This window comes from Homo sapiens, chromosome 10, assembly GCF_000001405.40.
Source record: "Homo sapiens chromosome 10, GRCh38.p14 Primary Assembly".
Taxonomy (NCBI): Eukaryota; Metazoa; Chordata; class Mammalia; order Primates; family Hominidae; genus Homo; species Homo sapiens.
The window spans coordinates 96,091,429-97,234,985 of NC_000010.11; the positions used below are offsets into that span (position 1 = coordinate 96,091,429).

Consider the following 1,143,557-nt stretch of genomic DNA (forward strand, 5'->3'; position numbering starts at 1 on the left):
TTCGATATTTTGTTTTGGTTCTATAATCCTCACAGGAAAAGTAAAAAAGCAAATTGATGTTTTTCACACACTTTCGTATGAGAGTATGCTACCACCAAAAGTCTTCCCTAAAACAAAGTTGCAGGGGTCAAGTCATGTGGGGCGTTTGGATACTTGAAATGGTGGAGAACAAATATAAAAAGCTATTTTTATTCTGGCTGCTTTGGGGTACAGTTTTAAGCAATTTATTTCAGACTGCCAAAGAAAGCTTCATTCTTTATTCACATACTCTACTTCCCACTATTGCTTATTAGTGACTTCTAAAGCAGTGACAAAACAAGTAAAAGAAGATAGAAAGGAAAAATGAGAAGGGATCACGGGAAGAAGAAAATGTGGAGGAACAAAGACAGATGGTGATATTGGGGTTACTTTGGAACTCCAGGGTAGCATGTAACAGCCTTCTTATCCAAGTCCTGGCACAGGCCTGGTTGCCTACTAAAAGGTAAATTAGCATCTATGATGTTCCTGCTCACATACTCAGCACCCACAGTGATAAGTCTTACTAAAAATTCATCTTGATGCGCATTCAAATTAGACATATATTTTAACAAAAATGGAGGGGTTGAACAACAAGAAATGTAAAGTAAAATCCCATCATTTTTCCTGTTTTTTTATCTTACCATGTCATTCATTCATCCTGTGGTTAGTAGTATAACTATAAACTGGAAGTTTTGCCTGCAGCATTATAAAGCAACAACTATGAAACGCCAAAGTGAGGTGCTGACAAGATGCATGTTTTCCAAAGAAATGTCTTTACATTAGTCTGGCTCTGATGAGAAGTTGTTATGATGGGATTAAATGTGCAACAATTTTATTAGAGGAAACACCTGTGAGAGAGAATGGGCGGGAGCCAAGCAAGACTGGGAGAGGCTGCAAGTCTGAAATTGAGTAAAGCAGAGAGAGAGGGAAGGGTGGTGGAAGTTTCCTGGACTGCCAAACAGTCTAAGCAAGATTTAGAAAGGCTATTGGAAATCCTCAAGCCAAAATCACCTGTCAGAGGAGTCCTTCTTTCAGGAGCCAGCCTGCCTTATTATCTGTGCTGCTCTCAGTCACCGGCTGGAGCAGCCCATGGGTGAAAATGTGGCCAGGGAATTCAGAGTGCAGCAAGCATCTAGAGCCCTTGATCAGTTTTGCTCCCTGTATTGGCAGCCACAGTCCAAGAACTGGTTTTGCCGCTATTGGAACCTTTCACCAGTTTCATGGGTTAAAAGAAGATGTTGAAAGAGATGAGTTTATGAGGAGAAGTTTTGGGGAGAGCCATTGTTATATGCTTCCCCAGTCACCTTCAAGTCTAGTGAAGGGGGCTTCAATAGCAATACTCAGAGAACTTGACATGCATTTCCTGGGTTTTGAGAGGTACAGTAGTATCGTGACTCACATCTGGGAAATCCCAGGGGTAGGAGAGATGGGCCAGTGAGAATTTTGGCATAGGAGTGAAGGAAAGTTGCTATGTTGGGATCTGTAGTCACTGCCGTAGTTTGTCAAGGCAAATGATGCCTGAGTGTTTCTCGTGCAGCAGATGTGGGCCACGTGAAAAAAAGAGAAAGTTGGCCTGAGACCTTTTTGACTCTTGTGTATGGAGAGAATCTGTATGGTATGGATTGTTAGAGAAGCCATAGCTGTAGATGGAGCAATAGCTGGAGGAACAGAATGTATTGCCTATCTAGAGTGACCAACTTGTCCAGTGCCCTTGGACTTTCCCTGCTTTAGTACCAAAAGTCCCAAGTCCCAGGAATCCATGTTTGATCATTCTGTGTGTCATAGGAGTTGCAGCATCCAACGAACCTAAAAATCACCCGTGAGAGTGAGCCAAGTTTAAGTTTCAAGCAGGTCTAGAGTGTAAAACCAGCTTATGACCATGCCGGGATTAAAGTAGATTTTAGCAGAGGACAATTTGAAAATGACGCTGAAACAAAAATTTCTACACACTCTTTTTTTGGAGTGTGTATTAGTCTGTTGACACAGCCAAAATACCATAGACTGAGTGGCTTACACACAGAGATTTATTTTCTCACTGTCCTGGAAGCTCAAAGTTCAAAACCAGGGTTTTGACCAATTTGCTTTCTGGTGAGGGGCATTCTTCCTGGGTTGCAGCTGGCTGCCTTCTCACAATATCCTCATATGGCCTTTCCTCGGTACATACTCGAGATGAAGAGGCGTGGAAGAGAAAGAGAGAGAACTTTCTGGTGTATCTTCTTATAAGACACTAATTCTGTCAGATCAGGGACCCACCCTTATGACCTCATTTCATCTTAATTACTTCCTTAGAGGCCCCATCTCCAGATATAGCCACAGCGGGGGTTAGGGCTTTACCATATGAATTTGACGGGCACACAAACGTTCAATCCATCACAGAGTGTGACTCTGCAACACAGAGATACCTTTTTTGGGTAGGGGCGGTCATGAGAACATTAGGTCTGTGTTTATGTCTCACACTCTTAAGGAGAAGTTATGCTATGGTGACTTTGCAGCCCTGTATCTTTATGAACAAATGTAAATATGATGTCTATAGATCGTTTGTGACACTTTTAGAGCTCTTTAGACATTACTTTAATCTTGTCAAGGAAAGTTGGATACCCAGAGGACCCTGTTATTTTTGTGTTCTGCAGAGCAGAGGATGTCACACGCTAATGTTCACACTACTGAACTCATGAGGAAACCCACAACAGACTCTGTGTACATAGTGATCAGGACTTGGGCTAAGCCCTGGGGCTTGTACTTAGCTACAGGGACTTAGTAAACAGTGGAACTATTCTGATAAGGGATATGTTACTGCTTCTATTTATGAAATTTGATTTTTTTTAAAGTTAACACAGGATTGGCTAATCAGAGAATATATCCTCTTACATCTTTTTTACAAATATGAACTCAAGTAGTTGTAAGACTCCAGCTTAAAAGGCCAGTATATTAAGAATGAATTGCTGTTAAACAAAACAAAACAAAAAAAAGACAGACATAGATTTGAGCTTCCTTTAGCATCCACTTGATCCTTCCAGGAGGTATAGCTGTTTTTTTAATTCCTTAAGGGGTATAATAGTTGGAATTATGTTCAGCTATGAGGAAGTAATAGAAATTTTCAAAATAAGTTTATTTAAACATGACATAAATTAATTTTTTTTTCTTTTAAGACATCTAGATGAAATCAATTTAGAGTTCGTACAGTTATTCATGGGGTGAGGATTCCAGGCTCCTCCTATCTTGTTGCTCCACTATCTGTGGTGTCCATTTTCCAAGGTAATTTCATGATCTAAGATGGCTGTTAGAGCTGTAGCCATTCCAGTGAACAGGAAAGACTAGGGGATTCAAAGAAAAGCACAATTGTTTCATTTCAGGATAGTTCCCAAATGTTACACACAATCCTCTGCAAGACATGTGGAAAAGGTGGTATTTTATTTTCTGGTAAGCCAGTGCCCAGCTAAAAAATTAGTTTTTATTACTCTATAACAAGGGTCAGAAAATGATGGCCAATTGGTGAGTTGCCTGTTTTTATAAATAAAATGTTATTGGAACACAGCCATGCTCATTTTACCTGTCGTCCATGTCTACATGTTCTTTTAAATGATTTTATTGACATAATTCACATTATACAATTTGCCCACTTAAAGTGTAAAATTCAGTGGCTATTAGCATTCACAGAATTATGCATCTATCACCACAATCAAGTCTAAAACATTTCCATTGTCCTGAAAAACCCCACGACCTTTAGGTATCTCTCCAATCCCCCATATCTGCTACCCATAATCTTTCTGTCTGTATAGATTTGCCTACTTTGGACTTTTCATGTAAGTGGAATCATACAATAATTTGGGTCTTTTGGGTCTAGCTTCTTTCACTTAGCATAATGTTTTCAAGATTCATCCATACTGTAGCATGTATCAGTACTCCATTTCTTTCTGTGGCCAGATATTCCATTAATGGATATACCACCGGGTGTTTATTCATTCATCAGTTGATGGACATTTGGGTTGTTTCTTCCTTTTAGCTATTGTGAATAATGCTTCTATAAATATTCATGTACACATTTTTTTGTGGACATATGTTTTCATTTCTCTTGGGTATATTCCTAGGAGTAAAATTACTGGGTCTTGTGGTAAAGGTATGTTTAACCGTTTCAGAAACTACTAGACTATTTTCCAATGTGACTGCACCAATTTCCCACCTTCAGAAACATGTTTGTATCTGAATGCATATCTCCTATATTTTAAATAAATAAATATATGCAGGGAAAAAATAATAGATCAGAAAGAGAGAGAATCCCATTGTTATTCTGGTTGTCCCTAAGATTTGCTCTATCCCTCTCCTATCTGAGGTTTGATTATTATGTGAGCGAATAAGTCCTCTTTTTTTTTTTTTTTTTTTTGGGACAGAGTCTCACTCTGTCACCCAGGCTGGAGTGCAGTGGCATGATCTTGGCTCCCTGCAACCTCCTCCTCCCAGGTTCAAGTGATTCTCCTGCCTTAGCCTCCTGAGTAGCTGGGATTATAGGCACGTGCCACCATGCCCAGCTAATTTTTGTATTTTTAATAGAGACAGGGTTTTGCCATGTTGGCCAGGCTGGTCTTGAACTCCTGACCTCAGGTGATCTGCCCACCTTGGCCTCTCAAAGTGCTGGGATTACAGGCGTGAGCCACCACTCCGGCCAATCCTCCTTTTTATTTGAGCTATTTTGCATTAGGTCTCTGATACTTGCAAACAAAGGCAACTTGCAACTAATACAGAATGTGAACCTGCTAAAACAGTTGTACAGCCATGACATTATTCATGCTAAAAGGAGGTGGCTATTAGAAATAAACACTTGAAAAATACAACTTTCTATCAACTGTGATAGAAATCAGTAGTGACAACCAATATCAGTTTCCTCCTGTTATTTTTGGGCACGCAGCTAGACTATGTTTCCCAGATCCCCTTGTACTTAGATAAGATTATATGACTAGATGTCACCAGTGGAATGTGAGAAGTGATGGGTGTCATGATTGTAGTGGTTAAATATGGATATTGACTTATTTTTCTACTTTCCTTTTCTGAAGGCCAGGTGTGGAGAATTCAGAGGACTCTGCTTCTTGGGGAAGGTGGAGCTACTAGATATTAAAAACTTAGGTCCCTGAATGACTGCATGGAGTAGAACCCTTTCATTATGTCTGTTAACCCATATTGGACCGGGACATGAAAAAGCAATAATCCTTTATTCTGTTAAAATACGAAAGTAAAACAAAAACAAAAATAGCAGGTAGCCTACTTTAATACATCTACAGCCTTAAAATACTTCCTTATGGATTTTGATGGTTCTGGCTAATTTGGGCAAAAAATATGGCATAAAATATCAATCATCTGAATAAATGTGATTAAGATTTAACCAAGGTCATCATGAGAAATACTATAGTAGTATAGCTATTGGTGGTACCTATTCAAAGGATCACATACTAGTTTCCATATCCAGTTTGTGGAAGTCTTCGAAGCAATGTTTAAAGATGAGTTACCTAGAGATTGTGTGAACATAAAAATGTGGATGATCTAGAGGACAGAAGCAATTACCCTGATGAAGATGTAAAAGTTGTCACTGTAAATATCTATCACTGAAATCTCACATCATTTGTATTATTCAAATGTGTGTCCAGTGAGGCAAAAGAACTCATGGTATTAATTTGAATGCCACATATTGGTTCTTTAGAAATCATTTCCCTCCTCCTTTAGAAATCACTTCCTCCTTCACCTAGGACAAACCACAGATAACTGCACAGGCTCTGTAAATGGTTTTAAGAAGTCTTCAACGATGCCCCTAAGAACATATTTGGTTCCCTTCTGGTAGATTAAATGCTACCTAGCCTGAGGAAGACCCCCTGTGTACTAGTATTTTTCTCCTACCATGAGTGACATATTGTAAAAGCATTAGGCATCCAGATGTTCTACTTCTCATTGCTTTTCTAAATGTTTTATTGAGATATACCTTCTACTATAAGATGACTCATTGTTAGGCAGTATTTATCAAGCAGCTATGCCAGTTATCAACTGATTGCCTCTCAGCCCCAAATTTACCTTTTTGCCTGATCAGTAAACATGGACCTGGGTCCTTGAAATATTTTTCCTTAGCCAGTGGGCATGATGTTAATCTTCTTAAGAAGTGGGAGCTGGAGAGACATTGCAGGAGGAGGAAGTTTTCCTTCCTGGTCCTGGTGGCTTTTATTCTCTATTGCTTGGCCTCTATTCTCTATTGCTTTTATTTTCTATAGCTTGGCCTGTGTAGTTTTCTCCGGTATGAGGTACCTAAAGGAGGCAGATTTCTCTAGTGGCCACTGTGTCAATTTCTAGACTTGGGTGGCAGAGGCATAGCCAGGAGAATGGCATGAATTTGTGCCTTCCCAGGTCACTGCTCTCTTCGCCCATTCTTCAGACCCACAATGTGTACATGCCTGGAGCCCTGCAAGCTGGCTGTGAGGAGCCCTGCAAGCAACGCTACCCTGGCTCTAGTGAGCCAGCCACCCAAGCTTTGCCTGTGCAGCTGCCCAGAGCTGCCCTTGTCCAAGCCACACACAGAAGCACTAGTTTCCTGTAGCTCCCAGTTCCAGCAGCATCCACAGTGGTGCTCTATCTTGTTCTGTGCACTTGACTTCCTGCCTAACACCCACCTACCAGTGTGAGCTTGCCTGTACCCTCCTGCTTACCCAACAACTAGGCATAAATACATCTTTACAACTTTGCGTCTTCCAATTCATGAATATTGTATATTTCTCCTTTTATTTCGTTGTTCTTTAGTGTCTTTTACTGAAGTATTATAGTTTTATCTACAAATATTTTACATACTGTTTAAACATCTATTCCTAGTATTTCATATTTTAATGATATAATAAATGGCATCATCTTTAAGTTTTTAATTTTTAACTATTTGATTGGAGTGCAACACATTTTTATATGTTGATTTTGTATATCCAGCAACTTTGCTAAACTTTCATATTACTTTTAATCATCTATATATAGGTTCTGTTTAATTTTCTATATCCCAAATTGTGTCATCTGTGAATTCTTCTTTTCTAATCTTTATGGTTTTATTTATTTTTCTTGCTTTATGTACCAGTGAAGACACAAAATATAATGTTGAATAGAAATGGTGTTAATGTCTGCCTGGCATGGTGGCTCACGCCTATAATCCCAGCACTTTGGGAGGCCGAGGCGGGCGGATCCCGAGGTCAGGAGTTTGAGACCAGCCTGGCCAACATAGTGAAACCCCGTCTCTACTAAAAATACAAAAAAAAATTTAGCCAGGTGTGGTGGCACATGCCTGTAGTCCCAGCTACTCGGGAGGCTGAAGCAAGAGAATTGCTTGAATCCTTCTCTTTTCTCTTTCTTTTCTTTTCTTTCTTTTTTTCAGATAGGGTCTTACTTTGTCACCCAGGCTGAAGTGCAGTGGTGCAATTGCTGCAGCCTCAAACTCTCAGACTCAGATGATTCTCCCATCTCAGCTTCCTGAGTAGCTGGGACTACAGGTTGCATCACCACACTCAGCTAATTTTTTTGTATTTTTTGTAGAGATGGGGTTTTGCCATGTTGCCCAGGCTGGCCTCAAACTCCTGGACTCAAGCAATCTGCCCACCTCAGCCTCCCAAAGTGCTGGGGTTATAGGCTTAAGCCATGGTGCCCAGCCAAAAGTTTGGGATTTTTCAATCTGGGCCTGGAAAAGACAGATTAGTCTTTCTCAACTGGTAGAGAAATGAGGGTAGATGAGATCACATGGAAGACTTAGAAACAATAACATTCTTTACTATCAGGACAAAAAATTTTTTGCAGTGAGATAAAGCTGACATGTAAAGAGAAGCTGAGATAGGAGATTGATGGGAAGAAATCTGAAAATTTTTATATCACTGTTTCTGGGATCTCCTGAGACCCAGTGTTACGTGTACCCTTTCAGTAACTGTGTATTCAACCCTTCATTTCATTATGAAGAATATCATACCTTGATATTTTTTCAGTAAATTTATATTTTCAGCCTAGTTTGTTTGCAACCATAAGGAAGTTTCAATGCATACATGATTGTTGCAAAAAAAAATACAAAAAATTATCAAGCAAAAAGCAGGATTTTCTCCTCTCCTTCTACCTTACTGTTCTCATTATAGTATTAACTTCTCACCACAGTGTTCTTAATATCTTTCCGTGTTCTTTCTATGTATATTACACATGTGAAATTATATATTTATAAACTACTTTCATCACTGTTTCACTCAGCGTTATATTGCAGAATTCTGTGTCAAGATACAGAAAATACACTTTTACCTTTTTAGTAGATGTGTTGTATGGTTGTACCCCTATCTGTATAACTAATTTCCTATTGATAGATATTCAAAAGATGTTCCCAATTTAGTGGTATTACAAAACAAAGATATAAAATTCTTTGCTTCTTTGTTAATTCAATAGAAATATATTGCCCATATTACGTGCCAGACAATTTTCTTGGCAAGTAATTTTTCAAGCTTCTGTTGGTAGAAAGGGGAAGAAATAAACAAGAAAACAAATACATGTGAACTAAATAATTTCATCTAGTGATAAGTTCTGTGAAGACAAATAAAACAGGGAGATTTCATACAAAGGGAAAGATGTGGGTGTAGAACTTCTTCAGAAGGGGACCTGGGGAGGTAAGCAGTGGCTCACACCAATGGAGTCCCAGTGCTTGAGGAGCTAAGCGGGGAGGATCACTTGAGTGCAGGAGTTTGAGAACAACCTGGACAACATAGCAAGACTCTGTCTCTCCAAAATTTAAAAATAAAAAAATTAGCTGGGCATGATGGCATGCTCCTCTAGTCCCAGATATTCAGGAGTTCAGGAGGCTGAGGTGGGAGAATTGTTTGAGGCCCGGCCCAGGAGATGGAGACTATAGCGAACCATGATCGTGCCACCCCAGCCTGAGCTACAGAAGGAAACCCTGTCTCTTTAAAAAAAAAAAAAAAAAAACCGGGAGGCGAAGCTTGCAGTGAGCTGAGATCGCGCCACTGCACTCCAGCCTGGGCGACAGAGCGAGACTCCGTCTTAAAAAAAAATAATAATAATAAAAAGAAAAAAAAAAGGAGGAGGATCTGGGTCGTTTCTGCTGCAAGGTGGGTGATATTTGGCCTAAATCCTGAATGATACAAAGAAATGGGCCCTGTGTGATCAAGGCAGACGAACATGGAAAGCAAAGATCCTAAGGCGGTAACAACTTGGCAGTTTGGAGGAAAAGAGAGGTGGCCAGTGTATGTGTTAGACTTCTTGCAATCAGTGGAAACCAATATAACAGTTTAAGCAGGAAGATAATTTATTGAAAGACACTTGGCAGCTCACAGAATCTCCGGGATGGCAAAGAACCATCTTGGATACTGGCCTACCAAGACAAATTCCCAAAAATCACACTGTGGAACTGGTCTAGAGGTGGCCAGTGTATCAGTTAGACTTCTCCTTGCAATCAATGGAAACCAATATAACAGTTTAAGCAGGAAGAGAATTTATTGAAAGATGCTTAGCAACTCACAGAATCTCTGGGATGGCAAAGAACCATCTTGGAGACTGGCCTACCAAGGCAAATTCCCAAAATCACACTGTGGAACTGGTCTAGTGGGAACATCACTACTGTGCTTGCTGGTATATATGCTATTGCTTGCACCAATAATGATACTGCTACTGCTGACTCTTCAATTTCCATGTATCTGCCACCTTACCCTCCACCCTTATTTATGACACTAGTTTCCAATTTAAAGTCTGCAGAAGTGACTCCCTCATGTAGATCCTATATGTGTTTGCACATTTGTACTGGTATTTTTAGACTAAATTCCAGAGGAACAGTTGAGTTTAAGGAGAAGCACATTTACATATTTTTTTAAGACAGGGTCTCACTCTTGTTGCCCAGGCTAGAGTGCAGTGGTACAATCATGGCTCACTAGAGCTTCTACCTCCCAGGCTCAAGTGATCCTCCCACCTCAGCCTCCTGAGTAATTGGAACTACAGGCACGCACCACCGTGCCCCGCTAATTTTTAATTTTTTGTAAAGGCGAGATCTCCCTGTGTTGCCCAGGCTAGTCTTGAACTCCTGGGCTCAAGTGATCCTCCTGACTTAGTCTGCCAAAGTGTTGGGGTTACCCAACACTTGTTATTACTTATTAACTCTAGATTTATGTTTCAGGGTAGGATTGCAGAGCTGCATATATTTGGACTTCATCCTGGCTCTGTGGCAGTAATTATGCATCATTGGGCAAATTAGTCTACTTCTCTGGGCTTCATTTACCTTGTGTATATAATATGGAAATGACTACCATGTTTCTTGAGACTGCCAGTTGTCCCCCAGTATCCTCTTTCCCCTTCTATGCGCACAGAGCCCCAAATTTTATCTAGATCCATACCTATGCAGAATCAATACTAATTTACTCTTTTCCCTTAGTCATAGCCAGCATTAAAATCTGTTGAGCCAGTGTCAGCAATTTGTAAGAAAATCCCAGAGGTTAATAATGAAGCACTTTTTAAAAATGCTGCATCACAAACTTTCTTTATGGTACATGGGATGATACTGGATAGAAAAACAGATATTTGTGCCACTGAGTTAAAGTGACTGAACACAAATGTAAATGTGAAGAAATTTTAGAAATACCTTAAATGATTTGTTTTGCTTACATATTTCTTTTTGTATGTACAAAAATTATACATAGTTGAGTACATGTCTAAATAAATCAAAAAGGTATATTTCAGTAAGCACACAATAAAAATCTTGATAAAAGGGCATGTCACAATTTAATTGAAACCATTTAAAAAATTTTTTAGATTCAATTAAAAATAGTAAATGTGGTACATGTACACTATAGAATACTATGCAGCCATAAGAAAGAATGAAATTATGTTCTTTGCAGTAACATGGATGCAGTTGGAGACCATTATCCTAAGGAAATTAATGTAGAAACCGAAAACCAAATACCACGTTTTCACTTATATATGGAAGCTAAACATTGGGTACGTACCCTGTTTTACTCAACATTTTGGGAAGTAACTGCCTCTGACTTCAACTCAAGAAAACACTTTTTTTGTTGCTAATGTAATCAGTTTGTGTAATGGCGTCAGCAAATAAAAGTATGCTTATTTAAAAAAAATAAGATTAGACATAAAGATGGGAACAGTTGACACTGGGGACTACAGGAGTGGGAAGGGAAGGAGAGAGAAAAGGTTGAAAAACTACCTGTTGGTTACTATGCTCACTATCTGAATGACGGCTTCAATCATACCCCAAACCTCAGCATCACACAACCATGAAACAAACCTGCAGGAGGATCACTTGAGGCCAGGAGTTCAAGGCCAGCCTGGGCAACATAGAGAGACCCCCATCTCTTAAAAAAAAAAAAAAAAGTAAGAAATTGGCAGGGCATGGTAACACATGACTGTTATCCCAGCTACCCAGGAGGTTAAGGCAGGAGGATTGCTTGATCCTAGGAGTTCAAGGCTGCAGCGAGCTGTGATCATGCCACTGTACTTCAGCCCGGGTGACAGAGTGAGAATCCGTCTCTATTTTTTTTAAAGCTGATATTACAGGAACAATGTTCTCTGACAAACGTGAAATAAAATTAAAAATAAATGCAAATAGTTAAAAATTAGTTGTGAAAACAAAACCTTACTTCCAAACAACTCAAGGTCCAACTAAGAAATCAAAAGATAGTGAAATCACTCCAGATAAACAACAGGTGCAGTGCAGCTAAAATGGAACTTAGAGGGAACTTGATAGGCTTTACATTTTAGAATACAATAAATAAAAAACAATAAATAAACCAAGCACTTAATTCATGAAGTTAAAAATAAGATAGAATGAACTCAGATAATATAGAAGAAAATAAACATGAGAGTAGAATTTAATTATTTAGAAAACAAAATAACAGAAAAAGAGATAATACCTCCAAAAGTTTTTTTTATTTTAGAATAATAATAAACAGACCAATATAAAGATAGAGACAAAAAGAAGGAAAACATAAAGGATTAAAACAAGAAAAACAGCTATAGTAGAGACTTTAAAAGCCTTAGAAAGATAATTTGAATAGCCATATTCAATAAATTTGTAAAACCTAGATGAAATAGATTATTTTCTATGAAAATATAAGTCACCAATAAAGCTTAGAAAATCTGAGCAAATAAATAATCATTCAAAAATAATAATATTAAAATGTCTACCTTCTACTATAAAGATGTTATCTGTATATAGATTTATAGGCAGTCTTAACAAATGTTCAAGAAACAACTAAACCCCATCTTACACAAACTGCTAAAAGGTTATTAAAAAAAAATTTCTTTTAAAAGGAAACATAGCCAGGCATGGTGGCTCACACTTGTAATCCCAGCACTTTGGTAGGCCAAGGCAGCCAGATCACTTGAGACCAGGAGTTTGAGACCAGCCTGGCCAACATGGTGAAATGCCATCTCTACTAAAAATACAAAAATTAGCCGGGCGTGGTGGTGGGTGTCTGTAATCCTGGCTACTCAGGAGGCTGAGGCAAGAGCATCACTTGAACCTGGGAGGTGGAGGTTCCAGTGAGCCAAGATCGTGCCACTGCACTCCCAGTCCAACCTGGGCAACACAGCAAGACTCTGTCTCAAAAAAAAGAAAAAAAAAAAGAGGAAACACGACCTATTAATTTTTTGAGACCATAGAAGAACAAGGAAAAAAAAATTATAGCCACATTTCACTTATGAACATGGATGTAAACACAGTAAATATATCAACAAGTTGAATCAAACAACATATTAAAAAATAGACTGTGACAACTTTACATCAGAAATACAACAGTGGTTCAACAACTAAAATTATATCATTGTAACTCATATTCCATATTAAGGAATCAAATTTTAAAATGTGGCCATTTTAATGGTCAGTGGATAAGGAAAATCTGTTTGATGATATTTAAAATCTATTCATGATTCTTAAAAAACAACAAACAAAAACTTCTTGGCAAAAGAGGAAAAGAAAGACACCTCTTAATGTCATGATTGACATCAATGCAAAACCCATAAACACATATTAATGGTTACATTTAGAAGCATTTTTATAAAAGTTAGGATGTTATATAGATGCATGGATATTTTCTATTACCATTACTACTCAAGATTACATTGGAGACCTTAGACATGTTCAGATTGGCTTCTTATTTTAGTTTATTTTATTTTTTTGGCTGGAGCACGGTGGCGTGATCTCGGCTCACTGCAACCTCCGCCTCCTGAGTTAAAGCAATTTTCCTGCCTCAGCCTCCCTAGTAGCTGAGACTACAGGCGTGTGCCGCCATGCGCGGCCAATTTTTTGTATTTTAGTAGAGATGGGGTTTCACCATGTTCCCCAGGTTGGTCTCGAACTCCTGAATTCAGGCAATCCACCCACCTCAGCCTCTCAAAGTGCTAGGTTTACAGGCGTGAGGCACCTCGCCCAGCCCAGATTGGCTTCTTTTATCAAGCAATATGTACTTAAGTTTGTTCCAGGTCTTGTGGCTTGATAGCTCATTTCCTTTAATGGCTAAATACTAAATAATATTTCACCGCATGGATAGATATACTACAATTTGTTTATCCATTCACCTTTTGGAAGGACTTCTTGGTGCTTCCAGTCTTTGGCAATTATGAACAAAGCTGTAATAAACATTCCTAGCAGATTTTATGTGAACGTAAATTTTCAACTCATTTGGGCAAATACCTACGAGTGCAATTCCTGAGCTCTATGGTAAGACTATATTTAACTTTGTAAGAAACTGCCAAACAGTATTCTAAAGTGGCTATACCACTGTGCATTTCCACCAGTAATAAATAAGAGTTTGCATTGCTCCACATTCTCCCCAGTATTTGGTATTGTCAGTTTTTGGATTTGAGCCATTCTAATAGGCGTGTGGTGGTATCTTGTTTTAATTCGCATTTCCCTAATGACATAAGGTGTTATTATGTCATTAGGTATATGGTGTATGGTGTATGTGGTCTCATATGTTTATTTGCCATCTGTGTATTTCCTCTGAGGAGGTGTTTTTCAGATCTTTAGCTTATTTTTTAAATCGAGTTCTTAGTTTTCTTATTATTGAGTTTCAAGACTTCTTTGTATATTTGAATACAAGTTCTTTGTTAGATATGTATTCTGCAAATATTTTTCTCCCAGTCTGTGGCTTGTCTTTTAATGTTTTTAACAGTGTATTTCACAGAGCAAAAGTTTTAACTTTAAGTGAAGTCCAGATTACCAATTTTTTCTTTCGTGAATTGTGCTTTTGGTGTAGTATCTAAAAAGTTATCACCAAACACAAGGTCACCTAGATTTTCTCTTATGTTATCTTCTAGAAGTTTTAGTTTTGCACTTTACATTTAGGTATATAATCTGTTTTGAATTATGAGTTGTGAAATGTGTGAAGTCAGTGTCTATATATATTGTTTTAACATGTGGATGGCCAGTTGTTCCAGGAGCAATTGTTGAGAAGACTAGCCTTTCTCCGTTGAATCTCCTTTGCTCCTTTGTCAAAGATCAGGTGAGTATATTTCTATAATCTATTTCTGGGCTCCCTATTATGTTCCATTGATCAATTTGTCTATTCTTTTACCAATACTACACTTTCTTGATTACTATACGTTTATGCTAAGCCTTGAAGTCAAGTAGTGTTAATTCTTCCAGTTTTTTCTGCCTTATCAGTATTGTGTTGGCTATTTTGGGTCTCTTGGCTGTCCATATAAATTTGAATTTGTTGATATCCACAAAATAGCTTGCTGGGCTTTTTATTTGAATTACATTGAATATATAAAGTTGGGAAAACCAAACATCTTCTGTAAATAGCTAGCCAGTTATCCCAGCACCATTTATTGAATAGAGAGTTCTTTCCCCATTGCTTATTTTTGTCAACTTTGTCAAAGATCAGATGATTGTGGGGGTGCAGCATTATTTCTGGGTTCTCTGTTCTGTTCCATTGGCCTATGTGTCTGTTTTTGTACCAGTACCATGCTGTTTTGGTTGCTGTAGCCTTGTAGTATTGTTTGAAGTTGGGTAGCATGATGCCTCCAGCTTTGTTTGTTTGTTTGTTTGTTTGTTTTTTGTTTTCTGTTTTTTTTTTTTGTTTTTTTTTTTTTTTTTGCCTAGGATTGCTTTGGCTATTTGGGCTCATTTTTGGTTCCATATGGATTTTAAAATAGTTTGTGCTAATTCTGTGAAGAATGTCATTGGTAGATTGACAAGGATAGCATTGAATCTGTAAATTGCTTTGGGCAGTATGGCCATTTTAACAATATATTGATTCTTCTTATCCATGAGCATGGAATGTTTTTCCATTTGTTTGTGTCATTTCTGATTTATTTGAGCAGCATTTTGAAATTCTCCTTGTAGAGATCTTTCACCTCTCAGCTGTATTCCTAGGTATTTTATTCTTTTTTGTTGCTATTGTGAATGGGATTACATTACTGATTTGGTTCTTAGCTTGAATATTTTTGGTGTATAAGAATGCTACTGATTATTGTACATTGATTTTGTATCCTGAAACTTTGAAGTTGTTTATTAGCTTACGGAGCTTTTGGGCAGAGACTATGGGATTTTTTAGGTATAGAATCATGTTGTCTGCAAACAGGAATAGTTTGATTTCCTCTTTTCCTAGCTGGATGCCTTTTATTTCTTTATCTTGCATGATTACTCTGGCCAGGACTTCCAGTACTATGTTGAATAGGAGTGGTGAGAGAGGGCATCCTTGTCTTGTTCTGGTTTGCAAGGGGAATGCTTCCAGCTTTTGCCCATTCAGTGTGATGTTGGCTGTGGGTTTGTAATAGATGGCTCTTATTCTTTTGAAGTATGTTCCTTCAATGCCTAGTTTGTTGAGGGTTTTTAACATGAAAATGTTAGCAGAAAGGGGTCCTGATCCAGACTCCAAGAGATGGTTCTTGGATTTCATGCAAGAAAGAATTCCGGGCAAGTCCATAGAGTAAAGTGAAACAAGTTTATTAAGAAAGTAAAGAAACAAAGAATGGCTACTCCACAGGCAGAGCAGTGCTTGAGCTGCTCAACTAAGGATACTTATTGTTACTTCTTGATTATATGCTAAACAAGGGGTGGATTATTTATGAGTTTTCTGGGAAAGGGGTGGGCAATTCCAGGAACTGAGGATTCCTTTCCTTTTTAGACAATCTAGAGTAACTTCCTGATGTTGCCATTGCATTTGTAAACTGTCATTGCACTAGTGGGAGTGTCTGTTAGCACGCTAATGCATTATAATTAGCATATAATGAGCGGTGAGGACTTCCAGAGGTCACTCTCATCACTATCTTTGTTTTGGTGGGTTTTAGCTAGCTTCTTTACTGCAACTGTTTTATCAGCAAGGACTTAATGACCTTTATGTTGTGTCGACCTCCTATCTCTTCCTGTGACTTAGAATGCCTAACCTCCTGGGAATGCAACCCAGTAGGTTTCAGCCTTATTTTACCCAGCCCCTATTCAAGATGGAGTCAATCTGGTTTGAATGCCTCTGACAAAGGGATGTTGAATTTTATCAAAAGCCTATTCTGCATCTATTGAGATAATCATGTGGATTTTGCTTTTAGTTCTATTTATTTGATGAATCATATTTATTGATTTGCATGTGTTGTACCAATCTTGGATCACAGTGATAAAGCTGGTGGATTAGCTTTTGATGCACTGCTGGTTTTGGTTTGCTAGTATTTTGTTGAGGATTTTTGCGTCTATGTTCATCAAGGATATTGGCCTGAAGTTTTCTTTTTTTTGTTGTGTCTCTGCTAGGTTTTAGTATCAGGATGATGCTGGCATCATAGAATGAGTTAGGGAGGAGTTCCTCTTCAATTTTTGGGAATAGTTTCAATAGGAATGGTACCAGATCTTCTTTATACATCTGCTAGAATCCAGCTATGAATCCATCTGGTCCTAGACATTTTTTTTGGTTGGCAGGCTTTTTATATTGATTCAATTTTGGAACTCATTATTGGTCTGTTCAGGGATTCAGTTTCTTCCTAGTTCTGCCTTGGGAGGTTGTATGCATCCACGAATTTATCAGTTTCTTCTAGGTTTTCTAGTTTGTGTGCATAGAGTTGTTCGTCGGCATCTCTGAAGGTTTTTGTATTTCTGTGGGGTCAGTGGTAATGTCCCCTTCATCATTTCCGATTGTGTTTATTTGGATCTTCTCTCTTTTCTCTTTATTAGTCTAGATAGCAGTCTAACTATCTTATTATTTTTTTCAAAAAGCCAACTCCTGAATTTGTTGATCTTTTGTATGGTTTTTCGCATCTCAGTTTCCTTCAGTTCAGCTCTGATTTTGGTTGTTTCTTGTCTTCTGCTAGCTTTGGGGTTTGTTTGCTCTTGTTTCTCTAGTTCTTCTAATTTTGATGTTAGGTAGTTAATTTGAGCTCTTTCTAACTTTTTGATGTGGGTGGTTAGTGCTATAAACTTCCCTCTTAACACTGCCTTAGCTGTGTCTCAGAGATTCTTGTATGTTGTATCTTTGTTCTTATTTGTTTCAAAGAATTTCTTTATTTCTGCTTTAATTTCATTACTTGTCCCAAAGTCATTCAGGAGCAGATTGTTTAATTTCTTCTCTTTTTCTTTCTTTCCTTTTTTTTTTTCTTTTTTTAGCAAGAGGTTTCAGTTTTTACTTGTTTAAAGAGTGTAGGTGGTAGTTTTAACAAAAGACTTTTGGTAAAAGCAGCTAGCAATAAGATCATGGCTATCAAAGCAGTTTCTTTCAGAGAAAATGGCCATTCCTTTAAGTGTGACATGTTTTTGGAAGTTTCTTAGAACAGTCTTAAGGTTGTTTAATTTCTATGTAACTGTGTGGTTTTGAGTGATTATTTCAGTATTGATTTCTATTTTTATTGTGCTGTGGTCCAAGAGTGTGGTTGGTATAAGTTAGTATTGTGTTATTAATTTCACATTTCAATTGTTCACTGCTGGTATATAGGAAAGCAATTGACTTTTGTAAATTAACATTGTATCCTGTAACCTTGCTCTAATCACTTATTAGTTCTAGCATTTTTTGGTCAATTATTTGAGATTTTATACATAGATAAATACGTTATCTGTAAGCAAAGAAAACTTCATTAGTTCCTTCTCAATCTGTATATTTTTTTCTTTTCTTTCTTTGACCTACTGAATTACCTAGGATTTTCAATATAATATTGAACAGAAGTGGTGAGAGGGAACAATTTTGCTTCATTCCTAATTTTAGTGAAAAGCATCTACTTTACCATCATTAAGTATGATGTCAGCTATGGTATTTGTAGATGTTCTTTATCAAGTTGAGAAGTTCCCTTCTATCCTAGTTTGCTGAGAGTTTTTATCATGAATAGGTATTGGATTTTGTCAGATGTTTTTTCTGCATCTATTGATAGGACTATATAATTTTTCTTTTTTAGCCTGTTGATTTGATGGATATAACAGTAATTGATTTTCAAATACTGAATCAGCCTTGCATAGTTTGTATAAATCCCACTTGGTCACGGTACCTTTTAATCAATTATAGCGATTTTTAGTGGTTATTTCTTCAAATACTGCCTCTCCGGCATTTTTTTTTCCTACTAGAACTCTGATTAGACACGTGTTGAAATTCCCAGTCTTTCTTCTATGTATTTTACATCCTTTTCATTATTCTCATCCCTTCGACTTTCAATGCTGCACTCAGGAAATGTTTCCAGATCTATCTTTCACTTACTTTTTCATGTGTTTTTAATACTTAGTTTAGTCCAGTTCCTGAGTTTTAATTTTCAATTACTATGTTTTTGTTTTTTGGAAATTCTACCTGGTACTTTGTTAACTTCTCTGGCCAGTTTTGATAGACTCTTGGAATTTTACCTGAGGGAAATTTGCAATTTTTAACATAGATGATTAGACAAGATAGATTCAAACAAAAAGCACTAGTGCCACTGGGCTGAGGAGACAAACAAATAGAAATTGAGAGACAAAATATCAGAGCAGAGAAAATCAAGGCAAGTATATCCAAAACTTGCATGTCATCTTCCCTCAAGACATTTGCCAGTTGCTAAGCTTTACATGCACAAGATGAAAGTTCAAGAAATCCAGATAAAGAAGCATCTTTGAGGCTAAAGAGCTGAACAGGGATTTCAGTAGCTTTGGGGTGGTAGGGACACAGAGGTTCAAGTTAAAAAGATTGGCAAAGGTGGAAAAACTATATAAATACCACAGACTTTTAGAAGATACCACAGAAAGCCATATCCTAGGAGTAAGGGCAAAAAACAAACAAAACAAAAAACTGAATCATCTTTTACAAAGCCTAAAACCAGGCCTATATAGAATTAAGATAATCTGTCCCATCTGTCAGAAGAAAACTGACTTAGGAAGGAGAAAACATTATTTAAACCTTTTACAGTTTTAATACACAAGGTCTGGCATTCAGTAAAAATTATGAGGCATGCTATAAGAAGGACCACATAACGAAAAAACAAATTTAAAACAGATGGTAGAAATATCCTCACAGTGATTCAGATATTGAAGTTAGCAGACAGAGACTTTAAAATAATAATGATCCATGTTTAATTGCTGATCAAAAAGAAAAAAGAGAAAAAATGTTTCTAAAAACAATGATTAAGATAGTCAGTAGAACAAAGGGAAAGACGGAATTTCAGCTGACACTTGGAATCTACTTAAAAGGTCAAATGGAAGTTTTAGAATTGAAAATAACCTATAACTAAAATTAAGAAATAAGTTGATGTGTTTAATAGCAGATTTGACATATCAAAACAGGATATTTTTACTGGAAGACATATGACCAGAAATTATCAAGATTAAAGCACAGAGAAAAAAGGATGGAAAATACATAACAAAGTTAAGAATATATAGAACATGGTGACATCTTCTGACTTGTGTATAAATCACAGAATAGGAGGAGAGAGAATAGAATAGTAGCAGTATTTCAGAATATGTTGGCTGAGAACATTTTTGAAATATATCAAACCACAGATTTGAAAATCTCTCTAAGAACCATAGGTAAGATAAATACAATCACACTTGGGATCGGCATAGTCAAAGACAAGCAAATTATAAAAGCAACCTGAGAAAAATGAGATGTTTCTTTCAAATGGGCAGTTGAGTGAGGGAAGCCAGATAAATGACTTTTCAATAGGATCAACGGAAGTCAGAAAACAATAGAGCAATGTCTTTAAGTTGTTGGAACAAACTATCCATAAAGCTAGAATTCTACAACTGGCAAAAATTTCTTCACAATTAAAAAAATTAAAAAGCAAAATAACGATATTTTCAGGCAAAGAAGTTGAAAGAATATATTGCCAGCAGATTTTCACTAAGGGAAATATTAAAGGGAGTTGTTCAAAGAGAAAAGAAATGGTCCCAGGTGGAAGTACAGAATAGAAAAAGAAATAAAGAGTGCTGTGAAGAGTAAATATGTAGGTATATTAGAGTGAATATTGACTTTATCAAATGACAAAAATAATGCCTTGGGCTTAAAATATTTATAAAATGAAATCTATGACAACAGTAGTACAAACTGGGGGGGTAAATGGATTTAAAATTTGTAAAGCTCTTTCATTGTTTGTGAAGAGATAAAATTACTAATTTCATAGGGGCTCTAACAAGTCAAGAATATATAATGTAAATACTAGGACTGCATAATAAACTAATAAGGGGAAATAAAATAAAAATACTTGAGTCATCCAAAAGAAGAAAATAATTAGTAAATTAACTAGTAAACTTTAAGATATGTCAGAGAAAAACATCAGAAGAATAAGATACCAAGAGAAAAAAGAAAATATTTAGAAAAGTTTAAGAGGCTAGGGAATAAAATGAGAAGGCATTGCATATTGTATAACATGTTTGTATTGGAGTCCCAGAAAAGGAGGAGCAAGAGAATGGTACAGAAATAATGTTTGAAGACATAATGGCTGAGATTTTCCCAAAACTGAAAAGTGATCTCCAGGCTCAGAGATTTCCACAGTGATTTTTGCCTCCTGGTATTCTCTCCTCCTATATAGTTTTCTCCCACATTGCAGAGGGCTAATCTGTATAACCAATAAAAGAGTGCAGAAAGGATGGAGTGTGCTTTCCAAGGCCAGGCATAAAGGATATTTCACTCTCCATCTTGCTCTCTCAGATCACTTTCTCAGAGAAGCTAACTTTCATGTCATGAAGACATTCAGGTAGCCCAGTGGAGAGATCCATGTGGCAGGAATTGAGGCCTATTGCCAAAAAACAGTACTAACTTGGCAGCCAATTGAGTAAGCTATGTTGGAAGCAGATCTTCCAGGCCCAGTCAAACTTTCAGATAACTGCATTCTTAGCTGTCTTCTGGTATTCAACCTTAAGAGAGACCCTGAGTCACGCTCGCTTTGGCAGCACATATCCTAAAACTTGGAACGATACAGAGATTAGCATGGCCCCTGTGCAAGGATGACACGCAAATTCGTGAAGCGTTCCATATTTTTTGTATGTGCTATTCAGTTGTGAACTGGTGGGCCGTGTGTAACAGCTGACCAACATGTGAAGATATTGGTACTTGATAGCCTCTTAAGGAAAATTTGCTTCCAAATTTTAAGCTGGAAAGTCACTGGAATAACTTTTAAAAAGAATTACAATACATGCATGGCTTTTTAAAATTTCATTACATATGTTAAGAATTGTGTACAAATTGAAATGTCTGTACTGATTCTCAACCAATAAAATCTCAATTATGAAAATAAAAAAAAAAAGAGAGACCCTGAGTCACAGCCATAATCATTAAGCCACTCCCAGGTTTTTCACCCTAAAAAAACTGTAGGAGATAGTAACTGTTGATTGTCTTATGCCACTAAGTCCGGGCTAATTTGCATGCAGTGACAAATAACAAATACAGATTTTTGAGGCCTGGAGTTGGAGTGCTGCTGTAACAGAAACCTAAAATGTAATGGCTTTGGAACTAGGCAATATATGGAACATAAAATGGTGAAAACCTTGAAGAGCCTTTAGGTGTTTGTTACTAGAAACCTGATGGCATTTTAGGAAACTGCAGGTGAGGACTTAAAATGAAAGGGAGGTAAATTTTGCTGAATATTGGAGGAAAGGAAATCTTCCTTATGTAAAAACAAAGTTTAGCAAAACTAGTACCTGCAGTAACATGGAAAGTAGCAAACATACCAGATGAGCTACGTGATCTAGCTAAAAAGAATTTTCAGGCAAAGTATTGTGTGCCTCCTTGATTCTTCATTTTGCTTATAGTAAAATGTGAAAGGCGAGAATAAGCAAAAAATAGAACTGTTTTTAAAAAGTTGAGTGAGAGAAGCCAGAAATCACTGGATTTGAACATTCTCAGCCTCTCCAAATGACACAGAATGCTGAAATTAACAAATGGCTTCCAGACAAAAGTCAAATTTAAGGCACTTTGAGAAAAACCTGGTCTAACAGATGAAGCTGAGAGTGTGCCTGTAAAATCCTTTTAAAGATCTCAGAAGGATCCAAGGTGATACTTTAGATACTTTTAATCAGAGAATAAAGGTTATGTGACTCTTAGGTGTGCTGTCCCCAGCAGCATCAGTGGAAGCCCAGTGTAGAAAAGGGATCACTTCAATGAGATTTGTGGGTGTGGCTTTTGCTTAGTAGAGTAAATCCAAGAACTTTCACAGAATACCCACAAAGTTTTAAAGATACTTATATTGGTGGAAACACCACTAGCTTGGACTTAATGGGTCAGAAATAGCAAAAAGGAAAATAAGTCCTTGGATTTGGAAACATTTATAGGCATGAAATAGGCCAAGAAAATCATGCAACCAAAACCAATGATAGTGTTTCATGAAAAAGGAAGAATAACTCAAAGAAAAGAATCAAGAGCCCAGATGGTAGAGCCAAGAGATATGGAGAATTGTTCCTGTGCAGGATTAGCAGTGAATTCCGATCAAGGACTTTAAAAATTTGTCCAGGTGAATTTCAGATTTGCTGTGGACTTCCCCCATCCTTTTAAACAGGAGCATCTATAGCAGTTATCCTTTGCCTGTGCCACCATACTGTTTGACATGGGAGACACTAATAACTTGTCACTTTAGTTCATATGACTTCAGATTGAAAGGAACCATACTTGAGCTTTTATGAAAGAACTACACCCAAGAAGACTTACCCATATCTGGACCCAATATAAAGTTTTGTACTTTGAGCTCGTGCTGTAATGGATTAAAACTTTTGAGGGTGACTATTTTTTCATATGAGAGGGACATGAATAATTGGGTTAGAGAAGGTGGAATGTGGTAGCTACCCACCAAGATGACCTCCAGTGATTTTTGTTTCTTGGTATTAAACTCTTGGGTAGTCCCCTCTCATTCTGAATACAGCTGGCCTCTGTAACTCATACTTCTGAGACAATATAATAAAGGACAATGTGGCTTCCATCTTGTGTTCTTTTAGATCACTTGCTTTGGTAGAAATCAACTGCCATGCTAGGAGTATACTCAACCAGCCCAACGGAGAAGTCCATGTGACATTGCATTGAGACCACCTGCTAATAGTCAGCACTGAATCAGACACCCTAGAAGTGGATCTTCAACCTTAGTCAAGCCTTTAAATGACTGCAGTCTTAGCAAGCATCTTGACTGCTATCTCATGTGAGACTCTGTGTCAGAAACACCTAGCTAAGCTGCTTCTAGGTCCCTCCAACATAAATGCTATGAGATAATAAATGTATTTTTATTTTTTTAAGAGACGGAGTATATGTTGCCCAGGCTGGCCTTGAACTCCTAGGCTCAGCGATCTTCCTGCCCCAGCCTTCTGAGCAGCTGGGACTACAGGCATACATCACAGTGCCCAGCTTGATAATAAATGTTTATTGGTTTTACCTGCTAAGCTTTGAAGGTAATTTTTAAATGCAGCTATAAATAGCTAATAACATAATTTTTTTCCAAAACCGAGGGGGTTTTTCTCTGAAAAACAACATGAAGGATAAATATATGAAATGACATAAGAACCAAACTGCTAAAATCAAAGACAGGGAAATTTTTAAAAGCAAAATTCTGTTCATATAAAGATAAAAAACACATATTATCTTCAACAGAACAAAAATTGAATAGATAGCTGTGACTCCTCAAGAGAAACAATGAAAGTCAGAGGCACCATAAAGTTATCTTCAATGTGGTACAAGAGAATAACTGCCAACCTAGAATTCCATAACAAACGAAACTATCTTTCAGTAATGAAGGTGAAATAAGTACATTTCAAGAAAACACAAACAAAAAGCTTTATCACCAGCAAACCTACACTAAAAGATCAAGTGTTTCCCCCCTCACCCCCGCAAGCAGAAGAGAAAGGATCCCAGATGGAAGCTTGGAGTTGCAAGATATTAGGAAAGCATGTAGAAGTAAATCTGAATCAATTATGCAATTATGTCTATGTAAAGCAGTAATAACAATGTCTATTGGGGCTTATGATAGAGAGAAAATTAAAATTTGTGAACAATAGCACATAAAGTATGAAAGATGGGATTAAACTGAGTTAAAATGTTCTCTTCATTGACAAGAAAAAAGAAAAAGTACTGATGTACATTAGATATTAATAAGCCATGGGTAAATAATATAAACTATAATAAAGCACTTAAAGACAAGTAAAGAAGAGATTACTACAAAACTGATAAAAGGAATAATAAAACATCTAATCAATCCAAAAGAAGAAAAGAAAAGGAGAAAAATGATCGTGGAAGAGGTAGAAAAAACAAAAAAATAGATAGTAGATTTAAGTTCACATATATCCCTACCTAATTATATTAAGTATAAATGATCTGTATTGTCCAGCTAGGAGCAAACCGTTTTCTTAGGAAGAGAAACTATGATCTGCTGTTTGTAAGAGACAAACTGTAATGAAAGAAAAGCTTAAAGATAAAAGGTCATGTCATGTAAACACTAACTTAAAGAGACCTGGTATAGATATATATCACTCTCAGATAAAGTAAAATTCAAGAAAAAAATGTCTGACTAGAAATACAGCCCTATTTCATTAAGATAAAACTAATTTATCAGGAAGATATAATAATTTTAAAATTATATGTGCATAAATAACATTGTCTCAAAACACATAAAGCAAAATAACAGAACAACAAGGAAAAAGAGACACATCAACAATCATACTGGGAGTTTTAAAGATACTTCTCTCAGTAAGTGAAAAAATAAACAGACAAAAAATTTTTGAAAATCAATGAAGATATAGGAGTAAAAACAATGATTTAAATGCACCTAAGAGACATGCACAGAACACTATACCCATTACCATGGAATACACATTCTTTTCAAGAGCACGTGAAATATTTATAAATATTGACCATATCCAAGGCTATAAAACAAATCTCAATACAGTTCAAAGAATTGAAATTGTGGAATACATGTTTCCTGATCACAAGGGAACTGAGTTTGAGATCAATACAAAAACAACACACAGAAGTAAACAGTAGAAGAGGAAAAGGAAAGAAACACCATGTGTTTAGAAATTAAACCATACATATCAAAGTAGCCCATGTTAAAAAGAAATCACGATGGAAATTTAAAAATAGTTTGAATTCAATGTTAATTAAAATACTGCAAATCAAAAACTGTAGGATATAGCTAAAGTAGTGTTGGAGGGAAATTTATAACTTTGCATGTGTAAGAAAGGAGAATGACTGAAATCAGTTAGAGATTCCTGTCAAGAAACTAGGTACCAAGTAACAAATTAAACCAAAGGATATACAAAGAAGAAATAATATAAATAGCAGAAGTGAATAAAATAGAAAACAAATATTAAATATAGAAGATCAACTTACCCAAAAGCTTGGTTATTTAAAATGACTTAAAGAAAAAAAAAGAAAAAGAAATATCTCTGGGATAATGATTTTGAAAGACAGAGAAATCACAAATAATATCAGCAATGTATAAGGGGATATCAAAATATATCCTACAGATGGGAAAATGATTAAATTGTATTGTCAGTAAATTTGCCATTTAAGAAAAACTGGACAAAATCTAGGAAAATATAACAATAAAATAGACACAAGAAGAAATAGCTGGTCCTAGGATACGAGGGTTTTTTTAAAAAAAAAAAAAAAGAGAGAAGAAACAGCCAGAATAAATGTACACAAAATGTATTTGCAACTCAAGGATGTTACCGTTGACACACCATTGACACACACTTTGTTTTGAAGATTGCATTTTTTAAAAATCATCAAATATTACTTCATTTTTTACCTTTCATTTTAAATAAACTTTTATCCATTTTGGGGTAGTGCTTCAGTATTTTTAATGTGTTATTTTTAGTTATTGCTTTAAAAATTTTATTTGAGTGATAGGCATGTTTAAAAATGTGTTTTGCAGGCCGGGCGCGGTGGCTCACGCCTGTAATCCCAGCACTTTGGGAGGCCGAGGCGGGCGGATCACGAGGTCAGGAGATCGAGACCATCCCGGCTAAAACGGTGAAACCCCGTCTCTACTAAAAATACAAAAAATTAGCCGGGCGTAGTGGCGGGCGCCTGTAGTCCCAGCTACTTGGGAGGCTGAGGCAGGAGAATGGCGTGAACCCGGGAGGCGGAGCTTGCAGTGAGCCGAGATCGCGCCACTGCACTCCAGCCTGGGCGACAGAGCGAGACTCCGTCTCAAAAAAAAAAAAAAAAAAAAAAAAATGTGTTTTGCAATGCTGTTTTATATGTTTTCAAGTTATGTTTGAAATGTGCTTAATATTTAGCTTTTCTATTTTAAAACTTTTATTAATCTTGGAAATTTTAAAGAAAACACCCATCGTCACTAATATTTCAATACTATATGAAATAAGACACAACTCTTTCTATATTGTTATTTTGTCCTAGTTTTACAATCTCTAGTTTGCATGGTGTTGATTCTAGGAAAGGTGTTGAAAAAAAGTGTTCAAGTTTTGTAAATATTCCATTTATCTATTGTCAGCTTAAGTGCAGGAGTATATAAATTAGTTTAAGCTTACTGATTTTGTTGTTGAAATCTTCTATATCCTCACAAATTTTTTAATCTGCTTGCCCTATCAGTTTCTAAAAAAGGTGTATTAAAATCTTCCTCTATGATTGTAGATGTCTCAATTTTTTTCTTTTGTTAGATTTTACTTTATAAATTCCAATCTTATATTGTTAATTATAAGTTGAGGATTATGATACCTTATTCATTAATAGCTCCTTTTATTATTACTATGCAGTGACTATTTTCAATCCTTATTAAAGCTTTTGTCTTTAAATGATATTTTGGACTCATACTAGTATTTTTAACCTATTGTAACTGAACCAGACCAATTGGGTTCAACTTTTATGTAACGAGGTTGTGAATTGCTTTTCAGTTGCTATGGACCTCCCAGGTTCAAAGTCATGTAACCTGAGCATGCGCAGATGAACCAAGTGTGCAACCACTGGTGGAACCTAAATGCTCAGACCAAGGAACAGGGACTAAATTAAGAAGCAGACACCACTGACATCATGACCCCCAGCAGCAACTCATTGCAAGATCCAATCGGATCACCTCTCATTATCCTATACTTAAAAAAACCCGACCCAGGCTGGGCGCTGGGGACTCATGCCTGTAATCTCAGCACTTTGGGAAGCCGCGGTGGGTGCATCGCTGGAACCCTGGAGTTCTAGACCAGCCTGGACAATGTGGCGAAACCCGGCTCTACAAAAAAATACAAAAATTAGCGGGGCGTGGTGGCATGCTCCTGTAATCCCAGCTACTTGGGAGTGTCACTTCAGCCTGGGCGACAGAGCGAGACCCCGTCTGAAAAACAACAACAAAACAAAAAACAAAACAAAACAAAACAAAAACCTGGCCCAACCCCCAGCTTGGGGAAACAGGTTTGAGTGTTTCCTCCTCCCGTCTACTTGCCAGTCCAGTCACAATAACCCTTTCACGTTGCAAAAACCTGGTGCTTCCGTGTTTGGCTTTGTGTTGCACAGGCAAACTAGCCCGGTTTGGTTTGGTAACGCCGTTTTCCATTAGTTTAATATTTTCTTGGTGTATCTATCTAACTTTTACTTTCAAACTTTATAGTTTTTTTATTTTCTCTTGTAAGCAACACAGTGATGGAATTTGTTTTTGAGATATATTCTGAGGATCTATCTGTCTCAATAGGTAAGCTTACTGTGTTAAAATGATTGATGAACTTATGTTTATCATAATATTTACATTTACATTTTCTGTTTACCATCTTTTATCACTGTGTCTTTATTTTTTCCTTCCTTAGATTGGATTGAGAAACAAAATGTATTGCCTTTTGATTCCTCTCTTGGCTTAGAAGCTATAGAATACATTTCTGTTCTTTTAACAGGAACCCTTAATATTTGATGTACATAACTACATATAAATTTTTCTAACAATGTCTGTAATTACTCAATTTTTATTTTATTATTTTATTTTTTTTTTTGAGAGTGTCTCGCTCTGTTGCCCAGGCTGGAATACAGTGGCTTGATCTCGGCTCACTGCAACCTCTGCCTCCTGGGTTCAAGTGATTCTACCGCCTCAGCTTCCCAAGTAGCTGGGATTACAGGTGTGTGCCACCACGCCTGGCTAATTTTTGTATTTTCAGTAGAGACGGGGTTTCACCACATGGGCCAGGATGGTTGAACTCCTAACCTCAAGTAATCCACCCGCCTCGGCCTCCCTAAGTGCTGGGATTACAGGTGTGAGCCAACATGTGATTACCCAATATTTCTATCTTTCTTCTGAATACCACATGACTTTTATCCACTGAGCATCAAGACCAACTCTAAACCTTGTAATTGTTGCATAGCATTTTAGCTTCAACTTTTCTCGAAGATTAGAAAATGTTTTCTTGAAGAATCCATTAATTGTCTCACATATTTTGTAAGTTTCAGAACTCAACATTTCTGCTATATTTTATACTTTTCCTCTTGATTTACTTACCTTCTGGCTGAAGTTCATTATTTAATATTCCTTTGCAGAGAATATTTGGAGGTAAATTTACTTACTCTTTAAATGTGATGGCAAATATCTTTAAAATTGCCCTTATAACAATAGTTCAGCTAGCTTTGATATCCTATATACAGTCATCTTCTCTCACCACTTAAAAAAATTATGATGTTGTCTTATAATATTTATGAGGTATTGAAAAATTCTGTTTTTAGTCTAATTCTTTTGTATTTAATCTGTCTTTTCTTGCTGGTGACTTAAAAAAGAATTCTCTTTACTTTTTTTATTTTGGTAATTTTACTATGGTGTATCCAGGTATGTTTTTATTTATCCTACCCAGTGCTTGTAGCACATTTTCAAATGGGGATTCTTTTCTTTTTATGTTTTTTGTTACAATTTATTCTTTTTTTAATTTTTAATTTTTGTGGGAACATAGTACATGTATATATTTTGATACAGGCATGCAATTCATAATTACATCATGGAAATTGGGGTGTCCATCTCCTCAAGCATTTTCCTTTGTGTTACAACCAATCCAATTATACTCTTTTAGTTATTTTAAAATGTACAGTTAAGTTATTATTGACTATAGTCCTCCTGTTGTGCTATCAAATACTAGGTCTTGTTCATTCTTTCTCACAATTTTTTTTGTACCCATTAACTATCCCCACCTCCCTGCCATCCCTGCCGCCCACCCCAGAGGAATCTTGTGTTTTCTCCAATTCAGAAACATGTTTAGCCTTTATCTGTTCCAATACTGCTTTTCTTCCATTAACACACTTGCATGCACTCCTATAACAGGTGTATGTTGAAAACACTCAATCTATTCTCCATGTCTATTAAAAGCTCTTTCATGTGTTTCAATGTGTTTGTTTCTCCTTACTGCATTTCCTCAGGGCTATTTTCACATTGATTCTCTTTATTATAACCACTGTAGGCTTTATTCCATCTGTTAACTTATAATATTTCAATGGCTATATTTTTTTATTTCCAAGATTTCTAATTATAATTCTAATACATTCTGTTAAAATATCACTCTACTTGTGCTTCATTTCTGCCTGCTTATTAATTCATTGCTTGCTGTTTTTAATAACACCATTTTTTCGTTTACCTTTTTGTAAGACAGTTTAGTTTCTTCTGGAGTGAACTTACATTCTGAAGTTTGATTTATTGGCTACTTTCATAGCATTAGATTACTTTATGGGGTTTGGAGTTAAATTTGCAGAGTCAATTTGAGTAGGAAGTTTATCCTTTCTTCCTTCCTTCCTTCCTTCCTGTCTCTCTCTCTCTTCCTCTCTTTCTCTTTCTTTCTTCTTTTCTTTCTTTCTTTTTTTTTTTTTGTGACAGAGTCTCACTCTGTTGCCCAGGTTGGAGTGCAGTGACGCCATCTCGGTTCACTGCAACCTCCGCCTCCAGGGTTCAAGCAATTCTCCGTCTCAGCCTCCTGAGTAGCTGGGATTACAGGCGCCCGCCACCACGCCCGGCTAATTTTTTTGTATTTTTAGTAGAGACGAGGTTTCACCATCTTGGCTAGGCTTGTCTTGAACTCCTGACCTTGTGATCCGCCTGCCTCGGCCTCCCAAAGTGCTGGGATTACAGGCGTGAGCCACCCCGCCCGGGCATTCTTTCTTTCTCTCTCTCACTCTTGCTCTTGCTCTCTGCTCACTCTTCCTCATTTAATTATTTTTAAGTTGTCTTTCTTAGCCTACCCCAGTCCCTCAGGGTGAAACAAGATTTTATATTACAGATGACAGGCCTCTGTTCTAGAGTAAATTGAGGCTAACACAGTTCCCTGAAGAGCCAGTGGATAATTTTGTTTTGTTCCTGGTACTTCCTTTTTCTATTATTCTGAGATTTTCTTACACTTTCTCCTGACTTACACTTCCTATTATCTGATTTCTGAGTTTTACTCTTTCTTGATTTACTCCCTGAATTTTAGTGAAGCATTACCTTTTTGGGAAAAAGTGCAAGAAAGCTGTTTTAGAGCATTTCCCTTCCTAAAAATGTCTTGATTCTACTCTTATGTTTAATTGTTTAATTTGCCTTAGAATTTAAAGGTATTACTCCATTGTTGTCTAGTTATTTGTGTAATTGTTGAGAAATCTGATTTTATTTTTATTTACAATCTTTTGCATGTGACCTCTCTTTTCTCTCTGTAAGATTTTAGGCTCTTTATATCCTGATGTTCTAAAATCTATAGTGATGTATCTTAGCGTTGTCATTTTGGTGACATTCAGTGTGAAATTCAGTATGGAAAGTGATATCCTCCAGTTCTAGGGCATTTTATTGTATTTGTTTAATAATTTCTTCTCATTTCTCTTCATGGAAAAGAGGGGCTCCTATTACCTGGATGTTAGGTTTTACTTTTTTATGTTTTCTATTAGTTATAGTGAATAATGCTGCTATGAACACAGTATACAAATATCTCCTCAGGATTCTGTTGTTAATTCTTTTAGGTATATACTCAGAAGTGAAATTGCTAGATCATATGGTAATTCTATTTTTACTATTTGCATGAAATGTATTTTTCCATCTTTTCACATTCAACCTATTTGTGTCTTTGAATCTAAAGTGAGTCTCTTGTGGACAGCATTCAGTTGGATCATGTATTTTTATCTATTCTTCCAATTTCTGTCTTTTAATTAGAGAGTTTAATTTATTTATATTTAAAGTAATTACTGATAAGGAGGGACTTGTTATGTCATTTTGCTTTGTTTTCTATATGACTCATAACTTTCTTGTCTCTCATTTCCTGCCTTACAGTTTTCTTTTATCTTTAGTTGACTTTTTATAGTGAAATGTTTTAATTCCCTTCTCATTTCTTTTTGTGTATATTCTATAATTATTTTTGTGGTTACCATGGGGATTATATTTAACATCTTAAAGTTATAACACTCTAATGTGAATTTATACCAGATTAACTTCCAATAGCATACAAAAAGTCTGCTCCTTTACAGCTCCATGTCCACCTCTTTTTATTATTGATGTCATAAAATTACATCTTTATATATTGTGCATCCGAAAAGATAAACTAGTCACTGGTTTTTAAAATTCAGTAGTCTCTTACATTATGTAGAAAATGAAATATGGATTTACAAACCAAAGTTATAAGAATACTAGCTTTTAGACCAATAATTGTTTTTTAATTTATTAGTCTCTTAAATCACATAGAAAACAAAAAGTGGAGTTACGCTGGGCGCGGTGACTCACACCTATAATCCCAGCACTCTGGAGGCTGAGGCGGGCGGATCACAAGGTCAAGAGTTCGAGACCAGCCTGGCCAATATGGTGAAACTCCTTCTCTACTAAAAATACAAAAATTAGCCAGGTATGGTGGTGGGCACCTGTACTCCCAGCTACTTGGGAGGCTGAGGCAGGAGAATCGCTTGAAGCCGGGAGGCAGAGGTTGCAGTGAGCAGAGATCATGCCACTGTACTCCAGCCTGTGCGACAGAGCGAGACACGGTCTTTAAAAAAAAAAAAAAAGTCGAATTGCAAGTCACTGTTGGCCTGGCGTGGTGGCTCATGGCTGTAATCCCAGTACTTTAGGAGGCTGAGGCGGGCAGGTAGCTTGAGCCCAGGAATTTGGGACCGGCCTGGGCAACATGGCGAAACTCCATCTCTACAAAAAATACAAAAAATTAGCCAGGCATGGTGGCACATGCCTGCGGTCCCAGCTACTCTGGAGACTGAGGTGGGAGGATCACCTGAGCCTGAGGTCAAGGTTGCAGTGAGCTGAGATCATGCCACTGCACTCCAGCCTGGGCCACAGAGCGAGACCCTGGTCTTAAAAAACAAACCAACAAAAAACCAAGTTATTGTTACCATAAAACTAGCTTTAATAATTGCCCATATATTTATCTTCATTAAGAGCTTTATGTTTTCATATAACTTTGAGTTACTGTCTAGTGTCCTTTTATGTCAAACTGCAGGAACTCTCTTTAGCATTTCTTGCAGAGCAATTTTTGTTTTGTTTATTTCTTCCCTGTGATTGTGTCATACTTTCCTATATCTTTGTATGCCTTGTGATTTCTTTGTTGAAAGTTGGCCACTGGAATCTAATAATGTGGCAGCTGCTAGTCAAAGTCCTCCACATTCCCACAGGGTTTGCTGTTTTTTGTTGTTTGAGTTTTGGTTGTTGTAGGCTGTACTCATGCCAAGCCAAGGATCAACCTAAGGTGTAAACCTAGGGTCTCCTCAGGTGTTTTCTGAGCCTGTGTCTTTTCCTGGGCATGTGTGGTGACTTTCTTATTTCCCCTGGATATGCAGTTGCCTTTGAATGTCCTAGTCTTTAATGTTTGGCTTCCAAAAGGGCAAAACGGAAAATGGAGAGGAAAAAGGCGCTGGCCCTTTAAGTCTCCTGGCAGTTGCTTCAGCCTGAGGGGGAGGGACTTGCCTGCCACCTTGGAGGAGGGGTTGGGTGGTGGTGGTGCAACAATGGCTGTCCACCTCTGTGCGGACACTCCTAGGATCAGAAGTAGCAATCAGCAGTCAGAACACAGATCCCCAGTATTTGGAGGATGAGTACTTGCTCCTTATTGCCACCCAAGCCCAGCAAACTGCAAGCAAGGGACTCCAGGAAGAAGTGCACAGCTGCCTGGCTGGAGGCTACAGGGTGGGGGATGGTAGCTATTGCGAAGCTAAGAGCTGAAATTGACAGAAACTGCAATTTACCTTGCAAGCCTTCTACAGATGTCAGAGTTCCAAAATAGTTACATCAGACATATCCTGCCAGTACCACTTGTTGATAGATTCCTGCTGCTTCCTATGTTGCCATCTTCCCAGAATCCTCTCCTAAAAACTTTTCTTCTTAATTCTTTTTGGTTTGGTTTTGTTTTTTGGAGGGGAAGAAATTTTATTTATCTGTACCCCATGAGTTTTATTAGTGATTTTTATTATTATTTTTTAAATTAATCTTTCTGTGTCAATAATTGTATAGGCCCAGTCCTCTTAACTCCCTTTCCTGTTTATCTAGCAACTGTTTGAATTATTGTGTCAGACTTTAAGCTAGGAGCTGGATGTTGATAGTTTCTATTTTTCAGTTACTCAGCTGCCTGAGGAGGTTGGGGAGATGGGAAAAAAAAGGGAGTGAGGTAATTTCTGTCTACGTAGGGGCATTTTTCATTTAAATTTGTTGAATCTCTGCATTTTGTCCAGAGGGTCAGTTCCTTTTGCCATATCTCTGCTTTCTTGTCTTTAAAGAACATCGGTCATCTTGGTGACAGGATCAGTTAAAGTGAAGACCTATAACTTGTGGACATACATGAAATGTGGTCTTCTATTTCATCTGTAAATATTTCAGCATGTATCTTTAAATGATAAACTTTGAAGACATAACAGCAAATATATTACATCTAAAAATTAACAAAACAACTTAATATAATCAAATATCCTGTTTTCAAATTTCCAGTTGTCTCATACATGTCATAAATGTGTTTTTGTCTATTTGCTTGAATCAGAATCCAAGTAACTTCCACACATGATGATTGATTGATACACAATTTAAGTCTCTTTTAATCTATAGGTTTTCTCTTTCATCTCTTTTTTCTGTCCAATTTTTTGTTTGGTTGAAAAAACAGGTCATTTGTCTTATACAGTTTCACAAAGTTGATTGTGCTCATTGTGTAGTTTAGTATGTTCCACTGACCTCTGTAATTCCTGTGAATTGGTAATACTATAGGCACTCTTGTTTTCCCATAATGACTGGTTTTCTCCCATTTTTTTGTGATATTGACAGATGTCAAACATTTTTATATGCCAACCAAAAGTTATTCATCCTTCCTCCATGCTAGTCAGAACTACTATTTTGCTCAGTTGTCAATTTGCCGAGTCCCAGGGTATAAATCATGATTGGTTTGAGTCAATTACAACAATGCTGTTTTTCTTTACCATCAATTTGTTCTAGAGATGAGTATGTGATTCCATGTTGGCAAATGAAATATAAGAAGTTCATTAGAAAAGGTTGTTCTCTCCAGTAAAATTTGAAAGAGTGTGAGAAGATCTTTTTTTTTTTTTTTTTTGCTTTTTCTCACTTCTTCCTGCTTAATATACTGCTGAGGGAGGATACAATGCCTGGTGCTGTGATAGCTACATGATCTCAATCTGATTCTTGTTCTGTATAAGTGATCTTTTTATCTCTGGAAACTTTTAGAAGTTCCGCTTTGTCTTTGATATTCTTCAATTTCATTATAATGTATCAGGGTTGAGTTTTTTTTTTTTTTTCATTATATCTGTTGCTGGACACCCCATGAACCATCAAACTTTTATTAAAAGTTTGCCTTAAGATGTAATGAGCCATAATAATCTACTTTTACAAGTTCTCAAGTATAATTTATTGGTATTAACATAGTCCATATGGCATTGATCTCACAGAAATCAAATTTATCTTTTAAACTACTTTAGACAAAAAAAACAAATTAATCTGCACTAACAAAAAAGAAAAGAAAAACCCTATACATTTTTATTCTTTTAAAACTTTAAATAATGAAATGTTCTATGCATATACAAGAGAAATAAAGGAGTATATATAACATATATGTGTACCAGGTTTGTTCTTAAATGTAATTAACAAGTATTCCACTTAATTCTTTTTTCTTTTTCTAAGGACTTGAATTAACTGTGCTATCTATTACATTACGCTCAGGATGCAGACAGTCTTAGGAAGAATTTGATGTGATTAGGGGTGGGGAGAGGTACCCTAAAATACTTAGGTAAGACCAATATAGTTTATACAGTTCATTTTAATGTTCTTTCTGTTTGAATATAGTATCCATGAAAAGAACTAAGAAAGAGGGACTATATCTTTCATTAAAACTTAATAAAAATGTCTTGGTCATCTAAGAAGTGTGAATTGAGAGGGAACTGTCAGGGATGCCAACCTAAAGAAAAATCTTTCTCATCCTGTGTTACAGTGTCTGAAATCTCATCTTTAGAATTGCTTTGTTGGATCATAAAATCTTTCAAATATTCAAGAAAATTCCATTGAACTGATGGCCCTCCATGAGGAATCATGTCTTATTTATTGCTAGCAGTTTCTGGCACATAATAGGTATTCAAGAAAATGTCTGCTGAATAAATATTAAACAACAAAATTGAAAAGAACATTGAGAAGAATAATACTTAAAGATCAACTAACACTTGTATGATAGATTGCCACAAGTAATTAAGCCGTATCTTTGACCAGGATGTGTAACCACTTTATGCTGTATCACCCAGGCTCTTCATATCTCTTTTTTTTTTTTTTTTTCCCAATTCTGATTGCACTTGATTATATTGTTGGGGGTAGAGAACCTGGGCTTGAGTTCATAGATCAGCAAAAAGAAGAGAGACATTTTTAGAGACTCTTACTATCCAAATTAATATCATTTAATCTTTTATTATCATAGTGCTTATGATGTACCAACTTATCTGTGTCTTAAAAGTATGTTTACATTGTTGTAAGAACAAATATAAGTTTGATTTAAGTATGATTTACAGGTGAGAATCCTTAGAGAGAAATGAATTTCCATTTATATATTATTTTTAGGAGAAAATTTCACTGTCTTAAAGTGAGCTGCTTTATGACACAGAGTCCATGAATCGTACGCATATTTTTTTTAATCCTTCCACCTCAGCCTCCTGAATCGCTGGGATTATAGGCACAAGCCACTGCACCTGGCATCAGTTGTATATTGAAAAGCAGAAAGAGGTTTGCAATCAAGATGGAAACTTCATTACTATCACCACCATCATCACTTTTATCATTTCCATTACACTCTTGGTGCAATGGCGTTGAGTACTCTCTTCAGTCTATCAAACAATATATAACGTGTTAGTTATATGTTGCACAGCTCTGAGAAGCTCAGAGGTTAAATGCTGTCAGCTAGTAAGCAGTAGTAAGGTCTTCAGAGGGATCAACTATTTAAAGCATTAATCTAGATGTCCTATCCCCATAACTATCCTTCTCAAGTAAAAAAGTATTCCAGAATCCTTTCCTAAGCTATGATTTAGCCTTCTCCCCTTTGTATCTTTTTCTCCCTTTTAATCATCTTCCCTTCCTTCTTGATTCACTCTCCTCTCTCCTCTCCTCCCTCACCACCCCACTTCCACTTTTTTTTTTCTTGCTAACCAATATGTTCAAAACCTGAAAGGAGATCAAGAGAAACCTTTCAGGTTTTGAACATAGAGGTTAGCAAGAAAAAAAAGGTGATATGAATGGTGGAAGAGGTGATATGAATGGTGGAAGAGAAAGGGGAAGAGATAAGGTAAGTCTGACTAATATTTTAATTTATTTTAACTTTCTCCAATTCTTCTATAACATAAATGCAGGTTTGCAAGGTTTTGTAGGTGAATGTATATGTAGAAGTAAAAATAAAGTTATAATGTGAATACTGTGGGGGGGGATGCAATATCTTAATCGAAAAAACAAAAACTACATCAAAACACAGAACAAAAAACTCTGTCCATTTTTCCAAACTAACATCGTTTTTTGTTATTAAAAGAAAAATCTCGTTCTCTCTCTTTCTGCTGTGATGTGTGTGCATGTCTGGCTTGCACAGAAATGAGGACCTGAAGAGAGATGGGTGATGTACGATGCGGAATAAAATCCACTTTGTAAACATGTTCTTCATTCCATAATGGCATCCCCTTTGGTATTTACAGAAGATTTCTCCTTGTGTGTTTTACACAAGCATAAATATGACTAATGTGAATTTCCGCTCATTCGCCTTTTCTAGGTGGAATTGTGTAGCCCAGTAAACACAATAATAAAGAAGGCTTCCTAAAGACAAAGTGAGGATTTCTCAGTGTGCTTTTTATTAAAGGATGGAGAAAATCTTGCATTTGGCTACAGGCTGACATTTTCAAAAGCCTGCCCTAAGACAATGAAAAATATGTATCATACACATATTTTAAAAAATTTTTAAAAATTATAAATGTCATACATGCTACTTAAGAAAACACGGAACATTAAAAAATGAAAAATCTGATCATAGTTTCACTTTCAATTTATTGGTATATCCTTCTGCGCCAAGGTTTTTTGTTGTTGCTTAAACGTTTGCCGCCACTTATTCCCTCCCCACATTTTAAAAGGAAGATAATTTATGTAGAATTATGTAGAAAGTGAGGTATCAATTAGTAGGTTGGATTTATAAAGAACAGAAGAGGAGCCACACTGGCCTTTGGGGTAAAGCCAACCATATTAACTGTCCAGCCCTGTTGTCAGGTAGAGGAAGTATTCGTTTGAGGGAGATGTGAGCCTCCCTCATTGTGAAGATAGTTTTTGATCAATTATTCAATATATACAGGTTTGGAGTTCAGTATGTCTTCTAGAACTACTGGCGGCAGCTTCTTTCGTTGACGTGGGCTACAATGGTTGCTAAAACCTGCGTGCCAGAAGCCAGAGGTGGGGAGGCGCCATTTGCTAAACCGGAACTGGTTAAAATCTCAGGGTGGAGACCATTCCCAGTCAGCAAGGGCTTGGGAAGTGCATACAGTTCCTGCTCCTGGTGTCTACTCTGAAGAGCACAGAGTAGACGTTTGTCTGCCATTTCACCGGCAGTAAGATCAGCAGCTGCTGGTGAGCAAAGAGGTAGTAGTGGGTCACTGGACTGGTGGGCGCCGGGGCCGCGCGCTAGATGGAGAGGTCAGCGGCGAACCCAGCTCCATGGCCTAGTCTCGTCAGACCGAGCGCGGACCCTGCCGGCCTCCGTTCTCTTCCGCTTGTCTCAGGTAAAGCGCAGATCCCTCCGCCGCAGCGTGCGCTCCCGGTAGCGCTGCGATCAGCTTTTCGGCAATACCCGGATGGAAGTGTAATGGCCGCCATCAGGGACTCGCAGGCAATGGGTACTACGACAGGTATTCCCCGTCAGCGGGACTGCCCAGACCTTTTAGGATGTCAGAACTTCTAGAGGGCCACCCAGCAGGCAAACGGCGAGTTTGTGGACCGTCAGGGTCCCCCAAACAGGTCCAGGGATCCGCCTCTTGTGAGAGGAAGCGCGAGTTAAATAGTCCCGGCCATTCAGCGCTTCCGCTTAACTTGCCGCAAAGTTTTTCTGGAGAAGTCGGGGTTTTTTTGCCGAGCGCTTTTGCCGACTGCTAGAGCTTACCCTTACTTTCTTAACCTGGGGTTGTTTTACTTCCGGGCTTTTTGAACTCTACACTCTCCTACATTCTAGGAGCTGGGTGGGAGTAGGAGACGGTGTGCCTCCGCGCTCCCCGCGGGGCAGCCGAACCCCGGAGGAAGGGGCGGATCGGGCGCGGTGTTTGGGGCGAAGCTGGGCGCGCGGCGCTCGAAGCACTCACTCGGCGGGTTTCGTGGTTGGTGGAGACAGCAAGGGCGCCCCGCAGACCGCACCCCTCGAGCTATAGGTTCGCAGGCCCGACTCGACGGCGTCCCTATTGCTGGCCCAGCGTATGGTCATTGGGGGCCATTTCTTGCAGAGATGCCCTGCTCCCTGACGCGCTCGCTCTTCTCCAGAGTTGGCCAAAGGTGCTCTTCCCCGCAGACCCTAACCACACCCAGTGGCAGTTGGATTTCTTTGTAACTGGCTTTCTCACATGTAGGGTTCATTTTGACTCTATTCGTTACATGGTGTCCTCTTTGTCAAGTAGACAGTCTCTTCCTAGGTGGCTGTGGTAATTGAAAAGTACATAGAGCGAAATGTATATAAGGAAAAATGTTTTAACTCTTAAGTGGACCGATCAAACAGATGTAGCTTTAAAGTTCAGAATACAACAGTTAAGACTCAGTTTTCTTTTTAGGTTTAAATTTGAGAGCAAGTAGTGTATGTGAGCTGTTTTAGTGCAAACATTGTTGAGTATGTTGTCAAACGTCTAAAAAACCCTAGAAAAATAAAATAAGTCAATGTTCAAGGAATTCATAAGAATGTTGGAATTTGTACAGTTGTCGCAGTGATAAAACATGAAGACACCAAACTGTCAGGATAGGAATTCTATTAACTTGAAAGTGTGCATGTTAGATCTAGTTACTGGTAATTGTTGAATTGCTTTTTCTGCAGCAAGGGGTCTGATTTGAGTGTACTCTAAGGTTGATATCCTCAGGTTTAATTTAAAACATTTAAATTGATTCAGTGAAATTTCCTAACATTTTTTGAGTTTAACTGCAAATTTATAGAAATGCATTCACTATCTTTCAGCAAAATTGTCTTTTCTGAAATTTATAAAGAGACATTGCGTTCTGTTAACACTTTGAGGGTGTTGGGATTTCCTGGGGAAGGTAAGCATAGTAAACGATGTTGATTTTTGCCATAGAAACTGTAAATTAGATCATCCCTAGATACAGAAAATTGCCAACAAAAGGGGAGAATAAAATGTAGGTATGTTACACAACCAAATGTTTCCTGTTTGTTGCGTGAAAATAAGTATAATTACCAAATAAAACGTTTTATATCTGGTTTTATGGAAGGACAAAAGACAGTAACCACAATGAACACCCACTGTGTGCATTGATAATGTATGAACTTTTAAATGCTTCAATTTTTTGCCATGGTCACACTTCGGATTCTGTTCTAGTCTCTCTGGTAATAGTATGCTGTAATCCCAGAAGTTTCTATATTTTGAAATATTACAGAGGGACTATACTTTAGCCTAGATCTATAATTTGACTTCAGGATATGCTTTAAATGCCCTTTAAGTGTATTTTTGTTGTTTACTTTTCTGTTTATAGTTGTTTAGAATTGTTCTCATTGAGGCATTGTGACATTGCATACTTTAGAGCACTTAATACTACTTTTTTTTTTTTTCTTTAAATGATAGGAGACTTGAATCTTGCCCACATTCCTTCAGGTATGCTACTGAAGGTTTTGTGGCAAAGTGCTATTAGCAGAACAAAAAGGTTTTAACACCGTCTTGAAATTTTTATTTATTATCTGGTCCCAGGTGTGTAGGCTGTGAGTATTTCAGTTCTATATGGGGTATTGGCTTCTCATGGTGAGCAGTTTTCATGGCATATTAGATACCAGAAATGAGTATTAAGGGTTAGTATTGTGGTGGTAGGATAACTGAATTGGAACCGGATCCAGATATTATTTCTAGTTTTGTGACTTTGGGCAAGGCTCATTTTCTTTTTCTTGTAATAAATGAAGATACTGAGTTAGATTGATTCTAAGCTTTAGGTTGTGACTTTTGCAAATTTGTGACATGTTATCACTGGTCATCAATGATGTATGCTTAAGTGTATAGAAGTTTTTTCTTAGTTTTTTTTTTTTTTTTTTACATTTCTTTATACACCTAAGTTGAATGTGAAGTGTAATTGAACAGTTTTTGTCGTCAAAAGTTTTAAAATCTTGGTCTTCATTTCCAGATATCATCTCTTCTTTTGATCACTGTTCCTGATTGTGACATTGTGCAAGTGTTAAATTGTGTGCCTTTTGTTCCTGAAGAAAGAGGTATGGTAAAGATTGAAATACTGGAGTATATAGTCTATTAAGTAGTAAGTTGGTATGTTTTAATATTGGACTAAATAAAGTAAAATATAGGTTAAGTATCCCAAATCCAAAAATCCAGAATGCAAAATTTTTTGAGTGCTGACATGATGGTCAAAGGAAATGCTCTTTGGAACATTTTGGATTTTGAATTTTTGGATTTGAGATGCTCAACTGGTATAATGCAAATACTCTAAAATCCTAAAAAAGAAAAAGAAAAAAAGAATGAAACCCTTCTGTTCCCAAGCATTTCAAATAAGAGACACTCAACCTGTAGTTTTACATATACATGAGTTTTCATAAGTTATATAAGTTATAGTTTTATTTTATTTTTTGGCTAAAATAAAATACTTAAACATGAGTTTTCATTTTAATCTAAGCAAAAAAAGTAATTTTTGGTTTCATAGTTTATTACTTAACATTTTATTAGAAATCCAAATATAACTTTAACTATCATCCTTCTGAATAGAAAAGTGGCATTAAAGTCTTCTGGGTAATGAACAGTGGAGATAAAGGTGGTAGATAGATGTTTCAAAGCTATATGAATGGCCAGAAGATTGTGGTTTTGGTCTAGTAAGTGCAAAGCAATGTACCTAAAGAAAAATTATCTGATATGTGTTTATATTATGACTAATAGCATCTTCATTATGAATCAGGAAAGGGACTTGGGAATCACTATAGTGTTATGATTGGTTTCTTGAAGACAGTCATGTGAATGTCTGGGTGTAGACAAAAAAGGAGGAAAAATATGCCAACAAATCTATGGTATTATAAGGAAAGCTTTGGAAATGTAGTGGAAAATATTGTACCCATGTAAAAAAACATGTTTTTTCTACCCTCAAAACACAGATGTCTCCTACTCTTTGTGTTGGATAGGTCCTGGGATCTTTGAAATGCTAAGATTCTTGGATACCACAGTATCATAAAATTCCTCTAAATGCAGTAAGTATACACATAAGTATGACCGTAAATTAGGAATAAGATTATTTATGTAACTGCTGAAATAGCTGACATAGACTATACCACCTTACAGTATTGCTTTAATTATCATAATAACCGTGTTCTTCCCTGAACTTCACCAGCAAATGGATTTCTGTTCAGGGCCATTTTTTTACAAAGGCATGAATTTTTATTTTGTCAGAAAATAATGTACATTGAGTAGAGAGCAGTAGAGCTGAGTTGAGGTACCACGTTATCGTTTATGTCATTAAGTAACTTTTTCCTATATAATATTTGTTTGACTTCCTACCACGAGATTCACATGGGTACTGTGTTATTCCTGAAGAGATAAAGTAATTCTGAATGCTAAGAATTTTCCTAAAGGTTGAGCATCCCAAATCTAAAAGCCTGAAATCTAAAATACTCCAAAATCTGAAACTTTTTGAGTGCTGACATGAAGCTCAAAGGCAATCATCACTGGAACATTTTGGATTTTGGATATTCAGCCAGTAAGTAATGCAAATATTCCAAAATCCACAAAAATCTGAAATCTGAAACACTTCTGGTTCCAAGCTTTTTTGTTTTGTTTTGTTTTGTTTTTTTGAGACGGAGTCTCACTCTGCCACCCAGGCTGGAGTGCAGTGGCGCGATCTCGGCTCACTACAACCTCTGCCTCCCAGGTGCAAGCAATTCTTCTGCCTCAGCCTCCCGAGTAGCTGGGACTATAGGCGCATGCCACCATGGCTGGCTAATTTTTTTTTTATTTTTAGTGGAGACGAGGCTTCGCCATGTTGGCCAGGCTGGTCTAGAACTCCTGACCTTGAGTGATCTGTCTGCTTTGGCCTCCCAAAGTGCTGGGATTACAGGGGTGAGCCACTGCTCCCGGCCTACTTCCAAGCATTTTGGTTAAGGAATATTCAGTTTGTACTATTTGACCCAGACTACTCAGAAAAAGTAATGTAATGAAGAATGAAAGCTGTAGTTGTAGTGAAGTAAATAGGAGACTGCTGTGTGATGACTGACCAAAACGATTTGTATTAATTTATCTTGAAAACTTGTGAGCAAAGTCTGACTAAAAATTTAAAGTTGTGACTGGTATGGCTGCATGAAACAAGTGTCAGAATATTAGAATGAAGGTACATGATGTGAAGTTTCAGAAAATTAAGTGGGCTTCACATAGGTCTCATTTCATGAGGAAAGTCAGATAATTTCAAAATGTAGTAAGCTTATCGTCAATTCCTGATTAATATTGGTTTGTTGAAGGTTGTGGCTGGTAAAAGACATGTCATATATTGTTTTTGTCAACTCAGTATCTCTTCATTAGAGAACCACCCCTCCCCTATTCTGAGTGGTTGGTGGGCTGTCCGTCAGTCTTACTGTCTTATAACCTGAGCTTGGTCATCCCTATTGCAACAGTGATTGCTGTTACTCATGCAGAGCCAGTCAGAATCCTTTTTTTGAAATTTATGGTTGAATGCTAGGACAAAGATACTACCTTTTCTCTGAAATTGTTAATCTGGGAAGGTGCTGGTGGCATTCTTTACCACGTGTATGAAAAGCGCATCTGTGTAGTGGGAGAAAGTGAAGCCATAAGGAGATGGGAGATGGATGGTGGTAGTGCCAGTTTCAATCTCAGGGAACATGGTAAGTGGTACCTACTTTTCTTTTGATTTTGTGAACTATCCTGGTGTCCTTCTCAGTCCTTGTGCCAAAATTTTTTGTGTAAATTGGTTTGAATTGGATTGCAGCAGAAAGTGTTCTGATGAATATATGGCCCTTATGAATTTAAGGTCTAAAGTTTCAGATTGATCATTCACATCCTTCTGTAGTTCCCCACTTTCCTATACCTTATAAAGAGTTCCCTTTATTTATTCATCATTTGTGCATGCATTCAATCTACTTTCACTCAACCTACAAACATTTTTTTGAGTGTCCACTATGTACAAGTATGTGCAACTGCCTGGATAGGCAAGATTATATGTACTAGACTGAGTGGATGGTGGATATATAGCATATTTTTATTTATTTCTGGTGCACAGATTAATAAGCGTGTGTTGAGAATAATGACTGTGGTGCTTGGCATCTAAGTAATAATGTAAGAACAAGAAGAATTCCTTGTCTTGGAAGTGCTTCTAGTTAGGAATTCATATTAATATACAGCAAACACAACAGAAAAAACAGATAAATGAATGCACAGTTGTATTTTAAGTGAATTTTGATGGGAAGGAAGTGAGCAGGTTGGCCCATTTAGGAAGATTTCCTGAAGAATATACAACTTTAAATGTATTTCTGCTTATGAATGTGGCTTTGATAGGCACAGAGAATAACTGAAAAAAGGATGGAGTTAAAAATGATTATAGGCTGATCCAGGTTGGAGTGGAGATTGGTTTCACTGTAACAGTATGTGTTCTTTGGAAATGAGGTAGTGGAAAATAAGGTGACTGTTTTAGGTAAATCTATGTATGAGGCATTTGGAAAGCCAAGCAGAAATTTTGGCCCTTTCTACTAAGATGGAGATTTCTTTGAAAAAATGTGTATATTTCTTTTCATATAATTTCATTTTTGTATGCTAAAATGTGAATTAAATGTGATGAAATACTGTAAAATTACTCATTTTGGCAAAAACCTTTGTTTTATTCATCTGTCTTGAAGATTTTTTAAAAATAGCAATTAACTTGGAATGCCGATTTATAAATATGTATATATAACCTTTCTCAAAAAGGGAAAGGTAAGAAGAAATGTTATATATATTTATTTATTTCTTCTTACCTTTCCCTTTTTGAGAGATCTCTTAGTAATAGTCAAAGCCATACCCTATTCCTTAGTGAGAAAGCCAGTTTGAAACGAATGTAGCAATAGATGTAAAAACATTTAAAGGCGTTTTAATGTGGCTTTTTAATGAGCTGGCTTATGCCTGTAGTCCCAGCACATTGAGCAGCTGAGCTGGGAGGATCGCTTGAGCCCAGGAGTTCAAGACTAGCCAGGGCAACATAGTGAGACCCCATCTCTATTTAAAAAAAAATGTTTTTAAAGATAAGGAACAGACTTAAAGTGATGATTGATTGCTCATAGAACGTTCATTTTGGGCTCCAGAACTAGGAATGATGTAGAATTTATTGTTGTGTCATTGTCTCATTAAATGCTGTAGTTTCCTATGTCCTTGCCTACCTTCTTTCCTCAGAGCCTCGCATCTGACCCTCAGAGAGTAGCAGTTGGATTATTCCATTATACCAAGGTTGGCAAGCTTTTGCTGTAAATGGCCAGATAGTAAATATTTTAGGCTTTGTGGGCCATATGGTTTCTGGTGCAACTATTGTAACACAAAAGAAGCCATAGGCAATATGTAAATGAGTGAGTGTGGCTGTATTCCAGTGAAACTTAATTTACAAAAACAGGCAGCAGGCCAGATTTGGCCTGCAGGCCGTCATTTCATTCCACAAACTCTCTCAGTCACATCTGCGCACCTGCTAGCATCTTTATTTATCCTCCCCTCTAGTTACTATAGATGGATCATGTTTGCTCCTTTCTAAGTTCACCTCTTCAGCTCGTTCACTAGATTCCGTCCGTTCTAACCTGAAGGACTTCACTGCTGCATTTCTTTCCTATCCTTTATCATCAATTTTTTTATTTTTACTAGATCATTTTAATAAGCGTGCAGTCATACTGTAATTCCTCCCACCTTTAAAAAACAAAAAATAAATTGAAACAAAACAAAACAACTCCTTTATCTTAAAACTCCTTGAAAGAGTTGTCTGCACTGCATCACTACTTCCTCTCTTCCCATTTTGCCTTACATCCAAGCTTGTCAGCCTTTCTCCTCTAAAACTCCACTGAAACTGTTCTAATCCATGGTACCAGTGATCTTCACATTAAGTCTAGTTAGTCATCTTCTTACTTGACAGAGTTGTTCAATCCCTTATCCAGTAAACATTTTCTTCATTTTGCTTTGAGGATACCACATTCTTGATTTACCTTAACTCTTATTGGTCATTTCTTTTCTGTCTCACTTGCTGGTTCTTTTTAATCTCTTTCTGTTGGATGTGTTATAGAATCTTGAGGCTCAGGCCTTGGACTGCTCTTTTTGTTTATTCCCCCTGGTGATTTCATCCTGCTCCAAGTACTTGAAAGTACATATGTACATATACACACACCGATAACTCCCCAAATTTCATCATCCACCTAGCCCTCTGTATTCTATATCCAGCCACACAGTCCACATTTCCTCTTGGATGTCAAATAGACATCTCAGATATTACATGCCTAAAATGGAACTTTTGATAAACTTTCCTATTACTTTAACAATCTTTTATATCTCGGTGAATAGCAACTCAGTTCTTTCCAATGCTGTCAGAACTTCTAGAGTTATCCTTGACATGTCTCTTTCTTTCAGAGAAAGCATATCAGGATATCTTGTAGGTGCTAGCTTCAAAATATATTCAATCTGACCATGCCTCATTGTCTCAGCCAAACCACCATCAACTCTTACTTGGATAATTGTACTGTGTAGTCTTTGTCTTTACTCTTAATCCCTCCTGAATACTCTGTTCTTAGCATAGCAGCCCAAGTGATAGAAGTAATTCGACTCATGGTAATTCTCTGCCCACAATGCTCCAGTAGCTTCCTCTCTGATTCAGAATAAAACCAAAGCCTTTACAGTTTCTATCAGGGCCTGTTTCTGTCCCCTTGTTACTTCTCTGACCTCATCTTCTAGCTTTCCCTCTAATGCTTTCTGTTGTGGTCATACTGATTTTCTTGCTGTTCCCCAAATGTGTTAGGCACATTGCACACTCAGGGTCATGTCACTAACTTTTGTTTTCTTGGATTGTTGGCTTCCTCAGCTCTTTAAGATACTGACTCCAATAAGACCTTTTCAAGTCGAGGGCTCCCTGACTTAATATGTAAAATTACAACACTCTGATTCTGCCTTTCTGTCTTTGCTTTATTTTTCTCTGTAGCAATTGTTGCCTTTGAATATACTTTATAATTTACTTACTTTGTTTATTACCTAAATAATCAGTAAAATGTTACCTCCGTGAGGGGAGGGATTTTTGTCTGTTTGGTTTACTGCCATATTCCCAATGCTTAGAACGTAGATGTGGTGCTAGCTACAAGTCTGGCAGCATCCCACATGCTGGTGATGTAGTAAAGGACATTACAGATGTAGTTCTCACCCTTACGCAACTTATATTCCGGTGGTAGAGACAGATAGAAAATAAATGGGCAAATAAATAAAATATTGCCAGAGATATTAAGTGTTACAAAAAAAGAAATAGAAAAGGATAAAGTGGCGAATTTTTTTTTTTTTTTTTTTTTTGAGGAAGGGATGGTTTATAGGGAAGGGCCCTTCTGAGGTGGTGGCATTTGAGCTGAGACCTAAAAGATGAGAAGGATGTAGCCTTTTGAAGAATGGAAGAAAGCACATTTCAAGTAGGGAACAGCAGGTGCAAAGGCCTGAGATAGGATGGATAGGAAGAATATTTGAGGAGCTGAGAATCTGTGGCAGCTTGTTGGAGTATATGTACAATGGGGAGAGTGGTGTGAGATGAAGTTGAAGAAAAAGACCCAAGACCAGATACCGCTGTTTCTTGCAGGCCTTTGTAAAGAGATTAAATTTTATTTTAAGTGCCTTGTTGCTATAGGCTGAATGTTTATGTCCCCCTTCCCCATACTCAAATTGATACATTGAAACCTATTCTCCAGTGTGATGGCATTTGGAAGTGGGGCCTTTTTAAGAGGTGATTAGGTCATAAGGGCAGAGTCCTTATGAATGGAATTAGTACCCTTATAAAAGAGACCCCAGAGGGCTCTATTTTGTCATGTGAGGACACAGTGAGAAGATGGCCACCTGTGAACCAGGAAGTAGGCCCTCCCCAGACACCAAATCGCCAGTGCCTTGATCTTAGACTTCCTAGGCTTCAGAATTGTGAGAAATAAGTCTATGGTACTCTGTTACAGCAGCCAGAACAGAGTAGGACACTTGGGAAACCACCAAGGAGCTTTAAGCAGGGGAGCTTTGTGATATGTTTTATTTTAAGAAGAACATTTGCTCCTGTGTGGAGGATGGACTCAGAGGAGGGTGGTGGACAAGGTGGAAGCATGGATGCCAGTTAGGAGGATGTTTTCATTCATGTTAGAAATGATGGTGGCCTGGACTAAGATGATGACAGTGGATAGGAAGAGAGGAAGGGAAATACAAGATCTGTTGGTTTTGTTTTTGTTTTTATTTTTTCGAGACGGAGTTTTGCTTTTGTTGCCCAGGCTGGAGTGCAATGGTGTGATCTCGGCTGACTGCAACCTCCACCTCCCGGGTTCAAGTGATTCTCCTGCCTCAGCCTCCTGAGTAGCCGGGATTACAGGCATGCACCACCATATCTGGCTAATTTTGTGTTTTTAGTAGTGGCGGGGTTTCTCTATGTTGGTCAGGCTGGTCTCAAACTCCCGACCTCAGGTGATCCACCTGCCTCAGCCTCGCAGAGTGCTAGGATTACAGGTGTGAGCCACCTCGCCCGGCCCAAGATCTGGTTTTGAGATGGAATTGACCAGGCTTGCTTATGGATTAATGTGGGGAGTAAGGGATGGAGGAATCAAGGATGAGTCTTGATTTCTGGGTTGTGGAACTGTATGAATTTTAGTGCCATATAGTAAGATGGGGACATCCAGGGAGTGTAACTTCTAATCATGGAGGCAGGTGCTGTGTAGACCTAGAGAAAAATTAAACCATTTATATTATTTTCTGAAGCTGAGTAAGAATGGATCACATGATAACATGTTCTCCCAGCAAATAGCAGTACATCTTTTGATTTTCTTCCCTCCCCTCATGTATTCCAAATCAAAATCTGCCTATTCTAAATCACTGTCGCAGCAAAATGACAAACAGAAAAAGAAAAGAGCAAAAGATGAAAATAATTCCTTTTCTATACTGAATTCAATGGCTCTTATGTCACTTTGGACAAATTAGTTCAGATTTTTCTCCCAATTCCTACCTATTAAAAAGGTGATTTCTGCCAGGGTGTGGTGGCTTATGTCTGTAGTCTCAGCACTTTGGGAGGCTGAGGTAGGCAAATTGCTTGAGACCAGGAGGTCAAGACCAACCTGGGCAACATGGTGAAACCCCATCTCTTAAAAAAAAAAAAAGAATTGGAAAAATTAGCTGGGCATGGTGGTGCATACCTATAGTCCCAGCTACTTGGGAAATTGAGGTGGGAGAATCAATTGAGCCCAGAAGGGCGAGGCTGTAATGAGCCGTAATTGTGCCATTGCAGCACTTCAGCCTGGGAGACAGAGTAAGACCCTGTCTCAAAAAAAAAGATGGGGGGTTGTGGGAGTGATTTCTGACTCTGTGTTTTAAACCAAGTTCCAAATTATTGCAGCAAAAAAGTTTACATGCTCTTTGAAGTTTGCTAGAAAGTGATTTAATCTAAAATCATAGTCATATATTTGATTTGAAAATGAGAGAATGAATAGCTTAAAAATATATGGGTTAGGCACTTGTGTACCCAGCCTTCTGGTTTTTGTGAGGGAAAAATGAGAAATAGTAAGTAAAACTTGCATTTAGGAAGCTTATAAATTATCTGGGGAGGTAAAAAATAATGAAATTATGTAATAGTATAAAGCAATTTGTAATAAATGGTGAGCACTGGCTATTCTTTAAGTGGATACTCAGAGAAAGGAGAGATTTAGTGTGTATTGTAAAAGGTTACATGTCCCTATAAGAAGCAGAATTTGAAAGGAAGTTTGAATAGTGTTGAATTTAGATAGAAGGAAGGAGATGCCATGCCTGGTGACCGAAAACTATATGAACAGAACAAAGGTAAATAAAGGTGTATGTGTGGGTAAGCATCTTTTATATTGGGCACAGTGAGAAGTCATAGTTTCAGGGAGTAATAAAGAATAAGGTTTACCTGAACCAAGAACTGCTTCTGTATTTTAATTTTTAATTTTAAACTCCTTTATAATTGTATACCAATATCAATTGCATACCAGAATGGTATGTGACTCACAGATACACTAGAATTTTGAACATTTCTAGATCTGTATTTAATTACTTTTGCATATTTAATTACTTTTGCATATTTAACCCTACATTTCTTTTTTTCTTCTTCATTTTTTTTTTTTTTTTTGAGACAGGGTCTAGCTCTGTTGGTCTGGAGTGCAGTGGTGCTTGGCTTGCTGCAACCTCTGCCACCCAGGTTTAAGGGATCCTCCCACCTCAGCCTCCTGAGTGCCTGAGAATACAGGCACATGCCACCACACTTGCCTAATTTTTAAAATACTTTTGTAGAGATGAGGTCTCACTATATTACTCAGGCTGGTCTTGAACTCCTGGACTCAAGCAGTTCTCCTGCCTCTGCCTCCCAAAGTGCTGGGATTATAGGCCTGAGCCACCATGCCCAGCCTACATTTCTTTTTCTATGCTTAAGTTGTTCATTAGACCACAGTGATTTGGAAGGAGCTGGCTTTGGTTACATATGTAAACTGTATACAACCATTTCTTGCACTCTTAAAATGTGATAGGCTTTAGTCTCTCAGGTAAACTTTTTGAAAACTTAAAACAGCTGCAAAAAAAAGTAAGCCCAAAATGTTTGTTTCAAGTCATGAATAGATAATAGTTATTTTGAGGGCACTAAAATAGATTCTGCTTTGAAAGTAATATTCTTAGGGTGTGTGTGTGTGTGTGTGTGTGTGTGTGTGTGTGTGTGTGTGTGTGTGTTTCTAGATTCCTTTTAGCAGAACCTTATATTTTTCAGTAAGCTTTTACTGTTACATGCTGCTTTGGTTTGATCACCACTCATATATTCATTCATATGACTGTTTTGCCTGTATCTGCAGAAGAAGGATTGAATGACTTAAGGAATGCAGTAGTTTTTTATGTGATGAGACAACTTAGAGAGCTACATGCTGAGTCATGAATATAGCTAAGCTAAAACTAGAGTTTTTAGTTTTTTTTTGGTGTTTAAGCAACTTGAATATAGTTAAGTAGCAGATAGATTCTTCCTTTTTAGACTCTGTAGAATGCCTTTGACTTTTAATTATTTTAGAAAGCAAATATAACTGTCTAGGAATGTTGCCTTTTGATGAACTCTTCAAATCTTCCTTATCTTTGGCATTTTACTTTGGGAATTATCTTTTAAAAATCTTTCCGGACCCAATGTGTGATTTCTTTTTTTTTTTTTTTATTGCGACAGAGTCTCGCTGTGTCGCCCAAGCTGAAGTACAGTGGCGTGATCCCGGCTCACTGCCAACCTCTGCCACCCGGGTTCAAGTGATTCTCATGTCTCAGCCTCCTGAGTAGCTGGGATTACAGGCACCCGCAACCATGCCCGGCTAACTTTTTGTATTTTTAGTACAGATGGGGTTTCGCCATGTTGGCCAGGCTGTTCTTGAACTCCTAACCTCAGGTGATCCGCCCGCTTTGGCCTCGCAAAGTGTTGGGATTACAAGCATGAGCCACCGCTCCCAGCCGTGATTTCTGACCTATGTATGTTAACATTACCAGTTCCTTGGCTCCTCACTTTTTATTTGGATTGTCACTCTAGTTGCTTAATTTCCTCATTTCTATTTTTACTCTTTCTCCAGTTTATCTTGCTGTCTAGTACCCTTCTAATATTTCTAATGTACTGCTTTTATAACTTTTTTCTGTTCTTAAATTAACAATTGCTTCTGTTTACCTTTCATTTCCAGTTCAGATCTGTCCTCTATAGTCTGTTCTCACTTAACCTCCCCATCATGCATTCTCTTTTTCATCTAGACCCTGTGGTACCTTAGGAGAAAAATACTTTTCTTCCATTGTTTCTTTATTCTGTTCTTGTGGTTTAGATTGCCTTTGCTTCTTTCTTACATGTTTTAAGTCCTGCTACTCTTTAAAGGGTCCTCACAAAACCTACCTTTCTGTGAAGTAAACACAGTCATCGTTGATTTGTCAACTTTCTGTAGTATGTAAGAAGCCTTTGATTACAAGCAGTAGAAACCAATGTGAGCTAGCTTATGTTGAAAGGGGGGATTATTTTAAGGATACAGGATTTCCTGGAATTCAAGAGTAGGAATATATAGGCAGACCTCATAAAGGCTTGTGGTGGTGACATTGCCCTCTTGGTTTCAGTCAGGGTTCTTAGGAGAGCTGATGATTTTTCTCCTATTGATTTGGTTTTCTGGTTTGTTTTTTGCTATACCATGCTGTCATTTCTTTTAAAAAAATTAAACTATTGTCAGTAGTTTGGAGGATATCCTTCTGCAGATCTGTGCTTATACGCACATATGCTTATAAGATCTTTCCTCTTAGCATGAAAACAAGGATCATTTCTCCTAATTTAAAAATGTATTCTGTGCCTCAGTCTGCAGCTTCCTTTGTTGTTGTTTTTTTAGACAGGTCTCGCTGTGTCACCTAGGCTGGAGTGCAGTAGCATGATCACGGCTCACTGCAGCCTTGACCTCCCAAGCTCAAGCAATGCTTCCATCTCAGCCTCCCGAGTAGCTGGGACTACAGGTGCATGCCACCATGCTCAGCTAATTTTTGTATTTTTTGTAGAAATGGGGTTTCGCCATGTTTTCTAGGCTGGTCTTGAACTCCTCAGCTCAAGCCATCCACCCACCTTGGCTTCCCAAAGTGCTAGGATTATAGGCATGAGTCACCATGCCCAGCCTACAACTTCCTTTTTAAAAATTAAAAAAAAAATTGCTTGGAATAAATACTGTTCCAAGTCAATTCAGTACACATACTTCTTTCTGTATAATTTCATGTGGATGTTCCGTAATTTTATAATTTTCCTATTCTGGGCATTTAAGTGATACTGATATATCCATATTTATATGTTATGCTTTTTTGGTTGAGGGGGAGGATATTCTTAAAAGTGAGGTTTTTGTGAGTAAACAAAATTGAGTATTTTCAAGGAAAATATAAATTACCAAAGTGACTCAAGCAGTAGAAAATCTAAAGAGCCCAGAAATCATAGAAGAACTTGCAAAGGTTGTAAGGTCTAAAAATCTGAAGTGTTACTAGGTCCATATGGTGTTCTTGGTGCAGTCTGTATAATTTTAAGGAAAGAACAAAAATTAAACTGTTGTCAGTAGTTTGGTTAGTGAACTATTTCAGAGCAGATGAAATAGTGGTAAGTACTCCAATCCATTTTACAAATCCTCTGTAATACCACTACCAAAACTGTTACAGATAGCAAAAAAAAAAAATTCTAAATAACACTTTGTCAGATGAAATTCAGCACTTTATTAAAGAATAATATGCTGCATATTGCAAAAATTGTTCAACATTATAGTTGCTATTCATTTCTTTGTATAGCATATAGAAATAAATATATAGGCAAAATTAGGTTGGTGTTACAATTTTTAGTATTTCTTTTAACAGTATCAAGATCAGGAAACATATTAGTTGAATACCATTTGTTTTCGTATAAAATACATGTATGTTTTGTTGTTGTTGTTGTTGTTGTTAAGATGGAGTCTCGCTCTGTCGCCCAGGCTGGAGTGCAGTGGCGTAATCTCAGCTTACTGCAACCTCCACCTCCTGGGTTCAAGCGATTTTCCTGCCTCAGCCTCCCGAGTAGCTGGGATTACAGACATGCGCTACCACACCCGGCTGATTTTTGTATTTTTAGTAGAGATGGGGTTTCACCATGTTGGTCAGGCTGGTCTTGAACTCCTGACCTCAGGTGATCCTCCCACCTTGGCCTCCCAAAGTGTTGGGATTAAAGGCGTGAGCCACCGCTCCTGGTCGCATCTTTTTATTTATGTAACAACACTGCATACATAACTGCTATTCTGGTTGTATTAATTCCCATTACTTTTTAGGTAGCCTCATTCCTCACAAATTAATTGTTAAATAAACCGACTAAAAACACTTCTCTTATAGCATGAATTTATATAGCATGAATGAAATTCAGTAACATAATTCATCATTCTCTTGAGTGTTTACCATTAACTTTGACGCTTGTGTTAAAGTGTTCTCTGCAGTGGTATGACTGGGTACGTGTGTGTTGATATGGAGAACACAGAATTGAATGATACCTGTATTGTTTTGATCTCTTCTTCACCTTTAGTGTCAACATTGATCTGTTTTATACTGGCAGCAAGTATATTATTTTGAGTTTAAGAAAAACTCAGTTGGTTTACCACAGAAATCACTTGCTTTGTTTGAGAATTTGCATCATGCCACTTTTTCATAAAGTTTCATAAAATTGCAGTCTAGAGACAAAAAGATTGCTGTTCTCACAAAGTCCAAATGTAAGGTGTTTGCTTGTGCTATCATAAGGTAGTATGCCAGTGTGGAGGCCATGGTGATCTAAGACAGCATTTTATGAAACACTGACCTAAGAGTAACCAGTGATCACTAGGAACATTTTTGTATGTGTATTCTTCTTGACTTTTAACTTTTGACGCATTTGTTTATCCATTTTCTATCCATCTATCAGTATTTGAACAAATTAAACTCTATATGTCTACTGTTTATTTTTTTTTCACTTAAGGTATGTTAGATATCATTGTGTTAATAAATGTGAGTTTACAGTATTGGTTTTTAAATTGCATAATATTCCCTTACAATACTGTAATTGATTTAATCATCATTTATTGGTGGACACTTATTTTTAATTTTGTGATTTTATAAACGATGGCACAAATAATATTTCTGATTATTAGCTTTAGGATGCATTTCTAGAAGTGAATCAGAAGTTGTATGCCTTTTCTCCAGACTCTTTATGTATGTATTGCAAACTGTTCTTTATAAAGGTCATGCCAGCTTTTATCTCCATCATTAGTATATTACTGTGCCTTTTTTTCCTCACTGACCAACACTAGGTATTAGAAATATGTAACATCTTTTGCAATCTGATTAGCAGAAGTTTTCTTGTTTTTATTTGTTTTGAATTCTAGTGAAGTTGGGCATGTTTTCACTTATATTCCTCTGTGACTTTCTTCTTTGGGTCTTTTGCCTAGTTTGTAACTTGTTTTTATTTTTATTATGAAATGTGTTTATGGACAAAATGCACACTATGTATGTGGTTTAAAGATAAAACAAATATCTGCATACCAACTATTTAAGAAACAGAAGCTCCTTTCCTCTACCCTCATTGTGTTCTCTCTGGTCATATCCTCCTCTCTGCTCCTAACAAATATGAAACTACCATTCTGACTTTTGGTATTTTGGTGACTATAAACACCAAATTGTTTAGTTTTGAAAATTTGGTAGCAAGCCTAAATCTGGCTATACAGTGAAAAGGTAACAGTGCCACTAGTAGATGAAGGCTCCCAGGAGAAGTTAAGGTAACAGCATACCTGGATCATAGTCTGGTTTTAGCTTCTCTGGAGTTTATCAGAGCCACTTTTGGGGAAGTCTAGGTAAATCATGAGTGAATCCTAGCAACCTTAGGGCCCACTGTAAGCAGAGAATCTGGCAGGCTCAGAGTATAGACCAGATAGTGGATGTCTGAGAGAGGCTACTCTGTAATTTTGGTTTCTAAGCTCACCATGCAGTTGATCTGGATATAAAGGTATGGAGGGAAAAGCAGGAACATCATGAGTTTATGTCAATACAAGCCAAATACAGATGAGAATCTGGGCCAGGCTTACCTGGGGATTCTGTCCAATGGTTGAAAAGACGGTACAGTGTCAGTGACGTTTTTGGTGATGGAAGTCCTCAGTGTGTCTTTTGATGTCAAAGATGTCTTGTCTTTGGACTGACAGGAGCATGTGATCTGTGGTCCAACTGTTTGTTATCCTGGTATTTCCCTTTACTGTCATCTTGGGGATATTATTTACTTCTCTCTCCTCCATTTGATCTCCCAATGCATATTATGTCATGTCTTTCTCTCTCTCTGTTTATTCTTTCATTTTGCTGGAGTATATCTTATAGTAACAACTTGGGGAAGGATGTCTGGCAGGTAAATTTTGAGATTTTGCATGTCTTCATTTTACCCTTATACCTAGACCCTTGGCAAAATGTAGAATTCTCGGTTGAAAGCTTTATGCCAGAATTCGAAGGTATTGCCCCTTTGTCTTTGTCCATCTGTTACTGTTGCTGAGAAATCTAAAGTCATTTGATTTCTAATCCTTTGTTTTCTGACCTTTTTTGTTTCTATTTAGAAACTGGATTTTGTCTCTACTGTTAGGAATCTTTGCAATGATATGCCTGCGTACCTTACACTGAGCACTTGGTGGACATTATCATCCTGGAAACTGATTTCCTACAGCTCAGTACTTTAAAAAGTTATTTTATTGATGATTTCCTTCCCCTTTGTACTCTCTTCCTGCCCTCCTGTTAGTCAAATGTTAGACCTCCTAGATTGCTCTTCTTTCTTACCTTGTTTCTCCTATTTTTCATCTCTGTGTTTTGTTTTTTTCTGAGAGGTTATTTCACCTTTACCTTATAGCCCTTCTGTTGCCCCTTTTTGGTTATGTTTTCTTATTTCTTAGAGTTCTTTTTGTTCTTTTGATGTTCCCTTTTTGTGGCATCCTGTTCTTATTTCTTATATCCCTAGAAATCAATGAGTTTTAAATGTTTTGTCTTGGCCGGGCGCGGTGGCTCACGCCTGTAATCCCAGCACTTTGGGAGGCCGAGGTGGGTGGATCACCTGAGGTTGGGAGTTCGATAACCAGCCTGACCAACACGGAGAAACCATGTCTCTACTAAAAATACAAAATTAGCCTGGTGTGGTGGCACATGCCTATAATCCCAGCTACTAGGGAGGCTGAGGCAGGAGAATCGCTTGAACCTGGGAGGTGGAGGTTGTGGTGAGCTGAGATCGTGCCATTGCACTCCAGCCTGGGCAACAAGAGTGGAACTCTGTCTCAAAAAAAAAAATGTTTTGTCTTAGTACATAGTCTCAGTTTCTAACAAATTACTTTTTTTGATTTAATTGGTCTGGATCTTGAACTAATATTAGAGGGTTTTCTCAGACTGTCCAGTAATCCTCTGGCCTGTCTGCTTGTGTCTCAGAAGCTCATGGAAAGCCCCTGTCTGAACCCACAGAAGGGCTTGTAACACAAGGTTTTGACTCCCACTGTGGGGAGCTCTTTGGGCTGGGCCAGGCACCAGAATCTGGCCCAGTGCTTCTCCAACTAGTGAAGCTCCAGAATTTTTTTTGAGACGGAGTCTCGCCCTGTCGCCCAGGCTGGAGTGCAGTGGCATGGTCTCGGCTCACTGCAAGCTCTGCCTCCCAGGTTCACACCATTCTCCTGCCTCAGCCTCCCGAGTAGCTGGGACTACAGGCGCCCACCACCACACCCGGCTAATTTTTTGTATTTTTAGTAAAGACGGGGTTTCACCATGTTAGCCAGGATGGTCTTGATCTCCTGACCTGGTGATCTGCCCGCCTCGGCCTCCCAGAGTGCTGGGATTACAGGCGTGAGCCACCGTGCCTGGCCTGATTTTTTTTTTCTTTTACCTCAATCTGTTACAGCTGATAATTTTAAAGCATAATAAAAATAAATTGCCAGAATAATGAAATTTTAAAAATGAAGACATACAAAACATAAGTACATGTTTTTATTATTAGATTCAACAGATAAGTCTAACTCTGAAAAGTTTATAAATGTTTATTTTCGGTTTTGGTACTTACCTTGTCATGGACTGGTGATAGATGGCTTATGGGCCATCAGCAGACCATAGTTTAAGGAGCATTGCTGTCGCCTAGGAGCCAACTTAGAAGCAGAAAAAAAGGGGATATGAGGTGAGGGTTTGTGTCTCATGTATATGGTCGTTTAATCCTCTTGGTTTTGGCATAGTGCCTACTCTCTCCCCTGTGCCTGGTCTCCCCTAAAACAAAGATTCGTTTTACCCACTGTAGAGAGTAAGCCTCTAGACTTCTGTAGTGGGGAAACAACAGTAACCAATAGCATGATAGAGTGGGGAAGAGAATCTTAGCATCCAACTATAAGTCAACCAACTTTCTCCAAATTTCTTTCTGTTTTAGCTTCCCCCTTCCTCCTTCCTCCCACAAGCTGGCAGTTCTTAGGCCTCGTAAAGATTCAGAATGTAAAATGTGTTAGTTCCTAGCTTTCCCAGCTGTCTGCAAGGTCATTTATCTGTTTTTCAGTATCCAAAATTTTGTTGCTATTGCTCCCTCTTCTGTTTTCCATTGTGAATTCTGCTGTAAGGGATTCTAAATATTTGATGTCACAGGTGTTCTTTTTCTCCATCCAGTCTTTTCTGCTTTTTTAACTATATTAATAACAATGTTTATATTCAATGTATATATTTTCCTCAAAGAGTACATATGTAGTATATTTTCTGAATCTTTGCATATCTAAAATTGTGCTTTTCCCTCACATATGGGAGCTTTTCTGGATGTGAAATTAATCTTGGGTTACCTCAGAACTCTATATAAATGTTACTCCATTGTCTTCTCGTGTTTAGAGTTGTGAATAAAATGTCTGATTAATATTGGTGTCTGGGCCGGGCGTGGTGGCTCACGGCTGTAATCTGAGCACTTTGGGAGGCTGAGACGGGCAGATCACGAGGTCAGGAGATCGAGACCATCCTGGCTAACACAGTGAAACCCCGTCTCTACTAAAAATACAAAAAAAAAAAAAAAATTAACCAGGCGTGGTGGTGGGCTCCTGTAGTCCCAGCTATTCGGGAGGCTGAGGCAGGAGAATGGTGTGAACCTGGGAGGCGGAGCTTGCAGTGAGCTGAGATTGCACCACTGCACTCCAGCCTGGGTGACAGAGTGAGACTCCATTTCGGAAAAAAAAAAAAAAAAATTGATGTCTGATTAAAGGTGGTGTTCTGATGAAAAATCCCTTTTTTTAGGTAACTATTACCCACCTTTTTGGATAGCATTTCATTTTTATCTTTTAAGCTAGAAATTTTTACAAGAATAAGTTGTAGATACTGAGCTTCTAATCTTGCCTGGTATTTGGAGAGCGTTTGATTTTAAAAATTCAGATCTTTTTGGAAAAAAAAAAAACTTAGGTACAATTTTTTCTCATTTTCAAAATCATTATTCCTCCCGCATCTACTTTGTTCTCTCTTTTATGACAGTCAGTATGCTCTTTTTTTCAATATGCTAGATCTTACTGAGGTTGCTAGTTATTACTTGATTTTTTTTTAAGTTTTCTTTTTTTTTTTATTGCAGCAACTTTCTTTCTTTCCTTTTTTTTTTTTTTTTTTTTGGAGACAGAGTCTCACTCTGTCACTCAGCCTGGAGTGCAGTGGCGTGATCTCGGCTCACTGCAGTCTCCACCTCCACATCCCAGGTTCAAACAATTCTTGAGCCTCAGCCTCCTGAAGAGCTGGGATTGCAGGCACCCACCACCATGCCTGACTAATTTTTGTATTTTTAGTAGAGACGGGGTTTCACCATGTTGGTCAGGCTGGTCTCAAACTCCTGACCTCAGGTGATCCGCCCCCCTCGGCCTCCCAAAGTGCTGGGATTACAGGTGTGAGCCAGCACTCCCAGCCTTACTGCAGTAACTTTCATTATGGTCACTGCTGGATGGGAGAACAGGGGAGAGGTTTCTCTGAGGGTTCAGATTATTTTCTCTTTTTAGAGCTGCTGCATCCAGTGATGTTTCTGCCTACTTATCTTTTTTGTTGGCATTGTTGGGTGGGATGAATTCCTAAAGAATACACCAAGATTTTCTCAGTGTTTTTGTTAGGAGAAGGGGAAGTTGAGAGTTAACCTCATTTATTTTTCTTACAGTGTAGAGATAATTCAGTTATGTAGCGAAAGGACAGGGCTCTTAAACAGAGGAAGATAGCCATGGGTGTAGGAAGATTCGTCTTTGTTCAGAAATAATGTCCTCTTTGCATCTCTCCTAACAGTTGGTGCTAGCAATCCCCTACTCTGTCTGGCCTCTGGATCTAGCTTGAAGTTCTGGATTCATTTCCTTCTTCCTTGTACCTCAGCCTGAGCCTTCTGTCACCCAAAGGGCTCCAGCTGGTTTTTCACTCAGGCCTCACTTTATCTTCCAAGGTATGTTTAGGGGAAGTTGTAGGCAGAATTATGTCTCTCACTTCCTTACTTGGGCATAATGGGCAGATCCTCATTAAATATTGATTGGATGAATGTTCCTAGTGAACTCCCTTTTTAAAAATGGTGTTTGGCAGTGGGTCGGCATTTGTTTTTACTCCCCTCTCACCAGACTGTTTGCTGTCAGACACCTTGCCATATGTATATGGAATGTTTTTCTAGTTCCTAGCCATTTTGTAGGAGTTTTTAAATTATATTTTTTGGTTGTTTCAATGGGCAGTTAGGAGAAGGAGGAAGTCAGATGTTTTCAGTTGCCATGTTCATATAGGAAACTACAGATTATTTTAATACTTTTACAAAATTGTATTATTTCAAGACTTATTGAGATGTTGGTCAAGTCTTATGCTGTAATAATACATATATAGAAGGCAGTAGTTTAAATAGCACATTTAAAACCAGTAATCTGGGCTGGACGTTGTGGCACACACCTATAATCTCAACACTTTGGGAGGCCAAGGCGAGTGGATCGCTTGAGCTCAGAAGTTCAACACCAGCCTGGGCGACATGGCAAAACCTCATCTATGCAGAAAAATACAAAAATTAGCGGACTGTGATGGTGTATACCTGTAGTCCCTGTTACTTGGGAGGCTGACGTGGGAGGATTACTTGAGCCCAGGAGGTTGAGGCTGCAGTGAGCTGAGATCACGCCACTGCACTCCAGCCTGGGCGACAGCGAGACCCTGTCTCAAAATAAATAAGTAAAACCAGCAATCTTTGTTGGTGGGTAGAGATTGGACTGTAGTAAAAAGAGCATTAGCTCATAGGTTGGAGGATTACAATTGTAATAAAATTTTTCTTTTTTTATGTTGAGACGTTCACAACATGCCAACATTTTTTGTCCATACGTGGCAACCTTAGTATAAATTGCTGTCAGATATCATGTTTGTGTATTAGTCAAGAGTTCTCCAGAGATGCAGAACCAGAAAGATACATACACAGTCATACCTTGTTTAACGATGGGAATACGTTCTGAGAAATGAGTCATGAGGTTATTTTGTCATTGTGTGAACATCAGAGTGTACTTACACAAACCTAGATGGTAAACCTGTTACACACTTTGACTATATGGTATAGCCTGTTGCTTCTAGGCTACCTGTATAGCGTATTACTGTACTGAATAGTGTATGCAAATGTAACACAGTGATGAGTATTTGTGTATCTAAATGTAGAAAAGATGCAGCAAAATTACAGTATTAAAATCTCATGGGACCACATTTGTTTATTAGGTTCATTGTTGGCCAAAACATAATTATGCAGCATGTGACTATATATAGATTGATTGATAGATACATAAATACATGAGAGGGGATTTATTAGGGGAATTGACTGATGTGATTATGGGGGCTGAGAAATCCTGTAAGAGGTTGTCTGCAAACTAGAGACCCTGGGATGCTGGTAGTATGATTCAGTCCAAGTCCAAACGCCTCAGAACCAGAGAACCCAATGGTCCAATTCTCAGTCTGAGGTTAAAGGCCTGGCTAAAGCAGGGCTGCTGGGCTAAGTCCTGGAGTCCTAAGGCTAGAGAGCCTGGAGTTCTGATGCCCAAGGGCAGGAGGAAGAGAGTATCCTTGCTCCAAGAGAGAGGCAGGGGAAATCCTTTTCTCTCCTTTTTTGTTCTGTCAAGGCCCCTGGCCGGTTGGATGGTGCCCACCCACACTGAGGCAAATCTGCCCCACTCAGTCTACTGACTCACATCCTGGTCTCTGGAAACACCCTCACAGACAAACCCAGAAGTAATGTTTTACTGGTTTTCTAGGTATTCCTTAATCCAGTCAAGTTGATACCTAAAATTAACCATCACAGATTGCTTCCCCATGCAACAAGTTGAACATAATTGAAGACATAGTAGACTCTCTAGAGAAACTTAAAATTTGAGGGCAAATAACAAACCCCAAACTACCTAAAATACAAACTCCTCTAATGTCATATTGTATATGCCATACATTAAATACAAAAAAGATTGACATTCAGCTTTATTTAAGTTACCAAGCTTAAGTAAGGGCTAAGTGGATTTCTTAATAAGATGGTCTCTTTTATCCTTACTGTTATGCCATTTTTTTGACTTACAAAAATGTTCCCAATGAAGCTTTTGAACCCCTTGTATTTGAAGTTGAAACTAGTGAAAACACATGAAAACTCGAGTAGCACAGAAGAGGTGTCAAATGTGAAATAGGACATAAGCAGTGGAAATACTGAGTTTCCATCTCCTAGGCACCTAAAATCTTCTGATACCCACAAACAGAAAAAGTATGTATTACATTTTAATAATCCTATTCTCAAGGTCTAAGTGAGGCATTATTAGAGAAGGAAAAGCTGTCTGTTATGTTTTCACAACCATTTTGACTCCTGAGTCACATATTAGAGTATCTTACGAGATTAGACAGTTTGATTTCCTACCTCTTCATATATTCCATTTCCCCACTCTTGCCCTAGTCCCTGAAGGAGAACTGAACACATGATTTAGTAATACTATTTTCTTTTTAATCAACTCATATAATTCTTTCTACACCCAGCCTGGGCAACATGGCGAAACCTCATCTCTACAAAAAATACAGAACATTAGTTGGGTATGGTGGCGCATGCCTGTAGTCCCTGCTGCTCTCAGGAGGCTGAGGTGGGAGGATCACCTGAGCCTGGGGAGGTCAAGCCTGCAGTGAGCCGTGATGGTGCCACTGCACTGCAGCCTGAGCGACAGAGTGAGACCCTGTCATCAATCTTTTCTTTCTTTCTCTTTCTCTGTTTCTTTCTTCCTTTCTTCCTTTCCTTCCTTCTTTCGTTTCTTTCTCCTCCCTCCCTCCCTCCTTCTTTTCTTTTTTTTCCTTCCTTCCTGCCTTCTTTTCTTTTTTTTCTTTTCTTTTCTCTTAACAAAGCAGTGAGTTAAAACCTGACTGTTGGATTGTAGAGCCTTCAATTAGTGTCTAGTTCATTCTCCTAGAAAGACAAGTGCTCTGCTTGGCTAGTCATTCTGAAATCATCTGTAAGCCCCATCTTAGTTTAAGAATAGCCATCAGATAATTCTTCTCAGCCTTTTCTCCTGGTTTCCTGACAGTTCCAGTTACTTTTTCAGCTTTTCTTCTTTTAGGGCCCTAAAAACCCTTCATGAGGCCTTCATCTTGTGTTACCTTTTCTTTGTAATACTAAAGTTTTATGACAAACATCCCATTCTGGATTCACATTTTACTGTATTAGTCATGGCATGTAAAACAATTCAATAATTGGTACCCTTCTGATTAATTTATTATAGATCTCTTAATATGTAATTCAACTTTTAATGATTCCCTCAGTAAAGGATTTCTAAAACAGTAAAGTTTGTAGGTATTTAGATTAATTGAAGTTTAAAGCTGAGACCTTTGGATAGACATTATGGATGAGGAGCTTAATGTGATTTATACTATGTTTTGTTTAGCTTATCTGATTTTGTCTATTCATACATATATATATATATAAAGCACAAAATTAAAAACATGTAATTTTTCTAATAATACAGTTTGATATATTAATGACTGAACCTTCAGTATTCAGATTCCTGTCTCAACAATATATTGTTATGTCCCATACGTGGTAATCACATAGAGTAATAGTGGTAGCTGTGATTTATATGGCACTTTAAAGGATATTTTTACATATATTTTCTCATTTTATCTTCACAACAACCTTGTGAAAGACATAGGGGAAGTACTAATTTTTCCCCCCATTTTACAGATGAAGGAACTGAGACACAGAGGTTGAGACTTGTCTAAAGTAACATGACCAGTAAGTGCTTGAATTAATGCAGGTAGGTAGTGATGGGTATGTTCTAATCTGCCAAGGGCTTTTCCTTGCTGTCATCTGGCTTGAGTTCTGAGGATATAAATTCATATAGCCAAAATGGTAGGGAACCAGAAAGGTAATGAGTAGATGGACTTTAGGACTACACTAGGGAAATGGTGCTGCTGTTCTTTTTAATTTCTTCCTTTTTGTTCTTTTTGTTTGGTTTCTAACTTGTTAGTAATGATAAGCAGATACCGTCTTTGGTTGTTTCCGTTAGATGAATGAAGCTTTTGTTTTAATTGTAGATTATCCCTGAGGAACTAAGGAAATAGAAAATCTGGAGAGAAGTCTGTTGGGATTCTCACAGGGAATAGCTATTAGATCAACTAAGCAAATGAAAAAGTTAATAGTATATGGATAAACCACATGTGTGTAATTGGAACTTCTTAGGATTCTAAGATTTTTAAAATCTTGTTTAAAAACTGTATTATCACCTTAATATAAAAATCTTAGCGCTTGAGCGTACTTACCCAACTGTGGTTTTCTTTAGATGAGGAAACTGAGGTCCAGAGAAGTTGAAGTTTTCCCAAGGTCACACAGCAGAGCTGGAACTAGAGCTTGCATTTCCTGACTTCCAGATTAGTGTTATTTTTACTTCAAACTATTACTTCTTGGTAAGCTGTTCTTAAAATACTTAAAAAGTCTTTTGTATATTTAATTTATGTTTTTGATTAACATTCCTACTTTGTGCCAAAATGAACTTACAGATACGAATTTACTATTATTTTTGTGATGAGAATTTCAATTCTTTGTTTAATTTTAGGTGAGTTATTGTGGGAAAAATCCTGTATATTGAAGATGTCTCTACACAGTATCGTTTCCTGTTTAAATTACAGATAACTTCAAGAGTTTTCAGAAAAAAAGAAATTGGGACTTTTTTGGTTAAATCATGCCATCTGAACAGAAACAGTTATTTTGTGATGAAAAACAAACTACTTTAAAAAAAGATTATGATGTGAAAAATGAGATAGTTGATAGGTCGGCACCTAAACCAAAAATTTCAGGAAGTATTCATTATGCACTAAAAAATGTGAAAATTGATTTGCCAAAAATAAATATTCCAAATGAAGTCCTATTGAAACATGAAGTTGACAAATACAGAAAATTATTTCAGAGTAAACAGCAGACTGCAAGAAAATCTATCAGTATAAAGACTGTAAGCTGTGTAGAGGAGTGTACATTGCTTCATAAGTCTGAGAGAGCTGAAGAAGAGGGTGTAAAAATGTCTGCAAAAATACTCAATTTCAGCTGTTTAAAATGCCGAGACAACACTCGATATAGCCCAAATGATTTGCAGAAACACTTTCAAATGTGGCACCATGGCGAATTACCTTCATATCCTTGTGAAATGTGCAACTTTTCAGCAAATGACTTTCAGGTATTTAAACAACACAGACGAACCCATAGAAGCACTTTAGTAAAATGTGACATTTGTAACAATGAGAGTGTATATACTTTACTGAACTTGACAAAGCATTTCACATCCACACATTGTGTTAATGGTAATTTTCAATGTGAAAAGTGTAAGTTCTCCACCCAGGATGTTGGCACATTTGTTCAGCACATTCATAGACATAATGAAATTCATTATAAGTGTGGTAAATGTCATCATGTATGTTTTACCAAAGGAGAGCTTCAGAAGCACCTTCATATTCATTCTGGTACTTTTCCCTTCACTTGTCAATATTGTAGCTATGGTGCCACCAGGAGAGAACACCTTGTAAGACATGTTATAACTTTGCACAAAGAACATTTATATGCAAAAGAAAAACTGGAAAAAGACAAATATGAAAAAAGAATGGCAAAGACTTCTGCAGGACTTAAGCTAATACTGAAAAGATATAAAATAGGTGCATCAAGGAAGACGTTCTGGAAACGTAAGAAAATTAACAGTGGAAGTGACAGAAGTATAGAAAAGAACACTCAAGTGCTTAAGAAAATGAACAAAACACAGACTAAATCTGAAGACCAGAGCCATGTTGTTCAAGAGCATTTAAGTGAAGAAAAGGATGAAAGACTACACTGTGAGAATAATGATAAAGCCCCTGAATCAGAGTCAGAGAAGCCAACTCCTCTGTCCACTGGGCAAGGTAATAGAGCTGAAGAGGGACCAAACGCTAGTTCAGGTTTCATGAAGACTGCTGTACTAGGACCTACACTGAAAAATGTAATGATGAAAAATAATAAACTAGCAGTTTCCCCTAACTATAATGCTACGTTTATGGGCTTCAAGATGATGGATGGAAAACAGCATATTGTATTAAAATTGGTGCCTATCAAACAAAATGTATGTTCACCAGGCTCACAGTCAGGTGCTGCAAAGGACGGTACTGCTAATTTGCAGCCCCAGACTTTGGACACTAATGGATTTTTAACAGGAGTAACAACTGAGTTAAATGACACAGTTTATATGAAAGCAGCTACTCCATTTTCATGTTCATCTTCTATACTTTCAGGGAAAGCAAGTTCAGAAAAAGAAATGACTTTGATATCTCAAAGGAATAATATGCTTCAAACAATGGATTATGAGAAAAGTGTATCTTCTTTGTCAGCAACATCAGAATTGGTTACAGCATCAGTGAATTTGACCACAAAATTTGAAACAAGAGATAATGTTGACTTCTGGGGAAATCATCTCACTCAGAGTCACCCCGAGGTATTAGGTACCACCATTAAAAGTCCAGATAAAGTCAACTGTGTTGCCAAACCAAATGCATACAACAGTGGAGATATGCATAATTATTGCATTAATTATGGCAACTGTGAGTTACCTGTTGAATCCTCCAACCAAGGATCATTACCTTTTCATAATTACTCAAAAGTGAATAATTCTAATAAACGTCGTAGGTTTTCAGGAACAGCAGTGTATGAAAACCCTCAAAGAGAATCTTCATCCAGCAAAACAGTTGTCCAACAACCAATTAGTGAATCATTTTTATCACTAGTGAGGCAGGAGAGCTCAAAACCAGATAGCCTATTAGCATCTATTAGCCTTTTAAATGATAAAGATGGAACTTTAAAAGCAAAATCTGAAATTGAAGAACAGTATGTTTTAGAAAAAGGACAAAACATTGATGGACAAAACCTGTACAGTAATGAAAATCAAAATTTAGAGTGTGCGACTGAAAAATCTAAATGGGAAGACTTTTCTAATGTCGATTCACCTATGATGCCTAGAATCACATCTGTTTTCTCTCTCCAGAGCCAACAGGCATCAGAATTTCTGCCACCTGAAGTAAACCAATTGCTTCAGGATGTATTGAAAATAAAACCTGATGTAAAACAAGACTCTAGTAACACTCCAAATAAAGGCTTGCCACTTCATTGTGACCAGTCATTTCAAAAACACGAGAGAGAAGGCAAAATTGTTGAATCTTCGAAAGATTTCAAAGTGCAAGGCATCTTCCCAGTTCCACCTGGCAGTGTGGGTATTAATGTGCCTACAAATGATTTGAATTTGAAATTTGGAAAAGAAAAACAAGTGTCATCAATACCACAAGATGTGAGAGATTCAGAGAAGATGCCTAGAATTTCAGGTTTTGGCACATTACTTAAGACTCAGTCAGATGCGATAATAACACAGCAGCTTGTAAAAGACAAACTACGAGCCACCACACAAAATTTAGGTTCTTTTTATATGCAGAGTCCACTTTTAAATTCAGAACAAAAAAAAACTATAATTGTTCAGACTTCAAAAGGATTCTTAATACCATTGAACATTACTAACAAGCCTGGGCTACCAGTTATTCCTGGAAATGCACTTCCATTGGTTAATTCACAAGGTATCCCTGCTTCTCTTTTTGTAAACAAGAAACCTGGGATGGTTTTAACACTTAATAATGGGAAACTTGAAGGTGTTTCCGCTGTCAAAACCGAGGGTGCCCCAGCTCGTGGAACTGTGACTAAGGAGCCTTGCAAAACACCTATTTTGAAGGTAGAACCAAACAATAATTGTCTTACACCTGGACTTTGTTCCAGCATTGGCAGTTGTTTGAGCATGAAAAGTAGCTCAGAAAATACTTTGCCATTAAAAGGCCCTTACATTTTGAAACCAACGAGTTCTGTGAAAGCTGTTCTTATTCCTAACATGCTATCTGAGCAACAGAGCACTAAGTTGAATATCTCCGATTCAGTAAAACAGCAGAATGAGATTTTTCCAAAACCACCTCTTTATACCTTCTTGCCTGATGGCAAACAAGCTGTTTTTTTAAAGTGTGTGATGCCAAATAAAACTGAGCTGCTTAAGCCCAAATTAGTCCAAAATAGTACTTATCAAAATATACAGCCAAAGAAACCTGAAGGAACACCACAAAGAATATTGCTGAAAATTTTTAACCCTGTTTTAAATGTGACTGCTGCTAATAATCTGTCAGTAAGCAACTCTGCATCCTCATTGCAAAAAGACAACGTACCATCTAATCAGATTATAGGAGGAGAGCAGAAAGAGCCAGAATCTAGAGATGCCTTACCCTTCTTACTAGATGACTTAATGCCAGCAAATGAAATTGTGATAACTTCTACTGCAACATGCCCAGAATCTTCTGAGGAACCAATATGTGTCAGTGACTGTTCAGAGTCCAGGGTATTAAGGTGTAAAACAAATTGTAGAATTGAGAGGAACTTCAATAGAAAAAAGACTTCCAAAAAAATTTTTTCAAAAACAAAAACTCATGGAAGTAAAGACTCTGAAACTGCCTTTGTATCTAGAAACAGAAACTGTAAACGAAAGTGTAGGGATAGTTACCAAGAACCTCCAAGAAGAAAAGCAACATTGCATAGAAAGTGTAAAGAAAAGGCAAAACCTGAAGATGTCCGTGAAACATTTGGATTTAGCAGACCTAGGCTTTCAAAAGATTCCATCAGAACTTTGCGGCTTTTCCCTTTTAGTTCTAAACAGCTTGTGAAATGTCCTAGGAGAAACCAACCAGTTGTAGTTTTGAATCATCCTGACGCAGATGCACCAGAAGTAGTAAGTGTAATGAAAACTATTGCTAAATTTAATGGACATGTACTTAAGGTTTCATTGTCAAAAAGAACTATAAATGCTTTACTGAAACCAGTTTGTTATAACCCTCCTAAAACAACTTATGATGATTTTTCCAAGAGGCACAAAACATTTAAACCTGTTAGTTCTGTGAAAGAAAGATTTGTGCTAAAATTAACACTCAAAAAGACAAGCAAAAACAATTACCAGATTGTGAAGACTACCTCTGAAAATATTTTGAAGGCTAAATTTAACTGTTGGTTTTGTGGTAGAGTATTTGACAATCAGGATACTTGGGCTGGTCATGGGCAGAGACATTTAATGGAAGCTACTCGGGATTGGAACATGTTAGAATAGTTTACCATAATTACCAAGGAAAAGAAAAGTAAAATTACCTTAGAAGAAAACAACGGGTTCAGTTACCATAATGCAGACATTTTCTACTTCAGTATAGTACCTGAAATCGAACATTTTAAAAGTTGATTGTATTTCTGTGGAAGAGTAAAAGTTGTATGTATGATATTTGAAAATGCTATCCCTGCACTCAAAAGTTTTGAAAGAAACTAATCACAGCACAGAAGTACCTTGATTTAATTTTTTAAACGTGTTCTCGGGAAGTTAGGGCTAAAGAAAATTTTGATAAAACAATTTTCCCACTTTAGTTCTTTAGTGACTCTTAGTAGAGGGTAATGGCTGACACCCCCATTCCCTCTCTTCTTCCACCAGCCTTATGCATCTAAGTGTAGCTCCTCTGGAGATGGAGAGCTCTTTCATCGTAGAACTGAAGGAGTTTCTCACATTTGTGAAGATACTTTGAGAGAACCTGGGTAAAGAAGTCACTCTATATCTGCTAAATATAGTTATTTTGAAGGATATTAGGCTCCTTGAAAGTACATTTAACTCACTACAGTTACACCTCATACAATGCTTGAAGAGTTTTTGGCAAGTAAATTTTTTTTCCAGTTGAACTCTGTCACTTGTTAGAGATTGGGAACACTCTCCCAAGGTGATTTTCTTTTTCTAAGTGACTGTGTCAAATGTTGCAGTAGATGGGCAGCTTCAAGAGAAGAATTTAAACTCTTTGTCTCATTGAAAGTTTGGTTAAAGAACTTGAACATATTTCTAAATTTGATTATATTCTCTGATGATCCCTTTGCACAGAACTATGCTTATCTCATGTTTGTCCTCCATAAACAAATGGCCATTTTTTTCTTCTTGGTTCCCATCCCTTTAAAAAGAGTGGAACATAGGAGCACTTCCAAGGGAGTGGCTTTTCTTGAAAATTAAAATTGTTTACCAAAACAGTATTTTGAAGCAAGATCATATTTTTGTCTGTATTCACTTTATTATTTGAACATGTCCAAATTAGGACAAAGCATTTCTGTTAGCTGCTTCTCAGTGTGACTGACAACCCAAAACATATATACAGATTGTTGGCATTTGCAAAAGGAAGCATCAATAGTGGACCCAGAGGCAGTGCATAAAACCTTAGGATAGATTCCTAAGGGACATGCCCAACAGAGTTTTAAAATGGATGTTTTCATGATGACAACAGAATCATAGATTTAGATTTTTCACCTTGTAAGTTTGGATCAAATTTTGCTGGTTCTTTGGATAATGGAGTTCTTGTGTTAACAAATTACGTGCTATATGATTTTTTGTTACATTGTTACAAGTGTTAATGACATTTTCATTAATGGATGAAAACTTCAGGGCTTCTTTTCTGTATATAACAAATTAAGTCTGTACATATTTTTGTACCTTTTATGTAAATTTTGCACAGAAATTTTTGGCATAAGTTTATTTTCTTTCAGTTTAGTTCAGTGCATGCACTAATAAAACTGGTTGTTTAATTTAAAAGGAATATATAAGACTTTACCCATGTTATTTTCTTGGTTTTTATTTCAGATGTAGATTTTGTTTTTGAGGTAAATTCGTTCTTCAGGGATTGAACACTATTGTTAGCAAGTGCCTAAAAAAGATGTGAAACAGTTTACATATGTCAACTGTAACAGTAGGTCCCAAATGGGCCCATTCCCCTAATAGTTTTATTTTTAAAGAAAGCCATACATAGAATGCTTCAAGCTATCTTGCTATGCACATTATACTTGTACTGTTTTGTGCAGTTTGTCTACTTTCTTAGTGAAGTATTTTTTGTATAAAATGTTACAATTGTGTTTCTTAAATTGAGCCTAAGAATGGAGTTAATTGGAAATATACAGTATATATTAATAATGTACATGGTGTTTAAAGAATGGTAAGCATTGTTAATTTCTGTAATGAACATTTTCAATTAAATTTATCTTGTTTGTGTTTACACAATAATTTTTTTACTGTGCTAAAATCTGATGGAAATTTTGTTCTCTAGGAAATACAGATTTTAAAGTGTATGTGTTTTTTCAATGCTAGTTAACTCTACAAGATAGATAAAAGTGTGGGATTTTTTTTCTTCCCAAAATCATAGATGATATATTGTTTAAGAAAGGTAACATATACCATAATTTTACTATGGTTATGCTGGCAAGGTGAGCCATAGAGAGGCTTATAGTCTTCAGTACCCTAACAGCAATAAAATTAAAATGCTCTGTTTGTTACATATAGATCTGTTATGAGACATCACCTGCTGTAAATAGCAAGGAGAGAGAAGGAACTTTCCTGCTAATATTCGCAGCACTATAACATTACATTTCAGAATAGCCATATCAGGAAAATAATGTCGAGATATGTACTTCTTGCCTTTAAGTTTTAACAGCCATTTAAAGTAAGCTTTGTGCTCCAGATATTCTAGTTGGAACTTTTTCTGATTTTGTTAACTTAAGTTATTCTGAGGGAGGCAGACCTGCTTAGAGTTTCATTATTGCCATTGCAGAAAATCCAAAACAAAAGCCTGTATCCTTTATTTTTTGTGTGTGGCTTTCCAAAGAGGGCTTTCCAAAATATGATTTTCAGTAGTTCGAGGTTCTTATTACAATTGAAGAGTTAGTTTTAGTTTTGCAGTTGAATTTCTGTGTGAGGAATTTGTTTTATTTTTTCTAGTTTGTCCATCTCCACTGAAATGGGTTTCTTACTATTTGGCAAGTACTTAAAAAACATAATTCAGTTTTCAAAGAATTTATCTTGCTAAGTATTCAGTAACACAAATTGAAATGTAATAGTTTTTTTAATGGAAAATATTTTCATTGGGGGGTTAGCAAATTTTTTCAATAAAGGGTCAGATAAATAAGCTTCGTAGGCCTTCTAGTTTCTGTCCTAACTACTCAATTCTCATAATGCAGAAAAAAACCATAGACAATATGTAAATGAATTAGTGTGGCTATGTTTTAATAAAACAATTTATAAAAACAGGAAGTGGGCTGAATTTGGCCCACCAGACATAGTTTACTGACTGTTGCTTGAATTCCCTAGAGTCTGCTTTCAGAATGGGATTTTTATTTAAAAAAACAAGCTTGATAAGTTTCGTGATGTACCTCACCTGTGTAAAAGAGCTACAAAGTACGAACTAAAATATGTATATAAAGTTTCTAGTATAGATGTATTTGTATAACAGTGAAGAGACTGTAAATGTAATGAAAATGGTTAGTGGGTAAAATAGGTCATTTGTGTGCTAAGAGTAGTGCAACTTATGAAGGGATTAAAAATGAGATAGAGCAGAAATGCTGTGAGAATTTATGTCCAGGTTAGATGGGAAAAGGACTTAGATATTCTTTCAGTGATTTGAAATAGCTGTTAAGAAAAAGTAATAGAAGTTCTTGGGGTGGGAGAAAATGGAGGTGAATTAAAAACAGAATATTATATACTAATTCCATACAGCTTATCTTGATTTTTTAAAAATAAGATTCCTTTTCACCATTGACATCTACTTCCTTCCTTAACTTTCTTAACAGAGCCATTTGGGGCGTTGGCTCTGTTCTTTGCCTTAGCAACTTGTTAGGATCCTTGCTCTCAGCATACTACCTTGACCCATTGGGGATCTCATCTAGCAAAACTTACTGGGGGGATTTTTCAGGGTGGTATTTGTTGCTAGTTAGCAGAGTATGGCATTAGTGGAAACTTTTTCCTGTAATGGAGAGTTGAAATGGTTGAGTTTGATGTTTATTAATTTATGTATGCCTCTCTTAATAACTGGAGAATTGAGAAGTAATTAGTATCTTGGAGGAAGTATTTCATGAAGTCATCTTTGAGGTGCTTTTTGACTAGTTTAACAAAGCTTCTGTTAATGCCTCCAAATTTAGGAATCTTTTTAAAACGAGAATAATTGTTACAAGAGTGGAAACTTTCAAGTAAATAGTGTGGAAAAAATATAATGTACATCAATTTTAGAAGTCATGAATTTAGGAGATGCCAAGAATGTGCTTAATTTAAATACTTTTTCCTAGTAAAGACATTTCTAATGTGTTAAAATAAGAATTTTTCCATATACTTCAAAGTGCTTAAACCAAAAGTAAGGGTTATGTTTATGTGGCAACTCATGAAATACATCTTTCAATTAAGGAGTGAAATGTTGCCTGCGATCATCAATTACATCATAAGCTATTGCTAATGTCAAAGAATAGGAAAGCAAAATGAAAGTTAAATTTGGGAGAGAGACCAAAATACTCTTGTAGATGACTTGCTTTTAATATCTTGGAAGTTTAAAGGAGTACACTGAAAATTAGTTACTTTCCTGAACAATTAACAGTAATCAACTGGGGAACAATAAAAGAAGACCCATTTATTTATTTTTCGAGATGGAGTCTCACTCTGTTCCCCAGGCTGGAGTGCAGTGGCACAGTCTTGGCTCACTGCAGCCTCTGCCTCCCGGGTTCAAGTACCGCTCCTGTAGTGGGATTACAGGTGCCCACCACGATACCCAGCTAATTTTCATATTTTTAGTAGCGATGGGGTTTCACCATGTTGGCTAGGCTGGTCTTAAACTCCTGACCTCAAGTGATTCACCTGCCTTGGCCTCCCAAAGTCTGGGATTATAGGCATGAGCCACCATGCCCAGCCAGTAAGACCCGTCTATAATAAGAGGCACAAAATAATACAAGCCTGCCAAAAAACAACAACAACCAAAAAAAAAAAAAAAAAAACAGACACCAAACCAAACCTGTAAGATATAACTGGGAGATACATAGTATTTCTGAGTGGAAGACTAAATATACCTGCTTAGCAGATTACATTTTTAGAACTTTGTCCCCCACCCCTACCCCCATTACCCTCTTCCTCTAACAGAGCTGCTTTACAGGGAGGATTGTGGTTTGGGCATTCACTGAAGAGCTGATTTACCATTCTTTCTATCCTCCAGCTGTTCCATAGCATAAAGGTACAGAGGTTCTGTTCAGTGGAGGGTTGGAGTAAGCTTCAAAAACTGACAACACATTATTACAAGAGGCCTGAATTAGGGTTTTTCAGAGATACAGAACCAATATGAGGGCATGTCTTGAGGGAATTAGGTTATGTAATTATGGAGGCTAGGAAGTCCCACACTAGGCTGTCTGCAAGCTAGAGACGTAGTGATGGTGGTAGCATGACTCAGTCGAAGTCCAGAAGCCTCAGAACCAGGAAAACTGGTGGTGTAACTCTCAGACTGAGATAGAAGGCCTGAGAACCAAGGGGCCACGGGTGTAAGTCCTCGAATCCAAAGGCCTGAAACCCTGGAGTTCTGATGTCCAAGGGCATGAAAATAAAGCTGTCTCAGCTCCTGGGGTATGGCGTTAGGCGTGGGGGGAGGAAGTTAGTGGAGAGAGAATTAGCTTTTTCTCTTTTCCTTCTGTCCAGGCTCCTAGCTGTTTGGATTGTGCGTCAATCACATTGTGGGCAAATCTTCCCCATTCAGTGTAATGGCTCACATACCAGTCTCTGAAAACACCCTCACAGACACATTCAGAAATAATGTTTTACCAGTTGTCTAGGTATTCCTTAATGCATTCAAGTTGACACTGAAAATTAACTGTCACAGGGCCTGACTTTATTTGTAACAGACTTCAGAGTATTGTAGAAAACAGTAGAGCAATCAGTAACAGTGGAGGTTCAACAGTTGCCAGGTCATTCCAATAGATAACCAGAAGCTTAAAGAAAGGATCAGGGAGGCCAGGCACGGTGGCTCAGTCTGTAATCCCAGCACTCTGGGAGGCCGAGACGGGCGGATCACAAGGTCAGGAGATCGAGACCATCCTGGCTAACACGGTGAAACTGCGTCCCTCCTAAAAATACAAAAAAATAGCCAGGCATGGCAGCGTGCACCTGTAGTCCCACTACTCGAGAGTCTGAGGCAAGAGGATGGTGTGAACCCGGGAGGCGGAACTTGCAGTGAGCCGAGATCGCACCGCTGCACTCCAGCCTAGGCGACAGAGCGAGACTCTGTCTCAAAAAGAAAGAAAGGATCAGGGAAAGAGACAACCTAGATAAAACTACAGACATCCCTTGTGATCAGGAAGACTGTGCATGCTGAAGGCTGCCATCTCAGAGGACTGACCAGAGAGAACTTCTAAACTACAAGTTCCTGGCCAAATGAAGGGCAAACTTGTAAACTCCTTAAGTAGTGAAAGCAGTCTTCAAGCCATACATTAATTAGTCAAGCCAAGTCACTAAAGGAAGATGATCAGTATGCAGAGATCTGTGTTACCTAAAATGTCCAGTTTCAACACAAAAATTGAGATATGCAAAGAAACAGAAAAGTATGTGTCCTATATGACAGAGAAATGTAGGAAATATAAAGTTTTGAGGGATACCAAATTTAGGATAAATGCTAAGCAGCTGTTACAAATGTATGTTCAAAAGGCTGAGTGCAGTGGTTCATGCCTGTAATGCCAGCAGTTTGGGAGGCTGAGGTGGGTGGATCACTTGAGGCCAGGAGTTTGAGACCAGCCTGGCCAAAATGGTGAAACCCCGTCTCTACTAAAAATAAATTGGCCAAGCGTGGTGGGCGCCTGTAGTCCCAGCTACTCAGGAGGCTGAGGCAGGAGAATCGCTTGAACTCAGGAGGCAGAGGTTGCAGTGAGCCGAGATTGCGCCATTGCTGTCCAGCCTGGGAGGCAGCGAGACTCCACCTCAAAATAAATAAGTAAACCCAAAGAACTAAAGGAAGCCAGATGTGAAGAATTAAGGAAAGTATTCTAATGTCTCACCAAGTAGAGAACATAGAGATAGAAATTTTTTTTAAAGAACTAAATGAAAATTCTGGAGTTGAAAAGTACAATAACTACAATTTTAAAAGTTACTAGAAAGGCTCAATACTAGATTTGAGATGGCAGAAGAAAGAATCAGCAAACCTGCAGATTGATAGAGGATATGCAATCTGAAACAAAAAGTTTGAAGAAAAAGTGTTCTTCACACTATGTACACAAAAATTAACTCAAAATGGATCATAGACCTAAATACAAGCAAAAACTGTAAAACTTACAAAAAATGTAAGTATTTGTGATAATTCTCTAGGCAAAGCTTTCATAGCTGTGACACCAAAAACAAAAAAGTGCAATAGATAATTTGTTTTAAAAGACAGCGTTTTTATTACAGGAGGTTGTAAAACAAGTCTGTTTTATCTGTTTCAGATTAATCTCAACTTAATTTCAGTAATGAAAAATTTGCTCTATATGCCTTCATTCTGCCCATGCTGTTATTGTCACAAACTACATCTTTATAATAATTATATGTCCATCAACATAGTTTTATAATTACGCAGTTTTAAAAATCAGGAGGGAAGAACAAGAGTTACGAACAGATATACATTGTCTTGCTGCTCCAAAATCTGCAATGTAAAAGGCCCCATGCACAAGGGCAATGTGCTAATTCTGTTGGAGTCATGAGTGAGAGGCCCAGAGGTTGCACCTCACTTGGCTGCTCACTGGGTCTTGGATGCAGGGTTCAACCACTTGGCCAGTGGGAATGGTGTGCTACGATCTGCTCCTTTATTTTATTTTTTGCTCACCACACGGGAATTGTGATGCACCCTTAAATAAAGCATTTGTGTTCCAAATTAAAAAAAAAATACATTGTCTTATGTTTATTTGTGCTGGTGAATATATTTACCTTTCCAGTGTTTTTTTTTTTTCATTCATGTGAGTTCGAGTTACTGTCTAGAGTTCTTTCATTTTAGCTTTATACTCCCTTTAGCTTTTTTTTTCTTGTAGAGCAATTCTGCTAGCAACAAACTCAGCTTTTGTCTATCTATGAATATCTTAATTTTTCTGTTTAAAAGAATAGCTTTGCTGGATATAGAATTTTTGGTTGACAGTTTTGTTTTCTTTTTAATTTTCCATTCAACACTTCTAATATGTCATCCCATTGCCATCTGGCCTCCGTGATTTCTGATGAGAAATCAGCTGTTAATTCTCCTGAGGACCTTTGGATGTGATGACTCACTTCTTTCTGTCTTGCTGCTTTCAAGATTCTCTTTTTGTCCTTGTCTTTCAACAGTTTGACTATGATGTGCCAGTATGCATATTTTTGAGTTTATGTTACTTGGAGATTCTGGAGCTTTGTAGAATGGTAGATTAATTTTTGTTAAATCTCATTTTTATTTCATTAAATTTGAGAGGTTTTCAGTTATTCAAATATTCTCCCTGATGAATTCTCTTTTTTTCTCTCTTTCTGAGACTCATCCTATGGGTATGCTGGTATTATTACTAACTTATCTATTTATTTTAGAGAGGCTGGTTCTTGCTCTGTTGCCCAGGCTGGAGTGCAGTGGTGCAGTCATAGCTCACTGCAGCATTGAACTCCTAGACTCAAGCATTCCTTCCACCACAACCTCCCAAATAGCCCAGCTAACTTTTAAAAAAATTTTTGTAGAGTTAGAATCTTACTGTGTTGCCCAGTCTGGTCTTGAACTCTTGGCCTCAAGGAATCCTCCTTCCTTGGCCTCCCAAAACACTGTGATTACAGGTGTGAGCCACTGTGTTTGGCCATATGCTGATATTCTTCATGGTATCATACACGTCTTTCAGGCTCTGTTCGTTTTTTGGTTTTCTTTCTGTTTCTCAGACTGTATGTCAACTGATCAATCTTAGAGTTCACAGATTCTTTGTTTTGCTAGCTTACATCTGCTGTTGAGCCCCTTTATTGAATTTTTATTTCAGTTACTGTGCTTTTCAACTGTAGAATTTCAATTTGGTTCTTTTAATAATTTCTATCCCTTTATTGATGTTCTCTATTTGGTTAAGCTGTAATTCTCTTTAGTTCTTTAAACATGGTTTCTTTTAGTTCTTTGAACATATTTAAGATAGCTGAGTTGAAGTCTTTGTTCAAAATGTACAGTGCCTTAGGGATAATTTCTACTGAATGCTTTTTTCTCTATGTATGGGTCATACTTTGCTCTGCATGTCTCATTTTTTTTGTTGTTGAAGAATTTAAAAGTATGAATTTTGTAATGTGACAACTGAAAATCAGATTCTCCCCTCCAACCTCTCAGGTTTGTTATTCTTACCGTGTTTTGTACTTGTTGTCTAGTGACTTTTCTGAACTGATTTTGTAATGCTTGTATTCTTTGCCATTTGTGGCCATGAAAGTCTTTGTTCTGTGAGTTTAATGGTCAGCTAATAAGTAGACAGAGATAAACACCTGGAATGAATAAATCTTCCAGTGTTTGCTAAGGGACTTGTGTGTTTTTGTGACACATCAACATTCAGCCAGGTGGCTTACAACTCTGCCTTCACCTTCAGCCTCCAGGTTGGCCATTGTGAGAGTTTAGTGCCTTCTCACATCTTTTCTAAGCACACGTACAGCCCTGGGCATGAGTGTGACCTTCTAGATTCTCAGGAGTATGTTAAAGCTTTACAAAGTCCCTATGGACATCTCATTTCCCAGGCTTTTCTTCCAAGCTTTTTGGTTAGTCTGTTGCCTGCCCCAGTTGTTATCTGTCACCCCAGGCAGCAGCAAATAAAGCATTTGGCTGCTAATATTTTAAACATTACCCCTAGTTAGCAACTTTAGCTCTGGACCAACTCCAAGTTAGGCAAAATAAAGACAGGCCTTCTGAGCTGGACTTCCAGGGAGCCACCAGACAGGTCAGTATAAATAGTTAAGGTATTTTGTGATTGAAGACTGTTCTTCCTCTAGTACTGGGAATGAGGGCTGTTATTTACAGTGCTGTTGCTGAGGTGAGGAGTGGAGAATGAGACTAGAGTAACTTAAAATACCACAAAGCTGTTGTTCTGAGATTCAGCCATTTTTCTTGGGTAAGCACTTCCTGGGATGCTAAAAGCTTTTGATTAGTTTAAAAAGTTCCAAAAAAGTTGATTGTGACAGTTTGTTTGCCAGACTTTTAATTGCTTTTATGTTAGGGCAGAATTTCAAAGTCTTTGCTATTTTCACTGACACCACATTATAGATAAATTTAACTTCATCGAAATTTGAAAAATATTGCTTCAATGGATATCATCAAGAAAGTGAAAAGACAACCCACAGATTGGGAAGAAATGTTGTATATCATACATCTGATTATGCATTTTAATTTAGAATAATGAACCCTTACAACTTAGGAGACGTAACCCAATTTAAAGTGGGCAAAAGATCTGAATAGCATTTCTCTAAAGAAGATATACAAATGGCCAAAAAGCACATGAAAAGATGCGCAACATCATTAGTCATTAGGGAAATGAAAACCAAAACCATGTGAGATACCACTAAAAAAAAAAAAACCCAGATGATGAGGCCAGGAAGAGTTTGGAACCCTCATACACTGTTGGTGGGAATGCAAAATGGTACAGCCATCTTGGAAAACAGTATGGGACTTCCTCAATAGGTTACATGTAATGTTACCCTGTGGCCCAGAGCTGCTTCTCCTAAGTATATACCCCAAATAATTTAAAACAGGTGTTCACACAAAAATTTATACAAGGATGTTAATAGCAGTATTATTCATAGTGGCCTTAAAAGTGGAAACAACCCAAAGTCCATCAACTGATGAATGCATAAATAAATGTGTATATCTATACAATTGAATATTATTCAATCATAAAAATAAATGAGATAGTAATTTATGCTACAACTTGGATGAATGTTGGAAGCATTAGGTTAAGTGAAAGAAGCCAGTAACAAAACCATGAGTCCATTCATATGAAATGTCAAGAATAGGCACATTTACAAAGAATGAAAGTAGATTAGTAGTGGTTGCTTAAAGCTAAAGGTGTTTAAAGGAAATACAGAGGGGACTGCTAAAGGACAAGGAGTGATAAAAATGTTCTAAAATTGTGATTGTTGTGTAATTCTGGGAATTCACTAAGAAACCATTGAAGTGTACATTTTATATGTGTGAATTATATGGTATGCAAATGATAGTAAGCACACATAGACACATGTATAATGTGGGACACCATTAAGGGCAACATATGTGTAATGAAAAATTTTTTAAGTAGTCAAAGAAATAATGACTAGAAACTTCCCAAGTTTGGTGAAAAACATATTTTCAGAAGCTCAACATACTCCAAGTAGGATAAATGCAAAGAGATTCAAAAGTAGACATGTTATTGTCAGAATGTTGAAAGACAAAAAAAAAATCTTGAAATTATCATAAGAAAAATGATGCATGGAACCCCCAATAAGATTAATAGCTGACTTCTCCCCAAAACCAAGAAGGCTAAAGGGAAGTGGATAACATATTCAAAGTTTTGAAATAGAAACAAAACTGTCTTTCAAAATTGAAGGCAAAATGGATATTTCAAATAAGCAAAATGAGAATTCATTTGTTGCAAACCTACCTTTCAGTAAATACTAAAAGTTCTTAAGACTGAAAGCAAATGATGTCGAGAATAATTTGAATTCACAGGAAAAAAGAAAGACATTACATGAAAGTAAGTAAGTATAAAAGAGAATATAATTGCATCTTTATTTTCCTTTCTCTTAAAAGGCAATCAAATAAAACATTATGCATATAATTGTATTTTGGGGCCAATAGCAGAAATGTTATAACAACACAAGGAAAGTAGATGGGAATAAAGCTATTTTGCAGTAAGGAAATGACACCAGAGAGTATCTCAAATCCACGGGAAGAAGTGAAAAGAACCATAATAGTAAATAAGAAGGCTCATATGAAAAACTCTATAAATATATACTTGTTCTTTTTAAATTACCTTTAAAAGACACAAAATTATTAATAAGTATAACAGTTTATTCTTGGGTTTGTAACATGTAAACCTATTGTGTGTAACAATAAGGTGGGGGAGGGAACAGAGCCATATAGTAGTAAAGTTTTGATATTTCACTGGAATTAAGTTTGTATTTATCTGAAATAGATTCTGATAAAGATGTATATTGTAAGCCCTAGAGCAACCACTAAGAAAATTCCTCAAAAATAAAACATCATTAAAGGGATTAAAATTTATTTTAAAATAGCCAAAGAAAACAGTAAAGGAGAAACAAATTAACAAAAAAGGAATGAAACCTATAAAAAACAAAAGCACACTGGTAGACATAAATCCAACTATATTAATATAACATTAAATGTGAATGGATTAAACAGTCCAATCAAAAGGCAGAAATTTTCAGACTGGATAAATAAGATTCATGTGCAGTAAACTCTCCATATCTGTGCGTTCTACATCTGCAGATTCAATCAATCATGGATCAAAAATGTAGTTAGGCTTATGATGATTGTGTCTGAGCATGTACAGACTTTTTTTCTTATTCCCTAAACAATACAGTATAACAACTATTTAGATAGCATTTGCATTGTATTAGGTATTATAAGTAATCTGGAGATTAAAATATACAGGAGGATATTTGTAGGTTATGTGTGAATACTATGCCATTTTACATAAGGGATTTGAACATCCATAATTTTAGTTTCCACAAGAGCTTCTAGAACCAGTCCCCCATGGAGGCTAAGAGACAACTGTTTATATTATGGAAATTGGCAACAGGTACAAACCAGGGCTTTTTACAACCCCTGACCAAGAGAGCTGATTTCACCAGCACCCTCTGTGGAGATCACAGTTCTAGTTTTTGTCCCATGAATCTGAACAAATCATTCTGTCTACAGGAGCTACACTTTAGACTCAAAGATATTAGTAGGTTGAAATTTTAAAAATGGAAAAACATGTTGTCTCAGTCATTTTGGGCTGCCATAACAAAATACCATAGACTGAGGGGATGAAACAACAAGAATTTATTTTCAAAAAACATTATTAACTATAAAGAGGGAAATTTTATAACAGTAAAAGTGTCAACTCATCAGGAAGCTATAACAATTTTAAACATATATGCACCTAATAACAGAACCACAAAATCCATGAAGCAAAAACTGACAGAATTGAAGGGAGAAGTAGACAAGTAAAGAATGATAGTTGGACACTTTGATACTCCACTTTGCATAAATGAATAAAATAACAACAAAAGATTGGCAAGGAAATAGAAAACTTGAACAGCACTACAAACTAGATCTACTACATCTATGAAATCCACTCCAAAACAGGAGAATAGATATGCTTTTCCAAAGAACATGGAACATTCTCCAGGATATACCATATAAAACAAGTCTCAGTGAATTTGAGAGGATGGGAATGATACAAAGTGTGTTCTCCAACCACAATAGAATTAAATTAGAACTTAAAAACAAAGGAAATTTTGAAAATTCATAAATATATGGCAATTGAACAATACTCATAAATAATCAATGAATCAAGTAACAAACTTTCTTGAGGTTAATAAAAGAAAAAACATAACCCACCAAATCTTGTGAGATGTGACTAAAGCAGTGCTTAGAGGGAAATTTATATCTGTGAGTATATTTAAAAAATAAAAAAACTTACTGCAACAGAACTGTACACTTAAAAATGACTAAAATGGTAACTTTTATGTATACTTACCACAATAAACAAGAAGAAAGATTTCAAATTAATAGCATAACTTTATACTTTAAGGAACAAGAAAAAAAAGAGCAAAGTAAACCCAAAGCAAGTCAAAGGAAGAAAATCATAAAAATGAGATGGAAGGAAATTGCATTGAGAATAGAAAGACAATAGAGAACATAAAGGAAACCAAAATTTGGTTCTTATCAAAGGTCAACAAAATTGACAAGCTTTAGCTAGACTGGCCAAGAAAATAAGACTCAAATTACTAAAAACAGAATGAAAGAGTGGACAATACTACTGCTCTTACAAAATGAAAATGAATGTAAGGGAATACTATGAACAACTGAATGCCCAGTAGTTATATGACCTAGATGAAATTGACAAATTCCTAGAAAGATACAAAAACTATTTTAAAAAATGGCTTAAGAGGAAATATAAAATCAGAAGAAACCTATGACGAGTAAGGTATTGAAATGATACCACAAAAATTGTAAGAAAAACCCAGGTTTAGATGGCTTCAGAATACATTAGTAAAGTCTACCAAAAAAATTACAGATAGATAGATAGATAGATAGATAGCAATTCTTTACAAGCTTACAAAACATGGAATAGGTGTTATATATTGAATGTTTGAGTCCCCCACTCCCCCAAATGCATATGTTGGTGCTTTAACCTCCAATTAGGATGTGGGGCCTTAGGGAGATACTTAAGTTTAGATGAGGTCGTGAAGATAGAGCCCTCACAATGGAATTATTGCCCTTAAGAGTAAGGGACAGCATAATTTTTTTTCTCTGCCATGAGGATACAACAGGAAGTCCCCATTTGTAAGGCAGGAATTGGGGCCTCACTAGAACCCATCTATCCTGGCCGCCTGGTCTCAAACTTCCCAGCTTCCATAACTGTGGGAAATAAATGCCTGTTGTCTGAGCCACTCAGTCTATGATATTTTTGTTATAGCACCCAGAGCTGATTAAGAAATGTACACTTCCCAGCTCATTCTATGAGGCCAAAGACATCTAAAGAAAATTTCCTTATGAATATAGATGCAATAAAGACTAGTAAATCAAGCCTGGGGACATATAAAAATAAGTCACTGCAAGACATTAGTATCTGGGCCACCACTTTGTACTTGGGGCAATTCATGCCTTACATACCCACAGGATGGGTCCTGATTGCCAGCTGGGTGATGAGTAATCTGGTCCCAAAACCTCATCTTTACTTCCTGCTTTCTTGGACTACTTTAGGTACTAACTCTGTCAGTTGGGTCTTCTGGATAAGATGCTGACGTGGAGTTTGGAATGCAAGAAGTTTATTGGGCAGTAATGCTTGGGAAAATTTAAAGGAGAGGAAGGAGGATTGAGTTTAAGAAAAGCCAGCAAACCATAAGGCAGGTCTGATAACTGGAGAAAGAAAGGGGTTGGTGAGTGGAAGCCACATTGGTTATAGAGAGTCTCAGATTGTCATGCATCTCATATACAGTCAGCCAACCCAATGGGTATTTCAGGTCAAAGTCTGTCTTTTAGAAGAGTTCCATGTTGGGCAAAAATGTAGACTGAAGGGTGCTCAGGAAGACCATATATTTGTCTTGAATCCTGAGACAGATGCTGAAAGCCCTAATAGCTAGTGGCTGTCAACCTAATTGCACTCCTTGCAGCTGAATTACAAGTATTCCCTCCCTGCCTCCCTCCCTCCCTTCCTTCCTTCCTTCCTTCCTTCCTTCCTTCCTTCCTTCCTTCCTTCCTTCCTTCCTTTCTTTCCTCCTTCCTTTCTTTTGTTTTTTAGAGATAGGTCTTACTCTATCTCTCAGGCTGGAGTGCAGTGCAATCATTGTAACCTCAAATTCCTGGGCTCAAGCAATCCTGCCTCCTGAGTAGCTAGGACTTCAGGTGCATGGCACCCTGCCTGGTTATTATTATTTTTTAAGTTTTTGTAGAGACAGGGTCTATGTTGCCCAGGCTGGTCTCAGACTCCTGGCCTCAAGTGATCCTCCTGCCTTGGCTTCCCAAAGCAATGTTATAGATGTGAGCCACTACACTCAGCCTATAAATTTTTTCTTGAAGGGAGATCCAAGCTGTACACTTCCATGAATGCCACACTATAGGGCAATATTGAGTAGTAAAACATTTATGTAACTGGAGTCCCAGAAAAGGAGGAGAAAAGGGAGAAAAAAATATTTGAAGCAATAATAACTGAAAATTTTCCTTAAATTTTATGAAAATGATAAACCTAAAGGTCCAAGAAGCTACATGAAGCCCAAGCGGGAAAAGCATGAAGAAAACCATCCCAAACACATCATAATCACATTTCTGGCTGAGTGCCTATAATCCCAGCATTTTGGGAGGCTGAGATGGGAGGATCACTTGAGCCAGGAGTTTCAGACTACCCTGGGAAACATAGTGAGACCTTGTTTCTACAAAAAAACAAAACAAGGGTGGGCACAGTGGCTCATGCCTGTAATCCCAACACTGGGAAGCCAAGGCAGGAAGATCACCTGAGGTCAGGAGTTTGAGACCAGCCTGACCAACATGGTGAAACTCCATCTCTACTAAAAATACAAAAATTAGCTGGGCGTGGTGGCAGACACCTGTCATCCCAGCTACTCAGGAGGGCTGACGCAGGAGAATCACTTGAACCCAGGAGGCAGAGGTTGCAGTGAGCTGAGATCGTGCCACTGCATTCCAGCCTGGGTGACAGAGCGAGACTCTGTCTCAAAACAAACAAACAAAAAGCAATAAAAACAACTTAGCTAGGTGTAGTTGTGCATGCCTGTAGTCCCAGCTACTTCAGTGGCTGCAGTGGGAGGATACTTGAGCCCATGAGGTTGAGGCTGCAGTGAGCCATGATCATGCCACACTGCACTCCAGCCAGGGCAACAGAGTGAGTCTCTGTCTCAAAAAAAAAAAAAAAAAAATCACATTTCTGAAAGCAAGTTATAAAAAATTTAACAGAAGCCAGAGGAAGAAAGTACACATATGTGTTGAGAAACAAAGATAAGAGTTACTGCAGACTTACATCAGAAACTATGCAATCCAGAAGATAGTGGAATGATATTTTTAAAATATTGAAGGGAAAAATAAGTCATCCTAGAATTCTATGTCTAGTGAAATCATCTTTCAAGAATGAAGACAAAACAAATACAGTTTAACATAAGAGAAATCCAAGATAATTCAGCACAACTGCGCTACCTTAAATATTAAGAGAAATTTTTTAGATAGAAGAAAAATGGTATCTTATCTACACAAAGGAATTAAGAGCACTGGACTTTTCCCTCATTGTTTAATTTCTTTTAAAGAAAATCATTGAAAGCAAAAATAATAACATATTATAGGATTTATTACATGTAGGAGTAAAATGTATGACAACAGTAGCACAAAGGCAGGGAAGGGGAAATGGAGGAGTACTGTTGTATTTGAAGATAGACTGTGATAAGTCACATATGTGTATTGTATAGCCTAGAGGAACCATTGTAAAAAACATGTAATTACTAAGAGAATATTGAAGATAAAATAGATTTTAAAACCTCAAGCCAACAGAAGGCACAAAATGGAAAACAAAAACTGGTGGGAAAATATAGAAAACAGAGATGGCAGCTTTAAACCCAATTATATCAATGTTATAAACACTCCAATTAAAAGGCAGAAATTTGTCAGGATGAAAAAATGTAGACCAGAAAAAAATGATACTAGGGATAAAAAGAAATACCTCAATGATAAAGAGTTCCATTCATTAAGAAGACATAACTATCCTAAAAGTCTATGCATATAGTACCAAAGCTTCTAAATACATGAAGTAAAAGCGACAGAACTATAGAGAGAAATTGACAAATCTACAATTATAGTTAGCTATTCCAATACTCCTCTCTCAGTAATTGATAGAACAACTAGGCAAAAAGAAATCAGTAATGACATAGAAGACTAGAGCCATATTATCAGTCAACTTGAACTAAATGATTTTACAGAACATTCCATCTGAAATTAGCAGACTATGCCTTCTTCACAAGTCCATGTAGAACATCCACTAAATTTACAAGTTTCAATAAATTTAAAAGGATTGAATTCATGCAGAGTATGTTATATCCTTAACAGAATTCAATTAGAAATCAATCTCAGAACAATCCTTGGAAAATTCCTGAATACATGGAAATTAAACAGCCCTTTTATGATTAACCCATGAGTTAAAGAAGAAGTCACAGGGGAAATTTAGAAATATTTTTAAGCGAATGAAATTGAGAAATCTATATTACAATTCATTGAATGTTACTAAACCAGTGTTTGGAGGGACATTTTAAACTTCAGATACTTGTATTAGAAAACAATAAAGGTTTACAGTCAATTATGTAAGCTTCCATCTTAAGAAAGTATGGAAAGAAGAGCAAATTAAACCTAAAATGAGCAGAAGAAAGGAAATAATAACATTATTTATGGTAATCAATGAGTAGAAAACAGACAAACAATAGGGAAAATTAATGAAATGAAAACTTGGTTCTTTGCAAAGGTCAATAAAATTGATAAACCTTTAGCTAGATGAATCGAGAAAAATGTTAAAGAGGGGACATTACTACAGATCTGACATATCTTAAAAGCATTATATTAGAATATATATTAGACTATGTTATACAAATAAATTTGGTATCCTAGTTGAAATGGACAAATTCCTTGAGAGACAAATTAACAAAACAAAAATAGAAAATCACAATAGCCTATATCTATTAAAAAATTGAAATCATAATTGAAAACCTTCACACGAAGAAAGCTCCAGCCCAGATGGCTTCATTGGTGAACTCTATCAAATGTATTAGGAATAAATAATATCAATGCTGCACAAATTCTTTCAAAAAATAGGGGAATATTTTTATGTCATTTTATGAGTCCAGCACTATCCTGATACTAAAATTTGATGAAGACATTGTAAGTAAAGAAAACTACAGACCAGTGTTCCCTATGGATGTCTATGTTAAAATCCTTAATGTATTAGCATTAAAAACCCAGCAATATATAAAATGGATACTGTATGTTAAATAGGGTTTACTGCAGGCAAGAAAAATAAAATATTCACAATACATATGTCTGTCAAGGGACTTATGTCTAGAAAATATAACATTTTTACCATTTAATAAAAAACCTAATTTTTAAAATAGACAAAGGAACAGATTCCTCAAAAAAGAGGATATATGGGCACATGAAAAGATACTCAGTATCATTAATCATCAAAAAATTGCTAATTAAAGCCACAATAAGATACTACTACACAGCTAGTAGAATGGCTAAAATTAAAACTGACAGTATCAAGTACTGATTAGGGTGTGAAGCAACTGAACTCTCATACATTGCTGATGTCCCCATAGAGTTTATCCAAAGTACACCCACTTTATAAACATTTTGGCAGTTTCTTATAAACATGTATTTTCTATGTGACCCAGGATTATACTCCTAGATATTTTTTCTAAGAGGAATGAAAACACAGAAACTTCCACACAAAACCCTAACATACATACTGACAGACATACAGCAGGCTCAATAAATGTTCACTGGTTGAATGAAAAAATAACACTTTTGAATCTTTTACAATTCTTCTTCTTCTTCTTCTTCTTCCTTTTCTTCTTCCTCCTCCTCCTCCTCCTCTCCTCCTTCTCTTTCTCCTTCTCCTCCTCCTCATCCTTCTTCTTTTCTTCTTTTTTTCTTCTTCTTTCTTTCTTTCATTTTTTTTTTTTGACATGGAGTCTCGCTCTCTAGCTCAGGCTGGAGTGCAGTGGCACAACCTCGGCTCACTGCAACCTCTGCCTCCTGGGTTCAAGCGATTCTCCTTATTTGGCCTCCTGAGTACCTGGGATTACAGGCAACTGCCATCACGCCTGGCTGATTTTTGGTATTTTTAGTAGAGAGAGGGTTTCACCCTGTTGGCCAGGTTGATCTCAAACTCCTGACCTCAGGTGATCTGCCTGTCTTGGCCTCCCAAAATGCTGGGGTTACAGGCATGAACCACAGCTCCAGCCTCTTTTTTTTTTTTTTTTTTTTTTTTAATAGAGATGAAGTGTTGCTATGTTGCTAAGCCTGGTCTCAAATTCCTGAATTCAAGTGATCCTCTGCCTTAGCCTCCCAAAGTGCTATAATTACAGGTGTGAGCCACTGTACCCAGCCTTGAGCTTTCACAATTTTTTCATCTTTTTTTTTTATATATACTTTAAGTTCTAGGGTACATGTGCACAACGTGCAGGTTTGTTACATATGTATACATGTGCCATGTTGGTTTGCTGCACCCATTAACTCGTAATTTACATTAGGTATTTCTCCTAATGCTATCCCTCCCTCCTCCCCCCACCCCACAATAGGCCCCAGTGTGTGATGTTCCCTGCCTGTGTCCAAGTGTTCTCATTGTTCACTTCCCACCTATGAGTGAGAACATGCGGTGTTAGGTTTTCTGTCCTTGCGATAGTTTGCTCAGAATGATGGTTTCCATCTTCATCCATGTCCCTACAAAGGACATGAACTCATCCTTTTTTATGGCTGCATAGTATTCCATGGTGTATATGTGCCACATTTTCTTAATCCAGTCTATCACTGATGGACATTTGGGTTGGTTCCATGTCTTTGCTATTGTGAATAGTGCCGCAATAAACGTACATGTGCATGTGTCTTTATAGCAGCATGATTTATAATTCTTTGGGTATATACCCAGTAATGTGATGGCTGGGACAAATGGTATTTCTAGTTCTAGATCCTTGAGGAATTGCCACACTGTCTTCCACAATGGTTGAACTAGTTTACACTCCCACCAACAGTGTAAAAGTGTTCCTATTTCTCCACATCCTCTCCAGCACCTGTTGTTTCCTGACTTTTTAATGATTGCCATTCTAACTGGTGTAAGATGGTATCTCATTGTGGTTTTGATTTGCATTTCTCTGATGGCCAGTGATGATGAGCACTTTTTCATGTGTCTGTTGGCTGCATAAAAGTCTTCTTTTGAAAAGTGTCTATTCATGTCCTTCACCCACTTTTTGATGGGGTTGTTTGATTTTTTCTTGTAAATTTGTTTAAGTTCTTTGTAGACTCTGGATATTAGCCCTTTGTCAGATGGATAGATTGCAAAAGTTTTCTCCCATTCTGTAGGTTGCCTGTTCACTCTGATGGTAGTTTCTTTTGCTGTGCAGAAGCTCTTTAGTTTAATTAGATCCCATTTGTCAATTTTGGCTTTTGTTGCCATTGCTTTTGGTGTTTTAGTCATGAAGTCCTTGCCCATGCCTATGTCCTGAATGGTATTGCCTAGGTTTTCTTCTAGGGTTTTTATGGTTTTAGGTCTAACATGTAAGTCTTTAATCCATCTTGAATTAATTTTTGTCTAAGGTGTAAGGAAGGGATCCAGTTTCAGCTTTCTATATATGGCTCGCCAGTTTTCCCAGCACCATTAATTAGGGAATCCTTTCCCCATTTCTTGTTTTTGTCAGGTGTGTCAAAGATCACATGGTTGTAGATGTGTGGTGTTATTTCTGAGGCCTCTGTTCTGTTCCATTGGTCTATCTGTTTTGGTACCAGTACCATTCTGTTTTGGTTACTGTAGCCTTGTAGTATAGTTTGAAGTCAGGTAGCGTGATGCCTCCAGCTTTGTTCTTTTTGATTAGGATTGTCTTGGCAATGCGGGCTCTTTTTTGGTTCCATATGAACTCTAAAATAATTTTTCCAGTTCTGTGAAGAAAGTCATTGGTAGCTTGATGGGGATGGCATTGAATCTATAAATTACCTTGGGTAGTATGGCCATTTTCATGATATTGATTCTTCCTCTCTGTGAGCATGGAATGTTCTTCCATTTGTTTGTGTCCTCTTTTATTTCATTGAGCAGTGGTTTGTAGTTCTCCTTGAAGAGGTCCTTCACATCCCTTGTAAGTTGGATTCCTAGGTATTTTCTTCTCTTTGAAGCAATTGTGAATGGGAGTTCACTCATGATTTGCCTGTCTGTTATTGGTGTATAGGAATGCTTGTGATTTTTGCACATTGATTTTGTATCCTGAGACATTGCTGAAGTTGCTTCTCAGCTTAAGGAGATTTGGGGCTGATACAACGGGGTTTTCTAGATATACAATAATGTCATCTGCAAACAGGGACAGTTAGACTTCCTCATTTCCTAATTGAATACCCTTTATTTCTTTGCCTTGCCTGATTGCCCTGGCCAGAACTTCCAACACTATGTTGAATAGGAGTGGTGAGAAAGAGGGCATCCCTGTCTTGTGCCAGTTTTCAAAGGGAATGCTTCCAGTTTTTGCCCATTCAGTATGATGGTGGCTGTGGGTTTGTCATAAATAGCTCTTATTATTTTGAGATATGTTCCATCAATACCTAGTTTATTGAGAGTTTTTAGCATGAAGGCTGTTGAATTTTGTTGCAGGCCTTTTCTGCATCTATTGAGGTAATCGTGTGATTTTTGTCTTCTGTTTATGTGATGGATTATGTTTGCTGATTTGCATATGTTGAACCAGCCTTGCATCCCACGTATGAAGCCAACTTGATCATGGTGGATAAGCTTTTTGATGTGCTGCTGGATTCGGTTTGCCAGTATTTTATTGAGGATTTTTGCATCGATATTCATCAAGGCTATTGCTCTAAAATTGTTTTTGTTGTGTCTCTGCCAGGCTTTGGTATCAGGATGATGCTGGCCTTATAAAAAGTGTTAGGGAGGATTCCCTCTTTTTCTATTGATTGTAATAGTTTCAGAAGGAATGGTACCACCTCCTCTTTGTACCTCTAGTAGAATTTGGCTGTGAATCTGTCTGGTCCTGGACTTCTTTTGGTTGGTAGGCTATTAATTATTGCCTCAATTTCAGAGCCTGTTATTTGTCTATTCAGGGATTCACTTCTTCCTGGTTTAGTCTTGGGAGGGTATATGTGTCCAGGAATTTATCCATTTCTTCTAGATTTTCTAGTTTATTTGTGTAGAGGTGTTTATAGTATTCTCTGATGGTACTTTGTGTTTCTGTGGGATCGGTGGTGATATCCCCTTTATCATTTTTTATTGCATCTGTTTGATTCTTCTCTGTTCTTTATTAGTCTTGCTAGTGTTCTATCAATTTTGTTGATCTTTTCAAAAAAACAGCTGGATTCATTGATTCTTTGAAGGTTTTTTTGTGTCTTTAACTCCTTCAGTTCTGCTCTGATCTTAGTTATTTCTTGCCTTCTGCTAGCTTTTGAATGTGTTTGCCCTTGCTTCTCTAGCTCTTTTAATTGTGATGTTAGGGTGTCAATTTTAGATCTTTCCTGCTTTCTCTTGTGGGCATTTAGTGCTATAAATTTCCCTCTACGCACTGCTTTAAATGTGTCACAGAGATTCTGGTACTTTGTGTCTTTGTTCTCATTCATTTCAAAGAACATCTTTATTTCTGCCTTCATTTTGTTATTTACCCAGTGGTCATTCAGGAGCAGGTTGTTCAGTTTCCATGTAGTTGAGCGGTTTTGAGTGAGTTTCTTAATCCTGAGTTCTAATTTGATTGCACTGTGGTCTGAGAGACAGTTTGTTGTGATTTCTGTTCTTCTGCATTTGCTGAGGAGTGCTTTACTTCCAACTATGTGGTCAATTTTGGAATAAGTGCAATGTGGTGATGAGAATAATGTATATTCTGTTGATTTGGGGTGGAGAGTTCTGTAGATGTCTATTAGGTCTGCTTGGTGCAGAGCTGAGTTCAAGTCCTGGATATCATTGTTAACCTTCTGTCTCGTTGATCTGTCTAATATTGACAATGGGGTGTTAAATTCTCCCATTATTATTGTTGGGTATCTAAATCTCTTTGTAGGTCTTTAAGGACTTGCTTTATGAATCTGGGTGCTCCCGTATTGGGTGCATATAGATTTAGGATAGTTAGCTCTTCTTGTTGAATTCGTCCCTTTACCATTATTTAATGGCCTTTTTTGTCTCTTTTGATCTTTGTTGGTTTAAAGTCTGTTTTATCAGACTAGGATTGCATTTTTTGCTTTCCATTTGCTTGGTAGGTCTTCCTCCATCCCTTTATTTTGAGCCTATGTGTGTCTCTGCACGTGAGATGGGTCTCCTGAATACAGCACACTCATGGGTCTTGACTCTTTATCCAATTTGCCAGTCTGTGTCTTTTAATTGGGGCATTTAGCCCATTTACATTTAAGGTTAATATTGTTACATGTGAATTTGATCCTGTCATTATGATGTTAGCTGGTTATTTTGCCCGTTAATTGATGCAGTTTCTTCCTAGCATCTATGGTCTTTACAATTTAGCATGTTTTTGCAGTGGCTGGTATTGGTTGTTCCTTTCCATGTTTAGTGCTTCCTTCAGGAGCTCTTGTAAGGCAGGGCTGGTGGTGACAAAATCTCTCAGCATTTGCTTGTCTGTAAAGGATTTTATTTCTCCTTCACTTATGAAGCTTAGTTTGGCTGGATATGAAATTCTGGGTTGAAAATTCTTTTCTTTAAGAATGTTGAATATCGACCCCCACTCTCTTCTGGCTTGTAGAGTTTCTGCTGAGAGATCTGCTGTTAGTCTGATGGGCATCCCTTTGTGGGTAACCCGACCTTTCTCTCTGGCTGCCCTTAACATTTTTTCCTTCATTTCAACCTTGGTGAATCTGACAATTATGTGTCTTGGGGTTGCTCTTCTTGAGGAGTATCTTTGTGGCATTCTGTGTATTTCCTGAATTTGAATGTTGGCCTGCCTTGCTAGGTTGGGGAAGTTCTCCTGGATAATATCCTGAAGAGTGTCTTCCAGCTAGGTTCCATTCTCCCTGTCACTTTCAGGTACACCAATCAAACGTAGATTTGGTCTTTTCACATAGTCCCATATTTCTTAGAGGCTTTGTTCATTTCTTTTTACTCTTTTTTCTCTAAACTTCTCTTCACACTTCGTTTCATTAATTTCATCTTCAATCACTGATACCCTTTCTTCCCTTGATCGAATCAGCTGCTGAAGGCTGTTCATGCATCACGTAGTTCTCGTGCCATGGTTTTCAGCTCCATCAGGTCATTTAAGGTCTTCTCTACACTGTTTATTCTAGTTAGCCATTCGTCTAATCTTTTTTCAAGGTTTTTAGCTTCCTTGTGATGGGTTTGAACATCCTCCTTTAGCTCGGAGAAGTTTTTATTACTGACCTTCTGAAGCCTACTTCTGTCAGTTCATCAAAGTCATTCTCCGTCCAGCTTTGTTCCGTTGCTGGCGAGGAGAGGAGCTGCAATCCTTTGGAGGAGAAGAGGCACTCTGGCTTTCAAAATTTTCAGCTTTTCTGCTCTGGTTTCTCCCCATCTTTGTGGTTTTACCTACCTTTGCTCTTTGATGATGGTGACCTACAGATGGGGTTTTGGTGTGGATGTTCTTTTTGTTGATGCTGATGCTATTCCTTTCTGTTTGTTATTTTCCTTGAACAGTCAGTCCCCTCAGCTGCTGGTCTGCTGGAGTTTGCTGGAGGTCCACTCCAGACCCTCTTTGCCTGGGTATCACCAGCAGAGGCTGCAGAACAGCAAATATTGCTGCCTGATCCTTCCTCTGGAAGCTTCGTCTCAGATGGGCACCCGGCTGTATGAGGTGTCAGTCGGCCCCTACTGGGAGGTGTCTCCCAGTTAGGCTACACAGGGGAGGACATTTAAGTCTGCAGAAGTTTCTGCTGCCTTTTGTTCAGCTATGCCCTGCCCCCAGGGGTGGAGTCTACAGAGGCAGGCAGGCCTCCTTGAGCTGCAGTGGGCTCCACCCAGTTCGAGCTTCCAGGCTGCTTCATTTACCTATTCAAGCCTCAGCAATGGCAGACGCCTCTCCCCCAGCCAGGCTGCTGCCTTGCAGTTCAATCTCAGACTGCTGCACTAGCAGTGAGCAAGGCTTCGTGGGCGTGGGACCTGCTGAGCCAGGCGCCGGATATAATCTCCTGGTGTTCCATTTGCTAAGACCATTGGAAAAGTGCACTATTTGGATGGCAGTGTCCCGATTTTCCTGGTACAGTCTGTCACAGCTTCCCTTGGCTAGGAAAGGGAAATCCCCTGACCCCTTGTACTTCCTGGGTGAGGCAATGCCCCACCCTGCTTTGGCTCGCCCTCCATGGGCTGCACTCCAACCAGTCGCAGTGAGATGAACCAGGTACCTCAATTGGAAATGCAGAAATCACCTGTCTTCTGCATCGATCACACTGGGAGCTGCAGACCGGAGCTGTTACTATTCAGCCATCTTGGAATGAACCAGCTTTTACAATTTTTAATATGCTCATGGAACAATAACATAAAGTAGGTTGCTTTTTTTTTTGACGGAGTCTCTCTCTGTCATCAGACTGGAGTGCAGTGGCACGATCTTGGCTCACTGCAACCTTCGCCTCCTGGGTTCAACTGATTCTTCTGCCTCAGCCTCCTGAGTAGCTGGGACTACAGGTATGTACCACCATGCCCAGCTAATTTTTGTATTTGTAGTAGAGACGGGGTTTCACCATGTTGGCCAAGATGGTCTTGATCTCTTGACCTCATGATTCGCCTGCCTTGGCCTCCCAAAGTGCTGGGATTACAGGTGTGAGCCACTGCGCCTGGCCTAGGTTGCATTATTATCTTCATTTTACAAATAGAGAAACCAAAACAAATAACTTTCCCAAGTTCACACAATCTGTTATTGGTAAAGCTGGGATTAGAATTATTGCAACTTACACCAAATAACTTGCGCTAAACCATAGCAATATCCTTCTCGTCTAATGGAGGAGTTACTTTTAGGGTCATTCACATATTTAGTAGAATAATATGTCCATCTTGATGCATCAAAGGTTAAGAAAAATGTTGAGTCCTTAGTCTTGGATGTTTGGCTATTTTGTCCATGGATAGGCCACAGAGGCCCAGGAATCTCATGATATTTGATGTGAGTTTCTGTGTATATACATAAATGAATTTTTCCTCAGGCCAAAGACCCACAGTTCTCATCAGATTCTCAAAGAATTTTGTAACTACTAAAAGATTAAGAACCACAGATGTAGAGAAAATATTTGAGATTTTCCTAATACACAATTATAATTACTAAGTGTTCTAAAATATTTATAGATGGGTTCATTTAAAGAGTTATCCACAGATCACTTTTTATGTCTGCAAAGAAGATTTTGGTTAGGGGACTAGGAGGTAATGTTTATCAGGCACCACTAGCTTACTTTAGCTCTTGAATCATTACTGGAAAAATATTGTTTACCCTTACCTAGAAATAGAGGCTGAGTTATATGGTGTCTTAAGACCATTTTGAAGGAGAGGAATTCAGTCCTTTTTTAAGAACATGTCTCAGGTAGTGCTGGTTTTGCCTCACATCGCTGAATTCTGTTCTCTGGGACTTTCTTTTAGGCAAGACTATCCCAGCTACTACAGTAAGAGTAGTTTAGCTCCCAGAGTGCAAGGTCTCCAAACCATTGCCCTGGCTAACTTATGATAACACACAATCAGGCTTGTGCTGGACACAGGCGTAGCTTTTTCATGTCTATTGTCCTTTTGAACAAACTTGAAAATCTTTCCTACTACCATAGCTGCAATCTACTTTTCAACAGAAGACAAGAACTGGGGTGTGGTTTTTTTCCTTCTTCAGCTGCTACACATGTACTTCTTGACTAGTGTCTCCTATTCCACCACCTAGCTTGCCTGAAAATTTCTTTATGCAAAACCATTTGTTTGTCAGCCATTGAGACATTGAGATCACAGACAGGTGTTTGAAATTTCTTATTTGTTTATTTTGAGACAGAGTCTCACTCTGTGGCCCAGGCCAGAGTGCAGTGGCATGATCTTGGCTCACTACAACCTCCGCCTCCCAGGTTCAAGTGATTCTCATGCCTCAGCCTCCTGAGTAGTAGCTGAAATTACAGGCGAGTGCCACCATGCCCAGTTAATTTTTTCTAGTTTTAGTAGAGATGGGGTTTCCCTGTGTTGACCAGGTTGGTCTTGAACTCCTGGCCTCAAGTGATCCACCTGCTTCGGCCTGCCAAACTACTGTGATTATAGGTGTAAGCCACCATGCCCAGCCTCTTAAAGACTTTTCTAATCTCATCAAGAATACCACTTGCAGAGGTGGGCTTTAGAGAAGCAGGTGGGATCACCCTCAGTGGACTCTTCTGCAAGATGAGGGAAAAGACTGGCATGTTGGATTGGGTAGTTCTCCCAGCTTTGGGGAGGAGTAGAGCCCTTAGCAGAGAATGGCCTATCTCTCAGAAATTCTCCCAGCCTCTGCTCCAAGAAATCCACCACGCAGTACTGTATGTCAACCAACTGAGGATTAGTATAATCTTAACAGCTATGCTATTACCTAGCTGGAGTAGGACACTTGGAGGAGGAGAGGAAGAATGAGGCATAAGAGGTTGTTATAGAGCCAGGGTTGCTGTGGTAGCAGTGGGAATTAATGAGGATTTACTTAAATAGAAAATAATTCCGTGTAACACTGAGGAAAACTGAAGCTAGAGAGCTGATGCCACATACTACAAACAGATGCTTTGCTTTACCAAAAAATTACCCCAGTTTCCCAGTTTAAATTGTGAGTCATCCTTTCTAGTACATTCAAAATGATTCAATGGTTTTCCTAAAAGGAGAAAAAAAACCTTTCCATACAAAATTTCCCAAACCCCTATATACCTGAATGTAAAAAATGCATATAAATTTTATTAGGTTTCTATGGCCGCCATAATAAACTGGGTGGCTTAAAAAGCCAGAAATTTATTGTCTTCAAGTACTGGACACTCAAAGTCCAAAATCAAGGTGCCACCAGGGCCATGCTCCCTCTAAAACCCGGAGGGAAGTCTGTTCTTGCCTCTTCCTAGCTTCTGATGGTTTGCAGGCAATCTTTGGTGCTCCCAGGCCTACAGATGCATCACTCCAGTCCCTCATCTTCATGTCGTAATCTTTTTTTTCAATAGAAACCATGCTACTTTATTAAAATGCCAAGTTTTAGTTCACATGTATATTTTTGTCTCCCCACCATTTCCATGTTCTGACCACTGCTACTACTATGTCCTATCATAACATTCCATACATATTTAAAACCAAGCAAAGGGTGAAGTTCCATCTTTAATAATGAAACAGGCATTTTGGACAACACATTCTTGGCAATGGAACCTGGACAACATTTATTAAACACAGTAGGGAAAGTTCTCACTCTGCATTATAGAAAGGACAGCCAGATATTGACTGTTAGAGAAATGAAATAAGATGGAAAAATGTTAACAAATTGTTTAAACTATTTTCTAAAGAGACTTCCTCCACTGCCAGGATCTTGAATAGTCTCCTGGTCAGTTGTCCGGAAGCAATTCTTCACATAATTGATGAACTTGGCTTCCACTTTGGGAAGAGAACCACCTTTTTCTATACTTGCTTGCATTTTTGATTTAATGTCTTCTACAGAACTAGGCCCTTTTGGTGTTTTACGAGTTTTTTCCTGTTTTTTGAAGGATTCTTGTCCTTTTAATCTTGGTGTTGATGATGGGTTTGAGTGTTTTCTATTCTGATTTGACTTTTGTGCATTTTTGGCTGGAGTATGTAGATTTCTTCAATGGTGCTTTTTCTTCAGTTTCCTCATCATCAAAATCATCATCATCATCATCATCATCATCATCATCATCTTCATCAGCAGCAAGTTTTACTTTTATTCTCTGGAATCTTGCTACCACCTCCAGGGACAGATCACTTTCCAGATATCCTTAAGAGTTTCACATCCTCCTCCTCTTCATCTTCTGACTCTGCATCTTCCTCCACAGCTACTAAATGCTGTCCACTAATATGCACTGGCCCTGAACCACACTTCAACCATAAAAGCACTGGTGGTGTTATTTCAAAGACCCCAAGGGAAACTGTTGGCTGTACAGACATTTTCAAAGGTGCCAGTGTTATTTAATTGGACTGCCTTCATAATTCATTGCCTCTGCTTCAACAATGTGCAGTTCATCCTTTGCACCAGCCCCTAAACTGACCGTTCTTAAGGATAACTGGTGCTCATTTTCATCATTATCCACCTTAAAGTGATCATCTTTGTCGGCCTTTAGTTCACAACTGAAAAGATAGTTCTGGGCCTCAGGGGGCTCACGTCCATGTCCATCGAATCTTCCATCAGGTGGCGGCACACACTTAGGTGGGAGAGAAAGCAGACGGAGATAAACGACCACTGCTCAAGAGAACAGCCATACAGGATGGAATCACGCCAGTAGTATTGTTCCTGTGTGTCTCTTCATATAGTCTTCTCTCTGTGCCTGCATCCAAATTTCCTAATTTTATAAGGACACCAGCCATTGTATTAAGGCCCACCCTACTGACCTCATCTTACCTTGACTATATCTGTAAAGACCTCATTCCCAAATAAGGTCACATTCTGAGATATGTGGCCTTATGGATTAGGACTTCAACATATCTTTTTGAGGGGACCACAGTTCAATCTGTAACATAGGTGGCAATTATGAAAGTTTATGACATTTAAATATACAATTATCTTTAGAAGTGAGTCATGAGTTACCCTGAAATTATTACCTTCTGGCCTTTCAACATACTTTCATAGATTGCTATCTTATGCAGTGGCCAAGTGTGTTCCCCATTTAATTATTAGACTTAATTAGCTGCTTTATCACTTCACTGCTGTCTGAAGTACACAGTAGAAATATATGACAAAGTATGATACATTTCTGGGATGATCTAAGACCTTGGACCTGATTCTCCACGATGGTATCTCTTTTATTCCTTGGTGTTCACCAATGTCTGCTTTTCTGCTCTTGTTTTGTGGGATATTTCTCTAGGAACTGGCTTTTAGTCTAGCTTTGCTGTCATTCCACTTTGAAACTTGATATGGTTTGGCTGTGTCCTCACCCAAATCTCATCTTGAATTGTAGCTCCCATAATCCCCACGTGCCATGGGAGGGACCTGGTGGGAGGTAACTGAATCACGCGGGCAGGTTTTCCCATGTTGTTGTGATAGTGAGTAAGTCTCATGAGATCTGATGGTTTTATAAAGGGCAGTTCCCCTGCACATGCTCTCTTGCCTGCCACCATGTAAAACATGCCTTTGCTTCTTCTTTGCCTTCTGCCATGATTGTGAGGCCTCCCCAACCATGTGGAACTGTGAGTCCATTAAACCTCTTTTTTTTTTTTTTTTTTTATGTAAATCACCCAGTCTTGAGTATGTCTTTATTAGCAGCGTGATAATGGACTAATACAAACCTCATATCAAGTTTAGGTTCTATTTGATAGACATGTAGATCAAAGAGGGTATAATTATCTTTAGTAAGCAAAACTAACAGCATAATCCTAGACAAGAACTTATAGAAAGTTCATATCCATATATATATATATCCCATGGTTGAGAGTGCTCACAAAAAGGAACCATTACATCCTTCTTGCCTATACTTACAGATATCATACATTACCTTTAATACCTTATTTTCTACAAATTAAAATTTTAACCAAGACTTAATTGTCAAGCATTGGCAGTGGAGAGCCCAGCTACATTAGTGTACCAATGATCATTGTGGAGGTTTAAATTTCCAGCCACTTTGTTTTATGCAAGAGCATTATTTTCTTATTTTGATAATATACTTTACACTTATTTTTAAAAATAAAAATATTTATTTGGAAAATATTAGTAGCATGATAACTCAACCTCACCAGATATTAACAGTTCATCAGGTCAGGCAATAGAACAAGTCCACATGAGCTTCTTAAAAAGAAATGGATGACCACTTCAATAGCTGACTCCATCTTCCATTTTATTACTGGATGATTCATAATCCAAAATATGAAGTTTTGGGACTTTTTCTCAAAAGGAGAAACTTTGGGAAAGTGTCTGAAGCAATGGTATTGATCTTTTTTTTCCCCCTTTATGAAACTTTAACTGCATACTTCAGTCTGGTGGAATCTTTTGTGTTATTCTGACTGTCAATAAGAACCAAAGGACTATGTTGATGATTCCTGATGATTTCAGCAACACTTCCAAAGTACTAGAGGAAGAAAACATAGATGAATTATACTTTGGCATTTGTGTTAAATTTGAGCTCCACTCCTCCCATCTTCTCTCATTCTCAAGTTAGTAAAAGTTATTACACCCCAGCTGACATTCTGCACAAAAAAATCTAGTTTAACAAAGGCTGTAACCTTCAAGGTGGCAGACCTTGGACTTTGCTGTATTAAGTACGAAGAAAAACACACTGACAGCCTCAATTAGCATAGCTACTTAGAGAGATTACTTCACTGAGTTATGATAAAATATTATAGTATATTGCTTTTTATTTACCGTTAAATGTAAAACTATCATACAACGCATTTTTCTACATTCTTTACAAAACATAGATCATCTCTTACTTTGCACAAGTCTCAGATACAAGAATTGATGTAATAAATTAACCTTAGAAATTTAGTACAAGGAAATAGTCATCTCCTAAACAAAATTATGTTTTGTTTTCTTTTTTAAACAAATAAAGAAAGCTTTATAAACCTTCATATTTCCATTTTTACTTGGTTCCTGGTAAGCTTAGAGTTAACTTAGTGCCTAATTAATAATGAAATTTCATGCTAGGCTCTCTCCATACATACTTATTTTTCCAAATTTTGATCCTTGTTGTCTATGGGTTTTAATTTAAAATTATCACAAATTTTGTTCTGAAAAATAATTAAAGTTTTGAAGGAAAGATAAAAACAAATGTAACACAGATCATGAAATTAAATTCATTGAGTATACAAAAGTGCTACAAGTTCACACTCATTAAATGTATTTAGAATCACTTTTTAAAAGTGGTGATTGTTTTACAACAGTGCCATGAGTTTAGCAGTTACTATCAATTGATTTTATTTTCTCGATTTTTTAGATAAAGACAAACATCCACAGTAAAATTTTTAAGTGTTTATTAATTGTTTGGATGACTTCCAAGTAGCTACATATTGAATAAAGTAAAATATTCAGAATATTGGCCAACATTTCCAAATGAAATACCAGTTGTCTTTTAGATAATTGGCTAGCTGAATATTCAGTCAGGGAGAGAGGTAAGAGACAGGGACTTTCAAATACCTTTAGTCTTTATTCTTTACTTCCTATTCAATCATTCAGCCATCTTGCAATTGCCAAAGAAATTCTTTCATTATAAATCCCATTAAACATTCATTCTGCTTGTTTGGCATAATATGTTGCTAAACCAAATGCAGTTGAAAGTTAAAGTTATGGACTCAAGGGCCAGAAAACGAAATAGCACAATCTCTTTGAAGTGGATTACAAGGGAAAAAGTGTGTCCTGAACCTAGGAAGCATAGGAGAGGATTGCTGTACTTATACAAACAAATATCTCATTCCGTCCCTCTAGTCCCTGAATATTTGTGAGTATTGCCTTGTTGTGGTGTTCGGGGATTGAAGTGTGTGCAGTAGGGAGTTGAGCTGAGTTGAAACATTTGAAGTAGGGAATGAAGTTGAAGAATATTTGTGATTTAATTTAAAAAAGAATTGGGCATAACATAGTTACAGCTTCCCCTCACTCTCCTTTTTTTCTGTTTTTATTAATTCAGTGTATTTGAGACAGATACATTCAGTGTATTTGTGGACAGAAAAACAACGTATTGGCCACTAAGATAAAGCAGACAGTTGTCAAAACTGTAAAATTACTCAATGTTGTATCACACAGTGCCAAAATAGCTGCATAAACAGTTAAATAGTTAATGAATTGGTTACTTTTTCTAGCCATGTACACACAAATACACACAGACTTTCAGAAAAACTCCACATGATTGACATCATGTAACCAACACTTTAATTTTCCATTCAGATGTTCAGTGTATAGGGGACATAATCTTTTTATTATAGATACTTTAAGTAAGAGTTTTAATTGACTGTCAGTACCTCCAGATGCTATTATAGTAATATATTACTTATTTTGGAATCCATAGGCTGAATATGTTGGAAGTGAGGTGAAGCTCTAGTCTATTCATTCTAAAGTGGAGATGAAGATTCATCAGGCCAAGAGGAATTCCTGTTTACCAGAGTTTCCTAGCAGGACAACGAAATCCAGAGCCCCTCAGGGAGTTCAAAATTTGTGAGAGAATTTCAGGACCTCGAAATAGGACAGCTTCTTCACCCACCCTTAAGCCTCTTATAGAAAAGCTAGACTGCTGGAGAAGCTTTAGGATGTTAAATGATAATGCGGTCTACATTTTAAAACCAAAGATTGGTCTTGATTAGTGCCCTTAGATTCAAGAGTTTTGCATTTTAAAATTATCTGAGACTTTGTTAAAAGCAAAATAAAATTCCCCAATATAAAAATTCTAGAAGAAAATGTAGGGGGGAAACACCATGACACTGGATTTGGCAATGATTTTTTGGATATGACATTAAAAGCATAGGCAAAAAAAGCAAAAATAGAGAAGACAATATCAAGCTTAAAAGCTTTTGCTCAGCAAATAACACAATCAACAGAGTGGAAAGGTAACCTATGGAGTGGGAAAAATATTTGCAAATCATTTATCTGATAAGGGGTTAATATCCAGAAACATAAAGAACTCCTAAAACTCAGCAACAACAAAAATCAAATAACCTGATTATAAAATGGAATAGACATTTCTCTGAAAATGACTTACAAGTAGCCAAAAAAGCATATGAAAAATGTTCAACATCACTAATCATCAGAGAAATGCAAATTTTTTTTTTTTTTTTTTTTGAGACGGAGTCTCGCTCTGTCGCCCAGGCTGGAGTGCAGTGGCGCGATCTCGACTCACTGCAAGCTCCGCCTCCCGGGTTCACGCCATTCTCCTGCCTCAGCCTCCTGTGTAGCTGGGACTACAGGCACGCGCCACCATGCCCGGCTAATTTTTGTATTTTTAGTAGAGACGGGGTTTCACCGTGTTAGCCAGGATGGTCTCGATCTCCTGACCTCGTGATCCGCCCGTCTCGGCCTCCCAAAGTGCTGGGATTACAGGCGTGAGCCACCGCGCCCGGCCAGAGAAATGCAAATTAAAACCACAATGAGCTGTCTATCACCTTACACCCATTTGGACGGCTACTATAAAACAACAACACAATTCAGAATATAACAAGTGCTGGTGGGGATGTGAAGAAGTTAAACCCTCGTGTGCTGTTGGTGGAACTGTAAAATGGTGCAACTGCTATGGAAAAAAGTATGGGAGGTTCTCAAAAAATTAAAAATAGAATACCCATATCATCCAGCAATCCCACTTCTGGGTATATACCCCCAAATAATTGAAAGCAGTGTCCTGGAGAGATTTGCACACCCGTGTTTATAGCAGCACTATTCACAATAGCCAAGAGGTAGAAGCAACACAAATGTCCACTGATGGATGTTAGACACACAAAATGTGGTATATAGATACAATGAGATACTATGCAGCCTTAAAAAGGAAGGAAATCCTAACACATGCTACAACATGGATGAGTCTCAAGGACATCATGCTAAGTTAAATAAGCTGGTCCTAAAGGACAAATACTGTGTGATTCCACTTGTATGAGGTATCTAAAATATTCAAATTCATAAAAATAGAACGTGGTTGCTAGGGGCTGAAGGGAGGGGGAAAAGGGAAACTGTTGTTCAGTGGGTATAGGGTTTTAGTTCTATAAGATGAACAAGTTCTGGAGATCTGTTTCACAACAATGTAAATATACTTATTACTGAGCTGTACACTTAAAATGATTAAGATGGTAAATTTTATATGTGGTTTTTTAACCACAGTTGTCTAAAAGGCAAAATAAAGAATACACATGACTTTTTCAGTTTGTTTTGCAAATGCTATTCTCCTGCCTGTAATCACTCAACCAAATCAATTCAGTTGCTTAATAATTATTTATCAAGTGTACACTGAAGCCAGTTACTGTGCTCTGATTCTGGAAATACAGAGATGAAAAGACATTGTCCTTGGCTTCATGTAGTGGGGAAGACAGACACTTCAGCAATCATGACATTTTCCAACAATTCAAATATTTTCTAGCAGGTGCTGGGTTTGGAATGGTGTACCTTTTTCTGAAGGAATCTTGAAAGTAAATATTTCTTACCTTGAATTTTGTTTATGCTATTTTCTCTGCATAGATTGTTCTTCCCATTTTTCTCCTTCTCCATCCCTCCAACTTACATTCTACCCATTTAAATTCAACCCGTAATTCAAAACCAGAATAAGTATCACTGCATTTCTAGACCATTCATGGGTTACTCCAGCTCATATTTCAGGGTTCATTTATAGGAGCAGGCTGGCTAAACTGAGATATGGTAAGCACTGAGTTTGGTCCAGATTAAAGAGGCATTAAAGTTAATGTTTGATTAATATTTAAGACCCATGTGATTTTTTTTTCTTGCTCCAGGCCCATAAGCTCATTCTGGTACAAGGGCTATAGTCTAATGTTTTAACTCAAGTTTCTGCATCTCTTCTGGATCCTTCCCTGGTAACCTACCTTGGTACTTGAGTTGAGATTTTAGGTCTTGACTTTGGAGGTCTGGAACTTGACCCTAATTCTTACAACCTTAATTCAACTTGACATTTCAACCTTGATTTATATTTGCCCCTGGACTAAAATCTTGGGTCAGACTGACCTCATTAAATAACTGAATGAAAGGACTAGCATGTACATCACATGACTTTTTCCTTTTCTGTGTTCTTATAGGATATACTGCCTAAATATAGTATTTTATCTTGTTCTCTATGACATTTATGCAAGCATTAGAACAAGTACTTTTGTATCCTTTCTCCTCATCTCTAGCATCTAATACAGTATTTGATGTCATTATACTCAATGCATAGTTATAGAATTGAATTTAAAAAGAAATCACTGACCTCTTCACCATTTTTCTTTCTGCCCAAGGCATATTGTTTTGTTGCTTCAATAAATCGCACAGGAATATTATATACTCGCTTATTAAAGAATACAACTAGTGTATATGGTTGTTTGGAATCATGGCCAGAGCTTTTCCGAATAAGAAATGATCCATCCTGTTTAATTTTTTTTAAAAAACATAATTATGGTTAGTATTACTTATATTTCTACAGGTTCAAAAAATCATTTTGTGAAGAACACCTATATTACATTCCAAAGGTAAATTATTTAGCTACATTATTTTTATTATTGATTAGCGCTTGTCTTCTTATTTTCTAAGAAAATAGTCCAGGAAAATATATACTCATAGAAAATCCTGAGTGAGATCAATGCTTGCCTTTTTTGAAAAAAAGGTAATAATTAATTAATTATTTTTAGAAACAGTCTCACTTTGTTGCCCAGGCTGGTGTGCAGTGGTGCAATCACAGTCCACTACAGCCTGGAACTCCTGAGTTCAAGCGATCCTCCCACCTCAGCCTCCTGAGTACCTGGGACTACTGGCATGCACCACCATGCCCAGCTAAATGCTAGCTTTTTAATGTGCTAAATAAGGTTTTATGTTTATAAAATTTAGAAATATGTGAAGGGACACATTAAGATCAAATCTAGAGGACTCTCTTGAACTGGGAACCATAGCCACCAGTTGTCTATGAAAAAAAATGTATCAAACAAATTCCATTCATAAGTACTATAAGAAGAAAACAGAGGTTGGGAATCAAAACTTTCATTTTATATTTGCCCCTGGACTAAAATCTTGGGTCAGACTGACCTCATTATGAAAATTCTCTCCTCAAAGAACTTTTATAAGAAAAAAAATCCCTAGCCGGGCATAGTGGCGGGCACCTGTAGTCCCAGCTACTCGGGAGGCTGAGGCAGAAGAATGGCGTGAACCCAGGAGACGGAGTTTGCAGTGAGCCAAGATCGTGCCACTGCACTCCAGCCTGGGTGACAGAGCGAGACAACATCAAAAAAAAAAAGAAAGAAAAAGAAAAAGAAAAAAAAATCCCCAAACTGTAAGACAGTAATTCAAATTTTATTAAATTTTTTAATAAAAATATTTAGAATCATAAAATAAAAAATTACGAACAAAAGATGGACAAAAAGCAGAATGAAATGCAACAAGAGTTGATCAAACTCAGGAAACAAACTGAAGAAAAAGACAAGCCTATCTCAACAAAGAACAAATTATAAGATGTCCAAGGGACGAGAGCTTCAAATGAAGATTTAAGAAATGACACTTGAAGGAAGGTGTGGAAACAACCAGGAGAGAAAATGGGATTTAATAAAATAAGTACCATAGAATCAAAGACAGTGATGGGAGAAAAAATGACAAAAAAGATCCAAAACGCATGTAAATTGAGTGCTTGCAGAAGAAAAACAAATAAGGGAACAGAACAACCCTTTAAGACTATGATCTAAGAAAACTTATTGGATATAAGAGAAAACTTAAATCTACGTATTGAAAGGGCTTCTGTCTACTTGAGAAAATTGATTTGGAATTATCAACTCAGAGATATATTCTGGTAAAATGATTAGACTTTAAAAACAAAAAGTCTGCAGAGCCACCAGACTAAAGTATCAAATTACATAGAAGGGCAAGAAAGTCACATTGGTATCAGACTTCTCAAGAGCTTCATACAGAACAACACAATCTAGTGGAGCAACACTTTTCAAACTCAAATTAAGGATTTTATAGCCAGCCAAGATTTCTTCCAACTACTAGGATATGAAAAAACAGTTTTTTAACTCTCTTTCTCTTTTTATTCCCCCACAGCAGTCTCACTCTTGTTGCCCAGGCTGGAGAGCAGTGGCATGATCTCGGCTCACTGCAACTTCCGCCTCCTAGGCCCAACCGATTCTCCTGCTTCAGCCTCCGGAGGAGCTGGGATTATAGGCGCCCGCCATCACGCCTGGCTAATTTTTTTATTTTCAGTAGAGATGAGGTTTTGCCATCTTGGCCAGGCTGGTCTCAAACTCCTGACCTCAAGTGATCCACTCACCTCGGCCCCCCAAAGTGCTAGGATTACAGGCATAAGCCACTGCGCCTGGCTGAGAAAATAGTTTTGAATATAAAGGAACTCAGGGAATAATGTAAACACGATTTTTCCTCAGAATCTACTACAGGTACACTTCATCAAAGGAAAGAGACAATGGTGGAAGTCCACCAAAGGACTGACGGAACACACTAATATATTTACTTGTAGAGCTAGGACTAAAACAAGGGTGAGGAAGAACAGTATGTAAATGCTATATATTCTGACAAAGTGGAGTGCAAGAAAACAAAGAAAAAGAAAATGGGAGGAGAAGAGAGAAAGAAAAAGTGTCACTTTAATCTTGAATTGTCCAAGCTGTCCCTGGTGTTCCTACATGATTGAAGTTGGGCTCTCCAAACATTTACTTCCAGGTATTTTTTGTTTGTTTGTTTGTTTGCCATCTTGACTCAAATTTTTAATCCTGCACATTGATCCAAAATAGCCTGTCACTGTTCACTCCTCAGTGGAGCTCATGCAGCACCAAGCCTTCCATAGACCTCCCCTGGAGCTTTCTCGTCTCCCACTGTTTGGAGGGCAGTGGAGGCTGTGGGTCCTTGAGGAGATGAAAGGACAAGTAGAAATGAGATGGAGGAACTTGAAAGAGAGGAGGGGATAGCAGTTTCTCTTGAGTAAGTAAAGGAAAAAGATCCTTGTATCTACACTTGTTGCAATTATTTAATTAGCATATCATAAGGACGACAACTGTGTCTATTACAGGCTGAGGGCAAAACGTGTGATTTAAAAATGATCAGACCTTGGCCGGGCGCGGTGGCTCACGTCTGTAATCCCAGCACTTTGGGAGGCCAAGGCCGCCAGGCAGATCAACTGAGGTCAGGAGTTCGAGAGCAGCCTGGCCAACATGGTAAAACCCCGTCTCTACTAAAAATACAAAAATTAGCCGGGCTTGGGGGCACACACATGTAATCCCAGCTGCTTGGGAGGCTGAGGCATGAGAATCACTTGAACTTGGGAGGCAGGCAGAGGTTGCAGTGAGCTGAGATCGAGCCACTGCACTCCAGTGAAACTGCATCATCTCAAAACAAATAAATAAAATAAAATAAAATAAAAATAATAAATAATAAAAATGATCAGACCTTGTTTGATCTGTGCAATGCCTCTTCAGCAGACTTTCGATCACAGGCTCCAGCATACCATGGCTTGCAGAGAACGCCAGCTTCCTGTGAAATGGAGGGCACTGGTCAGCATGGGATGGTCCCTACTTAACTCTAATTTCTGTGTACTAGAAACAAAGACCCATTTGCATTATCAAGACAGGCCTCTACATTTACACCAATAATTTTAAGATGAGTTTTATTTTTCCTTTGATCAAACACAAGGATTATACCGTTAACTTGTTTTTTGTATTTTTTTTTCATTTGGCCTTAGCTAGGTTCCTGAATTATTTCTTTCTTTCTCCTAAATAAGTAATAATCCCCCTTTCCATTGTGCTCTTATTGCTCTTACTTTGTGGAGTGCTTTACAATTTCCAAAGCATTTTTACAAATATTATTTTATTTGATTCTTGCAAGAAAGGATATATGCCTTCTTTGAAGGCAAGAAGGACACATGCTATTATCCGTATTTTACATTTTTACATATATTTGTATGGAAACTTAGAAAGACTTGCCCAAGGGCACACAGAGTCCTTTCTCTGTCCCTTTATAAACTGTGCTGTCTTATATGTGATTTAATATCATCAGCCTCTACAGATCTATTTGGAGGAAATTACAAAGTTTAAATAAAATCTATGTGAGAGGAAGAATAATGAAAACACATTTCCTTGCTAGTTTTGAGGAAACATTAACTGGAGCAATGTCTTAGTCATTGAAAAAAAACAACAACTGGGTATTCTGTCCCTATTACCAAATGACAGTTCACATAATGATGTAAAATACAGTCTCTGTTCTCAAGGTTCACTCCAAATGTCTTCTTCTCAGAAGACATGCTCTTTCCTGCAGTTTCCTGGTAACAATTTAGTGACATCAAGAGTTCATTTCATACCTGTTCTGAAATAGTGGAATTAGATGAAAAGCTGGGTAGGGGCCCATCCACAGTTGGGTTTCCCCCTTCTGTAAATCCTGAAAGGGATCAGAAAAGTCCTTCAATTAATCTTCATATTTCTTGAACTCTTTCTATGCCTATCCCCTAACACTGTACTAGGTGCTGCCAGGGACACATCCACCAAAAAAAATCCTTAAGGCAATGGTTCCAAAAGTGTGGTCCAAGGACCCCTGGAAATCTCGAAAATCCTTTCAGGTGGTTCAAGAGGTCTTTTCTTTTTGAATTACCTATCACTATGAAACCCAATTTTCCTCATGTAGTTCCACCAGAAAAACATTGCAACAGATGAAATGTAGAAACAGAGATGAGAATCCAGCAGTCTCTGTTATGTTGCAGTAACATACATTAAAGAGATTTACAAAATGTAAACTAATGCCACTCTTTTCCCTAAATTGTTTTTGTTTGGAAAATATAGTTATTTTTCATAAAAATATTATTTATGTTAACATGTAATGAGTTTAATATTATTTTTAAATGGATTAATAAATGTTTTAAATGTCTCAGTTTTAATTCTTAAAATACTAGGTATCAATAGAAACATGTAAACCAAAGCTCTTTGGGTCTACAATTATTTTAAGAGTGTTAAAGTGGTTCTGAGACCAAAATGTCTGAGAATTGCTGACTTCAGGCATCAACTCCCTCAAAGAGTTTACAGTCTAAATGTGGAAACATGTGAAATACGAAAAAGACTTATCTGCATTCATTCATTCATTCATTCATTCATTCATTCTTGTTTCTCTGCCATGGATCAAAGGCATTGGGGATATACAGCAGTTAACAAAACAGCAAAATGCCCTGCTCTCCTGGAACTTAAATTTTAATGGATTGAGATGGGCAATAAAGACATAAGTAAAAAATATATATATAATGTTAGAGGGTCATAAATGCTATGAAGAAAAATAAATCAGGAAAGGAAGAATATGTGGGTGAGATCTGCAGGTGGAGAGGGAGGAGGCACTGGACATCCCAGGAAAGAATGTCCCGGGTAGAGGGAGCTGTGAAGGCAAGGCCTGGCATATCTAAGGAATAGCAAGGGTGCCACTGTGCCTGGAGTACAGTAAGAAAAGGGGAGAAGAGTAAGAGATACAGTCAGACAGGAGGCAATGAAGGGACCAGATTTATAGGACTTGGTGGACCCTTAACATGACTCAAGAGCTGTAATGAACATGATAAGGGAAGCTTTTGGAGGGTTTTGAACAGGGGGGTAACATGATCTGCCTATGTTTTAACAGGGTCATTCCAGCTGCTGGGCTGGAAACAGAGGGTGGCAACAGCAGAGTGGGGGAGGCCAGTTCGGTGTTCTTGCAGGAGATGACAGTGACTTGGACAGATCACAGCAGTGGAAGCAGTGAGAGTGGTTGGATTCTGGATCTATTTTGAAGGAATAGCTGGAAGGTGTGTGAAGAAAGCAAGTGAGAAGTCAAGGGTGACTCTAAGGTTTTTGACAACAGCAACCAGAGTTGTCCTTTATTAAGATGGGGAAATCTGCAGGAGAAAGAATTCTGGATAAACTAAGTGCTTCAGATAATAGTGCCCTGGATGTTTAGAGAAGGCAGCCACCATTGTAAGAGGAGGGGGCAGTGAGGGCTTGGCAGGCCCAACAAAGATGGGCCAAAAGGAAGGATGTATTCTAATAGGAGGGGAACAGCACTCCCAGGTGAGAGCAGCAAAGGTGAGTGAGTGAACAGACTTTCCCTAGGTGCACAGTGCAGGGCAGTTTGTGGTTTCTGCAGTTCTGGCAGTTGGAAGAGTACCCATGGCTAATATTTTCTGACACCCGAATGTGCTAGGCCTATTCTGTTTTCAACATGCGTGCATCTCGTCCTTTCACCAGCTCTTTGTGGAATGAGCTATTATGCCCATTTTATAGAACAGGCCTTCTCAGACCATCCTGTCTACAGCAGCAGCCCTCCCTGCCTCCGTTACTCTCTGCCACCCACCCCTGCTGCTGCGCTGTATTTTTCTTTATAGCACTTCAGCATTTACCTGATATGATATTATTTGTGCGTTTATTTTTACTCTCTGTCTCCTTCAGTAGAATATAAGTTTCATGAGGACAGGGTCTTTATTTGTTTCGTTCATCCTTGTATCTCCTGTGCCTAGAACAATGCCTGGCACACGGCATATGGTCACTAACAACTGAATGAATGACTTGGTTTGAAAAACGGTAAAAGGTATAATAAACCTTTTTAAATAATGAAAAATAAATTTCTGTAGCCAAATCATTTTCACTTTGTGTTGTCAGAATTTTTTTTAAAAACTAGTAAAAGTTTCATTTATTTAAGATGAATATTATTAAAAATTTAAAAAGCCAATTTATGTTTAGTAAAAAAAATGCATAAAAATTTTGCATGTGGACAATTACTGTTTATTTAAATGGATTTAAGCTTTATTATTTTGGAATATATCCCAAATTATCTATGTAAAGCAGAGTTTTTTTCTTCCTTTTTTTCCCACATTGAGTTGCAGGCAAATTAAGGTTTGGGCAGTTACGTTCTGTGAGCCTGACTTATCCGATTCATATATTTTTAGGGTGATGTTTGCCTTGGAAAAATTATCCAGATATTTGCCGTATCTTCTTTTTAAGGTACCTTTTGTAGACATATTTTGTGATCTTTAAAATATATTTTGACTTAATTTAAATCGGTATTATTTGTTTAGAACCAAACACTATAGCTGGTGCTTCCCATATGTTGTTTTACTTGATCTTATTATTTTGAAAACAGCTGTATTGTTTTTGTAAAAAAAAAAAAAGTTAAAAAAGGATGCATGATCAGTAAAATATTAAATCGCTACTAAAAAAAGTAAAAATTGCCTCAAATATATTTACTTTTCAAAACAACTCTGTGAAATAAACATTCTTGGCCCCATTTTACAGGTAAGGAAACAAGTGGGAGAAGATGCCAGGATAACGCAGCTGGAAGCGACAGTGCTGTGTTAGAACCCAGGCCTATCAGACTCTAGGATCCAGCCTCGACCACTCCCTGATACACTACATGGCTTCGTTGTACTTACTTGGCAGAGGTATGGGTTTTTGGTGGATTTGTCTGCAAGAAAGAATTTCAGATAATTAAAGGACAAAGCACAATATGAGTAAGTTTGACTTTTTGTTTACACTGATGATGCTGTGAACAGGCACATCACAAATAAATCAATACAAATGGCCAATAAAATGTATCTAAAGATAAAAGAGCCACCAAAACCTTAAAGATAAGTAAGACTCTTCCTTTTAGTTTTGAAAAAGGAGGAAATCTTGACTAAAGTATTGTATTTTAGTCAAGTTCAATAATTAACCCAATTAGTAGGTCTCTGCAACTCTACACAGTTATTTTAAAGTTGCTCAACACCTTTTAACACGTAACTGCAAAACAATGAAATGTTGGATTTTTACCTAGCACTGCAAGTCAGTGTCACTGTGCAGTGAAACAATGCACATGTTAATTCCTGCAGCAACAAGAGGAAACTGATCTTTAAAGGAAAGGATTCTTACTTCTGGGCAGGAGGAAACACTGGTGACTGCACAGCTTCTTGTCTGTGACTTGACCCTCGGTGGCGTTCAGCAGGTATAGGTTTTTCTGGATCAGGAAAATTATCATATTAGGATTAGAGTGAAATGTCTGTCCTCATCCCAAAACCCAGCAACATCAGCTGAGAAGAACCAAATTTGATCAGAAGTCTTCCCGGGAACATGTCTTAGTTACTGAGATGTCATGGATCTGTGCACTTGCCAGTCTGTTGATGTGGTTGTGCTATGAGGACCAGGACTCCCTCCCAGCAGTGTTACAGGTACATCCTACCACCTCTGCATTCATCCACTGGCAATGTACATAGAGACTGAACCCACGGGCCCTGAAACTTTAAGTGTGTGAGTATAGGTGGAAGCCAGAAGATGAGAACATTTTAGCCACCCTCTAAACAACTCACCCTCTACTTGCCATGTGGCCTCCACACAGGTGGAGACAACACCCTGGTGGGTCTTGATTAGTCATAAGACGTGGTATAAGCAGTGTGTTACTGATAAGAGGCACACTACTGAGTTCATAAATGATCTCTTTTTGCAAAATTAATTGGATCAAATTCAAGGTTATCCCTATAATAATGTAAATCTCACTTGCATTTCAGTGTTTTCCTGAGCAGAAGAGGAAAGGGTGGGAAATGAGCATAAACCTGAAGTGTAAGAAATTTATGTTGAAGCCCATAGTGAACTCTACTGCTGAACCATTAATAAATGTGATCACACATTATTTTAATACTTTACTCTCCCTCAAATTTGTCGTTGGGGGGTGGGGTGTGTTAAAATCTTGGTATGTTCATGTGTGAGTCTGCATGGAAGAAAGGCTGAGAACTACAGAAACCCCAAAGAAATAAAAGTAGTAAGAACTCAAAGATTCAAATAAATGGTAAGATAGACGTCAGGGTTTCTTACCATTCAGTGGTGCACTAAAGCTTGGAAACCTTGAACCTCTGAAGATTGTATTTTGAATTTGTGGCAAGCTACTTCAAACCTCTATGTTAGATGTTTTGCTCATGACATTAAAACTTGGTAATTTCAGAAGGAGAAACAATGAACACCTTAGGTCTTGCCAGCCTATAAGCTTTGACTACACCTGCTCTGCCTCCGCCATCCTGATTCCTTCCTAGGCTAGTAGAGGCCACTCACTCACTTTGCATTTGGATGGTAATTGCCTATGCTCTTGAAATAAATAACAAAGGAGGGGGCATGCCTGGCAGGCTCCTGTACTGGGAACCCTTTGAGAATGAGGACACCTAAGCAGCAGTGGACATGCCTTGGGCCCTGCTTCTTTCCTGGATTTTGGAGGCTCTTGTAGCCATGAAGTCTGCACAGGTTGTACTTACTTCCTACAGATGCTCAGAGCTCCTGAAGTCACTATCACTCCACAACCTGGACTCAGCAGGTCTGAGAGGCTGCAAGGAATGGAAGTACAGAAAAGACAAAAGCCTCAAAGGGAAGGCAGAAGAAAGCAATACAGCAGAAAAGGGGTGATGCCTCAGAAATAGCCTAGGGAAGCAAGATATGGGAGACAGGATGAAAAAACCTAATGGCGTCATTAAAGCAGAGAGGTGAGTTGTAGTGCATGCTCAGAAAAGATCCACTGTCCATCATCAGAGAAAGGAGAGTGCTTTATGTAGATATACGCACATCAACTCAGGGAAGAGGGAGAATACTCACTACATTTTTAACCCTGGGTATCTTCAAGTATGGAATTAAATGGGTACAGGGCATGAACTTCTATATAATGTTTTAAGTGCTGATATTATAGATGATTCTTCTATTTTTTTCCGGTAATTTCCAAACACAATTTTTTTTAACATGAGCAGTTTCTAAAAATATATATAAGATTTTTGAGTGATGATAAAGGAAGAAATTCTAAATTACTCAGGAGGCTGAGGCAGAAAGACAACTTGAGCCCAGGAATTTGAAGCTGCAGTGAGCTATAATTATGCACCACTGCACTCCAGTCTGGGCTACAAAGTGAGACCCTAACTCAAAAAAAAAAAAAAAAAGGAAGAAAAGCAATTGAAGATGTACTAAGAAGACAGACAATTGAACTTTGAAAACATTATCTTGAAAACTTAGCAAAAGAACTTGTTCAAATAAACAGATTTTTAAAGTTTTCATTACTTTAAGTAAGCTATTAGTTCTAAAACATGTGAATGGCTCTACGTTAGTTTTCACATTTATGTAAGGTCCTAGCACTATTGCCTGGCAAGTCATATCTGTCTGCCAAAAGGCAGGTTTTTGCATGCATTCTGTAGCCTACTCTAAACATGCTGAGGTTCTGAGCTAGTTTTGCTGTTCATTGCTCATTGCAAAAACTATTTTGTTTAGAAAATTGAGTTTCATGTTTACAATTGCCCCAAAAATAATGTAATAAATGTGTACATACAAATCCTTAATAAAATAACTTTTAGAGGACATGCTCATCCTTCAAAATAATAGATTTTACCTTCACAAACACTTGAAGCATTCTGTTGAGAGGCAACTGGAGTCTATGTAAAAGAAAAAAAGGCAAGGTTATTCAATATAGCAGAATGTGGAAATAAATGTCAGAGCAATATTATTAAAATAAATATTTTGGCAGCACTTTTCTTTGATGCATTGCTATTCTTTCAATCACAACAACAATTACAAACCCACAGTCCCTAGCCCAACCTTTGCATTAAGCAACAAACAGCCAGAAGTGTCCTATGAAGGAGCAATGTCACTGTGGTGGAGAAACCTCCCTGCCTTGTCAACAGGGTTGATGGAAATCATGACCCCCCCAGCAGCTGCCACATAGTAACCCATGTACAGCAGGCATCTGGCATCTGCTTTGGTCTCATGACCCCCCCCTTCTGTGTGTTTGCTAAATGATTGTAAATGTCAGGCTTCACAGTAGGGACTAGGTCCAGGTGGGCTCCCTTATGTAGTGTTGTGGCCCAGGTTCACCATGTTCTGGCCAGAATCTGAGTTTAGTGAGGCCTATGTGTGCCTGATACACAATGGTCTACCATTAGCTGTGGTGGGGAGTGGACACAGACGCTTCCTGTGGAGAGGGCAGGGAACCTGGCTGCCCCTCTGATCTGCTGCGCACACTCAGTGAAGCTGCTGGGATCAAGTGAGGATGAGCTCCTTCTATGCTCCAGGGAGGAGCATCCTCCCTGGCTACCTGAGGATTTGAAGCTTCTCTTGGACTGCTTGGGCAGCAACTTCAGTTGCTAAGATTGCTGTGTTCACCATAGCTGGAAGCATTTTCAACTTTAAATAAATGGATAAGAATAAACACTGCAGGAAATATGAAGCACTTTTAAATGCAAAATTAACTTACTGTCTTCAGTGGTGTCGTTGGTTTTTTCCTGGGGAATAAAAAGAGATGAGCTTTGTTAAAACACAACGAAGACAAAATGGAGCTATTTACCATTATTTTAGTCTCAAATTTAAGCTAGAATTATGAAAGCGATACAAGTGTGTAGAAGACTATCCTTGCAGGGTGGAGAGGGATGGAAGTGGGATTTAGTTATGATCCTCCTAGGCTCAGATGGAGTCTGCTGACAGATGGGGAAGGGGTCAACTGGGGATAAAGTAGGGCACCAGTCCGGCAGAACTGGACTCTTGCACCAGTTGCACTAATTACTTGGCGGGTGACCTTGGGCCTCTTTGTCTTGAGTGTGAGGTTAGATTCCTCACCTGTCAATTGAGGACCAGGATCAGTATTTTCAGTGTTTCTGTGGAGCCCCCTCTTCCCCAACAGCTCCCTGTGGGGGTTACTGTCCAGGACAGAGGGTAGAGGTAAGAGGGTGGTCCAGCAGGTGAGGTTGCAGCTGCACTTGCCCACTCCAGCTTCCTCCCTGTCTCTAGGGACTATTCTCCACTGTCTTCTGTGCAGGCTTTCTTTCAGAGAGATCCGAAACCAAAACAAGTTTGAAAACCACTGATGTGTGGTCCTGAAGGTACTTGCCTGCACTAACATTCTAGTTTGCAAAATGATTCAGGTGCTGGAGCTTCTGAAAGTCGGGGTGTCTTGTGGAACACTGTAAGTCAATGAACTCAAGATTCCAATAGAGACTGGAGTCTAATATTGGTAAGGTTGTATGCTCCTTTTCTGTGTGTTAAATTTCTTAATTTAAAAACCCTCACCATATCTCTCTCTCGCTTTGTTTTCGGCTGAGAGCTGAAGTGTGGGGGAAGAACACTAAGAATTCCTGAGCACCTGTAAGATGCCTGGCACTGGGTTAGGCTCCTCAGGTGCTATTTAAACCTTACAGTGACATTTTAAGGTGAGGAAACTGAGGCTCAGAGAGACGAAGTAGTTTGCCCAAAGTGATACAGCTGAACTAAGAGAGACGTATGCAGAGTTTTGGTTAATAAACCTTCAACATGGAGGCTTTCTTTGGTTTACACAGAGACAGAAATAAGATTAGAGCCATTCAGGCCAGCTTTAGACATATTTAAATTTGCTTTCCAAATAACCTGTTGAGCCAACATAATTTTACGGGGTGACGTTTGTAATATTAACACATTACAATCGTCACCTGACTGTTTACAAAGCCCTTCTAAATTCAATAAGAAAGAATGACTGTCACTTTCGAGAGGAACTTCAGTCGTATGGCTTTGAGGGAGTGCCCTGGTATGACCAGCACATAGTATATATCTACACACTTATTTACAGACCATAAAACTGAGCAGCAGTAAGTAAAGACAAAACCTGCTAGAGGCTCTGAAAATGATTCAGGTGCTGGAGCTTCTGAAAGTCAGGGTGTCTTGTGGAACACTGTAAGTTAGTGAACTCAAGACTTAACTAAAACTTCACAGGAGGAAATACTTCTAGATTTATTTATTTATTTATTTATTTATTCATTTATTTATTTATTTGAGATGGAGTCTTGCTCTGTTGCCCAGGCTGGAGTGCAGTGCTGTGATCTCAGCTCACTGCAACCTGCAGAGGTTCAAGTGATCCTCCTGCCTCAGCCTCCCAAGTAGCTGGGATTACAGGTGTGTGCCACCACGCCTGGCTAATTTTTGTATTTTTAGTAGAGACGGGGTTTCGCCATGTTGGCCAGGCTGGTCTTGAACTCCTGGCTTCAAGTGAGCTGCCCGCCTTGGCCTCCCAAAGTGCTGGGATGACAGGCCTGAGCCACCATGCCTGGCTCATTTGATGTTAGCAGGGCTCCTTACTCTTGGTCCAAGTTGCAGCCTGCCATGGGGAGAACTTCTAATGAAGTCAACAGGGCAGTGGGGTATCACCATCCTCACTCCCCAGATCTCAAAAGCTGCTTCCTGCAACAGGTACTTACCCGGCCCGTGGCAACGGGGATGGTGCAGCTGGTGGAGGTGACTTGGTTTCCCAGGCCCCACTGTTTCGACCTGCACAAACATATACACTACTCAGTCCCCAAGTCCTGAGCCGGGGGCTGATGCTCACACTGAGGCTGGCCTCTCTGGCAGGCTCAGAAATATTTGCACATACTGTGTTGCTTTCAGTTAAGCACATATAGGTAGTTATATTGAAGCTATTAAGGAAAACTTGTGGGCAAAGGTGATGACACATTTTAAAAGTGTCAGTGTATAAGCTCAGAGCTGGGATGGGGGTTAGGGACTCCACCTTAACATTTCTAAAGGACCTTCTCCTTACCCGCCCCCTGCCCCATGGGGCAAGTCCTGAGCCCACTGATTCTGAGGACTCAGTGAGGACCCCCACAGAGGTCCTTCAGGAAGGGAGCCAACAGCTCACACCTACATCTGTGCACACTGCACAAATGTGCACGGCAGAGGTGCCCAGAGACAGAGGCTCCAACCCACCACTCCTGACACAGACCTCAGACAGTGCTCCTTTATAAGCACACTTAAATACGGTAAATGCCTCTAACTTCACATTCAGAGGATATTTACTCACTCATCTCTGAGTTTTCAAGGGCTTTCGCCGACAGGTTTTCCTTAATGGACAAATTGAGACAAGTGCAGGCTGCTGCCCAAATCTCATCTTCTCAAGTCATAGAAGGGACCCGAAGGGTCTTGTCCCCTGCACCCAACCTCCCTTCCTGTACCTGAAGATAGATGCCAGACAATCGTTATGAGGGAGGAAGTGAAAGAGAAGCAGGATGGATCTTCACTGTGGGACAGAGGGCAGGCCAGGAGGGGAGAGGCCAGAGCTGAGCCAGCCCCCTCAGCATCCCCTAGCTGCCTCAGACATGATGCTCACCTGCTTGGACACCATTGCTCAGTGAGACCAAGGGGTCTCTTCATGAGGCTCTTCATTAACTTAACTGAACTGAATAAATGTTTTCTTAAGAACTTACTACACATACAAGTCCACAATTCCGTTTTTTTTTTTTTTTTTTTTTTTGAGACAGGGTCTTGTTCTGTCACCCAGGCTGGAGTGCAGTGGGGAGATCACAGCTTACTGGAGGCTTCAAACTCCTGGACTCAAGTGATCCTCCCCACTAAGTAGCTCCTGAGTAGCTGGGACTACAGGCATGCACCACCACACCTGGCTAATTTTTTGTCCAGATGAGATTTTGCCATGTTGCCCAGGCTGGCCTTGAACTCCTGGACTCAATCCATCCACCTGCCTTGGTCTCCCAAAGTGCTGGGATTACAGGAATGAGCCACGGTGCCTGGCCTATAATTCCTAATGGATTTATAGGGCATACTCTGTAAGTACAGGCTGGACCTGCTGCCCTCAGTCTGTACTTTCTTAGTTTATGAGATAGAGCACAGATAAGCACACATTGAAATAATAATCCATTACCAAGGATTATTGAGGACTTGGTACATGTAAAGCACATGAAGGCACTGTGTTAGGGGCCGAGGAAGAGGTGAAGAAGCAGACATAGGCCTCTGCCCTCTCAGAATTTATAACAGGGAAGATACATGCACCCTCCATATCATCTCATCCAAACACAGACAAGAAAAAGAAAAGGCCTCAAAAAGTATTGAAATAGAGTTCAGGAAGTTCCTTCCCATGTATGTCACTGGAGAGAGGCTCCCAGGCTTCTACTCAGAGCCCACTGACTCTTTTCCTAAACCCTCAAGGATGGGAGCAACAGCAAAGAGTGGGTGGTGTGGATTGTACCTGGAAGCCTTCCCCAGCACCCTGGGAAGCAATGCCCCCTCCATGACAGCTGTCTTCCACGGTACCTGAACTGGGTCTGATTTTTTGAAACATTTTGGAAAAGAGATTGCGTTTGGAATGTTTACATTTCATGTGACAACATGAAAACAATAAACTGAAATGTCACCTGAATGTGTAGTAGGAGTCTCCCTGTGTTTAAGTAACTGGTGTATCAAATTGAATACTTAAGACTGACACTGTTAAAGTACCCTTGACTGCAATAGAATTTGATGGAAGATCTCAGGGAAGTGGAACAAAATCTTGTATGAAAAATAAGGAAGTAGAAAGAAGGTCTAAGTCTGAATTTCATCCCAGGGGTTTTCCCTCTTCTGAAATGTTAAGGGCTCCTTTGGCCACTATATTATCTTTGTCAGACCTTCCTCCTGGCTTTTCTACTATGCTTCCTTTTCTTGCATATCTCAGAATAGTCTGCCAAAACCTTCCTTTTCCTTTCCTTCCCTATAAATAACTTCTGACAATCAGAGGACAGCATGATTGTCATGGTGGAACACTGTCACGGAGGACACTGGTGGAAAGCCTATGGTCTTGCCTCAGGAAGACAGAGTTCTAGGGAAGGATGGAGCATGACTCTTCATGGGTCACTGGCCCATGAAACAATATTGTTCCCTGATAATATCTGCCAGAATGGTCATGGATCAAGGCAGGTTGAACAAGGGATTCTGAATAATAACAATAATAATAACAAAGCACTAGCATTTTATGAGTGCAAGTCATCTATATTGAGTCACTTAATTCTCATGGTATCTACTCATGATACCCCTAGGCATAGGTGCCATTTTTTCAGAGGAAGAAACTAAGAAACAGAGATGACTTCACTTGTTCAAAGTCCGGCACCTAGCAAATGTCAGAGCCAGGACCTAAACCTCTGGCTTTGGAGTCGGCTAAATCCATTCTACTGGCTTCTCAAGCACAGCGGGGACGGCAGGGGCTGTCACTGCACCAGATTTACTATATCACCCTCGGCAGGCACCTTATTGGCTATCAAAGGACCAAGAGCAATATTGACCAGAGGAAACTGATGTGGTGTGGTGCTTTGACAGAAACACCAACTAGGCACCTGATGGACACTTTTGTGATGCCCACTGGGGGACTATCTGAAGCCTTTAAAGGGGAATGGATGGTTATTCAAAGACACAGGCTAGTAGTCTGATCATTTCTTTTGTAAAAATAATCTCTGAAGGTTCCACTGTTTGCACACTCGGAAACCCACTCGGACTGTTTAGGCTTGTCCCTTCAAAATTATTTCACTTCTTCCCCCTTCCTGTAGGTACTCCCACCTGTATGTGATAATCACATAACCAGGACATTATTTTCTTGTTTAGATTTGCTTTCTTCATCTGATGACCCTAGTATTAAAATACAGCTATACCAGGTTAATAGCAAACTTATGAGTAATAAATCCAGCTGGCTAAAGCCCTGTTGGTGATTCTTTAAATATTTAATACAACCAGTGTTTGAGGACTCATTCACCCTCTCAACCAACTGACCCCTCCACAGTCTCGGCACCTCCCCTGAGCCAGATCCTGGGGTAGGCCCTGGAAACAGCTGTGAGCAAATAAAGACAGAAATCTCAGGGCATGTGCAGGGCACTAGAGGGATCTGTCCCAGCTTGGGGCCAGGTAAAGCCTCCTGAGCAATGACATTGAAGGCAAGGTCTCCAAGGAGCTTGCAATGTACTTAGGAAGCGATTAGACTGAGACACAAAGTAATTAGGGAATAAGTACGGGCTAAGTGTAAGGGGGAAGAGACTTCCTGCAAAGGAGAGCTCTCTGAGGGCTACAGAAACCAGAGGAGTCTTCCTGGAGGTGGAGGCCTCAAGCTGGGCCTTGAAGGATGAGTAGGATTAGGTGTCCTAAAAGTGAGAACACAAAGACCAAGAAGCAAGACCCGTGACATACAGGCTGATTGGAGTACTGGGTGTGTTTTAGGAAGAGGAGGTGCTTGTAAGGCAGTGTGTTTTAGGAAGAGGAGGTCCTTGTAAGGCAAGTAGAGCTTTGTAAGAGGTAAACACCAGATATTAGTAATCTATTTCTCTAAAGGAGGGTTGAGGTCTTCATTTATTTATTTGTTAAAGGTTTTCTATTCCAGTAACAACAGCCCTCATCCTGAGTTATCGGGAGTTAGGAGTCTCCATTTCTGCTGGGGCCTAAGCAACCTGGTCACGATGTTTTAGATTGGCATGTTTGACCTTTGTCTCTCCAGAGGGTAAGATGAGCTGGCTAAGATGGCTCTGAGCTCCACTCCCCACTTATAAAGCGCTTGTGGGTTCTGAGGAGAGGTTAAGTAAAACCAGAACTTGTGAAGAAAGTGAATAATTTCACAAGAAATGAGTCCAGGAAAAGATTTTTAAAATACTCGACTGTTCTTTCATTTTCTGTGAAGGAGCCTGTCTCTGGAAGCAGAGCTCAGCCTCTCAATGACTTGTGTTCAGCTCTGTGAGAGAAGAGAGTGTGTGTGTATGAATGTGTGTGTGTGTGTGCACACGCGCATATGTGTGCCTAGGGGAGAGGGACAAGGGGAGAGAGGGAGAGGAAATGCCTGTGAGAATGCTGGAGAGCAGGCTCCTACACCTCTCTGTGCTGTTAATGGGGGTCATGGGCACCCCTCAGTGTCTTGGGCTCAGCCTTGGGGGTTGCCAAAACCTATAGGAGCAACCAGGAACATTCATGGTTTGGGGGTAGGGGTGACATGGCAAAGACTAGCTTTGTGGTGAGATGAAACTGGTAACATCTGGAGGAGTTCAGCGGCTCAGTCCTTGTCGCTGAGGAGAGAGCCAAGAGGCAGGGGTATGGCTGCTGGACAAGAAGGTGCAAGGTGGCTGAGTAAAGAAAGCCCAGACTAGGGTGGTCACAGCTAAAATGGAACAGCAAATTCAGGAGAAAAAAAAGCAGGATTTGGAGCATGTGGCCTGGAGGCTCTACGCATTGAGAAACAGGGGTGCCCGCAGGGGAGGGAGGAGTGAGTTTAGAGTCCTGTGTGGGAGCATCAAGGTGTTCAGAAGGGAAGTCAGGTTGGGGTTGGATGCCAGGGAGTTACCAGTGTAGACTTGAGACATGAATCCAGATTAATCGATGAACGCTACAGAAGTGAAAAATCATTCTCTCTCCTCAGCACTTAGTGTGTACCAGGCACTCATTAAGAGTTTCGCATTCACATTTGCAGAATTCTCCTGTCACAGAGTAGGGGCTATGAGCACCATTTACAGAAAAGAAAATCTGATGCTTGGAGAGGTGAAGTACAAGCCCAAGGTGGCATAGCTGGTAACGGGGCACACTGGGGTTCCAACCGAGGTCTGTCTGGCTCAAAACCAAGCTTGTAACCATCATGATGTTCTGAAAGAACTGTGGGTTGAGGGCTGAGGGCTAAATTCCGGGACCCCCTCAGTCAAGGAAGGGGACACAGAGAAGCCAGCAAGGTGCCCAGGAAGGTAGGGTGAAAACCAGAACTTGTCTAGCAGATGCCAAAAGGCCTGGGGAAATGGCCACTTCCACACACGTGCCACCAGACAGTGCATGAGGATGAGGACTGGCCTTCTGTTCCCAATATTAAGACATTTGGAAATACAAGTGATTACTCTTCATAGTTGATCTGTTTTTCTTATTTGAAATAGACGTAAAACCAAACCAAATCACACATACACTTTACCTGAAGCTGTTCCTGGAGGAGAGGCGGGCGTTGAGGAATTTGGCTTGGTTGATCTATTCACCATGGGAGCTTAAACACAGAAATGTGTGTGTATATATATATATATATATACATAAAACCATTACAGATACATGCCATTGAGGAAAATTCACACTCAGGGAAAAATGATGACCAGACCAGAGAATTTGCAAAGAATGGGAGACACCCTTATTAGACACACAAACCAATAAAAGAAGTCTTCTTAGAAGAAACATCTTTAGAATGGGAATATCAATGACAGATTCATAATTTGATATATTATTATTTGATTATTTGATGATAGAGATCTTGTTAAAGTGAATAATGGCTTTGAATTTCATTTGCCAAGTGGGAGGTCTAAGAGATAAAGGAGTTTTATTGTTTTTGTTTTTCATCAAGAGTGTATTGAACCCCTTACTGGAGGGGCCCAATTAATAGCTCCACCTCCCCTACCAGATGCAATACACACCATTGCTCTGGGATTTCATGGGTTTTTTTCTGTTCTTTTTTGTTTTTTTAAAGAGGGGTTGGTAAGGAGGGAATGTGTATTTGTTCTTTTGTGGTAATGGGTGGCTTGGGAATTCAGGTGGGTCTTGAAGCTGTTGGTGATAGGTACGGAGTACGGGAGAGGGTTGCTACATGATGGCGGACTGAAACCTGAATATGGCTACCATGGAGTTGAGAGTAGTAGATGAGTAATGTTACCTGAAGAGGTATCACTTGTACTGGATCATATTCTCCATAGTGACTATATTCAGAGTAAACATACCCTGTTTCCATGCCTAATCTTATGTAGCACTGGCTTTTTAAGGTAATTCATTGGTCATAGCATTTGTTGTTCTGTGAAGGGTTTACGGATGAAATGTTTCATAGGCTTATCATACTACTAAATTTAAAGAACCAGGACTCAGGGCATATTTCACTCTTTCATTTTTTCACTCCTCTGCAGAAACTGTTCTTGGTGCAATGTTTACAAGGCCAACATGGTGGCTTGTGACATTGTATTAGGTTTTATGAGAAATCCATTTGAAGCGAGGGCAGCTGAAGAGAACTACCCAGGTGCTTTCATAATGTGAGATGGGAAGATTAAAGCATGGAAGAGGAAGGGGAAGGCAGGGAAGGGCTATGATACACAGAGATGGGTTGTCACTGATGCTGTCTGCCCAACCAGCCAAAGAAGCACACACTGTGGCCCAGGGGAGAAAGTCCTGGGCACTGTCATTTCTGAGCCTCTTAGTGCTTACTACCAAATACTCTTATACATCCTGATCAACTGCTAAAAATTTTCAGGTGCTTAAGGCGACAAACTCTTACCTTTTTCAGGTGGAGGTGAACTGCTTTCTGTGGGATGAATATAGTTTTCATCATTATCTTCCACGGGGACCACATAATCAGCCTAACAGAAATACAAAACTGAATGAGAAGAATGCTGTACATTCATAGTTGACTGTATGGGAGGGAGTGATTTTTTTAAAAAGCATTATTGAGACGCAATTCACATATCATAAAATTCTACTATGTAAATTGTACAATTTGGTGACTTTTAGTATATTCACAGACATATACAACCATCACCACAATCTAATTTTAGGACATTTTTATGCAAAAAGAAACCTTGCACCCATTAGTCACTCCCCATCCACCGCTTCCTTGACCTAGTCGACCACAAATCTACTTTCTTTCTCTATAGATTTTGCCCATTCTGGACATTGAATATGCACGGAATCACACAATCTGTAGTCTTTTGAGACTTCTTTCACTTAGTATAATGTTTTCAAGGTTTTCCTGTGGTATAGTATGTATCACAACTCCCGTCTTTTTATGGCCAAATAATAGTCTATTTTATGAGTATGCCACATTTGTTTATCCATTCATCAGCTGATGGACATTTGAGTTTTTTTCCACTTTTTGGCTGTAATGAATAATGGTGTCATGACTATTCATGTACAAGTTTTTGTGTAGACATGCATTTCTCTTGGGAATATCCTAGAAGTGAAATTGTTGAGTCATATGGTAGCTCTAAGTTTAACAGTCGGAGAAACTGCCAAACTGTTTTCCAAAGAGGCTGCACCATTTTTCATTCCTGCCAGCAATGTATGAGGGCTCCAGTTTTTTCATATCCTCACCAACACTTGTTATCATCCTTTTTATTACAGCCATCCTTGTGTGTGCAAAATGATATCTCATTATAGTTTTGATTTGCATTTCCCTGAAGACTAATGATGTTGAGTATCTTTTTATATACTTATTGTCAATTTTTGTATATTCTTTGGAGACATGTCTATTCAAATCTTTGCCCATTTTTAATTGGGTTGTTTATCTTTTTATTGAGTTATAAGAGTTATCTATATATTCTAGTTATAAGTTCTTCATCAGATATACAATTTACAAAACTTTTCTTCCATTCTGTAGGTTACTTTTTTACTTTCTTATTGGTATCATTGGTGGCACAAAACGTTTAAATTTTGAAGTCTGTTTTATTTATTCTTTTATTGCTTGTACTTTTGATGTCATATCCAAGAAACCATTGCCTAACCCAAAGCCATAAAGACTCATATCTGTGTTTTCCTCTAAGAGTTTTACAGTTTTAGCTCTTACAGTTAGGTCTATGCTACATTTTCAGTTAATTTTTGTGTATGGTGCGAGATTAGAAGTCCAGTTTCATTCTTTTGCCTGTGGATACATCTAGCACCATTTACCTAGCACTATTTGTTTTAAAAAAGTATTTCTCTATTGAATCGTCTTAGCACTTTTGTCAATAATTAAATGACGATAAATGCAGGGAGGGAGAGATTTTATATTGACAAGACACAAATGAGGTAACCAGATCTCAAAACTGGTTTTTACCACCTGCCCTGGTGGGCAGCCAAGAAGGGTACTAGGAGAAACAAAAACAAAAATTTATTGCCAGGTGTTCTTCTAAGTACTTTACATGTTTTTTTTCTCATTTAATCCTCTAACAACACAATAAGAGAGATATCACCATTGGCTCCATTTCCAGATGAAGAAACTGAGGCACAGAAAAATTAAGTAGTTTGCTCAAGTTGTCAAGTTTAAAAGTGGTAGACCCAGAAGGGCACAGTGGCTCGTGCCTGTAATCCCAGAACTTTGGGAGGCTGAGGCAGGTGGATAGATAAGAGTCCAGGAGTTCAAAACCAGCCTGGGCAACATGGTGAAACCCTGTCTCTACAAAAAATATAGAAAAATTAGCCAAACATATTGGTATGCACCTGTAGTCCCAGCTACTCCAGAGGCTGAGGTGGGAAGGTTGCTTGAGCCCAGGAAGCTGAGGCTGCAGTGAGTTGTGATTGCGCTTGGCAACAGAATGAGACCTTGTCTCCAAAAAAAAAAAAAAAAAGTGGTAGATCCAGGATTTGAACTCAAGCAGTTCAATAATTTAGCACCCATACTTTTATCCACCACATTCTAGTACCTTCCATCCTCCCCCTCCTCTTTCTGTCTTATCTATCCTCTCTTTATTTAATTGCTATTTCTTATCTCTTTCTTCACCTCTGAAGCTGGCCGAGAGGCACCAGAGAGTTCTACTCACACATCTCAATCTGCAGTTATATTTAGAGATGATCTGGCTGAGGGAGATGAGGCTTTGGAATCATACAGACCTGGGAGGAAATCTGTGCTTGGGTCTTTTCTAGATGTATGACCTGTGGGGGAGTTAATTGCTGAATCATCGGAAGTTCTCCTGGATTCTGCCATTCAGAGGTGGGCACTTGCTCCTCTGTGGCACAGGGAACCTGGTCCTCATCTCTGCTTCGTCTCTGGCCCCACAGTGTCAAACTATGAACTCCCGAAGGGCAGGGCCTTCTCCTTCTCTGTGTTTGTGTTTCCAGTACCTGGCCAGTCGAATGCCTCACTGAATTGAATTGAAATTGCCTAACCCAATAGCCAAGGCTGGGATGGGCTGACTTAGCAGCTTTGAATAATGGGATGTTGAGTGGCTGCGGATCCCTGCAGGACCTTTTTGGTTCTATGGGTTCACCTTTTCGGATTCATTAGTAGCCAGAGTGACATGCTTTATAAGAACCCAACTTCTCTTCTAGGCGTTAGTTCCTATAAAAGGAGAGGCTGAGCCCCCAGGAGGCATGCCACCCTCTTAAACCCTGTAGTCAACAAAATCCTTCAATATCTTATGTCTGAACACAGAATATTGGTATTGACACTTGGCAATGATGCCTGAATGGATATAGGGAAGTTGGAAGCTCCAGGCCCTAACCCAGTCCTACTTGACCACTTCAAAATGTATTCTTTCCTCTGTATTCTTAATTTTGTACTTGTTTTGTTCTGCAGTGCTTGATTACAGAAAATGTTTTTATCTGCAGTGTTTAGAATCTGAGCTGTTTAGAGTCATGATGATATAGGAGTTAAGAAAAAATTACTTAGGCAGATAGTGAGGGTAAGATGTCCTTGGTAAGGTTTTCCTTTTAATAAAAAGCAGCCCCAAAATCATTTTCTTTTCTAACAAAGAGTAGCCTGTAAAATCAAGCTGCTGATATAGACAAGCAAGCTGGAAGCTTGCATGGGTGAATGCTGGCAGTTGTGCCAATAGGAAAACGCTACCTGTGACTAGGCATGATCAAAATGGTGGCTCTGTCTTCCCCTCTCTTTGCCAGCCACCTGTACAGTAAGGAGCAGACAAGATGGCACTGGCCAAGTAGAAAACCCATTTGTATAATAAGATTAGGGTGGGGCGACCAGCCTCTTCTGCACCATGTAAATGTCACTCCTGATCAAACCAATCTGTGGACCCTGTATAAATCAGATATCACCTCCTGAAGCCTGCCTCTAAAATCTGCTGTGGTCCACCTCAGGCTTGGTTTTCCCTTCAGATTCCACTGTCTTGCAAGAGAGAGAGAGATGCTCTCCTCTCTCCTTTCTTCTGTCTATTAAACTTTCTGCTCCTTAACCCACCCACACGTGTCCATGTCATTAATCTTGTCAGTGCGAGACGACGAACCCCAGGTATTTACCCCAGACAACGATGCCACTTCAATGATATTTCTGGAATGGAGACATTTGTATTCCCAAAGAAGACTGATAGGAAAAAAGACTCGATCCAGTCTCAACAAATTCTGTTTGTAGTGTCTGCCCAACTTTCTCATCTTTATAGGGTTTTAGGAGAAGGAATGTAAAATGTATATTCCCAGCATTGCAATTCAATGCTTTAACGTTGTTATTGCTGAAATAAGTAAATGACCAAGAACCATCACATTTTATGTCCTTTATTAGGACATAATGTGGTCTTATTGACCACTTTGACATTGCTGCAGTGTTTTAATACCAACCCCCTTCTTTCATGAACAAAACACAAAAACTTGACTTCAGTGAATCAGTGATTGGTCTTTTGAAGCCAGGTAGATTATTATACTACCATGACCTACAGGTATTAGAAATCCTTCTTCAATTATTACAATGACATGATTCAAAATTAAAAATAGATTAAAAATCATCTTAGATCAACTCCAATGTTTAGATGTTTCAGTATTAATAAGACACTTGTCATAATTGTTTACATGTTTGCCTCCCCCTAGGACTACAGATTTGAAAAATAGGAGTAGCGTGAATTTATCTTATTTTCACTTTCCCATCGGCTCATACCCTATTACTTAGCCGGAGTCATTTTGATTAGCTATTAAATGCCCACATGGGCTGCATCCTCATTACCACTCATATAAGCATTTAAAAGCTTTCCATACATTATTTTATTGAATTCTTATAAAAATACCCTCTAAATATATTCCCTCTGTGACCTTGGGTAAGTTTCTTAGCCCCTTTACACCTTTGTTTCCTCATCTGTAAAGTGGGGCTGATGATAGACTTCATAGGGTTAGTGTGAGGATTTAATGAGATAATGCATACAAAGTGCTCAGAACACCAGTGGATACACAACATTCTCCAAGTGTTAGCCTCTCTCATTATAGCACAGATGCTCCTTCCTCCTAAATGTCTTTGCCCCACCTCCAGCTCTCTGTTTAGCCTGTATCTCTGTATTTTGCCTATAACCTGCAGAGCAGGGTTAAACACTTTTATTTATGCTTGTACTTGACTTCTTCTTTTCCCAACTAATGGTTCAGCCATATCTTAATGTTGGCTTCTGTTTGTTTGTTTATTTGTTTTTACACCTCTTTCTTATATTGGCTCTCTATCTGCCCATTCCAGAACGCCCCCGCCTTCATACTTCTCTTTTTCCCACTGGTGCAGACTTGCCTGAGCCACCTCCACAAGGCTGCTATTAGCAAACCTCTGCCCTGACTCCCTGGGGTCCATTCTCAGTTATTTACAGAAATGAAGAGCCTTACATAACCCACAGTATTCATCTGCATTCTATATCTGAATTTGTGTCTTCATGTGGAATTGCCAAATGCTGAAATAATTTACAGTGAGATCCTAACAGCTGGTCTCCCCATCCTGTCCCCTCCCCTGCTCAGCTTCTCTTTGCCACCCTATTCCCACCCTTGAAAGGACAACATCGCCTCTCAGATGGGTAGGTAATAGTAAGAAGGAGTGTGTGCAGGGTGAGGGTGTGTACATGCACTGTATGCATTGTGGGAGCTATGACAAATCAAAAAAGAGACCAGGATTCACAGCTGAGAGAGAGGGGGATGCCCTGGGGCCCAGTTGCTTTGAGGCCATGGCTGGCCTGGTGTTGCTAGATCTTCAGTTTTCAGAAGAAACTAGAAAACTGGATTTTGTCAAGGCTCTAGAATATGGTAGAAAGGAATCCGACATATATTAAACCCCTCTGTGTGTGAGGCACTGTATTTAGTGCTGTACATATGTTCTTTTATTAAATTCTCAAAATAACAGAGATGAAAAACAGACTCATAGAAGTTGTCTAGCTTGCCCCAAATCATACACCTAGAAGGGCCAAAGCAGGAATTTGGGCCTAGATGCTGCATCTATTTTTATTTAAAAGTCCATCTTTTCCATCTCCTGCTGGGCTGCAAATTTTATAAAGGCGGAATGAAGGTCATTTCACAACATGTGTGTAAGCCATAAGTTTTATCCTCTACAGGCAAGTTATTTCTTAGAGAAGCTGCAGGCTGGTCTCTGTCCTTATTTAAAATGCAGGGACCTCTGGGAGCCATAACACATTAGGCTTTATCAGTTACTACGACAGCTTGGATGAGTTTACCTATTCATTTTCAAATAGGAGCTATTTCATAGGGAAAACAACACAAAGGGCTAGGTGCTGAGACAGGGAAGATTGAGGAGGTAAACCCAGAGTTGGATGCTGGGCCATCTGAAAAGGTGGGTCTCTGGACACCTGCTGGGGCAGGGCAGCTGTGGGGAGGGAGGAAGTGAGAAGCAAGAGCTGTCAAAGGGAAGTGAGGGATTAGCTCCTCCACAGGTTGTGCGGGGTACCTTACAGACTAGCTATCTCCATTGTACATCCTGGCCCATGTCACCCTCTGCATCTGAGAAGAGGGAAGTGGAGGAGCAGAGAGAAAAGAAGGTGGAGGAAAGAAAGCAAGGTGGCGACAGTGTTACAGTGGGTATAATAGCTAGTCAGGCATGAGCAGGGCAGGAGAGGGCTCCCCTGCCCCAGGAATGTCAGGAGACCATCAGGTGATTGTCAGGTGGCTGTTAATTGTCTCTCTAAAATAATAATTGGTTACAGCCAGCGCCAGGGAAAAGCAGTCTCCCAATAGATAGAAAAAACCTGAAACTGGTGATGAGCAGTTTCCGATAAGATCTCAGGAGTTGGGCAAGTGGGCTCAAGCATGCGCATTAAGAGGCAAAATGGCAGCGTTTAACTGGTACTTGACCTTCTAGAAACATTCAGCTGGTAAGGCAAGAATGCTTCAAGGGATCGTGCGTACAACTCCGGTAAGCACACTGCGCATGCTCACCTCCCAAATGCTAGCAGGGCACTGCACAAGCGGACAGCCCACACAAAGGAAGAATCAGGGGAGAAGGGACAAAAGACCCCGGAAGTGTGCTAGTGTATAAAACCCCAACTCAAAGGTCAAACAGCGCACTGGATCTCTCAAGTCGTCCGCTTGGCCCTCTTCTAAGTGTACTTGACTTCTTTTCATTCCTGCTCTGAAACTTGCCTTGGTCTCTCCTTCTGCCTTACGCCCAGGAGGCAAGAATTGAGGTTGCTGCAGACCCATATGGATTTGCTGTCAGTAACAACAGGACAGAGAAGCAAAGGAGAATAAAGAGAGAGGAAGAACATCTTAGGAAGGAAAGAAGAGATTCACAGGAAACCCCAGGGAAGAAGGAGGGGATAATATGAGGGGCACAGACTCAGTATTGATATTTTACCATACACCTCTAGTAAACTGACATATTTACAATAAGCCATTTTGGAGAAAACCAAGTCCCTTTGGTATAATAGTGGAGAGTTAGAGGGGGCAGTCAATAGCAGGTTGTAAAGAAGGAGGACAGCCAGCGGGCAGGCTGTCCTGGTCGCTTGCCCCACCCCCCTCTGTGTCCTGGGAAGCCTTTGGCACAGATTTACTTTACCTCATCCTCAAGGAGGCCTTTGGGTTTGGGTGGGACTTGAGGTTTCTGCAAAGCAGTCAGGGCCGGCAGGGTGGAGGTGAGCCTTGCTTTCTCTGAAGGCCAGCTGGGCTTACTGGGAAGTGTCTTGCTGAAGGGTGGGGAATGCCTCTGGCTTGATCGATTGTCTTGAAAGGAACAAACAAAAAACATAACATAAAAGAGGCTCTGGATCATTTCCTGGGTGGAAGCCATTGAGATCCAGAAAGTATAAAACCACGGGTGTCTATGTAGCCACAAATGATCCACGGGGCATTCCTTGAAAGAGTAAAGTGAAATGTTAGGCCCAAAATTTCAACTGCTTATTGACTTAAACGACAAAAACTGGAAGAACGTCCTCATTAAAAACATCCTTCCGGGGCAGTGATGGACACCCAGAGGTTCAGGAGAACCAACAACCCAACACTTGGCCACACAGAGGGGATGGAAGCAGCACTGGAGGGCACAGGGTGGGGGTGAGGTGCTCCTGGCTTTTAAAAATGCCAAGGCCTAGGCTCCACCCCAGCCTGGCAACGTTTGAACTCCTCGGGAGGAGCCTGGCATTACAGGTTGGAAAAGTTCCCCAGGTTATGCTAAAGTGTATCCAGGTGGTGATTACTCACGTGGATCAACTTCCATGCTCCTTCCCTCAGTGATTTCGCTCCATTCACAGGGAATCTGTGGGATCCCTTTGGTCCAGGACTGTCCTTCTCATCAGGTATCAGAAAAGGAGTCAGGCTCTAAGGCCAACTGGATCTGAGTTCTGTCCCTTGCTCTGCCACTCACTAGCTGTGCTCTTTGGGGCTGGTTATTCAACCTCTCTGGGACTCACATTCTTCATTGTTATTTTTAATTTTTTAATTTTTTATTTTTTTGAGACAAAGTCTTGCTCTGTTGCCCAGGCTGGAGTGCAGTGGCATGATCTCTGGTTACTGCAACCTCCGCCTCCCAGGTTCAAGTGATTCTCCTGCCTCAGCCTCTGAAGTAGCTGGGATTACAGGCACCCACCACCATGCCTGGCTAATTTTTGTATTTTTAGTAGAGATGGGGTTTTACCATGTTGGCCAGGCTGGTTTTGAACTCCTGACCCCAAGTGATTCACCCACCTCAGCCTCCTGAAGTGTTAGGATTACAGGCATGAGCCACCACGCCTGGCCAACATTCTTCATTTTTAAAATGAGGATCGTAATATCGACCTTAGAGATCTTGAGGGGATTAGGAAGATTGCAGTGAAGGCAGTAGGTACAGTGTGTCTGCCTAATAAGTAGAACTTATATCACCTGTGCCATGTGAGAGAGGCGTTAGGCGGCCTCAAGTCTACCCAGTGATTCAGTGAGCTGAGCATAGATTCAGACTGATGTGTTTTAGGAAAATCTTGGCATAGGAATAACCTGGCATGTTCTTCATACTGGGAACAGCACAGGTGCTAGCACTGGCCTCTGGATTGCATCACTGGCCTCTTGCTGCTGCTTCCTGTGACAGCCCCACCTCGCCCGGTGCAGCTGTCCTTGCCTGTTAGGCCCTCGCCTCTATGCTCCTGGTGCCTGCCCCTGCCCTCAGCCCTCACTCCTTGTTGAAGGTATGTGGTTAACTTCACCTCCGCTGCCTCCTCAGAAGCCTCTTTCTGGTGGTGTGGCTGTACTCAGGCATGAGGGCATCCTTCCTTCTGTGCCTATAACTCTTGTCAGTTTTATTTGCAGCTCCTGGAGTTTACTCAGATTTCTGAGTAAACAAATATTTAATGTAATATTTAAGCCCATCAGAAGTAGCAAAACACAGGAGACAGGCTTTGAAGAGTGTGATTTTTTTTTTTTTTTTTGAGACAGAGTTTCACTCTTGTTGCCCAGGCTGGAGTGCAGTGGTGCGATCTTGGCTCACTGCAACCTCCGCCTCCCGGGTTCAAGTGATTCTACTGCCTCAGCCTCCCTAGTAGCTGGGATTACTGGCATGCACCACCATGCCCGGCTAATTTTTTTGTATTTTTAATAGAGACGGGGTTCTGCCATGTTGGCCAGGCTGGTCTTGAACTCCTGACGTCAGGTGATCCATCCACTGTGGCCTCCCAAAGTGCTGGGATTACAGGTGTGAGCCACCGCGCTTGGCCAAGAGTGTGTTCTTGAGTGAGCCACTTAACCACCCTGAATTGCAGTAGCCCTTTCCTCCCCAGGGTTGCTGTGATGATTGAAAAAGATCATTCACCAAGTATGGTGGGTGGTGCACAGAGCCGAGTTGTGATGAGCTGGGCTTCGGAAGCTGAGAGCCCTGGCTTGTATCCCAGCTCCATCACTTAGAGGATCTTGGCCCAGTCAGTTCACTCCTCTGACCTCTTTCAGGATTATCGAGGAGGTTAAGTAGACCCCCAGGGGAAAGCACTAAACTGTAAATTAGAAGATCTCTGGGAGTATGTGCATCTTGAGTGCAGCTGAATGCTCAGTGCTTAGCATAGTTCTGGTGCATGGCAGGTGCTCAAAAGATCAACTGTGGCAACCCAGTAAGCCCAGCTGGCCTTCACTTTACTTTCATTCAGTGAAGCAAGGAGCAGTGCCTGGTACACTGTAAGGAGGGGGTTAATGGCAGTGAGATATTACATGTAGAGCCGGTCCATACAAATGCTGGCATCGCCATGACCATCACAGACATACTTGCTCTCTGAACCTTTGGGGAACTTAGTCACCTGCCAAGACTGGAACAAAGATGGGCATTAAAATGCATACTTGGGGCCAGGCGCAGTGGCTTATGCCTGTAATCCCAGCACTTTGGGAGGCCGAGGCGGTTGTATCACTTGAGGTCAGGAGTTTGAGACCAGCCTGGCCAACATGAGGAAATCCTGTCTCTACTAAAAATACAAAAGTTAGCCAGGCGTGGTGGTGGGTGCCTGTGGACCCAGCTACTCGGGAGGCTGAGGCAGGAGGCTGGACCCAGGAGGCAGAGGTTGCAGTGAAGCGAGTTCATGCCACTGCACTCCAGCCTGGGTGACAGAGTGAGACTCTGTCGCAAAAAAACAAAACAAAACAAAAAAAAAAACAGACCCAAGCTGTGTCCATTTAACCCATGAGGCTTATTCCAGGCTTGGGGCTCCTGAGCACCTGTATCCCCTGGTAAAACCGCATAGTCTGGACTAGGCATGGGAGGAAGGTGAGGCAGACACTGGGATCCTCGAAGGTCATTGTTTTGTACAGACTTCTTAAGAGAAATCCCAGAACCTTGAGCACACGAAGCCCTAAAAGTGGGACTAATCTCAGGGTTGCTTTCCCTTGGAGTGTTGGGAGGGAGCACAACCATCAGGGTATGCTGGGTTTGTTGTTTGTTTGTTTGTTTGTTTGTTTGTTTATGCCTGCTTTCAATGTTCCCAATCTAGGAAAGACGCCTCTTCCCCTGGAATGGGAAAGCCCTACAGCTTGGGATCCTTTACCTCGGAGCCCAGATCCCCTGCTTGGAGGTGGCGGGAGCGGGCGGCTGGCAGAGGCCCTCAAGCAGCAGCCAGGTTTGTCCCCACCCCGCAATCTTGGACACCCCCACCTCCCCATGGGCCTGGAAGGCCGAGTGCCCAGGTCTGCGGGGGACCTCACCTATATACTCGCCTCTGGCGAAGGGCAGGGCTGGGTGAACCGGCCTGGTTTCCTGCTCTACTGGAGGCGGCTCGTAGCTGTCATCAGCGTTCTCCTCGGCGGGCATCACGTACATCTCTGAGTCCGAGTGCTCATCTGGATTTTCATAGTCGCTGTCCTGCAAGTGCAGATGCAGACACTGTGCTCAGCATCCCCGTCTGTGCTGCCTGGCCGTCAGGACCATTCCTGCCTTGGGAGGCCAGAGCAGTGACAGGAGACAAGGCTTGGAGAGGTTGACTTCAAAAGGCTAGGCAGCCGATAAGAGGCAAAGCTGGGGTTTGAAGCAGGCCTTTCTGCCTCCAAAGTTTATCGTCTCCACCACTGCACTGTCCTTGGGGGACACAGGAACTACTTAACGCTAATGGGAGCTGACACTCTGTAGATCCACAACAAATAACAAGAGGAGATAATAAAACATATTTTTAAAAGATAGGAAAATGGCCCAATAAAATAGAATAACCAATGGGTTTTATCTATTATGAATGCTGATCACTGAAGAGAAAATAGGTTTAATACGAAGAGGGTGAGGAGACACACAGGGCCAGCTAGATATCTTTCAGATGAGATTTTTTAAAAATTTCAAGCAGAATTGGTAAGCTGCAGGGTCAAGGCTTCAAATGGACTCAGGGTTTGCTCTCTTTTTTTTCTTTTTTTTTTTTTCCTGTTTTTGAGATGGAGTCTCACTCTGTTGCCCAGACTGGAGTGCAGTGGCGCAATCTCAGCTCACTGCAGCCTCTGCCTCCTGGGTTCCAGCGATTCTCCTGCCCTAGTCTCCCAAGTAGCTGGGATTACAGGCATGCACCACCGTGCCTGGCTAATTTTTTTTTGAAACCGAGTCTTGCTTTGTCGCCCAGGCTAGAGTGCAGTGGCAGGATCTCAGCTCACTGCAACCTCTACTTCCTGGGTTCAAGTTATTCTCCTGTCTCAGTCTCTGGAGTAGCTGGGATTACAAATTGCACCACCACGCCCAGCTAATTTTTGTATTTTTAGTAAAGCTGGGGTTTCACCATGTTGGCCAGGCTGGTCTCAAACTCCTGACCTCAGGTGATCTGCCAGCCTCGGCCTCCCAAAGCGCTGAGATTACAGGCATGAGCCACTGCGCCTGGCCTGTTTTTTTAAAATCCACATTTCATTTAAGTCCACACTGAAAATACATTGTCACGGTCTGAAGTCCAAATGGCTTAGAAGGATATAAAGTGCAGTCTCCTTCTCAGCCTCTCTGCTTCTCACCGCAGAGGCAGAAAGAGTCACTAGGTTTCTTGTGCATGTTTTTCAGAGGTAGTTTATGTATATACCGTTTGTACATATATTCATGTGGAGGAAATATTTGACTCAGGACATAAGAGGTCCTCTGGCCTCTGTGTCCACCGCCCTCACACTCTGCCTATCACATTGCATGATCTGTACATGACTTTCCACTTGCTCTTTGGCCTGTCGCCTTTCATAAGCAATTTTATATAGCAGGATTTTTTTTCCTGTTGGTCTTTAAAAAAAAAGAATTGTAGGGGTACATAGTAGGTATATATATATATGGGGTATATGAGATATTTTGAAACAGGCATACAACGTGTAGTAATAACATCTGGGTAAATGGGGTATCCATCACTCAAGCATTCATTTTTTGTGTGTGTTATAAACATTCCAATTATATTCTTTTAGTTATTTTTAAATGCACAATAAATTATTGTTGACTGTAGTTACCCTGTTGTCAAACACTAGGTCTTATTCATCCTAACTATATTTTTGCACCCATTAACTGTCCCTGTTTCCCTCCCCCCACCTGCTGCCCCCTCGACCACCCTTCCCAGCCTCTGGTAAACATCATTCTACTGTCCGTCTTTATGAGTTCAAGTGTTTTAATTTTTAGCTCCTACAAATGAATGAGAACATATAGCAGGATTTTTGTTTAAAATCAAGAAATTCTGGAGGCTTTATTAACAAGCCTGGATTTCATTCTGCGTGCAGTGGGGATCCATCTACTGAAGTCAAAAGAGCTGTGAGTGAATGCTTACTCAGTCTTTAGTACAGCTGGTATCTTCATTTTGGTTGTCTGATTTTGGGGCAAGTAATTCCTTCCTCTCCAGGCTGATTTTATTTTGTGCTTTCTAAGTTCCCTTGTGTGCTCTTTTTCATCCAGCCAGCTTGCTCAGTTTTCTTCTCTTACCTCTGCATGTGGACCAAGCAATTTCTTTGCTTTACATGTGGCTGTGTGTGTGTGTGTGTGTGTGTGTGTGTGTGTTCGTGTGTGCACGCGCGTGCGCAGCCAGCAGGGGGCGCAGCTGCAGTGCATCTCAGGGAGCTGCGGCTGCTGGGCCCCAGGAGGAGCTCCATGACCAAGAGATGGGCAGAAAAGTCACCCCTTCCCCTCATTTTTCTTTTCTTTTTCTGCAGTTGAAGAAGGAGGAACTCCTGTCTTCTGAGACTCTGTATAAACTCCAGGTAGTGTGCACAGCCCAGGGCTGGGCACAGGACTGGAGGTCTGAGTCCTGGGTTCTCATTCCACTGAACTGGGTGATTTTCATTCTCTTGGCCTCAGTTTTCTTATCTGTGAAATGGGTATGTGGTTGTATGGAAGGCTTCTTGGATCCCTTCCAGATCTAAAACTCACAGGTTGGAGCAGGCTAACATTCTGGATGAATTTGATATAAGTGAGGAATAATTATTGTGAAGAAAAGTTTTTAGGATGTCAGGCCTTGCACATTTCAGAGCTACCTCAAAGAGATAATTCTGATACAACATCCCCAGTGTCATCATGGCCAGGTCCCTCTCTCTGTGGCTCCGGAGCTCTGCTAATGTTCTCTTGATCACAGCAAGCACCTTGGTGGCAAAGAGCCTGGTCCTGAGATCTGAGGGCCTGGGTCTGAATTGTGGAACTGCAAGTGACTGAAACTTTCTAGACCTTGGTCCTGGAGGCCCCCTGATGTGCCAGACACTTATTCTTTAGTTGTTGGTTCGTTTAGGGCTCCTGGGCAGGGGTCAGGCAGTGATGGGCACTGGGGAGTTTAGGGCAGAGGCATTTGCTAACTGATATGGAAACATTTAAACATTTTTACACCTGTTTTGGATGTGCTGGTGAGTACTCTGAACACCAGCACTGAAGTTGGGCATAAGAACACCTACCTCAAAGGTTTAAATGAGGTTATGTGTGGAAAGCTCTTAGCCAGGCGCACACTGAGTGCCAGTCAAGTCAGCTGGTATGCAGTATGCCTTGCCTGTAGGTGACCTTTCCAAGTCTTCCCTCTTGGGACGTGCGGCTGACCACCAGCATGTAATTCAGAAATAAGATCTTCAAAAGGCCTCCCATGGGACCCTGATGCCCTCCTGGTCCCAGGAGCAAATACTTACAAAGTCATCGGACCACTGCTCCTCTTCGTCAGCAGGGCTCTCTGCAACAGCAGGGGAGAAGCAGAAGGCACAAGTGTGAGCCTCAGCTGGCCAGCCCCAGCCCATCCACACACATTTCGCACCTGCCTTCCCTTCCCTTTGGGCTTTCTGGTGCCATATACTTGACCTTGGGTTAGTTACTACAATCATATGTTCACTTGCTTTTGACTTTTTAAAAAATATTAATTCTCAAAGCATAGAGAGAAGTCCCACTGGGCAGAGCAATGTGCGTCTGATCCATGTGTGGGCTTTGTTAAGGGACATTTCTGGGTCCCCCAGTAGAGACCTACAATTCATACTATGTGGCTTCTAAGGACTTCAGAGGATGGCGTAGTAGGAACAGCACAGGACAGGGAATCAGACAGACCTAAGTTCTTATCCAGGCTCTGTTCCGAATGCGTTGGAGTGTGGGCAAGACCTCTAACATCTCTGAGCCTCGGTTTCCAGATCTATACAATGAGGGGATCATTTCTGTGATCATCTCTGGCTCTAACTTTGACTTTTCTTGTTAAAAAAAAATTATCCAATGTCTTAGTATGTGCCAGGCAATATTATCAGAGCTTTGCCGTCTTTTAGCCCTCTCAAAGACGCTGTGAGGGGCTGGGCGTTGGGGCTTATGCCTGTAATCCCAGCACTGTAGTCCCAGCACTTTGAGAGGCCAAGGCAGGAGGGTTGCTTGAGCCCAGGAGTTCAAGACCAGTCTGGACAACATGGCAAGGCCCCATCTCTACAAAAAATAAAATAATTAGCTGGGTGTGGTGGTCCATATCTGTAGTTCCAGCTACTTAGCAGGCTGAGATGGGAGGATTGCTTGAGCCCAGGGGGTCGAGGCTGCAGTGAGCTGTGATTGTGCCATTGCACTCTAGCTGGGATGACAGAGTAAGACCCTGTCTCAAAAAAAAAAAAAAAAAAAAAAATCACCTAAACCTTGTGAGGAAACTGAGGCCTAGAGCAGATAAGTCACATGCCCAAGGTCAGATAGTGTAATAAATGGCAGAGCCAGGAGTTGAACCCTACAGGTTGCCTTCCACGGGCATGCGCTGAGCCCCCACATGGTGCTGCCTCGCTCCAGGGGCAGGAGGTGCCGTCCTGGGCTCTGCATGGGCATAGAAAAATGGATATGACAGGTTGTGGCCCTTAAGTAGTTTATGAGCTTGTAGAATAAAATAAGTCTGAATTATGACAGCCCAGGCGAATATTTGACCCCTTTCCCTCCAAAACACATTTAGAGTATGAGAAACTTAGCATCTAGCCTATCACATAAACTGACCTTAGAGGTTAAATGGGATTCACTCTGCTGTGTAGGAATCAAGCAGACACAGGCCCATGTGGCAGAGTGGCTCCATGACAGCACCACAGAGGGTCCCAGCTCCCTCCTGCCCCGCTGAGCAGCCACTGCCACAGAGGATCCAGTGGATGTTCCTAAATTTCCCAGAACCTCAACAGAACCTTTTCTAGTTTTATTTTTATGTTTTTGCTATTCCCCGCTGAGTAGCCACTGCCACAGAGGACCCAGTGGATGTTCCTAAATTTCCCAGAACCTCAACAGAACATTTTCTAGTTTTATTTTTATGTTTTTGCTATTTCTACCCCTGCCACAGCAGACCACCGGACTCCAGAGAGTCAAACATTTGGGGTCTCCAGAGGCACCAGCAAGGAATTGCAGAGGTGAAATGGGGTCAGGAAGGATACTGTGGGATCGGAGTGGCCACATTTTAAGCAATGGCGGCAGCAGCACCCTCTTTTGGGAAAAACATGATAGGTGCTAAGAAAGAGCCTCACTCTACAAGCCAAACATGGGTCACACTTTGACGTGAACAGAAAAGAATTCTTACATTATTCTTTGGGTTGACTAATGCTGAATTAGAGTGTACTGCAATCACTGGGGTTGGCCAAGAAACTCTAGAAGATTGGGTGAATAAATCCTCTTCCCAATATGATTACCTGGCACAATGGGGGAGTATGTTTCTTTTTCTTTTCTAGTCTTTTTTTTTTTTTTTGAGACAGAGTCTCACTGTGTTGCCCAGGTGGGAGTGCAGTGGCACAATCATGGCTTACTGCAGCCTCAACCTCCTTGGTGCAAGCGATCCTGCTACCTCAGCCTCCTGAGTAACTGGCACGTGCCACCATGCCCAGCTAACTTTTGTATTTTTTGTAGAGATGGGGTTTTGCCATGTTGCCCAGGCTGGTCTTGAACTCCTGGGTTCAAATGACTCACCTGCCTCTGCCTTCAAAAGTGCTGGGATTACAGGCATAAGCCACTGCATCTGGTCAATGTGTTTCTAATACCTTAAGTCTGGGGATCACTGAAGATCAACACTTAAGATGGCAAGAGTTTTTGTAACAACCATTTAAATAGAAACCCTTATAAAATGCCTTTATGAAACCCACTTCCCTGCCTGGATAACTGCATTTGCTCCACCCTTTCTCAGTGAGTGGGGGCCTATTTTATGATCAGTCACTGGTGAAAGTAGTGCATTAGCCATCTAACTAGTGTCCCTGTCTCCATTATCTTTCTTCTCCAATCCATCCATCCTACCGTTTGTAGTTATTTTATTAAAATAAAGTTTGGATTATGCTGTTCCTTTCCTTAAGAGTCATCAGTGACTCCCTATGGAATCAAGTAGAGGTTCTGTGGCAACACATTCCAATGCCTCTGCCTTCTGTCCCACCACCGACTTCTTGCGGCAGGCTCCCACGCTCACTAACAGTAACACCAGACAGCTTCCTCCTCCCGTTGTGCACTTTGCTGATTCTCTGCTCTGCTCGTGCCGTTCCTGCAGCCCATCTTCTTTCTTCCATGGAAATCCCTATCACTCCTCCTCCACAAAGTCTACCACAGTCTCTTGTCATAATCAATCACTTCTTTTTCTGGGCCCTCTTGGAAGCTGGTGGCACCGTGATGTCACATGTACTTCGTTCTGTCCTGTGCTGTGATTAAGTTGTTCATGTCTCTCTGTACTGAAAATAAGGCCTATCTAATTTATCTTTGCATCTGGACAGAATTTTGCATTTGTAATTAATGTATTAATAAATGTGTGAACTAATAAATGACTCAAACAAAGGAACATTAGGATAGCAACAATAGATTCCATTTACTGAACACTTCCTATGTGCTGGGTGCCAGGCTAAGTGTTATAAAAGTGTATTCTTATAACAGCACTATGTGGTAGGTGTTATTTTTATCTCTATTTTACAGTGGAGAAACTTGGTTTTGAAAGAGGTTGTAAAACCTGCCTGAGGCTACTTGGCTAGTGAGTTTGGGAGCTGGGTTGGAAGCCAGGCTGTGTTGGCTCCTGCAGCTGAAATCTCATCTGAGCCACTTAGCCCTCTGCTGAGCACTTAGATAAAACCTTGGTGAAACGAGAATGACCCAATCCAGACATCTTGGCACATGGAGACAGAAAAGAGAGAAAAGCATCATACAGTATGGGATAGAGGTTGTTTGTTGGTGCCCCATCGATTCCTAGCTAGACTATCTACTTCAGGTCCCAAGTGCAACTCACAGCATCATATTCATAAAGTTACAGTCTTGCAGGCAATTGCCAAGACTAAAAAGCATGGGAGTCCGAGGTATTAGGTCCAAAACAGTAGTCAGTTTTCCAGTATCTCAGGGAGCTTCCCAAAGTGCACAGGTGGTAGTTTAGAGCCAGGCTTTCTAGGTTCAAATCCTGGCTCTGACCTTTACAAGCTGCTTGGTCTTGGACCAATAATTTAATATTGTTTAAAGCTTCATTTCCTCACCCGTAAAGCAAGGATAAGAACAGTGCCTGTATCATATTTTTGTGAGAATCAAATAATAAAATACATCTGAAGCTCTTAGCAAAGCCTGGCACACAGTAATGCTTTAGTAATGTTACCGTCATCTTGAGCATTGCAAAGAATGCCTCAATTAACACTCAAAACACCACTGATTCTAATTTACTCCCACGTCAATCACACACTATGGCTACCACAAAGGCATGGATCCAAGAAAGCCTCTATTGTAGTGAGTAAAATTTGGGGGAGAAGTTCAAGCTTCATGTGGGCCAGGTGGATTGATTTTGTTTGTGTGATTCCATGGTCTCTGCCAGGAAGCTGAGATCCTGGGCGGGCCCTCTTGTCAGTTAAAGCCTTTCCTATGGTGTGGTTTACCTGGTTTGGGGCTTATGCTCCATTTACCATGTCATAATCCCATGCCACACAATAGAGGGACTCCTCCCTTTGCCTGACCCAGGTTTTAAGATTCATGTAGCCCTCCCCAGCCTGTGGGCACAGCACCAGACACAAGGAGATGTGAGAATGGCCACAGCGGCCCACATTTGGGCTTAAGCTCTGGGGTCAGACTGCCTAACTTAGAATCCTTATTCTGCCATTTTCTAGGAGTGAGATCTTAGCTGAATTGCTTCACCTCTGGGCCTCAGCTTCCCCTTTGCTAAAATGGACATTATTAATCGTGCTTAGAAGAGTATCTGACATAGAGTAAAGGGCTCAATGAATGTTAGCTATTACAATGAATTTACAGTCTCTGCAATTCTCAGAACAATCTAAAGGATAGGTATTCTTATCCCCAGGTCAGAAATTGGAGGCTCACTCAAATTACAAAACTGTTCCAAGTTCACACAGTGCTTAGGGAGCAAAGCCAGGATTCCAACCCAGGCCTAAAGGACCTCAGAGTCCAAGGTCTTCTCACCAAGCCACACTTCATAATACAAATAAAGACTAAGGGCCAGAAGAATGACCACATGAGACTGGGAAAACTCAGGGCCATGTAGTTTTCTGAGAAATGTCCCCACACCTGGAATCATTGCCAGGAGCGGGGAAAGTTCAGAGAAAGGTGTGCCCAGTGACAGCCAAAAACTTGCATGAGGCCATGTGCCCGAGGTGGGGCCGAATGGGGCCTTGAAGGATGAGCAGGATTTGGGTGAGAGAATAAGGATGAAGGAGTGTGTCTTCCTCCATCATCTGAGAGAGGGGCTTATGTGTCAGCCCCAGAAGCAGGGCTTAGAGGCAGATGTGTGCAGAATGAATGCGCTGGGCTGGAGAGGGACAGGAGATTCTGCTGAGCGCTCACACAAATCTGATGTGCTGCCGGCCAGTGGGGGCTCCAGCCATAGTGGACACCGCAGGCTCCAGTGACAAGCTGAGATGGGGAGCTGATGAGGTTGGTGTTTAGGAACTCAGGCATGGAAAGACGAAAGCTGATCCAGACCAGGGGGTCTGGGAATGGGAAGGGATGGCTGGAAGGACAGTACAGGACTCTGTGGTGGTGGCTGGGGCAAAGGGAGTATGAATCCAGCCTCTCAGTTCTGAGTCAATAGGAGCACCAGAGCCCCTGGGGCAGATGCTGGTGGCATCACAGCATGTCTGACATTCTGCCTCAGCTGCAGCCCTGATCCTGCTCTGGAGGCTACCCGGCCGCCAGACCCTGCCCATCTCTCCCCCAACAGAGCAGGTGGTGGCATGCAGGGAGCCAGTGGGAAGACCGCAGCAGGACACAGAAGGAAGGAAAGAGGGAGGGTGGGCCAGTTGTGGTGGTGGGGACAGACACCGAAAAGGAACAGAAAGCAGAACTACAGAGGCTGCAGGGGAGGCGGTGGGTGGCCAGTCCCACCAGTGCCGCCCTAAGAGGAGAAAGGGACATGATTTAATGTGGGGAACTGAGGACAAGACCCAGATTCAGGCTGGCTGAGAGAGGTGTTCTGAGTCTAAATACTTAACATCTTAGGCCAGGCATGGTGGGCTCACACCTGTAATCCCAGCACTTTGGGAGGCCAGGGCAGGAGGATCACTGGAGGCCGGGAATTTGAGAACACCCTGGACAACATAGTGAGACATTGTCTCTACAAAAAAGATTTTAGAAAATTAGCCAGGCATGGTGGCACATGCCTGTGGTCCCAGCTACTCAGGAGGCTGAAGCAGGAGGATCACTTGAGCCCAGGAGGTTGAGGCTGCAGTGAGCCATGATTGTACCCCTGGACCCCAGCCTGGGTGACAGGGCGAGACCCCGTCTCAAAAAAAGAAAAAAGAAATACTTATCATCGTAGAAACTCCCTTTGTCTGTATGTCTACTCATCCCTTCACAGGATCATTAACAGAGGGGTGGGGGTACAGCAATGGGGGACATAGTCCTGGCTCAGCCATCACCTCACTGCATGACCTCAGGAGTCACTTTGCCTCTCTGGTCTCCAGTTATTCCTAAAATGAGAAGCTTGGGTTGGGCAATCCTTCAGGAATTTCTAAGCTTTAAAATACCTTTGAGCCCAAGTGTCATTCCTCTATTCTTAGTTCCCTATGGCAGGACTGATGTTGGATATAGCTCTCCCATGTCAGCGTAAGACCAGTACCTCCAGGGGAATATGGACAGGGAGACAGAAAACCAGGTAAATGCTGGCTCCACTAGGAGCACCAGGCCCATGACAAAAGCAATGTTAAATCTCACTTCTTTAGTGGACAAAGGATTGTTATGCATACCCCATACTTCTGTGTGGGCATTTACCCAAGAATCCCTGTCCAAGTGCCTTCTTTGCTCTGGATTTTTATTTTTTTCCATGTAAGTGAGTTTGCCACCCCTCCACCCTATATTTGCTCTGATCTCCTCCCTGCATGATAGCAGAGCCAGAGGAGTCACACGTGGACCTCCCAGGGATGCCACCCCATCAGAGCCCTGGACATCAGAGCCCAAGAGTGCAAGAGAGGGGCTCTGTTCAGTTCTGACTCCTCAAGGACTTGTGGGGTAACCAATGGGGCATCTGCAGTGATCCCAGCAGACTCTCGGGCACCATGACTGGTCTCTCCCTGACCTCCATCCCCAGCCAGACCTCAGACTTCAAAGATACCGAAGGCTGTTCAACTGTGAAAGCTCAGGAACTGGGAAGCGAGTTCTTGCATTAATGTCAGGAGCTCTAGTGCCTTCAGAATAAGAAAAAAGTTCCCCCAAAAGCATGAACACTTGAGCTTGGGTCAAAGCAAGGAGCTGCAAAATGGGAGTCTGGGATGGGTTTTCCTCTTAGTGGCTGCAGTCACCTTGGACAGGATACTTAATGTCCTTGAGACACATTTTCCTCATCTGCAAAACCGAGATCGTAATTTCTATATAACGGTGCTAATGAGAAGATTAAATGAGATATGTCTGTGAAGAGCTTAGCTTAATGCCCAGAACAGAGTCAATACTCAACAGATTTTGGATATCTTCCCTTCCCACAGCAATGCCAGCTGCTTGGGGCAATGCATTCTGCCCAGTGGGCCAGCAGTTCCTTAGGGGCGATGTTTCCTCCTCAGGGAAAGACTGAACTGGGATTGCTGGGTCTGAACTGAAGGCAGCAGGCTCCACACTGGCCTGACCTGCATCCCTGGAGGAGACCCAGCTCTCCATTCTTTGTGTAATTCAAGCTTTGTCCTTCTGTACTCTAACTAGGGAAGAGGGTATGGTGACTCTTTTACTGACCTCCTGTGGGGCAGTTGCTGGTCCTTTCTATCCTCTGCTCTCTGAAGGTCAGCATCACCAAGGTCAACACACTCTTGGCTTAGAGGGTTTTGGGAAGCCATTTGTTTCCAGAACTGGAAAGAGGACATAAATCCAATGTGTGGGGGGAAAATGGCTGGAGCATTTCAGGAGCCTTTGGTGGATCAAGTGCTCCACAGGGCACGTGATTGGCCTCCCAGGCTCAGGAGGTCTGGTGGGCTCTGGCCTCCACACACTACAGTTTCCAAGATCCTAAAGACTCCCCAGGTTCAGGAGGAGCTCTCAGGGCTGATTTCTGAGGCCCTGGACGTGCAGCTGTGCAGAAACCTCAAGGCTCAGGGGAAGCAGCTGGAAATGCTCCTGGGATGTGAACTGGGGTGGGGGAGAGAACGGCAAGGGAGGATGCTAACTGCAGGTGGTGATGGTGGTTTTGGACCATTTCCGGGGATTGAGTGTAAGAGCAGGGGAAACTGGGCAAGGCCCCAGTCATCTGGCAAAGCAATAAGATGCATTTCCGAGACCCTGGAACATCAATGGATTTGCAGGGGTCAGGGATTGAGGGAATAAAATCTACGTGTCTTTCAGTTCAGGAAAGGCAATAGGGACAGAGATGGTGGTTTATAGCAGGGTTTCTTAAATATGATTTACATTCAGATCCCCTGGAGATCTTGCTAAAATGTAAATTCTGATCCAGTAGTTCTAGGGTGGGGCCAAGATTCTGCATTTCTAACAAGCTCCAGATGAGGTTGATGCTATCTTGCTGGGAATCAAACTTTGTGTTGCAAAGGCTTAGAAGATCCTGTTGGGCCACACTTCTGCATTCCAGGAGAGATTAAATGTTCTGACATCAAGACTATTTGGAAGGGTTCCAGGAAAGGGAGCAGGTGTCTGAGGACAAAAAAGAGAACACTTCAGAGCATCAGGGATATTGGAAGATGTGAATGCCTAAAGCCAGGGAATGTTAGGAGAGGCTCACTTTATCACTGGGCCCTGAGCCCCAGAGATCTGTGTTTCTGCAGGAGTGCAGAATAATTAGTATTAGAGGGGACCTGACAGATCTTCTAGTTCAGGCCTGCATAATATAGATGAGGAAAGGAGCATGAGATGCCCAAGATTACACAGCCAGTTAGTGGCTAAGCTGAAAGACCTTGTATGTGGGCTCAGTGGTTTGCAGTTCCTCTTGTTAGCAATGTAGAGCCATGAAAAGATTTAAAGAGAATTTTATTTCAGAACAATTTTCTGGTGGAAGTTGAGAGGACCACATGCAATCAGGAATTAAGCAGATTACTTAGAGCCTTCTACCCTAGGACAAGCAAGAGATGATGAAGGCCTTAGCTGTAGCAATGGGAATAGAGAGGGAAAAAATATTTAAGAGGCATTTAAGAGCAAATCAATGAGATTTGGAGATTAATTTTTGTAGAAGGTGAGGGAAAAGGAGGCATCAAGGTTGATCCCAAGTGTGTGGGTTAGGCAAAAGGATGAATAATAGATGGATGCTACCTCCCTTTTCCCCACGCAGAAATAGAGGGAAAGGAGAGGGCCTGGGTGGGTGGATCAGCAGGCAGACAGGTGAGTGTGAGGGGACAATCAGGAGGGAGGTCCACCCTGAAATCAGATATGTCAGTCCACTTAGGTTTCCAACAATTGACTCTGAACTCCTGGAATCTGTGTCCAGCATCTCTGATGCTGTTGGTTCATCTAAAAGTGGCAAATATTCCTGCACATTTGTCCCCGAATCCTCAAATTAAATGTCACCTTCTCAGACAGATCTTCCCACACCACCTAAGCTCTTCTCCTACCCCACACTGATTCCCCACCATTGCACTCTTCCATCTTCCCTCACAGCAGGTACCATGTTTGCTAATTTATATTTACCTGTTTGCTTTCTTGTTTCTTATCTGACTCCCCACTAGTCATTCAGCACTGTAAGGTCAGGGGTTGTATGTTGTTCCCCACTCCAGATCTAGCACAGTGACAGTCACACAGGACACACTCATGAAACACGTGTTGAATGAATCAGAAAATGTGCGAAACAGCTGAAGCACCTGGAGATGTTTATCCCAGAGAAGAAACCACTCAGATGGCCTAACTTCTTAATTCTCTCCTTTGAAGTTGCACAGGACAACTCTATTTTTATTTTTCTTAATATTTTTTTCTTATATTTTAAGAGATGGGATCTCGCTATATTGACCAAGCTGGTCTTAAACTCCTGGCCTCAAGCAATCCTCCCATCTTGGCCTCCCAAAGTGCTGGGATAACAGGTGTGAGCCCCTGTGCCTGGCTCTACTTTTCTTCATATTTAAAGGCTTGAACTGTGTGGCCATCAGGATAGACATAGGAAGTCACAAGGAAATTGATTGTATCTATATCCAGCCAGGGCTGCCTGTCCCTTGCTAGACCATGGGAAACCATCACAGAAAGTGTCCAAGCAGAAGCTGGGCCTTGTGTGTGGAGGTGAATGGTGGTGGGATAGGGGTTAAGCCCTGGATCAGATATTGGTCTACACGACCTCTGGGGTTCCTTTTAAACCCAAGACTCCATGATTTTATAATTTGTCCATCAAACTTATTTAGTTCTTTAACAGGTTGAGTCTGCTTTGGTTTCTTTTCTTTATTTAGAACTTGGAAGGAAGAATGTGTTTGTTCTCATATAACTAGGAAGCTTCCTTGACTTATTGATTAGGTAGATATTAAAGCCCAGAACAGGGTCCCTCTTTTAGTGCCAGACTGTACTGGCATCCCCTGACCAACTGTCTAAACTTGCTGACTGATTGGCAGGGTGATGCCAATAACTACTCTGTGAATTAGTGAGTGGTCCAACAGGCCTGTAACCAGACTTGGGCAGGTTGGTCAGCATTTCTCAGTGTGATAAGATTCCCTTAGGAGGAACTGCACTATCTGACTTATTGCTATCTTGATCAGTGGCCGAAAAAATAAAATAAAATAGTAAGCATCATTTAAGGTTATGGTTTGGTTTTAGGCTGTTGCCCTGTTGAGAATCATCAATGATGTCTGTAGCTCTGTGGTTTTCACTGAGGGATATTCAGGAAATCTTTATAATTAATGCTATAGAAAGAGATTTTAAAACTATCTTCCAACGTATTTGTTCTAATAAAGAAATGTGTATTGAATATTTCACTTGGCTCACCACTGCCAGAAACACTACAAATCTCAAAACTAACCCTTCTTTCCTGCCAAAGTTGATCCTAGTTGGAATGAGGTTGCAGGCTAAACTTGGAGAGGACTGAGAGTCAGCAATGTGCCAGCAATAATTTATTACCCCCACCCCTTCAACAATCCTCAAATATCAATTTAAACAGCTTTTGATGGAGGAAGTAGTCTCTTCCCCACTTACCCCACACTCCCAGCCACAGATTAGATTCATTAGTGCTGCTGTGGAATTCCACCCAACTTTGTGCTTCCCCTATCACTGAATTGTAATTACTTTTCTTTTCTTTCTTTTTTTTTTTTTTGAGACAGGGTCTCACTCTGTTGCCCTGGCTGGATTGCAGTAGCATGATCACATCTCACTGCAGCCTTGACCTCAGTGATCCTCCCACCTCAGCCTCCTGAGTAGCTGGGACTACAGGTGCATGCCACCACACCTGGATAATTTGCATTTTTTGTAGAGACAGGGTTTTGCCATGTTGCCCAGGCTGATCTCAAACTCCTGGGCTCAAGCAATCTGCCTTCCTCAGCCTCCCAAAATGCTAGGATTGCAGGTGTGAGCCACTGCACCTGGGCCTATAATTACTTTTAACATAATTGATATGGTTTTTCTGTGTACCCCCCCAAATCTCATCTTGCATTGTAGCTCCCATAATTCCCACATGCTGTGGGAGGGACCTTGTAGGAGATAATTGAATCATGAGTGCAGTTTCCCCCGTACCGTTCTGGTGGCAGTGAATAAGTCTCACAAAATCTGATGATTTTATCCAGGGTTTCCCCTTTCTCTTGGCTCGCATTCTACCTTGCCTGCCGCCATGTAAGACATGCCTTTTGCCTTCCACTATGATTGTGAGGTCCCCCCAGCCATGTGGAACTGTGAGTCCATTAAACCTCTTTTTCTTTATAAATTACCCAGTCTCAGGTATATCTTTATCAGCAGTGTGAAAACAGACTAATACAATAATCTATCTTCCCTTCTGGACTATAAATTCCTCAAATGTATAGTCTATCTTTAACTTTTAGCACTGTATTCCTGCCTCAGATCTGTGTGTGCCTGGCACATGGAAGATGTTTAATAAGTGACCAATAAATAGGTGGGTGGATGGATGGATAAAAAAACTACATCTCCACTGTAGTCAAAATGCCTAATAGATTTAGTCATTCTTGAAATTAGAAAAGATACCTTTTGTTTTCAAATGAGGATAGCGTATTTCCCTTTCCATAAGCCTAAATGTAAATATGAACATTAAATTAGTCAAGAGTCAGTTAAAGTATCTGAGAAATACCTTACCTGAAGCGTAGTCCCTTCGAGGAACACTTGGAGGTGCTTTGACTTTTAGCCTGGAAATAACAACCATGAGACAAAAGGTCAGTGAGCAGAACAATGATGGTCAAAGCCGATGCTAGAAGCTGATATAGACAGAATAGATAGACAACTAATAGCATAATGGCTTCTCTTGGACCAATCAATGGACAGATTTGATGTATTGTAAATGTAGTGAAGCCATTAGTCAGGGGTTTTCCACCTCTCCCCATCTCCCCAGTGCATGCACAATGTGGCTATGACTTGGCAAAGGTGAAGTCAGGTGGAGAAGGGCTCAGAGAGGTCAGAATATGATAGTAATAAGCACTGAGTTCAGAGGTTCAAGGAAGATAAATGTTGATTGGTTGGTAAGGTAAGTGTTGATAAGAAGGTAAGATAAGATGGACTATATTTTAATGACTTACAAATGTTTAACAGGAAAAAATCAGCTACAATAAGCGTTTTGGTTGTAGGTTGGGCTAAAATTATGTTTGCACCATTTTAAAAACGCAAATAAGCCAGACACACTGGCTCATTTCTGTAATCCCAGCACTTTGGGAGGCCAAGGCAGGAGGATCACTTGTGCCTAGGAGTTCAAAACCAGCCTGGGTAACATAGTGAGACTCCATCTCTACAAAAAAATAAACAAAATGAGCCAGCCATGGTGGCATGCACCTGTGGTCCCAGCTACTTGAGGGGCTAAGGTGGGAGGATCACTTGGGCCCCAGAGGTCAAAGCTGCAGTGAGCCATGATCACGCCCCTGTACTCCAGCTTGGGCGACAGAGCGAGACACTGTCTTTAAAAAGGAAAAAAAGCCGAACAAGTGAACAGTGAGTGTCTCAGGATTGGAGATTATGAGACTTAGCATATTTAGTATTCAACTTGTTTTAAGCACTCTCAAAACTTTACTAAAGTAAAGGTGCTTTAGTACCTTTATGCACATATGAAATGTGCTAGTCACAATCCTTCTTCATTCAATAAAAGAAGAAAATTGAAATTACATTTTAGAAAACTATTCCAAGTTTTGTAAGTTCTGATACCTCCCTTTCCACTACTTGAAATGAGTAAGGTTTATAGTCAATTATTTTTAATAATTATTACCCATTTTAACTAAGAATTATTTGCTTAATGAAATTTAAAATATACATAAATAAAACTTATATCCAGTAGCCTTTATTTACTAAAATATCATATCCTTCTATAGAAGCAGTATAACTGCTATTATATACAAACTTTCATGTTTTGAAAAAAAAAGCATAGAAATTTGTGTTTGATTAAAAAATGCACACAAAAACAATTTACAAACCAAAATTGTAATTTGCAAAAATAACAATATGTATATTTACATAGAAATTCTGGTTTTCTTTTTCTCATAGGCTCTCAATATCTATTATTTCATTCAATTCTCCTCACAAGCCAGCAGGGTGGGCTGGGAAGATACTATCATTAGTCCCATGATGAGGTATAGAGACAGAGATCATCCAAGGTGTTGCAAGGAAGAAAAACAAAAACAAAACTGGGTCTGGTGCCCAGGTTGGTTCAAGGAATAGTAAAATTTCCAAAAGCACAAACCACCTGTTATCCATTATTACTATCATTTCATAAAAGAAAAGGAAGGGTATTTTACTACCCCCAAATAATCTCAGAATAAAGGAAAAACTCACTAAAGGACTGTTGGCCACTCAACACTAGGAATAAAAGGCGTAGTTGAACTTTGCTCTGTAGCTGGCTGCTGTGCACAACCCCCAACACTTCATGCTCCTTATTTTCTCATGCGGCCATAGACCAGTGAAAACTCTGTCACAGTCTTGTGTTAGGGAACCAGCGTGTTCAAGCGTGCTTCCTCCGTTCAGGGTAGCACCTGTGGCCTGGCTTCAAGTAAAAGTGTAACTGCAAGTCACTTTGAGCTAAAGGGCCCCTGACGTCACCCGGGGTAATGACTATGGTGGCCATAATTTCCAGGCTGAGAAGAAACATGGTTTGTCATGTAAAAGTGCTTTGGTCATCCAATGGGCAGAATGTATGAAACAGAGGCTGTTATAAAAAACTTGAGCTCCACAGCTGCTGTAAATATGACTGGCTATGGAATAGAGAGACATTTTATGCAGAGGCTTCATGTTATTGAGAACTGGTGTATTGTAAAACTGGCAACTGGGGGCCATGGAATAGAGAAACATTTTATGCAGAGGCTTCATGTTATTGAGAACTGGTGAACTGTAAAACTGGCAATTAGAATTGCTAGTGATTGTAACAAGGACTGTCTCATAAAGAATGAGATTCTATCTGTAGCAGAAATAATAAGCAAAAATCATCACACACCTCTCCCACTCATCAGACAGAACATGAAGCCAAATTCTCCTCCTCTGTAAGATGACCACCACCTCACAAGCAGAAGGCCATTTATGTTTGATGATGATCACTTATGCATAGAGACTCATTTACATTTCATAGTCTGGAAATACCACCAAAAGTGATTTCTTATTTTTAATTTTAGCATAGATTAAAACGAATAAGGATGCTCTTTTGAATGCATAGAGAAATGAACTTCTATAAACTATTTTTTGGTCCAAAATTTGGGGAGAAAAATTTGGTAATAGCAATTAAAACTTTAAGGGCACAACTTCTTCCATTTGGAAATTTCATTTTAGGAATTTAGCCTACTGGTATATTCAAGGTCTGCAATGAACATTTATTAAAGTATTATTCATGACATTTAAATTGGAAGAAACAACCAGAGAATTTTGATTGCTATTATCAAATTGCTATCCAAAAATGTTGTACCGGTTTAAATTCAAATCCCCCCTTAAAGATGGCCACCAATATATAGCTAGTTAATTGAATTATAATATATTTAAGGTAGACTATTAAATCATCTGTTCAGAAAAGAATATGGTTAATTTTTACTTACTAACAAATAAAGATGTCCATGAAATAGCTTAAGTAAAACCAACAAAGCAAGTTGGTAGAATGGCGCATGCACTATGATACCATTTATGACGAAAATGTATGTGTATAGTATGTACAATGTCAGTGTATGTATGTATGTGTTTAAGCACACACATACATACATATATACATACTTATACACACATACATACATATATATACACACATTGAACTTACCATGACAATGTCCCTTTCTGGGGAGTGGGTTAAGATGGAGATATAAGGAAATGGGAGATTTTGACATCATACAATTCTGGCCTCTTTGATTTTTTTTCCCTGGTGAATCTGTATTAGTTTTATTTAAAAAATTTAAAGACTTAACAGAATACCATTTCCCATTTTCTCTTGAAAGAGACTTACCTACTAAGGTATATAAGACCTACTAAGGTACGTCTACCTTAGATTTTGAGTGGCAAATGCAGATATGTACAATTTTTATTCTCTTTAAAAAAAAAAGCTTAAGAGTTTTTGATGTACAAGGAGTTTTGAGATGCTAGGCTTTCCCTCTCCAAGTGCCAATTGAAAAGTTCATTTTCAGGTAATAATTCGAAAAGCAGAAATCAAAATATGGAAAACTGGCTGAGCGCAGTGGCTCTTGTCTGTAATCCCAGCACTTTGGGAGGCTGAGGCGGGCGGATCACCTGAGGTCAGGAGTTCAAGACCAGCCTGACCAACATGAAGAAACCCTGTCTCTACTAAAAATACAAAATTAGCCAGGTATGCTGGCACGTGCCTGTAATCCCAGCTATTCGCTGGGCCGAGGCAGGAGAATCGCTTGAACCCAGGAGGCAGAGGTTGCGGTGAGCTGATATTGTGCCATTGCACTCCAGCCTGGGCAACAAGAGCGAAACTCCATCTCAAAAAAACAAAAAAACAAAATCAAAAACAAAACCCCAAAAAAAGGAAAACTCACATGGCATCTTGAAGAAGCTAGGGCTGTGTTTTGTAACTTTTCATTTGGATTTCTCCATACATGTTTTCATAGCCCTTAGCTAAATGGTTATAGAAATGATTTTCCTGCTTTGACATTTGTTAGGCACCTTGAATGGGCATAGCTCACCTTCCCTGCAGTGAGAAGGAAAATCAAAGTCCACTGAGTACAACTGCACTCACTTGTCCTGTTCCAGAATGTAGACCTGGCCACCATGGATTCCAGCCAATAGTAAAGAAGGGTTACGTGCTAAAGAGGTAGAAACTTCTCATCCAGGTAACAGAGAAATTTGTTTTCTTCCATGTAGCACATGTTGACTTATTTTATATAATTAAGTATTTAAATAGAGGCGAACTTACTTTTTGATTTTATTCATTATTCCACCTTCATTGTTTTTAATATCATGGACCATCTTTTGAAGCTGCCTGTAAAAAACAAAATTAAACATAAGATATTAATAACCAGTCTGACTTTTTAAAAAAAGTCTCCTACTCTTCTCGAATACAAAAAAGGGGAAAAAACTCTACCAAAACAACCTCCAAATAGGATGAATTATATTGTATTTAATTAAATTGACCATCTGCTACTTTAGCGAAGGAGAAGCATGACTGATTCTATAAGGAATATGGTCACTGGGCTGTGTCCCCTTCCGTTGGGATGTCTGGACCAGTCTCAGGCTGTGAAGAAAGATATTCTGATTCCTTGCTCATTGTCTTAGAGCATCTACGTTACGAAGATAGATGCTACTCTGTGGACATAGCAGAGGCTTCAATCAGGCCCAAGGTTCTTTTTTATTAAATGGTAGTAGGTAGCATCTATTAAAACTTCCATTTAAAAGTTACTCCTACCTAGGAGTCATAAAGAAAATGACTATTAAATCTGGCTGATATTTGAAACTTCTGTAGAACAAAAAGTAATATTGAGGCAGGAGAATAGGGTCTGGAGTCAGGGAACCTAAGGCCAATTTGCACTGACTTCCTAGAACTGAATCAAATGGAAAACCCCACCTCTCCATGCACAAGTAACAAAAGGATCAGAGGCTACTACCTTTGCACTGCGTTATAGATGAGAAATGGAAAGTGCCTCTGATTGATCCCCTCCTGTAACCAATCAGACTGGTCCCAGGCCAAGTCTTCCTGTGTAACTTTGTACCTTAACTTCAGCGTCTGATTGATCACCTTCTGCAACCAATCAGACTGGTCGTGGGCCACTCCTTCATTTACATAGGATGTAACCAAGTAACCAATGGGAAACCCCTAGAAGGAAAATTCTGTAACCAGTGCTCTTGAGCCACTTGGTCAAGCCCATTCCTACTCTGTGGAGTGTACTTTCATTTCAGTAAATCTATGCTTTCATTGTTTCATTCTTCTGTTACTTTGTGCATTTTGTCCAATTCTGTGTTCAAAAGGCCAAGAACCTGGAAGACTCATAGTCAAGACCCTCCACTGGTAACAATATGTATCAAGACCCTCCACTGGTAAGAATATGTACAAAATCAAAAGATAAATGACATGCTGAAAGAAATATTTGCAACATATAGTAATAATAATAAGAACTACATATTAGTTTGCTGCAAAAGTAATCACGGTTTTTGCCACTGGAAGTAATGGCAAAAACTACGATTATTTTTGCACCAGCCTTTCTCGATTTACAAAGAAATCTTACAACTCAGTAAGAAAAAGAGAAATAGTTCAATAGAAAAATGAGCAAAAGATATGAACACACAGCTAACAGAAAACAAATACAAGTGGTCAATAGACCAATGAAAAGATATTGAACATCACTTATATTTAAACAAATCTAAATCTAAACAACAGTGAGATGTCTTTTCGCCTATCAGACTGGCAAAACATAACAAGTGTGATAATATCCAGTGTTGAGAAAGTAAATTGTTACAATCAAATCTGTCAAGATTTAAAACGTCCATGACTTTTGACCCAGCAATTGGACTGCTAAGAATTTGTCTTATGAAAATGGTCACAAAATGATATCAGTATATACATATAAGCATGTTTATTGCAGCGTGATGTGTAAGAACTCTCTAATCTTCTCCCTGCTTCTTCTGCCCTCCCCACAACCATAACTCTGAAAACAACCCAATGCTCATTAATCATTAAAAGGGAACTAGTTAAATAAATTATGATAGATCCATGCAATGGAATGCCACAGACCCCTAAAAAAAAGAGGAATATACATCTATATTGTTGCCTGAAACTTCTACTTTCTAAAAAGGGGATTATTACTTTATGATGTTTTAAAATATTTGAATTTTTATAGCATGTGTAGATATCATTTGTATTATCTGTGTTATACACAAATATGGAGAAAAATATTATAATGGGAGGATAGGGCCATGTTATGTTTTCCTCATAATAATTTTCTGACTTAAAAAATGTATAATAAAATTTCACGTGGTTCTTCCCTGAAAGAGTAGGACGTTTTAATTCACCTTTCAGGTAAATGCTTCCTTTGTTCTGAGAAAACTATTTGACTGGACCCTTTAGATAATGAACTGTACACAGCTATTGTTCTTGTAGGAAATGGTGATTTCCCCACAATCCTGAAAGCAGATTTCTCTGACTCTGGGAGCTAGGCCTTGGGTTAGGTAATAGAAATAGTTTAGCATAGGTCTAGGAAACTGTTGGTTGAGGACATCTGGGAGAAATACTCCTTGGCCCTTTGTGAATTTAGAATGCCCGTGCGGTGGAAGGGTTACTTTTTGGTGCAGCAGTGGAGCAGTTTAGAGGGTAAGAGGACAGCTTCTCAGAAGAACTCTGCCTGGGCAGGCCTGTGGGTGTCCTCTACCAAGTGTTAATTTAAAGCTAAACAATGCAGCCATGCTGGTGCTCTGCTGGGTCTGCTCTATTGAGGGCAGGCCCTCTAGCCCTTAGGGAGTGGAGTGAAATTTACAGGATAGGGAATTGGGAAAAGGGAGATTGCTCAAACGTAAAATGGGAACTTAGGCTGCAGATTTTGGGGAGATCTCTCTCCTTCTAGGGCTAATGGCTGTTAGGCGCTAGAGTGCTGAAGAGCGCAGACAAACCTGAGGGATTTTCAGTGGTGGGGGTTTGGGCGATGGCAGGGGGTGGTAGCCCTGAATCTGAGGCTGGGTCTGGGCCTCTGCTCTGAGAAAAGCCATAGCCAGAGCCATCGCTAGCTATTTTCAACCACATAATCCCTCTCTGCTGTCCCTGAATCTTCAGTAAGATCTTGTAGTAGCTGCAGCCCGGCCTCAGCTGGGCCTTGGGGAAGAGAGTGTTCCACTGGCATGGAAGGGTGGAGGGAGGACAGGCTGGAGTGTGAAGTAGAAGGATAGGAGAAACTTCTTTTGGGACAGCCGTATGGCTGCATTTTGGAGAATTATCTACGTAAGTGAGGTACCCACTGAGGGACCCACGTTCAAATGTATGTGTCAGGGGTCTGGTGCCAAGTCATTGTAATTTGGGTAACAAAGGAAATGAGACCATATTTTATACTCCCTAGCTAGGGAGGCCGGGCACACTGATGATACAAGTGTAAGAGCTCAGGAAAGAGCCAGGCACATATTATGGGCTCAGTAGCAAAGAGAAAAGGATGGTTGAGAGACACACAGAGGGTCCCTCAGATGGGCCCTTGAGTTGCCTCAGAACTCTACAGTTTTCTAGAATTTGTTCACATATACTCTATGCCAAACCCTTTTCTCCTTTTCCTGAGGAACTATAGAGAATCTTCGAGATAGAGGAAAGAAGAAAATGAAAATAAGGGGTCTGGCAGTGGGGAGAGAGATTGAGAGACAGACAGAGAGAGAGGGGGAGAGAGAGAGAGAGAGAGAGGAAGAGAGAAAGAGAGAGAGAGAGAGAGGTTGAAGTGGATTGATTGCAAGGAAATTCAATAATTTCATATGGAGGGCAGAGGGCAGCTCGTTGTAAGCTGACTGTAACTGAATGGAGTATCTTTAGGCTAAGTTAATGCTTAACCAGGTTGAGGAGCAAAATGAGGCAGCAGTGAAGAATCCTATCAGAAATGTGTCAAAAATGGGACACAGGCAGAGTAATAGGGAACCAGGGGCCAATTTGCATAAGTGATTTTGCTGTGGATGTAAATAAACAGATGCAAAATGTTGCAAAAGAATTGGATGCAATTTTGTCATTTGCTCAATTTGGCATTTGGTGCTTCTTGGCATTTCCTAATTACTTTTTATTGTGTATTATTATAACAATAACAATTATACTATGTAACTATATAATTACAGTAAGTTACTGAAGTGTTGCATAAACTATACTTTTTAAAGTTGATGCATAATAGCAGTAGATATTTATGGATGCATGTGATATTTTGATACATGCAAACAATGTGTAATGATCAAATAAGGGTAATTGGGAAACCCATCACCTCACCTCAAACATTTATCATTTCTTTGTGCTGAACACATTCCAAATCTTTTCGTCTAGCTATTTTGAAATATACAATAAATTATAGTTAACTATAGTCACCCTAGATAAATTACACTTTTTATATTTTAAAGTTTTCTTCTCTCTCTGTATCTCGTTCACACAAATTCTGATGTCTATAGACTGCTTTGTTACAACTGCCAAACTTCTGTGATCTGGGAAGACATAGTGACCCAAAACCAAGATTTGCTGTGATGCTGTTAGCTCATTATGTCAACTGTCCACGCATCTGGTGATGCACAGCTCTGCTGCTCTCTAGTATTGGCCATTTCATTTTGAAGTGCTTTTTGCTCCTTATTACAACTTATAGCACATGCCATAGCAAAAGAATGCACAACTGGTCTGTTCCAGGAGGGGTTGTTCTGGATTCAAACAGCAATCCTTTTACTGAGATGAGTTGTGTGTAGGTAAAGATAGGTAAGGCATAAAACAGCTTCACTTTGATTATCTCATTCAGAGATATCCTTCCATGGTGGGGAGATGGATAATAAGGTCACAATGTCCTAATCTTCTAAAGTCATAGAGAGAGAGCCATGCTCATGTAACAAAATAAAATGAAGAACAAAGCTTATCTAATACATGTTTTAAAATATATAAGTATTGTAATTTTAAGCAGTATGGCATTTTGGTATTTAAAAATGGTGAGCAGGTCATATAAATAATTATAATACTTGTGTAAACCAAATCAAATTTTATATTCTCTCTTTTGTTTTTAATTTTCAAGCTTTTGAATTAAGACACGTAACTTAGTCACACTGTAGTAGTGTGACCCTGGGTAAGTCTGAATCTCGAGAGATTTAAATTCCAGGAAGCACTGAGAGTAGAAAAGTCACCATTTGAAAGTTACAGCAGTTTCTTCCCTTTAAAGTGCCTTACTTTAGAATCCGATAGATCTCAAGAGGGCTATTGGACCACAACTGGCTGGGCCTCACCCCTGGAGATTCTCATTGGGTTGTCTGTGGTGCGTCAGAAAATCTGCATTTATGTTTTTATTTTTATTATTATTATTATTTTGAGACGGAGTCTCACTCTTGTTGCCCAGGCTGGGGTGCAATGGCGTGATCTCGGCTCACTGCAACCTCTGCCTCCCAGATTCAAGCGATTCTCCTGCCTCAGCCTCCCGAGTAGCTGAGAATACAGGCACCTGCCACCATGCCGGGCTAATTTTTTGTATTTTTAGTAGAGACAGGGTTTCATTATGTTGGCCAGGCTGGTCTTGAACTCCTGACCTCGTGATCTGCCTGCCCCGGGCTCCCAAAGTGCTGGGATTACAGGCATGAGCCACCATGCCCAGCTCCTGCATTTCTAACAAATTCCCAGGTGGTGCTGATGCTACCAGTTGGGAGACCATCCTTTGTGCATGTCTATGATAGATCATGCCTTTTTCTATTGTGGGCCTTTTAGTTGTGCCCAAGTAAAGCAAATACCTGTTTGGGGGAAAAACTAAGTTCTCATTAACTCAAGTGCAAAGTTTCAGACAAATAAATTGGGTGGTCAATTGGAAGCATAATTTGGGTGTGCGCTTTTCAGTCTGTAGCTTCTTTGCAGGACTGTTGACTTTTCTCTGTATGAATTCAGACTAACCTCTGCTTATATATTTTAATTTATTTTATAGTCATGTACTTTCTTCTTGAGCCACAGTTTGCAAAACTGTAGAATGGAGATGAAGTGACTGCAGGCAGAACATGCCCCTCTCCTTGCGTGACAATGGAAAAGGGACTGGCCCTTCTTGGAGCAGAGTGCCATGGTCGGGACCATTTTGCCATTGCTATTATAATATGGTGCTCTAAGTGACTAACAGAATGCAGTGGCGGTGGCACTAAGACTCGACCTCATCCCTGTTGGTGGGGGATAGGCTGTCTTTGCTGTCACTCATCCTGCAAAGACTCCAACCTAGAAAAAGGATGTAAGAAAATGAGGATGTGGCAGGCAGGCCTCAGGCTTGGTACTGTGATGTTTCCTGTCTTCCCGGGGCCTCCTGGTTGTTGGTCCCTGTGCTGCAGGTTGAATAGAGGAATCTTCTAGAAGGATTCCCATTGAATAGCCTTCCAATTTTTACTACCCATGCATAAGATGTACAGATTTTACACAACTAAGATCACTCTTGACATTTTGAAATCTGTGTGTTCCACTTACTATATTGTGAATATTTTCATAAGTGAGCACCATCCTTAGGCTTTATCTGCATCTTTCTTTCCTCTGCTATCTGAGGGGCTTTTAAATAGCTGAAACTCTGATCCAAGTAGGCGTGACAAGAAGCAGTGAATCAGGACCCCTCAGCTTGAGGGAGCAGAGAGATGACCAGACCACATGGCAATCTGAGACCAGGAGAAGCAAAGGCTGTGTGAGAATAAGTGCCGAATGCCTTGCTTCTGGGAGCCTGGGATCAAGAGGCTTGGACCTCAGGGGCAGAGAGGGAGGGGACAATCTCAGGTTCCCTCTTGTTTCTTCAAACCCAGCCTCTCTTCCAGATCACCCTCTGAAACAGTGTTTTCTAGAGTAAGGTCTAAAGATTGCCTGTATTTATTTATTAGAAATTCAGATCACTGGACCCTAAACCATATCAATAGAATAAAAATTCCAGATAGAGCCCAGCAATCTGCTTTTTAACAAATTTTCTAGGCCTGGTGACTCTTATGCACACAGAAGGTTGACAGCCATTTTTAAAGGATTAGGCCAGGCTGGGTGCGATGGCTCACGCCTGTAATCCCAGCACTTTGGGAGGCCAAGGCGGGCCGATCATGAGGTCAGGAGATCGAGACCATCTTGGCTAACACGGTGAAACCCCATCTCTACTAAAAATACAAAAAAAAAAAATTAGCCGGGCATGGTGGCGGGCGCCTGTAGTCCCAGCTACTCGGGAGGCTGAGACAGGAGAATGGCATGGACCCAGGAGGTGGAGCTTGCAGTGAGCCGAGATCGTGCCACTGCACTCCAGCCTGGGCGACAGAGCAAGACTCTGTCTCAAAAAAAATAAAAAAAATTAAAAAAATAAAAAAAAGGAAAAAAAAAAGGATTAGGCCAGGTTTATCCCCTTCTAGGCTAAGTTTAAATGGAAAGAGCAAAAGAGACGACTTCCCAACCTCCAGAGTATCTTCCCCCATCCACCATAGCCTGGAATAGCTTTAACAGCAAATCTTACTATTTTCTCCATAATGAGTGGCCAAAGGCTTACCCAGGCATTCTCCCCAGGAAAGGAAAGACACTGGCAATGGAATTTTAGTCAATGGTATGATGTCTGCTTTCAACAAGGGGAAGACAGCAGAAGGAATCGGCTGTGGTTGCCAATGGCCAGGCATTCACCTTTACCTGGACTCAGATTAATACAAGTCGGGCACAGTGATGCTTCCAGCCTGCCTGCCTTCTCTTCCCAGGCAGCCTGGTGTCAGAGCAGGGACTCTAACCCGAGGAGCTGACTGTGTACAGCTCAGCCTTCTTCAATGAGTTTTTTTTTTGTTTTGTTTTGTTTTTTTGAGATGAAGTCTCGCTCTTGTCCCCCAGGCTGGAGTGCAATAGCACGATCTCAGCTCACTGCAACCTCCGCCTCCCAGGTTCAAGTGATTCTCCTACCTCAGCCTCCCGAGTAGCTGGGATTACAGGCGCCTGCCACCACGCCTGGCTAACTTTTGTATTTTTAGTAGAGACGGGGTTTCACCATGTTGGCCAGGCTGGTCTCGAACTTCTGACCTCAGGTAATCCGCCCACCTCGGCCTCCCAAATTGCTGGGATTACAGGCATGAGCCACCACACCTGGCCCTTCAATGAGTCTTTTATGAATTGAAGTTTAGACCTTACATCAATTGGCAGTCTTTCTACATCTCCTTCTTGGATGAAAAGGTAGGTTAAAGAAATCGTCTTGACTTTGGCTGCACATTAGAATCACTTAGGGGACTTTTAATAATCTTGACACCCAGGCCTTGCCCCCGACCATTTAAACCAGAGTCATTGACTCTCAGGGGATCCAATGTGCAGCCAAGGTTAAGAACCACTGACAGTGTTCTCAGGATAGGAGAACTTTGTACATACCCCAGGGAAGTTCGTCTGGCCAAGAGAGCACAAGGAGAGGAATCCATAGTGAGAATCCACAGAAGGGTATCTGCAGACTGAGAACAGCCCCAGGCACATAGAAGGATAAACAAGTTCAGGAAGGATGGAGTTTAAGGACAGCGAGCTCTTCCAGGGCCAAGAGGGCACGGGGAGGGCAGCTGCATGCAGATATTTCGGCCAGATCACCAGAGGTGTCCAAGAAATTACATATTTGACAAAAACACTTTTCCAATAATTTTTATTAAATACAGGAGATGATTTAACAGATGATATTATCTGTAAGAAGTACTTTTTTAAAAAGTTTAGTAGAAATAAGATCATAAAACATCTTGTTTTCCTTGTAGCTCTTTAGTGCTGTCACAGAGGACAATGATAGGCAGGTTTCAGGATTTTTTTTTTTTCATTTGTCTTTCAGAAAGGGTGGAATGCAAAGTATTGCTAATCAGAGAAAATCCCTGTTTAATCTGCATGTAGGAATGGATTAAAGAGTGTCTCAGGTGAAAGTGACTCTTTGTAAACAAACAGAATAAATAAATCCTTCCTTCTTCATCCCCCGCATCTTAACCTCAGGTCCAGTTCTTGAGTTTCATCCTTTCAGTGTTCATAGGCTGGTCCTCCTCTCTGAGCCAAGATCTAAGCCTACACTTTCCCCTTTACAACAGGAAAATGCAGCAGCTGGCAGCAGGGCCCTCCCATCCATGCTGTGAGGGCTTGTTAGGGCCTCTTTCAGCAAATGTTTCTAAAACCTGGATTTCAACGATCACTCCTTCCTCAAGAGTGCAGCAGCTCCCCGGTATCTACTGAATCAAGCCTGAGCTTTTTGTCATGGCTCAGTCACTCAGTCTCACCCTGAGCTCCATGCCCATATAGAAATTTTATTTTTGTTACTAAATTTTAAAACAGCTCGATGATAGAAAATTGAACACTGCCAATAAGAAAAAGGAAAAGGGCCAGGCGTGGTGGTTCATGCCTGTAATCCCAGCACTTTGGGAGGCTGAGGAGGGTGGATCACTTGAGGTCAGGAGTTCAAGTACTGCAAGAACCCCTGGGGGCTGCTGGCTCAGCCCTTTGCTTTATCCACGTATACTTGGGTATCCTTAGAACATCTGTGCTGGTGCAATTGACCTGGTATCTCCAATTTATATGTTTCTAAAATCAATTTGGAGTAGAAATCTCTGTAATGTTTTCCTTGGCATATATAGAAACAAAAATGCATCCATGAATACTTTTTACTATGAATGGATTTTTAAAAACACTTTTTTAAACTTAAAATTTAAATACATTTAAATGCATTTAATTTAAAAATAAAAAAATTAATGTTCATCATTAGGTCTGCTGATTCTCTAGTTGACTTCCTCCTTTTTTAGGTGTTTAATGTAATTGACTCTGGGTTTCTTTTTAAGATGCTACTAATATAGTATATTTTATTTTTGTTACTAAATTTTAAAACAGCTATATGATAGAAAATTGAAAACTGACAATAAGAAAAAGAAAAAGGGCCGGGTATGGTGGCTCATGCCTGTAATCCCAGCACTTTGGGAAGCCAAGGAGGGTGGATCACTTGAGGTCAGGAGTTCAAGACCAGCCTGGCCAACATGGTGAAACCTTTGCTCTACTAAAAATAGAAAAATCGGCTGGCAGTGGTGGCGTGTGCCTGTAATCCCAGCTACTTGGGAGGCTGAGGCCTGAGAATCACTTGAACCCGGGAGGCAGAGGTTGCAGTGAGACAAGATTGCACCACTGCACTCCAGCCTGGGCGACAGAGTGAGACTCCATCTCAAAAAAAAAAAAAAAAAAAGCAGCAGAAGAAGAAGCAAATGGAATTTATAAGCTGGCATCCTTGGATCTTCAGGCTTGAAACTTCTGAATGTTCTTTAACCCTTTCTCTCTCTCTTTGACTCTTCATCTCACATCTCTAGTCACATCAAAAGGGTGAGGAACAGCAGCCAGGTATCAGGAACAGCAGCCAGGTATCAGGAACAGCAAGTGCAAAGGCTCAGAGGTGAAACTGTCTGAGATGTTTCGGGTCCAGTGAGCAGCTGAGAGTGTCAGGAAAGTAGGTGTTGAGAGGATGTTTACAAGACAAGGATGAGACCGCTGGGAGCAGAGACAGATAGTCAAGGGACCTGTTAGGCCAAGGAGATGGGGGGTTACAGGCTTCCTGCTGGAAGCCCTTGGAGACCTTTCCTCGGGGTGTGTCATGATGAGGGTGGAAGAATGGAGGAGGATCTCGGCCTGGGACAGTGGTGGCTGGGACACCAGTATGGAGGCAACTGTGCCAGGCCCAAGCCTCGAGCTCGTGACAGCGTGGTACCAAAGGCAATGGAATAACACTAGGAGTGCCCTGTGGGCCTCAGCTGTGCGAAAGGACCAACAACTCTCAAAGAGGACATTACTGAGACAAAGTGCCATGTTGGCCATACTGGGGCCTGAGACAAAGTAAATCAGCAGGACTGATTCTGTCTTCATCTAAAATTCCAGTAGTTTCTTCATCATGGATTTCTGGGCATTCATTTTGATTTTTAAAATATTATATTAAATACTATTTGTATCAATTTATTAATGAGGGTTACCCCTTAAAATTTAATGTCATGCTTTGCTGTTTTATACATGACTCGTTTTGTTTTATTCCACAAATATTCAGTGTGTGCACACTGGGCATGGCACATGCAGGCCACAGAGCTAACCTGAACACAAACCCGACCCTCTTGTAATGCAGGAAAGGGGCTCCTTTCACCACCTTATCACATGACAGAAACCTTCTGGCCTATGTGAAGCCAGGGGACAGATATAGGCAGACCGGAGAATTCTCTGATTCACACAAAACATCCTCCTCTCAGGTCACTCCTGTCTTAAAGCTGAAGTTTTCAGCCACCAACCCATCGTTTTGAAGCAGCATGATACTTTTTAGTGACTATCCTGTTACTTGCATGCTGCAGGACTCCTATGACAACTTCTCCCCCTCCACTCTTTCTAAAGCCTTGTCATTTCTGGCACCGGCTTCCTAATGCTCACTTCCTCCAGCCTGGCCTTGCTATGAAATAACAGGAATTATATTTAGATTTGCGAATTCAGCACTGCAGGCTGCTTCCTTCTGGGGAGTGAGCTCATGGTGGAGCTGGCAGAGTTTTGACAGCTTTGGCAGTCCCTTCCATGGTGTGATAATGTGAACAAGCCCCTCAAGGTCGAGTTAGTGGCCTTCTCCTCCATTTCACAGATGCAGATACTGAAGCCCAAAGAGATCAGAGATCATGAGTGTCTCAGACTATACAGCTGACTCCGAATTTTGCCTACAATTAAGGTAGTCACAGAAATTTGGAAGTGAGAGAGACTTTGGGAATATCCTGGGTCAACCTCCTCTTATGCCAAGGGAGGAAATTAAATTCCAGGGAAATTTTGTGATTGCCCTGAGATTAATTTAGTTGAGGACTCCTCCAACTCTTTTAGTCATACCTGTTCCTTCCCCTTCCACATAAGGCTTGAGCCCCCTGCTAGAGAAGGTGGGGGGTACCTCCATGGCCAGAGGTAACCCCCACCTTCTTATGCCATAGTTCAGAGCTGTGATTATAGTACAAGCCCAGTAAGCCATTGCTGAGAGAAGCATCATGCATGCCAGTGATCAGACTTGGAAAATCAATAACGGTAAAAGCCAGCATTTATTGAGCATGTACTACGTGCTAGGTACTTTGTGTGCATTATCTCATTAACCCTCACAACTACCCTGTGAGGGAGGTCCTATTATCCCCATGTTTATATTATGATAAAAAACACATAACAAAAAATTTACCATCTTAACCATTTTTAAGTATCCAGTTCAATAGCATTAATATATTCACATAGTTGTAGTTATCCCTGTTTTTATAGATGAGAAAATTTGACTCAGAGAGGTTAAATAATTTGCCCAGATCCTACAGCAAATAAGTGATAGAGCTGGAATTCAAAATCAGGTCTGATTCCGGAGCCTATGCTCTCAACCCACTCTGGATGATACAGGCTAACTTGTTTCAACTTGGCCCCTCACCAGGGCAGGCGACTGGCTTCAGCACCTACGTTGCCTCTTTGGATACCTTCCTCTCTGTCCCTGGAGACAGCACCCATTCCCTCTACCAACCCAGTAATCTTTACTGTGACACATGTGCCCCCACCCCTGCCTTGCTATTGGTCCCCAAGGTTAGACATTTTGCTAGAGGGGAGCGTCAGCTCTTAAGGGCCTGTTTCAGACTTTGGGAGGAAGAGGGAGAGTAAAAAGAGGAAAGGACAGATGGCAGGGGAAATGGGAAGGAGAGGGGGTAAGGCACATGGGAGGCAGGAGGGAATGCGGTAGCGGCCCTCTGGGGTCTGGAATATGCTCAGAAGTAGGGTGGCTGAACAGAGCAGCTGGAAGGACGCCACCATAATCCATGCATCCTTTCTCAACACCCGAGGCAGAAAGGCCCCCTGAGGGTCCTGGAGTGGAGGGGCTGTGTTCCCTTACACACAAGCATCTTGCTGCCAGGGCTGTTTCTTACTATCCACTTATTAACCGTATAAAGTAATTTATAAGTTTCTCCAAACAGTTCACACCCTACCTTTTTTTTTTTTTTTTTTTTTTTGCTTGTTTCTTTTTTTTCCTACTGAGATCTGCAAATATTTTGTGGTAGTCTTTGGCATGTCTGAACGGCTGAGCTTGGTTATAAGCAGTCAGAAATTGGGCTGACTTGGCACAAGCAGGAGTAGGGATGATTCTACTAATACCCTGTGTCCTTCAAAAACCCTGGTAGGACTTACCCTATCAGAGGCAGTTATGCATCAGGCACACCACCCTGAGACTGATGAGATGGCAAGGAAATGATGCTATACCTGCCTTAAGAAGTTCTTAGAAGTTTTGTCACTTGATTTGACAGCTGAAATTGGCATGGCCCTTCCCCTCTCTGACTTTAGGGGCCAGTGGTCCTTGGGGCCTCCAGGAATACAACACTTCTCTTTCCTTTAGCACATTGGAATGCTTGCTGGACTCTGCTCTCACCACCCACCTGGCAGAGGTCTTGAATAAAGGAAAACTTCCTCACAAAACTACATAAAAGCAGATTGCAAAAACCAAAAAAGTTAAGGGAGACTCCTGTGTTCATAGATGACACAGACTCTTGGGTTTGGAAGAACACTAAGAGGTCATGTCATTTAGTCCCTTCACTGTGTCTGACTCTGATGTGCTCATTGTTCTGATGAGGTGCTGACAGCTGCACCGTGCATGTGTTCACTGTCTGTCCTCTACCAGCATAAAAATGCAAAACTGACGTCTCTTAAATCGAACCAGCTGCCAATAGGTTTGTAAAACCAAGCGACTGAGAAGTAGTTCTAGTCATGTTTCTGAAAATGCAATTCTACATAATTCCAGAAAATAAAAGTGTCTTAAGAATTTGAATATGTTCTTTTAAAAATTAACTTAATGGGGGAAAAAGGAACTTTGGCTATATCTACATGGCATGATATATATATAGTATTGTCATCTACTTGTCCTGGCATCCATTTCTGCAGGTAAAAGCAAAGATATTTTCAGGAAGTAAAGAGTGATTTTGAGGGATGGCATTCAAGAACTCATATATTGAAAAAGTTTGACCCAGTTAAATTCTTCTTAGCTCTGAGAAAACAAAGATATTGGGAATGTCTTGTATGTAGGGGTAGGGGTGAAAGGAAGCATTGTAATTCATTAAAAGCATCTACAAATGTTTGTCAATAATACATTTAAATAAAAATTTTGAAGCAATATCTTTTTTTTTTTTTGAGACAGGGTCTCACTCTGTCACCCAGGCTGGGGTATAGTGGCGTTATCTCGGCTCACTAAAGCCTCAACCTCCCTGGCTCAAGTGATCCTCCCACCTCAGCCTCCTGAGTAGCTGGAACTACAGGCATGTGCCATCATGCCCAGCTAATTTTTTGTATTTTTTGTAGAGACAGGGTTTCGCCATGTTGCCCAGACTGGTCTCAAACTCCTGAGCTCAAGGGCTTTGTCCACGTCGGCCTCCCAAAGTACTGGGATTACAGGTATGAGCTACTGTGCCTGGCCAACAATATCTAGTGGGTCAAAAAAATATATAATCGTGGGTCCCCAAAATACACTCATTTATGGTAAATATAGGAAATTGTTTAATTATCAATTTTTAAATTGTGGTAAAACATACATAATGTAAAATTCACCATTTCACCCATTTCAAATTGTACAACTCAGTGGCATTTAGTAAATTCACAATATTGTGCAATCACCACCACTGCCTAGTTCCAGAATATTTTCATCACCCCTAAATAAAACCCCAGACCCATGAAGCAGTCATTGGCAATTTTAAAGCAGATTTTCAAAATAATTTACTTTTGAGGTATTTTCATGAATAGCTTTTGTTTTCATCATGCTAAGAGGTTGTTAATAGAATTTACCCTAATAGGTAGCATCGGGTATATTAAGCCCAATCATCTAAGATCGGTTTGGCAACTGTGATGATCTTCGAGTATGAAGATGATGTGAAATCTGAAGTCCTGCCATGGTAAAAAAGAGAACTCTGACCTTGAACAGGCTGTAAAGATCATCTAAAAGCCAAAACAATCATATATATGTACAGAGTTCATTTTTTTCAATGATTTTATATTACATTTGCCATTTTCTTTTTTGAAATTATAGTTCTCATGTTTGTATGTGATTCTCATAGTTATTTGCAGTGCAATGAAATACTCTTCCTAGTATGTTCAATATTGAGTAGGGACATTAATACACTTTTTATGCTTAAAAAATTATTTTTCATAATGAAGTTTTTATACTTTGAACCAAGTAAGATTGTAAAATGAAGGGGTAAAAAATGGAATGGGGCTGGGGGTCATTTCACTCTAGGTACGAGCTCAGACTTTCTTGTCTTCTACTCCAAGCACCCTTGGTCATAGCCTCCCTCTGGGGAACTCCCGTTTACTTAGGTGTGGTCTCCCACCTCTGGCCTTTCCCTCCTTATCACCATGTTCCTGAACAATGATCCATTTATCCAGCTAGGCTGTTGATTGAACCACCTCTGTGAGTGGGTAGGAGAGCTCTCTGCCCCCTTGGTCTGAGTTGGTTATCAGATAAATGAGTCCTGCGTGGGTGCTAGTGACAGATGACTCAGTGCCTGAACCTATTACACTTAATGATGTTTAATTTTGAACCAGAACATTGAGACACTGCCATATCCCAAGTAGATGCCTCTCTAACAACACAATCCAGGGCACCAGGGAAGCACAGACCAGGAGGAAGGGGGCATTCATTGAGCTCTTACTCTCCGGTATACAGAGGTACTGTTCTAATACCCCTGCTTTATGTTATATATTATTGAGATATTATTATTCCCATTTTTCAGATGAAAAACCTGAGGCTAAAAGGGATTAAGTGATCTTCTCAAAGACCACAAGCTGGTAAGTGCAGAGCAAATGTTCAAATCCACATCTGCCTGATTCTTTCTTTTCAGTAAGACAAAAACACCTTCCAAGGGCACCTCTTAAAATACCACGTTGGTGCTGTGTGCTTGGTCTGTATATAAGACCAGCTCTGCTCTTCATAATTATAACTCACTCTCAGATTACATGAACGATTGTGGGAGCATTCTTTGCAAAATATATAGCAGTAGGATACCAGACACACCTGAGTCAGTGTGGAATTCAAGTTTGGGCCTGGAACACACAATTGTCTGAAATACTGACAGCAGGAATCCTCAGAAGGCTTTCTGACTAGTAAGTGACTGCTTTTTTAATTTTAAAACAAACGTCTATGAAAAGTGAAGAACAAAGCCTGAATGTTACATTGGCCAGTAAATTACACAGGCAGACATGGAGGGGTCGTCTAGAGCTTGAACAGGTGACCTGGCCTCTCTGGGCCTCACCTTTCTCACCTGTGGAATAAAGGGGCTGGAGAGGTGTCCTTTCAGTCCTCGCAAGGCGAATCTCTGTGCTTCTCCATGGAAGCCTGTGTCTCTGCACATTGTAGAAGCAGGCAAGGCCCGAGTCCTCATGGAACCCCCGACCAGCACTGGCTGCATAATTTCTGGGGCCCAATGTAAAATGAAAATGCAGGGCCCCTTGGTCGAAATTGTTAAGAATTTCAGGACTGCAACAGCAGAGCATTAAACCAGGCACAAGCTCCGAGCACAGGACCCTGTGCGACTGTATGGCCACACGCCCAGGAAGCTAGGGACCTGTGCTGCGTGTTCCCTACAATGTGTGAAGGAAGGGAATCTGGAGTAGGTCTGGGGCCCCCAGCCAGCATGGGAGGCAGGGATGCTCCTGGGGTAATGAGAGCCTTCCTTAGGAAACTGGCCAACAGAGAAGTGTGGCTCAGCAAACAGTCACCACATGTCCCTCAAGCTGGCTTCTTTGTCTTGCTTTTGAAATAAGCATTGAAATAGCCATGCTGGGCTGAGGGAAATGGTCTGTTTGGAGGCCTAGACCACAGTGCTGCAAAAGGGTTGTGAAAACATTAGGTTAAAAAATAAGGCTTCAGGTGTAGCTTCTGGTGGACTCCCTTTCAGAAGGGAGGTGAAGGCAGGACAGGTAGGAAAAGGTGGTGAAATAAGGAGGAGGAGGGGCTTGTGGGGAGGGCTCTTTTCTTTTTGGAACAAAGCACAGGGAGGAAGGAGGTGAAGTCAGACTTTCTTGCTCATTGCTGGATGGAGACAAATACGCCAGTAATGAGGAGGCTTAACACACAGTGAAGAGGAGCAACCTCCTGAGAGAGGGTTTCCACCGCAGCAGCCAACCCCAGTGTCCAGTGTCAGCCCAACACAAAAGCTGCTTCCCTACAGCTGTGCTGGGGAACCCCGAGGTCATGTGGGACCTAGAGGACGGCAGCCAGCATCACACTTCAGGGTTCTCTGCTCCCTTGATCTGGAGCAGGGACTTGGGTAGGGGCTGGAATTCCACCCCATCAGCAGGTGAGGCCCATTTCTGGAGCAACAGGTGAAACATACTCTAAATTCCTAATAATGTGCATGGTTCCTAGGGGCCTAGGAAACCCAGCATAAACGTGGAATGAAAAAACTAAGGCTGCCTTTGAGCGCTTAAACCTCAACATCTGACAGAGCAAACACAGAGAAGCAAGGTCACCCTCAAGAAGCAGAATGGCCCCAAGTCTGTGAGATTTAAGGGGGACCTGATGGAATGTAATCACCAATCCAGAGACACAGGGTGTCCAATGGGAGGCAGTAGCGGTACCTCTCTGACCTCCAATCTGCAGAGACGGAGTCTTGGTTAGGTGGACTTAAAAGGCCTCCTTAGTGAGGCTCTGTCTACAGTGGGCAAGAGCACCACAGCCCTGCAAGCCTGGGGGCAGGATTACCCAAGAGCCTTGAGCATCTGACATTACAAGAGACAGCGCTCTTCTGAGCACAGGACCCTGGGTCCTTCACATAGACCTCCTCTCATCATTCCTAATATGCAGAACAATCACACAAAGCGTTTCCTGAGATCCAGATTCAATCGAAACCAATTTAAAGAGTTATTTTGGAGGGGGGCGGGGAGACATAGAAATGCTTAATAGAGCTGGAAAAAAGTCTTTAATGAAAAAGATTGAACCCTTAAAGCCTACCCATCGGTTTCAAAAAAATATATACACACTGGCCACAGGGAGACCAGACAAGACAGGGTGAATCCTGCTCCAGAAACTCTCCCAGCTCATGGAAGGATTATTCCAAATACATGCCTCTTGGACACTGCCACAGAATTTTCATATATAACCAAGAAGATTAAAGGATGGACAAGCAAACGCATTTCATCTCTCCTCCACCAGCTGCTTTGTCTTTTATCCAATGTCCTTAGGCAACATATTCTGCTCTAGGATAAGCACAGTGTGTGCACCTCTGTCCAGAATTTGGCCTTATTATTATTATTATTTTTGAGACATGGTCTCATTCTTTCACCAGGCTGGAGTGCAGTGGCATGATCTTGGCTCGTTGCAGCCTCAACCTCCTGGGCGATCCTCCCATTTCAGCCTCCTAAGTAGCTGGGACTGCAGACGCATGCCACCACACCAGACTTATTTATTTATTTATTTATTTATTTATTTATTTATTTATTTTTGTAGAGATGGGTGTCTCATTATGTTGACCCGGCTGGTCTTGAACTTCTGGCTCCAAACAATCCTCCTGCCTCAGCCTCCCAAAGTGCTGGGATTGCAGGAATGACTCTCTACACCCAGCCAGAATTTGGCCATTGGATCAGACTCACAAGCCCTTGAACTTCTTAATGGCTGTGTTATGACATAATATGCTTTTTACCTCAACATTAAGAATTTCCACTCAAGATTTGCTCAGTCTACTTGAAGAAGTAGAAACAGACTATTTATTACAAGATGACCTTATGTCTGGAAATCTTTTCCTGCTCTCACTTTTCTACCCAGGAGAGAGCAACTTATAGCTCAATGGTGCATATAGTTCATGGGATCTAGTTTTGTTTGACACAACTTTTAAAAAGGAACATCAAATTGAAATGCAGGCCTAAGGATTTATTGCCCCTCCTCTAGGCAATCCCTCATCCAAACCATCCCAGACCGGAAACCCAGTGTGATCTGAGCAAAGACCACAACAATGGCAAAGATATGTATTGCCTATTCTGAACTTTAAATACACGTTGTCACTATAAGCAAATAGAAATGAATATTTGCTTATTGTTCTGAAGAGAACATGTCACTTAGTCTGAATCAGGGTTTCTCAACAGTGGCAATAGGGACATTTTGGGCCAGATGATTCTTTGTTGTGGAGACTGCCCTGTACAATGTAGGATGTTTAGCAGCATCCTTGGGGACTAACTACTAGTGTCTGTAACACTCCCCAGTTGTGACAACCAAATGTTCCCTTGGGGACAAAATTGCCCCTGATGGAGAACCATTGATTGAAATGATCCAGCTATGTCTTGCGGGAGGCTGGGGAAGGATGTTTCTGTGGAATCTATTAAGAAGCCAAAGAAAGCGAAGTGTTTTAATTTCCCTAGAACAAGCTATCCTTTAATTTTTCTCTCCCTTTTTTTCTTGCTCATGTAAGACCTTCTTTGAAAATGAACCAAGCTGATAAATTCTCCCAAGAACAGATGGGGTTAAATCACCTGTAGGGAGAAAACAAGAGATCGTCTGTAAATACATGCCTGAAGAGTTTGGCACCAGCCCAGTTCTTTTCAATCCAGTAATCTAGGAGGCAGGGCTGGAAAATAACTGTGATTTGGTCCTTGGAAACCTAATCAATTGTATCATAGTCCATTTGGAAACATGTTGTGTGAAGAGGAAGGTGTTGTTCAGCCATGGTACACAATCACTGGGTCCAGAAGAGAGGTTCCTCGGACATGTGGACTCTGGTTTAGGGTTTTCCTAGCACAGCCATGCCCAGAGTGGGTGAGGAAGTTGCCTTGAGTTTTCTTGGCTGATGACTCTGAAGTCCACTCGCACTAAGCCAGTTTCTGATAACGTGGCTCCCATGTGACTTGCCCACAGGGAGAAAGAACCCTTCTCAGCTGCTCTGGGTAGTCCATCCATTGGTGTGCCGCAAGATGGTCCAGTTAAGTGGCTTCTCATCCAGTGGGATGCAGGTAGGCAGTGTGAGGGGATGGGAAACCAGACGGTCCAGGAAGTGGATCTAATCTCCACCACTAGATGCTGTGCCTCCTGCCTGCAGCTCCCCTGAAGTTTGCCACCCCAGTTAAAAGGAGTTGGAACCACAAATATGAAGAGCAAGAGAGACAGCAAATGCCACTCAGCTTGGGTGGTTTGAGGTACTGGTGGTTGTGTTTGCTTTTTATTGACTTGGTATACTGACTAAGTGGCAAATACTCTTCTGGGAACTTCAGTCCATGTTGTCTCACTTGGTCTTCACACAAGCCTGTGAGGAAGGCATCTCTAGCTTCGTTTGGCAGCTGGGAAAACTGAGGTGTAGAGAAACTGAATGGCTTCAGCTAGTAACTGGCCATTAGAATCAGCCCTGTTGGGCCCCAATGGCATGGTCCTTCTAAATATATCAAGAAATATTTCCTGAGAGTCCTGAGATAAAATGGTAGCCTTTGAGAATGTAACATATGTCAAATGTGGTCTCTGTGCTTAAAGGATCACAGCATCAGAGCTGAGAGGGACTTTGGGAAATGTTCTCATTTTGTAGTTTGAACCAAACAAACATAGGGGACATGGGGGAGCTAATAACCTATCCGGGATGTTGTGGAAGAAAAGGAAAGAAAAGCCATATATGGAAGAGAAGAGCCATAAAGAAAACCTGCAGGGTGTGGTAGGTGAGTGGGTGTCAGCTGAGGTGAAGAGGGAAAGGTGAGTCAGTGTGAGGGCTGACGAGGATACCATCGACCAAAACAGGGAGGATCTGAGAGACAGCTAGTTGTGGAAAGGTGAAAAGAAGGTGAATTTGTTTCTGAAGAACTGAACCAGAAAAATCAAGGAAGTAAAAACTCCAGTTGAAAACTCCAAACCCTGAGAAGAGAAGGCATGTCTCAGAATCCATTAGAAAAGGTCTCAGTGAGACCCCTACCAGGAAGACCCAGACACCCACAGCAGGGTTCTGTCATGCTTAACATTATTAGTCACTTAGATGAACGCAGAGAAGGAATGTTTGTCACATCTGCAGTCCATGCAAAGCCAAGTGTCACAGATGTCAGAATCAATAGACAAAATAGTCAAAATAGTCAGAAAGAAGAAAAGGAACCAACATGAAACTTATCAGGGATCAATGGAAAGTCCCTGTTTATTTTCAGAAAATCAATTACACAACTATAGAATTAGAATAACAACAGTAATGATATTAATAGCTACTATTTTGAAAGTCCTATAATCACTATGTGCCAGTTGCTTCACAGAAAAATTTATTTAAACCTTACAATAGCCCTACAACATTGGTACTGTTATTATTATCTTTATCTTACAGGTGAGGAAACCAAGGAGATTAGGCAATCTTGCCTAAAATCACACAAATCTTGATTTTTCTAATGGAAAAATGCCATACTCTTTAATCAATAAGATAACTGGGGAGACCCGATTTGACCACACTTGTGTCAAAGACCTTTTCTAGTTGTAAAAATGAGCAGGTATGTGTTTGTTTATGCTACAAAGAAAAATACACAAGCACAGATGATGAATCAATTGGGAGGTTATTAAAAACTAAACATTTCATTTTCAAGTTAGTTTTACTAATTTGAAAAGGGATATTTGCAAAGTGATTCAGGATTGTAAATTTTGAAATGTTCCCCTAGAAAGGTGAAATTTTTATGATCATAGGAATGTTTACTGTGGAACGATTGAAACCCAGCTCTAGCCAGGTTTCTGATCATAACTTTACCTTATACAATTAAGGGAAAATCATGGCTAGGAATCAACTAAAAGACCCTAAGTGTCTATGGACTCCTACTGACAGAGAAGCCTACTTTAGCAGGCCTCGGTGGGAGCAAAGACATGAGAATCTGTGCTCACACCTCTCTGTGGTCACAAGCAACTTAGCCATCTCACCTATCTCTATTCTTATACAGCAGAAACTCTCAAGGTGATGACCCATCCCCACTGGGTTCATCCAGAACATTCCCTTTCTTCTTCATTTTGAGAATTCCTTGTCTCCTTCCAATCCTGCATGCCCTCCTTTCCTTGGATGACTCTGCTTCCCCTCTCCTCCTAGTAATTCCTTCTGCTCCACTCTCTTTTCAGTCCTGGGAATATACTCCCTGGATCAAGGTCATTCCTTTCAGTCCTTTGGATGGACACTCACTGTCCTTCTATTTTTGTGGCTAAGAATTTGAGCAAATTCTCACCTAAGCCTAAGAGTATAAACATAACTGTCCACTTTTATGGTCATCTGGTGCCAAATAATTACATGGTTAATCAACCTTCAGAATTGATGTCAACCAGTCAGGACAGAGGACACAAATCACAGGAGGCAAGTATTTCATCTATTGACTCCTCACCATCCTATCTATCTAATTATGGAAAAGAGTTAAGATGGTGCTTCGAGCCCATTGAGTTTACAATTTCATTTCTTTGAAAAGTTCCACGTCAACAGTACATTTTACCACAACAGGATGATTCTATAAAGACAACTGAGTAATCAAGTGGAAAAAAAGTTACTTTTATGTAAGCAGATGAGTGTAGTGTATGATTATCCATGGTATAATTTTGGTTTTCTATCCCATAATCTATGGTTGTATATTGCCCATCAACTACTCTGTGATCAAGCTGGACTTTGTCCCAAAGGGAGGAATCATAAAATGATTTAAGTTCTAGCACCTTTACTTAAATTCCCACCTGGATTCCCTGAAAGAGAATGCATTTCTGTATAGTTCTACATTATGGAATATGTCTGAAAACAAAAAAAAAAAAACATTTGGAATCCTCCTGTTCATTCAGAGGAAGGTGCCTAGTTAGTTTCTTTGCCATGTCTTTCTGCCCTCTCTTTCCCTCTTCCTTCTCACTGCCATGTCCCAAGTCCAGGCCTACAACCCTGGATGCTTGGGTTACTTAAGCGCTCCTCCCTCCCACCAGATCCCTGCCTCCAGTGTCCCTCCCACTCCAACGCATCCTACCAGGCTCCTTTAAGCCTACTGTCATGACATTGCTAACAGCTAACAGCATAACCTGTTCTCCAACTCCCTATGGTCAGGGCACTCACCATCCTTTGCAACCTGGACCCACCTTATTTGTCCAATCATACCAGGACCTTCAGGTCCCACATTCCCTACTCTTTAGTTTCTGCTGGACAGAAAACTCTCCTCACTATCCCACAAATGGACCGTACTTGTGTTAAGCTTTGAGTGACAGCCTCTGTATTTCCTCCCTCCCAGCACATAACATGTTTCCTCCAATTCTCCAGTATTTTATAATTTTACCCACCTCTCAAAGCCTACCTCTTAAAAGTATCTTCTCTATGAAACCTCCTCCTGCTACTCTAAGTCTCTTCTTACATTCCTTCTGTCGCTTACAGCTTCCATTGTATCACCCCCGCCCCTCATGAGGGTGTAGCTATTTGAGACCAAGGGCAAGAATGAGGTGCCTTCTTGTCCCGTCAGTGCTGATCACACAGCAGCACTCAACAGCATGTTCTTGAAATGGTTGAACACAGCTGATGTTGCCTACTGATCCCAGATCATTGATGCATTTCACATTACCTTTTACCAAGCACCTCCTAGGCATAAGACCTGTATTCTACTGTGAAGGGTTGTCCCTCTGCCAATCCAGACTTTCTCTTAAATATTGTCTCAAAAGCTTCAATTCTCTGGCTCATTGTTATCTGTGATTACTTGTCTGCTACATGTGTCACATCACCCCCTGAACATTTGGCTAAGTTCTAATATGTAGTCAGAATAGAAAACACTCCCTGAACAGAGGGGAACATCACACACCGGGGCCTGTCAAGGTGGGGGACTAGGGGAGGGAGAGAATTAGGAGAAATACCTAATGTAGATGACAGGTCGATGGGTGCAGCAAACCACCATGGGATGTGTATACCTATGTAACAAACCTGCACCTTCTGCACATGTACCCCAGAACTTAAAAGTATAATAAAAAAAAAAAACTGTTAAAAAATGTGAAAAAAAAACTGCACTCCCAGAACTTTAAAAGTTCCAGTCTCTGAAAGCCATGATGCCATTACAATGAGACAAAAAGAAGACCTTCAAAAGCAAAATTTGGGGAAGTTGTCTTTTCCATAGCTCCTTGACTCACGCCCATGGGGCCGCTTCTGGTTTATTCTTTTTGAGAGGCTTGTTATGGATATTGTTACATTGACATGAGGGCATTGGAAAGACAGATCTAATCCCCCCAAACACACTTGTCATATACACCCACAAAATAAATGAGACAATAAAACAATGAATAACAAATGATTACAGCTATCCTTAAAATTAAATAGTAACCTGCAATAAAATGGGTGAGGACTCAGTTTAGAGAAACCCTTCCTTAGAAAAGTTGGTTGCATTCAGATTCTAAAAGTTGACCTTCAGTAGAATCTAAGCCCTTGGCATTTGTTTTATTATCTTTCCAGAGCTTTACACTTTATTGTAAGAGGCAGCTAAAGCAAGTCTCTCTTGTTCCTACACATTTCTTTAAGAACTCAGTTCACTTCCCTATAGCAAGTGCCACCCAATGCTTTCCCTAAAAGCTCAGTCCACTTCCCTATAGTAAGTGCCACCCACTGGAAACTAGCAAAGCATTCCAGGATTTCAGTATTTCTGAGATGCCATAAGAGCACTGGGGGGAAAAAAAGGAGATGAAGAAGGGTATTGGGTGGGGAAAATCTTACCTCAACTTCTGACTGGCGGGGACGGTTATTTTATTAAGCTTGTCCATTCTGTTTGGTAATTGTAAGAGACACGAATAACTGTCCAGTGGTCACGTCAGCAGTTCCTGGCCCTCCTAGGGAGCAGCATGGTAAGCCTCTGGTCTCAAGGGTTCCGGCCACTCAAGTCTGATTTCTGAGAGTGCAGGCTGCTGGCAAACACCCCTGCTCTAGGGAGAAGTAAAACTTGCCCGAGCACATAGTCAAGTTTCATGTTTCTACATAATCATGTGATCTGGATAGCCAGCCAGCTTGGTGATTACTCCACTTTGTGTAAACTTTAATAATGAAACCTATTGGGCAGGCAAATTTCTTTCCAGCTGCTTTCTTTTACAATCAGATTTGTAACCAGGTTAGGACAAGTTTCTGGCTGGTCACTACTTCCTGTTTGTCCCAAACACATATAGTCTGTTTCCAGCAGGTGCATGCTATAACTGGGAACTTCCTGGGCTCAAGGAAAAGCAGAGTAATCAAGTCCATCTGAACCTCTCTTGGAGACTTTCTGCTTATTTGCATAAAGTTATGGATAAGCTTTTTCTACTTATAGAACCATTATATAAAAATGGCATTTTTGTGCTTTTTCCTACCCCCCGATGCGGGCAATACGTTTAAAAATAAATATCAGGTTGTCAGTGGCATGGTGGTAACAGTTTACTCAGAGAATTAGAGTATCTCTTTTTCTGGAGCTCTATTTAAAATGGGATGGGCAATTCTCTGTTCATCTGGGGGTAGGGATGGATGACTCAGGAAAGGGGAGATGAACTCTATCGTCAGATGTGCAGCCTCCTTATTGCCTGATAGAGTCAGGAGTTACCTCGCCGATAGCCAGATGCTTTCAAACAAACCAGGATGTACCCAAAAGTCAGATGAGAACAAATCTAACAGTTTCACAACAATGCAATTCCTACATCAGGCCATTCTGAAGTCCTAAAAGCAGAATGCCATTCCCCTCCTTGCATTTGCCTCTTTCTGTCCTGTCCACCACTTGCTCATCACACCCAGTGACACGCCAGACACGAGGCCATCTCAAGGTCAGACAGGTGGGGTGAGGCTGGGAGGAGGGAGCCATACCTGTAGGGGCTGAACCTATTCAGAGAACTCTACTTCCCTCCTGGAAGACTTTATATTTCCTTCTGCCTAATCTGAAAAATGCTGATTTACCTGTTGTTTAAAGAGCAGCCCGCAGTCCAGGGTCAAGGAGGAAGAAAATGGGAGGGAAGTGACCTTTTGTACCTGGACACACTTTTCTGCAGCCATTGAGAATGCCCTGCTCACCCTTGTGGAATAAAGTACACGTTTCCAACATTTATCAAGGGAACCAGTCTTCTCCTGGGTCAGAATACACAGCAGGACAAAGTAAAGAGCTCTCAGTTACCTCTCCTGTTGCAGACCCAAGATCTGGCTGAAGACAGTGGGGAAAGAGGAGAAGACAGAAGAGGAGAAGGAGGTGGAGGAAGAGGAGGAGGAGGAGGAGGAAGAAGCGGAGGAGGAGGAGGAAGAAGAAGCGGAGGAGGAGGAGACAGAGGAGGAGGGGGAGAAGGAACAGCGGCAGTGGTAGAGGTGGAAACCGTGGATGGATTTCTTCCCTCCTGTGCCTCTTCTTTGCACAAATGGATGTTCTGTCTTTTTCCAGGTAACCTTGATTATTCACATTCATCACTGCCTATGAATTTCTGGTTTGACCAGATGTTTAGGAGCAGAATCTTCAGAGCTGTTGAAGGGTGGGGCCCTTCTGCTTGGCCAGGACACTGACTTGGCCAGGCCAGCAAGAGAGCAGACAATGTTGCATGAGAAAAATGCAAGTGCTTGTCTCCTGCCATCATTCATTTTCCCCAATCTGGCTGCTCAATTTTCTTGCAGTGCATCCTGAAGGAGCTCTAGACCCTGCCTCCTCCTCTCCCATAGTTCCTAACTGAAAGAAACAAGTAGACTAGGATGGTAAAGGCACATACAATGTCATCAAAGATCAGGAAATTCAGGCTTCACTGAATGAAATGATAATAGTCAGCTCGTTCTTTCTGAATTATTGTAAAATGCACCCCATAAGTCACTTGACTTTTCTCTCCACCAACAACTTTGCTCAACACCTGGCTGACAACTTCATATTTCCCCAGAGAAAAAGACCAGAGGCAAAGGTTACACTTCTGCTTTTTCTTTTTACAGCCACTGGTCTTTCTTCTTTTTACTGTATTTAGTCTAACATGATGAAAATGAGAGACTGTGTTTCCAGACTGGACATTTTACCCCATGTGAAATACAGTGTGACAGCCTAATGTTCCAGGCCTGCCACAACTGCTTTGGCTTCTAAGTTGCTCCATGACTAAATGAAAATTTTAAATTATTTGACTCTAATTTTGAAGTGGGGAAAACCTGTTTTTTTTTTTTTTTTTTTTTTTTTTTTTTGAGACGGAGTCTTGCTGTCACCCAGGCTGGAGTGCAGTGGCACGATCTTGACTCACTGCAAGCTCCGCCTCCTGAGTTCACACCATTCTCCTGCCTCAGCTTCCTGAGTAGCTGGGACTACAGGCACCCGCCACCATGCCTGGCTAATTTTTTGTATTTTTTAGTAGAGACAAGGTTTCACCGTGTTAGCCAGGATGGTCTCGATCTCCTGACCTCGTGATCCGCCCGCCTCGGCCTCCCAAAGTGCTGGGATTACAGATGTGAGCCACCACACCTGGCCGGGGAAAACCTTTTTAAGCAAAACACAAAAAGGAAAAACAGTGGTAAATCTAGATACATATAAATTTAAACTTTTATGTGACAAATGCACCATAAATGAAAGTCAAAATACAAATGACAGGCCCCATAACTGGATTACCAAAAAGGTTAATGCAAAGATGGAAACTGATGATACCAAGCCTTAGTTGGTAACTTATAAAAGGAATGAAACCACACAACGTGGTTCCACAGCGCACACAGAACGATATACCATGATAAGCCTTTAAGGTCGGTCTACATAGCACAGTGGACATGGAAATTAATGAATCACTAGATTCACAGATGAGAAATTGACAATCCCAACCTTAAAGAAAATTTGGAGTGCCTATACACTGTTGCTAAAAGTATAAGGTGCAATGGTTTGGAAACAGTTTGGTATTTTCCAATAAATTTGATGGCATGCATACCTATGACCCAGCATGGATCACAGATATTGCGGAGCACTCCTAACTCTGTATATCAAAGCATGTGCTAGAATTTTCACTGAAGCACCATTTCTTTTCTTTTCTTCTTCTTCTTTTTTTTTTTTAAGATGGAGTCGCACTCTGTTGCTCAGGCTGGAGTGCAATGGTGCGATCTTGGCTCACTGCAACCTCCGCCTCCCAGGTTCAAGCAATTCTCCTGTCTCAGCCCCCCTGTAGCTGGGAATAGAGTTGCATGCCACCATGTCTGGCTAAGTTTTGTATTTTTAGTAGAAACGGGGTTTCACCATATTGGTCAGGCTGGTCTCGAACTCCTGACCTCAGGTGATCCACCCACCTCAGCCTCCCAAAGTGCTGGGATTATAGGCATGAGCCACCACGTCCGACCTAGCCACCAAGCCCAGCCACCATTTCTAATAGGGGAAAAAAATGGCCCTGGAAATAACCCAGTTGTCCATCAACTGGAGAACAACTAAATTAATTGTGACATATTTTCATAATGGAGTACTATTCAACAGTGAAAATGAGTGAACCCCAGTTGCATCAGTATGGATAAATAACAAAAATAATTTGAGCAATAAAGGCAAGCTAAAGAAGTGTATGATCCCTTTTATATTAAGGTTAAAGACATGTAAAACTAAGTAATATGTTATTTAGGATAAGTACATCTATGGTAAAACCAAGCAAGGGAATGAAAAATGAATAAGTCACCAGGGAGCAGGATTGGAGCGAAGGGACATGCAGGGCTTCCAAGCAATTGTAGTATATTTCTTAAGTTGAATGGTGGGTATAAGTGTTCATTTTATTGTTATTCTTTATATCTTATACATATTGTAGGTATTATATATTTAACACAAATTTTAAAAGATCTGATCTATCTTTGAACTTGTGTTGTAATAACAACAAAAAAAAAAAAAAAAAAAAAAGAAAGAAAAAATATCTGGTCTAGAATTATGGGGCAAAGTCAAGATAGCATGCCTAAACCTAAGTCAGATGGTGGTGATCCACCATCTCTGTGAGATGATGAGACTTGAGAACAAGAAGACGGATTGTACTGCTTCTTGGGGTTGAGACCCCACCAGCCCTGGTTTCTCTTGGGCTCTTTGCCTTGCATCTGTGGATGACAACTACAACACCATGTTTACTGAATGCTTTCTGTGTTTCCTTTACTATGATGACATTCATTTTACATGTGAAAAAATTGATTCTGAGAGAGGCTAAGTAAACCGGTCTAAAGTTACACCACTCATCAATGGAAAAGCTGGGACTCAAACCCCAGTCTGTTTCCATAGTCTAAGCTACTAATCATAGACTCTGCCACTGCAAGAGAGATTTTCTGTGATTCAGCAGACAGGCCTGCTCTGGCATCAGGCACCAACTTAACCATGACCTTGGGCAAGTCTTTTAGTCTCCCTCACCTCAACTTCTTACCTCTAGAGCAAGGGATTCAAAGGGGCTGGGGCTCCATCTGACTTGGAATCTGGACATTGCCAATGTGCACAGAAACCGGTTAGTGCCAGTGGAAACATTCTCAGAGCTTTTAGAAGAGAAGTCTTGAATTCTCTTTACTAGACTGCTTCCCAAAGAAGTGCTCAGTGGCTGTGGCAGTTTACAGTGCCTTGGAGGGAGTCCAAGTCCTCACTGGGACTGGAAAGTCAGGCACAGTTCACTCTCTTCTCTGCTACCCACACACTGATGGCTTTTCCCTTGCCAGGGCCAGTTTAGGCAAACTGCCACAGGAAGTTGGCAAGGTGTGATGTTGGTGCTATGCAGTCTGGTTCTATGCAGAACTATAACCTGTTTCCAAGAGGCTCAGCTTCACAACAACTCCATGGGGGCAAAGGGTACTATGGTCATTCCCATTTTATGATGTGAAGTCTGATCCTCAGAAGGGTGACAAAACTTACTCAAGGCCACCCATCTTCTTGACATCAGAGCTAGGGCCTTTAGCCCCCAAACCATTCACCCTCCTTTCCTTTCTTGTGCTGGCCCCCTTTCTCAGGGTTGGGACAGGGATGCATCCTGCAGCAATCACAGACCCAGTAGCTTTCCCACGCATGCGGGCCAAAGTGGCAGGAGCTTGCGGATGGACAGGCCCGTGCCTGGTTTTCTCAGCCAGTGCCAGTGAAGAGCCAGAGGGAAAAAGGCTGGGAGGAAGCTAAGGAGCCTGGGTAAACCAGTGGAGGAAAACAGCGGAAGAGACTAGGGAAAGGCAAAGACAGACAAGGAAGCGTGGCAGATGCTGGCAGTGGTTTTTCTGTTCTTTTTTGTGGAGACAAGGAAGAAAGAAGGAAGAAGAAAAGACATCTGAGACTTGAGCAAATGGGCAAAGGCCCTTTTAGGCTCAAGGCTTTATTTCTGTGAGACAAATTGGTTCCCTATTTTATCTGTTCAGTAAACTCAACATTCTATACATCAGATTGGCATGGAGTGGGCATCTGTTTTATCAGGAGAATGACTCAGATGAAAACATCGTTTACTCATTGCATCCAGCCCAGCCTCTATTGGCAAGAACATTACAATAGCCTAATATTGGGATGGACAACTCCTGGCCTATGTGTCATCTTTACCTCCTCCCTTGCCTTCTGTCCTCAGAGCCAATCTGCCAAGATTCTCCTTGGAAATATTTCCACATTTACCCTGCTGTCACTATAGCCCAGGCCCCCACTTGGTTCACTGATCAGCCTCTTGCTACTTCTCAGTAGTGAGATCCACCCCCAATCTCATCCCCATGCCTCCAGCTACTGACCTTTCTTAAGGACCTCAGAGGAATTTCCTTTCTTCTAGAACCAAGTACCAATGTCATTCATGCCTCACTGTGACTGAGTCTCCTTGATGGTCCATCTTATTCCTCACTAATTCCCAGCAGGTGACCATCCCTTTAGCCAGACGGGTCATCAAACACTCTTTTCTCCTCATCAGTCACATGGCCCAGCCGCTAGTCAGAACCACCACCCAGAAGTGAAGAAGCAGATACACAAGGCCTTAGGAAATCAGGAGTCCAGGTAATTTCCATCAGTCAGGGCCATTATGGAGCCAAAGAGCAGGCAAGGGTGGAGAGGCAGTTTTCGGTCCAAGGAATGGGTGTATCAGAGATGTGGAAAGCTGAGATAACACTCATGGCCTCCAAGAGGTGAGGGTCTATGATATGGTTTGTTTGTGTCTCCACCAAAATCTCAACTTGAATTATATCTCTCAGAATTCCCATGTGTTGTGGGTGAGACCCAGGGGAAAGTAACTGAATCATGGGAGCTAGTCTTTCCCGTGCTATTCTTGCGGTAGGGAATAAGTCTCACTAGATTTGATGGGTTTATCAGGGGTTTCCACTTTGGCTTCTTCCTCATTCTCTCTTGCTGCTGCCATGTAAGAAGTGCCTTTCACCCTCTGCCATTATTATGAGACCTCCCCAGCCATGTGGAATTATAAGTTAAATTAAACCTCCTTTTCTTCCCAGTCTCAGGTATGTCTTTTCAGCAGTGTAAAAATGGACTAATACACTCTGTCTGCCCTATGTCCTCAGTAGCAAATGCTGTGGCTGTTGATTGTCATTTTCTGTTACCTTTTATCTGATGAAGCTTGACTAGTCTCCCAGTCTTTCTACTTAGGCAGTCCATCTGGATTCAAAGGGTCCCCAAACAAAAGCAGAGCAGACTTGAGCAAATATTTTATGTTCTTAAATATTCCATTGTCTCCAATTCAATATATATTTGTGATCCCAATCCCATCATAAAGATATCATAAAGATTTCCCTTATCTCCAATTCAATGTATAAATTTAATGTGATCCCAATAAAAATACCAAGAGGATCCTCTCCCTCCTCCCAAGCCAGATCTAGACAACTTGGTTCTAATGCTTCTTTATAAAAATAAACAAGCAAGAATAGCCAAGAAACCCTTGAAAAAGAAAAACAAGGAATGGGAAGGGACTAGCCTTCCTAGACATTAAAGTACAGTATGAAGCCTCTCTAATAAAAACAGCGTGGTATTGCTGCATGACCAATGGAAGTAATGAGAAAATATGTAGATAAATAGAAGATTATAAGCAAATTAAGTATATTATGAATGTGGCATATCTAATGGGGAAAAATAGGCTTTTCAATAAACAGTACAATTGCACAGCCATTGGGAAAAGTACAAAACTTAGATTCATACCTCAAATCATTTGCAAGAGTGAACTCCCAATGGATCAAAAATCTAAATGTAAAACATGAAGCCATAATATACCTGAAGAAAACACAGTTAAATTTCTTTATAAACTTATCTATGATTTAAAATCTAGAACTAATAAAAGAAAATCTTAATAAATTTAACCTGAGAAACATAAAAATTTTTTCATAGCAAAAAACACCATAAGCAGTATCAAAAGATAAAAGATAAATTGGGAGTCAAGAGTTGCATCATATATCACAGAACCAAAGGCTAATATCTCCTTAATAGGTAGAGATCCTAAACTTTGAGATAAAAAAAAAAAAAAACCAACTAGACAAAAAGTGGGCAAAACCATGAACATGAAAGGCAGGAGGCCTTTAAATGGATGAAAAGTATGCTTAACCACACTCCTATTAAGAGAAAGATTATTATAATCATGCTGAAGAAATATTTCAGATAAGCAAAAATCTAAAAGTCTGATGATGCTGTTGTTAAGGCTGTGAGGAAAAGACACCCTTTGCTTGCAAAATGTTGTACTCCCCTAGGAGGGGATTTGGCAATGAGGTAGGAGGTGGGGCTTGGACACCAGACCAAATTGAGGACTGTATAAAACAAGTCAGGCTGGAAGCACCTCCCATGTCAGTTTACCATTGCCATGGCAACACCCAGAAGTTACCACCCTTTTCTCTGGCAATGACCTGACAACCTGGAAGTTACCACCCTTTTCCTAGAAATTTCTGCATTAAACTACCCCTTAATTTGCATCTAATTAAAAGTGGATATAAATATGAGTGTAGCTCTGCCTCTCAGCCGCTACTCTGTGCACACCGTCTATAAGTAGTCCTGCTCTGCAAGGAGCAGTGCTTCTGCTGCTGCTGTAGGCTGCCGCTTCAATACAAGTTGCTGTTTAACACTATTGCTGGCCCTTGAATTCTTTCCTGGACAAAGCCAAGGACCCTCTGGAGCTAAGCCCCGATTTTGGGCTTGTCTGTCCTACATCAGCAATACCTAATAAAATTACTTGAATTTACCTTATGACCCAAGCAACCTCAATTCTAGGAACCTATCCTGAAGATACACCTACATATGCAACATCTGCACACATTTATTGCAGTTTTATTGGCAATAGCAAAAGATCAGAAACACCTAAATGTCTAGCAATGGGAGACTGGTTGAATACATTTTGTGTATTCACACACACACATACACAGGCACTTGTTATTGCAACAATAAACACCGGAAGGGTAAATCAGAAGCTAATGAAAGTAGTCACTCATGGGAGGCAGAAGGGAGCTGGAAATAGTGGGGACGTGATAGGGATTAGATAGATTCTCTGGATCTATCTTTTTTTTTTTTTTTTTGAGACAGAGTCTCATTTGTCACTCTGGCTGGAGTGCATCAGGCTCACAGCAGCCTCAACCTCCTGGGTTCAAGTGATCTTCCTACCTCAGTGCCCGAGTAGCTGGGACCACAGGCAGACACCACCATGCCCAGCTACTAGTTTGTGATTTTTGTAGAGATTGGGTCTCACCACACTGCCCAGGCTGGTCTCAAATTCCTGGGCTCAAGTGATCTGCCCGCCTTGGCCTCCCAAAGGTGTGATTACAGGCATGAGCCACCGTGCCCTGCCTGGATCTATCTTTTTATTAAGTTTTGTCTTTTAAACTAGGTAACCGTTTGACATAAACAAAAAAAAAAAAATTAAGGCAAAGAAAAAAAGGCAAATCTTAAAGACAAAAATGAATTTAGATGGTAACATATCACAGAGGAGAGAATTATTTCAAGTGACTCTTGAACACAGTCCTCTGAGCATTCTCTGTGAAACTTATTCTAAGAATAAAAATAACTGCAAAGAAATCTTGAACTTTACTCAGTATTTTTATTTTTAGTAGTAAAACTATGGGTTTTGCTGTTTGAAGTGAAATTTTGTATATGGTATGAAAAATTAGTAGGAATGAAGATTTTTGGTATAGGAGAAAAAAGTAAAAATATAAAATCAAAGAAAAAATGTGGTAATTTCAAATTTAATGGAAAATATCAATCTGAACTTATGATTTTTCTAGCACTAGACACTGAAAAGTCATAGAAGTAATGACGGTCCAAATTTTACATACATCAAATATGTTCAATTACAAATATAGTAAGAAAAGGATTCTCCACTAAAAGGAACCAGGTTCTCATTGAAGAAAGGGTTGATTTCAGGGAAAATAGAAGGAGAACCTGGACTACCTTGTGCCATAAAAGTAGTCACCCATGGGAGGGAAAAGGAGTTGGAAATAGTGGAGAAGTGATAGGAATTAGATAGATTCCCTGGATTTTTTTTTAAGACAAGTTCTCACTTGTCACTCTGGCTGGAGTGCAGTGGCGCCATCATGACTCACTGCAGCCTCAGTCTCAATCTCCTGGGCTCAAGCAATCCTCCCACCTCAGCACCTGAGTAGCTGGGACCACAGGCACGCACCACCATGCCCAGCTAATGTGGTGCAGATCTTTGAAAGAGGCACATAGGAGCAGATCCTTGAAAGAGGGTCCAGTAGACAATTTTGGGACAATTTGAGCATTTATAAAAAATGACTGTAATTTATTTTAAAACATGGAAAAAATAAAAATCCACCAGTCCATAAAAACATAACCAAAAAACAAAGTCATTTGCCAACACTGAAGGTAACTATTCCGTCAGCTTTTTAATTGAAAATGTAAAAAATTAAATCAGCTGGAAATTAAAGAATAATAAAGCAATTTTCCTGATGTTTTTAGGAGAAATTAAAAATCCTCAATTTTCACAGAATGCTAGCTAATAAATGTAGAATGAATGATAGAATTAGAAAACTACCATTTTGCAACCCCAAATGAAGAATTTATTTAGGCAAGGATCATCAATTAATGCTAAAACCAGTAGGTAAAATGTTGTTGGGGAGCATCATATCCTTATGACATCACAAGGTATCAAAGTCCCATGCCCGAGGCTGCTGGCTGATTGCAAAGCTGACCTTTACAGAGTTGACAGCTGACTGGTACTCACGTAATCAAATTCAGCATTATCCATATTGCTTCCTGATGCAAAATGAAGTACATCTCACCTATGAAATATCTCAATTTAATCAACTTTTAAATCTAGCTTCCAGCTTATACAGAATGAACATATAATGAATCATCCAAAGTAGGGCATCTCTGGGAGTGAAAGAAGACTCAACCAACAATTATAGCAGGACTGCAGGTGTAAACAGAGAGGACATTCCTAGGCAAACTGGAATGTGAGATCCTGCTAGGTTTATAGGAAATAAAGGGGATACAGGAACACGTTGAACAGCATTAAGAGAAAACAGTTATAATAATTTAAAAATCCAGATGTAGAAATTCTACAAGACTACCACTTGGTCTTCTTAATGTTAGAAGACCAAGAATGCTAGATGGTATTAGGGAATTGTTAATGTTCTTAGGTATGGTAATGGTACCATGGTAATGTAGAGGAAGATCCTTATTCGGATACTTTTGGGAGGTGCACACTGATGAATGTAAGGTTTAAGTGTCATGATGTCTACAACTAATTTTCAAATGGTTCAAAAAAATGTTAGCAATGATCAAAGTTGGGTGATGAGTGTATGGGTATTCATTGTACCAGTCTTTCAACTTTGCTACATATTTGAAATTTTCATGTAAGAGTTTTAAAAATGGCAGGACTTGAAATGTCTCTAACCTTCAACCCTTTCCAGAGAGCCATCTGGGATATTGGAACTGCCTGGTGCCCCAGGCCTCCTCATCAGTGCTCTTTCCATCAAGGAAGAATCCTGGCTGGGGCCCTCCTGTCATAGTCATCTCATCTCCCAAATATTGTGCCAATCTTGACCATTTTCTTATTTCTCGTGGCCTGTCCAAATCTCACTCACCATCAAGGCCCACTTTCTTTTGGAAGCTATTCCTATTTCCTTCTAGTCCACTTGGGCCTCTACTCTGATCTCCTCTATCTCCCTGTCTTTTGAGCATAGTTTTGACTTATTTTTCATAAGTATATATCCTGTTACCATGATAAAATTATAAACATCCCCGCGAAACGACTATATTCTATTTCTTTGGTCTTTCTCTGTGGCAAGCACAAAACTAGACCATTCTTTGTATAGAATAAATATGTTCTGAATTAAATGTGGAAGTTATTAAAAGACATCAACAAAAAAATACTTGTGAGATGCAACTACTTTTCAAACTCAGGAACTGAATTGATGTTGAAAATCATTGAAATTCTAATAGTTTACCTATGCCGAATGGGGAACTACATGGCCATGGAAGCCCTGCTTTCCAATCACAGTATTTCTTTCAACTGAGCCTGGTCATAAACTAAGAGTCCTTTTCAAAACGTGTTCAGGAAGTCACTGCTAAGTACTCAGAGCGGACAGTCCAGCAGAAATGTATTTGTCAGACTGTCCAAAGAGAAGAGTAAGGAATCAAACTTCCATCTCCTAGAACTCACCATCTGTCATTAACGCCAGTACTACGGTCTCTTTCATATTGTCTTTCTGACTCCACTTGCACGTCTTACCTACCTCCAAACTCTACTTCTAGTCCCCTAACTTTCCAAACGGATCCCTGGACTCTCCAGGCTTCATCAGCATTTCCTTTACTATCATCCCTGGAACAGTCTCCATTGGACGATGGTATCCCCTGCAGTATGGGACCCAGATTCCCTCGGCTTCAAAGTGCTGTGATATTGGACTACATTATGCTCAGCATTCAGTCATAATTTGACAGATCTGGAATAGGCCTTCAAGAGAAAGCTGCCAGATTTAGCAAATAAGAATACAGGATGCCTAGTTACACTTTAGATAAACAATGCTTTTTCAGTAAAAGCACATCCCAAATATTGCATAATGTCCTGTCCTTCATCTGGGAAATCCACGAGGAGAAAACCAAGGCCCAGAGAGTGAACTGACTTGCAAAAGTCCATTTTAGAGAAAAACCCCAAGCCAGAAAAAAACAGGAGCAGAAAGAACTAAGATCTCCTTACTCCTGACCCATGTATAATGTTTTTTGTGTGTGTATGTGTAAAAACAACAATGTCTGTGGTCAAGATATGTTGAATCAGTACAAGGAAGCAAATTTCTCATGAAAAAAAATTTTGTACATGTTTTCTATTAATTATTTAGCCAAATAATTTGGGCCTCTAGGATGAAATGGCGTAAGGAAATTCTCAGATCTCCAACCTGAGATTATCTGAGTGGAATAATTCAAATTCCTTCTTAAGAAATGGCAAACCAAAGACTGGACAGACTGGAAATATCAAAGAATGTATGTGGAGCTGGAGCGAGGGAATTGAATGCGTCACTACCATCCTTCCAGACCACGACTGCCAATCTGTGTGATTTCAACGTTCTGCTTTTTTACAAATGAGAAGACCCGGTATATAAAGTGTAACAAATATTTATAGAAAGCCACTTTTTATGAAGAAATCTTTTTAGATATTCTATAACATTACTGTCTTTCAAATCAATAAGTAACTGGCTAATATTCCAATAGAAAAATGAGCAAAGAACACAAAAGGTTAATTCACAAGAGAAGAGATCCAGATGGCTGATAAAAATATAAACTAGCTCACAATCCCACTAAACCAAAGAAACACAAATTAAACCAAGTATAAAATACCACTGATTTTTTAACCTACCAAAGTAAGCTTTTAAAAAGTTATAAAATTCAGGTTTGGCAAAGGCATTGTTAAATGGGTGCTCTTGCCACTGACAGGACAACAAATTGATAGAAACTTCCTAGAAGGCAGTTTGGTTCTAGGTATCAGGATTCTTAAAATGTTCATATGCTTAAAAGAAAAATATAAAATTTTATTAATTTTTCCTAAGTGTAGAATTATTTATACCAGTATAGAATTAGAAACGATGTAAACATTCAACAATAATATAATAACTTCATAAATTATGATATAGCCGTAAGTGGAATGCTCTGCAGCCATTAAAAACAGTGTTTTCAAATAATCTATAACCATATAGGAAAATCTTTACAATGGACCAAAAAAAAAAAAAAAAAAAAGGGCAGGGCCTGAAACTGTCCATATAGTTTGATTCAGGTTTTATAATCTCGCACACAAACACAAAGGAAAACACACTGATACATTAAGTCTAAGTGTGATTCTCTCTGGGTGATTATCATATCCACTTAAAAAATGTTCCTAAATTTAAAGAATCTTAAAATCTTAAGATCTTTGGATTTATTTTTAAATTACAGTAAAAATTGGAAACATACTTTGTGTACAGGTAAAATATAACTGCTTTGTATAAGTTCCTTACAGCTGCCATAACAAATGACCACAGATATGGTGACTTAAAAAAACAGAAATTTATTGTCTCACAGTTCTGGAGACCAGAAGTCTGAAATCAAGGTGTCAGTAGGGCCATGCTTCCTCCAAAGGCTCTGGAGAAGAATCCTTCTTTGTCTCTTCCAGCTCCTTGTGGCTCCAGCCACTCCTTGGCTTGTGGCTGTATACCTCAAATCCCTGCCTCTGTCTTCACATGGTCTTCTCACTTCTCTCCAAGTCTCTCCTCTGTGTTGCTTATCAGGACACTTGTTACTGAATTTAGGGCCCACCCACTTAATCCAGGATAATCTCAAATTGGCATCCTTAATATAATCAAATCTGCAAATACTCGCTTTCCAAAAAATGTCACATTCACAGGTTCTAAGTGTTAGGCAGTAGACTTATCTTTTGGAGGACTATCATTCAACCTGGGGTAGGAAGTGGGACTGGACTCTGGAGGCGGTGCTCTGACACCAGACCAAATTGAGGGACTAGCTAAAACAGGTGCGTGGCAGAAGCACCTCCCGCTAAGGCACGCCCAACAGTGTGCTGTGTCAGTTTACAGTTGCCATGGCAACACTCAAAGGTTACTGCCCCTTTCCATGGCAATGACCCGACAACCTGGAAGTTACCATCCTCATCCTAGAAATTTCTGCATAAACCACGCCTAAAAGTGGGCATAAATATGAATGCTGCACTATCTCTGAGCTGATGCTCTGGGCACACTGCCTATGGCGTAGAACCTCTGCTGCTGCTGTACACCGCTGCTTCAATAAAAGTTGCAGTTTAACACCACTGGCTCACCCTTGAATTCTTTCCTAGGTGACGCCAAGAAGGCTCCCAGGCTAAGCCCCAATTTGAGGGCTTGCCTGTCCTGCATCAAACCTGCTATATACTGTAAGATGGTAGTTTTACTTACAAATGTCAAACATATAAAAAATATTTGTGTTTCATTTAGGACTCTTTTAACTGCAAGTAACAGCCCAACTCAGGCTGGATTTAAAAAAAGGAAATTGTTGGTATATCCAAATGTGCTGCATCTGAGCAGGCTGCAGAGTTTAGGAACCAAACACTATGGCTAGGACCATTTTTTTTCACTCTGTGTGAGTCGTAGCTAATTTATTCCTTAAAGGTGGCCAGCTGGCTCTGGCTCAGTGTGCTGCTGGATCTAGCTCATATCAACTATTCAGAGAAAATTGTTAAATTTTCAGAAAGTTTGTGAATCTATTGTTAACACAGCCATTATTTGAAAAAAATAAATTATATAAGATTATAATTCAATAAATTATATTTTTAAAATGTTATAAATACTCAAAATTCATGTCTTCCTATTTTACATTTTATATTTTCTATGCTCTTGAGGTGAGTTTCATCTATTGTACTTACGTCTACAATGGAAATACTATGATGGTCAGCAACATTATGTTAGAGCTTGAAATCAGCATGACGGAAGTGTTTCCACCACACGAATTGGCAAATGCTACAAATCAGAGTTGTTTTTCGAGAGCCAGTTGTTAAATATTCACCACCACCATTCCAGCTGCCCCGGACTCACAGCCCCTCAGGTTCAAGTACAGCAGGATAAAGATGGCACCCTCAAAAGTAATGAGATTCACCCTGATTGGATATTTTGTCTGTCTTTCCATCTCTGAGCCAAACACCAAAGCCAGAGGGAAAGTAATACCCTATCCTCCATCCTAGAGCTAGGTTAGTACACACCCAAGCCTATATATATAGGGTGATCACTCCATGACTATCAGGAGATGTCACTGGAAGAAGGGAAAAATGGCTGCTGGGGAAACGTCAAAGTATATCCACCATAGTTGTCAAGCAGTAGCTTACACATGGTCTCAAGGGCTCCTTCTTTCATTCCTCATTGATAAGAGGCATGTGGTTCTGGACCAATGAAGCTCTGGTAAATGGGGTGAGATGGGCAGGTTCTGGTGCAGATCTCTTCCCCATAACCCCCAACCTCTCTTTTTGGTGGGATGATGTCCCCGCTGTCTTCTCCCTCAGGCCTGTTTTTTTTTAATGCTCACAGCTTGGCTCCAACTTAGATGAATGGAGCATGCATTTATAGGTTGTGTAGGTTCCTGAGATTTTTTAAAAAATGAATTTATTTCTTCCTTTTGAGGGGTTCCTAGTCAAATGGAGGAGACATATACAAATAAATAATAACCAAATGATGTAAAGTGTGCTTTCACAGACATATGGAAAAGCTGCACTGGGGAAGTTCAGAAAATTAGGGACAGACTCCCAGAGAAGAGGACATACGTGAGCTGGACCTTTACATCCAAATAGGTTTCCTGTGTGGCTAGAGGAGCACAGAGAAGATGTTCCATTCCAAAGGAACACAGAGAGCTAAGGTACCACAAGGTCACCTGGGTTCCTTTACTCCACCCTTTTTCCAACACCCTAGACACCCTAGAAAGATTTCCCTTCCTCTCTCACTCTCTTTACCATTCTGAGCCAAAATAGAACCCAAACATGGGAGCGACACAAAAGCACTGCTGAATGCAGACTGGTGTGGAGGATGAAGAACATGCCCAGGCTTTAAACTGAACACGCAAAGAGCCTGGGCCATTGGAAGGACCCACAGGCACCTTGGAAATCCCCAGCTGCCTCCACCACAACATCAGGTGAAATCCATTCCTCTTCCAGTATAAGCATTCAAGGCCAACCATTCCTTGCTTTGTTAGCTTTTCTTTTTGGCTCAATTACTGTATCAGCACAGAATCATTTTCTATTTTCATCTCCAGGGCAGACGTTTCTCCAACAGTCTTTTGAGCCTGGGGACCAAAACACCATTTATAGCTTTGCTTCTATGGGAAAAAGTGCTTTTAAGTACCAAACAACTGACTTACAAATAAATGATTAAACTCAACTGCCCTTAAGCAATGAGCTTCCTGTAATGTTTTGCACAGTTCAGTGCCAAAGGCTAATGTGTGTGTGTATGTATGTGTGTGTGTTTTAACATTTCTAAATATGGGCGCCAGGTGTTGCATTTTCAGACTGACCGAGTGTAACTTTTTTCTTCTTAAAGCAACAGAGTCGTTTTTTTTTAGTGAACATGTATCTGTTTAAAAGAAAAGGTGAAAGAAATGGCAGGGGCCACAAAAGAAAAGCAACACTGAAACTTTAGTGGAGAAAGATATATTTGCACCATATAAGAAAAGAGGTTAACTTATTTTTAAAACTTTATTATTACAGATTAAGGCAAGCCTGCAACCATAGGGAAAGTTCAAAGATCAAAACCTCCTGCACAGCTTGGTTTTACTTTGAGTCCAGCGACCCAAAGAGATCTCCACGATGAGGTTTCTAGTCTCTTTCAAAGCAAGCCCAGATGAACAAAAATTTTAAAAGCATGCTGTGAAGATAGTACATAAACTGTGTCCCCGATAAATCAGTATCAGGGTGACCCCATCAGAAGGAGTGACCATGCAAATTGCTTTTTTGCATCAAAAGAAGACGACAGGGCTTAGTGCTTGATTCATTTCAATCTCCCACTCCTTGATTCCTCTCTGTTTCTTTTCTATACCCTTGACTGATCTTCTGTTCTCAGTCTTTTCGTTTCTCTCTCACTTCCTCTAACAGCAGGATATGATATAGTGAGAATTAATACTCCCAAACAAAAAAAATTAACTATAGTTTTTTTTATCCTTTCAAAACAAAACCATTTCTTTACTGCTGTTCTTTCAAGATTCATGATGTTTGTGTATACTGGCATGATGAAGCATTTTTCCCTGTATGCATTGGTATATGATTTTTCTATATCCCTGAATGGTAGGTATTTTAATAATACTGATAACTATCAAATTTTTTAAAACTTGCTTGTGGCCAGGCATGGTGGCTCACGCCTGTAATCCCAGCACTTTGGGAGGCCGAGGTGGGTGGATCACCTGAGGTTGGGAGTTCGAGACCAGCCTGGCCAACATGATGAAACCACATCTTTACTAAAAATACAAAAAATAAGCCGGGCCTGGTGGCAGGCGCCTGTAATCCCAGCTACTCGGGAGGCTGAGGCAGGAGAATCACTTGAACCCAGGAGGCAGAGGTTGCAGTGAGCCGAGATCAGGCCACTGCACTCCACAGCGAAACTTCATCTCTAAATAAATTAATTAATTAAATTAAATTAAAACATAAAAACTTGCTTGTGTTTTTGAACAAAGTCCAATATTTCATGGAGAGCAGGACTGGCTATGTATGTTGTGAGATCCAGTGCAAAATGAAGATGTGAGTCCCCTTCTTCAAATTGTGAGACAAGGTGAGAGTCTTCTGAATGTAGGGCCCTCTGTGACTGCACAGGTCCAGGTCCATGGAGCGGGCTCTGTGGGTGGGTTTTTATTCATGAGAGCACACACACACGGACACACGTACAATTCTCTAGACTAGTATAGAATTAACCAAAATTCACCATGAAAATTAAATCACGTGACCCCCATCAAAAAGGCCAAAGTATCCTGTGCTGGTTTCCAGTATACTTCTTGAGAATTCACTTACCATCATTGACAGAGAGAAAATATTGTTGTAATTCGTTACAGCACCAGGACCAACTGATGAGTGGGATGTTTTGGGTAACTTGTTTCCAAATTTTTAAAACTTAATAAGCATACGCAAAATGTGCTCGACAGAAAAGGAATTTTAGAGCCACCTTTCCCTCAGGGCTGGGAGCATTTGTAATACTGCGTGTGGAGGGCTCCAGCGCAGGGAACCATGATTGACAGCAGCCACCATGTGATGGATGGATGACCAGATTGATGTATTGATAAGGCCAGGCTTGCAGAAGAGAACTCTGAAGAGCAGGTTTTTCTGGTTCCAACAAATTAAATCACAGTCACATTTTTCTTCAATTAGTGACCCATATCTGTTTTCACTTTCTCCCAATCCTTCTGCTGGTCCCATGGATGCCCCCTCCCCCTTAAGCCCCCACTCATTGTCCCCACCCCTTGTCACCTGGACATTTTTCCTTCCCCTGTGATAATGGAGTCATCATCCCATGTCCTTTCTTGCAAACTTGACAGGGTATTAGAGGCATCTTCTTCCTCCTAGGCTTCTGTTGCCTTTGAAGTGAGGTAGAGCATTTGTCTATGGGATGGGGAAGAGTGAGTGTCCAGATTCCAGTTGCACCTCTCGATTGCAGACAATTTCTACTGCATCTCCCAAGGGCAAACACAAGTCACCATCATGAATTTACACTTTGTTCTCAATTGCCCACTCCAACCTCCTATCTAGAGTCACATAAGCATGAGAAATGAATGTTGTCTCATTCAATCTTTATAATCCCTTGGGCACAGATGAGAAAAAGGCTTTGGAGAGGTTAAATAACTATTAATAAGAAGAGGGATTGTGATTCGATCACTGCATTAACTGACTCTCACCATTCTTCTGTACTGTCCACAAAACTTTGCTATAAATTATAAAACAAAAGTTTAACTAGATAATCATTATATATACAAGATTCTAAATAAGCTAATTCACTCTCCCTATGGTTTCCTATTTTCTACCTCCTTCCAGATCATTCTTCCAGGTGCGGCCTCAGCTCCCTCTCCCTCGAAACCCAGTGGATGATTCTAACTTCCCGGTCACCTCTTCCTTTCCTACCAACCCCCCACTGCCACTCAGAAGCTGTCAGAAAACACATTTAAGCAAACTAAAAATAGCAAACCCAGAATACTCCCCAGCAAGGAGAAAGAAGCTAATCATCTTCAAAGAAGCTGAAAGGATTTCAAGAATGGTGAAACATTCACAAATATAGAATTGTGTTGTATAAGTTAACTGGCAATGCTGTACCACCTTGTAAAAATTCAGATAACAGCTCATGTGCCTGTAGTCCTGTACAGTTTATAAAGCACCAATGCACTTTAACTGCACAGCATATTATGGCATAGATGCCATTATTAGGTCCATTTTTACAGAGGCGAAAGCTGAGGCACACAGCAGTTGCATGACTTCCCCACAATTAGTCAATATGAGAAGTGAAGTCAGGTTTTCTAACTTAAGAGCCTGTGTTGTTTCCACTCTCCCACACAGCTATTTGTTGAATTAAATTTTCAGATCAATGCACTTTTATTTCTTCTTTTTCCAAATAACAACAGATACAATTCAGAAAGAGCTAAGAGCCTCATCTAACATTCTGCAGCTTAGACCTCCTCCTGCTGCCAAATTTAGAAGTCATGGACCTTCGTGTATTCTTTCAAAAGTTAACTAGGTTTTAAATAAGTGGAGAAAATATGGATTATTTAATAAAAGAATCTAGGACAAGTAGGAAGCTACTTGGGGGAAGAGAAACTTGGATCCAATACCTCACTTGTTACACAAAAATAAATTCCAGTGGATTAAAGATTTAAATGTGAAAATAAATCCCTAAAAAACCTAGAAGAGAACATCATTCCCATCCCTCACCATCCCACTCCACCCCATCCCACCCGCTGCTGCTTAGGGTTTAGAATCTCTGAGTGGGAAAGGGCTAAGTATGACACAAACAGAGAAGCCATAAAGAATAAGATTGATATATTTGACTACATTTAAAAGATCTGCATGTTTAAAAGTCACCACCATTAACCAAGTCAGAAGTCAGAAAACAAATCGGGGGAAGTATTTGAAACCTATACTCAGGAAGAAGACTAATTTTGTCATATATAAGCAAATCACACAAATAAATAAGGAAACACACACACCCAATAAAACATAAGCAAAAGATAGAAAGGATGGTTTATAGAAATACTCGTAGCCCTTAAATAGATGAAAAGATGCACAACCTCACTCATATTGAAGAAAAAGCAAATGAAAACTCCACTGGGATAGCTTCTTCTACATTTCATATTTGCAAGCAACCCAAAGTTTGAGAGTACACCATGTGTGATGAGCGTGAGACAACGGGCCCATCACCTCTCCGGTGTGTAATCTGAGTGTAAACTGGTACATTGTCAATGGAGAGCAATTTGCAGATTGGCAATAGCTATACAAATTTAAATGCACATATAGAGGATTTAAGCAAATTATCTGTCATCAAAATGCCATCAAGTGTAAATGATAGAACTTGGATTTGACTCCAAACCCCATGCTATTGGCACAGTCCAGAGCTGGAAGACTACACAACCAGAGCAGCCTCTATCTACACATTAAACAGCTATTTAATATGTACCTATGAATGCAAGTAACATTTTCCATTTTTAATATTTAAATTTTCCTATAGATTTAGGGGGTGTAAGTGTTGTTTTGTTACATGGATATAATAGTTATAAAAAGTCCAGGCTTTTAGTGTAGCCATTACCTGAATAGTATATATTGTACTCATTCAGTAATTTTATAATATCTCCCCCTCTGTCCCACACCCTTCCAAGTATCCAATGTCTATTATTCCACTCTTTAGGTCCATGTGTACACAAGATTTAGCTCCCACTTGTAAGTGAGAACATGCAGTATCTGACTTTCTGTGTCTGAGTTATTCACTTAAGATAGTGGCTTCCAGTTCCATCCATGTTGCTGCAAGAGACATAATTTCATTCTTTTTTTCGTGGCTGAGTAGTACTCCATTGTATATTTCATATATATCACATTTTCTTTAACCAATCATCCATTGATGAACACTTAGGTTGATTTCATATCTTTCCTGTTGTGAATAGTTCTGCAACAAACATACCATTGTAACACATTCAATTTTTAAAAACAGACTTATTTTTTAGAGCAGTTTTAGGTTCACAGCAAAATTGAGCAGAAGGTAAAGAGATATCTCACACACCTTGTGCCCTTACAAATGCATAGCCTCCCCCATTCCCAGCGTCCCCCACCAGAGTGGTACATTTGTTAGAATCGGTGAGCCTACGCTGATACATCATTGCCACCCAAATTCTGTAGTTTACACAGGAGGGTTCGCTTTTGGGTTTGGGTAAACGTATAATGACCATTATAAGTGTCATACAGAGTAGCTTCACTGCCCTAAACATCCCCTGTGCTCTGCCTAGGCATCCCTCAACTTCTTTAATTTTCATGATAAAATTGGAAGAAAAGTGTTTATTATGTATGTTTTATGTATGAAGAGACTGCAGCTCAGAGAGGTTAAGTTTATTGCCCACAGCCACATAGCTGCTAAGTGGCAAAACCAGGCTCAAAGCCAGGGCTAGCTTTTCTTTCTACAGAACTGCTGCCTCCAACACCTGCCTCTGCCCTGAGCATGTTGCCCTCTAGAATCCGAAAAGCTCTGTAGGTGGAGGGACTTGTGTTACAAGATGCTGGTCCTCAAGATTTGTTGGTCAAATGAATGAATGGTGTAATTCTGATGTTTGCCTTTGCAGATAAAGAGAATGCTGCCTTTTTTCTGCACAAAGAAAAACAATTACAAAGCAGAAAACAAAGCAGTGAAGGCTAAAAGGAATATTAAAATTTTCTGAAATAAAGTTAGTTATTCACAGTAAAATACTCCAGACTTTCTCCAACAGGGCCTTTGCTTTATAACCCAGAGGACTTTTAGGATAGAAAATACTGACACCAAATGGTGACAAGTAGAACTCCCATGTCTGGGACAATAGAAACATCTGAAATGAACTCTGCTCTGTCTGGCCGGCTCACTGAATGACTGCACTAGTTCCCAGAAAAATTGTCTTGTCAACAGCGCTCAACAAGTTTCATTTTGCCGCATTTCCCACACTTGTATGTCAGGATTTGCTCCCAAGAAGCCGGTATTCCTTCTCTGCCACCAGAATCCCAGAACACGCCAGGTGCAGCCCACTGTTGGCTGCACTCTTAAGTCCTAGTTTTCTCTGCCTTGGTCTACAGTGCGTGAATGTGCATATCCACATATGCACATGCAAATGGATGTATGCATGTGTATATTCATAAACTCATGTTTCAGGGTCCAAAATCCCTCACCTTTCCTTATGTATACAGAGAAAATGTGAGCTTTGTTATTTTGTCTATAGAAGAGCTGATTTACTTTCTTCTTGCTGGGATGTGGGAAAAGAACTAAAGCTTAGTTCCATCTTGCCATTTCAGTCCAATCCAATAGTTTTAACTGTCCCATCAGATAATTCAGTTTTCTCTGCTTTGATAACTTCAGGAAATGTAATATCTTTCAAAGTTCTGTCCCTTCCCTTCAAGGTGGTATCCGGGTACATGGGAGACGCATGTGGCTATTTGTCTTTGTGGCATTGTAGAACACTGTCTCATGGGTTGGCTGGTGAAGTGGAGCTGGTACTCAACAGGGAGGAAATACCTTCCAATGCCCTGCTTTCTGCCATCTGGCAAGGGCTTGGTGGTGCAAGTTTGAGTTGTCCAGACTATAAAGGAAAATGCCTCACCAATTAAAAGTAGTTGTTTAATTTAACAAACCCAAATATCAATAGAGAGTAGGGAAGGAGTCTATGCCTCTCTATCTTTTTAGCTTTACATGAAGGAGGACAACTGGAGTTATCCATCTCAGCCGTGCTCAACAAATATTCTAAACCAGTGGTTTTTCAAGGTCGGTGGCACAGGAGGATAACTATGGAGTTTGTAAAAAACATGAATACTCACCCCCACCCCCACCCTTTGGGATTCAGATTCTATTAGTGTGCAATGGAGCCTGTTCACTGATATTTTAAAAACTCAGGTAGTTTATTGTGTAGCCAGGGTTGTGAACCAAAGTTCTACACAGAGAACAAATATTTATGTAACAATGTATTCATGTAACAGGCAAACTGGGTTTTTGTTTGTTTGTTTTTGCTTTGTATCCATTGCTCTGGGCTGAATGTTTGTTTCATCCACAAATTCACATGTTTTTGCCTTAATCCCCCATTTGAGATTAGGTGTATTTGGAGTTATACCTTTGGGAGTAATTAGGACATGAGTGTGGAGCCCTCCTGAACGGGATTAGTGCCCTTAAAGGAGGAAACACGAGAGAGATGATCTCGTTCCCCACCATGTGAGGATACAGCAAGAAGGTGGCCATCTGCAAACCAGAGCTAGTGCCCTCACCAGGAAACTTTTCAGCTGGCACCTTGATGTTGGATTTCCCAGACTCTAGAATGGAGAGAAATAAACTTCTCTGGTAATTTTGTTACAGCATCCTGAAGTGACTAAGACACCCTGGTGATCTGGGAGACTCCAATGTGTGGAATTTACCTAGTTTTCCTCTAAGAGCTGCCAGCCTCCTCTTGGATTTTCCTGGCACTCTTCCCCTTCTCTCCCTGTGCCCTCCTCCTAAGTTATCTAAGGCAAACCTCTTCCTCCAGTAGAAGTTCTTTCTGTTGGACACTCTTCTGCCCTTTCTAATAGAGCTGAGATTTACTAGTAGTACATAGGTTTACTTCCGCTGAGAATAAGTAATCTGCTCTCTCAGAAGCTTTGGAAAGGAGCTAGGCCCTTTTTCACCAAGTTAAAACATTTCAGTTAAATATAATCACACCATTTAGCACCTAATTATAAACTATTACCTCCACAATTTAAAAATATTGAATATGAGATTTTGTTATTTTTAAAAAGTAAACAATTACTCACAGAGCTTTATAAAAAAAGATTACTATGTTGAAAGTGAGTCCCTACTTCCCCCTACCCCCATCAAATTATTCTCTCTGAGAAACACACGTTTAAAATAAATCTCAAATTCGTTGCATTGAGAGCTGAGTTTGGTACCAAATTCACGATGTGACATTGTTTCTGCTGGGCCGTTGAACCCCTTTTTCCTCCCAGGTGGTGATGAAAGACTTTCACTTCCTGGCAAAGAATAAGAGAGGGTTTTGGCTGCATCCCCAGCAAAACCAGCTTTAGATAAATGGTTTGGCACAAACACTTGTGGGCCTGAGCTCTCCCCTTCTATGCATTAGGGGTGTGTCACTGACAGAATTCTCACTGGTCTCTCTGGATGGAAGAGGAATGGTGTTCACAGCCTATACTTTGGGCTGTCATCTATGTACAAAGACATGTGCTAAGCCCTCTAAGACATACAAAGAAGGTTACACTCTAAATGGGAAGACGAGCCATACTTGTCTACATAAAGGAAGGTGGTCAGGGGCAGAAGGTAATTGAAACAGGGTAAGTATCAACAATGTGTTATTAAGGTGAGTTCCCAGGAAGCCAGCCCTGAGATGGGAATTTGTGTGCAGAAGTCTATTGGGGATGCCCTTGGGATCATCATCTATGGGAGCATGAAGGAGGAGATTGGGCAGAGAAAGAGTTGAACCACTATTTGATTGTAGTACAGATCTCAGCCAATCTAATAGGATGCTCTAGAGTTAGGCTGGCCCTTCAGAGTTGTCACCCCTTGAAATGAGATGACCTGACCTTTGTAACCTTCCCCCGATCATTGACCAATAAGTGGAGGGGTCTGTCCTTAGGCAAGTGTCTCTCTTTGTCAGTGAGCCATCAGCTCTGCCATTGTCAGTAGCAAAAGGAATGGTGACTCCATCCTGAAGGGGTCTCTGGGCAGCTCACCACAGCATCCACTACAGAGGGAGATCTGTGACCTTGAAGATAAATGTGTTTTTGGTTGTTGCTGTTTTGCTTTTTTTTCTTTGAGATGGAGTCTTGCTCTGTTGCTCAGGCTGGAGTACAGCAGTGTGATCTCGGCTCAGTGCAAGGTCTGCCTCCCAGGTTCAAGTGATTCTCCTGCCTCAGCCTCCTGAGTAGCTGAGATTACAGGTGTGTGCCACTATGCTCAGCTAATTTTTGTATTTTTAGTAGAGACAGGGTTTCACCATGTAGGTCAGGCTGGTCTCAAACTCCTGACCTCAGTTGATCCTCCTGCCTCGGCCTCCCAAAGTGCTGGGATTACAGGTGTGAGCCACTGTGCCTGGGCCAAGGATAAATGTTTATAGCACGAGGGAAAAAGGTACATTAGTAAGGCACTGGGAGTAACTGGGGAATCTGAAGCGTATTGTTATGATCAGTCTCTACTTGCTATTCATTTCACTCTGATAAGACCATCTCAATCCCCTAGTGTTATAAACACTACAAATACTACTATAGCATAAAATGTCCTCCATAAGATCCAGTAAAGAATAGCTGAAATATTTAGCTGACTCTTTTCAAACCATAAAGGTCAAACACATTTCAAGTTTAGTTTAATTCTATTTTACAGTTTTGGTTTTATAACCCAAAACTATTGTTTTCCAATTCACTGTCTAAATAATTGTGAGATTCTGTCTGTCTCTCTCTTTATTTATTTATTTATGAAATCAGATCTGGCTCTGTTGCCCAGGCTGGAGTGCAATGGCACAGTCATGGCTCATTATAGCCTCAACCTTCTGGGTTCAAGCAATCCTCCTGCTTCAGCCTTCTGAGTAGCTGCGAAGACAGGCGTGCACCACCACACTCAACTAATTTTTTTACTTTTATTTTTGTAGAGATGGAGTCCTGTTTTGTTGCCCAGGCTGGTCTCAAACTCCTGGTCTCAAATGATCCTCCTACCTCAGCCTCTCAAAATGCTGGGATTATAGGCATGAGCCTGGCCTCAATTTTTTTTTAAGGTAGTCTTTTTTTTTTCCAGTAGTTTTTGGGGAACAAGTGGTGTTTGGTTACATGGATAAGTTGTTTAGGTGTGATTTCTGAGACTTTGATGTACCCATCCTCTCTCCTTTTACAATGATTTCTTTATGATGTGCCTCCTTGGTCTGGCACATTTATGCCTGTTTCCATCGCTACCATCATTAGTTTCTTTCAGATCTTTGCTAAAATGTCACCTCCTCAATAAAGCCTAATTGGATAATCTTAGACTGCCATCCCAACCCTGGCATACGCTGTCCCCTTTATTTCTCTCTACAGCATTTATCACCATCTGGCCTGCTTGAGATTCTTGAATAATTTTATTTATTGTCTGTTTCCTTCTAGTAACAGACAAGTATGTAAATCCCATGAGGCAGGGGTTGTTTTATTCACTCTGTATTATTAATGCCTAGAAGTGCCTGGCACATAGTAGGCACACAGTCAATATGCATTGAATGAATGAATGGTCCCAGCTGAGGCTTCCACGGTTCTCTTCTGGCCATTTGCAATAGTGACCCAGCTGGAGTAGCAGCTTCAGCTCTCTGCACCTTCCAGGAATCCCGTTTTGGACCACGGGATATACACATCACTGCAGGGCTGCCTTCTGTGGCCCTGCCTCGGGCCTGCCACTGTCCTGCTCAGAAGCTCCCATGACTTCTTAGTGCCAACTCAGGCTCTGGGTGGTCTCTGAGGTCTGCTCCAAACCTAACTTCTCTCCTTTTCTCCCATCTGCTCAAATCCTTCCAGCCCTCCTGGCCCCCGACAGGCTCCCTCTCATGTGAATGCCCTTCCTGCCACCCTTTCCTGCCCTCCTCTGAATTCCTCCAGCAGATGAGTGTAAGGGGGCAAGTTAAACATCTTCCAGGGCCTTCTGAAGAATGTGAGGATAAATGGTAAAGCATTTCACAAAGCCTAACATCTTTAGAGATGACTATTATTGCCAGTATGTCATGATAGTATTATTGTATCATAAACTTCTCAATTCAGTAATAGATGTCTGGAAGGTTGAAGCTAAAGCATCAAGCCACATTCTCCAGTTTACCAGTAATAAAGCTGATCTTGTGACTCTGGTCACAGTGGTGTGCTGGAGTCAGCTGCTGCCAGCTCACAAGAACCCATGGCTAAATGTTCTGGAACTCTGCGAGCCGACTGCTAAACATTCACATGCACCCCACTGCCAACTGACCCATGCTTGTTTTGCAGTCAGTTCATAAGCTGCAGGAGAGAAAGATGTGTTTAACTGCTTACCTTAGAGACGTTATCAGTCAAGAAAAAGAATTAAAAGGATCTGGTGACAGAAGTGAAGGAACAGTTTGGGGAGTGATGATGAGTAGTTCTGTTTCAGGCATTTTGAATAATATTTTTCAGTGGAATGTAAACGGGCCTGGTGCTGAAGAGAGAGAAATGGGCTAGAGATAAAGATTTGGAAGTTATGGGATATTGGCAGGACTGGAGGATTTTACCCCCGGATACCCAGGAGCCATGGCCCCAACCACTGATCCACAGCACAACGTCTATCATCTCACTCAGGCTCTGTTCTCATTCTCTCCAGTGGCCCCAAGTCATATCTTATTATAATTGTCTCCTGATTCCTTCCCTTCTTTCTCCCTCCTCAATTCACCCCATTCATTATTGCCTGATTAATTTCCCTAAGGCACCATTTTGATCACCTTCTGTGTTTGCTTAAACACCTTCAGCAGCTCCTAACTCTTTGCAAATAAAATCCCAACTGTCCTATTCAAATTTGTCCTTGAGGCAAATCCCTGTACTTTCTCCCCTCCATGCCTGATATTCATGCTGTCACCCATAATTTTGTATACAGTTAAGTTTAATAAACATTTTGGAATAAAGACTAGAAGTCACAAATAAGCTGCTGTTGTCCATCAGTTCCATTGTTCTAACTATCACTTCTCATGTTGTAGATGAAGGTGAACCCCTGTTATAACTAAAATATAGAAATTTCTTGTACTTGTTAGGCACCCAACATATATAGCTACCAAATGCTTCTTAATGGCAAGAAACAAATTTTCCAAGGTTTATTTTTCATTCAAGACACTCTACACATGCTCCTGGCAAGGCAGTTCTAAGCTCCAGAAGACACTTGCTGCCAAGAACCAAACACAGCTGTTCAGGCAACAGAGGAAGCTGGTGCTCGGTGAAAAACCAAACCAAAACAAAACCCTGCCCGCACATTTGAGGATGGCACAGGTCCCAGATCTACACCTTGAAACGAATAGAAGATACAAGATATTTGATATAAAAGAAAATGAAAGTGCCGGAAACAGAAGTTTTCTCTCTCAAACTGACTTCCTCCAACGTGCACAGAGAATAACAACAGGACTCCTAAGGATAAAAATAGTGTTTGCTGATGGGAAGAGGGCTACTTCTCCACTGAACCATGGAAAACCTAAAATCCTCCCCATTGTTTCCTGCCCCATACACTTGTACTCAATAAAGATCTCTAAGAATGATCATGTGGAGACTAAATATTACCCAAAATGGAAAAAATTTAAAAACAATCCCGAACTAAGGGGAGAAGTGGCTGCCTGGGAGCATCAGCATGGAAACCAGTGAGCAGCTGTGTTCTTTGTTTCCTCATAGCCATCATCACCTGAACAGGCAGGAGCATTGGTCACATCTGCCAGCATCATGGGAGTGGCAGCATGAAAGGGAGGACAGAACAGTGGCCCAGCTCCCATGTGGACCAGGCAGGCAGTTGTCATGCTATCTTATTCATCACTTACAATGTGAAGAAGTTGGCACTATGACTGCTATTTTACATGTTGGAAACTGCGAACCCCCCATGGGGTAAGGGAATGGCCCAAGCTCATACATCTGGTAAGTAGCAGGTGGTTCAGGCTTGTGTAGCTCCTGAGGCACCAATACTTCCAGTTGCATTCAAAAGGGTGCTGTAGGTGTTCTACAAAACAAACAAAGAAAAGGTAAGCATGTTGAGAATACAGTGGGCGAACACAGTTTATTACAAACCTTTAATGTTCTAACACACATTGTATAGAGTTTCTCTGGTTTCCCTACACTTAATTCACTGCAGAATTTTTGTTTTGCCTGGAACACTTCATGGGACCAGTGTTCCCATAAATCATTGCAGGACACCCCTCTGGTCTCATTAGAGTCTTAGGTCTGTTTTATTTTTTTGTCTTGTTTTGTTTTCTTTTTTGAGACAGGGTCTCACTCTGTTACCCAGGCTGGAGAGCAGTGGCATGGACAGGGCTCTTTGCAGCCCCGATCTACTGGGCTCAAGTGATCCTCCTGTGTCAGCTCTTCCTAAGCGGGCTGGCACCACTTTTGGAAGAGTCTAGGGAAAGCAAAAGACCATTGGGAAGGATTGTGACAGGATTACCTACAAAGTATATGGGAACACAGGGAAGGGAAGGGGGAACAAGGAGAAACCTGCACTATTACAATAGCAATGGACAGTTCTTGGAACTTGCATGCCAGTGGTCTTTGAAGTGCTTTAGTCCTCATAGCCACCTGTAAGATAGAAATCATTCTAACCCCCATTGCAGAGATAAGGGAAATAAAGCAAAGAAAGGTTAGGTTTTGAATTCAGGTAGTCTGGCTCCTAACACCTGTATTCTATTTGTTCATATTGAAGAGTCTTAAATGGAGCAGAATTCTCCACCAAGTAGCATAAACAAATAAACTTTTGTTAAGACACTGAGATTTGGAGATTATTGACCAATCTAGTAGATCAAGGAGAGTGCTCAACATCTGATGCAAAGAGCTTCAGAAAATCATAGTATAGTAAGAAGAAATCAATTCCTGCTATTGGCAGCAATGCCAAAGAGCATAAGAGAACTCTGTATAGTGTTTTATTATTTTCAAGGCACTTCATGAGCACGATTTAATTTAGTTCCTGAGAAGGCGATGAGACATCTGTGCTCTCAGACCTTATTTCACACCTCCCTTCACCACAGGGGATTGGTTTAACAGACATTAATTGCTGAAAAAGCAAAAAGAGGACATTGAGGTAACTCAGAGAAAGAAACTGCAAGAAGCACACTACACCACTGGGCTGGAGCAACAAAGGGATGGAGCTGGGATTGTTGAAAACTGGAAGTTTGGAGCAGGGCTCCCATGGAGCTGGAACACAGATCTTTAATAAGGAAGTGCTGCCTGTCGTCCCTGGTGCCATAGAATTTCATAGGGAAACCTCTGCAGAGCTGGGGCTCAGACTTTTGAGGAGATGTCACCTAAGTGGTATTGATACCTCTGAAGGGTACAGTAAGACTGGGTCTGGTTGTGCAGAAAAGAAAAAAAGAAAAAGAAAAAAGCTAAAGACTAGAACCAATCACTGCTGTCTGAGTAGAGAACCATTACTGCGAAGACCCTGACCTTTGTAGCAGCAAGCAAACAAAAAAGGTCACCTCTTTCCTCTTATCTAGACTTTCAGTCTCCCTCTGGTATCACCATTGGCAGAGCCTGACATAAAGTCAGCTGGCAAATGAGAAAGAGAATTTGCTCAGTCCCAGCCTCAACCTCATGGAATCCATCAGAAAAAAGGTAGATTTGCAGCTGAGAGATGATAGCCTGATAACCAGACAGGCATCAGTACATTTGAAATTTTTGTTGGTAATGTTTTCAATACCAGTGACTCAAAGCAAATTAAAATGTGACATTGTTTAATATGATATTTTGATGATTTAGTAGTTTCACAAAACATATATATCCGATTTCAGATTGAACTGGAATGTCTCTAAAAACAAAACATAAATTACTACGAACTGACATTTATTGAAAGTGCTACCTTTGTGTCAAGCACTCTGCCCAGCAGGTTATGTGGGCTATCTCAGTCCTCATTTTACAGATGGGGTAAAGCTGAGGCTTAAAGAAGTTAAGCAACTTGCTTTGAAGCTTCAGAGCAATAGAGACAGAATTTTTATGGGCAGCCTGACGAAGCCTGAGCTGTTAGCCACATCTCAGTACTACCTCCCCATTCCCTTTACTGCTTAGGTGGTGCACCTTTACTATTAGGTGGCTATACCTTGGGAACGAACACAACAATCCCAGACTCTTGCTAGAATCATTTACTTAACTCCCTGCTGCAGCACCATTTGGTAGCTAAGACTGCATTCTAACATGAAGCATTCAGCTCTTCAGTAACCAAACACATAATAGTGAGGGTCAAAATAGACTCTCATCTTCCAGTTGATCTCTAGCAAACAGTCATAGCATCCGGGAATTTCAGGGCTGCATTATAGGCCCTTACCAGATGTCTGAATTCCCTTCTGTTACAGCTCAATAAACAGTTATCCAGCATCTGTTTGAATACTTTTCATGACTTGTAACACACAACTGTATAAAGCTGCTCTCTGTATATTTTTAGACAGCTGAGTTACTAAACAGGTCTTACTTGCGGAGAACTGGAATCTATTACTCTACAATTTCCACCTGAAGATTTCTGATTTTGCTTTCTTGAGCAACACAGAGTGCTTTACCCATGCCTTAAGGCAGCTGTCACATGACTCTTCCCCTAATACGGTTGTGAGGTGCTCACGTGTTTTGGAGATAGCAAAAGTCTCAAATAATATGGCACAGACGGCCAGCCATGGTGGCTCACACCTGTAATCCCAGCACTCTGAGAGGCCGAGGTGGGCCGATCACCTGAGGTCAGGAGTTCAAGACCAGCCTGACCAACATGGTGAAACCCCATCTCTACTAAAAATACAAAAATTAGCCAGGCGTGGTGGCGTGCGCCTGTAATCCCAGCTATTCAGGAGGCTGAGGTAGCAGGATCGCTTGAACCCAGGAGGTGGAGGTTGCAGTGAGCTGAGATTGTGTCACTGCACTCTAGCCTGGGCAATAAGAGCGAAACTCCATCTCCAAAAAAAAAAAAAAGGACAAAGGGTGAGCAGAGCTCAGATTGGTTATTGGAGAAGACAATACAGAGGAAGGCTCCTTGGTGGTTAAGAGTAGTCTTTTAAAATCAGACAGATCTGAGTCCAAATCCTAGCTCAATCATTTCTCAGTTGTGAAAATTCAGTAGCTCTGTGACCTTGGGCAAATTGTTTAGCCAAATGAGAAAGGTAGGACCACCTGACAGTGGTATTGTGAGGATCCTGTCAGCTAAGGCTGGTAGGTGCTTGCCTTGGCCGTGTAGTAGCTGCTCAGGAAATGAGATCTATAGAGTGTATTGGTGAAAGACAAATTTAATTTTGCACATAAAGTTATGAAAATGTCTCCTTATGGCAGTGGTTATCATCTAAAAGTCATACCATCCCACTGAAGAAGACCTATTTTAGGGTTTATAACAGACTACTCTCTGGACAACCTTAATCCACTTAAAAAACTAATATATGCATACAGCATTTGGAATCCAAAGAACTGAATTCAAGATATGGCTTGGCCCCTTATTCTGTGATCTTGAATAACTGAGCCTTGGTTCTCTTGCTTATAAAATGTACCTATGTAAGTGAACAGGTGGTAATACCCACCATGAAATACTATGGAGCAGTTAGAAGCAACAGAGCAATTAGAATACGGATCTGGAAAACATAGTTCCAAGTGAAATAAAAAGGTGATTGGCAAAATGAGAAATGTAACAATGCCATTTATGTAAAGTCAAAACAACCACAAGCAGAATATAACACCCATGCAAATAACAGACATCCAGTACAGTGTAATGATTGTCTACAAAAGGAGGAGAATGCAAGTGAGTTGGGAGGTTTAAAGGGGATCAATAAATAAAGACCACAGAAGGGCCTCAGTACATTTAGAAATAAATAACATGCAAACAATGATGCTTCCCTACCTTCCTCACGAGGTTACTCTGAGGAGCTAATGAGATTGTGCGTATGAAAACAAAAGTTAATTGACTGTCTTCATTATGATCTCCATATTGGACAAATGAACTGAACAGAGATAAAAATTCCCCATCACACTTTGGCAGGAAGCTGTTGCCAGGGCAGCACCTGTGAAGCCCTGGCCTGGCTTCAGAGTCTGCTGGTGAGATGACATCAAAACCCTTCGTGTAGGAGGGTGGCAGTCTCCCTCCCTTCTGGAGACACCACCAGATGGGCCAGCCAGAGGCAGCAGCAGCCTCTTCCCATGGATCCACCACGAGCGTCCCACTTGAGCCCTCGGAAGAAGAGACCCCGGCAGACGGGTGCCTTGATGGCCTCCTCTCCTCAAGACATCAAATTTCAAGATTTGGTCGTCTTCATTTTGGAGAAGAAAATGGGAACCACCCGCAGAGCGTTCCTCATGGAGCTGGCCCGCAGGAAAGGGTTCAGGGTTGAAAATGAGCTCAGGTAGGACAGCATCGATCTTGCTTTGTAAATAAGCAGAGGCTTTGTGAACAGCTTCTTGGGAACCCAAGGAACCTGTGTTTTCTTCCACATGTGGAAGAGGTGATCTTCCCACTGGGAGAACAGCAGATTTGAAATCAAAGAACAACTAGTTAAGGAAAACGAGATAAGTGGGGACTGAATACAATTATATTGAAACTAGTTGACACCAAAAGATGAGATAAATTTTTTGTTTTTTGCTTTTCACTCCTATGAGATGTGTTATTTAGGGATGATAAGCAGAACACTAATTGGAAAATTTAATGCTGAACCACTCAATTCTATTCTTGACCAATTTGAACAAAGTATCACTGGGTTCAACAAAAAAGTTTTGGCTACTTTGATGCAGAAAGATGATTTGGTTGCTTGGTTCTTACCTATACATCTGGGCGTGCTAAGGCAGCTAGCATCTGTGGTGGGCGAGGATGACTAGCCAGCTTACCACAGGCACCCAGATGTGGCCTTGACCACATTTTTCCAAAGAGTGGTCCTAGTGGGGTTCTTAGAAAGAGAGATGCTAGGTAAAGATGTATTCACTGTTAAGACAGCTCTGTCCAGGGATGACAGACATCACACTGAGTGAGATGTAATCAGAGCCCAGGCAAGGAGGCGATAGAAGCATTTGGACCACCTAGATTGGTTCACTCACTAATCCACTCACCTTGAACAGCAATTATTCTTGTTGTTTTTCTAACTTCTGTGTAAGCTCTTCACTGATCTCAAATAGATGAAGAGAAAACAAGCAAAATCCAGAAACAAATGGTATTAGAACCTTGACATAAGTGATGGTTCTGGATTAAACTGTTAAGGGGCTTGCAATGAAGGAGTAATGATTTATGCAGTTGACCGCTTTGACTGTGCAAGAAATAAATTGACCACAAATTTTCAGGCAAAACTATAAAAATTTTATGTGAAAGGACATTTTGATTGTATAAATAGTCTTTGATATTTGAAAATAAAACTGACAAGCATGTCATGCAGAAGAAATGTCAGCTTCCAAGTGTTGAGGAGACATATTTCAAAAGTCAATTTTCAGATATGTTAATGTTCGCAACACCCTGATTCATATGACATTGACTTTTCATTCATTTTTTGCTAAAATGCCCCATTCAGAAATTCCTGAATTTCCTATGGCCCTTCTTCCACCTGATTTCTCTTTGCAAGGTCTCCTTTTCTCTCTTGCTGCCTCTCTGTAACCTCCTACAGCCACTCTGAATCTCATTTTCTAACATCCTTTCCAAGAAAATCCTAGATTTCATCTAACTGTTAAGCCTGCCTGATATTACAGACTTACATAGAAGGCTAGAGTTGGAGAAGACAGGAAGATTATATAGGTAAAGAAGCCAAAAAAATAGATTTTTTTTTTTTTTTTTTTGAGACAGAGTCTTGCTCTGTTGCCCGGGTTGGAGTGCAGTGGCACAATCTCGGCTCACTGCAACCTCCGCCTCCCAGGTGCAAGTGATTCTCCTGCCTCAGCCTCCCAAGTAGCTGGGACTACGGACACGCGCCACCACAATCAGCTAATTTTTGTGTTTTTAGTAGAGACGGGGTTTCACTATGTTGACCAGGATGGTCTCTATCTCCTGACTTTGTAATCCGCCTGCCTTGGCCTCCCAAAGTGCTGGGATTACAGGCATGAGCCACCACGTCTGGCCAAAAATAGATTTTTTGGAAAAGAAATTAAAAGCCTTAGCAAATATGGAACTGCTTTTCATGGTAAAGAAATTTGACAAGGGTTAGGCAGGAAGGAAAGAACCAGAAGCACCACTTACTGGAAAGCTCTCCATTGAAACGTCCAAGCTTCCAGCAAGGACCCGCTGATTTATTATAGACACAGCAATGAATACATACAAGGCGGCTGAGGCAGGCACTCAGGGAGATGATGGGAGGTAAGTTTCTTCTGTTGGCAGGACAGCTGAAGAGGCAGCTACATGCCCCAGATGCCTGCTGCCAGGGACCAAGCCCAGCTGCTCAGGCGGCGGAGGAAGCTCACTGGTGCATGGTGAGCAAACTGCCGCTGTGCATGTGATGATGGCAAAGTTCCCAGGCTGGTAGCTCAGAAGACACATTAAATACAAATGTGCTCTATGGCGCAAAAATAAACCACAGGAAGTAGAAGTCCTAGGTCTCAAACGGAATTTCTGTGCATAGATATATAGACTTTAATTGGATAGAGAAATAAAAATTATTGTAGGGGACAAATCTCTAGATACGAAATTTAGAAACCTCAAATCCTGGCTCTGAGCCTCCCCAGCCATGGGGTATGGGACAAGGTCCCCTCTCTCCCGACTGATTTTAATATCCTGATAAATGGCCTATCTGATGTGATCACCAAATGAGATAATGCATGTCAATGTGCTTTGATAAATTAAAACAGTTAGACAAATGTAAAGTGTAATTATTTTCTTGTGAATTGCTGGATCCATTGACCTTTACAGCAAAACCCTAAGGAATGGGCTCTCCCTCCACAATATGAACAAGGTCAAATGATATCAACAAATAGAACAAAGACAGGAAAGAAACCCGTCAACATGTTATAACTGGTTTTTTGGGAGTGGGGGTTGGTAGGGAGAGATTATGGCTGTTTTTATTTTCTGGGTTTTCCAGTTTTTTTTTTTTTTTTTTTTTTTTTTTTTTTGAGACGGAGTCTCGCTCTGTCCCAGGCTGGAGTGCAGTGGCACGATCTCGGCTCACTGCAACCTCCACCTCCCAGGTTCAAGCGATACTCCTGCCTAAGCCTCCTGAACAGCTGGGACTACAGGCACGCGTCAGCACGCCCAGATAATCTTTTTTATTTTTAATAGAGTTGGGGTTTCACGATGTTGGCCAGGATGGTCTCGATCTCTTGACCTCGTGATCCGCCCGCCTTGGCCTCCCAAAATGCTGGGATTACAAGCGTGAGCACCGTGCCTGGCCTCCAATATATTTTTTACAATAAGCATATATATATGTATGTGTGTGTGTGTGTGTATATATATATATATATATATATATATAAGCATATATATGTGTGTGTGTGTGCATATATATATATATATATATTTTTTTTTTTTGAGGCAGGGTCTTGTTCTGTCACGCAGGCTGGAGTGCAGTGGTGCCATCTCGGCTCACTGCAACCTCCGTCTCCCAGACTCAACGGATCCTCTCACCTCAGCCTCCCAAGTAGCTGGGACTACAGATGCGGGCCATGCCCGGCTAATTTTTGTAGAGATGGGGTTCCGCCATGTTGCCCAGGCTGGTTTTGGACTCCTAGCTCCTGCCTTCACCTCCCAAAGGATTACAGGTGTGAGCCACCGTGCCCAGGCTACAATAAGCATGTACTTTAAAAATAAAAATAACAAAGAAAGCTGTTTTTTCAGCTGATAGGCAACAGTTTTCATTGTTCCTAACACATTCTTTGGCTGTCAGAAGGATTAAATTAGAGAAGAAACCTGATTCCTGCTTTACTTGGGCCTGAACACACAAATTAGAAATGGTGTACCTCAAAGTGTTGCACTGTCTGGAGCTATTTCATTCTGCAACATGCATGCAACATAATTGGGTGGAGCTTTGCTAACATTTATGCTATATTGCAAAATACGTGCCATTCAATGTGCCATAGGAAGCTGGTCTTAAAACGTAGATAAGGGAAAGTATTAAAACCCTTGAGGCATTTTTGCATATTTATGAAAAGAATACTGAATTTTATTCCATGGCTAACTTCCTAAATTTTAGAGCAATTTGCCACCCGGGTCAAGCTGGAGAAGGATCAGAACCTACTGCTTGTCACTTTCTTATTTCATCCTGAGTTCCAATACGTGGAGCTATTTTAAAATTTCATTCTGTTATCAACCCTCCTCCATAAACACATTAGTGTCACTCGAGTCCATGTGAAGAGACCACCAAACAGGCATTGTGTGAGCAACAAGGCTGTTTATTTCACCTGGGTGCAAGCGAGCTGAGTCTGAAAAGAGAGTCAGCAAAGGGTGGTGGGATTATCATTAGTTCTTACAGGTTTTGGGATAGGCGGTGGAGTTAGGAGCAATGTTTTGTGGGCAGGGGGCGGATCTCAACAAAGTACATTCTTAAAGGTGGGGAGAATTACAAAGAACCTTCTTAAGGGTGGGGGAGATTACAAAATACATTCGTTAGGGTGAGGCAGAAACAAATCACAATGGTGGAATGTCATCAGTTAAGGCTATTTTCACTTCTTTTGTGTATCTTCAGTTGCTTCAGGCCATCTGGATGTATACGTGCAGGTCACAGGGGATATGATGGCCTGGCCTGGGCTCAGAGGCCTGACAATTAGTTAAGCTTACTCTCTGTGTCTTGACCCAAATCATTGATGCTGAGGAAGAAAATGCACGACCAGGAAGGTTGGCTCTCCACCTTTGCATCTACCTAGCCGTTTAACACTTGCCAAGTTCCATTGTTCAAGCAGCTTGACACCCACCAGAGGATACTGTCATCCTTCCTAGACTTCCATAGTTTATCTACAAGGATGCCACTGGAAGGCATTGTCTTCAGTGAAAGCAAGATGCAGCATCATGTCATCACCAATAAAGGGCTTTGTTAGTACCTACTCTGTGCAGTATTTGTCAGGTTGTGGAGACACAAAATAGTGGAAGACATGAGTCCTGCAAACAAGGAGTTTACAGTCAGACAGGAAAGTCAGGAATTGTACCTTTGTCATCACCTGGAATTAAAAAAGTAGCATAGCATATATTCCAAGTTTGAACAAGTTTTCTTTAAAAAAAAAAAAAAGTTAGCATTTGCCTGCTCATTTTTTACTTTTAGTCTTCTAGTATTATTTTGGTCTAGTTTTATCTAAACTGGCTGCTTGCCCTTTCCATTCAGTCATTATATAATGTTTGACATGTGGATTCTGTCTCACTCATTATCCCAAAACCATCGCCTCCAAAAGTCCCTGGCAATCTCATGGTAGTAAAATGCATTATTTTTTTCCACCTGAATGTTGGTAAAGACTCTCTCCTTGACTAAACTGTAGCATGGCTTCTAGCAGTTAAGGCCATGTCCCTAGGATGGCCCCCTTTAAAATGCCTGCCTGAGAAAGTTCATCACTGCCAGGAGAATGTCCTGTTTATTCTAGCCAAAGGCAGGCAACAGGGAGCTGGCCCGTGAACCCTCTCTTAAAGCAGTTACTTTAGAAAGTTGCAATGATAAATCCTTTCTCTGTCCCTTTGAGATGTAAATCTTCTAACCATCCAGAACTGTCTTCCAAGGATCTGAAAAAAGCAACCCTTCAAAGAGGTAACTCCGACTTTCAGATTCTGTGGGAGGGAGGGCCTAACTTCAGAGGACCTTCCTCTAATTTACACCACAAAAGTTTGCTTCTCCTCCAGGAAAGCTCCAATTAACAAACCCAGATGGCCTAGTCACAGGGACCAACCCCCCTACTACCCCTCAGGGGCACACCCTTCCCCTAGCAGCACATCCCAGTTTTTTAAAAGTCTCATGCCTTTTGTTCCCATAAACACTGGGGCCTCTTTCCTATTGCCATCATTATGACTGAATATAACCATCCTTCCCACTTTAACTAGTGTCCAGCTTTGTTAATCTTTGGCAATGTTCTATTCTACACTTCAAATTTATGGTGTCTGAAATCAAAATATTCAAAGTCATTGTTTGCAAAATAAACAGAACATCAGTCGAAGGAGGTCAGTTTCCTGCTCTAGAAAATAAAAGTTGAACTGGCCACTCTCCAGGCCAGGCCCAGAATCCAAACACAGATTCCCTGGTTTTCTTTACAGTTTTTCTTGCTCTTTCCCTACCACCTTGAGTGCCTTCTCCCTTTACCTCTCTGCTTCCCAGACCTTAGACTCCTGAAAGCCCCCAGAGAGAAGCTTTCCTCCCTAGAATGCTGGTGGGAGTCACTGCCTAGGGTGGGCTCCCAGCTTTTCCTTTTGATGAGCAAAGGCTCTTAATCTCATCCAATTACCCCTCTCTGACTCCACAAGCCACGTGTAGACCTCAGCTACAGACTTAGACAATTTTCTTTCACATAGGAGGCCTCAAGAAATATTTGCTCAGAGAATGATTTATCTGGTGAATATAAAACCAGCCCAAGGAACTTGTGTTTACCAAGAGTAATTTTTGTAATGAATTTTTTTTCTGCAATGCATGAGTATTAATTTTGTAATCAGCAACATAATAAATATTTTATTTTTATAAATTCAAGAGCATGAGCATGAGATATAAGCTTTTTTCTTGCTCTGATCCAAATTACTTTGTATTTCAAAATTTGCGGCTTTAAATTAACAAAAAATTTCTTAATCCCATTTAAGGTGGGCCAAAAAAAATCGAGGCAAGATCGTCTCAGTCATAAGTACAGCAGGGCTGGAGACAGAAACCTGTCCTTAGTGGTGCTAGGTGCTAGTAAGAGTTTGCAATAAAACCAAACAAAACTGCATGATCTTTCTGTTCCAAGGATACTGAAACAGATCAGTTGCTAAGTGAAATTGGTAGAAGGGTTTTTAAACTGTAAACAGGTCAGTTTAACTGTAAATGACTATTTAAGTCACTGTTTACAAAATAAGTCCTATATCAGATGGGAAGAATCAGGAATGACCTCTCCCTGGGAAGAAGACAGCAGGTGACCATCCATGAGGATCCAGAAAGTCAGACAGAGGGTGGGAAGGAGTCTATACCCAGGCAAATAAAAATAGCTGCCACTTTCCTCCTGGAGGGTTTTTCTAATTATACTTCATGAGAGGCAGGATCAACTAGGAAAAGAAAGACAGGAAGAACAGGGAAATTATTGCCTGAGGGAAAAAATGCAGAACTGAAGTCTGTGAGTTAATTCCATAACCCAGGGCTTTTCAGACATCTGAGTGCCACAGTCACGATTCTTGTAATATCTTTTACCACATCTTTTATTATAATATATACGTAATCTGTTTATTTTGTTTGTTTATTTGTTTGGGGGGAGACAGGGCCTTGCTCTATCACCCAGGCTGGAGTGCAGTGGCACGATCTCAGCTCACTACAATCTCCACCTCCTGGGTTCAAGCGATTCTCGTGCCTCAGCCTCCCGAGTGGCTGGGATTACAGGCACGTGCCACCACACCCAGCTAATTTTTGTATTTTTAGTAGAGACGGGGTTTCACCATGTTAGCCAGGCTGATCTTGAACTCTTGACCTCAAGTGATTCGCCCACCTGGGCCTCCCAGAGTGCTGGGATTATAGGCATAAGCCACCACACCTGGCCAGTGTGTTTCTTTTAATTGTCCCTAAACTGACTCATTTAAAATAAAATTAGCCTTGTTCTAAGGAATAATATCCATAAAACCTATGATCTGAGATGCATAATTTAAAATACAGATATAAATAAACACATAAGCCTTTTAAATGTTCAATTGTGTACCTCCTAAAATTATGTCACGTACCTGCAGAGAAACGAGTACCATGTTGGAAAACACAGCTGTCATTGAGGCCAAAGGCTCGAGTGGGAGTCAAATCTAGGCTGGGGCAGTTCAATAGAAAAGATCTTTCTCTACAGTGGTGTTTCTCAAAGTGGAGTTCTTGGGCTGTGGGGTGGTTTTAAAACATAGGTCCTCCTGTGGAGAGGGAGGGGCAATTTCCCCGTCCTTTGCATCTGAGAGTGCTGGTGACTGATTCAACCAGTAAGGTACAGTGGAAATGAGACTGTGTGACTTTCCCTGGGACACAATCTCTGGGACCCCAGAGCCTCATGTAAGACATTGGCGCCTCCTCTTAGACCACATAAAGTTGCTTGGGTCCCCAGTCCCTAGTTGCACTGAGCCCAGCTTTCCAGCCATCCTCACCAAGGTGGCAGAATGTAGAACCACGGGGAACATCAGCACCTCAGCAGAAGAATACAGGGCAGAGAGATCACCCAGCCAAGCCTGCCTGAAGTGCTGACCCACGAAATTGTGAGATATAATAAAATAGTTGCCTTTTTAAGTCATTACATTTTGGGATCACTGGTTATGCAACAGTAGATAACGAAAACAGACTGACTATATCAGAATCACCAATGGAGCTTGTCAAAATGCATATTCCTGGGCCTCAGGTGCAATTCTCCAGGAATTCTGAAGTCTCATAATGGGACCCAGTAATCTGAATTTTAACCTAGCTTCCTGGATGTCTCTGGTAGACACTAGAGTTTGAGAGACATTCCTTTAGAGCTATTCATTCATTCATTCATCTATCCAGTCTACCGTCATCTTTTTACCATTACTATAAATCTGGCCATGTGCTGGGCTCCAGGCATAACCCAGAGACCATGCCACTGTCCCTGCTCTCAGGGACACCAAGGACCAAGCTGGGCACCTGACAGTCAAGCACTAGTTGAAGGAGGAGACCCTGAATCTTCTTCCCTGTAGGAGACTGAGGTACCAATGCCAGTTCTCTCAGAATTGCTATAATTTGTTCAAGACCTCCCAAACTTAGTCCAAAGCACTAACAATCGGTCATGGCCAAGAAATTAGGAGAAGATTGAATTCACTGATATTTTGGAAATAGCCATCTCAGCAGAACCTTGGGATCTCTGAGGTTGAGGTTGGCTGCCGGAGGGTTTCTGTCACCTTTTATTATAAGAAGGAAGCCAAGGTCTCTGTGGGCAAGGCAGAAACAACTTCAGCCTCAATCACAGATTCATTTGCCCTTGAAAATGACATTCATGTATATTTTCCCCCAAGTAGAAAAGTGACCATAGATAGTTCATTACAGAAAATGAGAAAATAAAGAAAAACATTTCAAACACACAAACAAAGCTCCCCTCAGGCATCTAACCACAGTCTAGCAGAACGTTAAGAGGTTGCTTGAGTCAGGCACACCTGGGTTTGAACCTCGGCTTCATGTAAGCTCCCCCAGGCTTGGTTTTCTCCTCTGTGATTACATTGCCTACTGTGCTAGGCTGTTGTGAGGATTAAGTAAGAATATGTGCACATGTGTGTATGTCATTATCATTATCTTTGCTAATAGTCACAAGTATTTCTTTCTAGTCTGATTCCCTTTATATGCCAGTATTTATTGTTGGTTACTTAATAGTGCCTTGAGCCCCATCCCATCTGTACTCCCCAGCATTCTAATGTCCCCATCAGAGGCAGGGCTGTGTCCAGAGGAATCCTAGGTGGAGAGATGGTGGCGATGGAGCAGCAGGGTAGGAGTGGATGGTGACAGGCCAGAATTTGGACGATGAGTCCAGGGCTCCCCCTTGACACGTCCATCTCCCTCAGAGGTTTAGGGAAAACCCAGAGCCCAGAGAGCCTGACAGCCTCCCTGTGGCTGCTCCGTCTTGATGTGTGGCTATGGCAACTGTTCTTTCAAGTTTTCTGGGGCAGTTCTACATGTCCTGTAGTCTAGTTTAGTCCATATAATATTGTACATAAAATAGCAAAACACAAATTCTATGTGGCAGCAGCAAGGCAATACGTTTACTGCTGTTATATAGGAGGTGCTATTCCATCTGTATTTCTGCCCTTGGGAGGAAATCGATTTTCTTATTATTATGATACCCATCCAGATGTTACTCCCTCTGCAACAAGAGGAAGTGAGCAGCTCCCTCCTTTTCCAAAGAACACAAAGTCATGGATGGCCAAGCACATAGACTTTGATGAGAACAGCCATAGGATCAAATCCCTGCTCCACCTACTAATTATTCGCTGGGTGAAATTTTTAACATTTCCAAGGCTATCTCTTCCCTTTTTTTTTTTTTTTTTTTTTTTTTTTTGAGATGGAGTTTCGCTCTGTCGCCCAGGCTGGAGTGTAGTGGCACAATCTCAACTCACTGCAACCTCCGCCTCCCAGGTTCAAGTGATTCTTCTGCCTCAGCCTCCCGAGTAGCTGGGACTACAGGCGCGTTCCACCACGCCCAGCTAATTTTTTGTATTTTTAGTAGAGACAGGGTTTCACCGTGTTAGCCAGGATGGTCTTGATCTCCTGACCTCATGATCTGCCCCCCTCAGCCTCCCAAAGTGCTGGGATTACAGGCATGAGCCACCGCGCCCAGCCTCTCTTCCCATTTTTAGATGGGGATGATCATATCTATCTCATGGCATTATTGATAATTAAATGAAGTGATGTATAAAGTGTGCCTACCAGAGTGTCTAGCATATAGTAATATTCTAATATTGTTAACATTTCCAGTATTGGAGTGTTCAGAGCAGAGAGAAAACCACTGTACCAGCAAATAGACAAACAGCTGCCACAAGATAGTGATAAGAAAGTATCAGCAGAGCACACTAGAGGCCATGGGTCTCCTTAGTAATACTGCTCGGTAAGGGCTCGGAGCTGAAAGTGAACAACACACAGAGACTGTGAATTGCCTGTGAGGGGCTGATGGCAACCCCGACACGAGGAAGCACATCACAGCCCAGATCTAGCTGGCCACATGCAGAGGATCAGCCGAACTCAGGCAACACAAGACGATGGGAAATACAGTCTGGGCCACAACAGAGATTCTCTCAACAAAATTTCTTAAATTATTTGTGGCAAAGGACCAGTTTTCAAAAAATGTGTTGAAGACCAATGCTTCTTTTTTTTTTTTTTTAAGCCACAATAAAACTATTTTGGTGATGTCAAATTACAATTAAAGTTTCTAAATGCTGACTTACAATTTCTGAACTTACCTTGTTGGGAACTAGTGGCAACCAATACTGAGCTCTGAGTAGCATTGGCTTAAGAGGTTTTGTTTGACTTTTTGGTTTTTGTGTGTGCTTAAGATTATTATTGCTCTTTTGTTTTGTTTGCTAGTTGCTTATTGAACAGGAAGTGGGAGTTTAAATCAGAGCCTTCCTTCATATGACGTACAGCCTGTCATCCACAAATTTGTTTGTATTAATTAAGAAATGCATATGGTTCTCACCCAACAATGTGAGCGCAGACATTCTCACACTGTCTCAGAGAATCCCAGGAGAAGAGGCAGTAGGGGGAGTGGTAAGAGTGTAGGTGGTTAGGGGTCCCAGGGTTCCTCTTTAACATACCCTTCTCCCTCTCAGGGTTAGGTAAAACTCTATTTATTGTAATAATATTATAATAAATAATAATGTATCATAAGTATAATAATATAATAATAATTTTTCCCTCCAAAAGGCAGAAATATAGATGGAAAATATAGATGGAATAACACTTCCTATTAATCCTTGATCCAAAGAATCCTTCAGGAATTTTATTATAAATAAATTTTGAAATAATATGGATCTACAATAGGGAAGTGGTTATCCATCTTCCTTTAATTCTTGTAGAATGTTGCTTTGCCATGACTTATTTCTGTTTAGGCACATCCTGCCATCCAGATGGTCTCAGCTCTGACCCCAGCCCACACCTCTCTCTGAGCACCAACCTCAGATCCCAACTGTCAACCAGATATTTTAATTTGGATCTCCTGCTGTCCTTCAAATGCGGCATGCCTGAAATAAACTTCAGTTCCACCGCTCCACCCCTTCCCCCAAAGAGACGCAACTTCCTAAATCTGATTTCTACCAAAAGTGCCATTACTTTACTGTGATTAATATGCTGGAGTAATATTTGACTCCCTCCCTGAATTCATCTTTCATAGGTGAGCTGATGCAGATGTCTACCATATTTCTCCTCTGCTTTTCTGTGCCAGACTGGGTTAAAATCATCTCACACTTACACAATCATTTCATCTTCCTAAGTAGTTCCGCAACCCTCCCTACCCCATTACGCTCCCCTCCAAATCACTGTATGTACCAGACTCGTCTTTTAAAATAACACTGTAGTGCTATCAATGTTCTGCTCACAAAAGCCTTCACTGGCTCCACAACCCCAGAAAATAAGATCAAACCTCCTCAACAGGCTTCTAAGACCTTCTAGAATGTAGTTGTCCCTACGAATTCAGCCACATCTACAATTACTTCCCAATATAAACTCTCCACTCCAACCCAGGCCATTCTCCTCCCTGTCCTTCTGGCCCCTGACCCTTTTCTTCCAGGAGAACCCTAAGTTCTGCCTTTTAGGTGTGTCATTCAGGACTAGACACAGTCCCAGCTCTGCCACCAACCAGCTGCCTCTCCCAGCTTACACCATGTTTTTTTCCTTCTCTGAACATGGCAGATCTTCATGCCTCATGTCTTGTCATAATTCACATCATAAGCCATCTGTTTCATGTAACATACTAGTGTCTAGTAACTTCCTTTTTCTTCTTTGGTACCCAACCTCCTCCTACTACCATCACCGCCACCACTATCACAAGGAATCTAGGGTTGTGCATATAATAGCAAATTTAAAAATACCTCATGAATCAGATTCTATCAAAAAAAGAAGATGGAGAAAGAGGAAATCAAGGAAACAAAATAGGAGGAGAAAGAGAAAATATTGCTATGTTTTCTCTTCGATGCTTGGGTATGCTGTGTGCTCATGCTATTGCTCAGATTTATAGACTATTTGAACTGAAAGGATCTTAAAAATCACTGGGTCCAATAATATAATGCTGAATGTGAAGACTTATTAAAAACTAGAAATAACATATCTGGCCCAGAAAAAACAATAAAAGAAAGATGAGTATCATTTACCAGCTGTGTGACTTTTAGAATGTCACTTGACCTCTCTGTTCCTCAGTTTCCTCATTTTTGAAGTGTGAATGATGTAACACTTATTGAGGAGCTAAATGAGATGATGTAGGTAAAGCACATGGCCAATGCCTTAAACATGGTAAGTGCTTAGTACCTGTTAAGAAAAAGATCCCTGTCCATGCTTCGAAAACATGTAAATCAAAATTTCTTGAAGGCTGGTTATAAATAATTAATTTATTGTTAATAATAAACTGTGAGATCATTTAATGGGGTGTTTCTATGGTCTGAATATTTGTGTCACCCCAAAATTCATAAATTGAAACCTAATCCCCAAAGCGATGATATTAGAAGGTGGGGCCTTTGGGAGGTGAGTAGGTTATGAGGGCTCCACCTAGTGAATGAGAAATTAATGTCCTTAAAAAAGAGGCCCGAGAGAGCTGCCTTCCCCTTCTGCTATGTGAGGACACACAGTGGGTGCCATCTATGAAGAATGGGCCTTCACTGGACACCATATCTGCCGACCCCTTGATCATGGACTTTCCAGCCTCCAGAACTGTGAGCAATAAGTTTCTGTTGTTTATAAATTACTCAGTCTAAGGTATTTTGTTATAGCAGCCTAAATGGATTAAGACAGTTGCTTAAACCATGTAAGCATAGCTACATCTGTACCTATTTCTATGTCTACTTTGGATCATAATATAAAACGTATTTCTAACTGTGGGTCACTGTCAAACAAGTTTGAAGGCCATTGGATTATTAAAGTCCTCCACTAGTAAAAATGGAGCAGCATGCCAAAACCTCATGTGGAATGCTAGGTGCTACTTTAAGAGCAGTTTTACCTTCCATCTTTTCTGGACCTTGGTTTTCCATCAACGCCTCAGTCCTGCTAATGTTGTCTTTATTGTTCGTGCATCTGACATGTAACCCGGACCACTGTTGCCATACTAATTAATGTAGAGAGAATTCCCTTGCATGGAGGCCTAAATTCTCCACACCTATGGTTAGGTCTAGCATGTGTCTTTCTCCATCAGATGGAATGCTCAGAAACCTTGAGGAAAGAGGAGAGCTTCTGATTTTGAAAGATGTTTCAGCTGGTAACTCTGTCTTGCATTTTGCAGTGATTCTGTCACCCACATCGTAGCAGAGAACAACTCGGGTTCGGATGTTCTGGAGTGGCTTCAAGCACAGAAAGTACAAGTCAGCTCACAACCAGAGCTCCTCGATGTCTCCTGGCTGATCGAATGCATAAGAGCAGGGAAACCGGTGGAAATGACAGGAAAACACCAGCTTGTTGTAAGTGTCATGGGTGTGATTTTCACTGTTCTTTGCTTGATGGTTAAGAACATAGGCTTAGGATCAACGGAGCTGGGGTAAACCCTAAATTCTCTGCTTACTACCTGTGTGACCTTGGGCAAGTCACTTAGCTTTACTGAGCTTCAGTCTCTTCCTTTATAATATGACATAACGATAATGCCAGCCTCACAAAATGGTCATGAAGATTAGAACAACACACATGTAAAGCGCTGAACACAATGTGTTGACTATAGCAGGCATCTAACGAGTGGTCGCTATTTTCCCGAACACATTTATACACAAATCTTTCAAAATATTTAAGCCTTGATATTCTAGCAGCCAGAAAAGCAGGAGATTCCTTTTTTTCTCTCACTGTGATCATTCAGAAAACAAAACAAAACAAAACAAACAAAACAAAAAGTTAAGCTCTCAATTCCAAATATTTGAGCAATTGTGCTAAAATCTTTGGGAAGAGGGCTTGGACCATAACTACAGAAGTTCATAGAAAACGAAGATGATATTTAATTGATAGGTCTTTTCATTTTTTTTTCTGATTTCAAAAATAATACGTGTTGATAATAGCAAGTTCAAATATTAGAGATGTATATAACATAAATTTTGAGTCTCCTATAATTTTATCCTCCAACTACAGACAACTACTTCCAAATTTTTTCCGTACATATCTGTTATTACTATTAATTTTTATTGAAAATGGATGCTTATGCATTTGTTTAGGTGAGAAGAGACTATTCAGATAGCACCAACCCAGGCCCCCCGAAGACTCCACCAATTGCTGTACAAAAGATCTCCCAGTATGCGTGTCAGAGAAGAACCACTTTAAACAACTGTAACCAGATATTCACGGTAACGGGACTTTACATCAACACCCAGGGCAAACGAAGGGCTTGCAGCTTCTTTCTGTGGACCGCAAATTAAATTATAAATTTTTCTGAAAACCTGGGAAAGTTTTCCTCCCACCTACCTGCAGCCCTAGCCTGATCTCTGATCCTTCTATCCTTCTTCTTTCTATCGAGACTGGGTCTCCTTCCTTCCTGGAAATAGACAAATACATTTAGGTTATATTCTTTAGAGACAGCGGATTACTATTTACAGATAGTTGTCATTAATGGGCGCAACACTTGTCAAAAGCAAATATTCTGAAAAAACAAATACTGGAATTAGTCCAAAACATAGTAAGAGCAAATTACATAGAAATGGTAACAATACATCAACAGCTTTTGCTGGGAAACCAAAAAATTGAGCAAACCTAGATTCCAGCCTTTCTGATATTCACTAGTTTGGGCAAGTCAATTTCTCTCTCTGAGCCTGTCTCCTCATCTATTCAAAAAGAAATTGGATGGATCATATCTAAAGCTCCACTCAGCCCTCAGATTGGTAATTGTGTTTTGAATGGCCCTAAAACCCACAACTGCTTGTCTGCTAGCCTAGAGTCAGTGGTTAGCTGGATGAAACATGTAGTAGTAGATCAATACAGAGCTTCTCATTTCTAGACTTCCAGCTCCATGTCTGTGTTGGAAAGACTAGGAAATTGTAGCTACTGGATATGCTGAGCATGAGATCACACAGCTACAGCTGCTTCCTCCCCTGCTAGAAATACAAACGTGCCCTACCTTAAATAATCCTGGCTCTGGGTCTGTGTGACCTACGACTACACTCATTCATTCAACAAGCCTGTGTTAAGTGCTGTGTTTCATGGGGCTGCTCAGTGATCAAGGCAGAATTCTAGCCACAGGCTAGTGGGAAGATAGTACAGAAGGAGGGATTATGCTGAGTCATGACTAGCAAGATGCTGTGAGCACCAAAGCATTTTTTAGTTAAATCATCTGTGAATGTTTAATAGCAGTGTACTCCAAGTTTCCGCATAATGCACTCTGGTACCTGTCTTTTCAATTCAACTCTACTCCATGACACCAGAGAGGCATACAAGGGTATGGGAGACCCCATCCTGACCTAGAAGGAAACACGCAAGTGGTATTCCAATATTTAAAGGAGAGCAAGAGGCGTTTGTGAGTGACCACTGGCTCAGGGGCTTGGAAGCAAATCTCCTGCTTATCTGGTTTTATCCTGCAGGATGCCTTTGATATACTGGCTGAAAACTGTGAGTTTAGAGAAAATGAAGACTCCTGTGTGACATTTATGAGAGCAGCTTCTGTATTGAAATCTCTGCCATTCACAATCATCAGTATGAAGGACACAGAAGGAATTCCCTGCCTGGGGTCCAAGGTGAAGGGTATCATAGAGGTAAGGGTGAAATGGGATTTGTCCCACTTCCCAATAGGTAGGTGGGAACGGGGGAGAGAGGGATGTAGCTAACAGATTTTCCTGTCAACTATGTAGATGTGGTGTACATCACAAATTTTCCTTTATACATATTCCTCTCTCTCTCCTCTGTCTCTCTCTCTCTCTCTCTCTCTCTCTCTCTGTTTATTTTTATACACATACACACACACATACACATATATATATGTTAGGGGTTGTGAATATCCTAGTCACATGGCACCAAAATACGTTAGTGGTGGCAGGTGTCAGAGTTACCGATAGTGAATCCGTTCGGGTCTGCAGCAACCCCAATTATTGCTTCCGCAGAAGAAAGAATTCGACTGGGGGGCATAAGGCAGAAAAAGAGACTGAGGCAAGTTTCAGAGCAGGAGTGGAAGTTTATTAAAAAGCTTTAGAGCAGGAAAGAAAGGAAAGTACACTTGGAAGAGACCCAAGTGGGCAACTTGGAGGACAAGTGCAGCGTTTGACCTTTTGACTTGGGGTATATGTTGGCATACTTCTGGGGTCCTGCGTCACTTTTCCCATGATTCTTCCCTTAGGGTGAGCCACCCGCATGCACAGTGCCCTCCTTGTGCTTGGGAGGGGAGCATGTGCAGTGTGTCTACTGGAGTTGTATGCATGCTCACCTGAGGCATTCTTCCCTTTTCCGGTGGAATGCTCCGGAAAGTCATAATCTGCCATTTTGTCTCTTAATGTGCATGCTCATGCCCACTCGCCCAATTCCTGAGATTTTAATGGAAGCTGCTGATTACCAATTTCAAGTGTTTTTATCTATTGGGAAATTGCCTCTCCCTGGCGCCAGTTGTGACTAATCATTTTATAGGGTGACAACTGCCAGACCATCACGGAATTGCCTCTCTCTAGCACTGGCTGCAACCAATTATCATTTTAGAGAGACAGTGTGATAACTCCTGGACCATCACCTGATGGTCGCCTGACATTCCTGGTTTGGAGGGGGGAGCCCTCTCCTGCCCTGCTCATGCCTGACTAGCTACCTACTCTAACATATAAATAGATACAGACGTGTTATTTATAATCCATACCCTAATATTATCACAGCTGGAGCTACATGGAACCAGCTAGTAGAAGCAGAACTCTCCCATACTGTTATTAATCACAGTGAAAGACTCAAGTGGCCTAAATCTTGACAGCAGGGAAATGGTCTGATTTCCCTCAGTTCCACCTGGGGGCGCCACCTTAGAGCAGTGGTGCGTTTGACATGAAGTGGAGGTGGTTCTACACCTCTCCAGGGAGAGCGCCAGAGGTTGTGCTTATTTACTGAACGGTGTTTAGGGATTCCCCAGCAAAGCAAGTTGGTCATCTGGTAGTAAGTTTCTGTATAGTCAAGTGCAAGGTATATTATTCAAGGACAATTATCCCAACTCTACTCAGAGGAAGGGGGCTCTGAGCTAGACATCACAAGGGCTTGAATGTAGATTGGCTTTTTGGTGGGTCCAAAATTAACCTTGTCAATGGAAAAGTCTTCTTATTTCAGTAAGGTCATATTCATTGAAGAGAAAATTATCACCAATATTTGGACATACATTTTTCAGTGAATATTTTGGTTTGGGATTCTGTAGATCTGGATCCTAACCATTTGTATCTTTGTTCCTAAGGATCGTAAAGGGGTCCTTGGATATATGATGAGCTAGCATTTTCAAGATTGTAGGGAAATGTCTTGTTTTCTCCAGATCAATTAGGGAAATACCCCTGCATGTGATGCATGCACATTTCATGAGAAACCAAACTACTAGGTCCATGAATTTGAGAGTCTTAGACAGTAATTGTCCAACATCACTAATTTAAAATATTTTTCAACTGTCCATTAGGAGATTATTGAAGATGGAGAAAGTTCTGAAGTTAAAGCTGTGTTAAATGATGAACGATATCAATCCTTCAAAGTAAGTGATTTTACATATATTTATTGAAAATTGTTTTTCAGTTAATCTTATTACTTATTCTGGCTGGTTGTATTAGTCAGCTTGGGCTGCAATAACAAAATACAGAGATGGCGTGGCTTAAACAACAGAAATTTATTTTCTCACCATTCTGGATCAAGATGTCAGCAGGGTCAGTTTCTGGTGAGGGTTCTCTTTCTGGCTTCTTCCTGTGTCCTCACATGCTCCCCTGCTCACATGGTGAGAGAGAGACAGAGAGAACAAGCAATCTTTCTGGTGTCACAAAGACACTAATCCTGGGCCGGGCACCATAGCTCATGCCTGTAATCCAAGCACTTTGGGAGGCCAAGGCGGGTGCACTTGAAGCCAGGAATTCGACCAGCTTGGCCAACATGGTGAAACCCCATCATTTTACAAAAATACAAAAATTAGGTGTGGTGAGGCATGCCTGTAATTCCAGCTACTTGGGAGATTGAGACATGAGAATCACTTGAGTCTGGGAGGCAGAGGTTGCAGTGAGCTGAGATCATGCCACTGTACTCCAGCCTGGGTGATAGAGTGAGACTGTCTCAAAAACAAGACAAACAAAAAGACACTAATCCCATCATGAGAGCCCCACTCTCATGACCTCAAAGGCCCTGTCTTAAATACGGTCATACTGGGGATTAGGACTTCAACATACAAATGGGTTGGGAGGGGGAATTCCGTCCATAGCTTTGGTCTAGGAAGAAAATGCCTAAATAAATTCAGGTGCCCAGATTATTGCCATGCTGTCGTGATGTACAAATTGCCTTACCCTCCAAGAGTCTGTCACTCATGGGTACAAACATCATGGGACATGAGGACCATGGGGGGGTTGGTGGGGACAGGACGGAACTGCTCTTAAAGAGCAGATTTGTGTCTGAAAATCTCCTTACTGCATCTTCATTTACTTGGAAGCAGGGTTTATTACCTCCCAATTTTCCCTACCTTAGAGTTGCAGGTGGAAGGGACTTCCACCAGTTCCTTCAAAGCAAAAGTGATGTACAGGCCTAAAATATGGCCATGAGCAGGAGCACAGGCTTGGAGTGTAAACAGACCAGGGTTTAAGTTTGGGCTGTGCCACTTCCCACCTGTATGATGGTGGAGAAACTATATAACCTACATGAGCATCTCTTTTCAAAATGTGAGGGTACCTATGCAGAGCATGAGTGTCGGTGAGAGACCCAGCAAAAGGGAGAGCCCTATAGAGCTAGCGTATCACTCATGGACAGCACAGGCAGGCCGTCAATTAGACTATACCTTAGCCCTGCACAGGTGCCAGAACCTGCTTGTTACTTCTGTTTCATTTTGTAATGCCACATGTCAAGAAAGGACTCACCTGAAATAAAAAATGCCCTTAAAAATAACCATCACCCACCTGCTCGTTATATTCAGGAGAAACTAGGTCAAAGATTTGCTTATACTTTTTCTTCATTGCCTGAGACCTAGAAAGGGTCATGACTCGGATGTTATAATGATTATCTTAGAGACTGATGGCATGCCTTTCCCTCCATTTTAGCTCTTTACTTCTGTATTTGGAGTGGGGCTGAAGACTTCTGAGAAGTGGTTCAGGATGGGTTTCAGAACTCTGAGTAAAGTAAGGTCGGACAAAAGCCTGAAATTTACACGAATGCAGAAAGCAGGTAAATTGTCTCTCCTAAAAGTCATTGTTGCTATGGGCTGGTCGGGTCGTGGTGGAGCTCTAAGTCAGTTACACTGCAACTCCAATCTGGGAGAGCTGGGACACTTCTTTGATGTCCATTGATGCTTGGATCTAAATCCTAGCTCCAGCAGTTTCCAGCTGTGTGATCTTGAGCAAGTTGGTTAAAACCTTTGAACCTTAGTTACCTAATCTATGAAAGAGAGATAACATTGATACTTAGCTGAGAAGTCAATCAGATAATGCAGGCAATGCCTCAGCACTGTGTCTGACACAGAGCAAAGGCGCCCTCCACTGTGGCTGTTTGTGGTCCTTCACCCAAATGTCAAGCCAGGTTGTGCTGCTGATCTGGTCCTTACTGACTCTTCCGGACATTGGGTCCTGGCTGTCTCCCTGGGTAAGAGTTGTGGGTGAAGAGTCAAAGACAGAAGGGTTGGCTGCTAAGAATACTTGAACAGAGTTGTTGCCTGGCACAAATGTGAAGATGCCCTAGAAACTGTAAAACACCAGGAAAATAGAAGGGAACTGGTGGAAATCTAGGCACAGGGTTGATATACCCAACCAGGACTCTTTCGCCTAAGACAAGACCGTGGTGGGACATGAGTGCTGTCATCACCCACCTGAAAGCCTGGCAGGGCCTCTCAGAGGTTGAAGGTAGCCTGGTCACTTCCATTTATGAGGCTCCCAGTAAGTTTTTTAAAAATGAAGGAATGGCAATACAGTGTGAAAAAAACTGTGTGTTTAAAAAAATGTTTACTTTTAACAAGCAATAAAAATACAATACAGTTGTGATTCAAAAAGGAGTCACAGCCATAGTCCCTACTCATTTTTTGTAAAGTTGCTAATCTTTGAAAGATTGCTAATAATACAATGCCACATAGGAAATAAAAGAGTCTAAGAAAAAAAGATCCAGTATTTATATTCCAGGACCCTGAAAGCACACGTTTAATAAGGATGATTTACACCAGTTCTCAAGATGCCATTCAAAAGAAATTTAAATAAGTATTAAACATAAGTAGCAAGTAAATGGTTTGGAATGATGAGTAAAGACTCTCAATGCTTAGAGAGAAATTGGGAGGCAATATAGTGTTTCATTTGGATGAAACCCTTATCAAATGACGTCCAGTGCTCTCAGGATCTAAGGGCTTCCAATTCCCTAGCTTTGTAAACTGGATTTTTGTTCTTCCTGTTGAGCTTTTCCAACCCTTTGAATGAAACAGCTTTATTCATTTAGTCAATCAGTGATTTCCATCTAACTGTTTAATGCTACCAGTTCTATGCAGAAATCAAGGAATGCCCTCCCATTATACTTATACCCCCACAAGTAGTTATAGGCACCCCTTGGAGCAGCACTACAATGAATGGAATTGCCAATGGGAATAGCTTAGAATACTGTGAAGGGTAAGCTAATTGAACATATTGAAAGGACAGTTCATGGTCAGATGGATAACCTGATCCAGTTTTACTCATATTTGCACTTGATTGCAGTTCCCTGAGGCTTGAGCGTGCACATGCCACGTTTGCCTTGAAAAGTCAGTTTATGAACTATAGCAGCACATATTTAACCTTATACTGTGTGATAAGTTTCCTGTAATAAGTTAGTCGCCTTGCCATACCAAAAAGGAAAGCCAATTAAATTACTTTCATGGATGTCAACAAATCATCATAGTCTTACATGTTCATTCCTGATAGCTGCACATCTTCTTAAAGAAATAGTTGTGAATCCTGACTTTTGGATCGTGTATATCACTGCATAAGCACAGGTGTTTGTGGTTACCCAGTGAGTTGTACTTTGAATATTAGTCATGATGACAGTTTCTGTATTACAGCCTAATAGAGCATTGCTTCTTAGATCAAACTCCTCATGCTCACAAAAATGGCCATGTTGCAATAATTTTTAGAAATGTGGCTTTTTAATAAAAATAAAAAATAAGTATCATATTGAAATAAAGAAAGTAGTGTTCCACAAGTGGCGTGGTTTGGTATTGGACACAGTTTATAGGTGTATTCATATGAATACCATTTTCTCTTGGTCTTGCCAGCATGTTTCCGTGACTGTCCCCATTAGAGATAACATGGGAAATTTGGCAGGGTGTGCAAGCCAAATGGCCACCCTGCTGCCTCCCTTCCACAATCCCAGGGTGAGAAACAAGGACCAATAGATTTACTCTTGTCATTTCAGAGGGCCAGTGGCAGGTGAAATCGCAAAGAAGTAGACTTAGGCTTTTCAAAAGAAAGAACTGGCACAACAGAGTTTACAATTAGGAAACAGGCTCCTCTGGAGGTATCAGAGTTCCCCATTATTAGAGTCAAGCAAAGTTTGAATGGCCCCCTCTTGGAGACCCTAGATAGGAGAGCAGCGATGCTGAAGCATGATTTGATGTCCCTCAGGCTCTATGGATCTAATCACCAGGCTCATCTCCTCACCAATACTTCACCCCAATCCTTGGAGATAAGCCTCCCTTCTCCTTTCCTCTTTCTTTCCAAATCTCCCTCCACACTGCTCTGTGGGAACCACCAAGTTAGCTTTTCATCATAACAACTCTGAACTTTCATTAATTCATGCTGGTCAGGCAAAGAAGCAACAAGCTAAACCACCTAAGATATTTCCTGCCTTGCTTCAGACACACATCTACTCTGCTCCTATTCTTGACTTTAATTTTTTAATGGATCCATCACCTTCCAACTCTAAATCTCCTCATCCCAAATCTTTATGCGTTACCTTTTAAAAAACAGTAGGACACAGCCTATTGATCAAGAAGGCTGGTTCTTCAGTAGGAAGTCAGATCTGAACAGTTTGGATTCCAGAGGGATGTGAAATATTGTCTCCTTCTCAGGAAATTGTAAGCCTCTAGGTTAGAAAGCAAAGAACCACTGTTACCCTGAAAAATTCACAACCAGGAGAACCACATGGACTATTCTGTCTCTGTGGGAATGGAGTTTGGTGTTGATGCCTGTAGTCATGTTAGCTCTATCGTGGGGACAGAATCCCCTTCTACTGAGGGCTGGTTGTTTCACACACGTGTCACTCTCTCCATTGACCTGTCAAATGGCCTCTCAGGATTTCTGTATTATGAAGACCTTGTCAGCTGTGTGACCAGGGCAGAAGCAGAGGCCGTCAGTGTGCTGGTTAAAGAGGCTGTCTGGGCATTTCTTCCGGATGCTTTCGTCACCATGACAGGAGGGTTCCGGAGGTAAATAACTTGGGTGGCTTTGCCTCCTCTGCCCGAATACTTCAGTGGCTCCCTGACTTGGACAGGCATCTGAAACGGCACAAAAGGCTGTGATCTGGTGCCAGCTTCTTTCTACAGCTTTATCTCCTGCCTCTCACATTTCATTTCAGCAACCCCAAATGGCTTGTCATCCCCTGCACATTCAGAGCTGTTTCTTGCCTGTTGCTTTGCTTACTCAGAATTTTCTGCTTTGACTGCCATTCCTCAAATTGTCGCTTGGCTGACTTCCCCTCATTCTTTAACACTCAATTTAGATGGCACCTTCTCCAGAAAGCCTTCCTTGACTCCCTCTTTCTCCATGCTGGATTAGTGCCCCTCTTCCATGCTCCCTGAGTACCTGCAAAGCCCTTGATCCACATAGTTACAGTGATTTGTTCCTGTGTGTGGTTTCTCCACTAAGTTTGTAGAGCTTAGTTCTCAGCAAGACTAGTTCATGATGCCTAGCACAAAGTAGGTGCTCAAGAAATCTTGGTTGAGTCAATAAATGACTGACTGAATGAATTCATGAATGAGTGAACGCTTCACAAGGATGTATGTTGTTGTTGGATATTGAGGCCTGCATTTCAGAAAGGGATTTCTTTCCTCCCACAGCCTCCTCTACCTCTTTCTCCAGCCCTCTCACCTGGTGGCTTTTGGCCATCCTAACAAAATAGGTTTGGGGCAAGGAAGAAAGTAAGAGAAGATCAAATCTAAGATAATGCCTTTACTCCATGTCATAATTCCAAGAGCGCTACCTTGTATTATGTGAATACAATTCTTAGTTTGCTTGTTGTCATGCTTGTCTCCATGTGTGTATGTGTGGGTGCATGTAGGTTTGTGTGAGTGTGTAGAATAAATAATTTTTTTGTTATTTTTTGCCTTGATATACATAATCAGATACATGCTATGTATGACTTTTTCTGTGTCATAAATTTATTTTGTAAGGAACAGCGATGTGTAACCAAGGATATTTTGTTTCTTAAAAAAAAGTCAAGAACCTTCTATGTTGCAAATCTTAAGCATAGGGCATAGAAACAAAGGTGATTTTTTAAAAATGAAGACTAATATCTAATTGATTTCCATTTTATACTGCTTTTGAAAATTAGGGGTAAGAAGATGGGGCATGATGTAGATTTTTTAATTACCAGCCCAGGATCAACAGAGGATGAAGAGCAACTTTTACAGAAAGTGATGAACTTATGGGAAAAGAAGGTGAGAAGAAAGATGAAAAATACATGCACACGCAAACATTATGTTAACACTTGAATTTTGCACATTACTTGCCTTATAATTGTGTAATGACCATCTAATCAATTCTCAATTATTTGTGGCAGCTTATACAAAGCCATATGACCTACAATAAGACTTTCCTGTTTTGGGTCCTAGAGTACATGTTATGAATATGTCCTGTATCTTGTTTATTATACTTACCCTATTGCCAACAGGGCCAAGGGTGGCTATGCATTTGTGTTTGACATGCAGAGGCATTAAAGCACCCAATCAAAGTGAAAAGTATGCACTATGAAGACCTGGGAAATGTAAGCTGGAAAGCTGCAAGCTTGGGTGAGGGGGCAGGACTGCAAAGACTGGGATAAAATCAGTCTAAGAGGTGTTGATAGTGCCTCGATAGATTCGAGGCACTTCGTGCTGAGATGGAATGAAGGAAACTAATGAGGGCAAGCTGAGCCCTGCAGAGGTCATGGCTCAGAAGCCCCCATACATTGCAGAGATCAGACTTGTGACAGGCCTATTGCCTGGTGGAGGAAACCAAAGTAAGCTAAGCTAACCCTGCAGCCAGAGCCACATGCAAGCCCTGACTCCTGTCCAACTCTAGTGAGAGCCTCACTTCCTAGAGAGACCAGAGGGTCCTACCCTTGGGACCTGTAGATAGGTCTGGCTGGGCTGGTGTTTCTCCTCACAGCTTCCTCCTTCCTGAGTAGTTTGCATCTGTTTGGTGTGGACCAAGCTTACTGATATCCCAGAAAAGGAAAACCTCAGATAAAGTGAAAATAAAAGCTAGAAACACAACCCTAGGGCCAGGGGCACTGGAAGTGAAGACTCAACTTTAGAACCAGATCCAAACTGACACGAGTTTGAATACTGGGCGTCGAGTCTTCCCAGAAGGAGTTGGAGGGAATTAGAAGCGAAGGGCAGGGAAGGGATCCTGGCTAGAGAGCCTCACACTCAGCCTTGCAACCCTCCTCAGAAGGCACCTGAGACTAAATTTGGACGGAGCCTTCCTGTGGGAGGTCAAGCTGAGTGCATCTCCCTCCTGCCCCACAGCTCTCTTCCTGAGAACTGGCCGCTCTGTACCCTGGGGAGGATGGGAAGGATGGAGAGGTGGGGAAATGCCTCCTCCTAGTCAGGAGTTTCTCAGTGTCCAGTAGGAAAAATAAAAGAACATGCTGATGTCAATATTCAGTCAACCAGTGGGTATTGATGGGGAAGCCAGAGCCCAGAGGGCTGCCCTGTAGATAGCCGGGGCTGGAGATCTAGAGGTGGCATCAGGGGTTGTGTGCATGTTTGACAACTGTGGCCTGCTGCAGACAACCTTCTGAATATGCAGACAGGAGCATTACGTTCAAGGATGCATTCTCAAACACCTTGCAAAATTCAAGACAAAACCCAATAAAGAATGGCCCATTTCTCTCTTACCCACCAAGTGACAGTTTACTGTTAGGAATCCAGCTTTGTGGGCTTTTTTTTTTTTTTTTTAAGGGAAGGTGTGTTATTACAAATTTGGCTTTCATGTGAGACTTGTTCATATGTTTTATATCTCCTTTTTCAAATTTACATAATTGAAATTTACACAAAAGGCTGCTATTCTGTACTAGTTTCAGCAAGTTTCCTTAAAAAGTGGAATTGTATTTTCCGGAGCTGGTGATTCGAGGTTAACTACGGCAACATCTACCACCTCCTCCAGAGGTTCTTCCTAACATTAGTGCTTCCCCCTTCAAATGGTGTTTTTTCTTCAAGGCGTTGAAGGGTGAAGAGTTCCCTCTATTGAGGTCAACAAAATAAAAAGTATCTTTTTGAATTGAGATAATGTCTTGTGCAGGTTTGTAGAAGAAAGACAAAGCATGATTCCTAACAATAATCAATTTACCAATGATGCTCAAAGTGTGGTCCCTGGTCCGGGAACACCAGCATTGCCTGGGAACCTGTCAGAAATGCCCTCCCTGCCCCTCCTGCATCACTCTGGGGACAGAGCCCTGCAAACTGAGCTTTAGCAAACCTTCCAATTGCTTCTGATGATAGCGCTTTTAAACATCTAACCTAAAGAGTACATGGTAACAAATCACACATCCCAGTAGCTTGATGACATTATTTGAGGGTTACTTGCTGTTTTTGTTGCCAGATTTAGTGGTTGCTAGCATGTTTCTCTCTCCTGTCCCCACATCTGCCCTGTGCCATCAGGAACTCCCACCAAGAATGGCAACTCGATTGGGCACATCTTAGAATCACTTGTCCACTTTCTGGATAGGCAACTTTAAGTGAAACATGTGTCATTAACTTTATCCCACTTTCTCCAAGGCAGGTGGACTAACACTCTCATGAGAAAGAGTCTCCCAAGTGCTACCTAGAAATAGCAAGTCATCTTGCCCCAAAGTTAGACTCAGCCTCCAGCCACAACGCTTTTGGCTGGTTAAACCTGGTCATCAGTATAATATGAAGGGACACTGTCTTTGTCCATTTACCTTGCTATAAAGGAACACCTGAGGCTGGGTAATTTATAAAGAAAAGACGTTTACTTGGCCCATGGTTCTGCAGGATGTATAAGAAGCACGACACCAAGCATCTGCTTCTGGTGCGGCCTCAGGGGGCTTACACTCATGGCAGAAGGCAAGGAAGAGCTGGCAGGTGCCGAGGTCACAGGGTGAGAGAGAAAGCAAGACAGAGTGGGGAGGGGCCAGGCTCTTTGTAACCCCCAGCTTTCACGGGAGCTAACAAAGTGAGAACTCACTCATTACCATGAGGATGAGGACGGCACAAGTCATTCATGAGAGATCTTCCCCTATGACCCAAAGACCTCCCATTAGGCCCCACCTCCAACATTGGGGATCAAATTTCTACGTGAGATTTAGGGGGACAAACATCCAAACTATAGCAGACACTAACTCAAAGCTGCTCCCCAGAAACAATATGATTTTTTAAGTTTTATTATTTATTTATTTCTGAGACAGGGTCTTGCTCTGTCTCCCAGGCTAGTGTGCACTGGTGTGATTACAGCTTACTGAAGCCTCAACCTCCCAGGCTCCAGGGATCCTTCCACCTCAGCCTCCTGAGTAGCTGGGACTATAGACACGTGCCATCATACCTGGCTAATTTTAAAATTTTATGTAGAAATGAGGTCTTATTATGTCACCCAGGCTGGTCTCAAATTCCTGCAGCGTGGCTTTTTGTTTATGGTTGGTTTGTTTTTAAAGGACTGAGGAGAGCCCAGAGCACTAGCTGAGGTTCAGAAGTGGAGAGGGAGATTTTCTTGCAGTTTTGCCATTAAGTGGCTTTGCTTCAGCCTCTCTCATCGCTAAATTCCTTTTCCGTAAAGGGAAGATAATGCAACCACTTTCTTAGTGTTTTCTCCTAGTGTTTGCAGGTGGGCCTTTAATGCAAGGCCAAACACATGTCCATGTTCTGCTCGAATCTGAAAAGATTTCATTAAGAATCCAGTGTTAAATCATAGATCTTCTTCATCAGGGCCTTTTCCTGATGCCATTCTGTTTCTTTTCAGGGATTACTTTTATATTATGACCTTGTGGAGTCAACATTTGAAAAGCTCAGGTTGCCTAGCAGGAAGGTTGATGCTTTGGATCATTTTCAAAAGTGCTTTCTGATTTTCAAATTGCCTCGTCAAAGAGTGGACAGTGACCAGTCCAGCTGGCAGGAAGGAAAGACCTGGAAGGCCATCCGTGTGGATTTAGTTCTGTGCCCCTACGAGCGTCGTGCCTTTGCCCTGTTGGGATGGACTGGCTCCCGGGTAAGTGCTACATGGACCCATGGGATGATGTTAGCTTTCTGAAAGACGTAGGCCGAGTCTACCTGGGCCCAGGGGAGAGATGACGGCAACAGGGGCTGGGTGACAGGGGAGGGGCCAGTACCCAGAAACCTCTAACTCAAGGCATCCTGTCCACACATGGCCAAGTATGACAGATTAATTTAGAACAGTTATTCCCAGTGTGTGGTCCCCAACACCAGCAGCAGCAACCTTACCCAGGAACAGGTTAGACATGGAAATTCTTCACCCCACTCCAAACCTATGGAATCAAATCAGCATCTCTGGGGATTTCAGCCCGGAAATTTGTTTGGAAAAGGCTTCTAGGTGTTTCTGATGCAGCTCAAGTAGGAGAACCACTGAAGTACAGAAACCAGCAAGGGGATTGAAATAGGAAACAATTAATAAAGTGGAGAGGCAACTCACAGATTGGGAAAAAATATCTGCACATCATACATCACATAAGGGCCATTATCCAGCATATACAAGGAAACCAAAAGACTCAATAACAAGAAAACAAATAATCCTATTTAAAAATGGGCAAAGGACTTGAATAGATATTTCTCAAAAGAAGACATATAAATGGCAAGCAGATATTGCCATCTTGCTTAACATCTCTAATCATCAGAGAAATGCAAATTAAAACCACAATAAGATGTTATCTCACATCCGTCAGATTGGCTATTATCAAAAACATGAAAGACAGCAGGTGTTAGTGAGGCTGTGGAGAAAAGGGAACCCTCTTGTATTGTTGGTGGTGTTGTAAATTACACATTTTGGAAAATAGTATGGAAGTTCCTCAAAAAACTAAAAACAGGGCTACCATATGATCCAGCAATCTTACTTCTGGGTATATAGCCAAAGGAAATGAACTCAGTATGTCAAAGAGAGGTCTGCACTCCCGTGTTCATTGCAGCATGATACACCATAGCCAAGATATTATATAAAAACAACCTAAGCATCCACAGCAGATGAATGGATTTTTAAAATGTAGTATATGCACAGTGGAGTATGACACAGCCTTTCGAAAACAGGACATTCTGTCATTTGAGACAACATGGTTGAACCTAGAGGACATTATGTTAAGTGGAATAAGTCAGGCACAGAGAGACAAATACTGTATGATCTCGTTTCTGTATATGTAGAATCTAAAACAGTCAAACTCGTAGAAGTACAGAATAGAATGTAGAATGGTGGTTAGCAGAGGCTGGGGGATGAGGACAGAAAATGGACAGGGAAAAGGGTCAACAAGTACAAAGTTCCAGTCAGACAGGTGGAATAAACTCTGTTCTATTGCACAGTATGGTGACTATAGTTAATAAAAGTGTATATTTCAAAGTAGCTAAAAGAGAGGATTTTTAATGTTCTTACCACAAAGAAATGGTAGAAGTTTGAGGTGATGGACATGCTAATTAGTCTGATTTTATCATTCTGCAATGTATATAGATGTATCAAAATATCATATTATAACCCACAAATGCATACAATTATTATATGTTAATTAAAAATAAAATCAAGCTATAAAATTTTTCTGAAAGAGCACAAGTTGAGTTCATCCCAGACCTGGTTGCAAGCTCCTGCACTGCTTCTTACTGTTGGGTGATCTTGGACAAGTTCTCTATATCCTGTAAAACTCAATTTTCCCGTCAGGAAAATGAGGACGATGACCTTAGCTACTTCCCTGAGTTGCAGAGACATTAGGTGACATGATGTTCTCAAAGCCTCAGCACCAAGCCAGCACGTGGCCAGTACTGGATAAGTAGTAGCTTCCATATCCTGTCACTCACAGGAGAGGACACCTGTGATTTGAGTCCCATTCGCATGTGTTCCACCCTCCCAACTAAACACCTCACCCTGTTTCTCCTGTTTTCCCAGGTAGCTGGTTGTTGCTTTGAGTGAAATGGGTTCGTAGAGGGTTTTTTATACAGATGAATGACACAACACAAATTAATTGTTCTCAGCCGTGGGTTAAATGTCAGGTGTCTTTGCTTTGGACTGGAATTAATTCAGCACAGCATCTTAGCACTGGGATTTCTTACTCTAATCACAAATGTTGACTGACAACTAAATGCTTTTTTCATTCCTAAAAAAAGGGGAAGAAAAGAAAAAATATATCATAAATGCAACTTGTCTGATAGACATAAATCTTTGGGAACACATAGTTGATTGAGAAAGGGGAACGTTCCAGAAAGAAGTCCTTGGTTATGCAATGTCATGCCAGTTAAGCATCACTGGCTGAAGTGGTTGACATTTGCCCATTTTATTTTTAAGATGGACATGTTTTCAACACATTCTAGTCTGTTTCCTCAGAGTACTCAGAAATTGTTGCTGTTGGTTCTGCAAGGCACTGGCAGAGCACTAAGCTCTTTTGCTTTTTAGCTGGGTGACTTTAAACAAATAAAGGACTTCTGATTGCAAAGTCCATCTCCTCAACCATCCCGGGTGAGCTTTCCTAAAATAGCAAATTGTTCCTTACCACTAGAGGGCACCAGTATCCCAGGCTTGCTCCCTACTCCCACATGAAGAGGACAAAATTTCTAGATTGTGTTTCTCTCAGGAAAACTAGTCTCCATGACAATTCGTTGCCCTCCTTTCCCAAGGTGTTCCTGTCCTCTGTCTTAGGCTTCATGTATTGCTCCCTTCAGTCTCAGAGCCCATTCCTGACTGTGGGAGATGTCATCCAGGAGCAGTTGACTTAGACGATCAGTTTCATGGCATCTCAGTGTGAAAGGATGTTAAAGCCAGAGGGAGTCTTAATCATGTCCTTCCTCCATCCTTTCATTCACTCAACCAAGACTCAGGGAGTCTGGATGACTTGACAGGAGATGCACAGCCAGGTAGGGACAAAGTCCAGGCTGGAACGGGTTCCCTGACTCCTCCATCCTCTTTTACAATAACAATATTCCAAATCATGTAACACCCACCAAACTAGTATTTATCCAGCATTTACTCTGGACCAGGCATTATCCTGGTAGAACGCTCACGCTATTCATTTATTCATTCAATAAAACATTTGCTATACATCTTCTACATGCGAGGCACTATTTGAGGGAATACAGTTGTGGACAGAACAAACCAGGTTCCTGCTCTCACAGAGCTTACATTCTAGTGTGTTCATGGGAGCACGGACTTCTGTCACCAGAGAATTTGGCCCTGGGGGAGGAAAATCACTTTGAGAATGTTTAGTGGAGTTACATATTTCACTAGAGGGATGTAGCCACCTAATACTGAAGACATTCTAGACGTGTTAATAATTTATTTTAACTATCTCCTATCCAGCAGTTTGAGAGAGACCTCCGGCGCTATGCCACACATGAGCGGAAGATGATTCTGGATAACCATGCTTTATATGACAAGACCAAGGTACAGTTCTCTTCCTAAAAGGGGCTACTTTGATCCTCATCCCCAAGGCTGGCCCCCGAGCTTTTTTCATGGACTGATTTTAGTATCCAGGTATGGTTTCCTTTGTCATGCGTGTTCTATTTCCAGTTCATCATAGTTGAGGGCAGCAAGAAAGATTTCCACAGACTCGCAGTTTCCACCCGGCCCAGAATGCAATTCGAGAGATTTTGGCTGAAACATGATGAGCTAATTGGGCTTCCAGAACAAGTCCAGCAGTGAACATTAACTGGGTTTGGTATATCCTTGGTGTTGGCAATGAGTAACTCCAAAGTAAACCAGGGATCCCCAGAAATCACAAATACTACTTGTGTACCCCTCAAATGCAGGGGGCAGTGGCATTTTGAGTGGCCATGTAGGCCATTAACAACAGTCTCCTGCAAGAAAGAGAGCAACAGAGCTGCCCTGAGACATAAATGAGCATCCAGCTAGTCTCATTGACTACCCATGTCACTCATTTGGTGTGCTAGTCTTACTGTGGTCATGATCCAATTCATCCCTCAGCAAAACGATAGATGCCTGTAGAAGTTAGAAGAGTTAAATATCCAACTGTTAAATCCACAGTTCTAAGGGCTACTCTTCTTACAGATATCAAGGACACCAAAATAGGCTCCATGGGGAAGAAAACTCAAAATAACTAGAAGTAATGGTAGTGGCCAGGCGCAGTGGCTCACGTCTGTAATCCCAGCACTTTGGGAGGCCGAGGCGGGTGGATCACTTGAGGTCAGGAGTTCAAGATCAGCCAACATGGTGAAACCCCATCTCTACTAAAAATACAAAAAATAACCAGGTGTGGCGGCTCGCACACACCCAGCTACTTGGGAGGCTGAGGCAGGAGAATCACTTGAACCCGGGAGGCAGAGGCTGCAGTGAGCCGAGATCACACCACTGCACTCCAGCCTGGGCAACAGAGTGAGACTCTGTGTCAGGAAAAAAAAAAAAAAAAAAGTAATGATCATTTCCCTCTAGGAGCTTGTAGTCTAAATGAGATGTATTCAGTTAGAGTTGTCTCAGTTACAAATGTTAGAAATCAAATCTAAAGTGGCATAAACAAAAAAGGGAACTTGGGTTATATACTGCAATGTCGAAGCGTTCAGGGGCAGCCGAATATGGGTGCTCAGGCAGGCTTCCCTCAGTATTGCCTTTATTCTCAGGCAGGTTTCCCCATAAGTCCCACTCTTCCAGCTACTTCAACAGAGAAGAGCCTGTTTCCTAATAGTTCCCCCAAGAATCCTACCTGATGCTCATTGGCCAGGCCTGGGTCATGTGCCTATCCCTGAACCCATTACTGTGGCTCTGATTGGCCAGACTTGGGTCATGTGCTGCTTCTTGGAATTGGGAGCAGCTGCACCTAACCCTCCTGGACTGAGAGTCAAGAGGAGTGGTTTCCCATAGAAAAATCCAGGTGCTGCTCACAGAAGAGGGGGCTGTGGATGCTGGCAGGAAAGCCTCGGATGCTAAGCATGTGGGTGAAGGCAGATTCACATAGTACAATGAAGGAACACTTACAAATTAATACATTCTAAATAGTTCAATGTAAGCAAGTACCTTCTATGTGCCTAGCACCGTGCTATGTACAAGAAGGGATGGAGGAGAAGAGCTGCTTGGTCTTAAAGAGATCACAGAGTGGGATCCTGCTGGGGTTAGAGGCAAGCATGGAAAGCTAAGGAAAACCCAACACATACAAGTATCCTATAATTACCAGCAGTACAAAATTATAACTGCATGTTAGAATTACCCAGTGCGTTCAGATAGATTGATTATAAGATCTCTCCTGAGCTTCTGATTTCACTGGACTGGGGTATGGCTCAAGCTTCAATGTTTATTTTTTAAACTCCATCAGGTTGTTCTAATAAACAGCTGTGGTTCAGAACTACAGCCCGTAGGAAAAATATCCAAATGGCTTTTGCTGAATATGTTAAAGCTGTTATGATTTTACTTTAATTCATTTAGTACCATGTTTTGGAAAGTCAGTTAAAATGACTTTTTATACTCAGAAGCAGGGAATTATGTTTGGGCTGTAATTCATTCTGACAAGGCAATTTTATAAGTAACACTTTCACTGTGTCCACACCATGGTGCTTATGAAAAATATCTGAATGCACATATTTCTTGTTATGTTTTCAGAGGATATTCCTCAAAGCAGAAAGTGAAGAAGAAATTTTTGCGCATCTGGGATTGGATTATATTGAACCGTGGGAAAGAAATGCCTAGGAAAGTGTTGTCAACATTTTTTTCCTATTCTTTTCAAGTTAAATAAATTATGCTTCATATTAGTAAAAGATGCCATAGGAGAGTTTGGGGTTATTTAGGTCTTATTGAAATGCAGATTGCTACTAGAAATAAATAACTTTGGAAACATGGGAAGGTGCCACTGGTAATGGGTAAGGTTCTAATAGGCCATGTTTATGACTGTTGCATAGAATTCACAATGCATTTTTCAAGAGAAATGATGTTGTCACTGGTGGCTCATTCAGGGAAGCTCATCAAAGCCCACTTTGTTCGCAGTGTAGCTGAAATACTGTCTATCTCTAATAAAAACAGGAGGAAACAAGATGATGGAATCTGTTTTTCTTCACTCAAATATTATAAACTATTTTAAAACACAAGTGTAACCAAGTGGAAGAATAAAGAGCTTACAGTTTGTCTTAAGGGGACAAACAGGTTTAATTAGAAGATGCAGAGATTCCAGAGGGGATTTGGGTCCGTTCTGGAGCTTGTGGAGGAGGGGTGCTGCCTCTGGACTGGCTCAGCTCGGCTCAGTGCCTGCTCCTTCCCGGCCATCATACAGCTGGTTCCCTAAGCATCCCAGCACAGGACCACATAAAGGATGTATTCTCCCTGCCATCGTGCTGAAGGAAAGACAATGTCCTAAACCATCAAAGAAATATCTCCCTCTTTTTTCCATCTTGGAGCTTCTGTCTACACCTTATGGCTCAGTCTCTCTCAGGAAGTCAGTCTCTCTTGGCTTCTTATCTGAGGGCACCCAAGGGAAGGGAGGGAGCCCTGGCTGAGGGAAATTTTGGAACTCCCAGGCTCCAGACCCATTCTTTCCTCCTGCCTCCTCCAGGAGGCATAGACCCTTTGCCTTGAAGGGAGTTAACAGGTCATCTGTTCCAGCTGCTTCCGTGTCTTCAGCCTGCTAAAGAGCTGGGAGGCCCATGACGACCGTTTTCCCTTCCTTCCAGTCCCTCTGGGAAGAGGATATTGGGAGATACAATACCTTTTGGCTATTGTGACTAATGCTGCTGTGAACATTGGCCTACAAGTATCTGTTTGAGTCCCTGCTTTCAATCCTTTTGGTAGGGACCTAGTAATAAAATTGCTAGATTCAATGGCTATTCTATACTATGTTTAACTCTTTGTGGAACCACTGTACTGTTTTCCATAACAACTGCACCGTATTACATTCTTAACCAACAGTGCGCAAGCGTTCCAATTTCTCCACATCCTCAACACTTGTTATCTTCTGCATTATCTGTTTTATAATAGCTGTCTTAATGGGTGTGAAGTGGCGGGTGAAAACTTTTGCCCATCCTGGAACCCAAAGACAGTCCAGGCTGAAACTAACACACTGAAAGGGCCTCAGATGGTGTGTGTGCCTGTCACATCTTGAGTTGATGGCTAAAAAAAGCTGGGGACAACAAGAGGGTGGACAGCAGCCACCCCCACTGGCCTCAAATCCCAAAATCCACAAAGTATTCTAGTCTTTTCTGCTGCCCAGTGTTTCCCAGTTATGACATTCAAGATTATTCTAGGTAGTAAGTAGATGAATATTTTCATACTGATATAATCAATAAATATTTATTGGGTGCTTACCATGTCAGTCATTTTTCTAGGCACAGGGCATAGAAAAGATAACAAAACTGTCAAAAATCTCTGCCTGTATGATTATAAGCATAAAGCTTATGTTCTAGAAAGGTGTTTATTTGTGTTCGAAAGGTGTTAAGAAAATGGTTCCTTATTGATGGTAGTGATATAAAGCTTCCTTTTTGGAATAGGTTTATTTATATAAGAAAAGCGACTCAAGGTCAGGGAAATCATTTAGGAAATATTACCAGTGAAATGGGGGAGTGGCAAGAATGAGGAGAGAGGGACGCAGGTGGCTGACATTTGGGAAATGTGCAGGTGGCCTTGTCGCCTTCACTGAGCAACTCCCCAGCCCTGTTCTCTGGAGGTCCCCACCACACAATAGCCCCAGGAGGTCCATGCCAGAGGAGTTTCCCCATCAGAGAACCTCACAGATTCTAAATGCTACTTTCCTTATTTGAAAAGGCCTGTTGGAGATTCCACAAATGCCATGTCTTTTTTTTCTTTTTTGCTGTAAGCCAGAATTTTTATCAGTTCTGGACATGTTTTTTTTTTTTTTTTTTTTTTTTTTTTGCCGTAGGCCAGAATTTTTTTCAATTATTGTGGTGACTAGTTACCAGAACTCAGCCTTCGCCTGTGCCTCCTACTTTGGCAGCAGAGCGCCCTCTGATGGCTGACAGAAGAATCCTTGGAGGCAAGCACAGTATGATATAGCAGATCAAGTAGGAAGCAGATTATCTGTTAAAAACATTGGAACTATATGTAAGAAGCCATGGATCACCGATGCTCTATTTGTTCACTTTTTTCCCAGCCTTTTAAATCTGTGTTTTATTTGGGGTAGTTTTTATTGCTGTATCTTCAAGTTTACTAATCTTTTCTTCTGCAATGTCTAGTTTCATTAAACCTCTCCAGTATTTTATCTCACACATTATAGTTTTCATCTTTAGATGTATGATTTAGTTTTTAAAAACTATCTTCCATGCTTCTATTTAACATATTCAATTTTTCCTCTAGCTTATTAAATACATGGAATATAGTGTAACTGTTTCAATGTCCTTGTCTACTAATGATATCATCTGTGTCAATTTTGAGTCAGTTTCTATTAACTGAGTATTCTCCTCATTATGGGTCACATTTTCCTCCCTCTTTGCAAGCTTGGTAATTTTATATTGGATTCTAGACATTGTGAACATTGTGAATTTTTTCCTGGATATTTTTGTATTCCTGTTAATATTCTTAAACTTTGTTCCAGGATGTGGTTAATTTACTTGGAAACAGTTTGATGTGTCCTCATCTTGCTTTTGAGCTTTGTTAGGCAGGACTCATCTTACTTTTGAGCTTTGTTAGGCAGCACTAACGTAGTCTAATCCAGGGTTAATATTCTTCCCCACTACTGAGGCAATACTTTTCTCAGTGTTCTGCCTGATGCCTGGTGAATTATGGTGTTTTCTACTCTGGCTGTTTGGGAACAGGCACGGTTTGTGGCCTCCCACTGAGAGGCCTGGCCCATTAGAGCTTAGGGTATTGTTCCCTCTAATCCCTTTGTGTGGTTCTTTCTCCAGCCTTGGGTAGTTTTCTCACATGCATATGCTGATCAATGGAATAATCAAGAGGTCTCCTCTGTCTCTGTGCAACTCTTTCTCCAGTACTCTGCCCTGCAAATTCTATTCACCTTGGCCTCCATGGACTTCCAGCTCTATCTCACTAACAGCATGTGCAAAAGCCATGTGGTGCAAGGACCATGGTGTCAGAGAAAAGGCCCACGTGGCAGGAGGGCCATGGCATAAAATGAGCAGAGAGAAAGCTCTTGCAGCTGGAGGTTCCCACGTGTCTGAGTTGCAGAGAGAAAGCCTATGTTTGTGGACAGACCATGGCATCTGAAGGGCAGAGAGGAGGCCTAAGTGGTTGGGGAATAGAAACTAGAAGAGGTGGGACACAAGACTAGGCTTTCCCCAGCTCTCAAAACAAAGACCCATATCCTTACCTTGGCTTTCATAAGTGGGTAATCCCTGGCCAGGTGAGTCAACAGTAATCAGTGTTTGACTCTTCATGACAAAATCAGTCACATTTATGGTAGAATTTTGTCAACATGGTTTGTTCTCGCTCACAATCAAATCTTTCAAATCATTTTAGCCTGGAAATGAAAGTCTATGATAAACTGATTCTCTTTCATTATAAATCAGATTTTAAGCCCCAGGTTACACTCACCCTGTCCTCCAGAGGCCCCCTTCAGTTTTAGAAATAGTTCTACAGCCTATTGGACAAACTCGGCCAACTTCCAAAATGTTCCCCAGTCTCACCTGTCCAGTTTTAGTATTTTTCACCCCTTAACTTATTGGAGTTCAGGTAGCCTCTCTATAGGATGGAGGAGAGAGGTTTTTTTCTGAGTTTTACTTGGAGGTACAGCACTTTAATGTATGCCCTGACATAACCAGACATTTCAGCCATTTGGAATTCTCAGAGGATTGAAGTGCTATGCCCATTTCTCCTTCTCCTCTAACTTCAGGTAAAGGAAAAAGAAGAGTATAGATTCTTATCTTATTTGAGCCCAAGAGAGATAGTTTTATGTCTTTGAGCTTAGAGGCAAAGCACCTGTATAAAAGCTTTCCTGATATTATTTCCTTGGATGGAGATTCACATTCAATTGGGTAGAGAAACGTTTCCACAAACACCCAGTTTAGCATTTTCATTATGCCCCCAACATTGTCTTAGGACCTGGCAGATTGTCTGACATTGGAAGGAAGCCAGTGCACATTTGTTAAATCAATTCACGCATTAAGCAATAATTCTCATCAAGATGGTGGGAGGGCAAAGGTTATATGACTTCACAATCTTTCAAAAATTAGTTATCACTTTTTGGTCTTCAATTAACATCGCAATGTTGCAGGGAAAAACGCCTTAAGCAAAACTAATAATTGTTATTTCTTGGCAAAATAAAGAAGAAGTGAGTATCTGTCTCCACCAGCAAAGTCAGGAACTGAGAAGAATCATAGAGGGTATAGAAGGCTGTGCTGATGGGAGTGAGGAACAGGCAGGCAGAAGGAGTGCTTTGCAGGGTTTGGGGAAAATCAAAGTAGAATGTTTGGACTGGATGGATGTAACTTTATAGATAAACCAATTCAAACACCAGATGATACAGGAGGAAATGAGACCCACACACATCGTGCAACCTGACTAAGGTCACTTAACTTACCAGCAGCCCTGGGTTAGGGAAGCAGAGCTTCTGACTTTGGGTCTCATCATTTTGCTTACCACACAGAGCTGCCCTCCATGAAAGACTGAATGTCTTCTAGCCTGGCAGAGAAAGTGCCAATATCGGGAATATCCCTGGGATAATCTTGGTTCCAGGGACAGAGCCAATGTTCTCTAATATAGGCAAAGAAAAGCCACAAACATTTTGTAGGTTCATAAGAATGGCCATTTTACTTTTCACTTCATTCCAACATAAGTTCTTGTGTATCATAGCAGAAGTAAATGACAGAAATGCTGAACCTTTCTAGTTTAATAGAAACAATGTTTAAATATTCTAAGCCGTGGATTATAAGTAGAATTAAAATAAGTGATCCAAAACACAAGTCATCCCTCACTTTATAGCTACATGGCTTAGTCACATGCATATTTCAATCCAGCCTTACAACCACCCCATGGGCTAAAAGGATGGAGGATGAGAACTGCTGTCTCCACTTTACAAGTACAGAACTGAGGCTCTGGATGATCAACAATCGGCCCAAGGGCTGACACCTATAAGTATCAAAGCCAAGGCCACGGCTGAGTTCTCAGTAAATCCAAGGTCCTTCATGACATGTAGGAGAAGTACAAGCACCAGGATGACTGGGAATGTCTGTTTAAAAATGGCTAAATCTGCTTGTTTAAGGTAATTAGATCCAGAGGACTTGGCACAAAACTGAGTTTCAAAAGGGGCTTTGAAGAGCAGGTATTGACATGTGGCAGAGATTGGGTTCATAGAACATGTTCTTGGTTATTCAGGGAAGAGGGGCATGTTTCTGAGTAATCAGAAGCCCTGTGTGAGAAAGGAATATTTTCTAGGATATCTGTGTGGCTCATGGAGCTGCTGGATGAACTTAAGATGCCCTGGACCCAGGCCTTCCCACTGGGAGGCCTGGCCTGCTAGAGGGCAATGGCTATACATGGGGGAACCAGGCTGCCTGGAAGCCTCCTCATGGGAGTGAAAGTGAAAGCCTGTCCCAAGCTGGCTGAATGGCAGGCACGTTGCTCCTTGGCCCATTCCTGTGGTCCTGTCTCCATCCCCTTGGGTCCTCTTGATTTTTCTTTCTGCCAAACAGCTTTCCCCTAGATATCCAAGGACTTGGTTCTTTTCTCCAAGTAGACTTGGTTCTACTCCACAGAGTAGATACAGCCCTCATTTCTAATAATCTTTTGGAAAAACTCTTGCCTTCCCCGCGGCCCCCCATCTTTACTTTCAACACACACACAGTCCGTCGCAGAACTGCCCTCCTTAAATACTCTCTGATTACAGACACAAGTAGGAGCAATGAATGATGTGTCTCCTAGGCCAGGTGTGTGGTAGGGTAGCTGACACATGTTAGAAGGAAGTCTGCCCAAAGACACAGAGGAAATGAAACTCATATTGAAGGCAAAAGAAGAGTACAGAAGAAAAAAAAAAAAGGCTGGGGATGGATTGGAAAATGGGAAGAGGAGTTACTGGGATAAGAGAAAGCTGGAGGGTGGCCTCTCCTGGAGTAATCCACCCAAAATAAGGCAACCTGGTTATAGTTTGCCCAATAGGCTCAATGGGCCAACACCACTTGAAGTAGCCTCTCCTTTTCCATTTGGCCTCCTTGGAGACAGTCCTCAGCAAGCTGAAGCGGCAATGCTATGCGTGGGCTTAAGGGCTCTTGTTTAATCTGAAGCCTTTAAAAAATAAAATAAAAGAAGTTGTAACTTTAACAACTATCCCTAAAGCACAAAAGTTAAAGTTATTTGAGGAACTGCCATCAGAGGTATCATAATGTCTTACTTTAAAAATTAAGCAAAATGTTTCATTGTAAAGACAAAGTGTTGTTTTAATATGAAACATGAATTTCCATCAACATTAACATCTTTAAGGTTAAATGTAACACCACCAGTCTCTGTATTTGGAATTCGGAACTTGTAAGAAACTGCCTTTTCCTGATTCATATGAGGACACGATCACACCTAGATTGGAAGATTCACATACTACCAGCAACACCTAGAATCATCTTTAGATAACAATTTGGATCATAGGCCATGGAGAAAGTTTGTCCTAAATGTTCCCTTGTGTGGCCCTGTGACTATGGGGAACAAATGCTGGTGATTAGCTGTTTTATCAGGCAAGCAATATGGGAAGAGGTAGGAAGAAGGTGGTAGAGAGAGAGAACTAACATTTTGACTGGCAACTAAGTAGCAGACACTTCCCTTTATTTCTTATTTAATCTTTTCAATTATGACATGAGGCAAATATTTCCCCTCCTTTAAAAAAGCAAAAACTGAGGCTTGAAAATGTTAAACAACTTCTCCAAAGTCGTACAGCTGCTCAGTGGTAGGTGTGACTTAAGAGTCCGTATTCTTTCCACTGCTGTGTGACATGATTGAGCCAGGTGCTTCCCTGTGGTCAGGGAATGTGTGGCTCCACATGGTTCCTACCCTGAGATATTCAGAAACAATTAACTGCTTCCTCTCACACATCCTGCATAAGTTTCATTTGTATCCCAACTTGCACCAGGCTGACCTCAGCAACACTTCCATGAAAGTCAGATCTGATGGCTTTTTTGAGAAAAAGGATATGAAAAAAAAAGATGAGAAGGCAAGACACTCAGAAACCAAGCCCCTTTCCCAAAATGACAAAGAAAAGCAAATTCCCACTGGGAGCAGGAATAGGATCTAAGGACCCCATCTGGTGAGTCACATGTACTAACTAAAGCACAAGATCTGAGAGTTGGAATTAACCATGTTGGGGATGTCCCCTAAAGAGACAAATCAGCCCCAAAGTGTTCCAGAGCTGTAAATGAAATTTGGATTGATTAAGAAGCAGCTTGGCATCTTTCCTCTCCAAGTACAAAACCCTGGGTTTTCAACCCTGTTCCAGTGCCAGGTCTGCTGCTCCTTGACTGAGCTGCATCATTCCAGGCTCAGTCTGGGCACAAGCCACCACAATCCCCTCCTTCTTTCCATTTCTATAGTAGGACGGTAACGGTCATGCACAGGTTCCTCGCTTCCTGCTACAGTCTTCACATATATGTGGGCCTCTTGTGCTCCCATCGTATTCTTCTCATGTGTGGGTGATCTCCTAGGATTCTTAAGGAAACAAATAGGTTTTTTAAAAACTACAGCAGAGAATTCTTTCATACAAGATGGACTAACAGCAACCACATTGACCCTCCCACCTGAAATAACCAAAATCAGACACAACATTTGAAGCAATAGTTTTCAAGACACTAGACAACAGGCAAGGAGGGACAATGGTCCTGGAGAGACAGAAAACAAATGAGGAGAGACCCACAATTACCTGATCTTACTGCTTTGGGAGAGCTTTCAGGCCACTCAACTATCTTTTGTTTATTGTTAACAAAGTTTCTCATTTTTTGTCTTTTAACTGTTAATCTATTTGTGTATTTATATTTAAAGTGAGTTTTGTAGGCATCATATGATTGGACCTTGTTTTTATAGCCAATGTGAAATCTCTTCCTGTTAATTCGGGTATCTAGACCATTTACATTTAATGTGATCATTGATATGGTTGGGTTTAAATCTACCATCTTGCTATTTGTTTTCTGTTTGTTCTACCTGTTTGTTGTGTCTTTTTAACTCTTTTTCTACTTTATTTCATATAGATTTTAGAAGAACCTCATTAAGTTCCATGAAAAAAATTGATTGGGATTTATATTGAAATTACATCTGTTATATAGATCAACATTGTTTGACATCGTTATGTTATTAACACTTTCTATCCAGGAGCATAGTATGCAACCCCCATTATTTAGGTATTATTTAATGGGTTTTTTAACCAAAGTTTTATTATTTTCCATAAAGGTATTACATATTTTTGTTAGATTTATTCCATAGCATTCTACATATTTTAATACCAATTACCATCACAAATGGTAATTTTTAAAATCACTTTTTCTAATTGTTGTTGATGTTGAAAGTATAAATTACTTTTATATATTGATTTTTGTATCCAGTAAACTTGTTAAAATTTCTTGTTAATTCAAGTAATTTTTCTGTAGATTTAGCTTTTCTTTTCTTTCTTTCTTTCTTCCTTTCTTTCTTTTTTTTTTCTTTTTTTAAGATGAAGTCTCACTCTTGTCCCCCAGGCTGGAGTGTGATGGTGTGATCTCAGCTCACTGCAACCTCTGCCTCCCAGGTTCAAGTGATTCTCCTGCTTCAGCCCCCCACGAAGTAGCTGGGATTACAGGCACCTGCCACCACACCTGGCTAACTTTTGTGTTTTTAGTAGAGATGGGGTTCACCATGTTGGCCAGGCTGGTCTAGAACTCCTGACCTCAGGTGATCCACCTGCCTTGGCCTCCCAAAGTGCTGAGATTACAGGCGTGAGCCACCGCACCCAGCCAGATTTAGCTTTTCTATGTCGACAATCATACCATCTGCAAATAATGACAATTTTGTTTCTTCCTTTTCAGTGTTACACTTTCTAATTTTTTTTTTTGAGATGGAGTCTTGCTCTTGTCACCCGGCTGGAGTGCAGTGGTGCGATCTCAGCTCACTGCAACCTCCACCTACCAGGTTCAAGCGATTCTCTTCCCTCAGCCTCCCGAGTAGCTGGGATTACAGACGACCGCCACCACACCCAGCTAATTTTTTGTATTTTTAGTAGACACAGGGTTTCACCATGTTGGCCAGGCTGGTCTCAAACTCCTGACCTCAGATGATTCACCCGCCTCAGCCTCCCAAAATGCTGGGATTACAGGCGTGAGCCACTGCACCGGACCTATACTTTCTAATTTTTAAAAATCCTACTTCATTGACTAGGATCTAAAGTATAATATTGAATAGAAGTGGTGTTAGTGAAGATCCTTGTTTTATTTCTGATCTAAAGAGAATGCTTTCAACATTTTACTGTTAGGTATGATGTTAGCTGTAATTTTTTGAAAAAGACATCTTTCAAGTCAAGGAAGTTCCCATTCTATTTTTAATTTGCTGAGAGTTCATATCACTGTTAAGTTTTTTTGAACTTTCTTCCCCTATTGAGATGGTCACATGAGTTTTCCATTTTAGTTTGTCAGTAAAATAAATTATATTAAATTGATTGTCTAATATTAAAGGGAGCTTGAATTTCTGTTCAGCCAATAAAAATGCACTGAGAACCTCCTTTGTGCTTGAGCTTCCTCTTGGTCATCTCTTTTCTACATGTGCTCATACTGTGCTTCTTTTGGTGAAAGGCTTTCAAACACTTAGCTTGTTTACTGTGTGAATGGTATATAGAGAGTATAACCAAGAGTTCTTACCTCAGATATCTTGGGATTGTCATCAATTTCTGAAATTTCACATGGTCTGTCACTTTCCTAAATTGGAAAAAATATAATAATAAAAGAAAGAAAGAAGAAGAAGTGAAGGGTTATAGCATTTGACCGTAACTATGATTAAAATCAGTGCTTTTTAAATCTGAGTGTACATTAAAACAAACAAAACAAGCACAGAGGCATCTAATAACATCACCCCTCAAACCAAACCAAACCCATACCTAAGCCAAGAAATATCATTGTGAGTTATCAAAAATAATCCAGGGTGAGAGTAGAGATGAAACAATATTGGCCATGGGTTAATAATTGGGTTCATTATACTATCCTCTCTACTTTAGTATATGTTTGAAATTATAATTAAAAAATTGTTTTTGTTTTTTCAAGATCAGTGCCACAGCTTTGTCATCCAGAAATTCTGATTTAATTGGCTTTGGTGATTGGAAATTTTGAGCTTCCTAAATAATTTTAAAGTGCACTGGAGGTTGAGAAACTATTACTTAAACAATACCACCACTAACCACAATACTTCTTGATGTGTTTAAAATTTACAGCTTGTCAACACATCTTTACATGTAAAAATGTTCATCATCCATTATCTCATTTCATCCTTATAACTTTCCCTACCTCTTAAAATAGGGAGGGTAGTTTCTATGACTCCTATTTTGGAGTTGAACTAACCAAGACATATTAAATGTTAAGTCACTTGTCCAGGATCATATAAATCATAAAGTGGCAGAGTCAGGTTTAGAACCTCAATTTTCAATCTCTTAATTAATGTTTACCCATATGATAACAACCTTGAATGTCAATAAATAGAGAATAGAATTAGAACCCAGAGTCCACATGACACAGTTGTGTCACAACCATGGAACCTTGTTGGATATGAGTCTAGGTGGCTTTTGATTTCTAAGCATAGTCCCCAGAACAGTCTGGCATTGGAGGGGTGGATTGGATGGGGAGGATATAGATTCCCTTGTGATTCTATCATGGTGTCTATCATGGACACCTCAGCCCCTCTTCATCTCCTATCTTTCTTAACGTTATCTCCATCCTTTCTTTGTGAAGCTTGTGCGCTTTTGTTTCTCAACTTTAGAAAGCACACCCACTGTACAGACATGTGTTTGCCATGGCAACAGACATCCTTCTCCACTGCTACTTTTTGTTACCCCAAATACCATCTTTGTCAGGAATTCCTCAACTGACCTGAAGGTTTTATGACAAATCAGCTCTGTCTGGTGCCTAATGTCATGTCTGCAGTGGAAATTATGGCCCAGAAACTTCCAGCATCTTGTCCTCAGGAAATAGACATGGGCCCTGAATTCTGACACCCTTAGTCCAAAAGCCAGTTCACTGAAATACTGGTGGCTGCCTATACATCTGGACCCAAAGAAGCTAGTAATCACCTCCATGGCCTCAATGCTGCTTCTTCTTCGGTGAATCAAAGTAAATAGTAAAGCCACCAGCAGGGCTGTGGCCACCAGCAATGGTATGCCCGCCGCTAATCCAAGAGAGGGCCCACAGTCCTGGCACAGAATGAAAAACACAGGGTCAGAGGAAGCCCAGAGTCTTCAATAATAAAGGAAAAATTCAATAGAATAAAAATAAAACAAAAAATCTGCATGGATCATAAACGTCATATACAAAATCAAAAGGGTAATGAAATACTGTGCAAAAATGTTTGTAACACACATGACAAATGACTTACTTTCATAGGACTTAATTTACACAGTTTAAATCTGTTGGAAAGAGTAATGATCAAGTAGAAAAATGGGCAAAGGATATGAACAGGTATTCTTTAGAACAGAAATACAAATGTCTCTTCAATGTAGGAAAAGCTGAGATACAATTCAGAGCAACAATTAGATGTCATTTTCACCTGTTTGGCTAAAAATAAAAGCTTTTATTATACACCACACTTTTTTTTTTGTTTGAGATGGAGTCTTGCTCTGTTGCCCAGGCTGGAGTGCAATGGCACAGTCTTGGCTCACTGCAACCTCCGCCTCCTGGATTCAAACGATTCTTCTGCCTCAGCCTCCTGAGTAGCTGGGACTACAGGTGCATGCCACCACACCCAGCTAATTTTTGTATTTTTAGTAGAGATGGGGTTTCACTATGTTGGCCAGGCTGGTCTCTAACTCCTGACCTCATGATCTGCCTGCCTTGGCCTCCCAAAGTGCTGGGATTACAGGTTTGAGCCACCATGCCCAGCCATACCACACTATTTTAATATGAATTAAAAAAATTTATTTGCACTTAATGTAAATGACGAGTTAATGGGTGCAGCACACCAACGTGGCACATGTATACATATGTAACAAACCTGCACGTTGTGCACATGTACCCTAGAACTTAAAGTATAATAAAAATAAATAAATAAAAAAGTGACATTTAGCCTTTCAAAAAAAATTTATTTGCAATAAATGCATTAACCTATTAATTTTCAAATTCCCATTTTGCTTTGATCGGAGTGGAAATAGTCATGCTTTTAGTTACATAAGTTTTCAGATTTGCAGACTATCTGGAAATATTGAAGATAATCTGCAGAAACCCTATAAAAGTGCAACTGTTATTTAATAATGGATTCACCTTCACTTCACTTTAGGGGGAAATTGATTTTATTGAAGAATAATAAAGTATATGAATCACAAATATATAAGTGGATGACTTTTCACATGAGGAATACACCCATAAGACCAACACCCAGATCAAGAAACAGAACATTAGCAGTATCTCAGGATCCCCCTCAAATCTCTTCCAGCCTCCTTGTGCGTGACCACTATTCTGAAATCTATTGCCATAGAGTAGTTTTGTCTGTTTTTCAGCATAATATAGATGCAAATATAAGATATGCACTCTTTGTGTCTGGCTTCTTTTGCTCAACCCTTTGTGAAATCCATCTGTGATTTTGCATGTTCTCCCTCACTTTTGAGCGGAGCTGGTCAAGAATAATTCTTGAGCCAGATTCTGTGCTTAGTGACAGTTCACCTATCAAACTTTAAAGCTCAAAACAAATGCTCAAGATGGATGGAGCATTATTATTATCCCCATTTTATAAATTTAAGTGATATAGTTACCGTTTCTTTCCCACCTGTGACAGGAGAGGACGTCTGTATGGAAAAAGAACATATATTGTAAAAGAACAAAAAGTCTATAGAATATACATTATACAAGACAATCTGCCAAAGTTTAGGCTATAAAGCCTAAAGTTTATCCCTTTGCTAAACTTTCTGTTAACAACTACCAAACAGAACCTAACTTGATTGCTTCCCAGGTAAGAATTGGAATAAAATTTGGCTACAAGGAGAAAAGAATTAGGAAATTCAGGCAATGTCTTCATTATTCACCCTGTGGATGTACCGTGACACATTTTACAACTCAAAAGGGCTTCCTCCTGTCCCTAGTCAGCACACCTGGCACACTTTGGGCCTACTTGTCCCCATTGCTAGAAGGGAAACACATATAAATACTGGTGGAAGCAAGGCTCTTTAAGGAAGCCTTGCTTGTTTTCAAGTATGTGATGAAACAAATGGCAGAAGTTGTCAAATATCCATGCTCCTGGGGATAATTCTACATGAAATGAATGCATTACATGTTTCTGGTCCACTGAGTTATTGGTCCAATGAGTTATTGGATTTCACTCATTTATAAGATATTTCAGGCAAGAGTTTACCTTGATTAGGAAATCTAAAGGAATAAAGTTCTGCATGAGAAACTATGTAAACTACACTAAGTGGTATGCTGTGGGATTAAGAGCACAGGTCCTGGGCTCACACTGCCTGCCATAGAACAGCCATTTCTCAATTTACAAGCTAAGGGGTTGCATGTCTCTATCTACACAATATCTACAGGGATAGTAGTAGCTGCCTCTAGGGTTATTAGGAGGATTGAATGAGGAGCAGAACTATGAACTCTTGTCAGCCCTTTACACTTTGCAAAGCTCTGTCCAGATCTGTTATTTATTTAATACTCTCAGCAATCTCATCAAGTATACTGGAGTCCTGGGGCTTGGACTTTTGACAATTATTAACTCCATTTTACAAAAAAAAAATGTAATAGATCTCAGAGAAGTTATGGGGCTTGTCCAAGGTTTCACAGATAATCATAACTCTAATCTGAACTTGGATGTTTGACTTCCAAGCCCAGACCTCTTTCCCAGAGAGCTCCCATCAAAAGAAGGTTTTGATGACCAGGCACTGAAACTTGGTACTTAAATGGTTGTCCTTTGACCTAATCACAATCTCCCCAACCCCTACCCCCACACTACTTTAATCCTGCATTTCCCTAAGGTGCTCTAAGGGTAGTAGGAAGAATCAGCCATTGTTTCAGGTAAGGCTTCCTGTCTTCAGAGTACAGAAATACACTTAGGGTGGCTTTCACTAAAAAAAAAAAAAAAAAAAGGAAGGTGTTAACTCTAAGAATATGGGAGTGTCCCATGGAGCCCAAGGACAGGTGGGAAGCTGGTTTCTCCAGGGAGTGGACCTTGGAACGGGGAACTTGTGTGAACCGAAGGCACCCTCCTTTCTCCTTCGCTCCAGAGCAGCACGGCCTTCTGCCTGTACTGTTCTCTGATGTTTGCTTCTCTCTTTCTCTCCAGATGGACTTTTCTGCCCTCATAAACTCCTGCTAATTGTACCAGCTAATGCCATGGAGCACTTAGGATGTGCCAGGCTGTTCAAGAATTTTTCCCATATTGACTTATTTATTCTATACAACTGCCAGTGAATAGTAATGGGACTATGATGATCTCATTTTACAGATGAGAGGAGCAAGGCACAGAGAAGTGAAGTAACTTGTGTAAGGTCACACAGCCCTAGGTGACACCCCCCCGGGCAGTCTGGCTCTGGGATCCATGCTCTTAACCACTGTGCTACATGGCCTCCATGGCCTAATGCAGTGTCTTAGTCCCATTTTTCATACTTGACAGTTCAGTATGGACTGAACTGACAAATAGACTGAACCTGGCATTTCAGTCCTCAGCAGGGACTGGCCAGCAGGGAGCCCTGTTCCAAACTTCCCGCAGAGAGGGATCCAGGTGCCCACCTCTGTCCCACTTCCCAGGGCACTGGCATTCCCAGGCTACCCAGCTGCACTGAAGTGGAAGGGTTATGCAGTAGAAATGTGACTTCCAGGCAGGATGACCTACCATCCGCATTGTCCAGAGAGCTGCCCAGGACTTTCAGTGCTAAAAACAGACAACACCAGGCAAAGCAAAATGGTTGGTTGCTCTACACGGGATCAAAGGGGTGAAGAGACAGTTCTCAGAGAAATGAGCTGTTAACCAAGAGAGTACTCCAAAGGGTGATGACTGGCCACATAAGGGCTCTCTTCCACCCCATTCACCCCCACTCCCCAAGAAATGGCTTCTTGCTTCTCTGCATTCTCTTGATGTGATGGGCCAAGATAACACAGAACCTGGAGTGTCTATGGACCTGCTGGGTTCCAACAGCCAGGGGAAAGTTCCAGCAGTGATTGAAGGAAAAGGTTTTGACAGGAAAAAGAGGAAGAATTAGGGAATTTGCCTGAAACCAACAGGCAGAAGCTGAAGCAGGGAAGCAGAGCAAGTTGGGGAGGTTCAGAAGTGCCCCCCACCAGAGGCTGGAGCAGGTGCCAATGTATTCAGTTCACAGAGGTCTGGGCAGACAGTGGTGGGCACCACAGGTCCAGCAATAAGTCACAATGTTCTAACTTTATGCTACTCTCTAGAACTATGCCCCCATGTTTCAGTAAAATGAGCACTGGCTTAGGAGTCCTCTTACGAGTAAGATTCAGTTTATTCTCTTTGAATAACCAGACAACTTATCAGAAAAATGTGGCACAGCCAAGCCCACTAAAAAACTGGGCCAGAAAAATGCCTTGCTCAACCATAGTAGTGCTACTGATCAGATAACAACCTTGGCTCTTAGTGTTATCTATATGCAATGTGCAAACAGAAGACGGAGGATCAGCTGTGGATTGAAACTCTAACATCGACAATTGAAAACCTCAATTTTGACTTGCAACTAAATGCCATAATCAAGAGCCATAAAATGTTCATTCTTGTTGACCCAATCATTCCCATTTTAGAATACATACAAGGAAATTATCTTAAATGCAGATAAGGATTCTCTAAAATGCCATGTATCACAAAGTTATTCCTAATGATAGTTAATCAACTGAAGAAATAATTAACTTGAAAAAATATTATGCGATCATAATATGATCACATGATTATGTGATTAACCATATAACAGTTATGGTTATAAAGACTAGTGGAAAACATTTAGATATAAAATTATATGTAGAGTAAGAAAACAATAGTACAAAGGCAACAAAAGTCAAAATTTATGTAACGCCAAACAGGACAGGAAGGGTTACACCAGTTTTCTGCTGATGAGAGTTTAGGTGTTTTATTGTTGTTGTTGTTTTCCTATTTTCCTTTTCAAAATGTGTATTTATAAGTTTTATAATGGAAATAAATTCTCTCAGCATCTCTCAACTATTCCTCAGTGCGTTTTGAAAGTTTATGTAAATGGCCGGGCACGGTGGCTCACACCTATAATCCCAGCACTTTGGGAGGCTGAGGTGGGCGGATCACCTGAGGTCAGGAGTTTGAGACCAGCCTGGCCAACATGGCAAAACCCTGTCTCTACTAAAAAGTGCAAAAATTAGCCGGATATGGTGGTGCACACCTGTAATCCCAGCTACTCAGGAGGCTGAGGCAGGAGAATCGCTTGAACCCAGGAGGTGGAAGTTGCAGTGAGTCGAGATCATGCCACTGCACTCCAGCCTGGGTGACAGAGCAAGACCTTGTCTCAAAAAAAAAAAAAAAAAAAAAAAAAAAAAAAAAAAAAAAAGAAAGTCTGTGTAACTTATCACCGTGTGTGAGGGGTTTATGTGAGTTCTGGAGACCTACTGTAAATTCTGCACTGGTCTTCTCTGCGTTGCCTGGTGAATGGGGGCTGCTGTACTTACTGTGTTCGCCGGCAGGGTGAAGTTCAGTGAAAAACTCTGCAAGATAGAAGTAAACATTAAAGCTCCCAGGGATGGTCAGCAAGCTCCTTCCTCACTTCCTCAAACTCACTGACCCTGGTGGATTCCGAGAGGTCATTGATCCTATAGACTCAGCCAGCCCCCATCGTCCTGCACAGTCTTGGCCCCAAAAGAAGGAAGGGGAGGCAAGGAGCCTGTCATGAGTTCCTCCCTCAGCATCAAGTCAGTCTTGCCACCGCCCCCAACCAGGTCCTCGACCAGGATCAGATGAAGAGGCAGCCTGCAAGGCTATTGTCTGAGGGGTCCCATTCACAAGGGCAGCAAACACATGACTAGAAATTCAGCAAAAGGCTAAAATTATGTTTATTCCCTCTAGAACTCCTTTGAGACAGAAAACTGTTGAATTTAGAAGTATTTTGTGTTTTCTCCTTGGAGTAGAAGGTAAGACCCCCAAAGGGCATGGTCTAACAAGAACACCTGATCCTTACCCGGGGAAGGCAAGGCTTCTGTTTTTGCTACAACTGAGGCAGAGGTTCTAGGTTGCTGGAGCTGAAGTGGCCAGGAGGACAGGGGAACAGCAAACCCTTCTCTTTCCTCCCCTCACTTAGTAGATGGTCTCACCTCTCCCGCAAATATGGAGTCCAAATTTAAAGATCGTGGGCTCAGTGGAGCACCAAGTAGCCTGCCCAGGGCCTCAGGTGGCTCCTTTCTCCTCCCTGTCCCTAGCCCCTGTTACTCTAGCCTTTCCAGGCTGCTCCTTACCAAGTCCTTTCCCTACCTAGATTGGAATGATGGGTGGACCTGTTCTGACTCAGCCAGTGAAACTATTTTCCCCTCTTTCCCTGGGTGGAAGTGGTCTTGTTCCCACTTTCTGGACTCTCAGCCCCTTGGGTCCAGCCACCCTGGATTAATACCTCCTGGCTGGGCCCTCCTTCAGCCTCGGTCTCCCTGACCCCCAGATATTTCCCTGGGCTTGGTCTACACCACAGCTTCCCGTCTTTCCAGCATCCCAAGACCAGATTCTGTCATTGTAGAAACAATGCATTCATTAAGTTTTAAAATTAAATGTTATCCAACAATAGGAAAGTTGTGAAACATTAAAGAATCCAAAAGAATCATGTTTCACACCTGAATTACCTGAAAGATCATCTCTCTCAAAACCCTCATTTTCCAGCAGAGGAAACTGAAACCCAGGGACTTATCAGAAATCACCTCATGGACAAATGAGAACAGTTGGAGCCACATAGACCAGCCAATGGGCCGCAGTCTATGTGACTCAACCCCAACCCGAAAGATGGTAACAGAGGATCTCATCCCAACAGAAGCAAACTGACAAAACACCTATTTCAGCTGACTTACTGATGGATTGGAATTCAGATGGGTTAATGAACAAGAAAATCTTTTGTGAACCAGAAGTGTTTTAAGCACCTAGAATGTGTAAGTCCCCCTAGCTTTTGCCCCAAATATTATGTCCTTCAATCAACGTGGCCCTGCTCAACTAGCACGCTTCAGTGGTGCCTCTGCTCACTTCTCCCCCTCTTGGCAATAGGACACCCGCATTTTATAGAGAATAACCAAGCCTCAAGAATTTGAACAGGTTTCCCAAGTCCAAACAACTACTTAGCTGTCACCAGAACCTGAGTGTCCCGGTGACAACCTCTTTCCACCACTCTGCAAGGCTTCCAAGCAACTCCAGTAGTCTCTGTGGATGAATCAGAGCACCCAGGCTGACAGCACTGTGCACCTCTGCTTCTGGGATGACGGTGGAACACAGGGACGTCTGGGCCTCTTAGGTCAGGGTCCTCTTGCTCAAGGGACCTAACCACTGCTCTTCACGCTAGCACCAGACCAACACGTGCTGCAAGGACACTGGATGGTCGCTGCACTGAATGCAGCTGCCCAGAGCTTTATCTCATCAGTGGGCACTGAGGACTGATGTCAGCAGCCCTAAGACAAAGCTTCCTTTGGGAGGACAGTAGAAGAGGGGGTGCAGCAACAAGTGGGCCATTGCATGTGTTGTTTATCAACATTCGGATGACGGAGATTTTGGCCAATTTCAGAAAGACACTCATATTTTGTAGAAACACAGTACAGTGCTCTCATGGAGAGAAAAACATCGCACAAATTAGGGTGGAGAAGAATCTGATGCAGTGCCCTTCAGAGACACAGCTGAGTGGGATGATGCAACCCTGAGCTTGGAGCCACCTGATCTAAATTCGAGCCCACACTTAGCCACTTAGGAGCTGTGTAGTCTTGGATAAGTCACTCAAACCCTCTGGTCTCCATTTTCTCACAACAAATCTATTCTCCAAGGCTCAGTTTTCCCATTCTCAAAATGGGATACTATTAACTTGCCTTGCCCACTTCACAAGGGAATACCGTAATGTCATCTGTGGCAGCTCCTTTCTCCCAAACTGTAAAACACCCTCTGTGTTTTAGGGATCACGTGGTAGCATATTCTTTATGGCCTGGCCAGCACAGAGCTAAGGATAGGAAAGTTCTTGTGGAATGGAATTGCAAGCATGAGTTAGTGATAGTCAAAGTACTAGAATTGGATACAATGCAATTATTGCTTACTGCTAGTCTGAGCACTATGCAGTATCTACACAATGATTCTGAAGGCATTTTGGGATCTCAGTGGCTGAACGTCCTTCATTATAAGTTTGCAGTTTGTGAGAGGAAGGAGGAAGAGACAGGATAAAAACTTACTGCTGTTGAAGGTGTGCTGGGTATAAGACCCCATACTCACAACCTCCCCATGAAGGGAGCACTATTATTCCTATATTATACCTGTGGAAACTGAGACCAAGATAGGTTTTTGCTCACCAGCTTTTAAGTGGTAGAGATCAGGTTAGATCACAGATCTCCCTAACTCCACAGACTGAGCTCTACTCCTTTTAACAATGCTTTTTGTAAAAAAAAAAAAAAAAAAAAAAAAAAAAAATTCCACAAGAAAGTGAGATTACACAATATTCTTCTTTTTGTGTCTGGCTTATTTCACTTAGCATAATGTTCTCCAGGTCCAAATAGGACAAACATGGCAAATGGCAGGGTCTCCTCCTATTCTAAAGCTAATATTCAGTTGTATATATACATATAAACCACAGTCCCTTTATCCATTCATCCACTGATGGACACCTAGGCTGTTTCCATAATTCTTTAGTAAATCACAGAACCCTCTTGTTTTCTCTTCTAACTTAGCAAACTTCATTTGATTGAGTCACAACAAAATATTTATCACAAGTAAACAAGAAAGATGGAAAATTTCTGATCAATGATGACCATCCATGTTGCTGATGATGGAACAAAAAGCCAGATTAAACAAGTAAGACAGATAAAATCGTTGATTAGATCCATTGCTTCAACTAGAAAGGGAACATAGGTGAAACATCTACTCTGTACTCTTGTATGTGGGGTTTTAAAAACAAACCTTAATACCAAAATGAAAGACAAGATCAGCAAATATTAGGTGAGAAGTTTAAAAAATTATTGGTATTTTGCATATAGGAAAATAATTTAAAATAAAGTCCCTTTACTTCATTGTACATTTAATTGAATTTGGAGGTTTTTTATAGTAAGAAATGAAAGTTCGATTGAGAAGAGATGCCAGCTTTCACTCACCATTTCTGACAGTCTCCCAGGAACCTTCTTCGTACACTGCCTTTGGTAAGCTCCTTTCTCACTGGCTTTATTGGCTTGTGTCTTTCATTTGTAGGAACAGTTAACTGACAAAGCTGCAGAGGCAGGCTGAGAGGTGGCTCCAAGAGAACCCTGGCCAAGCCATTTATGGTCAGGGGAGTAGCCAAGCCCTCAGTCCATCCCTCGGGAAAGATGGGCTGCTGCTGCATGGCCGACGTGTATGGCCTGGTTCACCCACCCTCTTTGCCTTGATTTTCTGTCCTTACTTTTCAGGCTGCTTTCTTGGCTATACCTCCATCTCAGCAAAGAAGCCACAGCTGGCCTGAGAGCTTGGGGGCTTCTGCAGCCTGCAGCCCTTTGGAAACAATGGGTTACATGAGGCTGAGGCTGGCCACTCCATCCCCAGCTGACGGGAGTCCACATTAACCATGTTACTGATAATGATGGAGTCATTGTGTTACATGGACAACAGCATGGACATTCGGGATGTCTGGAGGAGGGGTGGGGGCCCATTCTGTTGCAGGAGTCACACTGCTGGGGGCTCCAGCTGCTGCAAGGTGCTGCACTCAGTGGCCAATGAGCTGCCTGGTGTGAGTTCAGCCTCACCCCCTCTCTGTTTTTGTATTTTGGGTGGGAAGCTCTCTAGACCTGGAGGAAGCCATGGACTTGGGCTGCTTTATAACTTACAATTTCCCTGTTAGGGATTTGCCTCTTTAAAATGGTGAATGAGTTGCTAATAAAACAACAGAATTAAACCAATAATTTGGCCATTGAAATGAAAACCACTGTGAGAGGAGCAGATAGGAGTGTAAGGAGAGAGCGACTCAAGTGACAGAGGAGGCCGTTGTTTAGATGACTCTGGGAGATGGCACTGAAGCTGTGCGTGAAAGATGAGAAGAGGGCAGACATGTGAAGGGTTGAGGGAGGAGAGTCCCAGGCAGAAGCCACAGCAAATGCTAAGCCCTGTAAGCTTGGTGCACTCCCAGAGCAGGCAGGAGGCCGGTTGGCTGGAACAACATAAACCAGGGAGTCACCCGGGAAGGGGCTAAGGACGGAGTGAGTTTGAGCCCTTTTGATGTGACATGGGAGGGCATGGTAAGATTTTCATCCTTAGATGAAACCTTTTCCAAGGGTTTTTCAGTGGGAGAGATGCATGATGTAATTGCTGGTGACGAGGATTGCTAGGGCTTCTCTGTGGAGCCAAGATTACAGGGGAAGAGAGTGGAAGCAGGTGGCTGGCTAGTGGAGTCCAGGTGAGCGATGAAGGTGGCTGCTGTAGGAAGACAGCAGTGAATGATTGTGCTCTCTACTGTGGAGGTGGAGCCACTGGGATTAAATGATGAAAAAAATATGGGGCGGGGAAGGGCGAGGTGAGGGAAAGAGAAGAATAAAGCCAACTCCTGGGTTTGAGGCTTGACTAACAAAAATGGAGATGCTATTAGCTTAGGCAGGTAATACTGGAGAAACAGATTGCCCTTACACCTGAGTAGCCTAGGGGCTGTCCAAGTGTGGGTGCCAAGTAGGCGACTGGATAAAGGGGATCTGGGGCTGAAGACATCCGTTTGGGAGTGGCCGGCCTGTGGATGGTTTTAAAGCCCCCGGTGTGCATGAGCAGGTAGACAGGGCAGAGGGCCAGGACAGCTGCCAGGGGTTCACAGACATTTAGCAGCCTGGAAGAGGGGGTGTCACTAGCAAGGAGAGTTGAGTGAGGCAGGAAAATCAGATAAGTTCGGGGGTCACAGGAAAGAAATTTGATTCAAGAAGGGGAGTAGATGTTGGTTAATTGTATCAACTGCTGCTGAGAGGTAGCCTCCGAAGAGGTCAGAAGAGCCTTCTGATTCCCAGTATCGGGGTTGCTGGTGGCCTTGACAAGAGCAGTTTAGTGGCACAGTGGAGACCAGATTGCCTTTAATCAGGTGGTTTTTCCATCCTGGTTGCATACCTGAATTACCTAGGGAGTGGTAGGGGGCTGGTTATAAAAACTCTTGATGCCTAGAACCTGCCCCCAGAGACTCTGACTTGATTGATCAGAGTGAGGCAGGGGCATCCCCAGGGGACGCTAACGAGCAGTCAGGGGTGACAGCTGCTGTTCTAATCAGTTCTTAGACTGTGGTAATCAGCCACCTGCAACATGGCCGACACTGATGCTATCCTAAACAAGACCAATGAGGCCTCTGCCTTGTGGGCTTCCAGTTTCCAAGACTCCACAGTGACAGCCTAAACTGAACCTACTGGTGACAACATGGTCTAGAGAGACCTCTGTTTAGAGCCACAGCTGCCCTACTGGAAGCTGCATGGTCTTAGGCAAGTGAAATAACTTCTTCCAGTCTGAGTCTTTTAATCTACAAAGCAGGGATGATACAATTTATGCAATTAGACTACTTGAATCAGCACAGCTCGTACAAATGATGCTTTTAATTTTCCTTGACTGGCGTAGAATCAACCTGGACCATAGAATTCCAGTTTATGGCCCCAGCACTCTCTGGCAAGGCTGTTTGTGGATGGGGAGGGCCACTGAGGTCCTTTTTGGCACTTTTGTTTGCTGTGCATCCACTGATCCATAACTCTGCCTTCTGATGGACACATTATCTCTTTAGAAGAATTGTTGACATCTTCAGGCAATTGGTACCCCTGCCTAAGTGTCCATCAGTCATGACTGCCCAGTCACAAGCATCAAAACCAGACTCTGCTTAATTTTTTGAAAAGGAAAATTTGGCCGGGCACAGTGGCTCACGCCTGTAATCCCAACACTTTGAGAGGCCTAGGCGGGTGGATCACCTGAGGTCAGGAGTTCGAGAACAGCCTGGCCAACATGGCGAAACCCCATCTCTACTAAAAATACAAAAATTATCTGGGCATGGTGGCACATGCCTGTAATCCCAGCTACTCGGGAGGCTGAGGCAGGAGAATCGCTTGAACCTGGGAGGCGGAGGTTGCAGTGAGCCAAGATCATGCCATTGCACTCCAGCCTGGGCGACAGAGCAAGACTCCATCTCAAAATACAATACAATACAATACAATACAATACAATACAATACAGTACAGTACAGTACAGTACAGTACAGTACAATACAATACAATACAATACAATACAATACAATACAATACAATACAATACAATACAGAAAAGGAGAACTTACTGACTGAGTATAGTGGAGCTCTCAGAAAGGACAGAGGGCTAGAGAACCAGGCTCTGGAAGGACAGAGTGAGGTTGCTCCCAAACCTTCAGCAGCAGCAACTCCCAGACGGTCTTTCAGAGGTGTCCTTCCAGGGAAACTGAGCTCCAAAATATCTCAGCCCTTTTGCCTCTCTGATCAGGACTCCAGTCCCAGGAAGAGGATTTGGTTGGTCTGGCTTGGTTCATATGGCCAAGGATGATGTACCACCTGGCTAACAGTCCCCCCAGTGAGGGTCCCTCCAATGGAAGAAGAGGTGGTTCTGCAAAATGAATTTGGCATTGTTACCTAAAGGAGAAGGAATGGATGAAGTGAGTAAGCTCTCCTTCTTTGGAAGTCGGGCCTGAGAATCATCTCCTTAGAAACCATAGATGGAATGCCCTTAGTGGGTGAAAGATTGGGGCCACCAACTCTGAGAATCTCGGATCATTTATATTTTGTCACCATTTAAATTTGTACAAGCCCAATCACATGGATGGTCTTCCCTGTAACAACCGGTCAGCTTAAAAAACTGGACCATTCTAAATGACAGGTGGCTGTCTTAGTCCATTTGGGACGCTAAAACAGAGCACCACAGACTGAGTGGCTTATAAGCAACAGAAAGTTATTTATCACAGTTCTGGGGGCTGGGAAGTCCAAGATCAAGGTGCCAGGAGATTCAGTGTCTGGTGAGGGCCTGCTTCCTGGTTCCTAGGCAGCTGTCCTCTCTCTGTGTCCTCACGTGGAGGCTGAGGGATCTCTCTGGAGCCTCATAACCTAATTACGTCCCAAAGCCCCCGCCTCTCAATACTATTACATGAGGGGCTGGGATTTCAATACATGAATTTTGTGGGTATACAAACATTGTTGCAGTGGCCTTGTTCTAATTTTTAGAAATCTTTATCTAAAATGTTAATAATAAGGTAGGGATAAAGTGAAATTTTAGAACAAACAGAAGAATTATAGTCATTTTCCTATCTACAAATGTCACATGTGAGAGTCATTACTGCTGCCCACCAATGTTGCTAGTTTGCCTTGTTCTTGTCATGAAGTTAAGGACATCCATGTGACTTGCTGTGATCAATGAAATGAGTAGAAGTAATATATCATTTCCAGGTAGTTTTAAGAGCCAGTGTGTCATGTGCCACCCTTTCTTTCCCTGTATTATAAAACCCAGCAATGTTCTGATGCTGCTGCTTCATCAGCCTGGTCCTGACTGAGGATGATATGGAAGAGTTTCCAGATGACCAGAAATGAATGTGTAGTGTGGACAAGAAATAAATCTTATATAAAGCCCCTGAGATTTGGGGGATAGTTGTTGCAGCATAAGCTAGCCCATGCTGACTGATATACCAGCATTCATGCCCTTGCACCACTGGGACTCACCGTTAGCTATAGAAGATAAACCTTGCTGAAGATCTATAGCCTGCTTTCTTTCTTTCTGTCTGTCTTTCTTTCTGTCTTTCTTCTCTTTCTTTCCTTTCTTTCTTTCTTCCTTTCTTTCTCCTTTTTTGTTCTTTCTTCTTTCATTCTTTCTTTTTCTTTGTCTCTTTTTCTCTTTCTTTCTTTTTCTCTCTTTTTCTATCATCTATCTATCTACCTATCTACCTATATCATCTATTTATCATCTATCAATTATTTATCTATCAACTCTATGTAATTGGTGACTGCAAATGGGCAGAAAAGTCAAAATCTTGAGACTATGTATAGCACAAAACAACTGCATGTGTTAAAGGATTTTGCACTGAGAGCAATCTGAGTGCTTCTAAAAACACAGTTGTATAATTACCGTTCTGTAATATAACCCACAAAACTCCAAACATACCCCAAAGCCTCTTCATCTAATCAACCTGAAGAGGGTGTCCCTTATCAGATGGAGTCCCTGTCTTTGTGTTAGAAATAACCCTGTATCAGTCAGGTTCCCTGCAGGAGACAAGTAATGTACACTCATTACTACATTTGAAAAGTGTTTATTAAAATGACTACCTATAAAGGTTTCCCTTGAGGGAAGTGCAGTACCCCAAGGTTAGACAAGCAGGGTGTCATTACCACCCCTAAGCCTGAAGTGGAAAGTGGAAGGAGGAACTTCCAGGGCCCCCAGTGGGGAGGCCTGGAACACTCCCAGTAGTGTTCACCTACTGGGAGCCATAACCTTCAGTCTCGGGTGTCAGATGTAGTCCTCAGACAAATGTCCAGATAGAGGAGGGTGGCGATGGGAGCTGAGGGGCAAATGGAAGATGTCTACCACATCTGGATGGTTTCGGCAGCAGACATCTTCACAATTAGGTTGTAAGATTTTCAGCTTGTTTTGGTGTAAGAAAGGGAACAAATTTGAAAGCCATCTTTAGCTTTGCTCATGACTTTCTGGGTCCATTAGTGAACTCTGTTCTGGAGTACTTGGATACTAACCAGAGAGTGGAAGGCTGTAGAGAAGGGCCCCCTTTTAGTACTCTCTCCCAAGCTCTTGTGATATTGGAGAAAATTAGCACTAAAAGGACCCATCTGGTCTGAATTAGCAATACAAACCCAAGACACATCAATAAATCCACATTCTTTAATGAAACCATCCGTTCTAGGTAGAGACATATGTTAGGTCCTCTCCACTTTCTCTTTGAAACTGACATCATTTCATGAAATGTAAAATTACACAAAATAAAAAATACCCATATGTTTACATATAATACTTTAAACAATTTTCCTTTTTAAAAATAAAATTTTAGGCATTTGGTATTACTCTTCAGAAGTTCGGTCTACAAAAGAAACTTTAAAAACATCTGCTAAAGCCAAGGGAACATTTGTTCACAAATGGAACGCTAACAATACCAATCTGAAAGCTATCAAAGGGACCCAATCAATAGAAAATCTCAATGTGAATTTGCTAGTTAGCAGGATTTTACAAATTATTTAAATCAGCTGAGCAATTCATGAGTGATATGAAACTTTACAGCAGGGGTGTCCCATCTTTTGGCTTCCCTGGGCCACATTGGAAGAAGAATTATCTTGGGCCACACATAAAATACACTAACGATAGCTGACGAGAAAAAAAAAAATCACAGAAAGAATCTTACAATGTTTTTTAAAAAGTTTACGAATTTGTGTCGGGCCATATTCAAAGCCGTCCTGGGCCAAGGGTTGGACAAGCTTGCTTTAGAGAGAAATTGTAAAGTAGAAATAAAAAGGAAACTTCACCTTACAGGTAAATACCTCTAAATATTTACCTTAGAGGAAAATAGAGGGAATAGTGGATCAATGAACAGCCTCTCTTTCTCTGTTTGAAGAAATTCCACTGGCTAAAGTTAATTCCAGATTTTTTCCTGCCCTGCAATCCAGGCTTAGCTTTTGCTAGACCGGGTTACACCAGAACGGAGCCAGGCTAAAAACCCAGACCCCAAATCCTTCATTAGCCTGTTGTCCTAAGACAATTCTCTGAACTAAAACTATTCTTGCAACTCACTGTCATCCCCAAAGCTTGGTACCCAATTAAAGCACAAAGCAGGCTGCAGTGATATCTTCTACCTCTGCTGTTTGCTTCTGGGGATGCTTGCAGGCAGGTCACTGATAATTGGAAGCACCAAGGCAGAGGCCTGGGACTTTCTGCTGAATGGACTCTCTCTAGTGAAGCCAGCCTCTAGTTTCTTTGCAAGAACCTGTGTCATGCCTAAGTCCCCACAAGTGTGGGCTTCCAGAGGAGCGGCCCAGCTAGCCCCAGCTGAATCAGAGCTTCTCTTTTCTGTGGATACGTCACACAGAAGGCCTAAATAAAGGTTTTTCATAAGAGTCCCATTGTTGCAAATTGGCCATATGGTGACAATTGTTGAAGCTGTGTGTTTTTGAAAATGTTCATACTAAAGAGATAAAAAGAAGTATCATTGTTTCACCGTCCTGCTGAGCAGCACCAACTCTGTTTCTGACTCCCTCCCACTTTTCTATGAAATTTGTTAATCTTGCTTAGACTTCTAAAGGTTAAAACTGCAGAATTTTTATTTCCTTGGAGAAAGAACCATAACACCCATCTTAGGTTTCCCAGTTCCAGTTTCAACTCTCATAGACAAGATGAGACCAAATAAAACCTCAGAAAATACAAAAATCAGATAAATGGAATCTACCCTAACAGGCAGGTGGGATTGGAGCCATGAGGTCAGCTGCTCCATTTGCTGTATCAAAGCGCACGCTGGGCAGGGTCTGCCATATGCACAATATGAGCGTGTAGGCTGAGCCTCAGTCCAGGGCCGAGAAAGGCCAAAACAGAGCTTGGTGAAAGGAGAGGCAGGAAATGGAGAGCCAGTCCTGCAGGGCCCACAGTAAAGCGAGGACCAGGGGTTGGCATTTTCCACACTGCATTGATTAAGGCTTTGACAGCTGATCTTTTACATACATACATATATACAGACATATATTATTAATAATACTTTAATTTTTTTCTGTTTTAAGGAAAAAATATTCCCATGCATTTCTCTGACCTTTCTTTGTATCATTCTAGTTTTTGCTCCCAGCAATCACTTTAATGAGACACAGTCCTCTGGTGCCACATTCTGATCTGTAAAAAATATAACCTTTCACCTTTTACATATACTTTGTTTAAAATGATGCTGATTCATCCCAAAGGAATTCCGGTGCATGGGAGCTATCTTGGCTCTAACCAAAAACACTCATGTGCCGCCCTGCGTCCAACAACAACCAAACAGGACTTACAGTTATGTAAACATTATTTAAAAATTATTCCAACATAAATACTCTTTTAAAGCTAACATACCACAGCTTTTAGCTCATAATGCCCATAGATGCCTTAATGAAATGCCATTCAAAACTACCTCACTGTTTAAATTATACCTTGAGGTGCTAAAATTATGTAAACATCATCCTCTACACTTCTCTAGAACAAGTGCCAAGTGTTATGAATTCTGTTTGCAAGTTGGTGATTGAATACTAGTTAATCAGAGCAAAGTTACCAACGCACTCTTTAACCTGATTGGCTACAGGAAGCTAGTCACTGATTGACTTGTTCCACAAGGCGATGATTCTTACATAACTTATAATTAACCAGTCTTCAACAGTGTTCACCCCATAAGGGACCTGAATTGGTCCCTCATAAGAGGTCTTTGCACATTTTGCAAATGCAGTTTGAATTGGATGTCAAGGAGTCCAGGTGTGCCACGGCAAGTGCCTCCAAAGCTAAAAGAAGAAATGTTCTTTGAAGCCCATGGAATTCCAAGCACAGGTGGAGTCTTCTCAAAGTCAATGAATGAAAAAAATATCAGGACGAGCCACAATATTGTCTTCTCAGCAGACAGGACTCTCGCCAGCAAATGTTCTGCTGTATTCATAATGGATGCCTTAGCCCCCACTGCAATTAGGGAGGGGGGGAAACCAAAGGGACAAGGAGAGTGAATGACTCTGAGAAATGGCTTTGTGGTCTCCTAACTTCATGACAATGATTCTTATACTCGAAACTCCCTCTGTGCTCACTGCTCACTGTGATGCCTTTTTTTAGTCCTGACATCCATCCATATTTTCAGGTTTCTTGGTTGACATGTCCCTGGCAGAGAGAAAGAAAATGATTCCAGCCAAAGCTGTGGGCCACACATTAGTCTCGGCCAAGTTTTCATCCCTTATGCCCAACATGGACAGAAGACAGCCTGGCACCTTTGCAAGCAAGTCCAGATTAGAGGAACGGCCAACCCCAAGGCTGACCTTTTGCCACATAGGAGCAAGGGACAAGGAGAATGGTATGAAGAAGCATAGCCGGAATGGTCAGTGACTTCAATCCTAATCTTTAACACTTTAACAGTTCATGAATGATAACATTGCAGACAGAAGCAAAAGAACATTTTTCTCTCCACCTTGTTGGCCAAACTTACAAGACTTTCATTCAAATATATACCTCTAAGGCTGGATTCTGAGTTTTTGTTTGAGAAAAATACTGTACACTGTTTTAGGGCAGATTTTCAAGGTGCTATTGTTGTTAAAAACAAAACAAAACAAAAAAAATTCTCAGTTTCTGTCTTTCAAGAACATCAGCACTATTTCTTCATGTGCAGGGCATCCTGGAACTTGGTGCTGGTGTATCGGGCATGAAAGCCTTTCTTGTTGATGGTGTCATCTGTGCGGAATCGAATCATCAGGGAATCACCTGCAGAGTAGATTTCTTCTAATGGCTGAGGAAAGGAGAAAGGGAAACGAGAAGGACTTTAGCTGTGATTGGAGTTGAAAATGAGGAGGATGGGACAGGATCTTATGCAAGGACACAGGATGTGTCTCTGGTACCAGAGACTCTGAAGGGCATCCAAACAAGCTCCTTTTCAAAAGAAAACATTGCAAATTCTGCTCCAGGGAGCTTTGCAGGCCCTGCTCTTCCAAAGATGATCCTAGGTGCATAGCTCATATAGAATCTATTATTTATTAAGTATGCAGGTGGGTCAGGTGCTGCACTAGGCAATTCCAGATCTTATGTAAACTTTACAGCAACCTTATAAGGCAGGTACTATCCCCATTTTTCACTTCAGGAAACTGAGACTCAAGTTCTCGCAGGTAGGCGGGACCCAAGCTTAGGTCCTTCTGACAGTAAAGGATGCACCATGAATCACCGAGCTCCAGGGTCACCATTATGATGTGTCTCCCAGGAGACCTGAAACAAAGACCATGGTTCAGGCCTCTGTCTCATCCAAGGACAAAAAAATGGGATGGAGCCACTATATTGGTCAGAAAGGTTTTGCCAGGTGGTCTGTGAATGGGAGCCACGTTCCAAGGCTGTTGCCTGCGAGGTTCTAGTGGAGCCAAAGTGGGCTTCCCCCACAGTTAACTGCTCAGTTAACCCCTCCAAGGGGTTCCTTTCCACAGACCTCATAGTTTGAAAGATTTTATCAAAGGCAGTGCATTGGTTAAGTGCCACTTTGTCATTCTTCCTTTTTTAGAGGGTGAAAGAAGATGAAGGGAATTATTCAAAGAAATATAAATGCCAATTTGAGTTTCCGTTTAGCACAAGGACCACTGGTGACTCAAAAATGATGTGCTATAAGTCCAGCCAATAGCAAAGAAGCTTGAGCGACCGGGCCTCCAGGCAACAGAAAGGAGGGGGCTGGTGCCCAGTATGGGCAGTGTCCAGTGCGGTGCAGCCAGGGGAGTGACTGGGACACTGTACTGGCCAATGCGCAAACTCCCACCAAGCACCAACTATATGCCAAGCCCAGTGTCAGGTGCTGGAGAAACAGCAAACACAATAGGCCCACTAAAGAAATCAATAATGAGAACATTGATAATGACCTTGAGCACAACTATTGTGTGTATAGTAAGTGACTTGTAATTTTCAGAGCATTTGGTTTTGCTTGAGGAGAGAAATGTGAATATAAGAAATATATAAAAGCATAATTAAATATTTTTAAAGCCTGAAGGCCAAATAAAAATGGAGGAGAGTGGCTGCGCATGGTGGCTCACGCCTGTAGTCCCAGCACTTTGGAAGGACGAGGCAGGTGGATCACTTGAGGTCAGGAGTTCAAGACCAGCCTGACCAACATGGTGAAACCCCGTCTCTACTGAAAATACAAAAATTAGGTGGGTGTGGTGGCGCATGTCTGTAATCCCAGCTACTTGGGAGGCTGAGGCAGGAGAATCGCATGAACTCAGGAGGCAGAGGTTGCAGTGAGCCGAGATCCAGCCTGGGCGACAGAGCAAGACTCCGTCTCGGGGGAAAAAAAAGAAAAAAAAAAAAAAGGAGGGGAGAGGGAAAGCCTTTGCAAAAATAGGTGAAAGTCCCAAAAGGAAAAGTGCTCTTCCATGGCTGGCCTCAGTAAGGGGCCTTCAAGGACTGGTCCCTGGCTGCCTCCCAACCTCCTCTCCTGACGGTTCTCCTGCTTCCCACTCCGCTTCTGCAGAACGTGCCTCCTCGCCGTTGCTCCTAAGTGGAGTAGGTGGCCGGGACTGAAAGCCGGGCGTGTCTGACTCCACAACTCCTGCTGTGAATCATCACACTCTGCCCCGGCCCCAGCGTCTCCGGGACTTACCCCAGAGCCACAGAAGCGGCCGAGCCTGGGCGCTGAGCTGTCGTAGCCGTCGTAGGCTTCCATGTAGTCGTAGCCGCAGTCGGCCTCCTCCTCAACCTCAAAGGTCCGGAATGTCAGCTCCACGCCGTAGCCGTCCTCTGCCACGATCACCCAGTCACAGCGGGCCTCGCTCGGGTAGTTGTTGTCCCCAAACTGGGCGTGGGAATAGAGCTCTTTGGTCTGCACTTCAGCCTTCAGCCTGCCCCCGCACTCTGGAGCAGAGAGAAGTGAGATGTCCCCTCAGCACAAGACACCCTCGTGCCTCCCGCCTGCGTCTGCTCGGCTTTCTCTACAGAGCCTGGTGCGTGCCTGGCAGGAGAGGCCAGGTAGTCTCGTCACCCCATTTGATGGAGGAGTACACAGAGGCCCCTGGCTCCCAGGTCAGGGCTCCCTCGGGGGTGCAAAGTGGCCCTCACAAGCCAAGGTCCCCTGTTCCCAGCTTGAGAATACGTGAGCATGCCATTGAAAAGAGTTGGCTGCTTTTTGTTTTTTCCGGTTATGGAGACATGGAGCCAATGGACGGTTCGCCTCACTGGTCGCTGGGATATGGGTGGATCTATTTGCCACTTTATTCCCTGGAAGTGTTGGATGCATCTGAGAAGGGCTCCCACTCGCCCCACCGACTGACTGCAATTTGTCATTTCTGCCGACAGAGGGCGATAAAAGCACATCGGAATCGCGGGTAAGCTCTCAACCCTGGAAACCTCAGACCCTAAATGACTGGTTTTTGCATTTGAGGGCATTGACTATAGGCCAACTTTGAGGTCCCTGTGGGTGTCACAGGTGAGCTGCACCTCAGGCTCTGGGCTGGTATTCTGTAGCCTTTGTTTCTGGGTTTTTTCATTATACAAGGACAGTAACTCTGGTTGGCCCTGGTCCCATATATAGTACCTTGTGTCTTGGACACTTAAGCCCACATAAAATAAAATGGATATTGGCCGGGCGCAGTGGCTCATGCCTGTAATCCCAACATTTTGGGAGGCCGAGACGGGTGGATCACTTGAGGTCAGGAGTTTGCGACCAGCCTGGCCAACATGGTGAAACCCTGTCTCTACTGAAAATACAAAATTAGCTAGGTGTGGTGGTGGGCGCCTGTAATCCTAGCTACTCGGGAGGCTGAGGCAGGAGCATCTCTTGAACCTGGGAGGCGGAGGTTGCAGTGAACTGAGATTGTGCCACGGCACTCCAGCCTGGGCCACAGAGCAAAACTCCGTATCAAAAAAAAAAAAAAAGTAAATAAATAAATAAAATAGATAGATAAGACTGGTCTAGATTAGCAAGCACCAGAAATTCTGGAAGCAAATTCTTGCACAGCCCCTCCCCAGTGTGCTCCATGCCCCCCGAGGGGCCCAGGCAAACGCTGTTGTAGATTCTGGGCCACCTGGCTCCTAACACTCCTAGGCCCCGCTGGAGCTCCACGCCCTGCCTGGCCCCGGTCCTGTCTGACTGACCATTCTGAGTCCTGTGTTGGCTCTGGCTTAGAATGTCTTACAGGTCTAACCTGTCTTTGGGAAATTTCAAATTCCTGAGAGCTGGGTGGTCATGAAATGAGCACAGAGCAGGGTGGGACGCCTCCCCTCCATCCGGCCGGACGCCCCCACCCTCCCCACCTGCCTGGGCCCCGTGAGACAGACCCCTGGCCTACATCGATGACCCCGTGCCTTCTGCTGCAGGTTCAGCCATGGGGAGCACCAGCAGATCAGAGGGAGGGAGGCGAGAGAAGCCAGGGTATTTAGTCCCCTGATTGCCACAGCTTTTCTTCCACTTAGGTCACAGCTGCAGCCAGAGGGTCTCTGCATGCAGTCCTCTCTGTCTCCAGCTTCCAGGAACTGCTCCCTCCTCTCATCCTCTGGGCCTGGAGTTGCAGTTCCTAGCTCTGGTGGCTTCATTGTCCTACAGTGTCCCATACTCTCCCACCCCTTTGTAACTTGTCCCTTTATTAACTTCTCTCAAATAATGACTCTGAATGTGCCCCCACTTCCTGCCGGGACCCTGAAGCACCTGTGTTCCTGCTGGTCTCTATCTGCAGGGACAAGAGGGCTTTTAAACTTCCCTGTAGGGAGCTAGAACTCCTCAGGGAGTTTGACAGGGTTCCACAAACCATGCAGCGTTTTCTGCTGTGCAAGAGGAGGCTGAACTGCCTCAGGATGCTGGTCGCCATTTTGTTTGACCTAATTTATATTTTCCGGTACTGAAAAAAAACTGGAGGTAGAGGCTGTTAAAAGGATCACAGGGTCCCATGATCGTGAGCTCAGACTCAGCATTACAGAAGCAGAGTGGGCTTTGGGTGGTCACCAGCTCTGACAAAGGACACAATTGTACATCAGGATCAAAGGGTCAGATTTGCTTCTGTGGGCACTAGTCCCAGGTGGCAACATTTTAATGGCTAAAGAGCAGAGCCAAATTTCTTCCTGACATTCTTCTACTTAACGAAGTAGATAATATAAGTTATAAGCACGTACATTTCCCACCAAAGGACCTAATAGTGCTATTTACATTTTGAATGGAAGAAAAAATCACGGGGAACAGAAACATTTTTCACTTTCCAGAACTGGTCCTTACAGGGATAAAAGGGCTGTTTTCACCACTCAGTTACCCAACTTCTGGACTTCATAGACCAGCAAAATACCTGGGCCGGAGTGCAGTGGCGTGATCAGAGCTCACTGAAGCTTTGAACTCCTGGGCTCCAGCAATTCTCCTGCTTCGGCCTCCAGGGTAGCTGGGACCACCACGCCTCGCTATGTTTTCTAGTTTTTATTTTGTAGAGATCGGGGGGTGGTCTCACCATCTTGCCCTGGCAGGTCTTGAACTCCTGGGCTCAAGCAATCCTCCCCACTCAGCCTCCCAAAGTTCTGGGATTACAGGTGTGAGCCACCGTGCCCGGCCAAAATATATTTTTAAAAGAGAGGAAGAAAGGAAGGAAAGAAGGAGGGAGGAAAAAATGGGGCACTAACAAAGGGTTGTCCATTTCAAATTGCGTCAATTAAGGACATTGAAAGAAGACGGCCCTTTTCCCTTTGGTTGCTGATGCTTCATTTTATTTTTTTTATTTTTTTAGAGACAAAGTCTCACTCTATCGTCCAGGCTAGAGTGCAATGGCACGATCTTGGCTCACTGCAATCTCTGCCTCCAGGTTCAAGCAATTCTCCTGCCTCAGCCTCCTGAGTAGCTGGAATTACAGGCACCAACCACCATGCCCAGCTAATTTTGTATTTTTAGTAGAGACGGGGTTTCACCATGTTGCCCAGGCTGGTCTCGAACTCCTGACCTCAGATGATCCGCCTGCCTCGGCCTCCCAAAGTGCTGGGATTACAGGCATGAGCCACCACGCCCAGCTTGATGCTTCATTTTAATAGGACATTTTATCACGCACCTTCCTCCCCTCGCCCTCCCCCAGTCAGAATAAAAGGCAGTCCTTGTCGTGCCTTCACCATTTCTCTGTCTCCTGTCCAAGTGCTCATCAGGTGGAAGCCAGTGTCCCACCCCAGGTACCTGTGCTGTGCACTGCCTGGAAGCCTTTCCTCTGCACTGAGGCATCCGAATAAAACCTGAGAAACATACTGCTGCCGGAAGCCACCGTGGGGTCTGGTTTCTTGCTGCCGCAGAAACGGCCCAGAATGGGGGCCAGGCTGTCCGGCCCGTCATACATTTCCAGGTGGTCATAGGCACATTCCTGGTGCTGCTCGATCTCAAACTCATTAAAGGTCTGGGGACAGAAGAGCAGAAAGTAAGGCAAGGGCCTGGCGTTCAGCTGGGGTGGGGGCCTCCTTTCCAGTTCTGGGACAGGAAGGGGCGAGGCAGTGCAGGGAGACGTCCAGCTGGCTGTGCAGGGGGTGTGTGGCCGTGATGATGCTTGAGGACATCTGTAGAGAGGGTCTCAACCTCCGCCTTGCTTTTGGTCCAGCAAGTGGCCCTATGAAGTAGTTACATGAGCTATTGCTACAATGACCACACTGCAGATGAGAGAGCAGGGGTTCAGAGATTAAATGCTTGACATTTTGACAGCTATTAAGCGACAGAGCCAGGCTTTACACAGCCCAAATCTGTCTTCCTTCCATCCCATCACACAGCTTCTCTCTCACTTAGGGCTAAGAGCCAGCAAGGGCTGAGTGCCCACTCTGTCGGCAGCTGTTTTAAATGCTTTACAAGTATCGCCTCATTTAATCTTTACACCCCTGTGATGTGTCTAATCCCCGCTTTACAGGTGAGGAAAATGAGGCTCATCGCTGTCAGATGACTTGCCCAAGGTCACATACTGAGAGTTGGGCCATGATCTGGTGCTCTGGCATCAGAGACCCTGCTGTTGACCTGTGCACTCTGCTGCACGACCCTTTAGTACAAATGACGCTGGTGAGGTTGTATGAGGTGCACGCTGCTCCAGGCAGCACCCTCATGGTGGCTGACTCTCGCCGAGTGTTTATTCCATGCCAAGCATTTATGCGCATTTTCTCTCTTACTTCTGGTGATGCTGTGAAGGAAGAGCTGTTATTATTTCCAACATGCAGATGGGGAAAATGAGTTTTAGAGAAGCTGGCTGGCCTGCCCCAGCTCACACAGCTGGAGACAGATGAAGCTGAACTTGACCCCAGCTAGCCTTCTCCAACCCCCACTGCTATCAGTCATCAGGTTATGCTGCCTCACCTCTCCCTGTTCCCCCTAAGGACTGTCCCCTAACGCTCGCCAGGGGCGCCGCACCATTCCAGGCTTTTCAGCCCTGAATGCAGGCTTCTCAGATGCTGGGTAGGTGGCCGACTGATGGGAGCCCCAGCGTCAAGGGAGATGGGATAAGGTGAGCGGGGACGGTGTTAGATGAAGACTTGGACCAAATGACAGAGCAGGGAGACAGGACATTAGTTGCGGGGGGGGGGGGGGGGTGTCAATTCAAAAGAGCGGGGCTGGCCTGGCAGCGCAGAGATGGAGGTTGGGAGGGGGAAGGGACCAGCACGGCAATGCAGGCTTTCAGAAGAATGACTCCCACACACTAACGTACTTGGGCAAAGCTCTCCCGCCAGTGACATAGGGAGCACTGGGCCAAGGTGGTGGGTAGAGACACGGGACAGGGGAGCAGTGGCACCGGGACGGCCATGCAGTGGAAGGGAGCCTTAGGCTCAGCAGGCAGGGAGCTCCCAGGAGGTCCATGGGGCGCCCTGTCGCCACCCACATGCAGTGAACACCACCAGCTTCCTTGAGAAGTATTCAACTCACATTCTATGGTAGCGAAAAGCGCGCAATCAATATAGCCACCATCCGTTTCCCAAGGGAACGCCTTTTGGAAACTACCACGTGAGTCTGTGAGCCTCGGGCAAACGCTTCCCGTTGTGCGTTTGCGCGCTCCCAACGCCAGAAGGCGCCTCCCCCGAGGTCCTCGGGGCTCTATGTTGCCATTGCGAACATTTCCCAGCAGATGGCGGTCTTGGAGAAGCAGTGCCTTTCCCTAAGGCTCTCTTCAGTTCATCCTCACCCAGATTCAAGGCTGACCCGGGATACCAGCTCTTAGCAGAGCAGCAGTTTCCCCACGGGCAGCCCAGCATGTGAACTGCCCGCTGGGAGCACCCTGTGGTCAGAGGCCCTGTCTTCACCCCTCGACGCCCTGGGGGCCCATTCGCCTCTTCTGCTCCTCACTCATGGCTCTCACCAATAAACAACCTGCAAGTCCCTGCGCCATAGTCCATTGATCATGGACTTTTCCCTCTCTGTTCTCTTCCATTCTCCCTGAGTTATCGTCCACAGTTCATAGGGTCAATCCTACTTACCTCTACAGTCAGAAAAACCCATTTAAAAAATGTCCATCTGCCTGAAGTACAATACATTCTCCAGCTGGCAAAAGGGGTTCTTTATTCTCCAAAGTGTGGGAGTCCCTGGGGGTTGAGAAATGAGACTCCTAGGAGATTCAACTCTCCTTTGAAATAACTGTGCAAACCACACATCATATACGTGAAAAAGACTTCAAATAAAGGCTTGGGGAAAATTTTTAATTCAAGAGGGAATTTGCATAAAGAACTTAGTCTCCTATTACTAATGGGAAAAAAAAGTAAGTTGTAGAAAAAATACGAATGGGATTTTATTAGAGGAATTTGAGTAACAAAAACATATATATTTCCCTGTGCACTGACAGTCATGATTGTGCACAGAAAATTTCTAGAAGGATCCATAAGAATGTGTTTAGAGTGGTCATTTCTAGAGTGGAAATGGGGGCTCTGGGGTCTTTTGATTTCTATTTCCAACCTCCTGTACTGATTCATCTCATTTTTAATCATGAGACTGTATTGTCTTGTAAAAAATTAAAACTGGAAACAAGTGAATCTCAAACAGCACTGCAGATGTGGGTGGTGGATGCCGCCTCCTGCGGGTCCCACTGTGCCCAGGTGTGACCTATAGAGCTTTTGTGCGTTGTCTCTTTTAATCTGCACAACAGCCCGATGAAGTAGGCTTCATTAGTATCCATGTTTTCCAGATAATGAAACTGAGACCTGGAAATGTTGAGTAACTTCCAAGTTACAGAGCTGGGAAGTGGCAGAGCAGAGACTCAAACGCACATCTGCCTGATACTCAAGTCCACATTCTCAATAAACTACAAAAATGACTCACGAGTTTCACTCTGTGGCCTGCAGTCGAAGAGATGTTCCAGGTACACTCCCTCCGGCTGGGGTATTTGTCAGGCCAGTTGGGGCTCGCCAGGGTCCCCTCCACACTGCTGATCTTGTGTGCACAGCCAGCTGGGGGTGGCAGGGGGACACATACAAAGAGAGAAGTCATTCACTGTGGGCAGCACAAGAAGGATTCTAGGGGGGTCTCCTCCCCTCTCTCCTAATTGTCTCAGGGTCTTTATCAAATATGGGGGTGGGGTATCCTGAATCAGGTATCTCCTGGCTCAGGGATGTGCTGGTTTACTTGCACTGGCTTTTCTGCCTTCCTGACTGTGGCTCGGGGGCCAGGCTATCTTTCTATTCCTATCCACATTGCAGTTATCCTTGCAAATATGTTAAAAGCACTGGCAGTGGGGTCAGGTGGGCCTCGGCCCATGTCCTGGTTCTGCCACCTACAATCTGTGGGACTTGGGGCTCTTATGTAAGCTTCGGTGTCCTTATTTGTAAAAGGGTGCCACTCTAGTCAGGGTGATATGTGATCGAATGAGATAATGCATGGGAAAGGCTTAGGGCATGCCAGCCCATGGTAAGTGCTCAGTGCATCTTGGCTAACAGAGGCCTCCTTCATCATCCATCCATAAGCTTCTTTTAGTTTTTCAAAGTGGCTTTATTTGGAGTCTACCAAGTTTGTCCTGGTTACAGTGCTATTTGCCAAGAGTGGTCCCACAACTTGTTCAATGCCTGGCATCTTGGCCAATAGCTGCCATTTCTCTTCTGTGGTGGGCACTGTGGTCAGCATTTTCCATGCATCCTCTCTTTTAGTCCTTCTCACTTCCCAAATAAGAAAATAGGTTTGGAGAGGGTCAGTGCCTTGCTGATAGGGGGCAGAGCTGGGACTCGAACTTGGCCTGCCTGGCTTTGAGGCCAGTCTACCACTGCTTAGAAAGCACGGTGGACTGTATCACAAACACGGAGGCTCCACACTGAAGAAGCTGGAGAGGCAGGTGAGGAGGGCCGGGGGCAGGAAGGGGAGGAAACAGCTTCGAGGATGTTCCAAAGAGATTTGCCTCTGCTCAGTGCTACATCTGCTCTGCAGCCAACGCAGAGAACAGGTGCTCAAAGGGGCAGTGGCTCAGCTCCTGGGACATTTGCTCAGCTCCTGAGATGTTGCTCTGACACCCCCTGCTGTTGGGGTCAACCCACATGAATGCAGCCACTATTCAGGGGTGGGATCTTGGGAGAGTTGACGTCACTCCTGTCCTCTCCCACACTGCAGGAGGCAAGCCTGGTCCTGGCCCGGGCCCATCTCACAGGGGCTTGACTGTTCCTTCCCAGCTCAGTTCTTCCAGCAGCCTCCCACCCAGCCCCTCCGCCACCTGTGACCATGCCCTAGGGCTGGGCTTGGAGGGTGGCCACCTCCTCCTGAAGATGTGTCAGCGCCTCCTTTAACATTCTAGGCAGATCCTGACCAGACTCTGCGGCACCCAGCCAAATCTCCTAAATCCAGACTGTTTATTCCAGAGATCAGGGTGTGTGTCTTCCACATCTTCCTCCACCCTTGACTTCCTTTGCAGGGTTTCGTGGCTGGAGCCAAGGCCTGGAAGCCTGTGTGTTTGTCATAAATGTTCGAAATCCCTTCACTGGGCAGGGTAAGAACAGAAGGAAGGCTTTTTCCAGGATGACTGGACAGTAAAAGCCACCTGGCCCTGAAGAATTCCCCACAGTGTAATGGAGAATGGAGCAAAGCTTTCCCCAAATCCTATTTTCCAATGGGACCTGCATATGGTAATTAATATATGACAAAGACATAAATGGCTGATCTTTATTGACATTTGAGGACATAACATGTGTCAGAGAGTCTGAAATACTTTCTAGGCATTCTTTTAATCCTCACAAAAACTTTAAGAAGGAGGTATGTTTAGACCCTTTTAACTAAAGAAAAAACTGAGGCTCAGAGAGGTTAAATAGCTTGCCCAAGGTCACACAGCTAGGGAACGGCAGAGCCAGGATTTAGACCTAGGTAATTGGATTCCAGAGCCTGCAGGCTTAATCACTTACAAAAATAACAGCCTAGAGCACCTGAGGCCCCCAGGTGCCTCCTGAAGGAGCGAGATGCCCTGGGGAAAACTCTCCCGCAAGGACAGCAGTTGCTGGGCCTCAGCTCAGAAGGTGGAAGAGGTCCTCGCCGCACCTCCTTACTCATGCACATGCACACAGGGGCATGGGGTGCGGCGAAGGGCAGCCCGCCCCCCCAACAACTGGAGGTCCAGCCTCACCCTCTTTGCAGTCATGCCCATTCTCGTGGAGCCAGTAGCCGTTTCTGCACCTGCACAGGTAGCTCCCGAAGGTGTTGACGCACTCATGCTGACACCCGCCGTTGTCCTTGGCACACTCGTCCTTATCTGGGGAGATCAATGAACTCTTCTAAGAGGAACCGCCAACTTGCAAATGTCCCTCAGGGCTCAGAATCCCACTTAAAAGTGGCCTCCTCTGGGAAGCCTCTCTGATTGCTCCCCTTCCCCCTCTGATTGTTCCCTCACTGGAGGAGTGAAGTGGGAAGCATCTTCACCTCAGGTTTCTTGGGTATGTACTTGGCCCTGGTATGTGTTGAATTCTCCAAGTACTTTATGTATGTTCTCTGCCCCTGCTCCCTGCTCAAAACAAGGAGCTCCCTAAAGGACAGGCTTGTATTAATCACAATAGTAACAATAATAACAGTAATTCCCACTTACTGAGTGTTTACTATGCAACAGGCACTGCCCCAAACACTGTATGCATTATCTAAGTTAATTCTCATCCAACCTTAGCAGGGAGCTGTCTATCTGTCAGTCTTTACAAGTAAGGAAACTGGCCAGGCATGGTGGCTCATGCCTGTAATCCCAGCACTTTGGGAGGCCGAGGTGGGTGGATCACCTGAGGTTGGGAGTTCGAGACCAGCCTGGCCAAAATGGAGAAACCCTGCCTCTACTAAAAATACAAAAATTAGCCAGGCGTGGTGGTGCATGCCTGTAATCCCAGCTACGCGGGAGGCTGAGGCAGGAGAATTGCTTGAACCTGGGAGGCAGAGGTTGCAGTGAGCAGAGATCGCGCCAGTGCACTCCAGCCTGGGCAACAAGAGTGAAACTCCATCTCAAAAACAAAACAAAACAAAAACAAGTAAGGAAACTGACGCTGAGAATGGCTAATGTGATCAAGGTCACTCAGTGAGCAAGCATCCTCTGTGGCCTGGGCTCAAGTGCCGCGACTCCACCCCGCCCTCTGCACGTGGAGCAGCTGAGTGTTGGGGACACACAGCAGAGGGCCAGCCCTACCGCACCACTTCCAGCCCTTGTGGCCATGGGCAGTTCCTGCCCTCTGTGCCTCAGTTGCCTCACTTGTAAAATGGAGACAGTAATGGTATCCTCATTTCACAGGTTGTTGGGAGGGGTAAATTAATTAGAGCAGCATCCAGCCCACAGTGTTAGCTGTATAATTATTATGTGAGAACTCAAGTGCTGGCCCTTGTTAAACTTGTGGTCCTTGTATGCAGCCCTATCCTAAGCCAACTTGTTCCTGCATTTACCAAAGATCAGCCTCCCTCCCCTGCTTCCCTGCCATCACCAGAATGACTTTAGGGGTCAGCCCTGTCTTCCTCCCCTCTCTATATGCTCTTGTTCACCATTGTTAATGTCTCCTTGAACAATGTATTTCACCTGCTTATGTTATCAGGACAACTAAGAGCCCTTGTAAGAAAGACCCTTTGCTTTGGGAGGCCAAGGCAGGCGGATCACGAGATCAGGAGATTGAGACCATCCTGGCTAACACGGTGAAACCCTGTCTCTACTAAAAATACAAAAAATAATAATAATAATAATTAGCCGGGCGTGGTGGCGGGCGCCTGTAGTCCCAGCTACTCGGGAGGCTGAGGCAGGAGAATGGCATGAACCCAGGAGGCGGAGCTTGCAGTGAGCGGAGATTGCACCACTGCACTCCAGCCTGGGCGACAGAGCGAGACTCTATCTCAAAAAAAAAAAAAAAAAAAAAAAAAAAAAAAGAATGCAGAAGAGAGGCCAGGCGTGGTGGCTCATGTCTGTAATCCCAGCACTTTGGGAGGCCGAGGCGGGTGGATCACCTGAGGTCCGGAGTTCGAGACACAAATTAGCCAGGCATGGTGGCAAGCACCTGTAATCCCAGCTCCTCAGGAGGCTGAGGCAGGAGAATCGCTTGAAGCCAGGAGGCGGAGATTGCGGTGAGCGGAGATTGCGCCATTGCACTCCAGCCTGGGCAACAAGAGCGACACTCTGTCTCCAAAAAAAAAAAAAAAGAATGCAGAAGAGATGAAGCCGCCCAACACCCAGCACTGACCCACCTCTCTCCCTTCCTTCCTCCAAGTCCTTCTGCAGATGACTCACAGGTCCTCACCCCTGCTCTGATCCTCTTCCCTGTGCTCTAGTTTCCTATTGCAAATGTGGAGCTGCCCTGCCTGTGAGGCTCTGCTACATCCTCCTCTGAGGTGGCTCCTGCCCCCTGCCCTGCTGCCCTGGTCCTCCAGCCGCCTGGCCCTCCCAGCTCTACACTGCCTGGCATGGCTTGGTCAGATGACAAGTTTAGGCTTCCCCTGCTCAAGAACCTGCAAACAGTCCCCCTTCCTGTTTCATCGGGTCCCTACTCTTCAGCCCAGCGTTTAAGGTCCCTCATGACCTGGCCTTCTCCAACTTGGCCCATCTCGTGCCCTTGGCTTCCCAGCATGGGTCAGGGCTCCATGCAGGCCCATCTCATCTCTGTCTCTGTGCTCTGTTGAGAACTTAACCTGTGCTCACACTGCCTCCCCTACTGGGGACCCTGATTACTTTCTCTCTAATCATCCTATCTCCACCTCCATGTCTTCCATCCTTTAAAACCTGGCTTAGACCACCCCAAATCCTGCAAAAAGTCTTCACCCACTGCTCCAGGCAACCATGGGCTTCTCTTCTTCAAACATTAGCCCTTGTTGCACCAGCCCACCCCACAGTGCTCCAGGCTGGGACTTAGCAGGGTGTGTATTCCTGGCTCCCTAGCTGGCATGTAAGCTTGTCCAGGGTTGGGGTCATTTCCCTGGCAGCAGCTCTGAGCCTAGTAGTGTACTGTGCCCACAGCAGACACTCAAAACAAAAAACATGACTTGCTCAGTGAGAGACTGCCAAAAAAAAAATGCATGGAGATGGAACTCTGGGTATCTATAAAATCAACAAATAATTGGGTCATTTCTATGCCAAGCATTAAGACTATAAAGATAACCAAAGTACAGTTCCTGCTTGTAAACAGTTCACCCTCTAATATGACGTGACATGCAGGACCTGCTACACAGTTTGCAAGGCTCAGTGCAAGATTTGCACTTTGTTGAAACACTATTATGAATTTCTTTCTTTTTTTTTTTGAGACGGCATCTTGCTCTGTCACCCAACCTCTGCCTCCCTGGCTCAAGCGATTCTCCTGCCTCAGCCTCCCGAGTAGCTGGGACTACACATGCGCCAGCGCGCCCAGCTTATTTTTTGCATTTTTAGTAGAGACGGGGTTTCACCACGTTGGGCAGGATGGTCTCGATCTCTTGACCTCGTGATCCACCCGCCTTGGCCTCCCAAAGTGCTGGAATTACAGGCATGAGCCACCATGCCCGGCCATGAATTTCAAGATGATGACAACAGAACCTTAAATTAGTGTGGGCCCTTCCGAGAACAGGCTCTGTGCTATTGCACAGGCCACAGGCCCATGGAGCTGGCCCCTGGTGACAAGAGCCCTAATGGAAGGGAAGGAGAGAGTGCTATGGGAACACTGGTAAAAGAACAATCAATGTGCTAAGAGGGTGCTACGGTTTGAATGGGTCCCCCAAAGTTCATGTGTTATAAACTTAATCCCCAATGCAACAGTGTTGAGAGATGAGGCCCTTAAATGTGATTAGGTCATGAGAGCTCATTATTGCAGGAGTGGCGTCCTGACAAAGGATGAGTTTGACCCCCTTGCCGCTCTTTCTCACCCATGTGGTGCCTTTCACCTTGTTATGACACAGCAAGAAGGCATTTGCCAGATGTTCCCCCTTGATTTTGGACTTCCCAGCCTCCAGATTCATAAGCCAAATACATTTCTGTTCACTATAAATTACCTAGTCTGTGGTACTCTGTCATAGCAGCACAAAATGGACTAAGATAGAGGAATAAGACGAAGCCAGACAAAATGGACTAAGATAGAGGAATAAGACGAAGCCAGAGAATGTTACAGAAAGTGGCATTGTGGGTCTTCAGGTTGAAGTAGGAGTTTCCTAAGGAGGGAGGGAAGAAGGATATTCCAGGGAGAGGGAACGCCACAGGCAGAGGGTATGAAGACAGAATGGGATGGGGGTTTAGGAGTAGAAGGTGATGGTGTGGGGGAACAGTGGGGGGATTATTCGTGATCAGAGCACAGGGCACCTGCAGAGGGAATGTGGCTGGCAGAACAGGTGGGCCAAGGCAGTGTCCAGCACCACATGCCACGCTAAGGAGAATGGGCTTTTTCTACAGCTGCTGTACTGGCCCTGAGGGTTCATGGCCTTCAGTTTGAGAAGTAGGGTCCAATGTGCTGCTGTAGTGGGTTTAGTAGTGTCTTCCCAAAATTCCTGTTCATGTGTGATATGGTTTGGCAGTGTCCCTACCCAAATCTCATCTTGAATTGTAGCTCCCATAATTCCCACGTGTTGTGGGAGGAACCCGGTGGGAGAGAATTGAATCATGGAGGCGGTTTCCCCCATACTGTTCTTGTGGTGGTGAATAAGTCTCACGAGATCTGATGATTTTATAAGGGGTTTCCCCCTTCACTTGGCTCTCATTCTGTATTGTCTGCAGCCATGTAAGACATGCCTTTGCCTTCTGCCATGATTGTGAGGCCTCCCCAGCCATGTGAAACTGTAAGTCCATTAAACCTCTTTTTCTTCATTTTTTATTTTTTATTTTTTGCCCCGAGATGGAGTCTTGCTCTGTCACCCAGGCTGGAATGCCATGGCACCATCTTGGCTCACTGCAACCTCCACCTCCTGTGTTCAAGCGATTCTCCTGCTTCAGCCTCACGAGTAGCTGGGATTACAGGCACACACCACCACGCCCGGCTAATTTTTTTTTTTTTTTTTGTATTTTTAGTAGAGACGGCGTTTCACCATGTTGGCCAGGCTGGTCTAGAACTCCTGACCTAGTGATCTGCCCGCCTCGGCCTCCCAAAGTGCTGGGATTACAGGCATGAGCCACCACGCCCGGCCTAAACCTCTTTTTCTTTATCAATTACTCAGTCTCAGGTATGTTGTGAAAACAGACTAATACAATGTGGAACCTTAGAATGTGATCTTACTTGGAAATAGTGTCTCTGCAGAACTATTAGTTAAGAATCTTGAGATGAAATCATCTTGGATTTAGGATCAACCCTAAATCCAATGACTGGAGTCCTTCTAGGAAAAGGAGGGGACACAGAGACCCAGAGAAGAAGGAAGGGCATGTGAAGATGGAGACAGAGATCAGGATGATGCAGCTACAAGGCAAGGAATGCCAAGGACTGCTGGGAGCCACCACAGGCTAGGAAGAGGCAGGGAGGGATTCTACCCTAGAACTTTCCGAGGCAGCATGGCCCTGCGAACACCTGGATTTTGGAATTCTGGCCCCCAGAACTGTAAGAATAAGATTCTGTTGTGTTAAACCAACCAGTTTGTGGTAATTTGTTATGGCAGCCCTAGGAAACTAACACAGCCACCAATAGATATATAAAAGCCCTGGATCTGGCACGCCCCCTCCAAGGCAGCCATACCTGGAGGGATGCAGGAGCAAGCAAAGAGAGAGAGGAGGGGGCCAGGGACCCCAGAGCCTGGAGTCTGCAAAGCCGCCTCACTCGCGCTGCATCAGCCTCACCTCTGAACCCGCATACCTGAGAAGAAGTGGGCCCTGAAGCCGCGCTTGGAGACGGTGTTGTCGGACTTGAACTCCACGCGCATGTTGTTGCTCTGCGAGGTGATGACCTCCGGCGTCTCAGAGCCGCAGAACCTGCCGTGCAGCTTGGCGTCGGGGGACAGGCCGCTGCGCACCTCTACAAAGTCGTACTTACAGACCTGCAAGGGAGCATGATGGGGAGCTTCCCAGAGTCCCTGTCCCCACCCCAGACCCCCAGCACACTGCTGCACCTGCTTCCTGAGCGCCTCACCCTACCGTGTGTGGCGGGGGAGGGTCCCTTGACTCTTGCTACGCCGGTTATTTGAATGAGCTCCAGAGGGCACAGGGGGACCCCTGGCTCTCCCACTGAGGCTCTGTGGGGGTGCCATCGCCTGGCACAAGAGCACAGGGCTCCCAAACCTGCATCCCCGTAATTGTAGCCTTGCTTTAATTTATTTTATATATTAGGCTTCCACATGAAATTTTACTTGAAGAAAGGGCCCCACTGCTAGAAGGAGAAGAAAAATAAGGAGAAGAGGATGAGGGAGAAGCAAGAGGAAGAGGAGGAGGAAAATCCTGCAAACCACCGACAGAATCTGACTCCATTTTCAGGCAGGGAAACAAGCTCAGAGGGGGAAAGACATTTGTCTGAAGTCACATAGCTCAGCAGTGGTGGAGCTAGGACTAGAATTCATGTTCCTTGCTGTAGCAATGATTTTTCTCAAAAAGAACTTCACTGCTAAGGGGTCTTATCAATTGCTTTCAAGGATTATTTTTTTCTGCACAATATTCACTTTGGGGTGACACCCTCATGGGCGCCATGGCCTCCATGCATTGGGGTCATCAGCATTGAGGTCTCCTTCCAGTACCCCAAAGGCCTGATCAGGTGAGAGCTACACCAGTACTATTCTCAAGGTGAGACCCCCAGCTCAGCTGGGGTGGGGAGGGGAGTCTCAGGAATGGCTTGTGTGCCCCAGGGTGTCCTTCCAGCCTAAGGTGCAGACGTAGGCATGCCTGACTAGCACTCCAGCTGTAGGGTGCTGCCTGGACCTCAACTGACTTGATCATCCATGATCACTGCCCGAAAGAGGAAACAGGCTGTCTGTAGCATCCTTGTCCCTAGCTGATTCTCACCCCCTTTATTCGCCTCAGCTGCACACCAGCTCCCCAGACTCACAGCCCAGTCCTGACACCTCCCACCCCCAATATCTGCCTCTTCCACTCTTGTCCTGATTCTCCTTGGATGTATCAGCGACAAGAGGGCCGGAGGTGCTCTATCTGCAGAGGGCGTGCGGCTGAAACTGCTGGAGAAAACATTCCCCCAGATTCTGCTAGCGCAGGTCCTAAGACTGTCCAAAGCTTCAGTCAACACAAGCCATCTCCCTGCCCTCCCAGCCCCTCACTGGTTTCCAGCTCTGAGTCACCCCTCAATACAGTCCCCAATCAATTAGAGCATGGAGACATACGTCATTGCCTTCCAGTTCAAACACTTCAAACTGAAGGGAGATCCGGTACTGAGCGGGGGCCACCACCTGCCAGACACAGTTTTTGTTTGTGGGATACTCCTTCGGCCACCCAGGGCTGGTGATGGTTCCATTCAGCTTGGTAATGAAACCGCCACAGGCCACTGCACGGGGGAAACAGAAACAGGATTCATTTGGCTTTGGCTCCAGGTGACTGTGATTTCCCACCAGGAGCAATAGAGCCTTGCTGTTCTGTAATAATTTTAAAATGTTAGACAATTTGAACTGATTAATTCAGTGTCCTTTGTTCAAAACTAATGGTTTCAACTGAATATTTGAAGGAACAAAATTGGGGATAAATCTTTACTGCTTTTAAAAACAATGAATGCATTTGTGCTTTCCTTTCACCCAGTGGCAGAGCTGGGGGCTCCCTATGGCTTGGGCCAAAGGAGAATTAGAAATGTTTGCAGCAAGCTACTCACCATACCAAGCTTGCATGAACAAGCGGATTCATGCACGTGGACAAGGAAGATGGAACACAAGCCAGGTAGAAATAGGATGGATGAAAAGTGCTATCGGTTGAGTCACTGGAGTGCTCACAGTTTTTCTTTGCTTTTGTTTCCTACTTTAATAATCATGTCAATTTCACACAATCATAGAAGAAAAACCATGGCCTTGATTTCAGTCTCTAGGGCAGAGTCTATGTAATTTGGGCAGTTTTCTGACATTTGTGACAGCTGTCAGGCTGTTTCTCCTTCTAGGAAGTAGGTGGGTCTTCCACCATGTCTGCCCATTGCCCATCGTTCCTACACAGCCAGCTGGTTGCCCCATCTCTGCCCCACTTCCCCAAAGACTTGTCCCATATACCCTCTCATTCTAGCTTGGCAGGTCCCACACCAACCTTCACACATCTTCTTATCGGCGGCCAGCTCGTAGCCAGGGTCACAGGCACACTTGTAGCTGCCCAGCGTGTTCACACAGCGATGCTCGCACCCGCCGTGATCTGGCCAGGAACACTCATCCACCTCTGGTGGGGAAGGAAGGTGACCCCGGTTACATTGTCAGGAAGCCTCCTGGCTGTTCCCAACCCTTGCATATCCCAGTGTCACCAGCAAGTGTCCTCTAATAAACAGGAGCCACTCCTGGTGACCACCTCCCAAAGAGTGCCATGTCCACCTCTGAAAACCAGGCAGCAGCTACAGTGAAGGCAGGACACTGACAACACGAGCAGGAACACCTTGTTAGCTGGGGTAGGCTCTGCCAAGAGAAGGCCAGGCCTGGAGAAGTGAATTCTTTGAGGTGTTTGGTCATCGGTCATTTGAGACTTCAAAAAATCTCAAAACATTCCATACCAAAGACTTCATCCATTTTAAAACCATGGAATTGAGGACTTCCCCTGCCCCCATAAATATGCAACTTCTCAGAGATATTAAATAAAGGGTGAAGACAAAGAAAACATTGCTAGATGAAGATGTGTCAGTATTCTCTAGACATTAGAGACAGAATCTGTTATTTAGGAGTTTTAGAAATACTCTTAAGAGAGGTATGCACAGGGAGATATTCAAGGTTACAGAAAACACGGGCTCTTAGGTTAGCAAATGCTCCCAGGAAAACCTGCAGGAAGAGGCCATAATGAGGCTGAGTTAGCAGGGGCGTTGGATGGGATTCAGCACCAAGGGCCTAGTGATGCGTTTGGGGCGACTAAATAACAGCACATAGCATGCCATCGGTGCTGCTCAGAGGAAGAACCTGGAAGTCATTAGAGACACTCCCCAGACACATTAACCCAAGCGCCACTGAAAAAAAGAAAAACCAAAACACATGTTAGAAATAAAAGGAAAAATATGATTATCTGTTGCCAGCCATAGTACATCTAGCCCTGAAAGAGAGCATGTGGGATGTGGCCTACCAGAGCGAGAAAGGAGTCTAGTGAAGGGACAACTGAACACTGAGACATCTTTTTCAAAAAAGTTGAACCTAGGAAGAAGAAAGGATATGGGGAGAAGCGGGAAGGAGAGTTCAGGTCCACAGCACCACGGAAGGTAGGAACACAGTAAGTATAAAGTTGTTGGCCAGGCACGGTGGCTCACGCCTGTAATCACAGCACTTTGGGAGGCTGAGGCGGGTGGATCACAAGGTCACAAGTTTGAGACCAGCCTGGGCAACATGGTGAAACCCCGTCTCTACTAAAAATACAAAATTAGCCGGGAGTGGTGGTGCATGCCTGTAATCCCAGCTACTCGGGAAGCTGAGGCAGGAGAATCGCTTGCACCTGGGAGGTGGAGGTTGCAGTGAGCTGAGATTGCGCCACTGCACTCCAGCCTGGGCAACGGAGCAAGACTCTGTCTCAACAACAACAAAAAAAGTTGTTCACCAAATCTTGAAATAACTCTTTACACACAAACTAAAAGAAATTAAGAACATCTATGAGTTGGTAAAGACCTGGAAAGTTACCCAGTCATGCCCTCTCAGGCAGGAATCCTTTCAGTAACGTTCTGGAGAGATGGCTCTTCAGACCCTACTTGAAAACTCCCAGAGACAGGACTCTCACTACTTTTCAAAGGTATTTATTGGGTCAAAAGTCTGACTCCTTACAACTTCCAGTCCACTGGTCCTCAGAAAACACAAACCCTCCAATCATCCAGCTTCCCTCTACCCTGCCCTTTTCCAACTCAAATATACCCCTTTCCTTCCAGTCGTCCTTGTCTGTGATGCACAGACTCCTCATCAACCTGGTTGCATTTCACTCGGTAAAGGAGGGTTTGTAAATATCCCATCATTTCACATAGGGGACAGTGAACTTGGGTAACTCTAATGGTGATGTACTCTTGGGCTCAATAAAAACTTATATAAATTAATTGCTTATTAGGGGAGATTGCGTTTAGAGAGACAATCCAGGCAGGGAGCTGAAGTTGCCCATCGCCTCAAATAAATGTAAGTAATAAGTATGCTAAAATAGTAACAAGTGTGCAGTTACTTTTTTTATCACCTTACCAAATTGAAAGTATTTTCTTAGACATTTGCTAAAAAGCATAGAAAGAAGAAAATAGTTGATAAAAAGTAGCGGAAAGAGTCCAGGCTTTAAAGTGAGTCAGACCTGGGGTGGATCCTCCAGCCGATCTTCCTCCAATAAATTGGGTGACTGCTTGTGATTTAGCCTCACTGAGCCTCCCTCCTGCTTTAAAGTGAGAATGATAATATTTACTTTTAGGGTTGTGACGACTGAAAACGATGCATGTGAAGTACCCGGCATACAGACCATCGGCACACAGAAGCCATCATGATAGACAGCAGCAGAGTTGCTTTCAAATTTCCAGTGAGTAGAGAGGCACAATGATGGGGCAGTGAAAAGATAAGGTTCCCTGGGCATACCTGGACCAGGTGGGAGTGGAGCAGTGCAGGCCTGAGGAGGGAAGGGAGACAAGGCAAGAACAGAAAGAAGGAAAATGCTTCAAGGATGGGCCAGTGGAGGAAGATGGACGGGCAGGAGGGCAGCACAGCAGAAGAACTCAAGACACTGGCTGGGGGACCTAGGGAAGAGGCAGAAGGAAACCAAGGAAAGAGCCCATTGGGAGAGACAGATAGACAAAGGACCAAGGCTGGGGTCTGCAGGAGACTCTGATACCAGAAGATGCTGTGGCTGTAGGCAGGACACACAGGCAAGAAAGAGGTGCACAGAGGAGCAAGTCTCTTGGCACCATCTTAGCCAGGTGAAGGGAGAGAGCCCGGTGGATGGACCTAGGGCAAAAGCAAAGAAAATATAATTCCTCCAGAGACTAGAAGGTAAGGTGCTCGGCCTTGGGAGGTAGATGAAAGGCATGCTTTTACACCTGAGCTCTCTCTAGCAAGAGCCGTGAGATGTTTGGCCAGTTACAGCCCTGCTTCAGCTTGGCTAGATGGCACAGAGGTGCATGGGGCCTCCCACTGTGGTAAAGCAGCACCTGCTCCAAGCCCACTGGCTCGTGCTTGCTCTGGGCTGCAGAGGCCAAGGCCAAGGCCAAGCCTCCCAGAAAAATCTGGGAGAGCGTGGCAGTAGAAGAGACTGGAAGCAGCATTCAGCTTAGCATAGCAGGAGCTCTGGAGTCTTCTCATGGTCCAGGTGGAATTAGCGAAAGAAGGAAGTAGTTAGATGATGAGACGGCTCAGGCAGGATCCCAAAAATTGTTCAGAGAAAGTTAAGGAAAGGGAAGGCAGGGCATATTCTTAGGCTTTTGAAGAAATCCCTTGAGGGAAGCCAGTCCCCCTACCAAGCCCTTCATGGTGACCTATCAGCACTGGGATAGGGGGATGGAGGGATCAAGGTGGGAAATCTTTAATTCTTTATGTGGGGGGCATAGGACCAAAATGGCCCTGCCAGCCCTTGAGTGCTGCTGCCTTCTCCCAAAGTAACCAGAATTGTTAAGGTTCTCTGCTTGCTGCCAGCCAGTATGCTCTGAGAAGGCTGCCATCTGGCACCAGAATCAGGTACAGAGGCCAACTGGCACCCTGGCCAGGATCAGGCGCCAGCTGGGCCCTGGGCAGAGCACCTGCCAATTGGCACCAAGGCAAGAGCTTCTTTGGCTTGCTCCAGCTCTTCTGCTGGGCCTTTGAGCTCCTCTTCCAGCTTCTTTCACTGGAGAAGTTCTGACACACGTGCTAGGTACGTTGTGTTCACAGAGCATCTGAATGATGGCCTTGTTGGGAAAAGGCTGGGCTGGGGAAGCTGGCTGGGTACAGTCTCCTGACCTGCGCTGTCTGATACGGCAGCCCCCAGCCACATGTGGCTACTGAGCACCTGAAACGCAGTTGGTCCAAGTGGCGATGTGCCATGAGTATAAAACACATGCTGGATTTCCAAGACTTAGTGTGAAAAACATAAGATCTCTCACTAATATTGTGTATATTGATTACATATTAAAATGATATTATTTTGTACAATAAATAAAAATATCATTGAAATCAATGTCACTGGTTTCTCCTTTTTTGTAAGGCAGCTGCCAGCAAATTCAAGGTCACCTATGTGGCTTCTGGTTGTGCCTCACATCCCATTTCTGTTGGACAGTGTTGCACGAGGCTGTGGTCGCTCACCCACTCTTCTTCCAGAGAGTCTTGCAAGGGAGGCAGAGCAGGCAGCAGGATGCCCACTCCACCAGCAGGGAAACTGAGCCCCATTCATTCATTGATCTATCCATTCTTTCATTGCTCACTAGGTATTTACTGAGCCTACTGTGTGCCAAGCACTGGGACCACAGTGAGGAGCAAAGCAGGTATGGGCCGGTCGTAGGAAGGAAAGCTGATCTGCAAGAGAGCGAATAGCTAGTAGGGAACATGGGACCAGCACCTCAAACTCCACTTGCCACGTCCAGAGCCCTTTTGCCTATACCTCTGTGGTATCGGGAAGGTAGAAAGGTGACCAGTGTCAGAATCAAATCACAAACACTAAGGAAAAATTCCACCCCCTTCACGTTCCTTCCCTGTGGCTTTCAGGTCTCCTTAGTGGAAACAGAGCGGATTGTGGAATCCTACAGATCCAGGTTCTAGTTCCAGCCCAGCCATGTTAGGAATTCAGCTTCCTCAACTGGAAAACGGGGGCAATAATAATTCCTACCAGGGGATTGTAATGAAGAAAAGTGAGATAACCTAGATCCTGGCACGTGGCCAGCATTCAGTAGATGTCCTTTCCCTGATTTAATAGGTCTAGATGAGGTTTCTGTTAATCCTGATTCCTACTTTAAGATTCATGGTCAAGGTCAATGTTGTATATTTCTTCTTTTCTAAATGTTGTTCTCTGCAGTTGTTTTAACCATAAAAAAGTCAAGCTGGGTCTGTGCACTAAGTTACTTTGGGTGGGCCTTAGTCCACACTTTGACAGGCATCTGAAAAGATGTTTGCAAATTGAAATGCCCTCCAAGTAGGACACTGGGTAACCTGGGCCCCGTCGCAGACTGAGTCTCACAGCCTCCACCAAGGTCCACACCCACACAGCAATGTCATCGCGCATTTGCTGCTAATCTCCTTCACCACCATGAGCACTTGAGGACAATCATTGTGTGCTTTCCTCGGCGTCTCCAGCCCCAGCACCAACACATAGACTGATGAATGTTGAATGCACGCTAGATGGGGAGGAGGGAGAAGGTGGCGTCTTCTAACCAGCAAATGGAGCCAGCTATCATGGTTACTTGAGCAGGTCCAGGCACTTCCTCGGTCTCTTACAAACCAGTTTAGCATCAGAGAAATACCTTCCATTGTCCTGACTGGCATCTCCAGTAAGTTTTCCATAAAAAAATCAGGAGGTCCAGTTAAATTTGACTTTCAGATAAACCATCAAACACTTCTCAGCACAGTATGTGATATTTGGGACACATACTAAAAAAAAATCATTCTGTATCTAAAGTTCAAATGTAACTAGGCATCCTGTTTTTTTTTTTTTAATTTCCTAAACCTGACAAGCCTAATCTCCAGCTTTAGCTGGTACTCTCAAAATTGTGCATTGCTGATCACCAGCAGCACCAGCAGTAAGGTGTGGATGGTCAGTGGTTACCAGTTATCCCCCTGGAATGGAGCCCCAGCACCCAGCTTACAGAACCTGGGGTGGAAGTCAGGGGAGGAGAAGGCCAAGGGGACTGGAATAAACAGAATTAGAATGACAACCTCATAATCATTCATGACATGTGGTAGGCAGAATAAGGCCTTCCAAAGCTGTCTACAGCTTGGCCTCTACAATCTGTGAATCTGTTACCTTAATGTAAGATTCTGCAAGTGTGGTTAAATTAAGGATCTTAATTAGGTGAAAGAAGGACTCTGCAGGTGTGGTTAAATGAAGGATCTTGGAGATGAGGAGATTCTCCTGGATTATCTGGGTGGGCTCAATGTCAACACCAGGTCCGTGTAAGGCAAAGAGGTGGAAGGAAGTTAGGGTCAGAAGGAGGAGATGTGCTGACCGGAGCAGAGGTCTGTGATGCAGCAGAGAGAATGTGGCATGAGAATGACACACTGGCCATTACTGGCTTTGACCATGGAAGGGGACCATGAGCCAAGGAATTCAGGCAGCTCCTAGAAGCTGGAAAAGGCAAAGAAATAGATTCTCCCTTAGAACCTCAAGAAGGAATGCAGCCCTGCCATCCCCTTGATTTTATCCCAGTGAGACCCATGTTAGACTTCTGACCTCCACAACTGTAGGATAATAAGTGTGCATTGTTTTAAGCCACCAAGCCTGTGGTAAATTGCTACAGCAGGAATAGGAAACCAGTCCATCACAATAGCCAGAAGAAATTGTCGCATCGGTTTTTCCAGAAAGAATAACCACTTCAAAGATTCCTTCCCTAGCAAAGACAATGAACGGGACTAAACACTACACTCGGTGTATTGACTTGCACTATTCCATTTTCTCCTGATGACAGCCTTGCAATCACCTGGCAGCATTGTCTCTCCAGGTAGAGAGACTGGAGCTTGTGCAACAGAAGCTGTGCAACTGGAGAAATCATGCAACTTGCTTGAGGCCACCCAGCCGGTGTCACTGCTGCCAAGTCAGACAGGGGCCACCCCAGGCTGGGAGACACCAGGCATGTGCAGGCTGGGCCAGGGTGGGATTGGGGCTGTGAATTTCCAGGCATCTCAACTAAGGCTGTCATATCTTCCCTGTGCAATCAGAAGCTGACCTGCTTTCAAAATACAAGTGCTATGGCCTGGCTTTTTTTTTCTTTTTTTTCTTTTTTTTTTTGGCTTGAGAAAGAAGCAACTCAGTTTTGTCTCCAATCCTTCAGCGCCATCATGATTCTCCTCTGCTGCTGTTTGGGTTTTGCTCTTCCCCGATACCTCAAAATAGGAAAAAATAACAGCCCCACCCCTTGTTTGTCACCTGCCAGCTTTTAAGTGCCTCCACAGCCGTCCTTTCTTTGGGGCTTCACAACAATTGCTTAGGTACAATGGGCAGATGTCCTTCTTCCTATTTTACAGAGAGGAAAACTGAAGCTTCAGTAAGGACGAATGGCTGCCTGCTCTGGGTGACAGTGCAGAAGTGGGTTCTTTTGACACCCAGGCTGTTCACGTAGAACCTGGGAGAAGGTCTAAGATGGGGCAGAAGAGGAGAATGGAAGCAAGGGAGGGACTGGGATTTCTGTGCTGGCTCAGCCAGGAGTCCTAGGAGAGGAGGGAAGAGGAGAAAGCAGGCTCTGGGCAAGCACAAGTTGTAGGGGGGCTGGGGAAGTGGGGTCACTGATTAAGGGGCCACAGCAGCAGAGGACTGAATGTCTCTACTCAAGGGCTGCTGCTGTGCTCCTGGGCGCCCAGGCCCAATGCAGTGGGGAGCAGCCATGCTTCCCTCTTAGGGTGTGGTCTTCAGGGCTTTCAGGGGCCTGACAGCAGAGAAGGAGGACCTGCCCGTTCAAAGGAGGGTTGGAAGCTGGCTCTTCTGGGGCCAGGAAAGCTCGGTCTGCCCATGCCATTCTGGGCCTGGTTCCATCAGGACCCTACAGAGCAGCAGGTCCCCAGGGCAACACGGAAATTTGTTCCCAGAGTGCCACCCCTTATTCTCCTCCCAACCCCGATCATGTGGGGGTAAGCATGTAGTCTAGGGGCACTGATGTTCCAGGAGCTGAACACCTGGGTTGCCTCTCTGGCCCACATCAAGGAATAGTAGCAATGTTGTAGAAAGAGTTTGAGCTTAGGAATTAGGCCGACTGAATTAGATCCCCGATCTGCCACTTAACTACCTGCATGATCCTGAGAAGCCCTGCCCAGCCCTGATCCAAATCTAACTCACAGGGTTATTTGGGGAATTAAATGACATTATGTAAGTCAAGTACCTTACACAGTTCTTGGTACACAGTAGGTGATCAATTAATGATAGCTGCTATCCAAATATTTGCTGTTATTCCATGCTCAGTTTCACTACCGTGTAGTTTGCCCTTGTAAACTTATTAGATCTAATTTCCAAGTACAGAACTTTCTATCGTGTGGAAGCCAAGGCTGAGCCTGCTCCTGATCAGTTGGGAACTCTGCTGGGGGCTCACACCCAGCTCTGAAATGCATCGCTGCCTTTTCTCTGCAGGGAGCCTTGTTTGGTGGTAAGCTTCCATATGGTTTTGTGTGTCTTAGGCCAGGGGGAGCAATATTTCTTCTTGTGCCTAAAAGTGGAAACAAACTGCTAATTCATACCCTTGAAAAAATTGGCTGCAAAGCCCGCTTTATTGATAGAGCCATCGGACACAAACTTCATCCACAGTCTGTTGGAGCTCGATTTCACATCCTCCGGCTTCTCATAGCCACAAAAGTGGCCGATCAGGGCACTCTCTTCCGTGGGGCCATCCCGGACTTCCAGGTAGTCATATGCACAGCTGTCGTGCCTTTCAATCTAAAGGAAGAAACAGAGGCAAGGTGGATGGCAGATGGTTCTGCTTTAAGGTTTTTGATTTAAGAAGAGAACCCAAATATCACTCTCAAAATCTAACCAAGAGGCCAAAGGACCCAAGTGTGTCCCAGGTCTCTCCATGCTGCTTCCTAGTTCACTCCTTACTTGCAGAAGTCAAGGGTGAATCAAACTGAGAAGAGTCTAAGAGGATAAATAGAGAAGAACAATTCTACCAAACTTCCCTGGATCCCATCCTGAATTTTCACTTTGATTATTATTCTCAACCTCTCTTACTGCCCTCAGAAAGGTGTCAAACCCCATTTCAAAGCCTGCATAGATGTTGATGTCAGATGTCCGGGCACAATTCACTATGGGCTTGAGAATAGCCTCTTAGGTTCCTGTTTTTAGCCAAAAATGAAAACCCATCTTTACAGAGTGGAGGATGTCTAGCAAAAGTTGCCGTTTCCTTGGGAAGCCGGTCTGAGCAGCACTCACCTCAAAAGCTTGGAAGGTAAGTCCCACGTGAAACCCCTCTGAAACCGTAATCCTCCAGACACATTCCTTGGAAGGTCTGTAGTCATCCGGATAGTTGGGAGATTGAATCTGACCGGCATCTTTGTTCATGTCTCCCCCGCAGGTAGCTTTAGAAAGAGACATCAGGAGAGGAAGACGGGGGCCCTGGTCAGATCTTACTTAGGAAGGAAGGTTGGGGAGGCGGGGGGAACAGCGCTTGCCACCACTAGGTGGCTCCGCTCACCAACATTTTCATCTCCAGCCCACAAACACCGCGCCTCCAGAAAGGCACGATTGCATTTGTCTTTAACTCTGAATTTTTTTCATATAAAGAAAAAACCACATAAAGCAGTGGTTCTCTAACTTCGCTGTGCATCAAAATCGCCTGAGGGAGTTTGCAAACTGTGGAAGCTGGGGCCACACTCCCCAGAGGTTCTGATTCCAGTGGGTGTTGGGGAGCGCTGCGTAGCCGTGAAGTTCCCCAGGTGATTCAAGGTAGAGAGTACAGGACCGCTGGTAGGAAAGGACCCGTGCGCGCACACGTGCACACATGCGCACACATGCACATTACTTATTTTACAAAGACAAAACTTTGGCCTCTCTAAAATTGTAATAATTTAAGGCCGAAGGACCCTTGGTAATGTAAGGCCAAAGGACCCTTGGTAATTTTCTGGTAGTTTTCCCCTTTCTTTTTTTTTTTTTTTTTTTGGTAGAGGGTACGGTGGGGTGGGGAATGAGCCAGAGAAGCTCAAGACATAGAAGAAATAGAAGCACCATCACCTGGTGGCAGCTGCCTAGAGCCCAGACCTATTGGTTCCCTCTACTCAGCCACCAGGGTAGCCTCAGAGGCCCTTCTAAGAAACGCAGTTGGAAATTCCTTGATGTTGCCCAAAGTCTTCTTTTCACAAAGGAAACAAACAGAGGCCTAGAGAGGTCAGATTCTTTGCTTAGGCTCACACAGCAATTCAGAGGCTGCTATCATTTCCACAGGGTTCTAGATCCCCCCAATACCGTCCTGTATGGGGGAAGCCGACTCCTCAGCTGGCCTGGAATGAGGGTTGAGTGGGATGGCGTCAGAAGGATGGCACTACTTCTGAAGTGGGCACAGCTGGCCTCTGCTTCCAGAATGTTGCAGGAGGGGCTGTGGAATCCTCAGCTTGCCCCCTGTGGTGGCTGCCCCCACCCCTGTGGCTCTGGCCTGGAGTGTCTGGGCTGGGAGAGGGACAGTGGGCTGCCTGGGAAGGACAGAGCTTATGAGGGGCCACCGAGCAGCTGCTTTCACCTCGCACAAACCTTCGTACGCTGCAAAGAAGCCCTTGCCCAAGATGTTGCTGCTGCTGCGGAACTCCACCCAGAGCCGGCTGTCCGTGGAGACGAGGGGCTCCGGGATCTTATCGCCACAAAACCTGCCTGGAAAGTGGAAAAAGAAGCAGTTAGGAGCCCTGGGGACAGCAAGAAGGCACTGGCTTCAGGCTAGGAGGAAGCTGAGGTTCTTCACACGTGGTTTGAAGTGAGCAATAACCCTGGCTGGGACAACTTATCCTGTAGCACACACAGGATCAAAAGATGGGATTGGAAGAGTCACACAATAATGTGTGACTTAATTCTTTTTCAGGCTGACTTCAGGAGAATTCCAAATTCCCATCAAAGTATCCAGAGAAGAGCCCAGGCAGCCTCTCCCCTGCCGAGGGGTGTTGCTGAGGCTCTGAAGGTGAGGCAGGGGAAGAATGGTGAGAGAATAGAGCAGATTTCCTTTCCTGGTGTTTCCTGTTGCATGTATACCCTTCCCTTTTGGGGGCATTAGACATCTGCTTTCCTTGACTTGGGAAGGGATGCCAGGGAAAACACAGCAAAGAAATAAAACCATCTTGGCGTTTACATTTCACAAGCCTAGTTGCAATAGCAAAGATTTGGAAGGATGCACCATATTTTCCCCATCCTGGTAGCCGTAGGAGGGTTCCTAGGATGGAGGAGTGACAGGACTAGCGGGAGAGCAGCAGGGAGCCCCTAAAAGGACCCATTCCCCATCTCACCTTGAGAAAGAGATCCCAGGTAGGTTTAAGAATCTAAGAGAAGCAGAAAACTGTGTCCTCAGTCCTTGGGCAGAGTCCAGAGTGGCAGCAAGACCCTGGATTCCCCTGTTGTGCCCACCCGCCAAGGTCAGCATAGAAGTGTCTATGTGATTGTCCAGACATTTGGCCCTGAGACAGGCATGCAGAGCTCTTCAGGCAAAGTGTGGCAGGATGGCAGCAACATGATTCCAGGCCCAAGAGGGGGATGGAAGTGACTTTCCCACAGCTGAGAGGATTAGGGGAGCCATAGAATGTCTCCCAAGCTTCTAGGGGAATGTAGACCTGCACCATTCTGAACTGGCCTAGGGTTGATAAAAGGAGGAAGCCCAGTAGCCTGTATCTGGATAGAGGACTCATTGGTTAGGGATGAGAACATCCCAGCAATGCCAGTCAGGGTGGCAGGATAGATGCCCCCCGCCACCACCATGCCTTGGCATAAACTATGCCCCCAACCAGGACATACAAATTGACCAAAACTGAAAACACAAATTGACCAAAATCAAGTCCCTACTACCTGATGGAAAGGGGGATCATCATAGACAAACTTTTGTTATCGAGAAAAAAAATTAATACATTTGTATTTTCTTAGACACTTGGGTGCATGGTCTGAAATCTGGAGCCTCCACAGAGGCCTGGTCTTCCCAGTACCTGGTCATTCTTGGCCATCTAATCCCTACTGCCACGTCAGGATGGCAGCCCAGGGCGAGGTGGGAGATGGGTTCATCTTTACTGAATGGTTCAGAACACAGGCCAGCCACGGTCTATTTGGACTGGAAGACCATGGTTCTACCAAGCACCTATTGCATGAGTCACTTGGAGAATGTATTTAGCTTTGGGGGGCAATGGGGAATGGGAAGTGGCTGCTAATGAATATGGGTCTTCTTTTGGAGTGATGAAAATATTCTTTTTTTTTTTTTTTTTTTTTGAGACAGAGTCTTGCTCTGTCACCCAGGCTGGAACACAATGGCGTGATCTCAGCTCACTGCAGCCTCTGCCTCCCAGGTTCAAGGGATTCTCCTGCCTCACCCTCCCAAGTAGCTGGGACTACAGGCACGTGCCACCATGCCCAGCTAATTTTTTATATTTTTAGTAGAGATGGGGTTTCACCGTGTTAGCCAGGATGGTCTCAATCTCCTGACCTCATGATCTGCCCGCCTCAGCTTCCCAAAGTGCTGGGTTTACAGGCATGAGCCACCGCGCCTGGCTGTGATGAAAATATTCTAAAATTGATTGTGGTGACACAACTCTGAGCATGCTAAAAACCATTGACTGGTATACTTTAAATGGTGAATTGTATGGTCCAGAAATTATATCTGAATATTTTTTTAAAGTCCAATTCACAGATATGTCACGGGTACTCTTACTGCCAGTGCTATGTTAGGCAGTGGACAAACCACGTGAGGCTATGAGCAGGTGAGGTTAGGGGAGGAGTAAAGGCCACTGTAGGCATCTCCTAAGGGCCAGCTGTGTTGTACATGGTTTGGGGAAACATGGGGGTAAAGGCTGTTAATCTCCTCTGCTTCCTTCCAATTCTGACCACCTGTAGCCTTTTGGAATTGGGGAGATTAATATTAAGTGAGATGAGATGAAACTCCTGCCAAGAATTTGGCAAGAAAAAATCCACCAGAAGCCTTTAAATTTTCAGTAATGGTTTCTCTGGCACGGCCAATTAGTGTCAAGTGATTTTTGGAAAATGACAGGCAAGCCTGGGGAAGTACTGCTTACCAATGAGGACACGGAGCAATTAGACAGTGCCGGTTCACAAAAGGAATTCCTTCTTAGCCTAGCCCAAGTTTCAAATCCAAGTTTCTCCTTTTAAAACCCAGCTGTCACAGCCACTGAGGCTTGTTTCCAAAAGAGAGGGAGACTTTCACTGCCTCGTCTCCTAAGGACCTAAGCAGATGAGATGAACCACGCACCACCCAAGGGCCATTAGACAGCCTGTCTCTGCTGAGTACTCGGCAGGAGGCAGGAATTGCAGCCTGAGGTATATTTTACTGCCTTGGCAAAACTAGACTTCGTAGAACAAATTACAAATTATTCCTAAGCACTCTCCCCAAATCACTTTGTCACTCTTAACTAGAATCCTCTACTTTGTCCCTTAACTGATGTCTCAGTGTTCTCATCTTCACCATAATGGTTCTAATAAAAGCCCCTTTTTTATTGACTATGTCTATGCCAGACACTGTCCTAAGCACTTTACATGGATTATCTCATTTCATCCCAATACTCTCTGAATTAGGTACTATTATTAATCCCACTTCACAGACGAGAAAACTGAGAGTCAGAGAATTTAACTCTCAAAGCTGTAAGTAAGAGCAGGATTTGAACCAGAGCAGTCTGAGACCTTCATCATCAGTATCACTTTCTTCATCATCACCACTACTACCATCAAAAAAAAAAAAAAAAAAAAAAACAAAACCTTCACTGACTGAGGCACAGTTCTGAACATTGTACAATTTTGGATAGATAGACATCAAATCTACTCTCTAGTAATGTAGATGTCATCCCCATTTCCCAGTTTGGAAACAGACAAGTAGGAATGAAGATCAAAGCCTCAAACCATAAAGCAATTCTGTGGAAATGCCAGTCTTGGCTGTTTGACTCACTGCATCATTTCTGCTCATTTGGGAGGCTGCCCCTGGCTAGGGAGCCTGAGTAGCCGGGCCACACGACACTGATCGGCCAGCCTGGCCTTTCTGAACTTCCCTCTCCCTATTTCAGGGAAAGAGGGAAAAAGGGCTTTTGTGTGCATTGTGGTGATACAGAATGCCCAAAGACAGTTCTGCATACAAAAGTGCATTGTTAGAGTAATTCCTCTAACAGAAATAAGGGAGGGAATCCAATTTACAGGACAGAATTTAAGATCACTGGATGAGCTCTCTCTGCAGCCAACTTCCTCCCCTCTTTAGGTGCAATATCATAAGTGACCCCCAAAACTGACAAACCAATTTGATATCTTTAACCAGCCATGAAATGTTCTCAATTGACTTTTCCCTTTAATCACTAGGTGAAAACCTGGGTGTCGAAAAATAGCCTCCTTCCAAGGAGACTAAGCAGGCTGGAGAGAAACTGGACTAGAGAAAAGGTGTCAGATTCCTGCACTGAAATCCGGTTCCTGGATTTAGAGGAGGAGTTTAATAAGGATATCAAGAAGAGGAAATGCAGATGAGGACACTACAAGTGGGCTCCATGGGGAGTCATAAAGGGTTCATTCATAAAAAGTTATGCGTCCATTATGCCTGGATTTTCACACACTGCCCTGGGAAAAAATGCGATGCACAGTTTTCAGAGCAAGATGCGTACTTTCACAATCCACCCTAATCCGCTCTCCCTCCTGCCAAAGGGGCATTGACCTGCCTCCTCCCAGCAGATTTCATGGCACTGACCCCTCCCAGGGACCAGCTCGGCCGACACAATGCACTTGTTCCAAACACAAAAGTTCACTAACAACTGCATTTGGAAACATCAGAGCAGGCCAAATAGTTGGCAAAGGAGAACTGCAAATGAAGAATGACGGTTACAGGCGCTGGCACTCTACACACACACACACACACACACGCACACACACAGTTAAAGTGGGTAAAATATGAGCCAAAAAAAAAAAACCTCAAAACAAAAAACAAAACAAAACAAAAACCATCACCACCACCAACAAATGGCAAAAGTCCCAATTCATTAATGAAATGTAGCCACAAATACCAGGATCTATAATGAGAAAATCTTGTTTCAAATTCAAGAAAAAGGAACTCCTGGAAATCTCTCTGCCTGTGCCCATTCTCAGGAACGTGCCTTGGCCCTCTCTGGGGAACTTCAGTAACAGACAGCTTCCTCCTCTTAAGCCTTTAAATCTATCCCATTCCTGGGAGGTGGGGGTAGAGAGTTGCCAGATTTAGCAAACAAAACTCAAGGAAGCCCAGTACATTTGAATTTCGGATAAACAACAAATAATGTATTTTATCTGGCACCCCTTGGGTTCAGCAGTCACCTCTCCCCTTCACCAGGACATCAGAATTCTGGTCTGATCTCAGCCACTAACTGTGTGGACTTTGAGTTAGTCCACACTTGGGGAGCTTGGTTTTCTCATAAAAGTGTGGGATTAAGTGACTGTAATGTCTCTGCCAGGTTGCAGGGTCTGTGATCCGATGTTCTCACGAAACTCCTCCCACATAGCTCTTTTTATTATTTCATTATAGAATGATACCTGAATGTGTTCTTACAAAAGATTCAAACAATGGAGAAGTATACAAAACAAAATTTGAAGCTGCCCACCACCTCCGCGCTTCCTTCCTCAGAGGTAATCACCTTCAGCAGTTAGATGGGCATATTTGTGGTCCTTTCTACATTTGTGGTACTAGATTTGGGCACATGCCCTTTTATATAAAGGTAAATAGGATCATTCTCTGACCCAATTTGTGGGGATTCCAATTCACGGTCTCCCAGGAATCTGTATTCATAGAAATCTTCCCAGGAGGTTCTGATGTCCAGCCAGGTTTGGGAACCTCTGCTACTGGGAATCCAGCCCTCTGTCTTTTGCCACAAGCAAACAGTGCTACCTGTAAAGCCAGACCCTCCTTCTGGCTGCTAGAGAGCGCCATGCCTGCTCATAGTAGGCAGGAAACAGAAATCCAGGCAGGCATCCTCCGCCCTGCCACTGTGGGGCGGACTCCACTGGTCCTGCAGTAGACGTGCTCCTGTCCGTACTTGGCCTGGGGATCACTTTCTTCGCTTGTCTACCTGGACAGCTGACTACCTGACTGACTTCTTCTAATGCCGGCAGCCTGGGACCCCTCAGTCATACGAAAGATTAATGTCTGCCAGGCTACCTTGAGTCCAGCCAACCCCTCTGTCCAGCCTCTTCTGACCTACCTCAGCCTTGGCTCCCCAGAATCTGGCATGAAGTCAGGGCTCGGTCTAGCAGTGACACCCCACAGTTTAGCCCTCTCCCTTCTTTCCTATCTCCATCTTGGCCAACCACCCGATACCAGCTCACTCTCAGGCTCGTCAGTTGCAGCATAACAAGTTGGGCTTTCTGCTCACATGAATATGTGCCAAGGACAAAGTCCTCACTGAGCGCTTAGACTTGTCCAAGCCAGAGCCCACCCTACAGACCCCTCTACGAGTGAGGACAATACACTCTCAGCTGAGACCCTCCCATCTGGCTCCTGGTCACTTCTGCCTGTCTCACCAGCTCCACCACGGCTGCCATTCCTGGGCTGAATGAGTCCTAGTGTCTACTCCCGAGACACTGCAGCCACTGGTCCTCTAGGCAAGGCTAACCTCCCCTGTCATCCACGAGAGATGTAGGGAAAAGAAAGAGAGATCAGACTGTTACTGTGTCTATGTAGAAAGGGAAGACATAAGAGACTCCATTTTGGAAAAGACCTGTACTTTAAACAATTGCTTTGCTGAGATGTTGTTAATTTGTAGCTTTGCCCCAGACACTTTGCCCCAGCTACTTTGACCCAACCTGGAGCTCACAAAAACATGTGTTGTATGAAATCGAGGTTTAAGGGATCTAGGGCTGCGCAGGACATGCCTTGTTAACAAAATGTTTACAAGCAGTATACTTGGTAAAAGTCATCGCCATTCTCTAGTCTCAATAAACCAAGGGCACAGTGCACCTCTGCCCTTGAAAGCGGGGTATTGTCTCCCCATGTGATAGTCTGAAATATGGCCTCGTGGGATGAGAAAGACCTGACCGTCCCCCAGCCCGACACCCGTAAAGGGTCTGTGCTGAGGTGGATTAGTAAAAGAGGAAAGCCTCTTGCAGTTGAGATAGAGGAAGACCACTGTCCCCTGCCTGCCCCTGGGAACTGAATGTCTCGGTATAAAACCCGATTGTACATTTGTTCAATTCTGAGATAGGAGAAAAACTGCCCTGTGGTGGGAGGCAAGATATGTTTGCAGCAATGCTGCCTTGTTATTCTTTACTCCACTGAGATATTTGGGTGGAGAGAAACATAAATCTGGCCTACGTGCACATCCAGGCATAGTACCTTCCCTTGAACTTAATTATGACATAGATTCTTTTGCTCACATGTTTGTTGCTGACCTTCTCCTTATTATCACCCTGCTCTCCTACTACATTCCTTTTTGCTGAAATAATGAAAATAATAATCAATAAAAACTGAGTGAACTCAGAGACCGGTGCCGATGCAGGTCCTTGGTGTGCTGAGTGCCGGTCCCCTGGGCCCACTGTTGTTTCTCTATACTTTGTCTCTGTGTCTTATTTCTTTTCTCAGTCTCTCATCCCACCTGACTAGAAATACCCACAGGTGTGGAGGGGCAGGCCACCCCTTCATCTCTGGGGTGAACTAAGCTTTCTTGTTACACCACCTGCCCACTGTGTCTCACTCAAAGCTCTAAGCTAACTTTCCATGGGTGAGTTCATGCCCTGTTCATCTCACCAAAACAATACACGCTCATCATAGAAAAACTGGAAAATATAGCTAAACCAAGAACAACAGAATACATTTAAAAAATACTCTATCACCCTGAAATAACCAGTGTGTTATTTATGTATATTTATAATTTTACTTGAGATTTATATTGCAGATCACAAAGTGGTGTCTTCTAGTTAATTCAGCCTGTACACATGTTTTAAGTCATTTTGGTTTGAATAATTTTGGACACGATATTTGGTGTTCAGTTCACCACACTCCCCCCACCACTCCTTATTTTATTACACAAATCCCATCTCCTTCATTTACATGTTATCCTTGAAGCCATCTACATTTGCAATGCCTGCATTATATATATATATATAAAATGCATAAATGTATTTTTTAATCAAAATGGAATCCTACTGCTTATTCTATTTTTGTCACATACTTTTTTGTGTGTAACAGTGTACCATGAACACCTTTCCATATCAGTAGTCAACTACAACTTCATTTTTAATGGCTGGGAAGTTTTCCATTAAAAAGATGGATCATAATTTATTCAGCCAAACCCTACTGTTGAACATTTAAATTGCTTGCAATTTTTCCTGCTTCAGTGAACATCCCTGTAGCTAGAGCTTTGCACACTTCCTTAATTAGTTCCCTAGGATGAATTCCAAAAAGTGGAATTGCTGGGTCAAAGGGTATTCGCAGTTTTAAAAGCTTTTAACATGTGTGGCCAAATGGAGTGCTCAGAGTTTTACAATGACAGAGGCCCTTGAGAGTTTCCTGTGACCGCTGTCAAGGTGGACCTTCCAGACATTAACAGCATCCCGGGGAACATCCCATCACTCCTCTCTTAACGGTGTCTAAAGTCAACTTACCCAAAAGGGGGGCTTTTCTCCAGTAACCATCCCGGACCTCCACGTAATCATACCAGCACAGTCGGCTTTTAAACAAATCCATGGATGTGAAGTTTAATACGATCTGTAAAGAATTACCATAAAGTGAGTTTTGGCAGCAAAGCCTGAGGAGTTTGGGAAGATATATCTTGCATACTGGTGTTCTCACGTTACCCTTTAGCATGCAGAACTTTCAGACCACGGTAGGAGTGTTGTCTCAAAAGCATGCTCACAGGAAACCTAAGGACATTAAATAATAAACCTTAAGCAGGATGGGGAGTAAACAGAAGGAGATGGGTCCTTCGGTTCTGTCTGGGGAATCACTTGAGCTTTTGAAGTCACTAGGTGGTTTACAGAAAGCGAGATGCATTAAAAAGACTGGCCAGGGCGCATGGAGACGGAGGATTTGGAAGGAGGTAAGGGGTCAGCGAAGTTCAGAGATACAAGAAGATCTTATAACATCATCAATCATTCCAAAGGGTCTGGGGTTAGCCCGAGTGCATCTGAACATCTCTGCGATCAACCTCCCCTCAGCCATGACCTCACTCTCCTGAGGTGTGGTGTGTCTAATGACCTTCCTACAGTTAGTCCATTCTTTCATTCACTCCACCATTGTTTGTTGACCACCTTCTGAGTGTCAGCCTGTGCTGGCCAATTGAGATAGAAAGATCAGTAAGACAGGGTCCTTTGCCCTTGGGGAGCCCAGAGAAGGGGGGAAAGGCAGATGGGCCAAGCCAATGAGAACACTATGGTATAAACACTGAAAAGAGAGGGATTGTCATGAGGAGCATCTTGGCAGCCCTGTCTGGACATCCCTGAGGTCAGGTAGTGGATGCTCCCATGGCCAAATAGGTGACTACTTAGTAGGGGGAAGGGGAGGGCTGGGTGGTCCCAGGGGCTGGGCCTCAGCACACAGGTGCTGTACCTGTGAACTGGCTCTGGTCCCCCTGCAGCCCACCAGCTCGGGGCTCCCCTGGCAGATGGCCCAGAGCAGAGTTCAGATTTCCCCTGGCCTTTCACCCCCACGCAAGTTCCACTAAACCAGGTGCCTGTGGCTCCTCCCACTGTCCTGAGGTGCAGTGGCTTGTCTGGCCCAGGCTCACCTTTCCTCATGCCCCACACACCTGCTCCATCACGTCTCCACTCTTCCTCATCTCCAGCCCTGACCCAGCCCCTGCACCCCTGACTCTATTCGTTTTCCAACCCCGGAGGACTTTGCTCTCAGCAGTTCCTCTCTCTCCAGCATCTCCACTCACTGCCCCTCCACTAGCCACTTCTTTATATTCAAACAGCCCCAGGGGCCCTCTAGCTCTAAGTAAACCCTTAGGCTGGAAGGCTTCCTCAAAGGTTCCCATTCCCTCCCCACCAAATCTAAAGGACTGTTATTTGGCCTTGTGCCCCATGACCCCTCTGCCCAGAGCTTATCCTTTCTGGTTTTCACCACACTGGCCTATCTTCTCCCCACTGCTCTTGCTCCTCTGCCCTTCCCGCTCCCTACTAGGTGAGAGCACCTCCAAACAAAGCATTTCCTTTCCAGCCTCCTCCACTGTAGGAGATGCCATTGCCCCGATGGTCAAGGAGCCAAGCTTTGGTATTATCTTTCCTTCATCCTTACTGTTGATCCCCCATATCTGTTCAGCATCCATGCTGCAGCTCTTTTTAAGATATCCGCATCCCTCCCCTCTAACCCCATCTCGCTCCTCCTGCCTCACCCCCTCCTGGATTGCTCCCACACGATTCCTGGACTCCTCCCTGCTGTGGCCCCATTTTTTCTACACACTGGGGCTTCTAGATCAATATTCCACTCATATCTCATGTTTACCAGACCCCTCCCAATCTTCCACCCATATATCATGTTGACCAAACCCCTCAGGAAACCTCAGTGGCTCTCTGTGCCCCCATCTCATGAATTAAATTCTGCTTACTTTCCACACCCCCAGAGCCTGTCCTGTGCAACCTGTTTCCCAGTGTTCCCTGACAGTCCCATGTCAGAGAAACCCTTCCCAGGCCTGCTCAAGTGTCCCCCTCCTCGAGCCTGTGTCTGATTGCCCTGATGAACACGATTGATCTTTGCCTCTTTGGAACGCCCCACCCTCTGTCTTATAATGATTCTAGAGCCGGTGTCTTTAGATCTACCTAGATCTGGATTTGCTTCTCAGCTCCATCTACTAGCTCTGGAGTCTTGGGGAAATACTTGCCCTCTAGTTTCCTCATCTGTAACACAATACACACATCACTGTGCTATTGAGGGGACTGTGCGAGAAACCATATATAGAGTGTATATTGCTATGCCTGGCACACCATAGGCACTCGATAAATAGCAACTTAAAATACCAGGTAGTCCACATTGAGTGTACACTTAGCATACCACAACTAACACTAACCACACCTCGCAAGCTGCCCATCTTGATTAGTGTTGAGTGCCCATCCCTTCCCTTGGGCCCATCCCACCCAATGTTTCGTCTCAGGACAAATCACATCTTCCACAAAGCCCTGCGATCTCCTAGGAAACGAAGTCAGTGCCAGGAAAAAACAGGTCAGCTCACCTTCTGTCATTGAGTGTGTGTGCGCGCACGCGTGGGTGCATGCATGTGTGAGCATGTGCATGCATGTGTGTGCGCACACGTGTGTGCGTGTGTGTGCATGTGTGTGCGCACGCTGTCACTCCTCTTTCAAACTAGACTGTGTTTTTCGACCCTACTTGCACATTAAAATCAACTTTGAAGCTTTGAAAAAGCTCATACCAAGCAAACACCCTTCCTTCCATTAAATCAGATTCCCTGGGAGTGGGGGGAGGGGGACCCAAAATAAACAGTCTTAAGACAGGGGTGTGCCTTAGATTTCTGTCCTATCCCACACCGTGCTCATATTCAGGTGGTAGAGCTTAGTAACACCTGTAAGCTGGTTGCACAATAATTCTTTAGCCTTTGCTTTTTTAAAATTACAGAAAGGAAATGTTAGTACAACTTCCTTGGTAACACATTCATGATCTGAATGAATGGGATAATTATTCAGGCTAATTATTTTAAGTACATTAGTGAACCATAAAGACCATAGGGGAAAGAGGTGGTGAACAAGAGGTGATACTCGAATCAATCAAGTTTGCTAATTACTTGCAGCTCTGGGGAAAGCTGGGTGAAGCAGAAATGGAAATAATTGGTGCAGAAATTTCAATGATGTATATTCTCTCTGTCCCCAGTTAGCACTAATAATTAAGGCTTGATGAAGTTTACACAGTTCAAACATATCACACACCCTCTGCTGTGCAGAGCAATTCAATAATTTAGAAATTACCAGACCTCTTCCTCTTCCCCCTTTCTGCCTCCCTCCTGTTAGCCTCCAGCAGGCACATGGATTTCACATCTACCCAAGGCAGACAGGTCTGGGATCTCAGATACAAGATGACAGCCATACTTAATGTCTTAAATGCTTAGAGCCAAAGGAAGGATGTATACATGTGTGCCCACACATGTGCATTCATGTATGTATATAAATGCACGTTAAAATGTCTATCTACTAGCCTGGCCCCTTTGTGTAATAATATAAGATGACAGTCAAGCATTCAGGCTGTCAGAGTCCAATTGCCTGGGTTCAAATCCCAACTCTGCAACAAACTTAGAAGCCTTGGGCAAGTCCAATTCCTTACCTGTAAATAAGTATGGCAACAGCACCTATTTCACAAAGTTGATGAGAGGACTAAATTAGATGATCCACATGATATGCTAAGGATAGTATCCAGTCTACAGAAAATGCTCACAATGGTTCCTAGTCATTTGTCTCTAGTTAGCACACTATGCTTAACTTGACATTTAGATGGACATTTTAAAAAGTTATAAATTAGAAATACCTGAAGGTTGGCTACAGGTGCCTGAAAAATTCCATCACACCCCACTGCCACCCCTAGCTGCAGGTTTTTCACTCAGCCCCTCATCCATCCACATATCCATTCAACAAATACTTGTCAGGTGACCATTCTGTGCCACAGACTGTGTGGAGTGCTGGGGCCCTGGGGCTGAATGATCTCCAACCTTAATGAGCTTAAGATTTAGAAGGGGGTCAAATAAACCAGTAGTGACTATACCGTGAGACATGCTATAACAGGTATAATTATAGAGAGCTCTGGGGACACTGGGGGTATCCCCTAACCTAGACCTAGGGAACAGGGTTTCTCTAAGATAGTTGCATCTAGTCTGAGGCAACTTGAAGAACACTCAGATTTGTAGAGACATGTAGCAAAAAGATAAGCTTTGGAGAGCAAAACCTCAGTTCTCAGTTTCTAGTTCTATATCTTACCTTGACTTTTGGCACTTTCCTTAATGTTCAAGCCTCAAATTCCTTATCCAGATAATGGATATAACAGTACGTGCCCTGCAGTAGGGTTGAAAACATACCACCCTTGGACCAGAGTGAAAGAGATCCTTGCCCTGGGCTCAGCTCTAGGGGGTCACGGAATCTTCAAGACTAAAGGGATGTGTCCACCCAGAGCTTGCCCAGGTCCTACGCCACACTCCAGGAATCCAGGAATTCCCTGTCCACACAGCTCTGAGCCCATTGCCAGGACATGCAAGGGCCTCTGCCCTGGATCCATCTTCTTGAGTATAGACTGCATGCCTGGCCAGTCCATCCCGCTGGAGGGGCAGCCAAGGAGTGGCTGTTTGCAAAAGAGGAGTGTAAGATGCTTAGGGAAGTGGGCTGGGGTGTCAACAGGGATGTTCTTTAAGCCCCAAATGCTGAGACGGAGGCTGGGGGGAAGAATAGCCAGCTGTGGGCTGGCTCCCCGTGTCACCATCTTCCAGAGCAGCAATCCGAGGTGTCACAGAATTCTAAATTCTAGGATATTATAATAGTGTATTTGTTAAGGTTGGAAGGAACTGTGAGCTTGATTTATAACTCAGCAGATATTTAGTACATGCCAGCCTTCATTTGTGTGGGTGAGACTGGTTGAGAAGTCCAGAAATAATGAACGTACAGCAAACAGCACCATGCCTGGCATACAGTGGGTGCTTATAACCGAACAGCTGTTATTTTTACTATTAACAATAAGAACTCCTCCCACCTCACCCAACTCAAGGAGTGCCGTCCCATTTGCCAAGGGGGCTTCCCACCTACCTTTTCCCCTGGGGTGACCGAGATCCTCCAGACGCAGTGGGAGTAAGATGGGTACCCATTTGGGAAACCAGGTGCAGAAAAGTTTCCCGTTGTGTCCTGCAGGGTCTCCCCACACGCTGCACAAGCAAAATCACAACTGTGATGTGGCATATGCACCTCTCCCCGCCCAAGCAGCTCCCGCACGGGGCAGCGGAGCAAACATACCCCTTTGCCAGCCAAAGCCCTCGGAACAGGTTGGTGAGAAGTGTAGCAAGCAGATTGATGTTTTCTGGCTAACAAAAGCACAAGTAGGACCTAGGAGTCAAAAAGGAACGCCCAGGAATTTCTTCTGAGGCTCTCAGGACTGAGCATGGCCTAGAGGTCATGAATCTTAGCTCTCTGGCCAGCTGTGTGGCTTGGGCAAGTTTCCTAGACTTGCTGGACCTTAGTTTTCTTATCTGTAAGATGGGCAGGACCTACCTGAGAGGGTTAGTGAAATCGTGTGCATTACATGAAATGGATCAGCTCAGTGCTTGGCACGTAGTGAGTGCTTCATATATAATGCCATTATTATTGCTAATAATAATATCGGTGGCAGAGAGAACATGAAAATGCAAGTAGAGGCCAGGCGTGGTGGCTCACGCCTGTAATCTCAGCACTTTGGGAGGCCAAGGCGGGTGGGTCATTTGAGGTCAGGAGTTCGAGACCAGCCTGGCCAACATGGGGAAACCCCATCTCTACTAAAAATACAAAAATTAGCTGGGTGGTAGTGGCGTGCACCTGTAATCCCAGCTACTTGGGAGGCTGAGGCAGAAGAATCGCTTGAGCCTGGGAGGCTGGGAGGTGGAGAGTGCAGTGAGCCAAGATTGCACTACTGCACTCCAGTCTCCAGTCTGGGTGACAGAGTGAGACTCTGTCTCAAAAAAAAAAAAAAAAAAAAAAAAAAAAAAAAAAAAAGTGGAAGTAGGTAAGACAAAAAGAAAAAAATGCTTTGAAACTTATTTCAGCTGTTAGTTTAAATCTTTCCTCTTCCTTTTCTGCTACTCACTTCTGAAAGAACTATAAAGCAGTCAAGAAAACAAAAAAATGCAGAGGCACAGGGAGCTGGAATCTTCTATAGCAGGCTATTCTGCCCTTGAATGTTTGAGGGTTGGTTATGAGTCTAGAACCTAGTCTTTATGTATGTGAAAAGTATTTCCCCTAATTTGTCCTCACAAATGAAGGGTACCTGTATGAATCCTTGGAAACTACAGGTTTTGTATTTCTCTAATGCCTGGGGATTCAGACTCCAAAGACAAAGACACTGGTTTGCTGAGAGCCCCTCCTCTTATGTGGCCAACCCTAACATGTGGAGATCCAGCATCCTTAGGCATCTTTTCCTTACATGCAGTTCAACCTCTGCATGGCGACTGACTGAGCTTTCAGTTACTGCTCGGAACTACTGGAAGCTCCACATTTTTTGGAGCTGCAGGAAGGGATATGTGGAGAACTGCCCATTATCGGCCTCAGGAAATCCTGGATGTCGGGGCTTCAATATCACATTACTGAACAACTGCCAGGCATCATGAGGATTATGCCTGGCAGTCAACACCCCCAAGGGTTCCATGGAAATTATTTTAGAATAATCATCAACATTCTGCAAGAACAGATACATTACTATGTGGCTCCACAGTATTTTGCTTTGAATCCTTTTGGGAAGTGAGCAGCATAAATGTTATAACTGAATAAATATGATGGCATTTCCCAGGGTATGCTATAAGGTTTCCCGTTCAATTCAGCAAGGTTATATGATATGTGTGTCCTGTATTTCAGCCCTAACACGCCCCCAGATGACTAATAGCTGGACGGACATATTTTCTAAAGTTTCTTGAGGAAGCAAGCCCCACGCAGCCCTTTGCATCCCTCGGGTCCTGCTTAGTAAGGTAATGTGACAGCCCAGATTTTCTAAGACGGTCCTCACTTCAAATACTTCATCCCATGATCAAACTCTGTGTCTGGTTTGGAAGTCTGGGAAAGGCTATTGGTAATGGAACTTCCTTCTATCCTCCTAAAACCACTGAAATGGATTCTGATCCATCAGTACTAAAAACTCAGCTGCCCTAACCAGTGCTTTACATTGAGGCTCAAGAGCTGAAAGGGGTCTAGAAGAGCTCAGACGGTGTGTGTATGATGATGATGCTGAAGCCAAGGGGATGGAAGACAAACGGGACAAATCCAAGGGGAAGGAACACTTCCAAACGGGCCAGGGAACAGGCATTTGCTCCAATCCCAGTATTGTCCCATCTTCAATGGCAGACTCCTGGCCACTGACCAGCACCTAGGATGGCCAGGAAAGCCCCAAGACCAAAGCAACAAGCTCATTAATAGCACTGAGACTCCCTCCACCTTGTAGCATTTGGGAAACTGACTTCCATCCTCCCAAAAGCATTCTCCCTCACTCTTTGTCTTCCTGCAAAATCCAGCTTGGTTCTTGTTTTCCCAAACCCACATCCCCTAGTCCCAGAGAAAGGAGAGGTGCTCTTACTGTTATGGGGCACACACTGCATTACACCCCTATTTACTGTTGTTCTGTTATGCCTTCTTCCCCTTCTGGACACAAAGGCTTTGCCAGAGAAGTCTGAAGCCTCTCATGAAATTGCCAATGGACTCTAAGACCTATTATTCTCTTCACTGCCTGCCACCATGTCACCATTTCACCTTTCTATACTGCCTAGCACCTCCTACCAGAAGGACACCAGAAATTAAAGCTGCCAAGGAATAGTCCCTTTAGGTCCCCCAAGTTGTTTTCCCAGCATAGGGACTGTGCTTTGGAGATGCTAGGGAGGTGCTGGCAGTCCCCACGGCTCATAGTTACCTGGGCATTTGTACAGCTTCCGGGCTTGAGCTATGTCTCCCTGACTGAGCCGCACGCGCTGGCCAATGGTTGGCCTGACGCCATTGTCATCTTGACGGGGAAGGATGGTGTCTAAGAAAACTCCTCTACAGGAAGGAAAAAAGACAGAAAAAGAAAAGTCAAGGCCATCAGGCTGTCTGTGCTGGGATTTCTAGGCTTCATTCCCTTGCCCATAACCCCATCAACATTCCTGCCCCCTGGCCAGCCTCTCCCAGGCTGGCATGACTGAAGAGGTTTCCTTCGCTCATGCTAGCATTTTCACATTCCATCTCATCAGCTGCCTACTCGCTTTCCAGTGGGAAGATGACTCTGCCAAGTGTAAAAATATGCCCTAGTGCGGTAGCCCAGGGGCTTCCTTAGGGATGTGTCCTGAGCATTTTCATGAAGCCCTGACAGGTCCAGACCCCGGAGAGACCACGGTGTGAATGGCGCCCCCTGCAGCTGTGCATTGGGAAGTACTGTGTGTAGTTAAGTCCTGGAGCCACCCCAGGGAGAGCTTGGGAACTGGTCCAATGTGAGACTCTCAGGGGCTGGTCAGCAAGTGCAGGTTGATGAATTGGTGGTCCCAGTTTGGAGGCCCTGCTGGTAAGAGGGAAATCAGATGGAAAATGAGATAAATGCAGAGAACAAGAAGTAGTGAAAAAAGCCCTGGACTAGAGATTTCTACACTAGGCCTGTGTGTGCTTGGACAAGACCCTTCCCCTCTCTGAGCCTCTCTAAGTCTCAGTTTACCCCACTAAACAATAAGAAATTTGTTGAGATGGTCATGGCAGCCCCTTCTATCTCTAACATCTTATTCTACTCCTATTTGACTGAAATCTAAAATGACAGCTTCATTTCTAAACTAGACAAGTGGAAATCAGGTTGCCAGCTGAGCGCTGGCCCTGTTGTGGGCATGGTTTACATCCCGCCTGCTGCCTTGTCTGCTGCCAGCTCTGAGCCTCCTCTTCTGCTTCCAGACCCTCTATCTGGGGCCTCTCCTGGATGTTAGGCCTCTCCTTGAATCAGCATCTCCTCCAGTCACCACCTTGTTTTTTTCCTTCCCTTCTTAACCAAGTTTCTATAAAGTATTGTCTCCATTCCCCAACTGCTCACCTCTGATTCACTTCTCAATCCACCTGTGATCTGACCCCATCAGCAACGGTCACCACTCATCTGCCAGTAGACAGCTTCCAATCTCCGTCTGCCCTCTCTCCAGCACTGACCTCCGATGCCCTCCTCCCTCCTCACTGTCTTCTCCCTGGGTCCAGGCCATGGCTCTCTCTGAGCAGTGAGACAAGAACCACTTCTGCTTCCCCTTCAGTGATGCCCCTTGGGTTTCTGCCCTCTCCCTCTGTCCTCTCTCTCCATATTCCATCTGCTCCTACGGCTTTTAACCATCATCTGCAGCCTCACAGCTAATCCTCTGTTTCCAGCCCAGGATCCTCTGCTGAGCCCCAGATGCCTCGTAACACCTCCCCTGGGCTGTCCTATGGGCCTCTTATATCCAACGTGCTCAAAACCAAATTTATCACAATTCCATCCTTCTCCTGCTCACTCCATGATCCTTGTCTCCTGAGCCTGAATCTGAGGGCATTCTCAGCTCCTCCCTCTCCCTCATACTCTCCTACCAAACCAGGAGCCAGGTCCTGTCCACTCTACCTTTTTTGCACCCCTTGAACCCATACCCTCCTCCTTGTTCCCAGACCATTGCCATAGCTCAAGTGATCAACACCCCATTCTTGAACTCTTTCCAGTAGCTTCTTAACTGGCCTCCCTCCCTGTAGACTCAGCCACTTCTACTCTACTGCTCCCCTTGGCCACAATGCTGCAATGGAATCATCCCAGAATGCAAGGGGAGGCACGTGCCTTTTTTGCTTAGAACGCTTCACCAACTTCCAGTCACCACTTGGATCTCTAGGCTGTTTGCTCACTGACTTCTGCCTTCCTCTCCAGCCTGACTCTTTAATCCCATAACCAAAAGAATACTTAACAAGAATAAAGCATATGTCATTATTTTAAGCAACACTGAGCTCCTTGTAGGCCTCAAATATGCCCTTGCACATGCTATCCGCTCCCTAGGCTGCCCATGCCCTCTGTTTTTTTGTCTGTTTGCAAACTCCTATTCATTCTCCAAAACCCCATCAGATGTCTTTCTCTATTAAAAGTCTTCCCCAAGCCTTTTCTACTCCTCCCATCTGGAGTTTATCATTCCCTGCTCTGGGTCTTAATCATTTGTGTAGTCTCTTCTTATCATACTGTATTGTTTTTCTTAAGGAGTGATGGTATTTGTCTTCTTTGCTAAAAGTAAGTTCCTCAAGCAGGGAGACTGGGTGTTTTATCTCTGTCCTTAGAAACTACAGCACAGCAGACCTCAAAAAATGCTTCTTGAATTAAATATGCAATCAGGATAAAGCACTGTCTTTTAAAAACTTTGCAAAATAGTTATTTACATCCAAAATGGAAGTGAAAATGTACATATGTCACCTAGCTATTAGCTGTGCATGCTCTCTCTCTCTGTCTCTCTCTGTCTCTCTCTCTCTCTCTCTCTCTCTCTGTCTCTCTCAAGCACTGTTTCTATTTCCCTAAATTCTGCACTACATTAGAAAATACCTATTACCCCTGGTTCTTCCTGGTTACATCACTTTGTTATCTTTTTGTTTTTGTGCAGACTTTTTTTTTCTAAATCAGATTTCAAGCTCACTTTCCAACCTTAGCCTGTGGGAGTATAGATCATCTGCTGATTTCCTGTTCAGCATCTCTGTACCCAACATGTAACCCTTGACCTGTCTTTCTCTAGCTCCCATAGCCTCATTTTTGAGTCTGGACTCCTGCAGAGAAACTTTAGTGGAATCCTTGGCCTCCCTCACTGACTTTACCACATTTTAAACCACAAGTGATGACTCTGCAGAAAATCCTAAATTCAATCATTAGCTACTCCAAAAACAGGCACTTCTGCCCTAACGAAAGGTGTGTCCTTTTGTAATTATTTTCTTGGTTCCCTTGCAGAAAGGAATTCTGCAGCACAAGCATAAGGATCACACAGTCTATAAGCACCCCACGCTACCTGGCCACATCACGTAGATGACTTTGCCAGCGGGCCTGGGGCATAGAGGCCATGTTCTTGCACTTACTCATCATTCATAGGACTTTCCGATGTGCCAGGCCCTGCACTGGGCACTTTCCTTGCACCAACTCATTTCATCTTCATAACACCCTAGGAGTCAGGTGCCATTATCACAAGAGCTCTCACTCTACAGGGGAGAAGACTGAGCCTGCAGAGCTTAAGTGACTTTCCCAGGGCACAGAGGTAGTCATGGAGAGGCAGGCCAGGAGCTCACCTCTGGGAATCCTCCTCCTTCCAGCCAGTGTTTCCTGCTGCCCAAGGAACAGTAGGCCTTATGATACATTAAATTATAGAGCTAAGAACATTGCAGACTTCAAAAACCAAAACATCAGGAACAACATTGGCTCACACTCAGACCGCTCTTTGGTGCTGGACGTCCTCCCTTGCGTATCCTAAGCTGCCAGCAAGAGCTTCCAGCTGTTTACTACAAGAGCCGTCCCCTGTGTAAACCACAGCGGTGACGTTCCTTCCCTCTTTCATGTAGGACAACTCTTAGCATTGACATTCTGCTAAACTAAGACAGAGTTCAGCAGATGCCTCAGGGAATAAAACTGTCAGTTCTGAGTTCTGAAACAAAGAGGCCCCTGTACAAGAGAACTGTCTCCTCATCTCCTGGATCTTTGCCCAGCAAAACCTCCAAAGAGACCGCTCCCCACAGCCTGGGTCCAACCAAGGGGGAGGGGAGAAGAACTGCAATAAACTAGAGAGAATGAAGTTGGAAGGAGACAGCTCAATCGTAAAGAGACACAAGGATTGAGTTTCCCATCAGCAGGGTATAGCATTTGCCCACCTCCCCAGATCAGCATATGTTCCATGGGCTCTATTCTGCCCTTTTACAGAATCCAACATGAGGTACAGGCCAGCTTTAGGGTCTTTGTGACCAGAAGTAATGACATGGAGTTGGGAGCGGGGAAACTATTGACAAAATGCTCATAGAAAAGCTCCCAGTAAAAACCCAGTGAACAAAATTGTTTTCCGAAAATCCAGGTAAAAAGTTGGCAGAAAGGACAATGCAGTCATCCACCTGCAACAAAACAGATTTGCTGAAACCATTCTGAACTCTGGGGCAGAGGTGACAAGGCAGCAGTGGCAGATTGTTAAAATAAAAAGTCACTCCTCCTAATAGCCAAATCCTACTGCAATGTGAAGCTTCCATACCTCCCAGTAAGAGGTGGAGTCTATTTCTCCACTTGCTTGAGTTTGGGGCTGGCCTTGTGGCTTGCTTTGACCAACAGAATGTGGCAGAAGTGATGTCATGCAAGTTCCAGAGCTGGGGCCTTAAGAGGCTTGCAGCTTCCCCGCTTGCTCTCTTGGAACTGTGAGTCCCCATGCAGTGTAAAGCCTGGTCTAGCCTACTGGAGGATGAGACGCCACATGAAGGAGAACCAAGGGGCTCCCAGAGAGAACAGAGGGGCATGAACAGGCAGCACCAAGTGCCAGGCGTGTGACTGGTCATTCTGGACTCCCCAGCCCAATCAATCTGTCAGATGACTGTTGCTGTGAGTGATCCCAGGAAAGACCAGAGAAGAACAAGCCTGACTAACTAACCCACAGTATCATCAAAAATAATAAGCTGCTGTTTTAAGTCACTAAGCTTGGGGGTCAATTGCTCTGCAGCAGTAGCTAATGTAACACTAGCAGGAGGGGCTGCCTGCCCTCGGCGAGCTGCTCTGCTCCTAGCTGCCCATCCTCCTGTGTGCTGCCCCTGCTGATCTCCCTCCTAGAGATTCTGGGGAATTTTGATGAGGAATTTTTATTTCATGGGTTTGGCCCATGGATTTCCACTGGTCTGGGCTGATGGTTCACATTGACAATAGCATTAGAAATGGTTATCCCCTGAGGGACAAAAGGCATGGTATTATGAGCTAGCAATCCTAGAAAAAAAAATACATATATATATTTCAAAAAGAAAGACAAGAAGAAACGCTGGTGCTGGAAGATCCTCTGCCTGCATCCTGTCCTGGCCTCTGGCTCCAGAGCTTGTGCAGTGCCTGGCACGGAGCAGGCGGTGAGAAGGCAGTGCAGTCCCTACAGCACACAAATGCCCTACATGGTACAGACTTACAGATTCACCTTACTAAAGTAGCCATCGCATTGGTGAGCACATGGAAAGAACTGTAATGAGCATAATGGAAATTTCTACCCTCACCTATTCCCCAACATTGCAGGTCCTCCTGGCCCCTTTGAACTCATTCATTAATTTATTCATTTAGCAAATGTCTATTGAATACCTACTAGGTGCCAGGCACTATGTTGGGTGCTGGGGACTAGAAGAGAATGAGATAGTCTCTGTCCTCAAGGATCTCAGTCTACTGCCAGAGAAGGGAATACAACAGATACATATGAATGTATATGAATATATATATGAATATATATGTATATATAAATATATAAATTAATATATGAATTTATAAAATAATAATTATTAATAGCTAAATTAAATGAATATTGATTTCATTTGAATATATAAATTATATGAATATATAAATTGAATATATAAATTAATATGAATATATAAATTAATAATTATTAATAGATAAATTAAAAAGCAATATGAAGAGTTATGGCAGCTACAGAAACAAGACCCAAGGAAAAAGCTTCTCCCTTGGGCCAACTTGACATAGATTCCCTGACAAAATTGATACTTGGTCTCTAGTAGCAGCCTGTAACTCCTGGATGATGGGGTGGGCCTTTGGCTATTCCCTGCACCATTTCCCAAACAGGTGAATCAGCCCACCCCAAGACCCAAGCATTGCCTCCCCCTTGGATATTTGCACACTGCACTGGCGTCCTGAGATTCCCTGCACACAGCCTCAGGGTGGATCCCTCAATGTCTCAGTTTCCTAATCTGGAAGAGGAGGCCCTTCCAGCTTCAGATTTCCTGTATGGCAGTGAATGAGATCATAATCTGTCAACCCCTCACCCATCTGCATCGGATTGAGAAATTGCAACTTGAAAGGTTAGAGCTGGAAGGGGCTCAGAGAACATCTAGTCCAACCCTCTCACAAGGAAACCAAGGCCTGTGGAGGTGGAGATTTAACCATCACACAGCTGCCCCTAATTACTGTCTGCCTCCCTCAAAGGCAAGGGGTCACAGGAGAACTATGACTAGAACCCGGCTTCTGCCTCTCAGTTCAGTGGTCTCTTCATCACACCATGTTTCTTTTACTATCTTTGGAAAAGAGCCAGGAGAAGGTCAAAGAGGCCAGGAAGGCTCAATTTCACGCTACTCCCAAGTGCTGTCGAAGATGCCAGCTTTAACACAACTCCACCCATGATAGCTCATGTCTAGGTGCAGGATAGAGATCATGACTTAAGCAGCTGTGTGGCCAGAGGAGCAGTACCCCCTGAGAACTTGGGATGCTGAGATTTAGAGGATTTCTCCCATAGTCCTATCAACAAACTCATCAACAGGATGCTTTTGGCAGCCTTACCCAAGAACCAAGGAGCCCCTGGCAAACAGTGTCCCTTTCACTCCCAAGAGCCATATGTTTTCTGAGCAAATGAATTCCTTTCATCTTTATGGACATGGAGACTCATGGAATGGATTATTTCCCTCTTTGCTGTGACTGCTAGGAAGCACAGGGCAGGATTTGCTGCCAACTCTAACCAAGTGTACATGACCTCACAGCATATAACTCTGAGCACTAAACTTATTCTGGGCCTCAACTTAGCTTTCTAGCCATATTTTTCCTTCTCCTTTCCCCCAGTTTTCTCACCTATTATTTATCATTTTTATCTCATGTGTATATTGGAAGTCACCACAGATCCTTTTGGGGGAAGACTAAATAAATAAACAAGCAAACAGCTGGTTTTAACAGGAGACTGAAGAGAAAGTACCAAGAGAGAAAATATTTGTTCTCTGTGACTCCTTTAACTCAACGCTAGAAAGAACTACAAAACTGGGACAAGTAGGGAAAAACTTCTGCACACAAAGCACTTACAGGGTCTAGAAGCAGGGAAAATACTGAAAATCTTTAATGTCTGCTAGGCGCAGCACATCAGAACAGCTCATCAGAACAGACCCTGCCCATGCCAGCCATAAATAAACGGCCCAGCCCTACTTGAATACAGCGGCTTCCATCATCTGTGACCTGCAGGTGGGAACCTGGATCCTTGCTCTCACTCCAGTCCTCAGCTACCTGTCCATCTGAGAGCTGGCTGGAGCCTCATTGTCTTCACCTCTAAAATGAATCGATGATTTACAGCCCTCCCAGCCTTGACACAGCCTAGTTTCCAATAAACCAAACCTCTGCTAGGAGAATTGGTGAGCACCACCATGCTTCTACAAAAGACTCCCCCCACCCACTGGAAATTTGACACAGAGCCTCTAAGTTATTATCCCAGCCAACCTCTCGATAATTTCCCTTTTCCAGTTTGCTGCTTGTGACATTAGGGCATGATGGAATGCTAGCTTCACAATGGGATTCAATCTTATTAACGGGAACCTGATTAGATTATATTTCACTGCAGCGCAGAGGCCACTGTATTTCAAGGACAGACAGGCCAGCCGTGCTAGAAGCATGCAGAGACCCACTCTCCGCAGACCTCCAGGAATCCAACCCAAGCCTGCCGCAGGCACAGTAAAACACAGACGAGGCATAAGCATAGATTCCGACCTTGAGAAGGTGTTCCGGGCGTAGTGCATGATGCTGTCAAAGTCGTATGTCTCTCCCAGAGAGCTCACTTCCCCAGCTTCCATTTTTAAGAAATTATACTCCTGACCTGTGACACAACACTGTGTTAAGCCCTTTGAAAACCAAGTCAGGCACCTGAAAGGAGGCAGAGGAAGGAGAAGGAGGGCCCATAACAACTTCCCAGGGCTCTCTTGGCCCAATCAGTCAAATAACAGGGCTTGTAGTGGTTCTTGTTGTTTTTAATAATTAGAAATTTGAAACCTCCAGCAAGCCCTGTGTTCTCCCAACCCCACCACCCAAGACCTATCCCCAAATGCCACTCAAACCTCTTAAAGTAAGTTTGCAGACAGATTAGTTATCAACTTGCTTGCCCCCGCAAAAAATAAAAAATAAAAATAAAAAACTCTGGGCCAGGTGCCATGGCTCACACCTGTAATTCCAGCACTTTGGGAGGCCAAGGCGGGTGGATCGCCTGAGGTCAGGAGTTCGAGACCAGCCTGGCCAACATGGCGAAACACCGTCTCTACTAAAAATACAAAAATTAGCCGGGCATGGTGGCGGGTGCCTGTAGTCCCTGCTACTTGGGAGGCTGAGGCAGGAGAATGGTGTGAACCCGGGAGACGGAGCTTGCAGTGAGCCAAGATCGCACCACTGCACTCCAGCCTGGGTGACAGAGCAAGACTCTGTCTCAAAAAAAAAAAAAAAGTACAAAAATTAGCTGGGCGTGGTGGTGGGTGCCTGTAATCCCAGCTACTTAGGAGGCTGAGGCAGGAGAATCCCTTGAACCCAGGAGGCGGAGGTTGCAGTGAGCCAAGATCACGCCACTGCACTCCAGCCTGGGCAGCAAGAGTGAGACTCTGTCTCAAAAAACAAACAAAAAAAACAAAACAAACAAACAAAAACCTGATCTTGCAATTTGAAGAAACAAAAGAAAATGAATCAGAGAGTTAAGTTCAATCCTAAATAGCTCACAATTCAGATTCTCTAAAGCATTTGTAAGGCAATCATATTCTTCAACTAGCTACTTTTCATGCTCAATATTAACTTCCATATAAAATTATTTGACATAAGAGAGTATTTTTTTTTAATCTAGACACTTTATCTGCCTTGGGGCAGAATGTTTCTAGGCAGAAACACTGTTTTTACATGTGTTCATGTCCTAATTGTATTTCAGTTTCAGAAAATATGTTGCCTAAGTCAGCAAAAATAACTCATAAAAGCAGCCAGGAGAACTCTTTTTTTTTTTTTTTTGGCTTATCAGCTCTGATGCTGTAACAGTGTTCTGGTCGACTGTGTTCCTTTCAGGAAATGGAGTTAGATTTCAATGTCCTTTAAAACATGGAAAATCATTTTGCTTCTGCTCCAACCTACAAGCTATGGCAGATGACCTCCCAGGAAGCCACAGATGGACAGTGGTCAGACTGGTGAGACGGGCCTGTACAACAGAGTCATTGCTCCATATTCAGCAGTTAGCATTGCTCAGCTCCCAGCAAGTCCCCTCCTTCCCTCCCTCCTGTCCCTGAGGTTGCCACCTTCTCGACCGGTGCCTTCCAGACTCCACACAGGCCTCCTTACCTGGCTGGATGTTTTCCCTGATGATGGTGACATGTTGGTCTCTGTCTGGCCGGGTGTGTTCATGCCAAAACCCAACCACATGGCCCAGCTCGTGAGCCACAATGCCAAACTTGTCACAGTTCTTCCCAATGGATATGGCCTGTGGGCCTCCTCCTCGGCGCCCAACATAGGAGCAACAGCTGGACAATTGCAGGAATACCCAGGTCAGCAGGTCAGAAGACATTCAGAGCAAGAGGCAAGTCCCCCCTCCCACTCTGTATGTGTGTGCGTGTGTGCATGTAAAAGAACAGAATTTCAGGCCGGGTGCAGTGGCTTACGCCTGTAATCCCAGAACTTTGGGAGGCCGAGGTGGGCGGATCACCTGAGGTCAGGAGTTTGAGACCTGCCTGGCCAACATGGTGAAACCCTGTCTCTACTGAAAATATAAAAATTAGCCAGATGTGATGGTGTGTGCCTGTAATCCCAGCTACTTGGGAGGTTGAGGCAGGAGAACTGCTTGAACCCCGGAGGCAGAGGTTGCAGTGAGCCAAGATCACGCCACTGCACTCCAGCCTAGATAACAAGAGTGAAACACCGTCTCAAAAAAAAAAAAAAAAAAGAAAAGAAACAGAATTTCAGAAGTGAAAGTGCTCTCATTGTCCAACTTCCCACCCAATGACCCAATGCAGAAATTCCCTCCAAAAATGGTTCTTGAGCTTTTTGTGGTTATGAATCTTCTTGAAAAGCCAACAAAAGATACGGTCTCTCTCTGACATAAAGTCCATACCATACTCTACCCCTCCACCTGCAAGGTGCTGGAGTCCCTGCTGGGCCATTTTTAATGAAAAGGAGAAGAGTCACGGGAAGGAGGCAGATGAGTGTCTATAATGCATGCAACTTGGTGTCATTATCAGAGGAGCCTTAGAGATGACTCCCTTCTGGGCACAATCATTTTTTTCAAATAATACTTATATACATTTTTGTAATACTAAAATTTATTTCATCAGTCTTCTATTAATGTACATCTCGGCTGTAACTCCAGTTTTTGCTATTTTAACAAGGCCTCGGGGGAGAGGATGACAAGCAAAACAAATAAAAACAACAGCAAATGAAACAAAGAAATGGTAGTGTAAATTTCTACCAATGGGATTCATGGGTAAAAGGATATGTGCATTTGAAATTTTGATAGATACTGTCAAATTGCACTCCCAAAATGTTGTCTGTTTATATACTCACTAGTAAGATATTAAAAGCCCCTTTCTCTTTACCTGAAAGAAAGGAAGTCAGTCTATTGAAGAGATATCCACACTCTCATGTTTGTTGCAGCACTGTTCATGATAGCTAAGATTTGGAAGCAACCTAAGTGTCCATCAGCAGTTGAATGGATAAAGAAAATGTGTACACACAGAAAATATGTACAAGTACACAATGAAGTACTATTCAGCCTAAAAAAGAATGAGATCCTGTCATTTGCAACAACAGGAATGGAACTGGAGATCATTATGTTAAGTGAAATACGCCAGGCACAGAAAGACAAACATCATATGTTCTCACTTATTTGTGGTAGCTAAAAATTAAAACAATTGAACTCATGCAGATAGAGACTAGAAGGATGGTTACTGGAGGCTGGAAGGGTAGTGGGGGACTGGTGGGGAAGGTGGAGATGGTTAATGGGTAAAGAAAAAAAAATGAAAGCATGAATAAGATATACTATTTGACCAAAAAAACAGAGTGACTATAGTCAATAATAAGTCAATTGTACATTTAAAAACAACTAAAAGAGTGTAACTGGATTGTTTGTAAGACAAAGGATAAATGCTTGAGGGGAGGGATACCCCATTCTCCATGATGTGATTATTTCACGTTGCATGCCTGTATCAAAACATCTCGGGTACCCAACAAATATATACACCTACTGTTTACTCACAGAAGCTTAAACAAATGTTTAAGTCCTATTTCCCTCATCCTGGCCAACACTGGTTTTATCAAACTATTTTGCCAATTGGATAGGTAAAAAATGGGATTTCACTGCATTGAGGCTGGATAGTTTTTCACATATTTTAAGCGACATTTTTTTTTCTGTGAATTATGTGATCACCTCTTTTCCCTGTTTTCTTTTGGGTTGTCCATTTTTTTATGATTGATATTTAAGAACCCTTTGTAAATTAGGGAAACTAGTCAAGAGTGTTGCAAGTATTTTGCTCACTTTGTTAGTTCTCATTTGACTTTGTTTTTATGTATTGTTTTGTTTTTTTTGCATTATAAAAGTTTTTAATGTTAGTATTACAAAATGTATTCATTTTCTTATGTGCTGCTTAGAAAGGTCATCCATATTTCAAGATTATAAATAAAATCTACTCTTGTTTCCTTCCTATACTCTTCGATTTTTTCTTTCTTTCTTCCATTTTTTTCTTTAATACTTACATCTTTGATCTAGCTAGAATAGTTATCGGTATAAGAAGTGAGGTAGGAGTCCAGCTTTTTTTTTTTTCACAGAGAGTTATCTAAATTATCCCAATATTCAAATATCCCAATTGACTAATTGATCTTTCTCCCACTCATTTAAAATGTTACCCAAATTTGTGTATAGGTATATTCATTTTGGACCCTTTTTTGTATATATCTATTTTTCCCTTAAGTTCCAAACTGTTTTGTTATTATCTTCCTTTTGCATTTTAATATTCTGCATGTTTGGTTAGACCATTAGATAGCTACCTCTGTCATTACTGTTTTCTCTCTCTCTCTCTCTCTCTCTCTCTCTCTCTCATTATTTCTACATGGTTGTTCCTCCAGATAAACTCTAGTATCATTTGTTCAAGTTCTAAAAATATGTATGCATACATACACATGTACGTATATATCTATAAATGTTGGTGTTTAAATCAGAAAGGCATGAATGTACAGCTTATTTTAGGGAGTTCTGACATCTTTACTATGTTGAGTATCCCTACATCAGGAAGCAATATGCTTTCTATTTTTACTTTTTTTTTTTAGGTTCCTTGGAGTTTTAGCATTTTCTTCCTATAGGTCTGGCACATTTATGTTTAGTCTTAGATATAGTATCTATTATGTTTCTATTAAAGTTGTGATTTTTTCCCATCATAAAAGTGTATCAAACTATTTCATGTATAAAGAAAAGCAGTCACCTATTCTTGTTAATTAATTAATTTTGTGGTCACTTAATAGAGTCTCCTTGTGTTTCTAACAGCTTTTCAATTGATATTCTGGGGTTTCTAGGCACACAGTCACTTTACCTCCCATCAGTGCAAACATTGCCTTGTTCCTGCCAATATTCACAGTTTTTCTTTCTTTCTCTTGTCTAATTTATATTAATTAGCAATTCCAAAACAATGCTAAATAATTGTGGTAACCCTAAACATCTTAAACTTGTTCATGATTTTAACTAAAATTAAATGCTTCTAGAAGTATCATCGATAAACATGATATTGGCTTTTGGTTGGAAGTTATTTATATAAATGTATATTTATACTTACATATATATAATGCAAGAATCTATCCTTGACATCTATTTCTGTGCTACCTTGGTTACTTTTTTAAAACAAAAACTGCATGTTGTATTGTACAGGTGCCTTTTAGCATCTATTGAGATATGAATATAGCTTCTCTTCTTTGACCAATCAATCTTGAGAATAGATTTCCTAATGTTGAACTAATCTTGTATTCCCTAGATAAATGTATTTGGCAGTCTCCTCTTCTTTTCTTCTGCTGCCGAATTCTATGTGCTAACATTTTATTTAGGATTTTGCATGGCTATTCACATGTGAGATGAGTCTATAATTTTTTCTTTCTTATCTTTTTTATCATGTTTTCCTTTCTTTCTCTATTTATTTGGTGCCATCCTTTTCATTTCAAGGTAGCAATGCCATAACAGTTCCTCAAAAGTAATTTGAAAGCGTTCATCTTTCTCTATGCTCTAAAAAGTTTAAGTATACCAGAATAATCTGTTTTTGAAGTTTTGAAAGAATTCACCTGTGAAACTCTGGGTCTGGTGCTTTGTGGGAGATGGCTTTTTCCCTCCGTTCTTCAATTTCATTCAAAGTTCTTGGTCTGTACCAGTACTTTATTTTTACCTTGAAGACTTTCACATTATCCACATTTTCACACTTCTTGCCCTAGAGTTTTGCAAACTACTCCTTTGTGATTCTGCTGAATCTGTGGCTATTTCTCCCATTTTCATTTCTAATCTTATGTATTTCTATGTAATCATATTTTGTCTCAATTAAACTAACAAGTGGTTTATCTGTTGTTTTCTGTTTGTTTGTTTATTCAAATAATTTACTCTTGAATTTGTTAGCTCTGTAATGTTTCACCTTGTCTGTTTCCTTGTGCTCTCCTTAGGTTTATTTTGTTGTGGTGATGGTGGTGGGTTGTAAGTATTTATTTTTACTAGCTTCTTTGAATTGAATATTTCATTGTCACTATTGTCAACGGGTGATGTGGATACTTAAGTCTGTGGGCTTTTGTCCAGACATAGCTTTAGCTATATCTCTTTTATTTTGAACCATAGGGCTTTCATTACCTAGACATTCTGCAATTTTAATCTTGCTGTTTTTATGACCTAAGAGCCATAAAAATGGAAGCATGGGGGGACTTTTAACTTACCAGCTAATGTTTATTCTATTTTTGTTATTATGTTATGTCCAGTTTCACTGCTTTGCAATCAGAAAATATCTTAATGCTATTTCTGCCTTTAAGAATTTGTTAAGATGTTCTTAATGCTTAATAGATGGGCCATTTAAAAAAATGTGTTATGAGGTTATAGAATCTGATAGACCTATAGAATCAACTCTATTAACTGTATTTTTCAAATCCTCTGTGAATCTCTACTTATTTTTTGGTCAACGTGACACTGACTTACTTGGGCTGACAGAAATGAATTAAGTCTCGTGCTACTGAGCATTTCTGTCAATTTCCCCTTGAATTCCCTGGGGCTTGTTTTATGACTCTTGATGCTATGCTATTTGGTGCATGAAGACTTATGACAGTTATATTCTCACTGTCCCTTATACCCTTTCTCATTATAAAGTGTCTCAGCTTTTAACATTTTCTGACTTTAAAAACAAAAACAACAAAACAATGAAAACCTAGTCAATGACTAAAATTGTGATCCCAGCTTTCTTTTTGTTAGCATTTACCTGTATGGCTTCTTTCCTTTTACTTTTAAACCTCTCTAGGTTGTTTTATTCAGTAATCATCTTATGTATAGACCATGTAGTTGGGTTTGGTTTTTTTTGTTGTTGTTGTTTTGTTTTGTTTTCTTTCTGAGATGCAGTTTTGCTCTTGTTGCCCAGGCTGGAGTGCAATGGCGGGATCTCGGCTCACTGCAATCTCTGCCTCCCAGCTCCAAGCGATTCTCCTGTCTCAGCCTCCCAGGTAGCTGGGATTACAGGCATGTGCCACCACACCTGGCTAATTTTGTATTTTTAGTAGAGATGGGGTTTCACCATTGTTGGTCAGGCTGGTCTGGAACTCCCGACCTAAGGTGATCTGCCCACCTCAGCCTCCCAAACTGCTGGGATTACAGGCGTGACTCACCGCTCCTGGCCGGGTTTGGGTTTTTGATCCAACATGAGAAGCTTTTCAGTAGGAAAGTATATCATACATATTTATTGACATAACAGATAACTTTAGTCATAAGCCAGTCATTTTATTACATATTATGTTTTCTGAAGGAAGTTTGTAAACCTGTAGAATCCCTCAAATTAAATGCAAAATTTTACATACATATTCATCTATTCTTGAAGAAGGAAAGCCCACCGCTTCATCAGATTCTAAATGGGGACACAAACCCCAAGAGGTTAAGAACCACTGCCTTAAGTCTTCACATGACACACCACCAGTTCCTTCTGTTGCTCTTCTAGTGCCAGTACCCCTGGTCTTCATGGAGTCTCCTGGAATCTTCCTCTTGGCCCATCAGCTTTGCCACTGGATTGTAATTTCACCAAGGGCAGAAAGTTTCTAGCAAACCCTGGACTCCTCTAAATAACAGCTCATTGGAAATACTTAGGTTTACAGAGAAAATTCAACACTCATGAGCCATCCGACTGATTCTGCAGAGGTGGCCTCGCTTTCGTTTACTTACCCACAGGTTCTGTAACTGAATACAATAAAGCTTTCCTCATCCGTCCTTTCTATGAAGGTCACACAGGTGTGCTTCTCCCAGTGTCTCATGGCCTGCTTAAAAATGGCCCTCTGGCTCCCTGAAACAACAGGGCAAGCACTCGACTTCAATGATGGGTCCATATTTTCTTTAGATGCTTTTTTTTTTCTTTCAAGACGGAGTTTTGCCTTTGTTGCCCAGGCTGGAGTGCAATAGTGCGATCTCGGCTCACTGCAACTTCTGCCTCCTGGGTTCAAGCGATTCTCCTGCCTCAGCCTCCCCAGTAGCTGAAATTATAGGCATGTGCCACCACGCCCGGCTAATTTTGTATTTTTAGTAGAGATGGGGTTTCTCCATGTTGGTCAGGCTAGTCTTGACTCCTGACCTCAGGTGATCCGCCAGCCTCAGCCTCCCAAAGTGCTGGGATTACATGCATGAGCCACGGCACCCAGCCTCCTTAGATGCTTTAAAGCATGCTGAGTTAAGACAAAGGATGTTCCAACAATTAAAAAAAAAGATTGTTAATAATACTGTATTGTTTACTTGAAATTTGATAAAAGAACAGATTTTGTGTCCTCACCAGCCCCCAATGTAAGCATGGGTGGTGATGGATGTGCTAATTAATTTGATTATGGTGATCGAGACATAATATATCAAATCTTCATGTTGTATACCTTGAATATATACAATTTTTATTTGTCAATTAAATATTTTCAAAAAAAAAAAAAGCTTGTTCAGAATAGAAATACTCCAGGAATTTTCAGGAATCAGGATTTCCCTTGCTAAAAACACAACGTAACTTTTCTGAGCTGCCAAAACCTAGAGAGTAGGAGTTTGTGGATTGGAAGGGAGGGTAAAAATAGATTTTCAAAATATCCTGGGCTTCCCAAATTTTCCTTTGTATTGAAAGTATTTTCCAAACTTTTACAAAACCTTATCCAGGTTTTTCGATTTGGAAACTGCAGGCTTTTGAAGTAGGGGGGAGTCAACTCCAGCTCACCAGCACTGCACTTCGCCCCCTCATTTTCTTTTAGACCTGTAGGGGGGTGCTCCCATGCACTTTAAAATTTCTATTTGCATGTACATCTGTGTACTTTTGCACGGGGTTTCAGTGTCTTGTGGGGAATCCTTGAGCCTAATTTTTCTTCCAGGCCTTTGAAAATAGGTGAACTTCATACTTTCTCTGAACCTGTCTTGGTATTTCCTTGAGTGGAAATTTGCTGAATAATAAAACTCCAGGCTGACAGTTACGTATAGTCAGTCAGTTCTTTTCAAAATCTAGAAGGAAGACTGTTTAAATTTTCCTAGAAGCAATGAGAAGGATCTAGGAAAAAATAGTTGTCTGGGAAGTATGAAGGATGGTGGGAGTTGGAGGTCTGAGTTCTACAGGGCCCTCATTGCAAAACAAAAACAAAAATTACAAGCAAAACAAAACAGCTGACATCACTTGGATGTTTGTCCCCTTCAGATCTCGTTTTGAAACATAATCCCAGTGTTGGAGGTGGGCCTGGTGGGAGGTGTTTGGGTCATGGGGATGGGTCCCTCAAGAAGGGCTTAGTGCCATCCCCTTGGTGAATGAGCTCTCGCTCTGAGTTCATGAGAGATTTGGTTGTTTAAAAGTGTGTGGTACCTACCCCACCTCTCTCTTGCTCCCTCCCACCATGTGATGTTCTGGCTTCCTGTTGCCTTCCGCCATGATTGCAAGCTTCCTGAGGCCTCACCAGGAGCAGATATGCTGCCACCATGCTTCTCAGACAGCCTACAGAGCCGTGAGCCAAAACAAACTTCTTTTCCTTAGAAACTACCCAGCCTCAGGTATTCCTTTAGAGCAACACAAATGGACTAGCACAACAGCACTGGGGGAGGCTCCCATCATTGTCTGCAGGATGTGGGGATGGTATCATATTGTTGTCCCCAAAAACATTCATATAGAATAAAGAATAACAGCTGGGCATGGTGATTCATGTCTGTAATCCCAGCACTTTGGAAGGCCAAGGCAGGTGGATCCCTTAAGCTCAGGAGTTTGAGACCAGCCTGGGCAACATGGTGAAACCCTGTCTCTACAAACACTTAAGAAGAAAAAATTAGCTGGGCTTGGTGGCACACGCCTGTAGTCTCAGCTACTCAGGAGGCTGAAGTGGGAGGATCGCTTGAGCCTGGAAGGTTGAGGCTGCAGTGAGACGTGATCATGCCACTGCACTGCAGCCTGGGCAACAGAGTAAGACCCTGTCTCAAAAAAATAAAAGAAAGAAAGAAGAAACAAACAACAACAACAAAAAATAGAATAACTTAACTGTCCATTTTTTTTCTGACATCTTGACATTTTTTGTTCAAATTGTTTATAGCTCAATCGCTCACCAAAAATAGCAACCCTACTAATTATCTAATAACATGAAATACTTGTGTCAACAAAATTCCTATATATAAAATTAGTTAACTTTGATGAAAGTAATATAAATCTTTGGTCAGAAAAGCACACCAGATCTGAAAGAACACAGTTAGGATACCAAGGAACAAAAGTCTGTAGTGGTTTATAATTTCTATTTTTTTTCTTTAGGCACTCACCTTTCTCTGCTGTGAGAACAGACCTCCTTGAAGGCAGGATGAAATCTTAGTCATCTTTTTTACCACCAATCCCTAATTAAGCACCTGGCACTAGGAAGCCGTGGGTTAATGCTGCGGGAGCGAAAGGGAACTGCAGGAATTCCGCTGCCCTGCTGCTGAGGTCTTCACCGTTCCCTAACTTACTCATCAGCGATTCTCAGTGGCTTTGGCAAATCCTCAGGGAATCTGCCTTCATCAGCCACCTCTCAGAGTAGAGGTCACAGAGCCACAGGGAGGGGAAGGACTTATAAGTTGCACTGAGAGCCCAGGAAAGTCTCTCGGTATGGCTTGTCACTCAGGCTTTCCATTGACATTGGCCGCAGGTACGCAGTGGGCATATTTGCTACCTGCCTAGGATGTGCCGCGCCCTGCTCTAGGTGTTGGAGATACGGAAGCAGAAATGAGACAGAAAAAAGACTGCTGCTCCCACAGAGCTTAGACAGAGACAAAAATAAATGAAACAGAAATAGAAGTAAAGAGTTCAGGTCACGGTAAGTGCTGCCAATGTTATAAAGCAGGGTCTGGGGACAGGGAGGCGCTGGTGGGGGGAGGGCAGAAGGCCTTCCTGTGATGTGTCCCTTGACATAAGACTCAAATGATAAGAAGAAGACAGCCATGCAAAGACCTGGGGAAAGGGCCTCCAAGGGAGACAGAAGGCAAGTTCAAGTGTGAGTGCTCAGGGGCCTATGAGGGGGGCACGTCTTGGGATGGGCACATGGCTGGTGAGGCCAGAGCTTAGGGATGAAGGATGGGAGAAGGGTAGAGAGGGTCAAAGGCCAGGCAGGAGAGGGACAGTGGGGTACTTGAGGGAGGGCATTACAGGCCCATGGTCAGGAATTTCATTCTAGTGGCAATGGGAAGCTGGGGATGATTCACATATTTTAAAGATAATATTAATATCAGATACATACTAATTACTGTGTGCCAGGCACCACTCTAAGCGCTTTATCTATAGTAACCCATTTGATTCTCAAAACAACCAGATGGGGTAGAAGATATTATCATCCCCATTTACAGAAGAGGGAACTGAGGCACAGAGAGGCTAATTTCCCCAGGGCATTTTGCTGGCAAGTGCTGGAGCTGAGATTTGGACCCAGGGAGTCGAGCCATGTCCACTGGTCCCTTTGGTCACTGAGTGGAACACTGCTTGTAGGTGGTGGCAGGGGACCTCTGAGTCCAGGACGCTCATCCAGGCAGAGGACAGGGAAGCCAACCATGTGCAGTTGCTCAGGGACTTTCTTCTATGCGGAGGGCTTGTCCTCAAACAGTCATCATGCAAACCCCACTTATCCGTCAAGGTCCTTCCAGGTCACTCCCCACATGAAGCATCGGGGAGCAAGGTAACCAACTTTGAGGACATAGCTCCAACAGAGACTGCAATTTCCCCAGGACTGGTGGGCCAGGACTTGCCGGCAAGAGGGGGGCATCATCTGTAGGCCTGCTGTGGTCCCTAACATCTGCTCCATCCCACCCGGGTCCTTCCTAGAAGGACTCTCTCAACCCAGGGAGACAAAGCACCCTGACCCAAAGCAGACCTTGTCTGTGGCTACTGACCAGTGAAGTTCCCTCCAATGACGTAGGGGATGACTCCTCCAGGCCATATCCTCTCTGTCCTTGAGGTTGTGGCTCTTCGGACCCGGGGAGAGAAGGTCTTGGCTGCGGCATGCAAGGTCCCAGGGCTGTGCAGGAGTGTGGTATTCTCCCGGCCATCTGCAACACAGTCAGGTTAATATTGATTTTGCCCTTTGGTTCCTCCTGTGAATTATGGCTGAGGTTGTATTATCCACAATTCCAAAAAGGGGGTGTTAAAACATGTTCCAAAGGGGCTATTTCATCAGTTCAGGGTTTGGAAGCCCTGGGTGGCAGTTTTCCAGATGGGGTAAGAGTACATGTAGTAAATGTACCGGGCTATGATGGGAGTGGGTTTGGCTTGTCTGAGGCCTTGAGAGAGGTCACATGGGGCCACAGAATCAAATGGGCAGGGATACCTCACAGCTCTTTGGGTGGGGCTGAGGTTGGGGTGCACTTTCTGCTCAGAGTCACAAGCATTTGGGGAACAAACTGGGTCAATCTCTTGCCTTGATCCAATATGGTCAGTGTTGCATATTTTGAAATAATTTGGCCAGTACAACAAGGAGAGTGAACCTGTCTGTGAAACTGGAAAAATTATTTATAAGAAAAACCGTGGGAAAAGCAGACCCTCATAAAACCCCCAACTCTTGGCATCTGTACCCTTAAGACAGGAGTGTGGCAAACACAAGGAGGTTCGATGGAAGGTTCTGAGTCCACGCGTTGGGCCTCCCACAATGGCAGAGGTAGGTAGGTGGAATAGAACGCTGAAATCCATGGACACCAGTCACTGAATCCGCATGCATTTCATTCACCAGTCAGATAATTTAAAATTTTGTTTTCAGTTGGCTTGCTTAGAATCCCTCATTATTCTAACTTGGAGCATTTTCACTCTAGTTTTTATACTTTTTCCCCTAAAAATCAGGTTTTGTTTTTGCAGACTCTTTTCTTTGTTTTTGTTTGTTTGTTTGTTTATTGAGACAGAGTCTCACTCTATCACCCAGGTTGCAGTGGCGCAATCTCGGCTCACTGCAACTTCCACCTCCCGGGTTCAAGCGATTCTCCTGCTTCAGCCTCCCGAGTAGTTGGTATAACAGGCGGAAGCCATCATGCCTGGCTAATTTTTGTATTTTACTAGAGATGGGGTTTCATCATGTTGACCAGGCTGGTCTCGAACTCCTGACCTCAAGTGATCCACCCGCCTAGGCCTCCCAAAGTGCTGGGATTACAGGTGTAAGCCACCGTGCCTGGCCAATTCTTTTCACTTTTCTTTATTACATTAATGTTATTTACTTTATTACTTCCTTCTATTTTCACTTGTTTTATCCTGACATTTCCTTCCTAGCTTCTTTTCTCTCTTATTTAAAAAAATTGAGATAGAATTCACACACCCTATTTAGCCTTTTAAAGTATACCATTCAGTGGCTTTTAGTATTTTCACAAAGTTGTGAAACCATCACCATTATCTAATTCTACAGTATTTTCATCATTCCAAAGAGAAACTTTGTACTCATTAACAGTCACTCCCCATCTCTCCCTTTCCCGAGACCTTGGCAACCAGTAATCAACTTTGTTTCTATGAATTTGCCTATTCTGGACATTTCCTAGAGATGGAATCACACCACATGTGGCCTTTTGTGTCTGGCTTCTTTCACTTGGCATGTTTTCAAGGATCACTCATGTTGTAGTATGAATCAGTTCTTCATTTTATGGCTGAGTAGTATTCCATTGTATGCACATACCACATTTTGTTTATCTGTTCTTCAGTGGGTGGACATTTAGGTTATTTCCACTTTTTGGCTGTTAGGAATAACGCTTCTATGAACATTCATATACACATTTTTGTGGACATAGTTTTTTCATTTCTCTTGGGTACATGCCTGGGGTGGAATTGCTGGGTCATATGGTAACTCTATGTTGAACCTTTTGAGAAACTACCAGACTGTTTTTCAAAACAGTGGCACCATTTTACATTCTCACCAGAAATACACCAGGGTTCCAATGTCTCCACATCCTCGTCAACACTTGTGATTGTCAATCTTTTTTATTATAGTCATCCTAATGGTGTGAAGCGGAATCTCATTTTGGTTTTGATTTTCATTTCCCCAATGACTAATGATGTTGAACATCTCTTCCACGTACTTGGTGGTCATTTGTGTATCTTCTTCAGAGAAATATCTATTCAAATTATTTATTCATTTCCTTTTTTTTTTCTTTTTTTTTTTTTTGAGACGGAGTCTTGCTCTGTTGCCCAGGCTGGAGTACAGTGGCACGATCTCGGCTCACTGCAACCTCTGCCTCCCGGGTTCATGCCATTCTCCTGCCTCAGCCTCCTGAGTAGCTGGGACTACAGGTGCCCACCACCACACCCAGCTAATTTTTTGTATTTTTAGTAGAGATGGGGTTTCACCATGTTAGCCAGGATGGTCTCGATCTCCTGACCTCGTGATCTGCCCGCCTCGGCCTCCCAAAGTGCTGGGATTACAGGCATGAGGCTCTTTTATTGTTGTGTTATAATTAGTCTTTATATATTCTAAATACCAGGCTCTTGTCAGATATATAATTTCCAAATCTTTCTTCCATTCTGTAGGTTGTCTTTTCACTTTTATAATAGTGTCCTTTGAAGCACAAATGTTTTTAATGAAGTCCAATTTATCTATGATCTTCTTTTGTTGCTTGTGCTTTTGGTGTCATATCTAAGAAACCATAGCCTAATTCAAGATCACAAAGATTTATACGTATGTTTTATTCTGACAGTTTTATAGTTTTAGCTCTTATATCTAGGTCTTTGATCCATTTTTAGTTAATTTTTGTATATGGTGTGAGGTAGGGCTCCAACTTCACTCTTTAGTATGTAAACATCTAACTGTCCTAGGACCATTTGTAGAAAAGACTAGTTTTTCTCCATGGAATTGTCTTGGTGCTCTTGTCCAAAATCAACTGGCCATCCTTTCCTAGCTTCTCGAGTTGAATACTTGGTGCATTAATTTTACATCTTTCTTATAAATATTAACATTTTCAAGGCTAAATTTCTCTCTGACGTCTTGTTTTCCTGTGTCTCACATTTTGAAATGTACATTTTCAATGTTAGATATTGATACATTCTTTAAGTTCCATTTAGACTTTCTTCTTTGACCTCTGAATTATTTCAAAGTATGGGTTTTAATTTCTAAACATTTGTTTCTCTGTGTGTGTTATTGATTTCTAACACTGCACTGTGTTCTAATAACCTATTCTTCATGGTAGGGGTTAGCAATTTTTCCATAAAAGGCCATATAGTAAATATTTTAAGCTTTATGTGTCATATATTCTTTGTTACAACTACTCAACTCTGCCATTGTACTGTGAAAGCAGCCACAGATAATATGTCAATAAATGGACATGGCTGTGTGCCAATAAAACTTTATTTGCAAAAACAGCAGGTTGGATTTGGCCTACTGATATCATTGATGGCTAGCCCTTGCTCTAAAGTATCAATTCTTTGATATTTAGGCCTTCCTTGGTAAGCTAATACAAGACTGATTTTTATAAATGTTCCATGTTTTCTTATAATAATGTGTGATGTCTAATTGATGGGTTTCATATGTTGTTCAAATATTCCACTTACAAAAATTTTTGGCTTCTTAATGTATCAGTTACTAAGAAAAGTGCTTTAAGGAAAACCTCCAGAACTAAGACTATGAATTGTCATTTTCTCTATCCTTAATTTTTGCTCTAGATTGTTCAAGGCCATGTTGGTTAAGTAAGACAAGTTTAGAATTGTTAAACATTCCAGATAAATTTTTCTTTTATCATTAATAATCCTTTTTATAATAATAACATGCATTCATAATAATGATTGTTTTGTCTGATATAAATATTGCTATACCTTTTTTTTTTTCTGAGTCAGGGTCTGGCTCTGTCACCCAGGCTGGAGTGCAGTGGCATGATCTCAGCTCACTGCAACCTCTGCCTCCTGGGTTCAAGCCATCCTCCCCCCTCACCCTCCCAAGTAGCTGGGACCACAGGCATATGCCACCACCCCCGGCTAATTTTTATACTTTTTGTAGAGAGTTGGTTTCATCATGTTGCCCAGACTGGTCTCAAACTCCTGAGCTAAAGCGATCTGCCCACCTTGACCTCCCAGAAAGCTGGGATTACAGGCATGCACCACCGCACCTGGCCTGCTATACATTTTTTAATTTTGGTTAGTGTTTGCCTCATATAGCTTTTTTCTATCCATTTTCAATATTTTTCTATAATTATTTTTGTTAAAGTGAGTCATTGAATGGGTGTTATTCTCTGAGTTAATTGCATTTCCCACAACAAACAATACATCAAGCTTTGCAATTATCATAATATTGAGGTTCAATATTATATTTTCTGGTATATAAAGTAGCTTTTTATAAATTGAAATTTTTATTTAGATAATTGTAGATTCACATGAAGTTGTAATAAATAATACAGAGATTTCATGTACCTTCCTTTCAGATATTTCATTTCCTCTAATGGTAACATTTTGCAAAACTACAGTACAATAACACAACTAGGATATGGGCATTGATACAAGCCACTGATTTCACTCAGATATCTCCAGCATTACTTGTACTCATTTGTGTGTGTATGTGTGTAAGACAATTTTATCACACTTACAGTTTTGTGTATCTACCACCACATTCATGATACTGAACAGTTTCAACACCATAAGTATCCCCCATGTTGTTATTTTATAACAATATCTACCCCTCTTTCCCCTTTCCTCCATCCATTCCAAAATTCTGGCAACCACCAGTCTGTTTCCATTTCTAAAATTCTGTCATTTGATGAATATCATATAAATAGAATCATACAGCATATAATAGGGATAATAATTATGCTCTTCTCACTCAGCATAATTCCCTGGAGATTCATCTAAGTTGTTGCCTGTATGAATAGTTTATTTTTATTGCTGAGTAGTAGTCCATGGTATGGATGAACCACAGTTTGTTTACCCATTCACCTGTTGAAGGATATCTGGATTGTTTCCTGCTATTACAAATAAAGCCATTATGAACATTCATGTACGGATTTTTGTGTAAAGGTAAGTTTTCATTTCTCTGGGACACATATCAAAGAGGGAATTACTGGCTCATATAGTAATTGGGTCTATTTCTGGGTTCTCTATTCCATTGGTCTACATGTTTATCACTCTGCCAATGCCATACCATCTTGATTACTGTAGCTACAGAGTAAGCCTTATATGGGGTAGAGTGATTACACCCCTTCAGTCTTCTTTTTCATAATTGTTTTAGTTGTCTTTCCATATAAATTTTAGAATAAGCTTGTCTATGCCTGCAAAAAATGAAAATAAAAAACCATGTTGAGATAGAAATTGCATTAAACCTATAGAACAATCTGGAGAGAACTTGGCACCTCTACTCTATGCATCTTCCAAACCAGGGATGCAGCATATCTCTCCACTGATTTAGGTCTGTCTTGATTTTTTTCAGCAGCATTGTTTAATTTTCATCACACAAATCCTGTACGAATTTTGTTAACTGTATATCCAAGTATTTCATCTTCTTTGGAGTGATTGCGTATATGGCATTGTATTTTTAATTTTGGTTTCTGTATGTTCATTGTTAGAATATAGAAATGTGAGCCATTATAGAATTTTATATTTCCAATATAGAAATGTGCTGGCCTTGTATTTCTGAAATTTTGTTGAACTCATTGATTGGTTCTAGGAGGTTTTTGGGCTTTTCTTTTTCCTTAATAGATTTCTTAGGATCTTCTATGTAGACAAACATGTCATTTACAAACAGGGACAGTTTTATTTTTTCCTTTCCAACTTGTTTGCCTTTTCTTTGTTTTTCGTGCTTTACTGCAGTGTCTGGAACTTCCAGAACTATGCTGAATGACAGTACGAAAGCAGACATCCTTGCCTTGTTCTTGGTCTTGGGAAAAGGTGTTTGGTCTTTCGACCATTGAGTATAATGTAAGCTGTAGGTTTTTTTCTAGACACTCTGTATCAAGTTAAGATAATTCCTCTCTATTCCTAATTTGTTGAGTTTTTATCGTGAATAGGTGTTAGATTTTGTTAAATGTGTTTTCTTCATCAATTGCTGTGATAATAGGATTCTTCTTTACTAGCTTGTTGATTTAGCGGGTTCTATAGACTGATTTTCAAATGTTGAATCAGCCTTGCATACCTGGAATAAATCCCACTGGGTTATGCTGTATAATTCTTTTTTGTACATTGTTGGATTTCATTTGCTAATTTTTTTAAGGATTTCTGCATGTAAGTTTAATTCGGTTTTAGGGTTGTCTCTTTTTTTTGAGACGGAGTCTCACTCTGTTGCCCAGGCTGGAGTGCAGTGGTGCGATCTCGGCTCACTGCAAGCTCCACCTCCCAAGTTCAAGAGATTCTCCTGCCTCAGCCTCCCAAGTAGCTGGGGCTACAGACATGTGCACCCATGCCTAGCTGATTTTTGTGTTTTTAGTAGAGATAGGGTTTCACTATGTTGGCCAGGCTGGTTTTGAACTCCTGGCCTCAAGTGATCCACCCTATTTGGCCTCCCAAAGTGCTGGGATTACAGGTGTCTAAAACTTTTCAATAAACTTTCACTCCTGCTCTAAAACTTGCCTGGGTCTCTCTCTCTCTCTGCCTTATGCCCCTTGGCTGAATTCTTTCCTCCGAGGAGGCAAGAATCAAATTGCTGCAGACCTGTATGGATTTGCTGCTGCTAACATCACCAACATCTGAGGCTTCCTTCTGTGAGTTATGTTCCTTATTCGCTTCTGATCATGGCCATTCACCTTTCTTTCCTTTGAACTCAACTCTGTATTTTTCACTTGGGGTGGTGAAAAGGTAATATTTTTTTCAGTGTTCCTCTACTTGTATAACGGGTTCCTACTCATCTAGTTGGTCATATTTCCAGACCCAGAAAGTTGGTATGTAATACACTGTTAAACCTGAAAATAATTATCTTACCACCAGAATTTCTAGAACAGAAGTCATACACTTGCAGTGCTGGGATAAACCCAACCCGCAGATGTGTTTCTGTTTGGCCTGGACACTTTTGGCCCACACTATGTTTTTTTAAAAATCTCCCTGTACGAGCCAACTTTTAAAAATCAAGGGATTTCACATAAGAATCCAGATTTTCTAGTTTTTCTTTAAAAACTGAAAGATTTGGCAACAGCAGGCCCATCTTCCATCATAGTACAACCAGCTGGAGTTTAGAAGCACCTGCTCTCCATAGTCAGAGCACATGTTCTGTTTGCTAGAATCTCTCTCCCCCTTCACATTGTCCTATTCAGCTTACTTCACCTTTTAGATGACCTACCTGCCCTCTACGGAAGATATTCTAATTTGCTATTCCAGCCCTAAACTACAAATTGCATCAAGATGTCAAATGTGAATTTTTCTGGTAGACTGGAAGCTCCATGAGGGCAAGAAATGTTGCCAGCTTGTTCTCCACTTTATTCTCCACACCCTGCATGGTGCCTGACTGGTGGTGAGCATTCAATATTTTTATATTTTGAATGTATGAATTAAAGAAGGGATGAGCTATTCTAAAAATAAACAGCCCAACAGTCCAAACAACTCTGTGTTGGAAACCTCTCCAAAATGTTGGCAACACTGAAGCCCTTAATGTTTACATCCTGAGAATTATCCAGTCTTAAGTAATCACAGGCAGCAATGTAGCAAGTGGAAGTTTGTTACTCATTTCCCATATGGTTTTCAACAAGTCTCTTAATTTTCCTCTGTCGCCAACTCTCCTTTGGAGAATGGGCAAAAATACTTCTCTATTCAAAGAAATAACACTAAGATACTCCGTGTTTCTCTGACAAGCTGTGCTGCATATACATGTGACCTGGTATTATAAGGGTCTGTTTTATGCAGCCAAGTCAGCATGGGAAAATCTTAAGTGCACCTGGAAAGAAGCTAGGGTGTAATTTCCAGAAATGGGTTATTGAATGACAGCTTCCCCTTTGGTCCAGTGAGAAATTTAATTTGCTAAGGACTCAACACAGGAAGCATTTGCCGATTAAAAATATGTCTAAACAGATGTTCTGCTTAGCCTGGAAGAAGGATCTTAATGCAACTGTCATTATTGGATTTTCTTGGATTACTACTATCTGGAATCGGAGTCCAAATAGAAGGATGTAATTATTTATTATGGCCAAGAGTCCTGCATTTGAAGAGGAGCTCAGGGCGTCTGACAGGATTTAACACGCTGGGGGTAGGGTTGAGGGGGGATAAAGCCCATTTAAATTCTCTGGCTCTGGGAGCGAGCCCTGTCCTCTCTGAAAGAGCAAAGCGGTTGTTGCTTTTCAATCTTCTATTTCCAGCTGAAGGCACAGCCATGTCATAAACAGAACCAGGCCTGAGGCAGCCTTCTCCAGTGAGGAAGTGCAATTTTTAGATTAGGCAATTGGTCATTCCCACACGGGAAGTAAACACGCTGACAGCCCAGCCATCTGCATAACCCTCACCCCAAAGGTGATGGGTGAATTTGCACCTCACCTGCAGCAATCTCGAAAGGCTGAAGGCCGCTAAGTAAAGGGGAGACTAGACCATTCTGCACAGTGGTTCTCAAACCTGGCTGCACATTAGATTCAACTGGGGAGCTTTTAAAAAATTCTGGTGTCTGCCTCCCTGCTCTGAGACTGAGAATCAATTGGCCTTAGAGTGGAGTCAAGGCACCTGCAGTTTCTAAAGCTCCCCAGGTGATTACAAAGCTCAGTGAAGTTTGGGAACCACTGATACAGCCCAAAGGTTAAGATCAAGGGGTTTGGGGTCAGGGGGACTTAAGCTCAAGATAAATGCTGCCATTTGCTACCTACATGGCTTTGGACAAATCACTTCCCCTTCGGAGCCTCACTTCCTGCTGCAGGGCGGTGGTGACCCAGGTAATGAATGTCAAATGCCTGCGGTGAGTAAGGGCTCAGTGTGAGCTGCCACAATGGCTACGAAAGTCTGCATTTGAGACAGGCTAAAAAGGAAGGCCTGAAGTTCGTGGGGCTCAGTTGTTACACCCAAGTAAACTGACGTAAGTGATGTTAGGAATTCCAGCGTCGAGTGCTGTTTTGCACCCAAGTTTGTGGGATGCCTGTCCTCTGGTTCAACCAGATTCCATTATTATTTGCTTTCACACAAAGCCCCTAGGAAATGTTACTGAAAGTGAAAGGTCCATTCTCTTTCATGAATATGGTTCTGGAAATCAGGCTCTATCAAAACAGTCACAGCTTCATTCATGGAGCAGTTGCACACTCCATTTCATTAATCCCATTATCAGCCCTGAAATGCATGCTGAGCTCTCATCTCCAGAGGAGGGAGAGCCTTCTGACCAAAGGGTCTGCCGGAGGGGATGTTGAGTGAGCATTTCAGCCCTTTCCCCCTCCCCAAAGCTGGAGGCACAAATCCCCACCGTCAGGGCTGAGGGGAGCCACATAATGCCAGGAAATAAACCTGCTGCCGAAACTGGGCGCTTCCCTCAGATCCTTTCTCCTGCCTGGGCGGTCTCTTTTCCTGGGGGTGGTGGAAGGGGGGCAAGTTGTGATTAAAGGGAACCTGAGATTGACACAACGTGTCTTATCTTTCATTCAAATAAAAGCAAGAGGCATCCAGCGCTGGCGCCGACAGCATCCTGAGGGTTGGGATGGGAAGGATGGAGGGACTGGTTAGAACGGCCTGCCCTCACCTCACTTCGAGATTTCCTTCCTCTTCAGGACTGCCCTGGATGCTTAAAGACATGCTTGTCTGCTGCTGTAATGCAGAGTGAAGGGACTGGCCTAGCCTGCACATTCCTTATCCGCTTCGAACAAACCAGGGCCATTTGGGGGAACTGCAGACTAGGGCACTGCTATCATCACCCTCCCTGAAAAGCCCAAGATTTTTTGTTGCAGTGTGGGTGCTGTGCACAACCCCACCAGAGGCAGAATTTTAATGGGCCACAGCCGCCGTCTTCCTTCCTGTCCTCTGTAATTGTGTTTCTATGCAGCTGTTGCACAGCTGTGGAATCCCAGTCCAGAGGTAGATGATGCACTTTCAATGCTGGATAATATAATTCCTGGAGGTGGAGGTGGAAGAGCTACATTCCTTGAGCCTCTTTTAAGTTCCAGACACCTGGCTATGTGCTTTACATAAATATTATTTCTAATTCCCTCTAAACCTCATACAAGCAGTTAAATAACTTATCCAAAGTCATAGCTACTAAGTGGGTGAGCTGGGATTCAAACCCAAGTGTGTCTGACTGTCCAAGTTTATAGTTGGGTCATTTTACACCCAACGAACTAGTAAATATCAAAAACTCTGACAATATCTATTGCTGGGGAGCAGAGGCAAGGGGGGAAGGTGGTAGATAGTCTCCAAATATGGCCGCCAAGTCCCCTTATCCCTGTGAGGTCATGCCACTTCTCTCGTGAAGGAGTAGAATCTATTTCTCTCTCCTTGAATCTGGTCTGGTCGTTTGGCTTATTTTGTTAACAGAACGTAGCAGAAGTAGCATTCTTGAAGTTTTGAGTCCAGGCCTTAAATGGACTGGCAACTTCTGTTCCTTCCCTCTGGGAAGCCAATCACCATGCTATGAAAAGTTTCTGATTAGACAACTGAATGGTGACAGTCTGCATGGAGAGCAGGGCCACAAGGAGGCACACTGGGGCACTGGAGGTGTAGCTAAAGTTTTTTTGGACCTTCCAGCCCAGTCCACCTGCTAGATAAATTCAGTCAAGTGAGTGACCCCAGATGGCATCAGCCAAAGAACCACCCTACTGAACCCAGTCAACCCCCAGAATCATGAAAATAACAAACTATTGTTTGAAGTCACTAAGTTTGGGTGTGGTCTTTATGCAACAATAAATCACATAAATAAGGAAGAAAAATGAGTGTGGCATCTTTGTCACTGCAGTGTGATGACAAACTCTGCTGGATTCATTCACACATGCTCCATTTTTACCACTAAGTGCTGATCATTTGTGGCAAAGTGAAGGACCATTGAGTACCAGATGTCTGGGGAGCCCAAAAACTTATAAGTCAAAATATCCTTAAATAAGCAAAGCAGAAAAACGCGGATCTGAAAGCAAGCCCTGCACATAGCCCAAACAACAAGCTGTATAGCTAAGAAACAAATGCAGATTAGTTACATGGGTGACTAAAGGATCTGCCTCTCTCTAAAAGAAGTCAGATTGAAGAGGAAGATCAGCAACCCAATAGGAAAATGGGCACAGGACAGGAAGAGGCGATTCCCACTGACAAACATAGGAAAAAATGTTCAACGGCACCAGCAGTCAGAGGAGTACAAATTAAATATCAATAAGCCACAGCTTACTTGTTAAAAACACTGATAATGAGTTCTCCCTACTGCTAGTAAGAATATGGGAAAGGAGTACACTTATAAGTTGCTATGGAAATGTGAATTGTTACACCTTTTGAAACACAACCTAGCAACATCTATTACAAGCACACTAAATATGTACGGATATATGTTCAGTAACGTTTACTGCAGTCATTATTCATCACGGCAAAAGCTTGAAGTGAACTGAATGCTAATTGATAAGGAAAACACTGAATAAATTATGATCCATCCATATCAGTAATATCTACTCAAAAGAATACATTTAAGTTATAACTAGTGCCTTGGAGGGGTTGTGCCCATGAGGTATTGATGACGAAAGCATGATGCAGAAAAAATGTGTATCAAATATGATTCTATGTTTTAAAACAATGACAAAGCCTGTATCTGTATTTATGTTTAGATGTATGCTTATATACATATATCTCTGTATATATATCAATGTATGTGCATGGAGAAAAATATGAAGGCTGTATACAAAGTCACTAGCATGCATAACCTGGGAAAGCGTAGAGGGTTGATATGTGGAAAAAAGAACCTGAAAGGAGGTGGCCACATTAAAGAGAAAAGAAAAAGAAGATAACACTTTTAAAAGTATGATGATATTATCACATTTATGCATTTGTGTAAAATTACATATATGCAAGTATATATGTAAAAATGTAAAATAGCATGAAAGCTGAAACACAAAATAAATAATGATTTCTATTTCATTCCTACATAGGCGTCCGTGAGACATAAGATTCTGGCATTTAAAAATTATTCCTTGGCCAGGTGCGGTGGCTCACGCCTGTAATCCCAGCACTTTGGGAGGCCGAGGCGGGCAGATCACGAGGTCAGCAGACCGAGACCATCCTGGCTAACACGGTGAAACCCCGTCTCTACTAAAAATACAAAACATTAGCCGGGCACGGTGGCGGGCGCCTGTAGTCCCAGCTACTCGGGAGGCTGAGGCAGGAGAATGGCGTGAACCCAGGAGGCGGAGCTTGCAGTGAGCTGAGATCGCACCACTGCACTCCAGCCTGGGCGACAGAGCGAGACTCCACCTCAAAAAAAAAAATTTTTCTTTTGCTTTGCTGTGAAGTTTGTGTAGAAGAAATACCACTGCTGACTGTGAATCATGATTCCTGCAGGATGCAGGCCAGACGGGAAGTCCAGCAGCCCCTCTCCTCCAGCACTGCTTCTGAACAGGAGAAGCTTCTCCACAATAGATGTGTCCAGTGATCTCCGAGCTAGAAACTCTTAAACAACCAGCAGACCACACTTAGGTCTGAGCATCTGCATATAGACAGGCAGTGGCAGTGCTTCTGGGCAGGCTCCTGGCTACCTGCCCACAGCCAACCAGCACCTCACCTGCTTCCCACTTAGTAGACCATGGAGTCTCTAGTCTACACCTCCCCCACAATCCCCACTCCAGTTTTATTTTTCTTCTTTGCCTCCCTCACCCATTCATTCTCTCAGACACTCAGTTCTCAAAGCCACATTATTTGCCCCTCCCAGGTCTTCAGGGGCTTCAACTCACGATCCATGCACAAGGCAGAAAAGTCCAGCCAAGAGAGCAGAGTTTATCTGAGAGCTATGCTGTTCCTGACCACCAAATGCCGCCCTTCCATCCCTTTCGCCAGCAGCACGCCAGCCCCGCTCACGTCCACAGACTTCAGTGCTTCTAGTCCATCTCAGCCAGTGAGATAGGAAAAGATTCCATAAGAGCTATCCAAGGCCATGGACTAGGGAAGGGAGAATGGGAGTGACTGCTTCATGAGTACAGAGTCTGCTTTGAGGGTGATGAAAAAGTTCTGGAACTCAATAGGGGTAATGGTTACATAGCATTGTGAATGTACTTAATGCCACTAAAGGGTATGCTTTAAAATGGTAAGTCTTATGTCACGTGTATTTTTCCACAACTGAAAGAAAACAAGGTACCCAAAGACCTGGTGAGGGCTCACATTACCCTTTCCAGCTTCCTTGGTGCCAGTGTCCATGGCTGTGGTGTCTGGGCTGCTCTCAGATGCCTGCTCTTCAAGCCCACCTAGAGGAATGGAGAAGAAAGAGGCATGAGGACACATCAGCCTTCTCTGCATCAGCACCAAGGGATGAGGGAGCAAACCTGGTCACCTGGGGAGGATCAGAATCACCACGGATTCGTAAGCTTCGTTCCACAAATCAACTGAGCCCTTACCACATGGCCCCACACTATTCTAGATGTGAGGGCAAAAACGAACCTGCTTTGTTTAATAACCACACACATCAGTCGCAAATTAATATAAAGTATAACTCTCCTGGATCATTTCAAGAGCACCCAGAATCAAATTTACAAAGTTACCAGGCAACCCCAAAATCAGCTTCCTCACGCGCCCCCCACCTCCATAAGAAAGGCCAAATGCAAATAGGATCCTCTCTGGGCCTGGAGTCCGCTTGGTGCAGAACACAGGGAGATGTGCCCAGTGCTGCCGAATACTCAATGCGTCCTGTGACTGCTGCCTTTGTTACCCTGTGCACTCTCTTAGTATTCGGGTTTCCTCTGTGGGGTAAGCCTCCGTGTAGGAACCTACTGTGTTGACCTTATAAATTAGACTCCATAGACACTCTGTTTACGAAGGACAGTGATGCTTGTACGTGTTTGCTAGTAGCCATCATTTATAAACTGTGTTAACATTTGTCTCTACCAGGAATGTGGCCAATCACCAAATATCTGTTTGACCTACTATGGGCCAGGTGCAATTCCAGGCACCATGGATCCAGCAGTGAACGAGGCAGGTGAGTTCCTGCTCTCAAGAGGTGTCCATTCTAATTGGAAAGCTGGACCATAAACCGCAGGTAAGTAAATTCATGAATGAGATCATTGCAGGTTTGGAAAATGCTCTGAAGAAGATCAAAACCAATGTGTGATAGAACGTGATGGGAGGAGCTGCTTATCTGGTGGTTGGAGAGGGGCCTCAGGTAGGTGGGATGGCAGTGAGATCTGAAAGGCAGGAATGATCTGGCCATGTGGAGATCTGGCCAGAGGATCCTCCGCAGGGGAAGGATCCAGAAGGAGCCTAGACGGGGACTGGGCTTGTCATGAGAGGGACAGCCGCAGTGGGCAAGTGGGAACAGGGCCAGAGAGGGAGGCAGGCCCACACGGCCTTGCCAACCAGGCTGTGTTTTGTGACTTTATTCTCTTTGTTACAGGAACCCTGCAGAGGGTTTAAAGCATGAGAGGAATGTGTTTTTATCTGTGTTTTACCAAGATTGCCCTGGGACACAGGCAGACAAAAGCAGAAGCGGGGTGAACAGTTAGGAGCCTTGCAAGTGTCCGAGTGAGACAGGGTGGTGGTGTGGACCAGACACTGCAGTGGAGGTGCTGGGACCTGTCGTGTTAGGGAACAGTCATAGGCAGAGCTCGCAGGTAGGGCTAGTGGATTCGATCTGAGGAAAGACAGGGGCCACCAATGCCACCTGCCCTTGGAATTTGAATAACTGGGTGGGTAGTGACACCAGGGAGCAGATTTGAGGACAAAGACTATGTCCAGGAGAGACTATTACACACACGAAACCACATCAAAGCAACCAAAGGACAATCTATTTTTAAACAAAAATATTATTTCTTGCATTTATTTAGAAACTTACAGCTTACAAGTCAGTTTCCCAGTCTCCCCTTTAACCCTTATCAGAACACTTTATGTGTAATCCCATTTTCCAGAGGAGAGAACTGAGGCACAAAATGTTTAACCCAGGGTTGCCCAGCCCATCAGGGAAGCTAAGGGCTCGGGACACAGTCTCCTGGTCAGACACCCGGTGGTCTTCCCTGGCCCCACAGATAAAGGCTTCCCACGCTGCTCAACCAAGGCTCACATGGCACCACGAACCCAACCCCTAGGCCTGTATGACCCTGGAGACAGCCACGTGGTCCCGCTCCCAACTCCTCACATGCAGGCCATCACTTTCCCTCTCTGTGACCATGACCTGGGCAGTGGCTGCAGCTGCCAGGTCTCCTGTAGAGAAGGTCCCACTACAGCCAGGCGGAGATGGGAGGCTCCGCGCCTGCATCCTGCTCGTTCCGCTGCCTCCTGGCCAACCCGGAATCCACTCACACACTCCCTGCAGCTGCCGGGTGTTCGCTGCCAGCTCCTGGCCCTCTGGGTATTCATCCAGTTGCAGCAATATCATTTCCTCTCGGGCTAAAGGTCAGGGGAATTCCTGATGGTATGAAATCTCTCAGCAGCAGACAAATGTACCACCTGTGGTGTGGAGGCGAGCTGGAGCCGACGCTCTGGGTCTAGCTCAGCCTCACTCAGCTGTGCAACTGTGGTGGGGAACTCGGGTGTTAGTATTTTTTCATCTGTCAAATGGACTATTGCAAGGACCAAATGAGGTAATGGGTTTGTTTGGGCATTCGTTCATTCAACAAGTATCTATCCAACACCTGCTACAGGCCAGACGCTGTGTCTGCTGCTTGGGATATGATGCAGAAGAAACTGTACCTTGACTTCATGGAAATTATATTCTGATGAAGGGTAGGGGAAAAAATGACAAACAAATAGCGAACCAGATATTTAGGTCTGGAGGATGTAGGTGGATATCTGGAGAGAAGCATTTCAAACTATGGGAACAGCAAGTGCAAAGGCCCTGGGGTGGGAGTGTGCTTGGCCGGGGGGAGGTGGGTACGACTGGAATGGAATGAGTGAGGAAGAGACAAGGAGATGATGAGGTCAGCAGGCAGTGGAGGGTCTGGAGAATCTGCTCATATGGGGCCTTGCAGGCCATTCAGGATTTTGGCTTTTATTCTGAGTGAACTAGATGGGATCCAGAGGACAGGAAAGGGCTTTGTAACTGCACTGGTTTTGTATATGACAGGGATAATATGTAGTGAATAGGAGTGGGGAGACCAAGTGCCCCCCAGTGATGGAGGGGGGAAAGAATTAGTGTTTACTAAGTCCCAATTATAGTGCAAACCATGTGCTAAGAACAGTGCCAAGTGCTTTTCCTCACCTTCAGTTTTATATGTGCAGTCTCATGAAGACCCAATAACAAACGGACCATGAACAGATTAGGAAACAAAGCTCCAAGAGGTGAAATGACTTGCTTGTCTTGAGGAAGCAGAGAGAGTTAGTAAAGGTGATGGCTGGAGGTGGGTCCTGTCTGACCCCCAAGCCTGTACTCCTTCTCTTCAGCCTCAGTCACAGAAAGAACGAAGAGAACAAGGGAGGTGCCTGGTAGAGGCTGCTTATTCCCAGGGGATACAAGGCATTGCCCATCCAGGAGGTCTGTAAGAAGACATATGAAGTCATGGGTCTAGCTCAGCTTGAGATAAGGCTGGAGCCATGGCAGTTAAGAATATAGAGCCCTCCCCTGTCCTTATCAACAAGAGATGGAAGGTTCTGTCTTTTATCTCAGAAAGGAAGCAAATCTCATGCTTCCAGCACTGTCTACCGGGGACCTACCTGGAGTTAATGTGGCTTGGCCACATTTCATCTCCTGATGAAAACCCTTCCATGGCTCCCCCCTGCCCTTGGGATAGATTCCACCTCCTAACACCACTGATGAGACCCTTAGTGATATGGCCCTGCCAGCCTGCTCCACAAGGTACCTCAAGCCTCCTCTCCTACTCCCTCCACTGCCACTCTGTGCTCAGCTGCAATAAGTGACTTAGAGTGCCTTGGCTTTCTATTTTCCTCTTATTGCACACTTTCCTCAACCACACCCACCTCTTCATCTGGCCAAACCCTACTGGTCCTTCAAGTCTCCATGTAGACACCACTTCCTCTGAGTATCCGCCCCCCTGCTCCTCTTGGGGTAAAAGTCATTCTCTCTGTTCCCACAGCCCCTGGCCTTATTCACCACCCTCTCCACAAGGTACTGGGATCCATTTACTCAGCTGAATCCCCCATGATTTAGCTTTTCACATCTTGAAGGAAGGGATTTTGTTATGTCTAACAATGAATACCCAGCACCAGACCTGGCACATGGCAGGTACTGAGTAAAATACAGAACGGATGGATGAAGGGATGGATGGATGGGTAGGTGGGTGAATGAATGCATGGATGGATGGATGGATGGATGGATGGATGGATGGATGGATGGACATACGAGTCACGTAGGCAGTGTTTAAAAAGAGAAATCAATCATTTCTAACTCAACTGTTGGAAAAAAATTGTCCTTATCAGCTTTTATGGAGAGAAGGAGGCAACTATTCTTCAAACAATGGCTCTCAACTTTGGCTGCGATTTGAATCACCTGGGAAGCCTTTAAAAAAATACTGGCGTCTGGGTCCCACCCCCGCCGGAGGTTCTTATTTAATTGGTCTGGGGCATGGCCTGGGAATGGGGAGTTTAAAGAGTTCCCCAGGTGATTCTATGGTACAGCCAAGGTTTAGATTTGCCACTCAGAGCACCCTGTAAGAGGAAGCCTCACCTTGTACTATTTTCTTACTCCCAACCTCTCTCCTCCTGAGCTCACCAGGAACGGAAGACATGGACTTGGAGACAGACACTTTGAACACTAGCAAAAGCCATGTCTCACATCGAAATCGATGAAAAGCGTTTCTCCGTTTCAATAAAAACTGGCAAATGAGTACGACAGGTGTGGCTCTGGCTATAACTGCAGCTGCAGGCACCATAGAACAAGGAAGAGAGAAACAGCCTGATGCAGACAAAGACTGAGGGCTGGGAGGGGAGAGTTTTCAGGGTATGGGGATGTATTTTTCCTTGGGTGTGATTGCAAGACAAAAAAAAAGTTTGAAAAAAATACATATATATCCCCATATTTGATCTTTGCTTAATTACCTCTTCGGTGAGAGGATATGCAAAGACCTTGTAGATTTCATTAGTCACAGAGGTTTATTCAGACGTCTCCTTTGCATAAGAAACCCAGGCTTACAGCTGGTCTCTGGGAAAGAATGCCCTCCAGGCCTTGAAAAGAGAGCTCCCGGCCTGTTCAAGCTCTCACTGAAACACAGCAGAGGTCAGCGGCCCGTGATGCATGGGCCCGGCTGAAATGTTTCTATCCAGCATTTGCAATTCAATCCCACAGTTTCCTTTATGGAACAATTCACTAAATTCAGAGCTGTTCTTTTTTCTAATTCACCATATAATTCACCTCCCAAGTTCAATTAAGAAGCAATCTGTTAGCAACTTTGGGAGCAAGCTGCTTTTCTTTGGGAAAGCCCAATTTTCTTCCGCTCTCAACAAAAAGTGCCTTAATTAGATGCATCATATGAGACATTGATGTACACACAACGCCCCTCCACCATAATTAATGAAATATTAACTGTATACACCCAAAGACATCTAGGCAGAAAGAGATGGGCTTTTCCAAAGCCCTAGGGGTAAAGCCTTGTGCCATAGATTAATATTGCCCATCTGAACAACAGTGACTATGAATTCATATTCATTAATATCATTCATAAACAAAACTCTATATTAATTATTCCTTTCATCTCTTATTCTTAAAGACTAACATTACTTGGTCCTTGGTTCTCTTGAACATGAGAATACCTACCATTTTTTAACTGCCAGCATTTAACTTTAAATGCCAATTGTTTGCAGGTACTTCACATATGTTCTCTATTTAATCCCCAAGCCAATTTTCTAAGGTGGGTATTATTCCCATTTTATATGCAGGGTAACTGAGGCTTAGAGCAGTTAAGACATCACTAGGGACACACCGCCATTGGGTGGAGAATTTGAGATTCTCTCCATATCGGTCTGATATCAAAGCCCTTCATAGACATTACATACTAAAGAAACCTTGCAGGACGGCAGCCTTAGCTCTCATGTTTACTCATTTTTTAATACTGTATTTACAGCTTTGACCCACGAGAGCTAAATCTATCATAAAACTGCAGTGCTTTACTTTAAGAAAAAGAAAAAAATATATATCCAGCACAAGATCCTAAAAATCACCTTATTCCTACTCCATTCATTCAGTACGCCTTGGTGGAGCACCTGCTTTGGGCAGCACTGTGCTGGATTCCTGCAGGCAGTGCCTGCCCTCTTGGTGCCTGCATTCTGATGGAGGGGATGGAAATTAACAATAAATAATGAGATCATTTCGTGGGATTAAGCACTTTGAGGAAATTAAAACAGAGTTGTATGTCAGAGCAGTGGGGGATGGGAGTCCTAGGAGGGTCTCTCAGAGTCGGTGACATTTGAGCTAAGTGATGAGAGATGGATATCCATCTGGGGACAGTATTCTAGCAAAAAACAAACAAACAAAAACTGCAAGGAAAAAAGTCCTGAGGAGGGGAAGTAAGAGTCCAACGTGGCTGGAGCTGGGGCTGGCGAGCAAGATAGGAACTGTCACCTGCGAGGGACACAGGTCCAGCTCACGGCCAGCTAGAGCAAGGCCCTTGACTCTTACCTTTCTGACCATGTCTTAGGCCTTCTTAATTTGCTGGGCCTTTAGGTCACATGTAATCTGCACAGCAATCCCGTAAATAAGTACTGTTATTCCTCTTTTAAGGAGGAGAAAACTGAGGCTCATGAATAAGTTGTTCAAGGTCACCCAGCTAGTCAATGATTGAATGTGCATTTCAAAGAGGGCCCGTCTGACTCCAGAATCCATGCTCACAAAGCCTGCCCTCTACCCTAGACGGGTACAGGTGTGGCCTGAGCAAGCATCCCGGGGAAGGGCAATGAATGAATGAATGAAACATCTGCACAACTTTGTTGGAAAATTACCTGCAAGACACATCAATCAGGTGAAGTATTCATTATTCATTAGAAAAAAATTAAAAGGCAAAGCCCTTTTAAAAGGTTGATTCAGGAATGAACAAGGCAATCGCTACAGCACTAAAGCAATCAATGTGTAATCTTAAGTGATTCAATGCCAAGTAACTTTTATATCCGTGCCAAATTTCATATGCTACAGAAGAGAACGGGAAAATGAGTTAAAAGACCATTGCCAGATTTTGTTTGTGAAATGATTTAATATTGGCAAGTGTATAATAAAATGGGAATGCTTATACACTCCTGGTGAAGGAGGACTATAAATTGGTAACACTTCATGAGGTAATTTCACAGGACTAATCAAAATCTTTTAAAACAGGCAATAAGGCTGGGTGCAGTGGCCCACACCTGTAATCCCAGCACTTCGGGAGGCAGAGGCGGGCGGATCACGTGAGGTCAGGAGTTCAAGACCAACCTGCTCAACATGGCGAAACCCCGTCTCTACTAAGAATACAAAAATTAGCCAGGCGTGGTGGCGCGCACCTGTAATTACAGCTACTTAGGAGGCTGAGGCAGGAGAAACATTTGAGCCCAGGAGGTGGAGGTGGCAGTGAGCTGAGATCACACCACTGCACTCCAGCCTGGATGATGAAATGAGACTCTGTCTCAAAAAAATAAAATAAAAATAAATAAAACAGGCAATAATATGACTTCTAGATACCTGTATTAAGGAATTAATTGGCAATGAAGTCAAAGGATGTTCATCTCAACATTTTGTATAATAAAAAAGGCTATAGCAACTACATCCCCAACAGGGGTGGTGAAATAAATTATGACATAATAGAACACTACGTAACCTTTTAAACTGTTTTAGAAGGAAGTTTACTAGGTGAGAAAGTGCTCGGATTATAAGTCAAAAAACAGGTTAGGAAATATAATTCAATATAAATTCAGTATAAATTCAATAGAATCCAGTATGATTCCATCTTTTCTTTAAAAAAATAGGCAAAAAACATGCCGAAAAAATGCTGGATGGAAATCACCACACTGTCCATTGTGATTATCTCTGGTGGTGACTCTGGGGTGAATTTTATTTTCTTATATACTTTTGTAATTTCCAAATTTTGTTCAACATATTACTTTATAATCAGGAAACAGAGGCTTATTTTTTAAAAGAACTAGATTACATCATACACTATGCCTGCATTTTGTAGTGTGCGCCTGCACACACACACACACACACACACACATATACACACAGTTGTCAGGGAAACCTTTTTCTGATGAGAAAGAAACATAGTTGTGTTTATGCAGATGGAAAAGTTGTAATCCAATCTTTTTTTTTCTGCTTTTCTGCTCTGATCACAGAAAGAAAAAATTCCGAGTCCTCACCTTGGCAAGATGGAGGAAAGAAAAGCTTTTGAGGGGGAATGAGATGGGACCTGCCAGTGCTTTCTCTCAGACAGTGCTGGGAGGGCTCTTCTGAGATCCCATCTCCCATTCTCTAGTCAAGATCACTGGCTCCTGCCTGGGTCCTGGCACTGGCTGATGAAGTCTCAGAATTTGCTCCTGCCCCCAGGCAGAGGCCCTCATGCAAATTTGAGCTGTTTCCAGTGCCTTCAGCCAGAAGTCCATTTTGCTTGGTGTTGGACCCTCCTCTCCTCCTGCATGCCTGCGTCTGCATTCTCCCTGTTCTCTGGTTGTTGGATGAGTGACTGCCAGACCTTCCCCTTAGGCATGCTCTTAGAGTACCTCTGTTGTTCACCTGGCATCAAACCTCCAGTTCTCCCCTGGCCCCTGGACTCCAGGTATCCTTGTCTACCTGGTCCATATCTATTAAATCTCTTATGGCCTTGGCTTCTTGGCTGTACCCATTATTTATTGTTGTATATCAAACCATCCCTCCTCATAGGGTTGTTATGAAGATTGAGAGAGCGAATACATGCAAGGCAGAAAACAATGCCTGGCCTGTAATCAGCACTCATTGAGTTAGTGATCATAGCTATTATTATTATCCTTATTGACTCTAACTGTTCTGAAGTCTGAAGGAGCAGAATAGATTGAAACAATAAGCCATATTTTATACCTGAAGCACCACAAGCTGAGGAAGAAGTTCAAGTTCTCCTCAAAGCAGATTTAACAAAACCAAGTTCAGTCTGAGAACCCATGGACAGTCATTGACAGTGAAAGGAAGGCATCCCACTGTTCCCCAGGCATGGTATTTCTTTAAACCTTTCCCCATATGGTGCTTGCCCATAACAATGTGAGATATCAAATAGCAGTAAAAAAATTAACTAAAGATAAATTAGCCAGGCATGGTGGCGGGTGCCTATAGTCCCAGCTACTTGGGAGGCTGGCGTGAACCTGGGAGGCAGAGCTTGCAGTGAGCCATGATCGCACCACTGCATTCCAGCCTGGGTGACAGAGTGAGACTCCGCCTCAAAAAAAATAAAATTAAATAAATAAATAATTTATTAAAGATATAATCTAAGAAAGGACTCAAGTGACTAGGTTATATGGAGTCATCCTGTTATCCCTGGGACAGTGGAGCTGATTGGCCAAGATACACTGGGTAATTGTCAGAGGCGTTTGAATCAGAGCAACTCCATCTCAAATAGGGGATGGGTAAAATAAGGCTGAGGCCTACTGGGCTGCATTCCCAGAAGGTTAAGGTGTTCTTAGTCACAGGATGAGATAGGAGGTCAGCACAAGATACAGGTCATAAAGACCTTGCTGATAAAACAGGTTGTGGGAAAGAAGCCGGCCCAAACCTACCAAAACCAAGATGGCCACAAGAGTGACCTCTGGTCGTCCTCACTGCTACACTCCCACCAGCACCGTGATAATTTACAAATGCCATGGCAACATCATGAAGTTACCCTATATGATCTAAAACGGGGAGGCATGAATAATCCACCCCTTGTTTAGCATATTATCAAGAAATAATCATAAGAATGGGCAACCAGCAGCCCTTTTGGGCTTCTCTGCCTATGGAGTAGCCATTCTTTCATTCCTTTACTTTCCTAATAAACTTGGTTTCACTTTATGGATTCACCTCAAATTCTTTCTTGTGCAAGATCCAAGAACCCTCTCTTGGGGTCTGGATCGGCACCCCTTTCCAGTAACATAATGGCTTCCAAATTGCAGGCTAGAGCTTCACTGAGGAAACTGACCGTGTTTATTGGTTATTTTGTATGTGCCAAGGACTGTGCTTGCTACCTTATGAGCATTTCCTCATTTAGTTCTTAGCACAGTCCTGTGAGGTAGAGTCTATCACTAGCTTTAGTTACAAATGAGAGAAGTGAGGATTAGGTAGTAAGAAGGTAGTAAGAGGCAAAACCCAGATTCAATCCCAGACCCATCTGACTCTACCGATAGCCTTTATAATACAAGGCTAGGTATTCCAGCCTCAATCCTCGATAGCAAATATCCCAGTAGGAAAGGTCAGGAAAATCCTAGCTCCTTGCTCCCTGGGCAAGACAAAAGGTCACCTTCACAAGGAGATCTTTCAGAGTGCATATCTCAGGGACGATTCTGAAGGCTCACAGACACATGTGTGTATTCTGAGGTGTGAAGTTCCCAGGAGACAGGGGCAGGGCCTCTGAGGAAGAGGAGAAGAGAGGAGCTGGCAAGGAGAAGAAGACAGATGACACATGAGGCCTGAGTCCACAGAGAAGCTGTCCCTGGTAACCCGCTCTCTGCCTCCCCAGGGTAACTCCATTCCACCAGGGAGCTGCCCTAAGGGCACTGACAGTCAGACCTCTCAGCCGCCAAACCAGGAATCAGACCAGAAGTCCTTGAAGACTGAGCAGGTCCTTCCTCAGGAATAGAAAATTGTCCCCTCCAGACATAAAGGAGGGCCCCTTCAATTCGGGCTGAGCTCAGAACCACTGGATGCCCTCGGAGCCATCCAAGGTGCAGACCTCTGGCCAGGGCTTACCACCTGCCTCAAATCAAATCAGATCCACAATGTGCCAGGGTATGTGGGAGACACAGCTGTGACCCAGGCACTGCCCACCTGCAGGAGACACAAGGCACAAAGAACAGTGCAAGCAACCTGGTGAAGGAACTCGTACTCCCAGCCTGGTCCCCAGGGGAGCTTGCTGGAGGCAGCATTAAGGACAAGAAGGTTTTCAACAAACGGGGATGGGAGGGAGTCAGTTAGGATAGAACATAGGAGGGAAACAACACGTCCAATTTGGTAGCACAGCTTTTCTGACCCCAGTGGTTTTGGAAAGATACCTAATTTCTCTGAGCCTCAATTTTCTCATCCATACAAATGGGAATAATAGGTGCTAACTTTTCAGGTTGTGAGCAGCACCTAATGCTATGTCTGGCACATTGTAGGGACCCAGACATAGCCTTACTGATGATTATTTTTGGGTCCCCTTGGAAGGCCTCAACCTCCTGTATCTTGGTGACCACACTGCAGCCTAGGCTGTGGCCAGGACCACAGCTGAACCAGCCTCCCTGCCTCCTCAGGGAAAGCTCTTCCCAGGCCCCAGCCTGCTGCACCCCAGCCTCCCTCTATATAGGACTGCCCGGAACTCACCTGGCTGAATGACAGCTTGTCTCTGTCCTACCCCATGGTCCAGACTTCAGCAGGGTGTTCAGAGCACATTCTGGTTTCATTTAGTCGGAGGAAAGGGAGAGAGGGAAGGGAAGGCAGATAGGAAGGAAGTAGCTGCTCCTTCCTTCACAGAAACAACTGTCAGCCGAACAGCCACTGGGGCCTGGCTCTTTTTGGTTCAGTGAAATTGTAGAGGGAAACTCCTTTTCCTCAAGGGCTCTCAGGGGATTCTTAAGGGGCCTCTCGTTCATGCAGACTTCCAGAAGTTTCTAAGCGGGGTGCTTTCTGAAGCAGGAAGGAGTCGGGTATAGTGGCTATGGAGCCACAGAAATGCTTGGGGGGTAGGATGGGGAGATCAGACCACAGCCTCCATGGCTGAGGGTGAAGAGGAAGGGACAGCAGGGATCTGGGTGCACAGCGGGACACCAGTTAAATTCTTCCCAGAGATGCTGAAGGCCAAAAATTGGACTGGAGGCTAAAAGCCTAAGAGGAAGATTCTAGAATAAACTTCTCAGCCTCCATTTGTTTCCTTCATGCCCACTAAACATCATCGGCAATGATCTCATTTATTCGCTTATGTTTTTATTGTCTGTCTCCCCAACACCTTCTAAAATGCAAGCTCCATCTCCTTTGCTGATGTCTCCCCAGCTCTGGGACGGTGCCTGGCCTATAAGAGGTGGTGGCTGCAGGAGGTGGGGTGGGAGGATTGGTGGGGAGGGGAATAGGGAAAAGGGAGGCTGTAGGATGTAAGGCCAGCAGGACATGGATGCTGCTCGCCAGGCAGGAAACCATGATGTTCTGAGGTGTGGAGACGGGGAGGAGAGCTGCTTAGGTGATGAGACAACCACTACCCTGCTGGATGGGAGGAGATGAAGGGAAAGCCTTCCTCTACTCTCAGAGACCTGACAAAGGCACCCACTTGGCCATTCTTCACATTAAAATTTGTCCGCCAGGTACAGTGGCTCACGCCTATAATCCCAGCACTTTGGGAAGCCGAGGCAGGCAGATCACCTGAGGTCACGAGTTCGAGACCAGCCTACCCAACATGGAGAAACGCTGTCTCTGCTAAAAATACAAAAATTCGCCAGGCTTGGTGGTGGGCGCCTGTAATCCCAGCTACTCGGGAGGCTGAGGCAGGAGAATCGCTTGAACCTGGGAGGAGGAGGTTGCAGTGAGCCGAGATTGCGCCATTGCACTCCAGCCTGGGGGACAAGAGCGAGACTTCGTCTCAAAAAAAAAAAAAAAAAAAAAAAAAAAAAAAAAATCAGCCAGTCGTGGTGGCTCACACCTGTAGTCCCAGCTACTAGGGAGTCTGAGGTGGGAGAATTGCTTGAACCCAGGAGGCAGAGGTTGCAGTAAGCCGAAATCGTGCCACTGCACTCCAGCCTGGGCAACAGAGCAAGACTCTGTCAAAAAAGAAAGAAAAAAGAAATCTGTCAATAGAAAGGAAAATTTGGCCAGGAGCAGTGGCTCACACCTATAATTCCAGCACTTTGGGAGGTCAAGGTGGGAGGATTACTTGAGGCCAAGAGTTCAACACCAGCCTGGGCAACATTACAAGACCCTTGTCTCTACAAAAAAATTTAAAAACAAAGAAAAAACAAGGAAAAAAGAGAGCCCAATCAGAGTGATCAACATGAGACTTGGAATAACTTTAATAGGAAATGTGTATAACTGCAAGAGGAGAATTATGCATTTTTATCGCAATTTATGAAAATAATAAATAAGTAACAGAGAGAGATTCCATGTTCCTCAATGGAAGGGGTAAATGCTATGAATGTGTCATTTTCCCCAAACGAAGTTATGGGTTTAATGCAATCATGACCTAAATTCTAAGAGGATTTTGCTGGAATCCTCTCATGTTTTTGTAGAAAATGTTCCTCAAATTCATCAAGAAGAATAAATGAGTGAAACTCTTCAAGAAGTTTCAAAAAATCAAGAGCAAGGGCAATGAAGAAGGATGTACCCACCAAATATTAAAACATATAAGGCCGGATGCAGTTGCTCACACCTGTAATCCCAGAACTTAGGGAGGTTGAGGCAGGCAGATCACGCTCACACCTGTAATCCCAGAACTTTGGGAGGTTGAGGCAGGCAGATCACTTGAGATCAGGAGTTTGAGACCAGTCTGGCCAACATGGTGAAACCCCGTCTCCACTGAAAATACAAAAATCAGCCGGCACCCCTGTAATCCCAGCTACTCGGGAGGCTGAGGCAAAGAAGAATCACGTGAATCTGTGAGGCGGAGGTTGCAGTCAACCAAAATTGTGCCACTGCACTCCAGCCTGAGTGACAGAGCAAGATCCTGTTTCAAAAAAAAAAAAAAAAAAAAAAAAAAAAAAAAAAAAATATATATATATATATATATATATATAGCAGCTAAAATGAAAAGACACATGGATTGCTGGATATAAATGCTAACTCTATATATAAAAACACACTCTCTGATAGAGGAGACATCACAGACACAGGGAAAATATGAAATAGATGGTACTGAGATTATTATTTAGAACTGGGGGGTATCAGTCCTACCCCAAAATAAAACCCAAATGGATTGAAAGAAAGTATAAGAAAGAAATTTCAAGTACAAATAAACCATATGGAAAAACTCTACCAAAAAATAAATTATTTCCCAAAGCTTCAGTAAGAATAATTTTTTTTAAGTTTAGAAGTTTAAGAAAATTTGGTTTGACATATTTAACTTCAAAAGCCTTAAAAGTTTGTATAAAATTTCAAAACCTTTGTATGTGTTGAGTAATTCCCCAAAATGAAAACAAACCACTCATATAAGGGAAAATACCTGCATTGAAGATAATAAATGATTACTATCCATATTATATAATTTGCCCATGCAAATCAATGAGAAAAACTTTGTATCCAATAGACGTATGGAGAGGGGAAATTGGCAAACACTTCACAGAAGAAATTCTAATTTAGTAGATGCTATATATAGACTGAATGTTTTTGTGCCCCCTCAAAATTCATATGTTGAAATTGTAACCCTCCAATGTGATGGTATCTGGAGGTGGGACCTTTGAGAGGTCATGAGGGATCAGTCCTCATGAATGGGCTCATGCCTGATATGGTTTGGCTTTGTGTCCCTTCCCAAATCTCATGTCAAATTGTAATGTCCGGTGTTGGAGGAGGGGCCTGGTGGGGTGTGATTGGATCATGGGGGCAGACTTCCCCCTTGCTGTTCTCATGATAGTGAGTGAGTTCTCACAAGATCTGATTGTTTAAAAGTGTGTAGCATTTCCCCCTTCTTTCGCTCTCTCCTGCCACCATGTGAAGATGTGCCTGTTTTCTCTTCGCCTTCCTTGTAAGTTTCCTGAGGACTCCCCAGCCACACTTCCTGTACAGCCTGTGGAACTATGAGTCAATTAAACCTCTTTTCTTCATAAATCGCCCAGTCTCAGGTAGTTCCTTATAGCAATGTGAGAACAGACTAATACAATGCCCTTATAAAAGAGACCCCAGAGAACTCTCTCATCCCTTCTGCCATGTGAAAACACCACAAGAAGATACCATCTATGAACCAGGAAGCAGGCGCTACCCAGAAACTGAACCTGCCAGCACCTTGATCTTGGACTTCCCAGCCTCCAGAACTGTGAGAAATCAATTTCTGTCATTTATCAGCCACCTAGTCTATGACATTCTGTTACCGCAGCCCAAACCAACTAAGAGAGTAGATAATCATATAGAAGACGTTTAGCCTTGAGAAATGAAGATAAAAGCAAAAACAAGATACCACTTTCCAGCTATTAAATTAGCAAAATAAAAAATTTAATGGTATGGCTCAATCATGAAGAGTCTGGTGGAAGTGGACTTTTCATTGTGTGAGCAGTTTATTCAGCAAGTTTATTATGCATCTAAAATGTGCCCATCACAGGACTAGGCACTGGGAATGCACCAATACATAAGAATTCACATACCTCAGGCAGAGTCCATGGTCCAGTGTGGGAGAAAGAGGAAGCAATGTGGGCATCCGGAGGCTGCCCAGAGAAGGGTTGACTGATCTGGATGGAAAGGCAGGAGGGGAGTGGCAAAGATCTTCCACACATGGAGGTGCGGATGAGGGCAGCCTACAGAGGGGAGGCACAAGGCCTCAGCCCAAGCTCTGCCTGAATCTGATCCCAGCACGCCTTTCCAACTTCTCTCCCCAACTCCCAGGACTCACCCTCCTGCCAACCACCCTGGACTCTACACTTCCTGTGCTGCTCAGTTCTCACTGCCAAATTCTCACCTCCATGCCTTTGTTTAGCCTCTGCCTTCCACCTGCAATGACTCCCCTGCACTGCAACCCTGATGAAAATCCTTCAAGGCCCACCTCAATCTCTTCCATGAAGCCATCTCTGTCCTCTGTGCTTCTTTTACATCTCTTCCAAGGCCTTGTGCTCATGCATTAATTCCCTCATTTGACAAGCTTCCATAGGGCACCTCTCTGTGCCAGGCACCATCCCAGGTGCCAGAGAGACAAAAGCGAATCAGATACAGTCACCACCCCCAAGGAGCTCCTGACACTCACCATATCAGTCCCATAGTATAATTCTGTGTGACCCCATCTATCACCCCTATAAGACGCTCTACTCCTTAAGAACTGGAGCAACATCCTCTGCATCTCCACCCACACGGTGTTCACAGCAGACGCTTACAAAATATGTCCAGGTGAAGTGGACTGAATTGGATTGGCCAGTACTTGCATATATTATCTCAGTTAATTCTCACTGCATCTGTGTGGGCCATTATTATTGTGAGGTATTATTATCTGTAAGTTATTATTATTGTTATCCCCATTTTACAGATGAGGAGACTGAGGCTCAATGAGGTAAAGTCCTTGGCCTGTGGTCACTGTGGTGTTTAGCACAGCTGAGAGGGTCTGCCTCCCTGCCCAGCCCTTTGCCTCATTGTTCCTTCCCCTAGTGTTCTAACAGGAGCAGAGATGGAGGATGAAAACCTCCAGACAGTGCAGAATATTCAGTGAGGTACTTTTGTCCTGCAGAAATAAGACACTGTCAATTCTCATTACTTGAAGTAGTTATGTTCTCTAAAGTTGTTGTGAGTAAATATCAGTGGCTGATAAATGACAGAAATTGATTTCTTATAGTTCTGGAGGCTGGGAAGTCCAAGTTCACTAAACTAGTGAACACCTAACCATTGCTCCCAGGAGATCAATATACACTCTAGTATAAAGTACAGTACTGTCTACTATATACTGCACAACATGTAGTGCTCTATACTATACTGGTCACAACATTTTCATCAACCGATAGATACATAACCTTGTTTTATGTGTGTTTCTGTTTAAAGACACCTAATTTAATATCTATCATTAGGTCATTAACATTGGATTCCCAGCCAACAGCACTATATTTATAACTCATGCCTGAATGAAATTTATCTAACAGAGGGACTTTCTCCATAAGGCACATCACAGCCGTCTTGCAATTAGGAACACCGCTAGTCAGCACTTCAGCACTATACTTGGGGGCCATGTTAAATAGCAAAATCACCAACAAAAAGCACAAAAATGCTTAAAATATGGCACTAAATATAGCACAAGAAGGACACTTGTTTACAGTATGTGAGTTGAAACAAGAAGGCAGATCATCCGGCCTCAGCTGGGAACATGCAAATTGGGAGACTCAAATTTTTCGTTGCTTTGCACATGTCTGTGAATAACCAAAAAAGTGCCATGAATATTGATTTTTAGGGTTACAAATAAATGTTTGCAAGTAGGCAAATTCACGAATATAAAATCTGTGAGGATCAACTGTACCTCACTAAAGAAAACAGAAGGGAGAGGTGTTCGATTTGATGGGCCCAAGGACCCCCATGTGGTTCCCGAAGCCAGCACTGATGGGCTTCTTACGGTCATGTCTTCCGAGGCATTGAGCCTGCAGCTTCCCACTGCGTCACAGCAGGAAAGCAAACGAACGCAGCAAACGAAGCCAGCTCTCAAGACCCAACGTTCATTTCAGAGTAATAAAGGAGAGCCCCTGAGAAAGGGGCCGGTCCTGGCCCATCAGCAGCAGGTAGTCAGGTATCGGGAAGGACCTGAAGCTGGGGCTCATGACCTGTGTTCTCCCAGCATGATGGACCAGACTTCGGGACCTCAGGCAAACCAGGGACTCCTCTGGGTCTCCATGTCCTCTGCTGTGAAAGGGCAGAAGGATCCTGTTCGGTTCCACAACTGACACAAATTAGAGTTGTGAGGGGGCTTCAAGCACCACCCAAATGCAAAATGCCTTTGCCAGGCTCCCAGGCAGGGGGAGGGGGACACTGGGGGTGATCCTCAGTGGCTGTGACAAGGGCATGCTGGGCCACCAGTGCACCCAGCTCCAGCTCCCTTGGGACCTTCGTCTACACATACAGGATGCCATCTAGCAGGGCAGACGCAGCTCACGGCCCCACATGGGAAGTGAACCTGTCACCTGGCCTCATTAGTTTTTCAGTTTGACCAAATGAGTAAAAACTAATAAATGGAAAACAGTCATCTACTAATAAGTGGACCAGCCAGGGCAGCAGAGCTGAGTCCTGTCAGGGCTGAACTGGGGCAGTGAAGTGGAGATCAGGACCCAGAGCCAACCAGGAATTCAAAGAAAGAAACGAAGAGAGGAACAAAACACCCAAGCCCTCTCTCACGGCACTGGAGGAGCATAGAGCTTTGAGGCAGGAGCCGAGAGCCTGCTGAATGGAGACCTTTTCTGTAGAAGCTGCCAGAACAGGCCAGGTACGGTGGCTGACACCTGTAATCCCAACACTTTGGGAGGCTGAGGCAGGAGGACTGCTTGAGTCAGGAGTAGGATTACTTGAGTCAGGAGTTCAAGACCAGTCTGGCCAACATGGTGAAACCCCATCTCTACTGAAAATACAAAAATTAGCCAGGTGTGGTGGTGTGCACCTGTAATCCCAGCTACTTGGGAAGCTGGGGCAAGAGAATCACGTGATCCCAGGAGGTGGAGGTTGCAGTGAGCCGAGATTGTGCCACTGCACTCCAGTCTGGGTGGCAGAGCCAGATTCCATCTCAAAAATAAATAAATTAATTAATTAAACATTAAAAAAAGAAGAAGAAACTGCCAGAACATGGAAAGATTCAATCTGTGAGCAGTCACAACTCTGGCTCCCCTACACCCTAGAATGTTGGCCTTGTGAGCGGCAGCAGTACAGACAGGGATGGATTACTCACTTAGCACGTGCCAGCCCGGGGCAGGAAGCAGAGTGCCCAGATGGCAATTAATCCAACAACTGTAAGCTCCCTGGAGGCAGAAATGGTATATTCCACCAAGGGTCTTGCACAGTGCTTAACATGATACTGCTTCTGTATCAATAGTGTCTACACCACCTGCTTTCAAACAAGCTTGCAATTCCTTTTAAGAGAAGACATATCCATAATACATGTTTTCAAATAGAAATAAAAATTCTTAAATGTAAACAGAAATGCAAATAAATATACCCCAAAATAAAGTTATACAGTTTGAGGACTGAACACTGAATTTAAATCTGAGCTCTGAAAAGCAGAAAGGGTTGCCTACACTCAGGGATTAAGTCTTTCTCACTACCTGATTTGTCCTTACAAAAAAATCTTAGGATTTTATCACATGGTCTTTGCATAAATGCAATAGATCCAATGAAGATTTACAGATGTCTCAGAAGGCAAGCCAGACTCATTAGGTCATAGAAAGAGTAGCAAGGAACTCAGGAGATCAAAGAAAGGAAGAGACCAACTCCAGTCCTCTCTCAGGGAACTGGAGGAGAGAGGCAGAAAGAGTAGCAAGGAACTCCACCCCCTGTCCTTGACCTTTGCGGGACAGATGTCAGCTCTGTTCAAGAAGAACTGCAGAGCAGTGACCTTAACTTTAAGAGACAATGTCGGTAAATAGAGGTTAAGGTAACCAGTGCTTTCCTGGGGGCTGGCATTTGTCAGTAAAATGCAATGGCCCGTTTGTTTTAGAGAAGTTAATATCTACTAATGTGGTCCCACCTCACTGATTGACTGGAGCAGGAAGAATCTGTCTGATGCTAGCACATGTGCAGGGCCATAAACCATCCCATGCAAAACACTGAGTGTGTCCTCTGTTTGCCTTTTCTGTGTCCCATCCTACCCCAGTCCCATCCAGTGCCCAGGACATGAGCATCTATATTACAACAGGTGATAGAGACTGAACCCTCAAGAAAAGGAAGAAAAGAGGCACCAGAAGAAGGATCTTCTTCCAGACTACCCAGCAATAGCTGAAGCTCTAGGATCCTCCTCCTTTAATGAGGAAGGGGAAAAACAGCCTTGACCAATGTCAGGGGACCTGAATTAGGACCCAAGGTGGTGCCTCTTACCCACTGGCCCCGTATGCATGCTCAAATACCTAGAGTTGGCAGGGGGACAGGCAGGCAGGGAGCACTGAAGTGAACGGGGTTGGGTGTGAAGATGAATAGGGAGTGGTGGGGACTGCGGCTCACCATGGAGTGCAACCTGTTGTTACGCAACTCTGTTGATCGTTGCCATGTGGGATTACTGGACCGGTGTGGCCAAATCTTCCAGCTTTTCAAGAGAAGCCAGAGTTCTGGATTTTTATGAGAAATCTGATTTTTAAATGTTGGCAGTAAATTAAAAAGATGTAAGCACTACAAAACAAACAAAACACATCTGCAGACAAGATTTGGCTGGCTGGTTGACCACACAGGACCTCTCGCTTGAAGGGGAATGGGAAAGTCATGCCTATAGGTGATGACAATGTCAGAGAAGAGAGGGATTCCTTGGACAATGGCAGCTAAGGTCCAGGGATGAAAGAAGAGACAGAGAACCTGGGGAGCAGAAAGCAAGTAGTAGCGGGAGCTAGAGGTGGGTGGGACCAAGTCCACCAGCTCAGTGCCAAGGCCAGCTGGGCCTTTCCTCAGTGTTTGTGGGCAAACAAGGCTCCTTAAAGAGGACCAAAGAGAAATAGGATGACCAGAACATGGAAGAAGATTCCAATGGCAACTCCACTACCATCATCACCTTCTCTCTCTGGATCTCCTTGGAAACCACAGAAATAACAACCTACAGACCTTGGTATAAACAGCTCCGGCAGAAATGCAGCTTTGTCTGGGCCATCATGCACTGGGTACCAGGATGGGGAGCCTCATCCCACTCACATCAGCAGCGTCCCACTGAGGCTCTTCAGGTTGTGTCCTCAGCCCTTATGGCCAGGCCTACTTGTCGGGTGCTCAGTTTCACACCCTTCATGCAGCCTGGGCTTTCTTCACCTCCTCTCTCCAGCCCACTGCTGTCTGTTGTTTTCTAAGAAGGGATAAAGGAAGCTCACAGCCACATCACTGTCAACACCTCTGGGAGCCCACTAGTGGGTCTCTGCAAGGTTCCTGGCTAGATATGATCTAAGCAGACTATTCTGAAGTTCCACGAGGCATCAAAGGAAGGAGAACCCAGACGTTGTGGTTATCTAATCAGTAATGTATGCAGCAGACACCATGTATCCAGTCCCCATTACACTCAGGGAATTTGGCAAAAGAACCAAAGGACTCATTCTTGGACCTCAGGAAGCTTAGAGTCCAGCACTCCATTTTATAGATGAGGAAACCGAGGTCCCCCAAGGTGAAGTAACATCTTCAAGGTCTGTCATGTCATAGGTAGCCCTAAGAATGGTGGCACTGGTTTTATAAAAAATTAGTTTAGTTCATTATCATGCCCAGTAAGAACATGTTTGAGCAGCAAATGCATTTGCAACAAAGGTCAGTTTCCAGCTGTAACAAAGTAGACCCATCTAAAAAGAGGTTAGGAAATACAAGAGCAAATATATATAGCTTTACAAAAACTAAGATGCTAAGTTTAAAAATTTAGGGATTTGGGGGAGGTATTTTTTTAGAAACAGCATCTTGCTTTGTCACCCAGGCTGCAGAGCAGTGGCTCACCGCAGCCTGGAAATCCCAGGCTCAAGCACAATCATAGCTCACCATACAGCCTGGAAATCCCGGGCTCAAGCACTCCTCCCACCTCAGCCTCCCAAGTAGCTGGGATTACAGATATATGCCACCACACCTGGCTATTTACTTTTACTTTTTATTTTTGTCAAGACAGAGTCTTGCTATGTTCCCCAGGCTGGTCTCAAACTCCTGGCCTCACGTGATCCTTCTGCCTCAGCCTCCCAAAGTGCTGGGATTACAGCTGTGAGCCACCATGCCTGGCCATAAAAGATCTTTTATTTTGTCAACAAGAATTCACCACAGTGTTCTTATAAGTCATGGTAAGAAACATTTTTTCTATATATGACACTATACTGCGAAAATGTATTGGAGGCTACATAAGTAAAAAGCCTTTAGTAGGGTTTATTTCATTTCATTCTGCTTTAGATATCAACTACTATTTAAGAACAAGAAACATAGAACTCCATTCAATAAATACAAACAAAAATACATACACAGTTTAAAAAAGGAAGAGTGGAATCAGATTAAGAAAAACCAAAAGGGGGATGCTTGAGAGGCTGAGACACAGTCTTTCTGTTGGTCAAAGCTGAGAGGCCAAAGACTGAATCCTCAACTGATACATATGATACACGTGATCCCCAGCACTCATGAGACTGTGTCCCCAAGTTCCATGTATTAAGATGGCTGGTGAGAACTCAAAGTATTTTCCCATGACAACAGCATTATAAATGGCCATGTGGGGGTGGTACTCCCAGGCTTGGTCCTTAAAGCCAGGTGAACTCAAAAGGAAGCTGGGCTACCCCGGGGGTCAGTTCACTCGCCCATCACCTCCCCAAACCAGAAGCTTCTCCCTCATTCATTCATTCTCTTGCGCCACAGACGTGGACCTACCATCTGCTCCCATTATTACTTCATTTCCACGTCCTCCCTCCCCAGCACGCCTTGTCAGCCTTCTGCTTCGCTCATTTTATAACCCCCTCCCTTAGAGATCTCTTCCATTCTCAGAACTCCCACAGTGCCTTACATAGGTAGCTGCCGGAGGCATTCAGTAGGGGACACTGCAGCCAAGGGATCATGACAGAGGCTCCAGCAGGCTGGCCATGAGGGGCAGGTGCAAGAAGAGGAGACAAAACAAAAATGAGAGGTACTTCGTGGCCCCTGAGAAGAGAGATCAGCCTTGCTCCTTTCTCTCCAATTCCTAGTCCAGTCCCCAAGAGGCCAGTTCTACTCTGCCTCTGTTCTTATAGGGCCACGAGAATATACTCTTAAAAGACGCTCCTCTATTTGAGCTATCTTGAGTGGGATTCTGTATCTCACAACTAAAGAGCCTTGGCTAGAACGTCAGGTACTAAACTCTTGTTTGTCCCAATTTCTTAAGCTCATCTCCCAATTTTGATTCAGGCTCTCAGGTTCATGGTTCATGAGGATACCCACTCCCTGGATGGACACTCAAGAGGAGGCACCACCCTTGCCCCACCTGGCCCTGCACCCCACCGTGGCCCCAGGTGGAGTCCCAGCCCAGCTTCTCCAAATCCTGACAAACACGCTCGTAATGAAAATTAACTTAAAGGTGAATTTGCTTTTCCCAACACTTCAAGTTCTCAGTGAACTCTGGCTTCAATCCAAGGTATAAGTCAGCCCCTGAATGAGGCCCTGGAGGATGAGATGATCAACTCCTTATGCTGCATTCTTTTTCCTTCCCAAAGAGCAGATGTGCACGTTATCAGATGCCTCCTTATCATCTCAAATCATCTCACTAAATTCAAAACTTCATGGGTGGAATAACTGCCAGGCTGCGCCTGGTTCCTGTGCTGACATCCCCCTCCTTTCCAGCTAGCACCTGCTGATTGCTTTCTGCGGGCTGAGCCCAGCCCTGGCTCTGGGGCCAGCCCTGTCCTCTGACAGAGGGATTTCAGGGGTTTGGACTCAACACACGAGAGTCTCAGCAGCACACTACCCTTCCCTCCGGTCTGACTCTGACCTGGGCTCCGATATTGACTTGTGGATTTCTGTATTATTTCTGACTCTTGCAGCCATCTTATTCTCTCAGGCCAGCTCTCTGCTTTCCTCCCTAATCCTTACTTCCTACAAGAACCAGTCGCTCTTGCCTTGTTCTTTTGAGCTCCCAGCATGGAAGAAGAAGCCTGCTTACAGCCTTTCTGATGGGATTTGCCTGGGTCTCTGGCCCACACACCCCAGCCTCCCTGTGTCTGTGCCTCTGCTCTGCCTCTGGTGGGGCCCTGTGCACCCAGGCTGGACCCCCACCACCAGCCTCCCGCCTGGGTGACAGCTGTCACCTGGGGCCTTCCCCGTAGGTGTGGGGGAAGCCTGCCATGAGAGGGCAGTGGCTCCCCCAACCCAGTGGGGGCTTTGATCCCAGATCCCACCCTCCAATCTGACCCATTCCTCCAGTGCTCCCAGAGCACGACAATCATCACTCCCATCTTAAAAACACAATCTCCTTAATGGTGGGAGAAAAAGTGGTTACTGCTGTATCCTTGGTGCTGAGCACAGAAGAGGTCCTCAATTAGCATATTTTACATAAGGAAGGAGAGATAGAGAGAAAGCAATTCTAATCATGAATTTGGCATCAGAGAGGCAGCAGAGCTGTGGGGTCGATCCCAGGGAAGAGTGTGGGGAATGACAGGCTAGGAGGGCACCATGTGAAGATCAAGTTCTGACCGGTGGGAGCCAAGAACTCTTGTGGGCGGGGCAGGGTGATGATGAGGGCCAGCTGGACACCCCCAAAGGTCTGAGAAAGAAAGACTGAAAGTCCACAGAGACCCCAGCAAGCTCTCCCCGGCTTGCAGACCTAAGGACCACATTTTCCATCTGAGAATCTGTACAAAGGGCCCTGTAAAGAGAAGCTAATGACCACATGGCTAAAGGGTCTCCTTTCCAGACACTCTCTGCAAGGTGATGTGGGCCTGCCCAGCTCCATCCCTGAGCCTGAGAATTTCTCTTGCTGCTGGTACCCATCCCCAGCCGGGGGTCAGAGGCATCACACATTCAAACAATCCATCCTACCCCTGACAGCCTCATGGGGGAGCAGGAGAGCAGGCAAGGCCATCAGGCAGTCTTGAGCCTCCTGGCTCCATCCACAGTTCACACGTGTTTGTCTGACACCACTGATGTGCCCAGCCTGATGCTGGAATAAAAGAAGAAAGGCCAGACTGTCACTGCTGTTGACAGACTGGTTGATGGGTCGGGCAGATGCTGAATAAATAATAGCAGGCAGGATGAGGTTTAGCACCCATAAGCCTGCAAAACACATCCTGTGCACCCCCAGCACCTCTCTAGGGGAGTGATGGAGAGCCTAAGTCGTCAGCAGCTCAAGGGAACAGGGTTAGAAGTGATGCCAGTGTCTGTTTCTAGAAGCAATGGAGTGTAGGAGCTAAACACAGGGCCTCTGACACTTCAAAGACTAGAGTCCTAATCTTGGCTCTGCCAATGATTAGCTGTATGCTCACCAACAGCTTACTTACCTCTCTGAAAATTCATTTCCACACCTACACGTACTAATAGTACCTACCACATAGAACTGTTGTGTGAAGATTAAATAAAATCATGTCTATAAAGCATTTAGCCCATAATTGACATAACAAATGGTACTTGTTCTCATTCTTTCACTGTTACTACTAAAGAGGAACCAGCATTGAATCCATTCTCAGATCCCTCTCTGGCCAACTTTGTGATGACCCCAGAGTGTGGCTCAGGACAACTTGGGAAGTCTTTTTTTTTGAGGGGGGAGACAAAGTTTTGCTCTGTTGCCCAGGCTGGAGTGCAAGTTGTGCGATCTCAGCTCACTGCAGCCTCTGCCTGCCAGGTTCTAGTGATTCTCCTGCCTCAGCCCCCTGAGTAGCTGGGATTACAGGTGTTTGCCACCACACTTGGCTAATTTTTTTTTGTATTTTCAGTAGAGATGGGGTTTCACTATGTTGATCAGGCTGGTCTGGAACTCCTGACCTCAAGCAATCCACCTGCCTTGGCCTCCTAAAGTGCTGGGATTACAGGCGTGAGCCACCGCACCCGGCCACTTGGGAAGTCTTTATGTTGGAGATTGATTCAGAGATTTCCCATGTGCTGGTTGGAATCCAAATCCAAGCATCTGATAGAGCACACTGATACAGGCCCTGCTCCAGAGTCCCCTGCAGGTTCCGGAAGAGTACTAAAATGAAGAATTCCAAGAGACTTGGACACTTAGGAAGCATGGGATTTGGGACACAGAAGTTGGGGGTCGCATAGAGAAGAGAAGACAAGAGAGCCAGCAAAGGGCCAACCCTGCGGGTATTACTGTTATTATTTTTGGTGTCAGACGCTGGAATAAGTGTTTTACGTGTCACACTTATTTAATCCTCGCTGTGAGGCAGGTACTATTATTCCATCTTACAAATAAGGAATGAGTTGCCCTGAGTCCCACAGAGAATCAGTACAGAGCCAGAGACGCAAACTCAGGCCTGCTGGGCTCCGACACCCACGTCTTCCCACACTGCAGCCCTCCAAGGTCCTGATGCCCATGGTCGCAGCTCCAACAGTGGGGAGGCACACCAAAGACAGGACTGGGGTCAGAATTTCGTAACTTGAGATCCATGGATCTCAATCTGAAAACTGCAAGCACGATTGTGTGTGTGTCTGTGTGCGTGCGTGTGTGTGTGTACCTACGAGAAGGTTCATAATGTTCGTCAGATTCTCAAAGGAGTCTGTGAATCTCAAAATGTCACGCACAACATACTTAGAGAAAAGAGGCCACCAGGACCTTCTTCTCTGGACCCCCTCCTCACCTAGCTTTGGAGGAGACAGAGGAAAGACAGGGATGTGTAAGAGAGCTCCCTGATGGGCCCCTGTGACTCTTCAGATTTCCAAACCTGTGGCCCTGGCAGCAGAGGCCCTGAGATTTCTCAGAGATGGCACTTGGCAATGCATGACGTGAGAGAAGACAGACTTGAATCCAATGAACTGGCCCAGCAAGAGTCCAGCCTGACGTTCATTCACAAAATCGAGACATCGTCCCTTCTGTAGGATATCATAGGGAGCCCCCCACTGACCCATTCTCATTTGGACACTTGGCAGTCAGTAGCACTCCTACCCCAACAAATAAAACTAGTGAAATGAGGAAGCCATGTCTACAAAGCTTGGGGAATGTCTGCACAGGGGCAGAGGCTGAAAAATCACAGCCCCATCTATAAGCTCTCTCAAGAGCCTCAAAGTTGGGCTGAGTGCAGTGGCTCGCACTTATAATCCCAATACTTTGGGAGGCTGAGGCAGGAGGATTGCTTGAGCCCAGGAGTTCAAGACCAGCCTGGGAAACAACATGACATCTCGTCTCCACAAAAAATACAAAAATTAGCCAGGCACGGTGACATGTGCCTGTGGTTCCAGCTACTCAGGAGGCTGAGGTGAGAGGATGGCTTGAACCCAGGAGGTTGAGGCTGCAGTGCACCACTGCACTCCAGCCTGAGTGACACAGCAAAATCCTGTCTCAAAAAAAAGAAAAAAAGAAAAAAAAGCTTCAAAGTTAAAAATATGCTGGGAACAGAAACATGTTGGATCTCTTTTTAGAGCCTCAAACCTTGGAAAGCAGAGCCCAGAAACCCTAAATCCAAGTTCTCTGATTCTGGACATTGGGTATCTCTTGGGTATGCACTGGTGTTCAATGCCTACCTTTAGCCCTGTAATGCCTGATAGCCTTTGGTTCCCCTCTTTTCTTTAGCCTGAAACACCAGCACTCAAATCCAGAGCTCAAACTGGCTTGAAGGAAGTTAGAATGTGGTTCCATCAGCCCCCCCCAATCAGATGGGAACACTGAGACCAGGTGAGAGTAATGTGTGCCACTCAAAGTCATGGACAGAGTACAGATAGGAACTCTAGGAACCAAAGGGTCTGTGGGTAAAGAAAGAATCCAAGCCTGGGCGTGTTGGCTAATCCCTGTAATCCCAGAACTTTGGGAGGCTGAGGCAGGTGAATCACTTGAGATCAGGAGTTCGAGACCAGCCTGGCCAACGTGGTGAAACCCTGTCTCTACTAAAAGTACAAAAATTAGCTGGGCATGGTGATGGGCGCCTGAAATCCCAGCTACTCAAGAGGCTGAGGCAGGAGAATTGCTTGAACCAGAGATCATGCCACTGCATTCCAGCCTGGGCAACAGAGAGAGACTCTGTCTCAAAAAATAAAATAAATACAATGAAAAAAGAAAGCGTCCCCATGATTCAGAGACAGGGCCCAGAGAGGGGACATGTCTCAGAGTCTCTCCTGCTAATGTATTATTTTAAACCCAATACCTAAACTGTTGGGGTTATGCAGACATCCTACACAGATGGCAGGAGTTTAGGAAGTGAGGATTTAGAGCAAGGTTGATTTCTTAAATAGAGATGGACATGGCCCCGTGGCTCAGAATAGATGAGGCGGGAAACATCAACTTCCATCCGAGCCAATAAGTAATTAAAACCATTTCCCCTTTTAAAGTCCTCATTACAAACATCAAGAAATCAGATCCAGATTTCCTTTTCAGGTACATTTACAAAGATGGATGTGCCCAACGCAGACTTCCTGGACTCTTTGGGGAACAAACAAACAAACAGAAAGTTCAAAGCATCAGCCACACAGGCTTCTCCTCCACATCTCCTGTGGCTAACAGGAGAGGTGTCTAAGAACTCAGGAATGGGGCTGTCAGGTTCAGCCACTCTCGTATCGAAAAGGGTGCAAGAGGGTCGGAAAGTGTATGCGCGCCTGTGTGTGTGTCTGTGTGTGTCTCCCACTAAGTACTTCCTTCACTACACAGCTAATCCGATTAGCAGCTTTAGGAAACTCTGTAATGTTAATTCAAGGGCCCCATTCATAGAACAGCGTGGCCAATGCCTGCCCAGGACTCCCATTCTTCTCACTGCAAATAAAATGCACACAGAAGACTTTCTTTCCCTGAAGAATCCTTTCTTGCCGCCTTGCCCCCACACACATCCAAAATGCGGCTGCCACATCCTCCAGCAGCCCCATGACAAGGGAATGGGCCCATCGGAGAATGGGGGAGAAATAGCAGTTCTCTCCATCCCAAGCACAAAATGTGGCCAATTTTAATAGCACCATCTACCCAGGCCATCTCCCCAAGCTGGGAGGCATGCAGAGCAAAGAGGCATCACAAATGCAGCTGGGTAGAGATGGATAAAGAGGCTTGAATGGGTCATCCAACCTTTCTGGGGGTCTTCATTTCCTTATGTGTAGAATGGGGACTTTGAGCAGAGGGAGCAGCTAGAACAGAGGCTGTAAGGAAGGAAACTGGGGGCCTGCACAGGCACATCATTGCATTTGGCTAGAGGACCAGGAGTGGGAAGAGAGGCTGGATACACAGGTTGTGGACATAGCATGAAGGGCCTTAAGAGTCCGACCAAGGAATGTTTCTAATAAGCAAGGGGGAGCTATTGAAGGCTCTAAACAGCACAGCAGTATTCGTTTCCTAGGACTGCCATGCAATCTACAACTGAGTGGCTTACAACAGAACTCTATTCTCTCACAATCCTGGAGGCTAGAAGTCTGAAGGCCAGGTGTTGGCAGCATTCTCCCCAAATGCTCTAGGGGAGAATCCACCTTTGTCTCTGCTTAGCTTGCGGTGGCTCCTGGCAACCCTGGTGTTCTTGGCTTGTGGCTGCATCACTTCAATCTCTGCCTCTGTCTTCACATGGCCTTCTCTGTCTGTCCTCTTCTTTTCCTATAAGCATGTCAGTCAATAGATTTAGGATCCACCCTAAATCCAGGAGGATCTCATCTCAAGATCCTTAACTAATTAGATCTGCAAAGATTCTATTTGCAAATAAGATTACATTCTGAGGTTCCAGGTAGACATGGGTTTTGGGAGGACCCACTACAGTGGTCACAAGGTTGCCAGAAAGATAAGCTAGAAGCAGAACGGAGTAAGAGAGACTAGAGGCAGGAAGACAAATTGGCATGAAATCAACACAGCTCGTGGCCCCAAGTGAACAGAAGACATGCTCCCTGCTGTGAATCCTAAAGCTGTCAGTGGCTTTTTGTGGACACTGCAGTGCACTAAGTGGGCTCTTAAGCCAACCCAGGCATAAGGTCTTGCCTCACCATTGGCACAGAAAGACTCCAGCCTACTTTACAAGTGACAACAAAGGAATAACCACCTGCACTCTTGTTCTCAGCTCCTCTAGCTGGCAATATGATGGGCAGGTTGGTAAAGTAGAAGACACAGCAACCCTGGAGTTGACAAACTTGGGTTCTAGTCCTGATTCTGCTACTGAATAAATTTGGGCACATCTAGCAAATGAGGCTGACTGGGTCACCTCTAGGGCAACTGACATGGTTTCCTTCTGCAGCCAAAAAAGCAGTGCCAAGATCACAGGATAAACAGGCAAAGGAGGCCTCTGGGGTTGCACTGCAGGGTTCTGGGCCCTTCCCCCCATGTCTCCCTCCAGGGACCTCAGACCTCTCCCCTTGAGCCCTCTCCCTACCCTCCAACAAAAGAAACAGGATGGCTCTGTGTCCCCACCCAAATCTCATCTTACAGCTCCCGTAATTCCAAGTGTTGTGGGAGGGACCCAAAGGGAGATGATTGAATTATGGGACGGGTCTTTCCCATGCTGTTCTCATGATAGTAAGTGGGTCTCACGAGATCTGACGGGTTTAAAAATGGGAGTTTCCCTGCACAAGCTCTCCTTGCCTGCCGCCATCCACACAAGATGTGACTTGCTCCTCCTTGCCTTCCACCATGATTGTGAGGACTCCCCAGCCACGTGGAACAGTGAGTCCAATTAACCCTCTCTCTTTTGTAAATTGCCCAGTCTCGGGTACACCTTTATCAGCAGAGTAAAAATAGACTAATACACAGAGGCACTTACCAAAGCTTGGAAATGAGATTAACTTGCATCTAAGAATACATCTTCCCACACATTTGGAAGTAGGAAAAGAGGATAAAGGTGTGGTTCCTTTTTAATTTTATATGTATATATATATATATATATTTTATTTTTGTTGTTGTTGTTGTTGTTGAGACGGAGTCTCACTCTGTCACTCAGATGTAGTGCAGTGGTACGATCTTGGCTAGTGAAATCGTACTAGCAACCTCCACCTCCCGGGTTCCAGCAATTCTCCTGCCTCAGCCTCCAAAGTAGCTGGGACTATAGGCACCCACCACCATGCCCGGCTAATTTTTGTATTTTTTAGTAGAGACAGGGTTTCACCATGTTGGCCAGGCTGGTCTTGAACTCCTGACCTCAAGTGATCCGCCTGCCTCGGCCTCCCAAAGTGCTCGGATTACAGGTGTGAGTCACCGCACCTGGCCTGTGATTTTTAAAATTAAAACAAATGTTTAAAGATACATGCAGAAAGTTATTTATAGAAACATTGCTTCTAAGAGGAAAAAAAAATACAGAAAAAAAATGGGAAACAATCTTCACATTTATCTATAATGGCTTAGTTAGGTAAATCATGGCAGAGTTGCACATTGAATCACTACTGCCGTTAAAATAAGAGAGACCACAACGTGCTGCATGACAAGATGTCCATGATAAAGTGTTAAGTAAAAAATTCAGACAACACCAAAGCACATTGAGTAAAATCCCTAATCCCTTTTATGTTACACACACACACACACACACACACACACACACACACACACGCAAACATGCACACACACAGCCTGAGCACATTAAGTCTGGAAAGAATCCAGCAAACTGGTAATGCCAGGGATCTTTGGGGCTGGGATAACAGGGGATTTTCATCTTCCACTTTATACAATTATGAGCTACTGGACTTTTTTTTTTTTTTTTTTTTTTACAACAAGCAGCATTAGTTTAATCAACAAAAACAATAAAAAATATTCCCATTCTGACGATAAAATAACTATTCATACTATTCTAGGTAGACGCAAAGTACTATTGGACCTCAGAGAAAAATGATCAGGATAAAAATCACTTTGCCATAAAAACACACTAGAAAAAAAAATATCAAGCTTGGGAAGGAAGAAACACCAAGTATGATATATATTTCAAAGGCCTCATTCCTAAGGCCCCACATTCCCTATGTACACAGCAAATTTCCCTCATTCTCCACTTGTTTTAATTTTAATTTTAATTTTTTTTTTTTTTTGAGACAGAGTCTTGCTCTGTCGCCCAGGCTGGAGTGCAGTGGCGTGATCTTGCTCACTGCAGCCTCGATCTCCCAGGCTCAAGCGATCCTCCCACCTCAGCCTCTCAAGTAGCTGGGACCACAGGGGTGAATGCCCAGCTCCCCACTCTCCACTTTAATCGTAAACCCTCCCAGGTCAGTCTTCTCTCTGCAAATATTAATAATAATGAGGAGGAAGCAGATGAAATGTATTAAGCATTTGTTATGTGCCAGGCACTGTGCTAAGCACTTTGCACATATTCTTTCTTTTCATCCTCGCAGCATTACTCTGAGGTAAGGATTATTGCTATTTGCATTTGACAGATGAAGAAACTGAGGCCCAGCTTAAGGATGCAAGTCCAGGCAGTCTGACCCAAAGCCTGTGACCACGGTCAGCACTCTCACCACCCTTCTGGGAGCAAAGCCCTGCTGAGGCTCTGGATCTCTAAGGCCCTGGGAGACGGCTCCAGGGTCTGCCATCTTCATCTGCCTCCATCTCCTCTCTGCTGATGTTGGCCAGCACCTTCTGGGTACAAGGTCCTGGCCCAGACTCTGGGGGATCTAAATCCAGGCAGGATGTAGGCTCTGTGCTCTATCAGCTCTATCAGCTCACTGGAGAGAAGGGAGAAGACAGGCCTCCAAATTCTTAGGTCATGTCCACCTTGAGCAAGTGGCATGAGGGAGAAGGCAGGGCTGCTGGGCTTCCTCCACCACAGCATCCTCAGGCAGCCTTCCCTCAACACAACCCTCTAGCAGCCGGGTATGCAGCTGGCGTGGTGGCTGGCCACTGCCCTGCCTCTCTTTGGGGTCTCTCACTCCCATCTGCCAACCTTGGGCCCCCAAGGACAGCAGGACAGCTGAGAAAGGCAACCCTGAGCATTCTTGATGGTGGGCCGGCGTCAAGCCAGTGAGACCCAAACCGGGGAGACCAAGACTCAAAGCCTTACTGGATCCTGCACAGACACCACTCCTGTCTTCTAAATGAGTATGCACCCACTTAGAGCGTAAAGTGGTACAACCACTTTGGAGAACTCTACGACAGTACCTACTAACGCTGAACTGTGTGTGCCCTATGACCCAGCACCCCCACTCCTGGGCACAGGCCCAGTGGAAATGAGTGCTCGTGTTCACCAAAACACTACGTCCAAGAATGACTGCAGCAGCTTTATTTATCGTAGCCCAAACCACAAACTGCCCACATGTCTGTCAACTGAAGAACAAATAAACCAGAGTCCGTTCATACAATAGAATACTGCATAACAATGAAAAAGAGCAACACGGCAATGTGAGTGAATTTCAGTCACAGGCTGCACAAAAGAAACCAGACACAGTAATACAGACTGTACGACTCCATGCAGGTAAAAGGAGTCTGGGGTGATAGAGGTCAGACCAGTGGCTACTTTGGGACACGTATTAACTGGGAGGGATGTGAGGAGTCTCTGGGGTCTGGAATGTTCCTTATCTTGGTGTGGGTGGTGGTCCCATGGGCGTGTACATATGTAAAAGTTCATCATGCTGTATGTTTGAGATACATGAAGTTCACTATTTTTAAGTAACACCATCAAAAAAGTTTTAAAACTATTTTAACTACACATACAAGATTACAGTCAGGTCAGCTTCTCCAGGCCTCCAGGTAAGAGCTGGGGAGAAAAGTGTGATTAGATGGAGTGGTAGAATTATGCAAAGATGCTTCCTTTAGTAAGAGCTTAAGTAAAGTTCTGAATATATTGGTATTAAAAATAATTGAAAACTCCATTTAAAATGTGAATAGAATTTCAAACCTTATACGAGACCTCAAAAATCCTAAGAAATGACACTCATGAAACAAGACACCAAAAAGAAATCCTAAAGTACATAATTGCCCCACCTTCCTCCCAGCCACTGGCGATGAGGTCCCCGTGACCTCCTGGCAATGTCAGCCCTCATCCACCAACCCCTGCAGGGAGCTTTGAAGGCAGGTCCCTGTAGCTGCTCTGGTTCCTCATGAACCGTGGGAGGTGCCCCTGCCCTGGGCACATGCCCACACATTTCCCTCCAGGTTCCAGAGATCTTCCTGGATGTCACCACATACATGAGCAGCCTGGAAGAGGGGTTGCCTGATACAACCCTCCCCCCAGCACCATCCCCACTGCAATCAGCATAGTGAAGCTGCCCAAGCAGGCAGCCAGGAACCCAGCACCCCAAGGGCACCTGGTGGGCTGCAGAGAGCAGTGGGAGAGGAGACTCCATCAAGGCACCCCTGATTTCAAGATGAGCAAGTCATGCTCCTGTTCACCAGAACCCCTACAGCCCAGTGGGCAAAGCCCAAGCTCATGAGTTCAACAGGCAAGCCCTTCACTGTCTACCCCAGCTAACTTCTCCAGACACATCTCCTGCCACAGCCCACCCCAAAGGGCTGCCCTCCAGTGACTTGTACCTTACCTCTGTTCCTCAAATAAGGAGAGTCCCCCCATACTTTCTGCCTTTGCAAAAGACTCTCCTTCCACCTGAAGAGCCCTTTTTTCCTACTCAGGACTCCTACTCACCCTTCAAGACACCACACACAAGTGCCCATTCACATGACACCAGGCAGGCTTCTCCACTCACTCTCTGTCTTCCCACTGCTCTTGGTTTCTCACACACTTGCTATGAGGTGTTATGGTTTTCTGTTTACATTTCACTTGACTCTCCAATCTGGAAAGTGCTGAACCCCGAGGCCAGAGTCCTAAGAACAAATGCCGAGCTCCAGCCTGAACCCTCTGATAAAGAGGCAAATGGAGATTTTCTTAGATGAATCAGCAAACTTGGAAGCCCCAGCTCCACTGGCTCCAGTGGAGAAGGAGAAGTGACCCCTCTGATTTTCCACAAATAGGGGGGCATTAGACTAGCAAGTCAAACACCGATGACTCGTGGACCACATCTCCCCCTGCTGAAGTCCCTCATCCCTCCCATCTGGGCAGGAGAAGGGAGGAAGCAGTACCTACCTGTGCTGTGTCCTGTTGCCCCCACTGTCTGCTTGGTCCAGTCTCTGGCTTTGTCAATGTGAAACAGCTTCAAGTCATCTTCATCTAAGGCAATGTCTCCCCAAAAGACAGCTGGGAAGGAAACACATAAGTGGGTGAATTTATGCTAGAAGTCAAGAAAAATGGATTCACTAATGCCCCAAAGGGCATTGGGTGTTGGGTGGTAAACTTTGGAAAAGACAGCCCATCCAGTAAAATTTCTCCTTGAGCCTAAGAGATAGGGCTGGTGGAGGCAGAGGAACAGCAGGTATTAGTTCTGTGCAGCCTGGGGCTGTGCCAACCACCATGAAAATCCAAATCCTAAGTCTGTAAGGTATTTTGAAAGGTCACCTGTCTTGTCCTCGCTCTAGGCAGCTCTGAGCAAAACTACCACAAAAAGACAGCTGCTTCTTTCTTCTTTATGGTCCCCAAGATGTAGAAGAAAACGAATAATGTGATAAATTATACTGTTGCTCATAATTTTTGTTGCCCTTCCCTGGGGAAAGATTATAGCTCACTGCCCCATTGGTGTCAGGATTGGCCACACAGCCTGCTCTAATTCAGTGTGAGCAGAAGCTTTAAGAGCTAGTGCATGATTCACTGCATCCTCTTTGCCCTGTCCCAGAAGACAAGCAATGTTCCAGATGGGGTTCATCTGGGTTCATGGGGATCACCCTAGGTTCTGGAATAAAGATGATGTATAGCACAGTGTGGCTTATCAGGATGGATATGCAGCATGGATTAAAAAATGAAAACACTGTTTTTTTTGTTGGGGGATGGATTTTTTTTTTTTTAAGAGAGACAGAGTCTTGCTCTGTAGCCCAGTCTGGAGTGCAGTGTCACGATCATAGCTTACTGCAACCTTGAAAGCCTGGGCTCAAGCAATCCTCCCACCTCAGCTGCCCAAGTAGCTAGGACTCCAGGCATGTGACACCACGCCTGGCTAATTTTATAATTTTTTTTGTACAGACAGGGTCTCGCTATGTTGTGCAGTCTCAAATAATTCTCCTGCCTCGGCCTCTCAAAACACTGGGATTACAGGTGTGATGTTGTTTTCATAATCTTCTGAGATTCATGGGCATTCATTACTGGAGCACAGTCTCTTTATCCTCACTAATACAGAAATTGCTATCAGAAATAGTATGTTCTGTAACAAAAATCCATTGCCTTTGGGCCAGGTGTCAAGGAAACTGTTACTAGAGGCTGAAAGGAAGTCATCTCTATGTTATGCAGTGACGGTGACGAAGTATTTAGTCAAAGTGTTGCCTGCCTTCACTCGGAAGGCAGATGATGAACTGAATGCGCTATGGTTTCAAATGAAGACATGGACTAAGAATGCTGATAGCATGCCTTGGTTGTTATTAACTATGTTTGACAAGGTTCTACAAGAAAGAAACAGGCTCGAAAATGACAATTTTTATAAGAATGACAAAGAATAGAGAGTCCAAAACTTCAGGGTCTTAGAAAGTTGGAAGAGCTAACCTATCCTCATAACTACAGAAAAAAAGAAAGCTGAGAACTTCGAGTAACAGAGGTTGATGAAAATTCAGCATTGTAGTGTCAAGAACAGCCTTTATGGAAAACTGGAAGGTTCTCTAAAAAGTAACTTAGCCAGGTGCGGTGGCTCACGCCTGTAATCCCAGCACTTTGGGAGGCTGAGGCAGGCGGATCACGAGGTCAGGAGATCGAGACCATCCTGGCTAACACGGTGAAACTCTGTCTCTATTAAAAATAGAAAAAAATTAGCTGGGCATGGTGGCGGGCGCCTGTAGTCCCAGCTACTCCAGAGGCTGAGGCAGGAGAATGGCGTGAACCCGGGCGGCGGAGCTTGCAGTGAGCCGAGATCGCGCCACTGCACTCCAGCCTGGGCGACAGAGCGAGACTACGTCTCAAAAAAAAAAAAAACGAAAAAACCTGAAAACTTAAATTTATCGTGAGACCCAGCAATTCAACTCCTAGGGATCTTTCCAAAAGAAATGAAAACACATGTTCATACAAAGACATGCTCAAAGGTTTATGGCAGCCTTCTTTCTAATAGCCCTAATCTTGAAACAACTTACATGTCCATCAGCTGTTGAATGGATGAACACAACGTGGCATATCTATACAACAGAACTATGTAGCAATTAAAAGGAACAAACTATAGACACAGGCTCCAACGTGTATGAATCTCAAAAACATCATACGAAATGAAATAACTGTTGCCAAACACTACATATTATATGATTCAATTGATATGAAATGTCTACAAAAGGCTAATTTATAGAAGTAGAAATATTTGTAATTGTTTAGGACTGGGGGCAGAAACAAGGATCGACTGTAAATGAACATGCAGAAATTTGGGGGTTGCTGGAAATGCTCTAGAACTGGATTGTAGTTATGGTTACACAATTATAAATTTACTAAAATCGCATGTACACTTACAATAAGTGAATTACACAGCATGTAAATTATACTCAAGATGTCTGTTAAAGAAAAAAAATTCAACCTTGTAGCAAGAACCAACCAAGATGGTACCTGGTAAATCCTTTCAGTTGAGAAAGAATTGTTCAGATAAAGAAAACTAAGAATGTGTTTCTCTCGCAGAAGCTTCATAAGTGCAAGGTAGCAATAATTAAGTCTGGAGAGAGATAGACATGTTTAGAAAATAACTGTATGTGGCTATGGCACACACAGCTGAACCAAACAGATAAGAAGATGATTAATGTTGTAGAAAAGCGTAGGACCAAAAAAAGTCATTAGCATGGCCTATAAGAGGCTGCTAATGTTTGACACTTAAAATGACACAAAATGACCCTTGGGCCTCCATCCTTGTATGGGAAAGAAACAGGCTGAAAAAGCTGCCCCCATGAAGGGCATATTCTCTGATGCCCTCTCCAGATGTGGCTAAGAATAAGGGAAAAGGAAGGGCAGGACCTCCCAGAGTGTGGAGCTCAAAGCCACACAGGGAAAATGAATGGAGAGCTACTGGCAGGAGGTGGCATCAGGGCCTCATGAAGGAACGTTCCCCATCCTAGGCGCCTCTTGCAACATGTGTCCAGCCTGATTTCAGAACTGTTATGGATCAGTGACTGTTGTGCCTCCCAGTCTTCCTCTTTCCAAATGGAAGTGTTTGTTATGGTTATCCTGTCCCTTATCTATCATGGTATATTGAGTATGTATTTTGGTGGTGGGGTGGGGAAGTATATGATTGTTTTAAAGTTCACTAGTCTTTGGATGAAGAGGAGTCACATCCTGACTTAGTATAGAGATGATCACAAGATCTTGGACTTGGAGCCTGGTACCATGACTGGACAGGACTTTGGGGAAAGGTAAGTATGTTGTATATACGGGAGGAGAAGGAAAGCAAGTATTTGTTACAAGAGGGGAGGAGGCCTGTGACAGAGTCTATTATTGTTCATCATTTTTGCTGCTTCTCCTGGGTACAAATTATACTTCCCCCTCTCTCAGATGTCAGGCTTCACCATGTGATTTATTTTATTTATTTATTCTTTGAGATGGAGTCTCTCTCTGTTGCCCAGGCTGGAGTGCAGTGGCACGATCTCAGCTCACTGTAATCTCTGCCTCCCAGATTCAAGCGATTCTCGTTCCTCTACCTCCCATGTAGCTGGGATTACAGGCATGCGCCACCATGCTGGCTAATATTTTTGTATTTTTAGTAGAGATGGGGTTTCACCATGTTGGCCAGGCTGGTCTGTAACTCCTGACCTCAAGTCATCCTCCTGCCTCGGCCTCCCAAAGTGCTGGGATTATAGGCATGAGCCACTTCGCCTGGCCCACCATGATTTTTTTCTGGCTAATGAAAGTGAGGGGAAGTGACATGTGTCACTTCCAAGCAGAACCTGTAAGACCCAGCACATGGTTTGCCATGTTCTCTTTTCCCAAAGCCATAAGACAAAGGATATTCCGGAAACAGCCCGCTCTATCAGGCTGAGACATAGAGTGAAGATGATATGATCCAGGCTGAACATGTAACATGAGACAAAAACTTCTGTGGTTATAAAGCATGGATACTTAAGGATTATTTATTCCTGTATCATAATCTAGATTATAATGATTGACACATACAGCCTTTGCAAAATGATCTGTATTCATATTCTGGCTTTGGCAACCTCGCACATATTACTCAACCTCACTGAGCCACAAATGATTCATCTATAGAGATAATATTGCCTATTCTGGAAACCTGTTGAGAAAATTAAATGAGATCATGTACACATAAGTACACACACACACACACACACACACACACACACACACACACCATGGCTTTCTTTTTTTTCTTCAATAGATATAATCTTTCTTCAGTAGATGCAATCTATTGAAGGAAGAAAAATAAAATTTATGGAGCAATGAAGAACCAAGCCCTGTACTCGACACATAGATGCTTTCCCTGCAGAGATCAAATATAATTTGAAATTTGAAACCCAAGTAATCCATCCAAGCTGTCCATATTACAAAATCTATAAACTGCCTCATGCTTCTCCCTGTTCTTGGCACATAGTAGGCGATTTCCCCACAGAGGTCAAATATAGCTTTCGAAACTTTGAAACCCATGTCATCCATCCACGCTGTCCATATTGTGAAATCTATGAATTGAGACTCATGCTCCTCACAGCATTCATTTTTATATTTCTAGGTCGGAGTTTCCCAGATCTCCATCTCCCTTTTTTATTTAGCCACAAGCCACCAGAGGCTTTTAAAAGAAACAAATGTGCAAAAGAATAAAGTTGAATTCCTACTTCAAGCCATATACAAAATTTAACTCCAAGTGAATCAATGACCTAAATGTAGGAGCTAAAACCAAAAAACTATTAGGAGGAAACATCAGCATAAATCTTCATTATCTTGATTTGGCAATGGCGTAGATATAACATCAAAAGCATGAGCAACAAAAGAAAAAATAAATAAATTAGATTTAATCAAATTTATAAATTTTTGTGCATTGTGACATTATCAGAAAAGGAGGACATTATCAAGAAAGTGAAAAGACAAATTACAGAATGGGAGAAAATTTGTGCAAGTCATATATCTTATAAGAGCCTAGAATCCAGAATATAAAATGAACTCTTACAATTCAACAACAAAAAGGCAACCCAATTAAAACTAAGCAAAGGATTTGAAAAAACACATCTGTAAGGAAAAGATATAAATGGCCAACACATGAAAAGATGCTCAAAAGCATCAGTCATTAGGGAAATGCAAATCAAAACCACAATGAAGTACCACTTCACAGCCATTTGGATGGCTAGAATAAAAAATTAGAAAATAAAAAGTGTTGACTGAATACAATAACTGTCTCTCAATTTAAAGCTTTTCTTGGGGACCCAAACTTTGTACAAGGAAGTCTATCTGACAATTCCTTGAAATCTGACTGTCATCTAGAACTCCCTTGAAATGTGTGACAAGGTTGGTTTGGTCAAAGATGGTTTCCGGCTGCCTGCGCTGAGCCCTTCGGTTTCCCACTTCCCTGAAGATTTGGCACAAGACAGTCCACGGTGCAGCGCCATTTTTCCCCCAAAGAAAAAGTGTCCGATGTCAATTATGGCAATGGCAATGGCAGGCAATCAGGAATACTTCTCAAACATTCTAAGAGAAGAAAGAGAGAAGCAGGGGGTGGGAGAAGGGAACAGATGAACGGGCACTGGGAAAACCACCCAAGCCAAGGAAGTTACATAGTGGTCTTCCAACTTCTGTGCTCACATGTTCCTGAATCATTTTGAAAAGCTACATATCCCTTTGTTAGCCTGACACTTCAGATTTTTCACGATAAGTTTAAATACTTATTTTGCTCATGAAAAGAAAATAATAAGTATTTTATAAGACGAGGATTGACTATACGTGGAATAAATGTTTCATGATATGGTTTGGTAAAATAGGTTTAACTACCTTTTGGAATAGCATGCTGAAACCAAAAGAAAACAAGAAAAATGTTCATCCTGGGTTTTATCCATATAGTTTGAAAAATTTAGAGGTCCAGGGAGCATTCTAGTTATACTTAAGAGAATCACTATCATTAACTACCCTACTTCAGTTGTTCTGAAATCAAAATATTCCTCCCTGCCCCAAGCATTTCCCTTAATAGAAATTCCTATAGATGAGAAGAGACAGAAGAGCTGCAGGTCTAAGACACTCTGGCTCCTCATCGAAGAAGGCTGCTCTATAACCAACCATTTCTCATTTTTCCTTTGACACTCGGGGGTTTTGTACACAGTGGGATTCCAGATGGGTGACAGGTAAGCCTCTCTCCCATGAAGTGCAGGAAGGGCCACGTGCCCAGCATCCTCCTGCTGTCTTAGTATAGAATCCCAGATGCATGCTTCAGAACCTGGAAGTTCACTCCCTTGAACCATCTGTAGAGAGCACCCCTGGGAAGTCCAATGCCCCTGCACACCACAGTTTGAAGGCGGAGCATGGCAGAGGGGCCAAGCAGGGCAGAGCAGCGGGGGCCGCTCTGCAGCAGCCCCTTCCCAAAGTCACAGGGCTGCTGGGAAACTCCTCCCACACTGTCCCCTGGGCCTGCTCAGCTGGCTTCGTCTCCATCTCCTCATGTCCAGTGCTCAGGCGTCCTCCTGACACCAAAGGGTGGGAGCCCCAGGCTGATTCCCTTGCAGGGAAATCCTTTACGAAGGCACTTTCTGCCTGCAGTCTTCGTATTGTTCACCTGGGGAGGCAGGCTCATTAAAAGCATGTACTTTTAAGCCAGAAAGACCTGGGTTCCAATCCCAGTGCCATCACTGAAGAGCTGTGTGACCTCGGGTAACTCACTTGGTCTCTCTGAGCCATGGTTTCCTCATCTGGAAATAGAGGTGCCTACCTGGTAGAAGTGTGTGAGAATTAAACAACATGAGGTCTGTTAAGCAGCCAGTGCCAGGCCTGGCCTGTGGCAAGCATGCAGTGAAGAGTGGTACCTCTCCAACCTCCACTTTGCTCCTCCTGGTTCCTGTCTCTCTCCCTCCCCCACCTGTCCTCATCCAGAAGACCCCACCCTGCAAAACTCAACTCAGCTTCCATCACCACTATTTGCCCTCCCACCCCGACACACTCTTTCCTTTCTCTGTATTCCTTTAGGACAAATGGTCTCAACCAGACAATATTAACCAGACAGCGGGGGCTAAATCATGCTGCTATACTCATCTAACACTTACTGAGGCAGCACACGCCAGGCATTGGCAGGGGTAGGGGTGGGGGTTGAAGTAGGTGGAGTTGGGGGAGGGAGAGGAGATCATGTTCTCTGTAATGCTTTACAGTTAACACTGGATTGTACACAGGCATCGCTTCTTTTAGTTTTTGCATCAACGCATATTGGTCTCGTTCCACTTTTACCGATTAAGAACCTGAGACTCAGAAAAGAGAATGACTCGCCTGGGGTCACAGGGCCAGCAAGCAGCAGAGCCAGAACCCCCAAGCCAGGGTTCTTCCCAGTCCCGCAGCGGCTTCCTAAGCTCTTAGCATCTACTCAACTTCCCAGATTGTGCCAGAGTCTAAACGCCATGACAACAGGCTCCCATGTACATTTCACTTGTGAAATCCCATTTTATACTCGCCAAGGAAAGTCATCACACGGTGCAGTATGGGCCCAGTGGCTGACGGTGAAGGAACCGAATCAGATAGCCCCCAGCTCACGTCCTGCCTGGGAAGCCTTGGACAAATAACTTTACCTCTCTAAGCCTCAGTTTCTTCATCTTCCAAGTGTGAATAAAGAGTCATAATATCTTCCACATGGGGTTGTTGCGAGCATCAGCTGAGATAATGCGGATCCATGCTCAGCACAGAACTGGCACCAGGCCCCACTCAGCAAATATGAGATGGAGGAGCTGCACCCTGCAGGCACTGAGGTCACCGGCCATGGCCCACATCAGTGTGATGTGTAGTGAGCTAAGAGACGTTTTTACAGGTTTGATCCCTTTGGGAGGCACTGACTTAGCGCTTGCGTGCCCAGCCCAGGGCAGCCCTTACCGACAACAGCTGCAAGAGGGCATGGCCTGGCCCTTCCGCAGCACCTGCGGGAAGCCCCCATGGTGTGGGACTGGATCCTAGCCCACCTCAAGGCCCAGAGAGCCCCTTCCCACGCCAGCCCGGGCTCCCACACTGCGGTCCTGCAGACTCTTCCCTTGTGTTCTACAGATCTTGCCCCAGGATCCCATGGACAGTTCCTGTGGATCAAAGACAGTCCAAGAAGGCCACGTGCCCTTCACTCAGAGGGGACACAGCCCATAGCATGAGTCAGCGCTGCCCCTTAGGCTCACAGATACAGCCTTCAAGCAAGAGTGGCTGCACCCCAGAACACAGGTCCAGAATGTCAGCTGGAGTCTCCAAGCCACCACCGCCTTCCATAGACAGCAGCATGTTCTGCAGGGGGTCTGAGTGATTCATTCAAGGTCACATAGTGAGTCATTTGGCAGAGTGAAGACTCAAGTCCAGGACCACTCATAACAATGGTGTCTGAACCAGCAGGGCCCACATGTATCTGGGAGCCAAGGATGGAAACCCCTGCGTGGAAGGAAGAAGAAACTGCCCTTGATACTCTAAATAAACCAAAGGCTGCTGTGGGAACCTAGACTCCTGACACAATGCGTTCTTCATAGCAGAGGTCCTTCCATTACATGAAATGTGTGTCTTCAGAGAGAAGAGCAGGGCACTAAGGGGTAAGTTCAAAACCAACATAGCCCAGGAACAGCAAAGAGCGCTGTGACTAATTGTGATGTGTGCCATGGGCATGAGTGCATAGGGCAACCCTCATGGCACACATTTGCCATCCTTGCCTTCCTCATTAAGAAGGAAATCAGGGTAATGCTGCTGCAGGAGAGAAACCAGGAGTTTGGTATCAAAGCAGCTGCTCTCCTAGATAACCTAAAAGAATAAACTGAAGTGATCCCAAGCCAGGTGCAGTGGCTCACCTGTAATCCCAGCACTTTGGGAGGCCAAGGTGGGAACATCACCTGAGCACGGGAGTTTGAGACCAGCCTGGGCAACAACGTGAGACCCCTGTCTCTACCAAAAAATCAAAACATTAGCTGGGCATGGTGGCACACACCAGTGGCCCCAGGTACATGGGAGGCTGAGGCAGGAGGATCACTTGAATCCGGGAGGTTGAGGCTGCAGTGAGCCATGATGGTGTCAGTCCACTCCAGCCTGGGCAACAGAGCAAAACCTTGTCGAAAGAAAGAAGAAAGAGAGAGAGAGAGAAAGAAAGAAAGCGATCCCATCAACATGGTACCCGCTAACCACATGTGGTTATTGGGCACTGAAATGTGATTATATGATTGAGGAACTGAATTTTACATTTTATTTCCTTTTAATTAATTTAAGTTTAAATTGCCACATGTGGCTAGCTATATATAAGCATAACATAAATAATACAAATTGTAAATGATACAATACAAACAACTATATGTTACTTATAAAATAAAATAATGTAAAAATTCTATTCAAAATAACATATCTCAGCCGGGTGCAGTGGCTCACGCCTGTAATCCTAGCACTTTGGGAGGCCAAGGCAGGTGGATTACGTGAGGTCAGGAGTTCGAGACCAGCCTGGCCAACATGGTGACACCTGTCTCTACTAAAAATACAAAAATTAGCCAGGCGTGGTTGTGCGCGCCTGTAGTCCCAGCTACTTGGGAGGCTGAGGCAGGAGAATCACTTGAACCCAGGAGGTGGAGGTTACAGTGACCTGAGATTTGCACCACTGCACTCCAGCCTGGGTGACAGAGTGAGACTCTGTCTCAAAAAAAAATAAAAACAATTGGAAAAAAATTAAAATAATATAGCTAGGAACAACCTTGATGACAAAAATGTGTTACTAAGTCAGGAAATGTAAAATTCTACTAAAAGCTATAAAAAGTGACTGACGAGACATGTTTCTGGTAAGAAAGACTATAGTAAAGAACCGTTAACTCTTTCCAAATGAATGTGTGCGTTTAATACACTTCAATCAAAATCCCAATTTTTTTTATTACTGGCAAGATGATATTAATGTTAATCTGCACAATCAGGTGAGAACAGCGGAGAAAAAGAGTACCAAAGGAGGACTGGCTTCATTAGACAGCCTGCAATGTAGAATCGTTTGAAAGCAGCCCTTAGGTTTTATCTAAGAAAACTTACATAGGATAAAACAGGTCTTGCACATTTGTGAAAAGTAGGGAACTAAGCAATGAATGACGTTGAAGCAAATGGGTTAGCTATTTGAGGAAAAGTCAGTTGGCTTTGAACCTTATACTATACACCAAAATTAATTTCAAATAAATAAAAAATTAAATCAACAAGTGGACTGAACTATACTTAGAAGCAAATGAGTTATGTCTATGGATTCGACACACAAAGCTATTGAATTCTTACTGAAAGGCAAAGAGAAGACTTTCAAAGTATTCCCATCACCTCTTCCACTACCAATCCCAGCTATTCAAGGTGTAATCCATAGACCAGCAGCATCAACATTATCTTGGAGCTCAACAGAAATACAGAATTTCAGAGCCCACCTCAGACCTGCTCAGTCAAAATCTGCATGTTAACAACATCCCTCAAGGAAATCGGGTGCACCCTGGAGTTTGAGAAGCACTGACCGAAGGCACCAGGGACTCTGTTTCCAACTATGACCCTGGGGTCATGGGCTCCCCTCCACCTCTCTGTGTTCGACATGGCTGTAGTGAAGAGGGTAGGCAGGGCAATTCCTCACAGAGATGTAGAGCTTGAACATATGGGCCGCAGGAAGCATTTAAAATGCACATCCGGCTGGGCGCGGTGGCTTTCGCCTATAATCCTAGAACTTTGGGAGGCTGGGGCAGGCGGATCGCCTGAGGTTAGGAGTTCAAGACCAGCCTGGCCAAAACGGTGAAACCCCATCTCTACTAAAAATACAAAAAATTAGCTGGGCGTGGTGGCGGGCATCTGTAATCCTGGCTACTCGGGAGGCTGAGGCAGGAAAATCGCTTGAATCCAGGAGGCGGAGGTTGCAGTGAGCTGAGATTGCACCATTGCACTCTAGCCTGAGCAACAAGAGCAAAACTCTGTCTCAAAAAAAAAAAAAAAAGAAAAGAAAAGAAAAGAAAAAAAGCACATCCACGAAAATGCCCTCAGCTCCAGTCTTGACTGACCCCACTAGACCTTCAACCTGCAACTGAGGGACTCATCACCAGGTGGTAGTGTTTCCTTATGAAGCTCTGGCTAGTAAATGTTTCAGGAATAGATTATGAAGTGCAATAGGAAAAATGTTTTTTGGAAATCAAAAATTGAAATCTTTATAAATTAGTCAAATACAGTTTTAAAGCTGTTATGTAATAAATTTGGAAATGTAAAAGGTCTAGCTTTAAAGACACGCTTTCTAATGATATCTAATCCGTCAGTGGTGTGCTGCTATTTAACAATTGGCTGGGGTAGGGGAGAGCCTTGGTTTGTGGTGTTTGCTGATTTCCCTGTGTAAATGCTCCCACTGTGGCTGATTTCAGGTCACTGAACATGGAGTTGGGAAAAGATGTGCACAGTTGGGCGTCGCAAGGAGGTAACAGCCAGCTCCGGGCCACTGCAGTAATGACAGTAAGTACCTGTAAAGTACCTCACAGTTTCTGAAGTTCTGTTATGTTCCCCATCTGATGCCATGTGTGTGCCTGATTTTGGGGGCTGCAAAAGATAACCATGATCTGAGCCTTGCAGGGCAAGGCTCATCTCTGCAGCTCCCACCCAGGATTTGCACAGCACAGATCTTGCCCTGGCTATCTTTTCTCCATTGACAGCAGAAGCAAGCAGCACTCACTGTGTCCCTGGGACCAGGCCGAATGCCCTCTACATATTACCACAATCCGTCCTCTCACCAGTTTCAAGAGGAGGCCATTTTGTCCCCTTTCTATAGAAGGGAGAGGAAAAAAAAAAAAAAGGCCATGAGGGAGGTAGGAATTGGCCAAGGTCATGCAGGCAGGAAGAAGCTGCACAGGTTTTCTGAGTCAATACAAGTCTCTCTAATTCCAAAATCAGATCCCTGCTAGGCGCCGTGGCTCACGCCTCTAATCCCAGCACTTTGGGAGGCCGAGGTGGGTGGGTCACCTGAGGTCAGGGGTTTGAGACCAGCCTGACCAACATGGTGAAAACCCGTCTCTACTAAAAATACTAAAATTAGCTGGGCATGGTGGCGGGCACCTGTAATCCCAGCTATTCGGGAGGCTGAGGCAGTAAAATTGCTTGAACCCAGGAGGCAGAGGTTGCAGTGAGCCAAGATCGCTCCAATGCACTCCAGCCTGGGCAACAAGAGCAAAACTCCGTCTTAAACAAACAAACAAAAATCAGATCTCTTATCCAATTCTCCCCAAAGTTCCACATTCTAAAAGTTACTAAGAAATGCTGTTAAACCACCTTCTTTACCGCAGGACTTCCCAGACCCTTTACAATTCTAACAAATATCACGGCTCTCCAAGAGAAAGACTGGGAATGCGGCATTTCCCAACATAGTTGCTTCTGAGATCTCCTTTCACTGGGTCTCCTGACCTAAGGAACACATTTTGGAGACTGTTGCACTGCTCCACAGTCCTCCAGGAATGACAAACTTCTAGGACTTGAAGGGGCCATACAGGTCACTGGGTCCAACACTCTATCCAGAGACAGGGAGCTCACGCCCTTCCATCACGTCCCCATTGATCTTTGAACACCAATCTCTATTTCTTCCAAATCTGGTGTTTTAGATCTCCTCTCAGGACCAGTGCACTGAAGAGAAAGGGACTGATGGTTCTGCAGCACCCACACCGTGCAGGCTCCTCTCGCTCCTCTAGCCCTCAGGACAGCAAACCCGTGCAATGTGCATCATCATACCCAGTGTCAGGTGAGGACTGTAGGCACAGAGAGATTTAGGCAACTTCCTCCAGGCCCCCTCTCAATTCTAACTCTTAACTGCCATGCGTCTTTGGCTCCCTTTGTAAGATGGAAGCATGGAGAGGAGGAATGACTAACTTACAGCCTTGGAAATGTAGAATCAGGAAAGCCTCACAAAGGGGATGAGTGGGAGGATGATGAGTGAGCTGCAGTTTGGCAGGTGGATAACAAGAGGAAAGGGCATGCTGGCTAAAGGGACAGCATGTGCAAAGGCCCTGGGGTGAGAAAGAGCAAGGCACTGTCAGGGCAGGAGCAGGAGGGGTGCAGTGAGGGCAAGCCAGCTGGAGTGGGGGGCCCAGCCATGCGGACTGCTGTAGACAGTGAGGGTAAGGCAGGACAGGAGGCCAGGGGATCTGAGAGGCTCAGCATGGGCAAAAAGGGAGGCTGAGAATTGGGGAACGGGATCCTGAGGCTGTTAGAGCACCCAGGGTGGAGAGGGTAATCAGGAGTCCCTCATTCTGGTATAGCACTTTACAGTATGCTACCCCTTCCATGCACACATCCTCCTCTCCTGCAAACACCCCCCACACCCAAAACACCAGCATCCAGCGCAGGGCCTGGCACTGACCTTCAGAACATTCTCATCCCCGAATCCGTGAGTGAACAAATACCTCCTTGCAGAAGGCCTAGAAGAAGGCAGGAAGGCCACCAGCCCAATCTTATGGGGGAAAGTGAGACTTCAGAAAGTTAACGACTAGCCCAAGTTGACAATCCGTAAGAAGGGGACAGGGCTTGAACTCAGACCTTTTGGCTCCAAGACTCAGAGCTCGGTTCACTGCCCTGCACAGGATGCTGGTCCCAGCATTGGGATTCAAGGTGAGGACTGACCTCAGGGTCAGCAGGAAGTGCTCTGCCAACAGAGGAGCCACCAGCCTGGCCAGCCGGGGACAGCCCGGGCGGCTGCTTTCAAGGGACAGAGTGCAGGAGGGGTTGGGCCTGGAGGAGTCCTCACACCCCTCCGCACTGAAGATTCCAAGAGTCTGGTGGGGGGATTTTAGGGGTGGTGAACGGCCCCTGAGTTGGGGTCTGCAGAGCTGGGGAGACTTCGAGCCAGGCAGCAGCCAGCCAGTCAGAGGGAGACCCCTCCACTCCGCTGCCACCTCCTATCACCAACTGCACTATCCCCAAGACTCTGTTCCCTGGCTCTCAGAGAATGGCAGGCCCAGGGCAGCCCCCTGACCTTCCTGGTCCATCCTGGCCATATGCCCTGCCCTGCCCCAGGGCTTGCTCCAAACCAACAAACACCCGGGTTTTATCCGAGGAGAGTGGCCTGCAGGCCCACCTTACCTCATCTCACCTTCATCAACCAGGACACTTCCTGATTTTCATTTCTACACTTAGACCTCAGGGCTACACTAAGGCATGGTTTATTGTTCAGTCAGCTTCCTACCCGTGGACCTAATCACAAATATTCTGCAGTGGCTCTGTATCTTGGGACATGAAGCATGGTCTACACGGGGGAAGAGACGAGGTCTGCATCTCCACAGTCTGTACTGGAAGCTGTGTGCTTCCCCTTTGAAGCGTTTTCTTCTCTCACACAATGAGACAGCTGAACCAGCTCAGTGTTTCTGGAGGCATGGCCCACAAACCACTTACATCAGAAGTGTCAAAGGAGAGTGTTGACATGCGGATCCCCAGGCCCCAACCCAGATCTATGAAATCAGAATCTCTGAAGTCAGCACCCAGGAATACGCACTTTAATTCATGCCCTGCCCCACCCACTCAGGTGACTCACATGGACACTGCAGTTTGGAAACCAATGGAGTCCATGGTCACTGACCTTACGTTTGATTTCACTACATTTTCTTTTAGAGAAACATAGGGTATTTGCTTGGGGCCTGCTGTTTGTCCACTCCAATAACAAGCCACTCCAATAACTTCCTCACTCAGGAAGTGAGGAAGACTTCATAGATGTTCCATAAGATAGTCACCTAGAGATAAGCCCAGGTTATTGGAGGAACTAAATATGTAGAATTCAAACCATTGGAATTCCTCTCAGGAAACAGGCTGAGGTGGGGTGGAGGGGCCAGAGGCGGGGAGCGTTACAGGGAAATCCTACCCACAGATGCATTTAGTTCATTGCAAGTTTCCAGCGGAGGGATTTAACAGGTTTAAAGCAGTTTTCTGTGAATCTTTGTCAAGGGAGTGTATGTACAAACAAACAGGGAGGGTTTTTTTAGTAAAAAGTTAATCGGCTTAAAGTGTGCAACTAAATAAGCAAAGCTTACATTAAAGTGACCCACAGAGAAAGGACCCCTAGAAAGAAAGTTCTAGGAAATACAATATGGCCTCTATGTTCTTTTGTAGTTCCACGCTATAAATATTCATGGGATGGTGTTAATGGGGTCTACAGCTCTATGCAACCACAATAGTTTTTTTGTTTATTCTCAGGACCATGAACTTTGAAACCATGACCCTAAATTTCAGGACTCTGCATTCAGGCGCGTTTGCAGAACAGGAGGGGAGAGGTTCGGGCTCTTGGAGGAGAGGAAACAGGCGAGATGTGAATCACGCCTCCTGGATCTTTTGGTTGAGATTAAAGGGTAGGGTCTGTTTAGTATGAGAAGCCTCCTGTCTCCAGGGTCCCCAGCTGCTCCTGCCTGGGGAGATGGCCTTCTCCAGGAATAGATGGCTCAGTTGCTCAAGCATACGGCAGAGAGGAGTGGAGAGATGTAAATGTTTTAATGGGATCAAACAGATTTGGTGCAAGTTTTACATTGAAGACTTGGAAAACTTTAAAACTGAAGAATTTCTAAGACAGAGAATTTGAAAGTCATCTAAGCAATGTCCTTGTTTTCCATATGAGGAAACTGGGGTCCAAGAAGGTCAAATGACTTGCTTAAAATATTGCATCTAGAAGCCATGTCTGGGACTCCCAACCATGGGCTTTTCCTACACCAGAAAAGGCAAATAAGAGACAAGCATGTGCCTCCCCTTACCCACTCTTGCTCAGGATAGATATTCCTAATTGATCACAGCTCTCCTGTCCATTGAGCCTGGACACAGTCTCTGAATCCATCTCAACACAGTGTTACAGAGGGTCAACAGAAATGGACAGAAATGGTGCATGAGTTGAGACCTATTTGCCACCTATGCCCTACAGCATGCTGGTAACATTCATAATCCATTACCCATTTGTTCCAGCTAAGGGTTTTCCATTTTCTAACTCTCCATGTTAAAGGTCAGTCAGGACCTAGGAGAGCGCCCTACACAGCTAGGTCCTCCACAGCCGCTCTGAAAGCTGACTGCTTCTCAAGAGAACACACAGCCCTGCCCTCTGCCTTGGCTGGCATCATCCTACTTGACAGATGAGCCAAGGGGGTCTGGCTGGTACCTGGGCTGGCGACCACCTTGCTTAAAGCAGATACAGTCTCCTGCCTCGCCTCCTCATCTATATCATAATATGGTTGCATCAATACATTACAGAAATGTCACAGCTTGGCTTTCCCAGCAGGGCTCAGTTGAATCAACAAACACACCTGCTCAGCTAATTTCCAAAAAAGAAAAATTAGCCACAAGATTGGTTTGGGCAGGCCGGCCATATCTGCAAGGCTGTTTAAGTTTTACAGCTCCAAATAGGTTTCATCTCACATGCCACCCCACTCAATGGGTGGTGCTTCTTTGAGCACTGTAAGGTGACTTCTTGGACCCATAGGAAAGAGAGCCACGATCAATTAGTAATATCTGCCATTAGCAGGAGGTGTGGAGTGGGGAGGGGGTTGCCTGTGCCACACATTTGCCATTCACATATTACATTGTAAGGATACTAAAAATGGCCGGGTGCAGTGGCTCATGCCTGTAATCCCAGCACTTTGGGAGGCCAAGGCCAGTGGATCACTTGAGATCAGGAGTTTAAAACTAGCCTGGGAAACATAGCGAAACCCTGTCTCTGCTAAAAAAAAAAAAAATACAAAAATTAGCCCAGCGTTGTGGTGCACGCCTGTAATCCCAGCTACTCGGGAAGCTGAGGCAGGAGAATTGCTTGAACCTGTGAGGCAGAGGTTGCAGTAAGCTAAGATCGCACTCCAGTCTGGGCAACAGAATGAGACTCTGTCTCAAAAAACAAAAACAAAACAAAACAACAGCAACAACAAAAAAATACAGATACTAAAAATATTTCAGTCCAGGTAATAGCTGGGGCAAGGCCTGAACTACGACTAACGTTATACTTTGTACACTTATTCTTCACCCTCTCCACTCTGCTCTGTGTCCAGGAAGCGTGCTTCTGTGGACGGCATCCTCCAGTTTCCCCTCGGGTTTCCTCCAGCTTCTGGTTGCTTTCAACCAGGAAGAGATCTTGGCAGACCCTAGGGAAGAGGAGAGAGGCTGTGCATTTCTTCCCTGCTAGATGCTACAGGTCTAGCCATAGACACATCCCTCCGCAACTTCCCCTCCTACCCAGTTCCAGCTCCAGTAGCACTGCTCCCTCCCCTGCCCCTCACCACAGGGATAATGGGCTCATCTCTGTGTGTCTCACCTCTCCTGTTTGTTCCCTTAACCCTGCATCTCTAATTGGCCCCTTCGTGAAGGTCTCTTCATCTGAAACATCTGGGATAAATTTTGTTTCCTGCTGGGACTCTGACTTATAGAGCTTTGCTAAGAAAATCTTTCCATTATTTCCATAGCCAAATAGGAAGATGGGATTCTGGCTGGTAATAGGGATGACTACTTTGGCCTATGCCAACACCTTTCACTGCTTAATTGGGCAGAATATGACTTACTGCTATCTCATGCCTGCTGCGTTCCCACAGCATGAGCTCACACGGGCTCCATTAGGTAATGGAGAGAGGATGCAGTTTAGGTCCTAATAACCCAAAGCTTCTTGGGCTCTAATTTTACATCTTATGTGCTTGATTTGAGGACCAGGCACATCTCATAAGCCCTAATAGCTTCACTGTGAAATGATCTTTTGCAGAGCCATAAGTTGCAATTTAATTATGCAGGACTCATTCTGAAGACAATGGCCATGGGAGACCCTAAGTCGCAGAGGATGGAAAGACACGCTAGGCGGAGAGGGAAGGAGGACTGGGATCCACCTACGGCCATGCCAAGAGCTATTCAGATGGCCTTGGACAAGTTACTGCCCCTCCCAGGCCTTCAGGGTTCTCACGGGAAATATTAAAAGCTTAGAATAAATAATCCTTAAGATTCCTTCCAGCTTTAACATTCTAGAAGATTTGACTCAAAGATCTTGCTTGGTGTAGCTGGATAACTTTCAGTCATGGTAGTGGGCCTGTTGCCATTTTGACTACATTTTCCTCATAAAGGTCCAGCCAGTTTAGCTTATTGTGGCAGAGATTGCTCATTGTCCACCAATACTTCTCTCCCTTCTTCCATTTTAAGAGAACCCCTGATTTTTAGCTCCAGGTCCTCCAAAATAAAGCTTTTCCAGACTCCCAAATAGCTGTCTGTGGCCAAGTGACTAAGTTCTGTCCAATGAGATGAAGCACAAGTGACAAATGGCAGCTCCCAAGAAGCTGGTTCTCACACATTCTTTGTCTCTTTTACTTTTCCACCCCTTCCATATCCAAACCATGCCCGTGATGATTTGAGCTCTGCATACCGTCTTGACCATGAGGACAAGGACCTCAACTGAGGGAGAGTGGAGTGGCAGACTGGAAGGAGCTTGGATCTTAGATCTTGAAGGACTTTCTGAAGCAGAACTGCCATATCAGCCCAGAATGGAGACCTCCAGATTTTGATGTGAGAAAAAAATAGACTTCTAGCTTGTTTAAGCCAATGTCTGAGATACCAATATATTGCCTCTTGGCTCCAAATCTATCCTTCTTTGTCTTGCTTTGTGACACTGGAACTGGACCCTGTAAACATTGCTCCTTCACCACTTGACACCATGTTAGGCTTTATCAGTAAAAGACATTGGAAGGATACCGCAAATAGAAGAGGGGATTGCTCTTCCTGGTTCCAGTGGTCTCACCTTGCACCCATGGGAAGGGCTGCCAGCAGTGTTCAGGAAAACCACTGGCACCAACCCTCCAGAGTTTTGCCAATTTCCACTGGGTAATTCCCTGCTGGTCAGTATCTCAGTGAACTCCCCAGTTCCAGTGGGCCATAGCCACTCTCTCTTAAGAAGTCAGAATTTCAGCCCGGGATGGGTGGAGGTGGGGGTGGCTTCCTCCTTCCCTAGTAGTTGCTCCTTGCATCTGCTATTTTTGTTTTCTTTAGTGTTCCCTTTACCTCTTTTGGTAGTCAACCCCCTTTTCCTAGTTGATAATTATATTACATTTTCTAATTACTGTTCAAATTACTGGTGTGGTTTCAGTCTCCTAACTGGACCCTGATGGACACAGCAAATTAACTTGGGTCTGTTACTAGCAGTTTAACTTAATCTGAACTGATACAACCATACAAACATCTCTATGGGAAAGTCAATGATATGGTGCAGAATGAGCCCTCTGCTTTTTAAAAATCCTCTCTCCAAAAATTTGTTTGTGGCAAATATGACAGAAAAATAATGAAAGTCCTTAATTTAGTAGGAAAAGGGTTCCCACTAAATGTTTTTAACAATTCTCTAATTAGAAAAATGAGCAGGAACAGAAGAAAAGGTGCATGAATAGGAATCTCAATTAGCAGAAGAAATACAAACAATCAAAAACGTATTTTAAAAGGGTCAAAATTACTGAAAAAAATACAAATTACAATACAAGTGCAAGTTGAAGAAATAGAAAAATACTTTTCTCCAACCAGCAACGGTTTTTTAAAACTAGAATATAAACTATTAATCCTAATGGGAGTGTAAAGGTATAAAAATCTTTTAGCTGGGTACGATGCCTCACACCTGTAATCCCAGCACTTTGGGAGGCTGAAGTAGGTAAGTCACTTGAGCCCAGGAGTTTGAGACCAGCCTGGCCAACATGATTTAAAAAAAAAAAAAAAAAGAAAAAGAAAAAAAAATCTCTACCAAAAAAAAAAAAAAAATACAAAAATTAGCCCGGTGTTGTGGTGCACACCTATAGTCCCAGCTACTCAGTAGGCCAAGGTGGGAGGATCACTTGAGCCCTAGAGTTCAAGGCTGCAGTGAGCTGTGATTGCGCCACTGCACTTTAGCCTGGGTGACAGTGAGACCCTGTCTCAAAACACAAAAACAAAAAACAAACAAAAAAAACTTTTGAAGGGTTGTTTGAAAAGGAGAATCAGAAGGCCTAAACGCATTGGTACTTTTGACCCAGCAATTCTACTTCTAGAAATTTATTCTAAAGAGATAACTCACGATGTATATAAACATCTAGCTACAGAGATGATTCCAGCATCATTGTTTATAAAAGCAAAACAAAAAGATTGAGGTTCATGCCTGTAATCCCAGCACATTGGGAGGCCAAGGCGGGTGGATCACCTGAGGTCAGGAGCTCGGGACCAGCCTAGGCAAAATGGCGAAACCCTGTCTCTACGACACATACAAAAATTAGGTGGTGCATGTGCCTATAGTCCCAGGTACTCAGGAGGTTAAGTGGGAGGATCACCTGAGCCCGGGAGGCGGAGGCTGCAGTGAGTAGTAGTTGTGCCATTGCACTCCAGTCTGGGTGACAAAGCAAGATAAGGAAGGAAGGAAGGGAGGGAGGGACGGAGGGAGGGAGGGAGGGGAGAGATTGAGAAAAAAATCTGTATGTCCAACAATAGGAGATTGCTTAAATAAATTATGGTGCATCTATACAACAGTGTATAAAGCAACTTAAATTGGTTTTGTATAAGAATGTTTATTACATAAGCATCTTTATTGTCATAGAGAGAGGTTCATGGTACTAAGTGAAATTCAAACAGAAGCAGGTTCAAGCCAGTAGGTACAGCATTTTCAGGAGAAGAAAAATGTTGCAAACATGCCTAGAAAAGGTGTGGGAATATCATACAACAGAATGTTCACAACAATTACTTCTAGGCAATGGGATTACTGGACATTTTTACTTCTACTTGCTGTATGCATTTTCTAAATGTTTTCCAGTGGATGGGAATTAGCTGTGTAGTTAAGGAAAACATTTCATGTTAAACCATTATCTCCCTTTCCACCACCTCAAGGGCACCCCAGTGCCTGCTGAATATGTTTGAGTGAACTCATACATGTTTCAACCACGACCTTGGGGTACATCTCAGCTCCGGACCCCTCCCACCCACAGAGCCACTATCTCTTCCCACTTTCCCTCCCTTCCCATTCTCAAGGCCATAGCCTGCATCCTCATGCTCCAGGACTCGAACTCTGAGAGGTCCTCCTGCTTCCTGCTTCTACAGATCCTAAGCATCACAGGTCTTCACTGTAACAGTCCTCTGCTGAGAAACTATCAATAGCTCCCCATTTCCTTAGGGATATGTTTCAAATGTTTCAGCTTGACTTCCACTGTTCCAAGCTTATTTCAATCCTGTCATTACCATTCTGCAAAGTAAACCAGAGTAAATCTCCAACTCCAGACACATCACAAACATTCCTCACCTTTGCTGACACTGTTCATTCTACCTGAAATACCTTCTCTTGCATCCCAGCATCTGCAAATCCAAGGCATCCTTCCAGACCCGCCTCAGAGCTTACCAACTCCCTCACCAGGAAGTCTTCCTTGAGTTGACTGCTACCCTTTCTGAATCCCTCTGGTATCTCATTGACTGAGTTTTCCATTTGACAAATACCGGTTGGGCACCCACCATGTGCTGGCACTATGCTCCTGACTGTGAAGCAAAATCAGTCTCGTTTATACTCCTTGGAGCTCATTGTCCAATGCAGAGACAGTCATTGAACAATAATACTCACATCAGTAATAGACCCAGTTACAGATTGTAAAGAGTGCTTTTCAGAAAAACAAAGGCGATGAGAAACTTGAAAGGGGACCTGATTGAGACTGGGGACTGGGAAGGCCTCATGGGGGAAATGACATGTAAGCTGAGTCCTGGAGGATGAGTCAGAGTTGACCACACATAGAGTCCAGAGACATTTCCAGGCAGGAAGAAGAACCGATGTGAGCTGGAACCTGGCAGGTAAGGGGAGGGAGGCTGAGTCATAGGGACAAGCAATGACCAGAGCACCCCGGGGCCTGCTGATTGCTCTTATCCCAAGTGCAATGGGGTGACATTAAAGGATCCTAAGCAGGTCTGATCTTGCAAACGTGATCACACATGAGTTTGAGAAAGATCACTCTGCAATGTGGAAAACAGATTTTGGGAGGCAAGAGTAGCGTCAAGGAGGCCAGTTCAGCCACTACTGCAGCAGCCCAGGTGTGAGCTTGGACCAGTGGCAGTGGGGATGGAGAGAAGTGGACGGGCTCAATTTGGAAACAGAATTGACAGCACTTGTGTTGGGCGGGGTGAGAAGAAGAGGGAAGTCAGGTGTCCAGGTAGCAACTGGGTTTCTGGTTTAGGGACCTGGGTGGACTCTGGTACCAGTGTGGTATCTGCACCCATGAGGCCCAGTCCTTAGTGAGCCAAGGAGGACAGGACAGGAAACCAGCCCTGACTCCACAGGGAGGAGAGGCGACCCTGCGACCTGAAAAAGAGTTAAGAAGGAAGGTAGCTTGAGGCTGTTGCTGTGGGAAGCCAGCTTACAGGACTCACATCGACTCCAGGCCAGTAACCTGGGTGGGAGGCAGGGAAAGAGGCTGGGTGCAAATTGCAGGATGAGACAGAAGATAAGTGGCCCAGCTGGCAGAGCAGGCAAAGACTCAGGGCTGAACATCTCCACTCAAGTGCTCATGCGGGCGAGCTTGAGAATATTTATTGGTAATTGGCAGAAGTGGTTAGAGGTGGCGTGATCACAGATAGGTCTGTAACCAATCAGCAGGAAAGCTCTGTTCCTGTTGCTATGTTTGCATCCAGGCAGAACCGTATTATGAGCAGGCTGAGAGGGTACCATGAGAAACCTGCTTCTACACATTTGGTTTATGTGTCATCCTCTCCCTGCTTCATGGGTGAGAGCAAGTGAGCTGTGGAGCAATAAATTATCACTTGCCACATGCTATGTATCCCAGGAGAACTCTTAGCAGCCCTGAGAGGGAGAGATTAGCATTCACAGGCCAGTGAGGTTGTTACTTATAAGGAAATTCTAAAATAGGGAATAATACTATGAGTAATAATAATAATAGCAAGCAGAAGAGCCAGCAGTTAATGACTGCTTGCTAAACACTTCGTGTTCACTGCCTCATTTAATCCTCAAACAAGATTATATGATGGGTTTCAATATCGTTATTTTCCAAATGAGGAAACTGAGGCTCAAAGAGATTAAGAGACTTGGTCAAAACTACACAGGAAATAAGGGGGGCAGAGGCAGGTTTAAAGCCATGGGCTGCGTGATACCAAAAAGAATCTCTACAACAGGATGCTCACTGCTTCTGCTCTTTATCAGCCAAGCCTCCTTGGGAAAGATTGGCCATCGAAGTCTTCTCCCTGTGGAGGTGAGGAGAGTGGTTGGACCCATCACCCTCAACTGACCTGATACCCATGCACTGACCCTGGGCCTTCTGGAAGAGGGGTAGAGGAACAGAGACGGGGACAGGTGCATTTTGACACCTGGTATTATTCATTTATTCTTCCCTATGCTTTAGGACAGAGTACTTGGAAAGCCAGAATTCTCTCGTCCTTGTCAGATTCCTAGACAAGGATAAAGAAAAAGATAGGGAGACGGTCATGGGCTTTGGTGCTCAGGGAACATATACACAAATGTGACCTTCAGACTGGGCAGCATGGAGAAGCTCGTTCACTGGGGGTGGAGGCAGCCAGGCAAAGCTGGAGGCCCCAGGGTTGAAGAGGTCACATGGCGTAGAGGGGAAAACAGGGATTAGAGGTCTCAATGTCGTGTGCAGGTCTTAGCCCAGGCTCTCCCCTATGCAAGCAACCTGACCATGGCCTGTAATGCCCCTGAGATCATGTGAGCCCAGGCCATCTCCTGCGAGTGCTCCCATCAACTCCTAGGGGTTGGGAGAAGCCACCAGCTGAATGGAGGCTCAGGCCCAAAGCCACTTATATGTCTCCAAATAGCCAGGGGCTGGTTTCTTCGGTAGGGCTCAGACATCTGGTTGGCTTGCAGGGAACCAAATGCCTTAGCCTAATGCCATCCTCAGTGAGGCCACTGAGATTCATGGAAGATTTAAGTTTTAGGTCAAAGTCTCTGGGTATAGCTGGGCATGGTAGCTCAGGCCTGTAATCACAGCACTTTGGGTGGCTGAGGTGGGCAGATCACTTGAGGCCAGGAGTTCAAAACCAGCCTGGCTGATATGGCGAAACTCCATCTCTACTAAAAATACAAAAATTACCCTGATGTGGTGGTGCCTGCCTATAATCCCAGCTACTCAGGAGGCTGAGGCACAGGAATCACTTGAACCCAGGAGGCAGAGGTTGCAGTGAGCTGGGATCCCACCACTGCACACACACAAAAAGTCTCTGAGTATAGATGAGCTATCAGAATTGGCACCATTAGAAAACACAAATCCCTTAAAATCCCATAAATCCCTTAAAAATCACCAGGCTTTGAGTATTAGTCCATTCTCACACTACTGTAAAGATACTGCCTGAGGGCCAGGAGCAGTGGCTCACACCTGTAATCCCAGCACTTTGGGAGGCCGAAGTGAGCAGATCACGAGGTCAGGAGATTGAGACCATCCTGGCTAACACGTTTCACCGTGTCATCTCTACTAAAAATACAAAAAATTAGCCAGGCGTGGTGGCGGGCGCCTGTAGCGCCAGCTACTCGGGAGGCTGAGGCAGGAGAATGGCGTGAACCTGGGAGGCAGAGCGTTCAGTGAGCCGAGATCGCACCGCTGCACTCCAGCCTGGGCGACAGAGCGAGACTCCGTCTCAAAAAAATAAAAAATAAATAAATAAATAAATAAATAAATAAAAGATACTACCTGCGACTGGGTAATTTATAAGCAAAAGAGGCTTAATTGACTCGCAGTTCTGCATGGAGTCTGATGGAGAAGCCTCAGGAAACTTACAATCATGGTGGAAGGTAAAGGGGAAGCAGGCACATCCTACATGGGAACAGGAGAGAGAGAATGCACAGAGGAAACAGCCACTTTTAAACCATCAGGTCTTGTGAGAACTCGCTCACCATCACGAGAACAGCATGAAGGAAACCACCCCCATGATCCAATCACCTCCCACCAGGTCTCTCCCTTGACACGTGGGGATTACAATTCCAGATGAGGTTTAGGTGGGGACACAAAGCCAGATCACTTTGGTTGTTCAGATATTTAGTTTCCTGCCACTTGGAAACCTTGCTGGATTTCTGTGGGATGACAATAATTTTAAAAATAGTATTTACTGGATGCTTACCATGTTCAGACATGATTCTAAGTGCTTTCTCTGTATTAATCACTAAATCCTCATAATAACCCTATGTGGGTAGATATTAGTAACCACATTCATAGATAAGGACAGTGTCCCAGCAAGCCTAGGCAGGTTTGCCTACAGCCGTGGAGTGGTAGAGCCAGTATTTGAACCCAGGAAATTTGCCTCTAGCACCTGCTGCTTTGCCCACAGGCTGTCTCAGAAGTATGGAAAGCAGTGCTGTTCATACAATTCAGTTCACTCCACACACTTGTTGGGGCATAACAAGTTCTTCAAGGGCCACATAACTCTAGCACTGTATATTTCATATTTATTGAGTGCTTCTGTTTTCTAGGCATGGTACCAAGTGCCTTCATATACAAGCCTGTTAATCAGAGTTTCTATTAACGGCATGATACACAAACGGACACTGAGGCTTTGAAGGCTGAGGGACTTGCTCCAGGTCTCACCGTTAGAAAGTGACAGAGCTGAGGCTGGGCGCGGTGGCTTGTGCCTGTAATCCTAACACTTTGGGAGGCTGAGGCGGGTGGATCATGAAGTCAGGAGTTTGAGACCAGCCTAGCCAACCTGGGGAAACCCTGTCTCTACTAAAAATACAAAAATTAGCCAGGCATGGTGGCGGGCGTCTGTAATCCCAGCTACTCAGGAGGCTGAGGCAGGACAATCAATTGAATCCGGGAAGTGGAGGTTGTAGCGAGCTGAGATCGTGCCACTGCACTCAGGCCTGGATGACAGAGCGAGACCCCATCTCAAAAAAAAAAAAAAGAAAAAAAAAAAAGAAAAAAGGAAAGTGACAAAGCTGAGAAGAAAAACCTAAGTCAGCCCAATTCCAAAGCATGGGTACAGAACCACAACATGTCAGCAAGGTCTTTGTTCTCCACAGTCTGGGGAGGGGCCAGGTGCTCAAATAACCATAGTCCAGGCTGGGGAGTGCCCTGAGAATGGCTGGAGAACCAGTGGTCAGCTGGATGGCCAGAGCTGAGGTGCTGCTGCATGAGATGCCCTGCTGACCTGTCTATAATCAGCTTCCATCTAGGAGCCTCTTCTGCTGAGCAGGCTGAGCCTAGCACTGGGTAGGAGGCTCCCCAAGGGCAGGGTTGAGTCTAACCAGCACTTAGACCCTCAGCACCCATGCCAGGCCCACATGCCAGGTGCACTGCATATCTGGGGCTGTGTGGATGGCTCGGTGGCATCATGCCTGTCCCCACTCCTCTCCTCTCGCTGTGTGGGACAGCAGAGGAAAGGATGCTCTCCCAACACACATGCCACCCTGAGGGAAGGGTGTGCTGCACTGATCACTACACTACTGGGCGGGAGAGAAAAGGAAAAAACAAGTTCCACTGATGTAAGACTTGGAGACCTACCTTTGATTATGTTGTTGTGGACTTTTCTGTCTACCAAATATGGGCTCTGTCCACAGAGGCATCAAAGGATGAGCAAGGTCAGGGAGAAAATCTAGGCCTGAAGCTCAGTTTCCTCATATACAAAATGGCAGCCATTGCAGCTGCTTGTCTGCTCTGGGGGCTGTGCTGAGGGTCAGTGGGTGGTGTTCTTGCTGTCATTCAGCTCCCAGAGCAGCCCCCTCCAAGAGGGGCCTGATACGTCTTCCTTCCTGGTCCCCCCTTTCCCAGACTCTGGCACCCCAGTGTGAGACCTGGCCACTATTGAGAACTCTAGGCTCTGCTTGGCATTGGATGGCCACACACTCCACACCTGCTTGGCTGAGCTGAATTCTCAGCTCGAGCAGCTGTGCCAGCCAGCCAACTGTTCCTCAGGGGCTAAGGCCATGAGCTGCCTCCCCCCAGCTCTGCCCCTGGCCCTGCCCTCATCTGCATTTACTTAAAATCTTTATTGAGATATAACTCACATGCCATAAAATTCACCCTTCACTACTTTTGAGACTCTGTTTAACCACAATGATCAGGTCTGAAATTAAGAATCTCTAACCCTAACTATACTAGATGAAATAAATTACTCATTTATTGCAAAAATTCAATTTCCTCTACAGCATTTCAACAAAAGAGTTCAAGAAGTGCTGTGAGCACCTGCTCTGTACTCTGATAATGTATATATCATTATATACTTGCCTTGTGCCAGATACTGTGCTCAGCACTTGACAAACATTGTATTATTTAATCCTTATAGCAATCCTGAAAAGTGGATATTACTAGTTCTTTTTTTCCCTGAGGCTCAGGGAAGTTGAGTAACATACTCAAGGTCACACAGGCTTGCCTAGGTGGCAGATTTGGAATCTAGGTCTGGCCTGCATCAGAGCCTGTGCTCTTAACTGGCTCACACCCTGCCCCATTGCATGCTGGTGTGTGAAATTGTGTAGAGAAGGTGGACTAGATTCTGCACCTGTATCATCTGGAGAAACAAAAAAGACAAACATTTAACTCCAATATTGCCCTGAAATATTTTAATTCCATCAAATCAGCACCTGCCCATCAGCAAGGACATCATAACAAGTTAGAATGGAAATAAAGATGTAAAAATATCAGCCACCCTTACCTAGGTGTGGCCCATGGTGTGGGAGTCTGATGGGCAGGTGGAGTACCAGAGAGATGGCAGCTCACATTCTGGGGATGGGTCATGCCAGGGAGACAAGCTTCCAGGAGGCACCATGTGAGCCTCATCTCTGCTTAAAAACCAGGATGCCCGCCCTGCCATGAAGGTTGGCGACTCCAGAGGAGCACTGCCCAGGTCTCTACAATCTTCCCAATGCCACTCTGGGCACTTTTAGGAGTCCCTGGCACACTGGCCCAGAGCTGCTTCAGTTTCTAGGCTGACAGTAACATGAGGGCTGCTGGCAACAGCTGCCCCAGAGAGGGCTCTTGGTGAGCCCCAAAATGAAACCTGATTGGTAGGATGTCTTGGAGAGAATGGCAGAGTGAGGTGAAACACCAAATTCCAGGCAGAAGTAAAGTCTGAAGTGTGGGCTTACCCTCACTACTGGTTCCTGAGCCATAAGACAAGAGGGACCACCAGCTATATTTATCCTATCCTAACATGGGACCCACAGCTGTGAAGAAGGCCCTGGTATTTACCAAGCCATCCACTGAAAAGTGAAGCTGGCTATCAGGCAGTTCCCTTAGATTTAATAAACCCAAAATGCTATACAGCATTTTCATATCATTTGAGCCTCATGTAGACAATTTTTGAGTCACATACCCTCAGCTCACCTCTGGGCAGTTCCATGCCTCTGCCACATGTCTCCCCACCTTTCTGCTTGAGAACTTTTTCTAAATCTGTAGAGCCCTCTATTCCTGGATATTCAGGGAAGTTAATGCCTCGGGGAATGTGGCAAGTCATCTTTTCCAAAACTGGCCGCAATGACATCTCTCATTTCATGTGCCCTTTTAACAACATGATATTGACATGCCTCCCACTGGAGAGGTGGGTCTGTGCTCTCCCACCTTGAATCTGGGAGGGCTTGTGGCCGTGATGGAAGTGATAATGTGTGACTCTGAGGCAAAGCCATCAAAGGTCACACAGTTTCCATTTGGTTCTCTTGGGATGCTTGCACTTAGAATCCAGCTGCCATGCTTCGAGGACACCCACATAGAGAGACCACATGGAGAAGCCACCTATAAGTGTTCTGGCCAACAGGTCCCAGGCAACAGACAGCCTCAACAGCCAGACACATGAGCGAATGAGCCTTCAGATAACTTCAGAACCCACTTGTTGAGTCACCCCAGCCTGTAAGTCTTCCTAGCTGAGGCTTAGCCATCATGGAACAAAGACAAGCCTCCCCTGCTGTGTCTTTTCTACATTCCTAATCAACAGAATCATGAACATAATAAAACAGAGGTTGTTCTACCCCACTGGTCTGGAATGCTTTCTTACAGAGGAATAGAAACTAGAGCAAGGAGCAGACAGTGAAGGGCAGCAGGCTTTGGATAAATGCTGCAGCCTCCTATTCTCTGGGCAGATAATTTGGGAGGCATTCTGTAAGCTCCTCAAAGGCGCTCCCAGTGGGGTCAGGGGCCCATTGCCTAAAGCAGCTACCTTGATTCCACTCCCTTCATTGGATTTCCTTCCTCCCTGTCTCATTCCTCCTGCTCCCTTAACCCTGCTTCCTGGGATCACCTTCCACATGAACTATCTACACCAAAGTCCTTGTGTAAGGCTCTTCTTTCTGAAGAATCCAACTAAAACTGGCCTTGGCCGGGCACGGTGGCTCACGCCTGTAATCCCAGCACTTTGGGAGGCCGAGGCGGGCAGATCACGAGGTCAGGAGATTGAGATCATCCAGGATAACACGGTGAAACCCCGTCTCTACTAAAAATACAAAAAAATAGCTGGGCATAGTGGCAGGCGCCTGTAGTCCCAGCTACTCGGGAGGCTGAGGCAGGAGAATGGCGTGAACCCGGGAGGCGGAGCTTGCAGTGAGCCGAGATCAGGCCACTGCACTCCAGCCTGGGCGACAGAGCGAGACTCCGTCTCAAAAAAGTAAATAAATAAATAAATAAATAAGTAAATAAAACTGGCCTTTTGTCTACCCTGCAAGGCAAGCATTTTTGCTCCCACTCCCATTTTGTAGATGAGCAGACTGAGACATGGAAAGGTAAAATGACTTGCTCAAGGCCACACGGTGAGTAAGGCGGGGCAGGGTCAAGATAAGAACCTAGGCCTTCTGACTTGAAATCAGCTTAAAACTTGTGGGTGAGGATAGGCAGGCAGGCAGGAACAGTCCTCCCAAGCTTTGCTGTCAGAGGCATGGTGGTTGGAAGAATGCCTTGTGATTTACTGCCAGTTGAACCCTTAGCTGTATTGACAGCATCAGAAGAAAAACAACTGGCAGAGCTATGGATGACCAGACAGAGAACACCCCCCAGAAGCCCCATGCCCCTCACCAGCCCCAGGCCAGGAGGGCTTCACAGACTAACTTCCACTCCCCCGTCACTTGATTTAAAAGTCATCCCTTTTTACAGCATCAAATAGATTGTCTATTAGCAAATTTAAATTTTCCAGCTTAAAACCTGCTTTAAGGTCAGCATGAAGATATTCTTTCCATCAGTTTCTAGAAAATCCATTTATAAAAAGTATCTAACTATATTTCAAGCACTGTTCTAAGTACTTTATCAGGAATCATCCCCATTTACAAATGAGGAAGCTAATGCCCAGAGAAATCAAGTGATTTGCCCAAGGATACACAGCTTGTAAGTGGCAGAGTAAATGGTAAAAATGGTATTAAAAATTGCAAAAGTAGTGAAATGGTAAAATTAGAAATGGTAAAATTACCAGTTTGTTCAGCTTCTAAGAGGTTGGGCTAGAACCAAAGATCATAGACTCATAGAACACTGGATAGGAAGCAGCCAGGGGGCTCACACTGAAGTGCTTGCAAGGTATGAAGTAGGCCCAGGGCAAGACGGTTGATGAGGACCAAGAGCACAAGCTCTCTGGACATGTCACTTTGTAATTCTAACAAGGCAGACATTTTCATTCTGCAGGTAAGGAACTGAGGCCCAGAGAGGAGGGGAGTCGTCCCGGTAACACAGATCCTGAAAAGCCAGGAACAGATTCAAGACCCTCCCCTCTGCATTCTGAGTCCACAGTAGGAATGGAGACCCACACCAAGAAGGGACAGTGGGAGGTGTTTTAGCTTTGCAGCCCTGAGGCAGGTCCTAAAAGGAGAGCTTCTGGCCAGAAGAGTCAGGGAGTTAGGATTTCACTGAGATAGAATGGGAGGCTGCCCCTAAAGGTTTGCCTTAAATATGCAACCAGGAAATGCAGTGTCCCGCTAGCCAAGAGGCAAGTCCTTTCTCTGAGACTTCAGTACACTGATGAACTGCTTGCTGGCCTTCCAGACAGCTGTTCTCCAGGTCAGGCAATTTCCAAGAGGATGGGCGGACTGAGATGTTACCTTTTCCCCCAGGTTGTCCTTATCATCGCCCTCTTCTGGCCACTCTTAGCATCAGTGTAGCCCAGGGAGAGGCCAATGAGTTGGGAGAATTCAAGGAGTCTGAGGAGGGTGCCTGCAGCTGGCTGAAGCCACACTGGCCATATCCTCTGCCTTCCAGCCCTGCCTGTGCATCCCATTCTGTCTGTGAAGAATCACAGAATATGCGTGCCCCTGATTATCTTGCATTTTCTCTAAAATTACTGGGGAAAATGAGGCTGTAACAGGCAAGCCTGCCTCAGGGTTATCCTCCAAGGCTGAGACGGGGAGCTGGCATGCCTCTTTCACATCTGGATTCACAAGTGCCCAGACCAGCACCCAGCATACTGGAGATGCACAATACATTCCTGAGCAAATCAATCACTTCCCCACTCCGGGCCTCAGCGGCCCACACTGCCTCCCAGAGTCCCCAGGTCACACCCAGCAGGGTCTAGGATCTGACAAGTGGGGGAGGTGGTCCAGCCACTCCCTTTATCCCACACCTATTTTCCCAGCTTCAGTGGCCCTCTTTTCAGGGCCAGGCTGCCATTCCAATAGTGCTCTGGAGCCTCTTCTCCCTGGCCTTGAATTAGGTCCCATAAGGAACTCATGGTACCTGGGCCAGGCATGCTACCTGCTGAGGTTTTCTCCAGTTGTCCAGGAACCAACTCCTCTGCCCACCTTCCTAACTCAGAAGCCCCAAGAGATACAGCAGTAGGTAGATATTCTGCAGGAAACTTCCCTTACTAAGACCAGGCCCCTCAAGACTAGTTTGATCTCAAACCTTCACAAGATTCTCAAGTCTCACAAACTCCTCCTGCCTCCTAGTAACCTGGTCTTCCCCAGACTTTACCCAGTTCTGACCCTCCCAACCCCCAGCCTAGACCCGAGCCACTGCAGTGATAGAAACAATAAAAAATAACGACAATGCCATCATTTCACTTGCAGAGAATTTTCCCACAAATCACCTGAGTCCTCCTATAATTACTGCCACCAATTTAGAGATGAGTAACCTGGAACTGATAGAGGTTTCCAGGGCGTGAAGGGGCAACCACTGGCCCACAGGCCCCGCAGAGACCTGGCCGGCCACAGCCCCGGGAAGGAGCACCTGCCTCGCCGAGGGTGGAGGTCGCGCTCTTCCCTCCCCATTCTTCTCTGCCGACCGCCAAGTGAAACGGGGCCCCACAAAGCCGGAGATAAACACCACTACTCGCGGGACACTGGCCATGGGCCAGGAGCGTCTGTGCGAGCCTCTGAGCCCAGCATCTCCCTGGGAGCGTGAGCGTGAGCACCCCTCTGTCCGTGCTGGAACTGCCCCACACTCATCAGCTTGCTGGAACATGCGCTTGGCCCTTCGGAGGCTAACGCTTCAACGACTCCAGCTCGGAAGCCGCTCCCCTCAGGACTCACGAGCCGATCAGTGGCCCCGAGGAAGCGGGAGCTGCAGCGCCCGGGCGGCGATTGCGCCCGAAAGGCCCGTACGTCCTGGGGCGCCGCTTCCTGGAGGGATTAGAGCACCTGCCGGCTTCCATCTCCGCCCGCCCAGAGCGACCCTCAGGCCGGTACCGCTACAGGGAAGTTTCCGGCTATTCGAGTCTTGCTCATTCTCCCTCGGCGACCCCTTTCCTTTTGCCCGCTGTGACGCTTTTCTTTTTAAAATCTCCCAAGAGTAACCACAGATCTTGGGAAACTTTGCGCGAAACTTAAAAATGCTGTGAAATCGGAGCCAGGAACTCCATCTGAGCCTCGGAGCGCCGCGCCCAGTCCAGCTCTTCTGCTCCGGCCCGGAGCGTCTGGCGGTGGCCAGTGCTGCCCACTCGCTGTCAGGCGGCCCTGGCACCCACCCCGGCCCCTGGGCGCCCTCTCGGCCTCTGGCACCCGCTCTGATTCGCTTTGGGAACGCGCCAGCTGTCGCCCCCCGGTGCGCACCGCAAACCTGGGGCCGGGACATCCCAGCCTCGGAGTGGTTTTTAAGCAATTCCTCGGAGGCATTGTCTTCCGGGGGAGCCGGGGATCTCAGGGGAGGGGAGGGGAGACCCGCCCCATAGACGGTAGTGCAGGCTTGCCCACCACCTCATTTGCATTTCAAAGGCAAACTTCTGCGGGACTTCCCCAGCGGCGGCACCTACCGGCTTTGCAAGGGTCGTGGTAATGCTCCAGCTGCTGCTCCGTGCCCTCCTCGCCGTCCAGCTCTGAGTAGTCTGCGGTGGCGTCCGGGCGCTCCCCGAGTCCCCCGGCGCCGCGAGGCAGCGGCAGCAGCAGCAGCAGTGACACCAGGGCCCCAAGTGCAGTCGCCCGGGGCATGGTGGCGCGGGGCCGGCTGGGGCAGAGGGAGTTGCGTGCACGAAAGCTCAGCTCGGCCGAAAGACGGCGCACACTGGGTCGGTCGGCTCCGGCCGGGACTCGGTGGTTACACAGGGCTGCTGGGCATGGCTCAGGCGCGGAGCAAGCGGAGCGCGGCGCCCCCTGTCTTCGTCGAGGCAACCGGGAAGCAGCCGCTCGGAGCTACTTGCCCGGCGGCCGAGGCTGCGGCGGCTGCGAGTGTGGCGGTGGCGGCGGTGGTTGGAGCAGTGGCCGCTCCGCCCCTCTCCACCAGGGCTGGACCACACAGCCTTCGCCCGGGGCCCTAAGCAGCCAATCACTCGGGCGCCCGAGGCGAGGCCCCTCCTCTTCCCGGCACCTTCGCAACTTCGGAGGCAGGCGAGCGAGGTGAAGATGCTGGAGCCAAAGGCCGGGGCCAGCTCCGCACCCACCCAGCCTAAGGCGCCTGCCCGGGGCGCCACCTCGGCCTCTGGCTCCCGAGAATGCTGCTCCTGAAGATCGGGACTGGGCTTCTCGCCTTGTTTTATTTCCATAACTCACTTTACAACTCCCCGATGCACACGTGGCCAGAGTGGTTAGAACTCGGAGCGCTGGACCAGGAGCCCTGTGTACGGATTCATGTCACTACCAACTGGCTATGTGCATTCGGGCAGCTGCTTCTTTGCAGGGATGAGTGAATGTCTCTCAGGTCCCTCTCAGCAAAGAAAAAAAAATCGAGGATTTCGATTCTCTCAGCTCTCTCCACATTCCCTAGTCGAGCCATGAAGGGCGCTTGCTGGCGGCAACTAACCTAACCTAGTGGCCGGCGATAGGTAATGAAAAAAGATTTAAGTCCACAGATTTCCCCTCTCGGTGACCCTATCTTTCAGTAAAACCGTCTAAGATGCTTCACACAGTCAAAAAGACACAAATGAACAGCTGTACGTGCTACTTGTGTTAAATTACAGACATGTTTTTATTAAATAAGCCACTCACCGTTAACTTGATGGAATAAAAATGACCAATTTCTGAAGTCTGTTTTTTTTTTGCCAATTAAAAACATATGCCCAAATAATGACACTAATCAAGAGCTATTTGAAACCCACTTCTATTTTGTACCTAAAATGTAAAAATTCTCAGAACTGAGCCATTTTGATTTAGAGATATAAAAAGTATTATTACTGTGAGGCTTTTCAAAGATCTTTTTATGCAAGTAAAATGGCCCTGTCAACTATAACACACAAATGTGTATGTGTAGAAATGTTTTGCATCATGCCCAGTAGAATCTTTTTTCAATTTAAACTGCAAGCAGAAAAATGGACAACTTTCCTTTTGGATTTCCACATGGTTTCACATACATCAATGACAAAATAGTCAACAGGGAGCCCAGAGCTGGGCTTCACATCAAACTCTGAATTTCTTGCACTTATGGTCATCTGTCTTCTCATCTATCAACTGGGATAACAAGTCCTTCACACAAGTAAAGGGCTAAAAGTTAACTATTGGAAGGATGCTACTCATATTTTGTCCTCGTTCTTAGAAAGAAATGCAATGTTGACCCTGCCTCATGCTGTTTTCATCAAATGGGCACATAACATACAGAATGGAGCCAGACAGGGCAAGATCTGGTTAGAAACTGGCAGGTGGAAGGAAGGAATTTGAAGAGGATAAATGCCACCAAATGGCAGGAAGGCCAAGTGGCCAGCGCATAGGCAAAGGAGTGGGAGGGGGTTGAATGGCATGCATTTCTGCCTGAAAGCCAGGAGTCAAACCCAACGCCATAGCTCTCTGCATTCACCCCCATGAAGGTCATCACCTCTCAGTAGACGAGTCCAAAGAGTCAACATCTAAAAGGCCTAACAAACTTCTGTGACACTTCCAGGTCTCCAGATGGCACTAGGCAAACCACCAACTGGCTTCCTTATTAGAAGGGAATTCCTCTGGAAAATAGACATGAGAGGCCACCTCTTGTGCAAGCAATGAGGTTGTGAGCTTTTATGACCTCTAATGCCCAGCTGGTGAGTAGTGGCCAGGTCTTCTCACCAACACCCTTTGTCCAAATATTTTGAAGACAGTGGTGTTGAAGAATGAACAAGCTGCACAGTTTTATGTTATTAAAGTAGAAGGCCAGTTTAGTTGCTACTTTGGCTATCAACCAATAAATGGCAACAAAATATTTGGTTCACTAGAAAGATCAGAAAAGAATAATTGAAAAGGGACACCATAAGATAGAACTATAAAAGCTAAACTCTAATCTGGGTTTAGATGATTTTTATAATGTATTTTTCTTTAATTTAAAAACCATGAAAAAACTGGAGGTAGAGTAACAGGCTTTATGACATAAAACTGCTCAACTTAGCTCCATTATTACATTAATAATTACTTCAGGGTTTCCTCTGCCATATCTCTGGGTCCTCTGTGAACCTGAACAAGTGTTTTTCTCCTCTTAGATGTCCATCTCCCACCCAGAGTAACTGGGTTCTCTTGCCCCTTCAAGTCTACTGAGTTTTATCCACCTGGGCCACTTTCTCATTTTGCCTTTCCAAGCGACTATACATGATAATTTGTTCCAGGCCAGCTCATTCCTTCATTTACATTGCTCACCACTGAGAAGATACTCAGTTTTCTGGAGAATGTAATTAAAGATACTACAATTTTTAGCAGCTGCTTAAAACCCTTCCTGGCTCTCCAAAACCTTTATTCAAGTTCTTCAGGGTGGCATAACAGGTCCTCCGTCCATCATCAAGCCTTCCTTTCACCTTTCCAGTCTTGGCTCCTTACAACTCCCACATTCCAGTCTTCTGGCATTAAAACACCCTGCAGTCATCCTAACAAGGCTGCTTCACACCCTCCATGTCTCTGCCTGGGACACACTGATAATCGCATATCCCACATCCTCATGCCAGCATTGCAGCTACCCTATCTGTGACACTTACCTATCCAGGACTGCCCTTTCTGGTCTATAACTGCAGCAGACCTCTCTGACCAACCCCAACTTAGAATCACCTTCCATGTCTCACTTTCTAGACTCTCCCTTTTCTTCACTGACCTTCAATATTAAGTCTTGCAATCCTAGTGGCTTAGACTGAGACACTAAGAATAACCATAACATTGGCCAGCCCCACTTATATCAATTTTCCCCTGCAACCATCTCCCACATTTTTTTCCTTTGAAATCGCTGTCAAGCAAAGTAATCGTGCAAACTTTGAAAATCATTTCAAATAATCAAGTAATTTAAAATACATTTGTAAACTACACTGATTCCACATGTCCCAATTAGGCTTATTCCCCCCTTTTCTAATGTTATATTGCAGAGTAACAGTTCCACAAAAATAGTTCACTTGAAATCAAGAAGCTGGCTGCATACGAGTCCCTTCTGTCCTTAGTTTTCCAACCAGACAAAAAGTGTTCATTAAAGAAATAAAAAGTAATCCAAATTTGTACCAATGATGTGGCTAACGGGAATTGCCAAGTACAGGTGTTGACTGAGGCACCTAATAAAACTAGGGGAAAAGAACCAAGGAGGTTGGTCAGGATTTTTAAAAACTAGTCAGAAACGGAAAAACAAAACATACAAATAGACATGGAGAAATTAACCACTGATTTCAATGTGGCACAATAAAAATAATCTCTTCCATTCGTATAGAACACTAATTTTCAATGTGACTTCTACATATATTACCTGCCTCCCAGGCTAGAGAGGGTGACACCCCCATTTTACAGTTACAATAGTCAAGACAACAGGGCCCTGAATCTTGATGACTTCTGGGCTAAACATAAGAGCACCTTTAGCTGTGGTTTCTTATCCATAAAACACAGCTATCTACTCTACCAGCTTCACAGGATGGTTGTGAAGGAACAAGTGAAACTGCTTTGAAAAAGTAGTAAATGCTAAACAAATGCAAAGAATCATCAATCAGAGGATGGCAGGCAAATAGATGGTAAAGTCTGAGTGTAAGAGTCAGAATAGGTATACAAAAAAGTCAAAAGAATGGCAATAAAAGAAAAATCATTCTTAAGAAAGACCAATCTTATTCACTGGACCATTCTCTCAACTTTACTGTATATTACAGTTCACTTTTGAAATACAAATTTAAACCTTAAATTTTAAATACATCATTCCAGGGGTTAGCGGACTATGGCCTGTGGGCCATTTTTGTGAAGTTATACTGGAACATAGCCATGCTCATTAGTTTATGTAGTCTACTATGGCTGCTTTGGTGCTACAACGATAGTTTCAACAGAGACTGCATAGCCCTCAAAGCTGAAAGTATTTACTATCTAGACCTTCACAGAAAAAGTCTGCAGACCCCTGCTTTAATTGTGGAAAACTATTACTAAGTTATTCATTTGCCTGTCAATAATGGGTTATCCCTTATGCTTGGTTCATGTTTCAAAAAGGAAAGAAATAAGGAATCCAAAGGAAGTACATTTAACTTTTTATTACTTTTTAAAAATCCAAATTCAGATAAATTAACACACTAGGTTAGAACCTCAATTGTATTTGATACATTATATACTGGATTTCTATTACTAAAAAGCCAGTTGGAATATGGCCTATACGAACCAAAGAGTGTATACAAAATGGAAGTGGTCATCAGGCAATAATTGTTTCCTTGGAACTCTGCACCGACTGTCCATGCTCTGTGGGGACTTACACATTCAAGTTTGACAGTTGAAAAACCAACTGGAGCTGCTTTTCCAAGAATGTTCTGTTGTCCTTCAAATAGAATTCCATGTTATTTCTTTCTTGCCTTAAGCTCTTATATCTTTCAAATGACCTAAGCTGATGAACTGGAGTAAACACAAACTGCTGCAGTTATCAATTAGCAAGCCTAGTTCACCAATACTTCAAAATAAACAGACTTCACAAGTTTATTTCCATTCCTAACAGTGGAATAATAACTTAATTTTGTTTACTTTTGTCTTTGTAGATTTCTGTCTGCAGCTCCAGTAAGAATGCCAAATCAGATGGCTTTTAGGAAATGCTCATAGGAGAGAACTAGAGTTATTCCTCACACTGAATTTAAGTCTTACCAGATTTCTGCAGGTTCATATGTTAACGTTCTGATCTAGCCTACCTGTAAGTCTAGTTTATTTCTGTACACACTTCCAAATACTCTTCATAAATTTTCACTTCTGACTGAAATATAACACCTTGATTGATAGTTTCATAACTATAGAATTTTAGTGAAGATATAAAACATTAATGAATACTTGTGTTTTAATACATCACTACTCCTATTTATTACATGTTCCAATAAACCAATAGAATGAAGCACTAAGACACGGTGAAATCTAAACTTAAAACCCAGATGGAACTGCCATATAGATTACAAATGGGTCTCCCCACCACAGAATTCATATACAAAAGCCCTTCGGTATGTAGCTTTTCCTGAACAAATACATTAATACACTTTTTGTTTTTTACATTTGTAAAAATTCAAGGTTTTAATAACATTTCTTTGCAAGACATTTGGTATAAGGTGGTTAATAAATATTAGGAAACAAACACTGTACCAAAATGGATATGACTTGTGAATAAACCCTAAATAAAGTGGCTTTTGGAAGAACTGGATTTTGCAGCAACCAACTTTATAAAGAGGTCCATCCACTCTCAATGGAAAACACCCAAGCATACCATTCACTAGGTTCGGATATCACCATAATATAATGAATTCTAAGAGTATGGGGTTTGATTTATGGGCAACCCCAGTACAATCTAGGAGCCCAACATGATGAAAAATACTAAAAGAATGCTTCACCATCCCTCAGGCCATTACATTTCCACCTTATCCTACTCTTGTATTAGGATATATGTATACAAATGTCAACTACTAATGTAGTTAAATTTCAGGAGAAGCATGCTTAAAGATACACAAGGAATGTTTAGCCTTAGTTTTTGATAGTATTATCCAAAGTGTGAGTTGAAAGAAATTAAGCAAATAATGTTAACAAACGAAAGACAGATACACAGCATTAGTGGGGGTATAAAAACCTCACCTTTCAATTAACTTGAATAATGTTCTATTTTCTATTCTACAACTGAGCGCTAGGGAGCTAAACTATTTGTGAATTACATCTTCTTTAAGAAGACACACACACACGCACACACATACATACACTTATTCAACCCCTCTATGCAGCCAAAAACCAATACAAGTCCTTTTCTAAAAGACTTTAAAGGTGATTAATATTCATTTAATGCTCTTAATGTATTTGGAAATCAGAAAATTATTTTTCACCACAGATTCCAAAGAACTTCAAATAGAGCTCAATTTAGTAGAAAGAATTGGTGTACCTGAAAGCATTTAACCCACACATTTTCAATAAACCCTACATCTTACCTGCAAGATTCATATCATGAGAAACAAATTTCATTTTATTAAGACAAAACCTTACTGTCCAATTTATACTCCCATCAGACAGACTATGTATTGGTATGTTAAAAGTACTTTTGAATAAAAGTGGTGAGAAAGAAACCAAAAAAGTACTTTATATATAGTTAAAAGGTTACATAATATAGGCAACTAAATATTAACTTTTAGTTTCTTTTTTATAAGATCTTAAAGGCAAGTAAGAAGGAAGAGAAAATGGAAGTACCAATAAATTATATTTAATATACCATTTTGGCTTCAGAAGAGGATTTACCTACAGCTTCTGATCAAATTTGTTGGATCATATCAATCATACTTAAGTGGTAAGAAATCATACTTTTCACCTTTTAAAGGACTTACATGTCACAATATAGGATGTAGAGTCCATCAATAGATAGGTACATATTTTGTAATGAAAACATCTTGTGTAACTATTAATTGCATGATTTTCATATTAAGGTTTAAATACAGGTGTTTTGAGTCTTTCTAAAAATAACAATATAAAGTATTGTTTTAGGTGGTCATTTGCATAGCAAACTATTAAACTAGAAACTCAGTGGTTCTAGGAAAACTTCATATTATGAATAGTTCCAGAAAAATGTATTCAAATCACTTCTCTTACAAAACTGTAACCTTTATTTGTTGATCCAACAGTACGTTAACCACTTTTACCCCATCCCCACTTTACACGGTACACCAACCTGAACAGATTTTGTGCCACAATTTCATTCAAAGGGTTTGTCATTCACTTTATGATTGTGCTGGATAATCTAGATGTAAGCAAGTCTGGAGATTTTAAAATACGGGTCCCCTGTATGAGAGTAGCATAGTTTATAGCATACTTTTAAAAATGGCATTCGGTAATTTTGCCTTCTGGACAGAAAGATATCTTCAAATTGCAAACACATCTATTTCCACAAAACAATTTGGTCAGGAAATTTTATTTGAACATTCTAAAGCAATAATGCTTTAGATGTTACTTAAGTGTCCCAGACAGGATTAACAAAATTAAGTGTCTCTAAATTACAAATTTGGCTCCTGTAGGAGTCTCAGAAAATAAACAGAAGAAAACAACCCCCCTCCCAAAAGAAGTATGACACACACATTTTGAAGAAACCCCAATGTTTCATGCAATGGTAGGCAAGATGTAAAAGCCCACCCAAATCACACATTTCTACACCAATCATCATAAGAAAAAAGTACTCTGTAGTCGATCTGTACATCCAAATGCATTTGGGAATCTACACCTACGTTACATTATTTAATGTTATATACATTTATTACCCACCCCCCTTGTTTTTAATAATTTCTTATGTAAAACCTTCATTCAAACCCAAAAGATTTAAGACTAACTTGGGGGGAAAAAAGATAATCACTTTAGACATTCAGTTAAAATGTAGTTTATCTAAATCTCAAAATGTTTAATAAAAACAAGTATCTTCTCCATTTAACACTTTGCTTTCTAACTGTACAGTAAATTGCATTGTAGAGAGTACACTTCTGTCTTCAAACTGTATCTTCTTTGGATGGAATTAAGATGTAACTGTATAGTTTTAAGATAAATAAATGGGAAGTTGGTCCAACTAAGATGACAGCAGATATATTACATGCAGGATTTAATATTTTCTAATTCTCTCTTTTAAAAAAAAGGATGCTGTTGGATTGGGAAAAAAAAAAAGTCAAAAAAGAACCCAGATTCAATATATAAAAATGTCCCACAATAGGTCGACAATGGCAGTAAAAATAAGAGGAAAAAAGTAATCTTTCTGGAACATCATTTTTCAATAACATAGAAACACTAAGTGCCAGGAAGATTCCTATTCATGTAATTTTAGCATCCAAGTTTCCCTCTATTTATTTTATTGGAACAAATGCTTTAAATAAACTATTTGTCCTCTTCACTGAAGAGAGCTGGTCTATTTCATCTTTAATGAGCTAGTTTTTGGGAAGATTAGCCATGTACTGTAGTAATGCCTACTGCATAAAATCCAAGCATTTGCTGTGAACAGTTGGAGAAAGCAGTCAGGAAGAACCTAGGATCAATGGAAATAGATGTTACTTTAAGCCACCGACGAAAGAGAGACCCACAAAGTACCCAGTGTGTTAAAGCCCAAATCTCTTCTTGCGTTTGTTTGTTTTTGCTGTGCAAGTTCCACCCCTATGAAAAAGAAATTGATCCAAAGTTCCAGGTTTTCTTGGGTCTCTAGTCAATTTTCACATTAGTATAGATTTTTCGGACAAAGGCACTTGTTCCCATGTAACCAATCGCTCCTGCAAAGATAAAATAAGATGTTTTGAAACAAATACATACAGAGCAGTATCCATCATTTAAAAACACTAAATACTCTATGCTCTGGAAAGTTATTCTTTTTTAAAGAAAATATCCTTATGTTAGTATTCTCTCTGAACTTACTAAAACTGTATCATTTGCTTTGCAAATCACCTGATACCATAATACACTGAGTCTGACCATCATACGCCAAGTCTAATCAAGTAGCAATTATTTCTTGTATAATCAGTAACTACAGAATTAAAATACATCTCTTATAAAGCAAGAATAATTTGATAATGGCAAAAGGTTGTTAAATCAAAAAACATGCCTTCTTTGATTTGAAGATATACTATTCTAGGTCATTAAAGTAAAAATCAATATATCTTCCCAAAATCCAATAGATAAATAGTTAGAAGTGACTGAAAATTCTCTTAAGGAAGGACAGGGAACCATGTCCCAATAGCAGTTGAAGCTCTAGAGAAGAGGCATTTTCTGACAGCTTCTTTTTTATTTTTAAGTTGTAGAAGCTGTGTAGTTGGTAGTAGGGATGACATATTTGCGGGAATAGACAGGACAGAGAGGTAAGTGGGTCAGAAGTTTTGAAATGTTGTTTTTTAACAATTAGCCTCAACCAGAGCTTAAAACACCAGAAATCAGGGATGTTTGTTTTGTTAAGTAAAATATTTATCTCCTGTGTCTAAAAGAGTGCCTGGCATATAAGATACTTGGTAAATATTTGTTGAATGAATGAATGAACTAGATGGTTCTTTATTGCAAATATAGGTTGGTGCAAAAGTATTTGCAGCTTTACAATTACTTTTGTACCAACCTACTAAGGGCTCTTTAGGACAATGCAGTTGGTTATTGAACTGTCAGAGAAGAAATCTCCATTGGCCTCAGGAATTTATGATGTAGCCCAATATTATTGAAAGCTTAAAAGAAAACCTTCCATTAATTAGTAATATTAAGTGCACACACAAATGCCTAGTCATCCTTGAACGAATCTTTTAGTGAATCTTTTATTCACTAAACTGGTGAATGAAAGGCAAGAATCAAGCATCTCTCCTGTTTCTCCTATGTATGAACTATACCCCAAGGCTACCAACTGGTTGATGAAAGGAAGGTTATCCTTATGGAAGTATTCCAGCTAACAAATATAAAAGGAACAACAGAATTAGAATATTATAACCACTAATGAATTATTTGAGCTAGGCAATAACTATCAATGGCTGCTAACTTCACAAAGAAATAGAACCAGAAATTATGTGCTTTCCTGATAAAAGCTTACAAACCACCTGTTAAACATTCTTGGACAAGTATTCTTGAGTATGATCAAGCCTACAGATCTAACTACCACTTGAAGAAACTTTAAATGACACTTCAGCAATATAATCAGCAAAATCCAGAGTCTGGAAAATTCTACAGAAATTGTTTAAGTTTTAAAAATAAACTGCAAGTGAGAGAGAGAATATCTATAGACTAAAAGAGCCTTAAGAGACATTTCAGCCAAGCAATTCATGAATCTTAATTGATCTCAAAGCAAACAAACTATATTTAAAAAGAAGTCATTGCAAGTGTGGTAAATCTGAACATTAACTGAATTATTCCATCATATTAAGAAATTACATTTATCTTTCAGGGAGAGACATATACTGAAATATTTACACTTGAAATGACATAAGGTCTAAGATTCATGTCAGAATAAAAGGGGGGGATACAAAGTGAGAATATAAATAAAACAAGATAGGCCATGAGTTGATAATTACTGACACTGGGTGTTAGTACATGGGGACTCACTATATATAGTATTGTCCCTATTTTTGTATGTATTTCAAAGTTTCCCTTTATTAAATATTAAAATACAAAAAACCAAAGTGACAAAGCAACACTATTTCCACTTATTTTTGCAATGACATTTCTTTTATAATAGGAAATAACAATATTACATTTTAAAATATTGATAATGCATTTTAGAATAGTTACAATACAATTCTTTACAGGATAAGAGAAAAATCATTCAATTTTGTGAAAATATACCTGAATCCTTACGACACGAAAAGATGTATAAAATTTTAATTAGCATCAAAAATTTTAATGGTATAATACTAGTCCAATAACCAAATCCAATTTTCCAGACGTACAAAACATTGTTCCCCTTTGAGCAGAAATATGCTTAAAATCAAAACAGTTTCAACCTAGAGAATCATTTTTCCTAATCTTATGAGTACCTCAAGAATAAACTTACAAGGGCATGACTTTATAAAAAGAGAATACTGAATATGCCCTCTAGAAAAGTAAATATCTTAGGAATAATAGAGGTGCACTTTTAAACTTAATTCCTCAAAACAAAAATGCTATGCTCATAATATCCCACCTTAATGTAGTCATTTTTTCCTACATTAAAAAAAATCAACAAATATTTTTGTTTTAATTACTGACAAGCATTTTAGCAACATAAATTGATGGATATATATAATTTTTGTATTATGATGACATTCTAATGACTTCCAGTCTAAACAGTTTCTCCCCACCTGCCCCTGAAAAATGAAGTACTGAAGGCATATAAACCCATTAAAGAATAAATGCTGGGACATTGCCAGAACAGCAGGGAACTGTAAATGTGCCAAGGTTTTCAGGCAGCAAGATGAAATTTCAGCAGGAAAAGCACTCAAAAAATTTAGCTAGATTCATTCCATTTTCTTTGTAAATGTCAAGATGTTACCTCTCTGGGTCTTCCTAAGATCACATATAGAAAAAGTCAAGTCAAGAAAAATTTTTTTAACTCTCTGCATAATCGATTCTATACCTCACTGAATGCTGGTGATAATCAAGAAAAATCTCAGATAAAATAAAGAGGAGTCCAGTGAACAATACTCTGAAGAAAGGATGGCAAATAATAAGGAACCTTCTGACTGTCCAAGAATAGGGATGTTTCCACCTGACACAATGTAGTTTTAACCTTCAGTCCCTCTCATCTTTCTCTCAAAGTTGGTTACTAATTATCACAGGGAATGGCTATCACAGCAGCTATAAATAAAACATGTGACTATAACATAGAGAATGATCTTTCCTTGTGGAATGTTTCATTCACTACTTTACGGACAATCTCATTTGTGTGTGCGCACACACATGATCACATACATAGTGTATATGAACTGAACAGGCTCTTTTGATGGAGAAACAAAGCAATCTTGGTACCCCAAAGGTGTCCATAAATGTCATACCAAGACTTAGCTTTTAATAAGATTACCATATCTTATATATATCTTATATAGCCAAAGGTGGAATTATCAAATACACACATACATACATAAATAGCCAATGGCAAGTAACAGAAAAAGGAGGAAAATTATCCACTCTCTGGAAATGTTTCCACCATGATTAGTCCCGCAGCCTTACATCATTCCTACAAAGTAACCAAGGGATCAGTCTCATTTATCAAGTAAAACACATCATTCCTACAAAGTAATTAAGGGACCAGTCTCATTTATCAAGTAAAACACTGAGCCCAAAAAAAAGTGAGTTACTTGTATGAGTTTCCCTTAAGTTACCTCTGCCAGAACTTAGAGTCATAAAGTTGTTCTGAGATGAAAACACAAGGTGTAGAATCCCACAGAGACTGTGCAGAAACACAGACACAATTCCAGAGCAGAAGGAAGCCCAAGGACTTTCAGCCTTCATCAATAGCAGCAGCAGCTACCCCTCACTGAGCATCTACCAGCCACGTGATGTTTATCCACATTTAATCACTGAATCCTCTTTATAGCCCTATGAGGTAGGTATTATTTCTATTTTGCAAATGAGTAAAGTTGAGGAAGAAAGGTTAAATAATTTGGCCAGAGTAACATGGCTATTAAGTGGGGAGTTCACACCCAGAACAGACTGACCCCAAAAGGCCAGCTCTTTCCATATCTCACCATGTAAATGGCTATCGTTACTACCTAATAACAGTCCCAACACTACACTTGGTGCTTTACACACATGACACTATTCCTCACAACCACTCTGAAAGATATGCCCATTTTACAGATAAAAATGAGACTTAGAAAGGTTAATGTGACCTCCATGGCCATAAAAAAAGCTGAGCAACAGCATGGACATTTATTCCAGTGCTTTCAGGCTCTCATGCTTATGCCTTTCCCATTTATCATACTGTTTCCAAAAGTTCTTTATTTTCTAGCTATTTCACACATTCTAGAGATTCTATCACATGGTGAAAACTATTACCTCTTCCTTTTAATAGATGATTATGATAGATCCATAAATAGTGGTTTTATCCCCACTTTACAGAAGCTTAGAGAGCTTGGGGAACTAGATCAAGGTGGAAAGCATACATATGGTACAGCTAGAACTTAAGTCCAGTCTGTAGATACCCAAGTATGCAATCATAACAAGTAAACTGTGCTGTCTCCTAGGTGTCTCCTGGTTTCTCCAAGAATACTCTGAGAAGTTTCCAAACAGGAATCATTCAGGCAACACCTTAACATGCCTACATCATGATCTTCCATTGAACCTAAGCTTTAAAAAATGCCAATTCTCAAGCCAGGCACAGTGGCATGTGCCTGTAGTCCCAGCTAGTTAAGAAGCTGAGTCTCTAAAAACAATAAATAAAATGAAAAAGCCAATTCTCAACATGAATGAAAAACTGTGATATGAAATTCTGTGCTATACAGAATTACTAGAATTTCTATAAAAATAGAAATTAATAAGGTAATAAATTATGTTGTGGGGAAGAGTCAAAAGGACTGAAATCAGACTCGGGTTTATTTTGGTGTTTCTGATCAAACAACAGATAAAATTTCTTAATTTCCAATTACTGTATTTTTCGGATTTAGAGAAACTCAGATTTACTCATGATGTTCAAAGAATTTCAAAACTTACCACACATTATCCCCAAGGCTGTGCTAAATACCGCCATATATCCAAAGTAAAATGATGTTTGAAATAAGCCATACATCCTGAAATAAAACAAAATATATATAGGATATCCAGTTTTACTTTCAACTTAAGGCCTTAAATATTAGTATTTAAAGGACAAATTTAGTTTCCTAAATAAAAGGTAAAAAAATGTCTCCACTTACTTTGTTTTGAAAAAATAGTAGTAAAAGGAATACATGTAAACATAGATTGCAGTTGATGCAGCAGAGAGAAAACTTGTCCATTGCCTGGTGGGGGGAGGGGGAAAGAAGATAAATCTCTTTTGAATGAATGGCACTAAAACAAAGATTTTAAAGCAAAGAATTTAATAAAACATCCTTTAAAGTCCTTTAAAACTTATTTAAAAAACAAATGCATAGACATGGTATTCAAATTTATCAACAAGGAAAACATCTAAGAATTAGAAAGCTCAATCTTGAATTTTGTCAGATTCCCTATTACCAGTGACCATAAATACACCATTTCCTTTTTCATATCTAAGTTTCCTTGTGTTTAGAATGGAGCAATGCTTCTCATAAAACTCTTTTCATATCAAGCACTTTGTAAAAAATATTTCTAACACAGTACTCCATTAATACATTAAAAATTTGATATTTTTTCTCTAAAATATGTATCATTTTTATAACTGGAAAAAAATCCCTATGCTATTTTAAGTAACAACATTTCTATACAGCTCTTTACTCCACTTGATAGATTTCAAAGGAAATCTTATTTTAAAATATTATGGTTCCCCAAATTTCTATCCACAAATAGGTACTTACCACCGGTAATCTTCTGCATTTAGTAGAAAATATGTGCACACAATAGTCACACAGACAGTCACAATGCACAGGATAACCAGCACCAGCATCATGAAGCCATAGACATAATAGATCTTATATGCCCAGAAAGACGTGAAGATGAAATACCTAAGTAAATGCAATAAAGACACAGGTTTCCAGTCTTTATTCTTAAAGCTCACTCTGCTCTTCGTGAGTCTCACATTTTAGTTCTCATTTTTTTCTCACTTAATGACTTTCTTTCAAGTATCTTCCAACAGCTTCTCTTACCATGTCTTCATCAATTAAATCCACTAGAATTCTCTCAAAAAATATTTTCTTGGATAATCTTTGAAAAACAGATTCTTCAGTAGGGCATTCACCTCTACACAAACTGAATAAAACAGAAGCTTCAAGAAGTATAATGTAGAAAAGAACAAATGAAAATAGCTAAAAAATCCGTATTTGTATCCATATTGTTTTGTAGATACAACACAATTCAAGCAATGTAGTTTGTATTTTATTAAATAGAAAATAAAATAATAAGTAGAAAAATAAGTTAGAGCAATAATGTATAAAATTAGGAAAAGCAGGCCTGAAGAAGATTCACACTGTCTTCAGAGGACAGCAAGGGAAAAGGCTTTAAGATTTTTAATTAAGAAAAAGATCTTTCACTCTAATCCATTATCAAGTCATCACTAAATTACAACAGAGCCTTTCACCCTCTTTTTCTTAGTCACTATGGCTAATACTTTAAATGAAGGGGAAAGAACTAAGAAATGAAGTTGGAGAAGTGAACAGGGCCAGTTCTTACGTTATAAAGACCCTTAATGGCCATGTTATGGTGTTGGGACCTCACCTCAATTAAAATAAGAAGTGTTAAGTAAAGAAATGACATGACACCTTAAAAAGACCACTTTGGCTACCAAATGGGTAGGAGAATGGGTTTGAAGGTGGACAAAACAGAAGATAAGTTGAAGAAACAGCAGAGAAGTTATCTAGTGGAACACAGTGCCTGGAGAAGCACAAAGACATGTGGTTCAGAAGTACTGGGGACAGGGGTAGAAGGGAAAAAGAAGTCACAGGTCAAGTCTGAATAAAGGCACAAAGCATTGTCAGACTGGAACTAAAGAAGTTCCTGAACTGACTTTAATAAACCACGAGTTACAGAGACACACACTCCAACTCCTAAGGTACTAATGCCCATAGCATATGCAGAGCTGGTAAGTGACAACCAAGAGTTGGTCCATATCTATTTATGTCAGTTGTACCTGTTAGTACCATTAGACTAAACTGACTAAATTAAATGTTACATAAACCAATAAACATCAGAGTAAAAAGGATGTGTGGTTACTATAAAAATTATGTTGAATGCTTTGGAAAGATTCAATAAGGTGAGTCCCTTTTAAAAAGTTATAAAATTCGATGTGATTGAGACGGCTATAGACTGGGGGACAAATGTACAAATCTAGAAGGATTCTGCACTTAGAATGCTTCAGATAGGACTTTATGTTCTTGCTTCACTTTAAAAAGGCTGGAAAACACAGGATCTGTATTACCAATGTCAAAGGAAAAAAATGAAAAAATTTCAATGAAAAAAAAGACCATGGCTCTATATTTAAAAAAAAAAAAATCAGTGGACGTACATTTACTTGTCTTAAAATATTATGTATGTATCTTTTAAAATAATTATCTTACATGAGCCAACTTTTTCAATTAACCAACTACCAAATCCAATTACGTCCGTTAAGGAGACTCCTACCATACAGGAGACAATCAGCAGTGGGGCATCTGGAAACATGTAAGGCTATTTTAAGTTGTCACAATGACTGGTATTTAGTGGACAGGAGCCAAGGGTGTACAGCTGCAATACCTGAGAAAGTCCCATACGGTGAACTTTCTTGCCTAAAATAACCAGAGTATTCCCATCAGGGGGCACGGGGACATAGACTAAGAAAAGAAAGTCTTTTTTATTTTGCAATGGTGACAAAGGATGCAGATGTAAAGCACAGTAAGTGGCACAAGGTGGCATACCTCTTATCTCTAAATACATACACACTTCCTAGCACTCCTGCAGGCCTCTATGGAAGGAACCTAGGAAATGACTATGCATCAAAAGATGTCAGGGCCTAGACGGACTAGTAGGTATTGGTTTACCTAGTTCCCTAGATCCTCAGAAATATTTTTAAAATACAATAAAAACCAGGAATTCCTTAAATCATGCATATGATCAAAGGCTGGTCTACCATTCTTTAACACATAGTTTTGATTTCTAAGATTTCCTCTTAGGTGAGGGAGGTCTAGAATACAATACAAAAAGGTATAAACATCACTTGAATATTTAAGAACACAGCCAACAGCTACCTTTATATAGCCTATTCCCTTTCTGGAATCATGGAATTAACAGATTATTAGATGTTCTCCCAACTGATAACTTTACATGTTCCCTAACTCCTAAATTGTCTTACTATAATCAAATCCCTCAAAACATAAATACATTATCAAAACTTACATTTCAATAAAGATTGAACCAAAAGGTAAAATTCCACCCAGGCAAACAATAACCGCAGGCTCCATGAACCTGGAAAATATTAAAATTAATAGTAAACTTCTAGTATGATTTCCATGTTATATAAACACTGATAACAGAAAGCAGGTACTTGACACTTAAAAAATCATCTCTAAAGGATAGAAACAAACCAGTAAAATGAAAAGCCAAAACCCAAAGAGGCACAATACATAGGTGGGACTTCAAATTAGCCATAGGTTACAATCAATATTCTTTCTGCATTAAAGACTGAGACAAGTATATGAAGAACACAAATTACTGACACTGGCAGAACTTCAAAAAGTCTCTAAGTGTTCCCTCTGGTTCTACTAGACTCCCATAACTTCTTAGAACTCTACAGGCATTTATTCACAAAAAGCCAAAGGGAAAGAAACGAAGAGTCTAGAGACCTCCATTTGAAATAATGTTTCCCAAATTGTGGCCTTGCCATCTCTTTGCTCACTCTCTCCTTGGTTCTATAATTCCTTTTCCTACAAATTATACAATTAAGGTATTATGAGTTCTTATTTATAATGGCACCAAAGAAATAAAAAATAAAATTGAAACTTCATTCATTCATTCCACAAACATTTACTGACTGTAATTGGTAATTCCCCACCTGGATGCCTTCTCTTGTCTCGTATTTCTCTCCTGAAAGCATTGGCTCAAATATTCTCCCTTTAAAACCTTTGCTGAGTCTCCCAGGAAGAGGTGGGTCCTTCTCCCATTCTTCCACTGCCTCTTGAAAATACCTCCACCACAGTACTTACCACGCTATACTGTAACTGTCCAATTCCAAATACATGTGTGTACATATATATAAAAAACCTCACTAGATTATAAACCCTGGCAGGCAGAAGCTATTCATCTAGGTATTTCCAGTGCCTAGCACAATACCTGGCACAAAAAAGATCCTAAACTAATAACTATGAAATTAACAAACTAAAAAACTGAGAAGAAAATGGTAAAATTTGAGAGCTGAAAAAAAAACTTAAAAATCATTTAATGTAGTCTTCTTTCCTTACTTTACAGGAAGCCAAGACACAGAGGTTAAAAGTGATCTGCCCAAGGTGACACAGTCAATGAGAGGCAGATCTAGTATTCAGATTTAGGTTCCCAGGATTATACTCCCCAAAACAGAGGCACACACAAGCCTTCCTATACCTAATTGCAATGCATCTCTGGTGAGGAAGCTCTCACCAGACCTCTCCTTCACTGGCCCTAGTGACTTAGAGGAACTTTTGTGACTTCTGACTATGCTTTTCCTTTAAACTTACCCTTCCCAGTAAGGATATTGATGGGTCCTAACATACTGATTTACAAAAAAAAAATTACTTTAAAAAATAAACTACAGGCTGGGCGTGGTGGCTTACGCCTGTAATCCCAGCACTTTGGGAGACCGAGGTGGGCAGATCACGAGGTTAGTAGATCGAGACCATCCTGGCTAACACGGTGAAACCCCATCTCTACTAAAAATACAAAAAATTAGCCAGGCGTGGTGGCGGGCACCTGTAGTCCCAGTTACTCGGGAGGCTGAGGCGGAAGAATGGCATGAATCCAGGAAGTGGAGCTTGCAGTGAGCCGAGATCACACCACTGCACTCCAGCCTGGGCCACAGAGTGAGACCTCATCTCAAAAATAATAATAATAATAAAATAAATAAATAAATAAAATAATAAACTACAAAAGTTCTAACTAAAGTCTCTCATAAGCACCAATCTAAGGAAAGAAAAGAATATGGCCAATTCAAACTATAGGGGCTATTTTATTCATCCTCCATTTCTATAAATGTCTACATGCCTCCATGTCTAGAAGGGACAGAGCAAAATTATCACCTATTTGTATAAGCACCTGAATATGCTGTATTTATAATCTGGTAAAATATCTAGGGACAGAGACTTTATATATATATATCTCCGTTATCATAAAAATGCAGTCTACTTACTATACAACTATTCCTATAAATAGGGAATGTAATAAATGTACACTAAATTGTACAGTACTAAAATATCTGGAAAGATAGTAAATATTTCAGGTTCTGCATGTGATAGTATCTCTGACATTACTGATCTGCCAGCTCTGATGCTGTACTATAAAAGCAGCCACAGAGAATATGTAAACAAATGGGCATGGCTGAGTTCCAACAAAACTTTATAGATAAAAACAGGGAGCAGGCCAGATTTGGCCTGCAGATTAGTAAAACTGCAGCTTTAGTTCACACCCACTTCTACACCATAGAAAAGCATTTGACTTAACTCTAAATGGCACGATATTCAGAAAGTGGAATAAGGGTATAATTTATTATTACTCTTAACAATGTAGGTTAAAGGAAATAGTAAAATGAACTTCTTAGGCTCAAACTTAAGATTGTCATTATCATAAATACATACCAATTCTAAAGTTACATGTACACAACAGCCTTAAGAACTTATATATTGTGTGAAACAATCGCATAAGATTTAGCATTCTCTTTACCATTTTTTCTCCGGTATAGGACGAGGCACAGCATTGACACGACAAGGAAAGTTGGGCTGACCTGACAGATTTCGGCCAAGTATTGTACCAACAAGATTTAGAGGAAGAATAACAAAAAAACAGATGCAACAAACGGCCACCTGTAAATTAAATAAAAATGTGTGATTACTCAGAGAACAATAACATTAATATAAACAAATAAAAGAGACACAATTTAAACACAATTTGACCACAAAAGAAAATGTTTAAGTTCAATATGAGCTAAAATTGTGCAAGAAGTACACTAATGAAAACAAAAAGGTGTGCTTTAAAGTATTAGAACTAAACTGAATACAAGTTGAACTAGTTCTTATCCAATTTGGTTTTCCATTCTTTCCTATTCTTCCAGACTATCTCTGCCACAATCCCTTTTTCTCCTCTTTCACTCTCAGCTGTCATGCTTTTTTAATATATTTATCCATTGTCTTTCATTATTATAACCAACTTACTTATCTGGCTATGCTTTTTGAGCTCATAAAATGCACTAAGAGCTTTATATGTGTTATTTTCTTATTTTGCAAATGAAGGAAAGGAGACTCAGAGAAGGATAAGTAACTTCCCATAATTGCATAGCTAGTGGAGAGCCAGACCAAAATTTCAACTCAGATCTGCCAGCCTCAAAGCCCACACTCTTTTCTATCCTACACTACCTTGGAATCCTAATAGAAGGAGATCGCTATCTATGTGTCACTAGTAAAATAGTACAAATATTTTCCTGCCCATTAGTAGTGCAAAGTCTAAAATTACAGAGAAGACCATACGGAGATTTTAGAACCAAAGTGGCCAATTAGAAACATTTATTTTTGTGACTTTTTTTCTTTATAAAATCAGCTCTTTTCCGGCCAACCATCTAATTAAGATCATTTCACTCTGAACTTCTGTAAAATGGAGTAGAATTGAATCACCTCTAAGATGTCTTTAAATTATACACTTTAGGTTATAATAAATAGAAAGTAAAAGTGAGAGAAAAACTGAATGAAACATGTGAAGACACTGATTGAGAGAAATGAAGAGGTATGGGGTAGGAAATCCACAGTGATTGCACAAGAAGGAAAGATCTCTTTGAACCAATATTAGTAAAAATTCTTCATTAGATCCTTTTGTGTGTGTATATGTGTTTTTAAACAAGCCAAAGGGTACTGTCATCTCCTTTTCAGATCAAATATAAATATGTGAGAATTACAGAGCTCCATAATACCATTTTAAACATCAGACTCAGGAACTCAATTTATCTGCGTTTCAGTTTAGGCCTAGGCCTATGAATAATATGAATTTATGCTCATATTAAAATACGTGAAATGTGAAAAATAAGCAGGTGTTTTTAAGATAGTTTAAGCATTATGTTATGAACTATACATATGTCGTAAATATGGGGAGTGATAAATTCCATCTCAATTTTTGCTTTTACTTTCTTAATAACTACAAGACTCATAAACCTTAACACATTGTAATAAAGACCTATATATTTTTCCCTTAGTTTACCAGAACTCTAATTTCAAATAAGAATTACAGAGAAAATGAAGAAAACATTCCTATGTTGAATTACATGGTCTAGAAGAATGGTTTTCAAACTGTTCCAAAGAACTCTCAGGTCCTACTGAAGAGCTTCTGGGATTCCACAAGCATTTGATTTGAGTATCCTTTTGAAAATAGTTTCTTTTTAAAACACTTTCAACTGTAATAAGATATATATAGCTCAAAGGAGTTCTATACCAAATATCAGTATACTGGAGATATCACAGCCAGGTTAACTCATTTTCATGCAAATCTCAGAATAAAGTTTCTCCTGCTTATCTCTGTGTATATACTGAACTGAATGAATTTTGTCATTGATTAGGAAGGCTTGTAATGCTATATTGGTCTTTTATTCTATCTCCTTCACCTCATCCCAATTAAGGCCTGCACATATTTGTTCACTAAAAATTGTATAAGCAAAAGTACTACTACAGCACAATGTGTGTGACAGGCAATTGAGTGGCAGCTGAAGTGAGGGCACATCTTGCCTTCTGTGCACATAACAGTCAATAAAGGAATCTACAGTCTCAAAAAGACATTATCAATTGCTTAGCATTTGTCAATATTTTCCCTTTTGTTGTCCAACTTTTTAATATATGATAAAAAATGTGAGCAGTTTGTTAGAAATAGTGATTAAGCTGTGAAACCAGTTCCCTACTCCTTTATGTTCAAGTTCTGGATGAAGTTACTTGAAAAATACTCTAAGATTGCAAGGCAAGCTGTTAAAAAAAAATTCACATGGAATGAACTCATTTGTGAAGAATTTTTCTCAATACTGATAACTAAATAAATTGGGTGCTGAAGATAAGTAATAGCTTACTTTATTCAAACCCCTTGATATTAGATTTGTATTCATCACAACTTTATTGCTCTTATTAAATTCAGTGTTAAAAATACTTAATTTGCAAAATATACTAATAAAATCATCCTTGTATCTGTTTTCTATCTGGGCTTCCACATTATTTTGGAATGAAATTTAGCAGCTAAGAGGGTCTAATATATTGGTGAAAACCCTGGAACTCAAATTAATATGGGGCTCTCCTCTATTCCTCTAGTCACTGTTCAGAGGAGAATGAAAGCAGGCAGTGGGGAGAAGAAAGATTTACTCCATGTTGAGGGCCTCCCTTATCTACAACAATAACAAGTTAGAATCAAGTACTGCCTATTGGTGCTTAATACCCCAAAGATCTACATACTGATCACATCTTCTCAATCTCAGACATAAACCAAGAATTTGGCTATTACTTATTCTATCTTTGCTTCCAGACTGGCCTACAGGCCAATATCTCTCATAAACTTAGATGTAAAAACAAATTTTAGCAAATGTAATCCAACCATATATAAAACAAATAATATATCATGACAAAGTGAAGTTCATCAAATGAATGCAAGACTGATTAAAGATTAGAAAATTAATACTTTCACCATATTTTCAGAATTAAAAAAGAAAAATCACAGATCTCAAAAGATACAGAAAATGCTGTTCTAAGATCGAACACCCATTCAAAATTAAAAGAAAAAAAACTTGCAGCGAACTACAAATAGAAGGGAACTTTAACAAGCTGATGAAGGGCATCTACAAATAAAATAGCTATTATTTTAATTAATGGCATAAAACTAAATGCCTTCCTGCCAAGATTGGGAACAAAGAAAGGATGTCTGCTCTTGACACTTCTATTCAACATTATACTGCAGGTTTTAGCCAGTGCAATCAGACAACAAAAAGAAATAACAGACATACAGATCAAAAAAGAGAAGTGAAACTGTTTAAATAATTTGATAATCTATTTTTTTAAATAACACTATGTACCCACAAAAATTAAAAATAAAAAAACTTTTGATCTATGTAAAAAACTAAAGTTTTTACTTTATTGTAAGAATAAAGTAACCCTAGCTCACTTATTGTAGAACTAATAAGTGAATTTGGCAGGGTTGTAGGATACAAAGCCAATATCCTAAAAAACTGTTTTCCTACATATAGTCAACACTCAAAAATAGGGTGTAAACTGTTCAAGTCCACTTACAAGTGGATTTTCTTCTGCCTCTGCCACCCCTGAGACAGCATCCCTGAGACACCCCTCCTTCTTCTTCCTCAGCCTACTCGATGTGATGATGAAAATGAAAATCTTTATTATGATCCACGTCTACTTAAAGAATAGCAAATACATTTTTCTCTTCCTTATGATTTTCTCTTTTGAAGAGACAGGGTCTCACTATATTATCCAGGCTGAAATGCAGTGGCTATTCACAGGCACGATCATAGAGCACTACAGCCTCAACTCCTGGGCTTAAGTGATCCTTCTGCCTCAGCCTCCTGAATAACTGGGACTACAGGCACAAACCGCACACCCAGCTAACCTTACGATTTTCTTAATAACATTTTCTTTTCCCTAGCTTACTTTATTGTAAGAATGCAGTATATAATACATATACAAAATATGTGATCATCAGTGAGGCTTCCAGTCAACAGCAGGCTTATTCGTAGTTAAGGTTTTGGGGAGATTTTCAGTTGTACGGGCAGGGGGTAGGGGTCAGCACCCCAAACCTCATATTGTTCAAAAGTCAACTGTACTCTCATGTGCCACATAACAATTTTTTTTTGGTCAATGATGGACCACGTATCTGACGTTGGTCCCATAAGATTATAAGACTGTATTTTTACTATACCTTTTCTATGTTTACATACACAAACACCACTGTGTTACAATTGCCTACAGTATTCAGTACAATAATATGCTGTACAGGTCTGTAGCCTTGTAAGATTAGGCTATAACATATAGCCTAGGTTTGTAGGAGGCTATACCATCTAGGTTTGTGTAAGTACACTCTGAGATGTTCACACAATGAAAAAATTGTGTAACAACTCATTTCACAGAACATATCCCTGGCATTAAATGATGCATGACTGTAACAGCAATAAACGATCAGAATTTGAAATTTAAAAATGGCCGGGCATGGTGGCTCATGCCTGTAATCCCAGCACTTTGGGAGGCCAAGGCAGGCGGATCACCTAAGGTCAGGAGTTCGAGGCAAGCCTGGCCAACATGGTGAAAGCCTATCTCTATAAAAATACAAAAATTAGCTGGGCGTGGTGACGTGCACCTGTAATCCTAGCTACTGGGGAGGCTGAGGTAGGAGAATCGCTTGAACCCGGGAGATGGAGGAACAGAAATTTAAAAAATATCATTCACCAACAGAATAATATGAAATACTGGAGAATAAATTCAACAGAAGATAACAAAACCTGAACACTAAAATCTATGAAACGTTGCTGAGAAAAATTAAAGGTATCTAAATAAGTTGAGAGATATACTCTGCTCATTAATCAAAAGACTCAATAATGTTAAGATGTCAATTTTTCCCAAATTGTGCTATAGATTCAATGTAATCACAATCAAAACCCCAGAAGACTTTTTATAGAAACTGACAAGCTGCTTCTAAACTTTATATGGAAATGCAAAGAATATTAGAAAAGCCAAAACAACTTTGAAAAAGAATTGATTTCAGGACTTATAAAGCTATAGTAATCAAGACAATGTGGTATTAGCATTAAAAACAAGACAAATTGAAATAGAACAAATCAAAATGAAACAAGAGAAAATCCAGCAATAAAAATCCACACATACATGGTAAACTGGTTATCAACAAAGGTGCTAAGGCAACTCAACAGAGAAAGGATAATCTTTTCAACAAATGGTGCTGGAACAACTGAACAGTCATATATAAAACAAAACAAAACCCCTCTGGCCCTTAACTCATACTATATATAAAATTGGCCAAAAATGGATCCTAGACCTAAATTTAAGAGCTAAAACTATAAAATTTCTAGAAGACAACATATAAGGAAAGCTTAGTGATGTCTGGTTTGGCAAAAGACTTCTTAAATGGAACAGAAAAAGCACAAAGCATAAAAGAAAAAATATACCAGTAAATTAGACTTTAAAATTAGTAATTTTGCCCTTCAAAAAATACTCTTTAGATTATGAAAAGACAACCCACAAAATAGGAGTATATACTTACAAAATACATATAAGACAAAAGACTTGTATTTACAATATATAAGAACTCTTATCACTCAATAAGAAGACAATCTATTAAAATAGGCAAAAGATCTGAACATTCATTAAAGAAAATATACAGATGGCAAAAAAGCAAATAAAAAGATCTTCAACATGATTAGTCATTAGGAAGTGCTAATTAAAACCGAAAGACAGCACTATATACTCACTAGAATAGCTAAAATTAAAAAGACTTACTATATCAAGTGCTGGCAGTGATGTGGAACAATTGGAATTTTCACAGAATGCTGATAGAAATGTAAAATGTCAAAACTATTTTGGAAAAGTTTAGCAGTTTCTTGAAAACTTAAACTACCATATGACCCAGCCATTCCACTCCTAGTTATTTATCCAAGAGAAATGAAAACATAAGTCCATAGAAAGACTTGCACATAAATACAGTAACTTGATTTACAATAGCAAAAAACTAGTAAATTACTGGGCAAATGGATAAATTATGGTATAACCATGCAATTGAATACTATTGGGCAATACAAAGAACAAACTATTCATAAATGCAACATCAGGCCGGGTGTGGTGGCTCGTACCTGTAATCGCAGCACTTTGGGAGGCCAAGATGGGTGGATCACCTGAGGTCAGGAATTCAAGACCTGCCTGGCCAACATGGTGAAACTGTTTGAGCCGAGACTGCATCACTGTACTCCAGCCTGGGCTACAGAGCAAGACCCAGTCTCAAAAAAAAAATTTTTTTAATGCAACATCAATGAATCTCAAAATAATTTTCATGAGTGAAACAAAAAAGAATATATACTGTATGAGCTACCATTTAAAGGAAATTCGGTAATGAAAATTACACTATGATAAGAGAGAGCAGGCTGGTGGTTACCTAAGAATAGGGGAGAGACAAAAGAAGAAAAGAAAGGATGAATTATAAAGGTATACAACAAAACTTCTGGATGTGACAAACATCTTTATCTTGAATGCGGTAATGGTTTCACAAGTGTGTGTGTGTCTATGGGTGTATGTATATCAAAATTCATCAAATTGTACACTTTAAATTTATGCAACTTATCATATGTTAATTTTACCTCAGTACATCTGTAAAAACACACAAACAAAAAAGGGCAAAAACCATAACCACTGCTCTCAGAATTAGGCTAGGATTCCTTTTGACAGAAAGGAAAAGAAAAATGTCCAAAAAAAAAGAACAAAAACCTATCATCACCACCACCAGCACAGCAACAAAGAAAACTAACTACGGGAGAGTCTTGGTTTTCTGTTCTGTAAAATAGGAATAACCACACCACTAGCTCTGCCTATCTCTTTGCGTTCTTCTGAAAACCAGACAAGATAATGCGTGTGAAAATGCTTTGTAAACTACAAAGTGCTACACAAATGTATTATTATTGATCCTTATTATAATTCATCTTCTTAGATTTGGCACATCATTTCAGTCAGGTGAGATCTTTTTAGATGCTGCCTTCATTATTTCATATTACTAGTTCATTATTTTATATTACTAGTTTCTTCCCTAGTCTCACATCCCTTTTCAATTGAATCAGCAGACCACCATGTCTCTAAGTTATTAATCATCTTTTGAATAGGTCAGAATCAAGAATATCTGTCACCTTCTACTAAAGGATAGCATGTACATACTATGGCTAATACTTCGATACTCTTATAAGGTAGAACCCACTTTCTTCCTTTCCCTCCTGGAAAAGTAAATTTGCCCATCCAGTTTTACAGCACCTCTGCTCTCACACAGTTATTCAAACATTACTTAATGTGATCTCTCGGTATCTCTAAAAGATCATTTTTATGAGCAACAAGACTTTCAAGCTAAGGCAGCTGGGTACTCCTGTACAATCAACTGCCTTGCGTATCTTAGGCTTCACTTCCCTCTTACCAGGGAATCTTTCCTCTTACTTTTTTTTGTTTATGGGTTATATTTTATTTGATGAAAAATAAAGAGGAAGAATGGGATAGAGCCATTCTTTTTTTTTTTTTACTTTGTTACATCACTGATCCCACACAATGAGTCTTTGATCTTGATATCTTTATAAAATCCTTTTGCTTGCTTTAGCGTTTGTGAACAGCTCACCTTAGATGATGAAGCTTTTCTAACATTGGTTTTATATTACCTTTCTTTTTTTTTTTTTTTTTTTTTTTTTGAGATGGAGTCTCACTCTTGTTGCCCAGGCTGGAGTGCAGTGGCACGATCTCAGCTCACTGCAACCTCTGCCTCCCGGGTTCAAGCGATTCTCCTGCCTCAGCCTCCCGAGTAGCTGGAATTACAAGTGCCCACCACCACACCTGGCTAATTTTTGTATTTTTAGTAGAGACGGGGTTTCACCACATTGGCCATGGTGATCTCAGGTGATCCACCCACCTCAGCCTCCCGAAGTGCTGGGATTACAGGCAGGAGCCACTGCGCCCGGCCAGTTTTACAAATCTTTCAAGAAAAGAAAGGTGATTAGTTCCCATGCTAACCTGCCTCTGTGAGTTTTAAAACTCTGTAATTTGGTTCTTTGTCCTTTGGAATCCTACAATAAGATGAAAACTTAGGATCTGAGATTTACAGCCCACGAAAGAAAAGACTTTGTGTCTAAAACCCTTTTCCAGAACATCTTGGCGAATCCTTTCTCATTCCCAAGGAACTCTTACAGGACCAAAACCTTTGGGTAGAGCATCTAAATCATTCTTGGATAAATTCCCAAAATAAAAAGTTTTTAGCTTTCCAGAATCAATCTAATTTTTTTTTTCTTTTTTTGAGACAGAGTCTCACTCTGCCACCCAGGCTGGAGTGCAATGGCGTGATCTCAGCTCACTGCAACCTCCGCCTCCTGGGTTCAAGTGATCAAGCGATTCTCCTGCCTCAGCCTCCCGAGTAGCTGGGATTACAGGCCTGCACTACCATGCCCAGCTAATTTTTGCTTTTTCAGTAGAGATAGGGTTTCACCATGTTGGCCATGCTGATCTCAAACTCCTGACCTCAAGTGATCCGCCCACCTCAGCCTCCCATGCTGGAATTACAGGCGTGAGCCATCATGCCCAGCCAGATGTGGAAACTTTCATAGAACAGAGAACTAGAGTGAAGATCACCCAGAAAAAGGCCTCAATAGCCAAGAGATCAAAGGAATGGGGGACAGAAAGAGATAAGACCTGGGGAAGAGCACTTAGGAGGATCTGAAGACTCTGATTCTCAAATTAAGGTATTCAGTTAGTAGTGGTACCTGGCTTCTCAGACACATGGCACCTATGGTCTGGGAGCCTTTCGGCTCACAGATCCATCCCCAGATCCCAGGAACTGGAATCAGGTAAACACTACAGATTGGGTTTAAAGCAGGACAGACTAATTAGCTTGAAAGAAAGCCCTGAGCATTAAAATTTTTTAAATCCCCAAGTGATTCTAATGTGTGCCCAGGGTTGAGAATCACTGAGTTTATGAGACTATGTAACCATTTCCTTCAGAATGTCAAGAAGTCAAACAACTAAAACCACAAACTTAAGTAGTTCAAGTACTTAATGAAGAGCTGGGTGAAACATTCACTTCAAGTTCTTCAAGTTCATGTTCTAAACAAGTTTTCATACTCTTAAACGGAGAAAAGGAGACGGTAAAGTACACACCTAATTAAAACATGAGGCCAGGGGAATACCCTTCCCCCAGTATTCCTTCATTAGACTAATGCAAATTAAGAACATAATATTGTAGGAGCCTGCCAAGTACCAACAGTTAGTCTTTTACTCACTAAAGAACAATTTTATAAACCTTCTCTGGCTCAGCACAGACTTTAAATATTATATTCTAATAATTTGTAATTATTAAATTATCTAAAGGCAAATTACACTGAATATTAACATTTAAAACTCCATTTACAAATTGGTAAAAATTTACAATTTTAGCGAGACAAAGCAACTTTGAAATACCATTTTTACCAATATCAAATTCAAAACTTTCTGAGAAAAATTTTAACAGAATCAAAATTTTAATTTTTAAAGCACTATGAAAATAATCAATTCAGCAGATGTTCTTTGAGAAGTAACCTGACTCACTCTATGTACTTTCTGATGGCCTGGAACTATTACAAAGCAAATTATTTCCCTGTCTGGTGTAATTAGTTACCTTTCCCTTTTCTAAGCATTATCACTTACTTTGGCTTGAAAAAAAAAAATTTCCATTCTGAAACAAGTTTCAAAATATTCCTAACTAAAAGGTATTAAATATTTAATAAAAATGTATAATATTCAATGTGTCTTTGAAAAAAATTGGACTATAAAACAAAGTCACCTGGAATTTTTGGGAAACTATTTGTTAACTCCCATATAATAGAAAGAAAACCCAAACAAGATTAAAACAGATATTGTGGGCTCTAATGGCAGTTCTACCATTAACTGCCTGTACGATTGTGACTAAGTTATTGAGGCTCTGTTAAAAGCAGTAACCACCCTGCAACTTGCATTGGCATATATACGTATGAACATGTATGCACAAGCGTACATTAAGCCTTCACTCTAGTCTAGGCCTAAAATTCTGTTTCTAGTAAAAAGGTAATACCAAGAAGAATTGGGAGACCGTGGGTTAACTCATTTTATGTGTTCTAGTTTTAATATATTTAAATAATTCAAAGCATTTCCAAGACTGTGATTACAGGTAAGATATGCAAACACATTTTAACATCTATAGCAACGTATATTATTTACAAAAATGCTTAGTGAGATTCTTTTTTTTGAGATGGAGTCTGGCTCTGTCGCCCAGGCTGGAGTGCAGTGGCGTGATCTCGGCTCACTGCAACCTCCACCTCCCAGGTTCATGCCATTCTCCTGCCTCAGCCTCCTGAATAGCTGGGACCACAGGCGCCCACCACCACACCTGGCTAATTTTTTTTTTTTATTTTTAGTAGAGACAGGGTTTCACCGTGTTAGCCAGGATGGTCTCAATCTCCTGACCTCGTGATCCACCCACCTCAGCCTCCCAAAGTGCTGGGATTAAAGGTGTGAGCCACCGCGCCTGGCCAATGCTTAGTGACTTTCTAAGAAAAGTATGTTAATACAAAAAAATGTGTCATGGAAAAGCTTTACTTTCTACCACTGCACTCACCTATCATCTTAAAACACCCATGTTTTGTGATTGTCATGATTCTTTCTCTAAAATATATTCACCAGTTCTTCCCATCTCTGATAAAAAGCTATAGTGCTCTCTTTTAAAGTCAGCCTTTCACTTTACTGGCTTACAGAATCAAGAAAAAATAAAAAGCCAACTATAGGTTTAAACTTAACCAAAATTTTATGGAGGCTAACAACAGTAGTATTCTCCTCATCTAACTTTCCAGGACTGAGTATGAACTGACTGAAACCATCAAAACATCTAATAAGAAGTATTTTGGAGGGTGAGTAGGTCTCAGTTAGAATGTGTATACTTTTTCAGTTTAAAAGTAAGATTCAAGCAACTCACCATTGTTCCAAAAGGAATGGCTCTTGAAGCATGGTAATAAATGGCTATGAAATTGATGAAGAAGGCAGTGCCACACACCATAGCTGGGATAAGGAATGCCCCAATAAACATCTGCTTTATCCATCTCCTTCCTGAAAAGAAAGGAAACTATGAAAGTTTAATATAATTATTTAGTACGAAATTATTTGTTTGAAATTTTAATATAAAGATCATGAAATTTAACATCTTAATAATTTCTTCAAAATAATAGCTAACAAATACCAAAGATTTCCAAGTACGTATAGTGAAATCACAGCTTCTGAAGTGGGTGCACTGGAAAAGAGCAATGACCTGTAATAAAATATTCTGACATTTTGTCTTGACTCTGCCACTGAACTGCTGTGAACTTTCATAAGCCACTCTCTCTCTCTAGGCTACAAGTTGGCCTAGAAAGGGGTTTTTATTACTGGTTTAAATTAACTGATCAAAAAAAAGAGAAAGGGGTTTTAAAACTATTCCTTGGAGTTCTGGAGCTTCTTGGCATGCCCATGAAGTCACTGGTGAAGAAAAATCCCAGGTGCCCTTACCCCTGCTTCAACCAGAACAATTACATTTTCAACAGTTACACATTGGAGTTTCATGTAAGTTTTCATTTGAAAAGCAGGTTATACTACTTTAAAAAGAAGAAAAAAGTCTAAAAACCAGTGAGTTTTTAAAAAAAGAACCTCGCAAGAAACCCACTTGTGATTTTTCAGCACCCTAAGACAGGGCAAAAAAAAAATTAAACGTGAAATAATAAAAAACAAAAAACCCTGAGTTAGACAGCCTCTAAGTTTGTCCTTAGCTCTAAAATTATAATTATAAATATGTATTTAAGAGCATTTCTACGTTTGAAAAGAAAAAAAACCAATGTGTTTCATAAGCTCTCTCTCAGCAATCAGAACTACAGATTTATAAGTTTTACTATTTCTCTGTACCTCTGTGTATTGCCAAAATTCTATACATTGAGCTTCTATTATTCAAATAATCAAGGGAACAAATTTTTTAACTATGTAATAAAAAAATCTTCAATTTTGCTCATACAGACCAGAAGAGCAACAGAGAGCTGTCTTTCTAATACAGCAGAGGGTAAAGCTGGCAGAAAATATCTTCAAACAGCTTAGAAACACTGAATCACTATCAAAATTCAATTCCACAATCATAAGCAACAGGGACCCAAACAGAAAGTACCATAGAAAAATAAGCAATACTCTAATTTTTGCTTTCTGCTATATAAAGTTCTTTTAAAACATCTGTTACAGAATTATTACCTAAAATCATAACGTTCCTCCAGAAAAACTCCTTAATCCTGAGTTTTCTCTCCTGTTTCATTTCTTTTCCAGCTAAGTTTCAAGAACCTCTCCTTTCTAACTGATAGCCAGCATTGGAACAATACAAAAAGGTGGTGATTAATTAAAGTATTACTTCTATTTAATTCCAACACCTTTCTAGCATTTTCTTTTCCTGCATTTTCCACTATCTTCTCAGATTCAGACATGTATCAACAAAACTGTGGCCGGGCGTGGTGGCTCATGCCTGTAATCCCAGCACTTTGGGAAGCTGAGGCGAGCAGATCACCTGAAGTCAGGAGTTCAAGACCAGCCTGGCCAACGTGGTGAAACTCCATCTCTACTAAAAATAAAAAATTAGCCGGGCATGGTGACACGCGCCTGTAATCCTAGCTATTGAGCAGGCTGAGGTAGGAGAATCGCTTGAACCCAGGAGGTGGAGGTTGCAGTAAGCTGAGATCGTGCCATTGCACTCCAGCCTGGGAGACAAGAGCGAAACTCCATCTCAAAATCAATCAATCAATCAATCAATCAATCAATCTCCTTATCCAACTCTCTATTTCTCCCTTTCCTTCTAACAGTCAAAAAGAATCCTGTACACATTCCACTGGGTACAACCAGTAACCCAAGTATCTGCATTGCTGTGTTTTCTACTGCTCTTCAAACCCTTGAAGTCTCTGGCTAAGGTCCTGGATACCACTGGCTTCAAACTAGATCTACAGCATTATAGTGCACTGAGGACAGTGTGAAGACCTTGAGCTTCACTGTAGTTCAAATCCTGAGATAAGTCTGAAAAATTATTGATCCCCTGGGTTGACTTCTACATTAACCTGGTTTTTGAGGCTTGATCGGACAAAATATCAGGACACTATCAGATCTCCTCAGGACACTACCAATCAGAACATAATCTTTACATTACATTTTGTAAGACTTGATATTCCTAGACCTGAGCCTGAACTCTGTCAGCTTTCAAGAATAAGTGTAGTAAAGGAAAGTTGGGCTGGGTGTTCTTAACTTGCAGTCAGACTAAAAACAAATTTATGTCCAACTTTAAATAAATTTCCTGTTTTAAATAAATCTGTTTCTGCTGTGGAGACTATTTTGAGAGTCATAAACTAAAATTTTAGCCTAATTAATTTCCAGGTCAAATTCAAAGTAGAAGTTGCCTCATGTGTCCTTATTTCCTTAGGATGTAGTCCTATATGATAGGACTAATTTCCCACACCTGCGAGTCGAATTTAGAGACTGAACATCTACCTAAAATAGTCAGGAACCCATAGTGACACTCCCTCAGTCAATCCAAATAATTATCTATACTGAAGGTACAGGTCACATTAAGTCTAGGAAGATTAATAAAAAAGCAATGGTAAACCAAGATATAATCCTACGCTCCGATTTCCTATAACCTATAAGTGTGCCCAGTCTACTAAAAGAAGGCAGGATCCCCTAATGCTGACACTGCTTAAGATGGGCTGTGGAAAATCACAACTCCATCCTTGGAAATATAATTTTAAGGTATTTCAACAACACTTCATTCATAAACTAAAATGCAAATCTACCAATTTTTGTACTTTTCTGACCTCAGACTACTGCAGGGAATACAAGGCATTTCTGAATGCCACTGCAGAAAAAAACACCAAGGAGCAGTATCCTTGTATTATCGTGTTATTAGTTCCATCAATTTCAGGTAATAGTAGTAAAGGAGCAACAGGATATTTAAGACAAAGTGCTCTTAGCAAGAGACTGTGACAGTGACAAAGAATAGCAGAAATCTTTGCGAAGGGTCCTTTGATAAAACTAACAGTCAACAGAAATACATAACTTTCCTTCCTATTCTCTTTCCATTGTCCAGAAACTTTACCCACAGACCATTACACATGCCTTTATATTCATCTATAAAGCTTTTTTTCTGTGTGGATGCATCACATGGAGCACATCTAGAGCCAGGCACCTCAAAGCAAATAGTATCAATAACTTAAATGCACTCTCCTACATGTTCCTCAGGGCAAATTACATGGTGCACAAAGGAGATTATCTACTAATTATTCATAATTTTAGGAAATAAAACGCGAGAATTCCACAAAAGCAAGACAGAACACACAATAGGTTTGGTAGAAATTATGTGAAATGAGATAACAAAGAATTTTACAATGGCTGTTCTGCACATTTTAAATTCCAAATATCTCACAGTAGGCCAGACACTTTGGGAGGCCGAATCACTTGAGGTCAGGAGTTCACAGCAGCCTGGCTAACATGGTGAAATCTCATCTCTACTAAAAACACAAAATTAGCTGGGCATGGTGGCACACACCTGTAATTCCAAGCTACTCAGGAGGCTGAGGCACGAGAATCGCTTGAACCCAGGAGGTGGAGACTGCAGTGAGCAGAGATTGCACCACTGCACTCCAGCCTGGGTGATGGAGTGAGACTCTCTCAAAACAAACAAAAAAAATCTCATAGTAAAATATTAGCATCTATAATTAACAACATGAAGTGAGAATTCGTAAGTTACCTCCTTGTCTAGCATACAGACTTCCTCCAAAATAACCATTCACTGGAGACGTAGCAGCATAGACAAATATGGCTGTACTGAGCATTGATCCCCTCCTAAAAAGGCAAAAAAGAAAAAAAAAATTAAAACCAACAATTTAAAGAAAACATCATAGTCTATTATATTAGCATTAGTTTAATTTCAAAGATAACTTTAACAGAAATACAAAAATATCACAACCTGGACTACAAATAAAACTCAAAAGATTCTCTATAGTGAATGAATTTGTAGTTAAAACTGCATTTACATGATACCTGGCTGATCCTAATTTTTTTATCCTGCAGTTAAATGTTATGATATATTCTAAGCAAGTATTTCATATTTATTTGGCAAAAATACTAGAAGCTGACACTAAAACTGTTTTGTGACCCTGTAAACCAATCCCATAATATGGAACAAGATGTTCATCTGTTAAGAAAAATGACTGGAATAGTCTGTTTCATAACTTGATTCAACTGCTTATGAATCTTGCCTGCAAACAGAAATAAAACAGTAGTATAATCTATATTAAATACTATTATTTTAGATGGAATAACACTGAGGCTTTCCCTGTTTCCCTCATGCTGCTGAAAATGATTTTTAGGCCGCGCACAGTGGCTCACACCTGTAATCCGAGCACTTTGGAAAGCCAAGGTGGGCAGATCACGTGAGGTCAGGAGTTTGAAACCAGCCTGGCCAACATGGCAAAACCCCGCCTCTACTAAAAATACAAAAATTAGCCATGTGTGATGGCAGGTGCCTATAATTCCAATTACTCGAGAGGCTGAGGCAGGAGAACTACTTGAACCTGGGAGGCAGAGGTGGCAGTGAGCCAAGAACGCGTCACTGCACTCCAGCCTGGATGTCAAAGCAAGACTCCATCTCAAAAAAAAAAAAAAAAAAAAAAGTAAAAATGTAAAAATTAAAATCAGACATACGATTTTAAAAAAGTCTATAGGTCCTTCACTTCTTTGTTCACAAATATTCTATGGGCATTCCCTCCCCATGTCCCTCAAGTAAACCATTTTTATCTACATTGAAAAATCTGCTGAGGGAGGCAACAGTCCTCCTTATTCATCTCTCCAAGATGGGATGTGGGGAACATCTGAAGAGGTATTTAGCCTACACCTGCCACAGCCTTACCACTCTCCAGTGAAAACTTTCAGAGTAGCAGCAGCAGCACTAACAAGCTTACTCCTCACCTTCTCAAACTCTATGCCTTCTCAATATCACACTATAACAGGCACCCACACTGATACTGATCCTCTACCTTATACCCTCAAAATACTTTTCCTCTGATTGCTATAGTGACCACAGAGGCAAAGTAATTTTTACTTTACATTATCTGCTCTTTATCCTTTAGAATCATTCCTATTCAAGTGACTTATCCCAATTTTGTGTGCAAATTTTTCATTTTCTCACCACTTTGTATTATTATTTTCTCTATTTTCATTTCCGTAACATAGCAAATTAAGAAAAGAGTTCTGGAATAAGATTGCCTAGGTTCCAATCCCAGCTCACTAACACTCTTTACTAGTAAAGGGTGCTCATTGATCTCAGTCAGATTATTTCTCTGAGCTTTAGTGTCCTGGTCTGTAGAATGGAAATAGAATATTTCCTTCATAGGGTTGATGTGAAGATTAAGGGATCAAATGTGCATGAAACACCTAAAGTGAAATCTCAATAAGTTGGCCACTTTTATATAATAATAAATCCTTAATGCTTTAGTACTTACATAAGTAATGAATTACATTCACTTCAAATAAACACAACACAGAAAAACCACTTACAGTAATTATAGGCTAAAATAACAATGCATGACTTGCCTGCTAATATTATACATTAGTGAGTGGTTTCTTATTTATAAAAGTTGAAGGTCTTTAAGTAGAAGAGCTTCTGCATTTTAAAAAAAAAAAAAAAAAAAGAGCTGCCGAATTGTAACACTAACATTTTGAAAAGGAAGCAGCAAAAACTTGGATTCTAGAAGAGATTATCTTCTAGTGGCTCTTAAGACTGTGACAGTACAGCTAGTGTCAATTCGATAGTGATTAACTTAATCCAGTGTTTAATGTAAAGCACAACTTCTTGGTAGATGTGAAATGTTTTCTTATATTTAGGGTCCAGCTTATCTGAAATACATTATGCCCGAAAATATGAACTACTCGCCAGAACTCTGAAGTTTAGATTTGGGTTATTTTAAAGCTCATGCGGTAAATGAATTAGAAAGGTTATATTAAAGAAATACAACCAATGCTACAGAGAAATAGCTTTGTTGGTTAATACATATTCACTTCAGTTCAACAAGCATTGACTGAATACCTTCCACATGCAAAGCTCCTTATGTAGGTACTTTGAGAATTCAAAGGTAAGTTATGACCTGATCCTTACTCTCAAGGAACTTACTATCTAGCAGAGGAAACAAATATTTAGTATACAGTTAAATATTTAATATGCAACTAAAGAGCCATTCTTTCAGCAAGGATGTATTGCTTGCCCATCAAACGCCAGGCATATAGAGGAAAGAGTGCATTATGAACTAAAACAGAGGCATGAAATATAACTAGAGAAAAGTGTCATTCTGAAGGAGGACTTCATATGGCCGCACCTGAAATGCCTGAATTATAATCGCTACCACCCAGGCACCAGAGTGTGTTTGCTTCACAGAGGTTGTGGCTTTCTTGAGCACTGAATAGGGACCTGAGATCTTCTGTGAATGTGTAACTTTTTCACATAATTCAAAGACCTCAAATTAAGAATTTCTTACAAATGGTTTTGTTTGCAAAGAAAGAATTACAAAACTTGTGTCAAGATAGGATGCATACTGACCTAGGAGTTTTTTTTTCAAAGAAGTCATCAATTATTTTTCTAACCTTATGTGACTATTTCATCACTCTTTTTACTATTATTTACAATGTTTTCTTCTACTCTGATGTTTTCCAGATCTGAAGGTAAATATGAAGTAACTTAGTAACTGAAATTCTTGAACTTCTGATGAAGCTCTAATTGGATCTTCAACTTTAGGAAAAAAAAGGCTATTTACTTTGTCAAACAGCTCTGGATTGAAAGTAACCTCTGTTCATATCTTTAATGGAACATATAACCTTTATAACTAACCACAATGTTCAGTAATGCTACTAAGTTTTGGCATGTAACAGAAAAATACAGATTACTGTTCATTATTTAATTTGTCTGTCTGCATTTATGATATTTATCATAAACTGTAAGATAAAGGAAATAAGTAACGATTTAATTATGATTGACTTAAAAGATTCCAGTGATTAAAACTATTTAAGAACAATAAAGACATAATACAGTTAAGTGTAGGCACTTACTCAGTATATAAATCTTCTATCATTGCAACAATAATAACGATGAGAGACACAGCAAATATCTGACATCCAGAACCAATCAGAGAGGAAAATATCAGTGGGTGACTTGATGGTCTAAATACATCTCCATGCACCTGTTTCCATCCATATTCATCTCCTAGGTCTCTATCCTATATACAAATATATATATAGAGAGAGAAAAGCAAATCATTCAGAATCAAACTAAAACATAGTATGTAAAAATTACAGTTGTAAGTTTCCTCCCTCCAAATTTATAGCTAAAGAAATACAAAATATTGAGAAAGTATATTCCAAACTTAGAATGATCACTGCCTTAATAACAATGTTAAAATGCTGAGGTTCAGGAAGTTGACTTCTGGTTGTGCTCAGAGAATCTCAAATAACGGAAAAAGAAAAGGTTTAGTAACAAAAAGAAATGGTCAAATTGGGAGAACAGTGCACTGACTCTCTTAATGCCACTTTCAGACACTATTCTTGCTATTCACATCATAGCTGTAGCTCATATACAATCAGGGGCTAGGTGGAGAAATGAAAGAGAAGAGTATCAAAACCAGTACTAGATCCCCTAAGAATGCAGAAATGTCCTTTAGCGCCTAGAATCTAAGAAAACATATGGGGGAAATATTCAATATGAATGTTTTTATTTAACAGTCTATATGCATTTTTTTAAAAAGAATTCAATTTTTACTTTGCAACCTTAGTAAGCAAGTGCTCCTTAAACAGTTTCTAACACAGCTTGTTTCTAAAACAATATTTCCTAAGGAATAGAAGTCCCTCAAGGTAATCTGTTTTGGTGGGGAGAATCCTAATCAGATACAGTTAAGAGGTACCAAATGCTTTATCCACCCTCTGATACTTCACAATATACCCTAGTATATTAAAATTTAAAATTTGAAACTATTTCCCAAGCCAGGCACGGTGGCTCACACCTATAATAACAGCACTTTGGGAGGCCAAGGCAGGAAGATCGTTTGAGGCCAGGAGCTCAAGACCAGCCTGGGCAGCATAGTGAAATTATCTCTACAATAAATAAAAAAATAGCCAGGGGTGGGGGCTTGTTCCTGTATTCCTAGCTACTCAGGAGGCTGAGGTGGCACGATCACTTGAGCTCTTGAGTTTGAAGTTACAGTGAGCTATGATCGCACCACTACACTCCAGCCTGTCTCTTAAAACAAATTTCCTAAATTTATTTAATGATACAGTATACCTATACCGAATATCCATTAGCTAGCACTCTATGTAACACACTTTTTGTTCTCTAACTTAGTAAAAGAACTTAGAAAACAAATCTTTCCTCTGAACCCACTAAACTGAACATAAATTAATCCTTCTACCCATTCCCTGAATTTTAAGCAGTATTTAACAGTATTAGACATATTCTTACTTGGTGGCAAAACTTGGCTTGAACTAACAAGAGGTTACACTATTTATTTATCCCACTTCGGGTGAATGTTCTTATGTTTTCCTGAAAAAAAATTAATATTATTTGATTACAGGGCATGGTTACAGACCACACTGGGCATTTTACATCTTTCTTAACTCTAAAAATCCTGAATTGTGGAAACTCAAAGACTTCCGGTAAGAAATTATGACCTACCTCCCAACATTTAAAACTTAACACTCAGTTAAAATGTTTCTACAAATATAATGTAAATGTTTACTCACCATATCATCCATTTCTTCCTCTTTACTGTACCGAGCATAATCTTTTCTTAATGTTCTCATTAAAATCATTGAAACTAAGCCCACCAAGAAGATCACCATCATGAAGGAGTTGAAAATTGAAAACCAATGAATCTAAAATAACAGAAAATAAAATGTTACCAACCTGCAATATCAGCCACAAAATTCATAGGTTCCATGAGGACAACCGGATGTTAATGCAAAGAAAAAAAAAAGTCTTTAATTAAATCCTTTAGACAAAAATCCAAATTTCAGACACTTTGAGGATGAGTATTCATTATGCCAAGGGGATTGGCTTTCTTTACAATAAGCACCCATATGTTGAAAACATGCTATCATTTATATAAATTTTCAAAATCAAATTTATTGTTAAAAACAAAAAGTACAATTTGGCCATATAACCTATGCTATTCAGCATTACATGGAAAAAACATGGGCTCTGGAGTCAAACATTGCCAGTTTCTGACTATGTGACCGCGGTTTTCTCATCTGGAAAATGGAGGAGCTAATACTTATCTTGTAAGTGATTTGTAGGGCTTAATAATGTATATATAAAGTATGGCACCTTAGATACTCAGTAAATGTTAGTTCCCTTCCCCCTAATTGAACAATCTGAAAACCTCCTTAAAATACTAAGACTAAACTATTATAGCTGGCTGCCATGGACTTAGGTCACCATCCTGAATGATTTGCTTCACTTGCTCCAGATTAGTTCATCCTCACCCTGTCACCATCATAATTCAGCCCTTTCCAAATCCATTTTCCATAGCATATTGAGGTATCCTTTAGTTCCTCAATGTTCTTGAAGCTCTTGGCTTTGATTTTATCCACATATTTGTTTCAATATTACATCTAGATTCTGATTCATAATCACAAGGTACTACTCAAAATGTAGCATATCTGATTTGAACTAGGTCTGTGGCACTGCCCAGTTATTTCTTTATTTACATTTTAATTCCCAAAAGATCTTTAGGGATAGTCCCCAAATTTCTCTCCTCTCTTCAAGGCCCCAATGCCATCCTTTCTGCTGCCTTCCCTTGAAGCAAATCCTGTCTTCTATGACACAACCTTTCCACATCCAGTTTTGAGGTGTTTTTTCTCCTCTCATTTTGCATCCCAACCCCTCCACCTTTCACCAGCCATCAGCAATCTCCAAAGGTCCTTATCTACAATGATGTCTACTCCCTGGGGTTGTCATAGAGTTTAAACAATAAAGGTAAAGCAAATAGTATAGTGCCTGGCACATCATAAACACTAAATAAAACCTAAAAGTTATTGTTATTGCTATTATTCTCTTTTGAAGTGTTTGCTTCATCTTTTGTCCCTCATTCTTTTCATCTTCTCACCTCCCGATCCTTTCAATGTCAATACTTTTCAAAGAAGACATGTTCCAGTTCTTCCCTCACTTCCTCCAAAACACAATACAATCTCACTTTTGCCCCACAAAATTTCTCTCAAAGGCCTGCAATGAACTTCTAAACCGATTCAGCAGCCAATTATCTGCCTCACTCTCCTTGATCTCTCTGCCACATCTGACCTTTCCTGACACTACAGCATCCTACTTCACTGACCGCTGCTTCTCCTCTTTCATCTTCCATGCTGGCTCCTCCCATCCTTTGTGAACTTCTCCAAAAGCTCCAGTCTTAGTACTCTGCTGTGACTTCTTTAGGCTCTCAGAACTTTTAACCAGCATTCCAATGATGATGATAACACCCTCGCCCCCACCTCCCATCCCACCCCAAATTGCTAGTCTTCTTTCTCACTCATGTTTCAGGCTTTTGCTAACTACAATAATTTCCACTTGAATGTTTCTGGAATTGCAGACTCAGACTGCCCTAAAGTACACTCATAATCTTCCACCTCATATATAACACTTGTTTCTGATTCTCTAACTTCTGCTAATGGTACTAACATGTGGCTTTGAAATTTTACAATTATCTCTGGCTCTTCCTTCTCCTTAATTCTTCATAGGTAATATTAAGCATGTATTTTTCTTCAAAATGACTTGTATCTATCCATTCTGCTTCATTCCCATGCCATCACCTCATACCTTGATAGCACTAATGGCCTCCTGGTTGGCCTTTTTTTTTTTTGGTCTCTCCCCTTCCTTTCAATTTATCCTGTAAAAAGCTATCAAGGAAATCTTTCCAAAGCAGGTTCATATATCACTCCTCTATTCTAAAATTTACAGTTGTACACCCTATTTCTCTCATATCAAATCTAAACTATTTTCTCCAATATTCTATACTTCCTGTAATATGGCCATCTCACCTTATCTAGTCAACTTTTCTTTCCATTATATTCTATATTCCAATAAGCCTTATCCCTCTTCAAGAATCCACAAGCACAGCATACTCACTTCCACCTCTGTATTTTTCTTATAATTTCTTCTCACATAGATCTACTTCTACTCCCCTTAGCAAATTCTACCCAGTCTTCATATTCCAACACAAGTACCTTCCCCTCCATGAAACCTCTTATCTACATATTCCGGTTCTTCATAGATATCCTCCTGCTCTAAAATTCTACAGGTACATACATATGCATTGCTGTGTATGATTAGGACATATGTTAACTTGGGCTAACGTGCTGAATATGTGCATGAAACTGAAGGGCAGTCCAGGCTCTGTTATCCACCCTGAGGTTTCAGGAACGAGATAAACTCTATGGATCTTCTTGAAAAACAGGAGACAGCCTCTTCAGAAGACTATTCCTTACTTCATTCAACAATTTATTTATTGAGCATCCAGTAAAATTATAAAGGAACCAAGAAATGCATTGTTTTTTGAAATGTTTGCTCAAAAAAGGTTATATAAATCTGAGTTTATTGTAAAAGTATCATTTAAGGTTCATAAAAGCAGTCTATGATTTTCCAAAGATTTGATTTTGTTCCCACCCTGAGATGTTAACCCAGAAAAGCTCAAGAGGGAAAGAAAAATGACACATACCATCTTTTAGTCAATTTATCAAATTTTTTAAAATAAAAGAAGTTTTATATAGTTACTAGTAACTATACTAATTAGACACACATAAAATGTTGTAATTTCTAACAAGGCTCTGCTATTTTCTAATCTAAGATATACACTATTATAATGTAGTAATAACCTGAAATTTTGTAATATTCCTTTATTCTAAAAATTATGAGATGTTGTATAATTGTGAAATTATTATACCAGGGAAAATACTTCTTAAAAATAAAGAAACCTGGTGTCACAAAGGGGTTTACTAACCCTACTAATGCTGCATGCCAGCACCCTCTAGTGTCACTAATCCTGAAGCTGCACCCTCAATTTGTCATAAATTTAGAATGCAACTGGAGATAAATAACTATACCAACAATACTGCCTCTTACCTGCTATGTGCCAAACACTGAACTAGGTGCTTTATATCAACGTGAAATTCCCCAACAGCTCTGCAAGGTACTATAATCCTTGCTTCACTATTAAGGGAACAGAAGCTGAAGAACTGAATCATTTAACCAAGGTCATAGTAAGCGGCAAAGCATCAGTTTGAATTCAGCTTTAGCTCCTTTGCCTGTGCTATTAGTCACTGTATTAGAAGCAATTCTTATACTTGTACAGTACATCATATCCCTTCCTTCTACTTAAGGAAAACGATGCAGTATTTCTCTCCTTTTTCTCCTGCATTGCCAGTTTTGCAATCTCCACTGAACCCCATCAGCATATAAAGTTAATGTTTTTCTTACATTTAAAAAAAAAAGAAAGAAAAATCTCCTAATTCCATTTTCCACACTGGCTACTGCACCATTTCTTTGCTCCCTTTAGCAGCCAAGCTCCTCACAAGTCCATAATTGCCGTCTCCAATTCCTCTTTTCCCATTCTCTCTTACAGCAGCTCTGTTCAGGTTCTGAATGCCCCACCATTATACCAAAATCGTTGTCAAGTTCACCAATGACTTCAGGTTAATCCAATAGTCACTTTTCAGTGCTCATCTTACTTGACCCATCAGCAAAAATTCAGAGCTAATCTCTCTATCCTCCATGATACACTTTCTTCTCTTGGCATTCAGAACACCATACTTTCCCCTCCCCCGCAAAGCCCTTAACTGAACTCCCCTGTTCTTCCTAAACTCTTACTACTGCACCCAGGGCTTAGTCCTTGGTCCTCTTCTCTCTCTACATCTCCCTTCCTTAGCAATTATTACATCCAGTCTCATAGCCACAAATATGATCTATATGCCAATTGCTGCAAAATTTGTATCTCTAGCCCAGACCTCTCTCCTGAACTCCAGAACTGATATATCCAATTTGCCGGTCAATATCTCCATTTGGATATCGTACAGACACACCAAAACGAACATGTCCCAAACTGTACCCTAATCTTCCCCTCTAAATCTCCTCCAAATACAGCCCCAGTGATGTCAGCTCCACTCAGACTGAAAACCCTAGAGTTTGTCTCAACCCTTCTTCACCTTCCTATCAATCACGAAATGCCGCCAGCTTTAACTTCAAAATATACTCACAATCTAACATCTTTTCATCACCTACCCTGCTACCACCCTTGACTTCCTGAACCCACATAATAATTTGATCCTTTAAAAACAAAAGTCAGATTTGTTACCCCCCTGCTGAAAACACTACAGTGCTCCCCTGCCCCCTTTGCATTTAAGAGTAAAATCTGCAGTCCTTAAAATGACCATGGATAATCTGGCTCCTGCTACCTCTCTGACTTCATCTTCTTGCTAGTCCTCAAACCACAGTAAGCATATCCTCACTTTAATAGGCTTTTCAATGGTGTTGCCTCCACCTGGAATACTCTTTCCCCTAAATATCCACATTCTTTATTTCCTTCAACTCCTTCAAGCTTTTGCTCAACAATCCATTTCAGAGGCTTACCTTGACTACATAATATAAAACTGCAACTTACCCGACCCCTGGTACTCTTGTTCTGCTGTCTACTTTTTCTTTTTTGACACACTTCTCTTTGAATAAAGTGTGTTTTACTTATTGTGTTTATTTCACGTCTCCTTGACTAGAACGTAAGTTCCTAGAGGGTATAGATCTTTGCCTTTATTTTCTAATGTATCCTACTTACCTAATACAGTGCTTGGCAGATAGCAGGTGCTCAATTAATATGTGTTGAAGTAATAAATACAGTATACCATTCCATAGTGAAAATACTAAAAGGCAGTCTTTCCCCTAAGTTGTCAATGTCCAGTGGGGCTAGAATCAAGGCAGACCTAAGAGTTCCAGTAGTGAGTGCCAGTTAAGAGCCTTCATATTCTCAAATGTTATCTAAATCTTGAAATTATCTGTGTCCATACCCTATTGAAGATTGCCTGAGCATTATACTCGAGGAGAACACACAGCAGGTGGGGTTGAGGTGGGGATTGAGGTAGGGGAAAAATTTTAGCTCCAAGAGTAGTATGCTAAATCCTTCAGTAAAGACAATCCAGGCAGGGCGCGGTGGCTCACGCCTGTAATCTCAGCACTTTGGGAGGCTAAGGGCAGGTGGATCACTTGAGGTCAGGAGCTCAAGACCAGCCTGACCAACATGGTGAAACCCCACCCCTACTAAAAAAAATACAAAAATTAGCCGGGCATGATGGTGTGTGCCTGTAATCCCAGCTACTCGGGAGGCTGAGGCAGGAGAATCGCTTGAACCAAGGAGGCGGAGGTTGCAGTGAGCCAAGATCATGCCACTGCACTCCAGCCCAGGGGACAGAGCAAGGCTCTGTCTCAAAAAAAAAAAAAAAGACTAAATTCCAAATAGCTTAATTGTTAAAATCTCTGACCCCTGAGTAAGATCAGAAGTAGTGATAGGTTCCGGTAGAGTCTAAGAATGGAACCTAACAGTAATATGTAAATCTGAGACAACAAAAACTTACGGGCCATCTCAAAAATAGGTGATTAATAAACTTTAAAATTCTAGTCCAAAAGATTAGATCAAAAGAAAGAAGCAACAATTCAGGAAGAAATTCAGAAGAAGGGATACCCTTATGCCTTGTCTTTTTATCTCCATCCTTGAGGAGGAAACCACCAAAACAAAGTGTGATTTTTGCTATAAAGAATCAAAACTACCTGTACAAAACCAACACTAATGCTACCGGCTTTATGAACTAAAATTCAGCAAGTATCTGTCGGTGGGGGCTGGGGAACTGGGAGGCCATTTCTTCCCATTCTTGATGTTTCTTTCTACATGGAAGGATTTCCACAAGCAGAAATTCCTGATCTCAATCCGTTCTCTCATTACCTCCTTCTGATGCATACATTCTGTTCTTTCTCACACCGTAAGTTGTATAAGGGCAAGTGCCCATGTAGGGAAGCCTATAATATACTCTCTGAGTGTGTTAAGTCTAATTCTGAGTTTCAGTAGTAAGAAGCCCACTTGATCACAGATAGATATAAGCCACATTCTCCAATATTCACCTCATTAGAAGGCCAATGCGCTATTCATTGTGCAACGCAGCCATCTAATATTCACCTTATTAGTGATATTTTGGCTTCCCGTATGTTATATTCTTCGTTTATCTCTTAATTGGTTTAAACCACAAGCACAAAGAAGGAAGTTTTTGATTGCTCCTCTAAAACTCCCCATCACCCTTATGATTTCAAGCTCATACTTTAAATCACCATTAGCTAAATCTTTTAATCCACAGTCCTCAACACAGTGCCCTGCAAATGACAGATACTCAATGTTTGTTGAACGAATTGGTGCACATAATCAATGTCTTAAAATACACTATTTACCTACCCGATGTTGAAAAAAGGACGGATCAAGATATTTGTCAAATCGATCTTCAAATTTCACATCTGACTTTTTCCATTTTACCTAAAAAAAATTTTTTCATTTGAAAATAAAGGCCAGTAAACAAATTAATAATCTGATGACAAAACTCTGAGCAAAATATAGATTTACACACACTTAGAATTAAAATTCACTAGAGAAATGGAGGAAAGTTACTTACAACATGAGAAGTGGAAACGATTATGATAAAACTAATCAACTTTTCTGTTTATTGACAAAACTTAACAACTTTCCTCAGAGGGGTGATTTCAGTTCTCAAGGACTGTTTACTTTTGTTGACTTACATATTATGACCTGATAAATGTGATATGAACTGAATTAGTATAAGCTCATATCACAAGTGTCTAAATCAATTAAAATAAGAATCTGTACATCTGCCTGGTGTAATTCTGTCCTGCGTGGCTGTTCTCTTGAGCAGAAGTCATTTATCTCCGTCTGCCTTCTTTCCCACCTAAATGCGTGCTGCCACCCCATGGAAGATTCGATGGACATGGACATGAGCCCCCTGAGGCCCCAGAACTATCTTTTCAGTTGTGAACTAAAGGCCAACAAAGATGATCACTTTAAGGTGGATAATGATGAAAATGAGCACCAATTATCTTTAAGAACGGTCAGTTTAGGGGCTGGTGCAAAGGATGAATTGCATATTGTTGAAGCAGAGGCAATGAATTATGAAGGCAGTCCAATTAAATAACACTGGCACCTTTGAAAATGTCTGCACAGCCAACGGTTTCCCTTGGGGGCTTTGAAATCACACCACCAGTGCTTTTATGGTTGAAGTGTGGTTCAGGGCCAGTGTATATTAGTGGACAGCATTTAGTAGCTGTGGAGGAAGATGCAGAATCAGAAGATGAACAGGAGGAGGCGAAATTCTTAAGGATATCTGGAAAGTGATCTGTCCCTGGAGGTGGTAGCAAGGTTCCACAGAAAAAAGTAAAACTTGCTGCTGATGAAGATGATGATGATGATGATGACGATTTTGATGAGGAAACTAAAGAAAAACCACCAGTGAAGAAATCTACATGAGATAATCCAGCCAAAAATGCACAAAAGTCAAATCAGAATGGAAAAGACTCAAAACTATCAACACTAAGATCAAAAGGACAAAAATCCTTCAAAAACAGGAAAAAAAATTCCTAAAACACCAAAAGGACCTAGTTCTGTAGAAAACATTAAAGCAAAAATGCAAGCAAGTATACAAAAAGTGCATTGAACAGTTCAGGGCACTACTGGTAAATTAAGCCCAAAGATGGGGAGAAAAGAAAAGGAGAGACAAATATAGTCCATACTGAGTATCATCAACAATCCAGACTGAAGTCTTCTATTTTAATCTCAATCTCCTTTTCTGATCTGCCATGGATGCCTCTTTAGGCTGGAAACAATCTCACTCTTGGTTCCCTAAAGCAGTTTCTTCTGATTGCTGTGATTCAGTGAACCTTGCCCTTTGCTTTCTATTACTTGCACATTCGCCTCTCCTCTGACCATGTTCTGAATCACCTTCGTATCTCCTTAGCTGCTCAATAAATATTTGAATGAATAATAAAAAAAAATCTGTAAATCTTTATTTTTAGACTGCATTACTTTTATTACAACTATAAAATTTTTTCATTAAGTTTAGTTATATAAGGATTATTTGCATCAGGTACATATGCACAAGGCTTGAAAAACTTTCAAAATTGACTACTAGCAATGGACTCATTCCAGCTATGAGGCAATAACTGGCAGAGGCTACCTACACTGAATTTCTCTCTCATTTTTACTATTTTTAAGCCTAAGACAACAGAAATAGCTTGACAGTTGCTAAAAGGCTCTGACAAGCTCTCACTGTGCAGGAGTATATTATTCCAACTGACAGAGCAATCCATGATAAACTACATCTATCCAGCAACTTTCAATACAGCATCACTTCTATCTGCAACATTAAAAAGGAAAGGGAAACAACATGAAGTACTGCAATCTAAAAATGTAACCATAAAAATACATGACTGGGTTAGTCTAATTACCCAGCTACAACAGTAAACTTGGCTGTACCAAATGGTTTAGCTCCTGCAAAGGCATAACTGGTATCTAATACTACAGACCTGAAGCAAATCCTCTCTTTGCTTTCAGGAGGCTTACTTACGTACACTGAGAAAATATAGTTTTAATAATATTCTGTTGCATCCCATTTCAAGCTACATTTTCATTTACTAAAGTTCAAAGCCACAAATTGTTGACATCGGGTCACAAACACTACTTCCTACATTAAACTATTTGAATACTTACTGAATATGACATCTGGATTTTAGTATTTGGAACCAGTTTCACCTTTCCTTCACTAGTTAGATTAACATCAACAATTCGATTTCCATTAAAACCTATTTCAAGTTTTTTATAGGTCCAAAGATAGTAATCTTCTCCATTTTCATCAGCCTCACCAACAATACCTACAAAAGAAAAAACACTTTATACAAGGTAAAACCACTTAATATTTAAAATATCCTACAAGCTAAATGCTCATTAAGTTTTTTTTTTTTTTTTTTTTACCTCCGCCCTCTCTCCCTCCCTGGCCACTCTTGACTCTCCCTTCACCTTCTGCCATGATTGTAAGTTTCCTGAGGTCTCCCCAGAAGCCAAGCAGATGCCGCTATGCTTCCAATATAGCCTGCAGAACCGTGAGCCAATTAAACCTCTTTTCTTTTTAAATTACATAGTCTTAGGTACTTCTTTATAGTGGTGTTAGAATGGACTAATACCACTCCCTAACATCTCAAAATTTCAGAGAAGTGCTTACATCACCATCTGCCAAGGTTACCCAGCTATTAGTGGTCAAACCAAAATTAAAATCAAGGTTTCCAGATCCCTAGTCTAGTACTTTCTCTAATAACCTATGATCTACCCATTCCCAGTAAGATGTACACATGTATATATGGGCACCAAAACTTAACATGTCTCCTTTTTATACCTCAACTGCTGGATCTGTCCCTGGGAAATCAGCAAAATAAAAGGAGTGGTGAAGATAAATGGTAATAAGGATACAGTTTAAAATTATCACTTCAATCATAATTTGGGATATTGGAAAAAAAAGATCCACAATGTTAGGGAAATATTATAGGTGGTAGCTGAGGATACATCTCTCATGCCCTCAGACTGCCAGCTATTTGTCCAATGTTCCCCACCCAAGCCTAAACAGTTCCCAATAGCTTTATGCTCTGTAAGTTACTCCTTAGGGCCTTCCCCCTACGCTTTAGTAAGTATTAGGGAAAAATATAATCATATTTATAAAATATTATTTATTAACCAAAGTGATTCTAATTGGTACAAATTCAAGGAGTATAGTTTTGTTTTGCTTGGGATTGTAGGGGATAATGAAATCCTTCTTTTATCTTTATTTGTTATTGAAACAAGGTCTCACACTCTGTCACCCAGGCTGGAGTGTAGTGACACAATCATAGCTCACTGCAGTCTCAAACTCCTGGGCTCAAACAATCCTCCTACCTCAGCCTCTAGAGTAGTTAGGACTACAGGCAAGTGCCACCACGCCTGGGTAAATGTTTTATTTTTTTGTAGAGATGAATCTCGTTATGTTGCCCAGTCTGTTCTCAAACTCCTGGCCTTAGCTTCTCAAAGTGCTGTATTACAGGCGTGAGCCACCACACTAGCATGAAATCCTTCTAATAATTAATTTTTTTTTTTTTGAGACAGAGTCTCGCTCTGTTGCTCAGGCTGGATAGAGTGCAAAGGTGCAGTCTTGGCTCACTGCAACCTCCACCCGCTGGGTTCAAGCAATTCTTATGCCTCAGCCTCCCAAGTAGCTGGGACTATAGGTGTGCACCACCATGCACAGCTAAATTTTTTGTATTTTTAGTAGAGACAGGGTTTCGCCATGCTGGCCATGGTGGTCTCGAACTCCTGGCCCCAAGTGATCCGCCCACCTTGGCCACCCAAAGTGCTGGGATTACAGGCGTGAGCCACCGCGCCCAGCCAATAATTAATTTCATTAAGGTTTATTTACCTATCTACTCTGAAAACCAGACTTTGGGGGTAAAGACATAATTATATCAAGTAAGAAGCTACTCTCTAAAAGGCGTTAAAAGACTCTGAAACCTTTACCCCACGAAAAGTCAGGTACAAAGTTGTTTTTTTTTTTTTTCTGACAAGGATTCTCCATGGTTCAGACATTCAAGGACATCCAAAAGTATTTCCCCAAACAGGGCATATTCTAAAATCCCAGGGCTATAATAAATTTAACACAGGAAAGCACAGTTGCCACTGTTGCTAACGAGCCCACAGCTGTGAATGAAAAAACCTAAAGCATGATGGCTTATCCCTATATAATCCCAGAAATTTGGGAGGCTGAGGCAAGAGGATTGCTTGAAGCCAGAAGTTTGAGATTAGTTTAAATAAAGCAAGACATCTTGTCTCTACAAACACACCAAAAAAAAAAAAAAAGAGCCAGGCATGGTGGGGTGCACCGGTAGTCCCAGCTGCTCAGGAGACCAAGGGAGAAGGATCACTTAAGCCCAGGAGTCTGAGGCTACAATGAGCTATCATGGCATCACTGCACAAACCTGTAAGCAAGGGAAAACAATAGGGAAGAAACCTGTTCTCTCAAATATGAAGGAGGCCCAAACCAATGGGTTTCCCTGAACTACAGGCTCAGAAAAATCTTCAGTGAATATTCAGCACATCTTCCTACCACTGTCAGAGCGGATCAGAGAAATGTCTGTGTTACCATAATGGTAACTGCAGTCATTTATATGATATACTAACTACATATACCTAATTAACATGCAACACAGTAATGATGATGCATATAATTATCTCTTGATATTAACTTTCTAAATTTCATCTTAGTATGATATTAAATGCTGATCTGATATGTTCAGACTTTGATAGTTTACTGCTCATGATGACAGTAATCTGCTAACAATTTTAAGCATTAGAAGAAACATTCATTATACATAACAGCAGATTTCCAGAGACAAAAGAAAGAAACAATTAGAGAAAAATGTGATCAAACATATTGGCCATGACAGCTGGCTGTGCTTTGCATTATAAATAATTTAATCAAGTCCAACATAAATGATTTTGGATTATTCATAAATTGGCATTAACTATTCCATAGCTCTTCTCCATTAATATGGATAAATAAGGGCAAAAACATAAACATTTTTTAGCAAAATAAGCCATTCAAGAAACTATCATACCAAGAAACCATACTACCACAGTACCAACATGAGAAAAAGACAGAATGAAACTTCAAAATCCTATTAGTCCCTTTAACTGTATTTAAAAGAACAAATTAAGATATGAAAAAAAATGGAAGCAGAAGAAATTTTTAGATTGTTCTAAGCACCTTCTCATTCTTGAATCTGAAAAGTTATACTATAAAAAAGTTATATTTTAGGCAAGTTTCATGTAAGGCATGGCAATGTCAAAAATTCTTCAAGCAACAGGTGACCATAAAACTGGTATTAAAATCATTCTGTAAAAAACAGTGAAAACACATTTACACCATGATCCAGTACACAATCACCTTAACAGAGTCATTTTATAAATTCTGATTATGCAAATTTTCCCAAATCTTAAATACAACATACAATACTTACCCCATATTGGTAAATCATCTATGTACATCTGGTACCAGTAATGATTTTTTATGGCATATACAAATGCATCTCTCTTTTCTTTATCTAAATCAATTTCACAGTAAGTGGCTGGCATCACATCATCTGCACAAAATAAAAATTGCAAATTAGCCCACTAGTTTGCAAAATAGTTACATTAAAAAAAAAAAAGACAAGAAAAAAGCCAACATTTCCTACAGTTAAAATTTCTATTCACAATAGCTGAATCTGAGTGATAAATAAGTGTGGGTTCAGTGTACTATTCCTCCCTTTTTTTGTGTATCTTTAAGACTTTTTATAATGAAAAAATTTTAATCATCTTTATTTTCAAACATTACCTAAGTGAAATCATCCCTTATACAAAGCAAATTATACAAGAAAATTTATAAAGTAACTTCAAAATAAATTGATTTTAAAAACAAAAAAAGCTTAAACACATAACAAAGTTTTTATTTAATATATACAAAAGCTCAAGAATATGGTCATAAACAGAGATAACCATTTGTAGCTATAAGATCTCTCTGAGATAAACACTGATTTTAACATTCTTGGAAAGACAAGTTACTGGAAGCCACAGATTCTATGAAAACACCCAGTGACTATTCATAAGCAGGAAGATTAAAAGGCAAACCTCTATTCAGCAAACATCACTGTTTATAAATTGCCTTAAAGTCCCCTCAAGATGAGTCATTTTCCACCCCGACTGCTTTCAAAGATACTGCTACTATAATTCTATTCAGATGGTTTCTAACTTAATAAACCTAGTATTTCAAAAATGTACCTGTTTCTAATAAAACAAAAGAAAATCCAAAAAACCTACAAATACTAAACATGTCAATCAAAAGAAGTTGTTTTGGTATATTAAGCAATTAGAAAAAAATTAAGAAATCATTCTGAACAAGAACAAAAAAGCAAGCACAAGTTTGTTTTTAAGTTCTATACTATATTTGTACTATAATATTGGTTATTTGAAACATGAAATGCAATTTCTCTAAAGATACATTATTAAACTTTTTATTGATCAAAAGTTCTTAAACATAAATTGTAGCTACATCATTTAGTGGCTCAAAGAAATAGCAATCTAATTTATAACTCAAGATACCCAGCAGTATGTCTCCCCAATCCTTAAGAGAGAGAGTAGCTTCCCATATTATAGACCAACCTAAAGTGGGTACCCCAAAACTACAACACCAAAGATGGCAGTAAACATTAAAGTCCCATGGAAGAATGTCAGGGAAATACCTTCTTACCCTCAAAGTATGGGAAGAAAATTAATTTGTCTCCAACAGCGACTCCCACATAGATTTTCTTTCTGCCCAAGCCCTCCTAGGCAGTAAGGAATTTAGGATTTTCATGATGGCAAAAACAAACAAACAAACAACAACAAAAAAAACCCTGAGGCTGAGCAGTGAAGCAACGGAGGGTTAAAAAATGAGATTGCTCCAAAGGGTTTCTACAGCAGGAGCTAGAAAAACTGACAGCAAGAGATCCCCAAATGGGGTCTCCAAGGAGTGTGATAATGAACAAAAGGTAGCAGGCAACTGCAGCTACGGAAGGGATATTCAGAACCAAAGGAAGGTCCAGGCTTAAGGGACAACAAATGGCCACAGTGGCAGTAGGGTACCTCACAGCTACCTCTGCAAAGCCATTGAATTCCTTGCCGTTAGAAACAAATATTCATTGATAATGGTCATTAACAATATGGTAGATTTAAGTAGGAAGCTCTAAGATATATACAGTATGGCATTTATCTGTATAAAGCCTTTTTTTTTTTTTTTTTGAGACGGAGTTTCACTCTTGTTGTCCAAGCTGGAGTGCAATGGTGAGATCTCGGCTCACTGCAACTTCCACCTCCCAGGTTCAAGCGATTCTCCTGCCTCAGCCTCCCGAGTAGCTGGGATTACAAGCATATGCCACCAGGCCCGACTAATTTTTTGTATTTTTAGTAGAAACAGGGTTTCACCATGTTAGCAGGCTGGTCTTGAACTCCTGATCTCAGGTGAACCGCCCGCCTCAGCCTCCCAAAGTGCTGGGATTACAGGCGTGAGCCACCGCACCCGGCCAATCTGTATAAAGCTTTTAAAAGATTCCTCAGAGTCTGGATTTTAGTCCAACTCTTTGTTTCCCAACTGATATATCTGCCTCTACGCTCAAGCCAAACTCAATTCCCACACACCCTGTGCTCTCTTGGCCTCTGAACTTTTTTGCTCATGCTGTTAACTCTACCTAAAATGTCCAGTCTAAAATCCTCACCATCCCCCAGCCCTTTCCTCCACAAAGGAATCCCTGACTCCCCACTCCCCACACTTCTTATACCCACTCCCATACCTCCCTTATGGCATGTAGGCCTGTACCATTTTCTACCTCATACCAGTATCTTGCTCCTCAAAAACACCATTAGGTCTTGAGCGCTTTGTCCATAACTGATTATATCCTTTTTATCTCCAGCCATGCCTGCTTCAGTACCCTGCACAGACTAGGCACTAAACAAATAAACAAAAAATTTTAAGAGCATAATTTTCTTATTTGGCAAAGGAAATCACTACACATATTAGGGTATGTACCTATACATGCATCTGTGTATGAATAGTGTGTATGTTTGTACAGAAGGAGAAAATGCCAATTTATAAACAAATGAAATTTTTGAACAGTGTCTCTCAGAAGGATTGACAAAGAGGTCTTGAAGAATAACTTTAACTCATGTAAAGTCTAGAAACGAAGCATGTTAAAAGGGAAAATCTATTATTATGACAGGCTATATAAAAAGGGTGTTGGTTGGTCATATCTTAATGAAATTCATCTTCCAGGCAGGTAGACAAATACAAACATCACAAATAACTGAAGAGTCTCTGGCTGCCCAACTGAAACAGCATTTCCCTCAGGAGGGAGCCAATTTGAAAATAACTAATGCAATGTGTATGAATATGCCAAATCATTATTCAGCACTCTATATATCTGGAAAACAATCTGAAAAATCTACCAGCATAAATCAGTGCTTTAAAATTATAATAGGCTATATCTTTCGAAGGTGAAACACACATCCATGAATTCTGAAAAAGATGCAATTAAGATTTTACTAATGTAAATAGTTCTTACGAGGGAAAAAAACAAAGTAGTAAAGTGGCAAATGTTAACCTTATTTTTCAAACAGAAAGCAAGGTTAGGTAGATTCTGGACACTATGCACCCCAATAATCTACCATCAGTTCCCAATAAAACTCCAGGCTAACAATTGAATAGGCAGTGAAAGCACTGAGAAAAGAAAGTGGTAATTATTCATGAGTTCTCTAAGAACACAGTATGCCATACTTTGTTTACTTTCTCTTTTGATAACATTACATTTGGAAAATGAGAAACAGTCTACCTCTAATTCAGCAGCACTTGGCAAAGTCTCTCTTCAAAGAAATCAATATATAAAAAGTTATAGAGAAATGGGCAGAAAGGTGAGGTTTATTCTGAGCTCTAGTATCTAGTAGCTATGTGAATAAAAAGCAAGTTATTTAACTTCCATGAACCTCTCAGTTCCCTTAACAGAGACAGCATCTATGCTATCTCCTTCCCAGAGTTAAGAATTAAAAGCATCAGGCCAAGCGTGCTGGCTCACACCTGGAATCTCAGCACTTTAGGAGGCCCAAGGCAGACTGATCCCCTGAGCCCAGGAGTTCGAGACCAGCCTGAGCAACATGTCAAAACCTCATCTTTACAAAAACCAGAAAAATTAGCCAGGCATGGTGGTGTGTGCCTATAGTTCCAGCTACTCAGAAGGCTGAGGCCGGGGAGGTCGAGGCTGCAGTAAGCTGTGATGGGACCACTGCACTCCAGCCTGGGTGACAGTAAGACCCTGTCTCCAAAAAAAGAAAAAAAGGATTGAAAGTGCCAATATATTCACAGAAAGTGTTCTTAAGTTTCCTTGGGCCTCACACCCCTTTGAGAATCCAATGAAAGTGATCTTTCCCTTGCCCACCCCCTGAAAATGCACATTCACATAAAATTAACGTAGAATTTCAGAGGGCCTGAAGACCCCAGAAGCCAGAGCTCTTGGTTGAACTATGCATACCCAGAGCCTACCATCGTGCTGGAATGCAGTAAGATACTCAATAACTGCTGAATTAACTAGAGGAAAACAAGAACTGGAAAAACTGATATATTCACAGTTAATTAAATAACTATATAAAGAGTACTGATTAACTGACCAACCTGACTAGCAGTATAAACAGTGTAATTTTTTCTAAACGACAATTTGGCAACATGTGTCAACAACTGCCTTAAATATGTTTATACCCTTTGATTCAGTAATTCTACTTCCAAGAATTCATCCTAATAACAGATTCAGAGATGTACTGAAATACTTATGTGCAATAGCAGAAAAAGAAAACCAAAGAAGGATGGAAGGAAGGATCAAAATATCAAACAACTAGAAAATGGGAGAAAGGCCGGGCGCAATGGCTCACACCTGTAATCCCAGCATTTTGGGAGGCCGAGGCAGGCAGATCACGAGGTCAGGAGATCAAGACCATCCTGGCCAACATGGTGAAACCCCGTCTCTACTAAAAATACAAAAATCAGCTTGGCGTGGTGGCGTGTGCCCGTAATCCCAGCTACCTGGGAGGCTGAGGCAGGAGAATCGCGTGAGGTTGCAGTGAGCCAAGATCACACCACTGCACCGCAATCCAGCCTAGCAACAGAGCGAGACTCCGTCTCAAAAAAAAGAAAGAAAATGGGGGAAAAAAACCACAGTATCCAAGTTACAGAATAGTATGTTGCCACATTTAAAAGAGTAATTAACAGTATGGGGACAAGCTCATAAAATGTCAAGAGAACAAAAGCAGAACAAAAACTATATATAACTTACTAAATGTGTTAGAATGTGCTTAAAACAGTGTCCGGCACATAATATGCACTATATAAGGATTTGTTAAATAAACTTTAATAAATATATGTAGAATGAACTCAACTTTCACATATTTAAAACAATGTGGATAAACACAAACACAGAAGGACTGAAGAAAATACAACAAAATGTTAATGGTAATTATATCCAGGTTTATATTTTCCTGTAGTTACTAAATTGTGTATTTGAACTTCTATCACTGTTACAATCAGAAAAATATATATGCATATATATTCCTTTAAAAAACAAAAAAGAGATGCCCATATTTATCAAATCTGCTGTTAGTACAAGGTATAAGAAATCGGTAATAAGAATTGACAAATTTCAGATTCAAATTATTTGGTCTGGCTAAAACACTTTGGTTGAAACCAACAGGACAACATATTGTACCAAGTTCCCAGACTTCCACTTACAAACAAGGCAGATTTAACCACAAGTATATTTCTTCTCTCTCTTAAAACCCATTAAAATGTCAGTGAAGGAATAAAAAGTATGTTAAGTCCACAGAGACAAAGAGAAGAGACAACGGTGGGAAAAAAACAAAAAAAATTGAGATGGAGTTTTGCTCTTGTCACGCAGGCTGGAGTGCAGTGGTACAATCTTGGCTCACTGCAACCTCTGCCTCCTGGATTCAAGCAATTCTCCTGCCTCGGCTTCCCGGGTAGCTGGGATTATTACAGGTCCCCGGCTAATTTTTGTATTTTTTTGGTAGAGACAGGGTTTCACCATGTTGGCCAAGCTGGTCTCGAACTCCTGACCTCAAGTGATCCACCCGCCTCGGCTTCCCAAAGTGCTGGGATTACAGGCCATGAGCCACCACCCCCGGCCATGGGAAAAAGATTTTAACAAATTTTTAGGAAATGGAAAACGGTTGTAAGATGACAAACTACTAATAAAGCAGGAGAAAACATAACAGGAGAGTGATGCCTGTAAGGGAGGGAACTGGTGTCACAGAACCCAAGAGACACTCAGGACTTGGAGGCACTACAGACCTCAAAAGCTAGGGGGACAGATGTAGGACTAAACACAAAGGGAACTGTATTAAAATATTAAATATGTACATAAATGGGTTAGATGGCCAGGTCCCCTCCTCTACCCTTCATACAGCTAGACACATACTGTACCCTCAACTTATCCCTGTAGTAGACCAGTGGCACCTTCCTCTAGAGAACTTAAACCAGAGGGGCTCCAGAATCAGGGACAGCAGGAATAGCAGAAGCTAGGGACTGAAAACAGCATGGGGGATTACCTGAAGTAAACATCTTCCGGCTGAATAAGTAAACCTACCATCCCCCCAGTCCCTTTTCCTCACCTTTTGGCAATCAGGCCTATATTCCCCAGGCAGATATCTGGAGGGAAATACCGCATGGTGAAGATAAGAACAGCCAAGATTGAGAATCACTAAACTAAAAATATATAAGGCTCTAAACAGCCCTTGGCATCTCTTCCTACCTGCAGTACTCTCAACTTAACAATTAACTCTAAAGAAAAAAATACTTGTAAAATAATTTCAGCCCTCTGTTAAGTTGCGAAATTCAAGGAAGAAAAAAATTCAAGGGAAGATCGATAAAATAAACAGAAGGAAGGAGTCCTGTAGAAGTCACTGATTTTTCCACAATTAACACACTTCATTATACTGCAAGAATTCTCAAATGGGGGAAGGGGAAGGACGGATGGGTGGTGATCTCTTCTGGTTAAGAATTACTATTCCAGATCATCTAATGTCCATAATGAACCAATTATCGTAACAACAAGTAGGCACAAACCGTCTGGATGCTAGACAATTTATTAAAAGCATACTATGTCTTAACAGCTAAGGGTGCAATGGTGAATAAGAGTGCTACTATAACAGGCTAGTACAGCAGCTTGGGGATAAATCAAAGTCTGTAATCAATAAACTAACATTTCATAATCGTAAATACAAAATCAAGGTGGAGCTACAGACCCATGCTATGTGCTATTAGTATTCCTAATTACCACTTTTCGAATATAAACTATATACCAGGAACTTTGATAAATGCTCTACATGCATTCTCATTTAAACCTGACACTTCGATCAAATAAATATTATTTCCCACACTTCACAGATAAGCAATACGAGATCAAAGAGGTTGAACAATTTGCCCATGACCACACAGGTAAGCAGAGGCAAAGCTGGATGCATCAAGTCTCTCTGACCCTAAAGCACATCTTCTATTCCACACTATGATGGCAAGGTTCGAAGAGGTACCCTCTAAAACTGGAGGGTACTGAATTCAAACCAGGCTCAAGGATGCCTAATCTAAGTCAGCCCTTCTATATTTAACGCATTTTCTTTTTTTTTTTTTTTTTTTAAGACAGAGTCTTGCTCTGTCGCCCAGGCTGGAGTGCAATGGCGCAATCTCAGCTCACTGCAAGCTCCGCCTCCTGGGTTCACGCCATTCTCCTGCCTCAGCCTCCCGAGTAGCTGGGACCACAAGCGCCCACCACCGTGCCCGGCGAATTTTTTTTGTATTTTTAGTAGAGATGGGGTTTCACCGTGGTCTCGACCCCCTGACCTCGTGATCCACCCGCCTCAGCCTCCCAAAGTGCTGGGATTACAGGGGTGAGCCACCGCGCCTGGCCCATTTTCTTAAAATGGTCTCAATTTAGCATTTTTGTCTAGTGCTAGAATATAAGATTATTAGCAAGAAAAAGTTGTGTATAAAATCTTGAGAGGCATCCTGTATTAGAGTTAGACTATCATTAGTTCCTTTAAATAGTCTCTTTAGTAATCATCATTTTACAAAACGATACCAATCCATGGAGCCTGACACAGTCTAATAGGTTAAAAAAAGATGTGTGTGTATGCATATGTAAACATGTATGTATGTGTACGTATAGTTTTCTCTGGTTTCACATTTCCAAAATTTTATTTGAATATGCCTTCAGAAGAATCTTTAAAAGTCAAATATTCAAGAGATGAAAGATTAAGAACACACGGTAAATATTCCTATAGTTCACAAGAGACATAATGTTCCAGTTTCTATTATTAGTATGCTACGATACACCATGGATAAATCACTTTATCTCTGGGCTTCTGGGAGAGGGAATTGGATGACACAATCTCTAAGGTGCATCCTATTTTTTTAATGTTTGGCTAAGTGACAACCTACAACACTTTTCAAAGCATGATCGACTTTATCTTTGAACACAGCAAGCAAAGAGCTACAGTAGAGGGCGAAGATAAATCTAATCAGCATCTACTATTTCATCTGGACCACTTAATTTAGCAGCTTCTTTAGCAGCATATCCATGCTGGAGGTGGAAACTTGGTAAGACCCCTAGGAATCAGCAACTCTCAGGGAATAACACTTGGCTAGCTCTTCTTTTTTTAATCTGAAAGTGCTTAGCTTAGTCTGAAAAGAAAATAAATCCCACTTCTTTACCCATGAAAACCATATTCCTCTATTTAAATAATCTCTCCATCTCAGCCTCTAGGAACTAATAAAAGGGGGTTTAAGATTGCCAAATAAGGTACTGGTACCAAAACAGATATATAGACCAACAGAACAGAACAGAGCCCTCAGAAATAACACCACACATCTACAACCATGTGATCTTTGACAAACCTGACAAAAACAAGCAATGACAAAAGGATTCCCTATTTAATAGGTGGTGTTGGGAAAACTGGCTAGCCATATGCAGAAAACTGAAGCTGGACCCCTTCCTTACACCTTAAGCAAAAATTAACTCGAGATGGATTAAAGACTTAAACGTAAGACCTAAAACCATAAAAATCCTAGAAGAAAACCTAGGCAATACCATTAAGGACATAGGCATGGGCAGACTTCATGTCTAAAACACCAAAAGCAATGGCAATAAAAGCCAAAATAGACAAACAGGATCTAATTAAACTAAAGAGCTTCTGCATAGCAAAAGAAACTACCATCAAAGTGAACAGGCAACCTACAGAATGGGAGAAAATTTTTGCAATCAATCCATCTGACAAAGGGCTAATATCCAGAATCTACAAAGAACTTAAACAAATTTACAAGAAAAAACCAAACAACCCCATCAAAAAGTGGGCAAAGAATATGAACAGACGCTTCTCAAAAGAAGACATTTATGCAGCCAACGAACATACAAAAAAAAGCTCATCATCACCGGTCACTAGAGAAATGCGAATCAAAACTACAATGAGCTACTACCTTATACCAGTTAGAATGGCGATCATTAAAAAATCAGGAAACAACAGATGCTGGAGAGGATGGGAGAAACAGGAATGCTTTTACACTGTTGGTGGGAGTGTAAATTAGTTCAACCATTGTGGAAGACAGTGTGGCAATTCCTCAAGGATCTAGAACTAGAAATACCATTTGACCCAGCAATCCCATTACTGGGCATATACCCCAAAAATTATAAATCATTCTACTATAAAGATACATACACATGTATGTTTACTGTGGCACTATTCACAACAGCAAAGACTTGGAACCAACCCAAATGTCCATCAATGATAGAATGGATAAAGAAAATGTGGCACATATATACCATGGAATACTATGCAGCCACAGAAAAGGATGAGTTAACATTCTTTGCAGGGACATGGATGAAGCTGGAAACCATCATTCTCAGCAAACTAACACAAGAACAGAAAACCAAACACCTCATGTTCTCACTCGTAAGTGGGAATTGAACAATGAGAACACATGGACACAGGGAAGGGAACATCACACACCCGGCCCTGTCAGGGGGTGGGGGGCTAGGGAAGGGATAGCATTAGGAGAAATACCAAACGTAGGTGACGGGTTGATGGGTGCAGCAAACCACCATGGCATGTGTATTCCTATGTATCAAAACTGCACGTTCTGCACAAGTACCCCAGATCTTAAAGTATTAAAAAAAAAAAAGATTGCTGAATTAAGTACTCTTCTTTAGTAAATATGGGTGAGGATCTCAAAAACTAATGAAATCTGTACACAGTAGCAAAGTAGGACTCAGGAGTTCTGCCTATTCTCTCTTGTTGGTTCCTCTTTAATAAACTAGAAATGCACACCAAATACGGAAAAAGAGAAAGCAGACGATTACATATAGTACCAAATCTCAAAGATCACATTTTCTAGTTTAAGTTTTCTTGTTATTTGTGACTAAATACTTAAATTACCTAATTAAATTAAAACACAAGCCTCAAAGGTATGTTTACAGTGATTCATAAAATTACAGGCCATGCCACTGTGGTTTAAATTTACAACTTAATTTTATAATTAAGCCCCAAAGACTATAAACGGGGGGATGGGGAGGGGGGAGAATGTAAATAGATACGGTATACCTATTTTCAACAATAACTGAGCAATTTTAAAAACAAGAATAAAATTTAACAAATCGAAATTAAAGTAACATTATCTTTAAAATCTCACTGACATTCTTCTCCTCAAAGTACTAAATAATAACATCTTTAGTACTAAAAATACCAGAAGTCAGTTACTATTCATCTTACACATGGAGACAATGAAGTCAAAACTGCAGTAAACAATTTTACTAAAATGAATACAGTACCAAAAAAAAAAAAAAGGAGGATTAAAATCCAAAGCTCCTGTTTACAGGATCCATGATGTATTCAAAAACCAAGACACCTAATCAAAGATCCTGCAAAAATTCAATTACTCAAGCTTCTGTTCACCATGCTAAAAATGCCTGTGCAGGAAATACACTCTCTGACAAACTTCACAGAGAAAAATGAAAAGTATAAACACACTCAAAGGACCTGATAAATGGATACCTGCATAATAACTAGATACGATGAAGTATTTTCCCCAAATTTAACAAGTCTTTGACTTAAAATTTAAATATCCTATAGGTATTAACAGGATAAATTAATACAACACTGATAAATAATACATGTTAAGCCTATGGTACAAGTTTGAATTTGAGGCGTCACACAAGAATTTTAAGTATCCACGCATCCCATTACAGCCTCAGACCTCCAGAAATTACTTTGTTAAATATCCATGAAGGTCTTCCCGGGCCACATGTGTCTAATCAATAGGGGGTTTACTAGACAACACTTTTCAGAAGGAAATATGTTAAGGAAATACAATTTTATTAACAATTATCTATTTTATTATCTTATAAATATTCAAAGGAAATCTTTGTTAATTACTAATATACTTTCCTAAATGCAATACACCTCATTTACAGACTAAAACACATTTTAGAGTCTAAAGTAGTGGTTCTCAACTGACAGCAATTAGCAATGTCTGGTGACTTTTTTGGTTTTCACAACTGGAAGGTGCTACTGGCATCTGGGGGGTACAGGCCAGGGACTCTGCTAGACATCCTAACATGTACATAACAGCTCCATACAACAAAGAATTATCCAACACCAGTGTCAATAGTGCCAAAATATGAAACCCTTGTCTACAATCCAAATTGCATTGTAAGGACTATTAAGGTTTACTTACCTTTAAATTTAATATCCAGACCACTAAATTCCAATTCAACCCCTTGAAGTGCTTCTCCCAGAGTTTCATGGTAATGACTGATACTTTTTTTTGACCCCACACAGAATGGAAGTGAAAAGTACTTATATGTTTCTTGACGATTATGGTAGGGCCCAACAGTATTCATCCATAAGACAACTTCCTCTTTATCTTGATACTGAAACAAGAAAAGCAAACAAGAATTAAAAAAAAAAAACACACTAATTCAAATTAAGGGAATATTTGTTGTGTGTTCTAAACAAAAGTGCATCATCTCTGTTCAGGAAGCTATAAAATAAATACTGGAAGCTTAATCTGATGATGAATGTCCACATCTTAAAAATGAAACTTTGTGAATTTTAAAATTATATCCTCTGATTGTAGTCTCAGGCAGATACACCTTTTCCAAACTTGTTTTATAGAAGACAGTGTTTGAACTAAGCCCAATAGCTCATAAGAGTGTGTCTATTATTTACATTTACACTATCAAATAGTGGCAAACCTGCAACCAGCATGATTCACCATGCTAACATGGACAAGGAAGGAGGAAACAAAATCAAGTTTATCCAGAACCTCATGTTAATCAATTAAAAAAAAAAAAAAACCTAATGTTGCCAGCAAGCATAAATAAAATTTCATCTCCTTGCGAGACTTTCACACAGCCACTGGTCAAAGTACTACAGAGGACAAGGAAGAAGACTGCTATAGAACCTCCACAAGTCCATTCAAGCCAACATTCTATCTTGTTAGCAGCCTGAAAGACATGCACTATATGCATATTTCTTTGAATAAGTAATTATGGAACTACATATCAGTGAATATTATACATGGCTAAATCTGAAGTGTGGTCAGTAATGACTTTGAGTAGTTCCAAGGTACAAGTGGGAGGCCTGTCAAAGATTTCTAAGATCTCGACAAGTTTAAAGTTCCAATGATTCTATGGAAACTGATTACCATGGTAATTTTAAAACTAATAATTCTAAGTAGCAGTATAAATTAAAGACAACATTGGATGCATTTAAATCAACTAATAGTGCAGACATTAATTCACTGAACAATTATTTACTAAGTGCTTAGCATGTGAAACAACTGTGTTTATAACTGAGGATACAGCTTTGAACAAGATGTGTTCCCTGTCCTACTGGGGGAAGGATGGGCATTAAACAAGCAATAATAATAAGGTAGGTTGCTATGGGGCACATAATAGAAGAAGTGATCCAACTGGCCCACTATGAAATCCTTATCTCCAGTCCTCCATCTAAAACTAGTTAATAAATAAATATTTTCAATCAAAACCTAACATCTCCAAAACCAAACTCATCTACCCAAATCCACTTCCCCCAGCTTCATTTTTCTAATGGTACTACCATTCTCTCAGCCATGGAGACTCAAACCCCAAATCTCTCTGCACTCTAGGGAACCCAAAAACATTAACTTGTATGTTCTTACCAAAAACATCTGCCTTTTTCTTTTGATTCACACGATTATCACCCTAAGACTTAGACCCAGTCATTTCATTTTCAAACATAAATGCCTCACTGTTCATATAAGACAACAGCCAGGTCATTAAGGAAATAACAAATGATCTCACCTTTTGAACACATGTGACAGGTACCAAGTATCGCGTTAGGTATTAAGAATATAAAAGTAAGTAAAATACTGTCGTTTCCTTAAGAAGTTCATAATCCACAGTGGAATCAGACAAGTAAATGATTAACAAAGAAAAAATAAGTATTATAATTAAGGTAATAAAGGGCTATTGTAGCAACAATAAAGGAATGATTAAATTCACTTTGGCAGAGAAGGTCAGGACGAATAACAATTTGGAAAATCATAAGCTGTTTCAAGGGAGTTCAGAAAAACAACTGTAGATAATCTTCACATAGGAAGTAATGAATCAAAGGTCTAAATGTTAATGTAGCAGTATATCCCCATTCATTACTATTCTTTTTATTTGGGGAGACTGACAAATATATGTATGCCCCCACTCTTCCATCCAATGCTCATGGGCCACACAATACTAATCAACCAAGTTACTCCTTTCTGCTGAACATAGATATTGCCTCAGAGTTCTCAAAACAGTGCTCTAAACCAATCATTACCAACTGATGAGAGTTGGTATTAGAATTAAAACTTGTTCATGGCCGGGTACGGTGACTCACACCTGTAATCCCAAGACCTTGGGACGCCAAAGCAGGCGGATCACTTAAGGTTAGGAGTTTGAAATCAGCCTGGCCAACATGGTGAAACCCTGTCTCTACTTAAAATACAAATATTAGCAGGGTGTCGTGGCACACACCTTGTAATCCCAGCTACTTGGGAGGCTGAGGCAAGAGAATCACTTGAACCTGGGAGGTGGAGGTTGCAGTGAGCCTGAGATTGCGCCACTGCACTCCAGTCTGGGTAACAGGGCGAGACTCAGTCTCACAAGAAGAACCTATTCACCAAGGCAAATAGATATTTAATAAATATGATGGGAAAACACTGAAGAAATGCTGAAATGTAAAGTTCATTGGCAACTTGGTAAAAGAAGTTTGAAGTATGTGAAATGACTGCTATGTACCCTGACTGTAAGAGTACCTTTTCAGAAAAATAAGGGGAGGTAACATAATTCATCTATTTAAGAGCAGAATGTTGAATGAGACGACCTATTAAAGAGCACCTTGCCATTAACCCTGCTGAGTCTGCAGAAATGTTATAAATGTAACTTGTGAAAATAAGCACAAAAATACTTTTTCTATAAATTCCAATACTTTTCCTTTAAAAATAGACAACATTTTTGAAAATAAATACCTTTAAAAATAGGGCATCCATTTATTTTATACAAATTAAAACATAAGGACTAAAATAATTTAAGGGTCCCAGTCGATGTTAAACCACATATTCCGAAGTTACTCATTTTAAACATTCAGGAATCCTTAACAGAGTGGTAGAGTTGTGATGTGATGCCCGTACTGTAATAAAATTTATATCATTTTGTAGTCTAAGATTCTTTCTGGGAAGAGGACTGAAACAGTAATTAGAAATACACATACTGAGAGTTTAGGGTGAATAGCAAGGCAAAAATAATGCTTTTTTCTTTTGTTTTGCTCCTTACTATGCAGACTGTGGTTTAATACAATTAACTTAAAATGTTTACTTTTCATTGCAGACCTTGATTGTCCCTGAGAATAAGTGCTTCCAAGACAAGATCAAGAGTTCTCTCTCAAAAGAAAATGTTTTAAAATATTTTGAAATTAAAAAATACCAAAAGACTTCACACAACTTCTGAAGGAGAAAACAAAACAAACAAAAATCTTTCCTTTCCCTAAAGCTTTGATAAAGCCCCTGAGCTCCACAGTCTGTGGGAAGAGAGTGCTAGGCCCAGAAGAAGGTGGGGTGGAGTCACAGAAGCACAGCAGTGTATCAGGGGATCCCTAAGCACGATAATAATCCCTTTCATCTGAGGCTTCCCTGGGAAACGGCCAAGTGAGAGGAGGCCAATTCAGGCTACCGGCATTCTTCACCTACTTATTTTCCAGCTCTCAGAAGAATCTCACTGCTACACTTACGTCATCCACGCTGGCCAAAACGGTTTATGATATTGTCTTCCTCCCCTTTTCTGCTTCATCTTTGTGTGTGTGTGTGTGTGTGAGACGGAGTCTTGCTCTGTCGCCCAGGCTGCAGTGCAGTGGTGCAATCTCGGCTCACTGAAAGCTCCGCCTCCCAGGTTCACGCCATTCTCCCGCCTCAGCCTCCTGAGTAACTAGGACTACAGGCGCCCACCACCACACCCGGCTAATTTTTTGTATTTTTTAGTAGAGACGGGGTTTCACCATGTTAGCCAGGACGGTCTCGATCTCCTGACCTCGTGATCCACCCGCCTCGGCCTCCCAAAGTGCTGGGATTACAGGCGTGAGCCACTGCGCCTGGCCCCACTTCATCTTCTTTCGTCATTCCACCAAATTTAGAATGCCCTCCTTTTCTCCACTTAGCCAAACTCTAATAATCCTTCCGAAATGCTCAAATCCTCCTTTTTCAAATCCTCAAGTAAAGCCTTAACTCACCAAACCCTAACATGACATGATCTCACCATTTTTGTAATAATAACATCAGTAGCTAACAATAAATACATACTATGAGCTAGGTATAGTTCTAAGGTCTTTATATGAACACTTAAATAATCATCTCAAAATTCTATAAAATAGGTCCTATTACTTCCCCATTTTACAGACTAAAAACAAAAACAAAACTAAAGAACAGAGATGTTAAGTAATTTGTCCAAATCAATCAGCATCAAGTTTAAAAGGTTAGTATTTTTGCTAATCCCTAGTCAGCTTCATTCATTAAAGAGCAAAAAACTAAATCAAGGAAATATGAAAACAGTGCCAGGTGTACAAAGCAACTAAAGACAGTCCTGAACACTGAATAACTTTTCTATGTGAGCCTTTAATCTGCCTGAAAGAAAAAAAACCTTCTAAGAAGCTATTTGCACTCTAATCTCAAAAGGAATGACCTTTATTCTCAAGAAGTCACCAATGTTGGGCCCCTCTTATTTAAATACTGTTTATGTGTTGGGGGGGTACCAAAGTTTTCCTCCTTGACAGAGGTAATGAATTAATTATTATCAGGAGAAACGCTTTAGAAGATAATATGCTGACGTGGTCATGTGAAATCTGAATAAGAAATCACAATTTACATAGATGAGCAAAGGACTGAGGGTTCAGAACAAGCACCCAAATGCTATCCTTCATTTTCATACAAAGGGGGAAAAATATATGTGTTTACTTCAAAATAATGTTCCAGAAATCATAATTTCAAAACCTTTAAATTATTAAAACACACATCAGAATTCTAATACAAATAAATTAGAAATGTAATTTTGAATAGTCTCTTGAGATAACTACTCTCTCTCAAAAATAGCTTTGTACCTAAATAAACTTTCAGTCTATCATTGAGTAGAGCTGAAAATAGGACAACGAATTACGGCATTTAACAATCTACATTAGATAACTCACAAATTCACTTATAGTAAACAGCTTATACTCTTTATAAGTTTTCAGTAAGTTTTAAGAGTTCCTATACTCCCAACAGAGACAAAGACAAAAGGTTTCCATTTGCCAAAGTAAATCAAACAAAACATTTCTGAAATCACTCCGTGATATAATACAAATTATTTATGAGGCAGAGGCTGAGTAAACGATTCTAGTAGGCATCCAGTCTGTCCAACATTAGAAGTCTCAAGATTACCAGAAGTACACTGGGCCACAGAGAAATAGGGAATTTTAGCCTAGGTAGGACCCCCAAATCAAAACAGAAGACTATGCATCTTAAAGGAATAACGGCCTCAGTTTGTTCATTGTGCTTCCACACTGCATATCCTTGTCACTAGTAGCTCCCTAATTATTCAAGTCATTCAACAAGCACTCATCAAGTACTATTTGTGCCAAGCACAGTGCTTGCGTATATAACAGACCAAAAAAAAAAAAATCTGACTTTGTGATCTTGTTAAGGAAACAGAACCCATAAAAATTCAAGGCTACAGTGCAAACTATAAAATGCTCTAAGATTCCTGTGCCCCTAAGTACTGGGTTTTTGCTGCTAACATCTTTACATATTATAACTATGGAATTACATGTAAAAGACAGGTAGAAAAGACAAGACTGGCGATCAGGAAGCTCTGATTCTTTCTGTGGCCTTGAGCAAGTCTCTGAACCTGTACAGGCCATTAGGAAAATGAAGAGTTTTGGATTAAATTATTGAGTCTTTCTAGTTCTAAAATTCTATGATTCTCAATCTGAAATTGTTTTTAATGGAGTCCTTCGGAATCTTAGGAGACATAGTAATCTAACTCTAGATGCTTCCAAGTGCTTTGAGTTTTAGAAAACCAAATAAGCATAAACATACCTTTCACTGACTATAAAGAAGCCTATGTCCCTTCAATCAGTTATTAAAAGCCTGTCTTCCACAAAAGTGTTAATTTTCATTTCAAACAACATGTCTGTAATGCATATGATTCAACTTTTAAAAATTAAAAGGAACACATTTTTACATATTCTAGATATGTACATACAGTCAATAGCACATTTCCTTTTCAACACTCTTCAGAGAATATTAAAATAACTTTGGACAAATAAGCACATAAAATATATACATATATACCATAGGGTCAGGCGCAGTGGCTCACACCTATAATCCCAGCACTTTGGGAGGCCGAGGCAGGCGGATCACCTGATATCAGGAGTTCAAGACCAGCTGACCAACATGGAGAAACCCTGTCTCAACTAAAAAAATACAAAATTAGTCAGGCACGGTAGCACATGCCTGTAATCCCAGCTACTCAGGAGGCTGAGACAGGAGAATCGTTTGAACCCGGGAGGCGGAAGTTGCAGTGAGCCGAGATCACGCCATTGCACTCCAGCCTGGGCAACAAGAGTGAAACATAGTCTCAAAAAAAAAAAAAGAAAAAAAAGAAAGAAAGAAAGAAAAAGAAAAAAAAATACCATATGGGTCAGATGGCCACCTGAATCCTAATTCAGTAGGTACAGTAAGAGATATCAGGGGCTTTGGGGAATGGGCATAAGGTATTGTCCCTTCTTAGGACAAGCTATATAATTTGTGCGACCCAGTACAGAAAAATACAGAGCCCCTTGTTAAAAAATTTAAAACTTCAAGATGTTACAGGATAGCATGAAAACAAGCTCTCACACAGTCTTTTGTGACTATTCAGGGCACGTGCCCATGAAGTCAACACTATTGCTCCTTAATGCTAACCCAAAGATCTCAGAAACAACTCATCATGGAGCCACACTCATTCGAGCATTTAAGCATTTAAGCACTTAAAAATCAATATAGAGAACCACTCAATACCTAGTGCTTTACTGTCTTATTTTTAGGATAAAGGGGAATAGAGCATATGGCGGCTCACAGTGCAGAAGACTATCAACTCAGAATGCCTAAGTTCAAATCCCACCTCTACCCCTACCAGATGTGTGTTATCTGCAGGTGACCTCACCTCTCTAGATTCACTTTCCTCATCTACAAAATGGGCATATTACTCACCTCGTAGGTTATTAATAGATGAGTTAATAAGTGTAAAATACTTAGAACAGTGCATAGCCAGCAGGGCATGGTGGCTCACACCTGTAATCCCAGCACTTTGGGAGGCCGAGGCAGGCAGATCACCTGAGGTCAGGAGTTCAAGACCAGCCTGGCCAACATGGTGAAACCTCGTCTCTACTAAAAATACACAAATTAGCCAGGCATGGTGGCAAGCACCTGTAATCACAGCTACTAGGGAGGCTGAGGCAGGAGAATTGCTTGAACCCAGGAGGCAGAGATTGCAGTGAGTGGACATTGTGCCACTGTACTCCAGCCTGGGTGACAAGAGCAAAACTATGCCTCAAAAAAACAAAACAAAACAAACAAAAAAAAACAGTGCATAGCCCATTTTACTACAAAAGACATACTAGGTATTATCTGGAAACAATCTTCACAGGCAATTAACCTAAAAGGCCAGCTTCAGCTTCTAAAAGTTATTGTTTGATAATTCAATTCTACATGTATTTACTAAACACCTACTCAGCAACTTCCCCACACCAATGTCTCCTCTTCCTTTAGTATTATTCTCTCTTTACTAGCTACTTCTGCTTCTTTGACAGAAAAAAATAAATAAAACTCACTTGACATTAGCCTTTTCGGTACTACTATCTGGCTAAGAGGAATAGGAATGCCTAGTTTTTGAGAAATATTTTCAAGAAATTTAGAAAAAGCAAAAGATTTTGGCTAACAGTGAAAAAATAATATAAATGACATTTGAATTTTATGCTTATTTTTAGATGCTATTCTTCCCATAACTGTTTTTGTTTTTGTTTTGCTTTTTACAATACATATTCGGCCAGGCGTGGTGGCTCATGCCTGTAATCCCAGCACTTTGTGGGGCCAAGGCAGGCAGATCACTTGAGGCCAGTCGTTTTGAGTTCAAGACCAGCCGGGCCAACATGGCGAAATCCCCTTTCTACTAAAAATACAAAAATTAGCTAAGTGTGGTGGCGCACACCTGTAATCCCAGCTACTTGGCTAAGGCACGAGAATCGCTTGAGCCCGCAAGGCTGAGGTTGCAGTGATGTGAGACAGCACCACTGCACTCCAGCCTGGGCAACAGAGTGGGACTCTGTCTCAAAAATAAATAAATAAATAATAGGTATTTAATAATGGGTAACCAAGTAAGAGCAGTTCAATATAGACATGAAGTAATATGGATTCTAAATTTTTTGTCTAGCAACCATCTCATATATACCATATTATCTTTCGTGGCAGTCAACAAAAACCTTTTATCAAATATCTTATATGCAATTACTAGAATAAAAAACTGAAATAGTCCTAGCAATAAAACTGCATTGAAATTACACTTTTAATTTGTAAATTATTCTAAAGCCTTTATATACACCCAATTTGTAAAATTTTAATGGTTTCCCTAATCACAGCAGTGTAAGTCACAAGATTACAAGATTAAAAAGTAGAATACAGTACACTTTTGAGCTTATATGCCTGTATCACGGAACTACACATTGAGAGTTCTGAGTTTCATATGGTAACTTTTCCTAAGTGTTTTTTTAATTGGAAATATATTAGTAATAATATCATTAAACAGAAGGATGGATGCCCACTGAAAATTTAAAAATACTCAAAGACCCAAATCTATACATGGTCCCTGTATACTATGTGAAACAATAGCAGTTCTTAAACTTTGAGACAGCTTATCTGATGAAAGAACACAAAAGGAAATCGTTTTAAGCTGTTTAACCTCCCAACAAAATTATCTTAGGTGAAACACCACAAGTACAGTACAAAAACATGTCACCAATTCGAGATTTGTGTCTCTAAAGAAATACATACCTACACAGGTAAGAAGTTTCTGGCTGTGACCGAAGGTAGAACAGTCAAAAGTTTAGAGCTTTTATTAGCTAAAATAAGATCCCAGCTAGCCAAGGATCCAGCGAAAAGTTTTGTTGATTACAAATAAAATCGGATCCATTAAATAGGTAAGGACGACTGCTTCATTTCCTCACTTACCAGAAATGACATAAGACTCCCTCAGATCGTTCTGATTTAGTACAAACACAGTCTCTCATAGAAACTCCTATCATTAATGGTAAAGGTATAAAAAACAATTACTCGTCAAGCAAACTCTCAATTTACCTGACCTTCCTGCCTTGCTCAAGTCTACCACTCTGAAAACCACAGTTACAGCCCTAAGTGAAAGCCATTTGAAGAGTCGTTCACATGCACGTTTTGATGTGAGAATACCAATTAAACAAACTGCCAATCACCTTTAGGCCAAATGCAAAAGGGACTGTTTCTGGCCCTGACCTGAAGACTGGGAAACGTCAAGACCCTTTACTGTCAGAAGCTGCCTTAGTTAGAGACTATCGGGATGGGGGTCTCACTTAGGGGCTGGAAGGTGAGGAGAAAGTTACAAGAAAGGCCTAGGAATTGAACGCGTGTAGGTTGGGTGCACTTACAAGTAAGTATAAACTGCTCTTCAATTCAAGTTTATTAATGCTGCCCCACCCCAGGGTTTTAATCCGGTCTGGGCAGAAGCGGGCGATAAAAGCCAAAGGAGACCATAAAGTGTAGGATATTTCCTGGTTAGTGGCTGCCGGGTAATCACGATGCATCCATCTTCCTCGGCGTCGCAGCCCTCAGTAGCCAGAAGGCAGTCTCCTTCCCTGGGGGGCAAAAGCCCCGAGCCCAGCCTGCCCGTTGCCCCGCTCCCGCGGTGGATGAACCTCAACCCTTCCCAGGCTCCTTCCTGGCCCCAGGGTCCCAGGAACCCCGAGACCCTGGGGTGCGGCGCCACTGAGGCCCAGACCGGGGGAAGGAGACCCTGTCACTCGGGAGCGGAGCCCTGTCCCGGGAGCGCACGGAAATGCCTCCTCCACGCTCCCAAGGTTCCTGCTCCGCCAGGCCCAACCGGAAGGAGTCCTCGGGCCGCAGTGGGGCACCACCGGGCCGCCGGGCACTCCAGGCTGCGTGGGGCCTGCCTCAGTGGGCAACTGGGGAGCTAGCCCGGGGCGGCCGCGCCGGCCGGGGCGCCTCACCGTGTGTTCGTGCTCGTCCGCCCGGGTCCGGGGCAGCAGCAGCAGCAGCAGCCACAGCGCGGCGGCCGCCGCCACGCCAAGAGCGCCAGGCAGCGGCCTCATCCTCCGCGCCCCTCCGGCCCGGAGCCGGCTCACCGACTCCTCCTCCCGCCGCCGCCTCCTCCGCCGCCGCCGCCTCCGCCGCGGCCGATTCGCATCCACGGGGCGCGGACAGACGCACGGGGCCCGGCCCAGCCGCTGCCTCCTCTGCCGCCGCCGTCGCCGTCACCGCCCGCTCCTGAGCCTCCCCCGCCCCCCGCGCCTCCTCAGCCTCTTCCTCTGACTCAGCCACGTCATCCGGCCACCCCGGCACGCGCCGGAAGTGCCTCGCGACGCGGGGCCGCCACCGCCGCCGGGCCGAGGGAGGGCCCGGCAACCGCCGCCTGCGCGCCGGCTGCCCCTCGGCTCCTGGGAGCCGCGGCGCTACGGGCCTGCCGAGCACTCGGGCGGGCGCCGAGCAGGCTGGGCCCCGGCGCAGTGGCCTAGCCTGGACCGCAAGGCCGAAGCCGCCTCCGGGCCGCGTCCCGGTGTTTCGGGTTGTGTAACCTTGGCCAAAATGCTTAAGCTTTTTTCCTGGCTGCCAAATGGGGCCGATCGTCTGACCTGCTGCCTCCGGAACTTGAGGGATCAGATCAAATAACCCTTTCCTGGCGCTCGTCTGCCGCTGTGAATGAATCACGGGCTCCTGTAATCACCGTTAGGAGAGATTGTTAAACTCGTACAGGGTTGGATGTTTTAAAGTTACTGAATATTTACTGGACCCCTACTGTTCAATCAAGACATGCTAAGTTAGCTTGCCATTCTTGTTCATTTATGTGTTTACTTAACTATTTCTGGGTCTCCTCTTCCCAGTCATAAATATCTCTTGGAGTGTAAGCTCCTCGGAGCAGAGATCCTGTTTCCGTATTTCCTGTACCTAGAACAGTGCCAGATCCGTAGTAGACACTGAAACAAAAAATCTTTAAAAAAAAAAAAATATACGAATGTGGCACCACCATTTACACAGGCCACTAAGCCAAAAATCTCGAACTTGTCAGATTGTCTCTTCTCAGCCATCAGCAGTCAACAAGTTCTAGCATTTGGTCTCTTAAAAGTGGTTCAAGAGTTTATTTTTCCTCTCCTTCCTCTGCCAGTACCAACCAGTCTTCCGTATCACTATGTATTGCAAGAGTCTCACAAGAAGATATCCATCACTGACTGATCTTCCTCCCGTTTAACATCCCCAACAGGTGCCAGGGTGATGTTTTTTTTATTCTAAAAAGAAACCAGATTATATCGCTCACTCCCTTGCTTAAAACAGTTCTTCAATGTTAGGTAAATAAATCATGGAGTCACCACGAGGGCGTTCATCTGCCAGGCACTATTCTGAACGATATTGGCTCATTAAATTCTCACAGAAACCCTATGCAGCAGGTACGGTGAAAATGTTCCTGTTACAGATGAGGTAACTGAAGCACAGAGAGCTTGAGTGGCTTGCTGAAACACCAGACCCACTCAGTCTGGCTCCATAATAGGTCTTTTTGCTGGTAATGATTTACCAACTATACAGCCACTTTAAAAAAAGGAAATAGGTAAGTACTGGCATGGAATGATAACCAAGAGGTTCTGTTAAATTTTCAAGTTGAAGAAAATAAGAGTTTAACTTCATTTTATATGGCAATATGTTAGTCTGCCCATAGAAAACAATCTGAAAGATTATAACAAACTACTATCAGTGGTTAACTTTCTACTTTGTACATGCCTATAAATGTTTGGTTATTTTTTACAGTGAGCATGTGCTAACTATGTAATCAGAAAAAAAGTTCCCTGCTAAAGGATAAAGTCCAAATTTTTGCCTATTTTATCCCTAATTTATTTCCCTAACTTTACCTTCCACCAATTTCTATGCTCTGCATTCACCCGTATATATTTTTACACCTCTGTGCCTTTGCTCTTTATACTCCCTTTATCTGGCATGCTCTGCTTCACCTTGTGCCTTAGATATTATCCTTTCAGACCTAGCTGATGATCACCTCCTCAGTGAAACCTTGCATGATCCCTTGAGAAATGGAGCATTCCTTCTTTGGGATTTCAATAGCATTTGGCGTGTTGTGTTGTAATTATCTATTCACATTTCCTCTTCTACACTGCATTCGGACCTTTTTGATTGCAGGGACTATGATTTGTTTGTCTTTATATCTGTCCCAGCTGCTGAGATAGTGCTTGTCACATCATAGGTATTCAACTCTTTGCTGAATGAATGAAGACATTAACAAGTGAAAAGTCAAATAGCATAGCAAGATTTGAAGAATGCTTTCTAGATAGTGTAAGAAACATCACAAAGCAGTACATGATTAATTGCTGAATGAATCATACACCAGTAATTGCTGTAGAAATCAGAGGAGGCATCTTATACATCTTTGTATATCCTCCCGAGCACCTAGCAGGGTGACTTGCTCATAGTGAAAGCTCAGTCAATTCTGTGAATGAATAATCACTGCTCTTGAATGAAGTGATGATGTGCAATTGAAGAACAAGCCGTGTAAGTGCTACATTAAGATGGATGTGTAGTTTCTTAAGTATCCATCACCACCCTCCACAGATTTGAGGTAGTATGCATGTGGCAGGTGTTTTGGGGAGGACTGGGTTGGCAAATGCTTGGAGGTAGGGAGGACACAAGAAAAAGTATATTCATTTAGGGAGGATAGATTAAAACCAGGAAACTACACACACAACAAAGAACAGGCATGACAGTGTACTTTTAAAAAGGAACACAAAAGCTGGCCAACTGTGCAAATGGTCAACAGGCAGTAAAAGCAATGGGCAATGAGAGAAGTGGAAAGAAACCCTATTTCAGAGGAGTATTTGGGAAAATTTAATGGATGGAAGAGCAGGTAGAGCCATTAATTCAACGATTATTTATTAAGCCTCTACTATGTACCAGGCACTCTGGTAGGTACTAGGGGAATTATGCTGATAAATGGCATTAGGTGATACAAGTCTGACAGCAGTAGGTGTGGAAAGAAGGAAAGGGAGATAAAGTAACTGATTAGAGTAAAAGAAGTGTGGCTTCAAAGATCCTAGGTGCCTGATGACCTCAACAGGACAAAACAGGGCTCAGGTCACCATCAAAATTAGGGTTGTTTCACTAAACTGGGGAGTGAAAAACATTAACATACCTTATTTCACCACTTATTTCATCTGGGTGAATGACCTCATTCCCTGACACCAAAAAGGATGGCAGCGGTGGGGAGAAAATGCCGGTGAAAGGCATTTCCCACCTCCCCCAGTGGCTATACAGCCTCTTTTCTATGGTAGCTCTAATAAGACTCCATTTTGGTTAAAGAGCTTATGACCAGCAAGCAATCCAGAAAACCAAAATGTCAGTCTTTTATTTTCATTCTGGGTAAACATGATCATCAAAACTATTAGGTATGGGGGCTAGGCACAGTGGCTCACCCCTGTAATCCCAGTACTTTGGGAGGCCGAGGTGGGCAGACTGCTTGAGCTCAGGAGTTCAAGACCAACCTGGACAACAGAGTGACACCTCTGTCTCTTCAAAAAATACAAAAAAAAAAAAGTATCTGGGCATGCTGGCACGTGCCTGTGGTCCCAGCTCCTCAGGAGGCTGAGGTAGGAAGATGGCTTGAACCTGGGAGGTGGAGGTTGCAGTGAGCTGATTGTGCCACTGCACTCCAGCCTGGGTGACAGAGCCAGACCCTGTCTCAAAAAAAAAAAAAAAAAAAAAGTATTAGGGTATGGATTGACCACATATCTTCTGATTTCTATCATCAGCTACTTTTTCTTTGAAATTCTATTTCTTCCTTCTACTTTGTTATGTTTGTCTTGCCAGTTATGTACTTCAGCAGGGTGGGCGACAGTTCGTCTATTGCTATTTGCCATTTTCCACCTCCACCGTTTCTGTTCTGGCTGTAATGTTCTAGACACAGATCTTCATGATTGCTCTGAGTTCTTTCTTTAGGAAGCCATTACTGAGAACATTTAGTTCTTGGACTGAAGAGCAACTAAGGCCATTAGTTTCTTTGTGTGGTTCCTCTTTCACTGTCTCTCAGTTTTTTAACTGATATAACAGTGAGACAGAGCAAGGAACAGCAGGTGCCACATAATAAAAAGAGCCTTGCCAATTAGGTGGTGATGCCACTAAGGCTGTCTCCCTGCTTCTTCCGACAAAGCGATTCCACACCCTCTTTCTGAGACTTAGACTTAACAGAGTTGAAGAGACCTAGACTGTTACCAAAGACACAACTCTCCACTTCGTAGGTGATGAAACATAGAACAAGGTAGTCAAGTTATGTGAACTCGTCAAGTAAGTAGCACACCAAAATAAAAGACCAGGTTTCCTGGCTTCCGAAACAATCTCTTCCCTATACCATGCTAACTCTTACTGCAGAGATAGCAAAGACATTTTATCCTAAATGGGCTTTGGCGACTAGCCTAAATATTAAATTTGAACTCAATTGAACATGGACACAAACGATGGTCACCAAGTCCCAGAACGGATTGTGTGAGCTCTTTGAGGCGTTCATCCAGCGTTGTTTCGGAGAAATCTCTATTTCAATCTATTCCTATACATTAGTTATTGAAAAACAATAGACAACCGCAAAAACAAGTTGACCTTTTTGTGTTCCTTGATCCTGGTCACAAAGGGCCCTTGTGACTGGACCTCATGCCAAACAACTCGTTACAAAAAGAGCTAGGGTTCCAGACTGCGCCGAAGCTTCATGAGACCTCTCCTTGTCTGCATGGACGAGTGGCCAACTCTGGAGCCCAGGCTGTTGCTTCCCAGTCTGGTGGTGAATCCTCCATAGTCTGGTGAGTGTAAATACATATATATATCTTTTCCCTTCTCCCTTCCCATTGCAATTTGCTTATTATATCATTTGCTTATATCTGCACTGCCATTTGGGATAAAGCTTGTTTACCCTTAAAGGTATTGTGTGTGTGTCTCCTCCCGCGCGCATTTCCCACACAGAACACCTAAGAACCTATTTTTTATGATTTTTACGAGAAGTGAATTCCAAGTTGTGCCTCAGAATTCAGAATATATCTTTCAACCTCCTACTCATCCCCTCACCACCCTGGTGAACACAGTGTCTGGCCAGCAGGAATGAATGAAGAAGACTATTTTATGTTCTTAATAACTTGCTTGGAAATGAACAGAGCACAATTTATCAAACCAAAGCAAATATTTATACAGGCAGATCCCTTAAAATTGAGGATTAATGCTTAGGAAGAATTTTTTAGAATTTTCCAAATTAACCACTTGTCTTTCTCAGAAATAAATCTGTTACTGATGCTTCCTCCACCAACCAGCTGCAAAACCACACACTATTCTTTGAAGGAGGAACACAGAAAACCAACTTACTTCCTGGGGCATTTGGGAGAGGAATCTAAAAATCCTAGTGATATGGCAATGACTAGAACCTTTTTTTTTTTTGTAACAACAAAGCTAAAAGGGGATGTGTAACTTAGCTTGACTTGTAAAAATATTCGTAGAAGTCATCTATATTTTACCACTTTGTGTAACTAAGGCAGAGCATTAGAGATTATTCACATCATTAAATATGTCCAGTTAAATTATTAGATTACAACACCAACCTCTTGTTCATAGTCTCTCAGTCTTCAGCTGGGCACGGGGGCTCACGCCTGTAATGCCACCACTTTGGGATGCCGAGACGGGCGGATCACTTGAGGTCAGGAGTTTGAGACCAACCTGGGCAACATGGTGAAACCCCGTCTCTACTAAAAATACAAAAATTAGCTAGGCGTGGTGGCAGGTGCCTATAATCCCAGCCACTCGGGAGGCTGAGGCGGGAGAATCACTGGAACCCAAGAGGTGGAAATTGCAGTAAGCCAAGATGGCACCACTGCACTCCAGCCTGGGTGACAAGAGCAAAACTCTTGTCTCAAAAAAAAAAAAAAAAAAATAGTCTCTCAGTCTTCATACTTTGTTGCTTAGTTGGATTATCTGCTCCTAGGTTTTAATATAAGATGAAATAAAAGTGCTGGCCTAGGAATTGGAGGCCAATTTACCTTAGGGGCAAAGGCAATGGTGGTGAATATACCCAACAGCTTCACTTTCTATGGAGCCAGCTTGTAAAATCTTGGGCAAGGATGGTGGCAGCAGAGCTGTCTGCCTAAGCATCATGTAGAAAATTTTTTAATGGTTTCTTTGGACCCTAGCTTGCAGTGTCATTTCTGCTTCTCATTGTATTGGAAATCCATGGTTTTGTTACATAATGTACTCCTAAAAATGTATACACATGTGTTGAGTATGTGGAAGTTGAATATATTTATGTTATAAATGAGCAGTTCTGTTTCTGGAAAATGAAAATTTTCACCTCATCACTACAGACATTCTTTGATAACACAGTCCCAGTGTTTCATCCAGATTATTTCATTTTCTTCTTTTACATATAACCAACCATTTTGGATGTTAAAGGAACAACCAGTGAGGGCTTAAGATCTGCTGCTTTTGACTTGGCACTCCTGATCAGTTCCATCCGTGTCTCAAGTGTATCACATTCACGAGACAAGGCTTCTCATCAGCAATTTCAATTTTATGTTTTCTACTTATTTTTATATAAGAATACAATGCAACAAAATATTCATATATTGCACAAACAGTGATGTGCATACAAAGATGCTAACAACATTGGCTGGTAATAGGCTTTACCATGTTACGATCTAAATGCTTGTTCATCAGAGAATGTACAAAATTCTAAGTTTGGCATCCAAAAGGGGGCTTACAGTTATTGAATATTTTTCCCAGCCCTATTTTAAATCAAATTCAAGTTTGCCTATGACAAAGACTGTCTATAAGTAACAGGGCAAGCATACCAACATCAAAATTATTCTTCTTCTTATCTCACGTGCCCCTATTTCTCCCAAATAAGTGACAAGGAGAGTAAAAGGATCACTGAGGGAACATTTGAAGAATGCTACTAAGTGCCAGGTCCTGTACAAGGTAATTAATTACTACAAACACTCTCGTGATGGACATGGCCAATAGTGTATTTTGTCAAAAAACAAAAACAAAACCCAAGATTCCAGAAGCTGTTTCTGACAAGAAGTCCTTGTTTCAGTACTCTTCAGTATGAGTCCTTACTTGCAGGACTGAGGAATGAAATTGAGAAAGAACCTTTAATCATTAGAAAAGGACCCAATAAAACTATACTTAAATGGATCATTAATGTGGATTTTTTTACATTCGTGTGGGATAGAGAATAATCCCATGGGAAACAAACACATTTTGAATATTTTTTAAAGAAGTATTTCTGATTCTAATTTTACTGTATGTTTAGGCATCATTAAGGACCTCTGATTTGAAGGTAGATTTATGTGCCAGGGACTCCAAATTCATGACATGTTTTAAGGCTCCATATTCCATGCAAAAATGGACTTACTGAGCATGGTGGTAATAATAAGTATGTAAAAAATAGATAACTACAGTCGTACTTTGGTATCCATGGGGGATTGGTTCCAGGATCCCCCAGTATCAAAATCCACAAATGCTCAAGTCCCATATATAAAATAGCATAGTATTTGCATATAACCTATGCACATCCTCCTGTATGCTTTAAATCATTTCTAGATTTCTTATAATATCTAATACAATGCCTACACATCACTTCATTTACATGAATTCAACATACTTCTTGGCATGCAGCAAATTCAAGTTTTGCTTTTTGAAACTTTGTAGATTTTTTTTCAAATATTTTTGATCCAAGGTTGGTTGAATCCACGGACACAGAACCCATGGATTTGAAAGGCTGACTGTATTTCTATTTTAGGTTTGTTTTTCCTCCTCAGAAGCCTCAACGAAGAAAAAGTCAAAGGTCCTTCTCTCTCTATGACCAGAAATAAAACCTATAAAGGAAATAGAGCACTAAGTGGGGTCCCTGGAATCCCCAGCTTCTGGTTTCCAGCCACTTCTAGATGTTCTCTGGAAACATAACTGCGTTGAAACCATACTGAAGTATAAATTCCCAAATTGGAAAGAAAACAAACAAACTTGGTAGTCTCATGCCTGGGAGATACGGAAGATGGAAAATTCTGGAAGACCAATAGGCACTGATGAATTTCTACATCTGGGCATTTCTTGAGGGAGAGAGGGCCTGGCTATTTGGAGATGGAAAATGTGGTGACCTAGAATGAGCAGGCCCAGTCTAGACTAACCTCTTTATTTAACCAACTGAATAGTCTTGGTTCCAGACTTCTGTGGAACCTCAGATTTGCCTTCTGTATAAGAGGAGTTTGTACTAATCCCTCTAGTCTTTTTCAGTTGGTTGTGTGTGACCAGCCCTAGCACTTAAATACCCTGCTGAATATACAGAAAAGTAGAAGAATTATTTTAAAATTAGGTCACTTATCTTACTTGAATACTACAAGTCTCACACTATAACCTCTTCTAGAAATCAGGCTGAACTAGCAAATACATAAAGACTAATATAAGTGCATTTCAGTAAAATCACTGGTGAAGTACATTTATGATCATTCTTTTTAGGCTTCTGATATGGCAAATTAGAGGTAAGTATTTCGATTAAGTCTTCATCCTTTTGGCAAACAAGTATATGGTTCGATATACTTGGTGATGGTGAATGAAGCCCTTAGTTTTTCACTTCTTCGTGCCTTAATAAAATCTTCGAGGCAAGCCCAAACCAGCAGGGCTGCAGCATTATCAGCAATGAGAATGGATCTTAAGGTCAACAGTCATGCTATAAAACTCAACATGAAGACATCATTAACAGGCTGAAGACTGTGAGTCTTAAAGTCCTGAAGTAGGCAGGTTTTAGGAGGTGGAATCAGCGTCCTCTGGGTGGAACAGGTGGAGGAGGATGGAAGGTCTCCCTGGTCGGAGGCCTAAAATGAAAGATAAGGCAACTCTATTTAAAAACTAATTTGATTAAACAGTTCTTAGGAATGCACAATTTGTTGCAAACTTGGTATACTATGCAAAGGACACAATCCTCAATGAGACAGGACACACATATGAATGTATGAGTGACACGCATGCTAGCTGTGGCTTGCAATCCTGGCGGCACATTAGAAACACCAGTGGAGCTTTTAAAAATACCAATTCCAAGGATCCATCCCAGACCCATCGCATTCTAAGCTCTAGAGGATAGGACTCAAGCCACAAAGCTTTTGAATAGTTTCCCTCCCCAAACAGCTGTCCTCACCAATCCTTTCATTATCTGATGTTTTGCCATCTTGGGGCCTTGCTGACCCTGGAGAGACTGCCCCTCCCAGGGTAAGCTAAAATTCCTAGAAACAGCAAACAAGCTACTTGCCTTCCAGTGCTAAATATACCTTTCGTATGCAAACCAACCAGTCCAGATGCATGCCCCAACCACCTCCTCTATGGGGCTTTCACACTCCACTTTATGGGGCCACCATCCACTTGCCCTTATCACCCTAGGGCCAGGTACCAGACGACTAGAGTCAGCCCTTATGCCTCAGAGCCAATGAAATTATTCAAACTAGCCAATTCTAAATCTTACCCAGGCTCACCTGTTTTGTCCCATGGAAACCACAATAAAAGCTCTTGTCCACATTTTCCCCTGCTCCTCTGCCTCCTCACTGGCCCTGATGCTTCCCCATGTAGCCCCCTATGGGTTGATGTACCCCTGTTTTGGGATCTGTGAGTATAACAAACTATCTTTTCAGTGGCAGTTGTCTCCTGAGCTGTTGACTTTGCCATACCTACATAATAATAAAACCTAGGTTTTAAAACACCAGCAATTCTAATAGCCACTTGGGAGACACACTGTAGTAGGGAGATTTGTTGAGAGAGGAATTGGAATTTCCAAAGCCTGCTTCTCATGACTGCTTCCTCATGAGATAACTGTTATCTCAACTGTTATCCCAACTCTGCATCTGCCTTCCTAGAAACTTCCCTCCATGTTATTCTGTATGGTTTTTGAACAGTCTTAAATGACATTCCAGTTAGACTAGGGTGAGTCTATTTACAGACAGGTTCAAGGATTACAGATGGCATTTCCACGTGTGTACTGTAAAACCAATATTTAATTCCCTTGGAAGCAAGTCAATAAGTCAAGAAAAAGAGCTTTGTTAGGTGCTATAATTGAACTGTGCCACCCTGGAGTTGCATACTTGAGGATTGATTGAATCAAAGAGTAAATATGTACTAAATGTCTCTTGAATGCAAGGTTTGTATAGGTCAAGGAAATGACAACTGAGTTGGGAAAAGAGGGGCTGCCTCAGGAGCAAGAGAGGGAGGCAGGAGCAGAAAATAAGAATCACAGACAACCTTGGGAGGTCCTGCCCTAGTCCCAGGATTAGATGGTTTTGTATGGTTGTCACTGAGTGACTGAGCTTTATACCATGAAAAAAAAAAGGATGGCCTCCTTCTATCTCTTCAGCCTGCCCTGTGAGTTTGGGGTTATAGGAGAAAGCCAAAGGGCATGATACCACTTTTACCTGAGCAAATTTAGCCTGCCCACCTCTCTGCCTTCTTTTTTTCTTTCTTTCTTTCTTTCCTTCCTTCCTTCCTTCCTTCCTTCCTTCCTTCCTTCCTTCCTTCCTTCCTTCCTTCTTTCCTTCCCTCCCTCCCTCCCTCCCTCTCTCTCTCTCTCTCTCTCTTTCTTTCTTTCTTTCTTTCAACAAACACTAATTTACTTTATATCCACTCCTGGGTATGGGATATAACAGCAAGTAAAGTGGTCATGGATTAGGCCCTCAAGATGATGCAAGTGTGTGGATGAGACGGACAATAGGCAAAAAATCAGTAAACTCTACAGAGCAATTTGGTAAGGGAGGTTCAGAACCTATAGGAACATATAGCATAGACATTTATGCATATATCTCTGTGTGTGCAAGTTCAACGCCTCTGCAATTGTTTTCTCATCTGCCAAACAGAGGTACTGATCCCTACGTTGGAGTACCATGTGAGGCTTGGAGATGACAGTAGGAAAGTAGGTAGCAGTTTCTGGCTTGGAGTAGGCACACAACAAGTAAAGCTAATAATGAGATAATGACGATTAAAGATCTATTCTGAAATCTGTTCCCCAGGTATGCCCCATGAGCCTTACATTTTATCTTCTATCACAAAGACAACCATGATTTCCTCCCAGCCCCTCTTCCGCTTTCTGCTGCCACACTGTGCAGTTGGGGTGGGCCTATGGGCATACCCTCTCTAGGTTTCATTCTGAGGAACAACTCCAGCTAAAGATTGGAAGCTACATCTCAAGGAAACTTATTTATAATTGCAGACCTATAATTATAGTGGGTTTTTTTTGTTTTTTTGTTGTTTTTTTTTTTTTTTTTGAGACATGGACTCACTCTGTCATCCAGGCTGGAATGCAATGGCGCAATCACAGCTTACTACAGCCTCAAACTCCCAGGCTCAAGCAATTTGCCCACCTCAGCCTCTCGAGTACCTGAGACTACAGGCACACACCACCACACCTGGCTAATTTTTTTTGTTTGTTTGTTTTGTAGAGATGGGATTTTGCCAAGTTGCCCAGGCTGGTCTCAAACTCCTGAGCTCAAGGAATCCCTCCCTCCCTGCCTCAGCCTCCTAAAGTGCTGGGATTACAGGCATGAGCCACTGTGCCTGGCCAAGAGTGTGAAGTTTCTTTCACTCATCTATAACCCCCCTGCATACGGTGGTAGATGACTTGATGGCTACTTTTTTTAAGAGCTCCGGAAGTCCAACCCAAACAGTACCAATCTATCCTTCCATCCATTCACTTAACACAGTGAGTACCTTTTAAGTTCCTAGTATGTGCCACTTACTCTGCCAGGCACTAGGGATAGGAGAAAAAAAATTAAAAGTCAAAAATGGTGTCTCACAGGTTCGCCATTCATTGAGGAGACACATCTACACAAGGGTCGCAACACAGAGTGTATTATTAGAGTATAGAATATAATAGAAGTGCTTGGGAAACCAAAAGAAGATTCACTCGCATGGGAACATTAGGGAGGGCTTCACAGAGGAGGTGATGTTTGAACTGAGTCCTAAAGGATGTATAGGAATTTTCTAAGCAAGAGTAGAAGGGAGTAGGAAGACAGCATTCCAGGCAAAAGGAACAGATTGGGCAAAGAAACAGTACAGAGTGGCAGAGCTCACTGGGAATGCTGAAGTGGCAGATCATCGGTGAATACAGGAGAGGGGCAGGACTTGAGCTAGGCAGAGCCAAAGAATGCTGAAATACACAGAATTAAACGTGAAGGCTTTTATGCCAGGCAATGGCATCATCAGCTATTCCTGTTCTAGAAAGGGCACTCTGGCTGCAATGTGGAGGAGGGAGTGACTGGAGGAAGGGAGGTAAGTGTGGGCCTTCAAGAATGAACTTAGGCACTAGCAGATGGAAAGGAGGGCGGATCTGACAGCTGAAAGAGCAGCAGAACGGACAGAGCATGAAGACACACTGGATATGAGAGCTGTGAGGGGGGCAGGGATCAAGGATGACTCCCAGGTTTGGGGCTTGGGGAAGGGAGAGAATGGTCCCACTATCTCAGGCTGGGAACTCATGAGAAGAAGGCAGTTTGGGGTAGAGAATGGTAGGTGGGCTGATGAGTTCAGTTTTGCACAGGCTATGTTTGAGATATTGGTGGGGTCCCTGAATGAAGATCCCCAGTCAACTGCAGGAAAGAGAAGGCTGAGATGGAGATGGAGACTTGGGGTCTTTGTCTGCTGGTGGCAATTCAAGCTCTGGGATAGCATGTAGAGTGAGCAGAGGCAAGGACCAGAACCGGGATGGAGTGGGATGGAGGCTGTACTACCAGTGCTGTTTGGTTTGGGCCAGGGGTTAGCAGGGAGGTTAGAACACGGGCAGAGAAGAGATGCTGATGCCCAGATCTGACAGTGGAGTCTAGGACACCAAGGCCAGCCTTCAATCCTGTCTATAAGCAGGTCAAACATTGAAGTCATTCTGGAGAGAGTCCCATTTTATTATCTGCTCAAATATCCCCGTATTTTATTGTGAACATTGCATACTCACACATCTTTTTTCACACCAAAAATGCACCCAAACCCCAAGTTCTATCAATTACAAACTGCTTCGTAAACATTGTTTCTTTAGCAAAAAATGTTTTCCTCCTTTTCTCTCCCCATCTCTATCACAACTTGCTTCCAGACTCCCCAAACAACTCAACCACCATCTCTTTTTACACATTTACATGCTTCCTAGTTTCTATCCTTTAATTTTTGGAACCTGTTTCCCCGGTTGTCTTCTCTTTCTCTTCTGTTAACAAAATCCCACCGAAACCTTGTAGCTAAAGTTTTAAACTTGACAACTCTTTTATCTTGGTACAATTAGACAACTGCTTCCAAAGTCCTCACCTTCAGGAATAAAAGGCCTTGGATCTTGAACCTCCTCCCCTAATACTGAGACTTTCTTGGAGAGGTATAAAACAATGCCTATGAGATGAAGTCTGGCAGGTTTGCCACACACAGCAAGTCTCAGCCCAATCTCAAGCCCCAGTTTCTACATCTGCAAAATGGGATAACACTAAATACCTACGTCTTAGGATTGTGGAGAGAATTAAACAGGATAATGCATTTAGTATGTTTAACGGAATACCTGCCACATAGTAAGTCTCAATAAATAACAGCATTTATCACCATCACTGCTCTTGGTAAGCCCTCCAATCACCAACTATGTGATAATTTTCAAGCAACAGAGCACAGTGCAAATTCAGGGGATGGGACTAGATTACTGCTAAGCTTCCTTCCAGGACTAATATTCTAATCCGTGCCTTCCAGTCTACACCAGGAAAGCATGCCCGGTGGGTGTGGCACAGCCTGGGCCTGGGCGATGTTTGAGTAGCAAGTGCCAACACACAAATGTTGCTGGGAGCGCATGAGAAAGTGATAAATAGCAAAGGGAGAAATGGAAAGATCCTTAGCACAGAGCCAGCCTCTCTTTCCAGAACACCAGAAGAAAGACCTCCTTGTTGCACTTTCTCAACAAATTCCACTGATGAGCTTCATCTAAAAGTTTCAAAATGCAAAAATCAAAACAAAACCCTGGTTGAAGAAAAGCTTCCTCCTTCCTTATGCCCCATTAACACATGAACATTTTATTTTAAACATCGAAGAGTTAACTCCTCAGACAAGCCTTGGCTTTTATTCCCAAGGGCTCCTTTCTGCATCTGTGGACACACAGCTAGCTGTGACCACTTTTTCCGTTACTCCACAAGACTGAACCATAAAAAGGTTCCTACCAGAGGCCCAAGTATCATATAAACAAAGGCATACATCAAAATCTAGTAAATTAGTCAAATTCTTTAGTCTAATGCTCATCTCCAAATCTCTAGATATTAACTCCTCTCCTGTATAAAAAAAAAGATCACTTATATTGCTGAGTTCTCACTATAGGCCAAGAACTCAATGCTTATGATTCTGCAGAAAGTTCTGTTATTATCCTCATTTTATAGACAAGGAAATTGAGGCTGGGCATGGTGGCTCATGTCTGTAATCCCAGCACTTTGGGAGGCTGAGGCGAGCAGATTACCTGAAGTCAGGAGTTCGAGGCCAGCCTAGTCAAAATGGCGAAACCCTGTCTCTACTAAAAACACAAAAATTAGCCAGGCGTGGTGGCAGGTACCTGTAATCCCAGCTACTCGGAAGGCTGAGGCAGGAGAATCACTTGAACCCAGGAGGCGGAGGTTGCAGTGAGCCGAGATCACACCACTGCACTCCAGCCTGGGTAACAGAACAAGAATCTATCTCAAAAAAAAAAAAAAAAAAAAGGAAATTGAAATACATGAAAGTTAAATAGTTCTTGCAAGTTTGCAAATAGCTGCTGGAGACTTGACCCCAGGTAGGGGGGCTCTAGAGTCAGGCTTCCCACCACCATACGATGTAGCCTGTCACCTGCATTTTCATTTCCAATTCCTTCATATTTTCTGTTCCCCAAAAGGCACTGTCCCTACAGTCCAGCCAAGGGAATTAGTTATTGGAGAGTTGAATTCTAGCCAAACTGATAAAAACAATTTTAAAAGTTGACATTTTTCAATGTATTTCATTTATGAAACATTGCATTTGCTATTTAAAGTATTTGCAACTAAATAATGCATCACTTAAATTAATGAAGGGTCCACATTGAAATGTGTCCAATGGAGTAGGCATTTCAATTAGCTCTGTACTTATTCTTTTTTTTGAGACAGTTTCTCTCTGTCACCCAGGCTAGAGTGCAGTGGCATGATCTCGGCTCACTGCAACCTCTGCCTCCCGGGTTCAAGCAATTCTCCTGCCTAAGCCTTCTGAGTGGCTGGGACTACAGGCGTGTGCCATCATGCTCGGCTAATTTTTTGTATTTTTAGTAGAGATGGGGTATCACCATGTTAGCCAGGATGGTCTTGATCTCTGGACCCTGTGATCCGCCCGCCTTGGCCTCCCAAAGTGCTGGGATTACAGGCATGAGCCACTGCGCCCAGCTCTGCGCTTATTCTTTAGTCATCTTAGGTGTTTCCAAGTCCTATTCTCCCCTAGGATTCAGAGATAAGGGAAAAATTTCATATCAGTTTTGATGTTACCTCTGTGAGGCAGCTCTCGGAGGCACCCTGGGGGGTCTCTCGAGGGACATGGTGGGTGTCCCATCCACTTGTGGGGGGCCTGGACTGCGACTTCTGGTAACCTCAGGGACTTCATTATCCTACAGCAAAGAAGATGAGAAAGAAAGGCGAAAACTACATTCAGCAACCAGCATAGCTGGACAACCGTAACTCAAAAGCCCCTTGGTCCTCCTTAGGCTGGGGCTGAAGGTTGTTTGCAAATTGATAATCAACCCAGCCATACCTGGCAGCTTTCCATTTCTTCCTGAAGTCACTGAGGCACTGAGGAAGACAATCTGGCCCCAATGATCATTAATTGCCTGAATTCTAATTCCTTGCTACTCAAAGTGTGCTCTGTGGCCGGTCAGCATCAGCATCAGGTGGAAGCTTATTAGAAATGCCCACCCAAGGACTCTTCTCAGAAGGCTTCAGAGTTGGCAGTGACCCATGTGGCCCCTCCTGCTTGTCCCAGCCACTGGTCCCTGGATCAAGCTAGACACATGTCCCAAATTGGGCCAACTTGGAATGGGGCCTCAACCTAAAGCAGCAACTTACTCCCTGCTCGGAGGCCTAGTGGACTCAGGGGACTGTGGAGAAGCAGAAGGCAGAGGTGTGAGGGGAAAGAAAGCGGATGTGCACAGAGAAGCAGAGACCAAAGAGCTTTTGGGCCTGGGATACACAGAACAGTGACCCCGGCTCCCTCTGGCAGGTCCTGCAGCTCCTAATCCAGACCCAGAGCACGGCCCCTAACCCTGGATCCCCTGAGACTCACCTGCTCCTTCCCACAGATGCCCCTTAAGGTTTCACTAGTAAGAGTGGATTTCCAGCTGTCTATTTCCTTCCTTCCTTTCTTTCCTTCTTTTCTATTTATTGAGGTGAAGTTAACATAAACTTAACCATTTTAAAGTGGACAATTCAGTGGCATTGAGTGTATTTACAATGTTGTGCAGCCTCTATCTAGTCTTAAAACGTTTTCATCACCCCAAAAAGAAACCCTGTGTGATGGTGAATACTGACTATCAACTTGATTGGATTGAAGGATGCAAAGTATTGATCCTGGGTGTGTCTGTGAGGGTGTTGCCAAAGGAGATTAACATTTGAGTCAGTGGGCTGGGGAAGGCAGACCCACCCTTAATCTGCGTGGGCACCATCTAGTCAGCTGCCAGCCAATATAAAGCAGGAAGAAAAACGTGAAAAGCAGAGACTGGCTTAGCCTCCCAGCCTACATCTTTCTCCCATGCTGCATGCTTCCTGCCCTCAAACACTGGACTCCAAGTTCTCCAGTTTTGGGGACTCAGACTGGCTTCCTTGCTCCTCAGCTTGCAGGTGGCCTCTTGTGGGACTCTGTGATTGTGTGAGTTAATACTACTTAATACACACACACACACACACACACACACACACACACACACACCACATATATATATATGTTCTGTCCCTCTAGAGAACCCTAATACACCTGTCCCCATTAAGCAGTTTCTTCCCATTCCTCCTCCCTCCAGCCGCTGGCAACCACCAATCTTCAAACTGTCTCTGTGGATTTGCCCACTCTGGCATTTCATATAAATGGAATCCTATAATATATGACCTTTTGTGCCTGGCTCCTTTCACCTGGGTTTCTATCTCTTGCGATGAAACGACCCCTAGGACAGGATAGGTGGGGTGGAGTCCCAGCTCTCACCTCGTTGTCCCCTTCCATCCCGCTGCTCACACTGAGGAGGCTCCGGGTGCTGGAGCGGTTACTTGTGCTACCTAAAGGGTAGAAAGAAAATCAGCCGGATTGAGGATTCTTTCAGGCTAAAATAAAATAGAGAACTCTAGAACTTATTTAGTTTTATTGATATAAATAATACATAAGCTGTAAGTATGGGGTTCTTCAAACTTTGGCCATCTTATACTTTTTGTTTTCTTAGAGACAAGGTCTTGCTGGAGTGCAGTGGCATGATCACAGCTCATGGTAGCCTCAAACTCCTGGACACAAAAGATCCTCCTGCCTTAGCCCCCTAAGTAGCTGGGACTACAGGTGTGTGCCACCACACCTAGCCAATTTTTTTTTTTTTTTTTTTTTTTTTTTTTTTTTTGTAGCAACAGGATCTCACTCTGTTGCACAGGCTGGTCTTCAACTCTTGGGCTCAAGCGATCCTCCTGCCTCAGCCTCTCAAAGTGCTAGAATTACAAGTGTGAACCACTATGTCCAGCCTTCTACCATTTTATTAGAGTTCAGTTTTTCTTTCAGCATGAAACAAAATTATTCACTTTTTGATGACTAACTTTGGCATTACTGCTACCATTGACTGAGGGCTTTGAAAATGTGATTGCCATTTAACCCCTATGAAAATCCTGTTTGATATTAGTGCTCCAATTTGAAGGACAAGACAGCAAAGGTATTCTGATTCTCAGCTCTTCAGTGGTATTTCTAAAATCTGCAAACTAACTTTGTTGCTGCAGTTTTTTGCTTAGGAATTCTAGCAAACAGGTATGTATCACCCATGCAGACACGCCTTGTAATAAGGGGCCGGACCCTTTGACACAAAACAAAATGCAAAGTACACACTCAAAAGTATAATTTTTTTTTTCCCCGAGACTGAGTTTTGCTTTGTTACCCAGGCTGGAGTGCAGTGGCACGATCTCGGCTCAGTGCAACCTCCACCTCCCAGGTTCAATGGATTCTCCTGCCTCAGCCTCCCAAGTAGCTGGGACTACAGGCACGTGCCACCACGCCTGGCTAATTTTTGTATTTTTAGTAGAGACAGCATTTCATCATGTTGGCCAGGCTGGTCTCAAACTCCTGACCTCATGATCCGTCCACCTCGGCCTCCCAAAGAGCTGGGATTACAGGTGTGAGCTACCATGCCGGGCCCTCAGAAGTATAATTTATGTTCATGGTCAGAATTGTGACTGTGAGTTTAGGCACTCAAGGCTTTTCAGTTGGGAATTTATCACCTGTATCATTAGATTAGCATCATCCAATAGAACTTTCAGGGCATCTTTTACTGTGTGTTATCCAATATGGTAGCAAGTGGGAAACATGGCTAGTGCAACCAAGGAAATGAATTTTAAATTTTATTTAGTTGTAATTAACTTAAAAATGTAAATAACCACGTGTGGCCAGTGGCTACCATAACTGGACAGCACAGCATTAGAAGAAAGCCCAGGACATGGTGATCTAGCAGAGAAGAAGAAAAAATAAGAGTTAATCAACAAAAATAAGGAGATCTTAACTTTAATTTTCCAATATTCTCACTAACAACATAGTCAAGATCTTAGGTTTGCTGAATTTCCACTTCAAATAGCTCCTGGTCATGTAAGTTTATAGGTAGTCAAAAAATAGTTTTGACTGCATTCTGGTATCAACTTTGACCGAATTAATTTAGATGTTAGCTTGAATAGAGCAGGTTAAGATTCTAATTTTGAATTCTTTTTTGGGGACAGATTTTTAAATAAAATAATACGTCAAAATGTTTCTATAATCCAGGGGATGCAGAAATTGTTTATTAAGGAACATGAGCCGGGTGCGGTGGCTCACGCCTGTAATCCCTACACTTTGGGAGGCTGAGGCGGGTGGATCACGAGGTCAGCAGTTTAAGACCAGCCTGGCCAAGATGGTGAAACCCCGTATCTACTAAAAATACAAAAATTAGCTGGGCGTGGTCGCGGGTGCCTGTAATTCCAGCTACTTGGGACACTGAGGCAGAGAACTGCTTGAACCCGGGAGGCAGAGATTGCAGTGAGCCGATATCATGCCACTGCACTTCAGCCTGGGCGACAGAGTGAGACTCCGTCTCAAAAACAAAAACAAAAACAAAAAGGAACATGTGATCCTGTCTCTTTCTACTCGTTACCCATACACAACACTGTTCAAGGACCAGGCTGTCTTTTTCTCCCTACTCTTCCCAGCCCACTCCTGTCCACAAGTCTAAAACCTCCTCAGTCTCCAAGGCTCAGGACAAATGCTATCAAAACCTCCCCACATTCCCCCAACTAAAAGTAGCCCCTCGGGCCCACGGGCCCCCATCCCTCTGTGGCTAAGCCTCCCCATGCCATTCCTCATTGTTCATCACATTCCCTTACGATGAGCCATAATCCTTTTGAAGGTTATCTACTAGCAAGAAGTCATAAAGCTGCCACAGGCACCAGCTCCATGACTCCGGAAACTCATACCAATCAGTTCCCACTGTCCCTTCTGCTGGCATTCTTAAATCTTCAACCCCAATGTTTGGCTCTGAACCTTGGCCCTGGCCCTCCTCCTCTCCAAGCTGATGACTTACTTGCCCAATCCCCTCTAGGCTACACAGTTGTTAGGAGACTCTGGCCCTAGCTCCCATCATCTTCACACTTGCCAGGGGGAAGGGGGGCAGTGCCCACCCCTTGGTAGGCTTCTACCATCAGGGGAGAAGTATCGGACAAGCATCTAACGCCATGCTACTCTTGTACTTTCTCTCCTCCGTTACAAGGCTCCTAAAGACAGGCTCTGGTTCTTTTTCATCTTTGGTTCTCTAGCATACAGTCTAGCTCAGTATACAAAGAGCTATCCTCAGTATTTGGTGGATCAAGGAGTGAGAGAAAAAAATGACCATATAAAAGTATAATACGATTCTTAAGAAACTTGGTTACACTTGAAACTAGCGTCTGTTTTAAAAAAGAAAGAAAGAAAAAAGAAACTTGGGCCAGACAACCTAGGAGGTCAACAGCCTTTCTGTTTTGAAATTTTTGTTCTCTTAAACATAACACTAATATCTGGCGCTTGAATTTTTAGTTATAACCAGATTTAACCTGCAACTGTTTTTCTGTGGTTCCCAAGAGATGACAGCTGCACCATAATAAAAACAGTGTTTTTTTTAGGGTGTGATTCAGGGGGTTAAGGGGCAGTTGGTGGATAAGCTGGGCCATCCTCACTCTCCCTCTCTGCCATGGGAATTATTTCTATTTGGAAGGCAGTACACCCCCACAGCTGAAAGCACAGGAAGACATAGATGTGAATTCCAGACCCCCTGCTTGCTTGCCAAGAGACTTGGGGCAAGTTGCCTACCCTTTCTGCTCCATTTTCTTATCTAGAAACTCACAGCACTGTTGTATAAAATGAACCCGAAAATATGGTGACATGCTTGGCACAGGGCATGCAAAGAGAAAGCATTTGATTAATGGAAGCAGCTATCTATACTATTATCCATTTCAAGATGGTAGACTAACCACCAGTGACCCCCTAGTCAACCTCCCGCCCAGGATCCACACCTTTGTATGCTCCTGCCCCCTGCCACACTCTAGCTTAGCCATGTGACCTGCTTTGGCCAATATGGCATTAGCAAGTGTGATGCAAGCCAAAGCTTGACAGGCACTAGCAAACTGGAGCTTTTCCTTTTGGCCTATTCCCTCTCCAGATCTTGTTGCCATATAAAAGGCTATGAATTAAAGGCCACGTGTAGAGAGGCCCCGGAGGATGAGAGGTTTCCTTGGATGTTCCAGCCCAAGCAGGGCTTACTGCTGAATGCTGGCTCATGAATGACCCCAGCCGATGCCACAGAGGAAAGATGAACCACCGTCCCCCACTGAGTCCTGTTTAAGTTGTAGGATAAGGTATAAATGAAGGGTTGTTTTAAGCCACTACATTTTGGCATGGTTTATTGCATGGCAAGAGATAACAGAAACTGTATAACAGGGGCCGGGTGCAGACTACAGCCACAAAGTAGAGTAAAATCCATTGGTCTGTCATTTAGTAACATTTTCTAACCAGATGAGCCAGCCAACCCTGGGCACTAAACCACTGCACAAGGGGAAAAGCACAGTTTATTCTTCCCATCTTCTCCTCACCCCAGGCTATCCCCCAAAAAACATATACACAAAATCTATTCAATTACTCTGAACCTGAAATTAGTGCATTTCTCTTGTTAAATTTCCAGCTGTCACTCTCCTTCCCCACCCTGGGATGCACTGTTCTCACCCTGAGAGGGTTCTACCACTTTCCTCCTCCACAGGTCTGAGAGACAGAGATAGCCACCTGTCCCTTGCTCCTTCTGCCACCTGTGATCCCTGAGGACATCTCTCCCATTCCTGAACTTGTCAGAATTCTCAAATTGCCCCCAGTGGGCTTTGCATACAAATGATCACCCCCATTATGTAAGAGGAAGTTTTCTCCTCTGTCCAGACTAGACTTCCCAGGCAGTCACGTGATAGGCTGTGGGTCTGTTTTGACAGGTAATGAGGGCAGAGAAAGGAGCTAGGATCTACTCGCACCTTTGCCATTCACTGGCTATGTAACCTTGGGCAAAATTCTCTCTCTTTCCGGGTCACAAATACCCCATCTATAAAGGATGAAGGAAAACTAGCTCAGAGGTTCTTGACCTAAGTCCATGGGTGGGCAAAATTGTGTGTGTGTGCCCACAGACACATGCATACACCTGTGCATGTATCTGGGGGACACAGCCAAAGTATGTATCAGATTCTCAAGGGGCTTTGTGATGCAGAAAAGATTAAGAACCCCCAGAGTTAGATAACCTTCCTGCTCCAACATGCGTTATGGGGTTCTCTGCCCGACATTTAAGGAGATATGAGTCCTGAAATTCAGCTGCTCTCTGGCTCTTTTATTGCTTTCCTAGCTGTTTTATTAGCACTGAAATGTATGAAAGAAGAGAAACTCAATCTATGTGGCTTGTGAAGCCAATGTGTCTGGAGTCAGCTAACACTGCCCTGGATACGGGAACAAAGCCCTCGGCTCCTGCCTGATGCATCAGGCTGTATTGTCTGTGCAATCAGACGACTATTGAAGCTTTCCAGCCAAAAGGAAGGCATTTCCTAATTAGATCCTCAACCTGCCTGTAAAGTTGGAATGTTCAAATTTGAGTTCATTATTTTCTTTTTCTCTTCTTTCTTTTTATTTTACTTGAGTACATTGTTTTCTGATATTTCTGACTCTGTGCCCTTTCCTTTGCTTTATCATAGTTGAGGAAGCAGCAAAGAATGGTGGCTAAGAGCCTTGGCTCTGTATCCAGAATGAGTTCAAATTCCGGCTATTCCACATTAGCTATTTAACCTAGGCCAGAGCACTAAGCCTCTTGCTTCCTCCTCAGTAAACAAAGATGACAGTCCCTATTCCATAGAGCTTCAGTGAGAATTAAATTAGATAATCTATAAAGAGGCTTAGAATATAGTAAATGCTCAATAAATGTTACCTATTAGTATTAGGTTTTGATATTTAGAAAAGGGCCAGAGTAATAATTATCACGTAACTAGGTTTCATGGGATACAAAGCAAACCTCATAGTCAAACAGTAACTCGGCCCCACCTTTTATACCTCTCAAACCCAAACCAGGCCCCACTGGAGATCTCCTGGGCTCTTAAGAGGATGTTTCCTAAGGTCCAAGGGTGCCAGCTGGAGCCCAGTCAAGAAGACCCCACCCCCGCACCCCCAGCTGCTCACTTGCTGTGCTGGAGGTGCTGTCTGTTTTCCAGTCTCCTCGTCTCAGCTCCGTCCTAGGGGGAATGACACTTTTCCTGGGGCCACTCTCATAGACTCCAAACTCCACTTTTGCAGGCAGGTGCTGTGAGTGCCGAATTGGGACCGTGATCTCCAAGTCTGGAATTGGAGGAAAGAGGGATAAGCTGTCAAGATACCAGACTGTCACCTGCCAAGCTGCTCAGCAGCTTCCCTCCACCTGCCTCTCTCACAGGAGCCTGCATGGGAAGGGGAAGGGGAAGGGAAAAGACGATGGGAGAGGGAGGGGCCCTGGGTTGGTGGCCCCCTCCCCTTCAGCACTGAAACTACTGAATCCTGTGTGGCTGTCACTGAGAGACTGAAGAGAGGAATAGAATAATGTGAGAAAGGGACAGAGAAGCGCTTCTGCATCAGGGAGTGGAAAGAACAAACCATAAGAGAAAGGTTTGGGCTCTCAGCCCTGCCACTTAGCATCTGTGGAACTCCAGCAAGACAGTTCTCCTCTCTGAATCACTCCCCTTATCTGAGGAGGGGTATCTCCATCCTTGACTGTAATAACAGGCTGCCCTATGCACCAAGCAGAGTTCTGAGAGCTATGGTATTTTTCATTCATTTAACCCCCACAACACCCAAGAAATAAATATTATTATCATCAATGCCAGCAGAAACTAAGGTACAAAGAAGTGATGTAGCATGTCCTGTCGAACAGTTGGTAAGTGGCAGAGCTGGGATTTGAACCCAGGCTCCGGAGTCCAGGCTCTTAACCACTGCTTGTACAGCCTCTTGCTCTCTGCACAAGGAACGGATGGTGGGTGGGTGGGTGTGGGCTGGGTGGCCCACACACACAGTAATGACCCCGAAAGCTAATGAAAGGAGGTCCTTCAGGCCTATGAAAGATTTTGTGACTTGCAAGGCCCCTGGGGTAAAGAGAGCTGATGCCTTTGTCGAGCAAAGCACTGACCTGACCTCCTTACTGGCTTAACCCTACCCAGAGGTTGTCTCTGTTCCTCCCTACATTTCCAATGCTGGGTTCTAGGAGCAGAAAACAGTAACTCTGATGAGTAGAAAAAAAGTCTGGGGGCAGCAGCACCAACTTCCTCCTGAAGGCAAGATGTGCTCCTGCCTCAAGACTCCCCCGGCTGCCTGGGACCTTCTCAAGCCCAGGGGCAGGGTTTATACAGCGGTGGCTATACAAACTTGGGTAGAAGAGGTGTTAGCTTTGGGGACGAGTGCTTTTATCTTCTGGTACCACTTCCTCCTCCACCTCTACCCTTCTAGGGGACAGGCGTGGCAGGAAGTTCAGAGAGTCCAGGGGCAGAGGTGGCTCCACCTACCAAAGCCAGAAATCTGGCAGGGTGAATGGATAAACTGGAACAGGATGAAGGAGCAGCGAGAGGACAGGGCACACCAAGTCCCCCAGAACATTCTGCGCAGAGAATGATCAGAGTGGATTGTTGGCTTGCACAGGCACCAGCCTTCCTCATCTGGAGACTCCGGCTCCAGGTGTAGTGTATGGTCCAAGTGTCCAACCAGCTTCCTAGGGTTTTGTGTAATCCAGGTCTTTTTCACATGCTGGGGCTCTCTTGGCTACAACCATGCCATGGAAGCACCTACCCCAGCTTGGAGCTACTTGGGCAAAAATAGCCAGGGGCACTCACTCTCATATGGGTAGCCCCCACAGTATCTTAGAGACCAAACGAGTGTCAGTCTTTTTTTTTTTCTTCCTGCTCTGACTTAGATTTTTAAAAATCATTGTTTGTTTGAGAAGGAATCTCGCTCTGTCGCCAGGCTGGAGTGCAGTGGCGCCATCTTGGCTCACTTCAACCTCTGCCTCCTGGGTTCAAGCAATTCTCCTGCCTCAGCCTCCCGAGTAGCTGGGACTACAGGCACGCGCCACCATGCCCAGCTCATTTTTGCATTTTTAGTAGAGACGGGGTTTCACCATGTTGGCCAGGATGGTCTCAATCTCTTGACCTCATGATCCACCCATCTCAGCCTCCCAAAGTGCTGGGATTAGGTGTGAGCCACTGCACCCAGCCAAAAATCACTTTTTTAAAAGGGAGATTCCGGTCTGCTTAATTAACTTCGAGGAGGCAATTTTTTAACCTCAACTAGTTCTATAAAGAAGGAAAGTAAAATACACAGGAAAAAATAGGGAGTCAAAAGTTCAAAAAATCAGGTAGAACCAGTCCGAATGTTTATAAAATCCTGATATTCTTTGAATAAAGGTACAATGCTAGGAATAGTTATCATGATTATATTGCATAGTGCTTTCCCAAAGTGCATTTATATGCATTATTATACCTCCTTTAAACTTCATGACTTCTCCATTAAGTAGATAAGTCAGGTTATAGCCCCCAGTGAGGAAACTGAGGCACAGAGTGGTTAAAGGAATTGGATCATAAAGTGATTCAGTGACAAAGCAGGAATCAGAACCCAAGTTTCCTGGGACCCGGTTAGCTCCTCTACGTCCTGCTCCACAGGACACACCCAGAACACAAATATTGATTATCTTCTCTGTGAGGCCATGGCTCTCACCAGCCCTTCTCTAATTTCCTACGCCATCAACGCTCTGTACCAGCCCAGTAAGAGCAAACAAACCCCTGGGGTTGGAGAAAAATGGGCAAGTTATTAAGAACAGTCTTAATTTTTAATTCTCTTTGGCATTCTAACCCAAATTAAAGATTACTATTTTTTCCCTAAGGCAAACGAAGTTCTCAAATGAATAGTCAGTCATTGTGTTTAGAATGGGTTACATTCTTAGAAAAGATCCTTTAAGCACAAACATTATTCATCAACCCTAATTTTCCTATAATGTTATCGTGTGTCAATAATATGTCATATTTACTCAACCATAAATGATGCCTTCTCTTTGGCAAATGCTGCCCTTCAACCTCAGCATGCAGTACAGGGTCCAACTTCTAATTGCCTGAGGCTGTTTCTCGTAGCAGAATGATGAGTGCCCCTCCCCAAGCAGGCCTCCATCAAAGGCTGATGGGGGCTGGTGTATAAATGTCCCAGCTGTCTCGTTGCTTAGGTGGGTGTTCTCCACTGATTCCTCCCTGTCTCACTTCTCCATCCCCTACCACTTTCCCTGGGATCACCTCCCACACCAGCTATTTGCTCTCAAATCCTTATCAGGGGAGAAAAGTTCTAGAAATGCAAGTGGTAGTGCTGGCACAACACTGTGAATGTACTTTATGCCACTGAATTGTGTGTGTGTGTATATATATATATATATATATATATATATATATTTTTTTTTTTTTTTTTTTTTTTTTTTTTTTTTTGAGACAGAGTCTCGCACTGTCGCCCACGCTGGAGTGCAGTGGTGCGATCTTGGCTCACTGCAGCCTCCGCCTCCCAGGTTCAAGCGATTCTCCTGCCTCAGCCTCCTGAGTAGCTGGGACTAGAGGCGCATGCCACCACACCCAGCTAATTTTTGTATTTTTGGTAGAGACAAGGTTTTGCCATGTTGGCCAGGCTGCTCTCGAACTCCTGGCCTCAAGTGATCCTCCCACTTCAGCCTCCCAAAGTGCCGGGATTACAGGTGTGAGCCACTGCACCCAGCCTGAATTATGCACTTAAAAATGGTTCAAATGGTAAATTTTATGTTAGGCATATTTTATTACAATAAGTACCACAAACAAGGAGGCCCTTGGGGCTGTCAGGCAGAACGTTCTCCCATATAGATTGCTTGCCGTCCCCGGTCATTCTTGTTTTGTATCAAATTATATACAGTTTAATCTCTCAATAGTTATGACATTGATTAAAGCCCCTGATATAAGAAGTACAAATACTTAACACCCCTCTCCCGAAAATATCCTTGTCAGAGGGTCTGCTTCTTGGAGAGTCGGGGATGGGGGCTGGAGATGGGCAAACTAAGCCATGCTCTTTTGGAAAAATGTAGACACTGACCATTCTAATTTAGACTGTCGCTACTGGTGGGTATAAATCACTTGTTCAGAGCCTGAACAGCCTTGGGTGAACCTTGCATAATGTTTCAGAACTTGTGATTCATTCTGGATGGCCCTGCCTGAGAGGACCTCAGCTGGTGTGTGGGCCTCTGTGTAATCATGGGTGTGGACACTTTTAGGAATACTCCCAGGTGCCAGGCACTGTGCTAAGCACTGGTTATACCCCAACTCATTCAATGCTCCCTAATGGGGTGGGCACTTTCACTTTTACCATTTTGCAAAGCAGGACTGAGGCTCAGGGAGGTGACATATCTCGCCCACAGCTCCCAGCTAGTGAGGGGTGAGCAGTGAGCAGGAATTTGACCCCAACCTCGCTGGCCCCAGAGTCCATCCCTGTACCCCTCTACTCCTCTGCATGTGCGTCTGTCCTGCTTCAGTATCTCCAGTGGCACCAGGTGGGGAGCCCAGATGAGTGGTCAGGATGTGATGAGACCCAGAAGGCTCAGGTCTTGAGCCCAGACGGCTGAGCACATGTGACTCCAACACTAGGACTCCTGGGCCTTCAAACACTGGGTGCAACGCCAAATCACAGGTTTCTTGATGCTGTCTGTATTTAAAAACCTGAAATGTCTCATTCCATCAAGGCTTCTATCTTTGGGCGCATGGACTCTAGTTTTAAAAAGCATCTCATCTCTTTTATCACTGAGACCCCTATTATCTGACCCTAGGATGACTGTGCAGATCTCGAAACAGCTTTTCTGCCTTCTCTCCTTTCTCTTCCTCTCAACCAGGAGGACAGACAAGTGTGAACTCAGCCACCGGCAGCATAAATTTAAAATCCAGACACCCAAGCAGAAGACATAGGATGACCTCTCTGACCTTCTGCGATGGTTAAAACCTCTTAACCCCTCTTCTCCCAAAATCATTAACATTCACTAGGTTAGTACTATCTTCAAAACACTGTGTTAGGCATGGTGGAACAGACCCTAGTAGGGAAAGCCAGACCTGTGTGAATACAAAGATAACTGACTCATTAGCTACCAGATGGTGAAGCTAGTGTCTCATAGGTCTCTGTATTTGGCAGGGTGCCTGGTGCTTGTTAAGTGTGGAATGAATGAGTGGTGTCACCAAATAGTTTCCTGAAACTGACCATTCCAACAAAGCCTTCTAGAACTCCATCACTGTACTGTTCTGCACACTGGGGACTCCACGGAGCACACAGCAGACAAGTTTTTGCCCATGTGGAGCTTCTAGTGGAAGGGAGATGGGGTGTTGGACCATAACCTTGAGAACAGAAACCAAAGATGATTCCAGTCTGTGATATGTAAAAAGAGAGGATGCCAGGGAACAGAAAGTGAGTCGTGGAGGGCTACTCTGGAGAGAATGGCAGAGAAGGCCTCTGATGAGGAGATGCTACACTGAACTCTGAAGGATGAAAAGGGCCTGAAGGTGAAGATGTGGGGAAAGGCAGGGGAATGGCAAGTGCACAGGCCCTGAGGGAGAAATGCTCTTGGCTTGTTAGAGCAATAAATAGGAGTCCAGGGACTGCAGCACAGGGTTTGGGGGAGAATGGAGGATGAGCTCAGGGGTCAGATCACAAAGGGCCTTGTAGGCTGTGAGCAGGAATGTGTGATTTTACCCTGAGTGGGACAGGAGCCCCTGGAAGGCTTTGATCAAGGGCGTGGCATTATCTGACTTTTAAATTTTTTAAACATCATTGGCTACAATGGGTTAACTATAGAGGGGCAAGAGTGAACATGGGGAGATGACTGAGTGACTACTCCCTTAGTCTAGGCAAGAGATGATGTGGCTTGGCTGCAGCAGTGCCATAGGAGATGGTTAGAAATGACCAGATTTAGGATACGCTTTGGAGGCAGAACATCTGTGGACTGCTGATGGCTTGGATGAAGGAATGAGGTGATAGCAACCAGAGACAGAAAAAGAGAAGTGCCAGATGAATGGAAGGGGTGGGAGGTCCCACATATACTTGAATGAGGAAGGAATACCATGGCCTAGAGTGGTCCAGGAAGGTGTTACTGAGAAGGGGCTGCCAGGGCTGGGTCTTGCAGCCCAGTAGTTTTCATACAGGTGAGAAAGAAGAGGCATGGCATGAGCAAGGGGTCCACGGCAGGAGAGAATGTCCCATTTGGACACCAGGGTGTTACCAGCCCAACTAGGTTCATGGGAAGTCAGGCAGCTGATGGCAGCTGGAGAGAGACCGTGGAAGCTGTGCACAAACAGGGCTAGATTTTAACTTGGTTCTTCATGTAATAGGGCTCCATTCAAGATCTGAGTGCCTCTGAAAGCCTTCTCCTGCATGCTCCTCTTGCTATAAGGCTGGCCTCGGTTAATCACAGAGGCCCACTATGCCAGAGGCTCTCTGTGGGAAGATGCATTGTGGGTAAACGCCAACTTCTTGCTCAAGGGTGGTGATGCCACATGGCTGGCACAGGGGTAGGCTTAAGGGGAGCGGGGGCCCAGTCCATAGTGTGCACCACTGGAATTTGTGGCCCTGCTATTGCACCATGGAAGCCCTGCTACACCTGGGGCATGGGCTTCTGAAGCACTGTATGGTGTGGATGCAGATGACGCCATTGCTCACCAGAATCAGAAATAGACACTGGGTAAATGGGATTTTCTCCTTTCTCTGCTTAAAAAACATAAGTCCTCCTAATTGCCAAGGGGAGAGTCAGATGTCTGCAGAGGAAGTATCACCATCCTATTTGAGTGAAAAGGTGGAAGCATGCAGAGTTGAATCCACTTATTCACTTCCGGGCATGTCTTATGTACCAGGTACCAGATTGTTTACAGAATAAATAAGATATAACCATTGTCCAAAAGGCCTTTACAGTCTAGTGGGGGACCCAGATCTGTAAACAGTATGACGAGTGCTGGGCAAGTGGTCTGCCCACTCAGGCCACAGCCAAAAGGAGAGTCAAGGACAACAGATGACAGCAATGTCCCACACAATGCAGCACCCTAGGAAGCCACATACCTGTCTGCTTTCCTGATTTTTGCTTCTCTCTCTGTCTTCGGGTGATGCTGTCTCTTAGCCGTTTAAGATTTTCCTGGAAAAAAATTTGGTTTATTTTTTAAGTGTACAACAGGATGATACCCTCTGGACATGAGAGTTTCTTTCAGATTGTATGCTGTTTGCAGGGTATATCACATTGCAGTCACATTTACAACATGCAAATGAGGCTCAGCGCATTCACAGTCAGCCCCCAGAGAAATCCAAATACTCACAGAATCTGTGCCTGAAGAGAAGACATCTCTTCCACAAGAAAGTGTCTTTCCTCCCCTCTGGTTCTCAGCTCTGTTCTATATGACCCCTCTCATGTATGCCTCTTAGCCCAGCTCACAAATACTCCACAGGTATTCCTGTCTCTGAGACTGTGTTCTCACATCACTCCCCTGACCTTCATGGATGTTGGTTCTTCTCCATGAGTCTGGATCAAGGCCCACTTTCTCCCTGAAGCCTCCCCAGATATGCCAACCATCCAGCACTTGGGCTATGCTGCTCCATCATGTGTGCACACTCTTGTGCCTTGCCTCTTTGAGATACTGTGAGCTCTTCAAGGTCAAGAGACCACGTCGTGTACCTTTCCATAATCCTGCCATCTGGCCCATTGTAGTCATTCAATAAATGTTGAATAGACATGTAAGGGTCAAGATTGTTGCTATTTTAGTCAATTAACAATAACGCCGAAGTTAAGTGCCTGAGCATTCTAGGGAAAATGTCCAGACAATCTGGCTGGAGCAGAAGGTTCATGTTGGGGAGTCACAGGAGGCCAAACTGGAAAGGGGGGTTGGTCTGCAGCTGCAGGCTGAAGAGACTCACCTGTGTCCAGGAGACAGCAGGGAAACACTGAACACTGTGAGCTTGTCATGGATTTAAGGTTCTAGTGAACTAGAGAAGAAGGAACAGAGGCCAGCAGACCTTCCTGGAGACTATGGAGTATGCCAGATGCAGGCAACAGAAGCTGACATGGGGATGTGGCTGGGGGAATGGAGAGACAGGAGCAGATGCAAGAGGACAAATGCCGCAGAGCAGGACCAAGCAGGACACACCGCTGACTGGGTGAGCGGAAGCACGGGAGAAGGCCAAAGAGACTCTGAGGTCTGATCTCCCTCTCCTCTGTGATGAGCACAGAGAGGCTGTTGGGAAAGGAAAGCGGCCTTGAGGGATGGTTTGTTGTTAGACATGCTGTGAGCCTGGGGCACTCAGGGGGACAAAGCCAACTGGGGCTGGAAACATGGAACTGGAGACACAGACTGCACAGAGAAGGAGCTGAAGGAAAGCTTCAATGTCCATTGTGAGAGGGTGACGTGAAGGAGACAGAGGAGTGGACAGAGAGGCAGAGGAAAAGGAAGATGAGGCCTCCACCCAGGAATGTCTCCACACCACCAGCCCCTGAAGGGGAGATGCTCAGGAAGTGGCTAGAGGCTCTCAGGGAACCAAACAATGTGAGCCCCCATGAGCTGGGATTCTGCCGTATTAAATATAAACCCGTCGTCTGCTATGCCCAAGAGTTCTGGACCAGCTCATGGGAAGGGAAGAGGTCTCTTGGATAGAAACACAGAAAGACATGGCACATGTATACCTATGTAAAAAACCTGCACGTTGTGCACATGTACCCTAGAACTTAAAGTATAACAACAACAACGATAACAAAAAAACCATACTTGGAAAGGATTTACCTTTCTGCAACAATGGACTGGTACATACAGGATGATGGTAATGATAAGACACGTAAATTATGTTCCCACTGGAAACCTGCCCTGTCCACCCCTTCTCATTTCCCTTAACCTTATCCTCAAACTACTTTAGCTGAGAAGCTTTCCAGCAGACTGAGTTAGTGGTGGCTTATACCTATTTATATTTGTATTAATTGCTTACAGATTATACCTCATATTAGCAATTACCTTACACTACAAGAAAATGTAAAAAAAAAAAAAAAGAAAAAAAGAAAGAGAGCTAACATTTATTATGTATTTACTACGTACCAGTTATGCTGCTTACAGTAGCTTATATCACCTAGTCCTCCCCTTTCATATGAGGCACAGCAAGGTCAAGGTCATCAAATAGCAGAATAAAGATGTAAATTCAGGCTGCCAGCTCTAGAGCCCTGGCTGTTCTTAACTACTGTGCCACGTGGTTGCACAACTTGGCAAGGAGCAAAAAAACATTGTTTAGCCAGGGCCAGCCTTTTCTCAGCAGGACTGCAGCCTCCCAGGGGCTCCTGAGTGAAAAGCACCCGTGATTCCTGCATTCAGCTCTCCAGAGTGCCCTCCCACCCTTCAGGCCCCAAAAGGGAGGGAGGCAGCTGGCAGAGCAGGTGCCCCTGTCTTAAGGAGCACTAAAAAGGCAGAAGGCATAGTGAAGGGAGCACAGGCTCTGGGGTGAGAAAGGGGAGGTTTGAACCTTGACTGCCTCTTCGCCTCTCTGAGCCTCAGTTTTCTGTAGAACAGGAGGAGTAATACTTATTTCATATGCGTGTATGAGGAGTGAAAGAGATCAGGTCTATTTAACGCTGAGCACAATGCCTAACATAGCACTGTCGGAGGTCAGCAAATGCGGCCTGATGACATGCTTCCCCACTCTTCACCACTAATCCTGTCCCAGAAGACAGGCTCCTATCTCAGCCCTGGACGGGTGCTGCTTACTCCCCGCCTTGACAGCTGGTATGTCAGATAGCGTAAGAACAGAGATTAGAATACACACCACCAGGGTCTATAGCCATAACACCCTGAACGCGCCCAATCCCATCTGATCTCTGAGGGTAAGCAGGGTCGGGCCTGGCTAGTACTTTGAAGGAAGCAGCCTGGGGAGGTGGAGAGAGAAAGCAATAGTTCCAGTCCTGACTCGGCCCCTCACTAGGAAAGATGCCTTGGACGTGTCCCTTAACCTCCTGAGCCCCATTTCCTCCTTTTTAATACAAAGGCATTGGTGGACTAAGAATGAGCTTCCTAAGGTTAAGTTTGAGTTCTTTTTTTGTTTTTAATTATACATCATGTACACTTATGATACAGGTATGGAGTTATATATTCTCATAAAAGCTTCAAACTATACAGGTAGAGCAAGAGTCTCCTCTGACACCCCAGTCCTCCAATCCCAGTCTTCTCCTGAGAGGTGGCCCCTGGAATGGGCCCGAAGTGGCCGTTTCCAGATCTTTGTCCTTGCATTTATATACATGTCCATAGAAATACAGAGTTTGTGTGTGGACGTGTCTGAGTTGTTTTAATTTGGGTGGTTTTGTATCTGCAACTTGTTTTGTTCATTTAATCATATTTCTTGGGAGTTTTCCAAGTTCTCTTTGAGTCATAAAGTGTGATAGTTATGAGGGTATTTGGCAGTAGGAATAGAGAGAGAGAGACTCTGAAAAGAAAAAAGCTGGAAAGCAGAAGCAGGGAGCCAAATGCAGAGAGACACAGCAGCAGAGTTAGTGTTTGTAGTTGAGTCTTTGTTCCTGATCTCAAGCCTCATGGTACCTGGAAAAGCTACCCAGCTCTCAGCCAGGGAGCCATGTGGTTACAGACCGAGGTGACACTCATACACACTCACTGGTTCACAATGAAACTCAAACATTCGCAGGCACAGCCACAGGTGTCCAGGTACAGCAATACACAAGACAGCCATGGCCCAGCCCTCCTCTACTGTCAAGTGGGGAAATAGACATGAAACAAATTCCATACGAAGCTAGTTACCTGCTGGAAACGAAAGGACTCCGATCGTTTCTTCTGGTTGAGCTGCCACTCTTTGAAGTGGAGCACAGCCTCATCCACGTTGACAATGCCCAGCTTCACCTGCTCCTGGAGGGTGATAAGCTGCCGCTGGCCTGGCGTTTTCATTCCCGCAAAAGGGTCATATATACTCGACTGGGGCCTGTCCCTCCATGGTCTGACGGGCGGCCCTGGAAAGGATGGCAAAACTCAGCTTGACAGCTCCCCCACTGGGGACCACTCACCAGAAGTGTACGGTTAATGAGGCTGGTCACAGGCTCAAGAGGACTCTTCTCAAAAGAACAATTACATGTGGCCAAGAAGGGGGAGATACAACATAAAATCAGGGGAGAAGAATGCAGCTAATAATTCCAAGGCCTATCACACTGAAGTAGACAAGGCTGCAACATTTAAGGGAGGCGTGAAATCTGCTGACTCTCCCAAGTCTTAACTATTATTATTATTTTTAACAGGCTTCATTCATTTCATTTTTCTGGTAAGAAAACCGTACGTTGTAGCCACAGCTGGAACCTGCGTCTTCTGCTTAGAGACTCTGGTGTGGGTCTTGAGAGATGGTCAGTGAATTCCTGGTAGGGAAACTTGGTGAATACAGTCTCTTTCCAGAGGTCAGGGATCCAGTTGCTAGCAGTCTTAGAGATGGCATCAAAGGTGGCCCAGGGTGGCAGTGCGGTCCCTGGCCAAGGCGTAGCAGCCATCAGCAGCAGCTTCTTGGGCACAGAGGCCAAGATGATGCTTAGTGCCCCTGGGGGCAGGGATGAGGCACACACACCAGCACAGAGCCAGTGGCCTGTCACGTTGCAAAGGCTGGTGTGGGGCTTGCTGATCTTGTTCCCCCTGTAGCCTCTCTGTGCGGGTCCAATGGAGAGCTTGGCTGGGATGATGGCCCGTTGGATGGTAGTGGCTACCCCCTTGGAGTGCTTAATACCCAGACAACATGGCCATTGTAGTCCTCAAAGGCAACAAACACCTTGAACCTGGTGAAATGGCCAGCATGGGTCAACTTCTGTGCCAGCATAATCTTCAGAACCCCATTCTTGAGAGACGACTCCAGGAAAAGGTCAATGATCTCAGACACCTTGATGGGCAGAGAGAAGACAGCTCTCCCAGGACTTGATCTTCACATCTTTGGCCAGATGGTTTAACTTAGTGATAGGCGTCGACTCCTTGTTCTCAGACTTACCTCTATGAGCTCCAGAGCCTTGGCCCCAGCCACAGCCACAACCTTGGCCTGATGTCACTGCCAAAGCCTCCAGGGAGGCCATCGCAGCCTGCCATTCCAGGACCCCCAGGCCCTCCCACTGCATCAGCATCATCCACCATTTGGTGTTTTCTTGAAGAAGCAGCCAAGCCTTAATTATTGAGACGCCTTTAGACAAGTATTTCTCAACCTTGGCACTATTGACATTTTGGGCCAGGTAATTCCTTACTGTGTGGGTGTGTCCTGTGTATTGTAGGATGTTCAGCAGCATCCCTGGCTTCTACCCATTAAATGCTAGCAGCACCCCCTTCTTGAGTTGTGACAACCAAAATTCCCTTATATTGCCAAATGTTCTTTAGGGAGGGGGTACAAAATCACTTCCAATTGAGAACCACTGCTTTAGACTTAAATCCATACCCAGAAGAGAATACACTGGAAGAGTTTAGCCAGGATGCTTCTCTTAGCCCCACTCTCATCCCTCACTGTCTCTAAGCAGCATGAGGCACAGTGATTGTGGACCCATGGGCATGAAATGCCCCAGGAGACTGGAACATCAGTGGAATCCTGACACAGGCCCAACAGCATCAGGTATAAAGTAGGTGCTGGCTTCCAGCTGGCTACCCTTGGGTTGTTCCTGTGCCAACCTCTCTTCTACATTACAAATTCACAGTTCTCTGCTTTGGAGCTTCTGGAGAAATATGAAGCCAACCCTCATCTCTCTACAGGCTGTGACTTCAGTTCTGTGGGGAATGAGCTACTCGCAGCGACCATGGGGCCACTGAGGCAACTTGACGTTTCACTCAATTCATACAAGGCTATTTGGATCTAAATTTCTCCAGCAGGACTCCATTTGGGCATTGTGACTCAGGGACATAACATGAAGAAAAAAGAGAAATGGCTGCACCGGTGAGTACTGAAAAAGCCTCAGAGACGTTTATCTATCATTCTGCCCAACCATTCACTTATCTGTCCGCACACACCCACACATCCTTCTCCCAGGTCTGCCCTTGTCAAGGCTCTCTTTAATGGTATTGGGAGACACAGTGGAGGAAAAAACAAAATGCACAAGCCAACCAGTTCCAGTTTCCTACTACCAGAGCCCTTTGGGGGATGCCTTCAAATGCTTAGATGGTGTCATGGCTACTTTTCAAAAGAATCCTCAATGGGATAATACTGAGTGTTTCTGTTTAGCACAAGGAAATTAATCAAGAGAAAAGAGCACTTAGCTCCTCAAACTTCCTTTAAAACTGTTTAGAAAAATAAGACTTCCAAGTTGTTCCCCAATGGCAAGCAAAATACCTTTTAAATAAAAGTTGAATCAAAGTATAGTTTAGCTAGTATAGATAAGGTAAGTAAATAGCCCAGAAAGGCTGTTATCATTAGGTAAAGACTGAGTGCTGGGCCACCTACTTTCATCCTGTTGGCATCAACCTCCATTTTTAGATTGTACTTTTATGTGCTTTATGGACACTTTCCACTAATTAAGGTCCTTTGTACGACCAATTTGCACAGCATTGTAGGGGACCCTGATCTCTTTCCCTCCCCCTTTACCATCAGTACAAGACTCTCAGACAGTGCCACACTAAAGTATCCTTGGATCTCTCTAATTAATTAAATAATTTATTTAATTTTTATCTAATTAATTAATTTATTTAATTTTAGAGACAGGGTCTCACTATGTTGCCCAGGTTGGTCTCAAACTCCTGGCCTCGAGTGATTCACCCCCCTTAGCCTCCCAAAGTGCTGGGACTACAGGCGTGAGCCATGATGCCTGGCCTAGATCCCTCTATTTTTCAATGTCAAGGAGCTATTGTTACACTTGGAAATCACTGACCTATGAACACTTCAACCACACAAAAGTTCAGTTCATATAACACATGGCTTACCTTTCCTGATGCTCTCTGAGGAAACGTAGAAATTCCCAGGCCGCTCTTGACTTTTTTCTGCAAAAACTATGAGATAAAGAATATTCTGATTACTGAAAAAGTATCAAAATCCAGTACAAAATAATAATAATAATGAATCCATACCTAGGACCACCGTATGTGGTTCTGTAAATCAAAATTGTAGAAAGAGGCAATTAATGAGAAGGACTAGGAATTGTCAAGTAATGGCAGACTAAACAGACACAATCTCAAACTAGAAAACCAAAGCTAGCCAGAGGACATGATCAGCATTTACAAGCTCATTGAAGAAAACGGTAATGGGAAAGGACATGTGCCTGGACCCCTGAGAACCTGAAGCTAGCCATGGAAAATGTGAGCCTTAAAATTAGAGAATAAAAGGAAGTACCACTTAAAATGCCAGCTAGTGCCATAAGACAGAACTCTAAGCAGTAGAACAGCAAAATGTGTGCACAGCTCCAAAGAGATTAAGGTGAAGTCACTTACGAGGGACAGATTCATGAAGGTTAGGAGAGAAAACTGGGACATGACAAAATCTCACTTAGTGGTAAGATGACATGGTGATTATGGCTCCCTGGGCTCTGAAAGAGGCTCTCTGAGTCCAAATACTAGCTCTGTGGCTTGTGAACCATATGATCTTGGACAAGTGGCTTGACCTCTTCCTGTCCCTATTTCTTATCTGTAGAATGAGGATGATAATAGTTCTTTCACTGGTTGTGATGAAGATTAAATGAGTTAATACATGGAAAGTGCTTAGAACAGTGTGTGGCCCATGTAAACACTCAGTGTTAGCTTTTATTATAATTATTCATATCTAAACTTTGAGACTGTTGCCAATAGTCAGCAATACCTTGGCATGCTAGTTAACCCAAGGGATGGCTCTACAATGCCTTACAGTTTGTAAAGTACTTCCTTCTGTATTATTTCATCTGACCTTCGCAATAAGGCTATGGCAGAGTATTAGTATGTATTATTAGGACATGTATTAATCTATACGTGTATTATTACAATATCCATTTTATAGATGAGGAAACTAAAGCTAAAAAGGGTGAAATGGTCCAGACATGGTGGCTCATGCCCATAATCCCAGCATTTTGGGAGGCCGAGGCAGGAGGATTGCTTGAGCACAGGAGTTCAAGACCAGCCTGGGCAACACAGCAAGACCCTGTCTCAAAAAAAAAAAAAAGAAAGGTGAAATGACTTACCCAATATCCTATGCTGAACAGCTGGAAAATGCAAGAGCTGAGAGATGAACCCAGGTGTTCTGGCATCCAAGCCATTGCCCCTTTTGTCATCTCCTGCCTCTCTCCTTTCCTTCGCTTCTCCACAGTTTCCTAGCAAGTCCATCAGGGCTCTTGAGGAATCACCTGTGCCCCTGTCCAAACACCTCCCTACAATGAGCCATGCCATCAGTACGGTTCCCTACTCCCTCTGCTATTTAGGAATTACCAGCATATATTTGCATGCTTCTTAGATTGAGTTCCCTCAGAAGCAGAACCCGAGACAAGGATTCAAGTGCAAGTTGTCTATTTGAGAGGTGATGGAGGTGAGACGGGGAAGCGGATGGTGCAATGAATGGTGGGCTATCAAGCAAGTTACACTGCGGGCAACCTAGGAATGACTAGAACACAATGTAGAATGCGCAACTAAGAATTCTCCCACCGGAGGATGCAAGTAAGCTGGGGCACTCATCCATACCTCCTGTCAGGCACTGGTTGAGGGCAGCAACTCCGTGTGTTAATTCCCCAGTGCTTTCAACCTGTCCTATAAGAGGGCAGAGAAGGTGCCAGGTGCCAGAGGAAGCCCTCAGGCTGCAAGACACAGATGCTGACAGGTAGGGTCCAGCCAATGAGCACAGAAATGCAAAGGGCTAGAGGGACATGGGCAAGAAAACAACAGTGTCTGCTGCTCATGCCAAGGAGATAATACCCAAGGAGACTGCAGGCCACAAGCACTGACAGCACCTGGCAGTACATAATATCTCACAACTGTATTCCTACCCAGTTCAGGGTTGCTGGATTTCACAAAACAAAAATGTGTGTACTATTTGGGACATACACTAAAAACTCATTTGCCATTTATTTGAAATTCAAAGTCAACTGGGCATCCTGCATTTTATCTGGTAACCCCAACCCAACTACCTAGGGCTCTGGGTGAATGCTACCTTCCCCAATTTATAATTCCCTTTTGCCACACCTCCAACAACATGATGATACCATTGAAAAATAGAATATAGTTCCAGAGCACAGATCTGGCAATTCTTATTTATTCTTTTTTCAGACAGAGTCTTGCTCTGTCGCCCAAGCTGGAATGCAGTGGCTCAATCTCGGCTCACTGTAACCTACACCTCCCAGGCTCAAGCAATCCTTCCACCTCAGCCTCCTGAGTAGCTGGGACTCAGTGCGGGCCATCACACCTGGATAATTTTTTGTATTTTTTGTAGAGACGGAGTTTTGCCATGCTGCTCAGGCCAGTCTCAAACTCCTGGGATCAAGCAATCTGCCTGCCTCAGCCTCCCAAAGTACTGGGATTACAGGTATGAGCCACCCCTCCTCCTATTTCTAATACTCTTATAGTACTTGTAACCATATTATTGCAATCGAGTCGAAAAAATAGTGAAACTAACAATGCTATCAGTATCTAACTAATGTCCCAGGGATGATTAAGAAGTCAAAACCTTAATTTTTAATAACATGGGTAGATGGACAGCCTAGCATAATGGCTAAAAGCCAGGGCTGTGAAATCAGACTCCCTGATTTTGGCTTTGCTATGCAATGGTTGAATGACCTCTGTAAAACCTCTATTTCCTCATCTGTAAAATGAGATAATAATGGTCCTTACCTAATAGGTTATTGTAAAGATTAAATGGCGTGTTCCAGATAGAGCATTCTTGATAGATTTCAATAAATGTTAGCAATTCAAATTTCATAATAATATCAAGAAGGGTTTCAGGAGATAAAAATATATCAGGGGTCTTGTTTACCTGCCTTTGCAACTGTGCGTAAATACTTCCAGGAAGGCCAGCACTGACTCTGGTCATTACTCCTATTCTAGCTCCAGAATCTGTCCCAAGATATGACCCTGTCTCGTAGGGCTGGTTGAAGACCATTTAGAAGGGGATAGTCTCTGAGCAATGGTTCAAAAAGCCAGGTCATCCAGGAAATCCCTGTTGAGAAGCTCCAAAGACCCAGTTGGACATCATTCCCTGCCATACTTGCCTTTAAAAATGTATGGTTCGTTGTCAGGCAGCTGGTGAGCACCAGGAGCAGTGGTCTCTGGTCTGGGCACTGGGACAGGGGGCCTGCTGGCCAGGTCCACAGAAAAGGCCTCATCGTCATCCACCGTGTGATAAACATCTTCTTCCTGACCAAGATGGCACTGATCTCTCTCCAGATTGGTCATTCCCATGCTGTTGCCTAGAAACGCAGAGAAAGGTGACTGAAAGCAGTGGCCAAACAAACTGGGTGATCATCAGTCATAAAGCAGAGTGAGGGACCTTACTTTGTTTCCTCAGTGCTGCCCCCTGGCAAAGGACTTTCCCCAATATCACTTCCTGTATCGTCTGCTCAGAACACCACACAAAGCAACTGAGAAAACACTCATGTCACCTCCATTGACACCCAGCGATGCAGTGAAAGGACATGAGCACAAGGCTTTATCATCTCTGTTTTACTGCTGGGATTCAGTTATTCATCCCATTAGAACTAGGGAAAGTCCTAGATGGGACTAACTGTCAAAGCCCTAGTTAAGAAAGGTGGGGCGTTCACTGCCAACTGTCCAATAAAAGTGGTACTTCTTATCTAGGGCTTGAAACAGACTGCCCAAGACTCCCCTCTCAGGGAAACTTTTCATTCTAGAGTTGGGGTCAGCACACATTTTTTTAAAGATCCAAATAGTAAATATTTCAAGTTTTGCAGGCCATAAAGTCTGTTGCAGGTACTCAACTGCTCTTGTGACATGAAAGCAGCCATATATAATACTAAATAAACGGTCCTGTTGTGTTCCAATAAAACTTTATTTATAAGACAGGCAGATGGCCAGGCTGTGGTTTGTCTACCACTGCTTTAGAGTTTTTTCCTTCCTCTTCACTGTGAAAATGACTTTTGTCCCCTTCTGAGTCCCATCCTCTTAGCACTCTGCTTTCTATATCTACTTGATCAACAGACCCCACCATACATTGCAAATGATTGGACAGGGTTAAAGAATTACCCACGCAATTTAACATCCTCCACCTTTGAAACCTTCAGTAATAATAACAACAATAATAAATCTTCATTAACTGCTTGTTATGTGCATGGTGGTGCTCTGAGACCTAATGCATAATAACTCATTTAATTATCACAACATTTATCTCATTTTACAACGGAGGAAACTGAGTCCCAGAGGACTTGAATAACTTGCCTAAGGTTTTCCAGCTAACTGGATGGGAAAATTGAGAATAGATCAGAGTTAATCTTCCTAACCACTATACAACACAGCCTCAACTTAGTATCTTTGTTTATATTTGCCTCCTTCACCAGCAAGTAAAGTCTCCTGAGGGCATTGATCATATCTTATTTTCCTTTGTATCTCCAGCCCCAACATCCAGAACAGTGATTTGCACATAGTAAGTACTCAATAAATTTTGGCCAAATAAAAACAACAGATGCATTTAAAAAAAACTAGAGGCAACTTGTTTACCCAAACAAGTGGCTCCACTGGTTGGAACTCCTGGCCCACCTCTAAAGGGCTGACGGGGGAGCTCAGGGTAGAGGGGTCGGGGGAGGCAGAGTGCCTTTATTCACATCACATGCCATGTATGCAGCAGCCCATTCCTTGAGGGGAGCAACCCTCATAGAGAACCAGACAATGTCTTGCATTTGTTTCTCTTTTGCTCTTTTGGCTTCCCTGCTCATGGCTATGACTTACCTTCTAAAAACTTGCGGATCATAGAGTCCTTAGTGGCCCGAGAGAAACCATCTCCAGGGATTGGGTTAGATGTACTGGCCTGAAGCATTTCAACATCTAGAAGGAAAAGGAGACTAAGAGTTATATATTGGTCTCCTCCACAGGCAAGGAGATTTTTACAGATGGAACTATGAGGTTTGGCAACTCTCTTAAGAGATTCAAGCATTCATCAATCTATCCATCCCTCCATCCATCCACCTACTCAAGGACACCCAGTAAGTGTGAGGCATAAAAGAGAGCAACGTGCCCAACCCTCAGGCTCTTCCTTGCACCACAGGTCTCAAAGGGTAAAGATATGCTTATTTGCATTTGAAAGAATGGGTTCAATTTTGACATACTACATCATCCCATTGTTTATTACAGAAAAAAATGGAAGCAGGAATACATTGTGTTTTATATATACATATAAACATATATATACACACACACATATATACACATATATATATATACATATATATATATATATATGTGTATATATATATATATATATGGCAAGGTCTCAGGCTGGAGTGCAGTGGCTATTCACAGGCACAACTACAGCACACTCCAGCCTCGAACTCCTGGCCTCAAGCCATCCTCCCGCCTCAGCCTCCCAAGTAGCTAGGATTACAGAAATGCACCACCATGCCTGGTTTACAAATTGTGGTCTATTCAAACAATGGAACATTATGTAACAATTAAAAACAATGTACTGAAGCTATTTCTATCAACATAGTTACTTTTCAAAAACATAATGTTGAGTGAAAAAGTTACAGACAGGTGTCATGGTATGATATTGTTTATATAAGGTTCTAAGGCCTACAAAAATATAGTACAAATTGTTTATGAATTCATAAATATGCAGTAAACACACAAATATGCTGGGAATGATAAATAATGAATTTCTGGAAGTGGTTTACCTATGGAGAGGGAGAGAGGATAACTGGATTCCGGAGGGGGTTAATAGAGGACTATAACTGGAACCATATTATTTAATTTTAAAAAAATCTGACATAAAGGAATAAAAAGGAAATACATATTCTTGAAGATTCTGATGAATCTGAAGATTCAGAATCTTCAAAAAATACAATATACTAGATAATTAATATGCTACCCAAAGGGGGCAAAATTAGATTCTATTTTCATATTTGCTTATATACATAAAAAAGAAACTCTGGGCCAGGCATGGTGGCTCACAACTTTAATCCCAACACTTTGGGAGGCCAAGGCAGAAGGATCACTTGAGCCTAGGAGTTCGAGTCCAGCCTACGCAACACAGTGAGACCCCATCTCTACAAAAAAAAAAAAAAAAAAAGACAGAAAAAATTAGCAAGGTATAGCGGCACCTGACTGTGGTCCCAGCCACTTGGGATGCAGAACTGGGAGGATTGCTTGGGCCAAGGAGGTCAAGGCAGCAATGAACTGTGATCATGCCACTGCACTCCAGCCGGGGCGATAGAGCAAGACCCTGTCTCAATAACAACAACAACCAAAAAAAAAAAAAAAAAAAAAAAGAAGAAGAAGAAGAAGAAGAAGAAGAAAGGAAAAAAGAAAAGAAAAGAAACCCTGGAAGGAGATATAAGAAATTAATATCAGTGGTTTTCTGGGAACTGAAAAGATGGGGATAAGTAATACAGAAAGATATTCCACTGTTCATCTTCTTATATTTTAGCTTTTCAGCCTATTCGAAAAAATAAAGAAATGCAGTATTCTGACATGTTTTTGTTACCTTATTATCCAAAAAACACACAAACAAAAAACAACCTCCTTATTTCTACTTCTTCAGTTTATGTCTCCTGGCATAGTGGACGCGTTACATAAATATAATGTACCTTGATGTCCTCCAGTTCAGGGCACTACGATTCCAAATGAGGAACCAGTAAATGAATCCCGCCCGCCTGTTCTTGTCACCACTGAATTCCATAACAGACTAGAAAGTTTAGGGTAATTGTACTAATCCTGAAGCATACCTAGAGATGCATTCATTATTTTAAACATATTCTGATAAGAACTCACGCCTAATTCATTCTTTAAAAATTCAAGACCAGAAAAATTCTACTTATATGAGACTTTCAGTTTAATTTGCTTAATTGTGTTTCACGGAACATTTTCCTCATGGAGTTAGAAAACTGGAGGCCGGGCACAGGGTATCACACCTGTAATCCCAGCACTTTGGAAGGCTGAGGCAGGAAGATCGCTTGAGCCCAGAAGTTCAAGACCAGCCTGGACAACACACAGAAACCCTGTCTCTATTAAAAAAAAAAAGAAAAAAAAATTGGCTGGGCATGGTGGTGCAGGCCTATAGCCCCATCTATTCAGGAGGCTGGGGTGGGAGAATTGCTTGAGCCCAAGAGATCTGGCTGCAGTGAGTTAGGATCACGCCACCGCACTGCAGCCTGGGTGACACAGTGAAACCCTGTCTCAAAAAAAGAAAAGAAAGATGGGAAGGAACACATATTCTACAGGTGTGTGCCCTGCTAAGAGCAGGACCCTCTTCTACCTGACCAAGACTCTGTACTGCCTTCCTTCTTCCCAATTCTTACCCCAATCTCCACTCCCACCTGCCTGACCTTGGGCCCAGTTAATTTTTGAAACTTCAGTTTGAAACTCATCATTAACCCAACAATGAAGCACCAAGGAACTTACCCCCAAGGGAAGACATGCTCGGGTCAGACACCCCTAAAGATGAGGGGAGGGAGAAACTCCACAGCCCTGTGGTCCAGCTTTATACTGCCCAGTGCTGAACCCTCTAGAAAACCATACCTGTCTCAGGCCCCAGCATCTCCAAGAACCTTCTCCAGGGCATAGCAACCTCAGGACCATTTTAATCACTAATCACCAAATGTCCCAGGCTGATAATATCAGAGTGCAAACCTCACACAATCTGTCAACCCTGTTGACAGAGTGGTAAAAGCCTCATGCAATGGTCCAGCTATTTTCACTAACAACGTTCAATTTGAGAGAGTTGATTTGCATGTCGGAGAGGTAGGTGCAAAACTGAAGGAGCTATAAAGAGAATTTAGGGAAATAAAATGTGGAGGAAAATAGTAGAAGGAAGAGCAGTCCTGGCTGGGCCTGGCATGCTCATATATATGGATGCAGACTTCCACTTTGGGTACTATAACCCCTTTCCTAATGTGCTCATTTGGGGAGGAGTTAAAGAAAGAACTTAAAAAGAGAAAAGAACAAGCCAGGTGCAGTGGCTCATGCCTGTAATCCCAGCAATTTGGGAGGCCAAGGCGGGTGGATTGCTTGAGGTCAGGAGTTTTGAGACCAGCCTCATGGCAAAACCCCATCTCTACTAAAATACAAAAATTAGCTGGGCATGGTGGAGCGCACCTGTACTCCCAGCTACTCAGGAGGCTGAGGCAGGAGAACAGCTTGAACCCAGGAGGCGGAGGCTGCAGTGAGCTGGGATTAACACTACTACACTCCAGCCTGGGTGACAGAGCAAGACTCTGTCTCAAAAAACAAAACAAAACAAAAATAAAACAAAATAAAATAAAACAGAAAAGAATGAGCACCAGTAATGAGACTTAAGAACATCATGACTCCTTCCACCAAGAAGGGCATCATTTCTATGGCATTCTTGACAAAAATTCATAACCTCAGCCCAATTATAGAAAACATCAGACAAACTCAAACTGAAGAGCATTCTACAAAATAACTGATCAGTGCTCTTCAAAAGTATCGAGACAAGGAAAGACTGAGGAACTGCTGCAAACCGAAGGAGACTGAGAAGAAATAACTAAATGCATTGTAAGATCCTAGAAAGGAGCACGGAACAGAAAAAGAGTATCAGTGGCACAACTAGAGAAATTTGAACAAGGTCTATAATTTAGTTAGAAGTATTGTGCCAGTGTAATTCCCTGCCTTTGGTAATTGTACTATGGTTATGTAAGATGTTAATACTACGGGAGCCTGAGTGAAAGGTATGTAAGAACTCTGATGTTTTTGCAACTTTTCTCTCTAAAAGTATTTCAAAATAATTTTTTTTTTTTTTTTACAAAAAGGAGAGGAGGAACCACTATAGCAAAACTAAATAATCATAGCTCCTGAGGATGACCCCATGATCCTCCTTTCTGTCTGCCTACACTATCAAGCTAAGTACCTTCCACAGACACTGTGGAGCACATGTGTGTGGATGCAATGATCGAGATGGTGCTAAATGAACCACTTGTGAAAAACAAATATTTTTACTTTACAGTCACACCTTAACTGGTGGTTAAGAGCAAGATTTTGGAAGCAACAATGTAGGTGGCTAAATATCAGCTCTGTGACTTGGTAGAGTTCTTTGGCCTCCTTGAGCCTCCCTGAGAGTGTCTCACAGGATGATTAGAAGCGTGGGCATTAGGATCGCAATGCATAGGTTCCAATTGTGTTTTTCCCACTTCTGGCTGTATTGACTACACATCCACCAGTCCAACACCAACCAGTATTTTTAGGTTCAATCGAACATTCAGACTCACAAGATGACCCTGGGACATGCTTGGCACCAGTCCACTCACAAAGATAAAGGACACAAGCTAGCAGGGCAGTGAAGAGAGCTGGTCTTCCTTTGAGCCAGTCCTTGCATCTGATCAGCAACTCAGATGCAAAGAGACAAGATCCATAGCAGGCCACGCTGGTGAAAAACCTCATGTCCTACAAGAGCAATTTCTCTCATAGCAACTCCAGAGGCGGAGCTTCCAGGGTCACCATGAGAGGTATGCCAGAGTCAATGCCCTCAGGAAAGCCCAAAGAATGCTGTCCCTTTCAAGTATTTCTAGTTCCTGTACAGATCCTCCCAGTTCCAGATGCAATTTACCAATCAGGAGCCATTTTTATTGTAGGCAATGTTGCCTGGAAACATAGTTGACATTTGGCTCTTACCAGGTTACCGGGGTAACAGAGCTAGGAAGTCAACTGAAGGTCAAAATCTTATGCAGAAAGGGAAATTATAGCTATTATATTTTCTCTTTGCCCATAATTATCTTGGGCCAAGTTTTTAAAATCCTCTCAGCTTCTCTCTCTTCTTGTCTGTAAAATGGTGATAGTAATAGTACGTATCTCCCAGGTTTGTCATGAGTATTAAATTAGGAGGTTGCCAAGTGCTTAGCACAGTATCTAGCACATAGGAAGTGCTGAAGGAATGCTAGCTACTATTATTACTATTATTATTATTTTTATTGTTAAATTCTATACCCAGGCTAATGTCCTAAACAGAGAACAATTCAAAAAAGAGGATTCAATTTACACTTCTTTAAACAGGACCTTTATTTGTCTGAACCCAAGTTTTCTGCCTTCAAAGTAATGAATGCTTATGAGTTCATTGTAATATTTGAATTTCTACACATATTCTCAAATACTTCATTATTATATTTAGCCTAGTAAAAACTATGCCTACTCAATATATTTATATTTGAATATACCTAAAGTAAGGGAGGAATCTTCAGACAACAAACATCAATTCTTTACAATAGAGTTATTTATGGAAATCTGACTCACAGACAAGGCTAGCCAGGTGCATTTTCTTTATCATGGCTTCTGGACACTAAGTACTGGCTTGATAGAGCCAGCAGGCTTCTTCCCTCCTTGGTGAAGGGTCTGCCACTGTGGTCCAGACCAGACTTGGAGCTCCCATGCCCATTTGCCTTACACTTCCCTGACACCTATCACACTCTTTATTGGTGGCCCAAAAGTGAACACCAAGGGGCAATTCCAACAGCTCTTTCACCCCTGCTGGCACCACTCCGTGCCACCAGGACCATAGCGAGAGGCCAACCTTCAGGACAGAGCCTAAAGCCAGACGATCCGAGGCACGGCTGGAAGAACATGATGGGGGCAAAGGTGCAGGGAGGAGAGAGGGGGTGGTCTCCAGACACAGGGGAAGACCCGAAGTCAGGAGTAAAGGTACGGACAAGGGCTAGAGTCAATTGAACAGACTGCATGCAGGGAACAAACTTAAGTCAGAGAAAGGCAGCAGCTGAAACCAGGCAATTAATAGAGACCCAGGTGATGGCCACTGAGCAACCAGTGCAGGTCGGCATCACGATCAGAAGCATGGACTTTGATATCTTGGAGACCTGGGTCCGAGCCCTGGCTCTGACTCTTACTAGCTCTGTGTCCTTGGGCAAGTCACTTGACATCACTAAGTTTCTATATCTCCATCTGTAAAGTGAGGATAAGTAACAGTACCTACCTCATATGATGATCATTGGGGCCACAGGAGACAATGCTTACAAAATGCTTACTAACAGTGCCAGGCACTACATTTTCATGGGTATCATTATTATTATATTGAGGCAACTTAGTTGGTATATTAGTTTTCTGTGGCTGCTATGACAAATTACCATTTAAAACAACTTAAATTTGTTATCTTAGAGTTCTGTGGCTCAGAAGTCTGAAATAGGTCTCACTGGGTCAAAGTCAAGGTTTTGTCAGGGCTGCATTCCTTTCTGGAAGCTATAGAGGAGGATCTGTCTCCTTGTCCTTTCCAGACTCTAGAGGCCACCTGCACTCCTTAGCACTAGGCCGTCTTCTGCCATCTTCAAGCCTAGCAATATTGGGCAGAAAGCTTAGCTGAACTGAGTCCTCCCACTGATGCCGTCTCTCTGGTCTGTTTTCTGACGCCCTCTTCCACTTTTAAGGACCTTTTTGATTATATTGGGCTCACCAAGGTGATCCAGGATTTTCTCCATATCTTGAAGTCAGCTGATTAGCAACCTTGATTCCATCTGTAATCTTAATTCTCCTTTGCCATGTAACCTAGCATACATACAGATTCAGGGGCATTATTCTGCCTCCCAAGAGGGACCCAAGCATCAGGCACAGTCAGCTTGCCATGAATTTCCTTCCCATACTGGGCCAGTGAAGGAAAGAGAGGACAGAAATTAGGGCACACTCAAGTGAGTCCATCATGTTTACACACAAACTGGGTAGCCTTGTTCTGATATAGACATTATTGAGTCTCTAGATGTGCACTGCCTTAAAAGAAGTTACCCAAAAATGATTTTTCCATTTATATTATAAAGAAAATGATTTTTAAAAATCTTTAGTTGAACATAAATATCTTTGTAGACCAGGAACAGCAGATGCCATACATGGGCCTCCGTGCCCCTATTCCATTTTCGTGGCAAACATCACTACCAATCATAGCATTCTTTCTGTCCTTTTCAACACAGCACCCAGGCACTCAATACTGGCCAACTGGGGCCAGTATTTATTACAGGTGCGCTGACTCATGTCTGTAATCCCAGCACTTTGGGAGGCCAAGACAGGAGGATCACCTGACGTCAGGAGTTCAAGACTAGCCTGGCCAACATGGCAAAACCCCATTTCTACTAAAAATACAAAAATTAGCTGGGTGTGGTGGTGGGCGCCTGTGGTCCCAGCCACTTGGGAGGCTGAGGCAGGAGAATTGCTTGAACCCAGGAGACAGAGGTTGCAGTGAGCTGAGATTGCACGACGGCACTCCAGCCTGGGCAACAGAGCGAGACTCCATCTCAAAAAAAGAAAAAGAAAACTAGGCCGGGCACGGTGGCTCACGCCTGTAATCCCAGCACTTTGGGAGGCCGAGGGGGGTGGATCATGAGGTCAGGAGTTTGAGACCAGCCTGGCCAACATGGTAAAACCCCGTCTCTACTAAAAACAAACAACAACAACAACAAAATTAGCCAGGCGTGGTGGCGTGCACCAGTAATCTCAGCTAAAGAGAGGATAGGCAGGAAAACTGCTTGAACCCGGGAGGCAGAGGTTGCAGTGAGCCAAGATTGTGCCACTGCACTCTAGTCTGGGTGACAGAGCAAGACTCCGTCTCAGAAAAAATAAATAAATAAATAAAATAATACAAAAATTAAAAAAAATTATAAAAGAAAAAAATACTGGCCAACTGGCCTTGGCATGTGAAATTATTTTTAAAATGCTCTTTTCCATACCTAATTAGGCACTAAGTCCTGGTAGTAGCACATATTATCTTTGTAATAACACTTTTTTAAAAGGTACCTGGTTACCTGGAGTTAATGAGTGATAAAACCCTCTCAGGCTCTAAATATGACAACCCCACATGTACACATAACCCGGGCATACAGTGAACTACACAGAAAACTCTGTTAAGTGAAGGGAGTCTGTTTCTAGACAAAGAGCATTTTGGGAGGGAAATCAGAACAAATCCCTGCATTCCTGGATGCTCAGGGCTTGTACTTCAGATCCCAAGCACTTAAACTTCATGACTTGCAAATTAAAAATAAACCAACATGTACTGAAACCTGCCGGTCTGAGGAGAAAGTGCAAAGTTCTTTCATTTCAGCAAAGAAAAACAACAACAATGATAAGGAGACTCTGGGGCCACAGCCTCCTTCTGGAAAAGCCAGCTATAGAGTCACACTGCACTGTACTTGAGGAGTCAGCCAGAAAGAACCCACTCCTGGAATGCAAGAAGCTTGAACAGTGAGAGAACACCCAGGCAGGCACTTAATTAAAGAATGAATCAACAGCAATAGTGAATTCTCAAAGACACCCATATGATACTCCTCCTGGGACACAGACCACTTAGCTGCAGTGGAAACTCCATCCAGATTATATGCTGTTAATTTAATAGAAAACCAAGTGAGTATATAACACAGTGAAATGTCAGCTACTGAAAGACTATTCTTCTAGAAAGGCTTTCAAACCCTGAAAGTAGGCCAAAAGAATTTTTTTCTCCAGCAAGAATCTTTTGTGGCCAAAAAGAGAGCCTTAGAGCAAGGAGCATCGTAGCCAAACATTTGAAGAGAACCTGGAACACAATGGGTCAGTTTGCCTCCAGGTAGAATGGTTTGACTGACCATGTCAGTAAGAAAGTCTAGCTTTTCTGTACCCTAAAGAATTAATGGGATGGAAGAAAGAGGGAGAGGAAGATGTGGGAGAGATATACAATCACACACACACACACACACACACACACACACACACACACACACTCTGTGATAGTTATTTTATTTTTTGATTCAGGGTCCCACTCTGTCACCCAGGCTGGAGTGCAGTGGTGCAATCACGGCCCACTGCAGCCTTGATTTCCCAGGCGATCCTCCCACCTGAGCCTCCTTAACTACAGGCATGCACCACCATGCCTGGCTAATTTAAAAAAAATTTTTTAGAAGTGGGTTTTCGCCATGTTGCCCAGGCTGATCTTGAACTACTATACTCAAGCGATCTGCCCACTTTGGCCTCCCAAAGTGCTGAGATTACAGGCATGAGCCACCATGCGTGGCCTATGATGGTCAATTTTGGGTGCCAAATTGACTATATTAGGAAATACCTAGAGTGAGGGTGTTTCCAGAAAAGGAGCATGCGAGTAGAAAAGATCCACCCTCAAGGTAGGCAGGCATCATCTAATCAGCTGAGGGCCCTAATAGAGCAAAAACAGACAAAAGGCAAACTGGTCTCTCCCCAGGGGCTGGCATACACTGCCATACACTCTTCTACTCCTGGTTGGACATCAAACTCCAGGCTCTCCACCCTTTGGACTACAGGACATACACTAGCTGCTCTCCCCTTGGGTTCTCAGGCTTTCGAGCTCAGACTGAGAGTTACACAATCAGCTTCCTGGTTCTGAGGCCTTTGGGCTACGTACTTTGGACTTCTGAGTTGATGCTGGAACGAGTTAAGAGTTTTGGGGCAACTGGAATGGAATGAATGTATTTTGCATGTGAGAAGGACACAAATTTTGGAGGCTAGGAGCAGAGTGCCATGATTTGAATGTGTGCCCCAAAATTTCATGTGTTGGAAACTTAATCCCTCCATCCTCATGAATGGATTAATGTTGCTATCGTGAGAGTGGGTTTGTTATCACAGGAGTAGCTTTGTTGTAATAGCAAGACCTCTCTGGCTCTCCTGCTCTTGCCCTTTTGCCATGTGAATACTTTCCACAATGTTATGATGCACAAGATGCCAGCACCATGCTCTTGGACTTCCCAGCCTCCAGAATTGTGAGCTAAATAAACTTATTTTCTTTACAAATTACCCAGTCCATGGTGTTCTGTTATGGCAACAGAAAACGGACTAAGACACACACACAGACACACACACACACAGACACACACACACACACACACACACACGAATAGCAGTGTAAAATTAGAGGGCTAATGAGTGATGGCTGGCATTGGCAATGAAGAAGGGGCTGCGGATAAATAGTTTAGGAGAAGCTGCAAACAAGTTCTGTGGTTTTCTTATGCAGACAAATGCCTCAGTACAGTACCCCTGGCAAGCACAAAGACCCTCTGCCATGCAGGAGTGAGTCTATGGGATGCATTTGTGGTGCTGTGCAGTGAGTCGCACGCGGTAGCCCACCTGAACACAGTCCCACCTGCATTCTCAAAGCAGTGTCTTTTTCCTCCACAGCACTGTCACAGTTTGTGGTTATATATTCAGTTATGTGGTGTTTTTGTTTAATATTCAGCTCTCTCACTAGAATGTAAGCTTTGAAAGGCAAGTTTCATGCCAGCTTGTTTACTGACTCATCATCACCTGGCACAGCGTGATTTAAACACATGAGAGGTTTGAAAAATATTTTTGAATGAATGAATGAACGAACTAATAAAGGAAAAACAAATGAACACATGAATATGAAGGCATTTGGGCTTTGTGAAGGAATCTGGGCATTTCTCAAGCCGAGAAAAGAGAAAGGCAATTTAGGCAGAAGGAAGAGTCAAATGCAAGGGAACATGAAAGAAAAGGCAGCTTGTAGTGACCAATGGAGTTACTGCCACCCTGAGATGTCTCACACTCGGGGACACCTAACAGATGTCTCAGTACCACCTATCAGGTGGGTGAGGTCTTTACACTGGAATACTGACACACTATTCCACCCACAAAGTCGAGAATTACATCTTATTTTCTGGTAGCTCAAATTCAAGAAATCGCTGAACACCTATTGTGTACAGCACTGGGATAGGCACTGTGGATGATACAAAGCTGTAAGACATGCTTCCTATCGAGGCCAGGAGAGGGTAACCAGAGAAGCACGTATATAACTAGAGCCCAAGGGGATGTGTGTGCAGTGTCCCAAGGTAAGCGTGACCTGCAAGCTGTGCAGGTTCAGAGGGGAGCAAGGTTGCTGCTGTCGATGGGGATTTTATCTTTAAATGTTAAAACATTCAATCCAGTGTGCTTTCACTAAGTCCCTATGTCCCCAACATAGTTCTTGTATTTATGGAGGAGCAAAAAGCAACAGGAAGTCAAGAGGTACACTGAGCTCATCTCCCTGCTCCCCAGTGGGTTCTGTCCTTGCAGGTAAGAACTCATGCTGTGCACCCAGGCCCACGGGCCTTGAAGCATCTCTTGGCTCTACTCGCCAGAATCTTGCCAAAAGGGATGGCAGGAGGATGACAGAGCCTCAGCAGTCACAGGGAGGGAGGCTCCTGAGAGAAAAGGATGCAGATAGGAGAGACAGTATGTTTCATAAGCAAACCAGTAATGTAGTCATTTTGCATACAAATTGTCCTTCAGTTGGTTTCAGACCTACAGGGCTGGGCTGTGAGGTCCTTTACAGTCCCCAAGTGTGCCCCCAGCTCAGATGGAACCCAGCTTGCAGAGAGGGGCTGTAATCAGAGAGCTCAGGTAAAGAAAACACTGCTGGAAATGATCTGTTACAAAGATGCCAGTTACCAGGGAGGTTGCTAAGGGAAGCTGGCAAGTTAGCTAGAGCTAAGTCAGCTCTCCACTACATAAACACTTGAGCTACAGAACCATGAGGTAGGGATCAGGGGTTCAGAAGAAAAGTTCAATGTAGGGGTAACATGAAGCAGAACAGTCCTCTGGGATTGATTAGTGAGTCTGCAGTTTCTAACGGCAAGATGATAATGCCTTTCTCTTTTCGCTCCTTTCGCTTTATGGAAGAAAAATGAGGCTCTCGGGTATTGAAGCAAAGCTACAACCCACAAAGCAGATTACCCTGGAAACAGACTGGACAAGGGCCTCCCAGAACTGCCCCCCCAAGGCCATTCTACCCAGAGCCTCAGAGAAGTGACCAGTCACTGGGCAAGCTTTCAACACAAAATTAATTACCTAGGTCCAGGGACCACCAGGACTACCATATCATTCTCCAAGGTAAGGGCAGGGGACAAAGAACTAAGTGAGAAAAAGATGAGGAGATAGTGAAAACACCCACGGACATTTGCCTTGAGTTTTATTTAATGTTTGCATAAGCTTGTCCTTAATAAAGACATTTTATCTCTTACATAATAAGGTGTGAAGGTTGATGCTTTAAATATGTGGGGTCTTTTTTTTTTAATTTTTGAGACAGGGTCCCATTTTGTTACCAGGCTGGAATGCAGTGGTGCAGTCATGGCTCACTGCAGCCTTGAACGCCCAGGCTCAAGCGATTCTCCCACCAGAGCCTCCTGAGTAGCTGGGACCACAGGCATGTGCCACCACGCCCTGCTAATTTAAAAAAAAAAATTTTTGTAGAAACGAGATCTTGCTATGCTGCCCAGGCTGGTCTCGAACTCCTGGGTTCAAGCAATCCTCCCGCCTCAGCCTCCCTAAATGCTGGGATTACGGGCATGAGCCACCATGCCCGGCTGATCTGTGGGGCCTTGATCAAAAAATTCTTAAGAGAATTGGGAGCAAAGCTGAAGGTTTGATAACAAGACACGTAGTTACCACCTGGTGGCAGCATATCTAAACTAAAGACTTGTGAGTGTGCCGTGTGTGTGTGTGTGTGTGTGTGTGTGTGTGTGTGTGTGCGTGTGCATGTATACACCCACGCAAGCAAGTTCAGGGGAAGAAGAGATTGGAGCAGAATTGTACAATCTCAGGGTCAGAACCCAACACCTCTCTCCAGCCCCATTTCAATTAACACTGGGAGCTTCCCCTATAAGCTTCCAACTCAGGTGGTTGCCTTGGATTCTCTTTGGAGAAGCAACCTCATTACCACCCCTTTCCCAAACTCAAGTCAGAAAGATTTGTCCCAACAACAGTTAGGTGATCTCCAAAGCAGTGATCTGAAAGTGGCCTAAAGCCTGCCACCCTAAAGCCTGTTTGTCCTGTGAGCGAATCAGTGAGTGAGCAAGTGAGTGAATGAACACAGCCTAATTTCCTTAATATGGTTATTTTCAGCCTCCAGGGTTACCACAGTCAATGGTGGGGCACTGATAAACGTGGCAATCTAGACATTTAGAAATAGCTCCTGTGTAAGTGTCCCTCTCAGGGCTGACAAATGCAGACCCTAGAAGGGCAGGCCAGGAGAGCCCTACATTCCAGTGGGACAGCAGACAGATTTGCCTCCTGGGAATTCGAAGACACAGATTCCTGATCCAGTCCTCCCTTGATGGGACTTAAGTAAGTTACTAAATCTTGGAGCCTTAGTTTTCTTTCCTGTGAAATGGAGATCATCCTATTCACTAAACCCTGGGATGGTCAGATGAGATCACGGGGATACAGGCAGTCCATGGACTTTTAAAGGGCTGCCAGATGTTCCAAGTTATTATTCTGCTGGGCGGTGCTGCAAATACGCATTTTAGATTTAGCAGTTTGTCCTTTATCCTACTTCTTTATGAATTAAGCTGCCTTGTCACCTACAGAGCCACTGTTAGTAAAATAAATTATTCCTCCCCAGGTCCAAGTTGCTGCTGCTTCTGAGCCAGGAGGTAAGCGATCATTCTCAAGGTTAAACTTGACGCCACAGAGACAGAAACACAAACCAAACCATGTCTAGAGTTAGAAAATTCAGAGTTCACATAACTGGGGAAATGAAAAATGTGGGCCGGGCATGGTGCCTCACGCCTGTAATCCCGGCACTTTGGGAGGCCAAAGCAGACGGATTGCTTGAGCTCACAAGTTCAAGACCAGCCTGGGTAACATCACAAAATCCCATCTATATGAAAAATACAAAAAATTAACTGGGCATGGTGGTTCACACCTGTAGTCCCAGTAACTCGGGAGGCTTAGGTAGGAGGATGGCTTGAGCTGGGGAGGCAGTGGTTACAGGGAGCTGAGATTGTGCCACTGCACTCCAGCCTGAGCAATAGAGCCAGATGTTGTCTCAAAAAAAAAAAAAAAAAACAGAAAGAAAGAAAGAAAAAAAGAGAAAGAAAGAAAGAAAGAAAGGTAGAAAGAAAGAAAAAAAGGAAGGAAAAGAAAAGAAAAAGAAAAGAAAGAAAAATGTGGTGGGTTTCCTTTTCCCATGCAAAAAGTAGCCAAATTTGACAGGCTGCCTCCCCGCTGGTAGCCTCCTTCCAGCTACACGGCATCCAGAAGCCCCCTGGCCCGGGTGACTTCACAAGTTGCCAGTTGGCTACAAACCAGGCTAGCTCCAGAGCACACTGCTGCCTTGGGAAGCCCTGGTAAACCTCACTGATCCTGCTGTGAGGGGCCCAGCAGACCAGGAATAATGGAAGAGACACCTGTGGCATTCCCTGCAGGTTTCCAGTGCTGTGGTGGGAGCATGGCATGTGTTAGAACATCCAGGGGGACAGCAAGTGTAAGGCTCTGTCAACACTAAACTGCCAATAAAGTAGGGCATTCTTTAATTGTCCAGTAGTTTCATAGCAAAGACACAGGGCAGAAAGGATGATGCAGTCTCCAGATTCAAGTGGGTACTGGTGGTTCTCCAAGTGTTCTTTTGTGAGTGAGTCCCTATTCCACAATGGAAAGGACTGGGTCCTACCCACTTCCCCGCCTGTATCTCCAACACCCAGAAGACATCAGTAACCGAAATGTACTAGATGCTCCAGACATGCTTATTAGGTATATGGATAGGATGATGGGCAAGGCTAGGGGGCGCCAGAGGCTGCTTTGTTATCCAATATCTGGAGCTGCAGATAGGGGAAGAAAGGCTATAGAGGCTAGATGGTTTTTCCAAAAGGAACCACGACTAAAATGCATGGTGTTGGATAACAATTTCTGCAGAATATGGTCCTAATGACAGAGAAATCTGGATTCAAATCTGGGCTCTATCACTGATTGGCTGTGACACTTTGGGAATGTTCAGCCCCTCTGTGCCTCTGTTTCCCCATTTGTAAAGTGCAGGTAAGAAAAGCATCTTAGTGGGGTAGCTTTCGGACTTCAGGTCCGAAATCAAGGGTGTGGATGGTAGCGATGGTGCTTTCTCTCCCCACATCCATGCCAAGGCACAGCTCATTCTGGAAGAGCTTCCACCAGCACTTCTAAGCCTCCCAGTTAGGTGACGGAGAGGAGCTTTTATTGCTCTTTCCCCTAAAGGAGCACCCAATCTGAATGGCAAACACCTAACAACCTCTGGACCACATCTTGCAGGTTCTGGGGTCAGTGTCAAAGGCCTGCTGGCATCAGAGACTGCCTCTGGCCCTCTGACCAACCTATGCCTTCTCTCCAAGGCATCCTGTTGGTGCCTGCTCTTCCATGAGTTCATGGATGGGAAAGTCAGGCCCGCCTCCCTGTGGGCCCAGGGCCCTACTGTCTTCTTTTCAGGCTGAAGGCTTGTAACACTCAATATAGCCCATTCCAGAAATTCCCCCATCCATAATGCTGATACCTTGGTTGATACTTCTCTTCCTTGAATCTATTAATGAAAACCAGAGGGAAGGAGGGCTAAGTCTCCGGTGGTGCCTCCGCATGCTTAGCATTTGGTAGCGAATGATGGTAACACATGAATAAGCCTCTTAGAGGGCCTGCTGTGTGGGTCTCCTGCTTCAACTCCAGTACGTGCGTGGAGATCAGATCCACTGTTACCCAGATCAGCGGTTCTCAAGGGTGGTGGCACTGCCCCCTGGGGGCGTTTGGAAAATCTATGAGGGTATTTTGGGTGGTCACCAAGGAGATGGCATTTAGGAAAAGGGGGAAGGACCCTAGACATCCTGCTATGTGTGGGACAGCCCTGCCCAATGAAGAGATGTTTCATGTCCCTCGTGACTTTCAAATATTTCCCTAGACATACACATAAGTTTTAAAAAGTACGTATGATACATATTTATACCTATGTGTATATTTCTACATATCTGTGTATATGTACAAGTATGTCTGTATTTTTAAATTTAATGTCAGCAGATATAAGCAAAAATATAGACAAATATACCTCATTTTATTACTAATTATTACCAATGCCATATTGGCTGGGAGTCACAAGTCACAGAACTTCTCTCAACTCAGTTAAAGATTCCTATTTTGTTTTGAGTTTAGGTGTTGGAGGGGAACTTCTACTGCTCATTCACTTTTGTCAAAAGGCATTACTTTTGCATTGGAAAAAACAAGATAATAAAAAGTGGGCAAAGTTTGTTAGACAGTTTATAAGAAAAATCATGATCCTGAAGAATGATATTTTGAAAATAAGCTTACTATATATTAATGCAATAAAATCAAATTACCCCTCGCCCCCCAAAAAATCTGCTTATTATTTTCTGAGCCTAGAACCTAAACTGTTTCACATATAAACACATCTTATTTTTGCAAACACTTAATTTTTTAGAAATTCAATTTCTATGAAAATGGAAAGGAAATCATAAAGAGTTGTTCACCATCTAGGAAAATCCAGGTGCCAATGCCAACATTATTCCCATCATTTGAGCCACCAAGACTGCAAACGTGTCAGTCAATGTTTGAAGCCGTTGACCGTGATTCTGAGTGTGTCTGCATCTGACTCTTTTGTCATGACTTCTGGTGCAGGCATGTTTGAGTATGTCCTCTTCTTTAATTTCTCTTTCCTATTTCAATTAGGGCAGTATATTTGATTTCTGAGAATTTTATATGTAGGTAGGTTATATAATACATAAACCTCATGTCAGAGTAGGAAAATGTTTGTTATAAAAAGGACCCCTGGAGACTGAGGGCTGAGAGCCACTGATTTGGCCTCTCAGATCACGAGGCAATGAGTTCATCAATTCTGACTTCCAGATATTTGCTTAAACTCTCCCAGCAGTCATAACAGAGGAAGTTTGGAGAAGAATTCTGCTTGTCACAGCACATGACTCCAGCCCTAGCTTTGTGTAAAACAGGACCTTCATCTCTCTGGGGTGAAGTGAGGGTACATAGGGACTGCCCCGCGCCATCTTCATCCGGAATGAAAAAAGCTGTTTCTCAGCAGAAAGGTGGAAGCAGAACTGGGTTGTGCTACTTACAGAGGTCTTCAGTGGCAGCTGGGACAAAGGCAGCCATGGACTCATAGAGATCCTCGTCACAGCCGGGGTTGAGCGAGCATTTCATAAGCAGGTCTGTGGAAAGGTGGGCCATGGACTCGTACACAGCATCAGCCTCCTCCCCGTGCATCAGTTCCTCTTTAATGTGACTCTTGAGCATGTCCACCGTTTCCTGAAAGAGAAGATGAGGCCCACGGCGCCCTGAGGCAGCCTGACTTTCCGGGTGGAACTTGGCCCCCGAAGGCACTTGTGGCCAGCAAAGTAAAGGCTCCCATGAGTCAGGATTACAACTGGTTGTGTGTATTTGTATTTTCCCACCTGACTGAACGCTCCTTGAGGCCAGGCTTCCCACCTTTTTTAGTTTATTTCACGTTTTTGTTTTAATCTTCGTATCTTCCTACAACACTAAGCACAGAGTTAGGCACTCAGGAAATACTCGTTAAATGTCCACTGACCAGAGGATACAAATTAAAAATTACTTTCCCATGGCCTGATGTGGTGGCTCACACCTGTAATCCCAGGACTTTAGGAGGCCAAGGCAAGTGGATCACCTGAGGTCAGGAGTTCGAGACCAGCCTGGCCAAAATGGCAAAACCTCATCTCTACTAAAAATACAAAAATTAGCCGGGCATGGTGGAGCACGCTTGGAATCCCAGCTACTCGGGAGGCCGAGGCATGAGAATTGCTTGAATCCAGGAGGTGGAGGTTGCAGTGAGCCAAGATCGCACCAGTGCACTACAGCCTGGGCAACAGAGCAAGACTCTGTCTAAAAAAAAAAAAAATACTTTCCCGTGAGCACCTTTTAAATGTCAGGTACAATGCTAGGTATTTGCCTATACCCTATCTCCTGTAATCCATTCCACTACTGCTTGAGAAAGGTATAATATTCTCTAGTTTACAGATGAGAAAAACAAAGCTCACAAAAATCTAGTATCTTACTCAAGGGCTTGCAATCCTGATTTCTGATACTTCTTCTACACCCTAGTGGTTCCTCCAAAGGGAAAAAAATGACACAAGAAGGTGTGACCTTTACTGACTAGCCACGCAGAAATTCAAATGAGCTGAACAGGAATGCAGCTAAGGTGTTCTCGCCCTGTGTGTAGTCAGAGGTCACTCCGCAGCTTGGCACACTAGCCCCTGTTCCTTCAGCAGTCTCCTCCAAACTGTCAGGAACCCTGACAGTTTCCAGGGGTTCCAGCCTCGATTTTATGTCCTATGTGCCCAAAAGGAGAGATGATCTTGGATAAAGTGTCCTGACATCAGAAAGGTTCTCCCCTGCCTCCCACTGCCATCCTGCCTCCATGTGATTGTGAAGCCAGAGAGGTGACTTCCCTGAAACCTCTGCACAACTTTTCCTGGTAAGAAACTTTGGTGTTTCACAATCCTTATTTCAGCATCAACCCACAAAAATCCTCATTTTCACCACCACTACCCTAAGATAGCTAATCTTTTATTGACACTTCGTTAGTTTCCTCACGAGACCCAATAAAACAGATGACAGCTGTGAAATGTTGGAGATTCCAGATCTCACCTTTGGTTTTGATGTGGTGAAAAAAGGAAATGGGACAGTTCTAAGAGGCCATAAGCAACACAAAGGGACAGTCTTTTGGTCACAATGCTGAAGCTGCATCGGTTGAAGGTGACCACAGGGAGAAAGCAAAGATGGTATGACCTAGATTGACTTCGGCACAAAATGAAAGTGCATCTTTAAACATCCCAGTTAAATACAACAGGATAACAAGCCCGGGCTTCAGTATCAAACTAGGTGCAAATCCTGTCTCTGCCCTGAATAGTCTGTGGCCCTAAGCACAGTGACTTTGCCTTTCTAAGCCGTTTTCCTCTTTTGTAAAGTAAGGCTTGCAATACTGTCAACTTCAAAGGATTGTGGTGGGGATTAAATGAGATAATACATTTTCAAATCAAATACATTCAATAAATACTAGTTACTACTATGAACACAGTAGGTTATTAATAAAAACTATTGGCATGGAAATGAAATGCTACATTTGGTACATTTGTGACTTTAAGAAAAAACTGAGTAAATACACCCAGACTGAGAGCACCTTTTAGACTTATTTGTGTCAGTGACGCCCAAAAAAAAGGACTCACACCATTTTATTCAAAACACTTATACACCTGTAAACACTGGGAAGTCCCCTCTGTGCCTCCGTGAATCACTGTCTTGTAGATTTTCCAACACAGAGCAGAGAGTTAAGTTTCTGGGGAGATATCAGGCTCTGTCCTGTCTGGAGGTCGAGAGCAAGACCGGGCTGTGTTTATTGCTCCCTGTGAGGTCACAGCCCCATGCGAGAGGCTGAGCTATTCTCAGGTACCCTCTGGGAGTCTGTGAAGAAGGAGGAAAACCACGAGGGACTGGGATCAGGAAGAGCAGCTGCTTCCTAGGCATCAGAGGCAATATTGGGGCATGGAATAAGATGTAGACGTGGGGTGCGATCAGCCTCAAAGAAGGACCCAGAAGTCAATGTTTGAGGAGGAGCTGAGGGCCCCAAACCAGATGATCAGATAAACTGGGCATACCTGCCTGTCTTAACATGGGACCCAGGCAGGGGGTTAGAAAGAGAGAGCGAGGCTGTCAGCAGGAGGTGGGCCTTAGAGTTGCTGCCCTGATGCCTTTCCAGGTGCACAGCTTTATTGAGGTTTCTGCTGAAGAAGAAACCAAGCCTAATACAGTTCACCGGGGCCTGAAGGCGGGTGAGGCAGCTAGGAGCATCCCACCATGGTGCCCTGGAGGCAGGTGAGGAGGTGGGGGGAGATGATCAGCCTCTACCTTCAGCAGATTCACTCTATAAAGGTTTCTGTAAATTCTGTGAGGGTGAACCTCAGTGCTTAATAGAAATGATTTCCTTTTACCTTCAAAAGAACTCTATGACTCAAACTATGATTATCTTCCTTCTGCATATTAGGAAACTGAGAGAGGATACGTGACTTACCCAACGTCACAAGGCTAACAAGTGTTGGTACAGGAATTTGGACCCAGGTCCATGTGACTCCAGACCTCATTTCTTAAGCCCACACATACTGCCCATGGCCAGAAGAGGTACATGAGGACATGCTAGAGATAAAATCTGTTCGTATTTTGGGTGAAAGGGCAGCCATACTACCACAGAGTGCATTTCCAATCCTGGGCCCCTCCTGCCTTGACCTTACCACATACTCGTCGATGAACTGCCGCAGGTCCCTGAAGCCGTGTTTCTCAGCGATGGTGTTGGGGTAGTGGCCATGCTTGTTGGCCACGCTGTACGCCTGCAGGGCTCCTGGGCAGGTGAGCAACAAGGCAGTGAGGTTCTTCAGTCCATACTTCGCAGCAAAATGCAACAGGGTGGGCAGCTCTTCATCCCTCTGATCTGAAAATTATCAAGGAAAACTTAATAGGCAGATAAAAATAAAGGCACAGGGTGCCCTTGTTCATGGAGATGAAGCTGCCAAGACTAGCATGGCAACAGAAAGCACTCAGCCATTACTTATTGATTGACTGACCTAACATCTAACAGCTTCCTTCAGGACACCACTGAAGATCATGTCCTCAGATGCAGAGGACATAATTTTTTTTGTTGAGATGGAGTCTCACTCTGTCACCCAGGCTGGAGTGCAGTGGCGCGATCTTGGCTCACTGCAACCTCTGCCTCCCAGTTTCAAGTGATTCTCTCGCCTCAGCCTCTCAAATAGCTAGGATTACAGCTGTGCATCACGCCCAGCTAATTTTTGTATTTTGAGTAGAGATGGGGCTTCACCATGTTATCCAGGCTGGTCTCATACTCCTGACCTCAAGTGATCCACCTGCCTCGGCCTCCCAAAGTGCTGGGATTACAGGCATGAGCCACCATACCCGGCCATAACATTTTAATTAATTAGCAAATCTAATAATGAATACCCTACCATCTTCTCTAACAGGACTGGAGAATCCTGAGAAAAAGTACCAGTTCAAAATGTGCCGGGTTTGTTTAAAGGCTTAACTAGCAGCCACACAGTACAATAGGAATCATGTTTTGAACTTCTCTGCAAAGTTCAGAGCATGTATTTCTTAAAGCTATTGTTTCGTGCTGATTAAAAGAAAGCAGTTCATCCTCTTAGCCCTTATTCCTAATTTCATGATAAGTACACCAAGTAATCCTGGGTATGTTCCTTAGACTTTCCGCTGCCTTTAGTTCTCAACCAGAAAATACTTCCAGACTATCTCAAAAGGACCTGGGAGGATAAGTAAGATAGTATTCAGCAGGGTTCCTATTTAGGAGAGATTTTGAATGTTGGTCTTAATGCACACAAGCCCCACCAGGACGTCAGTTCACTCTCTAATTGGTGAAAAGCAAAGTACTCCAGAGAGGTGCTGGGTCCCCACGGACCCCCTCCACCTACTGACATCTGAATACAGCAAGTTAAACTCAACCAAGAAAATGGACATGTTTGTGTTTGCGGAGCTGGGGACAAATCTCTTTTTTCATAAACGTTTATTTTTAAGCCCAACAACTTTATAGACATACATTTATATACAAATGTATATTTTTTAACATGACAAACCCAGCCTTCTATTCCAAATATGACCTTGGAATGAAGGGTCTGAAAATATTCCCAGGATCTCAAATTGTCAGGCTATGAAATACTTTCTTCTAAGCCCCAAACTTAATAGAGAATAGTCACATCTACAAAAGTGCTGCAAGAACATTCCATAGTAGGAAAATGGGGAGAGGCAATACGAAAGAGAGTCCCCCAGGAGAAGGCCTCGAAAGTCATGTAAACTCACCCTTATGGTTCTCTTAGACTACAGAAGGATGGAACGTAGGCAGAAGGTAACCAGAGACTTGGGTCCCATTTGTGTAGTGCAACCATGGCATGAAGGAACGGTGGTGTCCACAGAAACACTACAATAGGCATCCTGTCCAGAACACCAAGCATCATCCCCGTGCAAGGGGTGTGACTCTCTCAGCTCCCAGCATGTCACATGTGCACAAGAGGCTGCTCCTCCCTCATTAAACAACTACTTGTTTAGAGCCTACAAAGAGCCAGCCACCCAGGAGCAGTTCCAGCCCTCACTGAGCGGACAGCCTAGCAAAGAAGACAGACACAGCTGAGGAGTGCTAGGTCAATGGCACCCAACATGCTGGTGGTCGGGGGGTGCCAAAGCAGGTGAATGGAACCTACTGGAGGTTTGGAGAAGGTCTTCTAGGGAAGTGCTACCTAAGCTGCTACAGGGAAGTGAGAGAAGTTAGCCAGGTAAACAGCAACCAAGGCAGGAAGGAAGGACTATCTTTCCATGAGTCTAAGTGGCAAGAGACAGGTGAAAAAAGCTCATACCTCCTGCAGATCAAAGCATAGAAAAGACAAGAGGGAGTGTGGAGAGAGATGAGGGCTTGTTCACAGGTTAAGCAGTTTGGATTTTATCTAGAAGGCAACTGGGAACCTCCCCTGACAGTACTTAGCTTACCTGTTCCTCATGCTATCCCTATGAGGAATAATCATAACAAGCTCCATTGGCTTACGCCAAACCAATTTAAAATCACTCATTTCCTGCTCCTCCGTAAGCCACCACATGTGTTTTGAGAAGGGGGTAAAGTATTCAGATTTGCAATTGAGAAGAATGAGGCTAACCAGTCAAGAATGAGTCCTTATCACAGGATAGGTTATAGAGAAGGGACCCAGAAGAGTTACAGCAGAAGGTAAACGCGTATGTTGATGGGATGCTGAAACCAGCAGGCTAGAATCAGCCCACGTTGGTTTCCTGAGGTTTGACTGTCAACTTACTTGTCATCATATCTTCTTCTTCCAGCTGGTTGATTCCAAAGAGGTGCAGTCCGCTTGCAGGGATATTGTTCTTCAGGGATTCGGTTAGCAGTTTATCAAGGGTCTCTGTGTTGTAGGGCACAATTTTAAAGGCCTGAAAACAAAAGTGAAGATGGTCAGATCTGAAATCCAGCTCTCTTCCATCCCGCAGATTCAAGACTGATAAGCCATGAGCAGAAATTACATGCCCAGAAATCTCAGGTTTCCTTGTAATATCCTTACCTGACACATGAATTCCACAGGATTCGCGGCATTGGACAATAAATTCCCAATTTCTTCCATGTCAGTATAATAGCTGATAACGGTTTCACACACCACTAAGTCTCCAGAATATATCTTCAGAGAAACGTTCCCAGATGAAAGGTCTGAACAGAAGAAAAGACACTATCAAAATTCCCAGGAAAAACAAGCATCCAGGGAAAAGTGGCTGTGGATATACACACTCCATCTGAGTGGTGAGGACACTAATTGGGGGCTGGAAGAAAGATCTTGGAGGTGAGCTGGGGCGGGAGTGAGGGAAAGGGTGGAGGTAGCAGGTGAGCAAACCAGCACATGGCAGGGCTCTGGGCCACAGCAATTTATCCTCATTGGGTTTGCAACTTAATTTTCAAAAAATTTTCATCTTTTTACTCACTACTGTAGGCCCAGTGCCTCAATGAACAGGAAGAAAATTCGGGTTTAAGGCACTTTACACAAAGGCCAGTGGTCACAGAAGGAGGGAAAAATCATGGGAGGTGAAACTGTGTTTCTGCCACATTGGGGCAGCTGAACTGGCTCACTGCAAGTCATGAGCTGCTGTCATGACTACGCACTCTCCCTGGGGCGGGATGCTATACCACAGGAAGGGGTTTTGAGGGGGCAAGAGAAAATTAAAAATAACACCAACCACAGAGATTCACAAAAGAGGAAATGCGACAACAGAGACCATGGAAAAATATTCACCCACACTAGTAATCAAAGAAATGCATATGAAAACAATGGACTACTCTTTAACAAATATCAAAGTAGCTGGGTGCCGTGGCTCACGCCTGTAATCCAGCATTTTGGGAGGCCGAGGCGGGTGGATCATGAGGTCAGGAGATTGAGACCATCCTGGCTAACATGGTGAAACTCCGTCTCTACTAAAAATACAAAAAATTAGTCAGGTGTGGTGGTGGGTGCCTGTAGTCCCAGCTACTTGGGAGGCTGAGGCAGGAGAATGGCGTGAACCTGGGAGGTGGAGCTTGCAGTGAGCTGAGATCATGCCACTGCACTCCAGCCTGGGAGACAGAGCGAGACTCTGTCTCAAAAAAAAAAAATCAAAGTAGCAAACATATTTAAGATGATAATACCTGGCATTGGTGGCATTGGTGACAGCATAGCAAATAAGCAATGAAGCCCTATGTCATCACATTCACAGGGGACTACTTACTGGGAGCCTTCACTGAAATGGTGTACTCATTCTCCACCTTGGCTTCCATCCTTACAGAGGGAGAATCCTCAGGAGAAAACTCTGCTTCTGTCGCCACCCTGTCATCCAGCTTACATCTCACAATAACATAGACAGTGGTTTCTGCCTGAAACGGGAAGCCGGTCATTGTCCCCTCTCCCTCTCAGATCCCCGTAGGGTGTTGGGCCCAAGGGTCTCCCCAGCTCTCTTGCCCTAGCTCTACCTAGTGAGAATCTCTGGGGACAGGGTGGACTCAGTGGTCCAGTGCTGGGCAGTGAACTGTTTGCTACCAGTCCCAACGAGACAAGTCACAAAAACCAAGAGTAAATATTTATAGCAATTGGATGGAGTCATTTTATGTCTGTTGAAGCTGATAATAATAATAACAATAATAATAATAATAAAACTTAGCTGGGCGCGGTGGCTCACGCCTGTAATCTCAACGCTTTGGGAGGCCGAGGTGGGTGGATCACAAGGTAAGGAGTTTGAGACCAGCCTGGCCAACATGGTGAAACCCCGCCTCTACTAAAAATACAAAAATTAGCCAGGAGTGGTGGTGGGTGCCTGTAGTTCCAGTTACTCAAGAGGCTGAGGCAGGAGAATCACTTGAACCCAGGAGGCAGAGGTTGCAGTGAACCAAGATCACACCACTGCACTCCAGCCTGGGCAACAGAGGCAAGGCTCTGTCTCAAAAAAAAAAAAAAACACACACACACACAAAACAAAACAAACAAAAAAAACCTTAAGGCCGATACTTTATACACTTTTTTTTTTTTTTTTTTTTTTTTTGAGACAGAGCTTCACTCTGTCACCCAGGCTGCAGTGCAGTGGTATGACCTCAGCTCACTGCAACCTCCACCTTCCCAGGTTCAAGCGATTCTCATGCCTCAGCCTCCCTAGTAGCTGAGATTACAGACACCTGCCACCACACCCGGCAAATTTTTCTCTGTTTAGTAGAGACAGGGTTTCACCATATTGGCCAGGCTGGTCTCGAACTCCTGACCTCAGGTGATCTGTCTGCCTTGGCCTCCCAAAGTGCTGGGATTACAGGCGTGAACCACCGCGCCTGGCCATTTATATGTCTTTTGATTTCATTTTGCATAGCATTTCTGTTGCATTGTTTTTAATGAAATCATTGGTCCATTTCAGAATTGGACATCTTTTTAGAAGTCCTTCGCCACAGATAGCTTGAGAAGCCCTGCTCTGGACCAGTCCTGCTACTCAAGGCGGAGCCAAGGGAGCAGCAGCATCAGCATCCCCCAGAAGCTTGTTAGAAATGCAGAGTCTCAGGCCCCTCCTGGCCCCACTGAGCCAGAGTCTGCATCATAACAAGATGCCCAGGTGACACCCGTGCACTTTGCAGCCTGAGAGAAGCCCTCCTGGGCTCTGCTCTTCATGCAGTCCTGGATTTTACCACTGGGCAAAAAGAACTTCTCGGGGGATTAATTTTCCCAAACCATCGAGCGCCTCGAATAGCTCTTTTAGCTTGCTTTAAGATCTCACACTAAGCCTGCCAAATGGACTGACTCTGCTGTGCTGGTTACGTGGGGGGAATGAGCCTCTCAGTCTGAACTGGTGAGGGCAGGCTCTCCAAAAAACATGGGGAAAGGAGAGATTCCTGGCCATAGCGAATCCCCAGATATTCCTCCTAAGACTCTGCTATAAAGTCCTCAGATTAGCCCTTCATGACAAGGGCCATGAGAGGGTGTGGCAAGCTTGGACTTTATGACACGTGATGTGGGGGGTGATCCTGGCTCCTGGGGCTGCTGAGGCTGCACACACATGTGCTGTGGTGGTCGTCCCTCCTGCTGCAGGCCCAGCCTTGTCCCACCTACACCTTCTGCCAGGGAGCATGAGGAGCCAATGAGAATGTGTGTCTCCTCTACTGACAGTCAGGACCAAACCCCGGCCTGCCCCTTCCCCTCTCCCCAGGATCCAGAAGCCTGAAATCGGCAACAAGAATCCTGGGATAACAGGCAGTCAAGATAGGAGAAGGAATGAGAGCCTGGAAAAATCACAGAGGAGAGTGAAGGAGATAATGCTTTGGTGGCAACCCCCTTTACCCATGGGCACCCAACAGCCTGACCAGAGGGGCATGGGGAAAGCAGAAAGTGGCATGGGAAGATTTAAAATGGAAATGTCCACAAAGGCATGGCCAGTAAGGCAAAGGAGTGAGATAGGCCTTGTATAAAGAACAGGGACTGTGGGGACCCGCCAACTGGGGGATGCATGGCCCATGTACAGGGTTGCTTGGCCCCCGCCAGTCATCTCAGGCCTAATATGACCAGATTCTGATTCAAAGGAAGCTGGAAACACAGATTTTTATGCCTAACTTTTTAAAATAAAATAGAAAAATAAAGATGGGAGTCTCACCATGTTGCCCAGGCTGGTCTCAAACTCCTGAGCTCAAGGGATCCACCCGCCTCGGCCTCCCAAAGTCTTGGGATTACAGGTGTAAGCCATTGTGCCCAGCCAATGCCTAACTTTTAAAATACTATGCAGTCTAGACCAGGCATGGTGACACATGTCTGTAATCCCATCATTTTGTGGGGCTGAGGTGAATGGATCACTTGAGGCCAGGAGTTTGAGGCCAACCTGGCCAACATGGAGAAACCTCGTCTCTACTAAAAATACAAAAAAAATTAGCCAGGCATGGTGGTGTGTGCCTGTAATCCCAGCTACTTGGGAGGCTGAGGCACAAGAATTGCTTGAATCTGGGAGGCAGAGGTTGCAGCGAGCTGAGATCTCACCACTACACTCCAGCCTGGATGAGAGAGACAGACTCTGTCTCAAAAAATAAATAAATAAACACTGTGCAGTCCAAACCAAACATGTCTGATATGGTTTGGCTATGTCCCCACCCAAATCTCATCTTGAATTGTAACTCCCACAATTCCCAGTGAGAGGAACCTGGTGGGAGGTGATTGAATTATGGGGGGGCGGGTCTTTCCTGTGCTGTTCTCATGATAGTGAATAAGTTTCATGAGCTCTGATGGTTTTAAAAAGAGGAGTTCCCCTGCACAAGTTATCTCTCTCTTTGCCTGCTGCCATCCATGTAAGACATGCCTTTCCTCCTCCTTGCCTTCTGCTATGATTGTGAGGCCCCCTTAGCCATGTAGAACAGTAAGTCCAATTAAATCTCTTTCTTTTGTAAATTTCCCAGTCTCAGGTATGTCTTTATCAGTAGCGTGAAAACAGACTAATACAATGACTATCAGTTAAATCTGGCCCAAAGAAACAGTTGGCAACCCCACGTAGGAAGTGCTTGCCCAATGCCTCACGGCCTCAGCCTGCACAAAACCACCCACAAGGGTGAGGAAGCCAGTGCTGCCCACTGCCAAGGCTCCCACGCTGTCTCGCCTCAAGGAGCCTGCAAAGCCATCTTAGCAAAGAGCTTGTATCCATAAAGGAAGCATTCTGCTGCTCTGAACTATCATAAATGCCACACGTTTTTAATTAGGAAAGGAAAAATAAAGAAAAACCATCAGTACTAAGGTAGGATTCAAATGGCAGTGGCTCATCAGTTGGGCCCTCACACTCAAGTCATCTGTAATGTATGCCCCACCCCTGAAAATGCTAGTCATATGATGTATGGCATTTATCTGATCCCTTTAAAAAGCAATATTGGCCAGTTGGTTTCAGCCGTCAAGCTTCAAGGCACTTCCTTGGGCCATGGCAGTGGCCAGTGATGGAGAAGCAAGCTGTCAGATGCCCAAGATGCATTTCCTTCCTCCCAGCACTAGGCTACCAGGAAGAGACACAGGCCTCTAACTTTAGGGTTAGCGTTAGTGTCTGGAATGCTCCTGTCTGCTGGTCTCCTAGGTGCTCTACGTTATTACTGATCCATAGAACAGAAGTCTTAGACTGATGACACACATCTCCCTGGGCTAGTCTCTCTCTTACTCAGGGGAGCTGGGTGTCTCCAGGGCCCGGGTAACAGGGTACTCAAAAGAAATCCCAAAGGAAGGCTGCAATTATACTGAGGTGCAATACAAGAAACCACTCTCTTTACTGCAACAAATGCATGCATTTGAAAAGCCCAAGTGCTGACATCCAGCTACCAGGCCCCCAGCAGTGCCTACCCCACAGCGAATGCGGTCCGGCTGCACCACCATCAGGTTCCCAGGTGAAGTCACCGTCGGCAGGTTCTGCTGCTTCGAGTAGGAAACAACCTTCTCGTCCTCAGGCTCAGTGTCAGTGACTGAGTCACAGCCAGAATCTACAAAATAGAGGACACCGCTGAATGGGAACGGCAGGAAGGAGAACTGTGGACATGTTCCACCCCATGAGAGCCCCAAATATTGCAAAATAGGAAACGGCTCTGAATGTCAAACCAATACAAGCAGAAGGGACTGACTCAGGAAATCATGAAAGGCGACCTAATGAAGACAAGCCAAACAGCATGTAGGCCACAGGGCAGAATGACAGCAAGAGGGATGACAATCATGGAGGGGAAGGCCAGAAAGTCTGAGGCTGCAGGTTTAGTCTTAACCAATGGGTTTCCGGAAGCTTTACCTGCAGACTTCCTGCAGGGATGAAGAGGAGTGAGGAAAGGAAGAAGGCCCTTTCCCCTTAGGTGGGTTCAAGTAGGGACTGTCCACTTAAAGGTCATTCTTGGAACATCAAGTAAAACCTGCACTGTCCAGAAAGCCACTAGGTCTCAGGGTTATGGCTAGCCAATGTATCCCCTCTGGAAGCAAAAGTGAAAAGCAATCATTTTCAACAAACTTTAGATAAATCTAACCAGGCTCCACAGGCAACACCTGTACCACGGAAAGATTGGAGCATGCACAGAGTCAGGGCTGGTGAGCAGGGGTGTGCAAATGTGTGTGGTATTGGCACAGAATGAGATGCTGCTGAGAACCTACCAGAGCTCTAAGGCAGGGGCTCTTAACCAGAATCTGTTAATTGATAGACCTACCTCTGAGGTTGTGTGCAAGATTGTGTGTGTGTGTGTGTGTGTGCATGCACATGTGTATGCATTTGCCTGCACTTTTCTGGAGATAGTTCAAAGCATTCATCAGATCCCCAAAGAGGGACAGAATCCCAAAATGGTTAAGAATGGTTGAGAGGGCTGGGCGTGGTGGCCTATAATCCCAGCACTTTGGGAGGCCAAGGAAGGCGGATCACCTGAGGTCAGGAGTTTGAGACTAGCCTGACCAACATGGTGAAACCCCGTCTCTACTAAAAATACAAAATTAGCCAGGTGTGGTGGCACATGCATGTAATCCCAGCTACTTGGGAGGCTGAGGCAGGAGAATCACTTGAACCTGGGAGGCAGAGGTTGCAGTGAGCCAAGATTGCACCACTGCACTCCAGCCTGGGTAACAAGAGTGAAACTCCATCTCAAAAAAAAAAAAAAAAAATAGAATGGTTGAGAGGAGAGAGAAGTTTCATCAGTCTATTTTTGGGGTTTGCTCTTATTCATTCCTTAACCACTTATACAAGCAGCCAAATATGTTAGGTACTTGAGGGAACCCGAGGACGAATCAGACACTAACCCTGCCTTCAGAGAGTCCATCATCTAAAAGGACAGGAGAGGTGAGAAGCAAGGGTTAGTTTGGCTGATTCCTGCAGCCTGGTTTCCTGGAAGAAAATTGGCCTCTGCAGAGTTTGTGGCAACTGTCCTGGTAGAATGCTAGGGTTACGAAACAGCTGCTGATAGGCACCCTGGAAAGCTGTAACCACAGGCTTTCACCCTAGACCCCAGGTCATGCTAGGAAGAGGCTGTGCTTCCACAACCATAAAGGCCGAGTTGGGGGCAGGGCTACAGGGCCTCAGTACCACCGTATCCTATTGCTGTAACTATAAGACCCTGACCCCTGGCCTACTCAGGCCAGCAGAGGGGCCGGGGCTTCTTCCCTAGCCATGCAGCTTAAAATCTCAGTAGCCTAGAGTGGAGGTCCCGTCCCAGAGCCTGGCATCTGACTGCTGAATGTCTATGGGCTGCCCTAGAGAGCAACAGGCAATGAGGCATGTACTCTTGCCACTATTCCCCCTCCATGATTTTTCCCAAGACATGCTACTCCAGAATGCCTGTTTGAATGCTGCCAGATCTTTGTCCTTGTCTGTACGTCAGGCAGAATCTAGTGTTAAGAGGTAGAGCAAAGGACCCAGAGTGTTCTACGCAAGGCGATATGGTTTTTAGCTGGGCATCAGAACCATCGGTCTCCTCCAACTCTCCTTTCTAATTCTCCTGGCTCTCCCCTCAATCCCTGCAAAAACTAACACAGTAGGCTGCCGTTTTCTCTGCTGAATATGCCCTTCCCCACACCCTTCTCTCCTTGACTGATCACTTCTAAAACAGCCAGGGCCCATCACCCTGGACAGAGCTATACATGCCACCCAAGCAACCCTCACTCAGCACAGGAGCTTGTAATGGAAAAAGCCAAAAACATCAGGGACAATTCACACAGTCTTCTTCTTAAGGATTTTATGAAGTTTCAGTTAATTATTATTAGATTCCTGGACATACCATTTAAAAAAATATTTCTGAGGTTCTTCTGGGATGAGAAAGTAATCCCATGGACTTGAAACATTCAGTTACTTAAAATAGAAAGAAGCTCCTTGAAACTATTTCTTGCTCCAGAATTTTTTAGATACTATTCTGAGTGGCCACAGTGGCTGGAGTGGCTCAAACTCTTACCAATTACCTATTCTAGTATATCACACAGGTATAACCTCTTTGGGATGGACCCACAGTGCAGTCTACCATTGTTTCAACAAAGACAAATCCTTTATTTCTCCCAAATTACTGGCCCACTAGTCTATATTTTAAGAAATTTTATGAAACACATTGAAGTGAAAAGTCTACGGTAAGAATTCATATTAAAGTGAGAACTCTGTGCTAAGAAAATCTCAATGCAGCCAGGTGTGGTAGCTCACACCTGTAATCCCAGCACTTTGGGAGGCTGAGGTGGGAGGATCACTTAAGGCCAGGAGTTCAAGACCAGCTTGGGCAACATAGTAAAACTCTGTCTCTACCAAAAAAAAAAAAAACAAAATGCAATTTTAATAGAAAAATATAAAGTATTGAAATTGTCTTTAAAGAAGTAAAAAACCTGACTAAATCAATAACCATGAAAAAAAGTAATAACCATGAAAAAACACTCCTCAGTTTTAAAATAATATTTAGAGTAAAAGCCACACAACCTTCTTTGAATTGAATTTAACATTTTATTTGGGACAATGTTCTTCTTTATAATACTAATTATTTCCTACCCTGGAAAACTCCATTTATATAGGTATTACGTCTTCTAGTAAAGTTTTAAAAAATAATAAAGGATAGTCCTATTTTATATTAAAGTTATTAAAAAACAGAATGGATAGAGCAATTGAATACAAGAGATGGTCCAGAATTAAGGCTTCATTCCCATAAAAACTTAATATGGGATTTTAAAAAGCATTAAAAACCAGTACAGATCTGTTCTGCGAAAGACATTGTCAAAAGAATGCAGAGATAAGCGATCGTCTGGGAGAAAATATTGCAAAAGACATATCTAATAAAATACTTGTACCCAAAATATACAAAGAACTCTTAAAACTCAACAAGCAGAAAACGAAAAGCCTGATTTTAAAAAAGAGCAAAAGACCTGAACAGACACTTCACCAAATAAGACACATGGATGGCAAAGAAGCCATCTGTATATCTTGAAAAGATGGTCCACATCATATGTCATCAGGGAAACGCAAATTAAAACAGCCATGAAATAGCACTACAAATCTATGAGAATGGGCAGAAGCGAGAACACTGACAACACCAAATGCTGGTCAGGAAGTGGAGCAACAAGAACTTGCATCCTTTCCCGAGGTTCTTCTCCTTTTCTGGTAGGAATGCATCCTTTGCTGGCAGGAATGCAAAATGGTACAGCCACTTTGGAAGACAGACTTACAAAACTAAACACAAGCTTACTAAACAATCCAGCAATCATGCTCCTCAGTATTTACCAAAAAGAATTGAAAACTTACAGTCACACAAAAACCTGCACACAAATGTTTATAGCAGCTTTGTTCAAAACAGCCAAAACTTGGAAGTGACCAAGATGTCCTTCAGTAGGTGAATGGATAAAGTGCGGTACACCCAGACAATACAATACTATTCTGCACCAAAAAGAAATGAGCAGGCAAGCCCTGAAATGCCATGGAGAAAACCTGAATGCATATTACTAAGTGAAAGAAGTCACTCTGAGTCAGGCATGGTGGCTCACCCCTGTAATCCCAGCACTTTGGGAGGCCAAGGTAGTTGGATCACCTGAGGTCAGGAGTTCGAGACCAGCCTGGCCAACATGGTGAAACCCTGTTTCTACTGAAAATACAAAAATTAGCCAGCCATGAGGCCGAGAGGCTAATACAAAAATTAGCCTCTCATGAGGCTGAGGCAGGAGAATCACTTGAACCTGGGAGGTGAAGGTTGCAGTGAGCTGAGATTGCGCCACTGCACTTCAGCCTGGGAAACGAGCAAAACTCCATCTAAAAAAAAAAAAGCCAATCTGAAAACACACTGTAGGATTCCAACTATATGACATTCTGGAAAAGGCAGAACTATGGATCACTGATTGCCAGTGGTTAGGAGGAAAGAAAGAATGAATAGGCAGAGCACAGAGGCTTTTTAGGGCAATGAAACTACTCTGTATGATACTATACTGGTGGGTGCATGTTATTAGACATTTGTCCACACCAATAGAGTATACAACAGTAGGTGAATCCTAATATAAACTCTGGCCTTCGGGTGAGTGATAATGATGCATCAATGTAGATTCATCAGTGGTAACAAATGTGCCACTCTGGTGCTGGATGTTGATGGGGGTGGGAGGAGGCTGTGTGTACATAGGGGCAGAGCAGACATGGAACTTTGCATGCTTTCCACTTAATTTTGCTATGAACCTAAAACTGCTCTAAAATATAAAATCTACTCAAAAATATTAGCCAGGCATGGTGGCATGTGCCTGCAGTCCCAGCTACTTGGGAGGCTGAGGTGGGAGGGTCGCTTGAGTCCAGGAAGTGGAGGTTGCAGATTGTGCCACTGCACTCCAGCCTGGGAGACAGAGCGAGACACTGAGAAAAGGAAAGGACAGGATAGGACAGGACAGGACAGGACAGGACAGGACAGGACAGGAAAGGAAAGGGAAAAGGGAAAGGGAAAGGAAAGGGAAAGGAGAGGGGAAAGTGAGGGGTACTATTTAGATTCTTCCTAATTCTTATAACTCCAAAATAAAATTTAGATGGATTAGAGATTAAAATGCAAAATAAATAAACAAATTTTAAAAATTAAAAAGAAAATACATGTGAACATTTTATCAGTGGTTTGGGAAAATATTTGTTAAACAAACAAAAATCACAATCTAAATGAGCAAGACTTGATAATATAAATTTAAAACTTTAGTAAACAAACAAAAAACTAAAATCAAAATGCTGTAGCAGCATCATTCCTAATAGTCAAAAGGTGGAAACAGCCCAAATGTCCATCAACTGATGAATGGATAAACAAAATGAGGTATGTCCATATAATGGAACATTACTCAGCAATAAAGAGAAATAAATTTCAAAACAATATGTTGTTTTATATAAATAGAGACACATTTTCTTATTATAATAGATAAATAAGGCCGGGCGCAGTGGCTCACACCTGTAATCCCTGCACTTTTGGGAGGCCAAGGCGGGTGGATCACCTGAGGTCAGGAGCTCGAGATCAGCCTGGCCAACATGGTGAAACCCTATCTCTACTAAAAATACAAAAAATTAGCCAGGCATGGTGGTGGGCGCCTGTATTCTCAACTACTCAAGAGGCTGAGGCAGGAGAATTGCTTGAACCCAGGAGGCAGAGATTGCAGTGAGCCAAGATCGCGCCACTGCACTCCAGCCTGGGCAACAAGAGGGAAACTCCGGCCGGGCGCGGTGGCTCACGCCTGTAATCCCAGCACTTTGGGAGGCCGAGGCGGGTGGATCATGAGGTCAGGAGATCGAGACCATCCTGGCTAACAAGGTGAAACCCCGTCTCTACTAAAAATACAAAAAAAATTAGCCGGGCGCGGTGGCGGGCGCCTGTAGTCCCAGCTACTCGGGAGGCTGAGGCAGGAGAATGGCGTGAACCGGGGAAGCGGAGCTTGCAGTGAGCCGAGATTGCGCCACTGCAGTCCGCAGTCCCGCCTGGGCGACAGAGCGAGACTCCGTCTCAAAAAAAAAAAAAAAAAAAAAAAAAAAAAGAGGGAAACTCCATCTCAATAAATAAGTAAATTAAATAGATAAATAAAAATGAATGATGTACTGATAAATGCTACAGCATGCATGAATCTTGAAAACATTATGCTAAGTGAAAGAAGATAGTCATAAAAGACCACAAATTATATGATTCCAAATATATGTCCAGGACAGGCAAATCTATAGAGACAGAAAGTAGATTAGTGGTTGCTTTGGGCTGGGGAGATTGGCAGGATTGTGGGACAATAGCTAAGAGGTATGAAATTTCTTTCTGAGGTGATGAAAATATTCTAAAATTGATTGAAAATACTCTAAAATGGATTATGGTGAATATTGCACAAATCTGTGAATATACGAAAAAAACATTGAATTGTACACTTTAAATGGATAAATTGATGGTATGTGAATTATACCTCAACAAAGAAACCAATGGCAGGCTGGGCGCGGTGGCTCATACCTGTAATCCCAACACTTTGGTAGGTTGAGGCAGGTGGATCACCTGAGGTCAGGAGTTCAAGACCAGCCTGGCCAACATGGTGAAACTCCGTCTCTACTAAAAATGCAAAAATTAGCCGGGCATGGTGGTATACGCCTGTAATCCCAGCTTCTCAGGAGGCTGAGGCAGGAGAATCACTTGAACCCAGGAGGCAGAAGTTGCAGTGAGTCGAGATCGCACCACTGTACTCCAGCCTGGGCAACAGAGTGAGACTCCGTCAAAAAAAAAAAAAAAAAAAAAAAAAAAGAAACCCATTGGCAAATCACAAACAGTTTAAAAATTTGAAGTAAAAATGATAAGGGGCTAATCTTCTTAATATACGAAGATGTCACGAAATCTCTTTTAAAATACCCCAAGACCAATAAGAAGACAATTCATAAAAGAAGGAATACAAATTACCTCCCCATTCAAACAAATATCATTCATTCTCACTAGTCATCATGAGAATGCAAATGAAAATACAATGCTGTCTTGCTATTTTAGCTTTTCAAATTAGAAAATGCTGTGAAGTACACCCAATAAACTTTAAACTTTAAACAGTGCAGGGTTTAAAGGTGACTGGAGGACAGATACCCCCCAGCTGCTGAGGGAAGTACAAACTGCACAATCTTTCTGGAAAGCCATGTGTCCACACCCAGAGAAAGAGAAGGCCTTGAAAATGTTCACAGCTTTTGCCACATAATTCTATTTCCAGAAGTCTCTCTTAAGGAGGAAAATAAAAGTCCAAAATAAAGATTCTGAACCAAGAGGCTTTGCATCAGTGAAAAAACTGAAAACAACCTAAAAGACTATTAAAAACATTATTTTCAAAGAGTTCTAAGTGACATGGGTAAAAGCTTACGGCATGCGAAGCGAAAAAGCAGGATATAAAATTATATCTCAGATGCTGCAGGATTTCAATTATATAAAAAATGCATTTTAAAAGGTCAGAAGAAAATGTGTGGCTGGATTCTGCATGCTTCTTTCCTCTCTCCCTCCCTCCTTCCTTCTACCATTTTATGTATTTTAGTATTTTCCATAGTGAGAAAGCATTTCTTTGATAATGGGGGTAGGGTAAGGGAAAAAGTAGCAACTGAATCTATTAGCTAATCATTTTTTAAAAATAGGCACAAAACCAATGCAATCTATTAGCTAATCATTTTTTTAAAATAGGCACAAAACCAATGCAATCTATTAGCTAATAATTTTGCCCAAGAGCCCAGCTTGACACAAATGAGATTGATGCTAATAGTGCGGCACTTGGCAGATATTTCCCAGCATTCAGACAGGCCATACAAAATAAACAATTCCTTCCAGTAGGTCTATTCATTTAGTCACCTTAGATAGCCACCAGCAGCTCACTCATTTCAGGAAGTTAGGCAGGATGTCATTCATTCTGCAGGGTTATTCTGGTGGCGCTGATTGACAAGCCACAGTGGCCTCTTCCACAATGCACTACGGAGAAGGCAGAGTCCCAACAGGGCCAGGGTCCAAGCACTTCAGCAGATTAAAAGTTTCCTTCAAAGGAAATGCCCACTCAGACATAAGCACTGCTCTTACCCACCTGACAGAGTGGGGTGGTCTCAGACCTTCCCACCTGAACATGTAGATCCCTCTTGGACCACTTCCCGCTTTGAAGATAATACCACCTTTGCTGTCCTGAGACTCGAATAATAATGTTTGAGCGAAGGTACTCTGAAAACCCCAGGGATCCTCCTCAGTGTAAAGTATTATTAAGATGCCAGTAGCATCCTCACTGCTTTAAAATTTCACAATATCCTCTCAGCTTTTATGAAGTCTAGAGAAACTCTGGAGAAATGATTGAAAAAGACTTTCTGTGTGCATCTGGTTCTTCAAAGTGTCATCTATAAAGGATCCATGTAATAAATACTCCTTGAATTCTATGGCAGGAAAAGTCTGTCTCTTCAGAGAACTTGAGTGCTTTCTCTTATCAGATAAAAGGAACGAGCGAACATTGGTATATTTCACCTTTGGCCCTTGCTCGGTGACAAATTTGGTTCTTAGCCTCTTTCACACTCCTGTCCAGGTCCTTGGTCTTGCCTATTTCTCTTTTTTATATTGTGTTTAATTTTTAAGACTGCTTCAAATACTTTGGAGATCCAGTCAGTATATGAGTCACTGTCTCTCAAACCAGTGTCTGGTCTGCAGAAAGTCCTTAGATACGTTCTTTATGAGAATCGGTGTCTGGGCTCTTCATTTAGATCATAATGCCTTTTAAATGGGATGCAAGAACTTTTCAGATTATATGAATGACCACGTTATAAAGGGGGTCCTGCCACAGGAGTCTGAGCCTGTGTTTGTGTCTGCAATCTCTTTGCAGGTAGGTCATGCTATGCTAAATGTCAGAGGTTACTGAGGAAAGAAGGGGGCAGGATGATATGGAAATGAGACATTTGTGCCAACTGAACACAAGGAGATTTTCCTGTACACTACTTTAAATAGAGAAATGTGGTGGGAGATCCAAGCCCCAAAATAACACAGGGGAGACGGAGCAAGACTCCCCACAGATTGGCGAGTACCACAGCCTCCACACAGTGCACAGGACGCTGCCACAATAAACCAGCATCCTCTATGACAAAATGAACGTGGTCGATTTGCATTTTATTTATTTTATACCTGTATTTGTGTCTTGTTCATTTGTTTTGCTTTCGGAGTTGGGACAGAACAATAAACATAAAGAATTAAATATGTATGACTATAGAACATACAAATAAAAAAAGAGTTAAATAGGCCGGGCGAGGTGGCTCATGCCTGTAATCCCAGCACTTTGGGAGGCCGAGGCGGGAGGATCACAAGGTCAGGAGATCGAGACCATCCTGGCTAACATGGTGAAACCCCGTCTCTACTAAAAATACAAAAAATTAGCCGGGCGTGGTAGCAGGCGCCTGTAGTCCCAGCTACTCGGGAGGCTGAGGCAGGAGAATGGCGTGAACCTGGGAGGCGGAGCTTGCAGTGAGCCGAGATCGCACCATTGTACTCCAGCCTGGGCAACAGAGTGAGACTCCATCTCAAACAAACAAACAAAAAAAAGAGTTAAATATGTCTATGCATATTTAAACAACATCAAAATCATTAATTAGTCGACACTAAAGCTTCATAATATTTATTTCCCTTAAGGGGAATCTATACACTATTTGGGTCTGAAAAAAACTATGAATTTTAAATGTAATAAATATATGTATGCATTTGGACCCACAACTAAGCTACATGGAGTAGCTAATGCTAGGTAAGAGCTGGTGACAGTCATTATTATTACTTATAATGATAATGATCAAAGTTCCCATTTGTTAAATATTATGGTGACTGCTCAATAGTCCTAATCTCATTTAATCCTCAGAACAACCCTGTAAAATAGGAATCAATGCTTATTCCCATTTTATAGATGAAAATCCAGTGCCCAGAAGGAATGAAATTACCCAGCCAAGGTCAAGCAGCAGCACGGAGCAGAGGTAGGAATCCACTCCCCACCCCCAGGTGCCACTGCCCTGCCTCCCTTCTAGATGTGGCCCAGGGCAGTGGAAGGTATCACTTCCTATTCCTGGTCTGGGGTTGTGACTCTGAAGTTCATGAGACACAACCTGGAGCTTTTGCTGTCACTGACGCCTAAAGGTGCTGCCTTGTTCCGAGCAATGCTGCCCTGGTTAGGTATGCTGTGACCTGCCACCATGGCAAATGGGCACATTCCAAGGATGGGGTTTAAGTCAAGAAATATTTCATGCCAATGGAACCATCCATGGTCTTCCATGCCCTAGTGGCCTCCAACCCAAGGCTGCACTCTCCCATTTTCCAACTGAGCTTTCACACCACAGTGCTCACTGCCTCTTTTCACTATACAATGTCTGGTACTCAGTTGGCGCTCTGGAAGGGGTGTGGAAAAGAATGACGTTTGCTGATCTTGGAGAATATTTTTCAGAGGACACAAACTACTCTTGTAAGGCAGTATTAAGCCTTGAGAAATGCATAAACAAGCATGGTTCTTAAAAACAACCAGAACTGCCATTTCTTGAGCGGTTACAATATGCTAGGAACTACGCAAAACACAACATAAATGATTTCATTTTATCACAGCAACTACATTGGTATCATTCCACACATTTTACAGCCAAAATCTAAGTACACTGTCCAAGTCACCCAGTGTGTGCTGTAAGGCAACCTGACAACAATTTAACCAAACCCATGCTGTCATCCATCTGCCAGGGTTTCCCATACCATGAGCCATGCACCCTGGTGAGACCAGGATGATTCTAGAGTGTACAGCGTCAAGTTGGATGATAAAGGATTTTTTAAGAAAAAAAAAAATAAAAGTGTACAGCAAACATTCCAAAACACTGAACCACACATTAAGAAAGCAGTCCCCTTTCAAATCTTTCAGTTCCACTTAAATCAAAAAGAAAAGACTTCAACCAGTAAAAGAATGCCTTCAACACCTCTTTACCATGCATTTCTCCTTTTGCGCCATAGAGGGAACAGGGCCTTAAGCCCACAGGCTTCTGTAGGAATCTGTGTACCACAGAATTTAATACCAATGTGTACTTTTTATTATCTATATTTTTATATCTAACTTCTATCTATATCAAGAGATACTGGTTTTTTCATGTAGAGTGGCAAAGTTTCCTTTTAAAATATACTTACTTAGAAAATATGAATTGACTTAAAGAAAATATTAACTTAATAGCACAACGAAAAAATTTTGGAAAGAGTGGTGATGGCTGCGCAACATTGTGAAAGTAATTAATGCCAATGAATTGTATACTTTAAATTGGTTAAAATGACAAATACTCTGTTACCTACATTTTACCACAATTTTTAAAAATTAACCGCATACACCAAAAACTGCTGAGTTGTACACTTAAAATGCATGAATTGTATGGTACATGAATTTAAGAAAATAGTAGCACTATGGTACAAACATAAGCCAAAAACGAGGTTGGTGGTTCTCAAATGACTGAAGTTTGGGAAATGCTGCATTATGCTATTTTGCTTCCATTTTGTTAAACTAATTATTTTTTAGTTTAAATAAGGTAAAGTCAAGGTGGGAAGGCAGGATGAAGGCCTGTAGCATAAACATGCTGGATTCTTTCTCTAAGTTTTAGATACAAGGAAAAAGAAAGTGAGCAGAGAAGGAAACTAAGGAGATAAGTTTCAACTGAGAATTAAGAGCTTGCCACCAATCTACTCAAAAATGGAATTAAACAGAAACAGTCACTGGGGCCAGTCAGGGGAACCTGTGTGTCTCTGTGCTGGGACAAAGTAGGGGGGTATCGTGGTTCATGTCCAAGACTTCCAGTGTGGCTGATGAAAAAAAGACTGAAGAAGATTCAAAGATTTCTTAGAAGGATGCAGATGAGCAACCTAAGTATTGGGGTTCACAGAAGAAAGGGCTGTGTTTCCTCTGCATTTGTATTTTAAGTTGAGGACTCAGATTTAACCACCACACGGGGCCAGGCGCAGTGGCTCACACCTGTAATCCCAGCACTTTGGGAGACCAAGACAGGCAGATCACTTGAGGTCAGGAGTTTGAGACTAGCCTGGCCAACATGGTGAAACCCCATCTCTACTAAAAATATACAAAAATTTGCCAGGCGTGGTGGCACACGCCTGTAATCCCAGCTACTCAGGAGGCTGAGACAGGAGAATTGCTTGAACTCGGGAAGCGGAGGCTGCAGTGAGCTGACATAGAACCACTGCACTCCAGCCTGGGTGACAGAATGAGACTCCATCTCAAAAATAAAATAAAATTTAACCACCACACAAATGGGGCAGGAATATAGAGTTACCCAAGGTCTGGAGAAACTTCCAGAGGCTTGTCCACTCAGGATGAAATTTCTCAGCTGTTACGATGTTCATTCATCCTACCTAAGCCACAGTGATGAAACCACGAAACAGCTATTTTTCAAAGCCCCGAATAAAATGTTCCAAAACCTGAGCTTACTACGAAGTTTCCTAGTCACATAGCAAGTGTCTACGGAACACATCTGCCACGTTCTAGCACTGGCCTGGATCCCACAGGAGAATTCCAGAAGTGTGTCCTGTACAGCTGTGTCCCTTAAGGAGCTTCCAATGAATTGGGAAGATGAGGCCCCACATGAAAAAACAGGGAGGCCGGGCGCGGTGGCTCATACCTGTAATCCAAGTGCTTTGGGAAGCCGAGTCGGGAGGATTGCTTGAGCTCAGGAGTTTGAGACCAGCCTGGGCAGCATTATGAGACGCTGTCTCTACCAAAAATACAAAAAATTAGCTGGGTGTGGTGGTGTGTGCTTGTGGTCCCAGCTAATCAGGAGACGGAGGCTGCAGTGAGCTGAGATCGCACCATTGCACTCCAGCCTGGGTGACAGAGCAAGACCCTGTCTCAAAAAAACACAAAAAACAAACAAAAAAAAAACCAGAGAGAATTATGTGATACCTTATCACCAGGCACCAACTTGTACGATGAGACTATAAATAGAACTAAATTAAGTTAATGTTTCTAAGTGTTTAGAAAAGTGGGACCAGGTGCGGTAGCTCATGCCTGTAATCCCAGCACTTTGGGAGGCCGAGGTGGGCGGATCCTAAGGTCAGGAGTTCGAGACCAGCCTGGCCAATATGGTAAAATCCCGTCTCTACTAAAAATACAAAAATTAGCCGGGCGTGGTGGCACGCGCCTGTAGTCCCAGCTACTCGGGAAGCTGAGGCAGGAGAATAACTTGAACCTGGGAGGTGGAGGTTGCGCCACTGACTCCAGCCTGGGTGACTAAGCAAGACTCCATCAAAAAAAAAAAAAAAAAAAGAGAGAGAGAGAGAGACAGAAAAGTGCTTGCACATGAAAAATTCAGAAGTTGAGAAAAACTTCCTAAGAGATGAAGAAGGCAAGCTCCCCTCGGTCAAATAGCACTGGGATGTTGAACTTACCCTTCTGTGAAAAAGGCATGATATTTTCTATTTAAAGTAATAAAATAATTCATTGTTCATTTCCTTATCCCTTCAACAAATAAATACTCATTATTTATCAATGAATAATAAATATTCAAAGCCTATCCCAGGCTCCCCAAGAAATGGAAGAGTGAGAAAATTTCTGTCCTCACTGGTACTGGAGAGACCACACAGGAGAGCTGGGAGGACTTTTCTGGCAGAGGAAAAGCATGATTAAAGGCACAAAGGCATGAGCGCAAATGATGTGTCTGGGCCACAAGAAACACCTTCTATATGGGGGAAGGGCTGTGTGAGAGGGGAAGGGAGTTTGGGTGTCTGAGAGGACCCTGATTCCCATGCAGGGTGTATATTGGAGACCTGTCAGCAAAATGTATTCAGGAGAAAAGGAAATTCTGTAAAATACAGATTGAAAATGCAGTTTATTTTTCTTAAGTTGAAAACTGTCTTTGCTTGTTTTTGAAATAATTCCAGACATTCAGGCAGAATGTATCAGCTCTTTTGTAAAGTCTGGTCATAACTGAGAACACGAGTGCCTGACCACCCATCCCACCCCGAGCAAGCGCTGCCTCCAGATGCATAAAATAACACAAACGAGTGGCTAACAAAGTGTTACCAAGTCAACATCCTGCCCTATCTGCTTTCAAGAACAAATAAGTTGCTATAATTAACCAATGTCTGAAAAGGTACCACAAGCATGGTTTACAGTATGCTTAGAAAATGATTCTGAAGTAGGCTATAAACATGTCTCTTGTTTACACTGCATTTATCTTGTTTACACTGGCTATTTCCTCAGAAATTCAGCATCACAGCTATTGTCATGTCCTTAGAAAGCACAAAAGGAAACCTCAGACCTGGCCTTGTGTCCAGATTCCCAGTGTGTGGACCCCAGTGAAGGAGCCTTTGCTCTACTGAAAATATTTGTGGGTTCACAGGGTTGGAGGTGAGAGGCTTGCAATGGTGGGACTCAAACCTTAAGTTTCAATAACCCTCACCTTCCCCCACCTTCCTGGCAAACATCAAGACTGCTTTTTCATTTTAGTCATCACCATGGGTCTTTCTTCTTTGCTCACCCACCTTGGTCATTGGGTAGTGAATTTCCCGTCCAACTAACCCCTTTCACTTACAAAGCTCCCAACAGAGAGTGACAGGTATACCCAACCCACAAGTCACCAGCTACCCCCAAAGTCACATACAGTCATCATACTGATGGTAAGAGGGTCAGTGGAATGCCAAGTTCTTACCCACCAGATGTCTTACTGACACTGAAGTCAGGGGAGGGAGGAGGTGACAATTATTTAGAAGTGTTAGTGTGAGTTAATTAAAGTGACATCAATCATTGTTCTCATCACCGTCGTCATCATCATCATCATCCTCATGATGCCAAAAAGATAAGGCAGAGTCCTACAGATACTTTCCTAATTCAGACTTTAAATACAGTCATGGCCAGGCATGATTACTCACACCTGTAATCTCAGCACTTTGGGAGGCCAAGGCAAGCAGATCACTTGAGGCCAGGAGTTCGAGACCAGCCTGGGCAACATGGCAAAACTCTGTCTCTACAAAAAATACAAAATTTAGTCAGGCATGGTGCACGCCTGTAGTCCCAGCTACTTGGGAGGTTGAAGTGGGAGGCTCACCTGAGCCCAAGGAGATCAAAGCTGCAGTGGCCCATGATTGTGCCACTGCACTCCAGCCTGGGAAACAAAGTGACACCCTGTCTCAAAAAACAAAGAAAAAAAAATACAGTCATGGTGGTCACACTGTCTCCCTGGAAACAAAGAGAAAGTTGTAGAAACGAAGAAGGAGGAATGAATCCACTTCTTCCACACTCCCATGCTGGCTTCCAGAGGTGGTTGGAGCTGGTAACTTTGGAATGCAGGTGGGCTCACTCATCATATGCAATCGTTTTGCCATCCCAGTGTTCTGTGCCAGACGCAGACTCCTAAGGCTGCCTGATTTCACTGCACATCGGTGAATTTGCAGCGCTGGGTGGAGGGTTCTGGGTCAAGGATCTACTGACATCAGCCCAAATCTTTTCTAGCTCACACAGACAAGGAACAGTATTTCCTTCATTCATCAGGTAATTCACCTGGCCCTCCTCAATGTACTTGAGGTTCAAGATCAAGGGAGCAGGACAGGAGGAAAGATGACCTTAGGCCTCTAAGACTTTTATCCAGCACTCCCCACTCCCTTAAATAAATGAACTATTAGCTCTAAATGAGCTATTCAAAGTGTTCATTTCTTGTTGCTGCTTTTTTTAAAGCAAAGGCCTATAGCTTTTCCCTTCCCCTCCCCAACCCACCCTACCTGCTCTTCAGCTTGAGCAAAAATAGCAAAACATCTGAGGCTGCCATGACAACCAATGAAAGCACCGTGGTGCCCACTCTTGTCCACCAATGATAAAACCTGCCTGCGGCTCTCCCAGTCCTCTCCCAGCTGGGGCTGGGGCCCTCTAACTTTCTTCCAAGTTCAACCTTCAGGAAGCTTTCCCAAATAGAGCTGCTCTATCCTCAACCAAGAAGCCAAGGGTCAGCTGGAGTTGTCTCAGCGCCCAGTGCCTCTGAACTTTTTGATTTGTTCTCCTTTGCTCCTTTCAGTGTCTCCAGGCACATGTGACAGAGATGACTATCTCCATTTTGCAGATGGAAAAATAGAGGCATGGGCCATGAACTGACCGGCCCTAGTTCATAAGCTTCTGGTTTAATGGTAGAACCACATGCAGAATTCAAAGCTCCCAACTCCAGATCTGGTTAGCAGAAGAACAGAAGGAACAGCCACTCTCAGAAAACATGACCCAAAAGGGGAAAAGATTCTGCTAGGTGAGCTGCATCTCAGCCACAGACTGACATTCCCTCAACCAGTCTCTGGGATATAAACCTGGGAAGGGTTGGAGGAAAATCTACTTCCCCACCATGGTAAATGGGCTGCACAAAAACCCACCTCTATCCTGGATTCAGCGTCTCGGGCTGCATCTACCATGCACAGGCAACCAGAAGAGCACAGGTAAGCTTCCTTGGCGGGGTTTATCAGGATCCTTAGGGAGCACTATCCAACCTGTATCCCATCTCCACACCTGTGAGAAAGTGCTCCCCTCTAGGCACCCAGGTCTGGAGGCCTGCAGGCCCCTGTTTCCTCGTTCAGGAAACCCCAGTGTTGCTAACAAAGCAGGAGCTACCACAGCCCCCCCCGAAAGGCTTCCTCTTTCTTCATCTCTTTCAGACACTTATAAATGTGCTTCCTCTCCCTATGTAAATTTCGTCCAAATGGCACAACGCAGGCTTGTCATGAGGCCATTAATAACTCACCTTTTCACAGGCTCTTCTTGGTTTCCTGGTTCAGGAATCAGTTCTTATCTAGACAGACACTGATGTCTGGATTTACTGGTGTGAGGACGGACAAATGGGCTTTGTCTGGGGCAGGCCACATAAATGTGATTTATTTTCACTAAGTCAAGAACTGAGAGGCTGAAGGCAACTCTTGACAATAACTAAGCTGAAGAAATTGAGAGTAAAATTTCTTCCCTTTTGTCTGTCTCCCACTCAATGGTCAAAGTCCCAGGAAAGGCTGAAACGGTGTTTACTTTCCCCCACTTAGGCTGACCCTTCGCATTCCGACCAGCTGAAAGGATGGAACTGGCTGGTCAGTTTCACTTTCCACTTTCAGGAAGGGTAACTTTCTGTTCTCATCCCTCACCGTGAAAGGCTGCATCTGGCTTTGTGGCTTGGTCAAGGCTGGGTGGAGGTGGGGGTGTGATGCTTCTTGGCGAAGGGCTTAAAGAAATATGAAACAAGATGGCATTCCAAATTCTGCATAAATATAGGCCAAAATTAAAACTCCTTTAACCCAGGAGTTGCTGGCCTTAGTGGTCCAATATTAAAATCAGGGCTATTAAGGCCAAGACTCTAAAGATATTCTACAGTATTTCCTAGCAGCACAAACGCAATTACTAACAGATTCTGGAAAAGCACATTCAGCTAAGCCACAGAAGACCTGGATTCAAGTCCCATCTCTGCCACTTCCTGGGTAATCTTGATATTTCTAAGCTTCAATTTCCTCTCCTTTAAGATGGATTTATTTATGCCTGCCTGGTTTGTTGCACAGGCTTATTGGAATTAAGTGATCAACATGCAGAAGCCCTTTGAAAACTGAAAAGTGCAAGACAAAGTTAAATCAATTAGTGTTGTTTATCTGTTGACCAAATTTTTCTTCTACTAGACTGTGATTTCTCTGAGAACAGATTTCCTGACATTCATTCATCTTTGTATCCCCAGGGCTTAGAATATAGTGAGAAATCAATAAATACTTCTTGCATGAATGGATGAATCGATGAATGAGATAAGACCAACCACCTAAGTTACTAGCAGGGAAAGCAACACCTCAGGGAGGACCACTGTAAGGCTTTGTGCCTGGAGGCTTTTAGTGTGGAATCTGGAGAGAAACAGGAAACTGTTTAACCCTCTAATTTATGATACCAGCGTGAACCAAGCTTCGCTGAAAATTCTGCATGGTACACTGTGTTAGTCCCAGTCTTCCGAGAAACAAAAGCTAAAATGAGATTAAACATACAAGGTGTTTTGTTTTGTTTTGTTTTTTGAGACGGAGTCTCACTCTGTCGCCCAGGCTGGAATGCAGTTCTGCAATCACGGTTCACTGCAACCTCCACCTCCTGGGTTCAAGCAATTCTCCTGCCACAGCCTCCTGAGTAGATGGGATTACAGGCATGTGTCACCACGCCCAGCTAATTGTTGTATTTTTAGCAGAGATGGGTTTTCACCATGTTGACCAGGCTGGCCTTGAACCCCTGACCTCAGGTGATCTGCCTGCCTCAGCCACCCAAAGCGCTAGGATTACAGGTGTGAGCCACTGCACCCGGCCATATAAGGATTTTGTCAGGGAAAGTGCCTGGGAAGGAAAATGGGGAGGGAGGGTGGGAAAACCTTGTAGCTGTCTGAGCCCAAATGAATAAGAGGGGGAAGGAAGGTTGGGTGGAAGCGTCCTAGACCACTGAGCAGGCTAAGGAAAGTTGTGCAAATCTGTCACGGAGTCTTCAAACAGAAGTTGGCCACTGGCAAATCTTGCGTCTTCCGGAAATGGGCCTAGTATCCCTGCCATGCTCAGTTATTGACTGGGAGCAGCCTGCAGGAAGCAGGGCCTTGGTCGAAAGCTATGATGGATTCAGAGGGTGGCACAGGAGCCCTTGGTCGGTTCTACTCCCAGCAACTGGAGATCTGCCAGGCATATTCTCATGGCCACCACATACATGGCAGTGCTTCAAAGCATGGAGTTTAGGGTCCATGTAAATGAATTGAGTCCCTGCTATTACTGGATGGCTATCTTGGGCAAGTTACTTGATCTCCTAAAGCCTCATTTTCCTTATTTATAAAATAGAGATTATAATTCCTACCTCTCAGGACTGTTATTGTTGAACACTGTGTCTGCCACATAGTAAGTGCTCAATAAAAGGAAGCTGTCATTTCTCTGTTAATATTAATAACAATAATAATAATTTATTATTCACAAAGTACTTCTATTAGCAGTTAGGACCTAAGAACAGCCCCCACTGTTGCATACTCGTATTAGAATTGTATAAGGCCATCATAGGGACGTGGGACATGGCCTAAAACCATAGTTTGGCAGTATCACAATTCAAACAACCAAACCAGTTTGCCTACAAATGAAAGGTCAGAGGGACTTTCCCAGTTTGGCTCTTTCCATGAGGGGTTGCCAGGGTGGGTTGCATTGTGCCAGAATCTACCTACAACCACAACTCCTCTCCTGTCTTCTGTTTGCCGTGGTTCACTGGCAGTGTCCTCAGCCTGTCCCATGCCAGCTGTGAAGCCACATCTGTGTCTGAAAGCAAGCATTCTCAGGAACTTTCACCCCAAGAACAGGATCATCCTCAGGCTCTGAGAGACAAGACTCTGCTATGCTGTATCCATTGTAAGCACCTATCTCAGGACTCTTTGCTTGTCTTTATCTGTGTGACCTTGCTTTTTTTTTTTTTTTTTTGACTTTGGCCAACTGATAGTGGTCATTGCTGGCTACTGCTGGCCGGTGGCCCCTACATCTTACCAGAGTCACAGAGTGTCCCCTTGTTGGGCTGGCTATGACCCGAGGTCATTACAGATTTCATGGCCCCAACTGAGCCAGCTCGGGCCTCTCCCAGCCTTGCTGATCCTCAGGTCTTAGTGACAGAAATGACCAAGAATCCAGACATAAGGAACTCCAGACACATGGAAGCCAGGCTCTTACCTCTTTCACTGTTGCCTTAGAGGCCTTTTTTCCAACTCCCTTTTCCAAGAAGGTCACCAAAAACACACACGGGGATTTTCTGGGGTTTTTTTTTTTTTTTTTTGAAAGAATGACCTTGAGTTATTCCAACTGAAAGAGTCCAAATTAAACTTAAAAACATTGATTTTGTTTAATAATTAACAGCTTACAAAGCTGGTCAAGTTGTATCTTCCAGAATAATCATCTCCATTCCACAGGGACTTCTTTTCTAGGGAGTTTTAAGTTTCCGTATTGAGCTGGAATCTAACCCTTGAGCTGCCGGTGTCAACCTGAGATTGGACAGCATAGGGCACAGACTCAAGGACGGACTGAACCCTCCCAACCAAGCCAAACTAGGCCTTTCCATCTGAGGAAAGAGGGGGTCATGCTGGGGTGGAGGGAAAGCCTCAGGGCAGGAGAACAGGCCGCCCACTCTTCACACAGCCTCCAGCAGGAGCACCGAGCCCATCTCTGAACACGGTTTGTTTTTCTCCACTGGTCCTCCAAGCCAGAGTGAGGAAGGGCTGAGCCCACCTGATGCCAGACATGCCCAGTGTTTGAGAGGGGGAACTGCCATCATCAGGGAGAAACACCGATTCAGCCATCTTCTGCCCCCGTGACACATAAAAGTATTGGCAAACTCAGTAACTAGCCTCAACACAACACCTTCTTTTGCCTCTTGTTTGCATTTATCCTTCCCACCAATTGAAAAACCAATCATGTTTGGTTTCTTTGCAAATCCAAATTCTTTAAGAAATGATACCCTGAAGTAAAACTTGGGCGTTCTCACACTCATATCCCGAGGTCAACTGTTCAAAAACCCACCATTCACCACTTGGCCTTGGGTGAGCCACTTCCCCTGGCAGAGTCCAGTTGTCTTCCTCTGTATTAAGACAGAGTGGAAAATAACTATGTGATTTCTGAGGGTCTGTCCTGCCCCGATGCTCTTTAAGTCCACTGGCCTTGCTAACTACCTCCTCACTAAGCACATACACACACACACACACACACACACACACACACACACACACACACACACAAAAGGCCTTTGACCTTCTGTAAACATTTATCTCCAACAAACACAGTTTGGTCACGTGCAATACAAGATATGAAGTGAGACAACACACTTTCCGGTTTAGAATCACAAGCGTGAGGACAAAACATGGTTTTCACTGTTCATTTAGGTACAGTTATAGAAACCACTGGAAACCTAATCAACATTGGGATCAGGATCAAGAAGAATCTGTCCCAGGGGTTCTCATCACCTCAGAGGGAGGTGAGAGTTTTTGCAAAGGTCTTGCCAGAATGATGAATTAGAATAGAGAAATTGTGTAGCTTTTAGAAGCATAGCCAATATTATATTACAATTTTATTTATTTATTTATTTTTAGAGACAAAGTCTTGCTTGCTCTATTGCCAAAACTGGAGTGTAGTGGTGTGATCATGGCTCACTGCAGCCTCGACCTCCTGGGCTCAAATGATCCTCCTACCTCAGCCTCCCGAGTAGTTAGGACTACAGGCATATGCCACCACATCCAGCTAATTTAAATTAAAAAAAATTGTAGGCTGGGCACAGTGGTTCATGCCTGTAATCCCAGCACTTTGGGAGGCCGAAGTGGGCAGATCATCTGAGGTCAGGAGTTCGAGACCAGCCTGGCCAACATGATGAAACCCCGTCTCTACTAAAAATACAAAAAATTAGCTAGGCGTGGTGGCACACACCTGTAGTTCCAGCTACTAGGGAGGCTGAGGCAAGAGAATCGCTTGAACCCAGGAGGCGGAGGTTGCAATGAGTCGAGATCACACCACTGCACTCCAGCCTGGGTGACAGAGTGAGATCCTGTCTCAAAAAAAATTTTTTTTGTAAAGGCAGGGTTTATCCATGTTTCCCAGGTTGGTCTCGAACTCCTGGGCTCCATGGATCCTCCCACCTTGATCTCCCAATGTGCTGGGATTATAGGCTTGAACCACTGTACCTGGCCTATACTATAATTAAAATTTTAAACTATTATTTTAATAAATGCACTATAGAAGGAGGGTGTGAGTCAAAAGGGAGCATGGGTTAAAACAGGTAGAAAATTCCTTCCTTGGGATCTTGCAACCTATGACCCACCTCTCCACCACTCCTCTGAGCCTCTGTGCCCACTGCCTCAACACCTTCCTCCTTTTCACTTTTCCTTTTCATGATATTGTAGTCCTTTGTATGTAGTGTTTTGCCAACCCTGCAGTCACAATATAGTTTATTTCCTCTTTGTTCAGGTTCAACAACCTTCCAAAAGTAGAGACACAGACCCCTGTAGGGGAAGAGGAGAGCGACCCACTAATACCAAGTAGGCAAGGAGCACCTGGAAGGTTCTCATACACAAAAACCTCCCCCACCTCCACATTCAACTAATAAAAGCTTCATCTGAGTTATCACACTGAGGATGATGCAAATGCTCTGGGGAAGGTTCAGCTTCACAGACAGTCACACTTTAGTAAGAATTATTTTTGAATCTTAGATGATCAGAATTTGAAAGAACCTGAAGAATCATTTAGTGCAAATTACACTCAAGGATTTTTTTTTATCATGGTCAACCTCTACTTGAATATTACAGAGACAAGAGCTCCCTTCTTGAGTCTACTCCACTGATGTGCATTTTGAATTATTAATATCTGGGCTGGGTGCAGTGGCTCCTGTCTAAAATCCCAGCACTTTGGGAGGCCAAGGTGGCTGGATCTTTTGAGGTCAAGAGTTTGAGACCAGCCTGGCCAACATGGTGAAACCCCGCCTCTACTAAAAATACAAAAATTAGCCAGGTGTGGTGGTGGGTGCTTATAGTCCCAGCTACTCAGGAGGCTGAGGCAGGAGAATCTCTTGGACCTGGGAGGCGGAAGTTGCAGTAAGCCGAGATCTCGCTGCTGCACTCCAGCCTGGGCGACAGAGCAAGACTCCGTCTCAAAAAAAAAAAAAATTATTAATATCTGTGAAAGCTCATCCTTATCTTTAGTCCAACCTTGCAGAATCTGTTAAGATAGTTCTGCTGCAAGCAAGAGAAATCCCAACTCAAAATGCCTTAAACATTAAGGACATTTATCTCCTGGAATCCAAAGCCCAGCATTCAGGCAGGTTTGGGGTTGGTAAGTGTTCAGCCACAGCACCAAGGTCCCAGGTTCTTCCCATTTCTCTATTCTACCATCTTCAGCACAAATTCTCAAGCTGGTGGCAAGACGGCTGTGGTAGCCACAGGTTCACTTCACAACAAGGTCCAGAGGAAAAGAGAAAAATATTCCCACGAGCATGGAACAGAAACTCTTCCCTTCATTCTGACTGCTCCAACTTAGTTCACATGACCAGTCACTGTCCCCAGGGGAGTGCCATGCAATCCCCAACCTTGTAATCACCCAGGGTGGAAAGAGTGATGGGACTCCCACTATCATGTCCACCCTTCCTTCCTCTCAGCAACCTCCACCTCAAATAGAGATCTCCCTTACCTTGCAACTCAGAACACAGCCTCAGCCCTTTCCAAAAAATGGTGCATAAATGGTTCCAAGCTTCTTGGTTGTTCTTCTCTGGACATATTCTAGTCAGCCAGTTTCCTTCTAAAAAGGTGGCACCCAGAATGGAACACCATTCTTGGTAGAACATACTGAAATTATTCTAGGACAAAGGAGCCATTCTCTTATTAAGGTAGCTTAATACTGTGGTAGCTTTTAGCGGCCACATCATACTATTGATTTTTTTTTTTTAACTTTTAAGTTCAGGGGTACATGTGCAGGTTTGTTATATAAGTAAATGGATGTCATGAGGGTTTGTTGTACAGATTATTTTGTCATCCAGGTACTAAGCCTAGTATCCAATAGTTATTTTTTCTGATCCTCTCCCTCCTCCCACCCTCCACCCTCAGGAATGCCCTGGTGTCTGTTTCTCCCCTCTATGTATCCATGTGTTCTCATCATTTAGTTCTCAGTTGTAAGTGAAAACATGTAGTATTTGGTTTTCTGTTCCTCTGTTAGTTTGCTAAGGATAATGGCCACCAGCTCCATCCATGTTCCTGCAAAGGACATGATCTCATTCTTTTTTATGGCTGCATAATATTCCACAGTGTATATGTACCACATTTTCTTTATCCAGTCTACCATTAGTGGGCATTTAGGTTGAGTCTACGTCTTTGGTATTCATACTATTGATTGCTTTTTAACAGGTAGTCAACTATAAATCCTGCAATTCACTTTCACATGTTGATGCCATGTTGGATTTCTGCTGTGCTGCACTAGTTCAATTGCATTTATGGACCTAAAAGCAGAACTCAGGATTATCATATTGAACTAGATCAAGACAATGTTGAATAATGCTTCAGTCACTCAGTGTAAAATCTACCCAGTCACCTACGAGTGTTATCCATCAATAAATCTGTATTCATTTGCTAGGGCTGCCATAACAAAACACCATAGACTGTGTGGCTTAAACAATAGAAATTTACTTTCCCACAATTCTAGAGGCCACAAGTCCAAGATCAAGGTGTCAGCAGGGTTGTTTTTTTCTCGGGCCTCCCTGCTTGGTTGCAGATGGCTGGCTTCTCACTCTGTCCTCCATAATTTCTCTTCCGTGTGTGCACACATCTGTGTCCTAATCCCCTCTCCTTCTAAAGACACCAGTCATATTGGATAAGGGCCCATCTATATGACCTCATTTTACCTTAATTACCTTTTTAAAAACTCTATCTCCAAATCCAGTCGGGTTCTGAGGTACGAAAGGTTAGGACTTCCAAATATGAATATAAGGTAGACACAATTCATCCCATAACAAATGTGATGTCTGACTTCTGTGTATGCCTCAAAGTCAGAGAATAACTGGCCACGAAACCTAAACCAGGGCTGCTGGCTCTCCTCTAGACACTCCCTCAAGGACGACCATTAATCCAATTATTCTCTCATATTATGCTGAGATCAGTCTCTTTGGAGAGCAGATTTCAGCTAGGTTTGGGAGAGTGTTGAAGAGAAAGATCATTCTGGAAACTTGGGCCCAAAAGGGGGCTCTAGTAGGATGTTTCCACAGTCAAAGTAGGTGACTCTGGACATGAAGGCACCGAACCGGAGGCTGCTGTGCAGAAGATGAGTCATAATGGAGAAGGGTAAGGGAAGAAGAGCTGGAAGGTTATCAGAAGGCAAATTTGGTGACTTCCCAATTTTACTTAGGACATGGGTAGCAGCAACTGCATCTGGAACACTTTTAAAATTATCCTGAGTGCCTGTATCACAGAGTGACTATGCCTGTATGCAATTACCCACGAGGGCAGTGATGACCACATTTTGCTCAGGGACTTAAAGATCCAGGTTTTTATAGATGTGTTAATGAAAAGTAATTGGTATACTTTCTCACTCTTATAGACTTTAAAAAATATGCATACATAAATATATGTGTGTGTATATATATATATATATATAGAGAGAGAGAGAGAGAGAGAGAAACAAGGGGGGGATGCACTATTAGAGCAACTGCACACAAATACTAGAGAATGAAATAGCTAGCACTATAGAGTAAGATTTCGATAAACAAACACCTGTTCATAGATCAGTTACTCCTGATCCTTAAGTGTCCCTTCTTAGATTAAATGGCTTAACTTAAGGGGCAAAGCCTGCTCTCCAGGTTGATTTACAATTCTAACGATTGAAGCTTTAGGGTAACTTGATGTTATTACTCCTCTGCTGATTTTTTTTTTCCTTTCCTTCTTGCTGGTAAGAGCGGGTACTCAAAGGATGGGAATCGTGACTGCAGGGTCATCAAGATGGCTGAGTCCAGCTCCTGCATCTGTTGTTTGAAGCTCCTTTCCCACATGCCAAATGCCTACTTCAAACCAATGACACTGGCACATGGGAGTTCACCTTTGCAAGAGCTGCCTTCTCTCCAAGGATGCTTTCCCGTCTTCCGTTTCCTCAAGGAAGAAATCAAGGGAAAAGGGAAGCACCTTTCTTCCTTCCCTGCTCTAATTTGTACCGTCTCCCCATGATGAGATAAGCCTGTGCTGACTGATACCTGGGTGTGGAGCGAGCTGCATGTGACCCCGTCATTCTTTTTTCTTTTCGCCCCATTAATAGATGCTTTTTAGCCACTTCACCAACTGACCCCAAGCCTCACCTCTGGTCTCTAATCAAAACCTTAACAGGGTTTTCCATAAACTGAAATTTACATTCAATCATCACCATAGCAACCATCACACAGAATTAGATACAACTTTTCCATCTCTGATGTAATCTACTTTTTTAAAAAGAGCTGCTTTCCTCTTCAATTGCAAATCCAAGCTATTCAGAAGATAACCATTAAAAATCTATTTTGAAAAAACTACATTTAAACAGACTGTAGCAAGGTTCTTAAAACAGGTATTTGAAGTAGTTTCTAGACACTTAGTAACATACACTTATTCCCCCAAATGGTGGCCATCATTGCACAAGTCTCCAGGATTTGGTCCAGTGTTAAGAATCGAACAACGCTTCTGTGAAAATTGTCACAACCAAAACTTAAAAGGTGCCCTGAGATAACAACTGCAAGCCAGGGCATACAATTCTGTTAATTTCTAAAGGATGTCCGCATCATGTCTAAAAATAAATAAATAAAACAAGGTTGGACTGTTCAGTGTGTAATTGGCAAATCCCCCAAAATTTCTGGAATTCACCTAGTCATCCAAGAGGAATTATTCAATTGCTAAAGTGGCTTAAGACTGTGAGAATAGGCAACTGTAAGGAGAGTACGCCACAGATAAAGAGATAAATCCTCATTCAAGGAGTCTAAATGTTTCTCACTCTATGAGTACAATGCTGTAAGAGAGGCCTTGAATATTCAGAGATGTTGGAAATGTATTTCAGATTTAGAAAAAGGTAAGAAAAGACACTTTCAGAAAATGTACTGACAAAAAAAAATCTACTTATGACACTAATCCCACTAACAAATTAATGAAGCCCACCCATCTCATCACTTCTATACATCTCATTCCATTGCTACTTAGAATCCCAGAAACTGGGCAATTCAGTTGTATTGAAAATTGAGATAATAAAATCAAGTCATTTTCCATAAGCCAAATCATTTTATTCTATGTATTTACAGCCGAACTATGATGTAGTGATAGTCCATTCATTTAATTCATTCATCAAGCATTTATTGAGCACTAGATGCTACTACGTGCTGAGAGCTGCATTTAATAAAGATAAGTGACATATCATCCAAGACCTCATTACTTTTCTAATTCATAGGATGGCAGATGTTTTATGCCCAAATGTCAGGGAAATTGTAATCCATTTCCTCTGAATAAACATTCAAGACTGTATATATAGGAAGTAATGCTGGTCACATGGCTGTGCTACTCATTGTAATAACTCCAGTCTGGACACTTGAATTAGACTGATGGCTAACAGTCTACCACTTTTATTATTAAGACCTGGTAGGCCTCACCACAGGGCATTTATTTTGAGATTTCTGAAAACGCCCTGACTTAGTTCCAGTGCCATTCTGCCACTTAGGAGATAGGGCTGAATTCCACCCCAAATGACAAAGAAACTCCTCTAAATACTCCTAACAGTTAGGCATTGTGTAGAGCAAAAATAAGCCATTCTTAAAGCTTCTCAGCCATTCTTTTCTATTAAAGACCATTGGCATAGCTAGTTAGGCAATGTGAGCAAGGAGTGGGTTATTTCCAAATAGTTGCCAAAGTATCTTACATGCCCAGAAGTGAGAAGTCTTGCATATTAAGTGTGATAATATATACAAGAAAAACGCTAGTCCAGGAATGGGATGCTGGTTTCCTCCCAGGTGCCAACTCTAGTGGAACGGCAGTGGATGGCCATTCCCCTGAGCGAGGCTTGTGCTGAGGCCAAGGCCCAGCTCAGTGAGACAAGATGTCTTGATTCACCCACAAAGTCTGATCTGGGAGCAGACAGGCTGTGCTGTACAATGTGTTCCACTGTCCAAGGCAGCCTGGACCATGCTGCAGGGGGAGAGGCAGACCTATGCCACTGAGTTACTGGAGAGAGTTTGCAGAAATAATCAGAAAGAACATCCCAGTGCCTTCAAAGACCAATGAACCTGTGCTGGCAATCTTAAGAAAAACTTTGAGGTGCAATTGGCAGAACTTAAGACAGAATGGGTACCTTCCAAATGGTTGGAAAAGATAAGAGCCAAACAAATATATTCCATACTGAAATTTTAAAAAAACTTCACCAAGAACCATCAGCAATGGAAAACCTAAATAAGATCACAAAAATTAAAGATCAGAGCAGTTGAGGCGGCACTCTCTGATAGATGTTGCCAATTAACAGGACAAGCTGAGGATAAGGATAAAATCCTTTTGTAAGAGTTGAACCAATACATGCATTGCAACCAACACCAGATTCTTGGTTTTTTGTTTGTGTTTGCTTTTTTAAAAGATCGGTAGGAAGATCACAATCTCCCCAACACAGCCTCCTAGAAATGATGCAGACGTGTGGCTTTTGCGGAGGAAGGAAGCAAAGAATGTTTTGGTTATCTTCTGTAAACTTATACTGCTTTTGAAAAATATAAATAAATATATCTACAAATGCCACAAAATTCAGCTTATGAGTTATTTATGCTGTGATTTTCTTTTTTAGAGTTCCTTAGATAACCAGTGTCAAATCTAAAATGATCCTTGCATGGTTTGGGAGTGGTCATTCCAGTGGTCATCAAATTCAAGATGCACAAACCCATCGCTGGTATGAACTAGGCAAAGAGAGAGCACCTCCAAATCTCCCCCATCCTGGTACTTCATTGTTCAGGTCCACAAAGCTGGGAGGAGCAGAGGCAGCCAGGCTGTGGTTGGGCAAGAAAGGACACAAACCATCTTCATCTGCCCACAGCCCCTGGAGCCATAGTTGGGCTGGTAGCCAATGCTGATGAAATAGCAGACACAAGCCGTGGGTGAGGAAGGTGGTGGCAAGGAAAGAGGGGAGATGTGTCTCCATTCACCATCTCAGTTACATCTCCCACAGCCCTGCGAGGTGTGCATTTTCACTGCATTTTACCCACAACTGAAATGAAGCCTATGAAAGTCTTGCCCCATAACCCAGAGCTGGTGACTAGAGCCAGGATTAGAGTTCTGCAAAACTGAATCTTAGGCTTGCGGCTTTGGCCAACTGAGTTCCTTCATATCCAGGGTCCATGTCCACATGTCCTGGTCCGATGCAGCAGTAGGGAACTAAAGAGTTAATTCTGACAACACAGGGCAGAGCATGGAGGCATCTTCAGGGATGACATGTGTGCCCATCCCTGCTGAGTAGTAAGTCCCAGATGCTGAAACTAGCCACCAACAGACTAATGCCCACACACTGGCTGAGCTCCTGAGACCCTGGACAGCAGGGCCTGTCTTTGCTACAGAATCTGTAATCCCTCTGCCACGTCCCATATAGCACCAAGTCCTCACTAAATTCAAGGGGTGGATGTTTAATAAATACATATTAGTGGGAGGGCAGCAGAAGCACCTGAGGCAAATATGAAACTGCATTTGATGCTTTATTTAGATCATGAGTGTTCCAAAAGCATTTTTTTCCTTCACAATTCAGGATGTAGGCAGTCAACGCATATTTTTGTCAGATAATGACTATCACCCTAACCAGATAGTAATTTAATCACTCTGTTCCAAAGCTGCTTCAGCGGAGAACTAACTAAAATATCTGTGCTCCAAGACTTCAACCCAACAGCCAGCCAACTAAACAGCATTTACTAAGATCTCTGAGAGCCCACACTGTGCTAAGCAAAAGGAAAATCCCACAGAATAATATGTGGGCCCTGCTCCTACTGGATTTACACACTCTAGCTCGGGAACCAAACTGGAATTCAGGAGACAATTCGATAAATGAGTTTTACCCGTGGATGTACCGCAAATGAGCTCCACAGGAGTCCAGAGCAAAGAGAAACCACAGGTAACAGAATTTGAGTTGGATGGGCTTAGGCAGTGGGATAAAGAAGAAAGACAAAAAAGATACAGATTTTCCCCCAGCCTCTTAAGAACATAACAGCATTTCACAGTATCCACAAGAGCACCCGTAGCTTTCATGATATTCACCCAGTCAGCCCTCAGCATTGTGCGGCTGCTTGACTAGGACTACTTTATGCCCCGACCATCCTCTGTTAAATACAGAGACAGCACAGTCAGGTTCCTGCAGACTGCGTGTGCAGCTGTGCGTCATATCTCTTCCACTCAACATCTAGAATGCAAATCCAAACCAACTTGGTTCGTTAACATTTACAGAAAAAATACATAAAATTTCAACATGGATCCCACAATGGCCCACTCTGCCCTGTGAAGGGCAGGATGGATGGAGGTGGGTGTGCCCAGGCCGTGCCTTTGAAAGCCACTGCCTTGAACGCTCCTTTTTCCCTCTGTGTTTTAGAAACTGATCTCTTGATCTCTGTTAGATGACTCTGATTAAGATCTCCTCCTTTCAGACCGAGGCGGGTGGATCACAAAGTCAGGAGATCGAGACCATCCTGGCTAATACGGTGAAACCCCGTCTCTACTAAAAATACAAAAAATTAGCCGGGTGCGGTGGCGGGCGCCTGTAGTCCCAGCTACTCGGGAGGCTGAGGCAGGAGAATAGTGTGAACCCGGGAGGAGGAGCTTGCAGTGAGCCGAGACAGCGCCACCGCAGTCCGGCCTGGGCAAAAGAGCGATACTCCATCTCAAAAAAAAAAAAAAAAAAAAAAAAAAAAAAGAAAAAAGATCTCCTCCTTTCAAGGATGAATTGGAGCCTTCTTTGATTTTGCATCCCTAGCACAGAGCCTGGTCCATGGTGGGTGTTTGATAAATAGTGAATTAAGAAAAACATCCATTTGTCCAGGCCCACCCCGTGAGTGCCAATCTCACACTTCCAAATGTCCACTCTGCAGTGATTTTGGGTTGTGTAATCATTACCAGATCAGCACTCCTGAGAGTGAATGCCCAACCCTCCTCCAAAATTAGCTGCCCCTGTAGACTATCATTTCTGTCAGTGACATCATTCTTCCAGTCACCCACGCTCAAAATCTTATCTTCTTGTCCCGCTTTCTCTATTTTTCCCATTGAATTTCCCTCCTAAATCTCGTACACGTATCTCTTGCTTTCTAATCCCAAGGCCACCATCCGTTGAGGCCCTAACCACCCTCATGCCTGCATTAAAGACCTTGTGCACTAACTTCCTCCACAACTCAGGGAAGCATGTAAACACTAGACCCACCCTTCCTTCCCTTCCTAGTCTGTGGAACTCACCACTGCTCTTCCTTCCTCCGCATGAACTGCACATGGAGCCTGCCCATCCCTCTCTGCCATCAGCCCTGTCCCTGCTTTATCCTAAGGCCTGAGCCTGGAGTGGCATCTGGGTAGGCAACGGTTGGGAAGCTAGTTAGGGTGACTTATTCACAGAGCTGGTTTGGAGCAAATCTGATGGGGAGGCATGAAGGGGTGGGGGACAGGAAATTTCCCTTGAAGAAGCCTTGGCAGAGTAAGCACACTCTTTCTCTTCAACGTTATGTTTATGTGCCAGGGGGCTACTGCAGATTTAGGGACAAACAACTCACCCACCCACCCACAAGCACCTCATGGCATTTTCACTGTTGATTCGACAGGCACTTCAGGGCCTTTTGCTCCTCCCAGCCAATGTCATTCCCCACCCAGGATGAAGATGAGGCCTTGCAAAAACACACCACCTGAGCCCTCTAAAGTTCATAAATAGTGATAGTAAAGGGGGTTGGTGATAAGAATCAAAGGGCGAGGATAAGTCACAGGAACTTAGCACTTGATACTATCTCAATAAAATACGAGGCCATGGAAATGTGCTATGATATATTCCTCAGAAAATGTTTATAACATGGCTCTCATTTCTTTCTAAAATTAATTTTCTAATTAAAACATAAAAATTACATATATTTATCATGTACACCATGATGTTTAAAAATATGCACACATTAGGCTGGGCGCGGTGGCTCACGCCTATAATCCCAGCAGTTTGGTAGCCCGAGGCAGGTGGATTACTTGAGGTCAGGAGTTCGAGACCAGCCTGGCCAACATGGTGAAATCCCATCTCTACTAAAAATACAAACATTAGCTGGCGTAGTGGCACATGCCTGTAGTCCCAGCTACTCAGGATGCTGAGGCAGGAGAATCACTTAAACCCAGGAGGCGGAGGGTGCAGTGAGCTGAGATCATGCCACTGTACTCCAGGCCTGGGTGATAGAGCAAGACTCTGTCTCAAAAAAAAGAAAGAAAGAAAGAAAGAAAGAAAAGAAAATATGCATGCATCATAAAGTGGCTAGATCTGGCTAATTAAAATACGCATTACCCCCACCCCCCATCTTTCACGTAGGTAGGATCTACATGTGCTTATCTCTACATCCAACCGACTAAAGAACAAGAGATAGCCCTTTAGCTGGACCATTTCCATAGTTTCTCCAAATGCCATTTTGGTCACATTGCTGTCCCAGGCAACAGAAGGCCCTCTGAGATAAAATGGGTAAGGCTCTTACCACATCCTGATGTTGAAGGTTCTTCTTCCACTGACTCAATATAACCTTCATAATCATTTTTCCCCACTATCCCAGACTCAGGCCACTTCTCAGCCCAAATGCAAACGCATCCTGTGCTTTCCTCTCCCTGTGCCTTGCCCATGGAGTTCCCTCGTCCTGGGATGTCTTTCCCTTTAATCCTTACCGATGCCTCTTAAAATCCAACCCTCCTGGCCGGGTGTGGTGGCTCACACCTGTAATCCCAGTACTTTGGGAGGCCGAGGCAGGCGGATCATGAGGCCAGGAGATCAAGACCATCCTGGCTAACATGATGAAACCCCGTCTCTACTAAAAATACAAAAAAAAAAAATTAGCTGGGCGTGGTGGCGGGCGCCTGTAGTCCCAGCTACTCAGGAGGCCGAGGCAGGAGAATGGCGTGAACCCAAGAGGCGGAGCTTGCAGTGAGCCAAGATCGCACCACTGCACTCCAGCCCGGGCAACAGAGCAAGAGCAAGACTCTGTCTCAAAAAAAAAAAAAAAAAAAAAAAATCCAACCCTCTTAAAATCCAATCCTTTCTTTCAGTGTCATCCTCTCCATGAAGTTTTCAACTGTCCACCCCATTGAAAGCCCTTTCTTATTTTGCAGATTCTATGTACATGCCAGTCCCACAGCAGGCAACTTCCATGCTTAGGAACTGAACTCACCCACTGAGTTCTCCGTCTTCCCTCTACCCCACAATCATGCACCATGTCCTGCTGGTCCTGTCTGCTTTTTACCCCTCCAAAGTGTTCCTTCTTCTCCTTACTCACTGCCCCTGCTCAGCGCAGGCCCACAGCACCTCTCCCCTGAAAGAATGCAGCAGCCACGTGCCCAGGATCCAGCCTCCAGCCTCCAGCCCTGCCTGACATGGCCATTCCAGGTGTCAGTGTTCTCTCTTAAATCTAGTAGAATTCTGTTCTCTGTTACTACTGTCCAGGAATCCTAATCTGCCCTTCAGAGCATCTTCAGACTACACTGTGCTTATTTCCGCATAAAAGTCCTTCACGTGTTTGAAGGTAATTATCATGTATCTCCTTGGTATTTTCTTCTTTAGGAAGACAGCAAAGTATAGAGGATGAAACTCTGAGTTCAGTGTTGGAGGCCTGGGGCTTTTGATTCTAACCAGTTGAGTATCCTTGGGCAGGTCATTTGTCAATGCTGAGCCTCTGTCCCTCAGTTCCACCCCACCCCAAGTCTCGCTCTGTCACCCATACTGGAGAGAAGTGCAGTGGTGCAATCACAGCTCACTGCAGCCTTGACCTCCTGGGCTCAAGTGATCCTCCCACCTCAGCCTCCTGAGTAGCTGGGACTATAGGTGTGCACCACCATGCCCAGCTAATTTTTTATTTTTTTTGTAGTGATGGGATCTGACTATGTTTCCCTGGCTAGTCTTAGACTCCTGGGCTCATACAATTCACCTTGGCTCCCAAAGTGCTGGAATTATAGGTGTGAACCATTGCACCCAGCCCAAAAGTCCAAAATTAAACACTCCCCGTTCTTTCTCTATTCCTCAGGCCCAGGCATGTGTCCAGATCGCTCATCTTTGTGTCGCATGATAAGAACAGCAATCTCCTTTTGGGAAAATCTTGACCCCTCCACATTCACCAAGTGGTGTGAATGGCAGCTGCCAAGTTTTTAGAAAGCCCACACTCCAGGCTACCAGAGTGGACCAATCATAGTCCTCTAATCTCCTGGCCACAGTTAATCAGCCTAGAGTAAGGCACCTGATCAATTAGATCCTACCCTGAGATTTTTAAATTTTGGGCCAGAGAAAATAAACATTGGTTCCTCTTTAGGGCTGGAGTTGGAAGACGTGAGGTATGGAAGCTCCTAGGGGCTGTAATTCTTCTTCTTGGAGATGACTCATCAGAGAGAATGATGCCAATATTCGGAGACATAGAAATGAGAAGTGAAGAGGTAACTCCAGGGAGTTCCAGTCCTTGGCTCCAGGTATCTCTGAGGACCAACTGCACCCGTTCCCTGCCCATAGCTTGCTTAATTCCTCTTTTTCCCAGGTTGGAGTTCCCTCCTTCCAAGCAAACAAGCACAAAGCAATACATTAGCCTTTCAAAGCAGGCCTCACATGGAGACAGCTGAGGCTTGTCTGTACCTCCCCGAAACCCTCAAACTAACTCCCCACTCTCCCCACCTCCCGCAAACAGCAACTCCAGATGGGTAAATGGAGTTTGTGTATAATACAAGAAAGGATGTTATATCTTGCTATATGGCCACTGTTCGCAAGGGAAACTCAAGATGCACCTTAGAGCAATTGTGCCCCCTTGCTGATTCATACTGAGCATGTGGTCACCTCAGAACTTGAGCTGTTTTTCATGTAAACTGTGGAAGCCAAGCCTTTCCCTTTGCCATGCTATGATTGTACAGTTGGGTTTTATTTTATGTTTTTCTTGGATGGGGGAGGTGGTGGGCAAGGCTTGGGACCTAATTGCAATAATTCAACACTTAACTTAGTTAAATGTTATACGTTGGACTGGGGCCAGTGTTCCAGCCCATCGGGATTGTTTTAACTCAGGATTCCATCACTGATGGCAGAATTTCCCAACTGGTCTACCAATAGAATGAATTACAGACGTGCCAGGATATTCATTCCTTTCATTCTTTGCTTGGTGAAGTGAAGCTTGGGACACTTAACCCATGTTAGTGGCTCCTAACTCTTATCATTTTCTGAGTATTCCTATTTCAAGTTCCCATAGTTATGGTAACATTGGGAAGGTAAATGTTTTATAACATAAAATTATTTACTAACAAAAAAATGCTCATTTATGAAATCAGTCCCTACTTAAACATCTCTGCTTGCTTAATCTTGGTGCATGTTTTCATCCATCAGGTCATATTTTTGTTGCTTAGTCTCTCCCAGATTTAAGATTTCTCCACAATAAACTATGAGTGCAATGTGATTTGGTTTTACAGGGTAATTCTAGATTTTGCAAAAGAGAAATTTTTTGAAGTTGATGAAAGTGATGTTGGAAAACTGTATCACAAGTAAAGCTGCTGACAGTTAGAGAGGTTACCTACTGGACAGAAGAAAACCCATACAGATGCTTTCCAATAATCAAAATCAAATAAGATCACATGGTGGTTAAGAGGAGGCCTTAAGAAAATTGTAAAGGTCAAATGTGTTGTGAATCATATTTCAATACAGCTGTTTTAAAAAATCAAATGTGAACTAAGAAATGTTATATTGTGGCTGGGTGCAGTGGCTCATGCCTGTAATCCCAGCGCTTTGGGAGGCCAAGGCAGGCAGATTACAAGGTCAGGAGATAGGGACCATCCTGGCCAACATGGTGAAACCCCATATCTACTAAAAATATAAAAATTAGCTGGGCATGGTGGTGCATGCCTGTAATCCCAGCTACTTGGGAGGCTGAGGCAGCAGAATCGCTTGAACCAGGGAGCTGGAGATTGCAGTGAGCCGAGATCGCCACTGCACTCCAGCTTACTCTGACAGAGCAAGATTCCATCTCAAAAAAAAAAAGAAAGAAAGAAAGAAAAGAAAGAAATGTTATATTGTTTTAGCATAAAATTACGTCATAAAAATGTACTCAAACCCTCCTGTACAAAACCTAACAACAATTGATTTAGTCCTTGTGGGGTTTTAGAATTAGCCTATAAAAGGGGTATAGCTCAGTGGCAGAGCATTTGACTGCAGAATTAGCCTATAGCTGAAATTATAATCAAAACTGTGTTAATATAATAAATAAACTTATTTTCTTAATGTTCAGTTTTGTTTTTCAAAATAAAAGTCCCAATCAAGAATTTATTTTTGTATTTACTATGAAATTTTAACCCAGGCTTAATTGTATCTACCTTAAATGAGCTTTTCCCAGGATCAGTTGTCTTCAGATTATGAGGGCTTCCTAAACCTGCCTTGTTGCCATTCCTGCCATTGTTGCAGCTTTCATCCATTGCTCCTTGCCCTGTCCACTGTAGAAACATAGAAAAGGCCCTGCCCCTCTGTTCTTCCATGTGACAGGCCTTCAAAACTCTGATAGTTCTCGTGGCTCCAATAAAACTTTTCTTTACAACAAGTTCACTTCCTTCAACTATTTCTCATCTGACAGAATTTGAAATTCTCACATTCATTCTATTCAGTCGTTCAACAATTTATTGAGGGCCTGCCATGTCAAGTACTGTTACAGGCCCCAGGAAGACAGCAGTGAGCAATCCCCCCAACTTCCCACCCCACCCTGCTCTTCTGAGGGAGGCTTCCATTCTGTTAAAGGGACAATAAACAAAATGGGCGAATAAATGAATGGATGGCTGGACAGATGGACAGACGGATGGATAACTGGATGGATAGATGGAAAGATGAATAGTTGGATAGATAGATGAGTGGATGGATGGATGGATGGATGGATGGATGATTTGTGTGTGTACTCCTCGTTCAGCCTGCCACTAAAATGTTGAATACTTCTCCAGATAAGCTGACAAATGCAGGGTAGAGGAAGAGCTTCTTCTCTGATGCCAATACTTCTGTTCATAAACCTTCACGTAACACTTTCTTGGAAGTGACATTGCTCTGTTGACTCATGTCTTCAACTAAAGCCACCAGATCTTACATATGCTACTCTTAAAATACATATCCCTTTATCCTGTTCTTGTGCAACTGTTGGACTCTGTGCAGAATTTTATATTGATCCTTATTACTTTGCAACAGACACACATTTAGAATGTAAAATCTGCAAACTGCGGGAACATATTAATATATGCACATCAGCATCACTGCTGTCTACAAACTTAAGAAGTAAAATGCTAATTTTAAAATTAAGTGCTTGAATAAAGCTACTCTAAAAGTTTAGATAGTCCTAATTACTACTATGAAAAAATGACTGCCCTGCCTGAAAGCCATAGTTAACCTGGGCTCTAGGATACCATTAAATAGCCAAGCATGTAACATTTGCCATAATTACAAGCTGGGCCTTTTCTTCTCTTTTTCAAGATGGTTGCTCAGGACAGTCATTTTTTTCTTTAAAGGATGCTGTAAGGACCTATCAAAGAGGCCCCCATGATATCTCAGGTCTGCTTTATGATTCAAAGGGAGCATCCTTCATACCTCTGGATACTCCTGGCATTAAGTAATAGGGTAACACTGTTTAGTGTCCCTCTCCTGCTAGGACACATAAACTTCACAATGGCAGGGGGTGCATCTGACTTTTTCATCAAGTCTCCCCTGGATCTTGCACAGTGCTGCACCCATGGCAGACACTCCATAAACTCAATAAATATTTGATGAATATAAACATAAATTTACAGTCTCATCTATGCCACTAACTGTGTAATACTGGGCAAGTCATCTAACCCCTCTGGGTCCTACTTTGTTCATTTTAAACTAAAGGGATTAGTCCAGATGATCCCAAAGTTTCCTTTTCCCTTCCCTCCCCTCCCCTCCCTTCCCCTCCCCTTCGCTTCCCTTCTCTCCCTCCTTTCTTTCTTTTTTTTTTTTTTTTCAGGGTCTCCCTCTGTTGCCTAGGCTGGAGTGCAGTGGGGCTGTCCTAGCTCACTGAAGTCTTGGATTCCTGAGCTCAAGCGATCCTCCCACCTCAGTCTCTCAAGTAGCTGGGACCACAGGTGCATGCCACCACGCCTAGATAATTATTTTACTTTATTTTTGTAGAGATGGAGGTCTTGCTATATTGCCCAGGCTGGTCTCAAACTCCTGGGCTCAAGCAATCCTCCCGCCTCAGCCTCCCAAAGTGCTGCACTGGCCCTTTTCTAATGTTCATATTCCATATTTCCATCTTGTTGACTCAATGGCTTCTTGCCTCTGTTTCCCCATCAAAGACTCTAAAGCTAGATTGTTTTGCAGAGTATGGGCAAGTTTTAATCACATGCATGCCCCGGACCATGGGAAAGACTAGGGCAAAACACTGTTTTAAAGGATTTCTATAACCTACGGGGATTCCTAATTCAAGTGACTACAAAATAAAAATAAATATTTAGTCTGCCAAATAACTATACAGTTATTTCAGCATTACATTTTTCCAGAAAAAAATCTATAACACAAAAACACAATCACAGTCAGAGATCTTTTCTGGCAACAAACTCAGGCTTTGAGCAAGGATATTCAGAAAATTTTAGAAAATAAAAGGAAAACCCTGGTTCAGAACAAGTTAACAGGTTGGTTCTGTTTGGAATACTAAATGCCAGATCCTGCAACAGAAATGTTTTCCCACATTTCACATGCTCTAAAAGCCGAGTCAACTGCTAGTGCTAATATTATTCTATCTGCTAGTTATGATGAACGTCCTTCCTATCTTATTGCAAGCTTTAACTGCAACTACAGCCTCAAACATTAGCTGTACATGTAAAAAGAAACTTATTTTAGTCTAATTTAAAAGTAGAGCATTTTCATTTCATCATCAGCCTCCCCCGCTATTTCCTGTGTTATCAGATGTTGGAGAGTAAACCAGCAGTCTGTGAAACTGGCAAGCTGGTAGACAAAATAGGCATATTCAACCAGCATTTTCTTAAATAAGAACCTAAGATGGTCTGACTTCTTAATGGTGATGGAGAAGATGCACATATTCAGAAGTTATAAACCCAGAAGAAAAAGTACCAAGGAATTCCCAAAATGACTAACCCAATTCTAGAGGTTTCCTCCAAAACTCTATAGATTGCCTCACTTTTATGCTCTCCTTTAAAAAAAAAAAAAGACACAGCCAATTTAATCTCTGCAGAGACAGACCTATACATATCCCAAGGAACTAACAATTCCAATTGTTAACTAGCTCCTAGACTGGCATACTTAATTCTTCTGTGGGACAGGTTGTTGTATCTGGCACATTTTTAAGTATGGACACAGAAAAATACATGTGCTGTGTAGGCTCCTGTTTGAACTTGAAGAGTAATTTTCTGTTTAGAAACACCCTATGTTACCGAAGACAAATTTGCTCCATGGAAATGGTTGACAATCCAAAGGGCATCAAGCCTCTACATAAGATGCTCATGGGAGGGACATCTTTTCTGCAACTGGGACATTCAAAATGGTCCCAAGAGTTAGGAAAATGGATAATAACTCATGAATATACTCACTCCTCCAGTCATCCATCCAACCACCATTTACTAGGCATCTACCACACATAAAACATTGTCAGTAAGAGACCAGTATTGTTTTTCTAAACGTAAACAGTGAAAATTTTAAAAGTCCCCAAGTTTTTCCCCACAGAACAGGCAATTTTGATCAATTACTGATTTTGTTAATTTTTCTGTGTCTTAGAAAACCAACTGTCCTATTTCAGTCTAAATTTTACCAAACTGGCTGAAACTGAAAATTTTCTGCCCAGAATGAAGACCATATGACAAGCCCTATTGTGGTTTCAATAATTTCTCCAATGGGCAGATCAAGAATCATTTAAGGCATTAAATCATCCTCTTTCCTGGGCCATCTCAGACCTACTCTGGGTCATGTGAATGGCTGGTGGAAACCAAATTGAAAAGCTGCGAAAACATCCTGTAATAACAGGGAAATTAACAAACCCATTCTGTAATGCATATTTACCCCCATTTCCTCTGCCCCCATTATCTTTCTATGAACCCACATGCATAAATCTTCATGCAGACCATAGTAAACAGTACATGTAAAATGTTAAATACATACATTCCTTCATATCCACACAGATAATGGTATAATGTGATATACTCCTAAGACTCAACTTGAGCTAATGTCCATAAACAGAAAGTTATTATTAATGCATTTAAAGTTTCATTTAAAATTCTATTGTGAAGGATAATTTGTTAGCTGAAGTGAATACACTACCATACCTTGATAGGATTTGGAAAAATATTAGATCGAGACCCAGTAATGAAATGCAAGGTATGTAAAATCACACATAGTTGGAATTAAGAAATTTCATGGTTGTAAATGTCTGAGATGTCAACATATTTTTCCCATAAGCATTTTAAAGAGAACAAAAATAGATACAGAGTGGCCAAGTGAATTGCCTCAGGTGGCTCAACCAGTTTCTGTAATCTGGAAATACACACCCTTATTCTCTTACTGATTGTCATAAAGATTGTAGTAACCTAAGAAGACATCAGCCTAAATTTGACAAGAGTCAAAATATGACTCCGTGATAAGTAGCTGTTCTCTCGTTATAGGTATTAGCCCACCCCGAGTGAGTGACGGTGCAGTCATTACAGCAATAACACAAACCAATACCATGTTGCTTCCACTTATCACATCACCCTAATGAAGCTAAGGAAAAAGGCCACCAGGTCTGTACACGCGAACTTAACTTGAAGTGTACCCTACTTGGATTATCTGAGTGCAAGCCCAACATCTTCCTCTAGAGTCTATCATTTTTCTCTTCAAAATTCCTAACTAAAAGTAAAACAGGCTGGGTGTGGTGGCTCATGCCTGTCATCACAACACTTTGGGAGGACAAGGGGAGGACTGCTTCAGTCCAGGAGTTCGAGACTAGCCTGGGCAACATAGTGAGATCCTATCTCTACAAAATAAATTTTTTTTTTAATTAGCCGGGCATGATGGTGCATGCCTGTGGTCCCAGCTATTCAAGAGGCTGAGATGAGAGGATCGCTTGAGCCTGGAAGGTTGAGGCTTCAGTGAGCTATGATGGTGCCACTGCACTCTAGCCTGGGCAACAGAGCAAGACCCTGTCTCAAACAAACAACAAAAAGTAACACATGAACACAGAAAAATTAAAACACTGGAGAAATGTCTAAAACAAAAAGTTCCAAATGTCCTCCATCCACCCAAAGGTAACCACTATCAACAGTTTTTTGTATATCCTTTCAGGAAAAAAAGTAATGCATATACCAACATAAATATATTTCTTTTTAAAACATACCTAAATCACATTATACTATACACATTCTTCTGTATCTTAGTTTTTTCTTTTTATAAATCCTGGCAGACTTTCCATATCAACACAAAGAGAACTGCTTGGTTCTCTCTGAGGTCTGGATGGTATTCCATTGCATAGATGCAACAATAATCTATTTAACTGGGCCCAAGGCCAAACATTATTTTTTGAAGGGCAGACGAGCACCCTGGTTTGATTCTGTCCTCACAAAGGCTGCCAGGAGCTCCGTTTCATTAGTTCTGATGGTAAGCTGTCATTTCGAGGACAGAAACTCTATTGTTAATCAAAGCCAATTTTGTCTCAACTAACACTGTATTTCTGGAGCTTGGGAACAAAGCTAAACAGGTGACAAAATATAGAAGGGAACAAAGAAGGGGGGAGTGGGAAGGAAAAACAAGAAAGAAGAGGTCAGTAGTGAGGGAAAGAAAGAAAAAAATAGGCCGGACGCTGTGGCTCACGCCTGTAATTCCAGCACTTTGAGAGGCTGAGGCAGATGGATCACCTGAGGTCAGGAGTTTGAGACGAGCCTGGCTAACATGGTGAAACCCCATCTCTACTAAAACTAAACTAAACTAAACTAAACTAAAACTAAACTAAACCAAACTAAACTAAACTAAAAACTAAACTAAAAACTAAACTAAACTAAACTAAACTAAGCTGGGTGCAGTGGTGCATGCCTGTGATTCCAGCTACTCGGGAGGCTGAGGCAAGAGAACTGCTTGAACCTGAGAGGGAGAGGTTGCGGTGAGCAGAGATCATGCCACTGCACTCCAGCTTGGGTGACAGAGAAAGACTCTGTCTCAAAATAAATAAATAAATAAATAAGTAAAATAAATAAAGCAGTGTTATACAACATTCCAGCACCTGGCAGATGCTCATTCAATACCTTTGAAATGACTGAATAAATGAATGAGTGAAGAAACTAGAAGAAGTGTACTTTTAACACTTAAAATATTAAAATATTAGGCCCGGCGTAGTGGCTCACGCCTGTAATCCCAGCACTTTGGGAGGCCAAGGTGGGTGGATCACCTGAGGTCGGGAGTTTGAGACCAGCCTGGCCAACATAGAGAAATCCCATCTCTACTAAAAAAAAACCCCACAAAATTAGCCAGGCGTGGTGGCGCACACCTGTAATCCCAGCTACTTGGGAGGCTGAGACAGGAGAATCGCTTGAACCCAGGAGGTGGAGGTTGCAGTCAGCCGAGATGGTGCCACTGCACTCCAGCCTGGGAAACAAGGGCAAAACTCTGTCTCAAAAAAAAAAATTAAAATTAAATTATTAACTGATAGATGGCTCCTATTCTCTGAAAAGTAAACATTCTTTTTGAGCTTCACTGTCCAATATGGCAGTCACTGGCTACATATGGCTACTGAACATTCGAAATCTGTGTTATCTATAAAACACATACTAAATTTCAAATATAAAAGAAAGATGTAAAATATCTCAGTAATTGTTACATTGCTTATATATCAATAAGAGAATATTTTAGATATATTATTACATAAACTATATCATTAAAATTAATTTTACTTGTTTCTTTTTACTTTTTTTAAATTACTGCAGCTGCTAAAAAATTTTGAATTTCACATATGGCCCACATTATACATTTTTTGGATAGCGCTGGTTTTGAATGTAGACACCATCACAGCAGTGACTGTCTTTCCTGCTCTAACTGAGCACCCAACACAGGGCCTTGAGAATATAATAGATGCTCCATAAATAACCATCAGATGAACAGTTGGCTCTGATTTCTACATAAGGCAATAACCAGGCCTTGGACTACAAGACAGGAGGCCCTCACCCTGATCCTAGCCCTAATGGAAAAGCAGGTGTGTGACTTTGGGCAAGTCACTGAACCTGCCTGGGCCTTGTTTCTGTCATCTTTAAAACGGAAATAACATTAACATCTGCCTTATAGGGAAGCTGCACAGGCCAAATGAAATAATGTCGATAAAAGGGTTTTGAAAGAGGGTAACACAGATGTCAGGTCCCTCCTGAATTCTACTATTCTCTTCTAGTAATAGTGCCAGGAGAAGTGAGATGCAAAAAATACTGAAACAACAGGGTAAGAAATTGACCGATAAAATTCCTACATCTGATGTTTCCATTCTGGCATACATTAGAAAATTCAGACAGAGACAGGTGCAAACTTGAAATTCTCACACGAGCGGAAATTTCAGCATTCGTGACTCCCTTTTCCCCGTGGCTCACCAAACACAGTTGACATAGGGACTTGCAGACACTTCTTTGAGGGACCATGAAAGTGTAACGCGAACAGGAGAAGGCCCTCTCTGGGTGGCCGCCGAAGCGGCAGGAGAGGCCGAGTTTACCACCCCACCGAGATCTCTCGGCTTTGCAGGAAAACTGTAATCCTGGGCGACTCTGAAGGCTCAGGGGAAAATTTCCATGGGCACAAAATCTATTGTAGGCATTAGTCCTCGTTAACTATTCCAGGAGCAGCAGGCAGTGACCCACAGTTAGGAGTGTGAACAACCCCTGATTCCGCAAGGCAGTTAGGGTATCAGGCAGGGGAAACCCCAAGTGACTCTTGGACAGGCTGTAGCTTTTTAGTGACATTGGAAGGATTTCACTATCCCAGCTGGGTATCTTCTTCCCCAAATCAAAAAGATCATTTCAAAAAGGAAGAGAAAAAGAAAGCGTCCTTCAGCAGGGGGTATTTAAGGAGGATCCTGGAGGAGGCAATTGCAGAGTGGCTTAACCCACAGCAGAGAAAGAGCAACCCAACAGCCCACAGGCACAAGGCACCAGGACAGCAGCACCACAATCGTTGCTTTCAAGAGATCCAAGCCTAGATTTTCCCCTCAGTCCTGCAAAGTGCCCCATAAGCCCCAGAAGTCGTCCATGACTTACCATCTGCGAGGCCACGACACCGAGCAGAGCGCAGCAACTTCCCCTTTGCTCAGAGGGTCTGACTCCCTTCTCTTCTCTCAGGGCTGCTGCCTGTGACGCGCCAAGGCCAGGCTCTGAGCCCCTTGGGACTACTGTGCCCATAACAGCCCATAATAGCCTATAACAGACCACAGGGCCTGAGCTACCGCGGGCTCCTGTGACCCAAAAACCGAAAGACAAGACACCAGGCATGGAGCAAAGCTCAAAGCTGGGCTGCATAGCAGAACCAACTTGAAGGCTTTTTCAAATTCATATTCCCAGGACAAACCTCTAGAGATTCCTATTCAGTAGGTCTGGGGTGGGGCCCAGGTATCCACATTTTAAACATAGTGCAGGGAAATTGCCAATGCTCAGCCTGACTTGGAAATTTATGGCCTGGAGCACTCAGGGAAGCGTCATTTTCTCTGATCCTTTCTCTTCCTTGAGCATTCTTCATTCTTTATCTCAGTGTGGAAGAGGAGGGTGGAGAGGAAAGACTTAGGGGAGAAGCAAGGCCAAGTGTAAGCTTTCTAGGCCCAAAGGCCCTGTGTTCCAAAGTGAGTTCCAGTGCTTACCCCAATCATTTAACCTCTCTGAACCTTAGTTTTCTCATCTGCAAAATGGCGCTGAAACCATCTGTGCACTTGGGGTTGTGGGAGGAATAAATACATGTAAAACACCTGATGCATTACACAGGGTAACTGTCATAAAAACCATTCATCTTCTTATGAATTATTTCCCTGAGGGGAGGAGGGTACACATTCTCCATACGACTATCCTTGCAAGAGAAACTGCAAATGTAAACGACAGACTGAACCAAGCATAAAGGGAATAAAATAAAATAAATAGCAGTAAGGAAGGCGGTAGATTCAGGTTGCATGGGGGAGGGTGGGGAGATGCTAAGAGCAGGCTTGCAACCCTGTCTCTGGGGACTCTATAGCAGTATGATCCAGAGGAAATTAACAGAGATTCACAAAGATTTAGGCATGAAGCTGTATGAACATTTATTGCAATATTATTTATAAAAGGGGAAAAATTAGAACTTACAGGGGTTTTTTTCTTCTTTAACATTATGACAAACACAAATTATTTCAGAAAAAAGTTTCTTTTTAAATTTAAGAAAAGTTACACAATGGAATATTTTTCAGCTATAAGAAAGAAGAAAATCTTGCCATTTGTGACAATGTGGATGAACCTGGAGGACATTATGCAAAGTGAAATAACCCAGATACAGGAAGGCAAATACAGAATGATCTCACTTATATGTGGAATCCAAAAAAGTTGAACTCATAGAAGCAGAGAATACAACGGTGTTTACCAGGGACAGGGGTAAAGAAGGGGACTTGGGAAGATGCTGGTCAAAGAGTTGAACTTTCAGTTTTAAGATGAATAAACTCAGGCCAGACGCGGTGGCTCATGCCTGTAATCCCAACAGTTCAGGAGGCCGAGGCGGGAGGATCATGAGGTCAAGACATCGAGACCATCCTGGCCAACATGGTGAAACCCCATCTCTACTAAAAATACAAAAATTAGCTGGGCGTGTTGGCACGTGCCTGTAGTCCCAGCTACTCAGGAGGCTGAGGCAGGAGAATCGCTTGAACCGTGGAGGCAGAGGTTGCAGTGAGCCGAGATCACGCCACTGCACTCCAGCCTGATGACAGAGCAAGACTTCGTCTCAAAAAAAAAAAAAAAAGAATAAACTCTGAGCATCTAACGTACAGCATGGTGATTATAGTTAATAATACCACATTTTTTACTTGAAATTTGCTAAGACTAGACTTTAAGTGTTCTCACCACACACACACACACACACACACACACACACACAATGGTAACTATGTGTGCTGATGTATGTGTTAATTAATTTGATTGTGATAATCATTTCACAAAGTATATGTATAAAAAAATCACTTTGTACACTTTGAATATATACAATTTTTATTTGTCAAGTATACCTCAATAAAACTAGAAAATATTAATTAATTAATTAGTTAATTAACTTAGGAAAACATTTTGGAATCTATTTGATTAGCTGAAAGCATTTTTAAATATTCCTTTATTTTTCTTTTTCTTTGAGACAGGGTCTCGCTCTGTCTCCCAGGCTGGAGTGCAGTGCTGCAATCACAACTCACTGCAGCCTCAACTTCCAGGGCTCGAGCAATCTTCCCACCTCAGCCTCTCCGGTAGCTGGGATCACAGGCACATGCCACCACGTCCAGCTAATTTTTGTATTTTTTGTAGAGACAGGGTTTCCACCACATTGCCCAGGCTGGTCTTGAAATCCTGGCCTCAAGCAATCTGTTCCCCGCAGTCTCCCAAACTGTTAGAATTACAGTTGTGAGCCACTGCACCCAGCCCTTATTTTTTCTTTTAAACTGTAGTTTAATATTCAGACTAGAACATTAATATCAACAAAGGCAGGCCAGATGTAGATATATAGACATATCCCTCTAAATTTTTCCCATGGAAATCAAAGGCAAAATATATGATACTTGTGGGTACCATGAGAGCTTCTGAAACACAATGGGAATGGAGAGGGAGGGGCGAGGCAAAGAGAAAATAATGCATAAAAAGAAGCAGACAAGATCTCCACTGTAATACTATTAATAAATAATATTGGGAGAATTCGGTTTAATGCTTCCCTCCACCCTCAACACACACAAATGCACATCACACGAATGAGAACTTTTGCAAAAACACTCAATATCACCCACAGAGTCCTTTCCCACACAGTCTAACAGAATCTATTTTTATATTCCATTGAGATTTGAAGCAAAGAATAGAGCCCCAGTAAAAAGAGGAAATAATTTCTGTGCTGTACCTGGGGTTTTCTCACTTCCTTAATTTAAAATAATCTTCCAACAAGTCCAAAAAGTCAGATCAATAGTCCAGTCTTCTATGCACAGGTATATATCACTGCAAACGTTTTGGAACTAAACTGAATCAGTTAAAAAGGTTCTCGGGAATTTGCCATCTTCTTAGAAAACTTATAATGGTATATTACAGTGCTGGAGGCTGAAAGAAACCTTCCAAATTATCTGGTCCAACCCCATCATTTTACAGATGAAGAACTTGGAAAATAAACTGGCTGATCCAACACACTGAAGACTCCAATTAAAACATCTGCTTAATTTTAAGGTGGCTGACAAATTTGGAGAGTGGGGTGGGAAATAAAACCTCCAAAACATATTTTAGTAGTAATTTTGATCAAGGGGCTTATTAAATGAAGAAAGAGTAAAGATTGTGATCTCAGTAGCACCCCATCCCAACATCTAGAAACCTGAAAGATTAAAAACTGCCAGAGTGAACGCACCGAATCTATGAGCAGGGGCAAAGGAAGAGAACGCAGGAGCTCTACCCTGAAGTCTGATGGCCTAAGCACCAAATACTGGCCTAATTTTATATCTAACTGATGGGTGTCCAGGAGCTGCCCTGATGTGATGGTGCCTCCATTTCCGGAGAAGTGGAGATTAGAGAAAATACTTCCCATGCGACAGAGGTACATGACCATTGACCTGACAACAGAAAGGTGGCTTAGACCCCTTGTTTGTACTCAGTGGTACCTGGACCAGCAGCATCAGCATCACCTGTGAGCTTGTTAGAAATGCAGAATCTGGCTGGGTGCGGTGGCTCACGCCTGTAATCCCAACACTTTGTGAGGCTGAGGCAGGCAGATCACTTGAGGTCAGGAGTTCAAGACCAGCCTGGCCAACATGGTGAAACCCCATCACTACTAAAAATACAAAAATCAGCCAGGCATGGTGGTGCATGCCTGTAATTCCATCTACTTGGGAGGCTGAGGCAGGAGAATTGCTCGAACCCAGGGAGGCAGAGGTAGCAGTGAGCCGAGATTGCGCCACTGTATTCCAGCCTGGGTGACAGAGCGAGACTCTATCTCAAAAAGAAAAAAAAAAGAAAAAAGAAAAAAAAAGAAATGCAGGATCTTGGCCCCACCCAAGGAGTCAGTATATGCATATTTACAAGATCCCCAGGTCCTTCTGTGCACATTAAAATTTGAGAAGCATTGTTTAGCTAGCATAGCAGCAAAAGAAAGTATAATTGACTACCTGTAATCTAAGTTTCAAGAATAAAATAACCTCCTCTACTCTATTACCCACTCCACTCTCTTTGATCTTTAAGCTTTACTTTAAACTTTACATGGTCTAAAATTTAGCCTAAATTTTAAATGGGCTTAGTGAATATCTCATTAAATAGTCCTTTTTATCAAAAGGTATCTCAAAGTTAAGAAAAATAGACATATAGCCATGTAAATATTCTGGGACTTTTACCATTTTAAAGGGTTACATAAATTATAAAGTGAGGTATTTTTCATGCTATTTACTGCTGGGGTCTGAGTAGGAACATGACCAGTATTTCTTCAGTTGGGAGTCAAAAACCTCAGGTATACCAGGTGAAGGAGGAAAATTGAATTCAGAAGAGAAATGTGTTCCTGGTGAAAAGGGGAACTTCTTGTAAGGGAATGTTATGATCAAAAGGCTGTAAAGGTCACATGGCCCAACCCTGGCCCCAAAGCTAAATCCCTTTACAGCACGTCTGCAGTATCTACTCTCTTACTCCTGGAGATGTGGCACTTACCACCTTCAAAGGCAACCCATTCCACCTTCACACAGCTCTAATAATTAGGAAGTTTTTCCTAAAATTTGTCTCCCTGTAGTTTCAATAGCCCTACAATCAATAACTCCACAATTATTGTCTCTACTATTAATTCATCCCCATTATCAATTTTCCATTGCATTTCTTTTTTTTTTTTTTTTTTGAGACAGGGTGTCACTCTGTTGATCCCCAGGCTGGAATGCAGTGGCTCAGTCACAGCTCACTGCAGCCTCAACCTCCAAGGCTCAGGTGATCCTCCCACCTCAGCCTCCCAAGTAGCTAGGACAACAGGTACACACCACCATGCCCAGCTAATTTTTGTATTTTTTGTAGAGACAGGGTTTTGCCATGTTGTCCAGACAGGTCTCAAACTTCAAAGCAGAAATCCTTCTGCTCCAGCCTCCCAAAGTGCTGGGATTACAGGCATAAGCCACTATGCCCAGCCAGTTGTTTTTTTTTTTTTTTTTTTTTTTTTTTGAGATGGAGTCTTGATCTGTCACTCAGGCTGGAGTGCAGTGGTGCCATCTCGGCTCACTGCAAGCTCCGCCTCCCAGGTTCACGCCATTCTCCTGCCTCAGCCTCCCGAGTAGCTGGGACTACAGGCGCCCGCCACCTCGCCCGACTAATTTTTTGTATTTTTAGTAGAGACAGGGTTTCACCGTGTTAGCCAGGATGGTCTCAAACTCCTGACCTCGTGATCCGCCCGCCTCGGCCTCCCAAAGGGCTGGGATTACAGGCGTGAGCCACCGCTCCCGGCCATGCCCAGCCAATTTCTTATTGGGATTCTTTTTTTTAACAGAGAAAGTCAAAGAAACAAGTTTCATGTACTTATTTCTCATGGGACTGGGCAGCTGGTGTAGTAACGTATATGAAAATATTAGCTTTTGCTTTTATTTTGAGGTACCTTAGGAAAACCTCATGTATGCAAGAGGAGTATTTTTTAAAAAGATGGGTTATCACAAGTTATAGGGAATGTACCTAAGGACACAATTATCCCAGAAATGTAGTGTAGGGAGAGTACTGTCTTTAGATACTGTTCTAGCCCTAAGCTTCCTGGGAGTCAAAGCAGGTATGAAATGTGGCAAGAAGGTCATACTTCAAAAATATTTAAGATTTTCTGGCCTAGGTGAATCACAGATTTTTAGCCTTGGGAAGTGTCTTAGATCAAGTCTAAATCTGCCACTTACAGAAAAGGAAACTGGAACTCAAAGAGGCAAAATGACTTGCTCAGTACTAGGCATCTGGTTAGCAGCAGAGCCGGGTAATGCAGTGTCCCTAACCCTGGTCAATGCTCTTTTTTCTACACTGCCAGACTCTGAGTATCAGGTTTGTTAAGAAAGCTTGTCCAGCAAAAAAAATCAGGAATATGGCCTCAGAGTCAAGGCCAACCAAGGGCCATGGCTATGGAATACCCAAAAAGCAAACCCAAGTCATCCTAGCACCGACAGAGATCTTGAATCCCCAAATTCACAAACCTAATACCAGATAAGAAAGTTATATTGAGGCTATAAGGCTTCCTTCCTCCTCTTCTCTTTCTTACAATTCCATTTGTCCCTATATCCATTGATTCTGAACTGCAAAGATATCCCACTAAGCAGCTTATTTTAATCTCCCATTAAAGTAATCTCTTTCTGATGAGAAGTTCCTGCTCTTAGAACAGGAGCACCCTGTAAATGAGTTCATTCTTTCCGAGACACTTGAAGCTAAAGGCTCATAGCATACTGAACTACAGTCTTTGGTAAAAAGTGAAATAGTAGAAGAGATCAATTTATCCAGGTATTGAATCACTGGACACATCCAAACAATATTAAAATAATCCTTTTTTCTATCTACTTCAAAAAATAACACTACTGTTTTTTGTTTGTTTGTTTGTTTTGAGACGGAGTCTTGCTCTGTCGCCCAGGCTGGAGTGCAGTGGCACAATTTCGGCTCACTGCAACCTCCGCCTCCCGGGCTCAAGTGATTCTTCTGCCTCAGCCTCCCGAGTAGCTGGGATTACAGGCACGCACCATCACGACTAGCTAATTTTTGTATTTTTTTAGTAGAGATGGAGTTTCACCATATTGGCCAGGCTGGTCTCTAACTCCTGACCTCATGATCCGCCCGCCTCGGCCTCCCAAAGTGCTGGGATTACAGGTGTGCACCACTGCGCCCAGCCACACTACTGTAATATTTTAAAGAACAATCTGTTACAGCGTACAGTATGAGATGCCCAGTCAGTGGCAATACATCCATGGTGGGTTCCAGGGGCTGGCCTGCGAGATCCTAATGGACCGATGCAATGACATAAGATCATCCACAGAAACAACCAGTTGTGTCTCAGTTTTTTGTAAGTTTGGGCAGATCACAATTCCTTCAAAGTAATGAAAGGCAATCATGCAAAAATGAATTATATGCTTTTTCTATCATTGTCTTTCTAACGTAAAGATAAGCAAACTCTAGAAAAAGTACTAATCCAGGTCCCGGCATTTCAGGTGAGACATGTTTTACATTCACACTAGTGATTTATGTTACAAAATGAGAAGGAATCTTACTTTGTTAAAAGACGTGGTCATGTTTATTGGTTTAGAGTAGCCAATTCCTGGGATAAAAGCACCTAGGAAGTTACATTACCTTTTTAAGGCCACTGAAAATTAGTAAATTCTTGATTTCATTTATCAGATGGCATAGGGGTGGGTGAGACAAATTAATGCCCAAGTCACACCAGGGATAACTGAGGCACAGTTAAATCAGGACCATAATTTTCCAGGCTTCTTTGCTGGCGTCAGGTATATAAGATCTCATGTGGCAAGAGAACAGAATATAAACACATAGCCCATTCATAGCCCACAGTGAGGCAAAAATAGAAAACAAAAAGAGGCTAGGCGTGGTGGCTCACGCCTGTAATCCCAGCACTTTGGGAGGCCGAGGCAGGTGGATCACCTGAGGTCAGGAGTTTGAGACCAGCCTGACCAACATGGTAAAATCCCGTCTCTACTAAAAATACAAAAATTAGCCAGGTGTGGTGGTGGGCACCTGCAATCCCAGCTACTCGGGAGGCTGAGGCAGGAGAATCACTTGAATCCAGGAGGTGGAGGTTGCAGTGAGCTGAGATCACACCACTGCACTCCAACCTGGACGTCAGAGCGAGGATCTGTCTCAAAAAAAAAAAAAAAAAAAAAAAAAAAGCAAAAAGAAAGCAAAAAGAGGAAGAAAAGCTGTGATATGTGTCCATCCCAGAGCATGTCTTCTGTTACTGTTAATCAGAGTGTGTGTCACACTTCCTGGGGCCACTGAAGTCACTAACCCCGGCAGAAAGGATCGGAATTTTCCTACTCTAAAAGGAGAAATGGCAAAATATAGAAGCTAGGCTGGTGGGAAATAGAGAAGAGGGCTATTTCTCTATAAACATGTTATCGAAAAAAACAATGCCTTGGCGGGGCACGGAGGCTCATGCCTGTAGGCCCAGCACTTTGGGAGGCTGAGGCGGGTGGATCATTTGATATCAGGAGTTCAAGATCAGCCTGACCAACATGATAAAACCCTGTTTCTACTATAAATAGAAAAAAATTAGCCAAGCATGGTGGCACACACCTGTAATCCCAGCTACTCGGGAGGCTAAGGCAGGAGAATCGTTTGAACCTGGAGGCAGAGGTTGCAGTCCACTGAGATCGCACCATTGCGATCCAGCCTGGGTGACAGAGGGAGACTCCGACTCAAAAAAAAAAAAAAAAAAACCCTTTTTTAACAAAAATGTGAAGTTCGCGTGATGATAAAATGGAAGTAACATGCAAGCAGGAGAGTGGGCAGTCTTGTTCCTCACACCAACAGCAAACTAAGTCTCTGCCTCCCAGCCCCAACTACTTTCTAGGCTGGAACTCTGTCCTGTGTCTTCCAAGGCACAGAAAATTCTAGAAAGAAGGCCTTTGCCCTAGTACAGAAGAAAAGGGACAGTGTCCTCTTCCTCTCCTGATAGTCCAGGAGAGCTGTCCTGCCCCTATCCCACCCCAGAAATAGGCTGCTCTAAACCCATAAATATGACCAGGTCTCTTAACATAGTGAGATCCCCGCTCATTTTGGAATATAAACTTACACCTAGGACCTGGATTAGCAACTTTTCTAGGGCTTGCTTATCTTTAGAAGAAATCCTTACCTTCGGAAATGGCTTTTTTCACAGCTGCCACGTAGGTCTCTGGCTCATCGTCACAGGTGAGCTCCTGCCAATGGGCCCAATCTGGAAAGAAGTCTAGGAACTCCTCGCTGTCCCGCACGCCGCAGAGCAGCCTGACCACGCGGTGCGGAGGATGGAAAGCTCTCTGCAGCAGGGGCAGCAAGGCGGGCTTGTGGAAGTGCTGCACCAGCTCCGCGGACAGCAGCACCACGACACAGCGGGTGCTGAGGAAAAGGCTTAGGTCCTCTGCCGAGAAGGAGGCCTCGGGGCCCAGCCTGTGAGTCAGTATCTTCTGGCTGCGGACCTGCCGACTGGACAGGAACAGGGTCTGCAGGTACTGGCACCATTCCTCGGCATCCGGGCTGTAGACGATGAGGATGTCGCATCCTCTGGGCACCCCTGGACAAGAATGAGGCACAGAAGCATGTTAGCACACCTCCCCTTCTAGGTGGCTCCCCACAGCCTGCAAAGGTAGAGCATCCAGACACTGGGTCTGGCACCCACAATCTTTCGTGGTGTGCCTCCAGCACACCAGCACACCTCACTCACGCATTTCTTTCCCCATTTACAGTCTGTGTTCCAATCATACCAGACTCCTTATCTTTGCCCAAACATACCACGCTGTTTTATTATTTATTTATTTATTTATTTATTTAGAGACTGAGTCTCGCTCTATCACCCAGGCTGGAGTCAGTGGCCCAATCTCAGCTCACTGCAACCTCTGCCTCCCGGGTTCAAGCGATTCTCCTGCCTCAGCCTCCCAAGTAACTGGGATTACAGATGCCTGCCATCACGCCAAGCTAATTTTTGTAGTTTTAGTAGAGATGGGGTTTCACTATGTTGGCCAGGCTAGTCTTGAACTTCTGACCTCAAGTGATCCACCCATCCCTGCCTCCCAAAGTGCTGGGATTACAGGCGTGAGCCACCAGGCCCAACCCCATACTGTTTTAGATCCTTGCACGAGCTATTGCTTCTGCCTGGCATGCACCTTCCCCCCACACCTGAAGCAGTATGAGATCATAACAATAATAACAATAATAATAAATAATAATAATCGCAACAGCAAACACTTATATAGAGGTTACTATGTTCCAGGCACTCTTCCAAGCACATTGCCTACTAAACTCATTACATCTTCACAGCAACTTTAGAAGGTAGGTACTATTATTAGCCCATTCTTTAAAAAAATGAGAAACCTGAGGTGTGACAGGTTAAGTAATTTGCACAAGATTCACAGTGGCCAAGTAAGGATTTGAGTTAAATTAGATATTTCATGTAAACTGCTAAGCACAGTGCTTGTCATATAGAAAACCCTCAGGAATTGGTAGCTGGTGTCATCATCCTCACATGAATATAAATAATGTATCATATTAAAGTGCATGGTAGTTGTGAATTAATGCTGTTACCTCCACAATACAATCTGCAAGGTGTCCCTCACCACACCTGGCCTATAACATAGGCTTTCTTCCTCTAACAAAGCACAAATGCCAAAAAGAGAGTCAAAAAGGGCTTTTAGGGATCACTTGGCCCAAACTCCTCATTTACAGATGAAAGAAACATTTCATCTAGGAAGGTTAAGGGACTTGCTCAACTTCATACTCTAGATTATTGGCAGAGCCAGAACTGACACTCAGGTTATTCCCTGGTTCCCAGTCCAGCCTCCTTCCCAACTCACCTGCACCACCCATCAGGAACTATGTCAAGAATCTTACGAGTAGTAAGTCATAGCTTCCAACTACCAAAGTTCAAAAAAGCTTGGCTCTTAATGTAACTGTTACCACTGTTTTGGGTCATCATCTCTCCATGAATTCAACAAACTGTTCTGTGTGTGGTTTGGAAGAGGTGAGTATAAAGTGTCCATACAACACAACAGGGAACTCAGAGAAGGAAGCTGGTCACATTTTATGAAGGTTGGGAACCACCTAAGTTGTAGACTAAAACAATTAAACGCTAGGCCTGGGCCGCATTTCATTGATGCTTCCTGTTGAAAAGGACAGAGGCAGGACTTAGGCAAGACCTAGAGGCTCTGAAAAGATCATAGGATGAATCCTCTTGCCTGCCCCCATCCAATCCACCACTATATTCAAACCAAAAAGCAACATGTACAATGCAAGCCCAACATAGTTCTGATTTCCCCCAGGATGAGATTACCAAATTTTTTTTTTTTTTTTTTTTTTTTTTTTTTAGACGGAGTCTCGCTCTGTCGCCCAGGCTGGAGCGCAGTGGCACGATCTCGGTTCACTGCAAGCTCCGCCTCCCGGGTTCACGCCATTCTCCTGTCTCAGCCTCCCAAGTAGCTGGGACTACAGGCGCCCGCCATCACGCCCGGCTAATTTTTTTTTTTTATTTTTAGTAGAGACGGGGTTTCACCGTGTTAGCCAGGATGGTCTCGATCTCCTGACCTCGTGATCCACCCACCTCAGCCTCCCAAAGTGCTGGAATTACAGGCGTGAGCCACCGCACCCGGCCATATTACCAAATTTTTAAAAATAGCAAATAAAACGAATGTTTGCAGTTTCATTCTGTTTTGAGTCCCCCTGGTTTTCTGGAGCCCTAATCCAGTGCTAATATAAAGCCCACAGTAGACTTCTTAGCAGGAGCAAGTTGATCCGCCTGAGAGTATTTTTGAAGGGAAGGTGTACAAATCTTTTAAAAAGGCAATCTTAGACAAACAGTATGGAACTGGCGAAAACCAGTCCGCAATTCTGACGATGCCCTGGACATTTGTGGTTCTACAGAGAACTCAATTCTGATCACGGTCTGTTCCCTCAATTGTGAACATAATGGTCCTTTTCAGGAATGCCTACCCTGATTCCAAAGCTTACACAGATTAAGGACAAAAAGTTAATGCACCAGTGCTGCAGCCTGCCATAAAAATAAATAAATAAATAAAAATCTTTGCTGCTTGGATTTTTTTTTTCTGTGTAGAATATTTCTTTATACCTCAATGGAAAAATCATTTCAAAACTATAGAAGGTATAACATTGGCAAAGCTACATAACTATGCAACTGACATTGAGAAGCAGAGTTAAATTATCAGAATATATTTACCTTCTTTCTGTCCTTCCTTCCTATGTGGCTGGTTTATCTTAAGAGGCAAACGTTCTTCTAAGTGTCAAGTGTTATTGCAGATGTGCGTGCATGGGCACGAGCCATCAGGTAGGACAGGTGCAAGACTTTACATTTCATTATAACATTAAGGATGCAATGTTAGTGATGCTGTGCAAGGAGCCTGGAGCATTTTGTAAAAATGCAAAAGTGAAAAAGGGTAGCCACCACCTTCCTCTGCATACATATGCGTATCATGTCAACAATTTGTGCAATAAGCAGAAGGAGAATAAAATCTCAGGAAGGGATGGTTGTGGTCCCATATACTAGTGATGAAGAAACCATAAGTAGTGTTTTCAATAGGGTTGGCAAGTGATGGCAAAAAAGTGAAGAAGAGGGAAGAAGAAAATTTCCTAAGCATAAGAAGAACCCTTAAGAGGGCAGCTTGGGGCCAGGCCCAGTGGCTCATTACTAATCCCATCACTTTGGGAGGCCAGGGCGGGCGGATTGCTTGAGCTCAGGAGTTTCAGACCAGCTTGGGCAACATGGTGAAACCCCGTCTCTACAAACAATGCAAAAATTAGGCCAGGCGCGGTGGGTCACACCTGTAATCCCAGCACTTTGGTAGGCCGAGGCAGGCAGATCACGAGGTCAGGAGATCAAAACCATCCTGGCTAACACGGTGAAACCCCGTCTCTATTAAAAATACAAAAAAAAAAAAATTAGCCGGGTGTTGTGGCAGGCACCTGTAGTCCCAGCTACTCAGGAGGCTGAGGCAGGAGAATGGCATGGACCTGGGAGGCGGAGCTTGCAGTGAGCCGAGATTGCGCCACTGCACTCCAGCCTGGGAGACAGACCGAGACTCCGTCTTAAAAAAAAAAAAAAAAAAAAAAAAGCAAAAATTAGCCAGGCGTGGTGGTGTGCTCCTATAGTCCCAGCTACTCAGGAGACTGAGGTAGGAGGATTGCTTGAGACTGAGAGGCAGCTTGGGTTTTGGGGCACTGATTGACTTAGTAGAAAAGCAACAGCTTTACACTGTTCTAAAGACCACATGGCCATGAGTGATTACTCCAATTTTATAAGAAGAATTTAGTGATCCAAAAGTAAGTGAACATTTTTAAAATTATAAACTCTAGGGCCACTGAGGGAATGGGTACTCATTTCCCCCTGGATCCTGCCTCACCAGCTAACAGCAGATCCTGCTCCTCTGTGAACAGCACATCATAATACTTGCTGTTCATTACAGACTCCAAGTCAAGGGCTGGCTGCGGTGGCTCAAGCCTGTAATCCCAGCACTTTGGGAGGCCGAGGCAGGCGGATCACCTAAGGTCAGGAGTTCGAGACCAGCCTGACCAATATGATGAAACCCTGTCTCTACTAAAAATACAAAAATTAGCCGGGCATGGTGGCATGCGTCTGTAATTCCAGCTATTCGGGAGGCTGAGACAGAAGAATCACTTGAACCCGGGAGGCGGAGGTTGCAGTGAGCTGAGATCGTGCCATTGCACTCCAGCCTGGGTAATAACAGCGAAACTCCGTCTCAAAAAAAAAAAAGACTCCAAGTCATCAAGGAAAGTTTAAATCGTGATTCAGCTCTGTTTCCTGAGCACTGATCATGTGTTAGTCACTCTGCTAAGCATCTCATGTACATTCTCTCATTTAATCCTCAGAACAATCCACAAAGTATATGTTATCAAAAAGCCCCATTTTACAGACACAGACATTAAAACTCGTTGAAGATTTACTGCTGCTGCTGCCCAAGTGCACATTGTTAGTCAGTGCCAGAGCAGGGATCTGACTCCAAAGTCCATGCTCTTAATCTCTAAGTTGCACCCAATTTAAAAAGTCAAGGAAATACAGAATATAGTTTAGAAAATACAGTTAATAAAATACATCTAGTGCCATGGGTTTCTCATACCATTCTCCAATAAAAGGATCCAGGATTCCTTAGTGAAATGATGGATTCTAGGAATGAGTCTAGGATTAAATACTTCCTGGGGCAGGAAATATTCAATATGAGCCTGGAGCATCTTGTAGTGCCAGAAAGTAATGCTCAAACAAAAATTCAATGACAGGCATATGTCAAAGGAACACGAGTCAACTCAAAGCGCCCAGTGGCAAAAGCTGGAACCATTTGAGCAACAAAATAAATAAAATAATATTGAATTATAACCCAAAGCATAAAAGAAATATACAGGAGTCCATACTGATACAAAATAAATAATTGAATAAATACACTGGGGAAAAAAGACAAATCTCCCATGCATAACAATTCTGAATAATTTATGTAGATAGATAACTCCACCCTCAAGGAGGTAGAGTGTAACTCCTTATACAGAGAACTTAGTGTTTGGCTGTGTCAAGTGAGTTCTTTCCAAAGAGCACAGTGTGGAAAGGGAGAAAAAAAAAAGAGTAAATTTACAATAGAGAAACCCAGTGATCAAGGTCAGCATTGACAGTCACAAATCATGTTGAGAGTGTGTGCCCTGAATACCATGGGCCGAGACTGGCACTTTACCTCTGTGGTCTTCCTCCCTGAAACCCAGCACCCTGGTCTAATTATGGGAAAAAATATCATACAAATCCCGACTGAGGGCTATTCTACAAAATAACTGACCAGTACTCCTCAAGACTGTCAAAGCCATCAAAAACAAGGAAAATCAGAGAAAATCACAGCCTTGAAGGGCCTAGGGAGACATGACTACCAAATATAACGTAGTACCTGAGATGGGCTCCTGGAACAGAAGAAGGACATTACATAAAAACTAAGGAAATCTGAGGAAAGCCTGAACTTTTAGTTATTAATAATTTATCAGTATCAGTTAACTAATTGTCACAAAAACCACACTAATGTAAGATGTCAATAATAGGTGAAACTGGATGTGGTCTATATGAGAACTCTCTGTACTATCTTTGTAGTATTTCTGGAAATCTAAAATTGTTCTAAAATAAAATTTTATTTAAAAGTATCATTGAGGCTGGGCGCGGTGGCTCATGCCTGTAATCCTAGCACTCTGGGAGGCCAAGGCGGGTGGATCACGAGGTCAGGAGATCGAGACCATCCTGGCTAACATGGTGAAAACCCGTCTCTACTAAAAATACAAAAAATTAGCCGGGAATTGTGGCGGGCACCTGTAGTCCCAGCTACTCAGGAGGCTGAGGCAGGAGAATGGCATGAACCCGGGAGGCGGAGCTTGCAGTGAGCTGAGATCATGCCACTGCACTCCAGCCTGGGCAACAGAGCGAGACTCCATTTCAAAGAAAAAAAAAAAAAAGTACAATTGAAATAAAGAGCACTTAAATCTCCTATATTTAAAAAACAAACAAATAAACAAACAGAACAGCTATTCAAAATGTCTCATTCCTGGCCAGGAACAGTGGCTCACATCTGTAATACCAGCACTTTGGGAGGCCAATGCAGGCGGATCACTTGACGCCAGGAGTTCGAGGCCAGCCTGGCCAACATAGTGAAACTCCAACTCTACAAAAAAATACAAAAATTAGCCAGGCGTGGTGGCATGCGCCTGTAGTCCCAGCTACTCAGGAGGCTGAGCCATGAGAATTGTTTGAACCTGGGAGGCAGAGGTTGCAGTGAGCCCAGGTCGTACCACTGCCCTCCAGCCTGGATGACAGAGTGAGACCCTGTCTCATTAAATAAATAAATAAATAAATAAATAAATGCACAATGTCTCACTCCTGGGGTTCTAGTGTTAAATTCAATTCCCTTTGAGTGAAAGTATTTGAGGAGAAATTAATTACTGCCTCAGACTAGTTAACATTACAACCTATTTGGTCACTAACCTGTGGTGTGACTTAGACCAATTACTAAGTCTAGGCAAATTTGCCTTGATGTAAATGAGGACAATGAAATCTATCACCTTCCCGAATATTGCTGTGCTGGGAAACTGAAAGAAGGGGAAGTTTTTAAAAAGTCCAAAGTGAAAGTTCCAGTCCCTTTCTGATGTGCTGGGTAACAATATAGGACTAAATGCTTTGTCAGCAACTCTGCCTTATATGGGGGAAACTCCTTTCTTCAGCAATAATCCTCTTCCTTTAACCATAAGTAGCTTTTCCACTTATCCTCAATCACATCTCTCTTTTTTTTTGCTTGTTCATTTATTAAGAGAAATGAAACACATGAGCTAACAAGGAGTCTACAAGCCCTAGAAAGAAATGAGGAAGGGTCTTTCTTTGTCCTCGTAAAACGTCAAGAACAGGTTTGGCTACAGAAGGAGAAAGAAATGGATCACAGCAGAGGAAGGGGAGGCTGTAGCAGCAGGGAGTCCATGGGGTGAAAAGCTGGGGCTGAAAGAGAGGTGCCTTTGCAGGATTCAGAGCCCAATGGAGGGCCGAGCGTGGTGGCTCACACCTGTAATCCCAGCACTTTGGGAGGCTAAGGAGGGCAGATCACTTGAGGCCAGGAGTTCAAGACCAGCCTGGCATGGTGAAACCCTGTCTCTACTAAAAATACAAAAATTAGCTGAGTATGGTGGTGGGCACCTGTAATCCCAGCTACTCGGGAGGCTGAGGCACGAGAATCACTTCAACCTGGGAGGCAGAGTTTGCAGTGAGCCAAGATCGTGTCACTGCACTCCAGCCTGGGTGACAGAGTGAGACTCCGTCTCAAAAAAAAAAAAAAAAAAACTCACTGGAGAGAAGTACAGACAGGAAGTGCCAGAAAGCTTCTCAAACCACCCAGCCCAGACCATTTCTTCAGCCTATAGGTGACTCTGGCACCCCATTCATCCATCCTGGAGCCCCATGTTTGAATCTGAACACCATATTTGAAGAGGGATGAGAGATAGGGAAGGTGACCAGGATAAGGAGAGATGTGGTCAATCATATCAGGAGCTTCCCACCCCAGAAGTTGTTCAAATTTAGGTACTGGCAAGAGTATTGAGAGGCCTCAAGGATCACATGGAAGTTAAGGTCACAAAAAGGTTAAAAGTCCCTTCAAGCTCCATGGTCCTGTAAGTCCAGGAATAGTAGAAGGATCTAAAGAGAAGAGCCTTGGAGAGAGGGGGCAAGAGACGGTATGAGAGCTGATACACAGAGGAGAGAGTACTAGTCTTTCTTCACCCAGCCACAGACTTGGCCACTTGGGAAAGTCACTCACGGATCCTCTCTTTCCTCTCTCTCACGTGTAAATACACAAGATGCCATCAGGGGCCTAGAGAATTTTGTGGAATAGGCCAAGTCCATTTCATTTTATCTTCCTACCCAAGGTCCTTTCAAAGACAGGGAGCCTAACTTCTCCTGGATTTCAACAAGCAGACATCTTTCAGAAAACAATATAGACTAATGCTTCCCCTTCAGTGGAAGGGAATTTAAGAATTAGGCCATAAAAAGGAACGAAGTACTGATATAAGCTACAGTGGGATGAACTTTGAAAATATTATGCTGTACAAAGGAAGCCAGTCACCAAAGACCACATACTATGTGATTCCATTCATATACAAGCCCAGAGTAGAGAAATCTATAGAGGCAAAGTAGATCTTAGGGCTGGGAGAGGAGAGGAGAATAAAAGGTTGATACCTAAAGCATACAAGGTTTCTTTCTGAGGTGATGAAAATGTCCCAAAATTGACTGTGGTGATGGCTACACATATCTGTAAAGATACTAAAAACCACTGAATTGTATGCTTTAAATGGATGAATTGTATGGCATGTGAATTATATCACAATAAAGCTGCTTTTAAAAGAAAAGAAGAACATACAGAAGGGTGGCTGGATGACTCCAAAGCCCACAGCACCTTGGCGAGCGGCATTGCTCTCACCACTGTGATCTTCCCCCATGGGTCCTTGTACTTCCAAACCTCAGGGAACCCGAGGGACTCCAGAGACCCAACTCTCAATTACAGCACCTGGAGTGGTGTCTCGCCACAGAAGACGCAGACAGCAAGACAGTTTGACAGCTCTAACCATTACAAACACCTGCAGAAGCTGCTACAGAGCCCATAAATAGCCCCAGGTTTGCCCACCGGACTAGGGTCCCCCTCTGAACTGGAGCTCGCCTTCCTAGCTCCTTCGGCTGTGTCCACTGGAGAGAGGTACACAGGACGCTGGAAAAGAGGAAAAGAGAGGCCATTTTCTCAGACTCTTCCACCCAAAGGCCCTCCCAGTTTGCGGTTTCCTGGACTCAGCAGCCCAGGGCCTGTTCCTGACCATGGAAGGAGGAGGCGGCTTCACTGGTTTATTATCTGGCCTCATCTCCCTCTCCCCCACAGCCCACCTACTCCAGCCACTCTGGCCTACTCCCTTTCCTTTAACGCACCACATACACTCATTGCTTGGAGCACTCTTCCCCAAAGAGCCTCCTCCCCCTGGAAATCTTGGCTCAAATGTGCCTTTCTCCACCCTGGCCACCTCATTTGAAAATCCTAACCCCAGTCTCCCTCACCCTTCTTTATCGTTTTCCCATAACACATGTCATACCAGAGATTTTCCTTATTAAGTGTATATTACCTGCTATTACTAGGCCTCCTTATTCACAACACAGCTTCTTTTAGCCTCCAGAGCCCAGCTGGAGAGCCAGGAGGCTGTGATTAACTACCTTCCCATCCCCTTTAATGAGCCTGTAGTACATGGAACAATCACTCCTGGCCTTTTCTACCTCTGCTTCCGAAGCACCCTTACCAGACCCTCAGAGGATCTGGGGAGAGCTGGCTCTTCATTCCAGTGTTTGCTCACCTCCTGTAAGAACAGTGCCTTCTCCTGGCCACCTAGATTTTCTTTTTCAAGGGGCACCTGCAACCTGTTTTCACAGGTTATCCCTACTAAAACATCATAAAGTGGGCTGGGAAAATACAAGTAAACCCATTTGTAAACACTGTAACTCTACCTCCTCTCATCTAGTAATTCCTTGTTTACTTATTGCTTTCCTCTACAGGACCATAAACTCCTGGAGAGCAGAGACTAGGTGTTTCCTGCCCACCATGGAGAACATATTAGGTGCACAGTATCCATTGGAGTGCAATAGTAAGGACTCATTAATTGTCTCCGTTATCATCATTATGTGGCTTGTCCTGGATCTCCGTCAGTGAGCGACTTGCCAAGTGTGTACACCCATGAACCAGAAGGCAACCCAAGACCAGCCAGAAAAGACGCTTGGCACCCTTTGATGAGTACATTTACCCAGTGACCGCCAACTCTCCCCATTCCCCAAAGTTCTGCAAAGGACGCAGGAAAAGTAAAGTTCAAGGAATAGTGTTCCTAGATCCCTAGCAAAGTTCTAGACCCAAAACACAAAGCCTGGGAGGGGTGGAGGAACGGGGCTTGGGGAACTGTCCCAAGGGCCTCCCCGGCTGATCTCTCCGCACCACCTAGGACTGCCTGAGCGCCCCCTGTGGGTCCACGGAGCCCAGGAGACGCGTTTGGCCCTGTAGACCATCCACATCGCCCGCCCTCCGCTTCTCTCAACTCGCCTCTCGCTTCAGAGTCGGAGGGACAGGGGAAGCGACGCTCAGACACTCCTAGGGCCAGAGGTGGAGGGAGCGAAGGAGACCCTGAAGAAGTGGGAGGGGGTCGGGCCAGGCAGGGGCTGAAGAGAATCGCGCCACAGGCTGGGACGGGAAACGTGGGAAAGTTGGAGTGGGAAGTTTGCGACAGGGAACATAGAAAAGAGCAGAAAGAGGGCAAGATCCCCGCACAGAGGACGCAAACAGAAGCAAGCGGGGGAGCGCGCCTCAAGGGATGCGGGGTACGAGAGAGGGGCCGGGAGCCCGGGGACCCGCGGCGCCTGCCTACCCACCTGAGGCTGCCATGCCGCGGGGCGCCGCTCACATCCCTGGCTCGCTGCGTGCCCGGGGCCGGGACCGGGGCCGGCGGCGTCCTGGCTCGGGCTGGAGGGGCGCCGGGCTCCGCGCGGGACCGGCCGCCGCTCTGGCGCTTCCTCCCTCAGGGCAGCCCGGCCTCGCCACGAGGGCGTGTCCACAGAGTCCGCCCCGCCTGCGGGACTCGGCCCGCGGCACCTGCACCCGCGGCCGTTGGGGAGGGGAAGTGAGAACCCCATGCCGGCCGCCGGCCAGCTCCCCCCACGGCCCCCTGCTCAGGGGCAGCGAGAAGGCGGGGGCTTCGCGCCACGTGCGCCCCACTCCTCGGGAAACCAGCCCTGATCTGCCACCAAAGGGCAGCCCGAGGTGGAGGGGGTGTGGGGAGGAGGCGGAGGGGGAGAGTGTGGGGCTGCCAGGCCTCTGGGAGACAGGGCGGGGGTGTGTGTGTGTGTGAGCACCAGCTGTCCAAGCCACCTCCTCATCGCCTGGGGCTTTGTCCCTAAGCCCCTGCTGCCCCAGCAGGAAAGGGGAGGGGACAGGAAGGGGAAGAGGAGGAGGGCTGGGCACCTGGCCCTGGGTGCTCGGCGTTGCCCTTGAGTGCCCTCCTGTGATCTTTCTGCCGTTCCTTGGATCTGGTCTCCTGATGGCACATGAACATTAATTATAATGTCACATGATAAATGTCTAATAGAGTTTCTCTGCCATTCATTTCCTGTGTTCCTGTCTGCTGGGCGCTGCGTTTAGCACCTTACACACATTATCGCATTGCATCCTCACAGCAACCTTCTGAGGTAGCACCTATCACTGTCTTTACATTGGAGCCAAAGAAACAAGCCAAATACCTTGCTCAGGCTTCCACAGAGAACAAAAGCTCCCGGAGGTTCAGTACCAAGCCAGTCTGCTTCCAGAGCTAGAACTCTTGCTTAACCCTTGCCTTCACCTGCCCTCTTCTTGGACTCCTCCCTTTGCCTGCTGCCGAAATTCAACTGAATAGCACATCCCCTTGGAGTTCTCAACAATCCAGGGGCCAGAAGATGGACCCAGAGAGCAGAGATGAGGCAAGGTTAGGGCTGAAGTCCAGGTGGAAATAAAATGAAATGGATTTAAGAACGGGAATATCAGGATGAGGCCGTGCATTCATTTTCTTCTGTTGCCATAATAAATTACTACAAATTTAGTGGCTTAAAACAACACCAACTTATCATTTTACAGTTCTGTAGCTCAGAAGTGTGACATGAGTCTCCATCGGCTAAAATCAAGGTGGTGGCTGGGCTGGGTTTCTTTCTGCCAAATAGAAGGGAATCAATTTCCTTGGCTCTTTCAGCTTCTAGAAGCCATCCACATTCCTTGGCTCATGGCCTCCTTGTTCTATCTTCAAAGCCAGATGGCCCTGCTTCTGTCATCATATCCCTTTCTCTGACTCTCTTCTGTCTCCCTCTTCCAGTTTTAAGGATCCTAGTGGCCGGGCGCGGTGGCTCACGCCTGTAATCCCAGCACTTTGGGAGGCCGAGGCGGGCGGATCACGAGGTCAGGAGATCGAGACCATCCCAGCTAAAACGGTGAAACCCCGTCGCTACTAAAAATACAAAAAATTAGCCGGGCGTAGTGGCGGGCGCCTGTAGTCCCAGCTACTTGGGAGGCTGAGGCAGGAGAATGGCGTGAACCCGGGAGGCGGAGCTTGCAGTGAGCCGAGATCCCGCCACTGCACTCCAGCCTGGGCGACAGAGCAAGACTCCGTCTCAAAAAAAAAAAAAAAAAAAAAAAAAAAAGGATCCTAGTGATTGCATTCGGCCCTCCTAGATAAGCCAGGAAAATCTCCCTATTTGGAGAACCTTGCCTGAACACTGGTCTTCCTGACTCCACCCTCTTCCTTCTCTCCCCAAAGCCTCTCTCGCTCTTCACAAGTCTCTGGGCCTGGCCAGTTTGTGTTCTTTGTCATAGACATTTCTACTGAGCATGCATCTGTCTATTCAAGGTCAACTCCCCTAACATTCCCACTGTTCAAACGCATGTTCCTCCCTTCCAGCTCCGGATGTTAGGGAGAGAAGGCTCTTTCCTTCCTCCTAACCAAGTGCATCTGGACAACTTTTAACCTAAAGGATATTTCTAACTTGTTAAACCATTAGAAGGCACCTGCCACTTGCAGGTAAGGTTTTGGGTGCTAGGTCAGCTATCCAAACTCTGCTCCCACTCCTGGCTAGCAGTGACCACTGGAATTAGAGCGAGAAAAGGACTCAGAGGCAACAGTCCCTTGGTGAGAGGACATGACTAGTCCCTGACTCTGGCAATTTCATTCAACAAATTTCTTTGTATAACAGGTGGAGCCAGACTGGGGAAAGTAGTGTCTGTTTGGTTTTGCACCTCCGTGTGGCGGGTTTTGCAGAATGGGAGTGGCGGGGATAGGGAGGAGAGCAGCTGCCCCTCTGGAAGACCCTGCTCCACTCCGTGCACTGGCTCTCTCCAGGTTCTGCAGTCGGTCCCTGCAACACTGGGTGGTAGGTGAATTGGCTCGAGGAAGAATGGAGAACCCGAACTTGGCTGCTGCCCTACAGTTCTGTTTGGCCTGGCAAAAGGGAGAGGCTGGAGAGGTAAACATGTGTCATCCTAAGGAATGGGGGCCTGAGGACAGGGCAGCAGAAATCCCTGCTTTTTACATCTTCAAAGTGTTATTTCATAGCCTGTCGGACCTGGGGATCAGAGCCTTTTCCCTGGTTAGCAAAACCTCCCTTACTAGGACAAAATGTGAAGGTGGAGCAGTGTGTCACCATGGATGCTCATGATCCATCCAAAGTGGAGTACCTTCATAGAGGTACTTTCATGGAGTACCTTCCTATGAGGAAGGTACTAAGAGTATACACATTTTACAGATAAGAAGTTAAATAGGCTGGGTGCGGTGGCTCACGCTTGTAATCCCAGCACTTTGGGAGGCCGAGACAAGTGGATCACAAGGTCAGGAGTTCAATACCAGCCTGGCCAATATGGTGAAACCCCCGTCTGTACCAAAAATACAAAAATTAGCTGGACATGGTGGCGCGCACCTGTAGTCCCAGCTCCTCAGGAGGCTGAGGCAGGAGAATAGCTTGAACCCAGGAGGCAGAGTTTGCAGTGAGCCGAGATTGTGCCACTGCACTGCACTGCAGCCTGGGCAACAGAGCAAGACTTTGTCTAAAAATATATATATATAAAAAAAATTAAATAGCTTTTGCCCAAGGGCACATAGCTAGTAATTTGCAGTGCTGAGTTTTGAACCCAGACAGTCTGGCTTCAGAGCCCATGCTTCTGCCCACTAGATTAGGTGGTAAATGCTTGAAGCAGGCCCTGCTATGACCTAAGGGCCCCACAAGTCACCACTAGCCTTTGTTGGCATCACCTCACATTGCAGGTAGACAGTAGCTCTTTGTCACCTGTGAGTTCCCCTGCTCTGCCAGAATTGCCTTAGTCTCACAAAGGACAAACATCCAGAGCCCCACTTTGGAGCGCCCCCAGCATCCCCTACCTCCCTGCCCACCTCCCTGTCAGTGTCCTATGAGACCATCAGTGTCTCATACTCATGGGACCTAACTGCTATATCTCTTTCACCACTGCATCTCTGATGCCCAGCACACAGTGGGTACGTAACTGCTTTGTTTTTAAATTATCAAGTCCAACCTGCTTGTTTTACCGATGAAGATACCGACATACAGGTTGAATGAGCTGTCTAAGCTCCCACAGCTTTCATTCAAAGCACTTGCTCTTCATTTTGTTCAGCAGAGCAAGAGGACTCAGGCGTGTTCATATGGATAGGGTGGAGTGTGCGAAGATTGGACTATATAGGACTGGCAGGTGGCAGGTAAGACATCACAGGTGGGGACAGGGATAAGGAGTTCGAGAGCACCAGTGCCTGTTTTTGCCTTGTGAACTCCCTGGCTTTTATAAAGACTGCTGCCCTTCCTATCTGCCTGAGGCAATTTCAACCCAGTTCCAACCCAGTAGGACATAATATCAAAACTTGATGCAGGCAATTTGGGGACATTTGTGGCTTTCAGGAACAAGTATCTTTGCAGATGAAACCTAGAAGCCTACCCCTCCTTCCCTACTCACCGAAATGGCCACTCCCCATGAAGGCCATGCCACCACCTGTGGGCCCCTGCTCGGGCCATTTTGAGTGGTGGCAGTGCCCATTTCCAGGCCCTGGACCTCAAATTCAGAGAAACAAAATGTTGGGTATCTGCTATGTGGCTCTGATAAGATAATTCACCTGACTCATGGTCACTGGGTTAGTAAGTATCAAAGCTAGATTTTGAATTCAAATCTATTTATTATGCCAGAATTGCCTCCCTTGTCATGTGTGGTGATTTAGAAGCCATGACAGCTGTCTCATGGCCGTTGTTCTTAAGGGCAGCTGAGGACGACATCTTAGAGCAGTTGTGCCACCTTGCTGATTCATATTGAGCACGTGGTCACCTCAGAACGCCAGCTCTTTTTCATGTAACTTGTAGAAGCCACACCTTTCCCTTTGCCACATCACAGTTGTACAGTTGTGTTTGCTTTGTTGGTGGGTGCTTGGGACCCAACTGCAATAATTTAATGCTTAATTAAACATATGGGCCGGGAGCAGTGGCTCACGCCTGTAATCCCAGCACTTTGGGAGGCCGAGGTGGATGGATCACCTGAGGTCAAGAGGTCAAGACCAGCCTGGCCAACATGGTGAAACCCTGTCTCTACTAAAAATACAAAAAGTAGCCGCGCGCAGTGTCGGTCACCTGTAATCCCAGCTACTCGGGAGTCTGAAGCACAAGAATCGCTTGAACCCGGGAGGCGGAGGTTGCAGTGAGCCAAGATCACGCCACTGCACTCCAGCCTGAGTGACAGAGCGGGACTCCATCTCAAAAAAAAAGAAAGAAAAAGAAAGGAAAAACAACAACAACAACAAACATTATATGTTGGATTCGGTCCAGTGTTCCAGCCTGTCAAGATTGTTTCAACTCAGGATTCCATCACTGATGGCAGAATTTAACAACTGGTCTACCAAAACTAACCTTAGCAACAAGGAAAAGGGATGTCACTGAGATTGCTCATCGCCCACCTAATATTCATTCTCCCCTGGTTTCTTAGGAACAGAATTCCAATTTTATTTGGGGACCACAATGTGCTCCACTAAAAGACTCCATTCCTCAGCCTCTCTTGCAACGTAAGAGGAGGCTGATAAGGTATAAATGGAAGGGGTGTCCCCGAAAATTCTTTATAAGAGGAGGCTGATAAGGTGTAAATGTAAGGGGTGGCCCTGAAAATTCTTTATAAGAGGAGACTGATAAGGTGTAAATGGCTGGGGTGTCCCCGAAAATTCTTTATAAGAGACTTAACTCTGCTGACAGACACCCTTTTTGCTTGTCTCTTTTTCTTTTACTTCCTGCCTGTAATGTGAATGGGATGGCTGGAGATCCAACAGCCCTCTTAGATCATGAGGTGACCATGTAGATGGAACCCATACACTAAAGATGGTAGAGCAGAAAGCTGGGGAGCCTGATTCCCTGATGACCGTGGAGCTCCCAAACAAGCTCCAGGTTTCACATCTCTGACAACATTTACAGGAGAGGAAAAATAAATACATCTCTGCCTTGATCAAGCCATGATATTTTGGGTATTCTGCTATGTGTAGCCAAACCTCATTCTTCACTGATAAGGGAATGGAAGCTAGCATTTATTGAGCACTGACTATGACCCACGAACTCTCTTATGCTATCTCAGTTAATTCTCACAATAATAACTTCAAAGATGAAGAAACTGAGAGTAAGTGAGATTAGATAATGTTTCCTGGGTCATTCAGCTGGCAGCAGACCTGGAGTTCAAACCCAGATCAGAGCCAGGAGTGGTGGTTCATGCCTGTAATCCCAGCACTTTGGGAGGCTGAGGTGGGCAGATCACCTGAGGTCAGGAGTTCAAGACCAGCCTGGCCAACATGGAGAAACCCCGTATCTACTAAAAATACAAAAATTAGCTGGGCGCAATGGCGCATGCCTGTAATCCCAGCCACTTGGGAGGCTGAGGCAGGAGAATTGCTTGAACCCGTGAGGAGGAGGTAGCAGTGAGCCAAAATCGCTCGGCCACCGCACTCCAACCTGGGTGACAGAACAAGACTCTGTCTCAAAAACAACACCACCACCAACAAACCCAGATCAGTCTGAGCCCAGAGTCCATGATCTTCCGACAGTACAATGACATACTGAATGGCTTCCAGACAGTTGATTTGAAAGTATTCCCTGAGGGCCGGGCACGGTGGTTCACACCTGTAATCCCAGCACTTTGGGAGGCCGAGGCGGGCGGATCACGAGGTCAGATGGAGACCATCCTGGCTAACACGGTGAAACCCTGTCTCTACTAAAAATACAAAAAATTAGCCGGGCATGGTGGCGGGTGCCTGTAGTCCCAGCTATTCGGGAGGCTGAGGCAGTAGAATGGCGTGAATCTGGGAGGCGGAGCTTGCAGTGGGCAAAGATCGCGCCACTGCACTCCAGCCTGGGTGACAGAGCGAGATTCCGTCTCAAAAAAAAAAAAAGAAAGAAAGAAAGAAAAGAAAGTACTCCCTGAGGACATGTGGTGCTCTCAAGTCAGGGCCACCGTGAATCCTAGGCACTTCAAGTCCCGTGCAGATGGTGACTTCATTCATGCATGAATGCATATCTTGCACATTTCCTACTTCTGCCTTTTGAGGTGATGAAGCAGAAAGTCTAGGCAGCTGTGACAAAAAATTTTAGGACTTGGCTTCATAGACTCTAGAGTGTTAGAGGTGGAAATCACTCTAATAGGTCATTATTGGACACATGTGGAAACTAAGGCCAAGAGAGGCAAAGTGACCTTTCTAACACCACACTTTGAGTTGGAGGTTGAACCAGGACTAGAACCCTGGTCCCTATTCCTAATCTGGTGCCTTTTTGCTATATCCAACCACCTACTTTCTCCCTACCAGTACATTCAAAAAGTAACTGTAGAAATTATTTTCTTGATCTGACGCTTTAACTTTGTAGTTCTCTGTAAATCTACCACTAGCTCCTAGAGGGCTAATCAAACCTTGAACCTCCTTACATAAGCCTCGCTTGGTCATAATATATCATTTTTTTTTATATATTGCCAATTTACTAATATTGTTAAAAATTTTTGCAACTATGTTCATGGAAGATATCGGTCTGTAATTTTCTTCTTTGTAATGCCTTTTGTCAGTTTTTGGTATCAGGGTTAATCTAGCCTCATAAAAGGAGTGTGGAAGTGTTCCTTCTCTATTTTCTGGTAGACAAAGATAAGTGTTTCCTTAATGTTTGATAGAATTAGCCAATAAAATTCTCTAGGTTTAAATTTTTCTTTGTGAGATTTTGCTAGAAATTTCAATTTCCTCAATAGATATGAGGCTATTCAGATTTTATATTTCATCTGGTGCTAGTATTAGTAAGTTGTCTTTTTCAAGAAATTTGTCCATTTTATCTGTATTTTTAGATTTATTGACATAAAGTTATTTATAATGTTTTCTTATTATCTTCTTAATGCCTGCAAGATTTGTAATGATAGCTCCTCTTTCATTTCTTTTTTTTTAATTTTTAATTCTTACGAGTACACAGTAGGCATATATATTTATGGGGTATATGAAATATTTCCTCTTTCATTTCTGATACTGGGAATTAGTGTTTTCTCTCTCCTGTGTGTGTGTGTGTGTGTGTGTGTGTGTGTGTGTGTGTGTATCTCTGTCTGTATCAACTTGGATAGATGTTTATCAATTTTCTCGATCTTTCCAAACAACTAGTTTTTGGTTTTATTAATTTTTCTATTGTTTGTTTTCTACTTCATTGATTTCTGTTCTCGTCTTTGTTATTTCCTTCCTTTTACTTACTTTAGTAAGTTTAAGGTTCACTTTGCTCTTATATAGCAAAGGTTGAAACTTTGGCTACCGATTTTATTCCTTCCATCTTTTCTAATGTAAGAATTTAAAGTTATAAATTTCCCCAATTTAGTAGTTTTGCTGTATCTCCCAAATTTTGATATATTGCATTTTCACTGTAGCTTAGTTCAACATATTTTCATGTCCCCTGTGATTTCTTCTTGGAGCCATAGGTTATTTAAAAGTGAGTTAAGCTGAGCACAGTGGCCTGTAATCCCAGGACTTTGTGAGACCTTGTTTCTACCAAAAAAAAAAAAAATTAGCTTGGTGTGGTGGTGTGTGCCTGTAGTCCCAGCTACCTGAGAGGCTGAGGTGGGAGGATTGCTTGAGCCTAGGAAGTCGAGGCTCCAGTGAGCTGAGATTGTGCCACCATACTCTAGCACGGGTGACAGAGTGAGACCCTGTCTCAAAAATAAAGTAAAAAGTGAGTTAATATTCATATATTTAGGCTTTTAAAAATATATATTATTGTTATTGAGTTCTAATTTAATTATGGTCAGAAAGCAGACTGTATGAACCTTTTAAATTTATCGATTTTTTTATTCAAATCTTTGTTAAAAATATAAAAGTAAAAATAAGATTTAAAAACATCTATTGATACTTGTTTGATGGCCCAGCTTATGATCGATCTTGGTGAATGAGCGTTTGAAAAGAACGTGTATTCTGCAGTTACTGGGTACAGTGTCAATCAAATCAAGATGGCCTGGTAATACTGGATTGTACTTGACATTGTACGTGACACTTGTAGAGAATCTGGATTCCATTATGCCTCTGAAAAGTTTTATTTTTAAGCAAGTAGTTATTTTGGCTTGATTCAGACTGCAAACTCTGTCTTCTTTACTGTGGTGGGCAGCAGCAGAACTCGCTGCCCAGTTTTTTCAGCCTGTAATGGGCTGCTCAGAGCCTTCCCTACAGAAGTCGGCCAGAGGTTTGGGCAGAGTTCATGCACAGGGCCTGGAGCTCTCCTCTACTGCTCACTCCTTTCTGAGATAACACCCTCCTTTTGCAGCTGCTGTGTCCTTTGGTTCTCCAACGCAGTTACACAGTATAGGATCTATCTGAATTTTAGCCGCGGCCCAGGACATGGAATGGGGCCTGCCCTCTGACGAAAAGCTGGAAACTGAGAACCCCAGTGCTGTTCCTTTCTTCTAAGCATTGGCTCTTCTCCAGTGTTTGGCTACTTTTTTCTTGTTCTCCATTGCCTTTAGGTTCTTGTTTGTGTTTCTTTTGCCCAGTTAATAGTGCTGCCTCTGGTATGACTGGTCCAAGAAACAACTCGTGTATTGTTGGGAGCATCTTGAGCCCAAAAAAGAGGTGGACTCACTGAGCAATGCCTGAGGTGCCACTCTGTAAGGAATGCTAAAACATCATAGGAATAAATCAGATATATGGTGCCAATTAACTCAAGTTTTTTTTTTTTTTTTGAGACAAAGTCTTTCTCTGTCGCCCAGGCTGGAGTGCAATGGCGCAATCTCAGCTCAATGCAACCTCTGCCTCCTGAGTTCAAGGGAGTCTCATGCCTCAGCCACTTGAGTAGCTGGGATTACAGTCAAGCACCACCATGCCTGGCTAATTTTTGTATTTTTAGTAGAGACGGGGTTTCATCATGTTGTTCAGGCTGGTCTCGAACTCCTGAACTCAAGTGATCTGCCCATCTCAGCCTCCCAAAGTGCTGGGATTACAGAGGTGAGCCACTACCCTGGCCTAACTCAAGTTTCTATGTGTGACTCCATATCTAATACATGAGATGCAAATTGTTTCCTGATTAAGTAAACACAGTCCTCAAGTGGACACTTAAGAACAAAGAAAGTTGAAAGTTCCCATTAACCTGGACACACTTCTAGGTAAATACACATATATCTAACTCATTCTTTTTTTTTTTTTTTTTTTTTGAGACGGAGTCTTCCTCTGTCGCCCAGGCTGAGTGCAATGGCATGATCTCGGCTCACTCCAAGCTCCACCTCCCGGGTTCACACCATTCTCCTGCCTCAGCCTCCTGAGTAGCTGGGACTACAGGCACCCGCCACCACGCTCAGCTAATTTTTTGTATTTTTTAGTAGAGACGGGGTTTCACCGTGTTAGCCAGGATGGTCTCAATCTCCTGACCTCGTGATCCACCCACCTTGGCCTCCCAAAGTGCAGGGATTACAGGCATGAGCCACCGTGCCCGGCCTAACTCATTCTTTTTAAAAGTTGTGTAATACTCCATAGTATAGGTATACCATAATATATCAATTCCCTACTCAGGGAAGTTCAGTTATTTTCCTTCAGGTTAAGTACATCTTTTTGCCCCTACAAAAGCCATGTTACAGTAAATCTCCTTGAACATATTTCTTCATGTGCTGGTACTATTCTTTTTGTAGGATAGATTACAAAACTATTGCCAGAGGTATATGAACCAGAGCAACCCCATCTTGAATAGGGGCGGGGTAAAATAAGGCTGAGACCTACTGGGCTGCATTCCCAGACGGCTAAGGCATTCTTACTTACAGTATTAGAAAGGAGGTCAGCACAAGATACAGGTCATAAAGACCTTGCTGATAAAACAGGTTGCAGTAAAGAAGCCGGCCAAAACCCACCAAAACCAAGATGGCAACGAGAGTGACCTCCGGTCGTCCTCACTGCTACACTCCCACCAGCACCATGACAACTTACAAATGCCTTGGCAACCTCAGGAAGTTACTTACCCTAGATGGTCTAAAAAGGGGAGGCATGAGTAATCCACCCTTGTTTAGCATATCATCAAGAAATAACCATAAAAATGGGCAACCAGCAGCCCTCGGGGCTGCTCTGTCTATGGAGTAGCTATTTTTATTCCTATGCTTTCCTAATAAACTTGCTTTCAGTTTACTCTATGGACTTGCCCTGAATTCTTGCTTCGCGAGATCCAAGAACCCTCTCTGGGGGTCTGGATCGGGACTCCTTTCCTGTAACAGTATTGCTGGATCAACGGATATGTGCACTTCAAAATATATGTTATTATAATACTTCCCAGAGAGTCTGAAGAAGCTACTTGGGAGGCTGAGGCAGGAGAATGGCGTGAACCCAGGAGGCGGAGCTTGCAGTGAGCTGAGATCACGCCACTGCACTCCAGCCTGGGCGACAGAGCGACACTCCGTCTCACAAAAAAAAAAAAGAAAGAAATTATCATTCCACACCCATATCAATACTCTCACTAATCTTTTCTTATTTTTTGCTAATCTGATGGATTAAAAAAAGTTATGCTCATTATTATGCTAATTGGCATTTCCTTGAATACCAGTGGGATTAAGAATCTTTTCTTTTCTTTTGAGACGGAGTCTTGCTCTGTCACCTAGGTTGGAGTGCGGTGGCCCAATCTCGGCTCACTGCAAGCTCCACCTCCCGGGTTCAAGCCATTCTCCTGCCTCAGCCTCCCAAGTAGCTAGGACTACAGGCGCCCACCACCAAGCCTGGCTAATTTTTTTGTCTTTTTGTAGTATAGACGGGGTTTCACCGTGTTAGCCAGGATGGTCTTGATCTCCTGACCTCATGATCCTCCCGCCTCGGCCTCCCAAAGTGCTGGGATTATAGGCGTGAACCACCGCACCCAGCCAAGAATCATTTCATATTGCCTATGATTTGCATTTTTTTTCTGGAAGCGCCTGGGGACATGCTTGCCAAATTCTAATTGGATTGATTGTCTGTTTTTTTTTTTTTATTGGTTTGTAAGAGCTAAGGTATGTTAGCAACTTTTCTCCTTTGTCATATATATTCTAAGTATTTACCCTAGCCTATCATTTGTCTCCTGACTTATTATTTCTTTCACTATATAAATATGTTAATTTTTCAAAGGTGATGCGTGACTTATTGTTAGATGTGACTCTTAGGGTTTCTGAGTTTCATCTTCTACTTCAGAAGGTCTTTTTTACTTTACAATTTTATAAACAACTTCTTACATTTGTATCTAATATTTTTATTTTTTACATTTAGGCTTTTAATCCATCTGGAGTTTATTTTTGCATATGAAGTGGGGTAGAAGTGTAACTGTTTTCTTCCAGATGGATAGTCAGTTCTGCTAGCACCATATATTAAGTAAACCATCCTTCCCCCTCTGAATGAAATGTCATCTTTATTTATATCAAGCTCCCATTTGAATTTGTTTCTGGATTCCTTATTAGATTCTACTTGTATTGTTTATTTCTGTGCTATATATATACATATAGTTTTTATTATAATAGCATTGTAGTAAGTTTTATGATGTAGTATACAAGGTTGAATTATGTTTGACTGCTAGCAACAGATATAAATAACAGAGGTTTACACAAGAAGCAATTTTATTTCTTTCATGTAAAAGAAGTCTGATACAGGGTCGGGTGTGGTGGCTCACACTTGTAATCCCAGCACTTTGGGAGGCCCAGGCCGGTGGATCCCCTGAGATCAGGAGTTCTAGACCAGCCAGGTCAACACGTGAAACTCTGTCTCTACTAAAAATACAAAAAAATTAGCCAGGTGTGGTGGTGCACACCTATAGTCAGTCCCAGCTACTCAGGAGGCTGAGGCAGGAGAATCACTTGAACCCAGGAGGTGGAGGTTTCAGGGAGCTGAGATCTTGCCACTGCACTCCAGCCTGGGCAACAGCGTAAGACTCGGTCTCAAAACAAACAAACAAAAATAAGTCTGATATAGGATGCCCAGGATTGGCATGGAAGAACCATGCTTATCAGGAGCCCAGACTGTCAGGCCTCTGAGCCCAAGCCAAGCCATCGCATCCCCTGTGACTTGCACGTATATGCCCAGATGGCCTGAAGTAACTGAAGAATCACAAAAGAAGTGAAAAGGCCCTGCCCCGCCTTAACTGATGACATTCCACCATTGTGATTTGTTCCTGCCCCACCTTAACTGAGTGATTAACCCTGTGAATTTCCTTCTCCTGGCTAAGAAACTCCCCCACTGAGCACCTTGTGACCCCCGCCCCTGCCCCCCAGAGAACAACCCCCTTTGACTGTCATTTTCCATTACCTTCCCAAATCCTATAAAACTCAGCCTATAAGACTCAGCCCGCCTGCACCCAGGTGAAATAAACAGCCATGTTGCTCACACAAAGCCTGTTTGGTGGTCTCTTCACACGGATGCGCATGAAATTTGGTGCAAGAACCCCCCACCCCTTCTCCGTGTCTCTACTCTTTTCTCTGGGCTTGCCTCCTTCACTATCGGTAAGCTTCCACCTTCCATTCCTCCTTCTTCTCCCTTAGCCTGTGTTCTCAAAAACTTAAAACCTCTTCAACTCACACCTGACCTAAAACCTAAATGCCTTATTTTCTTCTGCAATGCCGCTTGACCCCAATACAAACTCGACAGTAGTTCCAAATAGCCAGAAAATGGCACTTTGAATTTTTCCATCCTGCAAAATCTAAATAATTCTTGTCGTAAAACAGGCAAACGGTCTGAGGTGCCTGACGTCCAGGCATTCTTTTACACATCAGTCCCTTCCTAGTCTCCTTGCCCAGTGCAACTCGTCCCAAATCTTCCTTTCCCTCTGGCCTGTCCCCTCAGTACCAACCCCAAGCGTCGCTGAGTCTTTCTAATCTTCCTTTTCTACAGACCCATCTGACCTCTCCCTTCCTCCCCAGGCTGCTCCTCGCCAGGCCGAGCTAGGTCCCAATTCTTCCTCAGCCTCCGTTCCTCCACCCTATAATCTTTTTATCACCTCCCCTCCTCACACCTGGTCCGGCTTACAGTTTCGTTCCATGACTAGCCCTCCCCCACCTGCCCAGCAATTTACTCTTAAAAAGCCAAAGGCATAGTCAAGGTTAATGCTCCTTTTTCTTTATCCCAAATCAGATAGCATTTAGGCTTTTTCATCAAATATAAAAATCCAGCCCAGTTCATGGCTCGTTTAGCAGCAATCCTGAGACACTTTACAGACCTAGACCCTAAAAGGTCAAAAGGCCGTCTTATTCTCAATATACATTTTATTACCCAATCTGCTCCCGACATTAAATAAAACTCCAAAAATTGGAATCTGGCCCTCAAACCCCACAACAGGACTTAATTAACCTCACCTTCAAGGTGTACAATAACAGAAAAAAGTTGCAATTCCTTGCCTCCATTGTGAGACAAACCCCAGCCACATCTCCAGCACACAAGAACTTCCAAACGCCTGAACCGCAGCAGCCAGGCGTTCCTCCAGAACCTCCTCCCCCAGGAGCTTGCTACACGTGCCGGAAATCTGGCCACCAAGCCAAGGAATGCCCGCAGCCCAGGATTCCTCCTAAGCCGTGTCCCATCTGTGCGGGACCCCACTGAAAATCGGACTGTTCAACTCACCTGGCAGCCACTCCCAGAGCCCCTGGAACTCTGGCCCAAGGCTCTCTGACTGACTCCTTCCCAGATCTTCTCGGCTTAGTGGCTGAAGACTGACACTGCCCGATCACCTCGGAAGCCCCCTAGACCATCACGGACGCCGAGCTTCGGGTAACTCTCACAGTGGGAAGTAAGCCCATCCCCTTCTTAATCAATACGGAGGCTACCCATTCCATATTACCTTCTTTTCAAGGGCCTGTTTCCCTTGCCTCCATAACTGTTGTGGGTATTGACGGCCAGGCTTCTAAACCTCTTAAAACTCCCCAACTCTGGTGCCAACTTAGACAATACTCTTTTAAGCACTCCTTTTTAGTTATCCCCACCTGCCCAGTTCCCTTATTAGGCTGAGACAATTTAACTAAATTATCTGCTTCCCTGACTATTCCTGGACTACAGCTATATCTCATTGCCGCCCTTCTTCCCAATCCAAAGCCTCCTTTGCGTCCTCCTCTTGTATCCCCCCACCTTAACCCACAAGTATAAGATACCTCTACTCCCTCCTTGGCGACCGATCATGCACCCCTTACCATCTCATTAAAACCTAATCACCCTTACCCCACTCAACGCCGATATCCCATCCCGCAGCACGCTTTAAAAGGATTAAAGCCTGTTATCACTCGCCTGCTACAGCATGGGCTTTTAAAGCCTATAAACTCTCCTTACAATTCCCCCATTTTACCTGTCCTAAAACCAGACAAGCCTTACAAGTTAGTTCAGGATCTGCGCCTTATCAACCAAATTGTTTTGACTATCCACCCCGTGGTGCCAAACCCATATACTCTCCTATCCTCAATACCTGCCTCTATAACCCATTATTCTGTTCCAGATCTCAAATATGCTTTCTTTACTATTCCTTTGCACCCTTAATCCCAGCCTCTCTTCACTTTCACTTGGACTGACCCTGACGCCCATCAAGCTCAGCAAATTACCTAGTCTGTACTGCTGCAAAGCTTCACAGACAGCCCCCATTACTTCAGTCAAGCCCAAATTTCATCCTCATCTGTTAGTCATACTCCTATTCACCGTTCTCAACTACTCATACATGCCCTGCTCTTGTTTACACTGCCGGTTTACACTGTTTCTCCAAGCCATCACAGCTGATATCTCCCAGTGCTATCCCCAAACTGCCACTCTAAACTCTTGAAGTAAATAAATAATCTTTGCTGGCAGGACTATGCTGAATCTCCTTAGGCACTCTCTAATTAGATGCCCTAGGTCCTCCCAATTCTTAGTCCTTTTATACCTGTTTTTCTCCTACTCTTATTCCATTTAGTTTTTCAATTCATACAAAACCATATCCAGGCCATCACCAATCATTCTATACAACAAATGTTTCTTCTTACATCCCCACAATATCACCCCTTACCACAAGATCTCCCTTCAGCTTAATCTCTCCCACTCTAGGTTCCCACACCGCCCCTAATCCCGCTTGAAACAGCCCTGAGAAACATCGCCCATTCTCTCTCCATACCACCCCCCAAAATTTTTCGCCGCCCCAACACTTCAACACTATTTTGTTTTATTTTTCTTATTAATATAAGAAGGCAGGAATGTCAGGCCTCTGAGCCCAAGCCAAGCCATCGCATCCCCTGTGACTTGCACGTATACGCCCAGATGGCCTGAAGTAACTGAAGAATCACAAAAGAAATGAAAAGGCCCTGCCCCGCCTTAACTGATGACACTCCACCATTGTGATTTGTTCCTGCCCCACCTTAACTGAGTGATTAACCCTGTGAATTTCCTTCTCCTGGCTCAGAAGCTCCCCTACTGAGCATCTTGTGACCCCCGCCCCTGCCCCCCAGAGAACAACCCCCTTTGACTGTAATTTTCCATTACCTTCCCAAATCCTATAAAACGGCCCCATCCCTATCTCCCTTCGCTGACTCTCTTTTCGGACTCAGCCCGCCTGCACCCAGGTGAAATAAACAGCCATGTTGCTCACACAGAGCCTATTTGGTGGTCTCTTCACACGGACGTGCATGAAACAGACTTCTTCCATTATATTCTTAACTGTGGTTTTCACTCTTATGATCTCCTCATGCTCCAAGATGGCTGCTGAATCTCCAGCCATAAATCCCTTATTCCAGGTAGGAAGCAAACAGAGTAGGGAAGGGCCAAAAGGGCACAGGCCAACTCTCTGCCTCCTTTTTAAAAGCTTTTTTGAAACTCTCACCTAACAGATTTATTTATACTCCCATCTGAAAGGGAAGCAAGGAAACAAAGTCCTTTAGATGTTAAAAGGCACCTAGTTAGTCTCAGCCACATCTAGTTAGGTAAACCCTCCCCATCCCCATTCTTTTTTTGTTAATTGGTTATTCTCAGACATTTATGTTTTTTAATTAATAGATGTTTTAGAATTAAGGAAAAATAGAACAGATAGTACAGAGTTTCCATATATCCTGCCCGCTTCTCATATAACCCCTCCCACCACAGTTTTCCCTATTTTTAACATCTTGCATTAGTGTAGTACGTTTATTACAATTAATGAATCAATATTGGTACATTACTATTAACTAAGGTCCATAGTTTACATTAAGATTTACCCTGTATTGTATACTTCCATGGGTTTTGATATATGTATAATGTCATGTGCCCACCATTACAGTATCAAACAATCATTTTGCCACACTAAAAGTTCACTGTGCTTCATTTATTCATCCCTTCCTGAACACTCCTGAACTCCTGGCAACCATTAATCATTTTATTGTCTCTACAGTTTGTGATATGGTTTGGCTCTCTATCCCCATTCAAATCTCATCTCAAATTGTAATCCCCATGTGTAGAGGGAGGAACCTGGTGGGAGGTGATTGGATCATGGGGGTGGTTTCCCCCATACTGTTCTCATGATAATGAGGAAGTTCTCACAAGGTCTGATGGTTTTAGAAGTGGCAGTTTCTCCTGCGCACTCTCTCTCTCCTGCAGTCTTATGAAGAAGGTGCTTGGTTTCCTTAGGCCTCCTCAGACATGTGGAACTGTGAGTCAATTAAACCTATTTTCTTTATAAATTACCCAGTCTTAGGTAGTTCTTTATAGCAGTGTGAGAACAGACTAATAAAGTTTGCCTTTTCCCAAATGTCATACAGTATGCAGCCTTTTCAGACTGGCTTCTTTCACTTAGCAATATGCATTTAAGTTTCCTCCATGTCTTTTCATGGCTTAAGAGCTCACTTCATTTATCATTTAGTAATATTCCATTGTATGGATATACTATAGTTGGTTTATCCACCTATTGAAGGACAGCTTGATTGTTTCCAGCCTTTGGCAATTGTGATTAAAGGTACTTACGAACATTTGCGTGGAGGGTTGTTGTTAGTTTTTGTTTTTCAGGGTTTTTTTTGAGGCAGGATCTCACTCTGTTGCCCAGGCTGGAGTGCAGTGGTAGGATCATAGCTCACTGCAACCTCAAAACCTTGAACTCCTGGGCTCAAGCAATCCTCCTACCTCTTGAGTAGCTAGGACTATTAATTTTTAAACTTTTTGTAGAGATAGAGGCTTGCTACGTTGGGCTCAAACAATCCTCCTGCTTGGCCCTCCCAAAGTGCTGGGATCACAGGCCTAAACCACAGCACCTGGCCTGTGGGCAGACTTTTATGTGGACATAATTTCAATTGGGTAAATACCTAGAAGCACAATTGCTGAATTATACAGCAATTTGCAGTCCCCTAATGACATATGGTGTTGAGTATCTTTTCATATACTTATTTGCCATCTGTATATCTTCTTTTGTGAAGTGCCTATTTAGGTATTTTGTCCATTTTATAATCGGACTGTTTGGGGTTTTTTTACTGTTGAATTTTAAGAGTTCCTTGTATATTTTGGATGCAAGTTCTTTATTTCTCAGGTGCATGTCTTGCAGAAATTTTCTCCCAATCTATGGCTTCTCTTTACAGTCTGAACAGTGTCAAACTTTCACAGAGCAGTAGTTTTTTGTTTTAATGAAGCCCAACTTGTCAATTTTCTTGTTTCATGCGTTGTGCTTTGGTGTTATATCTAAAAAGTAACAGCCAAACCCAAGTAACCAAGCTTTTCTCTGATGTGAGCTTCTCAAATTTTGATAGGTGTGTGCTTTACATTTAGATCTATAATCCATTTTGAGTTACAGGCATACCCTGTGTTATTGCACTTCACTTTATTGTACTTCTCAGATTTTGTGTTTTTTTACAAATGGAAGGTTTGTGACAACCATGCACTGAGCAAATCTATTGGTACGTTTTTCCAACAGCATGTGATCACTAGTGTCTCTGTGTCACAGTTTCATAATTATTGCAATCTTTCAAACTTTATTTTATGGTTATATCTGTTATGGTGATCTATGATCAGTGATATTAGATGTTACTATTGCAATTGTTTTAGGGCACCCAGAACTGTGCCCATATAAGATAGTAAAATAGTTTGTATCTTTCATGGAATTGGTTAATTTCATCTAAGTTTTCAAATTTGTAGGCATAGAGTTTGTTCATAATATTTTTTTTTTTTGAGACGAAGTCTCACTTCGTTGCTCAGGCTGGAGTGATCTCAGCTCACTGCAACCTCTGCCTCCTGGGTTCAAACAATTTTCGTGCCTCAGCCTCCCAAGTAGCTGGGATTACAGGCACGCATCGCCACGCCTAGCTACATTTTTGTATTTGTAGTAGAGAGGGGGTTTCACTATGTTGACCAGACTGGTCTCGAACTACTGGCCTCAAGTGATCCACCTGCCTCAGCCTCCCAAAGTGCTGGGATCAGGTGTGAGCCACCAGGCCCAGCTGCTTTATTATCCTTTTAATGTCCATGAAATCAGTAGTGATGACTCCTCTTCTATTTTCCTCCTTCCTTCCTTCCTTCTCTTTCTCTCTCTCTTTCTTTTCAGGGTATCACTTTGTCACCCAGGCTGTAGTACAATAGTGCCATCTCAACTCACCACAGTCTCAAACTCCCTGGTTCAAGCAATCTTCCTGTCTCAGCCTCCCAAGTCGCAGGAACTACTTACTCTACACCAAGATGGGGACTACTACAGTGAGCCGAGATTGCACCACTGCACTCCAGCCTGGGCAACAGAGAGAGACTCCATCTAGAAAGAAAGAGAGAGAGGGAGGGAGGGAGGGAAAGAAAGAGAGAGAGAGAGGGGAGGGGAGGGAAGGGAAAGGAAGGGAAGGGAAGGAGGGAGGGAGGAAGGAAGGAAGAAAGAAAGAGAGAAAGAAAGAAAGAAATTATGTTTTTGAGACGGAGTCTCACTCTTGTTGCCCAGGCTGGAGTGCAATGGCGCGATCTTGGCTCACTGCAGCCTCCGCCTCCCGGGTTCAAGCGATTCTCCTGCCTCAGCCTCCCCAGTAGCTGGTATTACAGGCATGTGCCACCACACCCGGCTAATTTTTGTACTTTTAGTAGAGATGGGGTTTCGCCATGTTGGCCAGGCTGGTCTTGAACTCCTGACCTCAGGTGATCTGCCTGCCTCGGCCTCCCAAAGTGTTGGGATTACAGGCGTGAGCCACCACACCCAGCCAAAATAATATTTTTAAAATTAAGATAATTCTATCTACAAATGCAGAAAAGACTCCTGTTTTAGCTGTAGACTGCCTTGGTCCAGGGTACCGCAAAGCCTAGTTTAAGAGTCACTGCCAGGTCACACGTCATAGGTCCGTCACACACACTCAGCAGCCCTTCCACCGAGGCAGCCCTGACCTTCTGTTGAGCCTTGCCCCTTGGGCCGTCCTAGGCCTCCAAGAGCTGGCCATATGGGTAGGCCCAGATTCTCATGGGGGTCCTCCTACGCATGGTAAGTGGGAAAGAAATCAGCTTTCTCTCCTGGGCAGCTCATGGACTTTGCTGGGGGATGAGGGCTCCTCTGTGAACTGTGAGGGAGCTGTTGCCTCCTGAACCCTTCCCTGGAGGGTCTCCTTCCTCTGGGACTCTCTCGCCTCTGTGTCCCTTCACTAGCAATTGGTCTTGGGTCCTGACAACAGGGATCAGGGCTTGGGGCTATAGATTTTGTGTGTACATGATGTCTTCCTCATCTGGCATTTTCTACCTTCCAATGTCCTTAAAGTCCACATATGACTTGCCTAATCCAAAGCTCCTTTTCTATTTAGAATTTCTGCAAGCCTTTCCCACCCCTTCTTCTGTAACCTCCATTAGCTTAGGCACACTTCCCTTTCCCAGGTTGGCCAGCCCTCTGGCAGAAGTCCCTCAACCATCAGCCAATCCGAGTCTGGCAAGGCTCATGATTTAAAATAAATATATACATAGACATAGATGATGTAGATATAGCCACAGGTCCTTCTATTAGTGCTTGTTTTTCATCATTCTAAGGAATCCTCAACCACATAGACAGTTGACTAGAAGACCTCACACATGTGCATTGAAATTTCCTCCTGGATATGTCACCTCCCTCAAATTGTTCAAGCTCCCAAGAAGCTGTACAGGAAAGGGTCCCGGGTTTCAGGGTTGGAGAACTCAGCAGGGCGTCCCACGGATGTTTCGACACTTCCCGTTCCCCTTCTGGGCCCTGCGCCTGCCCTGAGCTGCAAAGTCGCCCAGAACAGCCACCTCTCCCTGCCTCACTGACTGCAGCTCTGCCCAGCAACATCTCCTTCCTGACTCATGAGGCAGCTCACTCCCTAAAAACCTCCCCTAAACCCCCTCCGTGTCCCTGCAGGGTCCTTCTTCCCCCATTTCCCCTGTCCACACACACTTCTCTCACTTGTCCCCACATTCTATTTATTTTTCAGTTTATTGTGGTTACTGATTTACCTTTTTTTTAATTTTAATTTTATTTATTTATTTTTGAGACAGAGTCTCGCTCTGTCACCCAGGCTGGAGCGCAGTGGTGCGATCTCAGCTCACTGCAACCTCTGCCACCTGGGTTCAAGCAATTCTCCTGCCTCAGCCTCTTGAGTAGCTGAGACTACAGGCGCCCACGACGACACCCAGCTAATTTTTGTATTTTTAGTAGAGACAGAATTTCATCATGTTGGCCAGGCTGGTCTCAAACTCCTGACCTCAGGTGATCCACCCACCTCAGCCTCTCAAAGTGTTGGGATTACAGGCGTGAGCTACAACGCCTGATTCCCTTATTTTTTTTCTTTAGAGAAATAAGGTATTGCTCTCTCGCCCAGGCTGTAGTACAGTGATGCAATCACAGCTCACTGCCACCTCAAAATCTTGGGCTCAAGCCATCTTCCTGCCTCAGCCTCCCGAGTAGCCGGGACTACAGACACATACCAACATGCCAAGCTAACTCAGTTCATTTTTGGTAGAGACCGGGTCTGGCTATATTGCCCAGGCTGGTCTTGAACTCCTGGCCTCAAGCAATCCTCCCACCTCAGCCTCTCAAAATGCTGGGATTACAGGCAGAATGCACCATGTCTGGCCTTGTTTTACTTTTTAATGTAAAACTAATATATATTTATCATGAAAGAGGAGGGACTGGGCACGGTGGCTCATGCCTGTAATACCAGCACTTTGGGAGGCTGAGGCGGGCAGATCACAAGGTCAGGAGTTCAAGGCCAGCCTGGACAATATGATGAAACCCTGTCTCTACTAAAAATACAAAAAGTATCTGGGCATGGTGGCGCGCACCTGTAGTCCCAGCTACTCCAGAGGCTGAGGTGGGCGAATTGCTTGAACCCAGAAGGCAGAGGTTGCAGTGAGCCGAGATCACGCCACTGCACTCTAGCCTGGGCGACAGAGCAAGACTCCATCTCAAAAAAGAAAGGGGAGGGGAGGGGGAGAGAGAGAGAGAGAGGAAAGGGAGGGGAGGGGAGGGGAGGTAAAGCAAGCCCTAGATGAGGAATTAACTAGTTCTGGATATGGACTGTGTTGGTGGGACCAACTTAAAGACAGAAGAAAAAGAATAGAAAAACCCGCTCCATCTCCTTTAGTGTTCCCTGCCTCCCCAGAAAAATATACTTTCTTAAAGGTGCAAATGAAAATTGTGAACCCAATGCTGGCTATGATCTTTTTGAGGTCCACTGAGCAACGCAATATTCTCCTTGGGTTAAATTTGTGTTACATTTATCTGAATCGATTGAAATTCAAGAAACTATAGGCAAAAAAGTATTTAATACTCAGTGCAGAAAAATTAAAACAGCAAAGTCAAAAGGCAAAAATAAAAATAAAAATAAGCCGCAGTCTCCTCAGTGAGCAGCAGCACCGTAACAAGACAATGCATTCAGGCTTTCCTGATGCTTCTATATAAACAGGTCGACAGTCTCTCATCTGTAATTCCCCCAGGCAAAAATCCCTGGAACCACAAGGTTGTTTTGTTTTTGTGTTTGTTTTCCAAGTTTGTAGTGAATTTATTTGGCTGCACCACCTGATCCAAACTGATGTGGTGCTATTTATATTCTTCAGTTATCTCACTTAATGTGAATACTCGTATGTTTCACTGCAGAAATATTAATGAATTTGGCTGTCGTGAGTTGCTACTTCAAGCACACTAAGGATGTTCCATAATTATACACCTTTGTAAAATCTGAAAAAGTTTGAATCACAAAATACATTGACCCCCAAGGGTCAGAACAGTGGACCTGAATACTTAAAAGAAGCGATGATAGTGCTCACTGCGGCAGCCCATATACTAAAATTGGGACAATACAGAGAAGATTGGCATGGCCCCTGTGCAAGGATGACATGCAAATTCACGAAGCATTCCATATTAAAAAAAAAATTGTTTTAGGCCGGGCACGGTGGCTCATGCCTGTAATCCCAGCACTTTGGGAGGCCGAGGCGGGCCGATCACTTGAGGTCAGGAGTTTGAGACCCACCTGATCAACATGGTGAAACCCTGTCTCTACTAAAAATACAAAAATTAGCTGGGCGTGGTGGCGGGCCCCTGTAATCCCAGCTACTCGAGAGGCTGAGGCAGGAGAATCTCTTGAACCCGGGAGGTGGAGGTTGCAGTGAGCCAAGATCACACCATCGCACTCCAGCCTGGGCAACAAGAGTGAAACTTCATCTCAAAAATAAAATAAGATACAAAAATTAGCTGGGCATGGGGTCATGCACCTATAGTCCCAGCTACTTGGGAGGCTGAGGCTCGAGAATCACTTGAACCTGGGAGGTGGAGGTTGCAGTGAACCGAGATTGCACCACTGCATTCCAGCCTGGGTGACAGAGCAAGACTCTGTCTAAACATAAATAAATAAAATAAAAATGTTAAGAATTAAAAAAAAATAAGTGATGATAAAACAGTGATGCTGTACAGCATCTACATGTTCTAGGTACTGCCAAGCACTTTGCATATATTAATCAAATGCTTGTAACAATTCTATAGGGTAACTACTATTACCTTCATCTGCATTTTACATATGAGGAACAGGATTACATTGTACCTACTGTTTCACGCTTGCTTTCTGCACTTAATATGTCTTGAACATATTTCAATTGAGTGAACATTCATCCACAGCACTGTGGCTGCATCATGCCCTGTTGTGCGGCTGTGCTATCATTTCACCTGTCCTCTGGTACTGGACACTTAGGTTGCTTCCATACCCTTTCTTTTTGGTGCATTTCTCTGTGAGACCCTTCAGTAGAGGCTTGTGAGTCATCCCTCTCAAACCTTTGATCATGAGAAAACAGCACACCCCAGTGGCTATTGGCTCCTTGAGAGGAAGCTATATCTTCCTACCTCTTGACCATTTCCCTTTTATTTTTTATTTTTTCCTATTCTAACAGAAATGTGCTCGTTCTTTGTATATCTCTGTCTAATCTCCCAGCATCTGAGAGATCCATTTTGCCATTGCTGGGGCAGGATCTGAGATGGCCGGCATCCCTCACTTCAGGCAACACGGCCTCTTTGGTTTCCTACCCTGATGTCCTGTCGGTTCTACTGACCTACTTCCCTCTCTGTGTGACTTGGTTTCAGAAGGTTAGTATGTCGTCGGTGTGAGGTCTGCATCCCTATTGTCTGATGCTACATATTTAGTTGAATGGGTCCTCTCTTGATGTCTTTTAATCTTGGTTCTTTTCCCAGAGTTGCCACTAAAATTGTCCCATGCCACTTGTATTAGTTCCCCGTGGCTGCTGTGACACATTACCACAAATTTCATGGCTTAAAACTACACAATTTTTTTTTTAAATTTTCAGATAAGGCTTCACTCTGTCACCCAAGCTGGAATGCAGTGGTGCAGTCTTGGCTTACTGTAACCTCTGCCCCCCAGACTCAAAGTGATCCTCCCACCTGAGCCTCCCAAGTAGCTGGGACTACAAGCGCATGTCACCATATCCGGCTAATTTTGGGGGGATTTTTTTTGTAGAAATAGGGTTTCGCCATGTTGCCCAGGCTGGTCTGAAACTCCTAGGCTCAAGCAATCTGCCCACCTCAGCCTCCCAAAGTGCTGGGATTATAGACATGAGCCACCAGGCCTGAACCAGATGTTTATTCTTTCACAATTCAGGAGGCCAAAAGTCTGGAATCAAGGTGTCAGCAGGACGGCACTCCCTCTGAAGACATGGAGGACAATCCTTCATTGCTCCTTCCAGCTTCTGGTGGCTCCAGGAGTTCCTTGGCTTGTGGCTGCATAACTCAGATCTCTGCCTCCCTCCTCATATCACCTCTTTTCCCCAGGTCTCTCTTCTATGTCTCTTATAAGAACACTTGTCATTGGATTTAGGGTCCATCCAGATAATCCAGGATGGCCTGGGCGTGGTGGTTCATGCCTGTAATCCCAGCACTTTGGGAGGCCAAGGCAGGCAGATCACCTGAGATCAGGAGTTCGAGACCAGCCTGGTCAACATGGTGAAACCCTGTCTCTACTAAAATTAAAAAAAAAAAAAAATACAAAAATTAGCCAAGTGTGGTGGCACACACCTGTAATCCCAGCTACTCCGGAGGCTGAGGCAAGAGAATCACTTGAACCTGGAGGCGGAGGCTGCAGTAAGCTGAGGTCGTGCCACTGCACTCCAGCCTGGGTGACAAGAGCAAGACTCAATCTCAAAACAAAACAAAAAAAAAACCCAACAGATAATCCAGGATGATCTCACCTTGGGATTATATCTGCAAAGACCCTTTTTCCAAATAACGTCACATTCACGGGTTCCAGGGGTTAAGATGTGGGCCACGTTTTTGGGAGCCACCATTCAACCCACAATAATATCACTCTTCCCAAGTCTAGGGATTCGTTTTTTCCCCTTCACACTCTCCAGGTGGGACCTCTCGCTCTCTCACTTCCCATCCAGGACAGCCTATCCCCCTAGGAGATCTGTCAGTGGATCTGTGTGGAGTTAGACTATGGGTATGAGAAAAATGGTTTCTTTCTTCTGCTGAACCATAAAAGAATCCCAAACCAGTCCTTTCACATACATTAAACATATTTTCTTCATCAAATTGGGTGTTGTTACTTATACTAAAACTATGGGCAGTTTTTCTTTACCCCCAAAATCAAAGTTTATATTTCAAGGAGGAGAGAGTTCTTTTTTTGAGTGCTTAGAATACAATAAATGCTGTTACACTATCTTATTTAACCCTCATAACAACCCTGAGTCTTACAACCCATTTTCTCTTCTTCAGAGAATGGAAAACTGAGGCTCAGAGAGGTTAAGTAACTTACTAAAAATCACACAGTAAATAGAGGGATACAGCTATGTCAACCCCAGAGCTTTTTGGTTCTGTCTCTACACCAAACTGCCTTTGGGAATTTTCCAGATGAGGTGAGTGCAGCACAGAGACAATAAATGGTACAGAGAAGCCAGGCATGGTGGCTCAGGCCTGTAATCCCAGCACTTCAGGAGGCCAAGGCAGGAGGATCTCTTGAGCTCAGGAGTTTGAGATTAACCTGGGCAACATAGTGGGACCCAGTCTCTAATAAATAAATAAATAAATGGCACAGAGGTCACTTAGCTAATGATGGCAACAGGAACAGAAGCTTGCTCAACTCCCAGTAATTTGCTCTTTCCCCCATACCATATTCTTGGCTTAGAACATAAGGTATCATTTGGGCTGACAGAAAGACACACATCCTGATTAAGCTCAGAAAGAACCTGAACTTTGGAGTGACAGCCCAAGTCTATTCCAGTTCCTCTGCCTGGTAACCAATGCTCCTGGACCAGTCACTTGGCATCTCTGACACTCAGTGTCCTTATCTGCAAAATGGTGTAATCAGGCATCCACCTCTTTGCATCACTGTGAGGACTAGGGAATGCGTGCTGAAATAGATGGTATGTAGAACGTGTTTCACAAACAGCAGCTATGACAACTATTCATATTTCGACTGCATGCCTCTTCAGAAGTAAAAGGCTTTTTTAATGATAAAAGAAAAAGTAATTCATGTTTATGGTAAAGAGTATAAAGCCACACCTTCCCCATCCCAAAAGATCCCAGACCTCATCCTTGAAGGTGGCTATTGTTAACAGCACCTTTTGTGTGGTTCCACAAATTTTCTACGCATTTGGAAGTATATATATATTCGTCACACAAATAGGATCATAGAAGTTCACTGCTTACTTTTTTCCCTAAGTAATTGTCCCAGTTGTGCTCCCCAGGAAGCAAACTCTGAGAAGGAATTAAGTGTGCACGGCTGGACATGGTGGCTCACACCTGTAATCCCAGCACTTTGGGAGGCCAAGGCGGGCAGATCACTTAAGCCCAGAAGTTCGAGACCAGCCTGGGCAACATGGCAAAACCCCATCTCCACAAAAAATACAAAAATTGGCCTGGTGCAGTGGCTCACACCTGTAATCCCTGCACTTTGGGAGGCCAAGGCAGGTGGATCACCTGAGGTCAGAAGTTCGAGACCAGCCTGGCCAACATGATGAAACCCCATCTCTACTTAAAAAAATACAAAAATACAAAAATTAGCTGGATGTGGTGGTGGATGCCTGTAATCCCAGCTACTCAGGAGGCTGAGGCAGAATTGGTTGAACCTGGGAGGCAGAGGTTGCAGTGAGCGGAGATTGGACCACTGCACTCCAGCCTGGGCAACAAGAGCGAAATTCCATCTTTAAAAAAAAAAAATAGAAAAATTAGCTGGGTATGGTGGTACATACCTGTAGTCCTAGCTATTCGGGAGGCTGAGGTGGAAGGATTGCTTGAGCCCAGGAGGTCGAGGCTGCAGTGAGCCGTGATCACACCACTGCACTCCAGCGCAGGCAACCAAGTGAGACCCTCTCTCAAACAAAAAAAAGCAATTATGTGTGTGCGATGCATGCTTACCAGGGAGTGCTCCTGGAAGCGCTGCCTGTGGAAGGAAGGACAGAGGGAAAAGTCCAGATGCTCAGACAGCCTGGGAGGTAAATGAACCCTCAGAAAGCCATGGGCCTTTCCATCCCCACTGCTGTCAGTGGACCAGCCTGGGCTGGGCATGTCCTTGGGCATCTTTGAAGGGGATGGCAGTAAAGGGCTGTCTGCTCTCCCTGCTCCCAACTGCCCTGGTGTGCTCCTGGCCAACTTGTCTAACTGCTGAAGACCCAGGCTCTGTCGGTGAGTCTGGCTTCACTAGGCTGTGTTACTTTTAAACCAGTTTTATGTGAGTTTTTATTGTCTGGGGAGAGTCACCATTACCTTTTCTTCTTCCCCTTTTGACAGCAGAACTTCTGCTTCCTCTTTGGCTGCAACCTGAGGTAAAAGGTTATGGGAAGGGAAAGGATGAAGCCCTAGACACATTTCTCTGACAAATATCGAAAACAGAAAGCAGATAAGGATTCCCATCTGGTAAAAGACAAGCACAAAGAGTCATTCACACACGTGACAATGGGCCCATTCTAGCCACTTCCCCTTTCAATAATCTTTTAGTATTTTCCTTTGTTCAGTACTTGATGAATCAACCACCAAGGTGAGAATTTGGAGCTGTTGCCCCATGGTCTGAAAGGGTCAGATGCCACTGCCCTGCCCAGGAAATGCCCACAGACGGGGCTGCCGTAAAACTCAGCATACTCTATGGACAACCCCACCCCTCACCCCCACTTCCTTCTCTCAAACTTAGGCACCCACTCATTCATAGAAAAGCAAAGATTCGCCTGGAAAACATAGCAAGACTCTGTCTTTACAGAAAATAAAAATAAATTAGCTGGAGCCAGGCGCAGTGGCTCCCACCTGTAATTCCCGCACTTTGGGAGGCCAATGCGGGCAGATCATTTGAGGTCAGGAGTTCAAGACCAGACTGACCAATATGATGAAAACCCGTCTCTACTAAAAATACAAAAATTAGCTGGGCGTGGTGGCGCACACTTGTAATCTCAGCTACTTAGAAGGCAGAGGCATGACAATCACTTGAACCCGGGAGGCAGAGGTTGCAGTGAGCTGAGATCATACCACTGCACTCCAGCCTAGGTGACAGAGAGAGACTCTGTCTCAAATAAATAAATAAATATAAGCTGGGCATGGTGGCATTCACCTGTGGTCCCAGCTACTTGAGAGGTGGAGGCAGGAAGATGACTTGCACCTGGGAGGTTCAGGCTGCAGTGAACTCTGATCATACCACTGCACTGCAGCCTGGGTGACAGAGCAAGATGCTATCTCAGAAAAAAAAAAAAAAAAAGAAAAGAAAGAAAAAAAGAAAGGCAAAGAGAAGAAAACAAAGAAAGAAAAGATTGGGAGAGGTGGACCGGGCTCTATTCTGGGGATGATGACCTTTGTGAAAGCAGAAGTTAGGCCTTAATCCACACTACAGGTAGAGATGCAAAATGGTACAACCATTTTGAAAATTAGTTTGGTAAGTTTCTTATAAAGTTAAATAAACAACACACGAGCCAGCCAGTCCACTCCTAGATAAATGAAAACCTGTATTCACACAATGACTTATACATGAATGTTCACAGCAGCCTTATTCATAATAGCTCAGGCTGGAAACAACCCAAATGTTCATCAGATTAAAAAACTGATATATTCTTACAACAGGCTGGGTGCAGTGGCTCACGCCTGTAATCCCAACACTTTGGGAGGCCAAGGCGGGCGGATCACTTGAGATCAGGAGTTCAAGACCAGCCTGGCCAACATGGCAAAACCCCGTCTCTACTGAAAATTAGCAGGCTTGGTGGTGTGCACCTGTAATCCCAGCTACTCGGGAGGCTGAGGCATGAGAATTGCTTGAACCTGGGAGGCAGAAGCTGCAGTAAGCCAAGATTGTGTCACTGCACTCCACCTATGTAATAGAGTGAGCCTCTGTCTCAATAAATAAATAAATAAAATAAAAATTAAAAATAAAAACATTCTTACAATGGAATACTAACTAATCAGTAATAAAAAGGATGCACTATTGATGTACACAAAACATGGATGAGGCCAGGTGCAGCAGCTCATCCCTATAATCCCAGCACTTTGGGAGGCCGAGGCGGGCGAATAGCTTGAGGTCAGGAGTTCGAGACCTGCCTGGCCAACATGGACCTGGTCTCTACTAAAAATACAAAAAGTAGCCGGACGTGGTTGCAGGCACCTATAATCCCAGCTATTTGGGAGGCCGAGGCAGGAGAATCTCTTGAACCAGGGAGGCGGAGGTTGCAGTGAGCCAAGATTGCACCATTGCACTACGGCCTGGGTGACAGGATGACACTCCATCTCAAAAAAAAAAAAAAAGTATGAGGTAGACCTGGCACGGTGGCTCACACCTGTAATCCCAGCACTTTGAGGGGCTGAGGCGGGAGGATTGTTTGAGCTCAGGGTTCAAGACCAGCCTGGGCAACATGGTGAAACACTCTCTCTATTAAAAAAAAAAAAAGAGCTTTCCCAAGCGGCTGCCGAAGATGGCGGAGGTGCAGGTCCTGGTGCTTGATGGTCGAGGCCATCTCCTGGGCCGCCTGGCGGCCATCGTGGCTAAACAGGTACTGCTGGGCCGGAAGGTGGTGGTTGTACGCTGTGAAGGCATCAACATTTCTGGCAATTTCTACAGAAACAAGTTGAAGTACCTGGCTTTCCTCCGCAAGCGGATGAACACCAACCCTTCCCGAGTCCCCTACCACTTCCGGGCCCCCAGCCGCATCTTCTGGCGGACCGTGCGAGGTATGCTGCCCCACAAGACCAAGCGAGGCCAGGCCGCTCTGGACCGTCTCAAGGTGTTTGACGGCATCCCACCGCCCTACGACAAGAAAAAGCGGATGGTGGTTCCTGCTGCCCTCAAGGTCGTGCGTCTGAAGCCTACAAGAAAGTTTGCCTATCTGGGGCGCCTGGCTCACGAGGTTGGCTGGAAGTACCAGGCAGTGACAGCCACCCTGGAGGAGAAGAGGAAAGAGAAAGCCAAGATCCACTACCGGAAGAAGAAACAGCTCATGAGGCTACGGAAACAGGCCGAGAAGAACGTGGAGAAGAAAATTGACAAATACACAGAGGTCCTCAAGACCCACGGACTCCTGGTCTGAGCCCAATAAAGACTGTTAATTCCTAAAAAAAAAAAAAAAAAAAAAAAAAAGAAAAAGGAAAAAAAAGAGCACGAGGGAACTAGAGACTAATGGAAACATTCTATGTCTTGGCTATAGTGGTTATTACATGTAATACAAATTTGTGACAATTAGTCAAAGTGTATACTTTAAGTGAATGAATTGCATTTTATGCAAAATATTCCTCAAAAATGATTAAAAATAGAATACATAAGCAAGAATATTAAGAAAAATGTGGAAAGTAAACAAAATCAGGTGGTTTTGATTTTCTAGCTATTTTAATTTGCTATAATTTACATTAAAACTGTGCAATAGGCCAGGGGCGGTGGCTCACACCTAGTAACCCCAGCACTTTGGGAGTCCGAGGCAGGCGGATCACGAGTTCAGGAGATCGAGACCATCCTGGCCAACATGGTGAAACCCCGTCTCTACTAAAAATACAAAAAATTAGCCAGGCGTGGTGGTGGACGCCTGTAGTCCCACCTATTCGGGAGGCTGAGGCAGGAGAATGGTGTGAACCTGGGAGGCGGAGTTTGCAGTGAGCTGAGATCCTACCACTGCACTCCAGCCTGAGCAACAGGGCGAGACTCCATCTCAAATAACAAAAAAAAACTTTGCAATAAATATTAGAAACACTATTAATATAAATCATTCTGTTTTTTGTTTTTTTTTGTTTTTTTTTTTGAGACGGAGTCTCGTTCTGTCGCCCAGGCGGGAGTGCTGTGGCGCGATCTCCGCTCACTGCAAGCTCCGCCTTCTGGGTTCACGCCATTCTCCTGCCTCAGCCTCCCGAGTAGCTGGGACTACAGGCGCCCGCCACTGCGCCCGGCTAATTTTTTGTATTTTTAGTAGAGACGGGGTTTCACCGTGGTCTCGATCTCCTGACCTCGTGATCCGCCCGCCTCGGCCTCCCAAAGTGCTGGGATTACAGGCGTGAGCCACCGCGCCCGGCCATAAATCATTCTGTTAATAAAGGAGTATGACCCTAAGATCACCTCAATAGGTGCTAATAAGGTGTTTAATAAAAGTTAAAACTCATGTTCTAGAAACAAAAACAATGAAGAGAAACTAATAATAGCTTCTGGCCAGGCACAGTGGCTCATGCCTGTAATCCCAGCACTTTGGGAGGCCGAGGTAGGTGGATAACCTGAGGTCAGGAGTTCAAGACCAGCTTGGCCAACGTGGCAAAACCCTATCTCTACTAAAAATACAAAAAAATTAGCCGAGCATGGTGGCGCACGCCTGTAGTCCCAGCTACTCGGGAGGCTGAGGCATGAGAATTGCTTGAACCCAGGCAACAGAAGGTTGTAGTGAGCTGAGATTGTGCCACTGCACTCCAGCCTGGGTGATTGAGTGAGACTCTGTCAAAAAAGAAAAAAGAAAGAAAGGAAGAGAGAAAGAGAGAAGGAAAGGAAGGAAGGAAGGAAGGGAGGGAGGGAGGGAGGAAGGAGAAAGAAAGAAAGAGAAAGAAAGAAAGAGAAAGAAAGAAAGGGAAAACTTCTTTAACGCGATAAAGATTATCCATCAGAAACCAAGAGTGTTGGTATCCAAGAAAATGTTAAAATTTTTTTTTAATTAAAGAAAAAGAAACCAAGACCAAATATCATAGGGAATGGTGAAACACGCGTTTTAATGACAAGTGCCTGCTAACATCTATGACTCAGCATTGTACTGCAGTATCATTCTGGAATCACCACTGGGTCTCTACAGGGGAGGTACATACACCCTTAGAGATGTATACATATATACCTTCTAGGAAATGTATTGGAAGAATGTGGGAGCATATTTAGTTATCATAATGATCAGGGAGTTGATATTTTACATATGAATTCAAGGATTAAGTCCTTTGCAAGGATTTAATAATACACTGAAAAAATTCCAAGAATGAAACTAGCACATAGTGTGAGGGAATATCGTACTTTGCTTTTTCCAAACTGTATCAAAAGTTGTTGAGCATTTGGAAAAATCTTGTACCTGTAGCACCATGGTAGATATTTGAGTAGCCTAGTATCAGTCTAAATGTGTGTTGTCACATTCCCAGTGGTAATGGACATAGATAGAAGTATCTCTGACAGCTTCATTATGGCTGTTAGTATATTTCCGTCCCTAACATTTACATATTGAAGTAATACTATCTTATTATAGAATTCTTTTCCTTAGGTTCTCCTTAAGTCCTTATTACCTTATAGCATAATACTTATGGTTTAGAAATTATGAGATTAAGTGGCTTATATTGCCTACAAATTTCATTTTAGATTATTAAAAGTATTGTTACATATTCTTTGTTATAAATGTGATAGAATTAAGAACCACTGTTCTAGGCTGGGTGCGGTAGCTCACACCTGCAATCCCAGCACTTTGGGAGGCTGAGGCAGGCAAATCACTTGAGGTCAGGAGTTTGAGACCAGCCTGGTCAGCATAGTGAAACCCTGTCTCTACTAAAAATACAAAAAATTAGCCAGGTGTGGTGGCGTGCGCCTGTAATCCCAGCTACTTGGAAGACTGAGGCAGGAGAATTACTGGAACCTAGGAAGTTTAGGTTGCAGTGAGCTGAGATCGCCCCACTGCACTCCAGCCTGGGCGACAAGAGTGAGACTCTGTGAAAGGAGAGGAGAGGAGAAGGGAGGGGAGGGGGAAAGAAACAACGTTCTAGTGCTATAAGCAAAGTAACTGAGGTAAAATACAGGAAGGAAAAAATAGAAGCTGTTTGTCAGAGATATAATTGTATTAGAAAAGTCAAGAGAGGCAACTAAAAACCATTAGAATTGGTAAGAGAGGTCACTATGGTAGCAATATTGGATAAATGTAAAAGGTATGATTGACAATGATACAAACAGGCACTTGTTTTATTTTTCTTTATAAATATCAACTTTCCTTTGCAAACTGAACTCCTAACTCTAACCCTATGCTAGCAAGGGTGGGTGGAGGATGGTGAGGAAGACTAAGCGTTGCCCAGGAATGTCTCTTCTGCTACATGTAATGATTTTGTTCAGCATGGTGGTGATTACCTATAGAGGTGCAGAGGGGATGGTGAAGGGGAGAGCAAGGGCCACAGTCTCCCTGTTACACTCTCTCCTCTGTTCGGTGGGTCAAAGCTCTCAGCAGGAGACTAGACCAAAATAATGTATGGTCTGCAGGCTAGGCTGTGCCCCTGGGCTATGATCTTTCCTCCACTGGGTTCCTTTCCATTTTCATTAAAGAAGAGAGAAAGACAGAGAAGGGAAGGAGGAAAAGAGAAAGTAATTTTTTAAGAAAGTAAAGAAGGAATAGTGAAAACAAGCAGAAAAAGAGGGGTACATATGTGCATCCTGGGAACAAAGAAGGATATGCTCCCAAATATTAAAGTACTTGACTGACTTAGGGAAGGAGATGTTGAGGGGCAGTATAGATGACTCTTACTTTATGCAATCCTGTGTTTAAAAATTTTTACAACATGGTCTAGCAATTCCACTCTTAGGAGTATAGCTAAGGGAAATGGAAACCTATGTTCACACAAAAATGTATACATTAATATTCACAGAAGCATTATTCTTAATAGCCAAAAAGTGAAAATAACCCAAATAGCCATCAACTGATGAATGAATAAATAAAATGTAGTACTTCCATATGACAGAATATTATTTGGCAATAAAAAGAAATGATGCCCAGACACTGTGGCTCACACCTGTAATCCCAGCACTTTGGGAGGCCAAAGTGGGAGGATCGCTTGAAGCCGGGAGTTCAAGACCAGCCTGGACAACATAGCAAGATTTCATTTCTATCTTTTCTTTAAAAAATGAAATACTAACACATGCTGAACTGAACATGGATGAACCTTGCAAACATTATGCTAGGTGAAAGAAGCTAGTCACAAAGGACCACAATTTATGAATCCGTTTTTATGAAATGTCCAAAATAGGCAAATCTATGGACAGAAAGTAGAAAGCAGATTCGTGGTTGCCCAAGACCAAGGAAATGAGGGCATTAGGGGATGATGGCTAAAGGGTGCAAAGGTTCTTTTTGGGGTAATGAGAATATTCTGGAACTTATTGTGGTGACGATTACACATCTCTGTGAATATACTAAAAGCTATTGAATTATACACTTTAAATGGGTCAGTTGTATGCTATGTGAATCATATCTCAATAATAAAGTCATTAACAAAAACTTTGTGAAGAGCATATATAACTTTTATACTAATAAACAAGTAGTACTTTTATCTGTTAAATGTACATGTTATCATATGGATTTGTTATATATTAACAGATGTCCAAAAAAAAAAAAAAAAACCAGAACTATCACAATATCACAATAGGATTCTGCCGTGAGTGCCCTGGATAATTTCTCTTCTAAATATGCGGTTATCTAACAAAAGTGGGAGGGAATACAATGTAGCAATGGCAAAAAAAAAAAAAAAAAAAAAAAGGAAAAGAAAAGCAACACACAGTGGTGGACAAAATGGAGAATCCAGAAATAGACACCACTAAATATAAATTCATTATATGATACTGTAAGCTTTTAAAAACCCTGAGGTGAGGGCATTTTCTTTGAATGGTGCTGGAATAATTGGATAGTAATTTGGGGAAGAAATTAAATCAGATTTCTATCTTAACAACATACTGCAAAAAGAAACTCCAGATGGTTTGAAGTATTCAATATAAAAGTCACATTAAATAAAATCGAAAAGAAATGAGAATGGATTATTTATCAAATCTGTGAAGGATTGGTAAATTTCTCAACTCAGAAAGTATCACTAAAGCCAGACATTCAAATATGCAAAATTTTTCATTTCTACACCTTAAAAATTAAGCAAAATTAAGATAAGAAGACATCAGATTTAAAAAATAGGGGAAGCACAGGGGCTAATGTCTGTAATCCCACCACTTTGGGAGGCTGAGGAGGGCTGATCTTTTGAGTTCAGGAGTTCAAGACCAGCCTGGGCAACATAGCAAAATCCAGACTCTACAAAAAAATTTCAAAATTAGCCAGGCATGGTGTCACAGACCTGTGGTCCCAACTATCTGGGGGCTTGAGGTGGGAGAATCACTTGAAACCAGGAGGTCGAGGCTCCAGAGAGCCATGATTGTGCCACTGCACTCCAGCCTGGGTGACGAAGTGAGACCCTGTCTTAAAAAAAAGTACATTCATCACAGATATGACAAAGGATTAGTAGGGAAAAAAAGAGTTCATAGAAAGATCTTATTCTAGCTATTAAAAAGAAGAAGAAGAAGAAAAGAACCCAGTGGATAAATGCACAAAAGAACAGACAATTTGCATTAGGAGAATTAATAGTAAACAGAAAAATATTAAAAGGCCCATAATTGATAGTAATCAAGAAATGCAAATTACAGCAGCTGCATTCTGAATCCTGGCACTACTGTATTAACCTACATGAAGCTTTAGATTCTGGGCCCTTACTTGCTTCAGCAAATAGACCTGGTTTCCCTTTCTCTTTCACAGAGCTCAGTTAGTGCCCAAATATAATAACCTCATTATCTATAGGAGGTCAAAATTATCTCCCATTTATTCTTCCTTTCCCCGCACCTTTATGACCCATATTTTTTCTGGAAAAAAAAATAGTTATTGAATGGCTGGGCTCAGTGGCTCATGCCTGTAATCCTAGCACTCTAGGAGGCTGAGGCGGACGGATCACTTGAGCCCAGGAGTTCAAGACCAGGCTGGGCAACATGGTGAAACCCTGTCTTCACATACACACACAAAAAATACAAAAATTAGTCAGGCGTGGTGGCATGTGCCTGTACTCCCAGCTACTCAGGAGGCTGGGGTGGAAGAATCACCTGGGCCCAGGAGGTGGAGGCTGCAGTGAGCTGTGATTGCATCACTGCACTCCAGCCTAGGCGACAGAGCCAAACACTGTCAAAAAAAAAAAAAAATTGTTGAAAATATGTAAAAATACACTTCTTCCAATTCTTTTTTTTTTCACAAGCAAGTTCTAAGTCCATAATGCATACATATGTGAACTTTTTAACCCATGAGCTACCAGATGTCTCATGATTCTTGAGACACCTTTTATCAGACCTATTAAGTGGCTCTGATGAGAGGATAAGAGTGACATCTTCCAGTACCTTTTCAGCTTTCCCTGACTCCCAGCCCATGCCTTGCCCTCTTCCCAAGTCCCTTACCATGACCCCTGCCCACAACACTCCATAAGCCCTTCCTCCTTCCTCTCTGCATCCCCATGACTTGCCTATTACAACACGGGCAGTGTCTCTCTGACACTGACCCTTTAAGCCTCTGTTTTGACTCTTGCCGCATATTCTCAACCCTCCACTTTTTCTTTTTTTGAGATGGAGTTTTGCTCTTATTGCCCAGGCTGGAGTGCAGTGGCACGATCTCGACTCACTGCAATCTCCGCCTCCCAGGTTCAAGCGATTCTCTTGCCTCAGTCTCCCGAGTAGCTGGGATTACAGGCATGTGCCACCACGCCCGGCTAATTTTGTATTTTTAGTAGAGACAGGGTTTCTTCATGTTGGTCAGGCTGGTCTCGAACTCCCGACCTCAGGTGATCCGTCCGCCTCAGCCTCCCAAAGTTCTGGGATTACAGGCATGAGCCACCACGCCTGGTGCGCCATTTTTTTTTTTTTTTTTAAATAAAGGTATGACTTGTTTTTGTTTGGAAAGTGGTGTTGTTAAATTAGCCAAAAAGCAAGAATAATTTAATTATAATATTTGATGATACTGTGCTGATACAGTCTCACGCTGCTGATGGAAGTAAAAATGACATAAAGGCCATAAAATTGTGCATTCTTTTTTAGCATTTAAAAGTTGTAAAAATCGCTGAGCGTGGTGGCTCACGCCTGTAATCCCAGCGGGAGGCTGAGGCGGGCAGATCACTTGATGTCAGGAGTTCGAGACCAGCCTGACCAACATGGTGAAACTCCATCTGTACTAAAAAAAATACAAAAAGAAATTTAGATGAGCATGGTGGCATGTGCTTCTGTAATCCCAGCTACTATGGAGGCCGAGGCATGAGAATTGCTTGAACCCAGGAGGCGGAGGTTGCAGTGAGCCAAGATTGCACCACTGCACTCCATCCAGCCTGGGCGACCAAAAAAAAAAAAAATGTAAAAATGAAAATAAAAATAAAATAATTGTATACATTATATATTTACGGGGTACAATGTGATGTTTTGATCTGCACTCTTTTTGATTTTATGAACGTGTGTGTGTGTGTTGTGTGTACAATGGCAAAAAAAATGATATTCTGCAAATGTATAGCCACAAGGAAAGAGTTAAATAAATTGTGATCTGGTCTCCTTGCAAAGATTGATTGGAATAGGGATGGACACCTGATCCAATAAATCCATCAGCCAACAAGTGACCTATAATTTCTGTAGCCTGGTGAAAATAAGGTAAATTGAGCCTATTAAAGACTCTGTCTCTCTCTCTCTCTTAAATTAAAAAATCTTATTGCCAATTAAGTATAGGTATTAGAGCTGGAATATCATCTACACCAGTTGTTCTCTAACTTTAATGCTCATGAGAATCACCAGAGGAGCTGGTTAAAATATAGATTGCTGGGACCCACAGAGTTTCTGATTCAGTGGATTCAGGGTAGGGCCCAAGAATATGCTTTTCTAGTGTGCTCTCAGATGATTCTGATGCTGCTGGCCAGAGTGCCACACTTAGAAAACCACTGATCTAGACATTATCAAGAAGCAACTATTTCTGGCCATGGGCAAGTAGCAGCTGTGCCACAAGCAGGAAGCCACCGTGAGAAGCAGAGATGAGCCATAGTTCCTGACTACTTTCCTGTTCCCCTGAACCCAGCTGTTCTTGGGTTCCTGATTTTAGAGCTTCTGTGACCTCTTTGAATCTGTACACTAAACTCCATTAATGAGTCCCTTCCTTGCAACATAAAATGCCAGCCTAGAACACAGTTGAGAGAATATCATACCCTCCCATGGAGATAAAGTTCATTATCCCCAACTCCATTCCAACCCACCGGCTGGGAAACCAAAGTTAACAAGTTGGCATGTGTATTTCCACACCTTTTCTAAGTTCCATATACACATATATCCAAGGGTTTTACTATTTCTTTTCTTTTTCTTTTTTTTTTCTGAGATAGAGTCTCGCTCTGTCGCCCAGGCTGGAGTGCAGTGGCGCGATCCTGGCTCACTGCAAGCTCTGCCTCCTGCGTTCACACCATTCTCCTGCCTCAGCCTCCCAAGTAGCTGGGACTACAAGCACCTGCCACCACGCCTGGCTAATTTTTTTGTATTTTTAGTAGAGATGGGGTTTCACTGTGTTAGCCAGGATGGTCTCAATCTCCTGATCTCATGATCCGCCCGTCCCGGCCTCCCAAAGTACTGGGATTACAGGCATGAGCCACCGCGCCTGGCCTTACTATTTCTTTTATATGCCAAAAATAGATTGCTTTGTGTTAGGATTGAGATTCTGCTGCTGAAATAGATCAACATATTTATGACTTAAACAAGATGGAAGTTGACCTCTCTCACCCAAAACATCCTGAGAAAGGTGACCCAAAACTAGTGAGATGGTTCTAAGCTCTCTGAGGTCATCTTGGATCCAAGATTCTTCCATACTACAGCCTCATCATTCTTCAGGGGTTGCCTTAGCCACATTCTCCAGGATGGTTTACACCATGTCTGTATTCCAGTCAACAGGAAGGGAAAAGGAAGGGGGCAGGGGAAACATTACTTTTCTTTAAAAATGGAATCTCAGCCAACAAACATATGAAGAAAAGCTCATCATCACTGGTCATTAGAGAAATGCAAATCAAAACCACAATGAGATACTGTCTCATCCAGTTAGAATGGTGATTATAAAAAAGTCAGGAAACAATAGATGCTGACGAGGCTGTGGAGAAATACAAGCGCTTTTACACTGTTGGTGTAAGTGTAAATTAGTTCAACCATTGTGGAAAACAGTGTGGCTATTCCTCAAGGATATAGAACCAGAAATACCATTTGACCCAGCAATCCCATTATTGGTTATATACCCAAAGGATTATAAATCATTCTACTATAAAGACACATGCACACGTATGTTTATCGCAGCGTTATTCACAATAGCAAAGACTTGGAATCAACCCAAATGCCCATCAATGATAGACTGGCTAAAGAAAATATGGCACATATACACCATGGAATACTACACAGCCATAAAAAAGAATTAGTTCATGTCCTTTGCAGGGACATGGATGAAGCTGGAAGCCATCATTCTCAGCAAATTAACACAGGAACAGAAAATCAAACACCACATGTTCTCACTCATAAGTGGGAGTTGAACAATGAGAACACATGGACACAGGGAGGGAAACATCACACACTGGGGCCTGTCAGAGGGTTGGGGGCAAGCGGAGGGAGAGCATTAGGACAAATACCTAATGCATGCGGGGCTTAAAACCTAGATGACAGGTTGATAGGTCTAGCAAACCACCATGGCACACGTATACCTATGCAACAAACCTGCACGTCCTGCAAATTGTATTCCAGAACTTAAAAAAAAAAGAAAAAAAAAACTCCACCACCACCACCACCACCACAACAACAAAAACGAAATCTCAATGGTACACAGATAATTTTTAGTCATTTCCCCTTGGCCATAATTTAGAACCATATACACAACTAATTGCCAGGGAGGCTTGGAAACAGAGTCTTTAGCTGATTAGTCATGTGCCTGGTTAAAATTTGGAGGTTCTATTACCAAAGAAAAACAGAATGACTCTTGGGGGGATATTTGGCAATCTCTGCCACACGGACTATACACAATATTCTTCACTTTGCTTATTTCATGTGTCCCTCTAAGTAAATAGAGAACAAATCTGGCTTAATAGCTGCCTAATATTTCATTGTATAGTTATATCATAATGTATTCAGGCCAGGCATGGTGGCTAACACCTGTAATCCCAGCACTATGGGAGGCCAAGGTGGGTAGATCACTTGAGGCCAGGAGTTAAAGACCAGCCTGGCCGACATGGCAAAACCCCGTCTCTACTAAAAATACAAAAATTAACTGGGCATGGTGGCGCATGCCTGTAATTCCAGCTACTCGAGAGGCTGAGGCAGGAGAATTGTTTGAACCCAGGAGGCAGAGGTTGCAGTAAGCCGAGATGGCACCACTGCAGTCCAGCCTGAGTGACAGAGTGAGACTCCATCTCAAGTAAAAAAAAAAAAAAAAAGGAGTATGGTATTTTCCCAGGAATAAATTAAAAAATAAATGTACATTAAATTTTCAACTTTCAATTATATTCCACTACTCTAATATAGTAGCTATTTTTAGTTTTTGAAATCTTATCTTCCAGTCTTTATCTCTATAACCCAAAGGTCGGCCTCCTGGTGATCCTAAATTCTCCAGCTCTCTAGGGATATTTGTTTTGTTTGATTTTGTTTCCCCCCCTCTCTCTCCCAAGGCTCTCTCTTGCACTTCTGACTCATGGTGTTCTTAGAACATTCTCTTGGGCCATCTCTTCTCTTGAAGTCTCTAGCCTCCTGTCCTTTTGCCCACCTTTCTTTCTCTGATCTCACCCTTCATCTCCACCATCTTCTCCCCATTTCTGCCCACCTCTGCTTGCTCCAGGAAATTAAAAACGTGTCTGTCTTTATTTTGAAGAGCAATGCTGTGTTACTTATCTCACTCTAACCCAGGCCAGATTGCTACAATACTCTAGACTGCTACAAACATGAGGGTCTTTGAAGTATTCAGCACAATTAAGAGAGCTCACTTTCTGAGGATTTCTGCCTCTAGCTTTTCAAAGGAACAACACGTTTTTCTCCCTGCTCCATATGTATAAATCTCACATAATTGTAATCACAGTTTATGTACATACATATTTGTGCTCTACTCTTTTTCATTTGGTGTTGTTTCATAAGTAGTTTCCTCGTTGTGAATCTTATCTTGTAAAATTGTATAATTCTGGCTGGGCATGGTGCCACACACCTGTAATCCCAGCTACTTGGGAGGCTGAGGCAGGAGAATCGCTTGAACCTGGGAGGTGGAGGTTGCAGCAAGCCAAGATCATGCCACTGCACTTCAGCCTGGGCAAAAAAGTGAGACTCTGTCTCAAAAAAAAAAAATTGTATAATTCAGTCCTGTAAAGGTGACTTAATTCACTTAATCATTTCTCTAGTGTTGCGCATTTAAGATATTTCTACTTTTGTTGGGGAAAATTTGTTGTAAAATATTTTTAAACAACTAAAATCTCTTTCTATCAATTATGTTCTGCTGGGCGCGGTGGCTTACGCCTATAACCCCAGCACTTTGGGAGGCCGAGGCGGGCAGATCACTTGAGGTCAGGAATTGGAGACCAGCCTGGCCAACATGGTAAAGCCCCGTCTCTACTAAAAGCACAAAAATTAGCCAGGTGTGGTGGTGGGCACCTGTAATCCCAGCTACTCGGGAGGCTGAGGCAGGAGAATCCCTTGAACCTGGGAGACAGAGATTGCAGTGAACTGAGATCATGTCACTGCACTCCAGCCTGGGCGACAGAGCAAGACTCTGTCTCAAAAAATTTAAAAATATATATATTTTCTGAAAATAAACCCCCAAGAATATGCAGAATGGAGGGAGAGGGGCTACATTTTTATTGCCTTTAATATGTATTGTTAAATTTTACACAGTACAATTCTACCAATTTACAATGCCATTAGCAACTAATATTTCTCCATAGCCTCACTTGTGTTTAGTTTTCAAAAGTGTTTCAAATTTGTAGATGCAAAATTGCATCTTGTTAGTATTTCCATTTTCATGTATTTGATTACCAGTACTATTGAAAAGCTTACCACTTACTTAAATTTGTATTTTCTTTTCTGTATATTGTCTGTGTCCTTGTCTGTTTGTAATTGGCTTCTTGACACTTTTTTTTTTTTTTTTTGAGATGGAGTTTCACTCTGTCGCTCAGGTTGGAGTGCAGTAGTGCGATCTCGGCTCACTGCAAGCTCCGCCTCCCGGGTCTCCTGCCTCAGCCTCCTGAGTAGCTGGGACTACAGGCACCCGCCACCATGCCCTGCTAATTTTGTTTTTTGTATTTTTAGTAGAGATGGGGTTTCACCGTGTTAGCCAGGATGGTCTCAATCTCCTGACCTCGTGATCTGCCCTCCTCAGCCTCCCAAAGTGCTGGGATTACAGGTGTGAGCCACCGCGCCTGCCCAGCTTCTTGATACTCTTAATCATAAATTTAATAAGAGCATTTGCTGATTCTTTATCATATCTGCTGCAGCTATTTCCTCTAATCTCTTCCTTTCCGTATTTATAGATTTTGTATATACTCTTATTTTTTACCATGTCCTAGCAGCTCAATTTTTCCTGTATTATTTATTGGTTTATGCTAGAAGGTAGTAGAAAATAGTTAGAAATGTATGAATTCAAATTCTAACACTCTTATTCCTGCTCTGCCACTCTGGGTGACTGAGCAAATTACATAACCTCTCTAAGCCTTCTTCCCATCTGTAAAAACCTGATATCACTAATAATGGCACTGAGCACACAATGTCTTATAAGGATTAAATGAGATAATGCAGGCCGGGCGCGGTGGCTCACGCCTGTAATCCCAGCACTTTGGGAGGCTGAGGCGGGTGGATCACGAGGTCAGGAGATTGAGACCATCCTGGCTAACATGGTGAAACCTCGTCTCTACTAAAAATACAAAAAATTAGCTGGGCGTGGTGGTGGGCGCCTGTAATACCAGCTACTCAGGAGGCTGAGGCAGGAGAATGGCGTGAACCCGGGAGGAGGAGGTTGCAGTGAGCTGAGACTGCGCCACTGCACTCCAGCCTGGGCAACAGAGCGAGACTCTGTCTCAAAAAAAAAAAAAAAAAAAAGAGATAATGCATAAAGTGCACCTGGCACATAGCAACTCATAAAAGTAGTTACATCATTGTATTATTACTGTTATTCTTTTATTTGTTCAATAATTAGAAAAATGATTGTTTACCATAGCTGTGATAAATGACTGACTTGCTTTTTTACTGGTAGCTTTGTTTTTCATCTCCTTCATCCCTATGCAGCTCTGTTTTTTTTTTTTTTTTTTTTTTTTTTTTAGGAGTCTGGCTCTGTCTCTCTGTCTCCCAGGCTGGAGTGCAGTGGTATGATCTCGGCTCACTGCAACCTCCGCCTCCCAGGTTCAAGTGATTCTCATGCGCCACCACACCCAGCTAATCTTTGTATTTTCTGTAGAGACGGGGTTTCGCCATGATGGCCAAGCTGGTCTCAAACTCCTGACCTCAGGTGATCCACCCGCCTCAGCCTCCCAAAGTGCTGGGATTACAGGTGTGAGCCACTGGGATTACAGGAGGCAGCTGGCCTCCTATGCAGCTCATTTTGATGTATAATGGGTACATCTGAAGCAAGAGAGGGAGATGGAGTCCAAGCACCAGAGCTCACTCATCAGGGATTCTCATGGGGGCAGTTATGAGGGAAATGGGGAACATTCTCATGGGAGGAGAAAGGCTTATAAATTAAGCCGGAGAAGTTCATTAATAAATAGGCTGTCCACATTAACACCTGTCAATAAACAGGATTCGAAATGGCAGGTGAGGAGCTACAGAGGGTACTGCATCTGGAAACCTGGTGGGCAATGGCTCAGAGTCTGAGGGCTGAAATGAGGAAGTGCGGTATCAGCATGGAGCAAGCCAAGCCCACGGGAGCAGTGAAATGGGCCAATACTTAATCAGTATGCACCACAGTCTCACCATACAGTGAGACCCAGAAAGACATTTGTTCTGCTAGAATGCACATTTCTGTTATGGGAATCAGCTCACTGCAGAAGTAAAATTATAGCCATCATCAGGGAAGGAAGAAGCGCTCAGCTCAGCTGCTACACTAATTGCATGAGCCCTTTCAGCTGTATTTTAGGAAAATGGCAATGAGCACACACACCCAGGGCCCTTTTCCCCAGCTCTCAGCCAGGTTGCACTGCTTCCTGGATCCACCTGACTAGCACTCAGAGCCCACCACCATCTGCACTCTTTCAACACTTGCCAGACCAGCTCTAATTAAAGTGTTGCCAGCATGTTCCCACTCTATCACATTGAACATTTTAAATATCTACTGTGACAGTCTCCAGCCACACTGAGGCAGTCTGGGCAGTCCAAGTTATCTCCTTATGTGCAAACCACTATTTTTATTAGCATTCTGGTTACAGATTTCCACAGATTACGAGTGATCTGCCTCTAACCCTATTTTCCCCATAAGCCCTATTACTCTTACTGCTTGATTTTGCCGAACACAAGGTTCTTGAGGAATGCCTAAGTGTTGGGTGCTCCACGCACTGCCTTGGATCCTCTTGGCCACACCTCGATTCCTGCTATTATTTGAGGACACAATTCTATGCAGGCTTCAACTCACCTCCTGTGGCCCTGCCTCACCTCAAGCATGCGCTGTACATCTTCCCCTGACCCCGCAAGGTTCTCCGATGCTGTGGTGCGACGTGCCTGCGGGAGCACCCCGGCACTCGCTGATGTGAAACCTACAAGCGCAAGGGCGTTACAACCTTCAAGATGACCCTCTGTCAATGCTAGATGGGAGTTCATGGGGGAACACTTACAACTTCTGCCTTTCATCCATTGGGTGGTCAGTTTGAGGCACTATCTGTATACAACTCCTCAGAAGTTGCTGTTGGGATGGAAGCCCCCGTGCCCACTGCAGTCACCAATGTGACTGGCTTGGTTTTCCTTCTTCCCTGGTCAGTTTCCTTAGTCTCCACCCCTGCTCCCTGGTATCACCACTGTCCACAGTAAACTACACACACAGTTCCTTGTACCAGGCTTGTCTTCCCAGGGGAATAAGACAGCATGTGCTGCATTAAAATGGAAACACCTTTACTTACTTTTACGTACTGTTAATCAACAGTCACTGCCCAGTTCTTCCAAGTGGCCTTTATCATCCCTTCCCTGTAACTTCCTGGGTCCCCGTTTGAGACTCCCCCAAAGGAGTAATGTCACGCACAGCAGGAGGCTGCCAGCAGGGGGCTCCAACCCTACACCAACATCTGTTCTGAAGGTGCCTCAGCCGGACTAGTGATAAATGCTTTAGATTTCACCCTGGCAGTGAGATACAGGTAAAGATAAGTGCCTATTCAAGCCCTATGTTCCTTTTACTGGCGATTCATGTAAACCACACTCCTAATGAATTGAGGACTAATTTTTTTTTTGAAACAGGATCTCTCTGTTGCCCAGGCTGGAGTGCAGTGGCACAGTCATAGCTCACTGCAGCCTCAACCTTCCAGGCCCAGGTGATCCTCCTGCCTCAGCCTCCCAAAGGACTAAGATTACAGGCAGGCATCACCACGCCTGGCTAATTTTTTTTATTTTTCGAAGAAACAGGGTCTCACTATGTTGCCCAGGCTGGTCTCGAACTCCTGTACTCAAGCAATCCTCCTGCTTTGGCCTCCCAAAGTGCTGAGATTACAGGCCTGAGCCACTGAGCCCAGACACAACTGTTTTAAAAGGCAAGGTCAGTGGACTAGGTATTTGAACTATACATTCATGGCCAGACGCAGTGGCTCACTCCTGCAATCCTAGCACTTTGGGAGTCCGAGGCGGGCAGATCCCCTGAAGTCAGGAGTTTGAGACCAGCCTGGTCAACATGGTGAAACTCCGTCTCTACTAGAAATACAAAAATTAGCCAAGTGTGGTGGCACGTGCTTGTACTCCCAGCTACCTGGGAGGCTAAGGCAGGAGAATCACTAGAACCCAGGAGGTGGAGGCTGCAGTGGGACAAGATCACACCACTGAACTCCAGTCTGGGTGACAGAGCGAGACTCCATCTCAAAAAAATAAATCAAATCAAATCAAATGAACTATACATTCATTATGGATGACTCAAAAAGGTTGGGTAAATATTAAAAGTAATAAGAGACCTAGGAAGGAAATAAAGAATTATGAGGCCAAAGGCCGGGCGCCGTGGCTCACGCCTATAATCGCAGCACTTTCAGAGGCCGAGAAAGGCGGATCACGAGGTCAGAAGATTGAGACCATCCTGGCTAACACAGTGAAACCCTGTCTCTGCTAAAAATACAAAAAATTAGCCGGGCGTGGTGGCCGGCGCCTGTAGTCCCAGCTACTCGGGAGGCTGAGGCAGGAGAATGGCGTGAACCTGGAAGGCGGAGCTTGCAGTGAGCCGAGATGGCGCCACTGCACTCCAGCCTGGCGGACAGAGCGAGACTCCCGTCTCAAAAAAAAAAAAAAAAAAAAAAAAAGGCCGGGCGTGGTGGCTCACACCTGTAATCCCAGCACTTTGGGAGGCCGAGGCGGGCGGATCACGAGGTCAGGAGATTGACGCCATCCTGGCAAACATGGTGAAACCCCGTCTGTACTAAAAAATACAAAAAATTAGCAGGCTTGGTGGTGGGTGCCTGTAGTCCCAGCTACTTGGGAGGCTGAGGCAGGAGAATGGTGTGAACCCGCGAGGCAGAGCTTGCAGTAAGCAGAGATCAGGCCACTGCACTCCAGTCTGGGCGACAGAGCAAGACTCTATCTCAAAAAACAAAACAAAACAAAACAAAACAAAACAAAAAAACACTATAGTGGTTCCTCAAAAATTTAAACAAAATTACCACATGATCCAGCAATTCTACTTCTGGATATACATACTAAAGAATTAAGAGCAAAGATTTGAACAGATATTTATACACCCATGTTCATAGCAGTATTATTCACAATAGCCGAAAGGTGAAAACAACTGAAATGTTCATCAACTGATGGATGAACAAACAAAATGTGTGATATACATACAGATATATATACAGTGTGATATACATACTCAAATGTTCATCAACTGATGAATGGATAAACAAAATGCGTGATATACATACAATGTAATATGAGTCAGCCTTTAAAAGGAAGGACATTCTGACACATGCTACAACATGGATGAACCATGGATGAGATACGCTAGGTGAAGTAAGCCAGATGCAAAAGGACAAACATTGCATGATTCCACTTATATGAGGTAACTAGAGTAATAAAATTCACAGAGACAGGAAGTGCAACAATGGTTACTAAGGACTGGGGTTGGGGGAAGAGAATCAGGAGTTATTGTTTAATGCAGCAGTCCTCAATCTTTTTGGCACCAGGGACTGGTTTTGTGGAAGACAATTTTTCCATGGACAGGTATGGGAGGGGAAGATATTTTTGGGATGATTCAAGGGCCTTACATTTACTGTGCACTTTATTTCTGTTATGATTACATTCTAATACATAATGAAATCATTATACAACTCACCATAATGTAGAATCCTTCGGAGCCCTGAGCTTGTTTCCCTGCAACTAGGCAGTCCCATCCGGAGGTGATGGGAGACAGTGACAGATCATCAGGCATTAGATTCTCATCAACAGTGGGCAACCTAGATCCCTCATATGTGCAGTTCACAGTAGAATTCATGCTTCTATGAGAATGTAATACCGCTGCTGATCTGACAGGAGGCGGAGCTCACGTGGTAACGCAAATGACTGGGAGCGGCTGTAAATACAGATGAAGGTTTGCTCCCTCACTCGTCACTCACCTCCTGCTGTGTGACGCGGTTCCTAACAGACCACGGACTGATACAGGTCTCTGTACCCTGGTTTAATGGGTACCGGGTTTCAGCTTGGGAAAATGAAATGTTCTGCAGATAGATGGATGTGATGGTTGCACAACAATGTGAATATATTTATGCTACAGAACTATACACTTTTAAAGGTTTTAAAATAAGTTTTATATGAAACTGACATGTTTTCAGAAAAAAATACATTTCATATTATGTGTAATTTACTACATTACATGAGTATAATAATAAAAACCTAAAACTCAACAGATGGTTGGGAGGCCTAGGCGGGTGAATCACTTGAGGCCAGGAGTTACAGACCAGCCTGGCCAACATGGTGAAACCCCATCTCTACTAAAACTATAAAAATTAGCCAGGTGTGGTAGTGCGTACCTGTAATCTCAGCTACTTGGGAGGCTGAGGCAGTAGAACTGCTTGAACCCAGGGGACGGAGGTTGCAGTCTGCAGAGATCACACCACTGCCCTCTAGCCTGGGAAGCAGAGTGAGACTCAGTCTCAGAAAACAAAAAAACAAAACAAAAACCCTCAACAGATGGGTTTATACTTTATTAGCTACAGTCAAATCAATCAGTGAATGGAGCAGGGGTCAGAAGAAAATTCCCAGAATGCAGCACAGAGGAACAGAAGTCACCCCAAAGAATAATATAGAATTTATGCTCTAGTCTCTGGCATTGGTTTTATGAGTCCTATTTTGGGGTTTCCCCTTTTATAGTAGAAGTTAGGCTTAATATGAGCTACCTTACATGCTCACCCATAGGAAAAAGAATGCCAGCTTTGACATAAGTATGCATATGCATTGTTCCATTTAATTTAATTAATTTAATTTCATTTCATTTATTTAATGATTCTAAGAGAGAGGAACCATGAATCCATTTTTGGGATGGATACTGAAGTCAAGTAGCTTACCCAAGGCCACACACCAAAAAGCCAAGATTCAACACAGGCTAATACAACTCCAAGCCTGCGTTCTTTCTAATACATCAGACTGTGCCTCAAGTGTTTGTTTATTCATTCATTCATTTAATAATTACTGTAAAAAATTAATTTAAAAATAATTATTGTGTATCTATTACAAGTTAAGACTAGGGGCCAGGCAAGGTAGCTCACGCCTGTAATCCCAGCACTTTGGGAGGCTAAAGCAGGCAGATTGCTTGAGCTCAGGAGTTCAAGACCACCCTGGCCAACATGGTGAAACCTTGTCTCTACTAAAAATACAAATAATAATAATAATAATAAGCTGGGCATGGTAGCATGCGCCTGTAATCCCAGCTACTCGGGAAGCTGAGGAAGGAGAATCACTTGAACCCGGGAGGCAAAGGTCACAGTGAGCCAAGATCACACCACTGCACTCCAACCCAGGTAACAGAGAGAGACTCTGTCTCAAAAAAAAATAATAAATAAAACAATAAAAAAAATCTTTTTCAATGGCTCCTCTTCTTCCCCAACTTATTGACACTGGTTTGGGATTAATATGTTTCCATTTCTTTTTTTTTTTTCATGCCCTCCAGACTGGAGTGCAGTGGCACGTTCATGGCTTACTGCCACCTTGACCTCCTGGGGCTCAGGTGATCCTCCCACCTCAGTCTCCTAAGTAGCTGAGACTACAGGTTCATACTACCATGCCCAGCTAATTTTTATATTTATTGTAGAGACAAGGTTTCACCATGTTGGTCTCAAACTCCTGGGCTCATTGATCTATCTACCTTGGCCTCCCCAGTATGCTGGGATTATAGGTGTGAGCCACTGCACCCAGCCAATAAGTTTCCGTTTTGTTGTTGTTTGAGATAGAGTTTCACTCTGTTGCCCCGACTGGAGTGCAGTGGCCCAATCTTAGCTCCCTGCAACCTCCGCCTCCGGGGTTCAAGTGATCCGCCCACCTCAGCCTCCCAAGTAGCACTTTGGGAGGTCAAGGCAGGCGTATAACCTGAAGTCAGAAGTTAGAGATCAGTCTGGCCAACATGGTGAAACCCCATCTCTACCAAAAATACAAAAAAATTAGCTGGATGTGGTGGCGGGTGCCTGTAATCCCAGCTACTCGGGAGGCTGAGGCAAGAGAATCATTTGAACCCAGGAGGCAACCCAGTTGCAGTGAGCCAAGATTGTGCCACTGTACTCCAGGCTGGGCAACAGAGCAAGAGTCCCTCTCAAAAAAAAAAAAAAGAAAAAAGAAAAAAGAAAGAAAGAAAGAGTGTGCTTATTGTGGGGCTAGCCAAGCTGGAGGATGAGAGATAATTCTCAAATCCACCTCATCAAGAATTTGGAGGGTAGGGTTTTTCATGGATAGCTCAGTGGGCAGGGGGCTAGAGAATGAGGAGTGCTGATTGATTGGGTCAGCGATGAAATCATAGGGGATGAAGCTGTCTTCTTGTGTTGAGTCAGTTCCTGGGTGGGGGTCACAAGACCAACTGAGCTAGTTTCTTGGTATGGGTTACTGGTCTAAGTGGAGCCAGCTGGTCCATCAGAACGTAAGGTCTGAAAAATACCTCAAACACCAATCTGATATTTTGCAATAGTGCTGTTGTCTATAGGAGCAACTGGGGAGGCTACAAACCTTGTGACCTCCAGCTACATGACTCCTGAACCATAATTCTAACCTTGTTAGTTTTACAAAGGAGGTTTCAATCCCTGAGCAAGGAGTGCATTAATTTTGGGAAGCACTTGTTGTCATCTTTGTTTTAAAGTTAAAGTATAAGCTAAATCCCTACCATAGTCAGTTTGGCCTACCCCCAAGAATGAACAATGACAGTTTGTGACGTTAGAAGCAAGATGGAGTCAGTGTTGCATTTCTCTCACTATCTTAATTTTTGCAAAGGCAGTTTCAATCTCACTGTATGCAAATTAAAAAAAAAAACTTTTTGTGTAATAAAGAAAGAGATGAAGAGAAGTGGTTCCCATGAAAACTGTTATTTTTGCCACACAAGTGTAAACTGAAAAGGTTTCTGCAGTTTGTAAGCCAGCACTGCTTAAAAAGACTGTTTCCTGGTTGGGTACAGTGGCTCATGCCTATAATCCAGCACTTTGGGAGGCCAAAGCAAGTGGATCACTTGAGGTCAGGAGTTTGAGACCAGCCTGGCCAATATGGTGAAACCCCATCTCTACTAAAAAAAAAAAAAAATACAAAAAGTAGCCAGGTGTGGTGGCACATGCCTATAGTCCCAGCTACTTGGGAGGCTGAGGCAGGAATTGCTTGAACCCAGGAGGTAGAGGTTGCAACGAGCCAAGATCACACCACTCCACTCCAACCTGGGCAACAGAGTGAGACTCCATCTCAAAAAAATAAAATAAAATACTGTTTCCCAAGTTTTGCAGCAATAAAAAAGGAAATTAAGAAGCATGCTTAATATAAACATTGTGTATACAAACAGATTTACGTAAGTTTGTTTGGACTTGCTTCATAACAATTGGATACAAGAAATATCACATTTCTTTATTTTTCTAAATCAAATTAAACTTAATTCACTCCCTACAAGGATTGATAGAAGTTCACCCTCCATCATTTTGGGAGGCTTCTATACTCCCCAAGAACTCAAGAACCCAATTTATAGGCACCACTACAGATATTTTCTAATGTACCCTAGCTCATGAAACTGCCTTTGCAAAAATTATGACAGTAAGAGAAATCTGCCATAGTTGACTCCATCTTGCTTCTGACCTCCAAGCTGCCCTTGGTCATTCCTGTATATAGGTCAAGCTAACTTTGGGAAGAATTTAGTTTATAGTTTTACCTTAAAACAAAGATGATAATAGCCCTTCCCAAAACTAAACCTCCTTTATAAAACTAATAAAAGACCACAAGGTTGGGATTATGGGAGGGACCTGAATTCTAATAAGATAGGCATAGTTTCTATAATCCCTTTCCACTCAGGGGTCATGTGGCCAGAGGTCACAAGATTTGCAACTTCCCCATTTGCTCCTATAGATACCATCACTATTGTAGAACCTAAGATTGGATTTTTGAGATATCTTTCAGACAACCCCACCCAGACTTGTAACTAATGACTCAACTGATCCTGTGACTCAATGGATGTGGAGCATTTTCCACATCCTTGTGATTTCACCCCCCAACCAATCAGCAGCACCCATTCTCTAGTCCCCTGCCCACCAAATTTGCCATAAAAACCCTAACCTCTGAGACTTCAGGGATACTGGTTTGAGTGATAACTCAACTCTCCCATGTGGGCAGGCCTCACTTCAATCAAACTCGTTCTCTACTGCAATGCTATGGTGTTGGTGAATTGATTTGGTCTGTGCAACAGGCAGGAAGAATCCACTGGGTGATTACATTCCTAGTACAACTACCATGGTCTATTCAAGAATAGGTCACCTCCCTTGCTGATTTCCATTCCCTCCCAGCTAAGCTCCAAAGCTGGAGTGCCCCAGGCAGCCACGTGGTCACAATATCAGTTATCTATTGTTGCATAACAACCCACCCCAGCCAGAAGTTTGGTGCTACCATCTGGCTTACTCTGTTGGGTAAATGAACAAATGATGCCCCAGGTAATAGCAAACAGGTGAAAAGGGCACTATTGAACTTGAAAATTGGTGCTTACCTTTAATTCACATGTAGATTATCTTATTTGTCTGAACACAATGGCCACTTCTACTACAAGCTCATTGTGCGGATTTGCAAAACATAAACCACAGTCTCCCATGAAAAATTCCTTCCTCAGTATAAGGAAGGTGACTCTGGAGGCTTTTTTTTAATTCTTCAAGTTCCTAAGAATTGGATATTATTAGGTAAATTACCAATTTGATTGTCTAAATGGCACTCCATTATACTAAAATTCAGAGTAACTCCCCAAATGCCTTCATAATCTAATGGCAAAATTCAATGCCAAGTGTGTCCAAAAACTCATAACCCACTCAATAGATAGAATTCAAATGTGGCTGGGTGTGGTGGAGTCACGCCTGTAATTCCAGAACTTTGGGAGGCCAAGGCGAGCGGATCACTTGAGGTCAGGAGTTTGAGACCAGCCTGACCAACATGGTGAAACTCCATCTCTACTAAAAAGATATAGAAAATTAGCCAGGCATGGTGGTGCATGCCTGTAATCCCAGTTACTTGCAAGGCTGAGGCAGAAGAATTGCTTGAACCCGGGAGGCAGAGATTGCAGTGAGCCGAGATTGTGCCATTGCACTACACCCCAGGCAACAAGAGCAAAACTCCGTCTCAAAAAAAATAAAATAAAATAGGCCAGGTGCAGTGGCTCACGCCTGTAATCCCAGCACTTTGGGAGGCCGAGGTGGGCAGATCATAAGGTCAGGAGATTGAGACCATCCTGGCTAACACGGTGAAACCCCGTCTCTACTAAAAATACAAAAAATTAGCCAGACGTGGTGGCAGGTGCCTGTAGTGCCAGCTACTCGGGAGGCTGAGGCAGGAGAATGGAGTGAACCTGGGAGGCGGAGCTTGCAGTGAGCCAAGATTTCACCACTGCACTCCAGCCTGGGCAACAGAGCGAGACTCCATCTCAAAAAATAAATAAATAAATAAATATAAAGAGAATTCAAATGCAATTTGATCTTCTTACAAACTAGAAAATGTTTCTAGAAATGTTTCTAGAAAGGGCCATTCATTAAATGTTAAAAGCTATTTAATTTACCACTAGCTAGTTCATTGGCAGTAAAAATATGAGTTAACAGTATATATTACAGCAGTGGTTCTCAAATTTTAGCCTGCATCAGAAGCACCTGGAGGGATCATTAAAACACAGACTGTTGCCTCCCCGCTCCCCACCTGCTAGGGGTTTTACCTTAGGTCTGGGTTGGGGTCTGAGAATTTGTGGTTTTTGTTTATTTGTTTGTTTGTTTTGCTTTAATTATTTAAAAATTTTACTTTTTTAAAATTTTTACAAGTCCACAACATGATGATAATTTGCATTGTTAACAAGTGCCAGGTGATGCTTAAACTGCTAGGGAATCACACACTGAGAAACACTGTATCACAGGGAAGGGAAAAGCTCTTAGGCTAACTATGAAATGGACATAAATTCTGTTTTATCCAGGGACAAAAGAGGCTCAAAATTTAGCTTTGGCCTGGAACACAGGCTAGTGGGGCTAGTGGTTGTCAAGGGTGCTGGGGACGTGTGTGGAGGGAGTGGAGGCTACATTCTAAAAGAAGAGGATGCTGATGCCATATTTAAATATGAGAAACTAGGTTGCTGGAACCACCAGTTTATCAATGTGGTACATGCCACAGGCATTGAAATCTAACTCCAATCTAGTGCCTACGCCCTGTTTTCTCTACCACTACCATCCTTAAAAAATGAAAAAGAAATTACGTTCACTTTAGCCTAACCTCTCAAAGCCCCAGGTGTGAATTAGTTTATCTGATGATGAAGCTTATAAAATTTTACATGTGATTTGCCATTATCAGGATGTAAAGCACGTTCAGATTTATTACCTTCTTTGATCAAAACAATCCTATGTGGTAGACCCTGTTATTCTTATTATACAGATAAGAAAATTTAATCAACAAAGGATAAATGACTGGCTCAACATTAGAGCTAATAATTATCAGTGCCAGTGCTCAAGTCCAGGCTTTTGAAGATCAAGTACTAAAAGGTTAAGCTGTCCAAAGATGTAGATTCCCATAAATGTAGAAGCCAAAAAGAAAATTTGTTACCCTTGTTATTGCTGTTTCTCAAACATGTTAGGAGTAATAACATTTAAATACATGTAACACTTATTTTCATGAGGAGATAGCATAAAAAATAGATACCATCACAACAAAGATGAGAAAAAAAATAGAAAGCAGCCAGGTGCAGTGGCTCATGCCTGTAATCCCAGCACTTTGGGAAGCCAAGGCGATGGATCACCTGAGTTCAGGAGTTCAAGACCAGCCTGGCCAACATGGCAAAACCCCTAAAAATACAAAAATACAAAAATTAGCTGGGCGTGGTGGCATGCACCTGTAGTCCCAGCTACTCGGGAGGCTTAGGCAGGAAAATCGCTTGAATCCGGGAGGCAGAGGTTGCAGTGAGCCGAGACTGTGCCCCCGCGCTCCAGCCTGGGTGACAGAGCAAGACTCCATCTCAGAAAAACATAATAATAAGAAATAGAAAGCACGTTCTCCCATTTTCAAAACAGCATTATTTAAAGGATATAACTTGTGGCTGGGTGCAGTGATTCATGTCTGTAATCCCAGCACCTTGGGAGGCTGAGGCAGGTGGATTACTTGAGGCCAGGAGTTCGAGACCAGCCTGGCCAACATGGCAAAACCCTGTCTCTATTAAGAATACACAAATTAGCCAGTTGTGGTGGTGTGTGCCTGTAGTCCCAGGTACTTGGGAGGCTGAGGCAGGAGAATGCTTGGACCCAGGAGGCGGAGGTTGCAGTGAGCCAGGATTGTGCCACTGCACTCCAGCTTGGGCGACAGAGTGAGACCCCGTCTCAAAAAATAAATAATAAATAATAAAGGGTACAACTTGATAAATGTTATACAAACACGCCAGTGATCATCACCAATGTCAAGATAATGAACGTATTCATCAGCCCTCAAGGTTGCTTTGTGTTCCTCTGGACCCCCACACAAACCTACCCCGTCTCCAGACAACCACTGAGCTGTTTTCTGTCACTATGCATTAGTTTGCATTTCATTTTTTTTTTTTAAGACAGGGTCTCACTTTGTTGCCCAGGCTGAGGTGCAGTGGCATGGTCACGGCTCACTGCAGTTTCAGCCTCTCGGGTTCAAGCAATCCTCCCACCTCAGCCTCCTGAGAAGCTGGAACTACAGACATGTATCGCCGTGCCTGGCTAGTTTTTTAATTTTTAGTAGAGATGGAGTCTCTCTATGTTGTCCAGGCTGATCTCAAACTCTTTGGTCAAGAGGTCCTCCTGCCTCAGCCTCCCAAAGTGCTGGGATTATGGGCCGAGCCACCATGTCCAGCTCTTACAGTTTTATGTAAATGAAATCACACAGTAGGTACACTTGCTTGTCTGGCTTATTTCTCTTAGCATAATTATTTTGAAATTCATCTATGTTATAGTATGAATTTTTTAATTTTAATTTTTATTTATTTACTTATTTTACATGGAGTCTCACCCTGTCACCCAGGCTAGAGTGCAGTGGCGTGATCTCAGCTCACTGCCACCTCCACCCCCCAGGTTCAAGTGATTCTCCTGTCTCAGCCTCCTGAGTAGCTGGGACTTCAGGTGCATGCCATCATGCCTAGCTAATTTTTGTATTTTTAGTAGAGACGAGGTTTCACCATATTGGTCAGGCTGGTCTCAGACTCCCAACCTCAGGTGATCCACCCACTTCAGCCTCCCAAAGTTCAGGGATTACAGGCATGAGCCACCGTGCCTGGCCTATACCATGGATTCATAGTTCATTCCTTTTTGTTGCTGAGTAGTATTCTGTTGCATGGACCTGCCACAGTTTCTTCTTCTTTTTTTTTTTTTCTTCAACCCCAGAGAGTTAGCTACAGTTTCTTTATCTGTTCACCTATTGATAGACATTTGACTTGTTTCTAAATCTTGGCTATTTTAAATAAAGCTGTATCAATAATCATGTACAAGTCTTTGTATAGACATATGCTGTATGCTTTCATTCTCTTGGGGGAAATTCTTAGGAGTGAATTATATGGATCATATGAGAGGTTTATTTTAACTTTTAAAGAAACTACAAATCTGATTTTCGAAGTACTTGTACATTTTTACATTCCTACCAACAACAGAACAGAGTTCTAGCTGTTCTACATCCTGATCAACACTTGGTCTCATCGAGCTTTTGAATTTTGGCCATTCTAATGGGATTGTAGTGGTATGGCATTGGATTTAAATTTGTATTTCCTGATGGAATACTACTTAGCCATAAAAAGGAATGAATTAATGGCATTCACAACAACCTGGATGGGACTAGAGACTATTATTCTAAGTGAAGTAACTCAGGAATGGAAAACCAAACATTGTATGTTCTCATTCATAAGTGGGAGCTAAGCTACGAGGATGCAAAGACATAAAAATAACACAATGGGCCGGGCGCGGTGGCTCACGCCTGTAATCCCAGCACTTTGGGAGGCCGAGGCGGGCGGATCACGAGGTCAGGAGATCGAGACCATCCCGGCTAAAACGGTGAAACCCCGTCTCTACTAAAAATGCAAAAAAATTAGCCGGGCGTAGTGGCGGGCGCCTGTAGTCCCAGCTACTTGGGAGGCTGAGGCAGGAGAATGGCATGGACCCGGGAGGCGGAGCTTGCAGTGAGCCGAGATCCCGCCACTGCACTCCAGCCTGGGCGACAGAGCGAGACTCCGTCTCAAAAAAAAAAAAAAAAAAACACAATGGACTTAGGGGACTCAGGAGAGAAGGGTGAGAAGGGGTGAGGGATAAAAGACTACAAATTGGGTGCAGTGTATACTGCTCAGGTGATGGGTGCACCAAAATCTCACAAATCACCGCTAAAGAACTAACTCATGTAACCAAACACCACCTATCCCCCAAAAACCTATGGAAATAAAAAATTTCTTTAGCTGGGCATGGTGGCTCACGCCTGTAATCCCAGCACTTTGGGAGGCCAAGGCAGGCAGATCACCTGAGGTCAGGAGTTCAAAACCGGCCTGGCCAACATGGCAAAACCCTGGCTCTACTAAAAATACAAAAAAAAAAATTAGTCGGTCGTGGTGGTGTGTGCCTGTAATCCCAGCTACTAGGGAGGCTGAGACACAAGAATCACTTGAACGTGGGAGGCGGAGGTTGCAGTGAGCCGAGATCGAGCCACGGCACTCCAGCCTGGGTGACAGAGAGAGACTCTGTCTCAAAAAAACAAAAAAAACAAACAAGTGGCTGGGCGTGGTGGCTCATGCCTGTAATCCCAGCACTTTGAGAGGCTGAGGCGGCCAGATCACCTGAGGTCGGGAGTTTGAGACCAGCCTGACCAACATGGACAAACCCCGTCCCTACTAAAAAAAAATACAAAATTAGCCAGGCGTGGTGGTGCATGCCTGTAATCCCAGCTACTTGGGAGGCTGAGGCAGGAGAATTGCTTGAACCCGGGAGGTGGAGGTTGGGGTGAGCCGAGATTGCGCCATTGCACTCCAGCCTGGGCAACAAGAGTGAAACTTCATCTCAAAAAAAAAAAAAAAAACAAAGCAAAAATAACCCCAAACAAGCAAACAAACAAAAAAAGAAAACAAATGACTCAAATTTTTTAAAAGATAAAAGACACTTTAACAGAAAAGATATACAGATGGCAAAATAAACACACAAAAGGCTAGGCAACATCATTAGTCATTAGGGAAATAAAAATTTATTTATTTATATCATATATTAATAAAATGTATTAAAACAACAAGATACATAGCAATTATTGACATTTATACATCTAATAACAAACCTTCAAAATATCCTCTGTGCTCTATCCATGCCTCTCCACTCTAATGGTGGCTCAAAATAAGAAAACTATCAATGTAATTCATCAGATTAATATAATAAAAGGGAAACACCACATGATCAACTCAATTGATGTAGAAAAGGCATTTGACAAAATCCAATACTCTTTCATAAAAAAAAAACTTCCCAGAAAACTAGGAATGTAGGGAAAATTCCTCAACATGATAAAATACCTAAACATGATAAAAACACATCCAATATTATACTCAAGTGTGAAAGACTGAAAGCTTTCCCTCTAAAATCAAGAACAAGACAAGGGTGCTACTTTTCACCAGTTTTAAATTATTATTATTATTATTTTTTGAGATGGAGTCTCAGCTCTGTCATCCAGGCTGGAGTGCAGTGGCATGATATCAGCTCACTGCAGCCTCCACCTCCTGGGTTCAGCTGATTCTCCTGCTTCAGCCTCCTGAGTAGCTGGGACTACAGGTGCCCGTCACCATGCCCGGCTAATTTTTGTATTTTTAGTAGAGTCTGGGTTTCACCATATTGGCCAGGCTGGTCTCAAACTCCTGACCTCAGGTGATCCACTCGCCTCAGCCTCCCAAAGTGCTGTGATTACAGGCGTGAGCAACCACGCCTGGCACCCTAGGGGTTTATTTTCAGAAAAATAATTTGAAGGAAAAGAAATTTTATTTATTTTAGAATATTTTATAATAGTTTTTCCCCATACTAAATAAAAAATTAAAGGAATGTCTCAAATGTTTAACAGTAGAGAAATGATTAAGCCAATTATGCCATCTCTACATGATGGAATTATATAGTTTTTAAAGATAAGACTCATGATGAGAAAACTCATGCAACAACATCAAATAAAAAAGAGAGTATAACAAATTTATATGTATATATATTTGGTAAAATAACATCAAATCAAAGTAGAACACAAATTTGTGTGTACATAAACTGTGATTACAGGCCAGGCGTGGTGGCTCACGCCTGTAATCCCAGCACTTTGGGAGGCCGAGGTGGGCCGATCACGAAGTCAGGAGTTTGAGACCAGTCTGGCCAACATACTGAAACCCTGTCTCTACTAAAAATACAAAAAAATTAGCCAGGCGTGGTGGTGGGTGCCTGTAATTCCAGCTGCTCGGGAGGCAGAGCAGGAGAATTGCTTGAACCTGGGAGGCAGAGGTTGCAGTGAGGCAAGGTCACGCCATTGCACTCCAGTCTGGGCAACAAGAGTGAAACTCCGTCTCAAAAAAAAAGCAAACCTGTGATTACAACTATGTGAGAGTTACGCATATGGAATAGGGAGAAAGAGGTGTTCCTTTGAAAAGCTGGAGGCAGAAATCCTCAGAAAGTGCACTCTCTTTGCTGGGCCAAATACTTCATAGGCTCTCATGGTTGTAGCAATCTAGAGCTTAGAGCAGGCCCGGGTTAGAGTAAGATAAGTAATACAGCATTTCTCTTCAAAATAAAGAAAGATGGCCAAGCGCAGTGGCTCATGCCTGTAATCCCAGCACTTTGGGAGGCTGAGGTGAGCAGATCACAAGGTCAGGAGATCGAGACTATCTTGGGCAACATGGTGAAACCCCATCTCTACTAAAAATACAAAAATTAGCTGGGTGCGGTGGTGCATGCCTGTAATCTCAGCTACTTGGGAGGCTGAGGCAGGAGAATCGCTTGAACCCAGGAGGCGGAGGTTGCAGTGAGCTGAGATCGTGCCACAGCACTCCAGCCTGTCAACAGAGTGAGCTCCGTCTCAAAAAGAAAAAAAGAAAAGAAAGAAAGATGAATTTTAGTAACTGAGCACAGTCACTCATGCCTGTAATCCCAATACTTTAGAAGTCTGAGGCAGGAGGATTGTTTGAGCCCAGGAGTTCAAGACCAACCTGGGCAACACAGTGAGACCTGGTCTCTACAAAAAAGAAAGACAAATTTTTAATTTCCTGGAGCAAGCTAAAGTGGGCAGGAGTGGGAAGAAGCTGGTGGAGATGAACAGTCAGATCAGAGAGAGAAAGTGAGAAAGAGTGGGCACTGGAGACTTCATATTGTAAAGATGGCAGTGCTCCTCAAATTGATCTGCAGATCCAATGCAATCCTTATCCATTTCCCAGGTGACTTCTTTGCAGTATAAGCTGATGCTAAAATTATGCGAGATATCACAGAACCTCTTTTTTTTTTCAGTCTTGAAACAATAATAACAAGTTGGGAGGACTCATACTCGAGAGGCTGAGGTGGGGGAATCGCCTGAGCCCAGAAAGTCGAGGCTACAGTGAGCCATGATCATACTACTGCACTCCAGCCTGGGCAACAGAGTGAGACCCTGTCTCAAAAAAAAAGTCTCCCTCGTGACACACAGTTTACCTATATAACAAACTTGCACATGTACCCCTGAAACTAAAATATAAGTTAAAAAAAACTTTGAAGAAAATACGTGTACATTTTTATGACTTTGGATTAGATGATGATTTCTTAGATACTATACCAAAAGCACAAGCAATCAAAGAAAAAAATAGGTAAATTGGGCATCATCAAAATTAAAAACATTTGTGCTTCAAAGGAAACCATCATGAAAGCAAAAAAAAACCCACAAAAAATATTTGTAAATTATATAGCTGATAGGAGTCTAGTGTCCAGCATATATAAAGAACTTTTACAACCCAATAACAATAAGACAAATAATTCAAAATTGTTTTTTTTTTTTTTGAGACGGAGTCTCGCTCTGTTGCCCAGGCTGGAGTACAGTGGCGCGATCTCAGCTCACCCAAGCTCTGCCTCCCGGGTTCACGCCATTCTCCTGCCTCAGCCTCCCAAGTAGCTGGGACTGCAGGCAGCCGCTACCGTGCCCGGCTAATTTTTTTGTATTTTTAGTAGAGACGGGGTTTCACCATGTTAGCCAGGATGGTCTTGATCTCCTGACCTCGTGATCCGCCCACCTCGGCCTCCCAAAGTGATGGGATTACAGGCGTGAGCCACTGCACCCGGCCCAATAATCCAATTTTTAAATGGGCAAAGGATCTGAGTATACATTTCTCCAAAGAAAATATACAAATGGCCGATAAAAAAATGAAAATCTCAACTCCTTTGGCCATCAGAAAAATGCAAATCAAACCCATATTGAGATACCAGTTCACACTTCCTAGGATGGCTATAATAAAAATAGATAATAAGTGTTGGTGAGAGTGTGGAGAAATTGGAAACTTCATGCACAAGTGGTAGGTAAGTAAAACGGAGCAGCCACTTTAGAAAATAGTCTGTCCAGGCGTGGTGGTTCACGCCTGTAACCCTAGCACTTTGCAAGGCCGAGGCAGGTGGATCGCTTGAGGCCAGGAGTTCAAGACCAGCTTGGGCAACATGGTGAAACCCTATCCCTACCAAAAAAAAAAAAAAAATTGGCCAGGCATGGTGGCATGCACCTGTAGTTCCAGTAGTTCCAGGTACTCGGGAGGCTGAGGTGGGAGGATTGCTTGAGCAAGAGAGGTGGGGATTGCTGTGAATCGAAATCACACCACTGCACTCCTGCCTAGGTGACAGATCAAGACCCTATCTTAGAAAAAAAGAAAAGAAAAGAAAAGAAAATAGTCTGGCCATTCCTCAAAAGGTTAAACATAGAGGTGCCACATGATTCAGGAGTTCTGTTCCTTATGCATATATCCGAAAGAATTGAGAACATATTATATGTTCACAAAAAAACTTGAACATGAGTGTTAACAGCTTCATTATTTATAATGGCCATAAAGTGGAAACTACCCAAATGTCCATCCAATGCTATACTTTCTGCCTTATAATTGGGATATTTATACCACACAGGTGGGCAAACTCAAAGGCTCACCCTTTGAGTAAATATCTTACTCAAAATATTGAGTAAATATCTTACTCAAAATATTGAGTAAATATCTTACTCAAAATATTGAGTAAATATCTTACTCAAAATATTGAGTAAATATCTTACTCAAAATATTGAGTAAATATCTTACTCAAAATATTGAGTAAATATTTTAGGCTTTGTGGGACAAGAGGCAAAATTGAAGCAATTATATAGTCAGTTATAGAAAAAAATTTACCATTAAAAAATGTAAAAACTGCTTTTAGTTCATGAGCACCGCAAAAACAGGCAACAGATGGCGGGGTATGGTGGCTCATGACTGTAATCCCAGTAATTTGGTGAGGCCAAAGCAGGAGAATCACTTGAACCCAGGAGTTTGAGATCAGACTCTACAAAAAAATACAAAAAAAAATTGTACCTGGGAAGCTGAAGTGGGAGGATCACTTGGGCCTGGGAGATCGAGGCTACAGTGAGCCATATTCATGCTACTGCATTCCAACCTGGGCAACAGAGTGAGACTCTGTCTCAAAAAACAAGCAAACAAGCAAACAAACCAGGAAACAGCCATGATTTGGTTTCGAGCTACAGTTCACTGACCCCTAGTTGAAACTATTTATATTGAAGGTGATTAGTGATACGGTTAAGTTTAAATCTGTTATCTTGCTATTTGCATTTCTTTTTTCCTCATCTGTCTCTTATTTTCACTTTTTTCCCTTGCCCTTTTTTTTGCATTAAATAAATATTTGTTATGATTCCAAGGTATTTTATTTGCTTATTTGCTATTTTTTTATTTTAAAAGTTGCTTTAGGTTTTATAGTATATATCTTTTACCTATCACAGTTTTTCTTAAAATGAGATACGTTTTCATGTATAGTATAAGAGCCTTATAAAGTATACTTCTGGCCTGGCGCAGTGGCTCACACCTGTAATATCAGCACTTTAGGAGGGTGAGGCGGGAGGATCCCTTGAGGTCAGGAGTTTGAGACCAGTCTGGCCTACATGGTGAAACCTCATCTCTACCAAAAATTACAAAAATTAGCTGTGCATGGTGGCACACATTTGTAATCCCAGCTACACGGGAGGCTGAGGCGGGAGAATCACTTGAGCCTGGGAGGCGGAGCTTGCAGTGAGCCGAGATTGTGCCACTGCACTCTAGCCTGGGCAACAGAGTAAGACCCTGTCTCAAAAAAAAAAAAACATATACATATTTATTATTATTATTATTATTTGAGGCAGAGATCTCGGCTCACTGTAACCTCTGCCTCCCAGGTTCAAGCAATTCTCCTGCTTCAGCCTCCCAAGTAGCTGGGATTACAAGCATGTGCCACCACACCCAGCTAATTTTGTATTTTTAGTAGAGATGGGGTTTCTCCACATTGGTCAGGCTGCTCTTGAACTCCCGACCTCAGGTGATCCACCTGCCTTGGCCTCCCAAAGTGCTGGGATTACAGGCGTGAGCCACCGCACCTGGCCTATATATATTATTTTTAATAATACAGCACCTCATACGTAGTAGAGGTCTAATAAATAGAAGCTATTATTCCTATCACATTTTTTTCACAGATACCCTCACAAAAGTATAAAGCTATATGATAAATCCTTAGAATTAAAATGTTGGACAAAACGGTATATGCATTGAAAAGTTACAATAATATCAAATTACTCTCCAAAATATTGTGCTAATTTACACTTCTACTTACAAGGTATGAGATTGCCTATTTCTCTATATCTTCGTGGCAATACTTTGCATTATCAAACTTTTTAATACTTGTCAATCTTATTGATGGAAAAGTGGAATTCACTATGAATGAGACTAACCATCTTTTCAGGTATGTAAAGGTCAATATTTCTCAATATGATTTACCTGTTCATGGGCTTTGCCCATTTTGTTGTTAGGGTATTTATCTTTAAATTATTTAATTTTTAATTTTAATTTTTTTTGAGACAGGGTATCACTCTGTCACCCCAGCTGGAGTGCAGTGATGCAATTATGGCTTACTGCAGCCTTGATCTCTCGGGCTCAAGCGATCCTCTCACCTCAGTCCCCCTGAGTAGCTGGGACTGCGGGCATGCTCCACCATGCCCAGCTACTTTTTGTATTGTGTGTAGAGATGGGGTTTCACCATATTGCCCAGGCAGTTATCGAACTCCTGGGCTCAAGCAGTCAGCCCACCTTGGCTTCCCAAAGTGCTAGGAGTACAGGCATAAGCCACCACACCCATCCTAAATTATTGATTTTTAAGAACTCTTTCCATATTAAGGAAAGTAGTTCTTACAAATATTCAGGCAGGATGCAGTGGTTCACTTGATATAATACCAGCACTTTGAGAGGTCAAGACAGGAGGAATGCTTGAGGCCAGGAGTTTGAGACCAGCCTGGGCAACATAGTGAGACCCCATCTCTTTAAATATATATATATATATAATTTTGCTGTGCATCTTTTGACTTCAATAGTATTCTTTTCAATAGAAACATTTTTTGTGAGTCAAATTTTCCAGTTATTTAAATGGTGGCCTCTGGATTTAATATATTCCTTCAAAATGGCTTCCAACTCCTGGATAATAAAAACAGTGCAGCCATTATTTTTGGACTCAATTTTTAATAGTTCAATCTTTTTAACAAGTAAAACTTTGATTCATAAAAAACATGTTGGTAAAGAATGAGGAAGAAAACTAATTTTATATTCTCCATAATTCAATTTGTCTTATCATTATTTACTGAATTATCAATCTTTTCCTTGCTTCTTCAAAATGTCACATCTATCATATAATAATTCCCTTTACATATTTGATGACTTTGTATATTGTATATGTCCTTTCTGATTCTTCAGGCCCTTCATTTACACTGCTATTTTTTTTTTTCTCTCTTTAGACGGAGTCTCGCTCTGTAGCCCAGGCTGGAGTACAGCAGCACAATCTCAGCTCACCGCAACCTCTGCCTCCGAGGGCATGCACCACCATGCCCAGTTAATTTTTTTTTTTTTCTTGAGATGGAGTCTTGCTCTGTTGCCCATGCTGGAACGCAGTAGCATGATCTCGGCTCACTGCAATCTCTACCTCCTGGGTTCAAGCTATTCTCCTGCCTCAGCCTCCTGAGTAGCTGGGACTCCAGGCACAAGCCACCAGACCCGGCTAATTTTTGTATTTTTAGTAGAGATGGGATTTCACCGTGTTGGCCAGGCTGGTCTCAAACTCCTGACCTCAGGTGATCCACCCCCCTTGGCTTCCCAAAGTGCTGAGATTATAGGCATGAGCCACTCTGCCCAGCCATTACACTACTATTTTTTAATGAAGTTTTTCCAGGTATTAAAATCATAGAATTCTAGCATTGGGAGGTTGTTCAAAATCATCTAGTGCAGTCTCCAGTCAAATTTAGACATTTATTTCACTGCATACATGACAGATGGTCACCTAGCCCCAGCTTGAATATTTCTAGCAATGGAAAACTCGAACTCCATATAACAGATGCTTCAGTTTTTGATAACTTCTGGTGATTAGAAACTTACATCATATTGTGCTAAAATTAGCCCTCCTGAAATTCCTGTCCACTGCTTCTACTTCTACCCTGACAGCATACAAGACTATCAAATCTACCAACCTGTTGATGTATGAGGTCATTATCCTCCCTTTGGCCTTCTTGATGGAAAAACGTTTTTTGTTTGTTTGTTTGTTTGTTTTTTAGACAGGATCTTGCTCTGTCACCCAGGCTGGAGTGCAGTGGCGTGATCTCGGCTCACTGCAACCTCTGCCTCCCGAGTTCAAGAGATTCTCCTGCCTTAGCCTCCCGGGTAGCTGAGATTACAGGCGCCTGCCACCACTCCTGAATAATTTTTTTATTATTATTTTTCAGTAGAGACTAGGTTTCACCATGTCAGCCAGGCTGGTCTCAAACTCCTGGCCTCAAGTGATCCACCTCCCTTGGCCTTCCAAAGTGGAAAAACATGGGTATTGATCCTTCTACCTCCCCTCCCATAGGCTAAACAATTTGTCTACTTTTTGGATAATTAACCAGTTAGTAATGTGATTTCTTTCTTGACACTGCATTTCAAAAAATACATATCTGTAAAATAAAAATTCATAATCTTCACTTCCTACCTTTCAACCTCCTTCCAATTCCCTCTCGTTGAGGAAACTAATGATAACCTTATGAGGCATAACTTTTAATTTTTTTTCTATCCATATACAGAAATATGAGGTTTTTTTGTTTGTTTGGTTTTGGTTTTTTTTTTTTTTTTGACGGAATCTTGATCTGTCGCCCAGGCTAGAGTGCAGTGGCACAATCTTGGCTCACTGCAACCTCCACCTCCTGGGTTCAAGCAATTCTCCTGCCTCAGCCTCCTGAGTAGTTGGGATTATAGGCTCTCACCACCTTGCCCGGCTAATTTTTGTATTTTTAGTAGAGACGGGGTTTCACCATGTTGGCTAGGCTGGTCTTGAACTACTGACCTCAGGGTGATCCACCCACCTCAGCCTCCCAAAGTGTTGGGAGAAAAGCTGAGTGTTGGGAGAGAAGCTGAGGCAGGGCTTGCATGTCTGCTAGACTTGCTGGCTCCTTGCTTCTAGCGCTCCCGTTATCTCAAGCAGCCATATGTTTCTCATTCACTTGATACACTGTTTCTTTTCAACCCCCACATCCTCACCACCTGTTTCTTTGTTTGAGCACCAATAAGTAGCGTGGGCTCCCAGAGCACGAGGCCTTTGCAGCCTCCACACTCGCAATGGCCCCCTGGTCCCGCTTTCTCTCTCAATGCGTTTTTCTCATTCCTTTGACTTGGTCGGAATGTGTCACCCCCATGACCTGGTGTTGGGTCTGATCACCCCCACACAAAGTGCTGGGATTACAGGCACGAGCCACCAGACCCGGCCAGTGCTGAACATTTTTCTAAGTCAATGTATGTAGAAATCTATAGCATTCTTTTAAATAACTTCATAATATTTTTTACTATGGATTTGCCATAATTTATTAAAACATTCCCTGTATACATTAATGGTGATTCCAGATTTTTTGGCTGTTATAAAAGAAATTATGTAATGCACATCCTTACATATAAATTGTTATATACCAGTGCTTTTATTTCTATAAAGTACATTTCTAGAAGTAGGATTACTGGATCAAAGGGTATGTTCATGTTAAATAAGTCATTTGGCCTCAAAGTGCTGGGATTATATGTGTGAGCCACGGCACCTGGCACAGTCTTTGTTAACAGAGGTTAAGCAAAACAAATATTCTCTTTTATTTTCTGCTATTTTAGCAGTTTTATTTTTTTGTATTGGTATTTTCAATCTCTGTGGGGTTTACTATTTATAGTGTGAGTCATATGAGGCAAAGTGCTAACTTTGTTTTCTTCTAGATAGAGAGCCAACCTGAGTAGTGCCTCAGCCTCCCGAGTAGCTGGTATTTCAGGCATGCACCACCACGCCCTGCTAATTTTTTTGTATTTATTTTTAGTAGAGATGGGCTTCACTGTGTTGGCCAGACTGGTCTTGAACTACTGTCCTCAAGCGATTCACCTGCCTCAGCCTCCCAAAGTGTTGGGATTATAGGCATGAGCCACAGCACTCAGCAAAAATACACTTTTTAAAAAACAAAGCCAAAAGATAAATTATAGACTGGAAGATAATATTTGCAAGATGTAACCAAGTGTAAATATTATTAAAATATAAATAACTGGGCCAGGCACAGTGGCTCACGCCTGTAATTCCAGCACTTTGGGAGGCCGAGGCGGGCAGATCATATATATATGATCTATCTATCTCTCTATATATATGATCTAACTATGATCTATATATATGATCTATATATATATGCTTCAAATTAATAAGAAAGAAATATATAAACAAGCTCATAAAATGGGCAAAGGATAGGGATAAAAATATATAGAAAGAAATATAAGCAGGCCAGGTGTGGTGGCTCATGCCTGTAATCCCAGCACTTTGGGAGTCCAAAACAGGTAGATCACTTGAGCCCAGGAGTTTGAGGTCAGCCTGGGCAACATGGCAAAACCGTCTCTACTAAAAACACAAAAATTGCCGGGTGCGGTGGTGGCTCACGCCTGTAATCCCAGCAGTTTGAAAGGCTGAGGCAGGTGGATCGCCTGAGGTCAGGAGTTCAAGACCAGCCTGGCCAACGTGGTGAAACCCCATCTCTACTAAAAATACAAAAATTAACCAGGTGTGGTAACGTGTGCCTGTAATCCCAGCTACTTGGGAGGCTGAGGCAGGAGAATCGCTTGAACCCGGGAGGTGGAGGTTGTGGTAAGCAGAGTTCACACCATTGCATCATTCCAGCCTGGGCGACACAGCGACAGAACAAGACTCCGTCTCAAAAAAAAAAAAAAAAAAAAAAGCAAGTGGAAGCATGTTCACAATGTCGGTGATAGAAGTTAGAAGTAGTGTTCCTTCTTCTGTTTTCCAAATACTCTGTAATGTGGTTTTCACAATTTAGAAAAGAAAAATGTAACATTCTCATATTGGTTTTGTTGTTGTTGTTTTGAGACAGTCTCGCTCTGTTGCCCAGGCTGGGGTGCAGTGGAATGATCTCCACTCACTGCAACCTCCACCTCCCTGGTTCAAGCGATTCTCCTGCCTGAGCCTCCCGAGTAGCTGGGATTACAGGCGCCTGCCTCCAAGCCTGGCTTTTTTGTATTTTCAGTAGAGATAGGGTTTCACCATGTTGGCCAGGCTGGTCTCAAACTCCTGACCTCAGGCCATCTGCCCACCTTGGCCTCCGAAAGTGCTGGGATTACAGGCAAGAGCCACTGTGCCCAGCCTCTCATATTGTTTTCTAAGTATGTTGCGTGTTCTAGAACCTAATTTTGCAGTCCAAATGCAATTTATACTTCTGCCAAATAAATCTTACACCTAAGCATTCTTCTACAACCTGAACAAAGAACAAAATTTTCATTTCATAATAAAGACTTTCATTTTATTATCTTCTTTACTTGCAGCTAGAAAAAAAGGAAGTATGAGGGGAAGCTTTAGAGGGGGATTTTGATCCCTATAAAGAAACAGTCCAGAAAGGGAACCTCATGTTCACCTGGCTGCCCTTATTGTACAGAAGAGGAAACTGTAAGCTAAGAGAGGCAAGACCTCAGAAACCGGAGAGGATGTAAATGTGTAGCATCTGCTGCTAAACTTTGTCATAGCTCACCCAAGGGAGTGTTTTACCCTGTTGTGGTCCAGCCCCTTCTCTGCAGTCACACACTTTCCAGAAGGAAGGTCCCTCTGGTGCAGGCTCACTACTAGGTGGCACTGTGCACTACTGGGCTAGTTCTGGTAAAATACCCCTGCCCCAGCTAAAGTCTCTCCTTCCCTCCCTCCCTCCTTCCCTCCTTCTCTCGCTCCCTCCCTCCTTCCTTCCCTCCTTCTCTCCCTCCCTCCCTCCTTCCTTCCCCTCCTCTTCTTCCTTCCTTCCTCCCTTCCTTTCTCTCTCTCTCTTTCTCTCTCCCTTTCTTCCCTTCTTTCTTTTTTTTTGAGACGGAGTTTCCCTCTTGTTCCCCAGGCTGGAGTGCAATAGCGCAATCTTGGCTCACTGTAACCTTCACCTCCCGCGTTCAAGCAATTCTCCTTCCTCAGCCTCCTGAGTAGCTGGAATTACAGGTGCCCACCACCATGCCCAGCTAATTTTTGTATTTTTAGTAGAGACGGAGTTTCACCATGTTGGCCAGGCTGGTCTCGAACTCCTGACCTCAGGTGATCTGCCTGCTTCTGCCTCCCAAAGTGCTGGGATTACAGGCATGAGCCACCACGCCTGGCCTCTTTCTTTTCCTTTCATTTCCTTTCCTTTCTCTTTCTCTCTCTTTCCTTCCTTCCTTCCTTCTTTCTTTTCTCTTTTCCTCTTTATTTTCTTTTAAATTTTAATTTAATTTAATTTAATTTACAGAGATGGAGACTCTCTATGTTGCCCAGGCTGGTTTCAAACTCCTGGGCTCAAGTGATCCTCCCACCTCAGCCTCCCAAAGTGCTAGGATAACAGCCATGAGCCACGGTGCCTGGCCAGAGCTTCAGTTTCTATGGACAGGTGTTTTCGGGCTTGCTAAATCAAAATTCTCCAGAATTCCTAAGATCAGCCAATTTTAAGAGCAGTAATTTTTTTTTTAACAGTCTTGCTCTGTCACCCAGCTTGGAGTGCAGTGATGTGATCTCAGCTCACTGCAACCTCTGCCTCCCGGGTTCAAGCAATTCTCGTGCCTCAGCTTCCCAAGTAGCTGGGATTACAGCCACGCACCACCACGCCCAGCTAATTTTTGTATTTTTGGTAGAGATGGGTCTCACCATATTGGCCAGGCTGGTCTCAAATTCAAGCTGTCTGCCCATCTTGGCCCCCAGAGTGCTGGGATTACAGGCGTGAGCCACCATGCCCGGCCTGAGAGTAAATATTTTTGAGGAGAAAAAATATTCTTAATGTTCTTAAAGAAATCACAATCTAGGTCTAACATGAAAATATAGGTGAGGAGTTTTTAAATGAATTGTAGCATATAGTAGAGCTGATATTTGGTAAAGGTAGATTTTGGTTTGCATGGAGTAGGGGGATAAAGAGCTGGACATAAATAATTTGCCAGTGTTTTGTCAGTAGTTCTCAGAGGAAAGAATATACAGTACTGATTTGAGATGGCCAGTGCCAAATTCAGTAGAAATATATTTTCGAATAGAAGAGAACAATTCCTCTGGTTACCATACTAGAGTTTAAAAGAATAACTTCCAAAAGAACATCGAACTCCTTTTGTGCTCATTCCACCTTGACCCCTGTGATTTTGTCTCCTGTAATCATATCCACTAGAATGATTAAGTCCTGAGCACATACATGTTCCTATCATAGATACTAACAAATGGACCCCAGATCCGTTGGTCAAAAGAGTCCACCACCCTTATTAGATGCTCATCCTGCACTTATGGTGTCTTACAAAGAGGTTCAGTCAACCACACATAAACCTGTCTTGGAAGAGAAACTACAACAGTGAGATTCTGGGAACCCAGGGCACCTGAGGTGTAGGTGGTTCTGTATGGGAGAATTGCTTTCTCACCTATTAGGCTCAAGATTCACATCAGGTAGCCAGCCTTTCCTGGAAGGAGGCACTTCCTATCAGACCCTGAGGATGTCTTGGGAAAGTTGGCCAGGAAAGGGAAACAAAGTAAAGATAAGGATTCAGGAAATCATAGGAAAATATGTATTTCTTAAGTAATGATGGTTATATTTAGCTTTGTCTAAACTTTAACCTATCATCAGACTCATGGCACTGTAAAATAATTTTTGTGTGTATTTAGGATGTATTTGTATTACTTGCATAGTGAAGTTTTCCTTTTTTTTCCCGAAACATCCTGACTTTGCCTCAGCAAGATTAGAAGATAGAGTTTCTCTGACCCTTTATCTTTTTTTCTTTTCTTTCTTTCTTTCTCTTTCCCTTTCTTTCTCTCTTCCTTCCATCCTTCCTCCCTCCCTCTCCCTCTTTCCTTCCTTCCTTCCTTCCTTTCTTTCTCTTTCCCTTTCTTTCTCTCTTTCTGTCTCCTTCCTTCCATCCTTCCTCCCTCCCTCCCTCTCCCTCTTTCCTTCCTTCCTTCCTTTCTTTCTTTCTTTCCTTCCTCTCCCCCTCCCCCTCCCCCTCCCTCTCCCTCTCTTTCTTTCTTTCTTTTCTTCCTTGACAGGGTTTCACTTTGTCACCCAGGCTGGAGTGCAGTGGCATGATCAGCTCACTGTAGCCTCAATCTTCCCAACCCAAGCGATCCTCCTACCTCAGCCTCCTGAGTAGCCAGGACCACAGGTGTGTACTACCATACTGGCTAGGATTTTATGGTTTAAAATTTTGTATTTTGTAGAGACAAGGTCTCTCTCTGTTGCCCAGGCTGGTCTTAAATTTGTGGACTCAAGCATTCCTCCCACCTCAGCTTCCTGAAGTGCTGGGATTACAGGTGTGAGCCACCATGCCTGGCCTAGAATGTTAAAAATAATACTTTTCAGCCCTTTACAGTTTGGAAGGATGGTCTCTGACACTTTCTTATTTCAGGCTGTTTTATGCTATTGTCTACCCCATCTAAGAGATAAGGAGTCCAGTCCAAGATTAATAACTGATGGTGTAGCCTCCAATGTCCAACCTTGCAAATGGTTGGTAAGATCTTTTTTCAGATCTTTACACTTCAGAACAAGGATGAATTGATGGCACTGTGAGCAGCAATAACCTGAGAAGCAACTGATTTTCTATGGCTAAGGTTATCCAAGATTTCCTTAATCTGCAGAATTTGGGGTTAAGCCTATTGATTTTGCTAAACTTGTAAGATGCTTTTCAATACCTTATTTTACAAGTTGGATGTGACACTTTGGACTGTCTCAACTCTTGCAATTCCTTGCCATTCAAAAATCTTTTTCCTATAATGCAAAACTGTAGTCAATTTCACTTACATTCTTGGGCTAGTTGCCTAACTGCACAAAGATTGAATTTTATATGTAAAATGGAAATCCTAACAATATACGCCTTCGTAGTTTGTCAAGAGCATCAAATGGCCGGGCGCAGTGGCTCATGCCTGTAATCCCAGCACTTTGGGAGGCCAAAGCAAGTGGATCACAAGGTCAGGAGTTCAAGACCAACCTGGCCAAGATGGCGAAACCCCATCTCTATTAAAAATACAAAAAAATTAGCCGGGTCTGGTGGCAGGTGCCTGTAATCTCAGCTACTTGGGAGACTGAGGCAGAGAACTGCTTGAACCTGGGAGGTGGAGGGTGCAGTGACCCAAGATCGTGCCACTGCACACCAGCCTGGGTGACAGAGCAAGACTTCATCTCAAAAAAAAAAAAAAAGCATCAAATGAAAATCTATATGGGGCCAGCTGCGGTGGTTTACACCTGTAATCCCAGCACTTTGGGAGGCAGAGGCAGGCAGATCACTTGAATCCAGGAGCTCAAGACCAGCCTGAACAACATGGTGAGATCCTGTCTCTACAAAAAATACAAAAATTAGCTGGTCATGCATCTGGAGTCCCAGCTACTTGGGAGGCTGTGGTGGGAGGATGGCTTGAGCCTGGGAGATGGAGGTTGCAGTGAGCTGAGATAGCACCATTGCACACCAGCCTGGGAAACACAGCCAGACCCTGTCCCCGCCACGCCCCCACCAAAAAAAGAGAATCTGTACATGAAAATCCTCTGTGAAATATAAAAAACTACATTAAGACTAGCTGGGTGTCCATACACATGCTTTTGTATATGCACACTTGGCGAGAGTGGTGAGATTTCAGATGATCTTTGGTAGAATGGGTAGGAATTAAATTAGCAGAGAGGAGAAGAGATGAATCACTCTATGGGAAAAATGACATGACACAATAAAGAATAATTCATCTAAACCAAATCAAATTCAAGGAGAAACATGAGATGAATTCCCCTCAGAAGAATGATGCCCACTATTTCTTAATTATAATTATGTACTGTTTTGAAAATTATTTCTACTGCAATAAGATATGAAATAGAAATAAAAGCAACAAACAGTAAAAATGAAGAAACAAAGATATTTTAGATGATATAGTTTCAGTACTAACAACTAAAAAGAATGGGTTAAAAGTATTGAAATTAATGTAGGTTTAGTAAAATAGCTAGAAACAAATTAATCTGCAAAGAAGAAATAGCATTCCTGCAACTCATTGGAAAAAGATAGTGAAATTTTGCCTACCTGTGATTCTGAATGCAGTTACTTTTCACTTCTCAGTCAAGTGCCTTGTCTAAACCAATTCTGCTCTTTCCCACCACCATCCCCTTGAGCCTACATTGACACTACCCTGAGCAGAATCTCATGTATTGTATGCATATATATATATATATACATATATATATATATATATTTTTTTTTTTTTTTGAGTTCGAGTCTTACTCTGTCTCGCCCATGCTGGAGTGCAGTGGCACAATCTTGGCTTACTGCAGCCTCTGCCTCCTGGGTTCAAGTGATTCTCCTGCCTCAGCCTCCCGAGTAACTGGGACTACAGGCGTGTGCCATCATACCTAGCTAATTTTGTATTTTTAGTAGAGAGGGTTTCACCATGTTGGTCAGGCTGATCTTGAACTCCTGACCTCAAGCGATCCAGCCACCTCGGCCTCCCAAAGTGCTGGGATTACAGGCATGAGTCACCATGGCCAGCCTATATATTTATTTTTAGAGAATAAAATGTATCTTCAACCTTCTGTGTTAACACTTTGCGTGGACGAGGATTGTCTGAGAAGAGAGCTAAAGGCCCTCCATAAAATTTTTTGGTTTTGTTTCTGTTTTTCTCCCTTTGAGTGTCTCCTAGGTCTTGCTTTCCTTCCAACCCTCCAATAACTGTTACGAAATATAATAACTAGCAGACTTTTGTGATAAGCCTGCAATAAATGCCAGTGTGTCTGCACATGGAAGTAAGTGGCTAATTCTCTCTCTCTTCTCCACCCACTTGTTACTTAGGTACAGACTCTGGCAGGGTTAGCAGAGTTCTAGAACCACAGTCTCTCTCAGCCTTGCCCACCAAGACCTGGGGAGGATTTTATGGCCATAGCCTGACTGCCCGCAGCTTCTGTTGTCAGAGAGGTTGGCACCCTCAGGTCCTTGGACTGGAGAGTGTTCCCGTCTCTGGCCCCAAGGGGACTTTGGCCCTAAACTTAATTTGAAGTTGAGGAATGTTGGAGGGGCCGGGCTGTGACTGGGAGGGCTGGTGATGGGAACAGAATGTAATTGAGGAGGATGCAAAGTGCCCCTCCCTTTTACTGTTACTAGGAGTCTCCCTACAGGGCCAAACTCGGAACCAGCAAAGGCACATGGAGGGCATGGAGGGGTCTCAGCAGGGGTTTGGTGAGTGAGTGAATTTGATTCCTCTACTCTCTTGTTCCGCTTCAGCTTAACCCTGTTTTTTCCTGTTGAGCAGAGTGCCTGGCCCGACTGAGCCTTGATCACCTGGTATGAATTGATGTCTTGCTCCATATTAGATGCTGTGCTAGACGCTTTATTGTCAGGTCATCATTTAATCTTCCCATCAAGCTATTGAAATAGAACTATTATAAGTCACATTTTTCTGATGAAGAAACAAAAAATTAAAGAGGTTAAATCTCTTGCCCAAACTACCTAGTAAGTGGCAGAATCAGAGAATCAAACTTTGGTATAATTTTTTTTTTTTTTTTTTTTTTTTTTTTTTTTTTGTGAGACAGAGTCTCGCTCTGTCAGCCAGGCTGGAGTACAGTGGCACGATCTCCACTTTCTGCAACTTCCACCTCCTGGGTTCAAGCAATTCTCGTGCCTCTGCCTCCCGAGTAGCTGGGATTACAGGCATGTGTCATGATGCCCAGCCAATTTTTGTATTTTTAGTAGAGATGGGGTTTCACCATATTGGCCAGGCTAGCCTGGAACTCCTGACCTCAGTGATCCACCTGCCTCAGCCTCCCAAAGTACTGGGATTACAGGCATGAGCCACTGCACCCAGCCAAACTTTGGTCTAATGTGCTTTTAAAAAAATAAGCATTTTAGGCAGCCATGTTGGCTCATGCCTGTAATTCCAGCACTTTGGGAGGCCGAGGCAGCTGGATCACTTGAGGTCAGGAGTTCGAAACCAGCCTGGCCAACATGGTGAAACCCTCATCTCTACTAAAAATACAAAAATTAGCTGGGTGTGGTGGCGCGTGCCTGTAGTCCCAGCTACTCAGGAGTCTGAGGCAGGAGAATCGCTTGAACCGGGAGGCGGAGGTTGCTGTGAGCTGAGATCACACCACTGCACTCCAACCTGGGTAACAGAGTGAGACTCTGTCTCAAAAAATAAATAAATAATTAAAAATAAACATTTTAACTGTACAATAGCTTTAGATTTACCAAAAAAAGTTACAAATATGGCACAGGGAGTTCTGTATACCCCATAACTAGTTTCCCCCCACCCACTTTTTTTTGAGACACAGTCTTGCTCTGTCACCCAGTGCAGTGGTGTGATCTCGCCTCACTGCAACCTCCGCTTCCTGGGTTCAAGTGATTCTCCTGCCTCAGCCTCCAGAGTAGCTGGGATTGCAGGCACGTGCCACCACACCCAGCTAATTTTTGTATTTTTAGTAGAGATGGGGTTTCACCATGTTGGCCAGGCAGGTCTGGAACTTCTCCTGACCTCAAGTGATCCACCCGCCTCAGCCTCCCAAAGTGCTGGGATTACAGGCGTGAGCCACCACGACCAGCCCCCTATTGTTAACATCTGACATTATCACAGTACATTGTCAAAACTAGGAAACCAACCTTGGCACATTGGTATTAACTAAACTCCAGACTATATGCCACTAGTTTTAACTAATATTAACTAAACTCCAAATTTCACTAGGGTTTTTTTCCCCTAATATCCCTTTTCTGTTTCAGCATCCAATCCAGGATATTACATTGCATGTAGGGGCGAATGTGCTTTTAACCATGATCTAAACCTGCTTAGATGGCTGTTTCCAGCTCCATCCCTGTGCTCCCTTCTAAGAATTTCCAACCAACATAGGGAAGGAGAAGGAACCAAGGTCTTAAGAATATCAGCTCTAAAAGCCACCTCTTCACTTCTCATAAGCATTTCTTGGAAGAACAATCTCCAGAACTAGAATCTAACAAGATGCTCTGTTACTTTAAAGAAAAAGAGCGTTTTGTTGTTGTTGTTGTTTCGTTTTGTTTTGTTTTGTTTGAGACAGAGTCTTGCTCTATCACCCAGGCTGGAGTGCAGTGGCCTGATCTCAGCTCACTGCAACCTCCACCTCCTGGATTCTAGTGATTATCCTGCCTCAGCCTCCTGAGTAGCTGGGGCCACAGATGCATGCCACCATGCCTGGATAAATATTTTTGTATTTTTGGTAGAGACAGGGTTTCACCATGTTGGCCAGGCTGGTCTCAAACTCCTGACCTCAGGAGATCTGTCCACCTCGGCCTCCCAAAGTTCTAGGATTACAGGCATGAGCCACCACACTCGGCCAAAAGAGTGGTTCTATGGTCAAATAAATTCAAGAAATGCTAGGTGCCAAATCCCTCCTTGAAGAAACAAAGTGGCCATCAACAAGACAAAATTCCTCAGGAGTCCTGCAACAAATAAGCCACGTTATTTGGTTTAATAGAGAATTACCTCAAGTCTCAGTAATTTGTGTACTGCCTTCACGCGTTTTGCCACATCAGCAACCTGAACTGTTACTGACTTGATCTTCTTTCTTTAAATCTACTCACCTTTTAAAAGGTACATTCTAAAAGAGCATTTTATCTCACTACTATGAGTGGAAAAATGAGGATCATTTGCCAAAATTAGTTAGAATGAGTAAAAATATTAATTTGATCCCAGAACCTGCTCAGGTCATCCCACCTAACACCAGTGAGTGTTCCATACGACCGTTTGGGAAACACTGGTTAACAGAACTCCCTTTTCCGTAACACCTGTTAAAATCCTGGGGATACTTTGGGAATGCTGGTCCAGTTGGTTTTCCTTTGAGGCCCAGACGATCAGGAAACATGCCTAGGGCCGCACGGGTAAGGTCCAAACTAAAGTTGAAGTCCCCTTCCCACCTCTCTAGTGCTCTTCCCACAACCCTACTCAGGTTCTAGGGTTCAGACATCTTCTGGGCAAGGCCAAAAGGGGTTCCATGAGGGCCAAGGTCTGTAATACAGAAGGTTCAGATTTCATGTGATCAGGTTTTGATCTCATGTTTGAGATTTTTTGTTTGTTTGTTTTTTGAGACAGAGTCTCGCTCTGTCGCCCAGGCTGGAGTGCAGTGGTGCGATCTCGGCTCACTGCAAGCTCCGCCTCCCAGGTTCACACCATTCTCCTGCCTCAGCCTCCCGAGTAGCTGGGACTACAGGCACCCGCCACCACACCCGGCTAATTTTTTTGTACTTTTAGTAGAGACAGTGTTTCACCGTGTCAGCCAGGATGGTCTTGATCTCCTGACCTTGTGATCCGCCCGCCTCGGCCTCCCAAAGTGCTGGGATTACAAGCATGAGCCACCGCGCCTGGCCTCATGTTTGAGATTTTAAAGAGATCACCACACCCAGCTTAGAAGATTCCCCATCCTTCTCTACTCCAGGGGAGAACTTGGGTCCGATTCTTGGTCAAAGTAAACAGGCAGAAAGGATTTCTGATCTCAGCTATCATTGCTGCCTACACCCTGGCAACTCCCATCCACAGACCACTGCACTTTGGACAGTTCTTCCTAAAGTCATGTTATTTTAAAATTTAATTGTGTTTGAGCACAAGGGTGTTGGCAATAGGGGCGCCCATAGTTAATTAGTAACAGAGAGCAGTAGATAAAACAGATGCTTCCAGCTTGGCCGGACACTAGTCAGCCTTCTGTTCTCCCTAAAGAGGGCCCTGAAACATGAGTACTCAATGCACTTATGTCTTGGCTGACTTTTCATCCCAAGAAGCTAGACCCCAGTGTCACTCTTCCCTTCTCCATTCAGCCAATGGCTTGATACCTTGAGTGGATCTGACAATGTAATGCTCACTACTCCCACCCCAGCTGGTATCAAACATTCAGACCAGATGTGAGCTCCACTGGGCTTGATAATAGCTCCTAGACTCATTCACTCTTTTCTTCATTCAAAATGTTGAATGAGCTGGGTGCAGTGGTTCACACCTATAATCCCAGCACTTTGGGAGGTCAAGGCAGGCAGATTGCTTGAGCCCAGGAGTTTGAGACTAGCCTGGGCAACATGGGGAAACCCTGTCTCTATTTTTAAAAAGGCCAGGCACAGTGGTTTGTGCCTGTAATCCCAGCACTTTGGGAGGTTGAGGCAGGAGGATCACTTGAGCTCAGAAGTTCAAGACCAATCTGGGCAATGTGGCAAGACCCTGTCTCTTAAAAAGAATTGGCTGGGCGCGGTGGCTCACGCCTGTAATCCCAGCACTTTGGGAGGCCGAGGCAGGCGGACTACGAGGTCAGGAGATCGAGACCATCCTGGCTAACATGGTGAAACCCCATCTTTACTAAAAATATAAAAAATTAGCCGGGCGTGGTGGTGGGCGCCTGTAGTCCTAGCTACTCAGGAGGCTGAGTCAGGAGAATGGCATGAACCCGGGAGGTGGAGGTTGCAGTGAGCCAAGATCGCACTACTGCACTCCAGCCTGGGCGACAGAGTGAGACTCCACCTCAAAAAAAAAAAAAGAATTATAAAAATAAAATATCAGGGCCAGGTGTGGTGGCTCATGCCTGTAATCCCAACACTTTGGGAGGCTGAGGTGGGCGGATCACCTGAGGTTGGGAGTTCGAGACCAGCCTGACCAACATCTCTACTATACTGACAACCCCATCTCTACTATACATGCAAAATTAGCCAAGTGTGGTGGCGCATGCCTGTAATTCTAGGTACTCAGGAGGCTGAGGCAGGAGAATCGCTTGCACCCGGGAGGTGGAGGTTGTGGTGAGCCAAGATTGCGCCATTGCACTCTGGCCTGGGCAACAAGAGTGAAACTTGGTCTCAAAAATAATTAAAAATGAAAAAATAAAATAAAATAAAATAAAATAAAATATCAGGCCAGCATGGTGGCTCATGCCTGTGATCCCAGCACTTTGGGAAGCCAAGGTGGGTGGATCGCCTGAGGTCAGGAGTTTGAGACCAGCCTGGCCAACAAGGTGAAACCCCATCTCTACTAAAAATACAAAAATTAGCTAGGCGTGGTGGTGTGTACCCAGCTCCTAGATTACCTGGGAGCTGGTAATCCCAGCTCCTCAGGAGGCTGAGGCAGGAGAATTGCTTGAACCCAGAAGGCAGAGGTTGCGGTGAAGTGAGATTGTGCCACTGCACTCCAACCTGGGAGATAAAGTGAGATTCTGTCAAAAAAAAGAAAAAAGAAAAAAAAAAAGCCTGTAATAAGCTAGCCTTCACTATGTAAACCAAAAATAAAATTCCAAGGTCCCCCAACCATTTGAATGGACCCCTTCTCTTGGCCAAGGAGATTCCAAAGTTAACTTGAAAAACTGGTTCAGGTCATGATGGGAAGGGAGGGTCAGACATGCTTCATTATACCCTCCTCCCTTTTGGAATTCAGGAAAAGCCAACCAGCATTAACATTAACACAGACCTTAAGTCTGATAAGAAACATTTACAATCTATTCTCTTTGAAGCCTGCTACCCGGAGGCTTCATCTGCATGATTAAACCTTGGTGTCCACAACCCTTTAATGTAACCCAGACATTCATGTCTATTGATAATAACTCTTTCAACCAATAGCCAATCAGAAAATTTTAAAATCTACCTATGACCGGCTGGGCGCAGTGGCTCAGGCCTGTAATCCCAGTACTTTGGGAGGCCGAGGCGGGCGGATCACGAGGTCAGGAGATGGAGACCATCCTGGCTAACACAGTGAAACCTTGTCTCTACTAAAAATACAAAAATTAGCTGGACATGGTGGCAGGCAGCTGTAGTCCCAGCTACTCAGGAGGTCAAGGCAGGAGAATGGCGTGAACCCGGGAGGCTGAGCTTGCAGTAAGCCAAGGTCTCAGCCTCCCAGGTAGCTGGGATTACAGGCATGTGCCATCACACCAGCTAATTTTCGTATGTATGTGTGTGTATGTATGTATATACACACGTATGTGTGTATGTATGTATATACACACATATATGTGTGTATATATGTGTATACACACATATATGTGTGTATATACACATGCGTGTGTATATATATACACATGCACATATATGCATATATACATATATGTGTATATACATAGATGTGTGTATACACGCATGCACACATATACACATATGTGTGTGTACACACATGTACACATATACACATATGTGTGTATACACACGCACACATATACACACGTGTGTGTATACATACATGCACACGTGTGTGTATACGTATATACATGTGTGTATACGTATATACATGTGTGTATACGTATATACATGTGTGTATATACGTATATACATATGTGTGTATACGTATATAAGTGTGTGTATATACATATATACATATGTGTGTATATACATATGTGTGTGTATATATACATATATATATTTTTTTCTTTTTTTGCTAGAGACAGGGTTTCACCGAAACAGACAGGAAGGGAGAGAGAGAGACAGACAGACAGAGAAAGAGAATGAGACAGAAGACAGACACAGTGAGACAGGCAGAGAGAGAGAGAGAGAGACAGAGACAGAGAGAAAGAGACAGACAGAGAAAGAGACAGACAGAGAAAGACAGAGACAGACAGAGAGAGAAGGAGAGAAACAGGCAGAGAGAGAGAGAGCGAGAGAGAGAGAAACAGAAAGGGAGGGTCTCAAACTCCTGACCTCAAGTGATCCACCCTCCTAAAGTGCTGGGATTACAGACGTGAGCCACCGCTCCCAGCCTTTTTTTTTTTTTTAATCAGGCAGGCTCTGAAGCCAGTGTAGGCTCAGAGAGACTCTCTGTACTTTTTTCTATTCAGAACTATAATTTGGTATTCCTACACTCTCCCAGCGACTCCAAGTTATCTCTCTTCTTGCAACCCACCAGTAGCTGTTTTCTGCCAGAATTTGTGGATGTTTTCTTGTGCATGTACCACTTAGTATTCAGCCAAAGACTAAGGGAATCCCTTTGTATTTCTTGAGCTCCTTTTCTGTGTACACCTCTACTTTCTTCTATTCCGCTCAAAAATTACAGCCACTACCACCATTTGGAACTCTGATCTCTGCTTCTTCAGCTCAGCAACATATTTGTATTCTAATTAGGCTTCACCTCTCTGCACCCTGGTTTGGAAAGTGTGCCCGGGCAGAAAGCTGTGTTGAATACGGAGCACATTTCATGTATTTGCATTTTTCTCAAAGATCACAGGAAGCACTATCTGTTGTTCAATGCCTAGATACAGTCGCTTCATATATTTGCCAATTTTGTTGTTTCTGATGGAAGAGTAAGCCTAATACCTGTTACTTCATCATGGCCACATCTAGAAAGCCTTGGCATTTTTTTTTCTTCTTTGCTTCTTTTTTTTAAAATTAAAATTAATTATTCTTTCTTCTTTCTTTTTCCAAATCCTTTGCAATGGGCATTCATTTTATAACAATCTGATAATCTCTGAATTTTAACTGCTAACTTTGGGAGGAATTTAGTTTAGAGTTTAACTTGAAAACAAGGATCATAACAGTCCTTCCCTAAAACTAACCCCTTCCTTGCTCAGGGGCCAAAAACCACCTTTGTCAGACTAATGAAAGGCCACAGGAATAGGATTATGGTAAAGGTCTGAACTCTTATAAGATGTAGACATAGTTAGTTTCTTTCTTTCTTTCTTTCTTTCTTTCTTTCTTTCTTTCTTTCTTTCTTTCTTTCTTTCCTTTCTTCCTTCCTTCTTTCCTTTCTTTCTTTTTCTTTTTCTTCCTTTCCTTTCTTTCCTTCCTTCCTTCCTTCCTTTCTTTTTCTTCCTTTCCTTCTTTCTTTCTCTTTCTTTTTCTTTCTTTCTCTCTCTCTTTCTTTCTTTCTTTTAGATGTAGACACAGTTTCTATAATCCCTTACTGCTCATGGGTCATGTGGCCAAAGGTCACAAGAGTTGTCACTTTCCCAATTGCTCCTATAGATAACATCACTCTAGATGTTATCTATAGTGTAGAACCCAAGATTGGTCTTTTTTGAGATGTTTTTCATATTGACCCCACCCAGACTCCTGAGCCGTGACTCAGCTGGTCCTGTGGTCCCACCCAGAGGCAGACTCAGCTCATCTCATGAGGATAGTTTCCACATCCCTATGTTTTCATCCCCAACCAAGCTGCAGCACCCATTCCCTAGCCCCCTGCCCACCAAATTGTCCACAAAATCCCTAAGCTCTGAGCCTTCAGGGAGATTGATCAGGGTGATAACTCCAGTTGTCCTTCATGGGCTGGCCTTGGGTCAACTGAATTCTTTCTCCACTGCAATGCCATGGTCTCAGTGGCAGGCCTCAGTGATTTTGTCTGTGCAGCAGGCAGGAGGAACCTGTCGGGTGATTGCATCACTTTCTTTCCTCACTATCACTTTCTGGATCTTGGGTTTTCATTCTGAGACCGTTTTTCTTCTTCCTGAAGTCATTTTTTAGACATTCTTTTGGTGAAGGTCAGCTGTGGCAGATTCTCTCAGATGTTGTTAGCCTCAAAATAGCTGTATTTTTCCCTCATTCCTGAAAGATAATTCTTCTAGGTACATAATTCAAAGTGGACAATGATTTATCTAATTCCAGGTTGACAGTTAATGATTTTTTTAGCACATTGAAGATATTATTGATAAATATATTTTCTACCTTTGTTGTTATGAAATCTGTAGTCTAGTTGTCATTCATCAATAGGAAATTTTTTTTAAAGATGCTTTTAAAGGGCGGGTGCTGTGGCTCACGCCTGTAATCCCAGCACTTTGGGAGGCCAAGGTGGGTGGATCACAAGGTCAGGAGATCGAGACCACAGTGAAACCCCGTCTCTACTAAAAATACAAAAAAAATTAGCCGGGCGTGGTGGCGGGCGCCTGTAGTCCCAGCTACTCGGGAGGCTGAGGCAGGAGAATGGCGTGAACCTGGGAGGCGGAGCTTGCAGTGAGCCGAGATCGCGCCACTGCACTCCAGCCTGTGCAACAGAGCAAGACTCCATCTTAAAAAAAAAAAAAAAGATGCTTTTAAAATATGTTTACCTTTGTTCTCTGGAGTTTTACTATAAGGTATCTAGGTCTAGAGTCCTTTTTGAACTTTTTTTTTTTTCGTTTTTTTTTTTTTTTTTTGAGACAGGGTCTCATTTTGTCACCCAGGCTGGAGTGCAGTGGCAAAAATCTCAGCTCACTGCAGCCTCAACCTGCCAAGCCAACTCAGCCTCCCAAGTAGCTGGGAGTACAGATGTGTGCCACCACATATGGCTAATTTTTGTATTTTTTGTATAGATGGAGTTTTGCTGTGTTGCCCAGGCTGGTCTCAAACTCCTGGACTCAAGTGCTATGACTGCCTTGGCCTCCCAAAGTGCTAGGATTATAGGCGTGAGCCACCATGCCCAGACTAGAGTCCTTTTTATTTATCAAGCTTGCTATAAATCATGTTTTGGGCATTCATAAATTTATATCTTTCATCAGAATTGAAAAATAATCATTAATCCTTTAATTATTCCTTTTTCTATATTCTCACTAATCTCCCAGATATTCATAAATTAGATTTATTCTATTTTGCACATCTGTTAATCCCACTTTTATAATTTCCATCTTCTTGTTTTCTCTATTACATTCTAGGTAATTTATTCAGATTCAGCTTCCATGATATAATTCTCCTTTCATCCATGTGTAATCTGCAGTTTCAGCCATGGCTTTATGAGGTTTTAAAATGTCAACAATTATATTTTTCATTTTCACATACATTGTTTATTTCTATTTTAAAAATTCCAATTATTTATGACCGTCTTTGTTGCTTGTTTTGTAATTCCATTTAAAAATTCATAGTATTTCATATAAAGCTATTTTATAATTTGAATATTATAATTCCCATATTTGAAGACCATGGAGGTCTAAATCTGTTGTTTGTTGTTCTAACTTAATCACACTGACATTTTTTCTTATGTTTGCTGATCTCTGTTTCTTATTGTAAGAACAGAGGTATTTATCTTACTCTTTGGGGATCCTGAAGGCTTATATTGGGGATTTTTTCATGCTTTTACTAGAAGCCAACAGGAGCTACCCTTCTGGAACTACTTTAGTTTTTTCCAATATTTTTCCTTATTTAGGAATCTCAGGTTCAAGAGACCTGTCTGGAACTAGCCCAAAGTTTGTCTCCAAACAATTGTAAACACTCATATGTCTACATTTACCCTTAGGGCAATACCAAACTCCAAGCCTCTTAATATTCATGCTCCCATGCTGGTTTGAGCCTTTTTTTTTTTTTTTTTTTTTTTGGACAATTTGAAGATTTTACTTATTTACTGAAATAAAATGTATTTAAATAAATAAAATAAATAAAATGTATTTAAAATCCTTTTCCAGAATCTCCTTGTTTTAGAGTAGCAGGGTGCTTTCTAGTATGTAGCCTGTCATACTGACAGAAGTCAAAGTCCTAGGAAGGCCTCTTTTTAGCTTTTTTTTGAAAATGATTTATGCATACTTTAGAATCGTAAAGAAGGTAAAATATACATTTGAAAAGTGATTTAGATATATATATTTCAAGAACAGTGAAATCACAGTAAACAAGATGAAGAAAGGTAAACTAAATGTATATCTTAGTAAAAAAAATCAGATATAAATTTGAAAAAGAAATGATACCACAGTATTACCAATAGAAAGAGGACTAAAATGGAAACAGATAAGAGTTAGCCTCAGAAGGAGTATTGATACAGAGGCTCTAGATACTTTTTTATTCTGGGTATAACCAGAGGCTGAGAATCCAGGGTTGGCCCCAGAGCAGAAGCTCCCAGTACAGAAAACGGTGAAATCAGCTGAGATTTTGGTATACATGTGGACCAGTAGGGAGACAAATTGAATATTTCAGATGTTAAATGGAGGCGCCTAGTCTCCCCTGGAAGCCGCATGCCAAATTTTGAAGATGCTTGGGGTAGGAGACTGAATACCCAATCTGAAAACCTTTTAAGAGCAGAACTTAATTTTCTGAAAACCTTCAAGAAAGGTAACAAACTCCTTTTTCTCAATTTTAAAAGCCCTAGAGGGCCATTCCCAAGGAAAGAGAACAAATCAGAGACAGGCTGAGTCTAATCCACTTCTACGATACCCAGGCCCCCATCCTAATCCCACCCATGCTCAGTCCCAGATTGAAATGAGATTATCAGCCCCCTCCTCTATCAGCCCGACAGATTAAAGAGTGAATTCTCTATGATGGGCTATAACACCATCTGGAGCATATATGGTACTTTATAAACAATACTGGCATACAGTCAACATTGTCTGCACATGTGAAGACCAAGGCTTTAAAGAAAATCCACAAATCCATAATTATAATCAGAGTTTTCAATACACTTCTCCCAAGAATTAAGTAGACAGAAAATAAGCAAGGACAGAGCTGACTTGAACAATACTCTCAACTTATTTGACTCCAGCCAACAACAGCGGAATACACATTCTTTTTTTTTTTTTTTTTAAGGCAGAGTCTCGCCCTGTCACCCAGGCTGGAGTTGCATTGGCACAATCTTGGCTCACTGCAACCTCCGCCTCCCAGGTTCAAGTGATTCTCCTGCCTCAGCTTCCAGGGTAGCTGGGATTACACGCACATGCCACCAAGCCCAGCTAATTTTTGTATTTTTAGTAGAGACGGGGTTTCACCATGTTGGCCAGGCTGGTCTCATACTGCTGACCTCAAGTGATCCGCCCACCTTGGCCTCCCAAAGTGCTGGGATTACAGGCATGAGCCACTGCACCCAGCCAGAATACACATTCTTCTCAAGAACATGTGAAATATTTATCGTGACTGACCATATTCTGGACCATAAAACAATCTTAATAAATTTGAAAAGATTAAAATCATATGGTATGTTCTCTGACTATAATGGGATTAAATTAGAAGTCAGTAACAGAAAGATCTATAGAAAAACTATAATATTTTGGAAGCAAGGTAATATACTTCTAAATAGCCCATGGGTCAAAGAACAAAATCAAAAGAGAAATTATATGGTATTTTGAACTTTTTTAAAAGTGATGCATAAGTAGCTGTGCATATTTCAACCAAAGTGAAAACATATCAAAATGTAAAAGTAATTTTAAGTTTACTTTTTAAAATTTTAATCATTTTCTTTTTAGAAATTTTGGTTCATGGCCGGGCGCGGTATCTCACGCCTGTAATCCCAGAACTTTGGGAGGCCGAGGCAGGCAGATCACGAGGTCAGGGGTTCGAGACCAGCCTGGCCAACATAGTGAAATCCCATCTCTACTAATAATACAAAAATTAACAGGGCATGCTGGTGCACACCTGTAGCCCCAGCTACTTGGGAGGCTGAGGCAGGAGAATCACTTGAACCTGGGAGGCGGAGGTTGTGGTGAGCCGAGATCATGCCACTGCACTCTAGCCTGGGTAAAAAAGCCAGACTCCGTCTCAAAAAAAAAAAAAAAAAGAAATTCTGGTTCATGTTCTCTCATGAAAAAGAATTATTCTGAGTGAAAAAACAGACAAAGATGAGTACATACTATATTATTTCATTTACATAAAACTCTAAGAAATACAGTAGTGACATAATAGATTATAGATATAATGCATCATAGATCATAGATAACAGATAATAGATATAGTGACAGATACAGATCAATAGTTTTAAGGGGAGGATGCCAAGAAAAGACTAAAAAGGAAAACTCCGCTTTGGTGTGGACTGGACTTAGTGACTGCATCCAAAGAAGACAGTATAGAAAGAAAATAAGTTTATATTGGAGAAACCTGGCAGATATCATCTTAATGAAGTGATCAAGGTTTGCATCAACCCGGGATCTCTCATATTGACATCATGTACCAGCTGACATGATCCACAGAGAAGGACACCTCACCTCTTGTGGTATTCTTCCTCAAGTCCCATAACCCTGCTGTAATCATTAGAACACAACAGTGAAACCCAAACTGAGGGGCATTCTACAAAATACCTGACCAGAACTCTTCAAAGTTTCAAGGTCATGAAGAGCAAGGAAAGCCTGCCACAGGCTGGAGGAGACCAAGAAGACATGGTGACTAAATGCAATGTTGCTTTTTTTTTTTTTTTTTTTTTTGAGACAGGGTCTTGCTCTGTCACCCAGGCTGGAGCACACTGCAACCTTGAATACCTGAGCTCAAGTGAACTTTCCACTTCAGCCTTCTGAGTAGGTGAGACTACAGGTGTGCACCACCATGCCCAACTAATTTTTTTTATTTTTGATAGAAAGTAATTTTTTGATTTTGCCCCAGGCTGGTTTCGAACTCGAGCTCAATCGATCCTCCCGCTTCAACCTCCCAAAGTGGTGGGATTACAGGCATATCAGACCCTGGAACAAAAAAATGACAATAGTGGAAAAACTGCTAAAATCTAATTAAAGTGTATAGTTGAGTAAATAGTATTGTTTCAATGTTAATTTCTTAGTTTTGACAAATGTACAATGGTTATGTTAACATTAAGGGAAGTTGGGTGGAGGGTATTATCTGCAATTTTTCTGTTGCATCTAAAATCATTCCAAAACAAAAACTTTATTTAACAATTTTATTTATGGATGGGCCAGCATTAAACAAGTATAAAATGAGTTTCCAAAAAACCCACTAAGAATATCATCACAAATCAAATACTTAGGAATAAATCTAATGAAAGATGTGTGAAACCTGTACATTGGAAACTATAGACTATATCACGGTCAAATTTTAAGACCTAAATATCAGAAGGAGGGCCGGGCACAGTGGCTCACACCTGTAATCCCAGTGCTTTAGGAGGCCAAGACAGGTGGATCATCTGAGGTCAGGAGTTTGAGACTTGCGCGCCCAACATGGTGAAACCCCATCTCAACTAAAAAAACAAAAATTAGGCTGGGTGCAGTGGCTCACGCCTGTAATCCCAGCACTTTGGGAGGCCGAGGCGGGCGGATCACCTGAGGCAAGGAGTTCGAGACCAGCCTGGCCAACATGGCAAAACACCATCTCTACTAAAAATACAAAATTAGCCAGGTGTGGTGGCACATGCCTATAATCCCACGTACTTGGGAGGCTGAGGCAGGAGAATTGCTTGAATCCAGGAGGCGGAGGTTGCAGGGAGCAGAGATCGTGCCATTGCACTCCAGCCTGGGCAACAGAGAAAGACTCCGTCTCAAAAAAAGAAAAAGAGAATATCTCCTTCATCTTGGAGCAGGCAAAACATTTAAAAACAAGACAAAAGCACTAATTATAAAAGAAAAAGAATTGGAGCATCTTAAAATTAAGAATTTATACTCCAAAAGAGAATATATCACAAGAATGAAAAGCCAATGCACAGATGAGAGAATATATTCAAAATATAATATGCATATTCTACAGAAGATTCATATCCAAAATATATAAACTATATGTAAACAACAACTTTATAAATAAGGAATATACTGTAGTGCCCCCTCGTTCACAGAGGATACATTCCAAGACTTCCAGGGGATGCCTGAAACAACAGATAGTACTGAATCTTATGTATACTGCACTGTGCTTTTTCTGATACATAACTTTGATACAGTTTAATTTATAGATTAGGCAAAGTAAGAGATTAATAAAAATGTCTACTAATAAAATAGAACAATTATAACAATATACTATAATAAAAGTTAAGTGAACATGATCTGTCTCTCAAAATACAGGAAAGTCCCCCTTATCATGCTTTACTCTCCTCAGTTCCAGTTATCTTTAGTATAATACAAGAAGATATATTGAGAGAGAGACCACATTCACATAACTTTTATTACAGTATATTGTTATAATTGTTCTATTTACTTATCCTTTACTGTTGTTAATCTCCCGCTGTGCCAAATTTATAAATTAAACCTTCTTAGGTATGTACGTATATATATATATGTGTGTGTAGGAAATAGTATATACAAGTTGAGCATCCCTAATTTAAAAATCCAAAATCCAAAATCTGAAACTTTTTGAGTGCTGACATGACACTCAAAGGCAATGCTCATTGGAGCATTTTGGGTTTCAGATTTTGAACTTTCAGATTAAGGATACTCAACCAGTATGTATTCTGCAATTATTCCAAAATTTGAAAAAATCAAAAATCTGAAACACTTCTGGTCCCAAACGTTTCAGATAAGGGATACTTCACCTGTATGGGACTTGGTACCATCAGTGGTTTCAGACATTCACTTGGGGTCTTGGAATGTATTCCCCACAGATAAGGAGTGAACTACTGTCTAATGAAATAGAAAGACAACCCAATAGGAAAATGGACAAAAGATGAACAGGTGGCTTTCCAAAAAAAAACCCCAAATGGCCAATAAATATGTGAAAAGGTGTTTAACTTCACCAGTTACCTCCAGAATGGCTAAAGTGAAAAAACAAAAAAAAAGCCAAATGTTGGAACTTCCAGAACACTCCTACACTGATAGTGAGTGTATAAATTGGTACACCTATTTTTGGAAAACTGTTTCACACTATCTACCAAAGCTGAACATATGTATACTCTATGAGCCAGCAATTCCACTTCTACGTATATACGCAACAGAAATGCACACATATGTTCACTAAAAGGTATATACCAGAATATTTGTTGGAGCATTATTTGTATGTCAAGTACTGGAAACTATTGCCTAAAAGCCCATTAACAGTCAAATACTAAAATGTAGTTCATTTATACAATGAATAGCACTCATCAATGAGAATGAACAGACCACAAACCCATGGAGCAATTTCACAAGCCCAATATTGAACAAAGGAAGCCAGAAAAGAGTACATACTGGGCTAGGCACAGCGACTTATTCCTATAATCCCAGCTCTTTGGGAGGCCGAGGCAGGAGGATTGCTTAAGTCCAGGAGTTTAAGAGCAGCCTAGGCAACAATAGCGAGACCTCATTACTACAAAAAAATTTAAAAATTAGCTGGGCGTGGTGGCACATATCAGATACTTGGGAGGCTGAGGTAGGAGGATTGCTTGAGCCCAGGAGTTCAAGGTTGCAGTGGGCTATGATTGCACCACTGCACTCCAGCATGTGCAACCAAGCAAGACCTCAACTCAAAAAAAGAAGAGTACATATTGTATGACAACAGTTTTTAAAGAATAAGAACAAGTAAAACTAATATATTCGGTTAGAAGTCAGGATAGTAGTTTCCCTTGTGGGAAGGAGTGTATAGTGACTTGACCTAGAATGTTGGTTCCATTTGCAAAAATTCATTTATGCTGAGGTAACAGACGATCTATATTCACAACAACACTTGCTCACCTTATGTATTAATTGAAGGTTAGCAGAATGGCTCAGGTCATCAGACTTACTCAGGGACCCAAACTGACAGAGTAGTGTCACCTTGAATGTTTCTGGCTGCCATCCACAGAGAAAAGAGTGCCCAGGAGGGTGCTGTGTCAACACTCAAATGACCCAGCCTGGGAGTCATATGTATCACTTCTTGTTTTTTGTTTTTTGAGACAGAGTCTTGCTTTGCAGCCTAGGCTGGAGTGCAAATGTGTGTCGATCACTTCTGCTCACAATTAATTCATTGACTACAACATGCATGTGGTTCCACCCAAACAGTGGGGCCAAGAAGTGAAATGCTACCATATCTAGAAGTGGAGGGAACCAGAAACGTGGTAAACAACATACTTTGCTATGTTGACTATTAATATTCTTCTTGAATATATATATATATATATATTTTTTTTTTTTTTTAATTTGAGACACAGTTTCACTCTGTTGCCCAGGCTGGAGTGCAGTGGCGAGATCTCAGCTCACTGCATCCTCCACCTCCCAGGTTCAAGGCATTCTCGTGCCTCAGCCACCGGAGTAGTTGGGATTACAGGTGCCCGCCACCACGCCCAGCTAATTTTTTGTGTGTTTTTAGTAGAGACGGGGTTTTGCCATGTTGGCCAGGCTGGTTTTGAATTCCTGACCTCAAGTGATCTGCCCACCTCAGCCTCCCAAAGTGCTGGGATTACAGGCGTGAGCCACCGCGCCCAGCCCTTGAACATACTTTCTACTGGCTATAAGGTAATCAGTCAAAGGGTGTTTCATCTACATAACCAATTTCCTTTGGTGAATATTAATTTGGTTATATTTTTTCCACTATTACTAATAATCAAATGTTAAAATTTTGTTCTTTTGTCTACTGCTTTATATATGAATCTTTACATGGGTTCGAATTTCTGCCATTGTGAATACCATGGGAAGATCCTGCTTTGAATGCTTTTCTCTGCTTTGGTGATACAACATTTGCTAACTGGACCCATGAGATTTCTTTCATAATTCCTTTGTTCCAAAACTTGCCTGGGTGTGCTGGTTCACGCCTGTAATCCTAGCACTTCGGAAGGCTGAGGTAGGTAGATGGCTTGAGCCCAGGAGTTCCAGACCAGCCTGGGCAACATGGCAAAATCTTGTCTCTACAAAAAAATAAAAAATTAGTTGGGCATGGTGGCATGTGCCTGTAGTCCCAGCTACTCAGGAGGTGGAAGGACCATCTGAACCCAGGGAGGTCAAGGCTGCAGTGAGCTATAATCATGCCACTGCACTCCAGCCTGGGTGACAGAGTGAGATACCCCCATCTAAAAAAAAAAAAAAAAAAAAAAAAGAAACTTATTTTGCTAGGTCTTGTTGCTGTTTATTGTTTTGGGGTTTCCTATTAATGCTCCTTTTGGAGCTATTGGTTTAGATGGCTTTAGCCAGTAGGCAGCCATATATTTCCTATGTACATTATCTTCTTCTCAGAAAACTCCTAATGCTTTACATTTTGAATGTATTATACCACCAAATGGAAAACAAATATCAGTTTCATCACATTGAAATGTGTAGGTTCATAGAGAGTTGAGTCTACCTATTTCACTTAAGATACCATGGCTAGTATTTTATACATTGTGGTATTTTATTAAGATCTACAATATTGGCTGGGCACGCTGGCTCACACTTGTAATCCCAGTACTTTGGGAAGCCAAGGTGGTGGATTGCTTGAGGTCAGGAGGTCGAGACCAGCCTGGTCAACATGGCAAAACCCCATTTCTACTAAAAATACAAAAATTAGCCAGGCGTGGTGGCATGCGCCTGTAGTCCCAGCTACTCAGGAGGCTGAGGCAGGAGAATCACTTGAACCTGGGAGGTAGAGGTTGCAGTGAGCGGAGATAGCGCCACTGCACTCCAGCCTGGGTGACAGAGTGAGGCTCCGTCTTTAAAAAAAAATCTACAAATATAAAATTGTTTAAGGCTTTCGGGCATGTGACATTGATGAATCCTAATAACTTAGATAACTCAGGCTCTAAGGAAACTTGGGAATACCCTGTCCAACCTCTCCTTTTATAGAATTAGAAAATAGAACTTGAGAATTAGTCCAACCTTCTTTTATAGAAGAAGAAAATGAGTGCCAAAGAAATTCAGTGATTTGTAAAAGGTTGTAAAGCAAATTGATTACCAAAGAAGATGTTCAACATATTTCAAAGGTATAACAATGACTATATTATGGTCCTCAACTTTCTGAAAGGGTGATAGATCAGAGAACTGACCAATAGAGTTTGCCAGAATTAATAGCATCAGACAACATGAAAGAGCATTTGTGTAGCAACATCATTATCTGTTTGGAATACCTAGATTTTATTTACATCATTAACACTGAATCCAGGAGAGCATCTGTCGAGAAGAAGCTGACTAAGAGAATAAAGGTTTTCAGAAAGATGTACAGAGTAATTTTTAAGAAAAATTGCAAGGGGGAATTTTTAATGCTAAGGTGCCATCAACTGTAAAGCAACTTGTAGGTTTATTTTCTTTTTTAAAAACTGAATATGTGAAAAAGAGATGTCATTTATCAGTTTACTGTACTTACTTTATTATTTCTGAATATGAAATGTAACCCCATTCTGTGAATAGGAGCTGTTCTTTGTTTTACACTGTATCAGTTTATCAATAGTTTCAAGTTTTCTGCAGTGTGTACTTTCAAATTTTTTCACTCTACATTTCAATTGATGTTGGAAGAACTGTTATTGGATCAAGAAGACAATGCTTGAAAAGAAAATTATGTATCTGTGTTACAGGCAAAAGAATAGTCATAAAGCATATGTAATCATATAAGACATTCAACATAACAGTTTTAGTGACAAGTGATAGTGTTTGAACTTTTGAAAAGGCATTTAAATGAGAAATCACAAATAAAATAACTATTCCAAAAAAAGTCCAAAATATTTCAAAAAAAATTTTTGAAAAGCATGTGGATTAACCAAATTATTAAAGATATTCTAATGTTTTATCATCTTTCAAGAGTAGCTGTGTTACTCATCCCATGAACTTTTATACTCTGAAGAAACAAAAATTCCAATTTAATGATGTAGAACTTCAAAGACTTAGCCGACAAGCATTTGGTTTTCTGTTTTGTTCTGTTTTGAGACAGTCTTGCTTTGTCATCCAGGCTGGAATGCAGTGGCATGATCAGGGCTCACTGCAACCTCCACATCCTGGGCTCAAGTGATTCTCCCACCTCAGCCTCTAGAATAGCTGTGACCACAGGCATGCACAACCATGCCCAGCTAATTTTTAAAAATTATTTGTAGAGATGAGATCCTGCTACATTGCCCAGGCTGGTCTTGAACTCCTGGCCCAGTGATCCTCCCACCTTGGCCCCCCAAAGTGTTGGGATTACAGGCATGAACCACCATGCCATGCCCAAGGATTTGTTAAATGCCCGTAATTTGTATAGACTAAGTAAAAAGGAAGTTTGACATCTATCTTTTAATTACTTACAGAGCCAAGTTAGCATTGACCTTGATTTGTGAGGCACTACAGTGAAATAAGTTAAAACCAAATTATTGGAATCTCTTGAGTTTAAATTCTTCCACCTACCTGTGGAGTGACTTTGAATAAGGTATTTTATATCTGTATGCTTTATTTTCCCTGTCGTTAGCTCAGGACTTTGCATAGAGTCCTTGCTCAATAAAGAGTAGTTCCCATCATTGTTCAAAAAATTCATGTAAGTTACTCTGATTTTTTTCCTAAACTGGAACTTAAGTGTCTGTACTGTCTTTTTGCAGTAATAACTGCTGAATTACCTGCAACACGTATATATATACACTTATATACTGTTTTTTTTTTTTGAGACAGAGTTTTGCTCTTTTCGCCCAGGCTGGAGTGCAATGGCGCAATCTTGGCTCACTGCAACCTCTGCCTCCTGGGCTCAAACGATTCTCCCACCTCTGCCTCCCAAGTAGCTGGGATTACAGGCGCCCACCACCATGCCTGGCTAAATTTTTTTGTATTTTTAGTAGAGATGGGGTTTCTTCATGTTGGCCAGGCTGGTCTCGAACTCCTGACCTCAGGTAATCTGTCCACCCAGGCATAAGCCACCATGCCCAGCCTGCATTTTATATATATATATACATATAATTATATATAATACATAAATATATTGTTCTATATAATATATAATATAAATTATATATATAAGTTATATATAATTTATATACAAATTAATTTTTATATCAATTTATATAAATTTATATATATATTTATATACTATATAGATATATAATATATATTTATATACTATATATAATATATATTTATATACTATATAGATAATATATATTTATATACTATATAGATATATAATATATATTTATATACTATATAGATATATAAGATATATTTATATACTATATAGATATATAAGATATATTTATATACTATATAGATATATAAGATATATTTATATACTATATAGATATATAAGATATATTTATATACTATATAGATATATAAGATATATTTATATACTATATAGATATATAAGATATATTTATATATGATATAGATTTATATAAGATATATTTATATACGATATAGATTTATATAATATATATTTATATACTATATAGATTTATATAATATATATTTATATACTATATAGATTTATATATAATATATATTTATATACTATATAGATTTATGTAATATATATTTATATACTATATAGATTTATATATAATATATATTTATATACTATATAGGTTTATATATAATATTTTGTATACTATATATTTATATATAATATATAGTATACTATATAATATATAAATATATTTGTATACTAATATATTTATATGTAATATATATTTGTACACTAATATATTTATATAGTATACTGTGTATTTATATAGTATATAAATATATACTATATAAGTATATACAGTATATATAGTATATAAGTATATATTATATAGTATATAAGTATATAGTATATATAGTATATAAGTATATAGTATATATAGTATATAAGTATATAGTATATATAGTATATATAGTATATAAGTATATAGTATATATAGTATATAAGTATATAGTATATATAGTATATAAGTATATAGTATATATAGTATATATAGTATATAAGTATATAGTATATAAGTATATAGTATATATAGTATATATTATATATAGTATATATAGTATATAAGTATATAGTATATATAGTATATAGTGTATATAGTATATATAGTATATAGTATATATAGTATATAAGTGTATAGTATATATAGTATATATAGTATATTAGTATATATAGTATATATAGTATATACGTATATAGTATATATATATTTATATTTATAAATATATTTATATATATAAATATATATTTATATGGTATATATAATATATATATACCGTATATTTATATACGGTATATATATATGTAATATATACCGTATATTTATATTATATAGTGTATATATACAGAGCAACTCCATCTTGAATAGGAGCTGGATAAAATGAGGCTGAGATCTACTGGGCTGCATTCCCAGACAGTTAGCATTCTAACTTACAGGATGAGATAGGAGGTCAGCACAAGATACAGGTCATAAAGACCTTGCTAACAAAACAGGTTTTAGTAAAGCTGGCCAAAACCAACCAAAACCAAGATGATGATGAGAGTGACTTCCGGTCGTCCTCACTGCTGTATTCCCACCAGCGACATGACAGTTTACAAATGCCATGGCAATGTCAGGAAGTTATCCTATATGGTCTAAAAAGGGGAGGCATCAATAATCTGCCCCTTGTTTAGCATATCATCAATATATAACCATAAAAATGGGCGACCTTGCTGGGCGTGGTAGCTCACGCCTGTAATCCCAGCACTTTGGGAGGCCAAGGCAGGCAGATCACGAGGTCAGGAGTTTGAGACCAGCCTGGCCAACGTGGTGAAACCCTGTCTCTACTAAAAACACAAAAATTAGCCGGACATGGTGGTGTGTGCCAGTAGTCCCAGCTGCTCGGGAGGCTGAGGCAGGAGAATCGCTTGAATGCGGAAGGCGGAGGTTGTAGTGAGCCGAGACAGCACCACTGCACTCCAGCCTGGGTGACAGAGGAAGACTCCGTCTCAAAAATAAATAAATAAATAAAAAATGGGCAACCAGCAGCCCTCAAGGCTGCTCTGTCAATGGAGTAGCCATTCTTCTCTTCCTTTACTTTCTTAATAAACTTGCTTTCACTTTACTCTGCAGACTCACACTGAATTCTTCTTGCTGGAGATCCAAGAACCCTCTCTTTCTTGTAACACATAGAAACAGCTTTCCATTGCCACCTAGCTATAAATAACTCCTTTCTGGTTATTCTTTTTTTTTTTTTTTTTTTTGAGACGGAGTCTCGCTCTGTCACCCAGGCTGGAGTGCAGTGGCGCGATCTCGGCTCACTGCGAGCTCTGCCTCCTGGGTTCACGCCATTCTGCCTCAGCCTCTCCGAGTAGCTGGGACTACAGACGCCCGCCACCAAGCCCAGCTAATTTTTTTTTTCTTATTTTTAGTAGAGACAGGGTTTCACCGTGGTCTCGATCTCCTGACCTCGTGATTCGCCCGCCTCGGCCTCCCAAAGTGCTGGGATTACAAGCGTGAGCCACCGCGCCCGGCCTCCTTTCTGGTTATTCTATTAAAAATTATTTCTTACAGTCACCTAACATAGACAATAGTAATTATTTTTTCTATTTGTTTCCTGAAAACTAGAAGAAAACATCACGCATTCAGGCAAAAATAGATCAGCATTAAAATATGATTTTGAGGGTTTATGAAAAAGAGTCACTCCTTTAAAAATCAAAAATGATGCTGAAGATATTTAATTCCTACATCCTCTCAAACCGACTTTTTTTTTTTTCCTTTTTGAGACAGGGTCTCTCTTGCCCAGGCTGGAGTGGAGTGGTGTGATCGTGGTTCATGGCAGCCTGGACCACCCGAGTCCAAGCGATATACCCACCTCAGCCTCTTGAGTAGCTGGGACCACAGGCTTGCACCACCACAGCTGGCTATTTTATTTTATTTATTTATTTATTTATTTATGTATTTTGAGACAGAGTTTTACTCTTGTTGCACAGGCTGGAGCGCAATGGGGCAATCTTGGCTCACTGCAAACTCCGCCTCCCGGGTTCAAGCGATTCTCCTGACTCAGCCTCTGGAGTAGCTGGGATTACAGGTGCCTGCACCACACCCGGCTAATTTTTGTGTTTTTACTAAAGACAGGTTTTCACCATGTTGGCCAGGCTGGTCTGGAATTCCTGACCTCAGGTGATCCGTCTGCCTTGGCCTCCCAAAATGCTGGGATTATAGGCGTGAGCCACCACGCCTGGCCAACTATTTTACTTTTTGTAGATACAGGGTCTCCCCGTGTTACCCAGGCTGGTGTCTCAAACTCCTAGGCTCAAATGATCCTTCCACCTTGGCCTTCCAAAATGGTGGGATTACAGGGGTGGACCACCACACCCAGCCTTGCCTATTTATATGTTAACTAATCAATTAATTCTATTGTCATTTGGGAAAAGATCTCATAAATTTAAAATCCTACTTACATCATTCTGAGTGCAGCTTTATTCTTGAAATGTCTATCCAGGAGGCTGGGCGCAGTGGCTCACACCTGTATTCCCAGCGCTTTGGGAGGCCAAGGCCAGCAGATCAACTGAGCTCAGGAGTACGAGATCAGCCTGGCCAGCCTGGCGAAACCCCTTCTCTACTAAAAATACAAAATTAGCTAGGCGAGGTGATGCATGCCTGTAATCTCAGCTACTCAGGAGGCAGAGGCAGGAGAATGACTTGAACGCGAGTGGTGGAAGTGGCTGTGAGCCAAGATCGCACCACTGCACTCAAGCCTGGGCAACAGAGAGACTCCTTCTCAAAAAAAAAAAAAAAAAAAGGCGGGGCGCGTTAGCTCATGCTTGTAATTCCAGCACTTTGGGAGGCCAAGGTGGGCGGATCACGAGGTCAGGAGTTTGAGACCAGCCTGGCCAACATAGTGAAATCCTGTCTCTACTAACAAAATACAAAAATTAGCTGGGTGTGGTGGCACTCACCTGTAGTCCCAGCTACTCGGGAGGCTGAGGCAGGAGAATCGCTTGAATCCAGGAGGCGGAGGTTGCAGTGAGCCGAGATGGTGCCATTGCACTCTAGCCTGGGTGACAGAGCAAGACTCTGTCTCGAAAAAAAAAAAAAAAGTAAAAAAAATGTATTATTCCTGGTGTGTCCGTGAGGGTGTTGCCAAAGGAGATTAACATTTCAGTCACTGGACTGGGAAAGGCAGACCTATCCTTAATCTGGGTGGGCACCATTTAATCAGCTGCCAGTACAGCCAGAATAAAAACTCGGGAGGCTGAGGCAGGAGAATTGCTTGAACCCAGGAGGGGGAGGTTGCAGTGAGCCAAGATCGCGCCACTGCACTCCAGCCTGGGTGACAGAGTGACACTCTGTCTCAAAAAAAAAATAAAATTTAAAAAAATAGTGCTTTCTCCCTGCATCTTCACATGGTGGAAGGGTTGAAAGCCTCCTTCAGCCGGGCGCGGTGGCTCACGCCTGTAATCCCAGCACTTTGGGAGGCCGAGGCGGGTGGATCATGAGGTACAAGGTGAAACCCCGTCTCTACTAAAAATACAAAAAATTAGCCGGGCGCGGTGGCGGGCGCCTGTAGTCCCAGCTACTCGGGAGGCTGAGGCAGGAGAATGGCGTGAACCCGGGAAGCGGAGCTTGCAGTGAGCCGAGATTGCGCCACTGCAGTCCGCAGTCCGGCCTGGGCGACAGAGCGAGACTCCGTCTCAAAAAAAAAAAAAAAAAAAAAAAAAAAAAAAAAAAAAGAAAGCCTCCTTCAAGCCTCTTTTTTTTTTCTTTTTTTTGAGACACAGTCTCATTCTGTCGCCCATGCTGGAGTGCAGTGGCACAATCTCTGCTCACTACAACCTCTGACTCCCAGGTTCAAGTGATTCTCCTGCCTCAGCCTCCCGAGTAGCTGGGACTACAGGTGTGCACCTCCACACCTGGATAATTTTTGTATTTTTAGTAGAGATGGGGTTTCACCGTGTTGGCCAGGCTGGCCTTGAACCTGGCCTCAAGTGATCTGCCCAACTCAGCCTCCCAAGTGCTAGGATTACAGGCCTGAACCACCACACCCGGCCATCAAGCCTCTTATAGAAGAACACTACTCTCATTTATGAGAGCAGAGTCCTCATCACCTAATTATCTCCTAAACACCTGTCTGTGATTGTTAATATTAGGTATCAACTTGATTGGATTGAGGGATGCCTAGATGGCTGGTAAAGTCTTATTTCTGGATGTGTCTGTGAGGGTGTTGCCAGAGTAGATTGATATTTGAGTCAGTGGACTGGGAGACAAGATCCACTCTTAATGTCGGTGGGCACCATCCAGTTGGCTGCCAGCGTGGCAAAAACAAAGCAGGCAGAAGAAGTTGGGATGCCTTTGCTTGCTGGGTCTTCTGCTTCCTTCTTTTTCCTCCCGTGCTGGATGTTTCCTTCTGCTTCTCCTGCCCTTGGACTTCAGATTCCAGGTTCTTTGGCCTTTGGACTCTGGGACTTACACCAGTGTTTTGCCAGGGGTTGTCAAGCCGTTTGCCACAGACTGAAGGCTGCACTGTCAGCTTTCTTGGTTTTGAAGCTTTGGACTCAGACTGAGCCACGGCTGGCTTCTTTCTTTCCCAGCTTGCGGATGGCCTGTCCTGGGACTCCGCCTTGTGACTGTGTGAGCCAATTCTTCCTAATAAACTCCCTTTCATATATACATATATCCTATTAGTTCTGTCTCTCTGGAGAACCCTGACTAATACAAGGCCCTATCTCTTAATACCACCACAATGGGGATTAGGTTGCAACACAAATTTTGAGGATACACAAACATTCAGACATAGCTTGTATACATATATATTTAATATTTTTATTTTCTAAATTATTTATTTATTTGTAGAGACAGGGTTCCGCTGTGTTACCCCTGCTGGTCTCAAACTCCTGGGCTCAAGCAATCCTCTCACCTCGGCCTTCCAAAGTGTTGGGATTACAGGTGTGAGGTTCTATGCCCAGCTATATATTAATATCTTTAACCCAACCATGTTAAAGTATATGTGCAATTTTGTAGCTTTCTTTTGTCACTTAAAAATGTATTGTATCAAGTCCAACAGAGCTTAAAGGTAAAAAGAAAGTGTATTGTAGATCTTACTGTATATTTATGTATACAGTATATTTTATTCTCTTTCAAAAAATAAAATAGAGATGAAGTCTTGCTATGTTGCCCAGGCTGGTCTGGAACTCCTGACCCCAAGTTATCTTCCCACCTCAGCCTCCCAAAGTATTGGAATTACAGGTGTGAGCCACTGCACCAGGCCCTGTTTCATTTTTTCTTAACTAGCTACAGGGCATTCCATTGAATGAGCAGACATTGTGACTTGTTTTATTTTTTCAACAATGAAAACTTCCTTGTACATATATCTTTATATATGTGTTGAAAATATTTTTATAGATTAAATTCCTAGAAGTAAAAATCCTGGGGAAAAAGGTATGCATATTTTATAATTAGATAAAATATCAAGATTTGGCTGGACGCGGTGGCTCATGCCTGTAATCCCAGCACTTTGGGAGGCGAAGGAGGGTGGATCACCTGAGGTCAGGAGTTCAGACTGACCAACACAGTGAAACCCTGTCTCTACTAAAATACAAAAAAATTAGCTGGGCATGGTGGTGCATGCCTGTAATCCCAGCTACTTGGGAGGCTGAGGCAAGAGAATTGCTTGAACCCAGGAGGCGGAGGTTGCAGTGAGCCAAGATCACGCCAGTGCACTCCAGCCCGGGCGACAGAACAAGACTCCATCTCAAAAAAAAAAAAAAAAAAAATTCAAGATTTTACCATAAGACCCAATCACGTCAAAAGGTGATATGATCTGCAGAGACAGCATCTGTGGAGTGGGCTTTAGGGAGGGTTTTAGTATCTTTGTGGGGGATCCATAAAATCCATGATTTACATGGATTATATCAGTTAATCCTCACAACAACTCTTTGAGGTAGGTAGTATTATTAGCCCCTTTTTACTGATGAGCAAACTGAGGTTTAGAGAGGTTAGGATTCAAACCCAAGGAATGAAAGAAAAGCTAAAGTTGTTCATCTGTGGTCTAAGATAGGAGTAAAATGGAAGAATGAGCAGATGGAAGAGAAAGAGAAGACATAACATCTAGATACAGAATAGGCCAGAGTCCTCAAACTTTTGTTATCCACAGAGAGACCCTTTTCTAGTTATGGCTTTAGCTGCTGAGAAAAATCATGCCAGACTGAACACATTTGTCTTTAAATAGCTTACATTCTATGTTGGGAGAACAAAGTATTAAAATTTGATGAGGAGGACACAATTCGCCCAAAAGCTCAGGACCACCACAGGTGATGTCTCACATGTCAGTAGGTGATTCTATTAATTAATTAATTAATTAATTAATTTATTTATTTAGACAGGGTCTCACTCTGTTGCCCAGGCTGGAGTGCAGTGTCGCTGTCTCGACTCACTGCAATCTCTACCTCCTGGGTTCAAGTGATTCTCCCCCCTCAACCTCCCGAGTAGCTGGCAGTACAGGCACCTGCCACGACACCAGGCTAATTTTGTACTTTTAGTAGAGACAGGGTTTCATCTTGTTGGCTAGGCTGGTCTCAAACTCCTGGCCTCAAGTGATCCACCCGCCTCTGCCTCCCAAATTGCTGGGATTACAGGTGTGAGCCACTGTGCCCAGCCTTATTTTATTTTTGAGACAGGGGTCACCCAGGCTGGAGTGTAGTGGCAGGATCATAGCTCACTGCAGCCTTCATCTCTCAGGCTCAAGCAATCCCTCCCCTTCAGCTTCCTGAGTAGCTAGGACAACAGGTGCACGCCACTACGCCCTGCTAATTGTTTTTTATTTTTGTACAGACGGGATCTCACTTTGTTCCCCAGGCTGGTCTTGAACTCCTGGACTCAAGAGATCCTCCCTCTTCAGCTTTCCAAAGTGTTGGGATTACAGGCATGAGCCACCACACCCAGCAGTAATTTTCAAATAAATTGTGCATATAGTAAATTTTACCTGAGGAGTGAAGTAAAGGTTAGTTGTGTCCATCTCCAGATCAACTTGACCCCTTCAAGGCTACTTCTCATTCCTGCAAAGGACAGCAGGATTCATGTAAAAGAGTATCCCTGTATTCGCTATGCAATTGATGATCTAGATTTGGAGTGCTTTGCTTTGCCTGATTGTCTTCTCTTTCTTTGTAGGTTTCCGTAGGTTTCCTACCAAAATGTATGACTGAGTCTAGTCATGAGAAAACAGTGGACAGTGGCTGGGCGTGGTGGCTCATGCCTGTAATCCCAGCACTTTGGGAGGCCGAGGTGGGTGGATCACCTGAGGTCAGGAGTTCGAGACCAGCCTGACCAACATGGAGAAACCCCGTCTCTACTAAAAATACAAAAAAAAAATTAGCCAGGCGTGATGGCGCATGCCTGTAATCCCAGCTACTCAGGAGGCTGAGGCGGGAGAATTGCTTGAACCTGGGCAGCGGAGGTTGTGGTGAGCCAAGATTGTGCCATTGCACTCCAGCCTGGGCAACAAGAGCAAAACTCCGTCTCAAAAAAAGAAAAAGAAAACAGTGGACAGTGGACATACACACCTGATATTTAGGGATGACGGTGTAGCCAGTGTGTAGCTTTTCATCTGATTATTCATATAAAGACTCAGGAGGCTGGGCATGGTGGCTTATGGCAGTAATCCCAGCACTTTGGGAGGCCTAGGCGGGCACATCACTTGAGGTCAGGAGTTTGAGACCAGCCTGGCCACCATGGTGAAACCCTGTCTCTACTAAAAATACAAAAAAAAAAAAAATTATCCAGGCTTGGTGGTGCATGCCTGTAGTCCCACCTACTCGGGAGGCTGAGGCACGAGATTCGCTTGAACCTGGGAGGCGGAGGTTGCGGTGAGCCGAGATTGCACCACTGCACTCCAGCCTGGGCAGAAAAAAAAAAAAGACTCAGAATAACAACAATAAAACCATATAGTAGGTACATGCAGAGAGAGTGAAATAAAATATGTTAAAATATTAAAACTTGGGGAATCTGAGTGAGGGGGACATGAGAATTCTTGTAACTTTTTGGTCACTTGAAATTATTTCAAAATTAATATGGAACACATTCATATTCATAATAAACATAAAACATACGTCTACACAAAAACTTGTACACAAATGTTCACAGCTGCATATTCATAATAGCCAAAAAGTGAAAACAATGAAAATATACATCAACTGAAATACATAAACAAAATTTTGTATCTAAATGATGAAATATTTAACAAGAAAAAATTAAAAAATAGATATAGGCCAGGCTCAGTGGTTCATGGCTGTAATCCCAGCACTTTGGGAGGCCAAGACTGATGGATCACTTGAGGTCAGGAGTGCGAGACTAGTCTGGCCAACATGATGAAACCCTGTCTCTACTAAAAATACAAAAATTAGCTGGGTGTGGTGGTGCACAACTGTAATCACAGCTATTTGGGAGGCTGAGACAGGAGAATCACTTGAACCGAGAGGCAGAGGTTGCAGTGAACCAAAATAGTGCCATTGCACTCCAGCCTGGGCGACAGAGTGAAACTCCATCTCAAATAATAAAAATAAAAAGTAAATACAGATACATACTACAACATAGATCAACCTTTGTTTAACAGGTTGCTATGAAAAAACTATATAGATGAACCTTAAAAACATGCTAAGTGAAAGCAGCCAGTCACAAAATACCGCATATTGGCTGGGCACAGTGACTAATGCCTATAATCCCAGCACTTTGGGAGGAGGCTGAGGTGGGCGGAACACTCGAGCCCAGGAGTTCGAGACCAGCCTGGGCAACATGGTGAAACCTGTCTTTGCAAAGAAAAAAAAAAAAAATCCCTCCAAAATTAGCCAGGCTTGGTGGCACATGCCTGTAGTCCCAGCTACTCCAGAGGCTGAGGTGGGAGGATTACTTAAGCTCAGGAGGCAGAGGCTGCAGTGAGCCAAGATTGCACCACTGCACTCCAGCCTGGGCACCAGACCAAGACTGTGTCAGAAAAAAAAAATCACATATTGCATGATTTTATTTATGTGAAATGTCCAGAATAAGAAAACTCATAGAGAAAAAACTAGATTTGGCCAGGCACGGTGGCTCACGCCTGTAATCCCAGCACTTTGGGAGGCAGAGGCGGGTGGATCATGAGGTCAGGAGATCGAGACCATCCTGGCTAACACAGTGAAACCCCGCGTCTACTAAAAATACAAAAAATTAGCCGGGCGTGGTGGCGGGCGCCTGTAGCCCCAGCTACTCGGGAGGCTGAGGCAGGAGAATGGCGTGAACCCGGGAGGCGGAGCTTGCAGTGAGCCGAGATTGCATCGCTGCACTCCAGCCTGGGCGACAGAGCGAGACTCTGTCTCAAAAAAAAAAAAAAAAAAAAAAAGAAAAAACTAGATTTGTTGTTGCCAGCGGGTGAGGAGATGGGGAATGATGAATAACTGCTGATATTTCAGGGTTTCTTTCTGGGGTGATGAAATGTTCTAAAAGTGATTGTGGTGATGGTTGCACAACTTTGTGAATATACGAAAACCCCCTGAAGTGTACATTTTATTCTTTTATTATTTTGTAATGGTACTAAGTTCTAAAGATAGTAGAAAAGCTAATATCATCAAGTTCCTTAAATGATAGTAAGAAAACCTTCCGGGCTGGGCGTGGTGGTGGGTGCCTGTAATCCCAGCTACTTGGGAGGGTGAGGCAAGAGAACTGCTTGAACCCGGGAGGTGGAGGTTGCAGAAAGCTGAGATTGTGCCACTGCACTCCAGCCTGTGTGATAGAGTGAGACTCTGTCTCAAAAAAAAAAAAAAAAAGAAAGAAAGAAAGAAAAGAAGGAAAGAAGGAAAGAAGAAAGAAAGAAAAGAAAAGAAAGAAAGACTTCTGATGCCAGAAGCCCCCTCCATCAACAATCTGTCGAGCAATGTTCTTCACTCAGAGGCTCCCATCTGACACTAGGTAGGGAAGGCGTTGGTGCCCTTTGCCCATAACTAGCCCATGACAGAATGCTGCCTTGGACAGAGCCCTCACTCACTCCAAAGAGGCCAGGAATGCTAGGTAGGGAGGAATTTACATGCCTAGGCCAGCTCTGGACCAGCCCCAGTCCTATGGTACAGAGAAGGACAGTGGCAGCTAACGAGCTTGGAAAAGTCCAAAGCCAGCCTTGTTTAACACCAGTAACAATTTTACCTCTACACTGAGGGCTAACATGCATCCAATTCCAGTTCCTCTTTCTCCATCTAAGTAACTCCAGAGGTGGCACTAAGCCTGGCCCACTCACACAATCTAGGACAGAGCAATAGTCAGACATCTCAATGGGCTCAGCTTCCCAGTAATAGGAGTTACTGAGAACAGCACTGGGGGAGCCTCTGTCCATGTCAAAAAGGAGCATCTAAGAGGGGTTACTGCCATAACTCCATCCTTCTTGCTGTGCTTTGAGAAACAGAAGCCAAATCCTACCTCCCTTCAAAGAGCTCTAGTTGCTATGGGAACCAATCCCACCCCCCACTTGAGTCCCGAGACTTAGGAGGGTATGGAGCCAGGAGGAGGCTCCCGGGTGTCTCAAGAGCAGCCACACTTCTCTATCAAGGATGCGTTCACACAGTGAACGCTCATCTTACGTTCGTCATCCTGGACCGTTAGGGAGAAGAGAATGACCTTGGTGGGACTACAGGTCTGAAAGAGCCAGGAACAGATCAATAGGCACTCCCCTCTTATAGTGCAAACTTTGAGTGCAAAGTTGGATTGATGAAGCTCACTGTTGAGGGTCAGGCAGGTCCCCTGACAGTAAGGGAAGCTGGAAGTCTTGGGTGCAACAATACACTCACCGCAGGCAGCTCTGTGAAGGTTCACCTTGCAATCCTGCAGATGACAGAGCTTCTCTGCTGGAAATATATCCTGGCCATGGTCTATCTCCCCATGATTCTGGCATGGGATCCCCAGAGTCAGCTGCTCCACAGTAGGGATAAAGCATTTCTGGACGTAAGGCAGGTGAAACAGAGGTGGCTGTGTTGGGGACAAGGTCATGAACAGCAACACTATGTCTCACTTGCCTTTGATACTAAAACACTGGTTCAGGCTGGGGTCAGACGCATTAGTAGCTGTAATCTTTTCCTCTGCCAAGAGGGTGGGCACCACCTCCATCCAATATATTAGTAAACAGTAGATCTCCAATAATGATCCTCCTTTCTGACTGGTAGGATGAAAAGATAATGGGGAAAGAGCCCAAGAGGAATCTTTCGCAGTTGGTGGTGGTTGGGGGGCAGGGGTTGATGGGTCTTGAACTCTAGAACAAGCTTAGTGGCATGGGGATAGTGGACACCCAAACCCATAGCTATATCAAGGAAACCTCCAAGAAGGGAACTGCCTCAAAACAGACAAGCCAGTAGCTGTGTAGGAACTAGGAGCTTTTGGATGTGAGGGTAAAACCATGTTGCCAGGCAGAAAAGATCTCATTTATGCAGAAAGGCAGCACCCGGCTGGGACAGTCAAACATTTCTACCATGCTAAAACATGCGCCAAAGACCCAGAGCCAAGAGCCCAGGAAAAAGCCAAGAGATGCCACTCCTCCCACTGCCTGCTTTCAGATGAAGTGGACACTTCAAATGGGCGAATTTTATGGTATGTGAAATATATCTCAATAAAACTACAGAAGAAAAATAAATGTCACACGTACAACATAAAGTAAAATCATACATGTTTTCTAGGCCAGTGGCATAGAGGTATACAGGCTGAAAAGAGAGAAACTCTGAAAGTTATTTATTTATTGAAACAGGGTCTTGCTTTGTTGCCCAGGCTGGAGTGCAGTGGCATGATATCAGCTCACTGCAACCTCTGCTTCCCGGCTTCAAGTGATTTTCCTGCTTCAGCCTCCAAAGAAGCTGGGATTACAGGTGCACCCCATACCCAGCTAATTTTTTTTGTATTTTTGGTAGAGACAGTGTTTCACCATGCTGTCCAGGCTGGTCTCGAACTCCTGACCTCAAGTGATCCTCCCGGCTTGGTCTCCCAAAGTGCTGAAATTACAGGCGTGAGCCACCATGCCCGGCCTGAAAGTCTTTTATTAAGCAAAAAAAGCCACTACATGAGTAGTTTCTCAAAAAGACCAAAAGCCGTGTGACCAAGTGACATGGCTTCCTTTCTGTCTGGCTAGGTCTTGTCTCTGACTTAGGTCTCATTTCCCCGAAATAGCACTGGAAGCAAAAAATAGTGTGATGGTTAAAGAGCCGGCTTTAAGTAACTCGCCCAAAGTCACACAAGTTATAGATCTGGATTTGAACCCAGGCAGTCTGGCTCCCTGGGTTCCAATCCAGATCTATAACCTGTGTGACTTTAGGCAAGTTACTTAACCTCTCTGTGCTCTGTTATAAAATGGGATACACGATTGGGTTGTTGCGAAGAATAAATAACATAATCTTTGAAACGTGCTTCAAAAAGCATCTCTTGCTTGTTGGAATTTATTTGAAGTTGACTATGTTTTTTTAAAAAAGCCTCCCATTAGGACATGCTTTTTTTAGAAGGCCCCAATCATTTCATCCTCCCATTTGTCAATGATCATTTCTATGTTGCAAGCCATCTTTAATCAGACACCAGGTAGTAGTTGATCTAATGCTGACAAGCCAAGTCCTACTCCCCTTCCCTGACATTCCTTTTCTGCCATTGTGAGAACTATAGAACATGGCTCAGAGGTTGTTTTCAAAGGCTGAGGTCATTGCTATCATTCCTTCATACTCTCACAGATTAACTCCAAACTGCAGAAGCATCTTGGTTTCCCATCATCCTGCAGACTGGGCAAACAGATAGGAGCTTAGGAAGGCCTAATCAGAGAACAGATGCTCATTTCATGCTAAGAATGTGCTAGCACTGTACGTGAATAGTTTCATTTCATTTTCACACAAACCCCATCTTGCAGACTATTATTATCCTCTTTTTCACATGAGGAAATTAATGACCAGAAAAGTTAATATGTCAAGGTCACACAGCCACTGAAAAATGGAGCCAGAATTCCAACCCAGCTGTCTTCAGACCCTATTAACTGCCATGTTATATTACCTGCCCCTCCCTAGAATGTAAGAGTTTACAGCTAAGGCCCTCTTTAACAGTAGCCCAAAGCAACAGAGGTCAGAAATTCTGTCTTATCTATCTATGTCCTCGGTGCCTGGGACACCGCCTGCCATGTGATAGGAACACAGAATGTCCAACTGCTTAACTGTGCTCGGAACATGTCATGTAGAGTTAAGTGAATCCTCCAGTTGCAGAGTCTATTTTCTACTTGTAAGACTATTTATTTATTTACTTATTATTTATTTATTTATCAAGATGGAGTCTCAGCTCTGTCGCCCAGGCTGGAGTGCAGTGGCACGATCTCGGCTCACTGCCACCTCCACTTCCTGGGTTCAACGGATTCTCCTGCCTCAGCCTCTTGAGTAGCTGGGATTACAGGTGCCCACCACCATGCCTAGCTAATTTTTGTATTTTTAGTGGAGACGGGGTTTCACCATGTTGGCCAGGCTGGTCTTGAACTCCTGACCTCAAGTGATCTGCCCACTTCAGCCTCCCAAAGTGCAGAGATTACAGGCGTGAGCCACCGCGCCAAGCCAACTTTCTACTTGTAAGACAATTTAGAGGGGTTTAGAGTCACAGAGATCTTAGTTAGAATTTGGTAGCTATGTGATCTTGACAAATGTATTTAACTCATCTGAGTCTTGTGTCCCTAACTTGGAAAATGTGGTAAATATATACTCATAGCATTATTATCTGGATGGAATGAAACAATGATAAACATATAATAGGTGCTCAATGAATATTAGCTGTTACTATTGCCTCCCTATCCTTTCTTCCAAATAGGTCTTTGTGATAGGTCAACCATGAGTTAGTTCCCAACTCAAAATAAGTGAAGCAGAAATTGGAACTCAGAGTAGAGTAGTAAAACTAGCATTAAATTGGAAATTGGGAAACTTGTCTCCTGGCTTTTGTTGCCCTTTCTCTACCCAGCAACTATGTAATCTTGGTCAAATCACCTTACTTGTCTGGGCTTCCAATTTCATATCTTAAGTTACAAAATTGATCTCTGAAGCCTCTAGGATTCTCTGAATCCATATGTCTGGGACTAAGAGATTATGTCGAGGAATTATTACCCTTGGTTTGATTGTTTTTTAAACAAATTAACTTGGGGTGGTTGGAAAACACATTGATTATTTACTCATCTTAGAGTTACACGTTGTTCATTTATTTGAAACTGAAACGTATTTCCTCCAAACACCGTAGAAACTTAAAGGCCGCAAAAGACTCACACCCACCACCTAGCGGCGAAAAAAGGAAGTTTCAGGTGATACAAGATGTCCTGCCATCACACCTGAAGGATGGTTGTCCACAGCCATTTTTTAAAATCTCGTATTAGTCCTCTTCCTTCAACACTCAGGACAGTATTATGTACCCAGAAACTCAATACTTCCTGGCGTCTTCATTTGACAATACTCTTAAGCCAATGAAATCCTGTGGGACGTTTGCGAATTTTATAAAGATCAATGTTTTAAGATTGGCGGGGTGGGCTGGGAGTGGTGGGGGGGAAGGTGCCTTCCTACCCTTGCATTTGCATCTCAAGCCACCCGTACCCGAGGCCCACCCAGTCCATCTGTTCATTGGTAGATACACCATTCCGCCATTCCGCCAGTGGCTGGTGCAGAGAACCAGGACCACCACCTTTGAAAAGACCTAAATCAATACTCCAATGGGATCCTGATGTCAAGTATTTAACGACTTTGCTTTACCTACTACAGTAATTAAAATTAAGTCTTCAAACTTAAATTTAAATTTCTAAAAGCAGGAATGCACTGTCCTTAATCTTAAACACCAAAGGTGGGAGAAAGAGGCCAGAATCCTAGGGTACTAGGCCTACTGGTATAGGGCGATCTCTTCTGCTTTTTTCTTTCCACCCCATTTCTTTTCCCTTTCTCCTTTCGTTTCCCATCTTCTCTCTTCTCGTTCTCTTCGAAGTAACAGTGACAAAATTAAGGTGATTCAATTATTCCAAGAGGCTTGCTCATATAAAATATTTCTCTTCAAGCCCTTTCCTGAAATCCCAAATTAAAGCATTTCCAATAGTCTCTGCTTTAAGTATTCCTAGTTAAGTCTACTTTTGGAAATATTAAATATTCTCACTTTGGCACAATATTCCAAAATTCCTTGAGAAGTTCGCCTACGATCAGTCTTGCTAGTAGAAACCTTTTTTTTTTTTTATTTAAAACGCTCGATTTCCACTTTTTACTAGGTTTCCCAATGTTGGCGATGTCTCCCAATGACTTAATAACGTGTATCCACTTCACCTTTGAAAATCTTAGAGGTCAGTGCATCCACCGGCATCCGGGAATTTATTCTTATTTCTGCTTCTTAAACAGGCTCTGGGGAGGAGCAGTTTCGACGGAGAAGTTCATAGCAGCAGTTATTACGGAACTTGCAACAGTTGGTGCCGGGCGATAGGCAGGTTGGAAGTGATAAATGGGGCTGGCGTAAAAAACAAAAAGCCCCGGGGAGGGCGGGGGCAGCCGTGGCCTTGGGGGACAGTGCGAAGGCGGCGCGGGGCCAGCGGGACTGACTTCCGGCTGTGGGAAGGCGCCGTCCCGGGCGGCCAGAGGCGGCGGCAGCCGCGTAGAAGGACGGCGGGATCGCAGCCCGGCGGGCGGCGCGCGGGGCGGGTGAGCGGGCCCAGGCCGCCCCCGGGCCACGCCGGGGCCACGGTGAGGTGAGGCCGGCCCTGCCCCCGCACCGCCCCCGGCAGGAGGCGCGACGCCCGGGCCGCGGGTGCGTGCGCGGCCCCGGGCGACGCGGCTGGGCGTGCGCGGGGCCGCGGCGGAGGCTGGGCCGGGCGGGCGGCAGAAGATGGCGAGGGTGTGTAGGCGGCAGCAATGCTCCGTTGAGAGACGCGGCTTTCGGCAAGAACTGGATTCGTGGCGCCACAAGCTCATTCACTGTGTAGGTGAGACCCTCCGCCGACCGCCGCCGCCCCTCCGGCCGCCCCGCCGCCGGTCGCCCCAGACCAGGGAGGAAGCTGGGGAAGTGGCAATTGCTGCTCCGGCCCGCCCGCCCTCTTTGGCTCGAGCGTCCCCCCTTCCCCCACCCCCCGGAGTGTGAGCGCGCGCGACCTCCAGGCGGGCTCCCCTGCTCGGCCGAGCGCGCGCCGGCCCCTCCCCTCCGCGCGCCTCCCCGGGGCTGGCTCTCGGCGGGAGCGCGGGTTCCTCCCCCTCCCGCTCTCCATCCCCGCCTGCTCGCTCCCCTCCCTCCCCGCTCCCGCCCCTGCTCCCGCTCCAGGCCCGGCGCCCCGGCGCCGCCGCCGGCTTATTGTGGCGACTCGCCTCGCGGCGCTGCCGCTGTACTGGGGGAGGCGCGAGGGGCGCGGGCGTGCTCGGCCCCCACCCGCGCTGTGGCCGCCGCCGTCCTCCTCCTGCGCCACCCCTCCCCCACGCGCGGGGCGCGCCCCCGGGTCTGCGTGCACGCGCGGCGGGCTGCAGGCGGGCGCCCGGCGCTCGGGCGTGTGCGAAGCGTGAGGTGGAGATGGGGGCGGAGGGAGCTGGAGCTGTCACAGTCCCCGGGTGCGCCTGACCGAGCCAAGTGGGGTGTCATGGCCGCGGGGGGCAGCGGCTGCACTTCCTCAGCGGGCGGCGGTGGCCGGGGAGTTAATCCTCGACGCACGGGTCGGTGTGTGCGTATTTGTGTTCGGTGTCGTGCTGCGGGAGGAGGGGGTGGGACCGGGTCCGACCGAGGAGCCCCGGCGGGGGTCGCTCTCGTCCCCTCCCGGGGATTGGCCGGAGCCGCAGCCTCGCCCGAATGCCCCGTCCGCCCCCCGCCTCCCGGACCTTGGGCCGCCCTCGGGTGGCTTTTTCCCTGCGGGCCGGAGGGAGCGCGGACGGGGGCGCCCCGGGAGGGGCCGGGCGGCCGAGCTGCGCCTCTCACACTGTGTGTTTTGTCTGTTTTTCTCTCCCAAGGTCCCGTTTCCCTCTGTGCGGCGGCCGGCGGGACCATAAGGGCTTAACTCATATATTTAACCCCCCTCCAAAAAGTAAGTGGCCCGTGTGGTGTCTCCGCTCCGCCCGCCGCCCCCTAGCCCCAGTCCATCCTTGTGTCTGACTCTCCTGTCCTCCAGCATTGTTACTTCCCCGTCTTTGCTTCGGTGCTGCTGGTGTGTGGGGAGATGCCCTCTCGTCGTCCGCTGTCCCCCACGCCCAGTCCTCGGGGAGGCCCAGAATTCCAGCCCCTTCTCCCCCAGGGGAATATTCTTGGGAACCAGGTCTTTCCCGGCAGAATCTAGGAGAGTCTATCCGTTCGCTTGGGCCCCTCATTCCCTCCTTCCCGACAGGGTTTCGTTGGAAGGAATTATGCAAATCCTGCTTTCTGGTGTCCATTCAGCGGCAATTTCATGCGGTGAGAAGTTCTCTTTGTTGTGCGAGGGGGAGAACAGACACTGATTTAATAGACATATCTGTTGGGGGGAAGGGTGGAGGGGGTGTGGAGAGGCTCAGTTTGGAAGAATTACAGCACTTGGTTAGCTCAGTGTCTTTGTGTTTGAGCCTTCTGGCTTGACAGGAGGGTCTGCCCTTTACAATGTCCCACAAGGGATGTTTTCGATAATAGATTAAAAAGCAAAATTGAAACTTTAAACAAGTGAAAAATCAGGTAACCTTTACTTAAAGAATATACGCCTTTCCATTTCTACAGGGTTTCATTACGAAAATGTATAGCGTGAGTTTCGTTAAGGATTTAGACTGTAACACCGAAATTAATATAGGCAACAATGCTTTAAGGTATCTGATACCAGTTTGGTTGTCCAAAGGTTAAAAGTGCATTTTCAAACATATGCTTGTGCAAATAATAAAGGCATGAGTCAGTTTTTTGGTATAATTCGTCTCATGAATATATTTTAAAATTCCCCTCCTGCCAATCCAAGACCAGTGCTGCCCTCCAGGAAACAAACAGCCTTTTGCCTATCAGTTATCCTGTACTCTGCTCTATCTCTGCTTGTTTTATTCTTTCAAAGTATTATTATGCATGTACTAAAATGTTACGTCGGTTTAAGTACTTTTTGAATTACTTGGTATTTCGGACTATCATAGAAGAGAGCATATAGCAGGTTTTGAGAAGCATGAAATTAATGCGTTTTCAGAATTGTGGGTTAGTATCAAATGCTGGAATTGTTTTGAAGAATTTTTAGTTCTTGTATGTTTTACATTTGTTAGTGATTGGTTTTTTCAGCAGGGCTTTTTAGTCTTTGAAAGATTTTTAAATTTATAATGTAGTCCTGTCCTGTAGATTTTCTGAGTTCCATGTTGCTTTAATTTAGATGGTTTTAATTAGTGTATCTTATTCTAATTCTCTTTGCATTTAATCCTGGGCTCCTGCCTCAGGACCCCATTTTTTCAGTCATTGCTAGTTAGTGGTTAGTTACTGCTGCTTGACAAGATGTGTTTTTGTTTTTGTTTTTGTTGTTGTTTTTTCTTTATTGAGACGGAGTTTCACTCTTTTGCCCGGGCTGGAGTGCAGTGGCGCCATCTCGGCTCACTGCAACCTCCGCCTCCCAGGTTCAAGCGGTTCTTCTGCGTCAGCCTCCCGAGTAGCTGGGACTACAGGCGTGCGCCACCACGCCCAGCTAATTTTTGTACTTTTGGTAGAGACGGGGTTTCACCATATTGGCCAGGCTGGTCTCGAACTCCTGACCTCATGATCCGCCCGCCTCGGCTTCCCAAAGTGCTGAAATTTACAGGCGTGAGAGCCACTGTGCCCGGCCGTGTTTTTGGTTTTTAAAATTATGACTGATAAATTATTTCTGTAAATATCTGAATGGAATATCAACATTTTGATTCATTTTTTGAAGGCAAATTTTAATCTGGTGATCAAATTTCTTAAAGCATACTTTTAACTCCAAATTTCCACTTTAAAGATAGTAAAGTTCAGAAGATTATAGAGTCCAGAGTGCAGAGCAATATTTTAATCTGAGCAGTAACATATATTCATAGTCTCTCAACTAAAATCAGTGGGGCCTCATATTTTCTCTTTTATTATATGTAATTTTGTTTTTTAAGAGGAGAGTTCTAAGTAAATTAATTGTAGTGTTAAGAACTTTCTATATTTAAAAGGACTGGCAGTGATCCTTAGGCAATTCAAAAGGTAACTTGTTTACTTCCAGATGTAATAATTTTTTAGTGGGATTGGTTCTAAACGGTCAACCTGTTTGTTTCTCTTGACTGATTATCTTAATACTTTAGGGTCATTTGGTTTCTGGAAGGTATTTAATTTACAGCAGTTTGGATTAAAAATTAATTCTCATTTCTAAAATCGAATTCTCCCTTCTATTAGTACTTTTTTGGAGGGTGTGGGGGCAGGTGGTGGTGGTGATGTTGCTGATTAAATGATTAGGTTCAGTTGAATTGGAGTTAGTCCTGGGTTCAGACAGTGATTATGATCAAGATGGATGATATTTGGTTACCAGGTGATTATTAAGGAGTCCTCTGAGACTAGGATGATCAGTTTAGATTCCAGGAAGATCTAGGCTCTCTCTGCGCCTGATATGATGTAACCTTTTGCTTTCCTGCACCTTGCCCTTGCTGTATTTTCAAGAAGCTCTTCCTAATGTGGGGAAAGTTGTGGTGATTTCAGCTTAGCTCTAGCTTGGCTAAAAATAGGACAGCAGATGAGTCTCTTTGACTTTCAGAAAGTTATTTCAGATTGCCCTAATTTCCTGAAATGTTCTTGTAGCTGGAGCAATTCTAGGAAGTATTTGAACAATGCCATTTTTTAGTCTTATGGTGCTACACAGGGGGGCCTGGAATTTCTTACATAGTGAGAATTGGTTATTTGATGCCACTTTTATTTTTATTTAGAGTTTTTTTTAGAGACAGGGTTTGGCTATGTTGTCCAGGCTGGTCTCAAACTCCTCCTGTCTCAGCCTCCCAAAGTCACTTGCCTGATAGAACTTGCCACTTCAGAGTACCTGCCTGATCATTTAGCTGTTTGTATTGATGCTGTTTTTAGGATGAAGGGCAGTTAGGTGTTTACTTCATTTAAACAAGCATCTGTTTTTTACCAGGCACTGTGGGCAAACAAAGTCTGGGAAAGTTGCCTCAACCTTCAGGAACTTTTAAACCTTAGAGAAAATGTAATGTAATCGATCAGTTATTGTACAAGGCATAGTGTGTCATATGATGGTGCAAGCAAATGCTAGGGGTGTTTAGAAGTGAAATCTCTCCCGAGTTGATGGACGATTTCGTGAAGAAGGTGGTGGATTTTTGCTTCGTTCTGATGGAAAAGGCATTCCATTCATGAGAAATGGCATGAGCAAAAGTGGAGAAGGACAGCAATGACTTGTCAATTTAAACTGCAGTTCATGATTAGTGTAAGGGATATACACATGATAGGTTTGCAAAGGTAGGTTGTAGGATTTTCTAATGCAGGTTAGAAAGTGGAGACTTTTTGTTAGGCAACTTGCAGTTTGCAACACGTTTCTTTCCTTAGCTCAGGGGAGGAATGGTAGCTTTAGTTAAGGATTTCATTGTGGAACTCTACAAAAATGACACAGATTCTTTTTTTTTTTTTTTTGAGACGGAGTCTCGCTCTGTCGCCTAGGCTGGAGTGCAGTGGCACCATTTCAGCTCACTGCAAGTTCCGCCTCCTGGGTTCAAGCCATTCTCCTGCCTCAGCCTCCGAGTAGCTGGGACTACAGGTGCCCGCCACCACGCTCGGCTAATTTTTTGTCTTTTTAGTAGAGACGGGGTTTCACCGTGTTAGCCAGGATGGTCTTGATCTGCTGACCTCGTGATCTGCCCGCCTTGGCCTCCCAAAGTGCTGGGATTACAGGCATGAGCCACTGCGTCCCTCTATGTATGCCCAGGCTGGAGTGCAGTGGCGTGATCTTGGCTCACTGCAACCTCCACCTCCCAGGTTTAAGAAATTCTGTGCCTCAGCCTCCCAAATAGCTGGGATTACAGGCTCGTGCCACCACGCCCAGCTAATTTTTTTGTATTTTTAGTAGAGATGAGGGTTCAGCATCTTGGCCAGGCTGGTCTTGAACTCCTGACCTCGTGATCCACCACCTCGGCCTCCCAAAGTGCTGGGATTACAGGCGTGAGCCACCGTGCCCGGCCGACAGATTCTTTTTTAAACCACCTTTACAGGGACAATATTATCATCCACAAGAGTATTATCTTCTAAGCAAGCTCATTTGGAGGTTATGCCTTCCATTGCTGTTACAGACCTATTTTTGGAATACCTTTAGGATTGACAGATTATCATCCTTGGAAGTTGGAGTTGGTATTTGGAAAGAGTCAAAAAGTATTTGCTGTGAAATGTGGCAATTAAAGGTATATGTTAAATAATGGGATTGGCTTTCTTCCCTGGCTTGCAGTCTAGCTCGGAAAGCTCAGTAGAGGGGCTTGATTTGTTTCGATGTGCCTCTGAACCTCTCTCTTAATTCATATTTCCCGTAAGTCTGTCCATCTGTTGTGTGGAATCTCAGTTTGTGATATTGGATAGATGCAAATAAGCAAAGCTGTTACTTTTCATAGTTTCAAATGAAAAACTCAACATCACTACTGTATAAATTATTTTCTAGTCTATCTGTGTTTATTTTTAAATTCCTTTTACTATTCTATACACTTGCACATTGCTCTGGGGGTAAAAATCCAATATAAACCATTAGCTCATTTTATTGACCATTCTTGTATTCAGCAAGTATCCCAAGTACAGTGGTCCATACCTTGAATTTTTTTTCACTTTTTAAGTGAGATATAATTTACATACCATAACAACTTAGTGGGTTTCAGTTATTTCAAATACAAGGTTGTACATATATCATCACTGTCTAATTCCAGAACATTTTATTTTTATTTTTTCTCAGCAGTGGGGTCCTGCCATGTTGCCCAGGCTGGTCTTGAACTCCTGGGCTCAAGTGATCCTCCTGCCTCAGTCTCCCAAAGTCCTGGGATTACAGGTGTGCGCCACCACACCCACCCTCAAAACATTTTTATTTCCTAAAAAAGAAACCCCACATCCATAGGCAGTTCCACATTCCGTTCTTCCTATGATCCAGCTCTTGGCAGCTACTATAATTTGTTTTCTGTTTCTGTGGATTTGTCTATTCTGGACATAGCATGTAATTGGAGTCATACAATATATGGCTTTTTGTGCCTGGCTTCTTTCACTTAGCATAATGTTTTTAAGATTCATTCATGTTGTAGCATTATCAGCACTTTGTTTCTTTTATGGCTAAATAACACTGCATTGTGTGGACATACCACATTTTGTTTATCCGTTAATCAGTTGATGGATATTTGGGTTGTTTCCACTTCGGGGCTATTATGGATGATGCTTCTCTGAATATTTGTGTACAAGTTTTTGTGTGGACATTTGTTTTTAGTTCACTTGAGTATGTACCTAGGATGGAATTACTGGGTCATGTGGTAACTGTTTTAATTTCGTAGGAACTGCCAAATTGTTTCCTAAAGTGGCTACGGTATTTTACATTCCCATCAGTACTGTATGACAGTTCCGTTTATCCACATCCACTCCAACACTTGTTGTTATCTGTTTTGATTATATAATAGCTATTTTAGTGGGTATGAAGTCGTATTTCAAAAAAACAAGAAATAAATACAAAAAAATAAGACAAGTTATATTTCATTGTGGTTTTGATTTGCATTTTCCTAACAGTGTGTTAAGCATCTTTTCATGTGCTTGTTGGCCATTTGCATACCTTTGGAGATACATTTATTCAGATCCCTTGCCCATTTTTAAAATTGGGTTATTATTTATTGTTGAATTGTAAGAATTGTGTATATATTCTGGATATACTTACAGTGTATGCTTTGCAGATATTTTTTCTCATACTCCCCATTTAAGAACAAATACAGATCAATACATGACCAGATACACTGTAACAAAAGCTAAACTGCAGGATACCTTATGAAGAGAATAAGGAGCGTAGTAATAGAACGAAATAGAATTCTCAAGAAAAGCCAGGTGCGGTGTCTCACACCTGTAATCCCAGTACTATGGGATTACAACTCCATTTGCAAGAGTTTGGATAGAGAAGGACACCTTTGCTCTATATTGCCCTGTCACAAATGTTTTGAATGAATCTGTTCCATTTCTGAGTTTAGTGAGAATTTGGGTAGTGAGAGGAATCTCACTAGCAGTATTTTTGAAATTTAAGATTACATTTTTTTTGTTTGCATTTTATAAAAACCCAGACATCTGACAAGTTATACAATATATTTTTTCTTGCTTTTTTTTTTTGAGACGAAGTCTGGCTCTGTTGCCCAGGTTGGACTGCAGTGGCGTGATCATGGCTTATTGCAACCTCTGTCTTCCAGGTTCAAGTAATTCTCCTGCCTCAGCCTCCCTAGTTGCTGGTATTACAGGCGGGTGGCACCATACCCAGCTAATTTTTTTGTAGTTTTAGGAAAGACAGGGTTTCACCCTTTTGGCCAGGCTGGTCTCAAACTCCTGACGTTCCGCCTCTCTTGGCCTCCCAGAGTGCTGGGATTACAGGTGTGAGCCACCACCCCTGGTTTATATTTTGTTTCCTGGTGCTAAGTTAAATATACTGTTTTTAAAGTGTTTGTTTGAATTTCGTTGATTCTTGGTTTCTCTGATTTTTGAATTGGTTAGGTTTGGTCTGTTACAAAGTGTCAGGTATAATGATGTCTTAAGGATGAAACTAAGTATCTTATGGGGTAGATGGCCGAATTTAAGAATCTTTTGCTTAATGGATTGTGAGGGTCAAGTTAGGAAAGCTGTGTAGTAATGAGTGGCATCTTCTAATGATTTTTGGTCTTCTTTTTATTCCTTTGTTTCATGTTTTAATCTACTTTTTGATAAAGAGAGTTGTAGATTCTTTTAGCATATCACTTAATCATTTTTCTGAATTCATTATTGTGCAAGCCAGTGAATTTTACATAGTAAAAACTAGTATTTGTTGTATCTTTACTATAATGAAGTTCTTATAATTGAGGGTAATAGAAGGATCCTGTCATGTGTAATGTGCATTTGTTAGTATAAGAGCAGGATACGTCAGGGTTTGCTAAAAGAAAAAAATGATGGCTGTAACTAGGGTTTAGACTAACGTTTCAAATTTGGTATTGGGAGACTAGAAATTAATATGCTTCAGACATGTCTATTTTAAAATTTCCTCTCTATATATTTTTTAAAATTTAGATTAAAGAAAAATAGAGATGGGGTCTGGGATTACAGGCATGAGCCACTGCTCCTGGTCTAGACCTGTCTAAAGGGACTTTTCTTTAGACTTTAAATGTTTTCTAGAGCTTAAAGACAAAAAATAAATTTTACTCAGTTGTGCCTTACAATTGTATTAAAAACTATTATAACAATACCATTTGAAGTAAAGCAGCGTTTGTTATAACTTCTGAATCATTGAAAATTAGTCCATCACAGGCCAGGTGGCTCACGCCTGTAATTCCAGCACACTGGAAGGCTGAGGCAGGCAAGTCGCTTGAGCCCAGGAGTTGGAGACAAGCCTGGGCAACATGGTGAAACCTTGTCTCCACACAAAATACAAAAATTAGCTTTAGCTGTGTGTGGTTTTGTGTACCTGTAGTCCCAGCTACTCGGAAGGCTGAGGTGGGAGGATCGCTTGAGCCCAGGAGGTCGAGGATGCAGTGAGTCATGATTGCATCACTGTACTCTAGCCTGAGGGACAGAGTGAGACCCTGTCTCAGGAAAAAAGAGAAGTTCATCACAGTTGTTTACAGAGGTGAAGGGGATTACTTAGAAACATATAGTTGTCTCACAAGAATTTTTTAAATGTGCAGTAATCTAGATGAATAATTAACTCTTTAAAATAACAGAAAGCAGAAAGTATCAGAAAATGTATTAATGGTATCACCATCTTATATATCTGCATGACACATTTAATACTTTCTAGAAAACTTACACTTTTTTTTTTTTTTTTTTGAGACAGTCTTGCTGTGTCAGCCAGGCTGGAGTGCAGTGGCACAATCTCGGCCCACTGCAACCTCCATCTCCCAGGCTGAAGCAATTATCTTGCCTTAGCCTCCCGAGTAGCTGGGATTAGAGGTGTGTGCCACCATGCCCGGCTAATTTTTGTATTTTTAGTAGAGACGGGGTTTCACCATGTTGGCCAGGCTGGTCTCGAACTCCTGACCTCAAGTGATCTGCCCACCTTGGCCTCCCAAAGTGTTGGGATTACAGACATGAGCCACCGCGCCTGGCCAAGACTTTCTTTTTGGATTAGAAGATGTTGTGAACACCAGTATTATTTCCCATGATAATTGCTATTATTGGAAAGCCTGTTGTTTTAAAAAATAAATAAATAAATAAATAATAAAAAAATATAGAGATGAGGTCTCATTATGCTGCCCAGGCTGGTCTCGAGCTCCTGGACTCAAGCAGTCCTCCCACCTCAACGTCCCAAAGTGCTGGGATTACAGGCATGAGCCACTCCACCCGGCCAGAGCATTATTATTTTTACTCATAATACTAGATAGTCTGTGACTGTTGTTTTTGATCTCATGATTAGCTTATTTTTCATAAAATCTGAATCATTTTATCATTATCAAAAAATGATTATTGTGTATAGTTCTCTTAGTACGTGATTTTTTAGAGTTTTGCAGAAGGTAAAAGCATGCTTTACCTTTCCTAAACTCACAGTATAAAGGGAAAGAGAGGCCAGGCACAGTGGCTCATGCCTGTAATCCCAGCACTTTGGGAGGCCGAGGCGGGTGGATCACGAGGTCAAGAGATCGAGACCGTCCTGGCCAACATGGTGAAACCCCCATCTTTACTAAAAATACAAAAATTAGCCGGGTGTGGTGGCATGCACCTGTAGCCCCAGCTGCTTGGGAGGCTGAGGCAGGAGAATCGCTTGAACCCGGGAGGTGGAGTTGCAGTGAGCCGAGATTGCGCCTCTGCACTCCAGCCTGGTGACAGATCAAGGCTCAATCTCAAAATACATACATACATACATAAATAGGAAAGAGAAACTAAAGGGATCTATAGAATGTATCCTACTTGATAAAAGAAAATTCCACATGTGAAAATGTGAATTTACCACAAAGACATCTGTTTCACTTTACAACATAATTCATATCTGATTTAATATAGTAACAGGCTCCTCTGGTACGTTTAGAATGATCAGTTGATACAAAAATTTTCTAAAAAGCTTGCTTTTTTTTCTTTTCTTTTCTTTTTTTTTTTTTTTTGAGACTGAGTCTGGCTCCGTCACCCAGGCTGGAGTGCAGTGGTGTGATCTCGGCTCACTGCATCCTTTTCCTCCCAGGTTCAAGTGATTCTTCTGCCTCAGCCTTCCGAGTAGCCGGGATTACAGGCATATGCCACCACAGCCCACTAGTTCTTGTTTTTTTTGGTAGAGAGGGGTTTTACCATGTTGGCCAGGCTGGTCTTGAACTCCTGACTGTGAGTGATCCACCCACCTTGGCCCCCCAAATTGCTGGGATTACAGGTGTGAGCCATCATGGCCCGCCCCTAGTTTATACAAATTTTTGAAATAAGTATACATTGTATGTAGAGGAAGCGAATGTTGAATTTGTTAAATTGAGTCATGCACAGATTCAGTTTGATGATCTCTTGTTTTTCACGTTTTTTTATTGTTGCCATTGCATGGATATTTGTGAACTTTTACCTGGCTACTCCTCTTCCTTCCAGTCAATGCAAGCATGTTTTGTTTGTTTTTTTGGAGACAAGGTCTGGTTCTGTCTCCCTGGCTGGAATGCAGCGGCATGATCATAGCTCACTGTAAACTCAAACTCCTGGGGTCAAAGTGATCCTCCTGCCTCAGCCCCTGGAGTATCTGGGAATGCAGCATGTTTCATCATGCCTGGCTAGTTTTTGTTTTGTTTTGTTTTTGGTAGAGATGAGGTCTTGCTATGTAGCCCAGGCTTGTCTCGATCCCCTGGCCTCAAGTGGTCCTCCTGCCTCAGCCTCCCAAAGTGCTGGGATTACAGGCATAAGTGTCTTTGGCCCAATGCAAGCGTATTTTCTAGGTTGTTTGTAGGTATTTACCCTTATATCTGCCCACTGGATATTATCCTGTTCTCTTTTACCTTTTTTTCGATTCAGTATTTATCAAAGCTAGAAAGGATGACGTAACTTGTTTTCTTGTCCAGCCATATCATTTAAAGGGAAAGGAATTTAAAATAAATCTTTTAGTTTGGAAAACTTCAAACATACAGAAAAGTAGAATAGTACAGTGAACAAACACCCAGCTACATCAACTAATGGCTATTCTTGTTTCATCCCTAACTGAATTATTTTGGAGCAAATTCCAGACACCATATTTAGTATTGAATCTTGGTTGTATCCTTTTGTATGGCACCATCTTCCTTTTCCCACCTCGCATCCCCATCAAGTGGTTCATAAGTTTAAAGAAATAAATAAGACATTTAAATATGGAGAAGTTTTTGCTTCTGTTTTGTTTACTTGTAATGTTTCTTAAAAGCTACCATATGTTGAGCATTTACTGTGTGACAGACAAGAGACCTTTGATGTTGTTAACATCTGTTTTACAGGCGGGGAAACAGATTTAGGGAGATTACAGATTTGATTCGTAATCACTCAGCTAAAATGTGGTAGACCTGGGATTGGAAATCAAAATTTTATGCTCTTTAACCTACCTACCTTCCCACCCTCCCTCCCTCCCTTCCTTCCCCCCTCCCTCCCTTCCTTCCCTCCCTCCCTCCCCTCCTGTACCCCCACACACCCCAAGACAGGGGTCACTGTGTCACCCAGGCTTGGAGTGCAGTGGCATGATCCTAACTCAGTGCAGCCTCCGACTCCTGGACTCAACTGATCCTCCTGCCTTAGCCTCCCTAGTAGCTGGGACTATGGGTATACTCCATGGTGCCTGGCTAATATTTTTATTTTTTGTAAAGACGGGGTCTTGCTTTGTTACCCAGTTTTCTTCAATCTTCAGCATTATGCATATGCCCTTCTTTTAGAATTTCCATTAAGTTGCCCGTCTTTGTTTCTAATTACTGATTGCTTATGTGCTTTATGTTACATTAAGGTATTTTGGTTTCTCTACCCATAATCTTACCATAAACAGGAGTTTATTCTATTCATTTTCTGTTCTCTGGCTTTGACTAGAATACCTTGCCTCCTTCTCTTCAGCTGTCACAGTCCTATTTGTGTTTCCTTTTTTCTTTTTGATTTTTTAGTTTTGTTAGCTAAATGAGTTTCTGAGCTGAATGTTTCCACTGGCTTAATTTTCCTTCTTATCTTGTTCAACTGGCCATTCTTCACCATTAACTGAGATTGGAGCGTAGGCTTAGGAGAGGGAAAGGCAGCAGAGGGTATCTGAGTGATACTGATTCTACGCCTACAGAGTCTTCTGTGTAGACCAGCCTAATTCATAGGAGTTTGTAACAAAGGCCTTTTAACAGTGTAGCTGCTTGGCCTTTTCTTCTATTGATATTCTTCCCAGAGACCTCAAGGAAGTGTGGGGTGGTGGTGGAGGGGCAAACAGGTTAAAGCAGATTGAGGTCAGGATTCAGGACTCCTGAATCTAGCCAAATGCCTTTTCTTCACTTCCAACCTTCTGTGACTTAAATTTAGTTTAGCTGGCAATATTTTAAATTGTGTGACAGAAAAGGAAGTTGCTGAGTAGTGTGTAATTACTGAGAAGGAGAAGAAGAAATTGGATAAATTTAAAAAATGAATAAAAGCTTAAAAATCAACTTAAAAAAAGATGATAACTCATACATCATTGGTCTTAGACAAAATGATTACTAGCAGGCACAGGAAGACGTTGTGACAAAGGTAATAAGGAGAAATTCCCATCAAAATAAAATGTGAAGGTTCTTGCCTTCAGTAAGAAAAAATGAGGGGAACGTCGGTGTTTATGAGTATTTCACATTTCAAATGTGGCTCTTTTGTTGCACCATGAATGATATAAACACTAATTTCCTGTGTGTTAGGTTATGTGAATTTTTATTCATCTAGTAAAGAAGCTGACAAAGTTTGCCTCTTATAAATGGGCTTATCCTTTTTTTTTTTTTTTTTTTTTTTTTTTTTTTTTTTTTGAGACGGAGTCTCGCTGTCGCCCAGGTTGGAGTGCAGTGGCGTGATCTTGGCTCACTGCAGGCTCTGCCCCCCGGGGTTCATGCCATTCTCCTGCCTCAGCCTCCCCAGTAGCTGGGACTACAGGTGCTCGCCACCTCGCCCGGCTAATTTTTTGTATTTTTAGTAGAGACGGGGTGTCACCGTGTTAGCCAGGATGATGTCGATCTCCTGACCTCGTGATCTACCCGCCTCGGCCTCCCAAAGTGCTGGGATTACAGGTGTGAGCCACCGCACCCGGCCAAAATGGGCTTATCTGATTACAGTAAAATACTGTAATTATGGGTGAGCATCAAGAAGTCCATAATCTTTGGTCATTGTTACTGAGAAAAACCTTTACACTGGTCATTTTTCTATGAATGTTTAATAGAGCTAATATGTCTTTTAAAAATGATTTGATTGGCCGGGGATTGTGGCTCACGCCTGTAATACCAGCACTTTGGGAGACCAAGGCAGGCAGATTATTTGAGGTCAGGAGTTTGAGACCAGCCTGGCCAACATGGTAAAACCCCATCTCTACTGAAAATACAAAAACTAGCTGGGCATGGTGGTGTACAGCTGTAATCTTGGCTACTCGGGAGGCTGAGGCAGGAGAATTGCTTGAATGTGGGAGGTGGAGGTTGCAGTGAGCCGAGATTGCACCACTGCACTCCAGCCTGGACTACACAGCAAGACTCTATCTCAAAACAAAAACAAAACTGGAATTTTGTTGTACTGGCTTTAAGTTTTTTTTTTTCTTTTTTTAAATTAAGACAGGGTCTTGCTCTGTCACTCAGGCTGGAGTACAGTTGTGCATTCTAGGCTCACTGCAGTTTTAGCCTACCAGGCTCAAGCAATCCTCCCACCTGAGCCTCCTGAGGCTGGGACCACAGGTGTGTACCACCATGCCTGGCTAATTTTTTTTTTCTTCTAGAGATGGGGTGTCCCTATGTTGCCCAGGCTAGTCTTAAACTCTTGGGCTCAAGTGATCCTCCCATCCCAGCCTTCCCAAAATGCTGTGATTACAGGCATGAGCCACTGTGCCTGTCTGTACTGGCTTCTTAAAACAAAACAAATCAAAATAAAGCAAACAGGTATGAGTAAAGTGATAAAGCTATTTCCTTTGTGAGACTTGTATAACCAGTTTTTATTTGCGTATATATTTACTGTGTATAGCTTTTCATTGTATAGTTTTTATTAAAATAGATTCTGGCATGTTAAAATAAATAGACATATACTGAGAAACCCCCATACATCTACTGAAAACAGTTTCAAAAAGACCCATGGCTTATGGCTGCAAATGTACAATCTTATCTAAAAGAGAACCTTCCCTTTGGTCCCCTTCTCCTTAGGAGAAGAACTTCTGCTTAACTTTATGTAACATATCCATATCAAAGATTAGTACATTTTATTGGTGAAAGGTAAAGGTATGTAAGTGGATAAATGGAGTAAAGATAGAAAAGAGAAATCAGGCTGGGGGCAGTGGCTCCAGCACTTTGGGAGACCGAGGTGGGAGGATTGCTGGAGCCCAGGAGTTCAAGACCAGCCTGTGCTGCATGGTGAAACCCCGTCTCTACAAAAAATACAAAAATTAGTCACATGCGGTATTGCGAGCCTGTTGGTCCCAGCTACCTGGGAGGCTGACATGAGAGGATTGCTGGAGCCTGGGAGGTCAAGCCTGCAGTGAGCCATGATCATGCCGCAGCACTCCAGTCTGGGTGACTGAGCCAGTCCCTGTCTCAAAAAATGAAAAGAGAAGCTAGAATTTTCCACATTAGCTGAGAAGACTTTTAGGAAGGAGTTACCAGAAGCTATAATAGAAATTTATGTGTGACTTAATTTTTCAAAAAAAAAAAAAAAAGCACACGGTAACAGTCCTGAATGAGTTATTTGGTCAAGAGTATTTTATTTATTTATTTATTTATTTATTTACTTACTTATTTATTTATTTTTTGAGACAGAGTTTTGCTCTTAATGTTGCCCAGGCTGGAGTGCAATGGCACGATCTCGGCTCACCGCATCCTCCGCCTCCCAGGTTAAGCAATTCTCCTGCGTCAGACTCCCGAGTAGCTGCGATTACAAGCGTGTGCCACCACGCCTGGCTAATTTTGTATTTTTAGTAGAGACAGGGTTTCTCCATGTTGGTCAGGCTGTTCTCTTAACTCCCGACCTCAGGTGATCTGCCTACCTTGGCCTCCCAAAGTGGTGGGATTACAGGCGTGAACCACCCCTCCCAGCCTGGTCAAAAGTACTAAAACTATTAAAAAGATTGAATTACCTACAAACTTTGATCTTTTAAAAGCAAGAGAATGTAAATTAATGGAGAAGAGTGTTCTGTAGTTAACGTAAAAAGAAAGAAACTGACACTGTGGCATGGGCAAGATAGCAGAGGATTGAAGACCCGGTTTTTGCCTTTTTTCCCCCCTTTTCCTGAGGACTTAAACTTTATTTTGGAAAAAGTGGCAGGTTTGTTTTTGTTAAATGGTTGAAAAGTGTTTGTATGTTACTTCTCAGATATTACTCAGTATAAATTATTTCTTAAAACCATATGAAGTTGTTTAGGTAAGAATGCTCTTAGTAATTACTATACCTAAGTCAGCCTGTATTTTGTCAGATATTTTTTAAGAAATGATCCAGATCAAATCAACTATTTTGAGGAATGTGAATATATATCCAGTTACAACTAGGAAAGAATGTTAAGAATATAAGCTGTGTTAAGAAACAGGAAAATTCTCTTGTTATATCATGCTGCTGCCAATCTGTAGTTTCTGTGACTCAGGAACAGAAGTATAAGCAATGACATAGTGATAACTGTTACTGTTATATTTTGATTTTAGATTTTAAAATAACCACACTTTAAAAACCGGATGCTGGGCTGGGCATGGTGGCTCACGCCTGTAATCCCAACACTTTGGGAGGCCGAGGCAGGTGGATCACTTGAGGTCAGGAGTTGGAGACCAGCCTGACCAACATGGTGAAACTCTGTCTCTACTAAAAATACAAAAATTAGCCGGTTGTGGTGGCGGGCATCTGTAATCCCAGCTACTCAGGAGGCTGAGGTGGGAGAATCACTTGAACCTGGGAGGCGGAGGTTGCAGTGAGCTGAGATCGCGCCATTGCACTCCAGTCTGGGCAACAAGAGTGAAACTCCATCTCAAAAACAAAACAAAACAACAAAAAATAAAAACTGGATGCTGAAAGGATGTTCTCAGATGGCAGAATCTGAGGATCTTCAGATTATTGCATCTGAAGATTATTATACAGGATGTTCAGTTATTTTGTTCAAAAACACAGGCTAGGATTCTGCCAGGAATATTCTTTCAGGAATGGTTAGCTTTTTTGGATGATAACAGTTTTTCATTCACCTTTCTTCCTCATTTAATATATTTCTATCTTTTCTTTATACTTTTTCCTTGTTTTTGTGCATATAAAATAAATAGATCTATGTTTTTGAAACTATCAAGAAACTGAATTAATTTTTAAAAATAAGTGTATATGAGTTGAAAATGTTTTTTTTTTTTTTTTGAGACAGATCCTCTCTGTCACCTGGCTAATTGTCTTTTTTTTTTTTTTTTTTTTTTTTTTTTTTGAGACGGAGTCTCCCTCTATAGCCGAGGCTGGAGTGCAGTGGCACAATCTCAGCTTACTGCAACCTCCGTTTCCTGGCTTCAAGTGATTCTCCTGCCTCAGCCTCCTTAGCAGCTGGGACTTACAGGTGTGCACCACCACACCTGGCTAATTTTTGTATTTTTAGTAGAGACAGGGTTTCACTGTGTTAGCCAGGATGGTCTCGATCTCCTGATCTCGTGATCCACCCACCTTGGCTTCCCAAAATGCTGGGATTACAGGCGTGAGCCACTGCGTCCGGCCTAATTTTTGTATTTTTAGTAGAGACAGGGTTTTTGCCATGTCACCCAGGCTGGTCTTGAACTCCTGACCTCAGGTGATTGGCCCGCCTCGGCCTCCCGAAGTGCTGTGATTGCAGCCGCGAGCCACCACGCCCAGCCAGGTTGAGCGTCTTTAATCTGAAAATCCCAAATTTGAAACGCTCCAAAATCTGAAACTTTTTGAACACCGAAGTAACACCATAAGTGGATAATTACACTCGACCTTATGTGATGGGTTGGAGTCAAAATGCAGGTGCACAACATACAGTTTATTCAGTGTCCCCAAAGGGAAAAAACATCCTCCCGGTGCTTTTCAGCTGAGATACATCTTTTCTATATATGCCCAGATTGCCCCAAGCAAGTGTGCCCTCAAAGCGTAATAAGATGGCATGTGTGCAGACCAGATGTGTCAGTGGCAGGATCCCCATGATGCCCCATGATGGGACCAAGACCTCTGTGTGTCACTCACTTTTTTTTTTTTTTTTTTTTTTGCTTATTCTCTGCTCTCTGACGTGAAGATATTGTTGGAATTGTCAGAAAGTCCTGCAGATATCCCTGTGGGTAAAACAAATAAGAAAAAGGGAAAGCATTACTAGCAAAGAAAGTCAAGCTGTTGGAAAAACTGACAGTGATGTCTGAAATGTCTTACAGAAGAGTATGTTGTTGGAATGACCACTGTATATATGACCTGAAAAATACAGTAGGATAAATTATTAAAGTTCTAGGTTGAAAGTGATGGGCAGAAGTTAGTAAAAAATAGAAAAGCACTGCATGAAGCTGAAAATGACCTTGATTAGATCTTGAAAGAGTAGATCCATCAGCATCACAGTGAACACATGCCACTTACTGGTATGCTTGTCATGAAGCGGAAAGATCAAGGCCGGGCGCAGTGGCTCACGCCTGTAATCTTCGCACTTTGGGAGGCTGAGGTGGGAGGATCATGTGAGCCCAAGAGTTCAGTACTGGTCTGGACAACATAGTGAGACCCCATATTTAAAAAGAAAGATCAAGCATGATGAACTGAAAATTGAAGTGAACTGTGAATGTTCAACAGGCTGGTTGCAGAAATTTAAGAAGAGATATGGCATTAAATTATTATTTTTTATTTATTTATTTTTTTGAGACAGCATCTCTGTCACCCAGGCTGGAGTGCATGGTGTGATGATAGGTCACTGCAGCCTTGATCTCCTGAGCTCAAGTGATCCTCTCACCTCAGCCTCCTGAGTATGGGACTACAGGTACATGCCACCAGGTCTTGCTATGTTGCCCAGGCTGTTCTCAAACCCTTGAGCTCAAGCAGTCCTCTCACCTGTCTCCCAAAGTGCTGGGATTACAGGCATGAGCGACTGTGCTGGGCTTACTAAATTTTAAAAGATTTGTGTTGAACCATCTGCTGATCATGGAGCAGCAGAGAAATTTATTGACAGATTTTCTAGGGTCATCACTGATGACAATCTGATGCCAGAACAAGCCTGTAATGCTGATGAAACATCACTGTTCTGGCATTATTGCTCCAGAAAGATACTGACTACAGCTGATGCAAAGGCCCCTGTAGGCAGTAAGGATGCCAAGGACAGAATAACTGTTCTGGAATGTGCTAATAATGCAGCAGGCATGCATAAGAGTAAACTTGATGTAATAGGCAAAAGCTTGTATCTTTGCTGTTTTCAAGGAGTGAATTTCTTACCAGTCCATTATTACGCTAACAGAAAGGCGTGGATCACGAGGGACATCTTTTCTGATTGGTTTCACAAGCATTCTGTACTACTGCTCATGCTTACTGCAGGGAAGCTGGACTGGATGATGACTGCAGGATTCTTTATTCCTTGATAACTGTTGTCATCCTCCAGCTGAAATTCTCATCAGAAATGTTTATGCCATGTACTTTTCCCCAAATGTGACTTAATTCAACCGTGTAACCAGGGTATCCTTAGATGAATGAAGAGTAAATAAAATAAGATTAAACACGTTCTTCAGCAGCACACTAGCAGCAGTGAACAGAGATGTGGGTGTGGAAGCTTTTCAAACGAAGTTTTAGCATGAAGGATGCCATGAATCAAGATGATTGTGATTATAGTGACGATGAAGATGGTGATGTTAACACTGCCGAAAAAGTGCCTGTGGATGACGTGGTAAAATCATGTCAGTGTTTAAAATCAGAGAGAGAACATGGTGAAATCATGTCAGTTTATGAAATTGAAGAAAGACTTCTAAGACAGAAAATGTTGTGAATGAGGCAGATGACTCTGGAGCAAACATTTTAAAAAAGCCATCCAGAAGAATTCCTCCACATTCTTAGAGGATCCACTTCTGGGTCTCTCAACTGCTTCTGATGTTTCTTTTCACCCCCCAAAATAAATACAGTGTTCAGTAATTTTTCAGTGAGAACATAGCATTGTAGATGGAGACTGAAAGCCTGACGTTGTTGTTGTTTAACAGTTGATTCAGGTATTCTGGTGATGCTCCTGTGCTCTTAGTTACCCCAAACACATTATTTTCTCACGTATTAATGGTATGTCATATTTTTTAATGTTAAGTCCTTATGTGTGAATAAGTGTAAGAATAAGGTTGCTTATTGGTAGCATATAAATTGAGAGTCAGGAATGATGCTAATGCCACACAATCATACATTGTCCACATGGGTGGCTGAGAAGGTGACATCTTGGTTTCTGATGCTTCAATGTATACAAACTTTGTTTCATTCACAAAATTTAAAAAATATTGTATAAAATTACCTTTAGGTTAGGCCAAACACATTGGGTCATGCCTGTAATCCCAGCACTTTGGGAGGCTCAGGTGGGAGGATCGCTTGAGCCCAGGAATTTGAGACCAGTGTGGGAAACATAGTGAGACTTTGTCTCTACAAAAAATTTTTAAAAGAAATTAGCCCAGTCTGGTGGCGCATGCCTGTAGTCCCAGCTGTTTGGGAGACTGAGGTGGGAGGATTGCTTGAGCCCAGGAGGCGGAGGTTGCAGTGAGCTGAGATGCACCACTGCTCTCCAGCCTGGGTGGCAGAGTGAGACCCTATCTCAAAAAACAACAACAAAAACCGACAAATTATCTTTAGGCTATGTGTATAAGGCACATATGAAACGTAAATGAATCTTGTGTTTAGACTTGTGTGCCATCCCCAAGATATCTCATTATGTATATGCAAATATTATAAAATCTGAACAAAATCCTAAACCTGAAACACTTCTGGTCTGAAGTATTTTGGATAAGGGATACTCAACCTGTATATCTATTTTATTCTAGGGAAACAGGCTTCTTCAGAAGCCCATGGAGATAGAGCTCCATGAAGTAGAAGCAATGGTAGAAGTAGAAGCAATGGTGGTGGTGATAGTTAAGGGAGTGAAATTAACTAGAAGGAGAGTTCCATGATGAAATATAGTCAGTAAGTCTTTTTTTAGTGACTATTTTGCCTCTATTTTTGTATCATTGTTTATATGACTTCCATAAAACAATTTCATTTTGTTATAATGTGAGTAGCTTTGTCTCTTCTCATTTTCTCTATTATTTATGAACTTAAAACATTTTAAAACATCTAAACTTTGTTGAAGTTAAACATTGGTTCTCCATTTCTAACAGTTTTAAAGGTATGCTTGAATAGTAAATTTGTAATGATAATAGGAATACACTTTATTTTGTTATTGTTGTCACCTTTTGTGTTTTTTTGAGGTGGAGTCTCGCTCTGTTGCCCAGGCTGGAGTGCAGTGGTGTGATCTTGGCTCACCGCACTGCAGCCTCCACCTTCCGGGTTCAAGCGATTCTCCTGCCTCAGTCTCCTGAGAAGCTGGGATTATGGGCACGTGCCACCATGCACAGCTAATTTTGTATTTTTAGTAGAGATGGGATTTTGCCACGTTGGCCAGGCTCTTGAACTCCTGACCTCAAGTGATCTGCCCGCCTCAGCCTCCCAAGTGCTGGGGTTACACGTGTGAGCCATTGCACCCAGCCTGTTGTCACCTTTTAACATCATAAACGGAAGAATAAAAATTATTTTCTTTATTCACCTACCAAAATAAGATAGTGTTTCAGTTACCTGATGTCACAGTAATGGTGCTTATCAATCACAAAACCTTAGTGATGTATAACTAGAAGCATTTATTGAACTCAAGAGTTTGAGGTTCAGCTAATCTGGTCTAGGCTTGCTCATGTAGTCAGCTGTGTTGTTGTTGACTAGGCAGCTCTGCTGATTTTGGCTGGACTTGCTCCATGTCTGGGGTGATTTGGCTGATGTAGGTTGACCTAAGTTGGGATAACTGGGGCAACTAGTCTCTGTTCTACGTTTCTCACCTTCAGCAGGATAGCTTGGGCCTGTTACCACGTATTTTAGTCTGTTCTCACACTGCTATGAAGAAATACCCAAGACTGGGTAATTTATAAAGAAAAGAGGTTTAATTGACTCAGTTTGTCATGGCTGGAGTGGCCTTAGGAAACTTAACATTCATGGTAGAAGGTACCTCTTCACAGGGCAGCAGGAGAGAGAATGAATGCAAGCAGGGAAATGCCAATGCCTATAAAACCATCAGATCTTATAAGACTCCCCCATTATTACGAGAACAGCATGGGGGAAGCTGCCTCCATGATTCGATTACCTCTATCTGGTCCCACCCTTGACACGTGGGGATTATGGAGATTACAATTCAAGGTGAGATTCAGGTGGGGACATAGAGCCAAGCCATATCACCCTGGCATGACAGAAATACGCAAAGAATTTGGAAATAAGCACCTTTTCAAGCCTCTGCTTGTATAATATCTAATATCTCATTGGCTAAATGAGATAGCTCGTTGACTAAATGAATATCTTACTGGCTAAATCACATAATTGAGCCTACAGTAATGGTAGGATGATATAAAGTTACCTGGCAAAGGGCCTAGTTACATGGAGCGAAAAAGAATTGGGGCCATTTACAATCTACATCAGAAAGCATCAGTTTTCATTTCTTTGTTTGAGATGGAGTCTTGCTCTGTTGCCCAGGCTGGAGTGCAGTGGCGTGATCTCGGCTCAACCACAGCCTCCGCCTCCTGGGTTCAAGTGATTCTCCTGCCTCAGCCTCCCGAGTAGCTGGGATTATAGGCACCCGCCACCACACCCAGCTAATTTTTGTATTTTTAGTAGAGATGGGGTTTCACCATGTTGGCCAGGCTGGTCTCGAGCTCCTGACCTCAAGTGATCCGCTGACCTCGGCCTCCCAAAGTGCTGGGATTACAGGCTTGAGCCACCGTGCCTGGCCCATTTCTTCATATTCATGTCAGTAGGTATTCTTCAAGCACTTAATAGGTGCTAAGCAGATATTTTTCCCATTTAATATGTACAGTCAATTTGAAAAGAGTGATATTCTTTTGTATAGAAACAGACTAGAAAAATAATTCACAGATGTACTAGAATTGGTGATGCGAATCTAAGATTTTCTGACTTCAGAGTGTAATTGCATTCATATGATTGTAATCATTTAAATGGTGTCTTTAATTTTCTCCCTAAGTTATTCCCCCATTATTTTGGGGAAAAATTATATGTGTGTTTTATCATACCTTTCCTACTGAATATCTTGTTTTAGCCCTCCCAGGATCCTTTCTCTCCTCCTCTTATGGCAGTAGCATCTTGATTTTCTTTTAGGGAGTCACCTTTTCTGCCATTCTTGAGTTCCATATGATTTGGATGAGGCTGACTTACCCCTGGGACTGATGTCTGGCCATTGGTCACAGTGAGTGAGTGGTTCAGGGATCCTTCTGAGATTTGGTTGGTGGAGTTCTTGGGAAAGAGATTTCTTTTCTCTAGGGTAGCTAAGCTAATAGCCTAAAGTGGGAAGCAGCTACCATGGGGGGAGAGCTTGCCTGTGAGTGATGCTATATGCATTTGTGTGAGACATACAGAATGATGGATGAGAATTATTTCTGTGTACTTGGATCCAGCTGTGCATGCTCTAAAAAAACTTACTCGAGCCGATAATTACCTTTTTTGCTCAAGCCCATTTAAGTTGGGTTTTTATTACCTGGAACCAAAAGTTTTGACTGACGCTGTTTTTTTTTGTTTTTTGTTTGTTTGTTTGTTTGTTTTTGAGATGGAGTTTCGCTCTTGTTGCCCAGGCTGGAGTGCAATGACGCGATCTTGGCTCATTGCAACCTCTGCCTCCCAGATTCAAGCAATTCTCCTGCCTCAGCCTCCCTAGTAACTGGGATTACAGGCGCCCACCACCATACTTGGCTAATGTTTTATATTTTTAGTAGAGACGGGGTTTCACCATGTTGGCCAGGCTGGTCTCCGACTCCTGAATTTAGGTAATCCACCTGCCTCGGCCTCCCAAAGTGCTGGGATTACAGGCATGAGCCACAGTGCCTGGCCTGTCTAATGCTTTTGTTTTGTTTTGAGACGGAGTCTCACTCCATTGCCCAGGCTGGAGTGCAATGGTGCGATCTTGCCTCACCGCAACCTCTGCCTTCCGGGTTCAAGCGATTCTCCTGCCTCAGCCTCCCGAGTAGCTGGGATTACAGGCATGCACCACCATGCCCGGCTAATTTTGTATTTGTTTTAGTAGTTACAGAGTTTCTCCATGTTGGTCCGGCTGGTCTTGAACTCCCGACCTCAGGTGATCCGCCTGCCTCAGCCTCCCAACGTGCTGGGATCACAGGCGTGAGACATAGCCCCTGGCCATCTATTGCTGTTTTTATTTTATTTTATTTATTTAGTTTTTTTTTGAGACGGAGTCTCGCTCTGTTGCCCAGGCTGGAGTGCAGTGGCGCAATCTCACCTCGCTGCAACCTCCGCCTCCCGGGTTCAAGCAATTCTTCTGCCTCAGCCTCCTGAGTAGCTGGGATTACAGGCATGCGCCACCACGCCCGGCTAATTTTTTTGTATTTTTAGTAGAGACAGGATTTCACCAGGCTGGTCTCGAAATCCTGACCTTGTGATCCGCCCACTTGGCCTCCCAAAGTGATGGGATTATAGGCATGAGCCACGGCGCCCAGCCCTAATGGGCATTTTAATCCTCTTTCCCTCCCTTCTTTTCTTTCCCTTCCTTCCCTTCCTCTCTTCCCTCCCTTCCTTTCTTTCCTTCTACCCTACCTCCCCCCTCCCCCTTCCTCCCTGCCTTCCTTCCTTTATTTCTCTCTCTCTTTCAGTCCCCACTGTCTTACCCCGTCCCTGTACCCCTCCACTCTGACAGGGTCTTGCTCTGTCACCCATGCTGGAGTGCAGTGGTGTGATCAGTGAGTAGCTGACACCACAGGCATGTACCATCATGCCCAGCTAATCTTTTATTATTTTTGTGGAGATAGGGTTTTCCTATGTTGCCCTGGCTGGTCTCTAACTCCTGAGCTCAGGTGATTCTCCTGCCTTGGCCTCCCAAAGTGCTGGAATTACAGGTGTGAGCCACTGTGCCCAGCTAATACTGTTTTTTCTCTAGAAAGATACCTCCGTAAGGGCAGCAGAAAAGAAATAGCTCACTACGGGTAGACAATGCAAAAAAAAAAAAAGTAAAAAAAATTATCTGGCCTTATGGAAATGGGGAAGGTTTGTTTACCTGGGATGATACTGTACTAGAAAGGAATAGTAGGGAACAGTATGGGGGAAGATCTACTTAATTTCAGGAAGTAGAAAAAATAGACTTAACCACTTCAAGCCATTCTCTTACTCTTTTTTTTAGTGAATTCTTCAGTCACCTGTGAATACTAAGATATTACTATAGATATATATATGTATATATATGTGTGTATATAGTACATATTTGAATCTTGCAGAGTTAATTTTAATTGTAGTTATTTCTATCTCACAAGACATTTTAGACAAAGAAATAGTGTTGTAATTGTTGGTTATGATACTACAACCCACAAACATGATTTAAGTAAGTAGAAGAGTTTAATTAGTGTATTATTGAAATAAAAAGAACAGACATCCATTCCCAAAGCCATCCCCTGTACTTTTTTATTACTTGGAAATGTTAAAGTCTTAAATTCCAGTATGCCATTATCCCATGTGTTTTGATAGATGTTAATTTTATATGTGGGTTAACAGTTGTGTGAATTGATGCTGCTATAAATTTATCATGTCCAGCTTCAGCTGGACTCTCAGTGCTGGGAATTCCTTTGTGTATTCTTGGTCGACCCCTGCAGTTTACCACAATGGCTCTTTAGCCTCTATATACTCTTACTTCTCTCTCAGCTGATGATCTTGTCACCTGCAGAACAGTGAAAATTTAGGCTATTGAAAGTGAATATTCCACAGCATCCTCCCTTTTACCCAGGGCTACTTAGAAAATTTTAGAAAAATACTGCCTAAAGCATTGTTTCAAAGTATCGATCGCTTGAACAAAACCGCTACCCTAGATGATCTTGGGCAGGGTAGGGGAATCTGTATTTTTAACAAGTGTCTCAAATGATGCTTGGACACACTGAAGTTTGGAAACCACAGGCATGTGAATAAGGTTACTTTAACCAGCATGCAAGATTCTCCAAGATATCTGATCCCAGGCTATTGCTTCAGTTTCACCTCTCTCTCTATACCCTGCCCAGTCCCTATTCCCTAACCCCTGAAGTCTTCTTACCATAAAATAGCTCACTCTTTTTCTAGTGTATCAGGCTAAAATTGAGTAAGAGGTAGTGTTCTGTTTGTTGTGATTCAAGTTATTTAAGGAAAAATAAAAACTAAGATGAGAAAGAGGGAGTGTTAATTTTTGGACACAGTTTGGTGTACCCTTAATGACTTTAACACAGTGATTTTTAAAAGGTTAAGTGGGAGGAATTGTGCATTTGAGAACCACTGTATTAGAAGTATTAGAGATAGTAAGGACTGTAATTTTTCTATTTGTGTGAATTGTGATGAGACACTTGAAACGTGACCTTTAACAGGTGAAACATTTTATCTAGTTTTACTTCAAAATGTAATGCTTTCCTTTTTGTTCAGAGCATGTTACTCTGAGGTTTCTGAAGCACCAGCAAATGGATTAAGTAAAGGTCTGGGGATTTTCGACAGACAAATTGGTAAAAGTTGGAGGTGGCCAGCAGGCAGAAAAAGAAGACCTTTAGATTGTGAGTATAAAATGTTCATGATCCTTCCAGAACTACAGGGTTACTTACTGACATACTATGTGTGTGACACAGTTTGCTAGAGAAACAAACCAACCATAAATAATTGTAGGCATAATAAAGGGTGAGACTATCATGAGTTTCCTCACAGTGGTGCTGTGGTCAGAAAGAGATATTCAATATGATTGTCACCATTCTGGCTAGCATTTAGTAATTAGGCTTGTCATTACTTTTGGGGATGATCATAATGTGGAGTGTCATTAGGGAGGGGAAAACTTTATGAATGTTTGGATACTTAGGGTTTTTTGTTTTTTTAAAATAACTCTGGGAGTTTCTAATATTGTTTATATTTTGCTATCAGGACCTCACAGATCCGTACTTTTAACAAGCATGAATGAATTTGTAACTTAGATTCCAGAACCCTGCCTGGCAGATGGCCTGGTGGATAGGGCCATCTGTGTCCATTACACAGATACAAATTATTCTTTCTCTACTGGCTCTCCCTGTCCTTTGCTAAATTTGAGAAAGTAACCTTAAAAAAGTGAGGTTCTTTTCTCAACCATACGGCACATTGCAGTATTGTGCTTTTATCAGGACACTTTGTATTGCAAATGATAGAAACCCAACTCAGGTTAGTTTAAGTCAAAAAGGTCATTTTGTGGGTTTATGAACTCGGAAGTTCAGAGCATAAAATGAGGTTCTAACATGACAGGATCCAGGAGTTTTAACTGATATCATCAGGAATGTTTCCTTCTTTCCATCGGTAAGCATTTTGTTGTACTTTTGGCTTTGTTCTTTGGCAGGTATGATGGTAAAGATGGTCAGTGGCATCTGTTGCCCGGCTGGAGTGCAATGGCACAATCTCGGCTCACTGCAACCTTAGCGTCCCGGGTTCAAGCAATTCTCCTGCCTCAGCCTCCCAAGTAGCTGGGATTACAGGCGCCTGCCACCACATCTGGCTAATTTTTTTGTATTTTTAGTAGAGATGGAGTTTCACCATGTTGGCCAGGCTGGTCTCGAACTCTTGACCTCAGGTGATCCACTTGCCTCAGCCTCCCAAAGTGCTAGGATTATAGGTGCGAGCCACCGCGCCCAGCCTAGACTTGTATCATTCTTAAAGTCCAGAATCCCAGAAGGAGGCATGTGTCTCTTTCCTTTTTTTGAGACCGAGTCTCGCTCTGTCGCCCAGGCTGGAGTGCAGTGGTGTGATCTTGGCTTACTCCAAACTCTGGCTTCTAGGTTAAAGTAATTCTCGTGCCTCAGCCTCTTGAGTAGCTGGCACCACAGGCGTGTGCTACCAAACCTGGCTAATTTTTTGTATTTTTAGTAGAGAAGGGGTTTTGCCATGTTGCCCAGGCTGGTATCAAACTCCTGAACTCAAGCAGTCCACTCTTGGCTTCCGAAAGTGGTGGGACTACTGGCATGAGCTGCGGCACCTGGCCTGATGTGTCTCTTTCTGTATAGTACCAGCCAAACTGAGTGGATAGAAGGACATTGGCCAGGCCTGGGTCATGTGGCCCATCCCTGAGCCAGTCAGTATGGCCAGTGGAGTGTGGTTCTCTGACTTGACCAGGGACAAGTGCCCGCTTTTGGAGAGGGGCTTAAGATCAGCCTTCACTTAAGGGCTTGAAGGAGAAGAGTGGTTCTTCAAATGAAAATTGGATGCTGTTATCTAACAGAAATGGATATAGGTTAGGCAAAAATTGATAAATATTCTAACCATGAATCTAGATCTAATTTTGAAGAAATTGACTGACTTGGGCCATGTGGTGGGTTGAATTGTGTCCCCCAAAAAGATACAATGAAGTCTTAACCTCCAGTGCCTGTGAATTTTAGCTTATTTATACATAAGGTCTTTGCAGTTAAAATTAAGATGAAGTCATACTATATTAGGGTGGCCCCTAATCCAACAAGTGATAACTCCAGAAGAAGGGGGAAATGAGGATACAGACACGGAAGATGGAGGCAGGGATTAGAGTTACACTGCCACAAGCCAAGGAATGCCAAGGATTGCCAAGGATTGCTGGCAACCACCGGAAGCTAGGAAGAAACAAGGAAGGATTCTTTTCTAGAGCCTTTGGAGGGAGCATGGCCATGCCAATACCTTGGTTTCTGACTTCTAGCCTCTAGAATCGCAATGTTGTTTTCAGCCAGTTACCCAGTTTGTGGTAGTGTGTTCCAGCAGTCCTAGAAAGCTAATACAGACTATATTTGGCACATGCTGAAATTTAATTTTGGGTAAGTCCATCGTTTTGAAATAAAATGCTGACCATAAGTTTTCCCGGTGGATATCTTCAGAAAATGTGATGTTACTTTGTGGTTGGTTATATTTATGGAACTTTACATTTTAGTCTATAGTTACAGTTTAGCTGAACCTGTGTTCCTAGTTGATGGACAGCTAAACATTTCTTAGTGTGTCCTACTCAGCAGTCATGTGTGAAAACTAATAGAAGAAATAAAGTGAAACGCCTACAGTAAATACATGCCAATATCCTGAGTATAAAAGAAAGAGTATGTTTGGGGCAGTTAGCTGTTGAGGTAAGGACAGTTAGTATTTTGGTGAGTCTAAGCAAAAAGTTAATAACTTGAACGATATTTCTGGGTTCTAGTTCATTTTCAGCAAACAGAGTTGGATAACACCTTTAAGGTTGGCTGGACTTTGAAAAAAACGTAATGAATATTCTTTTGGTTTCTAATTTATAGAAAGTGGGTATCTTCTTGTTCTGTAATTTTGTTCAGAACCTTTGTGGTGTGACAAATTCATTTTTGAGGAACCTAAGACTACTGGAAAAACAGATTTAGGAGACCTATGCAAGTACTTTTAAATACATATGCTTTCCCTTCCAGCCCCACTAAAATTCACTAAAATGAAATAACAGTAAGTAAAGAAAATGTCATAAGTTCGTAGTGATGAATGCAGTAAGCTTCTTCTAACACTTATAAATATTTTTGACAGTGGTAGTGTGAGTGTGGGAAAACAAAATCTGTTTTTCCTCTGCTCACACCATATTACAATAATCACAATCTTCAACACAGAACAGTTCTGTGACCAAACGTGGGTTTTTTCCCCCACCAATAAGCAGGCATTCAATTCTGCAGTGGACACTAGGTGAGTCTCTTCTCTTCTCTTTTCTCTTTCTTTTTTTTTGAGACAGGGTGTCTCACTCTGTCACCCAGGCTGGAGTTCAGTGGCATGATCACAGCTCACTGCATCCTCCACCTCCTGGGTTCAAGTGATTCTCCTGCCTCAGGTGCCTGAGTAGCTGGGGTTACAGATGTGTGCCATCACACCCGGCTAATTTTTGTATTTTTAGTACAGATGGGGTTTCGCCATGTTGGCCAGGCTGGTCTTGAGTGATCTGCCTACTTTGGCCTCCCAAAGTGCTGGGATTGCAGGTGTGAGTCACTGCGCCCAACCAAGGTAGGTGTCTTCTAACTCAATTCCAACACTATCTACCTGGAGATACCATCAGATCCCACATGTAAGGTCTCCATCTCTAAGACTGACCCTCCTCCTTCAGACAGCAATCTTAAGTCTGGGCTTCTGGAACTTCTTAATGGCTGTCTTCAAGTTGGGGTTCCCATAACTCCCTCTTTGCATTTGATTACTTTGCTAGAGTAGCCCACAAAACTCAGGGAAGCACTTATTTACAGTTACTGGTTTATTATAAATGATATTACAAAGATACAGGTGAAGAGATGCATAGGGCAAGGCATGGAGGAAGGGGCACAGAGCTTTCATGCCCTCCCTGGGCACACTACTCTCCAGGAGCCTCCACATGTTCAGGTATTTGGAAGCTCTCCAAACCCAGTCCTTTTAAGTTTTTATGGGAGGCTTCGTTACATAGACATGATTTTTTTTTCTTTTCTTTGTTTTTGAGATAGCGTCTCACTTTGTTGCCCAGGCTGGAGTGCTGTGGCATAACCTTGGCTCACTGCAGCCTCGATCTGAAGCAGTCCTCCCACCTCAGCCTCCTTTGTAGCTGGGACTATAGGTATGCACCACCATCCTCGGCCAATTTTTCTATTTTTTGAAGAGATGGGGTTTCACCATATTACCCAGGCTGGTCTCAAACTCCTGACCTCAGGTGATCCGCCCGCCTCAGCCTCCCAAAGTGCTGGGATTACAGGCATGCATCACCAAGTCCAGCCACGTAGGCATGATTGGTAAACTATTGGCCATTGGTGATCAACTTAACCTTCAGCCCTTTTCCCTTCTCCAGAGTTTGGAAGGTGGGTTGCAAGTCTCAACCCTCTAATCCTGTCTTGGTCTTCCTGGTGGCCAGCTCCTATCCTCAAGCTACCTAGGAATTGCCAGCCCCCGTCAACTCATTGGTGTACAAAAAGACAACACTTTGTAGTCTCTAAGGATTTTAGGAGTTAAAGAGGGTCCAAGACCAAATATGTATTTCAGAATATCACAAGTATCTTTTTTAAAGTTTAGTAATATGTTTTCTTTCTTTTCTTTTCTTTTTTTTTTTTTTGAAACAGAGTTTTGCCCTTGTGGCCCAGGCTGGAGTGTAGTGGCATGATCTCAGCTCACTGCAACCTCTGCCTCCTGGGTTCAAGCAATTCTCCTGCCTCAGCCTCCCAGGTAGCTGGGATTACAGGCACCCACCACCACATGCCCGGCTAATTTTTGTATTTTTAGGAGAGATGGGGTTTCACCATGTTGGCCAGGCTGGTCTCATACTCCTGACCTCAAGTGATCTGCCCACCTCAGCCTCCCAGAGTGCTGGGATTAGAGATGTAAGCCACCATGCCCAGCCGAAGTAATATGTTTTCTTTTTCTGTTTTTTTTTTTTTTTGTGATGGAGTCTCACTCTGTTGCTCAGGCTGGAGTGCAGTGGTGTGCTCTCAGCTCACTGCAACCTCCGCCTCCTTGTTTCAAGTGATTCTCCTGCCTCAGCCTCCTGAGTAGCTGGGATTACAGGCATGCACCACCACACTTGGCTAATTTTTGTAGTTTTAGTAGAGACGGGGTTTCACCATGTTGGCCAGCCTGGTCTCGAACTCCTGACCTCAAGTGATCTACCCACCTCGGCCTCCCAAAGTGCTGGGATTACAGGTGTGAGCTACCATGCCTGGTCCATCTTGTGAATTTTCTGATTTTTTCACATTCAGAATTCATTTTCTGGGAATTGATTCTAAAAGTTTGATTGCATTGTTAGTGCTGTGGAAACGTGAAGTGTGTGGATTGGGATAGCATGATCAGGTTTTTCTGAGGTTGACCTTTTTCAAGAAAGCATAGACTGGTGTTGTGCAGTCTTTAAACTGCTTTAAAGGAGTTTAGAAAAGTTGCTCAAATTTTGCCCAAAGGCTTGGTCTTGTATTTACCTTAGGCGTTTGCTAAAATACTTTTTCTCTAGTAAGTTTAAGTTGATATTTTTGGTTTGATTTAGTATGTTCTACAGAATGCTAGTTGCCTTCTTTCATGATGCTATCTTTTGTCTCTAACCTGCCTATTTTGTCTTTTGTTTTTGGCACTTTATTCTTTCTGTATCAGTTAGCATTATGTTTACTGAATGTTGGAGGAACTGTTCTGAGCTTGTTGGTAGGAATGTCACTTTGTATGTTTACATTCTGATGTGAAACACCTGTCCCTGAGCAGTTATGTTTCTACAGCTAATGATGCCATTAAATATTAACTTGGCAGTAGTTTATGAACCTTATCGCCTAATTTCTTAAGGTCCAATATCTTAGAAACTCCGGAAGCACATCATAAAATACACAACAGAGATTAAAGGTTATAAGAATAAATGTGCCCAACTAAGAAGGGACCAATAGGTAGAAGAATGAGGATAGGAAATAATGACACAGAGGACAGTCCAACATTCTGAGAGCCAAGTTGAAAAGGAAGTAGATACTCAAGTAATGACTCATAGATGGTAATCCAAAATGTTCTCTGTCAAATAAAGGTGTATTGACTTTCAGTTGATTTTTCAAACAAGGAAAAATCCTTATTTGCTTTGGGGACAGTCTTTGTTTAGATGGTGTGGTTGGATTGTATTTTTATTCACTGAGCCAAATGTTCTGTGAACATCTTTACTAGCTACCAAGCACTATATGGGGATATGGTGATGTGCAAAGCAGACTCTGTTCCTGCTCGCATGGCACTTAGAATATAATGGGAAAAACAGGGACATCAGTTACACAAGGAACCAGATAAAAGCTCTGAAAAGAGACGTTGTTCTCTGCATGTATGTATGGTCATGCACCTCATAACAATGTTTCAGTCAACAACAGACCACATATATGACAGTAATCTTGTAAGATTATAATACTGTATTTTTACTATACCTTTTCTGTGTTTAGGTATGTTTAGATATACACATACTTACCATTGTGTTACCATTGCCGACAGCATTCAGTACAGTGACATGCTATAGGTTTGTAGCTTGCTAGCAATAGCCTAGGTGTGTAGTAGGGTATACCATCTAGGTTTGTGTAAGTACACCCTATGATGTTCACACAACAACACACCTATTGGCATATTTCTCAGACCATATCCTTGTTGTTAAGCAGCTCAAGACTATAATTGTGTGTGAGTTGTGGGGGTGGATTGGAGTAATAGAAACTCAGAAGAATTTCTGAGAAAAGAAAATTTAATTTGAGAGACGAGAGATTAGTAGGTGTTAATTAACTATGGGAAGGAGGTAGGGGAAATGTGGTTGGTAGAAAGGACTATAGGATATCAACGTATATTTTCAGAAGACAGAAAAAGCAAAGTTAGATCTTAATTTCCCTCTTAAGACTCATTCTGGTTTATATAAAAATTTATATTTTCGTCTCACCATTTGATGTACTTAAACATGCCTTTATGAGGTTCAGTTTTGACTGTGGACTGTTAGGCTGTTTTAAAAAAAATTAGGGAAACTGAAAATTGGAAGGGGGCACTGGATGAGTATATTGTTAAAATTTTATGGGAAGAAAAGATACAATTATACCTAGGCACTAGATATTTCTGTAAATCCATAGCTGTACAGTTGCTCCCATTGGAGAAGCATGAAGGCATTCTTAGGCAGACATTCTGTCAGTTTCTATCTCTCTCTTTCCAAAATCAAATAGGAGTGATTTTTTTATCGTGTTTAATTGAGATGCAATTAAAATGTACAGTAGTTATGACAGTTGTATACACCCCTATGGCCATCACCCAAAACAAGAAATAGAACACTTCTGAGCCAGGCGCGGTGGCTCACGCCTGTAATCCCAGCACTTTGGGAGGCTGAGGTGGGCGGATCACCTGAGGTCAGGAGTTCGAGACCAGCCTGGCCAACATGGGGAACCCTGTCTCTATTAAAAATACAAAAATTAGTCGGGTGTGGTGGCAGGTGCCTGTAATCCTAGCCACTTGGGAAGTTGAGGCAGGAGAATTGTTTGAACCCAGGAGGCAGAGGTTGCAGTGAGCTGAGATCGCGCCATTACACTCCAGCCTGGGCAACAAGAGCGAGACTCTGTCTCAAAAAAAAAAAAAAAAAAAGGAAAAAGAAATAGAGCACTGCCAGCCTCCTTGAAGGTTTGCTAATATCCTTTTCTGGCCAATCTCTTACTGCCACAGTAACTGATTCCTATCATTATAAATTAGTTTGCCTGCATCTGGAGTTCATATAAAAGGAACTACACAGTATGTTTCTTTCTTTGTCAGACTTTTGCTTAAACCTAATGTTTGTATGTGGTGCTCTATTTATTAACAGTTCATTCCTTTTTTAGCGGATTTACTGAAATATTCATATAGCATATATTTCACCCATTTAAAGCGTTGTACAATTCAATTACATTTTTACTGTATTCACAGAGTTGTACACCCGTTACATGATCAAATTTTAGAATAGCCACTCCTCATTCTGTCTCCTTCCCTTACCCCAGCCATAGGCAATTATTAGTATACTTTGTCTCTATTCATTTGCCTATTCTGGACATTAGTTCATTCTTTTCTATTTCTGGATAGTATTTCCTTGTACGGCTATACCTCAGTTCGTTTATCCATTCTTTTGCTGATGAGCATTTCGGTTGTTTGGGGGCTGTTATAAATAATGCTGCTATAAACATTTTTGTACAAGTCTTTTTGTGGACCATTATTCATTTCTCTTGGGTACATACCTAGAAGTGGAATTGCTGGGTCCTAGGTTGGAGATAGATGTATGTTTAATTTTATAAGAAATTGCCAAATAACCCTTTCTTTTGGAGATGGAGTTTTGCTCTTGTTGCCCAGGCTAGAGTGCAATGGCCCGATTTCGGCTCACTGCAACCTCCCAGGTTCAAGCAATTCTCCTGCCTCAGCCTCCCTAGTAGCTCGGATTACAGGCGCACACTACCACACCCAGCTAATTATTTGTATTTTTAGTAGAGACGGGGTTTTACTAAGTTGGCCAGGCTGGTCTCGAACTCCTGACCTCAGGTGATCTGCCTGCCTTGGCCTCCCAAAGTGTTGTGATTACAGACTTCAGCCACCGTGCCCAGCCCCAAACAATTCTTGAAAGAGGTTGTGCCACCACTTTACATTCCCACCAACAATGTATGAGAGATTGGTTTTTCCACATTTTGCCAGATTTTTCGTATTTGTCAGTCTTTTCTATTACTATTATTTTTTTTGAGATGGAGTTTCACTCATTGCCCAGGCTGGGGTGCAGTGGCGCAATCTCGGCTCACCGCAACCTCCGTCTCCCAGGTTCAAGCGATTCACCTGCCTCAGCCTCCCGAGTAGCTGGGATTACAGGCATGCTCCCCTCAGCCTCCCAAAGTGCTGGGATTGTATTTTGAGTAGAAATGGGGTTTCTCCATGTTGGTCAGGCTGATGTCGAACTCCCGACCTCAGGTGATCCACCCGTCTCCGCCTCCCAAAGTGCTGGGATTATGGGCGTGAGCCACTGTGCCCGGACAGTCTTTTCTGTTTTAAATATTGGCCAGGTGCGTTGGGCTTCACCTGTAACCCCAGTACTTTGTCAGGCTGAGGTAGGAGGATCATTTGAGTCCAGGAGTTTGAGACCAGCCTGGGCAACATATGGAGATCTTGCCTCCCCAAAACATTTAAAAATTAGTTGGGTGTGGTGGCATGTACCAATAGTCCCAGCTACTCAGAAGACTGAGGTGGGAGGATCGCTTGAGCTGAGGAGATTAAGGCTGCAGTGAGCTGTGATCATACCACTACATTCCAGCCTGGGTGACAGAGTGAAATTCTGTCTCAAAAATATATTTATAAGCTGAATGTGGTGGCTCACATCTGTAATCCCTTTGGGAGGCCAAGGCGGGAAGGCGGGAGGATGACTTGAGCCCAGGAGTTCAAGACTAGCCTGGATAACATAGCAAAACCTCATCTCTATTTTATATGTATAGATATATATTTAATCTACTTAATATGTAAAAATCATACAATATGTTTATGTATAAATATATATAAATTTTAGAATATTTTGTCTGTTTTTTCAAGATAGCCTACTGGAATTTTAACAACGATGATGTTGAATATATTAATTTTTTTTTCTTTTTTTGAGTTGGAGTCTCTCTCTTGTTGCTCAGGCTAGAGTACAATGGCATGATCTTGGCTCACTGCAACCTCCGCCTCCCGGGTTCAGGCGGTTCTCCTGCCTCAGCCTCCCGAGTAGCTGGGATTACAGGCATGCACCACCGTGCCTGGCTAATTTTGTATTTTTAGTAGAGACGGAGTTTCTCCATGTTTGTCAGGCTGGTCTCGAACTCCCGACCTCAGGTGATCCACCCGCCTCGGCCTCCCAAAGTGCTGGGATTACAGGCGTGAGCCACCGCACCGGGCCGAATATATCAATTTAATGGGGATGGATGTCCTAATAATATTGAGTTTTCCAGTATGCCATAAGGAGTGATTACTTTTTTCTTTTCTTTTCTTTTCTTTTTTTTTTTTTTGAGATGGAGTCTTGCACTGTTGTTCAGGCTGGAGTGCAGTGGCATGATCTCAGCTCATTGCAACCTCCGCCTTCCAGGTTCAAGTGATTCTCCTGCCTCAGCTTCCCGAGTAGCTGGGATTACAGGCGCATGCCACCACCCCCGGCTAATTTTTTGTATTTTTAGTAGAGACGGGGTTTCACTGTGTTAGCCAGGCTGGTCTCAAACTCCTGAACTCGTGATGCACCTGCCTCGGCCTCCGAAAGTGCTGGGATTACAGGCGTGAGCCACTCTTCCTGGTCGGAGTGGTTACTTTTTAAAAGTCATCAAATTCTTAAGATAAAGGACTGAAATTACAGTGTAGTTTTAGGTCACTGTCAGAAAAACCTAGTCTAACCTTTCGTATCAGATCAGATTCCCCCAGCAGTATTATACTATTCTTTCATAGCACTTTTAATGATTTTTAATTTTGTATTTATAACCATTTCATTATTGTCCATCTCCTCCAAGTTTTAAGCCTCTTGATGATAGGGACCGTCATCTGTCTTGTTTAGCATTGTATCCTAGCAAATAGGTTAATCTGACACACAGTGGGTGTCCAGTAAGTTGCTGGATAGATGAATTAATTGTTGGTTTTTGTTGTTGTTGTTTTTTGAGAGAGTCTCACTCTATCACCTAGGCTGGAGTACAGTGGTACAATCTTGGCTTACTGCATCCTTTGCCTCCCAGGTTCAAATGATTCTCCCACCTCAGCCTCCAGAGTAGCTGGGATTACAGGCAACCGCCATCATGCCCAGCTAATTTTTATATTTTTAGTAGATACGGGGTTTCACCATGTTGGCTAGGCTGGTCTCAAAGCTCGCAACCTCAAGTGATCCCCCCGCTTCGGCCTCCCAAAGTGCTGGGATTACAGGAGTGAGCTACTGTGCCTGGCCTGTTTTTTTGTTTGTTTTGGCGGGGGGTCAGAGTTGTGCTCTGTCACTCAGGGTGGAGTGCAGTGGCCTGATCTCGGCCCATTACAGCCTCCACCTTCTGGGTTCAAGTGATTCTTGTGCCTCAGCCTCCTGAGTAGCTGGTATTACAGGCATGTGCTACCACGGCCAGCTAATTTTTTTGTATTTTTAGTAGAGATGGGGTTTCACCATGTCAACCAGGCTGGTCTCAAAATCCTGGCCTCAAGTAATCTGCCTACCTTGGCCTCCCAAAGTGTTAGGATTACAGGTATGAGCCATCGTACCTGGCCTAAGTTTTGAATGAACAGAAATTAGTATCTCAGTAGTTCGTTCATTGGTTCTTTCTTTTTTTTTTTTTTTTCTTTTTTTAGACAGAGTCTTGCTCTGTTGCCCAAGCTGGAGTGCAGTGGCACGATCTTTGCTCACTTCAACCTCAGCCTGCCTGGTTCAAGCGATTCTCCTGCCTCAGCCTTCCAAGTAGCTGGGATTATAGGTGCACACCACCACGTTCAGCTATTTTTTGTATTTTTAGTAGAGACAGGGTTTCTCCATGTTGGTCAGGCTGGTTTCGAACTCCTGACCTCAGGTGATCTGCCCACCTTGGCCTCCCAGAGTGCTGGGATTACAGGCATAAGCCACTGTGCCCACCAGGATCTCAGTTCTTCTTAAGGAAATATTTAGGTACACTGAACTGTAAGCTTCATGAGGATGTATAGACTTACCTGTGGTGCTTATCATTAAGCCTAAGCTAGTAAATGATGGGGCTCATAGGCAGGGTCTGACTTCAGAGCCTAAACTTCTAACCATAAGTTCTTTGTTTGTTGTTGTTGTTGTTGTTGTTGTTTTTTGAGATGGAGTCTCACTCTGTCGCCCAGGCTGGAGTGCAGTGGCACGTTCTCGGCTCACTGCAAGCTCTGCCTCCTGAGTAGCTGGGACTACAGGCGCCCGCCACCACGCCCGGCTAATTTTTTGTTTTTTGTAGAGACGGGGTTTCACCAGGATGGTCTCAATCTCCTGACCTCATGATCTGCCTGCCTCGGCCTCCCAAAGTGCTGGGATTACAGGCGTGAGCCACCGCACCCGGCCCTAAACCCTAGGTTTTGACTTCTGTAAGAAGGAAAGATTTAAACAAACAAACAAACATTAAATTACAACCATAATAAACAAAAAAACACTAAACTAAATTACAACCATAATAAAATCTCCCAAAGTCCGTAGGCACTGACATATTACAGCCTTGCCAAATCAGAATAGATTTCTCATGTGTTGTCAATTTACCAGACACAAAGAGTAGCTCAGATCTCATAGACTCTTCAGATCTTGTAGACTAATTTCAAGTCTTTTTAAAGTTTTGAAAAACATGTGCTATTTGGAATTACGTCATCCTCGAATATTAAACCTGAGCTCAAAAACCTATTGTTTGATATTGGAAATAGTTAACTCCAGTTTTCTTCTATTAAGATAAAATTCTTTCATCATGTCTGTGCCCTCTAAAATAATACTCCTATTGCTTTGTCTTCCCCTTCTCCCCTCCTAGTCCTTCTTTAGTCATTCTATTTAGAATCAAGTCGCTCATGAGTTTAAGAATTAGAGCAGCAAGAAATTGAGCTAGAGATGTACAAAAGCTTTGGACAATAGTAGTTTTGCTTGTCCTCATTCTTATTAGAAGTGCTGTTAATTTACTGATAAATTCTAGGACGGAAGACAAATCTTTGCAACTGGTACTATATCAGTCGGTAATTATTTGTTTTCCTTAGACCATATTGAGCTCCCGAAGTACAGAACAATGAGTAGATGTGAACCAAGATGCTGGGATTTTTTAAGTTTCAAATATGTGTGTGTATATATAAGAGACAGAATCTTGCTCTGTTGTCCAGGCAGGAGTGCAGTGGTATGATCATAGCTCACTGCAGCCTTGAACTCTCAGGCTCAAGAGATCCTCCTGCCTTAGCCTCTCAAGTAGCTAGGCTTACAGGCATGTGCCACACCTGGCTTTTTTTTTTTTTTCCTCTTGTAGAGACAAGGTTTCCCTGTGTTGCCCAGGCTAGTCTCAAACTCCTGGCCACTAGTGATCCTCCTGCGTTGGCCTCCTGAGATGCTGGGATTACAGTGTGAGCCACCACTCCCAGGCTCAATTTTTTTTTTTCCTAAAGAATCAGAGTAGGAAAAAGTCACTTTATTTAGACCTTTACTTTTTTCTTTTTTTGAATCAGGGTCTCACTCTGTCGCCCAGGCTGGAGTGCAGTGGCACGATCTCGGCTCAGTGCAACCTCTGCTTCCTGGACTCCAGTGATTCTCCAACCTTAGCCTTGAGAGTAGCTGGGCCTACAGGCGTGAGCCACCACGCCTGGCTAATTTTTTTTTTTTTTTGCTAGTTTTTATAGAAACGGAGGTTTCGCCATGTTGCTCAGGCTAGTCTTGAACTCTTGAGCTCAAAGCAAATCGGCATGCCTTGGCCTCCCAAAGTCCTGGGATTATAGGTGTGAGCCACATGCCTGGCCTATTTAGACCTTTTCTAAGGAGATTAGAAAATTAGTTGATAAAATTATTTTTAAGAAGTAGCTACAGTAGTTCATCAGTTATTGTTGAACCATGATATTGTAGGCAGAAAGGAGGAGGAGCATTTTGGGAGGTATATCTTACAAAACAACAACAGTAAACAAACTGATCTAATAACTTTCTGAAGTCACAATATCTGCCACTTTCATAGAGTCAAGATAGAATCACGGTCTTCAGTTCATCTTCTCCCCAGGAAGTTTTGTAACTTTTGGTGGAGTCCCAAATAGATTGACATAGTCCATGCCACATAGAAGCAGTTCTTCTGACCAGAAACACCTGAGATGAGTACTGTTCCTAAAATACTAGCCCTGTAGCTTGCCCCACAGTCTGTAGCTAACTCACATGCTACTACCTCTACATAGATAGCCATGTCTGATAGTCTACATAGCTGGAGTTAGGTGTGAACTCTATTGTGAGGGCACATATGGCTTATGCCATTACCGCAGTGTCAGTAAAAAGTATTGCTGAACCTGTGGAAATTTCAAATATACCATCGGTATCAGCAGCCACACAGTTTAGCCTTTGTCACTATGAGATTTTAAGAGTGTCCAAAGAATCAGGGTGACCTGAACTGAGTGAGGATTTTAGCAAGATACAGAGGCAGTGCTGTTTACAAATAAAGGAGGAGGCTGGGTGTGGTGGCTCACACCTGTAGTCCTGGCGCTTTGGGAGGCCGAGGTGGGTGGATCGCTTGAGATCAGAAGTTCGACACCAGCCTGGGCAACATGGTGGAACCCTCTCTCTACAAAAAATCAGCTGGGCTTGGTGGTACGCACCTGTAGTCCCAGCTACTTGGGGGACTGAGGCAGGAGGATTGCTTAAGCCTGGGAGGTCTAGGCTGCAGTGAGTTGAGATCACACCACTGCACTCCAGCATAAGACTCTGTCTTAAAACAAAACAAAAAAACAGGAAAATTACCTAAGGAGGATGCTACATTAAGACCATAACTGGCAAATTATAATGAAGATAAAGACTACCAGTTAATTCTTCTTCTAACAATAATAGCCTTAGTGTTTCAGAATCACAATAGAGGAAGATGTTCTTATTGTATAAGCTGTTTGGGGTTGGGCAGATATTTATGTCATTTCAGATGAGACTTGTATTTAAAAGGTTATTTTTTATTAAAACAGTAACTATGTTTTTTTAAAAAACCAAATACTGTAGTATTATATGACAGCAGGGTTACCCCAAATCCCATATGCATAAATAACTGCCATTATTAACACTGTAGACAACTTTAATTGCATAGACACAGATAGGGTGAGCAAAGGGCTAAAAGGGATGAGTGGAGGGATGGATGGTTGGAAGGATAGACATGATTTTAATAAAAATGGGGTTACATTATATATGCTGCTTGTATTTTTAAATATTAATTTTGATTCTATTTGAATTTAGCAGAAAGGGAAATTGAAGCCATTGGTACCATGAAGTAAATGTTAATTCACAGCAGGAAGTACTGTAATTAGTTTCTAAAAGCTGCTTCTGAGTTTGTGGGGAAAAACATTATGAGGGGAAAAAAACTAAGTCATTGGGATCTTTTTAACTTTCCATTTTAGACAGTGGTTGTGCTTTGAAAGGTGAGGAAATTAGTATTCTAACATTTCTTTTCATCACTTTTTCCCTGAATTGCTGAGTTAGTAAATTATTTTAGTTTTATTCTCTCCAGGTTTATGAAATTTACATTCTTTTCTTTAATCCTAATTCCTGTGGTTGTGTTAAATCGATTCTATATTTGAATAGATACAGTGCTAAGTAAGTTGTTTTGTTTTTCGATACACACACACACACGTGTGTGTGTGTGTGTGTGTGTGTGTGTGTGTGTGTGTGTGTGTGTTTTGAGACAGGGTCTCCCTCTGTGGCCCAGGCTGGAGTGCAGTGGTGCAATCTCGGCTCACTGTAACCTCCGTCTCCCTGGTTCAAGCGATTCTCCTGCCTCAGCCTCCTGAGTAGCTGGGATTACAGGAGCCCACCACCACAGTCCGGATAATTTTTATAGTTTTAGTAGAGATGGGGTTTCACCATATTGGTAATGCTGTAAATAAGTTGTTTTGATGTTAATTCTGTGGTGAACAATGATTAAAATATTGTATTCTTCTAGGATTAAAGGGTGTGGGGGAAGGGATAGCATCATGGAGTTTTTAGAAAACCAGCTGTTGGGTTGACTGAGGGACATTCATGAGTTTTCGCCAAGCTCTCTTGCTTGTGGAAAAGAGGACAATGGGGCACTTCATGACCCAGAAAGAATTTTCTTGAAAATGATTTGCTTTACTGAATGGAAATTCTGTTTTACTAAAATAGAAAACATTAGATATAGTCCAAAAATATTTATTGTTAAGCATATATATCGCGTGCTATAAAACTCTATTAGATATTTTGTAGCTTTAGTAGAGATCAATATGCTTGTAAGTTGTCTTGCACAATATTTACAGATTTCTGCTGTTTTATAAGTTTTTATCACTTCCACGTGCGCCATCATTAAAGATTCTTCTGATTCTTGCGTAACTGTATTCCATCCAATCTTTGATCTATATTGCCAGTGTAGTTTTTCTAAAACATGCCATTATCCTGTCAGTAATCCTTCAATGACTCCTTATAATCTTCAGGATAAAATCCAGACTCTAACATGGCTTTCCATGCATATTTTAGTGTACTGCTTACTATTTTACCCAATTTATCTCCATGTCCCAGTAATCAGCATAATAATAGCTAACATTTATGTAGTATTTTTTATGCCAGTAACTGACCGAGCAGTCATAATAAACTCCTGGTAATTCTGCAAATCATGAACTCTCAGTACTCTGCAAATAATAGACCATGTACTCTACCTCTACATGTAGAGTACCCTATGACTAGAGTACTTTTTTTTTTTTTGAGACAGAGTTTCGCTCTTGTTGCCCAGGCTGGAGTGCAATGGTGCGATCTTGGCTCACTGCAACCTTTGCCTCCTGGGCTCAGGCGATTCTCCTGCCTCAGCCTCCTGAGTAGCTGGGATTACAGGCATGTACCACCACGCCCAGCTAATTTTTGTATTTTTAGTAGAGATGGGGTTTCACTGTGTTGGCCAGGATGCTCTCAATCTCCTGACCTTGTGATCCACCTACCTCAGCCTCTTAAAGTGCTGAGATTACAGATGTGAGCCACCGCACCCGGCCTGTCAATCTCTTTAATTATGTAATACTTGCTTATTCTTTGAGATTCCATCCAGACATCTTTTCTTGGAAGCAGAATTCCCATACTCATTTTCTGCACCTCCACCCCCACCCCTTAAAATTTTTGTGAGCTGTCAGGGCAATATGTTATATAATATCTAGTCTAAAATGGCCAGGTGTGGTGGCTCACACCTGTAATCCCAGAACTTTGGGAGGCCGAGGCAGGCAGACCACAAGGTTAGGAGATCGAGACCATCCTGGCTAACATGGTGAAACCCCGTCTCTACTAAAAATACAAAAAGTTAGCCGAGCGTGGTGGCAGGTGCCTGTTGTCCCAGCTACTCGTGAGGCTGAGGCAGGAGAATGGCATGAACCCAGGAGGCAGAGCTTGCAGTGGGCCACTGTACTCCAGCCTGGGCGACAGAGCGAGACTCTGTCTCAAATAAAAAAAAAAATAATAATAATACCTAGTATAAAACAGAACATAGTTTTTTTCTCCCTTACTCTCATCCTGTGTTGCCCCTTTTTCTGCAGTGGTTAAAGTTCAGTGGGATTCAGCTGCCCTAGTTTAAGAGCAGAGGAAATAGGATTTTTGATTGTTCATCATTACCACTGCCTTCTTCAAACCACGTGTTTGAAAACACATGGGCCAGGTTTGGTGGCCCATGCCTGTAATCCCAGCTCTTTGGGAGGCTGAGGTGGGCCAGTCGTTTGAGCTCAGGAGTTAGAGACCAACCTGGGCAACGTGGTGAAACCCTGTCTCTACAAAAAATATAAGAGTTAGCTGGGTGTGGTGGGGTGCCTGTATAGTCCCAGCTACTTGGGAGGCTGAGGTGGGAGAATTGCTTGAGCACAGGAGGTTCATTGAGGCTGCAGTGAGCTGTGTTTGCACCACTGCACTCCAGCCTGGGCAACAAAGAGAGACCCTGTCTCAGAAAAAAACAACAAAAAACACACATGGTCCACTGGTAGGAGGCACAAAATTAGTAAGATCTTGCTTTCAGAGATCCCAGATTCTACTGGTAAAAGACCGACTTATAAATAGCTAATTATATCTAGCTGGGTCAGAGACTTAAACATTAAAAAAAAAAAAAAGTAAAAGAAGTAGAAGCAACATAGACAATTTTTTCCCCTATCATATTGTCTTAGTTCATTTTCTGTTGCTATGACAGAATACCTGAGACTGGGTAATATATAAAGAAAAGACATTGATTTCTTAATAGCTGTGAAGTCTGGGAAGTCCAAGGTTGAGGAGCCATATCTGATGAGGGCCTTTTTGCCTCTAATGATGGAGGGCACCTCATGGGAGAGAGCAAGAGTGCCAGCTCAGGTCTGTCTTCCCCTTCTTAAAAGCCCCTATTCCCATCATGGGGACCCCACCCTGATGACCTTACTTAATCCTAATTACTTTCCAAAGGCCCTACTTCCAAATACCATAAACATATGAATTTGGGGATTAATTTCTCAACACATGAAATTTGGGGATACATTCAAACTATAGCACATATTGAAATGGGAAAGGCCTTTAAATTATAAAGGAAATGGTTTATATAAAAATTAAATACTTTATATGACAAAAGCCATATAATTAAAAAGCAAATAGAGAAAAAAGATGGCAGCTTTTATTAATACATAACTTTCTGCCATATATTAGAATGAACTCTTAATATTCAGAAAGTAGAAAAGATTAATGACTCATTAGAAAATACGGACAAGGCAATGAATAGGCAGTTCACAAAGAATTAAAAAGCTCATAGGCTTTTTTTTTCCTTTTGAGACGGAGTTTCGCTCTTGTTGCCCAGGCTAGAGTGCAGTGGTGCGATCTCAGTTCACTGCAATCTCCGCCTCCCGGGTTCAGTGATTCTCCTGCCTCAGGCCTCCCGAGTAGCTGGGATTGCTTACAGGTGCCTGTCACCACACCCGGCTAATTTCTTGTATTTTTAGTAGAGACAGGGTTTCATTATGTTGGCCAGGTTGGTCTGGAACTCCTGACCTCAGGTGATCCACCTGCTTCGGCCTCCCAAAGTGCAGGGATTACAGGCGTGAGCCACTGCACCTGGCCAACAGATGTATATAAAAATTGTTCAGTCATTATTATAATCAAGGACTTGCAAATTTAAACATCAAGGTAAAATCTTTTGCCTATTGTGTATTGGCTAAGTTGAGGCATCCAAAGGACCCAGGGGCCATCTTGTGTGCTCTCACTGGCCTAAGATGGAAAATAAACTATCTTAAAAAAATGGCTACAATGGATTTAACTATATCAAATCAACAAAAATCCAGGAGTTCATAATGATGCTTTAAAAATAGGCCAGGTGCGGTGGCTCATGCCTGTAATTCAAGCACTTTGGGAGGCAGAGGTGGACAAATTGCTTGAGCTCAGGAGTTCAAGACCAGACTGGGCAACATGGTGAAAACCCTATCTCTACAAAACATTCAAAAATTAGCTGAATGTGGTGATACATGTCTGTAGTCCCAGTACTTGGGAGGCTGAGGTGGGAGGATCACTTGAGCCTGGGAAGTCGTGGCTGCAGTGAGCTGTGATCATGACACTGCACTCCAGCCTGGGTGAGTGAGTGAGATCCTGTCTCAAAAAAATAAGTAAAATAAAAATAACTTATTGATCATCTTTGGAGATTGCAAGGGTGTCAACTCATTTTTCTGAATTTTTTTTTTTTTTTTTTTTTTTTTTTTTTTGAGACGGAGTCTCGCTCTGTCACCCACGCTGGAGTGCAGTGGTACAGTCTCAGCTCACTGCAAGCTCAGCCTCCCGGGTTCACGCCATTCTCCTGCCTCAGCCTTTTGAGTAGCTGGGACTACAGGCGCCTGCCACCATGCCCAGCTAATTTTTTGTATTTTTAGTAGAGACGGGGTTTCACCGCATTAGCCAGGATGGTCTCGATCTCCTGACCTCGTGATCCGCCTGCCTCGGCCTCCCAAAGTGTTGGGATTACAGGCGTGAGCCACTGCGCCCGACCTGAAAATTTATAATAGGAGAAGAATGAAGCATTTATCCTATTACCTACAAAATGTATTACAAGGTAATCAAATAGTTAACAGTGGAAAGCTTTTCATTGAATAATTTAGTTAAGAAGAATGAGAGAGAGTACTATTTTGCATCCATGTACAGTAATTGTTCCAGGCAGATTATCAGTATATGCTAGTACATTGAAAAGTGTAGAAAAGTAACAATGCAGACCATGTGAGGTGTATAGGCCATTGTGACAACTTCCACTTTTACTCTGAGCAAAATCAGCAGCATTGTAGGCGTTTGAGCAGGAGAGTTGACAGGATGAAATATGGCTTAGTTTTAGCAAACTAACTGGTTGCTTACGTTGATAATTGGCCAGGAGTGCTGGGAGCAGAATTGACACATAGACCAAGCTGGAAGTTATTGCATCAATCCAGGTGAGAGATGAAGGTTGCTCGTACCAGATACTAGTAGAGGACAGAAGTGATTAGGACTGTAAATATATTAGATTGATAGATCTAACAGACTTTGCTAATAGATTAATGTGGAAAGTAAGAAGAGAGAAAAGGAGGATTAAAGAGAGGAGATTAGGAGGACTCTAAAGTTTTTGGTTTAAGCAACTGAAAGTTTAGAGTTGCCATTAACCAAGAAGGAGGAGACTGGGTGGCACAGGTTTGGAGACAATAAAGAATTCAGTTTTGACTACCTTCCACGTAGTAGGTACTCTCTGTGAGCATAATATTGCTGAATATTAAGTTCCAAGGGTATGAGAAAGCTGTCATGAGATGGCCTTTCATTGTCAGACTCATATTGTTCATTAATCATGATTTCTCATTTCGTCAACTTGATGTTTTTGTATTGTGTTTTGTTTTGTTTTTCCTTCTCTCTTCTCCCCTCCCCTCCCCTCTTCCGACAGTGTCTGGCTCTGTTGCAAGCTGTAGTGCAGCGATGCAGTCACAGCTCACTGCAGCAGTGACCTCCCAGGCTCAAGCGATCTTCCCATTCACTTCAGCCTCCCAAGTAGCTGGGACTACAGGCTCACACCACCACACCCAGCTAATGTTGTATTTGTTGTAGAGACAGGGTCTTGCCATGTTGCCCAGGCTGGTCTCGAACTCCTGAGCTCAAGTGATTCGCCTGCCTTGACCTCCCAAAGTGCTGGGATTACAGTCTTGAGCCACCACGCCTGGCCTTTATTTTGCTTTTCCATTTAAGATGTGTATATAACACCCACTATATGCTGAATACTATTTAATTTTTTAAATATCAATTTATTTAGTCCTAATAAAAACAGTGAAATATATTGTCATACATGATTCACAGATGAAGCACAAAGAAATTAAGGAACTTGCCCAAGACCACACAGCTAGAAAAGGTAGAACTAGGACTTGAACCCACCCCTTGAACCTCAGTGCTTCAAGAGTTCACATTCTAAATCACTGTGCAGTGCTGCTTTCCTTTTTATTATTTCCTGTTATTTTATTGTAGTCATGAATGGAGAGTGAGGATTCAAGCAAAAGCCAGAAGCTTATTCCAAGCCATCTCCACACAGAGTTTGTGGCTAATGAGTACTTCCGTAGCTTTAAAAATCATAGTTATTTTCACAATATAAAAAACAGTAAGACTGTTAGTGCTGGTAGAAGAGTCGTAGAAATTATATCTCATGGTGCTCTTAGGCAAGATTTTATGAGACCTTCTGAAATGTAATGGTTATCTAAGTTGGAGACTATATATTAATACTGCATCTTTTTGTTTTGTTTTGTGTTTTTTTTGCGACAGACTCTCACCTCACTCTGTCGCCCAGGCTGGAGTGCAGTGCGCGACGTTGGCGCACTGCAACCTCTGCTTCCTGGGTTCAAGCTTTTCTCATGCCTCAGCCTCCTGAGTGTGCTAGGATTACAGGCGTGCGCCACCATGCCCAGCTAATCTTTGTGTATTTAGTAGAGGCGGGGTTTCGCCATATTGGCCAGGCTGGTGTTGAACTCCTAGCCTCAAGTAATCTGCCCACCTCGGCCTCCCAAAGTGCTGGGATTACAGGTGTGAGCCACCGTGCCCGGCCGATACTGTATCTTTATGATTCTGTTTGCATGTCTGGCATGTTACAAGAAGTATTGGTTTGGGATTTGTGGATTAAGGGTGTTTCATATATTCCCCTATTTAATGTTGCTTCAGTTGCTTCACTGTTGATACTGAAAATCCTTAAGGATCTGGCTGGTCTTTTGCATTCAGGTATTGGTTTTGCTCTATTTGGTTTAAACTGATATTGCCCCAAAAGGCAGTGTAGCTTTTTAGTACACACTCCTCTTTAATAATGTCAGTGACCTTTAGAGCTGTCAGTTTGAAATAATGTAACTTTGCAAAGTGTTTTATATCATTGGTTTTCCCTGGAGGGCATAGTGAGACTACAAACGTGATGATAATGGTGGCCTTCTAGCATTGAGAAAATATATTTTAAGGCCATCTTGTTTAGGTTATCTATATTCCTTGTTTTTTGTTTTGTTTTGTTTTGTTTTGGGAAGAGTCTCACTCTGTCATCCAGGCTGGAGTGCAGTAGTGCAGTCTTGGCTCACTGCAACCTCCACCTTCCGGGTTCAAGCGATTCTCGTGCCTTACCCTCCTGAGTAGCTGGGATTACAGGCACATGCCACCATGCCTGGCTAATTGTTGTATTTGTAGTAGAGATGGGGTTTTGCCCTGTTGGCCAGACTGGTCACAAACTCCTGACCTCAGGTAATCCTCCTACCTCAGTCTCCCAAATTGTTGACATTACAGGCATGAGCCACCACACCTGGCCAGTTATCTGTCTTCTTAATGGGGACCACATAAATATAGAGCAACACTATATGATTTAATTCTGCTTCTCTTTGTTGGCATTAATGAGTCATCAGTACAATTTTAGAAAAAATACACAATCATATTTTTCCAGATAGCCAAGATGTAACAGTTGATATTTGTTTCTTATATTGAACGTAGGTGAACCACTGAACGCAGTTTGAGTGACTGTCAAGTCTTTCAAGAATCAAATATAACTAATATTGAAGATGCATAAGAAAAATAAATTCATTACATACAATGGATGTCTTAGTGCATTTGAACTTAATTCTCTCAGACAGCCTGGTTAGGCTCATCTTGACTGGTCTGTTTTTGTAAGTCTCAAGATCTAAGGGTGGTTTTTCGTGAAGTGGGGACAGAGATTGTATATGGTCTGCAACACCTGAAATATTTATTATCTGGCCTTTTACAGAAAAGGTTTGTCTGACTCTCCTGGAGAGGAGAGTACGTAGATTTGAATCCCAGCCTCTCTCCTTTGGTAACTGTTTGGCCTCATTATCTGACTCTAAATGGGAGATAGTAATAGTACCTATCTCAGAATTGTTGTGAAGATTACACAAAGTAATGAATGTCAAGTTTTAGAATACAGTTTAATGATGGTTAACTGGTATTTTAACATACTTAATATGTAATATAAAATGGTAATATATGCTGTTGCTATGTGAATGTGGCAGATATCAAGTCCTGGCTTTGTGATATAAAGAGATTTTTTTGTTGTTGTTTTTTGTTTTTTTTTTTGAGATGGAGTTTTGCTCTTGTAGCCCAGGCTGGAGTGCAGTGGCGCAGTCTCAGCTCACTGCAACCTCTGCCTCCTGGGTTCAAGCAATTCTCCTCCCTCAACCTCCCAAGTAACTGGGATTACAGGTGCCCGCCACCACGCCCGGCTATTTTTTGTATTTTTAGTGGAGACGGGTTTTCACCATGTTGGCCAGGCTGGTCTTAAACTCCTGTCCTCAGGTGATCCACCCATCTCAGCCTCCCAAAGTGTTGGTATTACAGGCGTGAGCCACCATGCCCAGCCAAAGCAATGTTATTTTAATTGAGAATATTAGCCAATATTTGTGGTACCATGATATTTTATAGATTGTTGTGGTGGAAATATCCTCTTAAAAGCCATGTGATCTGTCTTCCATTGTTTTACCACTTTTCAGTGTTTGATAATTCACTATTTCTCTTAGTCTGTCTCTTTGGATAACATTGATTTATTTGTTTTTAGTTGATGTACTGGCTCTGTCTTCTTCTAGCTTCCTCTAATTGCTATTCATTTGAGTTTTGTTGTCCTAGATAAGCAGCTCTCAGACTTGTTGGTCTCAGGACCTCTTAAAAATTATTGAGCTCTTTGAAGAGTTATTGTATTAATTATTCGAACTAATAACCTCTTAACATGTTAAACAACATATTAATGAAAAATTGTTGTTTCCCAAAACAAAAAAAAAGTGGGAAAAGGGGCATTGCTTTTACCTTTTTTGCACATTTCTTTAATGTATGGGTTAACAGAAGGTAACTGAATTCTTACATCTGCTTTTTCATTCAACTGTAGCATATGTTATTTTGGTTGAAGTATGTCACGAAAATCCAGCCTGATACAGAAAGGTTGTTGGAAAATATTAAAATAGCCTTTCAGATAATTGTAGATATTTTTCTTTGATACAACACTAAACCTTGATGAGTAGTGGTGGGATTTTTTAGTTAATAAACTTTATTTCTAGAGTAATTTTAGTTTCACAGCAAAATTGAGCAGAAAGTAGTGTTCCTATATACCCCTTGCTCCCACACATGTACAGCTCTCCTCCTCTGTTGATTTCTCCATACTACAGTGGTACATTTATTATAGTTGATGAACCTACGATGACACGTCATTATCATCCAAAGTCCATAATTTATATTAGGTTTCACTATTGGTGTTGTATATTCTATGGGTTTTGACACGTGTTGACCATTGTAGTGATGTACAGAATAGTTTAACTGCTTAAAAATCCTCTGTGCTCTGCCTGTTTATCCCTCCTCTTGCCTAACTCTGGCAACCACTGGTCTTTCTACTGTCTCCATAGTTTTGTCTTTTCCAGAATTTTCCATAGTTGGAATCCTATAGTATGTAGCCTTTTCAGCTTGGCTTCTTTCACTTAGTAATACACTTCTTTAATGCGTATTACTCCATGTCTCTTTATGGCTTGATAGTTCATTTCTTTTTAGCAGTGTCTAGATGTATCGTTTATCCATTCACTTACTACCAGGCATCTTAGTTGCTTCAAGTTTTGACAGTTATAAATAAAGCCACTATAAAATTTGTGTTCAGGTTTTTCTTTTGTTGTTGTTGTTGAGACAGAATCTCATGTTGTTGTTCAGGCTGGAGTGCAGTGGCACGATCTTGGCTCGCTGCAACCCTCACCTCCTGGGTTCAAGCAATTCTGCCTCAGCCTCCTGAGTAGCTGGGATTACAGGCGCGTGCCACCACCCCCAGCTAATTTTTGTATTTTTAGTAGAGATGGGGTTTCACCATGTTGGTCACACTGGTCTTGAACTCCAACCTCAGGTGATCTGCCTGCCTCGGCCTCCCAAAGTGCTGGGATTACAGGCATGAGCCACTGCCCCAGCCTGTGTGCAGGTTTTTATGTGGACATGTTTTCATTTTATTTGAGTAATTACCAAGAAGTGCAATTGCTGTATCATATGATAAGAGTATGTTTAATTTTGTAAGAAACTAACAGTCTTCCAAAGTGGTTGTACAATTTCGCATTTCTGAGAGTTCTGTTGCCCCATGTTTTCACCAGCATTTGGTGTTGTCCGTGTTCTGGATTTTGGCCATCTGATAGTTGCATGGTTGTATCTCATTGTTGTTTCAACTTGCAGTTCCCTGCTGACATATAATGTTGAACTTTCATATGCTTACTTGCCTTCTGTATGTCTTTGATGAGGTGTTTGTAGAGGTCTTTTGCCCATTTTCAGTCAGATTGTCTTCCTATTGTTGAATTTTAAGAATCTTGTGTATATTTTGAATAACAGGCCTTTATCAGATGTCTTTTGCAGATATTTATTTCCCAGTCTGTGGTTTACCTTCTCATTCTCTTGAATGGTAGTTTCTTTTTAATTAATGAATTATTTTAATTGACAAAAATTGTACATATTTGTGGTGTCCAACATGTTTTGATACATGTGTACATTGTGTAATGGCTAAATCAAGAGTGGAAGTTTCTTAAATAATGGATTTTTTAAAACAGTGATATAGATAGCTCACAGATACAATAATATATGGTTATTACATATACCATATAACATATTTCAAATGTTTATACTGTTAAATATATAATAATTCACCTCATTTATAATAATTTTGCATAAATTATTCAAGTTCAGGGACTTCTGAAGATTCAGGAGGTCAAAACTATTTTCATAATAATTATACTAAGCTGTTATCTGCCTTTCACTCTTCATTCTCTCACTAGTGAAGTTTTCCAGAGGTTATGGTATGTAATTATACCATCACTCTAACAGCTAATGGAATGTGAGTCCATTTTCTGTTTTAATTTCAAATATAGCAAATAGCAATAGATATAATTTACATAAACAAAAGGTCTTTAGCGGTTTCAGTAATTTTTAAGAGTATAAAGTGATCCTGGGAGCAACATATTTGAAAACGCTAAAGTAGTATCTTTGGATTCTTTTGCAGGGCATAAGCAAGGGGTTCACTTTGTCCAGCAAGACTGTCATCCTTTCTCTGTACCTCGGAAGAGAAGAACTTCCTTTGCCAGTGTTTGGATATCCCCCCTCCCCAGTCAATCCTTTCTGCACCTGGGGGTGCAGTGTCTCTAGGACAGCACTTCTCAAACTTCAGTAAACATAAGAATCACCTGGAAAGCTTGTTAAAACTAAGATTCTTGAATACCATTTCCAGATATTCTGATTGATTAGGTCTGGGTTGAGGTATAAGAATTTACATTTCTGTGGAACAAGCTGCCCGATGCTGATATTGCAGGTCAGTGGACCACACTTTTGAGTAAGGTCTAGGGTCTTAGCCTTTATGCGAGAGTCTCAGTTTCATTTCTTAAGGCCCTTCTGCCCCTGCATATGTATTAAAACCCAAGTTGGTTTTAATACATGGGTAACACAGCATGTTACCCATATTAATCAGTGCACTCTCAGCTCTGTCCTCCAGATTCTTCATTTCTGGTACGTGAGGCATTTCCTACCTACCTTTTCAGCTTAGCTTGATGTGTGTGTTTGTTGGGGAGGGGAGTGGGTATACGTGTGCACTTATCACATATTTTATCCATTATATATAGTAATAAGACTTTTAAGTTGTCTTCACATACTTCTCTGAATAGTTTGGTCCCACCAATAAACCTATCACTGTTCAACTGGAAGTTTCCTGTAAATCTATTTATAGACCTTTTGGGAAAATGCCATTAAATAAATACCACATTATTTTGGCTTTAGTATATACTTAATTTACGGAAATGCAGTGCTTTACAGTTATTTAGAACATCACTTCTCATTTGAAAATAGTAAAGTTTTCAGATTTGTACCCAATGTGTTTTGAGCTTAGAATGTAACAATGCATGTTTTTAAAAATTGCATTCTTAATCGTTTGTTGACTTGTCATTTGTTTCTCTTTTAGCATTAGGATGTTAATTAGGTTTTGTTTTTGTTTTTGTTTTCGTTTTTTTGAGACAGGCTTTCACTCTGTTTCCCAGGCTGGAGTGCAGTGGCATGATCACGGCTCACTGTTCCCTTGACCTCCCAGGCCCTAGCGACCCTCCTGCCTCAGCCTCCCAAGTAGCTGGGATCACAGGCCAGTGCCACTGCTCCTGGCTAATTGAATTTTTTTTTTTTTTTTTTTTTTTTAGTAGAGTCAAGGTCTTGCTGTGTTGCCCAAGCTGATCTCAAACTCCTGGGCTCAAGTGATTCCTGCCTCTGCCTCCCAAAGTGCTGAGATTACAGGTGTGAGCCACCTCACCTGGCTAAATGTTTTTTTAAAAAGGATTTCAGTTAAGAATTTGGGTTGTTCAGGATGAACCGAAAAGAAAAAAAAAAGATAATTTGGGTTGGTCAGGTTTTACTTAAAGTTCTAATTATGGGATACTTTAGATTTGATTTTATATTTTTGTTAAAAAGGGTGCCCCGTTTTAATATTTCTTGATATGTTTCCCTTAATGATTTTAAAGATTGTGTTTGTTTTTTGAGACAGAGTCTGGAGTGCAGTGGTGCAATCTCAGCTCACTGCAACCTCCGCCTCCCAGGTTCAAGCGATTCTTGTGCCTCAGCCTCCCGAGTAGCTGGGACTACGGGCATGCGCCACCATGTCCTGCTAATTTTTTTATTTCTAGTAGAGACGAGGTTTCACCATGTTGGCCAGGCTGGTCTCGAGCTCCTCGCTTCAAGTGATCTGCCCCACTTGGCCTCTCAAAGTGCTGGGATTACAGGTATGAGCCACCGTACCTGGCTAAAGACTTTGTCATACATCATTCTAGTCCTTTATATTTGCTTTGTTGAAGTGCACTCAGAACTTTAGTAATCAGTTCATCACCACATAAGAGATATACAGGTTGAGTGTCTCTTATCCCAAATGCTTGGAACCAGAATTATTTTGGATTTTGGAATATTTGAGTTATGCTTACCAGTTTAGCATTTCTAATCTGAAATCCTCCAATGAGCATTTCCTTTGAGGATCATGACCGTGCTAAAAAAGTTTCAGATTTTGGAGTATTTTGGATTTCAGATTTTCCGATTAGGGATTCTTAACTCATACTATTTAGTTTATAATATTATTCCCAAAAACGTTCAACAACTTATAGTATTCTCTTTTAGCTGTACTGACATTCTTTGTAATAATTGTAGATTCAGAGAAGAATATACACCACCACTTAGGACTTGCTGATTGCTTAGGGTCCTTGTATAAATCTAATTTGGGTTGTTTTTTCCTTAAATGGCATGACCTTATACTTACTCAACCTTAAGAGATTTTACTGGATTGTTTGTCTAATCTTTAATGCCATCTGTAAACTCTACATCTTTTCCTGAGCACTTGGAATAATTAGACTAGATACTGAGGTATCCTACTGCTTACACATCTCCAGTCAAAAGTACCCATTTATTCCTATCTTTAAACCAGTATTCTAATCATATAACTTTATACTCTTTTACTCAGCAAATTGGGACCTAAAGATATGCTACACTATTCTGAAAATGTAACTATTAGTTGTAACTTTAATAAATAGAGCAAGAAACCTGTGACAAAAATGGATTGATTTGATCCTTCAGAGTCTCTGAGGTGTGGTCCCTGGGCCCCTGGTGGTTCCTGAGACTTAGGGATCAGAAAGGTCAGAATTCTTTTCATGATGATATTAAGGTGTCATTTCCCCTTTGCACTGTGTTGACAGTTGTTCTGATATGGAAGGAGTGATGATGGGTAAAATTGCTCTGGTCCACAAATTAAGACAGTGGCACCAAACTTTTATAGTAGATATTATAGTCTTTCACTGCCTTGCACTCAGAGCATGTGCCAGTTTTACCTAAGAATGCCCACAATGAAACAGTGAAAATATACTACTTTGGCCGGGCATGGTGGCTCACGCTTGTAATCCCAGCACTTTGGGAGGCCGAGGTGGGTGGATCACGAGGTCAGGAGATCGAGACCATCCTAACATGGTGAAACCCCGTCTCTACTAAAAATACAAAAAATTAGCCGGGCGTCGTGGCGGGCGCCTGTAGTCCCAGCTACTTGGGAGGCTGAGGCAGGAGAATGGCGTGAACCTGGGAGGCAGAGCCTGCAGTGAGCCAAGATCACGCCACTGCACTCCAGCCTGGGCAACAGAGTGAGACTCCGTCTCAAAAAAAAAAAAAATACTACTTAATCATGAGCCTTGGGTCTCCTTAATATTCTATGCAATGCAATGGAAAATATGCATAAAAGCACTTATGTGATTGAGTTGCAAGCTAAACTAGCTACTTTTTTTTTTTTTTTAATTGAGACGGAGTTTTACTCTCACCCAGGCTATAGTGCAATGGCGCCATCTCAGCTCACTGCAACCTCTGCCTCCTGGGTTCAAGTAATTCTTCTGCCTCAGCCTCCCGAGTAGCTGTGATTACAGGCATTCACCACCACACCCAGCTAATTTTTGTATTTTTAGTACAGACAGCGTTTCACCATGTTGGCCAGGCTGGTCTTGAACTCATGAATCCAGGTGATCCACCTGCCTCAACCTCCCAAAGTGCTGGGATTACAGGCATGAACCACCACACCTGGCCTACTTTTTTCGTAGAATACCATTTTACTTGGAAGAATATCTGACAAACTGTGGTTATTCAGATTTCAGTATTTAGCAAACATTGTCTTAAAAATGAATGAAGTGGGCTAGGTGTGGTGGCTCACGCCTGTAATCCCAGCACTTTGGGAGGCCGAGGTTGGCGGATCATGAGGTTAGGAGTTCGAGACCAGCCTGGCCAACATGATGAAACCCTGTCTCTACTAAAAATACAAAAATTCGCCAGGCCTGGTGGTGGCCGCCTGTAATCCCAGCTACTCAGGAGGCTGAGGCAGGAGAATCGCTTGAACCCGGTGGGCGGAGGTTGCAGTGAGCCAGATCATGCCACTGCACTCTAGCCTGGGTGACAGAGCAAGACTCCGTCTCAAAAAAAAAAAAAAAAAAAAAAAAAAAAGAACAGTATATATTGTCAATTTCAGCTTCCAAGAAAAATTAGAATATTGGAAAACTTAAATCCACTACTGCGGGCATGAGAACTTCCCTTAAAAGACCTTTCTGATAGGATCAGTAGTGATATTAACAAATGTAATTTTTTTTTGGTGTTACATTGTGTGATGGAAAATGCACATACCTCAGTGAATTAATGCTTTCCAAATGACCAGTAATGATGTTACAAATAAACATTGGTCAAGTGCAAAATAGACTGATGGATTTTTTTTGTAGGAGAAATTTTATTTTTTAAATTAAGTTGTAGTAAAACTGACCATTTTTGTGTACAGTTGTATGAATTTTACCTCATGTATAAATTTATATACCCAACACCACAACTAAGAAACAGAATAGTTTCATGACCTCAAGAAGTTCCCTGTGCTGTCTTTTCTAATTGCCCCACCCAAAACCTCTGGCAGCCTCTGATCCATTCATTTGCTATAGTTATGTTTTTTAGAGAATGTCATATAAATGGAATCATACACTGTGTAACCATTTGAGACTGGCTTCATTCACTCAACATGTATTTGAGAGTAATCCAAGTTGTATCTTCCGTTATTTCACTCCATTTTAAAAAACTAAAATTCACCATTTGAGCCATTTTAAGGTGTGTATAATTCAGGAGCTTTTAGTATATTCAAAGTGTTGTACAACCATTACCACTATCTAATTGTATAGCATTTTGATCACCTCCCAAAAGATAGACCATACCTATTACATAGTCACTTCCATTTCCATATTTCCTCCATAATATCCTTTATGTCTGTGAATTTTCCTGTTCTGGACATTTCATATAAATGGAATCATACAATATATGGCCTTTTGTGTCTGGCTTTCATTTAGCATATTTTTGAAGTTCATCCATGTTGTACGTATCAGTATTCATTCATGTTGTCAGCTCAGGTTGCCATAACCAAAATACCACAGGCTTAGTGGCTTGAACCACAGATACTTATTTCTTATAGTTCTGAAGGCTGGAAGTACAGATCAAGGTCCGGCAGTGTTGGTTTCTGCTGAGGCCTCTCCTCCTGGCTTGTAGGTAGCTACCTTCTCACTTTAACCCCACACAGCCGTTTCTCTGTGCTCATGCAGGGAGGTAGCACAAGTGATCTCGAGCGTGTGTGCACCTTCTCTGGTTTCTGTCCTAACAAGGACACTAATTCTGTCAGATCAGGGACCCACCCTTCTGACCTCATTTCATCTTTGTTGCTTCCTTAGAGACCTCATCTCCAAATACAGCCACACTGGGGTTAGGGCGTTAACATGAATTTTGGGAGTGACATAAACTTTGAGTCCTTAACAGTTCTTTTTTATGGTTGAATAATATTCCATTGGATGGCTGTACTCCATTTTGTTTATCCACTCTTTAGTTGGTGGACATTTGAGTGTTTCCGCTGTCAGGTTATTATGAATAATGCTGCTGTTCAATACTGCTGTGAACATTCATGTATGACTTTTTGTTTGAACACCTGTTTTCATTTCTCTTGAGTATATACTTAGGAGTGGAATGCTGGGTCATTTGGTAATTCTATTTTTAACTTTTTGAGAAACACCTAACTTGTTTTCCAGAGCATCTGCGCCGTTTTGCATTCCCACCAGCAATGTGTGAGGGCTCCCATTTCTTCACTTCCTTTACCAGCACTCGTTATTTTCTTTGTATGCGTGTAGTTTTTTTGTTTTGTTTTGTTTTGTTTGAGATGGAGTCTCGCTGTGTCGCCCAAGCTGGAGTGCAGTGGCATGATCCTAGTTCAGTGTAACTTTGAACTCCTGGAGTGAAGTGATCCTCTCACCTCAGTCTAGGACTACGTACCACATCTGGCTAACCTTTAAGATATTTTGTAGAGAAGGGGTCTGGCTGTGTTGTGCAGGCTGATTTCAAACTCCTGGCCTCAAGCAATCTTCTCACCTCTACTTCCCCAAAGCACTAGGACTGTAAGTGTGAGTCACCCCTGCCCAGCCTAAAACTGATTTTCTTATGCTAATCTTGTATTCTACAACCTTGCTGAACCTGTTTATTAGGTTAATGGTGGTGTTTTGAAAGATTCTTTAGAATTATGTATATATAAAATCATGTCATCTATAAAAGTAGTTTTACTTGGTCTTTCCAATTTGGATGCCTTTTATTTCTTTTTCTTTTTTCTAACCACCCTTGCTAGAACTTCTAGACAATGTTGAGTAGAAATGGTAAGAGCAGACATCCTTGCCTTATTTTTGATATTAGGGGAAAGCTTTCAGTATTTTGCTATTGAGTATGTTAGCTGTTTCATAACCAGGGTTATGAAAAAGCTCCTTTCTATTCCTAGATTGTTGAGCGTTTTTATCATGAAAAGGTGTTGGACTTTGTCCAGTGCTTTTCCTATGTCAACTGAGATGATCAGGTTTCTCTTTTCCCCGCTTTATTCTGTTAATATGGTGACTTTTTTTCAACTGATTGATTTTTGTATGTTGAACCAGCCTTGCATCTCTGGGATAATTCCATGATGGATGGTCATATGCTGCTAAATTTTGTTTGCTAGTATTTTCTTGAGGATTCTTGCATCTCTATTCGTGAGGGAGATTGGTCTGTAGTTTCCTTATGATGATGTCTGTCTTTGCTATCAGGGTAATACTAGATTTATGGGATGAGTTTGGAAGTATTCATCCCTTTTCTCTTTTTTTGGAAGAGTTGAAGGAAGGATTGGTGTTCTTCTTTAAATGTTTGGTAGGATTCACCAATGAAGCCATATGGTCCTGGGGTTTTTTTTGTTGGAAGTTTTATTACAGTTTTCATACTTGTTATAGGTCTTTTCAGTTTTTTAGTTGAGTCAGTTTTGGTAGTTTCTAGAGGTTTATCCATTCATCTAGATTATCTAATTTGTTGGCATACAATAGTTCATGGTATTCTCTTGTAATCCTTCCTGTTTCTATAAGATTGTAAAGATGTCCCCAGTTTTATTCCTGATTTTAGTAAATTGAATCTTCTCTCTTCTTTTTTCTTGGTCTGTCTAGTTAAAGGTTTGTCAATATTGATTTTTTCCGAGAAATTTTGGGTTCATTGATACTGATTTTTCTGACTCTTTTTTTTTTTTTTTTTTTTGAGACAGGGTCTTACTCTGTCTTGACTCTTTTTTTTTTTTTTTTTTTTTTTTTTTTTTTTTTGAGACAGGGTCTCTGTCGCCCACACTGGAGTGCAGTGGTGTCATTTCTGTTCACTGCAACTTCTGCCTCCCAGGTTCAAGCAGTTCTCCTGTCTCAGCCTCCTGAGTAGCTGGGATTACAGGTGCACGCCACCACGTCCAACTAATTTTTGTATTTTTAGTTAGAGACAGGTTTTTACCATGTTGGCCAGGCTAGTTGCGAACGCCTGACCTCAGGTGATCACCTGCCTCGGCCTCCCATAGTGCTGGGATTACAGGTGTGAGCCACCACACCTAGCCTGTAGTTACTTTTTTGAGTAACTATTTAAGAATGTATTGTTTAATTTCCACATATTTGCAAATTTTTCAGTTTTCCTGTTAGTGATTTCTAACTTCATTGCATTGTGGTTGGAAAAGATACTTTGTGTGATTTCAGTCTTTTGAAATTTACGGCAAGTTTTTTTGTGGTCTAACGTGTTGCCCTAGAGGATGTTCCAGTGCACTTGAAAAGAATGTGTATTCTGCTCGTGTTGGTTGGAGTGTTCTGCATATGTCTTTTAGGTCTAGTTGCCTAACGGTGTTGTTTAAGTCTTCTTTTTCCTTATGTATCTTTTGCTTAGTTGTACCACCCATTATTGAAAGTAGGGTGTTGAAGTCTCTAGCTATTATTGTTGAGCCATTTCTTCCTTCAAGTCTGTCAATTTTTGCTTCATAGAATTTGGGGCTGTGTTGTTAGGGGCATATATGTTTTTAATTCTTAAATGTTCTTGATTGACTCTTATCATTATATAATGTCCTTTGTCTTTTTAAGTAGTTTTGTCTTAATGCCTTTCTTAGTCCACTTGGGCTGCCTAAGTGGCTTATAAAAAAAATTATTTCTCACAGTTCTGGAGGCTGGGAAGTTCAAGATCAAGACACAGACAGATTTGGTATGGTGAGGTGCCGCTTTCTGGTTCATGGATGACTGTCTTTTTGCTATGTTCTCACATGACAAAAGGATGAGGGATCTCTCTTGGTGCCTCTTTTATAAGGGCACTAATCCCATTTATGAGGACACTGCCCTTATTTTCTTAATCACCTTCCAAAGGCCCCACTTCTTAATCCTATCACCTTGGAGGTGATAGGATTTCAACATATGAATTTTTGGGGGGACTCCAACAGTTAGACCATCGCAGTGCCTATTTTGTCTGATACTAGTATAGCCACTCCATTTCTTTTTTGGTTGCTGTTCGCATGGGCTTTTTCTTTTCTTTCACCTTCAACCTCTTTGTGTCTTTGGATCTAAAGCAAATGTCTTGTGTACAGAATATTGTTGGATAATGCTTTTTAAATTAATTCTGCCCATCTCTGCCTATTAATTGGAGGCTTTACTCCATTTACATGTAATATAATTGCTGATAAGGAGGAACATTTCCCATTTTATATTTCTTTCTGTCTGTCTTATATCAGTTTTGTTCAAGCCCTCCATGACTGATTTTTGTGTTACATATTTTCTAGTGTACCATTTTGATTCCCTTCTCATTTATTTTACTACATAATAGTTATTTTCTTGGTGTTTGTCCTGGGGATTATAATTAACACCTTCATTTGTAGCAGTCTATTTTGAATTAATAACAACTTGGTTTCAATAGTATATAAAATACTTTGCTGCTACATAGCTCTCCCCCCTCCAATAAATCTTTATGCATTGTTTGTCCATCAACACAGAGTTATAATTATTGTTGTATGTAGTCTTTTAAGTCATATAGGGAACAAAAGAGGCATTAACAAACTGAAAACATAACCTCTCTGCCTTCTTTGCTTCCTAACACTTTATAATATAATATCTCTAATATGCTTTCAGATACTATTCTAAATAATTTACAAATACTTGTCTAATCACGTTATAAATTTATAGCCAAGGAAAGTGAGGTGTGAAGAAGACAAATTGTCCAAGGTATGGCCAGGCACAGTGGCTCACACCTGTAATCCCAGCACTTTGGGAGGCCGATGCAGGCAGATCACAAGGTCAGGAGTTCTAGACCAGCCTGGCCAATATGGCGAAACCCGGTCTCTACTAAAAATACAAAAACTAACTGGGCATGGTGGTGGGCATCTGTAGTCCCAGCTACTCGGGAGGCTGAGGCAGGAGAATTGCTTGAACCCTGGAGGTGGAGGTTGCAGTAAGCCAAGATCGCGCCACTACACTCCAGCCTGGGTGACAGAGCAAGACTCTGTTTCAAAAAAAAAAAAAAAAGAAATTGTCCAAGGTTATAGAGCTTTTAAAAGAGAATCAGATATTTGAACCCAGGTGACCTGGCTTCGTAATTCATATTCTTAACCACTACATCTCTTACTTCCTAGAGTTGTAGTACTCCTTCTATTACACTACAACAGTGAATGTAAAATTCAGTTGGATACATAAAATGTGCATTCATGTTGAAAATGAAGGAAAAATAAAGTGAAAGATACTGGGAATCATTTGGGAGGAAAGATAACAGCTGGAAGGGACTTTTGAACTATGGCCTTGAAGACCACGTAGGATCAAGACTATTGATATTTGAGAGAATTTTATTTATTTATTTTTTGTAATGGAGTCTCGCTCTGTCACCCAGGCTGGAGTGCGGTGGCATGATCTCAGCTCACTGCAACCTCCGCCTCCTGGGTCCACACCATTCTCCTGTGTCAGCCTCCCGAGCAGCTGGGACTACAGGCACATGCCACCACGCCCAGCTAAAATTTGCATTTTTAGTAGAGGTGGGATTTCACCATGTCTCAATTTCTTGACCACGTGATCCGACCACCTTGGCCTCCCAAAGTGCTGGGATTATAGGCATGAGCCACCGCATCCGGCCTGAGAGTACATTTTAGAAGGAGCAAGGTGAAGAGAGGGATCAAGACAAAGAAAATCAAGGCCTACTTGAGAAGCAGATTGTTATTGAAAGGCATTGAAAAGGAGTGTTGAAAAGGTTCACTTTTGGAAGAATTTGAAAGCCAGACTAAGCAGTTTGAATTTTATTATGCAGGCAGTAGCTAATCATTGAACCTTTTTGAGCAGGGGAGAACTATTAAGAATTTTGTATATAAATCTGAAAGCTGATTCAAACATTGGTACAGTTTAAAATTTTCTAATATATCCTTCAATTGGGGCCAGACTGAGGGTTTATCTTTTGTACTGCCATATATTATGATGTGTTAGAAGTGTGGTAAAAAGTAATGATTTTTAAAATATATAAATTAGATATATTTAGATGTGTTTGATTACATTAAAAGGAACCTGTTTCCTTTCAGAATCCTCGGATGACATTTGGAGTGGGTTAAGATATGTCTTTATTTCAATAACAGTGCCATATATAATAGTTCAGATCAGCTAGTATTTTTTGAGTACTTACCATCAAGTTGTTTGCTAGATGGTAAAGATAGAACAGTAAAAAAGACCTGACCTTAATTTTCAGTCTCTTTTTCTTTCTAATCTTTAAACATTGGAATGCTCCAGTATTTGGTCCTGTTGCTTCCTTTCCTTAACTTAATATGATCTTATCTAGTTCTAAAGCTTTAAATTCTGTCTGTACTTTACTGATTCCCAATTTTATATTGCCCCATCTCAGTGTCTCCCTTTTAACTTCAAAGTCACCTATCCAATTGCCTTCTTCATAGATCTACTTTGATTTCTAAGTAGCATCTCAGACTTATCCCCAAAGTGAACTAGATCTCTGTCTGCCAAACATTTACCCTCCAGTCTTCTCCATCCTAGAAAGTTACACTACCATTTACTCAGTTCACAGACCAAAAGTGTAAGTGTCATTTTCCCTCACATTCCACATCGGCACATCATCAAGCAAGTTGGTTTTATGTTTGATGTATACCCTCTATGGGGTCACTACCCTCTACCGCCATTGCTACCCCTATCTCTTGCCAAGGCTGTTGTCATAATAGTCTCCTAATGCTTTATCTAATAATCTGTTCTCTACAGCTACCTGGTAATCTTAAACAATATATATCTAATTGTTTTATCTCTACCACTACCCAGATATAAAACTTAAGTGGATTTCTGTTAAAATTCAAAATCCAGTCTCCTCACCGTGGACTGTATGATCATACCTCTAAATCTCTTACCTTATCTTGTACTTCCCATCTTAAATCACCTTGCTGACCATGCCTGCTTTCTTGCTAATTCTCAATATACCGTACTTCATACCTTAACTACCTCAGTGCTGTTCACTCTGCCTAGAACATTCATGTGTCTCCATATGGCTTGTTCCCTCACTTCATTGAGTGCTCAGAAATGTTACCTCCTTTGCCTGTAATCCCAGTGTTTTGGGAGGCCAAGGCAGAAGGATCGCTTGAGACCAGGAGTTTGAGACCAGCCTGGGCAACATAGCAAGACTCTGTCTGAAGAAAAATTTAAAAATTAACTAGCTGTTGTGATGCATGCCTGTAGTCCAAGCTGCTCAGGAGGCTGAGGCAGGAGGATTGCTTGACCCCAGGAGTTTGAGGTTACAGTGTGCTGTGATTGTGCCATTACAACCCAGCCTGGGCAACAGAAAGAGACTCTGTCTCTAAAAACTAAAAAGAAAAAAAAATCTTGCCTCCTAGATAATTTTTTTCTCGGCTCTCTAAATGCTGTCTTCGCTGCTTTGTACAGTAGCACTTATATGGATGTTACTGACATTTCTGGTATTTAGAGGCGTGTGGGTTGAGGAGGGATCTCACTATTACCGTATAGTCATACCTTATGTCATTGACTTTTTTTATTCACAAATGTATTAGACTGACATACATACCTCAAATAGAGTTGACTGCTTGTGAGGAATGGGGGAAAATATGAGAAATTTTAATTTATTTTCTTTTCAGTAAATTACTTGCAAAGTAATTTTATTAGTTTTATTTATTATTATTATTATTACCATTTGTTTTTTTGAGACAGATTCTTGCTGTGTTGCCCAGACTAAAGTGCAGTGGCATCATCTTGGCTCAGTGCAGCCTCCACCACCCAGGCTCAAGCGATTCTCCCGCCTCAGCCTCCCAAGTAGCTGGGACTACAGGCACACACCACGAAGCCTAGCTAATTTTTGTATTTTTAATAGAGATGGGGTTTTACCATGTTGGCCAGGCTGGTCTTGAACTCCTGACCTCAGGTGATCCACCCGCCCTGCCCTTCCAAAGTGCTGGGATTACAGACATGAGCCATGATACTCGGCCCAAAGTAATTTTAAAACAATCTAGAGTTATTGAGATCCACACACTGAAGATAGTAAATGAATCTCCTAATAGTATAAAGCTCCCGCAAGCATGCTAGGTCTAGGTTGGGGCTAACTCTGGAAAGAAGAGAGTAAATGGACAAAGGAATAGGGAGAGGATGGGAAGGGATAGAAAAGGAAGCCCCACCTTTCCAACCCTAAGAACTTTCAAAGTTTAGTTTTTATCTCTGTTCTTTCAACTATAGAAATTTCCATTTTACCTAAAGTGAAGGAAATCATTCAGCTTATAATTTTGTTTTTACTTAGTTAACTCCATTATTCCCAAGGAATGAGAGAGAGAGAGAGAGAGAGAAAGAGAAAGAGAAAGAGAAAGAAAAGCAAAAAAAAAAAAAAAACCCAAAAGAATGCTTACCTCTCACAGTGTAATTTGTAGTTTTGGTATCTTTGAGAAAAAATGTGATGTAAAAAAGATATTATGGATTCAGTAATGCTTTTTAAATGAATACATATGTTATTGTTTGTAGCAGGGTGTGTTAAAAAAGAGTAGTTAGTGGCTGTATCTGCAAGCACATTTTTATTTGATTTACAAACAGTGCTCATATGAATTTACTGACCTTGTAATGACAGAGGTCTTCAAACGGATTGTGGCCTATGGATTGTGAACTGATGTAATTGACTCATTCCTGATCAACCTCAGATTTGCATTTAAATGGTTTCTTTCTAAGCATGATTAACCTAGACAGTTTGATATACTAGAAAAAATGAAACAGAACTGCCCCTGGATTTCCAAAGACTTAATCTGACCTAGCTACTCACTACCTCTGTGATTTTGGTAACTTATTTAATACCTTTGAATCTTGTTTATGGCATTATGTATGTAAATACTGTATTCTGATAATGTTCTAACTACTCAGTATATCTTTCTTTTCCCTCCTTAATGTATTAATACTATTGTTTTTCAGGACTTTATCTTTTTTGTTTTATTTCTATCTTCACTATGATTACAGCTTTCCGCAAAAAAAGTTTGCTGCTGTTTGTGGGCCAGCAAAAGCTGTTTGTGGGCCAGCAAAAAGAGCCCTTAATTATGTTCTGGTTTTAGTCTATAGATACAGAGAACTTAGTTGAGCTGGAGCAGAAAGCCATCTTTTTTTTTTTTTTTTTTTTGTTTGGTCAGATATCTGTTACCCTTCTGTTTTATTTCTATTTTTTCAAGTCTTTAGCTTGCCTGACACATAAAACAGAGTCCTTGTAAAATCTCCAACCTCTCAGTTAATTATAATGATGTAGGAATTAAAAAGAGTGTGTTTGCATTCATCCAACAAATATTTATTGAGCACTTACTTGAGGATGGTAGTTCAAAGTATAGGGTGATGTTAAAAGATGAATAAACTCCAGTTCTTTGCTGAAAATCTAGCGGATTAAATACCAAAAAAAGGTATATAAATAGTACAACTTGAGTACTGATGAGGATGTTCCTAACTTTGCCTGGGGCTTATGGGGTGAGATGGGGATACCTTAGAATTAGATTGAGGGTTGCAGGAAGAACATTGTAGGCTGACGACATATTGTGCTCAAGTGGCGTGGAAGCATTGACAGTATGTGTTGTGACTGATCAGTATGGCCAGAGCATAGTGTATGTATACAGAATATGGTAGCAGGAGAGACTGAAAAGATAATTTGGGATCAGATCCTATAATGATCATGCATGGCATCCAGAAATTGAAATCTTCACTATTGTCAGTGGAAAGCTATCAAATGTTTTTAAAACCTAGAAAGGATGATGTTTAGCAGCAGCATGAAGGGTGGATTCTGGTGGTAGAGATGGTGGTGTGGGAGAATACTAAGATAAATTAAAAATTAAGAGATGTTATTAATAGGTGGTGTGATGAAATGAAAAGAGCCTGGGCTTTAGAATCACAGGAATGGTTTTAAATCTAGATATTGGCCTTTGCAGTTTGGAACGAATTAGCTGCTTTGATTTTCAGGGTTGTTTGTTTTGTTTTGTTTTACACATTCTGGGTAGTAATAGTGCTTGTTTTACAGTATTCCTTTGAATATTTTGTTATGGGCATGAAGCACCTGCTATAGTGCTTGCCTGATACCAAATAAGGGTGCAGTTAATGATAACTGTCATTATTATCAACATGAGTGACATTTATTATAATTGTTAAGATAAGAGATAGTGAAAACCTGAATTTAGGGATGGAAAAGAGAGAACAGATTGGGAGGAATCTTTCTGAAGTAAAATGAATAGGACTCAATGACCGGAATACTTGGTGATTTATGGAAAGAATAGAATTGTGACTAACCGAGGTCTCTATTTAACCTGAATAACTTGGGGGGAAGGTGTTCGTGATGCCATTTTCTTAGTAATGAATACAGAATATAGACGAAATCTATGATTGAGATGAAGGAAAGGAGTAAAATGATTTTGATTTGGTGGGCATTTTTAGGTATTTAGGAGATTTTGGTGATAATATGAAGTAGGAAATTAGAAATTTGGTCTTAGGGCAAGAGATAAAGGATTGGAGAGTTATAAGTATCTGCATAGTAGTGGGAAAGCATGTTAATTTTGATTCCTTGACTAGAATTATAAATATCTTAACGGCAGGGCATATTTTTAAACATAACCCCTGTATCCCCACACTGCTGAGCTCTATGTAAACACTTGATTAATTCTTATTAAATGTGAGATTTAAAAAATAATATTCTTGATGGCTTTGTGAATAGAAAAGGTAATGCATAGTTATTTTGATTTTTAATTTTTAAATGTTCACTTTATTTAAATTTATAAACTTAAAACCTGGTTCTCTCTAAATACAGATCTTATTCTGTAACTAATTTTAACAAACTTTTGATAAATATCTTAATTTAACTTCTTAAAACATTTAAATCTGTAAGTATAAATTAAATTTATTTTCTCTGTAAATATTGATTAATAAAACCTTAGATACTTAAATAAATCTTGTAAATCTAATAATTTAAAATTGTAAATATAAACATCCTTAAGTTTTGTGAGTATTCTTATACAGGATGCAAACTTAGTAAAATTTCGGCTTAAAATCATAAGTCTAAATCAGCTGTTCAATTATACATTTTAAATTAGAATTACAAGGCTGGCTCTAATAGGCCAGATTTTCTTAAAACATTACAAATTTTTACCAAACAGGCATAGAGTACCTGTTTTGTAAACAGCTTTATTGAGACATAATTTACATACCTTACAATTCACCTATTTTAAGTGTGCAGTTCACCGATTTTTATTATAGTCACAGAATTATGCAACCATCACCACCATCTAATTTTAGAATATTTCCCTTAATACAAAAAGAAATGTGTTGCCCATTTGCAATTATTTTTTCATTTTCATTCAGCCATAGGAAACCACTAATGTACTTTCTTCTATCTATAGATTTGCCTTTTCAGTACATTTTATATCAATGGACTCATAGTATGTGGTCTTTTGTTTCTGTCCTTTTTTCACCTAACACAATGTGTTTTGAGGCTTATTCATCCATATTATAATTTTATTCCATTGTATGGATATACCACATTTTGTTTATCACAGATTACCTCTTAATATACAATAATTAAAATTTTAGTTCTTTTAAGTCATCCTATACTTGATTCTTTTTTTAAAAAAAGAAACCTGAAAATAAGTAAATGAATCTCTTACGAGTTAGACAAAAATGCAATAGAATAAACCCAAAGAAATGGATAATTGAAAAAAATTAAAGCAAAATTTAATGAAATCAATGATATAATAGAGAAGAACAAAAAAGTCAAAGTAGGTTTTTAAAAGAAAAAAACTAAAAAAGAAACTGATAGGATCAATCAAGGAATAAAAGAAACAAAAATAGTATGAAAATGAAGACTGACAACATATTAGAGATCAAAAGACAAGGTATTTATAGCAGCCTGCCATTAGTTTTTATATAAACAGTCTTTTCCCTTTTCAGGAGATCATTATTCCCAATCATATTTTTCTTAATGGAACTACTTTGAGTAACCCTTACCCCCCAGAGTGAATGGCTGTTCTACTTCCCAAATCAGAGAATATCTATAAATGTCTTTTATCAATATTCATAAGCAACACATTGTCTTCATTTTTCCTCTAGAATTTTGTAAACACTGCTTCGTAGGCTTTTTTTTTTTTTTCTTTTTTCTGTTTTAAGAGATGGGGTCGGCCGGGCGCAGTGGCTCACACCTGTAATCCCAGCACTTTGGGAGGCCAAGGCGGGCGGATCACGAGTTCAGGAGATCGAGACCATCGTGGCTAACACAGTGAAACCCCGCCTCCACTAAAAATACAAAAAATTAGTCAGGCGTGGTGGCGGGCGCCTATAGTCGCAGCTACTCGGGAGGCTGAGGCAGCAGAATGGCATGAACCCGGGAGGCGGAGCTTGCAGTGAGCCAAGATCACGCCACTGCACTCCAGCCTGGGCGACAGAGACTCCGTCTCAAAAAAAAAATAATAAAATAAAAAGAGATGGGGTCTCCTCATGTTGCCCAGGTCAAACCCCTGGACTCAAGCAGTCCTTCCACTTAAGCTTCCCAAGTAACTGGGACTGCAGGTGTGTGTCACCACATACCATTCCCAGCTCTCCATACATGTTTAGCATTTACATTTACCAGTGAAATGACTGGTAGTCTAAATCTCTTTCCTCTTATTTTAAGTAAAATTAAGTGAAATATTTTCCATATTTGGAGCTTGTAAATTTTTATTGTTGAAATTCAGATATTTTACCAGGAGAGTCTACATGTGTAGCTTCCCCTCCAACCCCCTAGTGCTGCCCCAGTATTTCATGGAGCCCATTAGATAAGAAGACTCAAGTCAGTAATCAACATTAGGAAGTTTTTGTTTCCTTCTAAATTTTTAAAACGTTCATTCTTTGCCTTTTCTTGCTCTAAAAATCCTATTTTACAGATACTGCACGTCTGGCCACCTCATCTCTAATCTTTTTCTCATTATGTATGTGTCTTTGACACTTCACTATACAATATTAGGCCATTTCTTCCTTCCTTCCTTCCATCCGTTCCTCCATCTGTCCATCGGTCCACCTTCTTTCAATGGTCTCGCTCTGTTGCCCTGGCTGGAGTGCGGTGGCGCAATCTCGGCTCACTGCACCTTACACCTCCTGGGTTCAAGTGATCTTACCACGTCAGCCTCCCGGGTAGTTGGGACTACAGGTGTGTGCCACCACCCTGGGCTAATTTTTTGTACTTTTTTATAGAGACGGAGTTTTACCATGTTGTCCATACTGATAGTAGGACATTTCTTAAGTTAATTTTCTAAATCACTACTTTGTTGTGTATTTCTCTACTTAATTCTATTTGGTAATTTTAGTAGTTTTTCTCCTCCCCCCAAGCATTTGTTCTCTGCTATTTTATTCAGAGCTCTTTGCTCTTAAAAAAAAAAAATACTATTTCTCCCTGGCCTCAATAAAAATACTATTTATAATTTGTCTTCAAGTGCTGCTGTTTTGTCTTCATTAATTCTGTTTCATTTTGGGCCATTAGTCGTGATTAAAGTGTTACTTCTCTTTGGTATATCTGGCTAGGTTTTGTCATCAGTTCTTGTGCTGGGTAATTCTGAGAGTGGTAAGTGAGCCAACAAATAGGGTTCATCATAGTGCATCATCTGGGAGAATGTGCTCAGGAGGAGAGGAAGAATTATTAATGAATGTAGTTCTCTAATAATGAAAGGAATCACCAGGGATAGTAAGGGGAAGAGAAGCCTGAATGGTCATTGCTCATTATCTATAGAAGTTCATTTGATCTTTGATTTAATAACATGCTGAGATAGTTGGAATGTCAATTAAAAAGAATTGATTACCTTAATTACCTGGGATAGAATATAAAAGATTGTATAATCTAGTGTTCTAAAATTATTACCACAATTACTATTGCACCAACCCAATACTTTCACTTTGTGACTGACTTCGTATGAAGGCTCAGTGTGGTGGTGGCATCAAGTCACACATCCTGACTTTTAAGCAAACAACTCCAGATAATATCATTCCCCTCTTTGTTTATTAGGACACTAATTGATTATTATTGCCAGCAAGCACCTTTGAACTGATACTTTGTAAAATATAATACAGTCATGTGTTGCTTAACAATGGGGTTGCATTATGAGAAGTGCATCCTTAGGCAGTTTCATCATTTTTCAAACATCGTAAAGTATACTTACACAAACCTAGATAATATAGCCTACTACATACCTAGGCTATTTGGTATAGCCTGTTGCTGCTAGCCTGCAAATCTGTACAGCACATTACTGTACTGAATACTGTAGGAAATACCACCATTGTCACACAATATCATTGTCACACAGTGGTAAGTATTTGTGTATCTAAACATAGAAAAGGTACAGTAAAAATTGTCACACGTGGATAGGGCACTTACCATAAATGGAGAGTGCAGGACTGGAAGTTGCTCTGAGTGAGTCAGTGAGTAAGTGGTAAGGGAACAAGAAGGCCTAGAATGTTGCTGTACGCTACTGTAGACTTATAAATACTGTACACTTAGGCTACACTAAATTTACTTAGGAATAAAGTAATTGCAGTCCAACATTACAATGGCTGTAATCACCAAGCAGTAGGAATTTTTCAGCTCCGTTATAATTTTATGGGACTACCGTGGTATATGCAGTCCATCCTTGACTAAAACATCGTTGTGTGGCATGTGATTGTACTTTATTGAAGACTGAGCACCAAGCTCAGTACAAGCTTGCATACAAGATCCAGGGGCCTTGATGTAAAAATTGCTCATTTTCTGATATATTCCTGCATTTCCTTCAGCACCTCTCTGAAACTACTAGTCTCTGTACTGGTTATCTCAGAGGAGAGGTTCCCAAGACCCAGGAACCGTTTTTTCATTCTGTTAATTTTTTTCCAAAAGAACAGGCTATATTGCTGACCTTAGTTAGCTTTGTATTTGATATATTCCTATTCTGTTACTTTTTATAACCTGTTTTCCCCCTTTTCGTTGGAAATGGATTGTGATTTAGATTGAAGGGGGAAATTTGTGGGAGATTTTAGTCTTCTATCTTCTGTTTTCGAGAGCTGTGTGATTAAATCGGAAGCTAATCAGGCATGTGAAGCCTTTCTGTGAGAGAAACATTGTTCCTATAAGAGAAACATTGCTTTCTAGCCTTCCTGGAGCATTAATTCTCCTTGAGGAGATAAGACATAAATGAATAAAAGAAAAATGAGAACATAGTGTTTAGATAGCCTGTGACAAATTTTATTTTACAAAATACTTGAAAAGACAGTGTTTTGTAAATGGCAGAAAGCAGAGAAGACATTAGGCAACTGACTTTTATTTAAAATCAAGCAACAGTCTTGAGAATTCTGAGGATGAGAGAACTGGAAACTGAAGATTCATGAGGGCAGGTAACATGGCAGCTCAACACTGCCTGTTGAACAGTCCCTGGCAGATGATAGACTCTCAGTTAGTGTATGTCGAATAAATTAATATGTATTTGTTGAACAATGTGAAGAGTTATCTTGAAGGAGAGAGATACTATATTTTAGCAAAGGTGAGATGCAGAGGCTTCAGAAAATGTTAGGAGGTAGGAATGATCACTGAACACAACAGAAGACCATCCTGACCAGAGCTGTAGGAATGAGCAGGAAAGGTCTGGTAAGTAAGCCAGCTAACAGTAGGTAGGGTCAAATTATAAGCAGTTTTGATTGCCGAATTTGGAATTTGGGGTTTGTTCTTTAACCAGTGTGAACTTTGAAGAGGTGGTGGCATCATTGAAGCAGTGTTTTAGGAATAGCCTGAAGACATGGTGCAGGTTGCAGTGAAGAAGAAACTAGAGCTCAACCTTGAGACTAGTTGTGATGTTGGATAGGAATTCTTTCAAAAGTAGTCAACTTCGATAAAATAAATAATTTTTCTTTATATGTGATATGTAAAGGTAGTTTTTAAGCCTTAGTGATTGAACATAACGGCATGGCTGTCTTTTTCAGTATTTAGTTTTCCATGGCATTTTGTTATTGATCTTTCTGGCTTTTCTGTGATATCATGGTATACATTTTGAATATATTTGTTCTTCGCTTATTTGCCTTTCATTAATGTCAAGCATAGCACGTCAGACATTCCCTGTTGCTATGCAACTGCTAAATTCAATATTTAGTATTAATAAAACTGAGTGGCATTAACATCCAGTGAACAGAGGGTAGCAAAATACGACTTTACAGTATCTAATCAATAATATTTGTTAGGTTTAATGTATTGTTGCAGATATGAGCAAAAGAGGAGTGACTTGTTTACAGTTGCTATTTTGAGCAAAATTAGTTGTGATTAAATCTTTGTGTTTATAACCAGATTTTTTTTGTTTGCTTTTGTTCTTTGTCATTGCTTTTTCATCTGTGACTCAAATTTTTGTTAGTATTATTGATCTTCTGCCCAATTTTCTTATGTCAGATTCTGTTCTTCTTTAAAATTTTTATCTCCCAAAGCTTTCATTTGCATTTTTCTTTCCTGGCATTATTTCTTGCTATATTTACTTTTTTCCTTTTCAAGAATTTACGCTCAGCCCGAAAATTTGGAATTTGTTACAATTTTATATAAACCCAGGTGAAAGAATATTAGATTTGCTCTTCAGGATAAGACCTACTTAATAATTTCCTTTAGCTATTTGCGTTGTGTATTTGATGCTTGCAAGGTGTTGAAATACTTTATTATTTGTGAAATCAGATTTTCTTTTGGGAGGGCAGGTAGGGGGGCTTTAAGAATTGGAGATAGGCTGTGGGATTTATTTATTTTTTTAAGTCAGATCGTTCTGAAAATATCTGATCTCCAGGGCCAAAATAGGCAGTATCTAGCATTTTCTTCTCTTCTCTTATCACTACCTCCCCACCCCCACAGCCCTACCCCAACCCTTTTTCCTCCCTAGTGTGGAAGAGAGGGGACCATAGCAATTTAGTGGAATATATTTTAATTTTAGTAGGTAAATAATAGACATAGATACCTCCCATTTGTTTGAGTGGGTAGTTTGATTTTGTTAATGTCCTTGGAATAATCTTGATGGGAATTAAAGAGAGTTGAAAAACAATTGCTCCCTAACAATAAATAAAAAATCTGGAATCTAGGATATATCATATAGTATAGAAAAACCAGCTCTCTAATTACAGTGTAAATAACACAAACTAGAGATTACTGAAAATTATGGCTTAATACCAAGGCAAAGAAATCCCTTACATTACCATCTTCTTCTTCTTATAGCCAGATAAACAAAATGCCATTTTCAGAGGCCATCATTTCTACCCCCTTACCTTCTAAATCCTTTTCTGTGGTTGTATTTGTGGTCAAAAATTGATACATGTGAGGGGGCCTTATGTGTCCGGCAGGATATAGTATTTTAAATTAAGGGGTACCTTATCTTTTAAGCATGGGAGTGCTTTTTAACAATTAAATCGCAAACCCCTAGGTGACAGATTATGTGGCAAAATACACAGTGCCCCTAGCTACTAGGAATTCAGTAACACTTTTTATATTTACTTTATTGCAGTAATCCTATGCCTTTGAAAAGTAGTATGTATACTGAATGCACAAGACGTTAATTTCGAGGCCGCACTGAGAGTGCATATGGATTCATAGACTCCTTGTTTGTAATAACCATTTGAGTTCCCGGTGAGGTCCATGGCAAACATTTTGGGAACCACTGCTTTAATCTGTTATTTCTGGTATGTTGTATAAAGATACAGTCTGATTCCTGCTCTTGTTTTCCTCCTTACTCTCTTGACCCATAAGAAATTGCAAGATGGCAAAGATATTTTTAAATTATTCAGTAGATCCATCAGTATTTGAGATAATAAGCCAGAAAAAAAGTTTTTGATTTTTTCATTTTCTACTTTTTTCACACTGGTAGAAGGACATAATAATTTAAACATTTGTGTACAAGTATATTTGATTTTTTTCTCTTTTTTTTGTATGTACAATCAGTGGGGTTTACGTTTATAAAGGAACCAGTACATAGTTATTGTGGCAATGTTAAATACTTACAAAAGTCTTTTAAAAGTCTTGTACCTTCTTTACAAAAGTCTTGCACCTTGTGTTTGTGTGATGTAGTTTTTCTCAGTAAATATTTCATAAACTTAACTCAAAATCTGTTGTCTCAACTGGTATTTTGAAAAATGCTATTTAGATTATTTTAGAAAGTTGTGGAAATTTTGAAGCAGTTTTTGACTCATTCATTGAGAAAAGTACCTTTTAAAATGGAGCCTGAGAGTTTGTACAAAGAGGTGTTTGGGATTTTGTAAAATGGTGAGAAAACCTGTGAATTTCCATTCCTTCATTGGTCTTGTTCTTGAATGTGCTCAGAATTTGTGTTGAATGTTAATCATTGACAGAAATGCAAATGCTCCTTTTAGATTTGTCATTGACACTCTTTTTCTAAGCATCCCTTCAGTAGTAATCCAGGATCCTTGAGAACTGGAAGAAAACACCATCTTTTTTTTTTTATGCAAAGATTATTCAATACTAGAATGAATATTATTGTGGTAATGGATTTTGTTTTTATCCTTTCAGGGTTTGAAAGTATTCTTGAAGGGCTGTTTGGACCTGCATTATTAAAAGATCTCAGTTTATTTAAAGGTATTCAAAATATTTTTGGTATTTCAAATTCTTCCTGGTGCCATACATGATACGTTGGTGTTTTAAGCCTCAGTCTCCTTTTTATTCACGGTTTCATGTGGGTTAAAGCTATATTCATGTAAGCATCTTTTTGTGTTTAGTTGATATTGTTAATATATGTATGAATAATGTATTAACTAGTGAGCAGTTAAGACTTAAGAATTTAAGAGTTAAAATTTTTAAGACAAATATGGCCTAACTACTTAGTTTTTTGTTAAACAATATTTTTGAAATTAATTCTAATTTATTTTCCTAAAAATTCTCTTTTATGACTATTAATTTGTTACTATTTTTGCAGACTGTGAACCTGAAAGCATTTCTGATTGGACTTTTGATGAAAACTGTTTATTCTGTTGCTTGAGAAGAGATAAAGTAAAGGTAACTAAGAAGCCTGTGAAACTTTTATTTAGTGTAGTATTTTAAAGTTTTCATCTTTTAAAACATTGTGTTACTTTGTTGGAGGATTTGTAGGAAAAGGAAGGTATGGTTTCATACTTAGTTATGAAAGAGTTTGATAGTAATCCTGGGTTTTGCAATTTAAGTTATTTCCATCCTGTTGATTAGCCTATTAAGAAACCTATATCCTACCATGCATTTATTGTTGTTATTTTGTTTTTTTGCTTTTTTGTTTTTTTTTTATTTTGAGACGGAGTCTCTCTGTGATGCCCAGGCTGGAGTGAAATGGCACGATCTCTGCTCACTGCAGCCGCCGCCTCCTGGGTTCAAGCGATTCTCCTGCCTCAGTCCCGAGCAGCTGGGATTACAGGCACCTGCCACCACACCAGCTAATTTTTGTATTTGTAGTAGAGATAGGGTTTTATCATATTGGGCAGGCTGGTCTTGAACTCCTAACCTCAAGTGATCTCCTGCCTCAGCCTCCCAAAGAGCTGGAATTACAGGCATGAGCCACCGCGCCCAGCCCATGCATTGTTTTATTTATATAGTTCACTAGGCAGAATAATTAATTGTCTCAAACTGTTGTGTTTATTTAAAAAATGAAATGTGTGGTAATTCAAGTAATGGGAGTTATTTTTAGTACAAAAAGAACAGTAATGTAGATCTGGATCAAGCAGTTACTAATTCATGTAGATGATGATATACTATGGTTTCTACTTTAAGACACTTCTTCATAATATCTGGGCATGAATGCTATTATTTTTAATTGTATAAACTGGGTGAACCTTTGTGTATTTGTTGTTTTATTGCTTTGTTTTAAACATAAACAGAATTTTGTTAGAAAACATTTCACTTGTTGGAAACATTTATTAATAGTGGTTTACTACTTTTTTTTTTCATGGTACATCCATTCCCTGTTTTAAAGCCTTGAAAATGCTTTCTTCTGCCGTATACACTCTTTTTTTTTTGAGATGGAGTCTCACTCTGTCATCCAGGCTGGAGTGCAGTGGCGCGATCTCTGCTCACTGCAGGCTCCCCCCTCCGGGTTTACGCCATTCTCCTGCCTCAGCCTCACGAGTAGCTGGGACTACAGGCGCCCGCCACCTCGCCCGGCTAATTTTTTGTATTTTTAGTAGAGACGGGGTTTCACTGTGTTAGCCAGGATGGTCTCGATCTCCTGACCTTGTGATCCGCCCGCCTCGGCCTCCCAAAGTGCTAGGATTACAGGCGTGAGCCACCGCGCCCGGCCTTCTTCTGTCCTATACACTCTTAACTTAAATCATTGACCAGATTTTATCAGTTTTTCCCTCACAACGAATTTCATTTTTTTTCATTTCCACAATCATTACTATAGTTCTCTCTTAGTCTTCTTCAGTCTCTTAAATATTCCTACAAGGTTAAACTCCTCCCAACCCTCACCCCTCAAATGGTGTAGAAATGTTACCTTATACTTAGCCTTTGATGACTTTCTCATTGTCTTCTGGATTCATTAGCCTAACAGTGCCTCAGTACCCTCCACATTTTAACCACTTTTCTTTCTAATGATATCCCACTTGTCTTCTATACAGTTTTCTTTCAACTAAGCTATTTCTCTATAGCTAGAAATTCCTTTGTTTTTACTCTTAAGCCCCATCGTTCCTCTGCTTCTATTGCTGTTTCAGCCTTTCACACTGTTGTCAATATTATCTGTGCCAATTACTTGTCAGTTAATATTCTGCCTTATTTTGTTCATCCTTTTTCATATTTGAATCTTTTGTTCCTTACTACATTGTCAACTGCTAAAAACTAGACAGACCATGCTGTATGCTTCCTTGTACCCCTGCATATAACCATTGTATCACTATTTATCTGTGTTGGCAAGTTGCTTTAAAATTTGAAAGCCAACGTGTAGCCAACATAAGTGCTTTTTCATGTTCTTCTTGTATGGCTTCTTTTTCTTGTTTTCTACATGAAAAAGTTGTTGCTCTATTTGGAATGGTCTGTTTTTGTTGAATTGAGGAAGAACGTGTTTTAAAATTTAATCTGGCTCCAAAAAGAGAGACTAGAAAAGAAAGCAACATTGTTTTGAGTTAAACTTCCAGTGAAATTGAAGTTCATAATTTTAAACTCTGTGTGTGTGTGTGTGTCTCTGGTGGCTCTTTATTGAGCAAGCCATTTAATAGGAATTTTTGAAAAATAAAAAGAAGAAACAGTTACTAATTTTTTTTTCAGGTTAGGATGAGGAAGAGAGCCATTCTATGCTTGGTAGTTGTATATAGTATATTCTTGTAATATGATTGAGAGTTTTCCTTTGCTGTATGAGGGTAAAATATTGTATGAATTTTTTTTAAGAGACAGGGTATCACTGTGTTGCCCAGGCTGGACTTAAGTGATCCTGCTTCTTCAACCTTCCAAGTAGCTAGGACTACAGGTACATGCCACCATACCCAGCTTGTGTGAATATTTTTAGAAGAAAATACAGATAGAGAAAGTCATGAAATGGTGAAGCACTTAAAACAACTGTTTTACTGTTTGTAGTTCTACAGTTTTTAGTTGGTTTTCTAAATAGAAATAATTTTTCCATTTGACAGCTCAGCTGGTTCTGGGAAAGCTATTTTTCTCCGTTAGATACTATATCCTGTCTTTGGCATTTATTATTTTCGGAGACAGTCATACATCTGTAATGGAAAATAGTAAAAGAGAAAGCCTATATCATGTGAATTGTCAGATTTACAGTATTTCTTTAGTTGTGTTAGACTTAAAGTGTTTATATTGGAACTCTTTGCAGTCACTTGGAGCATCTTGTCCGAGAAGGACTAGAGTCTGGAAATTAAGTATTTTTTTTGTTTTGTTTTTTGGAAATGTATTATATCCGTTGGACTGAGGCTTGCATTTTAAGGCTGGCTTAAGATTCTAAAATAGAAAGAACTATCTGGAGAATATGGTAATAGCCAATAGGTGGCAGCATAGAGCATGGTACTGGATCTTGAGTTTGAGATTGGCATGGTGAGATAATCTAGGTAGTATTTGGAAAAGCACTTAGAAATATTGACCTGATATTTGGGAAGCAGCAGCTATGCATACTTTTAGCTAGTTGGATTTTCAGTAAATACTAACTCTGTAGAATGGATAAAGCAAATACATTATTTATATTTACCTTTAAAAACACGTAGGTGAAAAATACGAAGTAGCCTCTTTGGGAAGTAGAACAGGGATTCACCTAGAGATTAGTAAAAATTTTTGAACTGCACTTCAGGATCGCGCAGAAGTTAGAGAATGTAATTGTAAGGGAAAGGCAACTAACATGTTCTGAGCATCTACTATGTGCCAGTTATTTTTACATGTTCCCTTTTTTTTTTTTTTTTTTTTTTGAGACAGGGTCTTGCTCTGTTGCCCAGGCTGGGGTGCAGTGGTGTCATCTTGGCTCACTGCAGCCTCTACCTCCTGGGTTCAAGCGATTCTCATGCCTTAGCCTCCTGAGTAGCTGGAACTACAGGCGTGCACCAACACGCCCAGCTAAGTTTTGTATTTTTAGTAGAGACAGGGTTTTACCGTGTTGGCCAGGCTGGTCTTGAACCCCTGACCTCAAGTGATCCACTCGCCTCAGCCTCCCAGAGTGCTGGGATTACAGCGTGAGCCACCACGCCCTGCCACTCCTATTTAATCTTCAAAACAATCCTATAAAGTTGATTAAAGGCATCCTAGTTTTATAAATAAAGAAAAGGAAAGGGTCAGAGATGTTCAGTTATGGGCAAAATTACATAGCTGGGATTTGATCCATGTTTTTAGATGCATTTTGATAACAGTAGGAGCAGGAACATGGAAAGTGGAGAGCAAGAATTAAGTAGGTCTTGGAATTCAGTTGGAAAGAGGGAGGGAATCCTCAGTTGGAAATTTCTCAGTTGGAAAGAGGGAAAGTGTATTTGAAATGACCAATTCTAGCTATGTTAGGAATCTGTGAGTGACTGACTGACTGACTGCCTGACTGCCTCAGTTACCTGCTTACTTCTTTCCTTCCTCCCATTTTCTGTTTTATGGGCATAAAGTAGGCACTCTAAAATATTTATTAAATGAGTGACTAAGAAGTCAGGAAGCTTAATAAACTTGGAAAATTATAATAGCTGTTTTGAGTGTTTACATTTATACACAATTCTCTGTGTACTGCTTATTCATGAGGCTTTTCTTTTCTTTCTTTCTTTTTTTTTGTGAGATGGAGTCTCACTGTTGCGCAGGCTGCAGTACAGAGGCATGATCTCGGCTCACTGCACCCTCCACCTCCCTGGTTCAAGCAGTTCCCCTACCTCAGTCTCCCGAGTAGCTGTTATTACAGACACATGCCACCACGCCCAGCTAATTTTTTTGTATTTTTAGTAGAGGCGGGGTTTCACCATGTTGGTCAGGATGGTCTCAAACTCCTGACTTCAGGCAATCCACCCGCCTCGGCCTCCCAAAGTGTGATAACAGGTGTGAGCCACTGCACCCGGCCTTCTTTAACCTTTCTTTAAGCTTCAAATTTTTAAATTAATTTTAGCCTTATAAAGCAATTGCAAAAATTGTAAAAGGAATTCCCGTATATTCTTTAACCAGATTCTCCAAATGTTAGCATGTTATGTAACCACAGTACAATTATAAGTTCAGGAAATTAACAATGATACAATAGTATAATCTGCAAACCTTTGCGAATTTGCCAGTTATCCCACTAGTGTCCTTTATCTGGTCCAAGATCCAGTCCAGGATTACAGTCTGACTGATGTTGTATCATTCTTCGTGCATCATGTCAGAAAGCACGTGGTGATGTTTACTTTGATCACTTAGTTAAGGTGCTGTCTGCCTCTTTTCTGTAAGATCTTCCTTTCTTCCTTTCTTCCTTCCTTCCTTCCTTCCTTCCTTCCTTCCTTCCTTTCCTTCTTTTTCCTTTTTGTAGTTAATGGCTACATTGTTGGGGGAGGTACTTTGAGGTTTTGTAAATATCTTCTTTTTTTTAATTATACTAGTTTTTCATGCACTAATTTTAGCATCCATTGATGAACATTGCCTGAAAAAAAATTACTGTGGTGTTGACCAAATGATTTTCTATTTCCATAATTTCTTCTACATTTATGAGTTGGAATTCTACTGTAAGGAAGAACTTCTCTTTTCTCCCTATGTTGTTGTTTTAATATATCAGTACGAATTCATGGATTCTTATTTCATTCTGTGGATTATAATTCATTACAGTCCTTGTTTACTTAGCAGTTCAAATTATCCTAGGCCATTTAGGGCCCTTTGGAGTTGGCTGTTGTGTCCTTTTTGACATCTTTCTTTTTTTTAAAGCACTTTTTTTTTTTCACTTTTTGGCATTAAAAGATGTTCCAGTCTTAACATGTACTTTCCCTGTCCCGGCCCTGGATTTCTCCAAAAAACTCTAGTTCCTTTTAATCAGAGAACTGTGTAAGAATTCAAGGTGTCGGTACTAGGTGTATGTACTCTTGGTACTAGAGTGTCATTGCTTTGAAACATGTATGTTTACTAAAATACATGTGTAGCTATGTTATTTTATATATCAGTGAAAAACCATCCACTGAGATTTTTTGATTACAGATATGTTGATAGTATGAAGAGCTAATCCAGTAGTAGTGAGAGGGTCGGGGAGAGATGGGAAGGATGAGAAATTACTTTTAGTAGTTAATTCCTAAAAACGGACTGCTTCAGTGATCAGTCTGTTCTTGTGTATGGCTGGGATAGAGATGGCTGTTTGTAAAGTACAGATAACATGGATGATTCACTAAGGATGATGGGAGAGTAGGATGTTATACCAAAATATAAAATTAGTTTATGCACTTAGGTTTAAGACTAAAGTAAGTTTAGTATTTGATTGGCATATTAGGAGAGTGTTTCAAGAAGTTAGAACTTGAGGTTGGGTGCAGTGGCTCACACCTGTAATCCCAGCACTTTGGAAGGCCTCAGGCAGGCAGATCACTTGGGGCCAGGAGTTTGAGACCAGCCTGGCCAACATGGCAAAACCCCATCTCTACTGAAAATACAAAAATTTTAGCTGACTGTGGTGGCCCATGCCTGTAATTCCAGCTACTTGAGAGGCACGAGAATCGTTTGAACCTAGGAGCTGGAGGTTGCAGTGAGCCGAGATCATGCCTGGGCGACACACACAGACTGTCTGGAAAAAAAAAAAAAAGAAGTTAGAACTTGATCTGTGTTTTTGAAGAATATATAAGTCTGGATGAGCAGAGATGAAAGGGCACATCCTGGTTGGAACAGGGCATTTATTTTTGGAAGTAACCAGTGATATGGTTGGAGCCAGATAATAGATACCTTTCAGTGCCCAGCTAGCTCAGGAGTCATGTAACTAGATCTTTTTCATTGTATCAGCATATTTTGCTGAATGTTTCTTAATTTCTTCCAATTCGTGAATATGCATTGTTTGGTTATATCCCTTTAACATTTTAGTTTTATTGCTATTTTATTTTATTTTGAGACGGAGCCTCGCTCTTGTTGCCCAGGCTAGAGTACAGTGGCGCCATCTTGGGTCACTGCAACCTCCACCTCCCAGATTCAAGCGATTCTCCTGCCTTAGCCCCCCTGAGTAGCTGGGATTACAGGTGTCCACCACCACACCTGGCTAATTTGGTATTTTTAGTAGAGATGGGGTTTCACCATGTTGGTCAGGCTGGTCTCGAACTCCTGACCTCAGGTGATGCGCCTGCCTCGGCCTCCCAAAGTGCTGGGATTACAGGCGCGAGCCACCGCGCCTGGCCTTTATTGCTATTTTAATACATTGAAAGTTTTTTGTTTTCCCAAAGCCAAACTGTATCCATCTTTATTAAAGATACTTTCGATAAACAATTGTAGTATTTAAAAGCAGGACATGGGCAGACAGTTGTTAACAGTATAGAAGAACTTTCAAACTCCCTTCTTCAGTGGACTACCAAAAATCAGAAAGCCACTATAAAACCGAATGAAGTCTTTATCTAATGCTCTGAATGGGTAAAGTTTAGAGTGAGGGTTGACAAATTTTCAAGAGCTGACCCTGACTTTAAGGAAGTGAAATGAAAATGGCAGTATTTATCTGAAGATCCACTATCTAGAAATGGAACCACTGCTCTTTTGAGGGGTGCCATCTCAGTGCATCACTGGGAAGTCCAGATTGCTTGACACACTGGTAACCAATTATTGGGGGTCAGGTCCCAACAGATGTCTGGATTTAAGGGAGTTAAGTCTGTGTTGAAAGGTGGAAAGGGAGAAGAAGACATAAAGATGCATTTGTTTTTCTATACCACAAGGCTTTTGTGCCATGGTGCCCACGTGTATCAAAGTCAGGGAATCCCACTTCCTGGAAGCCAAGAGGAAGTCTCTCAAAACTAGGAGGGAAAGGTGTTTTCCCCACAACAGTCTGGCTTCGGAGACATTCTATTAGTGACCTATGCCCCTTCCCCCAAAAACGACAATGAAGTATTCTGTGTGCTCACAGCATAGCTTTTAAAAATATGTAAGTAAATAAGCCGGGCACGGAGGTGCACGCCTGTAATCCCAGCACTTTGGGAGGCCGAGGCAGACAGATCACAAGGTGAAGAGATCGAGACCATCCTGGCCAACATGGTAAAACCGTGTCTCTACTAAAAATACAAAAAAATTAGCCAGGCGTGGTGACGTGCGCCTGTAGTCCCAGCTACTTGGGAGGCTGAGGCAGGAGAATCACTTGAACCCAGGAGGCGGAGGTTGCAGTCAGCCGAGATTGCGCCACTGCACTCCAGCCTGGGGAGAGAGTGAGACTCCGTCTCCTAAATAAATAAATAAAACAAAATTCTGCATTTTTATGAAACTTGGTAAAAAATAGAATTTCAAACTATACAGTCACCAGAAGTACACAGTTATCAAAAATGCACACACTTCACTCGGCATCTGCAGCACCTTCAGCTTTCTGTGCCTGGTCTGATTTGGCATTTCCCATTTTCTACAGGGTTATTCACCTCCTTGCCAGCATCAGCTTTTTCCTTTTTCCCTTTGGGTACCTTCTCTCCCTCCTTTGCAGGGCCCTTTTGAAGCTTGGGCTCTGGCTTTGGAGGAGCAGGGTTAGCAGACAACCTTGCAGATCTTCTCTGTGGTTAGTCCTTTAACTTGGCATTATCTCCTTTAGCATCCCCTTCAGCCTTTCTCTAGGCATATTGGCAGCGACGGCGGCAGGATGTAGGTGCTAGGCGCAGGATGCAGTGGTGCGTGGCCTTTGGTAGTCCAAGGGTCATTCTCACCTCTTCTTCACACTGTTCCCATTGAAAGTTTTTATTTATTCATTTATTTATTTATTTATTTAGAGACGGAGTCTCGTTCTGTTGCCCAGGCTGGAGTGCAGTGGCGCAATCTGGGCTCACTGCAAGCTCCGCCTCCCGGGTTCACCCAATTCTCCTGCCTCAGCCTCCTGAGTAGCTGGGACTACAGGTGCCCGCCACCACTCCCGTCTAACTTTTTGTATTTTTAGTAGAGATGGGGTTTCACCTTGTTAGCCAGGATGGTCTCAGTCTCCTGACCTCGTGATCCGCCCACCTCGGCCTCCCAAAGTGCTGGGATTACAGGCGTGAGCCACCACACCCGGCCCCCTTGAAAGTTTATATTAACAGCAAGCAGATGATAAATCTAGTTGTTACTTTTATATTGTATTCTTCAACATGTATTTATGTTGAATACTTTGGGCATATTCAAACCTGCTCAATGTGACTTGCCTGTCATCTTACACCAGAATACTACAAATCAATAAGTATTTACCTGTGATATAAAAGGAACTATGGAAGAAAAAATTTCAATATAGTTTCTATCAAGAGTGAGAAAGAAACACATATGAGATATTTAAAGGCTATATATATATATATATATCTATATATATGATTATTTATTTTTTTGAGACGGAGTCTTGCTCTGTCTCCCAAGCTGGAGTACGGTGGCACGATCTCAGCTCGCTGCAACCCTCACCTCCTGGGTTCAAGCAATTCTCGTGCCTCAACCTCCTGAGTAGCTGGGACTACAGGCGCACGCCACCCCACCCAGCTAATTTTTGTATTTTTAGTAGAGATGGGGTTTCACCATGTTGGTCGGGCTGGTCTTGAACTCCTGACCTCAAGTGATCTGCCTGCCTTGGCTTCCCAAAGTGCTGGGATTACAGGCGTGAGCCACTGTGCCCAGCCTCTATGTGAGATTTAATAGAATGCAGAGTGAAATAGATATCACAAATTAATACGTGTTAATTAGGTGCTCAGTTAATTGTACAAATCTAAATTGCTGGGTCTAACCTTGTTAAATTTCCAGAGACGTTTGGTATAGATTATTTAGGATTAAAACTGCTTGATATGAATCAGTGCTCAGTAAGAGATTCCATGAAATATCAAAGAGTTTATTTTTTGTCTCCCAGTTCGTAGAGTTGTTTGCAAAAAACACAGGCAAGGAGAAATCATTAATTGGTGACTGCTCTGTTCAGTTTTATGTGGTCAGAGTCAATGAATAGACTAATCATTTGGCAGGTTTATTAAATGTGTGGTTCTGTGTTTGGCCAGAGAAGATAACAGAGAAGTAAAAGACCTGGTCCCCTCTTGGCTTGTGGAATATTGGGGAAACTATGAGTGGCAAAAGCAATTAGACTTGTAATCTATAAGGAGTTTTAAATCATCCATGCTGTGCATCCAGAACCAGAATTCTCATATATGCAGGGAACATTAAAAGTAAAATCCCATGCTCATTCCCATATGTAGTATTTTAGAGATAGTAGCTAATACAAGAAAATATAAGTACTGTAGCAGTTTGAGAGGTGCAGTAGATGACACTGGAGTTGCTTAATCTAGAAGTTAGAACTCAAACTGAACTTTAAAAGGATCTGTGTGTGTTTTAGAGTGGTTGGTTTGGTAATTGTTTTTAGGATGTAGTACAGAAGGATTTACAGCGAGAAAATTATGGGAGGGTCTTATAATAATTCACAAAATGAAACTGTTCTAGAGTCATGGCTGTGAAGATGCATAAGGAAGAGATGTGCGTAGAGAATCTGGAATAAAGAGTTGTCGAAGCTTAGTGATTACGTAAATATATAAATAAGGGAGAGGAAAGTGATACTGACGTTAGGCTTCCATCCCAGATGGCTTGGCATGAAATTAAAAGTCAATTAGAAGTCAAGAAGAGAGAAGGGAAAGTTTTGGTGCAGTGGCCAGTTTTATGAGGAGAGAATGGAGATAGCTCAAAGCATTTTGAGGTGAGAGTGAACATTTAATTGGAAGTGTCCAGTAGACAGGGTTGTGGGAAATGAGTTGAAATAAAAGGTCTGGGGTGAAGATATATTGGAGAGGGTTTCTGAAAACATGATTGGATTATTTGAGCAAACGAAGTTTCTAAGGAGTAAAGCACAAAATACTGAGTTTTATAGAAGACCTTCATTTTAGGAAGTAAGAATCAGATTAAAAATAAGATAGAGTCATAAAATAAATGAGTTACCCATTTTGCATCAGTTGTCTTCCTGGCCCCATACTCTATAATGACAGGGGGGATGGGTTGTCATGTTTGTCAAACTAATGTGGACTCCTGTACCATTTCCCAGAATGGACCTCAGATGGGTTGAGCAAGTACCCTCCAAACATACTACAATGGGCTTTGAGAGAATAGGTTCTCAAGAATTCTGGTTGTGAGGGACAGACTATAAGTCTGACAGCATTGATGAATATGTGGGTGTTGGTGGGAGTTAAGAAATGAATACACGCTACTGGCTTGAAAAGTTGTCAGTGAAAGGAATGATGAAAACAGCACCATAGAAGAATAGGCAAAGGATTTAAGTAAAGATTTTGAGAGCTAAAGGGAGAAGCTTAAGTACTATACTCATAGAAGAAGCTGAGATGAAGAAATTAAAAGGAGGGAACAGTTGGAAAAGGCAAGATTGTAAGAGAACCAACAAGGTATTAGTTACTGGACATTGGTAGGAGATTCCTACTGGAATTAGAATACAGTCAGTGTAACTTCAGGAGTTACAGTTGGTAGGAATTAAATCAGGCATGAATGCCTGAATATAAGAACCGTGGCCAACTGACTTTGCCCTCACAGTGAGAGCAGTGACTGGTGAGAAACTGTTAGATATGAAAGCATTGTTTAACACAATAGTAAGGTGGAATAGGCCGTAGTAACTGTACTTCTCTCATCTGCAGCACTGCTCAAAGTTTTCTAGTTACATCAGCAACAAAAAAGGTAAAGTTTCAAGAAAAGTAATAAGATTTCGTTATCTCTAGCAGTGCGTTAAGTATAAAAAACTACTGAAGTCTAGATATTAAACAAAATCTTATTTTTGTATTTTATATTTTGTCAGTGTAAAAACCATGAGGCAGTTGAAATGTATACACATTGAGGTACCTTTCAACTGTAAAATTATATGATTCTCTGAAAATCTGTTTTCGATAGCTTGCTTAAGGAGATTCTTAGAATTAATCAGTGATCTGAGTAAGTTTAGAATATGCCTACTTATATAAAAATTAGGGTTAGAGTTCCATAGAGCCTCAGTGTTTCATTTGAATGTCTTAATAGAGTCAGTATTTTCTTTCTTTCTGCCCATGAGTGTAGGTCTCACTTTTTTCTTTCCTTTCTTATGAACTGGTATTTGCACATTAGACTTTCTTTGTTCTTTCCCCTCAATTATGAAAGCTTGTATTTGTTCTGCTTCTCTTCCCCCCTTCCCCTTTTATTAGGTCTCCATCTTTTTTGAAATTATTTGCATTTTCTTCATGGATTGTATCTTTTTATTTTTTTAAATTACGGTAAAATATACATAACATTTACTATCTTAACCATATTTAGGTGTACAAGATGAGTAGTTAAGTACTTGCATTGTTGTGCAACCAGTCTCCAGAACTCTCTTCATCTTGTAAAATGGAAACTCTTTGTCCATTAAACAGTAACTCTCCCATTTCCTCCTCTCTTTAGCCCCTGGCAACCACTGTTCTACTTTTTGTCTCAATGAGTTTGCTTATTCCAGATATATAAGTAGAATCATATAGTATTTGTCGTTTTGTGACTGACTTGTATTGCCTAAGATAGTGTCCTTATGTTTTTCTATATTGTTGTATGTGTCAGAATTCCTTCCTTTTTAAAGCAGAACAATATTCCACTTATGTATATATCCCATTTTGTTCATCCATCCATCAGTGGACCCTTGGTTTGCTTTCACCTCTTAGCTGTTATAAATAATTCTGCTATGAACATGGGTATACAGATACCTCTTTGAGATCCTGCTTTCAGTTCTTTTTTGTGTATACCTAGAAATGGAATTGTTGGATCATATGGTAATCCTGTTTTTAAGTTTTTGAGAAATTATCAGACTTTGCCACATCAGCTGCATCATTTTACAGTGCTACCAGCAAGGCTAAAGGGTTCCAATTTTTCCGCATTGTTGCCCTCATTTGTTTTCTTCCGTGGGTGTATTTTTTTTTTTAATAGTAGCCATGCTAATGAACGTGAAGTAGTATCTCGTTGTGGTTTTGGTTTGCAGTTCCCTAGTGATTCATAGTGCTGAACAGCTTTTCATGTGATTGTTGGTCATTTGTATATCATGTTTAAAGAAATGTCTTGTTCAAGTTCTTTGCCCATTTTTGAATTCGGTTGTTTCTTGTTAAATTGTAGTTCTTCATTCATATATATATGTGTATATATGTGTATATATGTATATATATTCATATATATGTGTATATATGTGTATATATATGTATATTCATATATGTGTATATATATGTATATTCATATATATGTGTATATATGTATGTATATTCAGATATATGTGTATATATGTATGTATATTCATATATATGTGTATATATGTATGTATATTCATATATATGTGTATATATGTATGTATATTCATATATGTGTATATATGTATGTACATTCATATATGTGTATATATGTGTATATATGTATATATGTATATATTCATATATGTGTATATATGTTCATATATGTGTGTATATATGTATATATGTTCATATATATGTGTATATATGTATACACACACACACACACACACACACACACACACACACACACGCGCGGTGGGGGGGTGGTGGGCGGGAGACAGGATGTTACTCTGTTGCCCAGGCTGGAGTACAATGGTGCAAACACTGCTTGCTGCAGCCGTGACCTCCCGGGCACATGTAATCCTCCTGCCTCAGCCTCCCAAGCAGCTGAGACCACAGGCACTTGCCACCACACCTGGCTAATTTTTAAATTTTTTGTGGAGATGGGGCCTTGTCATGTTGCCCAGGCTGGTCTTGAACTCCTAGACTCAAGAACTCTTAGAATCCTAGAACTCCTAGGCTCATGCTGTCCTTCCTCCTTGGCCTCCCAAAGTGCTGGGATTACAGGTGTGAGCCACCACCCCCAGCCTATATGTTCTTAATATTAACCCCATATCAGATATATAATTTGCAAATTATCTCCCATTTTATAATTTATTTTTTCACTCTGTTGTGTCCTTTGATGCACAAAATTTAAAAATTTGATTTAATTCAATTTATCTATTTTTACTTTTGTTGTCTGTTCTTTTGGAGTTGTATACAGAAAATCATTGCCAGATCCAGTGTCGTGAAGCTTTCCGAACCCTGTTTTCTTCTAAAAGTTTTATAGTTTTAGCTCTTACAATTAGGTCTTCAATCTATTTTGAGTAAATTTTTATATACGGTGTACGGCAAGGATCCAGCTTCATTCTTTATTTAATTTTAATTTTTATTTTTTGGAGACGGAGTTTCGCTCTATCTCCCAGGCTGGAGTACAGTGGCACAATCTTGGCTCACCACAACCTCCGCATCCTGGATCCAAGCGATTCTTGTGCTTCAGCCATAAGAGTAGCTGGGATTACAGATGCATGCCATCACACCTGGCTAATTTTTTTGTATTTTTAGTAGCGATGGGGTTTTACCATGTTGGCCAGGCTGGTCTCAAACTCCTGGCCTCAAGTGATCCACCTGCCTTGGCCTCCCAAAGAGCGAGGATTACTGGTGTAAGCCACGGCCCCCAGCCCAGCTTCATTAGCAGCATGTGGATGACCACATTTCCCAACACCAGTTGCTGAGAAGAATTGTTTCTCCCATTGAATCGTGTTGGTACCCTTGTAGGAAATCATCTGACCACATCTGAGCGTTTATTTCTGGACTATCTATTTCTGTTTCATTAGTCTATGTGTCTGTCTGAATGTCTACTAGCACCACATTCTGGGAGGGATTACTGTAGCTTTGTAATAAGTTTTGAAATCAGGAGGTGTCAAACCCAGAATGTTTTTCTTTTTCAATATTGTTTTGGCAATTTGGGATCTCTTGAAACTTCAGGGTGGATGTTTTTTCTGCCAGAAATGCCATTGGGATTTTGATAAGGATTGCATTAAATGTGTAGATCATTTTGGATTGTATCAGCTGGCAATATTAAGTCTTTGCCTTTTTATTTCTTATATATTTTTAAAAATAAAATTTCCTAAGTTTTTTTTTTCTAAATTTAAAATCAACAACTATATATTTCGTTCTTCCTACATCAGAAGGACCAGCCACTGTGGGATCAATAAAGATGCTATAAGTGAAAGAAAGAAGTTTTGGCCACAGATATTATTTTCAAGGAATTTACAGTCTGTTGGAGGAGATTAAAAATAGAAGTAAATACACAAGTTAATGACTATTGCTGTCAGAATAGTAGAAAGTCCTATAGGAATTTAGAAAATGGCAAAATTACTCTCAACCAGGCTTTATAATGCGATTGCCTCAAATATGCAGTTGGATATTCTTGCATTTGTAATAGTCTTAGCCAAAGTCATTATGAAGAGCAGATTGAAATTCAGGGAACCTTCTGATTGAGATTGGGCTGAGCATGAATATTGGGAGTAGTATAAACTTTGAATTTCCAACCAATAGAGGCATAAAGAAATGCTTGCTATTGTCTGTGGGGGTGGTTTGCTTTTTTCGTTTAATGTTGTTAAAAACTATACATGTATAATGGATAAAACTATCAACAGCAAATGCTGATTATAGATACTGGTCAATTAACTAGTGTAATAGTAATAATAGCCATTTGCTGCTTACCCTTTAGGCTTAATTTCTATGAGCAGTAATATATATATTGACAAGAGTCATTTGTGGTAGGTTTGTACATTTTGAATGCCGTATTTAACTCTTCAAGTGTGTCTAGTGTCAAACTTTTTGGTTTTCTATTCATTAACTTGATAGTCTGCTTAACAGTCAGTGGTAACGTTGACATATGGCAAAGATTATATTAAGCACAATTCATACTTTATGTAAAAAGCAATAATTTAAGCAAAGTAAGGTTTTCTGTTAGATAATTGACCTTAAAGTGTATGGACATTTAAATGGTGGAGACATTTCCCCTAAGACTTGTTGGCATTTAAAGTAATAAGATGTAGGAAAGTGGCATTTAAATCAATGAGTTGCATCATGTCAGCTCTTTTTAGCTCATTGCTTGAAATGTCAGTAGCAGATATGGCTGTAGCTGTAGGCCCATGATCTGTCTATTCGGGGAGTCTTTGCTAACATAATTATTACAAAACCTGCATGTGTTCACACGCTTTTAATTCCCAAATTTTCTCTATCCTATAGTATGAATTTAAAACAATATTACCTAAATTTGGAGAATCCAAGCACTGAGTTTAGACAGGGGTGGCATTAAAATGTCATCCTATTGTCACACTTCTGCAGTCTAGGCCATCCTACCCTTTCCTATTGAAACTGCATTGTATCCTCTGTTTCCTCTCTTGAGGTCTTACCTCTCAAATAGAAAATAAGTAACACTATGTAAGTAAGCATCCTCCTCCTTTAATCTTATCACCCAAAACACATCTAAACTCACAAGGTGACAGATATTAGAGCTACAAAAGAAACTTTCGGAAATGTTCATCTTTATTGTTAAAAATTTAACCATATTAACTATTTATTGCCTTAAGGACTAGATTCCATGCTGACATAATTTTGTAGCTTTGTTTATTCAGTGATATCTTTGCTATTTCAGGGACCATTGGAGCTATTTCTGTTACAGTTCTTGGAGGAATCTTAACAGTTCTCTTTATCAGGGGTCAGCAAACTAAGACTTGTCACTAAATCTAGCCCACAGGCTGTTTTTATAATACCCACAAGCTAAAGAGTTGTAAGCAACTCAGAGTAAGCAACAGAGACTCTATCTGGCCTGTAAAACCTAAAATATTTACTCTCCGGCCCTTGACAGAAAATTGTGTACTCTGTTTTTAATATCTTCACCAGGTTCTCGAGATATTAAGAGAAGTCTGAAAGTCATTCACTTCCATATGCTGCTTTTATTCTCTTTCTCTTCATCCTCAAATCAGGTACCAGTACCTGTACCACAAGCAAATATAAGTTAATGGCAGGACGGCTGGGATTATGGAGGAGAAGGTGGAGGAGAAACAAAGGAAACTGGCTTGTGGGAGAAAAGTAGGGCTCCATCTTTGTCCACCTTACTTTTATTTTGAGACAGTTTCACTTTGTTACCCAGGCTGGAGTGCAGTGACGTGATCTCGGCTCGCTGCAGCTTCAACCTCCTGGGCTCAAGTCATCCTCCAGCCTCAGCCCCACAAGTAGCTGGGACTGCAGGCGTGTGCCTCTACGCCCAGCCAATTTGTTTTTGTTTGTTTGTTTGTTTGTTTGTTTGTTTGTTTTTTGTATTTTTTGTAGAGATGGGGTTTTGCCATGTTGCCCAGGCTGGTCTCAAAGTCCTGAGTTCAAGTGATCCACCCGCCTCAGCCTCCCAAAGTGCTGGGATTATAGATGTGAGCTACTGCGCCCAGCCACATTAAAAAATTTTTTATTTTGAAGTAATTTCACACTTACAGAAAAGTTGCAGGACTAGTACAAAAATACCTATATACCCTTCACCGAGATTCACCAATTGTTATTTTGCCATATTTGCCTTATTATTTAGTCATTTTTGTTCTTTGTCATAATTACTACTTACAACGCAGGCATTTTCTTGAGCCATATGAAAATAAGTTGTGGACATCACACCCCTCAGACCTCTTTACTCTTAAATATTTCAGTGTGTATTTCCCTTTATCCTAAGAACAAGGATATCTGCTTACTGAACCACACTATATAGTTTCCAAAGTCAGGAAAGTTAACCCTGATATAATATTACCTAATATATGAATCTTACTCAAATTTTACCGATTATCCCAGTGACCTTTATATTCTCCCTTCTTAGTTTAAAATCCAATTTAGCATCACTCATTAAATTTGATTTCCACTACTCTTTAGTCTCCTTTAGTCTAGAATGGTTCCTCAACCATTTATTTATTTATTTATTTTATTTATTTATTTTCATTTTTATTTATTTATTTATTTTTTGAGATGGAGCTTCACTGTTGCCCAGGCTGAAGTACGGTGGTGCAATCTGGGCTCACAGCAACCTCCGCGTCCCGGGTTCAAGTGGTTCTCCTGCCTCAGCCTCCTGAGTAGCTGGGATTACAGGTGTGCACCACCACGCTCAGCTAATTTTTGTATTTTTAGTAGAGACAGGGTTTCACCATGTTGGCCAGGCTGGTCTTGAACTCCTGATCTCAGGTGATCACCTGCCTCGGCCTCCCAAAGTGTTGGGATTACAGGCATGGCCACTGGGCCCAGCCCTTTTATTTATTTTTAATGACAATGACATTTTTTAATAGGATGGAACATTTATTTTGTAGAATTTCTCTTAATTTAGGTTTTTCTGATGTTTCTTTATGATTAAGTTCATAATATTAAATAAGTGATAAATTATTAAATAAGTGATATATCCTCCTTTATGCATCATATCATGAAGCATACAATGCCAGTTTAATCAGGTGATGTTAACTTTGTTTTTACTTATTTTATTTTATTTTATTTTTGTGTGTGTATGTGTGATGTTAACTTTGATCACTTGGTGAGTTGATGTCTGCCAGGTTTCTCCACTGAAATATTACTATTTTCCCCTTTATAATAAATAAGTTATTTGTGGGGAGATACTTTGAGGCTGTATAAACATCTTATCAAACTTTGATCCATTTTAGTTTTAGTATCAGTGATAGTTTCTTGCCTAAATCAGTTGCTCTGATAGATGGAAAATGGTAATTTCTTAACCCCTTTTTTTCTTCTGTATTTTTTAGTTAGCTTTATACTTTGAGGAAGACCTGTCCCTTTCCTGTATCAGTTTGAAGTCAGGATTCTTATTCTATGCAATAAGTTTTCTGTTAATGTTTCATATTTGGTCAGTGGAAGCCCCTTTCAGGCCACCTCCTGTGTCCTTTTGACATGTCCCAGGCTTTTTATGAGCACCTCTTAAATTCTGTTACAAGATGTTCTAAATTCATCTTGTCCTTTTCCTGCTCTAACAATGGAATCCATTTTTCTAAAGAGATCTGGTTCCTTTGGTGAGGAATTGTTGATACACATACCCCCTTTTTTGCCCATCTGCATACAGCTTCATTCACAAACATCAGCCATTGGGCAGTAGCCTCCTTATCTTGGTTTGCATTTTTTGGTGGTAGCAAAAATACTGAAATGTCGTTAACTCATAGCCACTAACAGCATATCCTTTCAGAATATTGTGCAAAGAAATTTATGGAAAGTAAAATACATAGGTTTTCAACTTAAATGTATGCTTGCTTTTTAGGGGAAAGATAGTCAAGTGAAGTTTTGAAAATAATCACATATCTTTGTGACATATCTTTGTGACACAAATAACAAGCAAAAATCATTTCTTTGATTTCAAGTGATTAGTTCAAGAGTTGAAAGTCAGTGATATATTCAGTATCTTTAATACCCTGAACCTATTTTTAATGATATTTAGGCACTGAGATAGTATTTATGTACAATAAAATTCATCCAAAGAGTACATTTGGATGAATTTTGGTAAATGTATACAGTTGTCTAACCAGCATAGTGAGAGACACAGGACATTTCCCTCACCCTAAGAAGTTTGTATGTGCCCTTTATAGTCAGTCCCCTTCCCAGACTCCCAGACCTGCACAATTATGAGTTTTACCTTTTCTAGAATTTTATATAATAGGAATCATAAAATACATAGTTTTTTTATGTTTGACTTCTTTTTGTTAGCATAATTTTTTGGGTTTTATTTTTGTTTTTGTATATAAGCTTTTGTTCCTTTTTATTGCTGAGTAGTTCTCCATAGCATGGATATGCTACAGTTTGTTTATCATTTCACTTTTTTATGGACTTTTGAGTTGTTTCCAGATGTTGATTATTATGACTTAATTGTGTACATCTTTTTGTGGACATATTGTTTGATTTCTTTGGGATCAATACCTAGAGTTGGAATTGCTGAGTGGTATTGTAAATATATGTTTAACGTTATATTATGATACGGTTTACCAAAGTGACTGAACCATTTTGTGTTTCCATCAGCAGTGTATGAGAGTTCCAGTGTTCCTCGTCTTACCAACATTTGGTATCATCAGTCTTTTTAACATAAGCCATTCTAGTGGGTGTGTGTAGTGGTATCTCATTTTGGTTTTAATTTTTATTTCCCTGATACTGGTGAGGTTGAGCATCCTGTCCATCTATATATTTTATGTGATGTGTTTGTTTGAATCTTTTACCAATTTTAGAAAACATTATTATAAGTTATAATAATTCTTTATATATTTTGTATAAACCCTTTGGTCAGGTATGTTATACAAATATTTTCTCTGAGGCTTGTCTTTTTCTTTGCGTCATTTGAAAAGCAGTTTTTTTTTTATCTCAATGAAGTTTATCAATCTTTTTCTCTTAAAATTTATGTTTTTTAATGTCCTGTTCAAAAAAATCTTTGCCTATACCAAATGCAAAAGAAAATCTCATGTTTTCTTCTAAAAGTTTAGTAGTAACTGTTATATTTTGATCTCTGATCCATTTCTATTTAATTTTTCTATATGGTGTGAGGTAGGAGTTGAGGTTTTATATTCCAAAAGAAAATCCATTTGTTCTAGCACCATTTGTTGAAAAGACTGTCTTTTGCCACATTGAATTACCTTGACATCTTTGTTTGGTCATTTGACCATATACATGTTGGTATATTTCTGGACCCTACAGACATACCTGAGAGATAATGTGGATTGGGTTCCAGACCATCATAATAAAGCGAATGTCACAATAAAGCAAGTCACATTATTTTTTTGGTTTCCCAGTGCATATAAAAGTTATGTTTATATTGTAGTCTGTTAAGTGTGCAATAGCATTATATATAAAGAAACAATGTATATAACCTAAGAAATGCTTTGTTGTTGAAAATTGCTAACAATTATGTGAGCCTTCAGTAAATTGGAATCTTTTTGCTGGTGAAAGGTCTTGTCTTGATGTTGACTGCTGCCAACTGATCAAGTTGGTGGTTGCTGAAAGTTGGGGTGGCTGTGGCAATTTCTTGAAAGAAGACAACAATGAAGTTTGCTGCATGGATTAACTTCTTTTCAGGAAAGATTTCTCTGTAGCATGTGAGGCTGTTTGCATTTTACCCGTAGTAGAACTTCTTTCAAAATTGGAGCCAGTTCTCTCAAACCCCATTGCTGCTGTATCAACTAAGTTTGCTTAATATTCTATATCCTTTGTTGTTATTTCAACAATGTTGACAGCATCTTCACCAGGAGTAGATTCCATCGTAAGAAACCACTTTCTTCAAAACATGATGTAGACTCATTTAAAAAAAAATAAACCACTGTTTTGTTTTCTCATCCATAACAAGCAACTCTTCACCCTTTCAAGTTTTGTCACGAGATTGCAGCAATTAAGTTACATCTTAAGGCTCCACTTCAAGTTCTCTTACCATTTCCACCATATCTGCAGGTCCTTCCTCCACTGATGTCTTGAACTTCTCCAAGTCATCTGTGAGGGTTTGAATCAGCTTCTTCAAAACTCTTGTTAATATTTATATTTTGTTCTTCTCTCTTGAATCACGAATGTTCTTAATGGCATCTAGAATGGCAAATCTTTTCCGGAAAGTTTTTAATTTACTTTGCCTAGATCCTTCAGAGGAATCACCAGCTATGGCAGCTATAACCTTGCGAAATGTATTTCTTAAGTAACAAGACTTGAAAGTCAGTATTACTCTTGGATACATGGGCTGCAGAATGGGTATTGTGTTAGTAGGCATGAAAACAACATTAATCTCCTTGTACATCTCCATCAGAGCTCTTGAATGACCAGGTGGATTGTCAGTGAGCAGTAATATTTTTAAAGGAATCTTTATTTTTTTCTTTCTGAGCAGTATGTCTTAACTGGGGACTTAAAATATTCAGTAAACCATAATATAAACACATGTGTTGTCATCCAGGCTTTGTTGTTCTGTTTATAGAGTACAGGCAATGTAGAGTTAGCATAATTCTTAAGGGCCCTCGAATTTGGGGAATCGTAAATGAGCACTGGCTTCAACTTTGGTCACCACTGCATTAGACTCTAACAATCTCATCAACCTGTTCTTGAAGCTTTGAAGCCAGGCATTGACTTGTCCTCTCTCACTATGAAAGTCCTTGCTGACATCTTCCAGTATGAGGCCTTTTTGTCTACATTGAAAATCTGTTGTTTTGTGTAGCCACCTTCATCAGTGATCTTAGAGTGATCTTCTGTATAACTTGGTGCAGCTTCTGTATCAGCACTTGCCACTTCACCTTGCACTTTTGTTGTTACAGAGATGACTTCTTTTCCTTAAACCTCATAAGCCAACCTCGGCTAGCTTCCAGCTTTTCTTCTGCAGCTTCCTCACCTCTCAGCCTTCATAGAATTGAAGAGAGTTAGAGCCTTGCTCTGGATTAGGCTTTGGCTTAAGAGAATGTTGTGGCTGGTTTGATCTTCTATCCAGACCACTCAGACTTTCTCCATATAAGCAATAAAGCTGTTTTACTTTGTCATTTTTGTGTTCACTGGAGTAGCACATCTAATTTTCCTTAAGAACTTTTTCCTTTACATCCACAAGTTGGCTAACTGACATTAGAGACCTATGTTTTGACCTGTCAGCTTTCAGCATGCCTTCCTCACTAAGCTCAATCATTTAAATCAAAAGCTCAAGCTTTTGATTTAAAGTGAGAGACATGCAACTCTTCCTTTCACTTGAACACTAGAGGTCATTGTAAAGTATATTAACTGGCCTAATTTCTATATTGTGTCTCAGGGAATAGGAGGTCGAAGGAGAGGGAGAAAGACAAGGGAACAGGTGTTCAGTGGATCAGAACACACCTAACATTTATCAATTTAGTTCACCATCTTATACAGGTGCAGTGTGTGGGACCTCAAAATAATTCACTACAGTAACATAAAAAATCACTAATTAGGAATCACCACTGTGAATAGTAACCATTAAAAAGATTGAAATATTGCAAATATTACAAAAATGTGACACCAAGTGGTGTCACCATATGCTCTTGGGAAAATGGCACCACTAGACTTGGTCGACACAGGGTTGCCCCAAACCTTTAATTTGTGAAAGACACGGTATCTGCCAAGTGCAATAAAGTGAGGTGTGCCTGTGTTGTATGCCATTGATCTATATGTCTGTCCTTACACCAGTACCACAGTGTCTTTATTATATCTTTAAATGTAGAAATCTAGTAGTATGAGTCTTCCAGTTTTTTAGTTTTTCAAACTTGTTTTGCTAATCTAGGTCTTTGATCTTTCTTTATAAAGTTTATAAAGATTATAATCACCTTACCAATTCTTGAAAAAACCTTTGAGGATTTTGATTAGGATTGTATTGAAACTTCGATTAATTTGGAAAGAATTGCCACGTCAGTAGTGGTATTTCAGTTTACATAGTTTATCTCACCTGTATTAGTTTTTACTTTCTCTCAGCAGTGTTTTTATACTGTCATTTCCCTTCAACCCGAATAACTTCCTAAAGCATTTCTAGTGGCTTTGAGAGAGAGCTACTTTAAATTGTGGAGAAAAGCGTAGAGTAAACTGCTGTGCTTTGAATGGGTCCTCTCCAAAATTCAGGTGTTGCCAATGTGATAGTATTAAGAGGTGGGGCCTTTTAAGAGGTGATTAGGCCATAAGGACTCCTTCCTCCTTAATGGAATTAAAAAAGGGGCTTGGTGTAGGGTTAGGCTAGCTTACTTGCCCTTCTCTGCCTTCTGCCATGTGAGAGCGCAGCAAGAAGGCCTTCACCAGACACCGAATGCTGTTGCCATGATTGTGGAATTCCAGGTTCCAGACTGTGAGAAAATAAGCTTCTGTTATTTATAAATGACTTACTCTCAGGAATTTTATTATAGCAGCACAAAATGGGCTAGACAAACTCCATATTTGAAAATGTATTTTAGATACTTTATAGCCCTTCCTAGAAAACATAATAAAGGCTCCTATTAGATAATAAAAGTGTATATTTGTAAAGCTTTTACTATTATTACAAATTATGACAAATATTATTTATAATATTATTATTAAAGCTTTTCCTGTTGGAAAATATCTCAGCCCATTTAGTATTGTATTTCCTCCCCTGTTTTGGGTGATGGATGGTGACACCACAAAGCACTGGTATTTTTTTTTTTTTTTTTCTTTGAGATGGAGTCTTGCTCTGTTTCCCAGGCTAGAGTGCAGTGGTGTCATCTTGGTTCACTGCAACTTCCGCCTCCCAGGTTCAAGTGATTCTTCTGCATCAGCTTCCTGAGTAGCTGGGACTACAGGTGCACACTACCATGCCTGGGTAGTTTTTTTGTATTTTTGGTAGAGATGGGGTTTCACCATGTCGGCCAGGCTGGTCTCAAACTCCTGACCTCAAGTGATCCACTGCCTCGGTGTCCCAAAGTGCTGGGATTAACAGCATGAGCCACTGCGCCTGGCAGCATTGGTAGTTTCTATAGCTCTTTTTCTTTCTGCTTCTCCCTACCACCTTCCACAACTCCTTTAAAAGAAATTACTTAAAGGATATTGGGAAGTGGACGCAAAGTAGTGAGTCTACCAGAGAACATAACAACCTGAAGATAGATGGACCTACACTTTCTCCTGAAAGCTGTATACAAAATTAAATTTTATATACAAACATATGTAAATACATTCTTCATTTGTTTCAGCAGCAGCAGTTAGGAAGTAAAAGAAAAATCCTTTTCATAATGACAAGAAAAAAGTAAGATAATAAGTACGTGGGAACTGTGTGAATAAACTTTGAAATCCATTAAAGTCCACTTGGGTAAATTTAAACAGTTCCTAAAAGAGAAGACTGAATGTTTTAAGGATATTACTCTTTCTGAATTACTCTCTAGGTATAATGCTATTGTGATCAAAAACACATTGTATGTCTTTGGGGAGCTTTTGCTGGGGGGATAGCAGAATTCACTAATCTAGGTCTTTGATCTTTCTTTATAAGTGATTTTAAATATAATCTGAAGAATAAAGCTAGAATGGCCAGGATATCTTAAAGATATAAATAATGAGGGGGATTTTCCTTCCTAAATGCTAAGACTTATGTAATTTTAAAAATATGCCACTGACGATAGATTTGAAAAATAAATCAATAAATGAAATTAATGTTTATAGAACTATTATGATGATTTTATAAAAAGTACCCTCAAACATTGCTTGGAAAATTAAGTGTTATTCAGTAGATGGTGCTAGAATTATTATTGGTTAATCATTATATTGCTTCCAGTAAACTCATAGGAAAGGAAAAAACTATATAAGAACAATAAACCATTAAAACATATTGATCCTTACCAGTAATCAGAGAAGTGCAAATTGAAACAAGGAACCTTTTTTATTTTATTTTATTTTATTTTATTTATTTTTATTTTTTGAGACAGAGTCTCGCTCTGTTCCCAGGCTGGAGTGCAGTGGTGCGATCTTGGTTCACTGCAACCTCCGCCTCCCGGGTTCAAGCAATTCTCCTGCCTCAGCCTCCCGAGTAGCTGGGACTACAGGCGCACGCCACCACACCTGGCTAATTTTTGTATTTTTAGTAGAGATGGGGTTTCACCATATTGGCCAGGATGGTCTCGATCTCCTGACCTTGTGATCCACCTGTCTCGGCCTCCCAAAGTGCTGGGATTACAGGCATGAGCCACCATGCCTGGACCAAAGAATCATTGTATACCAATGAAATCTGATGTCTACAAGTGTTGCACCATAGTACCCCGAACACTGCAAGTGGGAATACAAATTGGTATAACTTTTCCTTAGAAAAAAGTTTGTGAATATGTTTCAAGAAAGGAAGAAATTGTTTATTTTGGTTGATGGTTTCTCTTATAGTAATCTATCCCAAGGAAATAATGAGAATGTGGAACAAATTCATTAAAATGCACAGTTATAGTAACAAAATAAAAAACTGGTCTAATTGCAAATTATGGTACATTTATTAAGATAAGTGTTTTTGAAGAATATGTAACAATGTAAGAAAGAAAATCCTAATATTAATTGAGGATAAGTAAAATGATCTTCAGTGTGAGTCTCATTTAATTTTTTTAAGTTAATATGTCTGCGTATGTGTTTTTTAGGGGAATATATCAAATGATTGGCAGTTCATAGCTAAGATTGTTGAGAATACTAGTTGTTTTTACTTTCTCTTTATAGCTTTGTGTACAAGGTAGCTTTTTTCAGGATCTTCCAGAGAATGAGAAGAACAAGCATTATTTATAAAAGCATAAACCTTGTAGGATTTCTGTGCAATATATTTGCTTTAAGAAAAATGAAACTATAGATGATTGTGGCTTATAAATTTTTATTGATAAATGGTGAAACCTTTATTTATATAGAGGAATAAAAGACAAAAGAACACAAGTCCCTGGTTAAGTTAATATAAAGTTAGTAGCTTAAATGGAATTGGTTTCAATTTACAGATGGAAAGACTCTTTTTGAGATGGAGTCTCGCTCTGTTGCCCAGGCTGGAGTGGAGTGGCACGATCTGGGCTCACTCAACCTCCGTCTCCTGGGTCCAAGCAATTCTCCTGCCTCAGCCTCCTGAGTAGCTGGGATTACAGGTGCATGCCACCACGCCTGCCTAATTTTTGTATTTTTAGTAGAGATGGGATTTCACCGTGTTGATCAGGCTGGTTTTGAACTCCTGACCTCGTGATACACCCGCCTCAGTTTCCCAAAGTGCTAGGATTACAGGCATGAGTCACCGTGCCTGGCCGAAAGACTCTTAATAGATTAAAACACAAATAAAAAGATACACTTGGATTTTTCAATATTGATTTCTCTTATGTAGTTCATGAAATAATTCACTTTGAAAATACTTCTGACTCAACAATTTACAGCTGTCTAGTTTCTTGAAGTTCCATAGATTGAAGAGTTTTATAGCATTTGTTTAGCATATTTTTCTGCTAAGTGTTTTGTCAGGAAAAAAGTTGTGATGTTCACCTTAGCAAATTTCACAGCTTTGGCGAGACTTAATTCTAAATACAACAACTCTTATTTAATGTAGGAAAATAATAAAGTTATCTTTAAAGTAATCCAGATTCAGAGGATTCAAATAAGATGGTAATAAGCTTTATAATCTTTAAATGGATTCTCTAGGTAAGATTACATATATTGTTTTTGTGTAACTGAATTTAAGCCAAAAGTCCATTAAGTAAACAGTATAGGACTATGAGAGATGGAGGAAACCCTTTGGGTTAATGGTGGTGTCACTGTAACAAATGCCTTAATTCTTCTACTCTCATCCCTCCCTCATTTTTTCAGTTGTTTATTAAGGAGAGAGTTTTTAAAAAGCTTAAGGACTGCTTTCTACCCTAGAGCTATAGAGTCATAAGCTCTGTGGACTTCTAGGCATATATGCTCCTAAGAAGCTCACAGTAGATTATATAACAGAGCCACTTCTGCCTATGAGCCAGCCAATCTAGGTGGCCCAGTCTCTGCATCCTGAAGGAAGCAACTCCTCCTAGGAGATAGAAATTCCAGTTGAAATCTGCAACTTTATTTTTATTTATTTTTTTAAGACAGAGTGTCACTCTGTCACCCAGGCTAGAATGCAGTGGCGCAGTCTTGGCTCACTGCAACCTCCGCCTCCTGGGTTCAGGAGATTCTCGTGCCTCAGCCTCCTGAGTAGCTGGGATTACAGGCATGCGCCACCATACCTGGATAATTTTTGTATTTTCAGTAGAGACAGGGTTTTGCCATGTTGGCCAGACTGGTGTCAAACTCCTGCCATCAAATGAGCTGCTCGCCTCGGCCTCCAAAAGGGCTGGGTTTACAGGCGTGAGCCACCGCACCTGGTCTGAATCTCCAACTTTACTCCTATTTAGTTTTATGCCAACAACTTGTTCTTTAATAATAAATATTCCTAAATTTATTAGGAATAATAAATGCAAAGAAAATGGTTTTTGAGTTACAGAAGATTTTGCATCTTTTTGTTATTTGCCATACTATACAATAATGTATTATTTTAGAATTCAGCTGAGGGGAGATGACATGAATTGGTTTCTTTAACTTTTCCTTATCTCCTGGCTATTTTACTTTTTTTTTTTTTTTTTTTTTTTTTTTGAGACAGAGTGTCACTCTGTCACCCAGTCTGGAATGCAGTGGTATGATCTTGGCGCACTGCAACCTCCACCTCCCGGGTTCAAGCATTTCTCCTGCCTCAGCCTCTTGAGTAGCTAGAATTACAGGTACGTGCCACCACCCCTGGCTAATGTTTATATTTTTAGCGGAGATGGGGTTTCACCATGTTAGCCAGGCTGATCTCAAATTCCTGACCTCAGGTGATCAGCCTGCCTTGGCCTCCCAAAGTACTGGAATTATAGGCTTAAGCCACTGCGCCTGGTCATCTCCTGGCTATTTTATTAGCTCTGTTAGTTGTATGTCATACAAACTTTTTTATTCTTACTGGTTCATTTTATTGGAAGGGTTGACTTTACAAACAGAATTCCAGCAGGGTGTGGTGGCTCTCGCCTGTAATCCAGCACTTTGGGAGGCCAAGGCAGGAGGATTGCTTGAGGCCAGTAGTTCTGCAACAACCTGGGCATAGAGTGAGACTCCTTCTCTACAAAATATTTTAAAAATTAGCCTGGTGTGGTGGCACACACCCGTAATCTCAGCCACTTGGGAGGCTGAGGCAGGAGGATGGCCTTAGCCCAGGAAGGCAAGGCTTGCAGTGAGCTGTGATTGTGCCACTGCACTCAAGCCTGGGCAACAGAGCAAGATCCTGTCTTTAAACAAACAAACAACAACGACAAAAACAGAGAACTCCAGAACTCTCTGGCTTAGAAAATCTCACACCTAAAGGTGTTGAAAATGATGAAGATCTGTGTGAATAGTTAAGAGACACCTGGAAGGTCCATCATATTCGTAGCAACAGGTGAAATGACAGACCTATTAAATGTTTGTTTATTTGATTCATGAATCGGGCAGCCTCCCGAGCCACAGTAGGCTCTGAGATTCCCCTGTTAGACGTTTAACAGATAATCAGAATAAGAGACAGCTAAGAGCCCTCCTGGGGTTGGAGCAAACCTCAAACACTGGCAACAACATGCCCCTGCAAAGGGGCCCACCAGCTTTTATTGGATCAGGCAAAGGAAATTAGAAACTAGTTTCAGATGAATTTTTAAAACTTACCAAAACGAATGAGATGTACTTAGCAGTACTTAGAGGATGTGTGTTTAAAAAGCATATCTCAAATCAATACCCTAATCATCCACATTAGGAAACTAGAAAAAGAAGAGCAAACTAAACCCAAAGCAGGCAGAAAGAGAGAAATAATAAAGATGCGAGAGCAGAAAGAAATGAAGTAATGTAAAAAATGATAGAGAAAATCAACAAAACCAAAAACTGGTTTTTTTAAAATATCAAATTAGGTAAACTTTAGCACTGATCAAGAAAAATAGAAGACTCAAGTTACTAATCACAAATGAAATATAGGAAGTCAGAAGTAAAAAGAATTGGGGAATACAGTGAACACAATGTGTATGCCAGCAGTTTAGAGAATTTGATGAAATAGGCAAATTCCTAGAAAGTTACAAACTTACCAATACTGATGTAAGGCGAAACAGAAAATCTGAATAAATCTATGATGCAGATTGAATTGTGTCCCCCTAAAACATGAATCCACCCCTGGTACCTGTGAATGTGACCTTATTTGGAAATACAGTAGTCTTCCCCCTTATAAGGGGGATGCCTGAAACTACAGATCGTACCAAACTCTATATATACTATGTTTTTTTCCTGTACACACATACCTATGATAAAGCTTAATTTGTAAATTAGTCACAATAAGAGATTAAAACTAATAATAAAATTGAACAATTATAACAATATACTATAACAAAAGTTATGTGAATATTCTCTCTCTTTTCTCAAAATATTTTATTGTACTATACCATGGGTAACTGTGGAAAGCAAAACTGCAGATAAGAGGGGACCACTGTAAGGTCTTTGCAGGTGTAATCAATTTATGATGAAGTCATGTTGGATTAGAGTGGACCCTAAATCCAATGACTGGTTGCCTTATAAGGAGAAAGAGACTTGGAGACACAGACACACACACAGGGAAGAGGACCATGTAAAGATGGAGACAGAGATTGGAGTTACACTGCCACAAGGCAAGGAATGCCAAGGATTGTCAGCAACCACCAGAAACTAGGAAGAGGCAAGGAAGGACTCTTCTCTAGACCTTTCAGAGGGAAAATGACCCTATTGACACCCTAATTTTGGGTGCCTGGACTCCAGAGCTGTGAGAGAATAAATCTCTGCTGTTTTAAGCCACCCAGTTTGTGATAAAATATAACACCCCTAGGGAACTAATACTTAGAACAAGTATTGAGATTAAATTAGTAATTTATAAACTCCCATCAAAGAAAAGCCCATGGCCAGGTATCTTCACTGGTATATATATTTTTTCTTTCTTTTTTTAAATAGAGATGGGGTCTCATGATATTGCCCAGGCTGGTCTTGAACTCCTGGGCTCAAGCAATCTGCCCGCCTCGGCCTCCCAAAGTGCTGGGATTAGAGGTGTGAGCCACCACACTCTGCCTTCACTGGCATATTCTGTCAGACATTTAAAGACAAATTAATACCATTTCTTCACAAACTTTTTCAAAGTATAGGAGAAGAGAGAAGACGTCCTTATTCTGGGAGGCCAGTATTATTTATACGAAAACCAAAGATATCACAAGAAAACTACAGACAAATACCATTTATGAGTACCAGCACAAAAAAATCCTCAACAAAACATTAGCAAATCAAAATTTGCAACATATAAAAAGTGTTATACACCACAACCAAGTGGAATTTATCCCAGGAGTGCAAAGTTGGTTTAACTATTTATTTATTTATTTATTATTTGAGGGTCTCGCCCTGGTCTTGCCCTGTCGTCCAGGCTGGAGCACAGTGGCACAATCATGGCTCACTGCAGCCTTGACCTCCCAGGCTCAGGAAATACTCCTGCCTCAGCCCCCAAGTAGGTGCGACCACAGATGTGCACCACCATGCCCAGCTGTTAATAATTTTTTAACTGATTTGTAGAGACGGGGGTCTCCCTATGTTGCCCAGGCTGGTCTCGAACTCCTGGGCTCAAGCGATCCTCCCCAGAGAGCTGGAATTACAGGCATGAGCCGCTGTACCTGGCTGGTTTTTAACACTCTTAATTACTGTAATACAATGTGTTAATAGAGTAAGTGACACAGACCACATGATCATCTCCGTAGACACCCTCCAAAATGGCATTTGGCCAAATCCAACACGTTTTCTTGATGTAAAAACAAACACAACAAACTAGCAATAGAAGAGAACTTTCTAAATCTGAACTACAAAAACACTCAGCTAAAAGATGGAACAGCTTCCCCCGAGATCAGAAACAAGGCAGGATGTCCACTCTCACCATGTACATCCACCGTTGTACATGAGGTTCTAGCCAGGGAAATTAGACAATAAAAAGAAACCAAAGTCATTCAAATTGCAAAAGAAGAGGTAAAACTGTCTTGGTTTTACAGATGACATGATGATGTATATAGAAAATCCCAAGAAATTTACAAAACACTATTAGAGTTTAACAAGTTCAGCAAGGTTCAGAATACCCGTCATTAAAAAAAAATAATAATTGTATTGCTATACACTAGCAGTGAACAATATGAACATGAAAGTTTGAAAACAGTTCTGTTTACAGTAGCATCAAAAATAATACAACACTTAGGAATAAATATAAAAGAAATATAAGACTTGTATGTTGTAAATTACAAAATGTTACTGAAAGAAATTACATGGAAAGACATGTTCATGGATCAGAAGACTTAAAATTGTTACTATGGTATTACTTCCCAAATTGATACGCTGATTCAGTGCATTTTCTACCAAAATCCCAACTGACTTATTTGCAGAGATTCACAAGCTGGTCCTAAAATTCATATGAAAATTTAAGAGACTTCAAATAGTCTAAACAGTCTTGTAAAAGAAGAACAAATTGGGAGGATTTACACTTTACCAATTTCAAAACTTACTACAAAACAACGTTGGTCAGCTTAATGTGATGCTGGCTTGAGGATAGATATATAAATAGTGGAATAGAATCGAGTGTCCAGAAGTAAAATGTATGGCCAGTGACTTTTGGCAAGAGTTCCAAAACAGTTCGTTGGGGGAAAGAATTGTTTTTTCACCAAAAGATGCTGGAACCAACTGAGTATCCACATGGAAGAGAATGAGGTTGGACCCCTTCCTTACGCCATACACAAAATTAACTTGACATGTATTATAGACCTAAAAGTACGCCCTAAAAGTATAAAATTCTTAGAAGAAAGCATAGGGTTAAATCTTCATGACCAAGTTTTTTAGGTATAACATCAAAAGCACAAGTGACCAAAAATATATAGATTGGAATTCATTAAAATTAAAGCTTTCATGCTGCTAACAGTACCATCAATACTATCAAATAATAAGAAAACTCAAAGAATGGGAGAAAATATTTGCAAATCATATATCTAATAATGGACTTGTTTCAGAATATATCAAGAATTCTTACAATGCAACAATAAAATGGTAAACGACTCAATAAAAAATGAGCAAGGATCTAGGCCGGGCGCGGGGCCCACGCCTGTAATCCCAGCACTTTGGGAGGCCGAGGCGGGCGGATCACAAGGTCAGGAGATCGAGACCATCCTGGCCAACACGGTGAAATCCCGTCTCTACTAAAAATACAAAAAATCAGCCGGGCCTGATGGCACGCGCCTGTAGTCTCAGCTACTCTGGAGGCTGAGGCAAGAGAATCATTTGAATCCAGGAGGCGGAGGTTGCAGTGAGCCAAGACCATGCCACTGCGCTCCAGCCTAGGCAACAGAGTGAGACTCCGTCTCAAAAATAAAAGATCAAGGATCTGAATGGACATTTTTCCAAAGAAGGTATAATGTGCCAATAAGCACGTGAAAAGATGCTCAACATCATTAGTCAATTAGAAAAATACAAACCTTAAACCATGAGATAATACCACTTCTTATCTACTAAAATGGGTATAATAAAAAAGATAACAAGTGTTCATGAGTATGTGGAGAAGTCAGAACCCTTATACATTGTTTTTGGGAATATAAATGGTGTAGCTGCTTTGGAAAATGGTTCAGCTTTCCTCAAAATAGTTAACGTGATACGGAAATTTATAAAAGAATGTTGGCAAATACAACTATAATAAAGGTGGTCATGATTTTTTTTTTTTTTTTTTTTTTTTTTTTTTTATTGATCATTCTTGGGTGTTTCTCGCAGAGGGGGATTTGGCAGGGTCATAGGACAACAGTGGAGGGAAGGTCAGCAGATAAACAAGTGAACAAAGGTCTCTGGTTTTCCTAGGCAGAGGACCCTGCGGCCTTCCGCAGTGTTTGTGTCCCTGGGTACTTGAGATTAGGGAGTGGTGATGACTCTTAACGAGCATGCTGCCTTCAAGCATCTGTTTAACAAAGCACATCTTGCACCGCCCTTAATCCATTTAACCCTGAGTGGACACAGCACATGTTTCAGAGAGCACAGGGTTGGGGATAAGGTCACAGATCAACAGGATCCCAAGGCAGAAGAATTTTTCTTAGTACAGAACAAAATGAAAAGTCTCCCATGTCTACTTCTATCCACACAGACCCGGCAACCATCCGATTTCTCAATTTTTTCCCCACCCTTCCCGCCTTTCTATTCCACAAAACTGCCATTGTCATCATGGCCCATCCCCAATGAGCCGCTAGGCACACCTCCCAGACGGGGTCGTGGCCGGGCAGAGGGGCTCCTCACTTCCCAGTAGGGGCGGCCGGGCAGAAGTGCCCCCCACCTCCCGGATGGGGCGGCTGGCCGGGCAGAGGGGTCCTCACTTCCCAGTAGGGGCGGCCGGGCAGAGGCGCCCCTCACCTCCCGGATGGGGCGGCCGGCCGGGCGGGGGGCTGACCCCCCCACCTCCCTCCCGGACAGGGCGGCTGGCCGACCCCCCCCCCGCCTCCCTCCCGGACGGGGCGGCTGGCCGGGCAGAGGGGCTCCTCACTTCCCAGTAGGGGCGGCCGGGCAGAGGCGCCCCTCACCTCCCGGACAGGGCGGCTGGCCAGGCGGGGGGCTGACCCCCCCACCTCCCTCCCGGACGGGGCGGCTGGCCGGGCGGGGGGCTGACCCCCCCACCTCCCTCCCGGACGGGGCGGCTGGCCAGGCGGGGGGCTGATCCCCCCACCTCCCTCCCGGACGGGGCGGCTGGCCGGGCAGAGGAGTCCTCACTTCCCAGTAGGGGCGGCCGGGCAGAGGCGCCCCTCACCTCCCGGACTGGGCGGCTGGCCGGGCAGGGGGCTGACCCCCCACCTCCCTCCTGGACGGGGCGACTGGCCGGGCAGAGGGGCTCCTCACTTCCCAGTAGGGGCGGCCGGGCAGAGGAGCCCCTCACCTCCCGGACGGGGCGGCTGGCCGGGCGGGGGGCTGACCCCCCCCACCTCCCTCCCGGACGGGGTGGCTGCCGGGCGGAGACGCTCCTCACTTTCCAGACGGGGTGGCTGCCAGGCGGAGGGGCTCCTCACTTCCCAGACGGGGTGGCTGCCGGACGGAGGGGCTCCTCACTTCTCAGACGGGGCGGTTGCTAGGCAGAGGGTTTCCTCACTTCTCAGACGGGGCGGCCGGGCAGAGACGCTCCTCACCTCCCAGACAGGGTTGCGGCCCAGCAGAGGCGCTCCTCACATCCCAGACAGGGCGGCGGGGCAGAGGTGCTCCCCACATCTCAGACGATGGGCGGCCGGGCAGAGACGCTCCTCACTTCCTAGATGGGATGGCGGCGGGGAAGAGGCGCTCCTCGCTTCCTAGATGGGATGGCGGCCGGGCAGAGACGCTCCTCACTTTCCAGACTGGGCAGCCAGGCAGAGAGGCTCCTCATATCCCAGACGATGGGGGGGCAGGCAGAGACGCTCCTCACTTCCCAGACGGGGTGGCGGCTGGGCAGAGGCTGCAATCTCGGCACTTTGGGGGGCCAAGGCAGGCGGCTGGGAGGTGGAGGTTGTAGCGAGCCGAGATCACGCCATTGCACTCCAGCCTGGGCACCATTGAGCACTGAGTGAACGAGACTCCGTCTGCAATCCCGGCACCTCGGGAGGCCGAGGCTGGCGGATCACTCGCGGTTAGGAGCTGGAGACCAGCCCGGCCAACACAGCAAAACCCCGTCTCCACCAAAAAAAAAACGAAAACCAGTCAGGCGTGGCGGCGCGCGCCTGCAATCGCAGGCACTCGGCAGGCTGAGGCAGGAGAATCAGGCAGGGAGGTTGCAGTGAGCTGAGATGGCAGCAGTACCGTCCAGCTTTGGCTCGGCATCAGAGGGAGACCGTGGAAGGAGACCGTGGAGAGAGGGAGAGGAGGGAGAGGGAGAGGGAGCGGTCATGATTTATAAGACTTAAAATATTTCAGTTAAATTTTTTAATACATTATATAGCAAACTTACTGTGCCTTATATAGCAGTGTTTAAGGATCATTATTTTAATTTGAATATGCCAGTGAGTTCTTCATATTAAGCTTTTTACAATATATAATCCATGCTAAATACATATTTTGGTTGTGCTTTTAACATAAATCTTAGGATGGGAAATCATAGAAAGCTGGTTGCAAATATCAGTGGGTATTTTTTTAAATTTTTGAGGGAATCATTTGTGCATTATAACATGTCTTCAATGTGTTGTTTAATTCCTTTTCATTGTGCCAAGATATGTCCCATTTTCTTACTTAGAACACTTATATATGGAAATAAAGACATTAATTCATACATTAAAGTGATTTCAAATAAATTATATGCACTAGAACTTAACACTTAAATATGCATTTAGCTTCTTAAAAATACTTTTATTTTCTGTTATTGTAAGATACAAGAGTGGAGGTAGGTGCAAGGTATTGCCAACTTGGTCCAGTGCTCCTGCAGTCTGGGATTAGAGGCTGGGAATCTCGGGGATGATTATAGTGCAGCATATTGGAACTTTTTGGTCAGAGAAACTTTCTGACCTACTTTTTTTTGTTTGTTTTTGAGACAAAGTCTTGCTGTGTCACCCAAGCTGGAGTGCAGTGGCATAATCTCAAGTGCAACCTCCACCTCCTGGGTTCAAGCGATTCTCATGCCTCAGCCTCCTGAGTAGCTGGGATTGCAGGCACGTGCCACCACGCCCAGCTAATTTTTGTATTTTTAGTAGAAACTGGGTTTCACCATTGTTGGCCAGGCTGGTCTCGAACTCCTCACCTCAAGTGATCCGCCCGCCTCGGCCTCCCTAAGTGCTGGGATTACAGGCATGAGCCACCTCGCCTGGTCAGATTCACTGTTTATATTTCAAAGCTGTTCAAACATAGATGTATTGTAACAAAAGATAATGCAATGCTTATGCTTAGAACATGCAGTGCATTCTATTTTTCAGTTCATTTTGCTAATGCTACTTTTGACCACTTAATCAATTTACAACCCATTAAAGGTTTGAGAACCACAGTTTTAAAAATAGTAATCTAGAGACAGAATTGTGAATTCAGATGTATTCTGAGTTTTTCTTCCTAATGGCCTTTTAAAAGTGTTTGTGTTTTGTGTCTGGTGAAAAACAGATCTCATACTTGGAAAGCAAACATGATCCTCAAATGAGATTTGGAATTCAAAAAAAATTTTTTTTTTGGTAAATTAAAAAAAAAAAAGCCTTCTGTCTGAATTGAGTTGCCTGTGAAAAATAACTATAGTATAATAGAACCAATATATTTGAGTGCTTTCAAGGAAATTATCCCTCTGGCAGTTAAAGTTTAGTTAGAGTAAATTTTGAACAAAACTCATAGTCAAAAAAAGAAGTAGATAAAATCCAGCTGAAGAATATGTTTACATTTATTTTGCTTGTATACTTTTTCATAAAATTTATACTGAAGTTTTAAAATATTTTAATTGCATCAAATTAATTTGCCTTATTTGCTACTAACTTTGATTTCGTCTATGCTTTTGTTATTGAATGGGGAAAGACGTGTGTGCAACTATTTCACCAAGTATTTTTGCAGGGACACTTAGTCGGTCTGGATGAACCAGCTTCGGGAGCTGGGCAAGAAGCTCTGCTTAAACAAGAGCAAGCAAAAATCATTCGATTCGAGAGACAAGCAGAAGAATTCCTCAATGCAGTCTTTTATAGAAAAGGTTGGTTTCAGTGAAGATGATATTTAGCATCTGCTTGTCTTGTATTATTGATCTCCTTAATTTCATTGTCATTTTTAAAGTTACTCTTAAAAACATTTTTCTTTATTGATATAATTTATATTGTTCTATATACCTTGGGTCAAGTTCAAATTGGAATTAGGATTAAGGAAACCCTGTTCCCCACATTTAGGCTCTGATGTGATGGTGAGTTTTAATTAAATAGTTTAGAAAATTATTAGGAAATTCTGAAAATTTTAAGCTCTCAGTAGTACTACATTTTGTTAGACAACTTTTCTTATGGAGACAGTTACTGTTTTAATCACCGATAACTAAATCCAACTGTGTGATTTTTTTTTTTTTTTTAGTAATTTCAACGTGAAATTTCATTTGGAGAGAAAATGTAGTTATAAAATTAGATTTGTAAGCATTTTTTTCTGATATAGTCTTGTTTCACTAAAATTTTTTATATTAATTAAAATTAGGGAAATAATTATTATGTAGTAAAACTTTTCCCCCTGCATTTGAGGTGGCATTTAATAGCTCAACCTCTTGCATTTTTAAAATTTATCTTTTTCCTTGAAACTTTTGTAGGCTTGTTTTACATTTCTTTCAAAATACAGAAAAGTTCTTCAGTCATGGAGTCTTGAGGCTTATCAATCCTTCATAGAGGCATTCAGGTTTATTCTTTATTCACAAAGCATAATTACCATCAGCCAGAACCTTCAGGAAAGTTCCCTTCATGTTCCTTTCTAGTGAGGAGTCTTTACTTTTAAGAAATTCTAAATGGATTTATACTTCTTAGTTACACTTTTCCTCCATTTCCAAGATGGTGGTTACTGTGATGGGTTCTAAAAAAGTTTCATACAAACTCTTGATAATCTTAAATATTCTTACTTAATCTTCAGCAGACTCAGTGATTCCATTTTCTTTAATAATTCTTCATATGTTCTAGTTTACACCTCTCATTCCTCTGGAAATTCCCTCCTTCCCTTTGACATTGGTTAAAAGTCTGATAAGTGCTGGTTCTGTTGGGTTTCTTTACAGTTGGACACTAGCTGGGCTTCTGCTTAATGTGATCAGTATTTCCAAAAGGCGGTGTGAAGTGTAGTGTCATATAAAATTAAGAAATGCAGAGATTATTTTCTGTGGCACTTTTTTTCCCATTTTCTTCCATTAGATCCCTAGGCAGAATTAAATTGTTTAGTACATCCTTAATTCTCTGTAAACACCCACTAGCACCTCCTGACCTAAATCTCCCAGCTGAGTCTCCTATGTCTTATTATCCCTGCACATTGCTCAGAATTCTAAAATTATGTTCAAAATAATCATTTTCTTAGTTTTATGAACATCTGATTGTTAAAAGCAAATTTAAGTATAAACAACTTATAGAGCAGTTCTATCAGTTTGCTTACCAAATAAAATATCTTTACAGCTCCTCTCCTGAAGGATGTACACAGAGTCATTGATCTGTTGTGTTGTTATAGCAAGCTTCATTATCTGAAAAGAGGACTTCCTCTCCCTAATTTACATGGAGGAACCACTTTTCATCCACTCTTTGCTTAGGGGACATTAATAAAGTCAATCATAAGACTCCTACAGAAAAATTCTGTCGTACTTTTCTGCTAGTCCTAAGCCCTTTGTCATAGAGGAATAACTTTCAAGTTTTTATAAAGTTTTTCTTTTTTTTTTTTTAAGAAATTAAACTTTTGGGTTATAACCTTTAGGGGAGGAATTCTTACCTTGGAATTGGTCTTAGGATAGATTTCAAGAGATGGGAATGCTCTGAAATTGTAAGTTGAGTTTATTTGTTTATGTACAGGCATGTGATGCTCAGAGAAAGAACTGTTCCTTTGGAATTTGGACATTTTCTTCCCCTTTATGTATTAATATTGCTATGTTTAGATATAATCCTCTTGTAACCATCTCCAAGATAGCCATTAGTACTCTTTAAATTAATACCAAAAATGTTTAGTATCCAGGGATATGATGGACATTTTAGTCTGAAGAGAATCTTTTGTTTTAATAATTCAGATGCTTAGATTTGGTCCCTTGTTTCAAAGTATTGTAAATTATATGTTTTAAATAATTTGTGTAAGGATTATGTATAGTTAAGTAGAATCAGAGATGGAATAAAAGTAAGCTTTTAGGATATGGAATCCATAATTTCACTTCAAGAACAATATACCTTCTACAAATGTCATAATGACATTTCTTTTTAGCTTGCGTTGTCACTTGTATTAAAAAAGTTAGATTTGCATTTTAAGATACACAGGTGGCTGTGATGTAACATGTTTTTCTGCAGTTTTATTTTTCATCTGATTTGTTGCTTTTATTTGACTCAGTTGTGCTGTGTTCCCCTGGGTGTGGATATGTTTGTAGATGTGTATTTTAAGTATGTCAAAGAATGAAATCTGTTCAATAAACTTCCACAAGATAGAGAAATTCAAATGGCAGAGATGTAATTCATAAACACTGTCTTGTCTCATGACTGTGTTTTCATTCAATAAAGAGACAAGATACTGCAGACATTGAGTGCTCAAAGATAGTGGTCTGTGGTCCTTGTTCTAATATCTTTGACTCTTCACAGAGCTCTTTATGTTTATTAATACTACTTAAACACAGAGGCATCGCATAAATTCATAAATTTTATTTTACTTTTTATATGGAAATTTCCTTTATGTATTACATATTCTCCCAACTATATTCAGGGGTGGAAAGGTAAACTAATGTACTAAAACTTGAAATTTATACAATAGTTCATATGGAGATTTATGTAGGGAGAAAAGTGGGTCTTAACTGGAACGTTAAATGACTGTTTGGAAAATTCAATGGATGGAGATATTTAAAAAGCAGTGTATGGATAAAATGTTAATTAAAACAACTGAGGAACCATTTTCAGTAACTGTAGCAACTTCTGAACCTTACCTAGTTCCATACCTTTATTTTTAAACCACCGGGAATACTTATAGTCTCTATTTATAGAGAGGAAAGTTAGAGTTATAAATACTCCTTAGTGTGACAGAAGCGTTATTACTAGTAGAGTAAGCCTCATTAAACTCCAGAAGATGAAATAAATAGCACAACTTTGTGACCATCTTCTGGTATTGAATATCGTCCTTTCGGGGGAAAAAATTGCCTGTTCTTAGGAGTCCTGTGAGGTTTTGATGATGTATTTGTTTGTTGTTTATTATGGAGATTTTAGATTTTAGTAATTAGAGTCAGTTTTTCTTTAACTTTATAAATTAAACTCTTAAGTTCCTTACAGCCCCAAAATACTGTGGGTAAAGTTATTTGCCTTCTATAGCTAATCTTTAAAAGACTAAAGAAACCTTGGTTTTCTGAGAACTGTCTTGTAAAACCTCAAAAGTGTGGTGGGAAGCAAAGGTCACAGGTAAAACAGTAAGATCAGGGGAAGAGTTTTAATTGAGAGTCTTATCACTAATCACCTATATAAATTTGTAGTGGCCACTTACTCTTTTGATCACATTTCCCTTTTTTTTTTTAAAGGACTATTTCATGTTGATTGACCTATTTAGTATTTAACTAAATTGAATACACACTTTAGACCAGGCAAGATTAGGTATATAGAGGTACACAGAGGTAAACAAACACATTTCCCTCATTTTATTTTTTTAAAAGGACTATTTCATGGTGATTGATTTGATTGACCTATTTAGTATTCAGCTAAATCGAATACACTTTAAATCAGGCAAGATTAGGTATTTAGAGGTACACAGAGGTAAACAAACACAGTCTCAGCTCTTGAGAAGCTTAGTCTTCCTGATTGACTATTATAGTGTGGTAATTATAGAGGCATGATGATAATATATTTATACAAGTCATTTTCCCTTTCATCTTAACCTCTTTTGCCTTTCAAAGTCTCTTCCAGTGCTAAAAGTTCTTCGAGTTAATGAGTTCTTATGGTTTAAACTTAACATTGACTAGAAATTGATAATTTAGATGTTTATTTCATTATTTTATTTTTTTTTACTAGTTGGCAGAGTTTATTTAAAGTACTCCTGGAAAATATGTGATTTTTCTTAGGCTTTTGAGATTTGACATTTAAACACCTAGCCCAGAGGTTCTACAGTTGTGGTCCCCAGACCAGCAGCATCTAAGAACTTGTTAGAATGCCAGTTCTTGAGCCCACCCTAGAACTACTGAATCAGAAACTCTGGGGAGAGAACCCAACAAGCTGTTTTTGCAAAGCTGTCAGGGTGATTCTGATGAACATTAAAGTGTGAGAATGATTGCCCTAGCCTAAAATGGATCTTAAAATTAAGTATCTCCTTTTATAATCTTGGTATGCCTTCTGTCTTTAATATAAAGTAAATTAAGCACTCATGAACTCAGTAATGCATTCTTCAAATATTTAGGAGAAGGTGGCTGAGGAAAAAGTCTAGGGTTACTTGATGTGACCTATAGGTGTGTTAACATGAGAGTATTTCCTAAGTGAAGGGTTTTGGGATTTCTGTATCAGGTAAGTGATTCTTGCCCATAAGATATTCTAGTTGTTATCCCTTTATTTAATTTCATAATATTCAATTATTATATGGGGGAAGATGTTTAGAATTATTTTAATAAAAATTTTATTTTTAAAAATAGACAACTCAAAAGCTTAGAAAACATAAGTCAAAGGGGAGATACTATTTTTAAGATAACTGCATTTTAAGAAAAATAAAATGAAATTTTATGTTTACTTGAAAGCTGTCTTTTTTAGTACATTGTCCCACTTTAAAAGTAAATAAATCTTTATTTACAGACAGTCCCTGGGTCTCCGACCCCAATATTCCCCTAGTGGCCCGTGAGATCATGCAGCGAATGATCCAACAATTTGCTGCTGAATATACCTCAAAAAATAGCTCTACTCAGGACCCCAGCCAGCCCAATAGCACAAAGAACCAAAGCCTGCCGAAAGCATCTCCAGTCACCACCTCTCCCACGGCTGCAACTACTCAGAACCCTGTGCTCAGCAAACTTCTCATGGCTGACCAAGACTCACCTCTGGACCTTACTGTCAGAAAGTCTCAGTCAGAACCTAGCGAACAAGGTATGGTTTGATGTCAAGGTCTCCTCTATCTTATCAGAATACTTTACTTTGGGGAGAAAAAAAAAAGCATTGGCAAGTAGAGCATCAGCAGCAATAATAGCATAAAAACTAATGTGATTCTTAAATTATTTCTTACTATGCAGTGATGGAGAAGTACAGCTAAAGTTGTTACAGCCTTATCTGTCAGCAGTTCATAGTCATGATTGATGTACCACTCAGGAAAGTCAGGTGGTTAACAGTTGTCACTAATCTTTCAGTTACTTGATATTTATATAAGCATTTTATATTTTCCATAGTATTTTTATGTTTTTTAAAACTCCTATGAAAAAGTAAGTTTTCTTATTAACTAAAAATTTTCTAGGACTAGCACCTGTCTGAGAAATATGCCTCTACTTGCAGGTATAAGTTATATACTCTGCAAATGAGATCATAAGGAAAAACATGTATTCGAATTTTGAGAAAGAAACTGCTAGGGTTACAAATAGAGAAAGCAGCAGAACATACTTTAGGTTGTTAAATATATTCAATGTTTTATAAATACAGAAACACATATATAAACACACACATCCACTGACTAACTTGAAAGTATTTCCAAAAGGGAATTTGTTGATGAGGACACTAATTAAGTGATGAAGTTAAGAGGTTATTAGTTTTGTTTAGCAAATGTTTCTTGAGTCTCTGAAGTTTATTTTCTTCAGTAGATATTCCTGTTGCTTTGTGATCTCATTTTACCTTTAATTTCACAAAAATTGAAGCAAGCATTTCAACTCAGCCACTGTTTGAACCACTACGAATTGTAAATTGGTGATGTCTGTACTAATGAGATTTTATTGTCATAGAAATCTTGAGTATACAGAAAGGTTACGAGATTTATTGTAACCTTTATTTATTGGATTTATTGGTGAGAAATACATGTTTATTTTGGAAAATAAATTTAATTCTTAACCTCTTTGAAATGAACTTTCTTTTGAGTAGTTTTCCTTTGCTTTTATCCTTTTCCTGTGTGGTGAACAGCAAACAAAACATCTGAGTTCTGAGAGATTTCTTGACAGGAGACCTCCTACTTGTTCACATTGCTCATGTTCCTTTGGTTACCATATTTACAAAGTTGTATCTTTTATTGATGACTGTTTTCTTTTCCACAAATTGGTAGTTTTCATTAAAGATCTCCTCACTCTAAATATTGCATCAGAAGTTTCAGGTTTATATTAGGAGAATGACAACATAGAATAATATTTAAAGTATTAATGGAGGTTAACATAAAATGATACCACTTAATCTAATTTAACTTGTTATAACTAATGTTACACTTAAGAGATCAATACATTGTATTGACAGCATGCTCTTAAAAAGAGGAATTTGAACTACATGATAGCATTATAGTGTGTAGACTTCAAATGAAGTAAAAAAATTTTAAATTATATTTCCTTAATGAATGTGTTTTCAGCCAAAAACCACAATATTTTTAGTGGTAGATTTAAAATATGTTGCCTGTTTGATTAGACAAATTGTCTATTTGACTTGCGTTTAAATAATAGTGTCTTTGGTTGGAAAAGTTGTAAGCAGTAGTACATTTGCTTCTTAGATGTATAATTGGGTTAGATGTCTAATAGGATAATTGGTTCTATAAGCTTATAATTATATTTTTAGAAGTACTAGTGACTGTAAAGGACAAAACTCTTTCTTATGAGTGTGGGGTTTTTTTATTTACAAACTCTGTTGCCTGTTTATTTCTAACAGCCGGAAATAAAATGTCCTCAGATACAAGTTGTAAGTAGCTTCTACTCTGGGGTGATTTTTAACACAACTAGATAGCACGACCCCTCTACTGGCCAACTGAAAATTAAAGACATTGTGTATTATCTTGTTCTGTTAATTTTGGACAGAGTGGTAGCTTTAAAAGACTTCTTTTCCAGGTATTTCAACAAGGAGAAAAACGTCTTTGAGGGAAAAGAAAGTCTTCTAATTTTATATATTAATAACATGAATTTGTGATTTGGTCTAGTTGTAGTAAAAAATGGTTGTACTTCCAGGCTCTCATCAGTATCAAGACAGTTTCATTCTTCTTTCTTTAAACTTTCTTCACCAATTTTTATTGTCTTCTTAATTGAAAAATTCTTGCATTCATAAAATTCAGCAATTGAATTTTGAATCTCTGCAAAATTTTTTTAAAGGATTGAATATAAGTATACATTTTTTATAGATGGTCTAGAAAACTATTAGACACACCCAAATCATAAATCATTAACTGATTCATCTTACAGACCATATTGTTTAGTATATACATGTACTTTAATGACATAAATTTACATTTAAAAATAATTTTTATATCTTATTTAAAGTTTTCTATATCGAATTTGTATGTACTTTTGGAGTTTCAGGTAGATTTAGCTCTTGAGGGATTTGGTTCTATAGTTTGTATGCCATTGTGGGACATTAAAAACTTGTATGCTTTGATCAAGGAAAATTTAGAAAATGGAGTCTTAAAAAATCTGATAACAGAGGACCTCATGCTATGTGAACTGCTATTTCTAGTATTTCACTATATCTTAACATCTTCAGTAACATGTTTTACCTTTTCTTTTGCCCCATTAATAATATATTTAGCCCTTGAGGATATTAAGTATAACATGCCTTGCTAAATTTATGTTGCTTCAGGATTTAATTGATTTTATAACTCAAATATATGACTAGCATATCTGCTTAGTTGAATAAGCCTGCTTAACTGCTTTTTCATTTTTAGCCTATTTAGTTTACATTTGCTCCTAGCTTTTAATATCCTCAGGTGTTTCTTTGTGTCTCTGCAGACGGTGTACTTGATCTGTCCACTAAGAAAAGTCCATGTGCTGGCAGCACTTCCCTGAGCCACTCTCCAGGCTGCTCCAGTACTCAAGGGAACGGGTAAGGGAGAATATTTGTAGCCTTACACAGTTTCATATAGATAATTCATCAAAGGTTGATGCCAGTCTCCCTTTTACATTTTAAAAAATAACCCTTCTAAGTAAGTCATTTATAAATATGGACCATAGATCAAATAAAAATATAATCTGTGCAATGTAAAATTGGCTAGTACAGATGAGTTTTTGTCAGTTTAGTACAAATAGTAAATAACCATGAATATGGCAATTATTTCTTTGGACTTTTTGTTGTGGCATGTTTTGGAGTGTGATACTCAAATAATTCTAAAGTTTAGATGTAAAGACAGTATTATGTGTGCTGAAGCTGTTTAATGAAAATTGAACTCCAATACTTGGTATCTCTAGTGGGGTTTGTGTGTGTGTGTGTGTGTTCATTTTTGTTTGTTTCTTTTGGGTTTGGTTTTGGTGATGGAGAACTGTACTTTGGCAGTTCAGAAAATGTAGTTTTCTGAAAGACTGATGGTAGATGTTGATGCATAACCATCTTAGGCTACCAAGACATTATTACTTGCTCAGTTTTGATAACTCTTAGGAGTCTAAAGTAAATTCTCTGACACCCTAATTTTATAGTATAAGAACTGTCTTCTCCCTATGTGTATCTGATAACCAACTAGAAAAGTCAGGTATTAATATTAAGACATTTAGATACCATGTTGAAAAAGCATTTCTATAAAACTGTGTGACAAAAAATCAACTTTAGATATGAAAAATAACTGGTAAGTTTAAATTAGCTAATACTTAGGCTTATTGAACTTTCAGATTATCAATGTGGGGGAGTTACTTAGATATTAAAGGAACAAGTGGATGCTAAGTGGACTAACCTTTTCCAACTTACTGTTAACTACCTTCAAATAGAAGGATTCCTTTACAGACTTCTAAAATCTCCCTTTATTTTCTCTAAAATTCCAAAACTTTTCATTTCCAGAAAGTATTAATTTAATCCATTATGCGTACTAATCTTTTTCTTAACCCCTTCTTTTCACTATGGTTTATACTAGATATAAGTCAGCATGTTCCCAAATCTTTGGGTTCTATTTATATATCAAAAAATACTTGAGCCGGGCGTGGTGGCTCAGGCCTGTAATCCCAGCACTTTGGGCGGCTGAAGCGGGCAGATCACTTGAGGTCAGGAGTTCGAGACAAGCCTGGGCAACATGGCAAAACCCCGTCTCTACTAAAAATACAAAAATTGGCCAGGCATGGTGGTGTGCACCTGTAGTCCAGCTACTAAGGAGGCTGAGGTGGGACGATCGCTTGAGCCCAGAAGGTCACAGCTGCAGTGAGCCATGATCACAACACTGCACTCAAGCCTGGGTGACAGAGCCAGACCTTGTCTCCAAAACAAAACAAAACAAAACAAAAAACACTTGAGTTGTGTAATTAAGGACACCTGTAGAAGTCCATGTGCAGTTTGCATAAACAAATCCTTTGCTTAAGATTCTCTGTAAACTTGGCTACCAGGTTCATGTATTATATGGTTGAAGTTGCTGTGTTTATCCCTCTGAATGGAAAGTGTTTTCTACTGGTTTTGTTTTATGGAAGAAAAATGCACCAATAGGATTGCCCATCTTTTAGTTGAATATTCAGTGTTATCCTTATTGTGTTACTGATGATAGTAGTCCCCATAGAGTTTTGTAGAACATAACTGGTTTATCATTTCTGCAAAGCCCTATTTTGTGCCTAATTAATGTAATCATCCCCTTGGGCATGTTTTGCCACATGTCAGTCTTAATATTGATAATCTTTCTTATTGTGAAAGTCAAAACCTTACAAATTAACTTTGTCTAAGTAGTTGACTTTTTAAACATTGTTTGAAAGCCGTCCATTTGAAATTTCAAAATAGGTGTTTGGTATTTCAAGAAGGGAAGTTTTTTTTAAGCCAGAGAAAACTGCTAAAAAATTGTTTATATCCCTCTGACAGTAATTACTTTGAGTAGAACTTAAGGGGTAAATAAAGAGTAATTTCTTTTAAGCTTGGATTATTTCAAATGGAAAATCATGATACTCATGTATCTGCAACTAGTAGTGTTTTAAAATGAAGACGTGTGGTAAGTTATAATGCAGTGGGTCTTTTGGTTTGGTTTATTTGGGAATTTTTTTTTCTCCCTTGGGGCTGTTAGCCATATATATGTATTCCCCCCCGCCCCCCAAGCAAAATAAGAAATGTTACTTGGAATTGTTTGATTTTTGATGATGAATATCAACTTGTTTGTGGGATAAATGAGCAATTATTTATGGGTTCCAGTAATGTATATGGTTTCAGTTTTAACACTAGTTGTCATGAATGTTGAATACATTGAATTAAAATAAATAATTTGGCTTACTCTTTTATTACTGTACTTGTTTAGTGGTAACGTCACATTGGCAACACAATTCTGTGTAGATCTATGGAGACTGATGATTACTTTGTAATTAATAATTAAGATGCTATTTTCAGACAGTTGCGCGAAACTTTTTCTCCGAAAATTTGTGAACCCAACCAGAGACCGGCTGACAGGTTTAATTTTTCTTTGCCCAAAAAGCTCCTGATTTTTTTTCTTTTTCCTTTTTCCTTTTTTTGTGAACAAGTTTTAAAACTAACTGCTGAGACCATTTTTTTTTTAATTTTAGAGAAAAATAAATAAATAACACAAAGTGATGTTACCCAAGCAAGGCCTTCTAATAAAGGAGTGGTCCCCTCACCCATCCCTCCCTACCTGTGCAAGTCCTGCTCACATCAGTTTCCTTCCATCCAATTAGGCGACCTGGGAGACCCAGCCAGTACCGCCCAGACGGACTTCGGAGTGGTGATGGGGTACCTCCAAGAAGCTTACAGGATGGAACCAGGGAAGGTTTTGGACACTCCACATCACTCAAAGTTCCACTGGCTCGATCCCTGCAGATTAGTGAAGAACTACTGAGCAGAAACCAATTGTCCACAGCTGCCAGCCTTGGGCCATCTGGATTACAGAATCATGGACAACACTTAATATTATCCAGGGAAGCCTCTTGGGCAAAACCACATTACGAGTTCAACCTCAGCCGTATGAAGTTCAGGGGAAATGGTGCACTCAGCAACATCAGTGACCTTCCTTTTCTTGCAGAAAACTCTGCCTTTCCAAAAATGGCACTTCAAGCAAAACAAGATGGAAAAAAGGATGTGAGCCATTCATCTCCTGTAGATTTAAAGATACCACAAGTTCGAGGAATGGATCTTTCTTGGGAGTCTCGCACTGGTGATCAGTACAGCTATAGCTCTTTGGTAATGGGTTCACAAACGGAGAGCGCGCTTAGTAAAAAATTAAGGGCTATTCTTCCAAAACAAAGTAGAAAAAGCATGTTAGATGCTGGACCCGATTCTTGGGGCTCAGATGCTGAGCAGTCTACCTCTGGACAGCCATATCCCACATCGGATCAAGAAGGAGACCCTGGCTCCAAGCAGCCTCGGAAGAAAAGAGGGCGTTACAGACAGTACAACAGTGAGATACTGGAGGAAGCAATCTCAGTGGTTATGAGTGGAAAAATGAGTGTTTCCAAAGCTCAGAGTATTTATGGGATTCCCCACAGTACACTGGAGTACAAAGTAAAGGAGAGGCTGGGCACTTTGAAAAACCCTCCAAAGAAAAAGATGAAATTAATGAGGTCGGAGGGGCCAGATGTTTCTGTAAAGATTGAATTAGATCCCCAGGGAGAGGCAGCACAAAGTGCAAATGAATCAAAAAACGAGTAGGAATACTGTAGAGTGCCAATTACTGTACAAACTGGGTGAGCACTACTGCATCATTGTTCAGCTATCATTGCTTGCACGTAATTTCATTTACTGTGACACTTGCTTCTTTGCAGATTTTGCATTGACTTGTGTGTACAGAGATGAAATGTGCATTCTGAATGTTGCATATTTTAAATTTTTCATGTGCAGTATGGCTCGGAATATGTTTGGCCTTTTGCATGTTTCTCTACAAAAGAGAATTGAGTTACCTCACAGAGAACAGATACATGGAAGTGGACTCCTTGCCTGTAGAGCCTGCATGCTTTTTTGTTTTTTTTTGTTGTTGTTGTTTTTTCTTAAGTTATATTTGTTTTTACTTTTTAAAAAAGAAGAGGAAACAAAGCCCCCTTTTAGAAACTACGTCTGTCATACTGGGAGCTTTATCACTGCAAATTGGAAAGCCATCTTATACAAAATTATTCACATTTTTCATCTACGATTCAACTAATCGAAGGATTAAACTAAAGAAAAAACTAAGAAGAACAATGAACCTTTGACTTTGAGAAATTTGGTTATTCACTGACATAATTATTGGGTCATTTATAGTTACATTTTATAATTTTCTTCTCACTATTAAATTTATTTAAATTAGCAAGCTATTAGTGCTCACCCAGAGGGGAAGGTGGTGGAAAATGTGCACACACTACCTTCAGAAATGCTTCAGTTAATTACTTTGAACACTACCTTTGCTGTAATTTCATTTGAGATTTTCTAAGGGTAGAATTTGGTCTCACCAACAAGTGAGGATATAGCCTTATCTCATGGAGGACGAGCTCCGTATTTACTCAGGAGCAGTCAGGGTACATTACATAAAACAATGGAGGATGCCTCATTTTAGCAAACTAGGTTTCTTTGTATTCTTCAGTCCTTTTACAGAATTGATGTGCTAACTGAATATCATTGCAGCAACTAGACTAAGATATTCAAGATCTCTTTATTGGGGATGGGAGAAATAGGGAAAGAAATGTGTATAAGTAATTATGATATTGCAAAAGTGATACTTAGATTTTACAGCCTCAGTAGTCTGCCCAGTGTCCACATTAATGAAGGATCCATGTTTGTAGTGAGAGAAAAAAACCCCAAGGTAACCCGATATGATTTAGGATGCATATCAGTTCTAACAATTCAATCAGAAGTCAAGCTCATTGGAATTCCTTTTTTAACTGATCCAAATACTAGTAGAAGGGGGAGGGAGAGGTGTTGGGTTTTTTTTTTAAGTTTTTATTTAATTTTGTTGGTTAGAATTTTTTTCTGTTTTTGGCATCCTACATAATACCCCCCTTCTTGACTTTTTCTGATAATTAGCTGATATTCATGGTTGTTTAGCACACAGTTCAGGACCTTTGAGATCATGTTTGTATAAGCACTCCTTGAAGAATATCTAAGCTTTTTCTGAGATGGGCTTTTAAAATTATAATAAGGGAAGTTTATTTTCTGCGGTTTTTGCAAGAATAAGCAAAGCCCATGGAATTTAATTTTTCATTGTGATCAGATTAAAATTACTATTTGTGCAAAACAAATTCCACACCACATGTACTGTATATTCTAATCTGCTGAGAAAGGTGGTCAGGCCCTTCTAAATGCTTAACCAAAAACAAACATTATTGGAGTTTCAGTGTAAAATAAAATTAAAATTGGAGGGTTGGTTAGATTGATTTCAGATGGATACTAACAGTTTGAGGGGAGGTCCAGATATTTCCAAGGCATAAATTCTTGCCTGGAAACTTTGGAGCAATTAATTAAATTAGGTTAAGTTTTCCCTCAGCAACCTGTGTGTTCAAAGGTTAGGCACACCATTGCTGTTACTAAAATACATGCACTGCTCATTCTTGACATAGCTTGGGTGTGGGTTCCTCTTGTTTTGGTTATTTTGTGTAGCAGTTTAATCAGTGGATAACTGAGCCTGTTTCCTCTTAGCTTTCTAGACTTCTTAACAGAAAAAACAGTTTGGGTTCAATAGCATTTTATGATTCTACAATATTTTGTCACCTAGCTGGAAGTTGCAATAAAAATTCCTTATGAAATATATGGTTTTCATCTGTAATTGAAGGAAATCATAGAAAGTTTGCTGAAAGCAAAGGGCTAAGCTTATGAAGGAATGCCTCCTTTGTTACACACTCAAGAATTTGTCAGCACACAATTAATTGCAGCCATAGTACCTTTTTGCGTAATGTTTGGGATATTCAGTAGCCCAGGATTGCTACAAAAAGGTCCTTTGAGAAAATTAATTTGTGCTTGCTTTTATCCCCTCTCAGAAAGACATCACTAAAGGCCCATTAAAAATCTGGCCCTAAAAGTTCAACTTTTGTAGAGTTTATTGTTCAGAGAGGTTTAATCCTATGTGGTAGTCTATATAAGTGATGTATGAGTTGAGTTATGTAAATTTTGTCATTGTAGTGTACATGGAGTGATCATTTTACTAACATAAATATTTTCTATGTGTGTTTCAGTGGATGACAATCGAGCAGCAGAAGAATGGTGTGCCTACCCTTTAATGCTGCAGTTTAAGAGAACTTGTATTGTGTCATTTCAGATTGTAGGCTGAGAGTTGTAAATAGTGAAAATTTGAGTACTTCTATTATTTGTTTTGGTTAGAAAGTGAATTTAAAAAACAAACCAAACTCTAAACTTTCTCAGATTAAAAGTCCTGAGACCTGAAGATTGTAATATTCATGTCTGTGAAGCTTTTAAACATTACACTTGAGATCAGTCATGACTTGATATTCAGGTAAATTTTCTTTTCCAAGAAGCTTTTGAATAAGCATATTTCCTCCAAAGGTCTCTCTCTTTCTCTCTCTTTTTTTGAGTGTAGATTATTTTAAAGCACTAATTGCATTACATTGGTAACTGCAATATAAAATAGCCATTATTGTTTTGTGAAGCATGGTTGAAATTAGCTAGTGGTCCCTTTTGAATTTCATGAGCCTCTCAAAAAAGAAAAACTTAAAAAAAAAAAAAAAAAAAAACAAAAAGCTGCTGGAATATTTCAAAAGATATATATTTTACCTTATTATAGGTTTTGTAAAGTTAGTTTGTAATATTCAGGTGCACTTTTAATGTTAAATTTTGTGTTCAGAGTTCCATTATACCATGTATTTCTCGGAGGTGGCTCATCACACGGCTGGTGGCAGTCTTGGTGCCGCAGTGATTCCTTAATATTTGATTTCTCTCTTGATTTGCCACTATTCTGTATTGGCACTTTCAGTGTAGATATTCTAGTTTGGGGATGTCCTCACAATGTGTAATAGAGATTGGTCTATTAGCATGCTTAATTTCTGCTAATCAGAGTTTTGCATGGCCCAAACAACAGTTGACCATTTTTATGGTATGGGAAAGTGTAGTTCACAACTGTCTTTGTCACGAAAGCCGTTTTTCCTCACATTTTCCAGTAGGCAGATAACATTACTTAAATTATTAATATATAACACTCTTGGAACTATTGATAGGAAATAATGTATTTAAAATAATTTTTTGCATTTTCAGAGACCTTGATGTTATAGGGTAGATAAGCTATGGCACTATAAAATCAAAAACACTAATTCTGTGGAAGGATATCTAGTTGGTATTTTTATCTTTAGCTTTCTCATTTCTGAGACAGCATAGTCATCCAGCTTGATGGTAATGTAGTATATTACTTTGTTCAGTGGGCTTATAAGTGACTCTGAATTATGTTTGTGATGAGCTATACACTTTTTTTCTGTTCCCCAAATACCATGAAGGACAAGGTCACTCTTTCAGGAAAAATAATTTATATTTGTGTATAATACTTTTTAATATTAAGTTTGTTGTTCTGAAGTTTAGATGTTGCTTGATAAACCTTTGCTGCAGCAGATCATGAATATGAGTAAGGCTTTGTGTGATAATAGGGGTCCTTATGTGAAGTTAATTACTGTTCAGTTCTGGTGAGCAAGCTCAACAAGTGTGAAGTGTGTATTAGCTTTATTTGGTACACTTTTACTTTACAATATCGAAGTGCTTTTAGAACTCTGGTTATCTTATATAAACCATTACCTCAACCAATTGGCATTTCTTTTCCCCAACATTTACCTTAGCTATAATATGAGCTATGTGGGATCAGATGGTAAAACTATAAAAGGCACAATGAGAAGTTTAGTTCCCAAGTTTTGGAGAGAACTCTAAATTAGACTAAAAACAACTACCTGTTAACACCAATATCATAACTACCTTCTGTCGTTAGGCAGTACATAGCAACCTTTGAGCTGCTAGTGAGCTATCTGTTCTCCCCCTACCCCCAAGTAAGCACACAGTGCCAGGCCTGGTTCTAAGCCTTTGTGATTCTCTTACATCTCATTGACCCATAATAGTGAAGCATGGATTCATTTATTTTCATAAGACAAATTGAGTCAGCTCGATGTCAGAAGTTGAAAATATTTTGAGTAGTTTAACAGTTATATGAGAGATTGGCATCATTTTCTTTAACAGCTTTTATCTTTGTAGATTTCCTTTTGAGACATGTATTTTTGCTTTTATAATCCTTTCATTAAATGCCAGAGGTTGTTTTCATATTAATCACTCTTTTCTGTATATTCAGGTTGCTGTCATTGGTGATAGAATATGGCAATAGACAGAATTGTGCTCCACTTTATGTTTTTTAGGAGATATTGAAAGTTATAGGTTAAATTTTGGCCTTCTTGAAGATATCAAAGATTGTTTTCCTTGTTACCTTTAATTAGAATTTGGTCTTCATTAATGCTTTGGTCAGGCTAGCATTACTAAAAACTTGATGGCTTCAGCAGAACAGCCCGTTTAGGAGACTATTAAGCTATCTAGGGATTTTTTTTCAAATTAATTGCTTTCAAAATCTGAAAAGGAAAAAAGTATAATTGTGGTACAAAGAAGACAGATCTCCAGGCTCTTTCTTCTCAGTTTATTTTGGTTTAATTCTGTACTGGAGACTTGAATAGGATTTGTGAACATGGTGATGGAAAGAAAAATAGAGGACATTATTTGTGTACCCTCATTCCTGAATAATCTTGCAGTCACCTTTTAAAGAAGCAGACATTAGCCCTGTAACACAACACTGTAGCTATAAACTCTAAGTGTTAGGAAGGAGATTGGGGTGGGGAGGGTGGAGTAGGATGGAAAAAGCATGTAGACTTCTGAGAAGAGGCTAAAAATTCTGCCCTATAATACTAAAAATGAGTCACAAGATAATGTGGTGAAGTTAGGCCATCTTGATTTGATAGAAAAATCTTTTACATTGTTTAAAAATGAGAATCGAGGCTAATTAATGTTGATTTGACAATAGAACATGAGCTAATTCTGCAACCGTTTGGGGGGTAATTTTATGGTTTCCAGTTCATTTAGAGCTGTATCAAGAAAAGCTAAAAAGCAAGCACTTTTAGTTAATCATAGATTTATTGGATATAGCAAATATTATTATAATATTTAATCTCTATTATTTGAATGTGGAAATGAACTCTTTTACCCCATCTTGAACTGTCATTGAACATGCTCAAGATGATCAACACTGGAAATGACCCTACACACATACCAAAAAAATCTAAAGCAGTAAGACATATTTGAAGATCCATACCTCTTAAACTTTTTAGATTTGTCTTGGGAAAGAATTTATGAACCTGTAACCAGTATTAGTGCAGTCTTGGGTTCCTTGTTCTGCATAATTGCACCCTTTCTCAGGTATGTCCTGACAACATAAATTTTAAAATAATCTCATTAGAGATTAGATTCTCAGTGGATAGTGTGTAAGGGGACTAGGGGTGGGGGGTTGGGGGTAGTTGGACACAGGACACTGACACAGTAGAGCAGGGATTTTTAACAGTCAATAGCCAAATAGAATTTCAATCTAGAATATTTTTACCCCCTCAGAATGAGTGAAACAACTTCTATTATTTGGTGTACCCGGTGCTACACTCCTAAAAGTCTTTTTTTTTTTTCATCCAGGTGACGTTTTTTATTTTTCCTGCTTGGTGGTGGAAGGTTATATAGTAAACTTCACTGTCATTAAGAAAGCGCTTGTCCAAAATGTTTAAAGTACTAGAAAAGGGATAATTCAGCACTTTTTCTGTTACAACACTAAAGTCTTAATTTATCTTCAGAGTCTTAGGTACTGTAAGTTTTTGGATGATTATTTAAAAATATAAAACATACTACATAATATGGGGTCAGATCACATTTATATAAATAATTCTTATTTTAAAAAAGACAATAACATTTTGTACCTTTCTAGCAATTCCAAGTGATTGCCTCATTTTCTCTTGTTAAGCATTTCAAGCTTAAGAATTTGGAATTTGAGAGAAGGTGAGGGGGAAAATTCCCTAAAATAAAAATTTGTTTCAAACCATTTTAGAAAAATAAATCACTAGGAAAATAGGTAGGGATTCTCTCCCCCTTTAAGTCTTCAGGGAATGAGCAGTATTTAGAATCTTTGGCTGAAATTCAAGCCTTTTTACTTTGTAAATTTTTAATATTAATTCACTGACATGCTTTTTACACCAGAGGACTGAAAATGGATCTTAATGTTTTTAAGTTGTGGAAGGGTATATTTCTAAAATGAGGGGGGATGATTAACTAGGTTAGTATTACCAGCATTAGTAAGTTTAAGGAATTTTAGTATGTAATAGCAAAGTGTTTGATTAAAAGTCTAATCCTATATTACTAGTCAAAATTAGTTACATTCTGATCTAGGAAAGATAATAGTCATTGGATATTGATATGCTGTGCTGTCAGAAAACCAGACTAAGATAGAAACCTTTATCTGACTCCCACATGTTGCTTGTTGTGATGGGATGTATACTTTACAGCAGCTTATTGCTGCTTTGAAAAAAAATGTATAAACTATACATTTGGAGTGTTTGCATATAATTCTTTATAACCTCCACTTAAAGCTGTCAGACATTGGTATTTTATCAGTCCACATTGTTGAATAAAACTAATGTTCTTAGGAATCCAGCTTGTACACACTGTTTAAAAACCCTCAGGGACAGTTTACACACTCTTCTCACTCAATTCAGGTACTTTGATGCTATTCTTAAACCTAACAGTGACTTGTATTTTTCTGTTTTGCTTTTATTTCAACGTGCTGGTAGCACATCTGATGAATGTCAACTTAAAAAACTCAGTTCAGGTATCCAGGTATAACTCAGCCAAACAGATTTTAAAGCTGCATATAACTCTCCAGCACATGGTGCCTCACACTCTTATAGTGGCATTCTATATATTCAGTTATTACTACTGAGCAGATAATATGGGGGTTCCTGTTAACAGTGTATTTTTTAAAAAAAGCGCATAAATGTATAGCCAGCACACTACACACACACACACAAACATGCACAGTTAAACTATATATTTTTAAATGCCACTAATAGCCAGCACAACTAAAACAAAAGACATTCCTAACTGCTCTGTAAGCTGTTAACAGATGCAGTTCCTTCTTGATGTGGCTCTTGCTTCTTCACGATAACTACTACTAAATTCAAGCACTGGTCCTTGGGTGTCTGACCTCTACATTCTAGTTTATGCAATGTCTTTAGAGAATTTTGTGCACTGGCCACTGTGATGGAACCATTGGGCCAGGAGTGCTTTGAGTTTATCAGTAGTGATTCTGCCAAAGTTGGTGTTGTAACATGAGTATGTAAAATGTCAAAAAAATTAGCAGAGGTCTAGGTCTGCATATCAGCAGACAGTTTTGTCCGTGTATTTTGTAGCCTTGAAGTTCTCAGTGACAAGTTTTTTCTGATGCGAAGTTCTAATTCCAGTGTTTTAGTCCTTTGCATCTTTAATGTTAAGACTTGCCTCTTTAAAATTGCTTTTGTTTTCTGCAGTACTATCTGTGGTTAACAAAATAGATTATTTCTCTGCTTTAATATTTGATATCTTACATCTAAAATAAATTCTCTCCACATATAAAACCCATAGCCTTTGGAGATATGGAAAATGGTATCTTTCAGATTTCTAGAAGTTCAAGTGTCATACAACAAAACAGGAACCCCCTTTACTCTTATGGACCTCATTTCAATATACTGTTTACAGTTTGATGGAATTGTATAATTTAATATTTCTCTTGTACTGTAGTTTATATTTATTTACAGATTTTTTTGTACTGTGTGATTTGAACTTTTTGTTCCTTGCTATGATCAATGTTTATGTAGTAGAGCACTTATGATCACAAATTAAGTTTTTTGGTTTGATTGCACTACATTAAATTTTTTAATGCAGTTCTGATTTTTGACTGGACTAAAACTGTGTCTTAATGTATGTGATGAGTACTTAAAATTTTAATCCATGTGGTCCCCCCCCTTTTTTTTTTTTTTGCATTGTATGTCAAAAGCGCTTGTTCTTTCGTGCATGTGTAAGATTTAATGGTTCCATTGTATTATTTGACCATGACATTTTGGAGAAACATTCCCAGCTGTAATGTTGTGTATGGTAGTTCTCACTGGATGCTAGAGTTTTCAAAACCACTATTCTTCTAATAAATTTTGTTGTGAAAAACTGTTTTTAAAGCTTGGTTTCTACTTCCTAAGATTTTAATGCTTTTTGAAAAATTCAAAAAATGGGTAAAAGTTGGATTGTACTCCAACTGTAAATACACATGGTACAAAGTGATTTTTTTAATGATAAATTCTTTCTAGATGCAATCTTTTAGATAAAGTTGCTGCTGTGAGATTCTGCTTTCATATTCAGGTGCAATATTGCGTTGTAAACTCAGTGTCTTTACTAATTTGATACCTCGGCGCTCAGATTACCTCAGTTTTCTTCATTGGATTATTCATTTTAAAAAATGTATTCAGCTAAACAAGATACAGTAATGTTTTCATAATACCGTCTTCTGTCTTGACTTAGTTTTTTATAATTTTCTTAAGAGTATAAAACTTAATGCCGGGATTCCTTGTCAGAAAATAATAGTGACTATTTTTTGTTTGCTTTTGTCTTGAGGCATAAGTATAAAAGCAACATTGTCAGTCAGTTAAGGTTATGATGGTAGTTCTCATTCTTGGCAGTTCGCTGATAATTCCTTTTACCAGAACACATAAAGAACAGAGTATATGTTGCTCAACATTTAAAAAAAATTTTTTTTTTTTGAGATGGAGTCTCGCTCTGTCTCCCAGGCTGGAATGCAGTGGCACGATCTCGGCTCACTGCAAGCTCTGCTTCCTGGGTTCACACCATTCTCCTGCCTCAACCTCCCGAGTAGCTGGGACTACAGTCGCCCGCCACCACGCCTGGCTAATTTTTTTGCATTTTTAGTAGAGAGGGAGTTTCACAATGTTAGCCAGGATGGTCTTGATCGCCTGACCTCGTGATACACCTGCCTCAGCCTCCCAAAGTGCTGGGATTACAGGTGTGAGCCACTGCGCCAGACTGCTAGTGGTGTTTTATATTTAAAGATGATGCTATTGTTAATTGGTCTAGTTTATCTTTTAATAGTTTTTGTCGGCCGGGCACGATGGCTCACGCCTGTAATCCCAGCACTTTGGGAGGCCGAGGCGAGCGGATCACGAGGTCAGGAGATCAAGACCATCCTGGCTAACACAGTGAAACCCCGTCTCTACTAAAAATACAAAAAATTAGCCGGGCGTGGTGGCGGGCGCCTGTAGTCCCAGCTACTCGGGAGGCTGAGGCAGGAGAATGGCGTGAACCCAGGAGGCAGAGCTTGCAGTGAGCTGAGATCGCGCCACTGCACTCCAGCCTGGGCGACAGAGCGAGACTCTGTCTCAAAAAAAAAAAAAAAAAAAAAAAGACGGGCTATCTAGCTGTTTCTGCCTTTGGTCTGATGTTTATAAAATAGGAATTTATATTAGTACTACAGACTTGTTCTGTTGGCTTTATTTGTTCCCCTTAATTATGCCACATACTTAATCAAGATTTTTTAAGAAAGCTAATTATTATTTTGCTGTAAGTTCCAAAGCCATAACTAACTTGTTTATGGTCATTTCCTGCCGTTACTCATTATAAACTGGGAGCCAGGTCAGTAATAAGATTACAGTTTAGCATCTCATAAATGAATTTGCTTTATTTTAGTGATCCTATCTTCAAATTGATATTCAGCTCTTCAGTTGTTATAAAGGCCCTATTTAAAGAAAGGACTTTTTCTTTTAAACTGGAATTTTCTCTGATTCTGCTGATATTTTGGAAACTAATTCAGGGGGCCCTATGTCTTAACAGGTGTGGAAATTAGGGAGATTGCATAAGAGAAGTAAAATGGAGAAAATGGAAACTTTTTTTTTTTTTTTTTGCCATATCCTGAGTTGGGGATTTTTCCCCCCAAAGGACTCTTTTTTTTTTTTTTTTTTTTTTTTTTGAGACGGAGTCTCGCTGTGTCTCCCAGGTTGGAGTGCAGTGGCGCGATCTCGGCTCACTGCAAACTCCGCCTCCCAGGTTCATGCCATTCTCCTGCCTCAGCCTCCCAAGTAGCTGGGACTACAGGCGCCCGCCAACACGCCCGGCTAATTTTTTGTATTTTTAGTAGAAACGGGGTTTCACCGTGTTAGCCAAGATGGTATCGATCTCCTGACCTCGTGATCCGCCCGTCTCGGCCTCCCAAAGTGCTAGGATTACAGGCGTGAGCCACCGCGCCCGGCCAGGACTCTTAACAAACACTATTCAAATATAACAGCATATGCTCGGGACATGTGGTATTAGGTTTTGTAGCTGAAATGAGTGAATAATTTTTTTAATAGAAAGTGTTAAGTAATATAGTAGATAAGAGTTCTTGTTATATTTCACTTTATTTGCTTCTAAAAGGTAAGCATTTTAACACAGAATTTTATTTATCAGATTCTTAACAGAATGTTGAACTTCCGTTGTTTGACAGGATCTCATTCTTATCTCCCAGGTTGGAGTGCAGTGGCATGATCACGGTTCACTGCAGCCTCGACCTGCTGGGCTTACGTGATCCTCCCACCTCAGCCTCCTGAGTAGCTGGAACTGCAGGCACATGCTGCCATGCCTGGCTAATTTTACAATTTTTTGTGGAGACAAGGTTTCAGTACGTTGCCCTGGCTGGTCTCGAACTCCTGAGCACAAGTGATTTCTCCCACTTTGGCTTCCCTAAGTGCTAGGATTATAGGCATGAGCCATCATGCCTGGCCGACTGTAGAGGTTTTGTAGGCATGTAAGAATACTACTGTTTCTTGACTAGTCATTTTTTAATGTTCGTTGTTCATCAGCAGTATGGAGTGATAATGGTTTGATATTTTTTTGAAATAGAATCTGTCCCTGTCTCCTAGACTGGAATGCAGTGGTGCGATCTCGGCTCACTGTAACCTCCACTTCCCAGGTTCACAAGTGATTCTCGTGCCTCAGCCACTCGAGTAGCTGGGATTATAGGTGTGTGCCACCATGCCCAGCTAATTTTGTATTTTCATTAGCGTTGGGGTTTCACCATGGTTGGCCTGCCTGTTTTGGAACTCCTGGCTTCAAGTGATCCGCCTACCTTGGCCTCCCAAAGTGCTGGGATTACAAGTATGAGCCACCGCACTTTGCCTGAATTGTTATTTTAATGTTATCTTTCAACTTGGTGCACTAGAAAGATCACTTATTTTTCCTTCTGTAAAGTGAGGGTGTTACAGACTGAATGGTTTTTAGACCTTATTTCAACTCGTGAGTTGAAATATTTAAAATGATAGAAAATGTCATTTTCTATTAAATGTGAGACAAATACACAAATCGTATCTGTACGAACATTGGCAAATACAGTAGAAACTCTTTATTGAATAAGGTCTCGTAAACCCAGGTCTCACCTTTGCATTGAAACATTTTCTAAAGGAAAAAAAAGATCTGGATATCATGTTTAGATGCCTTTTGTTTATTTTAAGTTTTTGTTATGAAGTGTGTATGAATGTGATACTTTTGCAAATATTAACTTGAAAAGTCACTTTAAGTTATTCATAATTTTTATTTCTATTATGTGCAGGGTAGGTGTTCCTTGAATATTAGAGCACTAAGGGTCTTGGGAATCATCAGATACAATCAGTCTTAAGCAGAATCAACCTTTTAAAAATATAGATGCCTGGGTCCTACACTAGACTAGATCCACTGAATCAGTTTATAGGAATGAGGCTTAGACATGTTTAGTATTTTCAGAATGTTCCACAGGAAGTTTTTTGGGTTTTTTATTATGGTTAAAAAAAACATTAAAATTTACCATCTTAGTCATTTTCAAGTATACAGCTCAGCATTGTTAAGTACATTCATGTTGTGACCACAGGAAGTTTTTATTAACCCACTGATTAAGTACTGTTGATCCCATTCTACTTTTTCATTTTTTTAGGTGAAAAACATGGAACTTGGAACCTTGAGGGACTTGTCCCTCCTCACACAATGAGGTGCCCATAATACTCATGATTTCATACCATCTTACTTATCTCCGTACCACTTTGGCATTCTTGACTCAAGCTAGAATTAGAATTAGGGATTGTACATACTAATAATTTTCCGTTAGATTCAGTTTTAACTAAATTTTAACTATTAATTGAGTTTGGCCCTTCAGCAAACTTACGCTGCTTTTTAGGAAGAGAATGAAATCTCTTTTGTGAAGTTAGCCATAAAAATATTGAAAGCATATAAAACCTCAGTGTTAAAAATCAGCATTAATAGGTGACTTTCAGAAAGCCCTCATAAAGGAGGTGAGTTGAAGAATAGGTAGGGCATGGATAGGAGAGGAGAGAATACCCCAAGTTTGAGAGATAGGATTTGATGGGCCTGAGTTTAAATGCCATGGCTCACTTCTGTAATCCCAGTGTTTTGGGAGGCCGAAATGAGATGATCACTTGAGCCCAGGAGTTTGAGACCAGCCTGGACAACATGGTGAGACCCCATCTCTACAAAAAATCCAAAAATTAGCTGGCTTGGTGGCTCAATGCCTGTAGTCCCAGCTCTACTTGGTGGTGAGGTGGGAGGGTCACTTGGGCCCAAGAGATAGAGGCTGCAGTCAGCCCTGATCGCACCACTGCACTCCAGCCTGGGTGACTAAGTAAGAGATCCTGTCTCCAAAAAAAAAAAAATTCAGCGTTTTCACTTGCTTATTACTACATGATCTTGAACAAGTTATTGAACCTTCCCGAGTTTCAGTTTTCTTATCTGTAAAAGAGGGTCATAGATTTGCTATAAGGTTTAAATGAGATTCTGTTGTGTAAAATACTTAGCACTGTGGCAGGCTCTTTGCAAGTGTTGTATAAATGAAAGGCATTGACAGCACCTGATGGGCATGAATTTAGTGTGAGGGATAGAAGAGTGAGAAAGTCAGATTGACATTATGCAAGAAACTGTATTGATTAGAACACTGGAGAGTGAGGTCGTTGTGTTCATATTAGACTGAAGCAAAGGGCAGCCAATCTTGTTCAAGAACCTAAAAATACTGGAATTGTGATTGAAACCTGGAATGCTGCTTTCCTGCATTTCATGGTACTGTTTTAGGGGAATGTAATCAAACCATTAATTATTGTTTCTTTTCAAAGACTAAAATGGAATAAAAGTTGTTTGGAAGTAGAAGATGCTTAAGATTAGAAATTTAAAAGTCATAAAGTTAACTATGTGCATTTCCATTGTATACAAAATTTTTTGTATACTTTAAGGTTGAAGTTTTACATGCTTTGTAGACTTCTTTTTGCATGGGTAGTAGAGTTTGAACAATGATCTAAGAGCTGAGGGTGGGAATGTGTATGTTTAATCATCAAAACTTTTCCAGTGGAAGAAGTTGGGGACAATTATGCCTATTTAATGTGGTTTTATCAATTAGGGGTTGTGTGGATTTCAAACCAACAAATCAGATCACAGCTAACATAGTTTAGAGGTGTTCATTTCAACAATTTTCTTTCTTTTTTTTTTCTTTTTTTTTTTTTTTCTTTTTTGAGACAAGAGTCTCGCTCTGTTGCCCAGGCTGGAGTGCAGTGGTGTGATCTCAGCTCACTGCAAGCTCCGAGTCTTGGGTTCACACCATTCTCCTGCCTTAGCCTCCCGAGAAGCTGGGACTACAGGCACCCGCCATCACACCTGGATAATTTTTTTTTTTTTTTTTTTTTTTTTTAGTAGAGATGGGGTTTCACCATGTTGGCCAGGATGGTCTCGATCTCCTGACCTCATGATCCGCCCGCCTCAGCCTCCCAAAATGCTGGGATTACAGGTGTGAGCCACCATGCCCAACCTTTAACAACTATTAAATTGACTTGAGGCTGGGTGCGGTGGGTCACGCCTGTAATCCCAGCACTTTGGGAGGCTGAGGCAGGCAGATCACCTGAGCTCAGGAGTTTGAGACCACCCTGGGCAACATGGTGAAATCCTGTCTCTACTAAAATACAAAAAAATAACCGGGTGTGGTGGCGCTTGCCTGTAGTCCTAGCTACTCTGGAGGCTGAGGCACAAGAATCGCTTGAGCCCGGGAGGCGGAGGTTGCAGTGAGCGAGATCACACCACTTCACTTCAGCTTGGGCTACAGACTGAGACGCCGTCTCAAAAAATAAATAAATAAGAGTAAAAAATAAATTGACTTGAGGTATTTTTGCCAAGAAGACCTGGCAGTGTAATTTTGACTAGATAGAGATGGATTAAGAAAAAAAATCCATCTTCTTGGATTTCTTCTCTACCTACCAGGTAGTTTTTCAAATTGGGTTGACCAGCTACAGCCTATTAATGGATTGTAAGATCCTAACCAGCATTTTATTTTATTTTATTTTATTTTATTTATTTTATTTTATTTTATTTTATTTTATTTATTTTATTTTATTTTATTTTAGAGACAGAGTCTCACTCTGTCGCCCAGGCTGGAGTGAAGTGGCATGATCTCGGCTCACCACAGCCTCTGCCTCCCGAGTTCAAGTGATTCTTGTGCCTCAGCTTCCCAAATAGCTGGGACTAGTAGAGACGGGGTTTTGCCATGTTGCCCAGGCTGGTCTCGAACTCCTGAGCTCAGGCAATCCTCCTGCCTCGGCCTCCCAAAGTATTAGAATTACAGGCGTGAGCCACCACGCACAGCTCTAGCCAGCATTTTAAAAAAGAAACAGAATCAGAGTACATAGGATTATAGTAAGGATAAATAATGTTTCATCAAAACTTACATCATCATACATATATACATACAAATTGGAATGTGTGTACTGGGTCACTTTGTAAAAAGTATTTCTTGTTCTGGATTGCTGTTGAAAACCTAGTGGTGTTTTAAAGCCATTATGTAAACCATTTCATCCCAGTTTTCCTGGTACCTTAGAGAGCACACTTGGACTGCCTGTGTGCTTAGTCAAAACCTACATACTTACTGTCTGCCCTTCAAAATTCCCTTCTTTCCCTGCCTCGTTGAACTCATTTTTTTTGAAAGGTTATTCTTTTCCCTTCTGATTATATGTAAAAATGTTTCCTCTACCCCTTTCAATTCCCTTGAAAAATGCATTTGGGAGAATTATTTTCACTACATAATAATTTATTTGAATAGTCCATTTGTGACTGACTTAATGCCTGCCATGAGTTGAGCCCCAAGCTTTAGGCACTGAGGCTACCAAATTGGAAAGGACAAAGTCCTTGACCTAGAGGAGGTTCACAGTCCATGGAGAAGACGGTTAGGTCAATAGTTACAAAGCAGCATAAGTACTGTTTAACAAAAGATACAAGCAGACTGTGAGAGTAGAGGAGAAACTACCTAATGCAGCACCAGGGACAGGGTGCTGAGGAGGGTTGTGTAAGCAGTGGGGAGCTTATAGGGGTTTCATGCAGGAAAGTAACCAGATGAGATTTGGGCTTTAGGAAGTTGGCAATTCTGGATAATGTGACGCTGACTCTAAAATGAGAAACGAGGGGCAGAGATATACAATATAGCATTTTCCAAAGAAAGTCAACCCTTGTAGTTAAAACTGGATGGTGTATTGGAGGCAAGGGAAGTGATGAAACTAATAATAAAAATTGAGGTAGAATATCTAGCATAGAGTATCTAAATAACAGGCCTTATAACTCTTACGTCTGCATGTGTGCCTACACATTCAGTTACATTTTGTCTTCCAAGATTCCTGAGTAAAAACTTGAACGTACAGATGATTTTATTAATACTTAGTTCAGTTCTACCCCCAGAACATCTCCAGCTGTAGCCTTGAGTGTTTCTAGAGAGGGGTGGGGTGGGGAATAGTTATAAAGGACTATTAATTCTTATAGCACCCCAGAGAGGATGATAAATATAAAATACCTTGCTTATCCTCACACTTTAAAAATACTTAAAAAAATAAAAATTTAGTGTTACTGCTCACCTTATGAGTATCAATGAGGTAAAGGGGTAAAATATTAAAAATATTTTAAAAATATTTTTAAATGTATGTCATCCAGTCCAAAATCTCACATCTCTCACTGCCTCTGAACCCTCCCTTTTTTTAAAAAATTAACACCATATATACGTTAGATTTTGCATAGTCTTACCAAGGATGATGAAGTTAGAAACAAAAATCAATTTGGTAGGGGAAAAAAACCACAGAAGTAGTTTGTCAGAGATGTCTGTTTTCTGAGGCCATCACATTTCCAGAGAGCAAATGGAGGCATTGACCTGCTGTGCTTAATGACCCTTGCTCTGACTTCCTGCTCTCCAAGTAACTTTCTGATTGTATTTTGGCATCCTGGGTACATTTGTCTGTAGGGTAAAAATATGTTAAAGAATGAACATGAGAATCTTCTTGATAGTTATATTTTTTATTGTAATTTAATAAATTTGACAATCTAGTTAAAATGAAGAAAAATAGGAGATACAATATATAAGCCTTAAAGTGCTTCTGTGATATTTAGGAGATCTACTCTGTCCCTTATCTAGGGATATTAAGCCTTAAGATGCAGAAAGGTAGCAAACTATGGCTTCATGCCCAGTAAGCTCCCTCTGAAACACCTATTTTTCCCCCAGTTTCGATTATTAGTTCATTATTTTTGAACCTTTATTCTGCTCTTTTAGTGAATGTGGTTAAGAACATGGTAAACTTAGCAATTACAAAGGGATTGCATGCCCTTTGCTTTAGATCAGTACCTCCACACACTTGAACAAATACCATGTTGCCATTAGCAATGGTGTCACTGAGGCTGGGACTTCTATAGGGGTGAAGAGATACATCCTGGTTTCAACCCCTCACCATTCTCCATGATTCTGATCTCTGGGAAAGGGGATAATTTAACCCCAATTTTGAAAATTGCTTTTTCTGTATCTAGGTTCTATCTACATCCAAATTTAGATAATTTGGATTTCAACCACCTGGAAATCACATATTTAACAGCCTGTGATTTTTATGAACTTCATTTCTCACTTTCCTGTATTCACTTTTGCCTACCCTTTCACTGCTTCTCCTAAGCCAGTTCTGTGGAAAGAAAAGTTTGTTCAGGGGTTTTAAAGTACACCTATGGCTTTCTAAAGAGTGGAAAAATAAAATTTCCACACCCCATGCCAACCTTCTCCATTATGTCTACACAACTTTGTCATAACCTTGGAATATCCTTATATTCAGGTGTGGAGGATACAACAGATGTGAAATAGCCAAGAGTAGATAAATTTCTCCGTGTAGAGCAAGGACTTGTCAGCAGATTTTTTCAGGCCCTCCTGACTATACTTATACTTTCTGTGCTTAAAGGAGAAGAAGTGAGTAAACTAGGGGACACAATTTCAGATTATTGTCTGGCAAAAAATATAACTTGTTATGCCTTGAAGAGGGGGTGAGGAAGCATTTTTGTTTTATTTAAAGAGTCAAGCCATAGTAATTTACAACCCTTGACTATAGTCAGCTCTCTAAAGCTTGCTTTCCCCTTCTGTTTTCCTGGGACTCCCTGTTTCTGCTATTAAGATTAGCTCCTATCCAAACATCATTCTCTGTGGCTATTGATCTTTTTTCAGTCAAGAAGAATGTATTTTGGTCATCAGTGATATTGCCTTTGCTCATCAAGCAGTTATTGGTAGTTAGAGAGTAAATACCTAAATTCATCACTCCTAAATTCTAGACTCTCAGACTTGTCACTTCACCTCCATGCCAAATCTCTTCTCCACTTGATCTTTAACTCTAAGATAACATAAGCATTGCCCACCCACCAGTATTAACCACAGGAATGCTTTCCATCAGAAATTAAATGTTGTGTTATTGACTTGGTAGGCAAGTTAAGCTGTGTCTAACCTATGATGTAGATAAATATTGAGTAAATCATTAAAGATGGGGTTATGAAACAACAATCATTCTTAAACTGTAGCTTTTAAAGGGTTTATGAATATTATCTTATCCTTTTACCACACCCTTAACAATTGGGCATGGAACTGAAGATAGGAAGACAGTGGTCAAGGTCATGCACACCGTTTCTCACCAAGGAGATAAACTGAAAACTAATTTAAGTATTGGAAATCCAGTTTTTTCTTTTCCTTTATGAGAAGTGGGAGTACTTCCTCCCATTAACCAATCCCTAGGATCTTACTGTGCTTTAGTGGTGGTTTTCAGGTATTTCTGATTAACGAATAATTCACTTGACTATTACAGAGTCCTCTTGATGAGCAGAAGCAGCATGAACTAGCATGAGCTCAAGTCATTTCAACATCTGTTATGAATTACTGTTCTTATAAAGACCTTATTTAGTCAGATGTGAAGGACATCGTATGATACAGACTATAATCTGCACCGAACTAAAACAGTGCTTCCTGGACCTTAGGCCAAGTTGAGGAAATGGTTTGCAGAACAGAAAATTGCCTCTCTCTGGTTTCCCTACTAGCTGCCCAACAATATTCTAAGTTAATGCAAGTGCTATATTTAGGGTTTGTTACAAATCTAAGGTCTCGGAAAAATTGAATAACTAGAAGCAAAAGTAAAGACAAGCTGTTTAAAACAGGAAAAACTGGCTAACACCTATTTTTTAACATAAAAAAATAGTAATAGAATTAAATATCAGGAAGTTGAGATTCATTTTTAAAATATTCAAATGATAAAGTGAAATTCATCTAAATTTAGGTGCTATTGGCCGGGTGCTGTGGCTCACACCTGTAATCCCAGCACTTTGGGAAGCCGAGGCTGGTGGATCACCTGAGGTCAGGCGCTTAAGACCAGCCTGGCCAACAGGGTGTAAAACCCCATCGCTAGTAAAAATACAAAAATTAGCTGGGTGTGGTGGCACATGCCTGTAATCCCAGGTACTTGGGGGGCTGAGGCCCAAGAATTGCTTGAACCCGGGAGGTGGCGGTTGCCGTGAGCCAAGATTGTGTCACTGCACTCCAGCCTGGGCGACAGAGGGAGACTCTATCTCAAAATAAAATAATAAAATAAATACTTATGTGCTATTAAGAAAAATTCCAGAAAAAAAAGTAGGAAGCTGGATAACTTTGAGGCACAGCCAAAACTGATTTTATTGCTATATTGTAAAGTTAGCTGTTATAACAGGGCCTTTTAATGACACCTGGACAAAGGTTAGTATTCATGTGAAGGCCTCTCAGATCGAAGGGAAGCTGTTGGTGGGCTCATCATGCCTATGTGTCTAGTTGCCTACCAGACATCTCAGGTTCAGAATCATGTAAATATCTTAATATGTATAGTACAGAGCTCTTCAGAAACATACACAGCCTAACAACCACCAGCCACTATCTTTGTTACCTTTATTCCTATCTCAGTAAATGGTGCTGCCCAGGAAGAAAACTCAGGAAGCATCCTAGATGTCCCTTTTCCCTCTCCTCTTTTTTGCTAAGAGAAAACAGGAAAACATGAAACATGGTCCCTGCACTCAAGTAGCTTACATCTGCTTGGGAAGCTAAGACAAAAACAAGGCAAAGTCAATACAAGATAAAAATTATAGGATAAATATACAAGACTCTGGCCAGGAGTGGTGGCCCACACCTGTAATCCCAGCACTTTGGGAGGCTGAGGCAGGTGGATCACCTGAGGTCAGGAGTTCGAGACCAGCCTGACCAACATGGCAAAACCCTGTCTCTACTAAAAATACAAAAGCTAGCCGGACGTGGTGGTGGGCGCCTGTAATCCCAGCTACTTGGGAGGCTGAGCCAGGAGGGTTGCTTGAACCCGGGAGGTGGAGGTTGCAGTGAGCCAAGATCACGCCATTGCACTCCAGCCTAGGCAACAACAGCGAAACACACAAGACCCCGTGTAATTGAGTTTTACCAAGCACAGTGGCTTAGGATTTTCAGGAAAGAATGCAATCAAACCAGGTGGGGTAGTTTTGAGCTGGCCAGTGACAGGCTGACAAGAATACCCTGGTACCTGCTCTTACACGTTGTCCCTGATCCTTTTTATGAGGAAAACATACAAATGATCTTTTTTGTTGATGCCATTTTCTCTGGAGGTTGCCATTTGCAGTTCTGTGGAAAGAAACGTTTATTTTCTTTTCATTCTCCTGAGCTTCCACAAACTACTGCTCTAAGTGTCCCTTAAGGTTGGTGTAGCCTGTGTCAGTCTCTCTGATGCTACTGTTTTTTAGTATCCACATGCTGTATTACATTGTTCCAGGTTAGAGTTCAGTGGATCCTGAACATGTTTCTTTAGCATGCCTTAGTGGTGGCATGGAAGACACCACCGCCTCTTGCCATGAGGTTGTGAAATACATTCCTACCTACCTGTGGCTGTCTAATGGGGACTAGCTTGAGCCATATGGCCATGGTTGTTGCTTCAGGGCTGGCTGCATGGCCCTTTGGAAGACCTTACATTAGTTAAGGGTAATGAAGATATTGGGGTGCTATTAAGTTATTGAAACATGGGACAGCAGCAGATTAGAGTCTCACAATCATGAAGGAAGTTAGATAATACCTGTGAACTAAATTATTACTCATTTATTCTGTGTGAGCATCACTTTAGAGGAAAGTGCTTCTTCAGCTTTCTTCATAGCACTCTGTCTTCTTACTGCATGCATACCTTGATGTCATTCAACCCCAGGCATCTCATTAATTCCAAGCACTAAAGCTTGCTTCCAGAACCCAGCTATAGGCATGAAGCGGTACCTAGAAAATTTTTGCGAAGAGTTAGGTAATGATTGTGCTTCTTGAATTAGGAAGAACCGTTTATCTCTTCAGTTTTTCTACAATTAGATGCCATAATATTTCTTCACCCTCTTCACTGACCTTTGTCATCCTTTTTTGTGTATTGCCAAAACGCACTTGGAGTATGTTCTTTGATGCATTGAAAAGGCACCCACTTATTTATAGTCACCTACCTTGGAAACATCAGGAACATATCAGGAACTAAGGAATAAAGGCTTTTGAGCAACAGAAGTTGTGGTTAGAAAATTCATGTACTTACCCCTAAAACTATTCCTCAAGCTTTCATTCAGAGCCTATTTATTTTTACTTAAAGTACCATTTTGGCACTTGGGATATGGCTTCTCAGCTAGTGAGTAAAATTCTCTACTAAAGGTAGAAGTAGGACTGCTAAGATCAGCCACTGTTTGGAAGCCAGTAAGAAAGAAGATTTAATACAATACAGGCCACCACTGTAGTTTTTAGGAAGTCAGACTTAGTTAATTGAGTTGCCCCTCAAACTATTAATCTAATTCAGTCTAGTATAATAAAAATAATAGCCAGACTTCAGTAATAGTCCATATGGTAATGATCCCAAGTATCAGGAAGAATAAATTATGTTCCAAGATAATATAATTTTTTAAGACTTCCATCAAAAAAAATTTGAATCTTTAAATATTTGCTTTAAAATGTTTGGTACTTGAAGGTTAAACTTTATCCAGAAAATGTACCCCTTTTAGGTTATAAGAAAGCATTAATGCATGTTCTTGATCTCCAAGTTTGTTTGTTTGTTTGTTTGTTTTTTGATGTGGGGTCTCACTCTGTCACCCAGGCTGTAGTACAGTGGCATGATCATAGCTCCCTGCAGCCTCGACCCCCTTGGCTCAAGCGATCCTCCTACCTTAAGTCTCCCAGGTAGCTGGGACTGCAGGCTCATGTTAGCAAGCACAGCTAGCCCAGTGATTTTTTACTGAAGCACTTTTAATTTGATTCACTGACAGTAGTGGTAGCTGATATTTGTATAAACTTTGTAGGTTTTTCCTTGGAGAATTTCCAAGTGGTAGATGGGGCAGGTACTCTACTAAGACCCAAAGTGGTTAAATGTTTTGGACAAGGTCACATAACTAGTAAGCAGCAGGACTACTTACTGATTCTCCATCTCCACTCTCGTACTGTAGCCTGTAACACATATTGTGCTGTTGCTTTCATCTGGTAGACATAGTGACAAAGTTCTTCCTAAAGGGGTCTGGGGTCCTTCAGCAGGGGCCTCCTCCTGCCTGTTCCATGAGCAGAAAAGTCTGCAGCTGCATGAGGATTCTGTTGAGCTCCTTTGTACATCTCATTGAGTCGGAAAGTTGGAAATGTCCTAACAATCACTCATCCAAGGGTGTCACTGATGTCTTGCCTGTTCCAAAGGAAGAAGATAATATTTGCCATTCTTGCAAAGCAGGAGGAGCTTATTCCATATGCTGCCTTTTTAAAACTTTTACTAAGTCCACTTTACAGATAGAAAAGTACTCAATAGGTTTTTTCTAGCTGCTTTCGTCTTTTCTTTCCTTTGGTACATTTTGTCCCCATCGCCAGTATGTACTTCAGAGTTCACCGTACTTGTGTACCTTTTGTAATACTTCTATAATAATATTTTTTCCTAGAGTATTCACAATTCAGGTATCATTGGAAAGTATGAGGTAGGCATTTTCTATGACATTTCTAGTCTTTCAAATCCATGGTCTAATATAGGCCCTTTCAGAAACCCATGGCACTACCGACTAAAACTGCTTTCTTGCTAGTTGTGAAAACAAAAACACAGTGTAACCTTTTCTCTGGTAAAGCAGTTTAGGTTAAGCAACAGATTTGACTAATTTCTTGGTTTTGTATTTAGACATGTTCAGCAACCTTTTCACTACTTGATCTTAAAAATCTCCCTAAGCCCTGAACAGAAACTGAAATTGTCTGAGCACCTGCCCTTTTGTGCTTTGTGCTTTATGTTTTATGTATGTTATCTAATATCTCACAACAATCCTTTGAGATACTGACATTCAGTCCCAACTTACAGATGAGGAAACCAAGGTTCAGAGAGATGACGTAACTTGCCTAAGATCCTGTAGATAGTAAATGTCAGAGCCAAAGGTGGAATCTCGGATCTCCATATTCCACAGCCTATGCTCTTTTCCACTGTGACCCCACTGCTCAGAAGCCAGTGGAGGGTGGGAAGGTAGGAGGTGATGTGGGTTGTCTAGGGTCAGCCTTCCTGTAAAAGTGCCTCATGACTGAGACAGAAAAATCAAAGACTGAAGAAAAGAATTAGCCAGAAGATATTATCAAACATCTGTTCACACATTTAAAGCTGCCTCTGTGTGCTGCTGTATTTCATGGCAAGTCACATAATAGTCTCCTGAGGAATTATAATCCATACAGAGAGAGAGGGAGTTTAAAAAATTATATAAAACTCCAGGAAATTGGAGCACACCGACTGCATGGGTTCAGTACAACCCAGACATCCAGAAGCACAAAGCAGCTAGTGAAAGGCCTGGCTGTCTAAGCAGGTATTGCCTGTGGCATGTCTTGAGTCTAGCATCACCCTTTCACACAGTCCCCACTGTCTGCGCTAAGCTCTAAGGATTTGTCCTGGGTGACTTACTTAAATGGTGGAAAGGGGTTTTTAACATAGAATGATTTCTTGTGGTTGATTGTAAAAGGTGTATTGAAGATCTCGGAGAATGTAGCAAGTGGGCCTTGAATAAAGATACAATACTACTACCTTGCAGTGACAGGCCTGTACAGTTTAGTGTGGCTTCATAGCTATCTCCTCACTTAAGAGACTGCGAATTGGGACTTGCTTGTCATCTCACCATTTAAAGTAGGTGAAGTTATTGATTTCTATTCCTTTATACTCCCAGGAAAGGGTAGCAGGATTCCTGCATTAGCATGACCAATTGGTCATGCTGAGAAACTATCTTAAAACTGTTAAGTTCTCAGCCGAGTGCGGCGGCTCACGCCTGTAATCCTAGCACTTTGGGAGGTTGAGGCAGGCGAATTGCCTGAGCTCAGGAGTTCGAGACCAGCCTGGGCAACATGGTGAAACCCCGTCTCTACTAAAATACAAAAAATTAGCCAGGCGTGGCGGCGTGCGCCTGTAGTTCCAGCTACTTGGGAGGCTGAGGTAGGAGAATTGCTTGAACCCAGGAGGCAGAGGTTGCAGTGAGCCAAGCTCGCACCACTGCATTCCAGCCTGGGCGACAGAGCAAGACTGTCTCCATTAAAAAACAAAACAAAACAAAAAAAAAAAACTGTAAGTTCTGTTAAGTACTTCTAAACCCAAGATTTGTACTGTAGTGCACCTCAATTCTTGTCAGTGTTGTGGACTTATAAACCCACGATTATTTAACAGGAATACCCAGACCTAAAATAAAGTATATGTTGACCAACCAGAGTTAATAGTGTGGTCAAAATTTTAGCTTTTTTGAAAAAAATGTATTTGCAGTATTTCTTCTCTTTAAGATAAAAATGATTTTTGAATGATTACTTTTAACGTATGAAGAATATCGTCACTAAAATTTGAGGCTATAACAGGCTGACCTTATAATTAGGTAAATAATTCACATTTATTGAATCAAAAGTATATGAGCAGACTTAGAAGCAGTTTTCGCCAAAGTACCCACCCTCTTTATAATACAGATAGCCAGGCAAGGTGGCTTACACCTGTAATCCCAGCACTTTGGGAGGCTGAGGCAGGAGGATCTCTTTAGGCCAGGAGTTCGAGATCAGCCTGGCCAACATAGCGAGACCCTGTATCTACAAAAAATAAATAAATAATAAAATGAATAACGTTGGGTGAATTTTATAATGTAAAAATGGTTCTTTGGTAAATGACAATACTAATTCCTTCTTTCTCTTTCTCTGTCTAGTGAGAACTCAACAGAGGCAAAAGCAGTAGATTCTAACAATCAGTCGAAGTCCCCACTGGAGAAATTTATGGTCAAACTGTGTACTCATCATCAAAAGCAATTCATTCGTGTTCTGAACGACCTGTACACTGAATCTCAACCAGGCACTGAGGACCTGCAGCCTTCTGATTCGGGAGCAATGGATGTATCCACTTGCAATGCTGGCTGTGCCCAGCTCAGCACCAAACATAAGGAAAAAGATGCTCTGTGTCTCGATATGAAGTCTTCTGCTTCTGTAGATTTGTTCGTAGACTCGTCAGACTCTCACAGCCCTCTACACTTGACGGAACAGACCCCGAAGAAGCCTCCTCCTGAGATAAACCCTGTAGATGGAAGAGAGAATGCCTTGACTGTTGTCCAGAAAGATTCCTCTGAACTTCCAACCACTAAATCGAATTCTATTAATAGCAGTTCAGTGGATAGTTTCACTCCGGGATACCTCACTGCATCTAATTGTTCCTCAGTGAACTTCCACCACATCCCTAAAATCTTGGAGGGGCAGACCACTGGACAAGAGCAAGACACAAATGTGAACATATGTGAGGATGGTAAAGACCATATGCAGAGTTCAGCTTTAGTAGAAAGTCTAATTACAGTAAAAATGGCAGCTGAGAATAGTGAGGAAGGCAATACCTGTATTATTCCTCAAAGAAATTTGTTCAAAGCTTTATCAGAAGAGGCTTGGAACTCAGGGTTTATGGGGAACTCATCTAGAACTGCTGACAAAGAGAATACTTTACAGTGTCCAAAAACACCTTTGCGCCAGGATTTAGAGGCAAATGAACAAGATGCAAGGCCAAAGCAAGAGAACCATCTTCACTCTCTGGGAAGAAATAAGGTGGGTTACCATTTACATCCCAGTGATAAGGGCCAGTTTGATCATTCCAAAGATGGTTGGTTAGGCCCCGGCCCTATGCCAGCTGTACACAAAGCGGCAAATGGACACTCAAGAACCAAGATGATATCAACCTCCATCAAGACAGCTCGGAAAAGTAAAAGGGCATCAGGGCTGAGGATAAATGATTATGATAACCAGTGTGATGTTGTTTATATCAGTCAACCAATAACAGAATGCCACTTTGAGAATCAAAAATCAATATTATCTTCTCGGAAAACAGCCAGAAAGAGTACTCGAGGATACTTTTTCAATGGTGACTGTTGTGAGCTGCCAACTGTTCGTACACTGGCCAGAAATTTACACTCCCAGGAAAAAGCAAGCTGCTCAGCATTGGCATCAGAGGCAGTTTTCACTCCTAAGCAGACCCTTACAATTCCAGCCCCTAGACATACAGTAGATGTGCAGCTTCCCAGAGAAGACAACCCTGAAGAACCTAGCAAGGAAATCACCTCTCACGAGGAAGGAGGTGGAGACGTTTCACCTCGAAAAGAACCTCAAGAGCCTGAGGTTTGCCCCACAAAGATTAAGCCGAACCTGAGCAGCTCCCCTAGGTCAGAGGAAACGACAGCCTCCAGCCTGGTGTGGCCTCTCCCTGCTCACCTTCCTGAAGAGGACCTGCCAGAAGGTGGCTCCACAGTCTCAGCTCCCACAGCAAGTGGGATGTCTTCTCCTGAACACAACCAACCACCAGTTGCACTGTTGGATACGGAGGAGATGAGTGTACCCCAGGACTGTCACCTCCTTCCCTCCACTGAAAGCTTTTCCGGGGGAGTCAGTGAAGATGTCATTTCTAGGCCTCATTCTCCTCCTGAAATAGTCAGTAGAGAAGAAAGTCCTCAGTGCTCAGAAAATCAGAGTTCCCCAATGGGCTTGGAGCCCCCCATGAGTCTGGGAAAGGCTGAGGACAACCAAAGCATCAGTGCTGAGGTTGAGTCTGGAGACACCCAGGAGCTAAATGTCGACCCACTCTTGAAGGAAAGCAGCACTTTTACTGATGAAAACCCCAGTGAAACTGAGGAAAGTGAGGCAGCAGGTGGTATAGGAAAATTAGAGGGAGAGGACGGTGATGTAAAATGCCTGTCAGAAAAAGACACGTATGATACAAGCATTGACTCACTCGAAGAGAATTTGGACAAGAAGAAAAAAGGTAAAAAATTCCCTGAGGCCTCTGATAGGTGCCTAAGAAGTCAACTTTCGGATTCTTCCTCTGCTGACAGATGCCTAAGAAATCAGAGTTCAGATTCTTCCTCAGCTTGTCTTGAAATCAAAGTTCCTAAAAATCCTAGTGCAAAACGTTCAAAAAAAGAAGGGCACCCTGGTGGGACAACACCTAAGGGCCTTCTACCTGACAGTTTCCACACGGAAACTCTGGAGGACACAGAAAAGCCAAGTGTCAATGAACGCCCCTCTGAGAAAGATGCTGAGCAGGAGGGCGAAGGCGGGGGGATCATCACCAGGCAGACTTTGAAAAACATGCTGGACAAAGAAGTCAAGGAGTTACGAGGAGAGATTTTCCCCAGCAGGGACCCCATAACCACAGCTGGACAGCCACTGCCTGGAGAGAGATTGGAAATCTATGTTCAGTCTAAAATGGATGAGAAGAATGCTCATATCCCCTCAGAAAGTATTGCTTGTAAGAGGGACCCAGAACAGGCAAAAGAAGAGCCAGGGCATATTCCCACACAGCATGTGGAGGAGGCTGTGAATGAGGTAGACAACGAAAACACCCAGCAGAAAGATGATGAGAGTGATGCCCCATGCAGCTCTCTTGGGTTGTCGAGTAGTGGAAGTGGTGATGCTGCTAGGGCACCAAAATCGGTGCCAAGGCCTAAAAGATTGACCTCTTCAACCTACAACCTAAGACACGCTCATTCTCTGGGCTCCTTGGATGCTTCAAAAGTGACTTCAGAAAAGGAAGCTGCACAAGTAAACCCCATAATGCCAAAGGAAAATGGAGCTTCAGAGAGTGGAGACCCCCTAGATGAGGACGATGTTGACACCGTGGTAGATGAACAGCCAAAGTTTATGGAATGGTGTGCTGAGGAGGAGAACCAAGAGCTCATCGCCAACTTCAATGCCCAGTACATGAAAGTTCAGAAGGGCTGGATCCAGTTGGAGAAAGAAGGACAGCCAACACCAAGAGCAAGGAACAAATCAGATAAACTGAAAGAGATTTGGAAAAGCAAGAAAAGGTCACGGAAATGTAGGAGTTCATTGGAGAGTCAGAAGTGTTCTCCTGTTCAGATGCTCTTTATGACAAACTTTAAATTATCTAATGTTTGTAAATGGTTCTTAGAGACAACTGAAACCCGGTCTCTAGTCATTGTGAAGAAGCTCAATACTCGCCTTCCAGGAGACGTTCCCCCTGTCAAGCATCCTCTTCAGAAATACGCTCCTTCCAGCCTATATCCCAGTTCACTACAGGCTGAGCGCTTGAAAAAGCACTTGAAGAAATTTCCTGGAGCTACCCCTGCTAAGAATAATTGGAAAATGCAGAAGCTCTGGGCCAAATTTCGAGAGAATCCTGATCAAGTGGAGCCAGAAGATGGCAGTGATGTCAGCCCCGGCCCTAATTCTGAAGACAGCATAGAGGAAGTCAAGGAAGATAGAAACAGTCATCCTCCAGCAAACCTGCCCACTCCAGCCAGTACCCGGATTCTTAGAAAATATTCCAATATTCGAGGAAAGCTCAGAGCCCAGCAACGTTTAATCAAGAATGAGAAAATGGAATGCCCAGATGCTCTGGCTGTGGAAAGTAAGCCAAGTCGTAAGAGCGTATGCATCAACCCTCTGATGTCCCCCAAGCTTGCCCTGCAAGTGGATGCAGATGGGTTTCCTGTTAAGCCCAAGAGTACTGAAGGAATGAAGGGAAGGAAGGGGAAGCAGGTGTCTGAAATCTTGCCTAAAGCAGAAGTTCAGAGTAAACGCAAGAGAACAGAAGGCAGCAGCCCTCCAGATAGTAAGAACAAGGGGCCTACGGTGAAAGCCAGCAAAGAAAAGCATGCTGATGGAGCCACCAAAACCCCTGCTGCCAAGAGGCCAGCTGCAAGGGACAGAAGCAGCCAACCCCCCAAAAAGACGTCTTTGAAAGAGAATAAAGTGAAGATCCCTAAAAAGTCCGCTGGGAAGAGCTGCCCTCCCTCCAGGAAAGAAAAAGAGAATACAAACAAAAGGCCTTCCCAGTCTATTGCCTCGGAAACACTGACGAAACCTGCAAAACAGAAGGGGGCCGGTGAATCCTCTTCAAGGCCTCAGAAAGCCACGAATAGGAAGCAGAGTAGTGGAAAGACTCGGGCCAGACCCTCAACGAAAACCCCAGAGAGCAGTGCAGCTCAGAGAAAGCGAAAGCTGAAGGCAAAGCTGGACTGTTCGCACAGCAAACGGAGGCGGCTGGATGCAAAGTGATTGGAAAGATGGTAGCCAAGAGTAAAACTGTTCTATAGAAGTAACCTTTTATTTTGCATTAACTAAATCTGCTTTTATAAGCTTATCAAGCCTTTCAAATTTACAGTTAATGGAGAACACCGTAATTTGAGATGTCAGAAAATGCATCTCAGATGGAGAAGGGAACTTGCAGAGTCCTTCTCTGAGGCTAAGGGAAGTTATATATTATATTCTGGTTGTTCCTTGGGTTTTAAACTTGGAACCAAGCAGTTTTCGTTTTTAAAAGTACAGTGCCTTATTTATCCTTTTTGTTTTTAAATTTACAAAAGCTAAAAAGCTGATCTATGTGATTAAAGGCTTGTATTTTATACTTGATGCACAAGCACTTGTACTGTAGCCGAGAAGACCACCATCATGCACATAAAAGGAGCTTTTCAGCAGCCACCCTGCAGCATCTGCCCACGAACAGATGCCCTTCTTTGCAAACCCCAGCAGTGAACTTCCCTCTCTGTCTTGTTTGTTTGTTTAGATGATGTTTGAAAGCTAAACCAAATCATTTTATGGTATGCAGAGGATTTATAATTATAAAAGATTACTATTTCTGTTACCCCCTTTTAAAAAAGATCATGTTCATTGTTGGTCCCTCCTCTCACCTTTGATGTTTTGTCATTTGAGAGCATGTATTCTAAATTATGTGCCCATGGGACAAGAGATATGTCACAAGTGTTAATTTTTGTTTACAAACTCTAAAAAATCATTTGCATCCCCAAACTGTATTACTAATTCTCACCATCTTCTTCATTTCTGGTCTTGCTAGCACTCCTGCAAGGCTTCCATCCTACTTCGGGAGGAAAAAGCCTAGGATTTTTTTTTTCCATCTTGTAGCTGTAATTTGATGATTAGGATGAAAATGACTCTTATTTTCTTTCTTACCCAGAGTACTTCCATATTCAAAGAAAGCCGAACTATTATTTCCAGTAATAGAAAGGTTTAAGAATATGTATGTCCATGTGTGTTTGGGTGCATTTGCATGTGGTTATCAGCCACAAATGTCTCCCAATCCCAATTTTACAGTAAAATTTTTTCCCTATGCAGTGTGCTTGGGTGTCCCTGAGTTGAGTAATTAGCAAAGGACAGATGGTTTAAAAGTAGCCCAGTGTCTCTGTGAGCATCCCCAATACCACTTTGGTACCAGACTCAGAAAGATCTAAAACAGCATGGAGTTATGTAAAGGTTAGAGCAGCCTTGCAGTTGGAGGAAGCAGCTCCAGCATCTGTGAAGAGCCCACACACCCCCTACACCCAGAGCTGATGTTCAGCTGTATGCTCCAATGTGAATGTACTTGTTGGAGTAGACGTTCATTCTGATTGATTAACACCATCCTAGTAGTTAAATGCTTGTAGTATCACTCCTGCCATGTCATGTCAGGCTCTATTCCGTGTCTCAGAAGTGAGAGCCACAATGTTTTAATGACTTTGTTTGCCTTTCCCAGGTGAAGCCTGAGACAGGCGCATTGGCTTCAACCTAGTGCCTGTGACCTTGCTCCATTATTATAGTGCAGCGTGTACTTGACTTTTCCATTGGGCCGCTCTACAAAAAAAGGCTTGGTTGTTGAAGCCTCAGTCAGCTTCCTTAACCGGTTCTGTCACCAAAATCAGCTTGTATGGACAGCTGCTGCCCTGTCCTTTTTATTTGAAAATTTTCCATTTAGGTTGTTTCAGATCTCTTTAGATAAGCCCAGATGGACTTTTTTCATGCAAATCATGATAATACAGGCCTTCTACCCATTCTGTTAAAGGTTTGCTGTATATCATGGGAACTTCTGATGATTGGATAAGACTGGAGAAAAGTATTTGATTTGTGAGAAATTTAGAATTGTGTTGAATTTCATAGCTAGAGAAGCTTGCTGTCTTATGAAGCCCTGATTTTTTTTCATGTCTTCTCTATCTGATGAGTCTTTTTCTTTTTAGTATCTTTGACTTTGGCCATTCAAGAGCTACCTACATTAATAAAACTGCTGAGTGTGTATGTTGGCAACCCTTTCTCAGCATTAAGTTGCACAGAGGCATTAATGTGTTTTGAATAGGTTCATTTAATCTTAAAAAATGGTTTTAAGGTTTTAAAAATGTCTTTTCATATAGTTGTCACTGGATATTGTGTTTGTGGTGACTTAAACAGCTGATGTTTGCCAATGTCAGGCATGCTGATTCCTGTACAGAAGAGGTGCCCCGTTGGCTGCATACCGACTACCTTGTAAGGTGCTTGGATTAGGTTAGGGAGAGGTGTAAGGTAGTAAGTGGGTGGAACTTTTCCAGTTCCAAGTTTGTAATTCATTCCATTCCTTTTCTAAGTTCTTTTTCATTTTTAAAAGCTCAGTTAAAGATAATAGCCTTCTTTCCCATTCTAGGCTGTGTGTGAGAAAAGGTGTTAATGTGTATGTATGTATTTTATATACCTAACAATGCAATGGATCATCTTTAAAATCAACTTATACTTTATAATAAGGACATTTAAATAGACCAAGAGTCTACATAATTATGACACTTAAAAGTTTAGAATTTTTTATATTTGTTGAATCTCATTTTTGCTGATTCAGTTAATTTTGTTAATAGAAGAAAGAAAACAGCAAAACTTGAGGGCTAATCCTGCAAGGCCCTTTGATACCTACAGCAGGTACTGGCAAAGCAGTTTCCCAGATACCTCCAAGCTCAGGTGTGGTATTGACTCAAGTCTGCTATTGTTTTCCCTACCTTGCAAAAACCTTCTTCCCAGAGCCATCTTCAAGAATGGCTTACCACACCAGATGCAAAAGCAGTCCATCCCACATTCCGATCCAAATCAGAAAGGAATTCTCCTGGGTGTACACTCAGTGAAATGACTGTTCCAGTCTTGGGGCTGAAGTTGATGACCAAAGGACACTGGTATTCTCTGAGTTTCTGGAGAAGCTGGAAGATGCCTGGGAAGCAATCACTGAAGCTCTGCCATAGCTCCCGTAGAGGAGGGCCCTCTTCAGGACACCCATCTTCTATCCTACGAGACTCCCTGCTATAGATGGACATGCAGGAGACCACTCCCTCACTTGGGGTCCTGAGCCTCACCCCTAGCACTTCCTCAGACAGGTAACAATCTTGCAGCACAGCAGGAAGGTTGTGAACCTTTATTCTGCTCCTGAGGCTTCCTTCATAGGAATGCTGTCAGTTTCTGTAAGTCACCAGTCACTAGCCCCTTGGATTCCTTGTTAAAGACTTCTGTGCAGCCTTATCTAAAATGATAATCTTAGGCTGTGAGTCTCCTGCTGTATTGTTCCTAAAATCGTATGGATAGAAGAGGTGCCCTTAGTCATCCCTTTACATATGTGGTGCTTTCTAATGGGATCTCTATGCATCACATACTATGCAGGTGAATTTCTCACTGTTCAGATAGGTCATCAGTAAAAGGCATCACTTCAAGATAATTACTTTGAATTGAGGTTTGGCCTCTTTTCCTGCTTTGTAATGGGTTCGGTCATGAGGGTGGGAGCTGTCATTCACATTTATGGGCAGCATTCCTGTTGATTAGTGGACCTAAGAGCCAAGTAGGAAAATATAGCATGCTATGTGATACAAGCTGGAGATGCTGTAGTGTTACTATCAGCAAGTTCTGTGCAGACTGCCTTTCGGATTCCAGATGATCTGTCAAGGGTCTGCCAACTGTGGGCTGGTCGCTTGTTTGTGTAAATAAAATGTGTTTGGAATATAGCCACACCCATTTTCTTAAGTTCTGTCTGCGGCTGCTTTCGCACTGCAAGAGCAGAGTTGAGTAGCTGCGGCAGAGACCCGTGTGGCCCTTACAGCCTAAGATACTATCTGGACCTTCAGAAAACATCTGCTGATCCCTGCTTGAGAAAGTCATCCTTTTCAGGAACAAATATTCTTGATTTTCCTTCTCTCTTCTGCCCTTTTCTCTCTGTTCTTCTTTACTTCTCATTTTCCTTGTCTCCATTTTTTCTTTTCAAAGGAGACATGTTATATCGATATGCACTACTATCCCCTTAAACTTGAGCAACCTTAGCATTCCATCTTCTTAAAAAAAACCATCACAGTAGCCAAAATGAGGCCACCTTACCGTATCGAGCCGGAACCCATGAGCAAATAGGGATTCAGAGTTCTAAAATTATGTGGCCTGGGCCTCTCATTTCACTCACACAGAACTGACTCTGGCTTTATTTCTTGTTTATTAAAGTAAGCCAAGATTTTGTTTCTGGTAAAATTAGTTGAGACTACTTTAGTTGGACTTTTAGTCCTCTGAATGTCACATTTAGATATGGAAAATGTTTTTTCACAGAGTAGAAACAAAGTCTGATCACAATCCCAAAGCTTTGTTTATTCTTATATAATATTTTGGTACTGATACCTTTTCAGCCACATACTTTCAAAATAATTTTATTAAAGGTAAGCCAACAAATAAAACATAGAGGCTTTTGAAGTGCTTTAATATTGATTTAAAAAATTGGAGTTATAACCAGAGTATGACTGAAAAGCTATTATAGTCTTCCTCCTTTTCCAAAAACTCAAGGATAAGGATATATATATATATATATATATTTTTTTTTTTTTTTTTTTTTTTTAATAGAGACGAGGTTACGCTATGTTGCCGAGGCTGATCTGAAACTCCTGGCCTCAAGCAGTGCTCCCACCTCAGCCTCCCAAAGTGCTGGGATTACAAGTGAGCCACCGCACCAACCCAAGTATGAGTTTCTATGCTGGTTTTTTTTTAATGTGATTCAATGTCCTGTCAGTGAAAAATTTTTGTCAGTGGCCCCAAATCACTGATCGTTTTAGTTGTTTTGAAACAATTATCATTTTGAATTCTTAGTATTACTTTGATGTCTTATTGTGACTTGATATCCACTGAAATACTGGAATTTTTTTTAAGTATAAAATTGATCTGTGTAAGGCGGTCTTCATATCCTAGCAGTAAGTGCTATTCCCCATGCTTGCTCTCAAATCCTTTTCAGGGGAAAAATAAAAAGATTATTGTATTTAAAACGAGCAGAATTGTGGGAGGGCCTTCCCCTCCCCCTGCCCAGCCCCCAGACAGGGTCTCACTCTGTCGCCCCAGGCTGGAGTGCAATGGGCATATGGTCTTATCTATTAGGGTATGTAGTTTAAAAGTACAGTTTTTTGAAAGTATAGTCATCTTCATTTTTATGACGCCCACTGCAGGCTCAAAGAGATTTTCACACCTCAGCCTCCTGAGTAGCTGGGACTACAGGTGCATGCCACCACACCCAGTTAATTTTTTTTTTTTTTCCAGTTTTAGCAGAAATGAGGTCTCACTGTGTTGCCCAGACTGGGAAGTCTTTTGAGGCAGCCTTCAATATAATTCATCCTTTGAAACATCAGAACAGAGTCCTGTATTCTACAATGGATGGATTGGAAGACTTGAGGATCCAGTCTCTTTCCTTTATAGATAATTAGACTCAGGCAGAAACTCAGAGCTCTCAGGGCTTTGCTGTGCTGTGCTGTGTCATGCCGTCCTGGGGCCCGGGGAACCACCCTGAGCACTTTGTGGAGTGTGTCCTTGCTCAGGCTTTTGCCTTGGGATTGAACCGAAGCTGCTCAGTTCCTTCCACTTACCTCCTCTCTGTCTGATCTTCCTTTTCCCAGAGCCTCAGTGCTTGATGCTCAGTGCTCAGGAGATGTCCTTTGCTCCATCCTTCAGAGGGGCAGTTGTGTAGTTATGCTGCCGGGTGAGCACAGACACACATACTTTCTCCCCTAGCTGGGACCATCCCACACGGGGTGCTCAATATGCATGCCTCATGAAAGCATAGACTGTCCATTTAAAAAAAAATCAGGTACTCATGGTATTACAATATGCCAGGGGTTGGACAAATGGATTTTTTACCCTTTTTTAAAGGGTTATGTAAAAAAAAAAAAAAAAAAAAAAAGCAACTATATGTGGCCCGCATAGCCTGAAATATTTACTTCCTGACCCTTTTGTGGAAAAGCTCTACTGATCCTTATAGTAGTCATTAAAGATCAAATTGTGTAGACAGGCACAACTTTTTTTTTTCATATGCTCCAACATTTTTTTCATACAGTCCAGCAATTCTTTTAGATTTTAGAGTGTCTTGCCTGTTCATCTCAGTACACAGCTGCTGTTACAGATTATTCCTGAATAATGCTTTTGCGTTAAGAAAAATTATCCCCCTTTGCCAGTTGTCTACTTGTTAATAAGTTGTGGGCCATGTGATCATATCTATTAGGGTATGTAGTGAAAACTAAAAGTGCAGTCTTTAAAAGTACAGTCTTCATTTTTATGAATCAGAGTGAACTTGACTGTGGTAGACATTCCATTAACAGCAGTTCAGCACAAACAAATTACTCATGAACTTAAAGCCAAGAATAGTGCCTCTCCCTGAAAGTATGCGATGTGTTGGTTTTACCCCTAGAACCCTTCATTTCTCTTTTGTATCATATACTTGAAGGTTTCTCACTCTTCAAGCTCTGGTCGTGATATGAGAACATAGATGCCTGGTGTTTGCCTGTTTGACTTTCGAGTGCAGACCACACATTCTCTTAAAAATACCAGCATGTCTGTGGCATCTTGTCAGGACACCGGCAGCTTTAGACAGAACAAGTTCAGGGCTCTCCAGCCCAGCCCGAGTCACTGCTCGTTCTGAGGAGCCATCCTTGGCACCTTGCCCTCCCTCCTCCTGCCTCTGCTTATGCCGCCAGCCCCCTTCCAGGAGGCATATTCTCTGGGACAGTCCCCCACTTCCCCAGTGTGGCCCTGAACACAAATTTGTCACATTGGAAGCATTTTTCTCTCAAAACTCTTTTCCTCTAGTATTTAGTTGTTGGGTTTAAATGCTATTCAATTTATCCACTTTTTTTTAAACCCCAGTTTTCTGTGATCTGCACCTCATAGTTGTCTTGTAGCTAAAGCTGAGGTATTTGGGAGCTAATTTTTGGGAAAGAGACTATACCAACAAGATTTGCATAATTTTTTATATTTATACCACAGGTAGGGATTATTTTTAGAGTCACTATAGCTTAAGGTTATTGATTTCACTAGTGTGGTTTCTGCATTCTAAATAGTTCTCGGAGACTGTGTTAGTAACTGGTTTCAAATACATATATATAATATTTATACACACCACTGTGGAATTTATTTCACTGTGTAAATAGTGATATTTTCCTGTTCAGATACTTCTATAGAAAGTATTTATTTTAACAAGAAAATTAACTGTCAAAAGGGCTTTCCAAAAAGTGTTCTTTCTAGCCACCCATCCTCCCCAGCTACCATGCTCAACCATTGAGCCCCCAAACAACAGTGAAAGCAGAAAGGTGTGGCCTTGAAACCTTCACTGTATTTGGACAGATGCAACAGAAGCACGTCTCCCCCACTGTCACCCCATCCCACAACAAAGTGGGAATCCCATCATGGGTATGGCTGTGCCAGGCATGGCATCGGGTGTGCCCCATGCAGCCTACTTCTTGCATGCACAGTTGGTACATTTAGCTGTATGGCATCGGGTGTGCCCCACGCAGCCTACTTCTTGCATGCACAGTTGGTACATTCAGCTGTACACTTAACAGCCTGTACAGGAAAATGAGCCTTAGTTGTAGCCCCAAGGAAATCCAAACCCATGCTTGTGAGATATGGAGAAACCACTGGTTGCCTAGAGAAAGCATTAAGGTGTATTTCCAGTTCCCCTTTCATGTTGGTGAAAGACACCTATTCACACTCTAATTAATCATGGGAGATAAGCATGTTACCTTCTGCACCTTGACTTTGCTCGTGAGCACCTGGCTTTCCTCTTCCTCCTTCTCCCCTCTCTCCCTGTCTCAGTGTGCATCTGTGCAGATGTGGGCCAGTCCCCCTGTAACCAGTGGTTACAGAATGATACCATCTGTTCTAAGATGTGGTCAGCTTTACTTCTCAGGAGTCCTGTCCTACAATTCAGAGCACCCCTAGATGGGATGGAACCAGTGCTTTATGATCATGTTCCTCTTCTCTGTGCCCTGTCCTTCGGCACCCCCATGTTAGTCATGATCCTCATTGTGCAGGGCTGGCTGGACTGAGAATTGCAACTCCAGGACAGCAGGGAGCTTTGGGACTAGGCACGCAGGGGTTTTGTCATCCATTTGAACCATAATTTGCATATTTTCTTACGGCCTCCCTTTGTCTTTTCTAAACAAATGAGGCAGACACTTGAACAGTAATGCTGGAGAATGTTTTTTCTAGGAGACTTTGTAAGCAAATCTGATTTTAAGATGAAATGTGAATGAGAAACTAGGTGCCAGGGAATTTAGCACTGAACTAGACAGTCAAAACTTTTTTAACTTTGCAGGAAGAAATAAATTTTGCTCTCGTCTAAATGTTCACAAGAAGTAATGTTGTAAATAGTTTTCTAAAAATATTTATTACTTGTGCTGTATACAAATTCATGTTCTGAGTGATGTTGGTTTGCATTGTAGTATTATAGAATATATTTTGAGCAGTGGACTTCCTTTCATAACACAGTTCACACATGGAGAAAGAACAAAAACCAGCAGGTTGAGAGCTGTTTGGGGCCTTTGATCTGTAATGTTACATCAAATCTGAGCTTTAACTGCCCCCTCTTCTCATCTGGTTATGTTATATTATATATATATATTATATATATATATATACAGGTGTATGATAAACTGGTCAGTGGTCAGTACTCAGATCTGCAGAGCAGATTTCCAGATGTTCTTTCTGATGTGTTGCCCATAAGCAATAAGATCCTAGGTAATAACATTTATTCCAGGGCCCACATTGGCCCTTGTCTCAGAGGATAGGGTGGGGGTAGAACAGCTCTTGCTAAGACCTCTTGCCTTTGCTGGAGAGGTTGCTGTACTTGAATTTTTGCTTCTGTTTGTCTGCACGCTCCTTCATGTCATAGAACTCTAGCAATGGATGAGAAATCTGCCAGCACCAGACACATCAAAATTGGGCACATAGATGGAAAATTTTGCAATTTTTCATGAATTTATAGGGTTTCCAGAATCTAGTTGAGGCAAAGCTCATTTGGCTATAGAGTAAATGTAAGACTTGTTACAACAGAAATTTAAGTGGCCAGTTCAATGTCCTTTGGCTATATTTGACCTACCTTTAAAACCTAGCCCATTTCATATCAGCCTCTTCTGTGCCTGGGCTTGAAATGTCTAAAGCTGCCTTCGTGTCTGGGATTACACCATGTAGGTCAGTATAAAGAGGGCAGTCACTCCTCCATTTCTCCCAGCGTGTCCAGTTCAGCAGATTTCTAAAGCTGTTAAGCAGCCTCTCTTTTTGACCGTCCTAAACTTTGTGAAAATAAATACCCCACACCCAGATAACCATTAATAGAAGTAATGTAGTTTTTTAGGCTTTTGGAATATGTCTTCTCTTTTGTATTTATGATGGTGTTTGGAATTTTTCACTAGTGTATTTTTAGACTGAAGTGGGTGCATTAGGATAAAACTTTCCCTTGCTGAGCCTGAAGGCAAGCAAGAGGGAAGAAATTGACCTGTATTGTATCATTGGGGAGGCGACTACTTCTTGTGGTGGTAGGGGGTGGGGGGAATGGGGCATTGTAGATTATGTGGGGGTACAATAGAATTCTGGCCTGAGGCTCCCCAAGTCTTATTACCTTGTATGAAAAATCCCCATATTAGCCTCACTTAATCTCAATAGAAGCCTGCTGTTTACCCTCAGGGAACAAGTAGTTTTCAAAATTGAGCTCCTCCAAGGTCATTGGCCAATGCTGTGTGCAGGCATTGGTCATCTTTGTAAACTCATGGCATTATTTCCTCATATGCATTATGATACTAAGAAATTCAACCCCAACCTGTATGAAAAGCACAGCCCAGGGCCCTAATTGAGGCTAGCATGAATGCCTTTGAGGGGCCAGGGGGCCATAGGAGGCCCATGCAATTTAACTGAAGCTCAGGTGCCACGTTGGATTTTTATTCTTATTAGGCCGCAACCTTTCTGAATGAGTTTAGGGCAGGGGCTGCTGATCCGGCTGTGGATTCAGGGAGCTCTAAAATGAATCTCTACCGTTCCTTTAAAGGTCTTTCTGGTTCCTCCCAGTGTTGTCATTGCTGAGGTCGATCTCGTAGTTGTTCAGTTGTGCTCTTTTTGCTGTCTTGTGAGTCTTAGCCAGTGATCCAGCTGCCCAAGGACAGGGCCTCCAGAGGGCCTAGCGCCCTCCTGGTACCAAGCGTGTGCTCCTGGCCTGTGTGACAGTGTCTTTCCCGAAGCAGTGAAATGAGAAATTCTGCAAGTGGCCACCCGGAAGATCAGTCTGTAGCTCTTGGGCCTGGATTTCTACTATGTTAGTGAGTGTAGGAATATACTGTGTCTTTAATGGATGAAAATTCAATGTATGCTGTGAATTTGTTGGTTTGAAACATTGAAATTTTTCATTAGACAATGTTTACATACCTCACCTGAAGAACCTTTGAGAGTGTATATATAAAATTTTAAAATATATTAAGTTGCTTTAAAACAATATGTATAGCTATAAAAGTTGGAGTTATTTTAACTTTGAATATGTACCAAGTCTCTTAAATATTGAAATCTTGTAGACTTCTTGTGCTTCTGTGTTTTGCTTTCCTATCAGGCCATGTAGGAAACTGTGTTCTTGTTATTGGTAGAGGGGCCCTCACTGAAATCCAAGCTTGGAAGGATGTCCTGTGTTGTTTCAGATTCTCTTGTTTGGTTTTGAAGGATGCGGTGTGGAGCCAGAGGATGTGTGGGAGGGGTTTCTCTAACACTGACTTCTATTCCATGAGCTTTTTCAAGGCGCTTATTTTATGGCAGCGTATTAAACTTCTTTGATATTCAAGTGTGTCTGTGTAGTCACTGAAGAGGGCACAGAACGCCTTGAAGCCGGGCATTCAACTTGCAGCCTAAGGCAAAATTGATGAGTTGCCAGAAGGAACCACAAAGCAATACTTCCACCAAGTGTCAGGGCTTAGAGAAACCTTGTTTGCTAATGTAAGTAATAAATCATTTTGTGAGTTCTGCCTAACTTCAGGGAAAAGAAAAGGCAATGGAGGAATCCTTGAGATTCCCATGGCAGGGTTGGAAAGGTGCCAGCATTTCATCCTGAGGGGCAGGGAGCAATGGAGGGCAAACTCCTGACCTCAGGCTAGCCACTGGGAAGTGTGCAGGCCACAGGCCAGGGCTGCCCCAGCTCTCAATGCCCTTGTTGGAGTATGGCAGAAAAAGTCCTTCGATTTGCTAGCCTCATGAGTTTTTCATTATATTCTTTCAACTCTGCTTGAAGTGGGTCAGCGTAAGGGCCCACAAGCGGCTCATCTGACTGTGCCATCACTGTGCAGAACCACATCCAGCAAAAATAACCCCACAGCTGACTGCCAGGCCACCCCTCTGAATCTGAAGTTGGAAGATTACCTCATTCCAGATTAGTTGTTTTCATTGTTAAGATAGACCTCTTTTCCTCCAGTAGTCATCCTGTAGTGGAGTAATGAAAATACTGACCCAAGAGGTGCAGACTGGCTGCCTTGGGGTGAGGGGACATCTCAAAAATTAACTCTGAGGGCTTTGGGCTTAGGGATGATAGAGATGTGTCTAGAGATGTGTCATCACCAATCTCAGGAAAACTTGGCAGCTCTAGTAATCAGGATGTCGCCCATTGGAAGTCTGGGCACTGCTTTTTGGCCTCCACCCTCCCAACCAAGCCCGGCTGTGCCCATTCCCTTGGCTGGGGATTTCCCTTTAGCAGTGAAATTTGCCACTGATTTTACTTTAACTCAGAAATAGCAAACTGGTGGCCTACAGATGTGTTTTCTTTAGCCTAGTGTTTAAAAAAATACTTCGTGAGCTTTTTTTTACATAAAGATTGAGAGTTCTGACTTTTGTAAAAAAATTAAAAAGATGAAGATTTGACAGAATTAACTCACGGTAAGAGTCAGCTGGCATGAGATTGGAAAACGTGCCTTTCAGGTCACCACAGCCCCTGACTGTCAGTTCCCATTTGTCACTGTTTCTTCACGGCAGGGGAATGGGTCTGTGTACGTGCAGCCTTATCAGAAGTGACAGCCAGGTGACTGACAGGTAACCAACTGACCTTGTGAGACGGGAGCATCCAACCCCATTGGAACGCATTTTCTCTCCTGCACACTGTTCGTTACATTTCCTCCAAAATCCCTGACTTTTTTGAAGGCACTGAAGTTATATCAAGTGGCCACTTTCAAGATGACCCATGTGCTGTTAAGGTGTGGCTTGTGTGACCATTGCCCTGGCCCAATTTTCCACAGAAACCTGTCCATGGCGCTGGCTCATGGTCCCGGCTCAGGCTTCCCTTTAGTGTCAGTGACCCTGCCCAGCCTGCCTGCCCAGGCCTGGCCTTACCCAGACATCCATCCTGAGTGAGTGAGTCCTATAAAATCGTGCTTGCAGTGTTCTCATCTGAATGGTGATGGAGCCACTGCAGACGTATGTGTGTGTGCCTGCTTTCTCCACCAATTTCTAAGAGCCACTGTGCTGGGGACAGGAAAGTGAACCTCACAGGGCATCTGAGAAGTCACACTATATAGATTGCCCCGATGGCTCCGAAACCCTTAGAGCCAAATTAAAGATGGGTGTGGCTCTGTGCACAAACTTACAGAATGTCCATGTCACGGCAATTACTTGAAGGGAGATGAGGATGAGCAGCCTCCCCAGCTCGGCCGTGCACTGACAGACCCCGGGGGGGTGTCCCCCAGCCCTCTCCCAGGACCCCCTCCTTCAGGAGGAATGGACTTCAGGAAAAGCAGGGAGTTCCAGGGACAGACATCCTACGTGTGTAGCCCCTTGGAGCCATCCCTGGATGATGGCCCATATGCGATCAGCCCAGAAGCCCTAGGAGAGAATGCCAGCAGCACCCGGCCCGCCCTTGGTGGAGAAAAAGAGACCAACAAGGCAGAGTGACTCAATGTCATGTTCACATGGAAGACAACAGACAATATCGACATAGTCTAAAACAATACTTCCAGGGCAGGTGCAGCTCCCTCATGGGCCTGTTCTAAACCAGCCTCTAGGAGTTGATCCAAACAAGACGACTACAGAAACCCCCAACAAAACGTGCCACGACCACATAGCATCTGAAAGGCAAAACAAGACGCTGGATGTTGACTTTAACATATAAAAATACTGTAACAAAATGAAATACAAATATATATTAGAATCTGTAAGTATTCTGTATAAAGAGATACTTTTGCGGTTAGGCTACCAGCAGGCAAAGAGGAGACAAAGTCCAGCCTTTTCCACTTCCTGACACCTTCACCGGGAGCCCCGGCCCTGTTGCCAGTGGTGTTGCAAGGCCACAGCTCCCTCCGGACGCACCCTGCTGTATCTCTTCATGCCTAAAATGCAGAGCGAACTAGGGGTCTTCACAAAGGGGGACAAGATGTGGAGAGAGGACTTCTCAGAGGGGTGATTTTGCAGTAGCCACCTTCCGGACTTTCAAGCGGAGTGTGAATAGGCAACGTGAGTGCTGACTCAGGTCCTTAGCAACTCGCTGGCTGATGGCCAAGTTGGAGAAAAAGTTGATCCTGGGGCACACAGCTCTCACATCATCTCATGGTGGATTCCAATCCTCAGACTGCACTGAGGTCAGCGCTGCTGTGCTAGGAGGCTGGGCCATGTGGTGGGGCCGGTCAGGGGAGCCTTAAGCTCACATGGTGCTCCCTAGGAACAAACATGCCAGCCGCTCACCTCCCAGCCCCATGGCGCCAGGTGAGGGGTGAGCATCACCTGTCTACAGGTGTCCTTTCCACCTCCTGCAGAATGAAGAGGCCTCCTGCCAGCCAGTGCCCTTCAAGCCTGGGAATTGGCTTCTCCAGGGTGGTGGGGAATGGTGGTGGCCAGGAAAGCTATCTTTCTCAGGGTTGGTGAGTCCCAGAGCACCTTTCTTCCAGGGAAGAGGCAAGCTAGCTGCCCTTGAGCTTTTCTGCCCTATCCAGCCCGGTGCAGATGCTCTGCAGGGTCCCACGGTGGCCTGGAAACTCAGAGAGGGATGCCATGTGGGCCTGGGAGAAGCCCCATGAGGCCCAGGCTGCAGTCTACTTGGGGGTGGGGGCGGGCATTGTGGCCTTGCTCAGAGCTCCAAGCAAGTAGATCCCAGCCCCCTGGTGAGGGGCAGATCCTGCCATGAGGACACCTGCCACATTGGGCAGGGCACTGCCCTCTTCCCATCACAGGGACCCCAGGACTCACAGTTGCTAGATTGAGTCCCCATGGCATGAGACATGCCAGGCACCTCTACCCCAGTTCTAGCCTTCTAATCAGCATCAAGGGCTCCCCTCACTGCCCTGGGCAGGGGACAGGGACACAATGCCACTCTGAGCCTCACCTGAACATACACCCAGCCATGCCTCCTGGTCACAGATGGAGGGAGCCAGGGCAGGGACATGCTCACCCCCGTTGCCCACCAGAACCCCCGGGGGTGTGCCCTCTTGGTGAGCCCTCTGGGGAAGGAGAGTGCAACTTTGCCTCCCTTTAGCCCATTCACAGTTTGGCCTCACAAACCATCTTTCTACATTTTCACTGTGTATGGAAGAGAAGACAACGTGGGCAGGCAATCGTATATTCAGGGCCTCTTCTTCTTCCACCACTGGCTCCTTCGTTGCCAGCAACTCCCTGGCCTGGGCCGCTGTCTGTGGCTGGAGCCCCCACTCAGCTCAACTCTTCCCGGGCATCCTGGTCATTCCTGCGATGCTCTGGGATGAGTTCACATCTGTCCATTAGGCCAGAACGTCCACAATCCCCAGCCCCGGGTTAGGCACATAAATACTTTTGATGTGATCAATGTAGATAGATAGATAGATAGATAGGTCTTCTAACTCCTCTGGCCTCCCAAGACCACAGTGGGGGAGTCTGCACTGTTCCTTTAGTCATCCCGCCCCCCACCTCTGGCCATTTTATAGCTGAAGAACCCAAGGCCCAGGTGGGGAGAAGTTTGCCCCGAGTGATAGAGCCAGCAGGGACTTCCCAATGCCTGGAGCACTGTCCCTTCCACTGCTCCCTACTGGCCTGCGGTGTGAAGGACTCTGAACCAGCTGCTCCCAGGTCAAGCACCCTGGCCCAGACCCTCACACCCAGTCCCTCTACCAATAGGTCACCGACAGCTTGTGGCTGACTGGTGGCTGGGGAAGCCCAGGACCAATACTCCTACTGTGGCCAGTGTCTGGAGGCAGATGATGTTTGTTTATCTAGAGCAAAGAACCCTCTGCCCTCTTTAGTGGGGTCTGCCACCCTGAGCAGCCCCTGTGACTGTTTCCTCCACATAAGCCCTCGCAGCTACAGTAGTCATGCTAGAACTTTAGGATTCAGAGGCCTGGTCCTAAGAACCACCTCCACCCACAGCCTCGTTCCCAAGCCGTGGCTGCAGAGCTGCCAGTCAGCCCAGGGGGCAAGGGTCCGACCCTCCCTGGCCAGCAGGAGGCGGCACCCCCGCTCCAGAGCCTGGCCTACCACCAGCAGATTCTGTAGCAGCAGAATGAACCAGGCTGGCTTCCCGGGGAGGCTGACAGTACTTCATGGTTGCCCGCAGAGGGGTAAGAGGCTTCTGGGGCCACAGACCCAGTTCCAAGCCAGCCTGGGCCACAGGCCAAAGGGAAGGGTTGGTTTGGAAGGCTGTCATTTTTCTTCTCCAGATTCAGATAGCAGGTAAGGAGGGGTGTCATCGTTCTGCACTTCTTGGCCTGACCTCACGCACACATTCACTCAACAAATATTTATTAAGCGCCTATTTGTGCAAGGCACTTCCGGAGAGGGCAGCCCGCAGCTCAGGCCTCGCCCACCCCCGCTGCCCCCAGCTATGGCGCAATTTGCTTTTAAAAGGCTGCTCTGGCACCACCCCACCCAGGAGGGCCCAGCTGCCCAGGAGCCGTCCTGTGATGACCTGCACCCCAGCCCAGCTGCTGGCGACTGTCTCCGCTGCTGCAGCGGCTGGGGCCCCTTGCCCGCCCTCACCGGCCTGTCCACGCCCAGCGCTATGCGCAGAGGGCACAGCCACACTTGGTGGGCTTTTCCACCTCCTCGGCAAAAGAGGTCCCATCGCTGCACTCAAAGGTGAACTTCCTCCGCTTCAGCCGAAGGCCCTGGCAGCAGCCCTGGCCTGGGCACGAGCCCCGGCACTCCACCCATGACAGGGGGCGCGTGGTCTGGCAGATGGCATAGCCCCTCTGGACCTGGTGAAAGTCCCGGACAGGGTCCCCCCGGCACTCGGACTCTGGATGGGACAGACACCAAGAGAAAGCCTCAGGGCACACCCATGGGTGAGCTGCTGCCTCCAGGGAGGCAGGAGGAAGAGGAGGAGGAGGGCAGCATCTGTGGGGTGGATCCTTTGGCTCTCAGACCCCACCTCTGTCCCCAGCATACTTCCGCCTCCCACTGACATGCACAAGCTTCCTCCCAGGGCCTACAGTCTGGTCCTAGCGTCAGGGCCCTCCAGGACAGACTGAACTGCTGGAGGGAGGGGGGGTCCCCATTGCTAGAGGCGTGCAAGAGAGGCTGGAGGCCCCGGGGGCAATAACATTATGAAAAGGATTCATGCTGGGGAGGGGATAGCCTAGGGGACCCTTAAGGTGCCTGAGTTCTGGGTTTCTCCAGCTTCTCCCTGCCCAGCCTTAGCAGTCCGGATTCCAGCAGAAGCCATCTTGGTCAAGCAGGCCAGGGAGGGCCTGGGAAGGAGTCCCCAACCCTCGGACTTCCTGCTGCCGCTCCCAGGTCATGAGGTGATGGGGCCAAGAGGCAGAGGTTGGGCCAGGAGCTGTTACCCTGGGTGGTCTCTTCTGCAAGGAGAGACCCCAGCCAGAAGAGGCGCATACCCTGAATAAGGGAGCTGCAGGGCAAACTGGGCCAGGAGAGATTGGGAGCAGTGCCCAGAGGGTGGAGGGACTCTGAAAGCCCCATAGTAGCCCATGGTACAGGGCTGGGAAGGGACAGAAGGGCTGCCGAGACTGGGAGGAAGAGTCAAATTGCTAAAGCAATTTGTGGGGGACCCTGGGGAGGGCACGTCAGGAGGGGGGCCCCTGACCTTGCTCACACAGCTCGCCCGAAAAGCCGGGGTCACACACACAGTGTGCCCCCTTGGTGCCTGAGGCCTGGCAGTGGCCATGCAGGCACTGCAGGCCTCTGCAGGGCTCTGCCAGGGCCCCGGCCTGGTTGCACAGTGCCCCCGAGTACCCATCCTGGCACTGGCAGCTGTAGGAAAGAGCGTCGAGGGGCACGCATTGCCCATGGACACACCTGGAGGAGACAGAGAAAAGGCGCTGTGAGGACAAACCCAGCCAAGCCCCACCTGACACAGCCCGCCCCACCTGACACAGCCCACCCCACCCAGCCCTGACTTCACAGGTCTTTAATCTGTTCCCAAAACTGAAACAAAGGGAGTTGCATGCGACTATGTGTGTGTCCCTATAGGCCTTGTCCTATTAATAAAAAGTGAAAGCCAGATAAAAGTAATAAAACCCTGGCTTAGGCTACATGTTCTAATATGGGTTGGAAAACTGTGAGGCAGCCCTTCCCATGGGGAAGGAACAGGTAGGCAGGGGCAAGGGCTCCCCCAGTGCCCCAGGCTCACTTGTGGCCATGGCAGGGGCCGTCAGCGGGCTGGTCACAGTGCAGGCCCACCCAGCCAGCCTCGCAGTGGCACATGGGCCCTGGGGTGGCATTGGGCTGGCAGATGCCATGCAGGCAGTAGAGCTTGCGGCAGGGTTCGCAGCCTGGCACCACGCCTGGCTTCATCTGCGTCTTGGTGAAGTCCTGCAGCTCGTTGTTGATGTACAGGTTTCGGATGCAACCGTGGAAGCCGGTGCCGTTGAGGATCTGCCACAGGCGGAAGGCAGCTGAGTTGACATCCACGGGCATCCCTGGGGTAGGGGAGGGAGCAGAGCTGGGCTGAGTAAAGCTCGGGCTATGCCGGGCACCCACCCCTGAGGTCTGGGCAGCTCCATGGCCTTCCCTCTTGCCTGCGGCCTCTGTCCTTCATCTCTGCAACCCTGATCCAAGGTCCTTTGCCACCTTGGAGGGCCCAGGCTCCTTGCCCAGAAGAAAGGGAAAAGCTGCTTCCTCTGTGATTGGAGCTGGGGCATCAGGCCTGGTGGTGGCCAGCTGCTGCGTGTGGCTCTGAGGTGCCTGTTCCTAAAGTCTGGCTTCCCTCGCCAAGGCGCCTTCTCTCCCTGGGACGCTAGCTTTTACCTCCCAGAGACCCCAGCCGTAGCAAAGGGGCAGGACCGAGACATCACGTGTGGCGCTAGGTCACTGCTTTTGTGGCTGTCCCTTCTCAGCAGCCCTCTGAAGTAGGGCTTGCTAAGCCCCATTTGACAGATGCTCATGACTGGCCTGAAGCTGCACAAGGAGTAAGCTGCGGAGCTGGGCTGAGGCCCAGGGCCATCCCTCACCTCTGCCCCAGCCTCAGCACGCCTCCCACAGGGTGGAGATGGCCCCACTGCATCCAGCAGCCTGCTCATCAATACCGAGAAATGCTTGCAGGTGGTAGACGGGGTCATCTAGCCTGCAAAGCCTCTAAGGCCAGCCGAGGCAGTCCCTGGTTGATACAGGGACTCTGTGCCTGAGTCTCTTGCAGTGGTTCTGGGTCTCAGAGGGCCCCAAGACTGGGAATGGACCTGAAGCCATTGAAAAGCCCCTTCTAGCCCAAAACCAAGAGGAAATGTGCCCAAGGTGTTGCAGATAGCTCGGACAGTCCCAGGGCCTCCCCTAAGCCAGACCTTGCACCCAACCCAAGCATCCATCCTCCTTGGTCAGTCTGGGCTAGGCAGAGAGCAGCTGGGCTCCAGGCAGCGAGGCCAGTCCACCTGCAGCTTGGCCACCACCAGGATCATCTTCCCACTTGGCATTTCCCACAGTGCAGTCCCTAGGCACCAGCTCTCCTGGCTGGCCTCAGGCCAGACAGCAAAAGAGGCCCCGCCAGGGCCAGGTCCTCACCTCCCACATAGAGTGGCGCCTCGCTGTTGAGCGTGTAATGTTTGCCAAAGTTGTCCATGGTCATGGGGCTCCCGCCATCAATGGAGAGATTCACCATCTGGTCAAAGGCAACCAGCTCAACGGTGTGGAATTGCCCATCGTTGATCGTCTCAGCACTGGAGGAAGAGGGGGTTCCCCGTTCCAGGGAGTGGGCATCAGTCTGGACCATCCCTGCCTGGGCACTTCCCCAGAAACACCAGTAGCTGCTTCCCAGGAGACCAAATATCTAAGGAAAAGGACTGTGGGGGCTCAAGGGTCTATCGCATGATCCCTTTCACTCCCCTTCTTTGACTCCCTGGGGAAGGCTGAGAGGTTTGAGGCAGGGGTCTCAAACTTACAAGTCTCCCCCTCCCCATTAAGGAGCCTCCTCTAAGGTGGTGGTGGGATGGGGAAGGATGGGGCCACTGCACAGGCCTCAGAGACCTCAGCCCCAAGCTGGGGCTAACCCAGATGGTTCAAGTGTCCTTCAAACTCAGGCAGCCCAGGTTTCTAGAGGTCTCGATAACCACCTGCTTTTGGCCCAGGAGACCTCGCCCTGGCAGTCCCGTACCCCTGAGGGCAGCTGGGGGGCATAAGGAAGCCCTACCTGTAGATGGCAGAGCTGGGGTAGCTGCCTGGGTCGTAGCTGACACGCACATGGCCCTGGTACAGCTCAACTGCAATGTGGTCGTTGTCCCCGTTGTACAGAAGGATCCCATTGTCCTCTGCCGTGGAGACCTGATGGGCAGTGGCACTTTCTCTCCCACCCCACCCCATGCAGCAGCGGCACAGGCTAGCAGATGGGGCAGAGAGGGCACCCAAGATTGGAAGAGAGATGCTCTGTGCAGAGCGCTCTTCCCCCACCTGGCCAGCCTCCCCAAGGCCATTCCTCCAGGGGGCACCAATAGGGGCTGCAGCCTCTGGTTCAAGCCCCATCCACTGCCAGCCTGGCCAGGTCCAGGCAGGGGAGGGTGATGGGTCCCTGAGGCCTGGAAACTCTGTGCCAGGAAGAGCAGCCAGGAGACCTCAGGACAATCTTCCCAGAGAGGAAAATTAGACTGGGACCCCTGTCTGCTGGGTGTGGGTAGCCTTGCCCTGTGGGCCTTGGGGAGCTAACTGCTCAGGGTGGGAACTACAGAGAGGACAAGTTCAGGAAGGCTCTCTGACAGCCAGAGTCATCCAAGCCTAGTGGAAGGAGCCACTCAGAAGGTAGTGTCTGTCGCTGGAACTGTGCAAGCAAAAGTGAGATCTTTGCCTCAGGAGGGAGATCCCTCTAAGATGCTGTAGGAGCCATGATCATTTTTCCCTGCCTTGTCCTGCTCCCTCCGTTTCTTCTGGTAAAGACCCTGAGCCCCCTGGTCTGTGGAGCTGGGCATATGACCCAAGCTGTCCAGTCACACTGCCCCATCTCCTTGGACTCAGCAGCTGGTTCAGAGATGGGCATGTGACTAACGCCAGGCCAATCAGAGATCTTCCTTGAGCTGACCGAATTAGAGCTGGCAAGGAAGAGCCTTTGTAAATCAATGTCTGGTAAAAGATGAGGATAAACCAAGGATGTGCCCGAGGCAATGGCTGGTTAGGGTTTTGGTGAATTTTATTTTTGGCGGTTAGGCTAGCTGTTGTCTTGCCATGTAGACTATGTAAGTGGATAGGATGTTGGAGAGGTGACGTAGGGGAAGAGAGCAGAATGCGCATGTTTGAGAGGCTGAAGAGTTCTGAGAAAAAAGGAAAAGAGGACAAAAGAGAGGGAAGAAAGATGTGGCATTTGTGACAGGGAATGGAATTCGGGGGAAAGAGAAAGATGACTACAGAGGAGTTTAACATTCTTTATCATGTGCTGTGCAATATAAACCACTCTCCTCTCCATCCCCCAAAAGAAGTGTTTAGCAAAATATTGATATATTTCATCAATGCTGCTGAAGTGGGAATTGCTTTATTTTCCCCTCAACATGAAGATGTTCTGAGATGGAACTGAAGGCATGAAAAGGATGAGTTAAGGGACCCTAGGGACATTTGGTTAAAGGTATAAGCCCAAAGTTAAATCTGGCCACATTCCAGGCACACATAGAAAGCCTGTCTGCAGCACTGGAGGCAGACACTGAGGAGTAGCTGGGACAAGAAATGGTGGGAAGGGATGATGGCAAGCCTGGTTTTCTGGATTCAGTTACCCATGAGACCATGTCCACCCCTGCCCTGGTTTTGTGACACTATAACCTTTCTAATTGTGCTTAAACTAGTTCAAGCTGAGATTTTGATACCCATATGCAAAACGTTTTGATTACACAGAGTCCTTCCAGTTCCCCAGGCACCATGCAGGGATGTATCCTGATGCTCTGGCCTAAGCCAGGGTCGCCTGCTCCCTGACTCCCCTCTGTGACCAAGCCCCCTGGCACGCACCTGCAACGTGATGTTGGCCCGTGGCCAGTTTTGCAGGTCAGTGAACTGCAGGTAAGTGTCCCGATCCACAAAGTTGACACTGAGCAACTTCTCACACTCAGGGCCACCGAAGCCTGGGAGGCACTGGCACACAGGCCTGTTGCCCTGGTCCACACAGTTGGCCCCATTCTGGCACTCAGTCCCCTCACAGGGGCTCTTGGGGGCAGGCAGATGGGGAGGGATCTCACAGAGCTGTCCACTGAGAGGAAAGGACATAAGTCAGAGAGGGCCAAGGAGGAAGGGAGTATCTTCCTCTCCCACAGCCCTGGAGAGAAATTCACTAAACATCTTGGGAAAATGGATTCTTAAAGCGACAGAAGATGCTCCTAATAAACACTTTTCATGAGAGAGCTGAGAGCCAGAAGGATACCAGGATACAAGTATGGTCCCTGGTCCAGCAGCGTCAACATTACCTGGACACTTGATAGAAATGGCAAACCCACTGAATCTGCTTTTTAACAAGATCCAAGGTGATTACTGACAATGTCAATAACTCTGCAAGGCAGATTTTACTATACCCATTTTATAGAAAAGAAAACTGAGACTTAAGACACAAGCATAAAGAGGGAAGAGTCAAGTTACTAAAATAAGAAATAAAAGAAGGGACATTACTACCAACCTCATAGAAATACAGTGAATTATAAAGGAATACTATGAACAACAATATACCAACAAACTAGAAAACAGATGAAATGCACAAATTCCTAGAAATATGCAAACTACCAAAACTGAACCAAGAAAAAAATAGAAAATATGAATAGACCTATAACTAGTAAAGGAATTAGTAATCAGAAAACTTCCCAGGCCCAGATGGTTTAACTGGTGAATTCTACCAAACATTTAAAAACAATAAATACCAATTCTTCACAAACTTGTCCAAAAAATAAAAAATGAGGGAACACTTTCTAACTCATTCTATGAGACCAGCATTACCCCAATACCAAAACCAAAGACATCACAACAAAAGATATCACAAAAAACTACAGACCAATATCTATTATAAATATTGTCACCAAAATCCTCAACAAATTACTAGCTAATCAAGTACAGCATAAAAAGGATTATATACAATGACCAAGTGAGATTTACGCCAGGAATGCAAGGCTGGTTTGACCTCTGAAATTCAATTAATGGAATACATGATATTGATAGATGAAAAAGCAAAAAAAAAAAGTTCATCTCAATAGATGCAGAAAAAGCATTTGACAAACTTCAACATTCCTTCATGACAGAAACACTCCACAAACTAGGAATAGAAGTGAACTACATCAACCTGATAAAGGGCACCTACAAAAAACACACAACTGACATCATACTTAATAATGAGAGACTGAATTTTTTCCTCCTAAGATTAGGAACAACACAAGGATATTTGCTCTCACAATTTCTATTCAATATTTTACTGGAAGTTCTAGCCATGGCAGTTAGGAAAAAGGGAAAGGAAAGAAAAGGAATGAAGGAAGGAGGGAGGGAGGGAGGGAGAGGGGGAAGGCAGGAAGGCAAGAAGGAAAGCAGGCAGGCAGGCAGGAAGGAAGGCAAGCAAGGGAAGGAGGAAAGGAAAGATAAATAAAATGCATCCAGAAGACATGATCTTATATAAGAAAATCCTACAGATTCCAGTAAAATGCTATTAGAATTAATGAAATAATTCAGCAAGATTGTAGAATACCAGATTAATGCACAAAAATCAAACAAAAAATGAAATTAAGAAAACAATTCCTTTACAATAGCATCAAACAGAATAAAATACGTAAGAATAAATTTTTTAAGTGCAAAACTTATACTTTGAAAACTACAAAATGTTGAAAGAAATTAAAGAAGATCTAAATAAATGGAAAGGCATTCATGTTCATGGATCAGTATGCTTAATATTGTTAAAATGGCAATACTGGGCCAGGCATGGTGGCTCACACCTGTAATCCCAGCACTTTGGGAGGCCGAGGTGGGTGGATCACCTGAGGTCAGGAGTTCAAGACCAGCCTGGCTAACATGGTGAAAACCAGTTTCTACTAAAAATACAAAAAATTAGCCAGGCGTGGTGGCACATGCCTATAATCCCAGCTACTCTGGAGGCTGAGGCAGGAGAATTGCTTGAACCCGGGAGGTGGAGGTTGCAGTGAGCCAAGATTGTGACATTGCACTCCAGCTTGGGAAACAAGAGCAAAACTCTGTCTCAAAAAAAAAAAAAAAAGGGAATACTACCTAAATTGATCTACAGATTCAACAGAATCTTTATCAAAATCCCAGTTGACTTCTTTGCAGAACTCAACATGCTGATCCTAAAATTCATACAGAAATTCAAGGGGCCCAGAACAGCCAAAACAATCTTTTTTTATTTTTTATTATTTATTTATTTATTTATTATTATTATTTTTTGAGATGGCGTCTCACTCTGTCACCCAGGCTGGAGTGCAGTGGCACGATCTCGGCTCACTGCAAGCTCTGCCTCCCGGGTTCATGCCATTCTCCTGCCTCAGCCTCCCCAGCAGCTGGGACTACAGGTGACTGCTGCCATGCCTGGTTAATTTTTGTATTTTAATAGAGGTGGGGTTTCACTGTGTTAGCCAGGATGGTCTCGATCTCCTGACCTTGTGATCCGCCTGCCTCGGCCTCCCAAAGTGCTGGGATTACAGGTGTGAGCCACCGCGCCCAGCCAGCCAAAACAATCTTTAAAAAGAAAAACAAACTGGGAGGACTCACACTTCCCAATTTCAAAATATATTACAAAAACTACAGTAACCAAGAAAGTGTGGCACTAGCATCCAGATAGTCATACAGATTAATGGAATAGAACTTGAAGTCCAGAAATATCCTTACATTTAAAGTTAGCTGATTTTGACAAGAGTGCCATGACCATTCAATTGGAAAGAATTATCTTTTTGACAAATAGTGCTAGTACAACTGTATATCTGCATGCAAAAGAATGAAGTTGGGCCCTCTACCCATATATAAAAATTAACTCAAAATGGATCAATGACCTAAATATAAGAGCTAAAACTATAAAAGTCTTAGAAGACAACATAGGTATAAATCTTCATAACCTTGGATTAGGCAATGGTTTCTTAGGATACCCACAGCACAAGCAACAAAATAAAAAATAAACTAGATATGCCCAAATTATTAAACTAGATATACCCAAATTAAACATTTTTGTGCATTATCAAGAAAAGATAACCAACAAAATGGGAGAAAATACTTGCCAACATATATCTGATAAGGGACTTGTCTAGAATATATAAAAAGCCTTTACAACTCAACAACAAAAAGACAAATACCTTAATTTGAAAATGAGCAAAGAACTTGAATAAAAATTTTTTCCAAAGAAGATATTTTTAAATGGCTAATAAGCACATGAAAAGATGCTCAACATTATTGGCCACTGAGGAAATGCAAATCAAAACCACAGTGAGCTACCACTTCACACCCTCATACAATAGTGGTGGGAATTGTGCAGCCATTAGGAAAAAACAGTTTGGTAGTTCCTCAAACAGTTAAACATACAGTTAACATACGACTCAGAAAATCCACTCCTACGCATATACCCAAGAGACTGAAAAATGTATGTCTACACAAAAACCTGTACAAAAATGTCGATAAGATCAGTCTTCATTATAGCCAAAAAGTGGCAACAACCTAAATGCCTATCAACTGATGAGTGGGTAAACAAAATGTGGTATGTCCATACGGCAGAACACTGTTTAGCCATAAGAAGGAATGAAGTGCCGACACATGTTACCACACGGATGAACCTCAAAACATGATGCTGAGTGAAAGCAGCCAGTCACAAAGGACAACAGACTGTACGATTCGACTTATAGGAAATCCCCAGAACAGGCAAATTTATAGACACAAATATTAGGAGATTAGTAGTTGCCTGGAGCTGGGATAGAAGAGGGGCTGGTGTGACAGATAAAGGGTATGGGGTTTTTTAAGGGGAAATCAACATGTTCAAAATTGGTTGTGGTGATGGATACACAACTCTGGGAATAAACTAAAAGTCATGGAATTTTACATGTAACTGTGTAAACTGTATGGTACATGAATTATATCTCAATAAAGCTATTTTTTAACAAATGAGTGAGCAGAGCATGGGACGTGGGTGGCCAGAGGGAGGGTGGGCCCTCCAACCTCCCAGGGGAGCCCAGTGGGCTGGTAGATAATCTTTGGGGCAAGACATGTCTTCAGAGGCTCAGGTAGGCAGGTAAGTGACAGCACACTGCCCTGTCATCTGCACCCACCTCTCATGCCCTCCACCAAACAGGTTAGGGGTCCTCTGCCTAGGCCCTGGGCAGTTACATGACTTTCCCAAGGCTGCACAGCTGGTGACTGGCAGAGCCACGGTTAAAACCCCAGCATCCAACTTCCAGGCTCTGACCCACACCCCTTTCCTTCGCCATGGCTGGAGGCTCCTGCCAGCCCAGGGGCTGACAGCCACAAGGAGTCACTCCTAGTGTGTCCAGGGGCTGCTCACCTGTAGCCCTCAGCACAGAGGCAGGAGTAGCTGTTGACTTCATCCATACACTGGGCCCCATTCTGGCAGCGGTGGTCCCTGCAGTCATCCTGGTTCTCACTGCAGTTGTCACCTGCATAACCTGGCATGCACTCACACCTAGTGGGTGGGGGGCAGGGGTAGTTGGGGGGTCAGCCACACAGAGTCTGGGAGGCCAGGGGAGCGCACCAGGGATCCCCCACACAGTCTGTACATGTGAGGGAGAACCTCAAGTTCCATTGAGGCTGTGGGGATCTCCAGGAGGTCACACAGAGCTCTGGATCTAAAAGGGCCCCTAGCCCATCCTGGGACCCTTTCCTAGTAGAAGAGAGCTCATGTGGACTTGAGGTAGGGGCCTGGGGCTGGAAGAGTGGACCCCAGTAGCAGGGGCAGATGGAGTCTTGTCATGGAGGACCCACCTTCACCAGCAACAGCACATCCAAGGCCAACTGTCAGCCCCTTCCCCACCTCCCCAGCAGCTCAGCTGCACCCTCCCTGTTCTCCCAGGACCCACTACCATGTGACTGAGTTCCACAGGCTCCCCCACTCCTCTTTCTCCAGCCTCCCAGTCCTCAGCAGGGCTAGTGCCCCCTGCTCAGTGGGTGCCTTGACCTCAGGTAAGCCCCCAGCTTCCCAGCTGCCACCATGCCTCACTGCTGGCCCAAAACACTCCCTTTGGGCTCCTGTCTGCCTATCAAATAAATAAAGGATGCACTCCTGTAGCCCTTTCTAGTAATGGCCTTGCTGTCTGTCCTACAGACCTCCTGCTCCCCTGACACCAAGCCCACCTCACCAAGCACTTCCCTGCCTTCACACCTGTGGATTCCAGAATACCGTCTCCTGTCTGCCTGCATGGTCCAGCCAGCCCAATACCTCACCTCCTCCAGGAAGCCTCTGGAGAGCACTCCAGCCCTCACTGAGCAGTCCCCTTGTCTGATCGCCTTCTAAACTCCTAACTCTGAAGCTCAACCATGCAACCTGGCAGATGGGTGCTCTTGCCTGGGATTTTTACTCATTTCCTTGTCCAGTGTTTTTCGGGCTATAAGAAATACTTTCAAGCCCAGTACACACACACACACACACACACACACACACACACACACACACACACACACACACGCACACATTCGAAACCAGATTCATACAACAATACTGATTATCCTTATTATATAAGATGGCATGTTGCTGTCTGATACTTTGTTTCATCTTTTAATGTTAATCTTGACATTAATATTAAACAGGGGCTGGGGCTCCCTTTATATCCAATTGATCACAGTCTACTAATGAGTCTGGAGTTACAGTCTGAAAAATGTTACAGTAGCTAAGCCACCACTTATTCATCCATTTAATGACTATATACTGGATATATATCTTGGGTTCCAGGTAATGCCAGGCACAGCTGAACATGTCAGTTCCATCTTTCCACCAGGACAGGCAGTTGAGAGAACACGCACTCAACGCTCCACTGTGTGCCACAACCCCGGGTCCGGAGCTAAGCACAATGCTTGCCCTTCGTGATTGAGGGGCTGTGCTAGCAGCTCCAGGCTGGACAACGTGCAGTCCTGCCTTATTCCACCCTCCAAGGAGGGCGCATGCTGCCCAATCTGCCACTGCTGATTGGTCTGCCTGCCAAGCCCCACCCCTGGGAGCCCCCACAGGAGTACAGCGTCCGTCTACCATTTGGATGGAGGCTCTTGTGGGCCCATTTACCGTGGAACCAGGCCTCAACAATCCTGGGCTCTTGCTTCCTGTCATGGGCCTCAGGCTGCTCCAGCTAGACAGGGGGCTCCTGGGGGACTCCATCTGAGTCCCTAGGCTTGGGTCCCTCAGCCACAAGCCCCAGGAAGCTCTGCCCTGACCACCCCTTGCTGGCCTGACTGGTGGAATGGGGAGGTCCCAGAAATGAGACTACGTTTGCACAACTGCAGTTGGAAGCATTATTTTAAAACTGCGTAACCTTCATAAAGCAGTCTTCAAGTAACAAACATTTTCACATATGCCAATAACAACCATGATGAAAATACAGACCAACAACTTTTACCCAAACCTCCTGGGACCAGATAGGTTTTGGAATTCAACACTTTTTAGATTTTCGTAAGGTCAGACAATGCATATTATACAACCTGCTGGTAGGAGCTGAGGCAGCCCCGTAATCAGACTTATTCACATTTCTGCCACAAAATCTATACATATTCACATTACGTGGGATGAATAACAACAAAAAGCAATCTCACACCAGTGCGGGGCAGCTTTTATTACCAAATACGTCCACCTCAGATCAGATCTGGCCATGAGATGGGATGCTTTCCCGAGTTTTGTGGATTTTGTAACTGGGGATAAGAAATGGTAGATCTGGAATAATAGCCTGGAGCACTTAACAGATGCCAGACCGGGAGCTAAGTGCTTTCCATGCATTTTCTCATCTTACCCTTGCAATCACCCCAGGAGGAAGCTACTGTTGTGCCCAGTTTACAGATGAGAAAACAAGCTCAGAGCAGGCAAGTGACACATTCAGGGTCATGCTGCAAACCCAGGTCTCTGTGGCCACAAAGCTGTGCACATCACCCCTCCACCCACAACCCCGCATGGATTCTCAGGAACCCTGTAGAGCTGAGACCAAACCCATTGGACAAATGAGGGAATGAGGGTGGGGCACGGAGCCCAGACTGGAATCCAGTCTGACTCAGGGGCCTGAGCTCCTCCCTGGCCCTGGAAAGGGGCAACACTCACCTGGGCCCATCCGGGGTGCCCACACACTGGGCCTCGTGTTGACATGGGTTCAGATCCGGAGAGCACAAGTCCACCAGCTGCTCACAGGCCTTTCCTGGGGAAAGAACGAGCAAGGGGCAGGAGAGAAGCTGCTCTCCTGTGCTCTGCCGGGCAGCCAGACCCACAGAAATCCTCCTGCAGACACTGAGGCAGGGATCCCCTTCCACTCCCGAGCATGGGGGCTCAGGGCTGTCTCTGTTCCCCACCTCCCCCAGACACTGCTGCCCTGACGCACTTACCCTCATACTGCAGGGGGCACTGGCAGGTGTAGTTGCCCACACCATCCACACAGACGCCCCCATTGGCACAGGCATGATCCACACAGTCATCTGTGTTCACCCCACAGGTTGGTCCTTCAAAGCCGGTGGGACAGGAGCACCTGTGCGGGGAAGGGGAGGATGGAGAGACAGCCCTCTTGGAACACTGGTGGAAGCCTGTGGCTGCCGGTTAATATCACCATTCCACGGAGTTAGGGTCCCTAATCCCGGCCAGGCCCTTGCCAGGTGCTGGGTAGGGTTAGAGGTGACCAAGACTGACCATGCCCTCATGGGATTCACTCACAGTCTAGTGGGGAGGCTAAAAGGAGATGGATGGCGAGGGGAGAGGTAGTGAGGACCAGGATGGTGTAAGCACTGAAGCCAGGGAGCGGGCACAGAGGGGCAGGAGACACCTGGCTCCTCCTTGGCACAAAGTGATAAGGGCAGGCTTCCTGGAGGAGGTGATGAATTAACCAAGGACCTTGACAAGGGAGAGCGGGAATGGGAGGAAGGTGACTGGGGCAGAGGTGTGTGTAAAAGCCTGGAGTGGCCAGGTGCGGTGGCTCATGCCTGTAATCCCAGCACTTTGGGAGGCCAAGGCAGGTGGATCACCTGAGGTCAGGAGTTGGAGACCAGCCTGGCCAACATGGGGAAACGCTGTCTCTATTAAAATACAAAAATTAGCTGGGCATGGTGGCATGTGCCTGTAATCCCAACTACTCGGGAGGCTGAGGCAGGAGAATCGCTTGAACCTGTGAGGTGGAGGTTATAGTTAGCCAAGATCATGCCACTGCACTCCAGCCTGGGTGACACAGCAAGACTCTGTCTCAAAAAAAAAAAAAAAGCCTAGAGTGGAAGGGAACCCCACAGCTAGTCTTCTATAGGGGCCCTGCCCATCCACACAGTCCAATACTTCAGGAGCACAGTGAGCAAAGGGCTGCGGTGAGCAGGAGCCTGGTCATGAGGGGCCCTGGGGATCAGTGACTTTCAAACCAAGATACACCTTCCCCTGGGGCACCCAAGGTTTTCCAAGGGGTGTGTGGATCAGAGAGAGGTCCAAGAAATTAATTTCCAGATCTTCAAATATCTGCACGAGCTCTTCCCTAAATTGACCCAGCTCAGAACTCTAAAAAGGTGGCATCTGTCCCAGCCCCAGCCCTTACAGACTGGGGGGTGATGGGACAAGCCCTCCAGGTAGAAAGGTGGGCATGCTTCCAGGTGCCAAATAAATGGGCAGTTAGGAATCCTGATGTTTAGAAAGTGAATGAATAAATGCAATCTAAGTCAAGAGGTTTCCAGTTCTGTGCACTGGAAGTAATTGAAGGAAGGCCTCATAGAACTGTCAGCTGATAGAACATTAAAAATAATCTTGATGACAGGTCACTGTGGAGATTTGGCATAAAAACTGGGAGGGCTTTCAAAGAATTAAGTGACATGGCTATAATAAAACTCCTAATCTCACCAGTTTATTTACATGAACAAACTTCCCAGCATTTATATCTATAAAAACAAAACAGGAAAAGATCAAACGCTGTGTCCTCTCTCATTCTGCAACATTCACCCATAAACCAACTGAGAGAAGAAAAGAACAAAAAAGCACCCATCCATCTCATTAAGAGAGATACAGTCCAATAAAATTTTCCTTCTATGTGTAATAATTTTCAATCCAATTCTATAATACAGTTATGTTGTTTCGAATTATTGTAGGGATAACTCGCTGCAAAAGAAACTTTAAATCAGAGGCTTATGGTGATGAGAAATAAGAAAAAAACTTTAAGTTTTAACTTACGTGTACCCATGTTGGGGACAGAGACGCATGGCAGAGTACTCAAGAAAAGAGTCTAGCATAAAAATATATTTGGTTAGAAAAAAAAGACAGGAGGGTAAGGAGTAAAATGGAAATACTAGTTAGAGGAGAAAAAAGAACAAGGTAAAATGTTTAACTGTTAAAGAAGAACTTGTTCGTGTCATTTTAAAATGGTATCCAATTGGCCACGTGGGGTGGCACATGCCTGTAATCCCAGCACTTTGGGAGGCCAAGGTGGGTGGATCCCTTGAGGTCAGGAGTTTGAGACCAGCCTGGCCAACATGGTGAAACCCCGTCTCTACTAAAAATACAAAAATTAGCCGGGTGTGGTGGTGCATGCCTGTAGTCCCAGCTACTCGGGAGGCTGAGGCAGGAGAATTGCTTGAACCCAGGAGGCAGAGGTTGCAGTGAGTCGAGATCTCGCCACTGCACTCCAGCCTGGGTGACAGAGCGAGACTCTGTCTCAAAAAAAAAAAAGTGTCAAAATGATGTGCTGTTTAGATTGCATTGGAGAATGATAAAAGAGTGATTTAATGTCATATTTTTAAAGCTTAATTTATTTTTTTATTTTAGAGACAGTTTCACTGTGTTGCCCAGACTGGAGTGCAGTGGTATGATCACAGCTTACTGCAGCCTCAACTTCCTGAGCTCAAGTGATCCTCCCTCCTCAGCCTCCTGAGAAGCTGGGACTATAGGCATTCACCATTACACCTGGTTAATTTTTAATTGTCTGTAGAGATGGGTTTTGCCATGGGGATTTTGCCATGTTGCCCAGGCTAGTCTCCAACTACTTGTCTTAAGGCCCTTCCACCTTAGCCTCCCAAATAAAGTGATAGTTTTATTCTTAAATGTTAATAATATTTATAATATCTGGAAAAATTACCTCCTTTGCAATGAAAAACTTAAAATGAAAATTTTAGCTGTCAATCTAAGGATGTGTGAGGGAGTGTATAGTTTTTAGAATGTATCTGGGGAGTCTGTGAGTAAAAAGAATTCAAATCACCATTGCAGGAAATGGTCTGTGGTTAACTGTTTTCCCTGAAGGCTGGAGGGGACCAGCAGCAGGGTTTTAAGCTGGGGTGACAGGGTCAGTTTCACATTTCAGAAAGTGGCCTGTGGTACGAGCTGGGGCAGGGTAGCGGGAGTAGACACAGGTCAGGGGATAACAGGTGCCCCAGAGAGCCTTGGGGTTGAGGGGTAACTCGTGGAGGCACCCCCTTTCCACCTGGAGAGCCCACTCCCGCAGCCCGCATTCTGTAAGGCAGTGAGGTGAGGGGGCTGCCCCATCTCCCCATCTCAGGGTGAAGGGGGTGTCCTTTCAGCCCCCAGCTGGGGCGTCTCAGGAATGAGGAGGGCGCGCCCAGGGAGTTGCTCACCGAAGCCCCGAGGAGGCTGGGTGCAGAGTGTAAGGACGCCGTTTCCAAGGCAACCAGGGGAAGAGAGGCCATTTAGTGATTCATTTTTACATCTGGTAATTTGGGTATGCAGAGGCAGGCTCAGCCATTTCTGCCCCCAGATTCAACATCATTTTCGGAAGAGCCAATGTATTGCGCCAGCAATTTATTTTCAGCAACTAAATACTATGTATTCCTCAGAAAAGCTCTGGGAGGGTGGGGCTCATTGGGCGGTCCTGTGGGGAGCAGCCAGTGGGAGGGCGCTTGCGTTGTGATGTCAGCTCTGGAAGGACTTAAGAGATGGGGTCATTAGGGCTGGCCCCTTCACTGAATAGCAGAAAATGGGCTGCTCAGGGCAGGGCCGGAGGGCTATCCCCTCCCACAGTGCCCAGTGTGACTCATGAGATGGGGGGACCCCAGAGAAAGCAAACAGGCCTTGGCTCCCACCTCTGGGCAGGCCTCACCCACCCAGTGGCAGCCCCAGCTGTGTCTCAGGGGCTCAGGGGGCAGCTTGAGGAGGCTGGCCAGGGCCCTGTCTGCAGGCAGCACTGTCAGGAGCAGGCTCTTCGAGGGAGATTGGAGGCTTTGGGGTGAATGGAAATTTTCTTTTCTTTTTTTTTTTTTTTTTGAGACAGAGTTTCGCTCTTGTTGCTCAGGCTGGAGTGCAGTGGAATGATCTTGGCTCACTGCAACCTCCGCCTTCCAGTTTCAAGCGATTCTCCTGCCTCAGCCTCCGGAGTAGCTGGGATTACAGGCGCGTGCCACCACACCCAGCTAATTTTTGTATTTTTATTAGAGATGGGGTTTCACTATGTTGGCCAGGCTGGTCTCAAACTCCTGACCTCGTGATCTGCCCACCTCGGCCTCCCAAAGTGTTGGGATTACAGGAGTGAGCCACCGAGCACGGCCTGAATGGAAATTTATAGGAATTTCAAACACCCCTGCTGTGGTCCTTGGCACTGCACTGTATATGCTTTGGCCATGGAATCCGAGTGCCTTCAAAAAGGCCCCCATGGCACCTGGCAGGAGCAGGAAGAAGGCCTGGAGCAGGAGGCAGCAGAGCCCACTCCAAGCCCTGCTCAACCCTGGAGCTGGGGAGCTGTGCGGCTTAGGTATCCACTGGTCTCTCTGTGCTCCCACTGCATCTGCGCAAGGAAGGGCTTGGCCTGGTGGGCTTGGAGAGCCCTCTGGCTATGATTTGGAGTACATGCCTGCCCCCGACAGTGCGCCTCCACCTCCCCACAGGGCACAGGAGGCCTGGGCCATCCCTGATGGAGAGGAGGGCCCTGAGGCACAGGTGCTGGGCCCATCAGCACTCACCAGGCTCCTGCCCCTCCAGGTAACTCACGTGAACGGGGCATCCTCGCCCTCCTGTGCATGGCAGGTGCCCCCATTTTCACAGGGGCCACTGGAACAGCTGTCCAGGGACACCTCACAGTCTCGACCCTGGGGGGAAAGTCAGTGATGGGGACCCCAGGGAGACCCAGGAGTTAGTATGAGCCAACAGCCAGCCAGACCCTCAGCAGCTCAGCCTCTCCCTGTCCCAGGAGTTACTTGTTTTCATTCATTCATTCGTCCACTTCATTCATTCATTCATTCATTCATTCATTCATTCATATGTTAAGTCATTAATTACAGGTTCACTCAAGCATCTGCTCTGAGTCAGGCAGTGCTCTGGGCCCTGGGGACAGCCCTGCAGTGTACACGAAGAGCCCTCCTCCTCCCCGGCCTCTGCCTCCACTCACCTTATAGCCGCTGGGGCAGGCGCACCTGTACACCTCAAGGGGGTCGTTGTGGCAGGTGCCCTGGTTCTGGCACGGACTGGACAAGCAGAGATCACACTTGGCCTGGACAGCCAGCGTTGGAGGACCTGCAGCAAGGGGAGGGTGCTAGTGCAGGGGGAGGGGTGGGCAGCACAGGGCTGGGCACAGAGCACCTCAACCCCGAGGAGCCCATGTCCAAGGAGCCGTTTCCCCTCCTGATTTTTCCCCAGATCGTGCTCACACTCCCCTTGCACTGCCCACCTTTCCAGCCTCCAGACCCTTTTCTGTAAAATGGGGTTAATGACAGCCCCTCCCTCTGGGCTGGAAGGGCTAAAGCAGTGAATTCCAGTGTGCAAAGCATGCTTGGCAGGCAGGCGGGCGGGCACTGTGCACAGTGGCCATTAGGGCCGCATGATCCATGTAAGAAGGGGACAGTTGCTACCACCGAAGTTGGCCAACCCTTCCTCTTTCCCCTCATGCCCTTCTGAGGCAATGACCCCATCCTGACACCTGCTGACTAGGAGGACAGAAGGTGGTCACCTCGGCAGAGAGGAGACGGTGACTTTGTGAGCATCGTGCCCAAGCTCGGCTCTGCAGGTTGGCCACACCAGGGAGCAGGGGTTGTTACCCTCCATGCCTGAGCCAGGGAGGACCATTTTCCCCCACCTCCCTGCTACAGCAGGCCCCTCCAGCATCTCCAGGATGCACTGGTTGTAGAAGTAACCAGAGGAGCCGACAGCCAGGCCGCCTGGGACACCACCCGTAAGGGGCAGCAGGATCTCAGGAGACTAAATAGGAAGACCAGTGAACTCAGGCTTCCCCAGAAGATGCCTTCTAGAAGGGGTGGAATATTACTCCTGCTGAAGAGGCATGAGCATGAATAGAAATAAAAACACTTTTCAGCAACGACTAGCACACATGACGGACTTCTGGGGTAGAGATGGGGTTCTGTTTCCTTTCTTTTTTCCTTTATTTTCCTTTATTTTTTTTTTTAGACAGGGTCTTACTCTGTCACCCAGGCTGCAATGCACTGGCGCACACATGGCTCACTGCAGCTTCAACTTCCTGGGCTCAAGCAATCTTTCCATCTCCACCCAGTAGCTGGGACTACAGGCACACACCACCATGCCCAGCTAATTTTTAAAATTTTTTTGTAGCAACAGGGTCTCTCCATGTTGCCCAGGCTGGTCTCGAACTCCTGGGCTCAAGCGACCCTCCCACCTCAACCTCCTAGAGTGCTAGGATTACAGGTGTGAGCCACCACGCCCAGCTGGGGTTCTGTTTCTTGATCCAGGTGCAGGTTACCTGGGTGAGTTCAGTTTGTGAAACTTCAGCAACCCATTCACTCATGATCTGTGTACTTTAATGTGTGTGTTCTCTTTCGATAAAAATAATAAAACAAAACAAAACCCCTTCTCACCAGCACCAATCCCACCCCATTAAATAAACACAGAGCAAAGGTTTCAGCATAAATTGACTTGCTCCCAACAGCCAAGCCGCAGATCAGGCCCCCCGGAGCCGTTACGGCTGTGACAGCATCCTGCATGCAGGGTGGCCCAGGGCCTCCTCATTAACCTACAGCTGTCAGCTTCATTTCCAACAGTGGCCTCTGAGCTTGCAGAGGGCAGGAGCCGTGCTCCACGGCCTCCAGTGTCCTCCCCCCGCTGTACCCCTGCACATAAAGCCCGGCCCCGGCGGCCACTCAGCCACCTGTCTGTGCTCAGCAGGGCTTCTGGGGCTTGAGCTGTCAGTCACTCAATCCCTGAATGAGTATTTACAAATGCCCACAGTGGAGGGTCCCGGGGCAAAGCCGGAACCAGCCTCCAGTGACACTCCAGCTCTGTATTTCTGTAAATGTCGGGAGAGTGGCTGCTGGGACCCTTGCTCCACCAGGGACTGAGAGAGGTCTAAGTTAACTGCTGAACACAATTCCTACCAAAGGGAGGTCTGAGCGCATGCTCTGCTGCGAGGCTTGGAGCTTCCAGAAACACTGCTGCTATTTTTATTTTCCTTATGTAACCACAGGGAGGGATTACGGCCCTGACGGCCTGGGATTTTTCTGCCTGGCTCTTTTTGTCCATGATATGTCAGGATTGGAAGGCAGCCATCAAGCCGCAGGTGCCTTGTTCCTGTCCCCTGACCCCCCGCCCAGCGGTCACCACAGGGACGCAGGCATGTTAGGAAGGCCCTGCAGTGTTGGGCAAGTTCTGTGAGCCCCCAGCAGCAGGAGGCTGTGCTCCTAGGCTCACCTTGGCATTCAAACTTCTTGGCAGGCGTGGTGAGGAGCAGCTTGCCCTCCATGTCCTGGGGCCCAGCACAACGAGCAATGCCCGGTTCCTTGTAGCCAGTCTTCACCCAGCTGGACAGCCAGCGGAGGTGGCAGTCACAGTATAGGGGGTTGGCACCAATGGCCCTGAGCAGAAAGCAGAGAGAAGCAGGCATTACAGCTTCATGGGGTCCCTCGCCCACTGGGAACCTAGAGTCCCAGGCACTGCACCAGGGGCTGGCAAAAATCTTAGCCTCCATTTCATGAGCATTTACTGTATAGTCAGTGCTGCTTTTTTTTTTTTTTCTTTTTTTGAGATGGAGTGTCGCTCTGTCGCCCAGGCTGGAGTGCAGTGGCGTAATATCAGCTCACTGCAACCTCTGCCTCCCAGGTTTAAGCAATTCTCCTGTCTCATACTCCCAAGTATCTGGGATTACAGACACACACCGCCATGCACAGCTAATTTTTGTATTTTTAGTAGAGACGGGGTTTCACCATATTGACCAGGCTGGTCTTGAACTCCTAAACTCAGGTTATCCACTCACCTCAGCCTCCCAAAGTGCTGGGATTACAGGCGTGAGCCACCGTGCCTGGCTGCCAGTGCTGTTTTAAGCACTGCATATGCATTGTCTCACTTAGTCATCACCACACGCTACTATTCTCATTTTACATGTGCAGAAACCGAGGCTCAAAAAGGCTGAGGAATTTGCCTAAGATCACACAGAGAAACGGGAAGCTGTTGGGGCCATGCTGTTGGGGCCAGAGCCTACGAATGCACTGCCTCCAGTGTGCATGGGGAGAAAGCAACCCACATCGACTGCTGCAATGAGACAGCTGCTTTTCCTGTGTTTGGGCACCGAATCATCTCATCAGCCCCACTGTGCAAGTTTTCTCCTCTCCATCTCAAAGATGTGGGCACCGAGCCTCCCATGGAATAAGTAATTTCCCTGGGGTCACACAACTAGCTAAGGGCAGCCCCTGGATCCAGATGTGCCGCTGTCTGCCTCCGAAGCCCATGCTCTTTTATTTTTCTTTGCATTTTTAATTAAACAGAACACATGAATGCATTCTCATTGTCAGCCACTTTCAAGCATTGCAGACAAAGCAAGTGTCTGCCCTGCACAACACTGTGAATGATTAAATGCCACCGAGTTGCACACTTTTTAAAAAATGCTTAATTTGGTATTATGTGAATTTCACCTCAATTTTTTTGAAGGCACATTCCTGTGTTACTGATGGGGGTGCAAAATAGTAGAGCGCCTGTGGAGGGGAATTGTGTGACACTTATCATATGACTTATGCAATTGCCTTCTGATCCAGCCATTGTTTCTGGGCGTTTACCTGTAGGCACACATAAAGACATCTGTGCAATGGGCCTATTTGTAATGGAAAGACTGGAAACCCCATGTTCATCAATGGGGAGTGGTTATATAAATTGTGATACATTCACATTACGAAAAACAAAAGTCTACACCCCACTGTCACTGCCCTCCACAAAGGGGCACACAGTCACAGGGTCACCATGCTCAGGCGTGTAGCCTTCCAGGCCTTTCCCACACGTACACACGTGGTTCCTCCTTACAAATCACATCACTACTGAGCAGCTTGCTCCTTGTCACTAAACAGCACGTCTTGGGAATCTTCCTGGTCAGCATATAAGCATCTATCTCATTGTGTCCAACTGTTCCGCAATATCCCAGAGTGGATATCCCATGGCACAGTGGACAGCGTCCCTGTTGCTGGACATTCTGGTTCTTTCCAATGGCAGTGAATACTCATACGTGCCTCTTTTTTTTTTTTTATGAGACAGGGTCTCACTCTGTGGCCCAGGCTGCAGTGCAGTGGTACGATCTCAGCTCACCGCAACCTCTGCTTCCCAGGTTCCAGTGATTCTTGTACCTTAGCCTCCTGAGTAGCTGGGATTACAGCGTACACTACCACGCCCACCTAATTTTTTTTTTTTTTTTTTTGTATTTTTAGTAGAGATGGAGGTGTCGCCAAGTTGGCCAGTCTGGTCTCAAACTCCTGGCCTCAAGTGATCCGTCCACCTCAGCCTCCAAAAGTGCTGAGGTTACAGGTTTGAGCCACTGCACCTGGCTCCTTTTTGTGTGGTGTGAGAATTTCTCTAGAACAGATGCCTAGAAGTAGGATTTGGGGGTCAGAGGAAGCACGTGTAATATGCTAATAGCCCGCCCCCAACTGCAAAGGTTGTATCCACTTACACTGGCCATCAGTACAAGGCTGGGCCTGCTCTCACGCCTGCACCAACATACTGCCAACCCCTTTGTTTCTTACCAATCTGATGGGCAAGCTCAGAATCTCTCCACTAAACCACATGAGAGACTTAGAGATGGACAAGACATGGATTTTAGGGTAAGAAAGAGCCAGAATTCCGGCCGGGTGAGGTAGCTCATTCCTGTAATCGCAGCACTGTGGGAGGCCGAGGCAGGCAGATCACCTCAGGTCAGGAGTTCGAGACCAGCCTGGCCAAAATGGTGAAACCCCATCTCTACTAAAAGTACAAAAATTAGCCGGGTGTGGTGGCACATGCCTGTAGCCCCAGCTACTCGGAAGGCTGAGGCAGGACAATCACTTAACCCGGGAGGGGGAGGTTGCAGTGAGCTGAGATCATGCTATGGCACTCCAGCCTGGGCGACAAGACTGAAACTCAGTGGAAAAAGAAAAAAGAAAAGAGAGAGAGAGGAAGGAAGGAAAGGAGGGAGGGAGGGAGCGAGGGAAGGAAAAGTGGGCCAGAGTTCTCTGACTCAGCAAATATGAATGCCTTATGCCTAAAGTTCATTGATATCAACATTATTTTGAAAATATAAGGCTAAATAACGTGAATGAGAATGGGCACATTTACTAAATAACCAATGGATGCCTTGCCATTTTCCACCTGTTTCTGGGCAGGACAGAGGAAGCAGTTACCCTTGAGACCTGTACAACCTGATTAAAGCAGCAGTGGCTCTGAACAGGAATTCCCCAAAATAGCTCAGCTGATGATTCACAATCTTATAAAGCAGGCTGAACAAGACCTGGACTCCGGCCCCCATGCAGCTGCCCCGTGCCTGGGCGACCTTGAGTGGCTCCCTTAATATATCTGGGGGTCACTTCATGTTTCAATAAAGAGCCTGCAACCTAGAGGGAGAAGACAGACAAGCACGCATGACCTAAAAGAGGTGCTGAGGGAACAACACAGCTCAGAAAAGAGAGCAGGTTCGACCTCGGCATGTGTTTCATTTTTTTCTTTCCTTATTTGCTGACAGCATCCATCCTGGCTAACGGGATGGGTGATTTTTTTCTGAAGTTCCAGTGTGTTTAGAAAAACAAAGACTTTTTAAGATAACAGGAATTTTTAAATGGTGGTATATTTAAAATGTTTACACTCACCAGATTAGTATTTTTATACTAACAAAAAGTGTGATGTCACATAAGTATGTTATTCGAAAGATAAATACACAATGTATTTCTAAGTATTTTTTATAGCACATGATAAGGAGTGTGGCCTGGCAATGAGCCACAAGTTGAAAGATGATTGGGAATGCTTTATTTCAGTCCTGTAGCTCATTTAGAGAAAAATGCCAAAAAGATGAAATCTGAGGCCCTGTGAAAGAGAGGGCCCACGGCGTGGCTTACGGTCCCTCCATAAATGTCAGCAAAGTGACACCTGAGATGTAAGTGCTCCTTCCCCTCTCTCCATCATAAAAAAAATATGGGTGCAGGCCAGGAGCGATGGCTCACGCCTGTAGTCCCAGCACTTTGGGAGGCTGAGGCAGGCAGATCACCTGAGGTCAGGAGTTCAAGACCAGCCTGGCCAACATGGTGAAACCTTGTCTCTATTAAAAATACAAAAATTAGTTGGGCATGGTGACAGGCGCCTGTAATCCCAGCTACTCCACTCAGGAGGCTGAGGCAGGAGCATCGCTTGAACCCAGGAGGCAGAGGTTGCAGTGAGCTGAGATCGGACCACTGAACTCCAGCCTGGGCAACTTGTGGCTCATGCCACACCAGCCGTCTCAAAAAACAAAAACAAAAAAACAAAAAACGACAACAACAAAAAATATGGGTACAAAGTCACGTCTAAAGCTATTCAAAAATATAAATTCTGGATTGGCCCACACTTGCTTTTCCTTGTTTCTATACTGAATAGACTCTGAGCCACACCTGAATTCAACATTACAAGCTTTCATTTATCCAAAGGCTGGATTTTCGGGGCTGAGGACTGCCTTGCCCTCTCTTCGGTAGTACTTGTAGTTTGCATTCATCTGGGGACTATTTCTCCTGACGAAAACTCCTGTGAACTCAGTGGGGAGTGCAGAGCCAAGGCCCGACTGAGATGTATTTGGTGGTCAGGGGTTGGGGAGGCAGACACCGCAGCCAGGCCACGCCAATCCAAAAGGACTGTGGATTCAGGTTTATACCCCAGCCAAAGTAAAAATAACCCTGTGTTGTTGATCTCTGGCATAATATGGAAATAGTTGAAACAGTAGCTATTTGATCTGTTCATGCCAAGGCCCTACCCAGCTCCTATTTGCGTAACCTGGACTGAAATAGCGCCCCCTGGCTGTCTTACAAGTCACAGAATCATCCATCCCACTCCTAGGCGATCTATCTGTGCGCATCACTGTCTCCTGCTGCATTTGAGGGCAGAAACCACTAAATCCCCAGCTGTGTCAGGCACTAGCAGGCACCAGTCAATGTCTGGTGAATGAATGAATGCCTGTCTAAAAGCATGAGAAAAGCACAACATCTTAGTGCAAAGGAAATTCAAAAAGAAAAGAACCACCTATCATCCCATAAATGCAACTGATTTGATTTTAGTGTATTCCCTTCCATTTCCTGTGTATATGTTTGTACATCAGAGTGTACAGTCTACTTTATTCTAGGTTTTCATCAAATAATAAGGTATAGTGTTGGCCGGGCACGGTGGCTTATGCCTGTAATCTCAACACTTTGGGAGGCTGAGGCGGGTGGATCACCTGAGGTCAGGAGTTTGAGACCAGCCTGGCCAACATGGCGAAACCCCATCTCTACTAAAAATACAAAACTTAGCCAGGCATAGTGGCAGGTGCCTATAATCCCAGCTACTCAGGAGGCTGAGGCAGGAGAATTGGTTGAACCCGGGAGGCGGAGGTTGCAGTGAGCCGAGATCTCACCACTGCACTCCAGCCTGGGCGATAAGAGCGAAACTCCGTCTCTAAATAAATAAATAAATAAATAAATAAATAAATAAATGTGTTGTCTTTATCATCATTATTAAGTACTTGCTATTCTGTCATATGGGCATGCCATAATTTACTTAATCCTTCCATATTTCCTTTCATGCCAAATTCTTAATGCATTTGGACATCTAGCTTTCCAGCCTACAGCAAATGAGAGGCAACAAAATGCCAGAGTATAGCAATGAAGACAGACATTGGGGAACCCTAGCCTGGGACCTGGTGCATAGTAGATATTTGCTGATGGCTGGCTGGCTGAATGGAAGATGAGTTAACTGCAAAGTAAATAGCAGCAGAGGATTGTGCAGGGTATTGAAGTCCAGCACAGTAAAGAGTGCTCACAATCATTACAGCATGTGTGAACCATGTGAGACCTTAGAAATCATCTTCGTGTAGGTAAGAAAATAGGCCTCAAGAGAAGAATAAATTGTCTGAAAGCCCATTGCAAGTTGATGGCAGAACAAGAACCTAAAGCCCCAAGTCCTGATTAGTCTAGAGTTCAAGGGTTTTAAATAGGAAGACTTCCCCTCTTCCACACACCCCTCCTCCACACTGCGAGTGGACAGGAGAGGCCCTGGCCAGAGTCAGATCAGGAGCAGGGCTTCTCAGTAACATCAGCACCTTCAGGAACCAGGAACACTGGATGGTAACTCCTGGCTAACCCTCGATTGTCACTTGTCATAGAGCCGTGTGCGAGGGCCTCCCTTCAAATTGCATACAGCTTTCACGAAGCCCGGAGTGAATGTAGTGGGTCTATGTCATCCTTTTACCGTTCTTCAATTCCTTATAAGTGCTCAATATTCTTTCTGGAAGAGTTGCAGGTCTTAAGCACAGAGGCGACAACCACTGTATGTGTGTACATGACATATATCCCATCAATACTGCATGTGCATATGTGCAAACACATGAATATAAGTACACACACATCTTCCAGGCTGCTGCCTGTTTCCATCTTAAACCCTGGGTATAAAGGGCAGAGTTTATCCACAAGCTTTCTTGATAACAACTGAAGGTTTCTTTCACACAGATGCTGTTTCGTAGAGAAATTAAGCTTAGGTGCAATTAATAAACACATCTAATCAGTAAAACTGATGCCACTTTCTACAAGTACTGCTAACCTGATCTTTACTTATTGGTTTATTTCTTATAAACTAGATCTGGCTTCTGGCCTGATATCACTGTTCTCCTAAAGAAAGTCTTAATTTATAGATGGGTATAGGCTCAACATTTGTTTTTGCAGCTTTGGTTTTTTTGGTTTGCTTAAAACATATGTTGTTTGTTCACCTCTCATTTGAAAAACAAAACCTCTAGATTTTGAGCTGGAGACAAGATGTACTCAGGTGTTATTTGGTTCTCATGAGGAAGGAGAAAAGGTAGCCAACTGCACATCTGCACAGTTGAACCCCGAGTACAAGAGATACATTAAGGGGGGGCGGAAATGCAAAGGTGTAAAATGTAGACTAGATGCTGAAAAGGCTAAGGTGGACAGTGAAAGTGGACACTCGGCTATGCCCAGGTGTATGCAACAAAAGCTATGTGGTCCCAGGGTAGCAGCAGCCCTTGGTGCCCAGCAGAGACAAGCACAAATGCACTCTGGAGAGGAGCATCTCCAACTTAGCTCTTCAGAGTTCCTAAAGACATGTCAGCAAAAATGAGCATGCAACCAAAAATTACCCAACACAGATGGAAACAAGCCCCTGTGAATTCAAGTCAGTAGGAACAATAAACAACACTGTCCCAACCTGGCCTATGTCCAGAGGCACCACCTCCAGCAGGGCTCACTCCTGCCTCCTCCCACCCCACTCACCCTCTGTATGTCACCATGGGCTTTCCAGGAGTTTCCTGAAACTCAGTTCCCCACAATTCCCTTTCTTTACACAATGAAGTGCAAACTCCCTAGCAGGCACAAATGGTCCTTCACAACAGAATTCCAATGTCCCTTTCCAGATTAATCTCCTCCCACCCCACATTCCTGCCCCAACCAAACACCCTTTATCCTATGCTGGACAACGCAGCATCCTTGAACATCCCATTTTTTCATGTTCATGCCTTTGCACATGCTGTTCCCTCTTCCTAGAATTCCCTTCCTCACTTTCTCCAACTGGCCAACTCCTAGTTCCTTTCCAATGACAGCATAAATGGTACCTCCTCTGTGAAGCCCCTTGGACTTGCCCAGAGTTAGTCACTGCTTCCTTTGAATTCTCTTTATAAGATCCCAAATGGTCACAGTGGGCAGAAACCTTGTGTTAGTAAATTCTTCAGCACTAGAGTCACTCTGGTTACCCAGGATGTATTTATTAAGGCAATAGAGTAAAGAATAAATAGCGAGCTTTGGAATCAGACACACCTAAATTCAAATCCTAGGGAAGCTGCCTAAATTTTTAGAACCTAGGACTGTAAAATGGAAATAATAAATCAAATCCTACCACCTGAGGCAGAGCCCCTTACCCCTCCCACTTCCATGGCAGACATTACAAATCAATCACAGCACCCCTCCCACTGAGTCCAGGTCCAGCCCTGGAATCTTCAGTGCGGTCCTCAAGACAGTTCCTGCCAATCATGTGGAGCTGGCTCATAACATAAAACGCACTTCCCGGTTCAATCATGGGGTAATCAAGACCTTGTAGATGAGGCACAGAGTATAGTATTTGACTCAGGCAGACCCTCAAAGGGCAACACCTGTTACTATTTTATCTCCTGAAGTCTAAGATTGTTTGATGCACCGCTGATTTAACATGCTTTCTGAAGGGTGGGGAACATTACCATATTAAATATACACTCTGGTTTTAGAGTTTAAAATGTAGAAAAGGTGAGTCTTAGAGAAAATCTAGCGAGACTGATGAGTGAATGAACTTCAAGAAGAGTGGCTTGGGGCCCCAAAAGGCTCTCCAACCTGGGTATGCCTGCCCACCAGGCCCCTTTTAGGGCTTGAGGATGGGGCTGACAGCAAAAGGAGACAGTTGCACCTGAGGTGCCAGGCAGAGTCCACGTGGCCACAGTTCTCCTATCCTGCCTCAGCCAGTAATGCCAAGAGATGCCAGGAGAGAATGTGCCTGCTCAGTGCCCAGCCCAACCTCCAGAATTAGGATGGCCCTGTCACAGTCCAGTGCTTTTTGATTTCGTCTGTTTTTTATATGGCAAAATATATATATCACATGAAATTTGCCACTTTCAACATTTTAAGTGTACAATTCAGTCACATTGATTGTATTCACAGTGTTGTACAATATCACCACTACCTATTTCCAAAACATTTTCATCACCCCAAAAGAACTCTGTGCTCATTAAACACCAACTCCCCATGGCCCCTGCCTCCAGCTCCTGGCATCCACCATTCTACTTTTTGTCTCTATGAATTTGACTGTTCTAGGTACCTCATATATACTGAATCATACAATATTCGTCCTCTTGTGTCTGGCTTATTTCACCTAACATAATGCCTTCAAGATTCATCCATGTCATAGCACGCATCGGAACTTCATCATTTTTATGGCCAATACCCCATTGTATGTATGTAGTACGTTTTGTTTATCATCTGTGGACATAGGCTGTTTCCAGTTCGGGGTTATTATGTAAAATGCTGCAGTGAACATTGGTGTACACACATCTGTTTGAGTCCCTGCTTTCCATTCTTCTGGATATACCTCTTAGAGTGGATTGCTGGGTTATACAGTAATCCTATGTTGAGATTTTTGAGGAATCAAGCCCACTGCTTTTAAGGAATTCTCATAGCACTGCTAGCTAAATGGTTTTGGAAGTAATTCTACATTGAATTACAGCACCTATTGGAGGCAGTAAATTTCCAGAGCTTATCCTGCACTGTGTGAAGTCGGAGGCACAGTACTAGTGGAGCGCTTAAGAGCACTGGCCTAGGAGTCAGAAACCTCACCACCCTGCAGCTGTGCAGCTTTGGGCAAGCATCCCACTTTTTCTCCATCCATTTCCCGGTGTGAAAGATGAGAACCACAGCACCTATGTTGTAGGATAACTGTGAGGCGCACATTAGCTGAGGCAGGCGAAGTGCACAGCAATCGATCAATGGTCATGACAACCTTCACTACCGCTTGCGAGGAACTGTTCTTCTACTCTATTGCTGTGGCTGATGAACCACTGGACATATAAGAGTCCCAGAAGGTGCACGTGGGAAGTTCCCAAGCTTAATTTCAGAGTAAAAGCAACAAACTCTGACAATCTCAGGAGGTGGGATCTTCTCAGAAACCAAGTCCTGTTGAAATCCAAAGAGGCCCAGAGAAAGGGGCTAGGGTACTCACAGGTGAGACAGGGAGGTCACGTCTGCAAAGATGCCCTCTTGGAGGGTGGAGATGTCATTGCCGTGGAGAGACCTGAGAAGGGAAGAGGCTGCTGGTGCCTTATCCAGGGACAGAGATGGGAGACCTGCTGGAGGGAGAGGCCCAGCCCTCTGCAGAGAGGGGACAGGCCGTGCCTTCCCTCTAGGCCTCTCAGTCAGTGACCTGAAGGAGATGGCCCCTAGCTCAGCTGGCCACAGGGAAGAAATCCTCCAGGCAGACGGCCCTGTCCCCAAGCCCTTCGGAGGACTGAAACACTGTGTTTACATTACAAACAGGACCCGTGCACCCAGAGCCCTCCCTCTTTTCGTGGAGGACCCTAAGGGGGGAGGCGCTTCTTCTTAGGAAGTTAAGAAGGACAGCCACAGGTTAGGGCTGGGAGAATGTCACCTTGCCCCTGGTGGGCTGACTGAGGCCATCATAATGGATGGACTGAGGGCTTTGATCCCAGGGCAAAAACCTCACAGTGAGAACTCACAGAAGAGGTTCACAAATCTCTTGCAAACAAACATTCTTTAATCTGAACAGAAGTCTCACATGCAAATGAAGGGCCACCTTATTTTGGATGTCCCGCCCCTACCACCACAAACTCATCTTGGGGGTGACAGCAACCCCCATTTCTCAGATCATTTCCCATGCACGCCCCAGCTTCTTGGGAATGAGAGTATCCACAGGGGCTTAAGTGACAGCACTCTGGACTCCACCATGGCACAGCGTGGGCCCTAGACATGGGAACATTTCTGCCCACCAGGTGGGTGGCAGGACCCTCAGTGGGGTGGATTTTCTGGCAGGATGGTGAGTGAGGAGACTTACAGCAGGCGCAGGGAGCGGAGTCCCTGGAAGGCCAAAGGCGGGATGCACTGCAGGGCATTGTAGCTGAGGATCCTGCGGAGGAAGGAGATGGAGGAAGGGCACTGTGTTAGTGCCTGGCCCCTGTGGGCACAGCCGCCGCCCAGGACGTGGAGGTCCCTCTCACCCAGCAGCCTCCTCGGGCTCTGTGAGGGGAGGCAGAGCAGCCGGCAAGTGCATGGGCTGGGCTGCGCCCTAAGAAGCTGGTGGTCTTGGGCATGCCCCCTAATCCCTTCTGCCTCAATCAGTTCCCCCGACTGTAAAATAGGGACAAAAATAATGCCAACTCCATAGGGCTGTCCTGGGGACGAAATCCAGGTGAAGCACTTAGCATCATGCCTGACTCCAATAAATCCTCAACAAAGGAGAGTTGCTGTTGTTATGATTGAGAACATTCCCTAAGGGGCTGCCCCAGCAAGGTGCATAGGCGAGTTCCCTATGAAGGTGACACCTGACTGCGGGGAGCTCACCGTCTCAGCCGACCACTTCCAGGGAGGACAGGCAAAGTCATCTACAATAATTTACTATTGAAAAGCTGTGACAGTGAGGAAGGTGCTGTCACTATTCCCATCTTATAGATGAGGAGACTGAGGCCTTGAGAGGTGAAAAAACTTCTCCAGGGTCACATTATTAAGTCATTAAGAAGGCTGGATGCGGTGGCTGACTCTTGTAATCCCAGCACTTTGGGAAGCTGAGGTGGGCGGATCACCTGAGGTCAGGAGTTTGAGAACAGCCTGACCGACATGGCAAAACCCCGTCTCTCCTAAAAATACAAATATTAGCCAGGCATGGTGGTAGACGCCTATAATCCCAGCTACTCGAGAGGCTGAGGCAGGGGAATCACTTGAATCTGGGAGGCAGAGGTTGCAGTGAGCCAAAATCGCGCCACTGCACTCCAGCCTGGGCGACAGAGCGAGACTCCCCATCTCAAAAAAAAAAAAAAAAGTTATTAAGAAGGGATTTTCATTATAGCTTTCAGTTTCCAGAGCCCACAGGCTAAGCCACTGTCCCAAAATGCTTCCAAGTAACTGAATCCATCCAGGGCAGACAGGCAGATTAACAAGGGAAATCACACTTGCAATAGCGTCATGCTGGAAACAGCCCCCGTGTTCCCCAGCAGACGAATGGATGAGCAAACTGTGGCACATCCATGCCTGTACAGTGGAACACAGCTCAGCAATGAGAAAGAGCTACCGGCACATGCAACACCACACCATGGGTGAAGCTCAAAATAATCATGCTGGGCGCAGAAGCCAAGCAAAAACGACTTTCTCCATTTGTATGTAAAACCCTAGAAAATGCAAACTAACCTACAGTGACAGAAAGCAGACCAGTGGTTGCCTGGGTCTCGGAGCTGGGAGAGGCAGGAGCAGGGGATTATCAAGAATAGCACTCTTTTTCTTTCTTTCTTTTTTTTTTTTTTTTGAGACAAGGTCCAGCTCTGTCACCCAGGATGGGGTGCAGGGGTGTGATCTTGGCTTGCTGCAACCTCTGCCTCCCAGGCTCAAACCATCCTCCCACCTCAGCCCCCCAAGTAGCTGGGACCACAGATGTGCACCACCACACCTGACTAATTTTTTTATTTTGTATTTTGGCTTGGGCCCACATTCAGCTCCTGGAGAATGGCTGGGTCAGGGCCCCTTCCTTTTTTGGGTACTGGCTCTACTGTTCTATCTGTAAAGTGAGGTGTTGGAAGGTGAATGAGATACTTTTACACACCAGGCAAATATAAGGGACACTTGGTAATATGTTCTGATCAGTTGCTTGGAATATAATTAAAGCCAGCATTTAAATATCTTAGAATATGGCCACAAAAAATGTTCAGAGGGTCACCGCTCACAACAATCCAAACTGGAAACAACCTCAATATCCATCAAGACTAGAATAGATGAGGAAAGTGTGGCCCGTTCCTCCAAAGGAACATTACCTAGCAATGAGAATGAACAGACCACAGCTGCCACGGTGGCATGAATGGATCTCATAGACAATGCTAAGCAAGAGAAGCCAGATACAAAAGACTATCACCCATATGATTCCACTTGAACAAAGTGAAAATCGACAAAATTAGACTATATTATTTAGAAATGCTTATGTAGATGGTAATGCTGTAAAGAAAATAAAAGAAGTGATCCTCATAAAGTCAGGACAGCAGCTGCCTTGGGGTAGGGGAGGAGACAGCAATAAGGATCAGGAAGGGACAAGGTGCTAGCACTGTTCTATTTTTTTTTTTTTTTTTTTTCTGAGACAGAGTCTCGCTCTATCACCCAGGCTGGAGTGCAATGGCACGATCTTGGCTCACTGCAAGCTCCACCTCCCAGGTTCACGCGATTCTCCTGCCTCAGCCTCCCAAGTAGGTGGGACTACAGGCACCCGCCACCCAGCCCGATTAATTTTTGTATTTTTGGTAGACATGGGGTTTCACCATGTTGGTCAGGGTGGTCTTGAATTCCTGACCTCAAGTGATTCACCTGCCTCTGCCTCCCAAAGTGCTGGGATTATAGGCGTGAGCCACTGCGCCTGGCCGAGTGTCCTTAATTTTTGACTTGGTATCTACATGTGTGCTAGCTTTATGATTATTTGTGAAACTGTATATTTATTTTTTTGCACTATTTACTTTTTGCATTATTATTTTCCATATATGCCATATGTTGTATTTCACAATGAAAGATGTTTTTTCAAAGTCTTTTAGGCTCTCAGGCCCGGCACCCTCTCCAGAGGGCAAGGCGTCTGCAGGCGAGGGATCTGGGAGCAAAAAGCACAGGCTGGGGCTAGGGAATGACTCACAGCCATGGCCCCGGGGCCCCCCACCCCAGCCCTGCTGGGACTCACAGAGTGGTCAGCTGGCTCATGTTGGTGAAGGAGGAATTGCTTAAGGAACTGATCTTGTTGTTGCTCAGGTCCCTGGAAAAGGCAAAGGCATCATGATTTAGAAAGAACTCACTCAGCCCTGGCTCACATTCACGGGCTTCTTCCCCTCCCTCACTCTGCCCAGGGCCATTCCCCAGCCAGGTTGGCCAGGGGTGGAGAGGAGCCCTGGTGCACAGCCTCGGGTCTCAGCGCTTGCTTAGCTACAGTGCTGCGCTGCTCCCTCAACTCCCTCAGGTACCAGGGCTTGGTGCCTCCATTTCCTGACCCTCACCCCCATCCCTCTGCAAGCAGAGCCTGGCTCTGCCCCTTTTTACCATGGGAACACTCCCACCAGGGTGTTGGTGGCCTCCCGACCAGATCCAGCACTCTCTCCTTTCTCTCCTGCCAGCACCTTAGGTGGGCTCGTTCAGAAGCCCTCCCTACGAGGCAGTCCTATGAGGGAGAGGGCAGCCCCATTTGACAAAGACCCAGAGTCTCAGAGGGATCCATGACTCTTGAAGGGTCACCAGCTGGTCGGAGGCAGAGCCAGATTCAAAGCCGGTCCACTGGCCACAAGCCCAGGTTGCTGCCATGGCCTCTCCGAGTCACCTGTGGCATCTGACACAACTGATCTCTCTTCTCTTCTCAAAACTCCCGCCACCCGCTTTCCTCCGCTCCCGACTGTCTTTGGGGGCCTTTGGCTGTGCCTCCTCAGTCTCTGGTAGAAGCTTCCTTTGTACTCAGCCCAGAGGCATGGGGATTGCTAAAGCCCATCTGTGCCCTGTTTAGTCCAATCTGGGTGCCCTCGGGGACGCCCCTGTGCTGACAGTGCCCCCCTCCCCATGGCCCCAGCCTGTCCTCTCATGAACTCCTCCTCCTGATGCCCACAGATACTCAAACTCCGCCCGCATCTTGTTCTCCCTACCACGCCCCATCCCCCAGGCTCCAGCTCCATAATGCTGCCTGCCCACACATCTGCCCTCTCATCCCACCCATCTGATCCGCCCCTGGCTGGTGGCCCTGGTCACCTCTCGCACCGTGCCCTCCTCCTGAGCCAGCGTCCTCTCTCTCTGGCTCCTGCCTGGGATTCTGACCTCATCTCTCACCCACTGCTTTGCCCCTTTTGATCCATCTGCCATGAGGGTGGCACCAGAGCAATTTCTCTATGACACAAAGCTGACGAAACCCCACAGTGGCACCCATGTGCCTAGCATGTGGACTCCAGGCCCTCTAGCTGGCCACCTGTCGGCACTCCTGGGTCTAGCCCCTGCCCCTCCCTCCCTCTGCTCCCTGCTCCGAAGACTTCCCAGGCTTAGGATTCACTAAGCTTCTTGAAGTTCTCTGAGCAGACTACACTCTGTGGCCCCAGACAGCTTATTCCCTCTGCCCACCAATGAACTCCAGCTCGTGTTCCAAGATGCCCTCCCCGCAAGCCGCCTCCCTGAGTTGATCACATCCTCCTTGAGCCACAGCCCTAATCAGCATTGACCTCTGTTGGAACCCTTATCACCCACACGACTTTATGCGCTCCCTCCCCTCCCCTGCATCCTCCCTAAACCATGACAGTCTGGAGAGGGGGCCATGACTTCGGGGCCTTCACGTCTGCCCACTTCATGCGCTCTCAGCTCAGGAAACATTTAGAAAATGCAACGATGTGCCGTGCCTTCATCTTCTCCTCCTGAACGTTCCTCTAATCTAATTCTAAATCATTCCACTGTCTTTGGAGATACATTTAAGTGCTCTACTGAATGTTCAACACACTTTGTGGTCCTCCCCTGTGATGAGGAGGTGGTGGTACTTCAGCCCCCAAGAGGCAGTTTCACTGGCTCAAAGCACTCTGACACCAGCCACTGAATCACACTACTCCATCCCTTCTCCACCCCTCCCATTGGAACATTCAACACACATTGGCCAGGTCATTAAGCAAAGACAGATAAATTGGAGCTTCAAAATTCTGTAAGCCAGAGCCGCCCAAAGTAGCCAGTCCTTGAACTAAATTTCACCAACCCACAATAAGAAACTTGGGCCAAGATCCGGTCACCACACCTAGCTTAGTTTACGCGAACATTGTTTCCATAGCAAGACTTTCTCAACAAAGGAAGCAATACATTGATTTAGATTCTGGTGTAAGCGCCATATCTAATTACAAACCCATTACAAACAGTTCTGGGACTGATGTGGGCCCGTAGATTGCACTTGGAGTGGGACTGCTCCAAATCACACTAAGGTGGAATGTTCTCTGGACTTCTTTTTGGTAGAATCTGGCCAAGGAGCAGATAAAGACAATTGAAGTGAGGAGCTAGGTAGGCTAGAAAACTAAAAGGAGCTGAACTTATTATCCTGAGGCTTATTTTGTATATTTTCATGGAGTAGAAGGGGTCAAAGGTGGAAATAATAGAAAAGCAGAGGCGTAGCCTGAAGAAAAACTTAGTTACAGGTATGTATTTGTAGCTGCCATAGTTCATACTTGGTTTGAGAGCTGAGCTGGACCGAGAAGCTTTCCATCACCCTCCACTTTTCCTGGCTCCTTGGCTCCTAACCTTGCAAGAATAACCCCCTTTGTGTGTGTGTGTGTGTGTGTGTGTGTGTGTGTGTGTGTGTGTGTGTGTGTATGTGTGTGTGTGTGACGGAGTTTTGCTCTTGTTGCCCAGGCTGGAGTGCAATGGTGCGATCTTGGCTCACTGCAGCCTCCACCTCCCGGGTTCAAGCGATTCTCCTACCTCAGCCTCCCGAGTAGCTGGGATTACAGGCATGTGCCACCATGCCCGGCTAATTTTGTATTTTTAGGAAAGATGGGGTTTCTCCATGTTGATCAGGCTGGTCTCGAACTCCAACATGAGTTCGAGAGGTTATCCGTCCGCCTCAGCCTCCCAAAGTGCTGGGATTACAGGTGTGAGCCACCGTGCCCGCCCGACCAGGATAACCCTTTTAACAGTCACGACCAGCCTCACGGGGGAGCTTTGGGGAGACGGCGTGGGCAGGAGGAGGAGGCAGGTCCAACCCAACATGGCCTGGAACTATGTAATTGCCAATCGTGGCCACTAGGTGGCAAAACAGCTCTAGGCACAGCTGTTCCCAGAGGGGAGCAGGGAAAGGAAAAGAAGCAGGATCTGCCCAGAAGTGAGGTCCGTAGGAAATTCCAGGAAAGCCGGAGTCCTGATGGTTAGATGCCAAAGGCCCTCCTGTCCTCAAGCGGCCTGGATACTTACACGAGCTGCAGGTACTTGAAGGTAGACAGCTGTCCCGGAACCAGCGTGAACTGGTTCCCGTCCAAATAGCTGCAGAGAGAACACAGCGGCGTTAGTGCCCATCTCCACCTCTGGTGGTGCCCCATGCTGGGGACAGCCTTCCCTGCAGCCAGGGACTTCGCTCTCATTTCCTCTCCTCCACATAGGCCACACGATGGGCCCAGAATCACTTATGGGAGGAGAAAATATGTACGTTGTTGAAGCCATCTGGGGAGGTGCCACCCAGAGGACTTGGTAAAAAGCCAATAGTCACGTGGCCTCTCTCGGTTCCCTTCTCGCTTCCCTTCTCACCCTCCCAGCCTCCTCCTTGTCCATGGACACTCCCTGGGCCCCTGCCTTCCCCTCCCTGCTCTGCTCTTTCCTGGCCAAATAGATCTGATTTGCACGTTACCGGGCCCTGCCAGCTCCCAGGGCCCCCTGTCCACCTGCTGGCATGGGCTGTGAAGCTGATTCACAGCCAGACTGCCCAACCAGTTCCCCCTCATTCCATCAGCACCCCTCTGCCTTCCTGCCTTCCAGGCTCCGCACCCTGATGTCGCTTCTCCTCCTCCCTCTGCAGCCAGTGCCACCGCTGCTCTCTCACAGCTTGCTTTCCTTGCACTCTCATGCCACCCGCCGACTGTGCACCACCACCCATGCCCGGGCTCCTGCTGCAGCCTCTTCTGTCTGTTCTCTGCACCTTGGACCTCCCTTCTGGCCTCCACTCTACTCACTGCTATCCAAGTCACTGTCCTTAAAACCAAGCCCACCGAAATCCTCCTAAGCCCGAAGCTTCCCAAGGTTCCCATTTCTACAGGATAGAGCTTGGGATTCAAGATGCTCTGAACCTCCCCCTCTTCCCTTCATTGTTGACCATTCATGCCTCCAGCCTGAAGGTGCTAAGCAGTGGCCCAATGCCAGGAGCTGAGCCAAGCTGAGCTCCAGCACAGGATCTCCACCCCCCAACTAACTACAGCCTGCAGGACAGCTCTCCCCCACTTCCCAAAGCCCCAGAGAGGAGCAAAAGGAGGGCTGTGCTCATCCTTACCCCTCGCTCTGCATCATACAAACTGACTTCCCACCCATCTCGTTTGATCCTCGAGGCAGTCCTCGTCCACATACCCAAGTAGTCCCATTTCACAGATGACAAAACTGAGGTTTAGAGAAGTTAAAAGATTTTCGCAGGCTCTGAACTTCACCATCTTCAGTCAAAGAAGGTAGGCTGCCCCACCCATCCCATTATTCTCAGGGCTGCTAGGAGGCTCCAAGGAGAAAGCAAGGACTCATGAGGTTTGTAGGACACTAACTCTGCAGTAGAAAACAGGGTGAAGACGGGGCAGGCCAGGCCCAGGAAAAGGCCCGCAGTGGTTGATGTGCTTGTGAAGAAAAGGCCAGCCTTGCTGGTAATGCAAGAAATAACAAATAGAAGCCTCATCGCTGGTCCTGGGGGTGGGGGGAGAAAAGCTCAGCTTTGGAGGCCTGGAGGGATCAACCCCAGAGCACAGGAAGAGGTCAGAGGTCAGGAGCTGGCCAGAGTCTTTCATTGGGAGGTGTCTGCTGAAGAAGTCCCAGCTCTCCATTCCTGTTTGTCAAATGCATCTATGTCCAATCCTCCACATGTGCTCAGATACCAAATACCAATCAGCCAGGATTTCAGCACCATACTCAGTGCTGACCCAGGGAAGCAAGAAGGCCACCTTCTCACATGGTCAATGGGAGTGCAAAGGAAACAGATTTTCTTGGAAGACCATCAGGCAAAAGGCAGCAAGAGTCCTAAAAACGCACCGCTCTCTGACTGGCGATTTCAGTGAGGGGGTGTTAGCACTGGTGCTGTTTATGACAGTAAAAAAAAATTGGAAACAAATATCCAACAAAAGGGGTTTTGTTATCTGGGTCATAGTAGATTCATGTGAAGAACACTACACTGCTGGTGCAAAAATCACATTTGTGTCTTCATGACACAGGAGCCTGAGACAATGACAGGCGGGAAAGCAAGGTTCTCCTCATTTTAAAGGCGGAGCTTAGTTTAAAGGGAGGAAGCACTCGCTGCCATGCGGTCATCAGGTGACCGCAGAGGGAGAATCAGAGAGAAGCTCAAAGCCTTTCTGGAGGCAGTGTTTTCTGCAAAGCCCGAACTCCAGCTCCTAGTCAGCTAATGCCTGCTCTTGGTCACCTCCTCCTCCCATGGCTAGGCCCCAGCCCCTCAGGAAATGCCCCCACTGTCCCCGTCCTGTGGACCCACGTGAAGGGGGCAAGGCCTTGAGCTACTCACAGTTCTGTGACATTCTTGGGAATGCCCTTGGGCAGGGCCCGCAGGTGCTTGTTGCTGCATCGGACCACGGTGTCCAGGCAGGCGCACTCCTGTGGGCACTGTGGGCGGGGCAGGCAGCCCCCCTCCTCCTGGCCTAGGGAAGAAGGCACGAAGCCCCTGTCAGGGAGGTGGACGGGCCGCTGTAGGGCCTCCTACAGTCAGGGCCATGCTCTGGGGCCTCTCAGAACAGAAGACCCCTCTGACAGTACCTTGGCCATCAGTAAGTCTGTGCACTACACCTCCCCGCCAGCCACCACCGCCACCAGGAATGAAGCCCCCTGGAGCAGTTTTGAGGTTAAAATAGGTCTTGAGTTGGTCTCTTTCTCCTCAAACTCAAAGTGGACCTGGTCAAAGTAGAACAGGAGGATGGCCGCGCACCATCCCATCCCCGGAGTGCCTGCTACTCCGGGCACTGGATCGACATTGTCTCCTTAACAGTACAGTTAGGGGTGCAGCATCGCCCCTAGAATGCAGGCATGAGGAGGATGGAGACCTGGGCCTCTTTTCTCCTCTTTTTTTCACTGATAGAGCCCAGTGCCTAGTGCAGTGCCTGGCACGCAGCAGCCCTCAAAACAGATGAGTTGAATGAATGAATGAACAAGTGGATGAATTTCCATTTTATTGAGGTCTGGAGACGTTAGGCACCTTGCTTGAATCATAAAGTGGGTCCAAGGCAATGCAGAGTCTGAGCCCAGGTCTGGCTGCCGCAAAATCCGAGCCCTCGATACCACACCATCCCTTCATTGATTCATTCATCTATTCAAAAAATCTGTGCCTTCCTTTCTGCTGATTGGGTGTCAGAGAGATGATAATATCACCACGGTCGGAGTTCTTGAGGACACTGGGATGCTGGTAGCACATGCTCCCGGGTGACAGTGACCATCAGTTATGCAGGTCGCCTGTGTGCAGGCCCCACAGGATAAGGGTGAACTCACTGAATCCTCAGAACAGCTCTCTAGTGAATGTGTTACTATTAGCCCATTGGAGCAATGAGGAAACTAAAGGCAGAGTGGTTCAGAAACTTGCCCCAGCCTGGAGCAAGCAGCCTGCCTCCAGAACCTGCTCGATTGGCCACCAGGCTCTCAGCAGCAACATCTTAGAAATATTCACATCCTTTCACCTCTAGGAAGCTGTTCTAGGGGAGAGTGGAATATATACGTAGGGAGCATCTACGAGGGTGCTCCTGGCAGCACGATGCATTGGAGCGGGACTTGGGAGGTTGTCTGAATGTCCAGCAGCTGGGGGCTGCTTACATCAATTGTGGAGCCTTCCAGATAGCGGTCCATCCTGTTGAAAGGTTTTCACAGGTGGCCCTGCAAGATCCTCTGTGTGCCACACTTGTGCACATGAGCACACAGCAAAGATCTGGAAAGCCACATAGCAAATGTCGACAGGAGTTATCCAGAGTTGGGGCATGGGGGCCGGGGGGTAGTGGGCAAATCGTTAATTTTTTTTTTTTTTTTGAGACAGATTCTCATTCTGTTGCCCAGGCTGGAGTGCAACGGTGTGATCTCGGCTCACTGCAACCTCCACCTCCCAAATTCTAAAGATTCTTCTGCCTCAGCCTCCCAAGTAGCTGGGACTACAGGCATGCGCCACCATGCCTGGCTAATTTTTGTATTTTTAGTAAAGAGAGGGTTTCAGCATGTTGGCCAGGCTGGTCTTGAACTCCTGACCTCAGGGATCTGCCCGCCTCGGCCTCCCAAAGTGCTGGGATTACAGGCATGAGCCTCCGCGCCTGGCCTGTCAGTAACTTTTTTAAATCCTCCTTCTGGTTGTCCTTGGTTGTTGTTGTTTTAAGGAATGAGGATGCATTTCTTTTGTAAAAAGAAGGATAAAAGGAAACCGTATCTTGGAAAAAATAATGTTTCCAAAGGATAGTTAATGGCATGAGAAAATGCCCAAAATATATAGTTAGGTTTTAAACAAATCAGACATTTTTAAAAAGACTTGCAAGCTATTATTATATAAATTAATAAAATATATATGTAAATAGTATAGACTCTTTTTTAAATTTTAGAAGTCAGAAGCAAAAGTATTCTTAGAGAATTCATTAATTTTGTTTAGAAAATACCCTGATGGTGTTTCTTGGGGTGAAAGTCAAAGCTCTCCACTGCCACGTGGCCTGGCCAGGCCAGCTGAGGGTGGAGCTGCCACTGGGAGTAGGCTGCAGGGGGTAGAAGGCAAGAAAGGGAGAGACCAGGGAGAAGGGAGGCACCTTAGCACCCAGAAGCGGAGAAGGGGGCTGGAAGCTGAGGTCAGCCAGGGAGAAATTCCCTGCGGCAGGGTGCTGAGAGACACTAAGGATGGGATGGCTGCACAGAGAAAAATCTGCTTCCTACAGTGACCTTCCGTGCTTGGTGCTGTGGCGAAAAAATGAGGGATGGGGCTACCCTGAGAAGTCCCAGGAAACAAGGCATTGGAGCAAAGAGTGACCAGGGTTTCCTACATATGGGGGAGGGGACTCAAAAGGGTTCCATTGCATATTAAGATAAGGTGACCCCATGAGTCTAGAGTGCTTAGGGACAGCCAAAAGGCAGGTCTGAGTTCACCAAACTTACAGAAAGAAACTACACTAAAATGGGAACTGTTTTCTCTGAGCGATGGAATAATAGGTAAAGTTTATTTCCTTCTTTTATCCATACTTTCCCATTTTTTAAGGATAGGAACTTTATTGCTCTTATAACCACACAAAGACACCACCAGGCAGGCGCGTCTCCTCCTGAAAACAGGGCCTCCCCTCCCCACCTAACCTCTCCTCTCAGGGGCATGCCAGGGGGTGCTGCCTGTCCACTCCCATCTTCCTCACCTGCCCCACCCCACTGGTTGGACCCAGGGCGCCCTCTCCCTTGCCACCGGGGGGCCACGAGTTACCTTCCTCACACCTGAAGTCAGGGAAGGCCACGTCCTGCAGGGGAATCTGCCGCAAAAAGTCAGGGTTCTGGCATCGCGGGTTCCCCGTCACGATCTTGCGCTTCCGTAGCCAGCCTCCTAGCCAGGCCAGCTGGCAGTTGCAGTTGAAAGGGTTGGCCAGGAGATTCCTGGAAGAGGCAGGCCAGGCGGCCATGGAGACACTCTGCCCCTCTCAGAGGTCCCAGCAAACCCCTCCTGTACCACGGACACAGGGCCACATGGCCACATGGCACTGTCTCCCAGACCACCACCCATCACCAAGAGGACCGGCTCTGAGGACCGGAGGGAGACTTCGAAATGTGGAACCCACGTTTCAGCAAACCACGAAGACCCAGCACCCCCAGGGTGAGCTCTTTCAAAGTGGCTGGCCGAGACGGTTGGGACGGTTGCTCCAGAGCCCCCGCCCGCCTGTCCTGGAGGCCGGACTCACAGTGTGGAGAGGGACTGGAGGGTGTCGAAGGCTCCTGGGGATACGGTGGTGATCTGGTTGTCGTAGAGCGAGAGGAGCCGGACGTTGCGCAGGCCCGTGAAGCTGTCGTTGTGGATGCAGCTGATGCGGTTGTTCCGCAGCATTCTGGGGAGGAACGGGGGAGGGAGGAGGGGACCCTTGCTGCCCTGCCAGCCATCCACCTGGGCCACGCAGCTTCCGCCATCGTGGCTCGTTCACAGTTCTCCTCCATAGGCTGCGAGCCGCAGAGCCAGGAACACGCACCAGCCAGGCCCCGGCCAGGTGAGGCGAGTTTTACACACCTGTGCCCACTCCAGACCCGCCCCCGCCTCTGAGAAGCCTCGAGGCTCTGTCTCTCTCTCCCTGCCACTGCCCTGTCCCCCATGCTGGCCTTGCCTCCGTGCCCTGGGTGCCCAGAGTTCCTGCCCGTCTTTAGGCCATGCTCCACATCAGTGCCCAGGAGACTTCCTGAAACCTAATCCATCATGTCACTCTCCAGCTTAAAGTCCACTAACAGCCTCCAAACTGCCCACCGAGTCATGCTCGAACTCCTTACTGTGACCTGAGACCATGTCTACCCAGACCCGGACCATCTCAGCCCTGGCACCTGCCTGCCTCCCTAGAGATGGACCAGCCCTCAGCCTGCTACACCGCTGTGACAGTTTTCTAGAATACTCTTTTGCCTCATCTACATCTGGAAAAGCTGCTGTTCATCTTCAAAAACCCAGCCCAAGCCTGATGCAGTGGCTCATGCCTGTAAAAACAGCACTTTGGGAGGCCAAGGATTATTTGAAACCAGGGGTTTGAGACCAGCCTGGGCAACATAGCGAGACCTTGTCTCTACAAAAAAATTTAAAACTTAGCCAGGCATGGTGGTGTGCACTTGTAGTCCCAGCTGCTTGGGAGGCTGAGGTGGGAGGATCTCTTGAGCCCAGGAGTTCAAGGTTACAGTAAGCTATGATGGCACTACTGCACCCCAGCTGCCTGGGAGACAGAGTGAGACCCTGTCTCCCTAAACAACAACAACAATAACAACAAAAACCCAGCTCAATTTCACTTGCCAACCAAAAGTAAAAACAAAAACCAAGTCAACACAGGGTAGCCAACTCACAAAAGAAATTAAAATGGTTTATCAACATTCACAAAAATGTTCAATGTTACTACTAATCAAAGACACTTATGCAATATTGATTTTTTGCCTGCCAAATTAAAAAAGAATGAAAAATATAATAATAATAATAATGACATCCAGGATCTCTGAGAGTGTGAGTGACTGGGCACTTCCACACACTGGCAGGAGATGCCTTTATACCTCCCTGGAAGTGCATTTGGTGAGATGTAGCAAAATCCCCAAAATGACACTTTGTGTTTTCACCCGACTACTCCATCTTTAGGAATTCCTAACAAGAGTATTATCATGCATTATACGTGAACTTCACAATAAAGATATTGTCACAGAATGAATGTGATCCCCTCCAATCCCTATGTTGAAGTCCTAATCCCCAGTGTGATGGGATCAGGATGGGGGTTCTTTGGGAGGTAATGAGGTCATAAGGGTGGAGCCCTCATGAATGGAGTTAGTGCCCTTATCAAGGAGATCCCAGAGAGCTCTCTTGCCCTCTTTCTACCATGTGAGGACACAATGAGAAGTCAGAAGTCTGCAACCCAGAAGAGGGCCCTCGCCAGAACCCATCCATGCTGGCACCCTGGTCTCAGACTTCCAGCCTCCAGAACTTCTGTTGTCTATAAACCTCCAGTCTGTGGCTCTTTGTTATAGCAGCCTGAACCCACTAAGGCAGGTATCAATACAACATTGCTTATAAAAAAAAAAAAATAGAAACAGCCTACATTGCCAATAATTATATAATACCTAGTCATTCAAACTGATGCAGAGCACTTTTTTTGTATTAGGAATTAAATGTGGAATGGAAAAAAATTTTAATATGTAATGGTGCTCATATTAAGTTTAAGGAAAAAGCAGGTTACTAAATAAAATGTACGAGTCCATTAGAATATTTCTGTATGCGTGCATGCTTGTATGTATGTATGTGTGTATATGTATGTGTATGCAGGTTTAGAGATATGTAAAAGACTGGAAAGACAGTTGTTTATACCAACAATTAACAGTGGTCATTTCTGGATAGTGATGGGGTATGGGCCCTTCTCTTTTCCTCTGTCCTTATCTAAGTCTTCCTTGGAAAGAATGCAGCTGACTGGACAGCCCCCACACCCACATTTAAGGAATACTAGGTAAGCATAAAGAAAAATGAGGCAGCCTATAGGAACAGCCTGGAAAGAAGGCAATGCTGTATTCACAGGTGAAAACAGCAAGCTGCAAAACATAGTGCATAATAAAATTTGCTTTTTGTAAAATAAAGGAACAAAAATCCACAGGGAGTCCTGTCACACATTCATTTACTTGCTCAGAGACAACTCTACATCCTGCTGCAGATTTGGGACTTATACCTGGGCAAGTGGCTTCCTAGAGCTGTGGTGTCCAATATAGTAGCCACTAGCCACATGTAGCTATTTAGATTTAAATGCATTAAAATAAAATGAAATTCAAAATTCAGTCACTGAGTAGCACTAGCCACATTTCAACTGCTCCACAGCCACATGAAGTGACTGGTCTGGACAGCGTAGACTTGAAACATTTCCATCTCTGTGGGAGATCCGACAGACTGCCCTGTCTATGGGACACGATACACACCCTCAGGATCATCTGAAGAGCCAGCCCTCCTGGGGCAGATGGAGGGGGTGTCCTGCATCATGGAGGAGCAGATGACCCCAGGATCCCACTGAGCTCCAGATTCTGGTCAGCTCAGGCTGGGCTGTGGGTTATGGGATCCTAGCATCTCAGGGACAGTGCAGCATCCCTGCTCCCCTATCTACACCCACTGAATCACCTTGGCAAGGTCATCCAGCCCCTCCTGCCTGCAGCAGTGCCAGCCACTCCTGAACTCATGCTGTGCTCTTGCAGCCTGACCAGAGGGCAATGGGAAGGGACCCCTAGAAGGGTCCACATGTCTCCATCCCTTGAGGCCAACTGGGCATTGGCCCCATGCCCCAGGGTACAAGAGAACAGGTCTCACCATAGAGTTGCCAACTTGATTACCTGTCCCAACACAGTCAGGATCCTCAGTTCTCCCCACCCTCCTGCAAGCTGGGCCCAGGGGAGGGGCTCCTCCAGCCTCTCTCTTCCTTTCCCTTGGCTTTGCCTGCCTCCTGCAGCTGGCCCACCCTGCTCCCCAGCCCTGCACACTCACAGGGTCCTCAAGCCATCCAGACCCCGGAACATGCCGCTCCGGATGGACTCCAGCTGGTTGGCAGTTAGGTGCAGCTCGCTCACAGAGGCTGCGCCCTCGAAGGCCCCATCTTCAATTTCTGACACCTTGTTGTTGCTCAGATTGCTGGGAGAAGAGGCGGGGGGAGGATTACATATGGCCAGCAGCCAGGAGCTCAGGCCCCTCCCTTCCTGCAGGCAACACCCCCACACACAGAGTCCTGGCCCCCCGCCGTGGGAGCTGCCCCCACCCTGGCATTTCCCTTGTCCATCCCTGGCCAGCATCCCAACAGACACCTTCTCGCCAATGGGTAACTCACATTTTCTTCAGATGTGTAAGTTTTTTAAACATCCCAGTGGCCTCCAGGATGGAAATCTCATTGTTATTCAATCGCCTGTAAGAGACAAGAATGAACTTGCACATTCACAAATGATGGACATTTCAAATCCCTTCCAAACTGAGAATATTTGGGACTCAAACAGAGAAGACTCCCAGAAGAATTTATCTGGCAAAGCAAATTGATCCTATTTCAAAGGAAGGCTGGGCCTAGTACTGGGAGAGGATATGAATGGGGATATTTTTAACATTAAAAATGCCATGAAAAATTTACAGACGTAAATGACAGATGCTTGCAGGCATCTATGCACATAGACATATGTGTACACAAATTCATATTTTTAGATAGAGGAATAAAAATAACAAAGAGTTTTGGAATCATGTCCCACAGAATAAGACAAACGCATCGTTGAGAAAAGCCATCCCTGATTCAGGCTGGTGACCTGCCCTGAGTGCCAGAGACTGGCATCTGCTTTTGATGGGTGAGGGGGGCTGTGAATGAAGCAGAGGGCAGCAGGGGTGGGGTTTCTTCCTGCCCAAGCCAGCAGTTGGTATGTCCTGAGCCAGAGGCTCCAGTGGTTCAGCCCCAGACAGGGCTGGACCAAGAAAATCCTGGAGTAGGCCAAGGAGGGTTAGTGGCAGTTAGGGACAGGGGAGGGCTGGGGGGGCCAGGGACCCTCACAGTTCTGCCGTGGACTGGGGGATGCGCTCAGGGATCTTGGTGAGCTTCAGGCTGGAGCACTCCACCACGTTGGCCTCACAGCGGCACTTGTGGGGACAGACCACGTCGCTGTTGCACTCGCTGTTCAGCTGGTAATCCTCCGTGCCTGCCATGAGAGGGTGGGGGCAGAGGCTGAGGAGCCCGGGGCCGGCTCCCAGCAGTTTGGGTCAACCAAGGCCCCCAGCCTGCCCACCCACTACCACCATTCCCGCCAGGCTGGCCTTGGATCCCCCCACTCTCCTACCTGGAATGAAGTACTGCTCTTTGGCTGGGAAGAGAAGCAGAAATACCATAATGCAGGAATCAGCCAGGACCTGCAGTAACAGCCCAGGCCCCAGCCCCACTGCTCAGCTGAAGGCACCCCAGACAGGGCTGAGGAGCCCATCTGCCCAGTCCCTGTGTGCAGAAGGGCGAGCTACAGAGCACGCATGTTCCTTGCCCAGGCTGACACTGGGGGTGTCGCATCCAGTTAAACCTCTCGCAAGGAGTGCCAAAACCATCGAGCTCTCACTCGCAATGGCACGAGGTGGGGACTGTGCTAATTTTACAGGTGGGGACGGGGTACAGGTGGCGTCAGGACCTTGACCAGGATGTAGGCTCAGAAGCTGCCCCACACTGTCCCCAGCCAGATGCCACGTGGACTACAATTGCTAAGGCTGTTTCTGCATCCCAAAGCCTGGAGGAGGCTCCTATCTCACTAAGGAGGGTTCCCAGGCCTCCTGAGTGTCTTAAAAGGCTTGACAACAAAGGCATAAAAGAGAACTGGCTAAAAGTGGAGGGACCTGAGTCCTCCCTCTGGGACCTTCAGCAAGCCTTGCTTCTTCCCTAGGCCTCAATAAAATGAGGTGGGACTGAACTACCATTCAGATCAAGTCTAGAATTTTGGGCCCACACCCTCCAGTCTGGGTTCACAGTAATGAAAGACACCTTTGTGGGAGCCATCCAGGAAACATCAGGGGGTCCCTGAGCAGGCTGAATACAGACAGACAAGCAGACAGGTAGGCAGGCAGGCCGGCAGGGAGGCAGGTAGGTGAACAGGTGGGCAGGCAGGTAGGTGAACAGGTGGGTAGGCGGGCAGGTATGCAGGTGGACAGGTAGGCAGGCAGGCAAGTGAGCAGGCGGGTAGGTGGGCAGGTGGGCAGGTATGCAGGTGGACAAGTAGGCCGGTGGGCAGGTGGGCAGGCAGGTAGGTGGACAGGTGGGCAGGTGGGCAGGCGGGCAGGTACCTGAGCACCGGAACTTCTTGCTCTTGATCTGCCCGATGCGCTTGTTGGCGAGGCGCCGGGGACTGGCACAGCGGGCACCACTCGTCTCGATGGGATTGGTGCGCAGGAAGTCTGCCAGCCACTTGAGGTTACAGTCGCAAATGAAAGGGTTCTGCGCCAGGTGCCTGTCCAAAGCAGGCAGATCAGCTATGAGAAACAAGGGCTGCAAACCCGCGCTGACCTCCACCGGGACAGGGCCTCGTTGTGGCTGGGGCCAAGGAGGCTGCCTGTGGCCTGGAGCCTAGGGTCAGCCACGGGGGGAAAGAGAGAGTGGGGTGAACCCCCAGGGTGCAGCCCACCACCTCTGGAGAGGTCCTGCCAGCGCACTACAGGTGAAGGGTCTCTGCCACCCAGAGCTTCCTGCTGTCCTACTCCCCATCAAGCCTCATTCTGCCCCCTCTCTTTCCACTCACCTTTCCCTCTCTCTGCCCTGGGACATTTCACGAGCACGAGCGGAGACAGGAAGGACCCAGAGGCTGGCCAGAGCACCCCTGGCCTTTCACAGGCAAGGAAGCCAAAGCCCAGAGAGGGTAACAAAACCCAGGACTGCAGGCGCCCAGGCCACAGCCTCTGACCCTCCCCAGTGGCCATGGGCCCTGGTTTGTGCCCTTTCCTTCAGACTCAGGTAGCAGCCTGTCTCCTATAGAGAGGGATGAGGCCAGGGTGGCCAGGCCTGCTGGAGTCCCTGGGCTTCACAGGGAGTCACCATCCCCACCCCAGGCCACAGGAGTGACCTCTCCTTGACCATTTTACAGCTGTCTGTCAACACAAAGAAAACTCAGAAATCATGACTGAGCAGCCCCTTGCTGGGGATTCACTCAGATTCTCTCCCAGGCTGCCTGTGTTGTCAGCAGGATAAATACGGGGATGGTGGCGGGGAGCAGATGGCCGTGATGGGTTGCTGTGTGCGACCCCATGCTGGCATGCCCACGGGTGGGCTCTGACAAACAGCAGGTTCAGACCAGCTACCTCTGAGCCACCACAGCACTGGGCATGCCCTGCTCATGGCTGTACAAACCGAGGCAGCCTGGGAAGAGCATTCCTACACCTGTCCTGGCTCTGGAGAATCGCTTGAACCCAGGGAGCAGAGGTTGCGGTGAGCTGAGATTGTGCCACTGCACTCCAGCCTGGTCAACAAGAGCGAAACTCTGTCTCGAAAAGGAAAAAAAAAGAAGTACGGGGAGACAGAGCAACAGGCCAACTCAAAGAGACTTGCCCTGCCATGGCCACTTTTCCTCCATCTAAGTGCCATCAGTTCAGGCCATCTGACTTACTGGTCTCAGCCCAGGCCCCTGCAAGGGGCTGCAGGACTCTCCAAGCAGATGAGTAAACCCTTGCCCAGGGTCTGTGCCCAGCTCACCTCAGACCTTGGCGGTGCTCTCTGCCGTCCATCACCTCCTGGGCTCTGCCCTCTGGCCCCCCGGTTGGGAGCTGGGTCCCTGCCACCTCTCCTTTGCAGTGTCTTTCCCTATTTCCCACCTGAGTTCTTGCTCCTCTCAGCTCCACCAGGTGGACCAGGTCCCTCCCACCTCTTCTGCATCAAGCTCAACATTCATTTCCCCTTTTAAACTTTCAGTTTGCACAGAGAGGATGTGTTTGCTGATATCCTGGGGGCAGAGTTTGTAGCTAATTTAAAACATACCAGGATTTAAGGACTGCTTATGACTCCTCCCCAGCTGCCCATCCACATCTGGCTGTGCCTCAGTGCCTCAGCCCCTGCCTGAACCAATTGCTTCCCTTTATTACCATCTTGGCAGAAAACTGTGTAGTCAATCCAATTGTGTTGTTTAGGCATGTATTAAAATACTCAAGGTGTGTGGTGTAGAATATCTCCTTTCTAAAAACAGGCTGTGCCAGAAACAACCTATAAAACTTGAACCACCCACAGAGACAGGTGGCTTCTGTACAAACTTTAGTATTTTATACAAATTAGAATTTTTAACAGTTTCAAAGAGCAGGAAGCTGGAAAGAGAGAACACTCAAGAGGAAGAAAAAAAATTCATTTGGGAAAAAATAATCGTGTTAAAGGAACACCCAAAAACGTGCTGCATATGTGGCCACGCAGCTGCCTCCCTGAACAGTTCTGGCAGTGGAAGGAAAGGAAGAGAGGACTGATTCTCAGTGTCTTTGTAGATGTATGCATTAAGGAGTCACAGCTAAAAATCTTTGGAGGCAGAGGCTCAAAAGCATTAGTCATTAGGGAAATGCAAATTAAAACCACAATGAGATACCACTTCACACCCACTAGGATGGCTAGAATCAAAATGCAAAAAAAAAAAAGACAAACAATACCAAGTGTTGGTGAGGCTGAGAATGAGAGAAATTTGGAGCCCTCATAATACACCACTGGTGGGAATGTAAAATAGTACAGCCAAGTGTTGGTGAGGATTAGAATGAGAGAAATTTGGAGCCTTCATAATACACCACTGGTGGGAATGTAAAATAGTACCGCCACTTTGGAAAACACTGGCAGTTTCTTTAAAAAAGTTAAACAGGAATCTACCATATGAACCAGAAATTCCAAAAGAAATGAAAATGTCGGGCGCGGTGGCTCACGCCTGTAATCCCAGCACTTTGTGAGGCCGAGGTGGGTGGATCACGAGGTCAGGAGTTCAAGATCAGCCTGATCAAGATGGTGAAACCCCGTCTCTACTAAAAATACAAAAAGAATTAGCCGGGCATGGTGGTGGGCACCTGTAATCCCAGCTACTTGGGAGGCTGAGGCAGAGAATTGCTTAAACCTCGGAGGTGGAGGATGCAGTGAGCCGAGATCGTGCCACTGCACTCCAGCCTGGGCGACAGAGTGAAACTCCATCTCAAAAAAAAAAAAAAAAGAAAGGAAAATGTTGGTCCACACAAAGATTTGTGAGTGAATATTCATAGCAACATTGTTCATAATGTCCCCAAAGTGGAAACCACCCCAAATGTCCATCACCTGGAATGGACAAGCAAATTGTGGTCTATTTACACAATGGAAAAATTATTTGGCGATCAAAAGGAACAAAGTACTGATACATGCTACAATATGAATGAGCCTCAAAAACGTTATGCTAAAGAAATAAGTCAGTCACAAAAGATGGCATATTGTATGATTCGGTTTTTTTTTGTTTGTTTTTTTTTTTTTTGGAGTCGGTCTCAGGCTGTCACCCAGCCTGTGTGCAGTGGTGCAATCAGCTCATTGCATCCTTGAACTCCTGGGCTCAGGGAATCCTCCCACCTCAGCCTCTTGAGTACTTGGGACCACAGGCATGCACCACCACACCTGGCTAATTTTTAAGAATTTTGTGTAGAGGTGGGGATCTCACTATGTTGCCCAGGCTAGTCTCAAACTCCTGGCCTCAGGTGATCTGCCCACCTCAGCCTCCCAAAGCACTGGGATTACAGGTGTGAGCCACTGCACCTGGCCTGTATGATTCCATTTTTATGAAATGTTCAGAAAAGGCAATCTACAGAGAAAGGAAATAGATCAGTGATGGCCAGCAGCTGAGTCTGGAAATGGGGACAAGGGATTTGGAAGGGAAGGTGATGGAAACGTTCTAAAGTTGAATCGTAGTGATAGTTGAATTCTGGAAATTTACTAAAAATCACTGAATTGTATACTTAGAACAGGTGAACTTTATGGCATGTAAGTTATACCTCAATAGAGCTGTTTCTTTTTTTTAAATGTTAAATCTCTTGGGGCAAGTAAAACTGCAGCAAAATCAATGCTGTTACACAGGGACTTCGCCACAGATCTTGGAGCTACGGACAAATCAAACATGATTTGGTAAATTTAAATCTGCTCAGGTTTAATAAAATAAGACTCAGTCAAGAAACTGAACCACTTGAGGTTGTAATAATAGTACCTGATAGTACCTTGGATTTCTATTTCTTTTATTCTTATTCCAAGTTGTAGTTCAGTTGTTAACATCTAATAGATGTGCATGAAAGTTCAGTGTTGCTTTACAGCCTTCAATAATGAGCTCTGTTCTTACAGAAAAAGCACAATTAAAGGGGCAGCTAAGTAATTTCTTGGTGATGGCGAAGAGATGCCTGAGATCAAATTCCTGTTTTACCGGATGTTCTGCAACATTGGGTGTGTCACATAACCTCTCTCAGTCTTTGTTTTAGGTAAAATCAGGATGATAAAGCACCTACCTTCATAGCATCACTGTAAGTATTAAGATAATACATGCAAAGAACAGTGGCTCACATGAGTCTCTCATTCCCATTCCCCATCCCCAAGGTTTTCCTGTGTGTGAGTCCCCGGCCAGTAAATCTCCTTAGCATGTTTCTCTCAGACATTCTGCCAGCTGCTTAAAATAGTCCACCTTGCCAGTGTCTCCCTGTACCCTCTAATTTCACATACTTGGCAAGGTTTCCCCATGGGGCTTCCTCTTTGTCTCCCTGGCTATAAGTAAATTAATTGGGAGGAGTTGGGCTGCAGGCAAATTTGTGGGCTTTAATGAGTTTGTCTTTGTGGCTGACATCTCTGGTGATGTGCAGAGTCCCCAGGGGTCACGAGCTGTACCTTTTACTCAGCCTGTTTGGAACCTATCCCAATACCCCATGTAGATGTTATCTGATGAAGAGCACTGCCTGGCATAGACAGGGGCAGGGATTACAGCGACAACAATGGACACAATAATATTAATAATTAATGCTCATTAAATGCACACCACAGAACCCACAAGTCAGCACATCCTGCCTAACTGCAGGCTCAGAATTAAAGATGTAGATGAAGGGGACCATTTAATTGCCTAAGTTTAACCACACAACAGATGAGAATTTTCCTTACGTGGAAACATTCCAGTTAAATATAAGGATTCTGTTTTAAAGCATAGTCACAACTGCATTAGAAATGAAAAAAGAATGTTAGAATTCTGATATGGTTTGGATGTTCGTCCCCACCAAACCTCATGTTGAAATGTAATCCCCAGTGTTGGAGGCGGGGCCTGATGGGAGGTGTTCGGATCGGTGTTCGGTGTTTGGTCGAATTTGTATCAGTCTGCTTTTGTGTTTCTATAAAGGAATACCTGAGACTAGGTAATTTATAAAGAAAAGAGGTTTACTGGGCTGAGAGTTCTGTGGGCTGGACGAGTATGGCACCAACAACCGCTCGGCTTCTGGTGAGCCTCAGGAAGCTTACAATCGTGGCAGAAGGCGAAGCAAGACTAGGCATAAGAGTGGATCCCTCATGAATGGCTTGGTGCTGCCCTTGTGATAATGAGTGAGTTCTTACTCTGAGCTCATGCAAGATCTGATTATTTAAAAGAGCATGGCACTCCCCCTCCCTCTCTTGCTCCTCCTCTTGTCACGTGACGTGCCTACCCTTGCTTCGCCTTCTGCCATGATTGTAAGCTTCCTGAGGCCTCACCAGAAGCCAAGCAGATGTTGGTGCCGTATGTGTACACCCCATGGAACTGTCAGCCAAGTAAACCTCTTTTCTTTATAGATTACCTAGTCTCTGGTATTCCTTGATAGTAACACAAAAACAGACTGATACAAATTCAAAATCACCATTTCAGGATTGCTAATGAATTAATGGGTTCAAGCACTGAGATCAATGGCTGTTTTTATTACAAAAGGGAGACAGCCAGACATCTGTCTGCCTTCTGACGGGAAGTCCACAATCCCATCTATAAAATCATCTTGCCAAATAAATCAATCAAAACTGAACCTGACCGAGCTCCTAGATCCAATTTTCAATCTGCAGGATACAGAGAAGACAGAGGAACATGTGAAACTACACCACAGGGAAGCAATCAACAAAGTCTAGACCCTACAGAACCAATGATGCAGTGTCTTCAACAAATCAGTTACAAGGAAAAGAGAAATGGAGAGGACACATAGATAAACAGCAACTTAAGAGGTACATCAACCAACATAAACCAACATCAGCCAGTTATATTGCACAGGCTTTATTTAAATCCTGATTCAAACTATTAAAAAATTGCATAACATTCCGGGCGTGGTGGCTAACATCTGTAATCCCAGCACTTTGGGAGGCCGAGGCAGGTGGATCACGAGGTCAGGAGTTTGAGACCAGTCTGGCCAACATGGTGAAACCCCATCTCCATTAAAGATACAAAAAATTAGCCAGGCGTGGTGACGGGCGCCTGTAATCCCAGCTACTTCAGAGGCTGAGGCAGGAGAATCACTTGAACCTGGGAGGTGGAGGTTGCAGTGAGCTGAGACTGTGCCATTGCACTCCAGCCTAGGTGACAGAGCGACACTCCAGCTCAAAAAACAAAAAACAATCAAAAAAATTGCATAACATGTAAGAGACACTTGGAAATTTCAACACTAACTAGATACTCAATGATATTAAGGAATTAATTATACAGGATTGGAAGCTGGGTGATGAAAACTTGGGGGTTCACCATACATAGCACTCTGTTTTTTTTTGAAACAGGGTCTCTCCGTTGCCCAGGTGGGAGTGCAGGGGGTGTGGCCACATGTCACTGTAGCCTGAACCTCCTGGGCTCAAGCAATCATCCTACTTTAGCCTCCCAGGTAGCTGGGACTACAGGTATGTGCCATCATACCTGGCTACTTTTTAAAAAAAAATTTCTTGTGGAGATGGGGTGCCCAGCCCTGTTACCTAGGCTGGTATTGAACTCCTGGGCTCAAGCAATCCTCCTGCCTCAGCCTCCCAGAGTGTTGGGATTAGAGGCATGAGCCACCATGCCCGGCCCACAGTACTACTCTTAATCTGCTTATAATTTTCCACAATAAAATATTACAACAAATTACCAGATTTATTGCTCTCTAATTTTTTTATTCACAGTCACCATTGTCATTACCGTATTTCATCTGATTTGACATTATGAATTGTAAGAGGCACTACTATTTTTTGTACTATCAATAAAGAACAAAATGCTGCCAACTAAGTGATGTACCACTGATTATAACATGCATCCCAGTTTCAGAGCTGTTAACGTGGAAACAACATGTGTCTTAGAATCAGCGCGATATATTATCATCATCATCACCATCAATATTATTGTTAGCTAAAGGCAGCATTTATCAAGCACTTGTGATGAGCTAAGCTTCATACAAACATCCTCCTTAATCTCATAACAACCCTATGGGAAGGCATCCCCATCTTACGGATAAATAAAAATGAGGCCCAGAGAAGCTGCCCAGAATCACACAGCCAATAAGAGGCCTAGGTGGACTTTGAACCTAGGACGGTCTAACCCAGGTCTGTGTCCTTCCTCTGTAAGAGGCCACCCCCAGTGAGCACAGCAGCCCAGAGCCGGAGAGCTGCCTGTCCCTGGAGGCTGCAACCTCCCCCAGGCCCACCTGCTGGGAGGGGAGAAGAAGAAGGCATCAGGGCACTCACAGAGTCTGGATGGCCCGCAGGGAGGTGAAAGTGCCCTTGGCGAGGCTCTGGATCTTGTTGTCATACAGGGAGAGCAGTGAGAGGTTCTGCAGGTCCTGGAAGGCATCGGGCCGGATGCAGTTGATCTTGTTGGCATTCAGGAGCCTGTGGGCAGAGCCAGGACCAAGTGGTGAGGAGAGAGGCTCGACCTGAGACCCATCTCAGGTCCTGGGCACCTTCTTCAGTCCCGGCCTGCGTTATTACAGGGAGGAGCCCATCGGAGCAGGCCCAGGGAATCTGCCCTCTGGATGTCTGCCCCACGGAGAGGGGCCCGGAACTCCGACTGCCTCCTCCATGCATAGGGACATCTTGGTCAACCCACTCGTCTCTCTTTCCAAGAACTGCTAGAGATGCCCTGTGGGATTCCGGGAAAGCAGAGAGCCACCTTGTGAAGGCATTTTTGGGGGGGGCTCCTCCTCCTTCCCAGAGGTCCATTGGGTTCCCCAGGCAGCTGAGTTGGAGCATTTGTGTTCTATGCCTCTTGAGCCCTGGGAGACAATCCCTGCCTGAAAGTTCATGGTTCAAGGAGGCCGAGCTGGCCTGGGTGTCCCCCCTGCAGGAGAAAGCTCTGTCCCCAGCCACACCAAGCTCCTCAGGAGCACGGGCCGAGTCTCAGGAGCCTCTCTGCTTTGGCATCCTGTGAGCAGCTCTGAAGCTGCCTCTACCTCCTTCTCTAGCCTCTGCAGAGCCCTGGAGACTTTCTCAGCCCTAGTGGGTCTGCCTGTCTTCCAAGCTCATTGTCTCAATTGAGTCCCATACCCAAGAGAGGCCTAAAGGGACAGTCTAGCAGGCCAGAGGAAAGCTGGCCCTTCCCTGGGTCCCACCCAAGACACCCAGGATTCGTTCTTACAGGAGCTGTAGGGTGTATAGGCCTCCAAACACACCACGGGGGAGGTCTGTGATCTTGTTTCCATAGAGGACCCTGGAGAAAAGGCAGCAGAGAGGAGGGTTAGAGGACAGCCCACCAGGGCAATAGCACAACTCTGCAGACGGCCCCAGCTCAACAGCGCTGCCCCTAAGCCATTTACATGGAGCACATCCTAATGGTGTATATTTGTTATAGCAACTTGTCCACAGATGACAGTAAAGTGTCTTAAGAAAGCGTTGCCTGCTTCTTGGCGTAAAGTGCCCTATGGGCTAGAGATGCCCCTGACTCCAATCACTAACAAAGCAGCTCCTGCTTCACCGCCCTCACACGTGGACCCCACAGAAGGCTGCAAAGGGGCACTTCCTGGGAAATTCATCTGGTCCAGAATCCAAAAGGAGATTGTTGAGAGAAGAGAAAATCCCATGGGCAGGAATAATTAACATATTTTCAGAGAGTTACAGGAAAAAATAGAATGCCAGACGGCATATGCAGTGTGAGATCCGGATGGTGGGACTTCAAGCATTTTTTTTTTATACTTTAGCATTTTCAAAGTTTTCTGCATTGAGCATGAATTCCATGTATAGGTTTTTTAAAAAAACAAAAGTTCAAAAAAACACATGTAGACATGGGTGGGTTCAGGAGGACAGTGAAAACATCCAGGAGGTTTGGGGAGGGGGGTTGTATGCCATTCCCAATATCATAATCGGACCCCACAAGCTACCCTCGTAAACGTTCAAGCTGAGTAAAAAATCCTGGGTACTTCCTCTTCAAACATGGCTTCAAGGTCATTCCTGGAGTGAGGCACAGCAACAGCAAAGGCCCTGCAGTGGGAGCTGTGTGTGCCTGTCGTGTGTGGACAGGTGACGGGGCCAGTGTGGCTGGAATGGAGGGAACAAATGGGACAGTAACTTGGTCTTTACCCAGCCAGCATCAGGAAGCCACTGAGACAGCATCAGATTCCCATTTCAGAAACACCCCTCAAGCTGCTGGGTGGGAAATGGAGCAGAGGGGGCAGGAACTGAAGCAGGGAGGCAAGGTCAGGGCTGGCCGAGGTAGACACTGTTGATGGGGTGTACTGGAATCATCCACGTTCCTATATGCAGGGAGGTGGCTGTGACCAGGTACCCATGAACAACAGAAATCCACTTGGTTGGGTTATTCACTTTTACCTTTTTAGACTGCCATGTTCCAACTTAGGAGAGCTTTATTCACTTCTCAGAGGAAGGGCCCTGCATTTTGGCAGGCCACCTTCAGAATCTGATCTCCTCAGCCAATGACAACGATCCCTCACCAGGCTATCATGTACAGCTGTGTAGGGTGTACACTGCACAACTTCAGGGGTGCCATTCATAATTGGCCCCACCCTCTACTTGGACTCTGCTCCAAGAAAAGATGGCATACACAGAAGGCACTGAGCTGGCAGGCTCCTGCACTCCCCGGGGGAGTTCTATTCCGTTGTACTTGCCAGGCCTCTAGTCTATGCCAAGCATGAGTCCTGTGCTGCCAAGGAGCAGGTGAAAACACTCATCCCCTAGAGTAACAAATGGCCCCTCCTACAGGGAGCTCGCCCAACTCCAGGGCACCCTGAGTGTGCTCTCTGTACAGACAAAGTGCTGTAGGACCTCGGGTAGTGAGGCCCTTGGTGAGTGGGAGAGGGAGGTGCTTCACTACCTTTTGTATGTTTTATTGACAGACTTCCCCAGTAGATCCTGAAGGAAGGGAAATACTGAAGGAGGAGCGGGCAAACACTGTCCTAGCAGCACCCACCACATCTTGGGATTCATTACATTTGGGATAAAAGATAGCAAGTTGTGGCAGATGTCACAACTGGAGCTGGTGCTCACTGGCCCTGCGGTGACTGCAGAGGCCTCAGGAGCACAGCATGCTGGGCTTCGGGCGGGGGACGGGGCCAAGATGGTTGTGCAAAGAATGCTGGGAAAATCCTCACTGTGGCAGGGAGTGCATCCCAGTTGCCAGGGGCAACAGCTCTGCCTAGCTTCTCCACACTTCTCCCGCTCCCAGCGTCGGAGGGTCCACCAGTGAGGAAGAGGGAGCTGGAACAGCAAACCCTTTGCAGCCAAAGGATGACCCACTGAGGCTGGGGTGGGCAGGGGCTGTGTGGAGGGGGGCATAGCCCTGCTCCTCCTCCTGCATCCACCAGGACCCTGGGCCCTGCCAGCCTCCTCAGGGGATGCCCTGGGCCACTGAGGAAGCCTTGGCACTGCTACTCACAGCGAGTTCAGGGAGCGGAGGCCCTGGAAGGCGTCGGGTGCAATCTCAGCGATCTGATTGTTGCTCAGGTCTCTGCAAGGTGAGCAGAAGGAGAGGGGGCATCTGAATCCCTCAACAGCCACTAAGCCCTGCCCAGTCCCCTCCACCTCCTAGATGTCACAGGAGCAGGGTGGAGTGCTTTGAAATGAGAATAGTGAGAGGCCAGATCTCTCCTCCATTTGAAAAGCCCATGGCCGCTATTTCCCTGTGCAGTCTGAGGGCTGGGCAGGAGGGGGCACTCCAGCTTGGGAAGTTATGGACAAAGCTTTCCCATGCATCCTGGCAGTCTCCTAGCCCCCTCCCATCCTTAATTGCTCCTATTGGTACCCAAGCTGAAACGGGAGGATGACAAGCAGCTCCCATCACAGGCCAGGCTCAGGCTCAGCACTCCCTTCAGGCCTCACGATAGCCCTGCAAGGAGGTCCCCGCATCACAGCCAAGCAGCCTGAAGGGCAGGAAGGTCAGGTGGCTGGCCAAGGCCACTCAGCTGTGGGGGGCTGAGTTAGGGCCTGCCCCAGGGCTGTGGGACCACCCAGGATCTCCGTCAGCCCTGTACCAGCTCCCCAGGAAGCAGTGGGAGGCACTCACATCCTCCGTAGCTTTCTGTAGGGTGAGAAGGCTCCAGGAGGGATGGACTTGATGCCGTTCAGCTCCAGGCGTCTGCGGGGAGAAAAGAGAGGGGAAGCCCAAGGGCCCAGGTCAGCCCAGCCCTGGGTGTTATCTGCTGGGCTCACCTGCCCTGAATAATCCTTTGGCCCCTCTTGCCCCTGCTCCCTTCCCACTTCCAGAAGTTGAAGTCTGGGGTAAGGACGCCGGGACAGACAGAGAAAATGCTGACTTGCGCTCCATTATCACAGGCATTTGTAGCTGAAAGGGGCCCACAAATGATGCTGAGAACCTGATTCTAGCAGACTCACGCAGCTGGGTGGGACCCCAGAGGGACACTCCCTCCCCAGCCCTCCAGAGTTTCCCAGCCCTGGACACAAAGCTCAGCCCAGCAGAGGCAAACTGTGTCTTCTCTACGGCCACTGAGGGGTTGGGGCAAGCCCTGAGGCAGCGCCTACTCCAGCTCTTCACTGGCCCTCCAGAGCCAGGCCTGCCAAAGGGCTGTGCCCCAGCATCTGCCCTGCCCCGTACTCACATCTCCGTCATGGTCTCGGGCAGGTTGGCCGGGATGGCAGTGAGGCCTTTTCCACGACAGTCCACGATGCCATTGCTGCAGGTGCACATGGCCGGGCAGGAGCCGGAGGACAGGGTGCAGGTGGGCACGCGCCCCGCTTCTCCCTGGCCTGCAGAAACAGGGGGGTGTGGCCTCAGGCTGTCATGCATCAGCACCTCCCTTGAGCCCAGATACCGACTGATGGATGGGATAGGGTGTACACTGGCAGTTTCTCTCGATAAGGATGAACCAGAGGGGATCACTAATGAAATAAGATTCTGGACTTTGATATAACTCTGTGGGTGCCTGGCACACAGCAGGTTCTTGTCAGATGTTTGCTGAACTTGAATCTGAACTGAACTGCACTGGTGTGTGATTCATACACTAAGAAATCCTGGCCTAGAATTCTGAAGCTCTGGATTCTAGTCCAAGTCACTTAACACTTCTGAGCCTGAGTCCCCTCATCTCTCCCATGAGGGTGATAATGTTTCCTAAACACTCAAGCACTTACTGTATGCCACATGCTATAATAAGTGCACTACATGCAGCATTGCATTTAAGCCTAAGAGGAGCCTATTATTGTTGCCATTCTACAGCTGAGAAAACAGAGTCCTCGATATTAATTAATTTGTAGAAATTCTCACAGCTAATAAGTGGTAAAACCAGGATCCAGCCCAGTGTCTGAAATAAGAGCCTTTGAAAAAATGGAGGTATAACTTATACAAAGTGTTCTTTCTGAAGCATGTAGCTGGTGGGACCACTACCTAGACATAGAACATTTCCATTACCCAAGAAGATTCCCTCCTGCCCCTTCCCCAAAGTAACCACCATTCTGAGATCTATTGCCAAAGATTTGTTCTGCTCGTTTACGAACTTCACATAAATGAAACAGTAGTTTCTCTTGTGTCTGGCTTTTTTGCTTAATATACAATCTTTGAGATTCACTATGTTGCTGTGTGTATCAGTAGTTTGTTCTTTTTCATTGCTGAGTAGTATTCCATTATATGGATACATCATAATTAGTTGGTGGATATTCAGGTTGTCTCCAATTTGGGGCTATTATGGAAAAAGCTGCCTTTAATATTTTTGGACATTTTTGCAGAAAAAATGCACACACCTAGTAGGAGTTGGAGGGTCACAGGGTGGACAGATGTTGAGCCTTAGTGGATCCTGCTAGACAGTTCTGCAGAGTGGTTGAGCCAGTTGATACCCCCACCAGCATTCTAACTTCGAATATTTTCCATGGCTGCCCCAAAGGGTGGGCACCAGGACCAAATGAGACAAAGCTACATGGATTCCTGGCATATTGTGACAGTGGCCTTCAAAGGAAAAGGGTTGCCAGGCTGATCAGACTCCAGAGGAGAAACTCATGTCTGAAAATAGAAACCACGGTCTTCCAAATGCAAAGGAAAAGGTTTCATTTCAAAATAAAAATTGTCCAAGTGATTTACCCATTCCAATTCCTAAAAACTGTGGCAGCTGCAATGATGCAGAGGCAGTCCTGGCTCACACAAGAGACATGCACACAGGTTTTCGCACACAGGCACACACACTCATACGCACATCTGCATGCACACACACACACAGCAGTGCAGAGCACAGCGGTGTTCAAGCCCACCCATTGCACTGGGTGTCTGCCAGTGCAATGGAGGAGGTGACAGCCACAGCCAAGAGCCTCACACTGAGGAGGGGAGGCTGTGCCTAGGAGATGCTTTCCTTCAGAACTCTGTGTGGCTGGCAGGCCCAGTCCACGGGTTTGGGAGAAACAGTCAGCCTCTAAATCCTCTGTCACAAATCTGAGAACTGTCCCTTCATTCAGCAAGTATTTCCTGTGCCAAGCAAAGACAAAGTGCTGAGGATGCACCAGAAACACAATGCGGGACCTCATGTAGGATCACAGAAGGCTCCCTGGGCCCTGCCCTGCAGGGTGAGGAGGAGTCGGCAGGCAACAAAGAGGGAAGGGTGTGTCCAGCAGGGGAGCAGCCTGTGAGGCCAGGGCTGGGGGCACCTGCACCAGGAAGGGGCAGAGGCAGGCCAGGCACAGCTGGGGGAGCTGCAGGCAGCAGGAGGCAGGGGAGGCAGCGGTGGCCCTGGCCAAGCTTGCAGAGCCTCAGACTCTCGACACAGTGCTGACGGCCAGGTGAGTACACGAGCAGTGACCTCCCAGACTTGCGGGTTCTTTTTGGTCTTCTGGCTGTAGTATAAGCCAGGGGCCAGGGAGGATGTAGGCAACCAGTCAGGAGGCTATGACAGAACCCCAGGGGGAAGGTGAAAGGGTGTGGGCTTTGAGGCCCACCTCTTTTGGAGCCAAGTTTAGAGGGCCTAATTCAACGACTTGTCAAGGCAGCAGAGGTGAGGCGATTGGAGGATGGAAAAGGGGGTGATAGCAGTGGCAAGGAGCCCAGAGGACATCGGAGGAGGCACTGAGTAGACCAGAAAGAGATCGGGGTGGAACAAAGAGGGTGATGAGTGGACAAGGCAATGAGGGGACAGGAGGGAAAAGGAGAGGAGGCAAGAAGTGACATGCAGAGACAAATGCCATGGTGAGAATGGGAGGTGATGGATGGGGCAGGAGGAGCAGACAGTGGAGTCAGGAGGTGATGGATGGGGCAGGAGGGGCAGATAGTGGGGTCAGGAGGTGATGGGCAGGGTCAGGAGGTGATGGGTGGGGCCAGGTGATGGGCGGGGTCAGGAGGTGATGGGCAGGCCAGGTATTAATGTCGAGATTAGGGGCGGGAACAAGAGGCAGGGCAGGAGGCGCCGGACAGTTGAGAGCCCGGCAGGGGTCTGCACCCACCTGAGCAGCTGAACTCACTCTTCTGGACCTCTGCCACATTGAGGCCACGCAGGCTGGCTGGGCCCGAGCACTGGGTGAAGAGCCCGATGGTTGGCCGCTGCCTCAGCCACTGCGAGAGCCAGGCCAGGTGGCAGTCGCAAAACAGGTGGTTGGAGTGCAGGCGGCTGCAAGAGGACAGGATGGCTCACAACCCATCTGGATCCCCCAGCCCAGCCTGATTGTGGGAACCCCAATCTCAGGCAGGAGGCTGCCCCCGGTGCTGTGTTCAAGCCAAACACAGTCTACATTTAGTCAAGTAGACGGCTCAGCTCCAACCCGGGGATTATCCACAGCCCCGTGAAGATCCCGCTGCTGCCCCTCCCCTCCCACATGCTCTGGGCACAGCTGGACCGGAATGTACCCAGCAAAGCCCAGGTCATCGCAATGACCTTGCACAGGCTCACTTCCCCAAACCACCTGGCTCATTTTCAAACACAAAAACAAATCATTTGTTTTCCAAGGAAAAACCAAATTAAGTGGCATTGGATGCCCTGCAACCGTATAACTCCTTCCGCCTCCGAGAGCATGAAGCCCCCAGCCTGGGCTGGCCTCTGGGGGTCTGAGGGAGAATGAGCTCCATGACCTGTCTGCAAAACCTTCACCTCCTGCCCCACCCACCCCCTGGCATCAACCGGGCTTGGCTGCCCCGCTCCCAGCTGCCCCGGCTGACTCACAAGGTCCGTAGCTTGGGCATATGGTTGAAGCTGGACACGGGGATGGTGGTGATATTGTTGTTGTTCAGGGTCCTAAATGGGAAAAACCAGAGTCATTTAGCACCTGCCCAGCAGGAGATGATGTGGGACAGGGCCGCCCTGCTAACGAACAGGGAGGCTCTCGACCTTAAAGTGACCAGCACGGGGCTGGACATGGAGGAGCTAAGCCGAAGAGCATGAGGCATATCCCACCCCACAGGAAAGCCCTGAGCTGGGACGGTGACCGTAAGCCGACAGCACCATAGACTCCAAGGCTGGTAGGATAGGGAGATGGAGCAGGGCGGGTGATGGGACGCGTCCCAGGCTTGGGTTGGCTTGGAAGAAAGGTGGGGTTTGGATAGGTAGGGAGAAAGGGAGAAGCATTCCAGGCCAAGTGCCAGAAACCCTTGGGTTTCATCCTGAGCAGGTTATACTGGGGCACACTACTTGCTGCAGGCACAACCCCATGAGTGCCTGTCCTCCCCTCCTCCGAGGTGATTCTAGGAGGGCAGGTCTCTCCCTTCCTGTCTCCCTGATGCCCGCTGCCTAGGCTGCGGCACTTGGCACCTGCCTAGCAGGGCCCTCCACACCCCTCCTTCCTTTTCCATGCTTTACTTACAGCACCTCCAGCCCCCGCAGAGCACGGAAGGCCCCTTCCTCAATGCAGCTGATCTGGTTCTTGTCCAGCTGTCTGTGAAGCAAAGGAAGGTTGTAGAGAGAAGGGCACATTGCCTAGAGTAAGGGTGTCCAAACATTCTGACCGCGTGCTCCATTCATTCAAAAGAGGTGCACCCCTAGCCGTTTGTTATGTGTATATGTGTCAATCCAAATAGCGAACATTAGTAAAAACTTAAGGGTTTTTTTCTAATTTTCAGTTAAAATCATAAATATAAGTAAAAGTTATATTCTTCTACTCAACCTTACATATCCCCTGGGGAGCAGGCACCCCCCTACACACACACACACACACACACACACACACACATTTTGGAGACCACCTAGTGGGTGCTGGCAGCTGGAAAATGGGAGAGTCACAAAGCAGTGACATCCAGAGCTGGCAAACAGACCTCAGCCTGAGTGCCAAAGAGGTTGACTAGAGGTGGCTACCTGGAGTGCTGCTGTCAGAGTAAACTGAAGCTGTGAGGTGAGCTCTGTGGGAAAGAATGTGGTGACTGATTATCAATGTGTGCCACAGGCGAGGTTGGGGGTGTGTGTGACAAGCATGCCAGGCATTTGCCATCCCTGCTGTAGTCAGACTTCAAGGAGGTGGTAAGCCTGGACCAGAATACATTTGAATAGTAATAATAATAAGCCATTACATTTAAATAGCATTTGACAAAGTGTATTTATTTCCATGTTTCATTTAAACCTCAGAACATGCCTGTGAAGTAGATCTTAGTATCCCCATTTTCCAGAACAATATATCGAGGCTCAGCGATGTTCACTGACTTGCAGCGGCCTTATGTATGTGTAACTAGAAGAGAAGATTCAAACCCAGCTCTCCCAACCCAAATATGAGGCGGGCACAGACACTGTGCCACCTAAATGGACTGAGAACATTGCCCACGCTGATAACACGCTTCACCAGGTCCCCAAGGGCCCCCTCCGTTGGCTCTCATATGGAATCACAACCAAGGGAGAGGCAAGGGCTGCCTGTTTCCTCCAACCCCAGACTATTCCAGAAGACCATGCTGGCACCAGCCCTCTGAGAGCCCAGGTCAGCTCCCTGGCTGCCTGGACCACACGGCTCGCTCAGGGATACCCTGAGGATGCTGCCAGGAGTGGCCCTGGAGCCCCCACACCCTTCTCCCTCCCAGGCCTGTACTCACAAATTTTTAAGGTCCGTAGCTCCCCGAAAAGCTTTCCTGGGGATGGCCTGGATGGCGTTCTCACTCAAGTCCCTGGGAGGATAAAGCCAGAGGGAGAGAAAACACCGGTCAGAAAAGAGGTTCCTGCAGAGTGCTGTGATAAGTCAGGGAAGCAGGGCAGGTGGGCTGGAGGGCACTGAACCAGCCACTGCTGCACCCCAGCACCTAGGACAGTGCCTGGCCCACAGTGGCCACTCAGCAAGCATTTGTTGAATGAATGAATGATGGAACTGGAGAGACACACCATGTCCTGGAGGGAGCTCAGTCCCCAGCCACCTCCCCTTCTCTGGGCTCGGGGCTTGCAGCTGGAAGGAGAAGCCTGGGGCAGCTACGATCAGCCCTGCCAGACCCCACCTGATGTAGTTTGGATATTTGGCCCCGCCCAAATCTCGTGTTGAATGGTAATCCCCAGTGCTGGAGGTGGGGCCTGGTGGGAGGTGATCTGGTCATGGGCACTGATCCCTCCTGGCTTGATGCTGACTTCTCGATGGCATGTGAGTTCCGGGAGCTCTGGTTGTTGAAGTGTGTGGCACCTCCCCCTCCATTCTCCCTCTCCTTCACTCTCCCACGTGAAGTGCCTGCTCCCCTTCAGGCTTCCGCCATGAGAAAAAGCTCCCTGAGGCCTCCCCAGAAGTAGATGCCTTTGCTTCCCGCACAGCCTGCAGAACCGTGAGCCAAGTCAATCACTTTTGTTATAAATTACCCAGTCTCGGCACTTCTTTATAGCAATACAAGAACAGCCTAATGCCCACAGAGGTCAGCCCACCAGACCCACAGAGGCCAGTTCAGCCCCCCACAGCATCGTGCAGGGCGCAAAGGGGCATACAACAGAGGTGCTTCTGGAGGGGGATTGATGACCACTGTCTGGCACCAGGTGGGAGGGATGGCACCCTGGGCTGGCTGTGGTGGGTGCGCCTGGGGCTTACGCTCTGTGTCTTATGCTGAGCAAGCTGACTCAGGAAGGACAGAATTGGCTCCGGTGACCCAGTTGGCCAGTAGCCCACCCAGATCTTTAGCTCCAGGCAGGGCCTGACTCCAAACCCTGTGCTCTTGTGGACTGCAGGCAACAGGGCACCTCCGAGAGCCTAGGCCACAGGGAGTCAGGAGCACGCAAGGGGCTGGGATCACTGAGGACTTCACACCTCCCCATGAACGCCCTGCTGCGAGGGGAGGGGGCGCTGTCAGGACTGCAAATCCTCAGCCTCAGTGACTGCCAGGCCAGCTTTGGGGCCCTTCCTCCACTCCCTGTCAGGGCCGGGCCTCTGACCTGTCCACCTGCCTCTCTTCCCTCTCAGCAGCCTCCCTGGCATCCACAGACGTGTGCAAACGCCCCTTTCCAGGTCAGCTCTTCCTACTCACAGCCACACTCCCCCCAGGCCAGCACTGCCTGAGTACTTCCCAGGAGCGTGGCGTGGATACTATCACCATCCCCATTATACAAAGGAGAAAAGGGAGGCTCAGAGAAGCTAAGCAACTTCTTCAAGGTAACCCAGCTGGTGGGTGGTGGCTCCAGAATTTGAACCCAGGCATTCAGGTCCCAGAGCCCTGGCTTGTGCGGCAGCCCTGGGGGTAGGAACTGCCATTGCGCCCATTTCACAGAGGAGGGAGCTGAGCTCTGAGATGTGAAGTAACTGACCTGGTTGGACCCGGGCTCCCTGCCCCAGAGCCTTGCCCCAGACACACCGGGGTCCTGAAGGTGAACAACCAGCGGCAGACCGTCCTGACATAGGCCCCAGTGCCAGGCAGTTCCACAGCCCCACCTCCTCCTCCTGGGCCAGGCCCGTGGGCTTTGACGGTGCCCTTCCTTTCAGCCCCTCACCCCACAGGGTCCGAGAACACAGCCCACAGCCCCCTGCCCCGCCGCACACCGCCCCTTGAACTGTCAAGGCCGCCGCTGCCCTGTCTGGGTTTCCCTGGTGAGAAACCCAACGGTGTGCACAGAGCCCTGAGTCAGAAAGGTAGGAGGCAGGTGGGCTCCTACTGCCTACTAGAACTGTGAGAAGGCACTGGACCAGCTGCTGCTGCACCCCAGCACCTAGGACAGTGCCTGGCCCACATCAGCCACTCGCCAAGCATTTGTTGAATGAATGAATGAATGAATGAATGATGGAACTGGAGAGATGCACCCTGTCCTGGAGGGAGCTCAGTCCCCAGCTACCTCCCCTTCTCTGGGCTGGGGACTTGCAGCTGGAGGGAGGAGCCTGGGGTTCGAGGCCTGGCCCTCCCCCTCCTGGCCATACATCTGCAAGGCACCCTTCCCCTCCCGAGCCCAGTTTCCTCATGTACAAAATGGGAAAAATGAAAGCCTGGCAAAGCAATTGCCTTCCCGTCCCCACAGAGTGGGCACCAACATCTATGTGCTCCCTCCCCCAAACCCAGCCCCTCTGTCCTGTCCCCTCACAGCCTTTAGAAAAGCAGCCAGGCACCCGTGTCTGAAGGGGCCTTGGCACCATCAGTGCCCCTCGTTCTTGCTCTCTATTGCTCTCTCTCTCCTGGATGTAGGCCCCATCTCCTGGAGGGGAGATGGTTCAAGCCTGCAGCACAGACACAGCTGTCCCTCCTCCAGAGCCGTCCCACCTGCTATCCCTGAGGCATCTCCCCTTCTTGTGGGGGAAGCTTCCTCCTCCCGCACTCGCCCGGCCCCACCTTCCCTTCCTGCTCTCCCCATGGCATCTTTCATCTTCGATCTTGGTTACTTGTGCCATATCGCCAGCTCCCCAGTGTAGTCTGTCAGTATTCCTGGAGACATTCCCCAGATTCCGCCCATTTAGGCTACTCCCCAGAGGGCCCCCAGTGGCCTACTCCCCGATGCCTGTCTTTATGCAGCAACTCCCCCAGCCCCATATGTCTTGAGAGGCTCATTTCAGTCTTTGCCTGCCTAATCCTTGTTATCATCTCTTCCTTGCCTAGAGAGTTCCTTGGCTGCCACATCCTCTTCTTAGTGTCTCTGCTTCATATAAGAAATTGCTACCCTGGTGGTGCCTGCCCTAATGGCTTGATGGTTCTCCTGGTCTGTGGACTTGTGGACTTGTTCTCTCCATCTTCCTAAGTGGGATGCTGCCACTGGGCAGAGTGGGCTGGCAGGGAAATTACTGGATTTAGAGCAGGGCTGTACAGGCCACACAGGTAAACAACAGACTGCCCACACTGGAGCTCATGGTCATGCGAGTTCCTCAGTAACCAGGAGCCCAGGCTGACATGGGAGCCCAACATGAAACCAAACTCACCTTGATGGAGTGCCCACAGGCACCAGTGACCGGGCTGGGCTTGTGGATGCAGAGCTAACCACAGGTGCATGGTCCACCCTAGAGCACTCATGCCCAGAAGAGGGCACAGATGGGAAACCAGTGAGTGGACCTTCAATCCTTCACCCCAGAAATGTGTACTGAAAGCTGATGGTCTGCTGGGGACCCCCAAAGACTTGCTTTCATGGGGTGTACATGCCAGCTTTCAACAATGGCTGGAGGAGCAGTACTGCCAAAGAGATGGGAGAGTGCAGAGAAGTGAGTGAACAAGTCCGCTGGAGGGAGGAGAGGTGATCTCTGACCGGATCTTAAAGAGTTGATGTGTCCCAGACAGAAATGGAAAATGAGGAAAGGGTGTTCTAAGCAGCGGTAACAGCATGTGCAGAAACCCAGAGACAGGAAGGAACAAGGCAGGCTGGGGGAATCTCATGTGGTTTCGTATGACTGGTGTGTGTACGTGGGAGGTTGTGGTAGTTAAAAGACATCCACAAATTCTTTGACATTCCTCCCTTCAAAAGACAGAGGCTCATTCTCTTCCTCCTGAATGTGGGCAGGACTCAGTAACTTACTTCTGAAGAACCACATATGATGGAAACGGTAATGGATAACCTCCGAGACTAGATCATAAAAGACACTGTAGCTCCCTCCTTGTTCCTTCTGGGTTTGCCCTCTCTGGGAGAACCCAACCCAGGTCATAAGGACACTCAAGCAGCTCTCTGGGGAGGCCCACATGGAGAGGAACCGAGGCCTCTCGCCAACAGCAGGCACAGGCTTGCCAGCCTGTGAGCCAGCCATCAAGGAAGTGCATTCTCCAGCCCCAGCCAAGCCTTCAGATGACACAACCCCCCAACATTGTGATGCAATCTCATGAAAAACCCCAAGCCAGAACCACCCAGCCACCTACAGAGACTGTGAGATGTTTATTGTTTGTTCTTGAAAGCCGCAGTGTTTTGAAGTCATTGGTTACGCACAATTGATGACTCATCCAGCGTTGCTTTGAGGCATGACCCTAAGGAAGGGAGGGGCATGCTTAGGCTCCAGGTTAATGGGCTGAAATCATGTTAGAGACTTGGCTACATCACTTCTTTTTGGGGGCCTCAGTTTCCTCATTTGTCCAATTCATAGGCTGGAGCAGAAGATTTCTAAGCTCTTCACCAGTGCAGACCCAACCACATGCCTGCAAGACACATTGCTATGGTCTGAATTATCGTTTCCTCTCAAAAAAGGCATAGGTTGAAACCTAATCTCCAATGTGATGGTATTAGGAGGTGAGGACTTTGGGAGGTGATAGGTCATGTGAGCTCCATCCTTATAATAGGATTAGTGCCCTTATGAAAGAGACCGCAGAGAGCTGCCTTGCCCCTTCCTCCGTGTGAGGACACAGCTAGAAGGCACTGTCTATGAAGCCGGAAGCAGCCTTCACCACACGCCAAATCTGCCAATACCTTGATCTTGGACTTCCCACCTCTAGAACTGTGAGAAATAAATTTCTGCTGTTTATAAGCCACTTGGTCTACGGCATTTTGTTTTTGTTTTTTTAGAGACAAGGTCTTGCTGTCACCCAGGCCAGACTGCAGTGGCACAATCATAGCACACTGTCACCTTGAACTCCTGGGCTCAAGCGATCCTCCCCACCTCAGCCTTCTGAGTAGCTGGGACTACAGATGCGCTGGGACTACAGATGCTCTACGGGTGGAGACAGGGTCTCATTTTGTTGCTCAGGCTGGTCTCAAACTCCTGGCCTCAAGTGATTCACCCACCTCAGCCTCCCAATACAATATTTTGTTATAGCAGCTGGAACAGACTAAGACACACATCAAGTGAGGTGGTTGCTTCTTTAGAGGATTTGGGGTCCCAGAAAGGAGGTGAGGAAAGTTGCTGGCCATACACCTACTGAAAGACGGGGTCTGGGGAGAAGACAGACACAGCCTGCCACCTTTGCTGACCCACAGGGACTCAGGGAGATGAGAGCATGTGCATTAAGAGCCAGATGGAGGCAGGAAGGAGTGGTGGCCTGAGGACGTCCACAGAGTCAGGAAGGCGGGACCTCCAGTGGGACCCTCATCTCAGCCCAGCCGACCACTCACCCTTTGGCCAAGCCTGGGAAGGAACGCTGGGCCGGCACTCACATCCATTCATTATTCCATTTAATCCTCACCACAACCCTGCAAGGAAGGTTTTTTTATTCGTATTGATTTGCTTATCGATTTAGACCCAACCTTGTTCTAGAAAGCCTTTAAGGTGGCTTATAGGGATTTTCAAAACAGCAAGAGAGCAAGAGTGAAAAATGAGGCACAGAGAAGAGGAGGAATCAATGGCGGGTACTAAGAATGCATGCACCATGTGACCACATGCCAGGCTGGGCTGAGCGGGGCTCTGAGCTTTCTCACTGAAAGCCAGCGTGAAAGGAGAGCCAGTCAGCTCACAGCGCCCACGGGACACGTATAAGTCTAAAAGGATCAGCTTCTCAGGAGTACAGCTGGTGTGGCACTCAGATGAGGCAAGAATTTTCCCAGGGGTGTTTATTAAAAATGACAGTGTAGCCTAATCAATAACACTAGATCCTTATAATTAATGGGGTTTGAGTGTCTGTTTCTTATAATAGCATCAAAGTACAATTCAGCAAATGCATTTCTATAAGGACTCACACCAGGAACTAAGTAGGGAAGAGGAAGAAGGCAGAGGCAGACTCCAGGTAGGCCCAGTCTATGCAAAGACGCTGGGGCATGAGAGAGCCTGGTATGACTGGGGAGGAGCAGAGGCTCTGGGAAGCAAGTGTCAGCTGGGAGAAGCCTCACACAGGCCGGGGAGAGTGATGGGATAGAACAGAGAGGGCTGTGATATGACCATCTTTTTAATTATTTTGTTTATTTATTTAGAGACAGCATCTCACTCTGTCACTCAGGCTGGAGTGCAGTCACTCAATCACAGCTCACTGCACTGTTGAAATCCTGGGCTCAGGTGATTTTCCTCTCTCAGCTTCCTGAGTAGCTGGGACTACAGGCGCATGCTACCATGCCTGGCTAATTTTTTAAAAAATATTTTTGTAGAGACAGGGTCTCACTATGTTGTCCAGGCTGGTCTCAAACTCCTGGGTTCAAGTGATCCTCCCTCCTCAGCCTCCCAAGTAGCTGGGACTAAAGGCACGGGCACTGTGCCCAGCTCTGACCATCTTTCAGGCTTTGTTCTGGGGCACCAAAGCTTAAAGAGGAAAGACACAGCCCCCAGGCAGGCAGGCAGCAGGTGATGCCAACGGCCATCAAGAGATAAGAGATGGCCCAAAGCTGGGTGTGGAACTGTCCCACCCTGGCCAGTCAGCCCACAGCCGGAACCAGCCCTCATCGTTTAAATGAAGACAGGAAAGTGAATTTGGGGCCCCAGGAGAGGCCAGAGGAAAACAGGTGAACCTTGGAAGCCTCAGGAAAATGCAGCCTGATGGCAGCAAAGCGGGTGGTAGAAGGAGCCTGCACCTGTAGAGAGAAGGACCAGGTTCAACTCCTGCTTCTGCTATTGACCAACCATGGACCTCGAGAAGTTCTGCACCTGAGAGCTTCAGGTGTCCTATTTGTAAAATAACTACCACGTGGGACTTTGGAGAAGATTGTGAATTGATGTACTTAAGCTTCTGAATCACAACCTCCATTTAGCAGCATTCAAGAAATGCGGGCTGTTGTCCCTGCCCGAAGCACAGCCTAAGCAACCCTAAGGCTCTGTTGTTTCAAGCTTTCCCACGAGGGGGCGCCAGAAGCCTTCCCTGGACCTGGATGCCTCAACCACATCGCAAACTAGCAGAACAAAGCTATTCTCTTTTTTTTTCTTTTTGCTCCAACTGACTTCCTACCTTGCCAATACTTGTCTCATCTTTCCCAAATCCCTTTGAAATAAAGTTTATCATGTCTTCTGCCCCTGGTCTGTGTGGAAACCCCCCAAAAGCACCACCTAAGCCTTTCCCCATCAGTTTTCCGGGAGCTCTGGGCCACCTTCATCTTCCTCAGACCCAGTCATTGCTGCCCGTCCTCCTCCCACGCGGCCTTGTCAAACGCCCTGAAGTGAGGAGATGGCCAGGATGTGTCTGGGCAGAATGAGACACCCTGAGAACTGCCGTCCTGGAAGCGGGCGGGATCTGCGACTGGAAGGACAAACAGCCAAGCCCAGGGCAGCCAGGGCCTGTCCCAGCCCGGGGAAGCGGAGCCAGACAGGGGTTCAGAAGGAGGGCAGGGGCAGGACAGTGACGAGGGCACCATGACAGATCCCCAGAGTCAGACCCAGGACAGCGCTGGGGAGATACAGGGCTGGGGCAGAAGCTGAAGGGCGGGACAAGGTCCCAGACTTCTGACAAGCACCTGGGGGATGCGGGGATGCTGGTCCAGGGAGCACTCACGGAGAGGCCAGGGTGCTGAGGACAAAGCCCACAGCTGGGTGTCACAGGGGAGACTTGGCTCCACTCACTTAAATCGTGTGGTCTCGGGCAAGTCATGTAACCTCTCTGGCCCCAGTTTTCTCATCTGCAACATGGGGATGGAAAGCGGCACTTATGTTGCAGGATCTGATGGGAGAGGTGCCGCTGCCTACTCCCTCACCTCTGCTGACATTCCTCCAGTTTCCCAGACCCCTCCTGACATCCACAGGACCTGTGTACTTGCTGTGGCTTCTGCCTGGGATACTCTTCCCTCACCTTCACCCAGGAAACGCTATTTATCCTTCACACCTCAGTCTACAAACACCTCCCCTGAGCCTGAGTCAGCTGCTCTATCTGCAACAGGCTCCTAGCACCCCCACTTTTACTTTTCGGCACAACCCAGGCTTGTAATAAAATACAGGTGCACCGAATGTGATGAAGTACTGACTCTGGTGAACGTCCATCTCCCTCTCCAGACCATAACCTCCCAGCAGACACTCTCCTTCACTTTCCCTTATATCCTGGCACATTGCAGAGACTTAGTAATTTTTAGCTGAATGAACTAAAATGGATCCTTACATGAGTCCTCTGCTCTAATCCCTCTCCGTTTTCCCGGCCAAAACAAGTAGTTAGGACTGGCCAAGGGAGAGGCAGGAGCTCAGGGCCAGACAGGCTGGCTGTGCATGGCGAGAGACCACAGCTCCCCACCTATGCTGCGGCCACTTGTACCTGCTCTGCCTAACCAGGCTGCAGACCCAGTGAGATGCAGGCTCAGAAGGGGAAGGCAGGCACGAGCAAGCACTTGTTATTGTGGATGATGTAACAATCGCACCTCTTCCCTTCACACATCCTTCAGGATATTAACAACCAACACCCTCAAGTGGTTCCAAGTTCACACCAGCTCAAGGCAAGGGCCCTGCAGACAAAGCATGAACCCCATTGCCAAGATCAAGCACCCCAGGAGGCAAGCTCCACCAAGAGCAGCCCCCACTTGGCCTGGAAGCATCGGGCAACCCCAGTCGGCCGCCCGCCCCTGAAGACAAGGGGGCCGCCAGGCCCACACCCTGACTTGGCACCATCCCCAGGCACCCTGCTCTGGCTGCCCCTCCTTCTGCACACTCTGCCAATCCCCCCATCCTCTCCCAGGGCTGGAGGAGGCAGGGGTTGGGGAAGCTGAGGTCAAGACCCCATGTTCTGGCTGCTAATCTGCCTTCACGCTCTAACCTGATTGGTCCCTGCTGGCAGACCAGCCTCTAAGGGGATTAGCAGTGGGGGCAGGGGTGGGAGTACACAGAGGGCTGCTGGGCACCTGCCAAGGCTGGACTGGGCTCTGGGTTCTTGCTGCCCACTCGGGCGCCACTGCAGGGCACAGGCCTTACTTTGTCTGCCTTTCATGCCACATGGAAGCTCTGGGCAGCCTGGCCTGTCCCCTCGGCCCCCTGCAGCCCGAGTGGTTACCTTGAACCAGGGCACCCCAAGGGTACCAGGGCACCTCATCTGGGGGCTTAGATCCTTGTCAGAAGATGGTTGGATTAAGGACTCAGGCTCTGGCCTCATGCACATCTTCTAACCCCCAAGCCTCAGTCTTCTCATGGTAAAATGGGAATAATTATCATATGGCTTAACCACAGCTGAGTGTGGGGCCTCAGCCAGGACTGGCAGAGTTGGCTGCCATTGCCCACACTTTAATAATTGCCTTTTGGGCTCTGTAGGGAGGAGGAGGGAGGGTCAGGGCCTGGGAGTCAGGAGGCTGAGGCTCAAGGCCGCCAACCCACTCCATGACCTCTGGCAGGACCACAGTTAGTTCCCAACATCTGCAACAATACTGACCTCCCAGGGATGCTGGGAGGATGGGATTACATGCTGTGTGTGTCACACACTCAGCGTGCCCACTGGTAGCTGGTGCCAGCACGGGGCAGCCTCACACGACTGTTATCAATAAGTGGCTGCCCGGGATTCCACTGCAGATAACTCAGCAAGTGAGTCCCTGGCACCTGGTGGATTGGCAGCATCGTCATCCCCGGGAAGTTTGATAGAAAAGCAGATTTTCTGGGTCCCACCTCCTGAGTCAGGATCCCTCAGTGTCTCAGGTGCACACTGAAGTCTGAGAAGTGCTGCCTCCAGCAGAGGAAAGGTGTAAAATGTTTTAATGTCCCCAGCTGGAGCCAAAGCAAACCAGATTATAACCTCTGTACTGGTTAGCATTTCAAAGCAAGGGTTGGAGGTGCCAACTCCTATTCTTTGGGGGCTGAGGTGGGGAGACTTAGACACAGACACCCCTAGTGAGTGGAGAGAGGGAAGAGCAGCTACCAACCCCTCAGCTGCAGCTCACCAAGGCCCGCCTTCCTGAGGAACAGAAAAGGCACCCACAGGGCTGGTGGGGGGCAGGGACCAGCCACTACATTTGTCCCACAGGCCCTTCCTGCATTTCTGCCAATTTGCATGGAAGATGCCTGAGGGCACGGGTGAGGAGCAGGTGTGGGGCTCCCTGGTGAATCAGCTCCAGCACTCACAGCAGAGGAAGACTTGGCATCTCCAGCATTGCCAGGAGGTCAGGAGTCCCAGCCCTGGCTCCCTGCTCAGGCCAGGGAATGGGAGACAGACTCCTAAGGACTGTCTGTGCTCCAGGGCCCTGCTGCAGGATGGCTTGGCAGGAGGGAGGCTATCAATACCCATGGGTGGGACGCTGGGATGCACATGCTGCTCAGAGATGCTCCTGGGATCTCGCTGGACCATCCCGCCTTTGTCTCTGCCGGTTCTTCACACCTCCCTTTAGATCCTATGCCTCCCACGTAGAAGGGGAATTAATTCTGCAAGTACCCCTCCCTGCCTGCTCTCTCCAGCCCATGAAACAACACTCAAGTGCCCCAGATCTACCCTGTGTGCATACTGCATGTGTGCACGCCTGTCTCCAGGTCAGGGACTAGGTCTAATTCACCTTCAAGGTGGGTTCTGGAGAGCATTCGATGATAAGAACCTGCATTGTGCTGCCTTGGGCCTCAACCCAGAGGCCAGGGCTTTGTCCACTCACAAACCTCAGGTGCTCCCAGAAGATGCAAGTAGAAAGCTTATCAGTCAGCTAATTCTCAGTGTGAATCTGTTTGTTTCATCTTCTCCAGAAGTTCAAGCTCAGGTAGGGGCCAGGGCCAGGGTGCAAAGCAGACCCAGCAGTGGTGTCAAAGAGACCACACTGGTGCAGTGAAGGGGGAGTGGGTCCCGCCTGCCACAAGCCCAGTTTCCTTTAATCTGGTCCTCTACTTCTCTGTCTTGTGAAAATACAGGACGGAACCGGGGGCCGTGGCTCACACCTATAATTTCAGCACTTTGGCAGGCTGAGGTGGGAGGATGGCTTGAGGCCAGTTTGAGATCATCATGGGCAACATAGTGAGTGAGAGCCCATCTCTCCAAACAGCTAACAAAATCAGCGAGACATGGTGATGTCTGCCTGTAGTCCTAGCTACTCGGAGGCTAAGGCAGGAGGATTGTTTGAGCCTAAGAGTTCAAGGTTACAGTGAGCTATGATCATGACACTGCACTCCAACTTGGGTGACAGAGTGAGACTCCATCTCTTAAAAAAAAAAATCACACAGGACAGGATAGATCCTGGGAGCTGCCTTTGCCACCTCCACTAGGCTTGGCTGCGGTCCTTTGAGTGGCAAGTTCCCCTTCCTAATCCTGGGTGCTCTCCTGCTCCCCTTCTCTGCAACCCTGACTGCCTTGAGCCAGACCAGCTGGAGCAGATGGCAGGGTCATCAGATCAGCGAGTTTCCCTAAAGGAAGTCTCAGGGCGCAGTAGCTAGTCTGGGAGCAGAGCCCTGCAGCCTGGATTCAAAACGAAGCTCAGCACCAACTGATGCCTCTTTGGGCCTCAGTTTCCTTTTCTGTAACATAAGTTTGTAAGAGGAGACTGGCACACGGTGGGTGACAATCAGTTGTATTGTCCGTGAGGCTTCCAACTGCCGCTACTAAATCCTGAGTGGTACAGCTCTGTGACTCTGACTGAAGAAATGACTGCTCCCTCTCCTTTACCACCTCTTCCACTCCTAAGAGAATGATAAGATTCACGGAATTAAAGCTCACACATGCTCTGTGAGGTCTGGAGATTTTTTTTCAATTATCGAACTACAGTCTGGGCACAGTGGCTCATGCTTGTAATCCCAGCACTTTGGGAGGCCGAAGCAAGAGGATCACTGGAGCCTAGGAATTTGAGGCAACCTGGGCAACATAGCAAGACCTGGTCTCCACAAAAATGTTTTTAAATAATTAGCCAGGTGTGTTAGTGTGTCTGTGGTCTCAGCTACTCAGGAGGCTGAGTTGGGAGGATTGTCAAGCCAAGGAGGTGGAAGCTGCAGTAAGCTGTGATCATGCCACTTCACTCCAGTCTGGGCAACAGAGTGAGACCCTATCTCAAAAATTTAAAAAATAAATAAATAAAATAAAATGTGGAACAGCCAACATGGTCCCAGGGAATTCCTGATGTCCAAGTTCCTGCAGGTGGTTTGGGGGCCTGACACTGTGGATGGTGGGGTCTGAGCTCTGCCCTTATTCATCCCACCCACATTTACTGAGCACCCAACATGTGCCAGGTCCCATCAGCTGGAGAGGTGCGCCCCTTCCCTGCCCACCGCGAAGCCACAAACCCTCCTGTGGCAGCCCCCTCCTTCTCCCTCCACCACCACCAGAGTTAATGTTGCAGAAACCTCATCAGGCAGAGACATTAAGCAGCCTTGAATGGCCGCAACATAAAAGCACCCAGGGTAACATTTCCTTGAACCCGGCTGTTTGCTATGCAGCTACTGAGCATGCGTTCCCCCAACAGAGATATCAGGGGCACATCCCACAAGGCAGCCCTGCTTTGAAGTGAAAGTTCAGCCCTGCCAAGGAACAGCAGCTCAGAGGCTAGAGTCCCACTAAGCAGTGAGAGGCTCAGGGGCACACAGAAGACACAACTAGCTTCGTCCTCTTCAACTCTACCTACTGCAAGTGGCAGACATGAGTCCCAGCCACTAAGGCAAGGGCACAGCAGCAGGCAACGAGGGTGAATGAAGCAGGCAGAGGAATGCAGGCCCCTCTGCATGTGAACACCAGGGCGAGGCCTCCGGGCTTACTCAACACCAGGTGCTGGGCGCGGAGACCTTGGAGGCCCCTGGTGACCTGCTAGTCCTGGGCGGGAATGCACCGGGGAGTATGAGAGGCAAGGCTCCTGTCCCAGGCACCTACAAGGAACAGTTAGGACCAGCGACTTCAGAAGTTCCCAGGCCAGACACACAATGGTGGGGGCAGGGGAGGTGGTGCAGGAGGACAAAGAATTGATGTATAGAGAAAAGGACATGAGCTTTGGAGCCAGAAAACCCTGGGCTTGACTCCAAGCCCTACCATTTACTGCCTGTGTGACCTTGGGCAAGTTACTTAACCTCTCTGAGTCTGGTTACTCATGGGTAGAGGAGGGTTAATCACATCTCCCTCTTGCTGAGTTGCGAGGATTAAATACCATATGTACCACTTATATAAAGCTCAAAATAGGCAAAACTAATCTATGCTGTTGGAAGCCAGGATTGTAGTTAGTCGGGATGGGGGGTGCAGGGATTTGTGGCTGGAAGGAGGTACAGGAGGCTTCTAGGAACTCATGATGTTTTACTTTTTGATCTGGTGCTGGTTACATGAGTGTGTTCACTTTGAGAAAATGTGGTGAGCTGTATACTCACTGGCACACTTTTCAGAATATATGTTATACTTCAATTAAAAGTTTTAAAAAGTAACATGGGAAGCACTGATTCCAGCACCTGGTGCTTTGTAGGCATTCAACAAATGCCAGTGCCCTCCCTCTCCAGTCCCTGCTGGAGGAGACAAATGCAGAAAAAATCTGCCAAGTGACAAATACTCCAAGAAGCCAGGCTCACAATTTTAAGCAGTGGGAAGATTCCCAGGCTGAGAGGAAACTGCACGGAGGACAGTGTGGCAGAAACAATCCCCAGCCAACAGTGAGGAGGGACTGGGGCCAGCTTCCAACAGACACAGAGGCGGAAATGGGAAAATGGGCACTGTGCAGATGTGAGTATCTGACTGTGCCAGGTGAAGATGCTGCATCTTCCAGAGTCTCTAGTACAGCAATACCGGTTCAGGTTCTGTGTCTTCCTGGAGAACAGGCACAGCACCCTGCTCTGGGACAAGACTTCCAGGTCATGGGGTAGAACTACAGGAGCAAGGATCTGGGAGAGCCAGGGCTGGAGTATGGGAAATAGGCCAATGGAATAGCCTTCAGAGTAGGTCCAAATGCCTTCTCTGCCTTGTTGCAGGAAGCAATGAGGGTATGTTGTAAAATAGAGAAAACAGAAATCAAAGAAGTAAAAAGAATAAAGACAGAAATAGGTAGAAATATCAAACAAAAGAGAGGTGCAGCCTGCAAAGCCCTTTGCATCTGCTACCAATGGGCCCCGGGCTTCTCACAGCCTAGGGGGACTTCGGGGAATGGTATCTTACACAATTTAGCAAGTCTATGGATAAAACAGCTTGGGAGCAGAGTGGCCTTTCCTGGGTCTAAAACCAAGCACAGAGGCCTCCTACAAGTCTTTATAAAGGGATGATCACAGGACATCGTTTCCTGCAAGGAGCTCCCTGCTACCCCCTGCCAAAAAATAGAGATGACTGTGAGAGAGAAAAGCAATACCCTCACTAGCATCCCCAGCGGGGGCCCAAGAACACTCAGCCACACCTTCCAAGTCACATGAAGCTAAGTCACAGGTCAGCTAATTCTGCAAAGGATCAATTTGCTAAATTTCTTTGTTTCCTTTAACAGTTTGGTTTTAGTTGGGCAGTTTCCCATTTCCCTTCACAATAGCCTTTTAAGGACAGTCAGATTGCCCCACCCCAGCCACTTCCTGTAGGAAGACTCCAAGCTCCACCATTCCTCTGTAGGAAGAGGCTGGGGCGGGTTCACTATAGTTCAAACACCCGGAGCTGGGGCAGAGACAAATGGAACAGTTCTTAAACTGCTGTAATAAAGACAAAATGCAAACCAGTCAACTCACACCAAATAGTTAAAAGAAATAAATCAATTTGACGTATTGGTCATTTGACAAATTGGCCATTCCATGAATTGACTTTTGGGGCAAATTGGCTTTTAGCAAAAATGGCATTTGGCAAATTGGTCTGCTTCTGTCACAGCAATGCATTTCACAGGGCAATTACTCACATGCTCCCAGCCCGGGCTTATGGCCTGGTACCTGATCTCAGGAGAAGTCGTTCTGCAGGGTCAGTGCCACCACCTACTACGCTGCTCTTTGCTGGACTGGCTCAAGCCAGGTGGGTTTTAGGGTATTTTGAAGAATGCACAGTCTACGCAACAGGCAGGCCACCCTTCACACGCATCACTTTTCTCAGGAAAGCTCATCCAGACTCTGAGGGGCAGACTCTTTGGGTTCTCCCGGTTGAGGACCAGGGGTGGGCCTGGGGCTGGGAAAGGCAGGATTTAATGTGGTTTGAAAAGAGAGAGAACTGAGGAGAGGAGTGACAGGGCTGGGCAAGTATAACCCAGGCTGTGCTGGGGGAAGGGGCTCTGCTCAGAGAAGTGACCAGGGCAGAGGGGCTGTGAATCCAAGCTTCTCCAGGGAGAAGCTGGGAGCCCCACCAACGTGGCAGGACAGCTAATGTCAAGACTGACGTCTGACTTGAAGTCATATCAGGAGCAGCCCACCAAGGAGGCCAGCAGAGCACCACTGGGTCCCTGGGGCATTTCCATTCCCTCTTCCTCAGGGGAAATGGGGTCCACTTCTCTACCAAAAAGACCATGCCCCATTCTTCCACACCTCAGTCTTCTACGGGGCTGTCACACCCTGTCAGTCTTGGCCTCAGGAGTTTCTCAGAAGAAAGAAGGGGCTGGAGGGATTGGAATAGCAAGAGGTCAGCTTCCCCAGGATATCTGCAGCCCCTGAGGCCCCCTCCACATGCACAGACAGGGATGCTCAAAGGGAATAAGACCCTAACAACTTTCCAGGCAGGCAGAAACACAGAGCCCTGACTGTTAACAGGAGCAAGGAAGGTTTCCAGTTGGCTGAGGGTCATCTGCAGGTGGCCACAACAAAAGCCCAGAGGAGCTACGAGGAACCACAAGGAGTCGCTGTCTGGGGAGCTGTCCGTGGTCCTGAATCCATCCGGCGGCTCTTCCTCTGCTCAGGGCTAAAGACTCACCTTGGATCCCAGCCACCTTCAACCTGACCCATCTGGCCCACACATCAAACCTTGTCTACTCAGCTCTTCTTTCTCCAAAGCCTACAGAGAGTCTGATCCATAACACACACCCAGAAAGACAGGATAGCTCCTCTATGAGCCTCAAGGGACCCACCCTTAGACTCCTAGGAGAGGCATGTGCTGACTGCAGTGCACATCACTAAGCTACTTCTATATGGGGTGAAGCTGAATCCTTCCCCAGTTTCCACTTCTCCAGAAGTCAGACCTCCCCGCTGCCTGCCTGAACACAGATGCAAGCACAGAGAGGTGCTGAGAGGGCATTTAGACATAATCCAAATCTTTGCACAAAAACTGTTCACTTTACTCCTAAGACATGAATGATTGTGACTGGCTCTTGTGTGACACACGATTGTTATTAGTGGTGGTGGTGGTGGTGATGATAGTGGTGGTGGCAACATTTATCGTGCATTTACTATGTGCCTGGCACTGTGCTAGGTATTTTATATGTGTTATATACATGATCTCATCTAATTCTTTTATTTTTTATTTTATTTATTTATTTATTTTTTGAGAGGAGTCTCGCTCTGTTGCCCAGGCTGGAGTGCAGTGGCATGATCTCGGCTCACTGGAAGCTCCGCCTTCTGGGTTCACGTCATTCTCCTGCCTCAGCCTCCCAAGTAGCTGGGACTACAGGCGCCCGCCACCATGCCCAGCTAATTCTTTGTATTTTTAGTAGGGATGAGGTTTCACCGTGTTAGCCAGGATGGCCTCGATCTCCTGACCTTGTGATCTGCCCTCCTCGGCCTCCCAAAGTGCTGGGATTACAGGAGTGAGCCACCACGCCCAGCCTCATTTAGTTCTTAAAACAACCTCATGAGACACATGCTCTCACCACTCTGGTGTGGGACGTTAATAGTCAGAGAGAATGTGTGTGGGAGGGGGCAGGGAGTAAATGAAAACTCTCTGGGCTTTCTGCTCAATTTTGCTGTGAACCTGAAACTGCTCTAAAAAAAGAAAGTCTACTGTTTGTTTGTTTGTTGTTTATAGAGACAGGGTCTTACTCTGTCACCCAGGCTGGAGTCCAGTGGCATAATTGTAGCTCACTGCAGCCTGGGCTCAGGCAATCCTGGGCTCAAGCAATTCTTCTGCCTCAGCCTGCAGAGTAGCTAGGACTCTGGGCACACCCCCACCATGCTCAGCTAAATATTTTTATTTATTTATTTATTTATTTGTAGCAAAGGGGTCTCACTATGTTGCCCAGGCTGGTCTTGAACTCCTGGCCTCAAGCGATGCTCCCACCTCAGCCTCCCAAAGTGCTGGGATTACAGGCATGAGATACTGCACCTGGCCAAAGCCTATTTTATTAAAAGTACTCTGATCATGCCTATTTTCCAGATAATGTAACTGAGGCATAGTAACTTTCCCAACCTGCCTAACTGCAGAACCCACAAGCTAACCCATTATGCTACACAGGCACAGCACATTAGAATCTTCAAACTGACGGGCAAGTGTGTGGGGAGGCTTCTGGAAGTGTATGTATGTCGGCAGTGACACTTGATGGATGAACTTGGAGGGAGGAGGTGAAAGCCTGGAAAGCAGAGTGCGATCGTGAACATTCATAATGTTGACATTGAGTCATCAAGGAAAGGTGAAATTATGTTCAGAGCCCTCTGTTTTAGAACTTAGATGCTTGTATAATAAATTCTAGACATATCCTCATCAAAAATGGCATACGGTTCACATGTTTTCCCTGAGCGGCCGTGCTGCAGAGAGTGTGGAATGTCAGCCCCTGTCTGCGATGAACATTGCCTGGGGACTTCTTGCCTCCCAGAATTCCTATGAGTGTCTCAGGAACTGTCACTCCTTCCAAACCCCTGTAGGTTTGAAAGGCAAAGAGGCAGGCATTGGAATCTTGTGGTGAGAGGCTTCGTTCAGAAGTCCCTTACAGACATGCAGCTGCATTTGACACTGCTTCCTTGAGGTCTCCGAGAATGAAGAGTGTGGTGGGAGCAGCTTGGAGGGGGGATCCAAGGCCATCAGCCCCTGACTTCTCACAGTCTTTGGCACACCTCTGGGCCACCACCCAGGAGCCCTCAGCAGGAGTGACACCAGGGCTCCTGGCCCCAGTCTTCATCTAGTTGTGGAAGTGACGGCCAGCTCTGCAAAACCTGAACATAGAGGGCAACTACACCTCCTGGTCTGGTGGCTGCAGCCAAATTCTGGGGGAGACAGGCAGAGGGTGGGTGGCTCTGACCACCATTGTGAATATCAGAAACTGTTCAGGGCTCAGGAGCCTTCATCTTAGCATCCAATTTGGCCCAACTCCTGCTTCTCTAGAAGGGGTGGAAATTTTCTCCAACTTCTAGAGAATAGCTCCCACAGCCATGCTCTCCCCCAGGGAAGGGTTGGTGCTGCCAGGCACCCTGCTGCCTGCCTCATTCTCTCCATCCCTAGACCAGGGGTCCCCACCTGGGCTGCAGAGCCACAAAGGCCACAGAGCTGTTGCAATATCTGGGTATCCTCATGCACCCCTAGCACTGTGTGTAGAGTGAATGAGGGTTAAACACCATGGGCTTTACCTCTGGGAGCCTTATTTTCCATATCTGTAAAATGGGAGAAAGTAACAGTCATAGCTGGTGGTTTAAGGCCCAATAAATAGGAGCTCTTGCTATTTCTTTTCTTTTCTTTCCTTTTCTTTTATTTTCTTTTCTTCTCTTTTCTTTTCTTTTCTTTTCTTGTGAGACAGAGTCTTGCTCTGTCACCCAGGCTGGAGTGCAATGGCTCGATCTCAACTCACTGCAATCTCCACCTCCTGAGTTCAAGCAATTCTCATGCCTCAGCCTCCCGAGTAGCTGGGATTGCAGGCGAGTGCCACCACGCTTGGCTAATTTTTTGTATTTTTAGTAGAGACAGGGTTTTGCTATGTTGGCCATACTGTTCTCAACCTCTTGGCCTCAAGTGATCTGCCTGCCTTGGCCTCCCAAAGTGCTAGGACTATAGGCATGAGCCACTGCACCCGGCCACTGTTACTTTTCTTTCCTTTTTTTTTTTTTTTTTGAAACAGAGTCTCACTCTGTCGCCCAGGCTGGAGTGCAGTAGTGTGATCTTGGCTCACTGCAAGCTCCACCTCCCAGGTTCATGCCATTCTCCTGCCTCAGCCTCCCAAGTAGCTGGGACTACAGGCACCTGCTACCACACCCGGCTAATTTTTTGTATTTTTAGTAGAGACAGGTTTTCACCGTGTTAGCCAGGATGGTCTCAATCTCCTGACCTCGTGATCCACCCTCCTTTGCCTCCCAAAGTGCTGGGATTACAGGTGTGAGCCACCACGCCCAGCGTTACTTTTCTTATACCTCCCATGTGGGTGCAGATGCCCTTGTGGACAAGTAAGATAGAGACTCAAAGGCACTGCTGGACTCCTAAGGTCTTCTTCAAAAACATGATGTATTTCCTTGGTCACTTCCTAACTACTGTACCCATGCTTTTTCTTCTTAGCATGTACTTTTTTTTTTTTTGTTTTTGAGATGGAGTCTCGCACTGTCACCCAGGCTGGAGGACAGTGGCACAATCTTGGCTCACTGCAACCTCTGCCCCCCAGGTTCAAGTGATTCTCCTGCCTCAGCCTCCTGAGTAGCTGGGATTACAGGCGCATGCCACCACACCCAGCTAATTTTTGTATTTTTAGTAGAGATGGGATTTCACCATGTTGGTCAGGCTGGTCTGAAACTCCTGACCCCGTGATCCGCCCGCCTCAGCCTCCCAAAGTGCTGGGATTATGGGCGTGAGCCACCGTGCCCAGCCAGCACTTACCATAGTTTTAATCAATCAATTATTTATGAAATTATGTAATTAATATCTATCTCCTTCATTTAATCTTGTGTTACAGAAGGGCAAGGGCCATGGATGTTTACTTTATGCCTAGCATGGAGGTGGGATGTCATCAATATTTGATGATTATCTTTGGGTACCAAAAAGGTCAAAACTAGCCCTTGGGAGGGGTCTGCGATGTTTTGACATTAACAAACAGGTCCTTCACCACTCTAGAGTGGCCAAAAGCCAGAGCACTGACAACGCCAGTGGCAAGAATGTGGGGCAACAGGAACTTTTGTCCTTTGCTGGTGAGGATATGAAATGGTACAGCCACTTCAGAAGATGGTTTGGCAGTTCCTCACAACACTAAGCATACTCTCACCATATGATCCAGTGATCATGCTCCTTGGCGTTACCCAAAGGAGTTACAACTTATGTTCACAAAAAATCTGTACATGGGTGTTTATGGCAGCTTTATTCCTAACTGCTAAAACTTGGAAGCAGCCAAAATGGCCTTTAGTAGGTGAATGGATGAGTAAGCTCTGGACCATCCAGACAATGGAATATTATTCAGTGATAAAAAGAAATGAGCTGGCCGGATGAGGTGGCTCACGCCTGTAATCCCAGCACTTTGGGAGGCTGAGGCGGGTGGATCACCTGAGGTCAGGACTTTTAGACCAGCCTGGCCAAAATGGTGAAACTCTGTCTCTACTAAAAAAAAAAAAATACAAAAATTAGCCAGGCATGGTGGTGCATGCCTGTAGTCCCAGCTACTTGGGAGGCTGAGGCAAGAGAATCGCTTGAATCCAGGAGGCAGAGGTTGCAGTGAGCCGAGATCGTGCCACTGCACTCCAGCCTGGGTGACAGAGCAAGACTCCAACCCTCCCAAAAAAAAGAAAGGAAAGGAAAGGACTATCAAGTCAAACTGAAATGCATATGATTAAGTGAAAGAAGCCAGAATGATATATACTGTATGATTCTAACTGTATGACATTCTGGAAAAAGGCAAAATTATGGAGAGAGTAAAAAAAAAATCAGTGGATGCCAACAGGTGGTGTGAGAGATGGATGAATACACAGAGCACAGAGGACTTTTAGGGCAGGGGAACCACTCTGTGTGATACTACAACAGTGTATCCATGTCATTAGACATTTGTCCAGACCCATAGAGTCTGCAACACCAAGAGTGAACCCTACTGTAAACTACACACTCTAGGTGATAATGATGTGTCAACATAGATGTATTGATTATGACAAATGTACGGCTCTGGTGGGGGATGTGATAACAGGGGAGGCTGTGCTTGTGAGGGAATGGGGATGGGGTAAATTGGGAATCTCTGTGGCTTCTGCCCAATTTTACTGTGAACCTAAAACTGCTCTAAAAAATAAGGTCTATTAAAACAATTAAAAAAAAAAAAACAGGTACCAATCCCCTTGAAGATTGACTGGACTGGATAAGTGTATGAAGCCCCCTGCCGCCACCACCCCCCAGCCCAGCCCCACACACAGCTGTCATTCCTCCAGGGGGCCTGTTCTCCAGCAAATGACAAAGGTCCCTGAACCAGGCCCAGCCTGCCTTTGTGACAGTGTTGGGTGGAAGGTCCACAGCCCCAGAAGGAAATTCTGACCATCTCCTGCAGCCCCCTCTCACCATCCTCCGGCTTGCCTCCCTGTTCCCCCAAACAAACACTTTTCCCCGTGGTCACCAGGGCCCTCCCCCGTCTCCATCCCTGCATTTGTCACATTGCATGTCTGCAAGTCTCAAGCCTCCTGATAATAACGATGGCAGCACAGCTGTGGAGAAGGATGCATCTGCCCTCTGCCAGCTTCCTGGAGGAAGGCACGCTAATATGAGTGAAGAGCACTGCCCTGGGCCGTACCTACAAGCCAGCACAGCCATGCCATGATCCAATAGTGTGCACACAAAGGCTCGCCTCAAAGCACGGCTCTCTGCCTGAGCCTCCTGATCACACTCTCGGCTCCTGTCCTGAGTATCTAGGGGGTAGTAACATCCCTAGATCTGATTCCAGCCTGGGGAGCCCGAGGCCTCCACTCTAAGCTTGAGCTCCAACTCAGAGTTACCAGAGCTGGGCGCTGGGGGGATGGAGTCTTGATCAGCCCAGCCAATATTTCCCATTTTCATCTTTCTTTGTTTGAGAACACAGCCAGGTTGGAGAACAAGCCAGGTAAACTAAAGCCTTGCTACCCAAAGTTTGCTAAGAAAATGTGCTGTACCAGCAGTGACAGAAATGCAGAATCGCACCCAGCCCCCGAGACCTGCTGCATCAGAATCTGCCTTTAATAAGGCGATTTGTGCGTGCATTCGAGTGGCACAGCACTGGATAAGAGAGTGGTTCTCAAACTCAGCTGCACACTGGAACTATCTGGGAAACTTAAAAAATACTGTTGCCTGGACCCACCCCAGAGATTCTGATTTTATTGATCAGGGAGGGAGCCTGGGCTTTGGGATTTTTCAAAGCTTCCAGGGGATTCCACAGGGCAGCCAGGGTTGAGAGCCCTCATTCTACACGTATGATCTCTAACCCTATCTTCTCTGTCCCTCAAACCCCTCATTTTGTCCTTTCCCACCCAGTGCCCCTCTTATGGTGCCACCTCTTTCTCCACCCCTTTCTCACAGTATTTCCAATGCCCCAGGATGACTGATGCTAACTAGGTGTTGAGGATATTGGGCCTGGAAGAGTAGTTCATACTAGGTGGTGAATGACTGACAGCCCTAATTTCTATGTGGTATGTCAGGGGGAGTTCTGGCTTAGGCTAGTCTATCATTGGTGACATCTGACCAGTCTGGGAATGTAAATGAAATGCTTTGGGCAGAGAGGGCTTTGCTGGTCGCCCTGGATTAGCTTTTTTTATACAGCTAAACGTACTATACAGGAAAGAGTTACACATGGCATGGGTGAAAGTTTGCTACTAAATTTAGACAGTTGAGCAAAGACACCTATGTGTCATCTGTGTGGATGTGCCCAAATCTCTGCATCCTGCTAACATTTTTGGTAGGAAAGAAAACAAAAGAAAGGGGAGTGAGTGAGGGGAGCACCTTCAGAAGCCAGGAACCAGGGCTGTGGGTGACAGGATCGCAGGGGCCCACGTCCATAAAGGAATGAAGCACTGTGTCTGCCACACCTTTTGGTGACTTGGTGTCAGCATCCCCACCCAAAACCCTCCCCTCATCCTCATGAGCTGTCATGGGGAGGATCTAGAGACCAAGGGAAGAAAGAGGCTGGATCACACTTGTTTATCAGATGAGCAGTGGCCAAACAGAAGCCAGAAGCCCCGGCCACTTGCCCAGCCTGCAGGTGCACTCCTGGGCAGCACCCTGCAAGGAGAAACTGCAGGAAAGCAATGGCTGAAGCCCTGCAGGAGCAGCAGCCAGCTCCCAGGTGCCAGTGCCACCACAGTGCAGCATCTGGGGGAAAGGCAAGGGAATCTGAGACAGAGAGAGAAAGGGAGGCAGTCCAGAGCCAGGAGACCAATGAAGAGAAAAGTGCAAAAACAGAATACAAAAGAAACAGAAGTGAAAGAAGAAAAAAAAGACAGAGTCAGACAGGAAGACACAGGGAGAGGCCAAGCCCCCCACGACTGGGGGTGAGGCTCTGAGCTGGGAAGCCTTGGGACTTCGCTTTTTGCAGCAGTGAGGGGTGGCAGTGAGTCCCTGTCGCACCTGACAGCCAGCTAAGGTGCAAATGAAAAGAACGCAGCGTGGGGCTGCTGGGGCCCTCGGCTCCAGGGCTCTGCTACTCCGTCTCTCTGGGCTGACTGCGCAGAGAGATAATTTGCCCATGGCTGGAGGTGTCAGACTCTGAAGATGAGTGTGAAGCCTGCAGGTGACCTGCCCACGGGGATGTGTCCTGTGTGACTAATCCCAGGCAGAGGTGGGAATGGAATTCTGGCCGCTGCAGCCCTATCTGAATCAGATCCCTGTGAGGCGGTGGAAGGTGTCCTGTCCTTACTCATGGCTGGGGGAGGGAGGCTTCAGCTGGGGGAGTAGGCTGAGGGATCAAGGCCAGCAGGGACGGCCTGTCATCGTGGAGGGGTGGGGTTCACCGGGGAGGATGGCTCATGTTCTGTCTCGTACATCACAAATCCAACAAGCATTTCACATGTCAGTTAAGGGCAGAAACTCTGGAGCCAGATTGTCTGGGCTGAATCCTGGCTCTGCTTCTCACTAGCTGGGTGACTCTGAGCTTGTCCCCTAACATCTCCGTGCCTCTCTTTCTTCTTGTATAAAATGGGAATAACAAATAGTAACAGTATCTAGCTGTGGTGGGGATTCAATAAGTAAGCATGTGAAGCATTCAGCTCAGTCCCTGCTGGCACATGTGTCTGTCACCAGCATCCTCGCCGCTGCTGTTCATCCAGGCCCTCTCCATTCTCAGGGCCGGACCACGGGCTTAGGCAGAGCAGCAACCAAGGCAAGGGAGCTCCATGCTTCCATCCCAGTGGGGGAGCCAAAAACCACCCACATGATTTCAGAGATGGAGGAGTGCCGTGAAGGAAACAGAACAGGAGCAGGATGGAGAGGGAGTGGGAAGCAGGGGCCCCTGCAGCCCGCGTGGTTGGTGGGCTTCCCTGTCTGTCAAGGGAGAAACGAAGTGACAAGAAGCAAGCAGCCAAGCAGAGTCCTGGGAAGAGCGTCCCAGGCAGAGGAACCAGCAGGCACAAAGGCCGTGAGGTGGGCAAGAGCTGGAAGTGTCAGGGAATAGAAAGAAGGTGGTGGCTAGAGCCATAGGCAGGGACTGGGTCACGGAGAGCCTCGGAGGCATGGCTGGGATGTGAGTTGGACTCAAAGTGAGTTGGAGTGTATTAGCAGGAGAGCAGCAGGGTCTGGCTGATATTTTATAAGGAGAACTGGTTTCTGGGAGGCAACTGGATTATAGGGTGTTGGGGGGGGCAGTGAAAGCAAGAAGCAACCCTCTTAACAGCCTTAAGAGGTAAAATTTTTAAGATGAGGACACTGAGCGCTGCCACAGGGTGGAAAAGGGCGGAAGAGGGTGCCACCAACAGCTCCCTTCACTGAGTGCTTGCACCACACCAGGCTCTGCACCTTGGCGCTTTCACAGAAGAGGTGAAATTGCAAGCCCCAAGTCGTCCAGCGGGTGCTGGGCCCTGGCAGGCCCTGGCTGCTGCCTCCTAAGCCCACGCTCCATCCATGAAAGTGGCCCTCTGCTAGTGCTGAAGGGGGTGGCAAGCAAGCCCCTGGGGCAGCCCCGGTTCTCAGTATGGCGGCAGAGCACATCTGCCCCTGCCTCACTGCCCCAGGAGGGGTTTGTTCAATGTCACAGGCAGTGCTGGAGGAAAAACTACTTTGTGATACACTTGAGATCATTCGTTGACATCAGCTGAGAAGATAGCTACTCTGTTCACTCCGGTTTGATATCATTCTATCACCTATCCCCATACTGAGAATTTGCCTCTTGCAAAAGGCAAGTGCTATGGATTCAAAGCACAGATTTGATTTTTTCCATTTCACATGAACTTTGCAGCTGCATCTGAAAACCAATTAGTGTGGATGTGCTCAGACACGCTCCATGCACCACTCCTGCCATCTTCTCCCCTGGAGAGGGGCTTCTCCTCATGTCTTTCCGTGAAGTGAGCCAGGTTCCTTAGGGGACTCACCTTTGTCTCACTATCCACTACTGATTAGGGTCTGTCCTCTGTGCAGTTACACACGAACTTGTAGATTTTTGTGTGGTAGAGTTGCAAATCATTACTGTCTGGTAGAAAAAATAACCTCAAGGTTTAGTTTATTAACCATGTCCAACATTAACCAATTTTGTATTGAACTTTGTAGTTTTATTTCAGTGTTCCCTGTCTTTCACTGATGATAAGCTCTCAGCCCCCCAAATTCTCCTTGAAACAACTTTACCATCCTGCTGGTCCCTTCATTCATGAATTAAATGTAAACTTTTGGCACATACCGCTTTATATTTGTATGACAGTCACACTTCTAGCTCGTTTACAGTCATACTTTGAACATGTTTTTATCTTCCTTTTGCAAATGAGAACACCGAGGCTGAGAGAAGTCAGGTTGCTGGCTGAAGTGCACAGAGCTCGTAGGAGCACAAACAGGGCTTGGACCCCCCTCTGTCCAATGCCAAGCCCATAGGCTAAGTGCCCTTGCAGTTCCCAAGTTGAAAAGAGCCTTAGAAATGATCTAAACAAGCTCCAGTCTTTTACAGGCCAGAACTAACTCTGAGGCCAGGAGTGGCGAGAAGTCTTGCTCACAATTCACACACTAGTAAAGGACAAAGGGCAACCTTGGCAGAAAGGAAGGTTTTCGGCTAACCATTGCCTCATCTTCTTACATTTATCTCAAGTTTTTGCTCGAACCAGGCCACCCACAAGGAGCAAGAAAGACTAGCACGCAGTGACATTTGTGAAGGCTTGCTGTCAAGGCAGCTCTGGCACAGGTCACTGCTGAGATTGTCAAGCAGGGTTCTGAGCTGGGGCCCCTGGAGGCTCTGAGGCCTCAAGAGTGGGCTGCCCAAGGTCTATGCAGCCCCTAAAACCATGTGCAAATTGTGCATATGTGCATGGTGCATCCGATTCCCAAAAATGTCACATATCCTGCTTTGAGAGACTGTCTCTAGAAGGCTCCAGTTAGAAGCAAATGAATTAACTGGGAAGAGACATGCACTCATCTCCAAGCACTTGCATAGGTTAGCCTGCTAAAGTGGGCCCAAGGATTTGTGAATATGAGAACAATGTGATTCAAAAGTCAGCCTTTGGGGTATCTCATAGGTCAAGCACCTGAAAGCCTCAGAAGCCATAAGAACATGTGTGAGAGGCTAAGGCCCAGAGACCTATATACCTACATGAATGCTATTTCTGGTGGCAAAAGAGCAGCCAAGGTCCAGAGGGTCTCACCCAGCACAATGGGACTCTCCCCATGAAATATCACCTCCTTGAAGCAGGGATTCTTACCTACTGTGTTGCCAATTATTCCAAGCTTCTGGAAGAGAGACTGGTGTATAGTAGATGCTCAATAAATATTTCTTGACTGGATGAGAATTGTCTAAGAGAAAAGAAATATGCCACCAGCTGGTGATACCTATAAAATCCATGCCAAGGGCAAGACCCAAAAATGATAATAAAAATAGGAGTAACCAACACCTACTGAGTCCTTTGCAATGTGCCAGGCTCCGTGCTAAGTGATCTGCATGCCTCCCCTATTTATTCCTCACAACAACTCCATGAGGCCACTGGACTATTGTTGGCTTCATTTCACATAAGAGGAAAGTGAGGTTCAGAGAGGTTCTGTGATTTGCCTAAGGTTACACAGCTGGGAGTCCAGTCTACAACCTGGACCAGGTCTGCCTTAATCCACATCTTAACCACTGTACAAAAAACTGCCCTCCCTGGATTCACTGGAGAAGCAACAGAGGGAAAACCAGAGGAAAGAGAAAAAAACTGTAAGGTGGTGTGAGAAGAGGGCAGTGCGGCAGCCAGAAGACACAACCTGTGTTGCAAAGCTCTCCAGAACAGCTTTTTTGAGACCCTGGGAGGGCAGTGGATAGGGGAAGGGGAAAAGCAGCAAGATGTGGCAGAGGTTGCCAGGTGTTCCCAACCAAAATCCATTCTCCCCTTTTTCCTTCTTACAAGAACTGTGATTTGATGTGGCCACCCATGTGCCCAGATAAAAATTACATTTCCTACTTCCCTTGCATCTTGGAGTAGCCAAGGCTTAAGTAGAAGTTGCTGAACAAAAAAACTTCCAGAAAAATCTCTTTGAAGGAGGCTGACTCAGTTGGGAAAGGTGCCCTTCCTTCACTACTTTCCTTCTTCTTCCTGCCTAAAGCCCATATGAGATGGCTGGAGCTCCAGCAGCCATCTTGAACCATGAGGTGACCTTGAGGATGGAAGATAAAGCTTAAGAATGTTGGAGCAAAAGATAGAGGGGTCCTGGGACTCTGACTCCCAGCTGACTCTGGAGCTGCCATACTGTAATGTGAGAGAAAAACTCCGATATCTTAGTTTAAGTCATCTTTTTGAAAAGTTTTTCTCTTATGTAGAGCCAAACCCAATTCCAGCGGGCACAGAAGTCACCTTTGAGGAAAGACCAGCAGAGCTAGCAGTACCCAACACTCCATCTGCAGAAACACCGTCTTGCTAAGGCAGGTGGAGGATGTGCAGGCACCTGTGGGCCTGACCACAGCAGAGAAGCAAAGTCCTGAGATGAAGAGAATAGGGCCTCCCTCACAGCCACACTTTCCCTTAGGCTGGTGACAAGGGAGAATTAGGACACAAACAAGAAATGGCTGAAATGTGAGTGAGTGCTAAAGAAACTAGCAACAGCAAAGATGGGCATTTTCAGAAGGTGACAAAAACCACCTAGGGAAGGGCTGACCCAGTGCTAAGACTGTCATTCACCTTCTGGAAAGGCAGCTAGGTCACCCTGCCCCCAGAGGACCTCCTGTGTCCTACGTAGAAGAAAGGCCAAGGCCAAAAAGCATGTTGACCTGTGGGAAGAATTCAAGGCAGCTAGTACCAGAGCTCGTGCTGGAACCAGAACCTCCAGGGCCACTGCCAGGCCATAGGGGACCTTTGTGGGAATTAGAAAAAGGCATCCCTTCTTCAAGATACTTCTATTTATTTGGAAATTGTCTAAATAAATGTGCAAATCTACATCTATAATGAGAATGGTGTCCTTTAGAGGTGGCACCCTTGGGCAGTGCACATCCTGAGCAACTGAACACAGTGACCCTGCATAGCTGTCTGATCCCACCATGCCTCCACCGACTGTATGGCTCCAAAACTAGCCAAATTCTATGCTCCTAAGGATGTCTCAGCCTTATTGATGATTATGTGAGGCCATGTGGCCCCTAATTAGGAAGACAGGAGGAGTTTCCACCCTAAAAAATGATACAATGTCGAGTTTGGGCACCTGGGTTAAATAGTATTCATAAGAGGAATGCAGCTGTGTGGAGCAGGTGACGGCAGCACTAGGACCAGAAATTGCCTGGTGTGATAAGCATCGAGCACAGTGCCTAGGGAGAAATCAGAGTCTAGTAAGAAGTCGGGGAATGCATCAATCTATGACAAAATGAATGAGGGCATGAATATCTTTGAATTTTTTTACAATTAATTAAAACTACTTTATGTCATCTTATCAGTTTTTTCTCCCCTTGGGTGGAAGGAAGAACTTTTACAATTTATGGAATTATTTTAAACAAATAAACGCAAATGAGCACATCTCAATAAATGATGTAATTCTCTGCTTTAATTCTCAACTTTAATTCTCTACCCTACCCCTGTCCCAACTGCCAGAAAGAGAGAGAGAGAGATAGGCCAGGTGCAGTGGCTCATGCCTATAATCCCAGCACTCTGAGAGGCCGAGGCAGGTGGATCATCTGAGGTCAGGAGTTCAAGACCAGCCTGGCCAACATAGTGAAACCCCGTCTCTACTGAAAATACAAAAGTTAGTCAGGCATGGTAGTGGGCACCTGTAGTCCCAGCTACTAGGGAGACTAAAGCAGGAGAATTAGTTGAACCCGGAAGGTGGAGGTTGCAGTGAGCAGAGATTGCTCCAGTGCACTCCAGCCTGGGCAACAGAGCAAAACTCCTTCTCAAAAACAAAAAAAAGAGAGAGAAAGAAACCCAATTAAACTGCATCCATGCTTTCCAGCCAGAGTCCAGTTGCTGACCTCACCACATCCTAATGCTATTCTTATGGACCAACCACTACTTCCCATGGAAGGTCCCTCTTCTTGGGGCTTCCCAGGGCCTTCCACACCCATTTTGCACCTTGCTTCCTTGCACAGCTTCAGATGCCAACTCTGGGACAAGCGGGGAGAAGCTAGCATGTCCCAAATGAAAAAAGGGATAGGACTGAATCCCGTGCCAGGGAGATTCTTAGTGAGAACTGAAGTCCACCCAGATATACCGATTGGTCCCTGAAGCTATTCCCCCTGGTTAGAAAAGCCACCATACTGCAGCAGGAAGAGAAGTAACAGCTGCACTTGTTGAACCTGCGTCTGTGCCCAGCTCTATGACGGACATCATGTGGATGGAAAAATGCTCCAGACCCCGGTTCAGAGGCCCTCGTTTCCTGCACCAGGTGTGTGACCTTGGGTGCGACCCTCTGCCACTCTGGAATTCCACGTCCCCATCTGAAGACACAGACGCTATCATCTCTAAAGCAGTGTTTCCCAGCCACTAATGTGCACACAAATCCCCTGGGGACTTGTTCAGATGGGCAGGTCTGGGGTGGGCCTGAGAGTCTGTGTTACCCCGGAGGCTGATGCTGCCAGCCAAGGGCACCCTTTGAGTTGAGAGGTGCAAGGTCCCTCCCGGATCTCACCTGGGGCTGTGCTTCCTCCCCAGTGGCCAAGCAGAGAAAGAATCTCTCACCCTGAGTGAGGCTGGCAGCTGTCCCCCTACCCCCTGCCTCTGCCCTGGTGTGCCAGGCACTCTGATTTCAGGCACCGTTAGAATTTCAGCCCAGCAAACAAAACAGCCAGCTGCGGCCCGAGCTTAGGGACCCAGACCACTGCCTTCTGCTTTTTCCTTTCCAAATGAAATTTGAGATGTCACTTGTTTTTTTAATCACAAAAAAGGCTGAGAAAAGAAAATAAGTATTTCCTTCGTGTCTGTCTCTGCTTCCTGCCCCCACTCACTACTTGCCAGAAACTAGGCTTGACATCCTCTCGCCATCACGCCCTCGAGCCCCCCCGCCAGCGCCCTGTTCCCTCAACCCCTCCTGCCCTCCCCACCACTCTCTGAGCGCACCTCTGGCAGAGCTGCCTTGCCAGGCTTATTTTTAACAGCTCTGATTGAAGCCGGGAGCCCGCTGACATTTACACTCCCTCATGATTATCAGCTCGAAGCTTCCAGCAGCCAAGCTAAAAAGGCTTCACGGAGCCCGAGCAGGAGGGGCCAGGAATGAAATGTCAGCGGCTCCTCACTCCCACCTCTTGCAGGGCTGCTTCGCCACCTGCCCACAGCACAGCCCACCCGCCCCAGCTCGACCCCGAGAGAGGGGAGGCGGAGAGCCCCCTTCCCCCAGCAAACCCAGAAAAACCCAGGGGCCAGCGGTTTTCTCACTTCTAGTAACCACATTTTCTCTCTCAAGAATCAGGGCACGTGGTGTGATTTAGAAATGCCTGGGTGTGAAAAGACTCATAGAGGCAGAAAAATTAAATCCCATTTAGTTTTGTATTTAATGAGAGCCACCAACAAGCCCCTCCTGGGTGGCTTTATCCTCATTTGGACAAATTTAAACCGCCCAACCAGCTGTCTGCCAAACGTACAGCCTTCCTGCTCCTCTCTGGAGTTCTGTACCATCCAAAGCTCCCATTTTTTCTCAGGGATACTAGGAAGGCAAGATGAGAGTGCACAGCGCCTGGCACCCCAAAAGAGGCTGACCCTGCCTCCGGGCTCCTCACTAGCACCCGCCTAGCCTAGGCCAGGCTCCCACCCAAGCGCCTCCACGTCCTGCACACACACTCCTGCGTCTAACACTGCAACCACATCTCATCCCTACAGCTACTACGCTGATGGGCCTGAGAAAGAGGATCCCAGAGCATGGAGTGCCTTGATGCTTTGCTGTCTCAGGAGAGATTCACTGTTGTGTTTTATGTCTGCTAAGCAAGGTCAGAGTTCATGGGAATGCATCTGGCTCATTTGGAAACTTCACTTGTAGAAGGTCTCAGAGACCACTAAATAATTTACTCCTGGGTCATGGAGGAAATAATTTTTACAGAGAAAGCATTTCCAACTCAATGCACTAAAAGGTCACTTCATTAAGACGGTGGCGGTGGGGTGGGGGTTTAGAGGTGAGAACGATGCTTCTGTGGGAGGAAAAACTAGCTGTTAAAAGCATAGAAAGAACAACCACAGTTTAGATTTCTTTCTTTATCAAAGACGTCTTGCCTTCCCTATGTGGATGCTAATACAAAAGCAAACAATCTAAAACTTTTGGTAGTGGGTGTTTTTTAAGTCTCAAGGAGCCCCCTCCAGGAAGTCTTCCCTGACTTACTCCACTCTGATCATTCGTTCAGTTTGCTATACTGCAGCCCTCTGCTATATGTCCTGGTCTGCAATCTGCAGCCCCAGGCAAAATATTAAATTTCTCATTATTTCCACTATTCCAGGAAGGCCTTCCCCAGCCATACACAATCTGTGGGCAGCCATCAGTCCTCGTACTTCTCTGCCATGCCCTACAAAGAGAGATGGCAAGCTGTGTTTGCTTTGTTCAGAGTGCTTCCTTTCACTTCCACACGTACATTTGCAATCACCAGCCTAACGATTTTGTTAATGTTATCATGTTGATATTGCCATTTCAAATGAATCAGCAAGCCCAGTTTATAGTTCAATCTGCAAAATTCTGATTGCGCTGCCAGCTACCAGGGTCTGGCAAAATGAATAGCCTTGAACCATCATAGCTGGAACCACTATTCCCCAAGTGCCTTCCACAGATGGGACAGTGGTGGGGTTGTGCAGGGAATGTGAACGTGCACACAGGCATAGCCCTGCCCTAAGGAATCCTGAGAAAACAGTGACCGGGATGACCCGGGGGGCTAAGAGTTCTGGGGCTCTCGCTATGGGCCGGACATGTGCTGAGTACCATTTTCTGTTCACAAAAGTCCTACTGCTGCTCCCAACTCAGAGCTGGGGAAGACAGGCTGAGGAAGTGGTAACTGGGATGAAGCCAAGCTGCTAGGCAGAGAGGGGCAGGGGCCAGGTTTTCAGTCAGAGAAGACACCCCTTGGCTGGAGGGACCTGGGAGACGTGAGGGCTTCTAGGGGTACGGTGAGGACTTGGCGAGGCAGAGTAGGTGAGCAGAGGCAGGAAGCCCAGCGTGTGCTGGGGCTAGAACTGAAGAGCCTGGTGGTCCAAGTGGTGTGCACAGAGAAACAAGCTAGGAGGTGCCTGGGCTGGGCAGGTGCCCAAGGCCTTTGAATGCCATGTAAGGGAGGGGAACTTGAACCCACAGCCACAGGACCACTGAAGACTTGAAAACAAGAGCGGATCAGCGTGGTGTCTCAGGAAGATGACACCTAGCACCAAGTAGGATGTCTGGAAGAGGGGAAGGGCAGAGGAGAGTCCCTCACGAGGCCACAATAGTCCTTAAAGCACCAGTGATGGGGCTCCCAATTCCCAAATGGAGGGATCTGACTTCCCCCAGAAAGGGACAATGCCTGGGGGCATGGAGGGCAGGAGTATCACGTGGCTGTCAGTAGGAACTCTGGAGTTGGCCTCACCAAGTGGCCCTGGACAGGACACTCAGCCCCTCCTGTCCCCAGTTTCCTGAGCAATAAAGCAGCAGGAAATGAGACCAGGTCCTCAGGCAGGGATGTTAGGGGACCAAGGGAGCGAGCGTGTGTGACTTGCCCAGCCAAGCACCTGGTTCTCAGTGCCCCTCACCATTGTTAGCTGCCATGATTAACGTGAATAGCAACAGGAGGTTGGAGTGGAGGCGCGGGGGGTGTCCAGTTTGGGGGGATGCTGTGACTGCCCCTCCCTCAGGCCATTGGGAACGTGAGACAGGACGAAGAGAGGGGCCAGGGCTTGATGTGGGGATTCCTGGGGAAAAGGGAAGGCTGAAGTCACAGGAGGGCCTGAGATCTCAGGAAGAGTCCCAAGGAAGAGATGCAGGCAGCACAGGCACCACCGCACCAGGCTGGCCTGCCTCAGGTCGGCCACCCAGAGCAGCAGGCTCAACACAGCTGAGTGGGGCTGCAGCCACCTCGGAGTTTCTAAAAGTCAAAATTGCACAAAGAGAAAAAGACTCCAGGTTGGGGGGGTGGGGGACAGCAGGCAGTGGACAGGAGGAGAAGCTCCTGGATCTGTTGTACATCTGGGTAGGTGTCCATCTGTCTGTCTCTGGCTGCTGCTGGCTCACCTAGTGTCCATCTCTGCCTGTGGCCTGGCCCCCTTTCTCTGCATGTGTACATACGTGTGTGTCAGGTGTGCAGGGAGCGGGGTGCTTCCAGTCTTTCCTTTCACTTATCCTTTTCGAGTAAATCCAGCTTGATGGTCCCCTGCCCTGACCTAGGAGCAGGGAAAGGCAGTCCCAGAAGGAGAGGGAAGCTATGGTACCTTCTCGCCCAGGGGAGGCCAGAGACCCCGGGCAGTGCCCCCGCAGTGTCTGGTTACCATGAAATGGAATTTATACATGAAAATCAGGAGAGAAGCCAGCCCAGGGCACACTAGTCATGGCTGTGACAGAACTGACAGCTAATTAGAAGGCTCCATTTGAGCCTCACGTTGAAAAGCCATTTAATAATTAAATGTCTTATCTGTATTTAAAATCTTCTGACAATATATACTTAGAGTGTGGCCAGAGAACCAATTTTCTCACTTCCATCACCCTAGAAGACATAATATTTGAATCCAGGCATCTCCCCATTGACAATAAGTGACATGATGTCACACGATTTGAGTCAGGAAGTGTTCTAGTGTTGGAGACCCTTCCTGCTGGCTCTTGGATTGATACAGCACAGAGACTTTGACTCAGAAACATGTTTGACATGAATACGCCCCTTCCCAAGTCACTGAGCTGGGACCCGGCATGCAGGGAGTGGATGAGGGGACCATCAGCCCCGCAGGGAAGGCACAGCAGGAGTGGTTCACCTGTGTGCAGCCAGCAAGAGATGCATTGATTGTACAGCAATAATAAAATTTTTGGCCGGGTGCAGTGGCTCATGCCTGTAATCTCAACACTTTGGGAGGCCAAGGCAGGAGGATCACTTGAGGCCAGGAGTTCAAGTCCAGCCTGGCCAACATGGTGAAACGCTGTCTCTACAAAAAATACAAAAAAAAGAAAAAAAATTAGCCAGGCATGGTGGCACACACCTGTAATCCCAGCTACTCAGGAGGCTGAAGCAGGAGAATCACTTTAACCCGGGAGGCAGAGGCTGCAGTGAGCCAAGTCGCATCACTGCACTACAGCCTGGGCAACAGCGAGACTCTGTCTCAAAAAAAAAAAAATTGAAACAATAATTGTTATTCATTCATTAAAATAATGACCATAACAATAAAACCAATAATAAAAGTCAGTTCATTTTCATTAGCATCACACATCGGCAATTTTAAGGCATGTCAGTGATACAATACTGCTCCCCACCAAGGAGGGGCTCCCACTGCCACCCGTTGGTACGCCGCTGCCTCGGCCTTAGGTGACCACAAGGGCAAATGCCCTGGAAGCCACAGGGCTCCCTGGCTTGCTCAGGGAGGGGAGGAAAAGTGCTGCTGCGTATTTCTAGGGACGGTGCAGACGCAGGCCGGTTTGGGCCCCATGGGTATAGTCTGCCCACCTACAAGAGCAGAAAACAGTAAGGGAATGGACCTCTCTGTGCATCAATGAAGCTGAACCCCTTCCTGCTGGCACTGAGCCCTTAACGTTGCCAGTGTCCCCAAGGGGACTGTGGAGGCCACCCAGCACTAGGGAGGGAGAGTAAATCCCAAAGGCACATTCAGAAGCCTCGCAAGGAGACCAGATACAGGTGGAAGAGAGTCATAGGCCCCCCTGGGGACACAGATGGAGTGTCTGCAGAGGAGAATAGAGAGGGAGTCACCAGAACCAGCTTCCTGGCTCCTCTTCCTATTGGATGGAGCGCTCCTCCCCAGACAACCCAGAACACTGCTGCACTCACGCCCAGGACAACCTCTCGGGGAGCAGAAGGCTGTACTTACCTCTCCCCTCCTGGAAGCAAAACTTCTCTAGTTTCTCTTGCCAGCCAAAGAACCCCTAGTGGCGGAGTGCTCACACAAAGGAAATCAGACCCTGGGGGAATTTAAACATGAACATGTTCAACCCTCTCTTCTGGCAGATGACAAGAAAGCCCAGAGAGGTCAAGTGCCTTCTCTGGACTCACGCAGCTTGTTAGCTGGTGCTCTTCCCATCGCCCCCGCCCACCTTGCTGCTGGGAGCAATGTCGTGTCACAGAGCCATTGCAGTCAGCAGGTTATGGGTTTAGGGCCTGCCCTCCTCTGATAGCTGTGCCAGGGAGGATGTGCTGCACATGCCTCCTGGCCTCAGACAGCAGCCTGGACTGGCTATGAGCAACCAAAGCATGGCCCCTGTACCAGGCAGCACCAGCCCTGCTCTGGGGGTGGATATGAGTTTGCATGTCTGGTGTGTTGAGCCACAACGCCTCTTGAGTCACAGTCAGTAAAACTAAATATCTCTCCCATGGTCTGATCACTGTTGGGACTGGCCTGGACTATCATTAAATTCAGGAGTGTCATGGATCTTGGAAAATACTAATTGCTCCTAACCCAGCTGGGATCCTGCCCTCAGGGTGATCCCTATTTTCCTGGGATCAAATGTCACTTCTCAAAGGGTGGTCGTGGACCGGCAGGGTCAGCCTCACCTGGCAGCTTGGACGAGCAGAATCAGGCTCCTCCTGAACCTACTGAATCAGGACCTGCATTGACACAAGATCCCAGGGTGATGTAGATGCACGTTAAAACCTGTGAGGTGGCCGGGCGCGGTGGCTTACGCCTGTAATCCCAGCACTTTGGGAGGCTGAGGCAGGTAGATCACCTGAGGTCAGGAGTTCAAGACCAGCCTGGCCAACGTGGTGAAACCCTGTCTCTACTAAAAATACAAAAATTCCCAAGCATGGCGGCGAGCACCTGTAGTCCCAGCTACTTAGGAGGCTGAAGCAGGAGAGTCGCTTGAATCCAGGAGGCGGAGGTTGCAATGAGCCAAGATTGCACCATTACACTCCAGTCTGGGCAACAGAATGAGTAAGACTCCGTCAAAAAAAAAAAAAAAAGAAAGAAAGAAAGAAAAAAGAAAAAAAAAAGCTGTGAGGCACTGCGGGGAGGCACTGCAGGGACACGCAAAGGTGACAACCTTAGAGACTGCCAAAGCTCACTCTGGACACCATCAGAGGCCATCGCAGACTGTCCTTCACAGGATGTGTGTGTGACATGCTGCCATGATCACTCTGTAATAGTGTCACGGGGTGGATGGGGGAGGCCTGGCTCAGCAGCAGCTCAGGGTACTGAGTCGTAGATGACAGCAAGCTCAATGTGCACTGTTGTGTGATGTCACAGTGCAGCCACCAGGTTGGGAGACCTGCTTATATACAGTGTCCAGGGAGCACAAGGCCTGGGGGCCCACAAACCTGGGTCTGTATGCCCACTCTTCATTAGCAGCTCCAGGACCAAGTGCGGTCAGTTTTCTGGAACTCGTTTCCATATCTCCACTGTGATGTAAGGATGTGCATGGATCCTAAATGTGAGAAGCTGGCAATCACCAGGTCCCTGGCAAGTGCTCAGAGTCTGAGCTACCATCAAAATCAAGGGCACAGGGGGAAGCTAACTGCTTCTCTGAATACTCTAAGGGAGGCAGATCTAGGCCAGGTGACCAGGGTTTACAAGTCCCAGGACAGCAGGTTGGGCTTGGTGCACGGAAGAACTGATGAGCAGCTTCACTCATGCAGGTGAGACCGTATGGGCAGCTCTCCAATAGCAAGCGTTCAGCAGGGATAGGTGCGAGTACATCAGGGAGTCCAAGAGAGGGCTGGCTGCATGCCTGGGAGGGGCAATGAGATGGGGAGTCGGGTGCTTCCTCATTTCTGCTGCTGTAAGGTAACGCCACTGGCCTTCTCCAAGATCCAAACAGGGTCTCTTGCTTCCCCTCTCTTTGCAGCAGGACAGATCAGGACAAAGCCATGCTGGAGTTGGGGCCACACATCTGCTGAAAACCCCCAACACTCTTTTTCCCAGCAGCAGCTTCCAAGCAATTCCTGAGGCCCTCCCACCGGCTAACCAGAAAGGAACCCACCATTGGTCTCCTTAGTAACGACTTCCAAGGCCCCTTGGTGAGGATTTTAACAAGCTTCCAGCTCTCTCCCCAAACTGCCTAATTTTTACAACAATCAGACTCCTTTTTTCTTCTCTAAACGTTTATTTTAGCACATCTGAAAAGCGCACAGTGTGATTTCCAGACCCAAGTTAGACAGCGATTTCTTCAAAGTGCAACGCCCTCAATTAATGAACCCTCTGGGAATGAAGTACCTTCTAACAAAAACATTGTTCAAAATAAAGCTGGAAAAAAACCTCACACAGCCCCTAGGACAGAGATGTGAGTGTTGTTGCCCAGTCACAACCATGACAAGGCGATGTGGTTACACGGTAGGGTCAGAGGTAGGCAGTCTCCAGCCATTCCCAGCAGGTGACCTTGGCCAGTTACTTGACCTTCAACTTGGTTTCCTTGTCTGCAAGATGAGGATGATGACAGGCAACTCCCACGGCGGGAGTGCAGACTGCAGAACAGTCACTCATGCAGTAACTACCTGCTGAGCACCCCTGTGCATCAGGTGGCCTTGTTCCTGCGGCGGGGATACAGCAAGGAACACAGCCCTGCCCCGTGGAGCTCATATTCTGTGGGGTAGCGGGTGGAGGTGAGTACTACAGAGAAGAATCAAGCAGGTGAGGGGTAAAAGCACTGGGGGTGCCGAGTGGGAGTTACCTTTTTCTAGGTGGCAGGGAAGGCCTTTGATCAAAGACCTAAAGGAAGAAGGGAGTGAGCCCCATGGGTGTCTGGGAGAAGGAGTATTCTAGGCACAGAGAACAGTCAGTGCCAAGGTCCAGAAGCAGGAATATGCTTAGTGTTCATGGAAAAGCAAGGAGTCCAGGGTCGCTGGAGTGAGAAAGGGGAAAAGTAGTCAAGGGTAGGGACTTTGGATATCACTGTGATGAAGCAGTAGCCATCAGAGGGTTCCAAACAGAAGAGTGACCTACATTTAGAAAATGATGCACGTAAGGCAGTAGGAACATGCCTTGCATGTAGTAAGTGTTCAATTAACATCAGCAACTGTTATACACCTCAGTTTCTATCCGGTCACTCCACACACAAGCAAATGTACGTGCCCACTCAGAACCCTTCAATAACACCCCTCTGCCTACTGACACATCCCAGACCCTTCACTCTTGGATGCAAGCCCCTGTAACAAGGCCCAATCCACACCTCCAGCCCCCACCCCACCACACGTGCCCAGCTACAGCCTCCCTCTCCCTGAATCCACACATCTTCCCTCGTCTTTGCTTTCACCTGTGCAAGTTCCTTCCTCCTCTCAGCACCTCCTGAAGTCCTACCCAACGTCACAACCCATCTCAAAGGCCACCTTCTCCATGAATTCATCCCTCATGCATCCCCAGAGGGATGTCATGCCTCCCACGGATGGCCAAGCATGCTGGGTCACTCATGGATATATCTCATCCTTGACGCTGGTCTCATCTCCCCAGGAAACCCCACCTCCCACCCCTGTCACCACCCGTGAGATGGTGACCTACCAAGCTTATCTGCGGGGCTTAGCCCCGGTGCTGAGTAGGCCACTTTTAAATTCAGCTGAATAACACCAGTAAATGCACGACTCCTATTTGGCCCCCTCCATGTGACAGAGACCTGGCCGATACTCAGCCAAGATGCTGAGGGGGCAGAGCTGGCTTCTTCCAGTGTCCTAGGGACCAGGATAATTATAAATAGAAAGAAGGGGGGCATGCTCCTTCCTTAACATAAAAAAGTCAGCAGGAAAAATAAATCTGATGACCACTCAGTTCCATTCACCACCGTCTCTGAACATAGATGCAGGTAAGTTATTTGACAAGATAAAAACAGGTCATGATAAAGAAGATGAGGAGATTCAAAAACACACACAAAAAGGCTGAGCGGGGCTGCCTGGCCACACTCAAGCTCTTGCGTCTGCAGAAAGGGCACCTTGCACACATAAATGAGGCCCCAGGAGCAGCAAGAACCAGATGAAAGGGAACCCAAGGCCCTCCTTGCCAAGTCAGTGGCAGGGAGCACTCTGGCTACATCGCAGGGGCCTCCAGTGACCGTGGTGTAATGAGAGCAGAGAACATAAATCACCATCCCTGTCTTTACAGAAAACATATTAAAGACTGCTGAACTCACACATGATTTTCTGAAGCGGGCAGAAGAGATGGCAGATCAAACCGGGGTCAGAATCTAGAAGATGACTGCCTAACCAGATGTGGATAAATCACAGGACCACAGGGCATCTCCGCAGGGTCTTAATTAAGGAACTTGAGGTGAAAATGGGGCCAGGACACATGGACATTGTTAGCCGTGGCCCCTCTGGAGGCCACAGGTAACAACATTTCAAGCCATTTCACCAGGTTAGCCTCAGCCCAGACCAAAACAGAGAAATTGACCAGCCAGAAAGACAACCATACCCGGAATCTGGTCCGGAGGCCTCCGCCAAGGGCACCATCAGGTGGATGCCAGGAAAGGCATGCAGGAGGTCAGGATATGGGACAGAACCTCTAGGCAAGAAGGTCCCGCAGATGGTACCCATGGTGGGCATCCACCGGTTTTTGTTTTGTTTTGTTTTTGTCTGCAGCTTCTGCTCACCCTACTTCCCAGGGACTTCCCAGTGGTAACCCCAGTTTTGTCTGGAGATCCGCCCCTCCCCAACTCTGGTCTTGTGGTCAGGTGGAGATGACCAGCTCCAGGGCCAGCCCATCATTTGCCTGGCCATGGAGTCTAGTTCCAGATGGAAACAGAATCCCATCAAAGCCATTATGATGGTGTGAGACTTTTGAGGCAGAGGTTAACGTCATTTCTGGGGGACTTGGAGGTAAGGCAAGGTCAGAGCTGGAGCTGCTGTAAACATCTTGGGACATGAATGAAGAACGGGAAAATCAGAAATGAGGCCTATGTGGAAGAGACTAGGGGAGGGAGAGAGACAGAGAGAATGAATGAATGAATGAACGAATGAATGAATGAATGAATGAAGCCTGGGCCCTCGTAGCATCATTTGAGCCCCTGATCAGGCCTCATCTGACTCAGGTCTGCCAGACTGCAAAGGAAGGAAGCTAATCGGTACTTAGTGTTTATTGCCCAGTGCAGCGCAAGTGTTATTTCATTTAGTCCCTGCAATAACCCTGGGAGGTAGGCTTATTTGGGGGAAATCTTTATTTGTAAATAAGGAAACAAATTAAAGTTGTTTTTTTTTTTTTAAACTTGCCCAGTTAGGTCATTCACACATGGTGGAGACAGGAATCTACAGACCAGGGATCAGCCCCAAGGCTATGATCTTTGTGCTGCGCCGCTCTACCCCTGAGCAGACAGGCCAGAGGTCCAGAGAGGGCTGTGCTGGCAGAGTTCATACTTTGATAACTGAACCCTAGAGTAAGCCTGCCCTGGAAATGCCAGCTCAAGGGACTGACAGGCATAATGCTCTTTGGGAGAGAAATGCCACATCTGCAGCGACACGCATCCTAACACTGTCCCAGGACTGGGGAACCAGCGGAGGAGCAGCTGATAAATGTCAAGGCACACAGTAATCCTGGGTAATCCATTCAGAGCTGGCAGTAATCTAAACTTTCTGTACAGCAGTGACTCTGAGCTATCAGTCACAATGCAAGAGGGAGCCTTGAGGGTCCTCCAGGATGTTTGCCAAGGGCACAGGCCCAAAGCCAGAAAAGGTACCCAACAGGGATACCATCAGGAAGAAGTTGGAAACAAAAGATAAAGCACTCTACCTGAGGGAAGTACCCCAGCTGCAGGGGCCTCCTGGAGACATGCTCACCTGAGCTGGCTCATGTGCTGCTGAGGCTGGATGGAATGGCACATGGCAACATGCTTTGTCAACGGTAACGTGTTGTTATTTTAACTCTATGCTTAGTTTGTAAAGACTCACTCCCTCTCCTTTGTTAAATAAAACCCTCATCTCATCTCTCCCGGGGTAAGGCAGGGCAGCTGGTCAAGGGATGCCACCTCTATTCCCTGGGCCTCCCCTTCTCCCCAGAAACCTCGCATCTTAACTGCATCACACGAGACCCCAGAGCTCTGCTGATTCCCCTTGACACTGGAGCCCTTTTGGTCATGGACCAATTCCTGTTCTCAAAGACCTTTCTCTTTAAGCCATGGAGGACTACTTGAAGAATACTAAAGAAAAACATGCCACCATGCCCAGCTAATTTTTGGAAAAGGAAATTGCAAGGAAATGCACAAGCAGCTTCCCCAAAGGTCCGGCTGGGAAAGCTCAGGTCCTGCCTTGCTGAGGCCCTGCCAAGGCTCAAGGACCCTGCCCCACCCCCACGTGCTGCCCTTTGAGCTGTGAGTAGGGTGGAAGACAGGGAACCAACCCATGGGGCCAGCTTCCTGGGGAGCTCAAGCAGGAGCCGGGCTGGGGACAGAGAGGTGCCACTCCCACTGCCCACCAACCACACTCGAGGCCCATGTCACCCACACAAAGGAGGAGAAGACAAACCGAGGGGTTGCTAACCTGTGGGCAGGACCAGCAGTGCTGCACAAAGAGAGATGAAAGGGGTGAGGCTCCGGTCCGGGGGCAAAAAGAATCCTAAGAGACACACACACGTGCCCAGCTCTTCCCTGCCCCGGGGTGTCTGCCCCAGCGTTCACTGCCTGAGCTGCCCTCCTTTCTTCCCATCTTCCCTCCCTTAGGAAGTCCTGTGACCCCTACCATCCTCCTCCTCTGTAGGGCTGGTTGTGCCCTCCCCTGGGGTGGCATCAGCACCCTGTGGGCACCTCTGTGAGGACCTTCTGGAAGGTGCAGCAGGGGAGGTGGGTAGGAGGGTAGGCTCTCCTTGCTGCCTGGGTTTACATGCCAGCTTTGCCACTTCCTTTGTCACTTTAACCACATCACTTCACCTCTCCGTGCCTCAGTTTCCTCCTCTGTGAAAAAAGGAGAGTAACAGTGCTGAGGAGTGAATAAAATAGTTCCCAGGAAGCGCTTGGCTCTTGCAGAAAATGTGAGCTTTCATGCTTTTAACTTGTCCTTTTCCTCCACCAAATCGAGAGTTCCAGAGGGCCCAGGCTCCGTGTGTCTGCAGTGCCCCCAGCACACCCCAATATCCACCTCCCCCATGGCAATGGTGGAGCAGCCACCCAATAGGGCCCTCACGAAAGGCCCAACATGGCATCGGCTGGTGGTTAAGAGCCACATTTGGCCAGGTGTGGTGGCTCATGCCTGTAATCCCAGCACTTTGGGAGGCCAAGGCAGCAGATCACAAGGTCAGCAGATCAAGACCATCCTGGCCAACATGATGAAACCCTGTCTTTACTAAAAATACAAAAATTAGCTGGGCATGGTGGCATGTGCCTGTAGTCTCAGCTAGTCGGGAGGCTGAGGCAGAAGAATCGCTTGAACCTGGTAGGCAGAGGTTGCAGTGAGCTAAGATCGCGCCACTGCGCTCCAGCCTGGTGACAGAGTGAGTCTCAGTCTCAAAAAAAAAAAAAAAAAAAAAAAAAAAAAAAGCCACACTCGGGACTCAGTGGTCCTGAGATCACACATGGGCCCAGGGTCGGAGTGCAGCGACAAAGGACAAGTTCCTTTACTTCTTGAGCTTCGGTTTCCTCATCTGTAAACATGAAATAAAAATTACAATCTAAAAAAATAAATAAAAAGCCAGGCATGGTGGCTCACACCTATAATCCCAGCACTTTGGGAAGCCAAGGTGGGAGGATCGCTTGAGGCCAGGAGTTCAAGACCAGCCTGGGTAACATAAAGAGACCTCATCTCCACCAAAAAGCAAAAGAAAAAAAAAAAAGCCAACCTCACAGAGTTACAGTGAGAAATAGATGAAAAGACATTTCAAGAGCTTAGCACAATACCTGACACTTAGTAAGTCACAATAAATACAATGGATTTGTTTTTAGCGATAATGATGCCCGCACTCCTATCTGTAATGAGTAGAGAGTGCTCTGAGACCATCTGCAACCTCAGCTACTCTCTCCAGAGGTGCTTAAAGGAAGAAAGTAGGGCAGAAGGACTGCCTCCAAGATGCTCAGGGAGGAGAGGTGATCAGAAGAAGGTTCTGGAAACATCCCGACAGGAAACTTTCCCAGCGAGAAGCTGTGGGTTCCTGCCGCTCCATGCATCTCTTGCTCTCTCTAACTCTGCCATCTTCCCTCTTCACCCCATTAGCCTTGTCAAACAGAGAGGAAGGGATGAAACGATGGAGTTTGGATATTAACATTTCAAAGTAAATACTGGAAGAGTGCTGCCTGAGCCTTGGAGTGGCAGGTGCACAGAGGAGGGGTGAGGGGCGGGTCTGGCGTGTGTGCTCTCCACAGCTTTTGTGCCTGATCAGTCATCTCATTTCCCTTCTGTAGCACATTAAAGAGAAACATCGCCGACAAACCTCTCAGTCCCTGCCAAGCTGCTGGGTGCAAGCTGAGCCAGCGGGCAGACACAGCCCAGTCCTCCTGGCTCTTCTCTTGCAAACCTCCATTAAATGGGCCAGAAATTGAGGGGGAAAGAACACTGTATTCAGCTCAGTTTACTCATATACCACACCCAGGCAGTAGTTAGGACAGACCCTTAATGCCTTCCCAGAAGGGCCCAAACAGAGCAAAGGATCAATCCCTTATTCATTGACCCACTGTCCACCCAATAATCACTGAAACTAGATTTTACTTTTAAAATATTTGCTGGCTCCTTCTCTGCCTGTCATGGAATGAGGACATTCTGTGCCTGGGAAGAAGGAACAGAAACAATTCCACGGCTTGAAACCATATAGAGGTGCCAGCCCTTCACTCAATGCCTAATCAAAACAGTTCCGATGACAGAGCCTCTCCTCATAGGCTTTACATTTGCAAAATGATTTGCTAAGACCAAGTAGAGTTGATGCACGTGCCCATGACCTAGCAATTCCACTCCCAGGTATTCACCGAAGACGCTCTCCCAACTGTGCACCAGGAAGCACCTGCCAGGATGTTCCAAGCATTATTTGCACGGAAAAACCTGAAAACAATCCAAATACACACCAAAAGGAAAGTGGGCAAATCGTGGTAATGCCACATAATAGTGAAAAATGCATGAACCACAGTCCACATCATCATGGATGAATTTCAGAAATGTAATACTGAGTCCAAAAAAATAAAAAATAAAACCAGCCTCTTACAAAGGAATATACATAGTTTGGTTCCTTTATGAAAAAGTTAGAGAATAAGCAAAAGTTAAGCTAAGGCTTACATATATACATCTATGTAGCAACACCAAAAAGGAAATCAAGGAAGTTATAAACACAGAAGTCAGTAGAGAGGTTCCCTCTGGAGCTGAGGCTGGGGTTGGGTTGGAGAGGGAACGGGACCTTCCTGCAGCTTTGCTACGTTCTTTTGCTTAAGTTTGGTGGTGAATTCATGGATACTCATTTTATTATTATGCTTTGCCACTAACATATACATCAAGACACATTCTAAATTTTCTTTTGTTATCAAAAAATCATTTCTAAAGCATTATTTTCAAAAAGAGGGTTGGCTGGGCACAGTGGCTCATGCCTGTAATCCCAGCACTTTGGGATAAATCACCTGAGGTCAGGAGTTTGAGACCAGCTGGCCAACATGGTGAAACCCCATCTCTACTAAAAATACAAAAATTAGCCAGGCCTGGTGGCAGGCACCTGTAATCCCAGCTACTCAGGAGGCTGAGGCAGGAGAATTGCTTGAACCTGGGAGGCGGAGGTTGCAGTGAGCTGGGGTCGCACTACTGCACTCCAGCCTGGGTGTCAGAGCAAGACTCTGTCTCAAAAAAAAAAAGAAGAAAAGAAAAGAAAGAGGGCTGACCCTAATATAGGTAAGGACATCTGAAGGCAAAAAGGGACTCCAAATGCTTCAGACGCCCAGCCAAGAGTCCGAGTCATTAAAAACCACAGAGACAAATGAACAACAATAATAGCTGTATTCACTGAGTGTCCATCATGTCATCTACACACGCTAGAGTCTACAGAGATTATTCTAATTCTCACAGCCACTATGCAAGATGGGTGTCATTATAACCGTGGAAACTAAAGCTCTGATAGGTGAAGTGACAAGGCCAGGGTCATCAAGCTGCTCCCGCCGCGGAGAAACCAAACATACCCTGTCTGTCCACGCCTACAAAGACTGCGTCTTTCCATGATGCCAAGCAGCCTCTCAAATATTTATAGACATAAATGGTGAATGAACCAAAGTGCAATTCAATCCAACACATATTTATAAATATTTATAACCAAATGTTTTGCTTTGATAATGCCTATTCTCTGAAGCGCCTGGCGTCAGACAAACAGGGCTTTTGCTGCTGGAGCCTGCTGCAGCTCACCTGGGAGCGTTCACTCGTTTCCATGAACACACACTTCTGTCTGCGCTCACATCCGTACCCAGATGGCCCACCACCCTGTTACTCATCGTCTTCAATTTAACACACCGTGAAAATAAGACTCGGGTGTCCAGGGACCACAGGATGCTGTTTGTGAGGGAATTTGTGCCTCTCTGCTGCCTAAAATCTGCCAGAGGCTCCCCATCACTTTCAGGATTAAAGCCAAGCCCCTCAGCAGAATGGCATGTCCTGGCTGAACGTGCCGAGCTTGCCCCTTCCCACTCACACCCGCACCCTGACCTGACAGCTCGGCTCCATTTGCGGGTTCTCAAACTTATCACGTTCCCTTCGCTGTCCAAGGCTACACAGGCTGTTCCCCCTGTCCTTCCCTTCGTCACCTCTCTCTTGGCCTAGCTAAGGTCTCCTGGACCCTCAGAGCCCAGCAGTGATGCCCCCTCCTCTAGGGAGCCTCTGCCAAGCTTCACTGCCAAGCTCCACCACTCCCTGACAGAGCGCCCTGTGATACTCACCCCTCGGCATCCACCACTCCCTGACAGAGCGCCCTGTGGTACTCACCCCTCAGCACCAGCTCTCTCTGTTTTCTTCTCCATCCTCCCATGGTTCTGAGCTCCCCTTTCCGCATCCACAGCCTGTAGGCTGGGAGACATGAATTCAGAGCATGCTATAAATAAATGTGTGTGTCTCCTGGGCCTCAGGTCCCAGGACCACATAAAGCAATGGGCCAGGACAGATAATCCACACTCATGGGCAGGACCTGTGCTGAGCCTTCACAGCACTATCCAATTTGATCTTCACAACCACACTATGAGGTACTACCATCCCCATTTCACAGATGAGGCAATTGAGATTTAGAAAAGTCCAGTATCAGGAACAAAACCACATAATCTGTAACCCAAAACTCTTTGGTTCCAAAGCCCATGATTTGTTATTAATTTGTTTTTTGTTTTGTTTTGTTTTTTTGAGGCAGGGTCTCACTCTGTCACCCAGGCTGGAGTGCAGTGGCACAATCTCTTCAACCTCTGCCCCTTGGCTCAAGCAATCTTCCCACCTCAGCCTCCCAAGCAGCTGGGTCCACAGGAACATGTCACTGTACCCAGCTAAAGTTTGTATTTTTTGTAGAGACAGGGTTTCACCATGTTGCTCAGGCTGGTTTCAAACTCCCGGGCTCAAGCAATCCTCCCACCTCGGCCTTTCAAAGCGCTGGGATTACAGGCATGAGCCACCACGTCCAGTTATTAAATGTTTTAAATAAGCAATTGGATGCCACTAGAATCTTGAAATCAGAGGAATTTAGACCTGAAAGGTATCTTGGAAAGCAATATCAAATTTAGTGGTCATTTTTGTGTCCCTGATCATTTTTTCTAATCATCTACAAAGATGCATTAATTGATTATAATTATATATAATTTGATATACAGCCTCTTGCAACGTCAAAGGATTTTCCATCTGAATCAGCTCTTCTGAACATTTTTCTTTCTTTTTTTGGGTTTTGTTTCTGTTTTTGTTTTTGATATGGAGTTTCAATCTTGTTGCCCAGGCTGGAGTGCAGTGGCACTGCAACCTCTGCCTCCCAGGTTCAAGCGACTGTCCTGCCTCAGCCTCCCAAGAAGCTGGGATTACAGGCGTGTACCACCACACCCGGCTAATTTTGTATTTTTAATAGAGAGGGGGTTTCACTATGCTGGTCAGGCTTGTCTTAAACTCCTGACCTCAGGTGATCCACCCACCTCAGCCTCCCAAAGTGCTGGGATGACAGGCATGAGCCACCATGCTCAGCCCCAAACATTTTTCTTTTAGGTTTTTTTTTTTTTTGACGGAGTTTTGCTCCTGTTGCCCAGGCTGGAGTGCAATGGTGCGATCTTAGCTCACTGCAACCTCCGCCTCCTGGGTTCAAGAGTTTCTCCTGCCTCAGCCTCCTGAGTAGCTGGGATTATAGGCATGCACCACCATGCCCAGCTAATTTTGTATGTTTAGTAGAGACAGGGTTTCTCCATGTTGGTCAGTCAGGCTGATCTCGAACTCCTGACCTCAGGTGATACGCTCGCCTCGGCCTCCCAAAGTGCTGGGATTACAGGCGTGAGCCCGGCCTCTTTTAAGATTTTTAAGGTGAATTTTATGGATCTTCCAAAGGGTGGCCTGACCTGGTATAAAGACATGCCCACGGTCACATGGAGAGTCTTACTACACTCCCAGGTGGGGCAGGGGTGGGAGTGAGGCATTGAGGGGAAGACATCCACCCCGCTACCAGGTGCCTGAAGCCACTCCAGCTCTCCCAGCCCCTCAGGATACTCAGGGACTGTCCTAGCAAGGCAGGAAGTGAGGACAAGGGACCTAGCAAAGGAGCACCCACCTGCCCAGCTTCTGACCACGTCACAGTGTAACTGTCTATGGTGGTAATGTTACAAGCCAGGGGAGCAAAGGACAATTCACCGCAACACTTAGGTTCAACATGGAGCAGCCACGGAGGCCCTGAGTCCTCTCAGAAGCACCGACTCCCACTCTGGGGCCTGCCTAAGGGAGGCCAGCCGGTGGAAAGGGAGCCCAAGTGAACATAGAAACAGCAGAGGGAATTATTGCACATTCTGAAGTCTTCCTAGTAAGATCAAAAGTACAGGCTGGGTGCAGCAGATCACACCTATAATCCCAGCACTTTGGGAGGCCAAGGCAGGAGGATCATTTGAGGCCAGGAGTTCAAGACTAGCCTAGGAAACAAGACCAGCCTGGGCAACAAAAATTTTTTAATTAATTGGGTGTGGTGATGCACACTTGTAGTCCCAGAGTCCCAGCTACTCTGGAGCCTGAGGTGGGAGGATCAGTTGAGCCCAAGAGGTTGAGGCTGCAGTGAGCCATGACTGCACCACTGCACTCCAGCCTGGTGACAAAGTGAGACCCTGTCTCAGACAGAAAAATAAAAAGTCCAAAGTAGGTGATGGAGTCATCTACCTGGATACTTAGGGTCATCCCTTAGCTCAAGGAAGAGTCCTAAGGAAGCTCGTCTCCCTAGCCTTCTCAAATCAAAAAATAAAAATAAAAATCCAAGCGCTCACTAGCTGTGTGATGTTGGGCAAATTCTTGGCTACTCTGAATTTCAGTTTTCTCCTCTATGACAATGGGGATAATAATAATTCCAGCCTCATAAAGTTGTTGAGAGGATTCCATAAGATAATGATGGAAAACCCTTAGCACATGATAAATGGCACCTCATGCTGTTGTGACGATTCCTGCCATTACCCATGACAGTCTCTGCTGTCTGTCTTGTTCACCATCAGTGCCTGGTGTCAGAGTAGATGCTCAGCAAATAGCAGTGACCTGGCAGAGCACAAAAGGGTCTTTCCCATTGCGACATCAGAGGCCATGTGAGCTTCAAGGAAACATTTGGATCATGTAGTTTGAAGGCTGGCCCAGTGCAGGGGCCCCTTCCTGGCTTCCCCGTAAGGTTGGTTTAGAGATTGCCCACCTGGGCTCTGCTTGACCTCGCCCAGGGCCAGAGAGCTCACTAATGCTTGAGGCTCAACATCCACTCCCAGCCTGCTATTCCTTGGAATTGCCCTGAGACCTTCCTGCTGGTACTTATCCTGCTTCTTCTGGAGAACAGAGAGTAAGCCCACTCATCCCCATGGCCCACATCCATGCTTTCAAATCCTCTCAGCAGCTCTGGAGACCTGAAACCTCTCCAGTTTCTTCACTGACCCCTCACAGGTCCGGGGGCCAATTCTGGGTGCCTGTAAGTTTGCAAATGTTCTCTGGAGATGAGAAGCCTGGAGCCAGGCACCACAGTCTGAGAAAGGTGTTCCCAGCAGCCCTCAGCTCCCTGATGGCTCTCACTGACCAGGTCTTCCAGGCCTGGAAGAGCCCTGGGCATCCTGACCCCTGAGTCCCTCCTATCTTTCTGTCACTGGGTCATTGCTGAGGGGAGGCTCAACAGCAACTGCAGCACTGGGCACCTGGGCATCCTGGGTCCTTCTCTAGAAATCCAGTCGCCACCTATGAGCCACCCGGCCTTCTCACTGTACTGTGAAAATGGTGTTTCTCTGCCCTTCCTTCTGAGGAGCCAAGGCTCAGAAAGGAAGCCTGTGTCAGATTCCAAGTCTTTTGAAAACAAAGAAAACATAGACTCCTCCCAGGAGGACTGGGGTACCAGGGATAAAGGGAACCTTCCCATAAGATCAAAGTGCTCTGTCCTTGATGGGCAGAGTATGAGAAGCAGGGGGCCGAGTTGACAGAGCACAGGCTCTGGAGTGAAACCTTCATCCAAGCCTTGGTTGTGCCAGTTCACCTGCTGTGTGACCTTGGGCAAGTTGCCTGACCTCTCTGAGCTTAATGTAAAAGTAGAATCAACAAAATACATTTCACGGGCTGTTGAAAGATGAGAATGAAATAATATATGGAGAGTCCTGGTGGCAGCCTGGGTCAGACAGGTACTGAATAAGTCTTCATTATGATGAGGAAGGAGGAAGAGGAGGAGGAGGCAGCAGTAGGAGAGGAGAAAGAGAAGGAAGAGAGAGAGAAATAATAATTCAAATAATTCATCCCCACCCCACTTCACCTCCTCCCTCCAGCTAGAGAAGACCATCTCCTGAGCTAGCCGAAGCCCACTGCAAGGATTCCAGGTTCTTCCTCCTTAGGGCCTGTCCGGAGCCCTGGGGTCAACACTGCTTTCCCAGCTTCCCCAGAGGAGGGAAGAGTGGAGGCTGCTGATGAGGAGCACCCCCTACCCACAGGTCTAGCCCGGCATCCTGGGCCTCCTCCCTGAGCTGCTGACCAGGAGCCCATCCTGTCTCCTCTATGCCTGGTGAGCAGTGGGGTTTCTGTCCCTGGTCCAGCTCATTTCAGGAGGCAGTGGGGCTGGGGGCTGGGCATCCTGCCCAATTAACACTCTCAAGAATGCCAGCGAAGCAGCTGCCATGCAGTCGGGCTCCCCAGGGAGAGGGGCCCAGGTGTTCCTGCCTCCTCTCTGGTGCAGGCTGGGGGTGGGAGAGCCTGTCACCAGGCCTGGTCCTCACCCCAGAGCATCTGGGCTTCCTCTGTAGGAGTGGGGAGCATCTGGCAGCCCACATCCCCTCCATCCCCAGCCCACCATGGAAACGAGAGGACGGATGGGCTCTGGAGCTCCAAAGACCTGGGATTCACTCCTGCCCACCCCCTCCTTCCACCCGTCAGCTTGTTACCTGTCTGTGAAATGACAACACACTCTGCTGCCCACTGTTGTGAGGTAACAGGAAAGCATATGGCTTGGAACTTGGTCCACAGTCAGTACCCAACACTGTTTTCTCTCCCTCCCTCCCCATCCCTAACTACAGTGGGTGGCAGAGACATGCCAATACCTTGCTTCATAGAGAGAGGAGAAAATGAAATCAGAAAAAAAAGCAATTTTTTCTCTGTGTTTCTACGAGCAGAGACTTAGAAAAACACTTGACATGAAGAGAAGTTCCAGGGACATGAGTTCTGACATCAAGGAGCCCAACCCTGAAAGATCTGAGAATAAAGCATGTGAAGTGGGTGTCCAAAGAGCAAAGCAGGTAAATTAAAAAAAATTACAGGGAGATGAAGGACTAAGAACAACGTCTATTAAATAATTATAAGGAAAGATAGCTTCCTGTCTCTAATAACTTATTTGCTTGGAAAATTTGCTCCAAACATACTCTCCATGTCGATATTTGCTTGATGTTTGCTTGCATTTAGCTAGCATAATAAAGGTGTTTGTCTTCATGTTAACAACTAAAAAAAGGAATATGACTATTCAAGGTTATAAATCCACAAGGGTGTGGATTTCCAGGAACAACCCTTGAGGCTCTATAGCATACTACTGCCACCTGGTGACAGTGTACCAGGGGTAAATTGGAAGGGTAGAATTTGAGAGTATATAAATAATCTCTTCGGTTGCTGAGTCTGAAAAAGTCCATGAGGCTTGGGCCATGCAAGTGACGCACATGCAAGTCACTCAGTTACCAGCAACTATTTTGAAAAATCAGTGAACTAAGATCCACTTCTGGCTCTCCCTGAGGACAACTCATTTCCGAGTTACAACCTGAGTTCCTTCTCTGTGAATGGAGGGGCCTAAAAGACCTCTGAAGTCACTGCCGGCTCTTATATTTGAATGTTCTGTAAATGTGTCTCAGAATGAAAGCTCAATGAATACATTTCAGAAACCCCAGGGGGATCTGTCAAAATGCAGAGTTCTGGTTCCAGCCTCAGATTCTCAATAAGAAGGTCAGGGGTAAGGCTCTGAAATCTACATTTTTTAATAAACAGCTTCCTCATTCTCTAGTGTTTGAGCATGGCTATTCCAAATCTTTGCATTTACTATTTAAGATTCTACTTTATTAAATTGAGACGTTCTGAGGTGTCTGGCCCCATCACAGTACGCTCACATTTCCTGAGGGCCTGAATATCACATAATACTCAGTGCAGCTTTACAAGGACTATATGGTATAAGAAGGTTTTAGGCCCATTTTGCTGATGGGGAAATTGAGACTCAAAAAGGTGACACGAGCAGCCCGAGGTCACAGGCTGCGTAAGCTGGAGCTGGGTTTGAACCCTCAGTTTTGGGATGCCCATGAACTTCCCAAAGAACTCAGGGCCTTCAGGACTTTGTCCTCCACTTCTTGGCGCAGCAGGACTTGGGGCACTGACCTAGCCATGGAGTTAGAGCCCACTCCCCACTTTTAAGGGCTTTCTGCAGGCTTCGGGCACACTCCAGACTCCAGCCCATGCATCTCTTGGCCTCCCTTGGCATCTTCTGTGCCACCCATCAAAGCGCTCCTCTATCTCCAAAATGGCCGTCGCAGGTTCTGACCTTCAATAGAAAAGGCGAAGGTATGACCAAACCTGTTCTCACCTCTTCTGCCCAGGAGAACACACATTATTAAGGGGGAAGGAAACATGGCTCATCTTTCCTGTAACTGCTGCTTCCACTTAAAAGACATACCGAATGATTCAAACCCAACTCTGTCACACACTAGCCACGTAACCTTGGGCAAGTTACTTAACCTCTCTGAACTATACATAATTTCCTCACCAGAAAAAATGGGGATAAAAGAATCCTCTCTTATAGGATTGCTGTGGGGATTAAATGAGACAGTACATATAAAATGTTAGCCATGACGACTGGGATATAGTAAGTGCCCAATAAATTATAGCTAAAAAACAAAAGGCATACACACACATGCACAACATATGGCTTGGAGAGAAACGGAAATACATCCCTGCTCTGACATGTCTGTTTCACTCAGGCATGCACAACGTGACCCCGAAGCTGGAAGTTTCCACGCAGCCCAGCAGCGATGGGCCATTCAGGCAGGCACTGCCTGGGGTCTCTTGTGTTCCCCTGGAGGGGCAGTGTTCTAGCTTGGGAAACGGGTGTCTGGCTAAAGTCAAAATTAGGAAGAATTCTCCGTCCTCACCACCCCTCTTACCTTCCTGTAAACCCATGGGAAACTCCTCAGGGAACCCCACCCTCACAGGAAGGTCAGGGGTCAACTCATCGCCATCCTATTGGCTGGCACAGAAATGGTGGGCAGATCCCCCTTCCCCGATCCTCCCAGGTGGGAAGTGGGTTTATTTCTCTTTTAATGGAAAGGGGCGGGGGAAGCTAGTGGGTCTGGCCAGCCTGGCTGCTGCCTCCGTGTTCTTCAATTACAGGGACAAAATGATTTGATGCAGGAACCAAGCAGACATCTGGGTTCCAGTTAGCATCTGACATGGGGCCTTGCTAATTAATCTGGAAACATGAATTCACAATGGCTCAAATCCGAGCGCAGTCAGGGAGAAAGCCAGCTGATGGGCCGTGAACAGAAGGTGGGTTGCGACGGGGCGGTGCGAGGAGGTCATCGGGAGGGTCTGGGAGGACTCAGGAGACGGCGCCTTGGGTTCACCCATCCTCCCTGGCTTTGCATCTGACCCCCAGAGACAGGCAGGAGGTGGCTCAGCAGCGGTGGGGAGGGTCCCGGTGGACGCCCACTCTGTGTTGGCAGCCAGCGAGGAAGACAAAGGGACTCAAACATTTCACCCCATCAGCTAGATCAGTCCCTTCGTTCTCACCTGGAGCAAATATGCCCAATGTTGGCAGATTGGCCCATCTTCCTGGGGCTTCCAATTCTTCCTCACTTAGTCTTGAAAGTTTAGGAGGAAATACATATTTTTTTTCCAAAGGGGTATATATATATATATATATATATATATATATATGTATATGTATATAGATTCAAAAGTACTTATCCATTTAACAAACATTTATCTGTCAGTTACCTTCTAGTTGAGCCTTTATTGGGCACCATCCATAGAGCTAAGAGTTTTACAACATTATGACATTTAATCCTTATGAATACCCAAAGAAGTTTTAGCTCCATTTTACAGTTTAGCAAAACAGGACTCAGAGAGGTTAAACTAGTTGCCTAGGACTGCACAGCTAGTAAGGTGCAGGGTCAGATTCAGCCCAGGGTTGGGCAAGAAGACAGTGTGCCAGGCCCGCTCCCCACAGCCACTTCCCTGTGACTGCTGAGCTCATCCCCAGCTGCCCAAATGAGACCCAAATGGCTTTGGGGCTCTGTGAGAAAGGAGGGGCCGCAAGTGAGCAGACCCCACCCTCCTTTCCAATGTCTGCTTTACATCTCCGGTGCCCTGTGAGATTTACTTGAATACACAGGACTGTTGTCTGAAAAGTGTGTGTCCTCCTGATTCAAATCCACTGCTCCCATTTCACAGTTAAAGAAACAAAACTCCGGGCAGGCTCAAGGACTTGTGTCGGGGTACTGGAGCCGAAACGCAGTTTCCTGACTCGCAATGCTGCTTCACACCGTGTGCACGGGCGGCTCTGAGCGGCGGCGCAGTCCTTCCTGGCTCCACATTTTCACAGGCTTTGCATCCTGCTGAGGGTGCAGGCTAAGTCACCCACCCTCTCTGTGCCTCCTCCTAGGATGTTGATGATGCTAAGCGGCCGACACCTCCGGAAGAGTTCAGCACAGTGCTTGGCACACAGCAAGTGCTCAGTAAATATTAGCTATTCTCATCACTTTGCCTCATTGCTCCATGGTAGTAAGACAAAGGCCCCTATCACCCACTGGACTCTGACTCTCTCTCCCTACCCTACGGGAGAAGCTGCCTGAAATGAGAGCCGATCCAAATAAAATGCTTACAATGGTTCCTGCCACATAGAAGGGTTCATTCAAGCTTGGCTAATATTGTCATGACTATTACTATATTACCTGGACCGCCTTCTCTCTCCCGGTTCTGTCCCACCAAAACTATTAGATGTCAAGACGGTCTCCCTGGCCTGGAAGTGCCAGCATCTCACACCTCTCTCCAGGCTGACAGTTGGCACTACTTTGCATTCTCTCCTTCTGTAGACCTATTCATTGCTCCCCAGTTTCCTTTGGCTTCTGAAAATTAATTATCAGTGATTTGTTAAGTTCATTAGCTCTGCCTCTCAACAGCATGGAAGGCCTGCCATCTGGACCCACATTTTCACTTTTATGCACATTGTTCCATAATTACACAATAAGTGGTGTCACCCTGAGAAGCCACGCTGAAGGCAGTCGGCTTACCCCCTCCCTTCTGCAGACTTGGGAAATCTCTCACCAGGACGAGCTGATCTGTCTACTCTGCTCTTAGAGCTGCCATCCCTTCAAACATGTGCAGAGCCCCACCAGCTTTCCCTTCTTAAACACAAATGCACCCCGACTATGCACCAGGGCCTGTGGAAGTGCCGTTCATACAGTCTCTTATTTAAGCCTTCAGTAATTCTGCGAGGTCACCATTATTAACCTATTTACAGATTAGGAAACTGAGGCTCAGAGAGATGAAGTAACTCACCCAAAATAATGCATCATGTCAAGTAGCGGAGCCAAGATCCGAACCCAAGTCCTAATCACACACCAGAAAACCCTCGGGCTAAGTGCAGCGTGATTCTGCAAGCCCACCCCTTGCCTTCTTGCTACATCCAATTTCCCTCCTGCCTTCCTCTGCAGGACCTCTCAGACGTGTAGTTCTTACCTTGGCTCCATTTCATCTGCCCATTCCTGCCTCATCAGCTATAGTCCCGCTCAACCCCATTGCTTTACCGATGCCACATTCTTGACAGGATGGACACATATGGCTTAACGGCAAGAACAAATTCTACTTATTGAGCACGCGCTACCTGATCATTGCTATAATATATTCCTGGATTATCTCATTTAATCCATAAAATCTTATCAGGCAAGTAACACAGGAATTAACAAACACATTTTACAGATGGGAGAACAAGGTGTAGAAAGATTGAGCCACTGCCCGCAGTCATCCAGTTAGTAAGTTACAGAACCTCGACTTGAAGCCAGACATTCTGACTCCAGTGTCTACTTCTCCAGCTCCCTCGTGAGGACAGAGCCAACTACATTTCTGAGAGGGAGGCTGCTACAGAGATAAGGATTCCAGCAACATGGAAGATGGGGTCTCCCATGTCTTGAGATGAGTACCAACAGGTTCCCACAACTCCATTGTAGGCAACTGAAACCCTGTTTTCAAGTAAACAATAATCAGAAGGGAAGATGATTCTTGCCTCATTCATTCAACAAACATTTACTGAATATCTAATAGATAGCAAGGGCCATGCTGGGTATTGCAGACACAGGGAACACAGATGTGCACCCCAGCTCTCCAAGGGAAACAGACTCCTGTTACGAAAAGGTGAAGCCACGGTGTCGAGAGCAGGTGGCAGAGGAACCCCATCCAGCCCACGAGGTGAGGAGGGAAGCCTTGCTGGGTAAGTGGTGTTTCAGCTGAGACCCGGAGGATGACAGACATGGCCTGGATGATGTGTATGTGAGTGTGTGTGAGTGTGTTACACAAGTGCATGTGCATCTGTCCAGGGAGGTACATACTCCGGGCCAAGAGAACAATGTGTACAAGCCCAGAGTGGAGTGTGAGGAAGGCACATCTGAGAGGAGCTCAGAGAGCATCAGGGCAGCCCTTGTATTCATTCAACAAATGTTTGCCAAATGCCAGTGATGCTTCCTGGGAGCTCCTTGTCCAGAAGCTGCTTGCCAGTGCCAGCAAACTAGATCTGGCTTAGAAAGTCCGTCCTAGAGCTGCTTCTTCTCTGAGTTCTTCAGACAGACTCCAAGTTTGTGCCTCACCTGCTCAGCAGCTCTATATTTCACCTGTCTATTTCACCTGTCTCTACCTTGAGGCTCATCCCCTCCAGCATCTCCAGGCCCCTCAACTTGTCCTCATCAACAGATGTCATTTATCCAGGAAGGAAAAGGGGCTAATGTTTGTGGAGGCCAGCCCTGCACAGGGGGCCTTCAAACACCCTTCAAAGAACCCAACCAATATCCCCAAAACAGAGATGCTATTACCATCCCCACTTTACAGATGAAGAAACTGAGGCTTAGGGAACTGCAGTGACAGTTGCCGCACGTCACAGATCTTGTCATGCTCTTCCCAAAGACGTGATCTTCTGAAGTCAATGCCCGGCCTTCCCTAAAGGGATTGCCAAAAAGTCACACATGTCAAGTAGCTTTTCCCTAAAAATCTGACACCTTTTATCAGCACGCCACAGTTTTGCAAAACAATAGATTCCTTCAAAATTCCTGTGGAATGTAAAATTGTAAGCCATCTAGCAAGAGAAGAAGTAGAGCAACCTCCCTTCATTTGGCAAATAATGCTATGCATGGGGAGACTGGGCCATTCCTTTCCTCCAGAATGTCTGAACCGTCCTCAAACAATTTCAGAACAAGCCCAATGCTAGGCAAATTTGGAGACAGGCAAATTTGGAGACAGTGGCTCAAGCCTGTAATCCCAGCACTTTGGGAGGCTGAGGCAGGTGGATCACTTGAGGTCAAGATCACTTTGAGACCAGCCTGGCCAACATGTCAAAACACCGTCTCTACTAAAAATACAAAAATTAGCTGGGCATGGTGGCAGGCGCCTGTAATCCCAGCTACTCGAGAGGCTGAGGCAGGAGAATCACTTGAACCTCGGAGGCGGAGGTTGCAGTGAGCTCAGATTGCATCACTGCACTCCAGCCTAGGCGACAGGGTGAGACTCTGTCTGAAAAAAAAAAAAAAAACTGGAGACAGAGTAGAAACATAGTGCAGTGACCCAGTCACAAGATTCAACAGCTGGCAACTGAAACACAAGAACAAGGGTCCACGGCAAAGCCACAAAGCCTCAGCTCTCAAGCAGAGGGACCAGCCATCACGTGGAGTAGGATGTGTTCCAAGGAGTCCTCAAATCCCTCCATCAGACAGTGTTGCCTGAATAAACAGTACTCTCTTCACATGTATGTAGGCTCAGGGGATGAGTGAAAAACAAACCCACTTAACAGCATTATGCAGCGGAAGCCTCGGGGGTGAGACCACACAGGAGTTCACTTTCTGCATGATACAGCTCTGGGATATTTGAATTTTATCATGAGTATGCATAACCTTATAAATTTTTAAACAATCTAAATATGAAAAATGGTAGGAAATTCAAGGTAGCTCTTGTCCCTGCACATTTTCTTAAATGACACATGCTCAAAATCCAACCAAAACCTGGCAGGGCAGGGGAGAGGAAGACTATGAAGCCTTTGGACATTCAAAAGTGTTCTTTAGCCCAGAGAAGGTTGGGCCCCAGGGAGGGGGGTCTGTCAGCTCCATGCTCCTCCTCAGCACGGTAGCTGCCCTCCCTCGAGCTTTGCTATTCCAAGGTTGAGGCCATTTCATGCCTTATCAATAATTCATGGGTACAAACAATAATGCCAGCTGGATCTCCTCTGCGGAGGCTGCAGGGTAAACCTCTAACCACCTAGGAGCAAATGTACACTGGGGTGCGCACCCGGCTTCCCAGGGGGAGACAAGACTTAGAAGCACTTTAAGAATCAATTCCAGCCTGAGAGGGCTGAGCTTTGCAGACAGTCTTGAAGGTACCCCCATGTTCCACTCAGGGCCAATGGGACCCTTGGGAATACACAGAATGGGGTCCCTTCCCCACCCAGGAGCACTAGGTATACCTAGTCCAGCCCTTGGACAGAGAAGCAGCATGGACATTAGAAGAATCACTAAACCAGGAGAGGGAAAATTAGGTTCTAGTCTCAGCTCTGCCACTTACCCGCTGTGCGACCCAACGTACGTTGCTTAACCTTTCTGAGCTTCAGTGTACTCTTAATAAAATGAAGATGGAATAGAGAAATAGGCAAAGGATTCAAACAGGTAGTTTAACAGAAAAGGAACACAAATGGCCTTAAAAGCATTAAAATGGGATGCTTAACCACACTCATAATTAAATAAATACAAGTTAAAACAAGATGTATTTCAGCCCATCAAACTGGCAAAGTGAAAAATGTCAAGAATGTTCAATACTGGAGGTGTGGAGAAACAGAGCTTCTTGTATACTGTGAAGATGGAACAGCTTTTCTAAACAGCAACTAGGCAATAGGCATCATAATGTAAAATGCATCTTTTCTTTGACTTACCACCTCCATTTCTAGGAGTGGGTCCTACTGATCTTGCCATATGAGAACACAGAGTCAGACAAACAAGGACGTTTCCTTGTAACAATGTTTATAAGACTGAAAACAATGTAATGTCCCTCCATGAAATACACATAATAAGACTGTGTGAGCCTGGGCAACATGGCAGAAATCCTGTCTGTACAAAAAATACAAAAATTAGCCAGGCCTGGTGGTGCACGCCTGTGGTACCCTACTCAGGAGGCTGAGATGGGAGAATCGCTTGAGCTCAGGAGGAGGAGGTTACAGTGAGCCAAGATCACACCACTGCACTCCAGCCTGGGTGACAAAGCGAGACCCTGTGTCAAAAAAAAAAAAAAAAAAAAGTAGGCCGGGCGCAGTGGCTCATGCCTGTAATCCCAGCACTTTGGGAGGCTGAGGCGGGCGGATCACCTGAGGTCAGGAGTTAGAGACCAGCCTGGCCAACATAGCGAAACCCTGTCTCTACTGAAAATACAAAAATTAGATGGGCTTGGTGGTGCATGCCTGTAATCCCAGCTACTCGGGAGGCTGAGGAAGGAGAATCATTTGAAACCAGGAGGCAGAGGTTTCGGTGAGCTGAGATCGCACCACTGAGCTCCAGCCTGGGCGACAGAGTGAGACTGTCTCAAAACAAAAACAAAAAAAAACAAAAAAAACAAGAGTCTGAGTCTGTGGTGCTAAGAACAGGAACACCAGCTGTATATGTGCTGATATACAGTGGTCTCTTAGCTCTACAGGAGGAAAATAAACAGGTAAGCTCCCATTCTGAAGAAAGAGAGAGAGAATATCTGTGTTTTCATATGCAGAGAACATTTCAGGAAGCCTCCACATGAAGCTATTTTAGTAGCTGTCTCTGGGAAGGGGACGTCGAGATCTGGAATAGGACAGAGACTTATTTTCATTTTATATGTCTCCGTCTTATTTAATTTTTTAAACTAGGTATTAGATTTTTAATAACTTTCCGATGTGAAGGTTCTGTTTCGCTTACACAGAAAGCACCTTGGTTGTGTGAACATTTGATGTAGCTGATATGAGAGAGGGCTATAAACTGTAACAGACGTGAACGTGCACATGGGACACGTGGGACATGGGTGTCTCTTAGAGACGAAGACCCCACGGGGTGAACAATGAATCGGATGCAGCGCCCACTGCTTTTTAGAGTAACACACCACATTCATCCCCAGAGGAGTTTCAGGAGCCACCAAAAGTGGCAGAGTCCAAAATGGCCTTTTCCTGAGAGGTTCAGGATGGTGGAGATGAGGCTTTTAAAGACTCATCACCACCTTGCTTCCCAGGAACCAGACTTCTTCACTGATACATTTTACCTGATGAACCAACTTCAAGACCAGAGACTGGCTCTCAAAGAGCAGGTCTGAGGGATGCACAAGGGTTTTCTTGTTGACTGACAGATTCCAACACCAGCCCATAAGCTCCACCTTACAGCTGGGGCAGGAGGCATTCCCCAACCTCACTGATGCCTAGCTGGGCACTCAGCAAACATTTGTGGAATACATGAATGAGTGGCTGGTCTCGGGCAGGTCCTGAGAGCTCACAGGCTGTTAGATCTGGAAGAACTTTCCAGAGGAAGCCCCTCAGTCCCATGTATGGGTGTGACTTGCTCAAGACTCACAGCAACAAGAGACAGAGCCAAGGCTCAAGCCAAGACCTGTGACCCTCGCCTGGCACTTCCTGCCCTTCTCATCTCCCTGAGCATGCACAGAATTCACCTTTTTCCAGATACAACATACGGCCAAACACTCCTCCCATCTACGCCATTCTCAGGCTTTAAAGGTTTTGAAGGCTGGGCACGGTGGCTCATGCCTGTAATCCCAGCACTTTGGGAGGCTGAGGCGGGTGGATCACAAGGGCAGGAGATCGAGACCATCCTGGCTAACATGGTGAAACCCCGTCTCTACTAAAAAAAAAACAAAAAAAATTAGCCGGGCATGGTGGCGGGCGCCTGTAATCCCAGCTACTGAGGCAGGAGAATGGCGTGAACCTGGGAGGCAGAGTTTGCAGTGAGCCGAGATCACGCCATTGCACTCCAGCCTGGGCGACAGAGCGAGACTCCGTCTCAAAAAAAAAAAAAAGGTTTTGAAGTTGGTTTCCAGTCTGACATTTCTGTAAAGTATCCAAACCAATCAGACTCATCAGCCAAGCCTTATAGCTTAAAAGAGAAAAGGGCTCTTCCAGCCCTATGCTGTCCGTTAAGTTAGGACAATGTCTATGCAGTACCTACCAGATGCAAGGAAGACACAGCTCACTCCCTCCTTAGGAAATGAACTCAGGATCTCTCCTGAACAGTGCCGGGTCACTCAAGATGTGCAGAAGCAGCCTGACTAGCAAGGACCTCATCAGGAACCACGTCCTCTGGGCACAGAGATGAGCCAAACAGCCTCCAAGACCTCACCTCTATGTGTGCAAGTTCCACTCTACGAAGAAACACTCACTAGAGCTTCAGGGATCATGCGTAGTCACATGGTGGCTTCAGCACCAACCAGTGTGCAGGGAGGACTCCAGCAAAGTAAGAAAGCACAGCGGAGAAACCAGCAGCCTTGGGGCGGCTCCCAGCTCTGCTCCCACCCAGCTATGACTCCAGGGAACTCCTGCCACCTCTTCGGGCCTCACTGTCCTCATCTGCAAAGACAGGATGTGAATTAGAACCTCTCTCAGGTTCTTTCCAGTTCATATATGATTAAAGCAATGATTCTTTGGGGAGGAGAGGTAGAAAACCCAGAGGCAAAGCTTTTTCATGAATTGACAAGCAGCCACTCAGAACAGACCCAGCTCCCACACTGGCCTCCAAGAAGCCCCTGGGAACCCACCATGCAGGGTCAGGGAACAAATGCACCACCGAGCCCCCTGCTCTCGGGCCTTGCATTGACGCCTTCTTCCCGCCCTTCCTCGGCCCCTCTGCCTCTTGTAAGTGAGGCTGGCCTCAGCCCTGGCCCTCTTCTCCCCTCCTCCATCCACGCTGCTTCCTCTCACCAGAACTCTACAGTCCCAGGGCCCTGTCCCTCCCCTTCCCTGCAAGCCTGAGCCAGGGAGTCCCAGGGGGCTCTTCATCACATTTGAGACACAAACCTTTTGAACAAATGTGGGTAATCATAAAGATGGGCCCAGCAGGACAAGCAGGAGTGTTCATCTGTCTCCTGGCACGATGCCCCCACCGTGGCTAGAAGCGCACGTGTGCATGCTCACACTCTCCCCAAATCCCACTCCTCTTCAGCAAAGAGCTGTGAACGTCCACCAGGAGACACCCCACCAGCTCACTCCCACAAAGTTAACTTCCCAGAATGGGTCTTCCCCACCTCCCTCGGGCTCTGGGAGCAGGAGTTTAACAGGCCCCTCCTGCCCTGATGCCCACAACCTGCATTGTGTGTGCAGGATCCACAGAAAGTATTGCAGCAAAGAAAGGCATGCCTGGAGCCCAGAACCCAAAGCCTGGGCTGGCAGTGGTTGCTAAGAGACAGAGGATGCCCAGCTGGAATCGTGACTGAGGTTTCTTGTTTGTGCAAGAGCAAGATGAAGAGGAAAGGAGAGGATGTGTTTGCTGTGATGAATTCCGGCCTCCACCAGATCCTGCCGGAGGGAGAAAAGATCTCACTTAGGATCATACTCAATGATGTTCAGGCCCTCCAGCCTTCCGGCCGCAGAACAAGCAATAAGCCCCATTCCTTCCGTGTTCCTTAAATATCTGCCCTGGAAAACTAAGACAAAAAAAAATCTTAGGAAAGAAAAGTTAGCTATTTTATTTTGTAAAGTGCAGTGTGGTAGAGGAGCAAATCCAAAGTGAGGCTCGGACTGAATCCATTCAGTCCCAGCTTCTCTGCTTCCTGCTCTGTGTCCCTGGGGAAATTGCACAACCTCCCTGTGCCTCAGTTTTCACTTACGTTAAAGAAGCTAATATGGCCGGGTGCGGTGGCTCACGTCTGTTATCCCAACACTTTGGGAGACCTAGGTGGGCGGATCACGTGAGGTCAGGAGTTCGAGACCAGCCTGAGCAACATAGCGAAACCCCGTCTCTACTAAAAATACAAAAATTAGTCGGGTGTGGTGATGTGTGCCTGTAATCCCAGCTACTTGGGAGGCTGAGGCAAGAGAATCACTTGAACCTCTGGGGCAGAGGTTGCAGTGAGCTGAGGTCATGCCACTGACAGCAGGACTGTGTCTCAAAAAAAAAAAAAAAAGAAGCTAATATAAGTTCCTCATAGTGTGTTGTGAGGATTAAGTTCAGTAACCCATGTAAAGTACCCATCACAGTGCCTGATCTCAGTTAGGACCCACAAATGTTCACTGTTACTAGACGTGGACTGTTGCAGCTAGAGCATCTAGCGCAACTCCTTATTCTAAGATGAGGAATCGAAACTGCAGAATGGCCTGAACCAGGGGAGAGAGGGTCATTTCCATGCTGCTCCGCCATACCTTCCCTCCCCTGCCCTGGGAGGACCCGTGGCCCATCTCACCAGCCTTCCAAGCGGGCATCCTCGACTAGTACTCCACAGCCCCAGCTCTGCTGTCTTCACTCCCTCATCCTGCCCACAGGTCCTGAGCACCTCACCATCGGGTACCGGGCATGGAGTGAAAACAATGTGGACACAGCCCTGTTCCCCCAACCCCACCCACGTTTGCTGCTGATGGAGCCTTCACAGCCAACACACACTCAGCCCCCTTCCTGCCCCCAGCCAGACGCTCTCTCAAGAACAAGGCGGTCCCTCTCCACAAAACCCACAACTACTCACCCGGTTCTCAGGCCCTGGCATTGCTCCTAGATCTCAAAGTGGGTGAAGGCAAAGAGAAGAGGGAAAACAGAAGGAAACGACCTCTTCTGGCAGGGCAGCCTCTCCGCCGCCAGGAACAGGAGCCAAGTTCAGGGAAAGGGGAGGTTTGGGACAGCACCCTGAGTGGGCTGATGAACAAAATTTCTAAATCCTAAATCAAGCATGTGCTCAGATACAGGGATTTACTGGTATTAAAAAGTCTAGCTGGTATGGTGATTTCTCAAAAATTAAACATAGAATCACCACATGATCCAGCAATTCCACTTCTGGGTACATACCGAAGAGGAATGTACAGGGACTCAAACAGATACTTGTACGCCTTCATTCATGGAAGTATTATTCACAACAGCCAAAAGGTGGAAGCAGCCTCAGTGTTCATCCACGGATAAATGGATAACAAACGTGGTATTTAATGTGGAATATTATTCAGCCTTAAAAAGGAAGGACATTCTGACATATGCCACAATGTGGATGAAACTTGATGACATTATGCCTCGTGAAATAAGCCAGTCGCAAAAGGACAAATATTGTATGATCTCACTTATCCAAGGTACCCAGCACGGTCAAATTCACGGAAACAGAAAGTAGAATGGTGATTGCCAGGGGCTGGACTCTGGAGCCTGACTGCCTAGGTTCAAGTCCTGGCTCTTCTTCTTTCTAAGTGTGTGATACTGAGCAAGTTACTTAACCTCTCTGTGCCTCAGTTTCCCCATCTGTAAAATAAGGATAGCTGCACTTATACTTCGTAGGGCTACTGGGAGGATTAAATGAGCTAATATGTGTTAAGCATTTAGAACATCACGAGGCGCATAAAAACACCACACCAGCACCGCTATTGTTTTTGATGGGGGAGGGGGTTGCCATTCGGTCCATGGTCTGAATGTCTGCGAACATGTCTGTCCTCCTTTCTTCTTCCCTAGATTTTCTCAGGGAACATGCTCTGTGATCTGGACCCCTAAAGAGTCCACGGTTCCCTGAGTGGGCAGGACCTCGGCCACATGGACATTCTCAATCTTGGTCATGAAACTGTGGTGGCCAGGACATAGAACAGAGCCTGTGGGGCCCAAGCACACCCTGCCAGGTGAGACCGACAGCATGGAGCAGGCCGAGCAAGGGCATTGTGGACAGTGTGATCCCGCCCTTCCCTGTCAGTCGGCACCAAAGGAGGGCACTTCCTTCTGCCCTAAAGAGCCACACAGGCCAGAAACAGCCTTCCCCTTCCTGCACAGCTGTCCATCCAGGGCCCATGGGACGCCTCTAATGCCCTTTAAAATTCTGCCGGCATCTCTCACCACACACACTGTCATCAAAAACAGGCCCATTGAAGCAGCTAATTCAAACAAATTCGCCTGGGCGCTGACAGCCTCTGGTGGATGTGAAGCCACAAATAAGGCCTTTCTTCAGGCTGCGCCCACCCAGCCCTGGACCAAGGGTGGGGAGTGACCAGGAGTACTACAGGCACACAGGCCCATGCCTCTGCCAGCCATGCTGGGTATGGCCAACAACACACTCACCGCATTCACAAGCACGTATTGACACCCCGCTACCAGCCAGGCCCTAGAGACCCCTGTGAACAGCAGATGTGAGTTCCACCCTCTGGAGGCTGTGAGGTTTCCCAAATGGCTCCACCACCTTAAAGGCAGAGGACCGGAGCCCAGCTGCCCCAAGCACAGAACTTCCTGAAGGTCTCTTGTTTTATCTTAAATGTTCTAGCCAATTCTGCATTTTACTACTTAATGCCCCATTTGTTTTCCGGTAGTCATGATAATAACAGCCACAAACATAAACTGAGACATGCCAAGTTTCAGGCACCGTGCGGAGCTCTTTGTGTGTATCACTGCATTTGCTAAACCCAGCCTATGCGTGGGGACTAAGTATCCGCATGCTGCCAATGAGAACACTAAAGCAGAAAGAGGTTAGGCAACGTGCCCATGTGGCAGAGCTGGGCTTGGAACCCAGCCCGGCCCCCAAGTCCACTCCTTTAACAGCTGTATAAGTGAAATATGTAGAACTGTTTTTAATCAGCTAACTGTCCATCCCCCAAATGTTTAAAGTAGAAATGAAGCTCCGGGACGATGCCCCATTGAAGCCCTGTGGCTGCATGCCCCAGGCTCACTGCCCTGGACCCCTGGGGTGTCCAAACTCCTGCAGAACCCTGCCTTCAAGGTTCAGGTTCTAGGCACTGCAAACTGAGGTGCCCCTCTGCCAGCCACAGCCTCCTCCTTTGTCTTCCCAGACCCTGGCCCCTGCAGGCTTCAGTCTGGCCCCTCTGCAGGCTCAGGTAACCCAGGGTCCCAGACAAAGCCAACTTGAGGTTCCCCTTCAATCTCAGTCTCTCCCCTCCCCACCAGGTGACAGATTTTAGGATTGCAGCACTCATTCTTTCCCACGGTGACCCTTCCCAGCTCCGATGTCTGAGAGTCCTCTTGGTTCCCTGAGCCTCAAACCACCTTCAGAACTGCCCCCATGCAACAGGTGCCTGTCCACAGTCCAATGGCCAAGACCTGGTACCCAAGTTGTCCAGCTGATTGCCACCTTGGCTCCCATCCCAGGTTGCCAACCCAGTCATCAGCCCATTGCCACCACCCTCTTCTGAGCCCTGGGCCCTGTCCCTAAACTCTGACAGAATCTAAAATGCCAAGGGCCCCAGCATTTCCAGGGGTCAGCCACCCCCATTTTTCATTGTGTATTCCCCCACCTTTGGAGGGTCCAGTTACTACTAGGCGCCCTGCACATGTGCCAGGACGCTGGAGTTTCCTGTGCCTCTGAGATATTATACCTTGTAGACCTGCCTCAATCTCCAGGGCCGGTGGGGCCAGCACTCCTGGCTCCTAACCCATCCCCTTCCCTGCCTGGATGGAGGCCTTCTTCACAAGAGGGAGCACAGCTACAGCCTACATTGTCAGGCAGAAGGGAACAGCCAAAGATGAACATCTTTGGAGGGCATGAAATGGATCACTGGCGGCCCCACGTCCAAGGCAGGCCCTCCTGAGGTTTAGATGAAAACAGTCACCAGCTAACGTCCCCCAGTCATAAAGTAAATTCAGGTGAGCCTGGAAATTGGGAAGTTGCATGCTCATGGCAGCTTTATCACAAGAGCCAGAGAGTGGGAGCCACCCCAGCGTCCATCCACAGTTGAATGGATGAACAAAATGTGTACAGACAATGGAATATTATTCAGCTTAAAAAAAAAGGAAATCCTGACACATGCTACAACAGGGATGAGCCTTGAGGACATTACGCTAAGTGAAATAAGCCAGTCATAAAAAGATACACACTGGGCCAGGCGCGGTGGCTCACACCTATAATCCCAGCCTTTGGGAGGCCAAGGTGGGAAGATGGCTTGAGCCCAGGAGTGTGAAACCAGCCTGGGCAACATAGGGAGACCCCATCTCTAATATTTTTTAAAGAATTTCTTTTTAAGACAAACACTGGATGATTCCACTTCTATGAGGTACCTGGAGCTGTCAAATTTATAGAGACAGAAAGTAGAATGGTGGCTGCCAGGGACTGGCAGGTGGGGCAATGGGAGTTGTCATTTAATGGCAATAGAGTTTCAGTTTTATGAAGTCAAAATGTTCTGGAGATCGGGTCCACAACGATGCGAACTTAACATTACTGAACAGTACACTGAAAAATCATTATGATGGTAAATTTTATGTTATGTGTATTTCACCACAATTTAAATTTTTTTAATAAAATAAAAGTGAAACGAGGACTATTTTGCAAGTAGATTACATATAATGACATATCATCCATCTCCTTCTATTTGCTTGGAATCACATTCATGAGAAGCTGTGCTGAAGGGTTTGGGGAGGGAAGGATCTGGATGTTTCATAGGCCTGCTAAAAACTCACTCCAGCACCACCCCCAGGTCCTGTATCCCCTGGCTCACCGTCTTGTCCCCTGGGTCACTCTGATTTGCCATCATTTCTGGACAGCCGTATACCCTTGCTATTGGATTTGGATTGTTTCTTTGCTATGACTGTGCTGCTGGGCTATCTAGCAGACACCCCACTAAAGGTGCTGTGTGTTTCCTAGGGCGCTATCAGGCCTGAGGGCTGGTGAGCCCCCACCTCCCAGCGGGCAGCCCTGAACCTCGGTCAGATTCCTTGCAGGTCTTCTGCCATCTCAAGAGGCTGGGGCGGCCTCACTTCCTCTCCCCAAAGAGGTGTGTTTGCTCTGCTCTGGGTGGGAGATCATTAGCTCACCCCATCCTGTGCCACCCACCTCCTCCCACAGCCTTTGTGTCCCCACAGTCACAGCCACAGTTGCGTGACAAATGACTGAGGAGGTCTTGGGGACGCCATCTCATTCTACAGGCGTTATTGTGCCTGACCTAAACCCAAATACCCAGGCCCCAGTCTCCCGGGTGACACCTGAAGGCCGCGGTTTCCTGGCAACCAGGAACAATGGCCCCTGGGAAAAGCACACACAGTTTGGGAAAGGGCGGCCTGTTCTCTCTGCGCCCCTGGGTAGGAGCAGACCACTTATGCCGGCCGAGTCTCCATTCAAGCCTGAGGGTGGGGGCCTCAGAGCCCACCTGCCCACCCTAAGCCCGAGCTGCAGATCTCTCCCACCTGGGTGCTGTGAGCGCCTCTTCATAGGACAAAATTCTCTCTGAGCCCATCCCTGGCTCTCCTCTCCCTCAGCAGGCATCCCTCCACGCCAGGCCCAAGTCTGGATTTCATTCCCCCAGAGCTGATTCAAGGTGTTCAGACTTCCGTTTGGGGGACTTCCATTGTCACCTTTTGCCTGTGGAAGTGACATTCTCTTCCCCTTTGATTTTTTGGGGCCAGCATTACAGTTTGATCACGTGGTTCTAGAGGAGAGATGAGGACGCGGGCTTTGCCATCAGGCAGGCCCTTGGATGAACCTCCCTCCCAGCTACTAACCCACTCACTGTGCAACCTGGGCAAGTCACCAAATGAGGGGTCTCCTCTCCTGCAGCTCACATTGACTCACATCCCCAACAGGACCCACCAGCTCTGAAAAGCAGAGACCACAGCCTTTTTTCTCACCATGATACCCCCAGAGACCAGAATGAGGCAGAAACAGAAATATTTGTTGAGTGTGTTACAAATGAAAAAGTAAATATCTGACGTAGGAAAAGCCAGAGGCCTACGGGCCCAGCCTGGGGAAAGCCCCGTGCCTGCAGAGTCGAAGGCACGGGCTTCACGAACGGGACCCAGCAGGCACAGCCAAGCAGGCTGGGGAGCCAGTGGTGCATGCTCCCTTCCCCATCGCCTGACCACGTGCCTGCGTCTTCATCTGTCCATAACAGTTCGGCCATTTAACATGGTTCTAAAATACTTAGGCTCGGTGTCCACTCACTGCGCAACTCCATCAGCGTCGCACTGAAAGAGGAGGGAAGGGACATGCAGTTCTACCCTCCTCCCTAGAATGGAGGCCCCTTCAAGAGAACACAGACTTGAAGAGCCAGGGCAACAGAACAGTATTCCTTTGGGAGGTAGAAAGCAACAAGCAGAAATCCACAAAAACCTGGAATCACAAGGGGAAGTGGGGCAAGCTCAGCGTCCTGGGAACTGGAGGCCGAGCAATAGTGAGGAAGCCGGGGTGGAAGCAGCTTCCCGCTGGGCCGCCTGAGGCCTGGAGAGGTAACCCCAGGGGGCTGCAGTGAGTACCCACAGCTCAGGCGCTCCCCAGCCCTCAGGGCACTCTGACTGGATGCTGTACTTGGGTCTCTCCCCAGCGGGGCTGCTCAGTCAAGTGGAGGAGGGGCTGCAGAAGGGGATGTAAACAGCCACGGATGGTCCCGTTTCCGAAAAGGACAATGACAGAGACCAGGTCGGGGAGTGGGTCCCCTGTTAAAACCACTTCTCTTGGGCATAGGAGGAGATCATTCTATTTTACCTGCTCCATAGAAAAATGCCCAGGAGCTGACACACTGTGCCCTGGGGAGGGATAAGGAAGGGGTGGTGGTTGGAAAGGCACCTGGGACCCCTGGGTGGGCTCCTGCATTCCGGGGTCCTTGGGGTGATGATGGAATTTAACATTAGGATGGGGCCCTCGGGCTGACTAACTTGAGATGTCAGCATCTGCATTTGGCATTGGTGATAAATAAAGAATGGCAACACACTCATAAAACCATATTCTAAAGTCACTATAAGTCCTTATAGAATGTACAGTACCAAGAGTGAACGCTTGTGTCAACTCTGGCCTTGGGTGATGCTGTGTCACCTTGTCCCCTCATCCACTGTAATAGGTGCACCACTCTGCTGGGGGAGGCTGTACCCGTGGGAGGGCAGGGGGTGTTTGGGGAATCTCCGTACCTTCCGTTTGGTGTTGCTGTGAACCTAAAACTGTTCTTTAAAAATAAAGTTATTTTTTTAAGTGGCTTTACCATGAAGTTAAGGAAACTTATATTTCAAGGCCACTCACTTGCATTGGCCTCTTCTACAGTGTGAGTAGGTCACCAACAATGTGTCCATATGCTATTATAATTTTGTAAATTGTGTCATAGTAATCTTTTTGTATCCTTACTTTTAGAAATCCCCCATCAAAAAACAAAACAAAGTAAAACACAACAAAAAGCTTCAGGCTCCTGCCCCCACAACAAACAAACAACCCATCTCCTTACACGAAAATAAAAAACAAACCATCTCTGCCCGGCGTTTTATAGAGTACTGATGAGCATGACTGGGTCCTCCCTGAAAGCCAGGAAATGGGCAGAAATGAGTGATCCTTCCACGTTTAACGAAGCTCCTAATTACAGAGCTTGCAAGATTTGAAGGCATACTGTCGGTGTGTAGGAGGCAACACTGTGTCCTTGTGGCATGATGAGACATGCCTGGGGGCAGTGGCCGGGTCACCAGGAACACCTCTCAACCTAGGTCCCTTCTGGATGTGAGCTGATATTAACAATGGAGACAGGAGATCAGAACAGATTGAACAGGGACAAGTCCTCCCTGTTAGAGTCAAAACGGATAACTGTCAAGGTCTCACCCTCAACAAAGACCGATGCTCTTGGAGTTAAATGAGCTGGAAAAACCAGCAAGCATCCCTCCAACCTGGACTTCACACCAAGCAGGCCTGCAGTGAGGTCAAATAAAAGAAAAAGGAAGCTGTTTGCAGATTTGACCACAATCCTTTTATCAGCATTAAAAACAACCATTTTTATTTTATTTTATTTCTTTAAAAATAATGTTTTCCTCTTCCTAAATAATAAAGGAAATCCTTTATATAGTCTGGAAAGATTAGCTATTAACTGAAGCACTTTGGAGAGAGACATCTTCGAGGCACACTCCTCTCTTGCTAGAATGAATTCCACATGCTTGATATCCAGACCAAAATTCCAGAATCTCAGCCACATTTGGTTGCCTGATTCTCTTTGTTTGGGGGGAAAAATATCTACAAATAATCAGAAAACCACATCTGGAAAATTTTGCTCTAACATATTCTAAATACAGGATGAGGATTAAGATGCTGGAAATGTAATTGTTTTATTTTGTTCCCCATATTTTCTACTGTTAGAGGGACTCTGACTTAACTATCAAGAAAAATACAAGCTTAATGTTTCTTTTCCTTCCTTCCTTCCTTTCTTTCTCTCTGTCTCTCTTTCTTTCTCTCCTTCTTTCCTTCTTTCTTTCTTTTAGACAAGGTCTCACTCTATGCCCAGGCTGGAGTTCAGGGACATAATCTCGGCTCACTGCAGCCTCAACCTGCCCAGGCTCAAGTGATCCTCCCACCTCAGCCTCCAAAGTAGCTGGGATTACAGGTGTGCCCCACCATCCCCAGCTAATTTTTGTATTTTCTGTAGAGACGGGGTTTTGTCATGTTGCCCAGGCTGGTTGCTTAATGTTTCTTGATGGTTTACCACATGTTGGGCCCCATTAACAGCATCATCTCATTTAATCTGTGCTCAACAATTTAGATTGGTTCTTGCTATGCCCTGTTTCCACATAAGAAAACTGAGTCTAAACAAGATTAAGCAACTTGCCAGGTCCCCGAGCCGGTGAGTAGCAGAGCTATTGGATTCCAGAGTCTAAACTCAACTTCCCTGTTGTGCCTGATTCCCGATTAAGATTACAGTTGATCCTTGAACAACATGGGTTTGAACTGCCTGGGTCCACTTATATTGGATTTTTTTCAGCCAGAGGCAGATGGGAAATACAGTGTTTGCAGGTTATGAAACCTGCATATACCGAGGGCTGGCATTTTACATACGCGGGTTCCGAAGGGCTGATTGCGGAACCAATCTACCAAGTACACCAGTGGCCAATTATATTTGGGTAGCACCAGAGAATATTACATGCGAAGTCCAGATGGAAGCTGCACAGTGGCCTCCCCACTTACGGGCCTCCGGGTCACCTGTGCCTTCCGCAATGTACAGCTGACACCTGCATTCACCTCCACTATCAACAGATGGCGCTTATCAGCGAGGGATGCACTCTTGCAGGGAGGCCGGGGACGGTCACCACGGTCTGTGGTCAATGTTCAAATGACCAGTTGTCCACGGCCTTCCCTTCGGGATGACTGAAGTCTCATGCCATGTCCAGCTGGCTGGGAAAGATGCTATTAAAAATCATCAATACATGAGTTCCAGGCCTTGCTTACACAAGTTTCCCGTAAGGATCTGCTCAAAATTATTTCCTGTCCTTTGTTTCCTATAAACGCAGTTGTGATTTGTAGGAAACTGTTTTTTTTTTTTTCTAGTTACCTTTAGAAGGACAAGACATTCAGACACCCAGGTGTGGTGACCAAATTTGAATATGTCTGAGACAGAGGAAGATGAGGAAGGCGATTATGCTGGAACAGCATAACAGTATAATTGATATGTGTGCATCTGTGCCTGTGAAATACAATGTTTCACTATTTGTTTCCTTTTACATTCCAGTGTTTTTTCATTTCATGGATGGGAACCAGGAGGGAAAAAGCCAGGCTGCCAACCAGCCATCAAATTCTCACAGCTTACATCACCCTCTTGAGAATCAGCAACCCGCAGCACCACCAGTCAACACTCTGCCTAAGCCCAAGACCATATCTAATCCATCCTGATATTCCCTGTGCCAGACAAATGACTGCAGGCAGCAGGCTTGTAATGAGTTGGTCGGGTGAATGAATGCATCCATGCATCCGGAGAGGGAAGCAGAGCCCAGGGTCCCCACGGCCAAGTCAGCGGGAGTGAGGCTGGAAAGGAGGGCCGCCTCTCAGCCAGGCAGCAGGCTGGGGGCCATCTCGAGAATTCAGTTACCTTCAGGAGGGACACTCACCATGGGAAACTGGAAGTACTCAGGAGTCTAAGACTAGCTGCTACTTTGCAAACATCAACCAGGAATCACATTAAGGATTCACAATCCCAGGGCCAGTAGCCTTGGAGGAGAAAGAGGCTCTCAGTGTGCTCCCCTCAAACGGAGCATCCCCATTCTCTTCTTTCCTAAATGTTTCCTAAGCACTGTGGAGAGGAGAGCTGGTCACACACACAAAGATAGGGAAATACATAAAAAGTGGCTTTGCTTTTTTGTTTTGGTTTCTAAGAGAAGAGTATTATCAACTTGATCAAGAAATAGTTGCTCTGTGACAGACAGGGTACCAAAACCCCTGTCAACAAGCACACTATCCTGAACTCTGGGACACCACTGGTTGTTTGGGGAACCTCATGGAAGCTGTAAACGTCCAAATCCAAACTGCTAAATGGCTTCCTCCAAAAACCCCCAGGTAATAAATACTGTCCCCTCTGAGAGCTGACATGTCCAAAGGATTCTCCTAGAAATGGCGTGCAGAGTTCCGGGGGCCTGGATGAATAGGAAAACCCTATCTTTGGGTCCCCTACAAGGGCACTGCATGTCAGTGTGCACACAGGGCACTGGGCCCTTGGCTCCAGCTGAACAGCTGGGGACTCCCGAAATCGGCAAAGCCTCTCACAAGGTGGGTGTCCTTGGGGGTCCAACCACGGGGTCTCAGCAAGGTGCCCATCGCCCCTCACTATGAATGGGGTAGGCAGCAGCAACAGAAGCCTCTGCTTTGTGCTGATTTCTGGCACTTAGCCTGAAGCTCCCCTCTTCCTCTCTGTCTTTCCAGGGGCCTTGCAGGGTGATGAAACCCCAGCATGGCTTTTCCTCTTCCCGCCATCCCTCACCCTGACCATGTTCCTGGGAGTGGGAACATCTCTGGCTCTGACCATGGGGAGGGTGAAAGAGTGGCCCCTGTCTCCCTGCCAAGGCGGGTGTCTCGCCACCAGAATTTATGTGCCAGCGTTCCTCGTACCAGCTTTTCCCAGGTTACCTCCCTACCCATTACTACCCCATTAGTTGCCATGTGTTTTCCCCTAACTGTCACCAGCCCACACTGCCTCTTTGTTACCCTGCAGCTCTCAGGCCGGCCCCTCCCCAACAAGGGGCTAAGCTTCAACTTCGAATTGTGAAATATTTCCTCCCTCTCTCCTGTTCCCCTCCCACCGCCCTCCTTGGGCCCCAGAGCCTTTAGTAAAACAAACCCGCCAAAGGGAATTCTCCGCTGTGTTTGCACAGCACGAGTGGGCCCCCAAGTTGCCTGGAGCCCCTCATTCTCCATAAACACACTTCCCCTCCTTATTGGTATTCAGTCGATACCTTCCTTTCTAACCCTTCCCTGCTTGGCCTCCGCGATCGGCCGACAGAAGGGCCTTTGTTGAAGGAGCAGAGGGGTACAAACACCAGGGCCCCAAAGACAACTACGTGGACTTCAAAGGGGGAAATGAGTCATTGCTCAGCGGGCGATGGCTGGGTGGGGGCAGCCCAGGGGAGAACGGGCTCCTCGGCACCTCTGGTTTTGCCCAGGGATAAACCTCCTGTGTCTCTTTACAAATCAGACATCACTTCCAAAGCGATTTGTCGATTTTTATTGTTCCAAATTTGACTCTGAAATGTGGGCCAGAATCTGGGGTCTGGTAAATATTTTGTTACACAGCTCACTGGAACCACTTTGCTAGAGGGGATGGCTTCCAACACTGAGGCTCAGGCTAGGGGACTTCCAGGCACCCACCAGCTGCCAGTTGCGTGTGTCTGTGAGCAGATTAACCATCCGAAACACCGCTTGGGTCGGCTTCTTCCCTACTCGCAAGTCCTCCACGGCTCCCTTGTCGGAGGCTCTGCATGTAAAAGCACCCCGAGGCTATCAGACCCTGGCTCCCGACGACAGCTCCAGCACGCAGTTCTGGCAGATGCGGATTCAGCCCCTCCCTGAACTCTTCCAGGAATGAGGTGACAAGCACAGCAGCCCACCCTTCAGCAGCCAGCTCGTGTCTAGGAAGCCTGCCTCGTGCAGAACAACATCCACTTCCACCCCTGGACCCAGCTTCTAGAACAAATCTGCTTCCTTGTCCTCATGACAGCCCTTCACATAGATTTGAAAATTACTCTCAGGGTTCCTCTACATTTTCTTTTCATCGCACCAAACAGCCCCAGGCCCCTTGACTCTATCCCATATGAAATGGTTTCCAGATGGCTCCCAGTGTTAGCCACCCTCCTCCAAGCATGTTCAGAGACCTCCACACAAGCACACGCGATAAAACAGATCCTGGTTCTGAACACTGTTCTCTGGATATGCTTGAATCAGCACAGACTAGAACAGGACTGCCCTCCCCTGGAGAGGACACATTGCCTCTATTAATTCAAACTGAGACTATACTCTTTTAGCCACCTTAATGCACTGTATTGCATTGTATTGTATTGCATTGCATTGTATCGTATTGTATCGTATCGTATCGTATCGTATTGTATTGTACTGTATTGTATTGTACTGTATTGTATCGTATCGTATCGTATCGTATCGTATTGTATCGTACTGTATTGTATTGTACTGTATTGTATTGTATTGTACTAGACAGGGTCTCACTAAGTCATGCAGGTTGAAATGCAGTGGCATGCTCATGGTTCACTGCATCCCCAAACTCCTGGGCTCAAGCAATCCTCCTGCTTCAGCCCTCCAGCCTCCCAGTAGTTGGGACTACAGGTGTGTACCACCACACCCAGCGAATTTTTTTGTTTTTATAGAGTAAGGGTCTCACTGATCTCTGGTCCTTGGCTGGTCTCTAACTCCTGGACTCAAGCAATCCTCCCACGTGGGCCTCCCAAAGTGCTGGGATTACAGGCATGAGACACCATGCCTGGCCTCTTAACATACTCTTGACTTAACCTTAGCTTGAAGTCATCGGCCCTTTCACAACAAATACTGCCAAACCAGATCTCTCTTCTTAAAAAAAAACAAAGTTGGAAGACTCATACCTCCCGATTTCAAAACTTACTACAAAGCTACAGTAATCAAAAGAATGTGGTACTGGCATAAAGACAGACAAATAGACCAATGGAATAGAATAGACAGCCCAAAAACAAACTCTTGCAAGTATATGTGGACAAGGGTGTCAAGATCATTTAATGAGGAAAAGACAGTCTCTTCAACAAATGATGCTGGGAAAACTGAATATCCCCATGCAAAAGAATGAAGTTGGACCCTTATCTGATACCATATACAAAAATTAATTCAAAATGGATCAAAGACCTAAATGTAAGACCTAAAACTAAAACACCTAAAAGAAAACATAAGGGGAAAGCTTCATGACATTGGACTTGGCAGTACTTTCTTGGATATGACACCGAAAGCATAGAAAACAAAAGCAAAATAGACAAATGAGACTACATCAAACTTAAAACCATGTTTGTCAAAGGACACAGTCAAAAGAATGGAAAGGCAACTTATGGAATGGAATAAAATATTTGCAAATCATATCTCTGATAAGGGGTTACTATCTAGAATATACAAAGAACTGCTGCAACTTAACAACAAAAAAAATCAAACAACCCAATTAAATAGTAGGCAAAAGACTTGAATAGAAATTTCTCCAAAGATGATACGCAAATAACCAACATAACTAATCATGTTGTGCTCAACACAACTAAGATGCGCAAACTAGTCATCAGAGAAATGCAAATCAAAACCATGATGACATATCACCTCATTAGGATGGCTACTGTTAAAAAAAAAGAGAAAATAACAAGTGTTGGCAAGGATGTGGAGAAATTGGAATCCTTATGCACTGATGGTGGGAATGTGAAATGGTACAGCTGCTATGGAAAGCAGTATGACACTTACTCAAAAAATTAAAAATAGAACTGCCATATGATCCAGTCATTCCACTCTGGGTGTATATCCAAAAGAATTGAAAGCAGGGTCTCAAAGAGGTACTTGTATACCCATGTTCATAGCAGCACTATTCACAATATCTAAGAGGTAGCAGTAACCCAGCTGTCCATCACAGATGAATGGATAACCAAAATGTGGGGTATACATATAATGGCATACTATCCAGCCTTAAAATGTAAAGAAGTCCTGGCGCATGCTATAGCACAGATGAACCTTGAGGACATGATGTTAAGTGAAATAAGGCAGGCACAAAAAGACAAATGCCATGTGATTCCATTCATATGAGGTATCTAAAGTAGTCAAATTCATAGACACAGAAAATAGAATGGTACCTACCTGAGGCTGTGGGGAGAAGGGAATAGACTTTCAGTTTTGCAAAATGACAAAGTTCTGGAGATCTGTTTAACATGAATGTGAACATATTTAACACTACTAAACTGGACACTTAAAAAGAGTTAAGACAGTAAGCTTTATGTGTTTTTATCACAATTTTAGAAAAGCCACTATTGATGAGAGGTAGGACAGCCTAGAACTGGAAAAAAAGGAGGGATGGGGTTTGGGTTTCAGTGGAGCAGAACCGAGTTGCAGATACATCAGGGAATGCTGAAGAGTCTTTGTGAATATGAACATTAATGCTTCATTTACGTACAACAACCTCTGCTGCCTCCACGAACTTCTAATGCCAAGATAACCTGAAGTCCCAAAGTAACGATACTGTATGTATGTTCTAGGAAGGACTTTTGATGCTCAGAGGTTCAATGTTAAAGTTAAGATTAGATTAAACAGGCTGAGCGCAGTGGCTCACACCTGTAATCCCAGCACTTTGGGAGGCTGAGGTGGGCGAATCACCTGAGGTCAGGAGTTCAAGACCAGCCTGGCCAACATGGCGAAACCCCGTCTCTACTAAAAATCCAAAAATTAGCTGGGCGTGGTGGCGGGTGCCTGTGGTCCCAGGTACTCAGGAGGCTGAGGCACAAGAATCTCTTGAACCCGGGAGGTGGAGGTTGCAGTGAGCCGAGATAGCACCATTGCACTCCAGTCTAGGCGACAGAGTGAGACTCCATCTCAAAAAAAAAAAAAGATTAGATTAAGCAGAGATCTATTCCAGTTAAGAATTCATGAAAAAGGTAAGGCACTGTATCCAGGGGTTTATTTCTTCAAATCTTGCTCTGTTATAGATCAAGAATTTAAGGGTAGTAAGTTCTAATTCATGTTAATATTCATGCCAAGTTAATCTAATGAAGAACTCTACATTTAAAGCCAACTCTTGGGAAATGCATTCAGAGAAAGAGGCTGTAGCCATTCTTCTTCCAGTGTATGAAGTCACTACCCCATTTTCAGTCTATAAACCAAAGAAAGGAGAGACTTCAGGAGTAAAGCTCTCAGGCGGCAGGCTAAGCTGCCTGCCAAATCCTGAGTGCACTGAGGCAAGATGCAAAGGGGAGCTCTGTCCCCCACAGAGAAGACAGGCAGTGGAACTGAGGGCAGGCCCCGCTAAGTCAGAGACAAGCAGGGAGGTGACCTGCAGGCTCCCAGGCCCAGCCTGCAACCTCCCACTGAAGCCAGGATGAAGCGGGAGCCAGCAACCCCCCAGCCAAAACCAACTTGTGAGAACTTCTAGGACAGCAAATTGTCCTCAGCATCCAAGCAATGCGGCAGGACAGGACATGTCCACCTACCCCTCTATCACTTGCAATGGTTTGGGTGATGATCATAATCACAATACCTGCACTACATGCTCCATACAATCACCCCCAATCTTCATAATATCCCCCAACACTTTACAGATGAGGAAATAGACACAGAGAGGTTAGGTAACTTGTCCAGAGCCCCACAGATAATCAGTACCCAGGATCACTGGAGGAAAAGAGAGGACTCAATGCCAAGGAACCTAACTTCCAACTGGAAGAGCCAGCAGAGCTGCCTTTGGGGTGCTCCTGGGCTGGGGTGGTATGTGGGGGCATGTACAGTATTATTATTAAATGATGTACAGTATTATTGTTATTATTACTATTATTATTATTATTTTGAGACAGAGTCTCACTCTGTCACCCAGGCTGGAGTGCAATGGTGCGGTCCCGGGTTCAAGCAATTCTCCCGCCTCAGCCTCCCAAGTAGCTAGGACTACAGGCGCCTGCCATCACACCCGGCTAATTTTTGTATTATTAGTAGAGACAGGGTTTCGCCCTGTTGGCCGGGATGGTCTCGAACTCCTGACCTCGCGACCCACCCTCCTTAGCCTCCCAAAGTGCTGGGATTACAGGCGTGAGCCACTGTGCCTGACCTATTTTCATGCTGTCCATTTTTCCTACATGGAAAGCACTTCCTTTCAGATGAGCATCCACCTCAACAGGCTCTGGTCAGGCACAATTCTGATGTGAGAAGCCTGACCCCTCTCTGCCGGGCTGTAGTCCACTCTCGTATGCAGGATCCATGTGAGGGTCCACTCGTGACAGGCCACTCATCAGCTCCAACAAATGGCCAGATAAAGGTCAGCATGTGGCTGGACCCGAGAAGACTGAGGGAAAAAGAGCCAGAGATTAAGACTTGGGTATGGGGTTATCAGTTCCTTACCTTCCCTTTATCCCCCTCTCTCTACTCCAAAGCTCCTGCAAGAGCAGGAGACACTCAGACCTCCTCTGAGACAAAGATAAGGCTTCTCCAAGATGCTCCACATAAACACTGGGGCCAAAGCCAGACAGACTGCGGCAGTGAGGAGCCCAGGGCTCCTTGCCCTACAGCATGGGATGGAGGAGGTGGGGCAGGAACAGGCCCAAACGCACAAGACAGTAATTCCCGGCCATGTCACCAAAAAGATGCCTTTTGATACTTTTCCCACCCCACCCCAAACCCAACATTTGAAAGATCTGAGCTATTATATTGGTTAATAATGTATCTTGCCATATTTGCATTACTCAAGAGCTGATTAATCAACTGTGAGCCAGGGTTTCTCATTAGCATCAGAGAGCCAGTGTTGCACCACCAAACTGATTCCAAACTATAGGATTCCAGCCCCAAATCAAAGACTACATTGAAGTGATCACATTTTGCCTTAGGGCACACACTGCAAAGAGCTTGAGGAACCCCATCGTTACTTCTTTGAGCTCCTCAAGATCCACTGATGCCTGGCTAAAAATTACAAATACAAACCTGGGTCACGGCTTAAGGGAAGGGTCTAACTAGGAGGTGGTGAGTCCTGGCCCATCCTAACCAAAAATTGAGTTGGTCAAAACCTACCATGTACAAGTCATCACTGCATCCCTGAGTCCAGCCTGGCACCAACTCATGCCCGTCTCTACCCACTGAAAGGACCATGCTTCCTCTTGGATCCCCTTCTCCCTTGACTCCCTCCTCAAGCTTTCCCTGCCTCCCAGGAAACAGGGGCCTTCTTTAGGGCTCTGTGACTACCCACACAGAGAGGTACCCCAGCCCCCCCCACTGAACACCTCCCAGTAGATTTTATTTATCCTGCAAGCCAGCACTAAACCCTAAATAACTGCCTTCATGTTTCTGGACCACAAGTCCAGGCCAACCACAGGTCAAGTAAAACAGAAGTCAGCTGGAAAGTTCTGAGTCTACAAAATCCATGAAGCTGGAGCCCAGCACAGACCCATAGAGCCCCAAGCCCTGAAATCAGACAGCAAGAAATGGGCGGCGCCCCTTTTTTCAGCCTTCGGACAGTGTCTGCCACCAGAAAGAAACCACACTTGCCAGCCTGCTAACCCCACTTGTGCTGGGGAAACAAGAACGACTCCTGCCTGAGCCTCTGTCCAATCTGGTGGAAAAGGCATTGCCTTCTCTGGTGGAGAAGGCAAAGAGCTATGAGGAGCATTGTGGGGGCTCTGACAGAGGCTCAAGCAACTGCTAAAAGGGCACTGAGAGGTGGAGGTAACCTACTGTCCATCAACAGCTGAATGGATCAACAAAATGTGGTCTATCCAAACAGTGGAATATTATCCAGCCATTAAAAAAAAATGACATTTTGATATGTGCCGCAACGTGGATGGACCTCAAAAGTGCTATGTTAAGTGAAATAAGCCAGTCACAGAAGGGCAAATCCTGTATGATTCCATGTCTGTGATGTACTGAGAACAGGCAAAGTTTTAGAACCAGAAGAGAAGTAGCCAGGAGCTGCAGGGAGGGGGATGAGGAGCTATTGCTCAATGGGTACAGAGTTTATATTGGGGATGTTGAAAACATTTTGGGTATAGATAGTGATGATGGTTACACAACATCGTGAATGTATTTAATGCCACTAAATTGTGCACTTACAAATAGCTGAAATGATAAATATTATGTATATTGTACCATGATTTTAAAAAAGTGTTACAAAGGAAAAAAAAGAGGGCACTGGGGAGGCAACAACCAATTTTTTCTGGGGAGGGAGAAACTGAGAAGCTGTGATGGGAAGGTGGCATTTCAGGCAACCTGTGGGAGACCCAGGTGAGGCAGAGGTGGCCCATCTGTCCCTCTTGTTCATGGCTCAGGTTCAGAGAGCTGGGAGGGGGGGGAAGGAGGCCTTTGTGGGGGGCGACTGAGGCTCACTCTCCACTAAGTCGCCCCACTCTTCAAGAATACTCCATGGCTTCCTCTTCCTATTACCCATCCAAACTCTTCATTCTAGAACATTTCTAGGTCTAGAGCCCATCTACACTCCCTTCCAGGCTGAGCTCACACAACACTCTAGAACTGTGGGGCCCCTGCTCACAGGGAACTGCATTCCCACCCCTGTGTCTGCACAGCTGCTCCTTCCACTGGAGTCCAGTTCTTCCTCTTCACCCTCCTGTGTCTCCCATACCCTTCGATACCTTGAAACCCACCTTCCCAGAAGACTCGTGAGCAGTCTCTTTCTTCTTGCTGTTTCTCTATTTTCTCCCATTTTCTACAATGAAAAGGGTGTACAGCATGGTGAAGAAGAGCACACCCTCTGGGTAGCACTTCCTGTACTCCAAGCCTGGATCTGCCAACAACTAGCTATGCAACCAATTTACTTAACCTGCCCTCAATTCTCCTGCCTATAAAAATGGGAAAATAATAGCACCCATTGCATAGGACCATGACAATTAAAATGAGAAAATGCACATAAAGTTTTTGGCACATGAGTGCTTAACAAACAGTAACTATCATTATAATAATTACATATTGCTTTAGTACTAAGCTTTTTTTTTTTTTTCCTGAGGCAGGGTCTCGCTCTGTCACCCAGACTGGAGTGCAGTGGCACAGTCATAACTCATTATAACCTCAAACTCCTGGGCTCAAGCGATCCTCACACCTCAGCCTCCTGAGTAGCTGGGACTACAGGTGCACATCACCATGCCTAGCTATTTTTTCTTATTTTTTGTAGAGCCTATGCTGCCCAGGCTGGCCTCGAACTCCTGGCCACAAGCAATTCTCCCATCTCAGCCTCCCAAAGTGTTGGGATTATAAGCGTGAGCCACCATGCCTGGCCTAAAACTTTATTTTTTTAAAATTTTGCATGTTAGCTCAATCACCTTTAAATGCCTTAACTAGAAAACTAAATCCCTTATCTCCTATCATTCTTTGCTTTTCGCTATTTTTCAAATGTTCACTTTCTAGCAAAATTATTTTCATAATTTTTATTTTAAAATCGTATGCTTTCAAAGAAATTTTATTTTTAATATGTTTTAATTGACAAATAATATTTGTGTAACTTTTGAAATGATTTTTCTAAAATCCTCACCTCCCTAAAAGTTATTCACAAGAGCCCGTTCCTGCACGCACGCCTCTCTATTCAGAATCTTCCCAATGGTTACGAATTCCGTTTGTCTCACACCAATTTTTGTAATGCTGTAGGAGAGGACCAGTGGCTTTTCATGCCTTTGAGCCCCTGTAAGTGCAGGGCACACCGCGTTTGCCAGGCATTCTCTCGGGATGACCCACTGACCGCTCGCCACCCCCCCGTGGCCCTCCTTCAGGCCCCGGGCTCCCTTGGCTGTCCAAATTTGTAAAACCCTGTGTGGTTCTTAGCCAGCAGGGGCAGAGCTGGATTCAAAGCCCACAGCCAGGCACCAGGGCTGTGTCTAGGACATTCATCCATGCTGGGCGCATCAGCCCGCTCTGGCGAGCAGATGTCAATCTGAGGCCGGCCGCCCTCTTCCCGGAGACTCCCGTGCCGGCCCAGTGGGACGCTCGCCTCTTTCACTTGAGCCTTGACAGCAGGCGCAGATTTAATGATTGGAAAGCACTTCGAGAATCCAGAGTGCTCCATAATTGCCAACTCATAATCCCCAAATTGTTCTCTGTGTAGCTGCAGGAGGTGAAGCGTCTGCGCTTGGGGCCTTCCCTTACTTAGCATGGCTCTCACATTGAACCGGGCGGGGCAGAAGCAAAGAGGAGCTCTACCCAACAGGAAGCCCCTCCTAAGACTCACCATGCCTGACGGGGAGCAAGGCTTCTCAAGCACGAGCCAGATAAAGAGAGGTTTGATGATGCAGATTCTTGGGCCCTTCCACACTGACTGACTCAGAATCTCTGAGTGTGACCCTGGGAATCTGAATTTTAATAAACTCCCCACTGAGACAACTCTTAATCATACTCTAGTTCAAGGACTGGCAGTTTGAAGGTAAGTATGTGGGTTTGGGGTCAGGTGGGCCTGGGTTCGAATCTCAGCTCTGATTCTTACTGTCTGAGACTTCCGCAAGTTACTTAATACTAGGCTGATGTTAAAAGGTATTCCCCGAAAAAATAAATTTTTTGAGGTTCACAGTCAGATATGTTTGGGAGACGCAACATTCCACATCTGCCCTGGGAGCTGTATGGCGCACATTAGCGTGTTAAATGGGCTGAATAGTCCTTGACGAAGGACTCTGCTTGGCCCAGCTCTTCCCCAAATTGTTTAACCAAGGAAGCTCCTTTTTACCATTAATGCCAGGAACATCTCAATATCTTGAAGGACAAAGCTAGTGAAATTCCTTTCTGGGAAAGGGAAGTCTAAGGAGTGATGGACCGCCATCTCAAGGAGTCCCCAGAGGACTCTGGCAGGAAGGAGGCTCTGGCTGGGGAGGGGCGGCTGGGAGCCCCGTTCTCGTGTGCTGGTGTCTCGGGGCATGGCTGGCTCAGTTCTGCAGTTCTGCTGCCTGGCATGGATGCGTCACAATAGCGAGGTCACCTTCTTGCCTTGGGTAATTTCCCTCAGAGGCAAAACAGATCCATTTTTAACAGCTCTTCATTTCAGCAGAGAATGCCCTCCTGCCTCTGATGGGGGCTGGGGACCAAGACGGGAAGGGAAGCTTTGTTCTTCTGACCAGTGCTGACAGTTTAATTAAACCCAGCTTGAGACAGGGTCGATAGGGTCAGGCATTCTTCAGCAGGGCTCCTGTGAATCTCATATCCACGCCTCTCCAACCACCAGGGCCCTGTTAATGAGTTATGGTGGTCCTTACAGCAGGGATATAAATAAGGGGAAATAAATGCCCTGGGCTGCCCTTAATCACCCACCCCCACCCCTTCCAGGCCCAGCAGAGACACAAAAGGTCAATCTTGTTGGGACACATATTGGTTTCAAGGCTAAAAGGAAGCCCAGAGGAACTGGGTTTCCAGAAGCAGCTTCTGGATGACGAGGGGATCAGCAAGAGCAGAGCTGCACGGCAGCAGAGATCCTCCCCAGATTGGAGGCCAAGGAGGCGGCATGCGTGGTGGGCGGACACCCTGCTCCCCACCTGAACCTGGTGAAGACTGAGTTTTGCTGCTGTAAGAAGCAATCAGGTTTCCAGCATATCCCTCTAACCTTCAACTTAACACCTGTGTATGTCCATGGAAACAACATCTCCACATCCTCTGAGGGTTCACTGTCAGGTGACGGAGCTGACCTCCAAACCTAGGTAACCCCCCACCAGGGTATACCTGCCCCCCCGCCGGAAGGAGATATAGGTCCAGCCAGTGCAGCACCTGCCCCCACCCACTCCAATCTGCTGATAGGTCAGAGGGTGGCAGGCTGCTCTCAAAGAGCACTGATGACAGACCTGTCACCTCCTAAGAGGCAGGGCCACACTCATCCATCTTACCTAGACATCACTCCAAGGGTTCACAGTACCTAACACAGAGCCTGGCCCACAGGAGGCCCTCAGGAACTATTGGATCAGTGGGTGGGTGAGTAGAAGATGGAAGGTGAGCAGGAGCGAATACAGGGGTGGAGGAAGGTGGGGAGGAGTTGGGAGATAGAAGGGTATCTGGGTTTATAGGTAGGTTGGTAGATGCGTACGTGGGAGGGGGAGGGTTGATGGGTGGGGGTGGGAGAGTGGATGGATAGGCAGGTGGTGAGTGGGTGGGGAGTGCTGGATGGGAGAATGGATGGGAGGAGATGGGGGATGGAGGGATGGGTCAGGAGTAGGGAGAGAGATGGGTGGGTTGACTGATGGGTTGGTAGATGGTGGGAAGGTAGATGGGAGGTGAAGGGCAGTGGTTGATAACTAGGTGGATGGACAGATGGGTGGATGGGTGGAGGGGGTGGATGGGTGAGGCAGGCTAGGGGTGGTATGTAAGGATGAGCTTTATTGTCAGACAGACTGGGGTTCACATTTGGCTTAGCCCCTTGGATGTGTCACATACCCGCTGAGCTTGCATTTCTTTATCTGTAAAATTCGGAAAGTGCTGACCTCGTAGAGTGTTCTGATGATGAAATCAGGTATATCTGTAAGTTGCTCAGCATGAGCCTGGCACACAACAACCTTCCATTCTTTCTAACCGTTACTATGATGATTGCAGTCCCTGAGACCTTTCATGAGGCCCTGGGAGAGTGAGGCAGTGAAGGAGGTCATGGGGCAGGTTCACTTCTGCAGTGGGGTTGGGGAAGGGGGTGTGCTCTCTTCTGAAGAGGTGTGAGTGCTGCTCCAGCCCACCCTCAATGGGGGCATCCCTGGGGAAGTACAGAATACATATGTAATTTCAGGGCACCAATAAATGCCTCCAGGGCAGCATCACCTACTTGCTCCATGTTTGCTCTCCCTGGCCTGCTCAGGAAAGTGCCCAAGAGGACAGAAAGCATATCTCCCACATCCTCAGCCCGGGCACTGACTGTGCCAAGGTCACGGCCCTCCTGCCCACCACATGCCAGCCTCCCTCCACAGCCTCCTCAGGGTGTCTCTGCAGGGTCACCTAAGCCCCTCGAGAAAAAAAAACAAAACCCTGTTGGGGGAAGGTCCCTGCAAATTGAGGGGATGGTTGTGAGTTAAGAGTGGTGAGGTTGAGTTGGCACAAGGGACAGGGGAAGCCAACATCAATATGGGACGCAGGTCCAGGTGCAGGTCACGCTGGGGCTGCACCACCCTCCGAAGTAGCCCTGATGTGGACTCATCTGACATTTCCTGGGCACCTCCCGTGTGCCACAGTGTTCATGTCTGACACAAGAGAGTGTCACAGCTCTCTTTAATCGTCACATCAGCCCCATGAGGCAGCCAGCCCTTACTATCTGTATCTCACAGAAGAGCAAACAGGCTCGGTTAAAGGAAACGCTGCAACATCGTATCACAGGCATTTGCTTCACCTCAGACTACAGAGGCTTTTCACTTCTTATTTAAAAACTGGGAGGTTTCCTACCGTAAACGTAACACATGCTTCTTAAAGAACATCTGAGACACAGAAGAGAAAAAAGCCACCCACAGACAATCCCTGTTGGCATTTTCCAGGTATGTTTTCATGCATTATTTAGAGTGATTTATCAAGTGGTCATATTGTCAATGCAGTTTGGAATCCTGGCTTTTGATATCAAACACATGTATCTGCATTACTTGACATCTTTCATAAAGGCCATTTTTGATGATGGTATAAATATTCCATCAAGTAGATACATCATCATTTACTTCATCATGCCCCCAATGTTGGACATATATGTTATTTCCATATTCTTTTCATTATTCTATATTTCAATATTCTAAATAATACAGCAACGAACATGTCTGTGCTCATGCTTTATTATTTCTTTAGGGCAGATGCCCAAATATGAGATTCCTAGGTCAAGGTTTAAGACCATTTTCAGGCTCTTCAGGGCCCCTAGAAGGCCTGGTGTCTAATTCCAACCCTATTGTCAAGCTGCTCTGTGGTCCAAGGCAAATCACCTCTCTGAGCCATAGATCCTGCATAGGAAAGAAATAGACAGACTAACCTCACAGCAGGGGAAACATTCGTGCAGAATAACCCCTAACAGGATTTTAACTTCTGGAGGCCACACAGACAAAATCAACTGAAATGTGGGCTGCGCCACCACCTACAGACTTGGTGACCATGCCTTACCCAGCACATTTGGTCTCTCTCAAACCCATTTTCATGCTGATTTAGCATAACAGCCTGTGCATGAAAGTCCATAATTTGCTCCAGATGGGAAGAATTAGTAACAGATCCCTACAAAGCAAAGGGGAGGTCAACAAGTGAGAGAACAGGAATGCCAGGCACTGCCTTCTAAGGGAATAGGTCCCACTCCAGCTCCTGAGATAGTGTGGGCACCATAGTGTTGCTGCACCAGCGGATCCCACAATCCCTGCCAACAGCTCACTGGCCTGGTGTGACCTCTTGACCTAAGATGGGCCAATCAGATTCACTCTCCCAGAAACCCGGAGTTGGGGCCTGAGACGCTGTGTGGATCTGAGCTCCGAGGTCACAGGAAGTAGGAGGCAAATTGGCACCATGGCTGACCTGAGTCATGATGGAATCGAGATGCTGCTGATGATCCTAGAACACTGGTTTGCAGGGAAGAGCAGGACAATAAGGCAGATATTCAGAAATAACGAGAAATGGCCCTCACATCTCAGTGCAGGTCCCTGGGAGGGCCAGCTGGATCTCACCTCCTGCTCTGGGAGCCTGGGAGCCTGCCAGCTGTGCCCCTACAAAACCCCGCCTCTACCTTTACCATCACCAGCCGGCAGGGTATTCTGTTTCTGGAACCAAGCGTGCCGAGTACTCCTTGGCCAGACCAACTGGGGGAGTTAACAGAGATACTTTAGAATGCCAGGTGCTCAGGTCAATAGAATGGGGCAGGGCGGATGCGTACACAGTAATATTAGAAGAATATTAACAAGTAGATCTTTAAACACTTGCTCCTCTATCCTTCCCTATAACCATCTCCAAGGTGAAGAACCCGGTAAGCCCAGACACCAGGGACGAACAACCAGATAAATAAGGTTTGTTGAATCATTTCCCCCAGACAGTGCCCGTTTTGAGATGTGACCTGGTGGCCACCAAATGCCTTGGCCTCAGTGCAAACTAAGCAGGGCACACTGCCTGGGAGTCCTCCAAGAGCCCTGCAGGAGTCCTCTCGGTTTGCATGCCTTGCTTACAGATGAGGTTAAGAAATGTCAAGGGGAAAGCTAAAGAAAAGTCTGCCTTCACCCAAATCCTGCTATGCTCCTGGATGAGAAATGTTTCCTGCTGAGAGTAAAGGACCTGATGCCTGGAAAGAAAAGACAGTAAGTGTTAGGGAGAAGTTCTGGCTCTAGAGCCTAGAAACACCCCCCCAAAGGGCTACCAAGACTTCCACTGCCCTCCTGGAAGTCCCTCTGTTGGCTGCCAACCAGCCCCCTCCCGAAAGCAGCTGGCCTGGGACCACTGCAATGAGGACACCCAATGTGTCTAGAGGCTTCTGCCTCCCAGCCCCATAGGGTGCCAAGAGCAGGTATCATACAGAGTGCTGTCCTCTGCAATGGCTTTTTGCTCCTTGATTTAATCTTCTTGTGCCAGCCTTTGGTTATAGAATCTGGCTATTTAATACTCATTAAAATATAGATGTCCTTTCCTCTAGGACTCCTGTAAAATATGAAACCATGAAGAGGGCGGGCCTAGGAGTCAGAGGGCTTCATCCTGACTCTCGGGAAGTCACTTCCTCTTTCCAACCTGTCTCGCTGGCAGTAACAGTGGGAGACATTGCTTGCCTCATGGCCACATGTGTCAGACAAGATATCAAGCACAGGAGCACCTGCTTCACCGAGGGGCTATTTGCTCACCCTGAGTTATCAGGGGCATGATGGATGAACATCCACTGAGGGCCAGCTGCAGGCTTGGTTATGTTACATGCACAGTCCCAGTTCAGACTCCTACTAGCCCTACCATGTATGGGTAAGAGAAATGGGCTCTGAACAATTAAACCACCCAAAGTTATGCCTTGAAAAGCCCAGGACCACCTGACCCTTGACTTTCTGCTTCCCAGGCCACCTTCCATTCCAGGGGGGATCCAGGTTTCCCAGACACAGGCCAAGGAGGCAGCCAAGTTGTCATTTTCCTCAGGAAGGAACACAGGTGTGTGCAAGGCACCAATGTCCAAAGAGAAGGGTGGACTCGAGTAAAGGAGGGAGGGAGTCCCCTGCAGAGCTACCCTTTACCCCCAAGGGCTGGTGGAAGGTTATGACAAAAGAAGTCAGCTCCCCGCTAAAAATGAATATGGCTGGAGATGATCTCAAGTAAAGGGCTGGAAGTTGGTGGATTCAGATTTACATGATGGGTCTTGGAGATTTTAAAATCAATGAGGGAGAGTGAAAGTGGGCACCCAGAGCTTGACGGCAACTGTACAGTATACATATGCCTTGATCCCAGCAAGGTAGAGGGCAACGGATCACTATGGGAAGGAGAAGGGACCCAAGTAGGCAAATCATGCCAGGAGAGCAAGGGCAAAAGCTTGAAAGGTTAAGAGGACATAGGAGGGGGAAAGAATTGCACAATTGAGACCAAGAGAAAAGACATTCAAGAAGAATTTTTGCAGAAAGGCAGAGCTGTGATAACACTTGCAAGTCAGCAGAGAAAGAACAGCAGAGAGAAAACAGGAGTTGCTGGGGCCAAGGCAGGGCAAGGCCAGATGCTTGCATGTGGCCAGCAACAGCATGGACCACATAGACCAGTGCATGGCCCACAGGTTCAACAGACATTACCACGGAGGCACCTGCTGGGAAGAATCTTCTGCCTTTCGCAATCAAGTAGGGAAAAATTAAGCACCCACTGTGTATGCCTGGCACAGAATGGATTGGCCAACCTATCAGTTACAGGAAAACTGGAGGAGAAGGCCCAACTCAAGCCCAAGGGTGGTGGCAAAGACCAGCAAAAGAGATCATCACTAAAGGTCACTGTGGAGTGGTCTCCAGGCCAGGAGGAGGAAGCAACAGGAAGTGACCAGAAAGACCATTCCAACAGACTGAAAATTAGAGTTCCATTGTAAAGACAAAAGCTTGGCCAGGTGCAGTGGTTCACGCCTGTAATCCCAGCACTTTGGAAGGCTGAGGCTGGTGGATCGCTTGAGCCTAGGAGTTTGAAACCAGCCTGGGCAACATGGCAAAACCCCGTCTCTACAAAAAATTAAAAAATTAGCCAGGCATGGTAGTGCATACCTGTAGTCCCAGCTACTCTGGAGGCTGAGGTGGGAAGATCACTTGAGCCCAGAAGATTGAGGCTGCAGTGAGCCAAGATCGTGCCACTGTATTCGGCCTGGGTGACAGAGCAACATCTCGTCTCAAAAATAAGTAAATAAAAGTTTGAAGGTAAGATCAACAACAAATTCTGGAGATCACTGGGCTTACAGAGAGGTCTAGAAATCATGGCAGAGGCAGAAAGAACTAGCTGTGTTTAATCAGAGGAGACAAAATCAAGCCCCAGACTCTAGGAGCCCATGGTCAGACCCCTTAGCACTCAGGTAACCTTAGGGTGCCACTCTCACCCAACCCACACCCCTCAGTCTTACCTACATTGCTTATTACCCCTTTCTCTACCTAGGTGCTGACCCATAGCTCCTTCAGGGACGAACCAGTAGTGCTGTGCCAGGCATGCAGAAGGCCCTGCCGGTGGCTCTTAAGGTTATTAATGACAACAATTAAGGGAACTAAAAAACATCCCAACTCAAAATTCAAAAACCTGACAGCTCTTCAAAAACTAGGTAGTTATAGAAAGCAAAACTGAGAAATATGTAAGTTACTGGAGAGCAGATTTAGGGCCCAAAGTTAAAAATTTTCTAATTTACTTATTTGTCCAGTGATAGAGTTGATTGTCTGCAGAGGTGGTGAGCTCCCCATCACTAGAGGTAGCCAAGCAAAGACTGTGGGACCATATGCTAAGGAGCTGCAGAAGAGATTCCTTAGATAATCTCAAAGGTCTTGTCCAACCCAATTCCCATAAAATGAAATATATGGTAGAAAAATTACAGACACATGTGGCAAATCATGGTGCAGCAGAATTAGCAACTATCCTTCGAACTTGAAAGAAGTACATTGACAATACATAAAAATATGATCTTATACCATGGTTAATAACCTTACAGACCTCATGGCCCTAAACGGTAGAAAGAGCTGAAAATAGAAATAGGTTCAAGAAGGGCTTAGTTGAATGAGTAAATATTCAGCTCCAGGCAGGTTACTAAAGGCGCAGTGAGATGGGTAAGAATGAGCCCCTGTAAAGGCTGGCATCACCGTCCACAAGCATGCCTGCCTGCAGAACACCCTTGTACCCACACTGTCAGCGGCAGCTCACAAATCTGGATGAACTGCGGGTTCTTCCAAGTGCTTGCCATGGAGAAATACCCTGCACAGCACCTTCCTACAGAAAGGGCCTGGCCTTTGATGCCCTGGACCATTCCTGCCAGGGGAGGAGCACAGGGTCAGGGTCATGGGAATATCCAGGCCCCACTGACCAAACACTGTGCCTCCCACAGGGTGAGAGACAAAACCACAGGGAGAACTCTCTGGCCACAGAGCGTCACTCACAGTCTTGACAAAGCCTGGTTGTTCTGGAACAGCAGTTCCGGTAACATGTGCAGCTGGTTTCGGTTCAGTCGCCTATAAAAGAGAAGAAGAATTGGAAATCACCTAGACAGCCAGGAAATCCAAAGGACTTCTCAGAAAGCACAAGATGGATTCAGAGGCAGAAGGTCCAGTATTCAAATCCTAACAGGGTCCATGTGGCATCCCAGGGAAATTACCTTCTCTGGGCCTCAGTTCTTCATCTGTAAAGTGGAGATTCCACCACCCAGCACGAGGGGAGGATAAGAACAGAGTGTCTGCGGAAGCCCCTCACCAGCACCTCTCCTTCCACTACTTCTTCCCATAGCCATCATCATCATCACTTCACATTTGCAAGCCCTGTGTGGTTTCTAAGGCACTGATTCCAATGCTGTTTCCCTTTGTGAGTTGGAAACCTGACTACACTTGAAATGGGAGACATACCCTAATGGCCACACAGCCCTGATTTCATCCACATTTGGCTCAACAGAGGTTTCACTTTTTTTTTTATTGTTTGCTTTGGGTCTTTTTTCAAAATGAAAATAGCAGCTGGGCGCAGTGGCTCACAACTGTAATCCCAGCACTTTGGGAGGCCGAGGCGGGCGGATCACCTGAGGTCAGGAGTTCGAGGCCAGCCTGGCCAACATGGTGAAACCCCGTCTCTACTAAAAATACAAAAATTAGCCAGGCATGGTGGCAGGCGCCTGTAATCCCAGCTACTCGGGAGGCTGAGGCAGGAGAATCGCTTGAACTCAGGAGACGGAGGTTGCAGTGAGCCAAGATTGCACCACTGCACTCCAGCCTGGGCGACAGAGCGAAACTCTGTCTCAAAAAAAAAAAAAAAGAAAGAAAGAAAATAGTTTTATTGATTATTTTTATCATTAATAAAAATGCATGCTCAGCCAGGCATGATGGCATGCACCTGTAATCCCAGCAACTCGGGAGGCTGAGGTGGGAGAATCACTTGAACCAGGGAGGTGGTGCAGTAAGCTGAGATCACGCCACCGCACTCCAGCCTGGGCAACAGAGTGAGACTCTGTCTCAGAGAAGAAAAAAAAAGCATGTCAAATGGCTCCTGCCTGTAATCCCAACACTTGGGGAGGCTGAATGAGAGGATTGCTTGAGGCCAGGGGCTTCAGATTTGCCTGGGTAACAAAGAGAAATAACTAAGAGAAACGTCATCTCTACAAAAAATACAAAAAAATTAGCTGGGCATGGTAGTCCAGGCTTGTAGCCCCAGGGGTGTCTGAGGGGTCTTAGAACAAATCCCCCATGGATACCAAGGGACAACTGTATGATAAACCATCTCAGCCAAAAGCTTACTTCCAGAGGGAAGGGGAAAAACTTAATTCCATGTAGCCAGCAGTAATTGGTCTGTGGTTACCTCCTAGAAGGTCATCCTTCATCTAATATGTGAGAAAGGCCATTGCCACCACATTGGGCACCGCCATGTTCCCCAAGGTACAGACAATTAAGTCAACTTTTGCAGACCCACTGGAAGTTTACTTTTAAGGGCAGGCTCCTAGGGAAACACTTCATTGCCTTGGGGGGATAAAATCATCAATACAATCCTTAAAGCAACAGGAGTAGACATCAGATAGCTCCAAATTCTTTATCCTTGGTCCAGTAAATTAATCCTGTATTTACACTGCCTGGTAACCACTGGTTTTGTTTTGTTTTCCCCCAAGACTTTCTCATTTTTCTGGCTTCTGCTTCTGAAAATTATTTAGGAGGAAAAAGGGATTCAATGCCTAGTTTAAAATGGAAAATTAAAGGACACTAAAGAAGGGACTCCACATGGCGAGGGACATGAAGTTTACTGAGAATGATAACAGTAGTCATGGCCACCATCATAATCAGCCCTTACTATGTGCCAGGCATGGGGCAAATGCATTAGGGGCATGAGCTCATCGCGGGCGGGAAAGCGGAGCGTAAAGGTGGGCCTCTTTCTCTTGAAAGTGACAACAGCACTTTGCATTCGTGCCCTCACCCTCCTGACTCTCAACAAACACCCCCCACAGAGGTTTCCTGCCACCACTGCACCACGTGGCTTGGCTCTTCATAGGTGCCCAAGATAGGTTTGCTGACTTTGTTGAGTTGCTCATCTTTGAAAGATGAGAGAATAGGGGTACCAAGAGGTAAGTGACTCGCCCAAGCCATTACTGAATGGTAGATGTGGGATCTTGAAGCTTGCCTTTCTCTACTCCCCATCCTGGCTGCTCCCATGGTATGATCCTGGCCACGGTACAGTGCCAGGCCAGCTCCCAGGGTGACTGGGCACACTCCACTCCTCTCCACCTGCAGACCCGCTGAGGCCACAATGTCCTGATCCCTCTTGGCCAGCTCAACTGCACACTGCTGCATCTACTCTGGAGTTTATAACTGCTCACAAGAACCAGTTATGTCTACTCCCAAACCTGTTTATGCCAGAGGCACTTGCCATTCTAACTCTATAATTTAATTACCTATTACATAAATGAATGAAATGCTAGTGGAAAAAGAGTCATCTCTATGAAAACTAAGTGGAATGCTTTAGAAAGATTCGATGAAAGGAAAGCTGCTAATTAAAGGGCTGTTGAATTAAGTAAAAGACGGTGGCAGACAGGGGTGGGTGTCATTTTAAAAATCAGGAATACTCCCCCAGATTGCTCCCAAGGCCCTTTGGAAAATCTCACTCCATCTTCCAGAAACCAAACCCAAAAATCATCAACAAGGTATACGTGTGTGGTTTAGGCGAGGCAAACAACACAGAAAGAACACCAGCGTTTCACACCAAAGAGAAAGACTTTGGCCAAAAAAAAGAGGAGGGGTCAGTAAATGCACATTTATATGTTTTAACATAAAATGAAATGTCTAAGGTATGTGTGGGGTTTTGTTGTTGTTATTGTTGTTGTTTTGCTGTTTTTGAGACAGAGACTTGCTCTGTCGCCCAGGCTGGACTGCAGCGGCATGATCTCGGCTCACCGCAACCTCCGCCTCCCGGGTTCAAGTGATTCTCCTGCCTGAGCCTCTGGAGTAGCTGGGATTACAGGCACGTACCACTGTGCCTGGCTAATTTTCATATTTTTAGTAGAGGCAGGGTTTCACCATGTTGGCCAGGCTGGTCTCGAACTCCTGACCTCAAGTGATCCACCCCCACCACCTGGCCTCCCAAAGTGCTGGGATTACAGGCATGAGCCACCGTGCCTGGCTGGTATGTGTGGTTTTTAATGACTCTGCACTTTAATCACCTTTTACGATCAACTGATGCGCCACTGGTCTCCAACAACTCAGGCGGCGACCATTGAACTGACCACTCAGGAAGGTGCCTGCAGGCCTAAAGTCGCCACTCACCCAGTGGGGTCATGTCTCGACCCCCCAGACCCTTTCCCTCCTCCCCTCCTTCCCAGCACAAGAGGTGGAGCCAGGTTGGGTCAGGTTCAAATCAGCCCCTCATAGCCAGGTCATTAACATGTATTTTATTCTAAGTCTTTTAAAGAAAACAAATGCAGCATTCGACATCTGGTCTAGCTGTGGGCTCCTTATCATTTCGTTTTAGGCCTGGATGAGGAGCACAAAAGAAAGATTGCCTTGCTTTCTTCCAGGCTGTAGGAGGGCAACGAGGCAATCGGATTCTTTTCCTTTTATTTAATATCCTATTTTCTTTAATATAAAAATGAAAGAGCCAGGCATGGTGGCTCAGGCCTGTAATCCCAGCACTTTGGGAGGCCAAGGCGGGCGGATCACCTGAGGTCAGGAGTTCAAGACCAGCCTGCCCAACATGGTGAAACCCAGTCTCTACTAAAAATACAAAAAATTAGCTGGGCGTGGTGGCTGGCGCCTGTAATCCCAGCTACTCAGGAGGCTGAGGTAGGAGAATCGCTTGAACCCAAGAGGCGGAGATTGCAGTGAGCCGAGATTGCGCCATTGCACTCCAGCCTGGGCAACAAGAGTGAAACTCCGTCTCAAAAAAAGAAAGGTGAGGTATCAAGTCATCTTCATTAAGAGCTCAGACTTTGAAGGCAAAATGATCTGGGTTCTAATCCCCTCTTCTGTACAACTGGGGACAAGTGACTTAATCTCTGTGTACCTCTCTTTCTCATCTGTGAAATACTACTTAGAGCAGTGTTGTTTTAAGGATTAAATGAGATAATATAAGGCAAAGAGCTTCCCCAGGTGCCTGGCATAGAGTGGTGGTAGCTATAATCATAATAATAAACTTGTCATAAGAAAATCCATTAAAAGAGAAAAACACAAAGAATAAAAATAAAGTTATCTATAATCCACCACTCACTATAATGAGAGTTAGTGGTTCCAGTTGTCTTCTTCCTCCTGTATTCTATCCACATGCAAATTGTTTTAGTAATACTATTGTCATTTTTTATCTTTTCCATTTAACATTATATTGCGAGCACATTCCCATGTGTTCTTCACTGTTCTTCAGAAATGTGATTTTATTTCTTATGTATCCACTAGAATGGGTTTCCAATTTTTTTCTATTTAAGTAATGTGCAATGGCCAGGCACGGTGGCTCACGCCTGTAATCCTAGCACTTTAGGAGGCCGAGGCAGGTGTGTCACCTGAGGTCAGGGGTTCAAGATCAGCCTGGCCAACATGGTGAAACCCCATCTCCATTAAAAATACAAAAACAATTAGCCAGGCGTGGTGGCATGCACCTGCAATCCCAGCTACTCGGGAGGCTGAGGCGGGGGAATCGCTTGAACCCGGGAGGTGGAGGTTGCAGTGAGCCGAGATCACGCCACTGCACTCCAGCCTGGTAGACACAGCAAGACTTGGTCTCAAAAATAAATAAATAATAAAGTGCAATTAATATCCTGATACATGATTTTTAGCCATGTCTCTGATTATTTCCTTAAAATAAAACGGACTTTCTGGTTCAAAGAGCATGAACATTAGGACTCCTAACACCTACAGCCAAACCACTTTCAGAAGGACGAGATCGGCGACCACCGTGAACATGATGAGTGCCCATCCCCCACCTCACCCCACTATGTTTCTTTTTTTTTCATCGTTGCCAAACTGAAATGTAAAAATTGATCAAGACCCATTTTCAAACTTAAAAGCCCTATTCAGCAACAAACCATGTGAATCAGGACAGGCCTCCACCTTCCCATTTCTGTACTGTGGCCCTGTGCACCTAAGACACCAATCCCCCGGGGCTTCCCTGACAGGTTCCGTTGGCACGGCTTCCTTTAAGGACACACAAATCAATGGACAGCGGTTATGTCAGGATGAGATGACAGGAAGAAATGTCACTTCCTCTGTATTATTATGTAAATTTTTTGCCATCCCGTATCTTCAGGGAAAAACAACAGGGACAGTTGCATGGAGAATGTGGGTTGGGGACCCACTCCAGGTTTCTCTGTGACCATGCCTTGTGACCACTTTCACAGCTGCAGCTGCTCCTGGCTCCATCCGCTGGTGGAGGCAGGCTGGGCATGGGGTCCCCTCCCATGAGTGCCCCTCATCCCTGGCAGCAGCTTGGCCTGCCAGTTCCCTCTCGTGCCAGCCCCCCGCCCTCCTGGCCTGCACCCTGCCAGGACTCACAGCCGCTCCAGCTCCTTCATGTCATCAAAAGCACCACGTTCCACTGCTCCAATCTGGTTCTCCATCAGCTGCCTGGGGAAGCAAAGAGACAAGGACAGCTACAGGGTGTGGGACAAGGGCTGCTAGAAACAGCTGGCACAACGGCGGGGCAGAGGCAACCTCTGCCAGGGCAGCATTAGCAAGGGAGTAAGACAGGAGCCATGCCCAAGCCTCACACAGGCCTATGCCTGGCCTGAGCGGACTCAATTTCCTTACACCTTTGCAAATTTCCCACCATGGGCTCCTCAGGGCTCCCAGCATCTTACCTCACCACAAAATGCACTTGCAACCCCCTGACCCTCTGAAGCTGCCTGCCAGGGCAGAAGGCCACAGGGCACCCAAGCACCATGTCTCCGCTCCAATCAGGCTCCAGGGAGCCAGGCCCAGCAGCAGGCAGCACAGGCTGGCTTGAGCTGCTGGCGCACGTGCCCTGGCCTCTTTGGGCCCTGAAGGCACATGTCCAAGGGACAGAACGGGGGGACCGGCCAGTATCAGGGGGAGGGGAGCCTGTGCCAACTGGGCAGAGCCCACACAGGCAGCAACACACTCTACAATTGGCAGACAACACCCTGTCTCCCTGTACCCCCACCCTGCCTGGCCCCATCTGCTGAAGAAAAGAGTGGGGTGCCCACGCCAACTGAACCACCTGGCTCTGTGGGACTCTGCATCCCCTCACCGCCAACGTGCCCTGAAACCCAGAGCATCCGGCTGGTGGGGCAGCATTTTTCACCAACAGATTGACTGTTGCGTGATAACTTTTGAGATAGTCAAGTGTGTTTTTCCCCCTGCATCTGTCCCTCTCCACCCGCAAGCAGGTGGCTTTCGTGCCCCTGCATGGGCCTCAGATGACGTTGGGGGCAGGGCAGGGGGGGGAACCGCCACCAGATATTTCTCTTTCTCTGCTTTGTTTCCAAAAGCCTGAAGTGTGAGAGGCTCCCGCTGGAGGCCTGGGGGCAGAGGGGAGGGGAATCCTGGGAGAGAGCATGGGCCTCCCCAGACTCAGAAGGGACACACCCAGAGCCTGGGAAGCGGCAGAGGTTGGGGGTTTCTGGAGCAGATCCGTGCCCAGCGGCTTGTCAGCTCTGACCTCAGAGACGATTGGTCACGAGGTCCCTGCTCCTCCAAAGACCCTCAGAACTGCAGAGGTGGGAGTTCTGAAAGAACTGAGGTCCTAAGACCCCTGCACTACCCTGAGAGCACAGGGCGACGGACCTTATGATGAGTTAAGACTCAAGACTCAACATCACCCCACCCGACACCCCTCAGGATGTCTTGCCAAGACTGACTCCGTGGTAGAGGGGCCCAGACAGCCCACCACCCTACCACCCACAGCCAGGGCCCTGCCCAGGACTGCCGTGGCATTGCCAGGGGTGGGGTGGGAGGGAGCACCCCATACTCACAGCACCCGCAGCTGCTTGAGCCCCGCAAAGTCATTCTTATGGATCCGAGTGATGTTGTTGCCATTGAGTTCCCTGGAGGAAGAAGGAGAGAAGGAAGCAGTGGGGTGAGCAGGGTAAGCCCCCAGGCCAGGGGCCCTGCTCCAGGTGCCCTCCCCGCCTGGATCAGCCAGTCGTCTCATCAGCGGGGCTGGGGGCTTCTGTGAGTTGAGTCTGTGTCAAGACCCAACAAGCTGGGCCCTCTTCGCAGCTGACATCCAACCCACTGGAACCGCAGGGCACAGGGCGCATCACTGGGAGTGCTGTGGAAACCAAAAACGTGGTTTCTGCCCACTGATGCAACTCAGTCAAGTTGGAGAGATGAGACATTCACCCAGGGAAGAATCCGGAAACTAGTCAAGAAGACAGGCTATTCAGGTAGAATCCTCGCTGAGCCTCAATTTCCTTATCTATAAAATGCGGACAACTGTGTCTACCTTATACGGTTAGCACAGGGTAGAAGCAAGTAAACGGCATAGCCTGCGCTTGCAAAGGTCCCCATGGGGACACCAGTGTTATCATCTGGTGGCACTGGCTCCTGCGAGTGCCGTATTCTAAGCAGGAGACAGCAGAGAGGGCCGTACAATTTTAAAGGACTGAGGAAGCGGGACTCAAGCTGAGGCCCAAAGACAAGGAAGAACTGCACACGACGGGGAGGGAGCAGACGTGCCCCAAGGACCACACCACATCAGGCCTAGAGTAGCTGAGGGGTGAAGGGGGCAGCAGACAGCCAGAGAGTCGGAAGCTGTCAGAAGCAGGGCTGAGGGAAGGCAGGCCCAGATCACAGAAGGCCGGAGAGAGCAAGCAGAGGAGAAACCGAGGGCCAGCGGAGGCTCTGGGTCAGGAGGATGGGGGGCCTGACAGGAGGCCAGTCCTGCAGCAGTGAGCAGGAGGGCAGTCCAGGAAGCGAGGCCACCCCACCATCTGGGTCCTGGGGCCAGGCCTACAGCTCCTCCTCTCACCCCATGCTGGGCTGCCTGGCCCCTCCTTCCTTCCAAGGCCACCTTGGACCCACCTGAGGAGCTGTCTGCCCCACCCAGCCTCGCTCAGCCTCACCAAGGCAGACCATTCCAGGAGGGAGGCTCCCCCTACCCCAGAAAGTTCCCCACTGAGCCCCACACAGCAGAATCTCCCTCAGGCCTCACTCCAGCTGTCCCCTCTGCCATCTGTCTCCTTGGGGCAGCTCCCCACTCGCCTGCTCCTCTTCCTCACACTGTTATGCTCACACACTCACGCCCCATGTTCACCTGCAGCCCAGTCTTCTCACTTGGCCAATTTTAGTCAAAAGTTCTGCGTATGGCCAAGAGTTCAACCCAAGTCCAAGCTACTTTGAGAAATAAAGTCCCTGTCCTCCAGGTGTTTAGAAAGTGTTTGGTCCGGCCTGGTGTGGTGGCTCACACCTGTAATCCCAGGACTTTGGGAGGCCGAGGCGGGTGGATCACCTGAGGTCAGGAGTTCGAGACCAGCCTGGCCAACATGTTGAAACCCCGTCTCTACTAAAAATACAAAAAAATTATCGGGCATGGTGGCAGGCACCTGTAATCCCAGCTACTCGGGAGGCTGAGGCAGGAGAACTGCTTGAACCCGGGAGGTGGAGGTTGAAGTGAGCCAGGACCGTGCCATTGCACTCCAGCCTGGGCAACAAGAACAAAACTCTGTCTCCAAAAAAAAAGAAAGAAGGAAGGAAGGAAGGAAGGAAGGAAAGAGAGAGAGAGAGAAAGAAAGAAAGAAAGAAAGAAAGAAAGAAAGAAAGAAAGAAAGAAAGAAAGAGAAAAGAAAAGAAAAGAAAGGAAAGGAAAAGAAAAGAAAAGAGAAAAGAAAAAAGAAAAAAGAAAGAGCGAGCTTGATCTGGGTTGCTGGGATGTTCTAGGGTTGCTTCCACTAAGATCAGCAACACATAGATTCCTTTTCTGCATCATCCAGGAACTGGGCATTATGCACACCCTCACACAACGCAAAAAAGTAGTAACTGTGCTCATCTTATAGATGAGAGTGGCTCTAAGAGGCTAGGTGCCTTCCCAAGGTCACCTGCTGGTAATTGACAGAACAGGAATCTGAACCCGTGGCCATCTGACCCGCGGGCCCAGGCTTTTTCTACCAGGTCAGGCTGTCTCAACATTCAACGCATCCTCCCGCTGTCTGTCCCGTGGGCCTGGCTCCTGATCCTCAGAAGCAGCTGCAAAAACTCATTCCCAGCTCCTCATCGCTTTCCTAACAGGATCTCTCAGAGGGGCCTGAGGCCTTTCCAAGCTAACACAAGCCATTGGTGAGAGTCCCTGACTGAGCTGCCTCCCCACCCTAAATGCTGCAAGGACACCCTCTCCAAATGAGATGGCTCTGCTTAATGTAAAGGTCATTTTTCAATGAACTAAATATTATTTCCCGAAACAGCCACTCTGAGCCTCACTGTGTTGCACCCCAACCTGCTCCCTCTGCACCCCGGCCTTTCTTCAAACACTGAGAATGTCATCATGAAGCCCTTTGAAAGTGGTTCTCTTCCCAAGCAGGGCTGGTTTTCTTTGGGCTGAAATGTTTATTCCCAAACCTAAAACCACAAGGCACTTTTGGTTGTTGTTTTTCTATTATAAAAATATGTCAGCATTGATTATAAGAGGAAAAATCTTTAACAAGTTAAATGGATGTTAGTAGAGTATTGCTTGGTTGAATTCAGCACATCTGCAAAACCGAATACCATGTGGCCATTTAAAATGGTACAGATCTGTTTCTCTTGACAACAAAAGTTGTGCATAACACAGAACGTAGGAAAAGGTCACAAGACAACCCTTTTCTAAGAGCCGGCTTGATATGGTTTGGCTGTGTACCCACCTAAATCTCATCTTGAATTGTAGTTCCCATAATCCCCATGTGTCATGGGAGGGAGCCGGTGGGAGGTAATTGAATCATCTGGGTAGGTCTTTCCCATGCTGTTCTCGTGATAGTGAATAAGTCTCATGAGATCTGATGGTTTTAAAAAGGGCAGTTCTCCTGCACTTCTCCTTGCTCCCGCCATGTGAAGAAGGATGTGTTTGCTTCCCCTTCCGCCATGATTGTAAGTTTCCTGAGGCCTCCCCAGCCCTGTGGAACTGTAAGTCAATTTAACCTCTTTCCTTTATGAATTACCCAGTCTCGGGTATGTCTTCATTAGCAGTGTGAGAACGGACTAATAAACTGCTTATGTAGAAACTCACAAACACACACACATGAATACAGAATGAGCTGGGGGCTGCATGCCACATAACAATGGCTGTCACTGCTAAGTGGTAGGACTCAAGGTGACCTTAGTTTCTTTTTTATACTTTTTTGCAGTGTTTTCATTTTTTAAAAGACATCTATGTTGTTATAAACCAACATAATATCCAACATATAATATCCATAATACCCAACATATAAATAAAAGTTATGGCATTTAAAAATAAGAGTACTATGCACATTACTGAATATTTTTCAATTTCCCAAAAAATAAAGAAAAAAATGAAAGTCATACATAATCCCATCACTAAGAAATAACTCTTATTAATGTTCTGAAATATTTGCCCTCAAACCTGTTTTTGCTGGAAACGATTTTTATATAGTTAATTCAACAAATGTTTACAGAAGACTTACTATGTGCAAAGCATTTTGCAAGGTTCTGAAGATAAGAGGATGAATGAGACACAAATGTTACCCCCTCCTTCCACAACGTCATACACTGTGTGTTCTCCACTTAAGATTATGATTGGCCATAAAGTGTCCCTTCATTTGGGTATATCAAGTTACTGGACCACTCCCTCCCTGATTCCCTGTGACTGGAATCCCTGGGCTGTTTAGATATTGTCCAATTATAAACAATATTGCATAAAGTTTGATGAGCATTTGGGAGGAATACATTCCTGTAAATGGAATTACTTGATCAAAGTCATGAAAAATCTGATGAATTTTACATATCATTCATCACTCATTCCTTTTCATGGCAACTAAAGCAATTGACTATGATAATTATTCCCATTTCACAGATGGCAAAACTGAGGCAAAGACAAACACTGACTTATCTGAACAAGGCAGGATCCAAAATGGAACTCAAAAATCCCTGAGGATGGAATTCCCACTAAGGCGGGACAGAGGTGGAGATGACATTCTGATGACACCCCACATTAGCACACCTCTCTTCTCACCCTTTTGTACCAGCCCCCACAGTGCAGGTGCGGAGGTGCATTCCTTAGTCCCACCCCTCCTCCTCACTTCCTACACCCCACTCCACACAAGACCTAAGACAAGCAGGGAGAAAAAGACAATGGCGCAGACAGCAAGGCAGGCACAGCCTCTCCCCTGGGGGCCCTGCTTCTGGACCAGAATGTCAAAAGAGGCCCAAGCCCACCCCAGCCTGCCGCCATCAGCCTTGCTCTCTAACGCAGAGCTTAATGCCTCCTCTCAGGGGAGAGCCCCTCAGCCCAGCCCGCAGCCTGTGAGCTCTCACTAAGCTCCCGGGTCTGAGGGCTGGCTGCCTAAGGAGGTATCATTGCCACTTAGGCTGAGAAAGTGACCTCCTCTGGGTAGCCCACCCTCTCTCCCACCAGGATCAAGTTCACAACCTAAGCCAGCCACTTCCCCTTAACAGAGGCTGCTAGAATAAGGCAAGGAGGACATTTTTCTGCTGCATCTGATTCCTCCAACAGGAGGTCCTCAATGTTGCCACGGAGCCCCCTCCCCCAGCAAGCTGCCAGGGGAGACTGGAAGATGCTGCTAGGACCTTAAGCCCCAGGGCAGCCAGGGCAGCCGGTGGAGTAGGCCCACCTGGGCAGGTCCCAGCCTCGAGTGTCAGGAAGATCCCAAGGTCCAGAGCCCACCTGGGCTCCCTGAGGTTTTGCCACTGGAGCCCACACCCACCACTTCTTCCTGGGCACCAACTGTGTGCAGGCTCCGGGCCTGACCCTAAGCATGCTTCATCTCATTTCACTCTCATTTCACAACCTATAAGGGGAGTCATATGATCTCCAACTTGCTGAGGAGGAAACTGAGGCACGGATGCATGAAGCAACTTGCATGGTGCCACAAGGCTAATAAGTGGTGGGGCGGGATCAGACCCCAGCCAGTGTGATTCCATGTTCTGTCTCCTACGTCACAAGTCCTCATGTTGCTGGACTCTCCCTTTGTCCCCTCATCCCATGCCCTCACCTCGAGTGGCCATGCCTTGGACATGAAGAACATAACTTGAGGGCTTTGGAGAGGACACGGCTGCACAGGCGCTCTGTAATAAAACCATGTGCTTTGCCTACACAACAATATCGGCGGCTCCCCCGCCAGGCTGAGTTAAGTGTTCTTAGTCACCAAGAGTGTGGGCTCTGGAGCCAGACCATCCGGCTTCAAATTCCTGCTCCACCATTACACTGGCTGTGTGATCTTGGGCATGTAAGTTAGCTTTTCTGTGCCTCAGTTTCTCCATTTATAAAATGAGGATGATGGTAAGACCCACTTCTTGGAAATGTGGTGAGGTTTAAATGTCTTGATATTTCTAAAACACCAAGAATAATGCCCGGCACACAATTCGTGCTCTCTACAGCAGTATTACCTGCTGCAATTATCTTTACTACTGCACTGTTGTGATTTTCCTCTAGGACCATGGCTCTGCCAGGAGGTGGTGTCCTCTGGCTCAGCTCCAGCCGGTGCTGGACTGGCAGGGCCAAGCTGAACTGGGAGGAGTCAGAGACTCACTTCCCTGCAGGACCCAGGAAGCTGAAGACCAGGGAAGACGCCCTAAGCGCGTTCTCCCTCTTCCAAAAGTCATGAGTTTACACCTATCCTTCTCCCCAAGGAGGAAAAATGCTCCAGTGGCAAATGGCCCTGATTTCCCTCCATTCCTGTGTGGTCCTAGCCTGAAAGGAAAACCTCGGTGGCAAAAGATTTTGGAGAAAATCCTCCGAAGCAAAGTTACTAAGGGAAAAACAAAAACACACAAGGATGTCTTGAATCCTCTCAGGAAACAAGAATTTGATCCCCAGTCTCTGGGTGTTTGTGAGGAACCAAAAGAAACCCTGGGATTTCCCGGGGCTGCAAGAATAAACTCCCTGGGCTCCTCTCGGGCTGTTCTGGGGGCTCCTGGCACCAGCTTCACAATTTCTCACCCTGGAGCTCCAGCCACTCCTGTTCCCTCAGGGACTAGAACGTTCCTTCCTCATCACAGCTTGCGGTGGATGGAGAGGCTCACCCTTCCTGCAGGGTCTCAAAAAAATAAAAAAAGAAAAAAGAAACCACGCATGCTGTCACCGAATAAGACAAGCCTACTCGGGAAATGTACACCCAGCTCTTTGCTTTGAAATCTTACCCTGGCCAAGGCTGCGGCGCTGAGAGTGTGCAGAGTCAGACGGGGAAAACGGAGGAAAGAAAGAACTTCTCTCCCCAGCCACTGCGCAGACAGCAGTAAAGGGGCCCACAGAGGCCTAACACCCCAATCTGCAGGGTAGCCCGGGTGCATTTGCCCCATCCCACCTGCCAGCTGCAACACCCGCCCCATGCCTCTATCCTCGAGCCTGAGTCCTGCAGCGCCACCTCACAGGCTCCCCACATTCACCTTGGCCCCTCTCCAATCTGCTCTCCAAGCCACAGCCAGAGTGGTCTTTTCAAGATGCAAATCTGATCATGTTACTCCCCACTTAAAGCCTTCAATGGATTTCCATTGCTCTTGGAATCAAGACAAAAATCTCCTTACTGACCAGGCACAGTGGCTCATGCCTGTAATCCCAGGACTTTGAGAGGCTGAGGCAAGTGGATCACCTGAGGTCAGGAGTTTGAGACCAGCCTGGCCAACATGGCGAAACCTGTCTCTACTAAAAATACAAAAATTAGCCGGGTGTGGTGGCAGGTGCCTGAAATCCCAGCCACTTGGGAGGCTGAGACAGGAAAATCGCTTGAACCCAGGAGCCGGAGGTTGCAGTGAGGTGAGATCGTGCCAGTGCACTCCAGCCTGGGTGACAGGGCAAAACTCCATCTCAAAAAAAAAAAAAATCTCCTTACCATGAACTACAAGTTCCCGAGTGGCCTGCTCTGTGTCCACCAACCCAGCCTGCCCCATGCTCCTTCTGACTTGCTACTCCATCTGCCTGGAATGCTCCTTCCTTCCTCTTTGCCTACGAACTCCAATTGGCAAACCTTCTTATCACAGGCCCACAGAGCGCCCCAACCCTCTCCTCTGTAGCATAAATCAGAGCCAATTTATATTGCTTTTTTTTTTTCGAGCCAGTGTCTTGCTCTGTCACCCAGGCCAGAGTGCAGTGGTGCAATCTCAGCTCACTGCAACCTCCACCTCCCAGGTTCAAGCTATTCTCATGCCTCAGTCTCCCAAGTAGCTGGGATTACAGGCACCCACCACTATACCCAGCTAAATTTTTTTGCATTTTTAGTAGAGGCAGGGTTTCACCATGTTGGCCAGGCTGATCTCCAACTCCTGACCTCAAGTGATCCAACTGCCTCTGTCTCCCAAAGTGCTGGGATTACAAGCATGAGCCACCTCCCCCAGCCAGAGCCAATTTATATTGATTTGGGGGATTCCCTGACTGATGTCCCAGCCTCCACATGAGATTAGAAGCTCCCTGGGGACACAGACCGTGTTTTCTCACTATTGTACCCCCAGGGTGCAACACAGAACATGGCACATGATAGATGTTTCAGTAAGGATTTCTTGAATGCAGGAAAGAATCTGCATTAAAATTGACAGTTTAAATAGCATTAGTTGAGTGGGTTTTCCATGTTTCTTTGTTTCCCTACTCCGAAAATAAAAACACACACACATTAAGAAATGCTCTCCCCAGCCAAGCGTGCTGGCTCACTCCTATAATCCCAGTGCTTTGGGAGGCCAAGTGGGGAGAATTGCTTGAGATCATCCTGGGTGACATAGCAAGACCCTGTCTCAACAAAGAAAATTTTATTTTAATTAACCAGGCGTGGTAATCTCAGCTCCTTGGGAGACTGAGGTGGGGGGATCACTTGAGCCCAGGAGGTTGAGGCTGCAATGAGCTATGATTGCACCACTGTACTACAGCCTGGGCAAGAGAGCAAGACCCTGTTGAAAGAAAAAGAAAAACAGAAAGAAAGAGAGAAAGGAAGGAGGGAGAGAGAGAGAGAGAGAGAGAAGTTTAGAAAGAGAGAGAGAGGAAAAGAAATAAATGTTCTCCCCAAATGGACATCACCCCAAAAAAGCTCCACACGCAGAGGATGCTCCCATGTTACCAACGACCTCCTCTCTTCCAGGTCCTTCCATTCTCATAAGTGAGCCCAATATGAGCAAGGAAATAGCGTCCTTAGGGTCCAAGCTGCTAAGTGAGAAGCTGGGTGATTCCAGACACCCTCAGGAGGAAAGAGGAAAGGATGGGTTGTCTTCCTCCTGCTCAGGGCCGGTCTCAGGCTTCAGGAGAGCCAGGGTAGCCGGTGGAACGGGGCAGGTCCCTTCCATGGGGCAGCACGGGCCTGGCTCCTTCATAAACATGAGCTCCACATGCTTCTCACAACATCTCTTGGAAGTAGGCATCTTTCACATCACCTTACAGATGAGGAAATGGAGCCTACAGGTTGAGTGGCAGAGCTGGGAAGCCAATCCAAGTGGCTCAGTGCTTGGGCCAAATAACTCAGGTCTTGCAGGCACAGGCCTGGGCTGGAATCCCAGCTCCATCCTTTTTTTTTTTTTTTTTTTTTTAACACAGGGTCTCACTCTGTTGCCCAGGCTAGAGTGCAGGGGCATGATCACAGCTCACTGCAGCCTTGACCTCCCAGGCTCAAGTGGGGGTGACGAGGATCTGAGCAAAGCCAGCGTTGGCCTCAAGCAGCGGTGAGGCAGAGGGCCTGAGGCCCCAATGGGTACAGCCTGGGGTTTCCAGGATGTGAGGTTGATGGGGAAGGAGGGGGTCACAGAGGGATCCCTGAGCGCAGCTGCAAGACTTGGCAGGTATCGGAGGACTCTGAAGTCCTGGAGACCTCAGCCCAGAAGGGCAGAGTGAGCACAGAATCTGACCCCAAGGAAAGGGTAGCTGGGGCTCCTGAAGGGCGAAGGCCTCTGGCCAGCCTGCCTTGGCCCAGGGGGTAGAAGAATAATTATTCCTCAGCCCTTTAATAGGAAAATACCAGCCCCTCAGCAGCAGGGCTTCCACTCTGCTCCTCCGTTCCCTTCAATATCAGCGCTTCCTTCTGGCCTGGAGCAGCCTAGAGCTCAGCAAGCTCTTCCCCTGCCCCTAGCACATGCACCAGGCTCCCTGTCTGAACAGGCTTCAGGCCTCCAGTCAAACGCCCTCTTCTAAACCAGCTTCCCCAGGTGCCCACTTATCTCCTCTGGAGCTCGGACTGCCATCGGAGTTGTGGGTCAATAGGAGGTCCTTTGCCTAAGGCCAGTCTCCCAGCTACCTGTGAGGGGAGAGGCCACAGCTGGTTTGCTCACTGCTGTATCCCCGGCACCTGTGAGGATACCTGGCACATAGTAGGTGCTCACTGAATATAGGCTGCCAGAGCAACCCTGCCCACTGAGCCTAGGGGCTGCTGGCATACCATACTCAAGGCCTTGCACGCACTCCCGTCAGCCAGCTGGGCCTTCCCCACATCCTCAGGCCTTAGTAGGTGAGGAGCCAGGGCTCCCAGCATCCCAGTCCTCCAACCCACCAGGCTGAGCCACAGCCAGACACCAACTCCAGCCTGGGACCACCCTCTGACATGTGACCAGTGGGGAAGCCCCAAGGAGGAGGAGGCAGGGACCCCATGCCAGGGCCCATTTGCTGCCGATCCACTCCACCCTTGCGCCTGGGCTCCTGGGGACCCATCTTGTTTCCTTGGCTGGAGAAATAGCAATTGCTACAGTAGTATCCCAACCAAGCCAGCTCATTTAAGCCTCGCAGTAGTACCTGGCTCAGAGGCTCCTTGTCAGTCTTGACTGACAGATGAGGGCACTGAGGCCTAAAGAGTTTAAATGACCTGTTTCAGGTCACCCAGCTGGTTGAGGAGCAGGACTTGAGCTCTGGCACATCTGACCCCAGGACCCAGCTCTTTTTAAAAAAATAATAATAATAATTAGTTGTTAATTGTGGTAAAAATATACATAATATAAAATGTACCATCTTAATCCTTAAGTGGATAGTTCTGTAGTGTACTGTACTACTTTAAAATGTATATATTCAGATTGTTGTGCAAACCAATCTCCAGAACTTTTTCATCTGCAAAGTGCAACTCTATGCTACAGAGTTCCCCCATTCTCCACCAGTCCCTGGCAATTGCTCTTCTACCTTCTGTCTCTGAATGTGACTCCTCTGGGTAACTCAGATAAGTGAGATCATACAGTGTTTGTCATCTTATGACTGGCTTTTTCACCCAGCACAATGTCCTCAAGGGTCATCCATGTTGTAGCATGTGTCAGAATGTCCTTCCTTTTTAAGGCTGAATCATATTCTATTCTATATATATAGATCACATTTTGTTTATCCCTTCATCTGTTGGTGGACATGTGGCTTGCTTCCACATTTTAGCTATTGTAAATAATGCCACTTTGAACATAGGTGTACACATATCTCTTTGAGACCCTGTGTTCAGTTCTTTTGGGTATTTACTTTGAAGTGAAATTGCTGGGTCATATGGTGATTCTACTGTTGATTTTTTGAGGAACCGCCATACTGTTTTCCATAGTAGCTGCACCGTTTCACATCCCCACCAACAGCGTGCACATCCTCGTCAACACTTGATATTTTCTGTTCTTTTGACAGTCGCAATCCGAGTGGGTGTGAGGTAGTCACGGCCCAGCTCTTAATCCCAACTCCATAGGATTCTGTCCTGAGGCCCAAAGTGCACCCCAGTCCCTTCACTTCTGAGGCCCTGCCTTGCTCTTGCCAATCCCCTTCCCAGGTCTGGGACCTACCCCCAAACCACAGCCCTGCAGCCAGGGCCCCACTGACAGCCCCTAGGCCTCCATGCTCTCTATCCATGCAGGCCCCTGGGAGGCCACCCGCCACTGACCTCCGCCTGCACCACCACCTCCCTGAATCTGCCCAACTCTGCTCACCACGCTCCACCCCCAGACCAGACACCTCACTCCCTATACCAGCCTGCAACATGGGTGCACCCAGCAAACATGTGCAGGCAGGAATCAATCATGGCCAATTTGCCTTTACAGCCCCAGTGCTAAACTGGCAGGTGTTTTATAGATGCTGAATGAATATCTGGCAAATAATGAATGAATGAGTGAATGAAGTCAGGCCTCATTAAGACTATAGAGCAGAAGTCAAATTTAAAAACTAAACACAGGCACGTCTCAGAGCCTCAAGACTCAGGGAATCTCAGCTTACCACTTACCAGCCTGCTGTTCAACCCTGGGCAGATGGCTCCATCTCTCTGAACCTTCTCCTCACCTGCAAAGCAGAGGTGAGTAATACCTTCCTCCCAGGAGTGTTATGAGGAGTAAAAGAAGGAACTCAGGTAAAGCAGCTCCTTTGAGGCTGGCGAGAGGGAGGAGCTCTAAGCCACGACCACGACCACAGCCACCATCAAAACTCCCTCTCACCTCTCTCTGCCTCTGTCCTTCTCTGGCCCATTGCCAGCCCTCCCCATTCCCACATTCCCCAAGACCCCTGGCTCCCTCCTTCCCTCCCCAAGAGACTCCAGTCCACCTGCCTCTATGCTGCAGGCAACTCTCTCCTGAGCCTGCTCCCCCTCAGAGCTCCCATGCCTGTCCTCTCCTCTGCAAACTTCCTTACCACCTACTTGCTGCCGGCCATCTGCCTCCTGCCTTCCGCTTCTCCCAGGAAACTGCTCTGCCCACTTTACCAGTGACCCCGATCTCGAGTTCCAGAAGCTTTCCTTGGACCTCCTCCTCAGACAGACTGAATGCTGTCCACACTGCTAACCCTCCTCCTCAGACGGACTGAATGCTCTCCACACTGCTAACCCTCCTCCTCTTCACCAAACTCCTCCTTTGGCCTTTGCAATGATTCCTCGGCCCAGGTTCAAATCCACAAACGTGTAGCCACTGCTCTCCACTGTCAAACACAGGATAGGAGTTCCTCCCGCCTCTCCACTATCTCTTCCTTCAACACCTTCCCTTCCTCCTGCCCTCTAATGTGGGTGGGAGCTAATGTGTGTGAGTCCTCGAAGGATGTGCTTTCTTCTCCAGGAAATCCCAGCACCAAGCAGTATTTCTTAAACTGTGCCCTGGGCACTCCAGAATCCAAATCACCGGAATCGCCTTGCTGAAGAGCTACAGAGCCAGCACCTCTAGGATGGGCTGGGAATCCGCATTTTGTACCGGCCTCCCAGGAGATCCTTATTCCCACCAAAGTTTCTGTTCCACTGCCCTCATAGGTTGAAGCGCTTCCCCTGAGGTCCCCCCATCTCTCTCTCCAACCTGAATACTCTCCAGAGTAACCTTCCCCATCATGACCTCTGGGGCCATCTTTTTCACATAGATTTTTAGTGGCAATTCAAAGAAAACAGGCAAAAGCCAAATCCACAGCTTCTCCTCCAGGACCAGTCGCCCTTTCCAGCTTTATTCCTGTCCCAAGATCACTCTCTCAGACTCGAGCATCAGAGTCTGCCACGCCGTTCCCACTTACTCTCTCAGCTCTCTCTGCCTTGGTCCAGACCCACTTCCCCTCGTATCTTGGCCTCTGCAATAGCTTTGAATTCTATGACTGTAGTAGCTTCCTATGACAAATTACCATATGCTAGTGGCTGAAAGTAACACAAATGTATTATCTTTCAGTTCTGGAAGTTAGAAGTCCAAAATCAGTCTAACCATGTTAAAGTCAAGGTGGCGGCAGGACATTAACGGCGGATTGGATAAAGAAAATATGGTACATATACACCACAGAGTACTATGAAACCATAAAAAAAGAAGGAAATCAGGCCGGGCGCGGTGGCTCACGCCTGTAATCCCAGAACTTTGGGAGGCTGAGGCGGGTGGATCACCTGAGGTCAGGAGTTCGAGACCAGCCTAACCAACATGGTGAAACCTCGTCTCTATTAAAAATCCAAAAATTAGCCAGACATGGTGGTAGGTGCCTGTAATCTTAGCTACTCAGGAGGCTGAGGCAGGGGAATCACTTGAACCCGGGAGGTGGGGGTTGCAGTGAGTCGAGATTGTGCCACCGCACTCCAGCCTGGGCAACAGAGCAAAAACTCCATCTCAAAAAAACAAACAAACAAACAAACAAAAAAACAGATGAGGGAGAAGGGAAAGTTCTTTCTTAGAGTAGAAAGCCAACTAATAGAGAACAAATGATGGAGTTGCAAAATCATCAATGAATGCTAAAACTCGGGGGATGAAAGCTTGATGAGAAACAGAATATGTACCCAGCTTCAGACAATCCCCCTGACAAATTACCCGTTAATACCAAAGAAGAAAACAACTACCTCTCAGCAGAGAAGCCTGGCAGACATCAACTTATCAAGTAATTAAAGATAAAATCACCAATACTGGCACAAACTGACATCACGTGCCTTCTGACATGTTGCACCAGGAAGGACATGGAGTCATTATTTGGCATTCCCTGCAAAAATGCATAATCTGAATGTAATTGTGAGGAAAGATCAGATGAAGCCAAACTGAGGAGCGTTCTGCAAAATAACCGGCCTGCATACATCAATAATGTCCAGGTCAAGGAAAACAAAGAAAGGCTGAGGAGCTCTTCCAAATTAAGGGAGACTAAAGACCATGACCATTAAATGCCATGTGCGATCCTGGCAGGATTGTGGACCTGGGAAAAAATAGCCATGAAAGACATTATCAGAGCAATTGATGAAAACTGAATGTGAATTCTGGAGTAGAGAATAGTTTTGCACCGATGTTTAATTTTCTGATGTTGATAGCCTTGTGGTTCTTAGAAAACACCCACCAAATATTTAAAGGAAAAAAGTTTCAACGTCTCCAAGCTATTCTTAAAAGGTTCAGAAAAAAAATTACCTATGAGTGTGTGCGATAGAGAGAAGAGAGAGAGAGAAAGTGTGTGTGTGTGTGTGTGTGTGTGATTATGATAAAGCAAATTGGATTGTGATGTTTGCACAAGTCCATAAGTTTATTAAAAATCATTTATTTGTTTTTTAAAATTTAACAAAAAGTTAAATTTCTTTAATCTCCTCTCCCAGAACTCACCAACACAAATCGTCGCCCCTCAGGGGGTTTTGCTTCTCACTCTCCTTCCCAAATACATGGCACTTACCTTCTGAATGCTCCCAAACTCCCTTACCCTCGCTTCGCCTCGCTACTTAACCTAAGTCTTGCCCAGCCTTTAAGCCCCAGTTCAAACCCTACCTCCACAACACAACAACAATTCAATCCCTCCTCCCCATCTCACTCCCATCTAGCGACTCTCATCAGCCTCATCTCCATGCTGATGGGGCATTGACTATGTGCCAGGCATTACTCTATTCTAATTATTAATCTTTATTCTTGCTGCCTTCAGCCAGCTTTCCCTAGCATTAACCTCTTTCATAACCATGGACAGTTATCAAAACTAAGAAATTAGGTGGGCATGGTGATGCATGCCTGTAGTTCCAGCTACTTGGGAGGCTGAGTGGGAGGATCACTTGAGCCCAGGAATTTGAGACCAGCCTGGGGAACATAGTGAGATCCCGTCTCAAAAAAATCATCTCATCTTAACTTCACAGCCCTATGAGGTAAATGCTGTCACTGGTCCCATTTTACAGATGAGGAAGTTGAGTCACTAGTGAATTGTCTAAGATCTCTCGGTAGGTGATGAAGCCAGGATTCAAACTGGGCCATTCTCGTACTGAAGCCTGGGCTGGTAGCCACTGTGCTCCTCGTCTCTATGGACATCCTTACACTTTTGTTCTTTCTCCCTCACCAGGCCAAAAGCTCCTCAGGCCTCTCTCAACGACGCTATGCACCCTGCAGGTGCCCAACAGCTGTCTGTCCGCCACAGGCTGGGTTCCAGAAAGGAGAGGAGGGGGTCATGAGCTCCGTCAAAAAGAGGAGCCAATTCTCCACACCCTCCCCGCCCCCCGGCACAGCCCAGCTCCCTGGCTACTGCCCAAGGCCTGGCCATCATCTGCTCTGGGTAATAAGTATTTGTATGGCGATAATTACAGGATTTGGGAAGAAAATCCCATTAAGCAAGAGCCCCGCCGAGCTGCTAATGCCGGCACAGAACTGGAGGCGGCAACTCCGCCAAGCACCCGTCTGCTCCCAATAATGCAGGAGCCGCCCAGCCCCAAAAGAGCACGGCCGCCCCTGCTGGCAGCCTCGGGCAGCCTGGGCCACCGACAGCCCGCCCCGCCCAAGAAGGGGCACCGAGGAAGATCAGCCCCTCCCCTTGTGCTCCAGGGTTCCCAGCGGCTGCCTGATGGCGAAGAGGAGGGCCACCCTGGGATCCAGCGTGACGCCCAAATTTCCTTCACATCCCTGCAATTCTCTGTCACCTTAATAACAATAATAATACTACCATTTATTGAGCACTCGCTGTCTGCCAGGCCCTGTGCAAAGCGCTCCTGCGAGCATTACCGCATTTAATCCTCATGACCACCCTTTGGAGCAGGCCCTATCATCATCCCCACTTTATGGGCAAGGAAATGGGGGTTCTGAGAAGTCGCCCTTTCCTCCAGAGCACTTATCCCAGCTTGCAGTTATGTGCTTATTCTTATACTATGTCATTCATCTCTATCTCCCCTGCTGGACTAAAACTCGGGTTTCTGTTTCTGTCCAGCACTATTCACCCGGCACAATGCAGACGTTCAATAGATAGCTATCTGTTGAATGAGGGAATTAAACCCCATCACTTGCCCAAGGCCCCGCCAGCTGCTGAGTGGCAGAGTGGGGCTAAAAACCTAGGCAGTCTGGCTTCACAGCCCTCCCATCACGACCATCCGCCCTGCATACAGTCCCCACTCTGTCTCCACATCCCAAGGGAAAGGGGCAGAGATGCCCAGGAAAGGTAAATGAGCGCTCTAAACAGACAGACTGCGCTCTAAGCAGACAGACTGCAAGAGAGGCAACACTCAAATCCTTACCTCCCGAGCTCTCTTCTGCCCCACCCAAACCCTCGAGCCTCTAGCTTGAGCTTCCCAAATAATAACAATAATATCCTAATGATTGAATCACAAAGCATTTTCACAACTGTAGCATGAGTGAGTGCACAGGCCCTTTGAGGTAGTAGGTGTTATCAGCCCCAGAGGCCGAGAGAAGGGCGAACACCAGCCACTTACCAAGCGTGGCACGCTGCCTCACTTACTCCTCACTATCAACCTGCACAGCTGTCGTCGTCCCGTTTTACAGATGGGGAAACTGGGTCTCAGAGCAGGGAGAGGCACGGCACGGGGGTCCTAACACCAGTCATTCAGAGCCCAGCAATAAGCCAGTGGGCCAGTGACCACACCAAAGCCTAAGCAAGCAGGAGACTCTTGCCCTGCAGGGAGGCACCTCCCCTACACAGCGCAGGCCTCTGCTGCAGGAGACCATGGTGGCCTGCTCAGATCCAATCGGGCCCTGATGGCAGATGTGGCTGCAGTGGCCCCTGACCTCATTTACCAAGGTCACCATCCAATTATTATTTGGAATTTCAAACAGGCTCCCCAGAGGATCAGCCTCAGGTGCCCTGGGCAGCCTTCCTTATGCGTGACCACTCAGCCCTGTTAAATGGGACCTCTAGCTCAGGGAGTTGAGTCTAGAGAGGGCCTCCCAGGCCTCTACAGCAGGCATGGAGATAGGGCAGGGTGGACGAACTGGCAAGGAGGGAAGGGCACATAAGGAGGACGGCAAGGCTGGGCATGGTGGCTCATGCCTGTAATCCCAGCACTTTGGGAGACTGAGGCAGGAGGATTGCTTGAGCCCAGAAGCTTGAGACCAGCCTGGGCAACATAGCTAGATCCCCATCTCTACAAAAAAGGAAAAAAAAAGACCAGACAAGCAGCAGAATGTGCTGGGCCTGGAGGCAAAGAGAGAACAGTAGGCCTTCCCAGAGGCCCTGCCTGCCTCCCTCCATCCTCGGACAACTTACCCTCTCTGCACAAGGGGAACCTTCCACAAACCTCAAATACCCAGGATGCCCAGGGCTGGGGGAACCAGCGATGTCCACACATACTGCACTCTCCTGTCACACTCTCCTGGACACTCAAAAGATTTTTTAAATTAAAAACCAAGTCCAACTGAAAGTCAAGGTCGTTGTGGAAGAAAAAAATAACTTAATGGTGACCATGGCTGGGTCTCTCTGCGCCTGGGCAGTACAAAGAAAGGAAGCTTCCCGGGCCGCCTCCGCCACCTCTCCCAGCCCTGGCTCTGTATTTTAACTGTTCATTACAGTGAATTATTTAGCATCCCTTCCCTGCCCAGCTGACCAGCCCCACAGCCCCTCTGGCTGAACCAATTTCCTCAGCAGCTCTGGGGCCTACCCAACCTCTTTCCAGAAGTCCCCACAGCAAACCAATGACCATTTCTTTCCATTTCGGGGGACAGGCCTGGACCCAGAGTTATAGAATATATGATCATAAAGTTGCTGGGCCTCGCAGGCTGCCGCAGAAACTGCCCAAAGGACAAAAGGCAAATGCACAGCTGCAGTCCATAAAAATTTCACAGCCTCAGAAGAAGCCACTGTTTCAGGCTCTGATACTGCACAACACTCATATTGATTAGAGAGAGCATTTGCCACAGTTATTTTGAGTCTGCCTGGGCTCTCACCAAGGCCTCTTTCAAGATGTTCTTTTCCTCTTTGAGCAGCTCTTTCACGGGCTGCCTGGAGAACAGGCGGGCTCCCTGCGCTTTCCCAGTCCAGGAAGCTTTGCCCACATGGCAAAGATCAGACCTGCTCCACTTCCCCAGGATAACTCACCCCTGGCTTCCAACTAGGAAGTTCCCAGAGGAAAAGTTCACATATAGAAAGTCTTCCTGACCCTTCCCAACATCTCTTTCCAGCCTCAAGTCCCATCCCACCCACTGGCCACTGGCCAGAGCATGTTTCAGCCCCAGGGACAAGCTGGTCCATCTGCCCATATCGGGCCAGGCATGCTTACACCCGCAGGTTTTTGGCTCATACTCACACCTGCTGGCTTTTTGCTTATGCTCACGCCTGTAATCCCAACACTTTGGGAGGCGGAGGCAGGAGGATTGCTTGAGCCCAGAAGTTTGAGACCAGCCTGGGCAATATAGCCAGATCCTCATCTCTACAAAAAAGGAAAAAAAAAAAAAGACGTCTGCAAGAAAGCAGGCCCCATGACCTGACAAGCAGCAGAATGTGCTGGGCCTGGAGCCCAGCTGTTCCCTCTGCCTAGATTGCCTGCCCTCTGTGCTTGGCAAAATCCAAACCAACCTTGATAAAGTGGCCCATCCTCTGAGAAACCCCTTCACCCTGGAAAAGGGCTTCTCACCCCAGTGTTCCCACAGTCCGTTCCCTGAGGCTGCCTGGCCCTCTCCTGAGAGCTCACCATTAGAGGTCCTCTGCCCAGTTCTCTAGACCATGTGCCCCTTGAGGACAGGGATGGGCTCACTCCCTGCTGACGCCTCAGCACCCAGGGCAGTTCCTGGCTCCGAAACATTTGCTGAATTAAAATAATGAGATTCCCCTCCCTATCCTATCATAATAATGGCTCTCGTTTAGCGAGCATCAGAAGGTACCAGGCAATTCCCATACATGATCTTCCATCCTCACAAGAACCAGAGACCTTATGTAGCCTCAGCCCCATTTTCCTGATGGAAAGCAACTAAGGTTCAGAGAAGTTAAGTAACTTGCCCAAGGTCACACAGCTAATAGGTGACAGAGCTGGGGAACCAGGCAGTATAGCTCCCAGAATGCCACCTCTTTCCTCTGTACTAGGAAATTTCATTTTCATCTCACTCTGATCACAAAAGAGCTAAAGAGTTCATGGAAGTCTTAAACACTAAAGGTGGTGAGAGAGTAAAGAGGGAGGAGATGACTTTAAGACTCAAGATTCAAAAGCAAAGAAGAAGGGCTAATGTGTCTTAGATCTAGGCTGCAACCAGGGTAGCAGCTTCAGGAGAAACTCCAGTGGACAAGGCAAGGGGAGCAGGGAGCAGGTACAGAGGGGACAGGCATGGAGGGTGACCAGGCCACTGCGGGGGTCCTCTGGACAGATTTCTGACCCTCAGATCCTCTCTGGGTCCACACAGGATAATGCACACGCTGCCCACAGAAACTCAGTTTGGTACCACCTCTCCCCAGCCCTGTAACACACAAGCATTCACACACACACATACACATGCACCACACACACACACACACACACACACACACACACACACACACTTCCCATCTAGATTGCATCTAGATTGCAAATTCTCTAAAACCTCCACGGGAATTTTTCAGATGCAGCCAAGAAGAGTCTGGGGCAAATGTGTGCTCACTAATTGCTGGCCTTGGTACAGAGTCTGATTCGGGAGACAGCTCTCCTCAGGGTCAGATTTCTGTCTCTGACCAGCTGGGGGCCATGAAAATGTGCTCGAAAGTTATCAAAATATGCACACCTTTCCTGAGAGCCACTGCAGTCACCGAGGAGTGTGGGAAGGAGGAGTAGGTAGGTTTCAAAGGAGCCAGCAGCCTTCTCCAAAGCCCTGTTCAAAAATCTCCTGGTGTAGTCACCTCTGCGAGCAGTACAAAGGCCCTGCATGTGACCAAAATCTACACACACACAGCCCATTACGGGGACTCTCATGGCCTCACGCTATTAAGGTGGCCCCTTAATACTAGGAATTCACACAGAAACACATTCTGCAGGAGAGTCACAGAAAACAAAGTATAAAGGTCTGTAAATACACACACTCAAACACACCCAAACACACACACACACATTCTACTAGCTTACTGGGTCTAGAAAAGAAAAGGATCAAGTTTCCTCAAGAATTCACAAGTGAGACAGAACAGGGGAAGAGAAATGCTATTTTTTTATTACTTGTCATGGTCAATATCTTTAACCTTGGGCCCCCCTCTCCAAGCTCCTGACTTCTTGGCATTATCCACCGGGTTCTCCATCCAAGACACACCTGCCCCTTTTCGGGTGCTGAATGTTACATACCCCAAGCCCCATACCCAAAGCCCTCAGGTCCCATTGTCTGCCTGTGTTGGGGATGGCTGGGTGTGGAGGGAGGCGGGTGAGTAGGGGACCAACGCGTGGCACCTGCAGGGGAAGAATTCTCAAGGCTCTGGGGCAAACAATGGAGAAGAAGGGGCAGACCAGAAACTTCGCCTCCATCCCACCCTGCTGCCCTTCGTCAGGAGCAAGCTCTGGGAGCGGGAATCTGCGCAGCTGGCTCAGAACGCGGCCGTAGCCCCATGTGCCCAAAAGGAGACATTGTGCTTGGCGAGTGTGGGAAGTGTCCCTCCTGGGTGCAAGGAAGGCTTTCTGACACCAGTTCGCAGGCACCCTGGAGGAATAAAGCGCTGGCGCAGTGAGGAGGGCCTGAGGGTGCGGAGTGCAGGGTGCAGGGTGCAGGTGTGAGGACGGAAGCTGACAACCCCGCCGAGGGCCCTTTGAATCCCAGGGATGGGGAAACCACGGCGCTCCTGGCTCCTGGCTCGGGAAAGACCCCGGCAGGCACTGACCCGTCTGTGGGCTGCGGAGCCCGGACGGGCCCCAATGGTCCTGCCCCCACCCCCAAGTCCGGAATTGCGTCTGGGTGGGAGGGCAACCTCGGAGCCAGGGAGCCAGGGGCGGGGACCATACTCACAGGCGCTCGGTGTTCCGAGGTATATTCTTGGGAATGGCCTGCAGCCCCGTGCCGTGGCAGTCCACCGTGGTTCCGGTGCAGGTGCAGAGGGCGGGGCACGCCGAGGCACCCAGGCGCCACGCGGCTGCCCACAGCAGCAGCCAGAGCTCCGGCCGGACCGGCCCCGCCGAGGACCCCCACCCGGGAGTCAGCGCCATGGTGCCCTCACAGCGTCCCGCTCGCGAGCCAGACGGCAGCAGCCGCTGACCATCCCCGTCCGGGGCCGCCTCCAGGTGCAGTCCCGGGGCAGAGCCACCGAAGAGCCCGCGGGCTTGCGCGCGGCGCCCCTGCGGGCTGGGAGGCACCTTGCTCCTCCAAGCGACGGCGCCTGTGCGCGGACGGAGGGAGGGCGCCTTGGGCGGAGGGGGCTCGGCTCCTCTGCCGTTTCGCCGCCTGCGTCTCCCTCTCCCTCCCTCCAGCTCCCAACTGACTGCTGCGAGGAGGAAAATGGGCAGGCCCCGCGCGCGCACGCACCCTGCGCACACACCACACACACACACACGATCACACACACACCCGCGCGCTCGCTCCCACCCGGCAGTCATCCATCAATCGAAAAGCACACATCCAGGGCCAGGCTCCTCCCCGCCCTCCCCCGCCGCAGCCCCCCTCTCCCGACGACCACTCAGCGGCTGCAAGCCGCCTACAGTTTCAAAGGTGGAACCTCCGAGGCGCCGTCAGCGGGCACGGGGCTGCGGGGGATGGGAGAAGAGGGAAGGGGGTGTGACTCGACCCGCCAAGTCCTGGCTGTACACACACACACACACACACACACACACACACACACACACACACGGCGAGGATGCGCACATTTAGACGCACGCACCCCGGCACCCGCGGCCCCAGCTGCTAGTCCAGGGTGGGAGGGAGATCTTATTTTGCCGCTTGGACGCCTTCCCGGGGAGTCAGACCCGTTTCCCCCCATCCCCCGACGGCAGCAGCGGCCTCTCGGCCCCACCCGACTCGCTGTGTCAATTCTTGGTTAAGGGAAACCCTGTGCCTGTGCCCCAGGTAGCATCCTCAAGCCACCAACCTTACTTAGCCTGGACTTTGAGGATGGAGCTTTGTCGGGGGGGAGGGTCCACGAAAGCGCTAGGCGGAGTACAGTCTCCTTCCTACCTCAATGCACCCACTTCTCAGAGGGGAACAAGCTAGCCGCATGCCCAGGATGAGAATGGCTCTGATTGGAACACTTGCTCAGCAGGGCGTATTTGTACCATACAGTTACACGGGCTTCTTCCCCCGTTGTAGAAGAGAGGGACAGACATTAAGGGGACTTGGAAATCTGGCAAACGTCTTCCTCCACTCACACCAGCGTTCCTCCATTTCTGACAGGTGGAAACAGATGAAAATGAATATTCCATCTTGACATCAAAGGAGACAGAGAGGGCTGGCATAGCGCTGGGCGGCCTGCTTGGGAGAGAACCCCACAGGCCAGCCCCGTCAGACCCAGGCCTCACACCCGGCTGGGTAGGGACCTTCGTCACCGTAAGGCATGTGTGGACGTGGGTGTGAACGGGACATCCAGGTGGGGAGAGAATTCTCCTCAACCCCAGAAAAGACGAAAGATCTCCTCAACGCCAAGGACAGCTGTGGCTCGCTGGGGCAGTGTCCAGCAGTCGGGGCCTTGACGTGAGGCTGCTTGGCAAGAGGACACAGCTGGGTAGCCCGAGAAGCACCTCCCGTCTCAGGAGCGGCCTGGGTCCAGACACAGCATGGACGCATTTGGTGGGGAGAGTGTCGGGCAGGGTGGGGATAGGGGAGGTTGATAGACTCCACAAGGTTGAAGCCTTATCACCCACCAGGTACCCAAGGCTCAGGCGTTTTCTTTGCTTTTCTTTTCCATGTTGATGAGAATTTTGCAGTCTCTCTACTGTCATAGCACAGTATGTTACAATTTAGGTGGCTGATTTTATGGGCTTTTGACAGTTCTTTTAAAGTTTTCACACATCCCTGTCCATGACCTCCATCCGGTAAGTGGGTTCTTGAGCATAAGTTCAGTTTCTCAGGGGGCAGGGCTTTCTCAGGGGTGCCTGTGTGGTGGGATATTAGGGAAGCTTCCCACAAACCAGGCCGGAGTCTGAGAGGGCTGCCCCTGCCCTGCAGCTCACCAGCTCCTGCTCCATGGGGCCCCAGCCCCTCTATCCATGCTCTCCCCGCAGCCTCAGAGTGACATTCCTCCATGCCCGCTGCTTTGTTTATCCCCTCTTAGTACCTGCAGCTGCTTCTCCACACCCCTGCCCACCCCCTGGCATCCTCACTCGCTCACCCAGACACACACCCCAGCACCTGGCACTTAGTAGGCCTGTCACAGACAGCACTCAGGCTGTTGAAGATGTCTCCAGCCTTCTGCTCCAGCAGTAGCTCCCTGGTCCCAGGACCTCGGAGGGCCCCTTGGAAGCCAAGACCCATGTGGAGAAGGGAGAGAGTGTTGATTAGCCAGGCGACATGCCCCTAGGTCCTCAGAGTGACAGAGTGAAGGGGTATGAGGAAGGGTGGGAGTGAGCAGGGGTGCAAGATCAGCCCTGCCTATGGCTCCTGAGAACCAGCCCCTGCCCTAGAAGCTTCCAGACCAGCCTGGACAGTGAATCCCAAGCAGGCCCTGGGCTGAGTTGCTGCTGCCTGGCAAAGCCTGGCTTTTCCTCTGAAGGGAGGGAAGGAAGGAGCCCCCCAGACCCAGGACAAAGACTCCCCCAGCAGCCCATCACAGGGGGCCCTGCCCAAGCAGCGGGCAGCTCCCCAGCTTGGCTCCTGTCCCTGGTTCCTCCACCCCAGAACCTGGCCAGCTCCCCAATTCAGGAGGCGGCTCGCCATGAATGAGCGCAGCTCATTAGCGTGCCCGGCACATTTACTTGTTAAACAACTGCCTGGCTGGCCGCACACCCCCAAGCCCCACTCTGTTTTTTCAATTTCCTCTCCCATGCCCCTCCCTCTCTTGGGTCTCCCTACCCCCTCCCTGCAGCCGGGCCACCTGCTCCCGCTGCACGGGTGGGGAGGAGGCAGGCCTGGCACATTGCTTCTGCCAGGAATACTCCACCAAGCCTGTCCCTGCTCACCTGCCACCAGCAGGGCAACCCCCTGGAAGGGAAATTTGAGGTTGAGTCTCCCCAGCCCAGTGACGTGAGTCCCCTCTGAGTCCTCTCAGCCACATGTGCTGGGAGTTGAGGGCCACTTCCCCCGTGTGACTCAAGAAGAGAGCGTTCTCTTTATGGCTTCTGCACAGAGTCCTCTCTCCCACCGCCACCAGCCCCTTTTGGAGCACCAAGAAGCGGGAGAACCTGGGTGAGGCTGAGGAGCATTGTGGGATGGATTTCCAAACTGCAAAAAGGAAAAGTGAGACAGAATGCCTTCTAAGTAGACATCTGATAAACACCACTTACGGAGTATCTGTGTACTACATGTGCTGTACTGGAACTCAGCAATTCAACAGGGGACAAGAATGGCCCTGGCCCTCAGTGGGCTCACTGTCCGGTGGGGGCACAGAAACAGGAAGCAGGAAAGCATATTCATTTGGGTGTCAGCGAATGTGGAATTGCAGAGAACCCAGAATGAGGGCACAGAGTGGGGCTGGAAGGCTCCCTGGAAGAGGAGGCACTTGAACTAGGTCTTGAAGGATAAATAGGCATTCTCTGGGCAACAAAACAGGAAAAAAGGCTCTCTCAGCAAAGAGAAGCACTTGAGGCAAGTCACACAGACTGGGGGCAGCATTCTCAATGGCTGAGCTGGGGCACGTCCAGCAAGGCTGGATTGTGGCAGGGGGTTCAGGTGGGGAGCACAGATGGAGGTTACAGAGGTAATGAGGACACACCCCAGAGGCCCTGGTGCAGCCTTTCTCTGGCTTCACTGGGCTTTCAGCATCACCTGGCCTGGCCCTGTCCTCAAACACATGTCTATATATGCATGGGCTTGGAAATGCACCACCTCTGGAACCAGTGTCTCTGGAACCTGGTGCTTCCAGGGAGGTGACTTGGGAGGTAGCAAGGAGAAAGTTGCAGCAGATGTTTCTTTTCTACTGTTTGGGAGGTTTTTTGCTTGTTTTTTGAGATAGAATCATGCTGTGTTGCCCAGGCTGGAGTACAGTGGCACAATCATAGCTCACTGCAGCCTCCAACTCCGGGGCTCAAGCGATCCTCTCGCCTCAGCCTCCCAAAGTGCTGGGATTACAGGCGTAAGCCACCACACCCAGCCTTTGTTCGGATTTTTTACCCTGTGTGGTAGGAGCTAATTTCCCCCTACCAATACATTTTAACCCCCCTGGGGTGCTTATCATACATGCTGATTCCTGTGACCCACCCCCGATCTTCCCAGTCAGAACCTTCAGTGTTAGCAAGCTGGGAATGGGGGGTAGAGGCGGTGCTAATTCTGATGCAGGTGATTCCAGAGACCATGCTCTAAGAATCAAGGCCTGGTGTGCTGAGTTATGAGTTTGGAATTAGACTGAAAACTCTGGGGAGCCATTGAAGGAAGGAGCCTGGCAGGGACAATGGATCTGAGGCCCACCTGCCTTCCTCATCTCCAGGTTCCACACACCATTAGCAAGGATGAGGCATGTGAAAGAGAAAGATGGTCAAGGGAGAGTGGCAGGGGAGTACAAGATGTCAGAGCTGGAAGGGGATTAAAAAATGATCAAATCCAAGCACCAGTAAACAGTTAGAAGCCCAGAGAAATGAAGCAACCAGCCTGACCTCACAAGGCAAAGGAGCTGCAGAGGTGGGCCGTGAATGAGGCCACACACCCGGGCAGAACACAGCATCCAGTCCATCCTGGGCACTCCTCCTGGCCCTGCCACCACAGGGGAACTACGAAAACAGGAGTCTCTGGGAAGTCTGTGCCAGCAGGACTCATGATATCTTAGCTTTAGTCTCTAAACCCCTGGCTATTGTCAAATTTGGAGGAGGCTGAATTGTTGGAGGCTCTCAGTGGCAAAGCCTACAGCAAGGACAAGCTCCTAGACTAAAGGTCAAGTGGCGTTTATAGCCCAGAGGCCATCATAGGCATCCAAGATAACTCTGGTAAATAGAAGCACTGGAAGCAAGAGAGAAGCAAAGTGGGTGCTGGGGTGGGAGAAGAGGAGGAAAAGAAAGGCAGAAAGCAGGCAGACAGCCTGCACTGACAGCAACCATTCATCTATTCATCAGACATTGATTGCATGCCAGCTGAGAGCCACGCACTGGAAATAGAAGAGATCTGTGCTTTGGGTTCACTGGGTTTCCTGTATCTTGTTCACAGTTTTCATCAAATTTAAAGTTTTCAACCATTATTTCTTCACTTTTTTTTGTTCCCTCCTCTCTTTCTTCATTTTTGGGGGCCCCATTTATACATAATTAGGCCATTTGGAGTTGTCTCATAGTCCATGGATGGATGATGCCCTGTTCCTTTTTTTAGCCTTGTTTCTCTCTCTCTTTCGTTTTGGTGAGTTTCTCCTGGTGTATTGTCGTGTTCATTATCTTTTCTTCTACAGTATCTAATCTGCTGTTAATCCCATCTGGTAATTTTTTTTTTTTTTTTGAAATGGAGTCTCACTGTCACCCAGGCTGGAGTGCAGTGGCACAATCTCAGCTCACAGCAACCTCCGCCTCCCGGGTTCAAGCGATTCTCCTGCCTCAGCCTCCCAAGTAGCTGGGACTACAGGCGTGTGCCATCGTGCCTAGCTAATGTTTGTATTTTTAGTAGAGATCGGGTTTCACCATGTTAGCCAGGCTGGTCTGGAACCCCTGATCTCAAGAGATCTGCCCACCTCAGCCTCCCAAAGAGCTGGGCTTACAGGCCTGAGTCACCGTACCGGCTCCATCTGGTACAATTTTTATCTCAGACATTGTACTTTTCATCTCTAGAAAATCTACTTCGGTTTTTTTTTTTAATCTTCCACGTATCTTCTTAACATGCTTATATTTTCCTCTACCTTAGTGTACATATGGAATATAGTTGTAATAACTACATTACCAATTCTATTATATGTATCACTTCTGGGTTTGAAATGATTGATTACTTTTCTTCTTCATTATGGATCATATTTTCCTACTACGTAGTCCCCCCTTATCTACATAGGGATACATTCTAAGACCCCAGGTGGATGCCTAAACCAAGGATAGTACCAAACCCTATTACATTATGTTTTTCCTATACCTACATACCCTTGATAAAGTTTAATTTATACATTAGGCACAGTAAGAGATTAACAATAATAACTAATAAGAAAAATAGAATAATTATAACAATATACGATAATAAAACTTATGTGAATGTCATCTCTCTAGCTCCCTCTCTCTCAAAATATCTTATTGTACTACACCACAGATAACTGAAACCACAGGAAGTGAAAACATGGATAAAGGGGAGCTACAGTACTTTGTACCCTGGTAATTATAGATTTCATGCCAGACATTGTGGATTTTGCCTTGCTGGGTGCTGGATATTCTTGTATTTTGAAAAAATACTCTTGAGCTTTGTCCTGGAACAGAGTCAAGTTACTTGGAGCCAGTTGGATCCTTTTGAGGCTTGCTTTTAAGCTTTCTTGGGCAGGACCAGGACTAGCCTGTGGTCGAGGGCTGATTTCCCTACCCTTCTGAATGGTCTCCCCAGTGCCCTGTGAATTAGGAGGCTTCTGCTCTGGCTGGTGGAAATGCCAGCTAATCCCAACCCTGCAGGAACTCCAAGGATTGTTCTGCCTGCTCCTTTTGGGTGGAACTTTCCCACCTTCAGATAGTTTACACACAGGCACTGATCAGTTCTCAGCTGAAGACTAGGGGAGGAGAGGGTGGCACAGCAGGGAAGAACCATCTGCAGATCTCTAGCTGCTCATTCTCTCTGTGCAGCAATTTCCTCTCCCGTCTTCCATGGGAACCTGAGCCACCTTGGCCTCCCTGGACTCTCAGCTCTGATTCCTCAATTCAGACTGATGCTGGGTTCCACCTGGGTCCCCCTCTTGCTCTGTGGCCTGGAAACTCTCTCCACGCTGTAAGCCAGGCAGTTACAGGGCTCATCCCATTTGTTTCCTCTCTCTCAGAAATCACTGCCCCACACTACCGGTTGTTTAGTGTCTCATAAGAGTTGTTTCCATTTTTCCCTGGCTTGTCAGTTGTTTAAGCCAGGAGGGGTAAAATTGTCCCATTATATCTTCTTGGCCAGAAACAGAAATGTGGAAGAAATTTTTGACAATACTTCAAGCCCTCAAAACATGCTCTGTGTGCTGGGGAAAGACAGTCAAACAAACAGACAATTACATGACCCTGACAAGTGCCCTGAAGCTGGCCAGAGAGGAAGGGGCCTCAGCCACACAGGCTTCTCGCAGTTTATTAAGCACATAATGCTTGGTGCAGGCCAGTCCCTACGCTAGAATGGTCTTCCCACGGCTGGTGTGGCTCTCTACACCCTTCAGGTCTCAGCTTAAGCAATAACTCCTCAAGAAGCCTTTCCTCATGCGGGGTTAGGTCAGCACCCCCATCCCATCGAAGGGGAATAGGAAGTCATCTGGGGATTTAAGCTGAGGCATGAGATATGATCTATGTTCTCTCCTTTAACTGTCTTCTGCCTCAGCCCCTTCTGCCTCCCATGGCAGGTAGGAAGGAAGAGACCCTGTTTGGAAGCCCATCATAGAGCCAAACCCTTCTCTATCATATACCCTTCTCCATCACATCCCCTTCTCCATCACATCCCCTTTTCCATCACACCCCCTTCTCCATCACACCCCCTTCCCCATCACACCCACTTCTCCATTGCATGCCCTTCTCCAACACACCCCCTTCTCCATCACACGCCCTTCCCCATCACACCCCCTTCTCCACCACATCCCCTCCTCCATCGCATCCCCTTCTCCACCGCATCCCCTTCTCCATCGGAGTCAGCCTTCAGTCCTCCAAAGTCCAAGAAGATGACAAAAATGCAGCATCAGGGAGCTCATTAATCCATCTGCATCTTGGGGGCCTTGTCTGTAAAGAATAATCCTACCAACTAACAAACACTTCTATTGTACCTATAAATTCCAGGGGCTCATACTCTTCCAAGACCTTTACCTATTAAATCATTTAATACTCCCAAGAAACTTAGAAGGAGCTGGAAGCACAACGACGTTTGGGAGTTCACCCAAGGTCACACAGCACGTAGGTGGCAGAGCTGAGATGTAAAATACCCATTTACTTAAGATCTACCTCCTGGGGCCAGTGTGGGGATTGAATGGGTAGTACATAGGAGAGTGCCTTATGGGCTAAGCGCAGTGGCTCACGCCTGTAATCCCAGCACTTTGGGAGGCAAAGGCAGGCAGATCACTTGAGCTCAGGAGTTCAAGACCAGCCTGGGCAACATGGCGAAACACTGTCTCTACAAAAAATACAAAAATTAGCCGGGCACAGTGGCTTGCGCCTGTAGTCCCAGCTACTCAGGAAGCTGAGGTGGGAGAATGGCTTGAACCCATGAAGTCAAAGCTGCAGTGAGCCGTGATCGCACCACTGCATTCCAGCCTGGGCAACAGAGCAAGACCTTGTCTCAAAAAAGTAAATATATAAATAATAATAAATTTGGTCAGGTGCAGTGGCTCATGCCTGTAATCCCAACACTTTGGGAGGCCGAGGCAGGTGGATCACCTGAGGTCAGGAGTTCAAGACCAGCCTGGTCAACGTGGTAAAACCTCGTCTCTACTAAAAATACAAAATTAGCCTGGCGTGGTGGTGCATGCTTGTAATCCCAGCTACTTGGGAGGCTGAGGCAGAAGAATCACTTGAACCTGGGAGGAGGCAGAGGTTGCAGTGAGCTGAGATCACACCATTGCACTCCAGCCTGGGCAACAAGAGAGAAACTCCATCTCAAAAATAATAATAATAATAATAATAAATTTAAAAACTGAAAAAAGAAAGTGCCTTATGCTGCATGTACAGGCATGTGGTTAGTGTGTTCATTTTTTTAAAAAGCCAAAATTGGTTATAGGGATAACTTAGGCAACAGGTCTGTCTAGAGAAAGTTCCGTTTGACAAACATTATGTACAAGTAATTTTAGAGGATTCCTTCTTCTTCTTTTTCCTTAGCTCCTTCTGCAAATGTGTGTGTTCTGGGTCTGCTTGTGTAACTGACACGAAACCCAGATATTCTTAGACCTTTCCTTTCCCTCACAGACTGTGGGTGGTCTTCTCATCGCAAATGTAGTTGTCCTTCTCAAAATGGCAAAAACCTAGATTCAGCAGCTCCTAGCCTAAAAACATTCAATGAACTTAAAAGTAAATCTAATCTAATTAAAAGAGAATACATCCAAATGTTAAATCATTGGAATTATCAGTGATTTTTAGTCTCTTATTTTATACCCTTCTATATTTTCCATATTTTCTACAATAAGCTACAAAAAATTTTTAGAAATAAAAATGTAATTACCATTATAGTTTGAATAAAATTACCACTAAATTTCGTATACGAAATTTAATGATTTTATGTGAACACACTAAATACTAAATAACACATTTTATATTCCTGCACTGAGGGAGCTGCTCTAATCTGCAAAGGGTGCTTAAAAAATAAGCGACGAGCTGGGCGCGGTGGCTCACGCCTGTAATCCTAGCACTTTGGGAGGCCAAGGCAGGCGGATCACCTGAGGTCAGGAGTTCAAGACCAGCCTGGCCAAGATGGCAAAACCCCATCTCTACTAAAAATACAAAAATTAGCAGGGTGTGGTGGCAGGCACCTGTAATCCCAGCTACTCAGGAGGTTGAGGCAAGAGAATTGCTTGAACCCAGGGGGGCAGAGGTGGCAGTGACCCAAGATTGTACCACTGCACTCCAGCCTGAGCAACAGAGAGAGACTCTGTCTCAGAAAAATAAAATAAAAAATAAGCGACAGTTTGTATGAAAATATCTAGAACAGACAAATTTATGTAGACAAGGAGTAGATTAGAGGTTGCTAGGGGCTGGAGGGGGATGGGAATGGAAAGTTATTGTTTAATGCGTACAAAGTTTCTGTTAGGTGTGAGGAAAAAATTTTGGAAATAAATGGTGATGATCGCACAACACTATGAATGCAATTAATGCCACTAATTGTACATTTAGAATGGCTAAATGGTAAATTTTGTCATATGTATATAATTAGCACAATAAAAAATAATAAGTGATGGCTCAGCTAAGGGAGAAAATGTGGTCCAGAACGCGGGTCCTCCACTGGTCTTTGTCTCCTGCTGCCAGTGATCCCTAGCATTAAGCAACTGCTGCCCAGGGAGTTAAGAAACTTGTTCATCATGCCCCACTGACAGGGACAGGGGATCTTACCCCAGGCAGTCTGAAGCCAGATGTCACACCCTGAACCTTTTTACTGCACAATGACAAAACTGCCTGCTGTTGATGTCACATCTGGAATGATGTCACACAGGAATGATCTGCAGGTAACGCTGTAAGGGAGTTGCTGTTAACTGTTTAGAGGAGAAACCGGAGCCTTGGAGGAGTTGTCGACTGCTGCTCGGTTATGCAGCCAGTGGGTGGCAAAGCCCCCTGTTCACGCCCAGGCCTGGCACCTGCAAAGGCCAGACAGCGGTGTCAACACTGCTGGCAGATTTAAAATCACCGTCGCAATACTGAAGCTGGGTCAGGGAGCTGAGGTAGGCCAGGCTGGAAAGGCTTGGAGAGGTTTCCAGGGAGGGCAGGATGAGTTTTTTAAATCGACCGTTTGGTGGCTGCTTTGGGCTTCCGCTGCCAAGCCAGTTTGGGTCCTTGGAGGATCTCTCATCCTCCTCCATAAACATTCACCAGCCCCGGCCCGCGGCGTCGGGGCAGCGGCGCGGAACCCGGAGTGCCGGCTGGGTTCGCGGACACTGGCTCCCCGGCGCGGAGGCGCGGCTCTGCACGACGGGACTCCCGGGGGAGGGAGCGCAAGGGGGCCGCGAGGACGCGCGAGGGCGGGGCGGGGCCATCTGTACCGCCGCTTGGGGGTGGGTGCGTTTGCTAAGAAGGGCGCCAAGCAAACGGAAACCGCGCACCTCTACTGGATCAATCAAAACAGCGCCTCCGGACAAACGGGAATGGGGGCGGCGCAGAGGCCCTTCGGGAGGTTTCAGGCACCATCTGTGAGGGGCGCACCCAGGGAAGCTCTGGGTTTGTCCACTCTGAGGCCTGTCCAGTTGTCCAACCACCCTGTCCTCAGCGTCGTTTGGCGGGGACAGATGCATAGCCCCCCGGCCCAGTACAGCTGGAAGCGACTTCGGAAAGAAAACCTTGCAATCCCCCTATCTTACAGATAAGGAAATAGCGCCCCTAGAGGAGAAGCAGCTGCCCCAAGGTCACAGAACTGCTGGGGGCAGAGCCGAATGCCTTCCCTCCATCACCCCGCTTACATATTGAGATGAAGCCTTTGTGGTTCTACCTGCCCACGTATCTGTCAGCTTCTGTGCAACTCATGTGTGCAGTCTAGTCCCCAGCGCAGTCCCTGGAACCTAGTAGGTGCTCAATAAATGCTTGTGAAACGCAAACGAACGGAAATGGGACTAGAAAACCCAGGTCCTTAATCTGGGTTTAGATTAAGACCAGACAGAATTTAGAAATCCAAGAGTACTGACCATTGTTTAGAGTCAGAGTAGCTGGAGGCTGGATGAATACACCCAACCCAGGGACGCCCGACCGCTGCCCACGCAGCTCCACTCCTGTCTACAGTGAAAAAAAGAGCCACTCCCTCCCTCCCTTCGTCATCTCCCCACTCCTTCCCAAGGCTGAGGATGAAGATATCCTCTGAGGGCTTCGCCTTAAAACCTTAGAGCTGGAAGGAAATTTCCATCGCCTCTAGTTACAGTCTATGTAATGTTTTCTTAAATGATTTTCATTAAGTTCATTCAATATTTATTGTGCATCCACCATGAACAAGGCCCTATATTGCTCAAACAAGACATGTGATCCTTGTTAAAATCAAAAGCAAATTTACAAGTCAGGAGTCTTCTACAGCCAGAAGTATTTAGTGGCCAAACATAAGTATTCAATACAGACTATAAATACTGCAGCTGTTATTTCAAAAAGCAAAAGCCCATTTTAAAAGAGGTTAAAAGAGGTCATTCTTGGAGAAGTTTTTTTCTTCTTGATTGGAAAAAAAATTTCCAGGCATAGGGAACTGATCACTGGACTGGGGATGTGTCCCCAACTCTTTTCCTAGCCAATACAGATAAGATCTGCTCTGGGACAACCAAAGAAAGCTAAAGAAGACATGATATCTGGCAAAACAAGCCTAAACAAACCTCTGGAAAGTCAAGAAAGAATTGGGGGGAATGCAAGATTTATTAGAGCCTGCAGGAAACCAAAGTTCAATTAAGTAATTGAAAATATAGAGGCCGGGCATGGTGGCTCATGTGAGTAATCCCAGCACCTTGGAAGGCTGAGACAGGTGGATCACTTGAGTCCAGGAGTTCTAGACCAGCCTGGGCAACATGGTGAAACCCCATCTCTACAAAAAATGCAAACATTAGCTGGGTATAGTGGCACACAACTGTGGTCCCAGCTACTCGGGAAGCTGAGGTGGGAGAATTACCTGAGCCCAGGAGGTCAAGGCTGCAGTGGGCTGAGATCTCGCCACTGCACTCCAGCCTGGGTAACAAAGACCCTGGATTAAAAAAAGAAGAAAAAAAAATATGAAGTACTATAAAATATGAAAATAGGGAAAGGTTAGAGAATGAGCTGCCTGGTTGTATTAGGTGTTTGCTTTTCTTTAAGACTTGCTCTAAGTTGATATCATATCTCAGAGTCAGAGTCTCAGTTTAACAGATATGTGTGTACCTGGAGCCCAGCACGCTGTTTTACATGCAATGGAAGCCGTTCACGTTTGATGCAATTCAAGGCTTGGTGAGTCAAACTCAGTTACTTCACGAGCTAAACGTTTACCTACCCTGTGACTCTGCACTTTTTCTCCTGAATATATGTATACACACACATATATATTTGTACGTATATATATTTGTACATGTGTATATAAACATAGATGTATAGATATAGATATATATACACACACAACAGAAATGAGCGGTTAGGTCCACCAAAAGACATGTAGAAGAATATTTATGACAGCCTCATTCAGAATAGCTCAGACTGGAAGCAGCTCAAATGTTCATCAACAGGGGAATGGATAAACAAATTGTGGCGTAGCTATACAATGGAATAATGAGCAAGAACAAGCCACTCAACAACATTAATGAATTACACAGGCATTATGCTGAGTGAAAGAAGCCAGACACAAGAATATATATTGTTTAATCCAATGTATATGAAATAGAACACAAGCAAATCTAATTTATAGTGACAGAAGTCAAAATAATGGTTGCCTTTGAGACAGCAGTAACTGAAAGCCGGCACAAGGGGACATTTTGGGCCTCTGGAAATGGTATTTTGATCTAGGTGGTGGTAATGTGTGCGTGTGTGTATAAATATTTATACACATATATACACGTTTAAGCATAAGTATGTAAACATACATCAAGTTATACACTTAAAATCAGTGCACTTTATGAAGGTTATGCCTCAATAGAAAACAGGAAGAAATCGTTTCGGCCAGGATGACAAGTGCATAGTGGGCAAGCTACCATTCTCCCCTCCCCGGCCCGCGGCAGATGTCGCTAATTAATCACCACACTCCTTTCCTTTGAGCTCGGCTTCAGAACCATCTCAATCCAGTGCTCCAGCCAGCTGTGCTTTGAGGCAAAACTCTCAGCTTTCCCTCATGTATACACAAGTATGTTGATTAAGATAATTAATTAATCATCTTACCATCTTAATTATTAATTATCATCTTCAATTTGTTAAGCCACACTCTGAGGAAGCCTGACTCTCACTATGGACTGGTGGCAGCTTCCCCAAAGTCTGGGTTCAGTTCCCAGGAGGAAGTGGCTTCTGAAGAGCACATTTGGATGCGGGAGAGTGACAGCGGGAGGGGCACCCCACAGGAAGGAAGCCCCTTGACAGAGGGCTGGCAGATTAACGCAGCACACAGGTAAGCATGGGACCCAGGAAAGGCTCAAGTTTGGGCACATTTTCTACCAAGTGGAACTAACTGGTTTTTCTTGACTGAGGAGAGGGAAGAGGAGAGAAGTTGAGGCTGGACTGCAGGGACTGGCACCTCTTGATTTGCCCGAGGTTCTCTGGCACCTGAAGCACAGCCTGCCCCTCAACAGTCACCAAGGCACTGTGTCTTATCGGGGAGGATAACGCTTCCTGTGGGGTTCATCCTGCACAGCGTACAAAATCTTCCGCTTCACTATCACGCCATCATGAGATCTGGATAGGGTGGGAATTAGCCTCTCCACCCCAAACCCCTGCCTCATTTTAAAATAAGAAAACTGGCCGAGCGCAGTGGCTCACACCTGTAATCCCAGCACTTTGGGAGGCCGAGGCGGGTTGTTCACTTGAGGTCAGGAGTTCGAGACTAGCCTAGCCAACATGGTGAAACCCACCTCTACTAAAAATACAAAAATTAGCTGGGCATGTTGGCACATCTGTAATCCCAGCTACTCAGGAGGCTGAGACATGAGAATCATTTGAACCTGGGAGGCGGAGGTTGCAGTGAGCCAGGATCGCGCCACTGCACTCCAGCCTGGGCAACAGAGCCAGACTCTGTTTCAAAAAAATAAAATATGCTGGGCGAGGTGGCTCACGCCTGTAATCCCAGCAACTTGGGAGGCTGAGGCAGGCAAATCATTTGAGGTCAGAAGTTCGAGACCAGCCTGGGCAACGTGGCGAAGCTCCATCTCTACTAAAAATACAAAAATTAGCCAGCCATAGTGGTGCGTGCCAGTAATCCCCAGCTACTCGGGAGGCTGAGGCAGGAGACTCGCTTGAACCCGGGAGATGGAGGTTGCAGTGAGCCGAGATCATGCCATTGCACTCCAGCCTGGGCGACAAGAGCAAAACTCTGTCTCAAAAAAAAGTAAAATAAAGTAAGAAAACCAAGGTTCAAAGAGGTCGTGTGACTCATAAACACCCTGCTAACGAAGTAAGGGATTCCAGACTCAAACGCAGGTCTGTGTCATACAAAGCCCGTGCTCCTTCTGTGCCTTATCCTTTCATTTTAGTTTTTATTTTTCATCAAAGTTATCCATGGACATAAATGGACAACTTGTTCTGCAAGATTTTTTATGAAAATGGCAGTTCCTCGTCCCCATTTCCCTCTCCTGAAAGTAACAACTTTCACCACTTTATTTTTTATTATTTATTTTACTTTTTTTGAGACGGGGTCTTGCTGTGTCACCCAGGCTGGAGTGCAGTGGCACAAGCACAGCTCACTGTAGCCTTGACTTCCTGGGCACAAGTGATCCTCTCACCTCAGCTTCCTGAGTAGCTGTGACTACCGGTGCATGTCACCACGCCTGGCTAATTTTTGTATGTTGAGGGAGATTTGGGGTTTTGCCATGTTGCCCAGGCTCGTCTCAAACTCCTAGGCTCAAGTGATCTGCCTGCTTCGAGGCTGCAGTGAGCTATGATCATGCCACTGCATGCCAGCCTGGGCAACAGAGGAAGCCCTTGTCTCAAAAAATAAATACAATAAGATACAAAAAAGCGGTATTGCACTGGTTATAGTTTAGCTTCTCTCTACTGGCTGACTGCTAAGAAAGATGTTGCAGCTAATTAATGAAAAAGGAATGATCAAATTAGAGTGATACCATTTTGTACCCACCAATTAATGAATGAATCTAGGCATTGTGTATCAGCAGCTGTGAACGTCACTCCCTTTACACATACACACACACACAAATAATACATTATGTGCTCCTCTTGAGGAAGGAACACACCATCACCTATAGTTGTCAAAAAATCAAAACCTGAATTTGATCAAGCCTCTAGATTTACCAATTTACTGGAAATACAGACATATTCCAGAGATATTGTAGGTTCAGTTCCAGACAACCACAATAAAGAGAATATTGCAATGAAGCGAGTCACATGAATTTGTTGGTTTCTCAGTGCATATAAAAGTTATGTTTACCCTACACTGTAGTCTCTTAAGCATGCAATTACTATTGTGTTTTAAAAGGCAATGTATATACTTTAAAAATACTTGGCCGGGCACAGTGGCTCACGCCTGTAATCCCAGCATTTTGGGAGGCCAAAAGTGGATTACCGTAGTCACAATTTAAATTTACTTTTAGAATTATTTGATTCATATCTGCCTCACTCGCTAGGCTTTAAGCTCCAAGAAGGCAGGAGTCATGCCTGTATTAGCTCGTCATTTTATCTCCTGGTTTAGCACATGCCTGGCGCATTGCAGGTGCTCAGTGAAGAGAAACTGAATGAACTAAATATTAGATTGACAAGAGAGTTTGGTCCTCCCATCCCAGCTGCCACCGTTTGCATGCTGTTGCCCAAGGAAACCTGCCACCTTCTGCAGCCGTTAGACCCCTCCTAGAGGAGCCACCTCACCTCCCTCCACCTGCTCCCTCCTCTTCACCCTCCTTGCCTGCTGCTCAGAAGCTCTAGGCAACTGGCTGGGTACAGTGGCTCACACCTGTAATCCCAGCACTTTGGGAGGCTGAGGCAGGCAGATCACCTAAGGTCAGGAGTTCAAGACCAGCCTGGTCAACATGGTGAAACTCCGCCTCTACTAAAAATGCAAAAATTAGCTGGGCATGGTGGTGCCTATAATCCCAGCTACTTGAGAGGCTGAGGCACGAGACTTGCTTGAACCTGGGTGGCGGAGGTTGCGGTAAGCTGAGATAGCGCCACTGCACTCCAGCCTGGGTGACAGAGTGAGACTCCGTCTCAAAAAAAAAAAAAAAAAAAAATGCTCCAAGCAACTAGAATAGACCTAGAAGAACTGAGGCAGCCATGCAAACCTGGCCCCTCTGGCCCCACTGAGAGCCAAAACCTCCTCCGCAGGTCCCTAACAAGCCAGTGAGTCTGGGTCCTAGGTCCTGGGTACTTCCCCTAAGGCCTGGAACTTCCTTTTTTTGAGACAGAGTCTCACTCTTGTCCAGGCTGGAGTACAGTGGCAAGATCATGGCTCACTGCAGCCTCGACCTCCTGGGCACAAGTGATCCTCCCACCTCAGCCTAGTGGTTGAACTACAGGTACCCGCCACCAGGCCCAGCTAATTTTTTGTAGAGATGAGGTTTCGCCATGTTGCCCAGGCTGGTCTCAAACTCCTAGGTTCAAGCAATCTGCCCGCCTTGCCCTCCCAAAGTGCTGGGATTTACAGGCATGAGCCGTCATGCCCAGCCTGGCCTAGAAGATTCTTAAAGACGCATCACCACAGTCATCTGAAGAATTCCCTCCACCTAAGAACCTGCTCCCCCGACTCTACCCTGCTGGATGGAAAGAAGGCCTGGGCACGTATTCGATTATCCAGTGAGGACTTGCTGAGCGCCTGCCATGGCCAGGCTCTGTGTGAGATGGTTGGGGAATGTCAGTGAACAAACACGGCAGACACAGTCACGCTCCCCTTGCTCCTTGCTCACCAAACAAATTTCATTCCATCTCTCACCCTGGCCCCTTGGGGTCTTTGTTGTTTAAGCCAATCATGGTGTTATATTCCCTTATAAATGCTGGCATTTTTTTGTAGAGATGGGGTTTCGCCATGTTGCCCAGGCAGCAAGATGAAAAAGTACTTGGCACTACTACACTATACATTTTAAATGGTTAAGATGGTAAATTTTATATTGTGTTTCTTACTACAATTACAATTTATTTTAAAAGTTTGCACATGGGTAAGACTAAATTGTAGAGTTTAAGAAGGCACTCTTGGGTGAAATTATAAAGAAATGCAAGGAAGTTTTGCTATAAAAGTAGCTGAGTTTCTCTTTGAGTATTTCGCTCTAAGTACCACCATTGTCTGTCCAGTCAGACAAGAGGACTCATGCTGTCACACCCTGAGTGCCCAGTGAAGCTGGAGCTGAACCCCAGGCCATCCTGTTTCCACTACACCGATGCTAGCATTCACAAGGGAATAGAGCACCATGACTGGCTTAGACGAATGACAATCCCAGCCAATAAAACTTGACGAGGCGTCTGCTGGGAGCTGCTGGGAAGGTTTTCCTCACCCTTACAAAGGGACATGAAGAAGAAACACCTCCTCCTCAGGCCAACATTGTGTGATGCCTGGAGCTGGGGCAGCAATTTTGCAACCTCGAGGGAAATGACTGCCACGGTGAGAATGGCAAGGCTGAAAGAAAGAACCCAGGTTATTGGTGACAATGCTGAGCTTCTGGATTCACCACCCTGGACATGCCCTTCCCCTGATATTTTTGTGGCCTATAAAGATGAAAGCCCTCATTGTTTACACTGGTCCTGGATGAGTTTTCTATTACTTGCAACCAAAAGCCACCTACAAGGGACAGCTCACGCTTCCTGAGCAACTGCTGGCTAGCAGGCACCGAGTCACAGACCTTAGTACTCTCTCATTATTCCCACTCACCGCTTAGGAGCTGGAAGTCATGACCCCATTTTATAGCTGAGGAAGCTGAGACCCAGAGATCAACAGGGACTCGCTGTGTCACACACTGAGTGCCCAGTGGAGCTGGAACTGAAGCCCAGGACATTCTCTTTCCACTACACCAATGGTGGTGATAGATTTCATCACTATGCCCATTGGAACTCTCCGCTACAAGTGCAAGGAAGGGGAACTAGGCCAGCCCAAGCCACAGGGTATCCAGGAACTCAGAATCAGTCTCTCTCTCTCTCTCTCTCTCTCCCGCCAGCTCTCTGTCTCTCTCCCATCATTGCATGCTCCATACTCTCAGGCCAGCTGCCCCACTAGGCTAGAAGTATGGCCACCAGCAACCCTAGTCTCACATCCCAATAGCCAAGGGACAAAAAGGACAGCAGTCTCACTTTCCCCAGCTCGAGTTTTATTGGCCAACCTTGGGCCACATACCCCTGCCTTGGGCTAATCATGTGAGTCTGAATTCTGGGTGCTACTTCCTGGTCTGTGGCTTGGACTATTCAAGCTCTCTAAGACTCAGTTTGCCCATCCTTAAACAAGGATAATAATAATCGTACCTACTTCATTGGGTTTTTGGGGGGATCATTCATTGATTTAATGAATACTTATTGCAGCCAATTCTGTGCCAGGCAGTGTGTTAGGTGTTGAAGCTACAGTAGAGGACAGAGACCCAATCGCTGCCCTCGTGGAGTTAATAGTCTAGCGAGAAAGACAGATGTTACATAAATAAACACATGAACGATTCTCTCTATTACAACTGTGAGAAGTGTTTTAAAAGTACAGAGTTCCACTGGAGAGAGGGAAAGGAGACCTAGCTCAGGTCAAATGAGTAACATTTAAAGAGCCCAACACTGGGCTTGGCACGACTTAGCTTTCAGTCTATGTAGCTATCATATAGTTTTTACTCGGCATCCTCCCAACCCTCTGGCCTCCCCACAGCCACTTCCCACAGGGAGAGGAGCTGAGTGACTTGGCTGCCCTGCAGCCAATTACAAGCTTCCTAGGGGACAGACAGCAAGTGTGGCACATGCGTTGGGACAGCAGCGGTACAGCAGGTCCCAGGGAAGCGCAATGCTGGTGGGCGGCACACACCCAGCTGATGACATCGCCACTTATTGGGAGCAGCCTTTCCTGGGCTCCAGCTGAAGACCCAACCAGGAGGCCTGCAGAGGCCCCAGTGGCTTCTCAGGTTCCAGGGTCTCCCAAGCTCCTTCGGCTGGCTCTGCATGGAACCCTAAAATGCACTGCCGAACAAGTGACTTGCCTTTCACCATTGCCAGGCTCTGCCATCATGAGCCTCAACTCCCTAGCCTCAGGGACAAGGGTCCTGCCCCTACCCCTGCCCCAAGGCACCGTGCTGTATAATCACTTCCTAGTGACCGTTTGCAAACCTCTTTGTGATCCAGGGATGTGTCTGTGGAACATACTCTGTCCCCAGCAGGGCCCTATACAGCTCCTACCCACCTCTCTTGTGCAGAGGCACTGTTTCTTCAGGGAAGAAGGGCCAAGAAGCTGCCACATCGGATCACTGCCACAAACACTGGCTCCGTTCCCGCCCCCATCACCACTGCCCTGGCCTGAGCTCAAGCCCCCATGGGACCCCAGTGCCAGCCCATCTGGCTACCCGGCCTCCAGGGTCTCCCTTCCAACATGAGACAGCCAGAGGGGCTGCCTGGAGCACATGCCACTCCTCCATTTGAGCACCTTCAATGGCTCCCTGGATCTGCACCATCCGGCCAGTCCCCTAATGTTGCCACAAGGCCCTTGTGATGTGGCCCTTGCCTAACATTTCCAACTGTATGTTCTCAGCCAGCCAACTATATGCACAGAGTTTGCCTGGAACATGATACATGTTTGTCAAACACGTGTCCCCTTCTGCATTAATTTACTATGTGCCAGGCTCTGTGTGTGGCTCTGGGATGCAGTGGTAAGCCACACGGACATAGTCTCTGCCCTCAGAGAGTTCACAGTCTAGTACAGGAGGCAGACTGCAATGAAACAAAAGCAATCACAAGAGCTTATCAGGGCAGGGTGTGGTGGCTCATTCCTATAATCCCAGCACTTTGGGATGCTGAGGCAATCGGATCGCTTGAGCCCAGAATTCAAGACCAGCCTGGGAAACATAATGAAACACCCTCTCTACTAAAAATACAAAAATTAGCCGGGCGTGGTGTCATGTGCCTGTAGTCCCAGCTACTTGGGAGGATGAGGTGGGAGGATCACTTGAGCCTGGGAGGCCAAGCTGCAGTAAGCTGTGTTCATGCCACTGCACTCCAGCCTCAACAGAGTGAGACCCTGTCTCAAAAAAATAATTAATTAAAAAAAGAGTTTATAGTTACAAATTATAGTGAGAGCTATGAAGGACCCATCCATGAAGGATGGAGAGTATTAGAGAAGTGTGACTTTGCCTGGGAGTCAGCAGCTCCCCTGAGATGACACCAACCTGACATCAGATGAATGAGTAGTCACCATCCAGGTGAGGGGTTTGGGGGTGGAGGGAGAGTGTCCCTGATGCTGAGGCCAGAGAGCACCCACAGGCTCTGGGATCTGGAAGCCTGGGGGCAGGTGGGCCCTAGGGATCCCAGGGCTGTGAGTGGAGATGCAGATGGGGCATGATCCCCCTGAACCGAGGAGGGATGGGAATGAAAACAGGGAAGCCTGGTGAGTGATGCTGGGGGTTTGGACTGATGTCATCACAGTAGAAATGCCAAGTCAAAGGGGACTTTTTAATTGAACTTTTTTATTATGGAATTTTAAAAAATAAATAAATGTAGACAGAACAGTACCATGAACTCCTGAACCCCTCATCCAGCAGCATCCACAACAGCTGACCCACAGCCAAGCTTTTCTCAGCTATACCCCACCCACGCTCCTTACCCCAAATGTATGATGCCGAAACAAATCCCAGATTTGTTTGCTGTGTAGTTCACCCATGGATATTTCAGTATGTATCTCTACAACAAAAGGACTGTTTTTAACATAACCGCATTATCACACCTAAAAAATAAATGATAACACAAGGGGAAATGTCTGAGGCTTGATATTTATTGCCAAACTACCCAGAAAAGCCCCCCGCCGACCCCAAGCAGGTGTGAGGGTCCCCATCTCACTACACACTTGCCAACACTGGGAGTTACAAGAGATGGATTTCTACAAGAGGCTCACCCCAAAACCGAGGAGCTAACCCTTAAATTCCAGGTTCACTTAATTAAAATGAGGCAGCCACAGAAACACTTTCTGTGGAAATCTCTCTCACACATCCAATGGCCACTTGTGAGCGGCCAGCGATTGGGGGTTGTAGAGACAGGAGGTGGTGAGCCCAGCAACCCCTGCCAGCTCCCCAGGGTGGGCCCAGTACCGGTTCATGGAGTACCCTGCCGGCTCCCCAGGGTGGGCCAAGTGTGGGTTCACAGAGCACCCTGCTGGCTCCCCAGGGCGGGCCAAGTGCGGGTTCATGGAGCAGGGCCCCTGCCCATCCTTCATCTCCCACATCTGCCCTCAGCCAATGGGGCAGACTGAGAAAGGGTTTCCTTAGGACCCAAGGGTTTCCAGAAACAACCCACCAGAGCCAGAGAGGGAAGGACCAGCAGGTGCTCCCTCCTATGGCAAGCACATGCCCCTTCAGAGCTCAAAGGGTTTCTGTTTGAGCTGAAACCTAGGGACTCACTGCCTTGCCTCTCCTCAGACCTGTGCCCCCCCTACAGTGACTCATGGGCGTCCCATTCAGTCAGGAACCTAGAATATTAAAAGATCTACAAGCCAGATAGGTGAGTTTTCAGGTTCAGAAAGCAGTTTCATCTTTCTAGTAAGATGGAGGCAGCCACAGTTCCAGAACTCTCTGCGCAGTTCCCTAACCTTTCTGAGCCGTGGTCTTTACCTAATCAGGTTTGACTTCCTGCTACAGTCTCCTACTCTCAGTCCAGAATAGAGGCGGCAACCAGGCATGGTGGTACGTGCCTGTGGTCCCAGCTACTCAGAAGGCTGAGGTGGGAGGATCGCCTGAGCCCTGGGAGTTCAAGGTTGTAGTGAGCTGTCATCGCACCACTGCACTCCAGCCCAGGTGAGAACCTATCTCTAAAAAAATTAAAAATAGAGACAGCTGTCCTTCCTGCAAGCCAGCCAGCCAGACACTGAGTCTTTGCTGTGTTCCAGGCACCCTGCTAAGCCAGGGAGATGCAAGGGTGAATAGGAACTGATCCCTTCCCTGCAGGAGCTCACCATCTCTAAGAAAAGCAGTCACATAAACACTGTGCAACGTGACCAGGGCTCCAGAAGAGATGCGTTCATGCTGCTGTGGGAATTCAGCTAGTGGAGCCAAGAGCTCTGCCTGGAGAGAGAAGGCTTCTAGGGGGCGGGATCTTAAAAGCTGGGGCTTGAATGACACTGGGGAAAGTCAAGGTGGGGGAAATCATCTCCTGGACAGGACATGAACTAACACTCTTTGGATTCAAGCAGCAGAACATCTTTTCATACACTTACTGGACATTTGTACGTCTTATTTGAAGTAATGTCTATTCATATCCTTGCCCATTTTTAAATTGGGTTATTTGTTTTTTTTTATTGTTGAGTTGTAAGAATTCTTGGCCAAGCTCAGTGGCTCATGCCTGTAATCCCAACACTTTGGGAGGCTAAGTCAGGAGGATGGCTTGAGCCCATGAGCCCAGGAACGTGAGACCAGCCTGGATAAGACAGCGAGATCCCATCTCTACAAAAAATTAGCTAGGTATGGTGGTACACATCTGTAGTGCCAGCTAATGGGGAGGCTGAGGTGGGAGGATTGCTTGAGCCCAGGAGGTTGAGGCTGCAGTGAGCTGTGATCACATCACTGCACAACAGCCTGGGAAACAGAGCAAGACCCTGTCTCAAAAAAAAAAAAATTCTTTATATATCCTAGACACTACTCCCTTGTCAGATATATAAGTTGCAAATATTTTCTTCCATTTTGTGAGTCTCAATATCCTTTCATACCTTTTGAATCTGGTGCCATATACATATACTAGCTATTCAGATATCATAGGTAATTCAACATTTTCTGGAGCCACAATAAGAAAGTAAAAAGACAGCTGGGCGCGGTGGCTCATGCCTGTAATCCCAGCACTTTGGGAGGCCAAGGCGGGTGGATTGCTTGAGGTCAAAAGTTTGAGACCAGCCTGGCCAACATGGTGAATCCCCATCTCTACTAAAAATACAAAATCAGCCTGGTGTGGTGGCGGGTGCCTGTAATCCCAGTCACTCAGGAGGCTGAGGCAGGAGAATCTCTTGAACCCGGGAGGTGGAGGTTGTTGCAGTGAGCCAAGATCGTGCCACTGCACTCCGGCCTGGGCGACAGAGCAAGACAGAAGCTATATTATGTAGAATTCCATGACAGTGAATGAGGTATTCCATGGACACAGATGGTTGCACTGGCAGAAGTATTTTGGGAAGAGATGGCAAATCCATATCTAGAATAAGAGTCTGTTCCAGTGAGGACAAAATTGATGTCCCCTCTATGGTGGAAGGGGTCCAATGTAGTTAGTCTGCCACCAGATGGCTGGCTGAGGTCCCCCCACCTCCAGGAATGATGAGCTTCTGAAATGTCTGGAGGGCATTTTCTTTCCTTCCTTTCAACATTCACTCAACAATTTGCTGGGGGCCTCCTCTGGTCCCAGCCCTATGCTCAGACTATAAATGACATAGCAGGGGTTGGGCCCTTGGTCACTGTCTCAGGCTTAGGGTTTAGAGACATGAGAAACAGAAATGGCTGCCATGGCCACCACTGCTAAAACAGAATGACCCAGTGAAAAGAGCACTGGGCAGGGAGTCTGGGGTACCTGACTTCTAGTCCAGGTTTGCCGCTAGCACCCATGTGACAGAAGTGGGGACACTGTGCTTCTCTAGGCTCAGATTCCTCATCCTTGAAACAGAATGGAAGCTCCAGGATGGCGAGGACCAATGGTGGACCAAGGCTAGGGGGTGATGAGGGGGTACGTTGTGGAATCAGTTCCCCTTGGGTGCAGAACACAAGTCATTTGTCAGCCGGGTGCAGTGGCTCACATGTGTAATCCCAGCACTTCGGGAGGCCAAGGCGGGCAGATCACCTGAAGTCAGGAGTTCGAGACCAGCCTGGCCAACATGGTGAAACTCCGTCTCTACTAAAAATACAAAAATTAGCCGGGCGTGGTGGTGTGTGCCTGTAGTCCCAGCTACTCGGGAGGCTGAGGCAGGAGAATCATTTGAACCCAGGAGACGGAGGTTGCAGCGAGCCAAGATCGTGCCACTGCACTCCAGCCTGGGCAACAGAGCCAAGCTCCGTCTCAAAAAAAAAAAAAAAAAAGAGTCATTTGTCTCTGAAGAAGTTTTTAAATAATTAACTAATAGTTGGTCTCCTTTTTGTTATCACAATACACCTGCTGTTCTAAACAATGCCAGTAAGAAAATACTCATCCAAAAAAAAAAAAATCCTTGTTTTGCCTGAGTTCTAAATAATTACTACAGTTACTATTAGGTTTTCATAATGTACGTGTAAGCTTTAAATTAGCAATTTTAAAATTATTTATCTTTTAATAAACATTGTATTCTACATGGACGTTAACTTGGAGTACTCCGTTCTACAGTTGTACCCAGACACACACAGACCCAACTACCTGTGATTTTTCTAGGGTAAGTATGTAGTGGCTTGGAATCTTTCAAGCTCACTTCTGGCAGAATGATTAAAATTTAAACAAATAAATCAAAGACAGAGAAATTTAAGTCCCCACCAACCCCGTCTCTTAACACTTGATGCATTGAACCAGGGAAGCTCACCTGCGCCATCTAGTGGTAGAAATGGTGATTACAGGCACGTGTGGCTGGACATTCTCATCCCTGCGGGCAGCTCTTGTCCCACAGGAGTAGGGGGCACAGGGCTATGGAGCGCTTGAAATGCGACTCATCCGAATTGAGATGGGCTGAAGGTGTAACATGCATACTGAATCTCTAAGACTTAGTATGAAAAATAATGTAAAGTAGCTCTTTAACAATGGATTATACTGATTACATATTGGTTTTCTATTGATTACACATTCAAATGATAATATTGGGGGTGAGGGAAGCCTCGGGAAGGTTTAATCAGACAAGTCAGCCCCAAGGCTATTGCATCCTAGGTCCACCTAGATCACAACGAGCAAGTTCCTTCACTTCTCAAGGCCTTAGTTCCCTCATCCTTAAAAATGGATGGGTGATACCGACATCACGAGACTATGATGATTAAATGCGATAAGGCATACAAATGCCTAAGACATTTACGCTCAGGAGAAATTGGTTTCCTTTCTGTCAGAGCTAATCAAAATGGCAGAAAAACTAGAGTAGGCAGCCTCCTGGGGGCACTCTCAGAGGGTCTGGATTTATTTCCCTTTTTCCCCTTTGGCACTATGCTGCAGGTGTGTGGCCCAGGCAATCAGCCCTCCTAATTGTGGAGGACCAGCTCCAGCTGCCGCCCTCCTGGGCCCCTGCCCGCCTCGGCGCCCACTGTGTGCACAGCACCAGGCGCCAGCTCGTGAGCTTGCTCTCATCCTGTGGGCCAAGGCCCAATCCCACCTTTCTGCCTGGGGGTCTTCCCAGCCACACCAGCCCCTCCACTTCCCGCAGTGGGCGGCCTCCCTGTATCCACACCCACCACAGGGCACAAACCGCACACCCACTGCCACCTCTGCATCAGTGGTTCTGTGTCATGCTGGACCAACAGTATCAGCATCAGCTGGGAACCAATGAGAAATGCAAGTTCCTGGGCCTCAGACCTGCATCAGAGACTCCAGGGGTAAGGCCCGGCCATGCTTCAGAAAGACTTCTAGGTGACTTGGCTGCCTGGTCAGTTTGAGAACCAGTGCCCTATCAGCCCTCACAGCCGCCGGGCGCGGTGGCTCACGCCTGTAATCCCAGCACTTTGGGAGGCTGAGGTGGGTGAATCACGAGGTCAGGAGATCGAGACCATCCTGGCCAACATGGTGAAACCCCGTCTCTATTAAAAATACAAAAAAATTAGCCGGGCGTGGCGGCGGATGCCTGTAGTCCCAGCTACTCGGGAGGCTGAGGCAGGAGAATGGCGTGAACCCGGGGGGCAGAGTTTGCAGTGAGTCGAGATCGCGCCACTGCACTCCAGCCTGGGCAACAGAGCAAGACTCCGTCTCAAAAAGAAAAACACAAAACAAAACAAAAACACAGCTTCCTTTGCTCTCCCCTCTGCTCCCCTCCCACCCCCTCCGTCAGTGGAGCCCCTATTCGGTTGTGGAGGAACTCCTGTGCCTAAAACTACCCTGTCATCTTCCCCTTCACCATTTCGCCCATGGTAATCTTCACCAAACTTTAGCAAACTTTCAGTAATTTTATCACATATGCAGGCCACTTTTCTATTTCTTCCTCAACATTTTAAATTTGATACAAATTCAAATACACACTTTAGGTGGGCACAGTGGCTCATGCCTGTAATCCCAGCATTTTGGGAGAGCAAGGCAAGAGGATTACTTGAAGCCAGGAATATGAGACCAGCCTGGGCAACATACCAAGACCCCATTTCTAAAAAAAAATTTTAAAATTAGCTGTGCACTGTGGTGTGTGCCTGTAATCGCGGCTACTCAGAAGGCTGAGGCAGGAGGATTGCTTGAGCCCAGGAGTTAGGGGCTGCAGTGAGCTATGATGGCACCACTGCACTCTAGCCTGGATGGATGACAGAGACTTTGTCTCTAAAAAACAAAACAAAACAACCCCAAATATACACTTTAGCCTGGTCCTAAAGAATCTAGAAATTCAGACTTAACATATAAGTTATATTTTTCTATCACATATTAAACACTATTAAAGACTGTTCATCACCAGGCATGGTGGCTCACACCTGTAATCCCAGCACTTTGGGAGGCCGAGGCGAGTGGATCACCTGAAGTCAAGAGCTTGAGACCAGCCTGGCCAACATGATGAAACCCCGTCTCTACTAAAAATATAAAAATTAGCAGCTGGGCGCGGTGCCTCACACCTGTAATCCCAGCACTTTGGGAGGCTGAGGTGGGCGGATCACCTGAGGTCAGGAGTTTGAGAACAGCCTGACCAACATGGAGAAACCTGTCTCTACTAAAAATACAAAATTAGCCTGGCGTAGTGGCACATGCCTGTAATCCCAGCTACTCGGGAGCTGAGGCAGGAGAATCGCTTGAACCCAGGAGGCAGAAGTTGCGGTGAGCCAAGATCGTGCCATTGCACTCCAGCCTGGGCAACAAGTTGTGCCTATAATCTCAGCTACTTGGGAGGCTGAGGCATGAGAATCACTTGAACCCAGGAGGCAGAGGTTGCAGTGAGCCAAGATCGTGCCACTGCACTCCAGCCTGGGGGATAGAGCAAGACTCTGTCTTTAAAAAAAAAAAAAAAAAAAAACAAAACACCTGTTTATCCAAAGTACTGTCTAGAAGTCATTTTGGGGAAACGATGCCTGCAGTGTAGCCTGACTCTCTCACAACACACTCTATCCTACCCTTTCCTGTCTACCCCTCAGGGCTTCCATTTCCCTCCTCCTCTCATCTGCAGCCCCGACTCTTGACAGCCCTACCTTCCTGGACCATCCAGCACCTCCCTTCCATCAACCCCCCACCCAAGACTCTGACATCCCTGACGACTCCCTGTGAAACATCACCAGCTAAATAAATACACACGGAATGAATGAACTCTGGGCCCTCAAAACATCCACCTCTGCCCCACAGCGCCCCAAGCCCCCGTCCTTATGTAACTCGTCTCTAAGTAACAGCTCCAGGAAGTGTCCCTGGACCTCCCGTACACATCTTTCCGGGCCTCCGCCCACCCACCCTTCCACCTTACTTTCCCACCCTCACCAAAGGCCTCGTATGTGCCAGGCATTGCACTAGGTAGTGTGGAAACAGAATATAAAGAACAGCTCTGGCCTTCAAGGAACTCAGATTCCCATAAGCCAGAACCAGTCTTCTTATTCCTGCTATTGCTCCCAGAAACATGTCACAAGCATCCTCCTTTGTCCACATCAGAACACCTGGAAACACAGGGTCAGCCAGAGTGGGAGGCATGGTCAGCACACCAACTGTGAGTTAGCAGGGGTTTAATAACAAAAGCCATCTCCAGTGACAGAAATGAAATCACTGGCAGCCTGGGGCAGGGGCATGGGGAACTGACTGCAAAGTGGCATGAGAGAACTTTCTGGACTGACGGAAATGTACATCTTAATTGGGGTGGTGGTTACAGAGACGTATATGTTTGTCAAAACTTATCGAACTGGCCGGGCGCAATGGTTCATACCTGTAATCCCAGCACTTTGGGAGGCCACGGCGGGCAGATCACTAGAGGTCAGGAGTTCGAGACCAGCCTTGCCAATATGGTGAAATCCCCATCTCTACTAAAAATGCAAAAATTAGCTGGGCATGGTGGCGCTTGCCTGTAATCCCACCTACTTGGGAGGCTGAGGTACGAGAATCACTTGAAACCAGGAGGCGAGGAGGCTGCAGTGAGCCGAGATTGCGCCACTACACTCCAGCTTGGGCGGCAGAGTGAGACTCAGTCTCAAAAAAAAAAATGTATCAAACTATATGCTTAATAGAGTTAATTTAAAAAGAGATAGACTCAAGTCCCCCACACTGCCCCTCACTAATGCATCAACTGGGCCTAAGTCGCCATCTTTCTGAAACTGTTTCTCTAACACATGGTTTGTGGGCTAGTTCAATGATTTTCAAGCCACTTATTTAAACAAAATCTTACTCTAAACCAGGTAAAAGGGAGCTCCCTGGCTGAAGAGGATGCGGAGAATCAGGTGCTGTCCTTCTGACCCCCTTCCCCTCCTCACAGTAACCCTGGCGGCACTGCATAAACCTATCTGAAACCATTGGGATCCATTGTCTCTAAGGTCCCAAATAGCAATGACCGTCTTTGATTCTATGTCTCTGCTAAAGATTTGCTTCAGACTAAATATATCCCCTTTTCCTCCACACCAGATGGTTCTATATTCCTCCCCATGTGGAAAGAGTAGGTTTTCATGCTCCCATGGAAGAGGGAAGCAGAGACAAGAAAGAAGGCCATGTCTCTCCTCTCCATTCTCCTCTTCCTAGGTCATGTCACAAAGCACATACGGCGGGTGTTTAAGAAGGGGCTACAATATAAGACCTCTCATTAATGGCCAATTTTGGTTACATCAAAGTACTTATTAAAGCCTGGATCACTGGGTCATTAGATGTCCATTAAATCCCCATGGCTCTTCATCAGAGAGGCAGAAGGCCCTGGCCCAAGGCCTCTAACCTGAGCAGAAAGACTTAGTGGGTCTGTATGCCCAGGGCAGTAGCTCACGGGGGTGGGGTGACATTTTTAGTGTTTGTCCTGTCCTCTGACCAGCTCTCCCTGCTTCTCCTCCCCAGAGTGGACTAAGGACTAACTAAAGGAAAAAAGATGTGGCCAAGGTTCTGGTGGAGTAGGTTGTTGGGGAGAAAGGACAGCATAGGATTAGAGGCCCAGAGGTTCTGGGACAATCACTATATAACATGGGCCACATGTGTAATTTTATATTTTCTAGTTAGCCACATTAAAAAGGTTAAAAGAAACAGGTAGAATTCATTTTAATGATACATTTTATTAACCCAACATATTCAAAATCTCATTTCAACATGTCATCAGTGTAAAAAATTATCGAGATATTTTTATATTCCTTTTTTCTTCCTACATCTTTGAATTCTGTTATTTCGCACAGCACATCTCAGTTCAGATGGGCCACGTTTCCAGTGCTTAATATGCACCTGTGGCCAGAGACGAACGCATTAGGCAGGGCATGCAGAAGAGCAGAGAAATGAGGACAGACCCTCCCTAAGCAGTTCCTGCAGGGCGTGGGGAGTGTTGGCGGAGGTAAGTGAGTGGATGCCCTCCTGCGTCCGAATGCCATTTATCCTCTTCCCGGAAGGCGCGCTTCTTGCTGTCCTCTGGGAGCCACCACTGAGAGGCTCTGGGAGTGTCCTGTGCAGATCAGCAAGCAGTCAGGAGCCGAGCAGCCCAGCGCCATGCAGAGGATGCCAGCTGGGCTCCTGGGCCAAATGCAGGCTGCAGAGGGGTCGGGTTTGGCTTCCATGGCGTTCTTAAATATCTTGAAGCACTTGTGGTTCTCATTACCTTACATGACCTTCCTGGCTCCTATAGATATTGGGTTTTGTAACCCCTGCCTAACACCATAGTCCTGGGAGTCCAGCAGCCCTGGATGTTAGGTTGGCCACTTTGTCAGCTACGTTTCTTTGTAACTGACAACATAAGTTATCAAACTATTCATATGTGTCTTCTATACAATTGGAGATAACAGTACCTGATATGGTTTGGCTTTGTGTCCCACCCAAATCTTATGTCGAATTGTAATCCCCACAGGTCAGGGGCAGGACACGGTGGGAGGTGATTGGATCTTGGGAGTGGTTTCCCCCATGCTGTTCTCCTGATAGTGAGAGAGTTCTCACAAGATCTGATCTTTTTTTTTTTTTTTTTTTTTGAGATAGAGTCTCACCCTGTTGCCCAGGCTGGGGTGCAGCGGCGTGATCTTAGCTCACTGCAACCTCCACCTCCCAAGCTCAAGTGATTCTCGTGCCTCAGCCTCCAGAGTAGCTGGGATTACAGGCATGTGCCACCACGCCTGAATAATTTTTGTATTTTTAGTAGAGACAGAGTTTCACCATGTTGGCCCAGCTGGTCTCAAACTCTGGCCACACATGATCCGCCCACCTTAGCCTCCCAGAGTGCTGGGATTATAGGCATAAGCCACTGCACCCAGCCAAGATCTGATGGTTTAAAAGTGTGTGGCAGTCCCCTGGCCCCCTTCTGCTGCCATGTAAGACATGCCTTGCTTCCCCTTCGCCTTCCACCATAATTGTGTTTCCTGAGGCCTTCCCAGCCATGCAGAACTGAGATTCAATTAAACCTCCTTTCCTTATAAATTACCCAGTCTCAGGTGGTTCTTGATAGCAGTGTGAAAACAGACAAATACAATACCTCACAGAGATGTATGAGTTTAATGAAACAATGAATTAATTGGCTAGCACAGAGCTCAGTAGATAGTAAGTACTCAATAAATTAGTTTTTCATTCACAAGAAATTTGAACTCCTTAGAGGCCCTGCTGGAAAAAGGGAAGTACGTGGGCAGAAGGGGCTCCCATCAGCGATCCCCACTTCTGAACATGAGTGCTGAGGAATGGCTTCTGGGCTCACAATTTTCATTAATTTTTTAGTGTCAAGAAATGTCTTTTCATTCAGGCTGGACACACAATAGACTCTAGGATGTTAACAACTTCAAATGGGGTGAAAAGCTATACTGGTTTTTGAGAACTTTCTTAGGTTATTTGCCACATGTACACATGTACACACTCCACAGGGATTTACAATTTATAAAGCTCTTTTTAATACATGATCTTGTCTGGATTTCAGAGTACATTATATGGAGAAGTAGAGTGGTTGTCAATATCTGTATTTTACAGATACGTTGAAACTTAGCAAGATTATGTAATAGGTCGGTGCAAAAGTAATTGTGGCTTTTGCCATTAAAATGCCACATACTTTTGCACCAACCTAATACTTACAGTTCTCATACATTCACATGTAGACAGAGTAACTGAATCCAGACTCCACGGCTGTGGTTCCTGGTGTGGTTTCCTTCCTCTGGCACCAACCATCAAACCCATTTTCACCATCCACTGTGAATGTCATGTGGGTCTGAACTATTATGTTCAGCCCTTCAAGTGAACCAGTGGAACTTAGTTGAATGAGACCACAGCCTCTTATTTCTAGAAGCTTCTACTGTGAGACTAAGAAATGTGATTATGTAGAGAATGACTAGTAAATAATTCTTAGTTTTTTTTTAATTGAGCTGAGAGCAAATAAAACACAAATGAGTTTTTTTTAATGGAACTGATGTTTGCTTTTAGGTTGAAACTTCCTAGCTCATCAAATACAACACAATCCCAATGGGAGAGATTGAGGTTGGATATATCTTCCAAAGAATGCCACTTTCTAAAAAGGATAGTGTTTCCACTGCAACAGTTTCAGTTCCCTGGATAGAATCTTCTGCTCATGTAAGGATCTCCCTTAACACAGCTATAAAAATAAACAGAATATTGCTGGGCATGGTGGTGTGTGCCTGTAGTCCCAGCTACTCAGGGGACTAAGGGAGGATCACTTGAGCCCAGAAGTGGCTATTCACGGGTGTGATCACAGAACCTGAACTAGCCACCGAATAACCACTGAACTCCTGTCTCCAGCCTGGGTAACATATTGAGATCCCCATCTCTAAAAAAAAAAGAATGAAAGGAGGGAAGGAAGGAAATGAGTAATATTTAACTGCATCAGAGGAATAACCTCTGCTTCTCTCATGCTTAGTATGCTAACTTGCTTTTCTTGGTTCTCAAATGATGCAATCTGACAGAGCTGCAGCTTCCTGGTTGAGGGTTATTTTTTCATGCCTATATTTAAGATGCTTAATTTTGTGATTCATTCTTTATAATTAGATATAATGTTTAGAATATATCCATGTATATCATATTCACATTTTTCCTTTGAGGGCTTTAATTTTCCCCTCTGAGCTGATCTCAACTGCAACCTTTTTTTTTTTTTTTTTTTTTAAGACAAGGTCTCACTCTGTCAGCCAGGCTGGAGTGCAGTGGCATGATCTTGGCTCACTGCAGCCTCCACCTGCTGGGCCCAAGTGACCCTTCCACCTCAGCCTCCTGGGTAGCTAGCACCACAGGCACACACCACCACGCCCAGCTATTGTGTGTGTGTGTGTGTGTGTGTGTGTGTGTGTATTTTTAGTAGAGACAGGGCTTCACCTTGTTGCCCAGGTTGGTCTCGAACTCCTGAGCTCAAGTGATCTGCCTGCCTCAGCCTCCCAAAGTGCTGGGTTTACAGGTGTGAGCCATGGTGCCTAGCCTCAACTGCAACCTTAAATTTGCAATTGCCATGAGTCAAGAGAGCCCCAGCTGTGTCCATGTGGAAAACTGACATTTCCCCCAAGGTCGGTGTGTGTGTGTATATATGTGTGTGTGTGTGTGTGTGTGTGTGTGTGTGTGTGTGTGTGTGTGTATATATATATATATATATATATATATATATATATATATATATGCATGCCCTGGACCATGTACAGTTGAAAAACATGGGTTTGAACTCCACAGGTCCACTTACAAGCAGATTTTCTTCCATCTCTGCCACTCCTGAGATAGCAAGACCAACCCCTCCTCTTCCTCCTCAACCTACTCAATGTGAAGATGATGAGGATGAAGGCCTTTATGATGATCCACTTCCACTTAATGAATAGTAAATTTATTTTTCCCTTCCTTAGGATTTTCTTAACACTTTCTTTTCTCTAACTTACTTTATTATAAGAATACTATATGAAATACATGTAACATACAAAGCATGTGTTAATTGACTTTATGTTATCCATAGGGCTATTAGTAGTTAAGTTTTGGGGAAGCCAAAAGTTATATGTGGATTTTTCGACTGTATGGGGGTTGGTGCCTCTAACCCCAGCACTGTTCGAGGGTCAACTGTGTACCTTGTTAGTTTGAATTACAGCTCTTTTCTAGCCCACTGGCCCCACTTTTTTGGTTTCTTTGCCCCTTGGGCTCATGATTTTTAGACAGCCTGTTTCTTTTCTCTTTTGCCCACAGATATGGTTCAATTGAAATAAGCACTCCTCAATACTAAGGCATTGAAAATAAAAACAACCTATTTCTGAGAATAAAAGAGGAGAGCTAGCATGACACCAGTGGCCCCAGCTACTCACCCTAATCCCGATTCTAGGATAGAACACTCAGGTTCTGGGCACTGGATGCTGATGATAAAGGATTAGATATTAATGATCAATTTGAACCAAGACTTGGTCATTGCTCAACTTCAATTTTTCTTCCTTTTTTTTTTTTTTTTTTATAGTGAAAATCAAGAGGCTGGGCCTTGAAGCATCTCAGCAAGCATGACGTCCTCTACACCATACCCTCTGGCCTGGGGTTCAGCAGTCTTCACCATTCCCATTCCCTGAACCCCTCAAAATCAGGAATACAGGTAGGAACAAAAAGTGGGCAGCCCACATAGCAGGCAAAGCTAATGGAACTAGCCTGCCAGGAACGGGGACTGAGAGGAAAACTCTTTACACGTTTCTGTTTTTCTATCTTTCCTTTTCACGTTTTTTGTTTTGTTTTGTTTTTGTTTTTTTTGAGACAGAGTCTTTACCCAGGCTGGAGTGCAGTGGCGCGATCTCAGCTCACTGCAACCTCCGCCTCCTGGGTTCAAGTGACTCTCCTGCCTCAGCCTCCCAAGTAGCTGGGATTACAGGTGTATGCCACCACACCCGTCTAATTTTTGTATTTTTAGTAGAAATGGGGTTTCACCATGTTGGTCAGGCTGGTCTCGAACTCCTGACCTCAGATGACCCACCTGCCTCAGCCTCCCAAAGTGCTGGGATTACAGTTGTGAGCCACTGTGCCCGGCCCCTTTCCACTATTTAATGCATGTCTACCTCTTCAGTCCTTTCTACAATTCAGTGATTAATGATTATGTGCTCAGTACCGTACTCAGCATTTTGGTCCTCTTCCTGTTTTTCAAAATGTCCCTCTTGCCCCCGCCACTCCCTTTTCTTGGCATCACCCAGTTTCCCACATGTAACTTTAAGAGTCTCTCCATGCTTCATTTTGAAGGACCTGGTTCCTTTCTTCACAGTGAGTAATACAAGCTGGCCCTTGGGGGCTGGGGAGAGAGGGACAAGTAGTTCTGAATAGCGCCTCAGAAGCTAACATGGCAAAAGAGGAGTGTGTGGGTAGGTAACAGAGTAAAGACAACTGTAGAGTGTTTATTTCTATTCAGGATTTAAACAACATCTTTGTCATCAAAGTAGCTATGTCAGCATCAATAACCTGCTGATTATAAAATTTACCCTTGGCAGAGAGAAAGAGAATTAACCTTTAATGAATAATTGCCATCTGCCAGCACTGTGTAAAGCTAGTGATTCTCAGTATTTTAATCGTCAAGGATTCCTCTGAGATTCTCGTAGAAGCTATGAAATCTCTCCCCTAGAAAAATGCAAATGTACATAAAATTTTACATAGAATTACAGGGGCAAACTATTGTCCTGAAGCATAACCACAGACCTTAGATTAAAATCCTCCATGCGAAGTCCTTGTTATTGAGATGTATACCGTTCTCCCCACCTTACAGATGAGGGGACAGGAGATTCAGGGACTTACCCAAAGTCACATACCTAATAAATTGCAGCCATAGGCTGGGCACAGTGGCTCACGCCTGTAATCCCAGCACTTTGGGAGGCTGAGGCGGGCATATCACTTGAGTACAGGAGTTCAAGACCAGCCTGGCCAAGATGGTGAAACCCCGTCTCTACAAAAAATACAAAAATTAGCTGGGTGTGGTGGCACACAGCTGTAGCCCTAGCCACTTGGGAGGCTGAGGTGGGAGGATCACCGGAGACTGGGAGGTGGAGGCTGCAGTGAGCCAAGATCGCACCACTACACTCTAGCCTGGGTGACAGAGTAAGATGCTGTCTCGAAAAAAAAAAAAAAATAGCTGCTATAGACTAAATGTTTGTATTCCCACAAATTAACTTTGAAACCTAATCTCCAATGTGATGATATTAGGAGGTAGGGTCTTTGGTAGGAGGGGTCTTTGGGAGTGTCTTTGGCAGGGCCCCCATGAATAGGATTAGTGCTCCTCTAAAAGAGGCCCCAGAGAGATCCCTTGTCCCTTCCACCATGTGAGGTTACAGTGAAGACGGCTGTCTGTGAACCAGGGAGTGCACCCTCAGCAGACACCCAATCTGCTGGCACCATGCTCTTGGACTCCCCAGACTGCAGAACTGTAAGAAGCACATTTTTGATGTTGAGAAGCCACCTAGTCTATGGTGTTCTGTTAAAGCAGCCCAAGCCCACCAAGACAGCAGCAGGAACATTTCAACATGAGCTGTCTAAACACACCTTCCTGCCTCAGATGAAAACTTCATCTAGGTTTTCCTGTTATTGTAACCATCACTCCTTGTTTTTAAATGAAGAAATAAAAATTATGTGAGAAACTGAAATCTATGTGAAGCATTCTAGACTCAGCCATGGGAAATTAGGAAGCTCAGGATCCCAGAGGCTCCAAATCATACTTCTTATCAGCCAAAAGCCCCGCTCCTCCTGAACCCACCCACCCACCTAAAAACAAGCCAAAGAGGAGCCTTTCTAGAGGCTTCACTTTCCTCAGAACAAGAGAAAAACTCTCTCTTCAACATCAACAGTCAAAATGTGAATAGACCAGTCAAATCCTCTGGATATGAAACAAAACAATTTTAATTTCAGAATATTACAAGAATATAAAAGAAAGACAATGCATAGGATCGTTTCTTTACAATTACATATACATAGTCAAATAAGAATGAAAACTTTAACCAAAACACTTAAGAAACCTTGTTTCTCTTGTTGAGCAAGCTCAGGGATAGGACAAAGGCAACCCTTGCTCTGCAGAAAGAACCCTGGGGTGAGGGAATATTTCCCCCAACAGGTTCTATCTGTCCCCAGACATGGCCAGGGGAGGGCTCCATGGCTCTTTAGCACAGGCTGTGGCCTCACACACTCCAGTCTCCATGGTAACCCAAGCACTCAGGCTATTATGTCCCACACCTCCTCGCTGGCCTGCTTCTGTCAACTCTACGCTGGTAGAAGATCTCGGCATTAGCTGTCTGGGGAAGCTAACTTCCTACAGTGGGTTTTAGTTGAGTTAATCACCACTGGTGTAAAACGCTTGTGCATCTTAGGAACCCAAATCTTCCCCAAATTCTAGACAATCCCACAAAATGCTAGTATCTAGGTTTAGATCTAGGTCCTGTCTTCCGTTTGAAGCCTTCAGGGTAAAGGAGGGCAGAGATAAGGCTCTCTCCTGGGGAAAGGAGTTCTACACAAAAATGACCTCAGAATGGGGGCCATTAGCCTCAAGCATCTGTGTGAGGCCTTGTAGGAAAGGAGACAGAGTCTAGAGACATCTATTCCTAAAAATCACCTGGTTGCATGGCCAGTCACTGTGGGGCACGTTCCCAGTGACCACAGGTTCTCCTAGACGGCAGTATTTTCAACTGCATGCTAACACAGGCTGCTGTGAGGGAAACTGAACAGAAACGTTCCTACTCAGGAGGAGAGAATGGCTCTGTTCTGACACTCTAGGATCGACTGCTTCCTTACAGGTCAACAGAACAGATACCTCCGGAGCACCCAGGTGTCACTGCAGTCAACAGCCCTCCACTAGCCCATTTCCCAAGGGTGTTCCCTTGTCCTTCCTGAATGACTCTGGAAGGACATTCTGGGTAAAGAGCTTTCCTTTGCGGAGGATCAACTGTAGTTTTGGTTACGATTCATTACCTGCTCCTTTTTTTACGGTTCGTTACCTGCTCCTGTTTTGGCCCTCAGGTACAGTCAGTATCTCCTGATGCTCTTTCACTACTACAGCAGGGTTTTTCACACCAGATTCATTGGTCCCAATGCAAAAGTCTATCATTGTAAAAGGTGAGAAATTCCAACGCCTATGGTTCTCACTAATTTAGTCAGTGGGGTTCACACAGTACAGTCTGGACCAGGAAGGTGGCCTGCAGTTTAATATGTGTATCCCTCTGGCACAAACACAAGGCCCCAAATTGACACCACATCAAAGCCCATCACAGGTGACCCCAGAAAGAAATGAAGTTGTAAAAGCCACAAGAAGAGGCACTTCCAGAGAGATTGTTCCAACATGAAAAACAAACACAATGAAATAGATTCAAAAAAAATCTTATAGATTAAAAAACTCTGTTAAATACTGGCTCAAAAACAATACCTGCCCACCAAATCAGAAGGGAGACAGCAGCCTTCTGTGGCAAATGATAAAAGGGGTTTTCTCTGTGTTTTCCGTAAGATTCCACTGGATTAGAATAGTTACATATTACAAGGTAGAAGGTTATGCTGCTTACTCCTCAAATTTGGATTCTAAGTCGATCACAGCTTCTATTAAGAAAAATGACCTATAAAACCCCTAAAGCAAGGGAAAACATATTCAATAAATAAACAAAACACACATAAACCACCCAAGGAGACCAGCTATATAAAGGCATGTGCATGTGATAAATATCTCTCTCATGATCCTCACCCCAGAACACAACCTTTGCTTATGATTCCATTCACCCAAAGAGCATCTACATCCGTCTAAATCTCAGCTACTTCCCTTAAATAGAATCAAAAACTAACACGATGACAGGAGCTATCAGGTCACCACTCTGCTCCCTCTACCTGATGCCAGCCCTGTTTAACAGACCATAGCACCACTTCGGGATGAAGCACGTCTAAACAAATAAAGGAAAGAAGGAAGAGTTAAGGAAGAATACCATTTCAATTTGGTGATACCCAAAGGGTTTTCTGTTTGAATTAACTGATATCTGGTGTAAGGGATTTCATTTTCTTAATAAGAAAAAAAAAGTCAAATATTTAATAGAAACCTACGCAAACGAATTTGCTAATATGTGTTTTTACAAATGACATAAAACTGCTCTAGAGAAAGGGGCTTCTAAGCAGTTTTGTTTTCCTAACCATCTATTGTTCACACTGCATTAAGCTGGAAGACCAAATTTTACATTTTTCTCCACTATTGCTGTTACAGCAGCAAAAGCAGCAGAAAGGCTGGCAGAGGGGGCTGCCAGCTGGGCACAAGGCCAAGCTCTGCTCCCCCAGAGTCATCTTTCATTTCAGCAATGGTGCAGCATATTCAACAGTTTAGAAATAGGTCAGCAAACCACATTTTGTGGGGCAACTGCTTCCCCATAGTGGCCTGACTCGGCTCCAACCCACAGGGTGAGAAGGGTTGTACAGCTCCACAGAGCCAGGCACAAACCTGAGCATTCCCCCCTGCTACATGCTGCTCTCTGGGCAGACACCAGTTCATACTAGGTCAAAGCCATGCCACTGCTCTATCCAACACAAGTGAACACACCAAATCCAAAAGCCAGAAGCTCTGGCCCCATCTCCAAATTACCACCTGTGTCCCTTCTGACAAAGAGAGGGCGGAACAGTAACACTCCTTGAACATTGGTGACAAGCCACAGCTGCTTCCAAATAAGAACATTCTCTCCTTTAAATCCTGTCAGCCCTGCAGAGGTTGCTGCTTGCTTCTTCTTTCTGATCCTAACTTCCTCTCAGGAGACGGTCTAGCCTGCACCCTCAGAGGGTGCAATGTAATCCCACCCATAAAGAGTCATCCTGGGACATAAAGGCAGCCAGCCCCCTCCTAGGCACACTCCAGAGCTTCCCCCACATACAAATATTTTAGCAAACTTCTCTTATGCTGTCAGTGACTTTCCTTGAGTCACAGTGATTTGGTTCAGAAGTATTACGTTGGCACCAGAGATGTTTTAGTCAAGAGGAAATTGAATGAAGATAACAAGTTCAGCAAAACACAATTATTTTCACATCACTGAGGAAAGGGAAAGAGAGAGAGAGATGGACAAGGGAGGGAGAAATGGAAGGAAGGAAAAGAGTTTAATAATTAAGATTTGTTAAAATACTGTATCATTCTGAATTCTCCTTTTTCAATACTGCAGGTCAAATACTCTGATGTCACACCCAAGAAATAATAAAAAATGTCCAGAAAAGCTATAAATTCTTTGGACACAAATTAGGTATTGAGGAATACAGCCTCATAAGATAAAGAGTTTTCCCAAAGCTCAAAGTGAAAAAGAGGGAAAGATATCTAGCTTAGAGCCCAACCAAAAACATGGCTTTTAAAACAAAGAAATAAACAAACAAAAACAACCAAATACCCAATACTATCAAAACAGAGAAAAACCCAAAATATCCATTAAAAACAACATCAATCCACTGGGACAGTGCTTTTTAAAAAATTACTGGCAGTTGAGCACACATTTCATATTTTTTTTCAAAAGTGGAATCTGCCTAAACACATTGAGTGAGCACTGAAGCCCACCTTAGTGTGCTGTATAAGCTGGTTGGATAGTTAGTGGTTTCCCCATAATATTAAAAAAGAGAGACAGGGCCTAAGCACTCTCTCAGAAGGCACAGCTTGCAAACATCATCCAGTGAGTGGGGTTAGAGGTATCAGTCGGGTCACGGTATTAGTTGGCTTTGACAATTCAAAATGCAGCAAGCAAGCTGCAAGTCCAAGCTTTGCTGTGGGCAGGAATAACACCTGCCCACTAAACAGAAAATTCTGCATGGACCATAGGAGACAACTCTGGATCCTTCAGAGAAATCCTAGGTTGAAGGAAAAACAAGAGCGTTAGACATGTTCTTAAATATTTCTTTTTGCAAACATCCCACTCAAAAGCTACAGGGTCTACACTTAATATTTTCTCCAAACTGAAGGCTAATGAGTTTAATTAAGAATGTGTGACTCTACCAAATAAACATCTGCCTGATATAATCTCGTTCATTAAATCATCTTAATGGCCGTAACAGCTAACAGTAAGTACATATTTTGTGCTGCTCTAAGTTATTTATGTACATTATTTATCCTCACAATAACCAGTATATGAGGTACTACTCCTACCATTTTACAGAGTAAGAATCTGCAGCCTACATAGTTCATTTGCCCGAGGACTAATATATAAGCTATTAAGCAGCAAAACTGGGAATGGAACCCAAGCCCAGCTGAATGCAGAACTCATGCTCCTACCACCACCGCCCCTCTCAACACTCAATGTTTACTAAAAGCCGACTCAGCACAAGGCACTGTCATTTTTCGGAAGATGAGAAGAACAGGAGACAGAAGGCCACAAATACACTAAGTCTGACCTTTGTCTTCTAGAAGAAAAACTAGTTACAGAGATAAGACAATATGTGAAGTAAATACAGTAAATCATACTAAGTGTCAATATTTTTGTAGCATTAATAAGTTCAAAGGAAAAAGTATTATATTTGGCTGTGTTAGCCAGAGAAAGTTTCAAAGAGGAGGTGAGATTTAGGCTAGACTTTGAAGAATGGGTAAGATTTTGACTACTGAAAATAATGGCCATAATAAGTAGGTGCTAAATCAGTGGTTCTCATGTGGAGATGACTTTGCCTCCTCACCCACCATGGGACATTTGGCAATGTCTAGAAGCACTTTTACTTATCACAACTGGGGGAAGGATGCTCCCAGCATCGATGGGGTAAAGGCCAGGAAGGCTGCTCATCATACAGTGCACATGGCAGCTCCTACAACAAAGCATTATCTGAACCAACATGTCAGTAGTGTGCCAAGGTTGAGAAATCCTGTACTAAATAATAGTCTTTTTGGATTATGTTGTTGATCACAGTAATAAAATTACATTATCTTCTTCAAAGAATATGTTACTTTTATTATAAACATCACTATCAAAAAATCTGAGGTTGTATATTCATTGTTGTATAAAAGAAATACATGGCAGGCACCTGGATCTGTGGGCTTGGAGACTGCCAATGTCTGAAGAGAGTTCAGACCTGGCATTGCCAGGCTGGAAGTAGTTATCATACAGAGAGCAGAGCTGAGCAGTGGAAGGAGACCAAGCTGCAAAGAGGCAGGAGAAGCAGGTGCAGAAACGAACAGAACTTAAGAGCAGAACTTAAGATAGAGCATTGAAAAAAATAAAGATGTAGTGGAATAGGCAAACAACAGTAAGCCACTGCAGATAAGGAAAAGAATTAAAGAGGAAGAAGAACGAGAATAATGTAGCATCATAACACCAGGAAGGCATTTCCAGATAGAGGAAGTGACCAGGAGAGAGTAAAGTGAAAATGCCATTGCCTGATCCAATTGAGGGTCATTCATTATCTCGACTTCTCTGAACTACTAACATTTTTGAGAATCTAATTAGAACCATATATTCTCTCCCCCAGAAAAATACACATATGTACCTACACAAAAGATTGCATCAACAATACCGGGAACTTTATTAGACCATTTAGGAAGTCCACAGATGACAAGGTCAACAATCCCTGCTCTAAAGCTTATTGGTGAAATATTAGACTGGTTTTTAAAAAACGTCTTTCTTTCTTTCCAAGGTAGAGCTGTCAATACAGAAAGGTATTATTTCCGCATGTCTTTCAAAAATGACAGCAACAAAAGTTGTAACTGATACAAAACAATGTAGCCTTCAAAAATAACTTATGCTTGGTTTTGATTCATGGACATACAGAAATATTTAGACACAAAAAACTCAAACCCCCATCTTGTCTCAATTAGACAGCCCAGCCTGGAAGACAGAAGCAACGAGGAAAGAAAAGAGAGTTTAGATAATTCATTCAAGGATAAGTAAGAAGAATATACTGAAATCTAATTTTCCAGAAAAGAATTTATCCATAAGGATTAGGCTTTTGATCTCTGCCTATTGCTGATGTCTCAAATAGTAATTATGCTCATATCCCAGTGATAAAACAATCATGTCAAACCAGACTCACTTCAGCTGCCACATGAGCCTTATATAACAAGACCAGGTTTCAGCCCGTTTTCTACAGTAACAACTATAACCACTTGTTAATGATTTAACAATGACAATGTGCTGCCAAAACATTATTTCAATTGAGCCTCATAATAAATTAATAAATCTGTGAAGTAGATGTAACTTTTATCCTCATTTTCAGAGGAGAAAACTTGAATTCATAGAGAATGGGTGGTTTTCCTGGGTCAGAGGAATGATAACTCCCATCAGGACTAACCACAAATCTCACGGTCTTTCCATTGACCCACTTGGCTCCTTCAGAGGAAGGCACAGCAGGCTTTTACCAGAAGAGCCTGGGACAATCAGCAGTCCCAGCATTAAATAGTCCTCTTTGTCCTAAATAGCCCCCAAAATATGCTGTATGATATGACTTCCAGGATCCTTAGGCACGAGCTGTTGATCTAGAAAGCTTCACTAATTAGGGCTGGCCTACACAGAAAAGGAACCTAACTATTCCATAAGCATACTCCCAGCACTGTTGAACTTGGTTTCACAAATTCATTTACACTTGTTTTTAATTTGCTTCGCAAGTATTCTTAAGGTATTTTCCCCCATGTGTCCTGTCTGTCCAAGAACACAGGGACCATGTGGGTCTGTGTTCACAGCTCTACCCTTAGCACCCAAGACAATGCTGAGTAAATGGTTCAATAACCATCTGGTGAATGAACTCAAGGGCAAGGACCTGGCCTTGTAATTTTTATGTCACTTCTGACTACAAATGTACTATCCTGGGAATTCAAACAAATGCTACTGACTAGATGCAGAAAGGAATTACATTTAGTAAGAACAGAGAGTAAGTACAATTAGTACCTTTTTTCCCCTCTTTCTTCCCTTCAGACCACTTCAATCTTGTTGGTGTCATCGTGACAGCTGGAGAGCCAGAAAATAACTGTAATAAGAAAATTGTACAGTGGTTTCAATGTTCTAATGCCATTCCTATAGACAGACTTTACTAACAAATGAATTATTTGTTCAATTTCAATGTGAAGAGTTTTTCTGAGACTGATGTATTTATATCTCATTAATCTTAACTGATTTACTGCTGGCTTAATGAAGTAGGCATGCCTAGGATATCTTGAACCACCACCCCACAGGTAATATAGAGCCTAGGAGGCCTGGCTCAAATGTCACCTGTGGAATCTTCCAGTAAGAACTAATTGCTTCCTCCAGCACTTGTTTAAGGAGCTACTGTACTGTACTACTCATCTGCTTGTGACTAGTGATATCATTCTTGAATTCAAAATGTGTTTGTTTGTTGAATGAGTCAATGAAAACCAACAGAAAGAAGGTAGCATAAATGAAAGGATTGAGAAAAAGCCATTTGAATGGCCCAAAGAAACACAGTAAAACAGATGACAGTATATCAATTTTCCTCTTTTCTACAAATATATACAGACAGACAGACAGTCCAAAGAACAGTGTCTTACTAAGTTCCTATTTTCTTTGCTGGTTCCCTTCAATTCACCAATGGCCACAGATTCTGGAGTAGGGTTCTTCTTTTTCTTTTCTGACATCATCTGATTTCCCAGGACCTTCCGCTGATTTAAGAACAGAAAACATTTGATTTATAAACACCTACTGCATCTACAGTGGAGCTATACTAGCCTTCAAAACTGTAATGTCCTTGGGTTAAAAAAATCTCAGCATTCTGATAATCCTGTATGGACCCTCTCAGGCCATCTTATACAAGAGAGGCCAAAGCATGTTACCAAAAAAACCCAAAATCATTACTTTTGTTTAAGTGATCACTTTTCCTCCACATTTAAAAGGGCTGAAAGGTTAGAAGCAACTTTATAGTTGATTTAAACAAGCTAATATAGGTCAATTACAGTGTGCCTCTGAGACCAGTTACTCACAATATAGAAACACCAGTTACTCATCATATAATTTTTTTCCCCAAAGATGTGCTGTCTCTGGCAACTATTTAAAAAGTCCCTCCCCCCTACTTACCACTGAGGGATACTTAGGCTGGCTCTTCTCTAAGGCACTTCTTCCTCCCTGTCATTTACTCACACAGGACTGGAACATTTGGAGACATTCTATAAGAGTTCCTAATATAGCCACAAGAAGGTAGAGGCCTTCTTAAGGGGGTCACATGACTGTACTGACATTCAGAGCAAGACTAAAAGCCCTTTCATCTCTGAACAGCTTAGAAGATGATGTAGTTTAGGTAACCGCCAACAGTGACAATTCTACCATCTTTGGAGAAATTTTTTTTTCCCTTAGAGAATAAATTTGAATTCTAAAAAAAGAACATATCAAAACTAGAACATTAAACCCTGCATTATAAATATGAGCAGCAATATTCAGAACATTCTGATTTAATAAATAATTTACATGAGAGGAGTTCTGGAGGAAAAAACTCTAGCCAAAAAAGGGATCCAGACAGGCTAGATGGTCAATTATACCTTGATAAGGCTGAGGGAAAACACAAAAATAATATTTTAGGCCGGGAGCGGTGGCTCACGCCTGTAATCTCAGCACTTTGGGACGCTGAGGCGGGTGAATCGCTGGAGGCCAGGAGTTTGAGACCAGCCTGGCCAACATGGTGAAATACTGTCTCTACTAAAATTAACTGGGCGTGGTGGTGCATGCCTGTAATCCCAGCTACTCGGGAGGCCGAGGCATGAGAATCACTTGAACCCAGGAAGTGGAAGTTGCAGTGAGCTGAGATCATGCCACTGCACTCCAGCCTGCACACCTAGTGAGACTCTTGTCTCACCAAAAAAAAAAAAAAAAAAAAAAAAAAAAAAGACTAACACATAGAGGAACATTTATCTGACTATAACTTTTCTGATTCTCAATCATCTCTATGACAGGGAAGTCAGAGGGAATGACAGATTCTTCCAAATGAGAAGAAAAAAACAAGAGTAAACTAACGATGTTCGTTTTACTAGCCCTGTCTAAGCAGGTAAATGCACTTTTAGGATTCTAGCTAAGGGATTTTTTTTAAACAATGATAAAATGAACATAACATAAAATTTACTATTTTAACCATTTTTAAGTATACAGTTCAATGGTATTAAGTATATTAATAGTGTTGTGCAACCATCACCATCATCTATCTTCAGAACTTTCTCATCCTCCCAAACAGAAATACTGTACCCATTAAATAATATCTCCCCATTCTCCTCATACTCTTAGCTCCCCTGACAACCAACCACCTTCTCTACTTTCTGTCTCTGAACTTGACTCACAGGTACCTCAGTGGAATCATACAGTATTTTTCCTTTTATGACTGGATTATTTCTCTTAGCATAATATCTTCAAGATTCACGCATGTTGTAGGATATGTCAGAATTTCTTTCCTTTTTAAGGACAAATAATGTTCCATTATCTGTATATCCAAGGTTTGTCATCCATTCATCAGTCAATAGACAGTTGGGTTGCTTCTGCCTTTTGGCTTTTGTGAATAATGCTGCTATGAATACGGGTGTACAAATATTGCCTCAAGACCCTGCTTTCAATTCTTTTGGTTATATACCGGGAGTAGCATTGCTGGATCACAAGGTCATTCTATTTAAATTTTTTAGGAACTGCCATACTGTTTTCCACAGTGGCTCCTCCATTTTACATCCCTATCAATAATGCATAGGGGTTCCAAATTCTCCACATCCTCATCAACATTTGTTATTTTCCGTTGTTTTTTTTTTTTTTTTTTTAATAATAGTCATCCTAGTGGGTGTGAAGTGGTATCTAATTGTGGTTTTGATTTACATTTCCCTAATGATTAGTGATGTTGAACATCTTTTCATGTGTTTCTTGGCCATCTGTACATCTTCTCTGGAGAAATTTCTATTTAAGTCCTTTGCTCACTATTTTTTTTTTTTTTTTTTTTTTTTTTTGAGACAGAGTCTCGCTCTGTCACCCAGGCTGGAGTACAGTGGCTCAATCTCGGCTCACTGCAACCTCTGCCTCCTGGGTTCAAACGATTCTCCTGCCTCAGCCTCCTGAGTAGCTGGGACTACAGGCACATGCCAACATGCCCGGCTAATTTTTTGTATTTTTAATAGAGATGGAGTTTCACCGTGTTAGCCAGAATGGTCTTAATCTCCTGACCTCGTGATCCGCCCACCTCAGCCTCCCAAAGTACTGGGATTACAGGCGTGAGCCACTGTGCGCGGCCTCTGCCCACTCTTTAATGAGGTTGTTTTTGCTGTGTTGAGTTATAGGAGTTCTTTAGATTATTATGGATATTAATCCCTAATCATAAATATGATTTGCAAATATTTTCTCCCAATCCAGGGTTGCCTTTTCACTCTGTAGATGGCAAAGGAAATTTTGATGTCAAGTAAGCCTAATGTCCTAGAAGCTACTGGCCCCAGGAGGTCAGGATTGAGAGTGAATTCTAGATATCTATAAATTATAACTAGGACCAAAATTACAGTAAGATGAATTTGTAAATGCTAACAGCTGTACCTCAAAAAAAAAAAATTACAGACACAGTGGCTCACATCTGTAATCCCAGCACTTCAGGGGGCCAAAGCAGGAGGATCACTTGAGCCCAGAAATTCAAGACCAGCAACACAGGCTGGGCATGGTGGCTCACGCCTATAATCTCAGCACTTTGGGAGGCCGAAGCGGGCAGATTACTTGAGGCCAGGAGTTCAAGACCAGGCTGGCCAACATGGTGAAACCCCATCTCTACTAAAAATACAAAAAATTAGCCGGGCATGGTGGTGGGCGCCTGTAATCCCAGCTACTAGGGAGGCTGAGGTGGAAGAATCACTTGAACCCTGGAGATGGAGGTTGCAGTGAGCTGAGATCACGCCACTGCACTCCAGCCTGAGGCATAGAGCGAGACTGTCTCAAAAAAAAAAGACCAGCAACACAGCAAGACCCCATCTCTACAAACATTTAAAAATCAGCCAGGTATGATGGCATGCACTTGTGGTCCCAGCTACTTGGGAGGCTGAAGTAGGAGGATCGCTGAGCGCCCAGGAGATCAAGGCTGCAATAAGCCATGATGGTGCCACTTGTACTTCAGCCTGAGCAGCAGAGCAAGACCCTGTCTCAAAAATAAATAAATAAATAAATATTACAAGTTATTTATTTTTAGGGCAAAAATTTTAAATTTTAAGCAAAGAGCTCCCTGTGTTGCTGGAATTATATATCTTAATAACAAAGTAATTTTTAAAAGAAAAGCAGGGCAAAACACCAAAAATAAAAACAAAAGGAAGCCATCCTCAGCAAACTAACACAAGAACAGAAAACCAAACACCACATGTTCTCACTTGTGAGTAGGAGCTGGCCGGGTGCAGTGGCTCATGCCTATAATCCCAGTACTTTGGAAGGCCAAGGCGGGTGGATCACTTGAGGTCACGAGTTCGAGACCAGCCTGGCCAACATGGTGAAACCTCGTCTCTACTAAAACTACAAAAATGAGCCAGGCATGGTGGCGCACGCCTGTAGTCCCAGCTACTTGGGAGGCTGAGGCAGGAAAATGGCTTGAAACCAGGAGGCGGAGGCTGCAGTGAGCTGAGATCAAGCCACTGCACTCCAGCCTGGGTGACAGAGAGAGACTCCATCTAAAAAAAAAAAGTGGGAGCTAAACAATGAGAACACATGGACACAGGGAGGGGAACAACACACACTGGGGCCTGTTGGGGGGTGGAGTGGGGGGAAGGAGAGTATTAAGAAAAGTAGCTGGCCAGACGCAATGGCTTATGCCTGTAATCCCAGCAATTTGGGAGGCTGAGGCGGGTGAATCACCTGAGGTCAGGAGTTCCAGACCAGCCTGGCCGACATGGTGAAACCCCCTCTCTACTAAAAAGGCAAAAATTAGCTGGGCATGGTGGCAGGCACTTGTAATCCTACCTACTTGGGAAGCTGAGGCAGGAGAATCGCTTGAACCCAAGAGGGGGAGGTTGCAGTGAGCCGAGACCATGTTATTGCACTCCAGCCTGGGCGACAACAGCGAGACTCTGTCTCAAAAAAAAATTAAAAAAATAAAAATAGCTAACGCATGCTGGGCTTCATACCTAGGTGATGGGTTTACAGGTGCAGCAAACCACCATGGCACACATTTACCTATATAACAAACCTGCACATCCTGCACATGTACCCAGAAATAAAAATTAAAAAAAAAAAAAAAAAAAAAAGATACTCAGTGCTTTTGGGGCAGCAATCTCTTCCAAAAAAGAAAAATAGAAAAGAAAAGCAGTGTATATAGCACTCATCTCTCTCCAAGTTAACCAAAACCTTGCCTTAGTTCATGCATGGAAATTTGAACCCCATGATCAAGTTATCTACTGCCACCTGATGGCAATATTCCTTCACTACATGTTCCGATAGTTTGAAGACTTATAAATTTAATCTGCAAACATGGTGATAGCAGCAATAACATAGAAGCATATTTTGTATTTGTTTTAAAAACAAGATTTTTACTGAATTTGATACATGGAAGAAAGTACAACAACTGTTAAAAATATTAAGCTCACAAAAATTTGGGGTATCAAAACTCACTAGCCTATTGGAAAATCCAGTTTTCTAACAGTTTCCCTAGTCTGTCTCAACTTCCTCACTTCTCCACAGGTTTACCAAATTGCATAAAGAAGTGTGTAACTCGAAGCTGATCAGAAAACAAAAGGGCCTCTTACACTGCTCAGGAATGCAGACTCTGTCCTTAGCCCCTTAGCCCCAGAAGAAA

At 43.6% G+C, this 1,143,557-nt stretch overlaps 10 protein-coding genes, 8 long non-coding RNA genes, 1 other non-coding gene and 8 pseudogenes across 104 annotated transcripts in view, besides 106 other annotated features; 12 read left to right on the forward strand and 15 right to left on the reverse strand.

Moving 5' to 3' along the window:
* On the forward strand, positions 21,321-21,422 carry RNU6-271P (RNA, U6 small nuclear 271, pseudogene; annotated as a pseudogene).
* Positions 32,531-33,115: an enhancer, noted in NCBI's record as "H3K27ac-H3K4me1 hESC enhancer chr10:97883716-97884300 (GRCh37/hg19 assembly coordinates)". NCBI's record gives its function as "activates a minimal SCP1, AML or CMV promoter by ChIP-STARR-seq in naive H9 embryonic stem cells {active_cell/tissue: H9 hESC(naive)}" and the evidence as "EXISTENCE:reporter gene assay evidence [ECO:0000049][PMID:30033119]".
* Positions 33,116-33,701: an enhancer, noted in NCBI's record as "H3K27ac-H3K4me1 hESC enhancer chr10:97884301-97884886 (GRCh37/hg19 assembly coordinates)". NCBI's record gives its function as "activates a minimal SCP1, AML or CMV promoter by ChIP-STARR-seq in naive H9 embryonic stem cells {active_cell/tissue: H9 hESC(naive)}" and the evidence as "EXISTENCE:reporter gene assay evidence [ECO:0000049][PMID:30033119]".
* Positions 37,627-57,361, reverse strand: LOC124902486 (uncharacterized). Its single transcript, XR_007062254.1, has 2 exons — positions 44,987-57,361; positions 37,627-44,926 (listed from the first exon to the last, which is right to left on the reverse strand). It is a non-coding gene; the product is annotated as an uncharacterized LOC124902486 (long non-coding RNA).
* Positions 37,825-38,729: an enhancer, noted in NCBI's record as "NANOG-H3K27ac-H3K4me1 hESC enhancer chr10:97889010-97889914 (GRCh37/hg19 assembly coordinates)". NCBI's record gives its function as "activates a minimal SCP1, AML or CMV promoter by ChIP-STARR-seq in naive H9 embryonic stem cells {active_cell/tissue: H9 hESC(naive)}" and the evidence as "EXISTENCE:reporter gene assay evidence [ECO:0000049][PMID:30033119]".
* Positions 37,825-39,633: a biological region, named in NCBI's record as "NANOG-H3K27ac-H3K4me1 hESC enhancers GRCh37_chr10:97889010-97889914 and GRCh37_chr10:97889915-97890818".
* Positions 38,282-38,921: an enhancer, noted in NCBI's record as "active region_3817". NCBI's record gives its function as "activates an Ori minimal core promoter by ATAC-STARR-seq in GM12878 lymphoblastoid cells {active_cell/tissue: GM12878}" and the evidence as "EXISTENCE:reporter gene assay evidence [ECO:0000049][PMID:35858748]".
* ZNF518A (zinc finger protein 518A) lies at positions 38,287-113,863 on the forward strand. 53 transcript variants are annotated; one of them, XM_047426046.1, is made up of 7 exons: positions 38,287-38,564; positions 41,158-41,242; positions 42,128-42,220; positions 59,988-60,138; positions 63,898-63,948; positions 64,496-64,619; positions 64,769-72,333. In XM_047426046.1, exon 7 carries the CDS (start codon positions 64,895-64,897, stop codon positions 69,344-69,346), a length of 4,452 nt encoding a protein of 1,483 aa, XP_047282002.1. In that variant the 5' UTR covers positions 38,287-38,564; positions 41,158-41,242; positions 42,128-42,220; positions 59,988-60,138; positions 63,898-63,948; positions 64,496-64,619; positions 64,769-64,894; the 3' UTR covers positions 69,347-72,333. The 53 variants fall into 53 exon arrangements, 52 of the variants coding, with proteins under 52 accessions (XP_047282002.1, XP_047282020.1, XP_011538715.1 ...); XM_047426064.1 differs by lacking the exon at positions 59,988-60,138 and adding an exon at positions 43,742-43,861 and having other exon boundaries at positions 42,155-42,220; XM_011540413.4 differs by having other exon boundaries at positions 42,155-42,220.
* Positions 38,730-39,633: an enhancer, noted in NCBI's record as "NANOG-H3K27ac-H3K4me1 hESC enhancer chr10:97889915-97890818 (GRCh37/hg19 assembly coordinates)". NCBI's record gives its function as "activates a minimal SCP1, AML or CMV promoter by ChIP-STARR-seq in primed H9 embryonic stem cells {active_cell/tissue: H9 hESC(primed)}" and the evidence as "EXISTENCE:reporter gene assay evidence [ECO:0000049][PMID:30033119]".
* Positions 97,743-180,141, reverse strand: BLNK (B cell linker). 9 transcript variants are annotated; one of them, NM_013314.4, is made up of 17 exons: positions 179,924-180,141; positions 155,556-155,621; positions 151,307-151,356; positions 139,366-139,406; positions 135,982-136,138; positions 132,398-132,561; positions 125,225-125,306; positions 123,893-123,961; positions 118,410-118,479; positions 116,444-116,471; positions 115,583-115,625; positions 113,104-113,188; positions 112,629-112,660; positions 109,554-109,630; positions 108,647-108,730; positions 105,480-105,635; positions 97,743-100,664 (listed from the first exon to the last, which is right to left on the reverse strand). In NM_013314.4, the coding sequence occupies exons 1-17, from the start codon at positions 179,968-179,970 to the stop codon at positions 100,545-100,547; spliced, it is 1,371 nt and encodes a 456-aa protein (NP_037446.1). In that variant the 5' UTR covers positions 179,971-180,141; the 3' UTR covers positions 97,743-100,544. The 9 variants fall into 9 exon arrangements, 5 of the variants coding, with proteins under 5 accessions (NP_037446.1, NP_001107566.1, NP_001245369.1 ...); NR_047680.2 differs by lacking the exon at positions 132,398-132,561 and having other exon boundaries at positions 135,994-136,138; NM_001114094.2 differs by lacking the exon at positions 123,893-123,961.
* Positions 97,746-98,807, reverse strand: NPM1P25 (nucleophosmin 1 pseudogene 25; annotated as a pseudogene).
* Positions 130,277-130,776: an enhancer, noted in NCBI's record as "H3K4me1 hESC enhancer chr10:97981461-97981960 (GRCh37/hg19 assembly coordinates)". NCBI's record gives its function as "activates a minimal SCP1, AML or CMV promoter by ChIP-STARR-seq in naive H9 embryonic stem cells {active_cell/tissue: H9 hESC(naive)}" and the evidence as "EXISTENCE:reporter gene assay evidence [ECO:0000049][PMID:30033119]".
* Positions 133,921-134,421: an enhancer, noted in NCBI's record as "H3K4me1 hESC enhancer chr10:97985105-97985605 (GRCh37/hg19 assembly coordinates)". NCBI's record gives its function as "activates a minimal SCP1, AML or CMV promoter by ChIP-STARR-seq in naive H9 embryonic stem cells {active_cell/tissue: H9 hESC(naive)}" and the evidence as "EXISTENCE:reporter gene assay evidence [ECO:0000049][PMID:30033119]".
* Positions 138,488-138,547: an enhancer, noted in NCBI's record as "active region_3818". NCBI's record gives its function as "activates an Ori minimal core promoter by ATAC-STARR-seq in GM12878 lymphoblastoid cells {active_cell/tissue: GM12878}" and the evidence as "EXISTENCE:reporter gene assay evidence [ECO:0000049][PMID:35858748]".
* LOC124902487 (uncharacterized) lies at positions 140,306-147,706 on the reverse strand. The gene is made up of 3 exons (XR_007062255.1): positions 147,497-147,706; positions 140,957-146,943; positions 140,306-140,853 (listed from the first exon to the last, which is right to left on the reverse strand). It is a non-coding gene; the product is annotated as an uncharacterized LOC124902487 (long non-coding RNA).
* Positions 144,811-145,310: an enhancer, noted in NCBI's record as "H3K4me1 hESC enhancer chr10:97995995-97996494 (GRCh37/hg19 assembly coordinates)". NCBI's record gives its function as "activates a minimal SCP1, AML or CMV promoter by ChIP-STARR-seq in naive H9 embryonic stem cells {active_cell/tissue: H9 hESC(naive)}" and the evidence as "EXISTENCE:reporter gene assay evidence [ECO:0000049][PMID:30033119]".
* Positions 144,980-145,079: an enhancer, noted in NCBI's record as "active region_3819". NCBI's record gives its function as "activates an Ori minimal core promoter by ATAC-STARR-seq in GM12878 lymphoblastoid cells {active_cell/tissue: GM12878}" and the evidence as "EXISTENCE:reporter gene assay evidence [ECO:0000049][PMID:35858748]".
* Positions 175,447-176,646: an enhancer, noted in NCBI's record as "P300/CBP strongly-dependent group 1 enhancer chr10:98026632-98027831 (GRCh37/hg19 assembly coordinates)". NCBI's record gives its function as "activates an origin of replication core promoter dependent on BRD2, BRD4, P300/CBP, MED14 and CDK7 cofactors, with strong dependence on P300/CBP, by STARR-seq in HCT116 cells {active_cell/tissue: HCT116}" and the evidence as "EXISTENCE:reporter gene assay evidence [ECO:0000049][PMID:35650434]".
* Positions 178,887-179,006: an enhancer, noted in NCBI's record as "active region_3820". NCBI's record gives its function as "activates an Ori minimal core promoter by ATAC-STARR-seq in GM12878 lymphoblastoid cells {active_cell/tissue: GM12878}" and the evidence as "EXISTENCE:reporter gene assay evidence [ECO:0000049][PMID:35858748]".
* Positions 179,037-179,086: an enhancer, noted in NCBI's record as "active region_3821". NCBI's record gives its function as "activates an Ori minimal core promoter by ATAC-STARR-seq in GM12878 lymphoblastoid cells {active_cell/tissue: GM12878}" and the evidence as "EXISTENCE:reporter gene assay evidence [ECO:0000049][PMID:35858748]".
* Positions 181,196-181,295: an enhancer, noted in NCBI's record as "active region_3822". NCBI's record gives its function as "activates an Ori minimal core promoter by ATAC-STARR-seq in GM12878 lymphoblastoid cells {active_cell/tissue: GM12878}" and the evidence as "EXISTENCE:reporter gene assay evidence [ECO:0000049][PMID:35858748]".
* Positions 181,782-181,831: an enhancer, noted in NCBI's record as "active region_3823". NCBI's record gives its function as "activates an Ori minimal core promoter by ATAC-STARR-seq in GM12878 lymphoblastoid cells {active_cell/tissue: GM12878}" and the evidence as "EXISTENCE:reporter gene assay evidence [ECO:0000049][PMID:35858748]".
* Positions 181,962-182,021: an enhancer, noted in NCBI's record as "active region_3824". NCBI's record gives its function as "activates an Ori minimal core promoter by ATAC-STARR-seq in GM12878 lymphoblastoid cells {active_cell/tissue: GM12878}" and the evidence as "EXISTENCE:reporter gene assay evidence [ECO:0000049][PMID:35858748]".
* Positions 196,049-196,268: an enhancer, noted in NCBI's record as "active region_3825". NCBI's record gives its function as "activates an Ori minimal core promoter by ATAC-STARR-seq in GM12878 lymphoblastoid cells {active_cell/tissue: GM12878}" and the evidence as "EXISTENCE:reporter gene assay evidence [ECO:0000049][PMID:35858748]".
* Positions 196,779-196,948: an enhancer, noted in NCBI's record as "active region_3826". NCBI's record gives its function as "activates an Ori minimal core promoter by ATAC-STARR-seq in GM12878 lymphoblastoid cells {active_cell/tissue: GM12878}" and the evidence as "EXISTENCE:reporter gene assay evidence [ECO:0000049][PMID:35858748]".
* On the forward strand, positions 213,006-247,136 carry DNTT (DNA nucleotidylexotransferase). 2 transcript variants are annotated; one of them, NM_004088.4, is made up of 11 exons: positions 213,006-213,272; positions 226,924-227,098; positions 227,834-227,962; positions 229,190-229,360; positions 231,229-231,300; positions 232,838-232,961; positions 236,040-236,172; positions 237,297-237,402; positions 240,923-241,168; positions 244,463-244,546; positions 246,710-247,136. In NM_004088.4, exons 1-11 carry the CDS (start codon positions 213,070-213,072, stop codon positions 246,794-246,796), a joined length of 1,530 nt encoding a protein of 509 aa, NP_004079.3. In that variant the 5' UTR covers positions 213,006-213,069; the 3' UTR covers positions 246,797-247,136. The 2 variants fall into 2 exon arrangements, with proteins under 2 accessions (NP_004079.3, NP_001017520.1); NM_001017520.2 differs by having other exon boundaries at positions 244,466-244,546.
* Positions 217,288-218,126: an enhancer, noted in NCBI's record as "NANOG-H3K27ac-H3K4me1 hESC enhancer chr10:98068473-98069311 (GRCh37/hg19 assembly coordinates)". NCBI's record gives its function as "activates a minimal SCP1, AML or CMV promoter by ChIP-STARR-seq in naive H9 embryonic stem cells {active_cell/tissue: H9 hESC(naive)}" and the evidence as "EXISTENCE:reporter gene assay evidence [ECO:0000049][PMID:30033119]".
* Positions 218,127-218,967: an enhancer, noted in NCBI's record as "OCT4-NANOG-H3K27ac hESC enhancer chr10:98069312-98070152 (GRCh37/hg19 assembly coordinates)". NCBI's record gives its function as "activates a minimal SCP1, AML or CMV promoter by ChIP-STARR-seq in naive and primed H9 embryonic stem cells {active_cell/tissue: H9 hESC(naive and primed)}" and the evidence as "EXISTENCE:reporter gene assay evidence [ECO:0000049][PMID:30033119]".
* Positions 232,832-233,393: an enhancer, noted in NCBI's record as "NANOG hESC enhancer chr10:98084017-98084578 (GRCh37/hg19 assembly coordinates)". NCBI's record gives its function as "activates a minimal SCP1, AML or CMV promoter by ChIP-STARR-seq in naive H9 embryonic stem cells {active_cell/tissue: H9 hESC(naive)}" and the evidence as "EXISTENCE:reporter gene assay evidence [ECO:0000049][PMID:30033119]".
* Positions 234,508-234,577: a silencer, noted in NCBI's record as "silent region_2653". NCBI's record gives its function as "represses an Ori minimal core promoter by ATAC-STARR-seq in GM12878 lymphoblastoid cells {active_cell/tissue: GM12878}" and the evidence as "EXISTENCE:reporter gene assay evidence [ECO:0000049][PMID:35858748]".
* A 4,656-nt stretch (positions 247,137-251,792) lies between the features above and the next one.
* Positions 251,793-267,574, reverse strand: OPALIN (oligodendrocytic myelin paranodal and inner loop protein). Of its 12 annotated transcripts, none has more exons than NM_001040103.3 (7): positions 267,466-267,574; positions 263,827-263,862; positions 262,019-262,057; positions 259,950-259,982; positions 258,279-258,398; positions 256,861-256,917; positions 251,793-254,689 (listed from the first exon to the last, which is right to left on the reverse strand). In NM_001040103.3, exons 3-7 carry the CDS (start codon positions 262,025-262,027, stop codon positions 254,513-254,515), a joined length of 396 nt encoding a protein of 131 aa, NP_001035192.1. In that variant the 5' UTR covers positions 262,028-262,057; positions 263,827-263,862; positions 267,466-267,574; the 3' UTR covers positions 251,793-254,512. The 12 variants fall into 12 exon arrangements, 10 of the variants coding, with proteins under 10 accessions (NP_001035192.1, NP_001271251.1, NP_001271253.1 ...); NM_001284322.2 differs by having other exon boundaries at positions 262,019-262,100; NM_001284324.2 differs by lacking the exon at positions 267,466-267,574 and adding an exon at positions 265,589-265,731.
* Positions 253,444-254,210: an enhancer, noted in NCBI's record as "OCT4-NANOG-H3K27ac hESC enhancer chr10:98104629-98105395 (GRCh37/hg19 assembly coordinates)". NCBI's record gives its function as "activates a minimal SCP1, AML or CMV promoter by ChIP-STARR-seq in naive H9 embryonic stem cells {active_cell/tissue: H9 hESC(naive)}" and the evidence as "EXISTENCE:reporter gene assay evidence [ECO:0000049][PMID:30033119]".
* A 5,605-nt stretch (positions 267,575-273,179) lies between the features above and the next one.
* Positions 273,180-422,498, reverse strand: TLL2 (tolloid like 2). The gene is made up of 21 exons (NM_012465.4): positions 422,083-422,498; positions 388,921-389,031; positions 354,663-354,740; positions 341,379-341,534; positions 337,203-337,320; positions 331,121-331,299; positions 329,528-329,633; positions 321,764-321,888; positions 318,931-319,046; positions 313,804-313,906; positions 305,758-305,874; positions 304,447-304,592; positions 303,759-303,954; positions 295,525-295,650; positions 294,627-294,787; positions 293,159-293,339; positions 287,539-287,664; positions 285,264-285,391; positions 282,168-282,381; positions 278,637-278,887; positions 273,180-276,794 (listed from the first exon to the last, which is right to left on the reverse strand). The coding sequence occupies exons 1-21, from the start codon at positions 422,255-422,257 to the stop codon at positions 276,660-276,662; spliced, it is 3,048 nt and encodes a 1,015-aa protein (NP_036597.1). The 5' UTR covers positions 422,258-422,498; the 3' UTR covers positions 273,180-276,659.
* Positions 287,518-288,027: an enhancer, noted in NCBI's record as "H3K4me1 hESC enhancer chr10:98138703-98139212 (GRCh37/hg19 assembly coordinates)". NCBI's record gives its function as "activates a minimal SCP1, AML or CMV promoter by ChIP-STARR-seq in naive H9 embryonic stem cells {active_cell/tissue: H9 hESC(naive)}" and the evidence as "EXISTENCE:reporter gene assay evidence [ECO:0000049][PMID:30033119]".
* Positions 305,686-306,214: an enhancer, noted in NCBI's record as "H3K27ac-H3K4me1 hESC enhancer chr10:98156871-98157399 (GRCh37/hg19 assembly coordinates)". NCBI's record gives its function as "activates a minimal SCP1, AML or CMV promoter by ChIP-STARR-seq in naive H9 embryonic stem cells {active_cell/tissue: H9 hESC(naive)}" and the evidence as "EXISTENCE:reporter gene assay evidence [ECO:0000049][PMID:30033119]".
* Positions 350,718-351,356: an enhancer, noted in NCBI's record as "H3K27ac-H3K4me1 hESC enhancer chr10:98201903-98202541 (GRCh37/hg19 assembly coordinates)". NCBI's record gives its function as "activates a minimal SCP1, AML or CMV promoter by ChIP-STARR-seq in primed H9 embryonic stem cells {active_cell/tissue: H9 hESC(primed)}" and the evidence as "EXISTENCE:reporter gene assay evidence [ECO:0000049][PMID:30033119]".
* Positions 359,306-359,807: an enhancer, noted in NCBI's record as "OCT4-NANOG-H3K27ac hESC enhancer chr10:98210491-98210992 (GRCh37/hg19 assembly coordinates)". NCBI's record gives its function as "activates a minimal SCP1, AML or CMV promoter by ChIP-STARR-seq in primed H9 embryonic stem cells {active_cell/tissue: H9 hESC(primed)}" and the evidence as "EXISTENCE:reporter gene assay evidence [ECO:0000049][PMID:30033119]".
* Positions 395,408-395,907: an enhancer, noted in NCBI's record as "H3K4me1 hESC enhancer chr10:98246593-98247092 (GRCh37/hg19 assembly coordinates)". NCBI's record gives its function as "activates a minimal SCP1, AML or CMV promoter by ChIP-STARR-seq in naive H9 embryonic stem cells {active_cell/tissue: H9 hESC(naive)}" and the evidence as "EXISTENCE:reporter gene assay evidence [ECO:0000049][PMID:30033119]".
* Positions 411,300-411,800: an enhancer, noted in NCBI's record as "H3K27ac hESC enhancer chr10:98262485-98262985 (GRCh37/hg19 assembly coordinates)". NCBI's record gives its function as "activates a minimal SCP1, AML or CMV promoter by ChIP-STARR-seq in naive H9 embryonic stem cells {active_cell/tissue: H9 hESC(naive)}" and the evidence as "EXISTENCE:reporter gene assay evidence [ECO:0000049][PMID:30033119]".
* Positions 414,672-415,455: an enhancer, noted in NCBI's record as "H3K4me1 hESC enhancer chr10:98265857-98266640 (GRCh37/hg19 assembly coordinates)". NCBI's record gives its function as "activates a minimal SCP1, AML or CMV promoter by ChIP-STARR-seq in primed H9 embryonic stem cells {active_cell/tissue: H9 hESC(primed)}" and the evidence as "EXISTENCE:reporter gene assay evidence [ECO:0000049][PMID:30033119]".
* Positions 420,570-421,089: an enhancer, noted in NCBI's record as "H3K4me1 hESC enhancer chr10:98271755-98272274 (GRCh37/hg19 assembly coordinates)". NCBI's record gives its function as "activates a minimal SCP1, AML or CMV promoter by ChIP-STARR-seq in naive H9 embryonic stem cells {active_cell/tissue: H9 hESC(naive)}" and the evidence as "EXISTENCE:reporter gene assay evidence [ECO:0000049][PMID:30033119]".
* Positions 422,279-422,348: an enhancer, noted in NCBI's record as "active region_3827". NCBI's record gives its function as "activates an Ori minimal core promoter by ATAC-STARR-seq in GM12878 lymphoblastoid cells {active_cell/tissue: GM12878}" and the evidence as "EXISTENCE:reporter gene assay evidence [ECO:0000049][PMID:35858748]".
* A 4,183-nt stretch (positions 422,499-426,681) lies between the features above and the next one.
* Positions 426,682-495,584, reverse strand: TM9SF3 (transmembrane 9 superfamily member 3). 2 transcript variants are annotated; one of them, NM_020123.4, is made up of 15 exons: positions 495,306-495,584; positions 485,206-485,401; positions 473,876-473,998; positions 470,550-470,710; positions 468,231-468,308; positions 461,500-461,631; positions 459,817-459,983; positions 456,467-456,561; positions 452,648-452,778; positions 441,623-441,762; positions 439,112-439,180; positions 436,603-436,749; positions 435,985-436,068; positions 435,785-435,861; positions 426,682-430,902 (listed from the first exon to the last, which is right to left on the reverse strand). In NM_020123.4, the coding sequence occupies exons 1-15, from the start codon at positions 495,405-495,407 to the stop codon at positions 430,835-430,837; spliced, it is 1,770 nt and encodes a 589-aa protein (NP_064508.3). In that variant the 5' UTR covers positions 495,408-495,584; the 3' UTR covers positions 426,682-430,834. The 2 variants fall into 2 exon arrangements, with proteins under 2 accessions (NP_064508.3, XP_011538278.1); XM_011539976.3 differs by lacking the exon at positions 495,306-495,584 and adding an exon at positions 494,727-495,280.
* On the forward strand, positions 468,662-469,794 carry NPM1P26 (nucleophosmin 1 pseudogene 26; annotated as a pseudogene).
* Positions 480,765-481,265: an enhancer, noted in NCBI's record as "H3K4me1 hESC enhancer chr10:98331950-98332450 (GRCh37/hg19 assembly coordinates)". NCBI's record gives its function as "activates a minimal SCP1, AML or CMV promoter by ChIP-STARR-seq in primed H9 embryonic stem cells {active_cell/tissue: H9 hESC(primed)}" and the evidence as "EXISTENCE:reporter gene assay evidence [ECO:0000049][PMID:30033119]".
* Positions 481,266-481,766: an enhancer, noted in NCBI's record as "H3K4me1 hESC enhancer chr10:98332451-98332951 (GRCh37/hg19 assembly coordinates)". NCBI's record gives its function as "activates a minimal SCP1, AML or CMV promoter by ChIP-STARR-seq in primed H9 embryonic stem cells {active_cell/tissue: H9 hESC(primed)}" and the evidence as "EXISTENCE:reporter gene assay evidence [ECO:0000049][PMID:30033119]".
* Positions 488,333-488,907: an enhancer, noted in NCBI's record as "H3K27ac-H3K4me1 hESC enhancer chr10:98339518-98340092 (GRCh37/hg19 assembly coordinates)". NCBI's record gives its function as "activates a minimal SCP1, AML or CMV promoter by ChIP-STARR-seq in naive H9 embryonic stem cells {active_cell/tissue: H9 hESC(naive)}" and the evidence as "EXISTENCE:reporter gene assay evidence [ECO:0000049][PMID:30033119]".
* Positions 495,244-495,813: a silencer, noted in NCBI's record as "silent region_2654". NCBI's record gives its function as "represses an Ori minimal core promoter by ATAC-STARR-seq in GM12878 lymphoblastoid cells {active_cell/tissue: GM12878}" and the evidence as "EXISTENCE:reporter gene assay evidence [ECO:0000049][PMID:35858748]".
* Positions 495,636-516,336, forward strand: LOC105378443 (uncharacterized). Of its 2 annotated transcripts, XR_946220.4 has the most exons (3): positions 495,636-496,915; positions 499,991-500,156; positions 516,248-516,336. It is a non-coding gene; the product is annotated as an uncharacterized LOC105378443 (long non-coding RNA). The 2 variants fall into 2 exon arrangements; XR_001747560.3 differs by lacking the exon at positions 516,248-516,336 and having other exon boundaries at positions 499,991-501,652.
* Positions 496,692-496,751: an enhancer, noted in NCBI's record as "active region_3828". NCBI's record gives its function as "activates an Ori minimal core promoter by ATAC-STARR-seq in GM12878 lymphoblastoid cells {active_cell/tissue: GM12878}" and the evidence as "EXISTENCE:reporter gene assay evidence [ECO:0000049][PMID:35858748]".
* Positions 497,748-497,817: a silencer, noted in NCBI's record as "silent region_2655". NCBI's record gives its function as "represses an Ori minimal core promoter by ATAC-STARR-seq in GM12878 lymphoblastoid cells {active_cell/tissue: GM12878}" and the evidence as "EXISTENCE:reporter gene assay evidence [ECO:0000049][PMID:35858748]".
* On the reverse strand, positions 501,887-629,086 carry PIK3AP1 (phosphoinositide-3-kinase adaptor protein 1). 4 transcript variants are annotated; one of them, XM_047424566.1, is made up of 18 exons: positions 628,954-629,086; positions 627,185-627,265; positions 618,139-618,555; positions 565,370-565,506; positions 561,270-561,414; positions 560,081-560,223; positions 559,820-559,952; positions 557,231-557,427; positions 554,045-554,234; positions 536,970-537,065; positions 535,280-535,477; positions 532,044-532,109; positions 528,924-529,129; positions 525,211-525,283; positions 518,284-518,439; positions 512,551-512,621; positions 510,852-510,970; positions 501,887-504,206 (listed from the first exon to the last, which is right to left on the reverse strand). In XM_047424566.1, the coding sequence occupies exons 4-18, from the start codon at positions 565,400-565,402 to the stop codon at positions 504,149-504,151; spliced, it is 1,884 nt and encodes a 627-aa protein (XP_047280522.1). In that variant the 5' UTR covers positions 565,403-565,506; positions 618,139-618,555; positions 627,185-627,265; positions 628,954-629,086; the 3' UTR covers positions 501,887-504,148. The 4 variants fall into 4 exon arrangements, with proteins under 4 accessions (XP_047280522.1, NP_689522.2, XP_011537550.1 ...); NM_152309.3 differs by lacking the exon at positions 627,185-627,265; XM_011539248.2 differs by lacking the exons at positions 510,852-510,970; positions 627,185-627,265.
* Positions 527,948-528,055, forward strand: RNA5SP324 (RNA, 5S ribosomal pseudogene 324; annotated as a pseudogene).
* On the reverse strand, positions 529,449-530,279 carry RPS2P36 (ribosomal protein S2 pseudogene 36; annotated as a pseudogene).
* Positions 530,989-531,210: a silencer, noted in NCBI's record as "fragment chr10:98382174-98382395 (GRCh37/hg19 assembly coordinates)". NCBI's record gives its function as "represses an EF-1alpha promoter that drives an FKBP-Casp9 reporter gene in an ReSE screen in phorbol 12-myristate 13-acetate-treated (for megakaryocytic differentiation) K562 erythroleukemia cells {active_cell/tissue: K562(+PMA)}" and the evidence as "EXISTENCE:reporter gene assay evidence [ECO:0000049][PMID:32094911]".
* Positions 554,044-554,113: an enhancer, noted in NCBI's record as "active region_3829". NCBI's record gives its function as "activates an Ori minimal core promoter by ATAC-STARR-seq in GM12878 lymphoblastoid cells {active_cell/tissue: GM12878}" and the evidence as "EXISTENCE:reporter gene assay evidence [ECO:0000049][PMID:35858748]".
* Positions 566,525-566,584: an enhancer, noted in NCBI's record as "active region_3830". NCBI's record gives its function as "activates an Ori minimal core promoter by ATAC-STARR-seq in GM12878 lymphoblastoid cells {active_cell/tissue: GM12878}" and the evidence as "EXISTENCE:reporter gene assay evidence [ECO:0000049][PMID:35858748]".
* Positions 573,262-573,331: an enhancer, noted in NCBI's record as "active region_3831". NCBI's record gives its function as "activates an Ori minimal core promoter by ATAC-STARR-seq in GM12878 lymphoblastoid cells {active_cell/tissue: GM12878}" and the evidence as "EXISTENCE:reporter gene assay evidence [ECO:0000049][PMID:35858748]".
* Positions 575,442-575,511: a silencer, noted in NCBI's record as "silent region_2656". NCBI's record gives its function as "represses an Ori minimal core promoter by ATAC-STARR-seq in GM12878 lymphoblastoid cells {active_cell/tissue: GM12878}" and the evidence as "EXISTENCE:reporter gene assay evidence [ECO:0000049][PMID:35858748]".
* Positions 582,324-582,393: an enhancer, noted in NCBI's record as "active region_3832". NCBI's record gives its function as "activates an Ori minimal core promoter by ATAC-STARR-seq in GM12878 lymphoblastoid cells {active_cell/tissue: GM12878}" and the evidence as "EXISTENCE:reporter gene assay evidence [ECO:0000049][PMID:35858748]".
* Positions 582,524-582,593: an enhancer, noted in NCBI's record as "active region_3833". NCBI's record gives its function as "activates an Ori minimal core promoter by ATAC-STARR-seq in GM12878 lymphoblastoid cells {active_cell/tissue: GM12878}" and the evidence as "EXISTENCE:reporter gene assay evidence [ECO:0000049][PMID:35858748]".
* Positions 587,349-587,608: an enhancer, noted in NCBI's record as "active region_3834". NCBI's record gives its function as "activates an Ori minimal core promoter by ATAC-STARR-seq in GM12878 lymphoblastoid cells {active_cell/tissue: GM12878}" and the evidence as "EXISTENCE:reporter gene assay evidence [ECO:0000049][PMID:35858748]".
* Positions 604,081-604,130: a silencer, noted in NCBI's record as "silent region_2657". NCBI's record gives its function as "represses an Ori minimal core promoter by ATAC-STARR-seq in GM12878 lymphoblastoid cells {active_cell/tissue: GM12878}" and the evidence as "EXISTENCE:reporter gene assay evidence [ECO:0000049][PMID:35858748]".
* Positions 608,915-609,415: an enhancer, noted in NCBI's record as "H3K4me1 hESC enhancer chr10:98460100-98460600 (GRCh37/hg19 assembly coordinates)". NCBI's record gives its function as "activates a minimal SCP1, AML or CMV promoter by ChIP-STARR-seq in primed H9 embryonic stem cells {active_cell/tissue: H9 hESC(primed)}" and the evidence as "EXISTENCE:reporter gene assay evidence [ECO:0000049][PMID:30033119]".
* Positions 609,024-609,073: an enhancer, noted in NCBI's record as "active region_3835". NCBI's record gives its function as "activates an Ori minimal core promoter by ATAC-STARR-seq in GM12878 lymphoblastoid cells {active_cell/tissue: GM12878}" and the evidence as "EXISTENCE:reporter gene assay evidence [ECO:0000049][PMID:35858748]".
* Positions 609,664-609,783: an enhancer, noted in NCBI's record as "active region_3836". NCBI's record gives its function as "activates an Ori minimal core promoter by ATAC-STARR-seq in GM12878 lymphoblastoid cells {active_cell/tissue: GM12878}" and the evidence as "EXISTENCE:reporter gene assay evidence [ECO:0000049][PMID:35858748]".
* Positions 609,844-609,933: an enhancer, noted in NCBI's record as "active region_3837". NCBI's record gives its function as "activates an Ori minimal core promoter by ATAC-STARR-seq in GM12878 lymphoblastoid cells {active_cell/tissue: GM12878}" and the evidence as "EXISTENCE:reporter gene assay evidence [ECO:0000049][PMID:35858748]".
* Positions 628,608-628,717: an enhancer, noted in NCBI's record as "active region_3838". NCBI's record gives its function as "activates an Ori minimal core promoter by ATAC-STARR-seq in GM12878 lymphoblastoid cells {active_cell/tissue: GM12878}" and the evidence as "EXISTENCE:reporter gene assay evidence [ECO:0000049][PMID:35858748]".
* Positions 628,848-629,097: a silencer, noted in NCBI's record as "silent region_2658". NCBI's record gives its function as "represses an Ori minimal core promoter by ATAC-STARR-seq in GM12878 lymphoblastoid cells {active_cell/tissue: GM12878}" and the evidence as "EXISTENCE:reporter gene assay evidence [ECO:0000049][PMID:35858748]".
* Positions 629,148-629,447: a silencer, noted in NCBI's record as "silent region_2659". NCBI's record gives its function as "represses an Ori minimal core promoter by ATAC-STARR-seq in GM12878 lymphoblastoid cells {active_cell/tissue: GM12878}" and the evidence as "EXISTENCE:reporter gene assay evidence [ECO:0000049][PMID:35858748]".
* Positions 629,568-629,677: an enhancer, noted in NCBI's record as "active region_3839". NCBI's record gives its function as "activates an Ori minimal core promoter by ATAC-STARR-seq in GM12878 lymphoblastoid cells {active_cell/tissue: GM12878}" and the evidence as "EXISTENCE:reporter gene assay evidence [ECO:0000049][PMID:35858748]".
* Positions 635,492-635,771: an enhancer, noted in NCBI's record as "active region_3840". NCBI's record gives its function as "activates an Ori minimal core promoter by ATAC-STARR-seq in GM12878 lymphoblastoid cells {active_cell/tissue: GM12878}" and the evidence as "EXISTENCE:reporter gene assay evidence [ECO:0000049][PMID:35858748]".
* Positions 641,850-642,555: an enhancer, noted in NCBI's record as "NANOG-H3K27ac hESC enhancer chr10:98493035-98493740 (GRCh37/hg19 assembly coordinates)". NCBI's record gives its function as "activates a minimal SCP1, AML or CMV promoter by ChIP-STARR-seq in primed H9 embryonic stem cells {active_cell/tissue: H9 hESC(primed)}" and the evidence as "EXISTENCE:reporter gene assay evidence [ECO:0000049][PMID:30033119]".
* Positions 643,503-644,299: an enhancer, noted in NCBI's record as "H3K27ac hESC enhancer chr10:98494688-98495484 (GRCh37/hg19 assembly coordinates)". NCBI's record gives its function as "activates a minimal SCP1, AML or CMV promoter by ChIP-STARR-seq in primed H9 embryonic stem cells {active_cell/tissue: H9 hESC(primed)}" and the evidence as "EXISTENCE:reporter gene assay evidence [ECO:0000049][PMID:30033119]".
* Positions 649,770-649,839: an enhancer, noted in NCBI's record as "active region_3841". NCBI's record gives its function as "activates an Ori minimal core promoter by ATAC-STARR-seq in GM12878 lymphoblastoid cells {active_cell/tissue: GM12878}" and the evidence as "EXISTENCE:reporter gene assay evidence [ECO:0000049][PMID:35858748]".
* RNU6-1274P (RNA, U6 small nuclear 1274, pseudogene) lies at positions 651,739-651,845 on the forward strand (annotated as a pseudogene).
* Positions 652,662-652,711: an enhancer, noted in NCBI's record as "active region_3842". NCBI's record gives its function as "activates an Ori minimal core promoter by ATAC-STARR-seq in GM12878 lymphoblastoid cells {active_cell/tissue: GM12878}" and the evidence as "EXISTENCE:reporter gene assay evidence [ECO:0000049][PMID:35858748]".
* Positions 658,838-659,495, forward strand: RPL13AP5 (ribosomal protein L13a pseudogene 5; annotated as a pseudogene). The gene has a single exon (NR_026712.1). The product of NR_026712.1 is annotated as a ribosomal protein L13a pseudogene 5 (transcript).
* Positions 674,458-674,547: a silencer, noted in NCBI's record as "silent region_2660". NCBI's record gives its function as "represses an Ori minimal core promoter by ATAC-STARR-seq in GM12878 lymphoblastoid cells {active_cell/tissue: GM12878}" and the evidence as "EXISTENCE:reporter gene assay evidence [ECO:0000049][PMID:35858748]".
* MIR607 (microRNA 607) lies at positions 737,241-737,336 on the reverse strand. Its single transcript, NR_030338.1, has one exon. It is a non-coding gene; the product is annotated as a microRNA 607 (primary transcript).
* On the reverse strand, positions 739,204-741,030 carry LOC102723665 (uncharacterized). Its single transcript, NR_135921.1, has one exon. It is a non-coding gene; the product is annotated as an uncharacterized LOC102723665 (long non-coding RNA).
* Positions 739,218-739,417: a transcriptional cis regulatory region, noted in NCBI's record as "candidate enhancer chr10.3525 targeted for multiplex CRISPR interference". NCBI's record gives its function as "positively regulates LCOR gene expression with high confidence in K562 cells {active_cell/tissue: K562}" and the evidence as "EXISTENCE:mutant phenotype evidence [ECO:0000015][PMID:30612741]".
* Positions 740,453-740,752: a silencer, noted in NCBI's record as "silent region_2661". NCBI's record gives its function as "represses an Ori minimal core promoter by ATAC-STARR-seq in GM12878 lymphoblastoid cells {active_cell/tissue: GM12878}" and the evidence as "EXISTENCE:reporter gene assay evidence [ECO:0000049][PMID:35858748]".
* Positions 740,453-742,109: a biological region, named in NCBI's record as "H3K27ac hESC enhancers GRCh37_chr10:98591864-98592578 and GRCh37_chr10:98592579-98593294".
* Positions 740,679-741,393: an enhancer, noted in NCBI's record as "H3K27ac hESC enhancer chr10:98591864-98592578 (GRCh37/hg19 assembly coordinates)". NCBI's record gives its function as "activates a minimal SCP1, AML or CMV promoter by ChIP-STARR-seq in naive H9 embryonic stem cells {active_cell/tissue: H9 hESC(naive)}" and the evidence as "EXISTENCE:reporter gene assay evidence [ECO:0000049][PMID:30033119]".
* Positions 740,773-740,822: a silencer, noted in NCBI's record as "silent region_2662". NCBI's record gives its function as "represses an Ori minimal core promoter by ATAC-STARR-seq in GM12878 lymphoblastoid cells {active_cell/tissue: GM12878}" and the evidence as "EXISTENCE:reporter gene assay evidence [ECO:0000049][PMID:35858748]".
* Positions 740,833-741,552: a silencer, noted in NCBI's record as "silent region_2663". NCBI's record gives its function as "represses an Ori minimal core promoter by ATAC-STARR-seq in GM12878 lymphoblastoid cells {active_cell/tissue: GM12878}" and the evidence as "EXISTENCE:reporter gene assay evidence [ECO:0000049][PMID:35858748]".
* LCOR (ligand dependent nuclear receptor corepressor) lies at positions 740,870-904,528 on the forward strand. Of its 4 annotated transcripts, NM_001170766.2 has the most exons (9): positions 740,870-740,971; positions 741,978-742,051; positions 815,837-815,902; positions 816,240-816,319; positions 852,685-852,817; positions 857,580-857,867; positions 860,675-860,768; positions 863,525-864,406; positions 866,984-873,008. In NM_001170766.2, the coding sequence occupies exons 6-9, from the start codon at positions 857,630-857,632 to the stop codon at positions 866,988-866,990; spliced, it is 1,221 nt and encodes a 406-aa protein (NP_001164237.1). In that variant the 5' UTR covers positions 740,870-740,971; positions 741,978-742,051; positions 815,837-815,902; positions 816,240-816,319; positions 852,685-852,817; positions 857,580-857,629; the 3' UTR covers positions 866,991-873,008. The 4 variants fall into 4 exon arrangements, with proteins under 4 accessions (NP_001164237.1, NP_001333445.1, NP_001164236.1 ...); NM_001346516.2 differs by lacking the exons at positions 863,525-864,406; positions 866,984-873,008 and adding an exon at positions 889,365-904,528; NM_001170765.2 differs by having other exon boundaries at positions 863,525-873,008.
* Positions 741,394-742,109: an enhancer, noted in NCBI's record as "H3K27ac hESC enhancer chr10:98592579-98593294 (GRCh37/hg19 assembly coordinates)". NCBI's record gives its function as "activates a minimal SCP1, AML or CMV promoter by ChIP-STARR-seq in naive H9 embryonic stem cells {active_cell/tissue: H9 hESC(naive)}" and the evidence as "EXISTENCE:reporter gene assay evidence [ECO:0000049][PMID:30033119]".
* Positions 741,593-741,652: a silencer, noted in NCBI's record as "silent region_2664". NCBI's record gives its function as "represses an Ori minimal core promoter by ATAC-STARR-seq in GM12878 lymphoblastoid cells {active_cell/tissue: GM12878}" and the evidence as "EXISTENCE:reporter gene assay evidence [ECO:0000049][PMID:35858748]".
* Positions 741,693-741,932: a silencer, noted in NCBI's record as "silent region_2665". NCBI's record gives its function as "represses an Ori minimal core promoter by ATAC-STARR-seq in GM12878 lymphoblastoid cells {active_cell/tissue: GM12878}" and the evidence as "EXISTENCE:reporter gene assay evidence [ECO:0000049][PMID:35858748]".
* Positions 742,110-742,823: an enhancer, noted in NCBI's record as "NANOG-H3K27ac hESC enhancer chr10:98593295-98594008 (GRCh37/hg19 assembly coordinates)". NCBI's record gives its function as "activates a minimal SCP1, AML or CMV promoter by ChIP-STARR-seq in naive H9 embryonic stem cells {active_cell/tissue: H9 hESC(naive)}" and the evidence as "EXISTENCE:reporter gene assay evidence [ECO:0000049][PMID:30033119]".
* Positions 745,844-746,344: an enhancer, noted in NCBI's record as "H3K4me1 hESC enhancer chr10:98597029-98597529 (GRCh37/hg19 assembly coordinates)". NCBI's record gives its function as "activates a minimal SCP1, AML or CMV promoter by ChIP-STARR-seq in primed H9 embryonic stem cells {active_cell/tissue: H9 hESC(primed)}" and the evidence as "EXISTENCE:reporter gene assay evidence [ECO:0000049][PMID:30033119]".
* Positions 748,382-748,881: an enhancer, noted in NCBI's record as "H3K4me1 hESC enhancer chr10:98599567-98600066 (GRCh37/hg19 assembly coordinates)". NCBI's record gives its function as "activates a minimal SCP1, AML or CMV promoter by ChIP-STARR-seq in naive H9 embryonic stem cells {active_cell/tissue: H9 hESC(naive)}" and the evidence as "EXISTENCE:reporter gene assay evidence [ECO:0000049][PMID:30033119]".
* Positions 749,524-749,818: an enhancer, noted in NCBI's record as "tiled region #4280; HepG2 Activating DNase unmatched - State 5:Enh, and K562 Activating DNase matched - State 5:Enh". NCBI's record gives its function as "activates a minimal TATA promoter and a strong SV40 promoter by Sharpr-MPRA in HepG2 and K562 cells {active_cell/tissue: HepG2 | K562}" and the evidence as "EXISTENCE:reporter gene assay evidence [ECO:0000049][PMID:27701403]".
* Positions 751,416-751,915: an enhancer, noted in NCBI's record as "H3K4me1 hESC enhancer chr10:98602601-98603100 (GRCh37/hg19 assembly coordinates)". NCBI's record gives its function as "activates a minimal SCP1, AML or CMV promoter by ChIP-STARR-seq in naive H9 embryonic stem cells {active_cell/tissue: H9 hESC(naive)}" and the evidence as "EXISTENCE:reporter gene assay evidence [ECO:0000049][PMID:30033119]".
* On the reverse strand, positions 824,094-824,577 carry HMGN2P35 (high mobility group nucleosomal binding domain 2 pseudogene 35; annotated as a pseudogene).
* Positions 892,816-893,317: an enhancer, noted in NCBI's record as "H3K27ac hESC enhancer chr10:98744001-98744502 (GRCh37/hg19 assembly coordinates)". NCBI's record gives its function as "activates a minimal SCP1, AML or CMV promoter by ChIP-STARR-seq in primed H9 embryonic stem cells {active_cell/tissue: H9 hESC(primed)}" and the evidence as "EXISTENCE:reporter gene assay evidence [ECO:0000049][PMID:30033119]".
* Positions 893,318-893,817: an enhancer, noted in NCBI's record as "H3K27ac hESC enhancer chr10:98744503-98745002 (GRCh37/hg19 assembly coordinates)". NCBI's record gives its function as "activates a minimal SCP1, AML or CMV promoter by ChIP-STARR-seq in primed H9 embryonic stem cells {active_cell/tissue: H9 hESC(primed)}" and the evidence as "EXISTENCE:reporter gene assay evidence [ECO:0000049][PMID:30033119]".
* Positions 893,384-893,513: an enhancer, noted in NCBI's record as "active region_3843". NCBI's record gives its function as "activates an Ori minimal core promoter by ATAC-STARR-seq in GM12878 lymphoblastoid cells {active_cell/tissue: GM12878}" and the evidence as "EXISTENCE:reporter gene assay evidence [ECO:0000049][PMID:35858748]".
* On the reverse strand, positions 906,610-1,094,531 carry SLIT1 (slit guidance ligand 1). The gene is made up of 37 exons (NM_003061.3): positions 1,094,050-1,094,531; positions 1,073,391-1,073,462; positions 1,071,952-1,072,023; positions 1,066,390-1,066,461; positions 974,587-974,658; positions 973,377-973,448; positions 972,740-972,811; positions 972,027-972,190; positions 969,212-969,359; positions 968,659-968,730; positions 968,032-968,103; positions 965,782-965,853; positions 964,893-965,036; positions 957,527-957,690; positions 956,545-956,568; positions 956,262-956,406; positions 955,563-955,637; positions 955,226-955,369; positions 951,942-952,085; positions 951,473-951,639; positions 948,560-948,692; positions 946,270-946,338; positions 943,043-943,114; positions 940,178-940,249; positions 939,329-939,400; positions 929,822-929,985; positions 927,555-927,679; positions 927,158-927,255; positions 922,591-922,730; positions 922,313-922,406; positions 919,565-919,702; positions 915,055-915,292; positions 913,265-913,395; positions 912,640-912,794; positions 911,276-911,564; positions 910,730-910,941; positions 906,610-909,922 (listed from the first exon to the last, which is right to left on the reverse strand). The coding sequence occupies exons 1-37, from the start codon at positions 1,094,244-1,094,246 to the stop codon at positions 909,684-909,686; spliced, it is 4,605 nt and encodes a 1,534-aa protein (NP_003052.2). The 5' UTR covers positions 1,094,247-1,094,531; the 3' UTR covers positions 906,610-909,683.
* Positions 910,517-911,205: an enhancer, noted in NCBI's record as "H3K4me1 hESC enhancer chr10:98761702-98762390 (GRCh37/hg19 assembly coordinates)". NCBI's record gives its function as "activates a minimal SCP1, AML or CMV promoter by ChIP-STARR-seq in primed H9 embryonic stem cells {active_cell/tissue: H9 hESC(primed)}" and the evidence as "EXISTENCE:reporter gene assay evidence [ECO:0000049][PMID:30033119]".
* Positions 929,479-930,312: an enhancer, noted in NCBI's record as "H3K4me1 hESC enhancer chr10:98780664-98781497 (GRCh37/hg19 assembly coordinates)". NCBI's record gives its function as "activates a minimal SCP1, AML or CMV promoter by ChIP-STARR-seq in primed H9 embryonic stem cells {active_cell/tissue: H9 hESC(primed)}" and the evidence as "EXISTENCE:reporter gene assay evidence [ECO:0000049][PMID:30033119]".
* Positions 939,755-940,325: an enhancer, noted in NCBI's record as "H3K4me1 hESC enhancer chr10:98790940-98791510 (GRCh37/hg19 assembly coordinates)". NCBI's record gives its function as "activates a minimal SCP1, AML or CMV promoter by ChIP-STARR-seq in primed H9 embryonic stem cells {active_cell/tissue: H9 hESC(primed)}" and the evidence as "EXISTENCE:reporter gene assay evidence [ECO:0000049][PMID:30033119]".
* Positions 940,326-940,896: an enhancer, noted in NCBI's record as "H3K4me1 hESC enhancer chr10:98791511-98792081 (GRCh37/hg19 assembly coordinates)". NCBI's record gives its function as "activates a minimal SCP1, AML or CMV promoter by ChIP-STARR-seq in primed H9 embryonic stem cells {active_cell/tissue: H9 hESC(primed)}" and the evidence as "EXISTENCE:reporter gene assay evidence [ECO:0000049][PMID:30033119]".
* Positions 942,840-943,596: an enhancer, noted in NCBI's record as "H3K27ac-H3K4me1 hESC enhancer chr10:98794025-98794781 (GRCh37/hg19 assembly coordinates)". NCBI's record gives its function as "activates a minimal SCP1, AML or CMV promoter by ChIP-STARR-seq in primed H9 embryonic stem cells {active_cell/tissue: H9 hESC(primed)}" and the evidence as "EXISTENCE:reporter gene assay evidence [ECO:0000049][PMID:30033119]".
* Positions 946,654-947,154: an enhancer, noted in NCBI's record as "H3K4me1 hESC enhancer chr10:98797839-98798339 (GRCh37/hg19 assembly coordinates)". NCBI's record gives its function as "activates a minimal SCP1, AML or CMV promoter by ChIP-STARR-seq in naive H9 embryonic stem cells {active_cell/tissue: H9 hESC(naive)}" and the evidence as "EXISTENCE:reporter gene assay evidence [ECO:0000049][PMID:30033119]".
* Positions 959,105-959,204: a silencer, noted in NCBI's record as "silent region_2666". NCBI's record gives its function as "represses an Ori minimal core promoter by ATAC-STARR-seq in GM12878 lymphoblastoid cells {active_cell/tissue: GM12878}" and the evidence as "EXISTENCE:reporter gene assay evidence [ECO:0000049][PMID:35858748]".
* Positions 978,367-979,566: an enhancer, noted in NCBI's record as "BRD4-independent group 4 enhancer chr10:98829552-98830751 (GRCh37/hg19 assembly coordinates)". NCBI's record gives its function as "activates an origin of replication core promoter dependent on BRD2, P300/CBP, MED14 and CDK7 cofactors, and independent of BRD4, by STARR-seq in HCT116 cells {active_cell/tissue: HCT116}" and the evidence as "EXISTENCE:reporter gene assay evidence [ECO:0000049][PMID:35650434]".
* Positions 981,404-981,698: a silencer, noted in NCBI's record as "tiled region #3512; K562 Repressive DNase unmatched - State 12:CtcfO". NCBI's record gives its function as "represses a minimal TATA promoter and a strong SV40 promoter by Sharpr-MPRA in K562 cells {active_cell/tissue: K562}" and the evidence as "EXISTENCE:reporter gene assay evidence [ECO:0000049][PMID:27701403]".
* Positions 988,661-989,437: an enhancer, noted in NCBI's record as "NANOG-H3K4me1 hESC enhancer chr10:98839846-98840622 (GRCh37/hg19 assembly coordinates)". NCBI's record gives its function as "activates a minimal SCP1, AML or CMV promoter by ChIP-STARR-seq in naive H9 embryonic stem cells {active_cell/tissue: H9 hESC(naive)}" and the evidence as "EXISTENCE:reporter gene assay evidence [ECO:0000049][PMID:30033119]".
* Positions 999,276-999,893: an enhancer, noted in NCBI's record as "H3K4me1 hESC enhancer chr10:98850461-98851078 (GRCh37/hg19 assembly coordinates)". NCBI's record gives its function as "activates a minimal SCP1, AML or CMV promoter by ChIP-STARR-seq in primed H9 embryonic stem cells {active_cell/tissue: H9 hESC(primed)}" and the evidence as "EXISTENCE:reporter gene assay evidence [ECO:0000049][PMID:30033119]".
* Positions 1,008,973-1,009,837: an enhancer, noted in NCBI's record as "H3K4me1 hESC enhancer chr10:98860158-98861022 (GRCh37/hg19 assembly coordinates)". NCBI's record gives its function as "activates a minimal SCP1, AML or CMV promoter by ChIP-STARR-seq in naive H9 embryonic stem cells {active_cell/tissue: H9 hESC(naive)}" and the evidence as "EXISTENCE:reporter gene assay evidence [ECO:0000049][PMID:30033119]".
* Positions 1,009,838-1,010,700: an enhancer, noted in NCBI's record as "H3K4me1 hESC enhancer chr10:98861023-98861885 (GRCh37/hg19 assembly coordinates)". NCBI's record gives its function as "activates a minimal SCP1, AML or CMV promoter by ChIP-STARR-seq in primed H9 embryonic stem cells {active_cell/tissue: H9 hESC(primed)}" and the evidence as "EXISTENCE:reporter gene assay evidence [ECO:0000049][PMID:30033119]".
* On the forward strand, positions 1,011,328-1,012,319 carry SLIT1-AS1 (SLIT1 antisense RNA 1). The gene is made up of 3 exons (NR_038330.1): positions 1,011,328-1,011,682; positions 1,011,892-1,012,063; positions 1,012,158-1,012,319. It is a non-coding gene; the product is annotated as an SLIT1 antisense RNA 1 (long non-coding RNA).
* Positions 1,036,190-1,036,390: a silencer, noted in NCBI's record as "peak1061 fragment used in MPRA reporter construct". NCBI's record gives its function as "represses an SCP1 promoter by STARR-seq MPRAs in K562 erythroleukemia cells {active_cell/tissue: K562}" and the evidence as "EXISTENCE:reporter gene assay evidence [ECO:0000049][PMID:32103011]".
* Positions 1,039,349-1,039,849: an enhancer, noted in NCBI's record as "H3K4me1 hESC enhancer chr10:98890534-98891034 (GRCh37/hg19 assembly coordinates)". NCBI's record gives its function as "activates a minimal SCP1, AML or CMV promoter by ChIP-STARR-seq in naive H9 embryonic stem cells {active_cell/tissue: H9 hESC(naive)}" and the evidence as "EXISTENCE:reporter gene assay evidence [ECO:0000049][PMID:30033119]".
* Positions 1,049,417-1,050,157: an enhancer, noted in NCBI's record as "H3K4me1 hESC enhancer chr10:98900602-98901342 (GRCh37/hg19 assembly coordinates)". NCBI's record gives its function as "activates a minimal SCP1, AML or CMV promoter by ChIP-STARR-seq in naive H9 embryonic stem cells {active_cell/tissue: H9 hESC(naive)}" and the evidence as "EXISTENCE:reporter gene assay evidence [ECO:0000049][PMID:30033119]".
* ARHGAP19-SLIT1 (ARHGAP19-SLIT1 readthrough (NMD candidate)) overlaps positions 1,061,614-1,143,557 on the reverse strand; it is a 139,632-nt gene continuing 57,688 nt past the window's right edge. Inside the window, exons 10-15 of the long non-coding RNA NR_037909.1 lie at positions 1,138,336-1,138,446; positions 1,137,719-1,137,797; positions 1,073,391-1,073,462; positions 1,071,952-1,072,023; positions 1,066,390-1,066,461; positions 1,061,614-1,061,793 (exon numbers count right to left, since the gene is read on the reverse strand). This is a non-coding gene — a long non-coding RNA (ARHGAP19-SLIT1 readthrough (NMD candidate)). The remainder of the gene's footprint in view (positions 1,061,794-1,066,389; positions 1,066,462-1,071,951; positions 1,072,024-1,073,390; positions 1,073,463-1,137,718; positions 1,137,798-1,138,335; positions 1,138,447-1,143,557) is intronic.
* Positions 1,066,216-1,066,365: an enhancer, noted in NCBI's record as "active region_3844". NCBI's record gives its function as "activates an Ori minimal core promoter by ATAC-STARR-seq in GM12878 lymphoblastoid cells {active_cell/tissue: GM12878}" and the evidence as "EXISTENCE:reporter gene assay evidence [ECO:0000049][PMID:35858748]".
* Positions 1,066,985-1,067,064: an enhancer, noted in NCBI's record as "active region_3845". NCBI's record gives its function as "activates an Ori minimal core promoter by ATAC-STARR-seq in GM12878 lymphoblastoid cells {active_cell/tissue: GM12878}" and the evidence as "EXISTENCE:reporter gene assay evidence [ECO:0000049][PMID:35858748]".
* Positions 1,071,591-1,072,125: an enhancer, noted in NCBI's record as "H3K27ac-H3K4me1 hESC enhancer chr10:98922776-98923310 (GRCh37/hg19 assembly coordinates)". NCBI's record gives its function as "activates a minimal SCP1, AML or CMV promoter by ChIP-STARR-seq in naive H9 embryonic stem cells {active_cell/tissue: H9 hESC(naive)}" and the evidence as "EXISTENCE:reporter gene assay evidence [ECO:0000049][PMID:30033119]".
* Positions 1,072,126-1,072,659: an enhancer, noted in NCBI's record as "H3K27ac-H3K4me1 hESC enhancer chr10:98923311-98923844 (GRCh37/hg19 assembly coordinates)". NCBI's record gives its function as "activates a minimal SCP1, AML or CMV promoter by ChIP-STARR-seq in naive and primed H9 embryonic stem cells {active_cell/tissue: H9 hESC(naive and primed)}" and the evidence as "EXISTENCE:reporter gene assay evidence [ECO:0000049][PMID:30033119]".
* Positions 1,072,660-1,073,193: an enhancer, noted in NCBI's record as "H3K4me1 hESC enhancer chr10:98923845-98924378 (GRCh37/hg19 assembly coordinates)". NCBI's record gives its function as "activates a minimal SCP1, AML or CMV promoter by ChIP-STARR-seq in naive H9 embryonic stem cells {active_cell/tissue: H9 hESC(naive)}" and the evidence as "EXISTENCE:reporter gene assay evidence [ECO:0000049][PMID:30033119]".
* Positions 1,094,375-1,094,875: an enhancer, noted in NCBI's record as "H3K4me1 hESC enhancer chr10:98945560-98946060 (GRCh37/hg19 assembly coordinates)". NCBI's record gives its function as "activates a minimal SCP1, AML or CMV promoter by ChIP-STARR-seq in naive and primed H9 embryonic stem cells {active_cell/tissue: H9 hESC(naive and primed)}" and the evidence as "EXISTENCE:reporter gene assay evidence [ECO:0000049][PMID:30033119]".
* Positions 1,094,876-1,095,376: an enhancer, noted in NCBI's record as "H3K4me1 hESC enhancer chr10:98946061-98946561 (GRCh37/hg19 assembly coordinates)". NCBI's record gives its function as "activates a minimal SCP1, AML or CMV promoter by ChIP-STARR-seq in naive H9 embryonic stem cells {active_cell/tissue: H9 hESC(naive)}" and the evidence as "EXISTENCE:reporter gene assay evidence [ECO:0000049][PMID:30033119]".
* Positions 1,104,472-1,112,293, forward strand: LOC112268065 (uncharacterized). 2 transcript variants are annotated; one of them, XR_002957098.2, is made up of 3 exons: positions 1,104,472-1,104,655; positions 1,107,832-1,108,017; positions 1,111,857-1,112,293. It is a non-coding gene; the product is annotated as an uncharacterized LOC112268065 (long non-coding RNA). The 2 variants fall into 2 exon arrangements; XR_007062256.1 differs by lacking the exon at positions 1,104,472-1,104,655 and adding an exon at positions 1,106,794-1,106,876 and having other exon boundaries at positions 1,111,857-1,112,242.
* Positions 1,104,905-1,104,954: a silencer, noted in NCBI's record as "silent region_2667". NCBI's record gives its function as "represses an Ori minimal core promoter by ATAC-STARR-seq in GM12878 lymphoblastoid cells {active_cell/tissue: GM12878}" and the evidence as "EXISTENCE:reporter gene assay evidence [ECO:0000049][PMID:35858748]".
* Positions 1,105,085-1,105,324: an enhancer, noted in NCBI's record as "active region_3846". NCBI's record gives its function as "activates an Ori minimal core promoter by ATAC-STARR-seq in GM12878 lymphoblastoid cells {active_cell/tissue: GM12878}" and the evidence as "EXISTENCE:reporter gene assay evidence [ECO:0000049][PMID:35858748]".
* Positions 1,110,983-1,111,042: a silencer, noted in NCBI's record as "silent region_2668". NCBI's record gives its function as "represses an Ori minimal core promoter by ATAC-STARR-seq in GM12878 lymphoblastoid cells {active_cell/tissue: GM12878}" and the evidence as "EXISTENCE:reporter gene assay evidence [ECO:0000049][PMID:35858748]".
* Positions 1,111,719-1,112,318: an enhancer, noted in NCBI's record as "OCT4-NANOG hESC enhancer chr10:98962904-98963503 (GRCh37/hg19 assembly coordinates)". NCBI's record gives its function as "activates a minimal SCP1, AML or CMV promoter by ChIP-STARR-seq in naive H9 embryonic stem cells {active_cell/tissue: H9 hESC(naive)}" and the evidence as "EXISTENCE:reporter gene assay evidence [ECO:0000049][PMID:30033119]".
* Positions 1,127,545-1,139,810, forward strand: LOC105378447 (uncharacterized). 2 transcript variants are annotated; one of them, XR_946226.3, is made up of 3 exons: positions 1,127,545-1,127,748; positions 1,128,367-1,128,495; positions 1,139,728-1,139,810. It is a non-coding gene; the product is annotated as an uncharacterized LOC105378447 (long non-coding RNA). The 2 variants fall into 2 exon arrangements; XR_007062257.1 differs by lacking the exon at positions 1,139,728-1,139,810 and adding an exon at positions 1,130,200-1,130,287.
* ARHGAP19 (Rho GTPase activating protein 19) overlaps positions 1,130,751-1,143,557 on the reverse strand; it is a 70,459-nt gene continuing 57,652 nt past the window's right edge. For all 3 annotated transcript variants that reach the window (NM_001204300.2, NM_032900.6, NM_001256423.2), the window contains 3 exons: positions 1,138,336-1,138,446; positions 1,137,719-1,137,797; positions 1,130,751-1,134,704 (listed from right to left, as the gene is read on the reverse strand). In NM_001204300.2, coding sequence (NP_001191229.1) covers positions 1,134,694-1,134,704; positions 1,137,719-1,137,797; positions 1,138,336-1,138,446 — 201 coding nt within the window. In that variant the 3' untranslated portion in view covers positions 1,130,751-1,134,693. The remainder of the gene's footprint in view (positions 1,134,705-1,137,718; positions 1,137,798-1,138,335; positions 1,138,447-1,143,557) is intronic.

Bases quoted from the DNA above. Each gene is read 5' to 3' on its own strand.
- ZNF518A (XM_047426046.1), top strand. From the start codon at position 64,895: ATGCCATCTGAACAGAAACAGTTATTTTGTGATGAAAAACAAACTACT.
- BLNK (NM_013314.4), bottom strand. From the start codon at position 179,970: ATGGACAAGCTTAATAAAATAACCGTCCCCGCCAGTCAGAAGTTGAG. The intron at 113,189-115,582 runs GTAAAATCTATT...TTCCTGATCCAG, and splicing joins TGCTTCAAGTGTTTGTGAAG to AAAAACCTATACCTGCTGAA. The intron at 105,636-108,646 runs GTCTGATCATTT...AAAATTAAACAG, and splicing joins CATTGCACAGATCAAACAAG to GATGGATCATTTCTTATTCG.
- DNTT (NM_004088.4), top strand. From the start codon at position 213,070: ATGGATCCACCACGAGCGTCCCACTTGAGCCCTCGGAAGAAGAGACCC. The intron at 213,273-226,923 runs GTAGGACAGCAT...TGCATTTTGCAG, and splicing joins AGGGTTGAAAATGAGCTCAG to TGATTCTGTCACCCACATCG. The intron at 244,547-246,709 runs GTACAGTTCTCT...TTATGTTTTCAG, and splicing joins CTTTATATGACAAGACCAAG to AGGATATTCCTCAAAGCAGA.
- OPALIN (NM_033207.5), bottom strand. The intron at 259,983-263,826 runs GTAAGTACAGCA...TTTTCCATACAG, and splicing joins TCACCCTGCCGGCGAACACA to ACGTCCTCTCCTGTCACAGG. The intron at 256,918-258,278 runs GTGATTACTAGC...TTTCCAATTTAG, and splicing joins GCAGCATTGAGGCCATGGAG to GAAAGTGACAGACCATGTGA.
- TLL2 (NM_012465.4), bottom strand. From the start codon at position 422,257: ATGCCCCGGGCGACTGCACTTGGGGCCCTGGTGTCACTGCTGCTGCTG. The intron at 329,634-331,120 runs GTAAGGAGGCCT...GTTGTGTCACAG, and splicing joins CAGGGAAAACATCCAGCCAG to GTCAGGAGTATAATTTCTTA. The intron at 282,382-285,263 runs GTGAGTCATTTT...TTCTGTCCCCAG, and splicing joins CAGGCCACAGAGTGAAACTC to ACCTTTAATGAGTTTGAGAT.
- TM9SF3 (XM_011539976.3), bottom strand. From the start codon at position 494,882: ATGCATCGTGATTACCCGGCAGCCACTAACCAGGAAATATCCTACACT. The intron at 456,562-459,816 runs GTAAGTGCCTAC...TTGCCTTTTTAG, and splicing joins ATAGAAGATTTATATACTGA to GAGGGGATCAATGCTCAGTA. The intron at 439,181-441,622 runs GTAAAGAGAATG...AATATTTTCCAG, and splicing joins CCTATACCGGAGAAAAAATG to GTTCATGGAGCCTGCGGTTA.
- PIK3AP1 (NM_152309.3), bottom strand. The intron at 557,428-559,819 runs GTAAGTTGACAG...GATAATTTTCAG, and splicing joins AGAAGAAGATATGATGACAA to ATCAGAGGGATGAAGAGCTG. The intron at 525,284-528,923 runs GTAACTAGCTTC...ATTTTTTTCCAG, and splicing joins AGTCCTTTCGTTTCCAGCAG to GAAAATCTTAAACGGCTAAG.
- LCOR (NM_001346516.2), top strand. From the start codon at position 857,630: ATGCAGCGAATGATCCAACAATTTGCTGCTGAATATACCTCAAAAAAT. The intron at 857,868-860,674 runs GTATGGTTTGAT...GTGTCTCTGCAG, and splicing joins GTCAGAACCTAGCGAACAAG to ACGGTGTACTTGATCTGTCC. The intron at 860,769-889,364 runs GTAAGGGAGAAT...TTCTCTGTCTAG, and splicing joins TCCAGTACTCAAGGGAACGG to TGAGAACTCAACAGAGGCAA.
- SLIT1 (NM_003061.3), bottom strand. From the start codon at position 1,094,246: ATGGCGCTGACTCCCGGGTGGGGGTCCTCGGCGGGGCCGGTCCGGCCG. The intron at 956,407-956,544 runs GTAGGAGAGTGG...CTCTCATGGCAG, and splicing joins AGAGCAGTACTTCATTCCAG to GCACGGAGGATTACCAGCTG. The intron at 952,086-955,225 runs GTGAGTGTGCAG...GTTCCTCCCCAG, and splicing joins CTGGATGGCTTGAGGACCCT to AATGCTGCGGAACAACCGCA.